Raw genomic sequence first — 897,797 nt, forward strand, 5'->3', positions numbered from 1 at the left:
GGTTGCCGTTCGCTTCAATCGTCCGGTTCGTTGTTCGTTTGATTGCGAATGGAGAACCAAACCAACAAAAAAAAGAATAGAAGACCCCACCGAACGAGGCCCGCAAAATTGTTTGCCGAAGAAAAAGAAAAAAAACACAAACCGTCCGAAATCGAAATCAACGGCCCAAAACCGACAGCGAATATGTGAAATGTCAATCAAACCGATGGTCGATAAAATGAATTTAACTGTTGACTGACGCACATCCCCTTGCTTCGGTACCGGTCGCAGATATCGTGGAGTTGATGTGTTGTGCTTGCCTGTCGCCTATTTGCCCACTCTTCCAATCATTCCGGGGGGAGGGGAATGGAGTACTGGGACGGGGTGGGAGATTTTTTTGTTGCCTTCTTGACCAACCCAGCTAAAAACAACGACCAAGTCCATCCACCCATTCGAATCTAAAGCTAATCCAGGTCTAGCTGAATCGGCATCTTCGCAGGACTTTTGGTGGCAAAGAAGTCGATCATCGACTTGACTACCTTCCACCAAAAAACGAACAGGTCCTATTAAAAAGTATATAGCTAAATAAAACATTGCATTTCAGCATTTATTTCGTCTTCTTAGCAGTTTCTTCGCCCCTGCTCCGCAAGCGAATTTTTGCAGAAAATTCCCGTATGGAAGACCACATCAGCGGCATAACGAGATGTGCCCTTAAATATGTGCGAGGAAACACCCATTCGCGTATCCAATTATCGCTAATGTGTGCGCCATTATTAAAATAAAAATCGTACCACGTGGGGCACGTGCACGCGTGCCAGCCCAATCGCTTGCGGATGCTGCGGTTTCATTTGTAGTAATGGGTCTCATGTTTTTTTTGGGTGTCTCTGCAAGCGATCCTTTGGCAAAAAAGGGCTAAAAAAATGACACTATCCGTATCAGAGTTCTGCTCGTGAGTTCTAGTTTCCTTTGGGGGGTTTTAGGCTGAGGATAAATATATTCAAACACTGTCGTCCATTGGGTTCGTTTTTTTCTCTCTCTATCTCTCTCCCTCCTTGCTGGGACAATAGGGAATGGCGTGCATTCGCACTACGGTTGGTGATGATTATAATCATAATCGTAAAACATTGGAACCAGTAGCAAAAAACAGCAAAAAAGAACCACCCGAAAACCCCCTGGAATGCGCAACGGCTCAATAATCTCGGCCCGCAGTTATGGCAATATTATTCATTCCCTTCGGTACCGGTTTCCGGTGGTAAGGGCCACCACATGGTACCACATTGTCCACCAATTGCATCCATGTGCTGAGACAACTCCATTTCGCCCACCATTCCTTTAATGTCCTTGTTTTTCTCTCTCTCGAAACGATCAAATTCTGCGGTCAGCGTGTGTGTGTGTGTGTGACTCTGTTCGAAGGTTTTTTATTTTAATATCAAATATTATTATTGTTTTTATATTCATCTTTTACGATTTCCTAGGCACGGCACGATTCCCGGTTTTGTAAACCCCTCGTTATCGAGCGCGCGCGCGCCATCGTGCGCAATTTTTGCGCAATCGAGGGAAAAAAACGCAACAACCAGGGAAAATGGTTCGAGGGATGGGAGGGATGGGATATCGGATATCGGACAGAAATAATGCTTAATGCTCACACGCGCGCTACCACACACGTTTTAGCTAAATTGAATTGAAAAGATAAAAAAACAGAGACGCAGGAAAATCGAACCACCCCGCTTTTTTTGTATGGCGAATTGTTTGCCTTTCCCGAGCACCAAAAAAAAATGGAAACGAATACAACACCAGGGCCATAGAGAGGGAAAAGCTATTGGGGGTTTTCCTCGTGTGTGTGTTTTTTATTTTCTTGGGCAAATTTTTCAAGCGACAGTTTGCATGTCCTCGTTCTTTATCTTCCCAGCATGGGGTGTTTTTCTTTCCCATTTGGCTGGTCAGGAAAAGTGTCCCCGGCGATGTGTTTATTTTGCATGATTTTTACTGACAACAGGAGGTGGTCTGTCGAACTGTTTTGTTTTTTTGGAGGGATTGATGGCCACTGGTACTGGAACCGGCTTTTCCAGCAGTGGGTCGATTGTAGTGCAAGGTGCTACCAGTGTCGTAACGGGCGATTGGTAATGCTTTTTTTCCTCTCTTCTTCCTTATCATATGGGTTAGGATCTATAGATCCTGTAGATTCAGTAGGGGATGTAACAGCGTGGTGACATACTCAGGAATTCGACTAATCTAGGCAATAATGGGATATGGACATTCGAATTGACCTCACATTATTGCGCCAGGCGAATAATTCAAGTGCTGCAATTTCTTGGAGATTTTGTAAGAAAGGGGATGCTTTTTGTTGTGTGTCTAACGTTGAAGCTTAACAACAATTGGAATGGTGAAGAAAAGTTAAAAAAAACTTCCTTGTGGAAAACGTTTCCATTTGATGCTCTACACACCCATCTGCACGAGTAGAATTTGTTTATTAGCAGCCCAAAAACAAAAAAGACAAAACAAGAAACTGAGATCAAACTACAATAACAAAGCCCCGGGGATGATTTTTTGGAGCCACGATGCCTATCGATAAGCAGTAAACGGTTTCACCGGCAGAGTGGCAAAACGACGGAAAGCACCGAATAGAACCGCTGTGACCGGGCGGGGGTTTCGGATAGGATAGTTTTTAGGCCAAGTCCGGGGGTTTCATTTTCTCTCCCCCCCCTCCCCCCTCCCCGGTAAACAAGCAGGCAGATAAAACCGGATCCAATTACCATAAATGGAAAAAATAACGTAAGCCAATCAAATCAGAAGTGAAAAACATTGCCTGCGAAATTTTGCTGAAAGTGCTGGAAATGAAAATGCATGCCTGTCCTTAGAGCGGTGAAAGCGGTAGAAATTCACTGGCAATAAGGAAAAACAATACTGGTGTACGAATTGAGAGAGCAGAGGGAAAACCATCACATCCACCCACTCTCTCTAGTGGACGGACCCAGACATGGATGGAAAAATGAAGAGCACACACGATGATAGTTGTTACTTCTGGGTGTGTGTTGTCGTTTTCGTGCCAAGATATTGGGCAAAGGCGGCAAGGTGGGGAACACGTTTCGGGTCATAATGGTCCCCAAACCAGCGGCGGCGAGAATAAACGGGAAAAGCGTCCTTCGGTACGTCTGGATTGGTTGCGCATTCGATGTACGGAACAGAAATTCGATAGACCGTAAGGAAAATGAACGCTCGTTTGAATTGTGACTTCGGAATTTTTGGGGACGAAATGAAAGGGGGGGTTGGGAGGAGGAGAGGGCGTAAATAAAAATGTCCCTTTAGCAACAGTAGCCGAGGGGGGGGGGGGGCGGGTGGGTACAAACACACACTCAGTAGAAGTCAAATAATGTAGAGTAATATAAAAATATTGAGAAGCAATGGATTCCGGTACGAACGATTGTCCCGGACGGACGGAATAGGCATAAAACGGAAATTGCAACCATTCTTGTAATACCTGTTTTCGCCCATCATCGTCAAAGGAAATGAGCTGAGAATATGATGATGATCGACGTGGTTAAAATTGGTCTAAAGATTAGGTTTCTTTCTAAAGCCTTCACACCATAGTCAGCGTTAGCCGTATTGACGATTTAACGTCTCGGGGTATTAAGTAATGTCTCTATAGCCGTAAGGATCGCGTCAATGTAAGATCGAATCTCTTACGGAGATTGGTATGAATTTTTTTGTATTTGTTATGAATGGGTCAAGAGAAGGCTGAAGAAAAGTTTTTCTCAATAACAAACCAGAAATCCTGATTCTAAATCAGGAAAATAATTTTCGCTTTCCCCCTTCTATTTTCCTTTTTTATTTACTTATCAATCAGCAAGGGTAAAAGATGCGACAATTTTGAATTTTATTATTTTTTAATTTTTTTAAAATTATTTTCTATCTTAACAGTATCAATATCAAAGGGCAAAACATGCGCGATAAGAAACGGTGAACAGCAAAATTAAATCAATGACGTTCTCACGAATCAAAAGACTCTAAGTTGAGATGACGAATGGAGTTGACGAAGATTTATTTTCACTACACAGCCGAATATTCTCCTTTTATTAATATTTTTAATATTCTACTTTTGTTACGTGGAAACGCTCCTGATGGTCGCTTGAGTACTGATCCTGTCGTGTCAAGATCGGTACCTCTACCATTGAACCACCAGGCTGCCCCATTTTTTCGTTTCAAAGCAAAGTTTTTCACAGTCTAATGAATTGTACTAGAAGGTATTTAAAAACAATCCTACACAAAAGACACTAAAAGAAAATAAAACATCTTTCATCGAAAATTCAATATGGCGTAGGTACAGTATAAGAGCAAGTCGTAGACAGAACTCATATAACTGCCAAAATTTAGTAACGAAGAAAAAAAAATTACTTCTTTGTAATCAGTATTCCTTTCCTCGAAAGGATGCTCGGCCATCACTGTCATCGCTGCACCTATATGGGTTTTTTTTGCAAATCTCCCTAGCAACCTGCTAGAACGCGCGCAGATCGCATCCACAAATCCATCGCAGCAATCCACCCTGTGCAGCTGTGGCACGTGCCTTCGTCGCTGTCGCTAACAGGATGCAGTGCGTGTGTTTTCCTTCGTTTGGGCTCATTATTTTCCTAGCCAACGGCGTCTTTATACCAACATCATACCACAATCCACCCTTCCCTTTACATACACACACGCACACACGTACGGCATCTAATGCCGTTGACCTTTAAGGCAGAAACGGAAAGCATATACGGCACATTAATTACTGAAATTCCGAATTTTTCCGGCATCATAAATTTGGCTACGGATTCTTGCGTGGTAGAAATAAGATACGGCACCAAAACAGTGGCGTATTGGTATTGGTGCACGGATAGCCCTAAAAAGATGTTGTTGCGATTTGAATGTAGCTTCCTTTAACCGCGCACTTCCCCGTTGTTTTTTCCCCCCTTTCACCAAAGCATTCCTTGTTTCATTTCCCTTCGCTCTACTCCCCTACTTTACTCTTCCCTTTTTTCCTTTCTGTTGCGCACGAACGCCAACAAATCATTAATATCTTCAGCTACTTAACGGCTGCCCTTTCTTGTGCGTCTTCTTGAGCGTTTTCTGCCTGTTTGGGGGGCGGTAGATCAGGTGACAGGGGTGCCAGCGTGTTCGGGTGGGGTAGGAAAAAAGGTGCGAGGAAAAATTTGCAAGGAAATGAAATAAAAATGTATATATGGAAATGGACATAAATAAAAACGGGAAGCTGACGGGCACACCAGGGTAGAGCGTGCGGTGAAACCTGCATGGGCGAGAATACACTATTAAGCCCGGACTTTTTGTTCCGATAAGGGTGAAGAGAACCGTTTCTTGGCCGTTTTTGGGGGGGTGGTAAAAATGGAGCGAACTGAGCTCATTATGTTACTATAGGGCTACACTATTTTTGTGAGGAGGAAACTAGAGCCGATCCGATCAGACCCATGGTGGAGACGCCGCTCCACGCATAGAATAATAAAACTCCTTCGCTTTTCCTTTTCCGTGTTTTTCTTCTTCTCTTTTTAGTATCTTTTCCACACACACACACACACACACACAAAGGACAATTCGAATTATTCTTTGTGCTCCTGCCACCGACGATGAATATCTGTGCGGCTGCAGAGCGAAAATGTTTGGATAGGCGATATTTGAATAAATGATTTACGTCGCTCCGTGTTGCTATGGGAAACCGGTGCTAATGACACTACCACCCACACTGTAGTGTTTTTCTTGCCGTTTTTCCCCAGTTTTGTGTGCTGTTTCGTCGCGTTCGTAGGGTGTTTTGTTTTGCAGGAAAACTCGCGTAACCCGTGTGTGGACAGGATTATGTGTGTGCTGCTAAGTTCCGGTTTTCCAATTAAACAATCTTGCGACGGGGACGCAAATGCTCATTATGCGTGTGTTCTAAGCAGCGTATGTATACGTCAGCTCAACCATCGTACCGATTGGGGTGACATTTTTCCATTCCCCGTTTTTGTGTCATGTCGGTGCACAATCATTGCACGATACGTCATTCCATCCAAAGCGGCTGCTGCTCGTTTCTATGGAGCTCGCCCATACTCACAGTGATCCGTTTTGCTTTGATTTGAACGTTTGCAGCGTTCAATGTTTGCAAAAGTGAAGCTACAACAACAAGAGAACTACAACAAAAAACTGTCTCTCTCACACACACACGCGGTCTCATCCAATTCTGTGGCGGCACAGGATCAAAGGAAAAATGCTAATTTGACTCCTGGATTGTACTACTTTTTGCGCTTACATCTCTTACACTCTTTGTGGATTTTCCGAATGTCGGTATGTATTTTGCCTGTGTGTCTGTGTTGGGTTTTTTCATCTCATCTCCTTGTACCACAACGATCGATGAGTTTTGCTTTTTTTGCGACGTTAGTGTCGGGCAAGATCAACCATTCTCAAGGTAGGCGAACGGTTGTCACACCCGTGCCAAGACATTCGGGCTGATTATCCATTGCGCATCAAGCGTGCACAACATTTGCAAGACCTTCCGATGACAAATGCACACACATAAACGTAGCCAGCGCATTAAGGGACTGGTAATGGTGCAGAAAAGGTGACCTTAAAGGAAAGCGTTGCGCGACGCAGTTTCTGTCCGTGATGCAAACCACACGCCGTCGTCACGCGGTTTGAAGAATTAATCTGATCGTAAGGACTCGCTTGAGGAGTGTCGGGGGTGTAAAGCAGGAAGGGAGGAGAAGCAACAAAAAGACAAAAAATTGAATCCTAATAAGCTCACCTTAGCCGACAAGGTTTTGTCGTTATTTTTATTACGCGCGAGTTTTTTGTTCCCCACTCCGACATCTTCGACATTGGCAAAAGCGAATGGAATGAAGCGTGTGTGTGTGTGGAGAGTCCTTGTTTTTGCAATGGTGGATGGAATGCAATGAAGAATATTGTGAAATTTTGCAACTGCTTGAATATAACCTTTTTTATTCTGTTTTTTTGTTTTGTTTTGTAAACCACAGTAAATTGTTTTTAATATTATAAATTGTAAGCATAAAACTTCTGACGCTGCAGCTTTTATGCAAGGTTGAGAGGATGAGAGGAAAATAAAAACCACTCTTCCATCTCCATGGCAACACTGATGCTAATAAATGGTACTCTCGTACGTGAAACCGTCCACTGGGAAGATGCTTTTTTTCTCGTCTACCACCAAGCGTACACTAGCAAACGTTATTTATTCCACAAACACGGCATATTCCCGCTGCGCATTGCACTCCCAGACAGTGGGCCATTCATTTTCCACTCTCAGCATGGGAATTTAAATGCTTCGTCGAGTTGGCGCGGTTGCTCTGGTTTTTTTTAGTTGTGTGTGTGCTGCGCTCACCCGTCGACATGACATCCTGCGCCACGGTTTTAATGGCGCGAATCCTGTTCTCGACGCACACGAGTTGGATTGGATGTCGCCGCCCGGTGACCGCAATGAGCCTTTTGCAAATGAAGCCGCGGCAGCATAAATTATGCAAGGGGGTTGTTCATGGTTTTTTTTTGCTGTCTGTCTGTTTGTTTGTTCACCCTATCAGATTTTAAAATTTGAATGGGGCGTGGCATCGTACGGTGTAGAAGAAGTGGGGTGATTTATTTCCATGCCAACGTCACCGAGGTCATGCTGCTGGAGCAAGTGATGCTGTTGTTTTGTCCCACCGTAGACCGCAAAAAACACCGGTTCAAGATGCCGCCACAGGTTAAGCTTCTTTAAGGCGCTTTGTTGGGTGCGTTAAGACCAAACATAATCCCCGTTCTGATCGTGCGTTTGATTATTCGAATTCTCACCCTCTTGTCTAGCTATTAAGGCAAACATTTTAGTCGCCTTACTAAAATAAAGCAGCTTGAATGTTGAAGGATTTAAACAACCAAAAAAAAAAGAAATCATTCCCGCACGTCCGCTTGACCGCCTGCTGTGAAAAGTAGATCGATTTTTTTGTTTCACTCTTCGAAATCGATTCCGTTACGATTGGGAAAGGACACATGCGTTAAATATGCGTACCGAAAGATATGCCACCCAACCTCCCACACTTTTTCCTCAACCCCCCCGCATAGATCCTCCCAGAAGGTCCGTCCTTTCTAATCCAATAATCTCTAAAAACATTTCTCTTGTCCGACGCGCATGGAACAAAAGCATCCTTCATCCAATTTGTGCCGAGTGGACCCTTTTTTTTTGTTGGTGCGCCTTATAAAGGAAGGCGTAGAACACGAGCAGTAGTAGCGAGAGAGACAGAAACGCGCGCGTCCGGCCATACGGTTGGCATTATTCATTCCCGGACACCGGACAGAAGCAACCGAACGGAGAAAAAGCATCCTGACGCACGCACGCACGCACGAACGCACCCCGATGGGTGGCAGGATAGAGAGGGGGTGTGCCAACAGGGATTGAAGATGGCCACAACAGCAGCAAGTGCCTACTTATTCAAATGGAATAAAAATGGCTGAACAGTTTTTTTTCCTGTCTCTCCTCGGCTGTTGTTTGCTGCTTGGGACTTTGTCTCTCCATTCTCTACACCTTCAACGGAGAGAGACAGGGGTGGAATGGGGGGTGGCAAGAGGTTGGATAGTGGTGTGAGGTTGAAGGGTCATGGCTTTTCTCTTCTTTTTAACACCATCTCAAGGGATGAATATATTTTCATCACAACACGTTGACCACGTTCCCCGGGCCCCACATCCCTCGGTCGAAGCACATGGGTTTTTAGGAGGATGGAAAATCTTTTCACCCTGTTCTACTTCATTTTCGTGGTTGGTGCGCTTCTTAGGGGGAAACTTAGGCAGGTTGAGGTCTCACATCCCGTTAGTAGCCCGTGTCTGAGACCGTGCTTAGAAATAGGATATTTTTTAAGCAAGTGCAGAACAAAATAAGATTGAAAGCATTATCCTGCCCTTGTGTGAGAGAAGGATACTTGAGTGTTTTTTATCAGAGGGATAAGGTGTCCGTGTGTGTGTGTGCATGCTTTTCCGTGTGGCACGTGTGGCAAGGCACAACAAAAAATATAAAAAAAGAATTCAAGTTGTTCTTGTCAAAATCCCTTCCGAAACACCGTTCCAAAGCGAGCTCGAGGCTCCCGAGTTTTCCTTCGCCCACCCTTTTACTTGACCATTGGAAAAATCGGGAAAAAGTTTTTTTTCAGTTACTCACTTTTTCTATGAACGCTGGAATGGACTAAAATGGGCTCGTTGTTTGATAAGGAATAAGGAAAAAAAACAAAATCCTCCCAATTGGAAAAACTAGTCGCGGGATCTTGTGTGGACATTGTCATAATTTTCCTTCCGTGTTGTATCATTTTTCTATTCTTTCTTTTTTTTGTGTTTGTTTTTCTGTTTTCTCTGCTATATTTGTTCACAAAAAAAAATTGCGGATGAAGATACGGTTGTCTTCGTTGGCTTTTTTCACAAAGTTCTTTTTTTTCTTCGTTCGCTCGTCCTCCGTTATTGTCAGTCACTGATAAAATCCTGTCCAACATGGACATCTAATGCTGGGCCCACTGGCAAAAACACGAGTCTGTCTCTGAGTGGGTTTAGGATTGAATGTTTCGGTTTTTTAAAATCTCAAGAGATTTTGGTGGACAAACACACACACACACACCGGAAGATCCCAAGGACGTCCCTGGGAACAGGACAACAGAACATGTTAGCAAGCGTGGCACACTATACTACTAAAAGCAGAAGCCAGCTTACTAGGAAACGGCCTGGCCAGGGTGGTTTTAACATTTCTCGTTTCGTTTGTTGAGACTTGTATTTATTATTTATGTTTCCTCATCCCCATGCTCCACCATGGAAGTAGCGCACTTTTGTGTTTACTTTAGAAGTGCCTTTTAGCTCCAGCGGGCGGCGTTGTGCGTCCGGAGGGGTCAATAGGAAAATGGAAACAAATCGCAACAGCGCAAAAAAAACTTGAAAAACGAATTTGGGGAAAAATTCTCCACAACGAGCAATCAATCCTGCTAGAATGGTGGAGCTGTACGGAACTGTACGGAGTGTTTGGGAACTTGAAGCAAAGTTATAATTTTCCTAAGTCCCAACCAATGGAAAATGGTTGCTTGTGGCAAAGAAAAAGAATGCGTTATACCTTCTGTACGGGGAAATATATTATATTTATATTTTGGGAATTGGCGTAAACTGTGGTGAAGTTTTTTCCCTTTTTATGTTGCCACACACAAAAGCGTACATTCCTGGAAAGTGGAAAACCCAGAGAGTTGGAAGATCCACTTTTGTGAAATATTATTCTCCACAATTTCCTCCAAGAAGTGAAACAAGTAATGGGCTTAGGAAAGATGGACAAGAACACCCCAGAGGATAGAAAGAGAAAGAGAGTCTACTGCCGTTAAGAATGCCATTTAGCTTCCTGTGTGGGATGAAGTGAATTGAGTGTTGGGAAATGGAAATTATAAGCAGCGAGCCAAAATCGACCAAACGGAAATGGCAAAGAGAAATAAATTTTAAGTGTTATCGCTTTAGAGACGATGATTTTACTTTTATTTCTTTTCTTTTTTGCGAATGCTTTTTTGCCACCAGGAATGGAGCATTTTACTTTCTTTTAGTTTTGTTACACACTTCAAAGATGTGGAAGGAAAATGTGCCTAAAATGCGTTCTCAAAAGTGGACAAACCGGCATCGGATGTGCCTAAAGTGTGTGTGAGGGTCTGTCTATCTTTAGATAACTTATTTATGTGCGATTTCTTCCTTTTCTGGCTTGGGCCGTTTTCCATTTCCCGCTTCCACGTGTATTACTTCTGCATTATTTATTCTCGTAGCAAATCGCACTTATTGAGGGGAAGGATGTTTTTCGTGGAAAACCGATTTTTGTGGGGGAGAGAATAAAAAAGAAAAGTTTACATAAAACTCCATGCTTTTCAGCTGTTATCCGCTTAAAAAAAGTATATTACATCACAATCATGCCCGAAGGAATTGTGGAGTATGAAGAGAGAGAAAGAGAGAGAGAGGGAAAACCCACTGCCCCGGAGGGGTTTGGATGTGTTCACTGTTTTGAAAAACTCAAATTTTCTTCGACCTCCTTCCATGAGGATACACGCGTCCGCCGTTCCTGGTAAATAAAGGGAAAATAGGATGAACGTAAACTGTCCGACTAACACAACAAAGCAAAATTGTTGACAATCCCGAACAAGGACATTGTGAAGTGATAAGCCAAGTATGTCCAGAAGGGGAATAGAGCAGTTACAGTTTAAAACCATTCAGAAGAATCCATTTTCCGTTGCCTGGAAGGTTAAAGCAAAAAGTTGATAAATGATTGTATTTTGATTACGCACCGTAAAAACCCGGGGGGGAAAATGGCATCTTTTCCTGCTGGGTGGAGTTTTGCCGTTTAGCGTCAGTGGGAAATTTTTGTGGTTTATTTCGTTTTTCGTTTCTTCGCTTCGGTGTTTTTGGGAGTACATTTTAGGCCTCCGGAGACAGTTTGCTACCGTTTGTAGCCTTCGGGCCGGCTTAATTGACCCCTCAAATATTTCCCCGAAAAGGGACTTGCTGACTTCCGTGTCATTGTTGTTATTCATGCATGCATTTCGCTGTGATTGGAGTTGTGAAGAATTTGCCAATTTAAAGAAGAGAAGAGTGAGAGATATATGGAGGGGAAAGAAAAAGGAAGAAAGAGATTTTTGCCAATGATTTTCCAACCTTTGTATGTATTAAGGTATTTTTGGAAAGAATTTTAAGGAATTTTGTAGCAGTTTTCCAAGGATTTCTAAATGATTTCTCTTAGATTTCTCACAGTTTTCATCTAAAGTTGTTCAAATTTTTCACGCATTTTTCAGTCTCTATTGCATAGGTTTGCCAGCATTCCTCAATGAAGTTTTCCACAACTTTTCTATGTTTCTTATAGGAAGTTTGGAGTTGCTCCAGAGTCGACTTTGGAATGTTCCGAAGTTAGATTGATCGATATCATTACATTTACCTCTCATGATGAGTGTGACTGTGAGCTTTTGCGTCACTAAATTTCAAGTCGAAAATAAGTCTTCCCCTGCAAGCAACATTGTAGAAATCGAACAATAAATTGCCTTAATCAAAAATTGAGCCACAAATAATTACGATCAATCAGCCACCCACGATGACTACAATATTGTTGTTTTTTTCCTATGGTCTTCTCCTTCTTTTTCAAACACTATTTAGTAACGTTGTCCCTCCTGTGTACGTTTCCGGGCCATCGTTCGGCATCGTTAGCCGTGTGCAATCGGTTGCAATTAAAATATTAATGACAAAACATTCGATTTGTCCAAAAAATGTTACCCCACGCGTACGGATGAGCCGTTTGTATTGAGATCATTGCGTATCGAATTAATGGGTGAAACGAACAACAACAAAAACAAAAACCGATGAAAATACAAAATCATTCGAATACATTTTATATAGGAAAAAGATCATCACCGAGCGAGTGAGTGAAACAATAATTGAATGAACTATCATCCATTGGGCACATTTAGCTGTTGACCGTGTCGCGGTTTGAAACCGTTTGGACTCTGAGTCACTAATATCTTCGTCTTCGGCATCGGTACCGGCTAACAAACATGGTGGTCCGGTTGCCTGGTCCGTGCCGCCATTTCTTTTAACAAACTGTTTGCTACACAAAAAAAAAAAACGTAAATTCACATTTTGCTTGCATTTAGATGGAGTTGGGTTGAGCTTTGAGTCTTCTTTGGTGTTTTTTTCTGGTATGAACTGTCCTGAACAGATCTGATTTCATTATTACTCATTTCATTTTATCATTTTCCACGTCTGTTAGTTGGGCAAGTTATTTGTTTCTTTATTTGTTTCTCTCAACCTCTTTCTCTCGCTTTGCAGTTTGTCGCTTTTAAATCCGACTCCTTTTCCTTCCTGATTGCTTTCGTTCGCTTTCGTCACATCCCGTGGTGTGGAATGGGGTTTTTTTTTTGTTCGATTTCGTTGCGGTTTTTGTTTTCGATCGTAATTCGATTTAAATTCATTTTCATCATTGAAACCACTCCAGACGCGCGAGATTTCTTTTTAATTAAGAGCCACTTTTCAATAAGTTTATGGTACGTACCCAAGGGCGGGGAGGGGGCAAAGATAATAATAAATCGAGATGTGTGAGTGAGATAGCAATGAGAAAGAGACACCAAAAAGGAAAGGAAAAACAGGGGGTGAACTTTTGCTCGGCTACTATAATGTGTCATTAGTAGTTTAGGCATGAGAGTTTATAGTTTCCATCCCTCCTTCAAGCGCGTAATCAATTAGTTGAACCGTCAAGGCAAATGTTACAGAAAAAAGAAAAAATACAAAGTATTGTAATACCTTCTCGATGGCTGATTGGTGAGCAAAGAGATTTGTAGTAATGTGAAAAACAAAAGGCGAAAAAAATATAACACAAATGCTGCACGCTCGATAGATGATTGAAACACAACACTATACGCTTTACACTACTTCATTTTCCCACCGACACCACTTTACTAACAACCCCCATCCATATCGTGGTGCTGCGGCGGGTTGCTTTGGTAGATAAATAATGTATTTTACCTTGGATTACAGATTTACCGTACCGAACGGTTGCGTCCGCGGGCAACATGATTTCGCGGATTGATCCGGCATGATGAAAAACACTTTTGACAGCGCCTAATTCACTTATTGGATATGAAATTTTGTATATGGGCGTTATAAACATTTGTGTGTGTGTCTAGTGTGCGGGCTATGCAATCAGGCTGTCAAAAGATAAATTGAGCTAACGCGTTGCAATAACCAGCATATACACTCTTGTTTGCAATTACGTTATGCAGAGAAAGTTATAGTGCAAAAAAGAAAAAAAGGAAAAACCAAAACACACGCACGCATCTTGTCTAGTGGCCTCTTGTTTGTGTTTCCACTTCCAGGCATTATCTAATCAATCATATTCTCCTATCGCTGCCTATTGCGATCCAGCGTAAAAGCCGTGAATAATCGGGTGTCATAAAAAGTGTATTATCAGAGAAGGCCATGGGCGGCGTGTCAAAACACGTTACGGAGGTTTTCCTTCAAAAAGGCTTTCCGTTTTATCCGGTGAACGATATTTCCTTTTTGTGTTTTTCTCTTGCATTTTTTTTTTCGTTTTTGCAAAAAAACAGTTTTCAAGGGGCGAAATATTGGAAGAAAAATGACTAAATTATACGAAACGCTACACACACCAAACTGACCATTGTGCATCTCATAACGAAGGGCCAAGAATGGGGGGGGGGGGGGGGAATTGGGGAGGGGGGATGCCCGAACTGTAATCACAATAATCATTAGGGAAAATGATTTTTTAAGCTGTCCCTGAAGAAATGTGTGTCTGTATTTTTTTTGTTCTACAATCATCAGCAAAAGAATTCCGTCCACAAGGGATGACAAATCGAAAAAAACGATGTCACACACTGACCACTTTGTGACCGAATCGAATTGGAAAAGCACATTACCGTTCTCGTCTTTTTCGCCCAACAAACTATTTGAATATATGTACATTCACGTGTGAAAACATGTGGAACAGGAGTGTTTGTTTGAAAAATGATCATTCGGGACAGTTTTCATTAATAACCTTAATGTATTCTTTGGCCCGGGAGTGTGGCGGGCGTTTACTTGCGCAAAGGTTGCTCCAACACAGAGGGGAGAGTACAATCTTTTCTCAACCATATGATGCTGTGGGGCCTTCTCATCCCCCAACAAGGGATCCTCTAATCGGAGTCCAAAAATGTAGTTAAAGGTTAGGGAAGTGATGGTGCTAAATTGTGGTCATCGGTTTTCGGTTCGAATTTTATCTACTAAAATGGAGGCGCTTTTGGAGAATTTTAGAGCAAAAAGGAGCAAGGTATATAGAGATATCTAGCCAGATATCCTCGATTCCAGAATTTCCAGCTGATAAGAATTAGAATAGAAATTAAATGTTGTCGAGATGAAAGCACTGAGATTTCCAGAGTTCTAGAACTCTCTTGCCGCTCTCCGGGTTGAAGATTTCTCAAAGAAAAAGACTACGTATTCATGCTCCAAGATACCTTATAGTTCTCCTTATGTAAGGTTTAGTGGACTTTTCAAGGATCGACAAGGTAAAGAACAAGAACCAGAATAAGAAACCTCATCCAAAATCACCGCATCCCAAATCGGACGAACAACAAAACGCTCCAAACGTTCGATGCCGGATGTGTAGCAGAAGTCAATTTTCACCCCGTTTTACTATAGTGAAAGGAGCGAAAATGTAGCATAAAATATCAACCCAATGCATACCGAATGTTGCTAGAGCACTATGACTCTCTTTTGCTACCGGAAATGAATGACGAAGACGGGGGACTGGGATCGTACCCGATACGGTAGGGACGGTTACATTTCTGTAAAGTAAATTGTGCAGCAATCTCAGCGTGAGTTTACTATAAAAAGGAAAAAACACACGAACGAACCGAACGGAAACAGGAAGTGCAATTTTTATAGCAACATGTGAGTGAGTGGAGGCTGCTTGTAAGCGGTTGAAATTTGTTTCGTACATTTGTACGTGTGAAAAGGAGGACACACCGAATGGAAGGATTATTCCCTGGAGGTTCCATTTCTGGAACTTCATTCAGTACTGGTCAACTTCAATTTATTCAACGTTAGTTCATATATATTCGGTTTGCCGTTCTTACTACTTCCTGGAACCCAGCAACCGTCAGCTGTAATTAAACGTGCGCCGACCGTTGTGTACGTGTTCTGGTGAATATTTAATTCCTCCCGTTACGAACTCGCTCGCTCGTACCCAGTTACAGGAAACGCAACCACTGTCTGGAGAATGGCGAATTTCCTCCAGTTCTAGTCGGCGTCTGGAACTAATGGCAAGGCATGTCACATCCCTCTGATCTTGGGCAGGTTTTTTTTTTGTCTACTTATTTCCTTTATTTCACCACAACGCACGTATTTGTATGCCAAGCTGTACCTTCTTTCCGGTTTTATTTTATTTTTGCTTTCTTTCAACGTTTTTGGGGTATCGCTCATTAAATCATTTTAATGAACCATTCTATAAATCAGAAAGTTTGTCCAGTTGTAGCCACGGGATGTGGCGCTCTTCGCATCATCGAGAACCCGTCCGCCGAAGCGTGAAATTATCTGGCCACTTTTCCTCCGCCACTCTGCCACCGAGGTTCGGGGCAGAATTGGACGAGGATGGGTGAAAATGAGCAAACGAATGTCCTCACCATTGCACCGGCGTAACCGGCATCGCTTTACGGTTCCAAAACTGGACGTCCTATGTGGATGGTGTCTATATGCGATTGGTAGACGGGCAGTGTACGGTAATTGAGACATCCATCGCATATATCATCCTGCTACGAACAGGCCAGCAGACCACTATCTATCCGGGAACGTACCATCCCAGGGACGGTGAAGGTCTCCAAAACTTCCGCCTTCTGCACGGACAAGTGCGCCAAAAAGGTTGGCAATTGTTGGGCATCTGGGGGTGAATCTGGTAGACAGAAAGTTTCCCCTTTCTTCCTTTGATTTTTGGCTAATCAAGAAACTCTCGTCTCTCGTTGGAGGTTATGGAGGTATATGCCGGACCGTATGGTGCAGTTAAGATGTTCGCAAATTATACACTAGTATTAGGGAGAAACTATTGGAAAGGTAATGACCGTCACAAGAATGAGGATATAGAAAGATACCAAAATCTACATGACGATAGACATTTGTAGCTCACATTACCAAGGTTCAGATATTCGTGACTTCTGTTTTGAATCAAATAAATGTTTGGAAAAACTACATCAAAAATCTTCTTGCAATAAGTTCTAATTGAAGCGTGAGAATCTAGTAAATAATTTTTACAAATCGACCAAATTCTTGCCCTTAACATCATCCTTTACTACAAGCTTTTCCCACCCTAAATAAGAAGGTTTCATTTAACAGTTCTATTTTAATTCACCTTTGCCCTGTTGAATCGTTGCCAACATTAGCTCACACGACATCTGTCTTTTGCAGGAATATGACGATATTTATTTTTGGCACACGATGGACACATTGGCATCCCAACGTACGAAGTTCGATTGACAGGTACAACGTGTAAGTATTGTCCACTATTCCCTTATCGCTAATTGAAAAATCAAGTTCTTACACTTTTTTGGTATCGTTCCAATATTTTAGTGCTTGGTCCAAGGAGGACAAATGAGGAAGAAGGAGGAAGCTAAGCTGAAATCACCATTGTAACAAATCATCACTCACAAAACAGTTTAAGCTGATGAAATGATCCACTGCACTGGAGCAATATGATGCAGCACTTTCTAATGGTAAAGAAACAATAGCTGGAGGGTTGATTTTGTTTTTTACTGTTACCTGTTAAAAACGGCCATCGTTAAATTAAGGAAAATATGTGGTACATGATGATTTTAAATGGAGTTGCTTAATGCTGGCCGATGCACTAAACCGTGAGCCCTTGCAGTGAACACTATTACACCGTACGGAAGCGTTAAACACACTGTTGTTTACTAATATTTCGTGTGATGTTATTGTTATTCGAGAATGAATTTTCCATAACATTTGTGGAGGAGAGAAAAAAAAAGAAAACTACCCCAAAAAGGAAGGAAAAGGGTAAAAAGGTGTGAATGTTAGGTAGTTTGGTGGGTTAAATTTGAATAGCTTTACACAGGCTTGTATGTTACCTTACACAACCCATTGTTTTTTACAATGGGGTATTTAACAAAAACACTAACACTGTGTACCGTATAAAGAGAGGATCCAATTGAACGAACGCCTAATTAATTTGACCAAAATCGTGGTTTCTTACGAAATGGAAAAAAACAGATTCATTCAGCAGGGGTTCAAAATGAAGGGTGAGGAAAAACACAAACTGGGATAATTTACAAAATTTAGTAAGCTAGCTGTATTTCCATTTTGGAAATGAAAAAAAAAAATACACACACACTTAAAACCTGTGATTGGACCTCATTGGTACATGAAATATGAAAAGCTAGGTACAAGCAGGAGAAAATAAGTTATGGAATAAGATGAAATGGTAAATGGGCAAGGAGGAGAAAAAGAGAGAGAAAGAGAGGACAGCAAACTCCAAAACGTGCTTATGATTAACATTCTTAGCCAAAGTTTTGCCTTACTCCGTGGCACAAACAGAAAAGGAAAAAGTGGTGGGGCAACCAAAAAAAAAAACAAAACTCAAAAACCAAGAAAGCAAAAATTAAAAATGAGAGCAAAACCAAAAAAAGGAAACTCACACGACGAGAAAGAGAAGAAAATAGTCACAAATTAATAACCCATAAAAATATAACAAGATGATAGTGAACTAGAATAAATAAATATTCGATACAGACTCGACACACCATCGTACACCGAAACGGTTTCGGGTCGTAGGTCTTACGGAGGATTTCGGGGCAAACGTGGGGGGGGGGGGGGAGGAGGAGTTTGAATTTCATTCGGAAGCAACAGGTTGTGGGGTAGGGGGAATCGGGGGGGAGGTTGTTTCCTTTTTTTGCGTTTTGATATGCGAGAGGTTTCCCTTAGAAGAACCAACCAAGGAACCACAAATAGACAACAGGCAACTCGCAACGACGGTGAGAATAGTAAGTGGTTGTTTTGAAGGCGATAATGGGACGGTTGTAATTAGATTAGATTTCCATCAGATAATTACACGTTTTACCAACAACCCAGAAGCGGGAGGAAACTAAAAAAAAACAGAAGAAGCCACACAAAAGTATATTATGCGTATGCGCACCAAGCAAGGGTTCATCTGTTTTGACTTCTTTTTTTTTAAATAATCATTTAATTAGCGATAATGATTTCACCTTTTGCCAGCCATTGTTCGACTCGGGTGAGTCAATTGGTTGCTTAACCGTTTTCAATATTTATTAATCACGGGCAGGGTTTTTTTTATTTCATTTCAAAGCTTGATTGTTAAGCTTCAAGTACGAACAGAGACTTAATCATCCGTACGTACGTTTGAATGTTTATTGTATTGTAGTTCGCTCTACTTTTGTTTTCGCTCTCTCCTTCTACTCCCTTAATGGTGGATTATTCTTTAAAAAAAACACCCTTTTTGCCCGGTTAACGGACGCCACTCTCATCGATGGGTTGGATTTGAAAAGAAATGTGATTTGAATTTATGATTAGACGCCGCCTACTGTTGAATATGCAACATATTTCGCTCAAACTTCAGGAAGAGAGACCCCGAACGAAGGTTGACGGCAAAGGTTCGCGTGTGGAATGAATTTCTTTCTAGCGAAAACCCTAGCCTTAGCTCGCCGGAAAAAGCATCTTTTTTCTGTGTGTTTTTGCTCCAACCGGCATGTTGATTTTTTTCTAGCTCGATTTTGAATCTCCGATAAACCGGAGATGCACGCGGTTGGTGTAAACCCCCCCGGGGGGTGATAATTTTCCAACCTTCCTAGAGCACCAGGGTTGGCTGTTTAATTATAAGATCGTGCGTATGTGTGTGACTGGTTGTGTGCCACCTTTCATTCCATCAAGTTCGCGATCGATGCGATGATAACTAGCCAAGACTCGTCCCATCCCGGTTTTAGAGGTACGAATAGTTGAATACATTTTATGCTACCGTGTGTGTGTGTGTGCGAGTGCCTTAGACGCCATTTTAAAACGTTTTCTGTGTCGCCACAAATCGCGGCCACCGTCTTGTTTTCCCCTTTCTGGTTGCGCTGGTTTTATACTGATTTTGTATGCAATTTAAACCAAGCGCGCCTACTTCGTTTGCTTGTGGAATGCCGGACAGGACGTTTTTGAATATGTGGGGATTTTTTTTTATTTCCTTTACAGTAACAGTAACGTGTCGTGGGGACAGGGTTTTCCATACACACTTAGACGGGGCAGTGATTTTTAAGCAGCAACACAGGGAGAGGGTAGAGAAAGAGAGCGAGTGGCGGGAGGGTACGGAAAGACTTAATTAATTTATGTACCGTTATCATGTTACAAAAGGTATGTGGGTTGTCAGCAGTGCCTTCGTCGTGTGTTTGCAAGAAGAAAAAAAAATGGAGGAATGTGAAGCTGAAAAAAACTGGTTCAAAATATGACACGAACCTCCACGCCCGGGAACACGTCGCCCGTCCAATAATCATCATAATTACTGCGTAATAATATTGATTTCAAGTAATTTGCACGTCGTAAAGAGCGTTAGGTTGAATAAATATTCATATCACTACACGCTTGTCACACACACACACACACACACACAGAGACGGCAGTTCGAGAGGGGTTTGATTATTATCGCTTACGAGGTTATTATTTATTGCACTTTATAAGCAAAAAGAGGTGCATTAAATTGTGCGCGCACCGATCAATCCGCCTGAAATGCAATGCAAACACACATGCGCCTGCAAGACGCAATATTTACGCAACGAAGGTGCAAAATGAGTAGGATTTATTTATTTATTTTTTTGCTACGTGCTCATCTAAGCCTTGGGCAAGCAGCAAAGATGATGACCATGATGTATGATAAGTGATTGCGTGTGAGTGTGTGTTTTGTGGTTGTTGTTTTTTTATCAACTCCGATCGATTGTGTTCAATCATCGTTCGATTGCCGATGATAATAAATGGTGAATCGGTATCGGTGTAAACAAAACATACACACGGTCGCTAATTATTTGTTGCGATTAGAATGGGTCTTTTACACCCTCTTCCGGTACCTTCCCTTCCATCCCTTATTTGTCCGCATAAAAGGGGTTGAAGGCTATCCGGGGCCTGGGTGCATTACTATGGATTGAGTATATTGGTCGCGGGAAGTAGTAAATAAATTATTCTCCAACAATAAACATTAAACCTTGAGCATCGAATGGGTTCGATTGCAAAGAGCACCTTCCTCCAGATAAGTAAGGGCCCTCGAACAAACATTCCGAAGATGTAATCATAGTGTTTGTTGTGTTTTGGTGCAAAAAACAACATCAAAAACGAGAAGAAAAAATCAGACACATTTTAACCACGTGAAAACCCTTTTTCCATTTGATGGCTTTTAACAGGGTTTCACTGCCAGATAAATTTAACATAATTGGCGTTTTTTTGGAGGGGAATTTAGTTTAACAGTTTTGCTAGATACAGCTAGAGAAGATGGACAATAAAACCGTCATTCATCCACTTGAACCAAAATCATCACAATACGCAACACGCATATAAACGTTTTCATAGCCACTTTCGCACCCGACACCAATGGAAATCTTTTGACAAAGAAGGGGACCTGGATGGGGGGGGGGGCCGGAATGGTAGAGAATTAAAATGAAAGTTTTGTGGCCAACACGCCACGCCAGTGTGCGTTCTTCTAATCCTCATCATATTTCGGTATGTTGGTCATTATCCTTCCACCACGAGCAGCACGGTTGGCCGTTAAAAAAAGTCCATTCGGGGTAAAAATCTCGTGTGGCGCAAATTGTGAACCATGGCCGTTGCGGTTTAATCATCGAAATAAAAAAACTTTATTGCATGCATACTTACATGCTTTTTTTTCTTCTGCTTTAGGTTAATTTTTGGTCCGCTCAACAAAGCACGGGAAACGATGATAATGATGATGGTTAAGCTTAAACTCGGCTTAAACTCGCAAAAAAGGACCCATGTAACAGGTGGATGGAAGGAAGAAGCAGTTAAACCACCACAGCTGAGGATGAAGATCGACACACACACACACAGAGAGTGCCATGGTGCTCGTGCTCGATCACCGAAAATGGTTCCCAAAAAAAAAAGAAAAATAAAAAATGGCGGAGCAAATGGGGCGACGTGCGAGAAGGTGAGAAAAGCATTTGTTTATGAGTTTTCATGCTAACATTAATGGCTATTAAAGTTATCTTGCTATTTACATTGAATTGATCAAATGTGCACCCCCGGGTTCTTCACGCCCCCCCCCCCCCCAAACCCCCTTTTGCGAAGGGGAAGAGTTCATCGGAAGGGTTCATCGTCGACGCGATCATTGGCGTTGCGCATGAGAAGCTCGTGTGCATCATTATCGGTAGCGGAAGAAGTGGCCCATTCCCGTTTCCCGTTTTTTTTTCTTTTTGGGTAAATATTGCACTAATTTACTTTACATGTTATTAAATATTTAATTGAAATTATGAAAATTTTCAACAGAGTGCTCTTGGACATAAAAAAGGGAAGAGTGATTCGACGTACTTGAAAACCGGACCGGGACCTGAAGTAAATGCTCGGTGGCACTAATGGAATGGCACTTGTGACGTTAACAAAAAAGAGCTAAGAGGGCTCCATCGGCTCATCGGCTACATGATAGCTACATATTTGTGCTGCAGTTTATGAGACGGGTTTCAATTAGGGAAAAAGGAAAGAAAAAAAACCATTCCCAAAAGCTGAAATTTACAGGTGAATGTAACGCAACGTGAAAATGAATATTCAGATCAATTCGGTCGCGAGTACGAGCTTTCATAAAAGAATGTTTTTTTCTCTCTCTCTCTCGTTGGTTTATTCATTCATTTGCAGATCAAACCCGAATTGTCATCCCGAGGATGAAAGGAATTGAGTCTGCTAATTGATAGCGTCCAAACAGTGACTCTCCCATGCGCGATGCAAACCACCGAAATGCAATCAAACAAAAATTAAAAACACAACACGTTAACGATGAAAGAATTGCAATGGAAAAAGGACGACAGGATAAGCCTATGCACACTGCAAACAACGGCGTTTTGGGACAAAAAACAAACAAACAAACAAACAAACAAACATGGCGTTCCCGTGACGTAGTTTTGTGTTGTTTTTGGGGTGGTTTTAAATTTAAAATTCAAATGATAAGTTCGTTGCAAAAAAAAAAACACACAAAGAGAAGATCTGATTTTTGTGTATTTGTGTGTGCTTTTGCATCACATTCTACAATGGTGCAAATGTGTATTTTCATTCCGGTTAAACGATTTGTCGTCAATCGACAGATCGTTGCTAAATGGCAAACGGTGAAGGTGGGCGCCGGGCGAAAATATTCATCTCGATCGTTCGCCCGTTTGCTGGCTAATAAACGAATTTCGAACTTTGCTTCGAGCGTTATTTTTATGTGTTTTTTTTTTAGGAAAAAACTTGTACGAGCGCATACGAAACGACATACGAAAACGATGCGTTTTTTGTTGTTGTGTGGATTGAATATGTTTACCATTTTTAAGAAATCGTTGAATTTTGACTGTTGATTTGAAGCGTTTCCCATTGGTATGTAATTAAATTGCTTTGCTAACCAACTCCACCGTTGTTTTTCGGGGGGAGTTTGATTTAATTATACCGTAACCGTGCACGAAGCGTGATTTATTGCTGTCATCCTGACCAGCATACACTTCAAACCATTTATGCTGAATCCCTGAGCAGTGTGTGTGTGTGTGTGTGTTATCCGTTACGTTATCGTTGTGTTTGCAAGCATGGAATTAGAAAACATCGACCACAAGAATCCACCTCAATTTGGTATCGCATTAAAAGTTGAAACCTTTGCACGGGCCTATAAGCTTATTGGGGGTGTAATAAAATTATAATTCCTACCGAGAAAAGTATTTTAGTTTGTTGTTTTCGCTTGGTTTTTGGCAGTCGAAAAAGGAAAAGCAAAATAAAAAAAAAACTCACACACCTCAGCATACACGATCACTTATACAGAGCGTGGTTGGGTCATATTCACACGGGCACGTGGGTATGATGAAACATAAAAATTTCACCAGCCTTATTGTTATTGCTCATTAGGAATTAATTTATGTGTCGCTTCCGGATTTTCGCGGCGTTCGCGCGATGAAGCCCGAGAGGGCTGTAAGGGTCACCCGCAAAAAAGGTGTGCGAACGATCTAGCGATTCGCTAGAATGCGTTTTTGTTAGGTCAAGACAAAAAAAAACACACACACAAAAGCACGTCCAAATCGTCTGATAATGTAAATGGTCACCAAATAGACGATAGCGGTTCGAACCTAGTTGGTGCTAAAACAAGCGTTACGGTGAGGGCTTTTGGTTAACAAAATAGCACTTTGTCTTTAAAGCTTGGTGCGAGTGAGAAAGGATTGCAAATGTCCCACAAAAAAAGCAGAGACGCTTACACACATACTCGTGTGATGTTTTCATTTTGCTCCTATTAATTATTTAATAAATCGTCAATTAAACTCGAAACACTTTAAGGTACGTAACCACATGCGTGTGTGTGTGTGTGTGTGTGTGTGCGAGAGCTCTGAGACGAAGATGGTCCAAATTAAAACCATTAGTTTTATTGTCTATTTTTTTTTGCGAACATACCTCACCTGGGTAAAGGGTTCAACATTTTATTTTATTTTTTTTTTGGGTGATCTTTATTCAACAGCCGGACGATCCCCACCACGAATTGAACCCCGGTACCGGTCCAGTGCACTAGTAAAAAAAAACCTCCTCAAAAAAAAAGGTTAATTCTTTTCAGGAACAAGTCCAAAAAGACCCGGGGAATGGTGCGGGAAAATATCTGTATACGTACCTATGTAATTATGATAGCTTTCTGCTGAATAATTACGCCACACCAGTACAGTGGAATTTTATTTGCCTTCCACGTGCAGCTCGCTAATAATTCACCGTGATTTATGTGGAATGAATACGGGAGAAAATGGTACGACGCGGCGGTTGTAAAACAAGTGCCACTGCGCATCCATCACGCGTAAGGTGCGCGATTGCTTATGAAATTATATCCGCCTGAAGTAAGGAAAATTAAAAAAGACACGTGCATCGATCATTAAAGCGAGGGGGGAGGAAAGGAGAGCCCCCAAAATACGAAGTGAAGTTCAATCAAGGATCCTTTAAATCCAACAGTTGCAGAGCACTACCAGCAATTCTCACCTTTTCAGCCATTTTTTGCGCGAACAACAGCATTAACAGCGAACGAGGACGACACGTGTACACCGCGTACACAATCCGCATAAAGGCCGGAGATATTAACACAGCATTAAGCAGTGGTTGGTGATGGGCACCGTCAAACCGGAAACTTTTCGTAGTTCGCGTGTTCATGTTTCACACCGAAAACGGTCTCACGCATCTGCTTAACCACTAATGTGATCTTGTGTCTTTTTACCCCCCGAAAAAAAGAGTGAAAGATCGTTAAGATAATTAATATTAATGCCGAACAGGCTAAAGGCCTCTTTTCTTGTGTGTCTCCAGTGCCGTTGAGAGTTTTTCCTTCCTCTCTCTCGTCGTCGCCGTCGTCGTCGTTGTGGTTTTGCTTAATGTATTAAAATTCGATCTTTCTGAATAATAAAACAATAAAAACATATTTTTCCCTTCCATCTGTGAATCTGTCCTACAGCAGGTCGCACACACGGTTGTTAACGCACCGTGGCACTTTCCGTAACGCAAGGCACTCAGCCTCGGAAAACTCTAATGGAACGGTGGTCCGCTTGAAGGAAAGCCAGTGCGCTAGTGAGTGTACTTATTCTAATGTCTGTCTCTCATTACGCAGTGCGTACGAGTGCGTAGAATACGTGCTAGAAAGACAAAAGCTCGGAGTGTTTCAAACGGGTGCGTTAATTAATTTAAAAAAAGGAAGAAAAAGGTTAAAAAATGAGGACCCGCAAAACATCATTTGTGTGCGCGGTTCTGTCGGTTGTCCGGGCACGGTGTTCATTCATAAATTCCAAAACTGATGATCGTAAACAATTATTACATCACTTTTCGCTCCCCGGCCACGGTGATCCGGGACGGTTCTGCTGATCCGTGACCCATTACCGGGTGAGCGGCCCGGGTAAGGACCGTGTACCGCACGAACCGGCTGTCGACAGGTTCACTGACAAGGTGGTAATTCATTGCTCAACACCTACAACCGGCCAGATGGAAATGGGAAATGCAAGACAATCTTCCATCGATGCTTATCTTATTATGTTGACCATTTTGGTTTTCTTTTTTCGGACCGGGGACTGCCCGGTGGAAAAGTGTCACAGCCAAGATAGCGGTGCAGTTACACAGGGAAGAAACAGGCATCGAAAGATGCTTATTCACGGTTTGACTTATTACCACCTCGGAAACGGCAGCACCGGGACCTCCGGGTGTACCTTTGGTTAATTGCCAGTTGATCCCGGCCGTTTTTTTTTGGTTTTCTCGGCTTTTCTCCATTCGGCATCCGAAAGGAGGAAAGTAAAGGGTGTTTTATCATAAAAAAGACATAAAATTTGCTTTCAACAGGTGCATTAGTCATGGTTGCAGGTTGATCATAAATATTGGAGCCCCCGGCGTGCTTACCGGCAGCAGATCATCTGCTGGGCCCTGGAAGATCTGAAACCCGCGGACAGTTTTGACACAATTAAAATGATTTAAACCATGTTTCGAGTGGCATCGAATCGGGCGCGATGGGTTTTGGTGTAAATTTCTTTTAGCTTTTTTTCCATTTCGCCCAGGTACGATAATTGAGCAACATTAAGCGGAAGGAGGAAAATTTTAATTACATTAGAAAAACAGCCCATTCGTAACATTTCTGTCGAACCGTGTGGACTCGATCGGTTGAGAACGCTTGCGGCAGAGGAAGTGGACGGAAATTTCTTTCTCCATTCCCCCCTGGGTACAATTCATAAACAATTCATAAGAGTGGCGTTTTTTTTTCGGGAGTGGGAATTAAAAATAATAAATAAGAATATGAAATCGATCGGGTTTTCGTTCCTGGAGAAGCTAAAAAACACGAAACGATGTTATGCTTCGAGGATCATGATCATGTACACGGTGCGTTCCGATTAAGGAAAGATTTATTCGCATCGTACGAAGTATTGTGGTGAGTAATGATAATGATTTCGCCTGTTGAGTTTACAAACGCAATCGAATCGAATTACATATTCTCTGCTGGTTAATATGCAAAGAATTTTCTCTTCTTTTTTCGGCTTTCTTAATATGCTCGAAATGGGGTGGGCGCAACAAAAGAGGCATTAAAATAACATTGCTGATTCGTTGTAAGAATTTGATCGTGTGCGTTTTTGTATGCTCACGCAATATGGAAGAAAAGCAAAAATTGTGCTGGAATTATTTTATTTATGTTTCTTTTTTATAATCAAGATGGATTTAAGAAAAAATAAATAAGTTGAAAGAAAGTGAGAGAGAGAGACAGATATTGAGTGACTGATCGCCGACATGAAAAGCTTCTTCCAATAAAATAAATTTCTCAAATAATTGCTTACCAGATTAGAGTCTTTTCTAAATATTTTACAACATACTTTAATAAAAGAAATAATCAAAACTAAATTTATTTTTTATCTAGAGCTTAAGACAAATAAATGAAATTAGTAATGGTCGTTTCTTCATCTGAGTCTCTTTACATGTATCACATTCTTTTCCATTGAGCAATGTTTAGTTTTTCCCATGCATTTTCTATATATCTTACATTTCCGATCTTCATCAAACAATTCATCAGACGCTTATGTTTAACGGTGTTTTCTGTTTTGCGTGATTTTGCATAACTTTCCTTATACATCCTTGCCAGCGACCATTCTATGCAGCATCTTCGCTGGAGAAAGGCATCACTATCAAGGGCTATCTTAGTGCCGAACAGGGCACGATTCATCACGATTCATCGATCCGGGCCAACCACCTCGATCGTCTCGACAGTGTAGACAACACGCGAACAGTCAAGTGCGTCGCGAATGTGTCCCCATTTTTTGTGTGCGTGTGTGTCCATCGATTGACGATTGCATACAAATCAGTTTAATTTGCAATTTCACTTTACATGAACACGATCGGTGAATGACAAAAACCGGTCCATCCCGGTGAGTGGCAGCCGTACAGCACACACACACACAGCGAGATCGATGACGATGACACTGAATTCAAATCATTCCCATGATGTCCGATGGTTGATTGGAGCGCTTGGAGACACATAAATTAAAACGCACCATTGCGCATGGATCGTACAACGGATGCAGCAAAAGTTTACAAAAGAGAAAAAAGAGCAGACAAACAGATTATGAGATGGAACACCCCCCCCCAGCCCCGGTTGGCAATAATGGGATGGAAGTGTTCTTTTTTGTCTCCACTCTTCCCCATACTCCTCCCTTCTCCTTTCTACCCCCAACCTTGCGATGACAGATGCGAATTTCTGTGAGGCACTCCTGAGAGGAGTCTTTGCAGGCAGCGCAGGGACAAAACCACACAACTAATTATGTATTTATTTCTAGTTGCTTTCCATTTGGAGTGATATTTAAAATTCAACTCGGTGTGGCCCGTTTGCACAAAAAAAAAACCCGTTTACCAACATGCACCAAGTGCAGTGCCTGTGTGCATGCCTTTATCATAACATATCTCGTGTGGCCTCGCATTATCCACCCCGTTCACCTGTACGGTCGCACACACATTCCGCTGCGACAAACAACGGCAACCATTTGCACTCAGCAACAGGACAGGTTGGTTGACGATTGAAAACGGTACGGCTCATCATTTCCATAAAACATGCATCATTGCGAATCAACAGCACATTGCCAATGGGGTGGTAAAGGAAGGGGACACCTCCCCCTGGGTGTTGGGGTCTCATTTACTTCGGTCACACCTTGGTTTGGTTTAAAAGATTGCTAAACTAGCCAGAGGCCAACATTCGCCCATTCGCCGGGGGCAAATGGGGTGGAGCACCTGTGCAGAGAGCATAAAATTCGCGATTCGATCGTGGCCGATAAATTAAAAATGAATTATGCTCTACTCCGATGCAGAGACTCCGTTTTGGGTGTTGCAGAGTTTGTCTCCAAATTTGGATGGTCGTTTCGAAGGGAACGTTCTTATCACGGTAACCTGATGGCTCGTGTACCGACCAATCGGTCGGTCCGTCGATCAAACACATCATAAAGGGCTTCATCGGACGCATAATCAGAACTAGGCATGTCGGTATGCTCAACTCTCACCCCCTTGTCCCCCTCCTCCTTGTCCCTTCCATTTAGTGAACGAATGTAAACCGTGAGAAAAAGTAATGAGACATTAGACGATCTGATCTGATTAGAGTGGCAGTGGCGATTGGTGTTCGATCGATGTTTGCAACCGTTTTTTTTCGTTCGTTCGTTCGGGAGCAATTGATTAGTTGATTGAAGGTTGTTCAACAAGCGATCGATCGGTCGGCTTAACACATTAGTCCGTGTTTGTTGCTGCGAGCGAAACGTGACCGAATCCTGCAAATAATTGCCCCCAAAAACCGCGTGACGACCGTCTACGTTAAGGTGAGGAAAACTAATTCAATTACCTTGCGTCAGGTCAATAATGATACCGCCTGTTGGTAGGCAGAAAGTTGCTCCAGTCCTATTTGGAGTTAGTTCAATTATCGTTAAAGCAGAAAAAGAAAGAAAAAACCCTTTAAAGGAGCTGTTTAAAGAGATTGTACTGGAGAAGGTTAATGGATAGTATATTAATTTGTATTAGTACTACTTGATCAAAAATTCAGTCTAGTTCTTGTTAACTATTTAAAAAAATGAAATAAATAAAAAAATCATAATTAAATAATTATGTAATATTTAAATAAGGGTTGAGGCTTTGTTGGCGTTTTTATTGCATTTAAATCTCTCTAGACATGACAAATACACAAGCAAAACCAATAAGTAAAACGTATTTCCAAATAACCTAGAAACGAAGTTGTTTTAAGGAATAGAAATTATTTTACTTAAACCAAACAAGTTATATACTTTTTACTAAAGTGCTTAAGTTTTCTAAAATGTATGGTAACATTTTACAAAATTTATTAAATTTCTAAAACAAATTTTTAGATCATATGATCGATTTTTTCTTTCTTTTTTATTAAAATAACAAAATAAATTTAAGAAAATATAACGATGATTAAATTCTTCAAGAAGGCAACGAAAACTAAAGTCCCAAAAGACGACCTCCACAGCTAATATTGACTTCTTTATAGGCAAAACACGCTTCATAATCGAACAGTTCCTTCGTTTCGTGGAAAAGTTCATCCCGTCTGGTGGTGTGATACGTTCGTTAACTGAAAAATTGGAAGTCACCGGATGTGGTGTCGCCGGCTCACCCAGCCAGGGTTGAGCGCAATTTATGTACACCACTTTTCTCACGCCATTTAAATTCGTACCAAAAAGGGAACGCAATTTTACGATGCAGTTCCTTCGCGTTCCTTGAACGTGGGGGTTTTTTCTTACCGTTTCACAAACCACTGTGCAGCTGTATATGTGTATGTGGGAAGTCGAACGAAGCCCCAAGATAAGCCACGAGCTAAACGCAAAAAAACGGCACTGTGGTGTAAATTACTTAAATACACAAAACATTCACCACCCGAACTGCCTGGTGCGGTGCGTTTTCATCCATTATTTTTTTGTTACTGTTTTTCTCTTTCAGAATCGCTTCTGGATTGCATACATTTCGCTGGTAAGATTTAGCACCCGCATCACCATAGTAACCGGGGCGAAAAGCGTCTGTTTGTCTACACCTTGATTTTCATCAAGCCGGGGGGAGGAGAGCTTTTTAAATTTACTTTTCACTGATAAGTTACGCCACAGCTTGAATGGCCGTTACCAGGCGTTATCAGCGCACCGGTTTCGATGGCAGCACATTGATGCTGGTCTTTGTTTAGCCTTTGCTTATAATTAATTAACGAATAACATGCGCCAACAGACGTTTATCGTGCTTTTATTCAAATGCAGCTGGCAATAACAATAATATGATCCATCCATTCCAGAGCGAAGGCATCCCGCAGACATCACGGTCACGGCGAGCGCCGCCATACATGAACAAACGGTGCATGGCAGTGTGTGCAGTGCAGTGGAACCGGAAGTGCATATCACTTACACTAATCCGAAGCGTAATCGAGATAAGCAGCGAAATAAAAAAAAGGTAAAACGGGAATCTGGAGCGTGGAAGTGGAAACAACAAAATAAAAAAAAGAAAAGGAAATGTAAATGTGATGGTGCAAATGCATGCAAATAGTAACGACTGTAGCAAGAAAAAAAAAAGAAAAAAGGTCTTCGAGGTGCTCCAACCGAAGCCAATTATCTTTAATTATGGATTTAAATTGTTAAGATGCATTTTTTCGGCAATTTTTTTTGTGCAAAAAACCACCGCGAGTGCACCCACGGTTCGTTTCATAGAGACATCAATGTTTGGTCTTTGTTTTTTGGTTTCGTTTAACTTCAAAAAATAAATGATAATTATTTGCAAATGCATCCGGGCGATGTGCGCTGCTGTCAGCAATCTTCCTTGGTGCCCGCCATTACCCGAAAAAAGGTGATGATTTGTTCGAGTGTCAACAGTGCTGCTGCTGCTGCTAGCGGTGACGAAAGTGCTGCTGAATATGCATTTTTCCGTCGCAGGTTTCTCACCGGTATCGTTTCAGTCAACTCGAACCCTAATTGTGGCTACATTTCTGTGCAGTTAATGCGCTTGCAATGGGTCTCCAACTGGGATGAGTGTGTTAATTGATATCGCCGTTATGAGCTAAACCGTTTGCATTTAACGGTTCAGTGCATCGAGAGTGCATCGAGCAAAAGCTGACCACTTACCGCCGTACGCAATTTCCTTTATTCGGGTTTATCCTAACCTTGGGCACTGGGTCGTTTGGCACCTGTTTCGCACCACGATGACACCTTTTTTTTTTGTTTCGCCAGCCCAAAAGAATTCCCCCCCATCCCGTTAGAAGCAGCTATTATTTGTCAATTATGCTAAAAGCCATCAAAAACGGCCAATTTCGCTAAAGTTCGAAAACAGATCCTTGTTTGTTCCGGTTGCTTGTTTCATGTCAACTGAGCCGATCTTATCGGTCGTGTATGTGTTTGCTTTGCTTAATTCGCTTCCCCCCGGGGGCGAAGAGAACCATTTAATTTTCGCTTTTCGGTGAATGTGCGATAATTATGGTTATTTTATCTTTCATCACGGGAAAAGGCTTAAAGTTTTTTTTTAGCAAATAAATACGAAACCATTCAAACATTGGAGTCACCTCGTGTACACGACATGAAACAATTGAATAAATACAAATGACTGCATAAATTGTACCCAAGGAATATTTACTTTTGTCTAAGAGACTTAAACGTCTTAAGACGTTGCGTTTTAAAATCTTTTCTTTTTTTTCTTATCATTTCTTTTCACATTTTAAGAACATTTAATCAAATAATATTTACAAATACTACGACTATAAGGACTCATTAATTTGATTAGTATTTTTGACAGTTCGTGACAGCTAGAGGACTTGTCAAGATTTTATAGTGAAGACATACAAGTCATTTTATAGCAACTTCAGGGCCAAAATGACGGACTGGCATGGGAGCAAATTTAGGCATTTTTCTAGTAATTCAATGGGATAATAGAGAAGAGGAATATGGGTTTATCAATCTTAAACCTTTTACTAAGGTATTCTAGAAATATAAGTCTTTAAATATGACTTAACGACGTGACAATAACTACATCCTAAGAACTATAAAAAACCATTTATTAATGATCGTATTTGGACGACGTTTTGCAGACTGTTTTCTAATCGTCCGATCGTCGGTTAACTGTATTTCTTTCCTTATTTATATACAATTTTCTTCCCAACATTCCTATTTAAAGGTAGATTTTGCGCCTTTTCTAAACACAACCACATTCCTTGGGATGATTTGATGAAAACAGAAATCAATCATTCAATCGGTCAGTCGGCAAACGCTGTGTGTTTTTGTTCTCGCGTCGCAAACCCGTTCCGAAAAGGGACGCTTTTTTGTGTGAACAAATCAAAAATGCGTTCGAACTGCATCACATTTTTCCCCGTTTTTGATGTTTGCGTTTGAATGCCGCTACTGTTTAGAATAAATTTGAATGGAATTCATCAATCGGTCAACTCAAAAAGAACCGTCCGATTTTTGGGACAGTTTTTCCAACCTTCCGGGACGTGTAGTTTCGGAAGCGATTTACGAAATCGGACAGGAATGCCGTGACCGAGGAGGTCTTCAACAACTAAAAAAAATCCGCCTTCCAAAGAGCAACCACAAGAAGACACTAGGGAATGTTGCTATTGAGCCTGTGGTTTCGGTGTTCTGAAGGAGACGACATATTTTTGTCTCCAAAAAGCTCCACCACGAGTTGAAACCACACCGGGGAGGAAAGAATTTTCGTTGCTCCGTTTTTTTTTGTTGCTTGTTTACCCTTTTTACCCGTTCTCCCTTCGGTTTGGTTTCAATGTTTCTGCCGATCGATCAGTGCAAAAACAGGGCACAGGTTGTGTTTGCATATTTCCTTGACATTCCCCAATGGCCAACGCCCGTAAGGGGTGTTGGAAGCCGAAACCGAGGGAGGGGGTTGGTTTTGTGCGAGCAATTTTGAATGTCTGATCGATGTGGTGCGGGAATCGACGAGACAGATCGGAAAGCAAAAAAAAAATTTTAAACAGAGGGAAAAGGCTGAAGAAAAACGAACGCGCGTTCTCAGCTCGCGAAGGAATAATATTTTTTTTTGCTTCGTTTTTGTTTGCCACTACCCACGTATCAATCCCATGCCGGGCAGTGCAGTTGTGCATACCGATCACAAACTTCCATCTCCGTCCCATTCATCCCCATCATTACCTTCCACCCCTTTTCCGATGACAACACAGATGGTGGCAAAAAAGGGAAAAAACTTTGTCCATTTGGGTTTATATGCAGCGAAACGGTCGGTGGTTTGCTGTGTTTGTAATATAATCAAAAGAAACCGCATATAATTAAATAATTACGACAAACTGAAAGGCAAAAAAAAAACAAAAACTCCACACCAACAAACCTCCACTAACGCCGGATCTGGCCATACACACAACCGGTCCTTACGTGTTTTCCTTTCGGGGAGGGGAGGAAAATGGAAAAGGAGGGGGTGATTTTAACCGTTCAAACAGCTCACATGACTCTCCGGGACGGATGACGACCGGTCCGACATATTCCGCCGATCACGACGACGATCGGTTTGCGGTGGAATTTGCGTCTCCGATCCACATCGAGGGTGATTATGAAAGAAGGCCTTAGAGGAATTAGTCATTCGTGATGCATACAAACCTGCAAACGGCTGTACAAGATGGAACCCATCCAAAGGGTAATTGTGGCGGCAAATCTGGACGATTGCGTATTAGGTGACGACGATCGCGTTTGATGTGTGCCGACCTCCCAGGCGGTTGATACGCACCTGAAATTATGCCGTTAGGAAAAAAGGGGTTGCTATTGCTGATCCCATCCCACCTCCCGTGTCGTAAAGTTCATCCCCGAAGTGATCGTGGTGAAGTATATAAATTAATATGAGAAAAGTCGCACTCGCCAAGGCTCGGTAGGCATTTACACCGGGCCACAGTGTCACGCTGGGAAAACGCCAGTACCGTCGTGCCAAATGCCTTTTTTAGGAGATGAATTGTGAGCGCACAAATACACGCGTGCAAAAAAAAAGCCGCGATCGAGCTGACAAACATTAAGGCAGCGCCATCGCGCCCAGGACACTGACGAATCTGTCAATTCAACCCCTACAGGCGGCTGTGGCGGATAGAGGGTTTTGTCCATTTAAGGGTTGAATTTGTTTTCACTCCATCCCAGCGCGCGGCATGATGATTAGCGATCAAACTCAGGGATGGAAGGAGGAGACGGTGGGTGCCGATCGAAAGGGCGTTTGTTTGCAAATGGAAAGCGATTGCGCGACGCGGGTTTTGTGTGCGGTTGGTGGCTTGTAAATTAATAGATTTCATGTCGAGTTGACGGATCTATCAGAGGTGTGCTTATCGGTGCTTTTGCTAGTGTCGTCTTTTAAGTGTTCTCGATAAGGAAGAAAAGCAAATACAAAAAAAAACCTTTTCTTTCGCTTCATCTTTGATGCATTCATGTGTTTTTCTTTCTGTAGGCTTTCCTTCCGAAACCCGACTTTAGACGCCAAAGCCATCCAATGCATCACAAGATCCCTGTTTGCTTCATTCTCACCAAAGATGCAGGAAAGCGAATGGGAAGCAAAAAAAAAAGAAGCAATTCACATGTACGCATGGGCGTCCCCGAAACCGTCTTTTGTCCAGAAACAGGTCGCGGAAGGTTTCCCGCTGATCGCGAATCGCACACAAAAACGGATGGTGTTTTGTGCGGTTTTGTGCACAACTGGCGCTTAAATATTTCCACCCCTTCCTCCCCCCTTTTTTCCAGCTGATCCACTCTTTCACTCAACTGCAGCTGCAATTCGGTTTGTTCTGCTCCTGTACCTGTCACCACCACGCAGGAGGATCAGCATCTGGGTTGGCGTCGATGGTTCGGTACGCTGTGGAATAAATTAAAAGAAATCTGTCCCAAAACGAAGCCAAAAGAGGGGAACTCGTTTTGTTACCAACTCACCCCCATCCCCCTTCGGGAGAAAAGAGTTGGAGTGAAAAATTTCATGGAAAAATGATGATTTCATTTCGCGTGTGTTTATTACGATCATGGCGTTACGCCGGTGAAGGAAAGGGTAGTTTGGGGGTTGGAAGACAGAGGGTGAGTTTCCAAAACGGAGGCAAATGGCGTTTATGATTACCGGTTCTCGTGAATTGTTATTATTGGCATTATTTTCATTGTTGTTTTATTTTTGTTTTTTTTTTGGTGCACATTTTCGAGTTGTTGGGGTTTTAAGTTTTTGGCGTTCCGTGGCGTCTTCATACCATTCGGCGTGTATGTGTGCGTGTATGTTTTATTTTCGGGAAGCGAGCTAATGATTCCGTTTGTTGAATTAATTAGGTACCGTCATGCTTCGGATTTGCGCATTCGAGAATCGAGCACTTTTCGGTGCTTTTTTCGGGTGGTCATATGGAACTTTTCGGGGAGGGGGGGGGGGGGGGGGGGTGAGAGGAGGGGTTGGTTTGCATCGATCAGACCACTTCCTTGTGTTGGCCGCGAAAAGGAAGTGTAACAATATTTATGGTTGTACTAGAGAGCAAATTGCCGTTTGCCCCAGGCATGCATGGTGGAAATAGAATTATTGTAAAAATCTGCCCAAAACCATAGAGAAACGAAAGGAATGGCATTCATGGGGCTTTTGCAAGGAGGAAAAATAAACAGAATGTTTGGAAAAAAGGAATTTCTTTAACAATGTAATGCAGGGGTAATAAATTTAACAAATTTTATATTAAAAAAAATTTAAAGTGACAGTTTGAGGTGAACAGTACCCTTCCTTAATCTGAATTGGCTGATTAGCATTATTATTGGGGAGCTTTTTATTGGGACTGATTTGCAACTGAATTTAATTGGTTTCATTAGCATTAAGTTTGCCATATAAACTGAATAATGTCCGAAATCTGGTGAGTTAATATACTGAAACATTTAATCATAATTAAATAATTTTTATTCTTAATTAGGTAGTAACAGGTCTTCTGAAGTATTAGAAATAAATAACTGATCTATTTTAAAGACCGTCTAAAATAATGAGCTAAATTAAAACACTTTCATCGAGATAATTTAGTTCATTTATCTCATCCTCAATTTTGAAGAAATACTTGTATTCAATGTACGTTAATATTGTTTTAACAATTTATTACTGTTGCTTTAGATAAGAAATATATATCCTAAATATCCGAAATATATCCTAAAGCAAACTTATGGTCTTATGAATTATTAATTTAACCCACGCATCTGAAGATATCAACTATGCAGCATGATTGACATCGATCAGAATCGAAATGTGTTTCAATTGGCTTTTGTTTTAACTCTTCCATATCCGTGCTTGCAATGAAAGTGAACAATTAAGCATAAAAGACATAAATTCTAATTGAAATGACTTTTTTCCCTCTACCCATGCATTGGGGACTTTAACTTCCCGCAATGAATTGCCCATACCGATCCGATGACAGCTCGCCTTTCGCTAATGGCAGTTATAAATTCGTTCGAAAATTAATTTGTCCAGTTCAGTTCCCGATGGTTGGGTGCTGCTCAATTCACCACTCGCCATATGGTACTGGCCGGGCACAGCATGATATCTGTCGACTTCCTGCCACTACCGTATCGGTTGACCAGCGTGGGGAACGTGAGATCGTGAGTTGGACAGGCCCGGTTCGGTGCGGTTTCGCTCTCACCCTCCTGCAGTGCTGACCATAATTCGATTGCTACCACAAATTTGTTTAATTCGATCTAATTTGGTTCGAGTAGCGAGGCGCGACACATCGGTGGACAATCGGTTTTACCCCGTGGTACGATCACTTCCTGGCCCGGGCTCGATGACTTTTCACAATTATCTCCCGCAATGAAGGAAAACAATTTAAATTTTTTGTCAACTTACTTGCGCCGTCCGAGCAATCCCGCAGGTCGCAGTGAAGAATCAAACGGAAATGTAACGTTCAGTTCAGTTCCGTAGCGAGTCAGTTAGATGGATATCGATTGATGGAGGTGGATTTATGATTGAAATTAATGAAAGCAAAGAAACTAATTTAATCGCTGCCGTATGGGAACGGAAGCGAAAGTGAGGAACGAATCCACCATGAGGACATCATTCAACACCGATGCTCGACCGATTATCTCCATCCCTGAGGTTCTGTAGACGGGAGAGAGAGAAAAAAAGAACCATATCACGGTTTGTAACAATGTCGTATCCTTTCCCGATGGCTCGAGGGGCCACGATGATGGTATCGGGCTGCTCTTGTGATTTATTGCCCCGAGCGTTACGGCTGTCGCTGGCTTAATTAGATTAATAAAAAAGTAGCAGTATTTTATTAAAATATCAACAACGATCCATCCAAACCGGCGTGGCGTTGGTCGAAGCAGTGAGGGGCGATAAAAAAAACCTCGAAGCTTCGAAACGAATCGAACAATGGAGCACAAAATGTGATCCCAGACGGAGTGAAGTCTTTATTTTATAAAATTAAATAAGCGAAAGCAACTATTAAAATGATGAGTTCATCCATCCCAAGGATTTTGTCTAAGTGGAAAAAAGGGAAATTATTGTATTTATCCCCCCTCCGTAATTGGATGCCATCATCATCAGCGTCATCCCTTTTTGGGTGGTTTTTCTCGCCAGAAGGACGGAAATGTCCTTTCGCTTAGTGTCACTTTTGCTCGCCTCTATAGAAGACCTTTTTGGAGGCATAAACTTATTACAATTATTTGTGTACGGTGAGACACGATCATCATCCACACCAGTGGAAAACATTCGGCGTTATAATCATCATCACTATCATTAGCTGATCTAATTTGATAATCGTTATTTAATTGTTTAATTCGATTGTATGATTGAGCTTGTGCGGCGTGGGAAATGGGGAACCTTCCCATTTAATTCTTGTTGCTCTCTGGTGTGCCTTCCGAGCTGAATCCATCGCGCAGCATCCGGGGAAGCATTCGGAACCACGCCTACTGCCCTGGTAGATGATGGGACGTTTTGCTTCACTTTGCATATGAGTCGTCGCCCCAAAAGCGCAGCGCGAGAAGAAGCTGGAAGATGATGATGAGGAGACCGACAGACCGTCGGATTGGATGCATCCGATGATGAGAAGATGATGTTGAATGATGATGCACTTGCCATTAGGAGCGCATGCAATATGCAGCTACTTCACTCTTTTTCTCTCGCTCGTGCTATGGGGGAATATCTTTTAATTTGATGGCATTGATGACCACGATTAAAAAGGGTGTTGGTGGAAATATAACACTTTTAAGACAATTTATCGTTATGAAGATAATTTTGATGTTATTTAAGTTTTTAATAATATTTTTACCATTTCCAAAGGGATGATCCCTTGTAATTTGATCATTCATAGGTCATTCATAATAAATGTTGAAATCAAATAATTACATGATAAGATAATAAAAAAAAACCCCGATTGAAAGCTTTCTGTTTGTTTTATCAATCAATCTCTTCCAACCTTTTTATACCTTCCGTTTTGTGGCCTGGCCTGTTGTGGGAGCAGTGCGCGCCCACTCTGCGTAACGCAATACCGCGCAATAAACTACATTAAAACGGCATCTTGGCACGCGCTTGCCAACCAACATAACGCAGCAAACATATAAAACCTCAGGTAAGGTAACGCTACAAACACAATGAACAAAACAAAAAAAAAACTGGAAAACTTTCAATGAAAAACTGAAGTGAAATCAAACTCGTCCTAATTAAGTGCGTTTATATTTTCCTTCCAACAAAACCTTCTCCAGTTAGGAGCAGGCTTGTGTGATTGTGGTTAATGGGTGGTGGAGTGTGTTGGTCAGTTTATTTAATATATTATACTTTATTTATTGTTACCCAAAAAGTCGTTCGTCGCCTATTGAAATGGGCAGTTAAGATTTCTCCCGCCATATTGCTTGTTGTTTTTTTTTGTTGGCTTACACGCGCCAGCATTATGATGTTATTCATTTGTGTGCGCTGTTTTATATATACGCACACGCTTGTGTAATGGACGATTGATATTTATGAGCATCGAATTATACTTTCATTTTTTCTCCTTGGTTCGTCCTCTAGCGCTAGGACGAGTCAATAAAACTAATGGTAATAACTTAATTTACGGCTCAAATTTCCAGCTCCAGCGGGTGTTGGTCCAGGTGTGGGTTTTTCGTGTATCTCTCTCTCTCGGGGTGTGTGTATTTTGAAACGCATACGAAATTGTATCGATCGTCTGTCGGTACAGTGATACGTCTAATCGAGGGATAGAAATGACCGCATCGTCGTTTCGTTTGTAAAATCCTCCACTAGTGGAAAATTCATCAACAGCACACATCGCGATTAGTGGCCCGTTTTCCGATACATATTTTTCCCACAGATTCCCTCTAACCGCCATTTTCCACACGGCTCCCGGAATGGTGTGATAATGGTCATTATTACAATTGCTTTCAACGCACCGTTTTTTTCCCCCTTTCTCACCCCCCCTTTAAAGGGCGGAGAAGTCGCTTAAAGGGTAATCTCGCAGTCGCTAAACGTTCTACCCCCCGAGGGGGAGCGATCGGTGACGGCAGGTTTTTTTTGTTGTTTTGCTTTTCGCAATGCAGACGATGTCCGAGGTAAAAAGAGACTGATAGATAATTATAATTATATGTGCAATAATTTTTGTGAAATTGTCCATTTAAGCCATGCGAGTGCCACCGGCTCGATGATATCTGAGGCACCGAGTGCCTGACGGTGCATAACAGGGAGGCAGCTGGTCTCTGGTGTGAGTCGTTTCAAACCGTCGAGAGCTGCGTGAAGGGATGCCAAGTTAGAACTGGAATTCAACGCTCTCGGTTTTGCAATCGAATTCCCTTCGTCCCTGGTGAAGATGGTGGCAGGGAAGGCCACATCGGGTATGTAATGTGCATCCGATGCAACCCGATGCATATACGATACGCACACAAGACGCTCACGCGCACATAATGAGTATGAATTCATTCCAAGTATTTTATGAAATTATTTGTCGCGCACATATTTTAATTTCATGTTAAGTTATGTTTTTATACACACAGACACACACACACGTACAAACTGGGCCGTGTATTTGTATATGTAAAAAGTGGAATAAAAAAAGGCAACAAGATGGAACGAACCTGATTGTGCAGCAGCATCTTGGAGGCCGGAAAGGAATGACATTCGTTTCGTCTCGTCGGATTGTCATCCGATTGCAAGTCCGTGGTCCAACATGGGCAAGAAAATTGGCACGGTTACGGGGAACGGGGGGGGGGGGGGGGGGGGAGGCTCCCGGGAGAGGGCGGAGGATAAAAACTTGTTGAATTGTTAATTATCCCGCAGCACAAGGTTTTGTCGCCAGTATGGTGTAGGGCGAGATTTTGAACCGTCCTCGGTCGGATAATGTCGTGCACACGGACATTATTTGTGCAAAGAAATCACACACGCTCGCACAGGTGGCGGAAATCATTGTCAAACCGCGAAAGAGCGACCGGGGCGAGGGTTGCAAGAATCTGTTATTTTAAATAGGAGTATAAATAATTACCACCAACCGTTTGCACAAATTGCAACGAACCCCGACGAAGCAGGTTTTGGTTTTTATTTTGTCGAGCAGGAAATAAATGAGTGATGCGAGTGACTTTCTTACAGTAAAATCCACACTTCACCACGTAACTATGGTGACGCTGGGAGTGACATTAAATGAATTTTTTATCGTCGATCGAGCAAGATCTGTAAGTGATCGTTATCAAATCAAAGAATAAAAAAAAAGAAACTTTACATTTAATATACTAACGTTGTATAAAATTCAATTTGCAAATTTGAAAATTAAATCAATTGCAAAAGCAGAATAAAAGGTAATTTATCTGTGCAACAACACTATTTATTGCAGTGCATCTGGCACATACCTACTTAACTATGGGCACACACGATAAATATGCGAGTTTGTACGATAATTATGTACGATTTGTTTTAATTAGGTATAGCAAAAAGGAAACCTTTTTATCATAATGGTAACGAGGCTAACCCATTATAAAGCGATACGTTTAAACTGTTTCTACGTAGAAATGAAACACAACAAACGATCTTCCATCACCAGTAACACATATTTACGCACTCGTCCATCTACTGGCTCTACTTATGTGGCGGCGTGTTATTGATACTGGACTGTTAAGGGGCTCTAGGTAAAGTGAAGGGTGCAGAAGGGGTGAAGAAGAAGTACGCCGAGACAAGTCGCCAGCGTTGACTCAATAAATCCGATCACGATGGGAATTGGAACGAAATACTTGTGATGCGCGCGGTAATTATTGTGTCCCCGATACGCGCGCGTCTCTTCACGTGTGGCCTCCGATGGTGGATGCATTCGTGGTCGCCATTTGTTTTTTTTTGCCTAGAGGTAGTGATAGCATTTAATCCTTCCGATGAACGTTGACAATCAGGGATAGGAGTTGCATTCAAACTCGTACTGAACTCCCAGGAAAAGGGAGAAAGAGAGAGGGGAAAGGTGGAGAAAGAGAAAGAGAAGGTACGTGCAGGCAGGCAGCTGTGAAAATTTTAAAACACTCAAATAATTTAAACCTTAACGATAATGTCGATGAAGACCACGGTGCGATGGTGTGCAGTACGCTTGCACCAAGCCCCTTGGCTTGGCGAGTGTAAAGATAATGATGAAATTTATCGGAATATTAAGCAAATGTGCGTGGAAAATGTAGTTGCGAAGCGTATGCACATGCAAATGCATCGCAAACCAGCCATTACCCCACACACCGGACCGTGGTGTAAAGTGGTGATGGATAAGAAATAACAGAAAGGGCCTTATACACCACAAAGAGGAAACAACACACAAAAGCTTATCAGCGGTGTTGTAGTGAGTAAAGAAAAACGAAATGAAAAAGAAGTTGTATGTTTGCTTTTCTACCGTGCTTAACATACACCGGGGTTGGGGGTGGGAAAAGAAGGGCAAGCAGAAGCAGGGTTTTCACCAAAGGGCAGAATGGATGAGTGTGTGGCATGCGATCGGGATCCAAACGTCTTGAAGCGTGTCCTCGAGAATTTGCTGGATTCGGCATTCGCTCTTTGAACGGTTTGGGGCACATTAAATGATCCGTGGTGTAATAAAACCATGCGATGATTGCGAGGAAGTGTTTGCATAGCAAATTGACACCCGGATGATCAACCCCCTTCCCCCCCTCCCCTTTTCTCCAGCAGGAACTACTGAAAGAGTTGTGTCAAGGTGAATAAAAAAAAACAAGGTTTCCATATACAGTGGAGCGCCGATTATCCGGGTATCTTTTATCCGGCTGTCCCATTATTCGTGCAGTTCGGAAATGAAATTTGAGAAAAAAATGAAATGAAAAGTTCCGAAAGAGAATTGACATATGAAATGCAAAACCGATGATGGCAAGAAATAAAAGCTTCAATAGGGAATGATATAATTTGTTCAAATTTGAAAAATAGAAGAGATTTACTTCGTAGAAGTGTAAATAAGAAAATTAACATATAGCTTTATAAAAAAAATCTACCATTACATACTAATATTTATCAATAAAGCTAGTTGTGCCTATTATCCATGATATTCGCTTATCCGGCAAGGGGTGAGTCCCGATGAGCACGGATAATCGGCGCTCCACTGTAGTTGTGTCCTAACGTTAGCTATGAATAATTAAAGAAGAGCTACGTATCAAGATTACTAGGTTTTGTCGAGATTTGAACCCAAACGTGATCTGTTGGTAAGCCAAGCATTACGGGTTCACTACTTTGTGATTAATCCTACCAATCACAAAAATAAATTATGTTGCTTTTAAGAGCATCTTGATGCATTTTATTATCGATTAAACTGATAGCAACTCCCTCATTGGACGACCTTGTAAAATGCATTTAGTTTTGCAAGGAAAGTTCCCGACATGTCGCACCTTTGACTTGAACTTCGATTTTGCTTCTCAGCGATCCATTAATATAATTATAACACTTGCCTTAAGACGTTCTAATTAAACATATTTGCCCCAAGATGTGATGCGCGGGTGAATGAATGATGCGCAAAACCTCACTCACTCCGAGAAGTGAGCAGAACACGATGCAAAAGATAATTATTTCCCTTCTTCCCAGAATGTTCCTTCCCACTCATGGTGGAGGTGCATCGTTTCCCGGTTGGATATTTATATTAAAAAATATAAAACGCCACAAGATGGAAATCTAAATGGAACATAATCCTTAAAATGCATATTAATTATAGACCACGGTTGTAGGCACTCAGCGTGCACTCTCTGCTTGCCGATGGGCCGAAACAAACGGCTGGCGAATTTCGATGCAAAGTATGCTGAACCCGGAGCCGAAAGATGCGACTGCGATAAGCGGACAAGATCGTTCGCGACGCTCGACGCTAGCCGTGGGAATTTTGTGTGGCCCATTCGAGTGACCTTCCGTGAAGGAGCGAGCGTCCAGAAATCGGGATCGGGCGAGAGTTCCTTGGCTTTTTTTGCAATGCCTTCCAACTGTTCCATCAGCGCCGTATTTGCATTCCCTTATTTTGTATGGATGGGGGGAGATGAAGAATTGAGCCTGAATTCTCTTGTGTTTGGGCAATAACTATTTTTGGAACATTTTTGAAAAATTAATTTATAAACCTCACTGCTCGCTTTTTGGATTTACCGGGTAACTTGCAACTAAAAGAAGACGCCAATGACGTGGCAAAATTGGTCCAGAATGATGTGGATTTGTTTTTGTGCACGATCGCGGTCTCTTTGATTTTTTGTTGTTGTTGTTTGCAGCGAAGAAGTATGTTTGGCGCCAGAAGCCGGAACGGGATTGGATTCACATTCAGGCGCGACAATGTTTGTTCCCATTTGTCTGTCGAAACATGACGAATACTTTTTGTCGTGAGGTAGAGTAGAATGAGTTTCATTTCTTCCCAAAATCCCTTCCCTTAAATTTTATTCTTCCCAAGAACGAGGTGCGATTTCGTGCACCGTCTGATGGACTTTCGGAATCGGCGGAACCGAAGGGTTAGCAAATTGGAATTAAAATTTGAATATCGAACCAAATTACACCACCTTTTTGGTTTGGCCTCGAAGCCGGATTTATCGGGTTTCGTATTCCACGAAGGAAACGAACGGTTCGGAATGAAACGAACATAGCCGGAACCGCGAGAACTTCAGCACTGGCGGGAAGCAAAGTATAGGTTGCCAAGATTGATTGATTACTACTGGTTTTCAGTTTTTGGCAGGATACCGTGATATGTTTCAAAACAACCGGCCACTCATGTTTTGCATCCAGGAAGTAATATTGTTTTTCGTCGAAAACAAAATCATAATTTGCGAATAAAATTGGATCGTTACGAAAAGCGAAAATAAAAGCGCACAGTCGAGCCAATTTGTGACAAAAAACCCCCCATTGCACCAGAAAACGGGGCCAGCGGATGTTGGAATTCCCTCGCCAAACGGGGCTCAACTTTTGAACGATCTAATTTAGCAGGTCATTTGGTGAAGCTACGATAATTAATAGAACGATCGCTAGCCCAGTGCTGCATCGCCGTTTGCCTTTCTTATCGCTTAGGTGTCCGTTTCGCTGCGAAGGACTAATTATAACAATCATAACCTTATTATTCGCGGCAATAAAAACTTTGCCTTCGTGCGTTATGTTGCACACAAACACCGCCTATAATACCCAAACCTCCCGTCCCAGCGCGATGAGAGGGAACTCACAAATGGCATCGGTGGTTTGCTTCCGTTTCCCTGGGTGAAAGCGTTAAATTGATTCGCCTGTTTTTCTCGCCCGCCTCGTGTGCTTATTTCAGATGTGAAAAATTAATTAGATTTATGTTTTCATAAACGACGTCTTTAGTGCGCAAACTGCGCGACCCGAGTCCTCACCGAGGGGCAGAACATCGCCGTGCCGAATGTGAGATTTGGAGTGGAGTTGGCAGGATGTACTGAGGCAGTGTGGCATGTTGCGCCTTTCGTCGGATAGTAAGCGCCTACCTTTTTGCTACCCTTTTATGTAACAGAGCTACGACGATTGTGTGACGATTGTCCGGCCACGATTTGCCAGCCGTCGTCCATACCGTCCAAGGGCCCGGGGAGATATTTATTGCACACTTGAACGATTTACGCAATCGTTCCCTATCTGCCTGCCTGGGGGAGGGAGAACTGTTGGAGCAGTTGGTGAAGATGTATTTCTGCACATAATGTATAGGAAATGTGTCACTTGTTATCAGGCTAGTTAGCGGGATTATTACGTGAATGGGTGAAAATGAGTCGGACACAAACATGTTTACTGTTGGATTGCTACATTCTGGGCAGAATGTGTTTCAAATGTATCTCTCAGAGAAGTTTGTTCTGGAACTATCATTGTTTAGCTATAATTAACATTGAGAAATATTATCAGGATGTTTCCTATACTTATGCCTTTTTTGTGGCTTTACTACCTCAGGAATGGTCTTGGTCTGTCAATCATATTAAAATGAGGGAGATTTTAAAGGAATATTCACCTACCCATACATGGTCGTTTTTATGGCAATAGAACCACTGTGATCTTAGCCCGACATTTCGATCTTTGGTTGACTTTTCATTTATTCGTAAGTACACGTCTAGACCTATCAGAAAATAATTCAGCATTCGTTAGTAGGGCTACTAGTAGAAATGCTATAATCATTTAGAGTTTTTTTGTCCTGAAGCTCACTAGGTTTATCCTCACAGATCAAGGGGCTTCAAAGAACGTATGAGACTAAGCTTTCAAATGAGATGCATTTGTTCTGCAGCGCGTTTTACCAACGAGAGTTGACTACGAGAGATGCCTACATTTTCCATGCCATAAATATAAGAACAGATTTAAACGAGAGGAGCAAATAGTGTTTTTTACGAAGCTTTTTTCATTCGTCTCTCACGAAGGAGCGAAGTGTGTGTGTCAAAATAAGATGCGAAAGGTAATATCGAACGACCGCTTCGGCAATTATAGCTGTGTAGGTGTGTCGTGATAACGAAGCAGACGAGATAATGATCGTGAGATAAGGAGAAATTGTGATCAGTAGCGATCGGACAGCAATACGTGTGAGTAAGGAAAAAAAGCTATCGGTACATGGACAATTTTGCACGTGTTTCTAAATTTGTTTGTGGTGCCCTAAAAAGTTATGTCATTTCCGCAGCATCATATTGTATATAAAACGAATGATTGTTATATCAATTTGTGTATTGATTTGATGCTATACAGTGAAATTAGTATAGCACGTGTTCCAATCGTTGGCAGCGTCGTTTTCCGTTGTGTCAGCGTGTGTCGATGCTCGCGTGATACTTGTTAGTGAGTGTAAGTGAAAGATGAATGCGACAGTGAAAGGGCCCAAAAAACCAATAAAACGATATTATCTACCAAGGCAAATGTAAGATTTTATTCTCTCATTGCATTTTAAATCAATCTGAATATTTTTTTAAAACGAAAAAAATGTACAAAGATTGAAAAAACGAATAAGCAAGCAAAGCGAATGACGCTGTCGAGGAAGCTGTGGTAGGGTAGTGTGTGTGACCTCCTGATTAACTCTTTTGACATTTCATAATTCATCAATCCGGTTTCGGATCTAATGGTATCGTGCTGTGCGTGGTTAAGTGATAAAGAGATTTGTTCTATCTTGCTCTTACATGCGCAGGCAATGTGCGTTCTTGCGTTCTTACTCCAACGTTAAAGTTATCATTGTGGCCAGCGCAGTTGGCTAACGCCTGAGGGTACGTGCGTGTTAGTAAGGATATTTTAAACCAGTACGTGTACTAAGCTAGTGAACTATTCGAATTTGTGTTGTGCAGTGTAATTAAAAAAAAATGCAAGTCAAATATTTGACAATAATTTTATTGGTGAAAATAAAGTGATATTTATTTTTCAATGAGCTTATGGCTTATTGTGTGAATTTGTGTATTTAAAAAATGTGGTCATCGTAGCCGAGTGTAGTGTTTTAAATGTGCCAAAGCCAAATTAAAGTGAGTATGTGAAAAAAAAGAAAATGTCAGTGTACAAAAGCAAAATGGCCGCGAAGAAGAAGTTTTGTTCTACCGAAGTGAATGCTTTCCAGTGATTTATGGAAGTAAAGTGTCCTGCGTCTATCGTTTACCTGGGTAAGTAAACAACATTCAATCAGAAAGATCAGAAGTAACATTTTTACTACCAACAATTGATAGGACAGTATCTAAATGTTGCGTACTTTGTCTAAAAAATGGACTTCAAAGCCGGTATTCCGCCTTGAGGGGTTTGATTCTGCCACTGTTACCAACCTAGGCGGCGAAATGCTTTGAAGAATGTTTTCGCCACTTTGCAGATCATTTCGAAGAAGAGCGCGTCCGAAAACGATCCATGCGCCACGATACGCGCGATGGCCAATTAGCCGCAAAACCGTGCCGTCACAGATGCATGTCGGCGGGTGTGTAATTAGCGTTGTCATTTATTTAAATCAACTGAACATTTAAATACCGTCCGTAACGCTGTGTTGTGTGTAAATTGAAATGAACATGCTATGGGCATTGAGTAAACCGTTCGGCGAGTGGCCAGCTAGCAAGGGTGTGGAGGGAGGGTTGGAATATTCAAATAAGACCCTCTTCTTGTTGGAAATATTTGATTACAGACAAAGGCGGGTTCCTGGACGGGGGATCTAAAGTCGGGCAATTTGTGATCGAGACCCCTTAGCAAACTGCGTCTTGGAGACCCGCATCGAATATTTGCATTTCGTTTGCAAATAAATTCGTCCAATTTTCCTTGGGGCGTTTGTCGTCGTCGTCGTCGTTGGAGCACAATTGAAATCATACCATGTTTGGGAAGTGGTCTGTGGAGAGGCGAAACACAATTCGATTCCGCTCGATGTGTGTCTCTTGGGGAAGCAATTCTACATCAGCAGGCACCCGTGGTGGTCTGCTAAAGATGGGATAATTTGCAAATCGCCCTGTCTACCATTGACTTTTCCATACTGTCACACAATGAAATTCCTTTTGCCAAATACACCAAATACCGTAACGAGCCTGATGAGGAGACGGACTGTTGGGGAGCGCTTGGGAAAAGGGGAACTGTAATTGCCGGTTTGCCAAGATGGAAAGAATGCAAGACTCTGCGGGCCAGTTACTTTTCTGGCCCGATTTACTGTTTGGGTCAATATAAACAATTCAAATCACGATTGAAATGCAATGATGAAGTAGCTTTATGGAGCTTGTTGGAAGCTATTTCAACTTCTTTTTTGTTAAGATTTAATAAGTGCAACAGTTTAATGTAAAAAAAGTATTTTTTCTTCTTAAAGTATTAAAAGGGGAACATATTAAAAATATCTTTTTATCAAAATCTACTTTACTTTTTAACCCAAAATAAAAACTCTTTAAAAATAAAAACATATCCTCCTGTTATGCTAAATCTCACCCAAGTATTTCACAACATGAATTTTGTGTTGGTTGATAAAATCAAATATGCTGCATTTTTGGTTCTAGCGGGAAGCAGCTACCGTCTGATGTGGGATCGTTTCATCGAAGAAGGATCATCGCACCAGAACAAGATCATCTGATCGTTCGCCTGCACGCTACCGTGTATCGTGGCCGAACCAATGAGCCTATTGTATGGGGTGCGATTCTTCTGACCAGATACGAAATACCCTAATGAACGTGTAAATGTGCATAACCCCGGCGTTACTACCGATCGATATCGGAACCGGGCGATCGTTTTTCGAAATATTTTGCATGCGATACTTGCCACAATATGTGGAGGTTTTTACACGATTTTCATGCATGATTATCGGGGTCTTTTTTATCATCCCCTCTCCTCCTTTTAGTTGACTTTGGGTTTTCTCTTTTTTCTCTTCGATTTTTTTTGTGTGCAGCATTTAAGTCTCGCTCCACTGCGCTCATAATTAAATTGGTTTTTTAATAAACAATATCGACCTTTTCCACCGGTGAGGTTAGCTTACGGTTGGTTTTAAAGTTATCGTTCGTGCTTGCTGTATACTGTTTTTTTTCTCTCTAGGTGGAATTATTCCCTTCTGTGAACTATCGCAAACAGGATACGTTGTTCCGTAAAGTAGAGGGCAATGTATATTGATGTAAGTCCCACCGGATAGGAAACCCGGGGAAAACAGTTTTGCCTTGCGGGTAAAACCGCAAATTGACAACAATGTTCCCTTTTTCTTGCGCCCCCCCATACAGATAGTCAAATATCCATCGTAAGTAACACGTGTAAGTGTGTTTCGGGTGAAAACATGGTTGCTGAAAAGGGAAAATTGAAATTGAACAAAAACCTAACCGTTTGTTCAATCAAACATATTATGATGGACTGATTTTATCGTAATAGGGGAGCTGAGAAATAATTCATTTTCAATTTACGTTTTGCACCGAGATGTCGGACAAAAGCTGAGGGAGCAAGTGGGAACGTTCGAACGTACATAAGTAATCTGGCCAGCTAGCGAGCGGTGTTATCGAGTGCCTGCTGGTGCTGACAGGTGTATACGTACCACTTCGCCTGAAATGTTGACGCTGATTGGAATTTTGAAAGGGAGATGTCAAGTTCGTTGAAATCGGTTTTCCAACTCCCATTCGCCCTCCGCGTGTGTGTGGGTAAAAAGTCACTCATAAACCACAAATCATAATTCAAAACATACTGACATGCTGGACATTTTTGTTTTAGTTTTTTTTTGGCAACACCACAACCAAATCATAAGGAGCAGGTCAGTCTCTTTATCTGTTTTCTATATCGCTTCCTGTTGGTATGTGGACAACGGGAGCAAAACAAATTAATGATTGACAGCAAACAACGTTTGCTTGCATGACTTTATGATAACGCAACCTCCCAGAGTGGTGAATTCTACTTCTCTCTCTCTCTCTCTCTCTCTCTCTCTATCTATCTCTCCCTCCACCCGATACCGATAAAGGGATATTTAAATTCAACCGTACTCATTAATTTGATAAATGTACGAAACCTTTTCGGGTGAGTAATTACGATTGCACTAATTTGCGGGTAAACGAAGCATTTAAAAGTGCTTTACAAAGCTTCAGACCGCGAACCGCGAAAATGACAGTAAACAGAGAGAAAGCGGGGGAATTTCCATTGCATTTCGCAGTAGACATTGACGTAACGAGCGCAACGGTCGCGCGCTTTTAGTGTTCGTATATGACAGGAAAAGGACGCTACTGGTTCTGAAGAACGCAAGATGAAGATGGACAAAGGTGGGATTGGTGACAAGATATTTTTTTGGACGAAGTAAGTTTGGGCGAACCAAAAGCAAAAACATTCAAGAAAACCAATAAAGAAGTGTATGATTTTGAAGTCTGCCCTTACCGAAGTTTCTTGCAATCGATGCGAAACCGTGCCATGTGCGTACGCGCTTGTGTGTTTGCGTGAATTTGGAACGAATTTCGAAACGATACCGTGCGGTTTCGTTCCTTCAGGAAAGACCAAAGGAATTTTGATCCCGAATTTTGTGTGCTTCGTCCATCCTGTACGCCATCGCGTGCATATTCTTCGTCCAGCCGTGCCAGCCGCACAATACGGAGCGCCCTTTACATGGAATATGGACCAAAAACAAAAATGCTATCATTCACCTTGGTTTCCTTTGCAAAACCGGTAGGCTCCGTTTCAATTGATTTTATATTGCGTGTGTGTGTTTTTTTCTTAAATTTTTCCCTTTTACCAAATGTCTGCGGTCCCATTTCTGTGGGTGCTTCTAATGTTGATGCAGGTATGCGCCCTCCCCACTGCTTGTACAAAGCGGCAGAATGTAGCGATGGGTGAAATTTGGACAACATATTTTCGCGCATAGTGCATTCCACCGGCATCTTTCCGGGTTTGCACAACCGAATGGAGAAAGGGAGGGAAGAGTTGGGCCATTTTTTGGCCGTTGTTTCGATTTGTGCGCAAAAGGTGCTAAGTGGTTGGAATACTTTGGGCGCAAGGAAAACAGTGCAACCGAGCATACCGACCACGCTATGGTACGCTATGGTGTACGAGTTTTGTGCAATTAAAACGCAACCAAAAGGTGTAAACATGGTAGGCCGAACTTTTATTTTTTTTGGGCAATATACGAAAGTGAGCATGTGTTTGTATTTTTTGTTTGTGTTGGAATATGTCAGTAATCAAGTGTGGTTGCGTTTTTGAGGGGGGAGGAAGAAGTTTTTGACAGATTGTTTTCCACGTGCGGGAAGTCGGTTTGTGGCGCTGAATTAATGTATAGCTTTATTTTAGAATTTCAGATTCTGATCTGTTTTGCAGACCCGTGTAATGAGGATGTGAATTAGAACGAAACAGAGTGAAAACATTTCCAAGAAGATTGATAGCGTTGTGGGTCTTACATCTTTGCGTCGTAAGGAGCAAGAGCACTTGTATTATTAAGTTGTGCAACGTAAATAATGTCAGCTGACAAGGTTTGTGTTGATAATGTACGACATCAGTGGAAGTTCTTGAGTTTCAGATACTATTCGCCAAAATATCTCAGTATGAGTCGTGGAATCCTGAAGAATTGAAGATAAGTAGTAACTTGCTGCTCTTTTTGAGGTTATTTTAAAATGGTTATTTTAAAAAGGTTATTTTAAAATAACACTAGCGACATCAATTCAGCTTGCTAAAATGACAAGTTTCTTTGGCAAATTTCTTAGCAAAACCTGAAGAATGTATTATCAAGTTGTGCAACGTTAATAATGTCAGCTGACAAGGTTTGTGGTGATAATGTACGATATCAGTGGAAGTTCTTGAGTTTCAGATGCTATTCGCGAAAATATTCCAGTATGAGTCGTGGAATCCTGAAGAATTAAAGATAAGTACCTAGTAACTTGGAGAGCTTTTTGAGGTTATTTTAAAATGGCAGAGAACACTAGTGACTTCAAATCAGCTTGCTAAAATGACAAGTTTCTTCAGCAAATTTCTTAGCATAACCTCAAGAAATTCTTCTTGTATTCGTCAGTCATTCATCCATTCATTCATCTCATCTGTAGCTCCAACTATCTGTTAATTAATAAATTTATTCGTTTCATTCAAAACGTCGAGAGGCGCCAACAGATGTCGGCAGGCAGTGTTTGATGATGTCCGGCTGCTGCTAGCAGTTGAAATTTATTCACAAACTCTCTGGATGAGAGTATTTATGGGACTGCCATTTGCATCCATATTAGATACGAGCGCGATAAGACGATCTTGGAAGATCTTTGAAACTGCGACGCAGCATGTACAGCGGGTGATGATAATTAGTGTGTGAATGATGAAGTGCCTCACAACGTCTGCCGTATGAGTCGCAAGCACTTTTCGCCCTCAACGTGGCACAGGGCGCCAAACGTTGTTATTGGAGTACATTGAAGGGAACGGAAACCCGTGGATACGAAGGGACGGACGGTGTAAATGGACCATTTAAAAATTAAAGACATCGAACGGGATGGTCAACCCTGATCAATGGGATGTTTGACGACCATCTGCTGTTGATATGCGCGCGTTTGTATTATTGTCCCGATCGATACGAACACAACACCTACGCCTCATGAGGTCTTGAGGTTTTTTCTTCTCTCTCTCGATTGAAACGCTTGCTACGGACCGGGCGCAAGGGCCCATTGGAAGGTCACGCCGGTTAGGGTGTGGTGTGCCTGCAAAACTATCGGTTGACAATATTTTATTTTCGATTTTCCTTTGTTCTCCAGTGGTTTGATGGTATTATCGCGCACGGGATCATGATAATTTTATTATTAACGATTTAAATGGTCGACTGGGGATCGGGGCTGTTTTGGGTCGTTTGCAACCGTGCCACCGTAATGTTCGTTCGCATGCACCATGGTACCAGATGGTGCAATATGGGAAACGTATAACGGTTGGACCAGCCAGCAAAAGGAAGTGTCTTCTTTTGGGCGACGGCAACAAAAGCGAGAATCCCTTTATATTGTGTGTGTTGGGAAAAGTAAATGTTTTTTTTTTGGGACATGCTGCGGTTCTGAAACCGAAAACGTTGTACGAGCGCGTACTACCCGTACGTGAGCATGAATTTTCCCACCGAAAAACGAACCCCACACTACCCCCCCCGGTTGTGGTTGGTGGAGCATTCCGCGAGCAGCGACATAATTGAGTTTATCGGTAGCGCGTGATCGCTCGCGCGTCGTTTTTGCATCGTTTTGCAGACACTTAAGGGTGGTAAATGGTGGTTTGTTGTTTTGTTTGTTTGTTTTGGGGGATGTAGCGTAAGTTTACGATTTGCATGCGAAGAAGCACTTTTTCCTCAAGGTTCCAGGCGAGAAGCAGACATCTGCTTAACCATTTCACGGTCGGCAGATCGTTGAGCATTCGCGGGTGCGATATCATTCCCGGGTGTTAGTGAACGATATTTATTTCCTTAATTAGTTTCTTGTTTTGCTGTACGATTGGGCATTGATATTATTGCACTTTTCCCAGTGGGAACCCGACGTTACAACGACGGAGGTCCCGTAGTTCATTCATACGATCGCGAACGCATTGAATGGTGTGGTTGGGAGCAATTCGATCGTTTTACACCTTTGTGTGTGTGTTTTTTTTGTTTTGCTGAAGGGAGGCAACATTTACCCGCTATCATATCGGTTGCATCGGGGTTGCAAAAACAAGAATCATACTGTACCGACCGGGTTTTAGATAGCATAACGAGCATTAACTGTCCCAGCAGAACGGGCCCGGCTTTCCCGAGAGACTTCGCTGCTAAAAGAGGCTTGTGGCTTTTCGCATAGAAGGATGAGGTGATAATGTTTGGGGTTACCCTTTGAGCTGTTCTTTTGGGAGGGAGAACGAGTTGGAGGGAAGTTGGTGGCAGTTTTTGGAATGCTCGAAGAACGAGGGTGGAAGGAACATTGCCACCGTAGCACACCTCGTGGCAAGATTCTCGACTGCTGGACAATCGAAAGAAGCGTGAATCAAGCGTTAATTGCCACAGCGAGCAGCAGATAATAGCACGCGATCGATGCCTCGAAGCCATCCCGCGGTAGATGAGGACGTACTTCGTGCTGTGAGGTACTGGCAAGGTACTACTTTTTGCTACCTTTACTGATATTCAGTGTTTTTTTATTCTTCGTTGGTTTGAAAATGAAATGAAAAAGTAAAAGGGAACGGGTGGAGTTTGGTATTATTTTTTCGTTGTTTCGGACCATTGATGCAACTTTCTTGGCTAAGAGCCCAATCGGATGACCATGGGGATGCTATCCTTTTAGCTGACCTTAGAGCATCTTCCTGAGCAGCGGGCCGGATAGTACGGTGCGGTTTGAAACAGTTGGCACTTTATTTATTTTTATTACATCAGTTATTTCCTGACGCAGGTAATGCTGGTCGCGGGTGGTGGCGATTGCCCCCCCAAAAACGAACGAAGGAATAGATGGACACCACCGTGGAACAATCATTGGTGAGGAAAATCGTGAGAATCTGGACACTTCACGAACCGATGCTGGGATAGCATGAATGGAGTTCGTCTGGAGAGCTCTTTGGGGAATGGTTTGAGGGCGTACAGAACAGAAACACCGGATGGACTGGACTTTACTCGACACATCATTTATAATTATTTGCGATGTATATTTACAATAATTATGCCTTTTGAGAACATTACTGAACATTAATTTTATGATTAAAATTAAATAAAGACATCATTTTACACATATCTTTCCCAATAATATGGTCTAATACTTCAAGTGTTTTAAAATCCTGTTCAAAATGGTGCCATTTATATGTCAGCATGAAGGAGCCAACTCCTTTAATATGCGGCTACTATATATACGGTCCCATCCAAATGCTTTCTTCAATCTGCACAATGCAGACAATTGAATCGTCACCAACACTTGTACATGGGTTTATGATTTATGTTATTATCCTGCCGCATGGGGAGGGAATATAACGTCTACCCTCATATTAAAAGGCTCCCCATTCCGCTCCCTGTTCCACAACACTACTGGGTAGAGATGGTTTTGTGTGAGTAAGTAAAAAAGTATAAGGATATACGCTACGCTCGGGTGGTAGATGAAGATTTTGGGGAGAAACTAATCGTACCGAATGCTCCAACAAGGATGTATTGTGGACCTGCGCACTGAAGCAGAAAGCCGCACACACAACCACAAGCTAGGTGAGCAACGGTGGTGAAGGTGAGTACGATGGAGCAAGTGGCGAAAAAATCAGCCACCACTTGGAATGCTATCGTTTTTTGGTTAGAAGTCGTTTGTGTGGCAGGTGCTTCACTTTGAAGCGTCGGCGGCATGAAGCAAAACGGGAACTGGAGAAACATTTTAAAAAGCGCCTAGGCATTGTCGTTTTTTTTTTTTGGAAAATGGAGAAAATGCCATTCAAAGAAGGAGGAGGAGAATCGACTGAGCGAGAACTGGAATATAAATACGGCAGGGAGGGTGGCATTTTCATTTTTCATCCTTCCATTCCAGTTTAATATACCGTGCTGCTGGTGCTGGTGCTCCTTGTTATGTATTCCACAGTTACTAGCTCCTGGAGGTTTTCTATTCGCCATATCCAGTCTGGCAGCCATGTCCAAGATGACTGTTTTTGAAATGAATTTATGCTCAATGCATGCGGGAGCTTTGCATGGAGAAGTGGTTGCTTCACGTTTGAAATTCACGCTCGGAAAAGTTACGACTTTTCCCGACGCAAGAGCAAACCTGAGCACTAAAAAGCGTTATGCGCGAGCAAAAGGAAAACCTTCTTGGTAATGTGCATTCGCAAGTCGATTGATGGTGCAGAGAATATCGACCAATTCGTTGTGCCTTGCGATAAAGGGATGGACGGAGGGACGGTTGGGCAGGGTTTGATAACGAATGGAATCGTGAAAGTCTAAGCAGCACATACATACCCATACGCCAGACAAACGCGCATGCATATTCTGGGATGGAGTCTTTCTTTGCTGCTCCACTGCGGTGTAGGTGCCGTGACTTTATATTCATGTATTCCTGTATTCCAATCCCTTCCAAGCTGAGAACCGTAGCAAGTGAGTCGGGTCGACTTCCTTTTGGGTCCTTATCTACCACCGCCATCCCCGTCAAAACCACCACCATCTTGTGCCTTCGGTTGGTATCGTCCTTTTTTTTAAATAAAAAAAAGGTGGACTAGTGGGTGGACGAGTATTTTATTATTCTTTATTATATTCTTCGCTCTAATGCTTGTCGGGAGACCATCTTATTTCCATGGCTCCTTATCGCACTCACTATCTGGGACTTGGGATTTTCCATCTGGTGGCTCGCTTGCTCTCGCTTGCGCTGTGTGTTGCTGTCTTAGTCACGCGCTAGCGTTAACCTGTTAGCCCTTCAGCTGTCCGGGAGCAGTTCATGCTATTTCGCCCTCTATGAAAACTTCGTCATAGAGCCGACGCCTGTAATCGAATGTTGATCCTCGTGTTGTCCCCGCTTGCTGTACGTGTGGTCGTGCGCCAGGGAAATACCCTGTGATCCGTACGGATAGGCTCGTTGAAAGCGGGACATTATGCTGCTTGTTGGATATTTTTATACCCGAAAAAAAAAAGAAATCCGGACACTCACAGCCCAATGTTTGCGTCGCCCGACCCGTTTGCATTCCGTTTGAAAAGTTTCGCTTCAACTACATTCAAAAGAGTGTGTTTGATAAGCGGGCTTGTAGAGAGCGAAATACAAAAAAAAAGTACAAAAAACCATAAAGACATACACACATACGAACTTTGGTGTCCTTATCATGCAGCGAAGCGAAGTAAGCGTAGAATGTGAATTTTACAAAAAGGGAGGCGTTAGCAGGATTTTATTTTTTACTTTTTTTCCACCTTTTACTGCTTTTCCCTTGGAGCACTAGGTTCGGGCTGCCAGCACCAGATAAGGCTTCACCGGTACGGTGAAAGGTTCTCTTTCGCTCTTTGTTTGAATTTTGAATGCTTGAGGAATATGATTTTTTCACGCCCACTTCGGGTCGGCGGAACGTGTGCCCGTGCGTCGTATCGGTACACACAATTTTATACACAATTTTTTCGAAGTGTAGGAGTCGCTTGCACCCCGTCCAGGAAATGGTGCTTTTGCATCATTCAAAGTCGAAGATGGACGACCATTTTTTTTTCGTTGCCAGTCCGCCAGCGCACCAACATAGCGGAGCGTATCGAGATCAAAATGCAATCAACATTATCGTTTGACCGGTGAATTCATTTAATCAAACGGATCTCATTCGCACACCATCCACTTACTCGCACTGCATGAATGGTTCCGTAGTAATGGCGTAGGTCGATTGCTTGTCTTGTGGCTCCAACGGCCGGCTCCAAAAAAAGGGAAGCAAAAGACAAACAAATTCTTCTTGGAAGTTGGCGAGCGGAAGGTACTAAGCTTCAATGACGTTAGTGTACGCACCACGATTAGAAATGGTTAGTAACAAACATAATCGTAAACACGATTAGCCATAAATGTTCAACTTCATACGCACTTCTGTTACGATACCTGGAAGATCTTGGAAGAAGCAAAAAAGGAATCCTTGGAGAAATTGCGTTAACTTCATTTAAATCGAATATTGGTGTACTCTATATATTTTATTCAAAGAACTATTTAACTAAACTGTTAACTTAAATAGTTTCTTCTACTTAAAGCCCAAGGAAATGCCTATTAATCTAAGTAGTGCTTCGATAACTTCCCTCAGAATAACTTCAGGGGTCAATAGGAGACGTCAACAGTGCTCTAATCAAAATACGTCAATTAACGTCCATCGCACGATACATTTGGCTAGTTACGTGTCGATCTTTATACTGTATCTGTTAGTCAGCAACCATATATACATATCATTGTGATATTTCTCTGGACTCTCTTGATAAATCGGATGCTGACATTTGGTAAACTTTGTCAAACTGAACAAAAATATCGCTTTTAACCTTTGCACTCCATCATTAGCCACCTGTCGATACGCTCGTTCACGCCATGACAGTTGGACATCCTTGAAGATGAAGACCGCTGGGCCGTGCGTTACCCGTGGAGAACTATATTCGGCTCCAATGTTGTATGTTGCGAGTACGTAACAGTCGGAACGGGAAATTGGGCGACAAATGACGACTTTCCGCCCCGCTTCTTGTGGGTAGCGCGGTGTAGACGTCTTTCGAGTGTTGGTCCTTCGAATCGACACTTCCGAATCGAATCAGTCTCGCGGGTATCAGCAAAAGTGTGTACGGAAAGTGTGGGAAATTTGTTCTGGTTTTGTCTATTTTTTGTTGTTGTTACATCCGCACCATGTTCAATGAGTCCCGAAGTGAGGAGTACAAGGTAGTAGAAGAAGAAGTATTGCGTTTAAGAGGAGATAGTAGTAGTAGTAGTAGTAGTCGTAGTAAATGGTGGTTATAGTATTAGAAGTTAGTGGCGGATGAATGAACGAACTCTATCTACCAAGTCCTCCCATCTCATCCCACCCGAGCTCGATGAGTCGTGGCTGTGTGGCCAAGCGCCACATCTTACGCGTACCAACCTTCAGGGTTCCTGTTTTTGTAGTTTTTCTTCCTTCTTGCTTCTTTTCTTGTGTTTGGGGGGGTTTTTTTTGTAAGGATAAGGCCGGCTAGAAATGAAGCGCAAAAATACACACACACACACACGCGCGTGCCATGGAGATGTTGAAACCGAACGCAGGGCCGCAACACAAACTAATAAAAGTAATAAAATGTTCTTTCGCCTGCTTTCGTTCGCTCCGCTGGAACTGACCGAAGCACGGAATTATAGGTCAATGGCGTTTGACCGGATCGATAAAGCATTGCAGCAGCCTTCTTGCTGACACGTTCCCATGTTGATGGTTTGCGATGCCCACGGTAGATTTTCGGCCGGGAAACTATGGTTAGCTTTAATTTGGAGCTTTTTGTTAGGTGCACGTGGACGTGCACGGATCGCACATCAACACTAAACGCCAACCAAAGTGTGTCTGCCTTAAAGGTGTGTTAAAGTGCATGTGCCTAGAGGAAATCTCTGTTTTAATTTTTCTGAGAATAAGTATGCATTTTCCTCCAATAATTAATCATCATTGTGGATTTTCCATTTGGTATTTTTCCAAAAATAAATTCGTACAAAAAATGCTTTCTCATACATCATCATAAGAATTATATTTTTAATGAATTTCCACCGGCTAAGTGCGTTTCCATTTTTACCCTTTATGTACAAAAAGGATGGGTTTCCTCCTTGTACACTTTTTCCCCCAAAACCACACGTCATAGTTCACCTTGCAAGTGTGTTCCCACCAAAGGAAAAGTTCTTGCCGTATTGTGCATTGTTATGGTGCCACAAACAGCCCGTTGTAGAATTTCCATCTAGTCGAGCGAGTTTTTAGTTAAACCCAACCCCTTTTTGCAGGGCTGTGCCAGTGCCACCCGAGTGCCTTGGGCCCGAGCGAGACGGTCAGAGTCACCCTCCAACGCCACTGGTTCCAGCCGGTTTGGGGGTTGTCTGGCTTATTATCATCTGTTTAACATAAAACGCGCATACAATAACGCGCATTAGCTGCTGCATCGCTGGCTCTGATTGGAGAATAATAATATGAATATGATTTCTACCCTTGCCTTACCTCCCGTTTCTTGGGGGTTGGAAAATTTTCAACCCCCACACTACCCTCCTGTCTCGTTGATTCTCTCTCACTCTCTCCTACTACCGTCTCTGCTCTAAAGGGTGTTTTCCCCATTCTTCTAACTGTGGCTCCCCCACCCCCAACCAGTGGTTCTCCACAATACACGCGCAACACTACCACCACCACCACCAATACGCATGCCGGAATGTGGAGTGAAGTTTTAAAGTACAGCCTCCCCCCACCGCTCGCTTTGTTTCACTAAGGGGTGGGGGAGGTTTGAAAGTTTTCAACCCTCGTTAAGCTTACGCACACACACAAGCGTATCCATACACCGCTAGGGGAGAGAAGTGGGGTTTTTAAAATCATCATCACAACATCGTTTCCCCTTCAAACACACACACACCATCTTGAAAATGTACCTCAGTGTGAGTGCCTGAAAAGATCTCTCGCTCTCTCGGGGGAGAATATAGTAAATACACGGAAAAAAGGGGAAAATTCAGATCGCCCCGTTTTATTGTTGTTCGAGAGAGTGTGTGTGTGTTTATAGCTCCTTTTAACGTATGCGGTAGATTGTTTACTTTCGGAAGGGGTGTGAGAAGGAGGAGTAGGAAGGGGGTGGGCAAAAAAGGGGAGCAACAAAAAGAGAAGAATCAAAAAAATGGGGCGCCGAGCGTCAACTGTTTTCGCAAACACCACCACTACGGCGTTTCGCAGAAAAAAAAAAACATTATTGCTAGCACGATTTTCTTTCGTTCGATTTTTGCAACATCAACCAATATGTGCAGGAAAAGCATTTCAGTCCCCCTCGGTCTGAACTGGCAAACGAACGCATGTGTGAGCTTCCGATATCGTTCTCGACCTCGTCCGCTCTCTTTTCTTCTTTCGTCTCTTTCAACGGTCGTGGTACCGCTCTCGCTCTCTCTCTCGAGTTTTCCCACACGGTAACGGGGGAGTTTTCCGCTCCCCTTGCCTCCCGCTCCCCATCAAATGTGTTTTCCCTGTTTCTGTGTTTCCTGTTGCTATTTGTTGCCGTACGATTCGCGCGATTGTTAGTATACGGATTTGTAAGCCGGTTTTACCATGCAAAACCGCGCAGACCGCGTGTTCAGCTTACTGTCGTGATTTTCCCGCCGTGTACTGTCGATGTCCCAAGCAGGACAAACCAAAAAAGGTAAAGGAAAATCAGCGCCAGGACACACACGGGGGTTTTGGGCCAAATGTTCGGGATGATGTTGTGCCTTGTCCGCCCACCAAAAACCCGTTCGCGTCGATAACGGTGTACTAATGTGGTCTCTTTTGCGCACACAACATTAGCACGAGGAACGCGTGCTACTAACCGTTCGCGTGTGTTTATCGCGCGTTAATATCGTCGGTGTGTGCGCTACTCGTATCGGATGTGCGAATAAAGTGGTGTGGAGAAGAGAAAAAAAAATACACCATCAACACACACTCAAACACACACATAAATGTTCGCTCGCCCGGATAGTACGCACCTGCACCCTTCACCCCCCCCCCCCCCCTCCCCCTTGCTCTTTGCCACCCCTGATGGGGAAACCGTCCAGTGTGGCCAGATCTTCCAGGCGGCAGTCGGTATTGAACTGAACTGAAAGATCATCGACGAATTTGTGATATCCGCAAAAACCAGCGCGGCGGTTTGTTTTGGCCTCGCGATCCACTGTGTTCGGGTGTTCGGTGTGGTCGGATTTCTTCCGGCGGGTAGCTGTACGTGTACCGGTGTGCCCGTGGTGCGGAACAAAACGGCCATCGGATCAAACCCTGTACCGAGCGCCAAACAGAGAGACCGTAGGGCGAAGGGAAAAATAAAGTAAAGTCTGTCTTGAAAAAAAAAATCACCTGACCGATTGGGTAAAATGCAGGTGAGCATCCTGTGGAGACGAGTGTGACCTATCGCGGCTCTTATCGATACCGGAATTGACACAATCTCTAGTCGGAAGCGGATACGACATCTGCCGTGTCGCTTGTCGCTGAATTACGAACCCGTGCCGTGAGTTTCTCGCTTTCCACCGCAAGTGAAAATAGCAAATGTTTGGTGTTGTGCGTGATTTCTCGAACGTGACAACATTTGCATGTGCTCTTGGATCTCTTGGTGATCCGAGAAGAGATCGAAAAGCAAGCATTAAAATAAAATAATATTGAAATATTTTCATGAACTGTTCTGGTGGTAAAAAACCCGCAAAAAGCAAGGATTACTTTTGAAAGAATGTGCCCCGGTGTCTTCGTGTTCGAAGTGTCCCTTCTTCCGACATAAAGGAAATTGAAGTGTGAAACATGTGCATGAAAGTTATTGAATCCAAAAACCACGAAAGGTAACCATGATAAGGCGATGTGTGTAACACCTGCGATGTGATTATTTCATCACGTACCGTGCGCGGTTAGCGCGATAAGAGAAAATTACGCATGAGATTACCTGTGAGCGACCCGTAATTCGTGGAATTCAAATGCGTGATTAGCAACCCGACGGAGTGATTTGTTATACGACTAAAGCAGCATAAAACGTAGATTTTAAATTCAGGAGTTTACGTTTAAAAAAAAACCTTGGTAAAACTGTTTTGCTTGTGAAGAAGTGAAAAGCCGTCGGCAAAATCGGGATCAATGCGATCCGGTACAAGACTCGTTCTCTGTTGCTTCAAACTCCCCTTTTTTGATAATTATTTTACTATTGGAAATCAATACTTAGAGTCTTGATCGTGCTCTAACCGTAAGTAGAGCTTCTACTGAGGGTTAAAGTGTTTTGTTTTTTATTATTAATCAAAGAGCCTCAAAGAGTTCCTCCTCCATCGTACTTAGACAAGAGATAAAAAATGTGGAACAATTGAGAAAAATGCGCTGAGAAACTGTATTTCGCCGATACAACTAAGTGCCTTGATTTATGCAAACATCTTTGCTGGAATTTCACCTGCCACCACATCTCCGTCGTGCGTTTGTTTGCATCATGGTAAAGACGATAAGACACAAAAAAGAGCAACAAAAAAAACAAGTGTTACTACATAAGAGGTATAAATGTGTTTCATTCTTTGTATAATTCATCGCCGTGGTGTGTTTGCGACATTTAAAATGTTGATGATGTCTCCGCTTAATGCCTTGAGATGAGAGCGATTTAATGCCGTTTTCAAGTGTTGTCACCTGCTGATGCTTCTGTTGTAAACACTGCTGACTGCACATTAACACCCTTGGCAGGAATAATTAACTGCAGTTAAGTTCGGAACGACTGCAATGACTTCGTTATTAGGTGAATTTACTTTTGCGCTAGTGTACGGTGGCTGATATTTTCCACCCTTCAAGTGTGCCTCGTTTCCCCGTGTGTTCTAGAGAAGAGTTGTAAACCTTCCTTTGCAGAGATTATTTTTGGACGCAACTTCCGGCAGTTGCGGGAAATATCGATCCCCAGCAAAAAAACACTAGACAACCAACCGGCAACCATTGGTCTGCGTTGAATCACGCCCCGGGAGTAATTAATGAGAGCATCTTTTCGAGCGCCTTTTGCCACTACATCGGCTTGTACGCCTTGATTGACCTCCGGGTAAAATAACCTACCGCAATAATTGCTACACCCACACACCCACACACACACGCGGCAAAAATACGCACAAGGCCGAGGTTGGTGTTGGCCCAAAAACCACCATCTCGCATTCGCATTACTATCGTATCGTCCTGCTGCCGTTGGGGGGGTTTTTGTTGTTGTTGCCGTTCAGTTTCCCGGTGGCCACAATCAGCTGACTTCCGTTTTCATCGATCGTCAACGGTTCCTTTCTCCATCTTGCGGTTTTTTGTCGTCATCGTTTCGTCACGCATGATTTCCTACCCTGCCAGAATCCTTCCGGTTTCCCATTAGGTTTTCGTTTCACCTGTCTACACCGAAAACATCCTAGGGACGGATGGCAGCTTACCCAATCTTAAAGGTAAGGCTCCAGAAAAAGGGAGGAAAAAGAGAGAAAATTATCGGGTGGAGTATGGGGAGCTAGGGTGGTGAGGTGGTCTTTCATTGCAGAAGGGGAGGAGGGGGGGTGGGGAATGAAATAAAGCGGAAGCGAGGACGAAGACATTGATGTTGTTTTTCTTTTGCGTCTTCCGACGCAAAGAGACCCAAAACTAACGCCCAACGTTTCCAAGCACCGTGGACGTGTGTTGTTTTGGGGAGTGTTACGCGCTCCGGTATTTAAGGAAGAGGGCTAATGATTACGATGAGCTTCTACTAAGACGGTTTTGGACGGCAGCCTCAACCTCAAACGCCATCCGTCGCCGACGGCAGTGCCACTTTCTTCGGCCGCTCGCCGCCCGGGACGTTAAAAGCGCAAAAAGGGAGTAGAGACGAGAATTACGATGGACGGGCGAGAGATCATTCAAGTGGCGAGTGAACCCTCCGGCCACAATCGCCGTGCGGGTCGGCGGACGGCGAATGATTGGTGTGTGTATGTTTGGATGCCGCCGCGAAGGGAAACCAAAGGGAAAAATCCGCGCAAATAGCCGGAGGGATAGTTCTGCCATTCGTCCGCCTCATTTGCTCTGCCCTGTTTGTTGATGTCCGCCTTCCAATCCTCTGGCGTAATGGTCATAGATTTGTGAAAGGAAGCGGACGGAAGCGGACGGATGTCATCTACGTCATCGACAGCGGTGTGTCTCTCTTTCCTCCCCACCCCGTTCCCCCCCACAAAATGGACGTCATTTCCATGGCCACATTTTCGTCGCTATTTCCACACGCAAACATAGGCATCACGCTCTCGGGGAGTCTGGGCTCATTATCTGGAGCTTCATTATTCTTGGGGACGGAGAGATGAAGTCTTCGAAGGCGGAAATTCGGTGCGCAGTACTCACGCACAAACATCTGGAGCAGATCTCTAACTCTGTCCGTTCCGTTTGCGTTGTATTTGTCTGCCGGGATCAATAGACCATTCGCATTAAGTTTCGGCTGCGATTACCCTTTCGCTTCTTACGTCCATTTACCGGCAACTTCCGAATCTTCCGCCTGGAAGCGACACCTGACTGGCATTGCTCTTGCAGACACACACACTCGGTTCTTACCTTTTGCTTCTTTCCTAAGCGCTGTAACAAAGTATCAAACGTGTACGCAAACATCAGCTTATGCATGTTCAACCCGGCGTAAGATTAAGAAAGCCACATGGTGGTCCCCAGCAGCACCAGCACGACCTGGTTCGACGATTGATATCGATTACTTTTTTTTCAAGGTGGCAAATGAAAGTACTGCGCGAACACGTTTCCTTCTCGCGCGTTCAAGGTGCGGCAAACGTTTCTTATCAGCAAGGCTTTCCCTTCCTTTGGCTCACGTTTAACACTTTTTCTCATCGTCGCGTAACCTACCCGCCACTCTGCCACCCGTCGCTCGCATTCCCGGTGCTTTCGATTGGGTAAATCGATGAGATACGGTTACGTTCTTGGGCGCACAGAGCAACGGTGTAGGTACATAAGTTCCGATGAGGTTGTTCCGTGCTTTTTTCTTTCTCTCTTTTTGCCTACTCCCCCTGCCACTTTTCCATCTGGAGCAGCAAGTGTCTGAGTCCCCTGGAGTATGGGCGAGTTTGGGGAAAAAGGAGGAAAAGGAGGTTTGGTTATGTTTTGCCCCCTCTAGCTGTTGCTTGTTAGCTGTCAAGTTGACGTAAAATTTGAATTATCATTTGAATAGTTTAGAGCCTTGCGGTGTTGTGTCAAGGTTTTTTTTATTATTTTTTTTTATTTTCATTCTGCTTGTCTTGTTGAGCGCTTCGCGCACACACAAATGATGTAATGTAATGGATTGAACTTTAATTGATAAATGTTGCACGCTTATCTTTGACAGCTTGGTTGTATGTAAGGGCGAACAACGAGGTGACAAATTATGCCGTTTAAAATTATCACCGCACAGAGAAGAGTACTGAGAAGCGGTAGAAAACAGCAAACAGAATCGCTGCTACGTGACAGTTCGAATCATTCCTTTACAGTGGAGTATATATCCCTTATCCCTTCGCTGAAGCTACACGTGTAACAAACTGCATGATTTGTAGAAAATAAAGAACGAAAATAACACTCGTCTAATTGTGCCCATCCATAAATAGTTTCCCCGCCCGGCAGACGTCTTGTGACGGTGGTATAAATCAATCAATCGGTTAAGATGTGGAAACGGAACGAGGGAGAGCTATAATAAAAATAAAAAAAACCCTTCCTATGGATATTGCAATGACAAGTATTTTTAAAAACTTCCCGATTGCGACCTTATCACCTATCTGCGCTGATAGCGCAACTAACAAACAACGCAAACAATCTACGGTGTAGAAATTGGTACACAGCGGTTCTGCAAGACGCTAGGAAGGTATAGGGTTTGTTCTTTTATTTGAATACTGCCCTTTTGCAGGTGTAGATAAGGCGTTGTGTAAAATTGGGGGTAAGAAAGAAAAAAAGTGGAGCACTTTACCATATTTCGTGTGTTCTATTTCGGTTCGATACGGTTTAGTTCAAACGGCGTTTATACGGTCCATCCCCATCGATCTATCAATTGTGCGCAAGAGAAGTGTGATCTTTTGGCCAATGGTTGAAAAGCCGCATCGGTGTTATCAGTGTCAGCTAGATGACAGGTTGGCCGTGACAAGTGGAAGGAATTAACCGGCCAGTGCGTATGAGTCAGGTGTCAATTTTAATCGATGACCGCAAGAATTCTCTAAATTGAATCATTGCTTCGTAGTAGGTAAGCGACCATGTGTTAAGATAAAGGTTTTGAAAGGTGCCATATATGGTTCAATACTTAAATTTGTCCTCTAAGTACTATTCTAAGTTTTCCAAGCTACTATTAATTCATTTGCCATTGGTTGTTCATCCGTAGTTCATTCGTTTTAATCCATAGAATTCATTTTGTGCTAAGTGGGTCCTCGTATATCTATTCTTAAATTACTACAACTTCAATTAAAATTCGAAAAAGATACTTTTTATCTTATAAAAATGTTCTAAACGTTAAGGAAGAAAATGTAAGGTGTTGCAGATGAAAATACAAAACGGATATTATTCACTCTCATAATCTTCGTCATGTATGCGATAGACTTCTATTGTGAATATTTCCTACGGCACCAAAAATACCCAAAAAAACCTCATTGACGATAAGACAATTGAAAAATGTTAAAACAAGAGTCACATAATACACACATCCCTGAGCACGGTCGGCGATAAGCCCCCGCTGACACACTGCTGCAAACGATCTAATGAGCACCGGTGACTTGTAAAATTTGGGTGCATTGTTCGTGTCAAGTCGAAGGCCCGCGGGGAAAAAAATTCCATAATGAGAAGCGAAAACTGTAACGCGCATCTAATCTACTGCTGCCCGTCCAGGCAGCTTGAATTGACGAATAGGATTTATCGACACTTTCGGGGAAGACCTTTCCAGGCGGGGCAAAATGGCAAAAAGAAAAGACCCATTCGGCCGAGGCCCCAAGGAGGCTCTCCAGTAAACGCGTATGCTTGTCATTGTATCGTCATCGAGTCATGGTAAAAAAAATAAACAAAAGTACATCTTTGCGCGAAAAGTACAGCAGGATGGGAGGTTATGTTTTGGGGATTTTTGCTTATCTAAATGGGCTCTAATCCCGGCCACCGATAGCTGCAAACCATGAGCCGGAGAAGCGCCCGCTCATTCGCAACTCAATGAATGCATACGCTTATCACACCACGCCGAGGGTTGGTGATTGATTAATTCGTTTGATTGTTTGCGGGATTAAAAATGCTGCCTTTTTCCTGCTTGTGAAGTGGTAGGGAAAAGGCAAATGGAGAGAAGGTGAAGGGTTTTAAGCCCTCTTTACCCCCGAAGCTCCATTTGCCACTCAAGCAGTGGTAGGAAAACAAATGAGAAGTTTAGCTTGGGAAACGGTTTTTGATAAAGCAAAAACCAAACCTCGCCGTCCAAAGTGACTAGCTCCGTCACGCGCTTCATATCTGAACGTGCGTTTAGATTAACTAAAAGTAGGATCTTTATCTCGTTCAATTCTAAATTTGGCTCTCGAATTATTTAACCAAAAACAGACCACAAAAAACGTCGACGAACGTTAGCTACTGTGTGCGGGGCTACATTTTAATTTGGGAACGATCTCCTAATGTGTTGCTGCTGCTTTTCCCCATTCTCTGCGTGTGGATGCGTTTGCCTCTCGATACTGTAATTAATGCACTTATTGACTGGCTCGACCGCGGCCAGTTCCGCTGTGGCTCTCTTTATAATTAATTCAATTAACACCATAACCCGTGGGGTGTTTCAGGTTTGCCGCGGTGGTCCTGCCCCTCGGGAAAGGGACTGTTTTCTTCCGCTAAACGCATATAAATAATAACTTCAACGGGTGACTTCCACCTGTCTGCCGGTGATCCGCCTCGCTTGGGCTGGGAAAAGCGCCGCATTCATAAATTCATCCCACAACACGCCAATCATCACCGTTTGCTCCGGATGGTTGTGAGCGAGGGACTGGTAGAATGGTATGTTGTTTGACCCGCGATTTTGATCAAAGCTCATAATTTTCACCTCGTCGGATCGCGTCTTAGATGAGGATCGGAACGATTCGATCTCTGGAAGTAATTCGACGAGCCGGACGAGTCCCTTTTACGCACGGGCCCATTTCGGGTTTCGGGTGAGTTTCATTTTGTGAATGAAATGTTTCTATATTAACATATCTGGAAACCATGTTCCGGTGTCTTTGGGTGTGTTTGTGCGCCCTTTGCCGCATCCTCAACGTCCGAAACGGTTGTTGTTTTCCTTCGCTCTGGTTGGGGTGTGTTTTGTATTTCGGGAAGCAATTATTATGAAACATTATAAATTAGAATAATTGCCATCAATTATGCCACAGTGGAATCTCCACGCGGACAAACCCTGCAGGTGGTGCTGCGCTGGCGATGGGAAAAAAACGGAAAACGCTTAAGAATTACTTTCCACCGCTCGTGGAAGCACGTGGTTGTGTAAGACCGAACGAAATGGTAGAATAAAAATTGTGAGGCCACTAACTGAAGTGAGGACTGCCACTGAAATGGTTTGAGACGGGTGATGAGAAATATGATCAAGTAGTAAATTGTATGACGTCTATAGAGGGTTGATCGTTTGAAGGAAGAAAAGAGGTTAGAGGGAGGGAGGGGGGGGAGATCTTTCGCATAATCCGATCACGATCGCTCAACACTTCCGCCGATAGGGCAATACTGTTTTAATGGGATTGAAATAATCTATACCGAAAATGAGCGATCAAGTTTTCGAAAAATTTGATGCTGAGCAGACGACGAACCCTCTCAATCGCTTCTTCCCTACACGCTCCCGGGATCGATCGAAAGCAATAGAAAAAGCGTAAAGAAGAAGCACCACAAGAGTGGCACAATTATTGGACAGAGCACCGCACACCAGTTCCGTTGATTTCCGGCGATTTCCGGTCCGTTCCCGGTGTTCTCAACCTTCCTCCCCCCCTCCTCGGAGGAGGGTGGACCGGCACTAATCGATTAATAGGGCGAGTATGATTTAAAGCAGAAAGAAACATGATGTTTTACCCGTTTTTTTTTTCTCGTCTCATATCACATTTTCTCACGTCGGCAAACACCACGTTTCTGTCAGCGCCCAGCGCAAACAATCGCATGGGGTTTGTTTTTTTTTCACTTCCTTCTTCAAATCGCAACGGTGTGAAAGAATGGGTGTGAAGTTGATCAAAATATCGGTTGTTGTTAGATTGATCAATTATTAATTCTTTATGCAAAATTTACTCCACTTACACACGCCTTCTACGTCCACAGCCTCATGCGCATGTAGGGAATGCTTTGTTGAGGTTTTTTTTGGCGAAAAAATCTACACACAAAACGTTTCCTAACACGTTTCTTCCGTTTTCTCACGATCGCTTACCAACCCCCCAAAAAAAAAGGGTTGGTTTTTTTCATTTTTTTTTGCTGTTGAAAATCGTTTTATGGATGTTCACGTGAGTGTTGTACGTGTGTGTTTGTGGCTATTATATGATCGACCGTAATCGAATCGTAATTCTGCTCGGGTGTTTTTCGATAATTTTCTCGAACGCATGCTGCGCCGCATACACCATACACTCCATCATCCCCTATTTATGATGTTTTGCCTTAAGGTTTTTTTTACACTTCTTCTGGAAGGGGTGGCGAGGTTGATGGAAGGGGGGCGCCTTCATTAGATCGCCGTACCTTCGTTTGATGTGACGGTAATTTGTTTATTGGAATACAAAATCGACTGATAAAGTCAAGTTCGATTGTGACACATTCACCACGTAAGCCGCAAACGCTGATAACACGTAACGTTGACGATGATGAATAAACCTGTTCTGCTTACACGACGTGCCTCGTTCGATGCTTATCACCGATGACGGTACGATCGGTTGCAAGAAGCTAGCATGGGCCAGTATTACCAGGAAAACGTGGAACCTCCCGTGTGTCAGTTTCGGCACCGTACAACCGCTGTAGTTATCATGTTCTTTTACCCAATCGTTTGAAACTTAGAAAGCGCAATGAAACAAGCGGAACAATTAAGGAACATCAAGATCGTACCGGTACGATAAAGGACGAAGCTTACCCAATGTTTGCCCACGACGAAACGTCCTTTCGTGCCATGCTGTATGCTAATCAATCTGAGTGAAGAGCAGGTGCGTGTCGTCGGTTTGTGTGTATTTCTTTCCGTTTTTGGTTAGCTACGAGGACTTACCGCAAGATTAACCGGTCAATAGCCTTACCATCTCGTGGAAGGGACCCAGCGTCACCTGCCACGAATTTATGTTTGTGTTTTTTTTGGTTGGTTCATGATGACTTAGTGACTTGAAGAAACAAATGGGCACCACAAGAGCACCAAGACAGAGCTGCGAGAGATATCATCGCGAATGTCTATAATTGTGATTGATGTAAATATTAACCAAATGAAGATCTCATTATATTTACCGTCCTATGTTCGCTTTCTTCGCAGTGCTAATGAGTAAATTATAAAGACATCAAAGCAGTACCCATTTACCAGCCGACACTAATTGGGCCCTTGTGTCCTGGAAAACGTGTCCTCCACGTGTGTGTGTGTTTCATCCAAAAAAAAGCAACCAGAAAGGTTAATAATAATAATAATGTTGCCGCGAAAACTTGTGTGACAATTATAGTGATAAGTGAGTGTACGAAGGTAATCAATATTGCGTGTGTGTGTGTGTGTGAGTGCATGTTGGTGGTCGATTTTCCGAAAGTTGAGAAGAAAATAAAAAACAACGACAGAGGACGCAACCGATCGCGACATTGAGTCGCGTCCGTGGTGCAGTTCTGATTATGCCGCTTTTGGTTGCTCCGAGAAGTTCGCATGGAGTGGCCCTCGTAGACCACCATCATCATCATCATCAGCTGCATCGTTCCGGTAGCTTCGAGGTGGCGCAGTTGTATCAGCCGGAACCAGAATCGAACAGAATCGTACCCGAACATCAGCTGATTGGTGTAAAAGCCGCAGACAGGGCGGTAGATTTCAGCATGTCAAAGTTCAAAGCATCCTCGCGACATTCGCTTTATCGTCAGTTTTACGGTGGAGATGAATCGCCACCTTACGAGAAGCCGGAAGAAACAGGTAAGCTGGGGTTGGTGTCATAACCTTGGTCCCTTTACCTTAGTTTGCTGTGGTTTTTTCCCACCGGAAACGATCCACGTGCCTATCAAATTCCTTCCAAAGTCTATCAAATAATCGTTTTAAAGTCATTCAACAAACGATCCCCGGGATCGGGACACGGGACCTAAGAAATAGGGATTTGTTTTCTTAAAGACTTCCTGTCTATGTCGGGTGCTGGCAAACCCTTTCGGGGTTCTGTTGGTTTTTTTTTTTGGTAATACAATTCGCCCCGAAAGGGTATTCTTCTTCGCCTTTACGCTTGACGTTTGACGTTTGGCTCGTGTCAGCAACAGCAAAACATCGACAACAATCTGGTGTTGGGCGAGTTGTTGGGTAACTAAGCTGGTGTGGTTGCGTTCTTTTTTTTTTTGGTATGTGACACTCTCCACCTAAGAGAGCGATTATTTCCTAGCAAGCAATAAGGGAAGGAGAAAAAAAGGGATAAACCAGCGCATTAAAGGGTAAGTAAAAGGGAAGTCCTTTCTGAAGCACCGGGTGGACTTGCGTTCGAGATCTCATCTAAGTGTTGGTTTTTTTTATTCTTCTTCTGTTTTTTTTTGCACTTCTTTTCATGCTTTCAAGTGCATAAGGCAGCTCGCACAAGGATGTGAAGCATTGGAACGAGCTGTGAGTTCAAAAAAAGGGGTGCAAAATAGAGGGCGAAAACAACCCTTTGATTTATTTAGCAACCGATGACACCACCGATGGAAGGGTTTTCCAGGCAGTGATTGCGTGTTTCCCGTACAGCGTATCATCGGAATTGAGAAATCGTTTATTATGTTAAGTTACCCCCGGCAATCGAGGCAATAATGTTCTTTACTCTTTTCACCGGGTTTCTCTCTCCAGTCCTAAAAACCCACCCAACTCGCTTGCTCTAGCTTACCGGGAGTTCATTCCACAGGTTTGTTAAGTTGGTGGGTTACACGAAAAAAAAGAGGGGACAATTTTTTTTTTGAATTATTTTTTCTCTTATAAAGAAAAAGGAAACGTTCCTTACAAGATGCTTGTAAAACCTTGAAAGGAATTCAATGTTGAGCGCTGGTCGCTTTTTTTTATTATTATTTGATTTGATGATGTGAAAATTCAAGTCGGAAGTAACTCGGGAGTGAAAACTCGCATACAATTCGTGTAGAAGGGTGCATATATTATCCTGTGCCTGCTTCGGTGGTGATGATTGTTATTTAAATAGCGTGGTATATGGCAAGGATCACGCCCCATACGTGCCTGCATGAGGTTAGCACACTCCATGGGGGATTTAAAGAGAGAAGTGAATGGAAAAGAGCCATCACGGCCTACCGGCCGTGGGAAATATTTCAACAAGTGTGGTTGTGTGTGGTGTTTTTTTTATCCTTTTTGGGGGGCGGCGAAGGACATGATTCGTTACGGTAGGCTTGTTTTGTCCAATGCGACATTGCGCAATTTGTAACATTCTGATTTATTAAACTTTATTGCGCTTTTCCCGAGTCTAAATGAGTAATAAATTTTACATTCCACTCGTTTCAGTTTTGCACGTGTGTGTTTTTTAACGGGGGGTGGAACGAAAAAAAGGGGAGGAAGGGTGGGGGTTCCCGTATGGAATTCCCGGTGCAGAATGATGGACAACAACTGCTACACGGCTGACAGGTGACGAGGGTAGTTAAAGACGACTCTTGTTTGGCAGTGACCACTTGTTTTTGGGGGTCCCCCCCATAAAGATTCACCAACCGAAAATTGATTATATCTCCGTTGGGCAGGGAAAATGTTTTCCACGTACCACTCGGAATGGGGTTGTAAAAACCCACACGGTAACCAATTAGCCTGCGGTTGTGGTTGTACGGCCTGCAGCCACGATCACCATTTCGAGTTAGTTAGCGAGCATCACCGGTAGTGTCAGATTTTGATTCGAATCTAAACCGTTTAAAATTCATACAGCTCAACCCCCACCCGGGTACGGGTTGCCTATCAGGGTGCGAGCATCAGGGACGAGCATCATTCACGCTGTGCTGCACTCGCTTAACATATCATTTGCATGCCTCTGCAAACAGCCTTTTGCTGCTTGCCATCGGAGCTTGATCGTCTTACAGTGGGCGCAATTAAAATATCGTTATGACAGTGAAGAGAGGGAACAAAAAAGCAACAAATACACACGCTTTCGAAGTCGGGGTCAGACTGTTTTACTGCTTCGTTCCACAGGGTTCGTGTTCTAGAACGTGTCTAAATGGAAAGCTTTCTCTCTCTCACACACCCTGCTGCAAGGCTTGCTGTTATTAGCTGCGTCTTCTTAAACAAACATAACACTTTCTCGGCTCGGCAGCACGCTTGGGCAAACGATCTTGAGGTAAAGGACTGCGTGAGCTATCGTAACATTGGAAAGAGGAAAAAGAAAGCCCCTCTTCCCTCACCCCCCCCCCCCCCCCCCCAACCCTTCCCCATCACAAGTGAAGAGAGCCCTTTTTGCTAAATGACGCGAAAGCGCCGCCGAGCAAAAATAACGATAATTAACTCACATTACATTCGGGAAAATGAGAAGCTCACCGGTGAAGGAAGGGACGGTTAATTTAAATACCCACAGCCCGACGTCCCTTACTCCCTTCAGCCGGGGGTTTTTTTGTCTGATTCGCATCAAAGTGCAACCCAAAGTGTTGCCGCAAACGGTGTCGGTTTAGTCTCAGGTCGATGCAATCCGCAATGCACCATGGCTAGTTAAACATGCATAACTGTGCAACCCTGCAAACCCAGGGCAGGTTGGATAAAACATACGCCCCGTTTGTTTGGGGGGTTGGGGCAAAAAAAGGAGGAAAGGGCGAAGAGGAATTGTTGCATACATCCCGCACCCTTTCCTCACACACATGCCTTTCCATTCACACAATGCGGCCACAATGACTTAACAATAAATAAAGTAATGAATAAAAAATAATAAAAATTAATTTAGTCTCTCTACCGCTTCTGGCTGGCTTTGCCAAAGCGTTTCGTTCAGCGGTTAGCGCCTTCGGTCTTGATCGCGTTTTGGTCGCTTAATTCTTTACCCCTGCGTTCTGTCTGCCCTTTCTTGGCCCTTCCCTTCTCCCCTTTTTTCCTTTTCTGGCGGCGCTTCTGAGGGACAGGTTTTTGTCAAGGTGCGACGTGAAGCATCAGGCACGAATATTCGTTCGAAGGAATATTTTTTGTTTGTGTGTATTTTTTTTAACACACACACAGAGCTGCGTATAAATCAAATGATGTGTTTTTCGGTTCGTAGAAGATGGTGGAGAATTATGGTGTAATGAAGATAGTAACATACAATAGAAAAAAAAATCGAGCCCACACAAGACGAACATTTCACGTTGGGGGTGTATCACCGCCCAAAAGGGGGAGGAAATGAGAATACAAAATGTAAAACTTTTTGCGTGTTTGTTTGTGTTTTGTTACATTTCAATTAAATAGTGTTTTTTTTTGTTTATAATATCATTAACAAATTATCTCTGTTTTATTTAAATCTTAATGAAGATTGGATGGTCCTATTTTTTTGTCTTCTTGCTTCCGTACAATAATTCTACCGGAAGGTAATTTAGGGCAAGCTGTCGAAAACGATCATTTCTTGCAACACTTTTGCATGTCATTACGAGCGATCGGTTGACAATAAAAAAACGACAAAGAAAAGAGATAAAAAAGATGTGAACAAGAAAACATATCCGTAATTACTGCTGCTTTCGTTTGGACCCACACGCTGATAATGATCTCGTGCTGTCACATAATTATGTTTTCACCCCCCCCCCCCCCCCCCTTCCCCTCCGCTCATCCTCCCTCGCCCTTGTGTCCGGACCTATCAGCGTGCCGGAACGAACACGGGTAACATTCAAATGAGCAGACAAGGGTTGGAAGGGTCTCACTCCATCTTACCATCAATTATGGCGTGAGGGATTTTCTCGCTGAAAAACGAAAGCAAACGCTAACCGGAAAAACAAAACGGACTTGAGGGAAGTTTCACCCCCCTCCAAAATTATGACCCTGTCCGATCGTAAGAAAATTTCGGTTTCGAGATGTGACAATTGGTGACACTGTTCTGTTCTGTGCTGATGAAATTGAAATGAAATTCAGATGGAACGGATGTAACGAGGCATTCCCGTCCAACAAACCCATTGCACCTTGGGTGGGTGGGTTTTGGAGAGGTTAATAAAAATTCATCGCGGAAGATGTAGACCTTTTGGGACCTTGTGTCTTCGGACATTGTTTCCTCCATATTTCTCTTTTATTCCAAATTCCGGCTTCTAGTGTTTTCCGGCACGGAACGGTGGTTAAAATAATTGCTTGTACTATTTGACAATTTTTATTCCATTTTTCTCACTTCCCCGTCGTTTATCATTGTCGTGTTTCAAAAACACATAAAATTTGTTACCGAAAAAAAATAAAATCGTCGAGCAATCTGCTGCTGGACACATGCAACAGTACACACGGACCGAAAAAATGTGTTCAGAATTTAAGCTTACGCGCGAAACACCACTCAAACCCACCTGATCTACCCGATTCTTCACCGTGGAAGAAATTATTACAAGCCCATAAAACCAGTCCAGCGCCGAAGAGACCGAAAGTCGTAACAATTGCGTTACCACCTCGGGGGTTTGGAAACGGAGGCCTGTCGTGTTTCCGCGTTTGTGGTCGCCTTTTTCGGATGTCGTAACCGCCACGCACGCATCGCAGCCATCCCAAAACTGTCCGGCAAAGACGGCCGAGGGTAAACCCGATCACCGGCGAAGATAAGATCCTCGAGGCACTCGAGTTGGTCGCTCAGGTGTGTCGCATCAGCCCGGGTCGTTAATTTGTCGCCTTCGGATTGTCATACGTCGGAAAATTGCGGGAGAAAATAAAACGCGCTCCGTAAAATCCGTATGTTAATTTGGCGCTAACAACACCGATGTGTTTGTGAGTGATTCAAACAGACGTTAACCAACAAAAATAAAAATGACTGATGATCATTTCCAGTCCGGTGTACGGTGGCGTACGCTGAAGGAAAGAAAAAGAGGAGGAAAAAAACCCCTCACGAGTGGCTTCATTTTAATTTCATTTCCATTTTGCTCCCACTGGTGTGTGATTATTTATTTCCCACCTCGCGTGTGCGGTGGGAACCCGAAAACGGGCAGGTCTCGGAAGAAGGTCTTTATCTCGATCGGTCGCCTTGCGGGAGTTCACTCCCGCGGTAACGTGAAACTTGGTGAGCTTCCGTGAAATTAGAGGTGTAAAATTCCAATAATTGCAGTCTCCAGACGGTTTTTGGTCCATCCGTCCGCTTCATCCGTTTGTCCAACAAAATTAGGCACGTTCGATGTGAGGTTAGTAGCATCATCATCAAGGCATCAGGCCCTGCTCCAATCGCTGTAAATCGCGGCCACGCGGAATTAGCGTATTAATCTTGTTGGGTTGTCCAGGCTGAATGGCGAGATCTCGATCTGTGGCGCTGATCCCAGAGGCGCTTCAATTTCGTTGTCGAAATTCATTTGTACCAACGTTTGTTCCTTCCCAACTGCCCCGTGCACGCTCCCATGCTCCATTCAGGAAATACATTCAGAGCCATCGTTTGAGTTGAATATTCAAATTTTAAATTTGATTCGAGTCATCATCATCACCATTTATCTCCGATGAGACTTGTTTTGGGAGGTGATGAAGTTGGGTGTGCGATGCGGTGGTGTGATAGAATCCATTGAAGACATCCGAATGTCTCGGCCAAAACGCGAGGAAATTGCTTCTGTTTGTGTTCTCACGCAGGGACAGGGAGTGTTCGGTTTGTCGAGATTGGTCTGCTTTACGGTGTCTTCTGGGAGATGGTTCGGTGTGGAAACATGATCTGGATACAGACTTCGGATAGGTGTCTGAGGCTCAGTGCAAAGAGGATAGTAATAATTTCTGGACGACTTTTCCCAACTCCACTGGGCCGGACTTCAAACTCGGGACAAGCTTTTTGGGTAGTTTCGTTTTAATATTTGAATATGCTCCCGATGACGGGCGGAAGACGCGGAACGAGATCGACCGAACGGTGATCAGCCGCTCGGATGGCATCGGAATGGCAACGTGCAAAGCATCCCTGGTACAAGACGGCATTGATGACGAGATTTTTGTGCGCTGTGCGCGCGGTTGTTACCGCCGTATTGTTGACGATAATTACGATAATTTGGTACTTCCTGCAGTATGCGCCTCGCATTCGCTGCCTCTCGACAGGCAGTACGATAATCTGGGCTTTGGCTGGATGGGATGAATGGGATGGATGGGAAAAACAAATTACTCCAAGTGCTTCTCGCGCTTGTGATTTGATCGAGCGTATGTTATTCTGCATGATCTGGTTGCTTTTATATTTTTTTTCTGCTTTACTTTTTCCCTGCTTCCCTCTGGTTGCGATATTAAATCTGTTCTTTTCCCCATGCTTTCAATTCACAGAACCTGCCGAGCCGGAAGGGCGCGAAAAATCCTTCGGTAAGTAAATATCGTCAAACGTGAAATTAAATCCTCGGCCTACTGATCCCAAAAACCGCAAAATTGAAACGTAAAGGTGAGCGGACGCGCACGCGCGTGATCATCGTAACAATCGCTCGCAAATGATCGAGGAATCGATCGAAAAAAGTAATTATAAAATGAAAGGAAAACGAAAGATTTGAAAGCACGATAAGGCGGGAAACCTTACCCCGTTGGCACGACAACACGACACACAATTACACCGTGGTACATCCTCGTTCGTGGGAGGATGTCGAGCTCGGGGTTTTGTTTTTTGGTGGGAAAATCGTTGTCGTCTATATCAACCGCATGAAAAAAGAAGAAAAAAATACGTAAACCCCAAAAAATCGAGGTCATATGTTACCCATCGGGAGAGCAGTGATTATGTTAAGCAATATACCAAGCCGCTTTATCGCGAATAATGCGATAATGTTTTCGGGGTCGAGGAAAAATAATCTGCATACAGCGTCGCGCCATCACACGAGATCGAATTCGAAGAGTCTCATGGTTTTTTTTTGGGGGGGAGATGTGAGTTTTGCTTTGGAACACGAGATGGGCGACAACACGATTTCGCGTGTGAAAAGCGTTCAGCGGGTTATTGTTTTGCAGCAAAAGGGGTATAATTTTTCTACATCCCCAGTCAAACCAGGGGATGTAACCAGCTTAACCATGGTCGCTATACACCAATAATGCACTCGTCGCTGCACGTAAGTTAGTGTGCAGATTTGCTTCTTTTTTTGTTCGTCCAGCAAACCCCAACCGAGAATGGAGCGATAAAGAGAATGAGTGAATATTATTTTTAATCACAACATCGCGATCGATTGTTTCGCGCAGGCGGCAATAGCGAGCAACAAGGGGACAGGGAAAGGGTTTGGAGTTGGGAACGCAACCCAGGACACTGTGGTATCCTTTCCTCCAAATTTTATCCACCCTACACCGGGTTTTACGTTGCATTACTGTGAGTTGTTCAATTTTTTGTCTCTTATTACTGTTCCCCAGTGTATCAGAACCGTAATATCCACGGTTAATAAAATGTGAGGATCGCGCGAGACGTTTTTTTTCTCTTTATTCTCGTTCTTTAGGCCGCGCTGCATCCTTTCTCAAACAACCACCGCTCGGTTGCTTGGATAAGGAACTCGTTTTTTTTTGTTAGTGCAATTTAATGGACCGAAGTTAAGGAAGATTTAAATTTAATAATCATGATGCGATCAAGTATTTTCGGGGTTTTTGTTTTAGAAAATCCTTCTAACGACTGTGACGAGTGTCCTTCGTTTCGTGTCGAATAAACACACACACCTTTTCGCTTGATTTTAGGCCGTGTTGCAGCAGTTCAATTTGCCAGTGGATACAAAATTAGCAAGTAAGCGAATATTAAATGTGATTATTATTTGTCCATTTTCTGTTTTGTTCTCCCTTTTTGGTTTCACACACAATAGTAAACGCTCTTGCACTGTTGTTGCAGTCGATTTGCGATGGGAACTAATAAAAATGAAGCCAACGTTCGATGAGGATGCACTTCCCGGGCGCTCGGGAAATGGAGTTACATGAAAAAAAAAAAAAAAAACATGATCGAGTGCTGTTGTGGCTTGTCCAATTGTTATTACTCTGTGTTGATAGTGCTTTAGTGGCGCATGCTTTTTCTTCTTTACTCAGCACAACACAGCGAAATATCACAGTTTAATGAATTCATTTATTATTTAATTTGAAGTTGCAATTTGTAATAATCTGCAACAAAAGCGCACACGTCGGTGCCTGTGTGTTTTGCCGCTGCATCGGCAATTTCTCTGATCGCATCAAAAAGGGGGGGGGCTCTAAAAATCATCCTGTTTTTTTTTTAAGTTAAAATCATCTACAAATTTCGCGCAAGTGTTTTGACAAATGGATGTTTACTGCCAGCCGGTGATCGCCGGTAACCGATGCAATCGGGCAGTTAAAAAAATCATTTAATTTAAATTATGATTTATGCCATTGCCGACCGTAGTTCGGTCTGGTTTTGATTCGAAGCTTAATTTCACGACAAGATTACCCTGAGGTGTGGAGAAGATGGAAGCTATTTTTTCTTCTATAAAAGCGTTCAATTCCTTAAACTTACAAGGCCAAACCAAATCACCGACATCAACAAATTGGTTGGAGGTTGTGTGGGAGATGAGGCGGGAAAGACAGGAACGTTCCCATAAATATTTTGACAGTTGCTTAAAGCAAAGTTTTATGACTCTATCCGTGACGCGGCGTGGCAAGGTGTGCACAAGATCTTCAAGAAAAAAAACAGGTCTCGAGCGGTGTAAAAGGCATCAAGCGCCACCGCCCAATGATGACCGACAAAAGACGACGCCTTGCTCGTTTTATTCGGGGGGTTCGGTTCGGTCCCTTTTTTGGTGAAAGATTCACCTCCCGCAGTAGACACGATAATGATGGGCAGCGTGTTTAATTTGCAGCCGCGATCTGTAAATCAGTGACTTCTTGAATGCCGCCGGTGTGGACGAACCGCGCTAGGACAAGCGGGCGGTCGTTACTTTGTGTTGTAGCTTTCCCTGCTGGTCGAAGGAGTTTCAGTCGAAAAAAGGAAGAAAAAAACGCAAAAAGACGGTCATCTCATTTAGAGGAACCTTTCGTTTAATGGCAAAAAAGGGATGATATGTTTATGCTTTAACCAAACAAATGAATTGCCAATTTAATAAAAAATTAGATTATTAATCTTTGATCCATTCTGCAAAGGAGCAGAATGTTTCTTTTTTGTTTGAATAAAACCGAACGGTCATCGTGCATTGTAATCTGCATGGTTCGTTCACCTCATTATGTACGTTGGACATCTGTTGATTCATGCTTTCTTGGGGGAAGGAGGGAGAAAACATCACCAAGAAGCCACAATTTCTGACCATCAACAAAAGAAACCCATTGATAGGGCGCCTTCCCATTAGCTTCACTGGTTCCCATTTCTAACGCAAAAAAAGCCATTTTTTGACTATGAACTAGTTATGTGCAGCGCAACATTTCATCCCTCGGTGGGAAAGGGTGGGAAGTCTTTAAGGAAATGGGTAAGGTAAAGAAGTGCTTGGTGGCCCCCATATACAACGGTTGGCATGACTGAGAATTGGCTAAATTTTTCCACATCATTTCCGATTTAATTCAATCGACCCGACGGTACCCACACGCACCCATCCCAATCCCTTTTACGAGGGGATGCATACGGGGTTTTTCCCATCGTCGTGAGGTTTTCATTCATCCCCGGTCATCGTCTTTTCTTTTTTTTCACCCCAAAAAGCATATGATGATTTTCAAATTGTGTTTCGGGACACACACAACACACGTTCCCTCGAAAATTGCTGGCGCCTTGCCAACCAGTGTACGATGGCAGGTAGGTTCACACGGAAAACCTCATACACAATCTGGTTCAGAAGAATCCGTATCGCGCTCCCCCCGCCCCCCCATTCCTTACGGTTTACCTCGATATGAATATTTCTCACTTTAATTAAACAGCTTCTTTTATTTTTCGTACGGTGAAGGTGAAACGGTTTTTGTTTACATTTTCGATTAATCGATCGCTCTACATGCAATCGGCGTTTTGTTTGTTTTTTTCTTTTCATCAAGCCGCAAACGAACCGCCCGATTCGGACCGATCGTCATCAACTTTGCCTACATTGTATTGCTCGATCGTCACATCGATCAGTTTTCAATCTGCTCATCATTATCCCTCTTCGTACGACGGCGTTTCATGGTTTGAGGCATTTTATGGCGTCGGAGTAGGAGGAAAAAGTCAGGAATGAAGGAAGGTATAGGGGGTTAATATTGCCAGTATTCATTCATGCATTTTCCTTCACTCATGCCGATGGCTAGCCGTTTCTGTTGAATGGAAGATTTTAATTCAGCAGTAAAGGGTGGTTATTGGCGTAAGAAAATTCTATTGAGACCATGCATAGAGAGGTTTGGCGTCTCGAACAAGCAAGAGAGCGATAGCGGAACGATATTCTAATTTGTACCTTTATTCAAATGACAATTTGTACCACGTCGAAACGACACATTTGACCGCTCGTTTTAATTGTTTTGCATTTTAAGTGTGCATTTCCTGTTTCTCTATTTAACCACAAACTGAAGCAGACGGGGTCTTTATGGGTCAAAAATATGCTGAGTCTTTAAATGAAGAAGAATGATTGAATATTAATTACTTCTGCTACATTTAATTAGACGTCTACAAGTAACAGCATTTAAGAGTAAAATTTACATGAATAAAGAAACATGTCGCACATGACTGTTTTCATCTAAACTAAGCGACACAAACACATCCAGTGAGATAGGTTTGTGGGTTTCTGTTTTTTTTTTGCTCAAGTCTTGTCGGTGTTTTTCTCAATCGATGAAAACTTCACGCATAATCAAGGTAAAATGTGAGAACATTTTAAATTAAGCCGCTTGTGACACATACTTACAACTACACAGCTGATCTAAAGCTCGGTGTAGGTTGTGGAACTAATGCACGAAACTAATCAAAGGCGAGTAGCTAGCGGTCTGTTTTTTCTTATAGTCTATCTCAACACAACCACAATGAGCTGAACAAAACAGTATTAGAACGATTGCATCATCAGCCATGGCGGATAGTTGATTGTGCATCAAAGCATGAAATTATAATAAGCGTGTGTGTTGTCTCCGATTGGAATAGTGTTCTTGTAATTATGCAACAGATGAAACGAAGCAATTTAGATTGGAATTGAAATTTGTTTACTTGTGGTGAAGGTAGTTGCTTAATGCTGCAAAAGGAAGGCCGTTTCGAAAAATATTAGTGTTGTTGCTTAATTAATCTTTTGAGAAATATCATTCACATGAACTTTTGGTGAAGAGTCTGATTAATGAATTCTTAGAAATATATTGAATCTTAAGAATGAAAAAAATTCCAAATTTCTTCAATAATTAAGCGTCAAATCTAACACGTAAAGAGTATTTTAATTCTACATTATCAACTTGTTTGGGGAAGCTTAAACGAACGCCCGGAGGGAACTCATCTTACCATGATGAAACATCTCATTTTTCGATGCACTTTTCCATGTCAGCAATGTACCCCATCGATCGTTCGAGTACGGTACAGTGTAGCGGCGTGTGGTCTTTTCCATCTCATACGTAGCCCCAAGCGACTTGCCATCGTCGCCTTCATCAGCAGCTGCTACACTTTACAGCTTCAGCTCGCACCATCTAAATACTCCTTGGTCCCCTCTGGCCAAGGTAAAGGCTCTTCTCCTTTTTTTTAATCTCTTCCTCCATTGCTCCGTCATGCAATCGCGTTTTGGTGGCGCTCGGACGTTTGCTGCAGCTCGTGCGCCCCATCAGCGTGTGCCATTGCCTGCGGCGGGTGACAACGCTTAACAAACGGCGCAATCAATGCACTTTGCATCCTGCCACCATCTTCGGCAACATTCAATGGCCGGCGAGACATGCACAGAACGCAATCACAATTAGTGCGTGCAGCAGCAACTTGTCACCTCGTTTATGGCAACTAAAAAACGGACACGACCTGGTTGGTTGGAATGTTTTGCGCACAAGGACGCGCATGTGGGAAGCCATCACCAGTCTGATGCCTTTGCATCGTTTGCAGTGTTTTTCTAGAAGCAAAAAAAAAACAACAAGCAAAGGCAGGGGTTTTGCAATGGAATCTGTCTCGGGCCGTATGCTCATCTAGTGGATGGTTCTATAAAACATTCCAGGAATCCTCTGGCCAATCACTTACCCGACAGCTGTTGTGCGAACTTGACCCTAGCGACGCAACAGACGCAAACGGTGCAACAGTGAAATGTATTTTAAAATTGGACTAGAACCGGCTGACAGCACGAGATAAAAATTATCATTTTTCTCAGTAACGGACGGACGGAAAAGGACAATTAAGGACGAAGGATCATAATGATGCTTGAAATCCTGTATTTTTTGCCCAACTAGGCTAGAAACAAAGGGCAATTATCGATCGAACAGTGCTAGAATCCTTGGACGGTAACCAGTAAGTAAAAAAGTCACAACACGTGGAAGACCCACTCGAACAATCGCTCAGGTAGAAACAAATGCAAATTATCACATTGCATACTTTTTCGTTCTTCTCCTTTTTCACTTCGACCTTTCGATGGACACTCGCCGACACAGTCTCGAGAGTCTGTTGCGACGTCGAGGGACCGAACCTGCAGTAGAATGCAATAATTTCGTTGTTAGACCCACGTCCCGTACCCGTTTCATACTCGGCTCTACATAAAAAGCCAAAAAGGATAAAAAAGGCACACAAGGAAACAACAACGGAATCAACTGGACGAGAAAAAAAAACAACCAAAAAAAAGGATCTCAGTTCAGATCGGTGGTCAAGTTGCGTTTGAGTCGTAAACGAAGTTGCTGAGAAAGCTTCCGAAAGATAAACTGAAGTAGGGAGATGATGGAAGAGGAATGGACTAGAGTGCAAGTGTTGACACGGGTCCGACTGAAGGAGGATGGGGGAAGGGAGTAAAGATGCGGAAAGGTGCCAAATCCAGGTACAAATTAGAATATTGGCGCCCATTCAATCAGCAGCCCGAGATCAGAGGACTGTGTCTATGTTTCCCTTTACTGCTTTTTGCTTTTAGTTAATGTTTTATGCTTTCCTTTTGTCGTGCCGCAATATTTACGATCACCCGGTACCCGGTTAGCCGTCGTGCCGTTGTCAGGTTTTGATTTTATTTCTTCTTGGTATCTGTTGGCCATTTTAAAGCTTTGTATTATAGTTTTGTTTTATTTATTTGTTTCCATGCCCAACCTTTTACAGCTTCCAAGTAGCTTTTTTTTTCATTTCGAAAAATAATATTTTCTACCCATTTTCCTGGCAAATGACCCGTTTCCACCTTTTTTTTTGATGCGGGGGGAACGGCCATCTAGTTTGGCCAGCACTAATATTTCACCGCATCACTAAAATGGTAAAGCGAAAAATATTAATCAACAATGCAACATCAATTACGATGCATCATTCTTTTGCTTTCGTCCATCGCAGCCATCGCAGCCGGGCAGTGCCGGTGCAATTCATTTGCCTTCCATATTAGTCCGATGCTTCAAATCGATGGCCCGAGTGGTTATGGCAGCATGCAGCTTAAAAGATGGTCTTGCAGATGACGACGACGACGACGACGACGACGATGATGATGCATTATTCCTTTCTTGTGCGTGCTTTTGTTTTTTGTTCGCTGCTTCCCGCTGCCAAACGCTGCATCATCCACCAATCCCCAGGTCCGGAGCATCCACTTGGGGCATCCTCTGTGACTGATTGAGAGAAAGAGCATGATGCTCTAAGCATAAAGTTCATATCTTTTAATGTGATCCACAATTCGGGAGCTCCGCCCTAAGGGATCGCTAAAAACTATAATCATATTATGCTTATTGTGTGCACTGTTTCTCAGTTGGTTTCATGTTTCTCTTTTCGCCACATTTTTTTCTGTCTCACTCTGCCACACGTACCGGTGTACCAGTGTACTAGTCAGAGGCAGACTGCATCATCGGATGCAGTTGTGCAGTGATGCCTGTTGCAACCAAAAACCATCGGGTGAACGGATTATAATCGAGTGAAGAGCAACCAACAAAAGCAAACCGAAACCGTGGACCACACGTCCATCTCCATACACGGAGCATTGCGGGATCAACCCGCATAGGGAAGAAAAGTGGAAAAGGAGTTATGGGAGAAGAGGTGTTTGACTGTTTGGCTTCTTCCGCTACACAACATAAACCACGCCGATGCTGCTCATTCACGCAGTCATGCGCTTTTCTGCATCGTTCTGCCATTCAAAGTATGCTTCGTGCATTCATTTCCATCTTAAAGATCGCGAAATGCCGTTTTTTTTTTACTTGGTGTGGTGGTTTTTCGTTAAGGGCTTTTAATTTCGTTCTGCTGCTCCTGTTCCACCGTATGCATTCCGTTTCCCCCCGTTTTTCCGGACGGCAATGAGCAGAAGAATTATTCGTGATTCTCAGAAGCAAGCTATTACGCGCTTGCATACGATTTCGGGCACCTAAATGTATCTCCGCTAGGGAGGTACTAGAGGGAGTAATGGAAATCCATTCGTCATGTTGATTTTATATCCAATAATATATCGCGTGGTAGCGAGCGGCACGGCTCAAAACTAATATTCTAAACCATATTTCATCCCATTTCCTTGGTTGCTGTTTGTGGCAACTCATATTCAAAACTAACACGGTACTACATGACCCGAATGCGGAGGCCCGTTCATAGGATAAACACAAGTACCCTCCCCATTTTCCAAACGGCTCTGAGCGTACAGTAACTCCCTAATCCTCGCCGGCGTAACTCGTTCCCAACGCGCATAATGGGAAACGAAAGACTGCAATAAAAGCGACGAACCTGCAAATCAGGATCCGGCCACGAAGGCCAACCTGCTACTAATATGCAGATAGGCTGTTGGGGTTGTAATTTTTAGTAATTTAATTTCGTCCTTCACTACCCCCATTCCCCCTCCCCTCACCCCTCCCCTTCGCCGGGATTGCAATGAACGCTTTGCTGAGGGTTTTTTTTTACAGCGAGGAACCGCATGGGAATGGCACAGAAGGCCTCCAAAAGGGAGCTTCGGCCGTTGGTGTCCCGACAGCCGAAAGAGAAAGGAAGCGAACGGGGCGTTAAGAGCCCGGGTATATATTTATGGCCATCCTGTTTCCTGAACTGCGCGGTGTGTAGCCACCGTGCCGTCGCTGGAGGATTCGGTTCCCATAAGAATCGGGCGTACCGTTCGTCGCCTGCAGCTAGATGTGTTACGGATAGTGCCTTAAGGCTGTGGGGAATAGCACACACACACACACCCGTGGTTGGCCTTCGTCTTGCGGCACATTTCTCACACTGCTCTCCACAGTTTTCATTTCGTATTTTGCATGTGCATCGTTCTTGGTGCAAGGTTTTATTTTTTTGTTTTGTTTTTGCTTTTTGTTACCCAGTACCGATTGATTGCGGGCCACGGTTAGGCTCCTCCTTTAGCAGCCGACTCCCATTCTTCGGGGTGGATCGGTATAATTTGCAATCATATTTTTATCCACAATAGACGGCTTTCGCCGGTTCGGACCATGGGGGTGTGTGTGGCGGGGTTTTTGCTGGTGAGAAGGCGGGATGCATCGGGATGCATACGAAATGACGGCCAAATGGTGAAGCGACGACCGAACCAACCATCCGGTATCCAGGATCTTTAAGGCCCGCTCGCTACGATTGCATTGAAGTTGTCCCCCCGCTCCTAGAAGAGGAGGCAAGGGCGTGTAGCTGAGGCAGAAGACAACCTTCTGGAGCAAGGCCCAGAAGATGCCGGGTTCGGTGTGCAGATTGTGCAGACCACGATGGATCCATAATTCCATCATCATCATCATTATTTCCGTTCCGTCGCCTGCTTTTTTTTCTTTCGCCGTGCGCTTCACCTGAACGCTGTGTAATGTTTCTGTTGCATCCGAACGAGCCCCGATGCACCCGATACGGTATCGATCGCGAAATGAATTCACCATCATGCACCGCACAGCCACATAATACAATAATAATGAAATCGCAAGACGTGTTTTATGCAAAAATTATAATCATAAAATTAAATAAAAAAGGAAAAGAAACCTGCACACCGATAATCCGCACCGTGGCGGTGTACGCGTACGCGTTCCGCATTTTTCGCTCATTTACTTGGCCCAGGCCAGCAGTAAAGGGGCTGTCGATTGATCGATCGATTGGTCGCCGCGTTCGAAATGGTTGGGGAAAAAGGATTAGAGAGGAGAAGGGGGAAGGGAGAAACAAAAAACCATCCTGTGTAATGAGTATTCCCTATTCAAAGTGCAATTTGAGGAAGGAATTACAATAATCAACGTGCAAGCAACACGATCACGTGCAGCACAACACCACCGTATCATGTTGGGTTGTTGCTTTTGATAGTTTTTGTTTTTTTTCTGTTGCTAAAAAAAGGGATTATTTTTGGGGAACGATGTGAAAGGTAATGTTTGCCGGAAAGTGCATAAACCGATATGATCTACACGTTTCTGTCATCTTGTAGTTTTGTTTTCTGTATGTTGTTCTTATGCTGTAAAAAAAACATTCCGTATGGTAAACGGCACAACGGTCAGGTGAAAAATGGAATCCATACTGTGGAAATTCGCGATAACTAAAACAAACTTTGAGAAAAAAAAGAAAACACAATCCACTAAAGAACGAAATCACCTTGCCGGAACAGTTCCCGTTGTACTCATTTGTTTAGGTTGGAAATCTCATCGCCCACCCCCCCGTACCTCATCTTACAAGGGAAACCGAATTTTCCTCAAGCCTATAAAGTGTACAATTAACAACCCAAACGAAAATAATTAAATTATCTCGCTGGTGTTTTTTTTTGCCTTCTTCTTACTTTTTGGCATGCCCACCGACGATCATATGATAATCGCAAGCCGCCGTTCTGCTACCATTTCCGCCGAGTTGATCTCGCGAAAACAGGCAACAGAAAAGATGGACGACTTTTGCCTACGAATGACTGTCTTAATACATCATATCATTTGACTACCCCCGTTTTTCAGTTTTGGAATGGGGGAGAGTTTGCCCAAACAAGGGGTGTGCGATTTACATTTCCTGGTGTGGAGGTAGTTCGGTTGGGTGGATATGCTGATGAGCGCCTGCTGCTGATGATCACCGTCCGGCATGCAGATAAGCACCGAGACCACTTAACCACTACAAGACATTAACATTTCTCATGCCTTCCTCGTGAGCATTCGTGTCTTACGATCGGTCGTAACCGAGCCCTGCGTTACGTTATGATTGGGGGGTGTTCTGTTTCGTTCGAATGATTCGCCCCTAAAACGGCTCTTCTCCCTTCAGTCGCCACTTTCGCCAACTTCACCTGCAAAAACGGCAAACGCGGGGAAACGCCTTCGGGTTGGGTGCCTCGGGTTCGTCGCTTGTTGCGCAAAGAGTTTTGGGATCAGCTCAACAATTCGATAATTATGGGATATGTGACAGGTGCGTGTGTATGGGTGCAGGAAAAAAAACACTGAAAGATCGGATAAGTACCTCAATTGGGGACTCTGGGTGTCTGGTGTTAGAGTTCTTTTTTTTCGTTCCCCGCAATGGGAACGATGTGCATTCAAATTGAAAACGACGTTAACAAGCCTTCAAGTCTCGGGTGAACAATTGTCGGTGGTTTTTGGTTAAAAAAAAACCAAAGCCCTCCTACTTCCTGTTCTGGCTATCCACCGTACCAGATCGTGCATATGTGTGAGGATTGTCGCTGGTGAAATTAGCATGACTGTCATTAATTAGGCCACGAAAGGCTTTTACTGTGCAACAGGCGACCGAACGAGCCCGTTTCGAGTTGTATGTAAATACGCACCGAGCAGCGTTCGCAGCTGGACATTCGCGAGTTCCGAAAGTGCGAGCTGCGAGCTCGTAAAAATATAATGAACAAAATTTGTAATGAAGACATTTATGTGCCCGTCCGATGTGCAAGATGTGGCATAAATCATGTGGCTTTACTACCGGTTCGGTCTAATTTGAATAGCGCTCAATGCCGCCAGGGGTTTGTTACATGGAAACGAACCACTCACTTAAGCAACGCGGGGGAAAAAAGAAACGACGATTGTTCCGGTCGGTTGCATCGGAAAAGCAAACCAAAGAGGACAAATTCGTCACTCATAAAACCTTTGGGTTGGGGGGGAGATAGAATCCGTTCTCGTTTTACCCGAGAAAAGAGTAGCTAAATTTGCTTATCCACCATCTAAAACGCGTATCGGTGGTTGGTCCCTATGCAGCCTGGACTGTGGACGATTGACGGCCATCCATCTACCGACCCCGGCGTTATCTTAATTCGTTGGCACATTTTCATTTTGAAGCTTAACATTTTACCATTTTAGCTTCCGAATGTGCGATCGTGTTGGGTAGTTGGGTGTGTTTCTGCCACGGGATAAGGTTTTTTTTCTTCAACAATCTGCTGCGGGAACCATTTCTTTTTAATTTGCCGCAAGCTCGCCAGAAGAGTAAGCCATTATGACACCGGGAAAGGTGGTTTCCACCGAACGCCATCGACTTCACATCAATGAATGTCTTCTTTAGCGGTGTGCAGCTACGTGCAAGGTTGCTGCACTATGTCAGATGCATCTTTAGGTTTTGCTGTCCATGGCTGTTCGGACTTCGGTTGCACTTTTTCCCCCGAGCTCATCACGACGCGTGACGCGTGCGGTGTGGTGGAGGCACAGTTAGGGCGGTTGGGTTTGGAGCAGACTATAATTGAAAAGTTTCCGACCGTTCCGAGGTACCTTCACTCAGCGTGGCTCACGCCGTTCAACGACATTTTAATTAGTACGTACGCTGCGTAGATCGTTAATATGCTTAAGTACATATCAATTTATTAATTGCCCTTTTTTTTGCTACAACGTACAGTCGGATGCATTTTACTCGAACCGATCGTTCCCGAGTTGATGTCAAACGCGATTCGTAAGATTTAAATAGTCATGTACAGGGGACAAACTGCATCGCGCGAAGGCAAATATGGCAAAGTTGGTTGGGAAAGCAAAAAAAAAAAAACAAAACCGGAGTAATTAAAAGCCATGAATATAATGTACGCTTTCCATATGCATCTATTAGTAAAGTATCATTCCTGACCCGACCTTACCTGCGTGACGGCAATGACATTAACGAGAGGATGCATCGATCGGCTTGGTTCCGGGGCGAAATCAATGCCCAAAACGGGTGTTTATGGGTCCAGTCACATCATTAATAATTTCAACCATTATTTCTCATCAATCAACATGATGCGATCGACAGTTGTTGCTGTTGCGGACCTGATAGTTAGAATTCTCACCATGATTTTATAAATATTTTCCCCCGCCTGACGGATGAAAGGGCCGTCTACCGGTCGAACGCATTCCGTATCGGTGCATGGCGAATTGCAATCGAAACCATGCTCAACTGATGTGCATTTCCTGTTCTCATTAGCGTTTCGATCCGTCAATCCCGGCTGAGAGCGGCTTGCGGTGTAAAGCGCAAAACGAAAGACTTGCCCTCCAAAACGATCATGCGTTTTTTAGGAAACGAACCCTCGCTTTACGGTGCGACCTTCGGATTTTCGGTTGTTTTTGGGTAGTTTTGTTCGGTTTTTTTTTTCGTTTGTATTTTTTTTTCTTCCCCGTTCGGTCTTCCCGACAAGAAGAGTGTTTCGGTTGTTGGGATTTGGTTTTTCGCGCGCGACCTATAATTATGCGCTTATGAGTGGTAACCACCTTCCGAAGCGAAAAAGGGAATGTACCGTGGAACGTCTTTACCGTTCCTCGAAAATGAAGTTTTGCTAATCAAATCGCTAAATTTATTACACCAACAAACCGAGCGCCGTTTTACCGTTCTTGGCGGGAAATACTGTTTTCGGGAATCAAATCAACCAACAACGCGCCGAACTGTAAGGGGGTGTCGAGTTTGGTAGAACGAGTTTTCTGCACCTTTTTCCTTCCTCCGTTCCATGTCTCCTCGGCCGACCATTCATGCCTACACATACCTTTAGGGTATTTCCTTTACATGTACACGTTGTCGCACATATGGTGGTGGAATGCATTTTGGTGCATTTGCACAATGTTGCTGCTGCCCGAGGCCCTTTGTAAGCGTGTGAAGAAGCGGGTGTTATAGTAGGACCTGTTTGTTTCAAAATTCATTCATGGATTTCTCCTTGAATGAAACCTCCTCAGTTACGTTACGACAGATCTAGCCCTCAAAGCCCGGGTCCAACTGACCGGAAATGAAAACGGGATTTTTCGGGTATCGTGTAGCAAATCACACCACACTGGCGCCTAATTTTTGCATAACGTACAACAAACATTGATCTTGCTACTGCCTGTTCTTCGTTTCGTTTGGCCCATTACACCATTTTGGCCAGTAGAGCGTGTTCCAGTGGGGATCCGCTGTTCCACTTGCGAACGTGTTCGACGTGATCTTTAACTATTGTTTTCAAATTCTATTTACACTAATCACAGCCAACGATCGCGCGTGCACAACTACACAAATGCGTGATCATGTTTTTGAGCCACCGTTTTTTTTTGTTTCTTCCTCCTGAATGTCGAAAAAATGTTAATACCGAGCTCGTGTGACGATGAAGATGAGTATCTGCGGATGAGGTACAAACGTCTGGCGGTTCACTCGATGGTGGATGAAGATAAATTTAAAAAACAGTTTATCTTAATTTTAAGGTTTTCGGAACCCTGAGAACCTGGCCAGCTCTGTTCCCACATCCTCCCCCCACATCCCCACCCCACGGAAAAGCGGGTAACGATGAAAATCTGGTGACGATGAAACATTTCCTTTTCGGGTTCGTCGTCTCATCGCATCTAATAATCAACAACATAAAAAAGAAGCCCAAAAACACAATTGTCTCCCGGAGCAGCTAACGCACACGCCCGGCCGGTTCTGTGGTTCGAGCCAGCTGGGAAATCTTACACACGCACTTATAATACGAAACGTTGACGACGATGCATCCGATTATGGAGGTCAGTTTCTAATGTCTGTAATGGGGCAGATCGAGCAGTGTGCAACCTATTCCATAGACGGGCACACGGTAATGTATTAAAATAATGAGAAATTAAAGAGAACTGCGTGTGACCAGCAGCAGCAGCAGCCCTGGTGACGATTGCACCGCTCGGAATGGTTATGTTTGTGTTTATGTGAAAAAAACATTGTGCGCTTAGGAGTTTAACTGCACTAAAAGTAAATGAACGAATGGTTTCATTCCGTGTGCTTCAATTTGAATATAATAAATGACACCATTGGCCCGGTTGAGAGCAGAGAGCAACATCAACAACCCATTATCATAATTATTCCGAATGCTTCACTTTGTAGAAGTTTAATTTTCATAATTCTCCGATACTAAAACCCCGCGGAATGGGCGCCACATTTGCGCAATGTTTTGCGGAGAACATCTTCCCTAAAGCGTTGGATGCGATTCAAATCATCGTCAAGACAAGTCACAGCTGGACTCTGTCGGTGATTCGGTCGAAGAGGCTGTTATGATTTACTTACCACCCTGCCTCGCGGTCGGCCTGTCTCTACCGAAGCAAATGGTAATTATCGTCATCAGACGGTGTATAATGATGGCACAAATGTTCATTCAAATGTGTTCTCGGCAATCACAAAAGACGAAGACAACGATTGGACGTTGATGAGATCCGTTCGTCCGTAGCGTCCCGATCCATTCGGTCCGGCAAGGGTGAGGGTTAATCGTGTAGCTTAATTTGAATAATCAAAACAACACAAACAGCAAAACAACAGGGCCCGAAAGGGGGCTGATGAGCTGTGATGGGCCAATGGCAAAACGCTGATGAAGCGCAACACGGGCAAACCGGTGGATGAAGTGTAAATGGTACGACAAAACGTCGTCCATCAGGTTGAGTGAAGGTGTTTCGTGCTGTTGATGAATGTGAGAGAAATATTGTTGCGAAGGAAGTTACATTGATCTAGTTTATTTGACTTATTTAATACTATTTAGCAAATCCGAAAGTTGTTTTTTCTGTATTCTGAAAAGTTTGAGAACACCTTAAACAACGATCGAAAACCGACGAGAATAACAGTGTCCTTTTCGGTGAAAATCTAAATCGACTTCCATATCCGTGCGCATGTGTAATGTGATTATAATTGTAACCCTGGCGCTTGGATTGTGTTTCACTGTCGAGCCCACACCGTGGCAAAGCTGCCGAGATTTTGACCCTCGGGCGCACACACAGAGACGCTCGATCGTGGAGGATTTGGAATTTGTCATTTGGCCTTCGGCTGAGGGCATGCGAGACGAAAACGGAAAACGGAAAATATATCATACTATGTCTTACAACCGAGACAAACTAACCGTGGCGTAATTTGATGGTCAAAAGCTCAAAACCCATCGACAGCGGGCAAATGATCATTTCGTGTTTGCATGATGCCTCAGCTCAGCTGCAGGAAGGAAGGTAAAAAAAACTTCAAATTTAAATATTGTGATTTGAATAGTAATTATAGGGAACTGGGAAAAAAATCTTTTTTTTTTGTTCACGGTGCACGTTATGTGTTTTCTTTTTTTTGGCTTCAATGCCATCCATTCCATTCTGTACTCCTTCCCGGATCATGGAATTTCTGGAGCTTCGTTTGCGTTCTTATTCCGGCGATAAATTCCACGGCAACAACAAACAAACAGAAAAAAACGCAACGAGCGCCGCCATCAAAACCGTTCGTCAGTTTGATTTGTTTTTAATCTTTTCCCGCTAGGTTCCCGGTTTTTTTTAAACGACACCCTTTACACGGTAGCCATCGTTTTAAAACGTACGCTTGCGTCTAATCCCAACGCATCGATTGGGTGTCGAGCTGTACGGTTCCCTTTGGACTTGCGGTTTTGGTTGTGCGAGATAACACAAAACAGCAAAAAAAACTGCTTCAATCCCGGAAAGATCACACACAACCGTACAGCTGAAAGGAAGCCGATGTGTCCCGTTTCGCTAATGTAATCAATCAAAACATTTACGTATAAATAAGCTTCGAAACCTTACCGCGCGGAACATTCGTATTTTGGCATCGCAAAAACAATCGAAAATGCGACCGACAGACAAACAAAACAAAACAAAAACAAAAAACGCTCGTAAAGAAACAATAGCTGCATGGTTTAAAACCGGACTCAACGGTAGCAAAAGAAGCGAACTTGCAAACAAAAAAACACCTTCACTTTGGTCCTTCCGCAGTGCTCGTCGTCGTCGTCGTCGGGTGCATGGTTACCCGTTTAACGATTCTTCGGGTCAAACGAAAAATGATGTTATGAGATGCAGCCCCCCGGTGGTGGTGCGGCAAAGCAAATCAATCCGGTGGCAAAAATCGGTCACACCGTTTTCGGAAGCGGCAAACATGTGCAATAATTAGACTCCCTGGTTTTTTTTTCTCCAGCTTCACACATCCACACAACTCGGCGGCTGCGGTTCGTCAGTCAGTTGCGGTGAGAATTCTTTTGATCCTACCGCTTGTTTCGCCCGTTTCCGACCAGCTCGAGGTCAACATTCATAAGGCTAACGGTGGCAACTCGCATCGAATCCGTCAATCCGAATGCGCATAAGAAAGTGATTGCGATGATCATGATGAAAGCGACGAACCCCCATTTTTTTGTTCTATTTTGTGACACTACGTCTTTTGTTGAATTTGGAATCAAATTGAAGGATTTTGATTGAGAGAGAGAGAGAGAGAGAGAAAAAGGGGTCTAACAACGGAATAAAATTCTTCAAATTCTACCTTTCTAAAAGCAAACAAGCTTGGAATGGATAGGAAAAGACCTTCTCGGCAATTTTGCGTGCCAGCGTTCACTCTAAAAAAAACCCCGATTCCAAAACAAAACGCTATTTATCGGCATTGAAGTAAATATTTAGGTCAGGTGTAATTAAAGTGGTCCTGGTACGCGATTCCCCTTGGGGCACTTGTTCACTTTTCGCCGATGGTTTTGGTTTTCCAATCGCCTTGGTTTCCGCGATCGATCGAATGAATAATTAAGCGCCCATTTGGTTGACGGTACTCATAAACGCCTCCCAACCGGTACACCTTTGTCTAGCGGGGAGTTGAATTGAAATTTTGATTAATTTTTAAAAACCTCAAGAGAACCCCCAAACTAGCCTTTCTTTGGGGTCTCCGTTGGGCGCCAGCGTACGAAAACGCGTCATGTAGAAAAAAAGGGGTGATGCCGAGTCCGCGGGTGACCTCAAAGTTTGATGTCTTCATTTGATTAATTTCTTTCGGGTTTTCTTTGGGGACCTGCCGCGGGATACAAGGAGCGCGACGCCACCCTTCTGGAACGGTGCGATAATTAAGCAAATCTCATCAAATTTCCAAAACTTCTAGCGTTGTGTGCATTCTCTTTTGCTCCTTTTATCTATCAGCTTTTGGCCGATTTGCTCCACAACAGCCGTGGAGGTCCGTTCGGCCGTCATGCGTCATCTGAATGCAGCAGGTCGATTTGCTGATGGAAACAAATTTATTTCGACGAACCTTTTGCTTGCGAGACCGCTAGCCGATGGTAATTGAGTTCAAACGATATTGTAATTAGTTCGGCTAGTCTTTCGGCAATAGCTGATGCAAAAGGAAGGGGGGATGGTCTCGAATAATTAATTTATCAAACACTTACAATACAGCAGATTTGCCGCTAATGATCGTTCATCGTAGAGATTGTCTGTTGTTGTATTTCTACAACCATAAAGCTTGTTCTTTATTTTTGGTGAGGAAATACAATTTGAAGCAAGAAAATATAGCAAATATATTACGAAATTTCTCAAAAACAGCCCATATTTACGCGATTCGCTAACAGAAATAGCCGTAAAGTACTGCAGTTACCGTTTAGACCTTCGCTCATTCATACGTAAACGTTCGGTGGGAATGTTCACGCGCTTATTCATTCAAATGCAACCATTAACATGCGCAAAGCAATTATACACAAAACCCGTGGTCATTCGCAGTTATCACCAGTCAACGCAAAAAAGGCCTCGGATGAGATCCATTCCCGAAAGGGAGTAACTGAGAGTAACAACATTCCATCATCTTGTTGTGTTTCGTGAACTTTGGCACATCGTGAAGTGGGTGCACAGTTTTAGACCTTTAATGTTGTGTACCACCAAAAAGTCTAAAGATTCATGTGAATGGAATGGTCCCTAACCTGCAATGATTTGGGATTGAACTGTACAAGGATCATCAGAATGCAACCAATGCGGTCGGTCGGATGAAGTAAGGGAATTGAAGAAAAAAAAGGCAACAAATAAATACGGAAATTCTTACCCAAAACCGGGCTTACTCACACCATCACACCCTGCAAGCAACAAAGCAAGGAGGTTCGGACGTTTGAATAATGAAGAATTACCGTATAAGCCTTAAATTGAGAATGAGAACAAGTTTTAATTAGTTTCTCAGACTTTTTCGGGCAGGAGTGTTGAGCAAACGTTCGGTGCGAGTCCTTCATCGCATACCTTCCTGCACTGTGTGCGTCAGAACCGAACCGATTCAGCCGGATGCTATTTACTTTCCAATTCAAAGGAGGAGAAAGAGGAGGCAAAAAAAAAACCGAAGGCGTTAAGCTGAGAGAATTACCACCAGAAAACGAGCGTTTTTTTTTGTTTGCTTCTCCATAATGAAACTACAGTTACGAGAGTGAAGGGAAACCCTTAAGCGGTAGTGAAGGTAATCACTCTGATGCTCATAATATTCGCAAACGCGCCTGTGAACCTTTTTTTTGCGCACCGATAAAGTTTGATTTATTTACATCATTTCAAGCGTGTGCAGATGCAAATTTTTCTTTCCCATTCCCGTCGTCGTCGTCGTTCAAGATCGTGCACGTCCGTAGAGGAACATTTCGCTTATGGGTATGGGGTGCCCGGGTTTTTATTCTCTTCAATGTAATACAAGGGCGAACAACTCGCCCTTCATCCATAGTACCCGAAAACCCATCGCACATCCAAATGAACCCCTTTTTCATATAAATTGATTCGTGACTTTGCTGAAAAGCAGCTATGATTAATTAATTTGTTTTCATTTCAATATTAAGATGATTGTGCTCATTTTTTTTTATTCGTTCCGCTTTTCTCCCTGATCCGTCCCGTCTTCCTTTCCCCGTATGTGGCGGATGTTCTGATGTGGCGGAATTCTAAGCGCCACTGCTTTTTTACCGCCCGTCTAGTCAGCTTGAGGAAGCTGGAAGAAGAGAACGACAGAAAAGACAGCAACGCGTGCATAAGCAACGAACCCCCTCCCAGAGCGGATTCGCTTATCCCGAGCATACCAGAACTTGAGGTCAGCAATTGACCGGGGAATGGGAAAGCTTACTACTACGGCTCTTTGCATGAAAGATCAAACAGCTTGCGACTGAACGATCCGACTCTTACCCCAGCTCACGAAAAGCGATCGATCGTTCGGTTCAATTAGGCTTACTTTTAATATTTTCCGCGCAATTTCCGTTGCGCTGTGGAACTGTGGAGCTGCACAATCACAATTGAAGTGCCAGTTTGCATTGTGTGCAATGCATTCCCGCACGTGAAAAGCTGGTTCTGGATCTTCTGGATACAAAAAAAAACAAACGTGCCCCTCATGAATGATTCAAAAGGTTACGATTTCGGTCCCGTTTTTGGAACATTCCTTTTTACCGAATTGGAGTTTTGTTATTTTGATTTGCTTATAGCTCAAATACCGTCCTCCCGAGAGCGACTGATAGTTTCTCACAGCAATTTTCTTTAGCCTTTTCTTTATTTACAGTAATTTATACCTCGGTAGTTGAGTGCTGAAGTTATATGACTAACGGGTGTAATTTAAAATTTTGCATCCTACTTTGAACGCAAACAGCTGTGCGCAAGTATTTCACGCAGCAGGTTAAGCCCTTTAATCGCTTTTTCCCCCTCCCGAGGGGAACTGGACAGATGCATGCAAAACGTTCTACCCATTACACCTCACATATCGAACCATCAAACGAAACTGAAACCAAACGAGGCTGTGAAAGTTTGCTCCAATGCTCACTTTCATCCTTTTTGACCCATCACAACCCTTCCCCAAAACCAACTACATCCCTTTTTGGTCGTCTTCATTCGGTAATCGGTTTGTTACAGGTAAATGTGTGTTGGAAAAAAGAAAATAAACGCTCTCCTCCCCGAAGGGGATATATCAAGTGGTCTCAGAGAACTAGCGATGGACGATGATGGCTCGAGAAGCACGCGTCCATAAAAATCTACAACCAAAAGACGAAAAATGCGATTGCAAAACTTTGAACGCGTGTGTGGGTATCATGGGTATGTCGCTCCATTCCACCCCAAAAACTCCCTCCCATTTCCCCCCTCCTACCCCTCCCCGCAAGAAGTCTCCAGAGCCGATAGTTTGGCCGTTCGGACCACATTAAGGCGCATCATACATATTAAAAAATTTACAAAATAATTAGTGCGTATCGTATTTTGAATAAGCACGTCATATTTGTCAGTCCAGTCCGGCCCCCGTTGGGGCCATAACTTCGGCAACCGTTCGTGACCGAGATAAGTAAACACACACATACACACACACGTAAACAGATTCCACCAGCAGAGCGCAAAGCATGTGTGAGAAGCATTCTACCCACTTGCAACTGCAACTAAAGTGCAGTTTTTGCGCACTTGTCATGTTGCATTAAGCTCATCCCTTCTGAAAGAAAAAAAAACCCGAGAGCTTTTGCGGATAAGACGCTACAGCAGTGTACGAAAGAGACGCGTTTGCGCGATGTACCATGATGAGCCAACAATTACGCCACAATAATGACCATTACGGTCTGTACTGTTTCCTTCAGGTGTATGTGTCTGGAGGCGCATTTTCTTCACCACTCCCCTAAAAAGGGAGGAAGGAAAGGATTATGGAACTGATGATCAGGGATAATTTTTTTACGAGCTTTAAAATTAAATACTGCTCGCTTCGGGTTTTTGTAATTTGCATTTTACAGCGAGAAACGATGGATCACCTTTAATGCCGGCTGTGCGTGACTGTGTGGCGCGCGAACTTGCCGTCATCATCCATCATAAATTACCCACCCGTCCAGCAAAAAACCCCCGGAGCCCGAAAAAACAGTAAACATGATACCGCTGGTATCTCATTTGAATTGATGCGCTCATGCAAATTTCCTGTGGCTGCACATTGCAATAATCGCGCTCGGTGTAGTATCGCGCTCTACCTACCCTCCCTTTTCCCTTAGATGTTTGTGCGTGGTGCGTAGTTTTGTTTATTTCGACGCTTATCCAACCGTAACTGCATGGCCTCGGTGAGCCAACAATCGCGAAAGAGCCGGACCATCCCGGTCCGTGTCGCGTGGTAATCGAAGGTAAGGTGCTTTATCATCTTTACTCTCTCGAGAGAAAGAGAGAGAGAAAGGAAACATGCTTTACATATCTTTTGCTTGATTTGAATATTTGTATTAGAGGAAATTATGAGCTGTGACGCCGGTGAAGATCAACTACAACCCTGTGGAATGATGATGATACGCACCAACACCACATCGAGGGGAATAGACGAGACGAAAGAAGGTTCATAATAATTTTTATGATAAAACCTTCACTTCGTGGTCTCTTCTTTCTACCATGCCGAGTCTAACCGTTACGAGCGTTTGTGTCGTTTTACGAGCATTTTCAAGTTTTCCATGAGGCTTTTCATTACCATTTTAAACCAACACACACACACACACCCGGGACAAGTGACAGCACGGTTTTCCGAACCGATTCCAAGCTTCAAATGAAAGGTGAGATGGTGAACCGATATGGTTTTACATCTTATCAAACGATTTACTTTACCAAACCACTCGTGGTTGTCTGGGTCGGGGAGACGAGAATTATCGAGCGCGCGCGAGAGAGAGAGAGGGGGGAAAAAGGAATAAATACAAACCTCCCTTAGCATTGGACCGTTTTCGTAACGCAACGTGCTGCCCGGCCGCCCTTGTTTTTGCCGATGTTGTTTCAAATGTTATGCGTTGATGCGTGTGCATTTATTTAATATATCGAGCCACCTGCGAGAGTGCGATGTTTTTAATGCGATTACATCATTTCGGAGGTTACTGCTTTCCGTTGCATGATTTGCCGGGCCGTGTTTGTGTGTGTGGCTGTGAATATACATATGTGGTAAGCGAAAGGTTTAACTTTTTCTTAAGTAATATCGATAACAGAAGTAAAAGGAGGGATATTAGGGGAAGAGTGGGCAAACAATAAAACTATTTCCATGTTGTGTTTTGAAGGCACGAACAGTTCCGATTTTCCGTTTCTCTCTCCTGGTTTCAGAAGCGTTCATTTGCTGTTGGTGATGGAAGATTAAATATTTGATAATATACTACGATAAATGCATGGAAAAACATCCCTTTAGTATGTTGAGAATAAGAACTAGATCTCAAGACAAAAAATCCTTATAAGGACATGAGTATAAGTCCTTTGAATGGCGTCATGTTCTTTTATTCTGTACGACCTTCTCAAATTTTCTTCTTTTTAACAATGTTGTGAGAATTCTATTACTTGGAAAGATTAGCCAAATATTTAGGACCAATAACATGTTAAAATCATCATATAATTCACTTTCATTTCTTTAATATTTTCTTTCATATTTTATTCCAAATTTAACTTTTAATCCAAATTTATAAAAATATATTTTCTTAGTTCCAAGTAAGACAATTGCAGTTCTTCAACCTGTTAAAAATAAGCTCCTCTAACAATCCTCTGCTAATGCTATCTTGCGAACTGATTACCACTCACGTTTCACTCACCAACTTCCAATCAGTGTGTTAAGATACCCCGAGATAGTGCATCCGTAATGACAGCTGCACAAATGAGTTGCACATTCGGGCACCGGTCAACGGCATCTGGCAGTGCAGCTTCAAAAGACAGTTCGGCAGTTTTGTCGGTTTTATCTCCCGATGTAGTCACTAATTATGGCGGACATGTACGCGAACGCCCCTGGACGGAAGGATCTGGATGAGTGATTTTACAATCGGCCCAAGAAGAGAGGAGTGAGAATAAAAAAGCAAGCGAAAAATGGTTTCCTTCGTTTCATCCACATTGCAGTTGGCAATCGGGGAAGAAAACGGCGCCGGATGAAGTTTTGTTAATTTTTTACGAGCTTTAAAATTTCGCTTATTGCTCGCATTTGTGCTCTGTTTCAGGGAATTCCCGGGGGGCCATAAGGGGCATAAGGTGCAAGGGCACCCGGGGTGGTTTAGTGAGTGGTAAGATCTATTAAAACGGCTCTTACAGCTCTTTATCCGCGGCTCATCCCGCGGTTAGGACAATCGTGACGAGACGAAATTTAAATAATCGTAAAACTTTTTGACCGCGACCAAATTTATTCCCGAAAACGTTGTACCTGCACATTCTTTCTCTTTGCTTTAATGTTAGCATATCATTTTTTTGAGTGTGCGTTTTATTTTTAGTGGTTTTTTTGTTGTTTGGTTTTGTTTTAGGGCAGCTTTTTTGTTTCGCTTTTACAGAAGCTCTCTAACCGCATCAGGTCGCACATTTTTCGCTGCCATTTCTGGTGCTCCGGTCCGAAGACGATCGTGATGATGATGGTGGTGGTGATGGTTCCGGCCACAATTACACTCTTTATTTTACGATTAAGACATTAAACGTCATTACAAGCTCCTGCGGAAGCCAGCCCGAACTGAAGCCTCTAAAACCATCAGCCGCTCACGGTCGAATTCGCTTGGGCCGCATTCAAATACCTTCAAAAACACCTTCTCTTTTTTTTCCTCCCCCAACCCCGGGTCGAAACTGACACCCCTTTATTCCCTTATGTGTGCGTGCGTGCGCCGTTTGGCAGTCGCTTGTTTTTATGTCATTTTAATAATCTTTTTATTCAAATAATTTGTTGTTATGTTAATTATCAGCGGCCGTACCGTTTTATGTTCGTTTTTTGTTGTTGTTGTTGGGAGATTTTTCCTCCTTCCCATCTCCCTACCGAATGTCCTACTCACCCTTACGACATTACGCATGGGTTTCGGGAAATAAAGAAAAGTTTTATTTGTGTGTTGCGCTATTTAAAAAAAAACGCGGGCGGATTACCTAGGTACATTTTCATTGCCCCCTTTTTGCCCAAGAACGTGTCGATCTGCAAGTCAAAACCGGAGACAGAACCGAAAAATCAACGCTCTAGCGCGGAAAATAAACTTTTATGGCAAATGTGGGTCTCACGCATCTTTTCGCGAGCCACAGCGAGTGCTGCATGAGTGAAAGAAACGCAACGGCTGTTTTCGGTTTTACTGTAACTTTTTTATTTTGTGTGTGTGTATTTGCCGTTTATGTTGTACAAAATTACAACACTTTTCGGCGGGAAAAAATGTAACGTCTTTAAGACGCACATTGCCTATTCTATACACACAAACAGACCCGGAGAGACTCATTCGGAACTAACGCACCTTTTTCCAACTCACTGCCGTTACGAGCATCGGGGAAAACGCGCAATTGTTGCACATTTATCGCGTCAGTAGCTGTGACTGTTTATGGGTGTTTTAATTTTTCTACCAAAAAATTTCTTCACACACCGTACCACACAGTTAGTGAGAGAGGGTAAAACATAAAAAAAAGCCTGAGAATCCTTCAAATCATATTAACAAAAATCGCGTACCTTATCGAGGAAATGTTCCTGTAGACTTGGAGGTTATTGTTTTTTTTGTTAGTGTGACGCATTTTTTTGGTGTTTTTTTCTATAAAAAAGGATGCATTAACCGTTAGAAAGAATGCAGTTCGTTAGATGATGGGAATGCAATTTTTGTCGATTTTTTTTTCCGATTTTTTTTCTTTTTTTTTCAACACTCCGAAAGAAGGAAAGAGAAACAATCCACAACGAGTTAATGTATATACAATATTTCAGTTTCATTTTGCGACAAATCGCACCAAAATCATTCCATCCATAAGGGGTGAACGGCTCAAAAAAGTGAAAAGCAAAACGGGGTTGCAAAAAGGGATGCATTTGATGCTTTTTTTTTGAGTTTAAAAATTTCGATTTTTGTGAGAAAATCAGTTGTAAAAAGCCATTGTCGGTTTTTGGGTATAACTGCAGCCCTACGGAAGGACACCGTACGCAAAGAAGGGGATTAATCATGCATTTACCGGGTGTGTTTTGCGTGTGTATGTGTGTGTTTTTTTTTTTGTTAAAACCATCTAATCCCGAAATTCGAGAGGCAATTTGATGTGTGTGAGAAAGCCGAACATTCGGAACGGATTCCCCCAAAAAAAAACAAGAAAAAAACCCAAAATACTCATCCAGACACATCATAACACAACTGTCATATATTCGTATTGTTTGAGTTTTTACGCAATATCATTATTTCATAAAGATCCGTTATTTCGGGGGCTAAAAAAAGCACGAAAAAGAATCCGTTTTCGTTCCGGTCCACTAGCAACCGAGGGTATGGAAATGCAACGAAATGCAAGGACGCGCAGGACAAAAGGATTCAAAGGAGAGATTTCTATACCCAAAAATATTATTAATGAATCTGGGCAGCATTCCAGCATTCCGTATCATAACCGTGGCAATGTTCAAGTGAAACTTTCCTTTGTTAGTTTCGTTTCGAGTTTATCGAACAGGGAAATAATGCCTCATTTCGGAGTGTAATCGAAGCGTTTTACGCCGCACGGTTTGATTTTCTTTTCTTAAACTTCCCATTAAATAAAATAAAGAAAAAATTGCATCCTCCTCAAAATTCCTTCTAAGAAGCTTCTATGAACTCCCCCTCATATTTATTCAAGTGCCCCTCTAAAACCGTTTTAAAGGCAGTACAAATCGCGGCAAATCATGACACGATTATGGCATTAAAACATACATTCTCACCTGCGTTTGCGATGGCATAGAATCACATCATAAATTCAACCGCGCGTACAACACATGTACCAACGGCATGCAAGACGACTGCCAAGAAAGGTTCCAGACCTTTGTTTTTTCACACCCACCCTTCCCGTACACACACGCACATACACATGTACACTAACCCTTGACCCCTTGTTTGTATGGTGAAGATCAAGAGATCCCGGGATCGTTCCCTAGAAAACATTCCCATGAATTATGCTAATCGGAGGTTGTGCCCTTCTTTTAAACACTGTCAAGAGAGCGAATTATTAGTGAAACAAAAGCGAGCACAGCATAACTCGAGTTTACTCCATTTCCTTACCGAAAACAAGGAAAATTAATGCTTACCCATTTTCCCTCATGGCATGGAAGGCTTCTCCTTAGCCGAATGATAAAGTGATTAAATTCCACCTCTTTAAACCGCTCGTAGGGTGAAACACAAACACATATTTTTGCTCCAAATTAATCCAATGCTCTCGCACGAACCGCGCTTGAATGATGATTAACCTCCACCAGGTGCTTCGAACGTTTTCGACCCATTCGATCGGGTTTTAATGCAAACAGACCATTTTCATCTCGTACCTCATCGGCCACAAATGAGTTTCCGTTTTCCAGGCCAATAATTCGTTTATAATAATCCACCACGAACCTCAACCACTGACCAGGTGAAAGAAAATTTAAAAAAACAACCCGCGATTAAGACCTTTAACGCTAGACACATCCAGCTTAAATGGGTGATTTTTGGTGCTTTTGTTGATGGTAACGGGAAAAAGAAAAAAAAACACGAAACATTGTAGTGGAAATAGCAAACACATCCCCAAAAAGCAAAACATGCCCCGAATAGGAAAATTAGCATAAAATTTGAAAATGTAGTCATGGAACAAGCATACTTTACCCTTTTGAGTTTTTTCTTCTTTCATTCTTTCTATTATTAACATCTTCCCCCCAAAAAAACAAGAAGCGAAAGCGACCGAGAGAGGAAAATGTTATGAAAATCATAATATTTATGAGCATGCTTGTTTAATGCTGCCTAATGTTTAATTGCTTATTCATTGCCGAACCTGTTGCCGAATGGTTAGAAGGCCTTGAGGTCTTCTGTTCCGTACGCTTAGGTACGCGATTCAATTCACGACGTTTTATGCGTGCAGTGTTGTACGTAAATGGGTATGAAAAATGACTCCCTTGCCAGTAAAGCTGCAAAACCCTTCGATGGGAAGCAAATTATCATACATTTTATGGTGAATTAAAAAGCTTAAAAATGGTAAAACTTCACTGACGCTTTAATTTAGCATAAGATAATTAAGCCACTGAAGACTGCAACGATCGATCGAGCACGATCGTACGAAATTGAGCATTTGCCATTTATTTGCGATAAGGAAAGATAACAACGAGTGCACACACAACGCAGTGCGCAGATAAAGCCTGGGTGATGAATTTGGGCGTTTGATAAATGATTTCCATTACAAACGACTGGCCCCGGAAGCAGTCGCAATTAAACCTGCAACTGCTCGATATCTGACCGGCTGACATGGTGTAAAGGAAAATAATTAAAATAATCAAGTGTGAGTTGATACCACCGAAGCAGCTGTTGGTAGTTCACAAAATACACACGCAAAACGAAACCGAAACTTGTAACAAAAAACAAGGAAACGGTGTCGGTATTGATTGCCCCCAACCTTACGCGGGGTCACAGCGAAAAAGGCATCGGACGCTGTTGACCGTGCGGTGTTGTTACAATTCCTTAATTTGCATAACGATTTGCGCCTTTTCGGTTGGAAAAGCGCCAAAAACCAGCGGAGGAAAAATTCAGCCAACATTTTTCCATGTCCTCGGTGCCAAACTTTTCGGTCTTTTTGGATTGCATAACCAGAAAACGCTCATCGACCTTTCTCATCATACAAAAGCACAACGTGTGATGCGCACGCGATTGCAACATTTTTCATGCGACAACAATTCGTTCACCAGCCGAAACCAAAAAAAAAAAAGCGACTAAATTCAATAAAGATAACCTCCGCTGCACACAGAGAAGAAAAGCGGAAATTTGCACACCTTTTAAGTCTTTCTTCGCATAAAACTGTTGATGTAAATGCAGCCGAAACTTTTAAATTAACTGCCTGATAAGCATTTTCTTTAAACTAAAAATCTTCCTTTGCACGTTGGGACAGAGGACGGATATTTTGTCCAATTTGTGAAAAGCAAATTTCATCCGAAATGTTAAAGATTTTTATACCAATGAAAAGCTATTTGAGATAAACTAATAAACAAATTAATAAAAAGCTTATTGTTTCTTGTAAAATAATTCCCAAAAAAAAGTAGTTTAAAGAACTAGTTAAGACATTTTAAGTCCCATTGTGCGGTTCGGACGATTTTATAGTCGGGTGTCGGTGTCTTTTGCTGCTCAGCTGTAAGGTTTTTCGGATAACAGCTCCATTTATTAATCATATGGAAATTATGATGCGCTATCTTTGGTGCGCGTGCGTAAACACAGCTAAAGCATAATCCGCACTGGGCCTGGACACTGTGCGCACACTGATTAATAGGAATCCGGACACCCGGTGTAGGGCGCTGGTCGGTACATAATGCTTTACCGTAGGCTAAAAACTTAAGCTGCATAACGGAAAGCTACCTTACAGGGTGAAGAAAAAAAAATAACCAACTCACCCCCCAATCCCCCCTCCCCCCTCCTCAAACGGACGAGGGAAATGAAACTGTGTTTGAAACCACTAATAATGTAAACATGCGAACGTAAATATTGCGCTAGGAAAAATGTTTGTTTGGTTTATGTAGGACCAAACAGTGAAGCAGAACCTGAGAAGCTTCGGTTCGGATAAGCATTCAAATGAGTCCAAAACAGCCGAGGTCGTTCAACGGTTATCTAATTTGATTTTAATTTCAAGATAGTAGTGCTTGGCGGGCATTTTGGGTAACGAATTTCCCCAATTTCTGTCGGAAGCTACGACGTCGTCAACCATCATGATGATGATGATGATGCGATTCTTGTGTATGTTTTTTTTTTCTTTCCTCCCGCCCCAAAAACACACACAGTTGACGGAGGATCATCTTCTCTAGTATGGTTCCGGATAGTGTCGAGCTGCAAATAGAATTCCGAGGTACAAGGTGGGCCTGTTGTGGCCTACATGCTGACCAGGCGTCACTGGAACTAACGACCACGTTTAGTTCCAGTTGGAAGCGGAAAATATAATCCCTACCAGAGATGGGTCGTACATCATGACGGTGCGCTTCCCGTCGAATGCAAATGTCGCCTTCTAACGAAACGAAACAATGTAATATTCAAATGTGATTAACTTTAAGTTTATCTTGGCTTTAATTAAACGAGCAAAACCTGCTGCTGTTTGGTGGCGATGGAATGGAACACACACACACATTATCGCTTCAAGCAGCTGTTTGTTCCACGGTGTGGTGAAAATGAAGAAGGGAGCATTGGGGGGGGGGGGGGAAATGAGGGGAGAAAATATTTTCACTCGTAGGTTACGGAGCTGGTTGCGGTTGCGGAGTTGCACATCAAACCCCCGAAAGAGCGCGTCGGACGCAAAAATACGACAAAACAAACATGTTTCATCGTTAAGTTATTGCACGGTGATCGTATTTTATATTTTCACATCCCCTCGCGCACTATCTTGTCTGGTCCCTTTATCCAACCCCCCCGCTTAACCCCTGCAACTCCTCGAAAGCATGACACGAAGGGTAACTTTTTCATCATAATTATAAAACATTCACGCGAACGCGTAGTGGCCAGAGTTAAATGAGCCAAAAACCTGACCTGGGCCAAACGTTCGTGGCTTGGTTCGTGTGTTGGCAAACGGAAAACTAAATAGCCCCCCAAACGGTATGGGGTTGCATAATTAAAAGCATTCGCGTGAAATGCAAATCGAATTGAAAGCGAAAAGCGCTGGCGAAGGAGAAGGACTTATCATGATAATCCATCGTAAAGAGATGGCCTAGAAAACATGCAGCATGTCAAGTGTTTTTTTCGTTATTTGCTGTACATATTAAGATCTGGATTTTGGGTATCGTTTCGGATGGAATGTGTCCCATCGATCTCACAGCGGTCCTTTTTTTCCTCGGCTTGGCTCATCACCGTGGGACGATTTTGGGTTACCGTTTTTTTTTGCTGAAGGCAAATTACGATCTCATTTCTTTCGCAGTGTTCGGCACAGGTGAGAAAAAGAAGGAAAAAAAGATGCAATCAAGTGATGATCATTATACCGGAGGTTCTCTTCGGAGCGTTGCATTTCTTGATGAAGAAGCTCTCGGTGCATCCTAGGTCGGGCAGGTAGAGGAACCGGACGCTACAATAATGGACGATGTCCTTTCGGGTTGCACCTTTTTGCTTCTTCTATGTTGCATGTTTTAATAGTGAGATTTTAAAGAGAACCGAAAAATCACTTTCTTTAGCAGAGATGATGTGACACAGGAGAAGAGAAAAAAGACGAAAAAAAAATGCATTCGCATAGAAATGCAACACAAACAAAGCGGGGAAAAAGAAAGAAATAAGTAATTGCGTAGGGCTATTGCAGTGACACAAAAGCGTACAGTGCATAGTTGATTGTGAGTTTCTTTCGGACAGAACTTCTTTTAAAAAAATCTTTTCAACTCGTGGGAAACTTGTTGGAATTTTTTTCGGAAGGTATTCGACTTTTCGGTGCCTTCAGTGGTTAGGAAATTAATTAGGTGTGTTTTTTTTTTCTAAAAAAGAGAAAAAAGCTCCGGAAGCACATCTTGGGCTATTGTTTTCGAAGGTTTTTAACGTAAAAATTTAATCTTATGAAGGCGACATTTTACTTCACTTTGAGTATTTCTAGTTCTAGTAGTTTCTCTTCATTCTTTATCTTGGTAAAATGGAAAAGACCATATGGACTGATCTTGGGAGGCCAACATTAACTCACTTACAGTGAGAAACTACACTAATAAAATCAATATGGTGGCTTTCAGGTTTAAATACATTTTATCAATCCTTTCGGCATTATAAATCCTTCTTCTATCCAATCATAAATATGTCTAAAAACCCATCTCGCTGTATTCTATTGTCATCCCTAACGGTAATTTGGAAGGTTCAACATCCGAACCAAAAGCGTCTTGTAACGGTGCATTAGGTTTGCAAATCGAACCAAATGTATAGACAGATCGTTCGGTAAAACAACAGAAAATCCACCATCTGTACAGCGATGCCAACCGGAACTTATGTGCGCGCGCGCCACGAACGGCCACGTCCGAGATCCGATATCCGATCCTTGCAGCGACGATGTGCATCCATCGAAGGGGGTGCATTGCATTGCCTAACGGGATATGCAACCGTGCCGCCTGTCAGGATGGATGGAAAAACCCGGGGAAAAAAAGAGAGAGTTATTTGCCTTGGCGGACTGCAAAACCGGGCGTGCCTTTCGATTTCGGTAGCAGCAAACCGGTAAACCGGCGTTTGAAATGCAGTCAAAAATTAGAAGCATCGATAGCGGACGATTCATAACAAAAAAGGGATGAAAATGCATTCATTCCCCTTTTTTTATTTTTCTCGCTCTTTCTGTCTCTCATATTGATTTCGTTTCGTGCTTTTAAATGTGCATGTGCCACGTCGAACATGATGATGCAGCAAGCTTCCTGTAAGGCTGTTGATGATTTTATCTAAATCTGACGGATAATTTAATTTACTTTTTGGGTTTCTTTTTTTTTTTTAGATTTCATTTTCAGTTTCTTCGCAGTGTGAAATGTGTGTTGTTTTTCTGTATTTTTTTACTCTTGGCAGGAGGTTACCCTATTGCGCATCCATTCTAACGGTATGCATCCCTTCTCGGCGAACGTTCAAATGCGACAGAAGGAAGGAAAATTTTCCAAAATTAAAAAAAAAAAGTAAAAAAAACCGAATACCAACAAACAAAACGTTACGTCTATGCATATTCAGCACAACACGGTGGCAGAAAGAAACAAAAAGGCCGAAAAAAATTCGTTAACCATCCTGCGGGCATTGCAAGCGATTTTTTTGTTTCCTCTCTGCGCTTTTGCTGTAAAATTTATCGTTTTTTTTCTTCTCCACAACCCTTCAAAAAATACACATCCGTTCGGAATGGTTTCCGAAACGGCCAAAACCAAGTTCGATCGGTTTTCGAATCGAATCGCCTTCATCTGGCGCTCCTGGGCCCGTTACGGGGATGGATGTACGTAAGGGGAAGATTTGGGGGTTGTGAGGCGGGGTGGTTGATGTACGCGCGCGCTTTTTTTTTTCGTGCGTATGTACCCCAAAAAATCGAAGGTACAAAACACTAAAGGCACTCGGTTAAATGTTTTATGTAATATCAGCCACCATTCAACCGGTCGGTTCCGTTCGCTTCACACCCCGCTTAGACATCGCACACCGCATGCTGTCACGCTATATGTTTCGCTATTTTCCACTGCTTTTTCATGTGTGTGTGTGAGGATGAATTTTTTTTTGTTGGTATTCAATCCTCCACTACCGGCTGCCTTTTTTATCGATGGTTTTGCTGGATGAAGTGAGTTTTCATGGTCGTTTTGTGTCAATTTCGATTGAGTGTTTCTGGGGTATTTGGGTTGGGTCGTTGCATTTTCCTCGCAACGCATCATGCTCGGCAGAGGAGCTGTTCGATCGACTGTGAGGGAAATTGATATAGTCGGGAAATGGAACTCACTTTAGCCTGGTTGTGGTGGTTGTATGTAATCTCTGATTTTATACACTTTTAAAACTCATTAAATTCAATTATGTTAACTACTTCTCACCTGCTCGTATGTTGCATATCAATCATAGCTAGCTTACAGCGGCTAGCAGAAGGCAGGGCAACGAAAAATCTAATTTCAAACATCATTTGCCCACTATTCTGCTGTTCTTCTCGCTAAGCATGTATTTTTCATCGTATAATTCACTTTCAAAATTTTAACACATACACCAAATGATTCATCCTACTTATCATGCCAAGGTGTGATACATTTCGTTGTTAAGAAGGAGAAAAAACCCATCCTCCTCTACAGGCCCACGGTCACCTTAATACCTTTAGACATTATGCTAGCATTAAAACCAACTCCGGATTACCTAACTCACCTGGTCTTATCAAAATTCATTGCTTGACAACGGTTTGTAAGCGGTTCGCTGTTTTTTTTCTTGTACCACATTCGGAAACACATCCATTAAATGATGACGGTTTGCAACGTTTGCTTCACTACAGTGCCAGTGAAGTTTTGGAGCGTATATATTGATGTGTAAAATCGGTTCAAGCCATGAGACAGATATGGTTAGAGTGGCTTCAAACCGAACCAAAAAAAAAAGGCACACCTTCATGAATAGCTTACCATAAGATTTTTATTTTTTTTGGGGTTTTGTTTTATTGCCACTACACACTGCTTACGGTTGCTAATTTATTTCGAACAATCGGTTTCGGATCGGGTATGTTTCTTCTTCTCTAATAATCCGTCTTAAGTGGTTTATCAAAGACAAAATAGTAAAAAAAAAATGTGCTCGTTCGTTTATGAGTACAATAATAATTATTTCCATCCATTCCGTGGCGTAAGGTTAGCTCAGTCAGGTGTATTAAAAGTTAGCATCCGTTAGGGGGGAGTTTGCCCAGTCATTGCCAGTGTTGCTTTTTGTCGAAAAATAATACATAAGCTTTCACTGCGATAAGCGGTTGTTGTTTTGCAAAAATTAATACCGAAACAAGCCAACAATAATGCTACAATGACCAAACGGCCACGGATAACCGATTTAATGCTTTTTATTATTTTTTCTTTTTTTTTCGGGTAAACTGATGCGCCCACTTTGGCTAAGCGAGTCTTGTCACTTTATGACATGTGTGTAGTGTGCTGCCGTCTTAAGCAATCCATCGCTCGCGGCATCGTTCGTTCGGCTTGAGCTGCCACGAGTTCGACACGAGTTCGAATGCCACGGGACTGTTTTTTTTGGTGGGGGGGGGGGACGATTGGGCGAGTTATGTTTTTTTTTGCGCGGAGTTATAAATTTATTTAATTTATTATTACCGGATCAGAGGTTCAAACTTTGTGTTTATTTCGTACACCATCGTAGCGATACGGCCAATTAAAACCACCAAACACCACCGATTGGGAGTGAAACAGTGGTCTGAATCGCTAATCGTCCGACCGCATGTTTTTTTTTTGGCGGTGGCAAAGAAAAGCCAAAACCGGGCCAAACCGGGGTTTTTCGGTCTAGGAAAGTGCGTAACCCTTTTTTGGACCCGACGATCATGACCGTTAGTTGTCACGTGCCTGGGTGGACACGTGCGGCGCACGGGCACGACCGCGGCCATAACTGCACCATTCACGATCGGAAAAGGATCGCCCCTTTTTTTGTAAAATCGATCGTTAATAAACGACCCTTGCTGTAGATCGAAATGCTTCCGTTTTCTATCGATCAAAACCCCGGTGTATTTCTTTAGAAGGATTTCGTAACGCAAGGAACATAACCAGGCAGTATAATAAATTACATGATCTTCTTTCTTTCTATTTTCTTCTAAACGGCACGAGCGTGTGTCACATCTTCGAAATCGGGCAACGCAATTCGGCACTCGCAGCCGCACGAGGGCAATTTGATCCTTCGCGCTCGTGGTTAAGGTTGAAGTCACCGGCGAATGCCTGCTGGCATTCGCAACCCATCCCAAGCCCGTATCCTTTCAACAATCCTTTTTTTCCCTTTCAGCGTTCAAGCTGCTGTATTCACTACAGCTCCGTTGCCTGACGGGCTTTGTCACGCTTCGCCAAAAAAACCCCGAAAGGGGTTTTTAACGGCACGATCCTTCTGCACAAATAAAAGCCCCGTCCGTAGAGGGAGGAGCGGTAGCGATCCTTTGCTATTTAGGCGCGTGCACAACCATCCTCATGCGCCACATCACTTTCGATCGTGAAAGGCAAAATGAAGCTGTGCGCTCCGTGACGCAATCCATGAAAAGCGAAATCGAATTTCATCTTGGGGTTTTCTCGCTTGTAAAGTCTCATTGTAGCTTCAGATGGTGCAGTTTGTCAGCTTAGGAGATAGATAGAGAGCGAAGAAAAAAGGATATAATGTTAAAGATTTGTATTCATCGTTTGAGGCGTTTAGGAAAATTGGAAAAAGAAAGAAAAACTTCCAGATCCCTTCAAAGGTTTTTAAGACGCGTTTGCACAATCGAATGAAAGGATGGAATTATGTACAATCCGTAATCTTTTCACCGATTGGTTACGTCTTTTTTTGGTTGTTGTTAAATTCTCCATTTTGTCCGATTTCTCTGATGGAAAGGATTGAAACTCCCGAACGATCGTTGTGGGCGACTCGGATCATAGTCACTGTATGAAATTGAGTTCTTTCTATCGGAGGTTTTTTTCTTCAAACCTTTCTAAACCGTCTTCATTTGCGACTTGTAAGGGACAAAGCCTAAAAGACGTAGGTTAAGTCGGAACGGAAATCTGCGCAAGATGTTTCATCACCACCTTTGATCGGGGATACGATTTGTACGACGGATGTTTGGTTTGTGAAGGATTGAAATTTCATTCCCTTTTCCCTTTCGTTGGTTGGTATTTCGTGGGTGAGGCAAGGTGAAGGTTTTTGGCGACACACGGAATCAGGGGTCTGAAAGCAATTGTTCGAAGGCAAAGATTTTTGACGCTCAGCAACCCGTAGATAATTACGTACATTTGGCATTTCATATGAGATTTTCCCTTTTCTTTGCTACGACACAACGGAAAGGAAAAGGTCACCGGGAATGTGTTTTTTGTTGTATTTTTATGCACTGAATGTCATCGTATGTGTTTGGATCAAGATGATTTTTTTTTGTTGCCATACTGTTTAAGCCGTTTCTTGCAATTTAAGAAGTGATTTTATTTTGTTCAGGACAACTGCAATGTGTCCCACATTCGATCGTTATTTGATTGCAAATTATTGCTAGAATGTCTTGTTTCCATTCTTCATTCCTTCTAGAGCAAACAGGACGAACATTCCGTTGGAATGTTTTTTTTTCTCCTTGACAGTAGTTTCGCATTTCGCGCTTCTGTGCTCCATAAAATATGAAATGTTCAAATATTGAAATTAGAAAATCAAATATTGATACTTTCATTTTGGACAAATAAAGCACGAAACAAATGGTGACCCTTGCCTGCATGCGGACGGCTAACATGACCCGGCTAGTACTGGCCCGTGTCTAAGTTTGTTCCTGCCGCGAAACGAAGCAATAAACCCCTATGGCACAATCACTAGCCAAGAAACACGGGGCGCACACAGTTGATTGATTTGATTTTGTTTGAAAACTCCGCCATCGTTCTGTTCCCTGTTAGCCCCAGCTCGGTCGCTTCCCTCATCGTACGCGAGAGAAAGAGAGAGGGAAAGAGAGAGAAGAAGGTTCTAAACAACGGTGAACAAACAACGACCGACCAAATAACATCGTCTCTCGAATGGCAAACAAGGCTGGGGCAGGATGGAAAAATGCTACATTTTTCACCGGAAACCGGAAAAGCATGCCAAGTGTGTGCAGAGCGCGGGTAAAGCTCCGGCTAACGAACGTCCGTAAGAAATACAGAAAGGACACAAAAAAACACCATCTTTACCCGCGTATTCACGTGTTTGTGCGGCACGGCACGAAGTTTTGGGACGGCGCGGGGGGTGAAACGAAAAACCGAAAGAAAAATGAACCAAAATGAAATTTTCCATTTTCTACTCTTTATGTATGCGGGCTTATATAATGTATAAAATAATAATAAAAATCATCCATACCTCTGCGGGCTCCAAAGTAACACACACATACAGACACACACACACGGACGGGCTTAAAGGGAACTACGGCCGCCCGTTCCCATAAGCAGAACATGAGATGGAAAAACTTTTCCACCCTGGGTAGGAGCAGGGAGTAGTCGCGGTAGCAGGATGTTGTCGTCTCCCCTTTCACACATTCCATTTTCTACCATCCGAGTTTGCACCGTCTACTAAAGCCCTCCTATAAGAAGCTCCATTTTCTTCCATTTCGTATCCCGTCCACGAATTTTCCACTTTCCTCCGTCCGCATCCACATTTTCCGTTCCTCCACAGGAAGGGAAGGACAAGCACATAGAATATACAATTTCATATTTTATCATAAAAAGGCGTCCGTTTGGCCCCGGCACCAGGTTCGGGAGCACTTTGTGATTGGCTTGAAAATTTTCACCAATCCGATTTTGATTTCCCAACCCAAAACACACAACCATGGACACACATACACGCACGCAGAAACGCTTGCGTACAATTCTTCACCGGCCACTACCACACAGGCACAGGTGAAGCAAAATGCACACAAACGTTCGCGACGACTATCCGAATTTGAATAAAACCGTATACCCTTCACACGCGTGGAGTTTTTCCCTCGCACGGTTATGTGCATTGATTTACATAGTGTGCACATAATAGGGAGAAGGAAAATAAATAACAAACAAGGAACGCAGGACGAACCACTCCCGTGCAGCAGTCGCACCATTTTTTTTTAGTGCGCGAGTTTTTTCTCACCCTTTCGTTTTTTTAAAAAAAAGGATCCCTATTTTCCACCCCTAGTTTCGAGCTAATCGAGTAAAATATGTAAAATTTAGCTCACACTCATACTCGCACAGCAAAAAGGTTAGAACAAGCACGTGACGGAAAAGAGACAAAGAGACAACACGCAACTCCCAGGTTGCGTCGCGTGATGGCGCGAGTTTATGCTGCCTGACATTCAAATATGTTTGTCCGCCCCTTCTCAACCCCTTTTTCTTCCCACATTTCCAACATTCCACCTCATCCTTCCTTTTTTTTTAGAGAAATGCTGTTTTTCTCTTCACTACGACTGGGACGGTGGTGTCCCCATACAACAACCCTCCGACCCCCCCACCCCCCACACGTGTATATCGCCATCATTTCCATCCCGCCCCATGATGTTTTATCGATCCAACCAATGGATGGCGCGCATGTCACAACGCAGTTTTCCATTTCAAAAGCAATAACGAGCAAAAAGCGACAGCACCAGGCAAGCCAAACGACTGTGCGAGACAGAGATCGAACTACCCCTTGAAGGGACAATGAGGGGAGTACCCCCTGAGGCGGCGGGGAGCCAGCAGGACCAAGTTGGAAAGACGAACGTGGTTCACTTTTATTGTTATCACAGTCGTCGTCGTCGTTGTCGGCTTCGTATGTATGCAAGAAAGCGAAGAACCGTGTACATAAATGCTAAAGCATATGTGCAGGACGTCCGTGGGTGGACTAGGGAATGGGAGTGGGTAGGACGAACGCAAGGACGTGGGATCGGCGTGGGTGTAGTTTAAATAGGAACTTTACATTTCCATTGTAAACACACAATGCAGACTGTGTGCAGGAACGATAACGTGCGAACAAAAGATTGTGTGAAGGGTACGGGTACATGAACGTAAGGGCAACTTCGTTACTAATGAAATTCTGTAATCACCCAAAGTTTTATTTCTCGCCCAACACACACACACTTTCCTTCTGCAGTCGCATGATAAGATGCCCTTTACGATTCCGTTTCCGATCGATCTGGTAGGTAAAAATCAATTTCCATTAAAAGGATCTCCGAACGCAAGAAATACTTTTAATTAAATTGATTATGTACCATTTTTCCACACCAGCGACGTTTCGTGTCGATTTTAATGATTGGAATGATGATGTGTACGTACGTAACAAAAAGGATGCATTTTCTTCCCCAGTCTGGGGAAAGTTTGAATATCGCTTCTATGGAGCTGCTAATTGTTGCAACTATAGCCATCGTTAGTGTGCGTTCTGCACAGTCACGGGAAAAAGGCCAGACTTGTTCATCGCGTGGAAATAGTTTTCCACCCTTCACCTGTGCATTTCCCCCCTTAGTGCAGCATGCCGAGAAATGCAAAACCATACCTCCCAAACCCAAACCAAACCTAGTCAACGACCTCATCAATTTCGCTCGATAGACTAATTTTCTCGCTCATCTACCGTTCGTCGCCACTTGCGAACGGTGCTCAAGTGTCACTTGTGATTCGTTTGCAGCTTCATCACCCGAACTCCTGAGTAGCGGGAATCCGTAACGATGACGACAAAAGCCAGAGCATCGAATGTCTACACTAGCCGTGCATGCTTCCTCATTTGGCTCGGTGTCTAGGGAAGTTGGGGCAAATATCTCTCGCGACAACGACTCACACACACGGCTGGTTTCACTCTTTTCATTTTGCGCTTTGTTCCTAGCACTCCTAGCAAGGATTTTCCCTTTTGTTCCCAACACTCATAAGAACGGATGGGGGTGTTTTGGGGGGAGCTCATGAAGGATGTTTCATCCTCCGATCTCCACCCTCCATCACACGCCACGAGCCATACTGAGAGGCGTAGTAGTGGTGCAATAGTTTCCCATTGACACGATACACGTTTAGTTTTTCGCTACCCCGCAGAAGAAAATCTTGTTTGCCCATGGCAATGTAAGAACTTGAAGGGAAACCAACATGTGCATGCTGGTATGTGTATCTTTGAATGTCGTTGGGATGTAGGAATAGACGAGTTTACCAACTCGCACGTGTGTGGTGGGAGAGATTTCTTGAGGCAAGCAAAGTGTACGAAACCGTCCAGAGTTCGTGCAAATGCTGCTTTAATGTGTCGCTTCTACATACTCGCATGGAGGAGCTCTTTAATTGTAGGTGAATGGCGTTTTACGAGGTTTTGTGTGTTTATGTGAGTACACGCAAGAGCTTGTTATTAAAATGGTTAGAGAATTATTATTTTTTCGTGAAGAAAAGAGAAGTCCATATAGCCGGAAGGTCAGTCTTGGCTACAGGGGAAAGGCCCGAATGGGACTGGGTATCAGTCATATCGTATGAAACCAGTGTCTCTTTCATATAGACCAACCGGCCGCACTTGAGAATTGTGAATTAATGTGCCACAAATAATTAATTACCTTAATATTCAATTTTCAAACTGAACTTAATACAATTTGTATGAAATACAATTTATAAACTGAACTCATTTATTCCATTTTGTGTAATAAGTATCCCTTTAATCTCAAGAGTTCTTTAATCTCATTCATACGCATCCTTCTGCATGATTTCAAACATCTCCCTCTGGCTTGATACACACCTCACCATCCATGTTGGAATTGGAATTGAAGGACAAACACGCCATCGTGCCGTTCCGGTATCGATCTCGGCGATTCTACGCAACCAGCGGAAGAAGCCACAGACGAACGCCAGACACGAACTGGAGCGAACGTTATTAATGAACTGAGCGGAGTCGGAAGAAGAAAAACCGAATTAACAGCTGCAACACCAAACAACCACGGCAGCAAGGCCGTGTGGGTTGGCCTTTTCTTTTGCGCGTAGGGAAGTAACAACAGCAACAAAAAAAACTCGCGTAAAATGGTCCTGTTTCCCGGATTGCTACCTTCCCGTCCACCTGGTTCGTCTTGGTGGTCTTGGTTTAATCACGTCAATGACGACAGTCGGGGTGCGTTTATTCCTCGGAAGGATGTATACGATGATGATGATGTTGATGTGCGTCACCTTTTAGCAAGTGGTCGATGATTTCTGCCCAAGACGATAACGCTTTCCCTTCATTTAGGTGATGGAATTCGAGGTTATCGATTGGACATGTTACACAGACAGCGACTTACAAACAAACAAAAAAAGTCAACACAACTCGGTATTGATTTTCCACCTATTTCTTCCTATTAAACAGGTAAAGTTTGGCTCAACAACGAAGCTCAGTGGCATCATCCGATAGCGATGGCTCCCGGACAACCGCCTGCACCAATAGTGTCAGGAACGCCGATGTCCACGGCAGCACCGCCTCCCCTGAACATGTCGATGCCACCTGCGTCCCCGATGGCACTCCATTCCTCAGCGCACCAACAGTCTCTGTACCTGAATCCGGCCAGCCTGATGAGTCTGCGGGACATGATGCTACAGAGTCCGGCCGGGTTGAGCCTGCTGAATGCGGACGCCACCGGTTTAGGGTTGCTCAAGCGCAGCATGCTAGAATCCATTCCTTCCAGCTCCTCACCGACGGCTTTCCCGCTAGGGCTAAACCCACTCGCCAGCCTCGCCAGTTCCTCCAGTCCCAGCACAACGGCGACCTCCACATACAGCCTGCCATCGATAATTCCAACGACCGTTGCATCATTATCACAGCAGCAACACCAGCAACTGATCAAAAAGGAACGCGACGAGTCCGACATCGAAATGGACGACAAGGAAGAGCAGGAACTGGACGAAAAACCAGCCAAACATCGCCGAGCGCAGTCTCCCACGTTGCCCGGCGCATTGCACCGGCCCCAGCTCTCCCTGTCACCGTTCCGCTCATCGCCACCATCATCCCTGGGCTCGCCGTACTACCGTGCGGCTACGCATCAACAGCATCAACAGCAGCCATCATCGGCCATCGATCAGGGCTTACCGCATCGATCAGCGGCGACTGCCGTCTCCCATCAACCACATCTCTATCACGCTGCCGGCGGCTCGGCGACATCCACTACGGTAGCCGCGGTCCCGTCACATCAAAGGCATCAACATCAAAGAGATTCCGCTGAACGTGAGCTGAATTTAAATGCGGGCGCGACCATTCGAGCGAAAAACGATCGCGACCTGCACATGCTGAACCACGGCACCCGGGATCATCCGTCACAAACCACCGCCAGCGTCCCGCACCATCTGCACCAGCTGCATCCGCATCTATCACCGTTTGCGAATCGGGCCGAGCTGGAATTATTTCGTGACCGGGAGACCGTCGCAACGCAGCAGCATCGGCACGGTGGCGATGGCCGCCGGACAGTGCATTCGGACTCGGATGCCTCGGAGCTCGAGGAGGGCAGCAAAAAGGATCGAACCGTTGCACAAAGCAAGCGCAAGAATAGCGATGATCTCGAGCATCGTGATCTGCGCTTCGGTGCAATGGCGTCTAAAGTGGACCATGACGGTACGAATCATGTGCAATCGAAGAGGAAGGATCCAACGGCACGCAGCAAGTCATCTTCACCCGGTAAGTAACTTTCTTCTTTTCTTTCTTCGTACCGTATTTATTGGGCGATTCGTTGTTGCTTGTAAAGATTCAAAACAAAACAGCGAACGAACAAAATATCGAAACACTTTAAAACGAGCGCCATTCCAAAACTTACAAGTATTGCCCATGTTCTAACCATCCGGTTGATGGTGCGTCGGAAAAGCCTCAAGTTACTCGTGTTTAGGGTTATGTCAACACAAGCTGTCGTCACAATTTATCCTCTCCTAAATCACCTCTCAAAGAAGCTATAACCGGACCTACTGTGAAACTTCATGGTCCACTCGTGCTACTGTCGACTAGGCAAAATGGTCGTCTAAAGGGTGGCTCATGTCCAAAACGAAGCGGACTTTAGGCCAAAATTTTCCTCGTCTCGCTCCAATCTGAGCACGAAACTAATGGCCCCAAGCTGGTCTAAAATGGCCCATTTTAGTGCGAAGGGTTCTGTTTTGCTAAAAGGAAATAATTTCCTTAAAATTGAGACATTCTTCCGCTCGCCTTGTACTATTTCACCTTTACAGCCCAATGTTTATTGCATTTGATTTATGTTTCTTTTTTTTTATTTTTGAAGGAAAAACCCGTAAGCACCGGTGACACGCTCATTGTCAGGCCAATATGGTAAATGTTTCTGCCCTTTCTCCTCATTTCCCCCTATTTCCGGAGGCAATCCGGAACAGAACCAAATGTCGACACACGGTTCGGTAAGAAAATTGCCTGCCTTCTTTCGAGCGTTTCGGTGGTTGGGCCCACTTACGTTGGGAATTGGCTTCGAATCAATCACAACGTAAATCAACCCTTCAAATTCGATTTAGGCTGACCGTTTGTCGGTCGGTGGACGTTGTTTACTCCGTCCTGCCGTCCATTTTATACATCGGGGTGGTGGATTTGAATTTAAATCGATTTTTTTGCATTGTGAAAATGTTCAGCATCAATATGCTGGAGTCCCTCTGTAAGGTTGTTTGAGCTTTGTTCGTCACTGCAGGTCGGGGGAAAGAACCATCAACCGTAAAGCGTATTTTCTATTTTATCCAAAATTTTATGTCATCGCCAGCCGTACTCGAGTTCAGTCCACCATCACGACCAACTGTTTTCATTTGTGGATAAGGAATAAGGGTTTGCTGATTTAAAAATTCCACTCACCTACTTCCTTGTCAACCGAACCCCGATTACCTTTGTGCTATTCCGTTCGATTAGCATACAGTTCAGTTTAACTAATGGCTTTGCCATACGTTTGATGGGACGCGTTTGGAATTTTGATGTAGTCTCCATACATCCTTTCTTACCATCCTGTCGAATCCTTCAACCATTCGTACACTGGATCGGAATTTCCTCCCTCGAACTCTCTTATCACATCCAAACATATGGACGAACGTAGAATGTAGGTTTGAAATCAGATTCCTTCCGCCCTATCGTCCGGTGCTCTTTGTATGCCCTGCTGACTTGGATCCATAATGAATTATAATTCCATTACTGCATGTAATGAACGGGTAAATTGATAAACTATAAACACGTTGTAAAACCCTTTCCCAGAGGGATGTGAATGAAATAAAATGTCTACCCGGTACTCTTTAGGGCTCGTGTATTGTACACAAGTTCACCCTAGTACATTCCCGGCACCTGACGACAGCCTCCGAAGGAACCCCATTTTTCGGATAAAAAATGGTCAAATATTCACCCACAACAACAAAAGGGGTAACATTATGGGCATCTACCAACAAAAAAAAACTAAAGGGTTACGTCCTGGCCCTTTCGTCCCCTTCGCAAACCGGAAAGATCTATTCAGTTTTCTTTCATTCCTTTTATCAACATTTCCACAAGGCTGTGCTTTTGAAGTCGCTTTTACATGCCCCGGTGAGTTACTTTTAAACTAAGATTATCGTTATAACAGCTTCAGTGGAAGAATTCAGCATTTTGATGTTTATAGGGGCGGGTGTTGGTTGTTTTTTGGGTGACCCTTGCCCCTTATTTGTCCAGCTCTTTGTTTAGCGCCACATCGTTGGAATTTTCTCCCTGGACGCAACGGTTCAGCTTGGTCATGCCGTTGTTGAACTGCTCGGTACGTGTGTTGTACGCTGTTTGATAGCAGCTCTGTGCCATCGATGTAACGTATCCCATTAGATTGGTACCCTGGCTGATTACGTTCTGCAGGCTGCTGAAGTATGCTGCACTTCTGGGCACAAAGTGAGGAAGCTACAAAGAGGAATAAATGTGTGAGAAAACTAAAGTAGTCATCCACCGAAGTACCTTATACTACTTACACTTTTCATCAAACAGGTGAGTGTCTGTCCGCTGCCTTGTGGAGTATTCAAACATTTCGACTGAATGTGTCCAAACTCCTGGCTAATCCGTTGCACCGCTACTCGCCGCACCGAAACACCGCGAGGATTTTCCATGTTTGCGTTGAAGATGTCGTCACAGGTTACGATCTCTTGATTCATCTCGTCCATAAAGCGAGGCAGTCCGCTCTGCAGCTTGTTCCAACATTCTTTGCTTCTGCCCGAACACACGCCACTGTTCTTGAAGGAGCGATCAACCAGATCGGTGAAGCTGTTGAAAGACTTTTGCACAAAATTCTTCAACTGAAACAGCATGTTAATGCGAGTTGATTCGAAAAATTGCAACTGAGTTGCAACGGATTCATTGATCGCTGCCTGAAACTTGTTGATTACTGTTTCGATTTTTTGTCTGAATGTTCCCGATCCAGGAGATATTTTGTTGATGTCTTTTATCAGTTTGCGATAGCTGGGAAAACTTTTACGGGATGGTGTAGGCTCTCGAGAGGTAACATTTAAATGTGGTTTCAGCTTCGTGTACAGGTGCTTCAGTGCTGGCGGTGGAGGCGCATAGTCCATACACTCGTCAATAGGTTCCGCAGTAGTTGTGGGAATCTCTGAAGTACTTTCCGTTTCATCTTCAGCCGCCGTGCTTTCCTTTTCTTCTTCAGCGGCTGCTGTAGTCTCGGTTTCCTCTTCAGCCGCCGTGCTTTCCGTTTCTTCTTCAGCGGCTGCTGTAGTCTCGGTTTCCTCTTCAGCCACTGTGCTTTCCGTTTCTTCTTCAGCGGCTGCTGTAGTCTCGGTTTCCTCTTCAGCCACTGTGCTTTCCGTTTCTTCTTCAGCGGCTGCTGTAGTCTCGGTTTCCTCTTCAGCCACTGTGCTTTCCGTTTCTTCTTCAGCGGCTGCTGTAGTCTCGGTTTCCTCTTCAGCCGCCGTGCTTTCCGTTTCTTCTTCAGCGGCTGCTGTAGTCTCGGTTTCCTCTTCAGCCACTGTGCTTTCCGTTTCTTCTTCAGCGGCTGCTGTAGTCTCGGATTCCTCTTCAGCCGCCGTGCTTTCCGTTTCTTCTTCAGCGGCTGCTGTAGTCTCGATTTCCTCTTCAGCCACTGTGCTTTCCGTTTCTTCTTCTGCAGCTGCTGTAGTCTCGGTTTCCTCTTCAGCCGCTGTGCTTTCCGTTTCTTCTTCAGCGGCTGCTGTAGTCTCGGTTTCCTCTTCAGCCACTGTGCTTTCCGTTTCTTCTTCAGCGGCTGCTGTAGTCTCGGTTTCCTCTTCAGCCACTGTGCTTTCCGTTTCTTCTTCAGCGGCTGCTGTAGTCTCGGTTTCCTCTTCAGCCGCCGTGCTTTCCGTTTCTTCTTCAGCGGCTGCTGTAGTCTCGGTTTCCTCTTCAGCCACTGTGCTTTCCGTTTCTTCTTCAGCGGCTGCTGTAGTCTCGGATTCCTCTTCAGCCGCTGTGCTTTCCGTTTCTTCTTCAGCGGCTGCTGTAGTCTCGGTTTCCTCTTCAGCCACTGTGCTTTCCGTTTCTTCTTCAACGGCTGCTGTAGTCTCGGTTTCCTCTTCAGCCGCTGTGCTTTCCGTTTCTTCTTCAGCGGCTGCTGTAGTCTCGGTTTCCTCTTCAGCCGCTGTGCTTTCCGTTTCTTCTTCTGCAGCTGCTGTAGTCTCGGTTTCCTCTTCAGCCGCTGTGCTTTCCGTTTCTTCTTCAGCGGCTGCTGTAGTCTCGGTTTCCTCTTCAGCCACTGTGCTTTCCGTTTCTTCTTCAGCGGCTGCTGTAGTCTCGGTTTCCTCTTCAGCCACTGTGCTTTCCGTTTCTTCTTCAGCGGCTGCTGTAGTCTCGGTTTCCTCTTCAGCCGCTGTGCTTTCCGTTTCTTCTTTTGCGGCTGCTGTAGTGTCGGTTTCCTCTTCAGCCGCTGTGCTTTCCGTTTCTTCTTCTGCAGCTGCTGTAGTCTCGGTTTCCTCTTCAGCCGCTGTGCTTTCCGTTTCTTCTTCAGCGGCTGCTGTAGTCTCGGTTTCCTCTTCAGCCACTGTGCTTTCCGTTTCTTCTTCAGCGGCTGCTGTAGTCTCGGTTTCCTCTTCAGCCACTGTGCTTTCCGTTTCTTCTTCTGCAGCTGCTGTAGTCTCGGTTTCCTCTTCAGCCGCTGTGCTTTCCGTTTCTTCTTCAGTGGCTGCTGTAGTCTCGGTTTCCTCTTCAGCCGCTGTGCTTTCCGTTTCTTCTTCAGCGGCTGCTGTAGTCTCGGTTTCCTCTTCAGCCGCCGTGCTTTCCGTTTCTTCTTCAGCGGCTGCTGTAGTCTCGGTTTCCTCTTCAGCCACTGTGCTTTCCGTTTCTTCTTCGGCGGCTGCTGTAGTCTCGGTTTCCTCTTCAGCCGCTGTGCTTTCCGTTTCTTCTTCAGCGGCTGCTGTAGTCTCGGTTTCCTCTTCAGCCACTGTGCTTTCCGTTTCTTCTTCAGCGGCTGCTGTAGTCTCGGTTTCCTCTTCAGCCACTGTGCTTTCCGTTTCTTCTTCAGCGGCTGCTGTAGTCTCGGTTTCCTCTTCAGCCACTGTGCTTTCCGTTTCTTCTTCTGCAGCTGCTGTAGTCTCGGTTTCCTCTTCAGCCGCTGTGCTTTCCGTTTCTTCTTCAGCGGCTGCTGTAGTGTCGGTTTCCTCTTCAGCCACTGTGCTTTCCGTTTCTTCTTCAGCGGCTGCTGTAGTCTCGGTTTCCTCGTCAGCCACTGTGCTTTCCGTTTCTTCTTCAGCCACTGTGCTTTCCGTTTCTTCCTCAGCGGCTGCTGTAGTCTCGGTTTCCCCTTCAGCCGCCGTGCTTTCCGTTTCTTCTTCAGCGGCTGCTGTAGTCTCGGTTTCCTCTTCAGCCACTGTGCTTTTCGTTTCTTCTTCTGCGGCTGCTGTAGTCTCAGCTTCCTCTTCAGCCACCGTGCTTTCCGTTTCTTCTTCAGCGGCTGCTGTAGTCTCGGTTTCCTCTTCAGCCACTGTGCTTTCCGTTTCTTCTTCAGCGGCTGCTGTAGTCTCAGTTTCCTCTTCAGCCACTGTGCTTTCCGTTTCTTCTTCAGCGGCTGCTGTAGTCTCGGTTTCCTCTTCAGCCACTGTGCTTTCCGTTTCTTCTTCAGCGGCTGCTGTAGTCTCGGTTTCCTCTTCAGCCACTGTGCTTTCCGTTTCTTCTTCAGCGGCTGCTGTAGTCTCGGTTTCCTCTTCAGCCACTGTGCTTTCCGTTTCTTCTTCAGCGGCTGCTGTAGTCTCAGCTTCCTCTTCAGCCACTGTGCTTTCCGTTTCTTCTTCAGCGGCTGCTGTAGTCTCGGTTTCCTCTTCAGCCGCCGTGCTTTCCGCTTCGTCTTCAGCGGCTGCTGTAGTCTCGGTTTCCTCTTCAGCCACTGTGCTTTCCGTTTCTTCTTCTGCAGCTGCTGTAGTCTCGGTTTCCTCTTCAGCCGCTGTGCTTTCCGTTTCTTCTTCAGCGGCTGCTGTAGTCTCGGTTTCCTCTTCAGCCACTGTGCTTTCCGTTTCTTCTTCAGCGGCTGCTGTAGTCTCGGTTTCCTCTTCAGCCGCTGTGCTTTCCGTTTCTTCTTCAGCGGCTGCTGTAGTCTCAGCATCCTCTTCAGCCGCCGTGCTTTCCGTTTCTTCTTCAGCGGCTGCTGTAGTCTCGGTTTCCTCTTCAGCCACTGTGCTTTCCGTTTCTTCTTCAGCCACTATGCTTTCCGTTTCTTCTTCAGCGGCTGCTGTAGTGTCGGTTTCCTCTTCAGCCGCCGTGCTTTCCGTTTCTTCTTTTGCGGCTGCTGTAGTCTCGGTTTCCTCTTCAGCCACCGTGCTTTCTGTTTCTTCTTCAGCGGCTGCTGTAGTCTCGGTTTCCTCTTCAGCCGCTGTGCTTTCCGTTTCGTCTTCAGCAGCTGCTGTAGTCTCGGCATCCTCTTCAGCCGCCGTGCTTTCCGTTTCTTCTTCAGCGGCTGCTGTAGTCTCGGTTTCCTCTTCAGCCACTGTGCTTTCCGTTTCTTCTTCAGCCACTATGCTTTCCGTTTCTTCTTCAGCGGCTGCTGTAGTGTCGGTTTCCTCTTCAGCCGCCGTGCTTTCCGTTTCTTCTTCAGCGGCTGCTGTAGTGTCGGTTTCCTCTTCAGCCGCCGTGCTTTCCGTTTCTTCTTCAGCGGCTGCTGTAGTCTCGGTTTCCTCTTCAGCCACCGTGCTTTCCGTTTCTTCTTCAGCGGCTGCTGTAGTCTCGGTTTCCTCTTCAGCCGCTGTGCTTTCCGTTTCGTCTTCAGCGGCTGCTGTAGTCTCGGTTTCCTCTTCAGCCGCTGTGTTTTCCGTTTCTTCTTCAACCACTGTGCTTTCCGTTTCTTCTTCAGCGGCTGCTGTAGTCTCGGTTTCCTCTTCAGCCGCTGTGCTTTCCGTTTCTTCTTCAGCGGCTGCTGTAGTCTCGGTTTCCTCTTCAGCCACTGTGCTTTCCGTTTCTTCTTCAGCGGCTGCTGTAGTCTCGGTTTCCTCTTCAGCCACTGTGCTTTCCGTTTCTTCTTCAGCGGCTGCTGTAGTATCGGTTTCCTCTTCAGCCACCGTGCTTTCCGTTTCTTCTTCAGCGGCTGCTGTAGTCTCGGTTTCCTCTTCAGCCGCTGTGCTTTCCGTTTCTTCTTCAGCGGCTGCTGTAGTCTCGGTTTCCTCTTCAGCCGCTGTGCTTTCCGTTTCTTCTTCAGCGGCTGCTGTAGTCTCGGTTTCCTCTTCAGCCACTGTGCTTTCCGTTTCTTCTTCAGCGGCTGCTGTAGTCTCGGTTTCCTCTTCAGCCACTGTGCTTTCCGTTTCTTCTTCAACGGCTGCTGTAGTCTCGGTTTCCTCTTGAGCCGCCGGGCTTTCCGTTTCTTCTTCAGCGGCTGCTGTAGTCTCGGTTTCCTCTTCAGCCACTGTGCTTTCCGTTTCTTCTTCAGCCACTGTGCTTTCCGTTTCTTCTTCAGCGGCTGCTGTAGTCTCGGTTTCCTCTTCAGCCGCCGTGCTTTCCGTTTCTTCTTCAGCGGCTGCTGTAGTCTCGGTTTCCTCTTCAGCCGCCGTGCTTTCCGTTTCTTCTTCAGCGGCTGCTGTAGTGTCGGTTTCCTCTTCAGCCACTGTGCTTTCGGTTTCTTCTTCAGCGGCTGCTGTAGTCTCGGTTTCCTCTTCAGCCACTGTGCTTTCCGTTTCTTCTTCAGCGACTGCTGTAGTCTCGGTTTCCACTTCAGCCGCTGTGCTTTCCGTTTCTTCTTTTGCGGCTGCTGTAGTGTCGGTTTCCTCTTCAGCCGCCGTGCTTTCCGTTTCTTCTTCAGCGGCTGCTGTAGTGTCGGTTTCCTCTTCAGCCGCTGTGCTTTCCGTTTCTTCTTCAGCGGCTGCTGTAGTCTCGGTTTCCTCTTCAGCCACTGTGCTTTCCGTTTCTTCTTCAGCGGCTGCTGTAGTCTCGGTTTCCTCTTCAGCCACTGTGCTTTCCGTTTCTTCTTCAGCGGCTGCTGTAGTCTCGGTTTCCTCTTCAGCCGCTGTGCTTTCCGTTTCTTCTTCAGCGGCTGCTGTAGTCTCGGTTTCCTCTTCAGCCACTGTGCTTTCCGTTTCTTCTTCAGCGGCTGCTGTAGTCTCGGTTTCCTCTTCAGCCGCTGTGCTTTCCGTTTCTTCTTCAGCGGCTGCTGTAGTGTCGGTTTCCTCTTCAGCCGCCGTGCTTTCCGTTTCGTCTTCAGCAGCTGCTGTAGTCTCGGTTTCCTCTTCAGCCGCTGTGCTTTCCGTTTCGTCTTCAGCAGCTGCTGTAGTCTCGGTTTCCTCTTCAGCCACTGTGCTTTCCGTTTCTTCTTCAGCGGCTGCTGTAGTCTCGGTTTCCTCTTCAGCCGCTGTGCTTTCCGTTTCTTCTTCAGCGGCTGCTGTAGTATCGGTTTCCTCTTCAGCCACCGTGCTTTCCGTTTCTTCTTCAGCGGCTGCTGTAGTCTCGGTTTCCTCTTCAGCCACTGTGCTTTCCGTTTCTTCTTCAGCGGCTGCTGTAGTCTCGGTTTCCTCTTCAGCCGCTGTGCTTTCCGTTTCTTCTTCAGCGGCTGCTGTAGTCTCGGTTTCCTCTTCAGCCACTGTGCTTTCCGTTTCTTCTTCAGCGGCTGCTGTAGTCTCGGTTTCCTCTTCAGCCACTGTGCTTTCCGTTTCTTCTTCAACGGCTGCTGTAGTCTCGGTTTCCTCTTCAGCCGCCGGGCTTTCCGTTTCTTCTTCAGCGGCTGCTGTAGTGTCGGTTTCCTCTTCAGCCGCTGTGCTTTCCGTTTCTTCTTCAGCGGCTGCTGTTGTCTCGGTTTCCTCTTCAGCCACTGTGCTTTCCGTTTCTTCTTCAGCCACTGTGCTTTCCGTTTCTTCTTCAGCGGCTGCTGTAGTCTCGGTTTCCTCTTCAGCCGCTGTGCTTTCCGTTTCTTCTTCAGCGGCTGCTGTAGTCTCGGTTTCCTCTTCAGCCGCTGTGCTTTCCGTTTCTTCTTCAGCGGCTGCTGTAGTCTCGGTTTCCTCTTCAGCCGCTGTGCTTTCCGTTTCTTCTTCAGCGGCTGCTGTAGTCTCGGTTTCCTCTTCAGCCACTGTGCTTTCCGTTTCTTCTTCAGCGGCTGCTGTAGTCTCGGTTTCCTCTTCAGCCGCTGTGCTTTCCGTTTCTTCTTTTGCGGCTGCTGTAGTGTCGGTTTCCTCTTCAGCCGCCGTGCTTTCCGTTTCTTCTTCAGCGGCTGCTGTAGTGTCGGTTTCCTCTTCAGCCGCTGTGCTTTCCGTTTCTTCTTCAGCGGCTGCTGTAGTCTCGGTTTCCTCTTCAGCCACTGTGCTTTCCGTTTCTTCTTCAGCCACTGTGCTTTCCGTTTCTTCTTCAGCGGCTGCTGTAGTCTCGGTTTCCTCTTCAGCCACTGTGCTTTCCGTTTCTTCTTCAGCGGCTGCTGTAGTCTCGGTTTCCTCTTCAGCCGCTGTGCTTTCCGTTTCTTCTTCAGCGGCTGCTGTAGTCTCGGTTTCCTCTTCAGCCACTGTGCTTTCCGTTTCTTCTTCAGCGGCTGCTGTAGTCTCGGTTTCCTCTTCAGCCGCTGTGCTTTCCGTTTCTTCTTCAGCGGCTGCTGTAGTGTCGGTTTCCTCTTCAGCCGCCGTGCTTTCCGTTTCGTCTTCAGCAGCTGCTGTAGTCTCGGTTTCCTCTTCAGCCGCTGTGCTTTCCGTTTCGTCTTCAGCAGCTGCTGTAGTCTCGGTTTCCTCTTCAGCCGCTGTGCTTTCCGTTTCTTCTTCAGCGGCTGCTGTAGTCTCGGTTTCCTCTTCAGCCACTGTGCTTTCCGTTTCTTCTTCAGCGGCTGCTGTAGTATCGGTTTCCTCTTCAGCCACTGTGCTTTCCGTTTCTTCTTCAGCGGCTGCTGTAGTCTCGGTTTCCTCTTCAGCCGCTGTGCTTTCCGTTTCTTCTTCAGCGGCTGCTGTAGTCTCGGTTTCCTCTTCAGCCGCTGTGCTTTCCGTTTCTTCTTCAGCGGCTGCTGTAGTCTCGGTTTCCTCTTCAGCCACTGTGCTTTCCGTTTCTTCTTCAGCGGCTGCTGTAGTCTCGGTTTCCTCTTCAGCCACTGTGCTTTCCGTTTCTTCTTCAACGGCTGCTGTAGTCTCGGTTTCCTCTTCAGCCGCCGGGCTTTCCGTTTCTTCTTCAGCGGCTGCTGTAGTCTCGGTTTCCTCTTCAGCCACTGTGTTTTCCGTTTCTTCTTCAGCCACTGTGCTTTTCGTTTCTTCTTCAGCGGCTGCTGTAGTCTCGGTTTCCTCTTCAGCCGCCGTGCTTTCCGTTTCTTCTTCAGCGGCTGCTGTAGTCTCGGTTTCCTCTTCAGCCACTGTGCTTTCGGTTTCTTCTTCAGCGGCTGCTGTAGGCTCGGTTTCCTCTTCAGCCACTGTGCTTTCCGTTTCTTCTTCAGCGGCTGCTGTAGTCTCGGTTTCCTCTTCAGCCGCTGTGCTTTCCGTTTCTTCTTTTGCGGCTGCTGTAGTGTCGGTTTCCTCTTCAGCCGCCGTGCTTTCCGTTTCTTCTTCAGCGGCTGCTGTAGTGTCGGTTTCCTCTTCAGCCGCTGTGCTTTCCGTTTCTTCTTCAGCGGCTGCTGTAGTCTCGGTTTCCTCTTCAGCCACTGTGCTTTCCGTTTCTTCTTCAGCCACTGTGCTTTCCGTTTCTTCTTCAGCGGCTGCTGTAGTCTCGGTTTCCTCTTCAGCGGCTGCTGTAGTCTCGGTTTCCTCTTCAGCCACTGTGCTTTCCGTTTCTTCTTCAGCGGCTGCTGTAGTCTCGGTTTCCTCTTCAGCCGCTGTGCTTTCCGTTTCTTCTTCAGCGGCTGCTGTAGTCTCGGTTTCCTCTTCAGCCACTGTGCTTTCCGTTTCTTCTTCAGCGGCTGCTGTAGTCTCGGTTTCCTCTTCAGCCACTGTGCTTTTCGTTTCTTCTTCAGCGGCTGCTGTAGTCTCGGTTTCCTCTTCAGCCGCCGTGCTTTCCGTTTCTTCTTCAGCGGCTGCTGTAGTGTCGGTTTCCTCTTCAGCCACTGTGCTTTCGGTTTCTTCTTCAGCGGCTGCTGTAGTCTCGGTTTCCTCTTCAGCCACTGTGCTTTCCGTTTCTTCTTCAGCGGCTGCTGTAGTCTCGGTTTCCTCTTCAGCCGCTGTGCTTTCCGTTTCTTCTTTTGCGGCTGCTGTAGTGTCGGTTTCCTCTTCAGCCGCCGTGCTTTCCGTTTCTTCTTCAGCGGCTGCTGTAGTGTCGGTTTCCTCTTCAGCCGCTGTGCTTTCCGTTTCTTCTTCAGCGGCTGCTGTAGTCTCGGTTTCCTCTTCAGCCACTGTGCTTTCCGTTTCTTCTTCAGCCACTGTGCTTTCCGTTTCTTCTTCAGCGGCTGCTGTAGTCTCGGTTTCCTCTTCAGCCACTGTGCTTTCCGTTTCTTCTTCAGCGGCTGCTGTAGTATCGGTTTCCTCTTCAGCCGCTGTGCTTTCCGTTTCTTCTTCAGCGGCTGCTGTAGTCTCGGTTTCCTCTTCAGCCGCTGTGCTTTCCGTTTCTTCTTCAGCGGCTGCTGTAGTCTCGGTTTCCTCTTCAGCCACTGTGCTTTCCGTTTCTTCTTCAGCGGCTGCTGTAGTCTCGGTTTCCTCTTCAGCCGCCGTGCTTTCCGTTTCGTCTTCAGCAGCTGCTGTAGTCTCGGTTTCCTCTTCAGCCACTGTGCTTTCCGTTTCTTCTTCAGCGGCTGCTGTAGTCTCGGTTTCCTCTTCAGCCACTGTGCTTTCCGTTTCTTCTTCAGCGGCTGCTGTAGTCTCGGTTTCCTCTTCAGCCGCTGTGCTTTCCGTTTCTTCTTCAGCGGCTGCTGTAGTCTCGGTTTCCTCTTCAGCCACTGTGCTTTCCGTTTCTTCTTCAGCCACTGTGCTTTCCGTTTCTTCTTCAGCGGCTGCTGTAGTCTCGGTTTCCTCTTCAGCCACTGTGCTTTCCGTTTCTTCTTCAGCGGCTGCTGTAGTCTCGGTTTCCTCTTCAGCCGCCGTGCTTTCCGTTTCTTCTTCAGCGGCTGCTGTAGTCTCGGTTTCCTCTTCAGCCGCTGTGCTTTCCGTTTCTTCTTCAGCGGCTGCTGTAGTCTCGGTTTCCTCTTCAGCCGCTGTGCTTTCCGTTTCTTCTTCAGCCACTGTGCTTTCCGTTTCTTCTTCAGCGGCTGCTGTAGTCTCGGTTTCCTCTTCAGCCACTGTGCTTTCCGTTTCTTCTTCAGCGGCTGCTGTAGTCTCGGTTTCCTCTTCAGCCACTGTGCTTTCCGTTTCTTCTTCAGCGGCTGCTGTAGTCTCGGTTTCCTCTTCAGCCACTGTGCTTTCCGTTTCTTCTTCAGCGGCTGCTGTAGTCTCGGTTTCCTCTTCAGCCGCCGTGCTTTCCGTTTCTTCTTCAGCGGCTGCTGTAGTCTCGGTTTCCTCTTCAGCCGCCGTGCTTTCCGTTTCGTCTTCAGCGGCTGCTTTAGTCTCGGTTTCCTCTTCAGCCGCCGTGCTTTCCGTTTCGTCTTCAGCGGCTGCTGTAGTCTTGGTTTCCTCTTCAGCCACCGTGCTTTCCGTTTCTTCTTCAGCAGCTGCTGTAGTCTCGGTTTCCTCTTCAGCCACTGTGCTTTCCGTTTCTTCTTCAGCGGCTGCTGTAGTCTCGGTTTCCTCTTCAGCCACTGTGCTTTCCGTTTCTTCTTCAGCGGCTGCTGTAGTCTCGGTTTCCTCTTCAGCCACCGTGCTTTCCGTTTCTTCTTCAGCGGCTGTTATAGTTGTTACCGTTTCATCATTGCTTGTTGACAACACAGTGTCATCACTACTCTCTGTTTGCTCATCTTCTGCTGTTGGTTGCTCGTGTACATCATCGGTTGTGTTTGTTTGATCGACACTAGCTGGAGTGGTTGTTTGTTGGGTTTCTATTGATTCAGTTGTTTCAGTGGTTGAAGTCGTGGTTGTTGATGGGTAGATATAATCTTTTACCTTTTTAATTATATTAGGTATCAAATTGTTTGAAACATTTTCCATCACTTTTTCATCCACTGGGAATAATTTTCTAATGAGCTCCGTCAGCTTGAACGATACACCATTGCGCATTTCATCTTTTATACTTGCATTAACACTGGACAACACCTGTTTCGAAAAAAACCAACGACATACGTTAACACAAAGTCACTGTTATTTTATAACACTCTAGCTTTCCATTATGTACGCAAACTTAAAGAAAACTCTTATGAAAACATATGTTTTCCACATCGTACATAACTTACCATCAATGATATTACCACTTTGCACAAAACACCACCTTTAAACTTTTCCATCTTTGTAATTCACTTGCCGTGTAGTTCAACTTACTCTGCAGCACGTTTTGCAACTCCGTATTACGAGCACTCCCTTTTATACCATAATTATGCAAAGCTTCTACAGTTGACACAATTGGGTCGCTGTAACGTGTCACTGTGACTGTTGATCTTTAGTCGCCTGTTGTTGATTCTGTCGACTCAGGTTAAGAGCTAGTCGTTTGCACACCTTGTTTAACGTAAATACAATTTGCATCATGCACTCAGTAACGTGCCATGTCTGTTAAATCTCCGTTAAAGCGTGTGAAATAACTGATTCGCTGTTTCACAAAGTAAGTGCGTTATGTTCTTAGCGACTGTAACGTCTGCCGCTTTGTGAAACCAATATTAACACAGGAAATCAGTCAACACTGTTTCAAGTTCCGTGTTTTTGCAGTCTGATAGTGACTTGCCCATATCAGTAGTTGGTACAGATGAATAACACAATAGTTAAGAAGATTTTTTCATTACAAGAGGGCTGTGTATCTAATCCAAAATTATATTATGAAGAATAGAAGTAGTAATCTAAAGTTAGAAGAAAAAACATATTTAATCCCAGAAAAGAAGAATATATTTAATCCCAAAACGCATATTATAAACCACTTCTTTCATTCAACTCATGATCTCTAAGTGGATGATATATTTCTTAATTGACGATGGACGTAAAGGAACCCATTTTGTTCCTTCCTCTTGTCACGCAGAAGGTCCTTTGCTTTGACGCTGAGCACGTTCCTCAAACATAATAAATTGTATCGATTTTTCCTCTAGAAACTCCACCGGGTGATGTGGTATTATGAAGAGCTATAATCAAAGAGCTGCATTAGATACGAGGCAGCAACGGTGTGGCACTGTGACGAAGGGAAAATTGAAATATGTGCCTGTGGAACAACGAAAGGAAGATGAGCATAATAGAGCAATATTTTAACGGGAGGACCATGAATATTATCACCTAGTGTCCGTGTATGGGCGGAAAGCAGGATCATCTGCAGTGTACGGTTGGTTCGAGAACTTGGTTCGTCTCATTAAACGAGAATGGGATCGCTTGTCTGTACATTCGATATGCGACCCATCCCAGGCCGCACGATCCTTGCGCTCTATCTTCTACAGTGTGTAGAATCAGAAGAACGGTAAATTGACGCTGTCGGGACATCTGTGCGAAACCCCTCCGGTGCGTTCCGAAGCGTACGAGGTTCATCAGCAAAAGGATAAGGGCAAAGGTGCATTGGCGAGGGAGTACATACCAACTAAACCTAACATACAAACACACACAAAAAGACGCCTGTGACTCCTTCTCCTATCATCTGTAGGTGCCATTGCAGTGGCCGTGGATCGAACAGAGCGCTGCTCAGTGATTGCGGATTCGGTAGGGTATGCGAGGGTGGTTCAAGTGTGATCCGATTGTCCAAGGCACATAACGAAAGCAAAGCAGCGAGCAAAAAAAAAGTACGCCGCTGTGAGGCATACACCCCCGGTGAAACATTTTCCTATTTGCCATCACCCTTCGGTATTGTCGTTTCGGACAAGGGTCAAGCGTGTTTATTTATTGAATGAGAGAAACAACATCTGCACGGCAATTTAATATGCACGGCTCGCCCTTCAGGATGCAGCGGGCATTGTCGATGCTCACCCACAACAATACCGGTCATCGGCACGCACAATATAATGGCGAAAGACAATAGGTGAAAAGCATAAATCTGCTCCATATCCAAACCCGGTGCCGTACCTGGTGTGCGTGTGCAATCGATGGCACGGGACACGGTCGTTAAAATTGAATGTCGCCACTTTTCAGCTAAACGATCGCACGGAAACAACTTCGAGCATCAATAGACGAACACATGACGGCGCAAACGCAAAGACAATCACGGTTTTGATCGATCCCGGGGTCACATTAGCACCCACGATTGATGTATCAACGATCGGGTCCCCTGTTTGGCTCGTGCGCGGGTCTGACCTTCGCCGCCTAATGGTGTGCGGTATCCCACTAGAAATGGTGAACCCAATTTTAAGGATAATGTCTTCCAAAAATATATGACCAATATCCAACCATATCCAATAATATATATATGGTCCTGGCCCGAAAAATGAACCGGAGGGTTCCGTTTTTGCAAGCCTCGTGCAGGATGTGTGGACAGTAAGTGTGCTGGAATAGGAAAAGTTTCGTATTTCACCCGAGCGGATGTCAAACATCAAGGTGAAAATCTAATTTTTAACTTTCATTTCAACGTTTTACACTAAAGCTATCATCCCCGGGAAATGGAAATGGTCAAATTTGATTGCTTCTCACCGTCAGCTCGATGCGGTAAAGGAAAACGCAATGAATTTACCTCTTTATTACACGGCTCGAAGGCTGCCGTGTTTGGACAACATTTAATGCACGGTCTGTGAGATGAATTGTAAGAAAACCTTGATAATGGAACTCAAACAGAACCAAAAAAAAAAAGTGCGAGATGGTTCGAAAAAGATCAAAGAGAAAACAACACACTTTACACCCTAACAGAAGCTTTTCCTTCCTTTCAGAACAAAACGATGGGCATTTCCCTCGTACCCAATTCAATTCAATCAAAACCGTTCAAAGTGTCCACACAATGCCTAATGTCTGTTGGTGTTGCATAGAAATGGAAAATCTAATCCAGCCGGTGCAGCTAGGTTAAAAAAGCAGGCTTCATCCTCACTGGTCTGGATTGATTGATATTTTTGTACTAAATTGATTGAATGGAGCACCTTTAAAAAGTGGGATTTCTTATATGTTTTCAAGTAAAAAAAGGGATTCAAATTCATCCACCAGTTCATATCAGGATGGTAAAAATGGACCCGATGGACGCATACACTTAGCCTTTTTTCTTTTTGTCGGTTTATCCAAAGAGCAAGATGAAACCCGTTTTCCATCCTTAATGCAAAACTGGTTACATCTCCTTTTTCTTGCTGGTTCGCTTTGCAATGTGCCAAAGCCACGATGGGCTCTTCATTCACAAAACAGGAACATCCTTTCCCCCCCCCCCCCTCACCCTCTTTCTTTCACCTTCTACTAGTTCCGAAACTAAGGGTCCACGTGCTTGATGGTCAATTTTATGTTTATATCTTCTGACCTCCGAAAAAGGGCCCAAAAAGGCATCCTTTGCCAAAGTTCACTTTGTGTGCCGCCACTTTTTACCGCATTTGCCAAAAAAGATACCGCGTATGCGGTGGAATATTTATTAGATGCTAAAAATTGTATTATAATGGAAAAGACAAGAGAGAGAGAGAAAAAAAACCGAACCTTCAAACCTTCAAATAACATGACTCCGTACTTCGATGACCCATAGTTCGAAGGGAGGAGGAACAGATTGAGTCTCCAGTTGTTTTCAGCGTACGTGCGTGTGTTTATATGATGATTTTGTATACCGCTGGACATATATTTAATTTTGCAAATATTTACATTTCGCCATTTTTCCAACCCCCCGTGCGTTGGGCGTGCGTCAGTTTCCCGGCCGTTTAGGGTCTCGGTTGCTCGAACTCGGTAAAAAAGGCACAACGCGCAATGATAATAATAATCATAATCATCCTCCCGGTTTGGGGCATCCTTTGGCTGGGGATTTCTTCAAACCAGTGTGTGGAGGGGAAGAATATTAATGCCCTGCAGGGGTATACTTGCGAACGGCGGGCCTTCGATTGCACCGATCGGAAGGTGGAGCCATACAAAGGAATATCATTAAAATTAATTGATGGTATCGGAAGCATAGGATTACGGTCTTTTTACCCACGCCGGCCAGCAGCGGCCGATGATGCTTTCGTTTGCATACAAATAATGTATAATCAATCGATAATCCCAGGCTTACTCTTACACACACGCACCCCCCCAAAAGGGAGCCACTCGAACTAATTTGAGCAACTCTCGCTCGATATTTGAACCGGCTCCGGTTAGTATGACGCCTGTTCGACCGTAACCAATGCAGGCACACTCACGCCTTTTCCTGTGTCGCGTGTGGCAGTTTGTTTTTCCACCGAGCTCCATGAATATTCTAATCCACACCGTTAAACATGTGCACAGCGAGCGCGAGGCGGCCATTGATTATCGATTGAGCCACAGCGAGGAACAGATGTGAAGAAACAGCGCCACTTGGTGATGCTGTCAAACGAGGAAAAACGCAGGGGGAAAAGGAATTCTGCTCGTTTAGGCACTCGGGCCGGGCAACAGGGATGTTAATCGTATGCAAAGACCCCTTATGCACAGTGACCTCGGCGGCGCCTTGCAAACACGAGGCAGGGAGAAAATTCAAGAGAAGAAAATTTAATTAATTCCTCCCCCTGTGTGCCTAACGATGTGTATTTAGCGATTTATGCCTACCCAGCAACAAAGAGACTGTTCTCCTCCAGGGAAATTCTCGAGTCTCGAGCGCCATTTAATGGTGCACCGTGCAGACACAGGCAAAGGGAGTGTTCCAATCGCTCCGAGCAAGAAGCAATCAATAGCGGTGGAGAAGACAAAACAGCAAATTCGCTTACTGTGATTATCATGCTTCCAGTTTTGGGCTGAATATTGTCATTACGGTTATGATTTATTGAACTGAACGCGTTCGGTTGGTAGGCAGGGTTCGTTGGTGGAAATTTGCATTTTTGTCGAGAACTTGCAGGAGAAGCAAAACACCAAAAGGATTCTTATTATACTGAATCGAACGAATTGTAATTGCAATATTTCAATACAAACTTGCCCTTACACGATGTTCGAATTTCTTCGCATTGATTGAAATGGACGTGGAACACAAACGAACGACGAAGCGAATCATCCCCAAAAGTTCATCCAACTTTCACCAATTCACTCTAAGCGCAAGAAGAAAGCAAGAAAAAAAATCGATGCCAATTTTATGTAAATGAAGACACATGACCAAACCCAAACAAACGGTCCACTCCCTCCAAATGTTCGTCCTGGAATGGGTACTGTGGTAGTGGGTGGAAATAGATTCCACCCTGAAGGAGAGTTACCCTTTGCAAATCGCATGCACAATTGCTATAAATTGATTCTGACTGGTTGAGTGCGGACGAACGGCACAGCATCCGCAGCATCAAAAAGGGTCGCCTTGTTGCGGTCGTCCGTGCATCCGGTGCTCAACTCGTCTGTCCGGCTGTGCATACTCTTGTGTGTGTGTGTGTGTGTGTGCGATGTCCAATTTAATGCAAAATTTGTGTATTTATGCTAAACTGTTTGGACGCGTACGATGTCGTTTTGCAAGGAGAGGCTCAATTGTCGGCCCCTTTTCGGCACCGACTTCGGCATCGATTGATTCCTTTCCACTTTGGGCCTGTGCGGAAGCCGCTAGTGGACTTGTCGAATGGTAATGCAAGGTTTTCCATTTGCAAACATGAAGTTATTCAAAGGAACCTTTCTTTCTTTTAGAGTGGTGCCCAATAACCTCTCGAGTGAGGACAGTTAAATATTTTTATTCCATTTGAATATTCTATCTGGTTCGGTTACGGTTCGGTACTCGTTAAAATGTAGTTCAAGTTCAAAAACAGCACCAAAAATATTTAAATCGTTAAAAGAAAAGAATTCCTCGCGGCTTTTATAGCTGGACGTTACAATAACGTTACGGTGCGTTATAAAACGAAATCATTAAAAATGAGGGTTTTAACGGTTCAAATAAGTATTCCTAACCCAACGTGCGTCTTTAAAAAAATGGCGGGAATATAAAACACAAATAAAAAAAAAATACCCAAGACATCCATTAACGAAAAACCGTTGGAAACTGATTTTGCGCCAAACATCCTTCCAGACGTTACATTCCTAACGTTCGCGAATGTTCAACAATGAAGCGTTTGGCGGTTGGTTAAAAACGCGCCAAAGTTCGTTACAACATTCTTCGTTGTCTTTTTATCACTTTTTTCTACAAAAAAAAATACGTTAGAAAACATAAATCCTTCCCATTGCTAACCCCAAATTCCACCAACAGAAAAAAAACCATCTTTGCGAAAACTAAAACTGTCTGTCATTTAAATCTTCAACCCAACTTCGATAGGAAATCAATATTTAAAGTGCACCTCACCTCGGCTAAATCCTTGTGACAAGCGTCTTCTTTTCTTACGATAAATCAAATTACAACCCAAGCGTCTTGGAGGCGCACGATCGTTCCCGGCAACCGAAGAAGGGTGGAGATTTTCCCGAAAAAAACGAGAAAAAACGACCCAAAACAAAGGCATTAAAAGATTTTGTCCGTTAGAAGTGCCAACAGCACTCGGTATCGTCTCGTTTGCTTGGCAAGTAATTTTGGCAATTTTCTACACCTTGTCTAACCGTCACCCATCGTACATAATGGCTCGATTGCATAGCGCAACGGTCTTTTTCATCCGTACGATAGGTTCGGGGTTTTTTTTGGGTTAAAAAACATCAAAATCCTCTCATTTGCTACCGTGAGAATTTCTCGTCGGTGAATAGATTTTTTGGCCAATTTTTTCGACCAAAAAAAAAATTCATTGCAACGAGCAGCTTACTCATACCATCATTGTAGCATTATTTTTCTACAAAACGGCGGCAAATCCAAGAAAATGCCACGATTAAGGTGGTCGATACAGCATCGCAAAACACAGGAAAAAAACGATACGAAAGAAAGAAAGAAGAAAAAAAACACCCAACAAATTGAAGAAGGAAAAATCAGTTCATACGCACAGCGGACGAAGGTGCAACCCCAATTGCATTTTCATTTTTTGTTTGATTTTACGATTTTTTGAAATCGAACCAAAAAAAAAGAATAGTTTTAGCTCCTCACACAGCAAGCAGCATGATTTTCTTTCGTGGTACTTTTTCTCCCCGTTTCCCTAATGTGTCCTCTCGATTGCTTTGCTCTGCCCTGTCCTCTGTATTGCGAAGGATCGTCCGTAAAAGAACACGAGAGAAGGATACGAAACAGCATTTTGGGTGCATCTAGCACCAAATTACCTTATGCAATTTCGGACCGCTTCAAGGTACAATCACATATTCAGCGTGCATGTCGAGGGATGCATTTGATGACGATTGTTCGTTACGCACTTTTCTTGCTGCTTGTCTAACCAACTTCTCGCAAATGCTTCGTCCCTTCGAAACAAAACAAACTGTGTCCGAACGCTAGGACCCTTGATTTCCCTTCGAATTTCATGGACTAGAGCTTACGGGCAGGGACAGTGGAATTCCATCCATACCTGTTCGTATCTTGATGGGGGTTGAAAAGAAGTAATTGCGATAAAAAAGTTGATATTCGATAAAAGAAAATTTACTTATTATAGAAATCAGTACAAATTGTATAATGCTGTATCTGATGTTTGGTTTGTTATGCATATTACAATTATTTTAAATCCAACAAATTTAAATTATATTAAATTAAAAACAGACTTAATAATCAAACGATTTTTCGAAATGATTCTACCTAACTCCATGTAAACACAACATACAATAAGTAAATAAAAAAACTCGGAAAAAAAGAAACAAAAATAAAAAAACACAGTAAAAAACTAAAAAACTAAATAATTTAAATAGTCTCCGCCTATTTTTTAAAGATTTTTCCCCACTCTACGGTGTTGCGATACGCAACACCACCAACACATTCGCGCACCGGTCCCTTTTTGCGTGAGAGTGTGTGCAAACGTAACGAGCGAACTTGGAGCGCGTGCGAGCGAAAGAGACTAACGGTGCGTTTAATTTATGCTCTTTCCCCTCCATATGCCGTGTTGCCGCTGCGATTCTCGCACTCACACAACTGCGCTCGTTCTCTCGCTCTCCCTTTGCGAAGTGAAATGCGCACTAGCGTGTGTGTGTGTTATGCTTCAACATAGCGCCCATCGGTGTACAACACAGCATAGTGATAGTGTGGTAAAAAAAATCAGATCTCTTTTACCTCTCCAACAGTTCGGATGCGTGCCATCCATTCATTGCGTATAACTCATCGTAAATAGCAGCACACACGGGATCGCGCACACGGTTGTGTTGTGAACACGCAAAAGCGAAATATCCGGATTTGTTGAGGTGTTGTTTGCTGCCTTACCCCGTGTATCGTGTGCAATTTTCAAAACAACCTGTGCAACCCCGAAGAAAAAGCCCCCGAACGGTGCAGTTAGCCACTCGGTTACCATAAAGCGGTGTAGTGAAGTGAACATATCTGAATGTGGATTTTGCTTGCATTTGCTTTCACGCCGTACTGTGCGTACACTGCGCGACACAAATGATTGTGCGATGTATCACGTGCGACGGTGCTGAATTGTGGCGCTGAAGTTGCTCGTGTGCCACATCTGGTCGAAGGATGTGATTGTCCGCCAATCGGGGCCGAAATAGTACAATTACCATCACGAGCAGTAGTGTGCTGTGTGTTGTTGTTTTGCACCAACGCGTGCGTGTGTTTGTGTGTAGTTTAGACGAATTTTCCATCGAATTTCCAACCCCAAAAACCCCACCAACCCCACCCGCTCACGCTCACTAGTGCTTGGGCACCGGGGGCTTTAGTGCAGGACAAAATTGCGACAAACGGCGAGCAACGTCCGCCGAAGCTCCGTAGGTGCCGGGTACGTCGTGCCGCACACTGTGATATGCTATTGTTACCATCGAACTCGAGCCACCTCAGCGAACCGCAGCCCACCGGCGTCGCCAGCATGGTCCTGTCGAAGGTTCGGTCCTGGGCTTCGGCACGCGAACAGCGCGAACACCGGGAACGAAGCGATCGCGAGGACAACAATAATCACTCCGTCAAACGGGAGCTGCTGCGTACACCATCGCCCACGCAACGATGTAAGTCCCGGTCCCTTCCACTTCTCGCCTTTCCTCCACCCGCTTTAGTGTCCGATGTGTTCGATGTGTCCGATGAGTGTCCGATGTGTGTGTGTATGCGCCTTCCCATCGTGACACATTTCCTCATTAGTGACTTGTGCTTCGATCGTACGATAAGCGCCAGCCAGAAGACGGTACACCGATAAGGTGCTTCCGCCGATATCGATAGGGGGCAACAGGCAGCCAAGATCGGGGGTTGCTGCTGCTGAAGGTGGTGGTCGGGTGCCAATGAAGGTGGTGACCTAAACGGTGCGATAAAATCCCCATTCGTGCACGTACCGGAGATTACGACATTGGTCGAGTGGTAAAAGCTTGAGGTTTGAGGTACTAACGGCCTAGTTAAGAGCCCGAAACCATTTCTTAATCGGCGTAAAGAGCTAAATTTCATCGAGTGCTGATGTGTTTATGGAGGTGTATTTGAAACATGCCACGCCGCGGCACATGCAGCAATCGAATGCAAATAATACTTCCATCGTGAATGAGCTGGGGAGATTAGAAGGCGATTATTGAGGCTATTTGAATGTACTTGACGCACTGTGACGTGCATAGTGCGGAGTTGCGGAGCATTGTCTGTTCTTGTTTAAGGAATTCATTATTATGAGATCTTGGTTAAATATTTTTTTATCATAAAAAAATGTTTTTAATTCTAAAATGTTTCATGGAAGAAATTGAGGATATATATTTGAAGATAAAATTCAAAAACTTAATCTCAAACGAAGAATCCAATTTCATATGATTTTTTTCGTCGTAATATAATTGAATAACAAAGAAGGAAAAAACTGATTTCCTGCTCTACATACCTTTTCTTATAATTTATCGTCCTTAAAACACAATAACACGACGATCATACGCTAGAATGGGACGCAAATCTCTGAAAAATCGAAAACGTTCAATGCAAACGCAAATAATGCACTTTTCTTCAAGAAGTAAGAAAACCATGCAATGTCGACATCAAAAGCACTCCTCACTCCAAGGACTGCCGATATTATGCGTAACCTTTTTGTGTTTTTTTTTTTTGCTTCTCTTCTATTTCATCTATTGCATCCTGGTTTCATTACCTTGTTCGATTTTTTTTCTTAATGTAAGCTACCACGGGAATGGTTATTATCGTGTGTGCATCCCTCCGGTTGTCCTTGGAATGTCGGGAAAGTTGTACCGAAAAGCACACCGAAATCAATAGTTCCGTTCCGTTCGGCTTTGTCGAAAAGGTTGATTTTTATTTTTATTATATTCGATTTTCCTTCTTTTTTTGCGCCACATTCAAGGGAAAGGGCAAGACGAAAAATCGTATCGTCCCGGTGTATGCTAACACCCGCTCTGTTTTGCTTCCTGTACGATCTGTTCGATCTTGTTGTACATTTCATCCTCACCTTCGCACAACGGACACGGACAGGTAAAGAACTTCCAACTCCAGTACTCCACTCCAAGATTCAGACATAAAAAAAAATATCTTCCTCCTTTTTGCTTTTTTCAAACATCCTTCCCAAAACGAGCTCCTTTGCTGAAGGACTCACCTGCAGGCGTTCTCCCACAATTTTCCATTCGCCACCGTTGTGCTTGTTCCTTGCTGTGTTACAATGCTCGAAATGCTGTTTTGCTAGGCAAATTTCTCGCTATCCCAGGAATCGATATTGATCGATCGAGGTGTAGAGTGGAAAGAAAAACAAGGAGGAAGATGAAGACACAACACTGAAGAGACGAGATCGCTATCGTGGTGAACATGATTTTTTGTTCCTCCTTTTTGCGACTCATCTAATTTCCCTCTCGGAACATGGGCCTGTTTACATGGCGTTTTTCCTATTCTGGCGTTCGCCCTAATGTTCTCAAAATGCTGAAAAGATGAAATTTCATCCACTTCAGATTCGCTTTCGTTTTAATCCTTTTTCTTGGAGAAGATTCTCCTTGTCGAGATTCTTATCGTGCTTTAAAATTGCTTTGCGATCCGAACCATTTCCTGTGAGCAGAAAGAAATCACTCCAATGCAGCAGGTACAAAGCTGATGTTTTGCCTTCTTGAGACACTTTTTCCTTTTCTTTACGACTAATCAGGTTTCACAATTCGCGAAAAATGCTTTAGACGTTTTGCATTTTGGGGCATACCATTTCTGTTTACATTCGGCACTCGGCTAACGCGTGATGGAGCGTAAGCCTGTGCAACGCCACCTGCAGCTACACCATATCATAGGTCTAGGTCTCCCCTGGCTAGCTGCCTTGAATGCACGGTACCGAGAAGAAAGGGCGAACAGCGAACAAACAACAACACCACCACCGGCGCGCAATTGTAAACCGTTTGGCCACCACCCTTTTGCAGATCATTAGCACGCAGCGTGCAAAACGAAAAACCCATTAATTAATTATTATTCACTTTATTTTAATTATAATAATTACGACCGCTTCAGGGGACCTCTTACGTGGAGCGGGGAGGAGAGGGGAGAGGTTTGGCCCTCCACCTGTAGAAGGGGGGAGCGACGGGGGGGGGGGGGGGGGAAGAAGGGGAGGCTAAGTTTGTGAAGCGCGGTTTGTGTGAGGCGCATTAAAAGGATTATTGAAGCGCCTAATTGCAGTCAAAAAGAATTACACACAAATGTGCCCGGAGCCTTCGAACCAAGCTCGGGCGGGAGGGTTTGCTGCAGCATTGAGGGAAGGACGGAGGGAGTAAAAATTTGCTTACCAAGCTTCGTTGCACCCGGCGGGCTGTAAATGCGCTTTGGTGCAATGGTTACGAGTGCGTGCACGTATGCATAGCAAAAACTAGAATCTAGCAATGGAACTGGCTTTACAGCTAAACGCTACTTTTTTGCGTTGCGATGCAGTATTTTGCAGTTTCTACAGCAATTGGTTGCAACCTCCTCCCCGCTAGGGCACGGTGATCGGTTCGTCCTCGTTTGGGAAAAAAGGGATTTCTCACCTTTCTTTCAAATAGCTGCCAAGATTGACGATTGGTGCAAATTACGGGAACGAACTGTGTGTGTGTGTTTGTATAACGGGGTGGTACATCATCATGCGCCCAAAGCCGTCAGGCCTAGCAGCTTCTTCGTCAATTATCCACCACCCCGAAACCGTGCCACCAGGTACTAGGAAGAAATGGCATAAATCGTGCTGATTAATGGAGGCAATCGTCGCAAATCATCCCACACAGGGTTGGCAAGGCAGCGCAGCAAAATTGTAGAACTAAAACCTACTAATTGGACCACGCGGCACGCGGTTTCTCAAGGACACGGCGAAGAATAATCAAATGGAGATGACTTCTAATGATTTAACGCGTACTCGCGTACCAAACCCTCTCTGGGAGGGCCATTCGTTCTTGAGATTTTATTTATTTAATTTCTTTTTGTTTAACACACCAAAGCACCTAAATGTTTAGGCGTCAACAGTCGTCAAGCGGCTGTGTTTTTGGGGGCCCCCGATCGCAATTAATTAAATTTGGCTAATGAGCCAAACATGGGAGTTCCATAAGGCAAAGCGCCCTGCCAATTGGGCTGCGAATTGCCGTATAATTGGACGATATTCATAAAGCTGGGTGGGAAATGGTTTTTGAACTATGTTTTCTTACTGTTTTGCTCACTCACTGCTTTTGCTTCTCGGTCAAATGCAAAGATGGTCGCAATCTTTGCCGTGCCGTGCTATCGGAGGACCGGTTTTGGAGCGGATAAAGATTAGAATGAGCGCAATGAACGCCACGAATTAAATGCTTTCGTAGTTATACCACACACAGAGACACGTACACGGGGTAGTGACGTCCATCCATCCGTTCACATTCGTCTCAAACTCATTTCCAATGTAAATGTGAGGCTCATTAGCTGCAGATGGATGTTTCTAACCTTCCCCTTGGACATGGCGGTCCCTAAAGTGGACGGAACGGTGCAAAAGCCGGAAAAACTATATTTGGCAAAAATAGGCAAATGGGAATGGTGGTCCGAACCACCCTCCCCCGGCCATTTGCCTGCTTCATGCTAAGAGGGAAAATTAAATAAAAAAAAACCTGCAGAAGAAAACCAGTTACTACACCTTGCACTTCTCCCTTCGACGAGGCCAAGGCATGTGTTCTCATTTAACGCTTACCATCCATCCGTCAGGTCCGATGCACCTGGACACCTTTTTCCAACCGGCATGGACGGAACGGGAAAAATCACATGCTTATTTGCATAAACAAAAGGCTACACCGATGAGCATCATCGAACGGGACGTAGAGGACCGCCCGTCGACCGAAGGCTGCAAAAAGACGGCCAACATCGCCACCTAAGGAAATGTTTGTTCTTTTCCATGCGGGGCGTATTTTTTTCTCTCTCTCTACATTTCTCCTTGCCACATTCACGAACGCCTCAACAAATATTCAAATGGTCAAACGGTTTTGCAACAACAACAAAAAGGGACGCACGCTCGCTTTTGGTAAATAAATTCAACACGAGGCAACCGTTTAATGATTCTTTTTTTTTACTTTTTGTGCACATTCAATCAAACACTGTGCCATCCTTATACGTGCTGCAAGTTGCCAAAAAAACAAAAAAAAAACATTGGCCCCACTTCCGAATGACAATTCCCCGTGCATGACTTTGCATAAGCTGGCCATAAATAAAAGCCAACAATAGTGTGCAGATTCTGGCCGGCTGAGCTAACTGGAAAGCTCTAGAGAATTGTTTAGAAAATTATTCGGTTGTAATGGAAGCATAAAAAAGAAGCTTCTTTTTGTTAGGTTTTTTTTCCCGGTGCGCTGTCACACACCTTGTCGGCAATAATTCACCATCCATTTTTCCAACCCCCGGATGGATGGATGATAATTAATTAAACTTTAATCTATCGAACACCCTTCGATTATGCGCACAGGAGAGACCCTTTTGTAACGAAAGGTCAAAAGTGTGCCTTGGCCCCGAATTTGTCATGGCCATGTCCACGTTCTTTCCCCTGTTTTCCATTACCTTGTTTCCTCCCCATCCGCTTCCGTAAACCGCATCCGTACAATTTGCATAAAAATATTTAGACGTACGATTGGACATTCTGCCAGAGTTGGGCAAGGGATGACCGGAAAGTTAGTTTCCCTTTTCGGGCAAATTATTTATTAGAGGGATCGTGGTGCGTTCTGATCAGCATTACGAGCTCATCATGGGTTCGAACTTTTTTTTTTTTCTTCGGTTTTCTAAAATCCCTCCGGGAACAATAACGGCCAGCAAGTCCGCAACACTATTCCCTGGCTGCATTTGCACTGGACAGGGGCCTTATAAAATATCGATGGACACGTCGCCGAAGATGTATATACGAGTCGTGTTTAAGATCCTTTCATCCCCGAAAGCATCCCTTGGAGTTTCTTTTTTGTTGTTGCTTGGGCGAAGAAAATGGATCGACCGGGCCCGGTGTTTGACCGGTGTGACTGGCGGGGTATAAATAATAGCGCCCTAATACTGTCACCAGTATTCACTCTCCAGCAGTCATGCACACACACACCGCAGATGGTGTGTAGCACCGGGTTGTCCACCTTCGCACAGGGTTTTCTTTCTTCTCTTTTCCCTTCGCCATACCAGAGTCCCCGGTTCTTTTGCTGGTGGTAATCTAACACTTCTTTTCGAGTTTAGTGGTGTTTCTTCTTGTTTTTTTGTTGTTGGTTGCTTTTTATGTGTTCCTCTAGTGACCAGCATTAGGTGTGCCCTTCATTTGGTTATAAAAAAAAGAACGAAGAATTCAGTGGCTTTAGTAACGCCGAGGGTTGAGAGGCTGAGATGCTGAGATGAAAATATATTGACATGTGCACTGTTGAAGCAGCACAGGACTCGCGCTTAAGGGGGTGTTGCCTACACCATACAGCAGCGTGTAGATGTCCTGAACGATGTCCAGTCCCCTTGCGTTTTAATTTATTGCAATAACGAAACCCGTAGCAACTCCTCTCGATAACGCAGGACATGTAAATAATTCACCAATTCGGATGGAGGACAAAAATGTTCATAAAAATACGTCCTTTTTATTAGACATTCAAACAAATTCGGTATGAAAAAAATGTTTTTACTCATTTTAATATTTTCCTTCCTCTTCCTTTCTGCTCGTTACAGATCTAAGCATAAAAACACCAAAATCACCATCTCCACCCCGTTCGCATGGTAAGTAATAATGGTAGGATCGTTGCACCAAATGATACTTTTTTTTTCTCCGCAACTCACCATCATCGGATCCCGCGCGCGCAAACACCACCATTTTACGCCGTCAAACGGTTGCGCGTGCCCAAAATTACTTACCGGATGGGGTTGAAAAACCGTTCGGTACGAAACGAATCAATTGATTTGTTCACCGAATCGCATTTTCCTAAACCAAAGAACCAAAGAAAAAAACACACATACCTTAAACCCTCCCTTTCATTAGCCTAATCGCTTCTCTCTCTCTCGAAACCCCTTTCTCTTCGGGGTTTTCACCCCCTTTTTTACGTTTCGGCTGAAGGGGGTAAAAAAACAGGATGGGTATGGCGCATCGTGATTGGCACACGACCAAGATTATCGACTTCATTAGCATCATCGTAATCATCGTAGCTGTACGCTCGATCGACGTTCACATGTTTTAATGTGGGGAAAAACTATCCTCAGGATCCCTCAGGGAAGGATATAGAAGGGAAAAAACGAAACTTTAATATCACTCGAAAGATCGATCTTTCTTATTGTGATGGTGATGTTAATATCCCCTTTTTGTTCTCGTCTGTCTCTTGCGTAAAAGTTCCTTCCGCACACCAGGACCAAGCAATAGGACCCTACTCTCAAAAAAGGACGAGGACATATGGCATGTGCCTGCCTGCTACCAGCCATTACAGAATGTGAAGATGATGGGTGAATTAACGATTAAAACTCTAAAACCTCCACCACCAGAAAAAAACCCTTTTTCTGTACGAAAGCGTGCTGGCTGGGTCACATGGCGGAGACACAGAAAGACATTGCCTAACTTTAGGCTTTAGGGAATGAATCAATGATGTTGTCTCGCGCGTATGGCTCGTGCCAGCGAAGCAAAAGGAAGCGACAACGGTAAGACGCAGAAAGACAAACACTCGAACCCCGGGAATCAAGATTTATTTTCTCACTTAGTTAATAGTTTTACGATCGGTTTTCGTCCCTCTTCCTTCCATCCCTAACACGCTTTCTCGCGGAGGTCCTAAACGCATTCACCGGGATTCCGAACTTTTATAGACATTTGTTATCTTCTCTTGTCCTTTTAGGTTTTTTTGTTTGTTGGGGAATAGGTATATAAATATAAACTTCTCGGTAAACCCCATTTTTGGTGCACGAAGCAAAAGGGTTCGAGCGGTGTAATCTTTGACTTTTCTCAGCTATCTTACTGTCCGTTTCGTCGTTTGTGGTTGACATTTAACACCACGGCTCTACCTGGCACAAGGACACGTGTCTAACAAAGGAATGGAGAAGCTTTGAAGACGCGGGTTTTTTCCCTTTTTGCCGGCCTTGAAAACAATCCGGCATGCTTCACTATCACGAACGTGTATTTTGAAAGGGAAATTTTCCGTAAACTGTCCTCATCACAATACAGCGCACCTGTTCTGCAGATGGTGTTGTAATCTTTTGCCCGAAAAAAAAACAAAAAAACAAAACAAAATAAACCTCACTTTCTTACATTCTCAAATCGAATATCAGGAAGATGCAAACACTTCTGTAATCATTTTGTTTAACAATGATAATAAATACCCCCCGTTTCGACCACTTCATTTTGCGATAATTAATTAAATATTTAAATGTCCCCTTCTCAATTATTCACCTGTTTTTGGATGGGTTTTTGTCGCCCCGGAGGGCGATCAGTGTAATAAAGTGCGCTATTTTAATGCGATTGAATGATAATCATCGGAAAACAGTTTTCCCCCATCCCGGAACTTCACAACTTCCAGTGTGTATTATCGTCCTATCCACAAAAAAAGGGTTAATTTATGAGCATGGCTCCCATCAAACCCACAAACGAGTCTGGTTTTACCTTACCTTCGGTGGAGGACTTCATTTTATAACTTCCTAACAAACCGACCCTCTCTGCTTCAAAGGGATACAACAAGTAGCAGGCAAAAAAAAATTGCCAACCTTATTTACTTTCGTTCATCTCCTTTCCGTCCTAGAGTCCCATTAAATATGCATTTATTCAACCGGAATCGTACCCCCGTGCTTAAAAGTACGATTCGGGGAACCCTTTTTTTTATTCGTTGCGCACAAGGGTTTCGTGGTGCAATTCAAATGAGACATCTCCCTTTCGTTGCTATTTTTTTAAACTAACACCACCAAAACTACCCTTATAATTTTCTCTCTACTCTCATTTCGTTACGCAATTCGTCCTTTTTTAACATTCCATTCCGAGTTGTTGAGTGAATCAAAATATTTAAATTTAACCCCGTGTTTTTTTTTTCTTCTTCCCCCTTGAATAGGGGTTGGGTTACGGTGAAAAACCAAATTTTCCAAATACAAAGAAAGGGATAACAAAAAATCCCCGAACCTGTTGAGGTGTAATTAGCCTAATCAAACATCACCACATCGAAACACCCTAAACATCCTCGCTTTTTAAAAAAAGCAAAAACGTTCTCCTTTATTATGTTGTAATGATGACAGCAGCAGAATGAAAAAGGGGTTGAATTTTTGATGTTTTTTTTTATTTGTGTAATTTGAATACGGCTGTTGGTACAGAACGGTGCACGAACCAATCGCGATCGTTCCGTACGCGGACATTCCACAATTCATCAAAAGCGGCGCCACTCGACTGCCGAGAGCCGCACACAAATACACACACACACACACGAGATCTGTGCGGGATTTATGTCTTATGATGGTTGATGGTTGATGGTTGCTTTCATTCCGTTTCGCCATCCACCGCGGGAGAAGGCGGCAAGAAGGAAACGGCTCGTCCATTTTGATTCTTGGCGGGATTTTTGTTATACCATGGCCACGGGAAATGTGCCTCATTCTCCCCGTTCCGGGGGTGTAATTTAATTGCAATAAAAATGGTTTTAATTGAAATTTCAAATCACGACTTCTGTGCTGTTCTGGCCCCCCTGTGTGTGTGTGTGTGTGTGTGTGTGTGTGGGGATGATTTGATAGTTTTGCTGCGATTTTTCCTTTTTCTCTCTCTTCGCCTTTTTGTTGGTTGCAAATGATACCCTTTTTGTGCTATTTCCCTTTTTACCGTTTCGAAGAGAGGTTGATTCATCTCGCTTTTCCCGGCGATTCAACCCCCCCAAAGGTGGGGGGGAGGGGAGGAGGAGAAGAGTCAGTTGATAAACGGTAGTAGTGGTGTGTAATGATTTCGCGATTCTCAGAACTCCGACTCCGATGGATGGGAAGGCACGAACTTCTTCGGGGAAGTTGCATAAATTGGCAATAAAAACAAAAAAAATAAGAAAGAACGAATAATCTCCCGCCACGCCGAAAAACATTAAACATTCTGGGAAAGTATCATTCCCCACAGATCTCCCTTCCGTCCGGTGGTCCTTTTGGGTGGGGAGCAGCAGGGATGTTCTCTCGATGTGCCGCACAAATAAGTGCGCGGTAGCAATAAAGAGGCCTTTCGAAAGAGCGCAGGAAAAAAAAGACCCGTATTCTGTTCCGACCGCGGCAAAATGTTCGTCATCAAACGTGCGTCTGGTTGTGTGTAATAATTGTAATTACAATAGTGGAGATCATTTTTCTTCATTATGGCCATATTTAAGCATCATTTTATGCGACTGCAGCTCAGTTCCAATTAGCGTACCGTCACGCTTTTTCACGAGCTCCCCAACAACTCTCCTTCTTTCCCCCTTTCTTTTCCTTCCGGCCTTGTCTTGTGTGGACGATCAAACGGCAGTTGTCAAAATGTACCATGTTTAGCATTCCATTCTCACCCGGAAAAACAGGATAAATAGCGCGACGAAGACAAATGAACTTACCAGACAAAGGCCCAGGACGGACAATACATTTTTGGGGAACGATTCAATTTACAAATAGCGTAAAATCTTTCCCTAAATGGCAAAAACTCCCTTGTAGTTGGGGTGCGGAAAAAGGGGAAAACCACAAGCCCGTTGGTTGAATGGTTCATTGGACCGTGAAAAATGTAAAATTCCCATTTTTATCCTTCCATTCGGTGGAAAATGGGATGTAAACACAAACGCACCCTCGCTTGGGTTTTTGGTGTGATGGAAAATTCAAATTTTCCACGTGCGCCATCGTGATAGGATCATATATGAACCAACTTCATTATGTGACGAAAGAGGATTATCCTACGGAGCAGTGCTAGGGGCATCATCGAACAATCGAATTCCGTGGTCAAGTTTAAAGGAAAATTAATGGGATTTTGGTGCAATTTTTACAACCGATACACCACATCGACCGATGTTTTTCCCGGCTACTCGTGATTGTGACCATCTGGACCAGTCCGTTGTTAAAGATCAATCCCCACACACACACACTCACACAAGCCCGCTTGTCGGAAAAAGGTCATTCACGCAAAAGGGGTGAATTTTGCATCCCTCTTTTCTCTTTCCTCTAGCAAAAAGGGGTAGCAGCTGGCAAGCGCACTACTGGTCAGTAGTGGCCGGCCAGTGAGTTTGACCGGAGTGGTTTCACACACACAGTTTGCATACGAACGTGATATCCTGTGGACGAGGGATGAAATTTAAATCTTTTCACACTTCGTACAATACAATTTTATGGTTCACTGCATATGTGCCACCGTGTGGAAATGGGAAAGAGGATCCAACGTTTGCTGGTCACTTTGCACGTGAAGCTACTGTACGAGAAAACGGCAATGGAAGTGGTTTTTGAGAACTTCCGATTGCCTACTTCTGTGTGTCCGTGTCCGGTGAGTTTATTATTCAAAATTTATGCAAAAGAAAAATCACCACCACTTGCCACCACCACCAAGGGGCCCAAGTCGGAATGGAATCGCGCCGATCGTTTTTGATTTTTGTTTCCACTCAGTTTTTGATGCGGTCAGCACAGCTCGGTATGGATTTAGGATTTAGAAAACGGAAGCACATTCGATGTGATGAATATCAATGAAGCTGTGCAAGGGTACTGTTACTGATGCCGTTCTTGGTCCACCGATTGCTGGTTGAAGTTGGGAAGAGCAAAAATCAATGCTGCAATAAAAATTCATACTTTCGTGATATCAAATATTCATCATCACCTTTATCACCGGATGGTGAAGAAAACCGACAGCAAGATACGATGGGCTTGCTGGGCAGCTGAGCACATTGGGGTTTTTTTGTTGGTAGAATTCTTTTTTGCATACACATTTGTTTTACCTTAAACGAGTTCACTTTTGGAAAAATCAAATGCACTCCATACGGACTTATGTCTTTTCTTTTGCATCTGTTTGCTCTTAAAATAATGTTGGGTGAAAAGCTCCTCTCGTTTCGAGTGGCTTTGTAGGAAAAAAATAAACTCTTTCAGAATATTCTTTATTATTCTACAACGAAATTGCGTGAATAAGATACCCCAACTAGTTTAAATAATTACATATTTTGGGACATTTTAAAAATCATTTTAATAAGATTAAAAAATTCTAGAGTTACTGATGACTTCAGTTTTATATTATACTTCTCTTCGGAATGGGAAATTATTTTTACATTGGGATTGAAAATCTAGTACCATACGACAAGTATTCGAATGATGGTAAAAGATATGCAAACCAACAAAACAACAAAAACTCCATACAAAACATAAACGACATTCCCAGCCGAGCTGAACCGGGAAAAGGACGGCCCTGTTCTGGTCTCTCGATATGGTAAGACCTCCTTTGGAGTGGTCTCCATCTTCATTTCTTCCAGCTTTTCCCCTCCATTTCGTTCTTCTCCCATTTGCTCCCAAGCTTATCGGAACGGCGTCACCATCAGCCGTTACATCGAACAACCCCGTTATGTGTCCGACTCATCCAGCAATCAACCAGAAAACAGCAACAACGACAAGAGAAAAAAAATCAATCATTCCTCATTTTACGTTAGCAACAAATTTCATGCAATTTGTTGCAAGTTTTTACAAACAATGCTGGTGTTGCGTGCGTAAAAAGCGCATTCAGCTGTGCCTTTTAACCCCTTTTTTCATTCCATCCCGAGCAGGGGTGGGATTTTGTAAATATTTTTGGGTTGTCATAAATTTTGAAATTTAATTTTTGCCCATTTTTATTTTCATCCTTTTGTGAAACACCCTCCTCCACCGTCTAATTGCACGATATCATCAGTGGGTAAGCGTTTGTGCGTTTGCCCCTTTGTAATCATTATTGCTGCTTGGCTGGCAGAGTGTGATTCCGATACCGATCAATCACCTTCTCGGAGTCGCGTGAGTCCCGAGCGATTGTGACACATCCTCCGGGTGCATTCGAAATGGTGTGCAGCATCGTTGCAGTTGCGCCATTTCTCTAGCAGTAATCAATTATACCGACCTCTCGTCGTTTATGCCTGTATCGACCTGGTATCGACCGTACGAATCGGCTGGCTGCTGGTTTGGTTTGAAACCCATAATTCACGTTATAATTTTTAATTTCTGTTTAACCCCATCCAGGCTGCAGTTCAAAACGAGAATCCAAACGGGTTAGTGAGACGACATTCGGGTGTACCACCCCAAAAACGTGCCGTCTTGTCAACCCTTGCCATTGGGTGGAAACGATTCGGAAATTGTGGAATTGTTCATGGGTAACATCGGTTTGGATAATTGACAAAACAATACCGTTGATTTGTCCGATACGATGCTTGCAACGCGTTGTCTTCTCATGTCATGACTCTACACACAAATATACACCCTAGCAGTGCAGTAAAATAGATTTTTTAAACTTTTTCCCTTCACACTTGACCAACGTTTTAATGTTTAAGCTTTGGATCAAAAATCGTTTGTTAAATGTGTTTCGATTTAACCCTCGTTACAGCTCGAAAAACCACCACCACTATGGGACATGGTCCATAAATCCATAAATCCTCTCGTGGATTTCAAATACTTGAAACTGATTTTTATTGTATTTTTAATTACATAAATCATTACAATCATCAGCATCCAAAGCAATACATTCACAGTGCGCCTTTATCGGGGGTTCGTCGCTTGTGATAAGTTTTTCGTTTTTCGATTAATGTTCAGTAACCGTTAATCGTTTCTTTTTTTCGAATATAATTTTATATGACCTAGTTTCCAAAGCAAGAATACTTGCTACATTATATTCTTTTTTTACTTCACTGACCTACAACAACAAGGGGTTAGCTAGAATGACGCTGTACGTTACAAAAGTCATTTTGTTGGCTAAAAACCACCCTTGAACTTGGAAGTTTCTTTCATCCCTTTTTCATTTTTTGGTGTTCCACCGGCCACCGATAACATGGATGTGTTGTTAATGTTGGCTTGTTACGCCCTTGTTATAATGTTTTCCATTTTTTTTCTATTTATTGTCCCCTTAAAAATGTAAGGAAACGGATTTTGGCAAACGCTTGCGGAAGAGTACAGAATGTTACTGTCCGTATGAGTGGATTTTGAAAAAAGGGAGAGTGAATGAGATAAAGCAGAAGCTATACTCTACCTAAGAGAGACTTTCTCTTCCCCCGGGGTGTCTTTCTTTCGAACGGGGAAAAAGGGGTTGATGTTGGACCCTTTACCAGGCACACCAGGCCAGTAGATCAAAAAATGCATTTCGTTATCGTAACGCACACGCTTTAGGGGAATCCTTTCCGCGTATGACGCACCGGAAAATCAGAAAAAGGAGTTTTCCAATATGTCGCATAACGCTTTTTTTCTAACCCTCTTCCCGGTCGTGTGATTGGTTCGTTCGGTGCGTGAAAAAAATCAGTACCGATTTGCAAGCAAACGCAAAGTACAAATGTTTTGATGGCGAACCCTCTCGAAAGAAGGAGCTTCACCTCGTTCACACAATAGCTCGTGTCCTTGACACAAGTCTTAATGCAACACCTTATTGCAACAGGCCCAAGAGCGTCTTAATGATGCAATTTTGTGTGTTCCCTCCTTTATCCTTATGCCATTCAGCGCACGGCTTTGAACTGAGATTTATTAAATCCTGTACACCGGGTGGCGTTAAAGTGCGTCACAACACAATGCCTGTTTGTCCTAGGTGTTTCCCCCTGTTTTTTTTGTTGTTGCTAGTAACAATTAAAACTAGGTCATTATCAAGAAAAGTGTGTTAATAGTGTGTTCTTTTGCTATTTTTTTTCCTTCCCTCCAACAGACGATATCGACAGCGATCGTGACGATGGCAGTGACCGCGAGAACCTCAGCAGCCCTATTCCAAACGAGCGTCCGGAACGAACCACGCCACTCAATCTGGTAAGCCGTTAGACATTTAGCTGCAACAAAACGGTTTGATTATTAACATTTCTTTCCCGATTTCTTTTCTCCAAAATACCCAAAGATCACGGACTCATCACGACGGACACCATCGCCACCGGCCTCCAGTGCCGTCCCGGGTGGAGGTTTAGGCGTTGCCCTGGCTGCCCTTCAGAACCATCTGCCCCTTAGTTCGCTGTTCCTGCAGAATCAGCTCGGGCTGGGTGGATTGGCCGGTCTGTCCGGGCAGGACATCGGTATGCTTCAGCAGGCACTTCAAGCACAGCAAGCCTCCCTCCAACAGCAGCTGCAGCAGTACATGCTGCTCCAGGTGCAAGGAAGTGCGGCCAGTGCGAATGGGAATGCTGCTGCGGCGGCCACCGCTCAGGCTCAGGCTGCTGCCCAGTTCCTCATGCAAAATCAGGTACACATTTTATCACACAAAATCCTAGAAAATGGAACTGTGTTTTCTGTAGGACAAAACCAATGTTTGTTCGTTGTTCTCTTTAATGCTTCCGATTCGCGACTTTTCGCGCCTTCTGGATTGGGTTACAGCTAAGTCTAAGCTTTCCCACACAAAGCTGTTCCGTCACTGGGTCTGGCAATGAATGTACGAGTGGAACTCGGTCTCCCAGTAGCAAGTCTATCACCAACGGTAGTGCTGCTACTGCTGCCGTCATCAGCGAGGGACAACAGACCGTATCTCGAACATCGATGCAGGTCACTAAGTTTGCTTCGCTGTTTGGCATGGCTTTCGTCTAAAGAATCGACCAACTTAATCACCTCCTCAAACCTCGTCTAACGACTCGACTTCGTCTCTCTCTCCACTCTCTCTCTATGTCTCAGGTCCAGCAAGCCGTCGCACAGTTACAGGCACTGCAGAAACAGCAGCAACTGAAACCGACCAGCTCCACACCAACACCGGGCGCCACAGCGACCAGCTCTCCACTGCACAGTCCCTCCGGGAGTCCGGGCCTACATCATCATTCCACACAAACGGGCACCATGCTTGGTGCGAGCCAAACGACACCTCCCAATGTGAGCCAGATGAATGTGGGTGGCATCCTAACACCTTCCACTCCCGGTTCCGGTGCACATACGCCTCAGCTACAGAAACATTCCGCTGCACCACGTGCCCTGGAACCGTCGCCCGAAGAGACGACCGATCTGGAAGAGTTGGAACAGTTCGCTAAAACCTTCAAGCAGCGACGGATAAAGCTAGGTTTCACGCAGGGCGATGTCGGGCTGGCCATGGGGAAGCTGTACGGTAATGACTTCTCGCAAACAACCATCTCCCGGTTCGAGGCACTCAACCTGAGCTTCAAGAACATGTGCAAACTAAAGCCACTGTTGCAGAAATGGCTTGAGGATGCGGACAGTAGTATCTCCAATCCTGGCGGGTAAGTGTACATAGTACTGGTGGTGGTGTGTTCAAGGAATCTTGTATGTCTAAGAGATCTTATCTCTTGAGGGAAGAATCTCACAAACCTAAGAAGGTTCAGAAGATATTCAAGATTCTTTTCAAGTTTAAGACCCCTAAGAGATCTCAAGATTCTGAATCAGATTCATCCCAGCATTTACTATCTCCACAAGTGACGCTAATCCCAAAACATTCCACTTTACAGACGCATCTTCAGTCCAGCCGCCCTGTCCAACACGATGGCCACACCGGAAACGATGGGCCGACGGCGCAAGAAGCGTACCTCAATCGAAACCTCCGTCCGGGTGGCGCTCGAAAAAGCGTTCCTCGTCAACTGCAAGCCGACGAGCGAAGAGATCTCCACCCTGGCAGATAACCTGTGCATGGAGAAGGAAGTTGTCCGCGTATGGTTCTGTAACCGCCGGCAGAAGGAGAAACGAATAAACCCACCCAACGGTATGGACAGTCCGACGCATTCGTCCGCCAGTGGAGAACTATTTCCCGCCAGTCTCGTACCGGGTCTATCCTCACCTTCGTCCGCGTCCGGTGGTACCGGTGGACATCATTATGCGCCGCACCATCACCACCATCAGCCCCACACACCCGGGTCCAGCATCAAGCAGGAATGACCGCACGGACGGGCTTGCGTTTGGTCCCCGACAACGACGATGGCGGTGGACCGTTCGGAACAACCCCAGATGGCAGGTTACCTGCACTGAGCAGTGAGTCAGGATTTCATACCGGATCACGTATCCCACATATCAGCCAACGGGTGCGCCGGGCGTGGATTATACGGTTCATACGCACCTGTGTATACGCACAGAGACGAACACAATCAATGCTAGTAAGTATCGTCGGGTTTTTTTGTTTTTTGCATACGGATACAATCGGAACGGAATAGTAATAATGAAACGGGGAAAAGTGCTAGCGCTAATATAGTCACAATGAGATACATACATGCGTAATATGCTGCTCCATACGTAGTTTGATTAGTTTGATAAGAGATGTAGTAGAGGGAACTCGAACTCTGGAACTTTGGAGTATGTGGAGTCGCTCAGAAGTCAATGTATACCAACAAGTAATGGGTGGTAAAATTCAGATTCAAGGGTGCAGCCACCAAATGCAATGCTTGCGACGGATGGAATCGTTTACATCCCGGTTTTAACCATTGTGAAAGGGCAAGGAGTAGGAGTCGAAACCCCTCCCAAGAAGGTGGAGTTGTACATAAAGAAGCAAACGTAATGTAACATTCCAATACGTCGGGTTTGTGTGTGTGTTTCAGGAATGTGTTGGTGTTGTTCGACGAAGAACTTTTCACACTTGTTTTTCCGGGCCTTTTTTCTTTTTCAGACGCACACACACACACAAACAGAACAACACTAGCCCCTATACTTTCTAGGTCTCATTTGCTTTAGTTTGTTCCTTAAAATTATAACAAAAAACAACCACAATACGAAACAAAAAGATGGAGATTAAAAAATGGCGAAGTACGGAGCGTGTTCGAGCGACAGAATATCCAAAGAAGCTTAGATTATTACGATTATTAGGGCGACACGAATGATAAGGGAATGTTTAGTGTTGCGCTACGTATGAAATAATAGAAAACCGATCCCCCCCACTCGGACAGGATTGATGTGTGTTTGTCTCTGTTTGTCGTCGTCGTCGTCGCTAGAAAGAGGCTCTGATTACAAAGATTGGGTGTTTTGTGGATCACAAAACTCAAGTTCCAGCAAAAAAAAACAAAAACTCTGCGTGCGTGTCTTCCATGAAGCTGGCAAAAAGACGTGTGTGGCGGCACCAAGCGACTACACTCGACAGTCCCCAAACTCATACCCTCTGGTTTGTTTCCCTTTAATCCTACCATCCTTTCCTTTAAATAACAAAAAACCCCTCCACGAACGGATTAATGTTCCTAAGAATGAAAAAGCGGCACAGATATATAGTTATATTGAGTCCTACTTAAGGTTTTTGGGGCTCATCTAAGCATCTAAGTGCTAACGAAAGAGAACGATAGATAAGTTAGGGAAAAGTTTAAACAAAAACCAGATATTTAAGATACATCGTCGTCGTCGTCGTCCGGTCGGTGGAAAACCATTAACTGTATCACGGCAAACGCTCGGTGCTAGTACGCGATACGGATAATCGTTTTCTGCCGCCGTTCCTAGTAATTGAACCGTCGAGGAAGCTGTACTTCAATGAGCAACAACGAACCGGAATGTCCTCTCCGTACGCGGAATGCGAAAAGGAGCTTATTTAATTTTGTTACTTAGTTAGAGTGAACCGAAGAAGATGCAATCATGATGATGATAATTTACACCTTCTTTCTCTCTCCTTATGATAAAATGGATCTTGTTTTGCCAAACAAAAATTTGCAGAAAAAAAATGTTTTCGTTTATATAGTTTCTTTTCCTTTTTGTTTCTTTGTGCAACTTTTGTTTCTTTTGTGTATCTCCTATTCTTGCGTGCGTGCGTGTGTGTTTTTTTTTTGTTTTTATGTAAGTGCGTTACATCTTCCATCTTCTTTGGTTTTTTTTCTTGTTTTTTTTGTAACATATAAAAGCTATGCAACGCACACATACGCGCAACCGTATGCGGTTCAGGGCGAATAATTTCTTAGTGAATTCAAGCTGACTAAATGTAAATGAAAGTAAGTTTCGTGTGCAACCCGTGCATTACAGCACACTGTAAATAATTAACCAAAACAAAAACAACAACAACAACAACAACAAAAAACATCAACAAACGGCAAAACAAGTATAACAAGGAATGTAAAGCGCGATGTAAAGCAAAGAAAGCAAGGAAGAAAATAGTTAAGAAAGAAAGAAAGAGAACAAAACACACACAAAATCACAGAACAAACATTAGAAAAGACAAAAGTGAAAATAAAAACTCCCTAATAAAAGTAAAATTGTATAAAACGTGACTATTAAACCGTTTTCCATCGCCAACAAAAAACGATTAGCTGTGGAAAGAAAAACAAATTTAAACTTGCAAAGTTATAATACAGAACTCTATATTTTTGTTTTCACTTTTTTTCCTCCTCATTTTGCACAGTTTAGCTTGTTCCTCTTTTATACAAATTACATGTTGCATTCGAGAATGTCAGTTTGCCTGGTTCTGGTATTCCTATGCCTTCAAGTTTTGCTCAGTTTCTTGCTCTAAGCACAGTTTTCTTTTTCACCATTTAAGGATAACTTACAGAAGAGACTTCCTCTTTGCTTCTACGCTAAATATATATTTTTTTTTATATATATATCGCAAACACAACCCAAAACTGTTCTGTGAGATATATATATTGATTTGTGTATTGTTTTGAATAGTGTGCAGCGTCGCTTGACTGCGTTTGACGATCGTTTTTTTCTGTTTTTTCTTTTCATTTTTGTGTTTTGTTTTTGTTTGAAGCTAATTTGTTTCACAATACAGTTGATTATTAATGCATTTTTTTCGCTTTTTCACGCTCTTACTCTTTTATTGATGCACTTCAGATTGATGCAGCTAATTATTATTGGTTTGGCGGCGCTATGCATGTGTGTTTTGCCTTGTTTTGTTTTGCACGTGTGTTTAAATATCGACTACTCTCGTGAAGAGGAGAAGAAGTGGAACGAAATAACTGGGAGGCTTGATTGGAGTAAATATATACGTTCGTTCTATTGCGATTGTTTCTCTCGCGGACCGGTTAGGTTAGGTTAAGTCATATTCTCATCTTCAAGTTCCACTTAATTTCGTTTTATCCTTTTTTTTGAAAGGAAATGAGTCTTCACTATTTGCTTCCGGGGTTTTTATGTGGTTGTTTCTTCCTTTACTGTTTATTTTGGTGTATACTATCTACCTGCACGCTTCCTTTTTAATCCAGGCTCCAGAAACAGGATCGTCCCGGTCATTCTATCGTTCCATTGTTCCGCGTGGTTCGATTTTCCAGTGGCCATTTTATTATTGCACATTTTGACACGGTTTTCACGGCATATTGGTGTCTTATATTCTGTAGTATATTTGGCTTTCCAGGAGAAGTGTGCGAATCCTCTGTTTAGGCGGTATCCTCCTCTCGTTCTCTCTCTTTCTTCTTTTCTTCTACAAAAAACGAAACATTTCCTTCTTCCTTCTTTTTCCACCGTCGATGTCACCCTTTCCCTTACACACCTACCCCTGCTGGTTCTCAGTTCGTTTTACATCATATCCTGGCATAGAAATCTCTACACATTCTTCACTTTCCCGCTTTCTCACTAACGCTTTCGTTTCTAATTATAAAAATAAATTGCTTCGGTTTCGTGATTCCCTTAGAATTGTGTTACATCTTTTACAGCCACCACGGGTTAGGGGCTCCGTTGCCCACCACTACTGATTTTTAAGAGGGGGGTTAGGTTGAGTTTTGGTGGTTTGTTTCTCTCACTCACGACTCACTACTGTGTGCGTTCGTTCATACATCGATCGTTCGATTTTTTTTTGCTTTGTTTTTCGGTTATTTTTGATCGATTCTAATACACGGAAAGTTCGTTGACTGGGCGATTAGAGATAAAAAAAACTAAACAACGGACACATCCGCACCAGTAAACCGGAACGTGTTAAATTCTACATCTATTCAGATTGGAACAGGTTTGTGCGTTTTTGTGTGCCAGAAAATGAAAGAGATCATGCACGGACGCAAAATATGTGATGAAAGAAAATTTACTGCTAGAAACACTCTCTTGTTCCATTTCCAGAAGAAAAACAAACGTACAACGAAGAAGAAAAAACGAAACCTGCCAGTTCGATAGTTCAAACATGCCAATTTGATTGTATCAGACAAGGGTGGGATCGTTTACCACACTAGAAAAAAAGGACACTCTTCCATCCCCACTAACTACTTATTGGTTGCTGCAGCTACTGAACTCTCGCTTCTCGTTTACGGTTTCTTCTTGGTCGGTATAAAAAAGCTGTGAAACGTAAACTAACCTTAATTGTCCGTGTGGTTTCTTCCCTGCCGTGGAACGCTACCTGGAAGCGACACTGCGTGGGTAATCACGGAGCAAACACACGCTTATCGTTCGATGGACCCTTATGGAGAGATCTTCCCAACAATTGCTTCCCTACTAATTCCCCTTTCGTCATGATCATCGCTAGCAGTGTGAGAGCCTGAAAGAGTCAACGCTAATACAGGAGCCCGCGCAACCTGCGCAACCTACATGTACCCTACTACAAACGTACGCTAATCATCCTTACATACTAGAGAGTTTCATTCTTGTTTAACCTGTTGACTGTTTCTCGTTTACGGGGGCACAGGGCGTACACCCACGTACCCCACAATACCCCCCCAACCTGACGGGGGCGGTTTCGATCGAACCTTAACGGAATAAGCACAACAAGCGGCACTTGCGTTATAGTAATAGCGTAGGTAAATAAAACTGATTCTGTCCCTATTTGCTGTATCTGGGCTGCTAAACATTACATTGGAGTGTGCCTTGCCTTGTGTGCCTTGCGCTTTTGCCGTGCTCTCTTCGGTTACTGTTAAACCTACGCCTACCGTTCAATCCACAAAATGATCTGGAATTACTATTTGCCACTGCCGAGCGCAAATCGAACCTAATAGCCTAATCGTATTTAAAATCACTTAAATTGAATGACTCGGAACGTACACGTCTACATCTCATCTACACACTTTTGCTTACAACGGAACATACTAAATATAGGCTGTACAGTTAAATATAATCTACTATCAGCACACGCACAGAATAAAACACAGCGTTGTTACGGAACGGAATTCGTTCCGATACGATCCCGCACAAAACATGAATCATTGCAATCGATGTGTCCGGCGGAATCGAAAGAAAAACGAATTAAAATTAATAGCAAATTACCTCACATCGGTTAACGAAACCGAGCACATTCGGTGTGCAGCTTGTGCGTACTCGCTTGGTACCTCTCTCTCCCTCTCTCATCGCCATCCGAAAGCAGATGGACCCGGTGTCTGTCATACGGTGCGCACCGATTCACTCATCAATAAACTCCACGTGGGTGAAGGGAAAGTGTCCGATCTTGCCCTTCAGCTCACCCTCCCACTGGCCATTTATGTTCGTCTTCAGCACCTTGATGACGTCGCCAACGCTCAGCTTGAGCGCGGTCTCATCGTACGCGTTCGGGACACGCTCCTGCTTAACGCGTGCCAGTGCCGGTAGCTGTCGGTTAAGATTCGATTTAAAGATGTTCGAATTTTCCGAATGATGCAGCCCACCGGCCGGATGGTGATGGTGGTGGCCCGGTCCAGCTCCTCCCCCGCCGCCGCCCGAATTTGGCCGCTCGATTATGTTCTCCTCGTATCGCGTCACGTACGGTACCGGTATCTGTCCCGTTTGGCCCTGGCCGTTGCGAGCCGTCCACCATTGTTCCTCATCCTTGCTGATGATGTGCAGTATTTCGCCCTTTTTGAACGGCAAATCGTCTGGATCACTTCCGTCGAAATCAAACTTGCCTATTACCTTCTCCAGCCGGCGTATCATTGGCCGCCGGAGCGGTGTCGTGTCGAGATAGTGCAGTTTGTAGAATGACAGTAGATCCGGCAGGTCCGCGAACGTTTGATCGCCGATACGGTACACGAAGCATTCTTCCCCGGAAGGGATTTTGTTTATAATGTAGTGGCTCACTTTGGAATCCTCCCGCACGCATAGCACAAAATCGCCTACAATGGTCGTACTGTCGCGGACCAGAAACACTCCACTTTCTCGCTCGTTCAGCAACAGATCTGTCGCGTCTTGGCGTGACATCGGCCCAAAGTACCAGCTCGATCGATCGTATACGTCGAACGATGCCATCGTTGATGGATGCCAGCAACTTCCGCTCCCTCTATGCTACCGTCTTTTGACTTGTTGTCCTAAAAATCACACCAAACACACTCGTTATCATCGACCACAGGCGTTGTACATTGTTAGCACCTAGCTGCAAATCTTTGCTTACCGCGTACTGCACCGCGAACGAAGCGAATATTCTACCGCTCCGATATGGGCGTTAGACTGGGTGGCGTCCGTCCGTTGCACCCAGTGGGCTGGTGTGTGCAAAGTGTAGCGTAATATTCTGCAACAAGGGGTGTGGATGCACTGTAATCAAAGGTTAATCATAACGGGCAGCTGCGGTCGGAGGGTTGCTAGCCGTCTAGCGATTTTCTAATTTTCTTTAATAATCCCAATCCCGTACCTGCCCCACCTACGTCGCTTGTTCGTTCCGTGTGCACTTGTTTCGAGCCAATTATGCTAATAGAACTGGCTGCTCTCTTTCTCCCTCGCTCGTGGACGATACCGATTCGTGGCAAACAGGGTAGAACGAAATCGTTATTAACACATGCAGTAAATCAACGAAGAACTATTAACTTTCTAGTAATTGTTACTTTAATAATAACAACTCTCAATTTTATTATTGGCTGAGAGTCGACTCTTCTTCACGCAAATCTGTCACATTTCACTTCGTATCTGTCAAACTTGTCAAAGCAACCGATACTGCAAGGTTGGACCACGACGGCCCGCACATTGGGTAATGTGCATGGACAAACCATCACATAAATTATGTTCAGTTACATTTAAAAAAGTAAAAATATCAACAGTTGTAAAGATGATGTAAAATTTAAAATGCTATACAGCAATCAGTATGTTGGACAATTTATTGCCATTAATGAATGCCACAATTTAATCAACTCCAACTGAAAAGGTTTATTTTCGATTTCTCAACAAGCGAACAAGCGTTCTCCGACGAATAGTCTTCTCCACGTAAACATTTACTTTATTGTTCATTATATTTAAAATGAGTTCAGTACACGCGCTAGTGTGTATGTATATTGGTACACAAAAAACATTGTAAATAAAATATCAAGTACCGTCTCTGTAAAGTTTAAGTAGACTGATTCCTTCGACCGATGTCTGTCTGTGGGTACAGAGTTAATGTGGCGGGTCATGTTGACCATATTGACCTAAACACTCATATTATAACCTGCTAGCTTTAACAAGATTCTCATTTCACTTTACACGCGATAAACAATGTGTTGTAAAAGGCACGTTCATAGAAATCTACTCTGTTACCATCTCGTTTGAGAAAGCGCACACGTATGCAACCGAGTTCATGAAGCCAAGGGACTGTTCGGTTCTGAGGGAAGAAGAATGAGAAGCGATTGAGTTCCGGCTGCTTGCTTCTTTCATACCAGCCCGACTCAAACCGGCTTTCTCGGTCATGTTCGTTCGATTCAATTGCGACATTTTCATTAAAACATGAAAATTGTTCATTCCTCTCACGGAGTCCATTCGCCCGCTTCATGAAATCTGCCACACACATACGCGCTTTCCTCGCCGGAGATACGCGCTCTTACGCCCAAGCGGCTTTGTACATTAAAATTAAGTCAAACCCCTGAATCAACCAGATACAACATCGTTCCTCTTGCTATCGTTCCTTCGGACGAGTTCCTGTGTACATGTTCCTGTTTTCTTCTACTGCCAGAAAAGAACAACGCCCTTAGATACTCGGCTAATCCGTTCTACAGTAACAATAAACCTTCGGCAACAAGATACTAAATACAGCATTTGCGCACTCAAGGGGCTCACTGTCTACAGATGTGTTTTAAAACAATAAGTTATTAAATGCTACGACAAATCTGTATCCCTATGTCTTCAATATCTTTTGCTACGGAACACACGCATGCACCACCACTTTTTGAAATTCTTTTGTCGATTGTTTTTTTTGTTGTTGTTGTTGTTGCGGCATAATAGCACAAATGCGGCGCTAATCGAGCATCTGCTTATTACCTTCAGTCGCCCAAAAGACACCACACGCTTGTTATTCAAGTATCAAAACGCTATGCGTTTCTGACGCATTACTTGACCGCGGCCTGGTTGCGTTGGTTAAGTGGCACACCTTCCTCCGTTTCGCCATTACCGTCACCCTTCTCTGGGGGATTGTTCCAGGCCTGCAGCTCACCCGTACCCATTATCACGTACGCAGAGGAACCCGTAATGTACACCACGGCCAGAATCCAGAACACAATTTGCCATTGACCGTAAGTTTGCTGTTGGGAGAGAGAGATGTAGAAGAAATTCATTTTTAAATTTCTACTCTACATGCATGATCAATGCACTACAGGACTTACATTTTCGTTGGTGAGCACACCAACCATGTACGCTGAAACAAAGCCTCCAAACGAGGACAGAGTGTTGGCCATGCCGAAAATGGTACCGGAAAAGTTCGGAGCAATGTCCAGCCCATTGCCAAGGTATCCTGCTGTAACTGCACCATTCAGGAAGAGGGACAGAGTGAAGATACCGACCGCCCACGAACGATGCTCGCCCATGTACACTTGAATGATCATCAAGAACCCGGGAGTCATCACAGCTGCAAGAGGCGCAAGTAAACATTTTAGTAAAACGTAATCTTCTTCACCAGGATAGTTGCTTACCGAAGGCGGTGAAGATCTTTCTAGTGGCGGTAGTAGACAATTTGCCCGATTTCCTCAAGTAGTCAGCTAAATGCGATGAAATCACAGCCATTGCATACTTTCCAAAGTAAGGCAAGGACGATAGTAGTCCGTTCTAAACAGGGAGAGAAACCATACACTTCTTAGCATCGATCATTCGTATAAGCGTGAGCCGAGATGAAATGTTACCTCCTTAATGTTGAAATGCAAAATATACTTCATGTACGTTGGTAGCTGGTTGACCACAGTGAAGAACCCAAACACGGACGCACCGTGGGTGAGAATGATAGCCCAAACCGGTGGTGAGGTAATAATCGACTTCCACGGCACGTACGATGGTTTCTTCTTTTTGCCGGCAGCATTGATGGCCGATTCGATTTCATTCCGTTCCTCGGGCGTAATGCGCGGATGCGATGCAGGTGTTTCAAACACCACCATGAACCAAATGACCGACCACAGCAGACCGAGACCGCCGGTGAAGTAGAACACGCTCTGCCATCCGATCGTTGCGATCAGGAATCCACAGATCGGCATCGTAATAGCAGCACCCAACGAGGAAGCCATCATGTTGGCGATGAACTTTGACCGATCCATCGGTGGAATCCAAACGGCCGTCAGTGGATGAATCGCTGGCCACGAAGCACCGAGGAAGAAACCGAGCACAGCACGCAGAATCACCACGGCGATGTAGTGCGTATTGGAAGCGAGTGGCGTAAGCAGGGTAAGCAAGCTGGCCCACAACATACTGTAACCGAAGACGCGACGACCGCCGATAATTTCGGCCAATCGACCACCCGGCAGCTCCGTCAGCACGTAACCCCAGAAGAAGCTGCCAAGCATCAAGTTCTGCTGACGGGCATCCCATTCAAATTTATCCGCTTCATTGATAACGGACGATTCAGTTGTGGTGGACAAATCGGCCACCGTTGTATCGGTCACGTTCAAACCGGTAGTATCATCTCCACCGGTAGCTACGTTCACGATCGTTTTCGTCATAGCCACAATGGCAATCGTGAAGTTCACACGCAGAGCATAGTTCAGCATGAAGCCGAAGATAACCATGATGTTCAACACTTGCCGGCATGTTATCCATCCTGCAACGAGCGAAAGAAGAATGAAGAAGTATTTAGCCTCAATGTAATATAATAGGTTGATATGCAAAACATTTAATACGCCTAATGCACAGAACAATAAGACGAATGCATGCGGTACACACGATTTCGATCACACGAAATGACATCAGGCCCATAATGCTTTCCCATCATTGTGTCATTCCGCCTTTCCGGCACGTCATTTGCAATCAGCAGCGTGTGTCACTGGCCGATATTACAAACCGCTGTTCGTTAGGTTAATTTATATGCCACATGTCACTGTCCTTCCCATCATGCCCCAATCATCCATCTACCAAGGGAAGAACGGTTATCGAGCTCTACTGACGTTGAATGAAGGCTACACTGCCACACCTCCCTAGTCCAATTGTGGCTATCCACAGACCGAGTATATCTTGATGCTTTCATTTTCTATCATCACCCGGATGGCATGCGAATTCGCCAAACACCAATCGCTCGTTAGTTAGTGCAATACATATAAATTTAAGCGAGGAAGTTACAAATCAACTCGGACCGAGACGATTGACGACGTTTGGAGCTCCATAAAAAAACAAGCAAACCATACACCGACGTCCAGGCTAGTTCCTGCCCATCCTTATCATAGCGCAAACCATAAACACATCAATCAATATTGAAGAAGCATCAGGGCACATGCTTATTTGTGGACGAAGGACGGATGATGTTGATTTCGTTAAAGCACGAGGTAGGAAAAGAAAACAACAGAACTCTTCTGTTAATTTCTATTCCCGTCACCATGCTTAGCGAGACGCTCCTGTTGACCCTTTGTCCATTAATACTGCTAATAACAATAATAATATTGCGTTAGCATTGGAATGTTGAACTATTTGCCCGACTCGCAATAACTATTACAACTCCAATCAATCAACACGTACGTAGGACTATTGTGTACTTTAACCTTAACGGAAGTACGACGGCGCATTCAAAGCTCTTGCACGTCGTCATCTCGCAAGACCAGCCCCCAAACGTACGTATGTAAATGTTTTGCGCAACGTACTACTGACCATATCATCAACCGCGTGTGTACACGCGGCCACGTAATAACAGAAAAAGGCAACAGCAAGAAATACCAGATAAAAAAACAACATACGACAAAACACTGTTATCAATTAAGGGTGGTTACCGTGGTACGCATAGCAACGTACGACTTCTTATCAGTGCAACGCCACTCCGCTTGGCTACGGTAAGAATCCGTTAAATTTATTGTATTCACGATATTTGGACGTATTATTATACTGTTTGGGCACTGTTAAGATCTTCTCGAAGAGCAAGATCCTGCCCCAGTAACCAACTTCACAAGCACTTCCAGAGATTAGTCAGAGTTTTGCGGAACAAAAAGACCTTACCTTCACGCTAATTAGTACATCCACGCCACAAATCGAAAGTTTGCTGCTAATTGGTTAAGTACAGAAAAGGTGTCCACGGTGCCTTCTCACTGGAAAAGCCCAAAAAACAGGGCACCAATCTAGATGGTACGGAGGGATACTGCGCCATAAACCTTCACTCCCACCGTCAATCATTTCGTGCATTTCCTCACGATGGGATGGGGGCTATGGATTTATTAAGCTGGGCGAAAACGTTGATCACGAACCGATTAAAACGGGTGCCTTATCTTTGCTTTACTAGAGGGGCAAAGACTACAGAGACAGACGAAGCGTGCACAGAGGGTTGAGGAAAAGATACTTGTTGTTAATGACGTCCCCCCATTTGCGCCATTCCCGGTGAATGATTGACGGTGAAAAAATATTTCCTCCTGGTGCTGCTCGTCCAATGTCAGCAGCACGTCGGAATGGGACGTAATTTGTGAGTGCCGTGTTATCAGTGACCTCGGCGAAGCTAGCTGGCGGTGTCTTCGTACGCACAACCATTTGTTCTATTTTAACCTGAAGCACACGCGGAAAAGAATATCGTCACATTTAGGACACTGTACCGTTTCCTCCTTCCGTTCATCGTTCAATCTCCGTACCTGAGCAAGGCGACAAGAATGCAAAAATAGCCAATACAAAAGGACCATAAAGTGGAGCACCCCGTTTAAACTGGTCCGTGTTATGTCACGTGTTTTTTAATCTGTTCATAAAAGGTGATTTCAGAAAGGGGCATTTTTGCTAAAGCGTCCAAATTGGAAATAGCCTGTGAGATTTTTTCTTAAATATATCACACATCAGCAACCGATTTTCATGGCATTTCGGAGAGTTGAATGAATGAATGAATGGCCAAATCGTATATAAATAGAAAGAACCGAAGGAAAGTTCCGGGCCGAAACAATCGAACGAATGTATGCAACCAATGTATGCAAGATGTGTTCCCAAGGGCGCTAACTTCAATGGAACTCCACGAAAAAATATTATTCAAACCCAAAGTCACTCAACGATAACCCTGTGACCTATGGAGGTCGCCTGATCTCGTTTAACATTTCCAACCGCACACAGTGGATGCTTTCGGTTACACACTGCTGCTTGAAAGCTCACCAGAGTTCATCCTGATTACTCTCCGGACCTATGTTTGGAAGAAGCCTGCGGGTTTAATCTGCCCAGTCTGTCCCGATTGCAAGCCATTAATGGCAACGACTTTATGATCTTAACATAATCGACTTTTTGAACGATCCAAATTAAAGTCTGAATGCGGGAACGCCATAGCATCAGTGGCATAGACAGCCATAACAGTAAGAATGGGTTTAATTCAATTAATTCCTATTTACAACTACCGACGACGTGCTTCACGATCGACGACGACATTGGTGATGCTGATGATGATGACGATTCCAGCTCGCTACTTTATTGGTGTCACACATTCAATTAATTGTAACAAACAATACGCTTGGGAGGCTCGACATTCCAGAACATCCCACACAGACACGCGTACGGCCCACAGAAAGAAACAATCTATTTCGATTGACCCATTGAAGAATGGAGGGGGCCCACTTAATTGTTCACAACCCCCACACCCATCAACCTTCATTGCAGAGCTGGCCGACCATACATGGTGCTTTTTTACCCTAGCAACCTATTCTGGAACGTTCTTCTCGCTCGCATCCTATTCCACGCCGGTGGAGGTTAAAGAAAGTCACCATGTGGGGAGTAAATAATTTATGCAAAACCGTGTGCAGTTAAAAACGTGCCACGGTTTTCTAAATGGAAACTATCGCCACATTGTAATGCGGCCAAACTTACCTGCTAGGCCGGTCGACATCTTTCACCGGAGGATTGATGAGGGTGGAATCGTACACAAAAGTTCAGAAGTCACACAAAGACACACCGCAGTACAATTGTTGGACGAAACTGAAATCAGAAAGTAAATACATTACGATAGTATGCGCATCATTCAATGCTATATGGTAAACAGTATTAAAAAGCTAGCTCCTAAACATTCCTGATAATTGTGTGGGACGCACAACGAAAGGGGTGTAGTCACCAATTGCAACAAAGGGGTTTTGGGGCGCTAAGTAAATCTCTGTCAAATTAACACGTTTTACCATCACACGGACTACTACAACGTTAATTGCCAACGCACCTCTTTACGACCAAATATTGACGTAAGCATATCTCAACCGTGAATCGTCTGTTTTTGAAAACGTGCACTGCCATGTACAAACCGTTCCATTTCAATAGGAAGACATTCGCTTTTGAAGAAGATCGATGGAGCATGAGGCGGGGAAAAAAATATTTCGAACAGTCTCGCACATGGATAGACCAGCTGCGCTAGCATTTTAATAACCTCTTCCCCCATACGAGACGTTGTTTCTTTCCGGTATTAAACAAGCTTCCGACAAACAAACAACGATCGAGATTTTTCGGCAAGTTATCGGATTTCGGAGAAGGTTTTCATTCATCTCGTGCATTGTGGTATGAATAATTTATGTAGCATTAGCATTAGGGATGAACGTGCTAATAAAACTGCCATAAAAAGGTACTTAATTTGTTCGAACGAAACGCTTTGTCACACCTGTGTGTGTGGGTTTTTTATGTTGGCCAAATTTTAATCGCTCGCTGATGTGTTGGCAAAACACGTGAGCCATATTCGTCTGCTTTCCGATGGTACGAGACAACCTCGTGTATTTGATGCAGAACCGCTTCGTTCTTCAAGGTCAACGTCTCGATCGGAGACGGGCGTTAGGCGGCGCAGCGAATATTGAAACTGCTTAACGACGCAACAAACAAGAAAACAGGAGGAATTCTTTCCACCAACCGGTTCTGACGATGAGTGGCGGTATTCCCAAGGCGCCATGTCCTTGGCTATCCCTGTTGTGTCACCTTGCGCTAAGCTATTGCAACCGAGTCCACTTTTTACTGCGCTTACATGCTTGGCAATGGGGTCCGTTTTGTGTCCGCAGGGTAACAAAAAACAGGTCGCGAATTCATCCGTGCCCGTTCCTCCTTCGATGTAATGAGAGATCGCAGCCAGAAGCCCTTTGAAATCGAAGAACGAACGAAACCGGTGGGGTCGCGTGTCTTCGTTTGCTGCACGTCGACGGTTCAACGGACTTCACGTAGCATTCCCCGGCGACATCAACGCACCTGATACAGGTAAGGGATGGTTTGTGGATGGGAATTGGTGGCTCTGCATACGTGTCAATGGCGTGTGTATTATTGCCACATACAAGCTTTTATGTTTAGCAGCCAACACGTTCATCACCATTGTTTGCAGTCCGGCTGATACCTTTCGTTGACACACGTTGGTCGCACGAGGACGGAGACGGAGACTATCGCGCATCGTCGCCTATATTTAGCATACCGGTGCGATTAAAAGGCTGAAGAATATTTACATTCCTTCACACCGCTAATCTTATTTCGTCACTTCCCCGCCGAGCACCGTCTACTAGATTTTATCTTTTAATTGCACTGACAATGCTTCATCTCCACCAGGGGTTTGCATCATAATTCTTGTGCTAGATCAAACTGGATTCTTCGTGGAACTGGCATTTAACTGGTTTCGCTTGTTTACTACCATGCCCACACTATACGGCGCCACACCGTGGGCTAGGTTAGGTTTTATCCTGACTTTTTATCGGACCATTTACGGGTTGCGTCTAGGGGATAATGAGGTGCCACAACAATCAATGGGTCTCGGGCAACTTCGGCGAACAAAGCGACCCTTTCGGAGGAAGAGGAAAATTGCATGCATCTTCAATTTCATTTGTCGTCGAAAAACCAATGCCGAATGAGCTTCATCAGTAATACATTACATCTGGTCTAATGCCGAAAGCAACATTAGGCCGCCAGCTGTTTGCCGGCTCGTTGCCCTTTTTTCTCATCGCACATGCAGCAGCTGCAACCGGATTTTCCCTCGTTGTCATTCCTTTTCCTCAACTCTCTTCCACCACACCACTTCGTTGCAGAGCTTCGTTGCAACCTTCACTACCCCGATCGCGACCTCCTTTTTTTTGTCTACGGAGGACCGAAATATCACAAGATTGGTCGGCATTGTGTTGGGTGTCGAAAAGTAAAATTCGCTTTCATAGCAAATGCATAAATTTAGCAAAGCGTGCAATATTTCATTTGCAAACTATCAGTTAAATCACACGATCGATTTATCCGTCTTTCACTCGACGACACACCGAACCGGATGAATTATTCAAGAAAGGCACACACCGTGCGTACTCTCTGTAGAGTGTTGCGCTGGTTTGATCACACACAGAAATGCACTCCGAGCAGGCCGACTGTTGTCAATGGTAAACGATCGCCAGCAGTCAAGTGCCAACGCACGTACTCTCCATAGCAACCGCAAGGAATTCGTAACGAAACTCTTCTTATAACTTGTTTCACCAAAGAACGCTTTTCCAATCACTTGAAATAAGTTCTTCACCAACTTACCGGGACGAAACGACGGAAGCACAAAATGTTGAACCGTTCGGTTTGAGTGCAAAGATGGAACAGAAAACGCACACCACACAATAGACGCGCGGCGAGCATATTTCTGGCGAACTCGTGCTGCAAACGTCATGCTCACACTAGTACCACCACACGCTCGTCAGCTTTTACACACATCAATTCGCCGGCGGTACACTGCGTCTCATAAAAAGAGTTGCACAGCTGTGAGAATTGTGATTACTTCGGGGCATTTTCATTGAGGCTCAATACTGTTGAACATTTGCTTATTATGTAACGTGAAATATAGAAAAATAGAAAATTAACATAAATTAATTCTACCACTGGAATAGACACACAAACATGAACCGCGAAGCCAGACTTAAATGTGTTCGTCACTGTTGCTCGTGGACTTTCTAGTTTATGTGCGGAAACGTATGTAGGGGTAGTTTGTGAAACGAAGGGTGAAAAGAAACAGAAATAATAAAATTCATGCTCTTCCTCCCTTCACGCGGTAAATCAACATCGTCACGACAGACGCATGTGAGTTGGTGGACTGCACGTGATTGTTTCGAATTTCCGTTGCGTGAATCATTTTGTGCCTTTTAGAGGTCTCTTGTTGTATACACGCTGGCGCTTAAACGTGATTGTACCCCGATTGTGCAATTTTTCGGCTGATACATACGCGAAAGGTGCGACAACGGCACGATCGTTTGTATTCTTGTCTTGCACCTTCAAACCACTCCTAAACGCCCCAAATTGCGATGGTAGTATTGAGTACGGATGAGAGATCGTGGTTTTCATTTTTAGAATACCTAGAACATCGCAAAACCGACAATGAATGAATGTAGTTGTTATGTCGTGCGCGCTTTTTACAGTTACGCGCCTTATGCTTAAGGGTTAATCTAAATTTAAAGCTGTAACTCGCATGTGCAAAAGATCGAACTGATCCTATTTGCGACTGTTATATTAATTTATGCCGCAATAAGTACGCGCATACATACACACGTACAGCCCGCCCAACCCTCAGCGATTTGCGGCATTTACGAAAACATGCTTAAGTTCAAGGTCATGGAAAAACTAATTCATGGTGTGCAGTATAGACCCAGTGATCGTGTGCTGTGAACGGGAACGAACATGAATGAAATGGAGTGGAGTGGCGCATTTGGGGGAAATACGAACAAGTAATCAAGTACATCATATCCTTGCTTCGCATAGCTCAAAGAATGTTTCACTGTAATTGATCATGCAGAATGGTTTGGGGTTTTTTTGTTACTCTACTGATTGTATTCGAAGAAGGCTTAATTCTAACCATTCCTAGAAAGCTATATCGATTGTTAAAATCTCGACTGAGGTCGATATTTCTTTAAAAATATAGTTACATGCAAGTAGCGACATATTTTCCCTTCAGATCTCTCCATTGGTATGTAGTAGCTTCATTCCTCAGCTATTCACAAATTCGATATTGCCGGCAGATTGAATAAAAAATCATTACTGAAAGGTACTGAAGTTGTAGATAATAGAGTATGGAATCGGTCTATATATTTCTTTTGCATTGAAAACTAACCAAAAAGGCACCACTATCTGTTTCATTGTGCACTAAAAATCTATGTTTCTACATTTTCCTACTTTGACAGTTAATACTGATTTCGTCAATTGGGTAGTGGGCATTTGATTTTGTTGCGGGCGAAACAGGGGCGAAAACTTACCGTCAAAACAAAACGTCATAAGCACGTTTCGCCGCAGGCTGATAAAAGAAAAAATCCTCGAAAAGTATCGTCTGTTTCCAGAGTGCGTGCGATTGTGGAAATGGTTTTCTGTGAAGCGGCGAACCAAATTATATAATCATCACTGAAAGGCGGCCGGAACTGAGCGCTTGTGTGAAGTGAAATAAGCACGAAACACTTTGTCCGGCAGGTGATATTCGCTACGCATTGCCGAACCTGTCTTTCGTTCATGTTGAGTTAAAAATCGAAAGGTAAAAAAGTAGCAGCTGTATCAGAGTAGTAATCGATGAAACGACTCATTTTTATCATTTCTCACAAGTACAAGCTGTTAAATGCAGCGGCAAGGTGTTGATAGTTGCGACCAACTACAAAACACGATCGAGCCTTGCTATTTGTTTCGCCAAGAACCGCAGTACATGGGGTTTCGTAATCGATTCAAAGCTTTCATACACACACCCGCTAAGTAGATAACAGCAAAAGATGTAACTTTTTTTTACCTTTTTCCGTTATCGTTGTAGCACAAGCAGCGCACAAGGCGATGACGACGGGTAGCACGGGATCAACATTCCCCAGATGGCAGTTGGCGCTACTGATCGGTGCGCCAGTGGCCATCGGCCTCGGTTACCTGTACTGGCGCAAATCGAGTGACCAAGGCGAAGGAAGCGATAAGCTGACGAAGAAAAAGTTAGCCGATATCAAGGACAAAACCATCTCGCTCGATGGCGATTCGTCGGAGGCGGGGAAACAGCAGCCGGATGCTAAACCGTTGAGCGGTCGTGAACTTGCCCTGAAACACAAAAACAATGGCAATGCACACTTCCGTGCGGGAAAGTATGATCTGGCGATCAGCGAATACGATGCCGCCATCGAGCACTGTCCCACGTTTGAGGCCAACGATCGTTCGACGTACTACCAGAACCGGGCAGCAGCATACGAGCAGCTGCAAAATTGGGCCGCCGTCATAAAGGACTGCACGAACGCGATTGAGTGCAATCCGTCGTATACCAAAGCGCTGGTACGGCGGGCCAAAGCTTACGAGCAGCAGAAAGATCTTACGAAAGCCCTGGAAGACATAACGGCCGCCTGTATAGTGGACCAATTTCAGAGCAAAACGACGTTGGTGATGGCGGACCGTATGCTGCGTGAGCTGGGCCAACAGCACGGGAAGGAAGCGATGAAGAACAAGAAAGAAATCTATCCATCGAAGCAGTTCATCGATAGTTACTTCAGCTCATTTACCAATGATCCGGTGCGGAAGCTGGTCGTGGCAAGCTCGGAACCGAAGGGCTTCATCAAGGCAAAGATGCTGTTCGATAAGGGTGATTACGAAGCGATAGTGGCGGCCTGTACGGAAGAGATCGAATCGAGCGAATCGGAATCGGAGTACAAGCTGGAGGCGCTAGTGCTTCGGGGAACCATGTACAATCTGATCGCCTGCTACGATGAAGCGAAACAGGATCTGGATGCGGTTATTGAGCTGGAAACGGCCGACAAGCGGTTGCGCACGAACGCGCTCATCAAGCGTGCATCGTTGGCGATGCAAACGCAACCGGAAACGCCTGGTGCGTGTTTCGAATATTTTGCCAGGGCGGAAGCAATCGACAGCACGAACGGGGACATCTTTCACCATCGCGGCCAGGTGTACATTCTGTCGGATCGGATGAACGATGCGATTGCCGATTTCGAACGAGCGTACGGGCTGTGTCCGACGTCCGGCATCATAGCGACGCATCTGTGCTACGCCAAGTACTGCCAGGCGGTCCAGAACAAAGACGAGAGTGGGGTGGAACGAATGAAGAAGCGATTCAACGAGTTGCTGGAAGAGTACGCGAACTGTGTGGAGTGTTACAGTATCCTGGCACAAGTGCTTACCGAGCAGCAAAATTTCGCCGAAGCGGACAGCTGCTTCGCCAGAGCGTTGAAGGTTGACCCGAACCAGGCGCAGATCTATGTGCACCGCGGTGTGCTGCAGCTGCAGTGGAAGGGTGACTTTGACGAGGGAGTCAAGTTGATCAAGAAAGCAATAGAGATGGACAGCAAGTGTGAGTTGGCGTACGAAACGCTCGGCACGATCGAGGTACAGCGGGGAAATCTCGCCGAAGCGGTGAAACTGTTCGAGCGTGCGATCGAGCTGGCCCGAACGGAAATGACACTGGTTCATTTGTACTCGCTGAAGGATGCAGCCGTTGCGCAGCTGAGCGTGGCCAAGAATATGGGATTGAGTATTAGCAACATTCAGCCGAACTTCTAATTTTTTTTTTTTTGTACACGCGTGTCCCGCACGTGTGTGTTCTGAACAACGCGGAAAACACGCGGTTGGGAAGATTTGTTTTTCCGGCTTAGAAGCACCAAATCGATCGTTCGTTTCTTTGTGATTCAATTCTTTATATTTTATATCGCATTTCTGAGCATGGTACGGTTCTCGTACGTCGCTCCGTTCCTTTTGTGCATCGGAAACTGTTGTAAAATCCCGCTCTTATGCTTACGCCGTTGTATAACAATCGAATAAACAGCCCGGGAGGAAATAATTTAGGTCATAGTTAAAACTATTCCCAAATGCTACGTATTATAGCGCTGATATGTCTATCGAAAGAAAGCAAAAATAACTTTATCTGTCAACGTGTTATCTTGTTTGTATTCCCATTTCTTTCCTGCGTAAGCATTCCCGCTATTCTTGTAAGATATCAAAAGACGCAAAGATGCAAAGATTTAAGTACTAGATAAATGTGTTTTTATTATCCATGGTTTCCGTTAGAATACATCGGTGTAGTGATAAGTTAATGATAGCTAACTTCTCCTGAATTCATTCGTCTGCTTGCTTCTCTCGGCAAAGCAAACAAGATCTAATCTTTGCGTGTGTGTTTGTGTGAGAGTGTTTTGTATGAAACCCAAGTTAGAGTTTCTGTTAGTCCATTTGTTTAAAAACTATCCCCCGGAACGAATCTTCGTCCCTTAGCACAGTCGTCAACAGTAGTATAGAGCGCGTGTTATGCATGCATGATGGTAGGAAGAAAATTAATTTCCTTTACCGTGGTACAACAAACAAAACAAAACAAAAACATATGCTTTATCAAATATTAATGTATAAATAATCAATAAATAAAGGAAAACTTGAAACATGTCACGGCTCTGTGTGAATCACGCTGGCGAAGCGGAAAGAAACAAACACATTATTGTTTTACACGGCCCGATAACACAATGCAAAAATAGTAAACAATAATAAAACAAAAAAAAACAACATCCATATCTAATGAGAGGGTGCGAACATGAGAACACAAAATCAATGCGTTTTGGGTCGTGGTTTATGTTGAGAAGCGAACAAATAGTTTGATTGCATTGAGTGTCGAACACGATACGATGTTCCTCTCTTTTTCGCTGAGACTAGAAAGTTATTAATACACATTAATTTTGTTGTTGTTATTATCGCACTTCTGCTAACGAATCAGCAGCAAAGCGCCACCATAAACGCTTACTTATGATGGTGTTTCTTGTTTGCTTCAATGATGATAAATAAGGGTAAATATTAGTGTCAGTACACGTATATCGTCGTCTGGGATCTATATCACGGGTTTTCGGTGCCTCATGTTGTTGTGTTTCTTCTCCCTCAGCTTCTGCTTTTTTATTAATATTTGGCATACAAAACCACATTTTTGAAAATATCACTGTATAGTACGAGTGGGTTGTGTCTTCCTGTTTTTTTACAAGAACCACAAAACTCGTAATATCATCTTCTCTCGGTGGTTGGCTAACGATTGCAAAGCAAAAGCAATATTCACACGGAACGCTATTTTCCGCAAGTGTCAGTACATCTGTATATTAGCTTCAACAAAAAATCGTGTACTCATATATGCTATGCGCAAAACATTCAGCTAACAAAAAATTAAACCGATCGATCGAACGAATGTCTTCTTGATAGGACAAGATCGGAAAATATTCTCGATCGGACACAAAATGAGTTTATTATATTGGGTGAAATAATGTAAAAAAAAGTTATTAATCTCTTTCATGTTAATAGAGGGTATTAGTTCATGCTTAATGCGCTAGCAGCTAAATGATATTGGTGATAGGACGTAAAAAAACAAGCGATTACCGCAATAAGATGAGGACCAAACGGTTTCGTAGAATATTCGAATTCGTTCCTCCAGGTTCGATGTGCCAAACGGACAGATGAATGCTTCCCCAGGCTAATAATACGTTGTTCCATTGTATTGGGGAAGCAAGTCAATGTTTTGAATTCACGCACGCACGGTCTATACCGTGTCTATGCACTGGCCTTTTCCATCTGTGGTGCACTGGCAACGGATCCGTTATCTGCCGTTACCGTTACTCCATCACTGTGCGGTTGTTGCTCGCCGGCATCGCCTCCTTCCGGGAGATGATTGCTGCCCTGCACACTACTGTCCTTTGCTGCCTGCTTTTTCATTTCCAGAAATTGGTCACCGTTAAAACGGTTTTTTTGGTCTTCGATGTCCTTCAAAACAAAGGTAGAAACAATTAGGGATAATTTTGATAGTGGGAAACTTAAATCAAAACAAAATCGTTAAAGGTCACCGAAAGCCTAATGTTAGTCAAAATCGCATGTTTGGGAGAATGTTAGGAAAGGTGTTAATGGTTGTTTGTGATGTGTACAGTGTTATCCCAATTCAATTATTGGCTTCTTAATCTTTCTTACTAACAGACTGGAAGCTCGTCTTTCGATATCAATATTACTACACGTTTCTTCCGATTTTAATCACATCCTAGTGCTGATTGCATCAACGTTTAGGTAATGGAGTATGTTAACAAGTGTGTTTTGCAAGGCATTAGATTGCTTTCAGATTACCGTTGATCACCACAACGGACGGTCGTGTAAATATATCTGGTACCCCTCCCTAGTCACTAGTCGATTTATATCGTATCAAAACCCGCCCCGAGGCGATCGGTCGGTTAATGAGCGTCGATGAGCAGGCGGTTAGATTAGTCGATGAAGAGTATCGTTGGTGCAGAGGATTGTTGTTAGTATGTTTCGTCGCGAACGCATGGGCCGGTGGTTGGTAGCTGTGAAGCATGGAAACACCCGACGCCATATCGAAGCTGCTTACACTCATGGTGGAATTTCGTTGCAGGAAGTGTTTGTTGAGGTAGTATGGTTTTCGATTAGTTTTACTGCAAACGTTGTTGTTCCCATCAAAACACTTTTGACCGTTGGCACCCTTGTTGTTAGTATGAAGCACGGAACATTCGAGCGAATTGGTTTTAGTAACGAGTGGCTTTCCCTTCACCTCGGCAACACCACCTTCACCGGTACTACCGATGCTGGCAGTACCGGTAGACCTTCTTACCTTATTTTTTACCAAATAAGGAAGAGCTTCACATATACGCTTCCAGTCAGCAGGCAAATCCCACGAATAAGGTGACTTGGAGTAGTAAATCAGCCGTTCATATTCGATACGTTTCACTAGCGAAATAACAGAGAAACGGTGAGAAACAACGAAAAAGTGTCATTCATCCAGCACCAGAGAACAGAACCTATAGCAAAACACTTCTCTCTGCTTACCTGCGTTTGAATCCAATTTTGCTAGTGCCTCTGTTTTCTCCTTCAGCCCATCGCCCGCACTATCCTTGCGCGAGAAATGGCTCCGACGAGACCGGCTCAGGCCATTGTTAGTGGCTGAAATCGTAGTGTTGCTGCTGCTGGTTTGCACTTCGTTCGGCTTAAACCCAGCCGCTCCCGATTCGACGATAAACACATCATCGTCCAGCTCGATGCTGTTGCTCACCTCGCCGACCGTGGCACCGATGTTGTTTAAACCGACACCACTGTCGACGAAGGGTGTGCCGGTGATAAGCGAATGCTGGCCAGGCATTGTTCCCACCGGTGAGGAAAGAGTGTTCGGTAGATCGAAACTTGAGCACATGTCTACCGAGGCCAGAAATTCGTTGCTGCTGAAGTAATCATCAAGAACTAGTTTGGCTACCTGTAACAACATAAAAAAACAACAATCAATTAAATGAGTTTTGTTTTGTAGTAACGAACGCTAATTACCTTCACAAGCTCCAAACAGTCGCCTGTTATTTTCAGATTGTGTTGACCCACGTTCACCGTGTACTTGTACTCTCCGAGTGACGCATCGTTCGTGGAGAAGCTGTGCAGCAACAGGCCCGCATTGCCGGTGCTATTACGCTGCGCATTGCTTTGCGACCCGTTGCGCGTAAGCTTCGGATGCGTGTAGGAAGGCGGCGTTTGTGAGTAGCCACTGAGATTCAGGCTTAGGGCCCCTGTGGCCGGTACCGATTGTTGGTTGGGTATGAAAGTGCCCATACCGTTCGTACCATTGTTAGCTGCCATTTCTGCCATGGCCCCAACTAAGGCATTTCTTGCGTTTACGTTCGATCCTGCCTCCTTTCTCGGGACCGTTTCATCCGATCCGGATGACGCCAGAGAACTGCAGGATCCATCCTGGGAATTGTCCAAACGTACCGGGGACGCGTTACGACGAATAGTGTCTTCGATCAGCTGTTTCGCATAACTTTACAAAACAAGGAAAACATTCGTAATCATACTTAACCATTCGACATTGTTCTCTTCTCTCTTGTGATCTCATGCTTACTTGATTTTTTCCTCATTAGGACCTGTTATTTGTACCAGTCGTTCTTTTGCCCCAGTAGCCACTGTAAAATAAACCCAGCAAACAATTAGTATCGCATCCCGAATAGCGGGTGTTACGAACAGGAACACACACGCAAGAAAATTAAGCAATATCAAAGACAGAAGAAGCTGGAGCGTGCGTTTACGATGTGTTTATTACATGTGATAACTCGAATGGTGTGTAGATCCATTGAGCTGAGGGTTAAATGACAACTTTAAGGACATCATGTCGTTGTTAATTGGTGCATTTCTTCGCTTTTCGTCGAACAAAAAAAAAAGCGGAACAGATCAAACCTGGTGCTGCTGCCACCGCAAACCAAATCACTAGAGAGTTAGCAATATTATTATATTTTCACATCAACAGACACACACACACATGAGATGCAATGTACACGACATTCTTTACAAATCATTATGGTTTTTTTTGGGGTGGATGAGTGAGATGTGGTTTTAGCATGTTGGTGCACTGGCGATTAAATACAAGACGAGCGCACGCATTGGTTGGATAGGCCTGGCTAGCGTCCAGTGCATGTGAGGGTGGTTAGGCTAGCGGATAAGGAACGTTTACCTCTTTGGAACGAAATAACAGTTTCCGACAGTTCTTCAATCATATGAACTCTACGTCCCTTGATTCCCATTACTACGGACCAGATGAGATGGGAGTGTCCGTTCGGAGAAGAGTAAATGGATACAAAATCGTCAGGGACCAGTTCAACTTAAGATAACCTGTGACATTTCAAGTACAGCGATGCAGCTTCATGGACGAAATTGTTCTTACCTTTTCCCGAATCCGCATTGCGGATCACGATCTCGTCCTTGCAGTACGTTTTACCGGGTATTTTCGTAGGCTTCGGGAATTTGCCTGAGGTCCGTATCAGCTCACCCGGTGCCAGCGCAGGCACAGCTTGGCCCATTGGCGGGGAGGATCCCAGCAGGTTCGGGTCGGCCAAAATGTCAGGCTGAAAGCACAATCCACCAACCGGTATTAAACGGATCGTTCTAAGCGCCACCGAACCACAATCGTACCTCAACATTTGTTGCCTTGTGTTTGTAGTAGGTGTTTGCACCATCAGACACCTGCCAGGATTTGGCGCGCAGCTCGATTAGTTGCAACAGATTCAATCGCGTCATTATGTTCAGCCGTTCGTCCTGTGACGCATTGCGGAAGATGACCAACGCACGGTCCAACGTATCTTTTGATACATTCTCCAGCTGTGGCCCGTGTAGCCTGAGATTGGCCAGCAGTGCGTTTACACCGTCCGCATTGTTACAGCCGCTTGCAAGGCTTGCGGCCACATTCTCCGTCAGTGTTATGAGTTCCTCGACTGTCAAAAGATTGCAGTGAATGAAAAATTAGCGTCAACGCTCGGCGTACATTATAAAGCTCTGATAGGGAAGCAACGCTTACTTGATTGAACTTCATAAACCGGCAGGTGGACGTGCGATTGCTTCAGCGTTGATTTCAGCGGACGTGGCGGTTCCAGGTTCTTGACGGCGCGGCCCATCTGCGACATGTTTGCGGTGCGAGAGCGATCGTGTGATCACGAGAGCACGTGAAACTGCCACCTGTGGACTGGTGCTATCAACTATCGAACGCACTGAACCGTGTGCCCTCCGCAGCAACTTCGCCAAAGCTGTTAGCAGTGGCGGCGATCGATTTTCCACCGTCTTCTTCTTCCACAGATAGTGCAGGAACGAATTACGAAAACGGAAAGCTTGATGCACGTTTCGAAAGTACACAGGCGTTGTGGTACTAATAATGGTAACGCAATTTCCTACGGGCTTCAACTTTTCTCGTTTACACCTCCTTCGAGAGCGTGCTGGACGGAAAAGTGAAGGAAACAAAGCGAAACACACACGTCCGGTGTAAGCTGAACAAAAACAAAAATATAAACGACGGAATTGTTCGCTGCTTGCCCTCCTCCCCTGAAACGAAATAGTTGGGCAAAAGGAAATGGACGATAAATACACAGACACACCATATTTGTTGGTAGCAAATCTAATAAGTGAGAGGTTTGGCCACGCGACATCAGTCATGCCGTCGCTAGCCTAGCTTACTACGTTCTAGGGGTTCTATACCCGTGGGTATTATAACGAAAAGAAAAAACATTTTGAAAATTTTCCACTGCACCACATGCCATGATAGCAAAAGTAGATCACCACTAGACAGCCTTCTTCCTTCGAGTCATTTGAACTTTTTTCTTCACTTTGGAGAATTTCCGATTGGCAAACGCATTTCGATCATCAATATTCACGGATGCAACCCTTGGTTCTTGGTTGAAAAGAATATTTTTGTACACACATGCACATTACGCTTATTGTAAAAAAACTGCTGACGACAGCGCAAACAAGCGAGTAATCTCTACTGTATTTGCAGTGCATATGCAACATTGAAACAAAATCACGGACCAGCATTGAATCAAAACCTATTTTCATGCACCGCTAATATACCAATATGATTGGCTCCATTAATTCCACATTTTTTCAACGAATCGTGTATTTCACTGTTGCCTTCTTCCTTTCTCCCGTTCCATTCTTTTCCAAGTGACTTTTTCTTCGGGCGACCCATGCACCACAAATCACAGTTTAATGCGCTTGAATGGTATATTCCGAATGCAAATTCAATCGACACTCCTGCAGAAGCATAGGTTTAGCTATATTTTGCCACTTTTGCCGCCCTCAAGTATCTGATTTTTGCAAAAATTACGCATTTTACCTCTTTGCTCCCGAAACACTTTCCAAACCCGAACAATGGTAAATCGAAAACTGCTGTCAAGCGATGACTTCATTACGCACAAAGCATTTTGACAGATAACGACGTCCGGCCACACCATCTTTAGCTCTATTTATCTTGCAACGCCACCTATTTGTTTACCTATATATTTAACTCGCAACAAGCGACTTTTAATACACCCAATTACTATTGTGATTAAAAAGATTGTTTCCGGTATACGAAATCTATTGTAACCAAAGCATCACAACAATGTTAATAAAAGGAGTCGAACACGTAAACACAAATGAAAACGAGCCATGATATTGCATTGCAGAAATGGTGTGGTGCCCGGGAATGCTGTTGTTACATCGTGGACAAATCCTTTCCTACAGGATATGAGCCGGATACGAATAAATAAACAAAACGGATATATAACCGTTACAATTTCAACAAATTTATTTGACCAGAAATAAATGTACTTAATTTACGCGTGTATTTTACTTGCGCCAAATTCATTAATGACTTGATGGTATTTTCAATATAGAACGAACCAAATGTGATATTTCCTACAGTTTTGCTGGCAGTTCGTTATCGTCTTTTTCTTTGTAGCTTCCATCGTTCAACCTTTGTTAAGAGATCGACCGATTTTGTTTGGTGTAGACATGTTTCGTATTTCGATTCTAAAAAAGAAAAACCATTGAATCAGTGTAAGCATCGTGCAGGAAACGGCTCACTTCACTTAAATACCTGATGTCCTGAGGTAAACTTGTAACATCGAGTCTGTATTCCAGCACTTTTATGATGGCCAAAGTGCACAAGCTTGGTTCAAAATCAAGCACGTGCGTATCGCTATAATCAAATGAAGATGGATCACCATTGTTTGTGGGACTGGAATGAGAAACAAAAGTTAGTAAACCAAACCGAAAACGGATACACATTACAATTGCACATACCAGGTGCCTCCAAATAGATACATCCGTTTGCCTATTACCAAGCATGATTGGCGCCGTCTGGCACGTGGTGCTTGACCTTGTGGAGTTACCTGCCGCCAAACGTTTCGTTCGGGATCGAAACAGTAGAGATCATTGAAATGTTTGTCTATATTGCCATTGTATCCCGCAAAGATGTAAATTTTGTTATTGTAGGTAACTGCAATGTACAACACAAGAGCAAAAACAATTATCATCTTCACAATCCGTCAGCTATGGATGACACCGAGCACACACTTACATGCAGAATGACTTCTTCGACCCACAGGGATTTCGCCAGTGGTTTTCGGTGTGTACCACCGATCCGCCCTCAGGTCCAGATACTTTATGTTAGGACAATAAATTTCCTCCTGTGAATGATATGGTGCCACGGCGTCACTTCTCCCTCCGAACACGTACATCCGATGGTTGAGCACGGTTGCGGAATGAAAGTCCCGATAGGATGGCGGTTCCCCAAGCGTATTTACGTACGTCCAGTGCATCGTGCGCAGATCGAGGTAGTAGACGTCACAGGAGAATTTATCTATGCTCTCCTCAAAGCCGCCAAAAATGTACATGCGCTCATCGTAGATACACGCCGAATGGCCATCACGAGCCCCAGGAACCGTGCCGGTCACTGAAGGTCGGGTCCACTTGCGGGTTTTCGTATCGAAACAGAAGAGTATGTCGCAAACGATCTCATCATTCCGTCCACCCCACAGGTACACTTTGCGCCCAAAGGCTACCGCGGTGTGGCCGTATCTTTGAAACGGCACCTCCGGATATTTGCACGGCACACCGTTCTCGTCTTCTACCGCCGGAATCGGGGCCCAGCGCATGTTGTGCGTGTTGAGAACGTGTACATCTATTGCGCTGTTCGAGTGATAATCTTCTCCTGTGCAGTATCCACCGAAGGAATAGATAAATTCACCCACCGCCACCGAAGCATGGTTAACACGCCTGGGTCCACCTTCGAGGTTCACTATCCAATGCATTCTACGTGTTCGCTAGGTGTCTATTTGGGTAGCCCTTAATTTAGCTCTCAGCAACGTTGCACGAAAGCAGCTGACGACATCTTCTTTATCATATTATGCAAAACATGGCCGACTCGTGAGATATTTCGCACCACACATCAAATATCACGATAATGATGCTGGCCTAGGTGCGATCGTACACAACACTGTCCAGGTGGGTTTGTTTTTGGTGAACTTGCTGTGCTGTGATAAATCTGTTGTTATGCAGTACGTGGTTCTTTAATTTTCCTTGTTTTGCATTTGCAGATTTATCTCCTTCTTCTTCTTTACTGCTGGCACGATACGAATTTAATCCTGTACCGAGCCGTCACGGGCTCGTGTAGGATGGTACGAAAGACTTCAGTACTGCAATCTGGTTATTGTAAATACTGTTCACTGTGCAATTTTCACAACTTTCATTGATTATTGTAAAACACTGATTAGATGATTTGCTAACCAGTAAAATACCAAAACAAGAATGCATTTGACAGGTACTTCACAAAGAGAAAGCCATAGAACAAGTCTTTTGACTTTGAATTGAACAATCATCCTTCGAATCTTCCTTCGGAGTTTAATGCATGCAAAATATATTTACCCAATCCATGCTTCGTTTCATTAAGATTACAATTTGTAACCACCAGTTTAACTAATTAAAGAAAAATTTAAAAAAGCGGTCACTTCATGAGGTTGCATAACTTCTTGACCACTGTACAAACCGCTGTTCAAGGAATTTGATCATGGTTGCAGCAACCCCTATGGGCGATAGGGGCGTGTTCTTTAACTTAAAGTTATTTTACAAATTTTGTTATTATACAACAGTGCATTTCTTTTCCCAACTGCATTTTAATCCTCCAAGTCGATTATCGGCAACGATCATCGTAAAATCGAACGGTTTTCTGAATTTTGGTACTAACATACTCCGAAAGAGGAAACACTAATCTTGGCGCGAAAAATAAATTGCCCTATAATCCAGTCACTACATGCTTACATATCAATTGACGCGTTTATGAACGCATTTTTTATTATTTTTCACTCTTTTTTTATTTAAAGCATTACTTGAGTGAAAAGAAACACATTGCAACTAATTGGCATTAAAATAAATCAATTTCATTTTTTTTGCAAAATTTCCCAAAAAAATCGTAAGGGGTAAGCCTTATGAAATTTTCGAGTCAAAAATTTTTTAAAATTTTTTTTCTGATTTTTTATTACGTTTTTAGTTTAAAGCATTATTTGAGTGAAAAGAAACACATTGCAACAAATTTTCATGAAAATATATCACATTTATAAGTTTTGCTAAATTGCTCAAAAATGAGGAAAATTTTACATTTTCTCAAGCAGGGTAAGGAACTTTGTTCCTCGAATAACTTCCGGCACAGACACCTGCGAGCATGGCTGTCCAAGAAGAAAATGTAGCCATTGGTGCCATCTATCGACCACAGGTTAAAGATTGGCGATCCGTTGGATACCGACCGAGTTATAGGCAAAACTTGGTGCAAAAATGAGGAAAATTTTACATTTTCTCAAACAGGGTAAGGAACTTGGTTCCTCGAATAACTTCCGGCACGGACACCTGAGAGCATGGCTGTCCAAGAAGAAAATGTAGCCATTGGTGCCATCTATCGACCACAGGTTAAAGATTGGCGATCCGTTGGATACCGACCGAGTTATAGGCAAAACTTGGTGCAAAAATGAGCCTTAGTAAATTTTCATTTTTTTGAATTTTTGTGATATTTTTATGATTTTTGACTCTTTTTTTTATGTAAAGCATTACTTGAGTGAAAAGAAACACATTGCAACCAATTGGCATTAAAATAAATCAATTTCATTTTTTTTGCAAAATTTCCCAAAAAAATCGTAAGGGGTAAGCCTTATGAAATTTTCGAGTTGAAAATTTTTTAAAATTTTTTTTCTGATTTTTTATTACGTTTTTAGTTTAAAGCATTATTTGAGTGACAAGAAGCACATTGCAACAAATTTGCATGAAAATATATCACATTCTTAAATTTTGCTAAATTGCTCAAAAATGAGGAAAATTTTACATTTTCTCAAACAGGGTAAGGAACTTGGTTCCTCGAATAACTTCCGGCACGGACACCTGCGAGCATGGCTGTCCAAGAAGAAAATGTAGCCATTGGTGCCATCTATCGACCACAGGTTAAAGATTGGCGATCCGTTGGATACCGATCGAGTTGTAGGCAAAACTTGGTGCAAAAATGACCCTTAGTAAATTTTCATTTTTATGAATTTTTGGATTTTTTTATTATTTTTCACTCTTTTTTTTATTTAAAGCATTACTTGAGTGAAAAGAAACACATTGCAACCAATTGGCATTAAAATAAATCAATTTCTTTTTTTTTGCAAAATTTCCCAAAAAAATCGTAAGGGGTAAGCCTTATGAAATTTTCGAGTCAAAAATTTTTTAAAATTTTTTTTCTGATTTTTTATTACGTTTTTAGTTTAAAGCATTATTTGAGTGAAAAGATACACATTGCAACATATTTTCATGAAAATATATCACATTTATAAGTTTTGCTAAATTGCTCAAAAATGAGGAAAAATTTACATTTTCGCAAACAGGGTAAGGAACTTTGTTCCTCGAATAACTTCCGGCACAGACATCTGAGAGCATGGCCGTCTAAGAAGAAAATGTAGCCATTGATGCCATCTATCGACCACAGGTTAAAGATTGGCTATCCGTTGGATACCGACCGAGTTATAGGCAAAACTTGATGCAAAAATGAGGAAAATTTTACATTTTCTCAAACAGGGTAAGGAACTTTGTTCCTCGAATAACTTCCGGCACAGACATCTGAGAGCATGGCCGTCTAAGAAGAAAATGTAGCCATTGGTGCCATCTATCGACCACAGGTTAAAGATTGGCGATCCGTTGGATACCGACCGAGTTATAGGCAAAACTTGATGCAAAAATGAGGAAAATTTTACATTTTCTCAAACAGGGTAAGGAACTTGGTTCCTCGAATAACTTCCGGCACGGACACCTGAGAGCATGGCCGTCCAAGAAGAAAATGTAGCCATTGATGCCATCTATCGACCACAGGTTAAAGATTGGCGATCCGTTGGATACCGACCGAGTTGTAGGCAAAACTTGGTGCAAAAATGACCCTTAGTAAATTTTCATATTTATGAATTTTTGGATTTTTTTATTATTTTTCACTCTTTTTTTTATTTAAAGCATTACTTGAGTGAAAAGAAACACATTGCAACTAATTGGCATTAAAATAAATCAATTTCATTTTTTTTGCAAAATTTCCCAAAAAAATCGTAAGGGGTAAGCCTTATGAAATTTTCGAGTTGAAAATTTTTTAAAATTTTTTTTCTGATTTTTTATTATGTTTTTAGTTTAAAGCATTATTTGAGTGACAAGAAGCACATTGCAACAAATTTGCATGAAAATATATCACATTTTTAAATTTTGCTAAATTGCTCAAAAATGAGGAAAATTTTGCATTTTCTCAAACAGGGTAAGGAACTTGGTTCCTCGAATAACTTCCGGCACGGACACCTGCGAGCATGGCTGTCCAAGAAGAAAATGTAGCCATTGGTGCCATCTATCGACCACAGGTTAAAGATTGGCGATCCGTTGGATACCGATCGAGTTGTAGGCAAAACTTGGTGCAAAAATGACCCTTAGTAAATTTTCATTTTTATGAATTTTTGGATTTTTTTATTATTTTTCACTCTTTTTTTTATTTAAAGCATTACTTGAGTGAAAAGAAACACATTGCAACCAATTGGCATTAAAATAAATCAATTTCATTTTTTTTGCAAAATTTCCCAAAAAAATCGTAAGGGGTAAGCCTTATGAAATTTTCGAGTCAAAAATTTTTTAAAATTTTTTTTCTGATTTTTTATTACGTTTTTAGTTTAAAGCATTATTTGAGTGAAAAGAAACACATTGCAACAAATTTTTATGAAAATATATCACATTTATAAGTTTTGCTAAATTGCTCAAAAATGAGAAAAATTTTACATTTTCTCAAACAGGGTAAGGAACTTTGTTCCTCGAATAACTTCCGGCACAGACATCTGAGAGCATGGCCGTCTAAGAAGAAAATGTAGCCATTGATGCCATCTATCGACCACAGGTTAAAGATTGGCGATCCGTTGGGTACCGACCGAGTTATAGGCAAAACTTGGTGAAAAAATGAGGAAACTTTTACATTTTCTCAAACAGGGTAAGGAACTTGGTTCCTCGAATAACTTCCGGCACGGACACCTGAGAGCATGGCCGTCCAAGAAGAAAATGTAGCCATTGGTGCCATCTATCGACCACAGGTTAAAGATTGGCGATCCGTTGGATACCGACCGAGTTATAGGCATAACTTGGTGCAAAAATGAGCCTTAGTAAATTTTCATTTTTTTGAATTTTTGTGATTTTTTTATGATTTTTGACTCTTTTTTTTATTTAGAGCATTACTTGAATGAAAAGAAACACATTGCAACCAATTGGCATTAAAATAAATCAATTTCATTTTTTTGCAAAATTTCCCAAAAAAATCGTAAGGGGTAAGCCTTATGAAATTTTCGAGTCAAAAATTTTTTAAAATTTTTTTTCTGATTTTTTATTACGTTTTTAGTTTAAAGCATTATTTGAGTGAAAAGATACACATTGCAACAAATTTTCATGAAAATATATCACATTTATAAGTTTTGCTAAATTGCTCAAAAATGAGGAAAAATTTACATTTTCGCAAACAGGGTAAGGAACTTTGTTCCTCGAATAACTTCCGGCACAGACATCTGAGAGCATGGCCGTCTAAAAAGAAAATGTAGCCATTGATGCCATCTATCGACCACAGGTTAAAGATTGGCGATCCGTTGGATACCGACCGAGTTATAGGCAAAACTTGATGCAAAAATGAGGAAAATTTTACATTTTCTCAAACAGGGTAAGGAACTTGGTTCCTCGAATAACTTCCGGCACGGACACCTGAGAGCATGGCCGTCCAAGAAGAAAATGTAGCCATTGATGCCATCTATCGACCACAGGTTAAAGATTGGCGATCCGTTGGATACCGACCGAGTTGTAGGCAAAACTTGGTGCAAAAATGACCCTTAGTAAATTTTCATATTTATGAATTTTTGGATTTTTTTATTATTTTTCACTCTTTTTTTTATTTAAAGCATTACTTGAGTGAAAAGAAACACATTGCAACTAATTGGCATTAAAATAAATCAATTTCATTTTTTTTGCAAAATTTCCCAAAAAAATCGTAAGGGGTAAGCCTTATGAAATTTTCGAGTCAAAAATTTTTTAAAATTTTTTTTCTGATTTTTTATTACGTTTTTAGTTTAAAGCATTATTTGAGTGAAAAGAAACACATTGCAACAAATTTTCATGAAAATATATCACATTTATAAGTTTTGCTAAATTGCTCAAAAATGAGGAAAATTTTACATTTTCTCAAACAGGGTAAGGAACTTTGTTCCTCGAATAACTTCCGGCACAGACATCTGAGAGCATGGCCGTCTAAGAAGAAAATGTAGCCATTGGTGCCATCTATCGACCACAGGTTAAAGATTGGCGATCCGTTGGATACCGACCGAGTTATAGGCAAAACTTGATGCAAAAATGAGGAAAATTTTACATTTTCTCAAACAGGGTAAGGAACTTGGTTCCTCGAATAACTTCCGGCACGGACACCTGAGAGCATGGCCGTCCAAGAAGAAAATGTAGCCATTGATGCCATCTATCGACCACAGGTTAAAGATTGGCGATCCGTTGGATACCGACCGAGTTGTAGGCAAAACTTGGTGCAAAAATGACCCTTAGTAAATTTTCATATTTATGAATTTTTGGATTTTTTTATGATTTTTGACTCTTTTTTTTATTTAAAGCATTACTTGAGTGAAAAGAAACACATTGCAACTAATTGGCATTAAAATAAATCAATTTCATTTTTTTTGCAAAATTTCCCAAAAAAATCGTAAGGGGTAAGCCTTATGAAATTTTCGAGTTGAAAATATTTTTTTCATTTTTTTGTTATTTTTTATTCTTTTCTTCTTTGAAACCATTATTTGAGTGAAAAGAAACTTATTGCAGCATTAAAATATATCACATTTATAAATTTTGCAATATTTCTTCAAAAAAAAGCTAAGGCTATATTTTATATGGAGTTTCGCAATTTTTTTTCTGAATCGCTTTCGCAAACGCGACAATTGCTAAGCGTTTAGTGACGTGGTAAGTGCGAAACGAACTGCTCTATAAAAATTAATAGGTATCTGACTTATAAATGGCGCTTAAGTGTGACACATAGAATTTTAGTATCCTGAACTAGATCGCTAGTAGATATTTGGAAACTTTCAGCTCCTGCATTGGATGCTCTCCTGTTACTAGAATTGAACCAATTTTTCTTTTGCACCTCGGTATCGCAAATGACGACGAAGCTCGCATTTTTCGGCGACAACGATTTTAAACGATGTTGAGAGCAACTGCTTTGAAATGGAGATCAAAAATTAATTTTTATATTTTTTTGTAAATCTAGATAAATAATTTATCGTTCACTTTTAAAGACAGCCGAAAATGCTGTGTGATTTTGTATGCAATATGACAGCGTTGTTTGCAAGTGCCAGCATGAAGACGTCAAAATCTGCCAGCAAGATTGCCGAAACAGGCAGCATAAAATTACATTTTAAACGACTTTCAAGCAACAATATTATCAGCAAAAGAGTGGAAAAGTGTTTAAAATTTTATTTTGTGATGTGAAATTATTGCACAAAATTCACTAAACTATCGAATTTGCTAATTCTCAGCATACAGTACATCCGCGGAATGGGCCCGTTTCATTGCACCTTGCATTACATGCGCGTTACCTGTTTTGAAGCTGGGAAAACCCAATCAATCGATGAACAGCGCTTACCCGTTTGCTTGATTAATATGCGCAGAGCGTTAGTTGTCCAATTCCAAATAATAATTCAACCTTCGTTCAGAAGTGTTAGCTGCTTCAGTTCAGTTCAGACCGTTGTTATTTAGCAAAATTTCCATGCTGCTGTTGCACACAAATACACGCTACACGTCATGCGATTCCGCGAACCGCACTTTCGATCTGCGCGAGCGGATTTGTCTTGCGCGTACACACAGCATCCACGATCTACGCGTCTCGTTTTCGCTTGCGCTCGGCGCGCTTAGGCTTACCGTGGCAAGCACGTGCTTTTGAGCGCGAATGAATCACGAATTTTATGAATGAAACGCGTACTACGGCGGTGATGGCCAGCGCGTCTTCGGGACGCCACCGGTTGGTTTGTACCAGAGTGGGCGCTAACGGAAATCTTTACCGCACGTCACTCTTGTTTCGATCGTTCGCTGATCAACATCGTGCAGTTAGAAGATCGCTGTTGATTGTAAACCTGCGGCCGGGTATTGGTGGTAAAGTGCATTAATTACAGTGTGCTATCAGTGTAGAGTGTAGCTTTAAATGTTCCCTAAAACGTGTGCGAAGGTGTTGTGCAATTTTCCCAAAAGCAAATGGAATGTGAAGCGTGTGACAAAGAAAAATGCAACGAGATGAGGACGACCTCTGCACAGAACGTGGCCAAGTGCGTGATTCATCGACGGACAGTGAAGACGGCGAGGACAGTGAGCAAACTTACGTACCGAATAATCCGCACCAGTGGAATGCAGAGCACGTGACGGCGTGGATTTCGTGGGTTTCGAAAAATTTTGATATTTACCCACCGCTCGAACCGGCCCGATTTCCACCGACCGGTCAAGAAATTGCCCAGTTTACGAAAGCAGATTTTTGGGTGTGTGCCGGTAGTGCCGCCGGTGGAAATACGCTGGCGAAACATTTCGCTCATCTCATCCACACCGGCACCGGGGATGGGAACGTTGGACAGAAGCTAGCCAGCGACATTGATCCAGGTAGGCGGAAATAGTCCCTGGTGGCCGATATCGAAGGACGTAATCTATTAACTATTACCACTTTCTTTTTAACACCCTTCGGCTGGTATATGCGGGTGTTACCGCTAGGACTGGGGTTTTCCTATCATCTAATCTTGATAAATGACCCAACCACTTTCCACACACATACACACACGTCAACTTTCGTTTCCACAATTTTCCTCAAGTTTCACTCAAGTTCTTATCTGATAGTAGAGTGAGTTAAGAAGAAATGGAGGAATGCTGCTTTTGCCACTTTTGGCCAAGATTAAGGACGAACAATACTCCTTTGGCGTGTGAGTTTATCAAGTTTTCTGTGTAATTAAGTGCAACCGTACGAACTCCGTCGGTTAATCGAATTCCTGTACAAAACATTCCCTCGTCTTCCTGTTCATTGTTTGCGGGTTTTTTTTTTCTTGCCAAACCTGTAATTCATAACTTGACTCCGGAGCACCAGAATCCTTTTCCCGTACTATCTCTCTCGAGATTGACGAGCTGCATTATGTTAATTTAAACAATAAAGTAACCTCTTAAGCCTCCGGCGACATTTATATCAATTTCGATCGAGACCGAACGCAGCAGGACATCAGAATCGGGTTTGGGGGAAGCATAAGCCATGATGCTAGGCAAACGTATTCAGGAAGGAAGTGTTTACTTCGCCATATGTAAGGAAACACAGCTCCGCTTCCGCTGTTGTTCCGCGCGTGCGACCAAGAAAGCAGACCAACGACCGGGCGAAAGTGAACGACAATTTTAAATCCCACTGAATAAATTACCCATAGAACAAACCGCAGGAAGTCTAAAGTTATTGAATTTTTATAAATGTGAACTCTCGCTCGCTCTCTCCGGTTAGGTTTGGCCCACTCGAACTCGAACTTCTGAACTTTCTTTTCCGGCTTTCCGCGCACAAAACCCGCACGAAAGAGATACGATCTAAATTTCTTGGGCTACTCCCCTTCGCAAATCTTAACAACTTAACCTTTTCCCCTTCTTGGCCGCTAATAGCAGTGGGTGGAGAAGAAAGGCAAGTTAGAACAACGGGTGCGACGAGATGGGCAAAATCCTTCCGGATCTTCTCCTTTGTTGACTCAAGGATCAAGCGCCCGTGTGCTCGGTGGTGACGGCGGTTGGTGGCTCTTGATTGGTATACCAAACAACAAACAAAAGGGCCACCACACAGGAGGCCAACGGGGGAAACAAGAGGGCTTGCATTTTCCGCCAGTCGGGAAAATGGTACAACGGCATTCAGTGTCGCGTAAACAATTGTCGCGAAAGGAAGCACATTCTCGGAGTTACTGTTGCCGCTGCTGATGGCTAGCGTTGAACATGTTACCGTTGGGTTCGACAGTTCAGCTATGTGGCGATTTTCCGGCAGCTTTCCATCGGCGGTGCGAATGTATCCGCATGCGGCAGCCGGCCAGTACTATGGCCACCATACGCATCATCCGCGCCATCCAGCCGTTCACCATCACGCGCATCGAACATTACCATTACTTTGCGGCGGTAACTGAAACTGACTCACTTAAGCACAAGTCTTCCCGCAGATGATGTGTGAATCATTATTTCAACCGACGCCCGGACAAGCGTGTTTGCCGCCAGCGGTAGGATTTAAATGTGCTTCATGCTTATGGCCGCTTGTTGCCGAATACTGGTGACGTGTTGTTGTGAAGAAGCTGTTTTATTGGCGCCAAAGTTTGAATAGTGAGACAACCGAAGTATGTCTTCATAGTGTTGTACCGTTTGCTGTTGTTCGCGGCCGAAGGTTGAAGAATTATTCACAAACGACCACCAACCATTCGATTCGATTACGTTTTGTGAATGTGTTTTTTATATGGTTTGTGATCGCGGAAACAAAAACTGTGCTGTGGAATGTAGTGGTTTTCCGTTTAACATTTGAATTGGATTAAGAGAATACACAACTTCATCTTCAGGGGGAAATGTAATGCGTAAGGAAGGGTTTTTTGTAATTTTAACTGTTTTTTTCGAACTTTTCTTTACAGAACCATATCAATTGCTTAATGCAGCATCACACAGACTAGTATCTCAAGGTAGTGTACTACATTAGTTATGTTGTATTAGATTTAGATTAATTTCTATTCGTACTGAATTAAACTGCAAAAAGCTCTTCATCAATTTTATGTCAAGCTTTATAATCACTACAGAACTTAATTAAAATATATTGCCAAAAAAAATATTTCAGATTACATTTGTTATATTTAATCGTATAAAATTTACTATGAAATTGTCACTAACTAATGAAAAAAAAACGGAGAATATATAGACTGAGACTAAAACGAATGACACTGCTTTAAAGTAAATGAATGATTATTTTTAACTTTTAATATGTTAGTGAAATATATTGTTATAACTAATTCAAACCTAAAACATAAGTAAATAATTGTTTTCGTGTTTTATTTTGCAATTATTGTAGCTTTCTATACGGTTCCTATTTAACAAGTAATCGTAAAATGTTTGTGAAATTATAAACCTCTTATGTAAAGTGTAAGTTCTGATAAGCTGTACATATATTTGTTATATTGTATAAGTTATTTAAAAAGCAGTATAAAATGCGAATAATATCCTTTTTTCCGGGTATTTGTCTGAAGTTGTTTTGTCCGTTCTGCATTCATGATGCAAGCGTTTTCCTATACAAACGCAAAAAAGCACCACAAGCTCCACCCACTTTGTAAAAACGCTTCAGCACCAACGCTTGCACTATGGCAACGTAGAGGAACAAAAATAAACGATTATTTATCATCAATTATCAAAATTAATCACATCTTCAGATTTGTAACTAATAAAAAATTTTTGTGTGCTTAAGGTGGTCAAATACAGCTGTGGCAGTTTCTTTTGGAACTGTTGGCCGATTCATCGAATGCACCTTGTATTTCTTGGGAAGGAACTAATGGTAATTACTTCTACTTTTATCCGGATTTGTTCCAAAACAAAACAAAAACGCGCAGTATCAAAACAAATGTTTTCTTTTGCAGGAGAATTTAAATTATCCGATCCGGATGAAGTTGCCCGCCGTTGGGGAGAACGTAAGGCGAAGCCAAACATGAACTACGATAAGCTTAGCAGAGCTTTAAGGTAAGGAAAGCTGGAACCAACTGTGGAACCACTTGGGGTCAGTGGAAAAAGTCGCGCCAATTCTCTTTTGTGCCCGCCTTTCTGCCGCGTGCCAAAACAGGAAGCAGCAAGGTTGGCATTTCAGGAATGCCATCTTCGTGGTGCGTGAATCATCGCGCAAAAATGAGCGTACTGCGTGACGGCGTGGGAACATCTCATTGACCCATACTTCTCGCGCGCACTTCTTTGCGGTTTGAGTGCTATTTTACTAAATCGTTTTGTGTGTTTTGTTTTTACATTTGCAGATATTACTACGATAAAAATATTATGACAAAAGTGCAGGGTAAGCGGTATACGTACAAGTTCGATTTTCACGGTTTGATGGCCGCATGTCAGGCGCAAGCACAGCTCACTGATACCGGTACGAATGGTGCGAACATACTTTCCGGTTGCGGTTCCTACGGATCGAGTCCGGCCTCTACTACGTCCTCGATGAAATCGCCCACCAATTCCAGCCCGACGCAGCCCCATTACGCCACTGCTGTTTGCCATTCGGCGGCCGTGGTTAGTACACCGACGGCAACGAAAAGCACCATCACCACCAGTGGTACCACTCTGTCGAACAGCTGGTTGCCTTACAGTGCCACGTACTCGAATCTGCTCGTTCCCACAACCTACCCCACAAGTACTTCTACTGCTGCTACCTCATCCGCAACCTCAAGTGCGTCAACGGTACATTCGAATTCGAACTCGGTTCTTCCCACTGCGTCACTCTCCGCATCCAGCTCGCCCGATACTATCAGCTTCGCGGATGCGGTGTCCTCGCATCTTCGCTAGCACGGCGTCAAATCTAGCGCAACATATGAAGGTCCTCTATAGAAGCTATACGATGATATTACCGATAATACGACTAGAATTGTAATGCATAAGTATAAATACGTTTCTAAACATACGCAGGCAGTTGTTGTTTTTTTCTCTTTTGTTTACAAAAAAAATAATACGTTTTTCGGCATTACGTCATAATCGTGCGATTCCCTGTTTCCACCCCTCCAATATTTCATCCAATTCCGAATTGCAGCATTGTTTTCGAACTGGTTCCAGTGCTATTAACACCTTCCGGGCAGTGAGTTTGCAAAAAAGCAAAAGGGATCGCAACCCTCCGTACGCGAGCAACCCCTGTTTTCCGAAACATCAAAGCAGGCGTGTTGTGACGGGCGAGCTAATCAAATCGGTTCCAGTCAACACGTTCCACGAGGATATAGCACGCGGCTAAATGGCCCTAAATAGCATCCCCATCCCTCACCCCACCCCCTCGTTTGGTACCCTTTTTTTGCTGTTTTCTCATGATCGAAGTGATAAAGGTCACTACCATTACAGTTAAACCACGCTACGGATGTTTGCGATCGACGGCGATCGTGCGTTCCACACAATCGTGCACAACAAGAAGCGCATTCTCTCCCTTTGGACGATTGTTTGTTTGTTTGCCCGTCTGTCTGCTTGTGTGTCTCTTTTCTTGCAAAAACCACTTCCAAATCGACCCTTTTGTTCGACACAGTACGGTACTTCTGTTCCACCATGAATCCACAAGATCCGTAAATCAATTACTTTGTACCGGGTGCAATGTTGGAAATGTTGCCGAATGCTTTCACTCACATGCCGTGCAATCCCACGGGCAGGCGGACGGTAAGTGGGCATCTAATTGTTGCTAAGCAGCCCATTCTAAGGATCCCGATTGTAGTAACCGGGCACGGTCTTCAAATCTGCCACTCAACTCCGACCGGCACGGAACGAAAACGAAACCCCAAGCCAAGCGCAAATGGATGGAAATGGGAATCGGTTGTGGGTCAGCGATATGCTGTGTCCCCCCGGGGTAGTGATCATGCGGCTCTTTTATCAACTCGCCACACACAGAAATATATACGCGGCCGCGTTTGGTGAATTGTGTATTATGTGATTTTAATGCTGCTGCTGCTGTTGCTGGTGCTCCGATGGCATAAAAACATCCTCCGACCGTGACCGAAGCTCAGTTGCTTTCCAGTGTCCGGTCCGGTTAGCGTGTGGTTCAGTGGTTGTGGACGGAACCGAATAGTGCGAGTTGCCGAAGCTGTGCAAGACTGTGCCCGTGATAACCTGCTATTAATAGTACTTGGTGATAAGCAAAATCCTTGCTTGCCTTGTTCAGGGGCCCATTTGTGGTTCGAGTGACCGAGTGTTGGATAAATCATGGTGCCAAATGTGAAAAAATGCATTTGCACCGCATTGTTTGTGCTGGTGGCGGTTGCTGTTGGACAGGTGGTCGGTCAAGGTGGTAAGTGAGAAAGCGTGGCAGGTTGTGAGGAATAATGTATTTATTACAAAAAGTGAAACAAACTAAAATAGTGTTTCTTGTTTGTAATACCAGTTGTTCGCTGTATACCCTGTCTATGCGAGTTCTTTTTTCCTCAAACGAATTCCGCAATATAAAGAGAAATAAATTCCCAAACGATCGCTTAAAATAAGTTCAACATAACTCAATTAACAGCACCCAAAACTCTTTTCGGGTGGCTTGCACGATTGCGCAGAACGATCGTATTGTTATCACAAGAAAAGAGCAGGCGGATAATAGCCCCCAGTGCTGGTGCTTAAGTGGATACAATTGGACTCGAAATCATAAGTCATCGTTTACAAGAGACATAAAAGTGCGCACACACACACACATGCACTCTCAATCTGGATTAGCAATACAGGAGACGTTCCAGTGTTCCGTTGTGCTCGATTAATCCCGACCCAATTGGGATGCTTCAATAGGGACATTTATTTGTCGTGCTAGTTGCGCTATCCGCTTCGACCATAGGCAAACGGTTTGACCATGAGTGGTCGAAACGGATTGAAGGTCATGTGTACACGAACCGACCCCGTTAATTCCTCGTTCCACAATTTCAAAACGATTCATTCCAGAGGGAGCTGCCGTGTGGGCACCCACGTGGACGGATACGCTCAAAAAGGATCTACTGAAGGGATACGATCCATCGATTCGGCCTTCGCAACACTACAACGTAACGACCGTTGAGACGAGGTACGTTTGAAATGTCAGAAATGAAGAAGAGAACTCCGTGGGCCTCCGTTGATATTAATCCGTCTGCTTTTTCCTTACAGCATCACGATCACGCACGTGGAGATAAACGAAATTAAATCAACGCTCTCCGTGTACGGATGGATGAAGTTTGTAAGTATCTTTTGCAGTGTACTATTGAAAAGCAATCGGAATTACGATACATTTTATGGTGGAATATTGTAGTAATATTGTGAAAAGCATTCAGAAAAAAACTTAAAATTATCAACAAAAATGTGTAAGTTTTCTTAAAAGTTTTATATCTAAATTGCAAGCATGTGCCTGCACATTTGTAAGAGGCATGATCAGCAAGCATGATCAAGAAGCATGAGTATGTGAATGTGGTTTAAAAAAAATGTAAAAACAATCATAAGCAACCAAATTCTGGTGTAAGGTTTTAATATGTACTTTTACTCTTGTTCTAGCAATGGATGGACAGCCGTTTGGCTTGGGAACCACAGCTGTATGGTAACGTTACGAAGCTGTTTCTAAATCAAACCTCCATCTGGAATCCGACCTTAGATAACACTGGACCGTTAGTGAAGGTTGCCAGCAACGGTATACTGGAGTTTACGAATGCATTGCGCCATGAGTCCAAGTGTACGATCCAGTGGCAAAAGTGGCCATTCGACACACAACGCTGTAGTATATTTCTGCTCCCTTGGGCCGAAATATATGATATGGAAATTAACGTGAAAATGCTTAAGGTAAAGTGTAAACTGTACTCACCCGAAAAACCCTTGGAGTTTCAGTTCCTTATTCCTATTCACCTGTTTTAATTCCTGATTGGCACAGAATGAAGTATTACAAGGAACGATCTGGACCGTGATGAACATTACGCTGGAAACGCACAAAACCTTCAATGTGAGCGATAGTCCGGAACACCGGGGAACGCATATTAGGTTCGAGCTGAAGCGTAACAGCGCTATCTACAGAAGTACCATCACGGCACCGGCCTGTGTGTTGGTACTGATGAATTTGCTCAACTTTTGGCTACCACCGAACTGTGCAGAAAAGCTCATCCTCAATGCAATTAATGTGCTGATCACGGGCATGTTTCTGATACACTTTAATGAGCATCTTTCGCTCTACACCAACAGTACACCGTCAGTTGGTAAGTGTTAGGTCGTGTACTGTCCACGTTTTAGCAACACTATTTCTTATCGTTTCTCCATGAACAGTGTTATTTTATAGCCAAACTTTGTACCTGTCTGGATTTTGCTTGCTGTTGACGGTTTTGCTAGAGTGTGTTGTAAAATCTGGCTCCAAAAAACCGTTGCATCCGGCATTGAAGAAACTTATCACGTTCGATGTGATCGCGGGAATAATCTCGATCAATAATAGCCCTACGGTAAAATGCTTCTTTATGTTACACAATGTGATCCTAACTTGATTTCTCACTTGCAGAGAAACGATGACGAAATGTGTGAGACGTTAGCGGACACTCAGGAAGCGAGTAACAACATGGACGAAGTTCAATGTAATGGTCCGAGCCAGAACGAAGCCAAGCAGGACTGGCTGCTGTTTGTTACGCTGTTGGAACGGATTGCGTTTGCCTTATACGTTATCATATTTTGCCTGATGTTGGTTTTATATTTTTAATTCATTTTGTACAATCTGAAGTTAAATAAAAGCGTACTTACAGTGAACCAGTCATTCCTTATTTTGTCAAGTTTCCCGTTTTGGACTCACGGGCGGGCAAAGCTGATCAAACTAACTGTTTTGTGTACTGTTTGTTTTAGAGTTGGAATGATCCTAAGCTCACGTGGAATCCCGCCAACTACGGCAATCTGAACGTGGTCCGTTGGGAACCTACGATCGTGTGGAGACCGGATGTGGTGCTGTACAACAATGCGGGCGGCTCGGATCAGCATCATTACGGCGACACCAACGTGCTGGTGTACAGTGAAGGAAAAGTGCTGTGGGTTCCACCGACCGAGTACCATGCGTTCTGTGAGCTGAACATGCGTCTGTGGCCTTTCGATTATCAGAAATGTTTCGTTAAGGTTGGATCCTGGACGTTCGATGGGTACATGTTGAATCTAACGCTCGGTAGCGAACCACAGGTAATATTGCGTTAAATGGGAAATGGTACCTTCACACACAAACTCAAACACCATTTTCCCTTCCCAGATCGAAACACTGGTCAGTAACTCTGAGTGGAAAATTGTCAAGGTTAGCATGGAAAGACACACAAAATACTATCCATGCTGCACGGAACCGTACATCGACGTTACGTACAACTTCACGCTCCACCGTCAATCTGATACGCATCGTGCCATCGTGATCGTACCGGCGCTAGTGATCATCATACTGGCACTCTCCGTTTTCTGGCTTCCGTTGGAATCGGGCGAACGGATCCTTACCAACGGCATCATCGCGCTGATGATAACAATCTATCTGGTTTACTTCGCCCAGCAGCTGCCGGCAATTTCGGGTCACACACCACTGATTGTAATCTTCTTCAGCAACACACTGCTGTTGACCGCGTTCAGCACGATCATCAGTGTGATTGTGCTGAACGTTTCGAAAGGCAAGCACCAGAGAAGCCTGCCGAACATGCTGAAACGCTTAGCAGGATGTGTTGGACCGTTTGTGGGCGTAGGAAAGAAGCACTTTAGCTTTAGCGACAAGGGTAACGTCACCATCGAGAGCAGCATCGACCATGAGTGGAGCAAATTCGGGTTGGTCTTGAACCGTTTGTCGTTCATTGTGTATTGCATTATTTTCATCATTTGCGCATTCTATAGCTTCTAATTTGTGTACGACTTTTGCCCGAATTCTTTTCCGCGATACATTATAACCATGATCAATAAACCGGAAAGGCAAAGCTAATTGCGTTTGTTAACTCTTTGGTCTGATTTTTTATCACTTCTAGATGGGATTATGAATGATTGTATGGATCCAGGTAGTACATCAATTTACTTTGTTCTATATTCACTGCACTCGCTTTCAATTCGTTTGAACACTTTTAGATTTCCATCCATGATCAACATTGCTTCGAGAGGTTTGAGGGATTAGAAATACCGCAAGAAGTACGAAGAAATATCACTGTTGAAGAAATATAATCCTTATTTGGTAAATATTCTCCTGATATGTGAGCAGTGAGAAACAGACGTGAGTTGCAATACCTTCACATCTCATCAGCCCTTTGCAGTACTGTTTCATATTGGTAACAATTACGTGGCCACTGATCGACCACTGTGCACCGCAGGGGCAAAAGTGACGGCTGGGCCCGCGCATGTACGTCGTGCAAAAAATAAAACCCACCTGTATTTTAAGCACTTTGGCCAAAATGACGTGAATCATCATTGGTTGTGTCCGATTTTGTGAAATAAACATCTGGTAAAAACTTTCACAATTTTTCTGTGCATTACCTAATATGCTACAGAAAAAGGCCCGTCCAGGGTTCATTAAAATCATCAAAACATCCGCCAAAACGTTGATTGTCGTCGAAGCAATATTGTTCGCTGTCTCGTACGCAGGGTGGCACCGATTGAACACGAATCGAGGTAGGTGGGCTGTGGGTAGCTATTTGTGTTGATATTAAACGGCAAACCTTTTTCATCCCGGTGTAACAGAATTTAGATACTACGTGAAGGAAAACTATCCCAGCATCTTGGAAGCCTACTATCAGCTGGGCGAAACACTTGGTGGAGACAAATCGATACGTGTGTACGACGAAAATATTTGGCAACAAGAGCAGCAGGCGGAAAAATAGAACCGTGCCGTGCTGAGAGATGTATGTTTGGATTAAATCAGCAGTTTACCTAGCAGTCTTCGGCGGAATCGGATACGGTCTGCTGGAACTGACCAAACCGAGCGAAGATAAGCTAAAGCAGCTCCGCTACTCAAGTTTGGATAGCGACGAAAAGAACAAAAAAGCACTGTTTATGAAGAAGCTCCAGCAAGCCAGCTACGAAGAGCCCATCTATCTGAAGAAAAAGAACGAATAATACCTTGCGTTATGGAGGAAATAATCGACAGTGGAGCACTGAACGGAAAGGAGAAGATAACGGAAATATTGAACCGCCGGCATAAGGAGCGCGAGTTGCACATACAGGCAGCCAAGCTGGAAAGGCAAAAGGATGCTGAAAGCACAGAAGCATTGCAATATTTTGAAGTTTCTTTCGAGGAGAAAGTAAAGCTGATACGAAATACGCTCGAAAATGTTACCAGCAGCGATCGGAAGGCACAAGTATTTGCCGATAGTCAGAACGAGATCTACGACCTTCAGCGGTACCTATCTTCATCGACATTCTTTCTGAACGAATATCGCATCAAGGTTTGTCAGAATACGATCAACGAGCTTAGCAAACTGCTGGACACGTTGCGAAACGAACTATTGCCGAAGAAAAAGTTTGGCTTCAAGAGCAAAAAAATTGTGAAAATGATCAACGAGAAGGACGCCAAAGACCAAGACCTCAAGCAAAGCTCAGAAGCGACCGGTACCTCTGGCGAAAATCACATCAAATGGACGTTTTCCGAACGAGCGGAACAGCTAATCGAGCTTTCGGCGAGTGCGGTGAATGATCAAACGATAACGGCCTCGAAGCTGAAAAACTGTCTCATACGCATCGAAGGTCATCCGGGATCGTTGCAGTTTGCGCAACTGGACAACTGTGTGGTGGTGTGTGGCCCAACCGCGAGATCCATATTTCTGGACGATTGTACCGACTGTAAGTTTGTTGTGGCATGCCAGCAGCTTCGTTGTCACCGTTCCAGAGCATGCGACATGTATCTGTACGTCACTTCGAGGGCAATCATTGAAGATTGTAAAGCGATCCGAGTGGCGTGCTACAACCATCAGTACGAGAACATCGAGGAAGACTTCAAACAGTCCGGTCTTGATTTGTCTTGCAACAACTGGAACATACTGGATGACTTCAACTGGCTTTCGACTGACAAACCGTCACCGAACTGGTCGTTGCTCGATCAGGAACAAACTATTGTCGACTGGAATTCCTATTTACACAGCTTTCAGCAGATGCACAGTCTCACGAGCGTGGACCATTAAATAAAATGCTTAGACTTGTTCGGGATTAAATATTACTGTGGTTTCATTATTTAGGACAAGATGTTCGATCCTCTGCTATCCGAATGGTTCTACTGTTCTGTAACCTCAAGCAAGCACTCTGTCTGCGGCACCAGCAAAACACGACACGACGACAGCAGCACCAGTTTAGACGCTGTAGCCAACCAGGTGACGCTTGCCGATGCACTCGCCGGCATAGAACCAGAAGCACACTTCCATCGTGACCAGGGTGTTGAGCCAAGCTTCACGGACCGTAAGATTTTTCCAGGCTCCGGTACGAGCACCCGAGATGATGCGCGCAATACCGTCACGGATGGCAGGAATGTCTCCGGGGCTCGGTGGGGTCAGCTCCACCTTGGCGTACTTCATGAATACATTCAGCTTCGGACGAGCCTGGGTCATCAGAGCTGCCGAAAGCAAGCAAAACAATCAGACCGGTCGGTCATGGTTATGGAATAATTATGTAACTTTTTTTTGTCACTGAGTTTGTCAGCTATGATTCGATCAATGGAGGTTAAGGAATGGCGATGCTGCGCTTTGTTGCTACTTACTCGAAACAAGCGACGATCCCTTATTTGCCAACGAAGCCATTGTGTGCAATCTACAAAGTGGAAACGAATAGGATTTACAATTTCGTCGAAACTATAATATAAGCGCAAATATTTATTGCGAACCTGAAAGTACGTGCTTGCGATTTGAGAGAAAAATTGACGGCATAAAAGGAACCTTTGACAGTGATGACAGTAGCCGTCAAAACGACGACAGCAGAGAAAACCAAACAAAAGCGACCGTAGCTGATTGCGCCAAAAGAGACGAGATTTGTTTCAACGATCTGTTGCCAACGGCCAGTTTTCATAGTTTTTCTGGTATAAAGTGATGTAAAACACGATGCCACGACCATCACAATCGCAAAGCCAACGCTCAGCAGTGGATAGGAACAGTTCCACCCAACCCATGGATGAAAGCCATCTGATCAGGAACATGGTCAAAACGATACTCAATCTATCGATACACAAATTCCCAATTAAAAGATCCGAAATCAGCAGCATCGCTCTGAAGGGAGATACCCGGCTTTACAATAGACTCATTACCGAAGTGGAAAATATACTGAGCGAGGTAATGCGTTGGGATGTTGTAAATTGTCGTTGTCGTTTAACGTGCTTTATCATTTTCTAGATATATGGCTATCAGCTGGTAGAGGTGGATAGTAAAGGACAGAAAACGGTGATCCTGTGCTCCACTTTTGGAACGAGTTCTTTCACAGAACTCAACGAAAACTATCGTCGAAAGTACACTCTGTTGTTTGTGATATTGGGTTACATTTTCATGAAAAACGGTACCATTCCGGAACGATTGTTGTGGGAGTTTCTGCAAACAATCGGTGTCGATGAGCAGCATGAGCATTCCTATTTTGGTGACCCCAAGAAGCTATTGGAATTATTCATAAAGCAAGCGTATATTATGCGCTTCAAGCAATCGATGGAGGGAATGAACGAAGAAAGCGTATTCCTGAGCTGGGGTGTACGAGCGAATCATGAAGTGTCGAAGAGGGAAATATTCGAATCGATGTGCAGACTGATGAACCGGAAACCCAGTGACTTTAAAACGCAGTACATAGAAACGCAAGGCTTAACAGATGAATCGATGGATGACGAACATGAGTCAGAGGAGCTCATGTCAGATGCTCATGTGTACAAAATGTTTGGAAATGAACGCATGGTTGGTATTTCCGATCGTAGTTGAGAACATGTACTCGTTATCACGTCCCATTGTGGTCATGGTATATTATCACACTATATTTACCACTATTAACTTTCTCGCGCGCCATATGTTGCATACACGCAGACGGTCCATTTAAAACAAACATTTCTCGTAATCTCGCCTACCGTACAACGAACAGCTGATTCGTGAGCGGGGGTTCAAATAAAAGCAGCCACACGATTAGAATGTGCTTATTTGAGAACCTAACGCGGAGTCCTAAACGTCAGTGGTATTGTTTATTGTTTGTCTAATCCCAGAGAGTGTTTGTAGTACGTGCAAAAAGAGGAAATTGAACGTGTGTTTTTTTTTATTTTGATTCGCACATAAAAGGACTTTCATAATGAACAATAACATCAATGGAAAGGTCGATGGGCAGAATGTGGTCGAATATTCTACGTTAGGTAAGATCACACCCCACTAACGGAGCAATAATTTATTCTTGCAAACCACCCGTAGATAGTTCCGTGAAGGAATTGATCGAGGCAGCTATTCAAGTACGGAACAACGCCTACTGCCCGTACAGCAACTTTCCCGTTGGAGCAGCGTTAAGAACCGCTACGGGTGAAATCGTGACCGGATGCAACGTGGAAAATGGCACATTTGGACCGTCCGTATGCGCGGAGCGAACGGCCGTTTGCAAAGCTATTAGCGAGGGACATCGCGAGGTAGCGAAGATATCGAAAAAAGTGCCAGAGAAATCAGTACTTGTTGAAGAATTGTGATCTTTTTTGTTTGTTTGTAGTTCACCGCGGTGGCTGTCGCGGCTTATCAGGAGGCAGAATTTACGGCACCCTGCGGTACCTGTCGCCAGACACTCTCGGAATTCAGTGCGAAAGATATACCCATCTATCTGGTCAAGCCTTCGCCAGTGAGGGTCATGATAACATCGCTATTTAAACTTTTGCCACACGCCTTTTCGCCCACCTTTCTTAACAACAAATAGTCCACAGTGTGGGACGTGCTGGGTGTGTGGGAGGCACAAGGAAGGCGCACAAAATATCCAATAACTTAACTGCAGAGGTGAATTGTGCGCGCGTTATCTACCAACAGCAGCCAATGGGAAGCTATCTTATCCGAGCCCGCATCTTATTTCGGCACACCCTCTCTAGCATAATCTAAAACAATGTATAGCTATGTAATACATACATGCTTGGCGAGACAAGCTTCGGTAGCCGGTTTTATTGCTCTCTACTCCATCAGTGGTTTGTCTCGGCCGTCGCGCTCCTTGAGGAATTTCAGCTGGTCCAGATATTCCGTGTAGATTCGCTGCCATTTGGTTTGCATTTTCAGGTGGTTCAAAACGTCCTCCATGAACACATGCTTCGAGATGCCCAACACGGACGGATCATTATCATCGCCCATCCGCGTGTCTAAGCTGTGCGTTGCTCCCAGCAGATCGTCCAACACTTGACGAATCTTTTCCTCGCTCCCGTTCAGTGCTAATTGGAAGCCCAGCATCGAGTACCAGTACTTGAGCTCGGCTGGAGACGTAATCATTTCGCAGATTTTTATTTGATTTTCGATAAACGCTATCGCCGCAGATGTTTGCCATGAAGCGGAGTGTCTGAAATAGCAGAAGAAGAAAAAAATACAATCATCATTCCCGTTTACATATGAAAGCGCCAATTGTTATGGCAAACGCGTACATTTCTGCGAAGCTGTTCGTTTTCGGTCCAGAAAAATTGCCATACGATTGTATCGTTGAGAGTGGGTACGCTTTAATGTTTCTCACAGGCGCGTTGGCTTTGTTACCAATCAAACCATGACGTACGACTGGGTCGGACGAATTGATTAGCATCCAGCTGTCCAGCTTTCGACAGTACGAATATGATGATCCATTCGAAAGCACTATGAACGGCATCCCCTGATCGGACACATGAAGTATGGTGACAAAACCTGAAACAAACGGTAACATTACTAAGGTAAAGGCGACGATGTCCGTCGTCGTGAGTATCTCATCATACATACTTCCACTCATGACTTCGGCACAATTTATCGAAAGTAGAACGGATTTTTCGACCACATTCCAAATGCGAAGTATGCCACTTTCGGTGACTACCGCGGCCAGCTTTGAGTTGGAACTCTAGAAAAGAAAGTCATCATTCAACAAATGTGAAGCGAAAAGCTGTTTTTCACAAAATGCTTACAAAAACGCTCTGTACGGCCGGGCTTGTTAGACTGAGTACCGGGAACACGAGAGTTCCCGTTTTAATGTCTACCATTCGTATGGTATGATCTTGGCTGCAAACGACCGCACATTTCGCTCCAACCGCAAAGCAAACTACCGGCGATCCAACGACCGTTTCCCAGATCTTTTTCTCCACACGTTGTGCGTTAACGACAAGGCCAACCACACGGCCCAACGTTCCGTACGCCGTTTTAACGCTATTATTCTGTACCTGTACTCTCACTTCGCCAAAGGCTTTGAAGGAGTTACCTTGAATAACGGTCGCCTTGCCCGTAGAGTATGTCGGAGGTCTTGTTCGTTCAACTAGCTTCTGGTTCGATGCAGGCTGATTCGAACTTGACCCAGTGGTCTGTTCGGTTGACGCCAACGGTTCAGCTTTCTGCGGTGGTACCTTGGCAATTCTTTTCAGTCGATTGTCCAACTTGGACGTGGGTTCGGCAGTGAGAGGTATATTTGGCTCTTCGCTTGCGAGTTGTTTCGTCTCAACAGGTGCCATAGATTCGCTCGATTTGCTGCCGAATTCGATGGACGTGGGCATGTTGGTGGTGGCATTTGATGCGATGCCATTATCGTCGTTCAAGGGTATAAACATTGGCGTGATTCTACGCTTGCCGTCCGCCGTTTTCGTTTCGATTTGCTTGAGAATGGGTGTCGGGGTCGTTAGACTAGAAGACTGAATGACCATGGGCATTTGAGCGACAGCTTGTGATGATTTGATTTCATCCTTTGTCGCTCCGTGTTGCGGGTGCTGCTGCTGCTGCGGTATTAAGGTTGGCGGAACAGGATTACTTTTCAACACGTTCAGAAAGTCTGAATTTTCCACGATCATTTCCTTTTCGGCCTGTGCTGTTAGATCGATGTTGGCATTTTTGCCATACATACGCTGGTACAGTATGTTTTTGTCTTCCTCGGAGAGCGGCGTGCCCAGCTCCTGGGCCGTGAACTGCAGACAGGCAATGTGCCCGTCGCCACTGCACGCAAGCAGAGTGTACCCGTCGCAACTCCACGAAAGATCGAGTATTGAATCCTGAAACAAGTCATGTATGACCACCAGCGGTCTTTGTAAAGCCGTCAGCCAGATGGACAAACTTCTGTCGCGTGCCCCTACGGCTAGACAACAGTACTGTTGCAGCTTGTTGGTTTTTGGCGCGGATCTTTTGAGAATAGAATTATGGAACCGCACGCACGTGACCGCTTTCCGATGACCGACAAAGTCCTTGTCGCACTTCCAACCATCTCTCTCGATGATCTGAGCTGTCGGTCCACCGCCGTTCATAGCGTGAGCGGACACTAGATACTGGCCGTCCGGTGACCACGACAGGCGAAGAATATGCGTCGTTCCGCCACACTCTTCGAACGGCTCGGTAATCGTTTTGAAACAGCTCCAATCGGTGGTTTTCCATACCTTGAGCGATCGATCATCGCTCTGGGAAGCGATAAACTTCCCTACTGGATCCCACGTGACGCCCTTCACCAAACCAGTGTGGCCCTTGAGTACGTGAACAATTTTTGGAAATTGTTGCGCATCCCAAATGATAATGGTGTTGTCAACACTGCAGCTTGCCATCCATCGATCTTGAGGAGACCAGGCCAGGTCAAGTACGTCTCCCGCGTGCCCACGGAGCGTGGAAATGCAACGCCAATGCTCAACGGACTTACCACCACCGCCAAATGCACCGATGCCACCGCTGCCACTGATCGTCTTTTTCCATATCATGACTAGCTTATCATCGCCACCGGATGCTAGCATAAGACCGTTTCCGGACCACCGAACGCAGTTTACACAGGCCAAATGGTTATCCATCTGGCACAGTATGCGCGGTATACTTTTGTTCGTCTCTGCCTGTTCATTCAACACTGGAGCCATGTTCCAGATGACTACGCGTCCGGAATCGCATCCTTGACCTCCGGTGGCAAATCTTTCACCGCTGGGGTGTATATCGATCGAGAAAATGGATTTCTCTGAGGAAAGAAACGATCGTAAAAGTAACCTTCTCCGGATGCATCATCTGCACAATACGAACCATCGTGATGTACCCAGCTCGGTTGGAAAATCTTCATGTTACACTGGGCGTCAAATCGATGCCAATAAACGATTAAAAACTATTCATTTTCGATAACTTAGTATGATTGAGATAAGTGCAACACAACGTTTGAGCTGCGGTATGCTTTAATTATTCGATTGTTAAGCTAAAACAAATTAAAAGCAGCTGTTTTTTGGTTTAAAAAAATGCGAAACTTGTTGTGTTTTCTGATCTGTGCGGCAAACACTTCTTCTCGCAGTGATTGTAGTCTTGCTGTGCTTGTGTCGGTCTTTTCCCTCCGTTTCGAAAGACGTTTAGCTGAGGCAGTCGAGTTCTTCGTTCGATTTTAATTTTATTTGTATCGCTGCTCAGTTTGTTGAAGGAAATGCAAAAAAGACTTGAAATAGAGCTGTACAACTACTTTGGCACATAAAAACTATATTATGATAAAGATAAGATCCTTGATTGGAAATGAAATTGAAATAATGCGAGCCCAAATATCGACTATGTCGACCCAGCTGGCACTGTCAACGTCAGCTGTCAACAAACTGTGTTAACGTTATCAAAACATCTCGTCACTTTCCAACTTCTCCGATTAAATTAATTGGATGCGTGTATAATTATAGGTGAAATCCGTGCTGGCAATCGAAAACGATGTACTTCCGCTTTGGCTCGGCAAAGCGGTCCGGGTAGTGCGTGTGATAATGGCTGTCTGTACCGAAGAAATTATGACCTGGGTGGCTGTAGTTATCGGTGGAAAGATGATGTGTCCCAAATGCTAGGAAGGGAAATCGCAAGTGCATCCACTACTGTGGCATCCGAAGCGGTTGGCATTTGGGGGAGTATTGCTTTTTTGTCTGTTTAGCGGACTGCGGCACAGGAGACAAAAGGGTGTAAATAGAAAAAAACGAAAACAAAAAAACGCTCAAACAAAGGTAGGACGAGTAAATGAGGATTAAATGAGATCCTCAGTAAGTTACATGTTATCGCAAGCAGCTGGAGATCCGATTATGGCGCATCCAGATTATGAGCAGCACCATTACCACCATGGTTGTTTGTTAATTCTGGTGCGAGGAATCGGTTCCTCTAAGCCACGGTCTTTGCAGCGCGTCTTTGAGCGAGTTCAGCGGGTGAACAATGTGAAAATACCTGGTAAGGACATACTGGAACCCCGACAAACTGTACTCAGAACTGCTACTGAACTGAATGTGTTGTTTCTACTTTCAGCCGATTCGACAGGCATCACCAGAGATATCTGGGTACGGTACATACGAGACCATCCGGTAGAAAACAATGATTGGGGTGACTTTCAAACGCATCGCCGGCTGCTGGGCCTGATCACGGTGGGTAAGTTCGAGGCCCAGAGCGAGCTGAACGAGCTGTGTCGGGTACACGAGTCGCTGAAGGTGAAGTACACGCACACGCTATTCGATTCTCGCTGTTTGCTGTTCGGCCCGGGCACGGACGAGCTACAAAAGCTGAACGGTGGCGTTAGCGGAACGGACGGTGGTAAATCCACGATAGAAAAGTGCTTCCAAACGCCGAGCAACTTCAAGAGCCGCGCCTTCTTCTACCCCGAAAACGACCCTTGCAGTAACTTGGAAACAAAGATTTCGGAGTTCATTACCTCCATCTACTACATACTGGAGCTGAAGCGAATGGAAAAGACGCGCGAAAAGCTGGAGAAGGCACCGCTGTTGCTGGCGCCATTTGAAAAGAAAGATTTCGTCGGGCTGGACCTGGAGAGTAGAAACAACAAGAAGCGCTGCATCGGGCGCATGACGAAGCATCTCGGCGATCTAACGCTCCAGGCGGGTCTGGTCGCCGAGTCGCTAAACTTCTTTCACGCCGCCAGCGAAACTCTACGTGCCATAAGTGACTCGCTGTGGTTGGGCGCTGCCAACGAAGGGCTCTGTGCGGCTTCCGCTATACTGCTGTACCCGAACTTTCGCTACACAATGTCTATACAAAGAAACTCTAGTCTGCAGGAGAACTCTTCCTCTCCCCAGAAGTTCAATCTTGCCCGCAACCAGCTGTACACCGGCAGCTACAATGGCGACAGTTCCACGCTGAAGCATAAAAAATCCGACATGGTCATTAATCTAAGCGCCTCCGACACGACAACGATTCTGAACGCGGACAAAACGTCCGCCTCGTCCAATTCTTCGGCATCGTCGATCAGCTCGAGCTTGTCGTCCGGTTCGGCCGGCAGTGGAACGGCCAGCGGAAGTGGCTCCTCATCCGACTCAGGAACTTTAGTGAACAAGACGGCAAGTACCGGTGTGGCTCCAAAATTTCCCAGCAATATTTTGCAACCGGACGAAATCACGGTGCGTTATCGGGATGCCATCATAAACTATAGCAAGTACCGGAATGCCGGCATAATCGAAACCGAGGCGGCTCTGAAAGCGGCACGCATTTGTATCGAGCAGGGCAAGAATCTGGATGTGGCCATGTTTCTGCAGAACGTGCTGTACATCAATCTGAACATGACCGAGCAGCAGCGAGTACGCCGGTTCGAGGTACTGACGGATCTGTACCAGAAGATAGGTTACAATCGTAAGGCGGCATTCTGTCAGCGGTTAGCAGCCTGGCGTCATGTCGCTCAAAGCAACAGTAATCCCGACTGGGGTCAGAGCTATCGATTGATGTTGGAGAGTTTTTCCGGCCACAAACTTTCGCTGGAACCGAACGAGGTGCTTGAGAATAATATGGGATGGCCGGTGCTGCAGATTGATCTGCTGCAGCAGCTCGTTGGGACCGCTCGCCGGTTGGGTCAGTCGGCGCTGGCAACGCGTCACATGACATTTTTGCTGCAAACGATGTGGAAAAATTTATCCGCCCAGGAACAGCGTGAAATGGCACTTCAGCTACAAAATCTGAGCGCCCAGTGTGAGGGAGCGCCGGTTCCGTTGGTGCTAGAGAACGGTATCGTAATACCGCCCGCGAATCTGACCGATTTGCCTCACTGTGCTCAGCTGCAGGTAAAGGATCTAGCGCCGCATCTGAAGCCGAGCAAGATCGTCGTCAATAAGGTGGACAGTGGCCCGTTTCTGTTTACACCGATCCACTTCAGTTCGCTTGATCGGCGCGGCATCGAGAAGGATGATAGTAAAATCACGTTCAACTGGGTGCAGCACGATGTTTGCGAGGTGAGCTTGAACCTCATGAATCCGCTACCGTTTGAATTGCAGGTGACGGATATGCGGCTGCTCACGACCGGCGTTGTGTTTGAAGCCTTTCCACAAACCGTTACCCTGCAGCCCAATGTGTCGACGAACGTTTCCCTGCACGGTACCTCCATCGAGTGCGGTGAGCTTGAAATTCAGGGCTACAGCACGCACACGCTGGGTGTCAAATCGAACTGTCGACTGAAGCACATGTTGCATCGAAAGGAACGCCATTTGCCACCGTGCTACAAGGTGAAGGTAATACCGGCACTGCCGAAGCTGGAGACAAAAACGAGCCTTCCACAGACGGCTACATTTAGCGGTATGCCAAACGCGGACTTTGTCACTACATCGGCCAGCATCACGCTGTACAACGGTGAACGGGGCGAGTGTACGATCACGCTGAAGAACGCAAGCAACATTCCGATCGAGTACGTGGACGCTACGTTTCACTCCACGTTGGAGGCTTCATTGCAGAACCGAATATTTCAGCTAGCGACGGACGAGCTGCATCGGAAGCTGCCCATCCAACCGAACGAAAGTATCGACTTTAAGTTGGTTATCTTCGGGGAGGCAGACTTTCTCGGTGCGCTTACTGCTGGACCAGGACAGATAGCGGGTTACGCGCTGTCGAACCATCCGGATGGGATGAACAGTGCGGGTCCGCAAAGTTTAACCGTTTCGCATGGCGGTGGTGGTGGTGGTGGACCATTGCAGGGTGGGTTGCTTTCGGGTGGTGGTAGCGGCAATCCCAGCATACCGAGCCGCATAAGCTCACCGACAAACACGCATCGACGGAATGAGCTGCTGACGTCGAGTTTTCGCTCGTCCCACTCGGGACACTCATCGCTGGCCACGCTCAGCGTTGGCATATCGACCGGGCACGTACCGCGACAGCTGGACGCACAGCTGCGGTTCAAATACTCCGGCGGCGAAGGCCTGCAGGAAGGCTTCTGCAGACAGTGTGCAATCTCGTTTAATGTAGAGCTGCTCCCAAGTGCACAAATCACCAACTGGGACGTTTTGTCAGCGGAAATGTAAGCAAATTTTGTCGCCAAATTGTGGTAGAACAAGACTGATCTTTTTGCTTCTTTGTTACAGACCATCGCAATTTTATCTGGTGCTGGATGTTGTGAACCTAACAGCGCAAGAAATGTCACTCAACTATACCTCCAATAAAACAATACTCATCGAGGCTAAGGAAAGCTGTCGCGTACCGGTGCCGGTGCAGCGATGCCCGCTGGAACGCATTTTTGCCGCCGTAGCCGAACATCAGCAGCAGCACCAACATCACAATCACAGCCTGCACCACCACCATCACCATCAGCATCATCATCAGATTCACTCGATTGGTAGCGGTTCAGCGGACCATCACAATATGCCTAGCATTCTGAGCGGTGTAGCCGGTACGAGCACGAGCGAAAGTTCCGATCTAACCGAACGCGTCTGTTCCGAGCATATATCGGAAAATGTTAATCTTAAGTGGTGCCTACCTGCCATCGATTGCCACGGTATGGCTTCGTTGCGCGGCATTACACTATCACCGACGATGCTCGATTTGGTGACCGTCCCTCCGCTCGAATGGGGTAAGCTTGTGTGGGTGTAGTTTTAAAAACTGGAATTTACTATTTTAATCTTTGTTTCTGTCAAAACTTCCTTTTTGTAGAGGTCAAAGTGGACGATCAGGTGGTGGCACCACAATCGGAGGTAACGTGCGTTACAGGACAGTTTCTTAGCTTTAGCATTAGCATCTGCAATCTTTCGGCATCGGTACTGCATCAGGTGCAGCTGTCGGTGCAATTTTATCAAGATTATCAAAATGGTGTTCAAAACTATCGGCTAGAAACGCGCGTCACTATGTCCGGTCCTAATCAGTGAGTGTAACCGTGGGAAGTTGGTTTGCAGTAGAATATCATTCTCATTTTCCCCAAATTTTCCTTTTGTAGCATACTCATTCCATCTCTAAATAAGGACGAGAAAGCGTTCCACAAGTGCTCGGTTCTATTCTTCACTCCCGGTCGCTTTAAGGCCGATATTCAGTGCCGTTCGCTCAGTTCGACACTGCAAACCACAGCACCGCCACAACGGACGGACGAGTCCGGTGGGATGCCGATGCTACCGACACCGGGGCCGGATAGTGCGTCGCACGTATGGCGGTTTATTCCTCCGATCGAAATAACCGTCCTGGATCAACAGTAGGGAGCGGCACCGATGATCGGCCGGTGCGATCTGTACGAGAACAATAATTTGGAAAATTACACAGGATATACGCATGCCCCCATATTACTCCCCTGAGGCATTCGTGCATATTGATTGTTGTTGGCAAAAGCATAACTAATAACACGGCTTAAATAAGTACTACATTCTGTACCTTTTTCGAATGCAGAGGCGGCTTGTAGGAATGTTATTGTGCGTGAAGAAAGTGTAGAGAGCATATACAGCATATAGCGTTTACATTACTCTTGGTATTATTGATACTGCAAAACACAAACAAAAATGCTGTCGAGGTCGGCTCACTGGGTGTCGATGTTTAGTAATATGTATTGTTCGTATATGTGCAGAATTTAAATTAACTGGAAGCAATATGAATAGGAAATTATCTCGAAACAAGCATATTATTACGCGCTATGACGAATGGGTGGTGACTGGGAAAACCTCAATCAGTCGTGTTTAGGCTTCGACGAAGCTATCGATCGATCGGTAACACTTTATCCCCATTAGACGGTCTTGGACCAGTCGGCTAAGAGGATTACTGTATTTATAGGGAGGTATGGATGATATTATGGGAATCCAAGCAAAACAATGGTGAGTCGGGAAAAACGAATTGACAGTGAAAACTCTTCCTCCCATCTTATGGCGAAGGACATAGAAATAAAACACACAAGAAGCAAACGGCAAATTAGTTATACTCGTTAAGGACGAAGCAGTACGGTATATCGGTTAGATTACGTTATATTATACCTATGTTTTCTTTTTTGCTCGAGGAAAATGTGAATGTTATTTATGAACAATTGAATAAATGCGAGAAAATGATTATCAAACGATTTCTTTTTCAAACGAACTGAAGGAGAATGGACAAATTCCTTATATATTGATTTAATTGTGTGCTTTATTTATGTTCGGTACTTTCGATTACGAATACAATCTATCGTTTGCGCCTTCCGTGTGGCACTTGTTCTCTCTCTCTATGTATGTTGCATTTGAAGTGATAACATTCTCTTACAGCTAATTAAACCACCGGTGAAGCGTTTGCTGTTATCCTCACCAGGAGAAACAAAAACAAAACATAACATTTTGAATTAATAATACATTAAGCGGGGCGATGTTTGGCGCTACGGGACGGTACAGAAAAACAGCTTCTTTTGCGTACCAGCGAATCTTGGCCCGTGCGCTCTTTTATCGATAGCAAACGGGATGAAGGGGGTTTGCTTAAGGGAGCTTTACTCGCGCCAGAAGGGGGAGTTTTTTTTTATGTACACAAACACACGAACGCAGCCTGAGGCTCTGGGGTGATCGTCACGTTACAAATACATTCTTCTTTTGTCTCGCATTTTCTAAAACATTCTAAAATTCTTTGTCCACGGTATGGAATGCATTTTCTTCTTCTTGTTGCCTAATACGGTGCCCGATCGATCGTTATTGATGACATGTGTTACGAGGCATTTGGAGTTGATGTTTAAGCTTTTCCACTGATCGGTGCACTGCCCTGGGGAGCCTTTTCATTCTCCTTCTCCAGCTGCTTGCCAAGATACTCCCTGCAGGAAAGATGGACGAGATGCATTAGTACCGCACATTAAACTTAATACCTACGACAGCTTACCAGTTGTGCACCATCAGCTTCTGGACGGCCAACAACGCTTCGTAACGAACGTTCGGGTCTTCGTGGGCGAGCAATTGCATTACCAGCTGTTTACCTCCCAGCTGCTCAATAACGCTGTTAGAGAGAGAGAGAGAGAGAGAGAGAAATAAGTTAACATTAATTAGCGCGCTTGATGATAACATTGTACAGGGTGTGATATACTTACTGTTTGCCTCTCGGGTAGTGACGCACGTACTCTCCAATGTCGTAACTAGCCACCGACAGCACCAACGGATCCTTCGACGTTTCCAGCAGATGGACCAGAATGCGCAACAGCTCGTACTGCTTCTCGTTTAGACGCTGAGCATTTTCACGCCAGAATTTAGCCGACTTGTGCACCGGAGACCATTCGAGACGGGCACTCTTCACCTCCGTTGCGTACTCATCGAACGAGCTCAGATCCTGCACCGAGTTCTGCAGCTTTTCAGTGAGGAACTCAACATCGCCGGTGATGTCTTCATCGTCGAAACGGCGCTGTTCCAGAATGGTCAGCTGCTTCATCACCTTACACTGTACCATGGCAATACAATGCTCCTTTGCTACCTGCGAGTCTTCCGGCTTCTCGATCAGGTTGCGGAACACGGCCAGTATAATACGGGTCACCTTTTCCTTCGCGCAGTCGCTTAGAATGTCGGCCAGAATGGGGATTACGTTAAATTTGTTCATCTTTTCCGCCAGCAACGGATTGAACGTCAACACCCACAGGCAGAACACCAGCTGATACTGAACCTGGAGAGGAAAATGCCACAAATCGTGATATTAGAAAGCAAAGTGAGAATTGAAAAACAGATTAAATTACCTGGAAGTTCACCCTGGACGAAAGGATGCTGATGAGCGTACTGATGCCATCGACGGTGACGAAAGCGAAACGGTACTCATCGACGCGCAGCATCATTTGCAGACAGCGACCCACCGATTGGATGTATTCGTTGTTCTTGAAACAAACCGAAGAAGGTCAATTAGAACAGTTAGCACAGGGAACGGATTACCGATTGCGACAAAGATGAGCTGAAGATGGTACACACATATGACGGCTCACAGTGGTGAATAAGGGGTTTAGTAAGGCATGAGTTTCCAGAGTTTTAAACGTTAACATTGTGCCTAGTACTAGTGAATGTGTCTGTTTCGACGCTACGCCAATGCAGGGTTTACGAGTTGGTGGAGTCATGAGGACTGTGCATGTTGCATGTTTCATCGTATCGACTACCGTTAGCGTCACGTGTAGATCTTCCTTCGAAGAACCTCTCTGCGGATCGTCGATCGCGCTCGATATTTCACGGTACCGCTCCGCGATCTGATGATGGTGGCTGTTCGGGTGGTGCGTCTCGCCATGATGCGGCTGGTGCCCATGCCCATGGTGGCCATGGTGCGAGGCAGCAGCTTCTGCCAGTCGTTTCTTTTCCGCCTCCTCCATTTCATGCAACAATTTTTGAGCCTTCATCAATTTGTGTTTCCCGCGGATAGTGGATTACAGTTTCAATAGATTGTAAAATAATAGCATCAATATCAGGGACTTCTGTACAACGGTGTTTTTGTTTTTTTTTAATTCATCCAAGCAACCACACGAACACGAACACGTCTATTTTGACCAATCACATTCACAAGCTGCTGGCCCACACAGGATGGTTAGAGAGCGAAAACGCAAGTCAAAACGATAGACGCTTGGAAGGCGCATGGTTAGTGCTGGCACATATAGTGAACACACCTCCGTACTAATCGAAGAGTGCTATATACAAGCGTCAGTTCACCGGTCCAAGTTTTAGTAGAGCAAAAAGATTAGATTATACATACTTCACTCGAAACACGCGCAATTCTTCACACACACACACCGATCAATATCTGTTAGTAAGTATGTCTAGTAGCTCATGCCAAACGGTAACGGTAAACACTATGCTTCGCATCGGACAGCGTACAGATACTTACAGCAACGGTCAGCTGATCCTTTAGCCATTGCAGATAGAAGTGCAGATCGGACTTGGGCATCTGCTCCTGGCCCCAGCAGGCAAGCTTGCCAACGACCCGCGATGCCATGTTGACGATAAAGCCATCCTGGCGGTTGAGCAGATTCAGGAATGGAGCCCATACGCTCTCCTTCTTCTTGTTGGCATAATCGTGAAAGATCTGCACACGTGAACGGTCCTCCTGCAGCAGATCGTCAATCAGCACCAGTATGTACTGGATCGTTTGATCCTTCGACACGTGCGACAGCATGTTGAGCAGTGTTTTAGCACACTGCGACGCATTCTCTTGCAGATATTGAGCCTGTGCCTTCTTATCCTTGTCCAGCGAGCTGACGCAAGCATAATCTTCTTGCGAAATCATCTGCGACCTAAGCAGAAGAATAACCAAGGGGTAATTATTACTGTGGTCGATGATTTGTTCAGTGAGCGAATCCTTACTGCATGTAGGAGTACCAATTCGGCTTGGTTTGGCGGATGTCCCCGGCCTGCTGCTGCAAGACGCTGGTTGCAGCAATCATATCTAAAGAAAAAGAAATATCATCACGTGATGAAAATTAAATCGGCTTAGGTAATAATTGTAGAACTGGTAACCGGATGGCCGGGAAACTGCGATTGTTTCCAAAAGGAATTGCTACATGGACATACATGTGGGAAATGTTTCACTTTAAACATATAAACTAATGCGTAACAAAGGATACAACATCGAGTATTGATTAGAGCTACCAGGGCTATGGGTTGGTGGCGGTGGTTGGTAATGTACGTAGCAGGATTTGGCAAAACAACATCGGGGGAATTGGTTACTTACCGATTTTGTCGTCTGGCAGTGACGACATGATGTCCTGAACGTCGGTCATGTTGGTGGTAGAAAAATCGGGCAGCAGATCTTCGAACTAGTATGACTTCGGAACAGAGACCGTGGAACACTTTACTTTTCCGTACAGATGAAAAGTACGAAGAAAAATATTTGTGATCATATGACCTAAAGTGTAGTTAGATCAGGCTGGAGCATTTCTCACATCTTGACAATTTAGATTTAGATGTACGAAACTGACAGAATATCGAAGTGAATGTTTATTATTGCAAGGAACGTATATAATTTTAGTGGTTTTATAAACAAATTACTCTCTATTTGGTAAATCGTAATATTCAAATAATGTTCTGGAAAAGTAAAATGTATTTATTTAACTCACCTGTTCTGTGACTGTCAGTCAGATTATCAGTGCTGTATAATGATTGCACCTCTTACATAAATTTAGATACAAAAACACTTCATTTGATGGAAACGCTTCAATTGAATCGTCAGCCCGAAACGCTTCAAAAGTAAACAAACATTCATTTGTAAACAATTCAGAACATTGAAACAGCATTTGAGTAAATCGTGTCTTTTTAATAAAAAACGGTGAATAATTGGTAGTAAGACATTTAAAACATGCACTGATGGCTACCAAAGGAAGTTTGTTTGCGCATAATCTAAGGGCGAAAAAGAAAACCCAACCCGAACTGGCACAAACTCTACCTTTGCCTGTTCACGATAAAGTTGGTGTTGAATCTTTGAGGATTGAAGCCGTTTTTACGGGGTTTTCTATCGATGTTACGCATTCCGATTCTATTCGTGTGTTATGCTTAAATGGAGGATTCGGTCAAGGCATGCTGTCTCGGGCGTTTCCGGCTTGTGTTACAAATTCGCGGGAGCAGGTTCGCAAACGCAAACGAAACACAGCAACATCGGCAAATATGACAAATATGGTACCGAATTCAAGCATTCAAGAGAATGAGAATGAACCTCTGTGCTTGTTTTTGGAGGAAGCCTTCTTTTTAATGCATACACTGAACATTTTGAATTTAAAAGACTTGTTCGATAAGCATATCGACACACTAGAAGCATTTGAAAGGTTCCGCAAAATAAAGACAAATTTCCTAGCGTGTTATTGTGCATATTTGTATCTTAAGTCAAAGAATTGGGTCGTTAAGAGTGGAATTAAGTTTGGTGGAGATTTCGGTACAGTATTATAGGAATACAATTACGAATAATTCATCGAATTATAATAGCTTATTTTCCCTTTTATTGCAGTGATTTACGTGAAAGGACCACAGTTTTATCATGCATCGTACATCGTACTGGTTCAGGAGATGCATGAAGGGAAACTGATCGATTCACACACTGTCGAAGGTTTGGATTTTCAAGGTTTTAATCGGATTGCGGAAACTACAGCAAAGGATGTGCTATTTTTGGAAGTACATTACCCCGCAACGCTTGACCTGTCCGATAATGCTGCCTGTTTGGAAAGCTTAAACGATGTACGTGTTGCTGAACTGTTCACAAAGCACCACAATTATTTGGCAGCACGAAATCAAATATGATTAGAAAAGTAAGTAGCACCTACCCCACAAAGTAGCTCAATTTTCCAAAAATAATTTTGCGATTTTTAAGCCCAGTGGCGATGTTTCAAAACAACGGACCATCAAGAAAGCTCGTCGCCGGATGCTGCTGACTCCTGTGATACAAACAACGGATGCTGCTGACAGTACCGCAGATTTGTCCGTTTTGTTTTCTTGTGTGTTTGGCGCTGGAAAATCTTGTCATAATTTATAATTTTAGAATGTTTTTTTTTTATTTTTTTCTTATTTTTTATTCTTTTATTTATTTAAAGTATCATTTGAGTGAAAAGAAACATATTTCAACCAAATGGCATTAAAATAAATAATTTTATAAAATTTTGCAAAATTACTCAAAGAAAATAAGGCTATAGCCTTAGGAAATTTTCAAATTTTTAGATATTTTTTATTTATTTTATTTTTTTATGTTTTTTTTTACTTAAAGCATTATTTGAGTGAAAAGAAACTTATTTCCACCAATTGGTATAGCCGTAGATCGGCTAGAAATCGGTGAAACCCCTCGATTTCCCCCTCTAAGGGGCTGGTGAGGGTTGGAAGAAAGTCGGGGAGGTGTTTTACATGCTCCTCTCGGCGAGACGCATCGATTGAGGGGTCACACGATGGTATTTGGCCGGAAAATGTGGTACCCCCAAAAACGCTTTTCCGGCTGGTGTGCCCTGGGGGTGTGGAAATCGGTGCGGGTAAGAGTGGAACTAGGTGGAAGACCTCCACCCGCGCATTTCCGCCGAACACCCCGAAGCCGTAGCTCGGCTAGAAATCGGTGAAAACACGGAAAAACCGATTTCCGCTGCAGTTTTCCCACTCTGGTGGGCGTGAGGGGGGGTGGTAAGTGGTCGGGAAATTGTTTTCCACGCTCCTCTCGGCGAGACGCATCGATTGAGGGGTCACACGATGGTATTTGGCCAGAAAATGTGGTACCCCCAAAAACGCTTTTCCGGCTGGTGTGCCCTGGGGGTGTGGAAATCGATGCGGGTGGGGGTGGAACTAGGTGGAGGACCTCCACCCGCGCATTTCCGCCGAACACCCCAAAGCCGTAGCTCGGCTATAAATCGGTGAAAACACGGAAAAACCGATTTCCGCTGCAGTTTTCCCCCTCTGGTGGGCGTGAGGGGGGTGGTGGGTGGTCGGAAAATTGTTTTCCACACTCCTCTCGGCGAGACGCATCGATTGAGGGGTCACACGATGGTATTTGGCCGGAAAATGTGGTACCCCCAAAAACGCTTTTCCGGCTGGTGTGCCCTGGGGGTGTGGAAATCGGTGCGGGTAAGAGTGGAACTAGGTGGAAGACCTCCACCCGCGCATTTCCGCCGAACACCCCAAAGCCATAGCTCGGCTAGAAATCGGTGAAAACACGGAAAAACCGATTTCCGCTGCAGTTTTCCCCCTCTGGTGGGCGTGAGGGGGGTGCTGGGTGGTCGGAAAATTGTTTTCCATGCTCCTCTCGGCGAGACGCATCGATTGAGGGGTCACACGATGGTATTTGGCCGGAAAATGTGGTACCCCCAAAAACGCTTTTCCGGCTGGTGTGCCCTGGGGGTGTGGAAATCGATGCGGGTGGGGGTGGAACTAGGTGGAGGACCTCCACCCGCGCATTTCCGCCGAACACCCCGAAGCCGTAGCTCGGCTAGAAATCGGTGAAAACACGGAAAAACCGATTTCCGCTGCAGTTTTCCCCCTCTGGTGGGCGTGAGGGGGGTGGTGGGTGGTCGGGAAATTGTTTTCCACGCTCCTCTCGGCGAGACGCATCGATTGAGGGGTCACACGATGGTATTTGGCCGGAAAATGTGGTACCCCCAAAAACGCTTTTCCGGCTGGTGTGCCCTGGGGGTGTGGAAATCGATGCGGGTGGGGGTGGAACTAGGTGGAGGACCTCCACCCGCGCATTTCCGCCGAACACCCCGAAGCCGTAGCTCGGCTAGAAATCGGTGAAAACACGGAAAAACCGATTTCCGCTGCAGTTTTCCCACTCTGGTGGGCGGGTGAGGGGTGGTAGAAGGTCGGGAAGGTGTTTTCCACGATCCTCCCGGCGAGACGCGTCGATTGAGGGGTCACACGATAGTGTTTGGTCGGTCATTCGCCAGCTGGTTCCAAACGATTATCACGAAAACGAACGTTTTTCTGAATTTTGGTACCAGGAGAACATACCAGGCAAGAGGTAACACTAATCCTGGTGCGCAAACGTTTGCATACCTTTCGGCTGATTATTTAAAATAAAAATGCATCGCTGATTGCATACATTTAGGCGCAAAACGAGCTGTGCTATAAAAGTTAATGTCTGACTAATAGATGGCGGTAAAAGCATTACAGAGAAAAGTTTCAAAAATTGACTAATAGATGGCGCTCTTTAGTCGACATCTCGTTTTGCGCCTAAATGTATGCAATTAGCGATGCATTTTTATTTTAAATATTCAGCCGAAAGGTATGCAATCGCTTGCGCACCAGGATTAGTGTTACCTCTTGCCTGGTATGTTCTCCTGGTACCAAAATTCAGAAAAACGTTCGTTTTCGTAATAATCGTTTGGAACCAGCTGGCGAATGACCGACCAAACACTATCGTGTGACCCCTCAATCGATGCGTCTCGCCGAGAGGAGCGTGGAAAACAATTTCCTGACCACCCACCACCCCTCACCCGCCCACCAGAGTGAGAAAACTGCAGCGGAAATCGGTTTTTCCGTGTTTTCACCGATTTCTAGCCGAGCTACGGCTTCGGGGTGTTCGGCGGAAATGCGCGGGTGGAGGTCCTCCACCTAGTTCCACTCCCACCCGCATCGATTTCCACACCCCCAGGGCACACCAGCCGGAAAAGCGTTTTTGGGGGTACCACATTTTCTGGCCAAATACCATCGTGTGACCCCTCAATCGATGCGTCTCGCCGAGAGGAGCGTGGAAAACAATTTCCCGACCACTTACCACCCCCCTCACGCCCACCAGAGGGGGAAAACTGCAGCGGAAATCGGTTTTTCCGTGTTTTCACCGATTTCTAGCCGAGCTACGGCTTCGGGGTGTTCGGCGGAAATGCGCGGGTGGAGGTCCTCCACCTAGTTCCACTCTTACCCGCACCGATTTCCACACCCCCAGGGCACACCAGCCGGAAAAGCGTTTTTGCGGGTACCACATTTTCTGGCCAAATACCATCGTGTGACCCCTCAATCGATGCGTCTCGCCGAGAGGAGCGTGGAAAACAATTTTCCGACCACCCACCACCCCCCTCACGCCCACCAGAGGGGGAAAACTGCAGCGGAAATCGGTTTTTCCGTGTTTTCACCGATTTCTAGCCGAGCTACGGCTTTGGGGTGTTCGGCGGAAATGCGCGGGTGGAGGTCCTCCACCTAGTTCCACTCCCACCCGCATCGATTTCCACACCCCCAGGGCACACCAGCCGGAAAAGCGTTTTTGGGGGTACCACATTTTCTGGCCAAATACCATCGTGTGACCCCTCAATCGATGCGTCTCGCCGAGAGGAGCGTGGAAAACAATTTCCCGACCACTTACCACCCCCCTCACGCCCACCAGAGGGGGAAAACTGCAGCGGAAATCGGTTTTTCCGTGTTTTCACCGATTTATAGCCGAGCTACGGCTTTGGGGTGTTCGGCGGAAATGCGTCCACTCTTACCCGCACCGATTTCCACACCCTCAGGGCACACCAGCCGGAAAAGCGTTTTTGGGGGTACCACATTTTCCGGCCAAATACCATCGTGTGACCCCTCAATCGATGCGTCTCGCCGAGAGGAGCGTGGAAAACAATTTCCCGACCACCCACCACCCCCCTCACGCCCATCAGAGGGGGAAAACTGCAGTGGAAATCGGGTTTTCCGTGTTTTCACCGATTTCTAGCCGAGCTACGGCTTCGGGGTGTTCGGCGGAAATGCGCGGGTGGAAGTCCTCCACCTAGTTCCACTATCACCGGTCATTTTACTCACTCATGAGTGTAAACATGTTGTAGTGGTGAGTCGAGTTGCAAAAAGAATAAATACGTGAGTTGAAACAAAAATGAGTTGAAACGAAACGTTTGATACACATGAGTTGAAACGGAATACATGTGTACAATAAACTAATAAAATGAATATACTGCTCGCTCTGCTTACCTAACAAACCTGTATAAGCGAACAAGCGGGCTAGTCTGATCGGCAAGGACATGAAACGAAATCCGCCTCTGCCTAGGAGATTGGCAAGTTTATAGCATTTTTTTATTACTTTTTATTCTATTTTGTATTTAAAGCATTATTCGAGTGAAAAGATACTTATTGCAACCAATTGGCATTAAAATAAATCAATTTAATTTTTTTTGCAAAATTTCCCAAAAAAAACGTAAGGGGTAAGCCTTATGAAATTTTCGAGTTGAAATTTTTTTTCTGATTTTTTATTATGTTTTTAGTTTAAAGCATTATTTGAGTGAAAAGAAACACATTGCAACAAGTTTGCATGAAAATATTTCACATTTTTAAATTTTGCTAGATTGCTCAAAAATGAGGAAAATTTTGCATTTTCTCAAACAGGGTAAGGAACTTGGTTCCTCGAATAACTTCCGGCACGGACACCTGAGAGCATGGCTGTCCAAGAAGAAAATGTAGCCATTGGTGTCATCTATCGACCACAGGTTAAAGATTGACAATCCGTTGGATACCGACCGAGTTGTAGGCAAAATTTTGTGCGAAAATGAGGAAAATTTTACATTTTCTCAAACAGGGTAAGGGAGCGCATGGCTGTCCAAGAAGAAAATGTAGCCATTGATGCCATCTATCGACCACAGGTTAAAGATTGGCAATCCGTTGGATACCGACCGAGTTATAGGCAAAACTTGGTGCAAAAATGAGCCTTAGAAAATTTTCAAATTTTTTGAATTTTTTGATTTTTTTATTATTTTTCACTCTTTTTTTTATTTAAAGCATTACTTGAGTGAAAAGAAACACATTGCAACCAATTGGCATTAAAATAAATCAATTTAATTTTTTTTGCAAAATTTCTCAAAAAAAACGTAAGGGGTAAGCCTTATGAAATTTTCGAGTTGAAAATTTTTAAAATTTTTTTTTCTGAATTTTTATTATGGATTTAGTTTAAAGCATTATTTGAGTGAAAAGAAACACATTGCAACAAATTTGCATGAAAATATATCACATTTATAAATTTTGCTAAATTGCTCAAAAATGAGGAAATTTTTACATTTTCTCAAACAGGGTAAGGAACTTTGTTCTTCGAATAACTTCTGGCACGGACACCTGAGAGCATGGCTGTCCAAGAAGAAAATGTAGCCATTGATGCCATCTATCGACCACAGGTCAAAGATTGGCAATCCGTTGGATACCGACCGAGTTATAGGCAAAAATTGGTGCAAAAATGAGGAAAATTTTACATTTTCTCAAACAGGGTAAGGAACTTTGTTCCTCGAATAACTTCTGGCACGAACACCTGAGAGCATGGCTGTCCAAGAAGAAAATGTAGCCATTGATGCCATCTATCGACCACAGGTTAAAGATTGGCAATCCGTTGGATACCGACCGAGTTATAGGCAAAACTTGGTGCAAAAATGAGCCTTAGTAAATTTTCATTTTTTTGAATTTTTTGATTTTTTTATTATTTTTCACTCTTTTTTTTATTTAAAGCATTACTTGAGTGAAAAGAAACACATTGCAACCAATCGGCATTAAAATAAATCAATTTCATTTTTTTTGCAAAATTTCTCAAAAAAATCGTAAGGGGTAAGCCTTATGAAATTTTCGAGTTGAAAATTTTTTAAAAAATTTTTTCTGATTTTGTATTATGTTTTTAGTTTAAAGCATTATTTGAGTGAAAAGAAACACATTCCAACAAATTTTCATGAAAATATATCACATTTACAAATTTTGCTAAATCGCTCAAAAATGAGGAAAATTTTACATTTTCTCAAACAGGGTAAGGAACTTTGTTCCTCGAATAACTTCTGGCACAGACATCTGAGAGCATGGCTGTCCAAGAAGAAAATGTAGCCATTGGTGCCATCTATCGACCACAGGTTAAAGATTGACAATCCGTTGGATACCGACCGAGTTATAGGCAAAACTTGGTGCAAAAATGAGGAAAATTTTACATTTTCTCAAACAGGGTAAGGAACTTTGTTCCTCGAATAACTTCTGGCACGGACACCTGAGAGCATGGCTGTCCAAGAAGAAAATGTAGCCATTGATGCCATCTATCGACCACAGGTTAAAGATTGGCAATCCGTTGGATACCGACCGAGTTATAGGCAAAACTTGGTGCAAAAATGAGCCTTAGTAAATTTTCATTTTTTTGAATTTTTTGATTTTTTTATTATTTTTCACTCTTTTTTTTATTTAAAGCATTACTTGAGTGAAAAGAAACACATTGCAACCAATTGGCATTAAAATAAATCAATTTAATTTTTTTTGCAAAATTTCTCAAAAAAAACGTAAGGGGTAAGCCTTATGAAATTTTCGAGTTGAAAATTTTTAAAATTTTTTTTTCTGAATTTTTATTATGGATTTAGTTTAAAGCATTATTTGAGTGAAAAGAAACACATTGCAACAAGTTTGCATGGAAATATATCTCATTTATAAATTTTGCTTAATTGCTCAAAAATGAGGAAATTTTTACATTTTCTCAAACAGGGTAAGGAACTTTGTTCTTCGAATAACTTCTGGCACGGACACCTGAGAGCATGGCTGTCCAAGAAGAAAATGTAGCCATTGATGCCATCTATCGACCACAGGTTAAAGATTGGCAATCCGTTGGATACCGACCGAGTTATAGGCAAAACTTGGTGCAAAAATGAGGAAAATTTTACATTTTCTCAAACAAGGTAAGGAACTTTGTTCCTCGAATAACTTCTGGCACGGACACCTGAGAGCATGGCTGTCCAAGAAGAAAATGTAGCCATTGATGCCATCTATCGACCACAGGTTAAAGATTGGCAATCCGTTGGATACCGACCGAGTTATAGGCAAAACTTGGTGCAAAAATGAGCCTTAGTAAATTTTCATTTTTTTGAATTTTTTGATTTTTTTATTATTTTTCACTCTTTTTTTTATTTAAAGCATTACTTGAGTGAAAAGAAACACATTGCAACCAATTGGCATTAAAATAAATCAATTTAATTTTTTTTGCAAAATTTCTCAAAAAAAACGTAAGGGGTAAGCCTTATGAAATTTTCGAGTTGAAAATTTTTAAAATTTTTTTTTCTGATTTTGTATTATGTTTTTAGTTTAAAGCATTATTTGAGTGAAAAGAAACACATTGCAACAAGTTTGCATGGAAATATATCTCATTTATAAATTTTGCTTAATTGCTCAAAAATGAGGAAAATTTTACATTTTCTCAAACAGGGTAAGGAACTTTGTTCCTCGAATAACTTCTGGCACGGACACCTGAGAGCATGGCTGTCCAAGAAGAAAATGTAGCCATTGATGCCATCTATCGACCACAGGTTAAAGATTGGCAATCCGTTGGATACCGACCGAGTTATAGGCAAAACTTGGTGCAAAAATGAGCCTTAGTAAATTTTCATTTTTTTGAATTTTTTGATTTTTTTATTATTTTTCACTCTTTTTTTTATTTAAAGCATTACTTGAGTGAAAAGAAACACATTGCAACCAACTGGCTTTAAAATAAATCAATTTCATTTTTTTTGCAAAATTTCTCAAAAAAAACGTAAGGGGTAAGCCTTATGAAATTTTCGAGTTGAAAATTTCTAAAATTTTTTTTCTGATTTTGTATTATGTTTTTAGTTCAAAGCATTATTTGAGTGAAAAGAAACACATTGCAACAAGTTTGCATGGAAATATATCTCATTAATAAATTTTTCTTAATTGCTCAAAAATGAGGAAAATTTTACATTTTCTCAAACAGGGTAAGGAACTTTGTTCCTCGAATAACTTCTGGCACGGACACCTGAGAGCATGGCTGTCCAAGAAGAAAATGTAGCCATTGATGCCATCTATCGACCACAGGTTAAAGATTGGCAATCCGTTGGATACCGACCGAGTTATAGGCAAAAATTGGTGCAAAAATGAGGAAAATTTTACATTTTCTCAAACAGGGTAAGGAACTTTGTTCCTCGAATAACTTCTGGCACGGACACCTGAGAGCATGGCTGTCCAACAAGAAAATGTAGCCATTGGTGCCATCTATCGACCACAGGTTAAAGATTGGCAATCCGTGGAATACCGACCGAGTTATAGGCAAAACTTGGTGCAAAAATGAGCCTTTGTAAATTTTCATTTGTTTGAATTTTTTGATTTTTTTATTATTTTTCACTCTTTTTTTTATTTAAAGCATTACTTGAGTGAAAAGAAACACATTGCAACCAATTGGCATTAAAATAAATCAATTTCATTTTTTTTGCAAAATTTCTCAAAAAAAACGTAAGGGGTAAGCCTTATGAAATTTTCGAGTTGAAAATTTTTAAAATTTTTTTTTCTGATTTTGTATTATGTTTTTAGTTTAAAGCATTATTTGAGTGAAAAGAAACACATTGCAACAAGTTTGCATGGAAATATATCTAATTTATAAATTTTGCTTAATTGCTCAAAAATGAGGAAATTTTTACATTTTCTCAAACAGGGTAAGGAACTTTGTTCCTCGAATAACTTCTGGCACGGACACCTGAGAGCATGGCTGTCCAAGAAGAAAATGTAGCCATTGATGCCATCTATCGACCACAGGTTAAAGATTGGCAATCCGTTGGATACCGACCGAGTTATAGGCAAAACTTAGTGCAAAAATGAGGAAAATTTTACATTTTCTCAAACAGGGTAAGGAACTTTGTTCCTCGAATAACTTCTGGCACGGACACCTGAGAGCATGGCTGTCCAAGAAGAAAATGTAGCCATTGATGCCATCTATCGACCACAGGTTAAAGATTGGCAATCCGTTGGATACCGACCGAGTTATAGGCAAAACTTGGTGCAAAAATGAGCCTTAGTAAATTTTCATTTTTTTGAATTTTTTGATTTTTTTATTATTTTTCACTCTTTTTTTTATTTAAAGCATTACTTTAGTGAAAAGAAACACATTGCAACCAATTGGCATTAAAATAAATCAATTTAATTTTTTTTGCAAAATTTCTCAAAAAAAACGTAAGGGGTAAGCCTTATGAAATTTTCGAGTTGAAAATTTTTTAAATTTTTTTTTCTGATTTTGTATTATGTTTTTAGTTTAAAGCATTATTTGAGTGAAAAGAAACACATTGCAACAAGTTTGCATGGAAATATATCTAATTTATAAATTTTGCTTAATTGCTCAAAAATGAGGAAATTTTTACATTTTCTCAAACAGGGTAAGGAACTTTGTTCCTCGAATAACTTCTGGCACAGACACCTGAGAGCATGGCTGTCCAAGAAGAAAATGTAGCCATTGATGCCATCTATCGACCACAGGTTAAAGATTGGAAATCCGTTGGATACCGACCGAGTTATAGGCAAAACTTGGTGCAAAAATGAGGAAAATTTTACATTTTCTCAAACAGGGTAAGGAACTTTGTTCCTCGAATAACTTCTGGCACGGACACCTGAGAGCATGGCTGTCCAAGAAGAAAATGTAGCCATTGATGCCATCTATCGACCACAGGTTGAAGATTGGCAATCCGTTGGATACCGACCGAGTTATAGGCAAAACTTGGTGCAAAAATGAGGAAAATTTTACATTTTCTCAAACAGGGTAAGGAACTTTGTTCCTCGAATAACTTCTGGCACGGACACCTGAGAGCATGGCTGTCCAAGAAGAAAATGTAGCCATTGATGCCATCTATCGACCACAGGTTAAAGATTGGCAATCCGTTGGATACCGACCGAGTTATAGGCAAAACTTGGTGCAAAAATGAGGAAAATTTTACATTTTCTCAAACAGGGTAAGGAACTTTGTTCCTCGAATAATTTCTGGCACGGACACCTGAGAGCATGGCTGTCCAACAAGAAAATGTAGCCATTGGTGCCATCTATCGACCACAGGTTAAAGATTGGCAATCCGTTGGATACCGACCGAGTTATAGGCAAAACTTGGTGCAAAAATTAGCCTTAGTAAATTTTCATTTTTTTGAATTTTTTGATTTTTTTATTATTTTTCACTCTTTTTTTTATTTAAAGCATTACTTGAGTGAAAAGAAACACATTGCAACCAATTGGCATTAAAATAAATCAATTTCATTTTTTTTGCAAAATTTCTCAAAAAAAACGTAAGGGGTAAGCCTTATGAAATTTTCGAGTTGAAAATTTTTAAAATTTTTTTTTCTGATTTTGTATTATGTTTTTAGTTTAAAGCATTATTTTAGTGAAAAGAAACACATTGCAACAAGTTTGCATGGAAATATATCTCATTTATAAATTTTGCTTAATTGCTCAAAAATGAGGAAATTTTTACATTTTCTCAAACAGGGTAAGGAACTTTGTTCCTCGAATAACTTCTGGCACAGACACCTGAGAGCATGGCTGTCCAAGAAGAAAATGTAGCCATTGATGCCATCTATCGACCACAGGTTAAAGATTGGAAATCCGTTGGATACCGACCGAGTTATAGGCAAAACTTGGTGCAAAAATGAGGAAAATTTTACATTTTCTCAAACAGGGTAAGGAACTTTGTTCCTCGAATAACTTCTGGCACGGACACCTGAGAGCATGGCTGTCCAAGAAGAAAATGTAGCCATTGATGCCATCTATCGACCACAGGTTAAAGATTGGCAATCCGTTGGATACCGACCGAGTTATAGGCAAAACTTGGTGCAAAAATGAGCCTTAGTAAATTTTCATTTTTTTTGAATTTTTTGATTTTTTTATTATTTTTCACTCTTTTTTTTATTTAAAGCATTACTTGAGTGAAAAGAAACACATTGCAACCAATTGGCATTAAAATAAATCAATTTCATTTTTTTTGCAAAATTTCTCAAAAAAAACGTAAGGGGTAAGCCTTATGAAATTTTCGAGTTGAAAATTTTTAAAATTTTTTTTTCTGATTTTGTATTATGTTTTTAGTTTAAAGCATTATTTTAGTGAAAAGAAACACATTGCAACAAGTTTGCATGGAAATATATCTCATTTATAAATTTTGCTTAATTGCTCAAAAATGAGGAAATTTTTACATTTTCTCAAACAGGGTAAAGAACTTTGTTCCTCGAATAACTTCTGGCACAGACACCTGAGAGCATGGCTGTCCAAGAAGAAAATGTAGCCATTGATGCCATCTATCGACCACAGGTTAAAGATTGGAAATCCGTTGGATACCGACCGAGTTATAGGCAAAACTTGGTGCAAAAATGAGGAAAATTTTACATTTTCTCAAACAGGGTAAGGAACTTTGTTCCTCGAATAACTTCTGGCACGGACACCTGAGAGCATGGCTGTCCAAAAAGAAAATGTAGCCATTGATGCCATCTATCGACCACAGGTTGAAGATTGGCAATCCGTTGGATACCGACCGAGTTATAGGCAAAACTTGGTGCAAAAATGAGCCTTAGAAAATTTTCAAATTTTTTGAATTTTTTGATTTTTTTATTATTTTTCACTCTTTTTTTTATTTAAAGCATTACTTGAGTGAAAAGAAACACATTGCAACCAATTGGCATTAAAATAAATCAATTTAATTTTGTTTGCAAAATTTCTCAAAAAAAACGTAAGGGGTAAGCCTTATGAAATTTTCGAGTTGAAAATTTTTAAAATATTTTTTTTCTGATTTTGTATTATGTTTTTAGTTTAAAGCATTATTTGAGTGAAAAGAAACACATTGCAACAAGTTTGCATGGAAATATATCTAATTTATAAATTTTGCTTAATTGCTCAAAAATGAGGAAATTTTTACATTTTCTCAAACAGGGTAAGGAACTTTGTTCCTCGAATAACTTCTGGCACGGACACCTGAGAGCATGGCTGTCCAAGAAGAAAATGTAGCCATTGATGCCATCTATCGACCACAGGTTAAAGATTGGCAATCCGTTGGATACCGACGGAGTTATAGGCAAAACTTAGTGCAAAAATGAGGAAAATTTTACATTTTCTCAAACAGGGTAAGGAACTTTGTTCCTCGAATAACTTCTGACACGGACACCTGAGAGCATGGCTGTCCAAGAAGAAAATGTAGCCATTGATGCCATCTATCGACCACAGGTTAAAGATTGGCAATCCGTTGGATACCGACCGAGTTATAGGCAAAACTTGGTGCAAAAATGAGCCTTAGTAAATTTTCATTTTTTTGAATTTTTTGATTTTTTTATTATTTTTCACTCTTTTTTTTATTTAAAGCATTACTTGAGTGAAAAGAAACACATTGCAACCAATTGGCATTAAAATAAATCAATTTAATTTTTTTTGCAAAATTTCTCAAAAAAAACGTAAGGGGTAAGCCTTATGAAATTTTCGAGTTGAAAATTTTTTAAATTTTTTTTTCTGATTTTGTATTATGTTTTTAGTTTAAAGCATTATTTGAGTGAAAAGAAACACATTGCAACAAGTTTGCATGGAAATATATCTCATTTATAAATTTTGCTTAATTGCTCAAAAATGAGGAAATTTTTACATTTTCTCAAACAGGGTAAGGAACTTTGTTCCTCGAATAACTTCTGGCATAGACACCTGAGAGCATGGCTGTCCAAGAAGAAAATGTAGCCATTGATGCCATCTATCGACCACAGGTTAAAGATTGGAAATCCGTTGGATACCGACCGAGTTATAGGCAAAACTTGGTGCAAAAATGAGGAAAATTTTACATTTTCTCAAACAGGGTAAGGAACTTTGTTCCTCGAATAACTTCTGGCACGGACACCTGAGAGCATGGCTGTCCAAGAAGAAAATGTAGCCATTGATGCCATCTATCGACCACAGGTTGAAGATTGGCAATCCGTTGGATACCGACCGAGTTATAGGCAAAACTTGGTGCAAAAATGAGGAAAATTTTACATTTTCTCAAACAGGGTAAGGAACTTTGTTCCTCGAATAACTTCTGGCACGGACACCTGAGAGCATGGCTGTCCAAGAAGAAAATGTAGCCATTGATGCCATCTAGCGACCACAGGTTGAAGATTGGAAATCCGTTGGATACCGACCGAGTTATAGGCAAAAATTGGTGCAAAAATGAGGAAAATTTTACATTTTCTCAAACAGGGTAAGGAACTTTGTTCCTCGAATAACTTCTGGCACGGACACCTGAGAGCATGGCTGTCCAAGAAGAAAATGTAGCCATTGATGCCATCTATCGACCACAGGTTAAAGATTGGCAATCCGTTGGATACCGACCGAGTTATAGGCAAAACTTGGTGCAAAAATGAGGAAAATTTTACATTTTCTCAAACAGGGTAAGGAACTTTGTTCCTCGAATAATTTCTGGCACGGACACCTGAGAGCATGGCTGTCCAACAAGAAAATGTAGCCATTGGTGCCATCTATCGACCACAGGTTAAAGATTGGCAATCCGTTGGATACCGACCGAGTTATAGGCAAAAATTGGTGCAAAAATTAGCCTTAGTAAATTTTCATTTTTTTGAATTTTTTGATTTTTTTATTATTTTTCACTCTTTTTTTTATTTAAAGCATTACTTGAGTGAAAAGAAACACATTGCAACCAATTGGCATTAAAATAAATCAATTTCATTTTTTTTGCAAAATTTCTCAAAAAAAACGTAAGGGGTAAGCCTTATGAAATTTTCGAGTTGAAAATTTTTAAAATTTTTTTTTCTGATTTTGTATTATGTTTTTAGTTTAAAGCATTATTTGAGTGAAAAGAAACACATTGCAACAAGTTTGCATGGAAATATATCTAATTTATAAATTTTGCTTAATTGCTCAAAAATGAGGAAATTTTTACATTTTCTCAAACAGGGTAAGGAACTTTGTTCCTCGAATAACTTCTGGCATAGACACCTGAGAGCATGGCTGTCCAAGAAGAAAATGTAGCCATTGATGCCATCTATCGACCACAGGTTAAAGATTGGAAATCCGTTGGATACCGACCGAGTTATAGGCAAAACTTGGTGCAAAAATGAGGAAAATTTTACATTTTCTCAAACAGGGTAAGGAACTTTGTTCCTCGAATAACTTCTGGCACGGACACCTGAGAGCATGGCTGTCCAAGAAGAAAATGTAGCCATTGATGCCATCTCTCGACCACAGGTTGAAGATTGGCAATCCGTTGGATACCGACCGAGTTATAGGCAAAACTTGGTGCAAAAATGAGCCTTTGTAAATTTTCATTTGTTTGAATTTTTTGATTTTTTTATTATTTTTCACTCTTTTTTTTATTTAAAGCATTACTTGAGTGAAAAGAAACACATTGCAACCAATTGGCATTAAAATAAATCAATTTCATTTTTTTTGCAAAATTTCTCAAAAAAAACGTAAGGGGTAAGCCTTATGAAATTTTCGAGTTGAAAATTTTTTAAATTTTTTTTTCTGATTTTGTATTATGTTTTTAGTTTAAAGCATTATTTGAGTGAAAAGAAACACATTGCAACAAGTTTGCATGGAAATATATCTAATTTATAAATTTTGCTTAATTTCTCAAAAATGAGGAAATTTTTACATTTTCTCAAACAGGGTAAGGAACTTTGTTCCTCGAATAACTTCTGGCATAGACACCTGAGAGCATGGCTGTCCAAGAAAAAAATGTAGCCATTGATGCCATCTATCGACCACAGGTTAAAGATTGGAAATCCGTTGGATACCGACCGAGTTATAGGCAAAACTTGGTGCAAAAATGAGGAAAATTTTACATTTTCTCAAACAGGGTAAGGAACTTTGTTCCTCGAATAACTTCTGGCACGGACACCTGAGAGCATGGCTGTCCAAGAAGAAAATGTAGCCATTGATGCCATCTATCGACCACAGGTTAAAGATTGGAAATCCGTTGGATACCGACCGAGTTATAGGCAAAACTTGGTGCAAAAATGAGGAAAATTTTACATTTTCTCAAACAGGGTAAGGAACTTTGTTCCTCGAATAACTTCTGGCACGGACACCTGAGAGCATGGCTGTCCAAGAAGAAAATGTAGCCATTGATGCCATCTAGCGACCACAGGTTGAAGATTGGAAATCCGTTGGATACCGACCGAGTTATAGGCAAAACTTGGTGCAAAAATGAGGAAAATTTTACATTTTCTCAAACAGGGTAAGGAACTTTGTTCCTCGAATAACTTCTGGCACGGACACGTGAGAGCATGGCTGTCCAAGAAGAAAATGTAGCCATTGATGCCATCTATCGACCACAGGTTAAAGATTGGCAATCCGTTGGATACCGACCGAGTTATAGGCAAAACTTGGTGCAAAAATGAGGAAAATTTTACATTTTCTCAAACAGGGTAAGGAACTTTGTTCCTCGAATAATTTCTGGCACGGACACCTGAGAGCATGGCTGTCCAAGAAGAAAATGTAGCCATTGATGCCATCTATCGACCACAGGTTAAAGATTGGCAATCCGTTGGATACCGACCGAGTTATAGGCAAAACTTGGTGCAAAAATTAGCCTTAGTAAATTTTCATTTTTTTGAATTTTTTGATTTTTTTATTATTTTTCACTCTTTTTTTTATTTAAAGCATTACTTGAGTGAAAAGAAACACATTGCAACCAATTGGCATTAAAATAAATCAATTTCATTTTTTTTGCAAAATTTCTGAAAAAAAACGTAAGGGGTAAGCCTTATGAAATTTTCGAGTTGAAAATTTTTAAAAATTTTTTTTCTGATTTTGTATTATGTTTTTAGTTTAAAGCATTATTTTAGTGAAAAGAAACACATTGCAACAAGTTTGCATGGAAATATATCTCATTTATAAATTTTGCTTAATTGCTCAAAAATGAGGAAATTTTTACATTTTCTCAAACAGGGTAAGGAACTTTGTTCCTCGAATAACTTCTGGCACAGACACCTGAGAGCATGGCTGTCCAAGAAGAAAATGTAGCCATTGATGCCATCTATCGACCACAGGTTAAAGATTGGCAATCCGTTGGATACCGACCGAGTTATAGGCAAAACTTGGTGCAAAAATGAGGAAAATTTTACATTTTCTCAAACAGGGTAAGGAACTTTGTTCCTCGAATAATTTCTGGCACGGACACCTGAGAGCATGGCTGTCCAAGAAGAAAATGTAGCCATTGATGCCATCTATCGACCACAGGTTAAAGATTGGCAATCCGTTGGATACCGACCGAGTTATAGGCAAAACTTGGTGCAAAAATGAGCCTTAGAAAATTTTCAAATTTTTTGAGTTTTTTTATATATTTCTTATTTTTCACTCTTTTTTTGTGAATCGCGTTCGCAAACGCGACAATTGCTAAGCGCTATTACGATATGGTCATTTTTTCGCATTTAAATATACTTCCCTGTTTTATTGCAGTCATTCTGTGTTGATGAAAACTAATGCAATTTCAAATCGGAACTAAAAATGGACGTCATCGTATCTTACCTTACTGATTAGCCCGAAAAGGTTATTACATTGGATCGCGTTTCCACGTGATTATCCTACCGAGATTGAACGAAAGTAAACTTCACGGTGGTCCTTTCAATGACAGAGTCGAAAGGCGAGCGTGGGGTACCGAAAAGAACGCATATCATTGACATCGCATGTCGATCGATTTCAAGCTCATTAGAATTAGACGAAAGTTGCCAGTGTAAGAAAAGCAGCGCTTATGTGGCACGTTTCCATCAATGTACGTGATTAGTGTGTGCATACATTTGCTTCTTATTATCCCACCCAAAAGCGTCCACTGGACAGTGCGGCCGCGTGTAAGCATGTTGTCTATCGATACGTCGCAAAGAAACAAGCGGCAGATCGACAGCTTTCGATTGAATGCAAGTTTGATCGGTTGATAGATTTGTGTGAAAACTCCGGTTCAGTTACTCTCGCGCGTCGCGAGTGGGAAGAAATAGAGAAGGACTACTGGAACTACTTGCAAAAGGGCTGACGATCGATCGTTGAGAGAGTGCATTAATATGCGCTTGAAATGCATACTTATCCCCACGCATGCACCAAAGACCCGTGGGCACTAGGCACACACATGCACGCACACTGACAAGAGATTTATAGATACCGGCCAATTTGTCACCTGAGGTTTTTTAGTCTTGCGTATTGCAAAGCGTCTCTTCTACTCCCCACCCATCCATCCAGTCCGGATTTGTCTGATGCATTTCGGATCGGTTGAGTTTGATTTATGTAATTAGTGGAGCTTACTTTAATGGACTATCAAGCTGTAATAAGTTATTTTCACACTTGCTAAACACGGTACACTACGTGGGTTGGCATTAATGTGGTCCACACGGTGGGTTTGTGTGTTTGTTTTTCCTTTATCTTTATCTTAGGATATACATATAACGGCAATTTGTTATTACAGTTTTACAATAGTTTTGTGTAGTGTTACATTAATGGTTACAATGAAGCTCTTCTTATTTTTTCAAATAAATATTATTTACATCACTTCCACACATTCTACTTCTGGCAGCGCATGAAATTAATAGTGAACCAAACAAACGATGATTCTTCGCTCGTTGTGGATTTGCTGCGAAATATCAAAACATATTTCGTGCGAGTCAGTCAATGTTTTTAATGTTCTTGGTCTTGCAAACGACAAGTGATCAAACCAAACACTAATCTAACTAATTTTGTACAGCCTTTTCTTGTGTTGATGAACGCTCCGCTGTTGGTTCTTTGCCCGCGGATGGTTTAGCGACTTCTCGTAATTGGTTCCGCTTTCGAATGTCTCCAGTGATACCGGGGAAGCCGTTCGTCGGGCTTTTCATAGCTAAACAGGGGACCAATCTCCTCACCATCACTGCGCAGATCACTATCCACGTCGATCTCGGATTCGGGAGAAGCATTTTCTGAGGAGATTGAAGAGAAAACGAAACATACTTAGAGATGGAGATGGAGTTGTGTGAAGGTTGGAAAATGGTACCGGAATAGGCTAAAGTACCTTCGTGGGTTTTCATGTGCGCTTTTAAGTTACATGCAAGCGCAAATGATTTCTTACAAACATCGCAAACATGTGGCTTATCACCTGGTGAAGAAAGAGAAAAAATTTAAAGTTAGTTAAACGCAAGTAAGTTGTTAATGTTTATTTGAGATAAAATAAATATATTTTTATATATTCTCCACACTCCAGCTCAAGTGTTTAATGCGTCGTGATTTAAAACCCGTAACTGACTCTTCCATCCTGAGACAAAACTTCAAACCCATTTATCAAAAAGAATGCGAAAACAGAACGCTAAAGGCCGCTACCGAACTTTATCAACCCATAGCCTGTATCGTCGATCCCGCCGTCCTTTATAAATATTTCTCCGTTAATCGTTTTAGCTACTTCGCTTTGCACTGAACCACCGATACCGGTCCACCGGTATCACCGGAGAGGCGTGAGGGGCAGGTGGATGGGAAGAGTGGGTCGAAGTTAATTTTTATTCCCGCACTTCTTCGCATCATCCTTGGGGGCACTTTTCGTGGTGGTTTCGTGGTGGTGCATAAAGATTGAAGCAAACGTGTGGATCACATATTCACGCTAGTCATCGAACGTTTGGTTACTCTTTTGATGGTGGGTTCGTTTGTGGTTGTTCGATGCATAATGTTGCGGTGAGCTATCTTTATGATGCGAGAGAAAAAATAAATGAATCATCTCACGATGTTTGGGGCTTGTTTGTGGAGATGTACATCCCATCGTAGCTGATTGTCGCCTTGATGCTATTTTTGTTCTTCATATTTAAAATGTCCTCCTAAGGTCCCATCAACGAGACAAGGAAGTGAAAAAGTATTGCACAGTGATTTTTTCCACAATTTCAATGAATTATTGGGTACCTTTCATGCACCACGAATCCAAACAGAACACCTCCGGGTGAACTCCTCTCTATCTCTCTCTCTTCTGGAGATTGTAAGTGCCTGTGAGTTTGATTCAGTTTTTGGGAAAATGAAGAGACTGGACACAAGAAACGGCAGCGTCATCGTCAGCATGATCATCAACAACCTCACCACAAACAGCGTCTCTTTATGCCAACGGATCCATCGTTACCGGTGATTGCTGCTACCAACCATCGCGAATGAGATTGAATTGTGGTTTGGGGAACGTCAGGGAACGGTTGTGGTGAGCATGAAAAAGGAAACCGGGAAGGGAAAGGGCGTTTGCCGGGAGCGCTGCCCGTCACAATCGCTGGGGCGAACGGAGGCCAGACAGATAAATCACGACATCCAACACCGCGAAGACGCACGAGATTCGAACATTCGAATCACCCCAGCGGCACAAAGAGGATCTGTCTTAGCGTTCTCCACCGATTGACCTATATGGACCCCGTGTGTGTGTTTGCACTGGTGAAACAGGTGGTGGAGAGGTCAGGACGGTTGATCTATGGAAATGGAACCGTATCCAACGGCAAGGGTGTTTTGCAGCGTGAGGTGAAAATGGTGCCGGTAGAGAAAACCAATTTAGTTTTAATTTCTTCTTCGGTCAGCTTCCTTAGCAATGCCCACCTTCATCCTTCCCCTTCTGAGTAGGGGTATTTTTTGCCATCATCCGTGCGAGAGCTTTACTTAAAACAACAGAACCGTCGAGCACGACTTCTTCGGCTGCAGCAGTAACTGGTTCCACCGGCGTGTACCACCTTTTTTTCCCGAAGCCCATTTACTGCGTGTGTGGTGGCGCGTATTAAATTATTGTGTTTTCGTTATAATTTATATTAATCGTATTCTCGCACACCGTTACAGCTGGAGATCAATCTCGTGCTCGCGGTGGTGTTGGTGGCGGACGCAGACAGATCGTGAATCTTTGACGGATCCCGCCTTCTAAGGATTGCCCTTTAATGCCACGGGAAGAGTATGAACTTTGATGCTTACTTTAGGTTTGTTGCAAAGTTTGTTTGATCATTGCTGAGGGTGTGTGGAAAATTGGAGCACTTTTTGTGGTCGAGAATCATTATGTATTTGAGTGAAAAAAAAATTATTTCAATAAATTCGCATAAAAAAACATCAATTTATAAATTTTGCTAAATTGCTCAAAAATGATCAGGCTTATAGCCTTAGGAGATAGGCAAAATTTTTAGAATTTTTTATTTTTTAATTATTTTTCACTCTTTTTTTAATTTAAAGCATTACTTGAGTGAAAAGAAACACATTGCAACCAATTGGCATTAAAATAAATCAATTTCAATTTTTTTGCAAAATTTCCCATAAAAAACGTAAGGGGTAAGCCTTATGAAATTTTCGAGTTGAAAATTTTTTAAAATTTTTTTTCTGATTTTTTATTAAATTGTTAGTTTAAAGCATTATTTGAGTGAAAAGAAACACATTGCAACAAATTTGCATGAAAATATATCACATTTATAAATTTTGCTAGATTGCTCAAAAGTGAGGAAAATTTTACATTTTCTCAAACAGGATAAGGAACTTGGTTCCTCGAATAACTTCCGGCACGGACACCTGAGAGCATGGCTGTCCAAGAAGAAAATGTAGCCATTGATGCCATCTATCGACCACAGGTTAAACATTAGCAATCCGTTGGATACCGACCGAGTTATAGGCAAAACTTGGTGCAAAAATGAGGAAAATTTTACATTTTCTCAAACAGGGTAAGGAACTTGGTTCCTCGAATAACTTCCGGCACGGACACCTGAGAGCATGGCTGTCCAAGAAGAAAATGTAGCCATTGATGCCATCTATCAACCACAGGTTAAAGATTGGCAATCCGTTGGATACCGACCGAGTTATAGGCAAAACTTTGTGCAAAAATGAGGAAAATTTTACATTTTCTCAAACAGGGTAAGGAACTTTGTTCCTCGAATAACTTCCGGCACGGACACCTGAGAGCATGGCTGTCCAAGAAGAAAATGTAGCCATTGGTGCCATCTATCGACCACAGGTTAAAGATTGGCGATCCGTTGGATACCGACCGAGTTATAGGCAAAACTTGGTGCAAAAATGAGGAAAATTTTACATTTTCTCAAACAGGGCAAGGAACTTTGTTCCTCGAATAACTTCCGGCACGGACACTTGAGAGCATGGCTGTCCAAGAAGAAAATGTAGCCATTGGTGCCATCTATCGACCACAGGTTAAACATTGGCAATCCGTTGGATACCGACCGAGTTATAGGCAAAACTTGGTCCAAAAATGAGCCTTAGTAAATTTTAATTTTTTTGAATTTTTTGATTTTTTATTATTTTTCACTCTTTTTTTTATTTAAAGCATTACTTGAGTGAAAAGAAACATATTGCAACCAATTGGCATTAAAATAAATCAATTTCATTTTTTTTTGCAAAATTTCCCAAAAAAACGTAAGGGGTAAGCCTTACGAAATTTTCGAGTTAAAAATTTAAAAAAAAAATTTTTCGGATTTTTTATTATATTTTTAGTTTAAAGCATTATTTGAGTGAAAAGAAACTTTTTGAAACAAATTTGCATGAAAATATATCACATTTATAAAGTTTGCTAAAATTTTACATTTTCTCAAACGGGGTAAGGAACTTGGTTCCTCGAATAACTTCCGGCACGGACACCTGAGAGCATGGCTGTCCAAGAAGAAAATGTAGCCATTGGTGCCATCTATCGACCACAGGTTAAAGATTGGCGATCCGTTGGATACCGACCGAGTTATAGGCAAAACTTGGTGCAAAAATGAGGAAAATTTTACATTTTCTCAAACAGGGCAAGGAACTTGGTTCCTCGAATAACTTCCGGCACGGACACCTGAGAGCATGGCTGTCCAAGAAGAAAATGTAGCCATTGGTGCCATCTATCGACCACAGGTTAAAGATTGGCAATCCGTTGGATACCGACCGAGTTATAGGCAAAACTTGGTGCAAAAATGTGCCTTAGTAAATTTTCATTTTTATGAATTTTTTTGATTTTTTTATTATTTTTCACTCTTTTTTTTATTTAAAGCATTACTTGAGTGAAAAGTAACATATTGCAACCAATTGGCATTAAAATAAATCAATTTCATTTTTTTTGCAAAATTTCTCAAAAAAAACGTAAGGGGTAAGCCTTATGAAATTTTCAAGTTGAAAATTTTAAAAAAAATTTTTTCTGATTTTTTATTATGTTTTTAGTTTAAAGCATTATTTGAGTGAAAAGAAACACATTGCAACAAATTTGCATGAAAATATATCACATTTTTAAGTTTGCTAAAATTTTACATTTTCTCAAACAGGGTAAGGAACTTAGTTCCTCGAATAACTTCCGGCACGGACACCTGAGAGCATGGCTGTCCAAAAAGAAAATTTAGCCATTGGTGCCATCTATCGACCACAGGTTAAAGATTGGCAATCCGTTGGATACCGACCGAGTTATAGGCAAAACTTGGTGCAAAAATGAGGAAAATTTTACATTTTCTCAAACAGGGCAAGGAACTTGGTTCCTCGAATAACTTCCGGCACGGACACCTGAGAGCATGGCTGTCCAAGAAGAAAATGTAGCCATTGGTGCCATCTATCGACCACAGGTTAAAGATTGGCAATCCGTTGGATACCGACCGAGTTATAGGCAAAACTTGGTGCAAAAATGTGCCTTAGTAAATTTTCATTTCTATGAATTTTTTTGATTTTTTTATTATTTTTCACTCTTTTTTTATTTAAAGCATTACTTGAGTGAAAAGTAACATATTGCAACCAATTGGCATTAAAATAAATCAATTTCATTTTTTTTGCAAAATTTCTCAAAAAAATCGTAAGGGGTAAGCCTTATGAAATTTTCGAGTTGAAAATTTTTTAAAATTTTTTTTCTGATTTTGTATTATGTTTTTAGTTTAAAGCATTATTTGAGTGAAAAGAAACACATTGCAACAAATTTGCATGAAAATATATCACATTTATAAAGTTTGCTAAAATTTTACATTTTCTCAAACAGGATAAGGAACTTGGTTCCTCGAATAACTTCCGGCACGGACACTTGAGAGCATGGCTGTCCAAGAAGAAAATGTAGCCATTGGTGCCATCTATCAACCACAGGTTAAAGATTGGCGATCCGTTGGATACCGACCGAGTTATAGGCAAAACTTGGTGCAAAAATGAGGAAAATTTTACATTTTCTCAAACAGGGCAAGGAACTTTGTTCCTCGAATAACTTCTGGCACGGACACCTGAGAGCATGGCTGTCCAAGAAGAAAATGTAGCCATTGGTGCCATCTATCGACCACAGGTTAAAGATTGGCAATCCGTTGGATACCGACCGAGTTATAGGCAAAACTTGGTGCAAAAATGTGCCTTAGTAAATTTTCATTTTTTTGAATTTTTTGATTTTTTTATTATTTTTCACTCTTTTTTTTATTTAAAGCATTACTTGAGTGAAAAGAAACATATTGCAACCAATTGGCATTAAAATAAATCAATTTCATTTTTTTTGCAAAATTTCTCAAAAAAAACGTAAGGGGTAAGCCTTATGAAATTTTCAAGTTGAAAATTTAAAAAAAAATTTTTTCTGATTTTTTATTATATTTTTAGTTTAAAGCATTATTTGAGTGAAAAGAAACACATTGCAACAAATTTGCATGAAAATATATCACATTTTTAAGTTTGCTAAAATTTTACATTTTCTCAAACAGGGTAAGGAACTTAGTTCCTCGAATAACTTCCGGCACGGACACCTGAGAGCATGGCTGTCCAAGAAGAAAATGTAGCCATTGGTGCCATCTATCGACCACAGGTTAAAGATTGGCAATCCGTTGGATACCGACCGAGTTATAGGCAAAACTTGGTGCAAAAATGAGGAAAATTTTACATTTTCTCAAACAGGGTAAGGAACTTTGTTCCTCGAATAACTTCCGGCACGGACACCTAAGAGCATGGCTGTCCAAGAAGAAAATGTAGCCATTGGTGCCATCTATCGACCACAGGTTAAAGATTGGCGATCCGTTGGATACCGACCGAGTTATAGGCAAAACTTGGTGCAAAAATGAGGAAAATTTTACATTTTCTCAAACAGGGCAAGGAACTTTGTTCCTCGAATAACTTCCGGCACGGACACCTGAGAGCATGGCTGTCCAAGAAGAAAATGTAGCCATTGTGTGCCATCTATCGACCACAGGTTAAAGATTGGCAATCCGTTGGATACCGACCGAGTTATAGGCAAAACTTGGTGCAAAAATGAGGAAAATTTAACATTTTCTCAAACAGGGTAAGGAACTTTGTTCCTCGAATAACTTCCGGCACGGACACCTGAGAGCATGGCTGTCCAAGAAGAAAATGTAGCCATTGGTGCCATCTACCGACCACAGGTTAAAGATTGGCGATCCGTTGGATACCGACCGAGTTATAGGCAAAACTTGGTGCAAAAATGAGGAAAATTTTACATTTTCTCAAACAGGGCAAGGAACTTTGTTCCTCGAATAACTTCCGGCACGGACACTTGAGAGCATGGCTGTCCAAGAAGAAAATGTAGCCATTGGTGCCATCTATCGACCACAGGTTAAAGATTGGCAATCCGTTGGATACCGACCGAGTTATAGGCAAAACTTGGTGCAAAAATGAGGAAAATTTTACATTTTCTCAAACAGGGTAAGGAACTTTGTTCCTCGAATAACTTCCGGCACGGACACTTGAGAGCATGGCTGTCCAAGAAGAAAATGTAGCCATTGGTGCCATCTATCGACCAACGGTTAAAGATTGGCAATCCGTTGGATACCGACCGAGTTATAGGCAAAACTTGGTGCAAAAATGAGGAAAATTTTACATTTTCTCAAACAGGGTAAGGAACTTTGTTCCTCGAATAACTTCCGGCACGGACACCTGAGAGCATGGCTGTCCAAGAAGAAAATGTAGCCATTGGTGCCATCTATCGACCACAGGTTAAAGATTGGCAATCCGTTGGATACCGACCGAGTTATAGGCAAAACTTGGTGCAAAAATGAGGAAAATTTTACATTTTCTCAAACAGGGTAAGGAACTTTGTTCCTCGAATAACTTCCGGCACGGACACCTGAGAGCATGGCTGTCCAAGAAGAAAATGTAGCCATTGGTGCCATCTATTGACCACAGGTTAAAGATTGGCAATCCGTTGGATACCGACCGAGTTATAGGCAAAACTTGGTGCAAAAATGAGGAAAATTTTACATTTTCTCAAACAGGGTAAGGAACTTTGTTCCTCGAATAACTTCCGGCACGGACACTTGAGAGCATGGCTGTCCAAGAAGAAAATGTCGCCATTGGTGCCATCTATCGACCACAGGTTAAAGATTGGCAATCCGTTGGATACCGACCGAGTTATAGGCAAAACTTGGTGCAAAAATGGGGAAAATTTTACATTTTCTCAAACAGGGTAAGGAACTTTGTTCCTCGAATAACTTCCGGCACGGACACCTGAGAGCATGGCTGTCCAAGAAGAAAATGTAGCCATTGGTGCCATCTATCGACCACAGGTTAAAGATTGGCGATTCGTTGGATACCGACCGAGTTATAGGCAAAACTTGGTGCAAAAATGAGGAAAATTTTACATTTTCTCAAACAGGGTAAGGCACTTTGTTCCTCGAATAACTTCCGGCACGGACACCTGAGAGCATGGCTGTCCAAGAAGAAAATGTAGCCATTGGTGTCATCTATCGACCACAGGTTAAAGATTGGCGATCCGTTGGATACCGACCGAGTTATAGGCAAAACTTGGTGCAAAAATGAGGAAAATTTTACATTTTCTCAAACAGGGTAAGGAACTTTTTTCCTCGAATAACTTCCGGCACGGACACCTGAGAGCATGGCTGTCCAAGAAGAAAATGTAGCCATTGGTGCCATCTATCGACCACAGGTTAAAGATTGGCGATTCGTTGGATACCGACCGAGTTATAGGCAAAACTTGGTGCAAAAATGAGGAAAATTTTACATTTTCTCAAACAGGGTAAGGAACTTTGTTCCTCGAATAACTTCCGGCACGGACACCTGAGAGCATGGCTGTCCAAGAAGAAAATGTAGCCATTGGTGTCATCTATCGACCACAGGTTAAAGATTGGCGATCCGTTGGATACCGACCGAGTTATAGGCAAAACTTGGTGCAAAAATGAGGAAAATTTTACATTTTTTCAAACAGGGCAAGGAACTTTGTTCCTCGAATAACTTCCGGCACGGACACTTGAGAGCATGGCTGTCCAAGAAGAAAATGTAGCCATTGGTGCCATCTATCGACCACAGGTTAAAGATTGGCAATCCGTTGGATACCGACCGAGTTATAGGCAAAACTTGGTGCAAAAATGTGCCTTAGTAAATTTTCATTTTTTTGAATTTTTGATTTTTTTATTATTTTTCACTCTTTTTTTTATTTAAAGCATTACTTGAGTGAAAAGAAACATATTGCAACCAATTGGCATTAAAATAAATCAATTTCATTTTTTTGCAAAATTTCCCAAAAAAAACGTAAGGGGTAAGCCTTATGAAATTTTCGAGTTGAAAATTAAAAATAAAAATTTTCTGAATTTTTTATTATGTTTTTAGTTTAAAGCATTATTTGAGTGAAAAGAAACTTTTTGAAACAAATTCGCGTTGAAATATATCGAATTTTTAAATTTTGCTGAGTTTCTCAAAAAATGATAGGGCTTTTAGCCTTGGGAGATAGGCAAAATTTTAGAATTGTTTTGATTATTTTTTATTCTTTTTTTATTTAAAGCATTGCACAGTGTAAGCTATATTCTTTATTTCCAATTCTATTGCATTCCTATTGTAATAATACAACTCATTGTACCGCTATATTTGTTTTAACAGAAACTTTGTTGTGCACCTATTAATGAGACAAAACAAATAAAACTAAACATAAAGAGGCTCCTCAGCCTCTTCTTGTCTAGTCAATCAACTGGCACGGCGCCAACCGAGCGAGTGGATTGCCTTACGAATTGTCTATTATCCGTTCTAGAATCTGATCGGCCACGGTGCACGATACGAACGGTGGCAATTAATATCTCCCACCGCGGTGAACGGGTTAGCTAATACACAAACCATGCTCGACTTTCCCCGGCTTAGCTGGAAGCGAACATCATCTCGCCGAGGCATGATTTGGGAAAAAAAGGGATTTACGGGTGTTCCTGCACCAAGAAACGCGCCGTACTTTGGTTGTGCTGATTAATTATGGCTTATGGTAATTAATGAAGGGGAAATTATCCAACCCGACCCGATCACGAAGCCTTGGCTGTAACATAAATATTCTCTACCTCCGTAGCTGTCCTAGGCATGGCTACTGTTTTTAGGCTGAGATGAACAGATGATTTATAGAAAAATAAAAGCTTTTTTTTTGCATCGTGAGCTTACAGTCACTTGCTATGAATTTGTTTTAAGCAGCACATGAGCAGGGCATATAAGTCTAAAATCAGCTTATGGTAGCTGGTAGGAGATCAACCTTCTAACGTTTGCGCAGTCATTATCGTGCGTTATTTGATTGTTCTACATCATTCTTGGTGATCCACGCTTCCAGCTGTAGCGTGAGAAAAGTGATCCTTCGTGCCGTATTGGATTAATATCGTCCTAGCAGGCGTTCTAATAGAGCTATCATAGCGTGTGAGCGTTTTTTTTTCTTCTCTGGAATATGATCAACATTCAGTCCCGACCCAGTTGTAGTATTAAACGCAAGGTTATCTAGAAATTAATCTTAATCCTTCAAACTATTCGGAGGAGGAAAAAAACCATTCCAGATCCTGTCTGCTTCCACACTAGAAATGGCCGTCATCAATCAAAACAATGGCGTGAAAGCTATTTCTCGATATGGACTATGATGGACAGGTCGGGTCCTTTCCCCGGTCTTATCCTGACTAGTGCTTCGTTACGTTTCTTTTTATCTCACTTTACCCATTTCCTCAATTAACCTACCGGTGGGAACTTCGATGCAAGCATAGTACAGAGAAAATTGGATTCATTTTGGACCAAGATAAAAAAAAACGTATCAACACCCTTCGCCCATATCGAAATTCCGGTACTATTTATCGTGGATTATAAAAATATTATCTTGTGTATAGGAAGAAATGCAACGGAAAAAAAGGACCACAACGACAATTGATTGCCAAACAGACCAGCATGGCACTTGGCGCGTCAGGAAGTCAGGAACCGGATGATCGTTAAAGGCTAACGTAGAAGGATGTGCTGGTCTATGCTGGGTCACACATATAAAGGGATGGTTCCTGCACGTTGGGAACATTTATCCCGGGTTTTATGCATTACGCGTACCTGCGTTACTGGTGGTGGTGATGATCGTTCCTTCATTTCCTTCGATCACGCCAACAAAACGAACCACTTGACTTTTCAGACGCTCGTATTTTTGTTCCTTCTCTCCAATTCCATCCGTTTTATTTTGAACATTTCACCTTCAGCCCTAGAGCGGTGTTTTTTTCTTGGGTTGGACTGTCAGGCAGGGAGCAGAAACCTGACTGCATATGCTGTCCGTATCGACCAGGACACGAATGCCCTCAATAAATTGGAGTTTAGTGTTGGTGGTTACCGGTTCCTTTCAAAGTTCCGGCCCTAAATCAAGCATGTCGAAAGCCAAATGTTTCCGCTGTACACGCAAACGTGCAGGGGACCCACGAACGAAATGAGAGCCTCGAACGGCCAAACGCCATGTGCATGTCCTTCAAGCGATGCGAAAAGGAAGAGCGCACACTAGTGTTGGTATGGATCCAGTTCCCTGTTGTTTTTTTTAACCCCCGAAGGCTTTTGTTAATATTTTCACTAACGAACAGGTGAGTGGAACCATTTGTTGTCTTCTTTTGCGTTGTTGAATTGAGCTTAAAAGTGAAACGTGTAGAATGTGCGATCGCTCGTCGATTGTTGCAATTGCATCGGACAAAGGAAAAGCTTCTTCTTGTTGCGCACTACCGTACCAAGGGGTTATATTGCTGAACATACTGTACTTACCGGTATGCAGGAAGAGATGATTCTTGAGATTGGTCTGCTTGGAGAAACCCCGCGAACAGATGTGACACTTGAACGGCCAGGAACCGTTGTGGACGTAGGTGTGCGATTTCAGATCACCCGGCGTTGGGAAGGACTTGGAGCAGAGGCTACATTTGTGCGGTTTATCCTGGCGGTGGACGGTATGGGTGAAGAGTGAAAGTAAAGATAGAAAACATGAGAAACACAGCAATTAGAATCAATTGAATCATCTAAGTGGAAATGGTTGTAACTTTGTTCCGGTAATGAAATCGCTCGTTTTAAATAGTATTGTAAAGTCATGTGATAAAAATCGATTCTAAAAGGTTTTGTTTTTCGAATCAAAACGATAAAGAAAAGACCGTCCCGAATGGATGCAATACGAGCAGGTTTTACGGCAGGTGCTGCTTGTTGTCGGTATGTTTCGGACAGGAATTTTGGATAAAAATCTTCTCAGCTTCGTTTTTTATGTCCTTTTGGAACGCTACACTCATACCCGCCATGTTGGGTTAAATGTATTCCGTGCTTTGGATCTTCCCGGTTTGATTATGGAAGGATTGTTTCAGTTTTTATTGGTTTATGATTACCCGGCAATCAACCTGTCGACCGGGCAGGGAACGGATGTATTTTTTGTGTGTTTGTGAGAAGGGTTGTTTTTGGGTCTTCGCCGTATCTAACAAATGTTGCCGTTTTTTTTGAGGGAGAAAAGATTCAATAATGGGTTAGCTTTAAAGCGCACAAACATCAGCTGTATAAATGGAATTGGTGCTTATGTTTGTGATGGCATTTCGGTACAAAAGCTCTACAGAAATCAAAAATTATTAACAAACCAAGTCTGAAAGTTGAAGATCAACTAAGCTCTAGTACTTGTAATTTTGGAAATGTTGATCAACATCTAAAGAATGGCTTCAATTACAGTGGATTGTGTAAACAATCCGGGTTCACCAATCCCATTGCCCATGTGCAAAAGATGGCCAAAAACTGTTCGTTTTACTGTGGACATTTATTCCCTACCATGAACCAGTTGGTAACTCTTTACAAAAAAAAAAAAAAAAAACAAAATTGCCACAATTTTGCCGGCATCGCATCAAAGCATATCTCACTAATAGCTGCTCGTAACTCACGACGTTCTTAATCGTGCCTCGTTTCGCTCTTTCCCCGTTGCATGCGCGACATGCCAACTGACGATTGGGAGCACACTGTGGCATCACTTTCGATTATGTGCTTTCGCTACAACTGTACTGTAGCTTCTGGTGAGATTACTCCCGGAAGCCCCGATACGAGTCGAGTTCGCTCCAAACCAAATAAATGTTTGCGAAATGGATCCCCGTAAGCAGCTTGGTAGTGAGCAATAATATCAGGCAGGTATGACCAAATGGAACAGGGAAACGTTTCAGACCGAGTGAGGTTCGTTTCTTTTCATCCACCGCCAAGTCACCGGTAAGGTAAAACGGTAAGAAGAAGGAACGAAGGTCATGAAGGATAAGGAAGGATGTTTGGAGATTCGTTCCGGGAACGTATTGGTTGTGTTCCGAAAGCAAAACAAAAAGCAAACTAAAGGTGGTTTGAAAATGTCGCGAAAAGTGTATATCGATACACCCTAAAATGCTACGGGTCATAACGTAAATGGTGCATTATCGCCGAGGTCTCGATTTGCCCGTTCTTGTGTCACTGGCCCTCTGGTTGGGCCTGTGGCGGTGCGGCGCTTTTATGATATTTTTTTTTTATAATTTTTATGTTGTGGTTTCGTTTCGTTCCAGGTAACTTCCAAACATCCAGAAGCCAAGGATGCGGTTAAGGGTGGAAGTTAAATTGTATGAAACAGCATCTTACAGTCTCTTACCATCTACGTTCTGCTTCTTAATGAACTCTCTTTCTCTCTTCCCCTACTGCTCCTGCATGTTTATTAAAAACCGGTCCATTACAGAAACGGAATGGCTTCATTCCGGGAAGAGGTTGTTTTTGGTGTTTATCAGGGAAATATGAATGTTTATATTGGAAATTAGTTTCACTTCGCTTTCCAACCATATGTCGCGAGGTGGAAGTGTATCAGTTTTCTTTTTTTTTTTTTAATTTTTATTATTAAAACATTAGCAAAAGTGCTTTCATTTAGGAGACTTTAAGAAATAACGGAGTCAGAAATATTCACTACAAAGGTGTTTTCAAGACAGATTTTTTTTGTCGTATTAAATTAGTCCACAAGCCGGCGGACTAATCAGTTTTGTCGGTCATCGAAAAACAGACGTAATTAAGAAAACAAATCCCAAGCCCTTAGAGTGGCGACGGGTGGACTTGGGGCGTGTTTTTGTCATTGAGAAAATAATTGTACGTCTGGATATGATATCTTATCGAGTCCGCTGGTTTCATGTTTCCCATTGTGACAAAACTTCAGCTTAAAGCTGTACGACGTTCGAGTGACCTTTTGCGGTTGGAAGTTTCGTCAACGGTTTCAACTCGTCCCGAAACGTTGTAGGTAAATATTGTTGAGAAGTATCACCGCGTACCAACACTCGACAGCCCCAAACCGTGGTTTGATATTTACGGACACAGCTGTATCTTGGGCTGATCTCGGGAGATGACAACGGTACGCATAGGACGAAGATCTAAACCTGGACACCAGCTCCAGTACAACTCAATCGATCATGGGATGGTATCGGTCGGTTTGTTTAATCGTGCTACGGCAAGGGAACCGTGTCGGAGGTAGAACATCGAACCGGGTGACAACATTGAAGCTGACTTTGATTGATGGGATCGACGCAAGATTCGAACGTCTCGCCGGGAATGGGCGATCGGGCTTGCATTCCCAGCGTATCGCACTGCGTGTCGATCGTATGGCACAGTACGGTCTCCCCCGTTTGCGAACCACAGAAACCAGTCTAATTATCTTTTTAATAAATTCTTTTTAATTAAGTTCCGAAAGACAACCAGGACCCAACTTGCGAACTCATACAGACTCGCACGAGCACCGGTTCGGTAGATGAAAGTGACCGTTTGCCAGAGATATAAACGGGTTTTATGGGTTTCGCCCGGTGCGAACCTTTCAGAATCGTCGCCTGACTGTATTCTGTGCGGTGTTTAAAAAAAATGCGAAAATTGAGAAATTCTCTCTGATTGCAAATGATGAGACGTATGGTCAACCGTATCTGGCTATGGCTTTGGAGTGCATTCGGTTTATATTCCATCGGATGGTGCACTGTCCGGCCGGATAGCTTGCCGGGTGGTAATTAAAGTGGCTAATAATCATAAAAAACACGAACTGTTGTGCTGTTGTCAGAAATACGGGAGGATCTTGACGTAAACGTATTGCAGATTCAGGTTCGGAAAGGGGTTATGGCGAATCCAAAGACGACTCATAAAAACCGATAAGGAGGGATAAATGTTTTAATTACTGGACGATCGTGGAATGGTGCGACCTTTCTTCCTTTGGACGAAATTTTGCTGCAGTAAAAAAAAAACAAATATTTCTTTGCCTTACCTTGATGTGCGTCATCCGGTGGTAGTAGAGGTTGGAACTGGCGGTGAACCGTTTGCCGCACACCTGACACTGGTGGGGCTTTTCACCCGAATGTATCCGGACGTGCGTGTTCAGCGAGCTGGACGTACTGAAGCCCTTGCCGCACACACCACACACGTGTGGCTTTTCGCCGGTGTGCGTGCGCATGTGACGCTTCAGAAGACTAGGACGATCGAACGCCTTCCCGCACACTTCACACGGTAACATGGCCCGCTCGGAACGGGCCGTAGGACGAGCTTTGGGCGATGCTCGGGATCCTGGTCCGGTGGAGATCGCCGCTAGCTCGAGGTCCAGCGCACCGTCACACCGATCCCCACCGGTGCTGGCTCCGGACGAGATCGAAATCGATGAGTCGTCGCCGGACACCGACTTGTGTTCATCTTCGGCGCCGGACGACGGTGAGATCGGTAGCATCACCCTCGACAGGAGCGACGTCGAAAGGTCCAGCGGTGAGTCTGCGAATGCGTTAGGAAAGAGTCCGATAAGTGATCATAGCTAACGTTGATCGCAACATGCGTATTTGTGCATGACACACACTCTTGACACTGTGAGCCTCACGCGGTCCCGAAGCTGCTACACTTAACGCCTCGTTTATTAATCGACGATCATTAGCGCTAATCTAGCTCATTCATTTCACACCGCTTCATTAATTGTGCAGTCGGGAGTTTTATCATTTCGCACACAAACACTCGCTGCAACCGGTAAGCTTCCTGGCCGTAAACCTGGTGACAGGAAATTAATTCCCACCAGGTCTGTGCGAGGCAAAGTGTTATGGAAATCAGTTTCGGGCTTAATTACTCCCGATTCTCCCGAGTCCCAAGTTTTGCGCTTGCAACCCCCAGGAACTACTCTCCAACTCCAGAAAGGAGATCATTATAAATGCTTTTGAGTTAACGCTCGACTCGAAAACGGAGTCGAGTGGAAAGGTGCAACAAATGTACAGCTGCAACTGCACAAAGGAAATGGCCATCGGACTGCGAAATTCCCCCGGACCTGAGCATCAAGAGGAATGCCAACTTCCCAACCGCGACCCAATAATCTCGAAGGGTAATCTACCGAATTATTTCAATTATTTTCTTGTTAAGAAACACAACACTCATTTGTGTGTATTAATTTAAGCCCGCTTTCGGGAGCGATCGTTCTGTGGGCCATGTCCTGGTAGCTGGAGCCACAATTCACGTCCTCCAAACCGCGATCCCGATTACACAAACGAGAGCCGGCTATTATTGATAAAATCACTATTTTATTTATTGCGAAAAATCGCTCTCCCGGTACGAAGAGCGTGTGTGTGCGTGTGCTGGGAGCTGTACGTGTGATGGGTGAAATGAATGCTATCGCAGATAGTTTCGAGATGATCTCGAACGAGGGCTTTTGTTTCTTTGCGATTCCCCTTAAATGGTATTAGGCCGTGCAGAGGGCGCTGCTTACCTTCGAGAATCGAGTCCATCGTTTGGCGATACAGCTGGCTACGCATCCGGATGAAGAACAGTTCCTCGGGGCCCTCGGGCAGATAGTAGACGACCAGCTCCTGATGCGACGGGATCGCCTTCACGATCTCGTAGATCGGCTCACCTTTCACCTTGGCGCAGACCACGTTCACCTGTGGGCCGTATGTTTCCGACACGCGCAGGAACCGGATCCAGTTGCAGTGTCGTACCGTTCGTCCATTGACAGTGGTGATCTCGTCGTACAGTCCAAACCGATGTCGAATCTGTAATGGAGGGAGTGTAAACATACGATTATTGTACAGTACTAACAAGCGATGAGGTACCAACGACAGCTAATAGCTATTTCCTGTGTTAAATCGTACGCTTTCACTCAACACGTGTGATTTACCCCCTGACATGATGACAACATGCATCGTCAATGACAGCTCGTAATGCCTTAATTAATGACTCTTTAACGCCCCCTTTTTATTTTCTCCCCTACTGTCGGATACACCTCGTTCCACTCTGGTGAACTATCCGCCTCAAACGCCCCAGGTAATGTTCCCCTTCTTGTGATTTATGAAAAATTACTCAACCATGTAACCACCGACACGTAAACCGACCATTCAGCACAGAGGGTGGCTAGAGCGATCTCCCTTCCTTGTTTCGAAGCGTTAAACTATTGTCACTTTACGATTCCAAGCCTCAAACACCGTCTTCCGCACTCGCACCATCGACGAAGAAGACTCTTAACGAGTGTAAACATCCGTCGATCCCTGTCCAAGAGGCTTCCCATCGCCTCCGTATGCCCTTAGGCGATACATATCTAAGTGGACATCGGAATGAAGGAGAAAAGCCCGCACCATTCATGATCAGATCGATACAGATCGAAATTACAAATGTTGGATAATATATTTCGATGGCCACCTGCCTGAGTCGTTCCCGGTGCTCGTCCGGCGATCGATCGTTCCAATCGCCATTACTGCCCAGCCAAAGATTGCAGAAATGTTTATGAATATATATGAGGAGATAAAATAAATTTCCGCTTCGCGCTACTTGTTGTCGCGGAGGCTGTGTGCATCGCTTCCAGTCGTATCCAGGTCGGGATCGCCTCTCGGGGACAGGAAGGAAAAGATCGAAAAATGATACCAAATTGATGATCATAATTTGCAATTTCGCTGTAGCTGACCTTACACGGTTTTCGTATGGGAAGTGGCGTTTGAGGGCATCGAAAGACATTACCGATTCCTGGGAAGTCAACAAACCCTTCCAACGAGAAGATGAATTCCATAAAATGATGGCCCTTTCTCGGAGCTGTTTTTGTATCGCTATGAAACCTTGAATAAATGCCATCGTTGGGCCGAAAATGTGTGGAATGATTACTGATCCCTTCATTCCTAGCAAGATGTACGAGGACAGTAAGGTTTTAAAAGTCTTTGATCGTTGCGACATTGGGCAATTTAGGGATGAGTTTTAGAGCTCATTTTTCGTAGAATAAATGAAGGAAAATTTCCTACCAAATAGTATCCCTTTATAATAAATTTGTTCAAGAAATAGATATTAAACCATAGGCCAATCTAATTCTCGTCCATGGGAAAATATGTAAAAAATTCTACTCCATCCTCAAACTGCTCTTCTCTATAGCATTATTGTGTGAATCCATTAAAGCAAATCACACTTTGTCATCTAAAAAGTCTACTTCAAGCACTTCGCAACACATAAAATTCAATTGAAGAGATGTTCTAGGGTTATTTCTCAACGATCACAAATAGTGCTACTGTCGAGTGGAAAAATTGTCACTCCTGATTGTCTGCTGATTTATCAGTCCACAGCTCCCACTCGTCTGCATTCCAAGCCCAGGGTGATTTATTCTAGCTCAGACCACAATCCAATAGCACCGATCGCGATGCCTCGCCCAATTCTCGACGCGAGACACGATCGAGCTGGTAGTGCAAAACAAATTGTGTGTTTGACAATTTATGCACAATTATCGCATTTGATTTATGAATATGAGAATGACCGAGCTGTGTTTGCAGCTCGAATGTTGCGTTGGTGAGCAGATCAACTCATAAAGACTGTCCGTGCCTGTGATGATGTGGGAAAGAGTTCTACCCTAGAAACTAGTTTTGCTTCCTGCGTTCTGCGGCCATTGGCTCGTACGAAACGATGGTTTATTGATTTATTCGTTTATTATCAGATTTTCGGTGGAATAGGAAACGACCAAGCCGGGCTTCTATTAATTTCCGAAACAAACTACTCCCATACCGGCTGATCCACCCATCTCAGATCCTTCCGATTATCCAGAATAACCATAAAGATCGATAGCATCCTGGGCGAACGATCATCATTAAATGAGATACTTCAGGTGGATCCGCGTAGGGGAAGATACGAGCTGGAGATAGACATATTCGGTCCATCGACTTTCGGCAGTAAAATAACGGATTGCCATAAAAATGACTCCAATAAAGCACGGCATCGCTCGTCGATCTCGTTCGCCAGTGTACGGGATGATCGTTTATGTCGTGGTTTCTTCTTTCGTTTTAGGGCTTGGGCTTGGAGTGTCTCGAGGTCAGCAGGAGATAGATTTTAACGCACATAAACTTCAATTTGTTCCGGAGCCATGGGAGACGCCATTCCACGGGTGGATTTCATCTTCCCAAAGAACCTCAACCGTTGGTCAAATGCTTCAAAATGGACCCACGCTGGGATCGCAATCAGACTCTAGCATCTAGCTGAAATACGATACAAGACGTACTACTGTATCAGAGGCTCAACAAGCGCAACGCCGTTCATCATCCGAATTGAGCCATTTGTTCTGCAGCGAATGAACAAATATCTTCTACTCTTGTTTCAAACATCCATTTGGGAGACAATTCTTCATTTCGAAGGTTATCATCGAATACTCAGTTATACAATTTTACTTCTATATTCTAATATTCCAACAAACCGTCCCAGATTAGAAGACTCCCTGTTAATCCAATGTGGGCCAGCAAGAGAGAAAGAATGAGCAGTCGAAACGAAGACTATTTCGGTCGCTTTACAATTGCAACATGATCACGATTTTCCAATTTCCTTCCCCGGATGCTGTGGTTAGCAACCCGAATTAGAGCTTCTTTCATTATTTGCTTAGAATGAGCTCCTCGGCACGCGTCCTATTCACGTGAACAAACGCACAAAGGAACGAACGCCGGACACTCTTCGTAAAGATGAGCTCCAACATGGGAATTACCGATTTGATCCAGAACAAAAGAACCATAACTCCACAACAAAAGCCCTGACTCATTTTCGGTAATGAACGCAACCGAGAACATTATCGGATATTCTTGCCAGTTAGCTCTTCCGGCCTGGTTGGTCAGTCGAGACGGGTCTGATTAGGTGGAATGAGCTTTCGGTTTTGTTGTGGCGGCCTCCACCGACCACCGACCAAAGTCGTGATCAATTTATCTTCCAAATTAATATTTATTAGCTCTAAAACGATCACCCAAATGCTGGCTTCTACGACGAGGAAGAACAACAAGTTCCGAACCCGACAAATGACACTAATTTAGAGCTTCCTCACATGCGAGCACACCCTATGGCTGGGAGCTTAAGCTTCTGTGACCCTCGTAAATCTCGTCGCGACGATCGCAACCGCCAATTCAACGCTCCAAACATAACAACAATCCCATACGCTTCCTCACGAGAATAGATTCCTCCGTTTCAATTAATTTACTCCACACAACCAGATTCCGGAGGTGCCTTTCGAGACTCGATGTCTCGACCCTCAGGGATCAGCTTCCAGGTACGAGGAAAGGCTTTCAGGAGGATTAAGAGCGACTGTCTTGTTGGTCGTGATGTACTCGGACCACGAAGAAGCCCACTGAGCCTTTTATGCAAATGAACGGTCGGCCTTTTTATCTCGGGATCACTGGGTGAGGAGCTCGCTACAAGAACAACTGAATTTGGATCCTAATGTCACGGCGAGACTGCGAGGCTCAACTGCTACACCGTGTGGCGAGAAGCAAGGGAACGTGTTAGAGGAAACTCAATTAAACCGTTGTAAGAGCGCCTTCGAACAAAAGTTTGGAATCAACGCTTCGTTCAGTGCGCTGATGTCTTTATTAGCGATTGAGTTGTTCGAACGGTAGCCAAGTCGAAGATCCACGACCCAACACACATCGCGAACAACTGTAACAGCACCAAACCAAACCAAATGCTCGGAAGCTACTGAATGACTCTTGGAGAGATGTACGATATCTTTCCTTCGGACGCGAGGCTTGGCTCTATGGTTTCTGGTTTTCGCTGACGGTCCCGTATGTAACTCCACTGAGAACAGTATCTGCGCGCATTATGCATAATTAAGTAATTGTTTAATTACAAAACTCGAAACGTGTTTGCTTCTGGTGCATTGTCGCATGCATGGAATACATGGGAGAAAGTCCCGCTGTTCCGCAACAACTCAATCCGCACGGCCATTCGCTGTGATTCACGCGACTCATTTGCATCTCGGACCGAACACTGGTGATCCCGACCCCATGCCAACCTACAAGCCAAGGTAGCGGACTCTAAAATCCAATCTTTATGTGCTCAATTATCATAAAGATCCCGAGTGTATTTGTGTGCGTGCGGGGTCGGCTTACAATTCGCGATGGGTTGCCAATTCAATAACCATAACTGTCAGATGATCGAGTGAATGAGAATGGAAGGACCAGATCAAACAGAGTCGCTGGTCGGCGGCTCTTTCTATGCACTCGGACGTTGCGTGTGCTGCATCTGCAACCGGATGAGGACGATTATGATACGAAGTGGACACTTTGACATGCAACTGGCACTGACTTCTGTCTTTGCCCTTGATTTTCCACCATTTCCCTTCGATCGCATGTTCTTTATGCCGGGCGACAGCTGACAGACGTCCGAGGATCGACGTTCTCACGCTCAACGCACTGCCAGAGGAGCTGGTTTGGGTTCTCAGGTTCTCTGATCTTAAGTACAGAATTTATGGACCATCTACCGTGCGACCTTCTCAAGGAAAGGGTATCGGTATAGCACCTGACCACGGCCCAGAAGAACAAAAAACCAGTATCAATAACAGTGACCATGATGCAAGACCCAGAGATATTCCTTCATTCCATCCCTTCAAGGGGAAAAGGATTCGGTTACGGAAACATAATCCAGAAAGTGAGGTTAAGACTTTCGCCCGATCCATAGTCGATCGATGTCATGCGATGTCAGTTTCTCCGATGATCGATGAAGCAGCATCAGGTGTCCTCCAAAGCGTCGATCAACCTACAAACCAATTGCCCAGTAGCTCTGAGGCAAAGAAAGTCCGCACGGCTCGATCTCGGTGAAATAATTAAAAATCAATCAACCGAGCCTCGGTGGTCTTTGTTTTGGTCGAACGGTAGGACTTTCTAAATAGCCATACGCCATTGTGTTGTAGTGGTTTTGATTAATACATTCACACATTGCGACTGGGATAAGGTTTGATGGACTTCTTCTTGGGTGATCGAGTCCTAAGCTCTATCCCACGATCACATCACAAGAATCAGCGATACTTTTCAAGGCGATTCCAACTCAAACACAAAGCAGAGAAGATATTTATTATCATTGCAACTGTCTGACGTTAGTTGGAGTCCCTTTATGGAAGCAGAGAGGTGTCCACGCGTCTCAAAACGTACTATAATGCATGTATATTTGACCATGCACTTAGAAGTGGTTTGCAACTCTGAACCTTCTTGCTTGGAGTTGGCGGTACACGCGCAAGTCACCAGAACGACGCACTGGGAAGTGGATTTGGCTCGTACGCCTTCAATCCGTGCGGCTGTCTCAAGAGCAAGGTGTAGGCATATCGAGCACGTTGTCCAGGTGTCGAGTTGTCATTGATTAGGTTGTCACAGCGAAAAGCGACCCTGTCCACCGAACACTCGACTGTGGGAATTCGTACGACCGAACGAGCGATCAAATTGCAAGGCTTTCCGCTTATTCCGCTCGACCGACTGGATCGATGGTCGATACAATCCCTCGAAGCGATCATTTCTTTCTTCGCTGCCGACGAATTTATGACCCCAACCGGTAAGCCATAAATGCAGCACTCATTCCTGCCTTTCGCCGAAATCTTTCACACGCCTCTCGTCCCGAGCCTAAACCCCGAGAATCGATCGACGCTTGATGCAACGATCCGAAGCGTTTCCAAAGCGCATCGAAAGGTCATCAATTAGCGATCGTTCGCAGGAAATAGGAGCGCTATCAAATCCGATGCTGCACCTGCAGCTGCAAAAACCGTTCTTAACGATCCTTTTTTTTACGTCCTGGAATCTTCATCCTGCCTTCGCTTTTGTTACGGTTTGGTCGGATTCGTTTGGCCTCTTTTTCCGATCGATCACCGGACTGAACCTTTTTTTTGTCTCTTCGACTGCACTTCATTCCCGAAATCGTCATTATCGGCGCCATCTATCTCGAATTGGCCCAGTACCATTCTTCTTGTATTTTTTTTTTGAGTTTTAATGCCTCTTCAAATCGTTCCGTTTATGGTGCCTCGTGTCACAAAGTCGGACCGAAGACCGAGTTTCAAGTTCAAGTTTGTGAGACAATTTCCCATCATTCGCTAATGCCACTATTGCCAGAGGCGTAGGTCATTCACTGACAGTGCAAGACGCAATCTGACTTAATTATACTTCATTATGTGACGCGTCGTGTGTTTACACCCTGCCCGGAGTGGATTTGCTTCAGAAATAAATTATGCAAAATCGTCAACCCTTCAACAGCCTCCCTCGTGCAAGCGCATTGATTCATCAGTGAAAGTAATTCACCCGAAATAACTGCAAGTACTACTACTACTACTACTACTAATAAGCTCTGGTTCAACGGCCGCTTATCATGTTGTGCTTTGATTATGGAAATTGTACAAGTCGTGGAGCCGTGCTACAGATTCACAGAGAGGTTGTTGGCACCCGTTTACGATGGGGTGAGATAAAGAGGGCTTGCCGCCCTACCTGAGCCAGCACGAGCCCATGAACTTGTCTACGGCACGGTCCCGGTTTTGTTCGTTGGCTAATTGATGCAGTCATTTCTATTTCAAGATTGTGTGGAATTTTTCTCTATTATTCAATTGCACAGCATCATAATTCTCTTCGCGGTACGGTGCACGTTTCTCATAAAGCGGTACGCGCACCGAAACGGAAAGAGAAATGGATCGGTTTTTTTTCCAAAGTGGGAAAACTGTAGCATCACAACCAAGCGGTTGGCTTTGCAACCGGTCATTGGCAGCTTCAGGTGGACAGGTTGTTTCTACCAGCCGGGACGTGATATGCTACTCTGGGAGGATGCGTGAGTTGTTCGTAGCGCGTCTGCTTATGATTTAATTGCTTCGTTTGTTTGTGTGGAAAACTGGCAGTAGTGGTTGGGAAGCATCGCCATGGTGGCAACGGAGAAACATATGGGTTCAGGTTGAAATTGAAAGTGCATCGGGTGAGAGCAGCAGAAGACGTGGTGGCGCGCGCACACGGTGCTGACAAGTTGCATATGGAACGTTGCATTTTAATTGATTTGTGAGTGCACTTTTTTTCGCTCTCCGTGCTACGCTGTTGTCCTTTCTCCGTGCTATTGCAAGTGCACTACTGCAGACCCCGTGGAGAAAAAGTGTAAATGAACTGCTGATCGTTACGTTGATTAATTGTGGAACTGGTTTGGCGAGACTGGGTGCGCTCTCAATAAGGAAGGCTAGATGAAATGGGACATTATCGGTCTAATTAAAGTGAGATGGACGGGCCCTAATAGAGAGAAGTGCATCGTCGTTCGGACGATCGCTACTTGCGTTATCATGCCGGGATAAGAGAAACGAGATACGATTTTTTTCTGCTCCTCAAATTAGATCACACTTACAAAGTGATCATTCGTTGCAATTGCGTTATGGCGCAGTAAACCCTTTGGTTACAGATTATATTCACCCTACCATAAAGTAAATAATGTTCCGTTGTGCAATGTTAATAGCTTCTTGTCGCTGTTAACAAAACCATCAATAGGCGTATTTCGTTTGTTTATTTCAACAAAAAACAAACCCCACTGCGCAAGCCATTCATTCAGAACACCAACTCGTTCGTGCTTACAGAACAGGAGAGTGTGGGAATATTTATGAAAGCTTCTAGTTCCGCCTTGACCGTGATGGTTGTGGAAGGTAAAACTAAAGGTGGTAAAACACTCGGGTGTGTAGCTTATTTTGTTGTTGTTGTTGTGAGCTGACCACAAAATAAAAAGGAATCAACCCCTAGACACCCTCATAATTCTTGCATTTTAATTCGATCATAATTATAATTCCCGCTGCACCTCGGCAAGAAAAAGCGGGCTGAAAGAAGTCTTTAAAAAAAAGGCAAAAATTCTAATTGTCGCGAACAAGTCGCGATCCCTGTTTGGTGTATGATTGTTCTTGAAAAAATGTGTTTTCTTCCCCACTCCCGCTGGTATGAGTGCGGGACGCGTAGGAGCGTCTTTAAGAAGTTTTCCCACCGTCATGGGAGGCTGGTCACCCCCGTGGTCGTGTAGGGTTTCTTTTCTTTTACGCCCGACTGCGCACAATCGCTGCTCACACGCTGGTCAGCGAATCAAAACGCGCCTCCCGAAGAACAAGGCTTCGGAGCGCAGCAAGAAAACCCCTTTCGAGCTAATAGTGTGCAGCAAAGCATTACAAAATAGAGCAATGGAAAAATGGAGTAAAATCTGTTGCGGGCAAAGAGTGTTCTGTACATTCTGTGGAAGACTGGCTACTTACATCATCCTCAGCCAGCGCGGTATAGATGGCCAGTTTGTCGATCCGTACCGTGCCCTGGAACGGGTAGCACAGCCGTCCCTGGGGAATCGGCACGCTGGACCAAACGGTGGCCGTCTGTTCGGGCGAGTGACGAGCGCCGACACCTGTCACGGCGAGGGCAAATTCCTGCGGTATCAAAACACACGTCTCCATCGTGTTCCACCGGTGACGTTTTGGGGGTTCGGGGACGCTCGCAGCTCCCGACGTGCCTGGCTACGGTTTCCGAGCTTAATTAACCGGTTATCAATCACGATCCTTGACGTACGAACTACAAAACAGTGGCAGCTGTGGCACGTTGATACGAGCTGTTTTTGTTTTTAGTCAGCTCGATCCGGCCTGTCCGGCTGTCTGCTTACGGTGAAGCTGCCGCTTGTTGCCCGTTTCTTGTCGTTTTATATTTCACCTTGTTTTGGTTGCACCTTCTTGTGTGCTATATGTGTATGCGAGTTTACCAGAAAAAAAAGTTGTTCGAGTGATTTTAATTACAAGAAAATATTAATTTCTTTTAACACATACACACACTCATGGTAAAAACATTCACAAATGTCACATGTTTGCGTAAAGTAAAGTATTTTGTCGTTCATTGCTGATCCCAAAAGACGTATTCCGTTCAACTATTTCATACAAGTCAGGACTAAACTTCTTCTACACATTGGTAAATCATGTTGACATTTACACCAAACAACACGAATCACTTTTTCCTATTTTTTATTTTACGTTTACGAAACTTCACACGCTAAACCACGTCACGCCGAAATTGCATGTTCCGATCGTACCAAAAACATATCGCAACACACCTTCCGTACGCAGCAAAGCTAGTCAATACCTGTCCACGGACCCACTTGTTTCAGCGTTCGCATCGATACTGGGCACGCGAGATGCTCGCGTTCCAGCCGTGACCTTCCGATCTCCAACCGTAGAGCATGGGAGGAAAAATAAAGACCCCCTCAGGCTTCCATCTCGCCAAGCTCAGTTTTCTCCCCAAAAATCTCCCCGCGACGCGACGATCAGTAGCGCAGCATCGGAAACCGATCACCTGAGCACGGTAGCAATGAACCGCGGCAGAAGCGATCAGCCAGACGGCAGGCAGCGGCCACGAAAGCTCACACGTAGCACACGTGTATATCTGTGTGTGTATGAGCGGGTTTTGCCTAGCGGCTCCAACCGAACGCGAAACGAACGCGTTTTACGTGTGTGTGTGCGCAAAACCATCGATCGGAGCTTTTTTCGTAGCAAAGAAGGTTCGTCGTCTCTGCTCCGCCTCGCAATCGCGGTAAGCTTTGGAGATGGAGAAGAAGCAAACACACGGCCACAAGAGGGGAAACAGACATGTTCGGCATCGAACGGGTGGATTGAAAACGGAGACAAACCAAAAAAAGTCACAAGCTTATGAGCGAAGCAAAGCAAAACAAAAGACTTAAGCGACGAACCTCCGAAACTGCTTGAACTCGGTTTTGCGCTATGTGCGCTGGGAGTGCTTCTGCTTGGAGTAAAAGCTTTATGTATATAAAAAAAACAATCATTTTTGTACCATACCGCTCAAACCGAAGGGCACTTTTGTTTACCCGTTGTGCAGTATCGAGCGAATTGAACCGTTGTTATATGTGTCGCGTAAGCGAACGATCCAATCGGCGCCGTCGTTAGCGTGATCGCGACCGATCGCTATGATTTGTGCAACGGTCGTTAAATAGTTGGTGTGGCCGTGGTTCCGATTGGTTGGTGTCGTTTTTGTTGTTGTTGTTTGCTTTCGTTCGTTGGATGGGGTTTGCATAAGCATTAAACCGATTGTTGGAGGTGGTAACGTTTGTTATTGTTTCGTCACGCGCTGCCAGACAGACAATGTGTTGTATGGGGTCGCGTTTGTGAGGCATTTTTTAATACTGGCTTCGAAGTTAAAGATATGTTTCCGCTTCTTCGCCAGTAACGGATGACATTTAATGTAGCTAATTGTGCTGCATTACCGGCTAATTATCATTTCGGTAGCTTAAAATGGCTATAACGTGGTTGATAAGTGAAAGACTAATTAGTAGCTCATGTACAAACATCAAGTGGAAGGATGATAAAAAAGTAACTTTTTTTATCGATAGACATTGCGGTGGCCGTAGTGGATATAATTTTATTGGATATTTTCACCACTTTCTTAATGCACTTGTATGGTACGCGGAAATAAAAGCTTGTTCCGTGGGCTCTGCTCATGCCAGCGAAATGATTTGAATCCATAATCAGCTGACAAGTGTAGTAAAGAAAAAAGAAAGAGTTAAACGTACTTCATGCGTGAAACCATTTTTCTGCCCCCATCAACGAAACCAGAACCAGAAAACGAAACGAAAATTCACATAATCGACCCGGTTTTAATCATGTTACCTTCCATTGAGGTACCATATACAGGTGCGTGGGGGAAAACTGTAGACGATCTGGCTGAACGGGAAGCCCACCACACACCGGGAAGTCCGTGAATGGTCCCGAAAAGAATAAAGTGCGACAATTTACACCTCGCACGGACAACACGTTTTTTGCATTCTCACCACTGCGCAGACGGCGCAGTTTCGATGCGTACGATGCGGTGGGGGGTTTTTCCTACCATGTTTGGGCGTTTGGGACCCCATCGGTACGGTCGATGGTAATCGTGGCAGCCGAACCGACGAATCGATGCGTACGATTGCATTACACGACGGAAACGCTCTTACGTGTCACAATCCATCAGCGGCGTGTGTGAGGGGTTTTGCAGGCGGTCGGCGAGCAAAATCGCAGCATTCGTTGGATTTGCGGACGAACGAAACGATCGAGACGGTTGAAAATGCGATTGATCACCATTTTACACGTGCCGACTGCGAAACAGGGTACCGACCGGAACGGTACGGTTCATGTTTGTCCGGTTTGTCACCCGGGGGACACTTAACAAGCTGATCCTTTATGTTTTCACACCTGACACCAAAATGGACATTTAATGGTTGCATTTATTTATTTATTGTTTCCCTTAACGCTAACGAGATGTCTCTCTATTTAACGATGTTGTGCGCAGCATAGTAAACGAGGGTGAACCGGTGTACCGGAGGGTAAACCCGTTGTGGTTGATTTTATAAATTGCAGGTCGTAGTTCAAATCATGGCAAAACGATATGCGTGGTTTTGAACTTGTGGCCGGCAACGAGAGTGTTCCATCAATCGAGATTGTAAACAAAAAAAGCACAATTGAATTATGGTTTTCAGTACCCTGCAGTGCTTGTTCTAGGCACGATCGAATCACAACTGATATCGTCCAATTGCAGGCAAGTGCATACCGTGCAAGACACATCCTGTACACGCATCATGCACACGCGATCGTATTTGGGGGTTGCGACGCAAACGCAATCACTTTTCCGTTCGCGTACACGTGGGCATCGATAAACAGACGCCAGCGAAACAATGGGCCGCACAATTGTCTCATGCTACGGAGGCTCGATTTAGTCTCGGGTCGGATCAAAGCAGCCGTACGGTTTCGTCGGTCGAGGCACAATTGCGTGTAGATCACGGCTTGTAATTAGCAACACTCATCCTCTCACCGATTTTCCAAAGCAACGAAACGACTTATTACTACGATACGATGTTTTACGCATTTCTTTATCGCGTTCGCAAACAATCCTGTTCGATGCGTTTCGATAGGCGATGAAGTCACGCACGAGCGTTGTGAGGTTTGATTGGATCAGAACATTACGATACATCCGGATTTGATTTGCGATTGGATGAGATCACGGATCTGGTCGGGAAATTAGAGGTTCTGCTGGTGGTGGAATTAAAATCGCCGCCTCTAATCAAACCATATTAGACAAATAGAGGGTTGTAGTTTTATTGCGGTGAAACAATTAGGAGGACTGTAGCAGTGGAAGTTGTGCACGCTGGTGGCTAGTGTGAGAGAAAATGTTGCTGTTTTACGGGTGAGTGTTATTAGTTTTCTGTATGTGTTTAGGTTGATAATTTAAAATTGTGTAATCGCAGTTAAAAATGTGCTCTTTCTCTCCAAGTCTTCAAAAAAGTGTACCTAATTCGTCCAAATAACGTATCTTAAAAAAATGAAGGAATATTGTGCTTCAGGATCCTTTTTTCGATAGTATATCTTGTGCTCCAAATCGATTGTATTTTACGAAAGTTATTTGTAAGTCAATTTCCAACACATGCAAGCGGATCATTAACGAAACTGATTTCAGCATCGAAGTGCATCAGTGGTCCGGTTTTAGTGATAGCTCGCAACAGATTATTAATGATCAAGAGCCCGGGATGGATTAGAGAGCGATTGGTTTGTTCGACTCACAATCCGTTTCCCCCCGTTCGGGTTTGCCGTTGGCGTTAGTGACCTGCGTGCCCGATGTGTTGATAGTTTGATTTACGCCGCAAGACACAGAAGCCAACCTGCGGTCCAGAACTTACGGGAGGCGTGTACACTATCTCGGGTCAAACAAGAACAACCCACGTCCGAGGGGGAACGTAATGGGTGAGTTTTAGGTGTGGGACGGGTTGTAATTAATTTTCGAATCAGTTTTTGCACTCGTCGGGATCACAGAGGGTCACCACTATCTACCCGTCCATATCTAATAATTAACCAAAGTCCCTTGTCTAAAATGGGCCATTGGTTTGGCGAACGCACGCACCCGGTTTTTTCCCTTCTTTGCTACAACCGCTACAGGTACGTTTTGGGACTGTTTCATCAATTTGCCCTGAAGGCACTGACGATAGCAAAAAAAAAATTAAAGGTGGCACCGCTATTGTAGGACAACAAAATGAGCAACATTTCAGCACGCAGTACACTTCCGTGGTGCTGTGGCAGAGGGACGAAACTAAACCAGGGAGCATAAACAAAACATTAATCAGGTTCGTTTGCTTCGTTTCGCGGCTTTGTGCCTCAGCCACAGTATTGCGTTGGTTGCGTACACCTTCGAGAGAATCTTCTGCAGGGGAAGACCGCGAGTGCGGTCTCGGGAGCATTTTTTTAAATGGCAAAAATTTAATAGTCAAAGCCATTATTTTGCTGTCGTTTCGTTCACCGTTCGGGTCTGGTTGATTCTTCCCAGTTACGTGGCGACTCACGACTCGCCGTACATCGAATACAGCTCGTGTCAAATACGCTCCAGTTTTGTGCCCGTGTGTGTATGTGCACCGAAGGATGTGTACGCGATAACAGAATGGAGCAAGCCGTACATAGATACCATTCGCCAGCAATGCCTCTGGAACGGCCTGCACCACAACTAGTCTACGAGGCGTCCTGGTGACGGGAATGCTCGCTCTATCATTCATCATCATGCGACATGGTTTCGAGCGAGCTGGCTCAGGAGCAACTCTCTATTTTTGCAGCAGAATTTAAGCTCCAACGGGTCGAAGACAAAAAGCGATGACCATAAATTATAACATCATTATAATTCCAGCATACCCAAGCACTGTCAGACGCGAGGCTGGAGCGCAGTGGAGAAGATCCCTCGGGTCGTGTCGTGAGGCTGGCGAATGACAACGAAACACACACACGGGCACAACGCGATCGTCAAAGTTGTTTCTACTTGGAGGCGCGTTGTTTCGTGTGTATTTTCATCGCTCAGATCTTGTACGTGTTCCATTCATGACTTGTGGCTTAGATCGGAGAAAAAGCTCACAAACGCATCCGAATGAATGGACCGTTGATCCGTTACTGTTCGTTTGTGTTGGCATGTTAAGCTGAAAATTGGGGGGCAAAAAGAAACAAAAACGAAAGACTTAAGCGACGAACCTGGAACGAAACTTCTGGAATATCTCCTCCTCATCATTCATCACCAGATTTGAGCAACAAACTTTGGAAGCAGCACCATAAAAACCGAATCAAAACAATCAAAATAAAATTTCATTATAGAAATTGATGTCTTTAACAAGATTTTCGATTACCCTCATCATTTAAATCGCCGGTGATCGTAGAATCCCGATGCGTACATTGGGATTCGGGATGCACGCTGGAGGAGATCGAAGTTTTGATTCTTAAAAACAAAAGCTTGGACTTCGGTATAAAAAGGTTGTCTTTCGCTTAAATAACCATTGATGAGGTTGTGGAAAAAAATACTTCGTTTTGTGTTATGCAAGCGATCGTTAGTTTTTTTTCTTTATGAAGGTCGATTAACAGCCTCTTGTAGCAGATAATATCTAATCTGCTATACAGCTAATATGAAAATTAACAGCTATAACCCAAATTCATGACCCACATAACACATACAACTAATATGAAAATTAACAGCCAAAACCCAAATTTATGACCCACATAAAACACATGACTATTTAATAAACACCAAACCAATAAACAAAAACTGACCCGCGCAGCCCAAAATTGTTTGCAAGAAAGGTGTTACACTCTTAATGTAATGACTATTTGAAATACGGTGTATTAGTAACACAAATAAAACGATTTCTGTAGCAAAATTATACAAAAAAGATTTTACTTTATCGAAAATAGGATGTCTTCATTAGCTTAAATTTAGCTGAAGTACCTACTTATTCAAAATTAAAGTTGAAAAGAAAGCTTTGAATAGTTAAATGGAACAACAACCGATCCTATTATCGATTTATGTTGTATGATATCGTTATAAATATTGTTAAAACACAAAAAAGTCTAGTTCTCTCATGTTGACATGATCGTGCATAGTGTCACGGACTACAACGGAGTAGTGGGAAGTTAACCAATCACCATCATCATCTGCCTAATCATTTCAATACATTTACAAGCCAGCTTCCTTTCCAGTGACCCTGTTAGTGCGCTGTGACTTTCAACCTACCCAGCGGACACTGAGCTGAACCATTTATTAGAAGTGCTAAACATGAACAACATGATCGGTTTGTGTTTTCTTTTGAATGTAGATTTCACCCCATTTGTTCGTGTGATGTGTTACGCTCATAGTTTTTTCTTCGAGGGTAATCATGTCGTTTGGGTTTTTTGTTGTTGTTGGTGTATGAGTGTGCTTGACCTCAACATCGTGCGTCTTATGGTTGGTACTTCTTGTTGTAGGCTTGCGTTGGGCCGCACTGTCGTGATGTTGAGCGACCGGAAATGAAATTATCGTAATTAGGGACGATTTAGTTACACCCCGTGCATGGCATTCGGTTGTGCGTGCGTGTCTTTTTGGTTGGTACCATTCAGAGAAGGTCCCGGCATGGAGATGGTAGCATTTTTTGGAGTAAGTTTTATCTGTACCCTTCCATGGCGGGGTGGAGTGATGGAAAGATCAGCTGGGTTTGATAGTTAAAACAGTGATTTATGAAGCGTCCTACCACCTGGGGCTTGTTCGCTGTGTTGGTCGCTTTGGAATAGGAAAAAACATAATTATTTGCTCGCCTGAGGTGTTGAGATTGATGTATGCCCGAGCTGTATGGATCTAGGGAAATGGAATGATGAGGTGGTTGAAAAGAAATTATTGAATGAACTATTGGGAGAGAAATGATGTTACAGTATCTTGTCAATCTTTTCGTTATGGTTTTGTTTGAATGGCATGTGTGGGGTTCTGTCTGTAGATAATTCGATGATTATGCATGATAAAGGTTTGAGTATTGAGAAAAAAGACCAACAGGAAAGGATTATTATAATGCTCCATAAGTTTTTAAAAATATATTTTAATTGTCACTTTTATGTCAAAAGAACTTTAGACACTTGAATTAGAAGTAATCAACAAAAAAAAACATTTGAAGTGAATTAAACAACCTAAAGCAGTGGATCTCATGTCGTGATCGCGTAAAACTTATAGCTCAACTTATACACGTATACTCATAATCTCTTAACCCTAAGGCGAAGCGGAACGATCTGTAATCCGTTCATATACGTACCGGTTCGGTCATCATTTGATCATTTGTTTTTCGCCATGTCGACGGCAGTGGCAACGCTAAGCAATTTCGGCAGCCGTAAAAGCATACCAACACTGCCCCAGGGTCGGCAGCCCCCAGTGTCTGGGCATTCCAATTTTGGAGTGACCGATCCGAAGCCCACGATACGTCCGCTGGCATGTTGAAGAGCACAGCGAAGTAAGCCACCTTCGGCACCCCCCAAAACTAAGCGGATTTAGACCGCATCGAATAATGCGGCGACCGGTGTACCGGAGCTGATTCGTGCCGGAGGAGATATATGGGAGTGATAGCGCCGCCATCGCAGTCGCGTCGAACGTCTAAAGGGGGTGCGTTTTATTTAGACTCGTCCGATAGGGAGAAAACGAGTGGACGAGGCTCGTGGTGGAGTCGGGGAGATTGTTTTTTTTTCTCCCTGCTACGGGCAGCTTTGCAAAGCTTCATATGTCTTGTCGGGGGAATCGGATGACTTTGCGCTACCTACCGTCGCTGTCACTGGTGCGGGCCGCACAATGACTTTCTAGTTTGAACGGCCCCTAACACACAAAACTCAGAACGCCAAAAAACGAGCCCTGCCTAATGGGAATGGTGACTTGATGAAAATGGTTTATGACTTAACTGGATCCTTCGTGCAGGCGGTGCATACAGCCTACACCAGCCCAAAAGGATGACGCCTGGGATTTATTAGAGATTTAATATCGGAAACTATCTGCTGCTTTGTTGTTGCTTTGTTTTCGAACGTTCGTATATTGTTTCTAATGCGGTTCGGGTTTGCTTACAGTACTAACGAAATGAAACGATCTGTCGATCGGCATTATCGCGCCTCAAATGGACCTCCACCGAAATCGGACTCGCGTGCGGTTAGCGGTGGGTGTGTTGTGTGAACGAGGGGAACAAAAACCATTTGTATAGAGCTGTAATTATGCGATCGGGATCAATTCTTTTGAGTATCTGTGTGTGTGGTTAAGTTTTTTTTTATGTAACGAAGAGTTAACGATCTCCGATGCGTTTTACGGTGGAAACATTTTCCCATGGTTCTACCAGGATCGATACATTAAAGCAGCAAAGCAAACTGTAGCTGTTTTGCTACGTATGCGAACGAAGCGACATATATCATGACCGCAGCAACATGTCGTTTTGCAATTGCATCGGGACAACAGTGCAGTAGCAGGGACCGAACATACGTTTAATTATTTTATTTCGTAGCGTCCGCAATGTCCTCGGGATACGGGTAAGTCGCTAACTGTACGGGCTAACCATTCTTGCGGCCGTTTCGCATCCTGGGTGCGTGGAAAAAGGCTGGAAGTTATCCCGTAACTTCGCTGGAAGCGTTTAAAAGTTCATCGTAATGGTTTGGTGCTGGAGGTATGGGTAAGGAGAAACGACAAAAAAGCAGGAAAACCGAGATGGTAAAGAGAGTCGACATAAAAACCAAATCCCCGAGGGCATTTACTGCTGCTGCTGCTTCTGCTTGAGAGCTACACTAGCGACAGAGCCAGGGGAGTTTCGTTATAGGTTCGCTGAAAGGGGTGAACTATACGAATGCAGGAAAAAAATCTCTGGCGCTCACGCACCGTACAAAACAAAAGTCGAGAAAAAGTGGAGGAGAGTAAATAATAAATATATGACAGTTTAGATGACAAATTGAATCGACATGCTTGAAATGGGAGTAAAGTGGTGGTGAGTTCGGAAGAATCCGATCGTTACTTAAATACTAGTCTGTTAGGATATCAAGAGCTAATAATTATGGTTTATTTTTTAACATACTTTTCGGAAAATATCACTTTTTATAACTCGATCAATTAAGAATTGGATATAAAACAAAAATAACCAATAACAAAATAGAAAGATTTCAACGACCGTGTAAGCAACGAAAGGACAAATTGTCAAAACAAACCGCCGAAAGGCAGTACGGAAACTGGACTTAAAGAGATGGCATGTGTGGAGCCAAACTTGGAGCATCACAGGAATATGATCACCGACAATTATTAATCCTTAATGTCACAAAACATACCAAAGAGGGAACATGCGTGGCAGTACAAAAATGGAGCACCATTGAAACCACCAATCGAACGTACGTGGGGAAGATTAATTCAAACAAGAATTGAAGATATATTTTATCACGCTATCAGATCGATTATCAGCTTCACGCAAAGTGTCGCGTGTTGCGTTGTGGTTTGCGTGATGTTTTATGCGTCATTTGGCTGGGGTGGAATTACAAATCTCCACTCTCCACCTCCATGGACCAGGTGGCGGTAAGAGGAATTGCAATTTTGTATCAAGCGAATGATTCGTACATCGAATCAGTCCCGCGACTACAAGATATGAGAATCTTCAACCGGAAATGGGATAACTATTTTGGCCGCTAGGGCCGGTGGGTTTTATGATTCAATTTTTAGCGTGCGCTGTATACCTGTTTTAATTACGACCGTATCGCATGGATACGGCGCTAGCGGGGTTTGCGTGGTTTCACTGCCAAGTGCATACGTCCGTCGTGTTGGAGACGTCTCTGTGGAGAAATCGGGTACGGTTTACTGGCAGTTTTCAGCTGCTCCGTTTTCGTTCCACATGCAAATTAAAGTTCTCGCACTTGTTTACGGCTCCGTATGTGTGTGTGTGTGCGTGTATGGAGATAGAAGAAGAAACGGTACGGGATATGTGAAGAAGCGGAAGGGACAAACACTATCCCGAGGGCAGTGATCTTCGGCAGTAAAGCTGAACGGTGCAGGGTCTCATTTCCTGTTCGTGATTAAAGAAGCTCGATCCACAAATCGGGTAGCAAGTGTTTATGGTCGACGCCACCCTTTTTCTGCTGCGCTGTATCCGCACCCTAGCTAACGGACGAATGTCTTCACCGAGGTGTAGTTGCGCTTTTCCGCACGCATTTACCTAGCCATTTTGAGTGGTGTAAAGCCACTTTGAAACTGAGTTGGATGCCAGAAGGCATTAGGTTCGGGTGCAGATTTCTACGAACGGAGAGTCAGAGAGCGAGAGTCATATTTACAAACGTCATTTGGCCGTTTACTGTATTATTAGTTTGTTTTAAAGGCAAAATTGCACCCAGGGCGTTTCAGGCGTGTAAGTTTCCAACTCGTTGCTGGCTGGTCAGAAGATGAACCATGAATGGAAGCTGTTGAACCGTGTTTCGGTATGGTCGAACCGGTGCTCCTCGTAGCCTGATGTTTCTAACCCTGGTGTAACTCGTTGAGAGGCAGTAAAGAAAGTGGACCACCACAGCTGGTTACATTTTGTATCTTAACTGAACGATTAACAGCAGGAGAGAGTTGGCTTACAATTTTTTTTTGGGCAAATAATGAATATTTTATTACTGCTCCATTTTTAATATATTTATATCCTACAATTATTTGAAACAATTTTACAAATCATTATTCAGCAGCCCATCGATACATTCGCTCAGATGCACCGAGATGCAGTTTCGAAAACTAATTATTTTGGACCTTTTTTAACGACTTCTGTACGACGCAACCGGAAGTATGGGCGGAGTAGCAAAAGGAATTAATTTCATACCATTCGTACCGAAAGTTTTCAAGGACATTCCGAAGGGGAACGTCTTGGCCCCAAAAAAGGATTCCTGATGCTGGTCGCGCAGAATTTATGATCGAACGCATTAGGCCCGCGGCTACGATCCGATTCGTTGAGGCCTATTTTCACGGAATTTGAATGACCACAGGAAACGTTTAAATTATTCATAAACGCTTTTACGTACCTTGGCATCGTGGTGCATCATTCGAAGTTGTGATTTTCTCGTTAGCTGGCGTTACCTCCCATTTCGGGAGTGGGGGCTTCGTGTTTTAATTTAGCAGGATTATCTTTTACTTACCACCCCTTTCGCCTTCTTTTAACCCTACCTTCTCTCTTAGCCCCGGTACCACCCGGTGTCTGCCCAAAAGGTGTGGTCATATTTATTTTCTTATTCCAAATTGCACTCTGTTGGGCTGTTTCTTTTGTGGTCGTTGCAGTATGTGTGCGTACAATTATGGATTTTATTTAAAAAAAAAACCGTCAGGCCAAAAGTGAGGCAGCCGGAAATCGTTACCCGCGTACCGATGGACTTGGTAAAGGCAAATCGCTGTTGGGCTTCAAAGTAGAAAAAAGGACTTCAAATTAAAAACAAAACAAGAAATGGGGAGATAAGAAAAACAAAAAAAAAACCCCAAAAGGGTAGCAATTCGGAAGCACCCTACGGCTCAACAAACCGGCTAAAAACTGAATCCGAACGAAACGTTATCCTGACGCCCCGTTTCAACCATCTTTTTGGGCGGTTTGGTAAAGGGCTTTTGGCATACGGGGGGAGACAGAACGGCAGCCGCTCGTCGAGTAATTGCACAGTTCTTGGCGGACAGCTCTTTTTATTGCGGTTTGCGTTTTTACGTGAAATTATGCTTTCCTGCCTGGCGTTTCGTTGTGCCATCCAGCGGAAATCTGTCTTTCTCGGGGTGGAATGCGTGTTCGTTTTGCGTGCTGCACTCATTTCGGGGCGTGTGGGGAGAAGAATCCTTGCTTTGGTTGCTTCTCCTGGTTTGAAGTTTTTGGCTGCCGTTTGCTTGTCAGCAAAAAGGTTTGCTCCTGTCCTGTAGATCGATTTGCCGATGGTGAAGCGAAACCGTATTCTTACTGATCATATCGTCGATTGTTCGTGGGTAAGCTCATTTCATTGAGCCAATTTTACAAACGTGCTACCGAACGTGCGTCCCGTTTTTGGTCGCCCATTTTCCACCAGAACGATGTGTCTGCGTGTCAGCCCGGTCACGGCACGAACTCGCGGCGGACCCCGTGAATGAGGTTGCTCCAGTCACGATAATAACCAATGATTGAGCAGCCGCGCGGCTGAGGTCAGTGTGGAAAATTGAACTTCCTTTTCCCTTCGTTCTGTTCGATGGTACAGTGGGGTTTCGTACGATATGAAATTCATTGATGAAACTGGCGTGCTGGTTGGCTGTTTGAGTACTTTCTCTACAGCTCGTCGATTGAGAAAAAAAGAAGACTCAACAGTAACTTAGTGATGGACTGCTGCTTGAAGTACTCGTGAGGTTGAGAATCATCGTCCGCTGTTTGTCCACGGCGATGAAGGAAGAAGGTATTTTAATTATAATTTAAAACACACCGAGAACGTGTTTTCGAGAAGAAATGCCTTATTTTTGAATGGGTTTGACCGGTAAAGATGAATGAAATGTGTACCTTGAAGGAATAATGCTTGTTTGAACATGTCTAAGTGTTAAGTTTGGTTACCATAAATTCATTACTGATCACTGTATGATGAGAGACTGTCGGCCTAAGAACGCTATAAATCCTTCCTTGAGAACACTGTAAATCCTTTTAGTGAGTGTCGAATAGCAACACAAAAACTACATGTTTGATAGATAAAATATACAGTTATCATAAATTTGGGTTTTGATCAAAGGGTTTTGATTTTATTTCCCTGTATCTTACCTTCATTGAATGATACCCTTTAAAGAACTGGTTCATATCGACAACACAAAGAACTGACATTAAAGGGCCAGCAATAATTACGACTGTGCGTCGGAACGGTTTTCAGGTTTAATATTCTCCCCTTTTTTTACCAAGCTCGACAGACGGAGCTGTTATTTTGTCTCGAGTTTACGAGAACCTTGCATTTCCAGCGGTACCCCGGCATTCGGTAGCGGTTATCGTGAAATTAGAAAATCAATCAAAGACCTTGAAGGCGTTTTGCGATTGATTGAAGCAAATTTAAATATTTATTAGGTGCGGTGCTGAAATATCGCCTCCCGGCCATATTGGCGGGAACAGAGCAGCTCCCGTATCGGACTGTCTAAGGACGTTTCTAGTTCGGGACGTTTGGAATGTGGAGTAGATAAGTTGGAGAGAGAGAGAGTGAGACAGAGAGAAGAAAGAAAAAACGTGGGGACAACCTAAAATCAACCACAAAGCTTCCAAGTTACGCATGCTATTAGGCGGTAGACGACCGTTGATTCTTGCACTCGTGTCGCACTCTAAGAGACGCAGCTAGGTATGGGTGTATGGGGAAGAGGGGGGAAGCAGGGGATCGTGATTGATCTGCATAAATCAAACCCCGAGCAAGCAGACGAGTGGTCCCAGTGGACCCAGTTTCGTACCGTTCGGGTGTTCATTTTGTTACAATTTATTTCGATTTTTTTTCTGTTCTCCTTCAGCCTCCTTTAGCCGGTTGGGCTCCTCACGACGATTAGCCGCCGATCATGATGGCTGTCAGACGTTTGCGGGTTCGAAAATGGTGAAGGCACCCGAAAACGGCACCTGAAAACTTGTTCGGCATTTTTCGGCCGTCGATCGATTTGATCGATCGGCTCGATAGTGATGGTGAGCATATTTTATCGAAATATATCAAACAGCGACGTCGACGCTAGGGCAAAGGGTAGTGGGTTCTAGCCTAGCGTTCCGGGCTGCTCCCTAATCGGCGTGCCGATCGAAACCGAAAGGGCTTAGTTCGGTGCCGTTTGGCGGGCGCTCGGTTTCAACATCGTACCGAAAAAGCCTATCCATACACAGAAGTCGAAGAAATCCCATTTGATTGAATGCAAATTAGTATAGGGGGCCTTTGATTAGAGAAATGTATGCACTCGCCCTAGACACTACAGACCCCGGGCGGCTGGAAAATGATTGAATCGGTTGAGGGGGAAAAAAAGCGCCAAGTCACACGAAACATTAAGTAGCTAACGGGCTGTCGGTGGAGATTTGAATGCTTTGAATATGCCACCGGTGCCGATAATCGGTCTAGTTCGATCGGTATTTCGGGTTTGTTGTGCACGCAGACAGATTGAGCTCAAATTTTGGATGGATTTGGATAAATATGAGTAAACATGAGCGTTTTGTGCTCGTGGTGTGCTCGTGGAGATCAGGATGGAGTGTCAGGAGAGGAAATGGTTTTTCACCGACTTACAGGACTTCACAAGAATAATCATAATGGAGAAGAGTTAAGTAGGAACTAACTATAAAATTTTGTAATACTGTCATAAATTAAAAGGTGCAAAAAACCAATGCGAAAAAGAAAAGAAACGAACCATGAATCGAACAACATTGACAAAAGATATTAAGTAACTTGTACGTGCAGTATCAAAACAACGGCAAATGATCCAGGAGAGCAGAATAAAGAATCGGCAATAAAGACAGAGAATACCATTTAAATTTGAAACTGATAAATTATCGAACACACAGTAGCGACTTTCGTTTCGAGCTAAACGGTTTTGAATGTAAATGAGTTCATTCTGTCCCGTTTTGCGGGGTGTTTCAATTTTCGCGACCCCGATGGTGGCGTTCGTCGTTGTTTGGAGCTCCCTTTTGTGGGGTTTTTGTGATGTTGTTTTTTTCCGTTGGTCCGTTCTTAATCGCCGGGGGAATTGGTGGACGAAAGAAGATCGAATTGAACGCACCGGAGAACGGAACCGTCTCCGAAACGGTAGGCATTTCGGTAGTTTCTGAGCATTCAATCGTTCGGCTGTCATGTAATTGGTTCGCTAAAAAACCTGCTTCTGGAAACGCAACGAAAGACTTTTGGAGGTAGGAATCTGGCACCAGACACGGAGAGTATTTATCAGAAGCAAAAAGCGATATTCGATCGCAAAGGCAAAGGAAAGGATTTGCTGTTCGTCGGGGTTTTTTGACGGCGCACAAGCTGTGGGGGTTGTTGCGGTGCTGACTGATGGGTTTCATTAATTCGAACATTTCTCCTACGGTGTTGGAAAATATTTCACAAACTCGCTATGGCGTGAGAAATTGATTTATAAACTGTTGATCAGCTGGGTATGGAAGAACCGGGCTGGTGGGGTCTGAGAACGATATGTGAAGAATTTGGTGGTAGTCTGCTTAAAAAGAATATATCGGAGAAGTTCGAAGAGTTCATAAGTTTTTTTTGTTATAATTATTTTAAAAAGCTTAAGTGTAATATTATTGTTAGGAAAAAAGGACTTAGTTTATTTGTCGGAAATTTGTAACGCAACATAATATCAAACCAAAAGGTCTCTACTTCAAATTCTCCTATAGCAACCTTTACTTATCAGATATTTCCCTTAAAAAATCTAGGCGCTAACAAATTACTCAAAAGGGCTGTCATATAAAATGTCAACACATTCTCATTCTCAAAGTGATTCATTTCCTGATCTTTTTTTTGTTGCGAAACCATTTAAATAATTTATTCATCTTCACTCAATAATTACGATTTCCATTTCACACAGCCTCACACACACGGTACGTATGTGAATGTAGTCGCATAAATCGCATCTCGATACATCATCGACATACTTGACTCCGGCTCACCTTTAGGTCACGATCGTGTTGTACAAATTGGCTCTTTAGTCCTACCTTTTTACAACACCAGCAAAATCACCCAACCCTGTCCTTCCTTCATTCCTTCCTTCTGTATATATATTGCTGCCACCACCCACCGATGATTTCGTTTGACCTCTGAACGATTCCACCGTTCGTTCAACAGGTCGTTGATATCTTTCTTTTCCAAAAAGCATCGATCGATCGTCGATTCGCGAAGCATTCCTGCTGGGCGGGTGAGGAGGCCCAGAAGGGAGGGCAGGGAGTTATTCTCGCCCGCTAAGAGCTCGTTGTCGGCTTGTTGTCGTAAAGCTGTACCCGATACTGATAGCGTACGACCATTGCGCATTTACAACCATCCGGCTATTACATACATTTCCATTTTGGTAAATGGCGGTATCCTGTTGCGATTGTGCCTGGCCGGACGAAGTAAATCGCGACAATTTAAGTAAATTGTAGATAAATAGATTCTAATGAAGACATTACGATCGTGTGGGGAAATTTATGAAAATTTATAGATTCGATAAGCGTTTACATCGGCGGGGCATGTAACAGTTCGTGTGGTTCGGTTAGGTCCCTGCATCTGCACTGCATGCACTTTCGCAAATCTGTCGAACCCGTAACGTTCGCTTCCTTCGCCGCATTTGAATCTTGCGCACGGTACTCGGCACTATCCGCATCCGCATTGGTGATCGCACCGATAGTGCATCCTTGTCCTACGGGCGCGCACAAAAAAAAAACAAACCCCACACAAGGGTAATAATAACATAACCTCAAATATATTGATCATCATAAATTCAATAAACAAACGTGCGCACACCGTGTGAAGCGGGTGCCGATGAGTGGCGATGGGCCCGATGGTGCGCGGTTTCGATCGACGGGAAAACTCTGGCCCGGAAAACATCGATACATTCGAAAGGGATTGTGGTGAATTTGCGAAATCAAACACTGGCGGCGCGGGTACGGGGTGGGGGAGCTACGATTTTCGGATGATCACTCAAGTGGAGCAATGGAAAATAGAGTGTAGGGTGGACGCGTAGTAGGATGGAAGAAGGCGTATGAAAATCACAGCATTGTCGATTGCCGGCACCGGGAACGGTTAGCGTTCCGTTTGGTTTGAATACACCCGAACCGACGGGTGATGGTGGCGGCTGTGCCGAGGTAAATAATGTCCAGAAATGGGGCAATAAATCTTGGAAGTGTGTTGTATAATAATACTTTTACACTCGATGCCGCCCGTATGCCGCGGATGACGCCGCCGATTTGCCTGCGAGTGCCTAAACGGCTCTCTAAGATGCTGGCTGGTGGTTGCACTTTCGGGCTTGGAAGCAAACGAAGCACGCGGCGGTTGTTTGTCCATTGCGCTACAAATGCCGGTGGATGAAAGCAACCCGATGCGGCGCATGGTGTGCATGGGGCAACATAAATCTCGCACATATCCGTAATTTCACCATCGGTTGAGGACGAGGACGGGGACGGGCTTCAATTCGTCTATTCGTGCCGTTGCGGATCAATTTTGGGGTAAGGTAAGGGTAGGTCTTACAGAGCTAGAGATTTGGATTAAGTCTTCCACCATGCAGCAGACGTCACCTCGTGTGCACCTGAATGCGACCGCACCGTCACTTGTGAAGTTGTGAAGGCGAAAATGATAGTAAAATTTAGTGGTTGATTGTAAATTGACAAATATCACAATAAATCTTTCGGCGTTAGTAGTGTGCGATGCGAACTGCATTACCAGCCCGGGGGTTCGTCGCTTTTTAGTTTCGCAACAAGTCTTTCGAAACAATTTAATCAACCGGGACACAGGAGGAGGCTCCCGGGCTGATGATGACGGGTCGGGATGGTAAATCCAGACAGAGTGAACTGCTCGTAAACTGGTCAACGCGGCAACGTAAGAATCGCATCTCTACCCATGGTTGGTACAAGAAGCGATAAAAATAAAAATTAGACACATAATTTACATAGTCTCGCGGCGTACGAGGATGCAACAACACATTTTGGGGGTGATTACGAACGAAGTAACATTTACTTTATTACTTTGGCGGGACATGAACGATGGGTTTCCTTTCGCCCATACCCATTCAATTGGGATTGCAACACATCTTTAGCACGTTGGGCTTCTTGGACCACCTCCACCCTGCGGATGGAAAGACTACAGCGACTTACGTTATCAACTTGTGCACAGGATGTGCAAGAAAGCATCCGCCGCAGTAGTGCCAAACACCGCAAAGGACGCTAATTTGGGGCGACAAAAAAGCGGTTAAAATTTTCAACCGTCCCAACAGCACTGGGCGTGTGTGTGTGTGTTTGTGTTTTTGGGGACGTGTTTTTCAGCTTCCTTGAAGCTTCGTTTAATGGTGTCTGAAGGGTTTGGCCATAAATGTTTGAAAATGCAGTTTGATGATATTTTGTCCCCTTTTGCTGCCATTGCTGTGCACCATCTAATGATGCGCCTTGGCGAATTTGAACTCATTTTTGTGGTTGCTGATTCGGCCGGATTCATTGCAGGTAGCCGCTGTAATGTTTGATTGAGAGGGCCGAATTGTTGGCGGCAGACAAATTTTAGGTCGCGTTTGAAGCTACCGAAGTAACGTGTTTGCAGGAATGGGCTTGGTAGAATGTTTTATGACACATGTTGCTGCATGTGTTGGAAGTGTGTGTGTTTTTTTTCGTTGTTGTTATTTTTAAGAATGCAATTTCGGGTCTCACTGATGATTTCCTAATATGGAATGAGGTTGAGAATAAAATTTAATGTTCCTGGGAATCTTCTTAGCCCGGATTTGTTTTGCAAAATAGTAACTTATTTTATTTCTGTTTTTCTCTCATTTATAGTTCGGTTGATAGCGGCTCAACATGTATAATAAAGATTAAGCAGATACAATAATTGTAAAGTATTAGGTAAATTAGGTCCTATTTTTTTGTTTTGTAAAAGTATAATTTTGTAAGACTATTTTTCATTGAAAGTAAAATGATTTTTTTTCTTAAAGGTTTCTATAAGATTAAATTTACTAACAATCAATACTATAGCCGGCAAAGGATTTCTATTCTTTAAAAAATAGTAAGAAATACTTGTATAGTATTTAATGTAGACAAAGTTGTGTACAAGCTTGTCAAGAGGCTGAATGATTCTAGGACGAAGATAAGATAGAAAACTTCTACAGCGATTAAGAGCAAACGGAAGAAAAACACACAGCCAAACTTTAAACAGATCTCAGGATGGAGGGTTCGAGCCGGTGTTATAGGCTAATCGATTGGTCACGGTGGAAACAGCTTCTTACATTGCATTTACAATGTGGACAAGACCATAATGCGATTGATGCGCGAAACCAAAAAGGTACTCCAAGAAACAGTTGTAACTGAAGAACAAAAAAAGGAACAGAAATCATCAATGAACAAATGGAGCGTATTTAATATTGGTTAATGATGCGGAAAAAGGGCAACACCGACCCCGTCCGTATCTGGTTTTATGTTTTGTCTTTCCATTTCTCCGTTTGTGGCGATAAATCAGGAAGACGATTGGTTCCTAACGGGTTCCTCACCGTGTCGTGTGCTGTAGGAAGTGATGCTCATCACTCGAACTCGAAACCATGACCGATTGGATGGATCACGCCGTTAAGAGTGGATGGAACGTTTCACCAAGTGAGGATACAAAACAGGATAGATGAAGATGAGGTACAGTAGCATTTTAGTATGATTATTCCATTATCTCCAGCGAATAGACTCCCGGGCAAACGAAACGATTTCCCGGGTGCAGAATAGTTTTCAATTTATCGCGCAATCTAATCGAGAGCTGTATTTGTAAATGAGTGAATATCAATTGAATTCGTTGGATTGTTGAAACGATCAACCAGATGCTTATCGTGGTGAGGAAAAACGCCACGATGAAATAACATTTTTCCACCGTTGTTTCCACACCCTCGGAACCCCGTCGCCGTTAGGTATGGTTCCCGCACGCTCCGGCAAAACATCATAATCGTTTAGTAGTTTGCCATGTTTTCCCCGACATCGGCATCCAGTTAATCGATTCTGCCGCCAGGCGTTTGGGTAATTAGCAACTTAATACGAACAAATGCTGCACAGCCCCGTTTCTTACCCGGCCGTCGATTTATATCCCGAATATCGTTCGTGCCGGTCCGGTTCGTGTGTTAGCAAAAGCTTGTACGCTAACGGAACGGGAAGAAAACAAAACTAAAATATACAGGGAAAACTAGGAAAATGAATGCAAGCGCACTAGAAATCAGTGGTGCGCGAATTTCGTGTGCGCAATAAAATGTTATTTTGCCGCAGAAAATCACCATCACAGCCCAAACACACATATTTGTGCAAATACAGAAAAGCGATCGATTACCCTTCGGTGGCGATCACCGATTATAGCGATTTGGTTGCGCAGTAGCACAAATGCTTTGGTCAAATGCATCTCCACGTGAGCCCTTTGGGGGGTAGAAAAAGGGGGTGAACAAACGGTAGGAGGGAGGGGCACACTGATCGTGGATTAGCCAACATACCATCGGACCGACCGGCTTCAAGTGAGGCAAATAAATTGAACCATAAATAAAATAAATGCAAATAAATAAACATTCCCACGCTGCGGGCGGATGTTGAAAGGCAGCAGCACGGTGATGCCGGGCGTCCCAGAAAGGGGTGATGTGTTCTGTTGGTTTTTATGAGGCTCGTTTAGTCCGGTACGCGTGCGCTCCTCTTGACCAGGCAAGTTGCGAGGGCGTTCGTTATGAGTTTGCAACCGATATGAATCGCGCTTCCCCACTGAACAAGCACCAAATCCATATGATCACGTGTAGTTAAATGTTTCGCGTTTTCCGCACTAACTCCTTCGGGATTCGATACGCGGGGAAAACATGCTATCGGTACTTAAAAGTCCCTTCCATTGCTGCCAAGGGAAACCCCCGGCAATGGCCGGCAATCTGCATGTTTCTCTTTAATGCTGGCGGCTCGCTTAAGGGTAATGTGAGCGTGCGATAAGCAAATGTTTTTGCGACGATAGGTTAATAATCTCGAACAACTTCTGGTATGCTACCGTGTACCGGATGAACCTCACTGGCAGTAAGAAACAAAGCGAGTAAGGATAAAAAAAACGCACACACAGGCACGCACGTAATAGCCGTGTTAAAGACTACAACGTAGGGAGCTGAAAAAATCGAAATCTTCCCAGTAGCCCCATCGGGAACGATCAGGAGTCGGGCTCGTACCATGGAACGATCCACTCTCCAGCACTGTCAAACAATGCCCCCTATTTGTGCGCGATGCACTTGTGCTACGATACACCAAGGGCAGCAAAAGAGAGTGGCGAGAAAGAAAAACAACAGCAACAAAATACCAGCCACCACAATCAAAACGCATCTTCGGTGGAGATGTGAAGCGTAAAAAAGCTTTTAAAATCAAGCCGCCCAACTCGCCGGCTTCGGTGGAGCATTATTGTATCGGAATAGGTTGGATCGATCGCTACGGAAAGGGATGGTAGGAGGGGAAGGGAGGAGAAGAGAGAGAGAGAGAAGGAAAATCCTCGCCGGAACGGAAGCATCCGGCTTCCAGTGGAGCGTACGGCCATTGTTAATTCGCCGAGAATGGGTTGAATATTGATTTTATCGGAAGCGGATCTCTTTGAAGGTTTTAACGAAGAATTCGATCGCCGGCTTCTCCACCGAACCCTCGTGGGAGACTTTCGCAAATTGCAGTAAAAAAAAACCACCGAGAGTATGCTAAGAATTAAGCGCATCTTCTTGCGTGGAGCTGTGTGGGGAGAAATCACGGAGTATCATGGTTTTGCGATAGATGACTATGTGGATTTTTTTAATTCTTATTACTCTTTTAAACTGCTCCAACGGTTCTAGTTTGTGCAGTTGGAAAGAGAAGCCCTGTGTGTTCGATGTTCGATAGTGGTGGTCCAGCCTGTGTGTGTGTGTCTTTATTTGAGAAACCACTCTAAGTGCAGTGGCGTACAGTAAAATGCATCCGAATGCGTTTATTGGTGCACTTTCCTTACTGCTGTGTGTTGCATGTTGTACCAATTTTTTTGTTGTTGGTGTGTGCTCTTTAACGTTCAATCGTTTCCATTTGGCGGCATCCTTTGGTGGGTGCATTTTGATTGAAATCGTTGATGTTATGCGTGTCCACGGTGGATGCATTTGCGTAACGCAACGGTTAAAAACGAAGGTACAGCAAAATATCAGCCGAAACGCAAAGCGTATAAAGGTTGTAAAACACATTTTAACGTTTTGCGATTAAAGTGTGACGCACGCGATTCCATGTGATGAAAGTGTCCCATCCCATCGAGGGATGCCAATCGGGCGAATGCATCGCTTATAAATCACCGATGCAGGTTGAATTGTCAACGGGACAGATCGTTTAATGCCCATAATTAGTCGGTTGTCAATCTCGATGCATTTGAGTGAAATAATGTCGATAGCGTTGCGTACGAATGTTCTGTTTTCTCGTTTTTTTTGGTACGTTGGCTTAGAAGTGGGCGCAATTCTACGCCAGCACGTGCGTCTTTGTGGCACGCGTTGGCAAGGGCGGGTGGAAATTTACTGACCACTCGAATCAAGTATCTTGTCCTGCCCGGTGCCAGTGATCGATCGATCATCGATAAAGTCTAATTTAAATCGTTAAGCTTCGAGCAGCCTATCGCGAGGACACCAATTAGTCTCTGGAGGTTAGAAGCAGATCTTAACATGGATTTAAAGGCACGATATTTTAAACGGTAAGATATGTAGTACACGGTACAGATATATTCTCTCCGGAAAACAATGTATTGCTTCGTTTCAGTAGCAAAAAAAGAACATACAATTTATGAGCCTATTCTATTTGTAGCCGTATCAAGTGACATACATTCCGTGCACGATTACTTAAAGATTAGCTTCCTTAAATAGCTGAATGAAAAATTATCGATAAAGATAAAAAACAGCTTCTCCTTTTTCTTCCTCCAACTAGAAGTATCACTTACCCATGCAGTACACTGTATCGGGATGGAAGGGAAAATTGGTAGCAAATAATAAAAGCAATTTGTGTTCGTACAAAATCGGTCCGGGCAAAACGGGTAAACCGGCTCAGTCATTCCTAGACAAGCAAGTGAGTTCAGCGCAATGAAGGAACGGAACAGCCATCAGGCAGCGGTGTAACGCGAAGCAATACCGTATTCATAAATAATATCATTAAATTGAATGATTATTTATAATTTATTATTACAGGTATCGATTTCACGATTTATTTTCACCTTCCGTTCGTTGCTTGGGTGCGCGTGCAAGTCTCTTAACACGCACGCATGTGTGGCTGTGTATCTGTGTGTACGATCAATGTACTGCTGCTGCTGCTGTCATGATCGTTTCGAGCGCGGTGGAATCAGCATCCGCGAGGAATTAGATGGTATTAAAGTATTAGACAAATTTCGCGCCATGCTTTCGGCGATTGGGTTATGATGGGGGGATCAATTTACTCTGCCCGAGTTCAAAATCAGTTGCTTGATTTTGTGGCGCGATTGGTTGGGGTTGAGGGGTTTTGAGAAAGAAAGATGATTATCGCTAATTCTAGCATATCGATGATTATGATTGTGATCGGATAAAAGTGAAAGGAGCTACTGCATTCGAATGTATGCGAGTTGTTGCCACGCTGTTGGCACAAATCAATCGTATCCTTTTTGGCGCAGGTTCCTGCACACTAACCTAATAACGAAGAAAAAATGGTTCGACCACACCGCACGCAACCCGGAGTAGGGGTTACACGAGATGCTTTGGGGCAATTGGTCGTCTAAAGATATGTCTGTGCGTTCTGGTGAATGCGTTCTTCCTCCTGTTTGCTTGGCGTGCAACACAATTAGCCGCCGGTGGGTAGGCTTGAATTTCGTTGGAATTCAAAACGTAATATAGCACACGATGCAGGTTTCAGGGAAGCGAACGCTGAACGGATGAGTAAAGTTGGCCCTGAGGGTAGAAGGATTTTAGGAATTTTTCAACCTCAACTGCTGGTACGGAGAAGCTGCTCAGGGACATCAGCGCGCACAGGCGCACGGGATGTAGTAATCTGGTGCGATGTTCGTTTTCGGGATGAATTTAAATATCACTTCAGTATGTTAAACGCGAAGCACGGAATCAACCCCAAGAAGACCCGGCCAAGAATCATCGCGTCTACGGGTAGCACGTGTTACACTTTCGTTTAACCAACTTGAGCTGCCGTCCAGTCACGAACTGGAGTGGCGATGGAGCCATGATTATAGCCCTGGCGGAAGCGGACTTTAGTCGAGATTTAATGCTTGTTTAAGACGCGGCAAACTCTCGGCTCGTTTACACTTCCTAAGAAAAAACAAAATGCGAAACGAAGACGAAGTTGGGCAGTGATCTGAAACACAGCTCAACACAGCTTGCGGGCGTTACGAGTCCAGCTCAAGAACATATTTGTAGAATGGGAAAATGGGGGGGAACCTCACCAAAGTTAGGCGTCCCTGTAAGGGTATTATTAGCGGAAAAGGGTTTTTGGGGGTTGTGAAAGAATTTTTCCCTCTCCCCCTCAAGGGGTGGAAGGGAGTCATGCAAGATATGGCAATAGAAGAAAACGAAACTTTAAACGTCAGATGCTGCCGGTGCGCTGGCTGAATGCTGTCGGTTTTGCTGTCAGTGGAGATGTAAGGTGAGCGTAACCCCGTTAAGGCGTGTTATTAAACCACTACCGTTCTTGTTTATTTACGGAAGATTTTATTGCTTGTCTTACAAAGAGAAATATTCTGAGAATTAAAAACAAAAATATTTAATAAAATGAAAATATTGTCAAAACAATCGTTGGATATTCATGAGACTTAAAAAAACGGTTTCAGAAGGAAAAAAATCCAATTTGCAATTAAAGAAATAAAACTTTCTGTTATGTTCTGAAAGTGCTAAGTTAATTAGTGCATTCTGTTCCATTCCGGTAATAGTTCTATGCTCATTGCAGCCCTCTTACGACTGTTGTTACACAACGCAATTTATAGATTTTCCTCCAACAAACTGATCATCGATGTAAACAAAGAATAATTATTTCTAAAAACAATAAAACGTTACGCATTGCACCACAAGCAAATACATCAAGGTGAATGTATAGTTTTGTTGAGCATAAAATATTTTATAGCATTCATTACAACAATGATTGGTACCAGATGCCCTGGTACACCCGGTAAAATAGTCACCACGCTCACTGGAAGGCTCACTGGCCGGCAACAATTAGCAAACTGACAAATAGGTTTCCCCGTACCTGGCAGGTTGTACTCTAGCCAACAGCAAGCGGCGTTTTGTGGGTCACCCGTCGACTTTTGAACCATCCCGTCGTAAAGTGTGCCTTTAGCAAAAGCATCAGCGGTCCATAAATAGATGATTTAATGATTGCGCGCGTATGAAGATTGTGGTGCGCATGGGGTTTTACGTACCGTGTGCCAGGACGCTTCGATCCATCATTAGCTCTCGGTGCGTCGGTGAGCAAAGGAAACTATAAAACCGTGCTCCACGGTACGGTTGATCCTTAATCATGTCCACCTGCAACCGTTACCATCATCCTCAGTAAAGGAGCAGGTGATTTTTTTTGTAGAAGGAAAGCAGAAGTAGGAAAAAAGAGAAGGAATGAAAGAGAAGACATGCCATCCCTAAATTGCACCTTCTGGTTTTCACTTTCCCGTGCGCTGTGGCTTTTTTCCGTTCGTTTTTTTTTGTTAGAATTTTCTCGATCATTTGTGTTCCGTTAGATGGAAACCACGGGGATTAAACGAGAGGTTTTAATTTCCATTAGAAAGGTTCTATGAGATGGATGATTTCCTGGGGATGGGAATAGGAATAAGAACCTGATTGGTACCGGCCTGGTGCAACATGAGAGGTTGATCGATACACGTGTAACCTTAATGCGCAAGGTGTAAATTGAGCACTTCTGGAAGAGCAAACCATGTTAAAAATTATGTTAACTATACGACGAAAAGCCATAACATTCAGAAATAAATAAAAAAAATATTATTTTTCTTTAAAGAAAAAAAAAGAAAACGCCATTTTCACGCAGTAATTTTTGTGCGACCAAAAGCATGATAATGAATTTTGCCTACGGGTGTCGAAAGTCGAGTCTCAAAACGTTTTCATTAGTGCATAGTTGTGTCTGCAATTTTGGGCTGCACTTTGCTATGCATTCCGGGCGCAGTCTGGACAGTCGGGACACGCAATGCCGAAATAATTCATTTACTGATACGCTACTCCCGGTGTGTCAGAGTCGAAATGTTCGCGAGCTTCCTTTCGTATCGTTAATGATCAATTCGGAAGAAGCCGTTTCTTGCTGTTGCTCTACTCACATTCTAATGGCAAACCAGCGTACGTGCACCGTTAATGACGAATTTGCGTTTGCTGGTGATGTTTTTTGTTGTAAGGTGGTATGATGGTTTGTTGTTGCAAAAACCTGGTGCATCTTTCCGTCTGGCCGGTGAACAATATTAAATCGTTCGCTCGTGCTCATGCGTTTTCCGAATGGGGGCCTGGTTTGGCCACTTCCAAATGGTGCACTGTCGGTTTGCTAAAGGCACATCACGATCATGGCACGCACTGCGGTCGGAAATGGAGGGGCGTTGTATGCCGGGGTTGCGCATAAACGATCGGTTTAGAACGTTGCAATACACGGTCAGGAAGAAGTCGCGCACCGGTAGCGAATAGGACCGGACGCACAAGGCATACAAAAAAACTGCATTTGCATGAACGCACACAGAACGTTTGATTTTCGTGCTGCACCATGCTGGCTCGGGAACCGTTTGGCTGGCTGGAAGGGAGCGAAAATTGCCAGTTTTGCAAATTACAAAATCGTGATTAGCGCACAAGCCGAGCGCACGATCGACAAAGTGTGATCGACCGAGAAAAAGGTCTATTAAAAAGGGGAGGTGGTTGAGCCAGTTGGATCGTGAGTGGTGGAGCAGAATGGGGGGGAAGAAAAAAGTGTGCACAAATATGAACCGAAAAACGGATCGAACGCAGAACAGCAAGAACACCTTCAAAGAATGACATGCAAAGTGTGCTGCAAAAAAAAAAAAAAACAGAGGAAGATTCGTCTCCCCACCGAGTCCGAATCGGTCAGCTGACAACACGCTCGAAAGTACGCGTATTACGTCCATGGCATGGCGTAATACAAGTGGCACTGTCACATTTCAATTCATAATCTGTCCGTCCGTAGGCTCGAGCCATGAAACGTGCGACAGCGTCTGGGTTGCCGCATCTCGCGTCGTCTTTAAGCGTTTTACCTTTAGTTTTACAGTCCGCTTATCTGACCGTGTGGGGAGGTGTTTTTTTTTCTCTGCCGCTGTTATGTCTCGTCCCTGTCCGCGTGAAACGCACGGATCGAACGCAAAGCGAACGCGAACACGTCAATGGTTTGAAAAGATCGGCGATTGCGATCATCGAACAACGGAAAACATCGTCCCGGACGAGCCGAAATACACACGCCCGTCTGGACAAGGGGGTTTCGGTTGGGTTCAACATGGCACGAAGATGTTTATTATAATAAAACATTAGGGCCAAAGTACGACGACGCGACGCCGCGGTCATTTAATCGGAATCAATTTTATGTAAATCATTGGTTCGGTCAGACCGATCAAGTGGATCGGGGAACCGGGTAGTTTCGGTGGGCCCATCATGCTGGAGACGGTTGGACGAAGATTGAGCTTTTGCTACTGTATTCGTGGTTGACTACGAGCGCTGAGATAGATGGACAGTCGTTCGAGTCCGTATTTCGACACGAGCTGAATGAGAAACGGTTCACGGAAGTTTTTAAAATAAGTCCTTCTGAGGTATAGAATGATATATTTTATAAATTTATTTCTAATAGTTCGATATTTTCATGTAATTTGTAATAATAAAAATTCGTATTAGAGTATTTTAATTTTTTTATTTTAATTTTAATATAATATTTCTTCTATCTATAAAATAGCTTATTACATTAAAGCACATAGTTTAAAAATAAGTTCTCTAGAAAGGAGAAATCTATCCATATTTTAGTAGTACATTTATTTTTAGTAACAATAAATTACTAACCCTGTTCATTGTATGGATCACTTGCACAGCAGATATATGTACAACCCCTGTGACGCTTTTCGTGTTGCTTCTAGAGCTTGGCTCTGAAGAAGGATTTGGATATTCCATTTTTCCCTCCCTCCAGGATCCATTTAGACAATGTATGTGCATAAATTTACCATACATTAATGTTGTACAAACTGATTTGATGAATTTCTCATCGCGTCCCAGCGAGAAAGCGTTCACTCGTTGGTCGGTGCTCTAAGGCGTTTGAAATTCGTCCTCTGAACGGTTGAAAGTTGCCCGTAAGCCGCGAGACACGGCTGCCCGGAGTAGTAACGCCTTGACTGGACGTTCACTAATAGAGAAGAAACGTTTCGTGGGGGCTTTTGGAAGATTCGATCGATCGAACGAATCTCGGTGAGACGATCTTCGCTCTATGAACGTGGCTTTGAAGCAATCCACCGTGTGCCCGTGGGCACTACCGGGTAGCCGATCAAACCGTTCGGTCCTCCCCCTTCTGATGCTCTTTTTTTTCCTTATTTCGGGAACATCATCGAAAAAGATCCATTAGTGGACGTGGTTCGGTAGATCGTGCTAGTGTGCCCGTACAAGTGCACACCCCAATGCGGGTCGGCTTTTCCCATCAGAAGCTAGGCGCTAGCTTAACTATAACATTAATTTTGAATAGATTGAAAAAGATTTATGTCTACCAGATCGTTATCTAGGCTGGGTTTGTAGCCACATGTTCCTGAAGACGAGAGATGGTCTTCTCCTGCCCTCCCCTCCATGGGCTCTTTCCCAACAAGGACAGGAGCAAAAACATTGTCTCTAACGATGGTTACGATGATCAGAAGAATTCGTTTAGCGTGCTGTTGTTGTGCTACTGGCGGCGTGGTCTACTGCCGACCGTTGGTTCACATGTCATGAGCGGGGTTTGCGTACGAGGTGTAGTAAACATGTCCATCTAATAACCACAGGCCACCCATGATCTGCTTCCCAGCTGTCCGTTGTTTGAAGTCTCGCCATGATGCGGTCATCCTGTTCATCACGAATATTCGCCGTACGGAGAAAGGTATACCATTTGGCAAAATGCTACTGGATTGGTTGTTCTGGACGAACAAAAGGGAAGCAATAAGAAAGACAGAAAACCCTAATCCGCGTGCAAGAAAAATTGTTTATCATTGCAGATTATGGGATTAATGTAGAAGTAATATGAAAAAAAAAAACGCACAGGAAGATACTCTCATGTTTTATTTGGTTGGTTGTATCCAATCAATTTTTGGTGCATTTTTAAAAGGATCATGTATGAATTCGCAATTCGGAATTTTTGGCTGGCTGGACAGCTGTCTCGGTAGTAGCTCCGACTGAAGCGAATAAAGGATAAATCATGAACCGGGCAGGATGGTAATATTTCGTACACGAGCAATATTTAAAAGCACTCCCGAGGTCAAGGATTTGAATAAATGGTGAAACACAGCGCGAAGGATACTCGTGAACAAACGCAACAAAAGGAATGATGCATAATCGGTCAAGTACGGGTGCAGCACGATCGATCGAACCATACGTATGTCAATCATTGATTGTGTGAATCGCCAACTGCAACTGTTTGCGTACTGGGGCAAGGGTTAAAATAAGGGAAGCTTCCCAACGACGCGGTAAGAACGGTCGATCGAATTGAATGAATTTTGAATAAATAATAAACATCCGGTGTCCGGAGATGGGTTGAAACAAACAAACAGGGAAACTGCCGATGGCAGTGGGCAGAAAGCTTAAAACCATTGAATGATACAAGGCCACGCCACTCAGTTCCCAGCGCTTCACCCAGCCGATCGGTGAAAACCCCGACCAAATCGTGAACTGAGAATGAATGAAGCTTGTTGAAACCTTGCTCCTTCAGTGAGGATATTTGCTGAAAAGTTTTGCACCGGATGCAGTGCCGGAGGAAAGGTTCCTTAGGTTACCATCGAACCCACCATGACACATGAAATTGACAGCCTTTTAATATTTCGAGTCGTATTTTATTGCGTTTAATTTCTTGGTTGTGATGGTTTTCTTGCGCAAGAGAAGTTTTTCACGGCATGCTGCGGGTGCTGTTCCGGCTGCATGAGGAGCTTTGGAGCCGTTTTGATTCGCTCGCCGAAAAGGAAATGCACGCAAGTGTGGGGAAGAAATCTTCCACCGCTGTCTTGCTGTGAAGTCTTACGAGAACGTCGGGAACGTCGAACTGCCATGTTTTCCGTCAAGCATGGTCGTGCCGGCGTGATATGGAGTGATGTGTGACTGGATTGCGTTCTGCAGAAGGTTTGAAGTTTGAAGCGATGAACAAAAGTAAAGGAACAGACTCAGAAGCAAAACAAACAAAGCAACAAAAAAACCGACAAAACACACCCCAAATGGTAGTTCGTCTGTGCTCAGGACTCATCGTGGCAAACTTGCACACCCCGGAGATGGATGGATGGATCATTGTTTTTCCTACCGGGCGGTTTGAGTGTGTACTTTTTTCTTTCGGGGTGGAAATCAATGGTGGCGTCAGCAGAAAATCGCCAGTCAAACGTGAGAGATCGAGCGCACCCGGTCCGAATGGCTTGACAGCTCCGGGTGAAGAATGAAAACGTTCGCAGTTTTGACAGCAATTCACTGACACCTTTCGCGGTGGTGACGTGCTGACGGGCCCCTGGCTGATCATTGCCGTTTTGCCGCGCCGGCCGTAGTTGAATGCTGGTGAATTGAGTGATAAAAGTCAAACGATCGCAATTGTTTGAAATGAGCGGTTGAGCGGTTGACATGTTTCCGCGCAGTCGCGCCTGAAAGGTCGACCGGTGCAGTTGTTTGTTAAGTAACTCGAAGGAATGTGGACCGTTTTGGGGGGGGGGGGGGCAAATTGAGGTGGTGGTTTGAGATGAGGTATGCATAGTAGGAGGCTTTGATTTACATTGTTCGAGTATGGTAATGAAGATCGTTTGCGATATAAAATTCATATCAGTGATCAACATTGTTGATGGGGCTGATTATTTATTCACTTCCATATAATGGAATATGGGTTTAAAAGAATTTATGAATAGTATAACAGAGGCTTTTGGAGTTGATTGATGATATTATGCTAGTCGTTACTTGCTTGTCTGAGTACTGTCTTAAACATTGAAGCTAAAATAGAGATCCCCAATGTAGAAATTTGACATGTGTAATGATATGTATTAATTTATAAGTTATTGTAAAAAAGTTATAACAAAACTTTTTTTGTATAAAATTTTCCAAAATTATTTCCCATAATACCTATGCAAATTAACGTAAAATGACAGTAATCTAGCTTTGTTAAGCATTGAAATCTTTCTGTTTCATCTCTCAATGGTCCAGTATATCAATGTTTTGTCCTCTCGATGTTCGAACTGTGTGCACGATCGATCGACCGTGAAGCATAATGCGAATCGGATCAATGAAACAGATCCATCCCACCATTCCGGGACATTGCGTTCCGTTGTGCGGTGATTTAACCAATCAGAGCGCTGGCACTAGGTGACCGCTCCCACTGGCTCCCGATCTCGCGAGACGATCGCGCCGGTACACGAGAGCAAGCATCGCGAACGCGTGTTCGAGCGCGGCCGAACAAAACTGTCTGTGTTGGGGCTACTACAAAAACATAAGGAAAGCTTTCGCAGGAAGCTTTTTTGAGCATAAGAAACGGTCGTGTCTTGAAGACGGTTTGTCTGTTGATGTGTGCGTGTCGGGCTTCTCGACTACCTCGGGGAAGCTGATGTAGGGGAAGCTTTATTTTGTTTCGTGTTTGTTTCACATTTTCTTCTTCTTACGCTACTTCTTCTTACACCAAAGGGAGGAGACAGAAAAGTCAGCGCAAAGAAGAGGAGACGACTAAAGCATAAACCGCAACCGTCGAAGCAACAAAACCGCTGCGAAGAAAGCGAAGAAGTCAATGTTCGGTGTGTTGCGAGTTTTCCTTTGTTGCTCTCGCGTTACGTTGGCACCCATGTGTGAAGACGTTCGTATGCTCGGAAAGGAGTAGAATGAAGCAACCAGCAAACAGGCACCTTACTCGATTTCTGACCCTAGGGCCGCTACCGAGCGGTCCGGTGCGGCATGGTTGCGGCAGGTTACGATCGCAGCAGGTTTTGGCGGCCTGCTTCGGCTTTCGGTGTGTCAGTGTGTGTGTGTGCGTTGGTATGCGCAACATCATGCGCAATCGCCGCGCTGCTACAGTTAAGGCGAGCTTTATGAGCCTGCGGGCGATAGGTGCGGAAGCGTGAGCGAACGGGTCAATCTCTAGAACGCTGGAAAGGGATGCAACGATTAAACCGATCGGACGGCCGGTGTGTTTCTCGATCGAATGCTGCCGTTACGGGAAGGTCACGGGCAGATCGCGACGATCTCCGGTGGCCAGTATTTGTGCAAACGTCGTTTGAAGCGGGTCGAACCTCGGACCGCTGCATTTCCGTAACGGATGGTGTCTGTTTGTTAAGCCGCGTGACTTCAATAGTTTCGTCGGGTTCGTCGCTTATCGCGCAAGTCTTTCGTATCAAAGCGAAAGAATCGGACGAAGGAACGTTTGTTTCCGGTGTGTGTGTGTTTTATTTTCATCGGCAATCAAACCGAATGCAGACTGATGAAGTGTTGTACGGAAAGGGAGGCTACTATTCGGTGCTATAGCCCGATAAACGATGGTGACTGACTCAGATTTCAAGTGCTTTATGGAGCCGTCGGTGTGCGCTAGCGATCGATCGTAATGGAAGTAATGATAGTTGGTCGAACGATCGACACAAAACGGCAATGAAACAGCAATCGTACCTGTAGTTAATAGTTATTTTTCGCTAGAAGAGTCTATGGTAGTGATCGAAGATCATCCGCTTCGTGTTTTGTAACTATCGATACATACTGACGTATATCTTGTGTTGGGAAGGAAAGTTGGGGGAAAGTAGTGATTTCGACTGTAACAGTGATTTCGTTAGCAAGTGAGTGTTAGCAGTGTGTTTAATCGACTGTTAAAGGACGTTCATTGTTCATCAAAGGCAAATAAAACAGGAACATGGAAACGTGTGTGTTAATACCGCAAGAATTTGCACTGGCCGTGACAGGTGTGGGTGCACGGAACTCCCGAGACCAGACGGCAACGGTTTGGTCAAACACGGCCATTCCGCAAGGCACGCTGTGTTATCCCTTCCAAGGCACAGTTCGAATCGACAATTTGGACGTTTATTCTACCATCGAGGAGGACGATGTAAGTAACGGTTATGTTTTAGCACACGGCCTTTTTAAAATAGAAGTTTAAAATACAAAAAAAAACACACACTGTACTCAACTGTCCGTTAAAGGCCGTTGGAAGCTCCGAGTGTCCGTTGAGAGTCTTTGTTTTAGCGGTGAAGGAACCCCTATTTTGGGTACACCTTGCCCATCGCCTAAACGATCGATACACTTGCTGAGCAACGTGTGAGCCGAAGGAAAGTCAGCGGGGTGTGAAAGAAAACTCAACCTCCCATGACCGTGAGAAAAAGGAACGTCTTAAAGAAAAGAACCAACCACCACCACAAAAACAGAATAAATAGGGAAGGGTAGAATTGCAAAGGAAAAAATGATCACTTTCTTAAAGACGCACCCAGGGTAGGGTGTTCTGCATGACCGTTAGTGACATTAAGAATTTGGCCGAGGAGTCATAATTTACTACGCCTTTTTCCTATCCGGAAGAGGGTTAGTCGCAAGTGTTTTGATCAGGTTGGGGGAAGATGTTCCTTTTGAATATTCAACAAGTACTGCCCGCATCTTATCGCGATGTTCCCACGATACGGTAGGGGAATGTTCTGGAAGTTCAACAAGCAATTAAGCTACAGCCCTCACCTGGGATTGTATCGTTTGCTCGGTGAAAAAGGCAGCAAACCCGTAGTGGTACGGTAATGATGCCTTCTTATCTAGGTTTTGTATCAGTTCATCAAAAGAAAATGATAACATCAACTAACGACGCAAGTTCATGTGATATATGATTGTGATGAGTACTTTTCAATCATCTGATTTATTGTTCAGTATGTCTAGATGAGTAACTACACATAATGAATATGAAATGTACAATCAAACCGTAGAATGGTGTGTACATATCTAGTTCTTCAATTAATCAACGAACCGTTCGATAGTTCATTCACACGATGCTGTTTCATTTCTTTGCTGACAGACTGTGTACCTACGTGTCTGCCAAGTTGGCAATAGCTACTATTCCAATTAAGGCATGTATGGGAACCTCGCAGACAAGAAAGGGTGTAGAAAAAATGGATTCACAAATCAATTAAAGATGCTCTAACGTGCGTTATGTATTGCAAGTTCTCATAACCAGACATACAATGTTGTAGAAGCACTTTCAATTTCCCTGTCACAACACTCACATTATTCTGTGCAGTATGGAAAAACTCACATAACAATAAAAAAAACTTTACATTGCTCATTTAAACAGTAAATTAATAACTGATGCTTATGTGTATAACCGTGAGGAGCATCATGATGCTGTGCAATTGAATAATGGAGAAAAATTCCACACAATCTTGAAATAGAAATGACTGCATCAATTAGCCAACGAACAAAACCGGGACCGTGCCGTAGACAAGTTCATGGGCTCGTGCTGGCTCAGGTAGGGCGGCAAGCCCTCTTTATCTCACCCCATCGTAAACGGGTGCCAACAACCTCTCTGTGAATCTGTAGCACGACTCCACGACTTGTACAATTTCCATAATCAAAGCACAACATGATAAGCGGCCGTTGAACCAGAGCTTAGTAGTAGTAGTAGTAGTAGTAGTTGCGGTTATTTCGGGTGCATTACTTTCACTGATGAATCAATGCGCTTGCACGAGGGAGGCTGTTGAAGGGTTGACGATTTTGCATAATTTATTTCTGAAGCAAATCCACTCCGGGCAGGGTGTAAACACACGACGCGTCACATAATGAAGTATAATTAAGTCAGATTGCGTCTTGCAGTGTCAGTGAATGACCTACGCCTCTGGCAATTGTGGCATTAGCGAATGATGGGAAATTGTCTCACAAACTTGAACTTGAAACTCGGTCTTCGGTCCGACTTTGTGACACGAGGCACCATAAACGGAACGATTTGAAGCGGCATTAAAACGCAAAAAAACGCTCGAAGAATGGTACTGGACCAATTCGAGATAGATGGCGCCGATAATGACGATTTCGGGAATGAAGTGCAGTAGAAGAGAGGAAAAAAAGGTTCGGTCTGGTGATCGATCGGAAAAAGAGGCCAAACGAATCCGACCAAACCGTAACAAAAGCGAAGGCAGGATCAAGATTCCAGGACGTAAAAAAAGGATCGTTAAGAACGGTTTTTGCAGCTGCAGGTGCAGCATCGGATTTGATAGCGCTCCTATTTCCTGCGAACGATCGCTAATTGATGACCTTTCGATGCGCTTTGGAAACGCTTCGGATCGTTGCATCAAGCGTCGATCGATTCTCGAGGATGAGTATTTGGGACGAGAGGCGTGTGAAAGATTTCGGCTAAAGGCAGGAATGAGTGCTGCATTTATGGCTTACCGGTTGGGGTCATAAATTCGTCGGCAGCGAAGAAAGAAATGATCGCTTCGAGGGATTGTATCGACCATCGATCCAGTCGGCCGAGCGGAATAAGCGGAAAGCCTTGCAATTTGATCGCTCGTTTGGTCGTACGAATTCCCACAGTCGAGTGTTCGGTGGACAGGGTCGCTTTTCGCTATGACAACCTAATCAATGACAACTCGACACCTGGACAACGCGCTCGATATGCCTACACCTTGCTCTTGAGACTGCCGCACGGTTTGAAGGCGTACGGGCCAAATCCACTTCCCAGTGCGTCGTTCTGGTAACTAGCCCATGTATCGCCAACTCCAAGCAAGAAGGTTCAGAGTTGCACAGCACTTCTAAGTGCATGGTCAAATATACATGCATTATAGTACGTTTTGAGACGCGTGGACACCTCTCTGCTTCCATAATGGGACTCCAGCTAACGTCAGACAGTTGCAATGATAATAAATATCTTCTCTGCTTTGTGTTTGAGTTGGAATCGCCTTGAAAAGTATCGCTGATTCTTGTGATGTGATCGTGGGATAGAGCTTAGGACTCGATCACCCAAGAAGAAGTCCATCAAACCTTATCCCAGTCGCAATGTGTGAATGTATTAATCATAACCACCACACCACAATGGCGTATGGCTATTTAGAAAGTCCTACCGTTCGACCAAAACAAAGACCACCGAGGCTCGGTTGATTGATTTTTAATTATTTCACCGAGATCGAGCCGAGCGGACTTTCTTTGCCTCAGAGCTACCGGGCAAGTGGTTTGTAGGTTGATCGACGCTTTGGAGGACACCTGATGCTGCTTCATCGATCATCGGAGAAACTGACATCGCATGACATCGATCGACTATGGATCGGGCGAAAGTCTTAACCTCACTTTCTGGATTATGTTTCCGTAACCGAATCCTTTTCCCCCTTGAAGGGATGGAATGAAGGAATATCTCTCGGTCTTGCATCATGGTCACTGTTATTGATACTGGTTTTTTGTTCTTCTGGGCCGTGGTCAGGTGCTATACCGATACCCTTTCCTTGAGAAGGTCGCACGGTAGATGGTCCATAAATTCTGTACTTAAGATCAGTGTCCTGAGAACCCAAACCAGCTCCTCTGGCAGTACGTTGAGCGTGAGAACGTCGATCCTCGGACGTCTGTCAGCTGTCGCCCGGGATAAAGAACATGCGATCGAAGGGAAATGGTGGAAAATCATGGGCAAAGACAGAAGTCAGTGCCAGTTGCATGTCAAAGTGTCCACTTCGTATCATAATCGTCCTCATCCGGTTGCAGATGCAGCACACGCAACGTCCGAGTGCATAGAAAGAGCCGCCGACCAGCGACTCCGTTTGATCTGGTCCTTCCATTCTCATTCACTCGATCATCTGACAGTTATGGTTATTGAATTGGCAACCCATCGCGAATTGTAAGCCGACCCCGCACGCACACAAATACACTCGGGATCTTTATGATAATTGAGCAAATAAAGATTGGATTTTAGAGTCCGCTACCTTGGCTTGTAGGTTGGCATGGGGTCGGGTTCACCAGTGTTCGGTCCGAGATGCAAATGAGTCGCGTGAATCACAGCGAATGGCCGTGCGGATTGAGTTGTTGCGGAACAGCGGGACTTTCTCCCATGTATTCCATGCATGCGACAATGCACCAGAAGCAAACACGTTTCGAGTTTTGTAATTAAACAATTACTTAATTATGCATAATGCGCGAAGATACTGTTCTCAGTGGAGTTACATACGGGACCGTCAGCGAAAACCAGAAACCATAGAGCCAAGCCTCGCGTTCGAAGGAAAGATATCGTACATCTCTCCAAGAGTCGTTCAGGAGCTTCCGAGCATTTGGTTTGGTTTGGTGCTGTTACAGTTGTTCGCGATGTGTGTTGGGTCGTGGATCTTCGACTCGGCTACCGTTCGAACAACTCAATCGCTAATAAAGACATCAGCGCACTGATCGAAGCGTTGGTTCCAAACTTTTGTTCGAAGGCGCTCTTACAACGGTTTAATTGAGTTTCCTCTCACACGTTCCCTTGCTTCTCGTCACACGGTGTAGCAGTTGAGCCTCGCAGTTTCGCCGTGACATTAGGATCCAAATTCAGTTGTTCTTGTAGCGAGCTCCTCACCCAGTGATCCCGAGATAAAAAGGCCGACCGTTCATTTGCATAAAAGGCTCAGTGGGCTTCTTCGTGGTCCGAGTACATCACGACCAACAAGACAGTCGCTCTTAATCCTCCTGAAAGCCTTTCCTCGTACCTGGAAGCTGATCCCTGAGGGTCGAGACATCGAGTCTCGAAAGGCACCTCCGGAATCTGGTTGTGTGGAGTAAATTAATTGAAACGGAGGAATCTATTCTCGTGAGGAAGCGTATGGGACTGTTGTTATGTTTGGAGCGTTGAATTGGCGGTTGCGATCGTCGCGACGAGATTTATGAGGGTCACAGAAGCTTAAGCTCCCAGCCATAGGGTCCGCTCGCATGTGAGGAAGCTCTAAATTAGTGTCATTTGTCGGGTTCGGAACTTGTTGTTCTTCCTCGTCGTAGAAGCCAGCATTTGGGTGATCGTTTTAGAGCTAATAAATATTAATTTGGAAGATAAATTGATCACGACTTTGGTCGGTGGTCGGTGGAGGCCGCCACAACAAAACCGAAAGCTCATTCCACCTAATCAGACCCGTCTCGACTGACCAACCAGGCCGGAAGAGCTAACTGGCAAGAATATCCGATAATGTTCTCGGTTGCGTTCATTACCGAAAATGAGTCAGGGCTTTTGTTGTGGAGTTATGGTTCTTTTGTTCTGGATCAAATCGGTAATTCCCATGTTGGAGCTCATCTTTACGAAGAGTGTCCGGCGTTCGTTCCTTTGTGCGTTTGTTCACGTGAATAGGACGCGTGCCGAGGAGCTCATTCTAAGCAAATAATGAAAGAAGCTCTAATTCGGGTTGCTAACCACAGCATCCGGGGAAGGAAATTGGAAAATCGTGATCATGTTGCAATTGTAAAGCGACCGAAATAGTCTTCGTTTCGACTGCTCATTCTTTCTCTCTTGCTGGCCCACATTGGATTAACAGGGAGTCTTCTAATCTGGGACGGTTTGTTGGAATATTAGAATATAGAAGTAAAATTGTATAACTGAGTATTCGATGATAACCTTCGAAATGAAGAATTGTCTCCCAAATGGATGTTTGAAACAAGAGTAGAAGATATTTGTTCATTCGCTGCAGAACAAATGGCTCAATTCGGATGATGAACGGCGTTGCGCTTGTTGAGCCTCTGATACAGTAGTACGTCTTGTATCGTATTTCAGCTAGATGCTAGAGTCTGATTGCGATCCCAGCGTGGGTCCATTTTGAAGCATTTGACCAACGGTTGAGGTTCTTTGGGAAGATGAAATCCACCCGTGGAATGGCGTCTCCCATGGCTCCGGAACAAATTGAAGTTTATGTGCGTTAAAATCTATCTCCTGCTGACCTCGAGACACTCCAAGCCCAAGCCCTAAAACGAAAGAAGAAACCACGACATAAACGATCATCCCGTACACTGGCGAACGAGATCGACGAGCGATGCCGTGCTTTATTGGAGTCATTTTTATGGCAATCCGTTATTTTACTGCCGAAAGTCGATGGACCGAATATGTCTATCTCCAGCTCGTATCTTCCCCTACGCGGATCCACCTGAAGTATCTCATTTAATGATGATCGTTCGCCCAGGATGCTATCGATCTTTATGGTTATTCTGGATAATCGGAAGGATCTGAGATGGGTGGATCAGCCGGTATGGGAGTAGTTTGTTTCGGAAATTAATAGAAGCCCGGCTTGGTCGTTTCCTATTCCACCGAAAATCTGATAATAAACGAATAAATCAATAAACCATCGTTTCGTACGAGCCAATGGCCGCAGAACGCAGGAAGCAAAACTAGTTTCTAGGGTAGAACTCTTTCCCACATCATCACAGGCACGGACAGTCTTTATGAGTTGATCTGCTCACCAACGCAACATTCGAGCTGCAAACACAGCTCGGTCATTCTCATATTCATAAATCAAATGCGATAATTGTGCATAAATTGTCAAACACACAATTTGTTTTGCACTACCAGCTCGATCGTGTCTCGCGTCGAGAATTGGGCGAGGCATCGCGATCGGTGCTATTGGATTGTGGTCTGAGCTAGAATAAATCACCCTGGGCTTGGAATGCAGACGAGTGGGAGCTGTGGACTGATAAATCAGCAGACAATCAGGAGTGACAATTTTTCCACTCGACAGTAGCACTATTTGTGATCGTTGAGAAATAACCCTAGAACATCTCTTCAATTGAATTTTATGTGTTGCGAAGTGGTTGAAGTTGACTTTATAGATGACAAAATGTGATTTGCTTTAATGGATTAACACAATAAGGATATATGGAGAAGAAAAGTTTGAGAATGGAGTAGAATTGTTTACATATTTTCCCATGGACGAGAATTAGATTGGCCTATGGTTGAATATCTATTTCCTGCACAAATATTTGATAAAAGAACACTATTTGGTAGGAAATTTTCATTCATTTATTCTACGAAAAATGAGCTCTAAAACTCATCCCTAAATTGCCCAATGTCGCAAAGATCAAAGACTTTTAAAACCTTACTGTCCTCATATGTCTTGCTAGGAATGAAGGGATCAGTAATCATTCCACACATTTTCGGCCCAACGATGGCATTTATTCAAGGCTTCATAACGACACAAAAACAGCTCCGAGAAAGGGCCATCATTTTATGGAATTCATCTTCTTGTTGTAAGGGTTTGTTGACTTCCCAGGAATCGGTAATGTCTTTCGATGCCCTCAAACGCCTCTTCTCATACGAAAACCGTGTACGGTCAGCTACAGCGAAATTGCAAATTATGATCATCAATTTGGTATCATTTTTCGATCTTTTCCTTCCTGTCCCCGAGTGGCGATCCCGGCCTGGATACGACTGGAAGCGATGCACACAGCCTCCGCGACAACAAGTAGCGCGAAGCGGAAATTTATTTTATCTCCTCATATATATTCATAAACATTTCTGCAATCTTTGGCTGGGCAGTAATGGCGATTGGAACGATCGATCGCCGGACGAGCACCGGGAACGACTCAGGCAGGTGGCCATCGAAATATATTATCCAACATTTGTAATTTCGATCTGTATCGATCGGATCATGAATGGTGCGGGCTTTTCTCCTTCATTCCGATGTCCACTTAGATATGTATCGCCTAAGGGCGTACGGAGGCGATGGGAAGCCTCTTGGACAGGGATCGACGGATGTTTACACTCGTTAAGAGTCTTCTTCGGCGATGGTGCGTGTGCGGAAGATGGTGTTTGAGGCTTGGAATCGTAAAGTGACAATAGTTTAACGCTTCGAAACAAGGAAGGAAGATCGCTCTAGCCACCCTCTGTGCTGAATGGTCGATTTACGTGTCGGTGGTTACATGGTTGAGTAATTTTTCATAAATCACAAGAAGGGGAACATTACCTGGGGCCTTTGAGGCGGATAGTTCACCAGAGTGGAACGAGGCGTATCCGACCGTAGGGGAGAAAATAAAAAGGGGGCGTTAAAGAGTCATTAATTAAGACATTACGAGCTGTCATAGACGATGCATGTTGTCATCATGTCAGAGGGTAAATCACACGTGTTGAGTGAAAGCGTACGATTTAACACAGGAAATAGCTATTAGCTGTCGTTGTTATCTCATCGCTTGTTAGTACTGTACAATAATCGTATGTTTACACTCCCTCCATTACAGATTCGACACCGGTTTGGACTGTACGACGAGATCACCACTGTCAATGGACGAACGGTACGACACTGCAACTGGATCCGGTTCCTGCGAGTGTCGGAAACATACGGCCCACAGGTGAACGTGGTCTGCGCCAAGGTGAAAGGTGAGCCGATCTACGAGATCGTGAAGGCGATCCCGTCGCATCAGGAGCTGGTCGTCTACTATCTGCCCGAGGGCCCCGAGGAACTGTTCTTCATCCGGATGCGTAGCCAGCTGTATCGCCAAACGATGGACTCGATTCTCGAAGGTAAGCAGCGCCCTCTGCACGGCCTAATACCATTTAAGGGGAATCGCAAAGAAACAAAAGCCCTCGTTCGAGATCATCTCGAAACTATCTGCGATAGCATTCATTTCACCCATCACACGTACAGCTCCCAGCACACGCACACACACGCTCTTCGTACCGGGAGAGCGATTTTTCGCAATAAATAAAATAGTGATTTTATCAATAATAGCCGGCTCTCGTTTGTGTAATCGGGATCGCGGTTTGGAGGTCGTGAGTTGTGGCTCCAGCTCCCAGGACATGACCCACAGAACGATCGCTCCCGAAAGCGAGCTTAAATTAATACACACAAATGAGTGTTGTGTTTCTTAACAAGAAAATAATTGAAATAATTCGGTAGATTACCCTTCGAGATTATTGGGTCGCGGTTGGGACGTTGGCATTCCTCTTGATGCTCAGGTCCGGGGGAATTTCGCAGTCCGATGGCCATTTCCTTTGTGCAGTTGCAGCTGTGCATTTGTTGCACCTTTCCACTCGACTCCGTTTTCGAGTCGAGCGTTAACTCAAAAGCATTTATAATGATCTCCTTTCTGGAGTTGGAGAGTAGTTCCTGGAGGTTGCAACCGCAAAACTTGGGACTCGGGAGAATCGGGAGTAATTAAGCCCGAAACTGATTTCCATAACACTTTGCCTCGCACAGACCTGGTGGGAATTAATTTCCTGTCACCAGGTTTACGGCCAGGAAGCTTACCGGTTGCAGCGAGTGTTTGTGTGCGAAATGATAAAACTCCCGACTGCACAATTAATGAAGCGGTGTGAAATGAATGAGCTAGATTAGCGCTAATGATCGTCGATTAATAAACGAGGCGTTAAGTGTAGCAGCTTCGGGACCGCGTGAGGCTCACAGTGTCAAGAGTGTGTGTCATGAACAAATACGCATGTTGCGATCAACGTTTGCTATGATCACTTATCGGACTCTTTCCTAACGTATTCGCAGACTCACCGCTGGACCTTTCGACGTCGCTCCTGTCGAGGGTGATGCTACCGATCTCACCGTCGTCCGGCGCCGAAGATGAACACAAGTCGGTGTCCGGCGACGACTCATCGATTTCGATCTCGTCCGGAGCCAGCACCGGTGGGGATCGGTGTGACGGTGCGCTGGATCTCGAGCTGGCGGCGATCTCCACCGGACCAGGATCCCGAGCATCGCCCAAAGCTCGTCCTACGGCCCGTTCCGAGCGGGCCATGTTACCGTGTGAAGTGTGCGGGAAGGCGTTCGATCGTCCTAGTCTTCTGAAGCGTCACATGCGCACACACACCGGCGAAAAGCCACACGTGTGTGGTGTGTGCGGCAAGGGCTTCAGTACGTCCAGCTCGCTGAACACGCACGTCCGGATACATTCGGGTGAAAAGCCCCACCAGTGTCAGGTGTGCGGCAAACGGTTCACCGCCAGTTCCAACCTCTACTACCACCGGATGACGCACATCAAGGTAAGGAATTCAATCGATCACCAAATCGGGAATGCTTAGTATGCTGCGTTTGCTGGAATTCAAATGTTCGGGCTGGATTCCCGGCCACTGCTGGTGAGCTCCAAATCTAGCCCGTTCGATCTTGGTTCCATCAATCAAAGTCAGGTTTAATGTTGTCACTGTCTTGGTCGGTCGAGCTCTAAATTGAGCTGTCCTACGGTCGAACCGGTGATGAACTCAACGAGCAAACTGCAGCGTGGGCGGTTGACCAAGATAGTGGTGATTTATTTCTTGCGCTGTCCCGAAGACGGCATGACATTTAGCTTCTTAATTCCGTTTGATCTCCATCCGCTAGAGCTCGTTACTTATCGTTTTACGTTGTTGGCTTTTCTTCCTTTCATTTCCCGTGTTCCGTATCTACAGGACAAACCACACAAATGCAGTCTCTGCTCCAAGTCCTTCCCAACGCCGGGTGATCTCAAGTCTCACATGTACGTCCACAACGGTTCCTGGCCGTTCAAGTGTCACATCTGCTCGCGGGGCTTTTCCAAGCAGACAAACCTGAAGAACCATCTCTTTCTGCATACAGGTAAGCGATCCATTCCATTCTGTTTCTTCGTACCCATATCCTGCCGCATTCTTAGTTTTAGCTACTGATAATATACTGACGAAGGGTAGGATCACCTGTTTCTGATCGTTAGGGGGTCTTGTTGCAACCTGTTACATCACGCAAGGTATACGTCAGAAATCCACTTAAGAGTAACATTTGGTACCCGATGCACAGACTTTTGTCCTTTTTGCGTTTTATCCTGCGGCTATCACGCATCTTTCGATCTTACCGCAGGTTAATGCCATTTTGTTTTGTGGCGATCGGTAGAGATAAGCTATTTGAAATATCGATGAACCCGATGTCAAGTGGACGCTGAAGAATGCTCTTTTCTTGACTTTTTCTTTCCAATATTTTCGGGTCATTCTTCCCATCAAAAATGTTGCTTGTTGGGTGATGGGAATAACATAAGAGAAAAAAGGACACACGAAAAAGGACTTCGGTTAAAAAAACATGCTTTTTACGACCGCAGCAACTGGTCGTTGGTGGTTTCAGTGTGTGAGTAGAGAAAGTAGAAAATTCGAAACGATCATGACTTAGAGAAATGGGATCTTTAGAGATGCGTTTTTCTTCTATAGAAACAACTAAGCAGCACTTACCGTGAGCAGCTTGAGATCTATTCATGCAACATCTCAATCAATTGCTCGGGCCAAATGAGGAGGCAGCTGATGGAAGTTTGAAAATCATCTCGATTAATAAATGCCAGAGTTAGTTCCTTTTTTTTGGGAAGCCGCTGTTTCCTCAAAGCACCTGTACTCGAGGTACAATTTTCCTAACATCTTCTTTATTCTCTTTACCAAGTTGTACCAAGAAGAATTTGTGTGTGTGTGTAATATTTCGTTCATTCATTGCCGGAAGAAAATTCACGCTTAATTAAAACGCTACGCTTTCAAGGTTTTCATAGCCAGAATCGGTCTGGGTGGCATAGAACGCAGTAAATGAAGATGTTCTGAACCATGCGGGAATGATGGCTGTGATGTATGCATGTAAAGAGGCAAGTGAAAAGTATGAAGTATTTTTGATCGCCGACGACTGCGCACGATCAATTCATGATGTGGCAGAAAGATGTCGGAGACGATCAAAAAGATTGAACTACGGTAGCTGCTACCAAGTGGAATGCACCACGGGGGAGAGATTGCGTCAACGTGGGATAGGGTCACCGACAGCGTGTTGGCTACTTGACGAAGGGTCAGGCGGGAACGGGTATGAATTGGTAGGTGATGAAGTGTTAAAGGCGTGATTGATGCTACGCTTCGACATTCTCATCGTGAAGTGATCTAATAAGGTGATGTATTTTGAAGTGGGCTAATGAGATTTTCAGTTCATAGGATTAATAAGTTTTGTAAATGACTTGTACCAACTAGATTTCAACATCTTGTTTTTGAAGCATATTGGGTGATTTAAAATCAACACTTATTTATAAAAGTGCTTTTTTGTACCAATAAAAATGTCTCAAGGAATCAAATCTGAGCGGTAAACTTGTGAAGGCCGTGTCACATTTGTCTTTCTGCAGCACAGTACAATTGTCTAAGATGCACCAGCGAGCGTGAAGAAGGTCAATCATTGCACAAGTCATCCGTCATCTTATAAAGCGTCCGATGAATTGCAGCGATTGTCAACGATCGTGTTCTAGCGCTTGTAAACATGTGCGCGCTATTCTTGTCTTTGCACCATTGGGCGCATGTTGCTGTTTTTCCCTCGCATCAATTGATCCTCGCCGTCCCGGCACGAATGGACGCGCTGTTTTATTAATGCGGTCATTGCTATGCGCCGCACAGTAGGGATGTTGTCGCGCGAAGGATAATTTATGATTACTGCTGCATTATGATGTCGTTATTGTTGCGCTTATCGTCCCGGTAGTCACAGCGAGACCGCGTGTCTTTTATGGTGTTTTTGCTGTTGTATTCGCATCTTTACGAAATGATTGTTTTCAAACAGGTACAGTGGGAGAAGGCCTATGGGGCGATCAGGCAATTGTACTAATATCTGGGCCATTGAATCGTTTTCCTTTGCATTGGACAGGGGCTTTTCCTTTTGCTGTGCCACTCATCACTCAAGCGTTTCTTCGTTATTAAAGTATTTTCTCTTCTACGCTCTGTTCCGTACAGGTGATAAACCGCACGTGTGTGAAATCTGCAACAAATCGTTCGCGCTGGCCTGCAATCTGAAGGCCCACATGAAAACACACGAAGACACTGGCTCGAGCCACGAAGGTGAATCCAACCGTAGCACCCACAGTCACAGCGAGGGCGAAGAGTCGAATTCTTCGCCATCTTCCCTGCAGGGTAGCACCGTCAGTGCAACCGCGTTCGAGAAGGCCGATGCGGACCGTTTGGCAAACTTCTCCAAGCACCTGCTGTTCTCGAGCTACACCAAACAGATGCTGTCCGGGGTGGGCTGATAAGGTGCGTCCTGTCCAGGGACATGCAGTCCATTTGATGCTGGTTCGTGGGCGCACACTGGAGGCTCCGTCCACGGAACGCTTGCACCGCGTACGCACGTAAGCCAGACAAGGTCGCACTCACTCGCACCCATCCCTTACTAGATTAGCACGGACTCTTACTCAGCTAATATATTAAACATACGCAAGCAAACAAAACCTTTAAGGTTTGGCAGTAGCAGAGAGGATAGCAATGTGAAAATTGGTAACCAATTTTCAAACGCCCCGTATCGTATCGTGTTCTCCGAAGATGCCAAACTCGGGAGGGTATTTTTTTTTTTAATTTTATATTTCGAGTTCCATGGGGTCCGCTGGCCAAAGACATAACGCTTACTACGAGCACTTTTCCTACCTCTTGGTTCTCTTTTTTCCCCGTTGACACATAACGCACCTACCGCAAGACGAGGCCGATGCGTGGCAGGGGCAGCGCACGTAATGAAAAAGAAACGCGGATGACATTTAGGGCGCACGTGCCGCTGCGACAGATAGTGTAAATACGTCACTTATCGTTCTTGAGTTTTATCGAGACAGAATGGAAATGGTACATACTATAATGGTAGTACATTGTACAGTGAGAAAATAAATAACTTTATTGAAAAACTTGCAAAGAAAAAATATGTTTTACGTTTGTACAAAATTGAAAGAAACTTGATTTAATGGCACAAAGTAAGTAAAAGGTAAGTACAACGGACAATTATCATTTTTATGGAATATCTTCTATGAATGAAATATCACACTCTAGTTTACAACCGTTATTCTAAGAACTTGATTTACCCTTTTGAGATACTTAACTCCATGCAATATGCTCCTTATAAGTTGCTCCTTTTAGCACAGGTTTATCATTTCTCTACTTGTGACACGCATTTTGTCTGGGCCTTCCCGCGTATCACATCAAGTGGAATATAACGCCCACCGCATACTTAAACCGTACGTCAATGCGGTATGTTTATCGGAGGGAGTCCATTTCTCACAACCGGACGGCGACGATCAGGATTGGTCAAGTGCTAAAATGAGTTATTGCATCGGCGCTAATAAATCTATCGTGCGCCAGTGTTGCCAGATATAGTACGCAGTTTTTCCTTGCGCTGAGGGAAAAAGGAACGCACGTGGAGGATTTGCGTGGGGGAAGTACTGCTAGACGATTAGTGTGGATTTTGTTGAAGGTGTTTTTGCATAAATCATCTCCACAGACCGACGCATGCTAGACGGTTGCTTATTATCGTCTTCGAATTGTGGTTAGGATTTTCTCTAGCAGACAAACAGAAAGTCAGCTCGAGAGCAGGACAGCAAAGGTGGGATCGAGAACTTCTCGCAGAAAAAAAGGTGGTCAGGCACCGACCTTTCTCAACGCCATCCAATGGTGGTAAGTGCTGGTGGTAACATTTCTTGAGTCAATTGCGCGGGTTGACAAATTATTTCGTGTCAATTGCGTGTCGCCGGCCGTGCGTGGTGTGGTGAATTACAACTTGTTTGTTTTTTTTTTGCTTTTGCCTTTCCTTAACCCTTACACTTCATGCTGAGGGCGTGAATGGTGAATTCTAATTACGGGCTGTTCGGTTGCTTGGTCTGTCCCCGAGATTGTGTCCCCTCGGGTGACTTAGTAGCCAGTGCGATAATTTATGGAAGGATTATGCTAATGGTACAACACGGAATTGGGGCTTTGCCGTGACAAAGAAGGTGTAAATGTTGGTTTAATTTGTATGATTAAATTATAATAAAAAGCGTATTAGAGCGTTTGTTTATCAAAGAAATTGAACGTAATGACAAACTTAAATGCTGTGTAATTATAATTTAAGCACATTGGGTGATCACACGATCTTGTGCTTCAGTGGTTCAGTGCTCGAAGTAGATTATTCGGCCATGATAAAAATATCTGTTCCAATATTTGTTTGCTGGTTTGACACTTGATGTTTTTTTTAATTACATTATGCAATTCCTACCAAATTAACCCCAAAAAAACCTTATGTATAAAACCAACTCAAAAAAAACACAAATCTTCTAATGTACAATAATTGTCGCTTGATTGGTGTCCGAAACAAGACACGAATAGTTGGCCTCATATTTCAACATGATGTTAGATGTTTCGCGTTTCAAAGAACACTGTCACCTTCCCCAAAAACCAATTTTGAAGCAAACACAGTACATGCGATATTTTTGGAATTATTTTGTGGCTGAACATGATCCGCCTGTCGAACGAACATTGCATCGTACCGGTATGAACATAACATAGAAAACCGTTTGAACGACACACGACTCACCAAAAACCTGATTTGATATTGATACCCCAATGAGGTCTGTTTTTTGTTCGTCGTTCAACAAAAAAAAAACGGCTATCACTACACAGCACCATCGATCCTTTCACGTAGCGCCGCATTATGGTGCCGTCCCTGTAGGAAAGAGGTTCGCGTTTACGTTTCACTTCGATGCGTCCGATTGTACGGTGCCCAAAAAGCCAATTCATGTCCACACCGGGCCCGTAATTGACATATTTTCGTTTGATCGAATTTCTGATGTATCCGATACGATCGACAATCGATCGTGTACGGCTTATCGCACTGTATGAAACGTTACCATCTTGATTCGAATGGTGTTTTTTTGTGTGTGTCGTTGTTACTTCAATTATGTCCATCGTTGCGTGCGACCTTCAGTGTCCTTCGGGCACTACGTGTTGGTTTTTGTTTTTTGTCGGGAAAACACGACGCTTTGCATAGAATTAGTAACTATCGTTATGGAAATCGATGTGTTTTTGATACTTCTAATTTGAATATGACAATGTGGTATGTTTCCACGATGAACTCGAGTTTTTGGGAAGCACACGGAAGGGAGAGTGATTGATAAGGCCGATCATCTTTCAGCGGTCCTTTGGTCCGAACCCGTTTGTCACCTTCATTCGTACGAGATTCGAGTTTGAGGGCATGGAAATCTTACAACAGCACCGACTAATTGCTTTCAACTGACAATGCGAACGATACGGCTCTGCCTTTACCTTCGTCTATACATAGAATGGTTCGAAGACGAAGCTATGGTTCAAGTGAATGGAGAAGAGCTGAAGAATCGGTTATCCCCGACGAAGCCAAAAACCCGACAGGGATCGAATTGTGGGAATTGGTTCACGGGAATTGGCAGCACTGTCAAAGTGTTTCCCTCCCGAGAGTTGGAGCCCGGTCCGTTTTTGGGGTTTGAAGCCGGTATCAGTTTTGCTTATCGGAGCTTATCGATCATTCTGGCTACAATCGGCGGTCCGAGACCAGTGCCGGGATGTCCAAAACTGATGGCAAAAGATGATGACGAGTGGTATTTGTGAAGTGGTTTCGGGTTCGGGTCAGGTCACTTATTTTGTGCCTTAACGAGCCCCTCGGGGGTATGGCGAAACGAACGGCAAAATCGCAAACCATATACATTTCATCGCACCAGCGTTGTGGCTGGCTGATATGGGCCACTTGCACGGCGAATGACAACATTTTGGGGTTGTATAGTGTGGTGATCCGTGGTCAACCACGAACGGTGATGAATTGGATTGGATAGGTTGAATGAGCTGCGTTCTCAGCGCATTGGGGACTGTCGAATCGAGCACGATTCGTCATTTTTGTTTGGTAAGATGTGCAGCAAAAAGTGATTTGACGCGGAATCCGTACGAACGTTGCGAAAGTTAACGCCTAATGGACGGGGTGACAAGCGGGATTAGTGGCTTCGGACAAGCATTGAGATTTATTGAAGCCACAATGGATGACTCATGTTGAGCAAATGTGAGAAGGTTTTGTAGATCCTTTCTAAAAATGAAATAAAATATTAGGATTGAATTATGTAAAATGAAGCACTTGTGTGGAAGGAAATGTATTGCTTATTATTTCCGGTCCATCATAAATCAGTAAGCGATTAAGGATGAATTTACCATCAGAATGTAATGAAATAATCAATTATTGATACGCGTCCCCGGACGTGACAGTTCGCAACAGCGCAATACATTGCACCATAATGAAGCATAATAAAAGGATGCTTCATTATAGTGAATCCCTTCTTTTAGCAGCATAATGCATCGGCATAATGGGGAGGTCGCTGTACGATGCCGAGTTTGCCATTCGTTTGACGACGACCGGATCCGAGATACCACCACCGTTGATGCACCAATTAGAATTGTATTGTTTGCGATTTGAATAAAAGTGAAGCCATTGCGACCACAACGGAAAAGCGGAAAACGTTGCCCTTCTCCCCCGCCTCTCCACACTCCCCTGTCTTTCCCCCTCCTCATCCTCCTTCTCTCTGTCTCTTCGTCAATGGTTGATAAAACGAAATCACCGATAATCATGCAGAAATAAATGAGCGAAAATCAGGTGAGGTCCACCGAGATCAAGACGTCTTGGGGCCTTTTCCGCTCGGGCGCTCGCGATGGCGCACATGCCGGCGTTCTGTCACGGCTTTGCCGTGCACTGCTATTTCCGCACGGCCCCGTTACGCCTGTCCGCCTGTTGACAAGTTGTCAGGCTCACGATTCATATAAAAAGTCAATCATTATAATTGAGGAAAAATTTTACATTCATTATACATGGCGGCGGTGACCGTGTGGCTAGTTGTATTGCGGAAAGGGAGCAATTGTGGTGTGGTGGAATAGCAGTGTGGAAGGAGAGCAAAAAGGAGTAAAGCTCTTTCCTACTACTAACAGAAGTTTTCCTTGGATGATTGGCCATGGATGGGTAGGGTGGGAGTGATAAAAAGTCTCGATGTGTATACAATCTTGCACCTTCAAATGGTTGCTTCAGTGGCCGAATACAGGAAAAAAAGATTTACAGGGTTTGTTGGTCGAAGCTCAACATTGTAAGAATGCTTTAATTTGTCGTCTATAACTCCAATCAGAGTATAAATATAAATATTCAAATTAGTATTTTATAAACATCTTTCATTTTAGAAAAATACCTATTAACCTTCTAATTTGGTCCTATTTTCGAAATGTATTAAAAAAAAAACTCCTGGAAAACCCTGCAGGATCAGGAAAAATACACTAAAGGGTGTGGTGCGATCAATCTCGTCCTCGTCGATGTACATTGGAGAGCATTATCTGATTTATGAGTTTTTGTGGTCTCGTGCGATCTCCCCAAAGGTGTTGTTCGTCTCGTGTATCAAAACGGGAACTACGATTAGACGATCGCTCCGATACACACAATCAGACCAACTCGCCTGTTTTTCCCTCCTTGATGTTACATTATTTGCCTTGGTACGATTCGCTACGGTAGCACCGTAGCATTCGGTTGCATTGATCGTGGGCTCCATTTACTTAATTTAATAATGAACGCCGGATGCTTTCAGCTCTCGATTGAACGCTCGAGTTGTTGCAGTGCCAGTTTGTTGCAATTTTGTCGCACTGCTTTGAAGATGAGACGGGCACGGCGAGCGTAATGAGACAATTATTGGGCCCGACGTGAAGATATTCTTCAGGGAGTGCGGGTAGTTTCTTTTCTTTTTTATGTGTTTTTTTTTGTTGTTGAAGAAAAATTTCCTCAATGCAGTGTGCTTAATCTTCCACAAACAAGCTATCATCAAGTGCATCCGCTTCGTCGGTCGTAGACTTAATCCTTCGGCAATGAAGATGCATTGCAAATGAGCTGTCAATGGCGTCGGTTTGTTCGGAGTTGTGTCTTCGTGTGTTTTTATTTTTTATTTTTTGTGTGTGTTGTAGTTTGTTTAGCAACGCCAAAGCGCCCATTCCCTGGGTGCCATTAAATGGTGGAATAAATATAAATTTCAATAATTCAAACGACACGATTGAATGGTGCCTCAATGCGATCAGGCTCGCGTCCTTGCTGCGACGGTAATGGCTTAATTTGCAACCATAATTAATTGCTTCATTAGTGCGAAACTGGCGTCCGTTAAAATCGATCAGTGCTGTCGATGATGGCGTTAATGATGATGATTTTGGTTTGTGTTTTTTTTTACTTTAGTTCGGTGTGGATTCCTTAGTCAATTTAGGTACAATGGTGGGTTGCTAAAATATTATCAGCATTAAAACGAGGGTGGCAATATTAAACCATAATGAAAGGCGTAAATTCAAAAGATCGTTGAAACACTTGTACATATATTTTAACATATCGATTTTTGGGAGAAATTTAAATATTTATGGATTTTTTCTGTTACAGAAGAGCAAGGATTTGCTAGTAGAAATTGAACAGAAATGCTTAATCCACATCATTTGTCTTTTTCCTCATTTATCTTCCTTCTGCTGCCGTTTTCACTAAGCGAGAAAACAAATAAACGAAATGTATAAGAGCCACAAAAAGCTACACATCACCGGGCCGAGAAGGGACCCGGGATTACGGTGAAGTTTCTGTCGCCGGCGGCACACTTGACTCTTGCGATGATACTCAAACTATTCCAAAAGGGGCCACCAAGGGAATTTAACCGAGGGTAGAGGAGAGAGAGTGATCGACAAAACGATCAAGTGCATGAGTAAACATAAATTTCACGGCAACCCATAGCGTCGTCGCGCCGGGAGTAGTTGCTTCGGGAGCCGGCTCGGAAGCGGGATCGGAGTGAGATTGCGCGTGAACAATTCCCACCAGCAGGCACTCCGTGCGTGCGTACGCTGTTTTGCAGGCGGGTCTCCTTCTTGGCGAGTCGTGAAGATGTGGTTTTTTTTCTACGTACGTACCGAAACCGGGGCCCCACCACGGACCAATACGGTGACGCGACGGCGAGCGATGATAAATTAAAAATCTAAACAATACAGGTGATTGTACTGTTTGATTAAATGAGGCACGCCGTGAGGGTTTTCCCTCGTCGGCAGCGTTGCGAGGGGCAAGGAAACTAATTTCATTTGACGCACGGCGGCGGCAGAATTCGATCCTGTAGCCTGTCCTGAGCGTTCGTGCTCTTGAGCGTACGAAATGCTTTCGAAAGAAATGATAATCGAGAGTGTGCGGGGTTTTGGGTTTGGGTCAATTTTTAATATTCTAAGCCATAGAACTTACACCCAAGAGCGACCGGTTGGAGAGTGATTCTGTGGAAAGTTGTTCAGCGGGAACAATTAAAATGTTGAATGTCTCTATTTGTATTGTGTGCGGCGGGAGATGCCACCGAAGACGTTCTGCCCTATTCGATCGATATTGATTGCGTTCGGGATTTGGTTGCTTGCCGAACGATGACTCTGCGGGCACATGTTGGGCAGCAGAATAGAGCATTAATTGCAAACGCTTACAATGAAATGGAAACATTCCTGAGCTGAGCATGGGATAAAGTTTGAAAGGTGGTTCACTGAATAGCAGAAATAGTTGCCAGACCTACACACGTGTTGTTTGTCACAGGGGCTGTCCTGTGACACCCAAGGAAAACAACGAATGATTAATACCTGATGGTCACACAGCTCGAAGCGCATGCAAAAAAAAACCATACCATGCCACCGGTACTATGTTCGCAGGTCTGGTATTGCACTGGCACATTGTTTATTTTCTCACGCATGCCTGTCTTTGCATGTCGGCTGCAGCCCACCGAATCCCGTGAATACCGGTGAACCCGCTGCTCAATATCATTCAACTGCTTCATACCGCGACAACCAATCCAAAACTCAATAAAAGTTCAATTTAACACCTCGGCAGCGACCGTACACCTCTGGACACAACGACTAAAATACCGTATGTTTGAAGGGGCACAAAAGGGCACGGAGCTACCACGGGTCAACGGTTTGGTCGATGCTGGTTTGTGGCCTTCCTTTTTTTCTTTGCCTGCTCAATCGCACCGTAACGGTGCAGTGTAACGAAATGACAATTTATATTTATTGAACGTATGATTTAAGTTAACCACCGTTTTATCTTGTTGCACACGCGGTCACCGGTGAGCTCGTCAGTAAGCGTTGACCCAGCTGACCACACCGATACCGATGAAGGGGGCTTAACCTGGAATGGCTTGTGGATTTTTGCACAAGTTGCACTCACAAGTGTCACCAACGGGTGGTTTTAGCTTTGGAAGGTGCGGATACAAGGGGAAGAAACAGTAGTCATCCTTTGCTGAATGTTCTTGGTAGACGTTAATCCAAACAACACCGAAGTCATAAATAAAAACGAAAACCAGCTGAACTGTCCAATGAAATAATCCTGTATAGTATAAATGTTTTAGGCTTAGTTAAAATATGAATCATGCAAATACAGGGGCAACTTTATAAAAAATTTAAAGCTGAAAACATTAGCTGAATTATTGTATTATAACAAACTCAAGGAAATCTTGCTTGTAACAACTCTTTACACAACAGAGAAAGCTTTGCATTCCATCGGAACAATAAGTACTCCCGATGTAAAACATTGCTCTGCGCTCGTGCGCTCACCCAGGATGCCCTTAACGGGTTGCAACGCGCTATGGATGCCTTCGTACGATAAGCAAACCACCGAAACGAACCGAGGAGAAAAGTCGACCCCATCCGCCAACAACTTTCAACGATCACAATCGGTGCCAACTAGTAAGAAACTTCTAGCGCTACTGCGCTCTACTGCACTGTGGCTACTACCACCGGGAGCACCGAAACAATAAAATTTAAATTAGCACCCAAATACGGCATAATTGAGTATTTGTTACAGCCTGCCGTTCAGCCGGTGGCTGAAGTCGAACACACGCGAACCAACTTCCTTGTGGATCCGTTTCAAGCTGGAAAAGGGTTTTCTTCCCCTAAAAACGCGGGCACGGGGGGGGGGGGGGGGTTAATATTTATGTTTAATGTTAAAATCAAAACATGCCCGATACGATATGATCGTAGATTGTTTGCCGCAAGCAAATCCGTTGCCGATGAAAAGTGCCCACCGAGCGAAGGCAGAGCCGTATGAATGAAAAATAGCCCGAAAAGGAGTTTCTGTTCGTGGTTGGCTCTTGGTACGGCGCACTTTCTTAGTGTGCATGAATGCCCACCAACGGCACATCGGGAGTGTGTTTTTTTCTGTTTGTTTCGTATATTACTCGATCGCTCAGTATGGTGCACTGCACTGAATTGGCTTCCGGTACGCGCGTAAGTTAGGAGTTGTTTAGGAAATTTTCTAAGCGCGTGTTGATTTACGGGAAGGCACCCGTACGGTCGGTACCCTGATCGTCGTACGGATTGACCTAATCTGTGTATGGAACCTTCGCCACCTTTACCGGTGACCGTGGTCCACAGGCTACACCGGCATCGGTGTGTCGTTATGAATATGGAAAACGGGTGAAGTTTTTAACCCGCGCCGCTCTGTGTCGATATGCAGATTTGGCAAAACAATTGTTTTGTAAGTTATAGTCAATTGGTTTCGGATCCGTCGGTGGACAGGTCCAAACAAGGGGAGTTCCAACCGGTGCAAAATGGCAGTAGAACGGGAAAATGCAACCTGGGGCTTGTTTGTTGCATCGCGACAGTACGATACGATCGGCCTACGTTGGTGTAGGAGTTTCGCAAGGAAGCTAGACCGCGGTATGATTTGAATAAAAGGGTTGAAGTATCCACTGTCAATGCCGCTGCGCCATTATAGATTGTTTTGCTGGATCGGGCCTAAAGTGTTGTTCATTACACGCTAATGTGTTGAAAAGACGGCAGCAGCTGGATTAAGCAATTGTGATGAAAATTTAATAAAATATAGCGTGGGTCGATAGAAATGTGCTATTTATTAAGCCATATTTCTATGCAAAGTGTCTTTTAAATATGATGAAGTAAATATTATTCTTTTCAGATAGAATTTTCCTTTGTTAAAAACAGTACAGAAATATCGCACATCGGACCAGAAATAAATATTTTTTTTAAATAAAACCAATTAACCAAATTCTTTGCCTGATGTTACCGAGCGATTCACTGCAACAATGTAGTTTTTCCATGGTTGGAATTCGCATTTGGTACGCTACCCTCCTTATTGCACCATGCGTTCCGAAGAGAAACTGAAAAAGAACACAACGTGCGATAAAGCGACGAACCCCTACCATTTGTTTGTTTGACCGTGCCAGCACCTTGACCAGAAGATAAAACACACACGTACAGCTGGCCAACCACGGGCACGGTTTTGATCGGGAGAGAAATTTCTCTTCTATTAAGTGATGATTAATGATTTGTTTGTTGCGTTTGTTTGCAATCAATGCTTTCATTGTTTGATCGAAGTGTGAGAGGTTTGGTAAGGGGACGAACCAATCGAATGCGAACAATTTCGTGGGAGCCGAAGCGGATGATGAGCCGACAATGATTGTGCGCCCACCTGTATTGGTTTGATTCGTTTATTGGTAGAGTGAGAGAGGTTCTCGCTTATGCACTTTTAGAAAAATGTTTTTTGATTTGTTTTAAATTATTAATAAATAAGTAATATTGTTAAACCTTTTGCTTCTACTTCAGGAAGTTTAACAATCATTATTGCATGGTAAATAATACTAAACGGTTGTTGGTTTAGCACCAAATCGTTCTATAGCTGAGAATAAGTTTTAAATAGAATATTATCATCATTTTAGTACGGGCTAAGCCTATAAGAAGCAATAACTAATGGACAACAATCAACGACGACAGATGGGAAAGCACGCCATAAACGACTCATCAACAAACTATGGCGCAGCTGCCGTTGAGCCCAAGGGAGCCGGTGCTTGGTGTCATTATTATTCATTAACTGTCATCAAACAGAAACAGTCATCGCCACTGCGACGAAAAGCTGCCGGGCGGTTCAGGGTGGAAGATTGTGTTTTTTCGGTTGTTTTATTTGTTTGTCTACGCGCACGGCCCGGGATTAGTTTGGCGCATAGATCATCTATCTAAAGCATCCACAGGCGACGAACCGTCGGACGAAGCGGGCACTAAAAAACGGTGTGTCTCTTCGAAACTCGCGGCTCCAAAATCGTTACAGGTCATCGAAGTCGTGTCAGATTGGAGCCGCACGGCCAGCCAGGGGCGCTCGTAAAATTGATTTGATTTGATTCCTATTGGCTTCTTCTTGTGAACCCGATTGAACGGTGTTCAGGATTTCAGAAACTCGAAATCCTAAACGGCAAATGACAGCACCGGCTGGTGGAGAAAAATCAATAAAGGCTCTCCGAAAAAAGCTTCAACCTCATCGCAACGGTGGTTCGATTGTTCGATCGACAGGGGCGAGAAGATTCGAGTCGGAAGATAGCGCTGGGATCGGAATATAATTCGGGACAGGTAAGCACCGGCTGTCTGCCCGTACGTATGCGAAGCGTATCAAGATCACCGAACAGCTAAGAAGTCGTCTGCCTTAAAAGCATTTTTATTATAGTTCGAAAATTGTGTTTTTTCGGTGCGATGGAATATGACAGGTATGCGTAGATGTTTGAACGAATGGGCATGGGATTGGAGAACACGTGAGTTGAAAGGGGCAAAGCATAAACTAGACATGATAGGCAAACGATCGATTGAGCTCGGGGTGTACTTATGAAGTTTCCGAAATCGCTCCGTTGTTGTTGGCGATAAGAATCTGGGAAATTCGTTGTAAGCTCATCGGATTTATGATAATGTATCCATTTTCGGGCGTCCACTTTGCTGAGCGGGCCTCGGGCAGGAACGCCGTCAAAGGCGATAATTGGTGCTTCCATTTGACACCGGCTACGATCCTGTTTTTTTTGACGTGGTTGAATGTAACCGGATCAAGGCACGGGTAGCGTTTGTGCAGCGATTGCATTGACATCGAGTAACGCTTTGAAACGATCATATTTCTAATGACACAAGTTGGTATAATGCTGGTGGAAAATTGCACACGCCATCCTGCAATTGCAAACAGAATCCATCTAATCGGGGGTGTGGTAATTTTCCGGATCGGAACAAAATAATCAAGAAAGCACTATTGGAAGCAGACAACACAAAAAAACGGGGATCCATCTCCCGCATTTTGCTTTGCTTCCCATTTCGCGATGTGACCAGCACCACAACAAAGTGCTACAATTCTAAGCAAAAGCCGGCAACATTTCCGTGTTGAAGAAAATCGATTGAGCGTCTCTCTTATTCCAGCTCCGTTCGGAACGCTACTGGTCGGCAGTTCGGTAGCAGATCAGGTGAGAAGGAGTCACCGACACAGCAGCACTATAATTCAAGCGTCTGATTATACTGACCTTAATCATCTTGCAGCGCGCGCTCGTACGCGGTAGGTGATAGGGACGATCATGTGTTGCTTTTGAATTGTAGCACCCACCTATGCAGACGTACACGTCCTCCTGGGATGGTATCGCCAGTATCGCCACACTGTAATCGATATGATGACCGCGGGTATGTCCGGATGTTACCATGCCGATCATGCCGACTCACGTTGGTGGAAGCGTTGGCGCATCATGGCGCGGCACAGTTGAATTAGATCGCGCAATTACACTCTCTTATCTGTGGCGTGGTGTGTTACATCCACCACAACAATCTCCCCGGCATCGATCATACGCGATCTGCCATTCGTCTTGATCAGAAACGGTACCGGAGGGAGGTCTCCCCCCGGTAGCGAGGTAGTGAGACGTCGCAGCGGATGCCGTCACTGGAGGCACGCGTTCGTTTGGAAGGCGTCGAGAGTTTTTTTTTCATCTTCTTCATTGGTAATGAACAAACGGTGGTGAGCGATGAGGGGTATGGTAACCCTTTCTACCCTTTCTTTGAACCGGCGGCATAGTGCAAAGAAATCAATAGAGCGCACCCGTTCCGTGGCTCATGGAGCGATGCTAATAAAGTGAAAATTACAATTTATATTCATTCCGTCCGTGGCCGGATCTTCAAGGACTTCAAGGTCTGTGTACGTGCCGATCGTTCGGATTGTGGCTTCTGTGTGTTTCATCGGGTCAAAACGCTTCACATCCTGTACCGCGTACCGAAACGCGCACAATAGAAGCTGCGAGAAGAGTTGCGAGTTTTGTGAACCAGCACCATCATCATCAACGGGCAGCATCATCGTGCCAGCAAACTATTCCAACCATGCCCGTTAATAATCCGCTTCGTATAGAGTTATTATTGAATCAAAATAGATTTCAATTACCCCCTGCCCTCTTGGGTCAGGGTGTCTTTCATGCATGGAACTCAAGCGTCTAGCATTCAAGAACAAATTTAGTTACACTGAACGGCGATCTCTCGAAGAATGTTGTAAGAATGCGAAAAGTTTTTGGAGGGATTTTTACGAGAGTTGTCTTCCCAACCCATTTAAGTTACATTTATCGATCATGTGTACCACTCGATGTAATTGCAAGCAGCTTTTGCAGGAGTTTTCGCATCCGTAAAGTCTTGAGGATGAATTTTCAATTACACCTCATCAATCAAGAACATCACTTCAATCGAACGGAGATGACGAAGTCGATCAACGCGACAATGAAGGCGACGAAGACGCACCAGCACCCTCGGAAGTCGTAAAAGGTGAAGAAGCTCAGACACGAAAGCATTGATTTCATGCGGCTCCATGCGGTTCCAGCGGCAATGATGTAGCATAAGACACCGCGCAGCATCGCCGGGAAGGGATGAACTTTTCGATACGATAAATCGATCCGTCGCCCAGGTCCAGTGCGCGATGACGAAGCGAAGCGATAGGTGTGTGAGTGTTTTTTCCTTCTTTTTTCGTCTTTTGGCGAGATAAAAGAAAATGAGACCTTCCGTCCAGACCGTTCGGTTTTGGGGCCGTACCGATGGAACAGAGGGCGCGTCTTTATTGTGCTATTGTTGTGTACCGATAATGGGATTTCAATAATAGCTGGCGTTGCGCAGAAGTTCGTTTGCTGGCGGCAAGAAAATAAGCTCCACGCCCGATCCGCCACCAAAAAGGCTACGGGCGAACGAAGCGGCCGGTTTCGCTACTCCACCCGGGAGCTAATAATCAACGGCTGGTGGTGGCTCTGTCTGGTGGCCAGTCGCAAGTATACAATGAAGCAAAAAGGAAGGAAAAGTAAGGTTAATTTAAGGAAAATTAATCAAACAACAGATTTTTCAGCTCATTTGATGCGATCGGGGTTCGCGATTGGTATGGGATCGATAATGACTTCAAGCGATATTACCGATTGTGTCCATTTTGAACATTTTCCGCTGATGGGATTGGGATGTAAGATGATTTGTTTGTTTTTAGTGTATAAATAAAATAAAATATCCTGTGTCGCTTATAGGCACACAAAATTAAGGGGGAAAAATACAAATTTCTAATCCCAAAATCCTAAGCTACTTACCAGAAGTTTAAACACAATTAAATGGTAAAACTTTGAAGTTGCTCATTATGTCAGGATCTCTTGTTTAACTAGAAACTCGCTAGCTAAAGCGGCTCAAATTGATTGCTGAATCAGACGATGGATCTGCCTTTCCTGTTTGCACACTTTGCCGTAATAAAAATATCGCCATTTATCGTACGATCCCCGTCCGGACGATCGCATCATACCGGGTGAAACATCCTGCCACCGCAATTCGCCAACAACCCCAGCAAAAGGTACATGAATGAGCTGGCGCCATGTCGCAGCTGGTCGAACAGCACCCTAAACTCCAATCCCACCATACCGAAGACGTTCGTGAATGAATGGAACTTCCTTCCTTCCCCACCCCGACGAAACCAGCGCGATACAGCCAAGATACGGTTTCGTACGATTTGATCGAACTGATCGAAGTCAGATCGGCCACTGGTTCACGTTTTCCGCTGATTATCCCTCGCTCTTTGACAGGGGCACTGACTGGGAATGACACTGATGATGATTACGATATTTTAAAATTTTAATCCATCAATGTTGGCTACCTTTGGGGCTGGCTGCTGCGGAGCCGTTTGTTTCTGTCGTTCGGGCGCACCGGTACAGATATGGTACTGGAGAACAGAACCGAAAGCATAGATCGCAAATCACCGAACGCTGTGATGGGCTGTGAGCGGTCGGGAGCATGTTTCACTGTACCGTCTGTTTTCCATTCCATTCCCGGTGGTTGCTTGATACGCCCCAAAGACTCACATGGGAAGTGAGCAAACAAAACAAAAAAAAGCTCGTGGAATCGACGTAGCAAACGCTGACAGTTCAGGTCCGCTTCCTGATGGTAAGGTTGCGAAGTCTTAAGCCCAGATGACGACGACGACAAGAATTTGTCTCATTAGGGAGCGGAAAAAACGGAACCGCATGCTTGTTCTTCCTTTTCTTCTCAATGTGAGGATGCAGGTCGATTGTTCGGCTCGAGACTTAAGGCCAGAACATGCGGGACGACAGATCGGTTCTGACTCGTTCGCCAAACGGAGTACCGGGAGTCTTCAATCCGGATCCGATCCAATTTATTTATTTAAAATATAAATTCTCCCTCGGGACGGAGCGTTTCCCTGGGAGAGGGGGAGAGGTTACGGTTGAGCCTACGATAAAGCGCCTGCTCCAGAATTCGCTCTCAATGTGACAGATTGTGGGGATAGGACTTCGCATGGAACCGTACGCTTTTTAGTTGTGTCAGGAAGGAAATGGAAGATATAAAGGAGTAGTAGCTCGGTCTCGCTTTCCCTTCGTCGCTTACGTAGTGTGGGGAGGAATTCTTGGGGATCGCGTTTAAAAACTTGTGAACTTCCGAAGTTGTCTACCCGCGCTGATGAGAACGGTGGGTTGCATGTTTGCTGGTGAGTTACGTCGAAAGGGCAAGAGTTGGTGTTGCGGGGGGGTTGGTGGTATTATGCTAATATCTATATTACCCTCGACCACGAAAGGAAACGAGAAATGACTTGAGTCAGTCCCGAAGAGTTGAGCGCGTTATCGAGACTCGATCGGGACCGAGCATGCCGGAAAGCGGTAGAGACACGAGTTTCGGAATCCTTGCCTGATTCGGGAGCTCCCAATTGTCGATGTGTTGTCAGGGCGGCGGGTGGAGAATAAAAAACAGAAGCACCCGTAAGACCCGGGACCGAAGATCGAAGACGATCGATGGGGTGACTGCAGTACTGCGACGACGGGATGCCGTGTTTGGAGCCCACGATCGACTGTGGGAACCGCGAACGAACATTGCGAGGATATAATCTTAATCACTTAATTTCGTTAATCTTGTGCCGGTTCTGTCGGTAACGGCGGGACGGCAAAACGGTTGGAAAGTGTGCCGCGGTGCGGTGAGTTCGGCGTACAGTACGGGCATTATTTATGTTTTATGTAGATCAAGTTTACGTACACGTAAAGGTTGCTGCTTGTAAACGGAACCTTTGGGGGAACTTGCCCCGGACAGTGTTGTATCGGGCGCTTCTCTTCTTTAGCAGCCGTGAGCCATTTTTGTGCGGTGTTATCAAACGGACCGTACGGATATCGAAGAGGACGGTTGGAATGGAAGAATGAAACACAAGGAGTGTTACATGGCGTACCGGATGGATGCGCTTTGCGGATGATCTACGACGGGTGAGGCTCGAACGCGTCGAACTAACGCCTTCGGAGACTTCTGAGAGTGTACTCGGCATATCGGCAGGACCAAATTGGCTCGGGAACGGCAAAACCGACCGCACCAAGGATACGACCGAACGGCGGGAGTGTAAAAAGTATCGAATTATCGACCATCTTCACCATGGCTGCTGTGCGTTCGTACGAGGCGGCAAGTAAGAGTTGGGTCCGTTTCGTGTGTGCTTCTTTTTTACATTTTTCAAACCGCAAAAGATCAACATCGGTACGAATGAGCTGCAGCATGCGGGAGGACACTCTCCAGTCACTAACCGACTTGCAAAGATATGGGACATGACCGGAGGAAGAAGGAAACCCTTTATTTGCATATTAAAAACAATTAAGTCTTAATGCATTTTAAATCACCGTACTTGTAGTATGTAAATCAGGCTACGTGTTAGCATTGGGAGGGTAAGGTGTTGGACCCATTGGACGGTAATCTCCACTGCACTGGACGAGAAGGAGATTTTGGGATTTTGCCGTTCGTATTTTGTGCTTCTTTTCGCTACCGCAAGGGTTTGTTGCTTTAAGGAGGTAGCATCGTATCGGTTACGGTTATGGGCGTTTGAATGAAGTTGTTTATGGTAAATTGTTGTCGAATGGTACATGTCGGTGACAACGAATCTATGGTTGATTTGCATGTTTAATCGATAAAATTCAAATTGAGCGTAGCACTTGATAAAGAGGGTCAGCATTACGGAAAGTATTCCGTTTCTGGATCGTTTCAGATTGGGTAGAATATTTATGTTTAAAAAAATCAAACTGCTGTAAATATATCTTACAGAGAAAGTATTCACAACTTCAAGGATAGTTTTTCAATTTTTCGAATCAAGGCATTAAGACAAAAACAAAATGGAAAGAAATTTACAATAAAAATGTGAAAAACGAAAACACTAAAACCAGCAAACCAATGAATCACAATATAAAATACAAATGGAAAGAATGATGAAACTGCTCTTGCTTGAGAAGTTGTCATCGACAAGAAATGCGGAAATTCCTTTCGGACTGGTTCACGCTTCCAAAAGCTCACCGATGTAGGTTACCGTTATTGACATTCGATACGAACAAATAATCTTCTAAAACAATGGATGATGGAAGGTGATCAAATCTTTAAAACAGTTGAAAAAGAAGACAGAAAAACTTTGAGGAGTATTGAAAAAAAACTGCACACACGAAAATGCTACAACATGCAGTAACGGACCAGACCAAAACACGGCACTGTGATTTATCTTATACATTCAGAATGCGGTCGCAGGCAAGATTCCTTGCAAGGGAAACCAACCGGGCAAGAGGCTCTGTTACGAAAATGAGGACCCACCGGTGGAGAGGGTGAAAAATTAAAAAGTCCAATTTCATCTTCGCTCACACCGCGGTCGGGTGACGTGGTGGATTGCCCAGTTGGAGGGCTTCCGCGTTTGGCAATTTCGGAAACGGATCGGAACAGTAGCAGTACGCCATCTTGCCTCGCAAGATTTGACCGTTCGTTCGGGATCGCATCGTTTTTGTCCATAATTTAGCGTTGAAAAGGCGATCGAAGGAAACACATAAATTTCATTTTCCACCTGCAAACACACACACACATAAGCACATGCACGCATATACACAAACAGGCGAATATATTGGAGCACTCGCTGGAAGGATCCTATTCGGCGGACAAACAGTGAACGTGAATGAAGCGAAAGAATTGTCCAAAGGGAACAAACAGAACCCAGACACATTATTCAATGGAATAAATCACTGCCCAGTTTAGGCTCTACAACTCGTTGACCGAGGTGTGTGGTAGGGTAGACCGTGAAGCGGGAACTGTGAAGACAAAATACAGAAGCTACAGTATATGCCGAGCAAAGCTCCATTTATAACATTGATTTCGGGCGTGGGTCGTGTTGCAGAAAACCTTGGGAACGGCAGCACAATTTTGCACAAGAGGCAGAAAAAAAAAACCAAAAATCCCCCCTCCCAGCACTACAGGGCTTTGGTTATAACCGGACCGGAAGGAGATGTCCTGAATTGTGAATTGATGTGCGGATAGGGGATCATTTCAAAGGAATAACTGTAGATTGGAAGGTTTGGAAACGATCGAAGCGATCACAACAATAAAACCAACAAAAAAAAGCGGCAGAAAATGTTACGATTGGAGTCTTAGAAACTCCGTCCGTCCATCGAATTCTTCGTCTTTCTAAACTCGATTGTCAGTTGAACGGTCGCGAAGCAAAACGGGGCGAAAAATCAGGATCATTTCCGTCTCTGGTGCACATTGTTTTTGGGAGACGAAAGCACTGATCCCAAAAACACGACCGATGGCAATCCTTATGATAATCACGTCATTGTTCCGTCCGTTAGACGAAGACTTAAGAAGACGAACTTTGGGGAGCAAAAAACTTCATCTCCCCTGTTTTTGCTTGCAAAAATATATTCCACAGTATATTTCGCGATCGTTTGATGATCGAAAGGAAGCGCTGTTGCCTAACCTTTCGCAAAGCGTTCTCGTTCCTGGTTCCCGGTGAAATACGGTTCAATTCATAAATATCAGCTCCCTGGGAAGTACTGGGCAGGATAGCGGCAGTCTCCCGTTAGACCTTGAAACAGGTAACACAATCGTTCCTTTCGGGCGACAGTGCCGCCGTTGTGCGATTGGTGAGCGGCATTGCATTGAATGCAACCGAGCAGTGTTTCGGGCATCTGGAACCGATCGGTTTTGCGGTGTCCTTTTCCCGGGTCCCGGTCCCAAAACAGGACGTAAAAAAGTCAATAATTTCTACTAAAATGCTACCGTTTTCGGAACGTACGTTCGGCTTTGAAGTTTGCCGATTGTTGACTTTATTGTTTTCATCGTTCCCGGGCAAAGTGGGACGGCAAGATTTGGCCTTGCGCGCGTTTCGTTTCGACTGGCCGAGAAGGAAGCATAATTGAGTACATATTGGTCGGCATGAAGTGGTGCGGGCTGCATGATTGTGCTGTTGCGATTTGCGGTGTAACAATCAGAAGGACGGTAACGATCGGAGTTTCGAATCTTTTCGGATACTTCAACGGCTTTGATAATGTTGAGCTGGTTCTACCTACAGGAAGTTGCTACTCACCGTTAAGGATGGATTAAGTCAAAACAAACAACAACAAAAAATCCTTCCCCAATTACAAACACACACACACGAAACCAGGTATCCGTTACGATAGTGTCTATTGATTTGCGATACGTTACATGCCGCAAGCTACTGTTTTTATTGCTGCTTTTGTTTGGAGGACATCCGATGGGTACCGGGTTTTTTTTCGGCTTGTTTTGCTTTGAATGGAACAATGCGTTATTATTTTCATTCATCGATTCCGCAGCTTCCTGTTTTGGGACGAGATTGTGGAGAAGGTGTGTGACGTTTTTTTTTCTTGTTCCTGTTGCTGACTTCAATGATTTCGATGAGGGCGAGCGTCTTGGACTTGGAAGTGATAGTTGCCGCTCTGGCGTGTACATGTACCCTCATTATAGGTGGAGTTCTTAAATCTTTTTAGGACATCTAGAACAATGATTCGTTGCATAGTTAGTTGAGTAATTATTGTGCATAATAATTTTGTTATTTTTGATATCTGGAGCAATGAACCTATCTATAAAAACTTCTAAAATTTATAGTAAATATTTTAAAGATTACTCTTATACTAACCTAGAACCGGAGCATGGATGCTCCTAACCAGTGATGAGTAAATCTAAAATTTTCCTGGAGTCGGAGTATTCCGACTACGAGATATTCCGGAGTATGCTCCAGAGTAACTGAAGCTTTTGACGACCGGAAGAGGGAAGGGGAAAATTGGGGAGGGGGGAGGCTTTAATCCGGCATTATGAACGACCGGGGAGCGGGGAGGAATCAGTACAACTAACTGCGCCCAGCCACTAACCAGTAATCCGGAGTTAAAATCGGGGATTACTCCAGAGCTAATATTGGATGAGTTAACTCCGGAGTATTTCTGTACCAACTACTGAGTAACTCGGAGTCAACTCTGGAGTTACTTCGGATTAAACTGGAGTAATTACTCCAGAGTTAATCCCGGAGGAATCCTGAGTAATTGCTTCAGAGTATACTCCGATTTTTATACGTCGGAGTCGGTGTGGATTCATTAATCCCATCACAACTCTTAACTGCCTACTGATGAATACCATAATTTTGTCTGTGTACATCATTCGCAGAATCCGGAATCGTTCGGTGTCATTCTATTAACATGATTTAATACAACTCTCACACTGAGGAATGTTTAATCTACTAGACTAGAATGAAATAGTTCCCTTCGAAGAAACTATTTTAGAGAGTTTTGATAAAGGTCTTTGAAGTTTGTTTAAATTCGACACCGGTTTTCTCTTCCTTCAAGACAATCCAGCGTGGAAATATTAATCCAAATCACCGTTTCCGCAGTAACAGGACATTATGCTTTCATTAGCGTTTCTTTGAATGCAGTTATGAATAAATGCTTCAGACATAAAAATGCACCGTACAATCAGACCGCATCGTTCACAATTATAATACAATCAAACCAGCCAGCAACAAATCACCGCAACCGGTGCTGAAGTTCCAAAAACAAGCAAAAAACGCGAAGCGCCGAAAGCCAAACTCACTCCCGTGAGGAAGTTTTTTTTCTGTTGTTGACGAGTTCGACAGAAAATATGGCACTTTTGGAGTGTAGATTATGGGCACAACTGCACATTATTGGTCATTTTTCTCCGAGGGTGTGCTCATCTCACTCATTTTCGTTGATGTATGGTGTTCGGTTGAAAGTGGCGAATTTTCGTTATGGCCGGTGGACTGGACCGTTGGGAACACGGGGAATTAATTTAATAATGCTAATGATGATGGCGAATGTTGGGCTGTTTTCGTACTGCAGTTTCTCAGGTGCCGCTTGAAGGATTGGTGTAATCCCCATCTTCCCCAAAAACCCAATCCTATCTGGGATAGTTCTCACGGGCGAGAATACAGACGATCGGGTTTCGGATTCTGGTGGTGTCGATCGGAGCTAGAATGTGAAATAAACATAAACCCTCACACCCCACCGACCAATATCACTTACGGACTTGCTGACGAGAGACGGATGCTGAGAAAGTATCGATATCATTACTTCGCACAAATCGGGCACCCGCAAATCGTCCGGGTTGAACCTGCCCCGGGCAGGCGATCAAACGGAAATATGTCGTCAGCGCAGGGCAATACGCCAACGATACTCCCAAGACGATCATGAGCGGTTCCAGGTTTCCAAATGGTAGCGTAAATCCAGCTGCCTTCGTTAGCGAAACCGAATCAAGCGTAACGTAGGGAAATATTGCACGGTTCCCTGCAAAAGAGCGAACCGATATCAACGACCGATGCAACTGCCTCGATTTGTTGGGTGCAGTGGAAACATTTGCGTTGCGCTTTCTTTACGATATCGAGTCCTTCTGCGGGGAGAGAGGGTTCGTTTTTTTTTGCATAATTTAATATAACCCTTGCCGCATTTTCATCTCTCCCCTGGGATCGCATACAGGATGCATACGTTCGGGGCAGATGGGATCGCATGTTGATGATGTCTTTATAATGATCTATAAATCTCCACTCGGCCAACTGCACGGTATGTAGCCAGGAACGGATAAGTCTTCGTGGTGGATTAGGTGGCCGAATGTGCGAGGAAATGAGCCACATGTGTTCATCAGCTTCAGTGATCTTTTGGTTTGGCTCTCGGATGCTAACGATACATTCGTCTCTTCCTCACAGTTGCTTACCCCTTTTTCTTGGATCGGGATTAGGAACGGGTCGGGATACTTGATTCCAATATCCGGAGCCAATTCTACGCTCCGATACGATATAGATGGAAACCTGTCGACCTGATTGCGTTGCGTTTACATGATCTCGTTGGTTTGCACTACGCAAGTTGCATCGATTTTCATTCAGTTCTGATCGCGATTTGTACGATTTCCAGTTTGTTTTCTCGTTTCATTGATCGTGAAGGCAAAGATGAAGATGATTATTGGAGCAGGGATCAGCAAACTTTGGATTGAATTTCCAATATGAGGAATTCTACGGTACTGGAAAATTCTCTTCTTGAAAACCTTATAAAACGTCTAAATTTGTTTCATAATCTTGCATCTTGTAATATAGTTTATTGTATTAAAGATTTTTTGTTGTTGTCTAGCGAGTTGATTAGCCCTGTTATGAAGAGTTTGGAGTGACCCAAAAGTCCAACTAATACAAGAACTGAATGATCATCGCTCACTGGGAAGTGTCATTGGTAATCTTCGTATTGCCAGCGATCATACTACTATGCAATTGGAGATAAATGTTTCTAATTTTGTTTTCCAACTCGTACCATCACCGGAAAGGAGCGTCTTACAATGTCACAAACGCCATACACAAAAAAAAAGAAATCCTTTCCGTCTTGCAAATGTGGCCACAAGACCCGGGACGTTGCAGATTATTAGCTAATAAACTAAGCGCAATATTTTATTCAAACAGGAATCGAACCGTGTTCCGGGGCGCGGTAAAAGATGTTTTGTCGCAACGATCTCGGCGTTGTTCTCGGCGAATGGAATGTACGCCTGTTAGGTGGCATCGTTTGCTCGCCGGAGGATGTCACGCAGGAAAATCGCATAGCAAATAACGCATTTATTTAAATAGATGCAGCATAAGTAATGTACCTCCCCGAGTCCGGATGGTGACGGAATTTATGCACTACATGACGGTTGGACAAGGGCAACAACAGCAAAAAGCGATGAACGGTTGTGCCGTGTCGTTACGATCGATCAGGTCGTAGACGATGTGTTGGGAGCTGCAATATCTTCGGGGATGGTCGTGTTGGATGGAACAGTATCGTATTTTAGAGTTTAATCAAGCAGTTAAAACAAATACCGTAGCAAAATAATGACCATTGGGGTGAGTATTTTCACAAGACCATAAATACGTCATACAACTTCATACCGCAAAGAACCCTTGTTTGATCAACCGTAGCTCGCTAATTGTTCGGTGGAGAAGATTAATAAAATAATCACGCGATAACTTCCCAAAGCAATATTCTTCTAATGCTATCAAACGTTTCTTTTCACAACTTTCCACTACATTGCATCGAGCTGCGTGTTTGTGTGAGCATGCGTTTTATGCGTTTACAATCCACCAAAGATGATCATTAGCTTCGTACCGTAGGTGCATGCAGTGCCATAATGCTGATGGTGGTCCGTACGGGTTTGTTCTGCGGTTTGAAAAATTGCGCACCCCGTCCCGGGGAATCTGGTGAACCATTTTTATTGCCACCAGGACGGGATCGAAAATGGGTGGGGTGCACTCGAGCGACCTTTTTGCCGTTCGGAGTAATTATTGGAAGTCGCTGTAACGACGATCATTACGGTGTTCGTCGTTTTACCATTCGATGCTGTCGTGTCGTGGAGTTACGTTTGATGACCGTAACGAAATGGTGGGACCAGTCGGAATTTTCGTGCAATTCTTGCACAGGTTCGAACCGTCCGAACCGTCGATCAATCGATCGATCACCGTGCGAAGAACAAAAAGCTCAATCCATTCGTTTCATGCCCCTTCGGTTCGTTGGTGCACTTGCTGCTCGCGGGGCGACTCGCGGGTGACTTGGAAATGATGATAAATGGACCGTTTTCGGGTTAACACCTTCCGTTGCGGGGTTTTTCTCGGTTTGGGGCCGATAAATCGAACTCGGTGAGACAATTAATAATCGATGGTTTGCGGGACGCAAAAAAAGGGACCATTACGGACGGGACGAGAGTGTAAAAGGTGGATAATTAAAGCTTCCAGCATTTGAAGTCGTAACGCGTTCGGGCGATCATTTTTCATACACAGTTGATAGAAAAGAACCCTTTACGGTAGGGCGTACGTTTACGCGTTCTAGATCGATGATGTCGAACGCTCTCTCGACTGCGTCAAAGTATGATTGTTTTCGAGTATAGCCTGAAAGGTACGCGAGTCCGATCATTAGCGCGAAGAATTCGGGAGTGTGCGCATGTCTAAGGTCAACCCAAGCGTGTTGTGTATTCTGTGGAAAATAATTACACAAACGACGCAAAATTTACCCATTACCGTTAGGCGCGTCGACGCTGTGGTTAATGGGGTTTTAGTTCAGGTTGACCCGTTTGCGTTGCGGGAAACTAGCCGTGAAATCAATTGCGCACAGTTTAAAAAGGGGGGGTGAAAGAAAATCCATCACAGGAATTGAAAATTGTACACCAAAATGTAATGCGACGATCCTCCCTTTTGCGCCAACCCAAAAACCGATTGATCGATCCAGCGATAATTCGCTGGAAAACGAGATCGCCAACATTTTACTTAATTATTGGGGATGGTTTTTTCACCCCCTACCTTGCTAGGTTCAATTTTTTTATTATTGTACTTACCTTTCTCGCTTCAATGAGGACGCTGATGGTGGTCCGAAAATGGGCAAGATTATGCGGATTAGCTAAGGGATACTTTCTTTATATCCTCCCCTCCCCAGTGTCGAATGTTGATCGGGGGAAAAACTGGGCCATTTAGGGGTGGCTGTGTGTATCACGATGTTCCATTTATCGTTAGGGAGCGATTCCATTCACAATCTTTTATCCTCCGGTCCGACGTCGCCAGGTTTGTGCCTGTTTTGTAGCACGAGACAATATTGAACTTTCGTTGGAAAGATGGCTCGTGCCGTAGAATCGATCTTGCAGTTCGATCGCTTTGAAACGTGATCGTTATCTCACGTTGCCTAGCGCCACCCGCCATCCGAAACGGTATGATAGTAAGCAGGGTGCACCGTACATTCCATCGGGTAGCCGCTTTTCTGCAACCAACAGGGCATCCTTCGGGTTCGCGGTTGCCTCCATTGTGGCGCCTTTTCTAGGCGAACACGCTCACTGCGAAAGTTAGCCAAGCCAATGTGCACGGTGACGAGCACGGGTTGCGAATTGCACTAATTAACGTTTTATTTCGTGTTTACGCTGCTATTTGGACGTAACCAGGTGAGAGTATGAGAGGTATAATCCTTCCACGTACGATGGGACGTTTGAAAGACGTGAAAGAAAGCACGTGGATAACGAACGAGTCGTACTGTTGTTAAATATTTGTACTGGATGAGGAGTAATTTTCACCTTTCCTTGTGTGTTTATATTTTATTTATTTTATTTTGTGTATTTGGTAAATGTACAATAAACATGGCCATAAATATTAGGAACTTGCACTAGACAGTATAAAAATAATTATATAGTTTTACTATTGTGGAAAATTGGAAATCAGAAACTTCTAAATAAAGTCCTCTTTTGTGTATTTATCTTATTTTTAGAACAACCTCTTTATGACCAAGGTTGCTTTGACAATTTCCCAATGTGTCTCGAGGAGGACACCAAAAATTAACACCCCGATTGCTTGCCTAGCTTTATTAAAATAGTTTCATTGCGCGCCATTTTCGAAAAAAGAAAAATCACACTTAAATACTCGCGGACGACGAAGAAGCGAATGCTCGTGAGCTATTCGTAACAGTGCAGGTGAAAATGTGACCATAATTGACATGGCCGACGTGGATCGTGGTTCGCGGTTAGCAAGAGAATCGTCACGGTTTCGTCGCGTGTGCGGCACGTCCTCGGCACGGCCGCAAACCTAGGCTGCCGGAGGTTTCTAATTGGAACGGCGTACTATTCTATGAATGCTTAGGCAACGGTTGGGACATCCCCTACCCACCCCCGGCAGAACCGGTGGAGAGTTTCTTCAGAAATCAGCCGGATGAATGGTGTCTATCATTAAAATGGAATTAGACGAGATCGAGCCGCGTACCATCGCTAACATTCAACATCTATGATTAGCACGATGACCGCAAAAGTTGTGGCTTCTTCGGGTTCTTTTTTTGAATATGTGTTACATTGAAGGAATTAAGAGGAAAAAAATAAAAAAAAATCCGTCAAATTTCGTACGCTATTAGTCCGTTCCGCAAAAATTCAAAAAAGGGAGTAAGAATTGATGGCGAGAAATCACCACCCGAACAATTTATTCGTGAATTGCCCTGACTGGCTGGCCGTGGTGTGATGTACCCGGCCACAACGGCAAACGAAGAAGAAGCAATTCAATCAATAGCGCTCCGGTTCGGTTTTCTTCGGTCGCGGATATAATCCATTAAAAGACGACAATAATCTGAAACTCGCGAGGGGTTCCAACAAGCAAGCAGTAAAGCATCTCGCATCCAGGTCCGATCGGATCGGTCGACCCGTTTTGCGGTCACGGCACATTCCCCTTGCATCCATTCCCATTTGGAAGCGGTTTTCACGTTCAAGGATTACAATCAGCGCTTCTGTTGCGCGCGTTTGGCGATCGCCGCCGCCGCTGCCGGTCCGTTGCGAATGACCGATCGACCACGGTTCTCGCCCACCGGATCGTGGGTCCATAGCGTTCCGATCTTTATGAAAATCACGAAACTTATGCTGTCATGTCACTCGCGTGAACCCGAAAGTCATTTATCATTTCATCGTACCTGTACCTTGTGTTTCGATTCGCCCGCTTGCGCGGTGTTGGAGCGGTTGAGGGTGGCAGTTGGCGATGGGGTGACGCAAATCCTCCAAGAATCCAGAACGAGAACGTTCGGTCGATTGTGCTGAAGCCGCAAGGAAGATCAAACGTGGCCCCGGGGTTCAGCATAGCTGGTGCCATAAAGCTGCAAGGGTAGCGCACGTGAAGTGCTGATTCGATGCGCGCGATGGTTCTGTTGTCGGTTGCGATGCTATTGCGGCTGTTAAAGGATACAGCCGTGCATTTAAAAACCGTGGCCCATGTGCTGATTGAACCGTTTCTTCAAGGTGGTAGCGTTATTCAATAAAAATTGAGAAATTTACTGCTTTTTTGCAATGAGGAAGAACATCACAAGTTGAAGCGTACCGTACCTGTACGAGTACAAAAGGCATTCCCGTTGGTAGGTCGTAGCGGCTGATGGTGTTTGGTAATAGTATGCGCAAGAGAGATCATGATCATGGTGATCGTAGCGCGTGAAGAACATTTTTGCCGCACGGTAAAACCGTTCTACGATCGCGACCGTGAGCGAACGCTTGATCGTTGATCGACATTCCGACAATGTCCGAAATGTCGATCAGTCTTAACGTGAGCCACTCATTCGATTTGATATGTGAGCGAAGCTTATGGAATTATGCGCTAAGACCGATTAAGGGTGATTTATTTCGGGTCAGGCTGGGAACCAAAACTACCACAAAAGGGTGCTTACTGGTCGAACAACATCAACAACAACGAACAGAATGGTTCGAAAATGTCGGCGTTATGATCCGTGGAACCCGTCGCACAGTGAAAGGTTTAAGATTGTTGCTGCTGCTGGTGAGACCGCTGCTTGACCGGTTAAGATCACCCTTGTCTCTTTAATTTCGTTTGCCGGTATCCTTTTGGGATCAATCAAGATCCCGTGCAGGGGTTTTTGGGATATGATTTAAGGAGTTGTTTGATGTCATGGTTTGGTAGATTGAGAGAATACCTTGATATTTAGAGGGAAAAATGGGTAACGTATTAGGCGACTAATAAAACCCGAAACTAGATCGATCGTAAAAAATGCTATTGACAACGACGGAGAAGGTGTTCTTACGAGGTATACATATAAAAGAGATGTAAGGAACGTAATAAAATGAGAAACAATATCTGACCTACACGTTTACGATATCGTGAGTCCAATGAAGGTGAGTTATTTATGAGGAACAATTTTATTTTAACAACAATATTAAAAGAAAGTCAAAAGAAAGCATTTGGCCGAAAACATTAGCTACAACAAAAGAACTCTTCGTGGGCCTATTTTTCTATCTTCAGACGAATAATCTTTATTTGGAAATATCCTGACAAGGGTTGCTGTTTTTTTTTGTCTCGAGTTTTATTTCGTTTTTGGTAAAACATTCAAATTCTAACGGAAACATCGATTGCTAGGTCGAAACCGAATGGGGAAGAGTATCAACCGTCCCTTCGACCAAAATCACCCAATTTCTTTCCAACAGGTGATATCCTTTAATGGCAGGTATGGTTCCGACGTTCGTTAGGAAGGGTCCGTATCGTTCGATCCATTCCTCTATCGGATGTTTCCGCACAAGGTGCTCTCGTTTGACGTTACTCGTGTGGTAAGGCCGTTACCCATCGTTTAACGTTTGACCCAAAGTTCGCTTTGCTGCATACCGGGGTGCAACGGTGTGTTACACCTGTCGTGAGAGTGTGTGGTTCGGACGTTTAGGGAATCTTCCACCGGCACCTTAATGCACCACATCGTATGGCACGATTTCAATCGGTTTCTCCCCTCTTACGGGGTTTTTGGGTAGCATATTGCGTCGACCGGTGACGATAAGAAGAGCCCGAACTAAACTTAACAAGGGGTTCGTCGCTTTAAGTCTTTCGTAGCAAGAAGACTATTTTACCCTACGGAAAGGTTTGAGTCGATGCACAATATGTGCTACAAATATGACGGTGCTGCACGAACCACACATTTCGTCTTTCTATCGATCAACGAAGGGAAAGGGAGTTCAGAGAAAAAAAAAGAAACTCCGATCGAAAACAAACGCATGGGGACATTTTTGGCGCGAACGGACGCGTTGTTAATTTGTAACCGTCAACCTACGTTTGACTCACGGTGCATGATTTAAACCTTCGTTCCAGAGAAGGTTATCCTTCTAAAGGGATTGTTCTCTATACGGTTCAGGGAAAGAAAGAAAGAAAAAACAGCCCCACTGTAGCTTCCTTTTGCGCAGAAATACTAAGCGATTGGATAAAGCTTCCGCCCAGGGTTTGCGAACGCTTGCTAGCGAGGTTTAATAAATTTATTAAGACATCAATAAATATACATTTAATAATGAAAGCACATACACGCCAGCTTACACTACATTCGCGTTTCCATTCGACAGTCTGGTCAGGGACTGCGGGACACGAGACGAAACCATGGACCACGAAAATGCGAACCAAGGGAAAGCATGATGTTGGTGTAATAAATCATGCACTGAATTACAATGAAATATCGACGTCCAATAGCCGGCTGGGTAACGTCGATACAGGGCCGTCGAGAGAGGGTCGATTTGCGTGTAGCTGTATTCTGGAATGCGTGCCCCCCCTTTTTGTGTCTGGTGTGTGTAGGTGTAAGCAATGGTTAGACCATTTTCCTGACCACGAGTGTCCAGAATCCATTGCAGAATAGTAGGAGAAATTCAACTAAAGAACCGTACCACGATAAATAGTGGTGAACAATTTGTCCTCGTGCGTTTCTTTTTTTTCGTACCATCGGAAGCGGAGATGACCCGGCCTAAAGACTATCTTTAGAACGTCTTGCGATACCTTTTCCCATTCGGCTTGAATGTCCTGCTGGTGTGCCGGGTGCTCAAGGGTTTATAACTCTTCACGGAAGCATGTGCGCGACCGTTCATCGCACTGAAGGTCGATCGACTTAATGCGCTTTAGTCAGGAAAGGTAGACGCGTGTGTAATGTTATACCGCTGCAAAGCGATGGTCAAGGCTGCAAGGGATGAAGGCACATTCTTCTTCGCCCTTTTGCTTTTTATCACCCAATGGAAAGGTTAAGTCAATATGTCCGGCATAGGGTTACCCTTTTGGACGTTTTCATCCCCACCCCTCCTCCTTTTCTCCCCAAAAGGAACGTTAATCTTTGGCTTTGATAGTGACGGTGAGCTCGGCATCATCAAAGCGATGTATTGAGATGTTATGAGTTGAAGATAAATCCGTAACATCGGTAACGATCGTCGGTACACGTACGATCGTGGCGTACAGGCCGGTGTGTAAACTTTCCCCCCCCCCTAGGTAAGGTATCTGTACGACTTTCTCTTGAATGCCGCCCGTTTCCATAACCACAAGGTACATAAATAATGCTCGTGATAAATGACCACTTACGAGGGCTGTTAATCGCCGGTCAAAATGCTAGAACATCGATGCTGGTAGAGTTCATTTTTTTTAACTGATGTGACAGTACACAAAATAAGTAATTGCAGACTATCAACGTCGAAAGTGCAAAAAGTTTTTGAAACGAATCAACTCAAAATAATACTAATTTCCTTCCTTTTTAGAAGGGCTTCCCTATTCTCCGAGCTGCCCTGTTGGTGACTTCTTTCTTAATCGGTGAAAGTATGTGACGAAACGCTGAAAGAATCGTGAACGACTGAAATCAAATCCTCCGTTCACGCAGCACGAAATCACTCGACCATATCCGACACGATACCTCTACCAAGAAAAAAAAAAACGCTCGTGGCTCGTGGATGAGATCCGTTCTGTTGCTTGCCACACCGGTGTAGCTTATGTCTATGCACCACAAACGGGAAAACGATATCCAACCAAAGAGCAACCGAAGCTCATCGAATCTGGTTGGGTTCGGCTAGGCAAAAAAAAAATGAAAGAATCGAGTAAATTTTTTTTTCTAATTTTCTACTTGATTAGAAAATAGTCATGCGTTGATAATTTCATTGTAAACATAATTACGGTTGATATTCGCTCGCCGGGTGTTCGCCTCTCGGTGGTGGTGATGGTGGAAAATGAATTGCTTTATAATGGGATGGTATGGAGCATTGGTGTCCCTTTACGATGTTTCTCTTGTGGTGTTGGTGTGAGTGTGTGTTGTTAATTTTTCGCTCTTCTTTTTTACCCATTTTGCCATCCGCTAGTCCATTTTGTTCCTTTCGTGCAACACCTGATGATCTTCGCTTTCCAAAACCTTCTGCTCGAACACTTTCTGAAGAAAGGAAACAGTCTTTCTCGGACCATTTCGCCCTTTGCTTTGAAGGGCCAAATCCTTCACATCAGCAATCAGGTTAGGTGTTTTTTTTTGCTGGTTGCTCCTTTCGGAAGATGATATTGTACCACCGGGGTACCGTACTCTCGCTTTCTTCTCTTGCCTTTCTTTGCCAAGCAAAAGCGTTACAGAAATCGACATTCGCCTTGATGAGGATTGTGGCTCGGTGTAATTTGAGTTAATGACGGTCCAACACTGAATTTCTGGGGGCAGAAATCAAGAGCTTCCGAAGAAACCCATTTCATCACGCCATCGTCAACACGCTCGAAGTGTCATTCATTGATGGCAGAAGGAGCGAATGCGAACGGTACACTGGTACGAATTCGACAAACTAATCAATTATTGCATGCTTATGATTGTGCACCGGGATTGAACCACTAAATCATACGTGTTTGTGGCTTGAGTTTGGAAGAAAATTCGAAAATCGTTATGATTAGACGCACCGATTCGATAGAAATGAACGGTGCGTTCTGGGAAATTGTTCCCGTTCGCAGACCACACTCAGTCACGGAATAGACGTGATTGCACTTGAGACAATCGTAGGGATGCGGTAATTATACCACACACCGACACGCATTCTTGAAGTGGTACCATACGAATATGGGCTTGACAGTACCGTGAAGGTGGTTCACAAGAGGAAAGGAAAAATTAAACAATAATTCTTCTTATACTTTCCACCACTCAAGACTCATCAAAACAGCGTGTCAATATGGGTTCAATTGTTTCATTTGAAGATCATCGATTAGTTTGACTTCCCTTTTAAGGTGCCACGCCAACTCGGCCGCTGTCAGGGAAGCGAAATGAGGAATTATTAAAACATTAAAAATTAATTCACATCACCTTCACGAGCCGCCGAGCTTTATGATCTGGTCCCATTTCGCGGTCGACCGTCCGTTTGGATGCGCGGAAATGTCTGATCGCGATACCGGATGCACCGGCGGCTGCAGCATAAAACCACAAAACGCTCATCCCGGTGTGTGTGTGTGTCCGATAATATTGTTCTAGTGGCATTGAGGGTTGACCGGTTTTGAAGAAGCACGGCCACATCACACATCGGTCGCTTTACAGCCGCCTCACATACTCCGGGATGCTATTCGCGATGGGCATTAAAATATCCCAGTAAGAAAATATGAAGGATTTTATCTTTAAGCATCGCTTAAATCGAAGCTCCTTAGCGGTATAATTTCAGTAATTATACAGCGCAGCTTAACAGAATTTAGATTCTCTTATACGGCGATGTTTAGAGCCAAGTGTCATGCTAAAAGAGCGCTACTTAAGCGCTGTTTAAGCAGAAAGTAGAATTGGAGAAAAAAAAGTTTATTTCTCTTTTTCCCTCTCCTCTCCTCTCTCTAATCTCTCTTCTCTCTTTTTCTTTGACGAATCTGCTCTCTTCATATCAATTATGACTAACTGCGCCTTATTTCTTCATTTCAGTATTATATATTTTGAGAGACTAACAGATTCACACTATTGGAGGCTATCGAGAATTGAACTCTGTCTATCTAATCCAAATGTTAAACTCTAGATGGTCTAACGGTATGAGCTATTAAACTATGATGGAAGACCCTTGCTAAAAGACCAATAAGTGAAATGGACGGCTTGTTCAATCTGTTGATTGCTATTAGGTAGAAATCAAAGTATAACACAAGCTTAAAGGCGCTAACTGGATGCTCTGCAGTAGCGCACTAGCAACTGGATGCCGTTGGGTAGAACTCAAAGTATAACACAAGCTTAAAGGCGCTAACGGGATGCTCTGCAGTAGCGCACTAGCAACTGGATGCCGTTGGGTAGAACTCAAAGTATAACACAAGCTTAAAGGCGCTAACGGGATGCTCTGCAGTAGCGCACTAACAACTGGATGCCGTTGGGTAGAACTCAAAGTATAACACAAGCTTAAAGGCGCTAACGGGATGCTCTGCAGTAGCGCACTAGCAACTGGATGCCGTTGGGTAGAACTCAAAGTATAACACAAGCTTTCAGATGCTAGAGTTAGAATCGGAGGAGAAGTTTTAGAGTGGGTAAGCTTGTATTCTGCTCGGAGGAGGCATTTTAGAGACAATAAGCCGCTGTTTCGCCACTAAAGCTGATTTTTTCTTACTGGGATTCTATAAGATATGCACATACACACACGCAATCCGTTGCACTTTTCAGCAACGCCATCACATCAGTGCATCGTTATTCTTTTATCGCACACACAGACGCGCGTGCGAAAGACAGACGGTGGAACATTACTTCTTTTCACCCGATCCCGGACCGAAAACGGATGCTGTAATAATAAATTTTATGCTTTTCACTAACATCGGGCAAGTATCACGGCGCACTCATAAGGGTGAGGCTTTTGGGGAGGGGCAAAACAAGTGGGAGGTTGGATGGTGGTACGATGGAGCCATATGTCGATGGCGATGATGATGATGAAACGCATAAAAATGCACTTAGTGAGGATATCTTTTTTAATAGAACTTCGGACGCCACAGCGAGTTCCAACCCCCGGGAACAGGTTTACGCTGATGAAAAGACTAACAGGGGGTGGAAAGAGGGTTGTGATGCGCGTAGCATTATGCGTATACGATGCAGCTGCACTTGGAACAAAAAAAAACAGGAACAATCTCACGCCCGATATCCGCCGCATGTTGGTGACATTCTCAGCATGGTTGACAGACGGAAATGAAGAAGCGATAAAATATAATGCAAAACTAACACGCACATATTGAGCCTGTGCACAGAGGTGTTTGAAGGAGAATCCCAGATTTATGGAAGATCTCAGACGATAGGGAAGAGTAACGATTAGGGTTTCATAGAATGTTTTGATTGAAAATCTGCTTTTTGATTTTTTTTTAAATAATTATGATAATTAATTTAATCATAGTTGCATAGTTAATGAAGTACCCTAATGAAATGGCCCTTAATTTACCCATCCGTCGTAGTGTTTGTCAATGGAAATATTTTTCACCTTAACGATCGTCGCCGAGAATCGAAACAGCGCAACACAAAGATGGGCCCCAACAGCCTTCCGGTGCATTGGAAGATGATTTCTTTCCGGGCGTGTGTTCCGGTTGCAACGCACCATTCAACCTCCCTGGTTCATCTTTCGCTTCCCTTTTGCACCGATTCGCTTCGCAAAATCGTTCCGTTTCAGGTGAGCAACGAAATTAAATCGTAATTTAGCTACCGTCGTTGAAATGCTTCCATATAACGCGTAGCAGAACCGGACCGGGAAAAATACTTCCAGTCAGTAACCATTCTTCAATAAGTTCTTTCGCTTTGCGCCGAGGAAGAGGGAACCACAGGTCCCGGCTGGTGGTTAATATCTCCCGTGCCGAGCATGCGCATCACGGTGCCAGCCTGTTGCGTAGCGTCTGCGGATTGGGCCCTCCGGGAAGGGCTACGAAATTTATCGTCCTGACGTGGCCGAAGGCTATAATTATTCCGCTCTTCGGTACCAATCTTTTACCGATTTCCGATCTGTTCGCTGTATCGGTGGCTGGTGGCTGGTGGTTGGCGAACCGCCCCACATTCACATCCCCATTGTGCGCGGAACGGCTTCTGTTTGGTAGCTCGTGTTGGCCCGGGCACACCCTTGGTACGTAAGGAACCCGGCGCTGATAAGACGGATGGAACTGCAGCCAAGTGTAGATGCGTGGTGCGCTAGTGGTGCACAATCAGTTTTATGGCTTCTGTCCACTTGCATCGATCGGAACGGAAAGGGCGGGTAACGCAAATGTGCATCAAGACACTGGAAGGAATCGAACACATGAACCGGTTCACCATGGTAGCGCCTTCTTATCTCTCCCTCTCAGTCTCTTGCTCTGTCTCTCACTTCCATTTTCATCCTTCACCATGTGTGTGTGTGTGTGTGTGGACTGGAGCGACTTATGAAAATCTGTGGCGCGTAGTTAATAACAATTTTCAATAATTTCCGTTCTTTCTGCCGGCGGGAGCGTTCTGGTGTTGCGTTCGATTCAATTCGATCCGATACACAGCCTTATGGCACCAGAAATGGCACACACACACACACGAGTGCCGCGATTTTACACGGAACCCAAAGAGACGTATCGAGACGATCGAGAACAATAAGGAGAACGATGGCTAACCGGTAGCCACCAGAAGATGTTGCACATCGCAACACATCCTCTCCATCCTGCAGATAATCACCGTTGTCCCATTGTCGGTGGACCGTACGGCTTGTGGCAATTTCCATGCTTCTGTCCTCCGCGCTCAACGAGCAAACCAATGTTTGCCCTGCGGCTCTGTTTTACTCCAGGCACACTCGATGCATTTTGTGGCATTTCATTCATCATTCACTTCGGCCGGCGAGGCCGGTGTACGCACGGAGAAGGGGCGAGGTTCGTATGTTGCATCGCGTTGAAGTCACCGAGCGACGAAAGATTGCGAAGGCCGTCGCGAGAAGATGAACGCTCGCGCTGTAGCGAGTAGACGAAGGATCGCAAGAAGGAAGGAATGGATACCCCAAAACCAATCATTACGTTTCCGAAGCCGTGCCATAGCAGAAGCGAGTTGCAGTATGTTTGGACTGCAAAAAAGAATCAGCGTGAAGGAGCCTCCCTACAACTCCTTTAGCCCTTGGGGCGCTGTTTCTTGGCTTTGGTGGAGTAATGAAAAGCGAATTGGCCTGAAATTAACATTTCTTATCATCGCCAGGGCATCACAGATGGTTTCGGGTAGCTGGTGTATTATTTTTTTCTCCTGTTGCTAGTTTGGTTTTCGCTACACGGCAAGTACTGCTTGCGTAGGCCCTTTACAGTTCGGCTACAACTATTTATCGCACCATACCCATAGTGTGCACGGGTATATGGACTGTAGTGTAAGACGGTATTCGAGACGCTTACGGCGATCGAAGGTCGATCGAAGAAAAACAGCTGCAGTAAAGGGCGGCCTAGGTCCGGTAACTGTTCGATATTGCCGTTGATAAGTACGACCTTTAAAAGTGGAGTGATCTTGCAATGGAATGGAGATTGTGAAATATTACACCATCGGTAGTTTTTTGAGGTAATTTTCATACGGTTATATTCAACCCATTCGCCCATTGGTGTTACCAGAGCATAATGTTATTCGAAAGCGTTTACGTTAATATTATAATTGCCATCCTCCTTACATCGGAGCCACATTCTAATTGAGTTAATATTGTTTGAGGATAGTTTTCTTTTTCTCTATTTCCATGCTCTTACAATCCGCTCGGTAATTCTTTCCAAACTACGTCGAAAGGTATTAAGAGAAAAGACCTGCGTACCGCATTGATCATGAAATTATGTTGTATTATGTGAGCTCATCATCCTATTTTGCTTTTGATCAGGAACAAGCTTGTATCCCACAACAACAAAAAAAAACATCTTCCAAACCTTCTTCGGCATCCGTAACTAATCGTGCCCATAATGCTCATGGTTCAGTATTGTCCGACCGGGGTTCACATTTGGCTGTACCTCCCCAAAAGCTTTAAGGCTTCCGGAGCCTAAGATATTAAAAAGCAAGAAGATTGGTTCGCCTCCGTAGACTCACTTTGGGGTTCAGCTCGGTTTGATGAATAATGAGCACCATTAGGGAAGGGTTTCATCCTTTCGTTACACACCGACACACCGCGGCCAACGCTAGGGACGGATCAAATTGAGACATTTTCATCATCAGCAAGACCAACTTCATAAGATCCAGTGGGGTATGAGCGTAGCGTAGTTCGTCTATTAATTTATTGTTATGACTTCCATTAATATATTCCTAGCCGTGGAGCTGTCCTGGGGTTGCGTTTGATTCAAAGTGTTGAAATTAAAGCTGGTTTTATTATTTCACTTCGGATTGGAGCTCATTAGGGTACGTACGTATGTGTGTGTGTGACGGTAGGGTAATGTTTGAAGCAATGGATGTGTGGGAACGTTTCGGAAGGAGGTGTTTTATGAAAATGACGCCCGTATGCAATGGTGTAGAGAATGAGCAATGAAACTTTCTGGTCCTGTGAAGCGTTTTATAAAACCTTTACTTACCGTCGCTTAATGGGTGATAATTGTCCATCAGTGCTGTGAGGATTTTGGTAGGCAATATGTCCTCTGGATGGTAATTTCCCGTTTGAGGAAGCGTTTGTAGATGAAACAACCCGCCAAGCGGTGTCTTTGAAGCAACTTCTTTCCAAAGTTGCACGACGCTTGATCGCTTGGCGATCATTAAGGTATTATCAGCGATTAAGTGCAAACAAATGTGAAGAAACGGTTTATTATTCTATGCGATTTCTGCTATTTGTGGTGGAATAAAAATCACATACCTACACACACACACAGAGCAACTGTGAAAGAAAGACCGAAAACACATGTAGCTGTCATCATTGGCACGGCGGGAATGGCTTCGGAACGCACCTGACGGCGCAGATGTACGACTGCCGATCGCTTCCCGCACTGATACGCGTAGACATTTTACGCGCGAAAAGGTTGAAAGCTATTTAAATTTATGTGCAAACTAGTAACTTCACTTCAACGGCGAACGGTCGCTGGGACGGCGAAGATGTTGCGTACTTTCACGGCTTCAATCGATCGCTGCCGGATCGATCTTGTTTGTGGGGTTGAAGATAGCCCAACAAGAAGCACTTGCACTGGTAGAGCGCACTAGTGTGCCCGCTGCTACACACGCCAGTACGTTTGTTTGGGTGAGTGCAAACGAGGGTTGAAAAATCAGACATGAAATACGCGGTAAGCGCAAAACACTCCATTCGGTGGAACCGGTCGAACGGAAAGCAGCAACAAGTGGGGTGAGGGTTAAAATCCAATAAATAATAATACGAGAATATGTTAAAAAATAAAGATAATGATATATCATAAAATCTAGCTACTGCCATCCGCACCACCATCGATCAGCGAAATCGGGCGTGCAACCAGCCCCAGCGCCCGGTAGCGATCGACAAGATCGAGTGTTGCAGAGCACGGAGTACACAGGCCGGTGTGTGTGTGTCTACGTGCGAGTGCCTTCCCGTCCGATGGGACGCTCGGTGGAAAATGTGCAGAAGCTGCAGTTGAGAGCCAACGGGCAGTAATGTTTTGAAAAGATATTTATATTCATGAAGAAGGAGGAGTCGCATCGGGATTTGAAAGGCGGCGGAAAGGTTGTATATGCAATCCGTAGCATACGTACACTGCTGCCAGTGGTTGTTGGTGAATCGTTTGGAAAGACGAACGAAAAACGGAGCTGAAGAAAAATTATGATGCTGCAAAAGCTAATTTTCTCTTCATTCATGCTTTTGCAGCAGTTGGATGGAGCGAATGAGAGATGGTGCGAGAGAAGGAGGAGGAGGCTCGATATGAAGAAGGACGTTAGCTTCTGCACAACATCAGGCAATACCAGTCGGGAAGGAGACCAGTTGGTTGATGTTGGGCCTCCGTACGCACGGTTTATGTGCTCTCGTTAGAGCAGTGAAGAGGTTTTGCATTTGGCCCGGAGGCACTTCCTGAGGGAAGACGCACCACCGAAGAACATGTGGTACGGTTTGCATGTATTTCGGTACCCATCGGGAAGTCGAAGCAGTAGCCAGTTTTCGGACTGTACACCGATGAGGTTACCGCCTTTCAGTAGTAAATCATCGTTGAAATATGGTATTTGGCTTCGACTGTAATCACGTGAATTGAAACGATCGCCAGAATGTGCTGCGCCCGCCATTGGCCACTGATAGGTGACGGATGTTGTGCTGGTGCACTGGCTGGTTCCAACCGTAGCAGAATCGTGAGCAGCGAATGAATTTCCTGCAGCCTTTTCTGGTTGCTTCTGGTATTTGAACTATTTCAAATACTCCGGCTGAGCCGCACGTGTTTTCGTGGATCGTGGATCTAATAGAGACCTTCCACTTGTTTACAACTATCTCTCCCGCATAAAGTGTTGTTAACGAAACTTTAAATTTCTACACGACGGGACGGGCAACATAAAAAAAAGGTGGCAAGCATTGCTTATAACCGTTACCGTACCATAATTGCACCGGTAGTACCTGGTGGTGGCTGTTTAGAAATATGATTTCATAACTGGTTCGCACTGAGAACGTGAAGCCGGAGCAAGAATTTTAATAGACAGCAGACACAAAACGACAAGCGAATGGGTTGGAATGTAGCTTACAATGTGGCTAAGCTTATTGGCGTCCCGCGTGCTCACGTAAAGGTAGTGTTCCGACCCACAAAACTGTCCCCGGTGTAGCTTATTTTTCTTAATCATTCTACTTCACCGTTTGGAGCTCGTTTTCCGGCTCGTTTGGTGATGGCAGCGGTCATGGAATCGTGTGCAAACAGTAGGTAATTCAATTGAACGCAGCTTCCCTTAATCAATTATCCCGCAAACAGATCGTTAGCGGGCCAAAAACGGTACCAACCGGGTTGGGGGGAAAACTGTCAAACTACCGGATATGAATTATTTCGTACCGTTCGCTTATGTTTTTTTTTGCGAAAGAAGACTGATTGGAAGTAAAAGAAACGAACCCGCTGAACTCGGTTGGGGCGAAAGGAAAATTAAGTGGTACGTGATTAATTATGCGGTGCCTTATATTGGGACTATTGGTATGGTCCCCATATGTATTTGTATTTTCTACGTGCAAAAATACAACCAAAAAAAAAAGAAAATGTTAAGAAACTGCTTCCAGTGTTTATCAGCCGGGGCTGATCCTTTCACCTTCTCCGGTTGCAAATTATTATGAAAGCACCTTTTGAGTTCTCCCAGTGCTGTGAAGCTGGAAACACAAACTCGGAGAAACTCCACACCGAACAAAAAAAGAAAAACGCACACATTCCAGCCACATGTTCGCTCGAAAAAGTCAATCGACGGAAAGATTATTTATTGCACAAGGTTCCGTGTTCAAATCGGACTCGCTCAAAACCCCTTGCCAAATGGCGAGCCAGAAAAGTGGTTTCAAATTTGGGAATTGGGTTTTTTTTAAACTACATTTGAACCGAATGTTGCTTACCGTTTTCCTGGTGCATTGCTGTAGCGCAGATAACCCGTTGGTGTGCGCATTCGTTGCATCAACGGGCTGACGGCTGGTTGCATCGATCTACAGTTGTTGTCATAAGTAAATAATTTTGAAATAATTACATTATTTCTGTGTTTTTTTGTATTTTGATAAAATATGTTAAACATTTGAGACTTAGTATCGCATCTTAAAAAAAATTAATTATCTTCATCAACTATTTGCTGATTGGAAAAAAATGATCAACTATGTTGCTGCTATAAAACTATCCAGCAGTGTAGCTCCTGCTGCTACACTGCAGTAACCAGTCTGGTAGGCGAGACTCAAAAACAAATATCAACATTATAAGAAACAACAACACTAACAAAAACACACACACAAATACAGTGGTTCGGAAAGGAAACAAAGCAACAGCAAACCTCCAACCGACGAGGGAAACGTTTCACGCGCAAAAAGGGCACCATAAACCATACGGAACACCTGCTGGAAATGGTTTCAGTTTCGATATGGCATCGCATGCTGACTCCGAGAGTGAGGCAGAGAGAGCGCTCGCACCGAAAAACAGTTTACCGTCTGCCGGCTGTCTTAAGCCAAACCAAACCGGCCTGCCAACGAAAAAGCGGTTGGATATCGAAAATGTTTCCCCCCTTCCGGGGTACACCTTCGGAATTTCATACCGAGAGCGAAGGGTGGCTCAATACATACGCACACCATAAACCAAAAAAAAAAACACATAATGAAGTAAGAAAAAAATACATACACATTTAGTATGCTTCTGTGGCAGTTTTTGGAATTCGGCAGACGGGTGAAACGATAAGCAGCCGGCTCATGTAGCGTGTATACTTTTCGAATGGATTATAATGATCGCGATAATGGCGAACCTTCACCGGTGGTATGGAAAAAGCTCACCGCGTCGCGCAGCAGGATCATTGTACGAGGGGGTTTTGCTGCAGCAGGATAAGGGGAGGTGCTGTAATGGAAAGGGGGTAGCAAAGTATTACATCGTGTTGTTCTACACGATTGTTCATAATTAACTATGCATGATTTATGGAACCAAAATTTTGCCCGATCGATCTTGGTGGTCCAAACGCAGGCTCGTTTGTTTGATCGCCATACGCTATCGGAACGTTTCACAGCGCCAGTCTATCAATTAGATCAACACAAATTTCATCGACCCTGTTGGCCGATTATAAAGCCTCTACTGTTGCATTATCAAAAACGGTTAGATCACTCAGCAGCGAATCTATTGATTGTGATCAATGATCGATACTGCACCGAGTGTATGTGATCAATCAATGCTATCGTTTTGAAAACCACCCATAAGTCGTCCGATGAGAATCATCCAAATAGCGGTGAAACGAAAACAATGCTTTGGGAAGCGTTCCGGCGTTTTGTGATCAACCCTGTGCCAGATCACGATACGTCACAGAGGTCGGCAAAGATCTGAAAACATCTTACCCCCCCAATCAAGTCTAAGGTTCATCCTTGGACCGGTCGGGCCCTTTGCGATGCGATCTGTGAATCGCGCAACTATGCGACAAAATTCCGGCACGACAATGGTTTTGCGGATCCCAAACATCAAACGAACCTTTGCCGATCTGCCGAAACGATTGAGATCCAGCCTCCCAGTCCCGGGTGCTGAAGGATCTTCGGGATAACGATGTGCTGCAGCATGCAGCGGGAACCAATATCTATATTTATGTGTTTTACGCCACGCACAAAAAGGAAGCAGAAGGACACCAAATCGATTTTCAATCTAATTTGTGAACATTTCTCGACGCGGAACGCACAGGAATTTCATTTCAACGCTGAAATCTCACTTCACGTCGAGGATCCACAAACGGGTCGAAAGCTCCGACGGTTGTGGTAAGGACGGGATAAGTGTGAAGCAGGTAAGCCTACACGCCGTGAGGAGTATTATTATTTTCATTAAAATACACGTGACGTCGAATGTGTGGATGCGAACTTTGTGCGGACCCGTGGGAGATTCCACGTCGGCAGGTACGTGTGACGAACGACCGAAAAGGAAGAGGATGCCAGTGGTTGAGGCATTTGACATTGTTGACATTCTTGCGGTAACTTGAAGTCCGGTAGCACGGTGACGACGCGGTGTGACTGATATAAATATCGAAAGTGTTTTGTATTGAAGGCGAGTAATTGCTTCTAACGATAGGAGCTGAAGGAAATAAGCGAGGATGATGAGTTGTCGGTGAAAATCGCGTCTCCTCTTTTAAGCTATTAGTGAGATATGCTTTGTTGGAGTGCGGCAAACCGTTGGTTACGCACGGGACGGTTGATTGCGGTATTGATAAAAAGAATTCTTTGTGATGGTTTTGTGCGATGAGAGATACGGTTGGATCGGTTTTTGGAGAAGTTTTAGAGGTTTTATTGGGAATTGGGAAGATTCAAGCAAAGATGCACTGTTTTCGGAACAGTGGGACCCTTGAACCAGGACATTAATGCGCTGGAAGCCCATCTGTTCCTGCAACGATACAATGTTGAACGAATGATCTGTAGGAAATAATTGATCAGAATTACAACGATCGAAGCAAGACCAACTCTCCATAAGGGACTTTTGAAAACACAATGTCTTCCTGATGACTCGATGTGATGTTATCAGACGAAAGCTCTTAGGTAAAAGTCCTTTAAATCTGATAATCAACAACTAAGAAAAGGGAATCAATTAATATTCTTGAGACCTTTTTTTTCGATGTGTCACTTCCGCCACTTCCAACAGCAATTTCTCCGCCGTACGACTGGCGATGAATTTCTCACATTGCACCTTTACCAACTGGTCCGTTCGAAGTTTTCGTGGCAGTTTACCTGGTAACACCGGGTGGTCGATTGAGTGGCCAAACTAACGCCCGGCTCACTCGCCGGAAGAAAGCTTAAGTGTGCACACTCACTGTCAAAACGGGCAACAGGTGACACGCTGGCTGTGTACTCCCGTGTGCATCCTTGAACATGGACCACAGAGACGGTAAGCAAAAAAAACTCGACCCGAACCGTGCAATTATAAGCCAATTAAATGATTCCATTTTCGGACTCAAGCACACGGTTAGTTTCTACCGTTTGGATTGAGAGTTCTCGGAAACAAAGATCTTCAAGAACTAGTCGGATGTAGTTTTGCTTGGTATCTTACCTTGGTGCCTAAAGGATACAACGAACGGGACGCATATGGGTGTCTTGGGAGCTAAAACCCAAGCCACAGTTACCAAGAATGGTATGGAGTGGCAGGTAGAGACCAATTGTATGGAGTTCGCGAGGAGATCCTTTGGCTCTTTGGGGTCTGAAAGTTTGAAGTTGACCGTGGGTCTATTTGCGCCAAATGTAGACACCCGACGGTGTTCGATTATTCGCGGAGGTCACCAGAAACGGTGCGAGTTGGCATTGAACTGTCAGCATTCCTGGTTGAGGAAGCTGAGTTCTGAGGGATGTAAATTGAATTGTGATCGCTACCATTTCTATTGCAAATAGCTCGAAAATAGACAATCATCATATTTGGAAATTACCTTTTCGTAAACATTCGAATTATTGTCAGAAGTTTAAGCCGTAAACAATTCTCATAGTTTCCTTTAATCCCCTCAAACACATAAAGTCTCCCTACACTGAGTAATTAAATGCATATTGGGATTCATCAGGTTGTCCAGGTTAATAAGTTAGAATTGCAAAAATGGGAAGTATACGCGTGGGTTACTGCAAAAACCCAACCTTGTGAAAGACAAACGTCGCACTTAAGGAACGGTTTCTTAAGATCGGGATCACCTCTGACCATTAGCAAACCGGTTCCACCCGATGTTCCCACGCTTTACTACGAATAATTACATAAATCGCGAACTGTACAAAGCACACAAAAATAGCCCGGGTGTGCAAAAATGGGTAAAATCAACACCAGAACGAAGAAAAGAGTGATGTTCTAGGCCGGGTCCACATCATCGGTCTCAAGGTGGCCATGTCTCCCGGGTGCTATATGCAGCCAAGTATGTCCAGGTCTTTATGATGTCATGATGGGCATTCGGGTCCGTTTCGCGAGACCGAGCGAGAGCGAGATGCTCCGAACCAATATATTTCCCCATCCGGAACACAATGGGCGGCTTTCATGTCGGCAGCAGCGTTCACACGCCTTAATCTTCACCAACTTCACGCACTCCACACCCTCCGACACGGAAACAGATTTGTCGAGTGTTGCAACACACCCGGACCGGGGGAGTTGTCCGTGAGTTTACCGTGAGATTGTTTTACGCTTTGTAGATTTCGGGCTCCATTGTTGTGCCCATCGGTCCGGTTCGGCGTCCGGAGATGTGTTCGGTATTGGGGTGAGTTGTTTATATGTGCATACATTTTCCGGTCATTTCTCCCCAATGGGATGGGTGGTCGCCCCCGGATCCGATTCGGTCGACTTTATGGAGGGATGTACGCCATCTTATGCGTTCGGGTGGGGATGAGGGGGGTTGCAAGAAATTGACCGCCCTAGCCGGTGAAAAGCGTCCACCATTGAATGAATCTTCATGTGTGCGATGGTAAATTACGTGCTGGTAGTGGGCAATATCCCTACTCTGCTTCTGCTGCGGCCCATACACTCGCTATAAACACATCCTACACACTTGAGTGGTAATTGTGGGAAGCTACGCATGGGTGAGTATCTTCAAGAAGTTACTCGTCAAGATCGCTAGTTGGATCGGTGGCTACACTGGTGAAGATGGTTACCCAACCCTATTAGACGAAGTTTGGTTTTTCTTCGCAAAAAGGGCATATGCGTTCTTTCTGTGTATTAGCCCCATAGGAAATCTGCAGAAAGAATTTCAAAACACCTGAAATATTGCAAAAAAAAAAATGCTTCAAAATTCCAGAACATCCAATTTCTTGGTGCATCTTGGCTTACAGCCACAGAATTAATGGTTTGGTTCGTTTTCGTTTCGCAAAGATTATGCTCATTTCAAAACTAATAACCGATCGAACGCTCGGACACTCCCTTTTGTGGCCCCGTGATAATGGGGAAGAATCGTCGAAAAAAAAAAGGGTGGAGTGCAATAAAACCCAGCGAAGAGCTTCCGATTCGAACGAAAGCGGGTCGTGGAGGGAACGAAGCGAGCGTTTTAAAATTAACCGAAAAACACAGAAACGAACTAGAGCCCAATTTTGCAAACGGTTTCGCAACAGGCTTGACATAGCCTGCAGGAATCGGGGCAGCTCTCGAACAGACGAAAAAAAAACCCAAGGGCTACCGAAAAGACCGAAAAGGCACATAAAACCGGGAGCATAATTCGTACCGATGACGCTGGACAACCTGCGCACAGATGGGTCCAGTCAGTTCACCGGTGACCAGACAGTGACCGGTGGCCGTTACAGCCTGATTGCTGTAACATCCTGTTTTTGGGGATGATTGGAATTCCACACTTAAACGCATGCACGCACACAACCACGCACACCGGATGCGAAAACGCTCGGACACAGATTCGCTTCTTGTTCTGGTGAATTCTGGTAAGCTCAACCAGAAGCCAACGTGTGCTTCAGCCAGCGGGTTTACTACACTGAAATGAGCAATTTTTATCTTATCTTGTGCGTTTCTTCTCTTCAACCGGTAACTCTCATCCTCCTGCCTCCCGTATTCCGTTTTTGCTGGGTGAAGTTCGACGGGCATGCAAGTTTCCAGTAGCACCGCACCATAAGTGCAAACCGTAACGACCATAACGAAGATCAGCGACACCGGCAGGACGGATGCAATTACGGCATCTTACAGGGTTTGCAATGGTAGCCAATGGAAAAAAATGGGGTTTTGCTGCGAGATACGCAAACCGGTGGCTTGATTCCGGCCCTGGCCCCGGGAGCCATTATCATTACAGGCATGTGATTAGAATTGGATTTTGTTGCTTCATCGCCAACGGGTGGGGTTTGGCTTCGTTTTACCATAAACCATGAATCGGCTCCAGCCGATCGGACGGCGGCCTATGACCGTTCTATTGCAGGGTTGTTTGTTATGGCATCGGAAAAGGTGTGTTGTAAAAACCTTGAAAATTGCGTTACTTTGTTTTATTGCTGCAGCTTTATAAATCTTATTTATCTATCAATAAGTAATTATACGAATACTTGTATAAGTAATTTAAAATTCCGATTATATTAAATGCACTAACTACCCTTGTTCTTCGTAATTTTTGTTTGAAATATACATACATACAATAAATTATTAAATCTTCATAGCAGTTATCAAAACGCTAATTTAAATTTCACAACAAAACCCCTTTCATGTTATCCCTAAAACGGTGCCGAGCTTGTGCATGTAAATCTTCCCATCTGCTGTCAGAAGACGAACCAGTTCTACCAACCGTTCCCTCCCGGGAACGACACGAGTAATTCCGGTGGCGTTTGTGATAATTCTCTTTTTATTAATAACGATATGGGTTGTCGATATCGGTCAGCACGGCTGCACGGCCACCTCTTTGCATTAGAAAGCAAAGCCGATACAGCCGATTGTGATATGGGAATAGTCGCTTACATCCACACGCCAAGGTGCAATCCGATCCGGGGCTCGAAAGTCTCGTTACGATAAAGGCGTATCGATTGTGATCTTCGATGGTCTGTGACGCTCCCTGCCAGCCACTAGGCTGGTATGTCCCGGGCATTAATCTACCAGGATGGAGTTGAATTGCGGTACGACGAAAAAAAACCTGCCCACCAGGTCGCTTCTTGTTTCTACCCACGGAAAACAGGCTGGATGCTCATTTGGTGCGACCGATTTCGCCAGAAGGCACTAATCTAGTAATTGATTCTGGTGCTCTTATCTCGCACCGGTACGATCGGCAGTTCGGTAGCAGTTATGTCGTGGTAATAAATACTGTCATTATATACCACCTAGCAACGGGTGCACGATGATAACGCCGATGTTGGAGACTTTCTTACGATCAGCTTTTCAGGACGAGTGTCCTCCTATAGCATCGAGAGAGGAGTCTTGACATACGGGGACATCTTCTGGATTTAATTTTACGATATACGTGTAAGATACAAGAGTGTTATTCTCGAATACTTGAATACTTGAATACTCGAATAATATTGGAAACGTGTATGTATTCTACCAACAATACTTTTATGATCTTAATTATTTATTTGTTCGATTTTCTCTTCGAACTAGCACCATTTCGCTTCGTACCGTCAGTCTACTCGCACTTAATACGATCGATTTCGTTGATCGATCCTTACACTGGCACCATCACACACTGCACCGACTCGTCGTACTGCCCGTCGTTCTGCCCAAAACAAAGCGATATCGTAAACATAACAATAATTACATAATGACAGCAATAACAATAAAATATCGACGCAATTGTCTTCACCGGAGATCGCTCGTTTGCGGTCGCCATGTTGTGGTCGCCATCAAGATCGCACCGAATGGATCGCATTCGGCAACAACTGCAGTCAGAGATGGAGAGGAGCTTTTTTTCCTCCGACTGGAGCTTTATGCTGTTGCTCTTGTGGGGACTTACGTACGTAGGTTATTCTTATTTCCATCCGATTTCGAAATTCTTACTACCGAGAGACGTTTTCGATGGAAGACACCGAATTACGGGCGCCCTTATGCCGTTCCACCATCGGTCGGTTTGAAAGAAGTAAGCATTCGTCCAAACGCTACGTTTGGTGTTTTTGTGACTTGCGGCCGTGTCCGATTTCTATAGCCGCCCACCATTGTCTTTTGGATGGGTGGCCTTACCGGTCTCCGATTGGGTCGCTTCGCAGCACTGCTCCTAAACTCATACATATGAGGAAAAACGCTACAAAGTTTTAATGTAACTACCACGTAGGCACGTACGCTGATGTGGGAGGATCGGCCCAGCACAAAGGAAGAAGCAACCCTTCGCGGCAAACCCTTTATGACGGCGTTTACGTTTAATGTGATTTTTTTTTATTCTCTCTAGTCAAATGTGTTTTTGTCGCTCGTATTTTACTGCGTTTTGCTCAGTATAGTAGCAGGTAGGACGCAGATTTATATTTTTTTTCGTAAAGTACAACCTCTGCATCCATTCCGATTCGGTGATGCGCAATACAGGTATGGAACGAAACACTCCTTCTTGCTCATTAAATTACGAAGAGGTCAATTTATTTCTTCATTGTCAGCGACTGGAGGTGGCATAATGTTTAGTCATGAGTCGCTAAAAGGTGGTCATGGGGAAAGATTTCCCAACAATTTGTGCACACTAGAGCACATTTGACTGCGGAGTTTTACATGTCAGGGTCATTTTGTGTTGAAGAGGATGTGATTCTTAGCGTTTTTGTATGCATAAGTTTGATGTTGGTTCGAAGAATAAAGGATGATACCATATTATTAATGTTGTACGCAGCTAGGCGTCCGAGGCGTCCAAGTTTTTGTGAAGATTAAAGTGATTTATTTCTACTCACCTTGGTAAGCCATCCCATCCACCTGGAATAGACAAGAAAATTTTAGTCAGTTCTATAATTATTAAGCTATTTTCTGATTTTAAAATATTATGTACTTCAGAAGTATAAATATAAGTTATTCTTGGAGTTTTGTAAGAAGTTCTGAATATAAATGCTGAATATTCAACAAATTAATTGATCGTGAAAATGCAACTTTTTACAAAAAAGGTAAAAATTGAATTATAATTTAATTTCCCAAACAATTGCTGTGTTGTACAAAGTTGTTTGCCTTTCCAACCAAAACAAGCACACATCCTTTTGCAAAGTGAAACGTAACAGCTACTTTATGGATTTTCGCTCCAAACCATCGGTACGGAACTGTTTTGTAAAAAGGCACACTCACGGTGCCATATTTGTCAACTGTAAAATCAACTGTCAAAGAACATATTTCTCGCTACGGTTTGCCCGGGACGGGGATTTCGATACGCAGTACACATAAGGGCTGCGATAAAAATAATCAAAAAGATGTTCTCTTTATGGTGTCCTACCGGAGGCACAGCGACACATTGGGTAACTGCCTGCACTGGACGCAAAATATCACCCACATGTCCGTTGCACCTACTTATCCCATTAGAAATGATAATTTATTCTCGCCAATCTATCGTCATTTTTCCAAGCCCCGGTAACATTCACGGCTGCGCTTTGCTAGACGATCGCTCTTGATCGTCACCGTGATCGTTCTGCTCGTCCGATCGACAAGTCATTCGCCATCCAATATATCACTTTGATTGGGTTACGTTCGCACGATTGGTGCCAACAACTCGATCCGGCGAATACCTGGATGACCACAAGCGGTGTGGCAGTATCGCCACAAGATTGTCACCGGCAGAGGAACAACAAACAGCAAAGCAAGAGAGAGCAAAAAAAAGGGCCATGTGTGTGCTCATCGTATCGAGTGTAAAACATCAAAACCGAGCAACAACACCGAGTGCGGTGTGTAAATTCAATTAAGGACCTCACGTTACCAAAGGGGGAACGGGTTTGCAGCCGGGTACGGTATTTTAACAAGCTCGTTCGCACAACTCCCGATCCGGTTCCCCTTCCCGTGGGGATTATCGGTTTTCCAAGTGCAGATCGCGAGCACGGGATTCGCGTCCAGAAAAGTGGTGAAAATCAAGGCGCACGGCAAAGATAATCACCTTCACCTTCCGGATCACTAGACACATGGCCTCCCAAGATGGCCAAAGCAGGATGGTAAAGGGTTTTGGGAAGGGATTGGGTCAAGATAATCCGAATCCGGTGCAGCCGGAAAAATGCCTTCCTGCTTGCGACCGCATCGAACGACATGACAAGCATACGCACGGTTGGACAACATAAAAGCTTATGCGCGTGAACGGCAACGACAACTTGTTGTACTGTACTGTTGCGAAGGGAAAAAGACTGATGAGACATTGCGCACATTGGGCAACAGGCTTCGTGGCGGGCCGAACCGATAAATCTCTATCAGTATCCCCAATGGCGAGAAAGTCATCCCATCGCGGGGTGTAGCGAGATGGACATTTTTGTTTTGTGGTCCCGGTTCCGGCCACCTTGCGAAACGATATTGGAAATGACGAGCATAAATAAGACGGGAATTTATTCACTTTGATTAACTTTGGAAATGCAATAAAAATAAACAAACTTCTCCCCCCGATAGGGGGAGAACAAGGATGGATACCAAAAGGGGTTTGGTGTGGGGAAGGACAGCTAAACGGAAGAAACGGTGACCTCAAAGTAGCACCCATGTTGACTCGCGTACGTAAATGGAGGCGAAAATCAGTGCATTTTTGTTGCCCCACTACCAATCAGTTGGTGTGCGCGCACACGGTTATTTATGTTCTCTGCGAGTGCTTTTATTGCCGCTTTTCATATCTCGCTCAGGTCGGCCCTGCGTTCGGATAGTAGGAACCGTTTTGAGCCCGGGCAAAACACATAGTCACGCATACATCATGCTCACGAATATCCTGCGCTGGGTACGCCAAGGTGTAGTGTTGGCCGCAGTAATCATCAACGGTTTTTGGAGTGATTTTACTCCGCACAGTTTTTTTGTTGCTGTCTTTTCGGTCCCGATTGCACTTTTGATGCATGTCGTCCCGAGACCGGGATTGCACTTTACGCGATCGGTCACATTCTGCGCATCGACCGAATGCTGCGCATACATTCGGAAACACCGGGACACGATATGGAAAATTAATTCAATTTTATGGAACGGATCCGAGCGAGATCGGAATGGGGTGGAATGTATTGCTCTCATTTCGTGCGGAAAACGCGACACATTCGCACAACTTCGACGTCGTTCTTCGATGATTGTTTGCAAAAAGGTTCTCGCCTGCTGGACTGCTAGGAAGTTGGAAGGAATTTTGGGGTGGTTTTACGTGAACGTGATTCGCATAAATTTACACGATGGTGAAGTTTTTTTACTCACCCCGCACAATGTGCACAATGGGTAATGGAACCGGTGAAATAGTTGGTACTCGGTTGGCGTTTTTTTTCTCGATTCATTACATTGTGCCTTCCATGGAGAAAGCTCCATAAATGGGTAAATTGACACAACGGCATTGCTTTGGTTGATTTGGTGCAGTGCTGCATCGTCTCGGTGGTATATTTCTTTCCCTTCGTCAATCAGATGACAGCTGTAAACTTAAATGTAAACATTGCCATTACAATCAGTGCTCAACCTCAAGCTCATATTGAATGCAATTTGCATCTTCTTGAAGACTCGTTCCTCTACCAGACTACCACTCGATCGAATCAACAACAAACCACAGAACCCTGTAGAACACCAGAATCGAAACACTCTCAAACATGCTGCTTCCTTTCGCGAGGACGAAGGAGTCAAAAATTATTTGCCCGCATTCCACGTTTTCGCCTTCGATTATTGGCAGTTCGCAGCTGTCATCGAGACGAAGATGGGCTGCACATTATGCTGCTGGACGTAAGGGAGGACCAGTGCGCGCGACTGGTTTTAATTGGTTGATTTCAATTTGAAATTTAATTGATTGTCCCTACTCACGACCGAACGGAGCTGGAAGTTCATCGCTTGCGATGTCGTTGAAGTTCTTTATTTTCTTTGCACCACTTTGGCAGGTCATACGGTAAAGCAGTACGAGACGGATGCGAACTGTGAACCAAACTGCAGGCGAGAGAGCGTTTGACGAGGCTCTAACTCGTTTCTCGTTTCATTCATATGAACGTGCGAGAAGTCGTCGATAATGGAAGCAAAAAGAGGTATTCCTGCTTTTCAACCTGAACAGCACCAATCGGTTGAAATCATTTCTTACCATCCATCCATCCATCCATCCATCTGGCCTCGGTGATCTGGCAGGTTCTTGTGCATCACCCGGCCCAACACCCGGGTGTGTGCAAAATCGAATCCTATTCCGTGAAAAGCCATTTTTCATAACTGATGATGTACGGGAGATTCTAGAAAATTACATTTCATTACGATGCGATTAAAAGTAATTGGACCGGGAGGCGACGATACTGACCGTTCCGTCCCGGTATTGGTGGCGACGTGACGTTAGCAGTTGGCCGTACCTTGGTGAACCGCTTCCAGCAGCTAACGCTCGATCCGTTATCGATCCGTTAACGGGACGGAAGGATGGGCGAGGAAACTGCCCGGTGATCGATGATTTATCACCATTGCAACGCGGTCAGCAGTTGACTACTGGCTGTGGAAAGATTCCGTGGCAACGGAACGGGTGTAAAGAAAAAACATCAGGTCCGTACCTCTTCATATTGCGTTGTTTGACCCTCGTCAAAACTGATTAATTTGACGGTGGAAAGCTGGTACCGAGCTCCACATTCCACCCGAGGGGCAATCTGGTGCGATCTCGTCCTGCTGCGAACGGTATGGGAATCGATGCGGATCAATATACGATCTGTTGGATGAGATTAGAAACCATTTCGTTCCGGTAGCCGGTCAAACCAGTCGACAATCGACGATGCATAGTAAAAAAAAATACACGAAAAAAGGATAGCAAGTGCACCATAAGCCCCGGTAAAGATGGAGAAACGGGCTACGGTGCGGGTCCTGCAGGATGGCGATTGTAATAAAAACCCGGTAGCATGGCCCGGAGGGATTAATCATAAATAACTCACTCCTCAGTCAGTATAGAAGCGCTGTTTTTTCCCCCTCATCCTTAGGATATGGTGATTGTGATTCTTTATTCTTTCAATCCAGAAGCTGATCGATTCATACGATATCACGGTTAGGAGAATGGGAAGATTATAAAATGAAGGTAGCGTAAAGTCCTATTTGTCAGCTGACAGTTACTTGGTGAGGGATTGAAACTGATCCATGATTTTTTGTGTAATAGCCTGAACAAAAGCAGCTATATAATCCTGCATTTTATATTTGAAACCACATCACTTTTTTAAGTATTTTAACACTTTTATCAAAGAAAAGCTGAAGTAAAAAAAATCTTTCTTCCGTCTTACCTTTGCAAGAAGAATGAAAGACAAAAGAGTGACAAATTGATGCGACACGAACCTTTTAAAGATATATGCGTACACCGACCTGATCTTCCCAAACGTGCACAAGTAAAAGAACGCCTCTTGGAGAAACAAGTAGACCACCAGTAAGAAACCGACCGTCCGATAAATCAAGGCACCTAGGCAAGCGACAACTTTTCTTCAATTATCCTCTTAGGTGTCGCATAAATCAGCGAACCGGCGCTAATTAGTCCGATCGCGGAACATGCCCGATCGGTGCGGAGCAACAGCAGCAGCATACCTTGTCTAATGTTTAACAAGCAAAGAAAAATAAAAAACTCACCGAGTCAAGTGAACCAACAACGTGACCATACTTCTTCGGTACGGAAGGAAGAAAGTGGTTGACTCGCGTTGCTGGTGTTTTACGCGCTCACGTATCCATCGGCCATAAATCTCATCAAAAGGAGAGAGAGAGAGAGAGGGAAAACCCCTCCAGACGACCCGTGATATGCTAATGGGTTGCATTTAGCAATTTCTGTAAAACATAATCTTATTAAAAGTGACAATCCCGTACGACAGTGTGCGGGGTGTGAAGATAGAGGGTAAGGCGGGGCCAGTTTCAATCAGGGCGGGTGGTGTACCAAATGTACAAGAGTGTGTAACATGTAACAGTTACAGTTAGCAAAAATGTTGTCTCCACCGTTGGCCATTCCGAGTGCTGCAGAATTACGTTGCAGAATTCCGGCCACCTTCTGGCGTGGTTTGGAATTTCACACACCAACACAAGCGCGCGCGCGCGTTGTACACGTTGTAAGAAAGGCAGGTGGTTTTTTTTTATTTCACTCTCCTCCGCCATGCAATTCCAAACTCAGCTGCTTCTGCTGCCGCGTGTTTTTTTTGCCACCTCCAGAAAGGGTAGTTCTGGTTGGTTTCTGTTCTGTTCACTGATTTATCGCCACTGCACTCATTTATCAACATTCCTCCGACTTGTCGAATTCCAACGGCGCTTTTGAAGGGCGCGTTTTGGTTTTTGCATCGCGTGACCGCATGGTAAGGGGGGGTCTGTGGCCGGCAAAAAAAATAAGCAACAACATATGATTTATCCGTTCTTAACGAAATAAATCGAAAAAGAAATCACCTTTGAAAGGACGGATTACGATGGAGGGTTTTTTTATTTTTATTATTTGCGAGGTAGTTGTACTAGGCAATGATATATGTAACGACGCGCATTGTTTCCATCGTGCATCGTACCGCCTCACGCGATCTTCGCGCTCGGAACAGTCTAAGCCTCGCCTAGCACGGACGATAGTTTGTGCCTGAGGTGTTAAATAAACTTGCAAAGTCAACACCAATGGAGACGCGCGCAAGGGTTGATCGAGATGGTTTACGCGCCCGAATGACTTAATACGATCGACCGAAGATTGAACTCATTTTCAGTAATGTTCTGCCCCGTTCGCCACTTATTCCGAATCATCGCAAGCTCATTCGTACTTCATTCTCGATTCATTTAAAACTTCATCACGCGTTCCATAAAGCCAATCTTTGTGGAGCGATTATAGCACAAACACGCATGATCGTACCCCTATTGTAAGCATCATCCCGAGCACATCAAACCTGCCGAGTGGCAGACACCACTATCCAAGAGAACATAATCCATAAGTCTCCTCGTCATCTCGTTACCTTCGTAAAGTGGTAATGGAAGTGAAAGATTGAGAATACGCCCGTTTCGGTACGGTACGGTTTCGGGTGGGATAAATATGGATCAATTTCGCGATCGGTGTTCATTATGGCTCCTCGGGGATGATGTTGAATGGAACGCTTAAGCCGTAAACGAACGCAATAAAGTTTACCATTACTCGCTGCAGTGTGGGGCGAATTGGCTATTGAGAAATTGGATTGTTTTTGTGATGAAAAGCACAAACAAAGAAAGCTGTAAATGGTCTTCCTAATGATCTTTTACTGAGAACAAATACTTCTTCTCTTCTATTCTTTTCGTGTTACCTTTAACTACCCTTAAACTAAGGTGTAAAAATAAGAAAAAAATATCCGAATTGGATTTTATAAGGGTTCTGTTGTCTTGTGAAGTTACGTATTGTGGAGAATTTGCTTCAATTCTTCAGTTATAGATAACTTGGTTAACTCATATTTATATTGTTATACAGTAGAACGTCCATTATCCGGGTTCCTCGGGACCGGACTGATGCCGGTTAATCGAATTCCACGGATAATCTTCCCTTAAATGTCAATGTCACTTAGATATATCTAGATACAGCGTATATAGTATCGATATACTATACCATGGTGGTCCTTGTGATGTTAAAAATGATTCTGGATAAAGCAAATTATTATCAAATAACAATTAAAATTTAGAACGTAAAATAAAATCATTTCAAATATATCGTTTGATGACGATTTTAATAATTTTAATCATCCTGACATCAGTAAAAATGATCACCACGGTATAACAGCTGTCAGTTTTCGGTGCACGGTTAATCCGTCCACCGGTTAATCCGCCACGGATAATCGACGTTCTACTGTATTTTACATACTAAATGTTTTTTTTCATTTCTTCCATTAAGCGAAGAACACGTCGATTCTTGCGATACACATATGATGGATTGTATCTCAACACAGATCGGTTTTTCAAATGCAACCACTCCATCATCACCCTTCATACCGATTCCGGAGGACGTACGTGGGCGTGAGAGTTCACTCAAGTGCTGTATGTTTACATTTCTTCCCTTCAGCACGTGTCACAACACATCGCCCGTCTGGGCAGGGCTTCGTATGAAACGAAAAAAAACGCCTGACGAAGGTGTCGGTGTCTTATTGACAGTTGGACTGTGGTCTACACCGGGGGGGGGAGTTGGATGCATTGCTTGTAATGATACTAGTGGCGGTGTTGAGAGACTGTGTATAATTGATTAATTTCCTTTAATCGTCACTAGAACGGTTCACCCCCGGGGAGGGAGGTTAATGATGCGGTGTACGATTCAATTACCTTTTGCTGGAAAGTTAAACATGGTAGCTTGGCACGTGCCACTTGGTGCAATATTTTGCCACCGTTCGGTGACCGGTGGGATCGTTTGGTGACCATACACACCCAAGCGCAAAAACCAGCGGAACAAACGGCTATGTTACACTTCCTATTCACAAGTCACCAGGGCGCATGTTTATCGGTACCCCCATTAAACGGGTCGTAGAAACAACTGTTTTTGCGCTTCAGTAGCGAACGCCCCGAGGGGCTTAAGCGAACCGTTTTGCTGCATCCATTTGCTAGACCGGAAGAGTTGACTTTAAACAACAACAAAATCCTACTACAGACACCCGTGGGCGATGACTTTCGAGCATTGGGCGACACACGGAGAAAGGAATTTATGCTCCGGTTGCATCCCATATAGATAGCGGAATCTTGTACCGGTTCAATGGCCACTCGGAGCGCGATTTTTGCATCTTGCGTGCCCAGGCCGGGCTCAATGCACAATGGAATCAATGGACCGTACCGGATCGCTAACGATCGCGTAGATCGGTGAACGCTTACCGGGGCGATTATCGTCGTGCATCGTCGCGAAGGGAATTAGGCATTCGGGGGGGAGTGGATGAATATTCCCGTTCTTCCGCTTCTCTCTATCGCGGCACGAATGCATTGTAAAGTGCAATGTGAGGTTTGGTTATGCAATGGCTTTGTGGCCCGGTTCCATTCAAGCCTATCGGCATCACGACCTCTTAAGGGGATGACGGCGCGTGCGATGATATAGCGGTGAATTAAGTGAGTGGATCTTTAATAAAACTGGTCCAAGTGACTTAGAATACATTCCAATGTTTCGATTCAAATTAAGCACAGCTGAGAGTATAATTTTAGATATAATTTGAATACTGGACTCCTTTAACGCTACCCTTCCTATAAAGTCCTATTCTTGGTAGTTCGTCTAATATTGAATCCTGATGTCCTGAGCTTAATATTTTTCGAGATCATATACTCTGAACTTTTGGATCTATACTAACAAAATATTGGTTACATCCTAACTACTGTCCACGAACTCCGCTCGAAAAACTTCATAGACTTCCCCTTCAATAGTTGTGATTAATTATTTCAATGTAAAATCCCGCACGAAATGACTCAAACCAGAAGTATCCAATATTTCGCCCCTTTTTGTTTCGTTATGATGTCATTGCCGTAGGTGGTAGAACAAATCATGCAGTATTCATTACATCTGCAGCCTGTATCTCCTGGCTGGAACTGGTTGATATTTTTGTGGGTTGAATCGAAATTTGATCGATAGTCAGACACGGCCGACCATGTCGGCTTCGATCGACCGTCGTTGACACATTCATCCCAGACTCGTCTCCCCTTCCAACGGTTGCATGCAAAGCAGATTAAAATCAATCAAATGTAAATCGTGTAGCTGTGGTAGTTTTTTTGTTTTTGTTTTTAGTTGCTTTCATTTTGCAAAAGGCAGGTTTTCTAGTCCGGTTCCTGGTTGATGCAACGTGTTTTTGGTACCGATTTCGGTGCGGTACCTCGTTATGTCCGAACGAAGAACCAAGTACGGCACAGGGTGGTTTAACGAATGGTACAAAAAAGAAACAACCGCGATTGAATAAACTGTAACAACTGGTTGGGCTATAATCCGTGCGATTTTTTGCGCCCGATTGCTCGACCGATCGATCGACATCTTTGCCTGGTTCGGGTCAGGACTGGATTGACCTGATCGAGTTTAGCGAGACAGTCTCTGTACGGTCTCTGCACCGTCGTCCCATATCTTAAACCGTTTGCACCGAACAAGTGTACTCTACTGGACATGGAGAACACTTGTTTCGGTGCGATCGTATTTATTATTTTTTATTTCTTGATATCGCTCGACCGCAACGCGCACGGCACCGAGCAATCGAGCAGGTTTGGATGACCGACCAGACGGTTGAATAGGACAGGAAATGGTGGCAGGATTTACGGTTATGCCGTCGGACCGCAGTATATGACGGCCACGGTACGGCCACGTCCTCAGACATCGGGTGTGGAGTGTATTAGTTCATGAGAAAATTGGAATTACTCGATCGATCCGAAGAATTGCTGATAAATTATCTTCTAGCAACGTGCGACCAACTTACCAATGCCGTATCTAAGACACCCTTCCATGAACGGGACCATGCTGTTTGTGGAAAGAGATTTGTTTTCATACGGATTTGAATACGTAATTGAATCAAGGTTACCGGTTCGATTCGTACGAGTGTTACGGTTCAGTTGCTTCGACAACGCCACTCTACACATTGCCCCTAAAAACGGTCTATGGTTGGTTCAGTTTATCGACAGAAACGATACCAACACTTGTGTCAATTTTCTTTCGCACTAAACCCCACAACGGACGGACGCGGAACGGCGGGTGACTCGGCCGGGGGGCCGGTAATCGGTGCTGTAAGTGGTCGATGATTGAAAGTCGATCATTTTCGGGCCCCATTGTGACAGGGTGTTCAATCGATGAACTCATCTTGGGAACTCGTTAGCAGGAAGCAGTCGATCATACATCGTCGAAACGGTGCTGAAGCGCTTGTTGGCGAGAAGTCCTCAACGAACGTAAGCACCGGTTCCATATTCCCTTCCAATTACTCACGCTGAGTTCCAAATTTGCTCCGATTATGAGAATGATGTGTACGAGCTAGTCTCACGATTGGTCGTCCCCGTGGCGTCCCGGGGAATCGAACGCGTTTGGATTGTCGCTTTGCAGGGTAACAACACAATCCCGAGTACGAGTATCCAACATCGGGAACGAGGCGGCTGGACCATATCCACCATTCAACCAATTGTTGACGAATAATTGAAACTTACTTAATCATAAAGTGAAGCACCTCGTACCCGTTTCGGTACGGCCGAGAAACGGTCTGGAACCGGCGGCACGGTCAGGGGTCCGCGTTTTGTCATTCGCAGGTCGGGACGCGAATGCAATGTGCCGTTTTCCTTGGTTGATGTGGACGAGAGCGGAAGAAATGGGGAAGAGAACACCGATACTGGAGTACCTTTTGGTCAGTTGAGCGATGGATCAAATCAATGGAAGTCACGCTGTCTTGGACCAATTTGTAAAAAGGATGATGCTTCGCCGTGAACCACAACCCTGCAGTTCACCGGACTACCATTAATGATCCTTGTCATTAGGATACAATGAACAAAAAAATCACCTTCACTCCAATGGTACGAGTCATGAAGCATCACTAATTTCTTTCGATCGTTACTCGAACGATCTCCCGAGTAGCTGGTACGAGATCGGAAAGGATTTCTTTTGTCATGTTGAATCAAAACCACAAACGCGGGTGTCGAGCGAAGTCTCCCGTCTCCCAGGCAAAAGGTAACAGGCTCGATCCACACGCTGTGCGAGAGGCTTCCGATTTGAATTGGAATGTGAAGATGAATACGAGTGTAGCTAATTAAAAGCATATTTTCTACGGTGCATACCAACGAACCTCACCCCTTTCTGAGCGCTACAATGTATGAGAGCTGACGTGCCAGATGAAAGCGTTCCGATGGAATGCATTCTCCATAACATATTGCTGTTTGAGGTTGCCGTTTTTTTTTTTGGTTGTAGGTGCAAACTTTTCATACCACTCCTATGTTCAGAGCACTGACAGGAAATCAAAAGTTTTATAGCAACCCGGTCTCCCGGTCTCCCGGGATCGAGTCTCAATCTTGGATCGGATTAGGCGAAAAGGAAGCAGTTGATCACGAGGGCAGCAAAACATAACCAATTAGCCCTGTTCTAAACCGGATTCCCGGGTGTTCTTTATGGTGTTGAATCGAATCGATCATTTCCCTTCGACCGGTACGATCGGTTTCCCGGTTCGGGGTTCAAAGCATAGCTCGATCGAAGATGTGATGATTGAATTTAAATCCTCCTCCCGATCCGATCCCCTCGGTTTGTGGGGAACTCTAGCCGACGTCGACTGTCGAATGTCCGCTCCCAGTCGATCGATTTCCATTGGCAGCGATGTGGGCAGTTTTTTCGGACGAACGGGTTTTTGGTCGGGAGCAAACTTTATGATCGATCACCGAGTCCCATAGAGCGTGGTGGTGTCGGCTGGATCGGTGGCATATATCTATACGCACTGCACTGGATAGGAGGAAGGTTAATTATGGCCAATCCGCATGTGTACGACGTGTATGTGAAATAATTGATTGACAATTTCCTGTCTCGTTTTTTCCCGCGCTGGTCATCCTCAGGCTTTCTGTATCGCATCTCTAATTCCTTGAACTTAGTATTACGACTGTTTGCATCTGCTAGACTGCTATTGCTTGTAGGATTTCATGGTACGCTGAACAGCTGAGAAAGAAGGAGTTTTTTTTTCATCCTTTACCGGTAGGACCTTACCGATCTGTCACATCGATGCCTAAGGAACAGGTTTTCGAGCTTATTGGTTGCTGCTGGTCGGTGAATCATTATTTCCAATTATAGTGCTCCGAATCACTCGTCGCTTTAAATCGATGAGGATCTTGGGAAATAGACGAAAGAATGATCGATTCGGGTCCAAACATTCCATCGTTTATGATAACCTGTACAAGACGCTCTTGGTTTAGACGAGCTTGAAGATTTCTTGATCAGATGACAAAGTCCTTCAAGTTGAAGTTGGGGATATTTCTTAACTGTTTCTATGTTTAGTAGCCTAATGTTATATTGTATGTTGTCCTTTGAAGAGGATAGATTACGTGCTGACAAAAATGTACTGATATAAAACACATTGATATTGCACTAAAACTCTTGTTATGGCTTCTTAAACAGGTCAACAAACATAAAATCCACGAAATAGCACACAAGACACTTGCTGAAGGTTAAAGCACGAGATTCGTTTTGTTAAAACTACTTCAAATCTCAACTCATTATTATTTGTTCCATCGTCTATCAATTCGAACGAATCAGTAATTATACCTCCCCTAACCTCCTCCTCAAGATCGTAAATCATTGTTGCCAAGTATACACAACACACATACAAAGCCCATTTCCAAAAACAGTCAAACAAACAAGAAACCAATCGACACCTACGTCGGGGCACAATTGGGACACATTTGCGAACAGTTTTGATAGCGCGCCTCAGGTGTGGAACGTTTGTTGCGGATCGTGCTCGTCGATCGATTGAGACGTCAGCTTTCATTTATCATTCCGATGTGGGTCAGGCACAGTGGAACGGTTTCTATGGTGGCCCGTTAGCATGGTGTATGACCCCGGAGCCCAGTAGCAACGAATGACAACAACACTGTTGCAGGAAAACATCGCAGTTCTCACTGGGCACTGCGATGGACTAGAGCAGGAAGGGTCCAATCCAAACATAACCTCTTCTGCTGTCGTGTGGTGTGCTTTGGTTAGTGTCTTAAAAAATGAGCACTCGCAACAGCTGACCGTTGCGGTGCCTTGGAGCATTGTGGTACACACGGTTGGACGGACAATGGAGCAGCAGGAGCTCGTAGACAAGCAGCTATTACTAGCATGCTGTGCGCATAGCTCCGTGTTCGGTACCTCAGTACCCTCAGGATCCTTACTGCTGTGAAGCTGTCCGAGATGTCTTTGGTGCTGTCATAAAGATCATTGCCCGATAAGATCTCGTTTGGTGTGGTGGAGTCTGTGAAATCACGTGAAACCAGTTCAAACCAACCAGGGCAAGCAGTAGCTTTGCGGTAGCCAACACTCGGCCATGTTCGGTATGCGACTCCAAGGGTGAAATCCGATCGCGTAAATGAAACAAATATCCCAGGCAAATGTACATCATATTTCCTCGACGTTGGTCGCGTAGAGGTTCGTTTCGGAGTGCGTTAGACCTGACCGACAGACCGATACCTGCGTGCGCCATGTGCGTGCTGAGATCGTTTTTCTGTTCCCTCCCGAACCCGTGTTCGGTGCGTTTTGTTCGGAATTCGTCGAACATTGGATAAACATTTTGTTCGGGAAAAATATCACCTTGCGCAAGGAATGCGTTTGCGTTACCCAGCTCACGTTACTGGATGAGATCAGGAAAACCACCCCAGCTCAGCGATCGACATTGGGGGGGTGTTCACCGATTTTACAGTGCCACGACGGAAGTGAGTCAGCCAACGATTCATCTCCGTGTGCGAGTTGCGCTATATTTGCCATGCGCGCCTACACCCTGCTAGACATGACGTGCCGATTTGGTCGTGAAAGACGGGAACTCCGGGAACTCCTCACGTAACGTACGAAGGCGCCTGCAGAGCCGCCGATGAGGCGGAGCGATAATTAAATCAAGTGTCGCACCGTGTTGCGATAGCACTTAAATCAATAAATGAGTGTATGAGAGTACGACTCATTCGCTGGTAACGGTGGTCCCGCTGGTGGTAGTGACGATGACATGGAGTAATTTAATATTGACAACCCAGGCACTATGGTTCCTGCATAAGCTGGATAAGCCATCCGGTGCGGGAAAACGGGACGGTAAAAGGCGATGCATGCTGTGGATCGTGCTGTGCGCCCATGAAACGATCACGGAAAAGCGTCTGGTAATTTATGGTCACTTTGCAAACATACTGACAATGGATTACAGAACGTGTACGATGTTAAACTTAAACGAAAGACTTAAATGCCCTACAAAGCAAGGAAACCACAGTGTGTTTAATCGAAAACAAATTGCAACCCGAGACTTCCGACTCCGGGGAAATGTTTCTTTTCTGCGATCTTCAATGTCAGTAAGGTGTGACATGGTACAGACTGGTCACTGGGGATGTTTTTTGCTAACGATTTCAAAACTGAGCAACTTTCCTTTTCATTGGCACCGGTCCATCTTGTCACCGATGGCGTTTTTGTCCGGCAGAAGTTTGGAGTCGAGTCGTGAGCAGGTGAAATGCACTTTCCGATCTCGTCACGACACTTGCAAACATGGGCATATCTTCAATGGCACGGGACATTCGAGTGACTTGAAGGTAGAAAATGAGAGTCCCATATAACAGGAGAAGAAAACTTCTAAGATCCTCGCGAGATGAGAAATTAATTGGGCTACTGGAGGTAATACTAAAAAGGCGTTTAGACGATCTATTCAACCAATATCTAAATCTCCAAATCGGTTTCGGAAATAGGAGAACAACACAGTAAAAGACATTTTTCAGAAGTATCACAGCTGACAGGCGGGTAAAGTCACCCATTTCACTTTGTTTTGACAACATGGTTCAACCAATGGACAGAAGCATTGATCCTTTCACTCTGGTTCGTGGTAAATCTATTGAAAAAGGAACATTGATTCCTAGTATTCGGTGGTGCCGTAGTCTACGAGTTGGTAACACTCCATACACCATCACCGTGCGCTATCAGTCTACGAACCGCTGAGTTCGGCGTACCAGTTTCCGGTTGCTAGCGAACAGCATTCCAAACATTCACCCAAAAAAATAACATGACCCCATACCGTGTGCGGCAAATAACCTCCGGCCTCCGGTTAAACACTGACACGACCACGAGAGAGGCTTTATTGAGTGATAAACGATCGAACCTATTAACAAGTACAAACTGCTTCCAAATTAAAATTTCATCTCGCTACGCTCATCATCTGGTAGCCGGTTAGAGTTTCGGCCACCCCGTGGTGGGTTGGGGCCAGCCAGGTTTTTCGGTTTTCGACGGAAGGTTGACGAGCGTTTGCGTGTGGTGGAATGAAATTTACTACGAACCCACATATGCCGGCAAGGAGTGAGAGGGGCATGCAGCAAAAAAAAAACATAGTAAAACATGACTGCCAGCAGCAGCCTGCAACCAGCGGGAGAGACTAAATCACCTGATTGATGGACAGCAAACGGCAATCGGGTCTACTGTGAGACTTCTGTTTTCGAGAGATTTGGCTTTTTGTTTAGATTTATCATGGGCGCATGGGGAGAGTGAGTTGCTGGCTGAAGGCTTCATGGGGTCTTGTTGAGGTTGTTGAGGTGCGTTGAATAAAAAAAAAGTAGTAGCACTGCATCAGACATAGCCCAAAATTGATTCCCTCATTTTTCATAATCATCCAACAACAGTGACCAACAAAATGAGATACTATGTGAATGGATTGATAGAATAGGGTTTCGATAAATGAATGTCAGTGTGGATATGACTTCGGTAGCTGGCTTTAATTTTTTATGTAACTCATAATTCACTAAAATTTAATTAATTTTAAAATATTTCGCTTATTTGTCAAACAACCACAGAATTAAAACAAATCACCGTCCACCACAAATTAGTGTTGCAACGATACCTTTTTCTTCTACGACACCACATCAACATACCTTCCCCAAATATGCATGGTAAAATATGGTAAGGTTTGTCGCCTAACGCCCGCGGATGTCTTTCGTTTCGTTGAAGGTTTCGTTTCGTGTTGATTGCCACCACAGCACACGACGCTGTCATAGACAGGCCGGGCGCAAGCCAGGTTGACAAGAGGTGCGATAGAAAATACATAAATAATAATAATAACACCAGCAACACACTCGTCCAAATCGCCCGATCGCCATAACCGGCAAGAAAACTAGAACAAAGAAGTCAATTAGAATATCGTCCGTACTATCCTCCTCCGAGACGGTTGCAACGACCGGGGGTTGGGGAAACATTTGGGACACGTGTGGTGGCAGGGAGTCTGCGTGTACACGTTGCAGACCGGTGCACGTTGGCGGACGGGTCTTCGCTTCGGCGTGGATTCGAGTTCGAGCGTTCGACACATTTTAATTTATCTACTTTTCTCATGATCTCGGCACCCGTACCACCCCACCCGTACCATGCTCGGTTGTGGTTCAACACATACTCACAACCCCCAAACGCAGACCACTTTCCCGGCGTGCGCGAGCTTAGCACGCTCGCCTAAGTGCGATTAAATGTCAACGAGGGAAAAGGCTTTAAATTAAATGTACACATGCGATAAAAGTATACTTTACGCGAAATATTGATATCAATAATGTACGCCTCGTCGTTCTCCGGTGCCCGCCTGTCAACCGCGTGTCTCGTGTCGGTCGGTGGTTCCGGCGTCGACTTGGTCCAAGATTTGTCTGAGACCTGTGTGGAGCTATCGACGGAGCCCGGTACCGGTGATGCCGAGCTGGGGAGGAGCGCCGGGACGATATCGAGTGAAATAAATTCAATATTAATTTATTGGGAGAATATTACCAACATGATATTGCAATAAATCTCGTTTAAGATATGTTTAGTCGGCTTTAATTACGTGCAAGAAGGAATTTCCTCTTCCCATCGGGACGCAACCATAGCAGCTCTGGACGCTTCTAGGCGCCTCGGGCAGGCTGGCAGGATGCGGTACAAAAGAACCGATATGCGCCACGGCTGTGTACCAGAACAGGGCAGAAACTGTTAACACGCGATATTGCACCATGTTGTCTTGGCGCGCCCGAAGGTGAAAAATCTTAATAAAATACCTCCGGTTGTACATTGTGATAAACGAAGTGTGCAACGTTTCTGCGAGGAGAAGACTGAAAAAAAATACACACCAAACGCGTTCCCTGCTTCCAGCGCCAGGTTGGATCGTTCTCGCCTTTTGCTTCGGTGATCTCTTTACCGTTTGTGAAGATTGAGCCCTCCCGTTGAGGGACTGTGAACGGGTATGACCCACACGAACTAACATCGGGGCAGGAACTGTTGCGATCGGGACGGTCCTGTCCGCTCCGGGTTTCGAACACTTTGCGCACACCAAACAACGGAAGACCAATTTGATGATTGATCGTAATTTAATGTACGGTTACGGAGCTGATCTTACTTCCGGTCGGAATGGAATGCTACATTTTATAGTTGGCCCGGGTGGCGCCGGGACTAGAATATGGCGTTTTTTGGTGATGATGTGGATCGTACCGCACACGTATCGTGCCTTCCAAAGGTGAGCGCGAGATTTGTTTGAATTGAAAAATAATTACTCCCTTAACAGGTAACAGATCTTCCGAGCTGGACATCATTAATCACCCGTTAACGCTTAGAAAGTGACATCGAATAGTGTGTAACGCTCGTTCGCAGGAATGTCTTCAGAATCATTGGAGTTTGTTTCCGGCAGAGAACATGTGTCGGAAGCTTCATTAGTTCTCGTCAGGAAATAATTAAACTAAAATTTGTTCTGAAACTCACCCAGTTTTCTCATCTGGCCTTTTCCGATTAAAATAAATAAATTAATATAACACCCTAAAAGTATGCAATCTGCCCTACTTTATTACTCTTTCTGTTTTATTCAACTAAACCATTTTTGCAAGGACTCGAAATACGGTATTTACTACTAATGTCTAGAAACTTTGGCGCTTTATTCCTTCTACGGCATGAGAGTGTTGTGCAACTTAACTCTCGATAATGACTTACTTCAGGGCATCGACTTAACTTAGCTACTGTTCCAATAGAGCCAAAGTCTTCCTTTCTCCCTGCGTTGTGTCCACCAGGCACGCAAGCGCTTACATCTATTGTCCTTCGATTATTTTGTTCCAGGCACGGTGTTGGCCAAAGCGTGCGGCGGCAGGTTGTCATAACGACAAATATGACAAGTCAATTAATGGCACGAGGTTTCGTAGTTTGAATAACCAAAAACCCCCAAAGTATGATAATAACTCATTCAACCGTCCTTGGGTTTTACCCTCCACATCCCGCAACACTAGCTGGTCTAGTTTGTTGTGCCGTGCCTGATTGCGATACGCTTACGGGTGCGATTCGTTTCATTCGGCCCAAAACACATGTTGTTTTATAATATCTGCATTGCACTGGTGGGCCCGTTCCGGCCGGTTTTTGCTGAACAATCAACGCGCGCCGGCCAGGTGAAGCCATTTGCTGTTTTGGTTTTAGATAACGACATTCTCGAAATGTTGTGGCAGCTGCTCTGTGTGGCCCGCTGTACCCAGGGCTAATGGTTTAATTTATTAAGGTCCGATTCACCATGTGTGGCTGGAGCGATTTTACGGGCTCGGTTATGGTTTCGCTCGGAGGTGATTATATTTAGAATGCAGATTTAGGTAACCGTTTACATGCTTGATAACCGACGATCGGTGTACGAATACGGGCGGAGGTTGTTTTGTTTCAAGCTTTACAGAAATTCGCCTCCACCAAATGCAGCAAACGGTACGAACCTGAGGGAAATGAGTTTTCCCTTTAAGAACATTTCAGCACAGAATAGCTTCCTAATGACGGTTTGGATGTAATTTTGGTACGATGTGGATGACTTGAAATGATCCCATTCCGAAACACACCATTCCGTGTGTTACTCTACTGGCGCATATAACGTTAAGCACCCTGCCCGAGAGCAGCACACGTTGAGGAAGAAGAAAAAATTGTTGCAAAACAAGCTGGAAGCTATATAAAATTTAATGACAGAGCACATTTTTTCGGACTTTCCACTTCCCCGCGGTACGAATCGGAATCGTAGTGCCGTCGCTGTCACTTTTATCCAGCGCCGGGCTGTAGTGCAGTTTGTCTTCGCAGGTATTGCTGTATTTCCGTCGTGAAATGATTCCGTCTGGATGAGTTTCGTTCCGTACGGTGTCACTGCCGCTGGTGCTGAATACGAACAGCGACCAGTATTATAATAACCCGAATTCGCGTTCACAACGCGGCGCGATCGCTAGCAAGACGCGAACCCGTAGCTTTCCTTTCCAATGTACGCAGCACACGAGCAGACGCGGCAGGCGGGCTATCATCCTGTGCCAAGGGAACTTGTCATAAATTTTCTATACCATCATCCAAAACCAAGGCACCAAGGCAACCCTGGGCTATCAAGCACACTGCACAAAAACCACCGTCCGAAACATGGCGATCCAGCAGGCTATAAAGCTGAAACATTTCGGTAGGGCGAAATGGAAATGGTAGGAATTAAATTCCGAATTAACCGCAAAACAGACCTCGGTCAGTTCCCGAAGTTACCCGGGAATGGCTGGAAATAAAATTTAAACCAAAAAAAAAAATACTGCAATCCTTTCTGGCACCGGCGGCCACCGATGACATTCAAATGGTGGTGTGTTGCCGGGACCGTTGTCGTTGTTTTTATCGCTTCATCAAGCTCGATCATTTCTCTCCGGAGGCTGTGTAGCATTTTGGAGGTATAGTTCCTCATTTGCTGTAATGTGTGTGTTTTTTGGGAGGAATTTTGCACTTGAAAAAGGATGGACGAGATTTAATGATCCGCATGAGACTTTGGATTGCTTTAATATTCTTACCGACCATGGTTCTACAAACTCAAGAACTTACTGATCTGTCATGTTAGGATACTGAAATACTTAAAACTATTGAAACTATTTCTTTATAAATGACACCCACAAAATCAGACATAATATCAGATCTCCCCCAATGATACATATGAGCCGATCCACGAGCCAGATATTCGGACGAAACTCCTCATTTCTGATTCCTCAATTTGCCTTTTTAATGGTTGTGAAATCGAATTACAAACCTCAAACCTAACTTCCGATGATCCAGTAATCCGTCATCGGTTAATGAAAAGCTAGCTGCTCAAGCATCCCGGTCACATGACCACTTCGGTGCCGTTTCTTTCCACTCAGTCACGCTCCACTTGGATTGGCCACAGGTTTCGCGCTCACTCCATCCCGCGGCAGTAATTGATTTCTTGCCAGCTCGCGTGCCACCACAGGAAATTCGTTCTAAACCGGGAGGAGATTAAGCTTCACGACACGATCCATTCTAGATTCGATCACCTCGATCAGTAGCGGTTCATTGACCATCGGACAAATGAGATAGCTGGTTCGCTGTGAGCGGGATATGTAGTTAGCTCACGTGTCGGATTTAGGCGTGCAAATTTCTGTATTCTTCGATTGAAACTGAGGAGTTCTCCCCCATTTCGAGACAGAGAGAGAGATAGAGCAAGTTCAAACGGGACAAATCGGAAACAACTTGGTACAGATAAAAGGCACAAACCGAGGTTGATTGATACGTGTGCTTGTATGCGCAGGAAGCACACTTAAATCTTGAAATAAATTGAATCGAACGTTTCGTAAAGGGCGTCCAACCGGGATGGGAAATTCTTTCTCCTCAGGACTTCAACGACCAAACCCCATAATTGCTGGGTAGCCTGAACTGATGACAAAAAGACCACCTTCATCTTTGTGGGACGATCGTGAAGCGTATTATACGGTAGCGTTCTACTTTTCTTGTCACTGTGTGCAAGGAGTTCCACCAAGGAGAACTAGAATTCGCATTCCGCCGCATTGTCAGGTGAATGATGATCATTACACGTGACGAATGGCGCACAATTCATATGATTGCAAGGCAGAAGAATAGCAGTGCAGGGATGATTTGCACGATAGTGATACCAGGTGACTGGTGGAAAATACAAACTGCACCGTACAATTTACCATGGCCGATCGGTCAACTCCGTTCCCAGGAAAGGTACACCCGAAACGATATCTGCTACTGGATCGATCATCGTGCCGGATTACGGTGGCCCCAGAGTTATGGCAGCGGAAATCGTCGATAAGGTATTATTAATTGCTTAAGAAAACCTACAAAGATTTAATGTAATGTGCAGCTGCTTCTGCCGGCTTCTGGAGCCCGGTTTCGCTGAGCGCATAAGTGCATAGTTTAATTATTCCACTCCATTAGCGGAAGTATCAGCTTAGCTCGGGCAATAGATGGTGGGATGGTTAAGTTGCAACGATTGGAAAATTGCAACGGACGCGCGTGCGCACCTCAAACAGGTCACAAACGGCTCGGAACAACTTCATCGGCACCTTCATCGTACACTTACAAAAACCCGCGGTTCGGAAAAAAACCCGGTTCGATGAAATCATAAACAGTTATGGCCACTGGCTTGCCCCGGATAGTACAACATGTGCAAGCTCATTACCGTGTAGCGTGACGAGGGAGAGAGCGAGAAAAAAAACATCACCTCCACCCTCATCCGCGATCTGGAATGAATAGAATGAAGCTGCGTCGATCCCTCACAGTAAATTCTTATTACACGAACAGTGCTTTCGTCGCGAAACTTCACGAAAGATGCCGCCCTAATGCTGCGCGGCGAATATCGCGCGGTTGGTTCGTGATGCTGCCGGAGAATGAATTTCGAAATAATTCCACTTGTTATTACCACCATTTGCCGAGAATAAATGTTTCAATTAACGATCCCGGCCACTCGGCCTACACCGGAGTGTCGGTTAATTTAAAAGGCCTGAATCGCTTACCGCGTAAGACGATCGCAAAACATCACGATTCCCCCGGCTCAACCCCGGGAAGGTTCGTCGCCGGTGAACCCCGGCGTTAAAGTTCTTTCGGGTTTCGGATTGGTGCTAATTTCAGCTCGGGAACTCGGTGCTCTCGGATGGATGTTGCGGTTTTAAATCGTCACCTCTACTGTTTTAGCATCGTCAGCCCGGCACCGATCCGACATCGTCGGCACGTCACGATCAAATCATTCTGTATCATCGCGCGACCCGACATCGGAGCGATGTTCCGCGGCACCGGACGGTGTGTGTGTTTTATGCGAATGTTATTTTATATGCACTTTTAAACGGCGGCCATCAATTCGCAACCGGCCGCTTTGCATACGACCATTTCGATCGCATCCTTCCTTATCCCTGGGTTCTGTTTCAGCTTGAGCGGGTTTCCGATGCAAATGTAATTCGATGCGGTGATTTGTACGCGGCACTTGCCAGTACTGGTCTGCCCTGTGAAATGGTTGGTGATGGTGCTATAAAGAAAATGATTGAAGGCATTCAGTGCCCCATTAACTCGTAAGACACGGACACGGTTCTTACGGCTCCAGGATAGAAGGCTCCATTTAATTCGGTCACCCCACCATCCGGAGGGGGATAGCAGCCAGATAAGGCATCGCCCATGTAACACTGGTTCGAACCGGTCACTCCGAATGCCGATCAATTGTGACACAAAGTATGCATGCAAACGCATGCGGAGGAACTACAAATAGTAAGTGTGCTGCTGTTATTGCGGTGGCAACGGAATGGTGTACGATCGCACCAGTATTGAGCAGCACGGAATCGGTCTGATTGTAGCGGCCCATTTGGTACGTTGTCCAAGTTGGACCGGGGGCGATCTCGGATTTTCTCCCTCGGCAGAGCATACAACCCGGGTGCAGGATATATTTCACCCTTCCAACTACCACTTTTATGGCAGAATAAATACACCTTTTCGTTACGCCTTGTTTTGCTTCCAGTGTGTGCCTGGCCGGCGCTGGGACGTTGGTACTTCTGGAGCTACACGATCAGGGCAAACATTACCGCCTTTAGCTAAGGAAGGCGGACGGTTTTTTTTTTTTGAACGAGGTGGTAGTGGTGCAAAACGGGAGGTTTCCTCTCCCTCGAAACGGTTTCCGTTTGTATGGGCGGTATCGCTGTCCGCAATCTACCGTGCGTAGCGTTCCGTGCACAGACGGAAGAACACACATTATCTGTAGATGATCGCATGAGGATGTCGCCCAACGATAGACGATCGCGGATCGGATCGGGAAAACATTACACAAAAAACAACGCGAGAACGGGATGAATGAATTCGAATCCGTCTGTTTGCCCGTGGCAGTTTTGTGTTCTTTCGTCTACATTATATTACAATTAAAATTCCATTTCGCCATCGGATTGGATGACGAGCGCTTAGTCGGTGTCGGTGTTGTTGCTGTTGCCTAGCCGAATCCAGTTTTCTATTAATCGTTTGCTAACGTTACACCACAGTAAAAACAACACCCGAACATCAAGATGTAAGGAAAAAGAAATATCCGAGGTTCGTCGCTTTTCCTTTGCTCGGTTGAAGTCTTTTGATGCGAAACCGATTCACCGCTGTATTGGGTCACAAATTCATTGACGAAACAAATTGTAAGTTTAAGAAATCACATACGATTTGCGCGCACCATTAGATATCGCTTGCGGGTATGTAAAAGCTGGAAATGATATTTTATTTTTGCGCAACAGATTGTAACCGCGGCTGCTCCCATTTCTTTTCGCCTGTGCCCAAACGGCCATTGCCCCGTTAACGGAGCGTGACTATCGCGCGGTTTCAATAAGTCGAAACATCGAATGGAAATGAGAAAAGGCCCCGGGCCTTGCTTTATGGTCTCGTGATCTCCGCCAATCGTTCCAAATTGGAGGTCACGATCGTAGTCACTCAGCGAAACGAGCAGCGGGATCGTTAGCAGCGTACGGGGCTGGTTCAGGTTTGATGACAGCGGGTCAGGTGTGTGCGAACTCACTACTGGGTTGTGGGACATCGACACTGCTGGAGACTTCCGCGTGATCCGCTTCCGATGGTCGGGTGAAAGATGATTTGCGAACCATGCAAAAATAAACCCGGAGCTTCTGAATGCTACCCCCGTACCCTAGGCAATTAATTAAGAAATTTAAATTGAAAAAGCTAACCGTGAGCAACCGTTCGACGACGATTGTCAATTAATGGCAATCGGATCGGTTTGTAACATAACATAAAAAAATCTAAAAAGGTTTGGGTCCATTGGTAAATGGTTGAAAATGAGTTCCATGCGGTACAACACTTGCTTGTGCTGAACTAGCGAAAGGTTTAGCTGCTTCGATGGGAATCCGAATATGCTTTAGCCCGCGGATGCTTCTTGCGTGCAAATAAATTAAGTTGTTTTATTTAAAAGGGATAAACCTTCACCTGCGGACCACACCAGTAGGGGGGAGGAAACGACATGGAAGGAAAACAGCTGGAATGACGATTGAATGTGCAAATCCGTACCAGTAGAACCGAACAATACGGTCACGACTTTTGCGAGGCAAACCCCATCAACCAACATAAACATCGTCACCAATGTACCGCAAACGAACGTGCCCAATGGTTCGGAACGACTTTCCCGCTAGAAACCGTCGCAGGAGTGTCGTTTTTCCTAGTGGCAGACGGTTAGATTTCCCGTTTTTCTCTTACCCTTCCGCACTGTTGCAGGTCAAGAGGAATGAGACTCAAGTTTTCCTGTATTGAGTGAATGAGTGCAAGCAAAACCACGTCGCTTGTCAACTGATTGAGCATGCATGATAAGCAGGTCGCCCGGTGCAAACTTGCATTCAGTGTGTAAGAAACATTCGGTAAACCAACACACGCCATCAGGGTTCGATTAGTAAAGTCGCAAATCACGCAAAGGTAAGCAATGAGGTTTTGCAAACAAACAAACAAACAAAAAAATCAGACCAACACTCAGCAATCACCTAGTCGCAGGGGGGTTCGTCGCTTAAACGAAAGACTTTCCTCGAGCGCGCTGCGAAACAAATTAAAAAACGTTTAAATCAAAATGAAAACTCGAGCCCGTTCAGAAGCGCAGTCATTACCATTAATAAATTCAACACTACTACCAGTCTAACCGGGGCTTGGCTCTTTCCATAGGACAGAACGCGTAGCCATCCTCTTGCGAAGTTAAGGTGACCGCAAAATAAAAATACAGCTCATTCGCGTAGTCCGAGAGGTGAAATTAAAACCACACGGCTAGCGGTGAACTTAATTTGTTTCTATTTCTCTTCCGTTTTTTTCTCTTCCTTTTCTTTCGAACCATTTCTCACTTGCTTCTGGAGAGTGTGTTTGAAAACGCGATCGCAATCCGTGGAGCCACCCTGCCCCATCCAAACAAAACCCAAGAAAAGTCATTCATGGTTCATTAGAAATGGAAACGTCCTTTAGCAAGCTTTCCACCTAAACTTTCTTCCTATCTTGCTGTTTTCCCATCTCTGCACCGATCATGTTTTGCGTATGTGATCGTGGTGGACATTTCGTGTGCCACGACGTTTCTTCGCCTTCGATTTGCGCGAGTCATTATTTATCGCAACGGCCTGGGTGTCCTCGTACGGTGACGATGCGGCGACACCACTATCCAATTGGCAGTGGCTAACCGAGAAAAAGAAAGAGGTATAGTAAGGGAAAAAGAGAGAAAGAGAAGGAGAGCGAGAGAAAAAAAAACCTTTCGGTCCCGATCGCATTCCGATGGCCGTCGTTGCGGATTAAAAATTGCCCCCCAAACGCAACACGGCCACACCACAAGCGGCATTGCCCGTAGGCGCCGCCAGCCCCCGTGGCAGCGATTAGTGGAATGAATGACTGACCTGTACATTAACTAATCACTGTTTTGTCTTCTTGTTCGACGTACATTGCGACGTGCAGGTTTTATCAGCGATCGTGCTAATGCCCGAAATCCTGAAACTGAAGCGATAAGTCAAAATAAACTTTTTAATAAACGATGATGTAAAAATATTTTAAATCACATGGTAAAGATTTCTTTGTGCAAAGTTTTGGTTTAGTGTAAATGTCAACTGCTAAAACGTTTCTTTTTTTTATTTACTTGTGTCTCATTTTAATTCATTCATGCATTAATTCCACGCAGGAATAAACGGTCCACAACTTCTGTTGAAGAAAAATTGAGTCATTTGTAAAAACGCTTTACCACCACTGCCACACGGCGTGCCCATCCAATTTGCTTCCCAATTGAAATGCATTCCTTCCAATCGCTGCAATCAAATAAACTACCCGGTTTTTAATTAAAACTCTCCACCGATAATAAAATCGTCCGCCTCTCGTCCACATTCAACCACCTTTCCTCGCGACTTCTCGCGTTGTCTTGCATTGAAGTCACTCATCCTCTAATAGTTATGGAAGATCCACCACCGGTTAAAAGCTGCAAAAATCATGATCATTTTAATTGTGCTGTTGTTAGTGATGGTGGACGATAGGTGGAAGTAGTGTTGGTAGTAGCGTGGTCGGTGATGGTAATGCAGCCACCGTGCACCCGGGGTCCAGCACCGAAGGACACCGATTCGTTAATGTGTTTTTAATTTTAATTCCTCAAATTATGACCGCTCGTGTGTCGGTGGCCGGTGCGCGGTGCAGATTGACTGCGGGCGGACATTGCTGAACTTTGCACGTCAACTTTGTGCTCCCGATGGGCGGTAGGTTAGCTTCCAAAATTCGAAAACACAACCAGAAGGTTATGCCTTCGCTGTTTGGCGAAAGAAATTCGTGCACCAGTTTTATTGTATTTCGTTTTGTTTTTATCTTAAGGACAGTGGGGTGGGGGGAGGAGAAGAAAAGAGAAGCGTCAGGAATAAAGGGGGAATGGAAAAACGAATTAAAATGTTCAACGATCAGCAACAGATCCGCATGATTTTGCTCGTTTGCCCTGTTTCGAAACCAGTTCCTGCTTTCTTCGGTGTTGATCGTTTCGTACCCGTACTGTCCCCTTTGGTTCCTCTGCCTCTGCTTGTTCCTACCCTAGTTCTTCCTACTCCAATGGTTGCGGTTGGCGTGTGCTTCGGTCGGGTGCCTCGACGACCCACAAGCCTGACCCGGCGAGGTCAGCTAATATTTACTTTTAAGTTGTTATAAACGGTAATTTTGCGATCATTATCGGCTGATTTGATTTATTTTTGCTCTCCACCGAAAGGTGGGACAAGGTTAAGCCCAGAGAAGAAAAAAAAGTGAATATGGTTCACTTGAGGTTCACGGTGAGGTCAAAGGACGCGATGGACGCGGGTTTTTGGTTCCGCGCAAATCGCCCCTGGTAGAAGAAAGACGTTTGCGAAGAAATATGAGCTACATACTGTGAGGGTAAACAAACTACGTGCAATGTAGCAGTAACGATCTTCACCCTCGTGAAGTTATTTCGGTTTCGATCCAGCGTGGTTAGTTTCCCCGAAGTGGGTTCGATTTAATAGCGTTGTTTTCGGAATTATGTTGGGCTATCAACGAAATTCAACATGTCTGCCGATTTGATTGGGTTTAATTTCGGGACATTAAACGTGAAATCAACAATGTTGCGTGTTGGAAAAGTGAAGCAGGATCGAACCGGCGCTCGCTCGTCCGGCTCGCTTAACGATCCTCAATGAAGATCATCTTCGATTTTTAGGAGTTTGCTACCGCTCGCTCGCACCAATCATCTGGTGGTTCAGTTCGATCAAATTAATAGCGTTATGTTCTGTGTTTATGTTGTGTTTATGTGATGTCGTACCATTCTTTCCATTCGATCGGTTTCGATCGCTCTATCACGCCCCGATTGGACCGATCTATTTTATGTTTCCCTAAAATAAAAATAAACTATCACGGTCACCATGTTAGCGGGCCGGAAGAGCGCCATAGAGTGTGAACTGAACGCATCCCTTTCGTGACCGTGAGAACCAACTCCCGCGAGATCGCAAGGAGACGTGCGTTCCTTGGTGGAAACTTTTTTTTTGCGGGGGGAAAAATTTAAAATCTCAACACGAGCGTTATGATGTTTTCTTATAGATATGATAATTGCTCTTAGCTCCCGTGCTCGATCCGTTACGTGGCGATGGCACCGAATGGAACGGACCGGGCGAGTGGTGAAAATGGAGCACCATGGCAATAGCAACAGCAATTAAAGCTTTCTTCGGTGGTTTGATTTATCGAAACGATAGAACGCAACGTTTTGCTGGCGAGGAAACCAATAATAGGGCTATTGAAACCAATTTTGAGCGATTTTATTGTCATGCTGATCTGACGGGGTCGATGTCAGTTTCTCACGAAAGCAGGATCGGATGAGAAAAAGAGGGTTCACTTTGCTACCCTGCTAGCTTACAATGGAAGCGAACAATCGATCCACGGAGAATACTTTGTATATGGCAGTGATGGCAAATGACAGACAGAGTAGTTGTCCTCTAAGGATTACGGCGATGGTGCGGATAATATTCTACCGGTAGTGACTTTCAGAAAGCAAGAAAAAAAACATCACCCACATTGAATTGATCTGAACATTGGCATTCTTGTTCGTAAAATGTACACAATGCTGTTAAAGAAACCAAGAGGATTAATCATAAAATAAGCCTTCGCAGTCGGTGAAAGTGGCCGTAGAGATAGACCCTGTCAGGGGTGGGTAGAGTTAAAGATCGATTAAAGTAAGTTGCAATCCGATCGATTCAGTGGCACTTTCGAGTGGTTCACTCCTGTTGCAGATTCAGATAAAGTATTCATCCGACTCCACATCAATGGTGCCGATCGGGACCGGGGTAGGTTTCGACCTCGGGCAGATTAAAATGCCGACACTACTAAGTCGCCAATCCGGTGGCAGTGATTTAATAAGCAAATTGCTCACATCAAACTTCGACATTGATCGATACATACGAGCGAGATCGGACACACACATGGGGGGACGCAACCAATTCGCTACTTTTAATAACTTAATTAATAATTGATACATTTTTGATTAAATATTGATTTAAATCGATTTCTCGTACTCCACTCCACACACGCAGCTGGTTGGTTGGCAGCTGAACCGCTAATGATTGTTATTACATGACCAAGAGTCCATTAGGTGGACGTTTTTTGATCGAGTGAAAAAATCACGACACAATAAAACGGCTGCACTTTCGTGGCTTTCGTTTGGAGTGGCTCTGTTTAGATTCGGTTCGGTAGCACGGTTCAGTAGCAATCCGTTGACGAACCGCGTTCGCTAATCTGGTCCAAGCCTGGTACATGGTTGCAGCTTTTAGGTCCCACGCCGAAAACAACGATCTGCGTCAAGATGAAGCTGATTTCGATTACGATCGAATGTCTTGAGCGCATTGCATTATGCATTAAATTGTACGCTTTGCAACGCTCGCTGCTGAATTATTCTTCTACCAGCAGCACACCTGTACCGTGTACGATCGTCTCTACGATTGCCGCTAGAGAATGGATCGATCGTTTGTAAGCGAGGTTCATCATGCAACGAAATTTGTACGCAAACACGCTAAATGCTTGGAACGGCCGCACGGACAAAAGCGATTCCAGTACGCCGATCCTGCGTGACGGTAATGAGGGATTTAATTGTGAACCGATAGCGAACGTAGGCAGAGACGGTGAGTTTAATTAGTACCGCGCCGTACATCGGTAGTACGTTCTTTGGTGCGGCGATTGTACGGCGTCTAATCGCATTACACTGATCTGTTTCGATCTATTGCGCACTTTCCTACGGGGGAAGGAGGAAGGTATTCAAAAAGTAAACAACCCCCTAACCCGGTCGAAGCAGCTCCGATCACGAGCAACAACGGCATCGACCGTTTGCCTACCGAACGATTTTACCCATTTATTAATTTCGTCCGCAGCTCCGATCGATCGAAACGGATCGGTTCCGAAACGTTAAAGGATTGCACGAGCTAGTCGCGTTTGATTCAATCATTCGCCAACGAACACGGGTTGGTGCCGGGTTGTAAAAGGGAAGCTCAAAGCTCAACCAGCAACCAAGCGCCAGCTGTATGGTTTGTAGCAGTGTGAGCAATAATTAATAATGTTGTTCACTGCGATAAATTGCCCGTGTCCGAACAGGAAAAAGTAAATAGCGAGCGTGAAAATGAGATAAAGAGCTCCGATCATCCGTACAAACGATCGATCGGAACGGTCGAACCCGCACTGAGAAAGACTTCGATGCGGTGCGGTAAGCGACGAACCCTCACAGCATCGCGGAGGGTTGTGATTTTTACGTGCGCAATTTCACGTAAAGCCTGTGTAAAGTAGAAGCGGGAGGCGTTTAATTTGATTATTTTCAAATTAACAACCGCGCGATGCGTGCACAGGTACTATTCGCGTTCGGCCTTCAGTCCGGATATTGGGTAATCTGCTAATGTGGGGGTTCGCTTACGAGCGGGACAGCCGGGTGGTTTGAACCGATTCAATCCCGCGGGATGTTAATCAAACATTCGAGTGCCAGTTTTGCTCACAATATGATGAAAGTCTCACGGATAGGACGGTCTAATTTGACCGTTCGTTCGATCAGGTTGTGAGGGTGTAACGTTGATTGAAACTTTCTATAAATCCTTATCAAGCCCATTAGCTCGACCTATTGTGAGGATTTAAAAACGAATGCCAAACCCTTTCGTGCATTTTTTTTGTGGGTAAATATGTAACACATTCACTGAAGCTTGTGTGCGCTCAAACTTCTTGAGCACAATGATGCTTCTCGTAACATTTTACCTGGCAAACGTCACTGCTGTCCAAATTGTTTCTGTTCCATGACTTGCAACCGTTGCTGTTGCGTTGCATGATTATGAGCTTCAAAGTTCTCCCGGTTTTGCCAGCAGATAGCTGCTCCGGCCACGAACCAGCTACTTGCCATGTTGTGCATTAATTTTATTCCACTTGCATGCCATGATTTGATGCAAATCTGTTGCAATTTACTCACGACAGCCGGCGAAACGGAAGGAACGATCCGGTCTTCGTTCGCAGCAAGCTGAAAGCAGGACAAAAATCAATTTCCAGATGTGATTCATTTTCCGTGCCGGTTCAACGCTTTACATTGTACGACATCGCCAGTTGGTGTATCGGACGAAACCGGCGTCGCCTCATTTCGGCGACGCTCGTTTGGTGCATGTTGTCAGAAAAACTCATTCCAGAACGCACAGGCACAGACACCGTCATTAGCAGCGTAAGCATCAGGGCATCATCTTCATCTGTAGCAAGACACCGAGTGTTGTCCGGTTTTGCGTTATGAATATAAATGCCACAGTCACAAGCGGTTCCGCACTTGCTACCGGTGTTACGCTGGTATTCGAACGCGATACGAAAAGAGCAACAACAACAAAAGTGGAAGGTAAAATTGAATTCATTTTCCTTTACCATGCAGGAAGGGCCCGAGAAGCTAAGGAAGTTCCGTCAGTCAACTCATGTGTGTACTGATTTAAAAAATGGTTAGTCATTTTTCCACAGTCCATCTTTGACAGTTTTGAGGCGTTTGCATGCTTATTATACAGCCTAGTGATACATTCTGCATCATGCATCAAACGCCATCTTTATCAATTCAACTTTTTTATAAAGATATTGCATTGCTGTTAACGTATGGAAGTATTATCCTTCATGAACACGAAATACTTCAACGCTACATTAAGCGTTTAGTATGAAAATTGAACGATAGTTAGAAAGTTCAAAAACAAACTTTTTTGTGCAGGTTCATATTAATTTCATTACAGTAAAATGAACTTATTATTTTATTATTTAATTAGAATTAGATCTGTAGACGTTGAACCTGGTAACAAACTTTAACACTCCGCTCCTTCCATCAGAAAAAATCTTTTCTCTCACTATCTATCGTATCAATAGTGCAGGTGTACAATGTTGAACGGTATTAACGGTATCGAACACGTGCAAACGTTTCAATTTCTTTACTCACCAAATACCAAATCGACCCGTTGAAAAAAATCAAAGTTTTTTTATAGTCACATTTTTGCACCGTGCTAAAAACCGCTTTGAAGGAAAATTATCATACCCGTTGTGTTATAAAACTGTGCAGCTGTTCCAGGGTGCCGTTAGATCGACGGTAGTCTTTGATACGAAAAAAAAGTGTAAGGGTCACTACACCTGTCACCTGTACCGGACAATAAAGATGTGTGTTAGCTACAAAGCAAGGAAGAACATTTTGAAATACCGAAGACACAGTATGACCGTTTTTTTTAAATTAATATTTTTGTATCAACCTGATCACCAACTCAGCGGGAAAATCATGATTGCATTATGTCAAACATAAAGACAAAGCACCAGCTGCCAAATAAAAAAAGGCTCCCTATGGTGGCATTTATTATGCTTATAAAAAATCAAACATTGTAATTGATATTATCCTTCCATCAATCATTTGGCATCAATTACTGCACAGTTTTGTTTAACATATTTGTTACGCACCTGATAGAATAACGGAATTTTTTATGTACAATTATACTTTTGAAAAAAAAAGAAAAGTTTAAAGTAACTTCAATGCCGGTCACAAAACCAACCCTTATTCGAATGATTCTTAGAACATATAAAATACTCCGTCATAATCGCATCCCTGCCAGTAAAGGAATGTTCGCACGATACACCCTCAAGGACCATCTCGAGTGAACAGTGCTCGTTTGTTGACGAATCGGCACCGAAGATCACATCAAACCACCCGCCGATCACCACTCGAGATGGGCCGTGATCGACCAAACACCAATTTCATCACACTTGAAGTGCCACACACACACACACAAAACACACTACCCAGGTTGTCCACTTTTATCCGTCAACCCAGGGAAAGGGTGTCAAATTGTTTGCGCAAAATCGGCATACTGGTGCGGACCGAACCAAAACAGGGTTCGGTCGGTCGGTGTTCGTCTTTGAACGTCATCGCTCATTACATCGCCAGTACAATTTCTTCTTCACTCCCCAAAAACCACGTCCGCGACAAATCACCCCACCGGACGTGGAAAACGATGCGTATGTGTGCGTATCTTCCGCCTCAAGACTCTTCCGGGCGATCGTCAAAGTCGTCACAGAAAAGCGTGTTGGCGGCAAATACCTTTACCGTACGCATGAACAAGGGCTATTTTCCCTCGTGTTTTTTTTCCCGGTGTGTCATACCTTATGTTATACCCTTTTATGTTTGCTCTGATTTCGATGCCACGCTTCTTTGGAACGTGTGCCTCAAGCTTTTCGCTTCTTCACGGTTTGTGTGTGCTCTTGGACTTGTTTCCAAACAGTTGCGCATATTGTTTGGCGCGCGGGATCTCGCCTGCTGGATTGGATTTTTCTTTTATCCATCAATACTACCGATGCCGATCGACTGCTGTAAGGTTGTAAGCGTTCTTCAATTTTTCTCTCCCTACCTGAAAGCTGAAAAGATGCCGCCCGAGATGCAGGGTGTGGATGAGTGTGTTAACTCATCGCACGGGATTTGCCTCCGGGTCCGCCACAAAAAAGGGCCACCGACGGTGGGTGATTTACAAGAGTTTCGCGGAACAAATTCCTGCCAGCGATTTGGTGCCGTGTTTGGTTTGGGATTCGATTCACTTTATCGACATTGATCGATTTGTACGGATGTGTGGAGGGATGAGTAAACTGAGACGCAAGGGGTGAACAGCGCACGGTGGTTTACAAAAAAAAGTGATTAAATTACACATCCATTCGCTCGTAGACACCCGAGTAAGGATGTGGTCAGCAAGAAAAGACGAGATGAGCGAGCTCAGGGTAAGGCACGAAAAAAAACCGTCCTAGCATTTTTTGTTCATTTGAATACTACCACTACAAGGGTGCAACCCTATGGGATGCTTTGTGGCACCTGAACGACTGAGCTCGAGAGCAGTCGCTCGAGTGGCGCGTGAAAGAGAGCCACGAAAAAAAAACGTCCGAAGAAGCACAAGCACGCGGAACGGGCTCGTTTCCAATCAAGAAGCAAACAATGTAATCATAATGTTTTGCTTACAAAATAACACTCACCGCAATCCGACTCACTGCCGGATGGGGCAACGGACTCATATTGTTCTGAATCGTAACGATCTGGAGCGCCGCAACCGGCGTGATCGGGTCGTGCGAGATCTCATTACGATCGAGTGGCTAACATTCTGACGCTGCGGACCAGCTTCCCCCTTGTGGACCACAACTTTAAGGGTAGGGGGCTTTTTGTTTATTTTTCCAAACCTTGCTGGGAATGGGACGATCAACCTGCGAGCAAGTCATCGGCAAACGTGTGCAGCCAAACGGGGTGAAGGCATTGTGGTGACTGTTTGTGGTTGACCTAGGAAATTGAAGTCACGCGGCCGCATAATCCGGGTTTTCTCCCCAGGCTCCGGCAGCTTACTGGTCATCCGTATCAGCATCACCGCGATCCCGCGATTCGGATTCGATTCTCCCGTCCGGTGAAACGAACTCGATTAGATTTGTTAGCTTTTCGGTGTGTGTTTCGCTCAAGTACCGAAGTTCAAGTGCTTTGTGGCGAGTCTGCGGCTCCACGGCTGCCGTCACAATAATTCACCCGTAAGTTATAAAAACTTCAACCCTTTCCGGTGAATGGTGATGATCGGATCATGAACGAGGGTGTATGAAATGGAGCAACAGGAAGGCTTAAATTACTTACCAATCGCGACCTAATCCGATTTTATGACGCAGCGAAATGATGCAAGGGATGAGCGAAATGATGCTACATTTCAAGGAGAGGTAGAAGATCATCACCCATAGCATGGTAGAGATCAATGACCCATCAGACGGGGGGCTGTTTTTTTAAAGAAAAAAAGGTTTATTTGGTTAGCAGTGGTGCAAGAATTCAGTGACTTTAAGCGGTTAAAGAAACAAACGTCAACCTGTACGGTTAATGATGAAAAATTGATATATTTGCCTTAGTGTGGGAGCGTGAGACTGCGGAGAACTTCTGGATTTTGAGACCACAAAAAATCATTTGAATCGGTTTTATACAGCATAATTCACCTTAATCATTACCTTAATCTAACACACTTACAGGACAACTCCATTTATAGCTACTTAAAGAAAAAAAACTCCATGAAGTAACTAATCCATCACTCGGTAATAATAAAACTGTCGCTCACTTACAAAGAAAAAAAACCTCCATATCTTCGAAACACCCCTTAGGGTGATATGGCGAAATATAAACATCTCCACTTACGAACTCCCTCCCGGGGTCGAAACTCCCGGTTCTAAGAATGCTGCGGGCAGTAGCAGCGGTAGCAACGGTCATCTCAACACCAGCTCAACAGATAGCTGTCGCTCAAATCCGCTACTGTCGCTTGTGTTCGCCTGCGCCTGGCTTATGACAATGGTATTTTTTCGTAAAAACAGAACATCTCCTATCATTAACCGGGACACCGGACCGTTCGTTCACTTTGCTGCTTTGGCTGTCTGCAAGCCAAACCGTCGTAGGTTGCGTGCATTTTAATGTGGGGCAATTAAAACATGTATAATGCCCCGTTTGCGTCTTCGGTACCGACGTCTCGAGCGGTTTTGGGCTTGCATGCCCGAAGGCTATCCAGTGTGGAGAGAGTGAGACGTAGCGTGAGGGTCTATTGAAGCTTGGATGGAGATAAGGTAAAGGGAAGATTCATCCAGCAGCAGCAGCAGCATCATCATCCTCATCATCATCATTGTCGTCGGTCAACAAAAGCAGCAGCTTCCTGAAGCTGGACATCTATCTATGCTGTACTGTAAGCGACGAACCCCGACGAACCCGGCCGGCCGTTAAAAGACAGAAGATGTAGTCTTACTTCATTGTAAACGATGCTGATGGATTTTGTGGACGTTTGCTTCACTTTTTTCTGCTTTTCATTTGTTCATCACCAGACATAAGTCCGTGGCACTCCTGACGTACAGTAATCACATACAAACACACACTCCCGCTTTCCAACATGCCACCGTGTGCGAGATGCGTCGGGTTTGTGACACCCAACAGCCCAATTACAGTGTGTTTAATTACGCTCGACATAAATAACTGCGCGAGTAGATCCATGATAGGCACTATCCGAAACGTACACCGAGCGCCTCCCGTCCAACTGCCCAACTCAAAAAAACCCTTGGAAAGAAAGCACAACGCTCAAGGCAAAGGTTAATGGAAGCGGTTTTCCTTCGCCCATCGTTCGGGCACGAGCTACAAGTTCTTCGGCGCACGCGTTTCCCCATCCATTTGCAATCTTGCCGTGGCATGACCGTAAAACCCCCGTGCTTTTGGGTGGGGAGGGTATAATCTTCAAATTGTAACCCTGTACAACCGCGGCGTAAGATTGATTTCGAGTTTTCGGCACACGCTGGCGGGAAATCGGCTGTGAAATCGAATTACTCGATCGACGAGGACGTGAACTTCCGATGGTAAGCGTACCCGACCGCACCCATCATCGGTCATTGGATAATGAAAATCTACACCCAACTTCCTTCAGCTGTTCGGACCTCTTCATACGTACCCCATTCATTTAGTGATCTTCCCTATTGGTTCTCTCTCCCCCCCCCCACGGCATTCATTGTCCACTGCTCCACTTTGTGCTGGGTGTGCTTTTCAGTTACAATTTGACGTATTCGCCTCGGTAATTGATTCCTTCCAGGGACGGATGCTTCGCGCTATGATCGCGTGCCATGACGGGAATGTTCGGTCCGTACCTGAAGCGAATCCGAAAACCGCACCAGCACGCGTTCTGAAGCGAAGATCTAGGATCAGTAGCGGTTCATTGACCAGCTGACGTGGATGGTTTGCTAGGTGAAGTTCTCGATCGGTCGAATAAAATCCGGCGTGCAAATTATTGTACACACTGTAGTTGGGAGGATTTTCTCTACCCTCGATTTTGATCCACGCGATGGAACGAATCCTGGTGCGCGGGTATAGAAAAGCTGCCCACCCCATTCTAGATTGATTCCGATCGATTCGAATCGAATCAAAAATCCGTTCCAACGGGATGATTGTTTTCTTTGTCCCAGGCGTCCCGGGCAATGGCTTTCCTCGCTGTTACACGGAAGTTCGAACACAATTTTTCCTCGATGCAATTCAGCGCATCGAATCACCTGATAGATCGCTACTTCAATGCTTCTTTTGAAGTCATTGTTGTGAAGCACCCATTAGGAAAGTGGGTGCTATAAAAATGTTCATCCCGCAAGGTGGAAAACCCCCAATCCAGCCGCTTCGGGTCACATTATTCATGCCGAAGCCAACTGCAGCTAACAAGCATCGACGCTTCGATGCACTTCGCTAAAAGGTGCGATGCTTATCAATCAATTGGCCGACCTTAGGGAAAAAAGGGCTACCCATTTCAATCACCGTGGTACTGTTGCCGATCTGTCCCGGTTTCTACTTGTGTCGCGTTCTGGTCAGAAGCATCAGAAGCCAACATAAAGACGATCTAGGCCATCCAAGACATGATGCTTGGGGAGCTAATTAATAGCTCAAGCACGGCATCCAGAAATTACAGACATCCATCATCGGGCGCTGGTCTGGCAGCTCGGTCCATGTGGTATGTATTCGTCAAAGCGCCAAACGATGCTTCAGCGCGTGGTGAAGGTGGAGTGAACGCGCGTCCACGCGTCATTTGAATGATGCCTTCGCCGACTCCTTTTGGCGGAGAAATCATACGGCGAACGACACGCGGACACTCTCATTACGAATGTATCAATGTCTAATGATGATTATCTTTCCTTTCGGAGTTTCTCCTCTCGGGTCGGGGTTCGGGTTCGGAGTGGATCTTTTTTTTTCGGTGTATATACACACACACCCCTCACCGGTGGTAGATGGTACCGAAGTTACAAGAGGTCAGAAAAAGCATGCCATGTCATGGTCCCGGGATCGGGAAAGAGTCCGTTTTTTTACGAGCACGTGCTATCTCGTGACTTTAGGAAGGTCTCGTTGTTGTTTTTTTTTTACTTCTTTCGAAGCGGCATTTACACATAGGAAGCACGGCCACGAAAGACACGCCAGCTTCTGCTAAACTGAACTAATGATAGACAAAACACCTGCACCGGCTTCCATCCATCCGTATCACTCGCTCTGGGACGGATAGTGGTTGTGATGAACATTACTTTTTTGTTGTCTTCAAACGTTCGGAAACCCTTCCTTTGGCCAACGTTCCAAGTGACGCATACACACTTTGCCCTCATTTTCCCGAACGGTGAGGTTCGGTTCCACACTGGAAGATTTAATGTCTTCCCTGTACCACAACCCACAAAAGGACAGACTTTCTACACGGTAGTACAACCCGCCTTGGAACGCGCTACGCAAAGTAACCACTAATCACATCGTTTAATGATCTTTTCGGGACGATCGAGATGCTGGAGTGATACCGTGCAATGGGGCAACAATATACTGGAGAAAGAAAAAAAAAACCGCAATCTAACACCTTTACCGAACGCTCCAATTTCTCGCCAGCGACACACACGGGGCCGGGCGGGGGCAAAGCAAAAAAATGTTTCTCCACACCGATCCATCCAACGATCAGCAAGCGTGACTAACCGAAAAGTTCAAGAAATTGATGAAAATTACCATTTAGTGGCAAGTTGGTGTGAACCATAAATCAATTATAAGCGATTAGCGCGAACCGACCGGACAAAAGTGTCTTCCCTGTGGCACGAATTTGGGGATTTGACGAGCCACAAAGCTTTTTTTTTTACTAATAAAATTGACCGCATGTTCTGTGGCGTGAACCTAATTATTCAAACCCAATCACTTCCACATAATGAAGGTGATTAATGGTTGTCATAGGCACGTATGCTTTGCATACGATAGAAACGAATAAAATCCGAAAGGTTGTAAATGGGAATATGATCGTGAGGGTAATTGTTTGGTTTTTGTGTAATGTGTTGTTTTCTGCTTCTGACAAACAAGTTATTAGTTGTTTATTTGTGATGTTACAAGAGCATAAGATTTGTTTATCTTTTGAGCATTTTTAATGATTTCTAGAAGTTTGGCTTGTTGCACAAACATTCAACTTAAATTACAACAAAATATTTGTTTTTTATTGCAAATCTATTCTCACGTAAAAAAGAGAATTATTTTTTTTCGACAATTATTCAAAATTATAGTAAAATAATTCCGATCCACAAACTTATAAAACTACCTGATAGTAATACAATAAAATTGTATCAACCTAATCGTAGTATTGAGAACTCCTCAAATAACGTTCCGCATGCTAGCTTGCCCAAGATCCCGTAAATAACAAAACTAATCCATTCGACAACTCGGCGGATTCGATATCCTCCACCAGACTAACCATTGCTTGGTTGTACCGGGAGCAATAAAATTAAATCATCCACCCGCGTGAAAATCGCCCGCAAAACCCCCATCCAACTCACTAACTTGATCTCATCATTCGTTCGACCGTTATCTGAGCTCACCTATCGCTGCACTAAACGGTTCAGCAAACGGACAGTAATTACCCTTTCGCGTCACGATTTGTTAACCATCGGCCTGACCATTCGATCCGGGTGACTTCGACGCGCCGTACAGCGACGAACGTACAGGAGCGCGCGCTCGCGCCCGATACGTACACGCAAAAGACGACGCTTTGACAGATTCAAAGTGATGTGAAAACACTTCTCATATTGTCTTATCGTGCCCGTTTCATCTGCACGTACCGGTGGGTTTTCCAGTGGCACCGTTCGATTGCAGTACTCCACGCGGGACACCCACCTGTCTATTTGCGATCATAAATTTCGCTCACCTTACCGGCAACGGTTGGCGGCTGCCGAAGTGAGAGCACACAGGGAACAAGATCCATTTTTGCAGCATACCGAAACACAAAAGGGGTCTTTCGTGCGCCCTGTTGGAAGGAGGCTGCAGATCGACCACGGTACCGGCCCGATCGTAGATAGTTCTATTAAATTTATTATTTTTAATAATCGATACGCTCGTAAATGTTTTGTAATGTGCCTGTGCCGTCGCACACTTGCCATCCCCTCACGCGTACGCGTACTTGCGCCGTTGTCCGATAGAGATCTCTCCCCCCTCAGCAGAGCAATCGTTTCACAGGACTTAACAGCAGCAAAAATGGGGAAGTGTACAGCAACAACTAAAAAAAAACAAGCGATTCACAGACTCGCACTTCGACGACGTTCAATCGATGTTGACTACGACCGGATCAGTTTACAGGGCCCATTTGTGCACGGGCTGTAGCGCCCGCACTGCTGCTGCACTTTGACTGCACACGGTATAGAGTCTGTTTTTCCCATGACACTTTGTTTGCTTTTTCTATCTGAAAGTTTCGTTCTCACCCCCGTGCACCCTAAAAACCCCCCCGAAACGAAAACAACCCCGCGGTGCATTTTCCGTTTTGCAGGCAGAGATTTTCCCACCTGCGGTTATAAAAGCACGCACTTTGTCTAACAGCTTCGCGGTTGGATTTGTTTCAGCTTGTTTTTTTCTTCTTCTCCTCTTTTCGTAAGGGTTCTCCCTGTGCATTGACAGCTCGCATAAATTGACCTGAATTTGACAAATTCACCTCACCCTTGGTACTACCCTCCGCATGATCAGGCGTATGATCGCACTGCACGCGAATGTGTCGTACTGGAATGATAAATTACATCCGTTTTAACGTTTCTTTCTATCGATCGATTTTGCATGCAGTTGGAAATAATGTTTAATAACTTGTACCGCGTAAAGGAGTTTCTAACCGAGCGAAGTGTCTTGTTCCTTTTTTAACAAAATTTATAACAATGTTAGAAATGAATGTTCCAAATTCGGACAGTGCATTGCAATATTCACAATCGGGTGTCTCTTTTTTCTCTTTAGTAAAATGATAAATTATGTCTGATGTCTTAATCTACATCAGTGAAAAGGAATTGAACGGGGACCTATCCACCTGTACAACTTCTCACTCGACACGTCTGGGTCACCAAAGCTCAACCACTGCAATCGTCACCCAAAACGGTGTCGATCTGTTAAAAAATAGCGATCTCGACCCGCTGACCGTAACCCGCCTGTTGAAGTTTTGTGTTTGGTTTATGTCACATGGGCCTTTTGGGCATGTGTTTGCGATGATTAATGATTGCTTTTTTGCAGCAGCAGCAGATCAACCACTTGCTTATCGGGCGCATGTGATCAACACCTTGTGATAGTACTGGACAGGAGTGTTTTTCTTCTTCGCTGCCTTCGTTCACACTTTCTTCACGCTTGCCAGTTAAACGCTCTAATGCAACCACGACCTTTTTGGGTGCTAAACAGGGTGACAACTGGGCGATCACTTTCCCACCTGGCACGATCGCACGATCCACCAGTTCCACGAGCGAGTTGTCACACGATCTTTGATCCTGATCCTGATTTTTCACCGCGGCAAGCTTTCCTTTGAAGCGCCGCGACATTGACGCGATCGTGAAGATATGGCTCTGGATATCGTAGTTTTCATTGATCGCGACGTAGGAATTTTGTTTTTTTTTGCGATATCGACGGCAGTACGCGGGGATTGTGGTGTGGAGAGCAAGAAAGGGGGAAAGAGACGGCCCCATAGAACAACTTGTCCCGATGTTACGAGTGACGTGTGTCCCGGGGAAGAACTGGTCACATATTCTCATGCAAGCAGAAGGTCTTTCCACTTCCTTCGTATGACGGGATGTCTGTCGGTCGGTTGGAACGTGTTCCCATGATTTACCGCCCCGAGACTCATTCACACACTGCTCGCGAGACACAGGAACTGGCGCCGAACCAGTTCCGTCATCCATCTAGCATTGTGGTACTCTCTCGTAGGCAAATCGCTTCCCGAAAGAATGGACTAAGCGTGTGCGTGTGCACAGAAATTGATCCCCGGTGTCTGTGCGCGCTGTGACAGTGACTTCATTTTGTACGGCGACGAGCAGTGATGCTGTGAACTATAATTGGAAATAATGATCACCGACGTATACCGATCGATCGGTCCCAGAAGTGCTTTGTTCGGATGCATCAGCATCCAACGTTGTCCTGCCCTTGGTGAGCGGTTGAACGTGTAATATGGAATCAGCTCATCGATCGATCCATCGGGCACGCATCGCATCGAAGGAATCGGCAAATTAGAGATTCTCCCAGGCTCGAGGGCAACCGGTGACAGGAAATTGTCAATCAATTATTTCACCTAGAGGGGACCACAGCTTCACAACACAGACACACGCGACTTCGATCTCCGGATGCCCCGTCGCGATAATTAGTCTTCATTTTTCCGCACCACAACCAACTCGGTAGCCTGGACGACACTGGACGGCTTTTGGGTCGCACGAACGTTCGACCGAGTCAAGATTGTTGATTACTGTTTTCCCTCGTTTAGCGAGCGAATTGCGAGTTCTATGCCAAAACGGTGCATGTTAAGAATTTGACATCTCACGTCCCAGGCAACTCAGGCCGGTGGAAAACGTTTCCATAGTGTCACCGCAAACGTACGGCCCAAAAATAATTGGCAACAAATAACTGATCGTCGTATTTGAGAGTCAAAACCCCCGAAATCATGCTCTCAAACTTTATGGTCATAATGATGACATTCTTCAGCAACACACTAGGCTGGGTGCCCCATTTCGGGGTGTTCCAATTTTTGGCATTGACATTAGTTGCTTTTTTTCCTGTTGATTTGAACATGCACAGGTTCGTCGCTTGCTGTCGTGCAATCTTTTCTCGTTTTCTAAGTCACGCGTCATGCCCGGGCAGTAACGGGAATGCTCGGGAAGTGGTCCGGGCGTACGTTTACATTGCATCTAAACGGAGCAAGGAGCAACGGAGCAAGAGGCGACAGATGGACTGGTGCCCGCGTCCGACCAGCGCCGAACACATAAAGCGAAGATCCAGAAGAGCAAATAATTACATGGTGTCACATTTTTGCACCCGAGACTTTGCTGGCCTGGTGGTTCCTGTGGTTCGGTAGTTGCAGCTAGGGTCTTTTGGTCTTTTATTTGCGCTCGTCTTCGCTGTCTTGATTTCTTCGCTTGTGTTCTTCCGTCCAGAGGAGTGTTTTTTGTTGTACCGTAGCACTGTTCCTCTTGCTTCCGTTGATACCACTTGGGCCGGTTGTTGTTGTTGAGTTTGGAAGCCCAAAACCATCCACCATACCTGGACACTACCTGGCTCACCCCCTCGTTTGTAGGAAGTAACACAGCGACAGAGGGGTTCACTCTCGGCGGGAAGTCATGGACCAAATGGAAGTTTAAAAACACGTGAGCTGCCGGTGGAATGTACCGATGTAAACAAGTTTTTAATTAGCCATCGAAACACTGCATGGCGTAAAAATACATTGCCGGATTAGTTTTAAAATGTGCCTCCACACAGCCAGAATGATTGCTACTTACAGTGGTACATATGATATAAGATGAGGAAATAAATCGTCAGCTATTGGAGCGACATACAATCGCGTTTTTTGGTGAACAATTTTGTTTTTACTTCTTCGCAAATAAGCATCGATTAGAGATGATTTCGATCAACAAGAAAATTCTCTCCATACGAAGGCATTCCCAGTGGGTGGAGTTGTACAAGCGTAACCATCTCCAACCATCATCATTCCCAAAATAATAGAAAATTGTCCCGTAATGATCTTCATGCGCTGCTCATCCATTACAATTAATGCCCAACTGTGAGGAACTGTTCCGACCGGAGTGACCACAGTGCACGGGAGAAACATCTCTCCGCCGCGATGTCTATCGCGCGATATCTTCATCTTCCGTCTTACCGAAAGAAACGGTTCGCTTGTGGGAAATAGTACCCAGGAGCAGAAACTTTCGACACGCTTGACGCACTTCGTCGCAACGGAAAGTACACGGGGACAACGATTCTTTCATAATGAATGACATTTTGAACTGCTCGTTGAAATTACCTTTTAGGTACGGTACGTTCTGTTACGCTTATTTCCAGCCCCGACAAGCGACCGGAATGGGGGACCAATTGTGCACCCTTGGAGTACCTTCCGGAATATAGGAAACTTCCAACCAGCGTCCAAATTATGGTTATTACTATTAGATAGAGATAATTCACGTAATAAGATTTAACCGGATCGAATCAAGCGGATTCCGGACTGGTCCGTGGCTGTGAACTACCCGTACCCTTCCGTTTCACAGTGACGCCAACACTGTTGTGAATGGAACACGACTGTGGACAGCTTCGATTTGGAACCTTTATGCGGAAATCAAAGATTAACCAATTATCACACGCAGCAAAATGGGGAATTGGGAAGGAATTTGTACGTCTGTTGCCTGCTTGTCTGGTACGGAAGCTCCAATTCTGTTGCCTTTTTTATTTGGCTTTTAACGCGCCCGACATTTGGACGAGGTTTGGTGAGTGCCTGCGGAACTGTGCTCCGGAAGATGACATAAATCAGCAGGCAGAAACTAGCCACTGCGCTTTTTCTTCACTGGTCCATTAGTCCATATTTGGAAGAGTCTATTTGAATGTTTTTTTGCCGAGTTCTTTCTTCCTGGTGAAAAGATAACTCTAAGGGCAAAGAACTGCGAAGGAGGGTGAGAAATGATAGATGATACTATAGATGATCTTTCGTCTAGGGTGTTAACTGTTGTACTCGTCATGTTTGAAGATTGTCCAGTTTTCATCATTTCTATTCCGATTATGTTATGAGTTTATTTAATGAGACTTTGAACGAAAATTTATTGAGGGTTATACAACGATTCTTCATTTATAATATGTAAAAAAAGAACTTAAATATGTTAAGCAAATACCTAATATTTATATTAGGATTGTCCGAATATTCAATAGTCCGGCTCTACTGAACACTAATAGATGAAAATTTAATCCTTGATATCAGCAAGCAGTGTATCATATGATCGATTAATTTTCCAAACTCCAACAAAAACCGTTTCGTTTGAATTCTTCCCAAAGTTGATTTCGAGTACTACTCTACGCAACATTGTGAACATGCTTGTATACAATCGATGCTTGCGTGTTTTCGAGCAGTTGTTCACAGCCCGATATTGTGTGGAACATTGTACGCAACATTTCCACAAATATACTGCTCGAATGAAAATTATTTGAACGGATGGGATTTGCATTTAAAATGCACTTTGCATTTAAAATGAATTTCCCTAATTTCCCAAAAAAAACATCAATAATTTAAAATGCTTCATACATCATACTATAAAAATATAACCATGTAATGAAGGTCGATAAGCTTCTTACAATGCGATATTTCTAAAGCTAGCCCTCCTGTGCTTAAATGTCTGTTTGAGGCTTTGATCTCTCTGATTCCATCAACCGAAAGGAAACGTCATCCATCCAAAACTGTTAATTCCACTGGCAAAGTGACACCCAAGCACACGATAATCTTAATTAGAGTCGCCAGAACGATACTTATCAATAGAACTTACTCACAGCAGTCAGTATTAATCGTTCTCGATCCCTTTCTACCTTCCCAGCCGCAGAGTCCTGTTTTCTAGGATTTGCCCCTTCGGTTCGGCTACATCTAACCACCGACACCTTTCGCTGAGGCGACATTCGGCGAACAAAGTAAGATAAAAACTTTGCTACGGATTATTTCGTCTTCACTTTATAACGGCAAATCGCTTTCCGAATTCGGTCCATCTTCGAGACGGTGAACGTGCCCGCCGGGGAAAGCCAATCTGTAGCCGAGCGAGTCCAGGACAATAGCAAGAAAAAAAATCTCCCTTCTCCGGTGGAAGATAAGATGGCACACGGCTTGGAGATGTGGAGCCAACTGCCGGACCCGCAACAACCCGCGGGCGAGTACGATTTCTTTTGACAGATTCAGACAGGAGGAAAGTTTTAAGGCAAATCCCTTCTCACGATAGGAAATAATCACTATGTGTTGTCTCACCGGAGGTGGTCCCGTCCCGGTTGCCTTCGTCTGAAGTGTGTTACGAAGGCATCGAACCGTGCACACTTCCACGGGATCTAGTAGCAAGAGTGTCACTAGGAGTGTTTCGGGTAGTGCAAGCAAACGAAACCAACAATAAAACAAAGCCCCAAAACAATACGAATTGTATCCGGCTCGGAAGGAATCGCTAGTGCCTTGAGGTGGCTTATTGAAATTCGAAATTACATCTCCTTTTTTCGGTGGATTCCTTCCTGGGAAAAAAGTCCCTGTGGATCCTTGTAAACCGTGCAGGCGACTGGACAGGGACGTGAACGATAAACTTGTTCCACTTCAATATATTGCTTATTTGTGTAGTTGGAAAATGTTACAGTAAGATTTCAAGATGCCTTGGAAAAGTATTGTAATTTACTTTCAATTCTTAAGAAATTGTTTTACAAAAAAAAAAAAAAAATAATTCGAAAATTAATTCAAAATAAAGAAAAAATTTAGAGTATCATAAGACAATCAAGCATAAGCCACATATTAAAATATTAACTACGAGAACAACCTCGCAAACTCGTCAGCTCCAAAAAGGCACTAACGAGAAAGACAACTGTACATAATTCAATCTTCATTACTGCCACATTTATTTCCGTTCTTTTGCTACAGAACCGATTGCGGTACCGCTTCTGCACCATTGGCATGATTATGACAGGTTATTACAATTAAGCGAAAATGTGCACCACGTTCTTGTTCACCTTTCGCGGCCACGTCATTCCAAACCGTCGTAAAGTACCATGGCCCATGGTTGATTAATGCAGCAGAAGCAATGCAGACGTTGGCAGCCCCAACGAGGCGAGAGAGAGAGAGAGAGAGAGAGAGAGAGAGAGAGAGAGAGAGAGAGAGACAGAAAAAAGAAGTAACAGATGCTTCGGGAAAATCCTCGCACACTTTCCTCGTACACGGCCCAAACCCGACCAGGAGCCACAGGTGTACCGTTTTCCAGTCGGTGAGAAAGTTTTCTATTTATTTATAAGCCCGTAAATGAATGCAGACACTTTCGCGGCCATTTCCGCAAAAACGCCTGGCAGCATGGCGAACGAACGGTTTCTCCGGAGCAGGCAGGTGTGAGTGAAAAATTGAAAATAAATCCTTTTTCCTGCACGTTGCCGGTGAAGGTGGGGGAGCGTGGGGTGGTTAAGAAACCTTCACCGCCCAACCACTTTTTGATGAGCGGAAGGTGAGAAAAGTCCCGGAAATGTGTGAGAATACAACAAGAGGAAAAAGGGTGGCAAACAAAAAATCGAAAGAAACAAACGAATCGAACAATTTCCTTTACTCGATTTTCCTCCCATCGACATGAAGACGCTTGCGTTTTGTGGGAGGGAAGGGCGGAAAGTTTCTGATCGTGCGCTGATGATTGGTTTGTGTAGGTTTGTTTACTTTTGCGTAACGTTTCAAATTGCTTTACTTCGCATCAATCCGGCGAGGGAAATTTTGTCACGAACGCGGATCTGCCCGAGGAAGCGACGTAAGCAACGTCTCAAGCAATGTGCCAACGCACAGGGGAGAAATAAAATAATACAGCGACCAGTTCGACAGGCACGTCAACAGGATACGGCGACGTGTCTGGAAAATTGTGCTTCTGGTATTAACCTTACCTATATATACACTTTTTTTTACAACTGATAAATGAAAAATCATCCTGCCGAGGAAATGGTGAAACGACACAAATTGATATTCCTCACACGGAATGTGTACACCGAGTGTACCCGAAAGCGAGTGGTCAGATCGGAAATCAGTATGCAAATTTTCTTTTCACCACATAATCGTTCGCGTTGTGCTCCGGTGTCTTATGGGATGGGAAACGCTGGGAAACGACGGGAAAGGGAGAAATGTGAACATTCATTAGTGCCGGCATGAATAAGTGACATCATCAACTTTTCACCCCGGGATGAGATTTTACTTGTATATTTTTTTGTTGATTTGGCCACCCTCAACCGAAGAGGAAAATATGTGTTTTCCAACTGCTTTTGAATTTTGGCACGTGGGGAAGAGGTAGAAGGTGGCCGGGTGGAATAATTTGGCCACATTTTCCACTCGCTTGACAGTTTCCCAAAATGGTACGATAACGAAGAAAAGGGGGAACGTTTTGACGTGTAACAACGGTTAAATTATCTGCAACTTACAACCATGTTCTTCGCATGTTGCTACCAATATTGATCTAACAGCTTAACACACCCATACTGGAGTGAGTAACAAAAGGGCGCAAAAGTTTTAAACCACCTTTTGCTATCCAATTGTCACTCGATCGTTGGTTGTTCAATTTTCAAACCTCTTTCCCTTCTTGATAAGGTAAGGAATGCCTCCACCGACACAGAAATTCGTAACAACTTGTGCAAATCTTGTTATCAATCCCGAAATCTTCCGAAAAGACCTGCTACCGGGGTGGGGAAAAAAACTTTACACTCACCACGGTGACATCTAATCCGACACCCATTTACAGCCACTGCTTCTGCTTCCAAGCGAATGGATATAGCATCATTCCGAATCGTAGCACGGAAGCAATGTGCACTAATTTAACTAATTTTCTTTTCAACTTTGATTACATTTGCTGCCAGCGGGTACTTTCTTTTATATTTTCTTTTGTTTTGTTTTGTGTTTTTGCTATGATTATTACAGCTGCCTTGTGCATGTCTGGTTGGATTTTAAAGAGCAGGTTTTAAAGTGAGACATTTGGTGTTTCTTTTTGAAGCGTTCGAAAATCTAAGACTGTTCTATTTGGTCCGAATCCGAAGACGAATGCTACAAAAATATATTATTGCGTTGATAAAATTAAAGAATAAAATAAAAACGTTGTGGAAAAATAAATAAGTGCGTATATACAAAAATAATTTGTTCCTCCGATGTCTTCCTTCTACATGGAAATCTCTCCTAGATGTTCCCTTGGTCTCGAAAAATCATTTGTGGAGGTTTTTACCGATCGATCATAGGGAAATTACCGAAAAGAAAGAAACGAAAAACACTTGACTTTTCGTCCAATTTACTCACACTCTCGATCATGTTTTCCATAGCTGAAATTTTTCGCGAATGCAATAATAATTCACAATTTTAAATATAAAAAAACATTCTACTTAATCAAATCAAACGAAAGACAAAATATTTGGCTTTATTTGACTAAAGCATAAATCCAAATGTAAAGAGAAATAAAAGTGACACTGATAGTGATTAAAAGTTACTTCAGGCATTGAAACAATACATAAAACGATTTGATAATGGGATACCGAAACGTCACAACAGATTTACGATTCTCCGTACGCATATCGTATTAGTCTGAAGAGAAAATGGTGAAAAACACGAATAAAAACACGAAAAAAAAACTTTACGATTTAATGACTCGAAATCTCCCAATTCCAACGCTACCCGGAAAAACACAAACTTCTTTATTCTGCTGCCGAAACCACATCAGCAGATCGATGGTCCACGTCCAATGGTAGGGAACAATTACATTTTCGTTGGCAGAAGAGGAAAAAAACACACACACATTTCGAAGCAATTTGCTTGAAAACCGTGTCACCGCACCGGCTCACACAATTAGAGCTGTACGATATGTTTAATTAAATTCCTAAAATAATTTATGACTTTAATAATGAAATATCTTCCGCGGCAAAGGCCACACTGGACTGCAAGCGGAACACGTGACTTGACAGTGGACAGCACGTGGAAAATGGTTTGTTGTTGGGGGGTGGGTGGCAAGTAAAATGGAAGCTCAGCAAAATTGTAATCCGAATCGCATCGCAGCGAGCATTGAGCAGAGCTGGGCGTGATGATGCAATCACCCCACCCGATTTGGAGCAAAACCCCGTAGAAGGAGAATGTCAGGGAAAGCTCAGGGAAAACGAAGCGATTAGATTCCACAGCCAAATTGTACACCAGAGCCACCAACGGATGTGGAGGTTTTTCCTACGGTAACCTATATTTTCCCCCGCTCGCCCCATTTGGCGCTCGAGATGGAATTGTACACGTTGATGGAGTAGGAATTATTTCATTCAATCAACCGTGTATAAATCACGAAAGGTCAAATGTGCGCCAAGATTCCGCACTTTATCCGTCTTCCGCGTTACCTACGGGAATGCCGTTCCCCGTTCGGTATTTTCCAAACTGGATGAAAATGATAAAATTCCAGCAACGCGTGTCTATCGGTGAGAGAATGATTAAGGGGGTGAGTGTATGGCGGGGGTGCCTTCTGGGGTGTAAATGAATGTTTTAAAGCGTCCACCATTTCTGGTAGAAATCTCGCATCGTGGTACCAATTTAATTGTTCACAGATCGAGCTTAGTTGTGGAAAATTTGGGGAAAAACCTCATTCCTAGTTTTTCCTATTTTCATGCTGATCACAAAACACAATCAAAGTCTTCAATGTTGAAGTCCGCTTTTTTGTGCTTTTTGGGGGGAAAAAACACTCATAGGTTTTCCCAGCGCACAGGAGCAATATTTTCCCAAGCTTGAAAACATGATTGCTTTCCAGTGTATTCATTGCGATCGTGTTACAACGCATTGTTAACAAGCATTTACAAAAGGAAAAACATTTTTAAAAAAATTCACTGATTTCAACAACAACAAGATAGAAAGCTGGCATGTAAAAATCCATTCCATGCTACGTGAAAAGGTTTCGCTTTTTTTTCCTCCCCAAGGCCATCCCCGCCTTTGTCAGGATTTCAAATTGGAAAATGTGCACCCCGAAAAAAAGGCCAAATAAATCATAATGCATTTTTATGCGAACAAATGATGATGCATTGACAATTTGTTTGTTGACAACGGCAATGAAAATGGAAAAGAAATGCAAATTTTTCCATCCCATCCATCAGTCCATTTCCATGCCCATGATAGTGGAGGATACAAGGGGAAAGGGAATGGTGGTGGTTAGTAGCACGTATTCAATCAACGGTTTGCCAACTGCCACCGACAACACCTGAGGTTAATGCAGTCCTGTCGAATGCACGTGCACGCAAAATGCCATCATCGCCATCGTCTCTCGCTACAACGTTGCTGCGTTCCAACAACGGTACAGAGCATGGAATCAACCGTGCCATTGCAATAACAACAAGAAAAAATACAACCAAACATAAAAAGCCAACGCGTAATCTGCAACTCACCGCCACGTAGACGAGAGAGGAAAAAATCTCATCAAGGTGGAAAAGAGGAACCGACGAAGCTACCACCTTCGCCCAACGACTTCAAATTCCTCCCCGAAGGTCACCTCACACGGTGACGCTTTGGATGTGGGCATTTTGTGCGAATTGTTTATTCGTACACTTCCACCATTCCAGGACGGAATCGATGCAGACCGAAGAGAATGTCATCAATCATTGACTGTTTATTTGTCTTGAGCTTTCGATTGGGGATGTGAAGCCATGGCCTTCCCTGTTTCGTTCGGGGCATTCGCACCACCCCGATGTGACACAACGTTCTCCGTGGAGCGTTTCGCGGGTGTCGAGGATTCATTAATTACACCTTTCTCTAGATGGTGAAGTGGTGCGCGAAAACAGAAAACCGGGAGAAAAAAAACGGATCCTAACGGTTCCGCGAAAGGTCATCATACTGGGTAGCATCAGCTCGGGTGTAGGAATCCATTAAAATCAATTAAAAAAGGACGCACTATTGAATCCAATCTCAATCTGTCAACGAGCAAACATTGCATTTGCCCTGTCCCTGTCCCCGGAAGAAGATGGGGTTGGGGATTTTAAAACCCCCTTCACCTGAAATACCAGGCTCAATGGGAGGAGTGTTTGTGTGAAGGTAGTTGAGAAACTTTTCCCCTCTATCGTGACTTAAATTCGTGGCTGTTGAGTCTCTTCTCTGGCAGAGGTGTCAAATTTAATCTGGTCGATTAAAATAAAAACATTTTTATGTTAAAATTGTTCATGGCAAGATTAATACATGTTTTAAGGATCACCAGAATTCTATTTAAAAATGTTCAATTTTGTCCTTACATAGTTATTGCGTCCTGCAACAACTTCTTTCTCTTTGGACAAACCTACACGGATCTCTTAATCGGTCTACAAAAAAAATGTCCTGATTTTATTCTCTAAAAGTGGTTAAAAAAACACCGGTCGCTTGTTCTACTTCTTTTGCACTGCCTTGCCCTGACCCTGCTTTCGTCGTTGTCCTCGACGTGGTTTTTAACTCCGGCCAGACGTAGCCGGAGAGTAGCGCCCTCTGACGGATTGCTTTGTAGCCTCGCGCAGTTGCTAACAACCCAAGGTTGCTAGCGGCAATACTAATAACAATGATGAATATGATTGCATATTTAAAGGCCTTGTTAATATCACTACAATTAGGACAACCCAGGAAGAATCTCTTGATACATTTTGTGCGAGGACATTCAAAGTTCGCAAAATTCGAACTCCATTCGCTACTAATTTACTTCACTTTGACAACCCTGCGCTACTAACCCCTGCTAAAACACTTCAAATATTCACACACACAGAAAAATGATTTCAAGCTGACAGCTTGTTATAATGAAGCAGTAAGCAAAACAAAGAAGAAATTGATTTTGACAACCGTTTTTCCACATATTTCAACCTTTTTTCCAGCTCGGCATCAATCAAATCGGAAGTTCACAGTGCAGGGTGGAAGGATATAGTGTGCGACTCGCGACGACAGCAGGTGTAGTGGACCGGTCGTACGGTAGGCCAGGTATGAACGTCGTGCCGCCCGATTTTCTGACATTTCCACCCTTTCCACCCCACAAAACGGTAAGCACGCAAGCAGTCGTGTATCGTGCAGAAGGCAGGCAAGGCACCTGTCAGCGTACTTCGGACTCCCGGAAGCCTTGTTCGACAATTTGTCTGCCATTTCTTTGCCAAGCGACGAACTGGCAGTTGGGGATGTTCAGTGGGCGTTGAGGTGCGTTTGATGCAGCATAGCAAAAAGAAAAATGCACTACAGTTGCATTCTGCTACCCGGACGGGAAGGGCGACGAACGTCCCTTTTATTGGTCGTCCGGAAATTGCGTTTCACCGCTACCGTTGAACTCTTTCCTCTGTTTCATACGGAAGCTAAGCCTCTGCTCAATATATGAGTGTAAGCAGTAAAAAGGAAGAACCTCGACTCTTTCTCTCCCCCCCCTTGCTGGGGAAATTAAATTTCTACCGTAAATAAGCATGAAATAACCTATCTTTCTATCCGTGATTTCGTAATTGAATATTCGTTGCAAAACTGCAGTGTCTTGCAAAAGCGGGGAAGCGACTTTGAAGCGCTTCTGCTGCAGTTGCCCTATTTTTTGCTGGATGGATGGATTCGGCTGTTGCATTCCTGCAGACGCTTTCCTTTATCTGAAAGGAAACATTTCTTCGTCATTCGATTGCCTATCCGGTACGTATTCTGCCAAGGATCTGTCAGTTCCCTGCAGAACAGAAGAGCTATTGCAAACGGTCGTCCTTTTTTGCGTCTTCTTCACGCATCTCAAACGGCTGTGTCTTTCTTGTGAAGCGTTGTTGTTGTTGCTTTATCGCATCCAAACGCAAAATTCAATTTGCGCCAACTACCCGCACACTGCAAGACGCCTAATAGCAGTGGAGCAGAATGTCTTCATGCAGAGGAAATTGCAACACTCCGAAGGTGCAAAGTGTGGTTTTGCACACTGCTGCAACTGTCATTCGATTTAGTCGTAGAAAAGAACACCCGATAAGGATGATAATATGCATTGTGAGGTAGCAGAGTAATCTAAGGGAAGGCAAGTAAGTGCTATTGCTGTACAATATAGAAGCTTTCTGGGCTTTGTTAAAGAGGGAAAGGAAAACAGTATTATAAGGAATAACGTTTTTGCTCAAGTGGAGCTTTTATAATTAAAATTTCTTGTAATAATATTAAAAACTTAATATTGAAGTTTGATTTTAATTTTTCAATACATGATGAGAATACTTTATTAAAAATATTTTCTCCTGTTTTAATTTAAAAATGCATCCTCCGAGGTTTTCCTAAGGGATGATTCAACTATTACGTTACGCAAAAATTTTGAATTTTCGAACGAGTTTTGCTAACAGGAGAGCAGCCCACTAACTGCACTATCATCTCTCATTGGCAACACCTTTGTTTCACGAAGAACCCTTCACTTAACAATGCTGCTTCAAGTAAAGAGATTTCTTCTGTCTTCTGTCCATGAATGACAGGGCTAGAAACGGAACGTTTCCTTTTCCTATATTTGACACACTGCAATGTACAGCTGCATCTTCTGTGGCTGATGGGAAAAGCCTTCCATTTTCTTACCGGTGAAAAAACAACCCGATAATGAACTTTATCGACCGGTCCATCTGTGAAGCAATCAAAAACTAATCCATCCAGACGTACATTTCGATACGAAACAACCAACCATTTGCCAGCCATGGCTCCACGTTTCATTTTAAGCTTTCCCCCGAAATAGTGCAATCGAAATTCCGAACCACAACTGCTGGCGTTTAGCAATGTGTATACGGTAGTTGAGTTTTTGGGGATGGAGCAAACTACTCCAGTTGGTTCTTGGAATGCAGGAAAAGGGGGGAGGGTTTCCTTTGGAGAAGAAGTTCACTTTACAACTTGACCCTTAAGCACCGTTTTCCGGAACAACAAAACTCTCATCATCTTCACACATTTTCTTTCTTGTTCTCTCTTTCCCTTCTCCCTTTCTCTCATGTACACGCGCACACGGGCTCCATGAAGCCCGCCACCATTTTCCACTGGGTGGGTTCCTTCCGGCGTCAAACGAACAAGGTGCCAACAAACTGCAATAATGCATTAATTTGATTCTTCATCCTCACCCACAACCCTCGTGGCTCAATTACATCCATCCCCCCCACACACACACACACACACGTCGTACAGCAAACGGAATCCGGAAGGTTTACCATCACCTTCTTCCTACCCTTCCATCCCATTCTTTTCCAACACCCCGCCAAAAAACCCGACGGCTAAGTGGGAAACACAAGATTGTGCAATAAACTTTACTTTACACCGGCAAAAGTTTCACTTGCGCGCGGCTTTTGACGACGACGAGGCAGCAGCAATTGTGCATCTTGCACTTATGCTCGACCATCCTTTTGTCGTTGCACCGTACACACTCTTTTCCTCTTCCGCGGGGAACGGTTCGCACGACATCATGCTCGCGTTAGAAGGATTATCCTGGTGAAAGATTCTGTTACAGAAAAGCAGGAGAGTAAGTGAATTCTTCTTCTCGTGTTAAGTGCTGCTCGTGTGTGTGTGTGTGTGTGTGTGTGTGTGTGTGGGCTGATGTATGAATGTTAGCATTCGCAACACAATTATTTGTGATCTGTTTTTATAAAAAAAAACCATTCTTGCCATAAATAAGCTCCATACGCGAAATTCCATTGAAACATTTACTCGACCGCAGGTTTCAACTTTAAATGAATAAAAAAATGCTTTTCTTTTGCAACCAAAGGTTTGTTTTTCTTTTTTTTTTGGCTTCCTCAACCATACGATTAGCTCACTAGAATCGGGACATCAGGAAAGTGGGAAGAGAGCGAAAAGCGGATAGTAACAACGGTGATAAAAACTTACCCCCAAAATCCCGAAGACTTCTTTTCCGGTCCAGCATCTGCAGTGGTTTTTCCGGGTGTGGTAAAGCTTTTTTTTTGGTTGGGTGATGTGGTTATTAAAAATTCACAGATTAGTGCTAATTATTTTGCGGTGGTTTGAAGCGTACAAGGCAGAATGGAACGCTGTGAAGGGAGAGGATCATATTTGCGACCTACGAGCAAGCGAAATGTGCTTGCAAATGACCATAATTAGACACCTCCCCGTGGTGTGCTCGATGGGATAGGTTGGTTTTAATAGCAAAAGTGTCTAATACGTTTTATGCTTTTTTTTGGGCCATTGCTTGTAGGTTTTGCTTTGGAGTTTTACCCTCTGCCAATTAAAGCCTGTTACGTACGTTGATGTTGAACATGGTTTCGACCGAGTTGGTGGTTTGTTATGCACTTTTTCGCTTCCTTTCCAGGAAAAACAAGGTGTAGAAGCCGAACTCAATCACAGCATATGCCCTAAAGCTTCGTTCCTTCCGTGCAATACGATGCCCCTGTTCGGTGTAACAGGCTTGCAGGACTGCTTGAAGGTTCCTCTAAACTAAATCGCAAAAGAGAAGTTTTTTTAAGCATGCCGAGTGTGAGACCATCAACTCAGCAGAAGTAACAGTGTATGATAATAATCCGCTTTTTTTGGGGTAAAAATTTAAAAACATTAATCCGCTTTGCCCAAGCTGAGTATGTGCTCGGTGATGGATGTTACTACCAGCAATGGAAGCACTGAAATTCTCATTCCCAAAACTTCCACTTCATATGGTGGAAAGAACATATGCATTCGGGTGGTAAAAATTGGAGGCATGAGGCTAGTACTTGAACGCAAAAGTATAATTCCTCTCATCGTTTTTGGGTGGGTGTTGATGGGCAACACAGTCCATCCGATGAGGCCCGTCAGAAAGACAGACAACCATAATGTCCGGAAGGGTAGAATAATATTTGCCTGCGTATGGAAATATTTCGTCGTCTGAAGTGGACGTGTATTGACGGATGAATGTCCTCCCGGGGGGAAAAATTCGTTCTGTGGAATTCGCTCCCACACATATATTCATATTCTCGGGGAAAAAACAGATCATCGGTGATTTAAAAAAAAATCCCCGTCCAAGGGAAAAGCATTTAAAAGCACCCAGACGAGGATAAAGGATACAGAGAGACAACAGAAAAAATGGGGAAAAAGAATTGAAGGATAAAATGCTACCAGAAGGATTTAGTTTGAATTGCACTGGAATGGTCCTATTTTTTTGTCGTGGTTTTGAATGTACTTTTTTCCAAGCTTCCCTTCAGTGGATGCCATCATTTAGCACTGCTACCACACAGGGAGAGGAAAACATGGAAAATTATGCCTTTTTAAATTTTACATCATTGCTTTATGACATCGTTGGAATGCTTATTTCAGTCTGATGGAAGGATAAAACTGCCCTTCACCGTATGGGGTGGAGAGGAATAAAAAAAAAACCATGGAGGAATGCATCTTTCGTATATTCTAGCGTGTTTCATTATTTGCTCCCGGGCGGATTATTCGTTCCTCCCCATGCTGTTGGATCGAGTGGATTACATTTTAAGTAATTACCTTACGGTGAAATTATGCTCGTTGGTTTTATCGCAACACGTGACATGTGGCAATGGAATCGCATCGTTACAATTTTGTGACGTGAAGTGCATTTCATTTTACAGAAAACTGCAATGAAACATTTCTAGTGATGCATTTCCGTACGTCTTCATATGATCGATTAGATGTGGTAATTTTTTTTGTTACATTTACGGTGTCGTTCAAGCTAATGGACAATATCGTGTGTTTCAGTTTTAGAAAATATTTTTTTACACTTGAGAATATCATTTGAAAGCTTACATTACAGTAATAATTACTAGTACATATCTCACAATTAAATTGTAAATTAATTAATGCATCTTTGAAAATGGATAAGGATCCCGTTCCTCAGTTTTTAAGACTTATATTTCACTACCAAATTCCATCGATGGTTGAGAGATGACATCAACACCACTGTGCTTAATGTGCCACAAAAGGGTCCTCAAAACATTCAAACGGACAACGTAGTGACTTCCGACACTGACCCACACTCAATACTACCGAACAGGATGTGTAAATTTATGGTGCATACTAATCAACTTCAACCACCATCCTACCATCGACAGCAACAATGGGCACCTCAAAAATGCCTACGAACAACGTCGGTGCGTTCGATCGACTTTCGGCTCGGATTTGGAGTGGCTTTCTCGTTCCGCGCTTGGACTTTTAGGTCCGGAAATCGGCTACACCGTAGCCCGATAAAGCCCGATACCACCGGCATGCTATCCACAGGCCAAAAACGTTAGTCCATCGCACAATACAAGTTGGCATCTTCCACGGAGGCTTACGTTAGGCGTTGGTTGCATCATCGTCATCATCATTAGACCGTTGGAAATGCCAGATGCAATTAACTTCATCGACCATCGCTTGCGTTGGCACTCGGTCGGAACAAAGCAAGACACATGCGTGCGCAAATGCGTACGCAAAGCCACCCGAAACGAGCCGTGGAATTAATTTATAATGTAATAATCATGACACTGGCCAGATTCGTACTTGGATACTTGGCACCGATTCCGGTACCGGGCACAGTTTGTTTGACGGTTTGTGATGCCGTTGTGTGGGTTTAACACTACATTTTGCCGGGTTCGAGAAAACCGCCTAGTGCTTGTTGCATCTGATGGTCCGTGTCCTAGTGGTGCTTAGCGTCGCACAGGATTTCCATTTCAAAATCGTAAAGTGTCAGATGGTAAAGTGTTGAAGTTGAATGTGAACGCCTCTGAGTTGGCCAGGTTGACATTGTGAATGGATCGTGTTGGATGTGGAATAAGCTTGTATATTGTACTAACAAAAGGAGTTTATCTAGAGCAATATATTTGCTGTAGCTACAATTTGAATTTCCATAGATATCAGATACTAACGAGATAAGAAATCGCTTAAAAAGTGCTTAGAAAATGAAATTGCATAACTTTAGGGGTAACTCTGTACTTTTTGTATCCTGAAAGTATGCAATTAGCGATACAATAGAATCTAATAATGCTTCAAATATTCAAAGATTCAAATTCTTTGTTCAAAATTTCGAAACACTTCTGTATCACAACAATTCAACGGGAATTGAGTGAGAGTCCAGCCCATCCAATTACTATCAATTCATTTGGTTTGTAGCCAAATGCCCAAAAATAGTAACACAGTTTGGCTAAACAGCTTACCCCTCTACTCACACCATATACGCACTGATTGCTTTCCTTCTGGTTCAAACCAACATGTGCGCCGAATTCATGGTGGCGAGGGGTCATCCATTGTTTCCAACCTACTACCGATGGAGGCGCATGATGTTTCAATCAATCGGTAAATAAATCATCAAAGCAAAACAACAAAACCGTACCATCGGTGGCAGCCCATTAATCTCAATTTGGATCCGATTTTTCTCCGTCACCGTGTACCGATGGCCATACGCATGTGCCTCATTGCGCCATGCTTGCTTGGTTATCTTTCGTGTTTTTGTCTGTATTTCTCTGTGTTTAGGAGAAGAAGAAAAAAAAACCATGGAGCAGGGGTTCAATCTCACGAATGTCCACGGTTTAATCGATCCAGATGAGATCGTTTCACGAATCCTGGTGACCGGGAGCTGCAAACATGCATCGCCGGCCGTTCAAGCTGAAGAACAAGATCCGGCAAATCAGTTTGAGCCTCGGTACCAAAATAGCTGTGAGTCTGTGCGGTTTATTCCTTTTTTTTGGCTGATCTCTTGTTCTGCCACGTTCAGCGTAAAGAGACGAGTCTTCGATTCGAATCAATCAATCAAACGGTAATGATCAGCACCACCAGCGCCTAGACACTCGTTTAGCCAGGCGTTACGTTTGAAGCCAGACCGTGCCTATCACGATATTGGTCGCATTACACTCCGTTTCCCTTGGATGGATTCGGAGTTTCCGTGCCGCGTGGTAGACGCTCATCTCTTAAAGGCCGCTTTTATCACACGCAGACATACACACAAACCCAGGTCACAAACACATCCGGTGGAGCATTTTTTCCTAGTTTCGCTTTTCCTGATCACGTTGTTCAAACATCGTTTTCCGGTTTGATGTGTTTTTTGTGTCTGCCTTTTCGATAAGTCGTTCGTTCGCTCTTGGTAGAACAAGATTAATGCACTTTCTACTACTACTATTTGTATGCTGCTGCTCTTTCTTTTCGAGTTGTACACACTTGTCCTAAACGTTTGCACACTCTGTCCAGTACGCATTGCGTAACGGATAAGCAACACTACTGTAACGAACTGGTCCGACTATAAACTTTAATCGAGAACTCAATCAAACGTCATAAAAAGGGAATTGGTTTTTTTCTTCTTTCTTTTATCCATCTGTGGGAAGCTTTCCGAACCGGAACTAGGTCGTCTAAGCCCTCCTCCTCCAACCATTCTCTGTTTGCTTCCGCTCTCCACTTTTGATGATCCTTCGGAAAATGTTTTCGTCACCATTAAACGGAAATCTTCTATCGAGGTCACACAAACGCGCACATACGTGGGATGCGTGTCTTAAATCCGTTCCGGCAACTTCGGCACGAGTTTATGTGGCTGTTTGTTCAGGCAAATTTGATTTCTTATCGGTTGAACCGCCCAAAGACTTTCCGTTTTGTTGAGCGTTTTTTGATTCCTTGGCTGGCGAAATCCATTCACTTTAACCTAACTCCCTAGCTTGATCGGAATATTTCGTTGTTTTTGGGGCCATGTAATACCATGGTGATCGTTTTTATTTTTCTTCACCCATTTTTTACGACTACTACGGGTTTTTCCCATTTGTTAGGAACAGCTTGTTAATCGTGTGGCTTTTTTCTCCTTGCCACTTTTTTTTACTGCAATCAATAACCGCAAAAGATTCATCAAATTTATCATCTTGTGAAAATAATGAACATTGCTCGTAAAGTCTTTAAGCGGAGTCGAATTGCACCAAGGCAAAGCGTGATTAAATTTGCACACAATAGCAGCTCCGCTACTGCGGCACATGAGATTAAATCCGTGATCCAATAGTCAACAAGTCAACAAGCTCCGGTCAGCCTCGGGCTGCAAATTAGCAAAATCATCTCCAACAGAAGAGCCTAGGCTCTGGTGAAGGTTACCCGCTCGTCATCGTGCAGAGGTTGAAGACGTGCTGCATTATGATGCGGCTGATAAACCTGCCTCAGCATAACGAGCTGACGTTGATGCCTCGGGATGCATATTGGGTTGAAGAAGGAAAAAAAAACATCTAGTAGATAAAGGACTGCTTCTTGTTTCGTGTAACCAGGCACATATATGTGTAAGTCAATGAAGTTTGGATGCAATGCACTAGCTACTCCAAACACTACAGCTCATCGCCTCAAGTGTCTTCAATCTATCTCCGTCCGGAAGAAACCCGTCCCGTCCGTGCCAGACATCGTCTACAATCATAATATCCGCTTCCGTTCGCTCGGGGTTGCTTTCCAACTTCAAGTGACTCCCACGAGTCTTGGTTTGTGGATGGGTAACAGACAGTAGAGAGGGTACAACCGCCCGGAGGAAAGATGCATCCCAAAGTGAAATGCATCAACAACGACTTTATTACCGTCAATATTGAGGTATTATAATTTTCCAATTTCCAAACCGATGCATATTTTGATCGGTTGCAATGGAAGAAACATTGTGCTGTGTGGGTTGCAGGAAATAAGTTCACTTGAATGCAGAAGGAAAATATGTACATTTTATCGTCGGAAGAGAAAAATGTTACATTCGCTTGAAAGGAGTTACAAGAAACAACAAACAAGCTAAAGAGATAACTGAATTTGTTATGCAAATTGCATACGTATCAGGCGTGGGCTTTTGAGAGCCTAGTTTACCTGAAAGCATGCAAACTTTTGTACGATGCGCTGAAAATTATGCAATTCGTAATACAAATGCATCTTATTATATTGTAAAATACTAAAATTATTTTTAAAAACCAAATAAAGCTTTTGTGATGTCAATTATATCGTCTACACTATTATTGTAGTCACTCCAACGGAAGACTTATACCGCAGCAGCATTATCCTGTCTTCCACCGTATGCATAACCACCGCAATAACAAAAGCAAAGTGGAAAATTTTCGTAAACATGTTTGTTTATGTAGATATACACTCGTTCACATTCCATTTCCGTGGAACGGCTGCTTACAATGCATCTTTGGCTGGAATTTGAGTGGCAGAGTTGTGCATCCTTAACCGTTGGCATCGTAACCACAACAAACAACCACAAAACCCAGTTACCCGGGGACGGGTTATGTCGCTGACTGTTTCTTCCACTATTCGATAGTCGATTATTTTTCGTTTGTATATGTTGTATATGTTTGCAACCGAATCGATGCATTAAGCTTTCTTTGTGTAGTAAAAAGGAACTAAAGAAAAAAAGACCATATGGTGGAGTTTTCTTTTTTCTCTCTCTCTCTACTGTCACACCTGTCCGGTGAGACAATGGAGTGTACGAAACCTCCTCTCGAACATCCTTGAATGCTACACCGAAAATGGCAGTCAATAGCTACGGGCAATATTGGAAACTCTATGCAACCTAACTGGCAACTATATCCTTTCTTGTACGACATTTATGGGAAAAGTTGCCATACTGTTCTCGACCCATTCCCCGATTCGATTGGATCCTCTAGGTAGGTGATTGTCGTGCTACTACATGATGTTTCATTCCTCATCATGTCCTTTCGTATCCTAACCTCAACTCTAAGCACCTCATCCGTATCATCATCATCATCAAGAGTAGTGACGGTTAAACTGATAAGACCTTTGTATGGGTTGGGATGTTTGTGTGTCTATACCGGAGACCAGCAAGACATCACCCGTACAAGATGGGAGAGATGATATTTTGCTCATTTGTGAAACTTTTTCCAAACATCACTTTGCCTCCCGTTGTTCCCCGTGGTAATTGTGCGGCTAAAAGTACTCGACAACAAATTTCCCACCAAACAATTCCCACCCCACCGCATTCATGGGTCTACGAATGCAATCGATCCCGGGGAGTGGAGTTTGGAAATGGAATAAAAAAAAAGAAAACAGAAACAGACCAACAAGATGAGCGGAATCGAACCGAACAAACCGGATTATACGGATTTGATTCCAGTCATGCTCGGCGAATTAGATTGTCGATTGGCCGAGTGTGGCCGAGAGGCAAAGTTTGGTGGCAGGATTTCAGCTTCGCCTTATCGGTAGTCGGACACCTTTCGCGTGTTCGATTGCTTCGAAGTTGGAGTTTTTTTCTTCCTTCAACAAACGAAATGGAACGATAAAGTCCCACCACCCAGCCGTTCGTTCGCGTACACGCTCATTCGACGGTCTTTGGAGTAATCGAAACTCATCAACTAATTACTTCCTGTTTATGTAGTTTGTTTGCGCTTATCGCGCTCTGTGTACCGTACTGTGTGTTTATGTTGGTTTTTTTGTTCCGTTCATTGCTGTACTGCCAGATCCAAAAACTAGTCCAGTGATCGGTGCGAAGTTTTGTTTGTCCCGACCTTGCCTGCCTGCCTAGCTGATGCACTTTTTCCCATGTCCGGCTTTTTTCCCGATTTGTGCTGAATCTTAAACGAACTGACCAAGCGATCGAATCATCAGCTCGGTAGTGGATTTGGTTTGGTGTTTTTTTTTTGTTTAGTTCTGGCCTCAATGTTGATTTTTTCCGATGTTGTTTAACGTTGTTTCTACCTTCCACAATTTTGCTTCCATTTCACTCTAAAAATACTTTTGGCTTGAAGCTGAACCACGAATGCCACGTTTTTTGTTTAATTTTCTCCCGAAGCTTTCCCGAAAATGTACATCGATTCTGCCTTTCGATCGTATCTCCCCATTTCCTACAATTTCAACCAAACTGGCTCAGGAAGTTGCTCATTTGATTTTGTTTTGATGTTTATCTAAGCGAAGCAGAGACTTTGCAGGGAGTTATTTTTTTTTTCAACATTTTTGGTAATGGTGCAACGCTTCGTATCCTGTATGGATCTGGTGTTACGCTAGTGGTAAGCAGCTGCAGCATCCTACTCCATCTGGACGATGAATTCCAGTGACGGAATAGTCGGAAACTTTGCCATGCTTAACCATCAAATAGTGGGTCTGCACTCGAAAGGAGTAACAGCATCGATAAGCTAATGAAGTACATGATTGGAACGAGAGCAAGCGTCTCGAAATACCTTTTTTCCGATCAGGATTTTTAAAGGAGAAAGCTTCATTTTAAAGAGCTGCTCCATGAAAAGATTTAAAGTAAAACAAATATTTTAATTTTTGGATGCAAATAAATTTAATTAGGATAAGACATTTGAAAAAAGGAAGAAATCATTCTCAAGTTGTACAATAAATCATCCCATATTTATCCAGACACAGCTCAAAGTGATAAGAAGGCATGCAATAAATAGTTTCTACACAAAGAAATTTCTCTTTCTACCATTTCACCCACAATACTAAAGAGAGCTCACATTCACAGGTGTACGACAGTACGACAAATAGGTTCAACAATTTTATTATTTCCATTATATTTACGTTTGCTTGGCATTTTTGCTGCATGTCAGTGTTCCCGCTCCTAGGAGAAATCCATGGTCGTTCTCCATAGGTACTGCAACTGGGTCGCACCTAGCTTGACATCTGCCCACGCTCTGTCACGAGTTACAGGTGCGACATGCAAATGTAGTATCCATCCCACCCACTGGATCACTTTCTTATCAGCATCCCCCCGGAAAAGGGACAAACGTTTCCAACGACGACGGCAAACGATGAAGCTTATGAAACGCGTCCATCATCGGGGCACATCGGGGTGCAATTTGATTTTCATACTGGTGCACCATGCTGTGTTAGCTGCTGCTACCAGTTTTTAAGACATTCTTTTACTCCTTGTTTTTTTTGCATTTTCGTGTACCATTGCGGCAGTATGCTTGTGCACGGAGGGGGTGAATACGGTTGGGACTTCAAAGCGGCTTAGCGACGGAACACGGTGCGGTTCACAAGGGCAATCAGCATTTAATTTAGATGAGCACTATTACACGGATGGGAAGCTCAGACGAGCTGGCAACTCACCATGGACGGGCAGGCATACCGAGTCTATTGCATATGACTGCGTAATTGATTGAATCATCTGGATCATTCCCTAGGACCTAGGTTTGTTCCTAGGCAGTCACTAATATCCTACGTTACGGTAGGGAGATGGAGCAATTCCTACTCCAAATTTCTTGAGAAGCTGCAAGCAATTAAATTCCTCAGCTGTTTCGTTTCGTGAAGCAGATGCATCAAATATTGTAATTGTTTTATTGAACATTGCTAAGCTTATATGATATGATAAGGGATAATATCTTACAGTTTTTGACTTTATGTTTAATTTTATAATAAAAATTTTCAAAGAATCAATGAGTTTAATTATATTTCTTGCAAAATCTGACAAATGACGAAAAAAATATTATAGATTTAAGGTGTTAAACGAATAAACTGAATTAGAAATATAGCACTAAATGATTTACTATACTCTACAGACAAAGAATATTGATTCCTTTACACCCTGCATTCCATCCTCGGAAGGAAAAACCCACTCAAAATCAGGTGTTTTGAATGAAAAACGCACTGTTTACGCAAGTAAACCCCAGAATCCTCTTATCGTGCCTGTCCCGATTTTCGTCCCGGAGCGCTCCTTTTCGCTACCTAAAACAATCCACAAAACACAACCGTTTTGGGATATTTTCCCACAAAATACGCACAGAACGCGTAGATCCTTCTTTCGGAGGCCACGTCGGGCAGGTTATTACAACGCATCGCATCACGGCAAACCGATTCCACCCCAGCAGGAAGCGCATAACGCGTATCGGTGCGGAAATTTCGGTTTCGGTTCCATTGCCGAGTTCGTGTTTAATTTTATATCGTTATAATTATCGAGAACCGTAAACCTTTGGCCGAGGGAGATGGGAGAAGGATGGTTTGCGTTGTTGTTCGGTGCGTGTGCGCTTTGCAAAGAACACCGTAACCACCGTGTCTTTGTCCGTATATACGTGAAGCGTATATTTTGCTACCGCTCAGAACGGTGTGTGCGGTTCAATGCATTTCGCTTGCCTAATGAGTTAAATCAAAAGCATCAACTGGAGCCCTTGCTGCGATACTAGGGGTGCATATCGTACATTCCTGTGAGGGTGTAGGCCATCTACCAGGGCGCCGGTTGATCGGTGAAGAAGCCGGTTGGATAGGAATGTTGCCCGATGTTCATATCCCCAACTCGGGTCCAACATCATCAACACTTTCGGTGCGGACTTCATCAGTCCGGCAGGCTGGTTTGCCAGCAGGGACACACCTTCTAGCGTAGGCAGCGCAGATCCCTATGGAGTGCAAACGACCGTCACGGGCATGCAGAGTGATCGGTATTCGTAGGGATCTATCTGTTAATGAGGTCAAATAGATAAAGCTCAAAGGGAGAGACTTGCTTATTTATATCCCATGCACCCCCACATGTGTGCTTTTCCCGATGGGATCCTTTTTTATAGCATATTTCAGCTTTTATAGCACTAAATAATTTACGATCTTTTAGTACAAAATTTTAGTACTAATTGTAATTTTATTTTTTAAGCTAAAATTTTAATTCACTCTCACATACCAATCAATTCCTCGTTCGTTCGGGGCCTTTTCTCCAGAGTGAACACTTTATCATGCTTAACCAACGCCAACCCGTGGCAGGATTTCCCATGCAAATAGGGTACCACATCGTCTCATTATAGTTATTAGCAGCCGTTTTCGGGCCACGGAGCGTAAAACGTTCCCCCTTTTTTTTTGCTTGAACCACGGTCGACCTACACGTGGTTCGCATTCACGTCGCATAAACACCATCGATGTTGGGTGCAGTTTATTATACACACACACACAGAGAGGTTCCCATAACACCCGGTCACCGGTGTGTTCCTTCACACGTATGCATCCCGTTACGTTATTCTTCCCGTTCCGGGTTGGGTAAAGGGTTTGGTTATTTTGGTTTTGGTCCAGTGCACTTTCACATTGTGCGCTTGAGTGGAAAAGCCTGGATCCTGGAGATGCGTGTACCATTCCGCGTGCAGGTTTGTGCCGTATAGCGTAGCAAGGGCAATTCATACACCGTACGACACATAATCTTGTGTGTTGTTAATTGATCTGCCCGTGTTATCCTTGGACGTCACACAAGTGAAGTGCGATGTGCTTGCTACAAGTGGAGTCTTTGGGTTTATGTTCATGAGGAGTAGTGATGTAATTTTTATTGTATTATAAGGTTTTTTTTATTGGAAGATAACAACAAATTCAATGAAAAACCTCAGAGCAACACTAATCAGTTTAACTTTGAAAGGGTTTATAGACTTGCAAGATCCCTTCAGAAACTGGTCAATCACTTGGAAGCGGATCCATGTAAAAGTTCGATGACATTACCGCTTCACATTACCTTTCATATATGTAGAACTTTATACATTGTACATGTTGTTTCTAAAAGCATAACAAGATAGTGAAGCGTTTTTGTCATACGAATTGCATACTTTTTGGAGTATTTTAGAAACACGATTGTATGCCGTACTATTCAAAGTCATAAAACGTCAACTTGAATTAAAATTCAATCAACGTCACTAAAATGACTCCACACTGTTAGGACATTGGTTTTCTATATTTTACACATCACAGATACAGATGCAGTAACAACGTATTTACGTAACTAACACAGAGTAACGAAGGAGCGTAACGTTTTGTTACGATATAGAGGGGGATGGGGATCTAAAATTAAAAAATGCGATACATCATAGTTGAATCATCCTTTATCTGACTTCTATAGTTCTTTAAGGATGAAAGAAAAAAAAATCATTTCATCACCCAACAATCCTTCAACTTTCTGATCGATCATTAAGTTTAATTAATGTCTTCCTTTCGTAAAGCCTGTTCCGTGTCGAATTTTGTAGCATCAATTTTCCTCCTAAACGTGTAACATCCCCCCCCCCCCCCTCCTTTTGCTGGTTTAGATTAATTAGCTTCCGATTAGTGCTATGAAAAGAGCTAAAAATCGATACCATCTCTCCCTGCCTGCTTTCCATATACTTCTAAAGCTATTGTACAGGTACGCGTTGTGGGAAGATAAATGTTACTTTGGCGTTTTTGAAATCCAGCCCAAACAGGGACTTTGGCGTACAAATTTCATCAATCGCCCCGATACTGTTAGTTGCCAGGTGCGACAACGATTGAGTTGATTTGACATTAATTTATGGATCGATGATTAGTCGTAACCGTTACGCCTTGTTAAAAAAGTTTGTCGGGATAATAAGGAACAGAGGTTCTTGGGACATATTTAATGTGTAAAAAAAGGAATATATTCTTATTTAAAGTTTACTAAATATTTATCATTTGCAATAAGAAATAAAAAAAGCTGAATAATAAAATCTGTTATTGTTCAATTCAAATTTCCAATTCCAATCGATTGTAATCTAACAAATGCAAAAAAACATAACCTATCACAATAAAACATGACACGATAAGCATGAAAACTTTTCTCCAACGAACTTTATAAAAGTTTGCTATAAAAAAAATCATTCGCTCACCGCAAAAGATACAGAAAGAATCAACCAACACAAATACGAATGTGTATGTAAAAAATTTACACCACCCGTAGTGTAACACCAGCACCCAAAACACGAGTTTGCAGAAATCTCATGCAAAAGTTTAATTTCATCAGAAGTCAGAAGTAATTTTTAGTTCACTTCACACCCAACCGTTTGGCGTTTTCCGATCGATTGCGTTCACTTTGTACGAGTTGGGAGTTTTTTTCTTCTTATTCTTGTACTCTTTCTGTACTTCTTCTTAGCCGAACGTGGCAGGATAAGACGTTTGGCCAGTTCAAGGTTTGTACGACAGTTTTTCATTTAACTTTTTCCCGCTTGAATTAACTTTTTCCCACTTCGTTCAATCGGATTGGGAATTCTGGTTCTGGAATGGGACTAAAGGTGGTGATCGTACCCCAAAAGCTGACTTTTGGATAACTGTTTCTGGGAAGAAAAAGGCGTCCGTCTGTTCTTAAACGAACACGCATATATGCACGCAACAAACTCACTCACACACACGCCCACAAGTGTGTCTGCAACGAATTTTCTCGTGATGGCAGTAACGAGTCCTGGCAAAACCCGATTCCATTCAACGCCCAAAGAGTTGTGCAGCACTTACTTTTTGACTTTCTTCCTTTTTTTCTCGCATGCCATCGAAAGACAGAAAGATTGCAGCGTGCCAAGATGCTATCGTTCAAAAATCGCATGTGAATATGGCATCGAGCATTAACATGGCACAGTCACCACCACAGTGCACCACTTTATCACTCAGCCATCGTCTACGGTGCGGTGACTCCTGCACGATTACGAAACGATCCTTTAGCGCTTCCACACTTGCAACACGGAAGGTAAACGAACAGGAAACGATAGGTTAACCCGGCTTCCCGGCGCTACACACTGACTTCACTTCATCAACGGGAAAATGGCGTGCTTCGGACGCTTTTCCAGCATCCAATTCATTACCCCATCGTCTTACGTATGCCAGCCAAGATGCGTCGTGCCCTTCGGGACAAAACGGGTGAAACTTTCTCACACGAAGACATAAAGTTGATTTTAATCAAGTAAAATGGTGATATCTCACCTCACACGAGAAGGAAAAAGGGAGAAAGAAAAAACTTCTGTCTGCAATTCAGTTTGTTGGTGAACTTTTAACAGCACAAAAATATGGTACAAAAATTTATAATCACAACCATCCCGTCGGTCCGTCGGTTCTTTTTACGACGTGCAACAGGTACGGTGGACGGGCCTTTAGATTTGTCGGGTCTTTTAAGACACACTTCAACCATGCGTACGTCTCGCAATCAACAAAGTCGGGGGATGCAAACTTTATGACGAATCTAGGAGTGCAGAAGAAAGCACTGAGCAATAGCTTTGGTTGTAACAAATCATCAAACGGGCTTCTGCTCCCTGATCCCTTGAATGAGACCCATGATGAGTAACTAACGCAGGCTAACTTTACTGTGTCTGTTTCTCGCACGAGGATGCAACTTTGATGCCCATTTTATAACTTCCATTATGTGGAAGAAGGAGCAAAAAACAGAAATTATAAATATACAAAAATCTTCCTTGAGGCACTTGCACTTCGTCCCATGACAACGTTAGTAAAGTTTGATTTGATTTTATGTTTCTTATGCTTTCTGTTTTTTTTCTTCCTTTCTAGTGGCATTTGATATTTTAAGAAACAGTAAAAGTCCTAAAGTGTCAAAGGAAGCAAAGTTGTCAGTGGAGTGAAGGAAATGAAAACAGAAACAGGAAAACATTTCTTCTTCTAGTGCGTTAATGTTGGGTGTGATAAAATAAGGAAAGGTTTCTATTCTAACCGAATTACATATTGTAAAAAAATCATGTTTTAATAAGATTTTGTTTACTAAAAAAATCCTTTAAAATTGAGAAATTTGGCATTAATAAGTAATACGCCTGAAACTATGCAATACGTTAAGCAAAACGCATTTTTCTTATACTTTCATGAACTAACTAACATTACTTAACAATTAATGGAGGTTTTTAACTGGAACCAGTAAAAAATAGATTAAATAAAAATAATAAACCTAATAGAAGCAAAATGAATGGTGGTTTAAATTACAGTCCTGTAATAAAAACAACACAGTAATAAACTTATTTTCACAAACGTATGACCTTATCCAACTTCCCAGACAGCAGCTTCCTCAGGCTGCTCCGGGTGCTGTCATTCCGACGGAACACGCAACAACGACATCTTGACACGAGCTGTCAATCCTCTTGTTCACGTTTTGCGCAAAGTTTTTAACGTTGAAAACTTCCACACCATCGTGGTTTTTGATAAGCTAAATTAAATATTGTCCTATTTCTTCCGCGGCGAGCGTTGCTGAACCGCGCATCCCATGAAAAACGTGCCCGTGGAGTGGAGTGGAGTACAACTTTCAATAGTTCTTAATTTGTTTAATCAAGAAATAAACCTTGTTTGGAAACAGCAGTGGAAGCAGTGCAGTGGAGTAATTGTAGAAAAATACTATCCTAAGCTGAGAGTGAGCGGAGCGGAGTGAGTTTGATGTTTTCTTGCCATAATGTCGATATGCAGAAACAAACCCTGGAGTGGTACAGCTGATGAACAAAGCAAATTAATACTTCACTACCCTTGGGTTGTCACGAACGCACCAGTGCAACTGCAACGGTTCGATGCACGGCAAACGGGGTTTTATGAGCTTCAGCATAATTGATCAATATTTGCCATGCTAACGATGCACTTAATTATCGCTGATTGATAGTGCTATAATCGTTCATTGTCCAAATAAGCGGCCGTTTCGCGGCGAGGTTGGACAAAATTTATGATTTGTGTGCTTGGGACAATGCTGGTGGACGTGTGTGCTTATGTGAGGCAGTAATAATTATAGTTGAGACCATATGATTGAATGATTTGGTGTAATTGAATTAGTGCGTGTGCTATAAAAAAGTTTAAACGAAGCAGATGTTTTACAGCACAACTAAAAGCTATTAAAATCAGCTACTATTCAGCCGTCTTAGGGGACGAAAAAGCATCAAAACACGCTTTTACAAACACAAAAAGAAAAAAAAAACACACGGAAAATAGGAAACGATTCCAATGATTGCATTAAGCTCATCTTCAAACGTCGCTCTCTTTGGTGAAAACTTTTCTATCGAAACAGCTGCTTTGGAGTCGAAAAAAGTGCCCCAAAAAAAACAAGTTTGTTTATTCAAAAAAACTAGCATCAAACCTCGAACTAGCATCGAACTGAATCGAAGCCAAGCAGCACCAAATGCAGCCAAACGACCTGCCCAATATGCAACAGCAAAACGAGCATCAATAATAGATCGAACTTGACTTCTGCCGACTTTAGCGCACACACTGGCTACATCCGGTGCTAGTCCCTTCTCAAAGCGGAGTTCCGAGATGGTCAAATTCCATTAGCGAATTACTATTTCGTCGTGAAAAAAGTGCCAATTTCCGTTTCGGCTTGGCGTCCGAAACGTCCATCCCCTTTCCCGGCCCGATGGCACATGATTGTTGTCTACTCCGGTTGCCCGGAATGCACTGGAAATGGAAACGGAAAGCGATAGATATAACCTCAAACTGACGTGCAACATCACAATGCACTCATTGCACTTTTGCACTGCACTTGTTCGGTTATGCGTACGAAAGGGAAGCAACGCATACATATGTAGTGTGCCACACGTATATCGGGTGGAATCGGTTGATTTTATTTTTTTTCTCGTTCCGTATTGTGGGGTTTTTTGATGTTTCCCACTGCAACTGAACGGTTCGGTAGCTAGGCGAGAGAAAAAGAGAGTTTGCTTAATTTGATCATTTCAATCTGTTTTCCTTTTGCCCACACGATCTGACTGTGGGGCCAATGTGTTGAAAAAGCCGAAGTTATCGTTACACTGTAGCAGTCTAATAGGAATTTATTTTTCAGCAGATCAACCGATCCGCTCGTTATTTAATAAAATCAAGCGTAAATCACGCAATTTTTGGGGTGGATCGTTATTTGATTAGCGGGTGAGACCGTTCATTGATCTTTGAAATGGATTGATGCGGGTGAAATGTAAGACTTTTTTAAATGCATTTATCCATTTTACCATTTTACATAGCAGCGATGGTTTGTGTTATATTTTTTTACTAATTATTGTAATTTTTTAAATTTAAAAAATAAATTTGAAAGCTAGAAAAATTATTCAGTTTTTATTAAACAATTCAAGAAACAATATTTGCCCTATATTTAAAGGTTGATTCATATCCTTTCCCAGAATATCATTTTAGCATCGCAGAGCAAGATAGCTTTGAAATTATTTTTATCCTTTCCTAGGAGCACGCAAAGAAACAATCGCTATAAAAATGCATTAGCTTTATAAGAATAAGAAATTAAACATATAATATTACTATGCATTAATAAAAGTTTCCACGCACAAAACATCATCTACTAATTAAATGTAAAACGGTTTCAATGTTTCACAAAAAAACAAAAAAAAACTTCAGCAAAGTTGCATCCATCTTTCGCGGAATACTCCTTCCTCAGTTGCAACCATTTTGCACATTCAGCGTAACAACATTCATTGAGAGCTAATGTGCCATAAACACGCCGCCTCTAATCCACTCTTCAGTCCGTAATACACCCCCTCTCCCCCACCAGCTTTACGGCAAAATGTGCAACAGGATTTGCTGCAAAATTTTCACAACTGGCAACTTTACTGTGGAAAACTTGCCGGCAAATGTGAATTGCGAGTGGAAGTAATTTCCAACCAGAATGGTTTAAATTTTAGGTTTCGTTTGGTTGTAATACAGAAATCTATTAAACAAATGACTTCACCGTGCGTTTCCCCGTGTGTCCCCGTGTGCAGTATCAACCTCCCAAGTCCACCACAAAACCTGCCCAAAAAGGCGTACTTTCGACATTCGAAACTTTGCTCTCAACTGCAAAGTCAACAGTAAATCACTCCCTCACGAATTGAATTGAAGGTACTTTAGTTAATTACACTCTGCTGGCAGAATTGGTGGAACTGCATCCCTGCAGGACGTTGCAGTACGGTGAGTGTGTGCATCGGTACCGAGCCATCCGAGTTTAGGGTTGGAAAAATATCTCCTGGGATCGATGCCGACTTCCAAGAAAGCAATTTCAATCGAATGAACGAGCTAATTCGTGTTGTGTGTTGTTGTTCCTGGAAACGACATTATCTCAACGAAATCTTCAACCCAAAAACCGTATCTGCGCTTCTGCTGGTGTGGGTAAGACACTGATAAATCTTTATTTACTCAGTGAATAGCCATCTGACGGACCACGACGGGCTCAAGACGAGGGATATTCTTTCGATAAATAAATCGAATCACAACGACCACCACCGTCCAAAAAAAAAAAGAAAAGTTAAATCTTCTTCTGTACAGCTTCGCAAGTGCGAACTTTAAGACGCTTTTGTTAAACTTTCTTGCGTCTAGCGTTCGATTTCATGCGTGACCTCCCTGCTGTTCGAAGTAAGCTCATTTTTCTCAACTTTCGGGAGGAGCTTCTGCTAATTGCTACCAGCAGAGACAGAGAGACGCGAATTGGAAACCATCTCCCCCCCTCAGCAAATGATGTTGAACGCTTCAACACCGACCATCGCCGTCAAAGTTCTTACCCAACGAATCCGCCAGCCAACGTCACTGAATGTTGACCAGATGCTAGCTCGCCTCTATCACGGCTGGGTGGCAGCGTGTTTCTAATTCACATTTCTGGCACAACATCGGCGGCCCGGCGAGATAAATGTGACCGAAAAGTTCTTCAATCGGAAAATGATGCGAATAATTTGAATAATTTGATCACGATCGTTCTACTGCTGCTCGAAGGCATCGAAGCATCACTTTCACCGTCCGGTTTGGTGGGGACGAACGATTTCATTTTCGGGCGACATGTTTTTTTTTCATTCGCCGTTTTGGGTAATACTGTGAGGCAGCAAAAAATCGGAAATAAAGAATAAAAAATGTCGTCACATTTTCAGCCACGAAATGACATTCAAAAGTTTGGGGAAAATAAATGCGAATGGCAAGTGTCTTTGAAGCGTATGTTAAGCTCTCTGTTCTGTTTCAGAGAAGAAGATTTCCACGTCGTTTCAAATCATTATCGACATTTTCAAGGTGTCAACAATGCGAATTGATGAATTCAACTCTACCACGTGCGTAGACTTTAAGGATTCTTGCTAAAATGTAATCCAGATTGCATACATTTAGGCGCAATTCAATCAAATATATTGTTACATTGGTATACTAAAAGATGATGTTAATTGATCACAAATTATAAATGGAAAACAAACTATGGAAGGGAAAAATCGATTCATTTCGGTTTTTTTAATGCTTTCATCGAATTTATTTGTTGATATGGGGTTCAATAAACAAAATAGACATTAAATTATATTAAGTTCCTTTACAATTGTCATTTGAATTTCTTTTTCACGTTCACGTTCCTATAAAATATATCCGTAAACCTGTTACATATGGTGCAAATGGTGTAAAATAAAATAAAAATAAAACCCTCAAAATACTAAACCCACCAGCCCATTCAACTACAAACATAAAAAACAGAAACCCACGGTTAGCCCTAATGGGACACCACAAATCGTTTCGATTCCAATATCATTCTCAATTAAGCTAAATTATTATTTCCCAACCCTCATTTCCCAAACACCCCAAAACTGGTCGTCAACAATCTATTTCATTTTTTTCCTGCTTCTTGCAGTTCATTTTCCTAAAGTTTCTGTTCAAGAGAGAACGAACCAGTGGGTCCCACTTTATTTCGGTTTTTGGAAAATAGATACCATCCCTATCGGTTGGCTTCCCCGTTACGTAACTCACCCTCGATCGCAAACCCAACACCACCAAGAATGGGAGCGGAAAAAGCTCGCCCAAGGGGAAAATTCCCATTTCCCTTCGCGCAAACCATAAGTAGATTTATGGTTAGAATTTAATTGAAAAATTTGGAAATTTATTCCACAACCCAAAAACAACAACCCAAGAGCGCTGGAGATGCTGTGCCCCACATTCTATCGCACATCCTTGCCCATTTCATCCCTACCTCCTCACTCTTCCCTCTCTCTCTCTCTCACACACTCTCTCGAGGTTTCTTCTCTTTCCACACCACTTCCCCCCCACCTAGCACACAAATGGACAAGACGAGATTCAATAAACACTCTACCACAGTACCGAAGCACACACTTCATTCGTTTTGCCTTTAGCACGACCGTCACCAAAATGTAGTCAGTGATTTGTGCAGCAAACCTGAAGCCTGAAAATTGGTTTCTTGCTACTCCAAACCAAACAACTTTCACCACCTAACCGAACTGGGAAACTGTTGGGCACCGACGGAACTTTGTCGAAAACCACTTCAACCGCGCCGGATGGAACTGTCACGTTGTTTGCACCCACTGCGAAGGGGAGGAGTGTTTTGGGAGTCCGTTAGTCCGATGCCAAGGCAGCGTGTATAATTGATAGTTTGACTTTTCGTCTGTTGAACCCCACAATAAATCTGGCAGTGGTATGGTATTGGGAATTATTTTTCGCCAAGTGTTCACCACCCTCCGTGCAGTTGGAGTAAAGAAAAAAGAGGGTTGGATTTAATTCACGAGAGCTAATCTATAGTTTATTTTTGTACTTGAATAATAGTTGATGATGCGATTTTACATCTACAGAGCTTATGGTTTAATTTATTTTGAGCGTTCTATCCAGTGGAGAATGTAATGCTTGTAATTCATTCTCCACTCAATTAATTTCTAGAGAAGCAAATGAGTTATTTGAACCTGGACCTTCTGCAAGCTCACTAAACCAGGTGTTATCCGTTCGTAGCTCTCTTTATCGGGTGGTGACTATATTCAGATAATTAAATTTAATCCTCAATAGTGCTCTAAAAGCGTTTTAATAGCTTGATTTATTCTTCTATAATTATATTTAAATTAATGGAAAATGAGTTCATTTTCCACTCAGAAATGAGTTGGAACCATTCGACACTCGGCAAACATTAGATTATCTCCGAAACCAAATTAACCGCAATAACTGGTTGCTTCTGGTTCAAAGAAACCCATCGCATCGCCTTTCAATTAAACCTTCCCTTGAACTAAACAAACACTCCAAAAACCACGCACGATGAGTGTCGCATTCTATCCACGGCTTCCATCCATAACTAGAGCACCCTTTCGACTGCAATCATTTTAACAGCCACTGCTGACCGAGCATACATCCGCTCGTTCCTTTTGCTGGATTCGGTTTCCAGGCGAATGTCTTCTTCGTCTGGTTTGCCGCGAGACCTTGGCGTAGACGCACCGCAACAGCCTCAGAGACCTCAGAAAGAAGCTCAGCTACCTTCGGATGCAGCGCGTTCGCGAGACATTCTCGCTTACGGTCTAATTATTTTGATCCGATGACGCACAGGGCCAGTTTTAGTTCGGTTCCATCCGTGGCAGTACTTTGCATACACGGTACTATCCGAAGCATCCCCCTCATTGATTGACGGTTCGGTGCGGAGTGAACGTACACGCACCGGCAAGGTTACCGGCGCCGGTTAACTGGCAACCTCCGAACGAGGGGTTGTTTTATGTGTCACTTAAGGTTAAGTTCTGGAGCTGGTAGGTTTTATGCTTTGTTATTTTTTAGAGAGGAACCAGTGAAAGATAATCCCAAAGGTGTTAATTCTGAGACGTTATTGGATGTGAGCCGGATTATGCAATAACACGCAGAGACAGAAGCAAAGTTTGTCCCACGCATCCGAAAATGCATTCTCAGCACGATGTACCATTAACACCGTACCACGTACGATGTGTAGAAGAGATCACACAGTAAATCGGAAATGACAATGAGGAAACATGATTGAGTTTGTGAAACTGAATCCAATTTCATACAAACATCGATTGTCTATAGCAGAAGACGTTCGGAGGCTACAATCTTCCTTTCGGCAAGATGTGTTTTTCTCTAATTAAAACTTTCCCCGTACGTGGCTGTATTCATTTCATTTGTTACACCAAGAACGATTGTTCCACGGTGCGTAATCAGCTGCAAATAACACTTTCGTTCCAAAACACGTTCCTTCTGGCGCTGTTCAACGTTTGATTTGTCAGGACGCTGCAGAATCCTGATTATTGATACGCGTGTGTGTTTGTGTTTGCAAGGTGACACATCAATTGGAACATATCACTCCAAATGAACTGGGATTCCCTTCTGACAATCTTGTTAAAGCCCTTGTGCCGTGAGCATTGCATACATTTAGGCGTTTCGTAATGGAAATTGTAACAAACACAATTAGGAAAGAATGCAAACCGAAGAATTCAAAAGTAAACATTTTTGTAGGCAGTGAACTGTCCAATGCCTTGTTTGAATCATTTATCAAGACCGTCAACAGGGGTTGTTAGTCGGTCGTACGCGATACGATCTTGGAACATTCATTTTCCGATGTGATGCACGTTTCTGTTTAGCCTCTGCCGGGGGATGAAACCAAATGCATCACGCAATAGATTTGTTCCTTTTCCCCCGCAAAAAAACCTGCTGGCCAGAACAAAGCAAAGACCAAGTGAAATCTCCCCAATCCACCATCACACACACACACACGCACAATTCGCATTCATAGGACGATTTCCCAGCTTGTCTTACTCGATCCCGTTTTTCCATTCCCGGTGCTCCAGTGAAGCATTAAAATGCTGCCACCGATAACAAAAACCTTCCGAACCGTACGGTCGCTTCCCTCCAAAAAAACAATAGATTCTCCATCCTTTATTGAAGGATTGTAACACCCCTACGTCCCATGGTATCCCATGGTCCCATGGTAATCACATGAACCACACATCGCCATCCTATTGGTTGTCCTTCGTCCGTCGGTGCAAGAAAATGGCACGTTTTTACGGCAGTCACGGTTGCGCCAGCCCGTAACCGAGAGACAGATGTCCAAATCATTTAGTGTCTGTCATTGGAACGGACAGACCGATAGAGCGTACCGTACGGCAGAACATACACATTCCCTTCTTGAGCTAGCCGTGCCGTTAGGCGAAGGTGTTGTTTCGGTGCTCCATATGCCGGAATCGGGCGACCAGAAATCGATAGAACGTCTGGTCGGTTTTAGATCTTTGGGGCAAATGTTCTTGAAACATGTCGCACTCGATTGTTTGCATGGTTTGATTTGATGGTACGCAGAATGGCATTGAATGTACTGTCGTAAGAGAGCAGAGAAAGCTATTCAGACATTCTATTTTGAGATTTTACAATTGATTATTTGTTTTGGCAATTGAATTGAATTTTTTTGAGAAAAGTTTGAGAATCATAAAAAGATCATTAGTTTAAAAATAATCTTTTATCAATTGCGATAAGAAAAGAGCAAAAAACAACTGTGATATAATACTTGTTTGATACACGATTAACAATAACAAAAAATGCTAACAAAATTGAAATTAGTAAAATATCGATTTGCTACAGCTTCTTAAAGAAACGATAAGTTGTTGTATTTTATTTTTACCCCAGAATAAATAACTACGCAGTGATTGAGTCATATCTACAAGTCATCATAACTGTCAGTTTAAATACCATTCGCCGTTGCTTTGAAACGCATCTAAATGTGCATTAGATCACTTTGGCGAATAGAGCGCCGTGTTGCCAGCCATTAACGTGGTTGAATTGAACGGTTTATCTCAAACTGATCCAGTTAATGTTAAACACAAAAAGAGCGCAAAAATGCTAGCAACTAATACAATAAAAATGGATTTGTTTGAATTGATCTTTTATCTGTTCATTAATTGAACACATACGGTGATCTAATGCATGGTCTACCCCGTAACAAAATCCATTAGATTGTTTCCGCAAAAGATCAGCACATACTTATTCTTCCTCCCCCCCGGTTTGCTTTTGTACGATGGCCTTTCAATTAATCTCAACCTTTCATTCGCCCGACTGTCCTTGCATTCGTTCATCCGATCGACCAGATCAGTACCAATCATAAAAAAGTCACCCCCAAAAACTCGCTCAATTCTAACTGTTTTCCTTTATTTTTTCGTTTTATATTTCGTTACCACCAGAACACGATCATGCCGTTCATGCTGGCGTTTGCTTTTGAGCCCATCCACATATGACGGCGACATATAACGGCGGTGACGGTATATGATCTCATCGCAAACCAGACCATTCCCATTGCACGCTGGAAGGCCAACGGTCCGGGACCGTACGGAAAATAAGCCGCCTCCAGCAATCGGCGGGCGGGCAAAGAATCGAGAAAGGAAGATTCGGATACAGCACAGTCCGTTCGATTGTATTCTGCCCCGAAAACGGATTGCTTCAGAATAAAATTCGTACCGCACCGTGTTGTCTAGCGAAGGTCAGGGGGTTGTGCGTACAGGGGTAGAAGGGTGCAGAGAGAACGGAGAGTAGCTTGAGCTCGTACGCACCCGACTGGCGCAGCATTAAAGGCTGGGTGGCCCGGCATCCTAAAACATCAGGCACGAGGGTCAGCATCCCGCGCTCTCTCTCTCTCTCTCTATCTCTCTCTCAGCAAAAAAAAACGGATTCGACGCGAGCGAGATGTCGACTACAAGATCGCGAGTTAAACAACAGAAGTCTACAAGAAAAAAATCGTTACTGCAACGTCTTTGCAAGCTTCGAATTAGAAGGGAAGAGAAGCGAACGTAGATATTGTTGTCTGATGTTTGTATTTTTGGGGGGGAAGCATACGTACGTACCAGCGAAAACAAGGCGCGAGAATAAGCGGGACGGCGTGCGTCTAGGCTCTTTCTGTGAGGCGAGCATAACAGCCGCGGCGAGAGCATTCGGATGCGGTTCCCACAGTTATGAATCAGTATGTGTTGACGGCTGCACGAGATCAGCAGAAGTTTTGTTGTCGCCGTGTCCAGCGTTCATGGGTCGTACGGGGCTATGTGTATAGAACCGAACCGATCGTGCAGTGTCGTCCCGCAGTGTTGCCTCTCCCTTTGCAACCCCTCCGTCCATCCTTCCCACACACTGTGGGCGTAGTGATTAGCCGATTAGTGTTTAGTGTGCCCAGTTTGAAGAAGGTGCGATTAGCTAGCCCGTCTTGAAGGTTCTAAACGCCATTAGGGCCTTGAAGATCGTGCGAATTATAAAGCAAGCTCACCCACCCAGCGTTGCACACTGGGCTGGTGACTTCTAGTGTTAATTATTTCTTAATCAAGAACGTTCGGCCCCTTCCCCCCCGCGCCATGCACAAAACCACCCTCTGAAGGTGATGCATGTTTCAAACTCCTCCGCGTCCAGTCCCGCGTCTTACTGCGTTTGTTGGTCCGTTTGCTTAAACACATCGAACAATGCTCGAAAGGCCACAAATGCCGCTTCAAACGGCGTCAACAATCGGCGGCCACAAACGTTCTCTCACGTTTCGGTGCTTGACATTTACCCAGATCTCGGTTTTGTGCTATGTTGTGTGATTTTTTTCCTCTTATTTCTATCGCTCCCCATCCCACCCCTTTCCTTACCACTAATACCCGTGGAGTGCTCATGGCGGTTTTGCAACGCAACACGCGCCTGCTCCAATATTGGGTCGTGCGCGGTGGCCACAAATTAGAGCGCCCGTTCAACCACCGATCGAAAACATTTGTCGGTCGACGTAATTCTGCGGACATTGAGGGCCCGGCCCAGCCCAACAAGACAGCCCTGCCCAAAAAGGCTCCCTCCCTCCTTCCATCCGCTTATGGGGCTCTAGGATTGTGTGTATGTGTCTATGCAACCTCCCTGTTTTTTAATGTGGGTGTGTCGTCTTGGTGCATTAATCATACCGCACCGAGATGCGAGGATGCTAGGGGTAGAAGTCTCAAGGGTCAAGCATCAGCAGCGCAAATCGTCATCGAACCGCGCGGTTTGTCGCCTGCTCGCGTCATTGAAGTCTTTCGTATTTCAAGAGACGCAGAGAGAGAGAAAACGAACGAGTTCGCGCCACCCAGAGAGGGAGAGAGAGAGCGTCCCGCGGATGGATGATGCCTGGTCGGCCAGAGTCAGAGGTCTCGGGACCCGATTCGTTCTTCTACGTTACAGACGCGCGCTGGCGACGGTAAAACGTGGTGTAAAAGTAAAAGTTGTTTGCGTGCACATGCAAAGTTAGATAATAGCAATCATCTTCGTTACATCTTCCTGTAACATCTTCAGACTTTCCACGTGTGTGTTTTTTGGGTTGTGTGCCGTGTGTGTTTGTGTGTGGTAGCGAAGACTTCCAAACGGGAGAGAAAGACATCACGTTATGCGATAAGTGCGTTCCCGTTTGGTTGTTAAACCAGGCTCCCCGTATCCATCGTTTTTTTTATTTTGCAAGTGAAGATGTGTGGAAGATGTGCTAACATTATGCAAATAAACAATCCGTGAACCATAAAATCCTCCGCACGAATAGCTGTGTTTGGCTCCATTTGCCAATTTTCTAAAGTGTCACCTCGGTTATGAAAATTATAACTTTATCGTCACCATTTTTTCTTCTTCTTGCCTTCTCAACAAAACAACTCCACAGCTACGATGTTTCTCCGGCGGGCCAACTCGGTAGTGTTACTGATATTTGGTTGTCTACTAATTATAGGTAAGCTTCAAGCGTTACATAACCCTGTCCGGGCTGTCCCGGATTCCGCCCCTGCTTCTGTTTGTGTGTGTGTGTGTGCGCGGATCGAATACGATTAAGGAAGCATGCAAATGTCGCACGATGGTGCGAACTGTGTCTCATCTGCCCAAATCGAACCAAAACGGTTATTTCATCTTCGGGCAGCCCCGTTGCGCAGAAGGACGTTCGACGTTTGGACGTTCGCGGCGCCTCTAATCACAACAGGGCGTGATTTATGTTTCATGGGTACCTTCCCCGTACCCTGTGTCTGAGATGAAACAAAAGGCACCCCATGACCGGTCTTGGCCTTGTCCGATCAGTTCGACAATTTCCTTGACTTCGGTGCGTTGATTTTAACGACAAACGATAGGATGCGAAGGCAGGGTTGAACAACTGTACGAACTACGATTATTGTGGGTCTGCTTATTGAAACTGAATTAATTTTTAGACCGAACAAATCCATATCAGGAAGCTTGTTGAATCTTCAAAGAATCTTCGGTATCATAAATCTTCGAGTTTCATGACTTTTTTTTCGTGAGACATGATCCGCTATAGATTCGATTTGAGAACTGACTCATAATCGGCCTTAAAATGTAGTGAAGTTTTAGTTCTTTGTAGAAAATAACTTAGTATAAAAATATTTGAAAATATAAAAAATACAATAAAAAAGGGAAAACAGAAGTTTACATTTCTTTCCCCCATTTTTCCTCCAACATTTGCTCATCCCTGGACACAAACAATTTGCCGAGTTTATGTTTCCTCCTGTTCTCTTTCTTATGATTTTCCCATTCTCCACCCTTCTTTACAAACGCTAATAGAAAAAAAGCTAATAGCTCGTTTGTGCGGCTCAACAATTTCGGGGTCTTTTGCATATTTAATCGCCACCATCGGTAATGCTATGCAATTAAAATATTAATACACAAATGGTTTTGCTTCCAAAAAGAGCCGAAACAGCACCAGGTTCTTTAAATCGCTTCGTCAGAGTGAATGGAATTTCGGAAACCGGATCTACCGACGGATTAATTAGAGGGAGTCACTCATTTAAATTAATTTAAAATTATTGATCTATAAAAAAAGCCGATCTGCTTCCTAAAAAAGGGTTTAGGAAAAAAACACCGTTTAGTACCATGTGCTTGTATTTATGGATGGTTTTATTTTGTTTCCATCGTTTCTTCTGCTTTTCAAAAGAAACGGCCGCTACGAAAAACCCTAACAAGCATAGAAATAACTCTATTAATTTGTTATCTCCAGATGGTCATGAGGAAAAGAATCGTACCAAACGTGGCCGGAACGTGCGGACATCGAACGCACCGCAAACGAATGCCGGCAACGAACCCAGCCAAGATCTCGACTCCAGCGGCAACAGCCAGCAGGATGTGCCCGTAATACCGCCCGGTTTCTTGAGCCCATCCGTACAGGAGTACCTGGAGCTGGGTAAATCAATTCCTGGTGAGTTATGTTTCACAGATATGCTAATTCAACCGTCCAACAGTCGACTAGTGTTTGGAGCCTTGAAATGATTGATGTTTCATTTAGCGCTGTGAAGAACACAAAACCTTCCAAAACACATTAAATTTTACTGCGTTCGGCATGTCTACGCTGAAGGCGATTGTTTTCGAAGCAATCGTAACTTATATCGAACAATTTTTCTATTATTCACCAATAAGACGAACAAGTTCTAGCGCGTAACTAACTATTCCACGAAGGTCGAGATACGGGTTTTAAGTACCTTTTGTTTCTTCTGCTTCACGTAACAGGTCGACCAGGAACTGACTATCCGATATTGGCCACCATACCGTACACGAACTTCTACTGTGACGAGCAAGAATATCCGGGCTTTTTCGCCGACATGGACACGAGATGTCAAGGTAAGAATCCAACACCGAAAAGCGCTCCACTTACTGATCCATCGCGCCCGTCTCACTTCATTCACCAGGATGGCATTATTGCGACATCGATGGACGGCAGGCGACGTTCCTCTGTCCGAATGGTACGCAGTTTTCGCAAGCGGTATTCGTGTGCGACTGGTGGTTTAACGTGCGCTGTGATCTTTCGCCCCGGCTGTACTCGATCAATGCCCGGCTGTACCAGCGGCCCAAGTTCAATCCGACGCAACCGCACCGAGTCATCACCCGCCAGCTGGTGGACGAGATTTTTAACGTGTAGAAAAAAAGAAAAAAAAAACACAAAAACTCTTGGCGTCTTGGCGCCCTCGTGTTAAATATCATCACTATTTATTTTATAGTTGCGCTAGTGTGTAAGATGAATGCCGTGCGAATGTCGATCGTCAATGTCGAATCAAAAGTTAGTGAGTGTCTCTATCAGCTACGTGTTTTGTGTTTTGTCAGACAAGAAATATGTTCTCTTCCTCTTCCAAAACCTTCCCTTCCTTCCGATACCGATAATCTTTTGTAAATGTTGCTTATTTGAGTCCTACCAAGAAGATGCTATCTTACTAAAGCTAGGCATTACTCGTTATCGGTTGTATTATTGTATAAACAAAAACTTAATATAAAGTGTAATAAAGTATGTACATATGAGTTTACCACCAATTACAGTTTGTTTTCATTTTTTTCTAATCATTGCAAATCACGTCGATGAAGCCAGAGAGACTTTATGGCTTAAGGCTGACAAAGAATAAAGGACAATATCTTATCTGCTTAGTACGTTGTAAATTCTTTATATCTAAAGAGCTTAACTTAAATTATTATCTGAATCCATGTAAACAACTTAAATCAAGAATATTTTCCTTAAATTCCGTAACCATCTTTTCACACTAAAAACTTTACAAAATACGTTTAAAGGGCAAAGGAATGATAATTAATAAGTGATGTACTAAAAACATAGTAGATCTTGGAAACCATAAAGTTTAACATTTAAAAAAAAAAATTTTTTTTCTAGAATGACCCATTTTGTATGTGTGATTTTATTCATGCAAATAACTTCTATCAAGATTATTTTTCTTTAATTCCATCAACCCCTTTTCCACAATAAAAACCTTACAAAATACGTTTAAAGGGCAAAGGAATGATAATTACTAAGTGATGTACTAAAAACATAGTAGATCTTGGAAGCCATAAAGTTTCACATTTTAAAAAAGCTTCCAAAACGGCCCCTTTTGTATGTGTGATTGTATCCATGTAAATAACTTCAATCAAGATTCATTGTCTATAATTTCACCACCACAATTTTCCACAAAAATATAGCTTAAAAAATTTTTTTAAAGGCAAAAAAAGATAATTACTAAGTGATGTACTAAAAACATAATAGATCTTGGAAACCATAAAGATTGACACTTTAAAAAAGCTTCCAAAAAGACCCCATTTTGTATGCGCTACGAATACAATTTTCGATAATGATAGACGAATTTAAATTATAACGGTTTCAATCATATTTCCTCTTGGCTCTTTTTTCTATTCCAATGACAGTTACTATCTGTCAAAATAGTGTGCCACATTACTTATCATCTCAATTTCCTCCCCAAAAAAAACCCCCCATAACTTTCTATCCCAATTTTGGGTGAACCATTTCCCTCATCATTCCCATAACCTCATTCACAGAACACACGGCGGTGAGCTGGTGTCCGCGGCTGGTGTCCAATGAAAAAAGGGGTTAATTTCCTTCTTGAAGTTCTCTTGAGCTACTTCCACTGTTCTTCCACCATTAAGTTCCACACATTGTTATTATTATTATTATTTGCAAAACCCCTGCGCGGAGAGCTTTCGCTCGGGTGCTTTTTTTAGTTTTTGTTTGACAGCACAAAAGCAAACCGACTCCACTGTAACGGACAAAGCAAAAGCTCTCAAAGCAGCGTTTGATTTTTACTTCGTCGAAATGTACTCCCGTCCCGTGTGGCTGGCGAAAAGATGCCGCACTTCGGAGTACGGTTGTATGCCTTTCTCTCCTCACCATCCACAAGCTGGCGTGCTTTCGGCGAGTCTTTGTTGCGGGCTCGAATGGTGAAGCTTTGGAGCGAGCTTTCGCGGTGAAAAACGGCAACCCGGGTAAAAAGAGCACTGAGTAAGGGAACGGCGCAGGAAAAGCGTTTCGGACTCTCATGGGGTGATTGGCGCTCTCGGACATGGTAGGCCAGCCGAGCGAGCGCCAGCAGTAGTTCAGTAAGTCAGTGACGGTGGTTTCGAGTGGTTTGTGGTCAGGATCAGCCTTTTTTGTTTGCTTCTTCCCCAAAGCCGAGCCGTACAAGTGGACGCGACGCATCACCGCGATCGGACCGGGTCGATCCAGTTTGATGGTTTTTCGCGCACGCGCACATACCTCTCGTAAGGGTACGGTAATTGCATTTAACGGACGAAAGAGGATCGAAAATAAAAAAAAAATCCCCCTCATCGGTCAGAAAGACAGACGAGTGCTTCCATTAAGAAATCGTGTCGTAATCGTCACATGGTGCCGCTGATCGTCCTGTTCTGTGTGTGAGCGCCAGTCTACACTGGGCCGTGTTATGCCATCGATCGGTGTTGTGGTGTCCGCTGTGTCGCTGCATCCTTCCCGGTGCATCGCGGTTTTCGAAGCGCAACGCAACGCGCTAACGGTAATGTGCGGCGTGTTCGCGTCCGTTTGCTGATCTGCATCAGGCTGTGTCGAATGTGTGTGCCCTCGGAGTGCTTTTGAAAGTTGCATTTGCGAGTGATCCAACTGAATACGATAACGACACTTTCACTCTTCCTACGCGCATATAACATGTGCCAGTGGAAACTCATATCTGACTAGGTACGGGCTTAAAAGCGAAAACTCGAGATAAAAAACCAGAAAAAACACCAAACACACATACACACAGCATCAGAGCCTTCACCCGTGAACGTAACCGACTCGTCCGTGCGTATGCTCCAGTTCCGGTTCTAGTGTGTGCGCAACGATACGTACCGTTCTAAGCAACATGAACGCAAGACATCAACGATGGCTGAGGCAACGAACGCTGCCACTATTCATGGTCACAGGTAGGCGCCAAATCACCCGGGGTTTGGTATGCGGTTGCGGTTTAACTTTGGCGGACAAATTGGCAAACGACCGCATAGCGCGTGTGTGCGTATATGAGTGTGTGTGTGTCTGCCCTAGCGAGTGTCATGTTGCCAGACCAGTGTCGTAATAAAATGCATCGAGTTCCTGCTTTGCAGTGAGCTGCATTTAAATTTTTCGAAGGGAAACTGCCACCACAAAAGCCTCCGAGTAGTGCAGTGAATGGGTTGGAGTTTGTTTCTGTGTTGTTTTTTGTTGTTACAGGTGATCGTTGCCATGCTGCTGGTGGCCGTACTGAATTGAAAATAGTTTGTCATTACCATTAGGTCTAGCATGGGGCGGGCGGGTTTTTCGCTTCCCTTTGCGAGGGTCTTTAAACACACTTCCTTCCATTATATTCGCACCGTGCTGGGAGTTTACTTGAAGGAAGGGCTCGTTTAGCACCATAACTACATCCTTATTTGCTAGTTTTACTAGCTAGCTATTTTTACCACTTGTTCGGTAATAATTGTGCGTTATGTTAGGACAGTAAGTTTTAAGTAAAGAACCTTCAGAGAAGAAAAATATTTCTCATTACAAATGAAGTACATAATATTAGGTTGTTTTCTATAATGTTGTCTACAAAAATTCCTGATATTGAGCCGCATTGGAACTCCGCTGTTCTTGGAGTACTGACTGTAAATTTGTTGAAGAATTAATGAATGTCTCAATATGAAGCTAAAGATATGAGAGTTCTTGATTTTTATTGAAGATACACTTCAAAAGCACCCCTTTACTTATCGTCTAACTCAGGGGTCGGCAGAGTTTTCACCAAAAGTGCCAGGCAGTAAAAATTAACCAGAAAATGCGGACCAAATATTTGAAACAAATCTTGAAACATATGGATACAAGGTTTACTACCCTAGAGATTGGATATTGGATTGGATAGATACTAAAAATAATCTGATATCTTGATAATTCGACTTTTTGTTCTTCGTGAGTTCTACAAAAAAATTCTCGCGGGCCGAATCAAATCGTCTAGCGGGTCGGACTTTTCCAACCACTGATCTAACTCATGAAACCCTTTGTGTATTTCCACAACAGTAAACATTCTGAGCGAAACACATCGGCATCTTGTGCGCTTCCAAACCTAATTGGATTTAGACGCTCCGATTAACGTCTCAGCACAGGAACTAGAACAAAGTAATCATGCACTGACCCAATCCCTTCCAAAGCATAATGCAACACACATACAGCACGAAGCAAGGGCCAGGAAAAGAAAGCCATTAATCAAGAGAATGTGCAAGTGGCGCGGCGTGCAGCGCTTCGATTCGTACGCGATCGCTACGAAATTCCTCTAAATGTCAGCCATTCAGGTGATTTCGGTGCGGGTGCTTATGCTTCTGGTGCTGGTGAATGTAACGCAACGTGTAATGCTAACGCAAACACCATTCTCTCCCCCTTCCCCTCCCTGCGCCACAGATCGGAAAACCCGGACACGAGAGCTCACGGAACATACCGAGCATCGCACCATAAGATGCACACGGCAGCATTAGCTTTTCAGTACCGCGGGCATAACGGGGGCTGAAGAAATAACAAACAGTGAAACACACATAGCACAAAGCAGCAGAAAAAAACTATCTCATACACTCTGTTTTGCATCGTGGTTGTTGGTCTTGATGCCTCCATCCATGCCACCCTGCCCGACTGCCGATGGTTAGGTTACCTGCGAAACATAAGCACTGGCACTGGTATGGTTGAGATCCGAAACGAAACCGAAAGAAGAAAAAAAAATTGGAGTGTGAAATAACGAGCCTTGCAATATTGGTCTGCCACCGATTGGTTGGAGGAGGGCTGCTCCACACAATGTCGGGGGTGCCACAATGAGGAAAAAGACAAACATCTCACGTCTTGCCGCGCTTGGCGATGAGGTAGTAGAGCGAGAAGTATGTGCGACATGCACCCCAACCGTCTTGGAATCGCGGAAAAGTTCGAAGTGCGTGCCATGAAAAAGGTGGGGAGAGAGGCTGGAGGGCACCTTCGACTCTCCAACCCTTCACACACATATACACGAAGCATGTGTGTGATGCCGCTGGGGTTGAGATTGTTGCATGTGAATGCAAACACAGTACCGAAGCACAAATGGCGTGAAGATGGGGGGGCTAGCTTTAGTAAAGTAAACGTACCAACATAACGTACGAAAACATCCCATCTGGGAGCCCATCTCGCGTGCATCGTCGTGTGTCACGTAAGAGCACCACAAAACGCAAACGCATTTTTTGGCTGTAGGATAATGAGGAAATGCCCCCGGCGGTGAGGATAACGCGCGTCTGCATTGCACGAGATAATGGCCACTGATAGTAGTGGTTCGAACGATTCTGCCCACGCCCGAACACAATACAATTGAATGATGACGAGCATGCCGTTTTTCGGAGTTCCGATTTCCGATTTAGTGAGGTATGATCTGCTTCCTTCGGAATGGGGTGGAAATGACAATTAAATCGGGCAAGAAGTGGAGTGAGAGCCATTTCCTTTCATTATCAGTACACTTTTGAAGCGGTTTGATAACAGCAGATCGTGCTATTTATAGACGTTTGTGAGAAAGTGAGCATTTTAATGAAGTGAATTTAAACCGATATACCTTTATTCACTTACTTCTTTAATTGGTTTAAAGCATATGACTATCGATTATGCAACTGTTGAGAATTATAGAAAGATCACTTTTGTTGGGCGATTTTAATTTGATTGTTCGGTATCATTCTTACGATGCATATAGTTTCCTTATGGAAAACATTTTTAACTGGCCAAAAAACTATAATATTGTTACATTAAAAATCTTAAAATTTCATAATCCAGTTTTTTGTTTCCTGAATGTTTCATGTAATGAACGAAATAACACAAGAACAATGTTTTATTATGATCGCGTGTAGTTATACTGCATAAATAAAACATTACGTCAAACGCTGGAAGTTTTTTTTTTGCTCGGTTAGAACGCCCTGAAAAACGTTGGAAGTTGAGACAAAAAACAAACGCAAAATTTAAACCAAAAATAAAACATTGATTTCATACACATTTTGCATTCAAGCCCTTGTTTTTCCTTTTTTTTTTGGTGGGTTGAATGTCCATCATAGTGAAATCTTAGATGACGTTGATTATTTTAATTATTCATGAGATGTTTATGGTACGAGCTATCGGAATGAGGTCCAACGGCCACATGTAACATCTTTGCGAGAGTTGTGGAAATTTATTTTTTCCAACTCATATGAAAATTTGACCAGAGTCAGAGTACAAAAATCTGATTTTCTTTTGTCGTTTAACGTGATTTTCTTCCAAAATGTAAATTGTTTTTTATTAATTAAGTATATTTCAACTTTTATTTGTACTAATGAACCGCTTCGTTGTTTTATTAAAAAAAAATTTTGTTAGGAGTTTCGTCGCTTTGAGTCTTTTGTACGTTGTGGTACCATGGGGTCGACTAGTTCAGCTGCTACGCGGTTAGGAAGAAGTCTAATAACTAACAAACTCTTTTTTTATGAAAAGCATGACCTAGAAGGTCATTTACCTTAGCGGAAGCAAAAAAAACCCGCCATTATACACATATTATGCATCTTTTATTCTTTCTTTTGCAAACCTTCCAATACACTATTATTCCTAATTTTGAAACGCAATACGTTCAGCAATCAAGATCAGCATCCACTCGACTAGTTTGCATATCAAATCACTAAAATTCGCAAAACCAAACAAAAAAGTTGCAAATAGGAAATGAAGAAAGGCTCGGATCTGGTTCACGAACCACGGGGAAAGGTTCAATGAAATATTAATAAAGAAAAAAATAAGAGATGAACCGGGAAAATAAACCACCCAAAACGTTAGCAAAGATAAGATCACAAAAAAGGAACAGACATATAGAGAGATAAATAAAAAAAGCGCAGCAAAACATTATCTCGCTTCCCTTGCTACCTTAAATGATCGACAGAGGTGTTAACGCCGAACAGGAAGGATCGTCCCCGATGGGGTTTTATGTCGGATTTCCTCGGCCATAAATTTATGCGGGAATAAGATATTCTCCGTTCTCGGCCCCGTTTAATTTGATTGTTTGGTCGTTTGATTTGCCAAAGCCGTAATTACTCGTCTGTTTTCTAATCGCTTAATCTATGAAATTTTTGCATACGGGATGACTTTTTCCCCTGACTCCCTGGCCGGGTGCGTTTACCGGGCCAGTCGTTCTTTAGGTCAATATAAATTGTGTCTTAGTAATTATAAGATTTTACCGGCACAATAGTGTGACTTTCTCCGGAAAGCCATTCTCCCTGCGGGTGCAAACTGCGAAAAAGGCCTTCTCCCCGATAAAGTCCGACAAACAAACAAAAAAAAACCGGTGATGAAGAAAAAAATGGTTAGTTCCGCATTCGAAAAACAGGTTTGATCGTTTTTTTGTTTTCTGTCGTCGATCCCCGCACGCCCTTAAGGTTTTCCAGCCACCTTTAAAAGGGGGTTTGGGATAAGAAAAGAAGAAATGATCTACAGGAATGATCACAAAATGTGTGGCCACAACGGCGTACAAAACGGGTCGCGTGTGTGTGCAAGATCGGAGGTAGAAAGTAGAGCGACAATGTGTCTCGCACAATGCTGATGACGTTCGAATGAAACGTTTGTTGTCTGACGGTTTTTATTTTTTTCACTTTTCTCTCGCTCGTTTGCAACCGTTTTGCTGGTACTGCTGCAAGCCAATTTGTATTCTTGACGCTTTTGTTTGAATATGTTTCTCTAAGTCAATCATCCGATCAGGTTTGGTGTCAAATGTAAATCCATCAACAACAAAAAAAGGGAAAGTTTGATTTTGTTAATCTTTCTTTTCATCAACCACCGGCTCAATCTCAGTTTAATTCATTTCTCCACGCTACGTATTGTGCCGGGATATTGACATTGGCAGATTGGATTGACAATGTGCCTCGGACGCTTGGAAGGAACACCTCCAGAAATTCCAGTTTTCCACCTGTTCACCCTGTGCGGCACGTTGACAACGGTTTTGGGGTGCGTTTTTCTCTCGTTAAATTGTGTCCTCCGCGGTTGATTGCTGTGAACCCGTGTACGCGTATACTGCCTTTTGACCTAGTTTTTCCTCTTCCCCAGCAAACACTGCGTGTGATTGCACCAAGTGCCCTTGCCCGTTGATAGTGCCGTTTATTTTTCCACCGCGTTGACCGCGTCGCAAGGTCAGCCTCCCGCAGGTGGTTAAAGGCGAAGCAGATGCGAAAAGAGAAAGAGTGAAAGAGCCGGTGGTGAGCCGGTTTTTAAGGCTTTCGATCAGCTGTGCGTGAGTTGCGTGAGAGAAAGAAGCGTGTTTAGTGAGAATACGGTACGCAGTAAGCAATTCGAATTCGGTCGTTGCAAAAATCATCAAAATCGAATCATACTGTAGCGAAGGGCTCAATTATCGGTGTGTAATTGAGTGTTATAATAGGGTGCTAAATGCCATATATTGGTACACTGATGAAGGGTGAAAATATTATTGCTTCATCGCATTAAAATCGTTGACACTTATTGCTACTTAGTTAGAAGGCTTAAGGGCTTAGGGTGGCAATGGAAAATATTGAAGGTAAACCTTCGATTTTTTTTTTCTTTATTTTATAATTATTACGTCAATAATCGTTCAACGGATTTTATTTTGTAATGAAAATCCATCAAATCTATTTAAAACATTTTTTTTTAAATCAATACATTTTCATAACTTTTTCAAAATAATAATTCCAAAATAATAAAAATAAGGATAAACGTCTTTCGAGATGAATTCGTCACACCAGTGTTTCTTCAAGCAATCTAATTGGAATTGAACAAAAAAAATGTTTACCTTCAATCATGATAACCTTTCCACACACTTCACGCTCTGCTCGCTTTACCGCACATCGGAAGAAAAGCGTATCCGCTTTTCTCAATTGAATATGCATTCAAAACAAGTTAATTGGTTGATCGATTAAAGGCGCAAAACCGCGGCGGGCGCACTTCAAATAATGATTTTATTATTTTTGGTGCCGGTCGTGATCTTGAAGATCTACGATCATGGATCTGTGCGCGCGTTCCACAACCAATAAAAGCGTGCCGTCGTGGGAATGCCTGCAACAAACGGGATCAAAACCCGTACCCGTTGTGTTTTGCGGTGCGACAGAATCTGCGACCACCACCACCACCAACGGGGTGGTAAACGCTCCAGAACGCAAGGTCACCGGAGGCACGAAGTTTTCCCTTTGTTTACAATTACACACGGCTAGTAAGGGAACAAGATCGAAGCAAAAGAACTCGGAACAAAACAACAAACGGGTGAGAAAATCCTTCACCATCACTTCACCAGCATTGTTGGGTGGGGTTTGTGGCACCCACGCCAACTACCCCGAGGACAATTTCAAACCGTGAACAGCGGAGCCCGGAAGGGAGTGCTCAACCGGCTGCATTCTGTTTTTTTTTTATTTGCCCTGCAGTGTGTCGCTGGGTAGCTGATTGACCCGTCACCGATGTTAGCTGCCGACGTGCACACAATGTACACAGTGAATGGGTCAGCGCTAATAATCAGTTCAGCCGGGCAGAGATTAAATTTTCTAGAGCACTAAACCACTTAAATTGCAATTGCTGGTGGCCATTTATGGATCTACCAAACGGATGGGTGAGTTGTAACAACCGTTGCAGAGGATTAGATCACGAGCACCACCACCACCTCCACCAAACAAAGTCGCCAAAAAAAGGCAAAAAACGCGAAGAATTTGCAGATGAAGCAGCAAAACCGACCACCGGCACGTTATAAATTCCTTTCCTTCACCAAAAAAAAATTACACCTCAGACGACTTTGAGGAATTCTGCCACCGAAAATTGGCCACAATTTTCGCTGGCGCTTCTCCTTCGCACATTTTACACCCTTTTACAGGTTGGCGCATTGGCGTGCTTAAAAACGTTTGCCAATTGGCAGAACCGGGTTGGTAGTTTGATTGCAAAACGTTTGGCTCACACTTTCCTGGGCAGATTAGTTGGTGCGCCACGGTAAAAGACAAATCGATGATCTTCCAATCGATCCTCGAACCGAACGAACGACACAAATTTGCTATTTCATAATTAGAAACATCCACCTTTTCTGCTTCTTGCCCTCCCTCCCGCCGGGCCAAAAGCTTGTAATTGATTTAGTTTGCTTCAAACACCTCACGGAATTAATAATTTACAGCCGCCTAAGACCAGAGGTCACAAGAAAATTTTCCTAACACACACAAAAAAAAAATAAACACCAAAACGAAAAAAAAACCAGACGCATGGCATGGTGTGGAAAACCGAAAGCACACGAGGTAATCCATTACCAAGAAGTCGCGCAAACAGCGACAGCGGCGAACGCGAGAATGCGTGCGAGATTGTTGATTGAGTAACGGTGTCGCCGTTTTTCTTCGTCGTCGTACACCACATCGAAACCATTGGCCGAAAAGCCTTGATGTGGCATCTCACGGCCAACGCCGAATCGCCTACCGATCGATTGAGATGGCGATGCGGGTGATGATCTTTCCAACCCACCAACCCCCCCGCAGTTTATATGTGTGTGAGCCGGTGCGCAAAAATTAATGTGTTGAAAACGAGCGTGACCAAATCACCCCGGTCATGGTTGGACAGATGAGGCTTAGCGTGAAGCTGCCGAGGGGACACACACTACACGCATCGATCGAAACGGAACACAACATAATTTCCAACCTTTTTCCACATGTTTTCCACCACACTAGCGGGTCGCATCTCCCCGGTCGTCACGGTTTTTTGCTTGGTGACCCGCATGAAAGCGATTTCTATTTGTCTTTTAATTTATGTGCAGCTTAGCAGATGTGAAATTAAAATTAAAAAAAAGAAAATCAACACCAATCATAATGATCTCACCGGCGGGTTTTGCTGTTCTGTTTCATTGAATAATTTTGCAGCGATGTGCATCATCGGATTAGAAGGAACGATGATAAGACCCGGACCGGGTCCAACTCACCACACAAAGGATGCCGCGACCCAGCGGGACATTCATCAGACGGGAGGAATTGATCCTTTGTCCGCAGCGGGCGTCTCACCCCACAACAGCTCATCCGCCATGTCGTCCACCGATCGCCACCGGAGGCTGATCCCTTACATGCAGTACTACGTAACGTCGACGGCTGCGCCACCATCCGGCGCAACCGATAATGCGGACTATCAGCCGTCGTTCAACCAGGTCTATAATTATAGGCCGATCGTGAGTATTGCCTTATGTATGCAGATTGCTAGGATTAAGGTACACGGCTCCCTTTCCACCGGCCTTTTTCACCCATCCCCCTATGTCAGCGACCAGATGATCCCTTCACCATTCTCTCTAGCCGTAGCTAGAGGAAAGGGAAACGCGAACGGACATTATTTGGATAGAATAAATGTGGCATAAGGTTTTACCGTTTATGTAACGAGTTTTACCGGACAACCCGACAGACAATGACATGCCCGGTCAGCCCGTATCAAGCCACGCGATCGGCACAAGAATCTAGTTCAGATCATGCTTCACGCTTTCGAAGGGTTTTTATTACGTTTTCCTCCTACGCTGGTTCACTGTTGATCGCCAGCGAGGAGAGCAATGTATGGCCATTAAATTTGCGGATACCTTAGAAAGACTCCTGCAATTCGTTAACCTTTTCTTTCCTACTTGGTTTAGAATGTTCCTGTCCGACAAGAGCCTGTGGCAGACATTCGGCAAAATTATTACACACCGAAGCACACCAAGCAGCAGCAACCGTATCGGCAGCAAGAAGAAACGCTTGCGTACGATCTGCAGCGACCGCTGGTGCAGCACCGTAAGCCGTACTACAATACAAAGTTGATTTCATCCGCCGGCCTTAAGTCACTGCCCGCGGTCAGCATAAATCCCTTCACCTACGAGTACAATCACCGGCACCAGCAGCAGCAAACGCCCGTGAAAGTGGTGTCCGTCGGTGGTTCGCCCAGTACCTCCCATGGGACGCCAACGTCATACTCGGTGCTTAACACTGCCTCATCAAGCGATCACAGTGACAACCACAACGGGCCCGGTAGTGATATTTACGAACGGCCCAAGTACGCCGTCATACCCCGGGAACGGGATCAGTACGAACAGGTTCCGCAAAGGTTTGCTGCCGTTTTACCACAAAAGCTGTACGGCATTGAGGTGCACACGAAACATGCGGCTGAGGATGAAGCTGGAAGTGATTTACCGTCCGGTGGTGGTAAATACTTTCTTCCTACTGTTGCTAGTGAGCTTGCCCCTTCACGTAAACCGGCCCTGGTGAGTGTGAGGAAACCGGAACTATGAGTGAGTGTGTGGAGAACAAAGCCTAAAGCAAGACATCTTTTCCCATTCCAGTATCAAACAGTTCCGGTCACGTACAAGAAGAAGATCATTAATCCATTTCTGCCATCGAACACTATACCGGGTCCTTTCACACCCATGACTAGTGGGAGTAGTAGCAGTAGCAGTAGTAGCAGTAGTGGACCTAACGCACCCACAGTGAGTTCTCAGTATCAGCAGGAAGGCGGGCGTGCTACATCTGGAGTTTCTCCGATTTCGTACCTAAAGAACACAGTTACCGAACAACCAACAGTGGCCGTTTATTCATCGTACGATCATGGTGCTCCGGTACAGGATAATCGAGCCCATGGTGAAGTTGTGTCTTCACCGTACGTAGTAGTGAAAACTGTTCCTAAATATTACTACGAAAAACCAAGGATTTCAGTGTCTACACCTACTCCAGTACCTTACCAGGTGTACTATAAAGAAAAGCCCAGTGAAGGTCGCAAGCAGCACTCCAATCATAGTGGTAAGTTGTGTAGAACTCTTGAAGTTTGAAGAAACTATCCCAATAATCGATCTCCTTTAAGGTTATACGAGACCACGGATTCCAGGAGTGGTTCCGGTAAGAATTTCTGTCGATCCACACAATCACGCTAGTGAGGCACAACCTGAACAACCTTCAGGCACCTATTACACAATCGGCCAACAGCTATACAAGGTGCAGGAGCATGTGCCACCTCCCACCAAGCACCAACAAACGTTGCCACCTCCACGACAGCATTTGACAGAAACGATCTTACCACAGCATACACCACAGAAGGTAGTCATTCCGGATGTGAGTTCTAAGAGTCCAGCCATTACTGGACAGTACTTTATCGGACCAAACTATAAGGTATACAAAGTGCCGGTAAAACATCATCACGCAATGCCCGAACAATCATACCCGTACGCACATGCACCACAGTCGGTGGCAACGTATTCGACTACCACCTCCAGACCTGTAACGTACTCTACTGGGTCTTCCGTCACTACAGCATCACCTCCGGTACATGAAACACCCTTGTACCCGGTCTATCACCATCAATCTCCTAAGCCTGCGCGAAATAATCGCACGGAGTATGCCAACCGGCAACGCTTCTATCCTCAATCGATGCGTCACCCAAGCCAACACAAACCGAGACCCATTCCGCTTGCTCCAGTAACGGAGCGTGAGCAAGCACTAGGTCTACCACATGGCGCGGCTACCGGGTCATTATCCGATTTGCTCAAGAACCTGCAAGATAGTAATCTTCTCCCGAAAACACTCACACCGGATAACATTGACAACTCCATCCGCACCTTGGTAAAGATTCTGAACAATCTGAAAGCAAACGGTCACCATCGGCCGGAGGTAGAACGACCAGAGTTAGCAGAGCCGGTATACGAACATACGAACTATACGACTCTTGAGCCGGAAACGTACGTCGACACGGATAAGTATCGGGCCGGGCCACCGATGTTGATCAACAAGATCGTATCGCCCGGACCAAACACCGGTAAACCCGGCATTGATTATCCCGCACTAGCAGAAATCCCCGAAACGAGCTTCAAGTGTAAGGATCAACGGTACAAAGGATTTTTCGGTGATCCGGAAACGAACTGTCAGGTGTGGCACTACTGTGATCTTAACGGTGGTAAAGCATCCTTCCTGTGTCCGAATGGGACCATCTTCAGTCAGGTTTGTTGGAACGGCTTTAGCGTTGACTTGCTTGTGAAGATTTTGACATGGTCCTATTTCTGGGTCTTTGTTTTAGGTCGCTCTGACATGTGACTGGTGGTTCAATGTGAAATGCTCCACTACTGCGCAACTGTACGTCCTGAACGAGCGATTGTACAAGTACATTCTTCCCTTCACACCCAAGTTCCCGGAAGATTACAGTGGACCACTGGTTGATAAGTACGCTGGAAGCATTATTCAAACTTTGTGTCACTACTTCTTCTAATTGCGATTCCATATTTCAGGTATCTTGCCCTCAAATTCCAAGAGATGGAGGAGAAGATGAAGCAACAACGTGCCAAGGGAGCTAAGCAAGGTTCGATCGAGATCCCGAATGTGGTTCCAGAAAACGACGAAGTCAACGGCAACACGCTGGAAGACAACGATGAACGATACAATCAAAATCAACCGTACCCGGTTAAGTACGTCACTACGGAGGCAGTACCAGAGCATGCCTCAGTAACACCAGCTCGGCCAAAAACCGTCATATCGATGCCATCCGCTCCCTCCTCATCCGTTCCAATTACGCTCGAAGATATTGATGCGGAACTGCAGCGAGGGAATAGCGGCGGTGGAATGATTGAGTCTTCCAGTGCAAGCAGCAGCAGTACTGTGGGTCCATCCCCTATGTCCGGAGAAGATGAAGATGATGGAAGACCACCGGCGTCCTCAATGTTCCGAACGTCTTCCGTCCCAACCACCACAACTCTTATCATTGCCACTGAGGAACCTCCGATCGATCCGTTTCGTTCCGAGGAAATGATGATCGAGCCGGAAGGACGAGAGCAGGAGGAGGAATACGCGAATGTGTTGAACACGGAGCATCCGGCAAGTGTTTCACCGCTGAACCACAACATCCTTCCAACGGCGGCACCCATACTCAGCAAGATTCGCCGGATTGAGGTTAAAAACGATGGTACCAGCGGACATCTTATACGGAACCCAAATTATGATCGAAGAAGGAAGAGGTGAATTTGGATGGATTTTTTTGGACGGGAGGAGGAGGGTTGGCATGGGGATGCGGAAAGATGATCGATGTTGATTTATGATCAATACTCATACGAAACTCAATAAAACATTTGTACAATATGTAGTTAAAATAAATTAAATTAAACTGTATGCTTTGCTCTTTTTATAAAAGCGTATCCGTACATCCGTATCTTTGAGGTTTATTGGACTTATTCTCTTCAGGACTTCGGGTGTTTTCAGTATGGATCCTTCCCTGCGGGGTCCATGCCTTCATTGACCTAGTTTTTCTTCCATTTACTATTCCCCAGCTGCTGTTGGCTGTAGGTTAAAATACCAGCAGGATCGATATGTTGTTATCGTGTTATATCGGGCTCTCCAGGGTACCCCGGTACACCCAAGTACACCCTTACGGGTGCGTTGGCATTAGCTTCATTTATCATTTTGTCGTGATAAATTAATGCCTTGCGCTATGGACACCGATTGCGTGCGGAAGAATGAGATCATTGCCCACCCCAACCTCTCCGCTTATAGAATCGGTGCAGTAAGTCAAATACCGAAATGAACATTACGAGTTGGGGCAGTATGTGCCAACGTTCTCGTTCACCGTAAGGACGTCCAAGGAAGACAACGAAATCGATTCGTGCGGAAACCGACAGTTCCAATCGTTGGTTAAGTCGTATGTAATAATCCTTGCAGCAGCAATCGATTACGGATGATTTACAACGTCCTGTGCGAAAATCCTTGCAGAATTGTAAGTTACGACCTACAGCACACCAATTCGCCTCGAAACAAATTGCACATAAAGGCTACAAAATAGAGATAATATTAGGATACAGGATATTAGTTTAAATAACAAATTATATGTTTTTAACACAAGTGTGTTTTTTTTGCTCTTAAAAGTATTTAAATGATACTAATCGGGTATCAACAGGACGTAATTGAAATATTTTCACAATCAAAAAAAAAATCTAAATCACCATTCTTTCTGTGAGCCTTTCTGTTTCAAAGCTCTCAATATATTGTATATCAACCAATAATGCTAAATTAAATGTGGATGTGCTACCAATAGAACGCTACGTTTGTTATTTTCCATCAAAAATTGATTGCTATTTCCTTACCAGTCCCCATTTCACTGGACACAATCCCATTGCTACAACGCACCGAACCCGGAATGAACATGTAAATCGGTCGACAACCATCAACCGGCCGAAAAGGGGCGATAGGGTGGAGGTTTTTGGAGGGATGGGTGAGCATACAAGCATACCAACCAATCGAACAGCACAGATTGCAAACATTACATGTTGTACATGCTCTAAATCAAATTCCACACGGCCTGCAGCTTACACGTCCGATTGCGGATACCGATACCAAATCCGTTAAACCCTAAACCTCGCCCTATAGCCCGCCTTTTATCGAAACCGACAGGCCGCACTAGTACCGAGTATCGAGTGTACCTATAACCATAACAAATATGGCACATTGGAATGCATCCGTGGTGCACGTTGTGAAATGAAATCTACCTGAAAGTTTGATTTGAAAACAATTTTTAAAATTTCGCAAAAAAAAACAGTCTAACTTTATGTTAGAAACAGGGAAATTTGTGCAAAAGTGTGTCCTTTGTGTTTTGTTTTGGAAGCTGCCAGAAAAACATTTCCATTTATCTCCCGCATATTTCAACCATCCCCAGGTGCTGGTAATGTGCGGATGGAAGCTGCTGCAGCAGACACAACCGTGCGGGAAGTTCGTCATAAATCACGAAAGATTAACTTCCACCGAGCTGTTACTTTATAATACACGCAGCGAGCATAATTTTGCAAAAACGGTAAAACTTTCGGTAACGTTAGAAACTGGCGGTCTGTCTCGTGATGCAATTAAATGTTGTTACACCATGTTTTTTTTGTTCGCTATTTCTTTAGGGGTTGGCAACAGCTTTTCTTTCCTACGGCCGTTTGATGATAATTATAGGGACAGGTGGGTAGGCTGCTTTTTGATAAAGTTCTATTGCGCTCCTGTGAAAATACATACAATCTTCGTTGTACATAAGACTATAGGGAAGTATTACGATTGTCCTACTTTAAAGTCTTAAATCATAGAAGTTACTTTAACGTTTAACGCATATAAATTGCAATTTGTAACATGACACATTCAAATTCACCCTAACTTTAAAACTGTCGCCTACAATCGGGCACGAATGCGATTGTTGTAAATTAGCCCGTCTGCTTTCCATCGTTGAAAAAGGTCAGTATGCACAGCTGCGGTTTATAGGAGAGTATAGGATCGTCGTCTTCCGATGAATCCTCGTCCGAATCACGCACCGGTAGCGCATCAAACAGTTCATCGTCCGAATCGCTCATGTAGTACACGAGCACCGAGTTTGGATGCGCTTGGCACGAAAAGTTAGCGAACTTTTTGCGACGATCGTTGGATTTGATACCACTAAGATCCAGGTCTTGGGTTTGGATTACGATTTTTTCAGCATCCTTTGGCAATCCCGCGTGTATTGGTTTGGGACGATAAATAATGGTGCCGTCCGTTTTGTACCGACAGCGCCCATTAACGGCTAACATTTGGCGATAGTTGGCCGGCATCGGATATTTCTGTCCGGTTTGTGTAGGCGCGGATTCGCGAATATCTTTCGAAAGTTTCTCGTTACCTTTATCGGTATAAGTTGAATCATTCCTTAAGGTGGTGCCTGTTGGTGGCGATGGAGGGTCCACTTTCGTTTCGCACAGTGAATTATCACTAGATTCGGACAGTAACGATATGCAACGAATGGATTGTTCCTTACTGTTCACACGGACAGGCATACTGCACGGTAGTTTGGAGATATTTGGTTGCAATTCTTCTTCTGAGTCGTCTGCTTTGGATGATGTTTCCGAATCAGAACTTTCAGATGAATCACTAACAATTTGGCGCTTAGTTTTAGACTGTTTAAAATGCACCCGACGCTTTCGGTAAGGTTTTTGAGATTTTTTCCGCACATCATTTGCAACGCAAGATTTTGGCACTATTTTCAACGAGTTTTCCATCAAACTAATCAGCGTTCCACTGTCGAAAATACTGTTATTAGCTGTAGTTCGTCCGTGGAGCTGTTTTACAGCACTAAATTTGCCATTTGTTAATGGTTTACGTTTTTCAACAGTATGGGGGTACTTAAAAGGTGTGAAAACGTTTCCGAAAAAGCTGTTCATAGGCAACTTTGGGATCGTACCACCAGTTCCATTGGATTGAGATGGATCCACCGTGATGAACGAAGAAATGGTTGTCTTTTCTACCTGATGTACGATTACTCTTCTTTGATCGTTGTCGCAAAATTCATAGTTGGAACAATGTTCCGACGTTAGCTGTTTCCTGTCGGTGTCGTTCAGTATAGAAATGTTCTCCCGATGGGTCACATCCATCTGTGACTTGCCATTGTACTCCGTGAAACGTGTTTCTCGTTCCTGTGTCACCTGCTTGGCGGTACCGTGCTCATGATCCGCCAACCACTTTTGCACGTAATCAACGCCGAGAGAAAAATTGCTGTTGAAGATCTCTTCCATGCCGTTGTTTTTCCACTCAGTGTTTCGTTTCTTCACAGCAGAAGTCAATTGATTCTTCAACGCAGCATAATCGCTCTTACTGCAAGCTTTGTCGTCATCGTCCGTGCTGCATTCCAATGCTTCCTCTAGCTGCGTATATTTTTGGTCGTTACCATCCGCTTCTGCATACCTCTGAATCGCATCATCGATTGCCATACCATCCTCGTCCTCATTTGGTTTGTTGTATTTCTATGAAGGAAGTAGCAAAATACACCGAATTACACTTCCCGTTCACGGATCTTTACCCAGCTGAGCTGTATACGTACATCAAATAAGTTTTTCCATTCTATATAACGATTGGCGAGTTCCTTATCGTCGGGTAAAATGCTTCCATCACTGTGAGTAAGAACATTGTTTAGCATCGTTTTAAATGGATTCCTTCCTCGATTTACTTACTTTAAACTTTCCATCTCACGGTCTCGCTTCGGTTTCGCTTCCTCACGATTCATTTTTGAATGAAAAACACTTGTTTTAAAGATAGAAAAATATGCCCTACCGCAGAAACGGACGCTACCGTTCCACCATTCGTAAACAATGTTTTGAAATGGTAAACCGCTTTTTTTCCGTGAACGTCAAAACGCTTCGGAATTTGCCGCTAGAGGGCGCTACCAGCGTGTTGTTAAGCGTCGTGCGTCGTGCGATACGATCGCTCGTAAAGTCGCGCTTAAATGTTTGTCATCCAATGATGTTCAGGAAAATGTGGAAAATAAAATTCCAACAAACTTCGGTCGAAATTGCTGTGTATGCAAGCGATTCTTTCGAAATCAAATGATTTGATACGACGACAAAAATATGCGCAGCAACATTGTAAAACTGGTAACGAATGGCAAACGAAATGGAAAAATAAACATCAGCTGGAAAATTAATATCGCTTCTCATTTCGATCCATAATCTATCGGTTTTATTACTTTGAACAAACAGTTCTCTCAACAGCCAGCTTTTAAAAGTCATTCAATTTGTGCGATTCATTGATGTGCTGCATTTGAAGCATATTTTCGCCGCAAGGTTTAATATGGCTTGGGACATGTTTTAATTATGTTTTGCATACATTTTGTGATAAATTTGCTGTACGGTTTGAGACTTATTGGGGCACTGATGTAAAAGAGAAACACAAAGTATAGGTTGTAAACGAATAAAATACAAATTGCATTTAAAAAGTTTTGAAATGTGATGCACCGAATCCTTCCATTATGGTTACAGACGATTGAACAAACACATTTCCATCCATCGACTAATGACAGAAAAAAAGTTAAAAGAACAAATAAAAATAGCGGCAAACCTAGCCTTCTTTCTGGTCGATTTCCCTACTGTTTGACCAATTACTTCAACTCTCCCAGTTGGAAAAATGGGTCTTGTAATGAAACATTTATTGATTACTCACTTTATTTAACGTGAGCCCATTTAGCTGCAGCAACGAACTTTCCCATCTCGGCAGTACCGCAGTTGATAAATCGATGCAGCCCAATTCCGGTACCGATGCATGGGTGGCCATCGCAGGCCAGCAGCCATTCGTGCGACGCACTGCTACTAGCCATCGAGAGAGTAAAGTATCGACGGCTTTCCTTTGTAGCTCCAGCAAACGTACGAGGACGACGATGAATGTCCTCGCTAATAGTCGTTGGCGATCCATGGATGGCAAACTACTGGCAGGAGGGCCACATTAATTGCGTTCGGTTGCATCTTTGCGCTTCGTGTGTCCATCGGAACCCTAATGACGTTCCGTCACGACATTCGATCATCAGTCCTGCTCCTGCCCAGTTGGTTTGCTCCGCCGGCGGTGTAGCAAAATGGCCACAAGTTATTGCTCGGAAAGCTCTTCCCAATGGGTACTACTTTTTTGTTTTAATCCCCTCCCCATTCGGTGCCATCCGTCGCAGCCCAATGGGGAACCACTTTCTGCACCAGAATCTGTACGTTACGTTGCTTAAGCATGAAATATTCATCAACCAGAAAATGGGAAGTTCGCGGCCATAGGCGAACGCCATCGCCGTAAGTTGCTATCCGTAAGCACCGAACTGAAACAATGGCCAACAAAATGTTGGCCATCAGTGTTTGATGGAGCAGGCTGATTATGTGGTTCAATAATTCATCAGCCACAGTCATTCGTCGATGCATCTCTTTTTAATGGCATTTGCAACGGAAGCGATTTTACGAGACAACAGCGGTCTACAAGTTATGTAAGGATGCGGACATCATGTCGCTTTAAAATCGACCATTTTTTGGTACAAATATCAAAGCTCCCCAAGGAGAAAAACATTACTCTTGAACAGTGGCGGATCATGTCCCATCGAGACCCTAGGGAGAATAGCTAATGGGGGAAGGGGGTTGGGTCCTTTCCAACAGAAAACTGCTGACCGGGAGAAGGCTTGAGCTTTGTGGCAAATTTTTGTTTTTGAAAGGCTATCATTTTGTATCACTGTTTATGTTATAAACTTAATGTGGTTTACTTACCCGGGTAAACGGCGCACGCAGGATAGGTTTGTACGAAGGCTCTTTACTTTTAAAAAACCAAGGAAAAACATTCACTATGGAAGACGAACTTGCTTCTTCCGGGGCTCCTCTGCCTTTACGCACTGCCATTTTATTTTAATTTTCACATATTCACTGCAATTTGGCTTTGGCACATTTCAAACAGCACTCTTGCCTGCGATGGCCACATTTTCCAAAAAAACGAACTCACGCAATGAGCAATTAGCTCCTTCTCTAGACTTAACTTTTTTCACTAAAAAACTACTTACATTTGCATTTTTTTTATATTGGCTTTTTTCTTTAACATATACACTTGAATTAAAAAAAAAACATTTTGGAACATTTGAAACACAAAACCGGCCAAAAAAGATCACATTAATCACGCAATAATCGAATCACAAATTCACACAATAAACAATAAGCTCGCTGGGAAATTTTTGGCGCATAACTTTTTTTCATCAAAAAAAAACAAAAAAACACATCCTTTTTTCTGTGCACAAAGGCACCTTTACACTTTGGGCACATTTAAAACACAACTTTCGCCTGAAATGGCCACATTTTTCATAACACAATTTCACACAATAAGCAATTAGCTAATTAAGAAATACAAATAGACAAAATAGACACTTTTTTCACCAAAAAAAAAAACACAAACACTTCCTTTTTTACTGCCCAAAGATGAGAGCTTTCATTTCCACAACACATACATTTTTTTAAATTATTTTAAATTTTATTAACTAGCCGAAGCTAAGATTGCGAGAAAAAGAACAAACACCACACGAGTTATCATAAAACTCGTTGGCAAAAAGCACTGCACAACATACACACAAGCTTAGTATACGGATAGTACACGCACTGCTGGTACATTTTCTTACTCTCACACACAATGATGACTTCAACGTTGGAGTAAGAACGCAAGAACGTACATTGTCACGTACTATCACCATGATACCGATAGATCCGAAACCGGATTGATGGCTTATCCCAAAAGAGTTCATACGATGGCACACACACTACCTCAACACAGCTTCCTTAACAGCGTCATTCGCTTGGCTTAATCATTTTTTAAGCTTGATAATTTAAAATACAAATCAAATTGATTTAAAATACAAAGAGGGATGCTAATTTTGCATTTGCTTTTGTAAGATAATACTGTTTGGGAGTTTTCGGCCCCTTTACTTTTGCCAAAGTTCTTTCATATTCTTCTCTCACTTACACTTACTAACACGGGATCATTCGCCAACCCAAGCCAAGCCGACGCCGGCATCAATTTGAACGCGTGCAACACAAATTTTCATTGTTTAGCATCACATTAACATACAATTTGATTAACTAACCATTATTTTTATCATCAAAGAAAGGAAATCACATTTTTTGGCACAATAAAAAACAAAACGCGTGCAAAATTGTTTGCCTATGTACCGAGAGCTATTTTTCATAACTCACCCGAATTGCTGCCCGATCGCTACTGATCAGAATTTCTCGTTATCTCACGATCATTATCTCGTCTGCTTCGTTATCACGATGCACCTACACAACTATGTATAATTGCCAAAGCGGCCGCCCGAGCTGATCTTTCGCATCTCATTCCCTCACACACACTTCGCTCCGCGTTGAGAGAGGAATAATGTTCAATTCAAACCAGTGCATTGGTTTGATCATGTGGCAATGAGTTAGTTAAAAAAGGGGAACCTTTTTCCCATACCACCTTGTTGGTGAGTGTGCCGTGGCTAGAAAAAACGAGTTTCTACTGCTACCAAAATTCCAATGGCCGCCACTGGTATGGATACGAAAGCCATGCCGCTTTAAAATCGTCCACTTTTCGGTACAAGCATTAAAGCTCCCCGAAAAAGGAAGCAATTACTCTTGAACGATACGCTTGTACCGTTTTTAGCCGGTTGAAGTGTGTCCTGCAGTACCGCACCTCGGAGTCATTAATCGTGGTCCCAACAATGTAGCTGTGATGGAACTGCACCATCAGAGGGGGGAAAGCGTGTCCTTAATCGGGCACTCGCCATCACACCACGGACACAATCCATTTCCAGAAAATGGGGGAGCATCTGCAACATAAAAAAGATCATTAAAATGTCTCAAAATGGCTGAAATTATCTCACATGACAGGTAGAGATGAGAATAACGACTCTTTTCAGTGAGTCAACTCAGAGTGAACGAGTCGGTATAAGGAGTCAGCTCGTTTATCGACTCATTTCGGAGTCATAAAAAAACCCGGTTCGGTCATTTTACTCACTCATGAGTGTAAGCATGTAGCCGTGGTGAGTCGAGTTGCTAAAAGAGTAAATACGTGAGTTGAAACGAAAATGAGTTGAAACGAAAATGAGTTGAAACAAAAATGAGTTGAAACGAAAATGAGTTGAAACAAAAATGAGTTGAAACGAAAATGAGTTGAAACCAATCGTTTGATATACATGAGTTGAAACGGAAAACATGTGTACCATACCCAAACTAGCCAAATGAATATACTCATGAGTGAGTAGGATAATAAATATCCGAATAAGTATCCCGTTTCATGTCAATGCCGATCAGTCTAGCCCGCTTGTTCGCTTATGCATGTTTGATAGTTAGGCAGAGCGAGAAGTATATTCATTTGGCTAGTTTGGGTACAAGTATATTGTACACATGTATTGCGTTTCAACTCATGTATATCAAACGTTTCATTTCAACTCGTTTTTGTTTCAACTCATTTTCGTTTCAACTCATTTTTGTTTCAACTCATTTTTGTTTCAACTCATTTTCGTTTCAACTCATTTTTGTTTCAACTCATTTTCGTTTCAACTCATTTTTGTTTCAACTCATTTTCGTTTCAACTCACGTATTTACTCTTTTAGCAACTCGACTCACCACGGCTACATGTTTACACTCATGAGTGAGTAAGTGAAAAAAGAGTCGCTAAAACTCATCGTGATGAGTGAACGAAACTCGTTCACTACAATGTTTCAACTCACTATCTCACTCTTACTCACTTTGCACATCTCTAATGACAGGCGATAAAACAAAGCATCAAGTGGCTATGGGTATTCGCTTTTCGGGATGTTTTTTTTTGGTGGTGGTAAGAGATTTCAAACTGAAGCTGTCGACGTTTAGTGCGAAAATGGACAGTGAACATTACTTCCCTCCAGGAAAAGTCTTGGGAAGAAATGTTTTCGTTCTTTTTTTTTTTGGCAAGACAATTTGACGTAAAATTGAACAATAGGAAAGTGTTTTAAATATCGCTAAAAGCTATTTTGCAAAATGCTGACAATATTCATTAAATGTCTTTCTTTCTCGAAAAAAAATGTCACCAAAAAACCCATGAATGATTAAACAGCGGAAAACGACAAACGGCAAAACTAATTTTACCCGAACTGGTTCATTTCATTACCATCTTTTGGCCACTTTGAAGGATACGCTCTGTCGCTTTTTCGATCTGGTTTTAATCCAATCAAAATAAACATTACCAAACCTTCAATCGTACGGGCAGGAAGCGGCTGAGAAGTGAATGCTCCATTTCCCGTATTCTTATGCAAAACTGGAAGACAAAGCAATTAGGCATTCGTTGGTGCTTGTAAACAAATTCCGCAGAACCATCCGCACACAGAGTTTGGTGCCACTTTTGCTGAGCTTTCTTGCTCGTTCGGGATGTTCCGCGTTTTGTTTTAAATGTTCACGGTAGCATGGGGAAGCGACCGAACGAACGAACGAACGAGAGTAATTAAAAGTTCACCACCTTCGGGAAAGGCTGCTCGAAGGACCATGTCAACGTTAGATCCTATAAAGCACTCATAATAATGGCGTGGCCAGAGAGCAATTACTGGTGCGAAAGCTGGTACTGTCCTGAAGCTTCCACGCGTCAAGGAAGCTATCAACTCGCCTTGTTTCTAGTACGGGAGACAACGGAAGGATCGCCATCGTCGTCATCGCCCCATCACTATCGGGGGCCGGCCAGCATCTCAAGCAGCAGTTGAAAGCATCGTGTAGAAAACACGAAGAAGCAATAACAGTCCATTGGTGAACTAATTTAGTGATTATGCAAATGAATACTTCTCTCTCCAGGTCGATGCGCTGTCTTGTCGGTTGCTTCCTCGGAAGGATGATATCCGTCGGGCCGTCCGTATGCCTTTAGCGTCCCCAATGTCTTCGACTAGTCGACTAGTGACAGTTTGGGCCAACGCCTAGTGTCAGGGCTAATTGAAGAATAATAGATAGTTTCAATATCCGATCCGGGACAGCACGCGCGCCAGAGCAAACGCTGCGGCATCATTTATCACCAGCGGCACCGTGGGATCCGGCTGGACGAAGATGTGGTCGGTAGACACAGACACGACACGGTTTTCTCGAATGGCAATGAAGAAATTTTAGTCAAGCACGATGAGCACGTCACATCTTCTGATTCTCAAACAAGGAACCGAACCGTACCTTCCTCCGATTCCGAACCCATTGAACGTACATTTGGTTCGACACTTTTGAAACGATGAGGGTTAGTTACGAATACGAATAGGGGAACCTTTTTCCTTTCCCATGTCCCAATTTCTACTACTTTCGAATGCTTCATTCTTTTTACTGAACAAAAAAAACACACAAAAACACAATTCCATTCTTCTTGTTTTCAGTTTTGTGATTTCACGAGTTTCTGCCGAAGAAAAAGTTTATTCTTATCAAATTTCAAAGTAAACAAATAATAGAACCATACAGAAGTAGTCGAAGAAGAAGGAGCAAAGAATCATCGGATAAGAAATTAGATGTGGACTTGATTTTCCCTGCTTTCCCGCTGGCGAATGGGCAAAACCTGAATAAGGGCAGTACGGTCAAGAAGGATAAGTTTTGAAAGTGTACCGAAAATGAACACCGGAACCGGACGGCGCATTAGGATATTAGGGAGAAAGAGTGAAGAATATAAGAACCCGGAGAAAACGCATTAACTAAACGGTCTATTCTTGTTTTTTTTTGTTTGTTTGGCGGGTTAAGGAGTTTTGGCTTTGTTGTTTTGTGGGTGAAAAAGTTTTATGGACTATTGAACGCTTTCGTTCGTACAAACCACATAACTCCAACAAAAGCAGCAGCAAGACGCTATTTCTAGTGAGAAGCGTTGGGGAAAAGGTCAAGTAAAAGTGCTTTTGATTTAAAGAACAGAAGCTTATGTTGGAAAACTGAACTTTATCCTTCGCAGCGGAAAAGAAAAAGGAACAATCAGAGGGGAGGCTGGTTGAATGGTTGGACGGGGAAACAACGTGGATGCCGATTGCGCAAACCAAAACCGAACAGGGATACTTTACTCCTCTTTCTTCTCGTGTACATTTTCCTCTTTTCATTATCTTCTTCTGTTGTATATAATATATATTCATATATAAGTACCTAGTGTATATAATATATAGTTAAGTTTTTCCTCTTTTTCTTTCTCTTTCTTCTATCTCTCGCTTTTTTTGTTAAACCAAATTTCGCTTCATATCTTTTTTGTTTTACTAATAGACTTTTTCACATCTCTTTTTTTTGTTTTTTCTTCTTCTCGGTCTCTTCTTTCACATCGAGAGTGCGTATTGATTTACACTCTTTCTCTCTCTCTTGCACATCTTCCCACAAATCGCACGTTTCGTTAACAGTTGCAGCTTTTTTTATGCGTTTTTGCGCTTTGTTTCGAATGTTTCTACTTTCGTTTTTTGTGTATGTGTTTTTTTTATCTTCCTTTTTTTCATTTTACATTTTTCTATAAACTGGCACATTTAATATTTCTCTTATCCCACATTTCTTTTGTTTATGGTTTCTTTTTCCCTTTATAAATCATATCGCACCACGGGACGCATTACATTTTTTTTGTTTGTTTTCTTTTCTATACATCATCATTATCCAATCACGGTCAAACACCCGAAGGATTTCTCTGCATTGGTAATCACACGAAGAAACGAGCGTTTTGCTGTTTATTATTTGCCCCAAAAACTCCAAAAGCACTAACACATTTTTAAATCTTTTTTACATAAAGTTTTTGTGTTTGTTTAACGTTCGCGATGCCGTGTCGTCTGCTTTTATTCTTTATTTTTCGTCTGGAGGCATTTTTAGTAGTTGCGCTGCCACGGGTTTTGACCTGCTTTACAATCTAGATGTCCCCACTCCCAAAGGTGTGCAAAGGTGTTACTCGTTCACTACACGTTTTGTATTACATTTTCTATCCGTTAAATTCCCGTCGATACACCACACTACACAATAGAAGTCCGTACATACATTACAAAGCACCAAATACCGGTGCACAACGATACGATTGTGGACTGTTCGGTTTTTTTTTTGCCTGAGCACTACTAACTACCTAACTATCTCTATTACACAGGCTGATACATAATAGGCGAATGAGAAAAGGATGAAAATGAAGCTGAACGACAGTTGCAGCATCTTTGCAGATAAAGATGAAGGAAAAGTGGAAAGAAAATAAGACAACAATGTACGTGTACGCGTGTGTAAATTATTACTAATTAATTAATGTTTTGGCTATTAAATAAGTGCCGTTTCCACGATGCTGCCACAGCATACACACAGAGACACGCACACACGGTGTTCGCGGTGAAACGAAAAACAAAACCTTAACCACAAGTTTAATAATTATACAAAAAAAGATTTGGTTTCTGCCGTTTTCTTTGTTTTTCCCTCCGGGTGCTGACCTATGCTTCACGGGAGCACACGGATTACACATACATATGTGTTGTTGCACCGGGATTTGCAAATTTACACTGTACATTACAAATGATGGGGTTCTTTTGTTTTTAAATGGCAAATGGGTGATCGATGATGAAATTCATTAACACTCTCTCTACACAGACACACCAGCAGAAGAAAAACAAACGACTGTTCGTCGTCTGCACCTCAGTAACGTCGAACTGTTCTACTGGCCTATTTCGCTGACGGGCTGGCTTTCGGTGTGCCAAAATTGGTTTATCCTACAGTTAACATTTACACACAGGTTTGTATTCGCCACCGCCGATCACATCCAACACACGTCCTGGTATTAACAATTGTCAAAAGCTTTGAATTATGGGGATGTCCTTTCTTGTTACCACATTTGCACCATGTGTTATCATCAACCACTTTAATATTATTCAGTCATTAGTGTGGATTGATTTGTTCGCTTTTCTTTTGTTTTAGTTGTTATAAAGAAAGGATTTTCTTTTGCTGTGAACTGAACTAATTAGAAGTGAAATAAATTGTTGGTGATCTTTTGTGCAGCAGATTCTTGCACAAGATTATACGCGCTTCTGCCACCAAGCAAACGGACGGTATTGAGCTGTTTCTAACCCTCACAACGCATTACCGAGCGGATCTTCGTTATACAAAAGTGAAGAAGAAACTACAATTTACCAAAAACCGAAACACATACAGAAGGGTAATGATTGGGTTCGTACATATTGATTTCCCAGCCAACATGCTTTACCTACTAATTTGTCTGCTTTTCCGTGTGGCTCGCTACAATCTAACCCAACGGAATGGTTACCAATTCCCTTCATAAAGGATCCTATTTCCTTCGCAAACATTCCAGTTGCCGTTTTACCAACGGGGGGCTAATTGAATGTGATGCCCAAAACTTAACACCTAATCAACTGTCGAAGGTTCGCACCATCGTCAGGATTCAAGTGGCGTGGGATGTCGAATTTGTGACATAATACGTTGCATATATCCACAAATAACCACACACACACACGCACGCGTCTCCTTATCACGCTGCGCAGAAAAGGACATCCACACACCCACACACTGCAAGAGTTCGCGCGCGTCTGGCTTGTCGGATTTACATAATTAAATAATTAATCATAATCAATGGGTTTAAATTAGAGGTAACTATCACGGCTCTATCGCTCACATTCACACCTCGTACGAATTATTACTGCCATTGACGTTGCAGGTGACAATAGTGGGTTGAAGTTGTACAAATTAGTTGGTTCCATTATACTCCCGCGCACGAACCATTCCTCATTGTAGTAAGGGGGTCCTCTTTGTTGGCCTGATTTGACCACAATTTTCTATGCTTGATGAGCTATTGTTTACATGCCCTTACATTCTTCCTTGTCTGGGACATCGTCTTAGAAGATGCATACACGCATCTACAGGACGACTAACCGTCCAATCGTGATGGGTGTCTTGTGACGTCGTGAACCATATGCAGACCGCGCACGACCAACACGATTGACGCATACAAAATACACAAAACACCAGCTTCAACAAACAAAACCACACCAGCGGGTTGTTCCATTACTCATATTGCGCTAATTCCGCGTTAATGAAAATTGATACCAACCGGATGTGCGCGTTTGGGCGTGTGTGGCTGTGTACCTTCTTCGTTCCTCTACCTGCTGTAGCTAACAGCCAACTAATTACAGTGAGAATTTCTCGCGGTACAATTTTGTTCCGGGTTTGGTGTGTCTCTTCCCTTACCGACCAAAACACCATCAACCGCACGCATATTGGTTTCGGTGGATGAATATGAATATCCTTTGGCAACGCGCAGATCACAGATCAGATGACGTGCCCCATAAACTATCGCGAGAGGCCATACAAATTCATCACCATGCACACACATGCCCGTAGTACATTAGGGGAGAGTTTGTTGCTTTCCATCCAAAACGTTCACCCCCCTTTGTCCACCTTGTAACCGCTAGGATTTGGTGGCCAACGGTGGTCAACGGGTTTTGAAATATGAGCTAGAGCCAAATGCAGCTGATTATATCGAATGTGGCAGCCGAAGTGGTCAACGGTCGGGATGTCATTTGTGGTTATCGGTACCCACACACGGTTTTCCCTCCTCTTCCCAGGCTTTTCCAACCGTACGCGAGCCTCTATCAATTTATCTAATTACGCCTGTAATTTGAAATTATAATAATTATCAAGCAAATTCAACGGCGCGTGCAGTGTGTGTGTGTGTGTTTGTTGGATGGTGGTTTCAGCAAACATCTATAGCAAACTGCAGGATCGATCTCACCGACCGTTCACATTACAATATGTTGTACGAAATCAATAACGGTGTGCGCCGGAGGGTAGAAATGTTTTGCCAGTGTTTAAGGACAGCGGGTACTGTGACAAAACGAGCTGCATGATGAAGAAAAGTGACATTTAATTCGATTGTACATAAATAGTTATACATGTAATATACGCAACACAACATATCAGAGTGCTCTTTTGTTTTGCAATCCCATCTACATTTAAACTGCTTACGCTTCGTTCCGTGTCTTTCCTAAGGAAATATTGATTGTTCCACGTAATAAACGTGTACTGCGCTCCTGCACATGGCTGCCTGTTTGGTACAGCTGTTCGTCCGTTTTCGTCTCGGTACAATGGGTTTACGGTTACGCTCATACACACACAAATCAAAAATCCCTTTCCTCACGTGCATACATACGACAACGGTAAGTACGGAAACACATCGAACAAACGCTGATTCTTCGATACATCAACACAGCTATAGTGAACGGAACCGGATCTCGGCGATCCTCACCATCCTAATCCTCACATCTAGTTCACTGCCGATCGACGTTCGGTTGACAATAGGAACACACCGATACAGAAGGATAAACGCGACGAAAGGTGCAAAAACATCTACTAGGCTTCTGACTTAAGTTCGTTTCCGTCGACTACATTACAAGGGAGGCATTTTATGACATCCTGACGTACGTAAGTTTTGAACTATTTTTCACTCTTGAAGTGCGCGTATGTTTGAAAAAAAAAAGATTATAACATATTAATTGTATAACATAATGTAAAGTTGAAATAAGAAAGATAAAATTAACGAGAGTTAATAAAAAAAAAAGAAAACTCCCATAACTCCGTATGGGTACAGAAAAAAAAACAAGGCTTAGTAATGTTTTCAATAAAATAGTAGGTTACAGATCGCATTCCAACAAGGAAACAAATTGTATTGCAACAAATAAAATCAATTTAGTACCTAAAAGCAAACGTTAATGATTGAAATGTAATAGTGTTTGATGTATAAAGTGCTGTTGTCACCTTGCAAGAAAAGGCGATTGTCGACAGTCGTTACAATATTGATGCAACAGCGATCAGTTTTTAGTAGTGTCTAGGAACATGGAAACAAAGAAACGTGTATTTAAATATGTAAAATAATGAAACAAATATTTGTTTTTAAAAAATTAACACCAAAAACCATCTTATAATTGATACAATATGCTCCTTATCGTGTATATGCCACATACACACACACACTCATCAAGTGTATTCACATGCAGTTTTTACAAAAAGAAAAGGATTTTCTCACAAAAAAGGCATTTGGTGTAACATGCAACAAACAAAACACGTAAACAAATTCTATTGCTGCCGTTCTTAATGTCTGCCACAAGAAGGTATTGGAAGTATCGTTCCAAATGAAAGAAAAGCTTAAAACTTGCAAGAACGGCAACGTTCATTGTTAGCTGAAGCATCAGTATTCGACTTCAACAGACCTTATACACCTTAAACAAATAAATCAAATGTGTGTATGTTCATTTACTTCATGCTCAAAATCGCTAATGAAATGGACCATTAAAGGCAACAAAACAAAAATGTACGATGAGCGTACAATAATCAATACCAAATCAAAACATTTCTATAGGTAACAAAACATCCATTCCGATGGGTAATCAAGTTCAAACTAGTAATATTAGTAATAAAAAAGCAAAAACCGCAAATCAAAACAAGTAAAATATAACAGTGAGTAGTGAGTAATGTGACGCGAATAGAAAGAAACGTAGAGCAAACAAATGGCCGTATGACATGAAAATCAGTTCAAAACTTCCACAACCGCCTTACAAAATCGCAAGCTCGCAATAACTTTCTTCGTTTGAGAATAAAGGCCTAGTACCTACGCTAAGCAGTCACTCTTCTAGCACACCTTTCCGTGCCGTGCCTACATCAAAAACTAACACAACCCTGTCGCTCGGACATTGAACATTTTCCGCTTCGTAGCTGTACATCGATCAACCGACATAATTTCGTAACATTAAACAAATAATCGAAACTTATATGATACATTCCTCTTATAATTGTAGAACTTATCGATTTTGCGTCCAGCTGGTTGTATGCTATTAGGGCACAATAGTGGCGTCTCTGCGTAGGATGATCATAACTGTGTGGCGTTTATTAGTGCAACGACTTACGGATCATTTCGTCGATCCGAGCGGAACTGTTGCAATAACGCACAAGCGATTATAGCGGCTACATTCGAGGTTGTTGTGTAGCGACCGCCTGGGTCGTCACTATTCTCCTCTCTCGCTCTCTTTCACGACTTACTTGTGACCCCCGACGTATGATCCCGGTTGGTGGTGCTGGTGGAAAATTTGAGGTTGTTTGCAGTGGCAAAGCTGCTACTGCTGTTGCTGGTGTGCTTGATGCCGCTGGACGTATTGATGGCCCCGCGGTTGATTGTTGCGCTTGCGATGATGGTGGCGGTGGCGGTGGCGACGGCAGCCGCACAGTACTTGAGCAACTGTGCATTCACTGTCGTCGCCAGCTGCTCCAAATCCTAGTACGGTTTCGAGGCATCCTTCGAGCGTTTGAGCTGTACCTTCAGCCGCTTGGTGCCGATCTGGAACCCGTGCATCGCCTGAATGGCAGCTTGGGCCGAGGACACATTGTCGAACGACACGAAACCGAAGCACTTCGACAGGTTCGTCTGCTTGTCGATGAATACCTTGGCCGATACGACGCTTCCGAATGGCATGAACGTTGAGGCCAGATCGGTGTCGGTGAATTCCTGCGGCAGGTGGTAGATGAACAGATTGCAACCTTCCGGTCCTGGGTGGCGAACACAAGAGTACACAACGAATTAATAAGTTTTCCAACCGAATCCGCTCTATCTCAAGTGGGAGTTGGAGAAGAAACTTTAAACTAAAAATATCCCAATAAGGCAAAGGCTATAAAGACGGCATCAAAGCACCAAAGCTAAACTCAACGTTTGTGCAGGGACAGTCTCAACGGCCCTTCAGGTTAAGGAGTGGCGGGTATTAAGGATGTAGGCGCGCAAGCAAGCATATACATACCTTCAATCTGCTTTCCTGCGGCGGCAGCCACCGCTTGCGCTAGCGTCGGCGTGGTTAAAGGCGTCGGGGTGAATGCTGCAGTGGCTGCTGCTGCACCATACTGCGGTAAGGCGGCGTACGAAGTCAGGCTGGTGGCTGTATCTGCTCCGGTAGTCCCTGTTGCAGCGGGAGGTGAAAGGAGGAACGCCATAACGCAAGAGTAAAAAATAAAAAAAATAAAATAGAACGCCATTTCTATTAGTAAACGAAAGCTCATTATCCGGCGGGGTGCAGCACAGCATGAGTTAAAAGTAGTTAAATGAATTTGAATTTTTCTTTGCATACAAGCCAAAACCGAACCAAAAACCAGATACGATATATGGGTAAGTAAAAATTGAACAATTGTATCTTAAAATTGCAAAACTACCATGAAACATAGGTGAATCGATTAAAGAACGATATATAAAACACTAAATTTATAAATAATGTACAACTCTATAAACTGGAACCGGTATCTGTCAAGCAAAGGGGAAGAATGAAATAAGCCATGCAAATCTTGCAAAAATAATTTGAATGAATTACGCTTTAGAAACGCAGCAACTTATAGCAATTCAGCTAATTTTGCTTATACAGTTCGTGATATAACTATAAGGAGAGTTTTTTTTTAAAAATAAAACATTAACATATAACGTGCTTATTACTTCCAGACAACCCATCGGATCGTCTGGCGGTAGTAAGGTAGTCTAATTAAATTTTTATGCATTTTATGCGAGTTTTTCCACTCATTTCGCCAGTACGGTTCTGTTGTCTACGGCCACTACCAGACTTGGCGAGTTCCGATAAAGGACGAACCAACCAGACGGGCAACGACGCTGCGTAACATGTGCGATAACAACAGCGTGATAGAAAAAGCAACGAGAGTTCCCGGCGATGACCATCCCACGCACGGTAAGTGGTCAATCGGAATTGTTCCGCAGGACGGTATTGTTGGGTTAGTTTCAGCAAAAGTTATGACGGATACATTACTCGATTCTGCATTGCAATGATGTTGTGTCGAGCGTGGAACGACGATAATGAACGATGCGAACCGTTCGGGTTATATCGAGTTATAATTACTATGGGGTCGTCTACATCCGTCTACACCGGATGACCGAACCACCATCAACGCCATTTTGAACCGAACCGGGGGACAGTAGCGTGTGATTTTTTTTTGTCCTTGCGTACCAGAATGATATGAGTGTATCGTGGGCAAAGTGGGTAATTATCGTCATGTTAAATTTTTAACGATTTTTAAAAGGGTTCAGTGGCAGGGTACGAATTAAATTTTCACACATGTGTCCTTGCGTTCTCTGGGATGGTTCGATTTTTTTTATGTTAATGGTTGCAACCGCTGATCACATTTACATGGATAAAATTTGTACACTTATATGACCATGTTTTGGAAATGGTTTTGATTGCTTTATACCAGCATATATATAGTATACGTACACTTCGGTGTGTATGAAACGCAGTAAAAGCTAAGCTAGTAACTAAAAAACACATGTAGCGAAATTAAACCGATATAATCAAGTTATTAACATTGTATTAACTTAAAATAAAGAATAAAAAGACCATGCATTTACAAATAAATAAAAAAAAACAATAAATACATCACAAACGCAAACCAAAAGTGTAAAATAATAAAAAAAAAGATATAAACTATTTTATAGGTTATTAACACGTCCTTTTTCGTTAGAGCAACAAAAAGGAAAACAAAAAAAAAGCACAAAAACCACAAATGGTCAGCAAATGACATAGAACACTGTTTGGAAGAATGGTTGTAAAAGTTACACACAAACACACACGCAAAACTAAAATGTAAAAGAGTAAGTAAAAAAGGCCGGGCAAAAAACGATAGGGTAAATCTCAGAACACCTCATTCCAACCGAAAACTAGCATTCCGTAAAACAAATGAGATATTTAACGGGGAAGGGTCGTTTATAGAAGAGAAACACTGTAGTACGGGGCTCACCTGACGTTGCTGTTTTCCCTAACAGACCGGCTGGTAGTACGGTACGGAGGGAAAAGCCGATTTTTGCGAGACAAGAGTTGTGTGAAGAGAAGTTGCATTCGACAGTGCCGTATTTTTTTTTTTGGTTAAAGAGCAATCGAGTTGTGGAAGTAGTTTGGATTTTTTTTAATAGAAACGTGCCGATGCCGAATCATGTTGACGGCGTTGTTGTTGGACAGGGTCGGTGAAAAGAGAGACAAGAGAATGATTTTTGGTAAGAAATCACATAATACGTTTTTTTGCGGTATAGTGAAAAATGCACTTAAACTAATCGATGTCACTGTATGAGAGGAGTCTTTAGTAAAAAAAATAAATCATTTTCCATGACTGTTCTACTTTGTGCCAAAAACCACATAGCACCTTTCTGTGTGATATCATCGTGCTCGTTCGTCAGGAATTTGGAATCGACACTAATTTAATTTAATATAAGCACACAGCCCCAGGCGGAAGGAGGGTACGGAGTTTACCTCTTGTTGGGAGTGCACACTTAGGTGCCATCTCCTTCCCCTTCCTCCTCGCCACTAAATTCAGGGCCCACCCATTGGCGATGGTCCGCACAGTTGGCGAATCCATTCCGGTGTGATCATAAAACCGTTTATTGCCTCGACAAGGAGCACACTTTTATGGAAGGAAGGATGATTGCTATCCTCCATTACGGCCCAAACAAGCAACAAGCTAACAAAACACGAGCGGAACAGGAAAGGGAAAGGAAAGGAACGACGGCGTGCCGTTCTATAGGCAACAGCAACAACAAACCGAGGGATATACACACCACCGCGGCAGTGTCGATGCTCACCCATAGAATCTATGGGTGCACAGGTGAAGAAGCCATAAAACAGATAAAAGTAAAATCGTTCATCTTTATAACTTTTACGACTGTTTTAATGGGACATTGTTGTTGCTGTTATGATTTCGTTCGACCGTTCCGCGTTCGGTTTCGTGCGTTGCGGGCGTTCGATATTAATTTTACTTTTTTACGTGCTTTTTTTTTTGTTCGGCGGAGGGATAATATCCGGTCGAAACCAAGGGAACTGCGACTCAATGAGTAATCCGAGATTCGTAAAGGGACGTCGGCGTAGAATATAGACGACGCGAGCAGGGGGCGCAACGGAGTCGGTAGACCAGGTAACACAAGTGGAAACAAAAATGGTCCCACTCCAAAAGTACAGTGATGTGCACTTGAAGGAAAGTTTACATTATGGCACATGCCGGTTTTGTATATTCTGGACAAGGATTACTCGTTGTGGAAATGTTGCATTTTTCACATTATAAGTGGAAAACACTCGAGGGATCGTCTGCAGTGGGATCTTGCAAATTTCTAGGGAAGTTTCACCATAACCGTACGCTTAATCCTGGTGAAGTAAATGCTAAAGTTTAGGTAGAACACTCAACAGCTTCCATTTGCTCTCAGATGTGTCCTGGCGTAAGTGTTCTTGACAAGGTACTGCATTTTGCAAACAGGGAAAACTTCTTTATCGAACAATTACGATGCGTTTCAATCATGTTAACGTCGATTCATTTCTTGTAAGAAAAATATGTTCTTTGCTCCTTTAAATATTCTGCATTTCTCCGAGAAGCCTTTCCTGCAAAACAAAACGTCAAGCAACGCTTGACAAATTAACGTCGGAAAATACTTACACAACGATGTCGCTGCATTGCTGATGGCCGTCGCCGGTGTCTGTGCAGCTGCTGCGGCGGCAGTTTGCAGCGACGGTTGCGTTATACCGGCTAGCGTTACCAGATTCTGCAACGAGATGGGTGCGAGAAGGCTTGCGGCGGCGGCGGAGGTCGTATCAGTCTGGGCGCTAAGTCCTGTTGTGTAGATTCACGCACCGAAGCGAACATCAACGATGTTGGCCGTATTCCGAGAATGAGAACGAGAAAATACCATATCAAAAGCTAATCCTTGCCGGGCACGCACTAAAACACAAGCACACACACGCGCGCGCGTGTATCGCTAAATCCCCCCCAAAAACCCATTCATCTTCGTCACGAGCTGTTTCGGAGCTCAGGAACCGATTTTGCTTCATTTCAGGACGGCAACGGCTCCAGCACGATTTGGTGACGCAAGTCCGACAGCGAATCGGTAACTAAAACCATTGCGGTAAGGATTCCCGGCACGGAGAAGACGACCAACGTCCTACGTCCTTTCGTTTCAAGCTTTGCGGCTTGAAAGTCAGCTCAGGAAGGATTTTTACCGAACAAAAAAAAAACCACAAAAAGGAAACGCAGAGTCAGTCGAGTCGAGTGACCAGTGCCACCACCTCTTCTTCGTGCGTGACACGTGCGTTAAATTCGTTTATTTATGATCCATCGAACAATGCCAACAACATGCACCGACAAGCGCGAGTGCTCTTGTGAGTGGACACAACACAGCAACCGCAAAAGTGGCCGTAAACAAAACTATAAAGAGCCCATCATCGAACGGACGGCGGGTGAGTTAAGTGTGGCGAGTCACCGTTTTGTCATGATTTTCCTTTTAAAAGAGCTCCTTCTTGGTTGGAATGAATAAACGAAGAAGAAGGAAAAATCCTCCACCCAATCGTGCTGGGGAGGGTGTGACCCTCCAACTGAAGAGGCGGGGGGCGTTTTTGCCGACTGCGACAAACTTCTTAGGGTTCGGTACAGAGCACGTGGATATTAAATCATTTCTAATTCCCATTTAGTGCCAACGGGTTTTTGCTGTCCATGAACGCCCCCTTTTTTAGGGTCGCCATTTGTTCGTCAGTACAGATGCTGCTCCTGCACAGACGGTGTCGGTGATCCTTTCAGCAATTGCCACGTTTTAATGAAGGTGACCAGCGATTGACGTCGAACCGGGTAAAGCTCATTCTCCCCCAAAACGTTGGCTCACGCCACCGGATGTGGTACGGGAACCGACGTCATTTTGCGCCTTTTCGACACTATCGCTCGCACACACTGGCAGGATTGAGAAGTGAGAAAAGTTATTGTGTACCGGGCATACTGTGGCACCGAACAGCACACATTGCGTGGTACAGAGGACATTCGGAACAGATCGTCGCCTGACTGGCCGGACAATTTTCCGACGGCATGGTAAAGTGGAGCGATTGTGTGTGTGTCTGGGCACTCCATGCTTACCATGCCCGGTGATTTTCACGTTGGAAAGCGATAAAATCTGCCCCATAATGAACGTAAAACCGTAGCACGAAAATCAGCGTCCATACGAACGGGAAAACTCCACGCCTCCAACGGACGTTTGACATGTGCACGGAGGGTTTGTCGTTTTTTTTCTGTGGACGTTTCCAGTACGGACTGGGTGCCACGAATGAAAGGAATTTAGAAACAGGTAATTATGTAACAGAGCATCCTGTGCGCGCTCGATTAGGCGGGTAGTTTGATGGTGGCTTAAATCGATTAGCCAATCTGATTTGTTTGATTAACCGGTATGGCCGTAAGGGCTAGTAATCTCTGTCGTTGCATTACAAACGTCGGCTTCATTCAAGTTACGTTTCGAACCATTATCACCTCTGTCCCGCTACCCGGCGAACGTACCGGGAAGCATGATTGATTATTTAAATGTTTTCCAACGGTTTCCCTTTTTAACTCAATTCTGAGACTGACTTCTTAGTGATAAATCTTTCCTTTTCACTTCTCACTCGGTTCTTTTGCAAGCGAACTGTTGCACTGGCGCTGCGTGACTTGGAGTTTGAATTCAGCACGAACAAACCGTACCTTGCAGAAGATGCTGCTGCTGCGCGACGGCTTGCAGCTGCTGTAGCAGCGTTAGCGGTGGGGAGATCGCATCGGCGGCCAGGAACGGGGTCTGCTGTTGCGGTGGGTTCGGATGGGCGGATGCGGTCAGGGGCGTTACCGATTGTGTGATCGGCTGATTGATGCCGGTCATACTCCACAGGTTCGAATGCATCTGTTGCATCCGTTTGGCATCCTTTTCCTTCTGCGTGTCGGCAAACTTTACCACCAGCGGTGCCGAACAGCCCTCCATCGTCTTGCTCTGATGTAGATGCTGTGGGATAGTGAAAGAAGGGGGGAAAAAGTATATTAAAAAGGTGAAAAAGAGCTTCAAACATTACGAATTACGGTTCTAGAAAAGGAATCACGTGGTTTAAAAATGGAATGATTAATTTACAAAGCAGTAAAAGAATAGATTTTTGCTTGTACAGGCGTCCCCCGAGTTACGACTGTATTTGGGACCGAAAAAAGAGCCCGAAGCAAGGCGTAAGTCGAAATCGTCGTTTAAGTCGAAAATACATCGTTTATAACCATACGTAGAGAGTCGAAAGCTTTATTTACATTTTTTAAAGGAAAAAAATAATAGAGAAATCGTTTTGAATAGTATATTAATTGATCTTTTCAGTATTTCCTTAAAATATTTATTTTGAAAATGTATAAGTTTATTCCAACAATTTAATTTTTATACTCAGTGAAGACCATTAAATTTTAACGATTGCCGGTGAAAATTAAAAAAATTGACAATTTGAGCAAAATAACAACTGTCAACTGTCAAGATCAAAATCGTCGTATCTACGAATCGTCGTATCTCGAGTGGGTCGTAACTCGGGGGAAGCCTGTATTTTTAATAAGAATATTTCCGCGTTCGTTTAATGGAACTAAAAAGAAAATAGAATTATTTCTTAGAAGTTTCCAAAATATTTTTCAAAACGCTTGAAACACGTAACATAATAGAGCAATTTAAACAATCGCATCCAATCGTTTCAGTGTCGCCCAAAAAAGCCTCTTCCCGTACTTTCTAAGATAGGTAGCAACACGTTCGTGTCATATCGTCAACTTTAAACCATCCACCAAACAACGGCAATGCGATTATCCAAACTCCCGCTCTACACGGTCGTTTCGTTAAATGTGAGTGTTAATTTCTAGCCGAATTATACTTAATGACCGTGTCACGCTTCCGACGCTGTTGCGGTAAGTCGATCCCAGGTGCAACATTTGGGCAAACACAGCTTTGCCCGTGCAATTCCTCTTCCTCCCGAGAAACGTGTCGAAGAAGCCTGGTATATATTGTTGGCCGTAACAGTAGAAGCGAGTTCGTCTCCATGTCATTCGTGTTCTTCGGCACCGGAATAATAACGCTTTCCTTTAAACGCAAGTGGCGCGGAAAGGTGAGAAAACACGTGGTTTCTTTGTCGTGGTGGCATGAACGTTAAGGTACACATCATCCGTGAAGAAGTGTATGTTAAGCGAGAGTACCCGGGTGGTGCTTAAAAATCATAAAATTTACATAGAACGTTTCGTTCCGTGGCGTTTCGTTTTTTTTTTCTTCGTTGGATGATCCCAAGTGTGTCGTCTTTGGTGGTGGTGTTATGTTGATGCGGGTTTGTTATCTTTTTTTTGCTACAAAAAGAGACATACATACATCGACACACGATTCCCGATACCACCAATTTTACACCAATATCTTTAGCGAAAACACACGTATAAAAGCACCACAAGGGCCTGCTAAACAAGGGCTCATTAGCTCGTCTTGACAAGTGTCCCTGTAGCAAACCGCATAGCAAAGGGCAAAATGCCTCCCTGCCGGGATGTTTCCATCCCGGCTGGATACATTGTTGCCCGTGTGCTAATGACGCTCCATTGACGAAAGCACCCCATAATGGGACGCCGGTAACAGTACGGTATCGTTACAATTCGTGAAGCAACGCATTTATGTGCACATAATTATAAGCTTATGAAAAATAAAAATTACATTTACTTCTCGAGCGGGTGGGGGGAAATATTATTTTGGAAGCAAAAAAAAACGGTAAGGAATCCACCCCACAAATTCAAATCCAAAACTCCCGTACCGTACACCGATGTCAATTCGAAAGCTATAAGAAATAATCGTTACAAGTTGCAGCCACAAAAAAAAACACAAACGATACTAACGCACGACATCTTTCTTCCTTCTTTGCGCGTCGCGTCGACATTTGTGAAGCTACAAACCACAGTTGCGACATACAAAAGCAAAAAAAATCATAACGATCGCTTCCTTTTGCTTATTTCTTTAGTAATAAAAAAACCGGAATAAAGGAAATGGATGCTATTGCTCGGCAAAAGGAAAGTTGGCTCGTATTATGTCGCTTCTTTATGCCCTACAGCCAAAACTATTAACGGCGGGAACAAGAAGCAGACGTCAAAGCATTGACACAACAAAAAGGAATCCCTCCTGCTCAGTTTTATCATACCATATAAAATACGATTTTCCACCTTCTTAAAACGAATAACAAAAAAAAAACGGACGCTCTTTTGACGCTTTCACTCTCGGTCGGTTTTGGGGCGAATGTGAAAAGATGACGAGTTTCTGTGCTATGTTTGTTTGGTTTGATGGTGATAATGGTTGTGTTTTTTTCACCCTCTTTTTCCTTGCCACACATAACCCCACGTTGTACACATGTTCCGTGGGATCGGAATAAAAAGTAAAAGATAGAATGAAGAAAGAGACAACGACAACGAAAAATACAACCATCCACAAAACAACCATCACAATCACATAAACGATGATTATTGTTATTGATGTTTTGCATGTCGTTATGCTGCGGTGCCAATGTTGCTGCACTAATGGGGACCCATCGCCATTGCCGTCGGGCAGGATGAAAAAAAAAAGGATGGAAATGGTTTGCTGGCTCGGTGTTTGTGGCCGGGCGCCGTTGAACCGCGTGTCTCGCGCCACGGATCAACATTTCAAGTGGCAAGGATCAAGACGAACTTTTTCCATGTCCGAGTCACGAGAGTTTTTGATGTCGGTCGAGGGCAAATACACACAAAGACACACACTTTTTGCTGCTGCTATCGACGGTTTGACCATCATTAAATTTTACTGTACAGCAGCATCATGATGATGAGAGTCACAGACAATGTGGCGGCTCAAGGCTAAATGTAAAACACTTATTCACATCCTGCCCGCTTTGTTGTGTTTTATTTTTTCTTACAGAAAGGAGAAAAAAAGGAAATCAAAAATACCACTATCGAATTCAATTGCTTTCGCATTTTGGATGTGAATAAAAACATTTAAAATATGCATCATTATCTCTGAAAATCGAAGTGATTATTAACAGAGAGTTAAAAAGCAAAGTTGGAAAAAAGATAGCAAAATCGCATAAAAAAACAGCGAAAAATGTAAAACAATTGTTTGAAGTTTGGGAAGCACTTAAAATGAATCTAAATATTCCATTATTATCGTGCTGGGTCAAGTACGAAAAGTAAATTGGAAAAAAAACCACAACTTAATTTTAGTTTTATGTTTCCGAACCTACGGCGTGATTTGCATAATTTTGCTTTATTATGAGCAGGTTGAGTGAGGTACAAGAATAAGGCAACAAATTTTCGTAAATATGCAAAAATTGTTTTTCTTTTTTCGAACAACAGTTTTATAATATTGAAGTTTTGAAGCACAAATTATCAATTATACTACTTTCTTCGTAGGTGAAGCAAATCTCCTCTTTTTGCGTTTCGTCATAACGCGTTTCGCATCGTAACGAGGCATGATAAAATAATTGAAATCCTTCTGTAATAACTCATTCAACCGCTGACTAACAGATTAATATAATAAAAATCGTTAATTCCACATCATCAATCATAAAATCGTTTGTTCGGTTTGCGTTGATCATCCTGACCGTCCCCCTGATGCACACACCTATTCCGGATTCCGGTTGACCTGACACACGGTAAGGCTAACGAATCATTAAAAACATTTCAATCCTTTCACGGTGCCTCTGATGATCCAACCGATCATCACAAAGCCTGAGAGGGAAAGGGGAGAGACACAATCCACCACCGTCCCTTCAACACACGTGAGTGATGGGCATCAAAAAGATGCACCTTTTGTTTTTCAGTTGGACAATTTTGTGCTTCTGTTTCTCATCCCAAAAAGGGTAAACAAAATACACAGAAAGAGAGAGAGAGGGATAGAGAGATACACGCCACACCATTTACCATTAAAGGGAAATGAAATGCAATCGATATATTGGCATTTGTGGCCGGTGGCTACTATTTGTAGTCGAGCTGGGGGTTTTTCCAACGCACGCACGCAAATCCAAATCTCAATCAATCGATTCAGTGAGCAGAAAGCACACAGAGAGAAAAAAAAATGTTCCTGGAAAATATATATTTTCAATTTAATTAAACGTAGCAATTAATTCGATTTCACTTAGGCATCTCGTTGTCCCCACACACACATTACCGGATCACGGGGCCAGCACAATTTCGTACGGGGAAAAGGGGTACCGATACCGGTTGATCATTTAATGATAATGATTTTTCTATTCCACACACACACACATACATATGCCCATTCTGTTTCATCTTTCATTTCTATTGCAGGTTGCTACTGGTCGCTATAATCAACACGTTAATTGCACCGTGCACATGAAAAATGTATCAAATTACAAATTTAAAGTGCATCCAAAGAGGAGAGATTGGGAAAACAAAAAAATACATACGAGTCATCAAATGTGACGCTATTATGTTACTAATTGCACCATGTGTACTGTTAGTGATGTGCAACCCAATAACCGTTCCTGGTCGTTAATTGTGACTGTGTAGTTTCTAACGGTAGGTGGTAAATTTAATATCACTTATATATGCATGAAACTACAATAGGGACATTCTTTAATTAAACACGTCCTTTTATGAACTTTAACACTAGAACTACCGGATGAGATATTTTGACTGCTTTATTTTCATAACATTACATTTTAGGGTTAAACAATTCTTGAGTAGTTGATGAATAATTATAGTAAAAACTACATAAAATATTTAAATATAATCCAGCTCTTTAAATTGTTTATAAAGTATCCATCAATATATAAAACACATTTGGAAGTTCTACTGTGTTAACTGACCGCGTGGTTTTTGGGAAATTCGATCGCATCGTATCTGGGGAAACCGTTCAGTTTATCCATCGCTAGGGCTACACCACATCAGCAGCATTCATTAAACTGATATAGATATAAATAATGTATAGAAGGATGCGTACTATCGTGCAGGATACATTTGCCAGCGCTTAATGGAGGATTGGAGGAACTCCGGCACCGGCTGGTGGCCTGGTGGCACTGCCTAGATATGCCATTTTTGATTCCACAACTCCCATGCACACACTAGAGCACACTAGTCGTACCGATCATGAATGGTGCTGAAAGCGATAAATAAATAACCCATTTTTTATCTCGCACCACCGGCCTCCCTCTGGCCCGTTACCAACCAACCTCAGCGCTTATCACCCTTTCTTCGAAGTCATAAATCAAATCGGAGGTTTGTGGCTCGAACCCTGCTTTTCCGACCAACCCTCGTGAATAGTTCACCTTGTCGCACTCGCCAAAGGGTGGTCTGGTTTCTGGTTGCCTCTCATCATCGACAGTACACAGTTGTGAATCGTCGCTAGAAGATATACACTGTTTCGCGTACTTCTAGCTTTGGTGTTGGGGATATAACAACAACACACACACTCGCACCCGCACACATAAAAAGGCGATCCAATCGTCCGATCTCCGAGTGTATGAAGTGTTTTATGGTTGCAAATACAAAAATGATTTATACATCGATCCGAACGGCCGAACGGATGGGAGGAGGACGGTGGCGTACTTTCACCGTGCCAGTCTCAACCACAAATTGCTGCAGAGCTTATGGTTTTACTTATTGCGTGTTTCACCATGAAACTCACCCCTCAACCCTCCCCCGGGGAGGTTCTGTTTACAAGTGAACTTGAAATAGAAAAAGGATTAATTCCTGCTATTTGTAACAATATGGGCTCAACCACCCTTAGCTTTTAATTGTTCACACTTTCATTAATCATTTACCGACGAATCTACTACTGCTGGTCGCCTGTAAAGACTTTTTGATGTCCCCAATGGGTCTGGGGCATCTCCACTCACCTTAATTGCACCGATCGCGGCCTGTTTGGTTGCGAATGTTACGAAAGCACAGCCTTTACTCTGCCCGGACGGGTCACGCAGTACCGTACACTCCTCGATGGTGCCGTGGCCCGAGAACAGCTGTCGAACATCGTTCTCGTTATATTTTTTGCTAAGCATACCAACGAACAGCTTGCGTTCTGCAATGGGAAAAGAGACAGTGAAAGAGAGAGAAAGAGAAAAAAAATGGTTCAGATTAGTGCTTCATAACATTCAATGGAGACGCATGGTACCTGGTAGAAAAATTAAATTTTAATTATTTTCAATGATTAACATAATCTATTAATAATATTTTTCTAATATTTCAAAGGAATACTACCTATTATTTTTTAAGTCTTAAATTTTAGAAATGTTTTATTACAATATAAAAAATATAAAGTTCGCAACTTTCACTTAAAATTTCCTTTATGGCAACAGATGTTTTACGACTATGCGAGGTAGATTGCTTGTTTTAAAATGCTGTACATTTCATATACCCATCGCACCACATTCGCTAACCTTCGCTTTTCCTTCCACATAAAATTTCATAATGGTGAAATTATACCGCACAATCTGTTGATTGTTTAAAGTGCAGGAAACTCCAGCTACACCTCACAGTACAGTAGTCCGCGGTCCAGACACCATCTTAAGTACAGCATGGACCACAGACGCTTTCCACCGTACGTCGATGTGCATCGCATTTACCCGAGATGAATTGTTTTTCCATTAGAATACCTAACACGTACCAAAGCAGGGTGTGAGCTGGAGATAAGATGCAGTTTAAAATTGCTAGTTTAAGCGTTTTAAATCCACGCGAAGGCCGAAAAGGGAAAACGTTTCGGAACTTTTTCTTTTATTTTTATTCAAACCTAATAAAGGCCACTAGCTAGAAATGGGCAAGAAAAATGGGTCTGTTATGCAAATGGTCACCACAACATACCTATGATGTTAACCAACAAAAAAATCCACCAAAAAGTTGCACACCACTGAACATGAAGATCATGCCGCTGCTTAAACACCGGACAGCTACCTCCACAGGGAAATAGGTTGAAAAAGCATTCTCTCTTAGCATAATGGACAGAAAATATGAGTCCAATTTCCATGCGACGGTGGCGATGGCGAGTGAGCACCTTTCGCTTGGGAAGATTATGTCGCCATGAAACGAAAAGTACTCGTTTCAATTTCATCTCCACGTACCAAGTCGATTCGATTGCAGAGAACAAAAAGGAGCAAAAAACCTTCGAAATGTGCGCCTCATATTTTGAGTCTATTCTGCAGCAGAACAGTGGAGGTGATTATGATACGCTTTGTTATGTGGCGAATATGTGCAAAGCCACAGTAGCTTCGCCGTATGCCAGATATGCTGAAGCTGTAAGTACACCGTCTTTTAAAACCAAGAACAAAAAAAGTTGGAAGAATTCTTGGTTTTATTGGCATTATAGGGCGCCATTCGATTTTAGACGAACACAAAGACACGAGCGATCGTGACAACTGTAATCCGGTTATGGTGATAATCCTTCAGCTTGGAAGCTTAGGGAGAAATACATCGGAAAATGAGTTAATTGAAAGTCAATCGGTATCGTTGTCTGCACATTTCTTTGCTGATAACCTTGGAGAATCGATAAGAGATTTGATTTTTTTAATAAGTTTTCAAAGTTTTCCCCCTTAAAGGGAGGATATTTAGAGGTTTAAAGATACTTCTCCAATATCCTTAAACTTGACAGATTAAGGTATTTTGGACATGTCATTAGAATGAAACGGAACAACCCAATCTAGTAAAGCTTATTTTGGTCGTCTTCCAGAAAGGAGAAGATTAGCGATCAACTCCATCTGTAAACAAAGGTCATTAAGCTCTTGTACGCACCTAATGCGTAATTAAGAAAGAGATTTTCCTTTCTGCATACTAACCTCAAAAAACGCATTTATTCTTCGTACATTATACGTAGGATGAGAAAGGGATTAATTCTTAAATTTCTCCATGTATCGCTACCACAATGTGTTGTGAAGTTAGTTTACGTGGTGTGGAAGCTTTACCACCCCTCCCCCCCCCCCCCCCCCCCCACCAAATACGCTAAAGAACGTACAAAACTTCACTGCACATCGGATGCATTTCATCGAGGTGCATCGAGCTGCAAACGAACCCTTCGTACACCAAATCTTAGACGAACGAAGTTAGCCGTGGTTTGTATGGTTTTGTACCGAACTTTGCCAAGTGGGTCGATGAACCACTCGTTGTTCGCATCAGTCCAAAAAACCAAACCGCATCAGTAAATGCATGTTTCGTGATGTAAAGGAAGGAAAAATGCATCGAAAAGCTTACCGTCTAGGATGCTAAACTGCACTGCAGCCGGTCGAACAACAGACGGTGTAGTGTAGGGGTGTTATTAATCCGACAAAACATTTTACGACCAGAACGAACGATATGAAAACGTTACGGAAGATGGATGCAGATTCACGATTATTTTTTTTTTGTTTTCACTCTCTTTCGTTTCGCACTACAGTGTTATTACTAAACATATCTAACCGTAGCACAAACACAATTCCGACCGACCGAAAAGTGCTCTTAGATTTCCATTTTGCGGTTCATGAGGCTTAACTTCACCACGTTTGGAGGTAGCACAGCTCTATGCCAGGTACTTACGGGAGGAAAAAAAACACACACACAATCAGTTGTTCTAGGAATGGAAGTCGTTCCATTAGTCTTCGAAACATCGAGACTTTAGCAAAGATATTTTGGGGGATTTTACCTTCTATTCATTGCCTCAACGGAAGAGTTTTTGGCAACTTCGTACTGTTCTAATGGTCCCTCTCCCCCCCCGTATGAAGGAATGATAATGAGTCCTTTCGGGCAATACAAATCGGCACGAGCTGGTACAGCTCTTGGATGAATGATGAGAACTAATACGAGGGTTTGTCTTTTCGAAGCAAACGCATGTAAATGGGTTTGCTGGGTTTTTGTGCTAAAGCACAGATATGCTATGGAAAAATACTCATTACATTAGAGGATAATCTGTGAAAAGGGGAGGGAAAAAAGCAGAAACTTCTAGAAGAAAATTTGTACCGGTGCAAGGTAAAGCCATTGCCACAGGTATTGATGTAGCAGGGAAGCGTAGCTTCACACATCCGGATAATTTGTGTACTTAGCAAAAGATGGTTTTTGCCGGAAAATCTCGACTGAACAGCCAGAATTGTAAAGGAAGGTACCCCATCTAAAACTATCGGTGCATGCAAGTCGTGAGAGCTTATTGTTTCTTCCAACGGTACAAGGGGCCTAAATCCGACAAGATGATGGAACATTTTGCTTCAACCGCCAACAAACCATGCAACGCTGTGCTGCTATGCTGCAGTGGAATCGGCTTTTCTTCTGAGCGCCCTCAAGGTTCGGCGATTGTGGGTATCCAATCTGAAAGCCACCATCATTCGCTTATACCGGAAATTGAAAGCAATGCTGATGCCATGTCCATGCTCCACACCTGTCATAATTTCCACTCTTCCCCTTCCGCTAAACATCCCCTCAAAAAAGAAGTGAAGCTTAGAGTTTTTGTTGTAAAAAGCAGTTTGGTACGGTTAACTCTTAATACGCCACTAATTGGCAATTAGCGAGGAAAGCGTTTTCAAAATTCACAATACCAAAAAGGGGGTGGTATGTGTTTGTTTCGAATTTCCCAACTCCCTATGTGGGGTTTTATATGTCTACAGTCGATCATGAACGGTATGTTCCTCTTTTGGCTTGGAGCAGGCTAAAATCCGATGTAGCGAACACGATTGGCAGCATCGGTAGTTTTGATGGAAAAGACTCACAAGACTAACCTACACAAGGAAGAATGCGCTGCGGTATATGATCGCTTCCTCTGTGGGGATCCTTTCCTCCAGGATGAAGAATATTATATATATTTAGATTCATTTTCTCGACTCCTTTTCACGTCACAACAATGAGTGAAGCAGCGTTTTCACACATCGCCTACATTTATCACAGTCCGAACAGATGCGAACATCAACTGTGCGGAAGTAACGCACAATAGAGCATGTGCGATTGCGTTTTGTTCTGGTATTGAAAACCCACAGCACAATCATGTCTAACTGATGGCGATGTATGAAGGGGGGGGAGGCACTAAAACCAATTGGCAGGGCCGGGAAACCTATTCAAAACTTATCGCAACCGCGTAGCTGCGAATGCTATCTATTCACGATAAATAAACCAACCTTTTGGGATGGTATTATGCATTCCAAACAACTGCCAATACACCATTGTACGGATACAATTTTGTTGCTTGTTAGAAATGGAACGCGAACGTAGATCTTTTGTGTGTTTATTGAAATTATAAATCCTCTTAACGGAGATTGATGAGCGGAAGCCTTTCTGTTTTGAAATTTTATTATTCTCTGCAGAGTTCATTTAAATATAGCGACAAAACAAGACTCCATTTTGTGGGTATTATTATTAATTCGAGCACTGGACATTAAACTCCAACAGTCCGCATTTGGGTACTAGATTCATTAAACATCCGTCCTTTCCGTAGGCTTTAACAAGAAAAACAAGAATGAGGATTGTTTTCCCACTCCCAGGTTGTTACCTTCCTTCAAATAGATGAAAAACTAACTGAGAGAGAAAAGGAAAATTGGAATACAATGCAAAACCCAAACAATTTGTATTTTTGAAATATGAAGTTGAAAAAGGGTTCTAATTATCACCATCCATGCCGCTCATGAAGGAGAGCAAACTCCAGCAAACAAAATGTAGCAAAAGTTTAGCCAAACATATGCTTTACAGCACATCGACACGAGTGAAACTGCAAGCTGATAATCCGTAGATAACAGCAACCACTGCCACTGTTGTTATCCGATACTTTATTCGATGCGCTGTCTAGCGCACCCATGATGGCCATTTTCCACCTGGTACCTATCCCTATCATGACGCCCTTAAGGGTTGTACAACAAAACCCATCTCTCGGTCGGGTTTATCGTCGTTTTTTTTTTAATAAACCTCCTATCATCTAATGCTTCAATGGAGCAAGCAATTAGAATTATGATTTCAGAGGGTATACGTGTATCGTACCAGGGTCCTATTTTGTGTTTTTACCTCCCACAACTCTTTAACTTATCTTCACGGTAAATGCATTTGGTAACACCGCACATATACTGTAGCGTAGAGAAATAGATCAACTTTATGAGGTTTGCTTCATTCAATCCAATAACGATGGGCGCAATGAAATTTGTATGATGAGTTCATCCACAATGGAGGCGCCTGGTTGTTCATCGTTTTTTTTTTATTTTGCGCCACTCTGCCAATGTGCTATGCCGTACTGCAACCGTACACAACACAAGCAAACAATTCTTCGAAATGAGCAAAAATTTCCTCCCATCTCGTTTGATTGGTTATCATCGGTTGCAAAACGCATCCGTTCTTCGTTCGTGTTGTGTGTGGTGCATTTTGGAAAATGCGTGTGAGTGCGCACGTTTGTGTGGGGTAGGGTGAAAAATTATCACTACCAATTCCATGACCAGGTCAAAATGCTTATGCGATAATGATTCGCAAATAAATGCTCCTGTAGTGCGTGTGTTTTGGAGGGGTTGGAAAATGGAGGGAAAAAGAGTCACCTCTCTCTCTCTGGAGGGCTCTCTCGTTCTTCAACGCGGTATCAATTACGTTTGCAAAATATACCCGTCAACACGCAAATGTTGCTGCAGCAGCTGGTTTTGGCCGGTTCTGCTGATGCCGACTGTATGGCCCGATGTTATCTCCCGCCGTAAAAGCCACCCCAACCCCCACCCCTTTCCCGCCCCCCAAAACCACATGCACACACGGACACATATTGTACCTAAACCTCAACACCAACACATTTTTCCTGCCTCCCTCGGGAGACAGGGAAAATCAAATACGATTTTCCCCACTAACTGGTGCAATGAAAATAGCATCAAACATACATTGTACAATGACTACTGCTGCTGCTGTTGCACCGGAGGTACCAGCAGCACGGTGCACAACACAATCACAAGCACCTTCTTTTCCTTTCCATTCCCTTCCCTCCGCCCCTACCCCACGCGCTTAGTACACTTCAAAGTTCCGCTTTGTCATCGTCGCGATCTGCGCCATTCTGTTGGCTGCAATGGTATGGCGGGTGGCCACAAATATAAAGCTCATCCATAATTATAACGATAGTGATTTGTCAAAATCCTACAATCTCATATCACGCGCATTTCCCGCGCTAGTTTTTCACCCCCTTTTTCCCCATTGCATTTTGCCAACTCCCTGCTGCCGATTTGGCGGTATCAGCCATGATGACGCGTAACGATACCATCTTCGCGAATGTGGCGTACTATTTGCTATCGTATTTAGAACCACTTGGGGTAAATGGGCAAAAAGAGGCGGTTTGTGGCAGTGGTACCCATGGTTCGAGAACCAATTTCATTGCGCCCGTACGCTGAATGGGATGCGATGGAAAGAGCGATCGAGTTTCAACCGACACGGGAGAACAATAGCATAATAAATGTGCAAACAACTGCCGGACCAGCGCATGGGGATGGCTGAGGCTGAGTGGGAATGGAGTCAGGCTTGTCAAACACCACCATCACCACCATGAGCACTCAAAACCCCACATGCTCCCCCCTCTCTTACACACGGAAACAGATATGAATTCGGATGATCAGTGAAGTAAACATATTTTTCCTTCTCTAACCCTACCATTGCGACACGCAATATTCAGACACTACCTCCCCAACAAATATGGCTCTGACGGGTGGAAACTTCTCGCGTGAAACCATCAGAGTAGCGTCCCGAAAGCAGCGAGGACGGAAAAACTCAGACACAAAAGCACGCGAGAGTGTGTTTGTTTGCCAAGCGGCACACAGGAGATGCGCTTTTCCCAGTGCTTTATCTTATTTTCGACGCGAATCGACGCGAATCGAGCTGTTGTAGTGATGCTCGATCGAAGAACACACACACGTACGCGGCAAACAACACGCCACACGGTTGGGGGAGAGATTCCGTTTGATAGTTGATTTTTCCCACTCTTAAATCAACAATAAACGAGAACAAACACAAACAATCGCGGAAATGATACGTGGCCATTTATCGCGACGTGGTTGCCGCGTCTGGTGGTGTTGGTGTGTCCGTAGGGTTCTTGGGCGCTTGGCATACTCAACGAGGGATGGTGTATTGCCTTTTTTTTGGGACAGCCGAAGCTCACTGGAAGAAGCAACACATCATCATCACACATCGTTGTTATCACCCGAAAGGGGGGAAAAAATGGGGGAAAATATTTACATTCCCGCTAGAGCGAGATGCGAGAACAATTGGTTGTAATTACATGAATTAGGCTTCTCTATCCTCTGGTTTTTGGTCAGACATCTGCCGTGTCCGACACATAGAAAGGGACCAGGGAAAAGGAAAACATGCAACAGTGTCATCTTTCCTGTTTTTGGACACCACACAACAAGATGGATGTTGGTACATCCACCTCCCATACTACTTTCCTTCCTTCCTACTTGCTCTCCTTCCTATCATTATAAACAGATTTATAAAGCTGTGTGTGTGCGTTTGTGACGACATACCGCACTATCAATCAATTTGATAGCGGAAGGAAATGTGCTTTTCGGGGCTGAAGAAGCTGTGGTTCTGATTCCCGTTTTCCGCGCGATGACGCGAACGACACGTTCGCTAATGAGATGTGAAAATGATGCGAAGTTCTTCACACATACAGACACACAGACTTACACCGATAACAGTGTGGTAATGATAGAGTGGATGACTTTTTCCCTGGAAGTGATGCCACTGAATAGCGCATTGTCATTCATGACGTTTTGGCTTCGGGGGGAAAACTAGCTAATTAAGAGTAACTAGTTTTTCCTCGCAAGTTTTCCCGCAACATGCAACAGAAGGGTGGGAGGCATTTCTTGGAAAAGAATTTCTCTTGTATTACTCTGGAAGAGACACAATTCAATTAGCGATTTTTTTTTGTTGCTTTAGCGATAAGTGATACGAACCATAATTGATTTGTGTTTCAATTTCCGATCTACAATTTCTCACAATTAATGTTTTTTTTCTATGTATCACATTTTCATAGGAATTAGTTACATTAAAGTTTTAAATCGAACTTAATTTCATGTGAATTATAGACACCGTTTGATGAAGTTTTCCTTTTCTTTACATGGAAATATGTTCACAATAGTTTATCTCAACCTCGCTAACTTCAACGAAACGACCTAACTTTTAGATGAACTACTTTCAAATTCTATCCAAAACTCCCCACCAGAATTCCGGTCCGGTTGGAACGAAAAGGAAATTTATGGTGTTGGAAAGTGTGGAAATCTTCTGCACGAATAAATTCTAACCAAAAAATGGCAAAGCAATACTAAACTGCCGTTCATTTCCGTCTCACGTATGCTATATACTGCCATTTCCACTTACGGAAAATCCTCTCTCTTTATCTCGCTTTCGTTGAATTAGGTAGAGAAAAGAGGAACTAAAAGTGTATTATTTCGTTTTTTCTTCTACATTTCACGGCAGTGCTATCTTGAATGGGCAAAAGCGACACTTCCTTCTACACGAGGGAGCAGCGCAATATGAGCTAATGCGTGAATTATATTCATACGGCATCGTCTTGGTTCGAAGCTATCTACGCCTCTTCAGAGTTCAGAGTTCAGAGTTTCGCTTATGAAGAGGTTTCCTCCGCTTTTTCCTCTGCATCACGCACTACACATACACACGTGTAAGATTGCATATCGACAGTTTTTACGCTTTTCATGCACCGAAAAACTTGACGTCGGTTGAAGGGGCTTCATTTAATGCGCTGAAGGGAGATTATTTTCTACCACGCAAGGGTCACGGGAAGGATGCTGTTTGGGGGGTAGTTTTTGTACTTTGACTTTTCCGTCAATGGTACGAAAGAGTGAGAGAGAGTGAGAGAGAAAGGTTGAGTTAATTCTTCCGTGCTGTTCGAACAAAATGGTGTAAGATTTATATGACGATCCACGAAACTCTTTTGACCCATGCGTCATTTAATGCCGGAAAAAAACCCAGACAAAAAATATGCAAATCGTGTATTGAAGGAAATAAAAAAGAAACCGTTTTCAACACTAACGACACACAATTGGCTATGGTACGCAACTGATGATGATCGTATGCATTGCACGCTGACAGGCATATACTCACGTTACAGCATAAATTAGCCATAAATTCCAATATCTAACCGTTTACGGATTTTGACTGTTTTATGTAACAATGATTCATGTTTCGATACAGACATGGTTTTTCTTTGGTGTACTTCTCGCGTACGAAACACAACAAAGAAAAAGAAAAAAATGTATTAAATTTAAGTTACTATAACTATTATAGCTAAATTTTAGTTTTAATAAAATTAGATCCCGAAATTTATTATTATAGCGGATCACCAAAAAAGAGGATTAATTTTTTTTTTTTTTTTTTTTTTTTATTCATAAAGAACGGCCTGGCCGTATTGCTGAGGATTAATTTTTGTTTTTGAAAGAAAATATAATCAAAATAAAATTATAGCAACAATTTATAGCATACATTAAAAAGACATAAACAGTCAAATATTATTTTATTTTTGCTTGAATTTTGTGCTATAAACTAAGCTGTCAAGTTTGTAATTAGCTTTTCTACGAATCAACTCTTCCATCTCGAGATATGCTTTTTATTATTATTTTTCATCCAAATCGTATTATTATTTGTGTACTCAACACTCTTCTACTGCTTGGAAAACTGAGCACAACATTTTAAATGTTCATATTTTCCTGTCCCATCGTCTCTAGACCAAAGGAAATCCGGAAGCGAGAGATTTTCCTTTTCCTCCTAATGGTGGTAGCAGTCAAAATGTAATTAAAACCATATGCGACTTGACTCTTAATTTTTCCCAATGTTTTTTTTCTCTTCTTCTTTTCGTTGTCCCCAAACATGCTTATCCGTACTTCCATTACACTTTCCCCCCACGGCAGGCAAATATGCGCGGGACAGTTGTAAATGCTGATCATTGTCATCAAATTTTACGACTCGAGCTCGAGTTGAGCTGGAACGACCGCACGATCCGCGAAATCCGCTAGCATAGCTACTAACCGACCATAACACATCCACCACGTCCACGGAACGTAACGTGTCCGAGTGTAGTAGGCAAACGACGTGGGCGACGACTCTTCTTCCCTACTTTTCCATCAGTAGTAGCGCTAGTCAAATACAACAGTTGGTCAGCAACAACTGGGGAGAACAGAATCGGTTCCACTAGTACACTGCAAACTGCACAATTGCACTCATTGCTTCCCGCGGCTAATCGTTTGTCAACGTCGTTTCGGAGTGCCTTCTAATGCACTCCGTCGACTGTATGGCACACTGGAACGAAGAGGCTGGAACACGAGTGAAAGATGCAAGCAATTTAAGTTCCATTTGTTCGCTTTATCCCTTTCATGTACACGAGCTTATGTCAGCATGAATATTCCAACTGTTCGCAAATGAAACACACATTTTTGCGTAATTTTATAGCGGACAGGGTGGCGTTTTAATTAATGAAATTTTGATGCCTTTCGAAGGGTTGCCCTGCCACGTATGAATTACGTTAGATTGATCGAACATTTATGTTTTAGCACAACACCACAACACCTTCACCGTCAACAAAACCCTGTTTCTATAGTCGGATTCGATGCAATTATACGGAACACGTGGAACATTCCCTTTCGGAAGGGTTTTTCCTTCCTCACATATTTTTGCGCTGCTGATTAGTGGCCATAAAGCAAATTGGTTCAGCGGGTTTTAGAAGGTACCGGTGCGCTCATTAAACCTGCATAATATGCTCAATATCAATTCATATGTGTGTCGGTTTTCGATACCGAAATCATTCAATATCCGTCACCGGAAAAAGTGTTCCCACACCTGCATGCAAGCGCGTAATTGCGCTGGGAAATAATGGTTTCGATGTTTTGCATCAATTATTATTGCAAATAAAAATAACACAAGGAAGCTTGCTTGGAAAACGGGTTGCAACCCTTTAATTAATAATTTTCCAATATTTATGCTTGAGTAATTTATTTTCACCCAAAAAAAAAAAAGATTCAAAAACATTTTCCACTGTTTCGGTGGGTAGAAAGTTAACAAAGTTCCCGGAAAACAAAAATAGCAAACATGTCACAGGTTCCCGTACCGACACAATTTGAGTCATTGTGTAATTAAAAATAAATAAAAAAAATATTCATCAGCACATTCGGTTGACCTTTTGCTTACCGGAAAACCTCCACACGTTTAACTTCCACAGGGATGCACTTTGTATCATTTTTTTTTCTTCACTCGCCCCTTCATTTTAGCTGGGTTTTTACATTATCATTATCCTTGCACTGGGCAACCCGGGGATAGATTTGCATAAGCACCATTGCTGCTACTGCCACAACGTACACTTATTCATTCATTACCGCAAACTCTCCACACACACACACAGCGAGTCTTGGGTAGCGTGTGGCTGATGTGGAGGCCACCGTTACAACCGCCAGAAAGGGTAAAATCATAATTGTACTAAGAGAAAGAGGGCGGTTGAACACTGGTGAAGGATGCACCACGAAACGGAAGCATATTGCACACAGCCACTGCTTCGTCGTTTGTGTGTGTGTGTGTGTGTCGACCTCCTGAGCATGGCATAAAGATGTCCGGCATCTGGGAACTACACGCGGCGCGAGGAGGGAAGGAAAGTCATGGTGACAAACGAAGGGTGAAGACGAAGGCAACGGTGGGACAGAGCATTATTCTATGTCCCGGGATGGAATTAATATTCTTTATGCATTCCGGTGGCGTGGTTCGCGCACACATTCACCCCCTACCCCAAGAAAAAAAACATATCTATACACAAAAGGCGGCAGAAATCACGTAGTCGTACTTAAAGTTTTCCGGCTTCTGTGTCGGTTGTTTCACGGATTTCATGGATTGGTTGAATGCGTGCGTCTCCCTATAGTTACTTCCTCACAATCCATACAATAGTCCGCCTGCAACCACCCATCACGAAGGAACTCGCTACCATTTTCCCTCGGACGGGAGTTTGTGCAGACAGAAAGCAAAAACGAGCAACCCTTCCCTCACCCACAACGCGTTGTTGGTTTGGTGGGTTTATGAAATATTATTTTTAATGTCAGTGCACATTTTAATTTTCCACAAAACAGTTCCTGCCTGTCCTGTACATGCATACCAGTGTTTTTGTCATTTTTATCCCACAGTAAAATTGTTTCTACTGAGCTTCTCTATTTTTTTCCTGTGCAACAAACACATCCTGACCCTCCCTCTGCTCGGTGTGTGGTTTCGGTTTGTCGTCTAATTTCGCGTTTCTGGGTAACCATTTGTGTCATAAATAGTCATCGGCAGAATTTGAAACAATGTTCATACTACACATACGACATAATGAGTTATTTTCAGTATTTTCACCATGAAATATTAGTTTGAAAACTATTTTTACGTGATTTGGAGACGATATTTTTTTTCCTGTAATGTAAAGTGAGTATAACTTGGTTAGATTGGTTAGAATAAATTCGATCCACAATTTTCGATCAATTATCCCGAATGCCTAGACATCAGCCATTGCAAATATGAACGTTTTGATCTTCCATTTATATATTTAATTTAATTAGTTCCATTATACATTATTGAAGCAATGATAAAGAAGAATGAAAACATAATCATTTCCTTCATATATCCAATATTTGTTTCCAATATTTGTTCACTAAAATCAGAATCATTTAAAACACTCTCCACAATTGATATGATTCAAAAGAACAAAAGGCTCGATCAATTCAACCAAAAACCAGATTCAGCATCGTTGTTACAATTCCACATCGACCATAATACACCCAGGGAATGGGAATCATCCAGGCATAAAAGTAGTTCGAATACTACTTCGGCAATGAAAAACCCCCGGTTTTTGTGGAGAGCTTCACAAATCACAAAACCACACGGGCATGGCGGGTCGGGAAAACAGAGTGAAGGAAAAGAACAATAAAAAATTGCAGCTTCTCCCAATGTTCCCATATCCCGCTGCAAACCGATAACAATTGGATGGAGAAGAAAACTATTTTCCTGTAAAATTTGCTGCCTCAATAAACACACAGTGTGCACCATTGTTGTTCGACTTTCCTGAGTGCGGGAGACGAATCCTTGGGAAGGGAGTTGAAGGAATTCGGTAACATACTCCACAATTTAGCCGTATCGAGGAGAAGGCACAAAAAACCAAGGCTCAATTTTGGACGTCAGCCTTCCATCTCTAGCACGAAAGGAGAATTAGAGTTTACCCTTTTGCTAGATTGCAACTGCGGACTTTCTTATTCTAGGTAGAAAAGCGAAGCTGCACGGAAGGGACAATATTCGTGAAGAAGCTCCCTAATACTGTTGATGGATCAGCAGTTCTTTTGTCAACTAACAATTTCCTGTACCCTATTGTGAGGGGATGAAAACTTTGACCTTCTTTCCTGCCGTTGGTTTTAGCAAAAGGTTAAATTAAATATTTGCTTCATTTCAAAACTCCACATTAAAGTAGTAAACATTTCTTTTAATTTCGTAAAGAATATCCTACGGCAAGCTCACGCAGTTTAAGAAAAAGACCGAGCATAGCAGAATTTAATAAATTTTCATCCAGGAAAACTCTTTTGCAAAAGAAACTTTAACACAGATAAAAAGAATTGATGCATTACACGACATATAACATACTTCCTCGAAAAGGTTCTATATAATTCCTCAGAATAATTTACACGACAAGTTTCACTACTAGGAATAAAGTAATTACATATTCTGTCACCCTCCGGAACAAAGTGTTACTTTCACAGCATTGTAGAACACATGTTTATTAAAATTCCATTAACATGAAAAAACGCGTATTTGTATCTCGTTACATCATCATTATTTTGCAGCGGAACATTACATAGAAATAGTGTGCAAAAAGATTTATTCATAATAGTTTCCTTCTACACTCGGCCGAATCATTACGCTCCAGTGAATGGGATCGTTGCATCGAATATCTGGGAAAGCATCGATAGGCAATCATCAATATATTGCAGAGGGCAAACAACAATATTTATCGTTTGCTCTGAAAATACACATTGCAGCGCATGTATCGAGATAGGTAGTACGTTTGAGAGAGCAAATGGTACAACATGATCAATGCAAGGATACTTTACTTCGTTAAACAACTACCATTACTACTAGTTGCCTTCCAGTTACGATTCCTTAGGACCATTTCTTCTACACTGGCCGATTGCTCATCTCATTATCTCATATTTCAAGTTGAAGTTGTACAGGTGTACTCATAATTTTTTCTTCCTACAAACGAACACCGCATACTTCCCTAATGGCGGTGAAATAATAAGAAAAAGTGAACACTCCCCACCACCAATTGACGGTGCGCAAATAATAATGAAGAATCTTATGCAAAAACATGAAACATCCATTCAGCGTTCGTACACTAAAAGGAAAATGATGGAACAATAAGAAGGAAACCTGGCGGAGGGTCGTATGTTTCAAGGATGGTTTCCGTTGCACATTTCCCCACCAGCTACTACAATGGATGTGTGCATCCAAACCCCCCCCCCCCCCCCCCCAACAAGATGAGTGATAGAACCAGTCGCGATGACTCCCTGTTTCTCACCGATAACCTCACGATAAAACAGCTTCTACACATTACCACCATACCGTTTCGTGAAGATGAAACGACACGAACAGAAATGAATCTTCTGTGTCAGCGGTATGAAACATACCGTTCTAATCTACTCCCTTCACTTCGGCTTTCCATTTGCTTTCACCATTATTTCTGTGCATACATTAAGACAAGGGAAAATATGAATACGCGGAATTTCTATTATTTGTGAAAGAGAATATCAACTAAATGGGAAATATTTCTTCCATGGTGCGAAGAGGGTGGCTTTTATCACAACGATGAGTGACAGGTGTCAATGATCTTTTCAGCTCACGTTCATGTGGTTTGGGTCTTCTTTTTTGGGGAATGAGAAAGAAAGCATGAAGTATGTAAGATGAAAAATCTCCTTTACTTGCATTACTTTACAAATCATGCTCTGTACTAATGTTGCGTTACGATAAACAATATTACAAACTTTAAATTTTTAAACATACGTCTTATGAATGCACATACGCAACACACACACACACAACGACGGAAGGAAACACCATCACCGTATTCGTTCCGCTTTCGGACACACACACACTCCACATTCGGACCGAAAGGAATCGGACACGAAACGAATAATACGAATGCGGCAAGTTTTGACATTCCGTACCGTAAAATTTACTGCATACGTGATAAGAATGTGGAAAATTTCAACACCATTCACCAAAATTGGTCGTCCCTTTCCGGGATGCCCTTTCCGAGCATTTGATTGCTTTTTGCATACTGAGCACCGTTTGCCTCACTGTCTTGCCTTTTTCGGTTGGGGGGCCGGCGGATGGTTTTTATTTCCCCTGGGGGATCTCCCATGGATTTGTGCTAAAATTCGGAAGGCTACACACTAACGGAATGCAACGACCTGTATCGTTCGACAGACAATGAGGGATTTGCTGAAAAGGTGTGTCGAAATATATTTTCATGATTTATTTCGATTCAAAGTTAAATAGCCAAGTTAATCATCAAAAGAAGCTCTCTCTTGCATTCGCCTTTTCAAGCTGCATCGCCGAAAAGCAGTTGCAAAAGCGAATGAATTGTTTCAATTGCAATGCGAAAAATTGATCACGTACTTCGCACACAATCGTCTTGCCGTGATTTACACCTTTGCCGGACGTGTTCAAAGACTTCGGGCATCCATTGTAAAGAATCGTCTCGGTAACACAGTTCGACATTAATAGCCGTCGACAGCCATCGTCTCATCAAGGTGATAAAATTCTGACGAATGGGTTTTGATTATTTGGCAAAAGTTGTGACTCAACTGCAACTGGAAGGAGCGAATAAGTCAAATGACAGTTTTGTGGTTGCGCTTTAAAAAATAATCCTTCCACACGATATGGTCATACGGTGGAGAATTAAATTTCAAATTTGGTCCTGCGGTGTGGCACGTATAATATTGCATCAAGCACGGCTGCTACCTCCCCCAAAAACAAAAAAGCACCATTGAATGCAAACTACAACATTCCAGGGTCAAACAGTAACGCACTGACGCAACGCACTCACTCGCTCGCTTGGATTTTGCATATTTCATATTTTTTAATTTCGGTTCTGACACATTTTAATGCCTTTTTCAACACTCTTCACCCGCACTTCAACTGACCATTCCTTTCGCACCGTTCCGCACACCGTTTGGTGGTTTAGCTTTCTGCTTGCCATGCACACTGCTGAATTTGCAATACGTTACATTACGAGCAGTGTATCGCTTTTGCCCGTTAAACACAGGCGACAAGAAACGAAAATTCAAGCGCATACAGCCCTTGAGAGCCCGCGACGAGTTTTATGGTCCATGCAGTTGCGCTGTATCTTTAGCGTAAGTATAAAACAAAAAAACAAAATGGCATGGTCTCCACTACACGACAAAAATGTCCACGCAAATTGTCGGCGATGCGATGTAACGTACAGGGCGCAACGTGGGGAAAGTAACGCCCGCGCGCACAGAGGTGGAATTGTTCTTTTTCTAATGTTTCGCTTTTATCGCATGGCCGGGCTTTTTCTAACTCTCGTCTTCATGCCCACAACAGCCTCACCGGCGAACGGAGCTTTATGACCATTTTATTGCAGTGTTTATGAGGGTTAGCTTGATTCGGCCGGGCTGATGAGAGAGACGCGGAAGCGCCATACAATATTGCCGCCGTTCGTACAAATCTCCTCACAAAACAGCAGCACACGCCAGACAAACCCGTGGTCCCCGGCTTTTACCGGTGAAATGTACCGCTTGTTTAAAATGTACAGCGAATCCCAACCGCGCCACACGGCAATGAGTGTTAAAAGGATCAAAAACTTTCAGCGCTGTCATAAAAGCGGGAACAGGCGCAGCGGCGGTCGGTCAGCACCGTTCGGTAGGATGGCGCGAAAGACGCGGTTGCGCTTTGGGAGTTGGAAGCAATTAAAAATTTAAAACTAATGCAATTCAAAACATTCGTTTTACGGCCTTATTCATCCTTATTCAGAAGAGACCTACAAGAGAAAAATAAAACAGTTGATAACATGATCGGGCACGCACCAGGGTAATGCAATATTAGGGCTGATCTTACCACTTTAATCCCTTCAACTGTACTGTGTACAAGCGGTGTGTCTGTGTGTGTGTGTGTTTTGCGGGACGAATTTTAACGAGTTGTTGAATTTTATTTGCATCATTCGCTTACCTGAAACGATAAATAAAATATTTGAATTAGAATTTGAATTAACAAGCGCTACGGTGCGCTATAATGAATCGAACGGAACACTACTGACTGTAATTTCTCGCTTGTTATGGTAACGTTCGCCCATACGCTCGTTTCTCACGTGCTCATCGTGGATGTAACATAACAATCATCATTCCGATTCCGTCGCTACATATAGTTCGCTGGCAATCATAATAAAGTCATAAGCCATAACCGGAACGACAATAGGACCCGGGCATAGGACTAGAGCATAGGTGGCTCGACAGAATGGAGTCTTTAGATTTACTCATTATTCAAAGCTGCCCGCACACTGCACGCGGTTTGTTTCGTCTGCGTTCGTCTTTGATAGCTGTGACGAGTGGTTCCATTCCATAGTAAGGATTGCTTCGTCACACGCGTCACACAGTCCATGTCCTTCCGTTGCTATTGCTACCGTTAGTTCCTTGGTGGTTTTGATACATTTTCCACACAACACAACAACACAAACAATTATATCCTTCTCGCCAGCTCTGGGAAGGATTGTTTTCACATTCGAATAGAAGCGAAACTAACAAAAGCGCGCGTCTCTTACACGCCGTTGTACATACATATGTACACCGGGACGCACTTTCTATGCTGAGTAGTGTAAACTCATACATTACACACCCGATGCGTATGCATGAAAGTGTATGTTAATGACTTTGATGTCGACTGTAACAATGATATATGCGCATAATGGGCATACACCAGCACCACAGTGTTGTGGAGCTTCATCCTCCAAATCATTGTCATCGGACCTTACCGAAATGGTACCCACAATGTGTATGGTGGAAATCGACAGCACTAGCGTGTGCGGCATAATTCTTGGTGACCACCGAAGAAACTTAACCTGATTGAAAGTGAGAAAGCTGAATGGTCCTATTTCACACTGTGGAATGGACAAGGCTGAGGATAAAGAAAACCCACCACACAGAACGTGAAATGATAGTTCATACTAGCAAACCTTCTCTGCTGCTTACCAGACCGTAAAACCGACATTCAAAAGAACAATCACGCACATACTCACAGCTCCATCAGTCTGGTTTGTAACATAAACATAAATTTCTCAAGAATAATAATGCTCCTGAGAAAGAACACCTTTCCATCCTCTCTTCTCCTGTTGGAGCTCACATGTGACGGAAATGAATCCGGTAATTGTGAGGAATAGAAAAGATGACAAGAAGATTGAGTTGCTACGCTACTGAATATGCAGTAAATCAGAACAAACTACTATTTCTGAGGTATTTAACGAAAATTGTCCAATATTGGAAAAACGAATTTAATCCAATATTGGAATAATATTATCGTCTGGTATCATAATAGTATTGATAAATGATAAAAAATAATTCCGTTCTGCTCCGACCTTCTGTTCTGGACGTGGGATCATTGTGAAACACCACTGATTCCAACCAAGCTAACACCCCCTATTCGATCGAAACCTTACTGTATGTACCTTGGCAGTGTTACTGCCTCACGGCAAACAGTTACCATGGTCGAAGCCCTCGGTAGGTTTTTCGCTTACTTATGGCAAGTAATTGTGTATGTCTAGAATAAGTCGCATTTTGCTGACGCTTTGGGCTCTTGCACATGCCTACGCCCTGCCATCATAATTCCCATGAATTATTCCCCCCCCCCCCCCCCCCCCCCCCCCCGCCTTGTCAACTCGTTGTGCTCGTTGCGTGTGATGTTAGCTAAAGTTTCGCTGCACTGAGAACGCGCGTATACTGCGCGTACCGCGTTTGTGGCTGACTTTTGTTAGTTCATGATGCTCCGCTAGGCCCTTCCCAATTATTTCCACCAAAGGCAAACAGTTTCGTTTGCGTTGTGCGTTGCCTCACCAGTGCAAATAGGACGGCACACATCACCAAAATGGCAGTTGGAACTGTGTGTTCGTGTGTGTGTGTGCACTTGGGGTGGATTGCAATTTGCTGAGTGTGCATCATTGCGGTGCGCCGTGCCTGAATGATGGTTTTGGAGCACAAATGTTCACTAGCGGATCATCCCTCGGCACACGTAATCACACTGGAACTGTTGACCTTCTGTTGCGGATTTTCGTTGAGTGGGAAGTTTTGCTACATTTTGAAAACCTGTCGTGGGTTTAAATTATAAAAAAATAAGTTGTTGAGTGTAGTGTTCTAATGCAACTAGCTGCGTGCTGCGACATACTGTAATGAGGATTATTTTTTTCAATTTCCAACTCCTCTTTCATATCCTGAGTTCCTGGTAAATGATTACGCAAATAAATCCATTTTTGTTATCCTCCAACTTCTCCAATTCGAACAGTGATGTCAGATGCATTCTCTTATTGCACTCACTAACTATCAAGATCTTCAATGATCTTGCTCGATGTTGCTATAAATATACAGAGCTTTACGACGGTGGCAAAGTTTAATGTACTGTGTTTTGAGTTAAGGATTATCAAAACAGGTGCGATATTATAATTAATCAGCTTATAGCACTACATCTATAGCATCCTCTCTGGATGCTACTTCAACCTTTTGATTAGACATCCACAAAGAACCTTGGGGATTTCTATCCGCTCCTACCGTGGCTTAATCCCTCTGTCTTACTCATTCCATCATCGTCCACAAAGCAACATTGTCCAATTCGTTGTGTTTTGCCATAAATTAATTGCCACCTGACTTTTATCTTCATCTTGGGACCATTTCGCACCGGACTACATGTCCGAAAATCCACCCCCCAGGCATAGCAAGCAGTGTGTCGTAAATGTTTTCACTGACCTCAAAACTACATCAGTCGCATGCGTTTTGCGACGAGCTGGGCGAACTCCCAAATCGCTTGGTCATTACTTTTGGAGCCAGCAAACACATTATCATCACCTTGTTTTTTTATTATTCCGTTTCGTTCGGTAAAACCGCAAAGAATGAAATGATGGGTAATCTTCGGTCGAGATAGATGTAAGGTGCGTGACTTCCGTTTCTTACGGTATGTGGTTTACCCGTCCCAAAAAAAAGGAAGTAAAACAAACCATACCATGAATCATTCCTACCGAAAGACGAACCACTAGACAGTGCTAGACAAAAAGGTTAAGAAATCAACCACCAACAAATGACCATCCCATACACACTTCCTTCCTTGGTCTACAGTACAGTCAACGTCCAGTGCATTGGGGCAAGATGCGAAAGAAATACGAAAGGGCTTTTTTTTCTCCTATCGGTTCTTTATGGTTAACCTCGAGATCAGCAAAATAAATTCATCCCTTCACTATTGGATAGTTTGCGGTTTGGTGGTAAGTGCCAGTGGGAGCTGATTTCTCAGGCAGGAAAGCAGCAGAAAGTATTTCTTTCAGTTGCGCACGTACGCCAGACAGGCTCATCCTTTCCCCCCGAAGAACTCGACGTATCACGTTCTCTGGAACACCTGATACACTGTCAAGGAGATATAAAAATACAAACACACCCAGACAGAGTGGTATGTATCATTCCATGCGTCTGACGTCTCAAGCTGGATGGATGGGAGCAACACCGGAAGAACCGATCTGCTTTTTTGACAGACGGAAATTTATTATTTCACACCCATACCCGTCCAGTATGTTTTAGGAGAGTTGAAGGGAGTTTGTGCAGTTCAAAGCGTGACTTGTAACGAACTAAAGTCATTTACAAAATGCACCAGAAAATTATTTTTCACATTCGATTACAATAAGGTGATGTTTGTATGGTTTTTTGGATAAATAAGAAAACAAATTTTTATGTAACAATACAATGAAAAGATTTTTTTTTTTTGCTTTATCGGATATACAACCAGATGTATGCTGCCAGATAATTTCAACCATAAACGCTTGTTCTTAGTTTCGTTCTCGAACGGCACACGCTGGAAAGCTTTCGGACGGAACAGCTCAAGTTTCGTATTGATTTCTCCACAGCAACCGCAACCATAGCAACATCAGCATAACAGCATCACTATCAGATGAGCATCAGAGGCTCATGAGGTACTCGGTAAAACACAACAAACCCAACATGCAATGGAGTCAACCGCAAGTCCAACCACCAACCCCCGACCTCCCCCTGGCGGGTTGTTGTTTGGAAAACGGAAAAAAGGGGGAGAAAAGTGAACCTCGGACCACACCAGACCAGTACACGCTTATATGCTCTTGCCACCATGATACACCCCAGGAACAGGACAGCAGCAACTTTCCCATTCCATCGGCCGGGTCTTTGTAGAAGAACTTTCGGTCCGATCTTTCCCAGGAACTTTTGCCTAAACGTTCCAAGCTCATTCACGCTTTATTTGTTTTACAAAACCCTGTATGGTCGTATTCATGTCCAAAGTTCAGAGGTGCTGGAGGTGGACACAGAACATAAGTGTGCATTGCAATAGAGTACAGAGGTTTTGGTTCCCTTCTTGGTTTTTACATCTCTTACAAATGCAGCCCATCTCAGCCATACGATGACTTTAACGTATGATGCGAGCGACTTTCTTAAGCTTTACAGAAAAAGCTAACGAAAACTTCTCAAATGGAAAAACAAGAATGGTATCATAATTTCGGAAAAATACATACTTAAAATTGTCTATGCTTAGCCTCAATATCTTGGAGATCCATGCGTGAAACAGTGAGAATTTTTTACTGAGCTGTTGCGTTTTGTTTTAAGGCAGGTTAAAGGCTTATCTACTTTGCTGGATTCAGATTATAAGCTTAAGTTTTCTCTGTTAGCATCTTTTATCGGCATAGTTTCACAGGATTTTCCTGGACACGAGATGCTTGAATATTAATGCGTAAGAGAGACTGTAATCCATCCCATCCTGGATTAGGGTTTGGTCTCTTTATTGATGCAAGAAACTCCAAGAAATAGGCATCAACATCTCTAAATCTTATAGCCTCACTCACACATCTTCATCTGCAGGTTGAAGATAATGAATTTATAATCCTTTATACCGATCGTTTAAAGGAGACATTTCACAGCGAACCTTTAAATCGGAAACCCAGCACAAATGGTACAGTGGCATTATCAAACGGTCACTTGGGGCTGTTGCTTCTCCTTCGAAAGTAACCTTCAAACGTACACGCTTAGGGTCTGGGTATTTTCTTTCAATTATCCTTACACCATCGTTGCGAAAGCTGGTGAAACCTCTCCACGTGCCGGATGACTCGTATCCGTTGCCGTTAGGAAGAAGCTACCATCCGGAGGGAAAATAAAGACGATCGTGATGACCATGGCAATGATAATGATACAACAAGAAGCCGCAAAGCACCTTCACTGGTACCGAATGGGATGGTCAGTTTTCTGATTCCGAATAGCCGGCTAGAGATCGGCTAAAGACAGAAAACGGACTGGTGACGGAAATTGTAACCGTTGCTGCTATGTTTCTTCAGGGATTGTGGGCATGTGGGTGTGGGTTTTGCCGTCTAGGCTCTATTTGCTGTACACGCTACTTCCCGTTCTGGTAAGAAAGCTGCAACGATGACGTTTCCGTGCCTTGTATCCATCTCTCATGACCCAACCGTACTTGCACTATTCATAGCTCTATCAACTATCTTCCCCAAAACTCATTCTTCCGTCCTTTACGGCCTTTGGCTTGACGCACTTCCATTTCTTGGCACAAACCATCTCAAAAGGCCCACAGCAGTACGACGTCGTCTTTGCTTCCGTATCGGGCGTTTCGACATGTTTCCGACATGGCGCCGGAGGCAACGAGAAAACCAACTGTCTCTACGGTCATGTACATTTGCATCTAATCAGACAGATTGAAATCATAACCCGAGAGGGGGTTTTGCAACGGAAGCGTGTACAGAGAGCTTGTGCCTGGGTCGTTTGGCAAGCAAATGCACACACAAAAGCACTCCAAACACCGATGAAACGATTACCACATCGGGCACTCGGGAATGTTGCATATGCAGCATAGATCAGCCAAGCCAAAACAGATAGCAAAAGTTCCGGGTCACAGTGCTACGGAAGAATATTGACAAGAAAGAAGAGCAAAAAAAAGACCTCCCGAAGGAATGTCTGTATGGTTCATGTTTATTTAGAACTGCATAATGGGAAAATTTTCCGAGGTCAAAAACTTGGGTCCTTTCGGATTTTTGTTTGTTGTCGCTCAGTACATCTTTGCTTATGGCGTAGAAGTTCATCATTTGCATTCACCGGATAGATTAATAGAGATGCATTCATAGGACACTATAGAGTTTAAAAGTCGAATATTTAGTACATTAATACATTGCATAATGTTAGGCGTAATTTATTTTTAGGCATGACGTCATGGGACTAGAATTATAATCAACAATTGAAGAATGATGCCGCTTGGTATGAGGATGTTTGTATGGGTGGTGTTTAGGATTTCGACCCTTAATAAAATGTGAATGAGTGGCCGGAACAAATCAGTCTTTTCATTCGTATATCAAACCCAAACAACTTGTCCTGAATGGAACAATTCATCCTTTTAATTTTTTACACGAAGGTTAGTCTAAATATAGACTTGAGGCGAATGAAAGTTGTGCATAATATATTAACATTTGTTAAAACCATGCAGGACTTTTGTCTTTCAACGCCCACACCTGCCTAACATAATGAAACGGATCATGTGTGAAGGGTTCTAAAGTGGTTCCATTGTAGAATCTAATTTCAGCCATTCATCTACTATTCATTCACAGGAATCTCATCTGTGTTATGTAGGGTTACCCCATATAAAATTATGCCCAGGATTCAAGACTGGAATATGCTTCCCTTTCTTCCCTTACACACACAGGAATCGTTACTGACATAGAAAGAACTCTCGGTTTCAAGGTAAAAGCCATTTCAAAATCTGATTGTAACTACATCCTTCATTCATACATACAAACAAACATACAGATGCTGGTCATGCTCGGTACTGCCTGTAGAACCGCTCAACAACAACCACACGTCTCCATCCAGACAAAAATTACTTGCCACACTCGAAAAATCATTAGGTTGTGCAAATTGAATTTATGTTCTAGTTTTATGAATTAATTTTCAACACAACTACTTTTCACTCCGTATGTCACGAAATAAAAGTTAGCTACAACCGTTTTTGGCCGTACCACTGACTGTGGTCGCGTTATTCAATTTGCTACTAGCTACTAGAATTTAACTCATTCATTCACCCGGCAAAGTGACCTCCACAACCATTCCTACCGAGACAGCCACACCAGAATCACACATTTCAAACCGTATGTGTGTGCGTGTGTGTGGGAGTTGTGCTCGGAAAAGTGATGCAAAATTTGCAAAAAACCCCCCAAAAACGGAAACGTGTTCCATCAAAATTGTTCTCGTTTGGCGAAGTTTATCACGGCAACGTTGCGACAACGATGAATTCTCGGTGTACATCCGGGAACGCAGATGAGAATATGGATAAATTTTGTACGGCACTAAGACCCTCGCATGGCACCGAGAAACGTACCATCGAGTGTGTGTGTGTGTGTGGGTATGGTCAAGGTTTGGAACGGTATCAAATGTGGGACAAGGATCAGCCCTCGGTGACCAGCTCTAATCCGTTTTCCCAACGGCGAGCGAGAGAGATTAATTCAGAAAACGTTTATCACTGCACGCGACGAAAACGGCTGGCACTCGGCCGGCCACGGTAGGTGACGGTAGGTGGTTTGATGTCCGAGAGTGAAGTGGAAATGGAATCCCATCGCACACTTTGCCGCGCAAAAGGAATTTGTTTCATGTCCCATCTCACCGCACGCGGCTGAAAATTATGTGATTCTGGAAAACGGGGAAGTTTCGATGATGCGGTCACGAAAAACCGACTACTAAGGGGGGAGGGGGGAAGGTATATGAACGGAATGACCTGCGCTCCCCATTTCACCCACTCCACCTTCCCCCCCCGCATAGTACCGCATCCGGTGAAAGGATTTCCGCCGGCGTCATTATTATTCATCCCTCATAAAGACCCCGACCATTTACCTACAGACACAGTTCCGAAGCGCGTTACGCAAACAAGCGAAGCCGATAACATGGCTGATGGCGGGGCGGGGGGGGGGGGGGGGGAGACGGGGTGAGGCGCTAAGGGGTAGAAAATATTAGTTTAGCTAGGCACCAGGGCGAACTTGCTGTCCTGCCCTTCCCTACTCAAAAGCCCGTTTCATTGGTCAATCGTTGAAAAGATGGAAACACCGGCATCACAAAACGCATTATATGGAGTTTGAATGCAACAACAACAAAAAAGGGGAAAACTTCCGGACATTGGGAAAATACATATTTCAAGAGAGGATTATGCATTCCCATACCGATTCAGCACCCGAAGGTTGGTGATCCAGTGACACACTTTTTCGCCCCCAATCACATGGACACAAATGGGAAAACCACACAGACACCCACCCGCATTGAGTTGAAAGTTCAACACACTAATAGATGGTCGGAAAAGGGATAAAAGAACACCCAAATCGGGCACACCTTCTCCACACGGCATGCAGGACAAAAGTGCACCTAAAACTTACCCAATCATGTTTATAGTACGCAGCAACAAAAGCCTTCCAATTTCCACGAATGTTGTGATGTAATTCCATCACCGAAACTAATCGATTAGAAAGCACATCCAACTTCGGTAATACCCAATCGTGGGGGGATACGCAGTGCTGTGCACCCACAGTTCCGCTTTTCGATTTCTGTGTATGTGCAATATTTTAAATGGCCTGTTTCGAAATGGCAAAACCCCTAAAACCCTATAGTCTACCAAAATGTTGAGAGCAAAATAAATAGCAAAAGGGCACCGGGACGGAGCCGGCGTATGTGGTGGGCGAGTTTTACAAGAGTGTTTGACCACTTGGATTCATTTTACAACGCACACGCGCTAAATGACGGTAAATACAAAACCCAAATAATTAGCCACTTTGCTCTATTTTCCTGTGCTCCCAACCCGAGCCCAACCCCACATATTACGATGGTTGGTTGGTCGGCCTACATTTTCACTTTGCAACTGCGTGTAAAATATTGTAAGCAAATGCTAACGAGCCGGTGCAACGATGGTTTTTGAATAATGCAACCTTCTCCACTTCTTGACCGTGATGGCCACATGATGGTGATGGTGTATACCGAAAGGGACTAATCTGTTTGCTCTGTAAACTATAATTCCCAGAGGGATATGGACGCATCTGCCGATAATGCAGGTACGAGTACCAGGTACGAGTGGTTTATGAACATGTTTTGCATTCAATTTAAATTTATAAGCCTCGCTTCTAAAGACAACTTCCAGTAAGGGCGGCATGGGAATAATGCTTTTCTTTTTTTTTTAACAAAAACCCCTTCTCATTAGGGATATTAGAGTAAGAAACCACCAAACGAGAGAAATATTAATGCTTTGGCTCGTCATAAAATAAGCACAAGCTACCCAGGCCCATTACTGCATCTGCTTCACTCCCAAAAGGGACCGCAAACACTCGAGCGCTCGCGTATGTGCAACATTCGTTTGTCACATGTCACACCTTGCGCGCAAGTACCTTCATTCATCGGGACCGTCGTCAAACAGGCGGCAGTGAGAGAAAACCAATTGACACACTATATAGTGTGCGTTCAACATAACATGTTAAGTGGACTGTTCCGTTCCGTTCGCATCCTCACAGCCAACAACGCAAGCAACACCGCCACTCCATAATCAATAGCACTCGATCGAGCGTTTGTCGCACTACGTCAAATGCATAAACTATACGTGATGATGATGCTGCAGGCAGCAGGATTGATGAAAAAAAGGGCGCTCCGAAATGCAATCGATAGCAATAAGTTTCCCTTGGGGGTGTGTTTTTTTTTGGTTTCATGGTGCACTATACTGCACCACTTGAGATCAGCATGCTTCCGGGTTCGGTCTTTTCGCAATTTATGCGTCATAATGCAATCAAAATCACATTTACATAATACTCCCTCTTCTTTTTGAACACGCTGTTTGCGCGTTTCCTGCACAAAATATTTTTCGGTCGGTGTGGTGATAGTAGTTAGCAAACAAAACGAGTTAAACTACACACACACCGATTCTAGCGTGCAGTTCTTCTTGCTTCAGCCATCCACCACCAACACCCGCATCGTTGAATCCGATTCTTTCCACAACCGGGTGTACAATAGTAGATTCCGTTTGCCCCGTTTGCAATTCGCTCCATTCCTCCATTAGATGTATCTCGGGTAGTCTCGCGAGTGCGAGCTATAGAATGAAATCGTTGCAATTTTATTACCGCATCACCACCACCATCATCACCGCAGGCAGCTTCGTTGTTGGCAATTGGAGTCGATTTAAAGTGCACTAATCGCTTTCCCCTCAATATGGTGGGTGGTTGCGCTGCCGAAGGTTGACCAGACAACGGGATGATGCTTTCAATCTCGTGCTAAAACGACTTCGTCATAGATTAGTGTATTCCGCGGCTTTGGCCCTGCAAACGACCCACGCATACTCACATACCACGGCCATGGACACTAAACTATCGCGTTCCCTCTGGCCAAGGGCCAACATCTACACAGAACGAACGGGAATAAAAAAAATTCCCCCTGCCAATGTTCATCACAGCAGAGCACCATTACAAACTGTTGGAGTGCGGCCATAGAGACAAAGAGCTGTACAGCTGGTAATTTGCTGGTTTGGACTTCCCGGCTTCACTCTCACTCTCGTCGGCCCGAGTGGACGTTTTCCTCCAAATGTGTCCAACAACTGCACTGTTGGTACATTCCATTCGTTTACTTGTGAGGTTTTTTTTTATGTCCATTTCTATCATTCTTTCTGCATCGCATTTCAGTCAACCCTCGAGACTGCGGGCAACATAAATCCAGTGGATGCATCGCGTTCAATGTGTTTTTTTGTTGTGTGTCATCGCTAGCTAATAGCAGGTTTCAAGAATTTTACTATTGCATTGTAAAGTCGCAGAGTTGTTGAGCCAATGCAGATACACTTTTTCTATTTCACCCTTTTTGGTACAGGAATGTAATAACAATGAAACCGTGCTTTAATGTCGTGATGAAACCAATCACATTAGATAGTCCCTTTTTCCGTGTTGGTCGATTACAGCCGTAACAATCTTTTTGTTTTATAACCTTTCTGGTTCATCTTACATCGTGTTCAGAAATCTCTGATTTCTTTGTATTACACCGCATGGTTGATATTTATCAACGCCGGAACACAAACAAACCTTGTGTCGAACTATTTCAGCCCTTTTTCTTGGAAGTCATTGAAGACCCTTCCGACATTGAGGAGTTGATCTTTGCGCTCACTTACCTACGAAGACAAGAGAAGAAACGGAAGAAAACAAACATTTATTAATCAGGTGTGAAAACGATATATGCCATGGGTCATTTGGTAAGAGGAGACGATAACAGTACGAGATCTATAACGTCAGTGATGAAGGCTCGAGATATGTTTACTTTTCCAAAGAATAGAACTATCGTGTGCTACGACCAGTTTGCAAACCAGTACGGATTGACACAATCTGTGTGTGTCTACGAATGTGGGACATAATTCTGGAAGATATCACTTACTTTACACATTGAAATATTGATTGTTTCTCGAATCTCCTACTCGTTCAATTTTGCTCAATGTTTCGAGGGTCTCTCTGAGATGTCGAAGACAGACAGAAATAGTGCAAAATAGTCAGGAAATAACTTCCCTTGTAAAAGACCTATCCCAAGCGACAGAGCAAGCGGTATACGACGAGTTGAAATGTCATTTGCTCTACGGCTCACACACACATACACTTTTCAAGCGTTTCATCTATGTAGGCTGTTTGATGCGCTAACGCAACTGTAGCGTTGATGGTAGAATACGTTCGTTTGTTCGGTACCCACAGAAATGGTACAGAAACTATTACATTTATTTAGTTTTTTCAAGTGATTTTTGTAGTAGTTGCGTTTTATCAGCAATTCCTGAAACAGCAGTGAGCCACATAGTGGACAAAATAAGTGCTAAATAGTCAAAAGTGTGCAAAAATCATTCCGATGCGTCGGCAGTGCACTGCATTCAAAAGATGGAATATTCTGCAAGATCAAAACGGTATTCTTCCAGAAATGACTAATCTGGTGGACGAAATGGGATACCTTCTCGAAATATATTCGCAAACTCGAAACAAGTCAAGGATAACTTTCATCAACGATGGTAGAACGTGCTTGCGTATCAGAAAAGCTGGTGTTTACGTTCACAGAAAACGAAATACAACAAACCGTCAGTACGACACGAAACAGTATTTGTTTTTTCGATTGGTTCAACAGTTACGGTTTTATTGAAAAGACAGAAGGAAAGAAAAATAAATATGTTTTTACATTGTTTACCGTGTAACAAAAGTGTATACAATTATTCATTATTTAATACATATCTAACATTGGCAACTAAAAACACAATCGTTACACAATGTTTGCCATTTCGAGATTCAGGTTCGATTATATTCATCGAACCCGAAATTAGTTTCAAATTCCTGCATTGAATTCAATATTCATTCATCTTTTGAAATAATGTTGCACCAGGCGTGCTTCTTCTTGTGTTGTGCGGTGCTCTTGCTTTGGAATATACAAACTGCCCATTTTCGTCACCCCTCTCTATGAAGCAGCGTATTCAAATTAATAAATGCATTAGAACCGACATGTGGGGCCTTTGATCAAATCCAATATGAAACACAAGATAGGAGTATATAGAAAAAGTTTTAGTTAGAGTTAAAAATAACATAACAGGCGTAGGTGAAGGAGAATGAGAAAGCAGAGTGAGGAGCGTGAGAGTGAGCATAAGGGGTGGGGGGGATGGGATGAGTAGATTTTTTTCTCATTTCATCAAGTTTTGAACTCGACACTATAAACGCACAATATTCGTCGAAAAAGTACTTCCCATCGACGTCGAAACGACGTCGTTTCGACGTCGGTTGCTAAGCGTTTTAAGCGTTTTTTGTCGGTTGGGATGTACCGTGCTTATTTCAATTCGTCATTCACATGAACGTGCGAAGAATTCGTGACCAATCTGACAAATTGATGGCGTTAAGGCATTTCTTGCACGTCAACATTCCACAGCGTTCTATCTATTTACATTTTCAACGATAATTTCAATGTCAACCTGTATGTCATAGCTTTATAGACGACAAAAACGCAATAAGTTCCAAGTAATGGAACTAAAATGATAAATGATAAATCTATATGATCACCCAACCGACAAAAAACGCTTAAAACGCTTAGCAACCGACGTCGAAACGACGTCGTTTCGACGTCGAAGGGAAGTACTTTTTCGACGAATATTGTACGTTTATAGTGTCGAGTTCAAAACTTGACGAAATGAGAAAAAGAAATACTCATCCCCACCCCACCCCCTTATGCTCACTCTCACGCTCCTCACTCTGCTTCCTCATTCTCCTTCACCTACGCCTGTTATGTTATTTTTAACTCTAACTAAAACTTTTTCTATATATTCCTATCTTGTGTTTCATATTGGATTTGATCAAAGGCCCCACATGTCGGTTCTAATGCATTTATTGATTTGAATACGCTGCTTCATAGAGAGGGGTGATGAAAATGAGCGGTTTGTATATTTCAAAGCAAGAGCACCGCACAACACAAGAAGCACGCCTGCTGCAAAATTATTTCAAAAGATGAATGAACGTTGAATTCAATGCAGGAATTTGAAACTAATTTCGGGTTCGATGAATATAACCGAACCTGAATCTCGAAATGGCAAACATTGTGTAACGATTATGTTTTTAGTTGCCAATGTTAGATATGGATTAAATAATAAATAATTGTATACACTTTTGTTACAGGGTAAACAATGCAAAAACATATTTATTTTTCTTTCCTTCTGTCTTTTCAATACAACCGTATCTCTTGAACCCATAGAAAAAAATAAATACTGTTTCGTGTCGTACTGACGTTGTAGTTTTTTTTCTGTGAACGCACACACCACCGTTTCTGATACGCAAGCACTTTCTACCATCGTTAATGAATGTTATCCGTGATTTGTTTCGGGTTTGCGAAAATATTTCGGGAAGGTATCCATTTTCTTCCACCACACTGGTCATTCCAGGATGAATTCGTTTTTGATCCTGAAGAATATTACATCTTTTGAATGCAGTGCATCTCACTTTTGACGATGCCGACGCATCGGAATGATTTTTGCACACTTTTGACTATTTAGCACTTATTTTCTCCATTATCTGAATCGCTACTGTTTCAGGAATTGTTGATAAAACGCAACAACTACACAAATGGCTAGAAAAAAATTAAATAAATGTAATAGTTTCTGTACCATTTCTGTAGGAACCGAACAACCAACGTATTCTAACATCAAAACTGTAGTTGCGTTAGCGCACCAAACAGCCTACATAGATTAAACGCTTGAAATGTACATGTGTGTGTGAGCCGTAGAGCAAATGACATTTCAACTCGTCGTATATCGCTTGCTCTGTCGCTTGGGCAATAATTTCCAGTGACAGCGAAAAAGTTTCGTATTATTGATTTGCCTCTAGCAGTAGCATCATCTGCCAAAGCAGGGGACAACAAATTAAAAACTGGAAATGTTTGTTTATTTATCATTCACCCCGTTTGTGATGGGGGGCGGTTTTTTTTTCGTGCAAACTTCAATCGAAAAACTTTCGTTCGCTTTATTTCATTGCACTGCAACGGAGCAGTGCGGTGAATGAGAAAAGTTTCCCCTTTTTGGCTTGCCATTGATATATCGATGGTAGTACAGTTGGAAAATTTCCGCAAAGCAAAACATAACTCCAGTGGTTTGTGAATACAGCAGAGTTACAAACGATCTGACGAGATTTAGCTCCCCTTTTTTGCCTCAATCACATTCACAAAGCGAACGTGTGGGTATGTTTTAGTACAAAATAATCAACGCAATTATTATTCCACAACTGCTGCTGGTGGCGTTTGCTGCTAGTTGTGCTGCAAAACGAATGCAGCAGCTGGGTCAGAAGATTCTCCGCTAACTAACAGCTAATAAACATGTCACGCAAATCTCGTTAGGATTACGACATCAAAAGTTTCACCCCGTCGTCGTCACTCATGGAAACGGACCGTCGGAGCGTTAGGGGTGGGGAAAAAATAATAATACCGTCACGTGGATATAGCGAGGGCGAACCTCGAAGCCCTCGAACAGAGAGTATATTGTTGCAGTGCACACGTACCTTTTTCCAGCCGTGTTTTCGCACTGTGTACTACTCGTTTGCATTCCGTTAATCGGCGGTAGCACAACTAAAAACAAACTAGATTTGTGATAGGTCTAATGAAGACAAACCCGGTTTGTCACATTATGCGGTCAGTTGCAGCGTGATGGCACGAGTTTTGAGCGTAGCGGACCTCAGCAAAGCAACACCCTTCAGTTTTGTCACGTGCTTCAAATCTGTGACACGCACGAACAGCTCCATTCTGTAAAGGTGTTCATCAGCATGCAATACATCGCGGTTTTTAGCAGATGTGTTTTTCGTACGTCAAGAATGAAGACGACAGCATCCCCCCGTTTTTTGCCACAAGATCATTTTGCGTGTATGTGATGATTCTACCATCATTAACACACCACCTCCATATGCCCTCTTTTGGTTGGCTGTGCTGGCAACATGTGTGTCTTCGTTCTAACCGTTTCAAGACACGCTGAGCAGTAGTAGTAGTAGATCGACGTTGAGCGATTTAATTTAATTAAATACACAAACCCTCTGTACTCGGTGGCGGTGGTTGTCGCTTTCGCTGAACCGTATGATGGGAAGAAAATAATGTTGTTAAATACCTAGTGACAGTGCACACTTGTTCGTGTCTTTAGGGCTTTTCATCGCACTAATGCATTACTCTCCCGAGCTTACTCGCTAAGAAGACAATTATGTGCCATCTTTCTTTCCCGTTGGAATTGTTTAACATTGTGTGAAAAGGGAAAATATATGCATAATCTTTCATTATTTCGTCTGGAGGAAATAGATATTAGAGAATAATGCAAAATATCAAACTTTTATTCTTCACTAAACAAACTTTACACTCAATATAAATGGTTGAAAAAAAGGAATCTCACAGCACGTAATGATCGTGAATCATTCATTGCATTTTTTTTGCTAAGTAAAAAACACCATTCAACAATCCATACGGAAGCCATTTTCAAACAACAACTCCGTTCGGTATGCCTTGCTGTTCCGTATTGCTTTCTTGCTGATGATATTACCCGAAATTGAAACGAAAAACTCATCGAAAGCCCCGAAACAGCAACGACAGCTGAAAAAGCTGAAAGGACACAGGAACAGGATGCAGATAAATCGCACCCCATTGATTTTCGGAGCTTTCCAAAGTGCCGAAGCGAACAATGCACGTTTGGAAACACGCTACGTTCCCGACCCCAGAAACAGAGACCGGGAACGTTTGCGCTGCAGTGGATGTGAAATTGGGGAAATGCACCTAACCTTGGTGGACCGGTGGAAGAAAATGGGGGGCCGGGTGGGGGGGGGGGGGGGTGTAGTACAGTGTTTCGAACTTTAGCAACAACCAGCCAAAACTTTTAACATAACTTGACCATATTCAAAGCGTCAAGGTACGAATGAATTTATGCTTTGCTGGTTTGCTGCAGCACTTCGTGTTTCCGTGATTTCGTTTTCGAAACGTTTTCGAAGATTCCACGCTAACTCCCTCCTGAAGATACATATCCTCCCCTTCCGCCCGGTTCACACCCTTCTCTAAAGGGAGGCAAAAAACGGAAAACTTCACTTTGCCGGTAGTGAAAATCGCCCTGAGAAAAGTCATCCACATTTTGCACCGATGAACCGAGAGCGTTTTTCGGCCACTGCCACTTTTATTGGCGCATAAATTCATTCTGGCTACGCTCTAATGGGTTTTTTCTTTTCTTCTTTTCGCTTAACCGATACCTTGCTTCCTCTGCCGGGTTTGGTGGGTTGATCTTAAACACAGAAAGCAGAAGTTCTTTCGCCACGATCACCACGATGCAGAACGTTGAGGAGGGACCTTTCTTTTCCGGACTCCACTGATACGAACTGCTCGAAAAACCACGCTGATTGTCGGTAGAACAGAGCAGTAAAGGGTGTTTTTTCTCTTACATTCGATTCTCAATATTGCCCAAAAAGGAAGTCACACATAAAACTCACCCCTTCCAACAAGTTTTTGGCGAACGTATTAAAAGCACACCTCTTGCAAAACTGCACACTCGGTATCTTCCGGTCCGGTGTACGGTTTGCTTTGGCGCTGTATGGTACGATTTCCAAATATGTTGAACCATAGAATTCGGGTACGATTTTCCTCTGCATGTCGTAAAATAAATTTCTTTTCCCTCCAATCAACACAAACATGGCGAGCAAAAGGGCTAGAATAACTAATCGCAATATACGACACACGTTTGCTTTCCTCTGGCTGAACAACCCCCAGAGCTGTTCTAGAGATTTCCTCTTCAGCACACCAAACGGTGAAAGGTGAAAAATGTACCGGGTAGGAAAAATTGCAACCGATATCCGTTAGCCCTAGACGAAAAAGTGGAGTTCCGAGGGTGTTGGCGATGGATGGCAGGAGTTTTGAGTTCGATTCGGCTTATAAACATGTTTCTTCGATATCTCTCTCTCTCTCGCCCTACTTTCACACTTCAATGCGGATAAGCATTAATGAATGGGTGAGTAAGGATGTTGGGAAAATAGATAACTCTTTTGTTTCTGAAGGGGCATTGAATTAAGGAAAGGTTTATTTATTTTACTACAATATATTCAGAAGGGGGTTTTATGATTGAGAGTACAAAATGGATATATTAAACGTTCTTTAAATTCAGATTATTATGTCTTAATATTTTAACTAGACTTTTGAAATAAAAGAATATAATTGTTTGGCAAATGGAAAAAAAATATTTGTCTAAAGCTCTTAACCTAAAGACCTACAATCCTGTCGAATCTCTATTTATTAAGGAGTAACTATCAAAGTACGTAATCCTTACTACACGTTGCGATGATGCTTCAATAAACTTCAAAAATGGATCGAGACTTAAACATAAACTGATTTGCTAGATTTTTAAAGCTTTTCTTTTCTCAATTTAGTTTTGCACTGGATTCCAGCCTTACGAAGTTTATTTTATCCTTCTTTACGATACTTTGCTCTCCAAAAAACCGGCATCATCCTTACGCTTTTACCAGAGTTTATAAATGACAATACGTACGCCATGAGTAACTTTTTTTCTCTCTCTTCTTCTTCATCGCGACAATGACTTATCTTGCGTACAACAAAACCCGAGACAAATCCTGTAAAGTTGGGCTGCCAAACGGATCCCGCCAAGGAACTTCACTTTGGTGCACTTTCGAAGAAAATTGCATAAAACATAAACTGATCCACTTTAGATCGAACGGATTTTATATCTTTTCCCAACCACCTTGGGGCCAAGCATGCCGCAAAACATTTGCGTGCGTATTGAAAAGACATTATTCTGCCTTGGAATATTGGCCCAACTATGCTTCTTCTACGCTGACTTACGGCTCAAGACGGTAGGATAAAACTTTTCTCATTTGTTTAGGCACCCACACTAGCGCTGGTTGCTGCCAAGTGCCACTTGGCTCGAAAACAGTTGCATTCCTGGTGGAATGCATTCGGGGTATTGGTCTGCGCCTGGAAGAAAAATGCTCCGAAGGGGTAAAGTTTCGATTTTATTGGTTTACCAACGCTCGACGAGATAAGGAAGGACCAATTCAAGACCACTACTCGTTTCGTTCGTCCTTGAGTGTCGAGATGTGTGGATGGTGAATGGTTTTAAGTTTGCAATTTCGATACCGAAAAATAAACTTAAATATCTTGATGGGGCGCTGAACCTTCGCCGAGACATCCCTGGGCACCGAACCGGAGCACGACCTCTTCGAATGAACTCATAATGTCAGATGATGAAGCACGAAGCTTCTATCTTTTGACAGTGTCCTCAAAGAAAACGACCAGGACCAACAGAGCAAACACACAAACAACGAACGTGTGCAACCTGTAGAAATCGCTAAAAACTGGTTGGTTATCGAGCTAGAACAAATCTTTGGCAGTTTGTTCAGCGCATCAACCAGCAAAAAAAAAGGAAGTTTGTGCAAGAAAGCAAACACAAAAAAACGGAGCAAATCTACTGAAACATCAAATGAGACACGGTTTGTCTTCTTCAACATTCTGATCGGCTGATCGGCTGGAGTCCGAGTCGATGTTGTGCTACGTCGATGCAGGCGTTACGATGGATGAGAAAATAAATCTAAAACACATCCCCAAAACAGCACCATTCATGGGTATCGTTAGCCAAAATGAAAAAAAGAGGAAGAACAAACGGAAACGACTCTTCTAGATCAAACCATTTGGGTGGACGCAGCAGTGCTGGATGGAAGCAATCCTTAATGAAACCGAAATGACCTACTCTCAGCTACGAATCTGTCGACCGAATCGTTTCAATGAATGGACAAAACTGTTCGCGTACCATAAAAGCGTAACCGTATCCAAGCGTAAACCATATGACGAAAGGCAAACCTTGGAGGAGCGGCCACCGAATTACAATAACAACAACAAAAAAAAAGGAAACATAAAGGGTCACGGCGCTCCGAAGCCGAAGATGAAGAGATTTTATTTTCTTCAGAATTTCTTCACCCGTAAGGCAAACTTCACTAGACACTTGAACAGTGAACAGCCAAAGAACAGGGCAAGAGAAAATAATCGAGATGAAAGCATATAAAACCATATGAGAAGGCGGAGGCTAGATTTAAGATACACATGCACAACATTCTTCACAAGATGATGCGATCGGACGCGGCTGTGAACGCTGGTGTGCTCTGGTTTATTGAGGTTATGTTTACGCGCCTCTTGTAAAAGATTGGACCAGTTGCAGAAGATGTTTGCGAAGATGCGCCCGTCCAAAGCGGACCTTCCCTTCCTGGTACCGTGGTACATCCCTCCTCTTCAAACCTTGTATAACATAATAAAGTTATTATAGTGCCGGGTTGCATGTTTTCTTATTCTGCTTCCACGATTTGTCGCAACAACTCACCAAGGGCCGAACGGTTCACATAAATTGGAGGTGAAACATGAAAAGATGCCCAGATGGAGAGCGAACAGTAGGAACAAAATTGTGAAAGATTTTATCACACACACACAAAAAGAACAAACTTTGGAAGTTGTACTTCTCAACTACAGGAAAAAAAACCTTGGAACTTGTTCGGTTACAACTTAAAAGGCAAACTGTTTTAAACAAGATTCTTATTGAGTTTGAGAAAAAAAAACAGAGGAAGTCTTTCACGACCGACTGAGTAAATTAAGTTACAAATAGTTTAAAGATTTATCATCTTGCTAGCAATTGTCTGTTAAATGAAGTGTTTAAGAATTCTATTACCCAAAAACAACTGTCAGCTAACAAAATTGAACCGCAGGAAAAAGAAATAAGCTAACAATGACCGTCAATTGAGCAATGGTACACAACAGTAGTGCATTTTTTCTCCCCAGTTTTTGTGTTCCTTCTACCTCTGGGATGGTCAGAGATAATCCATCCAGCAGGAAACCGTTGCTTTATCCGTAGTCATCGAGAAACTGTTTTCTTATGCACATAAACACTTCCATTACGGCGACGACGATGACTACGTGGACAGCTAACTACAACTTTCTTTGCAATGGTTCCATCCCGTGGGAGGATGAAGCGAAATATGCAACAACCAAACAAAGCAAGAATAAAAGTCACGTTCCATGTAGCTCCCCTTTTTGTAGGAGAGACGAAAGTACAAGAAAATGATGACCAAAGTTGGGGAGGTGGAAGAAGCGAACCAAAAAAAAACTGAACACACTGCAGCGCTTTCGGTTCAATTCCGTAAGGGAAATTGTGCTCGCTTAAGATGAGAGATGCTGTCACACTAATGCATACAAACACACTAGAATCAAACGTAATGGCAGCGAGGGACTTCCTGTACACCACGTCCGGCTTAAGCTGCTACGGTAAGAATCGGAAGAAGAGGATGGTAAATTAATTGATATTCATATTACATAAACTATTCTTCCACCGCACCAAAAGTACCCATCTCTGGCACGTCTTTACCGATTTTCCCGAGGGATGGTAAGTTGGGTTGGTTTTCCAGAATCCTGGATCTGGTCAGTTCTCTTCGTAGTCTTCCTCTGCCTTCACCACCGATTAATTCCACAAATTGAGCAAAAACCCCGTCACCATTCTCGATTACCTTCCCATTCCCTAGCCACTCTCTTCTGTCGCCTTTGTCCTTTCTGCGTAAAACTACCATGTAGATTCCGTACGGAGAAACCAGTCGCGTTCTAAGTGTCGCAAAGTTTATCTACGTCCTGAAACAAGAGGTTTCTGTTCCCTTTCGTTTTGTGCCCAACCCCGAAAAAACAAAAAAAAAGAAGGAAAGTCATTTTCATTAAACTCCACTCAACGAAGCAGACAACGAGGACCAGTGCGCTAGTGTCTTTAGAAAGACATTTTTCTTCCCTTGCTTGCACTGTTTTCTTGAGAGGGGTCGAGTGGGCTAAACTCTGCAGTACCAGAGTACTCCGTTTGGCAAGTCCTCATTACAGACCATGGACATGGAGTGTTTCTCGAACTTGCTTCCCCTGAACGGAACCTGCAGCAATAGTCGTAATGAAGCTCCGCAACACTACCATTTCCACACCCTGTACTATGCATGGTTCGTAAGGCAACTTCTTGGAGAGAACTGATGCTCTACTCTTCCGGAGAAAGACTCTTTACGATTCGAATCTTCTTAAGCGATTCCTGGAACGCGGACACTTGCTCAGAGCAGACTCTGGTGTACTTTCCGTTCCCCAAAATTCACTCCTCTTCCCTCCACTTGTAAGTTCCCTTCTCACTCACAGCTGTCCGTGAAGTGCATAATAATTAGTGCCCAGTGAAGCGGAAGCACCAATGCAATCAATAATCTCCTCACCGATAAGCGGAACAAATCGAGTAGGACTTTCTGTCGCCCTTTTTGCCTGTTTGGAAAGGAAGCAAGAAAGGAAACTAGGGAACAACTGCAGCACACTGCACTAAAGTTTAGAAGGACACAGAGGACAATGAATAGCAAGAGGCCCGCGCAGCCTAGTGGTAGCACCCCTCGTACGACGAAGAGAGTTCGATGAGTACGTCATTAAATTAATGAGCGCTAATGAAATAAATGTCAGATCAAATTGAAATTTTTACGACCCTTTTTCCGAACCTTCTACAGGGCGCCTGGTTCGACGTAGAAATGGAGAATGTCCTTTGCATTTGCAGTAGGAAAGAGTGCAAGGACCCGCTTCCAAGTACGCAGTGTGATGGATAAATAATGCAGTTTTTCGATGTGGAATCAGGGCAACTGAAGCTCCGATATAATAAACCTTAACTCAAAGTTAAATATTTTCTTCATTTATTCTACTTGTGGAGGTCAAAAAGGAGTCTCTTTTCGTACTAAATGGTGAATCAATATTAGTCAAAAATGATTGGAAATTCTTATACATTTGAAAGAAACTGAATTAGTAATGTTTTGTTTATTGAGTATTAGTTTTACAATCAAAAGAGTTATTCTTTTCTCCAACTTCTCTTCTGTAAGTGCACCACTCTATACTAACCTGGCACTTGGTACGGTGTCGGTGTCGGTGCTGGCAACCAATAGGCTGCACTGATCGATGGGTACGATTTGGAGGATTCCTCATTTCGCAGCGGACAGATAGGGCCAACTCCGCCCCCTCCACCGCCCACACCTCCACCACATGGACTGCTCGGTGATTTTGTACGACTTTTCATAATTTATCAAATTTCCACACACACGCACACACACGCGTTAAATTATTTGTTTAATTTTTCATAAACCACAATCAGCACCAACAAATAAAACGGTATTTGGTATTGGATTTACGCAGCACAACAAAATGGCATTGCGTGATATTTTATCGCATTTCGGTAACGTGGCATAACACACACACACAATGGTAGGCATGTTTTACATTTATCAATCCAATAGTTGAGTTTAAGCACAGAACACAATATTTTCCCACCGAGCACCACGTATAAAGCATCGAAGAATTTTGCACCGAGGGTGAAGGGGGATTGGGAAATTTTTGTTTTATTTTTACTTTTTTTACTCTCCATTCATTTAATAGCCATAAAGGGCTTTAGAGGACAGGTACGAAGGAAGGGCACCACACGTGATTATTTAGCGATGGGATTGATTTATTTTGCGCGATTAAATTTTGTTTCACATTTTTGAAATTATCAATAGCTAAACGGGAGAACATTGCAATACCAAAACTAGACAAGGTTTGGAGGTGAGGTGTGTAAAAATGTGATACATTTTTGTATAGTAACACGCTGCCCGCTGAGGTATTTTTGCTGCTCGGCGGAGGGTCGATAAATAATTATGTTACAGCACAGTAGATACTGTATGCTATAACAGTATGATACTGCCCTATCAGGCTGTGGGCCAGCATGATGATGTTCACTAATGCCGCTCCTTTTCAGATAGTAATTATCGACGCGAAAACAGACACCGATAGGGAACGGTGAAAAAAGCGCCTTTCAGGAGTGGAAATAGATGAGTAGCAAAATAAAACAAAAAATCCCTTACTACACACACTGTGCTTTTATCATTCGACTATTACACTACTCTACCGACCGTACATTGATGGTTCTATCGTATTGCTTTTAGAGTAGAATTGGGAGTTTTCCAACAGCCAATTACCAACAGAAATGGGTTTTTTTTTACACGATAAACATACACATACTGGGATAGTGAATGCTGGTGAAGCATTTTCCAAGCTACACACACACAAATAAACGCACAAATTACACGCAAACGTAATTATTCGCAAATTATGCTACGCACATGGAAACTTCATCTCCCCCGCCCCGGTTCATCGATGATGAGAATGATTTATAGTCCATTTTCTTTTTTTGTTTATTATTCAGCAACAACACATCTTCATCTCGTTTGTTACAGCCACGTGTGTATGAATTTTCCTTCTTTTTTTTGGCTTATTTTTTGCACTCTTTGGTTTTCAATTTTTTTTTTTTGCAAACGAGTAATCGTGCAAGAGACGTTCACTCATCAAAATCAGCTTCACACGGTGATGAAACACAGTTTAATATGTAAAAAAAAGCACACACACAACAACCACCATAAACAGGAACAATGTTCACCACAGCAACAGGAAGATCAAAGTTTCCACAAATTTTCACCAGAAAAACCGCAATCCTGGAACCCGAATCCCGGGTGCGCGAAACGCGGATAGGAAGGATGCGCCGCAAGGCCAACAACAGCATCAGCAGCAACAACAAAAAAACAACAACATTGATTTATGTGTCATTATAATCATATGCACGGTTGATAATTTTTGTTAATTAACAACATACTGCCCTGCTGTGTTACATCCATTCCTCTCTCTGTTTTTTCTGTGGAATTTTCCACACCCCATTTGCAAATTTACCCTACAGAAACATATGACGCACACGATGATTGTCCAGCCGTCGAATTATTGATATTTTTCCGGCATTTTATTTTTCCCCTTATTGTGTGGAAACGTGGATGGATGGTGCCGTGGTATGGCAGCACACATCCCGACAACCGGACCGGACCCCACACAAGTGCAACATTTTACACAGCCCATCATTTTATGCTGCACTCTGCTGGCTCGTGGTACTACAATTATTATCTGGCACTTTGGCATTTTTTTTTTATATACTTTTACTACCATTGTGTGATGTGCGGTTATCGAACTGCTTTCATACACACGTTTCAACCACGCGGGAAAAGTTTAAAATTGTGACTCTATTTTGCATCGAGCCAACGATCAAACACGATCCCCACACAATTGCTTCCTGCGTGTGTGCCGTATGTCTTTCCCGCCGGCACATTCCATTCCTTTCGTTTGACGATTTATATTGTATACACATACACACACACGCGGCATGATATATTTATATTTTTATCATTATATTTAATCATTCTTCAAACCTCATATCACAAAACATTCACAACACGATCACACATTCAGATTTATGCTCGAGATCGAGCAAGATAGATGGATAGTGGTGTGTTTAACAGAGACAGAGCGAGCGAGAGAGAGAGAAAGAAAGAGCACAGAGATGATGGAGTGGTGGCGGTGCACAAATAAGGCCGGGCACGTGGCGCTGCAGGATGAAAATTACACTCAATTAACACACGACAAAGATAAAATTTATATATTTATATTTGCACACACACACGAATATTTCAGTTCGAAATACATGGATGGATATAGTAAAAAGAAGTACACAGATTTCAATCTTTTTTAGATAACACTAACACAGGAAAAAGAGACTCGGTCTATCGCGTTTTTTTGTTTTTGTTATCCATCACAGCGCTTTAGTATCTGGTTATCGGAAGACCGCGCTTTTTGGGGGGGCCATGATTTATGTTACGCACTTTTCGTGTAATGAATTCGCCCCGAAAAAAACGTTAATTATTCACAGAAGCACATTGAATTGACACATTTTACATTTTTTTTTTACACATTCGTTAGGGCATGTCTACTTATTTCGTGTTTTATTTCCCTTCGAAAATGCACACTGGTTTTGTTTTGTTTCATTTTCTCGTTTTAATTATCTTTGAGCTTTTTATTTTATTTATTATTTTAGTCAAATGTTTTTACATATAAATAATTGCAATTTTACATGTTTTAATTTCAAGTTATAAAAAAATTAAACATAAAAAAACGTAAGAAAAAACGGGAAAATGAAACAATAAAATAAAAAAAAAAACACAACATGTACTTTCTAAATTACACATAAATACACACAAAATACACACAAAACACCACAGATATCAAAACACACTAATTAATGTTTGCAAATGTTTTTTTCGAATTAGTGGTCGAACTAGAATCGTTTTTTGTTCTTTGTTTTGTTCGTTTGTTCCAGAAGTGGAACAGCCTCGAAGAAGGTTCGCCGCCTAGTGCGAAATGAACCGAACCGTTGTGAACAGCAGCAGCAGCAGCAGTAGCAAACAAACGGTAGCAGCACGCGCAAAATACGCCCCGATGCAAACTTCGAACCGGCAAATCTTCGAATGATCGGAAGGCAATTCTTCACACTCGACCAAAGCCTTCCGATCACTACCACAGCAACAACAGCAGCACCAACGAGAGAGGAGAGATGGCACAGCACATCGCACCAGTAGTTTTAGGTCCCTTTCTAGTGCCAGCATTCGATAGATCTTCGCGATCTGCGCTAATCATCATCATTGTCATCTTCGTAGTTGCCGTTTGCGTCTTCGCCAGGGATCACAGGATCGGTCCGGATCGGTTTAAGAGCCTTCGGTCTACCTCTTCGTTGTGTTCGTCAGAAGAGAAATGTCAAACCTCATTGCTTGCCCCCTCGTAAGGTATGCACTTTTGCGGTAAGTCACAAAAATAGAGCCCCTCGTTTGCAAATCAATCGACAAACAGCCGAATGATAATAGTGCAATTAATTATAGTCTGCAGCTACTACGTACAGTTCGTGAACGGTGTTAGCCAAGAGAGGATCATGACGTTAAAGAAGCAACAAAAAAAAGGTTCGCTGAGCATTCTTCGACCGATTGCAAATGGATGTGGGATGAGCTAGTAACGAGCTGGCTCAACGGATTGACACCGATGTACGATGAATTCGATGACATTAGAGGGCAGTTAGCATAATATATACACACACACATACATACATACACACACAGCAAGTACAATTTACAATCGTTGTGTTAGATACATCGTGAACAAATGGTAATACAAATCGAAACCAACAACTAGAGTGAGCGAAAGATTCCATATTACGATCAGTACGCTAATTATAAACCCCAACATAACAGCGAAAACACCAATTCAGTGCATAACACATCCGAGAGCAGTCAGGCCCCAGTATCTGATGCTTCGCCCCACTTCCATCCCCAGTTTGCTTTTGGTTTCCGACACCTAAACCCCAAGAATCCTGAAATGAATGACATGTAGAAAAACGATCTTTTAGAAAAAAAAACAACACCAAAAAACTCACGAAAGGGTGCTAATTTTAGGAAGTGCCACCCATCGGCGATAACCAGAGCACGAAGACGCATTTGCAGAAAATCAATACAACGTGATGGATTCGAGTAGATAAATATCGCTGTTTGCGCGGAGAAGCAGTATTGATTAGCACGGCTACCTCGGTGCTATAACACCACTAACGGGTAGAGATTGGTGACAAACACTTAAAGGTTATGGTGACACAGAACAGGTCCAACCACACGTTTAAATCTTACTGCACCTCAAATCATTTCGTTGATGGAGAGATAATGCTAATTGAAAGGAATAACATTGAAGAAGGAAAAAAACTATATTTAATATTACATCAGTTACGTTAACACGTTTACAAAATTTACACGAAAGAAGCTTTGTTGAGTATTATTAAACATCATTGCGTCAATTTTAGTAATTCGAAACAGTGAAATAAGAGGATCCAAACAACCGGTCCGGATGGGATTTGAAATCAAGCCGTCGGTATGAGAATCCTTCACTGGTACCACTACGCTATCGAACTCCTTTCATTAGAGCACGTTGGTAGCGCTACATATTCGTCATATTATTTTGTTTTTTACCCCTCTGATGGAGTTGTTATAATCTCAATCTTTATTAAAACATATTTCAATAAAAATAAAAAATTGCTAATTTTCCACATCAAAGCTTTTAATGTATCACCCATGATTACGAAGGATCTAACAAAGCCTCGATTGGATCGTGATGTGTCAATTATACTAAAATCACGCTACTGATCAATTAGAAAGCTATATCAAGCATTTACAAATTGTTACTAATGAGAACGAAACATAATAAAAGCATCGATTCCCCATTTTTTGTTTTATTCGGATACCTTCCCCGGTTGCGAATGTAAATTAAATCATTTTTAGCCATTTCACAACTGATTTCGTTTCGTTGCGCTACACGTATTCGTTAACCCGCTGCGTCGTGATGGCACAGTCAAGTGCTAATTATCGTTAGTCAAACAAACATCCAGTCAACTGAAATAAATCGGCCTCGATTGGTCATAATTTATTTCTTACGCATCACCGGTTTGCTTGCTCAATCAGATCATCGTGTGTGTTTTTTTTTTTAATGTCGTTTGATCCGTTTTATCCTTCGTGTTACAATTTAAACAAACAAAATAACCAACACTTTAAGGATGGTGTTTGGTAGAAAAAATAGATGCTTCGTACACTAGATACAAGGCACTTCAAATCCCAATCGAATCGTTTCTTTTGACGTAACAAACAACGCCAATCAACCATCAAACCGATCAAGGATCCATCAGCATCACGATAGGCAAAACCATGGGGATGGGTTGACGATTTGATGATGGTTTAAAAGTAGGGAAGAAAAAAGTGCATTCACGACACACGTCTGGCACAGAAGTGGAAAGTTCAATCTACCGCATACATACACCTCGTTACAGCCGATCGAAAGCGCAATAAACTCGTTTCCCTATTAGCTCAGTCAATTTCACTTCTTCGCTACTCAAATATTTCAAACACCGCACTCGAGTGCAATGATACGCCACACACACACAAGCGCGAGGACCATTGTTGCTGACACAAGTTGCCCGTTTTTCCCCCTTGTTTGGTGTGCATTCCATTGCATGTGATGCTCCCCATCCGGATGGGAAAACGTACGCTGAAATTTCACCATTCGCTCATCAGAATTTTATTTGCACAAGATCGTGACGATAGCTCGGATCCGCGGACGTCACATGCTGACTACGGTAAGAACCGTCTCTACACGGTCTACAACCCGATTCTCTTACCCATCGTCATATCGAACAGCAATTGAACGGCAGATAAATTGAGTCAGCACATCCCGACACCCGGCCAAGACGGCGACAGTCGCAAATACCGTCCGATCAAGGATCCGAACGTACCGCTGATGCATACGCAGACGGGTGAAATTTGTTGCATTTTGTCCCTCGGTCCTTCTCATCGGGCTTCGAGCTTCGACGTGCACACATTCCAGCGCTGCAGTGGTATGACAGTAAAGTGCGGGTTTGATTGCGGTGTGTTCTCACACAGAGGAAGATTTCAGTCAGCGGAAAAAGTTGCCCCACGTAAAACAAAACATATGCACTTTTATTCGATTTTTATTGTTCGGTTTACATTTTTCCCTATGACAGTAATGAAATTTACACATAACTTGAGTGATTTTTTTACTATCTCTAATACGTCAACAACAGTTTATTGTATTTTACATGGAAAAGAAAATTACTTCATCAATATGAAGCACACTAAAACGCTTGAAGAGAAAATTCCAATCAAGCTGTGAAAACATAAGAAAATGAGTAACGGGCAGCTGACCTCGTTCGTCCAAACAGTACTTTCAGCTAGCACTCAACAACCAAAAAAAAAGACACAGAATAGGCAACAGATGACATACCACATGACAACGACGTTAACCTTTTCCCTTGCCACGCACATTAGCCATATTGATTCTACCGCACACAACGGAAAATGAGAACCGATCCGAGGCACTTTCATTTCATGATTGCCATTTGGCTTCTTCGTCTAGTCTGAAAAATAACCCCTTTTTTCCAAAGATGCTCCAAACCAGACACCCGATACTAGTCACAATCAGCTATTGCTTCCCTCGGGCGACCAAGCCCGAACCAGAGCCGGGATGATGACGGGGAGCTACCCAACGTGCAAGGGGAAGCAAAAATAAATAAATCAGCAATCAATAGTGTGTGTGTATGTATGTCTGGCGAGGGCATTGCATTTCTTCCTTCCACCAGCTCTGCGGTATTTTGTGTGCTTTTTCATCCACTTTCTCTGAAGCTCGGCACAAACAGCAAACGCACATCTCCGCACAACGTGCTTGCGGTGCTTCGAACGTACGTGATCACTTCAAAATGATGACCTGCACGCATGTGACTTCAGTAGATGTTTATGTGCAATGATGCTTTAGCGTTGACTTGTCGGCTGGCAAATCGATGGAATTGTTTCAACTTGTGTGACGATATGTGAAGAGGATGCAATTTGAGAAGAATTTTTTTTAAAATAAATATTAAACACAAAAATTCTTTACAGATATTTTACAAAATATTTTTATTTATCTTAAATATTAAATAATGATTACTGCAAAAAAAATAATAATAATAAAGATATTAAAATTATCTCTCTCTTCTCTCGTTGAAGTCCTTCTTTTTTGCTGACTCAAGCAACGAATCCATCATCATGTAAACTCCCTATCGCAAACGCGCACATGTGCCGATGACATGAATGCATTTTGTCGCTTACATCACTACCGCTGCTTTGGCTACGAGCTACAACATATGAAGGAAACCGGTTTATCCATAGCAAAAAAAACCCCTTTCGCTAGCACGAATGATGAATGGAATAGTAAAATCATCGTGTCAAGCATATCGGAATCGTTCGTCTACAACACCGGCGATACTGGAGGTGTCTGGGAACGCAAAACTGCTTAAGTGTGCAGCAAATGTGAAGCAACAGCAAATGTGCTAGAATAAATGTAGTCGATGGTTTCAGCGTGCATAAAAATACAATTAATATACATGTACAGTATACAGTGTACAAAGTAAGGAGTGCTCCCGGGATGCTGGACTTGTGTGGACCTAATAGGAAGCTTAGAGAAAAGCAATCGTTCAAGGTGACTGTAAGAGGCTGTGAAAATTGGTTACAAGTAGAGTTGGGTCAAGAGCGAAAGAAGTGCCTCAATCGCTCCGCTCATCTAATTGTGCGCGCTCCCGCACAGCCCACGGGAAAAAGAGGTAGCTCCGTACGGACTGCTACACAGGAGCGATTGTGCGATGCGCTCCCAGGAGCGAAGTTTCGCACCACAAGGAGCGCTACACACAGGAGTGATTGTGCGATGCGCTCCCAGGAACGAAATTTCTCACCACAAGGAGCGCTGCACACAATCGCTCCTGTGTGTAGCGCTCCTTGTGGTGCGAAACTTTGCTCCTGGGAGCGCATCGCACAATCGCTCCTGCGTGTAGCGCTCCGTGTGGAGCTACCTCAAGCGCACCGCACACTTTAGAGAGCGAGAGCGGTGCGTTCCGCTATTGCAAAAGAGCTACTTAATCAAACACTGGTTACAAGACCAAAAAGAGTTACAGGACCAACGCACCAAATGAATAAAGTTTAAAGCAACAAGTAAAGCAACAAATGCACCCCCCGCGTGTTTAATATTAAGTAGCATCATCGGTCAAGATTGACATTTAAATTCAAATCCTTAAATCATGATACATGCTATAAATCGTACAGCAAAATTGCATATACATTAATCTGCAATATTGTAACATATCTATGATGACTTAAACACGATCTATCGATTGAAACATAGGGCCAGGGCGCCTTTAAAACGAGTTAAAAACCCGAATGAATAAATAAAAATACCCCTTAAACAACACAAATGAAATAAAATCAATAAAAGTACATAATCCGCGTTAATTAACAATAAAAATATTGATACCATGAAGCAATGTTTCCTCGAAAAAATTCCGTACAAAAACTCCGGTACATACAGACTGTATCATTAAACTGTCTACACTAGCAACAGCTGTTAACAGGTGGCAACTCTCGGCATTGAACCGCTTTGAACTCCCACACATTTCATCGCTACAAAAATTGTTACTAAATTGCTGAACCATCTCTTTCAAAGCTAATCCAAAACTGTGCTAAACTGTTACTAACGCAATGGCGAAGAATGGACAAGAGCGGAGGGGTGAAAAAAAAACCACACCCCACCCCATGTCACTGAGAGCTATTTTAGTGCTTCCATACGATGAATGAATTTTCAATTATGATGAGCGGAACATATGGGTGGATCATCATCGTCAATACCGGGTGGGAGTATGCTGACGACAGTGCCAAAGACGAGTTAGTTAATTTCCTGTCAAACTCACTTTTTTCGCTGAATGATTTAGCGCACACAACAGTAAAGTGTGTGTGTGTACGTTTTTTTTAAAATGGGTGCAGCATCGAGAATACAACGATCGATAATAACAAACCAGGTTGATGTAATCCGTTGTTGTATCTCTCCATTACTTCATTGGATAATGGTTTACGTTTGTGTACTTTAAGCAGTTACCCCCCCACCCGTTAACCTTTTCCAACGTCCTCGGTACCATCATACGCAGCATCCGGGGCTTCTCATTTAAAAGAGCATACACAATCAACGATTAATTAACAACACATCCATCAGCACACAGGGTGAATTCTGCCATGCTGAACTGTTGCGTGTATACAGAGAGACGTACATCACACACTTCGATCTTCGTATCTCAAGAGTCTTCTCCCCCCCCCCCTTTTACAACTTCTTGCACACGCAAATACTACACTTCTCTCCATTTCTCAGCCACTCCAAGAAGCTGTTACTCCCACTTAAAAAAGCTTGGGCAACCGATGCGTTGTGTCATCTGAGGAATTATTGGACGAGGGTCGTCTCGCTCGTCTAATGTCTAGTACCGGGACTGGGGCTGATTTTGGTGATGGGCTCCTAATTTCCCCACATGTTTGCAAACATCTTCTTGCGCACCGACAGAACAAATACCACATTATTACCTCAACACCGGACAAAACAAAACAAGAAGAGAGCGAAAAGCAAAAAAAAAATACTTAAGTGCAGTACAAAGCCACAATTTCAGTATCAACATAATAGACACTTTACGCAGGAGAAGAATGTGTGATGGATAATGATACGCATATTTTAACGTCTGATCTGTGTTTTGATACATTCCATCGCGTTTCTTCTCGGTTTGAGACACGTTCCTTACTTTGCAAAAATGCATCCCATTGTCACACCATCTTGTACGATGAAATGGCATTCAACATTTTGTGGAATGTTTTGCACAACATGAACACACAAAAAAAGGGTTTCAGTTTTAACATTTCCATAACGTACTTGCCACACAAACCACATTCGTCAACTAAAGTGAGAATATTTAGGCCGGTTTTTTTCTGAACAAAACACACACCAATTGCACATGTTGCACATTTGCGTGTGCATAACATCGGTGGGGGAAACAGTACCAAAAAAAAATATTATCAACGACACAAATATGCAAATTAGTACCTCCAGCGCACTTCAGACCAAATTTTGAAGTTCTGGTTTTTTTTGAGGTTGTTTCGGTGTTTGGAAAATAAATATATTTTTTTTCATCACTCTTTTTTATCACAAACCAAGCGCAGACAGGACACATGCAAGTGTGACGAAAGTTCTGTTCGGTTGGAATTTGTCATTTTTTTTTTTTATTTTGACATGTATTTGTTTTGCTTTTCATTTGCCGTTGCTAACCGCTGCATAAAATTTAACGCATATAAGAAGGTGTGCTTGTACGGTAGCAGTGAGTGAATATTGTTGAGTTGTTGTACCCATAAAAAATAGGTTTGTCCCCAAACGCTTTTTTTATTCGTTCGCCTCTGGATAATGTTTTATCTGCATTTGACACTATCCTTTTATACGAAAAAAAATAAACAAACAAAAAACACACACACACATTTTTCTGGTTGACTGACAAGAACCACTTAGCGGGCATATTCAGCCACACCTAGAGGTTTTATGACAAGTTGAATCGGGAGGCTGGTTTTTGTTGCCTCACTCGATACTAACCAAAATGCACATTTTTATGCTACCCAGCAAGAAGTGGAATGGTGGTGCTGATGCAACAAGACCCTTCTCCGATCAACCCCTGCGGCTTTGCCGTGGTAGCTATCGAAAACAATATGGCCAATTGAAAAATACAAAAGAACCCTTAACCAACCACTTTTCTTTGCGGTCAGCAATACCCCGATAGGGGTTTGCGTAGTGATATGGTAGTAGTGATGGTGGTGGCCACCAAAAAACGTTTGTGGAAAATTTTTAAGGGTTTGATGAACTGCACCAGATGAGTCATTAAGCATTGTTGAAAGCGAAATTTCGTTACCATTTTCCATTGTGTGTTGGAACGCCGACGAACGATTGTTTCGTTAATGGGAAGGATGAACAAAATGGACGCTTGCAATTGAGAGTAAATCAAATGTATTTTCGTCATGGAGTTAAAATCAAGAAATTATGCAAATAATCGTTTTCAAATTTAGTTAATTTTTAATAAAATAATTTATTTATGTTTTAAAACATCATTTTTCTCATTTTAGAATTATTTACTTTAAATTTTTGTTTTCTCGAAGGGAGTAAGTATATCAGTAGAATTCAATTTATGCAATTTTCCGCTTCGTACCAGTGGATAATAAAATTACATGTTAAAATATTAACGATCGTCACACAAGACTTATTGCCTGAATGAAATCAAGCAGAAAAATCAAACCATACGAAAACTTCAAACAAAATATGCTCCTGCCTATGTATTCCAGTTTTCCAAGAAACGTAGAGTAAATAAGAAGGTTATTATACAAAGGTTCGGTAATTAAGGTTAAGCGAACGAATCATGTGCTACATAAAAAAACATCAAAATTTTCCACGTGCCTATCAACCGTTGGCTTAATTATGCTTTTTTATGCTACGACATAGAATCAGACCCGTGTATGTGTGTGTTAATGGACGAGGAGTGTGTAGGTTGTTCATTGCAAAAACGAAAAAAATATCTTCAACATCAACTTAATAACAATCATTAAACGAACCAGCCTACAATCTCACACATACGCTCGGTATGATTAAATTGCAAAACTCTTATATGTAACGCACAAGGCAAAAAAAGCCAGAAGACCGACAGCCAATGTTTTGTTTTATGACACATGCAGAAGGAAGAAAAAAAAAGGTGTTGACGAGTGCACTTTGCGAACGAGAACAAACCAAAAGCTGTCTGAGCTGACACATTTACTCAGTTTTGTACCGTTTCAGCATAAGCTCGATGCTCGTTATGACTTCGACGATAACTTTCCCCTTGCACGATGCGAAGTACTCATCTGCAGCTTTGCAGTTTTTTCCCCCTTCCATTATCCATTGTTTTCTAATTTCTTGCCGAGGAGAGATCTTGCCCCAGAATGCAATTATCGTTGAACAACGGACAGCGCGCAAACTTCATGACAGCCACAAACGTCTGATGCCACAAGATGTATGAATGTGGCAGCGATACCACATATAACGTAAATATGAATATTAAACACTGAATGTGATCCTATACTTCATCCTCATCGAAATTCCACGTAGAATAACCATAGGAATGTGCGGAACCAAGCTTATTAAAGCATCCACCTAATTACCAAACATCAAACAACCTTCTCCATCGTATGCTCTGCTGCTTGCCGAAAAACCGCTCCAAATTGAGATAAGTTTAGAGCAGCTACCGGGACTTCCGAAAGCCACATCATAACCGTTGGAAGGATGTGACGTTCGGTAGCTTTATTAATTTTCATCATCATCTACCAGCGCGATCCGTCACCGTACGTAAGGGAAGCTAATTTCACTCTAACCGACCTCTTATTGCTCTACCAACTTAACAAAATTCCTTTTCGTGAAAGGACAGAGCTGTGTGTTGGCTCTGTCTGTTGAGGGAAAGAAATTCCCCTAGACGACATATCTTCGAAACGAAAGGTTGTCGTGAGAGTGATGTGATATCACATTCGAGTGACCCTTCACCAAGCTGTACATAAATATCGCCACCATACGTAGAAGTAGTTGGCCTTTCCTTCACCTCTGAACGGTACCCTCAAATCATTCTGCCACCTGCCGTGCCTTACATGACACGCGGCCACACCACTCAAGATGTGGGGAAAATTTCATTTTGGATTGTTTATACAATGCAAACGCACAAAATGATCCTTGTGGAGTGTTTTCAACCATACGTGGATGGTAGAATTTATCTCTCGCGAGAAGTTGACGCTCTTTGACCCGTTCTGTCACGAATCTTCCCAGAGTTGGGAAGGTTGTGCACGACCTTTTGAGGAGCTACTTTCAGACTTCTGAAGAATACAAAAAACAGTAGCACACAATCTACAAAAAAAGTATGAAAAGCAGTTTTTTGTTTCTCAAATAGTACGTAATTAACTCTATCATAGTGCATGGCAGGAAGCTCTTCAAGCTGACTGCAGTTTATCTCATTGCAGAAAACAATCAACACGAACTGCCGTAGAACGTGTTACTCCAAGACAACTCATTCTTCACTTGGAAATTGCATAGGGTAAGGTAAATAGACAAGGGCAGTACAGAAGAAGATGGTATAGAAAGAAAGTAAAACACAACAAACCACACAACAACACACCACAAACACAGCGACGACCGAAAGTGACTAACGGCCGAGAGCTACAAAACTTCCTCACATTGTCAAATGAGTGAGAGATAAAAATTAGTCCAGTATCGTGGCAACGATCCGGGTGTTAAAAGAACATTATGGTGATGGTAAAAGACAATGAAGGGATGCATCCGTGGACGTTGTTGGGGGTTGGGTGACGTTGAAGTCTCCCACTCCGGCACACAGAGTAATTCTCACGAGATTCTGCTTTTACACACTCTGATGGCAAATTAATCTACACCACTGGGCTCAAGGTAAAAAAGAAGCTTTCTGATACCTTCACGGGGTTTTTGCTCCAGACTCTAGCATCTCGTGTCACCCTGTACTGTTTTTGTTGCCAGGAAAGCCTGTAACACTACTAGCAGCAACACAGGAAAAAGTGAGAAAGCACAGCTAAACCAAGAGAGGAAGAAAGCATAAAAAAACCAAACCCATCGGCAACAGCATCCCGCAAGTCGCTTCATCCGGCGAATGTTGGGAGTGCCGGGAGCATCTCACCGTCACCGTCAAGCGATTGTGAGTGTGCTTATCTTTTTTCCTAAATGCACAACGTTGCCTGCACCCTGGCAAAGTAGTAACAACAGCACCCGGGTTGTGGTGTGGATCCCAAAACAAGCGAAAGCTAAAAACCGCTCGTGGCAATGTCGTATCTTTTCCACCATTCAAGCGTTACAAAACACTAAAACCACCGTTCCACCTGTAAGCGTGTGTACTACGGGTGGACATGTTTCCGTAGTATCTGCTTTTAAGAAGATGTATGTTTTGCTTTTGTCAGGTGTTACAAGCGCTTCGAGCGAGCATCGGTAACAAGAAAAAAAAACCAACATTCTGGTCATCGTTGGGAGATGGCAGAGATTAACCGTTAAAATCCCAGTCAAGAGTCACTTGCTCACTATGACTTTTGTCAACCAATGCTCTTGTCTCGGGTGGAATATAAGGAAATAAACAGAACAGTGTGTACACACTGTTTGTCTGTTCACTTTCAATCGTGTATCACTCCTCCGCTAGGGATAATGAGAAGATGCTCACTTGGGAGTGTTTAAAGGGGATGAAAAGATTTAAGGATTCGTCATAACACACATCATAAGCGCATGGATAGATTTAGAACATGCAACTACTACTCACTATATCCCAAATGATAGCCAAATGTAGCATTACATCACGAAAAGCACAACTTTGAAGAAAGTTGAAGTTGAGATTCGAACCCAAGACTGGCGCATTGTCAGGCTGTACTTTAGTCAATTTTACTATACAGACACTTCCAGCGAGCTACGTTAAACGACAAATAAAAGCATGTATTGTGCCTGTAAAATAAATAAATTAAATAAAATGATTTTTTTAGAGTGAATATTACACATTTCTAGAAGCTTAACATCCACAGGGTTTTCGGAATATAAGCAATTAGCATCTAGTCGATCTTGGTTACGATAAAGCTATTGTTTTGTTGCTAAGTCACGCTAGATGCTTAGTCACATTTAGCTGCTAACTGGTGTATTATACAAACTCCCTCTTTTCTACACATGGTAGCTCATGGCCCGCCGCGAAAAGTGTGAGAGTTCATGAGTTCCGGTGCTATGAACGGAAGCAGAAAATTATCGAGTCTTGGGAGCCTCTTCTCTTGCCGCATATTGTCACCGTGTGGAATGGAAAAAAAGTGAAAACAACCCTTTTTCAACCCTCCTCGGTCTTCGTTTCAATTAAGACCGATAATATTGTCTATTCGCCACGGAAAGGTACACCATTTACATACGCTACTACTCACAAAGCTCAAACCATCGCACACAAACACACCGGTGCGCATGTGTTTTTTTGTGGTTTTGTGCACCGTTTGCCTTATTGCTCAGGTTTCTCCAACCACATCATAACCCGTCCGCTGGCACGATAGTAAAGGCAGCGGAACGCATTCTTTATCACCGTCGGCGTACCATCGTTGTGTACGTGGTGTATGCTTTTGCGCAAGCAAAAGTACCGAACGGGGTATATACCACCACCGGTTGGGGGACACTTTTGCTTTGAAAATGGCAACACCAAACTGCTTCAAGTTTGCCGCAATGAAATAGGACGCATTGAATTGATGGTTAAGGCCGATTCCAGTTATGCGTGTGGCTTGGACGAGGGCAACTCAACGCACTGGAGTCACTACAAAATGTGACTGTGAGTGTCTTGCCGTGTTAGTCATAGCTGAGTGTTGCTGCCGTAAGTAATGTTCGCCCTCCCCTGGAGCTAAGCCTGCTGGCCCGAAGGCTTTGAAGACGCGGTTAGGATGGAAGGGTTAAGTGCGTACCGACTGGAATGGGGAAAGTTACCGTGACGAGGTCTATCAGTCAAATTACTTGGCGGTTGCGCAAATGCACTAAAATATTCGCTTTACGACACTGCACTTTGTGCGCGACAGTGGATGAAAAGTTGTTTAAACTTGCGTCTTCCAATTCACAAAGAACAAGCCTTTAGCATTACTAAATATCAATATGCATCGGGAACATTTTAAAAACTGAATTTCTAAACATCAAACAGCTACTAGTTTTCTTCGTTACACTCGGATGGGCCAACGGTGAAGAAAATTAATAAAGGCCAAACATCGCTGGAAGAAGCGGAAATGTGACATAACACACGACCCGCGGATGGTAGCATAAAATAGGTAACTGTTACTCCCTGCGCTAAGGCAAAACCGATTGTTCCCACCACAACTACCGCTACAGACGGTAGTCAACAATACCCACGAGCCACAACAATAGCATAAACGAACGAGAAGGTACAACGACAACAACAAAAAAACACAACCTAACAACAATCCGACGCATGCCTAACAGTGTAATATCATGAGCGTAATAATGAAAAAAAAAAACGTTTGTTGGTTGGAAATTAGATTGAGCAAGAAGAGTAAATGAGGAGTCGCGGTTTACCGCCATTTAAGCGTACCCCCTACCTCTGTCATTCTCTTTCATTACGAGCACATTCAATGGACAGGTGAATTCAACCGGTCCAGCATAGAAAAAAGTGCATCTTTCCGCATTTGTGCGGAAAGCAAAAGTTACACACCGATACACCAGTTGCCTGTGGGGAGACATTCTCCACCGGATCGTTTCCAATAGATCGTGGCGATCGCGACACTGAAACATAACTGAATGGACACTAACAGCAAATGGAGAAACATAAAACTAGATCACAAAGTTGTTTTGATTTTTATGCTCCATGTAACGCACACGATAACGTTTCGTACAGTGAAGAAAACAGCAAGTGGCTGTTCTTGCATAACCATTGCCGGAACCATCGTTCTCCGTTTCCGTCGTGAAAAATATTAAAATGTACTACGTTAGCTGCCAAATCACGTTACCATACCAACATCTCGTTGTTGCTGATGGGACGATAAAGTGCGATCACAAGGGTGTGTTAGCATGTATGTACCTACATGTGTTACAATTATGCCACCAATCACTCTTTCCTACGGTTTCGCGAAGGGGAACAAGCTCCATCGAAAATGAGACGCAAGATTGACGGATGCATGTTACTAGGGCATGGCGGCTCACCCTTCGCGCTTCATGATTTTGGCTCATCCATTTCAATCGACCGAATGCATGAACGCATCCAACGTACGATCACCGGGTATTTGCATGCCATCGCCCAAATTGAAACATAGATTCATATTCCTCGCATGCTCGTTCGAAGCGGGGTGGATTGAAAAGTTTCTACGATAGCTAGAATAACACCGACAAAGACTAGAAAAAGCAATTTCAAATCAGAAGATCTTTAAAAGTGCAGATTAAACATGCAAATTGCATACTTTGGGGCGTAGTTTGGGAATCGAATTTAATTAGAGGAAAAACTCCTTTCCCAGTTAATAATAAATCTATCCATTAAACGTCACATGAAACAATGTGTTACTAGATGTATCAGTTTCAATCCTAACTTAGACTCTCCTTTGTTTGTTGATGGTGATTTCTCTTGGGTGTGATCTACGTTACACAATGTTATCTCTAGGCGTGCCTATTGCTTCCCGTTACCTTGTGCAGCTTATCTTCCGTTGGCGTTATCCTTTCTTAAACGCTCAATGACACGTTCGTGAACATTATTTGCTAACCACTCACTGGCTGGTAAGCAGCTAGCAGCTTCCATATCTGGGCAAAAGAAGCTCAAGCATTTATCAGACACAATACGCACCAGCTGCACAAAGTGTTACTCTGTTCATGCAGAAAAAACGCACACCGTACAACTAATGAGTGGGAAAATAAAACCGGCACGGAAAATTTGCATACAAAATTGAGGACGACTGACGGGCGACGGGCGATCTGGGCGCCTCGGCTTAACGAAACAGAGAATGCACGCGGATTTTACACACTGCAACCGGCTGCAGAATCTTGTAAACGATCACCCTTGGGCGGTAAGCGCAAATACAACAGTCGCTTCTTCCTGCTAGTGTAGGGTGGGTCAAATAAAAAACAATTAGCATCAAAAGACTGATAGAACCGCACCGCGTTATTCCGTTTCTAGGGTTATAATGATTTTCTTTGCCCGTTAAAAGGTTTATACACATGACCCACATCTCGCTGATGTGTAATTTCAAACGGCGTAGACAAACAGAAACTGCCATCCGGCTGGCTTCACGCTACCAAGAATCATCGTACCAGACGGGTTTCTGCTTGATCGTGGAGTGTTGTGCTGAGAGTGTTTTACGAACCTTAAACAAATCACATAAAAATGTTTCCTCTCAATTAATTTACGGTCTGTTGAGCCGAACACCCGCCGTTCGTCGCACAGACTCGAGAGTGAGCCGGTACTGCAGTACATAAAATTTTTCGCTTTTGCATACCAAAAGCATCACATGTTAAGCCAAGAAATGACGAATAAATCAATTCAAAGGAACGTCAAACATGATTGGTCGGATCAGGACGATCAATCTAAAGGGAGTGATTAACACGAATTTTCATTAGCTGGCGGATCAAACTAAATCCTTGTGTCATTTTCTATTTATAATTTTTCACTTAATCGATTTTTAAAATTTTTCCCTTCTAAACAGAGCGCTATTAATCATCGTTTGAAAAGTTTTCCATCGCTTATTACTTTCACGGTGGACAAATGGAACAGGGGGCCAGATGGAATGCAATAGAAACAAACATAAACAATAACTAAGAATTAACGTTAACACGCTCTTAAAACAAACGTACTTTATGTCAGAAAGGAAAAGTAAAAATAATATTTACCACAAATTGCGACAGCCCTGTGCTACCCCCTCAGCGCCAAGATGGACGCAACATATTTACTTTCCATTCATTTCCACCAAATTGAACACCATAGGAAAACAGTGAACTTCGCCGAATACACTTGGTGTGCTTTACGGCCACAAAAACGACCTCCCCGTCGTCTTAAAAGGCGATCAGATTTCTTCAGTGATTATTGTTTTTGCACACCATCGGGTTCGCAATAGGTTCGCGAACAAAAACGACAACGAGGAAGAAATCGGAAAATAACGTGTATGAATGATTTCCTCCCCATCCCAAACGATACCACGATCTCAACCAATCTGTCTTGCGGGAGGTTATATTTTTAGGATCCCAATATCTTCATCCACCACAAACATACACACACGCGCGAGGGTTACCAAACATGAGCAGTTTGTTTTTGAATTTTTATTCCAATAAATGGACTCTCCAAACGCCCAGGCCAAACGACCAAAATGCCAACATTAAATACGATTTATCCTTCCTCATAATGCTGGCTGGCAGCTTCGGAGACTGGTACGACTTTTTACCAACGTTGCACAAACACGCACTCTGCCACCACCGTCTCCACCCGTCGGCAAACCGATCGATTGCGAAAAGAAAATATGGAAAACTCGCTACGGGTGGGCGTCCACAACTCTTCCTGCCCATTTCCACCCAAAACACTCGGCCCCGTTTCCCATGCTTTCTCCCTGGTTTTAAGCACTTTTTCCGGACGTCTGCTATTTTTCCACTACCACAGCCCACGACTGGCTGGGTTCGGGTTCGATGAAAAATCCCGGAGTGGTGTATTACTGGCTGACCCGTTGGAAATTTGAGCAAAAGTGATCTTGAGACGGGTACGAGTGTGCGGAGGTGGAGAGCGTTGTTATGAAGGAGAAGAATGTTCTGCTTTGCTGGAGGAGACACTAAAACCGTAGAATGTCGTCACGAGCAGAAATAGCAGCACCAGTAGCACCGCCAGCAACCATAATCGATCCAATGGGCCGTGAAATTGTCTGCGTTACGGGTTTTGGGTCGCGAACGATACTGTCTAGTAACGAGTCGTTTTTTTTCTGCTTCAAGATGACCTTCTTTTTGAACTCTGTGTTCTTATTGGCGAATTACTAGCAAGAGATTCTTTTTAAAAACATACTATGATATTTATATTTTGTGTACACTGCGCATACTTAAATAGACTACCTTGAAGAAATCAAGTGAAGAATTAAGTCAAATAACAATTTTAAACTTGAATATCTGGCGTAGTAATTCCTCAAACTATTCTCTTTAGTATATTATTTTGAAGTTTTACAATATCGTTTTTCTTAAAGCCATTGTTCAAGGAAGACTTCAAATTCATTCCCAAAACGTGACACTTCGCATGTTGTCGAAGCGCTGATGCTAATCAGTGTTACTGTTCCATTTTCATTCAAGCAAAAAACCACGTCCATTTGCCGACTATCTGTAGCTCTCCATCATCGTACTACCAGTGCATGCAAAACACTCCACACTTGTGTTTCGATAGGCTACCCTCAGCAGCTAGTCACAAGAAACTCGTGACCGATCTGTTAAACCGAACTCAAATTACCACCTTAAAGACACGGATGCAGAGCTTTCTAGCTCAAAATGGCTAGCTCGTATGCAGTCGTTAGATTCCTACCGAATGGTGTGAAGACACAGACACTTGATGCGCATCAGTAGCTTTCAAGCGGAGACGCTAATCAATATCCGGTCACGGTAGTCATTTTAAGGCACTGCGAAGATGCATCCATAGATTATAAACCACCTTTTCAAAACAACTTTGATGGGCTCATTCCAACTTCTCTTCTTTCTCTGGACACATTGGACAAACCAGTAACTTCCAGTGCGAATGACGCAGAACAATTTCGCGTTCACGGTTCGCACACCACATTACCCACATACGGAGATCCCTACCCGTGTACGATCAGTTCAGGTGTAATTTCAAATTCAAATGACATGTCGCAAGCGTTTGGTGACCACTTGCTTTTGACATTCCTGCCATTGCGTGAGGCACCGCATCACCCAGCACTGAAACTCCTCTCCGACACAACACAACTACCATCACACGTCCGGATCTTGTATGGTTGTGCTGACGACGTGCAGCCGGTACGTAATAAGGGTGAAGTTGAAAACCACCCGACGGAAAAGGCGAACTGTTAATGTTTGGTAGATGTTTGATGTGGCTTTACGGGGAGTTGCGTGGTTACGTGGATGATCTGTAAAACAGGGATCTTCTAGAACAATGGCAAAATACACAAACACAATCAAGATCACATGATCACGATCATCACCGGTCCGGTACGTGTTAGTGTGGAAACAAACCGGCATGAGGATCACTCACTCAACACAGGACGAAGATGACAACGGTGGCGTTAGCGAGGGCGAGGTCGAAGAATAAGTTATTGCCGTAGGTACTGCTGTTGGTGTTGCTGAAGACGGTACGATCGTGGTTGGTGATGTGCTCGGTAAGATACCGGTACCGAGTAATCGGTGCTGAGCTACACCGGCAGCAATCGATGTTGCTACATCCGGTAGACCAGCACTACCAACAACGCCACCCACACCTCCTCCACCTCCATAGAAGTGCAGGAGCGGAGGTGATGTCAACTCTTCGTAATGCACTACTGCTGCCGTTGCTGCTGCTGCTTGATTCATGGCACTATTTCCGTTTTAACGATCACTTATTACCAGCCCACCACCACTGGAACTGGGTAGGGATAGCAACTACCAGAACTAGGCTAGTAGAAACACAAAACACACACGCACGCACGGACGCCAGCACAATCGTCGCCACTTAAAAACGTCGTCGAGGGAACGCAAACAATTGAATGCAATAGATTTTCGCACTGTCGTCGTCGAACAACGTGCTGAATATGCAGCAGGCGACGATCTCTACGATTTCGACGACAAATAAGCACACCGCGCACAAGGGAATGCACTAGCGCAACACTAGGCGCTACTAGCTTCACTAACCCTCCGGCTCTATCACGGCTGGCAGCACTATCCAATACGCACGCACGAACTCGCCCGCTCGCCGCGTGTATCGAAGGCGGGCAAAAGTGGCCACACGAACGAGAAGAGAGTGCACGCGGCCGTTGCTGAAACAAAACTCGCAACGCAGCTCAGAAAGCTAATATATATTTCATACACGCGTATGCAATGAACAATGACGGCGGGAAACGCGCGCGCGATCGTGAAGCCGCGCGAGTCGGTGGTGTAGCTTATTTGTTGTCTATTTGAGCTACCCGCCATGCGCTCACTCGCATTGAGCTCTTTCTCTCGCTCTCTCATCCACTCTTTCTCTTGCGGTGCTGAAACTCAGCGGAACTCATCGTTGTTTGCTGCATTAAATAGCTTGTTTGTAAAAAAAATCAAGGCGCGGAAACTGTGGAATTCAATGTCTAAGGTCTGAGGTCTGCGGAAGGTGTGTCACAATAGCACGCAAACAGCAATGGTTAAAAAGGTCTACTTATGTTGTGATGTTCCAAAGTGAGTAGAAGATTTGTAATACTCTGAATATAAAATTCTCGCCTCGTTCCATTCTTTCTCCAGAGACGCGATCAATATCAACATTTCCAGAAATTCAAAGATCCCTCTGGAATACTTCTCTCACAATTTCTCGCTCAATCACCAGCCGGTAAATCCATCAGCTGGTCTTTCAAACCGAAAGGGATTCAGGTCCAATTCAAATGCAAAGTATCGTCGCGGTCTCTTCTTCATTGCCTCGTGTGCGTATGTAGTTGTGTATCGTCTGCCTCCGAAAGATACACGAGAGAACTGTCTGCCTTATCCCCCATTCGATCGGCGATCATCATTACCATATGCATCCCCGGTTGAAGGGTTTCCCAAAAGGAATGGAAAAAAAGCGCATAAATCACGCCAAGCCATCATCACGCGGTACGATCCGTTGTTGCCCACGTGAGCAAAGATGGAACATGGATTAGGGAAGGTGGTTCATACAAAAACGATTTCATTATTCCAGAAACGCTGATGCAGAGAGTGGTCCCCACTCGTACGACGCCGCGAACTGGAGAAACAACTCGAACATGAAGCGAAGCACATGGCGCGAGGGTTAATTTCTTGATCCACGATCGTGTGTAAACAAAGATCACTCACCGGGGTACTCAAAGATCGTACGAGTTCCACGGCATTAGATTTTCTCTCACGATCCCACCGGCAGGGGTACAAATCTGTGCACGATCGCACGTATCTAGGGGATGTTATTCCCACTTGATGTTTCTCTCATTTGATGGAATTTACTACTTTTTTTTTAAAGCAAACTTCGAATATCCAACAAGTTGGAGAGATCGTGATCATGTAACCGGAGGTCACATCAAGTGCATCAAACGAGCAAAATCCCACCACATATAGACCCCTTCGTAGCATGCTACACTGGAGACTAAAACTTTAATGCAGTGCTCTGCACCAACAAATCAAACCAAACTCTTTTCAGCGTCTTTCCATACATCTTCAGTACGGCAGTACGAATTTCATTAAAAGACCGTGCTGACAGAAATTAACACTCATCACGGCTAATTTCAAACACGCCAGCAATTTCCTTTCACTGTCCCAACCCTCCCGTCTTTGCTAAATCGGCATTCCTTGCATAAAATAAAATGTTGAAAAACTAAACAAACATCGTCCCAAAAATTCTCCTCTCCTATGACTAATAGCCATGCAACACCGGCTAGAGACCGATCGTGCCCGAACAAACGGCATCATTCTCTGCGTCCACCGTCGTCTGAGATTCAAACACGCAACAAGTCTTTATACCACAATTCGCTTACAGCTGACGTAACGCATACGCGGCTTAACGCTCAAGACGGGCAACCACTGCAACAAGAATGTCCGCACGTTGCCTTCCTGTTTCGGTCCGATTTCATCCAACAGTCATGTCATGTTCCTGTAGTAAAATGGAACCCATTTAGAAGAAAACGGTCCGAAAGAAAGAGACCATTTGTGATTGATGCGTACCACTTCGTTGTGGTCGTGATGTGGTTGTGGCGGATGTGGCGCTTGTACAGAGATGTTTATTCGACGATTATATTATGGGTCGCTTAAGACGCGTCCGTTCCTTCCTACTACAGGATGTACTCGGAGACAGTTTGAAACTTGCTGCTGAATGTATCATATCCACGTTGGGAAACGTTTACAATTCTTACTGACTGCACACAGTGATGAAGTGTGAGCCAAACTATCGTTGGGAAGATTTCTAATCGTTTCCAGTTGGTAATCTATCAACTTCTACCAAAAAAGTAGCAAACAGATTCTGGCAGATGAACAGGCAAATTATAAGTCCAATGCTTTTGAGAAAGTTTTGCCTTCATATATCGTCGTGATGATTAAAAACTCTCTCCCTCAATCCCTCCCTTTGTCGATGAACATATGAAAAGAATAAACCAGAACTCTGACTCAGAACCTGGAAGATGAAAGGAAATTGACAGAAACGCTTCACATCTTCTGCACACATCGAGGGAAAGGGATTTCGGTTTAGCAACAGTTTCTATTTTCAGCCATACACACAGAAACTTCAAAGGCTGCAATTCAAAATCATCCTTCTGCTACACATAGGCATGAATAAGGAACCTGCTACCAAATGTTTACCTCCACATCTGCAGTCCTTCCGTACTTTTCGCTTTGGTTTTTCATTTCCGCAAATCAATGCCGTTCCATATTGCGCACCGAAATAAAGGCATCTCTTTATGGAAGGCACCCTGTATCCACCGATCATTCCCACCCACGCCCCCGTATCCGATCATTGTGCTTTCATCACAGGCAGTCACATTCAGGCATTCGGAGGCCACTTTTTCTGACCCCGCACTCTGGAAGTTACCTGCTACCAGGATTCCAAGGATTTTTACCACTTCGGCATACGTTTGGCATACGTACAGAGCATATGCTACTACCCTATACCATCGCTCGAAATAGTCACTCTGTTTCATCTGATTGTTCATAAAGCTCGTATGATTTGCCTTGCGCAGGAGTACAACCCAGCAGGAGGGCCTGTCTTTTGGAGCCGGCTTGTTACTGGGGCGTCTTTTGCACGCATGCTGACTTCAAAATAGTAATATTTCCAAACTGCACACACTGCACCTCTCACAGCTCGCTCCACACTAGGCAATAGGATATCACATCCAACCTTACCGAAAGGTACAGTTTTTAGACTAAGGTACACCTTACTGCCGTGTACTTCTTATAACTGTAAAGCATGCAATTTTGTCCTGTGCAATGCCGAATTCATGGTTGCAATGATACCAAATATTGGCAAAAAGATGGTGACAAATCGGAACAAGCTGGGGCCGGACGGAAAAGCTCAATTGACTGAAGTTGAGGTGTGCATTAATGGTCAAAATATCAGCTTATTCCAGGGTAGGAACCGTGTGCTTTGACAACGTGAAGTTAAACTTTATACAGTATGAGACGTACATTTTCACGATGTAGAACTCACTTACATGCCGAAAGGAGCATAGTTTAACAGGTGTTAACAAAGTCTTTCACTCCATGTTACTCATGCAGAGATCCATAAACGTCTGCTTCGAATTAATTTGTAAAAAATCAGTTTTTCGTTGCTTCAATTCATATCAAACTTATATCTGTTAAAGTCTTGAAGGATGCTGTAGTTGTTGCATATTCTCATGCTTTGATCTATCCCATATTCCTAGTCTCTTGCCGACGACATCTCGACCTGATGTTGATAGCTCTTTTAATAAGCGTTACCCATACTCTCCTCGCCGATGCCAATGCATGACAAAATCCTCCCCAAACAACAAAGGCCACAGCATTCATAATGAAAAGCCAGACCGTTCTAAAGCTGCTGTCTCGTTTTTCGCGATCCCCTCACACACACAGAACATTCCAGTAAACGGAACGGAAGAAGCCCTGTTGTGTGTTTCGTTGATTAAATTTCCTACCCCGTCGACAAGCGACAATACATCTCGGTTGCACGCTTTATCGTTTCACGTCAGCTTCATCGTCGCGCGGTGCTACTTTAAGCCGGAAGTACCAACTTGACCACTCGCTAAACCATCGTTGGTCAAATGTCAGCCATGGGCCATCTTCCAGCCATACACCGATGCTTCACTGGGACCGTACCGCAACAAGGAATACCTCGATCTGCTGACCGTAGCGGAAAGAAACCATAATTAATGAGTAAACGCTGGTGCAACAGCCATCACCAACTGCTGGGCACATACACACACACCGTGTTAAAGAAATGCACTTGTCGGAGTGTATGCATGGCCACAAGAGTACGGATCGCCGGGAGGTTACATAAAAGAGAAAGAAGAAAAAAATGTATATCATGAAAAACTATACGCTCCCGGCTGTGTGATACCTCAGTGCAAAAGGAAACCGGAACCGTTCTCGCCTCGTGCTGCTGCTTTGGGGCAGAATCTGTAACAATCGTGGACGGCACGAGCAACAGTAGCAGCAGCAGCATCAAGACAGCGACAGTTAAGTCTGTCCCCGTGTCATGCCACTTCATTTTGACTTCATGGTGACGACAGCCGTGGACACACACGTGAAGCGACCCGAGAGGAATGGCTAGTGCTTCACCGCTACACGGTGCCGACTTGATGGGGAGTCTTCTGTTGCAGCTCTCGGCACTGTCCCGTCCGTTTTCACGCTTAAGTGGATGGACGGACGATGCGACTAAGCGCTGGCAGATGGACGAACCCGGGGGCGGGGAAGATGATTAAATTTCACTTTCAGTTTCTAATTAACATTGTACAGTAATGCACACTGTTTGGAGCAGAGTCAGCTACTTCAGTGCCTTTTTAATGCTGATGAGCGTGTTTTCATAATCTTTCGCGAACTGAAAAGTGATGGTGCATGTATAAAAAAGAAGTTATTTGCTTCAAACATTTCTTTATTTAATACAACGTGTTACATACTACGGAACGAATCGAATTTCTATGGAACATGTTTTAGCGATTCGATATATTTGGATGCTTTCTTTCTCTCTCCCATACTCTTTTCGAATTTTTTGTTCGCACGCACGGAACAATTCAGAAACAGGGTTGTTCATCGGGAGATCGCTAGTAGCTAGAACGATAATTAAGTGGCCGCCAAACAGGGACGCAGCTGTTTAAAATCGCGACAGTTGCCGTCAGCGATCATCATCGTAATACGCGCGCGCGCGTGCGATACTCGTGGGATGAACATTCAAGATGGAGAAATGCTGTGGCCGACTTCCACCTACACCGCTCGGCTGGTTTCATATGACTGTTTGCGATCGGGCCACCAGCGTGACTTTTCAGTGCCATCATACCGTGATCCAAGTGTGGGGTAAAGTTTTAGCAGTAAAATTATTGCTAGTTCGAGCGCGAGCACACACACACTGATTAATAGCCGATGACCAGTGACCGGAGCATGGCATAGAATCGTTAGTAGTACAAGGGACAGAGAAAGCGAAAGAAAATTCACCCAAATGGCTCGGGAAATAACGCAGGTGATGTGACCGGAGAGTGTTAAGGGAATAAAAAAAAATTGGTCATTAAAAATTGGTGACAACATCCATAATCGCACCCGGTCCGCAACCCAATGACACAACCACCAGCAGCAGCACACACACGCGCACCGTCTGGTTGGGGTTGGTTTTTGGGGTCGGCAAACGCATTCAGCATAAATTAACAGGTCAACCGCAAAACATGGTTCTCGCCGATCATCACCGGGCACCCAAGAACGAAACACGATAAAACCGACAACTTGCCCGATACTCGGTGTGTTTCTGTGAAGGAGAAGCATGGCGGGAGGTGATATCCGCATGTCCACATCCGCCATATGCTGCGCGTGAGTGTTTGAGGATGGTGACCACGAAAAAGTATAAAACATAAACCTCCGACTAACAACGGAACCATGTGTCGTTGTCGTCTGTCTATAACCACTAGGGCGAGTTGGAGAGAAGAGGAAATAAAAAAAACCCGTGAAAGAATGGTGGAAAAGTGATTAGAAAGATGGAGAAGGTATGGGCTATTGCCTCGGTACTTCACGACACGCGTGCCGGAAACGACATCGAATAGATATCGAACAGATACTATGGAGAAGAGAGCATTCTGACGTTCCTTCGCGTTCTATCCTTCCATATTGTGTAGACGAACATCGGAAGAGTGTCCACCCGTTTAACGCATTGGGGCTGTGCTTAGTGGCGAGAAGCTAGAGCCTTCCTCCTGGGTTGGGAATAAACCGCAAACGACTTTACACCCATCCATAACCATGTCGCATCGGGAGTATACCAAGATACGAACTTAATTCTCCATACTACCAGGTACCATGTTTCCTAACGGCATTTAAGAATTGTTCTCTAAAACGAAAGGAGCATAGCAAGAATTAAACAATAAGATCAGTTTCATTTGCAAACTCATCTTGGGTCCGATGCACTCTCGGTTGCAACCGCTGTCGAATTTGGTTTTGCCCACACTGTTGTGCACAATGTATATGTCAATGCCCTGCGATAAACTCACCAAGAATCTTGCAGCGTTTCGATGGTTTTGGGGTGGCAAACACTTGGCACAGCGTAAAAAAAAAGAAGGAAAATGACCCGTAAGTTCTCCCAACAGACGCGTTGGTTCTATTTTAAAACAAACGGAATGGAAATGTTTTCTTTCACCCGAATCTGAATCACCGTGCATTCGCAATCCGCCACCACCCGAGCGATAGACTAGCCGACCGCCAACAAACACACAATTGGGTATGCATTTTGTGTGGTGCGATCGTTCCTACACGCAAGTGAACGAGTGGCATCAGATGCAAATGACAATTTTACACCCAATAAATCTCGCATTGCTTCTCGTCACGCCACGTATTAACCGCTTTGCAACCGTTGAGATCGTTTAAGAAGATTCGATTTTCCACCTCTCAATCGTCTCAAACACAGAAAACGCAGAGACACGCCTTGCATCCATCGGAAACAGGACATCAGGCCCTCGTCGTCGACGTCGTTCGAGATCGTTGGTTTCAATTAAGGCACCGAGTACCGCAACTGCGCCAAACCGTTGTCGACCGGTTTGACATTTACGTTCCCAATATTCTATCGATTGCCGATTTCCTTTCGCTTGTACGATAAAGTTTCGGTTTAATTAGTTAAGGATCAACCGAAACGGTACTGCTAAGTGGTTGCATTGTGGTTGCATCCAAGGTGTGCGACATTCAATTTAAAGTGTCGACCACCACGGTGACATTGGAGGGGACCGCTTAAAGTCGAACCGACTGACAAACAGGTGGTGAAAATTCCATCGAAAATTAGTTTTATCCCTTGATAGGGGTTAAGACACTTCGTTTTGCATACTGTTGTCCTATCCCCCAGAAACTAAATATCTTTGATAATGTTTTGAGAACTTCATTGCTTCACGGTGCAAAACCATTAAACGAAATGATGAGCTACCGACAACTTCATCCTGTGCGCCTGTAATCGTGCTCTAGCTTAAAAAAAATCCATTGCCCAAAAAACACCAAAAGTACGATACTAAACATGCCTCGCAAAAAGTTTACGTCGTCCAAAACATACGTCCTATTCGAAGCATCATAAAAAAGCCGTCCCGAATGACCCTTCAATTGACACAAAATCTGGAAAATCATACCATCATACCCCTGGGGGAGTGGGTTATAAAAGAACCAAAAACTAACTACTACCGACTGCGACAAACACAGTGTACAACGCCTATACGGACATAAACTGTAATGCTGCGCGATAAACGAAACACTAAACATTGAAATATCGAAAAGGCACAAGAAATTGCACCTTCAACTCGCAGGAAAAGCGCCTCACCACCCTTGTGGGCTTTGTAGTTTATAGTGCAGTTGCTGCAACAAAAAAACCCGCCTCACACCGTATAAGGCCATCCTGCCTGATGCAAGGGCAATCGAAATGTTCGCTTTTGTTGCTGTTATGCTTTATGTACTCGGTCATCGTATGTTACATTGCTTTTGCGCTAAGCTTCTGGGCTTCATTTGCGACATGCAATCGGCGGTAGTGAAAAATAAAGAACTTCTTATGGCATACACATACATCTGGACAATAATCGAGGGCCGGTTTTTGTCCGGCTTTACTCTGTATCCGAGAGCTATAACATGGTGCTACTACTACCCCCCGCATCAAACCCCTGTAGTGTATGACCGGTTCCCGGTTCCCGGTTTAAGGATATATGAAAAATTGTTTATATGCGCTACACGTTCATAAAATTGGTTCAGCATGTCCGTTTCCAGCCGTCCAGCAGAAGCAGTAGCATGACTGGGTTGGGCACACAGGCAATATCGAAAGAAACTGTTTTAGATATTGCGGCGGGTGGACGACGGCTGGCTAGGGCGAGGGAAAATCTAAAACAATTCCTCGAGCAACAGCAGAACATAAAAAAGGCTGCACAATGTTCGCTGTCATCCACTGTGTGTTCCGCGCCGTTTCCTGTTCGCTGCAGCAGCATTGCACAAAAACGCTTTTATAAATATATGTTTGCAAACTACAGCAGTGGAACTCACCGTACGATCTAGTTGATGGCACGCGAAAAAAGTGTTTCCGTTTGAAGTCGCTGTCCTGCTTGACACCCCAAAAACATTGGGGTTCTGCCTTGCGCATAAGATTATGAACGGTTGTTGGGAGTGCTACGGCAGTTGAATGCCGTTCTGAGTCTTTATGGACCTTAAAACAAACTGGCCATTTTAAATATTGAAGTAATAGATAATCTTAAATTGGTATTTGTTTATAAACAAGTTCTGATCTCACTTATCTATGGATGTCTAACAGGAAGTTAAATGGGCATTATAGAAATAAAAACGTAACAACATCATATCGATCACAACTCGGCAAATACAGTGAACGATGCTGAGTTATCGTGGATGGACGACTGCAACCAATGGACTCGCAATCCATTCATGCATATTTTGAAAGTGCATTTTGACTCGAAGAGGGAGAACATCCTCCAAAGATATATTTTGAGTATTGCCTTGATCAGTTGATTGCTTCCAATACTATCCAGGAATCCTAATTTTCAAAATCCTAAAACACACCAAGCAAGAGATACAGCTTCCGCCATCTACTAGTTTGTTTACTTACGATCGTAACTGTATCCTACATCAATCCACAAATTAAACCACAAGTTCATCAGGTGCTTTTGCGTTCTCTCCTCACTTACCTACAAATAAACCAAAAGGATAAAAATATGTTATAATCGATTATCAACAAAAGGCGATTAATGTTTAGAAAACCTTTGTCTGAATCTGTGCGCTGGTCACCAAACCAAAGACATTTTTTACACATTTCGGTAATAGAGTACGTATATCCTGTTGCTTGTACACCATACGAAGCGATGGGCCATTTTACACAATCTGGACAGTTTTGAGGAAGATTTACTAAAGTGTTTTCCACAGTTTGAATAAAATACATAATTGTTTATTGAGCTTTGTACAAACACTACACAAATCGTACCGCGGTATGCGACCTGATTTTTAACGAAAAGATTCATAATTTTTTTCCCAACGAAACTGTCAAATTCGGTTTGTGTTGTTTTGAACGAAGCCTTGTGTCAAACGGATTCACACACACACACGCTGATTTTATTACTATTGTTTATTTACTTTTTCAAAATTACAGTTGAATTTATTTAATTTACTTGCTCTTTTGTTAATCAATTTAAGTCATTAACCTTGGAATCAATAATGTTTTTTCCGTGTTGTTCTTCAATACACATTGAAGAAAAGAAATAGGTAAGTAATCCAAATTCTATTGCTCCAATGTAGGGGACCGTTATTAAATTATCCAGAGTTAAGTGAAATTAGCGAAATGCCAATCGTAAAGAAGCTACTGCACACCACGACCAATTCTCACTAATAAACATGTGTTCTTTATTTTCCTTTTCCAGTGCTTGGGCAAGCAATCCTCCTCCTTGTAGCCAAAGTCCAACGGTAAGCAAAATGGAAAATCGTTCCAGTTGCAAATTCTCCACATCCTTTTTTTTTGTTGTTGTGCTCCTTCTTCTACCCTTCCCACGGCACTTTCTCGTGCTGATGCGTCCTGTGCAAATTGTTGCGGTTGTACAAAAGGAAGCGCCCGTTTTTTCTTTTTGCATCCATTTGGCCCATTCTCAGTTGGGTTGGGTTTGTGAAGTGAAAAAAAGGAAACCGAAAAAGGATTCCACTGAATAAATGCAACATTCAAAAACCAATCTACAGAATGTACGGATCGTAGTCTGGGTTCGTGGAAACCATTTTACCAACCGTTGTCGGGACTCCGCTTCTGACTGCTCCGAACGGTGGAGTTTCGTACTTCGTTGTTGGTTTCGGGTCAGCATCATCAGCCCTTAATTATTAAAATTAAATTTAATGAAAGGAATCATTTCTATTTGAATATTTCGTTTCCAGCCCTTTCCACGCACCGGTTTTCATCCGCCATTCATTTAGCGGTGGATAGCTTTGAAATGCAAAGAAGAAACAATAACCACAGTGCATAAGGTTGTCGAGAATTAAACAAATACAGGCAGAAATGTTTTCTGTTTTTTTGCAAAAGAATCTAAAGCGAAGAAAGCAACAATAAAACAAAAAGGGCTTGAGATATGGGCAGACTCTTTATAAGGATGGCGAACAAAAGGCTAACATCTTTGTTGGATCTAGGATTGGATTCTTAAGCAAGTTAGGTTAAGAAAATAGGGAATAGACATTAAATTAATTGATCTTCTGCTGCCTGTTCTGGGTCATAGTGGACCATTTTGAATCGAAAAGACGCGTCCAGCATCGAACAATCTTCCCAGTACCGAATTTAATGATGATGATACCGATGGAACCACATCGGTGGTTGTTATCGGTTACTTCATTTCCGCTGGCAGTTTCCAGGACATTGTGGACACGGTTCTCTCATCAATCTTTCTGTTGTCCTAAAAACCTGCACCTAGACCGTACACTATGGGTGTTATCTTGAGTTCGCGGCCATGTTTCTTGTGCTACAGTATTAATGTAAGAAAAGTGACACCGATAATTGAATTCTTCAAATTTCCGGACCGACGCGCTTCAATTTCCCAAACTTCTTCCACGCTCTCGGGTGTGGAAGGTGTAGAACAAATAAAAGTATTTCATAGATCAGTTTTTTGTGGAGCACAGAACCATGCTAGATATTGCTCTTTGCCTGGAATCAGTTTTTTGTATCTCGTCTATCTCGCTCGTCTATTTCTTCGTCGTCTGTCAGTCATCCATCGTTAGCAAGCTCTTAAGGATCCTTTTTTTTGCAACATGCGATACAAAAAAGCTAGCTCTTTCACATAGCGAATGATGTGGATATTGGGAAGGACAACAAAAAATCGAAAAGCGATAAACATGGGCAATAAGTAGATTGCAATTCGTAGATCGAATCGCCCAAAGGGCACCACACAAAAGTACTCCTTATCTTTCCCCTTTTTGTATTTGTGCATTGCTGCCTGGACACATTTCTACCCAGGTAACCTACACATATCAACGCAATGGAAGTAGATTTTGTTTAAAGCTTCAACATGACGACTCTTGCCGAGGATGGGTAAGACCCAGAACGACTTTCTGGCTACCGAGGTGAATGAATGTCGTGTCGCAGGACCATTTATCAGGCCGACCGTCTCCGAGTGGGACAGGCAAACCGTAACCGATCGGCGTTGGCGTGACTCCACCGAATTTGGCAGAGGAAAACGAAAAAGTTTAATTGAGAAAGTTGTTGTTATTTGCTGAAGCGTCAATAGATTGCCTAGCGGCCATCTGGATTTATTGTTGGGTAAGTAGACAAGTGCAGTTGTGGTATTTTCTCTATCTTTACACCTGCGATACATTGGAAAAGATGCATATACGTACCTACAATAGTCAACCCCCAATCCTCGAAATACGAAGCAAGGATTATTCTGTTCCTGATGTCAGATGAAACTAATTCTCCGGATTTGTACGGTTAATAAAAAATGAATCCTAAGTTGGGTAGTTTTTATTTTCGCACAAAAAAAAATTGACAGGAATAAGCCCTTTGACTAGTTTCTAGATAATGTCCTGGACCATTTTAATCCTTAGTTACATGTTCTGTTTCCACCGCATCTGTAGAACATGGAGACGTGTATTGATCCAGGTTCGCCGGAATTGTACATAAAATATCAAAACTCTTAAGCTTCTGACGTTTGATTCGGGTTCTAGTGGATTACTGAAGTACATCTTATACCTCCCACAATCCACTGCTGCGACAGATATTCCGAAGAATTCACATTTAATTTAAAGCCCGAGTGCCTCCATGCGCTCACCTCTATTCTTGGGGTGGGTGTAACATTTCCACTGCCAATGAGGCATAGCGGAAGAATTGAAATTGACATTCATTTAAACGGGGAAGCCACCGGTGTGCGGCAAGTTGTCTCTGTCTTTGCCACTTAACTTTCTGGCCAGATGATTGTAGGTGTTAGAGAGTGTATTTCTAGCATATACCGTGGGACGATCGAATGCAAAACTCAGTTTACTGTAAGAGAAGACTTTTCATCCCTTTTCACTGTTTTCACACACCTCCCAATTGATTGGGGCTTCTCAAATCAACGTTTATTTTGGGGTCAATTGGGGGTGGGAATTTAATTAAAATACGATACAGTACGATATTCTTCATGGGTAAAGTTTCTTGCCAAACAGAATCATTTTCACCACTGGGGTATGGCTTCTTCCATGAGCTCGGTAAAGGAGTAACATTATCAGAAACAATTCATCGCTGTCAAAGCGATTCGTTTTTCCACTTACCATTTCGATTCTCGCTGTCAGCCGGCTTCATCTGGATCGGATGGTGCATCTGTGAAGGAGGGAAAAAACGAAACAAAAAAGAATTAGTCAATTACTGGGCATGTTCGGAGAGTGGGTGGGGAACTGGAACTTCTGGTGTAGAAATGGACACGCACTAGTCAGCAGCTTTATTGGCACCGGTGTGCAGCATAATAGAGGCAAGCTCACTAAATACCCTTAGCAGCATTAATTCGATTCGGATCGGACAGCGATGAAATTAGTCCCGAAACATCGCGCTACAAATGGATCCATTTATGTCTTCATTCTCCCTACACTGTGTAGCCCTCCCGGTCCTCTTGGACCGCATAATTAGCGTAATGGACAATTTATGGAGTGAACAAGGCGCGTTTTGCAAACATTTAAATGGTGAATCAGATTACGTACCACACGAATGTCGGGCGTGTGTGTGTGTGTACGATGCACATAATTAGGAAATGATTAGGAATAAAGCCTTACCCCGTGTATTGATTGCTTTGATGAGCGGTGCGAGATGATGAAATCATCATCACACAACTATTAGCACTAGAGCGCGTAGAAGGAGTAATTCACCGTTGGGGTAGAATTCAAACTAAAGTTGGCAAGATCAAGCTATCTTTTACACACGCCATTGCCTTGCTAAAGGCTCGAATTAAAGACAACATACTGGGGACTTTTGCAGTCTGTCTGTGTGTGTGTCTGCATACATGTTTGTGTATCTGCTAAAGCTTATCCTTGCACAGGATCTGGTAATATAAACAGGAAGATTGGAAAGGTGCTCCATCATCGAGTGAAAGCGGTAAAGCAAATATTTCCTTAATTAAAACTTTCTCACCGACCCCAACCACCACTACCTTTCGGAAATAGACGGTTAGTGGGTGTGTGTATTTGAGGTGCGGAGTGTGTAGATGTAGTTATTCTTAAGTGGGAAACCCAAAACTTTCAAAGAACCCAAACCTCGCTTCCCGGCAGTGAGACGCACGGAGAGCACTGCAAAACACAACAATAAGTCACTACAGAACACACTATTGTTGTCTTCACAGCTCCTTGAGATCTTTGAGGTCCATTATTTCAGCCCCTGGATGCTCCCTCCTGCGGGCCAACGTACTCTTGGTGACTATTGGAGTAAGTGCTTTGCTTTTCAGACCCACGTTGTATATAATGCGAATAGTAGGAGGGAAAATTTCGAAAGACATCTTAAGAAAATAGTCCTGTAAGTGGTTGGTGTTCCACACTGCTCTCACCCGATTTAATTCTCTTTCGCCAAAGGAAGAAAGAAGGTGAGTTTGTATGCAAGGGAAATATAATTTTGACTCTGGGGTGAGTGGCGCATTGTTTGTGAAGTAGTCAACAGCCAACGGTGGTTATTTGGCTTTAGCATTTAAGCACTCCACCGGGCGAAAGCACTTATAGTTTGGCCAGGATGTGAGGCATAGAAACAGGGCAGGTTTGGCAGGTTTTTAAGCAGTTATGCTAACCGGGCGTCGAAGTAATTCGCAATGTAAATTTGAACTGATATTGCTCGTTCGGCGGGGTGAAGAATGTGTTTTGCAGTATTGTAGTTGTTTCTACACATTCTCATGTAAAATTAATTGTTTGTAACTATTAGGTTAGGTGAGGGATTAGAAGTGGATTTACATACAAAAAGGCAGCTGTTTCAATGCAAGTGACAACAATTTTTTAAATAAGATAATTTCTGTACACGGATTGCATACTTTAGGGCGAATGCGGATTGCATATCTTAGGGCGATTTTTTTTTATTTTTAACCTAGCACAACATTCCCGAAAGAGATGATGAACTGCTCATTAAAACAAGCTTAGTTTTGGGGAAATTTACTAAAGCTTGATGCTTCACAAACTCCTAAAGCTAGTTAAATATACGCATTCAATTTTCTTCATAATATAGGTCATAGTTCGCCCTTTAAGTTCGTCTTACAATATTCAGCCACACACACACGCACATACGAAATGGAGTGTGGCAGTTTCTGAGTAAATTGGAATAATAATGCATTTGGGAGGCTTAACCCACACCCACATTCAAGAGTCTCCACCAAACGCACGACAGCGGCGTGGCGTTGCATAAAGCATCCTTGGTATCAGCTCGTTGCAGCTAGTATTCTATTTGGTGCGCTGACGTTCATTATTTAGTACACCTTACCAACGCAGCAAGTGCATCCTCTTGCTCTTGAGAACGGTCTGCTAAAGATCGACCAATAAATTGTTTCCGCCCGTACGTGGCAGTTGAAGGGCAGGTACTAGGAGTAGCCATAAGTAGACCAACCGTACGTACGTTAATAATACACCATAAACACATTATTATTCAATAATTGTGTTTTGCGTAAGACGGTCGTATTCATACGTCTTTTAAGCATGGTTAGTAAGGCGAATGTCGAAACTTGAACACAGAAGCATCTTCTCATTAGGATAGTTAAATGATGGTGTAGATAATATGGTCTTTTAGCAACGATGTCCGGACAGTACATACAATGTTTGTAGCGTTTGTTAATTAAAAATAACCTTTTATTAAACAACTATTAAACAAATACCCCAAAAGAACATTTTAATTAGTTAATGTTTTATTTCATTGCTCAATAATATTGGAAAATTAGAAGAGGAAAAAAATGTATCTATTCAATTTCGTACTCCACGAATGCACGGGCACGTTTCCATCTAGATTGGTATCCATTTCTTTCGGTCGATCCCGACAGAACCGCGTTGCGATAAATTTTGATGGAATTGAGACACCATCAGACCGGGTAGAGGAAGGCTATCGTTTAAACTGATCGCTTAACGAGGTTTACATTTCTTTTATTGGCACCCGGTCGCAGGACATTTTGTGACCGGGTTTAGGGATTTTTTTTTCCCGGGGTGAATGCTATCGTCCAGTTTTCCACAGAAGTATTTTCGATTTGAACCACGATCGATTGGGTAAATTCATTTCACTCCACACACTCGACACGGACACACTAAAATCCCACAAAATACATACACATTTCCTACAAAAATAAAAAAAAATAAAACATCGAAACGAGAAACGTGCACTGCATCCACAATCGTGGGGACGAGTGAAAGTAGCTGTTGTTGGCAGTAGTCGGTCGTTAGAAGCAAAACTGTGGAAGAGATGCATTCTGAAATGATTCAATTAGAGGGTTTCGATGGCGGTAACGAACGGTCGCCCGGAATCAGTCGTGTGTCGGGATTGCCAGGTTCAGGTTGGTCCGTGTTTTTTGTTTGCTGTTGTATTTCAGAACGACCCCAAATTTGAGTACCATCAGGCGGCCATCGAACACCGGGAGCATTGATGTGTGGCCGATATAAGGCCTCGAAAGCCGGCACATTTAAAATACGTTCATTTCGGTGATGGCGTGTCATGATTTTGCCACCAAAACGATCACATGAACGATGTCCTTTTTTTAACGCGGGGGCGTGCGAATCGTAGGATCAACGCTTTCTAGCCGCTTTATGCGCCACAATTAGGTACCGCTGGACGTTCGTTGTATGCTTTTGGCCACAGAAATACGCAAACACGCATAAATGCAGCGCGGCACCTCTAATTGAGTTCGAACGCGCTGGCGTAAGCTATCGCGGTTCGCGTGACGATATGTGTATACCGCGCCCAGGTGCACCATCCTGCACCGTAAACCACCCATTTCCGGTCAGTCAACGTCTTTATCGGTGCTAAACTGCACCATCATCATCATCATCAGCGTCACCACCGTCAGGGTTTGGGGGGACCGTTGATCATTGCTGCTCGTTAATCGTGTGTTCGCTCGTACGCTCATCGGTGGCATCGTTAAAATGCCTTTCCATGTGGTGTACGACGGCACTTCATTACACCGGTGGAACCCTCGGTATGGTAGATAAGGTGGCCCATGTGCTCCTAGAAAGCCCATCGAAACGTAAATGATCGGTTGTAAGGCATCGTCGTGCGGAAAGCTTTCCATCAACCACTGCGGCTCCATACGATGCTGGCTCCATACAGCTTTTCAGAACAAAATGCATCCATTTGGGGAAATATACAGGCGTTTAAATTTATCACTATTTTACTGAATTTGATGTGCAAACTATGGTTGTACATAAAATGTATATTTGAAGTAAAAGATACTTAAAATTATGTTACCACAAACACTAGAAAATCCCTCAAAAGTGTGGAGTCAATCAATTAAAAAATAAACTAAACAAACCACCTGGTGGTGTGGAAATTCTGTGCCCACTAAAAGGTTTTCCATACCTACATATGATGGAATGGAAATTCACTTCTCGCCCCTTTACCTTGTTTGGGTGGGGGGGGGGGGGGTGGGGGGAAGTGGTATGGACAAGCTGTTTACTTGCAGAAACCAACTTTTACCAACCAACCAAACCGCCCTGGGTAAATTTATTACTTCCCGAAAAACCCTCCCGCTAAAACCCCCAAACTAACGCGGCAAAGCCACAGGTGAGGTAGCGCCCATTAATGAGGCTGAAATGTACTCCTGCTCGTGGATGTGTGTTCTGACTTGGTGATATACTCGTGGCATTCCCACCGTGGTAAGGAGGAGTGACTTGCATGAACAGCACTCACTACCCATTTTACTCACCCATTACGGGGACAGGCTTAAACTTATTCGGCAACTATCGAACTGGAAGGCATCAGGCACATCCTACCGATATGTTACCAATCTGTTTTCTCCCGAAACATGGCTAGTAGTTCGAAGGTACAACTTCTGGACAAGATTATTATATTTGGATGTACGGGCTTTTTTTCTCTTGGTGCTTCTGTTTTATACTTCCCTCTAGACTAGAAGCTGTCTATCATGAGAGGCTAACAGGATGAAACGGGCTTTTTCCATGAAGTCCATGCCCGGATGCTCTGTTTCCACTCCTGTGCCTTCTTTAAAAGGCTAATTAAGAACGAACTTCACAACAGGGCTAACAGCTTTACGTACGACAGCTAACTTTTCAGCCCAGCCTTGACTAACGAGCGTGTGTTTTTGGGGCTGTTTTTGGGTACACCAGCAAGAAGCATAAGCACTTTTCCTTCGTGGGTTTTCTTTATGAACCTTTTTTTTCGTTTTCCTTCAAAAGTGAGTACCCCATTACAGCATGCCACATGGTGGTGGCACTGGAAATTGGAAGCTTTAAGTTCATGAGAGTTTTCCGCACTTTTAAATCTATTTTTCCTGCTCCGTTCACCTCAAGCAGCAAATTTTTCAAATCGTAATTACATATTCTTTCTATATTACACATCGCTACACCTGGGAATCAACATGGTAAAAGATGATTTGGTACCGGTCGGGATGCTCGTTAAAAATGCACACGCTTCATGACAATCAACGAACATTCGCCCATATAACTGTGCCACGAATGATGGGAAACAAAAACTGTACCATAAATAAATGAGTATCCTTTGCTAAACGTGTCTTCCGAGTTGAAGGAGTATTTTTTTCCATAACCTTCCATAAAGAGGTTTTTCCATTTTCCAGTCTGGACCCTCCTGGGGAAGGTATAAATTTCTTCACATGTGTCATTTTAATTTATTAAAGCTCCAATTTAAGCCCAAGTCTTCGTCTGCAGGCTACACTCGGTAAGACAATCGATCGGACGAGAACGGTCCCACACACACAGCAAGCTCCGAGAGCAGAACTCGCATCGAACAGACTCATTTTGCTTTTGGCAAAGCAACAATTGCACAGAAAACAAGCTTATGAAGGGATTAAAATGGAAAATACCCCATCGGCTTAGAAGCCAATTACGGGGGTCACAACACTCTGGGAAAAAGGTGTATTTGTTCACATGCAGATGAGTGGCAAGTATTCTTCCCTCAGCAATCGGGCAAGGGAAATGCTGGAAGTCTTCGACGTTGTAGCATCCTGCATATGCTGCTGCCACCAATGCTTGGAGTTTTGGGGACAGCAACAGGTCGTTCTCGGTTCGCCTGTAGAATATCCTTAAGCACATAGCAGTGTCACAAGTCACCTCGTACACCGTTTCCAGCAAGTGTGGTCCACTGGTGCAGCTAGAAACACATAATACATACCCGGGCTATAGGTTCTGTCCAGTAGGAAAGACCACGACCCCGACATTCGGGATAGAAATGTGTCACCCATACAGCTGTCCCCATCCCAAGATATTCTACGAATTGGAGGGAGCAAAGCGCACGACGATTTTGTAGCATAATAATCGGTTCTTCATCAGTGCTGCCCAGAATCCTACGGGAGATTCCACTACACTGCCGATGGTCTAGTACAAGACCATCCTCTACCGGGTGTACTCAAAACGGTGTATGGGGTAAAACCGAATCCAAATATAAATACGAGACAGATTAAATTCAATTAGAGAGCTTCGCTTCGGCACACATGAAGGTCCGTTGAGGAATCACTACCTCCAGCGAGTGAGTCGGTGCGATCTTCTGTCCTCATGTGTCTTGGACACTGGACGCTGGTGAAGCGTGTTAGAATCGTCACGTCCACTGTCCAGCGTGTGTCTTCTGCATCGAGATGAAAGTCCCTTCGGGTTCTGATGCCGGAATCTAGCGGACGTTTCTAAGTGGGCTGTGTCCGTCCCGAACAGCGCTAGCAATCGTATCGACAATGCGGGAACTACACTCGTCTACTACAATCGGTCTACTTGTACTCAATTCTATTTCTGACTCACCCCTCCAATAACTATACTTTCAAGAGCTCCTCAAAAAAAGGGAACGGGTAGAAAGATGTGTTGCCTATAATCCTCGAATGCTTTCGTGCACTGAAAATCCCGCAAAGGATTAACAGGATTTCCACCACCACAAGGGTTTATCCTTTTTCACGCAAATACACACTCACAAAGGCACATATCCCCTGCCTAACTGTCCACGAGCCCAATGTTGGTGTCAGCGAGACGGGACGTTTTAAATTCAACGTAATGCGCTCTTCACATATGCATAAAAGACTTCCGAGTTGATGATTGCTACCGTGTGCCGCGTGTGCACGTGTCGATGTGAAAAAAAAAATCACCAAAAACAAAAACAAAATTCTCATTCACTTCCTCATCGTTAAATAAAAAAAAAGGGAAATATGTGTTCCATGTATTCAACAGCAGCTTTTATTCCTTCGTCCGTTTGCCCATCAGGAAAAAAAGACAGGAACACGCGAATATCGTTCTATTTGGTTTCCCAAGTTTCTGTTTTTTTGTTTTTGGTATTTCTTCTTTGAAACAATCATGTTTGGTCGTTCATCAGTGGTCGTCTGCCGTCTAGACTGGAGTTTTCCCGGTAGGAATCGTACGGCAGGCGACCACATTTCGCGGCTGCTACTCTCATGGCAACCGTTTGGATGCTCTATCCCGACCGAAGTGTTATTGCCGTTAATTCCCTCACCTGGGAGATATAAAAATGAATTTTAATGCCATATTGCAACGGGAAGGTCCGGGAACAGGTTCTGAGTTGCACTCTGAGTGAAATGCTTCCGTCCATTCAGTGTGTGTGTGTGTGTGTGTTTTTGGAGGGGTTTGGTAAGTTTTTCCTTAATGTGCGCTTGAATTCGCGTTCGATCTATCCCGTTCGTTTGTTCGGCTTAAAACTTGCTCTAAGAATTATCACCTCTTGTTGTGAAAATCGTCGCCGTGGGTACACTTGCAAATATTGGCACAGTGAGTTTTGGGGTGGCTCTGAAGAGCCTTGAGGGTATAACACTCTCTTGCAAAGCAAAAGAAGAAAAAAACCCTGGCTATGGTTATGACCGTACCTTCCTTCCTTCCACTGAATACGCTTGGTGCTCGTGAAGAAGGAAATAATTGCACGATCATGACACCAAGTGAGAAGGATCGTTTTGCTACCAGCCGCAGCGTACCAGGCCAGACAAGGAAAGGCAAAAACAGAACGTGCCAGAGGTGAGTTTCTAAGTTGTGCTCATTTTCTTCGGCATTATCGTTGGCATACAAACCGGCCAGCAGCTAGAATGTGGCCCCGGGCTGATTTGAAGCAGTAATTTCTACTTTCGTATCGTCTTGCTGCCACTCTAAACCGTAATGGCTTCATTTGGGGCACTCTTCTGGGGCTCCTTTGGTTTGAAGCTCCTTTCCCGTACCATGGTGTGTCCCACCATAAAGGGACAAGGAAGAGCGGCGTCAAAATCATCACTGTGTTGTGTTGTGCGATTTCAACCCTTCAGGTTTGCCTTTATTAAAGGGCGGCGGGTATTCCGTTCTAGTTCGACATGCCCGACACCCGAAGGAGGCGCATGGTATTTGGTACGATGGGGAAATGTGGGGGGCCGGGGAGGGTTTAGAAGTTTAAATAAATTCCACATGTGCACAATCTACTCACCGCACACCCATCGTTGGTCATGGTGTCTGATTTCTTGGTTCGGAACTGGTCCACCAGTTCACCAACAACGGCTGGCCGGTGGTAGATAAGAGACGTAAAAATGGGCAAAATGCTGCAAATTATGTGAAAGGCTCTCGAGAGCATCCCTAAGAAACGGTTAAGCACTAGCAGTGAGATGAGAAAAAAAAGCATGAAATCGATGAAGCCTTTAAACAAATTACCAACTCGGTATCGGATGCAACTTTCAACTGATTTTATGTGCCGAATCCTCAACCACGACTTATTAAAGCTGTGAAAGTGTAACCATTTTGAAAGCATTTTCAAAACCATCAAACCATAACGATGGAAGGAGGTATTTTTTTCCTTTCTCCATCATCTTATCTGTTCTGCAAAAAAATAGATCGTTATGCGTGGTGTATCTGCACCTTCGAACGGCGCCATTTGCACCGTACCTTCATTAGAAAAAGTTCAAACATGATGGTTTATCGGAGCAGATTCCAGGAAACGCTCGGAAGAAATACGGCCCAACAGGAGCGTACCAGCCGTGCGGCGACTGTCGCAAAACCCCTCTAGGATGGGTGATAAAATTAGAACATAATCGTTTTTCAACAGCTAAATTTATCGCAAATTACTCTTCAATCTTTGCACATCGCCCGGTGTTATGCAGCGCCGAGCGCTGAAGGAAATGCGCCCGTGTGTATGCAACCGGCATAACATGAACATGTGAGGAAAGTTGCACTGCTGGCGCGTTTCATACATACATCTGGTCAAATTTTATGTTCAGCCATTTTTACATTTTTAAAATGCAATACAACATAATTTATATAAATTGTACATATTAATGTAAATATAATTTTTTTTATTACATTTTGTACATTAAAGTTAAACAAATCTTCTGTCTTAAATCGTTTCATTTAGGTAACAAAAATAATGTATCTTAGTCAATTAGATTTTTCGCACATGGTTATCACAATTTTAATCTACTCTTAGTCTGAATTCTTCTGATACAACTATCCTTCCCAGTGGTTTAGTCATTTCTCGCATCTGCCAACACATCCAGATACTGGAAATCAGTACGTGGGAGAGCAAAAAACCGTAACTTTTAAGACCAGCTCCTACTGAAAACGGCTGCCTGCTGCAGCAAACTATCCTTCTATAGCAAATTTGTCGCATTCTAGCAAGTCAGTATTCAAATGAATCTTTGAACCTCACATCCGGAGGTTGGTGTGCCGAAATAATGGCAACCAGCAGCTCACGTCAGCCAGGAATGACGAAAGGAAAACTAGCCAAAAAAAAAGACTCACACATCCTTCGCCAGACCACCCATTCCGACAATTGATGAACCGAAGCTTTGAAGGTGGCTTCGGTTTGGGAGAAAAAAAAAGGAACCGAGCGAGTTAATGAAAATGCATTTAGGTGTCATTCATCTTATCCAGTTCCGTTTACCAATAGAGTTGTTTCTTCAACCCTGTCCTTCCATAAATGCCGACGTCAGTCTATTCATGCTGAACAAATTTCTACGTCAGCGTTGGATTTTTTCTTTTAATCTCAAACCCTGGGAAAAATGCTTCTTTGAGAGTCTCGCAGGAAAAATTGCAGCATTCCAAGTACTGCATAGAACTTTTTTTCCCCCTACACAAGGTTGATGAATGGAACTCACATAATGGGTTTTCTTTATTTTGTTTCGGGACTCAAAAAGGAATTTATTTTTTGTTTGCATTACACTTAATAAAAGAAGTATTTTTTTTTTTAATATCTGCAGTATCGATGGAGAACTTTAGGTTGTCATATTTAATGCTAGAAACAAGAACACACTTTAATTTTTCACCTTCAAATATGGTGTGCCTTCATCACCGCAATATGCAAACTATTCCACTCATTAAAAGCCACGTGACTCAAACTCATAATCCCACACCATTGCAGCATGTTTCTGGCCGGGCAACCAGTAGCCCGTATCACAACAATAACAACTCGGAGAAAGCAATTAATTTTCGTGCTCGTGCCATCCATCTCATGCCGGGTGGGGTGGGGCACATAAACACATTACGCTCGTTTGTTCTAGACGGGGACGATCAGCGTGCGGACCATATATTCCACCAGAAGCATCCTTTGTTGCGAGCTTCCTGTGAAACACACTCATAATATCCTTTCCGCACCATCTGGCTACAGCAGCCAAGCTTCGCGTTGTGGATTATCACATTCCTCGGGTCAGCATCCGGGTACTGGCTTCCAACTGCTAGCCGGACCCAACCAGGACGCGATCGGTCAAACAACAACGGATGTTTTCTAGCAAACGTCCCATCAAAAACGTTGCAGTAACGCACGAACGCAACAAACACTCGCAAAAGCACGTCCACACACAGACACTCCCTCATGGTCTGGTGATAGCACTGATTATGAGTTTAAACGATTATGATTATGTAAATTGAAAATAATAGATCGATTAAAGTTTAATTTCCCACAGCTTCGATGAATTTTACAGTTTGTTGCACGCCCGCCCAGAACACAGCCATGCCGGGCAAGGGCAAAATGATGCCGGTGACGGTTGAGAGGTTGTCACCGCGGGATCACCAGTGTGCCGGTGTCGTAGTAGTGGCCAGCAAAAAGGCCCAACGCTACTAATTACTTAATTCGTTTTCATGTCGCTGGAGAGGTTTTAGCTATAATATGCTGCTAGTCACACTGTCGTTTTTGCACCCAGCGATGTACAGCGTGCTGTACTTTTTCAATATTTGTTATTGAAACACAATTAAAGGTAGATTTATGATCGTTACAAGCAATTGAGCACACTATTAACGAGTGCTTTGATGCTGTGCAATGTCCCATTGGGAGTTCTCCATGTTTCAGCAGGTATGGTCCAGATGTGGCTGATGCTGGAAACATTTTATAAGCGTAGGGTAAGGGGAATATAGTTAATAGGAATAACATTCCTAGAAGAGGAGAGTTCGGGTTTCAATCTATTTTTCCAAAGAATATAAATCTAATCTGAATTACCTTTTTGTATAAAATAAGACTTTGTAAGCTAATACTGCCAAAAAGGTCAAAAAACGCCCGAAAGTATGCAAACCGCAAAACAAAACATGTTAAATGTCACGCTCTTGTTTTCAAAATGTTGCACTTCATGAAAGAGTTAAGTTAAGGCTGTTTTTAGCCTTATTTTTTTCATCGCACCCTGAAGCTGCTGATGAGCAAAATGTTTCATACCAGTGGAAATTCAGTTCGGAACTTTGAATGGAATACTCAAATCAACATCGGTGGAAAATGGATATCGTACCCTCATTGCCAGTAGCAGGGTAGCCGGGTTATTGTGATGATCCTCCCCCCCGGAGGTGGTGAAAAGCTTTTCTGCCAAAACGACGCTCCGGGAGATGGTTCATCTTTTTGTGGAAAATTTTCCTTCCTTACAACGACCGTTGATAACGTGTGTCGTGTGTCCCGTTCGGTGCAGTATCACTACACCTTTCCATCCATGCCCACATTTGTGAATGTGTCTTTGATGAACCATTTTTCCTCTTGCCAAAAAGGGGCCAAGAAAGGTGAAACGGATGCTAAGGTGCTAATACCCACACACACACGCCATGGTAGTGCGCCGGTTGCGCGAGTACGGCTGTGTATATCTCAATCACCATTGCGAGTTTGTGGCGATGCTTTCCAGCCCGGATACGCCATTCGATACGCAAACAGTCAAATGTAGCCCCCCCTCCGTACTGATGCGCTCTGATCCCAGCAGAACGAGCTGGAGATATCTGCTGACTGGTGATAAAGGAAGTGAAAATCAGTGCTTTTTCGTAGATTAAAGAACATCATTCGTCCGTACTTTGGTGCGAATATGAGACCCGGTGTATTAATATAAAATTACGATGAGTTGCAGAAGAACCCGTCGTGCAGTACCATCGGTACGGTGTAAACTAAGTCGATCTCTCTCTCGTAGGAAAACGATGTGGGCAGCTCAAACAAAGAAAATCGATAGGAAAACGGAAAACTCGTTCCATTTTTTTTTTGCTGCTGCTTTTCTTTTTCTAAAGAAGCTTTCCCGATCAACTGCCGTGCCGGTTTGCCAAAGATGGGACCAGCTGCAAGGAGGAAATATGATGCTCATATTCAAACACTCTTCAACGAAAATGCTTCAACTTCATCCGTTCGTTGCCGGTGTGCGGTAAATGATTTTCAAGGATTTTCATTTTGCTTCCATCAATACCTCCGAAATCTCATTCCGCCTTGCATTGGCGTTCACAGCGAGACCATGTTTCCGGACGTACTTACACGCGTTTATGCATGTGGCTGCTATCAAATGACTGGTGCTGTTGTTATTTTTTTCTTGCCTTCATCCACTTCTGACTACAGTCATTGATGTGCTTTGATTATTCAGATTCAAAAGCACTCGTGCTACGACAAAATTGCTGCGCGCGTGCGAAATGATGCTTCTGCTTTTTGCTCAACAGGATCAAATCATCATCCGATGTTTGCTGTTGGATGAAAGATTTTTAGCACTAACCTAAAATCGGAAGTCAACAAGACACAGCAAGAGCTTTCCGCTTCTTCATCGGCATCCCACATAGTCGCATTCGAACCCAGTGTTTGGGGATAAATGAGTATTGAGTTTAGCGATCCTTTTTGCATCAAACGAGTAGTATTTGGATGAGTGTTTTTTTTTTTCTTGTGATTTTACACACTATCCCAAAACCAGCGAAATGGACTGATTTCCGGGGAAGCATGGGTAAGTACTTCATAATTTCAGTAAAGCAAAACGAACTTGTGTCGACGTAATGTTCTCAGCTTTTGCACTATAAGCTCTACAAACATCCTTATTCTGTTTTTTCCCCCCAGGACAAGCGTGTTCTGATGATTGAGACTGTGAAAGTATAACACGCTATCGACAAACTTTTCAATATTTGCTGTTTAATAATGACATGAAGTTCGTTTCTGGCTTCTGCATTTTTTTCATTCTTCCGACACATTTATTCCTGCTAGAGATTGTTTGCATGAAAGACCATCGTCGGTGGGAAGCGTTGTTAACATTCTTTTCCTTTGTCCTTTTCCTCCATTGACACAATTTTTTACATGTGCAGTATAGTGTGCTTCTTTCAACACGGTAAAGGTTTCTTGCACACGAGCAGTTGTTAAATCGAACCATTTGCCCACGAAGAACCAACCACAGCGACATGCACGGAAAAACACAATATGTCGCAGTGGGATAGGGAAAGTTTTTCATTTGAGAAAACACAACAATTTGATGGCACCATCCATACCCATCCCTGTTCCATCCGTCCAAGGTTGGGCATCCAAGGATCGGCACAACACAGCTCTTGTTGACAGGACAACTGTCGCCACATCATGCTGTCCTTGCCATTCAGAGCTGTTGCAACGGGGGTTGAACTTTGCTGTGTTTAGGTTGCGATTTCGCGAGGTAATCCACTCCCCGCCCGAACGAACTATGGTTTCACCCCGTTGGATGGGTGTTTTGTGGTGAACCGAAAAATCAATAATCATGAATTATTGAAAGCTCACACACCTGTCAAAGCGACAACATATCGTCATTCGTGAAGGTTTGGTTCTGTTTCCCTTTGAATACCCGTTTTTTTCACGCCCCTCGTTCGTAAGGCGACAAGGATTTAGCCGTGATTTACTCGCGCTTTCGCGCTTTTCATTTAGCGACGAAAAAGGGTGCACCGTGCTGATGTTTGGACACCTTTAAAAAGCTCACTAAAGACAGGTTATTACTTTCCGCATGTCAAAAGGAAACATTGTGTGGATCCTTTTGATGTGCGCTGGAGGGCCAAGCAATCTTATGGTACGGCAATTTCAAACTTGATGAACTTTTTTTATCAATGGTGAAGCTAAGAAGCAATTCTTTGAAGTATCTTTTTAAGTTTTTACTGTTTATTCGTTAGCTGAAATATTTCCCAATAAGCTAAAACATGTTTACAGTATTTATAAAGCTTATATTCCTACTTTAAAACTAATAAAATAATAATAAAATCAAATAAATTCGTTTAGTTGTGCAGATTGCATACTTTTAGGCGGATAACTTAAATTTCATTTGCTTTAAGGAAACCGAATCAGTAAAAGTATGTTTTTGAGCATATTTTTTTAACAACTGTTTTTATAGCTTTCCATATAGGTTTGAAGTATTGAACACGCTTTATTGACGTACTACGATGTACATATTAAAAATACAAGTGTCCTTCTACCATATTTAATCTCTTTGTCCGTTGTTTTGTTTCCTTTTCAAGAAAAAAGAACAAACCCGTTTCAAAATCTCTAGTAATCCTGTCCCGGTAAAAGCTTCCTACACTCAAAGCTTTTGTCCTTCAATGCCATCAATGAGCTGTCTAGTTCATGCTACCGGCTTGATAAGTACTCATGGCAATGACGGAATGAAGTGACTGGTCTTTTTTTTTTGTATATATCTCTCTTCAGAATTGATTTGCCCGACCATTGGTCATAATCTACCTGCCCGGCAGCAACTGCTGACTTCATAGTTATGTGAATGACATCAACTATATCACACAAAACAAAACCACCCCAAAAAAAAAATCACACATCAACTCCATCCCCAATGGGCAGCGAGCTGAAAAGCCACGATTCGTTTCGATGTTTTTTTTTCGTCCACTCGACAATGTAAAACATAGCGATTTGGCAGCCCGTTGATAGCTGCCGGTACGGCGTACAGATAAGTACTGTCGAATAGCACACTCGTCCATCATCCACTTCACAGTGTCATCGCCACAGAATACACATATGAAGGGGTTTTCCACTGATATAATCGGACAGTTCTTTGCCGTATGTTTGCGTCTGTCCGCTTTTGCTACATAAATGTTTAAAGAAGCATCATCCTTTTACCGCTGGCAGTGTGCAGCGAAAGATTTGTTTGGCTGACTTTGAGCCCTACAGTCACATCTGTATAAGCTGGCAAATTCCAAACAGTGTGTGTGTGAAAAGAAAGGAGAAAAAAAGTCAAAAACACGGCTTTACATGCCGGTCATATTCGAAGGTACGGAACCACGCAGCCACACGGTAGCATGCATTTTACAATGAACCGATAGAGTCAGGCTCTTTTTAGACGGATTTGGAGGCACTTTTTGTCCTACACGTGGTGGTATTAAAGACGAGTGTGGAATAGCGATGTGGTCAGCTAGCCTTGCGATGCGGGTGCTGCATTTAGACGTACCAGCGTCAGGACACAGAAAGCACACGAGAACAAGGACGAAAATTGAATGGATGGCACAACTGTCCCATTGGTCGCTATGCGTACGCAAATACGGTAACACTAACGAAACGGGTTTACACTCAACGAATAATCACACACGCTCCAGGGAACGGAATAAAAACGGACGCATTTTAGGCATATTATATGTAAAGGTAACAGAAGGACATGAAACACGTTTTTTTCTGGTTTGCATTTTATAACTTATATGAATGAAATAGGTACATACAAGCCCGCCGGAGGTTAATTTTTGTGGTGTAGATGTAGATGTTTGCAAACATAAAAAGGACCCAGAATACTTACCCCGACAAGCGTCTTGATGTTGTGGAGCGCGTCCTGCGCCTTGAGCGCTGCCTTACGAGTGTAAAAAGTCACAAAACAGCACCCTGTGGAAGGAAGAGAAACGGAAACAGAAAAGCACGATAAAGCAAACGAAACACACTGGCACAGAACGATGAACGGTAACGCACGCATTTTTTTTTTTGGTTTTTGGTGGCGCAAAAGGCATTGGCACAATTAACGAGGAAATAAAACATTGCATTATGGTTTGGAGCGGACATTATTTTTTTTTAACAGTATCGCAGCGGAGACATTAATTTTTAGAAACAAATCGGTCAGATCGTTTGTTTTTGTTTCTTGTCTAATGTTTTTGATTCAGTACGGTGAGCAATAGAAATATATATTTACAAAACAAACAACAGTTGCTTCAATTTACAGTAACGAACACATTCACGTTGTAGCTCCCCAAACCCCCCAAAAAACGGGAATTTATTTGGAACGTATGTACAGTAAAGATTCATATTGACCTCACAAAACAGTGAAGTAAAATGCAGCACATCACAACTTGAACACTTACATTGTCACACAAAAAATAAATATCCCAACAAATAGGCAAATAGATAACACACACGTAAATTTTGACGTAAATATTACATATATTTAAATTAGAAGAAAAAACATGCACCTTTTCGACGCACGTGAAAAAGGTGAAGGAAAAAACACACGACAACAACAATCAACAACATGGTGGTGGTGGCGCGTGGCTCGTGTAAGCAGCAGTCCAAATCACATCGGCAGCATAAGCAGCAATGATTGTTGAGCTTTTGCTGATGAGATGAATGGTGGTTTCGATTTTATTTTTAAGATTTTTTTTCCATGTACATCATTTCCCATTTCTAAGTTCTACCAGTCTTCCGGTCATCATTTTGCCATCATTGGATTTACGCCGAACGGATGCATCCCGCTGCGAGCTTCTTTTTTTTGGTGCCATTCTAGCGGAGATTACCTCCAAGTTAGCTGATGCTGACCCGCACAAAGTTTGATCCTAGGGGTTTTAAGCTTCACAAAAATGACCTTCTCCTTCGCTTCCCCATTTTCCTTCACACGGACGAGCCGCATGACATCGAACAAAGACACCCGATCCGGATCAGGACAGACGGATTTGCGTCTCCGTACGATGGACCGGATATTAAAAAGATTCAATTCCATGAAAGGACCTCCAAACCCTCTGCGACACACGGAGCAGAACGCGAAGTTCGCGGTAGCTTGACTTGAAATGACTCCTGTCAGAACCCTGCGGTGACCGAGAATGAAACTCGGTCGGTTTTTGGGGTAGGAGTTGTTTTTTTGTGTAAATCTGTCACTACAAAAGAAGGGCATCAGTAAAGAGGAGGTTCGCGAATAAAAAAAAACTCGCCCTAAGCCAACACAAAGCACCCATCACACGGGTCGGAAGTATTTTATGAGCTCAAACAACTTATCTTGAGATGGTATGATTTTTTTTCCAAAAAAAGTAAAATAAAGGAAATTATTATATAAATCATATTTCTGTGTTTTTTTGCCAAAATCGTCATAATCGGAAAACGATGAGAACGAATTTATCTAGAAATTTTGCAAATCGAACATTTTGCTTCAAGCCATCGGCAACACATTAAATCTATTGGATCAATTTCGTAATTAAAGAGATTCCATTTATGCGGTACACGAGAATTCCAAGAAAACAGAATGGATGCGAATGGGAAGCTTTGGTCGCGCTCGAAGTTAATTTATTTTGTATCCTTAATTAACTATAATTTCACCAGAATGAAATACTGGACGTTGTAGGTGTAGTAACGTAGTATCGAAATTTAATTAAAATTTATGTTTTCCATGAAAACATATTTTCTGAAAAACAAAGGACGAGAAAAAACTAAAATAATATTAAACAAATTATTTTTTAAATGCAATTAATGATAATTATAATCCGAGAACAGTGAGAAGTACTCAATAAGAGGTAAGTTTTTCTTCCTTGCTTTCTATATTTCCCCATCTTACTTGAAATAATCTTCTGTACTTAGCATATCGATAATGAGAACAAACGTAATATCCGGTCAAAGAAGAACAAACAATTTTGTAATGGTTGTCGTTAACAGTTGATTTTCCACCCAATTTGTGTGGGAGTTGATTGATTTTTTTCTTTTCTTATTCGATCCACAATGTTACAGAGATCCTTCTTATCTATTGATCATGTTCAATATGCTATTCTGTACCGTATTGGGTAAGAATTTTAGATGAAAATGATCCAACCAACATTTGGTCAGCTGGGGTTTTGTTAAGTATTCTTATCAGGATCCACGACAACATCATCATATTTGTACTCTTCCAAACCATCATCTTATCGGAAGGATTTCATCGCAAACCCAAGCAAACGAATCGTACCGATTTCATCGTTTAATTCACTTTAGCTCATTACACGCACGTCTACGGAATCGTTCCTCCTTCCCTCCAAAAAAAAGAGGAACATTTGTCTGGTGGACCATCGTCCACAACTAAAACACACACACCGAGAAAACATCGATCCATCCACGTCGTGCTGATAAAGAAGTAACGTGCAGCCAAAAGCCAACGATAACGATGAGTTACGGGTAACGAGAAATCGGTCAACAGCAGTATCCGATCCGTCTCGAGTGGTGCTTGGCTACGCACAACGCTAGTGGACACATGCGGTAAACCACCAGAGTGGACCCACACACACACACACACACACTTTAATACTTTGAGTGTGTGGTTCCCGCACACTGCATTACAAATCCCCTTTCGCTCGAATACCCGGACAGATCGAAACAATCGCCATCATCATCGATTTCAGTCAACAGAAGGAAGTGATGTGGGGGTTTGGTGGAGGATGAGGAGGAGAAGAAGGGTGTCTAATGAAAATGAGTTGAGCAGAGCAGCAGAACGATTGTTTCTTGTCTTCATTTGTTATACGCCGCTACTCGCCGTCCGTACCGAATAGCCCCCAAAGGTATCGATATCGTCAGATTGTCATATGAGCTCTCCAGTTCTATTGATTATCTTTCGACAACCGAAAACATCACACAGTATGTGCGGATTATGTGTGCGTGTCCCTGGACTGGAAACCTTTTTGGTGCAAAATGGTTCACCAGGAATTCTTGTCCTGTGGAACCTGGCAAACCTGGTTAAGACGATCTGGTCCCCCAACCAGCAGAATCAGGACCCAGAACGAAACCTAATTAAGTAACTAATCTTCGGTGAAGAGGATGGGTTTTCCTTCGCACCGTCCAGTCAACGGCAGTAAGGACACACACACACCAGGGTGGAATGGCAAAGGAATGTGGTGTTGTTGATGGTAACTGGTCTCTACTAGGGCCATCAACCGCAATGGTCACTCCTTGTTTCAAAGTCCATTTCACTTCAGCTGCCATCAAAAGCCCGAAACCCCCTACACTGAGGCACAATGTTTGATTTCTCCTCATCGCAATCTTATCCTTTTTCCCGTAACGTGTAAGGCGAATGCAGTGCACACCGTGTGTCCAGAAGAGTGTGTGGGTGTTTCTTATACTTCAAGCCAGACAGAAAATAGCCAAAAACCCCCTCCCGACCTAAGCGAGAATGGGCTGGGCTGGGCATACAAATAGTGATCGTTGTTTGTTGTTCGGTATCGCCTCAGAATCGATTCGTGGATGAGAAAGCTTTCTACCCTGTCTTTGCCACTTCGCCAACCCTCCTCGTCGTCGTCGCCGGTGTATGGACGGAGTAAAAGTGGCATCAAGGTGGTTTCGTTTTGTTTGGCTTTGGTTTTAGTAGTTCGTTTGGTTGGGATTTTGTGGTCGAAAGGAAATGAATTCCGTTTCCTGCTTCGATAACACATCTCCCGCTCACAGTTTGTTCTCTTCGTGTGACCTGCAACATACACACACACATATACACGTTCAATGCCACACTATGTGTATAGTTTTGTGAACGTTTTCCGGAAGGACGAAGCTTGAAACTTTGCCGGATCGGTATCCTTTTCAAAAGGATGAGCGGAACACACAAACAACCAAATCGACCAACCTCCTGGCGAAAAACGATCACCAAATGCTGTACGGCTCAGTTAGTTGGTGTTGATGTTCAATTTCTTGGAAGATGTTTGTTTAATTATAATTTCGTTCAGTTTAATTTTGCATTGTTGCTATGGTGGGTGGCAGGATGAACATTGTTGAAAGGATGAAGATTTATTTAGAAAAAAATCGTATTTACTCTTCCGAAATGAAACAATCATTCGAACTTGAATTTGAAGAAGAAAGCCTTTTGAAGAATAAAAAAAACATCTTTTTAACTTAAAGAAGAAAGTTCGGTTTTTCGTCGGTTGTTTGCAGTTGTTAATAGAAGTCTTGCTCTTTAATAATAAAGAGCAAAGATAATTATCATTATTGTCGAAGAGCCTAACATTTCCAACTCGATTGTTATCTCAATCAGAAAAAGCTGTTCCGTTCATGTTTATGTAAGAATGCAAACACAAATGAAAAAACCGCAACAAAAAAATGCTTAAGAATTGGAAACCAGGCGTCTCCATTGCGCAACAACCGTATCAAGTGGTTGTTGTTTCCTGCCAGAATTTCCAATCAGGATTATTGATTGAATACGAAAGCAATTCCCATCAATTATGCACATCTGGGAATACGCAAAAATATAGCAGACCGCATAATACGGCATCAGGGAACATCCGCGATAAGCATACAACCGTAGGAAGATAAATATATCGGAGAAAAAAATCAATACTTTCAACTTTATTGTACATATTGATTCTAATGGCATTTACCACGAAAAGTTGGTGATTGACTCAAGTGAAACCTTTGCCTTTTGTCGTTGTTTTTTTTTGTCAATTGGAAAAAAAGGAAACATTCACCAGGAAAATGAAGTAACTGGCGCAATTACTACTTCTACACACCGTAACGGTGGGAAAATTACCGTTCCTTCATTATTCTTTCAAACCTTGGTTTTCTGCAAGGTATTTGAAACTACCATACGAGATGCCTACAGATATTGGAAGTCGTGAAGAAATGGTCCGGCCATAGACGACTCCAACCGAAATTGGTTCATGTCCATGTTGGGGTTTGATGTAAAACCCTCCTTTACCCAGCAAATTATAGGTTCTTCATCATTACCCAAACCTCGAACATGGTTCCCGTCACCAGGTTGTACATGGAAGTTGTTGGTGTTTTTTTTTCTTGTTTTAAATAACTTATGAATTTCTCCATCAGGAAGCAAAAGCCACAAACGGTACCGGTGTGTCTTTGTTGCAAATAACGTCCAAGGCGCACTATGTATGACGTCTTGCATGTTTGCGCCCGTGTGTTTCCTGCACCGGAAAACCATGCAGCCACAAATGCAATGCACCGAGGCTAAAAGCTAAAACCTCTTCGCCGTTCAATTGGCCGTTTTCAACAAACCCATCACACACGGTTTGTACCGCCGCAGTACAAAAACATAGTACGTCAATATGTTTGAATTATTAAGCACCGATGTTCCACTAATGTTCCGCTTGTCCCCCCTTTTCGGGCACGTACCACATTTGCTCGGTTGTTTGCAAGGGGCACCCCAAACGGCAATCGTGACGTGATTCCGAGGTTGCTAAATTATACATTCCAAGATGGTCGGCTGCCCCATGAGATGGAGGTTTGCGAACGTCGTCGACGGGCACAAATCGAAATGCGATTGCAGCTTGAATGTATTACGACCTTTCGCTTATTAAATGTGATGATTGTAGAAAGTTGTGTTACACAGGTTTGTACGGATTATTGAACATTTAATTAATTTAAAAAAAAAGTCAAACAAAGGAAATTTTTCCTCCACTATTAACAAACCCCCTAAATAAAAATCATACTTAATGGATCATGAAGGAATAATTAAACACCTATCATTCATCTGTACAATATGTATAGCGCTTACCGGTAAACCCCCCCCAAAACAACCAATGTACCTCATTAAAGTTTCCCCCTCCCCAGAAAAACACCATCCCCCAAAAAGTGGTAACGATGTAAATCACCCCCTTAAACGCAGCAGTACGCCTCTGTTTGTGCCTCGCCCAAAAGCGTAACTCAATCAATTAAAACCGTTCATTCTAATCGTCAAAACCGGAACCTTGTGCCGTGTTTCGGTTAATATTCATTTTCAACCTCGCCTCGGTTAGTTTGCCGAGGCACAGCAATTTCTATCCGTGACTGGGCGCCTCCATCGGGCCGAAGCATGGCAAATGTGTCCCTGGGGGCTTGTCTTAAATTCTATACTCTGACACCTTCGCCCGGCACTAATGGAAGTGATCGATTGCAGGTTGATTAGAGTGAGCGTGGCGAAGGGTTTCGAAGTCCTCCTCCCCTCTCCCTAGATGCCTCTTCTCTCCAGTACGTTAAAGCCCAACGTCAGGCGCGAACCGCAAAACCGTTTGTGTGACGATTGACGTTTTGCCACGTTTGTTCGCGACGCACAGGTCGGGCAAGTGTCTCGGGTTTCACCTTGTGTCACGCATAAATTTCGCAAAAGTATCGTTTATGAATAATTAAACACTTCTCGCAGTTGTGCGCACACCCGAGCTGACCCGAGTTTCGCCTCGATTTTCGAACCATGGTAGATCGCTTTTCCGATTCGCTTACTGCCAATTCGGTTTGGTTTGTGTGCGTGTGTGTGTGGATTGTATTTCAACCCTAACTAGCCGCATAGTGTAACCGAATGCAGGCAATATTAATTCGAGCAAATTTTATTGGTCGTCGAGCAAATAGTATAATTAATTTCGTACCCCATACCCTCGATGCTACCTGTTATATGGGGACTGGGGCTCGGACAAACGCTACCGGACATTCAGTCGCGGCAGAAAGCGAACGGTTTTAGGGGTTTTGGGATGATCCGCTCATCAGGTTACACCCGGTCCTGAGGCAGCCCTGAGGTGGACGACAATTTACACACAAAAACCAAACAACGGTCCAAAAACCAAACGCCACACACCACTGTGGTGCGGCACTCGTGCCTCGTGTATTGACACCGGTGGGCCACACTGTGTGTGTGTGTGGCCACCCATCATTGAGGTCGGTTAATTTCATTTACCCCTGGACGGCTTTGAAAGCGATCGGAATCGGTTTGTTTGCGAAAAAGAAACAATTGTGGGAGGGATGGCGAACGATAAACGAGCTTCGATTTCGATGCCCGGAACCGGAAGTTAACTTTCTAGCCAATGTCCGGCATTGGTGGGCATTTTGTGCAACTAGAATGGTGGTCCATCGCGCGTAGGTGGGATGGTGTGTCAGTCCGGAGCGAAATGAATTATATGCAAATTATGTTTAAATTCCAATTGACATTGTCAAATTTATGGTAATTGCTTTATTATGCTGGCTATCATTGGGAAGAGCCCCGGCCGAGGCAATTGACAATGAATCATGCTCCATCACTTCTACCGTAGAACCGTTTTTGGGCTTGCTCGGTAAGGATCAAAGCAACAATCCAGTAGAAAACGACCCCACGGGAAAGGGTCGAACTGCAAATGATTTCAGTTTTAAACTCGTACTTCCTGCACAGCATATCACGTCGATTTGTCGGTTGGAAGATGATTCGTCCCGAGGATAACGCTTAATGGCGCGTGACAGTTTCTTGCCTGCTCAGCGCGTATTCGGGCATACGAAACCTTTCGACCCAGGTTCGGCTCACACAAAAAACCCCAGGCTTCTCAGTGTCAAACGCTTTCGGCGCTGGAAGGTTTTCCTCGTTTTTGGTTTGCAGGTGACCAAAAAAAAAAAAAAATGAAAATGGAGGCCACATAAATTAAGAACATTTTACGAGAGTCTCGTTCCCAGGTTGGGTTCATCGTCGAGGACGGACGGATCTGCATTCGAGGCGTACAGTCGGTCGGATGGCTCCCGTTCGTTGTTCCGACCTTTTTCCTCCAAAAACTCCAAAGAATTGCCAACCCAAAAATTGGTCGCACAAATGCTCGTATGGGTAAGATTTTATTGCCACTAATAAAATGTAAGAAGCAATAGCGGAGGACAGGGTGTGTGTGAGTGGATGCACCCAACACCACCTGATGAGGATCGGCGCTCATTCAAGGACGAAAACTCCACACTCAAAAGATTCCATCCCCTTTCTGCGATCGTTACATTTAATGTTTATTGCAAACCTCCAACCTTCTGTCCTCATGAGTGTGGGTGTGTTTTTTTTTGTATGCCTTATAAAACATAGAGTTCCAAGCGACGATCGACTGTGTCACGTACGCTTTTCCTAAACTCCAACATGTTTATGACGATCCGTCACCCATGTTGACGCCATCGTTCAGATAAATGCAACGGCAACGGTAGCACTTTTTTTGGGAGACTTTTATAAATTAAGACGATTGCCACCCATCATATCTTTGAATGACATTTTAAATTCGTGAAGAAAGTTCAACGCTAGAGCAACGATCATGAGAGCATCATGGATGGCTGTTGCATTAAAACTTTATCATTTTGATGCTTTTTATACGGTGAAGCATTAAATTAAATGTAGACAGCTGGAAATTATCTGCCCGTAAGCCGTATCATTAAACTGTGAGGATAAAACTGCGACTTACGTGAATGGAACAATTAAGATAAGAAAATAATGGTAACAAACGCAATGAAGAGAGCTTTAGCAAGATAATTGAAAATCTGCTGGAAATGCGTAATTAGACAACTGTTTTGGGCAGAAAATCAATGTCTAATGAAATGAATGAATGCAATTTCAGCCTGAAAGGTATGCAATTCACAGTTACAATAAAAACGCCTAAAGTTATGCAACTATCAGTACAAAATTATCTCATTAAACTAGAAATTTGTGTGGCAAATGGTAACCTTGGTTAACGTGTCCCTGAATTCCCTGTTTCTATCCAATCACAAAAATTATATACCTAACCAGAGACCAGACAGGACACACTCAACGACATCGGGGCTAGGTAAACGATAGCAGACAGGTGCTGCCTGAAACTGTAAGAATGTTCAATGGTTCGGAAGCACATCTGCCGAAGGTAACGGGTTGACAGACAGACAGACTAAAGTTTGATGTCTCCCAGGACACCTAAAGGCGGCAACTAGTTTTCAGCATCGTACACAAATTGGACCGTTTTGCTGTTAATAGGTGGCTACGGCGTAAAGACGAGCTCATGTTTCGTGCTGTTTATTACCACTACCGTTTGCACGGCAGGACGACCCGTACAGACCATGCACGATACTAATGTTGCACAGCTGTGTGTACTTAATTACACACATTCTACACGCATAGAGGTGTCATTGAGAAAAATGTCTGTCACCATACCTTTGCTCCCCTACAAACTGCCATTGAAAGTGTCCTAGTGAGGAGACTTTCGCTCTTTAGCGTTTAATTTTAATCGACTGCAAAGAGGGAACAGTTGGGAGGAAATAAAAGGATGTATACATGCAGATGGTGGTAATAACAGCGTTTGAGGGACGTTTCTTTTTTAGTAGACAGCAAATGATAGACACAAGATCGATAAACAATGTCGAAAGCTTTCTTAAACGATTATAAATGATGCGTAAAAGCCATGCATTTTATATAACATTTTACAGGCTACATGTTAATAGTTGAGCGATTCAAATTGCTTTGAAAAAAGTTCACAAAAAATAAAAGCTAAATACTTCTAAAATTCATCAAAAGCAAACATGTTAAAAAATCATCCAAAATTGTTCTACGAAAAAATGCAAAATGGAATTACAATCGCATTCGCATGATTTGCCTCAATTTTTTTTTGTGTGTGTTGCTTTTCATTTTTGCTGCTTCATAATTGATTGGTTTTCATCGAATTCGGTGCTTCGGTGCCCGGACGGCAGCAGCTGTACTCATTTAATTATTCATGCTAAACTATCGACACGCAGCCATCGATGGTTCGATGGTACAACTGTCGGCTGTCAATAGTCGATTTGAGTTTTGTGCGGCAAAAAAAACGAACTCCATCCATGTATCCATCCTAGGTATTGCGGGTGTACTGTTTCTTTCAGTGTTGTTCGATTGCTTGCTTTTTGTCTGTATCGTACCACAGCATAGATTATCGCTAATTAGTGCTTGCTAACTGTCTACATTTGACACGCAGCACTGAAAATGCTCGTTATTTTCAATTCCATTTCACTACACTATCTTTTTTTTTTTGCTTTAATTGCCAATTTTGCTCTTCAACTTTTGATGGAGAAATAAATGAAGAGTGGAATGGGACAAAAAATCTCCACGTCCAATAGGGTATGGGGTGAATAATAGGGGTCAACCTCGATCATGGCGTATGTATTTGATTATTTGCTGGAATTTGATTTCATGTTTTTTTTTTGTTGGTTGTTCGTTCGAAACAGACGAGAAGAAAAACGGAGTTGTCGGCCGTTGTGTTGTGTTTAAACATCGCCATGTTCGAAGGCGATAAAAACATATCCCCAGGAAAAAGTTCAAATTGATTCGAACTGTGGAGAACGAAAAGAAAAAACATTCCATCACTGATGGTAGTAGAACTCACTTCAATTCGGTTGTGCAACTACAGATAGTGGCCCCCTTTTTTCCTATCAAATTCAATCCATTGAAATAAAACTGACCATCAGGATGACCTAGTCGTTACAAACTCGAGCAGGATAGATATGTTCGTGTACCATATTCTTTTTCTCGCCAAACCCAGATCGATTTCCAGTTGCATTTTTTTTACTTCTATTCAATACTCACTATTACTCAGCAAAGCTGAGTGCATATAGAATTTTTCTCGGATTTTTTTTTATTCAAACTCAATTAACAACCGTCCTGTAAACTAGCTGTACAACCCCGGGACACTAGCCGGAACAAATAGTGTGGGGCGCTTAAAAATAGCACACAAATCAACATCGTTGTCTATCGATCCCCTATATAGACGGCACGCGATGCGGAAAGACAGACACGGGTACACGGGGGCAATAAAGCAGTGACATCCACTAACAGCAGTTTTTTGTTTCCACCACTCGATGCAGTTGGTAGAAATGAATAAATGGTATCATCTCCACCGTCCCACCATTGGTTGCAACCACCTTGGTGGAGTGGATCCGGGCTGAAGAGGATTTAGAAGCGATACAGCAAACGATACAGGGTTTGGTTGGAAAATCGATACTTCAATAACCTGAATATATCAATTGCACTCTCGAAAAGCAGCTAACTGACCAGCGTACCTGGCGCCACCGGGCGTAAGGGTTGTCCACCATGAATGTAACCCGGCAGCGGAGAGTGTGTGCTGCCACATCATCGATTTTCATCGCACTTTGCGTTGAAGAAGTTGGTGGTTAGGTAACGAACGCTAATATCTTCCTTGTTCCAATCCGAGTGGAAGGTAGTAGAACTCCACTTTAACCAGACCACTAGAAATGGGTAAAAGGGAGACAGAGCGTGTCTCGTTATCTGTAATTACTTCTGCCAGAGTGCATTCGTTGTGCAATTGGCCATCGGCAGGGGAAGATGGCCCATCCGACCGACCGGTGAGGTGAGTGCGGTGAGGTTTAATTAAGATTGTCAACTTAATTACAATCGCCAAAGTTTAGTGCGGTCTGTTGCTATCGGTTCGGTGTCAATTTTTACTTCGACAAGCGGCTAATGGAAAGCGAGATATGATTGGCGCTTCTACCATGAACAGGTAGCTGCATCTTCCGGTGTCGAGAGATGCACCGATAATTAGCAAAAGTATCCATTAGTTGTTTCACTGCCTTCAGCTATTAACTTCCTCTCGTACGTGTTGTTTTGAATGGGTGTAATTGCTCTCAAAATTAGTAGCTCCTATTAACTAATTAAGCTTTTACTTAATATATGGCAGCGGTTGTGTGTTCATTTTTTATTAAATAAAAGAGGGACTTAATCAAAGGAATTGTTAAAAGCAAAACTTTCTCATCTCATCTAAAAACTAGTAACCCGAAAATGATCCTCAGTTGAGGTCAAAAACCACAAAATACGTTTAACCATGCCTGACGAAAGAGTGTTAATTAGAATCTAAACTTTGTGCTTTAGAGTGAATTTGACCCTTTATGCTACAGTTGGTCGTTAAAATAAAATATTTTTGTGCTCGAGAAGAGCTTCATGAGGTATCTTTTTTCGCTTTGCATAAAATTCCTTTCATTCTACACGGTGCATTACCTTATTTGGAACATTTCTCACAGGGAAAAAGTATTTAATAAAATGCATTCTCTGCACCTTCATATTCCGGGAAAATGGGAACCTTTCAATGCAGTGCTAATCAAATGCATGCTTGTTCAGCTATTTTTCAATGCACAAATCTTTAATAAAACTTCTTTTTTTTTTTTGCTTTAAAAATATAAACCACTGTTCCAGGCAGAATTTAAATTTTAGGTACAAAGGTGCAATCTTTCTCTACGCTTAGGCGCTTTTATCAAATTCTACCGTCAACCGTTGACCTTTATTCTCAGGTGAACGTGACTCCAGCAGATGATCTTTCTCACGTCCTTCACTAAATATGGGACAGATATTCCCCCCCCCCCCCCCTCCTGGACACACACACATACATTTTGCTACCCCTTCAGGGGTGGCGTGGAAACTATGCAATCTGGCACAAACTAGGTTTATTCTCCCGTGGTTCGTTTTCGCCCGCTTCTTCTTTAGAGGGAAAAAAATGTCTAAAAAGGTCGTGTTCGGATTTTGTCCTTTTCCGCCTTTTTCCCCATTCTGCCGTGAAGGATGGAAATTGAGATCATTAAAAATTGAAATATTCTACAAGTCTTTTCGGGCTGGAAACACGATTCCCGTACGGGGAGTGTGTTCCCGTTCACGTGAACGTTCCAGAGCAAGAATTCGTTCTCGCGTGTTCATATCACCCCCCCCCCCCCCCCCCCCCATTTCGCTCACCTCTTTTTGTCATCTCTAAATCATGAGACAACGGTTCCCGACTAGCGAGATAAAGAAAGAAAAAATTCTATATGTTTTCTCCTATTAAATTTTGGCTCCAATTGGACAAGACCCCATTGACGAAGCTCACCCGAAAAAGATAAAACACATGGTTCCATTTTTCCGAAAATGGATGTTGGTCCACCGGTTTCTATGGCAAGATTAAACCTTTTTATGGCTTTGCTACCTTTGAAAGTAGTTTTAGCACAAAACCCTCTACGCCAACTCTATTGCGTACTTTTAAAGCCTATCTCACGTAACATCGAATGCCATTCTAGGCCAACAGATGGTTCCGGCGAGTTTAGCAAATAATCTTCCCGTCGACACTGTGTCTTGAAAAAATCAACAACAACAAAAAAAACACTCAAAACTGCGTCGCACAGCACTTTCGCAATAATCCTGTAAGCAGATTGTCAAATTTGCAATTTCAGCAAGTGCCACCGACGGGGGCTTTTGTTAGCCTTTTTTTCGGACTTTTAAGGACAATATGTTTTGGTAAAGGTAAGTGGGATGCGTACCTGCGTGCAGTAAAAAGCAACGATTGAAAGACGTGAGAAAATGGATCATCCGTGTATTGCGTGAAAGGAGCCCTTTTGGATGGTTTCCGTCAAATGTACCTTTCAACCTAAACGCACACTTGCCGGTTACATTTTAAGATGTGACAGGCATTACCACACGTCTGGCAGGGGATTTAGAACAAGCTGTTTGTTTGGCTATTTTGTGAAAGAAAATACCAACAATAATAGTCTTGTCGACAATATCGTTTTACGAGATTTCAACACAATATCACTTCTCGTTTCATTAGCTCACTCATTTCATTGGGTATAAAATATACTAAATTAAATTTTGCCTTTATGGGTCACGGGGCTTGAGCTTTACAGTCCAAAAATAAACTAATGCGAAGAATTATGGCTTTGTAGTTTCCCACACCAACATCCAATGCCGCAACATCAACCGAATGAAGCCTTCATATTTAGCTCGCCAGTACCGACCCGGGTATTGATTGTGTGTGCTTACAAAAATAGATTATTGGCTTTTCCTTCGCTTTTCCATTTGCTACCCAGTTAATTTGATGTCAATTTTAAAACGGATGAAAATTGCGTGTTTATTTTTTTTCCTTCACTTTTCCCTATTCAAACGATGAAAGCTTGTCCTAGTTTATGGTAGCCACTCGACCGGTGGTCGGGTTACACAAAAAGGCTATGAATTTTTCAGAAGCGTAATTTTGCAAAACCTAACGGACAACGGTAGCCGTCCAAACCTTCCCACCAGCTACAATTATGGTGAGAGCAAACCCCCGAAATGGTTATTAGCAGTGCTGATCTTTCGGAGCTGAAAAGCTGAACGGAATTTCACTCAAACCGACAATTTGACAGGCCTTTCATCTTTTTGCCAAGCCGGAAAAATCATCCACCGGCTAATTACAAATCCACCGGACCTAAATCAAGTTTTGCTGGCCGTACGAATTGGGCCATACCAAAGCGACTATCGCCGGACCGGGGTTCAATGATTGCGGCACACAAACATAAAAGAAAGTCCCGGGAATGAACCCAATGAAAACCCCGGGAAAATAGGTCAGTGGAAGCGAGGGAAAGTGCACGAAGTGGAGGTGGGGATAAGGGGTGAGTGACGTTTTGCAACAAAAAAAAGGCTACAAGGTTATCATCACGGTTAATCCCTTCGCCGACACACAGACCGTCATTATTAGCATGATTTTTGGCCTCGGTTCCTTGCCGTGGGTTGCATGAGAAAAGGATGGCGAAGCGTGGAACGCTGATGTGTTCAAAAATTAAATTAATCTAAAACCGTACCCGAGACTGGAAATGCAATTCCAGATAGAAACGTTGTGAAAAGTGTTCGACACCGTCTCGCACTCTTCCTGCAAATGGTTTAGCCGACTGGAAAACTTGCGTGACATTCCTTGTGGTTGCTGTTAAAGTTTTCCTTTTAAAGCAAGCCAGAAAGTGGGCGATAGAATCGACCAAGGTTTTGTGAGTTTGCTCAATAAGCTGCGGTACCAAATCCGACAACCAGACAGTGCTAAATCGGGATTTCATATCACTAATACCCGCAAGATTTTCGTAAATAAGACTAAGCTTCGGGTTTTTGTATGGCAGAAATTATGCTGAAGCTGTTGCCCTGGTACAATTTTGCGATTAGGAACAAAAGTAGTACACGTGGAAAATTTACCTCAACTCTGATTCTTCATCAAAAAAAGATTATTAAATTAAAACCTGAAGTTAACCTGAGTTCAAATCGCTACAGTATCGTGTCTTCACATAAGCAGTTTTATTTACCATAAATTTAATTCATTTCATAAGTAGAATTAGCGTGTAGTATTATAACTATTCAAACCTAAATCGAGCAAATCCTAGACAAGCGACTACAGGAACTAAAATCGCACTCTCTCCATAAACGCTTCCACCATGATGACATAATGTTTGGCATGTTTTCTTTACGGAAACACAGTTTCCAACAAAAAACAAAAGTTTAAAAACTGCGTAATTCTTGACAAAAAGTTGACTCATTGTGCGGTAAACCGACAACGGTTCACATCCACAGGCAGTACACGCACATGCTTCAGTTTGATTACTGTTCAGCATCCTGTTCATCACCAACCACCCATAACCTCAAAGCACTCAACACTCGCTAAAACCTTCCCACACTTTCCACACCGCTTTCCACACCGTAAAGCAAACCAAAAAAAAACAACACGCCAACCCACATCCCTCGCCTCGACAATCTGGTTTCAAAGCATGTGAAGTGCGTTTTGATTCAATTTTGGCTTGAATTTAAATTAGAGTAAAACCAATACTGCCACAAGGATGGCGCACACACCACACAGTGGAGACAAAAATGTCAAGTGATGTGTTGGGAGCAAGAATATCGGGACGGTAACCTAACGCAAGAAAAAACCTCAGAAATCTCTGCCCGTTGAAAAATAACGCTTTGTCACGTTGATTTTGCTCTTAAGAGGGCTTGTATCTTTGTATCTTTCTAGCAGAGGATTTTTTTCCTTGCTGTTGTCATATTGCTGCCCTTCTTCCTTCAGTTCACTTGAAAATCCTTCGGGGATTCCGTAAATAGGAAAAAGATGTTAGTCAAACGTACGTTCAAGTGCGTCACGCAGTGTCATGCTTAGAGTTTGGAGGATACATTAGGGGGAAAAAGGAAGAAAAAACCTCTGGAAAACCATCATCTTAAATGGGTAAGTGAACGCATACACACTCCCTGGCGTAGCCGTGGAAAGCCCGTTGAAAACGACACGGAAATGATACATAATTTTTGTTCCAAAAAAAGTAAGTAACGTCCGCACGTAAAACAAACACGAACGAAGAATGGCTGTGAAAGGAATGGTACGAAAAGCATATGAACCAACACGCGCACGCATTCGCCGACTGCTTTGAAGAATCGGATTTCACCCTCCGATGAAGCAGACGACCGAGAGATATCCTTGCCAGATCACTGATTTGACATTTTCTTCTTTAAAAAAAGAAGTACGAAAGAATGTCTCCTACTCCTCAAAAGCGAGGGAAATCCGGAAAAAAACGAGCAATGAGGTCATGACACGTCCTGTCCCTATCGGCGACAACCGAACAGTCTGATTGACGGGGAAACTGCGAAGGAAACGAGCGTGCAGGTACATCAGAGTCTGATGAGGTAATCGAAAAAATGTTGCCGAAAAATTTTCCTTCTTCTGCGGGTTGTGTGCGGTGCGTTTTTCGTACGGAACAATCATGACAAAATGCGGGCTTTACGTCCGTTGACGTGAGTGGATTTTTGTTCCATCCCCCAACCTCCGTAAGCGGTGGAGATGTGTAAGATGCTGCCCTGGGTATCTTATAGGCAGTCATTTTTGTGTTCCATCATGACACGTACTCATGGTCACGTTTCTGTTTCGTGGGTCCGACCAGCCCGATGGAAGGGGGGGGGGTGATATTTCGACAAAGAGAAAAATCATCGCGGTAATCATGACTACACGCTGGGTAATTGAAATTTTGCCGTTTCCATGTTGTATTGCGAGGACAATAACAAAAAACAATCCTGCTAGGATACTTCGAAAATGTTTCGGATTTTGGCAATCGAAGGATAATAGTGATGAATCATGATGTATCCTTTTGTAATTGGCGTTGACATAGATCGATTGATAGGTTCCAGCTATCTAGCCTTCTTTATCTATAATCATTTAATGCTATTAGGTTTCAATTTGCGCTTTTTTTTTTGGACAGATGTTTGTGTTATCTGAACATAGCTTAACAGTGATTATAAATTAGATTAGAATAATTAAATTATTTTCGACAAACCAATACAACCAAAGTACACCTTAAATAAATCATCTTTTTATTATTGCGGATTGGTTAGTTTCATTGAAACAATAGTAAAAAAAGTGAATTCTTATGACGATTTGAAAAATATTCAATTCAACATAAAAAAGTTGTGAAAGTTGTATTACTTTAAGGATAAATAAACTTCAATATTAACATTGCACAATATCGGTATTTCGTCCTTCAGAGACTGATGGAAAAAACCAGTTAGGGAATTCTTGAGTCCTCAAAGAATGGAACGAAGAATCGATTTATTTGCCAAAGTACTTTCACCTTCCAATCTTGCTAACTTCGAAAGCTAAGCAAACAAAAAACCCGGTGACCATCGGGGAAAAGCACTAATCTCTGCTCTTTTCCACTTGTCGTAGTTGAATGCGATGTTTTTTTCTTCTTGTGAACGTTACTGCACGTGAAAAAAGTTTTAAGCTCCACCGGAGTGTTACACCGAAAATCCACGTAAACGTAAAAGTAACTGTCTGTCCAAGTGTGATGCCTTTATTTTTCAACCTTTCCAAGCATGACAGATCTTTCCCGTCTGCCCCGTTACACTAACCGGTGAAATAAATCGACCAGTATGGTGGCCATTTGCTGAGCTTCAGCGACGTCATCGCAAATCTTCACTTACCATGGCACAGTAAAGCTAGAAAGGAGGAATAACAACAGCAAAAAAAAGCATGGTGACCATTATCGGCACATCCACCAAGAATTGGTAATGGCGGAAAGGTCCAGCGACACCATTTTCGCACCAGGTTTGATGCTTTTTTGCTCACCATTTGTACATTCGATCATCCTTGAAGCCAGGCTGGAAGGTTTCGACACGGAGGTCAACACGTTCAACCAGTCAACATCATGAGAGAAATGAGTAATGGATTGGAAATCAACAGTTCTCTCGTGGACGTCCTCGAACCTTTTTGGGATGGCTATTGTGCCCCTTGTGGACAGTTCGTTCTTTGGAGGTCAGCTTGTTCCTGAATCCGTACCAACGAAACCATCGAATACCGTTCCAACACGTCCGTGTACGGGGAGACATTGATCGGATCGACATTCCCGAAAGTGGTTCGCTTGTGTGTGTGAGGTTGTTTTTTTGTGCCGCACCCGGCACTATGTCACAAACATCAAGCGCATTTTGTCCCTCGAGCAGTCACGAGATTTCCAATTCCTTCATCCTTGCAGGCAGCTAGCTAGTAGTAGACGGTGTTCACTTGCCTGCCTGTTCGATTGTTCGCTTTTACTCCGACATTCCGGCGATGGTGAGCAGATCCTCCGGGAAGGTCATCAAGTGTGACAAAAAGGGAACAAGTTATCAAAAGTGGCACAAGGGGGAAAAGCACGGTATAGATAAATTTTTTTTTGTCATACTTTGAGTTCCCTAAACACAATGTACAAAGGATGGAAAACAGCCACACAAAAGCACTAAGCATGGCGTCAAAAATTTCATACCAACGGTGCGAGTATTATAGCCATAAAAAAGGACACCAACGGGCAGGTACGTGGCGTGTTTGCTACCACCTGCCAAAACGGATGCCTTTCCTGGATGGTTGCAGATATTTAAAAAAATCAATCTTTATTGTTCCATGTTGTTTGGTTTTCACAACTCCCTTCTCAACACAGAAAAAAGCGAATCATTCCTCGTCATTGCAGAAACGACAGGTAGTACTCGGAGAATCAACGGATAACATCCGGAATGTACGTCTTTCGCTTCACTTTGGTTCGGATTTTTTTCCTTCATCCCCATTCAGTTGTGATCGTTTGAAACTGGTGCATACAGAAAAAAAGACATTCATTCGCCGGTCGGTGACTATAGGGAGTTCTCGGGCGAACGAATGTCCTCGACAAAATTCCTGCGTTCAATTCGTAGAACATCACTTCCTACTTTTTTTGTTGTGTTCTTTTTTCCCCCAAACTACCGTTTCGTTGTCTCTTGAGTGGCAAATCAATTAACGGGAAAATATCGCTTTCCCCCGGGGGAGCATGATGCTAAGCATCGCTTGTTGTTGTAGTTGGTAGGAACAGGACACTCACCCTTGCTCTGGCCGGATGTTTTGTCCCGCAGCACGTTGATCTGATGGACGCGTCCGAACTCCTCGAACATCTCCTTTAGCTGCTGTTCGTCCATCGACCGTGGCACCTGCCCGACAAACATCTTGATGTAGTCCGGGTCAGGCTGGTCACCTACCACCTCATCCTCCTGGTCCTGGCACGGTGACACCTTGCCGGACCCGTCCAACCCGACAACGACCACCGCCGTGTTGTTGTTTATCACCTTAGGATTGTTGTTGTTCAGCGTATGATTGTTATTGTTGTTGCTGCCGGGGCTGAGGTTCATGCTGGTGACGTTCGCATTGATGCTGCTGGCGGTGTTGGTCATGTTCATGATGGCACTGCAACGAAAGGAATAAAGCGGACGAAAGTCGATAAGTGGTTTAGCACTGGATTATCTGGTGAAGCAAACGATATCAATGTACGGGTAGGTGTATCGATAAGGGGTTTAAAAATTTCATTTACAAAAACAAAACACACATCACCATCGTATAGAGCAGAAAGCCCTTAATAGTTCAATGGATCTAAAAACATACTCGCATGAGATCCTTCCTAAAGTGTTGTAAACGATGCAACGAAGGACATTCTTTTGGGGGGGCAACAAATTCAATCTCAAAATGTCCAGCATTAAATGATTGTTTCCGCTTTTGCACATTTCCTTCACCTTTGCCACATTAAACGACATAAACAGGGGTGAACTCACGATCACGAAGTTCAGGGCAGAATTTCGTTCCGCTTTACCTTCCTTCTGCTTCCTGCTTTTCCCTGTGTTGTGGTTCATCGTTCGGTTATGAAAATCATTTGTCACGATGTGGCAATTTAACGGCAGACTCCCTGGATGATTCTTCACCGTCGCGTACCGGGACGTGCCTCGAATACCGAATGCTTCCTTTCGCCCGGGAAAGGAGTACCGGAGTCCTCCGTATACTGTCAACCCCAACCAAACCGGAGTCACCGAGCAACGCAAATTGGTTGTCGTGGCGAATGAAGCGGCAAAGCAGAAACAAAACCTAATCTCGTCACACCTTATTGATGGAGGATGTTTATGCTTCGGCCACGGGACAGCACGAACAGCTTTTGAGTGACGGGAACTAACGAACAAAGTGACCAAAATAAGAAAGAAAAAACAGAAACACCATCATAATAATGGGACTGTGACGCTGGGAAGGACACCTACGCTGAACAATCCCTTTGGAAGTTTTCTACCGCTGATGGTCATATTTCGGAACGAAATGACAACGTTTTCCTCGCTATGCCACAAAAAATAATCTCGTAAGAAAAGGGAAGAAAAAAAACGCACACACAACCACGACCTCTTAACCCGCGGTTTTGCACACAACCAGTAGAATGTGGGTTTGTTGGTGGTGGATAAAATTTTTATCGTCTAATAAAACGAACAAACGCCAAACACCAACAAAAAATGAAATGGGCAACATAAAACGCATCACTCATTAAGCGTGCTCTCGGCAGGAATGAGTTTCACTTCCCTGCGGATGGGTGGACGGCAACCATCCTTTTCGAATGGTCAAGTGCTCGTCCGCACCGGCACGTACAATATTAAAGATGACCGCAATGTGTTCCGGAGTGGGAATGCTGATTAGCGCGAAAAGATCCACATCATCTTTGTGTGCAAGCTGTGCAATCAAACGGAATCGCATCGTCGGTGCGGGCGCTCTATTATCGTCCTGCAATCGACGGGGAAGTGCCCGGCCTGGCCACGACACGCCGTAAGGAAGGGCAGAAAAAGTTCCACCAAATGGTGGATCGTAAACGAATAAGCCATCTGTTGGTTCGGGTGATAAACAGCCGTGACTACAACGATTTTTGCAACCACCGTACCAGCGTGTGCCATCGTCGTCGTGTCGTTGTCATTTGAAGCGATTCACAAAAAGGGACGTGTTGGGTCAAAAGAATTGAGTGAAGAAGTCAAGCCGGATGTTTGCCGGTTCGGTGATCTGGCGGTGCGCTTTTCCATATTTAGTACGTTGCGCCAATTCTGTTCGTGGTGGAGTGATATAAACGTTCGAGCGTTCGTCGAGAACACGTCCATATTGGATGGACGACACTTTGTTATTATCGATGTTGCAGAGTTCGAAAGTTGTGTTCCCCAAAGGATGCAGTTTTCTTCCACCTCTTCTCGTCACGGTTATCTGTATAGTGATTTTCAGAACACGGGGCTGGAACGTTTCACATCCTGAAAGAGGACGAGCATGAAATATTAGATTCAATTATTTTCGATATTGCATTTGAGTTCGCCGATCCGTGGCGAATTTAATGAACTCACCGTGGTTCGTCCCGCAACAGTACCGTATCGTATCGAGAGTACACACACCGCAGACATGTATGCTGGACAGGTCGAAAGGAGACATAGACATACAGACCACCGCACGGGGAAATATAGATTCACCCTCCTTCATGTGCGTTCTGGGCTTGTGCCCAGATGATGGAAGATGAGTCTCGAGCAACGATGATAAATATGCTCGTCTAGCAAACACATTTTTGTTATACTACCTTCTGGCACTCCAGACCGGTTGGAGGCAGCATTATATGTTGGGTTAGTTTGCAATGAAAAAAAAAACATCCCACTCCTGATCGAGTTGCTTCTATACGGCGGGCCAATAATGGGATGGTTTCGCTCATTTCCTTCACTCATCCGCGAAACTCTGCTCCAATAAGCTTGGAAAGCGTGTCCGGCACGTGCCTTTAGAAAGTTCTCCCAAGGGGAAACAGCCTCTGAAGGTACAATCCAACAGTATATTAGAACGATATTTACGAGCCGCTGATCAATTCACCGAATGGCATCTTTCCTTCGGGATAACAAATGTACGCTCACAGACCAGGTTGACGATTGATAAACGACGAATTCATGCTCGTTTCATCGTCATCCTTTTTGTCGATTGTTTTAGTTTTGCGCCAACTTTCCCGCCGTTCCGTCCTAAAACGTATCGACAACAGCGTAAAGAGTGGATTATAATTTTCCAAATCACTGAATCGGAGCCGATCCTTCCGTTTGCTGACAACGTCGTAAAGAATGGTGCTCGTTTCTTCCTCGATTGATGATGGTCGGTTGTTATCATGCTGGTTGGTAGGAACATAAGAAACCCCTTGTACGCTTTGCAGCACCTTACACGCATCCTCAACCATCAATCACGAGATTTGTTCGAGCGGGCGGGGAGAAACATTGAATGAATGTCCGCTTCCGTGCGTTTCCGTTTTGCCAAATGCCTACCAACGAAGATTCCACCCGATAGAGCAGGTTTTTCCCCGTGAGCAATAGGTGGAAAAGAGGATAAAAATCATGCACCCACGCTGACGGGGGGTTTCTCGATTCCGAGACTAATTGTGCCGGCACAGAAAATTCCACGCGGGAAAAGTCATTTGAATAATTTCGTTCCCTTTTGTTTCCTCCCTTGGTGGCTGGAGAAGGTAAGGAGAAAAAAAACGTCTGATCAAATTAAACACCCAGAATTCAACACAACAAGCCGGTAGCCTTCGAACCTACCGTTGAGAGCGTTGAATAGTGGGGAGCAGAGTTTGCTATAAGAGGTCGAAAATGAGGAGCCAAAACATATTTGACAGAGTCGCTTGTCGGGATATACAAACACACGCACCCACACACATACAAACACAATGCCGCTAAGGACACTTAATTGAATCAAAGGAAATGGAATTAAATTGATGACAGAGGCGTCATTCTCCTTTGCTTGCTACCGAAGCGAAGTGATGATGATGATGCTCAAACAACACCCAAGAAACTTTGCTTTTGGCCAGCGAAGCGTATGCCCGGGTAGTAGCCGAAAAAACGTAATTACGAATAAATTGAGTGATTTAGCAGATGGCGCTATCAGCTATAGCTGATATAATTTCATTACGCGCACTGGTCAATGTTGGGCGCGATTTTTGGATGGTACAATCAATGGTAAACGGCGATGCGAGGAATTTGTGAGGAGAAAAAACGCCTCCACTCCAGGTCTGTACCATCGTGTCTGGGGAATGTAATTCGGAAGCGTTAAATGAGCGTTGTATTTCTCGCAATTTTTGGAAATTTGAAGAATGTTATTACGAAAAGCACTTGAGGATATATGCGGTGTGGTGAATGCAACGTGTTTTGTGAACGTACCAACGTACCAGATGAGATTTGCACGTTAATACAAGAGTTCTATTTCAAAGGATAAAATCGGTTCAATGAGTACTTGTAAAAGCTTTGCAGATGTCCTAGAGGTTTCATATTTTTCAAGTTGAAATCCTCAATTATTTTGCTTTGAATGTCCTGCCTAGTTCATCAATAGTTCTCAAGCAATACCCTACAAACCACACATTAATGTTGTTTCGCGATAAAAAAAGGTTTGGATTCAAACTCTTTGCCAACTCCACATTCAATGTTTACAGCGACAAAACCTTAGAAGTACTTTTGTACACCGTAAAACACTTTCTAAAGAAAGCATAAGAAACCCAGTATGTAAACAGCGCTAATTACCACTTACCGGGAGCGTCAATTAATTACTATTCATGGTAAAGGAAAATTGCTTCACAGCTAATTATAAACTTTCCTGCCGCATATACTCTGCAAACGTCCAATGATATTTCGCGGCAAGACCGCGCTTGGTAAGAAAAAAAGTTGGTAAAGAAGTTGGTTAAGAAGTTGCTTACAAATGCAACATCTGCATACCGTATCTTCAAACCAAACAAAACGGAAAGAGTTAAATCTACCTGACTAGTACCTTGGTGAATATAAACTTAGGAGGAATTGTTTTTTTTAAAGTACGTTTAAATATAAAAACACAAACTGCTGGTTTTTACATGTAAGATCTTATCAGACACTCGAACGAATACAATCCACTTCCAGCTGCATTTTATCCAGCAGTGGTTTTACATTTGTTCCGCACTTCTAAACAGTATCACGTACGGACAATCTAATTACTTTCGCCAAACGATGGTAAGCAGGACATCAAGTCCGAGCCCGCGACCAGGGATAACCGACCGAACCGAACCAAAAATTCCTTCCTATCTGTAGCATTTTCAAGCGGCATTTGAAATTGTGTGATGTGCTGCGTTTTTGTATTGCTGTACATGTGTCTCCGGCTTTCCATCCTTGCTTCGGCGAAAGATAGATAGAAAGGGTGTCGACTTTATCATGCCGTCTACAGAAATTCTCAACGACCATAGCAATTCGTTTGACTTAAGTTTTACACTTCCTTCGGTTTTGGTGCTGGATCTCTGGATGGGGCTTGTGGAGCATAAGCCAGCCTGCCACCTCCTGGTCGCGTTAACGTTATCTGACCCCAAACAGACAACTTTACAAGAGCGAAGGAAGGACGAAACGAGCAAAAAGAAACTAACCATTCCAGACAACAAGCCAGGAGACAGCGACAAAACAGGATAACTGGATAAGAAGTAAGGTCAGACGGTGTGGCCGTGCTTTTACGTTTGCCCTGCTGTACTAACACCAACTTCCATTGGCGGTACGGTTGCCCTGCTGGTGAAACTAATTAATAACATTTTAAAACAAAACTGAGTAAGTCTTTAGACGTTTATCTTGCTTTGAAATGCAACGGTGTGGGAAAGTCGAGTGCGTTGGGGAATGCAACTACGACAAACCCAACGCTTACGTTCGTTCGTGAAGTTTTCTTTTCCGTCAGTTTACTAGTGTTTTTTTGCACAGTGCTGTGTAGAACTGTGAAAGAATCTTTCTTAGGGTTGAAGTGGCTATCTTCTTGTCTTTTGGTAACTTCTAACCTGACTTCTTTTCACCCTGCCTTCTGGCCGTAAGTAGGATTTGTGTGGTTGTGAAATTATGAAAACCAACAGTGTGAATAACAGTCAGATTCACTTCCCTTTCAGCAAACCGTGTGTCCTGTGTGACAGTAGTCTGAGACTTTCCTTACAGTTGGAACTGTGTTCTCTATCTCTCTCTTGCTTTTGCGTGTTGCTTTCCCACGTGATTATCCGTAGGTCCAGGCAAGAGTCAGCGTACAGGTCCAAGGATTAAACCGTAATGCCATTACAAGATCATTCCGGTTTTTCTGCTGGTTTTCTCCACTTGTGCAGTGCACCTGAGCACTTAACGAGTTGGCTTTTCTATGGAATGTATTACGTTTCGTTCTTTGAACCTTTTGGAAGAGTTTTGTGTTCCGTAAATGTGGCATTTTCTTCCCATTGGACAGCCCTTTGACGAAGCAGCATCTAAAACTAAACATCGTTTATAATTTTTTACGCTTAACTTTTTACTTATGGAACGTATACTTACTGCATTAAAACATTCAAACAAACATCAGTAAATCTGTTAGGTGGATTCAACAACACTTGACATGTACTGGCGAAGGGTTTGATCCACCACAAGGCCATAGTACACCAGCGATTTTTTGCCTCTCATAAGGTTAAGCCTTCGATACGAAACCGCGGCATAGAAGAAGAGTCATGTCATCAACCAAAGCATCGAAATGGAGCAAAGAATGTACAGAAAAGGATAGGCGAAAAAACGCTACAAAAAGATGAAATGTGCAGCAGACCGAGCATGTACGACTGTGGTGATAACGCTGGATAGGACAAGGACATTGAGGCTTCAAGCTGCAGGCAATTCGTTCCGTTTTTTGTGTGTGCTTCCGAGCACAAATCGTATGTCTCCCAGACCTTGAGACAGCCAGTTCGGGGTAGAAAGGTCCCAACCTATATAGCATAAAGCAATTCTTGCCGCCATCAACGGTTAAACTCTGCTACACCAAGTCGTCATCAGTTGTACGCCAAATAAACTAAAAAAAATTGACCTTCGGCCAGGCGAAGCTTCAGCATAATACAGCAACAAGCGCTTTTGGATGGTGGAAAGTGAACGTGTGCGATCACGTACGACTCGCATCGTACACTTGACACAAAATGGTGTCCGATCAGATCAGACATGGAGGAAATGTGTTGCTTTCCACATTGTGCATACTTACACATTGTCCAGCTCGTCCGGCGTAGCATCGATTGCCATCGAGCACATGAACGGATTCATGCTCTGCTGTTCGCTTTGCAACATTTGCTGGGTGGTGTAGGTAAGCATTTTAATGTTATTGAATAAAAAATGTTTTTTTTCCGGATTTTATCACTCGATTCGCAATAAAACGATCGTACGCAAAAATAGTAAAAAAGAAAATTGTTCGTTTCACAGTCACAGTCACAAACTTGTAAATCACCAAAGTCTTCGTAACAAGTGTAAAAAAAAACTATTCACTATACCCCACTTTTCGGAGGTATTTAAACTGATTAAAGTTGACGTCCACTAAACGACGGACAAACGGGTCACGCACGTGGGGAGCATAAACTTTGGAAAGGAAATAACAAAGACGCTGATTTTGTTCTCAAAAAAAATCACTTGCACACGACACGCGATCAACACGTGGTTTCTCGATCTTTAGCACAGTTTCCGTTCAGATGATTTTCCACCTGTAATTAAGGTGCACACTGTTGCTATCTTTGTTCGAAAGGCGTGCAAAAGTAAGGTTAGGATCTGACGGTGGCACAACGCTAGCATACAACGCAACCGGTTCGAAAGATTCACGAGAACGAAATGATCGAGCTGTGGGTGTGAGCTGCACTAAGATCTGCTAGTGATAAGGTACGATAAAGAGATAAAAGGATGTTAGTGTGCGTGTGTGCGTGAATAACTACGGCTTAGCGAGAGATCTTTCCTTCGAGCTAATGTTTCATTGCGTGTTACACAAGAGATGATCATAGACCGTATGCGCTTTGTTACTAATACTTTTGCGTGATTAGTGTTGCAAGTGAGAGAGAGAGAAAAAAAGAGAGAGGCATAATGTACCGTTATTTCTGTTTACACAGGAACCCTTTTAAATACTTTATAAGACATTTAAACATAAGGAGACGTTTAAATGCCCAAAATAAATTCTTAGAAGAACAGCTAAACCTGCGATTGACAGGTAATTTTACCTCTTTGTTCTTTTTGCCGTAATTTATAATAGTTTTTTACTGCTACTAACTCGCACCTGATGTGTGATTTCATTACGGCATTCACACTCACACATTCAAAGAAGCGTCAGCGGTCAGAACACACCTGCTCTCAACTAGGGAACATCAGGCAAGGAAGCGTAACGCGTAGTGCAACGCAATTGTCAAATAAGTTCGGCATTTCATTCGTAAACGAGAAAAAGAAAGCGTTTTCTTAAGGTTGCAACTAATGGTAATCAATTTTTGTTCGAATGCCTATAACCCACGCTGTTACAAAAGTTTTCCAACCTTAAATTATGTCCATGGATCGATCGTTGCGTACATTTGGGTTTGTGTTTGTGTGTTCTATTTCGCCACCGACTCTCATAACCGAGCGCGTGAGAGAAGAAAGCTGTACGCAAAAATGTGTTCTTCTCTTTTCTACATATTCCGATGATCAATTCTGAAGCTTGAGGTTAAAGTACAACGCGTGGACATGTGACATACACAATTTGATTTGTGTTTTTTTTTAGTGTGTGAGAGGAGCAGGTGCTAAATGTAACCGAACGGTGGAATCTGGCTTTTACTTTCTTTTTGCGTGTGTATGTGGTGTACGCTTTACTTTAGAGGCACAAAAGATAAGCCAACCATAAAATTCATAAAAAGTTATAGTTTCTTTTCGAACGTCGTCGGAACGGGTGGTGCTTACGTGCGGTAATGTGAATCTAGCGATATTGTCGAATCTAGTGCTTTTGTTGAATTTATTGAATCTGGTGTTAGTGATAAAAAATCTTGTGCATCTATTGCTAGTGTTAATGCTAAATCTAATGTATCTAGTGGCAGTGCTGAATCTATTGTTAGTGATAAATTTAATAAATCTATTACTAGTGCTTAATCTAGTGTTAATGCTAAATCTAGTATATCTAGTGGTAGTGGTAAATCTAGTGTATTTAGTGCAAATGTTAAATCGAGTGAGTCTCGTGTTAATGATAAATGTAGTGAATCTAGTGCTAGTGCAAAATCTAGTGAATCTAATGCTAGTGCTAAATTTAGTGAAATTAGTTTAAAAAACACAATCAACGGCACTTGCCATCTTAAAAAGGAGCATTTGAGAAAATAACGCTAACGAAAACTGTGAGTATCTTGTTCTTATATTTTATATGTAACAAAGCTTTGACCCTGCGGAAACTATTAAAAAGAAAATAGAACTCAGTGAAAAATAAATTACAAAAAAAAACTTTATTTGACATACATTGCACAACCCATCAAAGTACGGTTCCAAAGGACAGGTAAAGAAATTTCCGGAAAATTAACCTAAATGTTAAGATTATTATTGCAAACGGTGAACGCTCGCCTGAAGTGGTAGAGTAATTGAAAATGTCCTCTAAAAATGGAATAAATCCAAGCCATCGCCATTTCCTGCGCTACCGGTTGACAAAAAGGAAAATCATTCATCCACGCGGAAGTAGAAAATGAAATATAGGTGCAAACCTTCTCCCCCTAAAGGTATGCAACAATCTCGACTCCACTGTGTGGCAGGATAAGCATCGAAAGATAAGCACACACAGAATGAAACACATTGTTATATCGCAACCATCCATCTCATAACCTTATTTTTACGATCTACTGCCTCTGCTTTCCATCGTTTCTGGGTTTTTTTTTGTAACAACATACACTCTCCTTCTGATAGGAAGAAATTGAGGTTAAAGATGAACTTCCGGCATATCGTGGAAGTGAGCTGGAGATGCAAAATTTACCGGCAAAGCCCCGAAGCGTTGGAAGAATGTGAACTATTCTTTTTTTCTAGCGCTCGAATTATATCAGTCAGAAAATAGCTCACCACCTACTAACCGGTACGCTTCGTCACACGGTTGATGCTTATCGGACATGACCTCATTTCGGATGTTTTACCGTGGCTTTCCCAGCACAAACTATTCCCGTGTGCCACTTCCGTTGAAAATACTTTCCACTGGGATATGTTGGGGTAGCTCTTGCGGCTAAACTTATCATATCGTTGGCAACTGTTTGGAAAATGGTAGAAGTTAGTGAAGGATTATCTTCTTCTTGAGTTTTGCAGAATATCTGCCTCGGCGAGAAGAAGATTTACGCTGGAATATACAGATAGACAATAGGGTTTTAACAATTGACGCAAGTGAAAAGATCTCCGATGGAAGATGAAGATATGAGCAATTGACGTCATCGAGCGTTGTCTTATGGATCTGTTACGGCAAAAGGTGGTCATAGGAAGAGAGAATACTCCAAATAAATCCATCTTCTTTCTTCGAAAATCTTCCGAAAAATCCTCCATTTATAAGATGGAATCTGCCAATGGAAACACTAAATCTTAATGCCACTTAAAAGTTTATGGTTAACCACAGTATACGGTTCTATCCAACATTTTAGTAGTTTTCCGAGAAATTAAGAATATTATTTTCTTTAAACGTTCATTTAACATTTCTCGTTAACTTCTCCTTCACATCATGCAAATCGAATCCAGCAGCCAAAAATAAATTTCTTAAAGGAACCATAAAATCAACACTGTCCCGTCACGTAGCCCAGAAAACTTTCGTCCTGTTGACCTTATTGTAGTAAATTCATACTCCCATGCCGATCGAATGCTATCGTTAGCATTAACGTAATAGTGCTCAAAAATTATTTCCACATTGGGCAGAGACTTTGCCTCCCGGACGGAGATTGACGTGACGGGACGGCCACATTCGTACCGTACCCTTGACTAGATTACGATGGATTCGGTGACAACCGGCAAACGAACCGTGACAACCAAAGAAAGAAAGAAAAAAACAACTCCGAAATCTATCCGGAAGCCATCTTTGGGGACAATATTCTTGTCACGTTTCGGAGCCCTATGGATTCGTGCGAAATGAAGAAACAGCGCACGATTGAGACGCGGTCCGGGATATTGTTGCTGTTTTGCCGAAGCCTTCATAATCTCTAAACATGAAAGCAATCAGTTTCCCATTTCCGAACGGGACCAGTGAGCCCCAATTGGAGTAGGTTTGGTTAGATAGCGTCCACCAACTCCCCGGGAAAGGCCCAAAAGCCGATGGCAAAAAGGTCCGAAAAATGATAAACTGCAATGGTGTCAGTGTATGGTTATGGCTTTAACTGCTTGTGGAAATCGTGTTGTGTGGAGATGCGTCGTTTAAAGTTCGCCCAAATACAACTAATTTTGGAGGAGGCTTATATGGGATAAACAATTTAAAATATTGTACTGGGCAAAGGTTAATTTTGCTTGTATTGTGTATTTGGAGCATTTTGGTGAAGGCTTCATGAAGTGGCAATCCTATTCGTTAAAGTTTATTAGCAAGTAATCCGTATCTTTCCTATATCTCGGTCATTAGTTCCATCAGTTAGGAATGCTTTCTTCAATATAACTAGAACTAGAATATATGAAGATGGCAAAGTCTTAATTATTTCCTCATCACTAAAAGAGACACAGCAAGATCCAGTACCATCAAACCTTCAATCAGGAAATTGAAAAAGATGGTACAGCTTCCTGAGTTGCACAATTCCCTGAAACACTTCAGACGAGCCGGTTCCGTTCCCAGCAGAGACCGTGAAATGCAAAATGGCAAGTATGCAATTTGTATTTATTTATACAAAACTGCGCCCCACAGCCAATAGTGATTTTCCGGGAAGCTACACTTGTGACGGATGTCTGCGGTAGCACAGAATGTTATTGCAAAATTGACTTCCGTTCCCGCAAACACAACGACACATTCGCACAATGCTACTGCGTGAAAGCATCCGGTGTGCCCGGCACCCGATAGAATCTGGGCAAGTCATTTCACCCAGGTGTGTAGCTGCCCTGAATGCATTCTCGTTTGATCGAAGGTTGGTCATCACTTTCCCTGAGCGATCTAAAGTGTTTATATTTGATGTAATGCACAAGCTATCATCTCAAGTTTGCCCCTGTTCACCGTAGCGTACAGCTATTCATACACCCATAAGCACACGTACACCATCGATTCTCGTTTGAAGTGTTCGGCGATGTAAGAAGCACACCGGGACCGCACGGAAGACAATTTCCTTTCAACTACGTCATCCACCGGTAGTGGGCACCGGAATCGATGCGTTCCAGATAAGGCTATTTAACCTCTGAATACTGTATATGTTCCTTACTCCCTCCCTGTTTTTGTACGGTGATGATAGGAAACGCTTTCACCAAACCGTAAGCTATTGATTGGCTTTGGCCTTTAACAAACCTCGCCGGGTGGGCTAACTTCATCCGCTACCCTTACCGAATCCATCGAATGATGTCTCAAAGGCCAAAGACGATCATGGTTCGGCATCGTAATTAATGAACTCACTCATATCGGGCTTCCTGGGGACGTTTTGCATTCACCGGAAACCAGTGGGGACACTGGCAAATGCTAGCGAAGCGTTGCGATCTCGTGGAGCACATCTATGTATATCTTGAAGTAAGCAAATTAAGACCTTGCCATCAATTTGTGGCTTCCGGCACTAGGGAAACTCATTTAAACAAAGGTATGCTACTGAGGATGAAGGCACTGCCTCAATTCATCATTTTACTTTCAATTAGCTTAAAAACTCGATTAAAATCTATCTTCTTTAGAGGCAAACGACCGGTACCGTTGACATCGGAGGTACATGCGCTTACACAACACACAATTTGACAATCGATCGCATTGTGAGGCTTCGTGGATGTCGATCGATCGAATGATCCGGAAGAGTTCCGACACTGGTGTAGCTTCACCTCATCGTGAAGAGTCAGTACACCTCAGAATTGGCGAAAAGCCGAGGCAAATGGAAATTTATGGCACGCATGGGAAATAAACGATGGATACCGTTAATCCCAAGCTATTAAAAACAAAAGAGTATTGTGGACAACAATTTTTGGGGTGGGTATGAAGATCTCGTCAGATGCACTATTCTTATGGAGGAACTTTTTGAAGAATGTTACCAACGTGGAGAGTCCTCTCGTGGGTTTTGGAAAGGCTGTTGTAAGCTTCAACAATTCCGAGCTCCAATCCCAAAAGGGTTGATGTATTGCAAGTTCGCCCATAATTGATTCATATCGATTGTTTGCATATTATCGTAGACATCTTGTGTTGCGTACTTCGCCTTCCAGCATCTGTCGACAGATTGTGTAAGTCCGTGCGCATGTTTCGTGTGAGTTCTTGTGAATTCGCAAGCAGTAAATTGAACCAATAAATAACAATTCCACTTTCACAATTGGAAGGTCATCAAAATATGCATGCAACGTGTGAGCTTTTTTTCCTCCCTTAGTCTCTCATGTCCACGGAAATAGATTCGATTGTGGGGACAATCAGTGAGCGTCCGTTCAGCATCGTGCAAAAAACCTGGCAATGAACGTCGAGTTCCTAGCGGGCACTTTCACAGTGCCTCAACCTTCCAGCCATACATGGTGCCTATCTTTGCCGTGATGTTACTGGAGCAAAATATTTCTGCACGTTGGCCACGTAGCGCATACCCATGAAGACTATTTCATTTGCTGTGCTAACTCTGCTGAATGTTGGAGTATTAGGCCAGATCGTTCAAAATTCCAGCCGAAACACAGCGATGGAACTAATGTTTCACATTTCCTGTACTCTATCTACGTCTCTTCAACTATGTCATCTCCATCGTGAGCGGCGAGGATACCATTGCGAGGGATAATAATCCGGTCGTTGGCCAGCCAAAAATGAGATGCAGCAGCAGAAGCAGCATCAGAAGCTGGCAGCCATGTCGACCAGCTCTTTAGGTCGCTCATTGTTTGGCCAAATTTATGATTTCAATGTTTTACGATTTTGTTACAATTTTCAACACATCCGGTACGGGTGCTGCGTCGATTGCGATGGTGAAAGGATCCAACCGGGCAACGCTACTGGCGCCATTGGTTGAGTCAAAAAGAAAAACTCCTGGCAAATGGTCATCATGAACCGTAGCAATGCGAGAGAAGCGGAGATACTTTCGATGTGAGGTTAGGTCATGTACTACTATGCCAATCGATGTACTACAGTGCAGATAGGGTAGGGGTGGCAAGGAACCAGACGAAGGGAAAAGTACACGAAAAAATGGCGCCGGCTTGTGAAACAATGGAACCGGTCGACGAACCGGAATCCGATTTTGGGTTACTAAAGAATGTTCCCGTTTGCACTTTTTGAGGTTAGTTTCACCGCTCTAGTACCTTTTGTTTGATGCAGTAATGTTCAGCTGAACCATTGTTCAGCTTGCAGCATACATTCACTCGGTACATGATAATAGTATGATAAAATTTTGAAATTAGAAGTCACCAACGGAAACATCGGTGGATAGTGTAAAAAAGGATATCTACGTTCACGTTCTTTTCGGTTGCACATTATACAAAAAGAGTAAGCCAGACAACGTTTGGTAGAACGTGAAAAAAAAGGATTAACCTAATGGCGTATTACAAGAGGAAGAATTTTATTCTGGTCGAAAGAAACAATAGCGCTTTATAGTGTAGGAAAATGTTCGTTCCAGTTCTCGGCCGGCGTAATGTCTTACTTGCGGCTAAAGAATAGAGAGAAATCATATTCAGTGATGTTGCTGTACGAAACTAGACACAATAGGACCGCTGTGGTACACGTCATTCGTAATAAGAGCAGTAGAATTTTAATACTGATGATGCAGAAGAATAGTAATGGTTACTGAATAAATTTGAATGATGAATAGAAGCTGCTTTTAATCTGGAAAGTACGCTCGATATGTCATATGAAAGTTTTCCAATGTTTGAAATTGTCATCCAAATTCACGAAGAGCTTATTGTACTCATGGTTATTCTGCAAAACATGGGATATAAATTCCCTGATTCTACACATTCGCGAAGAAGGAAACATGTATTCTATTAAAGTGCATAACTTTAGGCGTTTCGCCAAAAACCAGCCTAAAAGTATGCAATTTAAATATTTTTTGTTTGTTTTAGGATCGGACAAATTCTCTAAAATTGCTTTTTAAACCCAAGTGACTTTTTAGTGACATTTTTTTTGTTATAAAGTATGTCATACGGGAATCAACACACCAAACGACCGTTATGCGTTTGCAACTAGCTCATTTATTAATGCAAGCTCTTTGGCAACGTTTCGTGTGGCGCGACATCGCTTATAATTTGGCTAATAATAGTCTCCGCTTGCTTTCGTCCTGGTACTTAGCAATGGAAAACCCGGGGGTTGATGGAGATAAATGGGAAGTTTGTCCGTACATAAAGGCTGGCTTTTTGTTAGTTGGTTGCGTCGCGTTTGTTGGCTGTTTTTTTTTCTCTCCTTCTCCTTCTCCTAGCTATGTCAACCATCGGTGTCGTAATGGGCGCAAGCTAAACGTTTAATGAAGGGGAAGTGGCTGAATGGCATCGGGAAATGAGCAACATTTTGGGGACGTCCGACACTCTCCGGTACCCGGTGCCAACATCGTCAGCGCCAGCCGTCACCGCAGCAATGATTTACGGCACTCAACGATGAGGCCAAACGCCAGACAACTGGTAGCGATTGTGGTCGTGGCGGCATCTGGGTAATGTCTGGGATGTGTTTTTTTTTGTTCGTTCGTTCGTTTTTTGGAAATGGTGGTTTTACATGCCGACGGGTTGATTTAGCTTTTGGGATGACGGGCGTTGCTTGGTAGGTCCATCCACACCATCGATTATTCGACAGAGTGTTTTTTTTTGGAATTCTTCATCCCGGTCCGAAAAGATACCATTCGCCTGGTCCGGAAGCTAACCGAAATTGAATGTGCAGAAGAAGAGTGCTGCACGATCCTTCGTTTGAAGGTCACTTTTTTGCATCCGAGCCCATATCGAAGGCAGGAAAGAACCAAAATTTCCTTTTTCACACCACCTCGGGGGGCAGCAAAAGCAAAAAAAAAGGGACATGACTCTTGCGCTGTATTTTTTAAACCTCTTACACTTTCTCTCGCCTCTCTTCAAGCACGAATGGAAATCGGAAATAACGCCAGTTTTTTTCTGCCTGTTTTTTTCTCACCACGCCATCCCGGAAGTGGTGGAAAATTGAATGAAATCGATCCACGATACTCTTTCAATATCCGGTTGCTGTTACCGACCAGCTTACACAGTGCCGCTAAAGCCAACCGTCTGCGTACCGATCCCTCGACGAAGTGCAGATAAGAAAACGATAAACCTATTAAATTATCTTCCCTGTGCTTTGGCATGGTAAAATGGTAAAGTAACGGAACCGGTCCCCGGCAGGGAACGTCCACCGTTATCGATCCTTTATCTATGGCTCGCGTACACCGGAGCCAGAACTTTTAAACGACGTACATTTTTTATGCGTCCGCTACTTTAATGAAAACCTTCCGCTTGCTGTCGGTGTGTGGGTGCCCGAGATGGTTCTCATACCGAGACCAAACGATTTTTTTTTGCGAAACGATCCGGCCCGTTGAAGGTGAACACACGCAGGCAGGACCTGGGCCTGTGCTGAGTGGCATCGTTTCCTACCATTCTATTTCGCGAAGCATCGCACTCAAGAGAGATATCCGTCCTTGGCCCCAAAAAAAAAAACCCGTTCCCAGCAACGGTGTGAACCGATCCGGAAGCGCAAGTAAAACAGAATCGGAAGCGCACCGGGCATTTCAAGCGGGCTGTTTTCTTTCTTTCCTATTTTTGAAAAGGAAAAAAGCAAAGTGCCACTTATCCACCATTATGCGAGGACGATGACAACGGGCGTAGAGAACTCGCGTACACGGGGCCATTTTCTAGGCATAGGCATCTTGTTTTATGGAGCACTTCTTTGCCAACCGCAACGGCGCGTTTCGGCCGTGTGTGTCTCGGTTTAGTTGCAAACGTTTTGGGGGATTTTTTTCTGTGTGTGAGTGTGTGCGCAGAACAGTGATTGTGGTCGTACGATTGCAGAACAAGCAAAACACACCACTTTAATGGGCTTTAAGAACTACTCCGATGAAGAAAGGAAAGCTTTGTTGTGTGAATTGCATACATTTAGGCGTTCTATTTTATTTTTGCTTTGGGTTCAATCTAAACAAACAAATATTATTTTTATTTTAAACTGTTTCTCATATACTTTACCATCTTTTTCTAAACAACCTCTCTATAACATGAGATCTACATTCTCAAAAAAAGAAAATCACAAATAAATCAATAAATTGATTACAGCATCATCAACGTCAACGTCAAAATTTGCCTCAAAAAAATTTTTTTTCTCCAATTCTCAGATTTGAATACGTTAATCTTATATGCCACGCGCATCTTTTCGGAGGGTAAGATATTAAATTATAGATCAAGAAGGCGTACTTTAACATTTTGACAGTGAGCCCTGGCATCAAAACAGCGTATCGCACAAGGGGCCCCACGGATATCTAGGTTAACGAGGCATGGAGCTTATTAAAAGACTTGTTTCGTGTGCCCATACGTTAAGCGGGCATAATCTGATTCACCTTGAAGAGCAGCATGTTGTCCTGGTGAAGAAGCCCGCTTCCCGCTAACGGTCGCGTGTTTTCTACTGCTACACACCGAGATCCTGTTCTACAAAAATCACATTAAATTGAGAGCTACTTATAGACGGAGCGAAACAAAAAAAAACAGCAAGGAAGCAGCGATATAGCGAGCTTTGTAGGAAAAATTGGATCCGTATTCTAGCATCGTTTGTGCTATTATTGACTACCGGAGGCTACGGCGAATGGCAATGGGGTTTTCGTTGTTTTTGTGAACTTCCATCTGCTTTAACGGTTCGAGATGAATCGATCGATGGTTGGCTGGCGGGTTCAAAGCACATCGCAAAGCTTCGATTCAACAGGTTCGTTATCTCGCCCTACCTTTTTCTGATGCTTTGCGCTCAAAAGTTAATGCTCCGAAGGTTAGTGAACGAGATTGTGTGCTTTTTCTTGTTGGGTTTCGGTGCGGAAAATTCACTACCCACTGGTAGCTTGTTTTTCCTTAGGGTGCATCCAATTGTCAATCCCTTAATAGGGAGTCGCTCAAAGCTACTTTTGAGGGATCGGTTTTAAACAATCGAAACATTCGGTAGTTTTCTCAGTCCAGTCCATCCTTCCGTAGCATCGAGTTCGACGGGCTTTAGTTTCCGTTTTGTTGGTCCAAACAAAGTATTCTTCATTACGGATGAAAACCCGTCACAGGAAAATGTTCAAAGGTTTTAAAAGCAGTAATGGCTAGCGGAGAAAAATGCTGTTTTGTTTGATGAACCAAAACGCACACATAAATTCGAAGAAAAGAATGGAAAGTTTTTTTTCCGATCAATGAAAAGTACTTGACTTTCCTTCCTAGATCGTGTTTCTCGTGCTTTGATTTTTCCAGGGTTTGTCGCAATTGGTTTTCCTTTTTTTTCGTTATGCTTCGTTCCCATGCGTTGTAAGGTTGTGGTTGTCGAGGAACAATCTTAAACACACTTACAAAACGAAGAGCTTATGCGGAAAAGTTCATTTCCGTGTTTCCTTTCCGCATGTAACTATCGAGAGTCTTGTGCAAAACGTGCAGAGGGCGAACAAAAACAAAATCCTTCTTGTTATGATCCACGATCTTCAACTTCGGCGAGAGCTAAAGTTTGTACCTCTCGCGTTTTTTTTCTTGTTTGCATTTTTCACTCCCTTTCGCCCTCCTCTTCCTTAGCCAAAAAAAGATCCAAGATTCAAGCATCCAAAGTTCGTCTCACTTTGCTTTGTCTTTCGGGGGAGCGAAAGATTTTTCCACGGTTCCAGTAAGAGAACTGAGTTACTTCTACGTAACAGTTCCCCGTTGCTGCATCACAGTAGTTTCACCCAGGCAGTTTCCTTCCGCGGAGGAAAAATGTTTTCTTTCTTCTTCACCAAGTGGCTTTTCACTTTATGTCGCATTCCACCCGAGGTGGTTCACTTTTGTTCAGCGGCTTCGCGCCGCTCGGTGTGTGAGATAGAGTACTTTTCCTTTTTTTGGGATTTTTCACTCAGGTGGTGCATCTTGACTGCTGTGCACATCAATAGTGGAAAGCGCTGTTTTCTTTTTCTTTCGCCGTACTGATTTTAAAATTCTTTTTGCATTTTGGACAGTTTTTTAATCTTTTTTTTGGCGAGATTCAAAACTGTCACCAGCGCGGGAAAACTGAAAACGGGAACGATTTGTGGTACAAATTTCCTGCCCATTACCAATGCTTCTTACCGTTCGTCGGAAAGGGAAAAGCGGGAGAGAGAATATAAGGGATGAAATTCGTGAAACATCCGGTTGCACGGTTGAAATATTTGGAGTTAAACTTTGTCGAACGGTTTTCTTCACGTCTTTTCCGAGCAGGGAAAAATATGGATGAATGGTGGTTTTCGACAGAATGGACGATTTTCAACGCTTCACGTATTTTTCTCCCGATTCTTGTGCGACGGTTTTAAAGATATTCATTCCGTTGGTGGATTGGATGTTTTTTTGTTGTTGTGTTTGTTATTTTGTGTTCGTCTGCTTCATCTTTTTGTCGACATATTTCCATCATGAATTCGATAACAGGTTTTTGGATGAGCGGGAAAGGAACGAAACTTGAAGAGCTGCCGCTTTCGGAGGGCGGGAAAACTATCTCAACAATCTCTTTTGCAACTATTCTGTACGGGAATGCATCGTTTTTCCCGATATTGAATGGATTCTGTTGCATCTGCCGAGTTGCAGGTGATTTTTGCAATTTTTGATTTTCTTTTTTTTTTTGTTGCAGAAAGATGTGGAACTGTTGGAATGGATTTTCGCGAAAATCTTTTCTATGCACAGCAAGAGCATATCCTGCACATATCTTCGCAATGGGGGAAAGCTTCTCAATCTCACGCACAGGTAAGTGCATTTCTTGCTTTTGATAGCAAAACGATCACGTTCTAGCGCACCACAAAACTTATTTTGTGAATAGATTTTTGTCAGCTTAAAAACTTTTCACGTGGAAAAAAGGCGACGCATTCACGAAACTTGCACGACAAACCAACCGTTACGGTGAGAAAGAATAGTTTGTTGCTTGCTTGGTAAGTGCGATTTGTACGATTCGACTCGGGAGTTTTCCGGGAAATTTTCCGAAACATTGTGCCGGAGTGAATCATTTCGCGTAAAATTTAATCGTTCTGCAAATCGGTTGGGTTAAGCTGCCGTTGCCCGGCGAGATATGGTCCGGTCGTACCGGATGATCCCGTTTATTGTTCGATCGATTTGAGATGTGATAAAACTGGGCTTATTTAACTTTTCACCATCCCTTTGTTTCCGTCAACAAGCATCTGGTTGCCAATTTCAATAAAACGATTCCGGTTTCTTTTCCCTAGACCAAAACAGTACGTATCCCCTGTTATCTCTGTTGGAGGGTGAGTCGAAAGAAAACGGGATCCAACCCGATCCGTGCCCGGAGGGGCAGTAAAAATCAAACGAGAAAAAAGCCGGCTGCCAAAGTATTTGCCCGTATCCTATCCATCCATCCATCCGAAAACTGGGTTCTTGTTTACTCGCCACTATCCCCAGCTTCGGTGCCCGCCGGCGCGGGAGGGTATTAGGATGTCCAATTTTTATCGATCGCTAGAAGTTCTGGAAGTTGGGTGCAGGTTTATTGTTTCGAGCTGCAAAATCCTGTACCACCATGTGCCCGTGTCTTTGGGGCGGAAGAATTTTTGCTTGTTCCGATCGATTGAATTGACTGTCCTGCGATGGTGCTTCCGTTTGCTATCTCGTAACTCGAATCGAATGGCTTCGGGTGATAGGGGATTTTGGAAGGTCTATTTGTTATTGATTTTTCCAACGCAAAAACCCTTCCTTTGGAATTGTTCCACTTCTGGGTTTTTTTTTTGGACATGGATGAATGAACCCCTACGTATCATTGTAGCGCCATTACGATCGGTTTCAAACGGTGTTTGACTGTTGCTTCGAACATATTGCGAATCAAGCTAATGGTCGGTTTTGTGACACTGATGAGGTAGTGTCTGGTCGTTTCTTCCGGACGAAATGAATCGTCGGATTGTTTGTGCTCAGCTTTTTACAAGGGATTTTTATTTAGCAAGAAAAAAAGATTTAAAAATGTTGTATCAAGCAAGAAGTTTCATCAAAGATTGGTGCCTGCAGGATCAAATAAATCAAGAAGAGCTTTTCCACCTCAAGAAAATGTGCTCAGTTTGTATCTTCTCTTGCCAAAAATTCTGAATATTTTTTTTTCTTCAAAAATGTTTCGACGTGGGAAGGCCTTTTCCCCTCCCAAGCTCATTACCTTGGTGAATGAGGAAAGGAAAACCACTCCTTATCAAAACGAATGCACTTTCAGAAAACAAGTATATCCCCCCGACACATGCAACCTCGTTTTGTATCTTATCCGAAAAGTGTACAAACTTTAACTACCCAGGTTTAGCGTAGGTTCAGCGATTCTTGGAGCATTTCGTGAGGAGCAGCAAACATTCGCTCCCACATGCACTCGAAAGTCAACGGCATCAGAACGAGCTATAGAAAACAGCACGACCTCGGGGGAAAATCGTTTAAAAGTATGCTTCCCCAAAGTAGGGCCAAGTCTTTTCGCCGAAAACGAAGATTCGTTCAAGGAGTTGGTAAGTTTTGTGTCGAAGCTTAGGACGGCGAGTAATAGAAAAAAAAACACATCTCACTCCACGTCTGTACACACCGTTTGAATGGGAATGATTTGCCGTGATTTGTTGCCGTTTAGTGTTTCCCTTTTGCTATGTGGGTCATTAGTTTTGCTTTATTATGAGTTTTGGGGAGGATGTGGGACCAGTTTTGGACAAGAAGGCAATCTATCATAAGTTCTGAAGTTATTCCTCTTGAACTCTCTATTTTTATTATTTTTTTGGGCATTCTTTGGGAATTATATCAGAAATGTTTATACATCAAACAGATCATTTGTATAGAATAATTAAAAACAATTATTTATTTAACATAAAAAAAGGATCATAAGGAGACACCAATTTTTACAATTTCTTCGACCATTATTTTGAGTTGTCTCTTCCCAATTTCAATATTTTCCATTAAAAAGTGTTTAAGTTTAAGGTGTGAATAAACTCAGTCTTACAAGATCAAGACTGTAGCCACGTTATCTCGTTAACTACGCGTTTGAAAACTATCGAACCATATCCTGTCGCTTCTCGTCGCCGTTCCCAATGAAATTAACAAACCTTTATTACAAAATACGAACAATTTCGTACACCATTTCAATTTTATTACGCTGCACGGATTTAACAAAACGACACACACTTTGCCATAAAAATGTCCCCCCCCCCCCCCTTTCCAGCGTAAAATCGGACTCGGGGCTTTAGAACGTGTTTATCGTCTTGAAGAATAAATAAGCACGAAAGACGAAAGCCATTTTGCTGAATTAACGAACCGTTCAGCAACCGACACGAATGCCCGCCGCTCGAGCATCGGTATCCTCGATATCCTTCCAGAAAACCGGAAGGATTTTATGGTCTACTGATTGGGATTTCTACCAGTGTTTTCCTTCGCATATCCAGTTAAAAGATGATGAAACTGATAACGGGGCCAAGAAAAAAAAAAGTTTTTCGTCCCAATATGATAGCACACAACGCCACCGGAATGGAAACAGAATTAATCATTATTTCATTCTACTGCTTCTGATCGCTACCTACATTCTACATTGCGGTCACGTAATATGTGTACGAAAAAGATCCCACATGTACGGAAGGGGGGTTTCCATTTTACCAAGGTTTCTAAACTTGTCACACTGTTTCGCGCACGGTTACAAACGAACCTGTCGTCGGGCATAGTACCTTCGGGAAAATTGGAGAACCCAACGCATAAGTTCAGGCCGGGGGACGCACTTAACGCCCAAAAACCCGAAACCCGAAATTGTGTATATTGCTGTAAAATGATAGCTTGCAGATGGGATAAAAGTTATTTCTGATCATCCTCCTTTACGGAACCGATCTAGTATTTGTCTCGTGGAGGAATGAATTCCAAAACTCGGACGTCACCCAAGGAATGGTTGGGTGAGTGATGAAACTTTCTGCCAACGTTGTGACAGAAACCTCGTAATAAGCAGGTGTAGTCCGATTAGATGCATCTATCCGGCTCAAGTAACACAGACATCAGGCATTCCCCTCGACCAGGTTTTGTCGGAATTCTTGATTTTGGGTGGGTACATGCGGAACGATAAGCTGTGACTTCAAACCAAAATATTAATTTCCTGCAATTTGGTCTACTGCCCCGAATGTAGCATAATGCGCAAAGTTTTCTACTTTCCCTTGCCACAGTGGACATTTGTCGTGCAATTTCGTCGGATTACGGTGCGGTTGCGTTGTGTCGGTGATTGGACGGATGTTCTCGACAGAGTTGTAAAATGCTGTATCATTCGGAGATTTTTTTGTGTGTTTCATCCTCTTGGCTCATCCAATTGCAAAATATCATAAACTCTTGGTCAGTATGAAATCGGAGAATTCTCCCAACATTTTTTTGCTGAAGAAAATAGTTTAATTTTATACCATTTTCATAGTATCAGGTTTCAGGAAGGAACACCCATGGAGCTGGCTATTTGATCAGAAAGCAGCCATAAAATTCATATTTATTTCATCATCAAAAAGCCGGAGCAGTTCAAAGTAGCTCCCGGTTCATGGAACAGACAGTTCCGAAGGACACGCCCGATGTAAACGTATCCAGGGCTTGATAAACTTTTGCCCACAACGTTCCACATTTCGCAGCCGGTACAGAACTCTTAGCTACGAGAAAATGGCTACAATCTCATTCCGTGGCTACGTTTAGTTTGTGCGGTGGAAAGATTTGGAAACCTTCCCTTTTTCTCTCGCTCTTCATAAAGCGGATTACCACAGAATGCAATTATTCATTTATCGTTTACATTGGATTGGACTTGATTTCGGCCTCTCGGCACACGTCCGGTGAAAAAAGGGTCAACGCGGTGAGGACAACCACCGAGTAAAGTGGGTTAAGTTGGTTCCGTTTGGGATCCTTTCCACCGTAACGATGATGTTGTGCCCGGTTTATAAAGCCAATCTCGGACATAGAACCCTTAGCTATTGCATGGTTCATCTTTTTTTTTTACCGGGATTTCCATTCCTATCAAACAGCAACATTTCTTGCGGTGGTTTCATCTTTCGTAGGATGAAGAACGTTTTTTTTTTGTTGTTGTTGTTGGGTGCTTTATTTCCGGATGTTCCGGAGCGCTCCGGCTTTGGCGATGATGGATGATGGATCGTTTGACTTGAGAGGTTGTAGAAAATTGACTAAATCTTCCGTAAACTTAAGCCTGTTTTGATGGGGTTACTTAGTGGACAGTTAAGACTGGTCAAGGTTTCCCTAAGAAGGTTGGGTTTTTACATACCAAATAATACAAAAAAGAGGCATCGCTGAAGAAACGGGGCTGATTTTATTTGCTTTTTGGACATAAAAGTTAAATCATGTACAAAAATTGCATAACTTTAGGCGTATTTCAGTGCTTCAAAGCAATGCAACATAGTTTAATCTACATCGCTTTTAAAACGTTTGCAACGTGTCACGTTTCAAAATATTTCGCGAACAATGGGGTTTTGAATAAAGAACGTTTAGCAATCATTATTTTAATTGCTACCTCGTGTGTCACTCATTCCGTTTAATTCTGTAACACACAAAGAGTTGCATCGCTTGCAGTATGACAGCGTGAACCGTTTGGTGCAACCTCCGAGATCAATTTTACTAAGGAGGAAAATGATTTACCACCCACACGCTCACAACTACGGGAAAGATCGCCTTCTTTCCATGTTCTAGACACACCGGGTAGCCAAAAGTGGAAACTCGTTTAGGACGGGAACCCCGTATCAAACACCCATCCCAACGCTCGCTCAATCCGTTGCTGTTTCCGTTTCATTTCCACTTCATTTCACGCTTGTTCCCGGTGTCGCTCGATGTTGATTGTACACGGGGTAAGTCGGATCCAGCAATTGCTACACCGTGAATGGCACATGCTCTCAAACATTTCCTTGTTCGCACACCCCCCGGCCTTGTAAGAACTGCCGGTTGTGAAAGGAACCATCGGAAAGCGAAAATGGAAGAAAATCATTCAAAGCTTAATTGCACTTGTAAATTATGCAGTTTTATATTTACACGTGTATTCTTGTTGCTTTCTTCGTGATTTCTTCTTCTTGCTTGCTTTTTCATTCCGTCGTACCACATCTGATAAGGGTGTCCCTTTTAACGTGTGGAAGGGGTGGAAAAAATGCTTACTACATTCCAGCCCTGGATGGTGGCCTAAAGGTTTAGAATGTTTTTACTCTTTTTATTTTGTGCTTTTTTCTTCTTAATCCTTCGTATTTGGATGTAGAGATGTTATTTGTTTTCATCGTTTCGGAGTCGTTGGTCGTTCCTTTCTGACTGAACGAATCTCAACGGGCGGAATGGTGCGATTGTGAAACGATACGAGAATGAAAACGGGGAAAACGTTTCCGTTGCCGTTTCCGGTTTTTGCTTTCATATGTACGTTCCACAGCGCCTGGTGACTGGGAGTTCGAATGGTAATAATAATTATCACCTTTACTGACCTGAAAGTGGAGTGCCTAGCTCGATGATAGATTACATTGACGGCAAGTATGCATAAAAATAAAACACTCAGTGTTTAAAATGTAAAAATAAATTACAACAAGCTTTTTATAAGAAGTTTTAAATGTTGTTAAATGGATATTAATAAAGAGAAGACGAAAAATATATAAATAATTTAAAGTTTCTTCAAAATTGCATACTTTACGGCGCATAACACTAAACGCCTAGAGTATGCAATTTGCAGTACAAAAGTGTCTTTCTTTGTTCATTTGAATAAAAATAATTCACTCTTCTTATTTTACAAAGCTTCTTATCAAAAAAATCATTCTAGTAAAAAAAGAACTCTTTTCTCCACAATAAGTTGCTGTTTGCGCGAAAAAGTGACTAACCGTTCCATTAGCAAAATGCCGCCCGCAACAGGATAATAATTGCTTCGTTGCACTTTTCCAAGGAAGCGCCTGAAAGCGAATCCTTCCGGTACGACTCCTCCATTAGCATTGGAAACGATCGATACGATATGAAGGAAATATGCCGCTTTCATACTCACTCGACTGGCAAGTGTGCAAGTTTTGCATAATGGTTTTCCACATTTTGCTTGACTGATTCCGTAATGACAGTGGACAGTGTGCACAGACAGTCTTCACGTCCGCCCCCCGGGGGGCAAACAACGTACGAAAGCGAAATGACAGAACCATATCGGAAACATATTTCACTTAAAATCCGATAAATTTAATGGAGTGGAAACAGCTGCCTTCTTTCTGCCATACTTCCTCTCACCCAAGATCACCCGCTGGACTAGGTTTGTTTGCATTAAAAAAAGAAGTTTTACTTAAAGCCATCATTCTCACTTTTGGGACAGAAGAAGCAAACGAGAAAGGCAAAAAAGAAGCAAACGAAAAACGTCCACCAGTAAAAGAATCTATCAAAATCGGTATAATTCAGCAAGAAAAAAAATAGAAGCCAAACCAAGGATGACTCTGCTTACCGCATCCTTTATCGCCACGGTACAACATGCGAAGCATAAATTCCGCTTCCTATGCACGCATCGTTACGCATCCGGGATGCTTTTCATGGCGTGCAGCATGACACAACGATGACAAAAGCAATTTCTATTCATGCTTCGAAATATAGCATAAATTGAAGCGATTTGAATAAATATGAATTATGTTGCTTCGACCGCCGTCGTCGTCGTCGACCCTGCTTCGGTACGGCGGAAGTAACCACCCCGTTGGAGGCTGATATTTCTTCCTGCTTTCTTCACATGCCGTCATACACGACCGGGTTATGTGGGGGGAATGCAAGTAAAGCGACGAATGAAATATGCTGTACGTCAGTGCTCCCCAACCTTTTTAGTACCGCGGACCACTTTTTGTTCGACATAAGTATATCGCGGCCCACATGTGCCGTCTATGAACAGACTCGTAATGTATGTATACCGCTGTTAAGGCGATTTTTGAAATAAAACATTAGCAAAAATTGTATTAACCACAATCTGACATATCGAGAAGCGTAGAACGTTGAAAATGGTACACAAAAAGTGTTAAAATCATCGGTCCAACGACGGAAAATTTCTTCTGCGGACCACTTCTACTTTAGCCACGGACCACAAGTGGTCCGTGGACCATAGGTTGGGGATCACTGCTGTACGTGATGTATTATCATCAGGTCGCGCGTTTTGATAGGATGTGGGAGTGCAGAACACTTTTCACTGCACACGCGTTTTCACAAACCGGTGTTCGGTTCGGTTTGCTCATCTTTTCACATGCTAATCATAATGAAGTGCCAGAGCAAACGTACTGAGTGTTACTACCCTTTTATCTATCGCTTGCCATTGCAATCCCATTCCTGGGTGGAAGATTTAACCAGTTTTAAGGTTTAGTTTTGCAGAAGGTAAATGCAACTTCCTAGTCTTGCGTATTTCGAGAGGGACAATTTATGGCTTTGTTAGATGAATCTCAATTTACTGGCTCCAACACAGCCATTCTGGTCCTTAGGGGGGTCACCGTGGGTCGATAGCTTTAAGGCGCCTACCATTATTGAAACCGATGAAGAGAAGATTCCGAACATTCCATTCGTAATGTTCGTGCCCGCTCCACTCGAAAGTTTTTCCGAGGAAAATGTATGGCTTTTGCATTTATTGATACAGTCACAGCAGTGTTTTCCTGTCTCCTTCTTCTTACGCCCAATTTCTTCCCCTCGTATGTGTCGTAAATAACGGAGTAACGGCTATAAAGCGGTTCGGTGCTTTTGGGGTGCGTTGTGTGCACATATTTTTTTTTCCTCTCATTTTTCCGGTATGATTTTATTTTTCCTTTTAACTTGAACAACACACACATGCACACACACGGAGTTGGAAACATTTTATCTGCCACAACATATTTGGGAAAAGAGAGGACATATATTTTTCTCCCCCGATTGCTGGGAAGCTGGAAAATGGAAAACTGGTTCATATTGGATTTGGAGCAATTTTAAATGGGACCGTCATGTGTGTGTGTGTGCGTTCATATTTTATGGAAAGCCAATCGCAGCATGGTGCTGGTGTTTATTGGACGTTGTTATGCGGTTTTTCGGGATGTAAAATATGTCTTCCTTCCTCGGTAAAGGAGCTGTTGTAACAGGAAGGGTTTGTATTATGATGGGCCCGTAATGAAGATATTGCTTATTATTAACGATCCCAATGATGGAGGACCTTATCGTTTGAAGAACTGTTTTATAGTACAAGATTTTCAGTTTTAATTTATTCAAAAAAATTTAGACGAATTATACATTAATTTCATCTCTCGTTTTCATCTCAATTATGCTCTCATGAAAACTTTCACAAAGCTATTTTCATGTAGTTTTCCTAAAAATATCACGATTTTTTTTCTTTAAGCTTTCTACATGTACTCTTAACTAAAGATTTTTAATTTTCACTTTAATGTACATCTTTAAGACCTTATTATGTTTCTTTAAAATTTTAACAAGACATTTTCTTACTCTTAAAACCAAGCTTCTTCGGTGTAGCATTTACTTGGCTTGGCTAATGGAAAAGGTCCACGTACCGTGCCAGCAGCACGCGAATCAAATTAGCGTGGAAATGAAGAAAATCAATTATCGAAAGTAATATTTTACCGGTTCCCGGTGGGAACTATGGGTTTTTGCGATTGCTTCTCCGTGCCAACAGGACACCGGTTCGTTTCGTTTGCTTGGATGCTATTGCAGCAATACAACACAGTCCCAGCCCGACGCCGTATAACCGTATCGTATCGACATTAATTAAAGCCACACGAACACGAGCCAGTAGCTTGGAACCAGAAAGAAAACACCCCCGGAATCGATGGCACCCTCAAGAAAGCTCTCCGGCGGAAAGTTGCCGAGGTAAGAAAACCAGGCCAAACTAAATGGGCGCGCTGTGGTGCGTCTTGGCGTGCTTTCGGGTGGTTGTTTTTTTACAACCAAAGTACAAAGGCAAAGTACAAAGTAAACAACGGTGTTTCCCTTTCGCTCGATGTAACTGCGCGCGAAAGATCGGTGGCCAGAAACGCGAGTAGTTGTCGGTTGCCGATGGCCCGACGGGCGAGTGAAATGTTACAAGCAAATTGATAAATTATATTTGCCATAAATATTCATTTCACTGTGGGTGGAGTTTTGCCGACTAGGAAACACACCGGGAAAAAGCCAGCGGGCTTTTCTTTTTTTTGCCGTCCCCCAAAAGGCGCAATCCTCACCCCCTTCCACCCTTCTCCAGTCGTGGAAGGAACACAAGGAACTTTTTTTTTTTCGCTATGCTCCTCCATTTTCCACATCCAACTGTCGTTCTGCCTGCTACTCCGTCAACCGCGGTTGGGTACATTTTTCTTCGGCTTTCACTTTTCTTCGATGGGAAGGATTTTCCTCAAGCGTTACCTCTCGTATCTTGATCAGGGAAAAAGTTGTATCGCTCAAGCAGCCTGGCCGCGGTCATATCAACTCCGACCAATGGGAAATGGTGGCAAAACTCGAGACACGATGGGTGTAATTCGGTTAGTGCTAGGGCACTTTGTTTCGAGCAGTTTGGGTTTGGGTGTGCGCTAGGAAAATGTATAGCATGGAGGTCAAGATGAAAACTTGATAAATACCATTTTTTACCCAAACTTACCCACCAAGAACTGGGCTGTGTGTGAGGGAGAGGAAAAAACAAAATGACGTGGAAAACGCACTAAAGAAAACAACAACCCCCACGTCAGCTGAATGATGAGTTGGTTCGACGAAAGCTCACCCGGAAGTGTGTAACGATCGTGTTCGGAGAAGCTTTAGGGCAGCGGTGGCACAACTTACCTGAAAATAGAGAAGAAAAATTGTGGTAAGAAAGTGAATTTTACTAAACGATAACTGCAAGAGAAAGAGGGAACATCAAGAAGTACGCAAGGGAAATACATTTGGAAAAGGTCATGAACCGTCCGCGTAATGTTGCTTTTGTAGTTTGAGTTGAACCCCTTTTTTGCTGTATTTGTTGCATCACGTTATGCTTTCACGCGATATTTCTTTCGCGTCCATTTGCTGAAAGCGATTGAAGATTATTCATAAATTTTGTATACGGCTAGCTCCCCTCCAGGGTTGGAGAGAGACCAATTTCCTTAACAGTCCTTTTCATCAATGTTTGCTAGATGTTCAGTTCGGTGCTATGAAAGCAAATGAATGTTTCCTTTCCTTGAGCTGTAAAGCACCTTTGCTAGCATTGTAACCAAAACCGCACAAAGTTGTTGTGTGAACAAAACCACCGAACCACGCGGTCAGGAGAAGAAATTGGTGGTACTGATTCGATTGCTGACACGATTTTTCCTACTACAAACGATTGCTACCTTCGGATAGCGACGAGGAAATCGAACGAAATTTTAGCATTCAGCACCTTTTACGAATGTAACCCGGGCGGGTTACACGGCAGGTAATGAAATTGAAATCAAAATTAATGGTTTTACTTTTTTTTGTTGGTATTTGCACTGTTGGCTGCACGCACCTAGAAAGAACAATAGCGAAAGAAAAAAAGAAAATGGCAAAAAGGAGGAAAAACAAGCGTCCGGAAAAGAATGCGAAAGCGTGACTTGAAAGCAATTCTTATCACGAATCTCTTGTTGGTTGGGGTTGGTTTACAAGGGTAGATACGGGTTTTCCGGTGGAAGAGAACGACGAAAGGGAAATGAGACCTTTAGCTGTTTTCTTCTTCCTCAGCTTCTTCAGCCATTCGGCTGCATGTTCAATCCCTTTTCGAAGTGGCGAAACGATTGATTACGAGTGTCAATAGGCGAATAAATTACCTCGACAACCATTTGTTTTATAAAGTGCACGATGAAGACAAATGCTTTATTTCTTGTGCCGGTGAATGGAAGCATTTGTTTTCTGCTTACTTATTCGTGTTTGAGTTGGTTGGGTAAAAACATTCAAGCTTAACAAATATCTTGAAATAAGTATTAATTTAATACATATTATGTAGTATTTTAGGGATTTTATTTAACATCAAATATAAAATTTTCTTGTTATTAAATCGTGAACTGTACGGAAAATGTCCTGTCTGAAAGAGATGACATCCATAAATAAAATAATTTTCCTGTCGTTTTGTTTTCCTCCAGCCATCCACTGTATCTGTATGCATTATTCAACTGAGTTGATGCTTTCTTCGGAACTGATCCACTGATATGCAGATAAATTTCATCCATTTTGATTGCTTTTCCAAAGAATTATATTTAAAGCATTTTTGCTCGCCAGGGCACTCGGCCTTTCGTTCATGTGTATCACAACGTACACCAGTGTGTTTGATGCTGCCAACTATAAATTATTTACATTCGACAGAGTTGCAATCGTGCTACACGCTACGGTGGAAGGATTTAAACGTATAGAACTTACAAGGCAAGAATCTCGTAAAAGCTACTCCTTCTTGGTTTACTGTGTATGTTGATGTGTGGCTGTGTGTGTGTGTCTGGGTACATATTTTATGGAACTCAATAATGCATTCACCCCCGAAACAACACAACAGCTGGCCGAGAAGTTTCTTCACTGTCCATCAAAACGGTATCCCTCAATCCTTGACTCCATTGAAGGATTCGGCTCAGGTCGGCTCAAGTTACGCCTCCCCCCCAACAGAGCAAGGGTTAGTCCTGCTGTAGCGAAAGTGCGGCACCGAGTTAGCGAGCATTAGGGCAAGACATAACGGCAAAACTATGCTTCCATACCAACATACATCATCGCTTTGCAGTTTACGAGCGGTGGCGTGCGCCAATGGGTAGCACGAAACCTGAGAAACTTAAAACCATTCCCCAGGTGTTGGTTTACTCGATTTTCGATTTTTACTGCCCACCAGCCTTTTTGCTCTTTTTGGCCGTTTCACCACACGGTGCGACGGGAACTCACGGCAAATGTCGTTAGACGAGCGCTCCAGAACGCTGAAACTTGCCAACAAGAGCTGTCCCCCGCCCTCACCTGGTCGCTTGGTGGGATAGAAATAATAAAGGAAAATTTATTTGAATAACTTGCCCGCCACATAAACAAGGTTTTTAAACGTAAGGCTTTTATGTTTGCGGAGACTCCGAACTCACCTACTCTGGTAAGGGTTAGTATTCCCGGTGACTAGGTAAAAACCCAGAGCCACCCCCAAAAAGCAGCTGGTGAAGGTGTGAATATTTAAAGTGCGAGTGTGGCAAAAGTGAATGGGGAAAATTGAGTTAATAGTTAGCTGACTAGCGACCCGCGTCGAGTCGACTCGCGTACTAACTTAACCGCACTACGATATGAAGTAACCTTGTCAAATTCGGTTCTTGTGTGTGTGTGCGTTTCAACGGTGTGAAGTGAACAACCCACAGCAGAACTTACTTATGCTCGTTTTATTCATGTTTTTGACATTATTGCTTTATCAAGCCCGTGCGAAACGAAGCAATTTTGGGTCGTTTTAAAGCGTAGTTAGAAATAACAAGTTGGAATAATGTTATTACAGGACGAAATTGATTATTTGCATTTCTTTTAATATGTTTTTTACTTTTCGGACCTTTTTTTTAGTGAATTGATAAAAGAAGCGAAACGAATGAACAAACAATAAAGATGCGTTATATTATTATAAAAATTTAACAAAAGTCACAGAATAAATAGTAAAGGGCACGGAACAATACATTCAACCGTAAACATTAACCCAATAACACTCAAACGGGTGGTGTTTATGCGTTTGTTTTCAGGGATATATTTCCTGCGGGCGTTGTATGTTTTGAAGAAACGGAAAATGCTTCATTTTCCGATGTTTTTCTTCACGTTTTCCCAAATTTATATGTTTTTTTTTCGGCAATAGAAAATAAACCCCCGTTATTGCTGGGGATCACACCCATTGAAAGGGATTGCTGTCCGCGGTTTTGTTTGTTAATTGAACCGTTCGCTATCTAACCGAGTCGATGTTGTTTGAAATTATTTTTCACCATTCAGCATCATCATCATTCAAACCACCCCAAAAACGCACGTAAACACACCGGAAAAACCGGGAAAGCGGTTGCAGTCGCGCAGAAAAGCATAAGTGTTTGGTGAGAAACTTCACAATCGACCCTTTGGAGTGAGTAAAGAGCGGTTATCGGAAGGATAGGAGAAAGATGTGGAAGTGTTGCAGCTGTTGAAGGTAGAGAAAAAAGTAATCAAAGTTTTTGCAGCAAGCACAAAACAGGAGTTTTTGATTTTGGGAGTTTTTTTTTTTTGTTCTCCACCCTCACACAACTTCCACCTTTAGCTCGTGTGTTTTTCGTTACCTTCCCATATTTTTGCATCATTTCTCTTTTTCGATTGAGTTGTGGTTGTGTGGGGAGAGTTTTTTACGTTTTTTTTCTCGTTACTCCATCATGTTTTATGTTTAGAAGTTTTTCAACCCGGGGTTTCTTCAACCCGGTCCCGGTACAGAAAAAGGTAAACAGTTTGGCCACCGAAGTGCTTGACTGAGGTTGTTTCGATGTTGTTTATGAAAATATTATTATTATCCCTTATGCAAGCGGTGTTACGGAAAGTTTGCTCATGTTCGTTGCGTGTGTGTGAGAGACAGAACTAGTGAAAGAGAACGAAGCAGAAGATGGAATGAATATCGAGGATATGTTTCGAAAAGGATAATGTTCGTTTTGCATTGTGGAACACAGATATAAATAAAAGTACTCAAAACGATAAACACACGCTTGGATATTTGTAAAACGTTACAAGCTTTCAAAATTGAGAGCGTAATTAATAATGTATATGGGAAAAACGCCTGAAGTTATACATCTTGCATACAAAGTTAAATTTTTACCGCGGGTTTCTTCAGGATGTTCATAATTCAAATGAATGATATAAAATGTAAGTGTGAAAAGAAAACTTATACACTTCGTCAGTAAGAGAGCAAGTAACAGATAAAAAATGACCTGTTAAATATGACGGAAAGTAAATTAACCAATACAACAACAAAAAACTGAAATAGTAAGGTGTCGTTTGATTTTGTTTACTTTGACCTTTTTGACACAAAATTAAGGCTTCAACCTTCCTATAGCCTTGCCATAAAAGCATATATTTTTTTTCTCATTTTTTTCCAATATTGTCCTGTTTGACCGTTTCTGATCACTTTCTGGGTGAAGTACATTTTCCACCTCTTGAAGGTGTTTGTTGAGCAAAAGGAAAAAAAAAAGGAATGGATGTTCTTTCCCTTCCCTCCACCAATCTGTCAATTCCCTTCGCGCGACTACCGCCGAAAAGACGAACACTAACGAACAAACACGCAACGAAACGAACGAACGATGGATGGTCTTTTGATCCGGTCGCGCCACTTTTCGGGAAAAAGCCACGCACTTTTCAATAGTCCCACTCGGGTGAGTATTCTTTTTTTTTCCTCATTCTCTCGATAACAATGCGGAAAAGCGCTTGAAAAGCATTTTAATACCTTTCGCTTCTTTGTGTTACTTTTCATCGAGGGCTTCACAAGTGGATGGCGGTATCGGGCGGGTGGGCAAGCAGGAGCAAAAAAAAATCCCCGTGACCCCAAAGGAAAAATGAACACCTTTCCCGAAAACCTGGTTTTGGTGGAAAAACTTAACGGAACTTCGTAGAAAAGAAAGGAAGCAAACTGCTGGGGAGGAAAAGTACACGAATCAAGAGCATCAGTATCGATCGACAGTCCAGTGCTCGACAAATGGCGAATGGTACAGACGTGAAGTGGAGTAAGAAACGGGGAAAAAATTCGTAATCCAATTAAATGTCTTGGTTTTGGTGCTATTTTCTGGAAGTTTTTGTTTTATTTTTGTATCTTTAAAGGCCGTTTGAAATTCGTTTTCGGTGGACAGTGTTTTTCTTTTATTTCTTCTGTTTTGTCACACTCCTTCACGTAGTTTCGGGTGATTTTTTCAGCGTTGCTTTTAGACAGGAAATAGCTTCAGGCAGAACGTAACACGTTTGATGAGAAAGGATTTGTTGTTTTGCTTTTGTGAAGGTTCATCCCTTTTTTCTTTGTCAACAAAGTTTTGAGTGTTGAGATTTGTGTGTATTTTTTTGTGCGCTTGCTTTCAGAACAGAAACACTTAAAAGTGTTGATTGGTTTCAAAATCAACGTTCATTGTTTTCTGGAAGGAACAGACAAACGTTTTCCTTCCACAGTTTGTATAATGATCTTTGATGGCACTTTAATTAGAAAGCAATTTAAGAAATTATTGTGCTGAACTTGATACGATTCGGTTGCATACTTTTAGACTATTTCATTTTAAGGTATATAAAATGTACATTCCACTACACAAATAATCCACAGGAAATGCAACTCCACCACTTCTTTCGGCTATAATTGAACGGTGCAAGTTGCAATACCTCGCTAGGGCATAAACAGCATGATAATTGCATTCAAAGCGTCTTAAGAAAAACCAAATTGCACGACATGGCTTTGCCAAAAAACTAATTACTGCTCTTTTGTTCCTTCCGACCGCAACGCTTTTCATTTGGGACTAGAATGTCTTTACAGGCTCCCGAGAAGAGATGCTTTATAAACTTACTTTAAACCCGCTACCATCTCATCATCACCTCATCCACGTAAAGTAGTAAACAAATTTTGATAAATTTTCCCCAAAATCCACAGGAAAAACAACCCACTCCGTACCAGTTTTCGCGTCGTTGTCACTACGGCTACCGCGCGAAGCGTAACGTTGTTCCACTGGGGATTTTGTGAAGGGGTGAAAATTTAATGATGCAGAATAATTTGATGTCCTTCTGCACTGTCTTTTCGGACACTTCCTGGCGGTGATAGGGCACCTAGTTCATCATCGTCGGTGGGCGTTTCAATTTTGTGGCTCTATTCGCCAACTTTTAAGTTTTGGCACCTAACAATACTACCAGATATAAGGAATATTGGGGAGGTAAAATTTCTAGGACGAAGAGAAATGAGGAATGTGTGTAAATCCAGCTTCTTGTACACGTACTAAACCTATCGCTTAGTCATCCGTCTTGGTCTTTGCAAGAATATCATTGAGGAGGAATAAAGCCCAAGCCTCTAGAAGCCTGCCGTGTAGCCAAACATCCTCAAATAAGAGGGTGTGATATTTGGTACTCCTTCTCAAACCAAGAGTGTCTTTAATTATTCACCAGTTTTTGCGGAGTCGCATACTTTCCTTCACCACGCGAAGAGGCCAACCCTTACACAAACGTAAACAGCTGAGCCGAGCAAAATTGTTCGTATTTGCGCTTCTATTCTCTTGCTTGTCATCTCCTGCAAACGGTGTAAATCGTTCACGGTTGACTCATGAGACACACTCACCATTCCATAACACCACAGAAGGGAAAACTGGCGGGCGGCGAGTCGCAGAGTTGTGGATCGTCTCGGCAAGACGCTTCCAATTATAAGTCCAAAGTCCCACAACTGTTAAACTAAAGTGTGCGATGATAGCACGAGACACAGAAGCCCGTGCCCGAAGTCGTCACCGATCCATTTTTCCTTACGTTCTGCTCGTCGGATGGTTCACCTTCATTAAAATGCAAATTTCTAACCAAACACAACAAACCCCAGACGTTTGCTATCAATCTGAGGTGGAGACGCCCGGTGGGGATGGGCTTGCGAAAGGATGACGATGAGTTGGGACGGCCAAAGAGACACATTTTCCTCCCGGGAAAAGTGCTTGACAGTTAGACAGCTCAGTGAGGCGGAAGTAGTAGTGGCCAACGAAGGCAAGGGACGGGTTTAGGAACAGTTTATCACTACCCTCATCAGTATCGGTGTTCGTCACACCGTTGACGGAATTTACGACGTTTCCGCGAATCGACGGGCCCTTGCTCTCTGGTTGTTTGCTGCACGTATTTTTTGCCTTGTGAGGTTTTTCGAGAGGATTAAGCGATACGTAGAGCTTTTCCTCCCCCGGTAACAAATTTCATTGAGTGAGAAAATGGTTTTAAAGTGTGCGAGCTCCTAATGGAGTGTGTATGGACGGAGATCTTTGGTGAGGGATAGCTGAAACTCGAACCTCCACTACGGGGAGGCTTGAGTTTCCTACATACGAATGTACTTTTGTACTGCCTTTTTGGGGTTCTACGCCACCCCCGGAAACCATTTACCGAGGCCCAAAATTTCACAATCGCGCGTCTCGGACGACACATTACACCGGAAAGGCATTATTATATTAAATATTTTATTCCTCTTTCCGACCGCATCGTTATGCTACGTCGCTGTGACGTGCGGAAAACTTTCACTTTCATCCCAAAAAACCAAACCCTCCCGGTATAGCGCTATAGTAGAATTCGAACGGTGGAGAGTAGAACTGGCAAACTTCACTACCGAATTTCTTACCATTTAGGATCGTTTTCGGGATTGGCATGGACTTTGCACGACTTGTCAACGGCGAGGTAAGGATGCCTTGCCAGACAACAAAAACTTTTCCACCCATGCACACGGGACCCCATTGCCATTTCGTTGAAAGTAATGCTGTTCCGCATGTTTCGCTTCGGCATTAACCTTAATGGTGGTGACAAAACTTTTGTGGGCAATATTTCAAAATGTCCTCACGGATGGGACGGAGACTGCACCGGGGAACAGCAGCGGTACAGGGGCAATAGTGGCAAGGGTACGAGTTTTCAACTTCTTAGCTTTTGTTCTTTTTTCTACTTCTTCTTATTCCGTTGAAACCCTGTTTTCCGTGGGCCTGCATATGGCCACGGACCGGGAGGATGTATATTTATTTTTCGGTTTGTATGTTGTTTCCTTCCAAAATAACGATCTGAAGTAGCAGCACGCGAGCAAACAGAGCGTAACAAAAAAAAACCTTCAAATCCTAAGGCCCTTTTTACACTGTCCGGAGGGTAGATTGCGTGGAACACGACACAACAGACGCATTAAACGTATCACACTAACGAGGTTTTAAATTGTGTCCACCCACGTTTTGTATCAGCGGTCCAAACAATTAAACCGGTCACGGAACGCAAACACTTCCACATTAGTGAAATGGAAATGGTGGAAAAGCTTAAACTAACCTTGCTGTTTTGTGAGAAACGGACTCCATTTGCTAGCAATCGGAACCTCCGGTGGTGATGGTAATTTGAAAATTAACGAATTAACAAATCCAAGCCGGTGGGTTGGTTTTTGTCAAAATTATATTCCCCGCTTTTAGCATTTTATTGTACTAGTTGCGCGTAAATGTGGAGTTTAGTAACGGAAATGAACGGTTGAGTGAAACCAGAATCGAATAAAGTATTGCAAAACCGGATTGAGTGTATTTGCTGGTTTTTTATTCGGTTTGCATACATTTAGGCTCTTGATACTTGTTTGATTAGCGACTAACAAAATAATACCCTGAAAGTATGCAATCTGTAGACATAGGAAAATTTGATAGATTCGGCAATTCTCAATACAGAAAAAAGCTTATAAATACTTTAAAATAAGTTCTTCACTCCAACATAATTCTCTATTTACTAGCGTAAAAAAAGCATAGCCTTCGCCATTATCACCGCCTAGGGAAAAACGCCCCAGTCCACTAGAAAGGTTTAGTTTAGTAGTTTTATATTGTGATTAAATTAAGATAGGATTTACGATTATTGCTTCATAGCAGAAGCCTTTTATTTAATCTATAGCTGGCGCCGTAGTTGTTTATCTACTGGTTAAAAGAGAGCTCTTTACGGTGTTAAAGAAGCAAACGTCTGGCTAGTTTCATATTTATTGCATCATTCGACTTGTTGGAACCGAGGAAAGGGAAATTCAAATTAGAATATTTGAAGTGTTCTGACAGCCCCATTTTTAATGAGATTTTCTTTGACATTGATTTCAATTTTTAAGGTCAAATTTCTCTCCTCCCCAATGTCGTACAAAGTCGACATACGACGTAGAAGCTTTTTGCAATGTGGTTGCGTTAGTGCTTCACTCCTCACAAACCACAAAAATGTTTCTATTTCTGCAGACATTCAAATGACTCTGCATAATGCTCGCTTCATCCTCTTCACAAACCAATGAATTGTGGCTTTTTAAAATGGGTCAAGTTTTTCTTCCGAAATTGTTAATGCAAAAATAATTTTCCTCTCCTCATCGAGTGAAGGATCAGGTTTTCTCTTTTTTAATTTCGATCCATTTTTCTCTTTCTTCGGCTAAACTCGCTCCTTCATTTGCATTGGTCCTTGTGGCATCATTTCCATCCATTTGTCTCGTAAAAGTGGGTGCAAAGTATCGATTTTCCGGTCATTTCGCGGATCGCTTATGATTTTTTCATACACTCTTCTGTCTTTTCAAATTTATGGATCCTGTCTCGTTTTGCAATGTCTTGCCCCGCACCCCCGGGGGGTGGGACGAGCAAAAGCATGCCTCTTTTTCCACGGCCAGAATAAAACTGATGCTTGCCGAACCGATTGGTGATTGAGAAATTTATGCAAATTTATTCAACACTTTCCATTCGGGAGATGCTTTCGGGAAAGGAGAGCGCACTGGAACCGGGCACAAATAGACTCTCCCATACAAGTGGCAAGACGCTTCATCGCAAAAAGGTTGAATGTGCAAATGTACGGGCAGGGAGCAAAAATTGAATCAGATAGCACCGATAATACGGAATCCAACCGCGACCGATTGTGAGTTGAACGAGCAGCAGCACAAAAACACATGAGAAATAGCGTCCGTCGTCGGAGCTATTAGTCAATGCAAATCACCTGCTATGGCGGTTTCCATTCCATGTCCGTCGCTTGGATTTTTTTCTTCTTTCTTTCTTGATTTACCTCGCAAGTATCCTTGAGCACTTTCTTCAGCAAGCAAGTGGCACGTCAGCACTTGCGGGATACGGCACGTGAACCAGCACTAATGGGTCAGCACCGTGCATGATGGTCGGCTAGACGAAGGTCGACGGAACCGGGCATGACCGGGAAAACATTGCGCTATGATCGGTAGTGTTATCAGCATCAAACCATCGGCATCCAGCTGAGGGATTTTTTGTTGTCTTTGCCCCTGCCAACCTCAGCAACAGCGGGAGTCAAGTGGAACAAATTGCTGTGAGTGATTTCCGTTCGTTTTGGCTGACGGGGCATTATTTTCATCTTTGGTCACATTTTCACAAGTGGAGTTTTGGTTTTCGCAGGGGTTCGCTTTGGGATGTGTGTGCGGTGCTTTTGAGTATATCAGTGCGGCTTGAAAATGAACTAATGAGAAGGTTGATTGGGTGGTTATTTTGTAGACGTAAGGGAAATTAGGTCAAATCAAGCATGCACTTGTATTAACACATGTTCACAGGGTTCTTGAAATTACTATCCAAAGGAGTTTAAGAAGTTCAAGTTATTACTACTTATATTAAAATACACACAGTAAAGATATCAAATCTTGATGTCTTCGTAGCTAAGGCCGTACTTACATCATTGCCTTTTATTATGCAATCCGCATTACATTAGATACGTATTATAGCTTCTTTCTTGCTTTGATATTTATTTGTGCTTCAGATCTTTTTATATAAATCAGAATATCATTTTGGACACCTGTCTTGTTAAAAAAACTTTTCTATATAATTTTTACTTTCTATTTTGATTATTTCTTCCATTCATTGTAATGGGAAAATGGGATGAAACATGTTCAACCACCATGTGATTTATCAAACAGCATGAAAGGTAGGGAAAATAATAAAATATAATGAATTGAATTCAACGGAATGGTGTGGTTCACCTTGACACCTTTACCGGTACACTTTTCCATTAGAAAGCGTACACATTTTCCCCATTTCGTATCACCTTTTACCTTTATGTGCATGAGAGCATGTATTCAGCGCTTCCCTGCACTAAAGAAACGAGCCTCTTGTGCGGTGAAAAGATAGAAAAGCACCACAGAAAGCACCAAATGACTCCCAAAACGATGCTGGATGCTTTTTGTACCGCCTCTCGAGGTGGGATTTGATGCGATCCGTAAGAAAACAACGAGAAAAACAAAAAGAAACCTTCACAGACACAGCTCCGTGCGCCGAGACACTTTTAAAGGAGTGTTAGGTATGCCCCGCAGGGATATGAACCCATATACTGAGGAAACAAAAACGGAAACAGGCACATGAGAAGTGCAGGGCGAAAGCAAGCAAAACACGCCAAATACTAAGCGAAAAAAAAGGAAAACCTTACACATTGACCGTGCCTTTCGAACCTTTCCAGCAAAGAAGAAATTTCACGGCACTGTGCCAGCCTGAACCCTTAATGGTTGGCCAACAAAGCGGGAAGGCGAGAAATAAATAAAAGAACTCAAAGGACGGGAATGAAAGAAACGTCGTCAAACGGCCCCCGGTGTAGCTCCCTACTGCGAAACCGGGAAGCAAGTGAAAGTGTCCCCAAAAACCCACAAAAGTTTGAGCCACAGCCGTCAAAGCCGTCGGTAGCCCATCAAATGTGACAACACAACAAAGGCCGTAAAACGGTAGCAGCAGCTGGGGAAGGAGGGAAAATGGAATCGGGAAGCAGGGCGGCGGTCGGTTTCCAAGCACCAAACCCCATCGATTCCCACCTCCACTCGAGAAGCGACGGGGAGAATCGACACGTAGATCGAGGTCGAAATGAAAATTTTATTATATGTTTAGAAATCGTCATCGCTCTCCCGGGTGCGTCGTTGTTCCTTATCCTTGGCAACGCGTTTTTCCGTCCTGTCCTGGTTTTCGGTGGGGTGATGTGGTTTTTTTCTTCTTCGCCCATGTCTCAAAAGGGGACGAATCATTTCACAGGAGACACAAGTCTTCTTTTAAGCGAAAAACATCAAACACAAGGTGGTGAAATGTGTGAGAGGGTCGAGCATTTTTTCGGGCACAATTCGATATGGAACAAAAAGATCGTTCTCGTTTTTTTTGCTTCTTCCATTTTCCAGGACACCTTTCTGCGAGGTTTCATATTTTTATGGTTGGTGGTTTTGCTTTCTTTATGTGTCGCAGCCATGCGATATAGAATTTCGGGTGTTGCTGTTTGATTTGTGCGATCCTGCCAGGCCGTGTAGCAAACGGAAAGGATCAACTCTGGGGGGCCTGAAGTCACTCATCCTTGATGGGGACTTCATATTTGGCCCAAAATGGTGATTTTACACCGACCGAATGGTTCCAGACGAAAAATAAAAACCATGACAACCGTTGGGACAATCCTGTCGCTTCGGTTTGGAAATGAATGAATGTCAATATATACAAAAAAAGTAGAAAACAAACATCCTGTAAGTCGAGCTTTCTTACAAAATGGAAAATCTGTGAGTAAACTTGATTCGGGATCGGGTTCTCGATTTCTGGTATGAAGGGTGTTAAGCATTAAAGAAAAAATGATTATTCCATCTGAGGAAATTGAACGATTTTGTTACTTAAATGAGACGTTTCTATTGGTGATACGGTCCGGATATTATCGAGATGATGGATTTGACACACTCTTTAATTTTCCTTTTGTCACCTCATAACACATGGTTTTTGATGAACAGAAAATATTTTTTAGAATAAGTGTCTTTTGTACTAAGCAGTTTAAACGACCTGTTGATTTATCGATTGAGCATTTATTTTAGCTCTGAACTCTCAATTTTAATTTATTTAAATGAACTTAAGCTTTTGAGCTTAAAAGCTTCTCCATTACTTTATGACTCCATCAGGTATCAAAATGGCGTACTAGGTCGAGAAGGCTTGTTGAATTGCATAGTTTTAGGCGTAAAATATTGGGGTTTAAAGCACAATTTTCATTGCCGAAAAGTTGAGTTTAATTCTAGTTATTTAAATACTTCTTTCAATTTTATTAACATTTTTCTATTTGATTTTCCCTAAAGCAAACACATGATTTTTTGTTTATTTTATATTGACATAAACCTTTGAGATATTTTTAGTGGTAAAGGTAAAAAATGTATTTCAAAGCCATCCCATTACCAACATAAATGGACAACTCATCGCAATGGCATCGCAATGAAATCAAAATAAAAAACCTTATGCTACCATTAAGCTGCCCTATTCATTCCACATAATACTTGTTTTTTTACCATCTTTTTGATTCTTTTTTCCACTTTGCGAAACCAAATAGCCTCTTTTGAAACATCTTTTATTACATCCCTAGCTTACAGACGCACACACAGACACACATAAGCATACTAAAAGGATGCGTGCAAAATCATGATGCTCGTACGAGAATAAAACCATCCCAAGAGACAAACGGTAGGGCCCATTTTACGATTTGCAATTAAACTTCTCAGTCCCGGCGTTACTCCTTACTACCACCGTCCGGGGAAACCACCTCCCGCTCACTTCAAATCTCACACACTGCAGCAGGTTGTTTGTGCTCATGAAAAAATCACACCGGAAACGAGAAAAAGCGCCTGCAAAACAACGCACCGGGCGGGTTTTTGAAGTCAATTTGGTGCATTAATACGGAATTTATTATCCCTCATCAAAAGCGACGTGCTCGGGCAGGAACGTTCCCTGGTGGGGTGGGTAAAACACCTTCTTGGTTGCGTACCGTACATCCCGCAAGGACAGTGTCGCGTCACCCGCATCCGTCTGCGTAAATCGGCAAACCAATGCCGTGCGTGTTTGCTCACATTAAGCGAAGATTGGGTGCGAATAAACGCATTAAATGTTATTTCATTTTTTCCAGTTTTTCATTCGTGGCTTTGTTTTTTTTTTTTGTTTTTTGTTTTTTCTTTCTTTTCCCTGCTTCGCACGAGCGCTATCGGACGGTTGGTCGTCCATATTGTCAATCGTTTCATTTGCCGCTGGCTCATCTCATCTCATCCATGCATTATTCATTTTCCCACCCTCCCTTGGTAGGCACCGTTGCGCGTATGGGTGGCACTTCGAAATCCTTCGATTATCTTCCTGGTGCCGCGTGTGTTGTGCATCGTGTTGAAAACTCCAACCAGAGTCGTATCAGTGGCTCGCCACGCAAAAATGCTCCGTTTTTTATGCTCGCAACTAGCGCGAACATGAGTGTGTGACTTTTTGGGACAAAAAAAGATGCTCACAAGGAAAAACGAACTTGCGAAGTATGACAGGGAAGGGTGGAAATAATGAAAATAAAAACAATAAACACAACCATGGCGCAGCCTATTGCTGACGGTTGAAAACAAAACCAACGAAACAAAACTACCCCTAGGACAACAGGGTTGCTGGAGCGATGAGATGAAAGCAAATGTTTATTAATACACACGCAACCTTCGTTCATCTGCTTGAAATGAGCATTTTTCGGCACGCTCATTCACAAATACGCACACACACAGACCCTTTGCATCATGCCAGATACGAGCGGATTATTATTCCGGAGCACCCTTTTTTGTCGCTTTTTTGTGAGTGCGTCCCACGCAGCCACAACACACAATGCCCTAGGAAGATAACAATTAGGATTCTATGATTTTATTATCCTGTGCGTGCGTAAATTTTTATCGAACCCCAAACGCTTCACAAAGGGGGTTTGCGCTGTGACGATGGCTGTGTGCCAAATATAGTGCGGGGATTGAGATGAGAACTGTGGGGTTTTTTTCTTCTTCAGTACAAAGTATGTGAGCTTGAGATTACCTTGGTTGGTGTTGTTTGTGGGTTGGGCTGAGAGGCAATAATTTTCAAAATTTTACGAGTGAGGTTTCTGCGTACAGACGTTTGCGACCATGCATACGGCTGAAGGATTAAGGAAGGAATTTGGAGAACCTTCGTCTTGTGGGAAAGTTATCTAGCGGGCGATCGAACGTGTGTGCGGTTCTTCGTGTGATAGAGATTAACAGAAGCCACTACCTTCAGCTGAAAAATATTGATAAATATTAATGTTATCTTATGCACCGTCACCGATCTAATCTTGTGATAAAAAGAGGGTAGGAAGTTATAGTTTATTGTAGACAAACGCAATAGAGCGATATTGGTCATTCTCCCACAATATCATCCACAAGGAAGTTATCCGAATGGTATGAAGAAAAAAAAAACGAAGAAATAACATTATTGTCTCTAAACGTATTTAAAAAAACGATGAAAGTTTAATAATTGCATATATTTAGGCGCAACGAATTTTGTTTCTATTTCTTAAGAATTAAAATTCAAGTCATATTTACACTTTTCACTTTCGCCACTGGTGAATTAAATGTATTAATCAATTCTCTTAGTATGTAATTTATTTTCCAGATAAATAAAAACAACGAATTCCCTCTAGTAAAACCGCAAGACAAACCCGAGCTCCCATCGCAACAAAGTAAATTTATTTAATTTTGTCAACGTTTTTCTACTCCACCTTGTGTGTGTGTGTATTTTCGCTTGTGGAATATTTCTCTATGCAAACACATTAGCATAATGCTCAATGTCCCACGGCCAAACAGTGCGCCGGATTTGGAGAATGTATCCAGACGCACCACCGCCATCGTTTGCCTTGGCTAGTCGACATGGCAAAATTAATATCAATTTCACCGCAATTTGCAGATAATGTTTTCATTTAAGAGTGGCAACGTGGTGTCAGTATAAAAGCAAAACACAATGGCAAGGTTCCTTTTCTCGCGAGGGTGATAAGAAGAAGCCTGAAAAAATACGCATTCCAATTTGCTTGATAACAAGATAAAAATGAATTCCACCACCCATCCTCGGTGCTTTCTTTAAGATACCGGTGTTGCTCCGTACCGCAGATCGGTCGATTTATGGGTTTTTGCTTCTCCGGTGGCTTACCACTAAAAAGTGGCATGCTGGTGGACTATGAGTAATGAGGTTTGGGGTTCACTTTGCACCTACTCGCTGTACGGTAGAGCAAGAAGTTATCTAGCTGATGCTAGATGATCACTAAACTGCTTGATCCACTTAAGAGCGGGTAAGGAATGAAAGCGCCTTATGCTTTAAATAGGTCAGTTGTTCATTCGCACTCGCAGGAAATCATCCGGAGTGGAAGGAAAACAAGTAAAGTGTGATTGAAATTATAGCTCCAGAAGTTAAGCATAATGTGCCAACGGGAGGGACAAATTTGCAATGAAAATTAGGTTTCCACTGTTGAAAGAAAAAGACAAACTTTGTGGTGGAGAAGAATAGGAACTAAGAAAGAAACTTCACCATCGATTTTGGAACGAAGACGATGGCTAAAGAACGAATCGAAAGCTAACTGGTGACTTGAGTCGATGGTAGAACAGAATCTTCCTAAATCGACTAAAAATGCCGGAAAATGGACGCCTCGCCGAAATGCGCCATTGTATGCGGTTGATTGATTATTGGATGATTTTTCATTCAGAGAGTTTTCACGCACAACTGGCCACGCGCTTTTGTTGGTCTGTTCGCGAGGATGCTTTCGCTTTTCCGTTTTCCTTTTTTTCTTTTTTTTACTGTTGCGAGAAAATTAGAACTCCGATCTAGCAAGAAACCTGCGGAGCAAGGAAATGGCTGCGTTTGATTTATGCCGGTCGTTCGCACCGTGGCACATAGGCAGTAGAATAGCGCAACATTACTTGCAAGAAATTCACCTCCCACTCACACCGAGCGGATGGTGAAAATGAAACAAATGATTGTTCGCCCTTAAAACCGACCGATAGGAGAAAGCTCGCAACAACAGTATCCCAATCTCCGGGATCGAATTGCAGTTAATGACTAATGGCAGATCATCCATTTTGTTTCGTTTATCTGCGCTTGTCGCCTGTGGATTCCTTTTTTGGGAGCGAGAAATAACGCTCCATTCCAACACATCAGGGCCGCTTTAACGATGCAAGGCACATGAATATACGAAAGAGCAAATTGAAAATGCTTCACCAAACAACGAACTGAGACGTGTATGCCATTCGGGATAAAAGAAATAATGCATTATTCATACACGTAGTGCACGACAGCTACTATTCGTTTGTGGGATCGATTCCTCTTGAGCCACACTTTGAATAACATCCGATGTCTTGCATTGTTATAAACTGCTACAAACACAATCGATCCCTTCAATCTTCTGTCGCGGAAAGCATTTTCTCTTCCCTTTCTTGTAGTGACTTTGGAAGAAAGTTTTTTTTTTCAACCCTGAAACAAACTGAAGAACAATTATTAAAGTTGTTGCATCCGTTGTTGGGGGGGGGGGGGGGGGGGGGGAAAGAAAGAATAATTAATTATTACCAAGCATAAAAATTCATCGACTGGTTTGCTTTTCCACAGCTTCTTCCTTGTTGAGGCACGAGCGGTTTACACTCTTTCCTTCCGATTTAGGGGAAATCATTCGGGTGCAAGTACCGGAAATGCGCGAAAACACGGGGAAAGACAGAAAGGAGAAACAACAAAAGGGCCTGAAGATGAGATGGAGATTTGAAGTTTTGGCCAACGCGGTGTGAAGGTTAAGCATATTTTTGGCATCATATTCTTTTGTGCACCCGCAGTGTTTTGCCGCGTGTTTTGTGGGTGTTTTTGTTTGGCCAGCTGGTTTGTCGGGTTGGAAATAACCCGGAAACGAGCGTCGGAATTTCTGTACCGCTGGCACAAAACGAAACGGCCGTCGTACATTAAATACGCAAGCGAAAGTTGTTATGCTCTGTGTCGGTTTTGATGGAATCATAATGCGCACGGAATGTTGTTCACGACGGGGCTGGGTAAAGTGGTTGGGCCAGAAGAGTTTGTGGAATGCCAAAAAACGGTGCAACAAATCGGCACAGATTTGCGTTCTCCGCATTAGGGCGGATAAGGCAAGAAGTAGAAAGTGTAAGCAGACGGGATCACCAAGAACAAGGAACCAGAAGGGAAGAGAATTAATTATGATGAAAATTATAATTTTCTCATTTTTGGCAATCTTTCGTTTCCGTTTCCGGATTTGGTTATATTTTTCTTTTTTTCTTTGGTGAAAAGAATGTTGTTCGTGCTAATAGCATCATCATTGATGGACGTGCGATTTTGGGATTCATTTATTAGGGTCAAAATGATGCTAATTAGATTTTTTTTATGCGGAAAAAACTTAATCATACGAATATTGTAAAACAATAGATTTGCAAGATAGCGAATAGAGGAAAAAATTGTAAAAGATGTTTTTTTTATGAATATTGTATCTGTCTATTTGAAAGCAATTTGTAACGGAAAATATATTTTTTTAAATTTTTAAATAACAGATTCGCCTGAAATTATGCAATCTGTAGCATTAATTAACGTTTTAAGACAAATGCTCTTTTTTACAGTTTTTCGATTCAATTTTTTTTAAATATCTTACAGCTTTTTCTTATCGTTTTTGCCAATAAACGATTGTTATTCAATAAATAGTTAAACGACACGCTCCGTACTAAATCATCGGATACTTCCTACTTATCAAACGCTTATTTTCTTTTTCGTTTCCTTTTGTCCCAAATAGTTTGGCAACTCGATTCGAACCTTTGCTATGATGTAGGATTTAAGGAAGAAAACTTTTCTTCCCCAGTACGCTCCGAATCGAGACGCTGACACAGCCAATTAGTTCCCAATTAGCGAACGTACGTGCAATTCACGATTTTCTTTTCCCCATTCGCGTCTTTAGCCATGCCTGAAGGGATTCATTTTTATACGTCAAAACAGCAACGCTTTTCCCCACATATGAAGGTGGTAAAAGTTTTTCCCCGTTTTTCTTTGTTTTTGGTATGAAATTTCTTTCTTCCAGTGTTGGGCAGGAAAAGGGATGAGCATTAATCTCTAATCTAAAGTTTTGCCTTCTGATGCTCCAAGTGTGTGTATGTGTGTGTCAATGGTGAGATTGCTCTAAAAAAACCAAGCGGTGAAAATATACCGCTTAAAGCATTAACAACCAAACGAAACAAAGCGAAACGCGTTGTTTGTAGAAGGTTGGCGTGCAGAATAATTTAAAAACGCCGAGTACGCCTGACAAGTTGTTGCTGATTTAGCTCCGCTCGGTTGATTTATGCGCCAGACAAGCTTCTGTTGCTGTTTTTGTTTAGCTGTTTATGTAAAATCTTTCACTGTAGCAGTTGAGAGTGGAAAAAACCTCATCCTCAACGTTCCTTCCAACCGTCTCCAGCTTGTAATTAAACAGCGCGACTCTGTGTGTCGGTAACCGCGAAGCAGCAGTATCAAACCGAGCACATGGCATGATGGAAATGTGTTTTTTCTTCCCCCCAACATCGCGCCGCGACCAGTGTTCATTGGGCTGCTCACCAGCACCCAGGTCTGCGCCAGACTGACACAAAACCATTGCTGGCCCGGGGTTCACAGCGAGCGGCCTCGCAAACTTTCAACGAGATCGGATTAATATGTTTTTCTTGGCACTTTTCCTACCACCCCAAACGAAGCGCTGATGGGGACCGCCCTTACGCTTAAATAATCCCGTGAGCACGACAGGCCGGCTGCTTGTCGCCGGTTGTTTGTTTGCATGCTTTGCCGGCATCGGTCGTTCTTATCTCGTTAACTTACTTTTATCATGACTCTTGAGAAAACCGACACTTTGCGCTACAGCGCAAAGGGAAGAAAATGCCATAAGTGAACATGGAAAAGGGAGCGAGAGAGAGAGAGAGAGAGAGAGAGAGAGAGAGAGTAAAAGAGGAAACTCAGCGTGAACTGTAGAATGAAGCTGCGATGAGGAAAGATGGAAAACTGGCACAGCGGTGTTGGAAAAGCGATTAGAAAAGTCACCCGAAAAAGGGAACCTTACGGTACGGTTGACGTTCCACACAGTGGAACGACAGTTACACGAGACAATTGTAGGGTGGCAAAATTTAAGTTTATGCAACGTTTGCTGTTTGGCTTAGCAATACTTCCAGGAGCCTGCCATCGGCAGTCTTCAACTCTGGCAAGAATAAGCGATTTCATTTTTTTCAACACATCCACACAAGCTGCATACAGATATTCACGGAAATCAATTTAGCCACATTCGGCGAATGGAAATAATGGAAGTTTTCCGAAAAAACCCCCGTTTGAAGAATGAAGAGAATGTTTCAAGGAAATTCCACACGATAATGGCAGTTAATTGAAAATGGCACGTGCTACATATCTGGCAGTACTTCAAAGAAGAAACTAGGCTTTACTGTTTTGAGAAAAGGATATTTCAAAATTTTACCAATTGCGTTTCTAACTCTCCGAAGTTCATTTATGCATTTGAAATATTAATGACTTGTGGGAAATTATTACAACAGAGTCTAGTCGTTTAACAGTAGCTAGACTATGTAGCTGAACTTTGGTTATATACTCTTAATGATCAAGAGAATAGAGAATTATGTAAATCTGATTTCATTTGCAGAGACTTTGATTTTAGACATGTGAGTTCAAGGAATTCCTTCTAGTCTTCAAAATCAAATCAATCACGCTTCGTGTAACATCAAGACCGAAAATATTACACTATAAACATTGATCTGTTTAATGCATCCTCATGTAATATAACACAACACTTATAAAAACCTCGACTTGGATATGCAGCGTATCTCAGACAAATGGGAAAGCAAGTTCATAAACATGTTTTCGTTCAAACCCCAGGAAAAAAATGGCTGAACCTCAACACCTGTAACACGTTGACGTTTATCATTCAACAGGCATGATACACGCACAAATGTAATACGAAAGGTGCTGTCGGAAATCGGATCTACATCAGCACATGGGACGGACACGGAGGGTTAAGGATATCAAAAAAACCCATCAAGGTGTCGCACATTATTGGTGCTGCGCTCATGTTACTTTCGTCTGATGAAGAACCTTCCCCAAAAATCCTTGAGACGTTTTGGGGGAATCTGCGAAATAACACTGCGGAATGGAGAGAACGGAAAAATATACAAACACCCTACAAAAAACCACTGTCATACGCTGCGAAAATGCCTGCTTAAAATATCATATTTCCCCAATCCCGCATCGTTGCAAAACAGATCAGTTCCGATAGGGCTGGATCATCTGGAGCAACCGAAAATCCTCCATTAACAGACGGTAAGAGTGGTTGGCATAAACATTACTTTTTATCACCCGGTCGGTGTCACTTATCACCTACACCACACTGTGTTCTGTGTGTGTGCCCGTTTGGCGTGCGTGAAAAATAATAGCCATAACGAGATCCGAGATCCGTGCGCGCATCATCTTACCCAGGTCCCAGGCTCGGTGCAGGACCGGAAGAACATTTCTCGAACTTTTCTCCACTTCGCCCGGGGAAAAAAGAAAGGCTCGCAGCCGGAATGCGATGGAAATTTATTTTCCCACTCGATTATGTTTATGAAACCAATTTGTGCCACGGAAAGTAAACAGATACATCAATTTCATCTTCTGTCCTTTTTTTTGCCCCGATTTGTGGATGGTCAGGGTTCATCGTATCCTCCCTCTGCGTTACAGGGTCTGTAACGATTTGTGCTTTCGTCTGGTGTGTTGCGAAGGGTTTCCCGTTCTATTGGTAAGGAGAAACGTAGTGGAACAAATAATGAATGATTTTCCATTCACCGACGACGCTCGACCCTTGGAAATGGTGCAGACACATACATACCAATGGATAGCATGATAGGAATGTGCAAGTGTCAGGTCAACATTTTCTGCCTTATTGCATTCTCGCCCCGGTGCGCTCCATCGGTAAGGAACTGCAATATCCGGATATGCACCTGATCGTGACGGGAGCATTAGAGCTTCAATTGAAACGTTGAAACCACTCCTGGGTATCAGCCAAATGTAAAGACGTAGAATAGCATCGGGGCAATGGCACAAGAACAAGAAAGACTCCCCGCTCCGTAGCCAATGGAAAATCAATTCATGACAGGCGGAAAGCGGATAGTGATTGATTCAATCGAGTGTCCCATCGAATCGGTTAGGAAACAAATGGGTAAAGGGGGTTTCGGTTTGCGCGTGTCGGAATTCGTTTCCGGCTTCCGGTTCAATGGCTCGATCGAACTGTCTTCTGCTCCTGGGAAAAAAGAACGGTTGAGGGGTGGGAAAACAATTCCACCTTCGTTCTATTTCGCTTTTTTCGATTTGATATTTGGTCTGCGGGGGATTTTTGATTTTGAACACGTGAAAAAGAAGGCACACGAATTGTTTTGCTTTGACTGACAGGATGTGTCGTTTCGTTCCGGTCGGCTGAGATGAAGGTTGTCGAGGGTTGTCAGAAAGGATATGAGTTTCATGTTTTTACATGCACACCAGCATGTTACACAAAACAAACAACGCTTCGATAAAATCAATTCCATGATTGAAATCCTTTGGGGACAAAATTCTTGGAGTTATAAACTGATGGAGCTGTACATATGAGAAATAAATTCCTGTGCTTCAATATTTACCTGATATAATGCTTTAAGAAGGTTTAACATCCTATCAAGCAATAGAAATTCTCTGCTGGAGTATACGTTTTTGAGAAGAGCAACAGAAATGAATGCCCAAGGCAGCACAACTTCTGGCCAAAATGCTTAATCTGTCAAGTAGCGTTCCGATTCCCGGAGCCGGAAAGCACACACACCACTTAGCCAAACTGTTTGTGATTACATTTTGCGGAAACGGCAACATACTCCCCCTGCTCGTGCTCCGACCAATGTAAATACAGTGCGATAGTTAAAAGCTGACAAGGCAGCACGGTATTTAAATAGACGATGATGAAATAAAATTTAATGATTATTTTATTAGACGCCGGCAACGATGTGTATAGTGCATGCAGCGCCGGAAACGCCACTGCATCCAGACTATGTCAACCATTTCACTTCATCTTCCACCAGGGGGTTTTATGCCATTTTGTTCGTGCCAGTTGACAGCTTCATACCGACCGGAGAGAACCGATTTGCACACCAACATTTTCGTGAAGTGAAACATTAATTACGGCGTTGCCTCGGAAAAGTTTTAGCAATGGCGTTACTTCATCCAAGGGACGATGGTTCTTTATGTCTGCCAGGCGGGGCCTACACCGAAACAGCACCTGACGATCCAGTGGGAACTCGTACAAGCAAATCCACTCGACGACAGCAAATCGGTCCGGTGTCCCGGTGGTGGTGGGCGACTGTTTCTCCGATTTTCACTTTACATCCCGGTCCCTTCGAATGTCTAGAGCTTTCCCTTTCGTACAGGACGACACAGACGACAAAGCAAGCAATGTAGAACCGAACAGAGGGATCCGGTTCTTAATACCTTTTAAAATTACATGGCCATTTACCCTGAAAGCGACTGCTTGGTAGTGAAAAAGGACAGTATCTTGTTGTTCGTATCGGCCAGTGGACATGAACGCTAGTGTACCGAAAATTCCGTAGCCTGGATAAGTGGTACAACTTAATCCCGAAAAAGAGGCCCGTTTGGTTTGCTTCTATCATGTCGAGCAAAAGGCAGCCCTACGTCCGGTAGCGTAGCCCTGTCCTCCGGAACCGCACACGAAACACCAGCAACTCTTTCGGCACTTGTCGGGTGTTTGTGTGGAGCGAATTCGATGATCACCCTCGTCTCAGCGTTTGTTCGTTCGTAAATCTTGAGTAATCCAATTATGGATGGAGCAGGCATTCATCTAATTAAATGCATCGATGAGTCGGACCACCGAGGTTTTGCGTCGGGTTGTTTGCGGTGCCCCGTTTGGTGTGCCTGTTGTGTCTTTATGCCGAAAATGAACCCATCCTGGATGGTCACACCAAAAACATAACGTCAACGGGTACTCATCAACTTCAGCATCAGCATCATCGTAGTCATCATCACCAGACGCAGGGCAGGGAGTCTGGAAATAACAGCACCAGACTTGATCAAACCTCGCAGGACAATGTATTTTGTCGACGTAAAACCGCATTGTGTTTTTTTGCAAGAAGCTCATCGCCATCAACCCAATGCTATTTCGGGACGTCCGAACGATACACTTCGAAGTCCCGTCTAAACTCAAAACTAGACACTCGATTGTTTCGTTGAGCGAGCAGTATCAATTTTGAGGTGCTTTAAAGGAACAACACAGACGCAACCCCCTCCAGGGTAGTGGCATCGTTCAATCAGCCTAATAGATGCTGAATAGCACCGGCTCTACTGGGAACTCATTTCCCAGGAGTTGAAAGAAGTGTTGATGTTTGTTTTTGGGGAGAGTAACGAAGGTAACTACAGAATGGGAGCATACAATAGAACGAGCAGATTATGACTAGGTAATGGAATAGCAATCTTTCGCTCATTTTCAAGCCAAAACCTTTGTGCAGGTTATCGGATCATGTCTTCTAGACTATCTAAAAGCCATGTCTGGGAAGTTTTTCCAATGGTTTAGCCAATCAGTTTTGGATAACATTCTGGAATTTGCTTATTGTTTGATTCGTGTGCACTATTTGTGCAACTCATTCTAAACTATACTACAGAATGTCCCGATGGGAACTCCTATATCTCACAACGGGCTTTGAACACCACTGGTAAGGCGCGCATGGCTATATCTGAAAGTACTTAACACCAGAGTGACACCGAGGGGATAAGAATGATTCTAAAATAATCTCCTGTTGTGCATGTGTCTGTGTGTCTACTAAAGTTCGTCCCAAAGTCTAATGATGCCTCCGAGATTTCAATGAACTCTCCATGTGAACCTTTATCTAAGCTAGAAGGCGCCAAAGAAGAAGGATGGATTCATTTTAGGGACATCGAGAGTTCCCCACAGCAAGATGGACACAAAACGGTATACCAAAACACTTATCGAACTCGTGCAAGAAAGTTTGAGGAATGTTGAGGTTTTTGGGGTGTTCTGGTTTTTGAATAAATCGGTATCGAATCAGTTGGCACCAACGGCCAAAACGGCACGGCACGTTGGTCAACCACTCCACTGAAGCACCAAACCTGGCGATTCTTGGTTTTTTGGGTTGCGTCCAGATTTGCAAAGCCAATCAAAATAACACCGCCAGTCGGTTGGGTATGGTGATGACGAACAGTTGAAACTCCCATCCCACCTGTGCTCTCTCTCTCTCTCTCTCTCTCTCTCTCTATCTCTCTCTCTCTCTCTCTTTCTTTCCATATCTCTCATATACATAGTCTTCTCTCCCTTTACCGGAAGCCTATTTTCTGCCATTGAGCCACCGGTTTCGTTAAATGGCCATGGTTGGGCAATCGAACCAACAGTGCACTCTCGGGTCACTCGTCATCGTCCAAGGATGTCGACCGTCGGCATTTGGAGAAGGTTTGCAGCAAGGCATCACGTATCACGAATGTCTTGACCGCTCTGATGCCGAATAAGTGTGGCCCAAAAAGCAGCAGAAGGAGACCCTTGGTTAACGTTGGGAATAGCATTGTCCGTTACGCGGCACCATCGTGGGGACGGACGCTTCTTCAGAAGGACGTTCACCGGACCACGGTTCAGAGGACGCACCGCACAGGAGTTCTTCGAGTGGCCAGTGCCTTCCAAACGGTCTCCTACGATGCCGCTTGCGTGGTCGTAAGCACTATCCCGTTAGTCCTTCTCCTAGAGGAGGACATCCGCTGCCACGACGAAAGGGTAGCGAGGGGAAGTCCAGGACCAGACATACGAAAGCGGCAAAGGGAAGAGACCATGGGACGCTGGCAACAACAATGGACAGCCGGAGCGGGGCAGCCGAGATCGCCGGGGATGAAGACGAGGAGAATTATCCCGGACATTATGTCCTGGGTAAATCGTAAGCACGGAGAAATTGATTTCTATCTCTCTCAACTCTTTACAGGGCATGGGTTTCTCCGGAGCTACTTCGTCGAAAAAGGCATCCTCGACGGCTCGCCAAACTGCCCGGTGTGTGAACACCAAGTGGAAGATGTCGACCACGTAATGTTCCACTGTCCACGGTTTGCTCGAACCCAACACGAGATGCAGCAGCAGAGCCACACCCGCTTGACGATAGAAAATCTTGCAGCGGAAATGTGTGCCAACAGCAACACATGGGAAGCAGTCCGGACCGCCGCAAGGACCATCTTCAGAAACCTCCAAGTGAGATGGAATGAGGAAAGTCCACCTACGGCCAGACGGAGACGACAACAACGCCGGCGGAACACGGAACAAACGGGACAGCAACAGCTACCGCCGTAACCGCACCAAAGGATGACGACAACGGAAGCAGCAGCAGCAGCAACGAGTAACCAGAGCAGCAGCAGGAGCTAGACCCCACCGGAAGTAGCGGCTACGGACGGGCGGAATTAAGCAGCAGCAGCGGAAGGAAGGCACGAAGCAGCAGCAGCAGCTGAGACAACTAGGACGGATGACGCAGTAGCAGCATTGGAAAGCAGCAGCGCGTCAACAGGATGGGTGCATCGCACAAACGTTCCTGCATGGAGTACTACGCACATCAAGCGCATCGGCAGGGTTCGGATCAGGTCGAGGAGTGGTTTAGTTAGGGTCCCATCGGCTGCCGGGTCCGCTTCTCGGGCCCAGCGTCACGATGAATCCCACATAACCCATCTCGGAGGGATTGGTTTGTAGCCGCAAGCCGCCCTTCGAGGTGGGTACCTTTTGAAGGTTCCCTCCCCGTTAACAAAAAAAAAAAAAAAAAAAAAAAAAAAAAAAAAAAAGGATGTCGACCGTTCTGCCAGTGACACAAGCCAGCACAGGCAGCATTCTAGAATTCCTTCGTAAACTGTCATCTGCCAGTGCCCCAAAAAAGGTCTCCGGGACCATCGAAGTGAAAACATGAATTTTGGGTACCGTTCGAAATCTAATCAAATAAATGTTGCATGAGATATTTCCGATGTACAGCGCATCGAGCACCGGGTCGAACTGTCGGACGGTGGCCGCTTTTACTGAAAGGAAAACACCGCAATGAACTTGGGTGAAGGTTTTGTGGTCATAGAATCGAATCAAGAAGAACTAGACCAGTATGCTCATTTTGGTTTTCAAAAGTGTGGGACACTGTGTTGGTCTAGGCTCTAGTGTTGGAGACTGGATCAGAATATGGTCAGCAGGATATTATTGAGCGGATCAATTTCGGCCAAGAGGTACTGGATTCGTTGCGGCCGTAATGGTTGAGATGATGGCTTTGTACGGTGATGGTGTTATGCTTGGTGAACCATTTTGGTCACCATTTTCATCAGCCTTATAATCGGTAGAGAAGTTTAGTTGGAATGTAAGATTATTTCAAACCCACTAAACTCACACCAGATTATACAGTAAGCTCAACGGAATAATGTCAGAATTTAGAATTGGTTGAATTATTCATTCAAAAACAATTAAAAGAAATTTTGCCACAAAGTATGCAATCTGCATAACATTTAAAAGAAATTTTGTCACAAAGTATGTAATCTGCATGACAAATTATTAAATTTATCTTAAAGTAAGTCAAAATAGCCTTTCATGCATATTTTATGTGTTGTTAGCAAAGCATTTAAAAGTGTTTCTTTTCTCTTCATGAGCAACACATCATGAAACATTTTTCTTCTCCTCAATAAACGATAGCTGATAGCTCCACTCTTCATTGGCAAACGTGACTTGAGGGTATTCCAAACCATCACGCCTGCTGTCGGCAGCCATCCAACATCAAAAAAACATACGAAAAACAAAGAAACACATTACACCCAAACAATTTCCCATTCCTCCCAGCTTCCATCATAATCACCGTCATCATCCGGTCGGTTCGCTCGCAGCGCCACAGCGTTATTATCGTTCGGAAATCGAATATTAAACGACATGTTTTGATAAACGTAATCAACAAAGTTCCTTTAATGATCGATCGTAAACGTCTGCCTGCCTAGGGGCCTTCGCCTACCACTGTCCTCCGCATCCTCTAGCCGTATTTTCACTGAACGGATGTTATGTGTTTGTTTGTGTATTGATCGGTGGAACCGATTGGAACTGTTGGACATCATCTCCGGAACGATATCGTCCTTCCACTGGCTCTCGCCATCCTTCACGCCCTTGCTTCCGGGTCGGATCGAAGCGTTGCGAGAAGGAGAAATTAATAAAGCACTTCCAACTTTTATTTACTTTCACAGCGGCAACATCATTTTCGGCCCCGAAGGTTCACCGTTGTTGTTCGGTTGATCATTTTCTTTACCCAAACCCACCGCATCGACGGTGCCCTTTTAATGTTTTGCCCTTGCCCGGTTGGAAATGGTTGGGTATGTGTGGCTTCCGGTGTCCGGTGGGGTGTTGTTCATTTTTCGCGCTGGAACACGCGTCTTTGCACGGACGAAAAACAACTTCATCGGAACAAACAGCAACGAGAGCCGTATTGCTGTTTATGAGCAAAGCCAGCATAAAACTTTAAGTTCCGATCGTGTGAAGAATGTACAATAGTGTTTTTGGATAGCATAAAAAGGACGCGGGTTTTTTTTAGAAGGAAGTTCCTTTTGAACTATTCTTTCTAATATTAAATAGGTTGATTTTATTTAGTGACTAAAAAAACTGTTTGAAATTTGTTTTTTATGTGTATAGAGATATAAACTAACCGCTAATATTGCGTATGAAACCCTCAAAAATACTTCCACCAAATACTTTATATTCATGTTGGGCTAACAATTGCAAAGCATCTGCTTCCGCCACTATGAGCCGCCAGAATATTGCTCCACACCTGCTTATAAATCGAATTCTCACCCACCACCATCGCACTCGGTTGAGTGGTGTGATATGCGAAGAGTTCGTTTTTAAGTGGGGCGTCTAAATCAATTTAAATACAAATCATATTCACATGCAATCGAGCTTCCTGTTCCACGTGCATTCGCGCAACGGACCACCTCAAATTGAATTTCAAAAGTGTGGAATAAAAACGCCAAAAGTGTTCCGCCACTAAGCAGAGTTGATAGTCGATTGGACAACTTTTTGATGAACAACTGCGGTGGTTGTTCAATTGGGCGATAGTGTATGTAGAGGAAGCTTCACTTAGGGTTTTTAGGGTTTTTTTGCTTTTAAAAGCAGCGTTTCTGCCTTCTCCTTTGTTTTCATAAAAAAGTTTTTCTAATTTTATTATTTTCAGTAAAGTTTCCGAAATTTTCATAACTATTTTTTTATCTTTCTATTGGAAATGATGGGTTAGAAAGTATGTTTAATTTAACCTTACAACATTGCATTACTGTTAAAAAACAAGTGCCCTTTATCCTTTTCATACAAAACAAAAACCGTGGATAAACCAGCACAAATAAACACGGCGGCAAACGGTTTCCGCTAAGCTTCGGCCCCAAAGTGTCATGGCAGCAGTTTGAACCAGTAATAACAGCGTAGTCGTAAAAAAGTTGAATTAAAAATTAATATCGACAAAACGTCAGCTTGACGCAGTCGTCATACACCGGCTAACACCCGTACGTAGTCGTAGTTGCTTCAATCTGTGGAGCAGTGCCGGGAAAAGGGAAATCCGCAAGGAGGGAGTAGTAGCACCCCGGGGGTGGGTGGGGTGTGCCGCCCTCACAAGGGAACAACCGGGACACAACCGGGCGTCAGGACGTTAGGCGTCCGTTTATGATTATAGTTTCATAATTTTATCGCGTGTTTAAAATGAAAACTTTCACGGCTTCCGCTGGCGCCAGTCGCACTGGCATTTGTGAGTGTGTATCTAGTGAAGGTGCCAGTTGGATCTTATAATGTGTTTTTTTTTGTTTACGGGAAAGAGTTGGCTAGAGAGTATACTGGTGTGCAGTCTTTTATTGTGCCTTGGTGTGCAAGGAGGATAAGTATTTCAAGCAAAACCTCTTAATATTGAGGAAAAAATTGTGTTTGGGAGAAAATTGATTTTTGACATTTGCAAATCACGTTTTCCCCATTGATTGCTCGCATTCGTTTTCCGTTTGCTTTTTATCACTCGTGCTTTTAGAATTTATTTCGCCTGAAACGTTTAACAATGCACCACCCCAGAGGGCTATCACTCAATTCCATCCATTAGAACATCATGAACCTAAATGAACCTTGAGCATAATACTCAGCGAAGCATAAAGTTGTGATACTTTAGTTAAGCTCACAATGATCCACATCGTACCACTAGCAACAAGCTGAGGGGAAGCTTAAAACAAAGCGCATTGCCGAACATTCGCAGGACAGAACATTTTGCCTTTAACGTCCTCCCCGGGTAAGCCATCTAAAAGTGGCCGAAAATGTGTCGCACCTTCAGAACGATCTCTTCGCGGTGGTTTATGATGCATGCAATCCCGCAAGAAATCGAAACGAATTTTATTGCCTCCCGGCAGTTACGATCCCTATTGGAAAAGAAGGAAGGTACCGTGTGGTGCCACCCGCACTACGTCCAAGCAATGATTTGAGTGAATTTAATTAAATCGTAAACGTGCGACAAAGGGAGGGATTGCTCTCGTTGTGTTTCCATGATCCGTCGTAAAAACACTTGAGGTGACCTTATTGAGGAAAGGTGTTATAGCGCTTGTGTTTTTTTTGTTTCTTACCGTGATTTAGTCATTTATATCCTTAGGCAGTGGAGATAAATGCAATAAACAAGTGCAATAAAAATGAGGGTAAGTTGTGTTTTGGGTCGGTTAAATGTTTTAGTGGAATGATATTATAGAAAACGTGAGCATTATTTAATGAAAGTGTGTTTTTTTTTACATAAAAGTATGAAAAAATCTTTTCTTGCAAGTTAATAATTTGCGCCTAAAGTTAGGCAAAATGGAAACAATTTGTATTTAATATCTGTAGGTAGTGTCTTATTTGGAATTGAATATTAAAGCATTAGTTTAGAATTATTTCTATTTTATTCTTAAAACGTTTTCTTCTCAATGAAAGGTGAAAAAAGTAGGAATACAGCCAGGCCGTTCCTTATGAATAAAAAAATGTGAGAAAGGTTTTTTTTTCGAAATAGTTCAATCAGCCACGTTCCGTTTTTGGACACGAATGTAGCTATCGGACAAACATTTACGTGTTTACTTATCCTTATGCATTGGTGCAAATGTTCCAGAGTGGTCGTCTAGCGAGGTAAAACTTACCTGAAAATAAAGAAAAAAGAATGCTTTAAAGTGCTATCGTGTTACTCCGGTACCGGTACGATGCTTATTGATCGAATCCGTTTGTAAATGCAACAGGACGCATGGCCAAACAGAGGAAAACTGTTGCCACTGTTGCTGTCCACATTCAGCTAGCTAGGAAAAAAAGGAAACTGTAGCACAAAAGTTCTCCTGCCACAACATAAAAGTATCCCATTTTAATGGTAGTGATAAATATTTCCCCTGACACCTAATCTGCCTCGAAGATAGATTAAAATAATTTTTACCTCGCGCAGCTTTTTCCCCCCTTCGTACGGCACTGACTTTGAAACGTTTTGTACTACACCACCTGAAGGTTTCAGGTTGAGTTCGGGTGCTTTTTTTGGGAACTGTTTTAACCCCGATCTGGTCTGCCCTGTTTTTGGTTGGTGGCGGTTGCTTGCCTCCAAGCGGGAAGCACAAGATTTACGATGAATCGCGGGATGAAGGTTTTGGGGGAAAAGGAGTAAAGGGAGAATGGGACGCCCGGAAAGGTGAGAAGTTTTTATTTATTTTAGCTACTTTGTGTCCAGGAAAATCGGTTTCCAATTCCACCCAAAAGCATACACCAACGGTGTCTCCCGTGGGTTAGTAGTAGCGGAGCTCAATAATCCTTAAACCCGAACCCGAAACCGGCGGTGAGGTTGGTTTTCCCTTCCGAAAGGGACCGATTTGCGGGAGCGGTCGAGAATGTATGAGTCTGAAACAGTGCTGGATGCGTTCTTTCTCCCCCATTTTCGAATTTCAGGTTTATGTGCCGAAACGAATGGAATGGTTTCGTTTTTCCTCGATTAAAATTTACAGCCCTCCGGGTGATAAGGGTGGAAAGTGTGCGAGCAACAAACCAAAAAAAAAAAACTACGGCAAAGAAGGAAAACGAAGAGCAAAAAACAAAAAAATGGAACGTAAATCGAACAGGAACGTTTCGTGCATGAGTGTTTCTTCTGGTCACAGGGGAATTTGGGATGTGTACGCAAAAGTGTAAAAAACTGTGAGGTGAAGAGACAGTGAGACGGTGAAACGGGGCCGTCCAAATCGAAGTTGTTTGTTTTCCTTTCGGGTTTTAGTGTTACGACAGTCTCCCTGGGAAAGGTAGGAATGGAAAACATGGCTGGGGTAAGCGATTTTCCGATTGTGGATTTTGTGGCACCAATTGCATTGGTGTAAAAATTGCATTCTTTGGCATGTGGGTCCTACAAACCAGAAAGTTGGTCTATAATTGCAAGTTGAGAAATTTTATTCGACAACGAATGGGATATATAACACATGCAATAGTAGTTCCATGCAATGAATCGTTTTAGCAAACGGATTATAACGTATAACTATAAATCCTGCTTTTGCTATGCTTTTTGCATAAACTCAGGCGTTATTTTTCTTCTAAAGGTATTTCCCATCAAACGCAGCAATAAGTGCGATTGAATGCGCTTTAACAAAGCTTTATATCGGATCACGGAAGAAAAATCGCTACAGCTTACAAGTTACAGCTCGTCGCGTTTTTACTGCAAGGTTACAACACTTTCCTGATGGGAGTAACAGCTGATACAATTTTCCTTCATTTTCTTCTGTTTTCCAACCGTCAAAACCGCCCCGGTTGCCGGCTCATCTGACGTACAATTTATGACACAAATAAGATGCGATACACACTGAAGCTAACAAAATAAAATCCTACCATTCAACATCAAACGACAAAAGCAAAATTACCTTCCTGCACATATGATAAGAGGTATACGCACAAGGGCAAAACAACAACCAAAACGCAACACGTAATACATACACACACGCGCCATTACTTTGCGGAAGTAATATTTTTACTTTTATCGAAACGAGAGCGAACGCCAGCGTCTAGCAGAGGAAGGTTGTCATCACAGGTGATATGACGTTCCGGATTTTTTGATTGATTGATTCCAATCAGCGCACCGTACAGAAGAATGCGCTGTCACGGGCCACCGTGCCGTGGGTTTTTGGGGAGAGGATCATAAAAATATCATATTTTTTCACTAAAAGCGAACTACTGCTGGCGTGATGGAAAGATCGCTTTAGTGGCGCGTCGTGGCAGCGATATCGAGACATCAAAATGTCTCCAAATGTGATGGTGTTTACGGTGTTTCTCCGGTTTTCCAATCGTGGTTTGTTTGGGTGCTTCGAGTAAAAAAGCCTATCCATTCTAGCTACAAAACCCGATTCGATTGAACGGGGCCAATAAATTTTACGCAATCGGACAAAGACGGAACCGGTGGCTGTTCTAGCGTCATTCCCGGGCTTTATCCGTGTCCCCGTATGTGATGATCCAATAAAGACTAGCGAGCTGGCAACGCTAAAATAACGTTCGGTAATCCTTTCGGTTGGATCAGGTCGTTAGGCTGCTGTTGCTGCTTACTTTGGGTTAGTGTTTGTGCGCTACCGTCGAGCGACAGTTAATGCTGAAAGTATGTCGCCTCAGCCTGAAGGTATGCAAAAGGTAACGCAAAAGGGAGCGACGCCATGAAATGTGTCAGAAATTTATGCAAATTGGCATCCACGCACACAATCCGGTGCTGATCAAAGTTGTTGCCAATTTTCCCGCCGACGTTATCCAACTGCTACCAATGCCAGGGGGTAAAGCACGTTGCTCGTGGCAAACCCTTCCACTAACCGTTGCTATTAGTATAGACACGGTTTAGTGTTTTTGTTCTTGTTTGGATTAGGGGTTTTCTTATCATTTTATCACTGTTTTGTAATGGTTTTTCGCTTAATTTAATATAACCGAAGTTTTGTGTGTGCCATTTGAATTTCTTAAGCTGTAATCGTTTATTGTCTTGAGGACAGCGTTTAAAGTGCTCTTTAAAAATGCTTTAAAAAGCTTATAATAATACTCAATAAGAAAATAGGTCAAATGTGAGGTAAATAAACATATTTATACATTTTATTTGATGTATTTTGCAAACCGGAAATATAAAATTCCACGAAAAAAATTTGAAAGATCTAAAGTTCTTTTCTCCGAGATTTTTGTTTGCATACCAAAAACACTTCTTCAGTTTTCTTTTAACTTTTAGCTTCTTTTAAAAATAAAAAAAAAAGTTGAACATTATGTTACAGTTTTCCTCACCAGTTTCGTTTGCGCTAACGTTCGATAAAGAAAATCTTTTTTTCAGCCCTAAACCAATAAGAAGAACTGCATTCAAATCATGTCTTCTTATTGGTTTATCCTTAAGGTTTTGCATTCCGGAAAGTTATCCTTTCTTTATTTCCATTTCTCTCGATTTTACTCTCCACAGGGAGTAGCCGCGTCCGTAAGGGTAGTCTCGTTTATTGGTTGAAGAATGGAAAACTTATTCCGGCAAAAGATCTTCAGTTCCTCGTAGCTGCTTTGCTGGTGCGTTTCTTATCTTTTCCCTTTTTTATTTTGCGTTACTGTCACTATCACTTTTCGATAACGAGCCAAGGAGGGTAGAGAACGAAAGACAACAAAAAAAGGATAAAGATCGTTTCATAAATTATCGATAATTTTAAACATTTTCTTTCCTGGGGGGTTTGTTGGAGGATTACTAGCTTTCTTTTGACCGCTAGTAACCTAACTTTCCTTTTTCCTGTTTTTTTGTTACTGTTTGGAAAAGAAAACTGGGTTTAAGTCGGTAGGGTATTTTTCAATGGGACAAAACCGAATCCAAATGTTATTGTTGTACCCGAAAGAAAAGAATTTTCCGGGGGTTCGTTACTGTTCGAAAGTTAGTTTCAAAGAACTTCATTAAAATACATAAAAGTAGTGTCTAGCTAGATAATCATTTTCAGAGGTGGTTTTGATGAATTTCTTCATTTGTGGAACACATTTGAACCACATCCTCACATACAAAAACCACCCGTATAATTGAAAATAACATTATTTCAACCTACTCTAACGGTCGCTCTCGTTCCCATTTTGCCCATCAGTTTTTCCGCAAAAATAAATGCTAGAAACTCATAAAACGCACTATGGCCCAAAGACACGCGAACCAACCCCAAGAGGAAAGACAATTGCTTCCAAATACTAATTTTTGCCGAACCAGTCAAGATCAGTCACGTGTAAGTTTTGTAGTGGCTAGAACGGTGCGTTTAACATAAGCCCCGCACCGCCTCAATAGTTGGTGGGTCGTTCGCGTGCCACAATTACGTAAATTTAGGACAAGGGTAACGACCGGAACTCATTCGTCTCCGGACTCCGGCAGGGGGGGAACCGGAGTGGAAAATTCGTCCCCTAAGCCCACCAGCCTGCCTACCGAGCCGAAGCTAGGAAATGGACTGTTAGCTTTTGGTCAGCTTTGGCGAGCCCCGGCCACGATTGTTATCCGCCGGCAAGTCACAACAAAAAAGCGCAAAATCGGAAATTATTTCGAAATTTATAGTTTTCAACACGTCATTTGCCGGATGTTTGGCGTCTTGTCCAACTCCACGCCTGTCGAGTCCTTTGGGATCATCCTGCTGCATGGGGTTTTTTTGTGTGCTTTTTTGTGCTTGCCACTGAAAGAACAACGTAACCTTTAGGATGGGAAGTTCGCCTTGGTGACTTTTTCAGAGTTTTTATTTTATTCTCCATTACCACACACACATGAAGCTGACGACGCAGTAACTTTGCTCGAGGATGGGTGAGAAACCTTGGTAAAAAGGGGGAGGGTGACTGTTTTTCCTCGTGGCACAGTTTGAAAATTAATCAGCAAACATCAGACTCGTTATGCTAATTGAGGCAGCCCTCCCATCCGTGGGTGAATCATGGGAGGCCATAAAATGTGTGGAAGACGTAACGCGGAAACAAAAATAGAAGACAGCTTAGGAAGCGTTTTGCCCGAAGCCGCGGACGGGAGACACCGTGAAAGTGAAAGCCAGCCGCAACGGGCACCGGTGGCGGTGAAAACGCCAGTCAAAAAAGTGAGCAATCGTGGAAAAGCGAAACTTTTTGTGTGCCGTCAAAACTTCGGGTACTACCACAGTGCCATTGGAGGAATCTTTACGGTTCCCTTTATATGCCATGTCCCTTATTGCCGCACGGTACGAACAGTAATACACATTGGCACAGTGGCACACAATCAGCTAGTGTTCCAGTGTGACTGGAGGGAAAGTTTTCTGGTTCCGTTCTCCCCGGAGCCTCATGAGGAAAACCTGAATGGGTGAAGTTGTTTGTGTACGTTTTTTTTTTTCCCATCTACCCCTGGGGTAGTCAATCCTGGACACGGAGACCTGTAGGAGCACGATTGACAGGAAGTTATTTTTCTGTCCTCGACGAACTCCTCGCAGGGTTGGGTAGAAGGGCTTTATCAAGTGGAAGCAGTTCGAACGGGATGGAAATTCATCTCATTAGCATCCGAAAGCATGTGAAAGTTAGGCCATCATCGGATGTTTTCGTCAAACGTCTTGTTGCCTTATGACATTAACATATGACAGAAGCAGCGCATTCGGTTCATTTAATTCATCCGAATGTTGGAGCCTTTAAAGAATAAGGGGAAATGTATGTACTTGAAATGAATAGGATTTTGTAAAATTTTAATTTAATATTTCACGCTCTATGGTCGTCAAGCAATCTTGTTGAGAAACTTCTCTCAATATTACAACAACTGAGGAGTCAACAAGTATGCGAAATTCGAATTGCAGGGAAATTTTATCATTAAAAATCGGAATGCATATAAATATTTCAACTTCCTGTCTTTATTCTTACAGGTTTCACAGTGCTTTCCAGTTTCTATTGCTTTTTTAATAATTTATTTCACATTTGAAAACGGACGTTGTTTAAAAAGCTCTTATAGAATGTAGAAAACCCCGTACTTTTAAACTCAACATTAGTCTACACAATCTTTCGTGAGAAGTCCTTCTTATGAATGAATCAACTAAAAACCCTTTTTTCCACCCTTGTATACACACATATTCTAACCAATCCTTGTGCGTGTGCCACATGACGTGTGCTCTTACTTCCACAACAAAAAACGAAATGGGCTCAATGTCGGTTTGGCGTTACTCATTTCGGTTAAATTTATTCCACAAACAATGAAAATGTACACGCACCTTTCCTATTTTTTTTTTTCATTGTTGTGAAGGACGAGTTACGTCCCTTCAGCTGTCCGCTACCAACCATAGGACCTGCGCCCAAACACCCAACCCAAAATGTTAGACTACAAGTTCATTGTAATTTATGCAAATAATAATTCGTTTATCCTTTCCACGTTTTGAGTTTTTGTTTCGAGTACCATGACTTTCCTTTTTCGCCGTTCCGAATGGGGCATTGTGTAGGTTAACACCGGTTTGGTCGTGTCTTTTTTTTTGACGGTTCTGTCATCGTTTTTACTAATTGGAGAGGAATAGCCGGTAGTTTCCGTTTTGTCAGTTTGCCGAGCTCTTTGGTGAAATCTGAAAACCCTGAATCATGGGGCCATGATGATGGTATGCTTTAGCGGATGTCGGCTAATGAAGTGTCCGTCCACTACCGACGGGTGAATGTTTGTTTTGTGAGTTAAACTTTATTTAATGAAACTCATCGCAAAGGGTTGAAGTACTGATTAATACAAAAGGGTAAAGTCAAACAGAAATGATACTTTTATATTTTTTTTGTTATTTTATGTGATTTGGATAATATTACCAAAATAAATATATCATTACAATATTTTGTATGCGAATTCCCTCATGTTAAATATAACATCATCCACAACATCAGTGTGATGTTTTCTGCAAGATCATAGTCGCATTATTAAAACCCATCTTGTGCCTTTTGACGAATCACTCTCAACACGTGTCATGGAGGCGTGCTATCGTCACTGCAACAATCGCCTGCGAACGAACCCTAGCGGATGTGGTGACCAGAAAGTCTTAATTACATCATCGGACATCATCTCGACGCATGTACGTGTGATAATTACGTTTGCCCAAATGCGTACTGCGGCTAGTTGTTATCCAGTGGGCGAACTTGGCGTGATTTAATGAACTGGCAGCCGGGCGGCCACCCCTTGGACGTGAGTTCGCTTTTCCAGAAATCATGATGCGCCAAGAATCATACCGTTGCGACTGCGACTACGAAACAATTTGTTAAACGACCGAAGCGACCGTCACAAACCACAGACGCGAACTCCACACGGGAAAGGGTTTTTGGAGTATCGTTAGATCTTCGGATCGATGGCAGGGATTTCGGCAGGGATGAACCACATCAACTGCCCAAAAACCGGTGACGACCGGCGGACGGCTTATTTGCACACTTGTTAGGAAGAGCCACTTGCGACGGTTATATAAAACACATGACGTTGGTTGTTTGAAATGGTGATTAGTTTCGGATCTTTGCTCGCCTGCAAAGCGGACCGAATGTATCGCCTGCACTTGTGCCGAATCCGAGACACCACGGAACTGCAGTATGCGCAATCAGAATTGGATTGCATTGCCGAATAGTTGGTGGAGGGATGTTCGCCGAATATCACGGAACATGAATCCTCTCCACGGCAGAGTCATCGTGTACGTCGGATGGAGTGATGAAAATCAACCAACACTTATCAGTCATCCATGCTGTAGAGCGGTAGAATTGGGATGTATTTTTTGTGCTTCTCCCTTCGACACACAACACCCGGCCAAAAGTTCGTGATTGTGTTGTAGTGCCCGGCCGGGAGGAATATCTGAGGACTGAGGTAGGGTAAAAATCAACATCGATACGAGTTCTAGCAACACAGCAACTAAAAGTGCTTGCTCCAGGAAGCATGCCGAGGCAGTCGGGATCCTGGTGTTCGTACTAATTAAATGAAACCTCACACGTTAAGTGGCCAATGAGCAGCATCAGTGAGGCGGTGAGTCAATGCGGTTAACTACGGACCGCATCTTTGGCTGTTGGCCCCCTTTCAAGGCTTCTTATTTCATTGAGCAACTTATCTAAAAGTTTGACCAACGTTTTATTTTTGGACAATTCGCTTCAGAGCAGATTGTTTGTAATAAAAGGGAGAATCGTTTTTGAATAGCTATTAGAACAATGGCAATGGCTGGAATTTTTGAAGAAAAATCATACTCTGTCACACTGATTGCATACTTTAGGGAGAAAGTAATTTATTCTATAGCTCACAAATCCAAAATCCCCACATCCCCAAAAAACCGATTAAATCGCAATTTATAAATCCCTGCCCAGAGTTAGTAACAGTAGAGCATTATATTTGTCTTTCCTGCACCATAACGATCATCGTTCAATCACATCTAAACAAATCGCAAGGGATATGGGTTTGAAGAAGGTACACAAAAATCCCATCCCAACGTTAGAACGTTTCCGGTTTCAAAACATACTTCCGATTACATTCAATTCTAACCACCATACGGGACTCGGATGACTCGGTTCATGGCTTCCAATAATGACTTGATTTTGGCAAATCGTCGATAAAATCAGAAAGGTAACATTTCACACACACACACACAAAAGGAGAGGAAGAAGAACAAAAAAAAATACTCCGAAGGTCAGCAATCCAAATCGTCGACCTACCCTTTGAGGCGTTTACCATTAGTAGGGCCATTATCAAGCGAACATTTCATGCATTGGCCATACACGCACACGTCAGCAGAACTATCCTCTCGACAAATTCGCAACGATCAGCCGATTTTCGAACCAGCCTTTCGGGGTTTTTTTTTTCTTCTTTTCGATTCGCTCACTCCTTCTTCTCGAACAACCATGAATGGCCTATTTGTCCTCACATAAATGGGGATGGTCCGTCACAGATATAGACCTATCGTTTGACCGTCCGCAATAAGACACGAAAACCATCCATCCATCCATCGAGGGGTTTGCAGATAATTTATCAAAAATAATTGCCGCCAAAAGGAGCCTATGCTGACCGGGGTTCGAAACATTACAGCTGAGTCAGTTGACAGTTATGTGATGCGGATGTGTCGTCCCTTATTCTCGCAAAAAAAAAATAGCTGAAGCAATGGAAAAGGGTGAGCTTTGTACACTCCTAGGAATAATCTCCCGCGCTCTGCTCAGTGATGGGAATCAAAAGCTATCAATCCCATGTGGGACATCTTCAAAATGTTGCCTGAATCGCCAACCCAACGCAAGGGAGCAAACGTGTCACTGAATGATCTCTGATTTAATCCCTCCCAACTCTCGGTTCGATTGTTTGCCCTGCTCCACCGGGACGCCGTTCTCGGGTGGGATTCTCATCGTTGACGTTAGGTTCGGAGTGCCAAACGTTCATTGCTTCTCCATTCAGTGTGCCCTTTAACTAGTCTTTTTTTATTCTTTTACCTCCACCCATCAGTCAACAAGGTGAGGAACTCAATGTTGCCACTGGCAGCGGGGCGTAGGGAATAGAAAAGGGATCTTCACTCCCCCTCGAGGGAGCAACCCATATCCGAGACTCCGGTTGGATGGATGAAAAATCGACTAACCACCACTCAATGGACGACAAATGATGAAAATTTATCACCAAAGAGAAGAACCCAACAAACCGGCGTTGTGTCTGGGAGTCGATGGATCAAAGTAAGGAACCCGTTTGATCGGAATCGTTCAGAGGATTAGAACTTTGGGGCGCGGGAGATCTACACCAAACGGTACGAGTCCCGAAGAGTCATGTCCATTGGCCGGTCCGCGCTGTGATATGGTGAGGAATAAAAGGCGATTACACCTTTTCCAAATCGAGCATTTTTCATCCATCAACTTTGGTCGGTAGAAGGAGGCCGTTTCTACATTGGTCAGCACTAGAATTCCAAGGTGTTCTTGACATTCGAGGGAGCACAATGTGTGTTGGTGGTGGGGTGGTGACGTTTCGATCGATTGCAATGTTTTACGAAGGTAAATATTGCAAAAACCCAACAGCAGCCTTGCCGTGCCGGCACATCTAGTAACTGCTTCGGGTATCCGGTATTAGTCTTCCTAGCCTGAGATTAGCCGTTAAACGGACTCAGCCCTTTTGTACGTCACCGTACTGTTACCTCCGGTTGTCCGAGTAACAGTTGCCAGTCAGAAATGTTCGCTTTCGCCCAACGGTTCAGAAATCAAGCGACAGCAGCCCCTCTACCCGGGGACTGGGATGTTTCCGGTGAATTTTCTTCCAACCGGACACGATTAAATGGCAACGAAGCGCAGGGCGTTTGTGTTGCGAAAGGAAACCAGGTACCATTTTTCTTTTTCGCTCCAATATTTCTCTTCTTTCGCCTATAGCGAGTGGGTTGGTTGAGTTTCTTTTTTCCCTCATCCTGGTCAACCTGAACGTTACTGTTTTGCACGCGTCTTCCCTCACAATATCTGGATGGTTGTACATTTTTTCTTTTCGAATGATTTTCAACGTATTCTTCGTTTGGAGATTGGTTAGGCGACACACACACGTACAGATACGGTCACACAAACGACATGCCAACAGCCTGTTCGAAATGGTCCAATTCAAGTCATGTAGAGTTTAGTTTATTTCGGTTGAACACAAAAGGACCCAACATACCGATGTCCTGTTCAACGTTCGCCGGCACGATAGAGTCGGGAGTTTATCAGGAGAAGTTCCCAGAGGGTTCTTGAAAGGAAGAGGGCATTATCAGGTATAGTCAACCTCAGCATCCTCAGCTCGATATCCTAAAACGAATGGTCAAATTGTCTTGGATCTACGTTGTACAGAAGATGAACAAATTTGTAGAGAAAAACACGCATGATCCCGAAAACTATAACGTGCCCTCACAATGTACAAGGGTCAGCTGTTATGACACGAAAACAGCGAGGGTAAAATGGTTGTTCACTTCCGGTTCACTTTCCTTTCAAAATGACATGGGATTTGAATGCTGTGTTTTCTTTTCCTTTTATTTTCTATTAGCTATGATTCGGATTCGATGTCGCACTATAAAGATAAATGCTTCTGACGAGCAAAGCGTGTAGAAAATTCAATTTAATTTTTCCAAGAAAATTGCAAAATTTAAATCAAGAAAGGATAATAAGACTATCGACCACTAGCCAGAAAATCTTCTTAATTTCTATATCATCCTCAAAGAACGCCAATCAATTTTCCATCCAATTACATCACTCTATGCCGGCTTAAATGGTTGTTTTTGCTGCTTTAACTATATTAGAAATCTGTCAAAATGGGTTTTCGTGAGTCCAAGGGGTCTGTAATTTTTATTTCTCTGTCTAGTCTTGTGCTAGACGCACTTTTTTTCTCATCCCGAATCCTCCACATCATGTTTGCTCTCACTCTCAAGCATCGTGTAAAACCAAGGATTATCATCTACGCCATCAAAACCTTTCCACCGGCTTTTCCTGCACCCCATTGACTCATCTCCTTACTCGGGTAGAATAACAACAAAAAAAGAAGCCGTAATCAAATTCGGTGGGGATTGACCGAGAAAAACAGCAATCTTTATCATCTTGATTGACGCTTTCAATTTTGCTACAGCACCAAACGGTTCGTCTCCCGGCATAACCGATCGGGGCCCCACCACGGACGAGATGATGTTACACCGAAATATCCCTCTAATCCTTCACTGGCTTACGTGGGATTAGCGGGTGGCTGCACACCACTTTTATCATTAATCTCGAAACCGTTTATCAATACGCCGAAAGAATATTCGAGCTAAAAGCGTAACCAGAAAAAAATTAACCATTTTTCAAAAAAGAAAAAAAAGATTCACGTTTATAAAAAAAAACAACCATCGTATCTTTTCGGCATCGGAAATGCCGCAAAATTCCTTCTTCTCTTAGTTGTGGAAACATTGTGCCTGCAAGAGAAAACCCGAAAAACCGCTACATCATTTCCATCGAACAAAACACAATAATGTATGTAAATCACCATCACTGCCGTGTTCTCCATCATTTCCTTAAGAAATAGACGACCGGTTTGTGACTTTCGTTTAGCATTTTGGTCTTCTTCTTCGGTACGACTTTACGGTAAATCTGGGGATCGGGTTCCGACTTTTTTTTTTGATTCCGGAAAAATGGGTCGACAAAACGACTCTTCTACTATACACAAGAAGGTACTAGAGCCATCGTTTTGTACAGGAAAATATTCCTTTCCTTACTCTAGCGAACTGATTCACAAATGAACAGCTTTGTAAAAGAGGAGAGAAAAAAAATCCTTGTTCGTTCGATGGTCGCTTTGATTTTCATTCGATTTTCCGCCCAACGATAGGAACTCAAGCGTCAAAGAGTCTTACCGGGAAGGTTGAACAAGGGATGGAAAATGGTCTTCCCTTACGGAAAAAAAAGAAACATAATCTCTTCAACTTTGAAACAACTCTTGTCTCCAGTCTCCACCCCTATTACCTCCTCCATCTTCGTCCCTCCTTTCCGATGCAGGAAAACCCAAAGAGTACTGAATCAAAACCAACGCAACGAGAAGCGTTCGGCAAATCGTCACCGTCACTGCCACTGGCCACGGTGGCAAAGAAGGTGTGTTTGTGCGTGAGATTTTCCACAGTAAGTTTTTCTTAGAGCCCCCCAAATCGGCTCAGCCTCAGCTCATACCGGTACGTCGAATGATGCGGTAAAAAATCTGCATGAATCCGCAGAACGCAAGCAGGTCCATCCTCTTGTTGTAGGAAAATAAAAACAAAAAACCCCCCCGGAAAAAAAAACATCTCAAAAGCCAGTGGACGGTAAGCAACGCACAAAAACAAACGCCATCGTCCCGTGCTTTGGTCGAGGATCTGCACAAAAATATGTAAATTATTTAGCGGGGAATGCGCTCAACGGTGAAGGCAGCCGATGAAAACCGGCTGGTGGCCGTCCTCCATTCATCTGGATTAAGTTGATCAAGGTAAAAATGAGTCGAGATGGTTTTCTCTGGTTTTTTTTTCTTATCCCATTCCGGTCAGGTGCGTTGGTAAGAAGTTAGCCGAGGGGGGTTGGGAGAGGTGCTAAAGCTCACGAAATAATCAGCTGGAATTTTCGGCTTGAATCTATCGTTCTCGTGGTGACGGGATGGTTCAAGATTTTTTAGAAGGAGTGCTTTAGTTGCTCCTGCTGCTGTGGCTGATGTTGCTGCTGCTGCTGTCGTTCTTGTGCAGATCTACTCCTCTGGGAGTACGGCAAGCATGACCGCATCCTTGATAAGGCAAGAATCCACAACGCCTGCCTGCATCATCGCTCGGTGGCTTGCTGTGCGCGTCAACAAGCAAAAGGCCCGTTTACTTATTCATGCAAATGCTTTCTCTTTCTATCCGCACATTCAATGTGCAGACCATGTTTCACAGCCCGGCAATGGATTCGTTTCGGAATGGGTAAACAAACTCACCCAATGTCACCGAAAGAAGTGTAGTGTTGCTGGTCGGACGGCTCAGTTAAAAGAATAAACGAAAGAGAAAAAAAAACACATGACCCAGTAAGCAAATCTGTAAGACCCGTTAGGTACCGGAGTTTTGTTTTCTCGTTGACTTTTCTTCAACACGACTTTGCTACGACTTGATCAGTACAATAAACAGAGTCGTAGCCCGAATGACTTTCTCCTGATCTTTTCCATCCGTAAAAATAAGCCTAAAAGAAAGTAGGCGAACGGACTGCGGTTTTTGGAGGGAGGATGTCTAAATGGGGTCTTCATTTAGAATTACTTGATGCAATACTCCATATTTTATGGAATGACCGGAAAAAATACACATCGACATGAAAATGAATCTTGCGGCTTAATCAGTGTTTTATGATGATTGGTTCATTGTAGTTTGTTGTAGCGGTTGAGTACAAGTGAACATTTTCTTGGCTGCAGTGTCTAACAAAAAGCAAAAAACCCATTTGATTCGAATCGAATGAGAGATTAGTTCATTCTCTCCTTAACATATCGATGTGCAAAAATCCTTTTCGAACAAAAATTCCGCATATAACTGTAGTAAGGTGGCATATATTGTGTATGCCTATCATTATAAAACTCATATATAGAACAGTGAAAAGAATTCTTGGGAAAAATCCCAAAGCGAAGAGGAAATTATTCTTCAGAAATAGAGTTTGCCTCGCGAACGCCGAATTTTTAACCATCCATAACAGGCGATCCCAAAGCAGGTGCCATTAGTAGCGAGTTTCTCTTGCCGAAACTCGTTAAAAACTTTTTGCCCACCTTCTCACCGGGCACGTGTGTGCCGTCCCCCAAAAAAAGCACTCTGCTTTAAAAGTCCTAAAAATGTACAGGATAAAGGAAAAGCGAACGCTAAAAGCCTTGGGAATAGATTACGCCGGGAAGAACCTGGGAACGGGAAGGGCTGCACAAGGGGTCCCCCTGTGTACACTGGCTGCTGTGCGTACCATTCAATCAAGCTCTGAGCGTAGCTATTTCAATCCAACGCTTCCGCTTCCCACACAAAATGACGTCCCATGTTCAAAGTGCTGTACTGTCATTCGAGTGAAAGTGTCAATCAGCGACCGTGTGTGAGCCGTCCTTTGGGGGAATGAGAAACTCTGTGTGTGTGTGCTCGTTGTCGAAGAGAACGTGTCGCCAAATGCATCGAAATTCAAGTGGCCCCCGCCGAGATGTCGAGATGTGCCTGGGTGGCTCTGTGGCGGTAGGTACTCCGGCCGGCAAAAACATTGCTTCCAATCGTCCACCAACATCCGTGCGAGTAGTTGTGCGGGCACTTGTGTAGTAATAAAATCTACATATGTTTTCATATCGCTGTCATATCGTAAATTTATTGATTCCGTACCAAGCACCTCCAGCGCTGCGACATCCAACCAACGGTTCAGGCAAGTTCCAGGCAGCTGACGCTGAATCGCCGCCACACGCTCGCCGCCGCATGATAGCAATAACACTGCGAAAGTACGTCGACGTGTACCACAGTACGAAGGTAGCCGTCCTCTCGAAGCACATACCCGGGGAACAAAAGCACGCCAGCAATACACGGCACGGAATGCCCTGAAATGCCTTCCGATATGTCGAGAACGCGCACATAAGTTATTCCGGTGCGACGTACTATTTGCGCTCACATTTGCCATCTTCCCCCGCGTCACACGTACAGCTATACATGCGAGACAGGTGTCTTTTGTGGCTGGTGGAGATATAGTACATACAGCAGTCGGTATGCGGTGCAAAACATCAGAACTACCGAAAGCCGATCGAACTAAATGGACTAACTTTGTCGGTGTACGTACGGTGGTGGAGAGATGCCACAAATGATTGTGCTATCTGGACGCACACAACACCAGACACGATTGTCGGATTGTCCTGGAAACGTCGTCCACGTCGCTGTAGGGTTTTGGACCGGTGGACTATCCACCAGGCCATCGATTGGAGGCCTGGAACACACGAAACACGAAATGTGTCTCACTGTCCTACCGTATCGTACCGTCACGCCGAAAGGATTGGGCGGTACAGGTGAAGGTTTCCCTCTGGTTCGAACATTTAAGGCGGGGGTCCGCCGGAGTAACTGATGACCACGAATTCGTGGAGTGTCCATAGATAGATCGATAGATCTAATCGAATGGTGCGACCGTCTGGAGCAGGAGGAATTATTATTGCTATCATTATGAGGCTTTACTGATTATTATTTCCAAATGCAACGGTCTACACTCGAATGTGCTGTTATTACGGGTACTGTTTGTTCCACAGGCGTGTTGTTGGTCATCAGTAACACTGGTAATGTGCAAACTGACTACTGCCGCTGGAGAGTTCAGTAGAACCAGTACGGGATAATGCTGATTTTGCCTATCCACTGCACTGACTAAAAGTATGCATTTGATTTCCCTCCAGCATGAAATTGATCTCACCATCGATCTTTTACCGGAAGGTGCTTCTGCCGAGCGAGGACGAAAGGTAGGAATCGGAACTTATGAATCAAAACTAGTACTTCACTTGGTGGACGTCGAACTTCGGAGTCGAACGTCGGAGAGGAAGAACTTCAGAACATGCATCATCCATTGTTATCGCACACCATTGCATCACACAACCTGGGTTGCAAACACAAGTCTTTTTCCGAGTTCAACTTCAACAGTCATGGAAAGAGGGCACACATTGGTGCAGCCATTGCGGAACTGTCCCACGATTTAAGGGTTACGTCAGTGATATCGATGTTCCGTACAGCACAGCAAACAAACAGAACAAAATCGTTCAAAAGATCCAATGAATGCATAACGACTGTGTGGTTCATGTGAAAGGTCGTAAAAGCCAACAAAAAGAAGAAAGCAACGACAAAAAAGGGACACATAAAGCGTCCAAAAATTTTACGGCCACACCAAGGATCGTCTGGCAAGGAAGTGACAGTAAGCGAACACGGTAAAAACCGTCAGCTTTAGATTTGTTTGGTGCGTTCAAGTTTTTGTGTCGCACAAAATGGCGATCCATGCCCATAGTAGTAGCCTCGGGGGACAAACCACGTCCATAAAACCCGGCCTTGATGATGGACTTGAGTCATGGCCCCGTGTTCTGACTGCAAGGGTCAACAACGCGGGCACGATGACACTCTTTCTCACCCGTGCAAAATCGGCAAGAGTGAAACTTCTGCACGACCTAATTCATTATCTTGTGCTCCTTTTCCCTGCCCAAACGGGGGGGACAATGGAAGTCGCGTATCCTCGTGTCTGTCTCCTTATCGCATCAATCCGATTTATGAAGCAGGAATTGAGCGAACCAAGCACACGCGAGCGTGTGAGAGTTGAAAGAAAGTTTCGATAAAGTCCACCTCTCAAGAGGGCCCTCTTGGACGAGACTTGGTCCTCGCTTTAACTACGATGGATGCGGTTTTGTGGTTCTTCGTTCTGGTTCTGCAGTACTATTACCACCACCCGGGCATACCGTGGTGTCGTCGGAAATGTCTCGTTACGATTCTTGGGCTTAGTGCCCGGTGAGCGGTGGCGGAAAGTTTTCGGTCGGAATTATGATTATTGTTTTCCGTTTTCTGGATAGAGCTCGCTAGAATAGAGTTTGCGTTTTTGGTTGTGTTTTGTCAGACAGACAGCTACTGAGATAGGCATCGCCGAATGTGACGATTCGTGCCCATACCGGTAGTAAAAGTTTTCTGCCAAACACTAGAACGAAGTCGCTATCGATTGGTAGAGTGTTAATCACTGTCGCTAATGTTTCTTTGGATGTCGTTTGGATTTATTAGCTTGGAAATTACTATCTGTTAGCAGGACAACTGATGGACTGCTGGGTTGGAATACATTAAGAAGTTTTGTCGTAATAGTTCCCATACAGTTAGTGCATTCTGCTGTTATCTGAGCAAAGATTCACATTTCAATATTTGTTGAAGAATTTCCGTATCTTCTTTTTCTTGGCTTAACGACCTACCAGAGTTTGTCAGTAATAGACGACCGGAGTAGTTGAGGTTCGATTCATGACTTTGGACGTGTAGGACACTAGGGTACATCCTGTGAAGTATCCAATCCTCAGTCAATTTTAAGAATCGTAACTGGAGCGGTTTCGTGCAATGTACAGTTTTCGCTTCAACTCCATCACTTGGAACCTGTCAAGTTGACGCAATCGAGTGACTCTCGAGACTAATCCACCCCTCTCTACAATGCGACATGTACCGTTATCTGCACATACTCTATGCGGGACATTTATCTTCCTTATCTGCCCGAGACCCGAGTGTGTCCGTTCCCATGAGCGAGTCCTCTAACCTGTGTACTTTCCCCCTTCAAAACTCTTCCAGTTTCTCCATCAAACTCTTGCATTGGACAAACAATATTTAGTGTGGAAAAAAAGCCCCAACAAAATCGTAACCTGAAACCAATTCCAGTTACAAAAATGTGACACACACGCACACCATGAAATAGATAGCATAGCATTGGGTTCACTCACTTTTCTTTCGACGATACGCCCATCATTTGCACATCGTCCACGATCATGGCGTCGCTGGTCCCGTTCGTGGTTCGATGGCTGTTTGCGGTGGCAACGGCGGCGGTGTTGGTGGCGTTAAGGTTGCTAAGACTACTGTTGCTACTGCTGCCATTGTTGCCATTAGTGTTGCTGGTGGCAATACTGCTGACCCCGAGCATGGCCACTGCCTGCGGACTAAGCAACCCGACTGGCAGCGGGACACCACCGCCGCCGGCACCACCACCCGGAACGATGCCAGCCGCGGCCGGTGTATTGTTGACGACATTGCAGTTATTGTTGTTGTTGCTGAGACCGGGCTTCTGGTACGGTAGCTTGGTCCGGAGATGGTAACCACTGAGCAGCTTGTTGTTGCCATTGCTGTCGATCAGCTCGCCAGTGGTCGTACCATTCGGGGTAGAGGGCGAATTCTTACCCGAACCGGGCGAAATCTTGCCCGCGAGCGCCTCGAGCGAATTCAGCATCGTGGCGGATATTAACGGTACACCGAACCGGACACCGGCGGATGCCTCCCGGGCTAATGGTGGCGATATCACGATGCTGCCGGAAAGGGATGCCGCGGAGGAGCTTCCTTCCGCAACACTAACGACACGGGCAGGAAATAACACGCGCACCGGAAGTGGGAATGAACCAGCGGGGAATTGAGCGAAATGGCGTCACACACAATAATAAATTTTCCCAAAAAATGCTGGGTTAGCTTAGAAACGGATCAACGACACACTTATACTTGTATCACTACAACCAGAGACACATACACGCACGTAAAACACACCTCAAACAAGGCTTAAAACTTTTCCCTTTTTCGTCAAAGGATAGGCAAAGGAATCGATTTTTTGCCTCTCTTTTCTTTTTTGGCTATATTTCCGCTCCTTTCTTTCTAATTAGCGCACCACCCTTTTTACCAGCCACTTACGGTAACGCACACTTTGCTGCACGTACAGCATACAACACTTTACGCTTTGCACAAACGGAAACACTTGTTGAGTGACCGACTTCTTCCTTTTGCGCTGTGGGAGACACACTTGCTCAAGAGCAGGCCGCGGAAAGATAACGCGCGATCGCTGTAAGAAAAAAGGAAAAAACAAACACAGAAAAATACACGAAATGAGTTGGAAGTTGTAGAAAAAAAGGTGAACTTCTTATCTAAGATAAACATGAGCAGGGCACTGACGAAACAGAGCGAATCGAGGACTTGGGCGAGTAGGTTGTTTCGTTGGATGTATTTCTTGGGCTGATTGTTTGCTCTTTTGCACATGTTTTGTAATAGATATCGCGGGATTTAATGTTGACGATACAACGATGTTTTTTGATACATATTTTTAAAACTTTAAGATTCTTCAAAAGGATACAATATACTAACCTAATTAAAATCGAGATAGTACCAAGTATTTACTCTTTCCAAATTAAGGAAACACTTCTTATGAAACTCATATAGAAAACGCAATAAAACATTCCTATTTTAACACCACACTGGCAGAGAGACGACACTTTGGATACGCGAGGCGATAAGCTACACGACTGATTAGTGACTAAACGGCTGAAATCGGTAACTGACACTCGGTGAACTGGAAGAGCTCATATGAAAGAGCAGCAGAAAGCTGTTATCGCATCATCCCCGCTTGGAGTCCCTACACCCCGTGCCTCAGTACCGTTGCGTGTCTTATCTGTGCGTGGAACCTGGCGTTTCTATTTGTCCCTTCGCGTTGCATCGTTGCGAACAGAGCCATTTTTATCTTCATCAATTTATAGTACTCACGCACACGATCCTACACCTTACGTCAGGGATGGGCAAACCCTGTTTTGATAAGAGGTTAGGGAAAAATAGATTTCATAAATAAATCGCTCAACCGCGCTACACTGTTAGATTAGAGATTTTCTAATTTATAATTCAAGAACTAATGCCATTTGAGTATGTCGTTCATTGGCTACAGGATAAAAGGGGTTTGCAAAACCCTGCCTTATTATGTTGCTAAAGAAAAACGCTTTGATTGTTGATGGACGAGGGCGTTCTTTTTCTCTCCCTTTCTCATAATCACACACCAACACACTGCGCTCTACGCCACATAACGTCGCCTTATTCTAAACAAACAGCAGCATAACCTTAACACACGTTTATGTAAAACTTAACTTCTATGTTGACTCTTGCGCGTGTGTTTGTGTGTGATGCCTTCTGCAAAAGAATGCTTGATTTTCCACCCGTTGATCCGCTTACGAAACAGCTGCTCAACTGGCAGGCTTTTCCACGTCCTTCGTTACCTCGGTCTAGAACGCACCGCGACTGTAATGTTCGTTTCCCAGTGTTCCTGTTTGCTTACTTACCATCGCGAACGCAAAACTCCCTTCCTCCAGCGGCAACTCGTTTTTTAAGAAAAAAAAGGAGATACATTGGGTGCTCTATGGGGGGACATTCTGGCGCACTTATCTTTTACCCACGGGTATTATTCAAGCCTGCGTGTGTCCCTTCACGCAATCAGCGTGACGTAAGGACTCGCCTGAGAGAAGGATCCTTCCTTGTTGTCCTTAGCAAAGATAGAAAAAAAAACAAAACATCCACTAGAAGTTTCACTCGTTTTAATTACATCCAATCGCGTGACGTTCGTTTTCGGCAGGATCGCTCTGTGCCCGTATTTCACATCATGCTGCCAACGAAACTGGGGATAGAACGAACGCTGGAAGGATAAACAAATACATCGCCAGCCGAAAAAACATTGGTCAACTTGTACGGCAACCTCGGCAGTATCTTCTTCGCACACCACTGTCTCGCCTAGTGACGGTGACAGTTTTACTTAGGCCAATTAATATTTCATAAGAACTTAATGAAAATCCACCTGCAATGTGGTTGTGAAGATAGGTAGAGAAATAATCTTCATCTGAAGCGAATCGAACCATGTCCGAGGACACGGAAAACAACATAAATCTTGCGTCTTCTTGAGCTTCTTTTGCCTCTCGTTCAGGTGTTGTTTTGCAAGTCTGGATGTTGGGCAAACCTTGGTATCCTGTTAGTATATTTTCCTTTATAAGAATGGAAAATGTTATCATTGTTAGCTCATCCAAACAATTTGCACAATTCTTATCATGTCTCAATGGTTACTCTCATCGGAAGACGGCAAACAAACGACAGCCAACGAGACACTAGAAATGTCTTGGTAAACCAACTCCTTTTGTTTCGCGGCTCGATCACAATAGTGTGCAGCTTGTTCAGCTTCCGATTTCTACGATTCCTCTTTTTTCCTTTCGATTAAACTATGTTCCCTTCCTATATACCGGTTTTAATTACCACCTATACCGATCTGACCTGGGATGGGATGATTGGGTGATGGATCTCTGTCTGCCTGCAAATGGGGAATGTTGCTGCCCGCCAATATAGGACGCTAATTAAAATTTACCGGTTTCTTATTCCGCTTTTTTCCGCGTACTGGTGGAGAATGCACGGTGACTGGTGGACGGCGTACGAAGAAGGAGATTATTTTTCCGCACTGTCATGATCCTTATTGGCAGCGTGGTTGCTGCTGGCTTGCTTGTATTGCACGGTAGTGTTGAGTGGTGTGGGTGCTTCTACACACGAGGATGAATGATTTAGAGTCTGAAATGGGAAGGAAAAACCAAGCAGGAACGTTAAGTAAGCATGGTAGTAAAAGTACCAACAATAGGCAGGGAAGGATAATACGTTCAACTGAACGGGAGTCGATAAATTATTGAGTTTGATCGTTAGTTTTAGCTCGTTGCTGGATTATACCGGCGTGGATGGGTCTTATTGACCGACCGAAGACGGACCGAGTGCTACATACAATCGATTGGGTATTAATGGAGGTAGAAGAGCTCAGCAAAAAAACCTACAACAACCTTAAGAGAACGCCAGAATGGATACGATAATAACAAGAGAAATGAAGAACATTTATTGGAAATCATGCATTTGAACTACAGCAACCGGACTCTGTTGGTGGTGGGATGTAAAGGATGTGGAATTAACAATCGTCTCGAATGGTTTTTGTGCTTCGGGAAAGCATCATTACAAAAAAAACACAAAAGTATGCTGAGAGGAAAAAGGAAAGGCAGGAAAAGCAAACAAAAGTGGTTTCAGTGGACAAAAAAAAAGTCTTTTGACCGAAGAAGTGGACCGATCGCAGCTAGTGAACACAATGTCCATTGGAAACGTCAAATATTCCCTTTTTTTGGGTTCAATGGAAAAGCAATAGATTTTATTGCAAAAAAAGTATAATTCTGCTATAATAGTATTAAACCTCTTGAAGCAGCCTGAAAGTATGCAATCTATATCTTTTTTTTTGCTTACTAATCTTCACTACTACTACTAAAGCTCCAATTTAACCACAAATCGTAAAAATATGGCTAAACATTGTTTTTATTGCATGAGAAACCTAGCAAAACTGGATGATCAAGATTTGGTGGTAAAAGTAATGAATAAATAAGATTGAATGTATTTATCGTGCAAAAGGTGATTTTGTATCGCATATTACCGAATCCGAGTCACTCGCAAACGATACAATAAAAGCTTTATTTTACTACCACTGTTCTTTCTTCACGATTTAGTCATTTCCAGTGGTAATCGGTTTCTGCAGTTCAGCGTAGTAAACAAGTCCCGACACCTATGCTACCGCAAACTGCATGTGAGTTCGTAAGGCGTCACCGTATTACTTCATTTTTTGTTGTTGTTCCTTTTTCGTTGTGCACTACACCACCGATTCCGATACTTGAAATCGTAACTCGTCGCCTGCTTCGTGCAGTGCATCTTCCACCGGAATTGTACATCAATATTCATGAGTAATAAAACACAGATGTACGAGCACATGCTAAAGAGTGCGGGAAGGAAAAAAACAAAAGCACATAAAAAGCGAAAAACCTCACATCGCCTCTTTCATACATACTGAGGTACCTCGTAATCGAATCCTGTCGAACGAAATTTTCCCACTTGCAGCACCCAGCGTGTTGCCCCGCTGTCTTCCCGCAGAGTGGAAAGATTCAAAGCTTTTCCTTCACAATGCTTCCTCCGTTTTGTACGATTGTTCACGGCACTCGGCAGCACAACACAATGCGCAATGTGAGTGGTGGTGTAGGAAATGGAAGGCCACACTGGGAAGCAGTGGAAAGGATATACGCCCAGGACATAATCAACTAAATATTCCCTGTGCCCGACGACATTCTGCCGTTCGCACAAAAGGCGCCAGCGAATAGAAAGAACGGCTCGGGCGACTCTTAATGGAAAAATTCAATTTCTATTATTAAATTTAATGACGGATTTCCATTTCGCTTCCACTATAGTACCCGAATGCACGGCGTTGTTCTCCCCGACCGGGGTAGAAACTACTGGTAACTGGCAAAACGGACGGACAGTCTAGTCTTACTGTACTGGAACTACTATTTCTACTTTCTACCACTAACCACTCCACTGTTCCTAGTGGGAAAGCTTGTAGACTCCGTTTTTCCGATTCCGATTCGTTCTTTTCCCTTTTGTGTGCTTTCACTCTTTTCCCTTTGAACTCGCCTCAGGTTGCACACCGTTCCCACCTTTCGTATCACACTGGCACTGTGTTGTCCTTAATTTTCCCTAGCCCACTCTGGCCCGTTCCCATCCGAATGTGCCTTTTTCGTACTCCGTAACTCCGGTGCTGTAATGACGTTCGACGGTCGAACGAACAGAACAGACGGTAAAAGTTCGTGTAATTTCGTAGCGTCTATGCTCACGTGGGAAAACGAGCTCGCCGTATTTCCAGCGCTTCGATTAGAAGCTTTGTACTGTCCGGTACCATCGGTCGTTGTATTCCGCACGTCCAATAAACGAAAGCTCTCTCTCTCTGCTCATGACGGTAATCCAAACATTAAAGGTAAAGGTTAACGTATCTTGATACTGGATAGTAAATGTCCCCGTCCAGGTTTGGTGACTATATGCGGGGTGTTTATTTGTTAAGCAAAAAACAGCACACTTTGTATCCTGAAAATTCGATCAATATTCGATCTCACCCATCCGCTTGTGATAGGTTTTTGATAAATACGACTTAAAAGCTTTTTGAAGGACAACTACGAGGCAATTGTATGGCAAATTCCATTGTCAATTACGTAATATATTGTGAAAGACACTTAGCAAGGCCAATAAAATATTTAACTTATCTAAGAAAACGCCCCAAGTTATGCAACCAACACAACAAACGACGCTGCCAATCGCTTTTATAGCATTTTTAACATGGCTGCCGTACGGGTTTATTATTGGATTAAAAAAGAGGCAGGAAAACAGAAAGTAAATTAAACACAAAAAAAAAACATCACCCAAGAGCTTTCTCGGTTGATTATGTTTACCGGAGGTGGACTCGTATAGTGTACACCCTTTGTAACAAACATTATCGTTAAGCTTGTGCGTTGAAGAAGAAGAAAAAAAAAGTTACAATAAATAGCTCTCCCTTACACACTTTCCGCTGGCCACCCTGTCCCAAACGTCCTTCTAATGTCCTGCCGATACAAGCATGAAGCGTGAAAGTAATAAAGCACAAATTGATTCAATCAATTGACATGGGACGAACACAAGGAGGTGATTGCTTCGGGGCGCTCTAGCCTTCGGGGAAGCAAGACATTGTTTTTCTTATGTTGCTGTCCCGCTGCGTACCTCCACCGCATGTTGTTTCGTTTGGTCATCTCACTGATCAAATTTTTGGGTCAGTTCCAAGAATATGGAGCGTGTGGTCACCGTTTGGAGCTGGCTCCGGGGGGAGCACTAGTTCCACTAAATGAGCTCCCAGCCGTTAGACTTCCCAGGAGGAGATGGCCCTTCCAAAGCACGGACCCACTGGATAGGTTGATTGTTGATGGCTGGTTTGCGTTTATGATGTGACCGATTAAATATTTATCCTTGCCTTGGTGTTTGTTGTTTTCGGTTCGGTTCTCACTTTTTTGTGTAAGTGTGTGGGTGTGTTATCCTTTTTCACCGCTTCAATTGCGCTACCTTGCGTATCTTGATATATTGTGAATGTATACGGATAGCAAAACCTTTCTATTGTTTTCCTTGTTTACTCGTTCCTGTCAATCATGTTCGAACCATCGATTTTGATAGTGACTTGGGAAACGACAAAAAAAGAACTCCACTCACTCACAGCACGAAAACTCCAACGATAACGTAAGGGACAACATACAACGTATGAAAAAAAAACATGCAAAAATGACCTCCCACGATGGGGTAGTTTTAGGGAGGAAAACCAGGAACCCCTTTAGCGATACGGGAACACCGAAGAGAAAATTGCCTTTCTATCCTCAATCAAGCACGATGCCTCCATTATGTGTATCCATTCGGTACGGTACTCAAAAAAAAACTAGGGGAGCATTCTTATCGATTGATAGTAGGGTCTCTCCCCCGTGTATCGTACACATTGTGACCATGGACTTTTCCCTTGGGGAAAGGGCACTATAGTCACAAACGGGAGGGTACCTCCTTCTTTTATATCCCTTCGTGTACATCCCTTTCCTGCGAGGAGTTTGTACCTTGAAGGGGAATCGTACCGTATCGATTGCATTCCAAAAACCGATTGGCTCAAACCGATGGCTGAGCGTTCAACCATCAAACCATCAAACTAATACCAACGATTGCTGTCACGATAAATTTTCCCCAAAATGACATAATAATAACGATAATATACCGGCACCGGACATCGGGGGTGGGTTGGATATGGGTGGTAAAAATGCTCGCAGCGGTTGGGGATTTAATTTGGGGCTCTCGCAATCCTGGAAAGTGGAACAAACATGCTACCACTTCAATCCATCTTGAGTCGTTGTGTGTTTGTATAGAATTTACTTTGCATGAGCAAAATAGTAGAAGGAAAAATTAGTAAAAAAAAAACTGTTACACAATCTATTTATTTTATATCATTCATTCGGTCTAATGGCAACTTCCAGCATGGGGCGAAACTAATCAAGTATCTTCAATTTGAGTGCTTTTTGCTTGGCACCTTTATTAATGAAGCTTTTTTTATAGCAAAGTTGGTCGATCTAATAATCGAATTATTTTAATACACGCGGTATAGAATCGTTAATGCTAGTAACAATTTAGATAAGTGCTTGGAACAGGTGGGATTTACAGAAAAATCGAACAAGGATTTTCATTCTGTTACATATCATACAGGTTTTTCTGGAAACAAAATTGCCTGAAGGTATGCAATCTGCATACCATAGCACGTAAATAAGCGGTACGGACATGCCAACACGTGTCAGTTACGATATAATTATTCAAAACGATATGGTAGGTGAATAATTTCCTGAAATTATTCAAGTATTCAGTAATTTATGTATTATGCTATGATTATAAATATGCGCCATATAAATCACAATCAAAATAAAATTCGTTAAAATGACCATATGTCGGATTAAATTTAGTATAAGTATCTAATTTCATTTTTCCAGCTGATTTGAAACACATTACAGTGTATAAAGTGTGAAATGTGGAATGAAATACGCTCCAGCGATTATTATCCAGTGACACGATAAACAGTTTAACTCATTGGCATCAAGCAAAAAAAAATGTTTCACATATGTAGCAAATAAATGATACCTTCCCATCAGTCCACTCAGTAACAGACATTCCGTACATTGACTTTCGAACGCATCCAAACCGATTGCACCATTGATACAAATTTAATTGATTTTTATTCTCGCTTTGGTACGTTCAAGTCAATGAAGCGTATGCTACGGATACAAAATAAAAAAAAAATGCCCAGGGTATCCACCGATGGAGAGGAAACCTCCAACAAAGTAGTATCATGCCGTGCTCTGACAGGAAGCTACTTGACATCCCAATGCTTCCCACTCAGTAGCAGTTCTGTGTTAATAATTAATTTGCGATTTTTTGACATCCCAGCACGGGTCGATGCTGCACCACGGCTGGTTTCCGAATGGTTCTTGGACCACGAAATGTCTGCCAAAAACCGAATTCACCAAAAAACCCCAGAATGGGGGTGTATTAATGTTTTATTGAGATTAATTGAATTCGCCCAGCTTGATTTGATTATGCAGTCCGGTGCTGTGCAGTGGAGGTTTTGTGGCCGATCGGATGGTTTGATGGTTTGACGTTTTCTTCGTAGTACCGCTGACATTCCGGCCAGAAACCGTCAGCACCATTACCGATTATTTCGCAACCAGTTTCCCATCCAGGGTGCCGGTGGGGGAGGCCCGAATGGAACGAATGAAAAACCGGTCGACTAACCGACGGCACGTCGAGTGGTGAAATTTGTGCTGACTTGTCCATATTTGTGCAGTACGATCGGTCCTTGCGCCGTACTCGGCTACGATTTGCACCGATCGCAGTCCCATTCCAAACCGGGTGGCGAAGGATAGTGGTTGGATTTTAACTGTCACTTTCAATTTCTTGACAGCCACGCTAGAATAATCGAACGTCCAGCAGTAAAAGGGGTTTTGTACGAAACGTGGCATCAATTATTCCTGGAGGAGTTCAAAATTTCAACTGACAAAGCATACTGTGGGGCAGGTGGGTTTTTGCGGTGAGGGACAAGTTGGGGGACGGGGGCTTTATTGATGTCAATCAGTGTTCCGCTGGATGGCGGGAAATGGAAGGATTCTTTCACTAAAATTTTCAACCAATTGTTGAAGTCACTCAACCGTGCACGTTTTGATATTAATTTATTCCGACCATATGCTTTTGCGACTGTCTTTGCTGGAGGTGAGATTTGCAATGTGGATTTGCAAAAAAATGTAACGAAAGTGGAGTTCGTTCCAAAGCGGATATTACAATCGACAGCACAAAGTGAGGATTATTAGGGGGGTTTAGGCGGGACACACCATACGCGGGAGAAGAACACGACGGATATTCATGTCCATTATTACATCTCACCCTTTGGAAAGAATAGCACCGATTATGAAAAGCTTGTTGCGCGGAAATTATTCAAACCATGGGGTACCATTTGTGTTTCGGTTTTGTTTCGGAGCGCGCTGTTATCGTGTCACGTAGAATATTAATTGAATTTACCACGCATCTCCATACGCAGACACACACACATGTTTTGGGGAGAATGCACTTCCTGCAACTTCCTCCCGTCAGGTCTAGTGCTAGTGCTAGTGCCCGGATACATTGTCGACCGTTGACAACCATTGACATACACAAAACGGGATCGACCACATTCGTCACTCGACGCTGTTTCGATTCGATTGGTTTCGTGTCGGCAAAACTTTGAATTTTATCACCCCCCTCTCGCACAGATCATGCACCCATCTGTCGATGTGTTGCAAATAATTGAAATATCTATTTCGGTGCACCACGGTTGATGCGCTGTTCTGTGTGCGATTGTAGAAATAGAACCAAGCGCAAATAAAAAAGGGCGCAACTGTTCGGCGGGAAATCATTGTATCGGAGCATCGGAACCAATGTATCGATCGCGTTGCATGATCGTGGCATAGTCTCTTTCTCCCAATCTACCACAATGTTGTTTCAATTTCCTTTCTTCGTGGATGCGTATCGCGTATGCATAGCTGATGTTGGTGCACGTGCACGTCACGTAATATTGTATGAAATTTCTATTTGTTTATGTTGATTAAATTATGATAACAGTCACATAACTACGGACAAAATTGTATTCTGTTTGGTTTATGCACATTTATGTCCTTTATGTGTACATATTTTCAATATATGTATTTACAGACTTTAAACAAATTTCCCATTGAAAATGAGTAAAAATGTTTTATCTGATATTCCGCCTAGTTCCGCGTACAATAAGCTATTCCATCTAGGGAAATCATCTTTACCGGTGCCTACGACTATGTCTACCAAACCTATCTGTGTACCGACATCCCATTGTGAAGGGTTGTTCTTTGTTCAGGGCCATCCCTAAAACGCAAGCTCCCAAATCGATTAGACCACCAAAAATGAAACGGCGTCACGATGTTCATTTGCGATACCGTTGGTCTGTGCTGTGCTCGCTGATCCAACCCCACACTCTTAGCACTAGCAAGCCGCCAGTATGTGCCGGACATTAGTTTTTCCGAGCGCTACCGGACCGGTGCACAGTGGGCAACGGCCATACAAATGCCGGGATGAAAATCAATTATATGAGCCATGGTGGTTATTTTCTTCAAACATATTTGATATAACTAAAAAATGTGTAATTACATTATTGTTCAATATTTTTCTCAAATAATAGTGTTTTCAATAATGAGTACAAATAGGAACTAGTATGTTTGACAGAAGCTAGTGGAGTTTGACTCCAATTAAGGAGCACCAAATTGAACAAACAAGGAACAAATTATGACGAAAATGTACTAGGTTTTAAACTTGAAAAAAACCAATTGGTTATTAAAAAGTAACTAAATAAGTAATATTTAGTCAATTTTACGTATAATAATGAATATTCAATCAAAATCTTTTAGTTTAGAGAGCGATGCCGCTATCATATCACGAATTACGGTCTTTCCAGAAAAAATTAAATATTTTTCACGGTCGCGCATGGTCGCAACCAAATCAATCAAAAATATATAGTAAAAATGGTGGCCTTTCATATGATATAGGTCAGATACAAGAGTCATCTCGAGTCCAAACATAATTTTTTTCATTGTCTAATACATCATTTCTGAGAACAGCAAGACCTTCTTTTGGTTTTTGGTAATTTTTGAAACGAAAAATATTATATTATCAAAACAATGAATACAAATGAAAAGTATATTTAAAAACCTATTCAAAAAAGTCAACGGTATTAAAATCGGTCAATTGGTTTTCTCAATACAACGGTTTTAATGTTGCTTGCAATATAACATATTTTTGAAACAAAACATACCACCTACTATTTTGATGTACTGTTTCTCAAAAAGTTTCAAATTTGAAAATGAGATATTTTGGTTTTATCTTAGTTAAAGTATCTACTTTCCACACATGTATTAAGTTTGCATGAATGACGATGTAAGTTTTTCGATTTTCATACAGGCGTTTGCCCACTGTGCGGTGGTGTCGCGCCATTTTGACCGTTGGATGCGACCTGATCGGTATCGTCGAACATCGACATACCTGCAAAGGTGCCACACAACGAATTTTGAAGCAATAGGGTTGAACGGGGTTCCGCGACTAAAAACAAGAAACATAAAATAAACGAACAAACTTAAATGGCGATGCATGAGGGACCCCGTGCATTGATTACCTTTCAGTGTTTTTGTGCTGGCTGTTGCCTTTTTCTCTCAATGCTTTCAGGAACCTTTGTTAAAGGTGGATATGATTCGCATTTTAAACGGATGTATGTTTGGGAAAAAAGGGGTATTTCATTGTATTTTTGGATGACCTGACCTGCCAGTAAAGGCTTTATTGCTTGCTGTATAAATTAAAAGTTGTCTAAAACCTTACTCTTTTTTAAACTCTGATAGTTCTTCAACATTTCAAAACTAGTTCTGATTGCAGTTAAACAAAAACAATCATCCAAATATTAATACCTACTTGTAGCTTAAAATGACTAAAACTAATGCCCTAAATTTCTTATTTCATGTAGCATATTTCCCGGACAAAATACCCCCAAAAAAAGGTCCACAAACATTCCGCACCGTCTGAGAATGTTGATTGCTGTGTTGGATAAAAAAAATCCAATTTTTTATTTTACCTTGGATCTGGTAAAATTCTTGCAAGGAGATAATTCTCTTCTAGAGCACATGTTTTTTTTTCTTATACTACAAGCCATCAATTCACTACCGAACGATTAAATTGAGCATTCCTTCGTTTCGTCTTTCCAAAACGGGGGGGTCCCACAACGTAATCCCATTAGCTAACTGATGCATTCGGAAAATTACTCACTTGTTGGATCTTGCCGCGATTTATCTTACACTAGACTCTCGTGGACGAAGAAGTTAGTACCTGATTCAATTAGAGCAAAGAATCTTCTGCTACTATTCTTTTTTTTTGTGTGCTCAGGTGCACATCCATCGGTTACATCCAAGTATCAAGTAATCTTGGTAGCTTGTGGTAGAAGCTTAATTGATCTGCGGATTAGCAGAAGAGGACATCTTTTATGGTTCCAGAGGACGTTCTTCTTACCGAACTATCGTTCGGCTTTTTTCCCTTTACGGGCGGGGCTCCCAAATGAGGTTCAAGAACCAATTTCCGATTGATAAATCTTCTCCGCCCGTACTGGGACCGGATGTTAAAGGTGGAATCCTTTCTTAGCTCTCTTTACCTTATCGGGTGTGTTTTGGGGTGTACATACTTCCCCTTCCCGGAAGCGCCGTGATTACACCGTACAGATCATCATCGATCGGAAGTGCAGACAAGTGTCTAAAGTGCTTACAACGCCACCAGCATACCACCAGTCAGGTTTTGCACACATAAATTTGCGTCAACCGGAACCGCAACCCGTAACCGGATCTTCATAAAGATTCGCAAACGATAGCAAACGGAAGCCAGCCGACAATATTAATTTTATGGTATCCGTTTTAAGCGTTTTATCGGCCGATTTCCTGCCATACCGCATTGTCTTACTCGATCAAGGTCGTAGGCGCGCGAACGTAGGCCCGGTTGGACAGGAAGAAAGTTCACATGTGATGAATCACTTTACCTTACCCGCTCGGTGATTGCGCTTTTACGGCAGGTAAGGCCGGCAAAATCGAGCTGTGGAGCTGATATTAAATTCAAATCCAATTGAGCGACGCACAATCCCCGATCTGGTTGTTTTCGGGGTTGAGGGCTCGAAGATTGATACGTTACGGTACGGTGCGACGCCATTGCGCTCCGGGATGAGCGTGTATACCTAGGCGTTCCGTATTTCATCTGAAATCGAGCGGAAGATTGTTGATTGGCATTGGGTTGATGTTGATGGCTTTGGGATTCACAGCTCGGAACAGACACGATTGAAATGAACATTGTCGGATCGAATGAAATTGGTGTGCTGGGCGAGATGGTGGGCCGAAAAATTATTGTTTCACAAGCAAAAACCAATCGATTTTCATCAGGAAGGAACAAAGAAAATTGCATTTTGAAAATAGTGTACAATAACGATTCAGCAAGGTAAGCTTGGTTCAATTTCTATTGGTGGAACCAAGCGGAGGTTGTCTACTATGAGCTGTTTCAGTAGAATCGTGTCAGAATTTACGTTTTGACATTTTTAATTATTCACTGGTAAATTTTTAATGACTTGTAAAACGAAATTAAATCTTTAATTCTGAAGGTCTTTGAAAAAAAAAATGTAAACCTTCAGGTATTTAGTCGATTTTTTTAAAAAATTTTGTATTTATTTTATTAAGTTCAGTGAGTAATTTATTTGATTTGATCTTCAAGTGACAGAATATCACTCAGAATATCAAATCAGCGGTAAAGCACATAAAACAAACAGTTACAAAATGTTGCGTTGCAATTAAAAATTTAACTACCCTCTCCAAACGAGCACGCCATTAAAATGACAAATTGTTTCGTTTCATTTTACCAACCAGAAATTCGGTGGTGCACCGTCGAAGGTGTGGTAAATATTTTGCCAAACAAAATAACATCTTGCATCTGACGTCGAACGTGATATCAAAGAAACTGCTGAACCAAACATTTCTTCATTCTACTTCCATTTACATCGATCATAAATCAGCTTTCCACCATCAACACCGCGTTCGTGTTAGTATTGGAATTTCTCTGCCCATTGGCATTGGGCAGCCCGATAAAATCGACCACTAGCGGATGAGATTTTATTTTTGCCAAAACTCGTTCGCGCGAGATCTCCAAAGCCAAACGGCAAGTGAACTGTGAGGGAGTGAAATGTTGGGTGGAAAATATTGCATACGGATGGGGTTGAGATACATGGAGAAAATGTCGTTAGGAAATGTACATAAATTGTGTCACCAGCAGTGCTGTCCACTAACAGCTATGGTGCTAGGTAGGGTTGTAACCATTTAACAGGACGAAGGGGTGCCGTACCCCTAAAAATGGTCGACATAATTTCGTGCAAAAGTGTGATTTTTTTAATTGCAACCCGTTATAAGCAGGAGTAGGACAGGAGAGCGAGAAAAGCAAAATGGAGGACATTTATATACTTTAAAAAAAAGAACCACGATAACTTACATATTAAATTTTTCCAACACATGCGTGCATCCGTGAACCGTGCTGATTTAATTTTGAAACCAAAAACGAATGGTTTGACTTGGTACCAGCAAAATATAAACAGTGCTTTATACCTGCTCACAACGACACGCAAACCGATCATCCAATTTAGATGACGGAATGGGTCCCGAAATCGTGTGTGCGTCAGACGGGGCGAATTTTTTGACGCACTCAAAACTCACCCTGCCACGGGGTTAAAAGGATGGACCGCAGGGCGGTTTGAAGTGACCAGTGTTTTCACATGGAAAATTCCCTCTCGGACTCGAAGTTCCATCGTTTCGTTGGTGGAGAACAAGTGACGCAAAAAAAAGAAAACAGATCGTTCATATAGAAACATAAACCTCTTCCATCGCTTAGTTCCGTCCTCTAGCCTGGCATGAGTTTGATGAAGCTGACATGTGGCACACGCGAGTACACAAATAACCATAGCACATAGCATAGCAGCACACCACTCAAACTAGACTGGTGGGAAACCTTGTGGAGACTGGTTCTGGAATTCAGTGTGACCGAATTGTAGTAGTGGGAAAGGACAAGCTCTTCGTAGTCTTTCTCTTTTTCCCTCTCTCTGTGTCTCTTTGCGGCACAAGTTGGGTGTCAGTTTCATTTAAAATTCGCTTCCCCAATACTTATTCCCTCCCCTTCCCGACAGGCAATCAGCAGAAACAGATGGTGACAACATCCACCCCTCCCCAGGAAGGGGATGGATTGAAAAGGACAAAAAAACAAGGGGCGGTGGGTGAAAAAAAAAAACTTTGCCAAATAAAATTGTAAACACAAACTATACGACCGATTCACAACTGCATTGCGAACTGCTCGTTGAAGCCATAAAACAGCCAAATAAACTTCCATTTCTCGTTGCACATGGATGTTGATTTCTTTTCGTTCCTTCCCGCACCCAGTGGAACGCGCATTTGTACGAACAGATAGTTTTTCCGATTTTTGTGTTTTTCGTTTGTTATCTTTCTCATCCGTCATTCAAGCGAGCTTTTGTTGTTGGGCTACTGTTTTGTAGCTTCAGCTCCTGCCGCGCCACCTAAGCATCTTTCCGTTTGGAAATGCACGATGAATAGAAATGCAATTGCATACGAAAACAAGATCATGGCTTGACGATTTTGGCAAATTAATTAAATTTCACTATGATGCTCGTGAAACGTCCTGTGCTATCAGTAACGATTGCTTTTTGAAGTTTATTTTTTTATTATCAACGAAACGGGTTAATTTGTGCAAAGAAATACTATACAAAGCCAGGGCAGGAATAATTGTTGATTGAAATGTATAGAAATAGATTTTTTTAACATATTGATGCATTTTTTAGTCTTTTTCCCGCATTCGTCTTACTGCTTCTAAACCTTTTTTTCTTTTACAATTTTTTACTCTTTTGATTTAAACCTTACTCGAATGAAGTTAATACTTCTTTGAGCAGGATGGATGGATTTTTGTTTTAGATTTTTTAAACTTCAACTTCATCTGCGTGACACTAAACGATTGAACTAAATGATGAAAGAATATTTGTTATAATAATTCATGATACAATTACCATAAAATTTTATTGAAAATTGATGGTTTGTGTTGATATTTTCTTAAATTAAATATTCAAAACACTATTCAATAAGCAAACAATAAAAAACTCTTTTTATTTATGTTGTTAACAATTGACTTACATTCATGCATTCCACCGTGTTTAATATACACTTTAATGTATTTTTTATATATGGGATCCTGACACTTCCATCACTTTCCAGCCACTCGTATAAGTACCAAGGTCTAGCAAATCACTTCGCTAGTAATCTTTATTTGCATCCGCGATTTGCATAATTGATCGCCATCGCATCGATTCGAGCACGTGGCACCGTTCGTGGATGATACCCTTGAAAAAAAAAACGGCGAATGTTGCGCTTTGTAGCAAAATCAATCAACATGAGCGTTTCGCGAGCATATAAATCCATCAGTTGGAGCCTGGTTGCACGATTTAACCAACTTCCGGCAAGTACGCGAACGGGTGCTTCGGTACATTTTAATGAGCAAAACATGACACTTTAAGCTGACGGCTGTCAGCGTTTTGTTTTGAATTATTGTGTTGAATCTGGTGGGAACTTTCGCTTCATAGAACGAGATGCCCTGAAACAGGCAACGGCAACGAGGCCCTGTCAATCGTTTGGATCAAATTGAACTCGATGAAATATTGACCTGCGTCGTAGTGAAACGTTCTTACCGCTGGTAAAATCATTTTTCAACTTGAGTTTCGTCTTCAAGTCTGCAAACATTACACACAAAAAACGGAAAAAACTGCGCTCCATAAAATCGCTTTTTCTCTCATCAATCTGTATCGAGACGGTTTCGGTGGCCGGTAACAGCAATAAACGTATAAAAAATCGATTCAAAACGCCGCTTCGGCGACGGATGAAACTGTGGAATCCGCACGAATGTTTACATTTTGTCAATGCTATAAATATTAATGATGTTGATGAACCCCGCAGATTGAACTGTCTGAACGGCATGAAATGATTTCGGAACGGTCGGGAAATCATCACAACTGATCGAAGCCCGATGATAGCCCCCTCCACTCAAAACAGCCAGTCGATGTAACAAAAGTGAAAGCGAGAAAGTGTTTGTTGTTGTTTTTTGTGTTTTCCGGTAGTGTGCTGAACGTGTTCCAGACGATGGAAACGTGATGGAAAATGGGTGGAAAATTCTGTGGAGAGCTAATTAAAATTTTCCACCCCGATTAAAACGATGCGACCGGTGTACCGCGGTGGCCAGACAACGCGGTACGCGTGACATCTGTTCGGGAAAGCAAATTTTCCGACTATCGCGGTAGAAAATTCGTCATCACATAGCGTGCTGAACCTTGCACGAGTGTTTTGCGTAATGGTTGTCTGTCTCTTCCAAAAAAAAAATCTTCTATCAGATCACCGGAATATCATCATCAGAAGCTGCTAAACGAAGAAGCAAACATTTCTTTTCCAATTTTCTTACCAAGCCGCCCATTGGCGCACTATGAAAACACGGAACCAAAACCATCAACACCAAGACCACGTCATACATTTCGATTTCCCTGCTGCTGCTGCTGCTGCAAAGAGGGGACATGGGTTTTCACCGATGATTTATCACCACCATCGGTGTAACGACGTTGGACCTTGCGCGATACACTTGCGTGTGGTAGTGGTCCTTCCACTGACGGTGGTGACGCTGTGACGGAGTGCTTTATTTATCATTTCACCTCACCACTGGATTTACTTCATTTCCTTCCGGCCGTCAGAGAAGCGAATTTGGCGTTTCCAGTGTTTGGTAGGCGGAAGAATGTAGGGCACAGCGAAATGGGAGATGGGAAACAGATAAAGATAGATCGTTTGTAGCGACAGATCGTTTGTGCAATAAACCACACGCACACATTCATATACTGCGTACACGATGAGGTTACGTGCACGTGGAGGACGCGAAAACAATTTATATTTTAATTACCTTTAAGAAAATGTTTTAAGAGACGAAAATTTAAAAGGAACTCCGTGAATCAGTGATGATTATCTAGAATATCTGTACACGACAGATTATCTAGAATATCTGTACACGACATTACAACGATCCAACTACGAAATCTCCAGCAGTTTTTGTGAATTAAAGTAACATTTCATCAACCAAAGCGCCTTTCAGTATGCAATCCGCAAGGCAAAACATATTTAATAAAAGAAAATGTTTCGTTTATGATTCAAATTGACTGTCACTGTGTTGATAGCATTCTTGTTTGGCAATAATTTAATTTTAAGGAGTAATTCTTCTTCTTCTTCTTCTTCTTCTTCTTCTTCTTGGCTTTAACGACCTTACAGGTCACGCCGGCCATTTCTGGCTTACTAGACTTATTTTTACCACGTAGCCGGATAGTCAGTCCTTGCTACGGGGGGACGGTCCAAATGGGATTTGAACCCGGTCCAGCCGTGTGGACTGGCGCCGTTTATCATATGCACCACCAGGCCACCCCTTTAAGGAGTAATTGGTTTATAAATAAAAATTGTATTCCTCGTCATGTATTTATGGAAGCTTGAAATGAAACAACAATGACAACAATATCCGTAAATACATTCCTCAATTTCTTATAGTTTGCCTACAAATTCCCAACTCGCTAGGATTTGACACTTACAGCAGATTATCACACACCCCACTGTGTGCCCACTTGAGCACAACAGCAGTACTCAAACAATGTGCCCGAACGTGACCGCTACCTTCCTAGCGCTGATAACAAAATCCTATCAAAAACAAATCCTCACCCTCCCGGGGATTCTCGCAAAACGCAGCGAACACACTCTAGCCACTTGAAAATCACCAAATTCGAAAGTAAAATATTGACTCTACTGGACATTTTCCCCGACGTGCGGTGCCCCGCGCTTGTGTGTGTGTGTGCGTGGGAGTGTTTTTTTTTACGGACGCATCGCCCGATGGCGAAGGGCGACGGAAAGGACGGATTTGCATTAACAACTCGAGGCAAACTTTTCCAACAATCAAATCGCATCCCCTTCGACCCACACCCCGCTTCGCACGATTGTTCAGGACACCTGATTAGGAAAGTGTTTCGTTTCAGTTATGTTTTTTGTTTTGCCTTCCTCTCAACTGTTGTTTACCACTTGTTTCATCGCACTCATGGTTCGGTGTGGCTAAAATAAGGCCGTCAGCAGGCCAGTGCTGCTGATGATGGAACGTCTCGTCCAGTGATTGCACGGCACGGCGTTGCCCTCGGGGAAATCGCTTTTCAATTCTAATAGCGATCCTAAACATACATTGCACAGTGTGAGACGACAAAGAGACTCGGTCCGACGCGGGTGAAGTGCTTTAAGAAGAGATGTCCTTTCCGGTGGCCCTTAAAGCGAAAACTCCACTGATGGAGTGTGCTGTGGGGATTGTTTTGCCTTCCAAGTAGCGGCAGCCTCAAGAAGCATGCTTGCATAATCAAATACCCAAACACTCATAGTAGAAAGAGCAAGAAAAAAAAGTCTTTTTAGTTTTGAACACCGACAAGTTCTCCAAAAACACCCTTCCCGTTAACGAGGCACGATTAATGGCAGGATACACTTCGTGCGCACCCTTTCCTAAGGGCCTCATCGAAAGCCTCAAAGAGATATGTACACGAGTGAAGAAAAACAATTGTCTCTAATTAAGCATGCTACACTAAGTTATGCTTTTCGTTGGAAAGCTTATTGTCAAAACCGTACCCTCCCCCCTGGGGGAGAATTATCCTCGAAACACACACATTAACAAATAAACTCGGAGGCACGTAAAAAATGCCGTTTGACTTCCGGACTTCGAGGTGGTAAAACTTCATCTGGGATAGGGGTGTCCCTTGTTTTTTTTTATGCTATCTACAGTACACAAGGATAAAGTTCGGTCTGTAGACAAACAAAACGAAAATAACACAAGAGCAAAAAGAGCTCTGCAATCATCACACTGCTTGCCTCCAGCTTGCGAGCAGCACTGGAACTGCTTCCATCACCATATCATAACGCTTCTAACCTTCTATGACCCCTTTTTTCCTCATGTCGTTTTTTTCCCTCTTCTTATTTTTTCCCTATGTTTGCAACATATTCAAATACACATCACCGGGCGGTGGTGCTGAGTTGGATGTGGGTTGAAGTTGCAAACAACCAACCAAAAACCCAACCGAAACACTCGCTCAGGACTTTAATCAAGAGGATCATCATCAACATCTATCTCCCGGCACCGTTTAGATTTCCACCATTTCCCTTTCATTCCCACCGTACCCTGCTGTGACAGGTTTGTAGCAGTAGAATGTAGGGGGTGGCAAGAATTTTCAATTAATTTTCCAAACTTCCACACCCGCAATCGTACGTCGCGCGAGAGCATTGGAGTGGCCCGAACTCACACACATTCATTCCCATAAATACAACGCATCGCAAGAACGTAGGCATTTGTTCGGTGCAAACAAATATTTATTAATATTCTTTACGATTTGCCACCGTACGCGACACAGTCGTCACATAGAGGCCGCCGAAAAATTCGCCTCACATACCAGTCTCAGCCTCTTTCGCTGTTTCTCCCCTTATCAAGGTCGCTACGCCTAGTGACGAATGTGTATTTACCCTGGAAGGTTCTACCAACTCAAAGAGAGAGATAGAGAGAGAGAGATTTTTTTAGGTGTGTGTGTGTGTGTTACCAACCTTTTCAAAGAATTGCATGGGCTCGTGGCACTGGATCAACATAATTCACACAAAATTCCTTTGAGCGGCGAGTAGCGCTATCTGGGTGCAAACATACGGGGAAAATAAACGCCGAAAACCTTCAACGGCACTGCTGCTTGCAAATCATTTCAAACGTAATGAAGAAGTTTGCTGCATTCCACACACATACATAGACAAAAAACTGGGTAAAATTGAGAAAATTCTTGAGCTAAAGTTTCTATTAGATAACACCTTTAATGTGGGGTTGACATGTTCGTTTATTCATTTTTTTTTACAAAAAGAAACTTCTTTCCGTTTAAGAGTAATATCCTTCTCGTTTTGAAAAACTCATTTTTATTGACCTAAAATTATAAGGGGCATTTCCGCTCAACACCCTACCTCTCCTACCCTTCGCACGGAAAATGTTGACAAACGTTGGCGTCTAATGAATGTCGGTCGCGCCAAAGGTCTTGCATTTCAAATCTATCACGCGTACGCAATTTGTCTCACCAGCTGGACCGTCGGTTCGGTGCTGCACCAACTATCACCTAATTTTCACCACAACCAAAACTTAATTTCTTTCCCCCGTTTCCGTCCTCTGCGTGTAAAAAGGGTGGACGGGTGCAATCATTACACACTGGCTACACTAGAAGCCACGTCCACGGTGCGTATCTTCATGTGCAATCCAACCCAGGCTACGGTTCGCCTGCAACGACACATTGTTGCACATTCGCGCCAACCGACTCACCCGACGAACGGGTCGGAGGACTCCAAACATGCTTCATAATTTCTCACTGTCACTCCGGAGACGTCGCATCGGTGTTGTGATCGCAATCGGTGCAACACATGCAACATGCCGTCGTCCATCATATGGTTACCACCGGGGATGCACGTGAGCTCGCTTTAAGCGAAAATTGTACGAAGATCACGGATGTCACCAAACTACCAAGGAACACGGGAAAACGTGCACGGGAAGAGGTCACCTGTGACTTGCCCGGTTGCGGTAGTTGTGGCACCTCTAGCTTGCTTTGGAAATCATAAATCTTTCTCGTTTGCTTCTCCCTGTCCGGTTTTTTCTTCCGTCTCCTCACACCAGCCATTTTATTTGCGCGGGAAATGCGTCCACCGGTGTGGTGCTATTGCTTACAAGAGAAAGATTCCACCATGGCTGACACATTGTCATCAGTCGGCGATGGTGTGCGGTTTCTGAGATGTGATACCGAGAGCTTTCTTTTCTTTTCTCTACTTTCTTTGTTTGCATAAAGTCTTACAATGGTTCATCCTGTACACGAAGGACAATGTGAGAACAAATGCATTGGAATGTCACCCATATGGTGCCTAGGACAACAGTGCAAAGTTCGCTCATGAAAATGATAGCGTATCTTTATTGTCGTCTGCATCCGCTTCATTCTTACATCGAGAAATTTCTTTCCTTCACTCAACAAAACAAATATATGAATCGTGAGAAGTGTATAAAAGATAAATTATACAGTAAAAATCATACCGCCTCATATTTGAGATTTAAATTCACGCTGTTTGTTCGTTGAGTACGTGAGCCATCGCTCGTGTTAAGAAGAGTTGCTTACCAAAAAAAAAAAGAATATCCTCAGTTGGTTTTAATTCAAGCAGCACCTTGTGTTAGCACAACAGAACAAAGCTGAACACTGGATTGAAGACACTTCTGATGGTGCTTTCCACAAGGACGGTGCAGAGTGCATCTTTCTACTGCTGGCTTGTTTGAAAAGCAGACACGTCAGATGCATGATTGTGGCTGCAGATATCTCGAGGGTGTTTTTGTTTGGATTTGATTTAACTTAATGGTTTCATCTGGTGCTGCATCTGGTGTTGAATCTGAGATAACAAGTGCAAATTTCTAGGCTTGTGCGAGTTCAATTATTCTTCTTAGTAGGTAAACATTTAACAAAAAAAAAACGCCTAAAGTTATGCAAGCTGCACTGCATCAATAGGCTTATAACTTATTTTTAACAAATAAATAGTTTGTTATTAGTACATTCCTTTTTTATTTTACTAAAATTAAGCCCACTTTAATCGCTTTAACATGCCTTTATCTCGAAGCAATCTCGAACAAAATACACCCATGACCTTAAACTCTGCTAAATCTGCTTCGCTGTTGGAGTGTGTGACAGGAACCTTGTCCGTCGTCTGTCGTCTGTCAGCTTATGTAACATATGCACGATCCTCTCGACACATACACGGGCAAAAAACCTTCATCCCGTCCATTACCCGGCCCACCCAGGTTTCCTATCTGACTTGCCACCCTACACGATGGTGCTTATCATCTGCTTGGAGGTGATTAATCTTTCTGCTTTGCGGCACTGAAAACATAAAAATATCCACGGTTCCATCGCCATCCCGCCCAACAATCAAGCCGAACCGACCGGATATTACATACGAGCACTCGTACAAAATCCTTTTTCCGATCGACCTACATCATCTCATGATGGCGGTGGATGGCCACCACCAGCAAACATCCATCCACCGACAGCCTCCTACCAACCAGTGTACCGGACAGTGTCTTTTATTTCTGAACTCACTCATTAAAAGCAATTATCAACTTTTTCCATCGCACTTTTCCGACACTTTGCTTCGACGCGAGCGAAGGTTATTTTGTTCTATTTATTTTTTCACCCCTTCCTTTCTTTTGTAGCTCTTTACAACACGACCTTCTGCATGAGTCGTGTAAGAGCACCATTTACTGAAAGCCATTTTAATCACGGTCCCCCCCGTAATCAGGCAAGCTTGGGAAGGCAGCTTGGTGTACGGTGCGTTATTTTATCTGTGTCACTGGTCGCACATTTACTGTCGCTTTTAGGATGCCATGCGAAAGTGCACTAAATCCTCTATTTATGATTCTCTCATCTAGCGTTTTACATGGGGAAACACGCACACTTAAATACACCCCAAAATGGGACACAATTTAAGCTTATAAACCTGTTACGAATGCACCCTGGTTGCATATGCAATGAGTTCAGTTGGGGACAATAAAGCACCCAACTGCATGGCCATCATCGATTACCTCATTCGCCTCCTTCTGATCGCATCCGGAGAGGATCGATTTGAGTTGCTTCATTTTTTTAAACTCCACTCTATAGAGCCATGATCATCAGGATGCAGAAAGCAAATAAAGTAAAACAAAAAGAATGGCCAAAAAAAAACTACATTGGATCCGATTGACGTGGATGACAAAGCCACAGAAACAGAAGTGCACCCGATGAGAAGCCGCTAAAGGATGTGTTGTTGCTGTTTACCCATCGATTGTGTTCTCTCTTCTCGCTCTTTTTTGCGCGATGTTCGTTACACATCGGGCCCGCTTAAACGAATGCGTCCACTGCTGGTGCATCGACCAGGATAACGAGAAAATCGGCTCGTGCTCTCTGCGCCATTTTCCTTTCCTTCCCTGGTTCGGAACTGATGCGTTCCTGATAAACCCCTGTCCGGGGTTTGCGCAAAGGTACTTCGGTTTACCAGTGCAACAGCAGCACCGCCGAAGACCCGATATGATGATAAATGGTGGTAATAATTGGAAAATAAATGGGCTTTCCATTATGCTGGCCTGCGGGAGCGGCAACAAATTGGAATTATCCAATTGGAAGTTAATTTCAACCTACTCGAAAAAAAAAATAATCCCACCATCAAGCAGAAGGACCCATAGCGCTGGATTGTACGTGGCATTGGGATGATCGGAACTTTTGGGTTGCAGATTTGCTGCCACGTTCTGATCCGTTTGTTCCGTGTGGAGAAAACTGAAACCTTTAACGATTTCCTCTCATTTAGTTTTTAAACTACTTAATGTTATAGGAACGTTTGATAGATTCCCTGCAAGTACCATCATCCAGATCAATTCCATTTAAATGAAATTTCTTACTTTTCCCACGAAAGAATTCATTCGAAAAACAATTTATTGAATGCTTTACGTTTTATTACAACGAAAGTACACATTGTGAGGCCACTATTTCAATTGATTAAGTTCGAATTCCCGAATAAATTCCGGCATCGGAACGAATTTGCTCGCAGCTGCAAATGCGAGGAAATTATAATTATTTTAAATCCAGCACCTTGCACCACCATGTGCCCAACCGGAACATCCCAGAAAGAATGCTCACGGGTTGTGCACGTAATGAACTCACCACTCCCATTTTTCCCCACTCACTGATGCATTTCATTGTGTGTGGGTTTATTCCTTTTTTAAATAGGGTGTATATTTTCATCCACGTTAATACACCTGATGGAGCGGTCGAGTGCTCAATCGCGTAACCACGTCGCCGGTTTTATTCGGCGATGAAGCAAAAATTAACCCACCTCGTTCGCGTTGGTATGTTTGGATTGTGATAGTTTTTCAATTAACCTACAATACGGCGGGTTCAAGCGATAGCGAACCACGAGCAAACCGCTACCACCACCACCGTCGCCCGCAATGTTACGACAAATCACCGGAAATGAGTGAACACGGGCAAGCAGAAGGATCAGTGATGAGCTTTTGTTTTGTATTTTCTTTTTTTACGATGAACTTGTTAGACCCACCTCGGTATGGTTCGATGAAAGACGGAAGCATAATGAATTCTTTTATGCACCCAATAAGGGTCCCTTTCTGACGAAGCGGCCGCTCTAGAGACTTGTGTTTTTTTCTCTTTCCTGCGAACGCTTCGTCTACTACCATGCTCCGGGCCACGGGCACGGGAGTGAAGAATCCGTCAAATGTGCACATAAAAAAAGGCAGAAACCACTCGCTGATCTTAGCGCTGCGGCACGAATACAACGAATACAGCATTAGTTGTTGTTGCACGGAAGCGCTCCTAACCTAAGCGCCCTTGACGACGATAGCTTCCGTAAATGGGTACCCGGGTGGAGCCGTAGAAATAAAACGCAAGAAACAATCCAGACGAGCTTCTTGAGATGCTCGTAAATCATGGGCCGCACGGGCAGACGTTGCCTTGTAGTTAAGCCAAAGGTTCGTCGTCTACGATGTTTGCCACGGCGTTGTACAACAAGTAGCAGCACCAAAGAAGCGCAACCATCAGCAAAGAGGCATAAAATAAAAGCACTAGCAGGCGACTGAAATAGCCTGCAAATGCCCCCTTCACTTGGGTATTGTTTTCCGCCAGCTGGGATGAGGAAAACTGCAATTCAAGTCTTTCCGTTTTAAAGCTGCTTCCATGCACTTGGAATGTTGGGTTTATTGTACAAAAGGTGCTTTATTTCTGTATTCTTTTATGTTTCTTTTTTGTTTTGCTCTCGTTTGTAACGATCCTTCATATCAATTCATCAATTCTATGCTTAACAATCCCTAACCGATAGTTGAGTTTTTTTAGTCATTTCTACCAACTACTGGGCGCCTCCATCAATCGTACGCATTTCGCTGGATACAACCGTTCCGTCCCGATTTGTGAGTAAAAAAAGCATTTTTATTTGCTTGTTGCATCTCAGTACAGCGTAGCGGATTAACACAATTTTATCCGGAAGCATTTACGATTCCAATGTACCCAGTCGGTACAGCGATGCTCTTATTGATGGTGAAGGCAAGAACATTCTTCTAGGGGTTTTTCGTTATTCGATTTCAAAGCAGTACATCGGCGCGCTTTCTTGTCGGTACAACGGGTTTTGCAGGTTCACCAGTCTAGTAAGAACATCCCGAAGCACAAAACCCCAAAGTCCCGTGTCCATTTGCTGTTGTCCTTTCATTGCAGCTTTTCCCTTTTGAAGCTTGTTCTCTGCTGTGTTCGGTGTGTTGTGTGAATGTATTCGCCACTCGTTTTCGATCCAATGCAATGCACTCACTTCCTGACATCCGTACATCGACCGCATCGAGCATTGCAATGAGCTTGGCAATTTTTATTGTTGTTTTGCTTATTTATTTCCGTTTGGTGCGGGAATGCACCAAAGTAGAAAGAAAGCGGGCAACGTGCAGTACGCCTAACCTATCTGCTTCAGCACTAACAACAACCAGCTGATGATAATGCTGCTGTTGATGATGATGATGTTGTTGATGATGGTACAGAGATTTCATTTTCACATTTTTCTCTAGCCCGGAGTGTCGCTAATCCGGCTGTCTCTCCACTCCATCGCACGGTCTTTGTGCGAAAGTACGTGAAGCCACTGCATTCAACCTTTGCGCCGTGTTGGGATCAGACTGAGCGATGCACTCTATAAATCCTCAAACCATGGGTGGAATATATTTCTTATGTTGTTTCTCGTGACACTCGACAATTTACGATAATTGCCAGCGAACGCGATAGCACCCCCAAGTGGAAAAGGTTGTGTAAGGAGACATGAATAGGAAATGGGTACTTATGCAGCCCGATACCGATGTGAGGAACGGTTTTGCTGGGGTGCAAGCAAGTGGTTGGAATGTCCTCCGAATGTCCTGTTGCTGTTGCGAAGAAGCTACAACAATGGGACATACATTCCACTGATCTTTCTGCTCCCAAAACACCGCCGCGTAACAATAATCCTCGTTAAGACAGAGAAAAAAAACACTCCAACTTAACAGGAAGCGACATACTTGTGAACAATATAAAAAAGGGACACTAAGGAAGTTTGTCCACCAGGTACTTGAAGCGGTGTGAGTGAAACTAAAGCAAGAATGGTCAGATTACGGCCAGGAAAGCTAACAACAAATATACAGACACACACAGAGTTCGTCGCACGAACCATTCGATTATCCAACCCTCCGCCCCAAAGGAAAAGCGACAGCGGACACACGCGGCAAACACGAAATATTGCCATCCATTTTGCTCGTGTAACATTTTTATCATGTGGTACATAAATTTTCCTTCCTGTTGAAATTTCAAACCAACCCATTGCTTCCTGCTCGCTGCGAAAGTTACATGCGATCCGTCGTGCGCTATCGCCTTCCGTCCAGATGCATGCCCCCGTGCCGGGTTCTCACGTGGGTGAGATGAAAGCATAAAACAAATGGAAAATCATGGGCAAAATGGGTGAATAAATTGACTATTCTTCATGCGCTAGAGCTGGTTGTTGATGATAGGTTTCAATCGACGAGGATGTTAAAATTGTGTAAAATATGAGAGGAAAATTTTTGAATTGCGGTGCAATACACATGCATTAAAAATTTCATGAAATAAATTCAACAGTTTTTTTTGTATCCAAAAAAAATCTTCAAAAGTTTGTTCACAAGAAATTTAATGAAATTATTAAAAATGCAACTTTATTTTCATACCCAAACACAACACGAATAATCGTTTATTTAAGGTTGAATTTTCCGTATGTTTCGTAGCAGTGCTACATCACTTCAGTTACAATTTTCCAACGACAACGCGGTTACTTCACAAGCTTATCCGGCCGAAAACCGGGTCGAATAATTGTATAACAAAACGGTCCAACCACAGGAATATTAACCGGTACCAAGAAACCAACTCCATTCCCGGGAAGTGAAATAGTTTTCCGGTAGAATTTTAAATTATTAACCACCCAACACTGTCACCTACAGTGAATACATCATATTTAAATGAATTCCGGTTACCGCCGTTTTTCTTCTTGCCCATCCACCGGTTCGACCTTTCCGTACTGGAGGATTCGTTGAAGCATTGAACCATCCCTCGGTTCGGTTATGTTGGTCGCGCAGCATGAATGTTGGCTCGAGCTTTTTCATTCAACCGATCGAAAAGTTTCCGGTGAAGCTTTTCTTTTTCCCTTAGTTTGTCTCCTTCTTTGCATAGTGTTGCATTTTGCATGTTGAAGTGTTGAGTTGTGTTTTATGAGTATGTGCGTTTTTTTTCTATGTGTGTGTGCGAGCGTTTTTGGTCCTTTCCCCGTCATAATCATTCTGCCGAGAAAGTGGACCTTTGTGCATGCAGAAGAATTTTCCACCCGGTCTGGTTTGGCCAGCAAAGGCAAAGGCCAGTGTCCATTATGTAAACCACAATGGCAATGGTGCGGTTGTGCACCTTTTGTGCATTGTGTTACGCAGGAAGCGAAACTCGCAACTTTGGATGTCACGGAAAACAAAACATAATAACGTCACACGGAGCATTTGCAACCACCCACGGTCGATCGGTGGAATAGAGCGGTAAACTCCAAATATGAAACCTCCAAGCTCCGGAAGAAAGTGTTTGAAAAGAAGCGGACTTTTCCGTGGGTTTATTGTTTTTTTCTTTCTCCAGTTCCCTTGAGCTGTATTGTTCCACCGCATGGTGTAGCAAAAATGCAAAGGAAATCATCTAAAATGGTAACGATGCTCGGGCTTTTTGGGGAGGAAAACATCGGGAAAGCAACATCCATTCACGGGCCACACAGAGGACACACAGGATGGTCGGACAGGATGGTACAAAATGGAATATCCTTTTGGGATGCTTCCTGCACGACGACGACGACGATGTTCCCGCTATCCAACGGGGCGAGTAGCGTATCTTTCGGTGTGCCTAATGCCGCCTGCAGACCAGTTTCCCGTTTCACTTCCCGGTGGAGTACAATGGCGGGCGTATTCAACTTTCACCCTTGCGCGGTGAAGAAAGGAAAATGTCACCGTACCGAAAAGGGGTAATAAGCTTTCCCCCCACCCACCTTTTGGATACGTGGAAAACAGGTATTTATTTGTCTCGAGCAGTTTCTCTCTTGATGCACATGTATGCAACACGGCACCAAAAAAAAACACTCGTTACGAGTTGCCACCGACGACAACAATCGTCTTTTTGGCATTAGAGTTTTCCACCCACAGCAGGTGATTTCGGTAGTTTCTTTTTGGAGTTGCGACGAATCTCGAACTTCCTGTACCCTGTGCCGGTTACCACCAGTTACTGCAGGTTCACTTTTGCCCGAGGTTTCCCTCCGGTGGGATTGCAGATATGGCCACCTTCGAGCTACTTTCCGTGCTGTAATCTTAGCCAGTTCTTGCGTCTTTTTTTTTTGTTAGTTCGAAACCTCGGACGACCTGGTACAATGAAGTCTAAAAACATTGGAACCAGCGTTAGGTTTTGGTAATAAGGCAGGATCTCGGTAGCTAAGCTAGGGCCAACACTTTCACGGTAAAGTTGTGTACTTTTTTTTGTTTCTTCTCTCGTTGTATTCTCCAAGGAGGAGGGCCAGAAATTTATCGCTCTTTTGTGGTTGGTGGTTTTTACGGCCGCAGTATGGCGTTTTCGAACAAAAGCGACAAAACTCTGGCTGCACACGAACCAGTACTACGTAATTTTAGTCCGAGGAGGGGTTTTTTTTTGTTTGCGAGGGGAAAACCTAAACGATCCGCAACCGGTATGGGAAAGGAAAAACTACACCGAAGGAACAGATTTTCCGTTTAGCTTTCTTTTGGCTACTCGGAACAATTTTTCCCCTCTCTCACTTTGCCTCAAACACGCAGCAACACCTGACTCCAGAAACAGGTGTGACGGTGCATACAGATGCATGTACAATTTTCATTTTTCGGCCCAAAAAAAAAAGCTTTTCTCCAAAGTCTGCACGAAACCTCACACAAAAGGGTGAGTCACTGGATGTCACTGCGGCAAGTGTTTTTGCTTCTCGAAAAGCATTGTTTCTTAGATTTAACACAACACAACACAGCTTCTGAATGGAGTGAAATGTTGTTGCACTTTTATAAAATTACTTCCTCCTTCTTCGTTTCGCGGTTACGAACTTACTTCCAAATTCGCAACAGATTGTGTTTGCGTCCCTTTGACGCTCTAAACTTCTTACAATTATTGTCTCAACCATCATTAACGTTTTGCACTCTTGGCATTCGACCGTTTTCTTTTTTCCACGGCGGGTCAAAAACACACCTTTTGTGCATCGCTTTTAGCAAAACAATTACTCAAAACATTAAAGCAGGGCGTGAAAGTGTTAAACCACTTCCGGGAAATGGAACCTTCCCTAAATAGGGGAACGTTTTTTTTTGTTTGCTTTTTATCATCTTCTAACATGGTGCTTGGTGTAATAAAAAATACACCCCACCAAAAAGGAACTTTTAACGACAAGCAGCTTGTTTTAAAGATTTTCACCATTCTAAACAATCCACTTCAGAGCAAACACATTTATCCACCTCGTTGGGTGAACGAAAGTTTGTTGGTTAGTTGGGTTTTTCTACTTTTGCAAATGTTAAAACAAGATCCAAGAATTTAATCGTTCAAGCAGAAAACGGTAGCAGCTGGCAGGACGGCCGGAAGGCAGTGAATTGGTCTATAAATATTTCCCCAGAACCCTACAGATGAGAAGGAAAGTTTTTTGGTTCGAATAAAATTTCCTCTATCATTTGGATACGAAGCAGAACCGATCAATGTGGTCTATGCTCAAACAATCGGAAGGTTTCCTTTATTTTCCACCCTATCATTGACTGGCGTGGGGCTTGATGGAGGCGCCCAGCTAGGCTTAATCGAACCATACAACCGTACACCAATTTTTGTCTCATTGGACTTTGGAAGAAGTTTTAAAATTTTGAGGAAAAGATTGATAAATTGGGAATTAAAGCGAGTGACAGGAATGAGTCCGTGTCGGATGTTGCGACTACTTGAAAGATTTTCCACTCGAGTGTGTATCACAAGAGAGACTTCGACGACTTCCCCTATCACAAGCTGATAGATCTAGGCCTCATTTTGAATCAAATTTTTAAAACAATTTATATTCCTTATATTGCTATTGCTCGCAGTAACGTCACCGAAGTTGTGAGCTTGAATCCTTGCAAACTCTTACCGTCGGTAACCGCTTTGAAGCTCGCTTTAAACCGTGCTCCAACACGCAAATGAATCAACAGGAAAAGCTGTTATTTATTTACATCATTTTACGGTGTGTTTGTCACCCTGACGTTGCAGTGTGCGGTTCGTGCTGGTGCGCTTTCGCGCACTTTATCTTCCAGGCCCAAAGACGCCTGTTTGTCCCGTTCGCTTGCCGGAAGCGGTTGTTCTTATCCGCCAGAATCATCATGCTTCTTCACCGTCAGCTTCTTGAGCCGGTTTCAGTATCTCGTTTGCCACACCAGCAAACATATATACCTTCCTTTTCCAACAGTAGTCCTTCATCGTTGGCTTCAGCTTCTTGACGTGTGCCCGCGTTCTCATGAAGACATTCGTCTTCATTTTGGGGGTGCCAAAAACCCGAAACAAACCACATGCTGCTGTTGTTGTAGGTATGGAATTTAAAATCCAACCTTCCTTTACGTGCACTGCACGGACAAGCGGACAACCTAAAGCAGCTCCGATGTTGTTGTGGTTGATGAAACAACTCACGTGAGGTGTAATACCCTCAGGAGGACGAGAGAGAGAGAGAGGACGTGGGAAGCGTAGCTTGCGTACCGAAAGGCCCACTTGTATGATCTGGCCTGGTGTTTTACAACACCAAGAGTTGTCAGCGTGCGTGGTGACCTTTTTTTTCGCCTTGCGATGTGAAGCTGTTGGATGTTGCTGTTAGATAAATATTTTGAATTTTTAATTACATTCCACTACTTGAGCTTACAGCGGTGGTGCGATTCGGTTTTTAATACAAAGTTTGCTTACTTTAACCATACGATGATACACATCTTGGTATGGTTGCTTAAGGTTTACTAGCTTCAATGGAATATTTATTTTAAAGATAACATTTAACACGCCTTCACCCTTTAACTGTTTCTTATCGGTCTGTAAAAAACTTACCACACGACTTGATGATTATTTTAGCAATAACGATACACGTTAAAGTATCTTGTCTGCATGAACACCTTCATTTAACAAACGCAAACAGAGGTGATAAACATATAAATAGCTTTGCGAACTTTACTCCACCTTCACCAGTGGGAAACGTGGTGTAAGCATTATCGAATGTAACAAGTAATAATTTACACCCAAGCCATTTACATCCCATTTAACGGTTCCATGGGTTACCGATACCTTCGCGAGAATGGTTTGTACGGATGTACTACCTACCAACTAGCACTAAACATGAAACGCCTTTTTACGAACCAGTTCCCCCCCAACCCTGTTTAATGTATCGTAAAAAAAACTACAACTTTTTTTTTGGTGTGTTGTTTTTCATTATTGTTGTCGTTTGCCTAACCGCCAGCATCGTAATGATGCTGGAAATATGAAGGCAGCCATAAAGAATGCGAGGTTGAAGCTTATATTTATATCACGTTTCTGCCGCACTAGTCGGCGCAACTTTGGTTAGTGGTTAAATGGGCTGAAACGCTGTTTGACATACCTGACATAACTTTGGTTCATTAGTGTTAATCATGTTTATACTGCCGTGCTTTTATTTTATAGATTTGGTGCTTCGAAGCTGGGTGCTTTAGCTTTAGCAAACAGGCGATTCCATTCATAGTTTGTCTGGGTTTGTCCTATAAAACCCTGTCCTATAAAAGTAATTTTCTTTATTTTTTCGGTACCTCAAGAGGTCGTTTCTTGTTTATATCGTTTCGAAAACAAAGGCTTAATATTAGTGTAAAAAATGGCATTTAATTGTTCAAACAAGATTGTTTTGAGGATTTTTTAACGCAAATTGCATACTATTAGGCGCATGAGATTAAAATAGTTATCTTTAATCAAGTACTTACTCCCGTCGGAGTTTTTGTTTTTTTCATATAATATAAAGAGGAAGGTTATAAGAGTGCCTGAATGTATGCAATGAGTGTAACAAAATCATGTTTTTACAAAATTTTTGTTTTTTTTCAACATCTTTAGCAACATTATTATCTTATGCAATACTTGAACAGGAAGAAACTGTTAAGAAGAACAATAAAACATAACCTTTTTTATATTTAATCCGATTTCTTCTTCTGATCGTTTAACTAAGCATACATATTTGCTTCTTTTATTTTCAGATATTCGTACGTCCGGCCAGCGAACGCTGTAAGTATCAATCAATAGAATGAAATAGTCGAAACACCTTCAAGAAAAACGATTTGGTCGCTATTTAATGGCGAAGTTAGGCTCGTTTTCACCGTTGCATACCAATGAGCCAAACCTGGCAGAGGTGGAGCATCGAAAAATCGAAGAAACGTTTTGATCGAACCGAAAACCTTGTATCGCAAAAAGAAAACATCCTCCGACGTAAAAAAAAAACAAGCAACAAGATAAAGGAGAACCGTTTTCGGTGGTTGGCTTTCGCGTGCCGATTGCAAATGGCACGTTTTCAATTAATATCCAATCGATACGATCGATGGTTGTCGAACAGAGGCTTCAGGCTGCAGGAAACAAATTCCCATCGAGGAAATATCCATAGCAACCGTAGATTATAGCCGTCTGGCTTCTCCTCGTGTGTGTCTGTGTGTGTGTGCAGTAAGTGACCTGAAATAAAACATCCAAACTTGCTGCTTAAAGCGCCTCCACCGCACATCTTTTATGTGTGGCAAGCGAAAGGTTGCTTGTTACTTGCACAAGACCTTCGGAAGACAAAAATCAATATATTTTCGTGCGGATTGTAGCGTGGAAAGTTTTTCGGGGGAATTTTCCGCCTATGTCATTGACCCGCAGCACTGACCATACTGGTAGGAAAGAAACTTCTGCTCCTTATGGAAATAACTACAAGACCATTTTTATCTAACTCCGCACCAGCTCTTCGCTTACGCAGAGCTGTACAAATGCAAACAAACGGAAATATCATTCCCCCCCATTTCACGTACTTCACTTCATAAGCCAAGAAATTGAGCCCAGCATAAGGATTGGGTCCGTATCGAAACGAATTTTAAAGCCAAGGGGAAAAATCTGAATCGAAGCAGGAAATTAAATTTCTGCTATATCATTTCACCTCTTCACCCCATGCATTGCCAGACCGTTCGACGAAGCAAATGAAGCGATAGAGAAAAGCGCGCGAAGGGTGCCAGCGCTATGACAACGTTTCAATCCGAAGGGTTTGCTTCCATCTCGGGGAAAGTCCCAGGGAAGGCGTGGAAAAATATTATTGCACAAAAATCGGCCACCCCTCATTTGTCCGAGGAGTTGAATTGCGCGGAAGTCTTTTTGGTCGGCTTATTAAAATGGACCGACTCGCCTTCGCCGATTTGTGTCTGATCCACCCTTCACGGTGGGAGTTTACTTTAAATTTGTGTGCCCTTAAGCGGCACAGGCAATCTAATGGCAACTATATGGACACTAAGGGAGTGCTCATAATCGCTGCCTAAGTTATTTTCTCAAGGCACAAAAAGGATAACAGATGAAACAGATGTGGGCACGTGGGCACAACGTGGAATGGTTATGGATATACTGTTTCGGTTGGAATGTTATGCTTCAAAGACGGCGAAACTAAATCCCACAAAAACCGAACGGAGGGAGTTTACGAGCTGACAGAACAACACTTGCCGTTGATTAGACAAATCCTTATCGAATCGAATTATTCAAACGAAAACCGCATCGAGGGTAATTTATTTGAAAATTTATTATTAGATTTATTTGATACGCTTCAATTGATTTCTTACAGAGAGAACATAATTTTGGAAGCATATTTTTTTGTGTTTTTTTTTGGAAAATATAAAAAAATAACCTACGTAGATAAAAACAACATTCCAACTTACATCAGATAAGCTTCGAACGACAAATAACACTTGCGCGAAACATTTCTTTACGCACCGGTTACGCTGGTGGTGCACCTTTAATGTGAAAGCACGCACGATGCATGGGAAACATCAAATAAAAACACAACAAACACTAAACTAGCTTATCCGATACGATCCGGGGGTTGAGTGTGTTGTTTACAAGCCCGCGACACAAGCAATTCAATCACACGTTTAACCAGCTTATCAAACATTCGACGACACGGCAGTGGTTTAGAAACATTTTTCATCCGATTACATTAGCATTTTGAGAAAAGCAACTTTTGTGCTATATTTCCACATACAAACACACACACGCACGCACGCACGTAACTCATACTAATGGCACACAGCACCGGGCATGTGAATAGATTTTGCGAAAACGAACAAAAAAAACCCCTTTAAATTGTAGGGAAAATTCACTTCCCGCTCACCAACGGCGCACGCTTTTCCACCCTGTATTTGCACTCACGGTTTACGATCAGCACAGCAAAGACAGCTTTGATTAATTTCTGCTGGTTAACCACAACAAACGAGACCGGAGTGCACCCACCTTATGCTTTAGCGTCTAACGAGCTGCGTTTATGCAACTGCTCAAAACCCCCCCGTTGCACTGGTTCCAGCAGAGACCAGCAGTGTGTGTATGTGTACGTTTTGCAAGCTGCACTTTAATTACACCGGCACTGTGTCGTTCTAAACGACCATCGTTTGCACGAAAAATGCACCGGAAGTTTTAAACACAAAACAACAGACGCAGGGGTGCTGGGGCAGAAGGGTGCGACACTTTTTCTTTTGCGGTACCTTTGACAGTGGTTCCTTTTTTTATCACGAAACTCTCGCTTTAATGCACGCAATGTGGTTGTGCTATTTCATTACCAGGTGTGCCAGAGTTTGTTGTTTTTTTTTTCTAGGACTCAATCCAACCGTTAGAAAATAGAAGGAACTTTTCTGCTTTTCGCTCAACAGAAACGGTGCAGAAACGAATTTTTATTTATTTATTTCCGTGAAAAACACACACGCGCGGCGCGTGTATTTGTGTATATTTTCCGTAATGACGAATTTTCCGTTCCACGCGACCACACGACGGTCGACGGTTTGGATGGTAAATATGCGGCGACGGCGACGCGCACGACCGGATACCCACTACAAGACTGAAGAGAACGCGAGCGGAAGATTGATAATTTCGTCCGATTTTTCATCGCCGCCTGGTTTCGGTTCGGTTTCGATCGTCCTGCCGTTTTGGGTTGCTGCTCGCACGAGTGAATTTTCCCCGCATTTAGTCGGTTTGTTTGGTGGGTTGTACCCGGGGGAAGAGTGGCATCGGCATCGGTGATCGAAGGCGCAAATCCGACGGACACCCGCCAGCATCAAAACCGAGCGAGCGAGCGAGTGAGAAAGAGAGAGAAAGGGAAAAGAGCACACCGTAATGATGGTTCGGAAAATGCTCTCTCCCTGGGTTTCCGGGTTTTTTGCTTTTTCCGGGAAAGCAAGCGAGAGCGTACGTACGAACGGTGAGAACCACAACTCACTCACTCACCAACCACACTCACTATAAGGGGTGCACGAACGCACTTTCTCTGCCGTTTGCTTAAAGGTGGCTGTTGTCTCCTCGCAGGCTCACCTTTCCCTAGCAGGTTTTCCCGACCCATCCCGACTGATTTATTTATTTCTTTTTTTTTCGGAATCGTGTTATCGCGTTGTTACCCCGGTCAATTTAACGCTTACTTTCTAGCGATGCAATTTACGCACGTGTTTCCCTCTCTGTTTCACAACTGTTTTATTCGTTCCGAACCGCACTTTGAAAACGGAAAATCATTTCCATTTCCACACACACACAGAATCGCAACGCGAACCATCCGGAACCGAACCGGCCGTCATCCGTACGGGTTAGAAATTTCCTCGACTCTGACCATTCGGTACGAGTGTGGTGCCTTCGAAAGGCTCACTTGGAAAGGCTCGCTACGACATTGTTTTTCCACAAGGATCACTCACTCTCGCGAAAGGATATATCCTCTTACGAGGGGGTTCTCTCTTTTCAGCTAGGTTTTCTCACCTCAAAATACGTACACACTGTGCACACACACAACGATAGTAACGTGTTTTGTTGATGTCCATACAGATACAAGTCCCCCAAGAAGAACGGCTGTCAAAACGTCAAACGCGCTGGAGGTATTGTTTTCCCGACCGTGCGCCTGCGTTAAAAATGTGCCTGCTGTAAATGTCACTTTGCTGTGCAAGGATTTTGCTTGCTTTATGCGTTTGCCCACTTTGCCGGGTACTACCAGTGCTCGACTGATCGAATCCTTTCCTGCTGCATTGGTGAGCTCCCCTAACAAGATTATTAATTGTAACTCGTAACGGTTGTGATGTGTGCTAGGTTTCCTTTTTGCCCGGAAAATAATAATCGAAGCAAAAGTTTTTCCTAACGCATGATGGAAAAATTGGAAAACTACCCATGTTCCTCCCAGACTCCATGGAAGCCCCTTATTGGTCAAAAATAAATAACAAAAAGAGCAATAACAAAGCATCGTTCTGCGGATGCAGCTTCAAAACTCCAAGCTGGCAGCACATACAAAGTTTTCCACCTCGTGTGAAGTTTTTCCGCAGCCAAAAACTCCTTGCGAAAAGGTTCGTGTGGTGTGGTTTTTTTTGGGGGGGGTGGCTACCCGATTGAAATGTCGACAAAGTAATCTCGCGTACAACACGCATCATTAAAAAGTAATTCATCACCGAATACTTTCGGGCCGGAGCGAGTAATGCAGCAGGGTAAAATGACAAACTTTCCACAAGCCGAATACCCGGACCGTGGGACCTGGTCGTGTGATATTACACGCGGACCACCGAAAAAAAAAATCGTTCAAGATTTGTGTGGGTGTGTATGTGAATGATTTTTTTTTATTCATTCGCCCTTTTCACCAAACGCCAACGAAAGCCGTGCACATCCGGTATGTGTGGTTTTCTTTATTGCTTTCTTTTTTTTAATATTCCTTTGCCCCGATCCAGTTGCGCTTGTACCATAACCTCAAATGTGGCCTTTTTGGAGAATTACTTCCTCTTCGCCCGTTTTCATTCGTTTCATCGTTTGGTGACACAAAATTTGCCAACGGCTTGCTGTAAAGTTCCATTTTTCCTACACCATGGCTAGAGGAAAACTTTAAATAAGATAACATAACTTCCACCGTTCGCTTTTCTGGGGAACATGGTTTCGCCGGATCGGGTAGAAAAGGTTTCGGCCGAGAAATTGCTTCAAATCAACTCCCAGCTCGGGATGAACAGGTCTCCACAGGAACAGGCGTCTACGCGGGAAGCAAAAAGAAGCAACACAAAATCGTCCAAAAATCACCAACGAAGAAATCACTCGACTGATGGGCAAAGTTTACGCAAAAGGTTCAATCCGTATCGGGAAAATCATCATCATTCGAATAAGGTGGCAAAATGTGCTACCCCGTTGTGGTGCGTTTTGGCCGATGAATATCGATTGTGTTGGTGTCGCACGTTGTATTCTCGGTAAAAAAAAAACAATTCAAATCGTTCACTTGATGCTTACGAACAGGTATCGGCCGTATGTTGCTGCAGTTAAGTAACTCTGGAATAATTTATAAAGGATGATGTCAATGTTTGCTAAATTCAAATCGTTTCCCTTTTCGTTTTTTCTAACCTAAACCCCACAATTGATATTTTGCAATTTAAATCGATGCTTTTTTAAATGAAAAATTACATTTTACGAATTCAAAAGTCCTAAATTGAACTAAAAAAGAAAACAAACAACAAACAAATTGGTTGGCTAATTTTCGGATCACTTCCGAATTTAATTGCTTGTCAATTGATGTTATTGCAAGGGGGATTTCTGATTCATTCTTTCCCCCTTTTTGCTCCCTGTCACTTGTTTTTACGCTTTAATGCAATCTGCACAATCCACACAACCTGCCATCTGGTTGCCAGCGTGATGATGATTTGGATTGCATTTGGAAAATCCTTAAAATTAGCCAAAAAACCCACCCATTAAACCACCACGGGTTCGTCCGGATGAAGCTCTATTTACAAAACCAGAAGGGTAACTATCGGGCTGTCCGGATCGTCCTCACCTCGAAACGGGTCAACCGCGCAAAACCGTCACAAATTCCTGTTCATTCCCAAAATGAATTCGCTCTGCCACCCATCCATGCCAACCAGGTGACAGTATGCTTTCACCCACTCCACCGAAAGGGGGTGACAAAAAAGGGCCAAAAAAAAGGTGCTAGCGATTGCTTTGGTCTAGCCATGCTAGGCCGTTTGGTTGATATCCTCTTTTTGCCATTCACTTTGTGCGACGCCATCAGGCGCCAACTGGACGGTGCCAACGATGCCACCGCGTAAAACAATGGGCATGAAATTAAAATTCATTATAAATTAACACGCATTTCTTCCTGCGGCGGACAAGCGGGCACCAGCACCATTATCTCTAAGTATTTATCATGCTGGATTCAAAAATGTATCCACCCTTGGTGATCCACTGTGATTCGGATTTCGAACTGCATTTGACTGGCAACCAATAAAGTCATATACCAGCTTATGTGTGTGTGTGTGTGTCTGCGTATCCAGACGGATCCGATCGAAAATCGAATAGAGGTGCACTCCTTAATGACAATTATTATTAATTTAATGTTGGGCTCTCTCGTACGACGGAGCGCTAAAAGGATAAGGGCACGCACGCACTTTTGCTTTCCCTAAAGCAGTCCGCATTTGATTGAGTTGTGAATAATTTGTAGCCATTTTGTTTATTGAAAGGTAATTTAGTGTTGCTCGTCTTAACGACGCGATGATTGAATCTAGGACGGTAAAAAAACATTTGTAGTCTCAGTACTTCTCATTACGCTTTCAAGATATGGCTTCTCTCAAAATTCATGGAATGTTTGAGAGAATCCTTGAGGATGAGGGGAAAGTTCTCGAAAGAATTTTCAATCTCAAATGTATGAAGAATTCTATAACAACCTCGTAATGAGCAGCAAATTGATTTCGACAATCTTTGATATCAATTCTTGTAGCCTTTGAAGCTTTAAAAAATCCTTGGCAATGCTCTCTTTCTTACTACTCTTGATTCAAATTCTTCTCTCAAAGAATTAGTTTTCCATCCAATATTCTATTAACTTGCGTGGACAGCACTTTACGGACACCCTCATTTAGATGATGTACTGTACTGACCTTGTACCACTGGACGCCCCCACGTGCCTAGAAACCTTCATCAACCGATGTTCAATTATTTTTATTATATTTCCGAACTCGACCCAATGCGGCTGTAGGCCATATAATCGTAATAGAATCAATTCTTCACAACCGGTCGACTCTCATAACGATATTGGATTATTTATTTGCTATCATACACACCCACCCTTCTAGGGGTGAGAACTTGGGGCATTCATGGAGGAGGTGGAGAGTCCAATCGGGTGAGGATATGTTATTAATTTCCACGAAAGTTTCAATAACTTGAAAAGGTGCGAAAGGTCTTACGGGAACTCTGTGCTAGGTACGGTGGAAGCAACAGAGTCCGAATAAGTGATGACAGGGAATGGCTGTTGTCCACATAATGTGGACTTCAAATGTGACAGATAGGAAGATAGAAGGAAGAAAAAAAAATTGAAAAAATCGAACTATCACCTTACACAAGACCTGATGGGTGATGAATTTTTAATTGCTATTCTTCACTGCATACATACACTCGCCCCGAAATGAAGAGGAAAAAATCGTTTAAGTCTTGAGTATTTTTTTTTTTACTCGTCAAAAAATCATTTTACGCGAACGTATGATGTTGACGGTTGAAGCATAAGACTGATCGTTTTTTTTGCATACTTTTGGAGAAGTAGAAGTTGCGAGTGGAGCTCAATCGCGAACAGACCAACTCAGTACAGGGGTCGAGTTTTTTTTTACTCTTATACATACACCATCTCGGTGGCCCAAAAAACGTTCCATCACCAACAGCGTAGAAGCCTTTGCTGCGTTCGTGCGTACGTTACGTATGACGATAAAGGCACGGTTTTCCCCGTTTTGGATGAAAGCATTTCATCTTCACTTCCGCCACGAGAACCCTCGGTGGGTTTAGTACAGTTTGATGGTTTTTTGAATAATGCAGCATAGAGAGAGAGTGAGATAAAGGGAAATAGGAGAGGTTGAGAATATGAAATAAAAAAAAACGGTTGCAGGATTTTTGATACACCAACCTTACGTCGGCAAGCGTAAGCGAGTAGTCGCCCACCATAATCAATACGGATAGATACCGTGGACCCGGTTCGGGTGGTAGGTTAGAACTATGAAAGTTTTATCCATACAGTGTCGCGGCCATCGTCAGGTAGCCAGGATGTCGGTCTGTCATCATTCGTCCTAAGCGCATTCCGCCCGGTCCGTGTCGTGGTTGGTAGGCACTCACGTTACCAGCGAGTGCCGGAAGGGGTTTAGCGGGAAAACGGGGAACTTACATCGACTAACAACAACCGACCAAGGGTGGAAAAATCAGATTCATCTGAACTTCACAGAGTACAACCCCTGTACGGAAAGGGACTACAAAAGGATCCATCAACTAGCATCAGAACAGGACATTGGTGAAGTATGATGCTTTTAGTTGGAAGGAAACGCCACTGAAAAAAGGGGAACAAGAGAAAGAAAAAAAAAACCCCGTTGCCACCCTCAATAACAAGCATCCAGAAAAGTCGAACCATTTTTACCAACAGTTGCTGACATCCGCAGCAGACACACACACACACCGAGGTCATAATCTGGATGAATATTTTTAGTTCGTACACCGAAGAGGCAGCCATCGAGAGCCTTCATCGTTCGAAGTTCGAGTTGCTGTAACAATATAGCAAAAACTTTCCTACAGTCCGAAGAGGACACCTACCTGACCGGATGGCTTCTAATGCTGTATACCCTTAACTAGCTGGAAAATCTACCAGCTACAGCCTGCACATGACGAGTATGCATCCATGTTGGGGTGAGAAGAGGGCGAGAAGAAATATGTACTTACTATCTCTTCCCTTTATCAACAAAAGGCAAAAAAAAGAGTCAATGATGCGCACGGCGAAGATCATTAACTCCCGGAAAACCACCTTTCCCGGAACAATGAACCCGAACACCGTCTCGTTACCGGAAGCCGTGTCTCCGGGAAGTGGCCACCTGCTGGTAAAATTGAATCAATAAAATTTTCCTAACTTGTCATACACACATCCGATCAGCAAGATGTAGTGTAGTTGGGCGCTATTTCTTCGTTTGCCCGAAGTAGTGCCGGTTGATTGGAGATGCTGTCTATGGCAAAACACCACCACCAAAACCCGCCTCACACAAGATTGGTGGCGTTTGTAACGAGTAAGTGTTTCGCTAGTTTGACATCAAAAGTGGTAAAATAACGAGCCAACGAACATGGGCGTGAAAATGGGTAGAATACAAGAATGGGATGGTGGTTGCTCCCTGACATGAAGAACACACACGCCAGCCACCCCTGGAGAAAAATTGTATTTCAACTGTTGACACATGCACATCGGGTGGAAACGATCGAAGAATCGGGCGAACGATCAAATCAGCAAAAGACGATACAGAACTAACAACACGTAGGTTTGTGTCTGGTTGGCAACCACCAGAGCTGTCGACCGGATGTAATGCTGCGAGGCAGTTGCTTGCGATTGTGATTCATAACGCAGGTGGAAAAGTGTCTTCGAATGGTTTGTCAATCCACGTGTCTTCGGTTTCGTGGTGCGGTTACGCTGCAGCTTCCCGTTGCAGCCCTTGCGACTACCCGAGCCTCTGTTCGTCCAAGACAAGATTCGTCCAAGAAAAGAAATATCCATTGTGCTCCATTGCGTCGTTTGTAGCCCATCAGGTGAAGGGGAAGCGAGAGGAAAACTCAAACCCCGATACCGGCACATGTTTCTTGGGAAATGTGTCATCATCGTCGTCGTCTTCGTCGTCTGATAACAATAAATATTTGTGTGACAGTTTTGCCGGGCTTTCTACCTCGGGACGCATGCCGATATGCAGACAGACAGATCGACCGAAGGGTGAGAGAGCTTTGCGAAGTAACGAATGCCAAACCATCGAATGGTTTATAAAACACACTTGTTACATTATTTTTTCAGCAGTTCTGCAGCTTTCTCGCTTTGCATTTATCGATAGCATCTTTGCTCTTCTGGATTGGTTGAATTTTTGTATGAACTTGAATGAGTTTTTCGTGTTTTTGGTTCGATAAAATCACAATTTCGTGCTACAATACTAATTTTTTTTTGTTGGCTAGAATCTTTACTTGATTTTCTTGAGGATGGAAATAATGCCTTCCATATATACATCTTGAGGTCTTTAAGACTTCTCACGATTAGAGTAGCTTCACTAGTCGTTAATGAAATTCGAACAATGCCTATACACTGTACAAAATAGTTATCATCTCCTTGTACACCTTAGATTGCTATAAATGTTCCAGCCTCTACAGACGTTTGCTACTGAAGGAAACAATCTCTTGAAAAAGTAAATTAATATTCAAACAAATCGTACACCGTTCGAGCAGTACCTAAAGCAGATTTGTTGAACATAAATAGCACTTCACTTGCAACAACCTCCCTTTTCCCCACTCATCCATCCTTCCACAACGCACACAAAAAACACAAAAGGGTAAACAACAATGAAAGTGTTACAACACAAAGTGGTGGCACTATTTTTATTCGCCACTCCATCCAGCGTGTAGCCGGCGGGAGTAAACTCATACTTTACTCATCCATCCGCTACGGTCTGGCGTTCGTACCACTGACGGGAACGGAAAACGGAAATGAATTGCAACATCCTTTCGGCCAGCTGAGCATCCCTACCACGCCGCCAGAAAACAACCGCCGAAAAACAGACAAACCAGAGTGTGCTGGCAGAAGAAGGCCGAAAGGCGCACCGGACAAGCACTCTGTAGCGCAGCGTACAATATTTCTCGAAATTAATCATAAACTAAGCTTCATTAATCCTGGCCCCGGCATTACGGTAGCCGCAGGCGGTAAAGTGCTTCCCCGTAGTTTTGGGCAAAACCGTTGGAAGGTAATTTTTAGCTTCGGAAGATGTTTCCTTGGCTTGAAGCGAAGTTGAACCGGTGGAGATGGTCGTGCGGGTGGTGTGCATTAAGCGGGCTTTTCGCCGGTACGCCATTGATTCACTCATTCATTTGGTGGCTTTCGACAGTTATAAATGTAATGATAACGGGATGATAATTCCAGGTTTTTTATTGGTTTGGGAACGGTGTTTACATAATATTGGTATTCGTTATAACACGTCTATAGTTCACGGCTGTTCATTTGCAACTGTCTCTCCTGTCATCGCGTCCTGTCACAACGGGTCCCCTCGTTTAATTCCCATGACCCGACGAACAAACAGAACGGTAGCCCGATCATCTTTTTTTCTATCCTATCCACACGGCCTCTCCTGACAAACCATCCGCCTCGGATGTTATTCCGTAGTAACTTCTACCAAATACTTCTTCATTTGGCTCGATGCTGTCGTTGTATGTTGTGAACCTTCGCCACTAATTTTCTCTACTTTGTATCGATCATTTGGCATTGTTTCAACAACTTTGTAAGGGCCTAAAAAATGTGGCGCTGTCTTCTTTCCTGGGTTATATTGGCTTCTTTGTATCACGACCACATCCCCTACCTTATACTTTGTTGATTGCCTAGCGCGCAGATCATAATTTCGCTTCTGAGTAGCCTGAGCTCTTTCAATACTTGACCTAGCTTCAGCTCTTATAGCACTACGTTCCTCGTGAAACTGCGCTACCCGTATTTCCTCCATGAGCTCTGATAAACGCAAATCTTCTTTATAACGCATCGTCACTCCAAACATCGCTTGGAAAGGTGTGATCCTAGTAGACTGGTGTACATTTAAGTTAAGCCATTTCTGTACATCTCCAACATGTTTGTACCATTTTCGAGAATCGTTTACGCATATTTTGGTTAACATGGCTAGAATCACCTGATTTGCTCTCTCAACTTGTCCGTTACCGCGCGGTACGCCTGTTACTATTTCGTGATGCTCGATATTCTCTTCTTCGCAATATTGTTTAAAGCTGTGTGACGTAAACGCAGAACCCTTGTCACTGACTATTCTTCGTGGGTTTCCAAACATATCGCTCTGATTTCGCAATCGCTGAATAACCTCGTTGGAAGCTGTCGTCTTCGTCGGATATATCCACGTGTACTTGGTGAAAGCATCCACCACTACAAAAAGATATTTATACATCTTATCAGTAGCCTCCATAGGACCCACGTGGTCAACGTGATAGGTGTCAAACGGCACCTCTCCCTTTTCGATGGGATACAACATTCCGTCTATTTTACCTCGCTTACGTTCAGCAATCAAACAACTTACGCAACACTCAATCTTCCTCTTTATCTTTTCTGTGAGATTTGGAATGTAATAATCACGACTTATCACATCTTCCAACTTACGCACTTCGAAATGTCCGTTTTCATGAGCTTTTCTTATAATTTCGCCTTGCAGTTCTGTGGGTACGACTATCACTTCTTTCCCTTTTACAAATTTCATTACCATCTCACCGTTCATGCAGTAATCATCATATGTTTGGGTTTTTAATAATTGTCGTATGGCTGAAATTCTTTCGTCTTTCTTTTGTGCAGCTATAATCATCTCTAACAACGGATCATTTGATACTACCATAATAACCCGACTTAAAGCATCTACATGCCTCATTGACGTTCCTGGTCGGTGAACCACTTTATAATCATATTCCTCTAACACTAAAGCCCATCTAGCTATGCGCGCAGAAAGTTCTTTTGCTTTAAAGGTGTGTTGAAAAGCTGAACAGTCTGTAACAATTTTGAAAGGGATTCCTAACAAATATACACGGAATTTCTGTACAGCTCGAACAACGGCTAATACTTCCAGATGGTACGCACTGTAATTTTTCTCTGCATCGTTCGTTTGATGGCTCATATAATAAACCGGATGAAAATGATCGTCGGCGCCCCTCTGTAGTAATATTGCTCCGAAACCTTCTTTTGAAGCATCCGTATGTACCTCCGTCTCCGCTTTTTCTTCGTAAATCTTCAGCACTGGATCAGACGTCAAACACTTCTTTAATCTTTCAAAACAGTTCAGTTGCACGTGTTTGAACTCATATTCTACGTTTTTTCGCATTAAGTCCGTTAATGGTTTAGCCATTATAGCGTAGCCTTCGATAAACTTACGAAAATACCCCGTCAAACCTAGGAATCTTTGTAATTCTTTCGGGTTTCTTGGCACCGGAAAAGAACGGATTGCTTTTATTTTATCTGGCGAAATGCGGTAGGCGCCATCCTTGATCACATATCCCAAATATTCCACTTCGCTCTTAAGAAATTGTGATTTTTTCCAATTAAAGTCAATTCCGTTTTCACTGGCAACCTTGACCAATTTTTTCAACGTAGTAATGTTTTCTTCTTCACTGTTTGTCGCAATGATCAAATCATCCACGTACACTAATATTTCTCCGCTTTTGATCAGTTCACGGAACGCGTTGGCTACAAACCGACTAAAACATGCTGGACTGTTACATAAACCGAATGGAGCTCGTAGAAATTCGTACTGGCCTGTATGTGTCACAAACGATGTATATTTCTGGCTAGACTTCTCTATCGGCACGTGGAAGAAAGAGTTCTTCAAGTCCAGCGTTGTGAACACTTTTGCCCCTTGCAGCTTATCGATCTGGTCCTCCATATTCCTCATCGGAAAACAATCTTTCTTGATCTTTCGGTTTAGCTCACGGTAGTCTACGCAAACTCTCAATGAACCATCTTTCTTCTTCGCTAGCACTACAGGACTAGCAAAATCACTACTACTTTCCCGAATGATTTTTGCTTCCAACCACTCGTTTATTGTTTTCTCCAGCGCTTCTTTTTCTTTTGGAGCAAACCGCCTTGGGTTGGTTTGCACCGGGTGTTCGTCTTCGACAATGATCTTCATTTCCACTGAACTCTTCACTTCTTTATTCGGAACATAGTTCGAAATCAGGGACTTGATATCACTTGCATATCGTTCTGGTACGTCGATTTCGTTCACGCACGTTTCAATTCCCATCATTTCATATTCTTCTCGCTTCAACACTTGCACACCGTCCGTCGTTACTTTTACGTCAAAATGTTCAAGCGACGCGGTTCCGAGTACGGCCGCAAAAGACATGCTTTCGTTCGGTACGAGATAGAACAGCATTTCGAAGTATTGGTTACAATCGATACACACATCTATCTTAAAAACACCAATTGCCGCTATTTCGTTTCCACCAAATCCTTTGAACTTCATAGTGGTGGTGTTGAGACAGGGTTTCCCGATCATTTCGTATGTGTTGGACGTCATTAAATTCATGGGACTACCGGTATCAAACAAAGCGTCTATGACGAGCGGTCCTATTTTCATTGGTATTATCGTTCTCTGTAACCCTACTTGTTTTTCAACAAGCTTCTTCGACGTTGACCCGTCTTCTTGGTTAGCAACACCTGAAAATGAGTGTACACCATGTGTTTTTTCTTCGTTTGGTCCACACATCAACACATTTTGTTTGTCCTTCTGGTTACTGCTGTCATCTTTCTTGCAATCGCGTGCTCGATGTCCAAACTTATTGCATGAAAAACACTTTGGACCCTCACTCTTTTGTGGACATTCCGCGGAAACATGTGACGTTTCACCACAATTGAAACAATTCGGCTTCTTGTTCACTTTTTTGTTATCCTTGTCGACGGCACGTGTTTTCTCCTTACCGCTTCCCAGCCCCTCTCGCTTCGACTTGTTCTTAGAATTCTTCACTACTTTTTCGAAGTTGAGCAGTTTCTTTTTCAGCCGTTCGATGCTTTGCGCTTCGTATAGCACCGATTGATGATACTCATCGTCAGTAATACCGTTGACAATATACTCGCAAAGGCTAGGCTCATCAAGCTCGATAGGGAGAGCCAACCTTTGCATTTCGTAAATGTAGTCACGAACAGATTCCGATGATTTCTTCTTACGGTTCGTTAGAGCACGGTGCACATCACTTGCACGTATGCGCGGCGCGAATTCTTTAAGCAGCGCTTGTTCCAACTTCTCAAAACTGCTGAAACCTTTCCGTAACGAAAACACAAAGCGTTTGGCTGTTCCGGTTAATTTCTTGCGGCACATAATTAACTGCTGTTCGTCATCCCATCGCGCAGCTTTACAAACACTCTTAAGTTGCGTCAGCCAAATCCTTAAATCCTCTCCTTCTTCAGCACCAAAAGATTCAATACTCTCTTCCATATCCTTGAAAGAGTATACTTTCGTCCGGCGTGGAGCACATCGCCGTGTTGCAGGTAGTGGTGTAGATGTATCATCTCTAATCGCCGTATGGTACATAGCACCAGATTCTTCATCTTCGCTCGTGTCGTCGTCCTCTTCATCCTCGTCGTAGATGCTTAAGCCGTCATCATCGTCGGAACGGAACTCCTCGTTATCGGTGCGTGAGCCGTCTTTCTCACACATAACGTCGATTTCACGTTCAGCGTCTTTTGTGGGTGAGTCGTCATTCTCACACACGTCGTCTTTCTGAGAATCGCGATCGTCATCGTCTTTCTCACCTGCGGAACTCGTCGTATTCCGATGGCTAATGATCCTTTTCGCAATATCTCGTTTTCCACCGATGGCTGATAAACCAAGCCCTTCGCACTGGCGTATTAACCCAACTTTTGTGAAATTTTCGCATAATTCCTCCACTGTCGCCATTTCGTCGTTAGTTCGTCGTAATTCACTTTATAACTTTCACTTTACCAATATCGAATCCACACACGATCCCGGTTGAGCCCCCATGTAATGATAACGGGATGATAATTCCAGGTTTTTTATTGGTTTGGGAACGGTGTTTACATAATATTGGTATTCGTTATAACACGTCTATAGTTCACGGCTGTTCATTTGCAACTGTCTCTCCTGTCATCGCGTCCTGTCACAACGGGTCCCCTCGTTTAATTCCCATGACCCGACGAACAAACAGAACGGTAGCCCGATCATCTTTTTTTCTATCCTATCCACATAAAAAGGTGTGCGAGATTGGGCGGTTATGGCGAAAACACTGGTACATGCTGTACAGCGAAGTGTACGCTGTCTTTGTAAGACTCAACGGACTGGCAGTCGTTTCCGTAAGGAATGCTACTAGAATACCCAGATGACAACGTTTTTTCGCAATACAAATAAGGTTTTCTATAGACTATTTTCTTACCCACAAACGTTGCTGTTTTGTTGGTCAAATTTCAATCGTTGAAACATGTAGATTCGTAAATCGAATAAAACACGCCTTTAGTTAGGCAATCCGCATTGCATAACACAGTTTTTAAAGCCTATTTAACGGCTTATTTAGTACACTATGGAAAATACGTCACTTGGGTGATAAATGTTAGATTGGAAGGAAAAACTGATTGCTTGTCGGATGTTTCCACACTTTCTGCTACACTTCCACCTCCTTCACACCCTTACACGCTGAGCGTTAACGCCCGCGGGGAAGGACATTCCAACCGGTAGGGCGCTAAGATGAAAAAGGGCAAAATGGAAAACAAAGACGAAAAGTACGCTTGATGGAGACGATTAGGGCAAATGCGGAAAAGTGTGCCATAGAAGATTGTAAACAATCAACCGTACACGCTTTCTCCCCCGCTACTTTGTGCAACTCATAAAGGGTCAGTCTGCCTTGTTTCGGAGGTTTATTAAACACGATCGTCTATTGAACGTATGGTTTTGTTTCTCAAAGTACGATATTTTCTTACGTGTTGTCCGAAAGGCATCCACTTATAACACTTGTCCGGAAGTAGTATGAAGTGCATCATCCAGCATGGGGAGGCAAATCAATCCCAGCACTACCGCCAGAGCTGTGACAGAGAAAAATGTGAAAAATTATGCTAAACAATAGCGAACGATTGTTAGAATTCTCTGTCCGACAGCTCGCGGAACACTGGACCGGGCAACAAATGAGCAAAATAGTTTTGTACCGTTGCCATTCTTTCCTCGCTGTGCCTTTGACGAGCAGAAACGTTCCGTGTACGCTTCTCGCGTTGGTTAAATTATTGTCCTCCAATTGCGTCGTTATTCTAAAGTTGTCGTAAGCAATTTTTCAAACACAACCATCATCTGCTCTCGGTTAGTTTGCTTTTGCTTTAGATTGTCATTATAAAAAAGGCAATAAAGTGAACGTTTGTCTAAGGACCTCATCAATTTGACACCGAAGCTGAGAAGCGATTGTAAAGTGCCCGGTCTCGGTTCCCCATTTATTGGCTATTTAGGTACCATTTTTTTGCACTCCATTCTCTACTCTCCATCGTGCACGAGAAGCATAAAATTTGTCGATCGTCATTTTGGGTTAGTTGTCTATTGTTGCCGTTTTTCCATTTTTATTTTTTTGTGTTCATGCTTTTCATGCTTTCCTCCAAACGACATGTAATTTTAAGTTTACCAATATACGCTATCTAGCTTTCTTCTTGACTTTCTACTCGACGCGGACACGTTTTTGGCAGAATTACTTACACGACTGTTGCAATTTCTTTTCCTTCTTTTTTCCCCGGCTTGGCTTGCGTTTTGCATGCCGTGCGTCCTTCCCCTTCTAAAACCCAACAAAGAAACAGCAAAAAAAGACCTCATGATTGGCCAAGTTTATAATTAACTTTATCGGCGGCGACAGATCGTTCGCTAAATGTTCTCAGTCGCATCGATCCGACCGAATGGTGACGGTAGGGACCGGAAAGGAACAGGGCAAGCTAGCGAAGGGTTTTTGGTTTGAACTCAGTTCGAATTCCCCGCCCGCTTACGGATCGGATGCGTCGAATGGTTTCGGTGTGAACTTTCGCCGCACCGAGTGCCGTTTCGGGGGGGGGGGGGGGGGGGATTTTTGCAACAATTTGACTAAATTGTCATCGATCGACAGCGTGTCGCGTGGTGCGGTGACTGGGATACTGGTTGGCGCGTGTGTCGATTTTGTTGTAAAGCTTTTGCAAAAGAAAAAAATAAGTTATGTGAACAGACAAGTGACTACTTTGCCCAATTAGACGAACACATAGTCACAGACACAACGTACGAATACATATGTAGGTTGATTTACTTTTCGTATTGATTTAGTCAGTGGTCGGTACACTTTTGGGGGGGGGGGGGGGGGGGTAAAAAGGTAACTTAATTTTGATTGGGTGTAGCTTTTTATTAACAAGTTGATGAAAAAGCTGAATGATAGCCAAAAGGTCTAAAGCTGCTATAAAACGAATTAAATAAATAGCACATTGATCGGTGTAACTCCTGAAAGTATGCAATTTGCATGAATAATTTTTCCAAATAACAATAAAAACTCCACCGTAGTACATTGTCGAACTCTGCTTTATATCGTAGAATACCACTTGAGGCTATCGTTTTTGGTATGTTTGTCACACGTGGACCAAAAATAGCCCAGTCAATGTCGTTTGAAACATAGAAACACGGCGAAACTGACGCAAAGAACAAACACAGCTGAAGAAAAGCATCAGCAGATGCAACTGTAACACGTAAAAAAAGCGAACAAAATGCGGTGCAGCATATGATAACGAAAGTGCATTAGAAAGCCGTTGTGAATGTTCTCGCCAGCGTGATACAACAAATTAAATTCAATCTAAACAAACCGATGCCGAAAGGAAAACAGCCATCTGTTTGTATGGTAATGTGACGGCCGATCTATTTTTATTCCAATGCAATTTGTCGTAGCGTGAGCATGTTTTCGGCGCGCTCCGTTGTCGCTACGTAATTGGCACTTGTAAGCCGCTAAATGTAAAAGCAGATGGTAATAGTGTTTATTGCACGGTGCTACACTTCTGAGAAAGTATTTTGGTAATGAACGTCCCATTATAAATCGTTTCTCATGTCACCAAGGTTATCTACCGCTCGGATCTCACTAGTTGGTACATAAACAAGCATTTCTATATACATTCCAGGCCACTTGGACCACCTGGAAAAATTCGTACCGTGTCCAGCGACTGTCATAAAGTAGTCGCTAGTGGACCCCTTTTTTTCGTGGCTATCCACGGTAAATCCCTTGCACATACCTTATCCCATGGCAAGCGATAATTCGTTCCGTCAGCCTTAACCTCATAGTCATTTACACGGCGACCCCCGGCCGCACCACCGCCCCGGTATGTGCCGCAAACCGCGAAGGGCACCTGTTGCGATAAATTTTCATCGGGTCAGGTTCGCCATTTTCACCCAACCACCTTCTTCGGCTGGGGGGGTGTTTAACGAATCACATCGATTTATTGCAAACGGACGGATGGACGTACGGGCTGGCAATGTCTCAAACGCTTATTTATGAGCAATTCGCAGCTGTCAGCCCGCTAACCGATCTACGGCCCGATCGTCAATCGAACCAATCACTCAGCGCTCGGGCGGAGGTGTTTTCCAGCTTTGGAAGTTAGTTAGTTACGGACCAACGGCATCCAGTCGAAATTGGAACAGGATGCTAAACCCGATGCCCGACCGATCAAAGAACTGCTTCAGTGTCGTACCATTTCAACAAGTGATTGCTTCCGGTGGTTCGAAGTCACCGTCCGGCTAGCCCACAAATTGAATTTACTAAATTGAATTGCTCCACTGAATGCAGCTGAAGCTCGCCCCGGTAAGGAAAGGACTGCTCCTCGCGAGACGAGAATAAACTGAGCAAATTCTATGTAAATTTAATTCCATCTCAGCTGGTGGCTTCCTTCAGCTGCAGCGGGCATGAAAAACGATGCACGCCAAGATGCCTACTGCTTCTGTTTGCACACAAACCGAACGACCGTTTTGCAGAACGTACCGGTAACCGGTGTGTCCAAGGGGGGTTTTTGCACTATTGGGCACAAAATTACAGAAGCTTTGTTCGTGTACCGTTTTTCCTTTTGTAGCTGCATTGTCGTGTGTTCTTATTATTCATTTTGAATCTTCATTTTTCTTGTCCAACGAGCCGATAATTGAATTGCAGCAAAACAATTTGTCTCGGTGTCGTCGCCGTACAACTAGCTGCTGGCAGGTCTGGTCCGTTCTGGCCGTAACCGTATTCACTCGAAGGGCGAAACTCGAAGGTGCGAGTGCTACTCTTCATCAACTGCAGATGTTTGCTCCTTGAGCGATTGCACAGCAAGACGATGCAAACGACCCTAAAGATGAGAGGATGCTTCAAGAAGTGCCCAGGTTCTCTTGATCCTCATTATCAAAAGAAGATTCTGAAAGTCTCCCGAAACAAAAGCACCGTAGGAAGTGGGCAAATAACTTGTACATGCAAACTTATTCTTTGCAGCTTATGCGGCTCTTATGTTTGATGACTATTTGAGAAAGTACTCTTTATAGTGATCAATGTTCACCAAATTTCGTATACGTTGGAACTAGAAGGTGTAGAAGGTTGTCAATTCGATTTTTTTTGTGGAAAATTGTTCCATTTATACTTCCGTAAATTTTAAAGAATTAACTGTCAAGACTAGAGTCACTTTGTGGTGCGATTTGCATACTTTTAGGCTTAAGTGTACAAATAAGTACAAATGTACAATAATTAATGCAGCAATAATATTATTAAAGTGTGATTGATTCAAATTGATTCAACATGAAGACGAGGCAATAATATTTCGAAAACATTTATACCCAAGGCCACATCTAATAGGCCTCTGAAAAATTTCCAGCTGTTTTGTACCTTTGGCGAAGGTGTACCGGGTAAGGTAACAGCTGATCGTTCCTGACAGGTGTCTTAATTAGTGTGATCATCGCCGCAACACTCCATTCGAAGGTCCGAAAGGGGTTTTTTTATGCAAACTAACTCAGTACCGATGGAGACAACGTGTGGTCGGTGATGTAATGTTGGAGAAAGATTTTACGACCATCGGGGCTGAAAAATAGTCACACACAAAGGCAAAGCTACCAGCAACGAGACTGAGACGATAGGATTGAGAATAGTTTTATGGGTTTGTTTTGTGGATTTATGACGAATGGAAAACGTGGTAAACGTGGTTTTCTGGTTACGAAGGAAGATATTTGTTGCTGGCATTTATCTAAGGAGAACCAAACAAAATGCCCAATCACAAATAATACATGAAACTTATTTAATATTAGCTTTCGGATTGATATAAAAAATCGAAATTATTTTTTAAAAAATTAATTCATTGTGAGTCATTATTATGTCACATTTATTTCTTATTTTGTACATTTTCGCATCGTTTTTCAAGTAAATAGTGCTTTTGTATATTTTTTAGTTGCTCTAACATATTAAAATTACATCCCGCGCTTTTTATTTATATTGTTATGCAATTTCCGAATTCTTATTTATTGTCTAATCTGTATTTCCCTAAAGCACGCAACGAAACGTATTCACACCGGATTTTGCGCTAATTTTATGTACATTTTGCACATTTATCACTACCTGCAAAACTGCAACTGTCATCGATCTCGGCTAAAACATGCGTCCAATAGTTCACTTTTTTTGGCACCCTTTTGTTGTAACCCTTTGCGACTAAACCCCCCCCCCCCCATATCCTCCATCGGCACACCCCTGCCACACACCGGATGGGATGTGTTCGGGTGTCCAGCATTCGGAAACCTCACGTCACATTTCGGTGCCACATTTCATTTCGTCAGCGATTCTTATGTCGCCCTGCTCAAATACAGATTGTGTAAACATAGCGCGAGAAACAAGTACAAACACAGCGTATATGGAGCTCATTCCGAGCTCAGTCCGCGGTGTATGCGCCCTTCTGGACGGGCTAGTGCTGGTGGTGCTGGTGGTCGTTGTTGGTAGTTGTTGTTTGGAAGCATGCCGCGTGCACGATCGCGCCGACCCCGCGAGGCCTGATAATGCTGATAATTGTACCTTCGCGCGGATGCGTTACACACACACACTCATGGGCGGTGTTTGTGTTTACTCATTGGCTTTAGGCAAACTGCGGCACTAGAGGTGGCCTCACGAGAAGCAGATAAGATAAGACACTCTCCGGGGATCGCCGGCATGTTGTACGGGGTTTTCGTCGAACCCTGGCGGTTGGATAGTTTTCACTACAAAATGGAGATTTCGAAAAGAATTCTCACCCCGGGCTCACGGAAGCCCGGCGTATGACGGACGGGACACGTGTGCGGTATTTGACGGCATCATAAAATGGTCTAGCAAATGCATGAAAATTAAATGCACCCTGGGAATCGGGGGAATTTCTTCTGGGGTGAAGAATTCTATGTTTGGAAGCATCGCCGCGACCGAGTCGCTCGTTTCCTACAGGTCGTCATGGTCTATCACAAGGGAAGGAGCGACAAATAGAGCAAAACATAGAACAACGCACACACACACACAGACAGGCAGGCACAGTGGCAAAGGCAAGCAGTGACACGGACAGTGAGACAATCGCAAAGACCACCGATCGATGGACCAGGGTAGGATGCCGGTGCGCATGATTTAAAAATAATTGCAAATTGAGCTGAAATTCTAAAGAAAACAAGATGAACAACAGACGAGCACGCACGAAAACACGCACGGATAGAGAATGAGCTTCAGCGACCGCACGGATAGAGCAAGAAGTGAGCCAAACGGGACAGGAAGAGCTACCCCCAATAGTGCGGCATCTAATAGGGATGCATTCTTCACGATACGCGGGTGCACTAGAAGAGGCAACACACAAGAATGCACACAGCATAATAAAACCCATCCGAACAAAGAGACACTGACATAGCACACGGCGCAAAAGGGGAATCAGTTTTTGTTTTCCGTGAAAATAGGAAAGGAAAATGAATTACAACAAAAGAGGGGAAGGAAGGGTAGCGCTACGGGAAAATGCTTTTACTTACCGGTTAGTGTTAGAAGGATGCTCGAAACAGGGTTTTTATGACAAAACTTAACACAGTCTCTACATACATAAATTGTTCAACATTTTACTATACATATACAGTAAGCCACAATTTTTTTTTTGGTGCGCAAATGACAACAAGGAGCAACACAGAAGGATGCACACTGGGCTGCTATCTACAGCTACACTTACAGAAACATTTACACACGTACACACACGTAAGCCGGTTTACAAACCATAATTACAGGGCGCGATCGTTGAAATGAAATTTGGTTTTATGATTCGCTAAAGCCAAATCCCAGCCAAGGTTAACGTACGGGTAGCGTATTTTGATTATTTATGTTTTTGGGAGCATAAACATAGAGCACACAGTACATTTACACACACACACACATACAACAATACATTTACATACACATACACAGAAACACACATAAACAAAGATGCGATACGGTAGCATTTGGTTTAGTGACACATTTTATAACACAAAGATGCTTTTTTTTCTTAATTTCTCTACACTGAAATTGATTTAGTGCGTACACTTACGCAACCACACATACACTGATAAGGAGTTGATTTTTTTTTCAGTAACAACTTTGCAGGGTTCTTCCCAACTTAGAACACTAGCGAGGCTTTGCACGTATTGAAGATTGTCAACTACAATAATGCTTGATTTTGGGGAATTCCGATAAATTCACCCCTTTTTACGAAGTTGTTTTTTTTTCTCTCTCTCTCTCTTTACCGGCTGATGCTGTTTCTAAATACAATATTCAACTAAATTAGCACAATTATTACAAACAACCTTTGATGCTGTTCCAATTCGTTCCATCCGTGAGATGCAAAGCAGTGATCTCGTGTGTTTTTTCTTCTAAAGAACGTGCGATATACAATTCGCGATCGAAGAATGGCGTCAAGAAATAAGCGTGAACGAACACGCGCGCGCGCGCATCCAAAGTGTAAAGCACCAACGTGAGAACTGAGACCCAAGCAGCGCGCCCAACGCTCACGACTATCGTTCGGTGCGTTGTAATGTGAGGAGACGGCACGCCTCGCATACACATGGTGGTGTCGGTGTGTGATAATCGTGCTAGTGAAGGTTAGTATCAACACCGTAAGAAGCAGATGACACCGTGCCGGCGAGAGCGGGGTCGCGGAATGCTTTTTCCCCGTGACGTGGGACGAAGAGCATAGATTATTTGCCCGTTTTGCTTCCTGTTTCCGTTTGCTGCCACGAGTTGGTTTTATTTTTTGTCACCAACGAAGAATGGTGTGAGAGAAGTTACAGTCGGGACAGACACGTTTTTTTACATTTCTTCTTTGTAAAAGTTTTACATGATCGTAGTGCCGTCATCTGAATAGGGGATAGTGTTTAGAAACTAAGCACAACTACCACGGACCATCATTAAAAGGGCATAGGTTTTCCTTATCAAGTTACTACGTTGCCCTCGCTTTTACATCTCTGTAGATGCACTTTCTAATGCATCGATGTTGATACGAATGAAAATGCTCAGAGCTGATTATTCTTGGGGTGATCGTGTGTGCGGCTGTTGACAAAACAGTGCTGCGGATTGATAGTGCATGCACTCGTCTGATACGTGATGAGGAGGAGATACTTCTAATAAATAGGAGAGATTGTATTAACTATGACTTGAGATTTTTAAATCTGATTAAATTGATGTAGGAAATTAGAGTTCGTTGAAATTGTGTGACAAGCGAGCAAATAATACTACTTTAAAGTTTAATATTTTGAAGAATCAATTAAAAAAGTAATAGAACTGAAAACTTGAGAGCCTAATTCTATTAAAATTTAGGTATTTATCATAAAATACTAAGAACCAATTACTCAGACACGTAGTGAACAGAAGCTCCATTAAACGACATACTTTATTGAGTCGATCGGGGTTGTCAAACTATTCAACAAAACTACTATATATTAACCTTATTACAAGTGTACACATCGCATCGTATATCAGTCCCAATTTTATTAAAAGGCTCGCTGGGGAACTTCATAATTTTAACACAATTTCCCGAGTTCCAGTGTGCATCCAACAGAATCCAACAACAAAGTCCTGTAGGTTATGATAAATACATCTCCATTTAAGATGCTCCTCCTTTGAGCAAACTCCCACATCATCTTATGCGCATCTTATCACCTTAACCAGAAGAACCGCAGTCGAGCAAACGCCTTCCAACATCGCACCCTGAGCTACCACTTCCACTATTTCCTTGAAGGACGCATGTCAAATGTTTGAGGTTATAAATATAGGAGCCCGATCTGCGTGCGTGTCACTGCGTGTCACATTGTGCTTGCGCTCACACAATAAATAGATTAAGATTAGGATGATGGAACAGCACATATTTTACTATTTCGGGGAAGGCGCATCTTGGCGCTGGTTTTGTGTGCAGACAGAGTACCCAAAAGAAAAATATCACGCACCACAATCCCCATCCACCACACCAAGGATCGTCTGACGGACGAACGCCACTGAGAAGGACTTGCTGCTGCTGCTGCGAAAGGACCAACTTGGGCGAATGATGCATGATCCACGCCACGTTTATTCATCCCCACACAACGAGTCCTGATGCGCCGTGATGCGTTTCGTTGAAAAATGTCTGCATTCAAACACGGGGAAAAGTTTTTGAGTCGCGCGAATAAATCGTGTGGTTTGACGAGGGGGCGGACAACAGGGACACAGGGACGGTACGTGGACTGTACGCTACTGTACGACACATCATCGCTCGAGCGTGAAGAAGTTGTAATCTGAGATATTCATCGTTTGCCATTTTCTGCAAACGCTCCGTATTTCACTTACCACTTTCAACTCCATATCGTACACAACCGATTGACGACCGGTTTGCCGTCCGTTCCGCTGCCTTTTGCACACATTTCGCTCTCGTACCGAACCCAGAAGCGTCTAAAACGAATGTCACACCGAAACCGAGAGTCGCATCTGCCAGCACGCGTAATAGGATTTGTCCCGGGTAGTGAGCAAGACATATTTTACATAGCAACACCTGTTCCTTCGCGCATTGTGCACCGTGCCGGACCCGAAGGCATGTCTGTCATGCTGTTTTTCTTCACTAAAATCACACACTGTTAACGGTTATGGGGAGACAGTGCTCGTCAATGCTCAAATCAAATTCAATCAACCACCGTATACGGTTCCCTTGTCGTGGAACCTAAACTGTACGATAAAGTGTAATCATTGATACACCCGGGAGCGTCGAAAAACCGTCGTCAAAGTGTGGCTTAGCACAAATCCGCAACAACAAAAAAACGAAAAATCCCAACTTAATTAATTAATTACAGAGTGATTGCGCCCTTCTTTCGCTCTATGCATTGCTCCTGGGGGGTGAATGAGCCAAGTAGCATGGCTCCCATGGCCGAAAGAATGGTTTAGACAAAGCAGATAAAAATCAGCATGGTTCTGTAACCGTCCGTTAAGCCGATAGAAAATTGAAACGTGCGGTACTGTGATAGTCCTGCATTGGTTGCTCTAGTATTGGTCACATCATAAGGTCAACTAGTTCGAAGGGACTGTAACAATGTGTCTCCACACTGTGATACTTATGCAGAGCACAAATAAATGAAATAAAATAAAATAAACCAAAATTGCAGAAAGTTTCAACAAAACTCTATTGAAATAAAATTGTTAAAATGAATTAGACTACCGATTATCTTGTCAACATATTTTTTTTACAATTCTTCAATTAATGAAAATAATATTAAAAATAATAGACACGAATAATCAAATGTTTATAATTATGAAAAAACAATCTATAATTTCTCTTTTTCTTGAATTTTCGTGAAGTGATAGCAAACAGTCAGATGCGCTATGTGTAGACACAGTGTTAGATAATGCTCACCCGCATGCGGTGGATTTGCAATAACACCAGCCAGCCAGGGTTCATTTTATCGATTTGTCCATATGCTTTCCCCTGAGCAACAATTTGTCTTCCCGTATCGTACAAAAACCCCAGTAACCTCCCCCTCACGAATCAATCGATATAATCTTTTTAATAACACCTTCGATCTCTTCTCCGCTGGTGGACATTGTTGTTAAACTGCCGTCTCTTAGTTTATTAGTTTCGAACCTAATGACGATAACAGGCGACAACCGTAAAACGTGTATTAAAGCACCCTGCTGTGTGATTAATTTTCTACCAAATTTCACTTGAATGTGATGTTATTTTGTGAGGCACTGTAAGGGGGAACAAAGTTACGCGCCTAAAGGTATGCAAAATAGATTAAATTTCTGTTTGACAGTTAATTTGCTGGACCCAATGAAAGGTACAAGATTGTTGGCTAATTAATTTACCAATTTACCAATCGAACAACGGGCGAATGAAATCTGGAAATCAATTCTTGATTTGTCATATTTAACGTCCAGCACAAACCCAATTCTCGAACAGATTATTTATAGCAGAAGAAAGCACGAAAGTAAAGGCGATTAAGAAATCGAACGTGGTAAGAAATGGTCCCCGTGTGGGATGATTGGAAAGGTAGGATGTAGAATTTAATTAAAATCAATAAGTTCACCCCGCTTGGTCAACCCGATTTACGACGCTTCCGTTTTCCGGTACGGATGATTTCCGGTGCTGAGGCGTTCGCCCATTCCTACTTATCGCTGTTCACGCGTTTGACGCAATTCTTCCTTAGTACGTACCTATCTGTTCTATCTATTTGTAGAACTATGCTTCCTGTTTGATTTTTTTTTTCATTTCTTCATACTACCATAACCAAGAAGCACAGGGTGTACTCATCACCCCGAAGGAACTGAGCAGAACGAATGGAATGTGAGTGTGGTTGGGGAGATAAATTCCATTCTCCCGGTTCTGACCTAATTGGCACTCCAATCCATTTGCCATCGCACGGATGCGGTTGAGTGCAAAAAGTAATGGAAATCGAAGCCGTAACATAAAACATAATTCACCGAGATAAGAGATTGGCATTCGAATCAACAACAATCAAGCTGTCACCGTCGTCCTCCCGCGTCGCTGCCCGGGCAGCCCTCGTGTGGTTCAAAATGGTTAGCGAAGATTCGTATGTATGAGGACACCAATCGATAGCAGATGATGTTCTGGACTTGTTGGCGCTTTGGTGCCATTGCGATCGAAGATCACACGTAGTATGGTGTACTACGTCCGGCGCTGTGGATGAACGTATAAGCCACCACCGTGGTCATATCCTGTCGGGGTGATTTTCAAAGTGATTTTCACTGTAAGAATGCTTCCATTCACCTTCGGCAAGTGAAGATAGACGGTCCCCCTATTTGCATTATGCTGATGAGCAAATCACAGCGAAAGTTTTCGTTCGGACCACGCACGGTTCAATATTGGAAAAAAGGCGAAATGGCGCTGGTGTGTGGTTCCGTACAGGATGCACCATTGGAACATTAGCTTCCAGCAAGCATTCGTTACAGGGACACCACTTATGGAGTGTTTTAACGATATCAAATTGTTATGTTTTCCAATAACACATGTACTTTCGGGGTGGGAGCCTGTGGACGGCAGCAGTTTGGAAGAGACGTCCGACGTTAGCTCTTCGGTCTCACGATGCGCTTATTGAGTAGTGAAAAGTTACTAGCAGCACCATCCGGTACCGATCCCTTTTTTGGTTCCGTTCGTGAAAACTGTTCACAGTGACAGACAGTTCCGAAGGGATGGCTGTGAAGGATGTATCAATAGTCAGCAAAACGTCGTCTGTGCCGTGCGGGATGAAAAAGGCGGAACGAGAACTCGGGATTGGAACTTGCCTTTCCTTGCTGCACTGCGAATGTAACGGATATGCTATCGTGCTTGTCGTAATAATATGAAAAAAAGAAGCAAAACGAGGGACATCCTTACCAAGGGTGAATATAAACCGAGTGCGAGAGACTGCGGGATGGTTGCGGTTTGGTGAAACTCATTTTATGATATGAGATTGGATCGAATCATATTACCAGCCAGTCACCTCCCACCTACCGGTCGCTCAGGGGAAATGTTCTTTTACCCTCGGTCCGCATCCGTACCGAAGTCACTGAAATGAGAAAGGTAAACAATTGAAGAAGCCAAAAGGTTCGAATCGCCTCCGAGCCGGGGACGGTATGTTTACGAAAGCGATACAGCAGACGGTGTGTCGGGTGATACAAATATGGTATGGATTTTTATTTGAATTGATTGGAAAAGACACCACAAGCTGCACCCCCAAATACGGGGTGGGCATGAAAACAATTGAGTGTACGATTTTCCCTCTGAGGTGCCTCAGGGGCCGGGAAACTCTTACGCGTGATGCGTGTTGCATCACTACGGTTTATTTTGGATGAAATTCTCAAGGGACGTTAGTCCCCAACAAGAGGAGTAATTTTATTAAAGTGTAAAGCAACAATTGGTTTCGTTTTAAAAAAATATTATTTTGTATATGAATACTAGTTTCATATTATTAAAGTAACAGCAGTATGGAAATATCAACAACTAAAGATTTTAATGCGGTCCTATTTGATTTGGCATATTTTTAATACAACTCATTATACTGAAAATTTTGAAAAGTTTATAAATTGGGGATCTATGGAACATAAAAGTGATATTATAAATGGTGAATGCATACTTTTAGGCGCTCTGAACAAGATCACTGTCAAACTGTCAACTAAATTTTCGTTCTTTCACTAAATTTCAAACAGTTGCGCATCTGATGCACGGCCATTTAAAGTGCATACCCAAGTGTATTTAAATCCAAAACTTTAAAAAAAACAATATTTAATGGCTACTAACAACTCTTCCTCTCAATAATCCTGAAATCTACCTAATGTAGTTACGACTTTCAACACCGTTGAACGGAACGATTTAACACACGATTAATTTGGCAACTTAACACAACTACTTCCTCGCGCGCTAAAGTGATTTGACAGCTTTTCCCACAAGTCTAATCCCCCACAGCACACTGCACGGCCATTTAATATGCTGATGTAAAACCCATTGAATATTAGAGCGCATGTATTGTGTTCCGATTATGTCACGTGCTAAATGACACACGTGTCACGATGCGTACGGAATACTCTGCCAATGCCGGTGATGATGCTGACGCTCATGGTTACCGATCGTTTCTTAAGCAACACGAGCTGCTTACATTTGTTCAAACGGAAACTTAATTAGAAACTGTTGATATCCAGCATATCCAGCCATGGTATACCGTGCTTAGTTGAATTGTTAGAAATTTCAACGGAAAAACCTACGCCTGGAACGAGGGAAAAACACCGGAAAACGATAAAACTAATCGCTAGAACACGCTTTAGTATCGCTCCCCTGTCTGTTCTACGCTGCCATTAAATAAGCCTCGAAGCAGTAGCGGGCATGTAAATGAGCATTTTCCGCCCAGCCTTTCCACGCGTTAACCCTTCACCGTTGCGGAAACGGTGCGAATGTCGTTGTTAGGCGTTACGCAACAGCTCACACAACAACAACCGGCATTCTAATTTCAGCCACCGCCAGCACACGCCGTGGCAAAGAAAACGGATGACAGATTCAATCTGTCACAAATCCCGAAGCTTACAGTAAGCTTGCGATGGCGTACCACCATCCTAGCGGTGTATCATATTGCGCGTACATTGTTCTACTCTGTGTCTGGCTGTCTATCTGTCTGGCTGTGTTCGGTAGGGAAGGCATAGCGTGCGTTCGATCAAAATTAACATTGACGGGTTTTGGGGCTGATAAATTCCACCGCTTGAAAGATGGAGCAACTAACCACAGTGCTTCCGGGCAGAGCGTTGAAATCAAATATTAAATCGTGCAAACATTCAACCGATTCATCCCCCAGGAGGACAACACCTTCCAAAAGGAGTGCCGTTTGTAAGTGGAACTGGGGCTACTTGGTGGATTCTCAAGCTCTCCGACAGTCACTCAGTGAGACCACAAAGCACGGTACAAGCACTACGCTAAAGGACCCCCTCGAGAGACACCGAAATCCGATTCCAACCCAACTATATAGTGGTACTTACTCGGCCAAAAAAAAAAATGGCACACTTAAAGGTATCACGTAGCACGTAGGAACTATTGCCGCTATTGCCAGGCAACGGCAGACAATGACGTTTGGGGACAATGAGCCTGAAAGGAATTCATAAACAACCATAATTGAAGACGCACAGCAACATACCAAACGGCCGCCAGATAAGACGTTTTGTAACAAACGCATGGTGTACAATCCGGCTCTTGCCAGCCGTATGTTACGGTTTCCAGAGGGATGCACACGGTGTGTAAGGAAGTGAAGTGAAGGGTTGCCCCATAAATACACAATACCCAATAGTTTCGCCTAGTGTGACAGTCATTGTGTGATACGGTTGCCGACCGAAACGGGGCTACATAGCGGCAGCGGTACCTTTGGGAATTATTATCAGTAGGTGAGAGAAACTCCTTCGGAGTGGAGTCGCCATTTGTGGAGCTGTCATTTTCACCCGTTTTTTGTCCTTGTCCTGGGTATGAGATTTAGCGCTTTAAGCGCAAAATGATGACGACAATCACGATTTACAAGCAATTTGTGTGGCGAGATTTTCTTCCCGTTATGGTTCTCATTCCATGCTGGAATGTCCTTGCGTTCCAGCACAACTATCCTCCTCGAATGGTACCATTTACAGTAACAAAGCGATTTCTGCTTCAGGAACTCGTTGCGGTGCTGGTTTAATGCGTGCATTGTTGGCTACGAACTGTTTAAATTAAACAACACCATTATCAGACAGTGAACTATGAACAAAAACTGCCACTTCGGATAATTGAGTACACATGTCTTGAAAGCGTGACGCCATTTTCACCATCTTGTTGCCCAAAGCCCAACAACGGCTACCGGCACTAATCTGTTCGCCTTTCAATTACAGGGTTAATTTGAGCGCACGGGAAAATGACACGAATATACCCGTTCGCAGGCTCGTTCACAATCAATTGTACCTTGTGCCGTCCCTTTAATGCTGTGAGTGGATCCTTGCACGTGCATCCTCATTTGGGAGCCGCGGGTTGATTAATTGCATCCATCATTACATTAATTCGTCAATATCCAGTGTATTCCTCGCTGTATGCACCCGTACCCCGCAATTGGATTGATTGGTCCCGATCGAATTCGAACAGCAATTAATTTAATGTGCATACTACACTGCAACACATACAACCTCCCCCAAAACCCAACACACAATGTGACCACGCGAGACACATCAATCAGTATTCGAATGGGACAGGGACAAGGTTTTCGCCACCGAGTTCAGAAATCACTTTGCAAAACCTCACCAACAAACACTGAAAGGGAAAACTTTGGACAACCAAAACTGGACAATTGACACCCAGCATCCTATTTTGTGTCGTCCCGTTCCCGGCAGAGGACGCACTGCAACTCATCCTTCCTTCCTTCTATTGGGATGCACGCACACACTCGAATGGAATGGAAATTAAATTCTCCTCAGCGTTGGCAAATATTTGTACAGCGTGAGCGAATGGATTTCTCGATATGCATGGCAGCAAATTATACAACAGAACTGCTAACTGTCCTACGCCAGCGGGTGTATATGTATGTGCATCCATGCGATGATAAATCGAAGGACTTACATGGTGCATCTTAATCTTCGTACCTACTTGAATGTCTCACTCGTCCCATGTGTGTGTGTGTGTCGTCGGTAATTGATCTTTGAGATCAGCTGTGTCCTCTTTTGACAAATGCTTCTACAGTAGATAAATTTATTATCTATATCATCTTCTACCGTTGTGTACAGTACGTCCTTGAATAGCGTTTGCCCCTGAGGGAGGAAGGGTTGTCGCTGATGCAGTTATTGCAAAGATATGAGATATGAGCTGTTCTCCTGAAGGCCAAGGATCATCCTGGAAGTAATCAACCCATGTTACATTTTTTGAAGAAAACGAGGCATGCCGAGTGCTAAATAAATAAGTATATAAAAAAGGTTATTTTGCATAGCATATTGCATACTTTTAGGAGTTTTTTTTAAATTAATTTTCTGGATCAAAGAAACTCATATTTTCTGGACACTTCAATGGCAAAAACCTTTTTGTTATATGTTTCTTTATAAATTTCCGCAATCCAGTTTGGAGAAAATTGTCACTTGGGATACAAATGCGTTAATTTGGTGATGTGACCTGCAATGACACATTTCGGAGCAATTTCTTCCCCAAAGTGTTCGAAGTATGTATCCCCTTCGCCGACGCAGGACTTGATTATATGTAACCACACTATGAGACAAACCAATTTCACCTCCAACACGACCACAAATGGTGTATTGGAAAATAGGCCCAGACGGGTAAGACAAGCAAGTATCTCCGTCCAGAAGATTCTCCAATAATTTAGGTCAAGTGAGATTCAAGTTGTGGTACGCTACGAAGGTGATTGTCATTGTTGCATCTTACGACCATTTCCTTTGAAGCCCGAAACCGGCTAAAGCGAGATCACAAGTGTTGATAGATTCTCGTTTGTAAGTAAGTACCATCTTCCCACCCGGTCACCAGATATCGTGTACCAATTTGCACCAGAAGAAAAAGTAATTGGATTATTTGAGTCAAAGATTAATCGGAATAATTATCAAACAAATAGACAGCTAGAAACAACTGAAGCTCCCAGTCCAGACAGCGAGACGTTACTACGGTGTACTACAGGACGAAGCCTGCACCGGATCTGGAAGTGCGTTTGATTTATGACTTGCCGCACACAGGACACGGTCCGGAAGTGCAAACTCATCTCGCTCCAAACGGAGCACTCATTCTGGGAGCCCATCGCCAGGACGTTTTGTGCCATATTTTCTTAAAAACAAAGCACTAAATCATTCTGTTATCTCACCAACGAAGGCTCGGATGCTTGGAGCCCCCGCAGAAGGATCGGCAACCGTTCTGTTTTAACGTTACTCTTATTGTTGGGGAAAGAAAATCGAAAACAAATTCTCCTTCAAAGCTTGACGATTGGATGGTCTTTTGTAATCATTGAAGCGAGAAATTCACCTGGTGGCGTATTGCGATTAGGTACGCCAGGAATGTATCTGGCCAGCCCACGGTGCAGTTTTACATGTTTAAGCTGTTACAGTGTATCAGCATTATAAAATATCGATTTGAATACACTGGACAACGGCGTTAAGGTACAACTGGATTCGTACCCCGTGTCTCCGGTGACAGTCTTGTCTTATCCTTTCATCTGATCTTCATCATTGTCCTTTCGCCGTGCCGCTGTTTTACGCTGGGACGGAAGTATAATTTATGTAAAGCACAACGATGAAACTGAAAGAGATCTCTCAAATGGCTTCTTGTTCGAGTAAATATCCCAGGGGCAGATAAATCTGTTCGGTGCGAGTATTTGACTTTCGTTCTTTTTCATTGTTAAGATGCGGTGTACACACTAAAACCCCGATGGTCTCCGGGATTTACAGACAAAGTCGCCAATGTGACACTCAAAATACGATTGGTATTGTTCATCTTGCTGTTGGTGAAACACGCGCTGAAGTAGGAAAAGCGTGACAAAGGGATAGAAGATGATAAGAAAAAGTGAAACAGATTTTTCTTGTTCAACTGCAAATGCACACCGTACTACAATCGCTCGAATATGGTTCGCCAGTTGACACCAAAGTGGCTACACGGAATGCTAGAGACGATTGCTAGAGTCCTACCGTGGAAGAAGTGGATTTGCTGAGGCATCATTTTTTCACCTCTAAAGAAGAAACAGCACGACCAGGGTAAGGGTAAAGAAAATTGTACAAAATTTCCCCCGAGCGTTGAAACCATAGTTTAAACAGAGTGAATACTATCGAAAGGCAAACAAAGCTTCGGTTCTGTCTGCCAGCATATCGACCATTTTTTTGTGTACATCTCAAACGCCACCATTACTCCTTGTTCTTCCGGATACGATTGATGTTCGGTGGTGGTGGATGCTGATGCTTCTCGGTAAACCCAACTGCTCAAAGGCTAGGCTACCACAAGGATCCGTGCGATCGGTTGGATTTTTTTTCCTAGCTCCACACAAGAAATCTATCATTCCTCGAGGCAGAAGAACGATTCAAAAGTAGAAGAAATTAAATAAAAAGTAATTTTCAATAAATATAATTTGATATCATCGCTTTGCTTTGTACAGCAGCAAGGGTTGAGAGTGTGACGCTGTGAAGTGAACAACGAAATACCAATGACGATGGCGATGGGGAAGGGTAGTAGAAAGCGAGTAATAGGGGAAACCAGTTGCTGGCAAAAACTGCTGCTAGGTGACGGTTGGATGCACTACAGGGTTACCGATTTTTTTAGCCAATATTCATCGAATTCACCTAAAAGTATGCAATCAGATACAAAAAATCGGTGTTTTAAACCAGTTACATAACTTGGAAACTAAATTCACCGCAATATGGCTGTAGGAAAATCGTTTCTTTTTGTGGAAAACATTTTCGATTACAGCTGAAATTAAACAAAAAAAAACTATTCTTTTCGCACACCCTGCAATGGAACAACGCTCAAACACAGTGCCCACTTGCACTTCGAATGGCAAACGGGATCAATCTGGTAGAAAATCTACCGGAAAAGCATACGGAAGGTGCAAAAAAAAACCTTTGCATTGCCTTTTATTTGCTTTACTCATGTACGGCACCCAGCCGTCGCTCTTATTGACCAGCTGGATTTAGCACTAAGAATGTATCAGATCGAACTTGTTACTCGCTCAACGTCCTCTATTTGTCTGCGCTGCAGTTAAGGAAGAGTAATTTCCTTGGAAGGATTATCCTTCCATTCTTTGGCGCTGGAAGTGGATAAACGATCGGGCAAACATGGTGGAAATAAATTAATTTTTGAAAGTGTTAATTAAAATCTTATTTTCAACCATCCAGTATAGGGGTAAAGGATTTTTTATATTCTTTTTAATATTATGTCCGAACAAACACAGAAACAACTTCTTCCCAATTTTATTTCGGGTTTCCTTAAATTTCTTCCCTATGCCAAAGGCACACGTGAAAAAGATTTTCTTAAATTAAAAACTTTGCTGGCTTTTTTTTCTTCTCCATTCCGTCGTAACCCCACGGTTAGAATCTGCCAAGAAGGACTAGATTTATTGAATTGTTTGCTCTTTGCGTCTTTTTACATTCATTTACTGTAATGCCCGTACTGCACTACGGAATGAAAATCTTTACTGCGCTCTTGTGTACCGTGGTGGTTCGTACTTCGGTGCAATGAGTTTTACTCGTTCCAAATTTTACGCCATTTGTCAGACAATGCACAAATTAATTAGTCTACCTGTACCTGTAGAAATACCTTTCAAGGGTCTTTCACGTTTGGGGATCCCTTTTGCTATCAGCTTGATGCCATTACCTTAATTAATATGTTCTGAATTGGATGGGCTACTGTTTGTTCTAATGTTTAATGTACGGCAATAGTAAGACAAATTGAACCACTTGATAAAATATGTTGTATTAAATTTGCTTCCGCCTATTGGCTTTATTCGAACGAGAAATTCTTCACGCGAAAACCTCAACCCCGCTCCGTCTAATAGAGTTCTCACATTTCCTGCCGAATGCATTGCACCATCAGTTGGGCGATTCTTCACTAATCCTTCGATAATGCGAACAGCAACAGACTAGGGACGAAAACAAACTATCCCAAACTTCGATACTTTACGAAAGGAAGGATTTATAGAAAACTTCCTTGGCCCCGCCTGTGTGGCTCCCAGTCACCCATCAATGCATGATGGCTGTTTCTTCCCATTCCATCCGCTACTCCAATCACTTTCGGTTGATGGAAAAGTTTTAAGCCACACGGAACGGAAGTATGTCCGAAACTGTTGTAAATAAATTATTTTCCAATGAAGAATAAAATCTCCCATTTTCGACCCTGTTCGTTGTGTAGCCTTGTTTGCGTCCAGTCAAACTACCATGTGTGGCGTGGTTTGCTTCATGCATTTCCACATCTTCACCACGTCGGAATGGAAAAGGTGGGAGAGGCAAGAAGCTTTGATTCTTTCCAAAGTTCGTACACTCGACATTTCACGCTGCAGCACGGGGAAACTTCTTTGGTATTAGTGAAAACTCTGATTGGTCTAGTTCATCGATTCCACTCTCCTGTCAATTCGGTCCTTAACAATAGATCTAGTCTAGTTGGATGTGTAGCGGCACCAGGAAGGCCACACTAACCTTTCGCTTGAGTAAAATAATTTAGATCAATAAATAAATGAGCAACTCTTACGTACTAGAAGTTTTCCTCCATCGTCTTATTCACCATTTGTTGGGAAATTATTTTTTAACTCCCATTCCGTATTTTAAGGACGCCGGAACTGGCCATTGCCGAAGAAGAACGGCGGTAGCTGTGGGTTCTGAGCTGCTAGGCCAAAGTTTGTACCCGCCGGTACACCGAACAGTGGTGGTTGCATGGGGAATGGTTGCAATGGATATTGACCACCCGGGAAACCACCCGAACCGGGAAAGCCCGGAAACGTTCCTACCGCGGGAAACCCTACTCCACCCACTGGTTGCTGATTGGAAGGAAAGCCCATCGTTGGACGACCAGGAATAGTTGGAAATCTTCCTGGACCTGCCGTGGGGAACGGATCCCGTTGGACAATAACAGACGGTGGATTCCTTGGGTTGAACGTAATTGCGTTCGGGTTGGCCGTCACACTTTTATCCGCGGCCAGTCGAAAGTTGATGGCGATATCGTTTGAAAGATCATGCCCGGTTGTTGCGGGCGCATCACCGACAGGTCTTTCTTGGTTTGCGTTGAACCGGTTGTCGAATCTGTTCGAAACGATGATCCGCTTACGATCATCTTGCTTGGGCCATTCGCCCGAAACTGGCTGACGATGCCCGTTGACATTTGGTTCCGGTTCCTCTTCTGAGCTTGATTCGAGCAGTTCGCTGTTGCCACGGTTTCGCTGAATGGTCGTCTCGGGTGATCCATCCACTAGGTCTTCCAATGCATGTGATGCCTCTTCAAATGATTCCAGCCCTGACCACTGTTCTGAGAACTGTGTGAAATATGCATTACATCTTACTGTTACAACAGGAGAGTGATCTCCAATTCAAATAGCTTGAAGGCATAATTAATCAGCATCGTTATTCTGCTTGCGCTGGTTTGTATGGAATAATTTACAATGATAATATAGCTTAACATAGTTAAATATAACATATGAAATATGTACATTAGGTCCAAAAGCAAACCACTCTGCAGCCATTTTCGTGAGCCTCATGCATGTCAGTTGGTTGGTTACGTGGAGCTCGTGTGGTTAAGTTGTAAAAAATGTAGCAGCAAACGAAAGATAGTAAACAAGAAGATACAAAGAGATAGAGAGAAGGTATAGCCGTTTTAAGTTCTTAACAACTTTATTTACATCATTCACTTTGTAAAGCTTAACTGGTTAGACTTATTAAAATCGAAATCGGGAAGAGCGAACAACCAACAGTTAAACGGCTGTGGTGGACAAATCTTTCAAAGTATTGCATCTCCTTGTTCCCAACTGAAGACATCAAACAGAAGGATCATCGTATTAAACCCAACTCCCAACTCGGCCGATCGGTGGTACTTGCTCGACCGTACACACACTCCTCGCTAATATCTACACCATATTCCTTTGCTCCAATACTATTCCATTGCTGCAAGATGCATTGTGTTGCGTGGAGTACCATCAGCTGGTATCGAACCTGTCAACTGTCAACCGGAAGTCACTCCTCACGTACTAGTTCTGGAGTTTGCGGTGGAAAAAGTTAATAAAAAAAAGAAATGCAAGTAGTGAATTCACATCACGCATACCAGCACTATGCTTATGTACATGCTACTAGGAAGAGATGTGAAATCGGTAGACTATGAAAGTTAATTGGAAACGAACAGGGAAGGTGTATGAGCGAGAGGATAATAATACGAATGATGGTCCATAGCGTTCGAATCACAGAGGTTCTGTTATTAGTTTAGTTTAAGGTTTAAAAGTATGCGAGCTTAAGAGAATTGGGGCTAGTTTAAATAGTAAAAAGGTATACAAAAAGAGATCCTTCGTGTTGAGTGTTGCGACTTCATTCAACGGAAAGTTCTTTTTCTTCTATAGGAAGACTATAGCAACCATGTGGCCACACCCGAAGGAACTGAGAGACGGTGGATTTTTGTTGTAGTTATGAATGAATCGGATGCTTATAGGAAGATAATAGATCAGTCCGAAAGTGGAGAAAGTATTAGGCAAGCTTAGCAGCAGCGTTTTTCAGAAGAGGATTAGGCAGCGTCAGCAGCGGCTGTAGTAGTAGGTTCCGCAGCTTCAACATCGTCAGTTGCACTTTCCGTATTTACCTCCGGCTTGTCCACTGGTGTTTCCTTTCCGTTCACCTTCGCCTCATCGATGTCCACGCTGGACGTATCGATCGTGTTCAGATTGTCGTCATCTGCGGTAGTCTTCTCTTCATCACTCGATTCTAGCTCGGTATCTCGTTTGGGTGCATCAGTCGACGGTGCGGCAGGTTGTTTATCCGCATCATCATCAGCACCATTACGATTGCCGAGCTCAACGTCAGTTGGAGCTTTCGGGGTAGTCACCGCTTCACTACTGTCGTCAGTTGGCTTCACGTCAATGACACGCACCTTGAAGATCGATGTACCGAACTCCGTCTTCTTGGTGTAGTACGTATCATTAATCACAACCTTGTGTCCATCGATCACCTAAAAACAATCAAAATTATTGTTTGAGTTACTGAGCATAGGAGTTACTGAGCATAGGCGTAGGAAGAAATTCTCGTAGTAAATACCTTGACAGTAGAGGTGGAGTTAGTAACACCATCTTCCGACGAATCTTCCGGAATCTCCGGAGGCCAAATTCCTGGTCCGGATGGGATGAAATCTCCACCATAGAATGGGTTCCACGATCCCGCGAAACGATCTCGTACACGCTTCAGAAGATCTAAAGAGAGTCGTATATTTATAAGGCTGCACCAAAATCCGGACTTCCCATTTCCAAGCTACTCACCATCCAGATATCCCGAAAGATGCCACGAGAAAGGATTGTACGATGGGAAGTACACGGGTCTAGCTGGAATAGGAGCGAAATCTCCGGTGTCCACTACACCGTCGAACCCTTCAAACGATGACGGATACCGGTTATAGTATGTCGGGCGGTGATGCGACAACGGCACGACGATGTACTCAGCATCTTCCGATGTGTCGGATTCCTTCTCCTTCTCGTAGCTCGCTGTCAAAAAAAAGTTCCAAAGTATCGATCAAAAGACACATCATAAACATTTATCGATCATCGTCATCTAGCTTCTCAAGTTTATTGCGCACCAATTTGGAAAACATGCTTCATCATTAGCAGTTGTGCACGAAGCACAGCGATCAAGGTGAAATCGATTTGCAACGGCAAAAAAAAATCTCCACCTAAAACACGTTGGGTGGAGTAGGGCTTGTCGATGGCTTTTTCGGTGAGCCAGCAACCCCCGGACAAAAGGTGCCGTACGTTGCCTTTGCTTCTCCTCTGCCCCGCTGTTAGGAAACGGGGAAGAATAATTGCAACCCTGCCCGTGGCCACACTAATCGGCCATAATTGATGTGCTCAGAGCTAATGAAGATGTTGGAGTAGTAGCAGCAGCAGCAGCTGTTGTTATTCAAATAAATGGAAAACGATCATTATTCACCGAGGGCATGCAACTAGGCCGTTTCTTACCACAAAGCTCCATTTGAATGACACTTGTTTCAATGTAGAAGAGTTCTCGAAAAAAAAAACTGACTAAGCTAAGCCAAGTTGGGCTCTACAATCTTCAGCATATGACTCGCTAATTTCAAACACTTTCGTTACTGATCATAACCGGCACGGCAAACATGCTACAAACATCGCCTTAAACGGCAATGATCTGATGGATGAATCACTAAATGACAGAATCGCGTGTAGTCGCATCTATTTCGATGGCATCTTTTTTCACCTTTTGCGTGACGCGTAACGGCAGACGGGAAGGCTTTTGTTTCATAATTGGTGCAATTTGGTACAATCTCTCCCATCGTACCCGTATGAAGTGGTGCTTTTAAATTGCTAATAGTAAATTATTGTCCACAAATGGAAGAAACGTATGCAACAAGTTTTGTTTCTGAACGGTTTGAAATTTACATTGATAAGGTTTCATTTGAAATTCATATCGGGCTACAAACACAAGGGAAAGTTACCTCAGATCTACAATACGCTACGATGAGACAAAAATATTTTTGCTTTAAGCACCCCTATTTGCATGTATATACAAACATTACTCTACCTTCAACGAGTTGACATTCTTCTCTGTGCTCCAAAACTATCAAATTTGGCGTAACGCTGGTATCAACTCGAAAACAATTCCGTTTGATCCTCGAACGAACAGATCAAGATCAAGAGATTCTCTTGTTAAGAAATCACAAATATCCTCCTCTCCTGAACGTGTCTATCACGATCACAAATTGTACCGGCTGTATTAACACTGTTGACATTGTTGTTAGCAATAGTATTCCGCCAGTACGACGTGACTGACTCTGTTCGATTGATAGACAAGTATGCACAATGTTGACCTACTCTCCACCGTACAGATCGTGGCTCTGCCTCCTTCATTCTATAGTGCTCAAAACAGTAGTTACACAAGCCGGTTTTGTGCCCAAACAAGCCAATGACCTACTCGAACGCCACCACTGGAACAAAGCTGGTCGAGCTGATCTTACACAGATCCATCGACTTGGAAATAAAACCCTTCTCCCACTGGCAAAATGTTGTGCAAAAAAAAAATATCGCGTAAAAAAAATTATCAAATTATCCGTAATTGCATCACATTCAATGCACAATGCGTTACTTTCCTGAGTGATGTCTTAGGCATTCACAATGGCTTCCCTACGCAACCATCGAAAGCCAAGTACATTTTTGTTCATTTTTTGACATACATATAACTGGAGATGTTTTTTTGTGTTAATCATTCTCAGACTTATCATTCAAGTGTCATTGCTCTCAGCAAACTGTTACTCAGTAAAAAAAAACTTTTCCAGCATTTTGTTCAATACCTTCAAAAACAGTCGCACGATACATGATCAGGCACAAGCAAGTAACGTTAGCAAAGAACTGGTTTTGCAAATGTCACGTGCCACGGTGTACTTTGGTGCAGTGAAATGCAACGTAGCTAGGTAGCAATACTGCACCAATCGGGCAAATCTACCGCTTGTTACCAACATCCACACGCTAGTACCCAACACTCAGTGTATGCATCTTAAGTTCTGGAATTGTATTCAAAACACGCAACGAAATAAATCAACAACAATCTAATCGCTACCCATGTGAGTGTCGGGCGAGTACACGAAAGCTCGCAGCTGAGTATTTGGTGTGGGAGGTCCAGTAACACACATACGGAATGCATGCCAGACGTCAATAGAGAAGGAATTAGGTGAACAGTCTATAACATTCCTCCCGAAGAGATGAATATACATACAGTATTTTCTACGTAGCATTCGTTTCTCGATTGCATTCTCTAGCTTAGTAAATTATAATTTCCAACAAACTTTCCATCAATTAGGCGGCGTCAAAAGCGAACTTTCTCCCTACAACCTCCCCCAAACAATCGTTCACGGAAGAATGCTAGACACTTGACGTGTTTCCCATTCTCAGCCAGCACCTTTTCCACCTTCAACCGCGAAAGTATTTTAATTAGCTTCATCTCGATCGCCAAATCGTTCAAGTAGCTTCGGGCGAAAATTCCTGCCAGAGGCTTCATGAACGCAATTTATTCGAGTAGGAGTGCGAAACGAGAATACACTTGAAATACCTTCTGCGTTTAATGCTACACACAATGTTCATTTACGACTTTAGACTGACATGTCTACGGTATTCGGTGGTAAACATGTTTTGATTTCAATATAATTATTGCTTCAAATCATCAGCTCATAATGGCCGTTTTTCATGGCTGCATCAAAACACATTTATTATATTGTGATTTGTGTTGAAAATTGTAACCACGTGATGTGTTTTAGAGTTTCATACAAATTCCACCAATTACAGGGGTGTCAAACATGGTTGGCTCTATTCCGTCAAGAACTCTGGAAGCCATGAAAGAAGAAAGAAAAAGTCTGACGAAGCATGCATTTTTAGCACCTGTGAAACACGTTAAGTTTCCAAGAAATTACCCAAAAATATCCCATGAACATGACACAGTCAGCAGATTGGCGCTTCACATTCGACTTGCTCACTTAACCCACCTAACGCTGCTGAACGACCCCGGTTTGAACCAGTGCCATGTTTTGCTTTACGCCACAGTCACCGGGCCCATACACACCAAGCGCAAACTCATCCATCCGCGGTCAATGAAATTGCGGCGCATCTCGAATGATGAACAACCGCACTTGCATCGTCACAAACCCACCTTACCGCCCTCCACTGGTACGGTGCGGGTCGCGTAATGCAGCGTGTGAAAGGGTCCCAAGTCCCCACCAGCACAAATGCACAACAATCAACCGAAATTGTTAATAAAATCGTAGTACATATAGACACTTCCCGCCAAACCGTTCGGAGGTAGAGTGAAGTTTCTCGTTATGTGTGCGTTGGGAAGTAACTAGCAACCGAGCGGGAACAAGTTGCTTCTAAAACGTTGCACAGATCCAATCTCCACAGAATCATTTCGGAAGAGGAAAACTCGAGCGATGTGTGATCAATTGCGGGAAGTAACGAGAATCTTAAATTGCCTCTCCAACTACAGCTCCATCTGTGAGTCGCGTTACTGTCGAAGGAGGAGAAAAAAACAAAACCGAAACATCACCAAACATCACGGTAAATCAACTCCGATATTCAGCTTGCCGGTGTGATGACGCAAATAGCTATTCTATACGCCGAACACCGAGCAAAAGTCGCAAAGTTTTCAACATCTGCTCAAGGTCAAACCATGCGCTTTGGGGTTACGGTTTCCAAAGTGAACCGGAAGGTTCAGCACCAATTTCGGAAGAAGGAAATAAGCAAATCTACCCCAAAAGATGAATGAAGCTCATTAATGCAAATAAAAACTGCCAGATTTTTCCCCCCGGGCCCCGGTCAGTGCGGTTAGGCCGGTATATAAATACACGTAACGCGAGGTGTTCAATCATAAAACCTTTTTAACACCGGCCGCAGCACATATTGCTTTACATGTGTGGTGGAAAGATTTTAATTAGCTTCCAGCGGCTCATCAGCTTAATGTGTGCGCTTCTGCACACTTTACGGAAATTATGCAATCTGTTAGAATGGAACAAAGATGTGGTTTTACCAGAAATGGCGTGTCAATTAAAATCTGTGCAATATGTTAGATTACATGGTTAGTGTGCCTAGTTGAAAGGAAATAAGATTTGATCGTACGGCCGTTCGCTGTATGATCAGTAGTTACAGCCGAGTTACAGGCTACGATCGTGTCTGAGTTTTCCTTTTTAGCCAACGTCGTTTTTATGCTAATATAGCACACACACACAAAAAAACGTCGGAACTGGTTCTCGACGCCACCTAAAAACAAGAACAGATATTTGGGAATTTTTTTAAACCTTGTTCATGCTTCCAAAAACTTGTTTCGCATCGAGACTCAACCAAGTGTGAAGATATTCTACGGCACGACGTTCGGCTTCATGTCAACTTTACGGCAGTAAGTTTTGCAAAATGGAACGTAAATTGCGACTCAGCCAAGACTGGGAACTCTGGGCATCTCATGCAAACTTATTTTACAATTAACAATCGTTTGCATAAGTGAAGCACCCGTGCCTCACGCACGGTAAACCAGCCACGAATGGTACACGCGATACGGCGAAAGGAAATTCATCTAGCATCAGACATTCTAATCTCCCCAACCCAGTCGAGATGCGTCATTGAATGATCGAATGGTACAAAAATGATCTAGAAAAGGTGAGAAAAAAACGCCATGAAACTGTTTTGTTTTTCATCAGGTGGACACAAGGAAAATTGATTTTTCATGTCCATCGATCGGTTTTGTCCACCCGTGAATGTCACTGAAAATTTTCCAACTCGCGCCTTCTCCACTAAGCGGGCAATGGAATATATTTGTCCAAGTTAATTTTGTGCCGGTTTGGATCTAGATTTAAAGTTCTCTGCACTGCCATATGGAAAGTGTCACGGTTCACCATTTTTTTTTTGGTTATTTCACACACAAACGGGCGCGCGCGCGCACACACTCTCGTTCACAACATACCTGGATAGGCGATGGTGGCGGTCACGGTCAAGGCAACCACCAGCAGCAAACTGGTCGTGAATCGTCGCATTCTTTTCGATTGCACAGGTAAGGGTGTGGAGACGCACGTGTGGCGTACTGTGGGGGTGGTAGAATTTTCCAGAAATTTCCCTGTTTACGTGTCACCAATGGCCGCACTGCACACACTGCACTAAACACCGGCGTGGTGATGATTTTGTTCTGCTTTTGGAAAGAAAACAAAACAAGGGCACATACAGTTACTTCAATAATACAAAAATTCACGATTCTGTATTCACTGGCACGGCCCTCGGACTGCACAAAACAACGGTCAAAACAATACACCTCTGTTTGGCACACAAAAATGCGCGGAACCGGTGAGAATCGTTTGAGAGCAAAAATTTGCCGATCCGGTCAGCTGGATGACTGAGATGAGTGCACGCGTACCTGGTTGTATGCCCGGTTTGGTTCGCTATTTGCCCCCCAAAAGCGCTCGTTCGTTACTCTCGGAGCACGTTCTCTCGACTGGTACGGTGGCCACGGTGCGCTCTACGTCTATATATGCGATCTTTCCGGGTGGTTTCAGGGGGTGAGTCAGACTCACCCTCTGCCGTGTTGTCATGGTGCGGTTCCGTTTTTACGCATTCACGGCAGCATCGAGCGTCCCATTCACGCCACAATCGCAGTTCGTCCCGTACGGTCGTGGACGCTAAACAGTGTGCCACGGCATGGGTCTGTGCTGCCGTGTTATGACGGGATGCTTTTGTGACCCGAGTGGTGAAAGATAACAATACTGAAATTGGAGGTGGTTTTTTTTGGGCAATTTTTTTTGGGCAAAATTATAATATGAAAATTTTCAACTATTCCTAATAAATATTCAATTATAATTCTTAACTCAACTTGTTTAATGATATCCTACAAAATCAATACAGTCTTTTCTACTCTGACGTAAAAATCGTAATTATTTTTTATTTATATTTTATATTTTATATTTATATTTTTATCGATAGTTTTTCTCTTTATTCTCACATTATTTATCATTGACAAGTTCATTCTAAATTTGGTTAAATTCTTAACAAAAAAAAAATTCAAAAAGTAATTGAAGTTTTTCTTATTAGGCTTGTTTTCGGATAGTGTGAACATTGTTATGTAGTTGCAATTTGCTTCCCTCATTCGCAATAATACAATGTCTAAACGAAGGACAAAAAATTAGCAACAAGACTTACTCCTCTCCTGTCATTAGCAGTGGCGTTCTGAAGACAATGTATCGTCGAACGCCAAATATGACTCAAAATTCCACAGAATCGTTAAACGATGACTGCACTAAAGGGCATACTTACTGAAAGTTTGACATTTCCTGAACTGTGGGGCCAGCAAGTTGGAAACACAAAGCGTCTGATTAAATATCATTTGATCATAAAATTGTGCTCACCTTCAGCCACATCCACGATGGGGATGTACGCCGGTAATGGTATGATAAGTTCTAAGCATTTCCTTTCCACACAGAAATACAATCACTCCGGCATCTTCCTGATGCTCGGTGTCATCCTTAAAAGTCGATAAAGATAATTTCCCGTTTGAGGGGGAATCCGATTTAATCGCCTAACGCCAACTATGAAACTGTAAGGCCAGAGAGATAAAAGCGATAGACGAAAAACGTCAGAATTCTCTAACCACGATCCGCACTCGTTTAGCACCTTTTCGCTGAGTGAAAAACATAACAAACCATATAGAGACGCAATTCCATCGCTTTACTACAGAGACGAAAGCGAACGACTTTCTCGGCCTCGGGGCATCCTATTCTAAACCAGCAGTAGTTCGCGCTACACCTGTAAAATGCGCATGCCCATATGTCAACCCCGACGGTACGCGATCCTATCGACGCGTTTGGCATGCGGTACCGTTTGGTGAACCCCTTTGCTTACTGAAATGACATGAAGCTGTTTGTGTGTATGAAACAGGAGTGTCAACCCCCCTAACCGGACACCCTTTTCCTGAAGCAGCAGAAGAAGGGGTTGCGCGCACTAACCTATTAAAACCTTCACCGATTGATCGAGTGCAACTGATCGTGCGCCACTGATCGATTGGTGATGGAAATCGTTCGCATCTGCCCAGCGTTTACCTCTGGTCAAGGTCATTACAATACGGTGTGGCTGGCTGGTGGATGGCGTTTGAATTGGCAAGGGCGTTGCGGTTGTTTTATGTTCTAATAGCGAGCCTCGCTGCACCAACTAACAACCGTAGCGACATTTGGCATTCCGGGGTTGAGGTAGTCACAATGAATAGTCATATTTTAGATGATCATCAAGCCGAAGACAGTAGCAACTGGAAAATGCTGCAAGAGAGAGACTAGCATGCTTTAATGATGCGCTGCTAGATATGGAGGGTCTTTTGTAATCTTATAACCTAGACCATATTATAATATTAACCCTCTCTTCCTCTCTTTCTTTCTCTCTCTCTCTCTCTTTCTCTTCTTGTTTTAACGACCCTTAAGGTCATGCCGGCCATTTCTGGCTTACTAGACTTATTTTACCAAGTAGCCGTATAGTCATTCCTTGCTAAGGAGGTACTGTCCAGATGGGATTTGAGCTCCCGTCCTGTTGTGTAGAGCCTGCGCCGTTTACCAAATACACCACATTGGAGGGTGGTCTCCATTCGTATTCAAATTAGGAATTTTTGGAGCTTGTGTATACTAAGATTCGTGAAAGAGTAAATATGCTAATTTATAACACATGGTTGAGTTCTCATGAGGTTTTACACCCGATCTACGGCATATTAACTCAAATTCCCAGGCATGAGAGTAACCTGCAGTTTAACTTAGAATGCATGAAAGTAGTTTAATGGATTTTTTTTTAAATAAACTTCTAATGTATTCTAATGTCTAACGACGAAGTTAATGGATTTGAAGCTTCTGTATCACCACGTTTACTAATGTCGCTATATACATTATCCCATGACTGTTCTAGCATTGTGAACTCAGCTCTGATTGTTACGCCTCGTTACCTTTTATGTACAGCTTCGTGACATTTTTCAAATAGTTTACAGAGAAAACAAGACTGTGCTACTGTCCAGTAAGCTTGTTTCTCGTTTTGTTTTGTTCAAAGATAAGCCTGCAGAAGCGAATACCGGAGACGAAATGTAAACGATCGGCACAGATGGTATGGTGCTGCAAGCTTAGTCCCTATGGTTGCCCCCGTGCTGAGTTATCATTTTACACAACAACCTGTTTGTTCAATTTGCAGAAGCTATGCAAGCCAGAGGTGAAAACCGTGGTGACTAAATGCTAAATGAATTACTCATAACTAGAGAAGTGAAACTGTTTTTTTTCTGGCAGTCTGTAGCATTGTTTTACATGCAGTACAAGAAGCGATATTTGTACGATTGCATTTTCATGGTAAAAAAAGCCACTAAAAGCCTTTCTTCTGCAATATCATAATCAAATGATTCACTTTAAATTGCATAAAAATCTATACCCATATCTTCCCACCGATCAAAGACAATAATTTATCTACAACAGCCCAAGCTTAGCCACCATTATCGCTCTTCATCGTGATAATGTTCCTAATGGCTTCGAAGCTACTTAAACCGAATCGGTCAAGGTGGTTATGCAATTTTTGATTGTCGTGATTATTGTTCCACCTCTACCAAATGCACCAAATCCACGCTAATTGCGCTCCGTTTCGAGATTAATCGGTATTAAAACAAGACAAAAAAAAATGCGCAGTTTAATCGCTCCCCAAGATTGCTAACTTGGTCGAGTTCTTCCCCGCGGTCGTCACTCCCTTTGACCCGTAATTTCGTTTCAAGTGCATCCAATCCATTTCGTGGGCACGTGTTGCTGTCGGTAACTTGTGTCTCCGTGCCGATATTTTACACAGATGATTTATCTGTGCCGCTTGATGTTGTGGGATGAGCAGCAGGACTTTATTCGCCCGGTGGGCATAACGCAGGGACAAGGTCTATAATTGTTCGCCAGAAGATGGCGATCACGTTTTCTTTTGCATGCAAGTGCATCTGACCGGCCGAACAATCGAAGTATCAATGAGTGGTCCGGGAACGATGGATCTTCCCCTGGGAGGATGGTAACAGGTGCAAAATGAATCGTGAAACTCGCTTCGGTACAGGGTTAATCATTTTCTCCCGCACCTGACACGTTCCGCTTTTCGATCGTGCACGATCGCGAGAATAATTCATCTGCAACCGGATTTGCGGCTGTCGAATGTGTGCATTGCTCGTGATTTTGCAGGATTCATGTTGTTCATTTTTTTTGCTGTTGTTTTGCTTGGTATTTTCCCTCCGCCATTCCAGCTGGGTTTTGCTGAATAAAAAAAGTTGGCCCAAATAGTGTTGAAGAAGCCGAGGCAGCGTTTCAAACCATCTGCTGTCGGGCCACATGGAGTTCGGCTCATTTGATGCACAATCGTTTACCCTCTTGCCCTTTACGGTTGCTTTCAACCAGCACCGATAATGTTGGCCAATGTATCGAACCGATCTTCAGCCGTGCATTGCCAATACTCCAACGTCTTCACTCTAGATAGCCATCGACTAGAGGTCAAGCAGACGGATTGCCGTTCATCCACAAGCGTACCACCGATGGTGGCGCTACATGATGCTGCCGTTGCTACATCAAGACAAATATTTTTGCACCATTCCGTTCGCTGCTTAAGAGGCATCATAATCACTTTCGATGGACCGCTTGGAGAGGTGAGCTAATTGAACGAGCTTCAGACGCACAGTCGGATCTTCAGCGATTACGCGTGGGGGGGTTTTCTTTCTGGGAAGAAGCATTAAGCCGTAACACAAATAAGCTGCCAAAAAGAACACATTTCTTAGGCGCTCTCAATTCCAGTTAAGCTAAACAAACACAAGCTGTTAATGATAAATAATGCTTTATTTGCACTTATCTCATCAAGTTTTCGTATGAAGTATGAATTATTCATAACAAGAATTTATTCTTGATAATTCTACCACCAGCTTAAGAAGCTCTGATTAAAAGCTGCTCGTAAAGTTAACCAACAGGCGACAATTTAACATGTGGGCTGGATAAGAAAACGTTTTATTCCAACCGCGTTCTATTGCCTTCCCATTCTCTTCCTTTCCGAATAGTCAACAATGGTGACTTTGTTAATATTCTACAAATTATTCACTCATACCTACGCTACCGTTCGCCAGCAGGCGATGAAACAACACTTTGCAATTGTGCAAATACGATCGTGTGTTGCAGCGCAACTATTATGAAATATTCCGCGTTACACCTACCTGCCTAGCAGTGCATTGGGCTGATTCTTATTATCAGCTATACATCAGCGCTGAATGACAAAATCATTCAGATACTCTGGACGATTCTATTTGGGATTTACTTTGCAAATGCGGTGGAGTTTTCTTTCGTTCAACTACAGGTTGCGCACCCTGTTGATCTTAGCGGTTCCATCGTAGCCGTAAACGCAAGCTGAAATACAACACAATGTGGAGAAACAGAATCCAGATGCCAAGCCCGAGCACATCCGTCCAGTAGCGGTCAGGTTCCATATGGAGTGCTTCCAAAATTTTGCTCGTCTTGCGATAGTAGCAAAAGATCTCCTCACATCCCAACTCCGTCCGGTTGTGACCGTACGTTGCCTGTACGAGTCCCTCGAATCCATAGCGAAAGTAGCTAACCAGCGTGAGTGGTTTGAAGAAGTCGAACAGCTCGTTATAGCGTATGAAAAACCCGGAAAACAGCAGTGCCGGAATAATGGATGCCGGTACGATAAACGGGCTAACCTCGATCGGGAACAGACACCCAGCGATCAGTCCGTACACCTGCGAAAGCCACCCAAACAATGCACAAATGCCCCAGAACATTATGATGCGATCGGTTTCATTCAGTTGACCACTGAGATAGTACATGATCAGCTGGAAAGCCGTCACACCGGACAGCATCCACGGGAAATCGGCTACGAGCTTGGAGAAATAGTACGCCGAAATGGAATAGTAATTGCTTTTGTGTTCCCGCACAAATACAGCCATTTCTAGTGGGTCTAAAACAGATCAAAATATGGTTATCAACTTTTGTCGAAGAAGCGATCTTAAGGGCAATACTTACATGTTAAAATAACTGTCATGGCATTGGCGAAGATGATAAACATTAAGAAGGCGATCAGCAGGGAGATATTCGAAAGCACCTTGGATGCATCGTTACCAATGTTGTAGAACACGAATCCGATCGTTAGCCCGAACAAAACGTGTCCGAAAAATCGTAACCCCATCAGCGACGGGTTGCGCACTGTACCCAATGTAGTGCGGCGGACAAGTGTGGTAAATTGGTTCAACCAGCTAATCGGATACTGAGGACCGCGTCCATCGACTAGAAACTCGCTCGAATCGAACTCTTGCTGTACACCTGTCAACGAAACCGTACCGTTTAACGAATCTTTCGAAATTCGTAGTCGAACGTGAGCCTGTCAAACGATTGCCTACCTTTAGGCGACTTACCTAAATTCATGGCAGCAGTAATGGACTTTTCCGACTTCACCATTAGCTTTTCCACCTCGCCGCATTTTGTGTCGTATTGGGCGGCTATTTTTAATACTTTAATGAAAAAAGAATTCAACACATTGAACATGCAACGTAAGGCGAGCTAATAAAGCAAAATATAGTTGCATACCGAAATCTGCTCGATTGTAATACGGTGGACAGTTAAATCCGGCCTCAGCGAATGTCGAAATCAAATCATCCAACGATCCCTGATACATACAGCGTCCATCTACCACCACATAAATGTCGTCAAACAACTCCAACAGTTCCGAACTCGGCTGATGGACGACGCTTATCACACAGCGTCCCTGCTGGGCAAGATCTTTCATATACGAAATCACCTGGTACGATGACACACTGTCAAGCCCACTGGTCGGTTCGTCGAAAAACATAATCTTCGGATTCGAAACTAGCTCTAATCCGATGGAAAGCCGCTTCTTCTCACCACCGGACAAAAGCTGTGATTGGTTATGGGCGCACTTCTGCAACCCGAGCAGTGATATCACATCGTTCACGATCTTGACCTTGTGCGCCAGGGAAACGTCACGGGAAAGCTTCAAATCGGCAGCGTAGTGCAAATTTTCCCGAAGCGTTATGTTGGGTAAAAGGGTCACATCCTGTGCGGTGTATGCAACCAACTGCCGATAACGCTGACGGTCGATGATTTCATTGTTGACAATTATGTTCCCGCTAACGCCCTGCGTTCTAGAAAAAGATGAAACGAAGATGATAGACTGGCACAAAATGTGAGATGCGTTAGTTCTCATACTTGAAGCCACTGAGTACGTTCAACAGTGTCGATTTGCCGGCACCCGATGGTCCCAAGATGGCGGTTAGTCGTCCGGTTCTAAAGGTGCCAGAAATGTTCTTCAGCAGCTGCTTGTTCTCTTTCCTTTGTCGCACTTGGTACGTGATATTTTGGAAATGAAGATTCGTACCGCCTTGCATCAGCGGTATCGTTATCTCGACGCTATTCTTATCTACATCCATTTTAGCGTGTAAGATACTTCTATCGTATGCAAAAGCCCGGCGATAGGGAGCGTCTCATATACTTTTTCCAGCGTGGCACACCTAGATTTTTAGATATCACAATTCCTACTCACAATTCTAGATACTTTCAACAGATCACTTGCACACGGTTCTCTGATGTAGACGCTTTGTGATATAAGCCGCTTTGTCTGGCAAGTTTATCGCAACTTCAGTAGATCATCTACACAGAACAAAGATATGTTACACCTCTAAAGTACACTGCACTACCAGCTAGCTAGCTACCAGTCTACACGGCACCTTAGTCTCAACTGAACTGATCCACACGTACATTAATCTTCGGTAGGTCGCGGGATCGAGATTCACGAACCAATCTGCCCACCCTGTAGCTACTCATTTTTCTATTAAATTTATTGAAAATTTTCCGCGCCATCCACTGCACCACCCGTCTTGGGATGGCGATTGTCGCAACTTTGACGTCACTTGGCAGGTTGATATTTAACATACCTGCTCGCACCGAAGCTTTTCATCTTCTCAACATCCCCGTTTCTCAAACCCTCTCGGTTAGGCGGGATACGAGTCTCTTTTCCGCATGTGTACGCACACCGACGCGACAAATTGCACCGCTCGTCACCGGTGTTGGACTTCGGATCAAACCGGTCTATTGCAGGTCCGGTGCAGGGAGTACAATTACACACTGACACTAAGCGCGCATTTCTTCTGGCGGTGGTTTTTTTTTGTAACTACTCTTGTACTCCTACAGTCGGCGTAGGTGAAGGGATAGTACGCGATCCACCAATCACCGTGATTCATGCATGGCATTGCCAATGAACCGATATACTTACCGTATATCTCTCGGGGGGTCTGTACAGGGGCTTGTTTTATTTCCGCAGTATGTTCGAGAATATTTTACTACAACTCGTTCCATGTTTCATCGTTTTCGGAGTATAAAGAATTGCTCATCCCGCATGCATATTTGCCAATGACCTTGATTGAATCGATTGTAAAATGTTAAACACACAATTACTGCACTGCGTTTGACACACATCCCATAAGCGCTGCATGCTTCAGAGCGTCCAATCTCTGATAACAACGTTGCCCTTAATACCGCGAAACTCACTACATGACTAACTGCAACACACGATGCTCACCCATCAGTAACTGCTCGTCAACTGGTGGAGGTCATAGACACTCTCTACGTTTTAGGGGTTGCCTGCAGCACCACCGGCAAAACAACCTTCAACCACTCTTAAAAGCCCTTTCTGCGTTAGCGTATGAAAAATTAACCTGTGCGAAACACAGTAGAAAGATGCCCCTAGAGGCATGAGCGCAAAAAAAAAAAATTACGCGCATGATATAGTGAGCTCAGCGTGTCTAGACTCTAATAGCAAGTGCAAACTAAGTGAACGGACAAGTGTGGTTACATACATAACCTGATGAAGCTTGGCGCTGAACAAGATCCACATTTTGCGTGGAGATTATCATAAAAATGATGAATATCATCGTTCTCGCACACCGCACCGAGATGACGTGAGCGCAGTGGATCGAAAAGCACGCAAAACAATTAACAGGAACGGAATAAAAACGAGCAAGTGTTTAATGTGTACATTTTATTTTGCTACAATTACTGGGGAGTACATGTTTTTGTCTTAATGGAGTAGGATTCTATATTGCTGGGATTGTACATTGGTTAAAAAGCAAAATGATTTGCTGTGAATTTGATTTTGCCTGTGTCTTGTTCTACATGAGGTACTCGCACTAACAGTCCTTTGAAATATTCAATGTCACCTTGCAACGAAAGTTAGTGTACTGTACCGGCAGCCATCCCCTCACCGGTTTCGACGCAGTCTTACTTTCAGGCTGACGTACAGCAGAATGTGCAGGACGGCTATCCACACCGCCAAACCCACCACATCGTACCAGTAACGGTCCTGTTCCATCTGCAACATTTCCATCACTTTGCTTGTTTTCCGATAGTAGCAAAACATTTCGCTACATCCAAGCTGCGTACGATTTAGACCGTACGTTGCTTGCGCTAAACCTTCAAACCCGTACCGAAAGTAACTGACGTACGTGAGTGGTTTAAACACGGCTAACAGTTCATTGTAGCGGATGAAGAAACCGGAAAACATTACCGCCGGGATGACCGAAGCCGGTACGACGAACGGGCTGACGTCGAGCGGGAACATACTGCCAGCCACCATGCCGTACATTTGTGCTAACCATCCAAACAGTACGCAGATGACCCAGAACAGCACTACACGCTCGGTTTCGTTTGGTTGTCCCGTCAGATAGTACACGATCAACTGGAAACAGCTTACACCGGCAAGCATCAGCGGAAAGTCGGCAATAAGCTTCGAAAAGTAGTAAGCTGACACTGGATAGTAATTGCTCTTGTGCTCTCGCACAAACACGGCCATCTCGAGTGGGACTGTAATCAAACGTGCGTAACAGAAGTACCTGATTAATACGGATCAATCATAGCGATTTTGCAATTATCAACGGGCAGCAGTGTATTTGCATGCCCGTCTGGACGAGATTCCCTTACACGTCAACACCACCGTCATTGCGTTGGCGAACACGATAAACATGAGGAAGAGAATGAGACAGGACACGTTAGATAACACTTTGGCACCGTCATCTCCCACGTTGTAGAACACGCTACCGATCAGAAGCCCGAACAGCAGGTGGCCTAGCAGACGGAACCGTGTGAGGGTGATGTTCCGAACGGTACACAAAGCCGTTCGACGAACCAGAACCACAAACTGCCTCCACCAAGCGATGGGATATTGGGAAGCGGCTTTACTCTCTGTCAGCAGATTGGTACCTTCTTGCATATTGGTAGTATCTGAAGAAAAATTAAAAAGGAAAGCACACAGTCATTAATAACGTATGTTATCGATCGTGATTGCCCAGTGTATTACCATTCTCTAAATATCCGTTGATGGCTGTATCAGCTCGCGCTATCAGTTTCTCCACACTGTCGAGGTCGTCAGTTCTCTGAGACGCTATTTTTAGCACTGAAATACAATACAAACGCACCTTATTAACATTTCAAATCATCTCTCCAACGTCAACAACTGTTACGCACCAAAATCGGCTCGATTATAGTACGGAGGACAACTGAATCCGACCTCCTCTAGCGTTGGTATTAGATCGTCTAACGATCCCTGGTACATACACCTTCCGTCCACCACGATATAGACATCATCAAATAGCTCGAGCAGCTCAGAACTTGGCTGATGTACAACGGTGGCGACACACCGACCCTGTCGGGCAAGATCTCTCATATACGAGATCACCTGATATGATGCTACACTATCCAATCCACTGGTGGGTTCGTCAAAGAACATAATCTTCGGGTTCGACACTAGCTCCAACCCAATGGAGAGTCGCTTCCGTTCACCTCCGGATAATGTTCGCGTTTGACTATGGGAGCACTTTTGCAGCCCCAGCAGGGCTACGATATCATTAACGATCTTTGTCTTGTGGATGTAGGAAACGTTCTTAGAAAGCCTAAGATCCGCCACATAGTGGAGCGTTTCTCGGACTGTGAGATTCTGCAGTAATGGTACGTCCTGTTCAGTGTAGGCGACTAGTTGGCGATACTTATGGCAATCGACCGTTTCATTGTTGATCAATATTTTTCCACTAACATCTTGAGTTCTGAAATGATAGTTTAAGGAATGATAGTGTCAGGCAGCAGTTGTACGACTGTTCGTCTACACGACTATTTACTCTTACTTGAAACCACTGAGTATATTCAACAGTGTCGATTTACCGGCACCAGATGGTCCAAGAATTCCTGTCAGTCTACCAGACTTGAGGGTGCCCGAGATATTACGCAGCAGGTGCTTCTGGTTCACAGTGTACGACAAGTTCCGAAAGGTCAGGTTGGTTATAGTTTTCACAAGTGGTATAACCACCTCCACCGTTTCGTCCGAGCTCATATTTTAGCGTCTAGAGAAAAAAATATGTGAAAGTATTAAAGCCCCTGTGAATTGTTTGTAGTAAACAAAAGCAATGTGCAAATAACGTGCTCCATCCCGACTGGAGACGAGCTGGTCGTATAAACATAAGCGCATTCATACGTTTTTATGAACCGGGAATGTTTGTAAACATCATGCGTTGCCCGATGGTACGAACACCAGTACACTGTGTCGTCACTGGTGCGAGATCTGTCAAAAATTCACCTGATCCACGCGATCATGCGTTTGCTCTCCCGCTCATTCTCTCAGTTGAACATCTCTCTTGCGATTTATGTTTTTTCAAGCATCGATCGTGCTCTTGGTCTCTCTCAAATATGGAGATCTTTAATGGGGATTATTAAATCACCGGCATGACGTCACGATATGATCGCGGTAGTGATCTTCCAGCATAGCACCATCTGGTATTTCTGCAGAACACTCTCCAACCAAACACAACGCTGGACTTCCTGCCGTGGGTGATGTTATATGCAACTCACGGAGTTCTCGTTTGTTTTTTAATTTGCATTCAATTTGGACAACAAATTATCTGTGATCGATGAACAGACCCGAAAACTTCCAATCGTTCACCATAGTGTTCTGACTGACAATATTCTGACGAACGAACCGCTAAATGTCACCGGGAGGGTAGACTTCAGTTAACAAAGATCAATTTAAACTCGTCGAACCCCAACGTTGATGGGGTCGAAGGGGTCAATGTGCGCGCCCATACTCACGCACGTACACACACACACTCCCACAAGAGTGTGGTTCCCGGTTTTTAAAGATCACAGAGTTGTTGCTTATGGATCACGAATATGATTAAATGGAGAATCAGGTTTTAGCTGTCCGCTGATCAAAAACTAGAATTTAATTCTTCACGAATCGCAAAAAAACAGTCGACTCCAGACAACAACGAGGTGGCTGTGTTTCTTCCACTTACTTCTGAAACCGATCCCTCTAAACTCTCGATATCGATCAACGTGCCGGACCCCGAAACCTCGATCGAGACGATCGCGCGAGCGAACACCGCGGAGCGACTTGGCTGACTGAGCATAAATGCGTTCATGTGCGCGACTTTCGGCATCAGCTTGAAAATTCGAAACGCCCGTTCTCTCCACCAGGGTATTCAAAAACACACGCGCTCTTTTTCTCTACGGCCATTTTTATACACACAAGCGCGCATGCTACCCCGTACACATGTGACTACCAACTCACACACTCGCGCCAATTACAATATGGGGGCGCAATGGGAGAGATTTTCCACCGGCCACCAAGAATCACACCACCAGATTCCAAACCGGGGCTCCACATGGCACAAGGGTGTGTTTGGCGTTATCCGCTCATTCTCTTCGGTTGTTTCTATTTTTCCACTAAATAACGACGTTCTCCCCAAGTACGGATGGGGATTAGTTATTTAAGAATTCATCGAAGAAATGTATACAACCGCATGCTTCGCTATCCGCAGCCGAAACGATCGAGAGTGAGTCATTCAACCGATGATCACTTATCGCTCGTCGGTTGTCGTATTTGAATAAAGATGTTTTCCTTTTGTTGGGGTGGACCGCAGTGAGTTTGTTTTGGCGAGAAGAAACGGACGACGGAAGATTTATGTTAGGAGCTTACCAGTGGAAGTGGAATGTCAACTACCGTTTCGAGTGTTTGGAATGAAGATGGGATGAAACTCCACTAGCTTCGTACTGCCAGTCGATTCACGGTTCAGCAGAGCTGACTGTAAATGTTACCATACGGATTCGACGGATTATCGCGAGCTCATGCATGCACTTGTTGGTAAACAAATTTACATGCACCTTTTACAGCGTATTTCGTTCCGTTTGGTTGTGAACGTGATGGTTGGAATAATTAAATACAGCGATGTTCACGCTACTTACCTGCAAATACTACAATGGAATGGTTATGCAACGGTCCTTCATCCCGTGTTCAATTCATTCGAAGCGAGAAATATATTGAGAGTGTAAAATGATTCCCGTTTATTAACTTATTACTCAGGCAGTGCGAATGCCTCGTATACATTAACTGTTGTTCTTCAAAAGAGATAAAACTTATTTTAAATTCTTAAAACATAATTGACCTTCGATTAAATAAATGCAAACTTTTTACATAAACGTGCCACATGCCGTAAGAAGGATAGCATTTCCGATCTTCAGTTGCATCACGTGAGATGATTATCGGGTTCTCTTCAATCTCCACGCAAGGCTTGCGTACAGCGCCACGTGCAGCAGAAAGATCCATCCGAGCAATCCGCAAACGTCCATCACGAACGTGTTTTCCAGCATGTCAAAGCTTTCTAGAAACTTGGGTACCTTACTGAAGTAGCAGAAATCGCCCGAGCAAGGTAGATTCGGGCGATCGAACCCATAGATTGCTTGCATCGCACCCTCGAAGCTATACCGGAAGTAAGCGACGTACGTGAACGGAATGAGAAAATCGAACATTTCGCGGAAACGCACAAAAAATCCGCAGAAGATAAGCATCGGAATGACCGAGCATGGCACGCAGAAGACACTCAGCTCCAGCGGTAGCACACTTCCCGCCAACAGTCCTGTCATTTGCGCGATCCAGCTGGTAAAGATGCAAATGGTCCACAGCATCACGATGCGATCGATTTCCATTGGCTGGGAAGTTAAGTAGTAGGCACCGGCCAAAAATACGGAGGGTCCTAGTATCTACAGCAAGATGAGAAGCAGTTAGAATAAAGGAGAATAGCTACAGACACCTACAGCACCCACTTACCAGAAATGGAAAGTCCGCTACCAATTTGGAGAAGTAATAGGCCTTAAGTGAATACCAGTTGTTCATTCTTTCGCGAACGAATACCGACGTTTCCAGTGGAACTGTAATATGAAAAGAAGAATTACTTAAAGAGCACACATTTGACCACACAACACTACTCACATGTCATTACTAACGGCATCGAGTTGGCAAAGAACACAAATATAAGGAAAAAGAACAGACATGAAGCATTACTGAGCACCTTCGCACCATCATTACCCACGTTGTAGAAAACAACGGCGATCAGTAATCCAACGAACAGATGTGCCAGCAATCGCATTTTGGTCAGTTGCAGATCTCGAAACGTGCACAACATAGTGCGCCGAGTAAGGGTCACAAACTGTCCCCATTCTGAGGTTGGATACTGACGATCGGTTGCAGATCCCGAACTATCACTCGTACTGTTTTGCGAATCTTCATACTCAGCCTCGGGTTTTAGCATAGTATCGCTCTCATCGCAATTTGATCCTTCGTTCGGTACCGCTTTCTCAGCTACGTCACTAATCGCTTGCTGTTTAGCGCGTTCTCGTAACTGCAGCAAGTTCCCTTCGTGTTTGAGACTCGCAATTTCCAGTGCAAAATCGGCACGGTTGTAGTAATTGGGACACTCAAAACCGCAGCCTTTAAACGTGTCCACCAGTTCGCTGAGCGGTCCGCGATACAAACAGTGTCCCTCGGACAGTACGTACAGATCATCAAACATTTGCAAGATGCTCGAACTTGGTTGATGTATGACGCAAATCACACAACGACCACTCGCCGCCAGATCCTTTAAATGGGCTACCACCTGCATGGCGGCTATTATGTCCAGTCCGCTTGTTGGCTCGTCGAAGAACATAATCTTCGGATTGGAGATCAACTCCAGTCCGATTGATAGACGCTTCTTTTCGCCACCGGATATGTTTGCTACCGCATTGTTGGCACATTTGGAGAGTCCAAGCAGCTTCAGCACATCCACTACCATGCTGGATTTCTGCACCATCGTTATGTCGCGTGAGAGTTTTAAGTCGGCCGCAAATTCTAAACTTTCGGTGACGGTGATGTTGCCAAGCAGGCACACGTCCTGCGGTGTGTACGAAACCTCGCGACGATATTTCCGCCGGTCAATCTGGGTACCGTTGATGAGGATGTTACCAGAAACATTGTTCGTTCTGAAAATTTGCAACAGAATAGACTTATTAATTGGTATATTTGAAAAAATATATTACTGTTATGCTTACTTGAAACCACTAAGAATGTTAAGAAGCGTAGACTTTCCTGCCCCGGATGGTCCTAGAATGCCAGCAAGACGACCAGATCGAAACGCTCCCGACACATTGCTCAACAGTTGCTTGTTCTTCCCATCTTTATGACGAACATGGTAACAAACATCTTGGAACTCGAGCGTCGTTGATGGAGCGGAAACCGTTTTAGTGTTCTCGACCACAATAGCTGTATCGGTACCCATGATAGGATGATTGTTGCTGCTGTTGGTGGATGCGGATGTGGATGTTGACTCTAAATCATCAGATCATACTGTAAAAAACTGCGCAGTACAGGATATTAAGAAAATTGCATCGTATTAAGGGTTAAAAAGGGTTTTCCTTGCACCGTTGGGTAATAATGCATCACGTTAAACCGGTTTGCATCGAAGCAGTACTTGTACGTTGCATAAAAGTAAGTCACAAAATACTGCCCCTTGCCTACATTAAGACATGATAAAACATATACGACTGGTATACTAATTATGCGGGTACACTTGATGATCAGGGGTTGGCAATCGTTAAATTGTAAATGAATTTGATACTCTTAGAAATTTCGTCTGAATAAATGCTAGCTTACATTTTGCTAATTTTCTTTTTGATCTGATATAAAATAACTTGCAGACCCCTGGCATTGATGGTCACAACAAAAAAAAACAGCACGATCTTCTAATTTTCTTCTAATCATCTAAACGCTATACGTTAAATATTTTTAATAACACCATTTTCAATCAGCTAAAAATCAATAATTCATCATTTATGCACTTTATACCAAATCACTCCAGACACAGTCAGAATCAACAAAAATACTCTATCAGTCACAAAACAGAAATAAACAGCTGGTTAACCGATACATCGCAGCTTACAATGCATCGTTGGCTGTTATCATCCCCAAAATGATAGCATTGTAATCACCAAGCCCAGAAATGTCTTATCAACCGATCGACAGAACTTCAATCCCCGATGGCATCATGTACACTCTTTGTTTCTGCTATATTTACTCTTTACACCAATCCTTAAGGCTAAACACAATCTACAAGGTGACCAATATTAGCGGCTAGCCTTAACAAAACCGCACTTGAAAAAACACTCGAAAGGTTATGCTAATCGCTACTCCAGCCATCACCCGCTGATAGCATTTTGGGCGTACGTGTTTATTTGCCGGTTGAACCCGGACCTTTGCCGATTCTTCTACCGGCATTTCCTATCGAAGGTCAACTTCGACAGCTTCTGCCAAAAACTACGATTCTGCTGTGTCACTCATTACACTTGCTTTGCATGATAGTTAGAATATGTGAAGGAGTTTTGAAGTATCCCTTGACAAATGCTCTCAAATGTGATACTACGTTCAATTGATTCCACTTTTATCTTCATAACAAACTGTCTGTCTCAGAGTTACTCACGAAGGAATCAATTACGTCTCACACCCCCGGGGGTCATAAAGCGCCATTAAATAACACCTCAATTTAATTCTTTGCTGTGTGCGGTCCTTCAGACAACAGCACTTCACCAGAGTCACTCAGTTTTTCTTATATCGTGCACTCGAATCACGTTGTTAATATGCAGCAAATATTAATCACGTAGCAGCCCCAGACTAAAGCGTCAAATCGATGATGGTTTACTTCTTACCTTCACGCGTGATGCACTGGGACTGTGGCGTACGAATCAAACGCTGGCTGGATTGATAGTGCGATTTGTTTCAAGACACTACTATTACTCAAACATGCCCGGCCCTTGTCCAAACATCTGTTCTTGTATACACGCTTACAATCTCACATTGAGCTGGTCGGCTGATAAGCAGAGCGCGGCGTGAACGGTTCGCGCGAATGTTTACGTAGGAATGTGGAGGACTTTGGCTGTGAGCTGGGTTCGTGCCGTTCGCTGGCATCCGAATGTGGTTGATTGAATCCACGCCGTGGTCACTTTATCGGCGGTCGGTATAGAGCAAGATAGCACCAACGCTTATGTGTATGAGACCGAACCAAATAGATGTCTACGTACGGATCTCTCGTTCAATTAAGCCTCGTTGGTAATCATTTTTTTAAGGCCATTAATGTAAACTGGAGGAATAAAGAGGGCACTGCAAAAGATACACGTACACGCTACCATAGCTTTTCTTATTGTTGCTTTGGAACACTTTTACTTTTCGTTACAACTTGACCCGAAAAAACCTCTTGCCGTGCAGCGCCGATCGAGATGCTGTCCTCTTTACCGACCGACACCAAGGGAAATGGGAAGAGAAAGTTCAGTGCAACATACATAACACGCACTTCAAGTGAGTTAAGCTCGGAGAGGGTTGCTGTAGAAGCTCTTGAGAGAAACAAGACAAAAGGAGAGTTGGTGTGTGATCTGATAGCTTTGTGGTGGTGTAAACTAATGCCATGCTGGAAAAAAATATTATTTTTATAAAACATGGTGTGAGTAAAAATTGTGAGATAGTATATGAGATATTTTTACTTTGATTTATAATTATTGTGTAGTTTTTAAAGCAACTTTATTTTTCCAGTGGTCGACAAACTTTTTTTAAACCTCTTTTTTTAATATACAAGGATTAGTAATAAGGGAATGAACATCTGATAATTTAATCACCATTAGACCATGCGTTCTTTCTGCGATAACTTCCTTTAACTGGTGTCTTTTTGGGGTTCCTTTTGGGTGTAAGTGGATGGCATATTTATCAAGACCACATATCAAACAGAATGTAAAAAATATTACACTAATCAACTGCAAATCACACAAAAGTGAAAGAGCTTTGACTTGACGACCACTGTCTATTACACAAACAACAGTTCTTTACAAAACAATGCTCAATCCTACGCGCACTTGAGAGAGATAATACATTACATATTTTTATTCGAAATATACACACCAACCGTATTACTTTATTCGCGTACCCATTTCGCATACCCATGCGCGTCAATATCGAACTGTTCCAATATGGTGGTCGGTTTCTTGTAGTAACAGTACACCTGTCCGCATGGAATATTATCCCGATCGTACCCGTACAGTGCCTGCATTGCACCATGAAACTGGTACCGAAAGAACGACACTGTACTGAGCGGTCTCAGGATCGAGATCATGTCACCGGCATTTACAAAAAACCCGGAAAACAGAATCGGCACGATACACGCATTCGCTACGAAGAAGTTTTGCATTTTCACATCGAAACAGATTCCTCCTATCAGCCCCAAACTTTGACCGATCACACCACCAACAGCGAACACGCCCAGCAGCATGCCAAACCGCATCCACTCCATCGGTTGCCCCGTGAGATAGTACACGATCGCGAGTAAAAACGATGGACAAAACAACTGCAGTGGAAGATCGTGAATGAGTTTGGCGAAGAAGTACGCTTCGCGGCTGTACCAATTATTGGCGATTTCTTTGATCGCTACATTAACTTCGTCCGCATCTGGAAATGATTGAAACAGTTACGTGGAATCCCACAAATACGACAGAAGTTGGAATACTCACAGTTTACTACTGATACGGCATTGGTGAAGTACACGAAGGCAAACAGCTGGAAGAAGCAACCAACGTTTGCGAGCACTTTTGCTGCCTCTGAACCAGCGTTGTAGTGTACAGCTCCAAACACGAGACCCAAAGCGAGATGCATGCCGAGACGGATTTTGAGAAAAAATTCATCACGAGCCGACGAAAGCACCGAACGTTTGAGCAGTGTGTACAGTTGATAGTAGCACGCAGTTTGATAACGAGCGATGCGTTTCCCAGGTGCCAGTTGTGCAGCGAGCGTCGTAGGGCTGGAAGGAGCACCCGCATTAATTTCCTGCATGTCCTCGTCCACCAACTGGCATAACATCCGGTGCGCTTCGGGTTGATTTGCGGATATGGATTCCAGTGCAAAATCGGCCGGATTGTAGTATTCCGGACAGCGAAGTCCAACGCGTGCGAATCTAACCAACATGTTCTCCACTGGACCCGTATACAGGCATCGACCTTGGCGTAGTAAGTATACATCATCGAACAGCTGGAATAGGCTGGAAGCCGGTTGGTGTATCGTGCAAACGATCGTCCGTCCACTCATGGCCAGTGATTTCAAATGCGAGATGACCTGCGTCGAAGATACACTGTCTAACCCGCTGGTAGGTTCGTCGAGCAGCATGATCGGTGGATTTGTAATCAATTCAACTGCCACTGCTAGCCGACGCTGTTCTCCACCAGAAAGGTTCCTAACGACAGTGCTGCGGGCATCATTCAAACCTACCATTTCCAAGATATCATCAATTTTTGCTTCCTTCACCGACTGCAGCGATCGTTGTGGCATCTTCATGTCTACCGCAAACTGCATCGTTTCTTGCACGGTAAGAAACATTAACAACGGGCACTCCTGCTCAACGTACACACTACGTGGATCATTTTCCTCCACCGGTTCACCGTTGATGGTCACCGATCCGATCATACCGAACATCTGTGCCCCTGAGAGTACGTTCAGCAGAGAAGATTTTCCCGCTCCGGATGGCCCCATCAATGCTACCAGGCGACCATGTTGGAATCGACCTGAGACATTGCTCAGAATTTCCTTTTCTGGAATATAATTGCAAGTAGAGCGTTTTACTGATGTTGTCAAGTTTTAGAGACTTCCTTCCATAATATTACCATTCGTACGATAAACTACATTTCGGAACCGTATTGTCGATGGCACAAAGTCTTGAAGCGGAGTTGACATGCGCTTCAGTTCTATCTCCTCGCTGACTGCCATCGTTACTGGGTGACGCACAATGCAACACTGTTACGCTCACGTCTCGGTGCAACGCTGCAACACCGACCGCGCTTCTACTACTAAGGCTAATCGGTCACACAAAGTGCACCAATACTTCGCGCCATAACGTCGCTACGCCGGCGTATAAGTGCACGGGACCTTGAGCGGAAAATTGCAACTCCCAGGTTCTCTCACCATCAATGCGAGACCCTGCTTACAAATCAGCTATGCACACGAATGCGTTTCCCATTCATAGAATATCGCTTTGGAAACGGTGCTATGATGTGAAATGAACATTTTTTTCGTCGTCGATCTAACCCCCGCCAAGAGCTAACAACCCGCAAAGCGATCATTACGTCATCGCAGAGGAGATTGTACTAGTCATGGGGCACTGGTAATGCATAGACTATGATGTGATCGCTAACGAAGCGTCATAGTCTGTGGTCGACAATTAACTTGGCATGTCGATGCCGCCGGTCAGCCGTGTTACATGTGTGCCGGGGATTTTTTCTCCATTTCCAGTTGTTTGCCGTATGCAATTCCAAGAAACTCAATTAAATCATAGTCCAGTGTGACTCGATCAAGTCTTCTAATAGATGCTAGAAGGATAAAGCTCCTCCTCATTGAGCGATCGAAAAAGTAATATGGTTTTATTCCTTCCATGTTGTTTTATTCCTGGTAAATATGGTTTTATTCCTTCCAAGATGTTTCGGATGAAAGAAAAATCAAAGGTGAACCACTCCATATGCCTTAGTTTTTCCCCGTTCCTCACATTATTGATATATTTTCAATCTGAGGCGTAAAACAATGTACAGAATGATTTGAAACACCGCAATGAATCCTAACAGTATGTACACATTTTCCCAGAAACCATCCTCCCGGGTGTCCATGAACTTGAGAAACTTGAGCGGCTTGTTGTAGTAACAGATATCCTTCGAGCAAGGAAACGTCGGTCTATTGCCGCCGTAAATTGCCTGCAATGATCCCTGTAGACTGTACCGGAAGAAGGATGTGTAAGAGACATAGCTGAGATACTCGTTCATTTCGTACGATTTCACGAAAAAGCCAGAGAATAGTAACGATGGAATACTGAAACACGGCACGAAGAAGGTTGCCATTTGAATGTTAAAAGCGGCACCGGAAAGAAGACCCACCGTTTGGGCAAATATGCCAAGTAGCAATAATATCAAACACAGCTTTCCGAACCGTTCCCATTCTAACACCTGTCCTGTGAGATAGTATGCGATCGAGAGAAACAGCGATGGGCATAAGATCTGCAGTGGTAGATCAGCAACAATCTTTGACAAATAGTACGCCTCGAGTGAGTACCAATTGTTGAGCCGCTCCCGTATGAATACTTTGGTTTCGAGTGGAACTGCAAAGGAATTAAAAAATTCAGAATAAGACGAGAACATAAGCAACCATCGAAGATTAACTCACAAGTTATAACGCATGGCATAGAGTTGCCGAAGAATATAAACAGCTGGAAGAAGAACAAACAGGCACCATTCACCATAACCAGGGCGCCATCTTGGCCACAATTATAGAACACCGCTCCAAGCAGAACACCTACCAATATGTGAGCAATAACACGAAGTTGAGCAAAAAACTGTGAAGATCGTAGTAGAAAAATAAACCAATGAACCATCTCATTTGAATATTCATATCCTATGTGATCACCAGACGCGAAAAAAAAACACACACACACACACACACAGAAAAAAAACTCACAAAATCTCTCGAAGTCACACGCAACGACCTTCGCAACAGCACATAAAATTGCTTCCATTGTGAAATTTGATAACGCCGGTGGGATGGACTCTTGTTATGCTCTAGCACGATATCTTCATCGGACTGTGAAGCGTTGAGGCCATCGTCCTTGATACTATTTTCCTGTCGCGATTGTTTCCGGTCGATTGCGAGTCGGCTGTAGCGCTGCACCAGCTGTTCCAGTTCGCGCAGTGGCTTGGACGCCACCTCCAATGCTGCAAGATGATACGCGATAAGGATGCGCGAGCAAAATGAAAACAACAACACAATAGTTTACCAAAGTCGGCTCGGTTGTAGAACTTGGGACAATGGAAGCCGGTCTCCGCAAATGTACCGACCATTCCGTCCAGGGGACCATTGTAGATGCACATCCCCGCCGACAAGAGGTACAGATCGTCGAACAGCTGGAACAAACTGGACGAAGGTTGATGGATGACACAGGCCACGGTACGGCCCTCGCTGGCAACTGTTTTGACGTAGCTCATGAGCTCCATAGCGGAAACGCTGTCCAGCCCGCTCGTTGGTTCGTCTAGCAGAATGATTGGTGGGTTGTTCACCAACTCGATTCCGATTGATAGCCGCTTCTTCTCACCACCGGACAATTTCTTCACCAGCGTGCGCATACCATTATCGAGACCGAGAATATGCAGTATATCGTTCACCTTCTTCTTACGCACCATTTCGGATTTGTTTGGCATCTTCAGTTCCGCAGCATAGTTCACCGTTTCCAGAACGGTTAGGTGATCGATCAGATTGAAGTCCTGCTGAATGTAGACACATTGTTGACGATATTTGCTTCTATCCAGCATATATCCATTCACTTCAATCGTACCAATAAAACCCGTACGTCTGTGGGAAATTGTACAATAATCCTTTAGGCTATTGTGGACCATTCCAGCTTAATCTCTAAATACCTTAATCCGGAAAGGATACCCAGCAGGGAAGACTTCCCTGCACCAGACGGGCCCAGTATTGCCACCAATCGGCCAGGTTGAAATTTTCCCGACACATTCTTAATGATGTCCTTCGGTCGTCCGCCGTTCTGATCCTTACGTCGATAACAGATATGGTGAAAGGTTAACGTTAACCTCTGTCCCAATATAGCATCCTCAACATTGAGTGCCACTGCGTCGACACTCTCATCCGTCATAATTCACCACGCTCTCTACACTGAATTGTAAGCGTTCTAAGCACTATCCCCACTACGGTATCTTTTGATGCTATGGTAGTGATCGAGAGAAACTCGTTCTTAGCATAATATATGTCAATCGACCAAGATTTCGTTTGCGACGATCGCAGATTATTGTTTTATACATAAACACACCACAAATTTCTTACGAAACTTATCTCTTAAATTTCTCAAACTCTCTTTATCAATCTATTCCTACAACTCTACCCACGATTCGTACGATCACTTTCTGCTTTTTTACACCCGGACGTACACCGACAGCAGTAACCACCACTCACGCTCGACGCTCTAATGCGACTGTGCGAAAACCAACTCCAACGAGTGCTCGGCATTAGTCGGCACACACGAGAATCGCACACCCCAAGGCTTAACCGCCGTAGTAGTAGATTTGTTTCAGCTTCAGCCCCATCCGATCGGAGGCTCGGCTGCCCTTTCGTGCTGTGCTATCGCCACAACTCGTTCTCCTTCGATGTATGAAACCGTGTGCGTGAGGGGCATTATTGATTTAATCAATATCGTTTCCACGCGTTGTAATCGGTTACGGAGCATAATTTAAACGACCAAACACGTTACGAAACCTCGAAAAGGAACGTTTTATCTTTCGCGCTTCAGCATCACGCCAGGTTCGTGGTTTCGTTGTGCATTCAACAATTGTGAGAATCAGATCATTCTAATCGAGTTGCTAACGTATGCGAATTAGAACACATGGGGATGTTAAATGGAACGGGTAATGGGAATAGATATACTATAGATATAGTATTACAAGAGTTTTCTATGGGTTTTTCTTTCTACGAGATGAAAACAACAACGGAGAAATTTCACTGCATTTTACTAGTGTAGCTAGTGATGTTATCAGTGATGAAAATCGTCAGCATTAACATTTCCACATCTAAACAAATTGTAATTATCTGATCACCAGGATTGGAGAGCATACTTCTTTGGTTTCTTTCACATTGCCGTTAAACAAATCGTTTTTAAAACCACTCCTAGAAGAGCTATATTTTCTAGCGTTTCAAACCCTATTTACATACATATCACAAAATTACTTCCAACAATATATAGTACAAGTTACACCCTAAGAAGCAAAACAGCGAACCATGCTTTATGTATTCTTTTTTGGATTACTTTCTTATCATGCGAATAAGTGGCGCCGGTAAGACGGTTGAGTTCGTGTATTCGCACCTCCTAACGAATCCTGATCTAACGGTACGAGGACAAGTCTTCTCCATTGCTTAAATGCTAACACTGCGACAAGCTGATCTCAAAGCGCCGATATTTGCACCGTGATTAAAACAAAACGCTCCCGTGACGTGCTACCAACTACGTAAAATTTGTATTCCATCCTTCCCTTTTTTTCAAATGCCCTGTGTGTGTGCGCCCCGAAGCAGCTTTAAACGCGACGGAATGTGAGTTGAGCGAAGCATAAGATCTGAGAGCGATACGCCGATCGCTGACTAGCTGGAACTGTGTGCAGTTAGATTTTGTTCTTCATTCGGTACTGCATCACGTAGAAGGCCGCTACTCTAAAGACGAAAAATATCACACTAAGCGCTATCACAGCCTCGACAAAGTCCGCCTCGAGCATGTCGATCTCCTTCAGAAACTTCTTTGGCAACACGAAGTGGCAGTACGTCTCGTCACAGTCCATGCGGGCCCGGTCGTAACCGAAGATGGCCATCGCTGCACCCTGCAGGGCGTACTTTAGGAACGAGATGTGAAACAACCAGTGCATGATCGGGTGTGCATCCGTCAGGTGAATGAAGAACCCAGAGAATATCAGGAACGGACAGATGAAGAAGGGTCCAAATACTGCACCGTTCTGTTTCGATAGTAGAGACAGCCGAAAAGAACACATTGACATTAGATTACGAGTAACTCAACCGTTAGGTAAGGTATTCTCACCTTCACATCGAATAGTGATGCGACCAGTAGACCAAGTCCTTGCGCTACCCAAGCCACCATGAGACAGATCAGCGTAAACAGCCCGACCCGGAAAGCTTCCGGTGGTTGACCAGTCATATAGTACGTGATGAGTATGTACGTAACGGTACAGAGCAGCTGTATCGGAATGTCAGCTACCGTCATGGCGATGTAGTACGCCCGCAACGAGTACCAACGATTGAAGTGCTCCCGTGTGATGATCGGCAACTCCAGTGGAACTGTGTGGAAGAATCGTAAACAAAAAGTGAGATAACTCAATTGCACCACGCTTACTTGGGATCGACCGCACTTACAGGCCATAGTCATTGAGCTGAATGCAGTAAACATCAGAAACATGATCGAGAAGAACACGTAGTTGTAGTTGTTGAAGATCTGTGCAGCCTGATTGCCAATGCCGAAGTACAGCATACCGATCAGTGGGGCTATGAGACAGTGGATGGCAAACCGCATCGTCATGAGTGAACGATCCCGGCTCAGTATAAGAAACGTACGAAGCAGCAGCAACGAAAACTGCCTACAGAAGCTAGTCGTGTATATCTCGTCCCGTCCGCACCATCGCTCCGGGTTAAATGATAGCTTTTTGGCGAGCTTCTTTGGTTTGGCTAGCACGGGCGATACCGGCCGCTGATTGCTTTCGTTCTCTGGAAACAGTGGCATCTCTAGCAGTACCATCGGTCCTTCCGGTGACGATTCCTTGATCGGCATCAGTTTGCTTTCGAATGAAGGTGAAAATGGTTCCGGATTGCGGTAGAAATTGCTCTGACCGTTCATCATTTTTTCGACTAGATTATCGTTCAGCCGACCGTAGTCGTGTGTTGCTATCTCCAGCACTAAAATTGAGGTTTATATAAGAAGAGTATTGTTAGCAGTGAAACACGGAAAAATCTACAACATGTTTGCCATGCGGATTGCATACACTCTAGGCGGAACATCCGTCGACGTTATGCAATTTGCAATATAAATGTTTTAACGCAAACAATAGGAAAGACACAATTGTATTTCTATTATAAATCTGAATCTGGTGATGATCTGGATTTGATAACGTTGCGAAACTAGTTACGAAACTTTTAAAAAAATCTTTAACGCTTCCAAGGCATTGATTAATTCAAAAAGCTTGTCTCCGAGGAACTTTCTGATTTAAAAAAAAGCTAAATATTTACAAAAAAACTGTATATTTTATTCAAATTTAAGGTAATTTAAGGGGAATTTAACTTTTAAGCAACAAATATGTTATTATAAGTAAAACTGTCAGGAATCAATTCAATGAGCGCATCACTCATCAGTATCAAACCTTTCTGTACCAAAATTAGTGTTAAATTACACTAACCTTTACTATACCTCAAATTTTGTTTCATAATTTGAAGCAACCTTGGGTATCGAAAATGACTATCCAAAAAATGCTCCCATTCTGCTAGTAATGTTCGACTATCAATAACTCGCTTATCTTTCGATTCTACCTTGAACGTTCCAGAAATGCGAGCGTGAAGCATTATCTACACTGTAATATTAGGCAGGTAACACTAAAGTTTAGCTATTTGGCAACATCATCGTGACGAAATGAAGAAGCTCCCACGAATATGGTGACTCAAAGCTACTATTCAAAAATCAATGTACCTTCGAACTAGAGTAACTACATGGCCAAAGAGCAAACACAATAAAAATGTTTGTTCTGAGGTCAGATTGGCCGTTTAAAGAACAAGCAACAGTTCTGTTTGCATTTCCATCTCCAATCTTATAGCAAACGGACAAAGTCGTTATACTTACAGTAATCGGAGGGATTGTAATGTTCCGGACAGACGATGTCGAGCTCTTTCAGGAACGACACAATGTTACCAGTGCCGCCCGTGTAGATGCATTCGCCTTCTGCCACCGCATACAGATGGTCGAACATGTTGAACAGCAGTGCAGACGGTTGATGTATCGTGCAGATGATCGTACGACCTTCGCGGGCCAGCTGCTTCAACAGTGCCACACACTGTGTCGAGGTGGAGCTGTCCAATCCGCTCGTCGGTTCGTCGAAAAACATTACCGGCGGATTGTTCACGATTTCCAGTGCAATGGCTAGACGCTTTTTCTGACCTCCGGATAACCTTCCCGTGCGCGTTTTCTTCGCATCATACAATCCAATGGCACGGAGAATTTCGTTCATCTGAAAAGCAGAAATCATCAGACGAGTTGTTTTAGAAACAAACTTCGCATATTTTTGCTTCTGCACTACTTACACGAATTTTCTTACTCGCTGGGCTGAGCTCGGCACCGATTTTGAGATTGGCGGAAAAATGCATCGCCTCCAGCACGGTCAAATGTGGCTGTAGATCATGATCTTGCATTATGTAGGCGGAAAGCCGTCGAAACCGTTTCAAATCTCGAACCTGCTTGTTGACAAGAATTTCACCGGTAAAACCACCCTCACTGAAATGGGGAAATGAGGAAGAATAAAATACATTACTGCTTGGGACATGTATGTCACAACATTACACCCAGGATGATTACGATGGTGTCGAATTATTTGTCCGGTGGGGTAGGGTTTGGAGAACATGTTGTAACGATAAGCATAAGTCGGTAAACACCAAATATGTGCACCGGCTAGAGATACTGTAGCAAGTACCCTTCTCAAACATAGCCGATGTGTTCGACTTCACGTGAGAAAGCGTTCGTTTATGACACCACCAAAGTGCACCGTGAAATCACCGACCCTAGCATATTTTGTGGCTTCATGGCGACTTCATAGTAACAGTGCCATGTTGTTCCAACGATCACGCTCGGGTGACTCATCGGGTAAGCGACTATAACAGCAACTGGTTGATCGGTTTTCTTTGTTTCCGACTTTCCATACAAAGAGTCATGCTGGTGAGCGATATATCCTATGCGACACAACGTTTTCAACTTAAATTCCAGCAAAAGTTCACACTGCCCATTTCATATCTCCAACCACTCAACATTGGGGATTGTTGCGGGTAGAAGAAGCCTAAGTCTATGAGTGCAATACTCTTGCGTGTCCGATTAGCTACCGTTCAAGTGTCAATCAACTCCGGTTCATCGATCATCACTAATGACCATTTGCTAGGTTTGCCTACTTTTTTTTCTCCTCCACGCTTTTGCCACCCGCAGATTAAGCGACTTCGTTTGCTGCGTAAACGCGCACCGACTAACAATAGGGCAATGCTGTGTTCAAAGTACCACCTTTCATGCTTCTTTGTGTGTTGGCAAATCCACCATACGGTACGTAGCGCGTGATCCATGGATTGTACTGCCGTTTACTTCCTGCAATGTCTACTAAATGCCTTATGCTGAGAATTGATCTAACGATTCCTATTAGACGACACTGCATCATACCGATCTTTGTGGTTTTCGTGATCATATTTCACAGAGAAAGGTTAAAACCTTGATAAACTAACGTTCTTATTCAATAAATTCTTGGCGGAAATGCTTGTACTGTTATTGCAAAGAAGATTTTGCTACCTACCTAAGTGGGAGCAGGAAGTGTAAAACTTCAACATGACATTGATGCAATCGCCCTTACCATAACTGGATATTATTGAATCGTCATTAAACGTTGTCGCTCCTATCCACCACCCATACCTGCTATTAAATGTAAATAAACCACACACACACACACTTACGTAAAGCCCGCCAAAATATCCAGCAGAGTGCTTTTGCCCGCACCGGACGGTCCCATGATGGCGGTTAGCTCCCCGGCCCGGAACTCTCCACTGATATCTTTCAGTATGTCCCGACCTGCGAAGATAATAGATACAGCAGATAAGACACTCGGCATCAGGTGTGAATGACGAAGTAAAGGCTTAACGAATGCGATGTATGTACGGCGATTGATAGTGTTCGAGTGTAGAAAAAAAACAGGAAACAGGAAGAGAGCTCATTTATATGATTCGTCATTTGAGGCATGCAAAAAAAATATGATCAAACAATAGTTTTCAAGATGAGTAAGGATAAAAGAAGACTTCAAAGAATTACATATGCGAAAAAAACAGGTCTTTAAATACGCCATTCGTTAGCATTTTGATCGAAGTGATGCAATGTGTGCTTATCGAATGATCAACGATATTCTATTCTCACCAAATATAATATTTTCTCATGCAAATTTGAAAATTTGTAATAGCACTTGAATGTATTGACACATCAATAAAGTGCTGTCCGCTTGTCTACAATATTCAGCACAGGAATATAAATGCAACAAAGGGCTATTCTTGAGTGTTTATAGTACGCTGAACTGACCTCCATGTGCATGCCATCTTGCTCTGAAGCCAGCTACTGTTTCCCTTTGGAAATTGCACCCTCACCCTCATGGTTCACAGAGACATTCCCAAGATACACACACACAGACACTCACCAAAGTAGCAGAATAACCGGTTAGCGATGGGACCTGGTCAAGACAACGGGTGACCATACAATAACTAGGCCAGCTTTCCGAGTCTCATCCCAGAAAAGTACTCTACTCCCGGATCAGCTGCTTTGGTTGCGTTTGAATTGCCCCTCAGGATAATGCCGCCGCTAACTCCCGTGATCCCTCCTGTTAGTTAGGGATATCTCACTCTAGCAACCAGCCGAAGCGATCGTGTATAAAACAGGTTTTCGGGCTTGAACGAGAAGCTTCAGTTCTACTCAGATTTCCAACTGGTAACCAAACGTGCAATGGAGGAACTCCGATCAATAACTCAGGTTTCCGTTCAGAGTTTTTTTTCTCCTTTTATTTGAGAACTAAACGCTGCGTGTCCGAACCGGTTTCATAACATCAAGTTAACTTTGTACATTGGACATCGGAGAAAGAGGGTGTTGAGTGCATCTCAATCCAACCGGACCGCTTCTGAGAAGGATCTGAGTAGCCGTAAATTCTAGAGCATGCCACAAGACACCAAAGATTGACGATTTGCAAGGAATCGTCATCATCATCATCATCTAACCTCGTGATCCTCGTGATCCACCAATTGAGCTCAATTAAAACAATCGAACCACCTACTGCTGGCCTACGCAAATGGTCTAACAGTGTGGGATCCGGTGAGAAGATTCTCTCCATCTTCCCATCCAACAACGGTCAATGTTAACTCGCGCAAAGATTATCATACACTGGCGGGCCTGGGAACGTGTCATCTCCACGGTATTCATAATGTCATTCGGTGTCGCTCCGTTTCACATACGAGTGAATATATTTGCGTACGAAAGATCAAATCGAAATTCGCTTTGCACAGACATAACTGCTTGCGATCAATCGATCGTACAATGTAATACTATCAAGAATAGAAATCTGCCACCTGTCACTTTACGCCAAGTGTTTGTTTGTAACCCAATTTTCCTAGGCTGTCGATTTTCTGCTGCTTTTGTTGACCTTCAATATTCAATGTTCACGCTAACGTGTTCCAAATCGGGTAACGCGGTTTTGCGTCATGAATGTTTATATATTTTTCACCCATGACGAATGTATCGTCAAATACCTAACCTAACGCAATTCGGTAAGCATTAAGAACGCAATGTCGTGCCGGTTACTTTCGTTCGAAACGGTTCGTGTTGGTGTGATGTTATGTGTTAACTGCAAAAAAGCAAAAATGGAACATCGATTCCGTTGCGATTTTATTTCGTTACGCCATTTGTGCGATATCCATTCGTAAACAATATGCGAGAATTGAGTTCAAATTTGTGTCCTTTTGTTTCCCGTTCTGGCATGCTAAATATATCAAATAAATAGGGTTTTTTGAGTGTGATGTTTTAAAAGATTTATTTTTAAAAAGACGTGCTCAATACACTTCAATTCTCTTCCCACGGCAAAATGATCCTATATTCGTGAAAAAGAAAAATATTCACCTTGTACGTAATCGCAACGAAATCTCAAATCACAACGCAGTTGCAGCCGTGCGCGTGCTCATGCTCGTACAGAAATGCAAAATATTTTATTTAAAATGCAGCTCGAAGCGTTGTTCGTCGCGCTTCATTGCGCAGCAAGCGATACTTTCGCGATTCCATCCTCTGACTATGCATCGATGTTCCACACTTGTTTCAGCGCACAATGGGATCAAGTTACAACTATAACTAAAGCATCCCTACTCACTACGATAGGAAATCGGTTTCATTTTCGAACGAGAGCAGAAGGATAAAGGGGGAGTAGAATTACTTTCTGCTTCCCTATTTGTGTGAGTAATTCTATCTTCATGACAGCAAACAATGCAAAACGATCGTGACGGCGGTAGATTTTGACGCGTTGTAAATCGTTTGCGTTTACCAAGCGAATTATAATCATCAAACATTTGCGCGGGTATTCGCGCCAACTATTGGCATACAATCAGGAAAAGAAAGCAATTCGATCAGTGACTAAGAAAACCTACCAACTGAGGAAGTCAAACCGTTGCCCGGAACGACTTGAACGAGGGGTTCGATTATCAATTCTAGTACCTAGTGTTTGAGGGGTAAATTCACAAAACGTTCCACTATGGGTAGATGGGGTAACATTGGGAACAGGCACAGGGGATTGATAAGTGAATCCAAGCTGTGCGAACATAGTGACCGCACCTACAGTGCGTGCCATAGTTGTGGCAGTAATGTTGATAATGTTTTTTTTTTATTTCGATTTTAAATTCACGACCTTCAAACTTAGACTACATGGTGCTATTTGCCAAACTTACAATTGCTCCAGTGATGTAAATTTTATTTATATAGTTATTAATTAATTGAAGAATTCCATTAGAAATCCCTAAAAGACATACAAATAACAGCAACGAAATATTTCCCACAACATAAATTGCTAGTTGATCTTTCTCTAAGTGATCAGAGAACTAGTCTTAATTGCTTCGTTGGCCTCTGGCATATTAGACGAGACATAGCAGACAATCCTCAGCAAATAGACATCATGCACCAAGTCTTTCGGTGTCATTTTAATGACTAGACAACTGTAATTCTTCTTATCCACAATTACATTGAACAACTTTGAAGTTCTTGTCATTTGAATAAAAAAAAATCACATGTATTGCTAGAGATGCTACACACTGTACAAGAAAAAATCAACATCGGTGCACTTGCCAATAGGATGATACATAGCAACGAAGTACGCACACACAGACGGCCAAAGGCCTTTGTCTTTAGTGCGAGTCGCAAGCGGTTGAGTGTTTATTTATTAGGCGCGTCAGGAACATGTCTGGAACGGGGTCAATTCCACCAAACCGCAAGCATGATTACGAGTGCCGCGAATCTTCTGGTCGGTTGAGGACGTTACTCAAACAAAAGTCGAACCCGGAAGACGAGTGGCGTACAGCATTGGAGTCTTCTTTATTTTTGCTCCTGCAGGTCAGGTTGATTATCGTAGATGCCGGCTTATAACGTACCGTAGACGCGAGTCTCGTTGTTGCGACTTGTAATGCAGGGCCTTTGGCATTCACATTTCAAAATGCGCAATGCTGCATCTGTATAGGTGTCCCACCATGTTGCATCGTATAATCGTCGTCAGAAGCCGCACCCAAAACCGTTCACAGACCATCCTTTGTTTCGCTCGAACACGCATCGACTAGCGCTGGTGGCGCTCCAGTTCTGAACTTTGTCTCGCTCCGATCGCGATCTCCAACCGAACCGGTTGGAACCGGTTCGGGCCACGCGTGAATCTGCATAGGCGAATGCATCTCGCGCAAGGGCATTTCGTTCCGATTAACGCTTCAACGATTTAAGGCCAAAGACAAGATGACAAAGGCGAGAAAACGTGATCGGGAGATGGGAAAAAGCAAAACGTAAACATAGATGAATCTACAGCATTCTCCAACATGGGCCTGCTCGAGATGAGCGCGTGTAGCGTGCCCGTTGTCACGCACACTATCGCAACCAGAGATCTCGAGCCGGAGACATGTTTTCTGCCGACATTATATACGCGTCCCGGCGTGACAACGAACCAACAAAAAAAAGCACGGTCGAAAATAATCTCACCGAAGGTTATCTGAAGTTCGTTCAACCCGCACCAAATGTGTGCAAGGCAGACGGTGCGCGTCTCCATCGCCGAAAATCTCGCGAACCACGCGGTCCATACAAATTAGATTCGATGCGATTTCGATCGATGATGATCGGGGAAGCGCCAACAGTGAGTTCTGTGTTTGTGAGAATTGTGGTACACACAGATGACATAATATTTAAGCAGTCTGGAACTCGCTACGCTCGATTACGCAAAAGGTGGCAAATGAAAATTGGAACGACTTTCAAACTAACTGCCAAAATAGATACCAAATAAGATGGCGCTTGTATTGAAATTTGTTCTAGCCTTCAGACATTTTTTTAACAAAAAAAAATCAAATAGAGCTAGTTGTGAGTAGATTTTTTTTTTAGAAACGGTTGTACTATCATTATCAATTTATGATTTCTTTTTGTCCATAAAAGAGCCTCAATTTACTCTAGAAAAGGTTCAGTTGGGAAATGATCTTATTAAATTACTTTTCGTCCGAAAATGAAAATAAAACTATTTTGATCTTTACTTTTCAGTTTTAAATCAATAACATTTCATCGGCAAAATTTCCCGATTTTTTTTTTGTTTTTCAAATTCAAATTTTCATCTTCAACCGATCGTCAAATTAACGGCCGCCAGGTCTGCGCGCACACCTTCTATCTACTCATTCAAATCGGTTGTATCTGGTTACGAGCGACTGTGCGTTCTTTCACAAACAAGCACCATAACGAACAAGAATCATCATGCGACGCTTCGTTTCGGTCGTGGCTCATGAATTTTAAAAAAAGTTGCCCCAAAAAAAACCCGAAATCATACTCCACACACGCGAAACACACGGAAAGTGGGAAGAATCACCTGTGAAAAGCATAATCGGGTAGGCAAACAGCGCCCGGTTCTACGAGCAGAAGATCGTCGTCTCGTCGGTGTTGAACTATCTAGTCAAGTAAACGTGAATGAAGCAGACAAGCGGAAGAAAAGAAGAAATTTAAATTTGCCAAACACACTTGACAACGAAATCGCACGAGTGAGGAAACATTTGGATGCTTTGAATGATTAAACATTTCCTTACGCTTTTATTTCACTGCTTCTCTAACAAGTTACTGCTGCATGTGTTTGTTTTAAAACCGACTGACAAAGTCGAATCGTCGAATGAATCAGACATTAATTAGCATCCATTCAGTATGTCCACCCTCGATCGAATAACGTTCGCTGCTGCAGAAAGAAGAACGGTACGACAATGACCGGCGCTAGTTACCTTGATCGTTGTTGCATTGTTTTATTGTGTCGGTTTAATCCAACTTCTTCAATGGCTGATGATCCACACATGCACACACGTGTGCCACAAAAGCAAAAAAGAAATTTAATCGAAAGTGAAAATTGTACTCAAAAAGAAAAACCCCCTTTATTAAACAACGCATTTTCAACCATGGCGTGTCCAAGCCACGCTTCCTCAATACGATCTTGCGAATGCCAAATGTATCGTTTTACTAGCGAAACAGTACTCGTTCGTGTTGTTTTGGTTAAAAATAATTCCTCCACGGTAGCTGTGGAATGGACACATGTTGACGATAATTTAGCCACTCGAACAATTTGTTGCTTTTCACACAAAAGACACCCATATGTGTTGGGCGATAAGCGAAAGCTTCTTGTACGTACTACTTGTACATATGGGCTCTTGTGGTTGGAATGTCCACAACGGGAAGTTTGAAGTTGAATGCACAAGAGTAGTCTAAATCTTGATTACTAACCTATTTTTATTGAACTGAAAATGCCATACAATATGAAGAAGTTATGGAATGCCATGGGAACTCTACTTCCGGCAAAATAATTAAAACAGACATTAAAACACGTGCTGCTGTCACTTTCCTTTTCGTTTTTTCTTCTCAGCCAAATGTTCATTTTACTAACACTTGAATTTGCAACTTTCGCTGCCCAACATCTCGCACACCTTTGTGCAAAAAGACGTTGAACAAGAGCCGTATTTCCTTGTCTACTGCAAGCGCTTGGACATCAGCCAACCACTCATCGGGAGGCTTTGGATAACGATCAAATGTGAATTAAACCCGAACCGAGTACAGTACCAACTTGATCCACACCTGAGTAGCCTGTTACGCCTGCCGATAAGTAAGTCTGTCATCCGCTCATCTTATCACTCCCCTATAAACTTGTCCACAAAAACAAAACAAAACAGGGTCTTGACACATACTCCACATGTCGAAAACAAGCTGTTAGGAGCAAGAATTGTTGTACCCAGGTTGTACAACAGCTGCAACAGTGCTCCCCCCATTAAAGTCCGAAAAACGAAACCCTTCAACGAAACGAGGAGAACGGAGGTGTGAATCGGGCCCGAAGCAAGGTGATAAGACGGCAAACACCTGGAGCAGATGAGTATCTTACCTTTGCGAAATATTCCATTGCGTACCGAGTACGACAGGTTCTTGAAGCTGACGGTGACCGGTTTGAAGAGTCGTGCCGCAATCAGTGATGGTGCAGCAATTTCTTGATCCACACCTGGAACCGCAGGTATGTGTAAGGGTTCCAGCTTCACTGCACCGATTCGGCGACTACCCACTCCGGTAAACGTTGCTCCAACGGTATCCGCTGGATTGCTCATTTCGTAGGATTCTTCGTCCATTTTTCCTTTCTTTTTTTTGGCTCGTTAAAATGATCACTTGCTACTGATCTGGTGGATCTGTTTTTTTTTCTAGTATCTAAGAGGACGAAAAAATCGCTTTCCTCGCACTTTGCTCAGCTTCAGCTCAGGAATGGCAAATCGCTTAGCACATGTTTGCCAAAGGGAACGGATAGGCAATTTGGCTAAAAATACGTTCTGCAAGACACCACCAAGGTATACATCACTCGCGTTTTCTACACAAATCGGTCGCTTCCGGTGACAGTAGGATCATCCACTGTTTAGCTCTTGATAGCACAGTGAACCATTACAACGAACCTTGCACGTTACATCGGGCACTCTTTGCGAAAGTAAAATACAAAAATCAAATAAACCTCACGAATCAGCTCGGCGGGAAACGCATCGCGGTTTTTGCAGTGTTGTGACCGACGTTTGTGGTTGTATCGTGTGCACTTTTATTCTTCAACCACCACACCACACCAACAATTGCCCGAGACGACGATGCCAACAAAGAAACCAACCCCTTCGGTGTCGATAGCGACGGCTTTTTTTTTTTTCAACCCCGTTACAGCTGCAGCTACCGAAATTCAAACAAACGGAATCAGTATCACAACAACACACTCGCACATGGATGCCTCGTTTCTTCGCTTACGAATCCACGGTGGCTAAGTGCAGCTGCACCTAAAACTCCACGGAACAACGACCGACCCGACCGACGGTCGATTTTCTTGTACGAGATAAGTCGCGGGTGGGTTTAATAACACGCGAAGCAGTAGAATGTGGTTGAGCAGTGGACGCATCCGCGTTCGCTCGCCTCTCGGAGAATACTAAGCAGCTCAGCTGATCCGCGAAGCGCAACAAAGCTGATGTCGGTCGGCAGCGGCATTCGCATGATGGGACGTGGCCACACGATAACTGGCTAAATAGCAACGGCGTTTTAAAAAACAAACTATTGCTAAAGATTATTTAACATGTGATCTTTAACGTGATCTTTCGGTATAAATACCGATGTACATAAATTGTTTCAAAATATTTCTTTTATTTCAACGCAAATTTATGAATATTGATTGTGATTCCAGTTTCATTTTTACACATGATGTTCGATTTCTATCCACCCCTCGGGTTCAACCTTGTCCAGTGTGCATCAACAAGGGTTTTGCGAACGGTGTGTGTGAGAGGATTTCATTGAGCTCACACGCACCGGTTTCTCTCGCATGCGAACCATCCCACAGCTGCATTCACATTACACCCCGTACCCAGTAAAGGTACATGGTAGTTTTTGTTATGCAGACAACCTTCGCCACTGCACGACCTACACCTTGACCGGAGCGGATCTTTGAATTCTGTCTTCCCCAAAAACGATCACTAAACATTGAACGGTAGCACAGAAAAGCAGGATCCGCCAACGTGTTCCGTCCGAGTATGGATCGGCCGTAATGGACGATTATGCTGACCCTTGGCCAACACCATAGCAATGCGTTGATAAGAGCGTATCGTTTTAGCAAACATTGGCTTCGGCTGGCGGTGACCCATTATTATACTACAGCAATCGGTACACATGCACTACAATGTACTTATCACACCGCCGGAAAGAACCACCGGGGTCTCGTGGAGGGCATCCAGTTTGGTTATCTTTCTACTGTCAAGACACTACAAAGCGTTACCGTGGCGTAGTGACATGCGTCTGTTCTAGTTCTTCGACAAATCAGCTGGACCGTACAGTGAAAACTATGTCTGGACAAAAAAGAACAAGGAAATGTAACAGAGTTTTTGCTATTATCAGCTAAAGTATAGGCAAATTAGAACGAGGACATAATGAGAGGATAATGTGAATCGCTAACCTTTGGAATCAAATTTCAAACCAAAAAAAAAAGGTTATCATCGTACAAATTCATTAACGCAAACACTTTAGTGACTTCCCCAAAAAGGGACCACTAAATCGAAAAAGGGCTTTCAAATCACACACCACTCTACTGATAACGACGTTCCATTGATACGGCGTTGTGTTCTTCCACAGATGTCAGTGATTGTGGAGGTCTTCCATTTACGTCATACAGAATCTATGAAGGGCGTTATAATGTTTTCCATCCCTGAATTGTTTCCCGCTGAACACAGCTAGTTTTGATCACCTCCTCGTACTTAAACGGTAGTCTATTTATGATACAGCAACTGTCACTGTCCAGCATGAGGTGAACAAACTTCAATTTCCCGTCAATCCATGCCAATCGTCACCTGCAGGCTTAACCGGGGAAGGGCGCATTCGTATGTGTCCTCCAACTGGGTGCTCACACCATCGATAAGCTTCCCGATTAATGGTCATTATTCTGGTGGTTTGTTAAAACAAATAATCGTTTCTTGCTTTCCCAGCCCCAACTTATCAACATTGCGAATTTCCTGGGTTGTCTTCTAACGCAGTGCTTCGCCCTTTCAAAACCGCTTGATAGTTAGCGAACAATAGCATGTGGGCAAAAATTACGCCAGTTCTTAAGCGATTAGACTAAGCTTATCTGTCCACTCTTCGAACGTTGCCAATCCAACTGGCAACGAGTCTCGATCGCTATGTCCTTTGTTCGGTGCAAATCAATCATGTACTTCAGCCGCGCATTAGCTGCCGTTTCCTGTGATAGTAACGTCCAGCAGCAAATCGAAGATGGCTTGTGCTAAGTATTATTTAGTTCCATTCTCTTTATTGCAACATAACCAACATCGCCGACGGACAAATTATTACTATTATGTACAATCTCAGAAGAAGAAAGAAAGTTCGCACGCGGTGTATATGTTTTTTTTATGTCTTGTTAAAACTTCCATACCTTATTCGAAACTTAATACATTGCATCTTCATACTTTCTTTGTTATCTAAACCTATAAACTAACTTTGAAGATTCTTGGCCAATTGTTGTTCATATTCGGGTACATTCGTACTGGTACACGATCACGTAGATAAAATACAAAACAGTATGTGTAACACTATTTCTATCGAATTCGCAAATCTTCTCCATATATTATAAAGTATGTATACAAAAAAAAACAGAAAGCCACTGCTAGTGCATTTGATCACAGATATCGATTGCTAAATAACAAAATACGCACATATTGATACGTTCCTGTTTGTTTTAAATGTGCGTGTTCATTTGCAGATTCCTGGGATTTTTTTCTCCTAATTCAACTCGTTCTTTTTCTTACCCTAAACTATTTTAAGCTTACAGTTTCCTGTTAAAAAAATGGGCATTTTGCAAGATTCTACCTCACCTCAACCCTGTGCTTAACATACTGCTGTTGGCTAAGAGACGGCGATAAGAGAAACAAAAAAAACAGACAACAAATTCATTTCACCGTTATGGGCATTAAAAGATGGGTAACGTTTACCGCTTGTTAAGCTTATACCACAGCACAAACACGGTGCTAATGTACATCGTTATAATGATCAGCATAATCAGCACAAAGTTTGACTGCATGTCCACATGCTCGATGTCCATGTCCTTCTGGAACAGGACGGGATTCTTGAAGTGACAGTAGATCTGCGTTTCCGGACAGTGCAGATCGTCCCGGTTCATGCCGTACACCGAGTTGAGTATACCGTGGAAGCTTGCCCGATAGTAGCTGATGTGCCACATCCACTTGAAAAGTGGCGTAATGTCGACGTACCGTGTACAGAAGCCAAACACGGAGAACAGCACGGCGAGAATTGGTCCGATGAAAACGGCAAGCTGAAAGAAAGCGAAAACCAACGTAAAACATAAATGTGACGATAAAGTATTGTAATCCAACATCTCTACAAACTGGAAAACGTGTACGATAGAAGCGCCATCTATTGTTCGGCATAGAAATGTGCTGCCATAAACGCACGCAACACACTTGCATGCGAGTTGCATACAGGCAGGGGTTGAGGGTTTGAATTGAAAATTGTCGGTTGGAAACGGTTTTTGAAGGTTAGTGGGCGTGTATTTTTTTTTCTCTTCGACTCGATTATCTGTTTATGCAAAATAAGTTTAAATCTTTGCATAAAAGTATATTTTTATATGCCAATTGTGGTGGCGAAAACTATATCTACTCGACACAACAGCATCAAAACAATCACGTGTGTCGAAGTAAAATTATTCAAATGAGTGAAGACTTTTTAAGACAAGAATTTTTCCAAGCAAAAGTTAATTCGTTACATAAATATAATGCCGATCGCTCGGTTTTAACTATTTGTACTCTACCTAGCGAAGAAATGGAACCTTGGAAATTGGAAATGAATAATAATGATACGCCTTAGCTTTAAAAATATATCTAACAATTAGCACATCTTACCTTCACGGAGAGTGTTGCTCCAACGAAGAAACCCCACGACTGGGCACAGATCGAACCGGCCACGCAGAACAGCGCGAATATGCAGAACCGCTCGAAGTTCACATAGTTACCCGTTAGATGGTAGCTGATCACGACGTAGATTAACGAGCAAAAGATCTACGAAACCAACGAAGCCAAACAAACAGAACAAAGCAAAACATATAAAAAACAATTCATCACTTCACGCCAAAACTGCTCGTCACGGCGCGTGGTCATTGTACGGTGATTCATTCGCCTTCCAAAACTCCATCCACCACACTCAAGTGCTGTCGATTGAATGGACGATGAAGATGAAGATCGTACATAACGACTCCTTAAGAGGCATGCATTTCCTATGTGCAACACTTTCACCCAACGGGCACAGTTCACTTACCTGAACCGGTATTTCAAGAAGCAGCACGGACAGGAAGTAAGGACCCAGCTTGTACCAACGGTTGAAGTGCTCCCGTGTCAGTGATTCCATCTCGATTTGAACTGATACGGAGGGGGAGAAAAATAAAAACAAATTAATGTTGAGCTTTAAGTCTCCGTCAAGATGCATACTTACAGGACAGCACAACCGCCATCTTGCCGGTATACACCATCATCAGCATAGATCCGTAAAGGTACACATAGTTCGCCAACACCTGGTTTGCGTTGGGACCAACGCCACTGTAAAGATAGCCGAACAGTGTAGCTACCGTGGCATGGGCAAAGATTCTGCAGAACAGAAGGAACTGGGAAAACGGAAATACAATGAATAAATGATAAAAGTCCACTCGATGCATGGCCTCATTTGTTACCGTTTGCTGACTATTTTACTTTTTGCCTTGAGCCACCTTTTGCAATCGGTACGCACTTGAACTAGATTAACATTTCCACTTGAGGTGTTGTGCAAATGTAAGTGTTCCTTGTTCTAAGCAGCTTTCTAACACAAATAGCAAACCGATCGTTATTCAATTCAGCCAGCAAAGTGGATCGCCTGTTCGATCGATTGATTACTGTACATTTTTTTGCCTCAAATTACCAACAGCTATGAAGGGACTAATTATCTACACGCTATTATGATTATTTATCCATAAAGTTATTTAACGTGTGAGCTTTGTGTACCGGACGATTGCAATCTTTTGTTGTTTATAACCGTGCACAAATAAAACACGCACTCCACCGGCTATAAACACTAATTAACCCATCGATATGTTAGTAAAATTTGAAATGGAACACTGATTTAATTGTATATCGTCAATACGTAAACAGACAAACAGGTTTACTGTACGAAACTGTGGGAAAGCAACAGCATTAAGAATGATGGGAAGAGAATCAACTATTCAAACAGGAAACACCTTCCTACATCCATTTTTAATACGCTATTTAATGCTAATGATAGCGCTTCACAACTTTGCATCTTCTCATCGTATCCTTGTTCTCGCTCATTCAATAAAAAGCTCCGAGGTGGCACGATTATACACATATGTGAAATACTTACATAATTCCTTCGTGTCATCAGCAAGTTCCGGTAGAAGAGCAACAGAAACTGCATCACCAGCGAGGCGGGTTTCGTTTTCGAAAAGATGTCCTCCTCTTCGTACGATGCATTATCCATTGCTTCGTTCTGTTTCTGCAGCTTGCACATCTCTTCCCCTTTGCCACCGATCGAAAAGGTTTCCATATTTTTTTCTATGGACCAAATAAAGTAGGATGAATAAAACGGAAAGGTCAGTTCTAACTGGTGAAGGAATGGTATACAAGCAATAGCACAAAATTGAAAGCTTGACAAACAGATATTCCGGTTTTTTGATACACTCAAATGTTGCACCACTGTACGATAAAAGTGTACCGATTGCAATCTGAAAAAAAACTCCCAGTGAAGCAGGTTTTGGTTTTGAAATTGGGTTCCAAATTAACCAACAAGAGGAAGCAAACATTCGCAACAGCAAACAAAAAGGCGTTCCGCTCATGGACTGTTAACTTGGTAGGCATGAAGAAGAGTGGAAAAAAATAAAATAAACTTTATTTAAAAAAAATAACATTCCGTATGGTCTGCCGTTCTGTGTCACCGATACACGACCCGATTTGCAACATCGAAAATTCTCTTCTTGTTATGATTCTCGCCAACTCAATCGTTGATGAGAACTAAAGAAAATAGAAAGAAAAATAATATTGTTTGTGATATAAGCAAGAAAACGCAGACACTTGGTTGCTGGGCAAGACGTTGAAGCTCGCGTGCCCCTGATTGAATGCATTCGACCTCACCTTGAAGATGGTCATCTTCAAACGATCATCTACACCTAACCAGTTTGGAGTGTCTTACGTCTTCAGAAAAGCGACATACTAACGAAATTAGCAACGTTATACTGCGCCGTAACGTGTTCTCGATTTCAAATGGAAGTTAGAACTGATGGAAGGCTAACCTTTTTGTCTCGAAATGACTGCCTTTGTGTGCCATTATCGCTTAATAAATTAGTAAACCTTTTAAGGTGCTTGTATGCTTAGCCAATTACTAAGGGTGACATTTGATGGAAATGAAGACTTTAAAGAATTGTGGGGTTTTTTGTTGATATTAGTTTGTTGTTGTGATTCGTGTGATCCATCCACATCCGTCTCTAGCTGTCTCAATCGAACACTAAAGTCACCTTTATTTTCGGTTAAGCTTTTACCATTCTTTTTGCCTTCGTAACCCTTACCGAAGACGCACCTCACCATCCATGTACTTTGTAATGTAAATTAACGACATTGTGAAACCGAGAACCAATATTGATTCGTTCCTCTTGCCAGAAGCTATGCACGGGAAAATATTCCGTGTGAAATGTCACACCAGGAAAGTCATCAGCGTTGAGACAAATAAGTCGATGGCAAATGGTAAAACAGATACGCGCAGCGGTAGCGTTTCGATGCCTTTACCAGCGGCTGTTGTGTGCATTAATTACGCGCTAATGAATGGGAAATTTAAATTTGCTGCCCAGCAGCAAACTGACAGGATCGTATGATGGGCCATTGCTTCGCATCACGCTCTGCAAACACAATAATCTGGACACAGTGGCAACAGAAGAAGAAAAACAACTGTCCAAACCAACTGGTTTAGGTTGATACCGATCGGCCTAAGAAGGGAGTTGGCTTCATGTGCAGTTTTGTGGCGCTATTTACCGATACGGTTAGCAGCTGTGCCACTGCATACCGCAGAAATTGCACCACCCGTTGCGATCTGAGGTGTTTTAGGCTGGTCTTACTGTCTTGAGAGTCTCACTCAGTTCAATGATTGTTCCGAAGGCTCGTCCTCGAGCAAAGCACTTCTAAGGGTTGGCCATGAAGCGAGCATGGGTATGATGTAACTAAGCTGGGCTCCCCTCCAAAGCCACCTGAACCTGTCTGCTGTACTTCGCGCACATGTGTAATTAATAGTGCACGCAAGTGCAAGAACCGATCAAAGATGCGGAGGTCGCCCAGCCCAAAAGATCGACTAGCAATAGCTGAAGAAATAGAGCGAATGAAGTCGGAACGTCATCTTCTTCAGACTCTTACTTACCATTATCGTCGTACGTCGAATCAAGCTCAATGCAGCGACTGCTGATTTCGTAATATTTCTTCAACGCAGCCTTGATCACCTTTCCGACATCGGCACCATACTCTCCGACCGCAATCTCCATCACTGTATTGGTAACAAAGTACAAAAAATTGGGAAAATTAGAAGTACTGCTAATCCAGTTACGGTTCGCATCCTACAACTAAACCTACTAAAATCGGCCGGATTGTGATAGCTAGGACAGTGATAGCCAAGATCACCGAGAAACGGTAGCATCTCTTTTGTCGGTCCCTGGTAAAAGCAGTGTCCCTGCACCACTGTATATAGCTGATCAAACATCTCAAACAGCAGCGCGCTGGGCGTGTGGATCGTACAGACAATCGTTCTACCATCCTGTGCCAGCCGCTTCAGCAGTGAGATACACTGCGCACAGGACGAACTGTCCAGCCCCGTGGTCGGCTCGTCCAGAAACAGTATAGGCGGATTGCTAATCATCTCCAGTGCAATGGCTAGCCGTTTCTTTTGCCCACCGGATAGTCCCATAGTCGGTGTGTTGCCTTTCTGCTCCAATCCCAGCATGAAGAGAATTTTTTCAATCAACTTGCGCTTCTCGGCCATCGCAATGCCAAAGCCAAGCTTTAGATGGGTTGCACAGGTCATTGCCTCCGTCACCGTTAACCAGGGCCGCAGTGCATCGTGCTGCTGGATATAGCAGGACAGCTTTCGGAAGCTTTCCGAGTTGTGGGACCGGCTTTTTCCGTTCACCTGTACCATACCGCTTACTCCCGCTGACCTACAAAAGAAAGATGCAAAAAGGAAAACAGATGGAAAAAGTTAAAAACACTTACACAGCCGTGCAACTGGTAACCAGCTAGTACGAGATAACCTACACGTAACCTGCCATGATGTTAAGCAGCGTACTTTTGCCAGCTCCCGATGGGCCCATAATTGCTGTCAGCTCACCCGATTTAAACGATCCATTAAGTCCGTGAAGAATTTCTTTCGATTCTGCAAACAGACAAGAGTAAAGCGTACGGATGGGTATTGTATTACGTTCATGCAAGGCATTCCTGCGGCGGTTATCCCATAGCACACCTCAGTGATCTCACCTTTTGGGCGCCCAATTTGCGTCAGACCAGTGGTCAATGCGTTGTGAAATTGGATATAAATACATGTCGACACTAACTTTATCATCGTTCAAGGTTGATCGAACGATATGATGGTGAAGTTCAAAATCAAGCCATTTCATGATGAATCCATGGTACAACGGATTTCCCTACCCCGCAGATGAAGTTCATTAAAAATCATCGATCATTCACCGATCTTCAGCAACGATCTCCCAAATGTTGCACCTGCTATGGTTAAGGCTTCGCCCGACAAAACTCGTTTGGTGTACCCATTGGTACAGGCGATCGCTTTAAAAGAAACACAAAATAAAATCGCCGCAGGGCATGGTAACACTTGCGAATTAAAATACAACTATTCAGCCATCAAGTATTTTACCACATTTTCTGGACATTGAACTTGGTCTAAATTTATGCACAAAAAAACCCTTTACTTAGCAGCTAAGAAACTCGTTTTTCTCTTAAATTGAGCATCCCTTTTTGAGCTAATAACAGGTTCTCGTACACCGTCAAAACTCCATCTGGGTTTGTTGGAATTTTGTTTTGGGTTTTGTTCTGTTGTGGAATTAAAGTTACAAGCAAAAACTCTTCGGAACGATAGAACCATAAGGTTAGAACCAGACGAAGAATCGCCCACCGGTTTATAACCCATGGTGTGCCATTTTTGTTTGTGGGAATTGTTTGCTTCATGTTCCGGGTTCCAACGACGACCAATCAGCACGGCATCCTGGGCATTAGCATGACACGCTCGGATACAGCAGGAAGCTTAACATGGATTACGCAACTCAAATACCTCAGGGCTTCAGACACCACGTGATAGACACCCTTAGACGAATGATGTGGTCAACAATTTTGCTTCATCGCTTTACCCCCTCCTGCCCTCTGAACGCAATCGATACTCCCTTCCGTACCGATCAAGCCCTGACGGAAGAAAACTTTGCTATCTCGATGGGAAAGAAACCCAAACCAACCAAACAAGCTGCGCTACTAGCATTAGAAAGTGGAATTATTTCCCTAGCACGCTTTTTTTCTCAACAGATTCATGGGGAAGAGGAAGATAAATGCAACTGCATGTTGTTGCACTACTGCACAAGCTCGTATGCAACTCCCATACCTTTGGTGAACCTTTCTTCCGGCCAACGCGACATTCAAGCTATAAAGGAGGGAAGAAAACAAGTTCGCTTTAACCCTCTGGGGCCGCCGTCGTATAATTTCATCATGTTTTCTTCACCCGTTCCACGTCAATGTTCGAGACGTCTTGAGAAGCACTCAAGGATTCTCGGACAGCCATGAACGGCCACGGACAGAGTCAGACACGCGGAGGTCATTTCTCTCGTCAATTAATTGAACTCCAATTGAACTCTACATGGGTGGATGAGAAATTCTCACAAAAGATGCCGCTGGTTGTCAAAGACGCACTAGCGTCTTGTGCGGTGAATGTCTTCATTTGTCGGGTTAAATATTGGTATAGTCTAAGTGCTTCTTGTTCTGCTGAGAGCCGGTCGCAAGCTATCTCATTCTATTGTAGAAATCCTGGTTTGCAGCTAGTATTTAACGTCAATACCTAGTCACATAGCGGTTAGCTATGACGAATACCTATCGAAGAGATTGTATGTGACGAAGGTTTGGTTTAGGACGCAAAGAAGGAATCGTTCACTCAACACGATCGATGCCAAGGTTAAGCGTGAGATGCACGAATGATCGTAGTGCTTGGTTAGGTTTGCCTAGATATACTTTGCACTAGGTAACCTACCAGCTGAGCGTTAAAATCTATGGCGCTCACCCAACGTCTAATCCAAGCAGTGGTGGTGAGCTGGAATTTGTTTGAAATATTTACCCACCATAAACATTTTATTGGGCGATAAATCTTCCACTACAACAAATCGCAGTGGCATACAACCAATAAAAATACAATTTATCGACGTAACAATTGAACGTGAAATGCGTGAGAAATACGTCCAAGAAAACTATTCGTGCCTAATTAACGATCATATTAACAACATTATTTTCAGACACATTCTCTGAAGCACCGTGCAATGCAACGGATCGTTACTATTATTCAAGGTTTCTCAAGTTCAGGGTACGCTAAGAGCACCGTACGCCCTTGCTTCACAGCACAACACCATCTTTCCACCTCCATTGGATCTCACATGCATCACACGCTGTATGAGCATGGGATGAGCTTTTATTTCAAGATCATTGACACCTTCCAAGTCGCCGAGCAAGCTGATTGGATTACATCAAGGTGCGATCGGTATGCAAAAAAAAATCATCATCTCCACTACGCGTCATTGATAAACCTTCTAGCGTCGAGACTAACTCATGATTTATTCGGCTAATCACCTTTATTGCCTCATCTTACGCACGCGACGAGTAAAGTATGAATTCCAGTGAACATTTCCAACCCAATGCAGCGGGTTCGCGCTACTGAGCAGCTCGGTTGGAATGCACTCACCTGAAATCGAAGATGCTCCGGTACGTTTTGTAATGGTTCTACGGTTCGCGCCCGTGCGTGCTACTGTTATGGTGGTAACATTGGTGGAAATTCATATTTTTAGGTCAAGAGTCCGACCACCGATTGACCGTTTGCAAATTATTACCAAATGCACCATTCATTTCAAAAGCCATCATAAATTATAACTGGAGGACGCACCATTCACCACACGCATACGGGAATGGGCTCCAGCGGAGGGAAAGATGGTCGATTGTGAAACTCTTCCAAATCGTAGATTTGCTATGTAGACGAAAAGTAGACGAATATTGCAAAAACAGTGGAAAATTTGCATAACATCGTTATTAGGATCGTTTAGTGGGTTACAGACCCATAACTGGCCACGTTCTATGAACCGGTTACCGTAGATGCCAAATGTTGATTGGGTATATATTCGATAAACTCCAAAAGTCAACTCCACAGTTATAGTGTGAGAGGTTAATGCAGTCAAGATTGGTCACGTATAAACCACACACTTTCAATCGTAAACAGTTAAAAGCTAGACGTGACGGGAAGTTTTTTGCAAATCATTCCAAATAAGTTAAGTCACACCGTTCCTTAGGAAGCGATCGATTATCTATACTTCCTTACAACACGTTATGCAATCGAACAGATCTCCACCAATCCTAATCAACACTTTAATTAGCATCAAAGTGTGATTATTTCTTTGGCGCAATTCTTCACAGTTGCCATTCTATGATGTCTTGTTTTTAAAAAATATCAGCTAATGCAATGCGCATATTCGATCACTCTCGCTGATTTCTCTAACGTAGAACGGAGTTGCTTTCTGTTAGCACTATCCACATAAAACGTCCAGTACCAGCGCTTGTCTTCATGACACAGCTTCGTCATGGCGAATGCACCCGTAAGCGAGGGACGCACTAAACGCATGCTCTGTAATTATTGATCGTTATGCGCACCGCAACATTGAAGCAGTCGCTTTGGAGATCCACGCAATCATAATCGCCCTTCGTCGTGTGAAGGAAAGAAATAGAAAGAGTTGTATAGAAAGAGCGAAAAGTAAAGAGAGAAAGAAATAAACAAATATCGTAAGTGCACTGTCGGCTATACTGGCTACAATTTTCCACAACTCCACACAACTCTAACACGCTCTAATGATCGTCCATCGGCGAGGCAATTCACCTCGAAATGTTTATACTCCGTGTTCGAAGGCGCCAGCAGTGTACACTCCTGCACGGTACACTATGTGTTCACATCCGTTCTGATTGCACCACTGGACCACCTTGAATCGGTAGCTTTTTTATGGGGAACTAATCGAGAGAATGAAAAAAAAAACTAACGAGGCCACTTTTCCTTCCACGCGGGCGTTTAGACATGTTCTTGTAAAACTTTATCCGTTACAGTGGTAAGTAAGAGTTAGAACATATTCTACACCTCCGATTTGTTGGCTCAAGTGTTGAATCATGTTACCTGCGGATCTCATTAGAATAAGATCTTACCGCAGGCATGCTTGAATACGATCGGTCCACTAACCGACGTATCCACCTTGACACCTGCGCTAACATTAATCCTGTGTGGCCGGTGCATCGGAAGTAGGACGTCCTTGTGGGTAGTAGATGACTGTCCTCTCTCAACTGTACAACTCCCAATAGCTAACAGTGATACCTTACGACGTATATTGATATCAATTCAAGCAGTCGCAGGATTTTAATTATTTAAGCGCTACTAATTTAACTATTTTTCGGCGCTTTCAAATAGTTTCTTACGAATTCATGCGGATGTATCAGAAACATTTCACTAATGAACAATCAAGGTGACGTAATAGGAAAAAGAGAATGTTGAAATCGATGGTAAACGATGGAAATACCTTCATAGATAGTCTACCAGCAGCCCACAAACTTAATCATTCTCAGATGAAACACGAGGAAATTCTATGCGGGAACCACAATGTCTCGAGCTATGATCTAATGATCACGAGGGAATCCTACGGTCACGTGTGGAACGTACGGGTAACTCCTGAAACTAGATTTACCGGCATGAAGTTACACGAAGATCCTGCATAAATACCCGACATCCAACATGTTAATGTTCATCATCAACTTATCAACGCCACAAGGTTCTGACAATACGTTCTGGTTAGGAACCACCTTATCGAACCAGTAAAATAACCATTTGAAAGCAATGTTTTATCAAGCGAAACCATTTGAATATTCTCATCGGCCCTATACTACCAACGCGAACCTGAGAGATCGGTGTAAATGAACTGCACGACATTAATGCAAAGCTAATGTTATGCCATCTATTATAAAATTTATTGATTCTCATTCATCTCCGCATGGCAGGAGGGTGGGCATTGATAGTTGCAGCTGCGATCTGGTAGCAACGTTCGTGACCGGTTATGATGATGTTGTTGCTCCTGAACGGGAGGGGAACTACAAAATTTTTACAGTGCTAATGACTTGTGGAAAGGCATAATGCCGATTCTAAATGTACACTTAGTATTAATTTTATTCCGCTCCGGTGCAGATCAGACCCACGCCGCACAGAGCTTAGCAGAACGAGAGGCATTCATCATTTAGAACACTTTTATCTGTGCTACAGAACTAGTAAGCATTAACTCGGCTGATAGTCGTAATTAGAGGATATGCTTCGCTGGGCTCTATCAAAGTGGAGATTTTCGAATGGTAACCATTTGGAAAATAAATAATGCATGATAGAATTGGATTTTAAAAAGCAAACTCCATCAGTGGTTAGGGTTTTCAAAAGTGTCTTTCAAAGTGTGATCATTGTAGCCAACCAAACATTTCAGTGCTGTCACCATTAAAATGCGCAGCTGTATCTATTGTTCAAACTCTAGACGAACGGTTTCAATCGAAACTATCTATCGACACAGCCATTTTAATCGTTTCTCACGAAAAACACTCTAAAATTGGTCGCCATTACCATCGCCTAACTCAATTCGAAAGGGAGTTTTAGCTTTGAGAAGAAGCAAGGTCCAAATGTCCAAACGGACGCAAATTAAGATTAGCTTTGGAACAAAAAACTGGTTTAAAACGAACGGGAATCCGATCCGAAAAACTTACGACCTATAAGAGTCTTGGAAACTGATCGCAAGATACAGGTTTTACGGGATTTGCCATAACGATCACAAGTGTAGTCTGAGTCTATATGGTCAAGATCACTAACGGTTGAATGTTGAAAAATTGACCGTGATCGGTCTCCATATCGCAAAACAAGAGGTATAGCTACATCGAGACCCATTCTGAAGCTGTTGAGGATCTCGTCCTCTACTTACCGAACTTGGCTTTGGTAATGTTGAAGCGCTTCACGTCGTAGCGAATATCACGGAAAACGATATCTACCGGTGGACGCTTCGGGAAGTGATAGTCCTGCTTCTCAAGCAATCCGTTGTGGTACATCGTGTTGTTGTTGCCACCTTCCTGACTGTCGTTCAGCTCGATCGAATCGTCGATCGATGAACTTTCACCATTGGCCGGACAGCAGCTAAAACTAGACGTTGTGGTCGTAATTGCCAGTGCCGTCGCTGCCATCGCTGCGGTCGGATTGCTGACGTTGTTGGTGGCCGCAGGACGATTGCTTTCGGTGCGCATTTCACTCTTTTGGGAGTTCATTTTAGTTGCATGGGAATACAATACAACTATTCTCACTTAACACACAAACACTTCACCTTCACAGATCTAAATTTAGTTAGTTATAGTTTGACGTTCGTTTCCCTTAACGCAAATCAGACTGCGTTGTGCAATGGAAACGGATGTTGCTATAAAAGCTGATGTGCGATGCAAATCTTACTCATCCATCGACACTGTTTAATTCTAACTCACGTTCACCACACAATATCACTACTGTAAAAAAGCAAAATGATTGTTGTTGTTGTTATACCATAGAGCTTTAAACTAGAACTCAGAATACTAAATTGTCTAAAACAACTGCTACATTCAAAGTTCGTCTCCTACTTCCAATCAATGTGTCCCACATTCAACGTACCCGAATCCGGTGCATCCACACGAGTCTAATCTTACCGACATTATTTACAAACAAATATCACACATAAAGAAAACAACACTTCAATCATTTCTGTACCACAAGGAAATAAAGGTTCCGTACCATGTAAACGATGAAAACTTCCAAAAGCGAGATTCCTTATCGAGCAGATCCTTGAACGAACGGTGAAAAGAGCGCTACGGCACTGTGCACTACATCAGCACCGGACAGCTGTAATGTGACTGCACGTGCGGCGGTACTTCGCTAGCAAAAAGCTTTCCTCATGCCAGAATGAATCTGAAACAATTTTAAATTTTCTCCCCACCCATGGAATGTGCGGATCAACGCACATCTATCGCATCTCATGCGATCTCGTTTGAATACAATTGACCCACCGGCAAGTGTATGGGGGTTTTAATTTGTGGTCGATAAAATGGCGCATGCACATGGTGGTAGGTTACTGGAAAACGCTCTAATCTCACTCTCGATCGCTGCTCAGTACGTCAATGGATGGACTGCTCGGAACACAAACATGCTTATTCTACTATTTTACTATCGTGCGTATGTTACTCCCGTTGATCGAAACGAGCTGATTAAGATTCCACCGTTGTTCCGTCAAACTTTTTTTTTGTTGTTAACTGATCCACACCAAACAAGGAAGTGCGGAATTTAAACCACAGTAACTAACACCGATCGTAAATGCTGCATGTTATCTTTTTTTTTTGTTCAACTATATCAACAAAAAATGATACTCATCACAGCTAATAATGTTTGCTAAGTGATCGACCTTGCTATCGGCATCTTTAACGGGGAAGTAAAGCGCTCGCTACCTCATTTATGCCGGTAAAATGTTTGATATTGAGCTGCGAGATCGAGAAACGGGAGGTTAAAATATGCATCGCGACAGATCTATTACTCATAGTTCATCACTGACACGCGAACGACCTTCCCCAACAGCAGGTGGAGGAGTCACCGAAGCCAAGCTAATTACAGACTCTTGCTAGAAATTACGACAGTAATGATCAAACTGCCGATCAATTTAATGCTATTGATAGGATCAAATTCTTCAGATGAATCATACAACCCATAAAAAAGGGTTTTCCATCTGTTAAAGGCTAGTTTTATCCATCGATTGATAGCCGTTTAAAGTGTTTCCAGAGACAGGATTTCCAACGTTTAGCAAATCTCCTCATGATGGAGAATCCATCTGTTGATTTGCATACTCTACATTCTGCTGTCGAATACCCGAAGCAGGCAACCCTCTCTCTCCATAACCTTAAAATGTCACTCATGTCGACCATTTCAGTGCAGTTACAATCAATCACGAGCACTGAAGTTGCCCAACGCATACTTTCACCGTTTGTTGTTCCACTTTTAATAACCTGCGGCAACAGATTCGTTCGTGCAAAATTTCTAACATTCACCAATGATTGGCAAATTTCAAACCCCGACAAGATCTAGACGAAAGCAGCCTGGAACAAGCGTCCGTCATAATGAAGCAGTGCCAGTTATTACACAATTACACGATTCAATTGGTGGCATTAGTCAAGCGCAACCTATTAACCAAATTTTCTTACTGTGCCACACGCATCCGACTGTCCCACTACCCTTGAGGGAAGTTCCCTTCAGTCCGGTCAAAGTCGGCATGAACTGGTGCAACCATGTTGATAATGATTCACTTTCAACCATGATGTAGTGATCAACACATCAAGACATCAACACAAGGAAAAGAGTAAGAAACCAGGAAAAGAAACTTCGTAGACGACGTCGGGCTGGAAACGGCTGTTCGGTTCTTATCTTCTCCACCAAAGCAACTGACAACAACAGTCGTCGCATCAACAACCCCGCATTGGGTCGTCCGGGTGTGTTTGTATGCGTGTGTCTTGTGAACTGTGAATAAACGCATGATCTACAGCACGTCCAACAGTTCCGGCCTAATCACGGTTCCATTAGATGATCGCATTACTGACAGCTATAAAGCAACTGCTAGTGGTTGATCTTCGTCTGCTTTCCGCACATGTGAAGTGTAGCTCCAATGGGGCATATACCGATATCTAACCTTCGTCTATCAAACGGCCGTTACGAATACCTTCCGACATTCGCCAACTTGTCAAGACAGCTTCGTCAGCCTGTTGACATTTGCATTCGAGAACGCCACACTAGGGTTGAAAGGTAAAGTTCACCTTTAAGTATCAGTGCGACTTCTCACTATAGCTATCGTTCGCTTCCAGTCGAATGACGTTGATAAGTGTTCGCCACGTGGCACTTTCTGGCTCATCATCACAACATTCGAAAGCGGTCTAGTGAGCTAGTCCCTCATTAATCTTCCACCGTTCGATGCTGGATTAAATTGATCATTTTTTCCCCTTCAATCTTCGCTATTTTATCTTGGGACCATTTCTGGTGCACACAAAACGATACACTGCCATCGTGCGATCGTAGAACGTTTGCATTCTCATGTCATGCCAGAGGTTAGACGTCCGTCAGCGTCGATACTTCCTTACACGAATTAACCATTCGCGCCGCCAATGACAGAAACGGAAATTAAACCTCAGTGCGGCGTATTGACGCGATGAATTATTACCGCTCAGAACCACCGACTTCGTCGCCCATCCGAGCAGGGACCCCAGAGGGATAGTGCAATCTTCGTCACACAATCTTTTGGAGGATGCACGTCGGTGCAATGCGTGAATGGAATATTAAATCCACGCCCGCGTGACGCTTCTCTGCAATCGCGCATGAGTAAGACACTGTTGGAAGGAGATTGCTATGACTTCCAATTCAGCGACCTTTGAATGTAAACTCAAGGATAGCCTACAACATACGCCTCAGCACGGGCACGGTGTACGTTAGAATATTACTTAGTCGAACGCACCGAGGTCATAAAGGCATCTTTTTGGACGCGTTAGAGACGTTAATTCCCGATGGGCATTAAAAATAATGTTCATCAGCCTTCGCGCGGGAACTGCCTTTTGCATGCCTGTGATGTCTTTTTTTATCCCCCCTCTTCTTGTTTTTGTGCTTCAATTCTCATCAGTCTTCATCAGAGCCGGAAGGCAGTCTAGAACGATTTAATTACACCTCGATGGAAGATGGAAACGATTGCGCCTTAATTCCTCGTGTTGGGATACATTCTTTGAAGCTCACTTCATGTGATCCTTCGTTTCGCAACAAACACCTGTCATGTTGATGAAACAACTTGGCGTGGTTTCTATTTCGCCTCTCTATATTCTTCACAAACAACCGCTAAAGAACAGGCACCACTAATGCAAAAAGAGTGAAATACGACACGTTTCATCCACACAAACAACAAACCTATTCAGTGTCATGGTCAATGGAATGATAAGCTCTTGGAAGACCGGGGTACGAGTAGTTCATAGACACACTATCAGAATAGAGGCCTATCTTTGGCGGTAAACAGCTCAAAAAGTGCATCAGTTCTGGTGGATGCAAGAATACATCATAATAAAACACCCACTAGGAGAAGTTGGTCGACACATCAAATAACTCATCGCGTCGAAGAGCGAAAGAAATGATGGACTGTTTTTCCTGTTATACTGTGTACACCGTACCCGCTGTGGGTTTTGCAAACTGCATCGGTGCATCAGTGCAACATTGGCTGAATGTTTATGTTCTCCTTCACGTGTGCAGTGGAGGGTACTCTCGCCCCATCCTCAATGGCGGCTTATTTCCACACCCAAAGCGAACCCGTTTGCCATGGCATAGACCGACATCGTTACCGACTTCTACCATGCAACCAACTGCTGCTCAGTTGTGTCTCGAAGCGCATATTGGTGTGTCTCACTCGGACGAAGGTAGTGAGCGACTTTTAAACATGAACTTCTGAAAATCGCTAAACCCCTCAACCTTCACGAACCTCACAGAGACTCCGTCTGTCTGGACAGGGTAAACTTTAATGAATTGGTTTGGATTTGGATAGCGTCCATCGAGTGGTGCCTTAGTAGTGGTTGTAGTAATTGCAGAAACATTATGAGTCAAAGTTTAATCAACCCCGGAAAAGATTTAATGTTTGGCTGTTGGTGTCTCTGGCGTTCTAGTTTCTTTTTTGCCGTCTCATGACGTTATGTGAGTACTGCAAAGCTTTTAAATTCAATTCACTATTTCAAAACCTCAGCTTTTTTGAGACAAGTTGAATAACTACGGCAACAACTTCGATTCGTTCATCGCTTCTCCCTCATTGCAGCTAGTACGGATTGATCGTAGCCGTTATCGTGTTTCTGTTGCACGCTCACCATTGCCGTCTTATCGCACCATGGCGTCGTGTAGGAAATGTAAACAGAACCGAAACCGTACAACCCTTGCGGCTATCCGCCCCCCTGTGCTTTAGTGTTCAGCACGTTCGAAGGGTTTTATTGCAGCACGGAAGTGCATACAAATAATGCTGGGGCGCAATTTGCCATTCTGCTGTCGCGGCGATCGTGTAATGCTCGATCTCATCTTTGTTCGCGGAACACGCGTGGACGAGCAAGATTTCATCATAATTCTTTCTCCTAATGACGCACATGTTTCTGCACAATCGGTACCCCTTTTCGTGATCATCATTTCGTACAGTTTAGTCATTATACCAGAAATATTAAACAAACAGCAAGGGTTGCACGTGGGTCGTGTCCACTCTTTCTCCAACGGATAATCGTTCTTTGACGTAAACCCTGGTGCGATGTACTAACTGGTCTGTTGCTTCCCGTGTACATTCATGTTTTTGCTCACTCACTAACGTACACGCAAACGCAACCCCGAACAGGACAGTATCGAAAATCGATCAAAAGCACGAGAACGTCGCAGCTAAACAAACAATTCAATTCCGGTCAGTGCTTTCGTTCGGTCGAACATACTGCTAGGGGTGGCACTAGTACTTTTCCTTCCACTCAACCCCCGACACACGTGTGTGGCACATCACTCCCTCTGTCAACAAACCGCAAACAATCGTCACTCTAATCGATCGAGAATCGAACAAAATAAGCACTAAACATTCAATCATCTACAGAGCACTGCCAGCATCCACCGGCAGCATCTTAACACTTCTAGTATTCACAAACAAACACACACACACACCTGTTTCGTACAATTTCTCCCAAAACAACACTTGTTGGCACACGGCGCGACCTAAGTATAATCGCTTGTAAAGGAAACACGAACCACCGCCTGCTTAGACTTCGAGCACGGACGCGGTCCGGAGAAAACTGAACCAACGATTACGAACCGCGTGTATATAGCGACGAAACCCTGGTGCTTCGTTTAGTTTGCACAACGTGGCTGTGAGTGGTCAAAAAATTATGCGAGAATTTCACATAAAACTTTTATTAAAATGTGAATTCGAAATTATGAACGTGTACGGTTCATGTAGCGATCATGTTGTGACTGTTCCTAATATAATTATCATATAAGCGGTAAGTCCATTTCCGTATGAAAATAAGGTGAAACAACATCTAATAAAAATAAAGGAAGTATTTCGTTTTTGTAGTACTTAAGATAAATAGACATCTTTGCTACTGAAACTACAAAAACCCTATTTTGTCCTACCAACATGAGCTCACTTATCCTACTGTGAAGCACGACCACATTGATGATACACGATGATGATGATGGTGCACGACGCGCTCACCGAGCGGAAAACCTTTACGAATCGAAGCACGAACCAAAACCCTTCAGCGCCGCATACCAGTGAGAATGAGCGATGAAGCGTGAGAAAAACAACCCCCTTCTGTGCAAGTGAGTGTCGCGACCGAAATCGGTACATAATGATCAGTTGCTTTAAAGTATATGCTTCTCGCGCTGTTCGTATTTTCTTTTACTTTCGAAATTGAAAACAAAATCTAAAAGACAATAAGGCCACCAACGTGCTGCACATCATACATGCGCAACATCCTGCCAAGATCACTGTGCGATGCAATGAAGGTTCGAACCAACTAGAGTGGTCCAGTTGTAATTAATTCACAGACAAAAAGCTGCGTCTTTCGTGTGATCAGCATGCCTAAAATAAACTAACAAAAGTAAAGGCCGAAGGGCAAAAGAGCAGTACGATATTATGGATATATTTTTTTGTTCAATTTTAATGCATGAGAAGGCCATTTGCCGCCCTTTAGATCGCTGGAAGGATAAGAAACTTTCCCATCATTCTTTTTCGTTTTATATCACTAAACCAATCCCTTGCCGCAAGTTTCATGTTCCAAAAATGTGAATCAGTGTGAAAATCATCCGCAGCAATTGTGTACACGCAGTTCATTGGCTCGGGAATCTTTGTTTACCAAACATAGTGCGTCTCCTTCGTCCGATCGACGACTTGCTTGTCTCGCTGATTTCCCCCTTTTGGACGTTGCCAACCGCTCTAGCTGTCTTAAAGCACCGAAGCACCACTTTCCCGGTTGCACTTGACACATGACATTCGTCTGTTTCCTGCTGCAAAGTGCAAAGTGCAGAGACGCATTATCATGTGCGGAACGATTGTGCAACGGTTTAACTGACGCTGCAATGGTGCCCCGACGTTATGATGGACTGGATGATAAGCCTACCGTGGCAGTTGCAGCGAAGATTTTTTTTTTTGCGCACGAAATCGTGGAATCTCTCAAGAGTTCATGGTCAGTCGAGCGATTGAAGGGCGCGTACGGTCAAAACCCTTTGCGCAGGATTGCACTACGAGTAGTGTAATGGAAAGGGAAACGTAACTCCTTGCATGGACAACATCACCGGTTCTGATGAGAAATCGAGCCGTTGACCAAAGGTTTGATTAATCAAAACTAACGCAAACATAAAGTGGGCGCCACCAGATCAACTATCGATCTAGCGGTCTTATCGATGGACGAAGGAACTGCCTCGTGTTCATGGTGATTGATGTATAAAACTGACTCATAGCAATCAAGTAACTTCCCCTGGATTGACCCGAGCAGCACGCTTACTAATAGGATAAATATCACCTGCCTTTATACCTTAAAGTTCCCCAACAAGCAAGTCTAGCTGACAACAATTGCCACGAGAAGGTCTCGACGAGCTATGACCTATTTTGTGCCAGCGGGTTCTTTCCACGTCCAGGGACAGCATCACTGAGAACTGAGCGCTAAGTGTGTCACACGAGCCGGTTGGAGGCGAATATCAACAAAGCGCACACCTCAACTTAGCGGATCCAGACGACCTCAGGCACTTGACGTGTGAGTTACCTTCGATTCTAACTAGCCGATAGATTCGTTCGTTCAATCTAACCAGCACCAGCTCGGCGTTATCTACCGTACCTTGTTATAAGGATGGTTTTGGAAACTCTACAATGTTATCAGCAAACACAGCTGGACATGAATCAAGTTCCACCGGATAGCCAAATATTGCAAAATCTACGTCAAAATTTGCCAAGCCAACCATAAACCGGTGCAAAAGATAAGATTTTATTCGTTGGATTTTGGAGCAATGCACCTAACAGAATATTATCAATCGCTGGTAGTTACTGCGACTTGACCGATACCGTGCCTCCAAGTTGCATTTTTGCATTGCACTGGTCTGGCATTCTTCTTTGGATCGCTTTTTTGGTACGGTGCCGACGTCACAGACCGGTGATTTCTTATCAAAATAATACAAGCGTGTAAAGATATCGTAGCTGTTGAAAATCTTGAAGCAGGCTAAGTTACTAAGGTCGATAGCATGCCGGTGAAATGAAACATTTTTTGTTTCGGGAGTTCCAATTCTTATCAATCAAGGTCACCAACACAACGAGTCAAGTATGGCAGTAAAACTGGTACATCAATCATTAACACTGTTTTACCGTTTCCGACGAATTAATTGATAGCTAAATTTCAAGATTTGAGGTAACCAGTTAATGGACGGAAACAGAAAAAAATATTTCTAGTTTTGCAATGTCGGCAATAAATATCTAATTATACAGCTAATAAGCAGTTATTAGTCCGAATGCTTAACCAAACAGATTCCTACAGTCCTAGAGCCAATTAATCGATTTTTAATAGCGGAGTGGATGTTTTCGACAGTTTGAGACCACCATCAAGGTTTGGTAATTAGTGGCCTAAAATATGAAACTATTCCCGCAAGGCATTCAATTGGGCGGCCGGATGACCAGTCCATTGCAACGATACAATTGATTTAGCTAGTGCCAGTGCTTCGCAGTTGTGTCTATGCTTATCTATCAAGCTCCAGCGAATGACAATGCATTCCCGCAATACGAACGAGTAAAAAAGGGTTGAATCACGCATCAACTCATTCGCTCGAATTGCTCACTCTCATAGTTTGTTGTTATGAAGAATTGAATGATTAATTTATTGTTTTTTTGTTTCTATAAGAAATGACAACAGAACTTCTTGGACAATTGTATTTAGATGATTGAGAAGCCCAATTTAGCATCTTCCACTCTCTGATGTGAGATGCTCGGCCATGTGACAATCCTTTTTCGTAACCCACACACTACCGAGAGGGCAAACAATCGGCCACGACGTAATCGTGATATCTCGCAGTACAAAAGAATGACTACCGATTCGCTGCGTTTAACCTCCCCATTAGCAGCAATTAGTGTGTCACAGTGCACCTTTCCATGGTGCTGCATTAGTGCCGTAACGAAAGCGATCCACATGCATGCCACGAGCCCCTACCGAGCGTGACATGATCATGATGAACTTATCACATTTGCCGTTAGTTAGTGCTTGCCTATGCCATTGTTTCATAGACAGTCAGAAGACGGATTGAGATTTGTTTTATGCTGTGAGTTCGGAATTTCTGGCGGAGAATTTCTTAATGAGATATGATAGCTTGCTGTCCTTGTCATATTCCACAATGTCCTAGTAAGATTAGCGTCAGTGAGTCTATATTCGTTGCTGACAAGACATTTCAAGATAACTTTGCAAAATGATCAACTTAATCAAAAATATTTGATAGGGATTAATTTAATTAATTTTGTGTACAACTTTGGATAATGGATTTATACTACTTTTTCCACGTCCGACATCAAGAGCATTACCGTTGGTAATACTGACTTTATATTTTTATTAGCATCATCCTCTTTCGTAGATGGAATAGACAGCGGAAATAGCTAAATAATAAATTAAATAAATTGTCGATGACAACTTTTCGTCCATCATACTGACTACTATTCCTAAAGCTCCAAATCGTAGAGTTATCCCCCAGAATGTATGCAATCCCGCATTACATGTTTCAGATACGGCTTTTCGTCGAAACCACAAAGATTCGTTAAATCGGACAGGGTTCGCTCAAATACAAAACTTTCATCGATTGTACCAAAATATTGCTAAAATTTTAAACTATATACGATAAAATAACATGGAATCATATGTCGACATTCCTTGTAACGAAAGTTCGTTTATTAATATATAGAAAAACATGCTAAAAATAAAATTAAATGAATCATTGTTTGCGAATACAACATCGTTTAGTTAAAGATGTTACCTAATTATTACAATTTAAAATTACAGAACCAAATTTGTCGACTAGAACTAATATTTTCCACACACTTCAATTTCACACTCAAGATGTTCAAAATAAGCGAAACGCACGTCTTGCCAAACCGTTTAATATAATTGCTTGATTATATATTGCTAACTGTCGTCGTGCATACATCATTAAATATTCCAACAATGTACCGATCAGCCAACGGTGCGAAATAGTATACTAATCGATAATTATAGGGAAGACACGACTGAACCGCTCACCATCTCCAAATGGGAAACTTAATTTGTAATCTAATATCGAAACATTCTTAAATATACACCCAAGAACATGGAAGTTGTGATTAACCAGTCAATCAGAGGGCACGTGACGAAGATCGATCAACAGCGGAAAAAATAAGCATCCAATGCGATAAGCAGTAAAAGATAACTTGTAAAAAGAGGCTTTAACATTTTATTGACTATCAATGACTAATTTGTAGCTATACTATCTACGGGATATTTCATATTCACTACACCATCACGAAATCTGCAAAACAAAATGGCGCTTTTTGATCCGTAAACTAAATAAACCTATTAGCACGGTGGTTCATACAGAATAGACACAAACACACACTTTCTGGGATATTATATATGTACAGTTGAAATGCACTGCGATATGTCTTATCGTGCGCGAGTTGGCGCATTCTTTGCACCGCGATAAGCTTGTTTGGAACGTATGGAACGAATGTTTTTTGGCAACCCATTTTTGGCGTCGTGTTCGTACTCAGCGAACGGACGAACCGGTAACTGGTCTGGTAATAAAAATCACATCCTTTTTTGCTGCTCATCACATCTAATGCTTCCGATTGCCCTGGAGTGCCTTGAAACGTTATCGTAGGTTACATATCAGCAGTTTACCGCACTGACATAACCTTCCATCGAAGAAGGAAGTAACAAAACACGCGCACCAAAATCAACGTGCCGCAGAGAGCGTATACATCCTTCCAGAACTGATCACCTTCCATTGAAATCTCTGACAGGAACTTGGCAGGATATCTGCACAGCAAAATAAAAAGAAGAAAAAACAAGTATTAAAATTTATTTAAATTGATCTGCTATAAAACACCTACCTATAATGGCAGTACGGTTTGAGCTCGCAGTCGAGCGTTTCCCGATTTTCGCCATAGATTGCATTGACGTAGCCCTCTAAACCGTAACGTAGATAAGAGATGTGACTGCCCCATTTCAGGTAGCTCGGTAGATCACGAAGCGTCACTCCGAAACCGGCAAACATCATCATCGGGATGGTGAGCACGGGTCCGAGGAAGGTACCATTCTACACATGAACGAATGTGTGCGCCCGTGTGTAAGTACATGCAATAGAAGAAGGTAATGGCATAAGACGAAATACCGTACTTCATCAGTTAGATTGATGGCCGATAAGCAAACAAAAGACCGGGCCAATGATTACTCACCACCACGTTAAACCAGGCTCCGATCGTCAACCCGAGGCTCTGTGCTATCAGCACGATCAGCAGACTGATGGTGAAAAACATGCCAAAACGGAACCACTCCATCGGTTGACCGCTCATCAAGTAGATAATGACAGAGAAGATCAGGCAGCAGAACACGGACAGCGGCAGATCGATGATGGAGACCGAGAGGTAGTAACACTTTAACGTATACCATCGATTAAAGTGCTCCTTCAGTATAACACCCATCTCGGTGGGGACTAGATTGTGGAAGATCGGGAAAGAACGAAAAAAAGAACACAAGAGTTAATGAGTCCGCGACAAAAGATCGCATTAGCAGACGGTCTGCCGACAACCGGATAGGCCGCAACGCCTTCTCCCAGCTGCTGGCTGTCAGGATTGTTTTACACTTACATGTCAGCACGGTCAGCATCATCGTGGCCATCATGTGGTGCATCAGGATCGAGAAGAGTAGATTGTAGTTGTCGAGTACGCGTGATCCCTCGTTGCCGGCGTCGATGAACAGAAAACCCAACATAGCCGCTATGATGATGTTCACCCCTATGCGCAGATGTGTGAGGGTAGCGTCCCGCTTCGCCTTGATAATGCCACGCTTGATCAGGACCTGAAGCTGATGCATCTGTGACGTCGCCATCAGGTCTTCGTTCTGCTCGATGATCTTCTTGAGCGGGTATTTCTTCCGCAGTTGTTCTAGCTTTAGCAGCTTCCGTTTGTCGGTAAACCATTCCGTACATTCACCATTGCCCATCTCCATCACCATGCGCTGGATCCGCTCTTCTCCATACTCTCCACAGGCCAGCTCAATCACTGATGGAAGAATGTAGGGGTTAGTAAACGTCACTAAAACCTATGCGGGTAGGAATAGTCACTCACCATAATCGGCGGGATTGTGGTACACCGGGCAGGGCATATCAACCGACTGAAGGAACGGTACCAAACTGTTGGTACAACCTTGGTACATGCATTCACCGTTCGAGAGTACGTACACCTGGTCGAACTCTTGGAACAACTTGGCGGACGGTTGATGGATGGTGCAGATGATCGTACGACCCTGTTTAGCAAGCTGCTTGAGTAGGTCCACGACCTGATTACACGAGAAGCTATCCAATCCGCTGCGGAATTCCACAAAGGGTACAGATTAATTAGCTATTGAGTGTATACACTTCATTACCATAGTTTACTCACGTTGTTGGTTCATCCAAAAACATAATGGTAGGGTTGTTGATCAGCTCCAGTGCAATCGACAGACGTTTCCGCTGCCCACCAGATAGACGTTTGGTAATGGTAAACTGGTGCTCGTACAGTCCCAACACAGTGAGAATGTCTTCAATCTGGAAGGGATAAAATGTGTAATTTACTTGCTACAAATCACATACCCGCTTCTATATCTCACGTACTATTGACTCTTTTTCATGGCGCGACACTTCTGGACCCAGCTTCAAATCCGCCGCAATGCGCATGTTCTCCAGCACAGTCAGCAGTGTCTGCAAACGGTCAACCTGCGTAATGTAGCAGGTCATCCGCCGGAAGCTATTTAGGTTGCGTATACGTCCATTAACATAGACCGCACCTTCTACTCCTGTTTTCCGGTAGCCGGATAGGACATCCAGAAGTGTCGATTTGCCCGCTCCCGATGGGCCCATGATGGCGATCAGTTGCGATCCTGGGAATTTGCCATTCACCTTATGTAGGATCTCCTTCTGGCCTGGAATGGAAATTGTTGTAGACCGTTATGATAAGGTATAATACGCCACATCAATCCTCCCTCACTATTAACCTTGGGACACGCGCCGTCAATCGGGCGTAAAATTTACACATAGCCATTCTTTTTTATTTGCTACCACCAAAGGCCAACTATGAGTAAATAAATAGAATCTGTTTTCACACAAAAAGTGCCACGACCCGTGACAAAATATCAGCAATCGATATCTTATCAGTATACTTCTTCGTTCTGCCTTTGCACTCATTTACATTGCAGCTTCCACCGGGTGTTGCTTGCGTAAGAAAGTCACCCATCGGGTAGGTACTACGAAGTGTGTACAATTATAAATAGGAAACATTAGATTTCAAAGCACACTTTACGCTCCTGGTATAGTGGGGTGTGAATGTTATTGCGAATAGTTTCTGTATATGTCGTTTTAGAACAACATCCTTATTGCCATTACATTTGTATTGCAATGGTCAAAGTCCGCTTACACATAACAAACCAGCGTTCTAAGTCCAGTCCAACCAGGAACTAGAAGGTAGGCTTGATTTTACAGCAAAAAGCGAAAGCAAGTTGACAGTTCCGAACATCGCTGTTCCAGGAGTAGGGAAGACACGGATCTTATTTATTAGAATTTTGATAACACTAATGATTACTCTTGTTTTGGACGAGTGTCGATCGATTCGATGAGTTAAGCTGGTTCACCAACAACACTAGAACCAGTTCAGTCATAGTTGGCATGCTCCTGTCTGATTGGACGCCGAACAACCCTACAATAACACGGTAAAACACAAACCAACCCTACCGTTTGACGTAAGCAAACGCATGATAAGCACCCTAGTCTAGTAGTGTTGCCTAAGGGACTAACGACCAATGTATAGAGGTTGATTCTCTTCCTCGTCCCAGCAGCTAAAGGGATAATTCCCAGCGCAGGTCAAAACAACTGCTAAAGAGTAGCGATTACGGGGACTGCGAGAATTGTGAAGTGCTGGAAAGGATTACTACTTCTCATGTGGTTGTCCACCTCAAGCGCTGGTCGTCATGTAAGCGACCATTATCAGCAGGTGTAGCACAATGGCGTCAGCTTATCCAGCCATGTTGAACGATAAGAAAATGACCAATTCCTGCAGGGAAGGTGATTGTTGACCAAAGGTCGATTTCAACTGCCGGTTTTCTTTGTAAGCGATTATGTGATTGAAGCGCCAAAGAAATATGGCACATGGAGGAATTGAAATCTTCAACTTCAAAACATTATTTACGTTTTACAACGTCTATTGATGACGCTAATGACAGGTACTAAGGCTTATAGACCAAGATCTAGGGGAATATGAACAGAATCGAAAGTCGATCACCATCCTCGACTTGGAGTTTGTAATGCAATTCTATCTAACGAACCTGATAGCCTATACCCACATTAAATGTAGGAAAGGATTGGATACCTGTTTTTAACACCACCAACAGTCGCCCACTTTCCGAAACGATCGTTTGCAGTGGTGTACACACATGAATCGATCATTTGTCTTGTCGTTTAAACGCCACTCCTAACGTCACGATCGGCCAGATCGGTATGCCGATAGTTCAAGTTCATGTTTGCACTCGTCAGGACAAATGTTAAAGGACACCGGTGCAACAGTGATCGCAAACCGGCTCACTAATCCACTAACAAGATGTCCGGTTGGGCGACACTGCGCCACAAGCCTCCGTGCAGCTCATGGACGCGTGCGAATCGTTCACACGCACGTGAGTCACTGCGTAGCAAAAATAAAGATCGACTGATGAGGAAGTGTCTGGGTGGTGTGCTGCAAGTGGTAACGCATAGCACCAGTAGTGAGAAATTAACGGCCTGCAACGATGTGATGACGATCACTAGCCTACACTAAGGAACCAGTTGACCGTGGCGAGGCGGGCGCTAGGTCTCTTTATGCTGGGTTGGAAGTGGTGATAGAGTTTAAATAAAAAAACAATCTGTCTGTCACTGGGACGAACGACGTGATCGTTCGATTGAATCGTTCGACACACTCCCAAGCAAAGGGTGATAATCGGGTGTTTCATTTGACAAGTGTCTTATCATCACTTTCTTTCTTTCTCTCTGCGTTCCTTTGTTTCTGCTGTTATTGGGTATTTTCGTTCTGGTGTCGGGCCAATGTTCAGCTGCTACGTCTCGGGTGTCCTGCCCTGTAGACACTTCAAGGACAAGTACAACAAACCATCGCAGTTAATGTGTTAGCGACGATGGCGCTTCTTCCGTTTTGATGCAAAAAAAACGCCACCGGTGGAAATGTGCCGACATATGCCATAAACACGCACACGATTGTGCTATTTGTTGTACTGCAAAGGTGAGCCACATACCCGTTAGATGAACATGAATAGCAGAACATGCGATTAGAATATTAAGAATCGTAAAGCATTAGGGTGTTGTGTGTCTGTTGAGGAGGTGGATGAATCACGTTTGAGCTGACGTTTCGAACGGTTTGAAACGTGTTATGCAGATGCAGGAAATGAACTTTGGACGCGATTGGAGTTGACATGATGGTCTGTTCTCGAAGCGTCTTAATTACACACCTGTGTAAATTGTCTCGATCAGTTCATGGTAAAATGTTACAAGAGACATGAGAGTAGCTGTATACTGTAGTCTAAAAGTAACACACAAATCATATAAATATTAAATACGATTTTTCCTTATTTGAACAAACTATTGCCGAGTCATGGGACTTGTTCCAAAAAATCATTAAAAAAAACAAACGTTTGCTAACCAAACAAACAGAAACATGTTTGTTAAAAAAAAATTCACCTCTAACCGATGGGGTACGCGTTTTGCGTCAGATTTTGTGGCGCCAACATCACGGAAAGTGTATTTTTATCATCATTCTTCAAGGTTCGTCGATCGGTTTATTTGATCGCACATCGATGCAAGATAGAAGGTGTGGACCAACACGAAAAAAAACGAAATCATTGTCACTATTAAATGTAAATATCCTGTCCTTGACTTTTCTTGTTAAAAATCATCCCTGCAAGGGAACTCGATCGCAACTTCTCGGTATAATTGCTTCATTTCGCAGTATTTTTCACAGTATCTTCTACTGTATCTACCCTGATGTTGCCTGACGAGGGATGCTAATAGATGCAAATGGCTTGCACGCTGCTTGAACAATTCCTATCGGCAAAGTATACGTATGAGTGACATCAGATTTCCACTATTTATGCCCGCCGGGTGTTACTACCGGGTGTGGAAGAAACATCACCTTCACGTAGCTTATCCTGACCTATCCCACCGAACCCTTCACGGCTTTACCATCTCGGAAACCGATCCAATTATCAGGCTAGCACATCTTCCGGTCATTTCTTTGTTACACACAAAGGGAGAACCGATCCATTTCTCTCTCCGGTATTGGTAGCGCAGAAACAAAACGTATCTTTCATGGGTGGTTTCGTTTGTTCCGATTATCACTATGCGATCGCGGACGGGGTTTGAGAAGGTAATGGGCGCAACAACAACAAACACTACAAAAAACATAGTCATAAAAATTGCACTCAAACACTCTCACGCTGCAGTGGGGAGGTGATCGTCCTCCGTCGTTTGGTTTGATTTTTACAACCGTCAGCACAAAGTAATTGCCTCACGCTACCCCAGCATGGTTTCTGCACTTGGTTCGCCTACACGGTCACGTGTAGTTCCCCCCCAAGGATTGGGATCTCTGTCGGGAGGGGGGCTTGCTTACCTTTGCGAAATCCAAGACTGACACAGTACGACACATCTTTAAACTGTATGTCGACCGGTTCCCGTGGTGGCAAATTTTGGAACGGCCGGATATGTCCCTCGATGTCATGGTTCGAGGGGAACGTGTTGGCGGTGTTGTTCCGTATCACCGCCTGGTCCATGTTGCGCGAATCCTTGCGATTTAGCGGTACCGTCGTTTGGTTGTAAACTGGAGACGATTGTACTTCGGACAGGTTCGCTAATGCGATGCCGCGCACTTCCTGCTGTAGGATATCCATTCCGAGTTGTATGTCTTATCAGGTCACCCAAGAATTCACTAGAAAGTAACTCCGTACACACTTTGAACGCACCCGATTACGAATCGTTTCTGTATCTCGAGGGGTGTTTATAGAGCACTTGTCACTACCTCACGACACCGACAGTGTCTTTCTTTCTACACAAGCTCTTTGTAGAAGAGCTCTTCTGTAAACACTTGTATGTACACAGTACTCAATCACGCAACTGTTGCATCTTTCAAACGTTCCGATCGATCGTTCACTCTGACCGACGTCCAGTGAACTTCTGACACCCGGTCCACTTACTACCTACGCCCTTAGTAACTTGAATCTGCTCGAGTTCTTTCCTCCGATAAAAACGTAACATTCGCCACTAAGCAGGTTGGCAATCACCACGAACAGTGAAAAAGAGATAGAGCGAGCGAACGAGAGAAAGAGTGGAAAATTCAAAGAATGTACTTCACTCTCAAATGCTCAATATGACTTGCACAGTAAAAATGTCAAAGGGAACTGAGCGCACAAACAAGTCGCGAACCAACCAGTGCGCCGTATCGCCGAGAACCCTTCTAACCCGTACCAGCGACAAAGAACTACTGATGCTGAACTAACGCAATCGAAGTCAGCAAACCGTGGTTCACCTCACGAGTACGCGATCGTCATCGCGGTATCGCGAACAAATCGCCACGTGCGACAGAGATGGCACGAGTCTTTGTTAACGCTGCCGTCTCGCATTTCGTTGCATTCGATTGCGATTGACCGTCTACTAAGGCAGCGTTATTGTGCAAGTTTTGAGATGAAGCTGCACACTGGGAATGACAGCGAGTGGAAGAGAAAGCAATAGAATAAGGGAGGGAGCCAGTACGACGGTTCGCATTCAGCTGATGAGCTGATAACGATTGATTCGGGAATTGCAACGAGGGAACCGCTACAATTTACCCTTCTTCGAATCATTTTGTGCAACTTGTGTCTTGGGCGCGGGGCAGTACGCATCCGCGACAGGGGAAATACGTTATCTGGATCGTTTGCCAGTTGCTGTAGTGTAAAAAACCTTCAAAATTTCATATCACTTGATTTCGATTATGCCGATAAGAGGGGGTAGAAATTTTGAAGGTACTTATCAGTAGACCTTGAAGTTCGTCGCTGATATCAGAGCAGTGTTAATCCGCAAATGAATTCCTTGGGCGTTTCTTTGGGCGTTGTGACGTGTGGGGGTTTAACATTTGAGCAAACGCCTTAAGGTAATAAAGCTAAAATGAATCCAATAAACACTATTGCCAATCCGGCTTCACTATATCGGTGATGAGGTTTATGTGTTGGTAGTACTCACTATAGTTGAACTAACGCAATCTGTTCTTGCGTGCGTTATTACGTAGCTGCCCAGGTGGCAAAAACCATTCGCTCATAGCAAGGTGTTTGGGGTTGGGAAAAGGTCGTCGCATCATACCGGAACCGGCTTCGATTAGACTAATTGGTTGCACTTTGACGCTCAGGTTTAGAACCGGATAGGGCAACTTTGAATCATCCCGAGACCTCGACCGTGCTGTGCTACGGTTGACCCTGCAACGTGAGAAAATGCATTCGATAGGGGGCAACAATCGGCACTTTCCCATTCACGAACGCCCAACACTTCCCATGAGTCAGTAGGCGTGAGAGGTTGAAAGTCCAAAAAAAATGCTTTGTTCGAAAGCGCCATCCGATGGGAAACTACGTGTCGAAATTGATCGTTCCGATCGTCCAGAACAAAACGGTTTCGTGGTAAACTACGTGTATGACTTGGGTGCAGTTGCTAAAATACTTCCAACTGCTCTGTAATTATTTGTATTTATCTAGTTACAAGCATCATGTGGACAGAATGACTTGCGTTTAGCGCGAGGCGTGGCCCCCCCTGAGACGATCGTATCAAGGGATCTTGAACTTGAAATGATTGCTTTTGTCGGTGTTGTGTCATCTCATCGTTTGCATAACTGGCGAACATCTGCAAAGTGTGATTGTATGAAGAGCAACAAAAAGTTAACAAGAAATTATGTTTCAAGCCACAAGTTGTATTTGTAGCTCGCGAGATCATTTTCGAGCCGATCGAAGATCCAAGTAAAGTAATAATTAAGCGCAATACACAATAGAAAAAGGAAATATACACCTGAAAACCAGTTTTAACACCCTCTGAGCCCACGAGTTGTAGAGATGCTGGCATTAAATGGTCATTGGTTGACGTCAAGCAACAAATAATTATGCAGAAAATTTCCATCATATTTCAGTGGAACACAGTGTCATGTAATGTTTGATTGCTGGAATCGCTTTGCAGAAGCGATTGGTCACGACCGGCACAGTATTGAATTGAAAATCCCCGATTCACAAATTCATTGGGTTAGAATCTTGTAAAGTGCCGATCGCTTTTACCGGTAAAGTATGCCACTGTGGCAAGCAGGAAGTATGTTCGCTCTAGCACTATGTGGAGGTTATATACAAATCATCAGTACGAGTGCCAATCATTGCTCCCAGTTTTTCCTGCTTATATACAGTCCCATTCACAAACAATAATTGTTAACCTGTTCGGCCTACTACCCGTGACACGGTGATTTGGTGTCGTGAACGTGTAATGACATAGTAACTTCCTGCGTACCAGGCACGCTGCCGAGCGAACCATTAATTTAGCCGCTTTAACGGCAAACCTCGAGCTTGACACTTCCGCTTTCGCTAGACCGTAGAAGCGCGACAGACATTGGCTAGCCCTATTACCTGCAACAACGTGACGTGCTGTGAGATGATGGGACACACGCGGCATCTCACCGTACGGCGGATCCTGACATTGACCGTTTAATGTTAAACGGATGTACCGGTTCAGCAGTAGATGCACGTAGGTGGTGGAAAATTATGAAATAACTTTCCAACCATTAATTGTCGTTTTCATCTTACACACAGTGGCATGTATTCGCAAATTGTGTCACTTCCTCGGCAAACCTCCCAAGAAGGAGTTGAAGGAAAAGCGAAAGAGGATCAGTGATGCAACGATCATGAAGTGAAAAACATGTCAAAAATGGTTCACTCTCACTCTCAACACCACAATCATCTGTAGGATGTGCGTATGCCCGGGAACGGATTGCCTTCCGCGGTAGATGCGTTCCCATTCAATCATAAAAGTGCAAAACAATCGCCTGCACTCAAACACGGTAGCCGATAAGAACCCGTAAGGCCTCCCCGCGTGGCAAGGAAACGCTCTCGTTTACACCCTGTAGGCGGTTCGAAAACAAACACCATTTTCTCCACATACCACCCCCTCCCATGTATTACCACATCAAAAGGATGGTAAAGAACTCACCCTAAGGGGTTCTCGTCTTCCACCGCAAAGTGGACGATTGCGGACATAATCGTTCGGTCTTCTGCGACGAAGTCTGCTCCCCGGGCAAAGTGCGCCGTTCTGACGTCAACCGTCAAACCATCACTGACACTGGCCCTTCGGCCCTTCCGCAGATGGCCTTCTGTTCATTGGCCTAGTAAATATTGCCTTAACATTAACACCCTCATGCCGCATCAACCCGCTGCCTAAGATTACTACATTCCCCCGTTTTTGAAAGAAGGAGGTCGATGGTCGAATAGTAAACGGCAGCCGTCTCCTGCTGCAACTGTCGAAAACGTTGTCCAAGAAGCTGTTTCTAGCTTATCAGTTCTTCCGTCTTGTGGTCGAGGTTGTAGCAACATGCGTGGGAAACGTGCCCGCATATTGGTAAAAAAAAATCACCACTTACGAACGATGAAGACGGGTCGGGAGCAAGGTTTAAACGTTCATTAGCATATTGCGATGCGGTAATTAATAATGTTACCACCTCAATGTTTACAACAAATTTTCCTTAGCACTGGGATTATGGGCTTGGAATGCTTGTGCGGTTACACGCTTCTTCACTCAGCGCCATTTGGTTGAGTCGCAAGAAATGGTTTCTCGTATCTCTCGGTGTACCTGTAATCAATGACATGGAATCGAACTTGAACTTTGGTCGCCCAGTGTTGCGGGCTGATATCTCCCACTGTAATCGGAAACTCCTTGTGGACAAAAGTGATACAGAGTGTGACCAGATTCTTTAAAGATCAAAGTCCTAAGGGGAGTCAAGTCAAGTAAGGGGATTTTGTACAACAAGAATAAAATTGAGAGATCGATAGTAATAAAATACTTTATTGGGAATACTTAGTGCTGTTTTGAGTACTAGTAATACGGATATAGTTCACGATTCCTGATGGCTCTTTGAAGTTTAATAAGTGTACATAGCTCTTCAGCTATAAAATAACACCAAACGAGACCCATTGTCACTACTAGGAATAGCGTAACTGCCTGTGCTAATTGATAAGTGAAGTCGATACTAGCTTGAGTAGAATTTGATATTACCCACCTTAGCCTGACCTCTCCTGCTCTGTTACTGGCGTAGCAATCAAACTCATCATCTTCTGATGCATTTATCACAATCATAAAGTTTGTGTTGGGAAGTTGAAGGTCATTTTTTAACCACCGATACTGTAGCACAGGCCTACCGGTTGCATTACAGGTCAGAAGCAGTGGTATGTCCGATTTAGCTATTACATGTCTCACCGTTTGCTGAGCATTTATATACGGTCGTACAATTGTAAAATTTAAAACTTTCTTTACCAAAGTACCATTGTTATGCATCGATTGGCATTCTATTTCGTTGTCGTGTATAGTAAGATTATTGACCGTGAAATTTGCCACCCAATTGAAATTGTCTTGCTGTCCCAGCACTTTATGTCGTTCATTTTTGGCACGGAATGTGAAACTGTTGGTGAAGTTGTAACGATCTACGAAGCATTGGACGGTGATTGAATCGCCAGTATAGATCACGGTGCTCGGACGTAACTTTAACAACATCATGACGTCTCGCTGGTTGCGTTGTAACAGTTTAGAACGCGTGCAGGAGGTACCTTCGGTATTTGTAGCTGTGCAGTGCACTATTCCGGATGTTAAATATTGACCGGGTACTTGCACACTTTCATTGAAAAAGCACGTGCTGCTGCTGTAGGAGATTGACTGGGAAAGAAAATCCAAAGAAAACTAACCATACTACGAAATAGATTTAAAAACAGTTTTCTTTACCTCCGCTAGAGTCACCGTTGATTTGTTGCAGTTGTTCCACTCAAGCGATGGACATGGTGTGAAGGAAATGGTCACTTTTGGCACAGGAATTGCTATACCCCAACATCGTAATTCGATCATTTCCGCGTCTGATAAAAATATCATATCATCCATTTTCGGTTTAGGTTTTCCTGCAATGTAAAATACACGTGTAAGTAATGCACTATCATGCCTAGTAGCATAACAGTTCACTGCACCGTTTAAAGAAAGATACAAATAATATGTTGTGTGGGACACGTTGTTAGTAAATTTGATCTCAAAAAATCGATTGCCGTTAAGTGCATTATATTCCACGTTGTAATAAATGTGCTTCCATAGATGCTTGTCATCATTCTCCTCTTCGATAGAGTCGTTATAAAAACTATCGGAAGCGACGGTGTCGAAGGAGGAAATGATTTCTACATTTTCCAACTGCCATCTGTAACGCAAACATAAAGCAAAACCTAAATGGCTATATTGCTTTGGTGGACTTTCTGGGGATTGGGTGAGCAAAAGAACACCGCTTGCATCGTTGAGGCGCATTATATGTTGATCTAATGTTGTATATAGAACGATCACGCTGTGTGTAGCACAAATGGTTGTAGAATTTCCCAAACAACAGTAAAATATGTTAGTCTGTTGTCTCAACACGGACTTGATTTGTAGTACACTTTTCCCATTGATTGTTGTGTTCAGCATGTTTGTATTTAGCTGAAAATACAAAAAAAAAAACAACAAACTTTTACTAAACAAATCAATTTTCTGTGAGAAATTTGTAAACGAACTTTTACAGGATTCATGTTGTCCGAAAAGTACCAATTTACGCTTTCGTTTTGGACATCATGTACTGCAGCTTCACATTCCAACGCCAGTGCGCTGTACTCTGGCACAATTCGCGGACCAAAGATGCGGAGCCGCTCAGTATAGGGCTCGGACACTTGCAATTAAATTACAATCGGATTTAAACATTGAATTAGAAAACTATTCACAAGCTATTTATAACATACCGATACAGTCACTGATACACAACACGAAGAACACAAGATTTAACAGCAGGATTCGGCTAATAACATGAGGCATTTTAAAGTTTCCGGCTTCCGATATTACCCATTCGGATCTGAAATAAGAACTAGCGTTTATCTATCGTAAAGTTTGTTCACTACAGTCTAGTTCTAACACCACGTTCAATTGAATCATTCAAAACGCTAGAATATGAATCATTTTCGATTATGTTCCACGAAGAATGTATCGTCTTCTTTCTCTCACAAAGGCAATTGCTTGCATAAACGCGATAAATTAATTTCTAACGATATAAATATGAAAATAGCTATTTACTAATAGCTTTGAACTTATTACGTGCAAACTAATTTCAATATTGATTCATTGTAAATATTTGAACATAACGTTAACAACATTTCCGTATATTAACGATAAGCATAAAATATTTGAAATTTCTCAACAGCTCATGGGGCAGACCCGCTGTGCGCTGCCGCTGTCAAACGATGGCAACTGTCAAAATCCCGTCGTGCCATCGTCGCTGTCATTATTTTCTGTCCTCGCAAGTTTGGTGCGTGCAAGAATTGATGTTTTTTGTGTTGAACCAACGAAATCTGGACCGGAAAAGGGTCGCATTCCTTCTCCCGGTCAACGCTGGACGTTGTTCCTTTGTGTGCGATAATCGAACAAGCGCACCGTGGCCGTAGTACCGAATTTTGCGTCGCGTCACAGTGTTCGCCTGCATCTCGGCATACACACGGGGGCAGTGCGGTTCTTGCTACAAGCAAAGTGAAAGAAAGTGTGTGTATAATCTTTGGTGAAAATAACAAAGCGGGATGTGAAGAGAGAGAGAGTGCTCCCCCCCACTGAATTTTGGTGCAGTGCATAACGAAAAGGTGACATTGGTGTTACAAAGTGATGTGATTCGGTGTGGCCGCGTCTCGATACAAACCCGGTAAGTTGTACCTTTTGCATACACACCACCTTATCACCGCCACCCTCTGCAAGACAACAAACAAGAAGCGAGTGGGTGGGGGTTCCACATAGTTTGACAGAACGGGACCATTGGGAAAAACCCAACATTACCTCCCGTGCACACACCTCCAGGCTGTTGTTTACTTCGATGGTGGTTGCGAAATTTGAATAATCTTGAGCTTACTGAAGACAAAAACACACACATCACAGTTCGTTCCAGACTGATAAGATACATCGAAGAAGCAGCAGGGGGTACGGGATTTAGCGTGGGGCGAGCTGCATTTCCGTCCGCTCCATTAGGGGGTGATATTGATTATCTGTCAATCTAGGCTCACAAAAAAAAAACGATCCGTGACGAAACGCTTTTCCAGATTAAACACACATGATAACGTACGGTAGTGGGGCAGATCGATGCAATTCCTCCCTGTTCCATCGATATGGTTTGTGTACGGATCTCATTAACTGCAGCGGAACGGAAACGGATTTTATCTATCGATCAAACAATGAAGAGCAATCGAAATCGATAACGAAAGAGTATTATAAACATTGTAGTCAATTTTCGTTTATTTTTTAACACGTTTTAGGTTTCTATTAATAGAGAGAAGTACATTACTCTGCTGCTGCTATTTATCCAAGTCTTCATCCAATATATTTAATTAAATAGGTTGTTCTAATTAACAATTTAAAGTATATAAAGATTTTAACCTACTGTTCCTACCGCAGGACACCGTATCAGTATGCAGAGAACGTTCATTTAATTACGGAATTTTATTTCTCATCATGTTCAATCACGTTACTCCTGCTCAATATTCTAATCTCGCCCGTGTGCTGCTTTCACTTAGAACATCCTTTCCGTTGCGATGCATTTTTCTTTTCTTTTTTTGTTCGTTTTGTGAAACAAACGAAAAAGTGCAAACCGATGACATGGTATACGTGTAAATCCTTATCCATTTCTGAGTAGGTCGCACATTAACTTTCCATCCCACGCTTCTCGGGGCGGTCAACAATCCCAAAAGTGCAGTTTGATGGTGATAAATGGTAGGTTCCACCCTGCTCCAGCATAGGTACTATCGCATCCCCATCATTCTTACATACACACAAACGCACACACACACACATCGATAAAGTTCACAATGGGCAGGAAGGGGAGATAGCCAGGTCAGCGAAACGTCTTGAATGATCCTCGATAGAATGCTCCATAATCTGCAACCTTTCCGGCAGAATCGCTATCGGGAGTGATTATCCTCACCATCATCAGCATGATGGAACGGCTCGAAACGGTCCGGTGACGTGCTCCATCTTCTAGTTAGCCGCTGTAGACGAAGGACGTCACTGGAGATGGTTCAAAGTACAGGGTGGCTCAGTCAATGTTCTCTCCACATACACGAAAGTTGCCCACACCGGTTTCATAAAAATGGATTTCCACATGGTTTCCTTTTTTTTTTGGTTTCGATTTGCTGAAGAACATACATATAAAAACACACGCATACTCACACGTAACCAGGCTACATTGCCTTTTGGTATCGGTGTGCGTTTGCATGGAAAGGGCTTTCAGGCGTGGTTACGAGCGAAACTTTTCTATTGATCTGTGAGGGAAAAACCCTTCGGAAAAGTGTGTGCAAATGAGTGAGTTTTGGGAAAACAGCAGTCAGCGTTACACACACACACACAACGATAGCCTCTGTTGCTATGTATTCTTACTACCAACCCATACACATACGCAAAGGCAACATAAAATAACCAACACACTCACAGTTGTCCTGACGAGGGGGAGGTATATCTTGGGTTGGGAAATCACGGGTAGCGCGTTCCTGTTGAGAGATGGCAAGGTGTACATTTTTATGTGGAAAAGCAGAAAATAAATGTGTGTCGTTGTCAGTTGGTGCGACACAAACAGTGCGTCTTCCAGTAAATGGACGATATCGATGGTATTAACAGTTTGTGATGTTTGTTTTTGTATTTTTTCTCACTTTTCGTTATTTTTTTGAAGAGAAAGATACATTGTACCTACAATTTATTTTATTAAAAGATTAAAAACTTCTTGAAGAAATATCCTAAATTATATTTTTTTATGTAATATAATAAGCTTTGCTCAATTTCTTTATAAAAATATTGAATTGCATTGTCAAAAGCAAAACGGCCAGTTAAGAGGGAAACCCTTAAATTTGGCCTACTGTTAAAGGATAAACATTTCTGTGCAGAGACTTTTCCTGCAGGCTGCGGCAACCGACGCGCCGTTATTGGGGCCTGAATGCACAACTACAAACGCACGGGAATCGTGAATTGTGCCAGTTTTCCTGCTGGCCACCGAATTTTCCGAACGCTTATCCTCCTCTCCCACAATGGCCGTTTGCATGCCGACGCTCCCTGTGGATGTATTTGTGTGCGGACGGGATTTCAGATTGCCACTCGCTGCTTATCCATCTTTTGCACCACGAGCAGCATTCCAGCACACGGTGGCCGCACCACCATCGACCATCCATTCGCCCTTTATGTTCTCGTGCAGAACGTCTCCCACTTCGTTCGTTCGCTCGCGCTCTCTAAGGGCCAATCTTTTGATCATCATTTTGAGATTCAACGCGCGTTTCAGTGGCTGTTGTCACCATACGGCCGGTTGCTGCTATCTTTATTTTCTGCTTCGATTCGAAGGATGCCATCCGCCCGCACTGGAACTGGATTTGACTGTACAGCTGGGTGGGGTTGAGGTTTGTGCGGAGGAGTGGTTGGGGAAGGAGATGAATGGAAGCGGCAGGTCGCTTTCTTAGCGTGTTGGTGTGTGCAAAAAAAGGGAAAATCGATTTCGGACGCGCTTTTGCGTTTGACGTCATACCGTTGAAGGGAGGAAAGTACAGGCAAATATTCTCGAGTGGTTCGGTAGTCGATTCGGGAAATGGCACTGGCAGCAACAGCAGCACCAGCAGCACCGGGGAAAATCATCGAAACACCCGGACTGTGCTTGCACGAAAGCTCACATTTGTCGGCGCACTCGAATACGCACAGCGGTGGAATTGTAAAAGTACTCTCAGGAATTACGGATGCGTGCCGATTCTCGTAACATTGAACTGGCCGAGTTTTGTTTTATCATTACCATGCTTAAAATGTAAATTTTTAATATTGTAATCACTATTAATGAAAATAATTGCACACAATTAATAACTTCTACGCCCAATAATGTAATAATGTGTAAGCAACATAAGTCGAAAGGCAAATTAATTGTGTTGTGTCACCGGGACAGCTGACGACGTTCGAAATCAATATTGATTTTCAGTAAATAAAAAACCCATCAATGTTTCGAGGCCATCCGGAAGGATGGACTGCCGTCCAACGGTGACCTGATCCTTTGGCAAAGTGAAAAAGACACGCTGGAAAGCAACAAGGTTGAAAAAAAGGCGGTCAGTGTATCAAATATCTTTCACGTGCTCCCCAGTTTTTCGCCTACTGTTCCCTCTCCTGTGAGGTTATGCGAGGAACAAGCTTCCATCAATTCGTCTCCCTTCTGTCTTTTAGCTTGGGGAATGGTTTTTAAACCACCCTTCAATTGTCACTCGAATGTGCACTCTAGTAATATTTCCTTTTTCCATGCAACGTTAAGGAAGTACCCGTTTTGAGATTTGCTTTACGGAAACCTTCACACACATCTCCACACGCGGAAGTTTTCCAAAGCGGACTGGAAAAGTGTGCTGATGAACGGCGCAGGAAACGGTATTGTGTCCATGAAAAGGTGCTACGGGAAAACCGTACTTTCGTGTGTTAAGGCACTCCGAACTTCGACGGAGAGGACGTAGGTGTTACAACGTCAACAGTTGAACAAACAACGCGCCACGTCACTTTGCACGTGTCAACGAAGGGACAACCATCACCTGGCTGTAGACCACCGTGTATCTCCATCGTCGTCCAACCTGTCTCCTAATTATGCCATTCGCATAAACCGCAGAGAAGAAAAAAAGAACCTTACTGTGGGACGTACGAGAATACACGGCAAGCACCAAAACATGGTGACAGGTGATGTGCTACACTCGACTAGAGCTGCACACGGAAGTGCAATAGGAATTTAATGCCACATAAGGCTCAGCGACGACCGTCCCTCGAACATGCCTGAAATGGGGCTAAATTAAAAAACTGGAGGCACGAAAATTGAGGAAACAAATGCGACAAAAATGTAACTTTATGAGGATACTGTTGGATTCGCCTAAAAAGAGTTTATTGTTATTATTGTGTAAATTGAAATATGCCTTCATCCTTTTATTTAAAAACATTGCAGCATATTTTTTCAAATTAAAACTTCACAAAGTTGAAAATAAATCGAGCTTTATATAAGACACCCAGTAGACATCCCCAATCGTTGGGAAAGGAAGTGAGAAATCCTCTTCTATCGGGAGGTGAGATTTTTTTTCCTCCTCTTCTAGGACACCAACAGGCATTGCTGTTGGTGTCGTTTTCCATCGAGAGGAAGCAATAGCAAAAGGGCCGAATAACGGCAAAGAAAAAAGGGGGAACATCATTTTATAAAGCCGGCGGGTGCTGATGTTGCCTTCCTAAGGCGACATCCCGTGTGTGTGTGTGTGATACCACCTACCCAAAGGAAGTGTGAATATGCGGTAAGGATGAAAAAATATCCTTACCATTTCCTCCAAGTAGTCCTCACGCCCTACATACACCAGGAGTAGCATCTACCGGCAAAAAGTGGTTGATGGAGATAACATTGTTGTTGTAGGAATTCGTTGTTTCAGCGAGCGCGAATAGAATGGCTGGTACAACACATACTGTCACTCGGTTGTCCGCGGCATATCCTGGTGCGGCATGTCATCTGTGTCCCTTTCGGAACCCGTAGACCAAGAGACCAAAAATGCCGGGTCTTCTCTGGCGATGATCATATTTTTTGCTTCTCCAGTTTCCAGGAAGGAACTACTGCCGTGTGCACGTTGATACAGCTGTGGTCGTGCGCTCCGGTGCGTATGTCCTGTGTGAACAGGTGCGCATGCGTTGGGTCTTCCTTTCGAACACATCCGCACGATCGCCGGTGTGTGTGTGTGTCTTTGCGCATCGGTGCCATATGGTTTTGCCGTGCAGCACGGATACACCCGCAAGCCTAATGCTTGCGTATCTCACACACATACCGTAGCAAATACCACCCCTTATTTTCCCGTTCGTTAGCTTGCGCTGGTATGTCCGACGATGTTTTTCCCGAGCTTTCCCGAGGAAAAACCTTCTGCCAGGCGGTGTGTGCGGCATCGTTTGCACGGTCGCGCGTAGTAGAGTGACGCTGTGACCACAGTCACAGTCGATAGATGGTGTAGACGTCGTTGGTCGGCATCCCGTTGTTCAGTCGAGAGTTAGTCGTTGCCGCTAGTCGTTGCTGGGTTGTGTGTGGCCAGTCTCGTCCGTCTCTTTGGGGTTTTGCGTTGCACGCGTGCCGCCTTGTGGCGTGCGCTCTTGCCCAAAGGGAGTGTTTGTGTGTGTGCGCGCGTGTGTGTAGGTGTGTATGGGTGTGGAGTAGAAAGTGTAGAGGGCGAAAGAATATCGCATGTTACACGGCTATCCTTACAATTCGAACATTACTTTCTAATCGTCACTTTGATTGGGAAAGGATTGAAAAGAATAGACCCATTACGGGATTCGTGAAACAAGCTTTGTTCTGGACAATAGAGACGATAACTGTGGTACAGAGCATGTATGGTTACATGGAAGAAATAGCTTTATGTTCAGTGGTTCGATCAGTTTATGTAATCAATCCGATGTTGACCTACTGACACTTTTACTTCAAATCCTACCGTATCTTGCTAATATTCAAACTAGCGATATCAGTGCCCCAAAATATGCCACCAAGAGTTTCTTTGCTCAAGTTGCCTTACCTAGTAAATGAGGAACACTAATTTGGAACGTGTTCAAGGGTGTCTTATCCTCGGCGTTTCACTGTCTTGACGCATATCGTTCTTCCGGTGCTTCTAGAAAATGTACAAATTAGTACCATTTTCCCGACTCTTCACAGAACGATGTAGCACTGAACCATTGCTCACTAACCTAACTTTTCTTATTTCTTCGTTTTTTTCCAGGATCGGGAAAGACCCTTCGTGAAAGATCCTTCCACATCAAACGGGGCACATCTCGTTGGCACACCATTGTGTTGTTGATGTGTACCGTCTGGTACTGGTGCGAGAGATACTCGAAAAGGCAGAGCGAAAGATACGTTTGAAGTGTCAGGTGTGTAACCGAGCCGTCGTGTCTAGTTCCGGTCTCTCCGGTTCGTTCCGAAAGACACGCACCCACACACGGGGGGCGTTTAAGTGTGAGTGTTCATCTCTTTTGCATCCCGTTATCCTTATCAACCGCAATCGTCCGTGCCAGAAACTTACAGACATACACCCACAAAAAAAAATCACATCTACACAACGCACACTCAAACATTCGTGACTGAAGGTGTCAGATTTTTTGTGTTTTGTGACCCTGTCCATCATTTGTAGCGGTGGAAAACAAAAAAAAAATAGTGCTTTCATTCCACTTATTTGTGTGTACCACTGATACCACGTGTGTGTGTACAAGTGTCTGTTAAAGGAGGCAAGTGGGGAGGATTAAAACGTAAGCACCGCACGGGTCGGTTGGTGCCAAGATCACGCGGAAAACCCGGTGGGAAATAGCTAATGATTAACGATACACACAGCACAGAGGGAAAAAGCTTGTAGTGCGGCCCACGTTTTTGGGGCAAAAAGAAATTATAACAGTTACAAACACATCCACATTGTGGTTGTGTATAGGCATCGTCCTGAACCGGATGCGGAAGTGACCGCCTGGAAGAAATTTCGTATAAGCGAACCCAAGTGTTTCTGGTGTACGGTGTACCGTGTGTGCGTATGTGCATTGTGGAATCGTGTGCCAGTGGGTAACTGCAGCAGGGAAACGGGTGGTGTCGTTGTTGGGTGAGACTGTGTGATAGATTTGTGTTTCCGGCACTGCTTCCTTTACGAGCTGTGGCAGCTTCCTCCTACGTGATTCTATTTTTGTGTGCAGTTTTAAAGAACGGGAGGCATTGGTAAAAGCTAGAAGGAAAAAAACGTTTTCCTCCATTTCGGCAAAAGGGAGCATCGTCTTTTGTACAAGGTAAGTGAACCGATTTAGTACACTACGTATAGTGCGTATCATAAATAATTAGCTAATTGAATGTTACAATGCAGACTAATTAATTTGATTGAAGCAAATGATTTTAAAAGTCCCTTAAATTGTTTCTTTTTGAAGTTTGGCCACCCGGTCTTGGTTCAATTCTTAATTATTGATCTTTGTGATAGAATTGTGCTAAACCTTGTACTAAAACTTGTACTAAAACAATCTTCTAAGTGTTTTTGGTTCTTTTTTCGTTGGTTTTTTTATTGTTGAATATTTTAATACAAATTAATAGATAATGGCACATCATACCTTGAGAGTGCACACTTATTTGGTATTTTTATTTATTTGATAAATTATGTTTTATGATCATTTTGTTGGCTTGTGACATTTAGCTGGCAGTAAAATGCTAATATCCTTAAGTAAAAAAACTCCTTCGCATCATAAAAATAAAAAAGCAATATGCAAACCAACCCACATGCAATGATAATGGTACATATTCACAATCCTAGCGATAAGATGGAAAAACACCGCCCAAAAACCAGAATGACCCACCATCATGAAAGAGTGAAAAGCTGCTGGTTTGCTGGGAAAGAAGTTTACCACTTCAAACAGCAGCCATACGCAGATACCGAAAAAAATGTATTACAAAATAAAAGAACGTAAAAACAAACCTCAAAGAGCCAGTGAGCGTGAAATGTGCACCGCGCGCACAGCATCATGATGGCACTTTTGTACAGGTTTGTGTCGCAAAACTTTTGTACGGTTCGCGTCTTTTGGGACGGCAACGGATGAAGGTAACGAAATCCCATTCTTCCCACATAGTACGCACATTGCTTCGGACGATTTGGTGGATGCTTGTGCAAAAACGGTGTTGTACGAAATGTGACTGTGAGTTGCTTCCATCTCGTTTCGTTGAGGTTGATTTTTTGTCTTATCCTTCCATTCCCATGGTGTGTCCTTGGGCATCTTGGAATATGGTTACATACGCGTCCGTTTTTTTTTGTTGCTGCTGAAAACATCACCAACCACCGAGTGAATATTTGGTCGTAATTTTCTGCATATTTAAACAAATTGGAATTAAGCACAGAACCAAGAAGTAATTCGCAATGCCGGTGCAATGGTGTACACGACGGCCCGAGAGTAAGTATCTTGTACGGGTACTTTACGCAACGCCGGCCCTGCGGATGGTTGTGCCCTTGTCGTCTTATCACAGCAACTCGGGCGCCCCAAGGCCTCATGTCAGGGGACCAGAAATGAAGACGAAAACTGGAGCCAATTTGGCGCAGCATGAGCTAAAAATCGTAATCTAATCCCTTTTCGCCATTACTGTAGTGTTATGGAAACGAGCAGCAATCTTGTGGCAGTCAGGCCACACAAATAATGTCCTGGCCATTCGTTCTTTTTCTTCGCCCAAAAGCCCGTTGGCGTTAGCGCGTGCCAGATCCTCCGAGTCTGGTGGCAGGAGTAATTAAAATCAGATTGAAACTCGCTGATTAGAGGCATAATTGCCGTGTCTGTCGCTTAGCAAGCCAATTATCTGGTTCCCTTCGTGTGCACTGCCGAAGATACAGGATGGGAAAGCACATGACGGATGTAGGAGCGCGAATCTTACTTTTAAGCGTTGGCATGGAGAGATTGATCCAGCTACTTGAAATGGTTCAGTCCACTTGAAGCGTATAAGACCGATGCCCTGAAGGAAAATGTAATTATTTTGCAAGGAGTTAACAGTTTAAATCTGCTAATGGTGTCATTATACACATGCGGAAGTAAACGAAGTTCATTGTAGAATTGGGTTATGGTTAGGCGGGATTGGTCGTTTAAAATTTAGGCAATTGAGCACCCGAACATAGCGCAAAAGTGGACAATTTTGTCATGCTAATTGCATACATTTAGGCGTTTTTAAAAAAAAATGTCTTAAGGAATGATTTGCAAAAGGATTAAAGTTATGCACATTAGATTTTGCATTTTTCTTCATTCTTACTTCCTGCTCTGAACACTGTAAGTCGAGCACAAAGATGGGGGAAAAAATTACTCCAATAAAAATGAAATATGTTTCAAACGACCTCTCGTACCTTTCGCTGTGAAGGATGGAAAATCTCAAAAAAGAATAGTATCATATTTAGCGCGGACATGTTTCTTTTTTTCTTGTTCCACCAAATACTATTTTATCGCGATAATTAAATGGCTAAATGTGGAAAGATTTTCTTCCATTGCAAACGGCAAGACCTTGGCTCGTAGTATGTTTTGGGTTTTTTTTCGGTGGGGTTTTTCCCTATTTTATTATGATTATTGTCGTTCATCCATCACGAGCACCGGAATGTAGCGTGACGGAATGAAGGCATAAAAAACATGAATTCGCATGTTGATAAGACTAATGCTATCTCTCTCTCATTAGCCAAGCAGTAATTGCCATGGAAGAGGGAGCTGTGATTAATTAATGTCGACTATTCGACTCCCAGCCGTATCCACTGCAAAGGAGCTTTCCTGCATCAAAAAATATGTAGCTACATTTATCATGAAGTGGCCATACGAAGGTTTAGGCATTGCGTCCCAAAAAGCATAGAAACAGATTCTTTGCCTCAGCGTCGTCAACTCTTGGTTGAAAACGCTAAAGATATGGAAATATGTAAATGGACGGATATTCGGGCATAAGCAAGCACGGGCGACAACTGGTGGTGGACGACGTTAGCGAATGAGAGTCACTAAAAATAGCACCGCAGGAAAGCGTAACGGGGCATGATTTGAATCGTTATCTGCAAATATCCTCCTCCCGGTACGACATCCCGGCAGAGATCCCGTAAGCGTCAAACTGACTGATAGAATCCAGTTTCGGTACCCGACGTCACCGATTCGGTGAATGTCCCGTTCGCTTTTCGCACTCCGTTCCGGTAAAAGAAGTTGTCAGAAACTGTGTGGAGTGAACTTTCGTAACACATTTACACCGAAACCGAAACCGTCACGCAGAAAAGGACGGGGAAAACACAACCGTAGCCGTCGGTATCGACGGTGTCACGGGAGAAGTTTATGATGGCCCCAACTCCTTCAAACCGTCGCCGCCGCATCTTAACAGCCCCACAGGCTAGATGCCTATATCCTTTTCGGCTTTTTGTCTTTTCGCCTTTTGCTGAATAAAGGCCCCGTTCGGTAGGCCGGTTTTCTTGCAAAAAGGGGGAAACATTTTATAGTGGGTCCCTTAATGGTAGCGGCAGGAGAAACCAGCCACCATCTCCGCAACCTTTTCGACGTCGGCCGTTTGTGTGCACACGACGCTAGTCGATAGAATTTGTATTGCGCATGTCATGTTTGGGCAAACGGCAATGATTCGGCATTTTGGTTGCCTTTCTCTAGGTTCTACAGTCGGGACACTCGCAAAAAAAACCCCGTATTTTCGATGGCGCCTTACTGAGAGAATGGTGTGTAATGTTGAACGAAAAGAAGAAAAAAATTAATTTGATTTCACCACGAAAAAGCGAAACGGAAAAAACATGCATTCTTTAAGCGCTTCCGGCGATGTACAGTCTTGGATTCCTTGGGGATTATATTTATAAGGATTTTTTATTATAATTCATTTGATACTTATTTACAAAACAAATGCAATGTTTGCGCAGCTAAAACATAAATGCTATAAAAAAAAGTTGTAAGATATTCTATTTCATACTCATCGAAGCATTTTCGTACCACAACGAATGAATGTTGCCATTAAATATTGATCGATATTTACGACGGGGTTCTGGCATGCAATTTAGCGCCCCATTCCAATGTTACGAATCGAAATTCATTCATACCCAGTCCCAACAGTTCATTCAGAACCGATTACACCATGGGTGGATTTTTCTTTGTTCACAGTTGAGAAGCGAACCCATCTAATTATGGAACGGTTTTAGAGTTGTGCTAAAATCTTCGGCAGTATCAGTTCCCCAGTACATCCCTTAATACCTTCACCATATGTTACTGTCAGTGGCAGCTTTACGCCGTGTACCTTCGCTAAATTATTCCTCAATTAATACTGATAGTAATCCCATTTGAATGCAGCATTTAATCGAAATCCCTGGCGTGTAGTGATATAGATACAATTTCAGTAGCATCAGGATCAAGGGTATAGTATCGCTTTGCAGATTAGGTTCAATAGGGCGCGCGTCTCTGTGTTCGGGTTCGTTTCTTCACCACCGAACAGGTCCGAAAACGACGGTGGCTAATATTTGTCCAATAAATTAAGCTGAGGAGATAAGATGACGAACCAACCCATGCCGTTGTTGTACTGACCACCGGTGGAACAACTGTTTGTTTGTGTCCATCTTTACACCAGCCTGTTTCCCTCTTCCGTGTGTCACTTTTTATCAAAGTACAACCATAATAACCCATCCAGACGGGACGTAGTGTGTTCCCTAGCGCATGTGTCCTACCGTGCAATCGGAGTATTCGATTCGGTGTGTTTTTGTTTGCAGAATTGACCCTTCCTGTGGTTGGTAGGGACGATAGCCGATCCGATTGTTTCCGGTAGCTGTTGTTGTGAAAATATACCTTTTTCGAAAGGTGAACAGATAGTTTATCGGCGAGCTGCTGTATGTCATAAGCACCCTGTTTGTGCGACTGTTTTCTAAGCTTGCAACAGCAATGTGTTATTACTGTCGCTTGTCAGCAAATTTATATCCTTCACCAATGCCAGACAATTCACGTCACCATCGCAGGCCATGGTGACCGGAAATGTGAAATTGAATTTGCTAATTTATTCATAAATTCAATCGCACGCATCGCCCTCCCAAAACGGCTCGTTGTGTTTGTGTGTGTCGGGACAAATCGCCATGCTTGGAAAGGACAAAAATATATTCCCAGGTTTTAAGGGCGCCTTGTGTATGAATGTGCCACCCTCACGAGTAGAGTGCTTGCATGGAATGTGGGCAGTTGTCTAAACATTAATGCCTTTGTGTGTGTGTGTGTTTTGCTACTGACCATTCAATAAGATCAGTGGAGGAAAATTCGGCACCGAGTGGCCACAATTCTGTTGTGGAGGAGTGTTTGAACAATCTGTCTTTTCCCATCACGTCCCAATGGTGTAAACGCTTGCGGCACTTCCGTTTCATGTTTTTTCGAAAAGCTGAGGAGCAACTGTTCTCTCTTGCCATTTTCCGATAGCAATCCGTTTCTAATTCAAGGCTGACACTTTTCGCAATCAAATCGGCATGTAATCGGCAACCGGATTCAAACCGATGGCACTAGAATGTAGGGAAAAGGTACAACCTTTGAATGGAAATTTGTTTGAATGCAGAGCACCGCTCCCGTTCTTCAGTTTGCTGCAATTTAAATTTATATTCGAACGCACTGGTACGTGTGGCGTTTACACGCGCTGGTTGTGCACACCCAGGACACCGTGGAAAGCTTCACTCTAATACCTGCGACCGAGAGCGGATGGGATGGGAATCGATTGTACATTTGTACGCAGGGACAAGTGTATTGAACAAATTTTCATTGAATTGACAATTTGACTTTTCACGGGACCTGGTGGCTTTCTGTTGGTAGAGTGGAGAAGAGGAGATATGTTTTACTGATTGTTGACATCGGTAGTGACAATTTTCATCGTGTTGTGAGGCGATGTTGGTAGTGGGAAACCGTGGTACGAAGGAAGCAATGAAAGAGCGCCCTTCACTATTTACAAAATGAAAGTTTGTAGATTCAATAATATCGTTCATGGAGGAAAATAATCTCATTGCCAATCATTTCAGGAACGAAAATCAAACTTTTTTTAGGAAATAATGTAAAAGAAGGCAATTTTGCGATGAAGTTGCGATTCCCGTTTTTCGTATTATTGATTTTGTACTAAAACTATCAAGCAATATATGCAATTAGTACAACACTGAAAAAGGTAACCCCTAAAGTTATGCAATTCGAATAGAAAAAATATCTTATTTTGGAGACTTATTGCGGGTATGGAAAAATGTCGGTTGTTTATTTGTGTTTTCCAATCGAAAAAAAATGTTTGAGAAGTGGGTTGGATTTCTTCTTCGTTAAAAGGAGAAACAATTTCTACACATGAGTGGTTTGATCCTTTCCGGTGAAACAATCTCGATGGTACGGTTCGATGAAGCAATAAGATCTCTTTCCAACCAATATTACAACACTTGTTTGATTTATTTCGCTTCTCACATGTATCGACAAGTTTGAAGCGCATCTTTTCTAAGTAGACCCAAAGCTATTTACATGCTCAGAGCGTTATAAGGAGAAAAGCGCGCTGCATCCGTTTCATCTTTCGTGACAAAGAGTCTGCCATGGACGCTTGCTGAAAGCGAATCGGGGCGTCGTGGGCGGCATTGAAGAAAGTGAGACCAACCACGTTTTATACCGCTTCAAGCGAAACACCATTTTAACCGTAATATCTTCAAGGACTTAAGTGAAAGGATACGCCCGATGAGGCCCGATACATGTGAAAGGGGTTGAGCGTCGTGTGTCGTGTATTATATACGAACAGTGCCACAGCTGCCAAAGCTACCGCCCTGTCCTCGTTCTTCATTTCGTTTGCTCCACCAGTGATGCGAGCAGGGCTCCGTAACGTTTTTCGTTAGAAAAGGGTTTTTCGCTTTCTTTTGGAGAATTCTTTTCCCTATTTGAAGCGCCATTCGGATAAGGGATGAGATGAGTGCTGAAAGCCGACGTTATAGTGAGGTTGGGAAAAATTATCTTAGTCACGTACCGCGGACGGTTATACACGCGTGCAGCGTGCAACTCCACTGTCCTGGCTCGTGAGCTCGTAGCCCGAAGCAGTTTCGGTACCGAAGTAAAGTTTCGCACAGTTTGTCGATGGGAAGAGAGATTTGGTGCGGATAGAAGAGGGAAACCGTGTTCTTTTTTTGCTTTTATGTATTGAATTTTCCAATAATATTCGAATCGATACTTCATGAGTTATGAGGTGCTTCCAAACATCGTTTATTTCTACGAGAACGTCCTTTCGCTGGCAAACGTTTTCTAGCCGCCCCGAACAGAGCAAAGTGGAATAGAATAAAAAAAAAGGAGGACGCTCTTCTGTAGCCATTCCATTCCGGGACAGCAGAATTCGTTTTAAGCACCAGCAAAGTGGACAAAAAGGAACAAGTCAAACAAGCTGCTTCAGCTGCTCAGGATAACGTACCACTGTGCTAGTTTTGATGGAGCATGTGGCAAGCAACTCGCGGTTCATTTCGTATTGAACACGCGGAAAGCTCTTATTATTGATGAGCTTGTTCAGCTTGAGTATATTTGCGAAAAGAACACAATAGTTCACAATTTATTAATTTTGAGACAAGTAGCTGACATGTTTCTATGTGGATCCTTTTATTTGATTATTTTATGGTTTGTTGGAAAAATATTATTCCTATGCTTGTACTTGTTTTTACTTATACTCTCGGAACAAGATTTTTAATTATCTAAATTACCATTCGAAGCTTAGCGTCAATGAAGAATATTCACCGCGCGGGGAAAATAGTCATCGTGTGAATGTATTATAGCGTAAACTTTTCCTCCGGCGCTAGCGAGAACAATCAAACAAATGGAAAATAGTTTTGCGTAATTGCAGCACTGCCTTCGTGCGCGCTCTTCTCCAGTTCGCATCGGATTTATTGATTGCCAATCCTATTGGTGGATGGTGTGCGAAAATGGTGTTGTTTTGTTCGCCACCGTGTGAACTAGAGCAGAAGAGTGTTTAATTTCATTAAAAGTATTTTCATCTTCCAAGACACACTTGCACCCGAGAAGGAGGAAAATCGATGCGAGCGAGTTATCCTTCCAATGTGTCACCTTTTTACCGTGTGTGTGTGTTTGCTGCGGAACATTCCGGGCCGGAAATGGAAGGTGTTATTTTTATCCGAAGTTTATTTTCCACTTTATTGATCTTTTTTTTTTTGTTGCTTTTGGACGATGTTGTGGAATTTGGGGAATGATGCTCATAATATGCTTCCGTTCGCCCTTCTCCTTCGTGCCATGATTCTTTGTCGGTTTTTACGGTTTACTTCCAAATAAACTGCCAATGTACAAAACGCCTGCGTACCAGCAAACCACTCCTCGCTTCCATTCTTTGTGCAGACGCCTACGCACACACCGGTGGTACACAATTTTTCGCATTCATCTTTTCCTGCCTGCGTGTGTGTGTGTGTGTGTGTCTGTGCGTAACGATGAAAATTCATTGCGACGTGTACACCATCAAGGAAAGATCGTGTCGTGTCTGTAGAATATGTTTTACATCTGACTACAATTTTCCTTTACACATCGTTCAGGACATTTGGCACAAATGCACCAATACACACCCAAGCAAACGTTCGAAATAGGGATTCATTTTGTTCTGTACCGTTTGTTTATATTTGCAACACTCCAATTCGTCCGGTTACGCAAAAGTGGCTTCGTTTGTGTAGTACGATTTATTTGGTAGAGAAAAAAAGTCACTACAACCCCGTGGCTTTCGTTATGTCGCTGTATTTTTCACCTCCTAAAATTACAAAATCGTCCTTTCCCGGCGGTCGTACTGATACACGCGTAGCCTTCGCTTGAGAAGTTGGGAAGGTAGTTGGTAAGAATCAGGAGGAGAATCACCTTTGGAAGGTGGGAAATGAATGCAATGGTTGTGCTGCAGCCCACGATGTCACAATAAATTCTGTCCGTTAACAACGAAAGGAAACCCTAAGGCTACGGAGCCTATCCGAAGTGGAGTTTCTATTCTTTCGTATGTTTTTTTTTCGCTCGTATTCATGAGTATAGTAATCGGGAGGTTGTTATTGTAGCTGCTGCTTTTGCTGCTATGGCGCTGCCGTTGCGTTCGTGTTCTGGGTGAAATATTTAAGACTTCTTTTTACACCGTCTCCACTCGACGAACAATACACAAATAGCAAACAACGACAACAACACAAAAAAACCTCCACGCGACCGTATATAGAGAGAGAGGGTGGAAAACGGTCGCTCACACTGCGTGTCAAGGGAAGTTGTTTCCTTCCTTCGAATGCTCTGCACAATTTGGCGCAGTTAAGTGGATGAAACCGGTGATGGTTGTTGGTTGTGTTGAAATAGGAGCACCGGCTTCAGCAGTTGGCTCGAGTTTCGAGTTGATTCTTAACACTGGGAAAGCTTTTCCAGATTTTTAAGGAGTGTCCTTTTTATGTTATGAAATGGAGCAACACTTTTTTTTTGCACGCCACATTCCCTGCCACCGCATGAAAACACATTATCGGATGATTGTGTATTGTTTTTCTCCCTCTCGGTATACTTTTCAAAAACCGGTAAAATGTCATTGACGCTCTCCACTAACAACTTCCCCTCCCGAAGGGTTGGTTTTTGTGCGCCGTCGTGTCAGAAAGGCAGGATATGTACGTTTAATGCACATCCTACAAAGTGGGTGGAAAAGCAGCCAACAAACAACAAACACGAGCTGGGTGAAAAGAATTTCAATTAAAAGACAATGTTTGCCTGTAGGTGCGGTGCGTGGAGATGATTTGCATCGACCGCACAAAGTTAAGTGCCGGTACTCAATTACCGATTTTAAGTACAAGGATAACGAGCACAAAAGAGGGAAATATTTTGCAAGAAATAATTTCCAGTAAAAAAGATGTATAACTTGAATAATAGTATGAAAACGTATCTTTTTTAGATTTTTTTTCAAAAAATAATAAAGAAGAAATGTCAAACAAAACTTGAAAAATAGTGCAAAAATACATGACTAATTGAAACTTAATTTAAAAATTGGGAATATCATACCAAGTCGATAAAGAAACCCTAAGTAAACAAGAAGAAAAGTAGAACAAAATAAAGCGCATAATAAACTAACATTAGGACTTTATTCAAAGCAAGAACAATTATAAAACACAAAACAAAACAATACATTAAACAACAAAAACGAAAAGAACCCCAAATTTGATCTTAAAATAACAAAACGAAGACTATAAGGACGAAATAAAGGATTAAAAGGAGACACAGGGTATGATATCATTTATAACATACTTGCAGTTATGTGATTTCTATTAATCAACAAACATCAACTGTTTATCGTTAGCCGCACTTCCGTAACCAGCAGCTAGAAAGTAAACGCGTGCAAAAATAAATTAGCTCACCTCTTTTCAGTACAACTAATGTGTTCCCACTGTTGTGCCTTTTGTACCACAATCAACCAGCGGTCAGCAATTTGTAGCATTACATAAATATCCTTTTTGCACTTGTTTTGTCTCTTCTCCCCTATCGGTCGCGTCGCTGCATTCCAGCGAGAACAAGTGCTGAAACTCGGCAACTCGGAAGGTTAAAGTACGTGGGGTAACTTTTTAATTGAATTCTGGGACTGCGGTTTACGGACTGCAAGGGCGGGGTGCAAATAGAAAGAAAAGCATAAAAGTGGAAAAGTGTGCACTGCTGTGTGCGATAGGGGAATATGGAAGCTCGATCGAAAGTAAAGAAACAGCTGACCAAATATTAGTGGGTATAAATGGGTGGCAAGGACAGGTTTGTTCAAGCAGAGAGGAGGATAAAGAATAAAAAAAGGGACAAAGTACTCGTCGTAGGTAAGAAAATAGAAAGCGATCCCCCAACTCTCGCTAACAACACCCATTCCAATGTCCAGTAAGTTTACCTTGGTGCGATGGGCATGAAGGAGAATTACATACAAATACCGCTGGAAGCGTTTCCGTGGTTTGAATTTTCAATAAGTTTTCCATTCTGGCCATTTTTTGTTGTGTTTTCCAACCACACTCCTTCATATCTTACCGTTGAGTTCCGTTGTGATTATCGTGTGGGTCGTTTTGCGCCTGTTCTAGAAGAAGCAAGTAATTTCTGTGCTTGAGTAGTTGGTCCGCATGTTCACAATATGTGTGTTTGTGCGATATGGTCTAAGAAAAAAAAGAACCAAACAGAAGGAGGCAAGTTTCTGCACTCGTGCACCCTCCAACAGCAGCATAACTACCACGACCAGTGACGGCTGCACCTAAAATACTTCTTCGTCAGGCAAGCAAAAACGTGCCCCAGTCACGCAATGCCATATGTTTATTGAACCCTGGCTGCAGCGCAGTACGAGACGTTTCGGGGGCTTCGTCCGTATTGCTCACATCAGACGTTTGTCCCTTTTACGGTTGCCCGTTGCTAAACATGTGAAGCGAAAAAGAGAGGAGTTGGGCTCTTTTATGAGGAGGTGTTTTTTTGGGGTGCCTCGAATTCGGACGTCGGAATCGTTTGGACGCGTTTTGGTTCAGTGTGCGGTCCAATGCGGCTGTGGGATAAATTCCACTTTGGCAAGTGTCGTTGAGAAAGTGTGTTGACATAAAATGGATTTCGCAACCAAACCAAAATAAGACACCCCTTGATGGTCTGCTACACGCGGCAGCCGACATATGGGCTATGCGTGTGTACAGTGAGCGAAAGGAAGTAATCTAATTTTCATAATTATGAGCCTATCTAATCTTTATGCTGTGGTCAGGAAACCGTCCTCAACCGTGTATAGAGCGACTGGCCAATGTGCATTCGTTGGCACAGTGGAACTTCATCAATTTATCAAAGGATGGTAAATTTTTGATCCACATACACACAAAGATGCATACGGAGGCCTATAAAACAGCCATTGCCAACACGAAGCTCACGTTGCTTCTTTTCTGTGTTATCTTTTCCGTCTACCAGTTATCGATTGCACTGCGGCGTGTCGAGTGTAGAAAGACGATCGGATGAAGATCTGGAACAGACTGACGGAAAGGACACACATTTACCAAAACCAACTTCGCCTGTTTTGCACATGAAATATACATTAAGTCGTCGTGTGGGGTACCACCATGCTTAATCGAAAATAATGGCACGATGTTGTGTGGTTGGCCTGAAGCGCCAACCATCCACTTTTCCCCACCGGAGGCGTTCCATTTTTCTTTCCATAAACACAGGCCGCGTGTGGCTGCCAAAAAACTTTCCAATTCCAACTTCCTACCGATACGCGCGGGTGGTGGTGCTTCTTGGAAGGCAATCGAATAAAACTTCCCACGTTCTAGCGGCCCAGCAGCGCCATCTTGTGCGGGAGGACATACGACAACTTGACCTCCAAAGCTTCGATTCCAGGTCGAAATGTACCACGGAGCACACGGGGAACGTATTGGTTTAATAACGTGCTGCTTAATAATTCAAGCCCAAATCAAACTTCATTGCCTAGGACCGGGACCCTCGTCGTTTCACGAAGTTTCACGTGAATAGTTGAAAATGGCTCGTGGCAGTCGAAGGCGACTAGTTCACCGGCCCAATATTAAACCATGTCTAGGTAACATTTTGACGCTAGGATCAGATTAAACCGGTTAGATTGAGCTTAAGTTTGTCATAAGCATCAACTTTCCCAGAAGTCTCAACAAAATCTGGATATGGATTTTGGAGCGAGTACTGGCGGCGGCGGGGCACTATTCATGGTGGAACTTTTATGCTGCGAGACCCGTTTGAATAGTGTAGAAGCATGAATAGTGTTCGTCCAGGGTTCCTTATCAAGGTGGCAATCAAAAATTATACCCCGTTTTTCTCATCCTACCGTACGAACCATCGTAGTTTATAACCCGCGCTGTTAGCTTATTTATACTCGGGGGAACGATAAATTTAGTCTGGCAAATTTTGAAGAAAAAAAAATTCTCACTGTAACCTCTTCAGAACCGACATTTTGACGTTTTTATTCCCAACTGCCAAGCTAATGTTGCTTTAATACAATTTTTCTTTCTCTCTTTCGGTGGTTTTCGTTACAGATCGTTAGCTAAGAGCGTTGCTGCTACCCAGCAAGACTATCGCACTCAATCAACGGATTTTGGATCAATCTTTGAGACAGGTTGGTAGAGTTCTGCTGTGAAAAGATCGTAAAATAAAGGGGAATAGCAAGGGTTGATTACTTAATTACTTAATTCCTGATGGAATGGATATTTCATCTAGCAGTATCTATGCAATCTTTCTCGAAACTTTCCAAAGGTTTTCATTCCAATGTCAAATTAGTCACCTTTTTCTGAACCGGACATGGACTTGGACCGTACAAAATGGTAGCAGCTTTGACATTACCTTCGTATCAATTTCGCGTTGATGAGCATTTAATTTAAAGGCAACTAATTTATGCGACTTTTCACACCTCACAATGGCATTTGATGGAGATGCTCTTGATCTGTCTAATTCAGCAGCTGTATAATTCAATCAGCGAGAAATGTCATCCTTCATTACTATCCCCTACCGGTGATTGATAATCATATTCCGCACTTGCTAGCTGCAACTGAAAGTTAGCATCGTACGACAAAACAATCACCTAATATAGCGTTCCGTTTGAAACATCAAAAACAAGCAAATTCAAATTTACCAATTCAACTCGAAATGTTTGCCGTGCCTTCGCTCCCAGAGAAAGCTTTCCATTTCGTGCACACACCAGTTCCATTTTCCCAGAACGGATGAAATGGGTTTCACGTCCGATTTGTCGCGTGCCTGGTGAGGATTAGAAAAGATCGATAACTCAAATCCCCAACTTACCGTGTCAACGCGCCGAAGTGAGCCGTGCGGTTAAGCATGGTTACCCAGACTACGGAGGATTTGTCGTAAAAGTCATCCAACTTTGAAGCTTTTGCTCCGCATGATTTTTGAGGCCCCCCTTTTGGGTGTGCGATTGTATATGGCACGGTTGGCCACAGCTGTTGTGGTAGGCTTTCTAATATTTACCACCTACCGTAAGAATGATCGTCCATTAAATTATCCTTCTGCGGTAGAATAAAATGAAAGTTGAAATATCTCCCAGGTCTCTAACGAAGTTTGTCAGGGCCATTGTCGTCCACCTGCGTGTTCGGTAGAGCCGGCGCTTGGCTTGTTGGTAGCTGGTGACGTTGCATCCATTAATCAAAACTAAACCACAAACCAACAACACAGACCGTAATGGCGTGTGCTGCTGCAGGGGTTGGAAACAGCAGTGCCCGCGTGCGCTCGACTCCTTAACGAACCCAATTACACGCCAGAAAGGTGACACTTTCATGTTGTCGCTGTCGCTCTGCCGCTTCACGTCGTTGTCAAAAGGTGCCACTAAGGTGTCGTCAATCGACGATACATATTTCACAATGAAGCTCGCGTCTAATTTCCTCCCACACGCGATTTTTCCGCCCCCGGTTCAAACTGTTCGTCCTTGGTACGGTTGAATCCTTGTCAACGCTTGCCACCATTTAGAGCGAGAGATAGAGTGAGAATACCTTGTGCAACAATACATTGGCCCTTCGATTTTTGATGTTTGACGTTTGCTGGCGGAAGAATGGGATACACCAAATCGACAGAAATACACTGCGTTTGGTGATCAGTTTTTCATATCGCGGCAAAACAATGGATCCGAACGGAAAGCGTCAAGTAGACACTCGTTTCATACAGAACTTTGTACCCTTCGGTACCGGGGGTTTTTTTGTTTCTTTTTCGTAGGATGAAGTGTCTACACAGGAAGGGAATCATATCGATTGATGTTGGCCAACCATCATCATCATCGTTCTCGCCATACACCACCATCATAATCGCCTTTCGACGTTTGAAAACGCAGCATAAACCAGTCCTTAACCTACCGTCATCCTTGGAAATCGTCCATGACAGGTTGCGGTTGAACTGTTTTTTTTTCTTCATTCATGTCATTTTTTTCCTCCGCTTCACGATGCCAGACGCAACGAGAGCAAGGTTTTGTTAGTAGTGGGAATTTTCGGGATGTTTTCTACTTTTTATTTCGTCGATTTTCCGTTTGTTCGTAGCATGAGGTCATAGAAAGAAGGAAACGCACCATTCATGGACGGCTGTCAGATTATTGAGCGCAATTGAAATGACGGATTCTAGTATAGCTTTTAGCTTTTCTTTTTATAGCTTTAGTGGGCGGATGGATTGCTTGTGAAAAATGGCGTGCAAAGCTTAGAAAGTTTCTTTTTGAGGGATTATTCGAAAAAAGGACTTTATTTGAACAGCAAAAGTAGGAAGTATTTATTACCATTTTGTTATATTGGAGAATATGTTTTTTTATTCTTCGCTCTTGTATGTGAATGTTTGTTTCTAACTTGTAATGCTACTTTATAGCATGTTTGCTTGTTTAATAAAATAAATTACATCAACGCTTTTGCTGCAATCGTAACTTTCATTTATTCTCCGTATAAAATTTTGTATGTGGAGCAGATTTTGTGAATGGAGTTCTTTAATCTGGATTTTTGAACAATACTGCTAAAGCTCTAGAAGAAGCAAGATTCATTTAAAATCACCAATATCCTGCAAAGGTCAACTATTCATGATTTGCTGTGTTCCATAATCCCTCCGAGTACATTGTTGGGCTAGTTTATTCAGCTAGACGAACTAAGTGGCTGCCTAGGGATTATTCGAACCGATTTTCTTTATGAGCTTAGTTTCACCCTTTCTCGATCATTGGTTCGAAGATATCATGTTCTATCATCGATCTGACAGATAATCGAATGTGCAGTTTTTTGGTTTTCCCATCGGTCGTTCAGTCGTTCGGTCTATTCGTGTGTTTCTTACTATATTCTGCAAAAGGTATTGAGAGCGTACGAGCATGAACGGAGAGGCTGTTCTTGCAACAGAAACGATGCTGAAAAGAAAACTGTACAAACGAAAGCTTTTGTGAATGTAATTTGCATTATTTGCGGAAAAACTTTCCCGTAGTCTAAGGGTTAGTGTCCCTTGACGGTACACCGAAAAGGTTTAGAGGCTGGTGGTGTCGAGTGAGCTATTGTTCGGTTTTGTCTTTGAGCTTGAATGTGGAATATATTTTTAGTTAGATTAGCACGTTAGGGCATGAATTTGTATGGCACCGGGATCTTGGCGTTCCATCGGAAGGTTGTTCTCCGTTGGGATAGGAAAATGGTAGCCAAACACATAAATTGTTTCTTCTGACACACCTTATCGGAACCGGCGGGTACGGTTGGTAGTGTGATTTGTAGACGAGTCAGGTGAATATTGTTGGTTCAAATTCCTTACCTGTACCGAGCGGTGTTGTGTTTCGTTTCAATTTATATTCTTTTTTCATTTCGATGTACTGTTCCAGATTTATTCTATTATCCTGCCAGAATTTTTACAATATGTTTAAACACTTTCTTTAAAAAAGATATATAATCAAATCTTAAATATGTTTGGTGTAATGTTTTGAGGAATTTCTAGATTAATGTTGTGTGTTTATGGACAACATTTTTTAAAGAAATAAACAATATATGTCAAGTTCATCTTATATCAGACAGATATATTTATAGAATGTTTGACTTCACTTATCTAAGCCTTTGAAAAATATCCAGAATACAATAATTCATACACGTATTCTTAGCGCTTATCGCAAAAATCCATGTATGAATGCTCCACACATTAGAATCCGCACGGTAATACCCTCAAGCACACTGCAATGTCTTTACGAAGTCGTCGGACAATCCCCATCTAAACAGGATTAGAGAATGGCACCGTCTCGTGAATGGTTTTCCCCTTTTTACAACAGAGCTGCAGAATGTACACAACTTCATCTTTTCCCTTACTATTGTTTAGGTGGATTGCTATATTCCATTTCTATCTGCCAGACAAACAACGCTCAAACAGGCAAAAACCGTATTTATAAACGAAAGAAAAGGAAAAAAAGATTAAACTTAAAGATAGTGCAAAAGTTGCAAGAGTCTAGCATGCAACACGCAACATTGTTGGTTGAAAAGAACTTACTCTCAATGAATGTATTTCATAACTTGAAGGTACGATATACTGGTTGCACCAGTAAATGGTGTGATAAATTGCATCGAAATATTTCTGCCCTTTGCTGCTAAACACGGTAGCAGTAGCCTCCGGATATTGTAACTTCATAGCAGACAAACATTACATAAAGAAAAAACCCATACTGACCTGGGTGCGCCATCGTGACAAGGGTGAAAGGAAATAGAAAATATACCGGATGTACCAGTCAGCACAACATTCGTCCTGGTATTACGTTTATAAGACTGGAAAAATTGATCTTTTTTAGAAATATGGAAGAGTGGTTTTTCTAGAGACGTTTGCCCTTAAGGTGAACAAAACGCAGTGCAAAAATTTCATATATTTTAATCACACTTGCCCGTTCTCGAATAACATCCTGTGGCAGTAATGAAATTTCAAGTGACATGCTTTGCGGATATGAAGCTATTTCACTTCCTTGTTTGCTGCAAACTTTTTAAAAAATCGCACACAAACACATCCAAAGGTTATGCTTTTTTTGGTTGGACGCACTCCGTTTAATAGTAGTCGTTTTTGGTAGTGGACAAGCTGCTGTGTATCGATTATGAAATTCAATTTATTATGTTCGTCTATCGAAAAACAGATGTTTCCAGCAGGCAGACATTGCAGTTAGTTCGACGGGTTTGTGTAAAACTCCATTTTGGGAAGTTTTTTTTTTGTCGTTGCGTTTGATAACATCTCTAACTAGCCAGTGGAAATAGGGGCGATTTTCCTCACACCAGCCGATTGAAAATACGCACCCATTAGGTTATTATGAAGAAAGTTGGGTGGTTATTTAAAGTGATAATTTATTGTCATCGTGGTTCGCCGTCCGCGTTCTGTTTTTTTTCTTCTTCGTTTTATGGTTCGCAATAATGTATATCGTATTATATATATGTGGTATGATGGTCTCTGCGAGGGAGCGGTCTGGTTATAGTTGCCATGGGATCTCACCATGCAAGGATAGTGTGAAGCCGGTGTGAAACGATGGAAATTGATTTATGAATAGGTACGGCCATGGTAGACCCCGATGGTCGTTATGCTTTCCGCAAAATGGTCAAGAATGTGCTGAAAATTGCGTCACGGTGCTTGTATCGGAAACATTTTCCTTCCTGGAGATGGTTCCATACCATGCTAAAGTGGACGGGCGGGAGAGAAAATTCGATCGGAAGCCGTAACATTATTGAAACGGAATGACGAGGAAAATGTAAAGCATTTTTGGGGGATTTTAGGCAGAACACGTTATTATTTTTTTTCGCCCGTTACGTGAAGGAGAATGACGGTATACTTTTTTAAAACATGATAAAACTAAAGGCTGATTTTCTATCTCCCCTTTCTAATCGAATTTGTTCGGAAGAAAAACGGAAGAAGGACCGGACTTCATACGAAGCAGGTGTTTGTCCAAGATTCCACAAGTTTGTTGTAGGAAAAGAAAACCCCCACCCTGTTTGTCTCGGCCCCATATCGTGCACGATTTTGAATTATTCTATCCGACAGGTGCAAGCGCAAATAAATCCCCCAGTTGACGTACCATTAGTGTTGAATTCGATGTGGCCCAAAAATTCTCTTTCATCCTTCTGCTTTTACCGTAACCATTTAGACTTCGGGGAAGTGGTTCATAATCTACCGGCCTTTTTGGGGACGCTCGGAACGCAGTAAAATTGGTTTCCTTCTAAACGACCTGTAACATTTTTCCCCTCCAAAAAAGAATTTCCAATGGGTTCACCGGAAGGATCAAAGTAATGTTATATTAATGTAAAAAGCCGTAAACAAAAGATGGCAATACTTGGTTTTGTAGATTCTTTTTGCATGTTCTGGTTTTTTGTTTGTTGATCTTAAGAAAAAAAGCACTTAGAGATGTTTTTCCGATGGACAAAAAGATGAAGTACAACAAAATTATTTTAAATCGTAACTCACCGGACGATATACAACTCGCTGAGGAAATCGTCTTTTTACGGTACAAAGCTTGGAAAAACATTCGTTTATTATGCTCTTATTTTTGAACATGAAACAATGCTGTCAATAAGAAATAAGGTGAATATTGTATCTATCTGCACACCATTTTGACGTCATTCGAAATTGGTACTGTAACACTTTCTTGGAAGCAACTTTCTTACACGACTTCTGTGACTGACAGATGACCAACGGAGAGGAAAAACATAAACGACAACAAGAAAATGGGAGGGTTCCTTTTCTTGCCCGGCACTTTTCGACTGACTGAGACAGCAAAAATGTGCCTTGAATGCGTCAAAGCCCGGAAGTAAGGCCCGTCTTCGGAACTCGGAACGAAACAATGGCCAACAGCAGCATCGTGCCATGAGTGTGACCGCATACATCTGGCTCTATTATCCCAAGATGCTGTTTCGCTAGAAATCCATCCATGGGTTGGGCTGTGAATCACAACAATCATACCCAGACAGCGACCGTCGACGGCAGTCTCGAATATTGCGCCACCCAGCGCCACCCGGTGCCACATCCAAAACACCCTTTAGCGCTCCAGTCGGGCGCGTACTGCGCGTACGAAAAACGCGGCTCATGTTGGTGACAGGAAATCTAATCCTCCCGTCGGATGTGGTGTGTCACACTTCGAAGTTACCATCGTCGTCTGACGTTCTGCAAGGTTAGGTCAGCCATACTGTGCTACTGCGTAATGGAAGATGCTGCGTTTTGTGCATGAATCGATAGCAGAGCAATGGTGGTGGCTCTGGCTATCTAGTGGAAAATATAGAGAAAGAAAGGTATTCGTTACGGTGAGCTACTTTTCTGAAACATGTCTGATTCCTCTTATCCTTCATCCGTAAACGGTTTCGTTGTCTGGCTTTCCGCTTTTCCTCACGTAGCCAGTTAGTGTACAGAAGCACCAAACAAACGCAATTCCCAGGATGGGCTTCATCCCGGTTCGGTGCAGTAATCCTTGCGAAACCACTCACCCTGACACGTTGAAGTTTTCCCCGTTTGCCAAGCGTTTTTCACTCGCCAACTCGCGCGTAATTTTCTCTACCTCAATAAACCTTTTTAATGATGGGCTGGCCTTTTGCATCGTACCGAAGGCGGATGAAGAAGTGTTCGCATAATAGGCGCTATATCGTCATGCAATCGAGCCCACCCAGTGCGAACCTAACACGAGCACTAGCTCACCTTAAGAGCTTAATTATTAGAGCATTAAGGCTCGGTTGATAATTCTGCTTTTCTGATTCCTGTGTGGCCGGAGGTGTGCTGCTTTCGAAGGTAAGCAGCAGGATTTAAGCAAACGAGCAATATATGGAACGAGAAGCAAGATGAGGCAGGGTTTGATGCCATCCCACGATGGATCGATTCCAAGCGGGTTCTTTTTTTGTAATCATCGTATAGAACTCAGTGAGACGATAACATCGAGCATAAAATGCTGCAACCATTCAGGCTATTTTTGGCACGTTCGTTTCCCTCTTTCAGCTTTAAGTTTTGTGCAACACCAGCGGGATGGAAAAGAAGATTTTCTACATTTGGAAATGGAGAATTTCAGTTGATATGGGTTTTGATTTTATGCGATAGCTAAAACATTACAAAACTGAAAGGAAATAATTATAAACGACATGCTAGAGAAAGTACCACGAACACGAATTGATTAAAAAATCAGGTCATTGCATCCGTAATTCTAACGTCCGTTTTGCCTGAAGGACTTTCACGTAAATGCAAAAAAAAACATAAAAATGAAAAACATAAAAGCGAGACCTAGTTTCTTCCCATTTTTTCCCCCGTCATGGATGTTCGACGGTTAGTAGCGAACAATTTTTCTAGAGCATTCTTTCTGGTCCATCAAATCGTTTCTGCCGTTCCATTCCGATCTGAAGGACTATCTGCATTTAACGGACACGGTAGTATAAGCCTACAATTCACACAAACAAACCACCTTCCATTCCGGGCCACCATCCCATGCCTAGCTTGCTGCCAGTGTCTGCATATTGGATGTTTTGCAACCATCTCCTACCGTCGTTGATCGACCTGGATTCTTCACTAACGCTGACATTTACACAACCGTGTTGCGATGGTGAAGAGCGTGGTAGATACTGTGCGGATGTTTTATGCTTCCGGCGATTCGGTTGAGCTTGTAAAGGTAGAACTGTAGTGCAAAGGTTAGATTTCGTTTCGGGCGAAGATTTCGTTCCGTTCTAGAACATGACATAAATGATTCCTGCAAAGGACGACAAACGAGCTAGTATCAATGGCTAAAGAAGCAAATATTGTCTAACAAAATCCTTAACTTAACTGGAAGGTAAGAAATTCTCTGAAGTCAAAACAGTCGTAAAGTGTGCAATCTGCAATGATAAACTATGAATTTTTAAATTTGTTCACTAAAAATTGATCGACCATCACATGTACTCTCGATGTTTATGAATATGGTTTGCTGCATCACGAAACCGCTTGGATAAAAATGTTGAACCGAGCAAACGTACGAACGAGAGTTTCAAGCGATAACTTACCGCTCCCCTGACGTGGCGCGTATGTTTGCGATACGGGCGATAATTTTATTTGACATCCACCTAATGGAATGGCTGTTTCAAAACCAATCGCATCACGTTTCACAAAATCTCGGATCCATTTTCCCACCGGGTAATTCTCACGAGGGTTGTAGGCATGGGAAGGCGAAGAAAGTCACCAGGGTGGGCACTCGGTGTCGGGTGCTGCCTGAAGACAAGTAAATCATTTATACGCGCACCAACGATTTAGAGCGTGTCCGCCTTTTCACCTTCCCTGCCCATGGCTGTTGGAGGACTTGGGCGGTGGAAGGATACATGGGGTGAAATTGAATATCGATCGCAAGTCATTTGCCGTATGCGAAGTTTTCCCACTTTTCCCCGATCGTGGTGACGCTCCTTCCGCCCCGGGGGTTCGCTCATTGCGCCCGAATGTTTGCCCCTATTGGCGGCAGAGATACCGAGCGAAAGAGAAGGAGGATGTGATCAAGGATAACTGCTTGAGACTGCCAGAGACCCGGTGCGGCGGTACAAATTGGATGCGGTTTTGTGGAGAAGAGTTCAATTTGTCCCAACGCCATCCTCTGCTTCATCGTGAGACCATTGTGTACCCTCTTACCCGTGATGTCTTTGTCTTTCGGTCCCGTTTCGGATCGGTTAAGTGTTTATGAATTTGACATTGTCTGCGCATTGTTTTACATGGAGATGTTGCTTTACTTGATGGACGAGCGGTCGGATTGTGTGTATGTCCTGTGGAGTATAAAATCGTCCTGTTGAACGACAATTGGAGAAGTCTGGACTGGGTTTGTGTCGTCCTGCGAATGACAGAATTTACAAATTGTTCGTTGACAATCGTATACCTACAAATCACATTTAGGATACCGTTTCGACATCAGAATTTAAAGAGGCATGTTAAGAGTGTGTACTATACACTATCCAGGAGAAGTGAATATTGATTTTAAATCTCCTCCAATCCAACGAGTTTCTTCCTTATGTGCTGTCGTGCCATTAATTCATGGACATTTGTCGTTTGCTGCATTACGGGAGGATTGACCATTTACCCAACATTTGAAACTATTTGCCCAAATGCTTAACCACGTTCCAGACTTCCCGACCAGCTTTGCCGAATAGACAACAGAATGGTAACGATAATGGTAACATCACATCCAGCATTCCCCATCAGGAGGAAGAATTCCCCCGCGAGACTCCATTGCTGGTGGGAATGTCGCATTGATGGTAGCATCAAAAATAAACGACGCATAGTATCAGGTGCAATAGTGTAGCATGAACCGACTGTTTCGTCCGGAGCCTCCTGGGGGACACCCCGAGGTCACTGAGATCGTGCACGGATGTGAGATGTGAAGCGCCCAGGAACTGAAGAAGGGTCGTAAATACAGACGACAGTTGGCATGCTGGAAATAAAATACTTGCCACTACACTCGAAATAAATCGCCCGATGCCTGAAGTGTTGTGTGAGTGTGTGCAGTGACGCGCGAGCAAAAGACCCATAAATAAATGCATAAATAAATAAATACGCAACATTGGATTTTTGTTTTTCCTTGTGGACAACGATGCATGCATCGGAATTTGCGGCCCATACTTTCTATGGGCGTGTTTTATTTTTCCATTTTTCAAAACCGCGCGTCTGTCTGTCTGACGCTTCTGTTCCGATGCTTGGCATTCGTGGTCCTCCTCCCCCCGGCACGGACGGGGGACCCTATTTTTGGGGGCAAAATTATTGAACGAGATGTCATGCATCCTCATGAGCGCGCGCGCACATACCCTTGAATCGTTATAAGCTTGCTAGACAGCAAATAGAACTGTGTGAGCCCCTGGGGGAACACGAATCCGTGGGTTAAAACAGGGCGGGGACATACTTTCTGCCGGACCTTGATATACTTGCGTCCGAGCGTGTTTGAAGTGGCCCAATATATCGACCCGTTTTGTTGGGGGAAAACGATGCGGTTATGGGATGCGGATAAATGAACCAACAAACGAACGAATCAGGCAATGGCAAATGGAAGCAAACATGATTCGGTCCGGGGCCTTCAGGGGTCGTGCACGATTGTAATCGTTTATCCGGTTGCACTAGAACGCCCATTATGTTGTTGTACATTGGCTGGCTTTTTGACATTTATGTTTGGAAAACAAGGTCAATTTCGCTAACAAACGAAATTTTACCATCGGTCAAATATGTGGGAGATTGTATCGTTTGTGTATAGAAATAAAATAAGCAGTTAATGTTTCCTCACACAATAATGGCGAAAGTTTCTCGCCATTGAAATATTATGCTTGTTTTTTGGTTTTTGGGAGCTTATTCACCCTATCCATCCGTATTAATGGAAATAATCCTCTTCCAAATTGATCAAACTGCCTACAAATAGCCATGTCTCATCTTGATACTTAGTTTAAATTTTAAATTACACTTTCGAAGAAATCAATTGATGCGAAGAAAATCGAAAAACTTTTATCCAAGGCTCTTTGCAAGCGAAATCCTTCAACATCGAGATGAATACAGAGGAAAAAAAGTCGGAAAATCAATGTTTGAACTAGGCAAACTTTGGTCACCGGCTGGCTGCGCCTATTTCTTTCGCTACCCTTTTTTCTTGCTGTTGTCCTGCCACAATGAATTGAGCGGAACGCAAAGTCGCTGAGGGAAATCTGGCTCGAGGTTTTGTTGTTTGTTTCTTTTGACTTACTTTTTGTGTTGCTCCTCCGCTCTCTATGCTGGTTGCCGTTTTCTGGTCAGTTTTGCGAGTTGTGATTCCTGTGCTTTCGCTGTGGAAATTGTGAAAAACTCAAGTTCTTCTTCATCTAGTAATGGTTTTCCTATGCAGCATATTGCTATCCTTTTTTACTGATTTCATTCTTCGTCGCTTGTCTATCAGTGTACATCCGTTACATATTCTCCCGCGCTCTCTCTTTCGAACTCTCTCGATCTCTCCCCATCTCGATATCCTTTTTCCTGATTGATGTCAAAACAAAACCTCGATCGAATGCCAGTTAGGGTGGGAAACATGCCTTACACAACCACCGGGTAGAATTACATTTGCCCTTGCGGGAGAGATAAATGAATAATGTTCGAACGAACGAGGAAATGTTTCCAATTGGAAAGAGGATTCCATGTCTCGTTAAACTAGACGTTTCCGCTACATTAGGAGAAATGCGGAAAAACGGAAACACAAACAAACACATCGATATATATTTATTTTGGCAGCAACATTCACCTATGCATCATATCGCATTGTGCAGCGACAAATTTCGCTTATGGTGGAAAAGCTTTTTCTAGTATTTTCACTCCATAAATCGACCGTTCTCGAAGGAAGCATGTGCACTTATCGTGAAAAACAGGTCTATAAATACTAGCGTAATGTTTTATCTTCACATGTTTCGTTCATTTCCGGCAAACGTATCGAAGCGAACGAACTTTTTTTTTGTTATTGCGGGAAGTTTCCAATATTCCATCTCAGCTCTATAAGGATAACTGACAACTGCAGCATAAGCAGTAGAACGAACGTAGCATAGCATGAAACCTTTACTTTGCTGTTTGTGTATTCGCTCTCTAGCATATTATGCAAACAGTAGACACACGCGCGAATACAAAGAGAGTGTGGCGAATAATTAATAATAAACAACGCCAGCATGATTAATGTGATTATGTTTCACAGTAATTAAAATCGAATAAATGTACACTGCTCAATTTCGCTTAATGTCAGCTGGCGAACGGGACGATTATTTTAGTTTCGTTACGATTGTACTCAAATGAACGAATTAACCTTTTCCGTTTATTCCCTGTGCGCTTGCTGAATGACCTGTACGGTTAGAGTGCAATAGTGCAGCATGCATACAGCGAACAGGAAACATGGAAAAGGTCACCATTTTAGAGAACCGCAAACTGAATGGAATGCGATTTATTATGCTGGCGTCCTATGGGGCATTTGGCGTTGGTGAGAAACGGAACGGAGAGCTCATTTTTGATGTTTTAATATTCATGCTACCTTTCGTTTATTGTTGAAGTACTACACACACTACCCGACGCTACTGTTGCGTATGTAATTACAGCAACATGGTGAACATAAAAATAAAACAAAAATGGTGAAAAAAAACCCCGTCGCTGATGATGGTTCAACCACCGGTGCTGTGCACTGGTGGTACATGTTGAATGCAAATTGAACAGATAATTGGCCCCGTATTGTTTATCGTTGGTTGCGTGTTTCACCACATATACGGAACTAATGAAGCAATTGTATGCCATCATTATTATTTTTACTGCAGACGGAAAAATAGTAAGCAGGCTTTTGGACATTTATCTGTTCATTTTCATGTGTGAATTGCATACCTTGTGGGAAATTTTTAATAAAAACCCCTTCTTAAACAAATAAAACCCCTAAAGTTATGCAATTTTCTCGACAAATTTGCTTTTTGGAGTAGTTTTCAAAATAAACAATGTTTCGCAAATTTGTAGTAAACATCTTGTAAGCTTCAACTGCAAAGAACTTCAAATGAAAATGAACAACTATTTATTATTAATGTTTCATGCTCTTCAAAAATAAGCTGTTTTATAATCAACAACAGAACAAAAGGCAATTTTAAGTACCTTGCACTATCGTCTTATTTTTTGTGCTTGTTTGTTTCGGCTGTACAGAAAACTTACTTAATCAGATGCTGATGATGAAAGTTTGCTTGGAACGTGCAAAGGAAAGCCTACCGATCGATTGTCTTAAATAAAAAAAACTCTTTCTGTTTCAATTTTAATTTCCCGGAAGTTTCCTTCACCGAAGCTAAACTACAAAATACAATAATTACATAAACGGGCAAGACTTAACTTTTTGCCGGTTGCTGAAAGGAAGCTTAAATTTTTCGCACGAATCAAGCCTTTCAATTAGGAAATAATTTGAGTTACTAGTGCCGAACTTTCCGATTGGTTCGTCGATAGAATGGTTTACATCCCAAATGGAACACTCTTAAATCTTTGATGAAGCCACACCGTTACAAGTAACTTAATTACAAACGAGTACTAAGAATTAGTCAACTGTATAAAATGATGGTAAATTGGATGGTCTTGTCAGACACACAATAATGTGTACAGTAACCTAATTTAGGGAAAGCACGCACAACAGCAAATGTGTCTATTAAGTACATTTACTGGTAGGACTTTTATAAAATCATTCCTGTCAAAATTCTGATCGAACTGACACGCATCGAACCGTCCGTCCTTTGTTCATTAAGGGCAGGATTCGCGATCCTTTTAGGCAGGAGGCGAGTACGTACGATGATGGTCTTTTGTGTCGTCTCATGACGACCTTTCCGTCCGGCGGCAGCTTTCCCGAGCGACGTTGATTGGATGAAAGTGTTTTACTTATTCCAAAAATTTACTCTTGCATATATCATCTTTCAGCGGCCCCGGTCGAGAATGATTCCATTTTCATACCATGCTTTCGGTTTTATGACGCCAATCCATTCCCATACTCTCACCAGCCATCGGCAAAATCTGTACATCCGGTCGGGAGCAAAGGAAGGAATTCAACCATAAAAAGGATTAACAACGGCCATGCAACGATTTTTTTTCTTCTGTTGGTTTTGTTTTCGAAAAGGAGGTTCGTAGATTAATTATCTCTCGACCCCGATTCCATTTCGAAACCGACACCTCCTTGTGCAGAATCCCATCCTTGAGTATGATGACGAGTACGGTGTGGTATGTACGGTTCGTGTTTGAAAATCCTTTCCTCTCGGCAGGACAATGAAACCGTCCGTAGGTCGACTAACTCACCTAAAAAAGACACTGCACAAACCGTAACGAATCGAGCGGCTCAAATCAAGTGTAGGTAGTATTAGCGAAAAAGGTACTCGGTATCCTTTTCTTGGTTATTGTGTATTCAAATTTATCCCTGAGTAGGATTTTGGAAAGCGGGCTAGTACATACTCTAGATATACGCCGACTAGATTTGCTGCCAGTGGATTGCTATTCCATTTGTGTTTTTCTTTTCCGCATGAATGGTTGTTTCCATTTTTTTTTTATTTTACCTCGATTGTAGCCAAAAATTCCATTAGCAAACCCAGGTACGACAGAGAATAGAAAAGAATTTCACCGCGGCAAACGGATATATGCTGTACGGCGCTACTGGTGGCCGCTTAATGAAGAGCAAGTCATGACATCAATTTTGTATTACTTCCTACCGACCTGCAGCTGCCCTCTAGTATATAGGACTGTATTCCTCCCTGCTGATGAAAATGTATGCAAACGCAACTAGCGAGTGAAGTATTTTGTCCTACCGTCCCGTGAATGTGTCAGAGAAAGTAACAAAAAAACAAGAATTCTGAATGCTGTTGAGGTTTCATCGATTTTTGTGAATCTAAAGCATTCGGCCCTCAGAACTCCCGGACTAAGTTCGGTTGTCACAATGGTTGTTTGCGCTCCGTTATAGGATTGAACGCCAAAACCACCTTCTGTGCATAGTGCTTGTTATAGCACGTCATGTTTTGTTGTGTGTTCTGTCACTAAGATTGTTAGTGGTTCAAGTGCATAGTAGCAATTTTTAAAAAGGGACAAAACATTACTCAAATTCCATGACAATAATGCACAGTTGCTCAAAAGTATACATAAACGCCTAAAAGTATACAATAGGAATAGCAAAGCACGTTCTCAAATGTATGCAATTCGCTCTACAAAATTACTTTTTCAACAGTTTATTTTGCTTGGCTGCAGGCTGAAAATGTTTTACAACCCCTGTCGGAACTCACTATTTCTAGCAGCATCCAAAAACTGACATATGTGGCAGTGCACGAGAACACACACTATCACAGCAAAGCCATCAAACTAACGCTTTTCCCTTATTCAAGAGATGCCAGCACAAGAAAACATGGCCGAAAATGTTTTGGAAGTGGGGTTTATGTTCATAAAATATTTGGAATGTTAAATTCATTCGCTATGCGAAGCAATCAGCCGTGCTGTACCGAGGCAAGGACGTTGTGTGGAAGCATTCCTGGCCCTTTTGCCGATGACAGCCGGCACGTTGTGTGAGTTGTCTCGTCATGTCATTTTACATGTTTAGAGTGTGTGTTTGATCGAAGGGTGTATGTGTGTGGTGTGAAGCATGGAATCGATGGGGGGGGGGGGGGGAAATGTAAATAAGATACATATCACCAGCCAGCACCATATCCTTGCTCCTAAATTGAGATATCGTTCTTGTGGTATCGTGTGCGTGTGTGTGAATTGTCCATTAAAAGGTACATGGGAGAGGAATGAACGACGGTTGTGGAATTGCTACAAACTACATCATGTGAATCATCGGACGGTATACAAAATTTTCTGTGGAAATTAATTCTACTCATTCTGCTACCACAAATGGAACGAAACACCAGGAAAATTTCATAGAGACATTAATTTTCGACACGGTTCCATGCACCCAATACAGCCCGTAGCGGAGAAGAATAATTTTACCGAAGTTATCAAGGTTTCTGTGTGTGTCATTTTCCATGTCGCTTACTGTTTCTTCTTGATGATGATAACTGCTTCATGTGACGAATTTGAGCGATTTCTGTAACAGAGTGCAATGGTGTGTAAAAAATCAGCAATGATCATTATTTTCTGGTGCGTGATATAAAGCACCATGCGTCTCCATTGATGTAAAGAGAATAGAACTGATTTCAAAAAACTAATGCAATGAAATCGGTTTATTAAATATAACATCCAAGTTTTCTTTATTTTCATTCTCTAATGATTTACACAGCCCACTGCCTAACACTGCTATGGTAGGCTTGGTAAATATCGCACCCAAAACACAGCGGTGACCACAAATGTAACAGCTTTCGGTAAAATTTAATTCATTATGAGTTGCAAGCCTAAAACACCGTCAACTTTCATAAGGTTTTGTTTTTCTTTCGGCCTTTTGTAAGCTATAACATCACCACCAGGTGTAGTTATAATTGCCATGATGATGGGTGTCCGTTGCCATCAGCATTTACAAACCCCGTGACACTTTCATTTTCTACCACCTGAAGCAATTTGGTGTCTTTGTAACAAATCGCTCATGGAGTCGTGCATATTTTTTTTTATGTTTTGTAATATTTTTCTCCCAACAAACATAACCACCAAATGACGGTGACTGACTGTGACCCAACGGAGCGCGTGAGAAATGGGCAATAAAAAGTTATGAACCAAAGCAAATTTAATCACGTCGATAAAACTCTGCATTCAACAATATCCCAAAAATTGTAAGTGTTCGTCTGTGGAAAAGAAATCGCTCGGGAGATAGAAGCAGTCAGGGAGTTTTTTTTTGTTTGGTTTCATTATTTGTAGCATTCGTTGTTGTCGTAAGTTCCGGACAGAAATTATGGTTTATGGTAGACTGTTCTGTTGAGGTTTTGCAGAAAGTTTTGTCTAACTAACCGTCCCGTTGATGGTGGCTCTACTGTCATCGTTTGTGAGTGACAAGGACATGCCCGATCCTTGTATGTCGTACGTGTCCCTTTCGCTTTTATTTTTTCACATTTACGCACACTTTATCAATAAGCGTGTTTCAATTATGATAAAAGCATTCTAAGCAGCATCCCATTAACATATTTCCTCTCCCTGTCCGTTCGTTATCTTCCGTTCATCTCTTCAGCCGTCTGTAAGATGTAACGTTTTATTAAAGAAGTGTCTGTTTTGAAAGGAAAATCATTACGTGCAGAAAGGTATAATAAATGGATTGTCTAAGGTACGAGAGACAGAAAAGTTCTAGACCAAAAAAGAACTCCATCTCAGGACAGGATATCTTTCGCTCCTTCCAAACCGATGCGTGTGTGTTTTTTGTATGAAAATCGATGACAGGCACGCATTCGCCTGTCACTAAAAATAGACCCTTTTTCTGTCGCTTCCTACCGAATGCTGACACTGCACACGATGCACATACACCACACATGCCAATCAATCGATTGATGGCGGTGAAAGGAAGCCCTTTTTCTGCCCCTTTCAGGCTATTGTTACGCTCTGCCCCAGGAGGCAGCGTGGATGCCGTTGCCCGGGGAGGGAGGTTTTATTTTCGTCCTCATTGTTGTACACCGTACATCTCGATAACGCCAGGACATTCACTGTCAGCAGTAGGGAACAGTGTAGCGGTCAGTGGCTTCTCTTACTGTTTTGCAACATTTTTATGCATATTAAATTAGTACTTTTATTTCACTACATTTTCCAATCTTTTCCCATCCTGTGTGCATCTCGGTTGATGCAGTCAGTTAATTTTAGTTTTTTTACTACATGTTTAAAAAAAGACAAAAAAACAACACCACACACACACGCATATGTTAACAAAATACAATCAATGAAAACGAAAAAAAAGTATCTGTAAATCGGTTAGTAAAATATTAAAAAAAATCCATCACAAAAAAATGTCCCGATGCTTCATCTGGAGTGGGATGCTGTGTTGTCGCAATGCTTTTGTTTTCCACATTTTCATACCTTCGCATCACAAGCAATTCCTAGCATCCGCTCGGCAGTCACTGGAAATGGGGGAATATGTCGATGTGTTTTCTTTTTTAAAATATGCCATAAATTACCATCACATTCTTGTCGCGCACGTTGATTTTGGTGGCGATATTCGATATTTGCAACGCGAATTTTCATACCACGCGATTCACGTAACCTACGCAAAGCAACAAAAAAAAACTCGCAGTCAAAATTTATGTATCGGATCTGTTTACCTTTATACTTTTAGTTCTTGTTTTATTTAAATGGATGTAATTGATCCTCGTTTGGATTTGATTCGCCAGTGCAAACTGCCTATTAGCTGCATGACCTTTTAAACTGGCAAAAAGGATATTGAATTCGTAGCCTACAAGGCGTTTTAAAGTTGTTAAAGTTAATTTAACAAAAGTGTTAAATGATGTCACAATAGCATTAACATTGTGTAACAAGTCGACATCGCAATTGTGCCAGAATATTGTAGTAACACAAAAGGGAAATTTGTGGAGATTGCATTTAAACATTGTACAAAACACCATCCCATCAGATGCTGTCATGTCAAAGAATAAAATATATATGTTTTTAAATAATAAAGCCTACAAAGTCTGACTCAACCTCACCGAGGTACCAACATTATCGAAGCACAGCATGAAGCGACCTGTATGGAATTATTGCAGACAAAGGATTACATTTACACATTCCTTTGTTACGCTTCCACCTTCACAATCTGGAGGAACGGCCAGGGATTATATTTCCATTTGTTGAAGAATTGTTGTGTTATTGTGTAACTACCGTTTCGCTGCAAGTCCTACCAGTGTGTGCTAATTTCATCTCTTCTCTTCTCTCTCTCTCTCTCTTCTCGGGCAGGTGTTAAACATAAAGACGGCCACCATAGAGTTGACATCTTCCAAACTGTGATGGGATCTTCTGCATTATGGTAAGTGATGCTACCATTTCGCATTTATTCCCCGTTTTGCTCTTACCGCGGTTACTCGCTTAACCCGGTGCTTTTAGTTACCAAAAAGCAAACGCGCGAGCATCAGTGTTGTTGCTGATGGATGTAGGAAGAATGATGATTTAGTATGTGAGCTCTGTATGTTGAGGTAGCGGAGAGCTTTTTTTGTTGTTACATTATTTTTAGACACATCATCTCCAACAGAAGCTTTCTTTCAAGCGCAGTGATAAATCTTTCCGGTCGTCGGCAATATTTTCACATTTCCCGCGCACGATGATGACCTGCGTTTTGCGTTTGCGAGTCTGTCAAAGCATGGGAACAAATATGTACACCGGCTGCGTCCGTTGGACGGGGGTCGGAAAGCTTTACTTCATTTTATTTCGCAACCAGAATCCTTGGAATTCTGGGTTTTACGAAAAACAAAACCAAACCAAAAAAAGGCTCGGGCGGGATTATGTTTATGCTGGTATGTTGCAATGTTGTTTGGACTATCCTCATGGAAAAAAAGACGTGACGATCAAAAACCACGTTCGGTGTGTTGCAACGCAAGAACCTCTGAAGGGACGCATTGAAGACGAAACTCACAGCGAAGTAGAAGTAGAAAGGATCTTCATCATGCGGCGCCACTGTGCCTCTCAAAGCGATTCACATACACATAACACTGAATAAGCCGAGCAACGGTGGTGAAAAAGGATAAACGGGGCGGACGTTTTGGAGTTTTTGGAACTCTGTGTACTTTGTTATTTTTGGACCACAGCCAAACACTGAAACATAGCCAAATGGGGCGCGCACACTGGCGCACAAATAGGGTCATTAGATTGGGCGATTCTTGGATGGTGCAACAAAAATGAGGTCCTTTTGTTTTCCTTCCTTCGGTTATGGTATCGGTCAGCAGGAGAGTGGGAATAGAGGAGCACGTTTGGAAAGGAAACGTGTACTGCGACGAACAACGTTTGCCATTTGCTTCTGTGACAGCAACACAGACTGCGTGACTCCAAGGGTCGACCACCATCATCATCATCATCATCATCATCTCCATCATCAATCGGGTGTGTAAAACGGCAGTAGGTAAACTTGGCCGAAAATCGCTTTCTGACGCTTTCCAGTGCTTTCTATTTTTGGAACCAATCTGTAGCACAATCCATTTCTGTATCCATTTTTCGAAGACCAACTACTGAGCAAACGAAACATTTCACTGCTGCCCCGTAATGCGATGGATTTTTACTTCTTTAGGGGGAAAAAAGAATCCTTTCCAAACGGCATTAGCGACAGTTGGTTATACACCATGAGCTTACATTTGCGCAAAGTTCAACTCTCCAACGTCCTTCTCTTTTTTTGCCTTCCATCGTTTAGTACTGTTTGAGCATACGCATGTCCATCTATCGTTTTGTGCTCAGGAGCTATTCTTTCTCCGCAAATAAAGGTTCCTCGCTGTCTTGCGCTGAAGATCTTGAAGCTACACTGACTCTGGTAGCGTGCTTCTATCCAGCTGTGCCACTTCGAGTGTTCGAGTTCATTGTCACATAAAGACTTCAACAAGGAAGCTCAAAGATAAGGTTTTAGGTCATCGTTTTTCTTGTGAAGTGTACTCCCAGCAGGAATTTAATTTACATTTCCCCATGGCTTTCTTATGCGCGCGGAACGGGGTAGATCGGCGAGGTATGCAAATTTGTGTGAAAAAGATTTATACGTGACGTTAGGACAGGAATAAAGAAGAACATAATTCCCCCCAAAAAGAAATTGACTTCCCTCTAACCATGCTACAATAGAGTCGGTGGTCTGCTGCAAAAAAAGGATTTGCAAATGAACTAGCTGCAAGAATGATTTCATTCAGTTTAGTTCATTTTAATAAAGCAATTCGGATAATGTCGTTACACTTCGGTTTCCGTAATTCCCTCCCGCTCTCCATGGTTGTGGATAAGAGTAATATTTTAAAAGCACTGTCTCGGAAAAGATCGCAAATCCTTTATCCTACGTCCGCTGCTTGGGCGAAAGTTACAGCTATTGAATAATTAATTGTTCACGTCTAAATACTCACACTGCACGGCGTCGTCCTGATCTTCGTGTTCGCTCCACTGCTCCTACACCACGGCAATGAATCATTAAGTTGTGCACATTTTCCACCAGCTTAATTTGCTGCAGATGTTCTAACGTATGGATGAAAACTCTTCTGCGAGAATGCTGTGAAGTAAACTTTTTCATAACGATGGTGCGAGAAAGCAGCATCGTCACCGCATCAAGCCGGATGTGCCAATTGGCAATTTGGACTGTGCAGGACAATGAAAGGAACATCCTCCGTCCCGATGTGAGCATTTGGTGGTTATGCACGTGCCTGTGAGTTTGTTAGCGTTCATTAAATGGCGATCGGTCATTCGATGCTCGTTTTGCCATTTTATCGTGATCTTGATCGGAGCAACAACAAAAAAAGCGAAACAGTCGCTGTGAAAGCTTCCTCGTTTAATCCTCATGAAATGAGAATGAAGCAATGACGCTTTCGGGCATATAAGCGCCACAGGAGTGTTTATTATTTCCTCAATCAATCATTTTTAATGAGCACATACACACCCCGTGCCCGAAGGAGGAAAAAAACGGAAGACGAAACGCACTTCAATATAATCAACATATCATTCGGTGGCGGATGGTTGTGATTGGTTTGGAGGAACGAACCAGTGACTGGGCGCTGGGTGTTTTGTGGAAGTAAACCGGGATTGATGTGGAAATGGAATTCATTTATTCATGAACACGGTTGTTGTAGCAGCCATCAGCTACTGTTGACAGAGAGCGAACCGAGCGACAACGGGTGGCCACAATCAACCACCGGTGGATAAGTTTGGGGGACATGTTGATGCCTTCGGGGAATTCGAAAGATGGGACAATCCCAATCAGAACTCCAAATTGTGTGCATACCCACACATCCCTCCTGTTCGGTACATTAACTTTCGACGTAAAGGATAAGCCCTCCTATTTGATGTTTCAGTAACCACCGGAAGCGAATCGAACATGTTCCCTATGAATCGTTCTTTTTTCCCTTGGAATAATAAAAGGCCAACAAGTTAAGGGAACTTTGTGGGAAAGTTACACATTTGCCTTCCCCACCCTGTGAATTCTACAGGGATTATTTTCTTCTGGTTTGTATGGAACATGTAAAGTTTATCGGTTTGGAAATTTGTATTTCTTTTTTTGTATGATGTGATATATTTTTTCTTATACAAGAATACATGAAGAAATTTTTATAGTTATTAAAGAAAACATTGAGATGAATATTTTAGCTAAAGATTTTTTATTGTCTTGAGCTACAATTCAATAGTCTAATGATGATTGAATTTTCTTCTACCCTAGTACAGCATTGAATTTCATCTTTAAAACAAAAATTTAAACCCCATGTCAATCGAAATGCTACCCTTTCTAAAGGAGGTTTCGAAACTGGGCCAAAAGTTCATGATGAAATCATACCTTACTTCATCTCCGTCTGCCCATTGAAAGTATCTGCTTACCTTTCAGCAGTTCCATATTCCATTCGCTCAATCTGTAACAAATGAATTCGCAATCATTTTCATCGCTTTCCACCAATTCCATTCATTCAACTAATAAAGGCCGGGCTGCAAAATAAAAGCTTAAAGATCTTTCACCAACCTGCCATGTACAATGACGTCGGTGCGTGAAAAGATATTCTTCAGGGCAAACAAACACGCAAGGTAAGGAAAGATAGATTGGTCCGGGAAACGGATTTCATGGTTTGAGGTGGTTTGCACGTGGAAAACGATCACTTTTCTCTAGACAGCCGACTTTACCTTCATTGTGCGTCACTACGTTCCATACTTTTGCATTGAATTTTCTCAATGAGCGATTTTTCTTCAGGCGACGGCAGGGTGGAAAGTGATCCAATCCACCTTACAACGTTCTCAAAAGCAATCAGCACAAAAAAAGAAAGAAAAAAGCTAACCGGGAGAAGCAAATTTCAACAATTGGAACGCGAGTGCGAATAAGTAATTTGCTATTCACGCGGCAGCAGTTACATTAAAGAAAGCAAATGAAACTAAATGATTGGAAACGTTTCGGGCGGATGTTTGTTGTTTTTCGTTTCCTTTGCCTCCCCGGGGGAGAAATAAGTTTTCCGGTGAAACACTTCGTAAAACTTTGCCAACCGGTTTGTGCGCAAGAGGTGAAGAAGTAGGGCGGCCATTGGAAGAAATAAAGAAACGACAAATTCGTGCCAATCAGCTACACCGGGAAAGGCGTTTTTCGGTGCTGTAGCATTTAATTAATCGAACGTAATAATTGTACTAACGATCCTGGGAAGAATCCTTCTTGCCCGAGTCGAATACAGTCGAGCATTTATTATTCGCTGTTCGATGGAGACGCCCGGTGTTTTATTCACTTACATGTGAACCTGTGCAAGCTCCTCCGTACGCGGTTTCGTATCCGGTGCAAAAAGAAAAACCCGGCAACGCTTTATTTCTTATTTGTGCTACCACAACACTTCTAGACTGGTGTATTCTTCAAAAGGAACAATGTAATGAAACGGTTAACAAATGGCGGCTTCACATAAAAGCGATCGTGCTTGCTCGTGTGTGTGTTTCGGTATGTGTGACTTGTAGCTGGTGCAAACGAATACAACATTTCGTTTGATGTTGGCTGCAACGAAAGCAATCTCACCTTGAGTTTTCTTCCACTGTGCACAAGGTGTTGGTGGTAGATTGTACAATAAAGCGTACCAAGCATGGCTGTGCGACTGTGGATGGAATTTATATTAGAAGACGATTAAATTCCTATTGCAGCATTATGAGCTTTGTGCAGTTTTAATGCCAGTTTTATTTAGTTTTCAACGAATTATGAAGTTTCTTTGGTTCATGGGTGGTTTTTTTTAAACAATTTCTTTATTTTCTTCATACGAAACCAACAAAAAAAATCGTACTGTTTGATATTTACAAATTAAATTTCTGTATAGAAAAGATATATTTTTTTAAAAACAGTTTTAAAAGTAAAAATAAAACCAAAAGAAAATCGCGATTTCCGTTTCTAACAACCCTTTCTTGGTAATTTCTGCTTCAACACGTTCCATAATCGATGCCTTTTGTGTGCAAAAACCTTCGCCATGTTCCTTCGGGGGGATTTTTGGGTGAACTATTTTAAAACGAGTAAAGTTTTTTCCGAAATCACTTCAGAAACATCCATTGCAAAATTGGTTTGAAAGGTTAAGAATACGCTTTCGCCCTCCCGGTAATGCTGGCAAGTCATTTGCTTCTGACTGGTGGTACTTGTAGATTCACAGACATAAAATGCAAAAAAGGAAAAGAAAAGCTCCAAAAGCACTTGGGGAAGCATTTCAAACAGAACTTTTCTTTCTGCCGGGCGCCCCGTTCTTTAACGATCCGGCGAACGAACAATTATCATTATTGCTGATGGTGCTTTATTTCGAAAAGAAATGAAAGCAGAAGATAGTGAACATGTTTTGTGAAACGGAACGTGTATGTAACTTTTCGTGTTTTTTGGTGTGTTTCGTTTTGCTTCTTTAGTCATACTTCCTGCTGCTTTTAATTAAATGGATCATTTATTTTTCTTTCAATTTTTCTATTCTCTGCTACTTTCAGACAATAACAACAATTAAAGAACAAGTGAGAAACAACTTCGGGGCTTCAACATGAGCTCACGTCACGCCTTCTACACCGTCGAGGTGGGCGACACCAAGTTTACCATTCTAAAGCGATACCAAAACCTGAAACCGATCGGATCCGGCGCTCAAGGCATTGTTTGGTAAGTAGTTCTGACAAAAACCAGAGACCAATAGGACACATCTTTTCGATCAGTGCGTAATAAAAAGCATCGCCACCTATAGTACCAAATGGCCAATGATGGAGATATCCTGCTATGTGTGTAGCCATCTCTTTGCTCCTTTGGACATACTTTTGTAATTAAACATCACCATCGGGGGGTGCCGAGGCGTCGTCCTGCTCACCAATGGTTATGTGGAAACAAACTTTAACAACGATTTTCGATTATATGAATGCGTGCAACTATAAACACGTGCACGGTGCGAGATAGGAGTCTGAAGATAGGGGTTAAAACAATGCTTGAGTCCCATATTTCCGCAGTAAGAGCAACGTATGTAATGTGAAGCACCGTCCGTGAGTTGAGTTTCCAATTGCAAAAAGTCAACTCCACCCGAATCCGGGCTCGGAGAAAGGAATCTACAGCTTCCAGCAGCTTTAACATACGTTTACATGCTGCTATTGTGATGCTACTGCTGCTGTTGCTGCTGCTGCAAGGCTGACTCTTGTGCTACCGTGCGCGTCATTGTTGTGGGTCGGTTGGGGATATGTTGGGCAGCCGAACCCAAACAGCATCATGTTGTGTGCCGTGATGAATAAAGAAGCAGCCTCAGGTTGAACCGCTGTACTTCCACCCTCATGAAGCGCATCATCCCTTCGTCAGTGTTCGCGTGGTTCGGTGCAAAGGGCGAAACAATTTTCAATTATGCAGAAAGTTCAAACCCACAGGCAAATTCGTGTACCAGTGTGTGTGTGTACACAATTCAAGGGAAAGGCAAGCCCATTTTTTGGAGAATGGGGATTGAATATTTCACCGAAAAGAATACTCCATTCGCTATCGAAGCACCATTTTCCCGTCTCTGGGTTAAACGAGGAAATGTAACTTTTATCTGGGTGCAGTTGAATTGTATTCTCACATATCGCATTGCTCCACCGACCAAACGAGGCGCTCTGCTAGCGGGAACCTGGGTTGTGCTTTTGTTTTTATTTCATTTTCCAAAAGAGTTGCTACGAAACAGGAACAAACCACGGGGTAATGGGGTTGAAATGTAAAATCGAAACAAAAAGCGCTTGTACGACCACCAACAGCAGTACTTTAATTGTTCTGATTGCGTTTTCGGTGGATGTGGATCTAGCTTTAATATTTCATCGAACCCATATCCATCCCCCCGGTTCCGCTTATTTCTGTTTGTGAGCAAACGAAAAAAGTTGAAATTGCTTACAAATTGCATAACTGTAGGCGTTTGTTTTTCTTTTGCTTACCGAAAAACTTCCCCTGAAAGTATGCAAAACCCACAGAACATCGCACAAATGGGGAAATTTTTTATTGAATTGTTGTATCGGAAAGTTGGTTTTTCTTCTTGCCTCCTTCACTCTCACTCTCTACCTCTCTAGCAGCTGCATTCCACTGTTGGTGGAATCTTATTAATTTATTTATCTGTACAATTTCTTCTACCCAATGTATCAACTTCGGTCTAACCTTTAACCCTGCTTAGACACACGTACCGCTCTTGAAAAGCGGAGTAATCTTCAATTCCTACCAGTACCGGGCGGAAATATCAGTTGACAAATATTAATATTGCCACATAAATCTTCACCCAATCCGTGCAGCTGAAGTCTTTGCTCAGTCCCCGGACACGGAAGCTTCTTCGTTGGCGTCGGAAAATTGGTAGAAGAACGGTGAAGTTATTTCATGCGCCTAATTTGCTTGCATACGACCACTGGCTGGTTTGCTGGAAGCGGCAACAGAACTTGCCACGAAAACACACGAACTAGATCGTTTCCTTCTGCTTGAAACATGTTCCACCTTGCGCCAAGAAGCATTCTCATTTTTCGGTGTCTTCCGGGACATGGGAAAGCACACACACAGCCCGGCACATATTCTATGAAAATTGATGTTGCTTTCCTTTTGCACGGTATCTTGTTTCGCTCGTGTATGGGGAAGCTGAGCTTTTTTTTGGCGCTTGGTTTACCAACTTTTGAAATGCATGAAGCAGCAGCAGCAGCAGTAGCAAAACAGCAGTAGTATAATACTCACTCGCATGAGTAACTTTCCATGCATGAAATTTGTGCCTTGTGATGATAATAATAATTGTTATTATTTTTATGGCCATGCTTTTGAAGGATATTCCCTGCTCTGATGCGGAAATGGTACAGTTTGTTGTGTGCACCACACATAACGGCGACACGACGGAGCCGTCGGGGAGAAGTTGGAAGCCGAAAGTTTACCCTCGGAAAATCTGCTACTAATCACCTTTCGGTTGTTCGCCGCCGGGCAGTGGACGTACGCGCCATGTTGTGCCTTCTAAATTTATAAACCGAGGCACAAAACTCTGCACCATCCAAAAGCCAAATCTTCCGGTCGATTGAATTGCAACGCAATGTGTGTTCGTTGTGGATGATAAAATCCAGCCGCAAAATAATGCGGTCTGTGTCTGGTGCAAGAGTGTCTCCACGGACCGAAGACGGTTATGCTTTTCATGTCCAAACAAACGCACACACGGGTAATGCATGGGGAGGCATTTGGTGCATTAGCGTGTGTTTGATATGATTGGCTGACCCGGGTTCCGAGGCAGCAACAGAGGGGTATAGATTATGTTGCAGAATTGTTTACCAATTTGCATACACGAGCGCCCTGCAGACGGAGAAGAGTTGCATGGCGCACCTCCCGAATGTCACTGGAATAGTAATTAATCGCAAACAGGAGAGTAATTAAAAGGTTATTGCACCATCATTTCACCATCGGTTCTAATGATCCGGTTGGAAAGCCGGTTACAAAACCGGCTCGATGAACAGTCAACAAGAGAAGCGCATCGTTACTGTGTTAGGAAATAAATTCCCTGTCGGTAGTGTTCCGTTCAATCATTCGGGTACTATCAAGTGCGAGTTTTGAAAGCGAGACCGTATCTTTACCACAGTCCAATCAAAACATTATGCTCAACGAGAGAGAGAGGGTCACCCTGGCTTGATCATAAATCACTGCAGATCTCATTTTTTGTTTTTGTTTTGGTATGGCTTTTGGTAATGGGGCCTAACTGCAACTATTTCACCGGGAAAATTACGGGCTTATCGATCGTTGAACCTGCAAATCCTTCGGCCCAACTACGAGTGTATAATGAAAGATGTTTGTTTCCCCATGGCTTAGTTTCTCGAGATTTTGTTCCTTTGCAACGGAGGAAATTCTCATCCCAAAGTCCTCAGCCATCAAGGTAATGTGTTTCGTTTTGGACTGTTCTGGATGGAAGCAAAAAGGTCATTAATTTTAATGGTCAACTGTTTGGCTAAGAAAACTACAGGGTGAGCCATCTAATTTGTGATTCCTTTTATTCTTTAATAACTATTTTTTTTAAGAAAGTTATTTTTTCTGCTCAGAAATTCGAAGTTCATCCTTTATTATTATTTATTATTACTTCGTTTATTACTGATTAAAATGACTCTAAAAACAAAAAAAAAATTAAAGTTGGTTTATTTGTGATTTTCTTTTATTTATTTTACTTCTTGTGTTTTTTTATTGTTTTTTGTATGTTCACTGTTTGAGTATTTTTATTTTTATACACATTTTATGTTGCCCGCTATCTTTTCATAATATAATTTGACTTTATTTTTCATTTCTTTTTAGTTGAGTTCTACCTTCGTGTTGTTGTTGCACACTTTCTGTTGTTGCGGTTTCAGTGTACAGCAGGCTAAGCTACCCTTGTAAAGTTGTGTGTATGTGTGTGTGTGCGTGCGTGTGCGTTGATTGAGTTCACTCTCATCCTTCCAACTAAACCTTGCCGATTGTACAGTTGTGGTCGGGTGTGTATGGGACCGTGGCTCGCTGTCTAGTCATTCGAAAGCAAGCGAAAATCTGCTCACACAAGAGCAACCCCATTGCAATCATGAGCCGAAGAGCGACCAACTATGTGAGGTACCAGTTCGGGGACACGGAGTTCGAGGTCCCGGATCGGTACACCAATCTGGAGGCAAAAGGCTTCGGTGCCCAGGGCACGGTGTGGTAAGTGGCCTGTGGTCTGGCAACTTTTTTCCTTTCTAATATTCTCACACGGAGTATTGCAACTATAAATTACTAAGGTGTGGGCAAAATGGTGATGGAAATAGTTTTAAACTAAGTTTATCTACTAACGCTATTTATAATTTTAAAAAATCTGTTAAAGAAATTGGGTAGGTAAGTGATAAAAAAATCTAAAACCTTGTTTTGTTCTCTGCTTATGTCAACAGTACGCAAACTGAACAAAAGAATCCTTTTATAATGATCGATGCGACCGACGCAAATGCAAAGAATATATTTTCCATTATTAATGGCATGCAATAGGAAGCAAAAATTGATTACGCCTTCCTCTGTCCCAACATAATAATCCTTCAAAAGAGATTTAGATTAACAAAAGCTTGTCCCGTCGGTTGGAACAACCACCAACAGCACTGCATCGTTGATGATAGCTTTATTAAAAAAAGAAATATACGCTTTCCCTTGTTCAGCGTTTCCATCCATCGATCGAGATTACTAGTGTCCTTTGCCGAAGGCAGTAGTTTGCCTGTGGTTGCGGTGATTGGGTGCCTATCGGTTTGGGTTTCTTTGAGATTTCTTCGTTGCACAATCCGGCACAAGCATCAAACGCTGCAGATGTCCGCAGTGTAACATTAACATTTACAGTATCGTTTCCCCTTGCTACTAACTCTACTCCACATCAGCCTTTGCTACATACACGTGTCGTTGCCATACGGCGAATAATGTCCGCACGTAACGCAGAAATCCGAAAAACCGAACGAAAATAATGTAAATTTTTCTCGTATGCGCTTTCACCACATTTCCTCTCTCTTTCTCTGTGTCTTCCTTTTATTTCCAGTGCCGCATACGATACAGTAACACAGCAGAATGTTGCCATCAAAAAGCTATCAAGACCTTTCCAAAATGTCACTCACGCCAAACGAGCCTACAGGGAGTTTAAGCTTATGAAATTAGTCAATCATAAAAATGTAAGTAAGGTGAAAGAGCGAACCGACGGGATGTGGCACGCATCTCGCAACGTGATTGGAGATAAAGCCTGTGGTGCAATATGTCGGGGATGTCACATCCAATCGATTGTATTGCGCGCTAACAAAATGCGGTGTGTTGAATTTTTCCCCTCCATTCCAGATCATTGGGCTGCTGAACGCATTCACTCCGCAGCGTACACTAGAAGAGTTCCAGGATGTGTACCTGGTCATGGAGCTTATGGATGCGAACCTCTGCCAGGTCATACAGATGGATCTGGATCACGAGCGAATGTCCTACCTGCTCTATCAGATGCTGTGCGGCATCAAGCATCTTCACTCGGCTGGAATTATTCACCGGGTAAGGTTTTTTACGGGACGCGTTTCGATAAACACACACCACATCTAACACTATCGCTCGTTTCTTCCCATTCCCCTTACAGGACTTGAAGCCCTCCAACATCGTGGTAAAATCGGACTGCACACTAAAAATATTAGATTTCGGACTGGCACGTACGGCCGGTACCACGTTCATGATGACACCGTACGTCGTCACGCGGTACTACCGTGCGCCGGAAGTGATCCTGGGCATGGGCTATAAGGAGAACGTCGACATCTGGTCGGTAGGATGCATCATGGGTGAAATGATACGCGGTGGCGTACTCTTTCCCGGCACAGATCATATTGATCAGTGGAATAAAATCATTGGTAAGTGAGACGAGTGCGTGAAAGGGAAAAATAAAACGCGTACAGTCGGGAAAGTTTTTCTTCCGTGATTTACTATGTAGTAGTTGATCGCTTTAAAATTCTAGAGATACAGAGATAGAGCAAATAGCCTCCTTATTCCTTATTACCATGGTTTTCGAGTTCCAAATGTAGAGTTGGAGTCGTTTTAGTCGCAACTAGGTTTTGGCTTCAGTACTTTGGTAGAACAATCCGACTGGCGTGACTTTTCCAGGACATTACGCATAATACACATTTCTCCTTGCTGCTTTCCCATAGAACAATTGGGTACTCCGTCCCAGTCCTTTATGGCACGGTTACAACCAACGGTGCGAAATTACGTGGAAAATAGGCCCCGCTACACGGGCTATCCGTTCGATCGGCTCTTCCCGGACGTGCTGTTTCCGACCGATTCGAACGAACACAATCGACTGAAGGCTAGTCAAGCGCGAGATCTGCTCAGTAGAATGTTGGTGGTCGATCCGGAGCATCGCATTTCCGTCGATCAGGCACTGGTGCACAGCTACATCAACGTTTGGTACGACGAGAGTGAAGTCAATGCGGTAAGGGTAATTTATTTTTGATGTAGATCAGTTTATATCAGTGATTGTGACGCAATATCTTCTTTCATTGTAGCCTGCACCCGGTCCGTACGATCACAGTGTGGACGAGCGCGAACACACGGTCGAGCAGTGGAAAGAACTGATCTACCAGGAGGTGATGGAGTACGAGGCACGCAATAATCTAGCAGATGGCGAGGGTGCTCCACGGTAGAAACCGGAGGGCAGCTGTACCGTTAGTTCCGGTTCACAGCCAACTGCAGCAACGGACGAGGAGGAGGCCACAACATCATCATCAACCGTACCGCCCCCATCGGAGGAACCTCCGAACAGCGCATCAACTTCTGAGGAGTGAACGCCACTAAAACTTCAAACCACTCCCATCAGTATGAAGTGTCTCGAAGGCTCCTCAATATGAACCGCCAAGTGGACGATGTGTCACGATGCATCACAACAGCAGGAAAGTCAAGCAATAAGCTACCAATTTAGAGTAACAATCTCTCTCTCTCTCGCCCTGTCAGGATCTTCTAGAAATCGCCCCTTATTGCTGTGTGTGTTTGTGTGTGCTCGCACGGGTGTAGAGAAGGGGCTTGGTGTGTGTGTGTGTACGGTACGGTCACGAGAGTGCGGGTGTGCAGCAAATGCAGAAGTGATGTAAGGTTTCAAGTATCTATCCTAGTGTGGAGAACATGAAATGGTGTGTCTGGAGCTGGGTTTGTGGTGCATTTCGCTAGCGCGCACATCCACTATCCTCTGGTCATTACAATAAGTGCAATAATTTTGGGATGCGCGACACTGATGCAAATGCGAAATACAACAGAAGTTGTACACACACACACCGCTAGAGCACAAACGAAACGTGTGTGCAAAGAGGACGGATTGTGAGAAACGTGATATTTACAGCCTGGCGTGGAATAATGTCTGTTACAGTAGAAATGGACTGGACATGATATTGTGACAAGGCGAAATAAGGTGAAGGATAGGGAAAGTATATAGAATGGTTACGCAAATAATGAGCAACCACGTAACGCCACATCCATTGCATAACGCATACGATACGCTAACTCTACTCTACTAGCTGGTGCGCAGAGCTGTGACACTTTTTTCTTTGTTTATGTTTTGCCTGCCGCTTTTGTTTTTTTGTAATTTATTTGCCTATCTCACTCTGAGATGAATGTGAATGTTTTCCGATTAATGTTCAGAAACTTTCGCAAGGGCAGATGACTCATATTGGGTAGATTCAATCTACCTTCTTCGAGGGTTTGTTTTGCTCCCCCAAAACGTGCATACCTGGATTGATAAATGGAAATAACTTTCCCCATTTTACATTAACAGCTTGTTGTTCAAAACTGTGGCAACAGATTGACATTTGTCTTGAAGAAAAGAAGCTTTGGGGATGGTAAACAGATTACCATTGTGTGCGGCCAGCATTGCTATAGACTTGTGTATAGAAGTGTAAGATTATTGTTGAGTTTTTTTTTTAGAAGATTCGAATGTGTATTATTAATTCCATCTAGCCTCATTTCGAACACACACATATACACTGCCCTCTACTTGAAGTTAAGAAGAAGTCTCAAAAAAACAAAGACACACCGAAGTACAGCGTCAAATCTATTGAAGCATTTTCGTAAGAGACAAGATTTTATTGTACAAGTTTTAGGTTCGATTGATTTTAGTGCAATTATCCACATTTCCTTCATACCCTTGCCATAGTCAAACGAACGATAAGTAGGATGAAATCATTGTATAAATTATCACAATGCAACCACACTTACAAACTCACAGTTTAATCGCAGAAAACGTACTTAAAATCGACTAAAAGAAGATTTAATAATAAACGATTTAGTTCAAGTTTAAAGAAAAAGTTAAATGAGCAAAAAGACCTACACGCTGCTGGTCCCTATAAGAAACAGAAAACAGAAATCAGTACATTTAAAGCTAAACTGACAAAAAAAAGAAGAAAACAAGAGTCGCTACACTTAGTAGATAATCCTTCAGCCCTTGCTAAGACGAAGTAATGGAGGGCTAGCTATGGATAAATTATTTGATTCTATAAAGACAAAACACAACACACGCACACGTACATATAAACACGTACACATACACACACATATATGCGGTTCGTGTACAGCATATAGTCCGCTTGCGGACGTGTGGTTTTGTTAGTTACAACTCATTTGTATCAAGACGAAGTCGATAAGGCAAGTAAATATTACTTTTAGTATCATATTACATACTACAACGCAAACTACTGTAGCGCGGGGTAAATATCGTGTAAATAGCAAACAAAACAAAACCGTGATGTCCTTCCTTTGCCCCGATAAATACGCGCCGGGAAGGAAAAAACAATAGAAGACAAAACCACTACTTTAACACAGCTGAAATCAGTGGAGCGAACTCGCAAATAATCAAGCTAATAAATAATTATGGTTATTGAAAGACTATTAAAAGGGTGAACGTATGGGATGGGGGAAGGTACGGCATTCAAGTCGCCCCTTCTCCTTACAAATTTTCATAATTTGTGTATAATTAGGCGATTGCGTATCATCATCGTTCCCGGTCTCTATTTCTCTATCCGTGCATCACCCGCTTGCGTTACCGAGGTGAATGCGAGGAATAGTTTAGGGTTGGCCGGATGGGGACGATGTATGAAAAACGTTTGTGAAGACTCAATGCTGTGTAATGAGAGTGATTAGATTGAAGAAAAACAACAAAAATGTAAAATATTAAAATTTTGCTTAGTCGGAAGGACATTATGAAGCTGGTGGACTGTACTTCTTTCTCACTCCACTATGTGCAGGCGGTTAGAAAATGCTGATAAATAAGCAAAATGAAAAGAGGAAGTAGGAAACACTAACGCAGTCAAACAAAAATGATAAACACACACACACACAAAACAAGTTAATCGACACAGCAATTAATAGCCGATGATTCCTCTCATGCATCAAGCGCAAAACAGCTGCAGAAAAAAAAGCAAAATCGAACTATTCGAAACCTGCCTCTCTCTCGCGTCGACACCTACACCTACCTACCTACCACTAGACAAAAGCAAACTCTATTAACCTCTATTTCTAAACTAATCAAATAATTACGTTTCCAAGTTTCCAAATCGAATCAAATCAAAGTGCGAAAAGCATGAAAACACAAAAAAGAAAAAGGAAAACGCGCGTGTTTGCAGGCAAATGAAACCTGAACAAACAGAGAAAAGTAAAAAAACAAAACTAACAAACACAACACAAAATCAAGTTGCTAAAACCAGCAACTAATTAGTATAAAACATAGAACCCATGCACAGACATTAAACAAGTAAAAAGAGAGAAAAAACAGGAAAAAGAAACACAAACATACATAGCAAACCTGAGAAATCGAAAACTGGTGAAAACAAGAAGCAGAAAAACACACACAAAAACACATAAATGTGAACGTAAGTGGTAAACTGTTGCAATATATTGTGCAAGATACACCAGAGATACACACGAACATCTTGAAGAAGAAGAAAAATGGTACAGTTTTACGAATCCGCCCTTTTTTATAAAGAAAACAAGACAAAAAACCAAGCAAAAGAAAAAGAGAGGGACAGAGAGCGAGTAACAATGAACTAGTAATGCGTGGAAAAATAAAAAAGAAGCAAGTTTTGACAGTTGTCCGCTCAGCAGCAGCAGCAGCAGTAGCCTCCAAAAAATCGTCCCTACACCATGACCGCCACCCGCGTTTGTGGGATGTTGGGTTGATGGGTTGGTGTGATGGGATGGGTTGCGGGTTTTCGCCTGTTGCGCGTTAATGCGCTATAATATGCTTAGGAATAAACTAATAACAATGTGAATTATAAGTAGAAGCTTTCCAACAAAAAAAAAACAATCCACTCCATTTAAGGGTAATTTCCCGACGTCTTCTCGACGAATCTTTCCTTCGAAAAACTCCGAGAGGATTATTAGTGGACGAAGTGATTCTGTTTCTCTAGTACACACTCACACATACACACCTAGTGACAATCGCTTTGGTTTTAGTTAGCGCCAACAACACACACACACACACACATACATTTCACCCTTCATTTGATCATTCATTTGATAATAGATGATGCGGCTCTATAGTATGGCCAAATACCTGAGCCTAGAGTATGTCAGGTATGTGTTTAACACACTACACAATATGGATATAAAGGGGTATAGACACTACATGCACACGCTCATACAAGTATAACATATAATTACACAGTAGCAAACTTCATCCCCTTCAAGTTATAAAACATCACCTCCGACAAGAAAGAGAGAGAGAGAGAGAGAGGGAAACAAGATCGGTTGCACTCTCGTAGAAATGAAAGCAATAACAGTAAGCTGCTTGTGGGGGCGTGTGTGTGTATGTGATCAACCCTCCTTCCCTCTTTTTTTGGCAGATAAATAGACAAACAAACAAAATAAGCAAATCCACACCAAACCAGGATGAATAGCAATAGAGCGGTATTACAACCTTACCCCAATCATCAGGAAGCCATTATTGTTACGATCCTGTACATCAGAAGTCGATGATGAATAGTGATTGTGTCTGTTTATTACCAAATATATAAATATACTTATAAAATAAAACCTTGTCTCCTTGTGTTGTGTGAAGTGGATAAGGAATGAGGAAAAACAATTGATAGCAAACAGATAAGCAAAGGAAAAAAGAAACAAAGTAAGGTATAACACTCATTGAGGATCGCGAAATTGAGGAAAAAAATAAACAAAAGGTAAAACAATACATAAAACCTACACGATTATAAGAAAAGCGTAATTATTTCGTGAAATCGATACAAACAGAACTGTTACTAACAAGAGACGGTGCAAATACGAATATGAATGAGTTGACTAAGAAACAAAAAGCACGCAGATCAGAACACAACGGATATTATAAGCGAGAGTTTACTACTGCCTAGGTTCTAGTGAATGTGAAAAGCAAAACAAATAAAACAAATCTGTAAATGAAGAGCATAAAACGGCCCCCTCATTCCCCCAAAAACGCAAAAATAAGATGCAAAATAACTAGAAGAAAACAAGAAGAAACGGTAGGTGTGAAAAGAACGCGGATATATAAATAAAACAACAAAGCGAGAGGGAAACAAAGCGTAAAGAAAACCGAAGCTGGAATGAAAAATATGAAAGATAGTAGAAGAAATATGTATATCGGAGAGAAAGACAAGATAATAAACAAGCAAAAAGGGAAAAATGTGTGTATGTGTGTATGTAAAAGTGCGAACTGTACGCAACCGGTGTGTGTATGTGCGTGTGTGAAGCAGTAAATAAGAAGAAAAGGACGTTTGTAGGAAGGGAAAGTTTTGAACACAACACTGAATGAACGTTTGAACCAGCGGTTGATTAAGAAATAAACAGAGAAAACATAATGTAGAAGATGAAGAAGGTAAACGTTTGTAAGACGAAGCGAAAGCATACCAGAGCGGGAAGGTATGTGTGTATGAGAAGGATAAGAATAGTAGAAGAAGAAAACAAAACAAAAAAAAAAGAATTATTCGAATGCACGCGATAAATGAAAATAAATGAATTAATAACTACCAATAATTGCATTTGCTTTGGGATATTTTATTTACTGATTTATCTGTTTATTTAACTGTTGCATAATCCGCAGAAAATCATTATGAAAAAACACAGAAAATAAATTTTTTAAACCAAATCCGAATCGAGAATTGTTGCGTCTAACTTCCTGCAAAAAGAAAGAAAGAATAAAAAATTAATTACCATGAGTTGTGTGAATCACCCTGTATTTTATATCGAATCCCAAAAGTTTTGTTTGAATCCTCCTGAATTTCATGTTCTCCTGGTGTTGAAAACCGAATTTTCGGATCAAAAATCGAATCCAAAAACTTTTGTGTGAATCATCCTGAAATCCATGTTCTCCTGGTGTTGAAAACCGAATTTTCGGATCAAAAATCGAATTCCAAAACTTATGTATGAATCCTCCTAAAATTCATGTTCTCATGGTGTTGAAAACCGAATTTTTGGATCAAAAATCGAATCCTAAAACTTTTGTGTGAATCCTCCTGAATTTCATGTTCTCCTGGTGTTGAAAACCGAATTTTCGGATCAAAAATCGAATTCCAAAACTTTTGTATGAATCCTCCTTAATTTCATGTTCTCCTGGTGTTGAAAACGGAATTTTTGGATCAAAAATCGAATCCTAAAAATTTTGTGTGAATCCTCCTGAATTTCATGTTCTCCTGGTGTTGAAAACCGAATTTTCGGATCAAAAATGGAATCCCCAAATTATTGTGTGAATCCTCCTGAATTTCATGTTCTCCTGGTGTTGAAAACCAGTTTTTAGATCAAAAATCGAATCCTAAAACTTTTGTGTGAATCCTCCTGAATTTCTTGTTCTCCTGGTGTTGAAAACCGAATTTTCGGATCAAAAATCGAATTCCAAAACTTTCATGTGAATCCTCCTGAAATTCATGTTCTCCTGGTGTTGAAAACCGATTTTTGGATCGAAAATCGAATCCTAAAACTTTCATGTGAATCCTCCTGAAATTCATGTTCTCCTGGTGTTGAAAACCGAATTTTCGGATCAAAAATCGAATTCCAAAACTTATGTATGAATCCTCCTAAAATTCATGTTCTCATGGTGTTGAAAACCGAATTTTTGGATCAAAAATCGAATCCTAAAACTTTTGTGTGAATCCTCCTGAAATTCATGTTCTCTTGGTGTTGAAACCCGAATTTTCGGATCAAAAATCGAATTCCAAAACTTTTGTGTGAATCATCCTGAAATTCATGTTCTCCTGGTGTTGAAAACCGAATTTTCGGATCAAAAATCGAATTCCAAAACTTTTGTGCGAATCCTCCTGAAATTCATGTTCTCCTGGTGTTGAAAACCGAATTTTCGGATCAAAAATCGAATTCCAAAACTTTTGTGCGAATCCTCCTGAATTTCATGTTCTCCTGGTGTTGAAAACCGAATTTTCGGATCAAAAATCGAATTCCAAAACTTTTGTGCGAATCCTCCTGAATTTCATGTTCTCCTGGTGTTGAAAACCGAATTTTCGGATCAAAAATCGAATTCCAAAACTTTCATGTGAATCCTCCTGAAATTCATGTTCTCCTGGTGTTGAAAACCGATTTTTGGATCGAAAATCGAATCCTAAAACTTTCATGTGAATCCTCCTGAAATTCATGTTCTCCTGGTGTTGAAAACCAGTTTTTGAATCAAAAATCGAATCCCAAAACTTTCATGATTATCACGAAAACGAACGTTTTTCTGAATTTTGGTACCAGGAGAACATACCAGGCAAGAGGTAACACTAATCCTGGTGCGCAAGCGATTGCATACCTTTCGGCTGATTATTTAAAATAAAAATGCATCGCTAATTGCATACATTTAGGCGCAAAACGAGATGTCGACTAAAGAGCGCCATCTATTAGTCAATTTTTGAAACTTTTCTCTGTAATGCTTTTAGCGCCATCTATTAGTCAGATATCAACTTTTATAGCACAGATTGTTTTGCGCCTAAATGTATGCAATTTGCGATGCATTTTTTTAAAATAATCAGCCGAAAGGTATGCAAACGTCTGCGCACCAGGATTAGTGTTACCTCTTGCCTGGTATGTTCTCCTGGTACCAAAATTCAGAAAAACGTTCGTTTTCGTGATAATCGTTTGGGACCAGCTGACGAATGACCGACCAAACACCATCGTGTGACCCCTCAATCGACGCGTCTCGCCGGGAGGATCGTGGAAAACGACTTCCCGACCACCCACCGCCCCCCTCCCGCCCACCAGAGGGGGAAAACTGTGGTACAAATCGGTTTTTCCGTGTTTTCACCGATTTCTAGCCGAGCTACGGCTTTGGGGTGTTCGGCGGAAATGCGCGGGTGGAGGTCCTCCACCTAGTTCCACCCCCACCCGCACTGATTTCCACACCCCCAGGGCACACCAGCCGGAAAAGCGTTTTTGGGGGTACCACATTTTCCGGCCAAACACCATCGTGTGACCCCTCAATCGATGCGTCTCGCCGAGAGGAGCGTGGAAAACAATTTTCCGACCACCCACCGCCCCCCTCACGCCCACCAGAGGTGGAAAACTGCAGTGCAAATCGGTTTTTCCGTGTTTTCACCGATTTCTAGCCGAGCTACGGCTTTGGGGTGTTCGGCGGAAATGCGCGGGTGGAGGTCCTCCACCTAATTCCACCCCCACCCGCACTGATTTCCACACCCCCAGGGCACACCAGCCGGAAAAGCGTTTTTGGGGGTACCACATTTTCCGGCCAAACACCATCGTGTGACCCCTCAATCGATGCGTCTCGCCGAGAGGAGCGTGGAAAACAATTTTCCGACCACCCACCGCCCCCCTCACGCCCACCAGAGGTGGAAAACTGCAGTGCAAATCGGTTTTTCCGTGTTTTCACCGATTTCTAGCCGAGCTACGGCTTTGGGGTGTTCGGCGGAAATGCGCGGGTGGAGGTCCTCCACCTAGTTCCACCCCCACCCGCACCGATTTCCACATCCCCAGGGCACACCAGCCGGAAAAGCGTTTTTGGGGTACCACATTTTCCGGCCAAACACCATCGTGTGACCCCTCAATCGACGCGTCTCGCCGGGAGGATCGTGGAAAACGACTTCCCGACCACCCACCGCCCCCCTCACGCCCACCAGAGGAGGAAAACTGCAAAGCAAATCGGTTTTTCCGTGTTTTAACCGATTTCTAGCCGAGCTACGGCTTTGGGGTGTTCGGCGGAAATGCGCGGGTGGAGGTTCTCCACCTAGTTTCACCCCCACCCGCACCGATTTCCACACCCCCAGGGCACACCAGCCGGAAAAGCGTTTTTGGGGGTATCACATTTTCCGGCCAAACACCATCGTGTGACCCCTCAATCGACGCGTCTCGCCGGGAGGATCGTGGAAAACGACTTCCCGACCACCCACCGCCCCCCTCCCGCCCACCAGAGGTGGAAAACTGCAGTGCAAATCGGTTTTTCCGTGTTTTCACCGATTTCTAGCCGAGCTACGGCTTTGGGGTGTTCGGCGGAAATGCGCGGGTGGAGGTCCTCCACCTAGTTCCACCCCCACCCGCACCGATTTCCACACCGCCAGGGCACACCAGCCGGAAAAGCGTTTTTAGGGGTATCACATTTTCCGGCCAAACACCATCGTGTGACCCCTCAATCGACGCGTCTCGCCGGGAGGATCGTGGAAAAGGACTTCCCGACCACCCACCGCCTCCCTCACGCCCACCAGAGGAGGAAAACTGCAGTGCAAATCGGTTTTTCCGTGTTTTCACCGATTTCTAGCCGAGCTACGGCTTTGGGGTAGAGATGAGAATAACAACTCTTTTTAGCGAATCAACTCAGAGTCAATGAGTCGTTATTAGGAGTCAGCTCGTTTAACGACTCATTTCGGAGTCATAAAAACCCGGCATAAGCGTATAAGTTAAGGTTCGGTCATTTTACTCACTCATGAGCATGTAGTCGTGGTGAGTCGAGTTGCAAAAAGAGTAAATACATTAGTTGAAACGAAAATGTGCGAGTGAGTTGAAACAAAAATGAGTTGAAACGAAACGTTTGATACACATGAAACACTTAACTAACAAACCTGCATAAGCGAACAAGCAGGCAAGTCTAATCGGCAAGGACATGAAACGGGATCCGCCTCTGCTTAGGAGATTGGCACATTTATAGCATTATTTTTTTATTTTTTCTCTTCGAGTGAAAAGAAACTTATTTCAACCGATTCGCATTAAAATACATCAATTTTTAAATTTTACTAAATTACTCACAGAAAAAGGTAAGGCTATAGCCTAAGGAAATATTCAAATTTTTAAATTTTTTAAATTTTATTATAATTTTTTATTCTGTTTTTTATTTAAAGCATTATTTGAGCGAAAAGAAACAAATTGGCATTAAAATAAATCAATTTCATTTTTTTTGCAAAATTTCCCAAAAAAAAACGTAAGGGGTAAGCCTTATGAAATTTTCGAGTTGAAAATTTTTTTAAAAATTTTTTCTGATTTTTTATTCCATTTTTAATTTAAAGCATTATTTGAGTGAAAAGAAACACATTGCAACAAATTTGCATGAAAATATATCACATTTATAAATTTTGCTAAATTGCTCAAAAATGAGGAAAATTTTACATTTTCTCAAACAGGGTAAGGAACTTGGTTCCTCGAATAACTTTTGGCACAGACATCTGAGGGCATGGCCGTTCAAGAAGAAAATGTAGCCATTGGTGCCATCTATCGACACCAGTAAAAGATTGGCGATCCGTTGCAAACCGACCGAGTTATAGGCAAAAGTTGGTGCAAAAATGAGAAAAATTTTACATTTTCTCAAACAGGGTAAGGAACTTGTTTCCTTGAATAACTTCCGGCACGGACACCTGAGAGCATGGCTGTCCAAGAAGAAAATGTAGCCATTGGTGTCTTCTACCGACCACAAGTTAAAGATTGCCAATCCGTTGGATACGGACCGAGTTACAGGCAAAACTTGGTGCAAAAATGAGCCTTAGTAAATTTTTATTTTTTTGAATTTTTAGATTTTTTTATTATTTTTCACTCTTTTTTATTTAAATCATTACTTGAGTGAAAAGAAACACATTGCAACCAATTGGCATTAAAATAAATCAATTTCATTTTTTTTGCAAAATTTCTCAAAAAAATCGTAAGGGGTAAGCCTTATGAAATTTTCGAGTTGAAAATTTTTTAAAATTTTTTTTCTGATTTTTTATTCTATTTTTAATTTAAAGCATTATTTGAGTGAAAAGAAACACATTGCAACAAATTTGCATGAAAATATATCACATTTATAAATTTTGCTAAATTGCTCAAAAATGAGGAAAATTTTACATTTTCTCAAACAGGGTAAGGAACTTGGTTCCTCGAATAACTTTCGGCACAGACATCTGAGGGCATGGCCGTTCAAGAAGAAAATGTAGCCATTGGTGCCATCTATCGACACCAGTAAAAGATTGGCGATCCGTTGCAAACCGACCGAGTTATAGGCAAAAGTTGGTGCAAAAATGAGAAAAATTTTACATTTTCTCAAACAGGGTAAGGAACTTGATTCCTCGAATAACTTTCGGCACGGACACCTGAGAGCATGGCTGTCCAAGAAGAAAATGTAGCCATTGGTGTCATCTACCGACCACAAGTTAAAGATTGCCAATCCGTTGGATACGGACCGAGTTACAGGCAAAACTTTGTGCAGAAATGAGCCTTAGTAAATTTTTATTTTTTTGAATTTTTAGATTTTTTTATTATTTTTCACTCTTTTTTTTATTTAAATCATTACTTGAGTGAAAAGAAACACATTGCAACCAATTGGCATTAAAATAAATCAATTTCATTTTTTTTGCAAAATTTCTCAAAAAAAATCGTAAGGGGTAAGCCTTATGAAATTTTCGAGTTGAAAATTTTTTAAAAATTTTTTTCTGATTTTTTATTCTATTTTTAATTTAAAGCATTATTTGAGTGAAAAGAAACACATTGCAACAAATTTGCATGAAAATATATCACATTTATAAATTTTGCTAAATTGCTCAAAAATGAGAAAAATTTTACATTTTCTCAAACAGGGTAAGGAACTTGTTTCCTCGAATAACTTCCGGCACGGACACCTGAGAGCATGGCTGTCCAAGAAGAAAATGTAGCCATTGGTGTCATCTACCGACCACAAGTTAAAGATTGCAATCCGTTGGATACGGACCGAGTTACAGGCAAAACTTGGTGCAAAAATGAGCCTTAGTAAATTTTTATTTTTTTGAATTTTTAGATTTTTTTATTATTTTTCACTCTTTTTTTTATTTAAATCATTACTTGAGTGAAAAGAAACACATTGCAACCAATTGGCATTAAAATAAATCAATTTCATTTTTTTTGCAAAATTTCTCAAAAAATCGTAAGGGGTAAGCCTTATGAAATTTTCGAGTTGAAAATTTTTTAAAAATTTTTTTCTGATTTTTTATTCTATTTTTAATTTAAAGCATTATTTGAGTGAAAAGAAACACATTGCAACAAATTTGCATGAAAATATATCACATTTATAAATTTTGCTAAATTGCTCAAAAATGAGGAAAATTTTACATTTTCTCAAACAGGGTAAGGAACTTGGTTCCTCGAATAACTTCCGGCACAGACACCGGAGAGCATGGCCGTCCAAGAAGAAAATGTAGCCAAGGGTACCATCTAACGACACCAGTAAAAGATTGGCGATCCGTTGCAAACCGACCGAGTTATAGGCAAAAGTTGGTGCAAAAATGAGAAAAATTTTACATTTTCTCAAACAGGGTAAGGAACTTGTTTCCTCGAATAACTTCCGGCACGGACACCTGAGAGCATGGCTGTCCAAGAAGAAAATGTAGCCATTGGTGTCGTCTACCGACCACAAGTTAAAGATTGCCAATCCGTTGGATACGGACCGAGTTACAGGCAAAACTTGGTGCAAAAATGAGCCTTAGTAAATTTTTATTTTTTTGAATTTTTAGATTTTTTTATTATTTTTCACTCTTTTTTTTATTTAAATCATTACTTGAGTGAAAAGAAACACATTGCAACCAATTGGCATTAAAATAAATCAATTTCATTTTTTTGCAAAATTTCTCAAAAAAATCGTAAGGGGTAAGCCTTATGAAATTTTCGAGTTGAAAATTTTTTAAAATTTTTTTTCTGATTTTTTATTCTATTTTTAATTTAAAGCATTATTTGAGTGAAAAGAAACACATTGCAACAAATTTGCATGAAAATATATCACATTTATAAATTGCTAAATTGCTCAAAAATGAGGAAAATTTTACATTTTCTCAAACAGGGTAAGGAACTTGGTTCCTCGAATAACTTTCGGCACAGACATCTGAGGGCATGGCCGTTCAAGAAGAAAATGTAGCCATTGGTGCCATCTATCGACACCAGTAAAAGATTGGCGATCCGTTGCAAACCGACCGAGTTATAGGCAAAAGTTGGTGCAAAAATGAGAAAAATTTTACATTTTCTCAAACAGGGTAAGGAACTTGTTTCCTCGAATAACTTCCGGCACGGACACCTGAGAGCATGGCTGTCCAAGAAGAAAATGTAGCCATTGGTGTCGTCTACCGACCACAAGTTAAAGATTGCCAATCCGTTGGATACGGACCGAGTTACAGGCAAAACTTGGTGCAAAAATGAGCCTTAGTAAATTTTTATTTTTTTGAATTTTTAGATTTTTTTATTATTTTTCACTCTTTTTTTTATTTAAATCATTACTTGAGTGAAAAGAAACACATTGCAACCAATTGGCATTAAAATAAATCAATTTCATTTTTTTGCAAAATTTCTCAAAAAAATCGTAAGGGGTAAGCCTTATGAAATTTTCGAGTTGAAAATTTTTTAAAATTTTTTTTCTGATTTTTTATTCTATTTTTAATTTAAAGCATTATTTGAGTGAAAAGAAACACATTGCAACAAATTTGCATGAAAATATATCACATTTATAAATTTTGCTAAATTGCTCAAAAATGAGGAAAATTTTACATTTTCTCAAACAGGGTAAGGAACTTGGTTCCTCGAATAACTTCCGGCACAGACATCTGAGGGCATGGCCGTCCAAGAAGAAAATGTAGCCATTGGTGCCATCTATCGACACCAGTAAAAGATTGGCGATCCGTTGCAAACCGACCGAGTTATAGGCAAAAGTTGGTGCAAAAATGAGAAAAATTTTACATTTTCTCAAACAGGGTAAGGAACTTGTTTCCTCGAATAACTTTCGGCACGGACACCTGAGAGCATGGCTGTCCAAGAAGAAAATGTAGCCATTGGTGTCATCTACCGACCACAAGTTAAAGATTGCCAATCCGTTGGATACGGACCGAGTTACAGGCAAAACTTGGTGCAGAAATGAGCCTTAGTAAATTTTTATTTTTTTGAATTTTTAGATTTTTTTATTATTTTTCACTCTTTTTTTTATTTAAATCATTACTTGAGTGAAAAGAAACACATTGCAACCAATTGGCATTAAAATAAATCAATTTCATTTTTTTGCAAAATTTCTCAAAAAAAATCGTAAGGGGTAAGCCTTATGAAATTTTCGAGTTGAAAATTTTTTAAAATTTTTTTTCTGATTTTTTATTCTATTTTTAATTTAAAGCATTATTTGAGTGAAAAGAAACACATTGCAAAAAATTTGCATGAAAATATATCACATTTATAAATTTTGCTAAATTGCTCAAAAATGAGGAAAATTTTACATTTTCTCAAACAGGGTAAGGAACTTGGTTCCTCGAATAACTTCCGGCACAGACACCGGAGAGCATGGCCGTCCAAGAAGAAAATGTAGCCATTGGTGCCATCTATCGACACCAGTAAAAGATTGGCGATCCGTTGCAAACCGACCGAGTTATAGGCAAAAGTTGGTGCAAAAATGAGAAAAATTTTACATTTTCTCAAACAGGGTAAGGAACTTGTTTCCTCGAATAACTTCCGGCACGGACACCTGAGAGCATGGCTGTCCAAGAAGAAAATGTAGCCATTGGTGTCGTCTACCGACCACAAGTTAAAGATTGCCAATCCGTTGGATACGGACCGAGTTACAGGCAAAACTTGGTGCAAAAATGAGCCTTAGTAAATTTTTATTTTTTTGAATTTTTAGATTTTTTTATTATTTTTCACTCTTTTTTTTATTTAAATCATTACTTGAGTGAAAAGAAACACATTGCAACCAATTGGCATTAAAATAAATCAATTTCATTTTTTTTGCAAAATTTCTCAAAAAAATCGTAAGGGGTAAGCCTTATGAAATTTTCGAGTTGAAAATTTTTAAAAAATTTTTTTCTGATTTTTTATTCTATTTTTAATTTAAAGCATTATTTGAGTGAAAAGAAACACATTGCAACAAATTTGCATGAAAATATATCACATTTATAAATTTTGCTAAATTGCTCAAAAATGAGGAAAATTTTACATTTTCTCAAACAGGGTAAGGAACTTGGTTCCTCGAATAACTTCCGGCACAGACACCGGAGAGCATGGCCGTCCAAGAAGAAAATGTAGCCAAGGGTACCATCTAACGACACCAGTAAAAGATTGGCGATCCGTTGCAAACCGACCGAGTTATAGGCAAAAGTTGGTGCAAAAATGTGAAAAATTTTACATTTTCTCAAACAGGGTAAGGAACTTGTTTCCTCGAATAACTTCCGGCACGGACACCTGAGAGCATGGCTGTCCAAGAAGAAAATGTAGCCATTGGTGTCGTCTACCGACCACAAGTTAAAGATTGCCAATCCGTTGGATACGGACCGAGTTACAGGCAAAACTTCGTGCAAAAATGAGCCTTAGTAAATTTTTATTTTTTTGAATTTTTAGATTTTTTTATTATTTTTCACTCTTTTTTTTATTTAAATCATTACTTGAGTGAAAAGAAACACATTGCAACCAATTGGCATTAAAATAAATCAATTTCATTTTTTTTGCAAAATTTCTCAAAAAAATCGTAAGGGGTAAGCCTTATGAAATTTTCGAGTTGAAAATTTTTTAAAATTTTTTTTCTGATTTTTTATTCTATTTTTAATTTAAAGCATTATTTGAGTGAAAAGAAACACATTGCAACAAATTTGCATGAAAATATATCACATTTATAAATTTTGCTAAATTGCTCAAAAATGAGGAAAATTTTACATTTTCTCAAACAGGGTAAGGAACTTGGTTCCTCGAATAACTTCCGGCACAGACATCTGAGGGCATGGCCGTTCAAGAAGAAAATGTAGCCATTGGTGCCATCTATCGACACCAGTAAAAGATTGGCGATCCGTTGCAAACCGACCGAGTTATAGGCAAAAGTTGGTGCAAAAATGAGAAAAATTTTACATTTTCTCAAACAGGGTAAGGAACTTGTTTCCTCGAATAACTTTCGGCACGGACACCTGAGAGCATGGCTGTCCAAGAAGAAAATGTAGCCATTGGTGTCATCTACCGACCACAAGTTAAAGATTGCCAATCCGTTGGATACGGACCGAGTTACAGGCAAAACTTGGTGCAGAAATGAGCCTTAGTAAATTTTTATTTTTTTGAATTTTTAGATTTTTTTATTATTTTTCACTCTTTTTTTTATTTAAATCATTACTTGAGTGAAAAGAAACACATTGCAACCAATTGGCATTAAAATAAATCAATTTCATTTTTTTGCAAAATTTCTCAAAAAAAATCGTAAGGGGTAAGCCTTATGAAATTTTCGAGTTGAAAATTTTTTAAAATTTTTTTTCTGATTTTTTATTCTATTTTTAATTTAAAGCATTATTTGAGTGAAAAGAAACACATTGCAACAAATTTGCATGAAAATATATCACATTTATAAATTTTGCTAAATTGCTCAAAAATGAGGAAAATTTTACATTTTCTCAAACAGGGTAAGGAACTTGGTTCCTCGAATAACTTCCGGCACAGACACCGGAGAGCATGGCCGTCCAAGAAGAAAATGTAGCCATTGGTGCCATCTATCGACACCAGTAAAAGATTGGCGATCCGTTGCAAACCGACCGAGTTATAGGCAAAAGTTGGTGCAAAAATGAGAAAAATTTTACATTTTCTCAAACAGGGTAAGGAACTTGATTCCTCGAATAACTTCCGGCACGGACACCTGAGAGCATGGCTGTCCAAGAAGAAAATTTAGCCATTGGTGCCATCTATCGACACCAGTAAAAGATTGGCGATCCGTTGCAAACCGACCGAGTTATAGGCAAAAGTTGGTGCAAAAATGAGAAAAATTTTACATTTTCTCAAACAGGGTAAGGAACTTGTTTCCTCGAATAACTTCCGGCACGGACACCTGAGAGCATGGCTGTCCAAGAAGAAAATGTAGCCATTGGTGTCGTCTACCGACCACAAGTTAAAGATTGCCAATCCGTTGGATACGGACCGAGTTACAGGCAAAACTTGGTGCAAAAATGAGCCTTAGTAAATTTTTATTTTTTTGAATTTTTAGATTTTTTTATTATTTTTCACTCTTTTTTTTATTTAAATCATTACTTGAGTGAAAAGAAACACATTGCAACCAATTGGCATTAAAATAAATCAATTTCATTTTTTTTGCAAAATTTCTCAAAAAAATCGTAAGGGGTAAGCCTTATGAAATTTTCGAGTTGAAAATTTTTAAAAAATTTTTTTCTGATTTTTTATTCTATTTTTAATTTAAAGCATTATTTGAGTGAAAAGAAACACATTGCAACAAATTTGCATGAAAATATATCACATTTATAAATTTTGCTAAATTGCTCAAAAATGAGAAAAATTTTACATTTTCTCAAACAGGGTAAGGAACTTGTTTCCTCGAATAACTTCCGGCACGGACACCGGAGAGCATGGCCGTCCAAGAAGAAAATGTAGCCAAGGGTACCATCTATCGACCACAGGATAAAGATTGGTGATCCGTTGGATACCGACCGAGTTATAAGCAAAACTTGCTGCAAAAATGAGCCTTAGGAAATTTTCAAATTTTTAGATATATTTTTTTATACAGAGCGAGCATTATGTATATTCATTTGGCTAGTTTGGGTATGTACACATGTATTCCGTTTCATCTCATGTGTATCAACCATTTTGTTTTAACTTACGTATTTACTCTTTTTGCGACTCGACTCACCACGACTGCATGATTACACTCATGAGTGAGTAAGTGAAAAAAGAGTCACTAAAACTCCTCTTGATGAGTGAACGAAACTCGTGCACTACAACGTTTCAACTCACTATCTCACTCTTACTCACTTTGCACATCTCTAGATTTTAGTAGTTGTTTTTTAAAGAATTTTACCATACTTCATAATAATTTTCAATTGTTACGCGTTTTCGCCTTCGATATTGAGGAGAGTGTCCCAACAATATGGTGAGTGATACTAAACCGATAGTCTATTTAGTGTAGCCACGAACAAACAAGTAGTAATTCTCCGTACAATGAATAATTTTCTCGTATCATGAAATGCTGATCGAAAATACATGTGACTTCAATCGAATGAGAGCGATAAGCATCAGCTTCCCTTTTACTATCTGTAGCCGCATATAAAATTCTTATCGAAGCTGTAACTGTGACAGCCGGGACACGAATGTGAAGCGGCCTGCCAAGCCGGCCGAGCATGATTCATCGTGTTTCAACGCGCAAACTTGTGTGTATGAGACGCGTCGTTCACCATGACCATGGCAATCAAACATATCTTCTTTGACGTCACAGACGTAAACAACGGCCGGAACCGCGTTGCCGTTGCCGGGGAGACCAGACCGTTGATCGTTGCGTAATCGGTGGGAGCTCTTGCTCTCGCTCGTGAGAGCTTCCAACCGAGCAGCTGATCGGCGTATGATGAGGGCGA

At 43.1% G+C, this 897,797-nt stretch overlaps 35 protein-coding genes and 7 long non-coding RNA genes across 80 annotated transcripts; 20 read left to right on the top strand and 22 right to left on the bottom strand.

The window, feature by feature from the left end:
* The first annotated feature begins 16,811 nt into the window (after positions 1 to 16,811).
* LOC125763644 (uncharacterized) lies at positions 16,812 to 25,457 on the top strand. The gene is made up of 6 exons (XR_007418382.1): positions 16,812 to 16,986; positions 17,068 to 17,210; positions 21,391 to 21,655; positions 21,710 to 21,924; positions 21,994 to 22,239; positions 22,357 to 25,457. It is a non-coding gene; the product is annotated as an uncharacterized LOC125763644 (long non-coding RNA).
* Positions 25,458 to 44,823: 19,366 nt separating this feature from the next.
* On the top strand, positions 44,824 to 158,693 carry LOC125763378 (lateral signaling target protein 2 homolog). Of its 4 annotated transcripts, none has more exons than XM_049426490.1 (9): positions 44,824 to 47,180; positions 70,469 to 71,098; positions 77,522 to 77,557; positions 118,510 to 119,808; positions 147,619 to 147,666; positions 155,726 to 155,823; positions 155,909 to 156,247; positions 156,670 to 157,223; positions 157,449 to 158,693. In XM_049426490.1, exons 2-9 carry the CDS (start codon positions 70,810 to 70,812, stop codon positions 157,870 to 157,872), a joined length of 3,087 nt encoding a protein of 1,028 aa, XP_049282447.1. In that variant the 5' UTR covers positions 44,824 to 47,180; positions 70,469 to 70,809; the 3' UTR covers positions 157,873 to 158,693. The 4 variants fall into 4 exon arrangements, with proteins under 4 accessions (XP_049282447.1, XP_049282449.1, XP_049282448.1 ...); XM_049426491.1 differs by lacking the exon at positions 44,824 to 47,180 and adding an exon at positions 61,034 to 61,549; XM_049426492.1 differs by lacking the exon at positions 70,469 to 71,098.
* LOC125763338 (mucin-4-like) lies at positions 119,842 to 134,840 on the bottom strand. The gene is made up of 3 exons (XM_049426333.1): positions 132,752 to 134,840; positions 122,085 to 132,614; positions 119,842 to 122,016 (listed from the first exon to the last, which is right to left on the bottom strand). The coding sequence occupies exons 1-3, from the start codon at positions 132,800 to 132,802 to the stop codon at positions 121,789 to 121,791; spliced, it is 10,809 nt and encodes a 3,602-aa protein (XP_049282290.1). The 5' UTR covers positions 132,803 to 134,840; the 3' UTR covers positions 119,842 to 121,788.
* Positions 158,694 to 161,986: 3,293 nt separating the features above from the next.
* On the bottom strand, positions 161,987 to 164,738 carry LOC125763560 (adapter molecule Crk). Of its 6 annotated transcripts, none has more exons than XM_049426863.1 (3): positions 164,418 to 164,738; positions 164,168 to 164,284; positions 161,987 to 164,084 (listed from the first exon to the last, which is right to left on the bottom strand). In XM_049426863.1, the coding sequence occupies exon 3, from the start codon at positions 164,023 to 164,025 to the stop codon at positions 163,207 to 163,209; it is 819 nt and encodes a 272-aa protein (XP_049282820.1). In that variant the 5' UTR covers positions 164,026 to 164,084; positions 164,168 to 164,284; positions 164,418 to 164,738; the 3' UTR covers positions 161,987 to 163,206. The 6 variants fall into 6 exon arrangements, with proteins under 6 accessions (XP_049282820.1, XP_049282818.1, XP_049282819.1 ...); XM_049426861.1 differs by having other exon boundaries at positions 164,168 to 164,307; XM_049426862.1 differs by having other exon boundaries at positions 164,414 to 164,738.
* Positions 164,739 to 164,957: 219 nt separating this feature from the next.
* On the bottom strand, positions 164,958 to 173,724 carry LOC125763468 (sialin). Of its 2 annotated transcripts, none has more exons than XM_049426700.1 (6): positions 173,599 to 173,724; positions 170,959 to 171,066; positions 166,851 to 167,755; positions 166,644 to 166,776; positions 166,338 to 166,579; positions 164,958 to 166,256 (listed from the first exon to the last, which is right to left on the bottom strand). In XM_049426700.1, the coding sequence occupies exons 2-6, from the start codon at positions 170,975 to 170,977 to the stop codon at positions 166,065 to 166,067; spliced, it is 1,491 nt and encodes a 496-aa protein (XP_049282657.1). In that variant the 5' UTR covers positions 170,978 to 171,066; positions 173,599 to 173,724; the 3' UTR covers positions 164,958 to 166,064. The 2 variants fall into 2 exon arrangements, with proteins under 2 accessions (XP_049282657.1, XP_049282658.1); XM_049426701.1 differs by lacking the exon at positions 173,599 to 173,724 and adding an exon at positions 172,085 to 173,568.
* A 1,581-nt stretch (positions 173,725 to 175,305) lies between these two features.
* Positions 175,306 to 177,881, top strand: LOC125763446 (mitochondrial import receptor subunit TOM70). The gene is made up of 2 exons (XM_049426658.1): positions 175,306 to 175,570; positions 175,838 to 177,881. Exon 2 carries the CDS (start codon positions 175,858 to 175,860, stop codon positions 177,568 to 177,570), a length of 1,713 nt encoding a protein of 570 aa, XP_049282615.1. The 5' UTR covers positions 175,306 to 175,570; positions 175,838 to 175,857; the 3' UTR covers positions 177,571 to 177,881.
* Positions 177,882 to 178,027: 146 nt separating this feature from the next.
* Positions 178,028 to 184,756, bottom strand: LOC125763427 (eukaryotic translation initiation factor 4E-binding protein Mextli). Of its 2 annotated transcripts, XM_049426627.1 has the most exons (10): positions 184,664 to 184,756; positions 183,356 to 183,873; positions 182,974 to 183,272; positions 182,726 to 182,906; positions 182,516 to 182,587; positions 181,910 to 181,970; positions 181,345 to 181,828; positions 180,856 to 181,276; positions 180,641 to 180,756; positions 178,028 to 179,790 (listed from the first exon to the last, which is right to left on the bottom strand). In XM_049426627.1, exons 2-10 carry the CDS (start codon positions 183,459 to 183,461, stop codon positions 179,581 to 179,583), a joined length of 1,950 nt encoding a protein of 649 aa, XP_049282584.1. In that variant the 5' UTR covers positions 183,462 to 183,873; positions 184,664 to 184,756; the 3' UTR covers positions 178,028 to 179,580. The 2 variants fall into 2 exon arrangements, with proteins under 2 accessions (XP_049282584.1, XP_049282585.1); XM_049426628.1 differs by lacking the exon at positions 182,516 to 182,587.
* A 334-nt stretch (positions 184,757 to 185,090) lies between these two features.
* Positions 185,091 to 187,149, bottom strand: LOC125763507 (kelch domain-containing protein 3). The gene is made up of 4 exons (XM_049426772.1): positions 185,891 to 187,149; positions 185,614 to 185,809; positions 185,408 to 185,548; positions 185,091 to 185,340 (listed from the first exon to the last, which is right to left on the bottom strand). The coding sequence occupies exons 1-4, from the start codon at positions 186,621 to 186,623 to the stop codon at positions 185,280 to 185,282; spliced, it is 1,131 nt and encodes a 376-aa protein (XP_049282729.1). The 5' UTR covers positions 186,624 to 187,149; the 3' UTR covers positions 185,091 to 185,279.
* Positions 187,150 to 188,190: 1,041 nt separating this feature from the next.
* On the top strand, positions 188,191 to 191,594 carry LOC125763636 (uncharacterized). Its single transcript, XR_007418370.1, has 3 exons — positions 188,191 to 188,270; positions 189,320 to 190,223; positions 191,462 to 191,594. It is a non-coding gene; the product is annotated as an uncharacterized LOC125763636 (long non-coding RNA).
* A 1,228-nt stretch (positions 191,595 to 192,822) lies between these two features.
* LOC125763504 (DNA-binding protein D-ETS-6-like) lies at positions 192,823 to 199,467 on the top strand. 2 transcript variants are annotated; one of them, XM_049426764.1, is made up of 5 exons: positions 192,824 to 194,523; positions 196,542 to 196,589; positions 197,363 to 197,449; positions 197,532 to 197,631; positions 197,916 to 199,467. In XM_049426764.1, exons 1-5 carry the CDS (start codon positions 194,157 to 194,159, stop codon positions 198,445 to 198,447), a joined length of 1,134 nt encoding a protein of 377 aa, XP_049282721.1. In that variant the 5' UTR covers positions 192,824 to 194,156; the 3' UTR covers positions 198,448 to 199,467. The 2 variants fall into 2 exon arrangements, with proteins under 2 accessions (XP_049282722.1, XP_049282721.1); XM_049426765.1 differs by lacking the exon at positions 197,363 to 197,449 and having other exon boundaries at positions 192,823 to 194,523.
* Positions 199,468 to 199,624: 157 nt separating this feature from the next.
* Positions 199,625 to 203,536, top strand: LOC125763490 (acetylcholine receptor subunit alpha-like 1). Of its 2 annotated transcripts, XM_049426740.1 has the most exons (7): positions 199,625 to 199,918; positions 200,548 to 200,665; positions 200,746 to 200,815; positions 201,127 to 201,408; positions 201,497 to 201,815; positions 201,883 to 202,052; positions 202,109 to 202,350. In XM_049426740.1, the coding sequence occupies exons 1-7, from the start codon at positions 199,834 to 199,836 to the stop codon at positions 202,301 to 202,303; spliced, it is 1,239 nt and encodes a 412-aa protein (XP_049282697.1). In that variant the 5' UTR covers positions 199,625 to 199,833; the 3' UTR covers positions 202,304 to 202,350. The 2 variants fall into 2 exon arrangements, with proteins under 2 accessions (XP_049282697.1, XP_049282698.1); XM_049426741.1 differs by lacking the exons at positions 201,127 to 201,408; positions 201,497 to 201,815; positions 201,883 to 202,052; positions 202,109 to 202,350 and adding exons at positions 202,444 to 202,767; positions 202,835 to 203,536 and having other exon boundaries at positions 199,643 to 199,918.
* Positions 203,537 to 203,971: 435 nt separating this feature from the next.
* LOC125763616 (uncharacterized) lies at positions 203,972 to 204,422 on the top strand. Its single transcript, XM_049426967.1, has 2 exons — positions 203,972 to 204,213; positions 204,283 to 204,422. The coding sequence occupies exons 1-2, from the start codon at positions 204,084 to 204,086 to the stop codon at positions 204,420 to 204,422; spliced, it is 270 nt and encodes an 89-aa protein (XP_049282924.1). The 5' UTR covers positions 203,972 to 204,083.
* A 19-nt stretch (positions 204,423 to 204,441) lies between these two features.
* Positions 204,442 to 204,657, top strand: LOC125763622 (uncharacterized). The gene has a single exon (XM_049426975.1). The coding sequence runs from the start codon at positions 204,442 to 204,444 to the stop codon at positions 204,655 to 204,657; it is 216 nt and encodes a 71-aa protein (XP_049282932.1).
* An 11-nt stretch (positions 204,658 to 204,668) lies between these two features.
* Positions 204,669 to 205,748, top strand: LOC125763512 (tubulin-specific chaperone C). The gene has a single exon (XM_049426777.1). The coding sequence runs from the start codon at positions 204,669 to 204,671 to the stop codon at positions 205,716 to 205,718; it is 1,050 nt and encodes a 349-aa protein (XP_049282734.1). The 3' UTR covers positions 205,719 to 205,748.
* On the bottom strand, positions 205,744 to 206,496 carry LOC125763615 (ATP synthase subunit g, mitochondrial). Its single transcript, XM_049426965.1, has 3 exons — positions 206,411 to 206,496; positions 206,288 to 206,337; positions 205,744 to 206,143 (listed from the first exon to the last, which is right to left on the bottom strand). The coding sequence occupies exons 2-3, from the start codon at positions 206,325 to 206,327 to the stop codon at positions 205,884 to 205,886; spliced, it is 300 nt and encodes a 99-aa protein (XP_049282922.1). The 5' UTR covers positions 206,328 to 206,337; positions 206,411 to 206,496; the 3' UTR covers positions 205,744 to 205,883.
* LOC125775011 (non-structural maintenance of chromosomes element 3 homolog) lies at positions 206,461 to 207,479 on the top strand. The gene is made up of 2 exons (XM_049445391.1): positions 206,461 to 206,852; positions 206,913 to 207,479. The coding sequence occupies exons 1-2, from the start codon at positions 206,625 to 206,627 to the stop codon at positions 207,477 to 207,479; spliced, it is 795 nt and encodes a 264-aa protein (XP_049301348.1). The 5' UTR covers positions 206,461 to 206,624.
* A 45-nt stretch (positions 207,480 to 207,524) lies between these two features.
* On the top strand, positions 207,525 to 208,668 carry LOC125763602 (cytidine deaminase-like). Of its 2 annotated transcripts, none has more exons than XM_049426945.1 (4): positions 207,525 to 207,726; positions 207,828 to 207,898; positions 207,954 to 208,162; positions 208,240 to 208,668. In XM_049426945.1, the coding sequence occupies exons 1-4, from the start codon at positions 207,683 to 207,685 to the stop codon at positions 208,438 to 208,440; spliced, it is 525 nt and encodes a 174-aa protein (XP_049282902.1). In that variant the 5' UTR covers positions 207,525 to 207,682; the 3' UTR covers positions 208,441 to 208,668. The 2 variants fall into 2 exon arrangements, with proteins under 2 accessions (XP_049282902.1, XP_049282903.1); XM_049426946.1 differs by having other exon boundaries at positions 207,530 to 207,719.
* LOC125763392 (protein HIRA homolog) lies at positions 208,630 to 211,958 on the bottom strand. Its single transcript, XM_049426544.1, has 5 exons — positions 211,710 to 211,958; positions 209,645 to 211,647; positions 209,466 to 209,580; positions 209,144 to 209,393; positions 208,630 to 209,061 (listed from the first exon to the last, which is right to left on the bottom strand). The coding sequence occupies exons 1-5, from the start codon at positions 211,744 to 211,746 to the stop codon at positions 208,686 to 208,688; spliced, it is 2,781 nt and encodes a 926-aa protein (XP_049282501.1). The 5' UTR covers positions 211,747 to 211,958; the 3' UTR covers positions 208,630 to 208,685.
* Positions 211,959 to 212,027: 69 nt separating this feature from the next.
* LOC125763364 (protein brunelleschi) lies at positions 212,028 to 217,920 on the top strand. Its single transcript, XM_049426440.1, has 5 exons — positions 212,028 to 212,861; positions 212,937 to 215,916; positions 215,981 to 216,465; positions 216,546 to 216,753; positions 216,826 to 217,920. The coding sequence occupies exons 1-5, from the start codon at positions 212,669 to 212,671 to the stop codon at positions 217,076 to 217,078; spliced, it is 4,119 nt and encodes a 1,372-aa protein (XP_049282397.1). The 5' UTR covers positions 212,028 to 212,668; the 3' UTR covers positions 217,079 to 217,920.
* Positions 217,921 to 217,959: 39 nt separating this feature from the next.
* LOC125763449 (V-type proton ATPase subunit H) lies at positions 217,960 to 221,677 on the bottom strand. Of its 2 annotated transcripts, XM_049426663.1 has the most exons (8): positions 221,505 to 221,677; positions 221,138 to 221,219; positions 220,662 to 221,067; positions 219,946 to 220,173; positions 219,538 to 219,672; positions 218,905 to 219,467; positions 218,700 to 218,813; positions 217,960 to 218,634 (listed from the first exon to the last, which is right to left on the bottom strand). In XM_049426663.1, exons 1-8 carry the CDS (start codon positions 221,551 to 221,553, stop codon positions 218,556 to 218,558), a joined length of 1,656 nt encoding a protein of 551 aa, XP_049282620.1. In that variant the 5' UTR covers positions 221,554 to 221,677; the 3' UTR covers positions 217,960 to 218,555. The 2 variants fall into 2 exon arrangements, with proteins under 2 accessions (XP_049282620.1, XP_049282621.1); XM_049426664.1 differs by lacking the exon at positions 219,946 to 220,173.
* Positions 221,678 to 221,815: 138 nt separating this feature from the next.
* Positions 221,816 to 223,422, top strand: LOC125763554 (tRNA-splicing endonuclease subunit Sen2). 2 transcript variants are annotated; one of them, XM_049426845.1, is made up of 3 exons: positions 221,816 to 222,698; positions 222,771 to 223,068; positions 223,131 to 223,422. In XM_049426845.1, the coding sequence occupies exons 1-2, from the start codon at positions 222,137 to 222,139 to the stop codon at positions 223,058 to 223,060; spliced, it is 852 nt and encodes a 283-aa protein (XP_049282802.1). In that variant the 5' UTR covers positions 221,816 to 222,136; the 3' UTR covers positions 223,061 to 223,068; positions 223,131 to 223,422. The 2 variants fall into 2 exon arrangements, with proteins under 2 accessions (XP_049282802.1, XP_049282803.1); XM_049426846.1 differs by having other exon boundaries at positions 223,136 to 223,422.
* Positions 223,423 to 231,243: 7,821 nt separating this feature from the next.
* Positions 231,244 to 240,252, top strand: LOC125763641 (uncharacterized). The gene is made up of 3 exons (XR_007418377.1): positions 231,244 to 233,035; positions 235,181 to 236,464; positions 238,463 to 240,252. It is a non-coding gene; the product is annotated as an uncharacterized LOC125763641 (long non-coding RNA).
* Positions 240,253 to 240,300: 48 nt separating this feature from the next.
* On the bottom strand, positions 240,301 to 464,271 carry LOC125763475 (zinc finger protein 391-like). 3 transcript variants are annotated; one of them, XM_049426710.1, is made up of 8 exons: positions 464,111 to 464,271; positions 394,304 to 394,438; positions 360,140 to 360,161; positions 256,800 to 257,082; positions 255,333 to 255,826; positions 251,843 to 252,008; positions 240,969 to 241,052; positions 240,301 to 240,876 (listed from the first exon to the last, which is right to left on the bottom strand). In XM_049426710.1, exons 1-8 carry the CDS (start codon positions 464,179 to 464,181, stop codon positions 240,719 to 240,721), a joined length of 1,413 nt encoding a protein of 470 aa, XP_049282667.1. In that variant the 5' UTR covers positions 464,182 to 464,271; the 3' UTR covers positions 240,301 to 240,718. The 3 variants fall into 3 exon arrangements, with proteins under 3 accessions (XP_049282667.1, XP_049282669.1, XP_049282668.1); XM_049426712.1 differs by lacking the exon at positions 394,304 to 394,438; XM_049426711.1 differs by lacking the exons at positions 360,140 to 360,161; positions 394,304 to 394,438; positions 464,111 to 464,271 and adding an exon at positions 265,542 to 266,913.
* LOC125763637 (uncharacterized) lies at positions 246,772 to 248,982 on the top strand. 2 transcript variants are annotated; one of them, XR_007418372.1, is made up of 3 exons: positions 246,772 to 246,858; positions 247,430 to 248,379; positions 248,950 to 248,982. It is a non-coding gene; the product is annotated as an uncharacterized LOC125763637 (long non-coding RNA). The 2 variants fall into 2 exon arrangements; XR_007418371.1 differs by lacking the exon at positions 248,950 to 248,982 and adding an exon at positions 248,570 to 248,602.
* LOC125763638 (uncharacterized) lies at positions 246,857 to 248,776 on the bottom strand. The gene is made up of 3 exons (XR_007418373.1): positions 248,701 to 248,776; positions 247,561 to 247,940; positions 246,857 to 246,989 (listed from the first exon to the last, which is right to left on the bottom strand). It is a non-coding gene; the product is annotated as an uncharacterized LOC125763638 (long non-coding RNA).
* Positions 296,605 to 312,387, top strand: LOC125763474 (zinc finger protein 177-like). Its single transcript, XM_049426709.1, has 5 exons — positions 296,605 to 298,936; positions 307,012 to 307,294; positions 308,268 to 308,761; positions 309,164 to 309,329; positions 311,456 to 312,387. The coding sequence occupies exons 1-5, from the start codon at positions 298,745 to 298,747 to the stop codon at positions 311,746 to 311,748; spliced, it is 1,428 nt and encodes a 475-aa protein (XP_049282666.1). The 5' UTR covers positions 296,605 to 298,744; the 3' UTR covers positions 311,749 to 312,387.
* LOC125763525 (uncharacterized) lies at positions 439,036 to 443,657 on the top strand. 3 transcript variants are annotated; one of them, XM_049426799.1, is made up of 5 exons: positions 439,036 to 439,564; positions 441,022 to 441,087; positions 442,357 to 442,554; positions 442,863 to 442,973; positions 443,042 to 443,657. In XM_049426799.1, the coding sequence occupies exons 2-5, from the start codon at positions 441,027 to 441,029 to the stop codon at positions 443,269 to 443,271; spliced, it is 600 nt and encodes a 199-aa protein (XP_049282756.1). In that variant the 5' UTR covers positions 439,036 to 439,564; positions 441,022 to 441,026; the 3' UTR covers positions 443,272 to 443,657. The 3 variants fall into 3 exon arrangements, with proteins under 3 accessions (XP_049282756.1, XP_049282755.1, XP_049282757.1); XM_049426798.1 differs by lacking the exon at positions 439,036 to 439,564 and adding an exon at positions 439,580 to 440,620; XM_049426800.1 differs by lacking the exon at positions 439,036 to 439,564 and adding an exon at positions 439,580 to 440,592.
* Positions 444,416 to 458,228, top strand: LOC125763373 (uncharacterized). The gene is made up of 7 exons (XM_049426471.1): positions 444,416 to 446,060; positions 453,996 to 454,294; positions 454,742 to 455,347; positions 455,426 to 455,879; positions 455,941 to 457,070; positions 457,147 to 457,289; positions 457,355 to 458,228. The coding sequence occupies exons 1-7, from the start codon at positions 446,000 to 446,002 to the stop codon at positions 458,079 to 458,081; spliced, it is 3,420 nt and encodes a 1,139-aa protein (XP_049282428.1). The 5' UTR covers positions 444,416 to 445,999; the 3' UTR covers positions 458,082 to 458,228.
* LOC125763447 (uncharacterized) lies at positions 458,324 to 462,257 on the bottom strand. Its single transcript, XM_049426660.1, has 3 exons — positions 462,056 to 462,257; positions 461,926 to 461,995; positions 458,324 to 461,848 (listed from the first exon to the last, which is right to left on the bottom strand). Exons 1-3 carry the CDS (start codon positions 462,106 to 462,108, stop codon positions 460,286 to 460,288), a joined length of 1,686 nt encoding a protein of 561 aa, XP_049282617.1. The 5' UTR covers positions 462,109 to 462,257; the 3' UTR covers positions 458,324 to 460,285.
* Positions 464,272 to 465,908: 1,637 nt separating the features above from the next.
* On the top strand, positions 465,909 to 468,952 carry LOC125763648 (uncharacterized). The gene is made up of 2 exons (XR_007418387.1): positions 465,909 to 466,249; positions 467,131 to 468,952. It is a non-coding gene; the product is annotated as an uncharacterized LOC125763648 (long non-coding RNA).
* Positions 468,953 to 474,780: 5,828 nt separating this feature from the next.
* On the bottom strand, positions 474,781 to 733,083 carry LOC125763414 (CUGBP Elav-like family member 2). Of its 9 annotated transcripts, none has more exons than XM_049426602.1 (12): positions 732,806 to 733,083; positions 678,930 to 679,126; positions 675,508 to 676,604; positions 597,374 to 597,732; positions 578,163 to 578,245; positions 562,357 to 562,405; positions 488,002 to 488,180; positions 481,850 to 482,141; positions 479,795 to 479,968; positions 478,118 to 478,147; positions 476,128 to 476,283; positions 474,781 to 475,882 (listed from the first exon to the last, which is right to left on the bottom strand). In XM_049426602.1, the coding sequence occupies exons 3-12, from the start codon at positions 676,005 to 676,007 to the stop codon at positions 475,611 to 475,613; spliced, it is 2,094 nt and encodes a 697-aa protein (XP_049282559.1). In that variant the 5' UTR covers positions 676,008 to 676,604; positions 678,930 to 679,126; positions 732,806 to 733,083; the 3' UTR covers positions 474,781 to 475,610. The 9 variants fall into 9 exon arrangements, with proteins under 9 accessions (XP_049282559.1, XP_049282557.1, XP_049282555.1 ...); XM_049426600.1 differs by having other exon boundaries at positions 732,550 to 733,083; XM_049426598.1 differs by having other exon boundaries at positions 732,005 to 733,083.
* On the bottom strand, positions 483,490 to 487,995 carry LOC125763647 (uncharacterized). The gene is made up of 2 exons (XR_007418386.1): positions 487,336 to 487,995; positions 483,490 to 487,262 (listed from the first exon to the last, which is right to left on the bottom strand). It is a non-coding gene; the product is annotated as an uncharacterized LOC125763647 (long non-coding RNA).
* Positions 606,334 to 885,051, top strand: LOC125763505 (stress-activated protein kinase JNK). 6 transcript variants are annotated; one of them, XM_049426769.1, is made up of 11 exons: positions 606,334 to 606,448; positions 709,517 to 709,544; positions 834,914 to 835,955; positions 848,654 to 848,733; positions 867,387 to 867,456; positions 873,066 to 873,228; positions 878,087 to 878,216; positions 878,377 to 878,574; positions 878,657 to 878,921; positions 879,216 to 879,499; positions 879,573 to 885,051. In XM_049426769.1, the coding sequence occupies exons 6-11, from the start codon at positions 873,116 to 873,118 to the stop codon at positions 879,708 to 879,710; spliced, it is 1,128 nt and encodes a 375-aa protein (XP_049282726.1). In that variant the 5' UTR covers positions 606,334 to 606,448; positions 709,517 to 709,544; positions 834,914 to 835,955; positions 848,654 to 848,733; positions 867,387 to 867,456; positions 873,066 to 873,115; the 3' UTR covers positions 879,711 to 885,051. The 6 variants fall into 6 exon arrangements, with proteins under 6 accessions (XP_049282726.1, XP_049282728.1, XP_049282724.1 ...); XM_049426767.1 differs by lacking the exons at positions 606,334 to 606,448; positions 709,517 to 709,544 and adding an exon at positions 828,446 to 828,840; XM_049426768.1 differs by lacking the exons at positions 606,334 to 606,448; positions 709,517 to 709,544 and adding an exon at positions 834,113 to 834,336.
* On the bottom strand, positions 687,456 to 724,939 carry LOC125775013 (uncharacterized protein K02A2.6-like). The gene is made up of 2 exons (XM_049445392.1): positions 722,419 to 724,939; positions 687,456 to 687,544 (listed from the first exon to the last, which is right to left on the bottom strand). The coding sequence occupies exons 1-2, from the start codon at positions 724,937 to 724,939 to the stop codon at positions 687,456 to 687,458; spliced, it is 2,610 nt and encodes an 869-aa protein (XP_049301349.1).
* Positions 744,770 to 754,665, bottom strand: LOC125763465 (icarapin-like). 3 transcript variants are annotated; one of them, XM_049426687.1, is made up of 6 exons: positions 754,551 to 754,665; positions 754,107 to 754,325; positions 748,919 to 749,140; positions 748,701 to 748,852; positions 748,249 to 748,614; positions 744,770 to 746,941 (listed from the first exon to the last, which is right to left on the bottom strand). In XM_049426687.1, exons 2-6 carry the CDS (start codon positions 754,174 to 754,176, stop codon positions 746,237 to 746,239), a joined length of 1,515 nt encoding a protein of 504 aa, XP_049282644.1. In that variant the 5' UTR covers positions 754,177 to 754,325; positions 754,551 to 754,665; the 3' UTR covers positions 744,770 to 746,236. The 3 variants fall into 3 exon arrangements, with proteins under 3 accessions (XP_049282644.1, XP_049282645.1, XP_049282646.1); XM_049426688.1 differs by having other exon boundaries at positions 754,107 to 754,328; positions 754,551 to 754,663; XM_049426689.1 differs by lacking the exon at positions 744,770 to 746,941 and adding an exon at positions 747,278 to 747,655.
* Positions 759,017 to 772,045, bottom strand: LOC125775014 (ABC transporter G family member 2-like). Its single transcript, XM_049445393.1, has 16 exons — positions 771,235 to 772,045; positions 769,585 to 769,889; positions 768,488 to 769,515; positions 768,326 to 768,426; positions 767,761 to 768,258; positions 765,351 to 765,463; positions 764,698 to 765,272; positions 764,531 to 764,626; positions 764,155 to 764,454; positions 763,460 to 764,037; positions 761,719 to 761,797; positions 761,389 to 761,662; positions 760,750 to 761,324; positions 760,578 to 760,673; positions 760,189 to 760,485; positions 759,017 to 760,123 (listed from the first exon to the last, which is right to left on the bottom strand). The coding sequence occupies exons 2-16, from the start codon at positions 769,809 to 769,811 to the stop codon at positions 759,522 to 759,524; spliced, it is 5,439 nt and encodes a 1,812-aa protein (XP_049301350.1). The 5' UTR covers positions 769,812 to 769,889; positions 771,235 to 772,045; the 3' UTR covers positions 759,017 to 759,521.
* LOC125763442 (ATP-binding cassette sub-family G member 4-like) lies at positions 763,202 to 767,356 on the bottom strand. Of its 2 annotated transcripts, none has more exons than XM_049426655.1 (6): positions 767,198 to 767,356; positions 765,351 to 765,566; positions 764,698 to 765,272; positions 764,531 to 764,626; positions 764,155 to 764,454; positions 763,202 to 764,037 (listed from the first exon to the last, which is right to left on the bottom strand). In XM_049426655.1, exons 2-6 carry the CDS (start codon positions 765,554 to 765,556, stop codon positions 763,436 to 763,438), a joined length of 1,779 nt encoding a protein of 592 aa, XP_049282612.1. In that variant the 5' UTR covers positions 765,557 to 765,566; positions 767,198 to 767,356; the 3' UTR covers positions 763,202 to 763,435. The 2 variants fall into 2 exon arrangements, with proteins under 2 accessions (XP_049282612.1, XP_049282611.1); XM_049426654.1 differs by lacking the exon at positions 767,198 to 767,356 and adding an exon at positions 766,515 to 766,879.
* On the bottom strand, positions 772,488 to 774,951 carry LOC125775015 (ATP-binding cassette sub-family G member 1-like). The gene is made up of 3 exons (XM_049445394.1): positions 774,223 to 774,951; positions 773,080 to 774,150; positions 772,488 to 773,017 (listed from the first exon to the last, which is right to left on the bottom strand). Exons 1-3 carry the CDS (start codon positions 774,323 to 774,325, stop codon positions 772,488 to 772,490), a joined length of 1,704 nt encoding a protein of 567 aa, XP_049301351.1. The 5' UTR covers positions 774,326 to 774,951.
* On the bottom strand, positions 775,076 to 777,597 carry LOC125763437 (ATP-binding cassette sub-family G member 4-like). Its single transcript, XM_049426643.1, has 5 exons — positions 777,010 to 777,597; positions 776,373 to 776,944; positions 776,057 to 776,310; positions 775,766 to 775,934; positions 775,076 to 775,700 (listed from the first exon to the last, which is right to left on the bottom strand). Exons 1-5 carry the CDS (start codon positions 777,243 to 777,245, stop codon positions 775,099 to 775,101), a joined length of 1,833 nt encoding a protein of 610 aa, XP_049282600.1. The 5' UTR covers positions 777,246 to 777,597; the 3' UTR covers positions 775,076 to 775,098.
* Positions 778,256 to 810,398, bottom strand: LOC125775016 (ABC transporter G family member 18-like). The gene is made up of 16 exons (XM_049445396.1): positions 804,487 to 810,398; positions 798,506 to 798,623; positions 797,828 to 798,408; positions 797,619 to 797,741; positions 795,582 to 795,772; positions 794,664 to 794,832; positions 794,490 to 794,590; positions 794,078 to 794,233; positions 793,151 to 793,491; positions 789,550 to 789,812; positions 782,849 to 782,963; positions 781,448 to 781,637; positions 780,990 to 781,374; positions 779,519 to 780,055; positions 779,187 to 779,443; positions 778,256 to 779,103 (listed from the first exon to the last, which is right to left on the bottom strand). The coding sequence occupies exons 1-16, from the start codon at positions 804,821 to 804,823 to the stop codon at positions 778,759 to 778,761; spliced, it is 4,209 nt and encodes a 1,402-aa protein (XP_049301353.1). The 5' UTR covers positions 804,824 to 810,398; the 3' UTR covers positions 778,256 to 778,758.
* Positions 815,031 to 822,390, bottom strand: LOC125763424 (ATP-binding cassette sub-family G member 4-like). Its single transcript, XM_049426617.1, has 8 exons — positions 821,503 to 822,390; positions 817,476 to 817,783; positions 817,264 to 817,409; positions 816,952 to 817,190; positions 816,472 to 816,885; positions 816,061 to 816,317; positions 815,716 to 815,921; positions 815,031 to 815,641 (listed from the first exon to the last, which is right to left on the bottom strand). Exons 1-8 carry the CDS (start codon positions 821,777 to 821,779, stop codon positions 815,500 to 815,502), a joined length of 1,989 nt encoding a protein of 662 aa, XP_049282574.1. The 5' UTR covers positions 821,780 to 822,390; the 3' UTR covers positions 815,031 to 815,499.
* On the bottom strand, positions 825,576 to 828,352 carry LOC125763441 (uncharacterized). Of its 3 annotated transcripts, XM_049426653.1 has the most exons (5): positions 827,897 to 828,352; positions 827,675 to 827,826; positions 827,108 to 827,600; positions 826,872 to 827,041; positions 825,582 to 826,805 (listed from the first exon to the last, which is right to left on the bottom strand). In XM_049426653.1, exons 1-5 carry the CDS (start codon positions 827,967 to 827,969, stop codon positions 825,972 to 825,974), a joined length of 1,722 nt encoding a protein of 573 aa, XP_049282610.1. In that variant the 5' UTR covers positions 827,970 to 828,352; the 3' UTR covers positions 825,582 to 825,971. The 3 variants fall into 3 exon arrangements, with proteins under 3 accessions (XP_049282609.1, XP_049282608.1, XP_049282610.1); XM_049426652.1 differs by having other exon boundaries at positions 825,576 to 826,805; positions 826,872 to 827,600; positions 827,681 to 827,826; XM_049426651.1 differs by having other exon boundaries at positions 825,576 to 826,805; positions 826,872 to 827,600.
* Positions 885,052 to 897,797: the final 12,746 nt, after the last annotated feature.

The sequence above is a fragment of the Anopheles funestus genome, chromosome 2RL, assembly GCF_943734845.2.
Source record: "Anopheles funestus chromosome 2RL, idAnoFuneDA-416_04, whole genome shotgun sequence".
Classification (NCBI taxonomy): Eukaryota; Metazoa; Arthropoda; class Insecta; order Diptera; family Culicidae; genus Anopheles; species Anopheles funestus.

Excerpts from the sequence above, each read along its gene's own strand:
- LOC125763378 (XM_049426489.1), top strand. The coding sequence starts at position 77,140 with ATGGCATCGGAATGGCAACGTGCAAAGCATCCCTGGTACAAGACGGCA. Across the intron at positions 119,809-147,618 it reads CAGCAAGTCATCTTCACCCG|ATCTAAGCATAAAAACACCA; the intron begins GTAAGTAACTTT and ends TGCTCGTTACAG. Across the intron at positions 147,667-155,725 it reads ATCTCCACCCCGTTCGCATG|ACGATATCGACAGCGATCGT; the intron begins GTAAGTAATAAT and ends TCCCTCCAACAG.
- LOC125763338 (XM_049426333.1), bottom strand. The coding sequence starts at position 132,802 with ATGGAAAAGTTTAAAGGTGGTGTTTTGTGCAAAGTGGTAATATCATTG. Across the intron at positions 132,615-132,751 it reads AAGTGGTAATATCATTGATG|GTGTTGTCCAGTGTTAATGC; the intron begins GTAAGTTATGTA and ends TTTTCGAAACAG. Across the intron at positions 122,017-122,084 it reads TCACCTGTTTGATGAAAAGT|CTTCCTCACTTTGTGCCCAG; the intron begins GTAAGTAGTATA and ends TCCTCTTTGTAG.
- LOC125763560 (XM_049426863.1), bottom strand. The coding sequence starts at position 164,025 with ATGGCATCGTTCGACGTATACGATCGATCGAGCTGGTACTTTGGGCCG.
- LOC125763468 (XM_049426700.1), bottom strand. Across the intron at positions 166,777-166,850 it reads TGCATTTCAACATTAAGGAG|AACGGACTACTATCGTCCTT; the intron begins GTAACATTTCAT and ends CTCCCTGTTTAG. Across the intron at positions 166,580-166,643 it reads AAAGATCTTCACCGCCTTCG|CTGTGATGACTCCCGGGTTC; the intron begins GTAAGCAACTAT and ends CGCCTCTTGCAG.
- LOC125763446 (XM_049426658.1), top strand. The coding sequence starts at position 175,858 with ATGACGACGGGTAGCACGGGATCAACATTCCCCAGATGGCAGTTGGCG.
- LOC125763427 (XM_049426627.1), bottom strand. The coding sequence starts at position 183,461 with ATGTCGCAGATGGGCCGCGCCGTCAAGAACCTGGAACCGCCACGTCCG. Across the intron at positions 181,829-181,909 it reads CCTAATGAGGAAAAAATCAA|TTATGCGAAACAGCTGATCG; the intron begins GTAAGCATGAGA and ends TGTTTTGTAAAG. Across the intron at positions 180,757-180,855 it reads AAAATTGGATTCAAACGCAG|TGAAACGTATCGAATATGAA; the intron begins GTAAGCAGAGAG and ends TTATTTCGCTAG.
- LOC125763507 (XM_049426772.1), bottom strand. The coding sequence starts at position 186,623 with ATGCATTGGATAGTGAACCTCGAAGGTGGACCCAGGCGTGTTAACCAT. Across the intron at positions 185,810-185,890 it reads TCGAAGAAGTCATTCTGCAT|TTACCTACAATAACAAAATT; the intron begins GTAAGTGTGTGC and ends TGTACATTGCAG. Across the intron at positions 185,341-185,407 it reads AGTTTACCTCAGGACATCAG|AATCGAAATACGAAACATGT; the intron begins GTATTTAAGTGA and ends TTTCTTTTTTAG.
- LOC125763504 (XM_049426764.1), top strand. The coding sequence starts at position 194,157 with ATGCAACGAGATGAGGACGACCTCTGCACAGAACGTGGCCAAGTGCGT. Across the intron at positions 194,524-196,541 it reads AGCCAGCGACATTGATCCAG|AACCATATCAATTGCTTAAT; the intron begins GTAGGCGGAAAT and ends TTTTCTTTACAG. Across the intron at positions 197,450-197,531 it reads TTCTTGGGAAGGAACTAATG|GAGAATTTAAATTATCCGAT; the intron begins GTAATTACTTCT and ends TTTCTTTTGCAG.
- LOC125763490 (XM_049426740.1), top strand. The coding sequence starts at position 199,834 with ATGGTGCCAAATGTGAAAAAATGCATTTGCACCGCATTGTTTGTGCTG. Across the intron at positions 201,409-201,496 it reads TTAACGTGAAAATGCTTAAG|AATGAAGTATTACAAGGAAC; the intron begins GTAAAGTGTAAA and ends TGATTGGCACAG. Across the intron at positions 202,053-202,108 it reads CGATCAATAATAGCCCTACG|AGAAACGATGACGAAATGTG; the intron begins GTAAAATGCTTC and ends TCTCACTTGCAG.
- LOC125763616 (XM_049426967.1), top strand. The coding sequence starts at position 204,084 with ATGCTACAGAAAAAGGCCCGTCCAGGGTTCATTAAAATCATCAAAACA. Across the intron at positions 204,214-204,282 it reads CCGATTGAACACGAATCGAG|AATTTAGATACTACGTGAAG; the intron begins GTAGGTGGGCTG and ends CCGGTGTAACAG.
- LOC125763622 (XM_049426975.1), top strand. The coding sequence starts at position 204,442 with ATGTATGTTTGGATTAAATCAGCAGTTTACCTAGCAGTCTTCGGCGGA.
- LOC125763512 (XM_049426777.1), top strand. The coding sequence starts at position 204,669 with ATGGAGGAAATAATCGACAGTGGAGCACTGAACGGAAAGGAGAAGATA.
- LOC125763615 (XM_049426965.1), bottom strand. The coding sequence starts at position 206,327 with ATGGCTTCGTTGGCAAATAAGGGATCGTCGCTTGTTTCGA. Across the intron at positions 206,144-206,287 it reads GGGATCGTCGCTTGTTTCGA|CTCTGATGACCCAGGCTCGT; the intron begins GTAAGTAGCAAC and ends TGCTTTCGGCAG.
- LOC125775011 (XM_049445391.1), top strand. The coding sequence starts at position 206,625 with ATGCCACGACCATCACAATCGCAAAGCCAACGCTCAGCAGTGGATAGG. Across the intron at positions 206,853-206,912 it reads TGGAAAATATACTGAGCGAG|ATATATGGCTATCAGCTGGT; the intron begins GTAATGCGTTGG and ends ATCATTTTCTAG.
- LOC125763602 (XM_049426945.1), top strand. The coding sequence starts at position 207,683 with ATGTGCTTATTTGAGAACCTAACGCGGAGTCCTAAACGTCAGTG. Across the intron at positions 207,727-207,827 it reads CGGAGTCCTAAACGTCAGTG|GACTTTCATAATGAACAATA; the intron begins GTATTGTTTATT and ends CGCACATAAAAG. Across the intron at positions 207,899-207,953 it reads GGTCGAATATTCTACGTTAG|ATAGTTCCGTGAAGGAATTG; the intron begins GTAAGATCACAC and ends AACCACCCGTAG.
- LOC125763392 (XM_049426544.1), bottom strand. The coding sequence starts at position 211,746 with ATGAAGATTTTCCAACCGAGCTGGGTACATCACGATG. Across the intron at positions 209,581-209,644 it reads CGGCCGTACAGAGCGTTTTT|AGTTCCAACTCAAAGCTGGC; the intron begins GTAAGCATTTTG and ends TTTCTTTTCTAG. Across the intron at positions 209,394-209,465 it reads TGCCGAAGTCATGAGTGGAA|GTTTTGTCACCATACTTCAT; the intron begins GTATGTATGATG and ends CGTTTGTTTCAG.
- LOC125763364 (XM_049426440.1), top strand. The coding sequence starts at position 212,669 with ATGAGATCCTCAGTAAGTTACATGTTATCGCAAGCAGCTGGAGATCCG. Across the intron at positions 216,466-216,545 it reads CGTCCCTCCGCTCGAATGGG|AGGTCAAAGTGGACGATCAG; the intron begins GTAAGCTTGTGT and ends TCCTTTTTGTAG. Across the intron at positions 216,754-216,825 it reads ACTATGTCCGGTCCTAATCA|CATACTCATTCCATCTCTAA; the intron begins GTGAGTGTAACC and ends TTCCTTTTGTAG.
- LOC125763449 (XM_049426663.1), bottom strand. The coding sequence starts at position 221,553 with ATGACCGACGTTCAGGACATCATGTCGTCACTGCCAGACGACAAAATC. Across the intron at positions 219,468-219,537 it reads CGTCCAGGGTGAACTTCCAG|GTTCAGTATCAGCTGGTGTT; the intron begins GTAATTTAATCT and ends TTTCCTCTCCAG. Across the intron at positions 218,814-218,904 it reads CACTACCCGAGAGGCAAACA|CGTTATTGAGCAGCTGGGAG; the intron begins GTAAGTATATCA and ends TCTCTCTAACAG.
- LOC125763554 (XM_049426845.1), top strand. The coding sequence starts at position 222,137 with ATGGCTACCAAAGGAAGTTTGTTTGCGCATAATCTAAGGGCGAAAAAG. Across the intron at positions 222,699-222,770 it reads TAAGTTTGGTGGAGATTTCG|TGATTTACGTGAAAGGACCA; the intron begins GTACAGTATTAT and ends CTTTTATTGCAG.
- LOC125763474 (XM_049426709.1), top strand. The coding sequence starts at position 298,745 with ATGGAAACGTGTGTGTTAATACCGCAAGAATTTGCACTGGCCGTGACA. Across the intron at positions 307,295-308,267 it reads GATGGACTCGATTCTCGAAG|ACTCACCGCTGGACCTTTCG; the intron begins GTAAGCAGCGCC and ends ACGTATTCGCAG. Across the intron at positions 308,762-309,163 it reads ACCGGATGACGCACATCAAG|GACAAACCACACAAATGCAG; the intron begins GTAAGGAATTCA and ends CCGTATCTACAG.
- LOC125763525 (XM_049426798.1), top strand. The coding sequence starts at position 440,248 with ATGCAACCTCCCTGTTTTTTAATGTGGGTGTGTCGTCTTGGTGCATTA. Across the intron at positions 441,088-442,356 it reads TGGTTGTCTACTAATTATAG|ATGGTCATGAGGAAAAGAAT; the intron begins GTAAGCTTCAAG and ends TGTTATCTCCAG. Across the intron at positions 442,555-442,862 it reads GCTGGGTAAATCAATTCCTG|GTCGACCAGGAACTGACTAT; the intron begins GTGAGTTATGTT and ends TTCACGTAACAG.
- LOC125763373 (XM_049426471.1), top strand. The coding sequence starts at position 446,000 with ATGAACGCAAGACATCAACGATGGCTGAGGCAACGAACGCTGCCACTA. Across the intron at positions 446,061-453,995 it reads GCCACTATTCATGGTCACAG|CGATGTGCATCATCGGATTA; the intron begins GTAGGCGCCAAA and ends ATAATTTTGCAG. Across the intron at positions 455,348-455,425 it reads CTTCACGTAAACCGGCCCTG|TATCAAACAGTTCCGGTCAC; the intron begins GTGAGTGTGAGG and ends TTCCCATTCCAG.
- LOC125763447 (XM_049426660.1), bottom strand. The coding sequence starts at position 462,108 with ATGAATCGTGAGGAAGCGAAACCGAAGCGAGACCGTGAGATGGAAAGT. Across the intron at positions 461,996-462,055 it reads CGTGAGATGGAAAGTTTAAA|TGATGGAAGCATTTTACCCG; the intron begins GTAAGTAAATCG and ends TCTTACTCACAG. Across the intron at positions 461,849-461,925 it reads AATGGAAAAACTTATTTGAT|AAATACAACAAACCAAATGA; the intron begins GTACGTATACAG and ends CTTCCTTCATAG.
- LOC125763475 (XM_049426710.1), bottom strand. The coding sequence starts at position 464,181 with ATGTTTTTCCTTGGTTTTTTAAAAGTAAAGAGCCTTCGTACAAACCTA. Across the intron at positions 360,162-394,303 it reads ATCGGATTAGGTCGCGATTG|GTGGATGGGATGGCTTACCA; the intron begins GTAAGTAATTTA and ends TGTCTATTCCAG. Across the intron at positions 252,009-255,332 it reads ACCGGATGACGCACATCAAG|GATAAACCGCACAAATGTAG; the intron begins GTAAGGCAAAGA and ends GTCCACCGCCAG.
- LOC125763414 (XM_049426602.1), bottom strand. The coding sequence starts at position 676,007 with ATGCTGAATTCGCTCGAGGCGCTCGCGGGCAAGATTTCGCCCGGTTCG. Across the intron at positions 562,406-578,162 it reads ACATCAAGACGCTTGTCGGG|ATGCACCATCCGATCCAGAT; the intron begins GTAAGTATTCTG and ends CCTCCTTCACAG. Across the intron at positions 476,284-478,117 it reads AGGGAAAACAGCAACGTCAG|GGACTACCGGAGCAGATACA; the intron begins GTGAGCCCCGTA and ends CCGCTGCAACAG.
- LOC125775013 (XM_049445392.1), bottom strand. The coding sequence starts at position 724,939 with ATGGCGACAGTGGAGGAATTATGCGAAAATTTCACAAAAGTTGGGTTA. Across the intron at positions 687,545-722,418 it reads AGGTTTGACGGGGTATTTTC|GTATGTCGATGTTCGACGAT; the intron begins GTAAGTTTATCG and ends GCACCTTTGCAG.
- LOC125763465 (XM_049426687.1), bottom strand. The coding sequence starts at position 754,176 with ATGCGACGATTCACGACCAGTTTGCTGCTGGTGGTTGCCTTGACCGTG. Across the intron at positions 748,853-748,918 it reads TCTTTCGGGATATCTGGATG|ATCTTCTGAAGCGTGTACGA; the intron begins GTGAGTAGCTTG and ends GACTCTCTTTAG. Across the intron at positions 746,942-748,248 it reads CACCAGTGGACAAGCCGGAG|TTCTCAGAACAGTGGTCAGG; the intron begins GTAAATACGGAA and ends TATTTCACACAG.
- LOC125763442 (XM_049426655.1), bottom strand. The coding sequence starts at position 765,556 with ATGAGCTCGGACGAAACGGTGGAGGTGGTTATACCACTTGTGAAAACT. Across the intron at positions 765,273-765,350 it reads AATATACTCAGTGGTTTCAA|AACTCAAGATGTTAGTGGAA; the intron begins GTAAGAGTAAAT and ends CTATCATTTCAG. Across the intron at positions 764,038-764,154 it reads AATGACGGTGGTGTTGACGT|TCCCACTCGAGATGGCCGTG; the intron begins GTAAGGGAATCT and ends GTTTGATTACAG.
- LOC125775014 (XM_049445393.1), bottom strand. The coding sequence starts at position 769,811 with ATGGGTACCGATACAGCTATTGTGGTCGAGAACACTAAAACGGTTTCC. Across the intron at positions 764,455-764,530 it reads CAACGGATATTTAGAGAATG|ATACTACCAATATGCAAGAA; the intron begins GTAATACACTGG and ends ATTTTTCTTCAG. Across the intron at positions 761,663-761,718 it reads GAAAGTATCTAGAATTGTGA|ACGCTCCCTATCGCCGGGCT; the intron begins GTAGGAATTGTG and ends AAAGTATATGAG.
- LOC125775015 (XM_049445394.1), bottom strand. The coding sequence starts at position 774,325 with ATGGCAGTCAGCGAGGAGATAGAACTGAAGCGCATGTCAACTCCGCTT. Across the intron at positions 774,151-774,222 it reads TGTAGTTTATCGTACGAATG|AAAAGGAAATTCTGAGCAAT; the intron begins GTAATATTATGG and ends ATTATATTCCAG. Across the intron at positions 773,018-773,079 it reads TGCCGTATCAGTAGTAAACT|ATGCGGACGAAGTTAATGTA; the intron begins GTGAGTATTCCA and ends AATCATTTCCAG.
- LOC125763437 (XM_049426643.1), bottom strand. The coding sequence starts at position 777,245 with ATGACGGATGAGAGTGTCGACGCAGTGGCACTCAATGTTGAGGATGCT. Across the intron at positions 776,311-776,372 it reads CTACAACCGAGCCGACTTTG|CATTGGAGGTGGCGTCCAAG; the intron begins GTAAACTATTGT and ends ATCATCTTGCAG. Across the intron at positions 775,935-776,056 it reads GTGTGACTTCGAGAGATTTT|TTTTTTGCTCAACTTCGTGT; the intron begins GTGAGTTTTTTT and ends CGATCTTCACAG.
- LOC125775016 (XM_049445396.1), bottom strand. The coding sequence starts at position 804,823 with ATGAACTCCCAAAAGAGTGAAATGCGCACCGAAAGCAATCGTCCTGCG. Across the intron at positions 798,409-798,505 it reads AACATCATGGCAGGTTACGT|GTCAGCGGGAGTAAGCGGTA; the intron begins GTAGGTTATCTC and ends TTTCTTTTGTAG. Across the intron at positions 794,234-794,489 it reads TTCTTGAAATACCGGTTCAG|ATCTTTTGCTCGTTAATCTA; the intron begins GTAAGTGAACTG and ends TTGGTTTCGTAG.
- LOC125763424 (XM_049426617.1), bottom strand. The coding sequence starts at position 821,779 with ATGGATATCCTACAGCAGGAAGTGCGCGGCATCGCATTAGCGAACCTG. Across the intron at positions 815,922-816,060 it reads GAGCCTGGTTTAACGTGGTG|AATGGTACCTTCCTCGGACC; the intron begins GTGAGTAATCAT and ends GTTCATGTGTAG. Across the intron at positions 815,642-815,715 it reads AAACCGTACTGCCATTATAG|ATATCCTGCCAAGTTCCTGT; the intron begins GTAGGTGTTTTA and ends TTTGCTGTGCAG.
- LOC125763441 (XM_049426651.1), bottom strand. The coding sequence starts at position 827,969 with ATGCCTCATGTTATTAGCCGAATCCTGCTGTTAAATCTTGTGTTCTTC. Across the intron at positions 827,601-827,674 it reads ACAACATGAATCCTGTAAAA|CTAAATACAAACATGCTGAA; the intron begins GTTCGTTTACAA and ends TTGTATTTTCAG. Across the intron at positions 826,806-826,871 it reads CAACGGTGACTCTAGCGGAG|TCAATCTCCTACAGCAGCAG; the intron begins GTAAAGAAAACT and ends TTTCTTTCCCAG.
- LOC125763505 (XM_049426766.1), top strand. The coding sequence starts at position 877,121 with ATGAGCCGAAGAGCGACCAACTATGTGAGGTACCAGTTCGGGGACACG. Across the intron at positions 878,217-878,376 it reads AATTAGTCAATCATAAAAAT|ATCATTGGGCTGCTGAACGC; the intron begins GTAAGTAAGGTG and ends CCTCCATTCCAG. Across the intron at positions 878,575-878,656 it reads CGGCTGGAATTATTCACCGG|GACTTGAAGCCCTCCAACAT; the intron begins GTAAGGTTTTTT and ends TTCCCCTTACAG.